At 39.2% G+C, this 1,153,433-nt stretch overlaps 4 protein-coding genes across 9 annotated transcripts; 2 read left to right on the top strand and 2 right to left on the bottom strand.

The window, feature by feature from the left end:
* Window positions 1–217,131: 217,131 nt before the first annotated feature.
* Window positions 217,132–717,907, top strand: CNTN4 (contactin 4; the record flags this gene model as incomplete). 4 transcript variants are annotated; one of them, XM_079712378.1, is made up of 22 exons in its annotated part: window positions 217,132–217,186; window positions 384,789–384,915; window positions 392,003–392,178; window positions 469,201–469,296; window positions 522,555–522,752; window positions 538,324–538,426; window positions 541,673–541,857; window positions 554,708–554,844; window positions 557,123–557,252; window positions 571,897–572,047; window positions 638,971–639,098; window positions 689,288–689,463; window positions 694,412–694,529; window positions 698,572–698,730; window positions 700,838–700,987; window positions 702,823–702,893; window positions 703,951–704,185; window positions 706,156–706,268; window positions 706,838–707,024; window positions 707,454–707,566; window positions 715,268–715,436; window positions 717,807–717,907. In XM_079712378.1, the coding sequence occupies 22 exons, from the start codon at window positions 217,132–217,134 to the stop codon at window positions 717,905–717,907; spliced, it is 3,078 nt and encodes a 1,025-aa protein (XP_079568504.1). The 4 variants fall into 4 exon arrangements, with proteins under 4 accessions (XP_079568504.1, XP_079568503.1, XP_079568506.1 ...); XM_079712377.1 differs by having other exon boundaries at window positions 694,409–694,529; XM_079712380.1 differs by lacking the exons at window positions 702,823–702,893; window positions 703,951–704,185.
* A 13,354-nt stretch (window positions 717,908–731,261) lies between these two features.
* Window positions 731,262–760,254, bottom strand: IL5RA (interleukin 5 receptor subunit alpha; the record flags this gene model as incomplete). The annotated part of the gene is made up of 10 exons (XM_079712989.1): window positions 731,262–731,348; window positions 735,922–736,006; window positions 737,271–737,367; window positions 750,170–750,308; window positions 753,631–753,776; window positions 756,077–756,264; window positions 756,339–756,492; window positions 757,170–757,308; window positions 758,517–758,662; window positions 760,182–760,254. The coding sequence occupies 10 exons, from the start codon at window positions 760,252–760,254 to the stop codon at window positions 731,262–731,264; spliced, it is 1,254 nt and encodes a 417-aa protein (XP_079569115.1).
* Window positions 760,255–787,265: 27,011 nt separating this feature from the next.
* Window positions 787,266–804,216, top strand: TRNT1 (tRNA nucleotidyl transferase 1; the record flags this gene model as incomplete). 2 transcript variants are annotated; one of them, XM_079713980.1, is made up of 7 exons in its annotated part: window positions 787,266–787,413; window positions 793,160–793,353; window positions 796,143–796,281; window positions 800,150–800,276; window positions 801,782–801,915; window positions 802,859–803,112; window positions 803,306–804,216. In XM_079713980.1, the coding sequence occupies 7 exons, from the start codon at window positions 787,266–787,268 to the stop codon at window positions 803,558–803,560; spliced, it is 1,251 nt and encodes a 416-aa protein (XP_079570106.1). In that variant the 3' UTR covers window positions 803,561–804,216. The 2 variants fall into 2 exon arrangements, with proteins under 2 accessions (XP_079570106.1, XP_079570105.1); XM_079713979.1 differs by having other exon boundaries at window positions 801,782–801,975.
* A 2,082-nt stretch (window positions 804,217–806,298) lies between these two features.
* On the bottom strand, window positions 806,299–832,286 carry CRBN (cereblon; the record flags this gene model as incomplete). Of its 2 annotated transcripts, none has more annotated exons than XM_079712383.1 (11): window positions 806,299–806,479; window positions 807,963–808,094; window positions 808,946–809,010; window positions 809,592–809,707; window positions 810,391–810,475; window positions 811,584–811,646; window positions 818,979–819,138; window positions 825,312–825,461; window positions 826,305–826,507; window positions 828,620–828,732; window positions 832,220–832,286. In XM_079712383.1, 11 exons carry the CDS (start codon window positions 832,284–832,286, stop codon window positions 806,299–806,301), a joined length of 1,335 nt encoding a protein of 444 aa, XP_079568509.1. The 2 variants fall into 2 exon arrangements, with proteins under 2 accessions (XP_079568509.1, XP_079568510.1); XM_079712384.1 differs by having other exon boundaries at window positions 828,620–828,729.
* Window positions 832,287–1,153,433: the final 321,147 nt, after the last annotated feature.

Genomic DNA, 1,153,433 nt, shown 5'->3' with positions numbered 1-1,153,433 from the left:
CTCCCTTAGTGAACCTGGTTTTTAATCAATTTGTAGTAAAACATCACTTTATGTGATACCAAAAGGAGGCCAGCATCTTTCAAATGCCTCCTGTGTAACAGGGAAGGGAACTAACATTGGTTATTTACCAAGTGTCAGTACTCAGCTAAGCATGTCACAGCTATCCTTCCTCTAAGGCAAGTGCCGTTTTTAGCATAAAAATCAGAAAATCAGGTCTCAGATCGTAAGGGACCCTACTAGTTTGGGATCCCACAGCCAGTAACTGGCAAAGATGTGATGAAAGTTAACCTCTCTGATTCCCAAAACTCTACTTTTCTCTGTATATACTACAGGAGATAGGTGATTTTTATGTCTTGTTTTTGAGCTTACAGTAACCATGTGAAGCAGATACGATTTTGCCTCTTTTTTTTTTTTTTTTTTTTTTCAGATGGGAAAATTCTGTCCAGGGGGTCTTTGTTAACAACTCCTGGGAGATGCAGTTTAGATCCACATGGGTCTGACTCCAAAACCGTATTTTCTTTTCACTGCACCTTTATGCTGTCACCAAAAATTACCAAAGTCTAACATCTTCCCTCTTTTTATAGACTTCTGTGCATATGCAAAAAACTGGTCCGCATTCTCTTCAGAGTAGCTTTCTATATAATTTAAAGTCCTCTTCAAGGTGGTATTGACAGCAAGCTTCATAAAGGGTGGAATATAGTAATTCTGCTGAAGACTGAAACAATAAATAGTAAGGGAACACATAATCTATAGCTTTAATGTAGGTGATTTCCTACAAATTGAAAATAAATAATGCATATTTATTTGAAAATAAATATGCATAATGAATATTTCCAATTTTATGATCATTTCTTAATGATCACTGAATAATGGAACATTTATAACAGACTAGGCAAATTTATGTTCCGGCCGTCTCAGGACCAAGAGCTTTGCTTGGATGTGGTGCTATCCTATTTCAGTGCTACTCCGTAACCTTGTGTTTTGTGGGCAGCATGGAAGAGTTCTACTAAATTAAGTTAGGAAATCAGATAGCCCTGGGTTTGAACTCTAGTGCTGAAACCAGCTGGCAGTATAACTTTAACTTTTTGATCCTCTGAGCCATATTCTATAAAATGGAAGTATTTCTCTCAGAGGAATTGTCAGAATATTTTTACAGTGCCTAGAACAGGATCAGATAGGAACCCAGTAAACTATCATAGTTTCTACACTTGCTGTTTTCAAGAACCACTAAGTGTTGGCATGTCAGAGGAGGAAGGGGTGTTACTGCAATCTTTGAAAGTGATGACAATAAAATTTCCATTTTCCAAACTGTCAAATGTTAGCCTGAGTTACATCATTTCTGGCATTCTTCAATAATACAGCCATTCTAGATCTCTTAATTTAGTTGAATCCCCGAAGAACAGTTAAATTGTTATATAATGCAGCTTTACTTAAGAAGCAAATGATGTCAATGGAGAGTGTATTGCATTTTGTTTTGGAAGTTGCAAGGAAAAGGAAAAATTATGCAGAATCTGATTTTATGAATCTTGGTTTCCTGTTAATTGAAAGCATCTATTAATGATTCCAACAAAGTTAAAAAAAATTGTTACTATTTTTAAGAGAGACAACTCTGTGGTGAATCTAGGCCATTGCCATGACAATACCAAGCCCTGCAATTTCTTTCTTCCTTTTTTGCCTCTGTGTGTGTGTGTAGTTTATTCTGCTTCAAATATACTATTTTTATAGTCCACAAAATACTCTTAATAATGCTGCAATTTAACTTTGTAGTGGAGACCTTTTTCAAACCATTTATTTATCCTTCGGGGATAAGGAAGTTACAATATTTTATTTTATTTTATTTCTTTAATTGAACACGGCGACTTTCTTTTGATTTCCTAGATTTTGCAGGTAAATGTTCTTTATTTTTAAATTTAATTTAATTTAATTTTTTTGGGGGGTGTTAGTTTCTGCTTTATAACAAAGTGAATCAGTTATACATATACATATGTTCCCATATCTCTTCCCTCTTGTGTCTCCCTCCCTCCCTCCCACCCTCCCTATCCCACCCCTCTAGGTGGTCACAAAGCACCGAGCTGATCTCCCTGTGCTATGCGGCTGCTTCTCACTAGCTAGCTATTTTACGTTTGGTAGTGTATATATGTCCATGCCACTCTCTCACTTTGTCCCAGCTTACCCTTCCCCCACTCCCCATGTCCTCAAGTCCATTCTCTAGTAGGTCTGCGTATTGTGTGTATTTCACTTGGTGACTTAAGCACTTTTCAAAATACCTAATTTTGAGAGATCCTGTGGTAGTTATTTAGTTTAGTAGTATTATTTTATCATGGAAGAAAAGACCACAAAGGGATTTGAAACAGTTGTAGTAAGTACAGGTAATAATTTATCCAGCATTTCTTCTCATCAGCGCAGAGTGACCATATTTGGTTTAGTCTCACATTTTCTTTGGTCTGTACTTCATTATCTGTTTCTGAAGATTCATCTGCCTCTGGATCCTTATGTGGATAAAAATTCCCACCATTATCTGTGCAATAGAGAGTCTCATCTTGCCGTTCACTGTTCTCCATCATCTGTGCTAAATGTACTGTTGTCATCTCTGTTCTGATCATGTTTTCCACTATTTCTCAGGCCTAGTCATATTAATCTTATTGATGTGTCATTACGTTAAACACAAATTACTCTTTTCAAATTATACTCTACTGGTTAATAATAAAGGAACAAGGAAAAGAGGGGATGGAAGGAGAGAAAAAGTAAAAAAGAGAGAGATGGTAGAGTGCAGACGTTTGCTCTTTACCTCCCATGAGTGAGTGATGCTTTTCACCGAAGGGAGATTGAGATGAGATGAGATTCTGCTCTTTTAGTTCCCATGTGACCACCTTGCCAGGTCCAGTGTGATTCTAGAGTGTAAATATTAATAATTGTTAGGCAATGTGACCCTTAAATGCCAGTCAGAAGTCAACTAGGTATAGTGTTCTGTGAAGAAACAGTGATCTGTTCCAATGCTAGGGTAAAATAAAACAAAAACATAAAAATCTTTCCATGTTGGGCCTATTGAGAGAAGGTAAATTACTTCCATCCCCAACAGGGCAACTCCATAATGAATGAAGTTAATTTTGATTATATGACATTTTCAACTTATTCTTTGAGTCTTAACCCTCAGTTCTACTCTTCTGCTTTCTGTACTGATTTCTCTCTGTCTTCGGGAAGCAAATTCCTTTCTTGACTATATCCTTTCATGAGAAGTGAATCTGTACATCTTCACATTTTGTAATTAAGTGAAAGCCCAGGAAACTAAATTCATCAAGTCAAGTTTGTCAGTTTGCATCCAAAAAAAAATTTTTTTTAATAAGTGATCCATAAGAGAATAAAATTCAGGACCTAAATTCTGGGCTTCTGATGTAAAATCCATACCTCTTTTCATTCTTAACATACTTGTTTTTTTTTTCTTTTTAAGATTTATTTTATTTATTTTTTTAGACAGCAGGTTCTTATTAGTCATCCATTTTATACACATCAGTGTATACATGTCAATCCCAATTGCCCGATTCGTCACACCACCACCACCACCACCCGCTGCTTTCCCCCCTTGATGTCCATACGTTTTTCTCTACTTCTGTGTCTCAATTTCTGCCCTGCAAACCGGTTCATCTGTACCATTTTTCTAGGTTCCATATATATGCATTAATATATAATATTTGTATTTCTCTTTCTGACTTCACTCTGTATGAGAGTCTCTAGGTGCATCCACGTCTCTAAAAATGACCCAGTTTTGTTCCTTTTTATGGCTGAGTAATATTCCATTGTATATATGTACCACATCTTCTTTATCCATTCATCTGTCGATGGGCATTTAGGTTGCTTCCATGGCCTGGCTATTGTAAATAGTGCTGCAGTGGACATTGGGGTGCATGTGTCTTTTTGAATTATGGTTTTCTCTGGGTATATGCCCAATAGTGGATTACTGGGTCATATGGTAATTCTATTTTTAGTTTTTTAAGGAACCTCCATACTGTTCTCCATAGTGGCTGTTCTCAGTTTACGTTCCCACCAACAGTGCAAGAGGGTTCCCTTTCTCCATACCCTCTCCAGCATTTGTTGTTTGTAGATTTTCTGATGATGCCCATTCTAACTGGTGTGAGGTGATACTTCATTGTAATTTTGATTTGCATTTCTCTGATAATAAGTGATGTTGAGCAGCTTTTCATGTGCTTCTTGGCCATCTGTGTGTCTTCTTTGGAGAAATGTCTATTTAAGGCTTCTGCCCATTTTTGAATTGGGTTTTTTGTTTTTTAATATTGAGCTGCATCAGCTGTTTATATATTTTGGAGATTAATCCTTTGTCCGATGATTCATTTGCAAATATTTTCTCCCATTCTGAGGGTTGTCTTTTCATCTTGTTTATGGTTTCCTTTGCTGTGCAAAAGCTTTGAAGTTTCATTAGGTCCCATTTGTTTATTTTTGTTTTTATTTCCATTACTCTAGGAGGTGGATCAAAAAAGAATTTGCTGTGATTTATGTCGAAGAGTGTTCTTCCCATGTTTTCCTCTAAGAGTTTTATAGTGTCCCGTCTTACATTTAGTTCTCTGATCAACTTTGAGTTTATTTTTGTGTATGGTGTTAGGGAGTGTTCTCATTTCTTTCTTTTACATGTAGCTGTCCAGTTTTCCCAGCACCACTTATTGAAGAGACTGTCTTTTCTCCATTGTATATTCTTGCCTCCTTTGTCATAGATTAGTTGACCATAGGTGCGTGGGTTTATCTCTGGGTTTTCTATCCTGTTCCATTGATCTATATTTCTCTTTGTGCCAGTACCATATTGTCTTGATTACTGTAACTTTGTAGTACAGTCTGAAGTCAGGGAGTCTGATTCCTCCAGCTCCATTTTTTTCCCTCAAGACCTCTTTGGCTTTTCGGGGTATTTTGTGCCTTCATACAAATTTTAAGATTTTTTGTTCTAGTTCTGTAAAATATGCCATTGGTAATTTGATAGGGATTGCATTGAATCTGTAGATTGCTTTGGGTAGTAGAGTCATTTTCACAATATTGATTCTTCCAATCCAAGAACATGGTATATCTCTCCATCTGTTGGTATCATCTTTAATTTCTTTCATCAGTGTCTTATAGTTTTCTGCATACAGGTCTTTTGTCTCCCTAGGTAGGTTTATTATTAGGTATTTTATTCTTTTTGTTGCAATGGTAAATAGGAGTGTTTCCTTAATTTCTCTTTCAGCTTTTTTATCATTAGCATATAGGAATGCAAGAGATTTCTGTGCATTAATTTTGTATCCTGCAACTTTACCAAATTCATTGATTAGCTCTAGTAGTTTTCTGGTGGCATCTTTAGGGTTCTCTGTGTGTAGTATCATGTCATCTGCAAACAGTGACAGTTTTATTTTTCTTTTCCAATTTGTATTCCTTTTATTTCTTTTTCTTCTCTGATTGCCATGGCTAGAACTTCCAAAACTATGTTGAATAATAGTGGCGAGAGTGGACATTCTTGTCTTGTTCCTGATCTTAGAGGAAATGCTTTCAGTTTTTCACCATTGAGAATGATGTTTGCTGTGGGTGTGTTGTATATGGCCTTTATTATGTTGAAATAGGTTCCCTCTATGCCCACTTTCTGGAGAGTTTTTATCATAAATGGGTGTTGAATTTTGTCAAAAGCTTTTTCTGCGTTTATTGAGATGATCATATGGTTTTTATTCTTCAATTTGTTAATATGGTGTATCACATTGATTTGATATGTGTATATTGAAGAATCCTTGCATCTCTGGGATAAATCCCAGTTGATCATGGTGTATGATCCTTTTAATGTGTTGTTGGATCCTGTTTGCTAGTATTTTGTTGAGGATTTTTGCATCTATACTCATTAGTGATATTGGTCTGTAATTTTTTTTTTTGGTAGTATCTTTGTCTGGTTTTGGTATCAGGGTGATGGTGGCCTCATAGAATGAGTTTGGGAGTTTTCCTTCCTCTGCAATTTTTTGGAAGAGTTTGAGAAGGATGGGTGTTAGCTCCTCTCTAAATGTTTGATAGAATTCACCTGTGAAGCCATGTGGTCCTGGGTTTTGTTTGTTGGAAGATTTTTAATTACAGTTTCAATTTCATTACTTGTGATTCGTCTGTTTATGTTTTCTATTTCTTCCTGGTTCAGTCTTAGAGGGTTATACCTTTCTAAGAATTTGTCCATTTCTTCCTACCTGGGCTCTTTGGTGGGGCTAATGGCGGACTTTGGGAGGGCTCACGCCAAGGAGTACTTCCCAGAACTTCTGCTGCCAGTGTCCTTGTCCTCACGATGATGCATAACCATCCCTCGCCTCTGCAGGACACCCTCCAACACGAGCAGGTAGGTAGGTCTGGTTCAGTCTCCTATGGGGTCACTGCTCCTTCCCCTGGGTCCTCATGGGCACACTGCTTTGGGTGTGCCCTCCAAGAGTGGAGTCTCTGTTTCCCCCAGTCCTGTCGAAGTCCTGCAGTCAAATCCCGCTAGCCTTCAAAGTCTGATTCTCTAGGAATTCCTCCTCCTGTTGCCGGACCCCCAGGTTCGGAAGCCTGACTTGGGGCTCAGAACCTTCACTTCAGTGGGTGGACTTCTGTGGTATAAATGTTCTCCAGTTTGTGAGTCACCCGCACAGCAGTTATGGGATTTGATTTAACTGTGATTGCGCCCCTCTTGACATGTCATTGTGGCTTCTCCTTTGTCTTTGGATGTGGACTATCTTTTTAGGTGAGTTCCAGTATATTCCTGTCGATGATTGTTCAGCAGTTATTTATGTTTCTGGGTTCTTGAAAGAGAGAGTGAGAGCATGTCCTTCTACTCCACCATCTTGTCTTTCCTGAGGTATCAGGTATTTCTTGGTAGACTTGACCATTAGGTTGAAAGTAATAGTATGAATTTTAATGTGGAAAATTCGAAGTCCTGCAAATATTGACCACACAGATACAAAGATGAGAGACCAGTTCTTATAAGGAATTTCTCTGAGCCTCATCTTCTGATGTATAAAACTGGATATTAACTTGGAATGCTCTATTAGTCCCCAAGCTGCTCCCTTTGGGGAAGAAGGAGACATTTTCAGTAGAAACACAAATTCTTAATCTTTAGGGCTCAACATGTAGTGCAATAAACAGCCTTCTGTTTCCTAGGCAGTTTCAGAGTGGCAGTGAAACCTTCATTCTTAACATACATTTTGGCATTATAATTTCCCTCTGTAAAAAAATCAAAGGAAAGGGGACAAAATCTACCTTGACAAGGTCTGTGTCTCTTCTTAAAACTTGACTTCAGAGCCATGTCTTCCTGAGGTTTATTGTCAGCAGTCTTTTTTTGATTATGTTTGCATAATTTCTTTAATGGCTAAAGAAGGTCATGTTTAATACTTTGTATCCCAACATGTTAAATTTAAAATACTCATGCTAAGCTGTAGTTTGTGGAAACCCCAAATAATAAGGATAAATGCACTTTGTGTGTTGTTCAGTCAAATTTAATATATGTGACCTCTTTGATCTGGCTTTATTTAACTTTTTTTTTCTAATAATGTTTATTAAGCATCTGTGTGTGTGTGTGTGTGTATAGGACTGTCCTGATAGAAGACCAAATGGTATATAAGAAAAGAGTAGTTTTTAGCATAAAAAACAAAAACAAACAAAAAAATCATAGAAAATACACAGATCTGTAAAAGAAAAATTACTGTATTTCTAGATGTCACATTTTATTATGTTTGGAGAAAACCTCTTGGATGGCACATGTAAAATGTATAAGTTGCTTTTCCAGATTTTTTGTTAAAATAAAGGCACATTACTAAAGCTGTATTGAAAGCTTAAATTATCCTCCTCTCCTTCATATTTTTAGGTTATTTTCAAGAAAATAAAGAAACAAACTATCCTTGAAAATGTAACAATCTTAATTATAGTTATGTGGATAAGTGGGAATAGAATATCCTTCCACTGGTAGAATAATCTCACTTGGCTTTAGCTGAGTCTTTCCCTTTTTTAACATAGGGATAGGACCCATTGAAACTGTTTTATCTGAAACTCCTAAAATGACTCAAAATTTGAACCTTTAACCCTCTTGGCTCTACTTGGTATTGTTAAATTCACCTTAGAATTCATAAGTACTATTATTTTTCTATAGAACTTACCTCCAGATTTATTTAAAGAAGAACCTACTCAATGATTCACTGTGACATTATACAATTCATTGTTTTAAAAATATGCTGATATAGCCATATCACCTCTCTTTTTCTTACCTCTTATTTTGAGATTTCCTTCATCTATGTTTTCATAGTCTGAATTTATATATGGTTGTGTGTGCACATGTACCTATGTCAGCTGTACTCAAAACCAGTTTTTCACTTGAACCACCCTTTCTGAACTTACTTTATTTCCAAGTTCTCTTATCATTTATTGTGATAACCCACAAATTTATACGAGCTAATGGACAATTCATTATTTTCAAGCCATTTTTAAACCTGTTATCAAGCCTGTTTCCTAATATCTATGAATTCTGTGTATTATGGATGGCTGTTTGAGATATAAAATATGAATGAACTGGATTCTTCACATTTCCTTAAATAATAAGAGAAATAAGTAATTTAACTGAAGTGCAAGGCTTTAAAATCTCTGACTGTCTTAGGAGATCACTGTTGTGATATTGAAGTGTAAGGTTATGTCTACAAAATAAGGAAACAGATTTTCTTCTCCGGTTAACTCACAGTCATACCTCAAACATTATAAAGAAGCAAATAGGAAAATGCTAATGTAAAATTGGATGGTAAATTAAACTTTCCTCTGTGTGTTGAGCTAAGCATCAGGTCAAAGTATGGAAATATGTCAGTAAAAGTAGTGATTTGCTGATTTTAAAACATAAATGTTGTCCCCATTTCTTTTGAGTTTTGGAAAGCTAGCATCTTAAGCTCCTATTCACAAGGCAGGTAAGAAGAATTTCACTCGCTCCTCTTGGTCTTTTAATTATACACTTACTCTTGTTCTTGCATTAATTAAAATGAAAAATCAGAGCCATTATTATTTAGCAACCTACATTTTTCCCTCTAAGTATCAAATGGCAGGTTCTGACATGAAGAGCAAGAAGTTTCCAAAGTCTCCTTTGAACAGAGACTATCACAAAGTTGAAGCAATTAGAAAAGTTACCAGAAATCACAAATGTTCTTAATTTTAGATAGAATATAATGGCCCGTGTTACACATAACGGCTTTATCCTGAGGATGTGAACCCATGCATCAGAATGTCCAGGCTATATTAGAAACTGGATGCTTCCTTCCTCTTGCTTGGAAATTAGAAAGATATTTACATTTTCAGAAAAGCACAGGTTCCCTCTCTGAGGTAGAGCCTTGTCTAGCATCTAATGGTGGAAACTACAATGCTTGTCACAGATGTTAAGGAAAGAAAGAGAAAAAAATTTCATTGATTTGGAACTAGCTTCCTTTCTTTTATCCACCATAATACAGTGGTGGTTTAATCATTTCTCCTAAGTAAAATGTTGTTTCCCTCTTGAGAACGTCTGGGTCTATTTATACTGTGACCACTGTTTTGATACAGAGTGTAATTGTACATATTGGTAGTCTCTTTTCATACTAAATTTCCTATAGAGACTGTGAACTCATTGAGATTGTAGGCACCTAGCCCCAATATACAGCCTTACTGGCAAAGTGCCCAGCCCTGGGTAACTGAGTAGAGACATCACCTTTAATTCTAGAACATAGGAATCAGTTGTTGTTTGTTTGTTTTTAGTCTTTGCATTCTCTCTGCTCTCTTTAATACACACAACTGGATTTACAGCCTAAAGCCAGAAAAGAGGTTAGTTACCCACATCTAAAGACCTGATATTAGAAAATACATTTGTGATATTTAATATCTTTAAAAACACTTATACAGGACCAATGTTATCCTGTGGTATGCTTAAATCCATTAACTTTTTTTTTTTAAAGCTCACTAATAATATTATATTGAAGAGAACTGTTTCGTAACTCTGGTGCTTTGTTTTGGTCTGCCTGAAATCATAAAATGGTCATGAAAATGACTTACAGAAAAACTGGGTTAGAGTGTACCAGAGTCAAGTTCAATGACATCCAAAAGAATGAAATGAGCACAGATAGAGGAGGGCAAGGTGACTGAGTGATGAAGTGCCCCCTACTGCTTCTGTTCATGTTTGATCTGACAATATTGAAAGGATAACTGCTTAATGAGACTATTTGATTAAAGACTATTTGCATTTTTCTTTCTTTTTTTTTTTGCGTTACGGGGGCCTACTCACTGTTGTGGCCTCTCCGTTGCGGAGCACAGGCTCCGGACGCGCAGGCTCAGCGGCCATGGCTCACGGGCCCAGCCGCTCCGCGGCATGTCGGATCCTCCCAGACCGGGGCACGAACCCGCGTCCCCTGCATTGGCAGACGGACCCCCAACCACTGCGCCACCAGGGAAGCCCCTATTTGCATATTTTTTATCAGAGATAGTGGTGCTGTAGTTTACAGAATAGTTCTTTTATTCTGAGTATGGTGGTGATCTCAAAGACAGCTATCCTCTGACTTTTTATAAGTTAATGGGTTATCTGATTTATTGCTTACCAGTGTCGATGTGTTTTTGTCACAGATTCCTAGAGTTTTAGCATTCTAGATGTTTATCCCAGTGTTTCTCAACTCAGAGGTGGATGTAGACCAGTTTTTCAAATTACGTGCTGGGTTCCACATCCACCTTTTTCTATGAAAGAAGCTCAGGCAGACGTTTGTGAAGACCCCACCTCCCCATAGGATTCACTCTCCTGAAAAGTATGATTTGAAAGCAACAAACCAAGGCATAGGGAAAGTTATGGCATTTCTTGGGGTTTTCCTGATTTCATATTTATATTGAGCGAGAATTCAAATCTGACTTCCTTATTTGTGTTTGGGTATAATTTAGAGATGGGAATGGGAGCCTGTGTATAGTGGTTTCTGATCCCTTCAGTATTCTGGATGCCCCAGTTGAAGGTAAAAGGACTGACAGCTAAGGGCTTTACTTCTTACACTTTCCCCTCTTTGCTAACTCAGTAAATAATCCCACCATCCATTTTATCAAAGGAGTCAGAAATTTGAGCCATCCATGACGACTCAAATTTTCCATAAAGTTCGCTTCCCACCACACTTGGCATAAACACCACACCCTTTTCATGGCTCACACATCCCTGCCTGACTTTCAAGCCTCTGTTTTGTAATAGTTTTTCAAGGCATTTAATACCTTTTAAAAGTCTCCTTAATGGTCACCTTTAAGTAAAACTCATCCTTAACGTGCTTTTTAATATTACAGCTCCCAACTCCAATGCTCTGAATCCTCTTTCTTTCTCCACTTTTTCTTCTTTTTCTCCAGCAGTTGTCATGGCATCTGCCTCTGCATCCTGGAAGATGCCTGCAAAGAGGGCACTGATTTTTACCTGATCACTGATGTAACCCAGATGTCTAGAAATAATGCCTTCCGCATTGTAGGCTCTCAATCAATATTTGTTGAGTGAATGAATATTTAGTCAGGAAAAGTTTTTGTGTTTTTTGTTCTTTTAATTAATTAATTTATTTATTTATTTTTGGCTGCATTGGGTCTTCGTTGCTGCGCGTGGGCTTTCTCTAGTGCAGCGAGCGGGGGCTACTCTTCGTTGCTGTACACAGGCTTCTCATAGCGGTGACTTCTCTTGTTGCAGAACACGGGCCCTAGGCTCATGGGCTTCAGTAGTTGTGGTTCACGGGCTCAGTAGTTGTGGCTCACGGGCTTAGTTGTTCTACGGCACGTGGGGTCTTCCTGGACCAGGGCTCGAACCCATGTCCCCTGCATGAGCAGGGATATTCTTAACCACTGCGCCACCAGGGAAGTCCCAGTTTTTGTGTCGTTTAATCATTATTTTTTGCTCCCCCAGTAGACTAAGATTCATGAAGATAGAGAAATGGTATGTTTGCTTTTTGTGCTAAGGATTGTATCCCCAGTGCATTGCACATAGTAGTCATGTAACGTATATTTTTGAATGAATGAATGAAGGAACTAAAAAAGGACTTGAACAAATTGTAATATTCATGTCTGTTAAAATCTTCCCTGCAGTCCTCACAGAAGCTCAAAGCTAATGTGATGCTGATTTCTATCAAATAATTTCCTTTGGCAGGTGATGATTGGGAAACATGCTAAGTAATCAAGTGCTTGTAGTTGTAATATTTATAATACAGCAGTTGGCCAAGTCCTGTAAGTATACAAATAATGTTTTCAGTGGAGGAATTAAAACCAGATTAAATCCAGCATCTGATTACTTTGTGCTGTTTGGTTTAGAGAAGAACAATTTCATTTCATTTAAATAAACAGTCATCATGTTTTTATGTATAAACGATGATACAGGCTCTGGTAATAAAGGTTTATATTCTGCTTAGAGTAGGAAAGTTGCATAAACGTGATCATTCGCATTATAATCTTTTGTTAAACCCTCAGTGGAGTTATGACAAGCCCTTGCAGTAGCCTTATTTATTTAGGTATGTATGTATGCATGTATGTTGAAGACATATGCTTCAGAGGCTTAAGACTTGCAAGACTGAAGCAGTGATATGAAGGAGGCATAAATGATTTTTTTTTTTTTTTTTTTTTTTGTGGTATGTGGGCCTCTCACTGTTGTGGCCTCTCCCGTTGAGGAGCACAGGCTCCGGACGCACAGGCCCAGTGGCCATGGCTCATGGGCCCAGCCGCTCCACGGCATGTGGGATCTTCCCGGACCGGGGCACGAACCTCTGTCCCCTGCATCAGCAGGCAGACTCTCAACCACTGCACCACCAGGGAAGCCCGGCATAAATGATATTTAATGCTTGCTGAATACCCAGAACTACGATAATTGTGTGATTAGTTTTGAAAATAATGGTTTTATGTGATGGATTAACTAAAAGACTGTGGAACATTCTGGCTGGAAATATATGATAGGATATAGAATATAAAAGGCAGCAAACGGTATGGCTAATTTGTACATTCTTCCCTGTTCATTAAAGTATGTGACATGTGCCATGCTGAAAGGTCCATAAAAGAAGTGTATTTGTACTTCAGAAACTTGCAATGAGAAACAGAGTTGAAATTTGACATCCGGTTCCAATCCTTAGTGTCTTGTAAAACACATGTTTAGACAGGAAAGAAATGTTGCCAAGACAATTCCATTACCTTTGAGAACTGGCTAGCTGGCATTCAGAGTCTGACTGGAATGTTTTTATCTATTCAGTTCTTGAAAAGGAGAAAACAGGCAGGAGATGATAGAACAATTGAATGGGAGTCAGGAGATCTGGAGTCTAGTGTCAGGTGGGCTCTAATAAATTGTTTGACTTTGGAAAAATCACTTTATTTCTAATCCTTCCCAACACCCAATTTAAGATAGGATGGAACACTGAGGTTAGAGGACTTAATCTCAAAGGTTCATCCAGTAATTACAGATATGGGAAGCAATGTTGATCTTTTGTGAACATCAGAAAAGCTGTGTTAGGCCCTGCATGGCCGAGGCAGAGTCTTACTCCTTGAGGGTACTGGCTGATGAAATAAATATTGCTACTTAGATATGAATGAAATTTCTCTCCCTGAACCTATTTCCTCATCTTTAAAATAGAAGACTCTTCTTCTGTACTTCCCAGGAATGGTGTAATTTTCAAAAGGATTCAAGTAAGTAGAAGTGTTTTATTAACACTGAAAACCAAAGTAAGAATTAGAGAAGTATGGATGTCATGATTATATGCTAAACACTTCCAAATGCATACACTGCTTAGAAGATGTTAGGGAAAAACCCGAACGAACTTTTGGGCCAACCCCATATTTGCTTGGTATCTTGAAGCAAGTTTTGTTTTTTGTTTAACCCACCCCCACCCCAAGAACACAATTTTTAGCGTTTAGGCCAATTCTAAACTAGTATAAGCAAGTATTAAAATTTTAAATCTCTTAATGGCTTCTAAACAGAACTCTAATATTTGAGAGAAGTGACAAAAATAATAATTGGTGTCTAGAGCAAATATTAAGTTGTGATTTTAAAGCTTTTGTAACTATATTTGGGTAGATAGATTGCATGTGAATAGTAGCATGCCAAAGCATTTTAAAGGATTTCAGTTGTAGAAAAGCTCTTTAAAGGTCACCCTGATTAAGGCAGTGTTTTTGAACCACTATAAAGCAGATACTATTATTGGAAATTCGTTGCAGTAGCACGGAATGGCATTTTACTTACAGTTTAAACTTTTTAGGTTTAATTTGGAAAGCAAAAATGATCTTTTTGGGGGTTCCTGATCTCTCACTGAAATGACATTTTAATCAATAATAATGATTTCTTTCCTATGATTGGGAGGACTTTTGTTCTCCAGGGTGTGTGGCATGCATAATTAAGCAGCTCTATTTTAGAACCCCTGAGGGAAAGGGTTCTTTTGTAAGGTTAAGTGTCTAATTCAGCAAAGGAAAATGGGCTCCTGAGGTAGAAGGTGATATTCAGGAACAGTCATTTACAACCTTCTATCTATAGGTCATGGAGTAAGTTGGCCTGGGAGGGACATCCAGGATTTCCCTTCCCTTCCCTGGCTCACAGATAGAGCTTCACGTAGTACAAATAGGCTGTGCAGGGAATGCTCTCTTCAAATCCTTCTATAGTGAAGTTGACTTCCATGCTTCTTGATGCAGTTTTAACTCTAATAATAACTAGAAAGAAGAGTTGTTCTTTTCCCTTTTGATGTCATATCAGCTGTTGATATTAAAGCGTTTAACGTAGGGACTTCCCTGGTGGTCCAGTGGTTAAGACTTCACCTTCCAGTGCAGGGCGTGCGGGTTCGATCCCTGGTGGGGGAGTTAAGATCCCACATGCCTTGTGGCCAAAAAACCAAAACATAAAAAACAGAAACAATATTGTAACAAATTCAATAAAGACTTTAAAAAAAAGAGTTTAATTTTTAAATGTTACTGGTGAATATCATTAACTACCCAGTATTCTTCATAGAGTAGGTATTTTGGAGTCTGTTGCACTATCACGTAACTAGAAATGCCCAGCGCTATTGCTCACTTGTCTCTTATCTCTGTGTACATAAGGACATCATACATTCCTGATGGACCATTCTAAAGTGCCAGGGCTTCTTTGGGGGAAAAAAAAAAAAAAGGCTATGTTTCTAATGAGAAATAATTATTAGAAGCAATAAAATATTTATGCTTTAGTCATTAAACATGATTGACCATGAGAAAATTAAAAAGTCTCAAAAGCCAAAACTCTCATAAATACAGAAAATATAAATGAATGTTTAAATTGTTATATAACGATGAAATAAAAGATCATATTCTTTGAGCTCTGATGCTAATCAAGTGTCACTGGTTGAAATATTGATAAAATAAATAAGAAGACAAATGACTTCTCTAAAATGCTAGACCTATATATATAGACATAGGATAGCATTTTATGCCAAAGTCTGTTACTTATTTGAGCAAATTCAAAATACAGTGATTATTGTTAAATTGAGTGATATATTTTAAAAAATGAAAATCTATCTGACAGTATACATATAATGTGTTATCTTAAAAAGTCATGGTGCAAATCTTTTCCAGTCACAAGAGTTTTACTGAGACTGCATATTGTTTGAAATTAATCAACAAGTTGATGACAGTAGACAGTTTCTAGTGTTTCTAAATATATGGCATATCTCTGCCACAAAATAGAAATCGCTACCTTAGGGGCATTATTTTTCATACAGAGAGTATCTGTAAGACAAATTATTTATAAACAAGCTTCATCTTTGCCAAAATGTTATGCTGTTTCTGTTTTCCTTGGTATGCCAAAAGTCTTTGTACCTTTTCCCCCCTCACTTTTTTGCTTTTGCCTTTTTTCTTACTTTTTTTTTTTTTTTGGCCAAAACCGAACGAGATGGGTCATTTTGAAGATAGAAAGTTTATTACAGTGGCCTTGTTTTCTTCAGGGCTTTTCAGTACTCAGTAATGTGACTGCTCAGCTTCTCTAAAGAAAAAGGCCACACAGATAAATCAGTTAAGTCACAGATGCTTTTCCTCTTTTTCCAGAGATAGAGGAAGCCCATGATTGCTTAAACACAAAGCTTCTGTCCAGTGCTGAAAGGTGCTGTGGCTGGAACAGAATTCAACTCATCTTCCCAGGGACCTGCTCTGTTTGGAACATCTCCAAACGAAAATGATTCTTTTTTTCTTTCTTCTTTGTCAGTCTTCAGTCACTGTTTTTATGTCATGAAGTGTCACCAGGTTTATGTGCCTGTCCACATTTCATAAAGTAGAGAGGATACATGATAAAAATCTCAGAATAGCATCATAAATCATCCATGCCTGTGAATTGCTTGGAAATGTTAAACGCCTTGGTTTCGGTCCAGATGTTCAACTCGCCCCTTTTATACCAGCCTGACATACATCAATTGGAAAAAAAAAAAACACAGGTGGTTCTACAGAATGTCTCTTGTTCCCTTGCAGCTTAACATTTGGTGTATTTTCCTTTTTCTTCTTACTTTGCTATTTATTGAAGCATAGAAGGATGCCCCACCTTCCAGGAAAGCTGTGTTCTACAATTCACAAAAGCTAAGGAAATGTGAGATAACTACCTACTGTTCTGTTCCTGGGTGACAGTAGAATGTTAGTAGTTGAATAAAGGCATGTAGTCCCAGAACTTCTTTAGGGCCTCCACTCTAAATTTGAAGTTATCAGTAATCCATGCATCAGATACAAATTGATATTCTGTTTCGCACTATTCTAACTTTTACTATTGGACTATTTAATTGAAACAATAATTCTTATTATATAATCTCTAATCCAAACCAGAACATTTGCCTGTTTGTATGTTCCTAGTAATTGCCCAATGTATATTAGTGGTGATGATGACTGATGATTTATCTTATGAGGAGAACCAAGAATATTGGGAGCACACGAAAGGCAGATTACCTTTCTTTTTTTGGACGGGGAAGATAGGAGCAAGTCAGGAAAGTCTTCAAAGAGATGGTGATGTGTGAAGTGGGCTTTGAAGTGTAGGTACTTGTGTATCACCAGGCAGTCTCTGAGATAAAGGTGTTTTTAAGCACAGTCCACAGAGTTGTCGCTGTTTTTTAGGTCTTTTTACCTCAAGAATTCTTATTTCTCAATTTTCACGTTTTCTTAATTTCTCTATAGTTTTATGGAAGGAGGCACTCATATGTAAAAATTATATGCCTAATATTTAATATGCTGTAATATTCCAACTTTTGGTGTCTGCTTTCTGCTCTCACCTTGGTTGTCTGCTGACCATGTGTTGACTCATTATCATCAGCGTACAGGTCTGAGATGGTTTTAAGGCACCAGCTGTATTAACACAAAAAGAAAATGACCTAGATCTCTTCTCATATCAGTTTCCAGGTACAATATCCACTCTTTTTTTTTTTTTTTTTAACATTAAGGTGTTATTAGTGTTTCTGATAGCTCCACTCTAGGATAGGATGCAAACAGCATGCGTAGCACACTGTCTTTAATATAGATGCCACCTTGAACTGTGCTTCATTATACAGAGTATTAATAGAATGATGGGTTGTACCTGCAAGGCACAATCTTTCTCTCTATCTCCTTCACCCACACACAGATCGTTAAGTCACCGTGAGATGTGTTGTCCCTGGGCACTAGTAAAGCTTTCCTCTCTGGAGACGTGACACCTTCACGGGAAAGGACAGGCAGCTTTCATTGTCTGTGTACACTACCACACTAATTTTATATTTGAGGTTTTTTTTTTTTTTTTTTGGAAAAAGAGCACCATTATAGCTAAGAAGACAGTAAAACTGAAGCTGCCCAGAATATTTATAATATATATGTCAGCATAAAATATTTTTAATAAACAAAATGTCAACGCAAAGGTTTCTTTTTCTAAAGGAAAGTGTTAGTAAAAGGTGAGCTCCCACCAGCTATTGTGGTCACGTCATAGTTTTGTGTGTTGTGTGTATGAAAGGGAGCTGTTGCAAGCTCTTTCATTATTTGGAATATATATATTGTGTAAAACCTAGATGCCAAAATGTGATTTGGGGCTTGAGTTCTGTGATTACCCATTGCATTAATTTAGGTAGGAGAAAGAGATGCAACAAATGGACCCAAATTTCATTGAGTTAGTAAAATGGAATATTAGTTCTCAAGTTCAAAAATCTAGGGTGGTTCCATGTCCAGGAGTTGGGGAGGTTGGTGTCATCTTACCTATGTAGTTGTTCAGGGATCCAGGCAGACGAGGGTTCTGCCTCTTCAGCATGTGCCTTCAGGATGGTTCTGAGCCTCACGTTTCCAGTCAGCAGGATGAAGAAAAGAACTTGGAGCAGCTAGCAAGAGGCTTTATAGGACAGGCCCTTAATTCCATTCATTCACCTTGGTTGAACTTCAGTCACATGGCCTTTGGCTATGTATGGGAAGCTGGGAAACAGCATCTAGAATAGTATCCTAGAAAAAGAGGTAAATGGATCTTGGTGGGCAGACAGCAGTCTTTACTACACTCCCTCATTCTTTCATTCAGTATGTTTTGGGAGCAACCTGTTTGCTAGGCATTGGGCTAGGGACTGTATTATTAGTTCATCTGCCCATTGGCCTTCTCACAGTGCATCAGAGAAAACGGCTAATTTAATTTATGTCTTGTATAAGAGAAATAAGGCTGAAAATTCAGATAAAGCATGTGGGAACTTGAGAGGTCAGGCTCAGCGTCTTTTTCTTTTTGAGAGGGGAAGGATTACAAATAATTTTGGTAATGGCATTAATTTTTCTTTTCCTGCCCTTTATATTCACCTTAGTAAGAGGAGAATCTGCATTATTTTTATTAGTGTTCTGTAAGAGTGCTGCCCTTTTATTATTGATACTAGAGGAATGGAAATGTTACACTACAGTTCCATAAAATTTTCACTCTAAGGTGCTTTATTCAATCTCCATTACTCTCCATACATTAACAGTTTTTCTTTCCATTGTCATGTAGGTTAAATGAGGGCAGATGAATCGCTTGTGCTTCTTGTACTTCCCATCCATTGCCAAGCATATTTTCTTATACAATAGGCATATGATATTTGATCATTCAAATGGGATTATGGAATAATAGCCAAAGCAGCATAAAGGAGTCGGGCTTTTTCTAACAATCAGACCATAAAGCCCATTTTTTTCTTTTACTTTCCTTTCTTTTTCCTCCCTTCCTTCCCTCCCTCCTTCCTTCCTTCCTTCCTTCCTTCCTTCCTTCCTTCCTTCCCCTCCCTCATTTCTTCCCTCCCTCCCTCCCTCCCTTCTCTCCAAATGGTTATCATTGTGGGTAAAATTCTTCAAGAAACCTGCAGCTCTGCCTATTGTAGAGGGGAAAATAGTAAGGTTATAAGTTCTGGGTTCTGTTGCCACTCTTGCTACTAACTTCTTATAGTACCTAATTTTATTAATGTGGTTGACCTCAGTATCCTTGTCTAAAAAAGGAGGACATTGTAGCAAGATTGTCACAGGCCTCTTTTAGTTTTGTTACCTAATTGCTATGTTGGTATAAATTGTTGGTTACGGACATGAAGTAGATGTTTATAAAAGAAAACACTGGGGAGGGAGCATTTATTTATTGTTAAAATCTAACCTTTGAAATCAGACTGCTGGGATTTGAATCTGTTGTTACCACTTGATTTAGCCACATGACCTTGGGAACAATGTGTAACTTCTCTGAGGTACGGTTTCCTTGTTAGCTTAAAAAATTGTGGATTATAAGAGTATCAGCTTCATAGGGTTTGGTGAGAATTTAATGATATTATCCCTCTTATAACATAAGCTCTCAAAGAAATGTTGATCAACTTAAAAAAACAAAGTCATTCCCTTTCCTCAGTCCATTGTGTTTTTATAGAAGTTAGGGAAAATAGGGTGAAAGTTTTCCAAAGCACCCTTGCATTTTTTTATGTGAAATTTGGATATTGCCTATATATCTCAGCCTTGGTGATGACATTGGGGGTTGCATTGGTGTTTCTCACTTTCAGGGATCTGTTTTTTCTCTTTTGATTCTTTAAGGCATTTCGATAAAATATTAAAGAGCCCTAAGATCAGGTGTTGAAGATTGGAGACAGGAAATAGATGAAGAAAATGAAACGAATCTATTTTACATTTATATAGCTTTGTGGAACGGGGGAGATTTGGTATTAATTTGAATAGTAACGATGCTTACCACTCTCGGAGCATCCTATATTTGCAGAACAGTTTGCAAACTTTAATTAGTTTATTTGAGCATCACTTCTGTGGGCTAAGTAAATATTCTCACTTTACCCCCGTGGACATCTAGCAGAATGGCCAATTTACCTGATTCATTTACTGTACTGACTATTACTAAATTAAGCATACCCTGATTTCACGTGCTGATCATGCATGCTTTATGTTGTTTGTTTTTGTTCTCTCTTTTTATCTTATTTGACATTAGACTAAATAAATAACTCTCTAGAGTTTAGTAGCCCCATCTGCAAAATGGGAAACCTAAAAGACAGAAGGGCAGATTAGATAGACATTTCTTTGTAGCTTCAAAGACTGCCAGCAATTCTGTGATTCTGGATCACTGATTTATAATTGACCTGCTCCCTTGTGTTTTGTATGTGTTGCCTGTCTTCTCAATTCAATGCTGTTGTGGTCTGGTGTCTCGAGTACCAATTATGTCAGAATTTTTAAACCTTGGCCTTCTTTTTCCTTTCCAGGGAGAGAGGGTGCCCGATATTTGCTTTAGTATAGTATGTTTCTTGGTTAGACTTAGACTCAGAAGATCTGGTTGACCCTTTTCATTTAGGTCTCTTCAGTAGATCCCACTCACTAGTCGGGAGAACCTGGAACAATGTAAACATTTTGAGCTATACTGTTCTCTTGTATAATGTGGGACTATATGGATCATGTGGGAATTACATGACAAAAATGTGTTAAAAGTGCTTAGGAGAGTATCTGGCACATAACACATAATAGTCGCTTCCTCCAAGGTCTGTAGGTTAGGTTGGAAATTTAAAGAATTTGAGATTTGTTATATCAAAGTTAAAATTAGTACTTGTAAATGATTTGTAGACTGTCTCCATTCTTTAACAAAGGCTTAACTATAGTAATATTTTGATTATATAACTGAATAAATGATCCACTTCTTGTAAAAGCATATTTGGAAAACGTATTTAGCTCATAGGAAATATTTAGAAAACATGATATAGTATGATTTTTTTTTTTTTTTGCCAGTAGTTTGAAATTTTCCTAGCAAGGTAGCTGTGTAACATTTACAAGGTATAATTTCAAACTGTCAAGAAAGCATATTGTTCTTTTTGAATCTTGTGGCAAAGACAGTGCACACAAGGGAGCAAAGCGAGTTTCACACACATAATAATTTTGGTTTGCTTATGAAGATGGTACATATATGACTCTGTGATTTCAGGTAGAGGTATGTTAAACCTGGATCACTGTACAACTTTACTTTAAAAGCCCAGTATATACTTTATTGACAGTGGCTTAACTTTCTTTTGTCACACTTTTTGTGTTATGTTTAGGTTTCTTACCCCAGATATTCTTCCATCTAAACCATAACCAGTAAAACAGGAACACTGTCTAAGAAATGCTCCCTATTCTCTAAAAGGCTTATTTTGCACCTCAGTTCTGCTCTTTTAAGTGATGGTTATTTGATTTTTGAATTACTGATGAGTTAGAACCAAAAATAAGGAACACTTCCCTTTGGCTCCAGATTAGGCACTTTATATAATATGTGTAAAATAACACCAACGTTGTGGGTTCTACTCAAGTGTAAAGTCAATGAAGGGTCATACAGTCTGACAGAGCTCAGAAATTCTGAGTTAAAAGCAAGAGAAACAGCTTCATTGACCTTTGAAACTCTTGATAGACCTGACATTACTTTTGAAATTGCAAGAAGGGATTATATCATGTAGCATTTCCCAGACTTATATGATTACAGATCCTAACTCACAGGATAATGATTATCTTACCCAATTACCTATTCAGCCTGTGAATCCTTTTTATAATACCCCTGCTGTGTATTTGTCCAATTCCTTTTTAAATATCTGCAGTATCGAGTAATTACTTACGATGATGATGATGATATTGATGAAAATGATAACACTAGCTACATAGTACTTTCTACCTGCTTTCTATGCATATGGTTTCATATAGTAACTCTTAATCCTCCCATCGCCCTTCAAAGTACCTACTATTTATTTTCCCCATTTTACATTCTGAGGTCTATAGGGATGAGGAAAATTGTCCCAGGTAACACAACGGAGATGGACTTGGATTTGAATTTTGATCCTGCAAAATCTTGTCAAGAGCCCGTAAACTTACTTTATTTTCTCTCTCCTCTCTCCTTCCTCCCTCTCCTCGTCTCTCTCTCTCTCTTCCTCCCACTCCCTCCCCCCTCCCTCTCTTTTATCTCTCTGTCCACACACACACACACACACACACACACACACAAATGTGTTATAGACATTTGGTACCTATGATTGACTGTAATAACATAATGATTAAAAGTACATTCAAATCCTTAATTCACCACTTGGAAAAGTTATTTATCTTTCCTGAGGTATGGTTTCCCTATCAATAGAATGAGAATAAGATTATGGCCTACTTTATTGGTTTGCTGGGTAGATCAAATAAGATAATGCAGTGAGTTTATAGTATGGAGCCTGGCACATGATAAGGGCTCAATAAACATTAGCCACTATTATTGTTAGCATCATTATTGAACAAGACAAGCCTAAACAGACGCCTCAGCCTCAGTGTACTGACTGACTGTTATGTAAGTTCATCATTCTGACCAAGTGGAGGGTAAGTACTGTGAACCCTGAATTCAGTTGCTCTAGTCCAGTGGAGGTATGTTTCCATCTAAGTTCTTTTCTTTCCTTTTCCAAAGTCATGTCCACATAAATCCATCCGCTAGATTACATTGGGAGAAAAAAGCAGGGGAATTTTCTTACAATTTAGATTTACTGTCAGAGAATGCCAAAGAGAGATATATTTATTATGCTTATTTTAATGGTTTTTAAAAACACAACAGATTGGGAAATAGTAACTTTGTCAGAAAACAAACCCTAAGTCAGAGTAAACTGCAAATGCCCAGATAAATCAGGATTTAGGGGCAGTCCCTTTGTGAAGTTTTTCTGCTTTGAGACTCAAATAGGATGCTCACATCTGCCTGGTTTTTAGCCCAGCATTTCAAGCAGCTCTCTCATCTAGATTTCTCTCTGGCTCCCACACCAGGAGCGACCCAGCATGTTTGTGTACATGTGTGTCAGTGTCATCTCTACATTATTCATTTCTAAATGGAAGGACTAAATTTTACTTATCATTTTATCTATTTTTGAGGGGTTTTGTTGTTGTTGTCTTTTACTAGCACCATTGCCTTAAATAATATCCTAAAAATTAATAAAGAAAATTGGTCCCCCATAGCCTCTTCTCTGTAGCTCTAAGTTTGAAATCAATTTGAGTTGAAAGTCCTTGCTGCGACCACCACCATCACTCAGATCCTCATTTTATCTCTTGCTTGTCCTATAACTGTAGCTTCCAAACTGGTCTCTCTCCTTCTGCTAGTGCCCAGATCAAATTGATTATCTTACTAGCAGAGTGACCTGCTGAAAATATAAGCATATCACTATTTCCCTAACTTCAACCATAAATCATACTGTTATTAACAGGATTAAACCCACACTCTTCACAAATACGAAGAAGAGTATTTAGGATCTGGGCCTGCCTTCCTCTCCAGCCTCATCATCCCACTTTTTTCTACAGTAATATCAAATCACGTCCAACTCTCCCAATAAACAACACCTGTTCATAACTTGGGTTTTGTTTATATTATTGCCCAGGACAACCTATTAGCATCTTGAGTCTTTGTTCTTTTCACTACCATTTCCTGAGTAATACTCTTCATGTGTTGTCCATAGTAGATGCTTGTATTAGTTTCCTAGGGCTTTTGTAACACAGCGCCACACACTGAGTGCTTAAACAACAGAAATCTATTCTCTCACAGTTTGGAGGCTAGAATTCCAAAATCAGGGTGTTGGAGATTGGATCAAGATGGCGGAATAGAAGGACGTATGCTCACTCCCTCTTGTGAGAGCACCATAATCACAACTAAGTGCTAAACCATCATCAACAGGAAGATACTGGAAATCACCAAAAAGATACCCCACATCCAAAGACAAAGGAGAAGCTGCAGTGAGACAGTTGGAGGGGTGAAATCACAATAAAATCAAATCCCATAACTGCTGTGTGGGTGACTCACAAACTGGAGAACAGTTATACCACAGAAGTCCACCCACTGAAGTGAAGGTTCTGAGCCACAGGTCAGGCTTCCCAACCTGGGGGTCTGGCAACGGGAGGAGGAATTCCTAGAGAATCAGACTTTGAGGGCTAGCAGGATTTGGTTGCAGGACTTCGACAGGACTGGGGGAAACAGAGACTGCACTCTTGGAGGGCACACACAAAGTAGTGTGCACATGAGGACCCAGGAGAAGGACCAGTGACCCCACAGGAAACTGAACCAGACCTTCCTGCTAGTGTTGGAGGGTCTCCTGCAGAGGCGGGGGGTGGCTGTGGCTCACCGTGGGTACAAGGACACTGGCAGCAGAAGTTCTGGGAAGTACTCTTGGCATGAGCCTTCCCAGAGTCCACCATTAGCCCCACCAAAGAGCCTGCTGGGTCACCTTAGGCCAAACGACCAACAGGGAGGGAACTCAGCCCCACCCATTAGCAGACAAGTGGATTAAAGTTTTACTGAGCTCTGCCCACCAGAGCAACACCCAGCTCTACCCACCACCAGTCCGTCCCATCAGCATCAGGAAGCTGCACAAGCCTCTTAGATAGCCTTATCCACCAGAGGGGAGACAGCAGAAGCAAGAAGAACTACAGTGCTGCAGCCTATGGAATGAAGACCACATTCACAGAAAGACAGACAAAGTGAAAAGGCAGAGGATTATGTACCAGATGAAGGAACAAGACAAAACCCCAGAAAAAAAAAACTAAAGGAAGTGGAGACAGGCCACCTTCCAGGAATAGAATTCAGAATAATGACAGTGAAGATGATCCAAGACCTCGGAAAAAGCATGGAGGCAAAGATTGAGAAGATGCAAGAAATGTTTAACAAAGATCTAGAAGAATTAAAGAACAAACACCTGGACGAATTAAAGAAAAAGCAAACAGAGATGGACAATATAATAACGGAAATGAAAAATACACTAGAAGGACTCAATAGCAGAATAACTGAGGCAGAAGAACAGATAAGTGACCTGGAAGACAAAATGGTGGAACTCACTGCCATGGAACAGAATAAAGACAAAAGAATAAAAAGAAATGAAGACAGCCTAAGAGACCTCTGGGACAACATTAAACACACCAATATTTGCATTATAAGGGTCCCAGAAAGAGAAGAGAGATAAAGGACCGGAGAAAATATTTGAAGAGGCTATAGTTGAAAACTTCCCAAACATGGGAAAGGAAATAGCCACCCAAGTCCAGGAAGCACAGAGAGTCCCAGGCAGGATAAACCCAAGGAGAAACACAACGAGACACATAGTAATCAAATTGACACAAATTAAAGACAAAAAATAATTATGAAAAGCAACAAGGGAAATCAACAAATAATATACAAGGGAACTCCCATAAGGTTAACAGCTGATTTCTCAGCAGAAACTCTACAAGCCGGAAGGGAGTGGCATGATATACTTAAAGTGATGAAAAGGAAGAACCTACAACCAAGATTACTCTACCCAGCAAGGACCTCATGCAGATGTGATGGAGAAATCAAAAGCTTTACAGGCAAACAAAAGCTAAGAGAATTTAGCACCACCAAACAAGCTCTACAAAAAATGCTAAAGGAACTACTCTAAGTGGGAAACACAAGAGAAGAAAAGAACCTATAGGAATAACCACAAAACAATTAAGAAAATGCTAATAGGACCATACATATCAATAAACCTTAATTATGAATGGATTAATTGCTCCAACCAAAAGACACAGGCTCTCTGAATGGATATAAAAACAAGACCCATATATATGCTGTCTACAGGAGACCCACTTCAGACATGGGGACACATACAGACTGAAAGTGAGGGGATAGAAAAAGATATTCCATGCAAATGGAAATCAAAAGAAAGCTGGAGTAGCAATACTCATATTAGATAAAATAGACTTTAAAATGAATGTGACAAGAGACAAGGAAGGACACTACATAATGATCAAGGGATCAGTCCAAGAAGAAGATATTACAATTATAAATATATATGCACCCAATATAGTAGCACCTCAATATATAAGGCAAATGCTAAGAGCAATAAAAGAGGAAATCTACAATAACAAATAATAGTGGGGGACTTTTAACACCTCACTTACACCAGTGGACAGATCATCCACACATAAAATTAATAAGGAAACACAAGCTTTAAATGAAAAAACAGACCAGATAGATTTAATTGATCTTTATAGAACATTCCATCTGAAAATGGGAGATTACACTTTCTCCACAAGTGCACACAGAACATTCTCCAGGATAGATCACATCTTGGGTCAGATCAAGCCTCAGTAAATTTAAGAAAATTGAAATCATATCAAGTATCTTTTCCAACCACAATGCTATGAAATTAGAAAACAATTACAGGGAAAAAATCATAAAAAAACACAAACACATGGAGGCTAAACAATATGTTACTAAATAACCAAGAGATCACTGAAGAAATCAAAGAGGAAATCAAAAAATACCTATTCACAAATGACAACAAAAACATGACAATCCAAAACCTAGGGGATGCAGCAAAAGCAGTTCTAAGAGGGAAGTTTATAGCAAAACAATCCTACCTCAAGAAACAAGAAAAATCTCAAATAAGTGATCTAACCTTACACCTAAAGGAACTAGAGAAAGAAGAACAAACAAAACCCAATGTAAGTAGAAGGAAAGAAATCATAAAGATCAGAGCAGAAATAAATGAAATAGAAACAAACAAAAGAATAGCAAAGATCAATAAAACTAAAAGCTGGTTCTTTGAGAAGATAAACAAAATTGATAAACCTTTAGCCAGACTCATCAAGAAAAGGACGGAGAGGACTCAAATCAATAAAATTGGAAATGAAAAAGGAGAAATTAAAATGGATACTGCAGAAATACAAAGCATCATAAGAGATTACTACAAGCAACTCTATGCCAATAAAATGGACAACCCAGAAGAAGTGGACAAATTCTTAGAAAGGTATAACCTTCCAAGACTGAACCAAGGAGAAATAGAAAATGTGAACAGACCAATCACAAGTAATGAAATTGAAATTGTGATTAAAAATCTTCCACCAAACAGAAGTCCAGGACCAGATGGCTTTACAGATGAATTCTATCAAACATTTAGAGAAGAGCTAACAGCCATCCTTCTCAAACTCTTCCAAAAAATTGCAGAGGAAGGACCACTCCCAAACTCATTGTACAATGCCACCATCACTGTGTTACCAAAACCAGACAAAGATACTACAAAAAAAGAAAATTACACACCAATATCACTGATGAATATAGATGCAAAAATCTGCAGGAAAATATTAGCAAACAGAATCCAATAACACATTAAAAGGATCATACACCATGATAAAGTGGAATTTATCCCAGGGATGCAAGGATTCTTCAATACATGCAAATCAATCAATGTGATGCACCATACTAACTAATTGAAGGATAAAAACCATATGATCATCTCAGTAGATGCAGAAAAAGCTTCGGACAAAATTCACCACCAACCATTTATGATAAAAACTCTCCAGAAAGTGGGCATAGAGAGAACCTACCTCAACATAATGAAGCCCATATATGACAAACCCTCAGCAAACGTCATTCTCAATGGTGAAAAACTGAAAGCATTTCCTCTAAGATCAGGAACAAGGCAAGGATGTCCACTCTCGCCACTGTTATTCAATATAGTTTTGGAAGTCCTAGCCATGGAAGTCAGAGAAGCAAAAGAAATAAAAGGAATCTAAATTGAAAAGAAGAAGTAAAACTGTCACTGCTTGCAGATGACATAATACTATACACAGATAATCCTAAAGATGCCACCAGAAAGCTACTAGAGCTAATCAATGAATTTGGTAAGGTTGCAGGGTACATAATCAATGCACAGAAATCTCTTGCATTCCTATACAGTAACAACGAAAGATCAGAAAGACAAATTAAGGAAACAATCCCATTCACCATTGCAACAAAAATAATAAAATACTTAGGAATAAACCTACCTAAGGAGGTAAAAAACCTGTACTCAGAAAACTATAAACACTGATGAAAGAAATCAAAGATGACACAAACTGATGGAGAGATCTACCATGTTCTTGGATGGGAAGAGTCAACATTGTGAAATGACTGTACTACCCAAAGCAATCTACAGATTCAATGAAATCCCTATCAAATTATCAATGGCATGTTTTACAGAACCAGAGCAAAGAATCTTAAAATATGTATGCAGACACAAAAGACCCCAAATAGCCAAAGCAATCTTGAGGGAAAAAAACGGAGCTGGAGGAATCAGACTCGCTGACTTCAGACTATACTGCAAAGTTACAGTAATCAAGACAATATAGTACTGGCACAAAAACAGAAATATAGATCAATGGAACAGGGTAGAAAGCCCAATGATAAACCTGTGCACCTATGGTCAACTAATCTATGACAAAGAAGGCAAGGATATACAATGGAGAAAAGACAGTCTCTTCAATAAGTGGTGCTGGGAAAACTGGACAGCTACATGTAAAAGAATGAAAGTAGAACACTCCCTAACAACATACACAAAAATAAACTCAAAATGATTAAAGACCTAAAAGTCAGACCAGAGACTATAAAACTCTTAGAGGAAAACATAGGAAGAACACTCTTTGATGTAAATCACAGCAAGACCTTTTTTGACCACTTTCCAGAGTAATGGAAATAAAAACAAAAAATAAACAAATGGACCTAATGAAACTTAAAAGCTTCTGCACAGCAAAGGAAACTATAAACAAGATGAAAAGACAACTCTCAGAATGGGAGAAAATATTTGCAAACGAATCAACTGACAAAGGAGTTATCTCCAAAATATATAAACAGCTCATGCAGCTCAATATTAAAGAAACAAACAACCCAATCCAAAAATGGGCAGAAGACCTAAATAGACATTTTTCCAAAGAAGACATATAGATGGCCATGAGGCACATGAAAAGCTGTTCAACATCTGTAATTATTAGAGAAATGCAAATCAAAACACAATGAGGTATCACCTCACACCAGTTAGAATAGGCATCATCAGAAAATCTACAAACAACAAATGCTGGAGAGGGTGTGGAGAAAAGGGAACCCTCTTGCACTATTGGTGGGAATGTAAATTGATACAGTCACTATGGAGAACAGCATGGAGATTCCTTAAAAACTAAAAATAGAATTAGTGTATGACCCACCAATCCCATTACTGGGCATATACTCAGAGCAAACCATAATTCAAAAAGACATATGCACCCCAATGTTCATTGCAGCACTATTTACAATAGCCAGGTCATGGAAGCAATCTAAATGCCCATCGACAGAGGAATGGATAAAGAAGATATGGTACATATATACAATGGAATATTACTCAGCCATAAAAAGGAACAAAATTGGGTCATTTGTAGAGATGTGGATGGATCTAGAGACTCTCATACAGAGTGAAGTAAGTCAGAAAGAGAAAAATATCGTATATTAACGCATATATGTGGAATCTAGAATAAATGGTACAGATGAACCAGTTTGCAAGGCAGAAATAGAGACACAGATGTAGAGGACAAATGTATGGACACCAAGGGGGAAAAGTGGGGGAGCGGGGGTGGTGGGATGAACTGGGCGATTGGGATTGACATATATACACTGATGTGTATAACATAGATTACTAGTAAGAACCTGCTGTATAAAAAAAAAAAAATCAAGGTATTTATAGGACCAGGTTGCTCTGAAACTTTTAGGAGGTGACCCTTCCATTCCTCTTCTAGTTTGTGGTTACCCCAGCCATTCTGTGGCTTGTGAGAGCAGAACTCCAGTCTCTGCCTCTGCCGTCAGTAGAACATACTGCCTCTGTGTCTGTATGTATGTCCTAATTTTCCTTCTCTTATGAGGGCACTGCTTATAGTAGATTATGGCTCACCCTAATGACCTCATCTTAACTTGATTATGCCTGTGAAGACCTTATTTCTAAATTGGTCACATTCACAGGTATCAGACATGAACATCTCTTTTGGGGAACCCAATTTAACCCATAATAATGCTTCATCAGTATTTGATAAGTGGATGAATAAATGCATGTGTGCTCAGCTACCACTTCTGAAAAACCTTTTACCTCAAAAGAGAGGTAATCACCTCCCCTCCATATTACAGTAATTATGTTACTATACTTTGCACATGTTGTTTATTAATTGGCCTGTCACAATGCATGTGTTCATATATATGTATCATTATATGACCATGCATTCCTCAGGGAAGGGCCTATGTACTATGCATCTTCATATCTCATTGCCTAGCACGGTCCCTGGAAGGGAAGAACAAATGTTTATGTAATTAAGTTTCTGCTTTCTTTATTACTGGATTATTTCCCTTATTTTCCCCCAAATTACATTGCTCCTGCTCAACCTTTGTGTGGTGGCAGCAGATTGGCCAGATGGTAAGTTTGTAACATTGAGATATACAATTCATAGTCCTTCTGTGGGGCTATTTTACTGTAACCACTTAAGACAGTAAAGAATGCTGTGACCATCTGTAGCCAGCTTACATCACCAGCAATATCCCAGAATACTATATAATAGGGTGGTTTGTGGCAATTAGTTTAAATCTGTGCTTGCAAAGTATGTTTATGTTGCATTTAAAATATTTGTTGGAAAAGATGTTTGCATTTTGGGCAATAATTTTTGGAAAACTTTATGTAAAGAGGAATAATTTTCTAGCTTCACATGCTTGAAGCTAGAAAGTTTCTGAGATATGTGAAAGTTGCAAAGATATTTATGTTTGTAGCTTTTAGCTAAAAAACTGATGGCTAAGGGTATATTTTCCTCTTTAGATACAAAAGGGGAGCTTATCTTATTCTTTGGGGTGGGTTCTAACTAAAATATGTGAATAGGATAAAGATAAATTGATAATTTAAAGATTACTTTGAGCATAGGAGATAATTATCACAACAAATTGAGGTAAGATATAGCTGCAACTGAGTGTTTAAAGATTACCTGTTTACAGGTGGTTGGTAAAGGAGACGGATAAAAGTTATAGAAGTCATATATGTAGCAAATCCATGAATATCTGGCTTTTGCTTTTTTCTCCATCTCCTGGCTTTGCATCTTTATTCCAGGAAGCTACATACAAGGGAGGAGGTATCTTTTAGAGTTTTGAACTTGCTAACCTTATGTTATGCAGTGACTTCCAATGTCAGTTATTACATTCTGCTATGGTAACAAATAAATGTTCATTCATTTTACATGTCATCTTGAGTTATTCAAAGTCATAAAACCTATCCTTATGTTAAATAAACATTAGGTTAAGTTAACTAAATATTTTAAAAATATGAATAATTATAATAAAAATTACTTAGTTGTGACTCAGTCCATTCTTTTGCTATTTGTCTCTTAAAAATGCTATTGATAATCCAGGAATTGTGGTTCTACCAGACAGTGGAAGTAATGTCTTTACAAACGGTTTGTTAGTCACTTTTTTTTGCGGTATGTGGGCCTCTCACTGTTGTGGCCTCTCCCGTTGCGGAGCACACGCTCTGGACGCGCAGGCTCAACGGCAATGGCTCACGGGCCTAGCCGCTCCGTGGCATGTGGGATCTTCCCGGACCGGGGCACGAACCCGTGTCCCCTGCATCAGCAGGCGGACTCTCAACCACTGTGCCACCAGGGAAGCCCCGTAGTCACTTTTAATATATGTTAATCTGGTGGGTTATGTCTACAATTCTCAAGGCAAATATTTATTAATAGTAAAAAGAAAAACATTTAAAAATAAAATTGGCTTAGAGTTTCGATGCTCCTGTGAATTTATTTTTTATCAAAGGAAATATAATTTCTGTGTTTTATTTTGACTACGATGTTGAAATAAATAAATGAATAAATAATAAAGATACCCTCTTCCATTTTAAGTAGTTTTATTATTGACAAAGAACCTTATTTGATTAATATGGTAGAATATTTAAAGGAAAAATTTGAAAATTATAAAAATTATAAGGAATTTAATTATCATAAACCTAAAGGTAGCTAGCTGGATGAATTTCACTTTTTATTTCCAAGCTCTTATCCAAAAAACCAATTTTCAGAGATTTTCTTGTTTTGCTTTGCTGTTCTTCCTGCAAGATTTGCGATGCTAGGTTTAAGGGATACACTTCCATTATTCCTCATTAATGGAATTAATTATTTGTTATGTTCCACCCATTAAACCTGAAGTATGTGTATCATCAGAAGACTGACAACTAAGACTTGATCTTCCCAAGAACAAAGTGTGAACCAAATTTATTTTAAAATTATACTGCTCCACGCAAGCTCCGAGGTTCTAGAAGAGTACCGTCAGCTTTTCTGAAAACATGGTTAAAACAATAGTTAGGGTCCATGATTTTTGGTTTCCATGTAATGACTTAATTAAGTGTGGTTATTAGCATTTTGGCAAAGGCTTTCATTCCAAATTTAGTCGAGAAAAGTTTAAAATATAAGAAGTTAAATAATATATGTTTTTGGAAAACATTAAAAAAAATTTTCTCTCTGCAAAAGGCACTTAAAATGGAGAGTTAAATGCTGGAAATATTTCTTATGAGTTGTAGATATGTTCAGTCGAAAGTTTCCAGGTATTATTAACACCATAATCACTACATACATATAGTTAATCTGTCTTTCATAATTGAATTTTCTGGATACAAAAATGCATAGAAAGTAGGTATATGAGAACTGTTTTCTCTTGCAACCAATGCAGTGACACTCTCAGTGGATAAAGAGCTTGGGACCCAATGTTGCAAACAGATGAGCCCATACTGGCCTCTCTTTCTCTGCTCTTACAACTCTCTACACTTCATTAACCAAGGAAAACATGAATTATTTCACTCCTTGGCTTGCTCTCAGAATAAAATCCAAACTCCACGCTACAGCCTGCATAGTCTCAACATGATTGGAAATCTGCCTAAGCAATCTGATTTTAACTCTTGCTCCTCATTTCTGTCTGTTGAATTTCCTGTTTTCAGTCGGGAATACTCTTCCCCCTTGATAGACCTTCACATGGCTGGAGCCCCTTCACTATTTTGTTCACTGAGGAAATGTTTACCTCCTCAGGGAGGCTTTGCATCAACTCTCTTCTAACTGTCCTTATTCTAAACCTCATAGCCTTATTCTAATTTTCACCTAGCATTTACTGCTCCTGGAATTTATCTCTTGCTTGTTTGTTCTTTCTTCCTCTCCTCCTTCACTATCTTTCTCTTTCCTTTCTCCCTCCCTTACTTTTTTTTCATTTTATTACAGTCTACATCCCTTGATAAAATGTACATTCCATGAGAGAACGGGCCCTATGCATTTTCTTTGTTGACATATGCTATTGCCTAGAAAGGGAAAAATAGAAACTTTATAGTGGAGAAATCTGTCATTCACCATCTTAATCCCATGATCAGAGTTAGCATGATCAGTGATGAGACAGATCAATATCATGTGCCTCTTAACACGTTACCCTGAGGAGAATACAAAAAAAATTCACGGAAGAATCTAATCATGAGGAAACATCAGACAAAACCACATTATATAATTGTCCATGACATTCAGAATTTCAAGAGCATGAAAAACAAAGTAAGATTGAGGAATTGTTCTATCTTAACTGAGACTAAAGAGACCCATCAAGGGACTACCCTGCAGCTCAGTGGTTAAGAATCCGCCTGCCAATGCAGGGGACACGAGTTCGAGCACTGGTCTGGGATGATCCCACATATGGCAGAGCAACTAAGCCCTTGAGTCACAAATATTGATCCTGCGCTGTAGAGCCCACGAGCCACAACTACTGAGCCCTTGTGCCACAACTGCTGAAGCACGCACACCTAGAGCCTGTGCTCTGCAACAAGAGAAGCCACTACAATAAGCCTGCGCACCGCAACGAAGAGTAGCCCCCGCTCGCCACAACCAGAGAAAGCCTGCATGCAGCAACGAAGACCCAACACAGCCATAAATAAATAAATAAATAGAGAAAGAGAGAGAGAGGGAGAGAGGGAGAGAGGGAGAGACAGAGAGACAGAGAGACCCGTCAGGCATGTGGAGTATAGGATCTGAGATTTGCTTTTGCTCTAAAAGGTATTATGGGTACAATTAGAAAAATTTGAGTAATATATATGTTAGGTAATACTACTATATAATTGTTAATTTCCAGATTTTGATACTTTTATTGTGGTTATGTAAGAGAATGTCCTTACTTGTAAGAAATACATACTAAATTATTTACAGTTAAATAATTGTTATGTCTGCAACTTACTGTCAGTGGTTTCAGGAAAAAATATGTGTGTGTATGTGTGTGTATTTATAGAGAGTGTGACAGAAAGTCAGAGAATAGAAATGATACAGAAAATATGGTAAAATATTAAAATTTGGCCAATCTTGGGGGATTTGAGCATACAGTAATTCTTTATACTATTATTGAAACTACCTTTAAGTTTGAAATTATCAAAATTAAAATAAGAAAACTGCATCCAAAGTTTAACAAAATAACTACAGACAATTTCAATTACTAACTCACTCTAATTAAAACCTTAAATATGCTTAAGAAAAACACATGTTCCAATTGTTTATAAATTAAACTGATGTGAAAACCAAAGATTTGTATTCCTATTGAGATCATTGTAGGTCTGTTAAAGAGTTTATGAGTTCTACTTTGAGAGTAACAAACAAGTTAACTCCACGCAGTTAGTGATTAAAGAATAACCTAAATAGGATTCAGAGATTTTATTTCTACCTTACTTTTTTGGTGTAAATTAATATTGTAGAATGAGAATAGTTTTACAAAAATATAATGCTGGACACATAACTGAGACTTCATCAAGCCTCATTAATTTCTAAATAATGATGTTTTATTTATTTCTTGCCCTGGGGAATTTTGCTCAGAGAGTTGCTAAACCCAAGCTTTTACTTGAATGCCTTGTAAATAGTGCAGACTCTGAAAAGGCATTTCCTTCTTCCAGAAGATAGTTTGTTCTTTAAGTACATTTTTTAGGTTATAAAATAAAAGATGCAAAGGAGAGTTCATAATGGTTAATATCTGGCTTAAAATTCTAATTACAGGTGTCCCTTACAGATTCTGAATGGCTGGACTGTAATATGGGAGCCAGGTTTAGTTTGTAATGGCCTCAGTATTGACCTTCCCTGCCATACAACCTGTGGGTGTCATGCTAACATGACAAAATGGCTACTATCCAAGGAATACCTTTGTTCATGGGGTTGGATACCTTCCATATCTTCGAACATAATAACAAGCATCCAATCCAAAATTACTGAAGCAGATAAGTGAAACAGTACATAATAAGAGTGTGTTAGAGTCATTTAGTGTGTGCTTATTTTAAGCTCATCTGACTCCTTGTTTCCTGACTAAATCCATGCTAGGCCCTTTTATGGCCATTTTTACAATTGCATTATCTCAGCCCTACATGGCTGAGAGTCATTATCAAGTTCAGTAGATGAAACCATGACAAATCCTAAGAAAAATGGAAAAGCTATAATGTTCGGTGAAGAATACAGTGAAGTAACTGGCCACTGTTAGAGAGCAAGAGGAAAGCAAAACCAAGGCAAGCTCTGCTTCTAACCTCTGTTCCTTTCTACACCTGAAAATTCTACCAACATGGCCCCTCCAAAAATAGGTATATCAGAGAAAATTGAGCCTTACTTTGTTGGATAGTATCATGCATGAATCAAGGCTGGAGCACAAAGGACGTTTACATGTGATGCCTTCATAGATTGAAAAAGCTAACTGGCTGCACATCATTGTACATACTGGTCATCTGCATGACCCCAGCAAGCATTTTGAGCTTGGAACTGCTTCTCCCATAAACCAGTAGTTGAGAATCAAAGATCATTTATGATCATAAAAACTTTAGTCGTTAGCTTTTTTTTATTGAGTTTGTGACCCATGAGAGCTTATTGTAAAACTGGAATGACCCACCAGTTTTGGAAAAGCGGAGTTAAGCCCCTTACGTAGGCGTTCTCAGTCTGCTGGTTCAGTGGGTCAAGTTAGGACAACAGCATTAAGTAGTTGGAGTGAGTTTTTATTCAACTTGTTTCAGTTAAGATGTTAGAGTTGTTGTGGCTTTTCTTAGGGAGCTCAGAACAGAACTGAACCTCTTCCACACTGCACCCTGCTAGTCAGGCCGAGCCAAGAAAAATGCTGCTCCATGACCCCAGATCAGAAGGTTAAATCAAATTCTACCAGTCTGTTTCTCAGCCTTCCCAGATACATTTGGCTACCTTGTCAAAGGACAAGTTAGTATCAAGGAAATAAAAACAAGTGTCATTTTGTCCCTGTATGAAGATTCCTCTTCAGGAAGTCCATAACCAGCTCTATCCTGGTGGAGATTTGGTGATTTTTTTTTTTTTTTTTTTTTTTTTTTTTTTGCGGTATGTGGGCTTCTCACTGTTGTGGCCTCTCCCGTTGCGGAGCACAGGCTCCGGACACACAGGCCCAGCGGCCACGGCTCACGGGCCCAGCCGCTCCGCGGCACGTGGGATCCTCCCAGACCGGGGCACGAACCCATCTCCCCTGCATCGGCAGGCGGACTCTCAACCACTGCGCCACCAGGGAAGCCCGAGATTTGGTGATTTGATATGACTTAGCTCCTTCTCCTTCCCCTTTATTACCTCCGACACCTCCTTTGGAAACTCTACTCTGTACCCTCATGTCAACAAATCCTAGTCATTAAGTATCTCCTTTTGCTATACTAGTAATTATGCCTGTTAAGCTCAGAGTAGAAATAAACACAAGGTCTTCATGACCTAGGAGACATGACATCGATACTCCCATAGCCTCTCATTCTGCAACTCTTGACTTACCCATTGCTAGGGCTGCTGTAATGAAGTACTGCAAACTGGGTGGCTTAAAACACAGAAATTTATTGTCTTATGTTTCTCAGGTCTAGAAAGCCTAGATCAAGGTGTTGGCAGGGCTGGTTCTTTCTGAGGGCTGTGAGTGAACCTCTTCCATATCATTCTGCTACCTTCTGGTGGTTGGCTTGTACCTTTGGAGTTCTTGGTTTGGCAATCTCTGCCTTTATTGTCACACTGACTTTCTTCATGTGTGTTTGTCTCCACATTTCCCCCTCTGTAAGGACACCAGTCATATTGGATTAAGGCCTACACTAATGACATTATCTTAATTTAACTAATTACATCGGCAGCAACTCTGTGCCCAAATAAGGTCACATTCTGAGATGCTGGGACTTAGGACTTAAGCAGATGAATTGGTATGTGGGGTTGGGTGGGGGGCACAGCTGAACCTGTAAGATACATCATTTTCCCACACACTCTTGAGGCTCTCTTTCATCCTGGTGATGGTGTATGAAAAATAGAAATCAGCCATTCCTTTTGGTACATTTTTTTTCATAGAGTTATATGGATTATACTCCTTTTTGTCTATTTTACTATACTTGTGTAGGTAGAGAAAAATAGTTACCTTTACTCTGTCAGCAAATATGCACTTAATAAAATAATCAAAACTTTGTGTATGGATCTGACTTACTCTATGAGACTATATCAAGTGCAATAATAGTGAAGATTTCGCATCACGTTACCTTCTTTTTTCCATTATCTTTATAAACTATAAATAATTGTTAAGTATTATCATCATCATCACTGAAGCTGGCAGATGATAAATTATATGCCTGAAGAGATCAAGTGAAATACAGGAAAGAATCACCATAAATCCACTAGTTCACTCAAAAGAATTATCAGTATGAATTGAGATCACCTGCAGATTGGGTAGCAGGTGTCATAACTGCTACCACCTCCTTACCTCTGCTGCTATCAAGGGGTCCAGCTACGTCAGGTACCAGTTGTCTATTTTAATTCTCATAACAACCCTAAGAGAAAGCTATTATTCTCATTTTACAAGTAAGAAAAGAAAGAATCAAGACATGAGTTTTGGTGAGGATTACCTATGGATGTTCAAATACCAGTCTGTCTTAGTCCAACATCCATCAGTGGATGCTAAACTTTTAGGTATGCTAATGGGCAGAAGTTTGCAAAGAGTGTCAATTTATAAACAACAGAACTTATTTTTAAATATTGAGAATGAAAAAATGACCAAAAGACATAGCATCATCAAATCAAAATAAAAGGAGAAGTAGGGAATGAGTAGGTGTAGGGCTTAGGGTTTCCGTGTTAACAGGAACAGTATCGGCTCACAGGGGCAGGGGCTACACCTAGCTGAATGGAAAGACAGTGTTTCATTAGACGCGCTGGTTCAAAGACAATTAAGTCTTAGGCCTATGTGGAAAATCTCTTCTGGATCTATCACTAACTCAAAACCCACTTTATTAGTGAAGACTGAACCTTATTGCCAATAAGCTCATGAAAAAAGTGCTCAACATCATAAGTCATTGGAGAAATGAGACCATATGACCACTAAATACTCACTAAATGGCTAAAATGAAGGCAGTTGGCAGCCACAAACATTGGTGAGGGTGAGAAGCAGCTAGCACTTTCCTACATGATAGGTGGCAATGTGACATGACGCAGTTACTTTGGACACTTCGGACAGTCTGACAGTTTCATAAAAAGTTAAAATGAATATACCCTATGACCTAGCAATTATGTTTATATGCAAAGAAATTTATCCAAGAGAAATGAAAACATGCCTACAAAGAGCCTTGTATCTGAATGTTCATAGCACCTTGATTTGTAATCACAAAAAAACTGGGAACAGTCTCTCAACAGAAGGAAGGGGTAAGCAAATGGTTGCATATTCAGACAGTGGAATACTATTCAGCAGAAACAAGCAGCAACATGAATGAATCTCAAAACTTGATGAGTGAAAGATACCAGACAGAAAGAAATACATACTGTATGTTTTCATTTATGTAGAACACTAGAGTAGGTGACATAGTCTTTAGTGAAAGAAGTAAGTTCCTTTGAGGGCAGGATATTGACTGGGAAAAAATATAAGGGAGCTTCGGGAGTGGTGAAAATATTCTGTGTCTTCATAGGACTATGGATTGAACTGTACACTTCAGATCTGTACAGTTTAGAATATGTAAGTTATTCCTTGATACAACTATTCTTTAAAATTATTAAGGCTTACAGATTATGGATCGCTCAGGCATTGAAGGAATTGCTTGTATGAATGACTGTATATAGCCAAATATTCATAGGGGAATGAGCACAAAAAAACACAGTTACACATAGCATATGAATGGTGACTGTGTCCCTGACTGATCTGTTTTCAGGAGTGATGGGTAATGAGAAAGAGGGTACCTTTGAACCTGAAATGTCTTCTCAGAAATCCTGTCAAAGGTTACTTTTTAGGAACACCGGGTGAAATCTTCCCCTTTTTCGGTACAAAGTGCCCTCAAAGTGAATTTACTGACTGCTCCCCCAACTTCCTGCATCCCTTACTTTTCCCTGGACATCCTCAGTAGCCAGATGGTCATTTAAAATGATATGATTATCCCTTTGAATTGACTGTGCTCAGAGAGGTGGAACTCCCATGATGCCACAACAAACCCAGCTTGTGCAAAGGCAGGACTAATTTTAAAAACTCAAGTGTTATGTCTGGGATTTTTTTTTTTTTATTAACCTCTCCTAGAACTCTTCTCTGCTGTCATACATAAATCAGAGGATTATGAAAGAACTAGTCAAAGAGGCTGTTTCCTTCTAAGGCTGTAATTTGGCTCCATGAATTATTAATTATTGAACCGGTATGGCATCAGCTCCTCCTTATAAATGTAAAAGGCTCACCTTATCAGTTATAATCTAAGGAGCTGCAGTAATGTGATTCTTACCATTTAGTGCTCTGTGGTATGTTAAAGGGAGTTGGACTATTCAACCCATCAAACTTTCTGAAATAAAATACGAAGCAAGGAGGAGGATTTTTTCTTTGCAAGTAGATTTGAAATTCAGTATAAGGAAGCAGATGTGGATTGCTTCAAGGGTTTTGATTATCGTGAAGGATGGAGTTGTTTCATAGATGCTGAAGCAAATAACAGGACATGTGAAAGAGTGTGGTTCAAGAAAACTGTCTGAAAGCAAAGCTTTGGAACATCTTGCATCTCTGCTGCTCTTAAGGAGGAAATAAATAATGCACCAAAGATTGAATTTGTGCTAAAGATAAGTTCAGTATTTGCTGAAAACAGACATCTGACCTAGTAAGTACAGTGTTTTTCATGTACGAATTATAGCTCTTCAAAGAAGCAAGAACTAAGATTATATGATCCTTTTTGTTTTTTTGCTGGATACTTAGCTTTAATACTTTTTTTTTTTTTTTTTTTTTTTTGGCGGTACGCGGACCTCTCACTGCTGTGGCCTCTCCCGTTGCGGAGCACAGGCTCCGGATGCGCAGGCTCAGCGGCCATGGCTCACGGGCCCAGCCGCTCCACGGCATATGGGATCCTCCCGGACCAGGGCACGAACCCGCATCCCCTGCATCGGCAGGCAGACTCCCAACCACTGTGCCACCAGAGAAGCCCCTAGCTTTAATACTTGATGAAGCCTCCCAGACTTCTTTGGTTCTCTCTTTAATATGTAATGTTTTATTTTAAAAACTTCTGCAGAAAAATAAATGAGCTTAAAATCTGTTCTTTTTTTTTTTTTTGCAAACATAAGATTAGTCTCATTTTACGTGCAGGTTTTTTGTTTTTTTTTGTTTTTTTTAGCAATTCCTGAATATTTCAGAAGTGTGCTCTCCAAGTGTACATACAACTGACTGTATCAAATTCAGACAACAGCAGTCCTAACTGATATTACATTTTCACAACTGTTCAACATTACAATTTAAAGAAGGAAATTATACCAAAGCTCTGATCTAGCCAATGATTGTAAATTGGTGGTTTTATCAATATAAATTTTAATAAGGTAGAAATATATGTTATGGTTAGCTATGCTAAAATAAATGTGTTATGTGTCTCTAGCTTAGCCAATATAAGATATTATTTTAGAAATATTTTGCTAAATCTGTGCAAACTTTCATATTATTAATAGCTAGTTAGTAACTTTATTACTTTGAGTACACTGCAGTGATGCTAGTCCTATTTGACTTAAATTAAAACAGATTACAGTTTTTAAAAATAATTTTATGAGGTTAAGTTTGGTGCAGGAAAATAGAGAGTTAATTCATTCTATAAAAATGGCTAAATGTGAAAATGACCTAGGAAATAAAAGCACCTTGATTATGCTGTTACTTTTGTATAGCCAGTTTTTAACATAATGATGTTAACATTTTGCATGAACCTATATGACATTAAAGTATTAAAAATAGAGATGATTTTCCTGGTTAGGCCAGAGAGACCAGGGTATGACATGTAGCATTTCAAAGATAAATAACAGTGCATCAAAAATTATGAAAATTCCTATAATTTTAAGTATTCTTGAACAATAGCATACATATCCAAAGAGTTTCCTGAATGAAAAGAGATGATGCCACATAATTGTAGGATGCATTAGAACAAGAATAAAAAATGTTTCTCCTTTAGGGTGAAATAATTCATTTTATGTTTTAAATAAATTGTTGATGCAAAATTAGGAGCAAATATGCTCCTAATGTCATGAAATTACATGAAATTGTTTAACTGATAATAAGGTACTACTAATATGGTATGTAATTTAGACCCATTTCCACTACTAGCCAACAGCTACCATTTAAAAAAAGTAATATTTTCCTGACTTTATTTTCTGTATGTGATGTTGACCCATTAAATTGCCATTACAGGGGAAAAAAATGTATAGAAGTAGATTTACTACGGGCAGGTTTAGTAAGACTGTATTGAGCAGACTATGATTTGGTTCAATATTAAAACAAGTCTCTTTATAACCAAAGCATTTCCAAGATCCAGTTTCTGGCCCATCACTTTTGGGCAGCATATTACCAAAACTTGAGAATTCCCTGAAACTCTTGGAAATGAAATTTGATCACAGATGATGGGCTCATTCTCCATTCCATTTTGCTAACCCGATTTGATCCCCTACTTTCCATTGCCAGAGATTTGGACTGTGTATTTGGATTTTCAATGAAACTATAGAGTGTAGGAGTCAGGCTTTTTCAGAAGTTGGTTTGTTAGATGAATGTTAAATTGTAAATTTGCCCAGTGACAGATGCTAAGTTAAAAATCAATAAGGACTTAGGAACAGGGCAGCATTTTGGAAAAAAAAGCAATATGCAGAGAGCATCCTGTGGATCTACCCAGGCATTATACTAAGAAAGCCGTTGAAGGTGGGGAAAAAAGGTAAAACTTTGCTTGGAGACCCTTCTGTTGTTGTTCCATATCTGCAATCACTTTCTCTCCTGAATTGTTCTTGCCCTGGGTTAGTCTCTAGGGTTTGTCCCTAGATTTCTCTTCGCTGACCATGTTAAGCCAGGATAAGCATTTTAAGCTTGCTCACTTGCTAACACCCTGTCTGGTGTTTTCTTTAAATCTTTTTTTTTTTTTTTTTTTTTACTCATGTAAGGTTTGAGCCATGGTCGCTTCTGTGACCATAGTTTCAAGACTGTGTTCATGTAGCGGATTTTTTTTCATGATGGATATCTTAGGATCCATCTGTGATTTCAGACTGGAGTGGACTAGTGTTGTTTTTGAAAACAAGTTATGCTGCTTTCTAGCCTTTGCATATTACATAAACTCTCTGAGCCTCTGTTTTCCCTATTTGTAAATGAAGATATTAAAACCACCTCACTCATTAGATTATTGAGAGGATCAAATGAGAGAATTCATATAAAATACTTAATTTTTGCCTTACATATAGTAAATGTTCAATAAATCTATTACTGCATTCACCTAGTATTTCAGGAAGGCTTCTGCTTTTCCAAAAAATCCCTGCAATTAATTCTAGTTTAGGGTGGTAATGGATTTGGTCTGGTATATGGATTCTAAGTAGAGTAACCATGAATCTTATTTAAATGTGTATTTATTTTTAATGAAGAGTAAAAATCAAATGGTTTCTGTCATTACCAGCTCACCACATAATCATGCTGTGGTGGAAATCTTGTAAAGAGTAACTTTCCCATTTTTCTTCAAATCAATAGATATGAGTGATTTTATTAGTTATGAAATACATCAAGGAGAAATGTAACTGTGTACATGATGTAATATAATTTAATGTGGGCAGACAAACTGAGACTAATTATGAGGTTGGGTTTTCCAAGGAAGTATTTATATAACTAACTTCTGTAGGTTGAAAGTCACTCCTGTTAGGATTTCCAGGTTTTCTGCCTGGAAAGTAAAGTAAAACCTTTTCTCCTTCAAGACCTGCCTTCTTCGTAGAACTTTCGTGATAAGCACCACCATGAAATAATACTGTTCTTTTTAAAAAGCTTTTCTTTTACATTGGAGAATAGTTGATTAACAATGTTGTGTTAGTTTCAGGCATATAGCAGAGTGATTCATTTATACATATACATATACATGTATCTATTCTTTTTCAAATTCTTTTCCCATTTAGGTTATTACAGCATATTGAGCAGAGTTCCCTGTGCTATACAGTAGGTTCCTGATGGTTATCTATTTTATATATAGTAGTGTGTATATGTTAATCCCAACCTCTTAATTTATCCCTCCCCCTCACCTTTCCCCTTGGGTAACCATAAGTTTATTTTCTAAGTATGTGAGTCTGTTTCTGTTTTAATACTTTTCTTATTTTAAACATTTCTACTGCAACAAAACCAGAAACGTCTTCCTGTATTATTTTGAAATTTTCTCCATTTTTTGCATACTATCTGTTCTTCTCTTAAAGTATATTACAAGGTTTCAGAATCATGTGCTTACCATCAAACCTTTCCCTGCCACTTGATGCATGATTGTGTTTCTGTAGATAAGTAGGGAAGTAAGTAATAGAGCTTAGCTTCTAAATGCTAGTTCAGTAAATCAGAGGTTGTAAATCATAGATTTAGCAACAATTTAATATTGCCAAAATATTAATAAAATATTATTTTCTACCTGACTGTATCTGAATGATGGTACAAAAATCATGCCTGTTATCATTTTTAAAATGAAAGATTTGGTGATATTTTGTGCCTGTAAGCAAAGAAACTAACTTTGTAATGGCTTTTATTCCAAGTTTTCAAATAACTACTTTGACATAATTTGGATTATGCTGTTCATAATAGGAGTAACACTAACCCGTGCTCCAATTTTCAGGTTCTAACAATACCACCCTCGTTTTTTCTCCCCTGGTTTAAAATGACCCCCTTTGGGGGCACATTCTTATAGTTTTCTCATAGGATTTTTAAAGGATAGGGGTTAGTATATGGAGAAACTAGCATAGAACATAGCACATGAAAAATAATCATTTCACTTTAATTTTTGCTTCTCTTTCCAGCTTTAAGATATATACCAAATGTTGTGATAAAAATGATCTCGTTATTCCCGCTTTGACCTGCCTTGTATTTAGAGTTAGTTTATTCTCCAAATTGGCCAAAATCACAATCGAGAATTATTTCTTAATAGGTTTTGGAGAGTCAGTTACATTATTTGGATCTCATAATTTTAGATTAGAAATCGACCTCAGAGATCATTAGCTCATTACTCAAATGGGGAGATAGTTCCCAAAAGACCTCTCAAAGTCATAGAGCCCGTTAATAGTGGAGCCAGATACAGAAATTGGGTCTCCTGACTTCTTGTATAACGTCCACTTTAGTGCACCTTATTTCCTGAGTCAGATAGATAAACTGTTCCCTGCTGCCGTTCAGACATCTCTCAGATATTGGTGGATAATGTAGCACAGTGGCTATTTTGGAGTACCACCCCAGAAGTTAAGATAACAAAAGATAGTTTTCATTTGAATGTGCTTTCATGTGTAAATTATTTCACAACTTAGAACATTTTTTTCTGTTAAATAATAGGTTTCTGATATTTTGGTTTTTTTCTAGTTTTCTCAAGTGGGATGAGGGATGGAGACAATTCGAGTAATTCAAGGGGAGGGAAGCAAATAAGAAATAGAGTTTCATTCTTATTCAGAATGAACAATACACCTAGTTTGATGTTTTCTTCAGGGATCCCAAATCCATTGGTTCTATAGTTGATAGTAGTTTGCGCTTCAAATAGGCTGCACACTTTGTAGAGGTTAAAACTTTCACCACACAAGTGTAGCTGTTTGTTCACCACAGTGCATTGTCAGGTGAATTTTAACCAAAAGCTCAAGAATTGAATAGTTTAATCCTACAGAAGCAATTTTGTTCACTGGCAAATGGGTACCTGGATTCTGAGTATTTCTCAGAGGACCTTGCTGGGAATTTAAAATACCTTAAAGCTCCTCTTGGGGCAAAGAACAGCTGCTGGACCTTAAAGCTCCTCTTGGGGCAAAGAACAGCTGCTGGACAGTTATCTAATAAAACAGAATCAGACAAAGATGAGATCTGTGACATAAGCTCTGCTGAACTGCACCTGACAAACTGATCAAGACGGGCTTGTGGAGACGGCCTCATCAGGACAGGTGTAACCTTCCTTCAGAGTCCTGACCCCTACGTCCCCTTGCAGCTGAATTTAATGGGATTTTATCCTGTACTAAACATACAGTCTAAGGGCTGAGCTTCCTGAGCAATTTTGTTTGACCGTTTCTTCCATCTGAGTTTAGGAGTAAGTATGAGGAATTAAGCCAAAGGAAAATTCACCAGACGACAGATTCTAGGTCCATCCACACCTCTGCAAATGAGAAAAACAAATATCGTATATTAACGCATATATGTGGAATCTAGAAAAATGGTACAGATGAACCTATTTGCAGGGCAGAAATAGAGACGCAGATGTAGAGAATGGACGTGTGGACATGGGGAGGGGGAATGAATTGGGAGATTGGAATTGACACATATACACTATAATGTGTAAAACAGATAGCTAGTGGGAACCTGCTGTATAGCACAGGGGGCTCAGCTCGGTGCTCTGTGATGACCTAGAGGGGTGGGATGGAGGGGTGGTGGGACAGAGGTCCAAGAGGGAGGGGATATATGTATACACATAGCTGATCCACTTCGTTGTACAGCAGAAACTAACACAACATTATAAAGCAACTATACCCAATAAAAATAAATAAATAAAATAAAATACAAGAACCATTTCTTCTTCAGAAAAAAAATTTTTGACCAAACGGCATAGAGAAAGATGTGGATTCAAACTGAAAAGTTTCAGATTCAAGCTTTTCCTCCATCATCTCTGATTTTAAGCAAGCTTCTCAAATTATCTTACATCCATTAGTTTCTTGTGAAATACAGTAACAATTCCCACCTTCTTCATGGTTCAAGGTTTTTTTTTGTTTTTGTTTTTTTTAAGAATTAAATGGACTTAAGGAATTTGAAAGTTTTTTTAAGTGGCTCATACCCTTTGCTGGATAATTATAATTGCAGTAGTTCCTTGGGTATCTTCTCTTGAGTGGAGGAGTGCATTCATTTACTCAGGCTGCCATAACAAAGTACCATGAACTGGGTGACTTAAACAGCAGTAATATTTGTTGCCCAGACCTGAAGGTTAGAAGTCCGAGATGAAGGTTTCTGCAGGGTTGGTTCCCTCTGAGAGCTGTGAGGGAGAATCGTCTCCAGGACTTTCTCCTAACTGCTGGTGGTTTGCTGCCAATCTTTGGTGTTCCTGCATGTGTAGAGACAGCACCCTGATCTTAGCTTTAATCTTCACATGGTGCTCTTTGTGTGTCTGTCTGTCTGTCTGTGTCCAAATTTCTCTTTTAAAAAGATATTAGTCCTCTTGTATTAGAGGCCACCCTTCCCTAGTATGAACTCAACTAATTACATTTGCAGTGCCCCTCTGTCCGAATAGGTCATACCTTGAGGCACTGGGAGTTAGGAGTTCAACATAAGAATTTTGTGGGGACACAATTCAGCCCGTTATAAGGAACATGGGCAATTTTTTAAATTACTTTCTTAATTTAGTGTCCTTTCTACTGACTGGAAACTTTGGGATTACCATAATGTCATTCTTCATCCTTCTGTTCCTCCATTCCTCTTACCTTTATTAACTACAAATAACAATCTACCTCCTAATATAGTAAATTTATAACCTCAAAGTAGGAGAATATACAGTGAGATAATCATTATAGTGAGTAATTATGAATCAGTCTTAGTAAATTAACAGTGTAAACTAATCTGACCATCAGCAATTATTTTTTTCAGTTTTTGAGAATCAGCAAATAAGGTAGCCAACCTGACGAGAGTTTATATATTTTCAATTTTCAAAGAACTTTAATTTACATTATGTCACTTAAACCGACACAGTATGACATATACCCATATTAAAGATGTGGAAATTCAAGGTTAGAGGTGATGAAATGTCAAAGGTTCCTTGGCTAATGATTGGATTAGATACAGCCTGGATTAGATTTTATGATCAATTTCAAGTCCAAATCTTGAATTCTTTCTGCTCTGTCATCATGTTGCTCTCTAGAAAATTGGTGTAGGTAGGTTTGTGACTCATATGGGTCTCAAACAGAGACTGATTGAATTATATAGTGAACCCTGTAAGCATAGATTGTCCATATAATACTTTCTCAATTTCCTTAAATCAAATTATTCCTGTTATCAATTTACAATAGTCATTATGTATGAGGCTCTGTGGTTGACATAGATTATGAAAATAATTGTTTCATTTCTCTTAATCATTTTTCTTCTGGAGAAACCTGATATGTTTGTTTTCATTGCTGTTCTAACAAATTATCACAAATTTAGTGACTTAAAATAATACCCACTTATTAGCTCACAGTTTTCCTGTGTCAGAAGTGTAAGCACAGCATGAATCTCTGTTCACGGTCTCTCAAAACTGAAAGCAAGGGATCAACAAATTTTTTGTCTTTGTTTTTTGTTTTTGTTTTCCTGGAGCTGTAGGGGAAAATCTTTTTCCAGGATCATTCAAGCTGTTGGCAGGGTTCAGCTCCATGTGACTGCAGAACTGGTCCCCGTTTCCTTGCTGGCTCTTGTCCTGGAGTCATTCTGAGTTCCTAGAATCCACCTACATACCTGGCTCATGGCAGTCTTCAAAGGCAGAGATGGTGGGTTAGGTTCTTCTCACACCTCTCTCAGCCCTCCCCTTCATCCTCGTTTCTCAGGCCTCATCTTCTTATTCAAGTACATCTGATGGGCTCTTCTGTCTCCTGCTTTTAAGAGTTGATGTGATTACACTGGTCCCACTGATTATCCAGAATAACCTCCCTATTTTAAAGTCAGCTGATAAATACCCTTGATTCCATCAGCAGAGTACCTTCTAAGCAGTACCTAGATTCATGTTTGATGGAATAACCAAGAAATGAGAATATTGGAGGGACATACGTAGAATTCTGCCTGTCATATCCTAGTGATTTTTTTTCTTAAGCATTTTCATATTGAACAGAATATGCCCATAAAATCATGTATTTTAGAGTATAAAAAGTACCTTCACATTTATTATAATAGCATGTATTTTCATGAAATCTGTAGGGGATAGAGATAATCATCCTCATTTCATAGATAAGGAAACAAGAGCACCGAGCTTAAGAGTTTTTCTCAGGTGCAGGAGATCTGTAGTTGAAAGTATATTAGAGTTCCTCTCAGTGTAAAGAACATCTGCTAGTCCTTAACGAAATACAGAGAACCAGGCCTTTATTTTACTCCTGCTGTTTTAATTATTTATATAATTGACATTATTATTTCCTTATTCATTTCTGATTTGTGAATCTTACCAAACTAGAAACCAGTTCAGGACAGGGGAGGAGATTGTTAGGGAGAGTGAAAATTCCTTGATTAAACGCCTGGGTTCTTCGTCAGTATAATACATATATTTCCAAGCTTTGTTTACTGAAGAGGGCTTGGAAGCAATAAAACTCCAGTGGCAAAGAGCACACCTAGAACCTAGATCTTGGTATTTAAATACCATTGTCTCGGGCTTCCCTGGTGGCGCAGTGGTTGGGAGTCCGCCTGCCGATGCAGGGGAGGCGGGTTCGTGCCCCGGTCTGGGAGGATCCCACATGCCGCGGAGCGGCTGGGCCCGTGAGCCATGGCCGCTGGGCCTGCGCGTCCGGAGCCTGTGCTCCGCAATGGGAGGGGCCACAGCGGTGAGAGGCCCGCGTACCACAAAAAAAAAAAAAAAAAAAAAAAAAAAAAAAAAAAAATAAATACCATTGTCTCCAGGCTCCTTGGAGAAGTGGCTGATTCCAGGGCTGGAGCAGAGAGACTGTAAGATGAGCTTGGAGCATCTTTGGCACCAAAAGTAAGGGAGTGCTCTAAAAGGATGTGGTCATGTCAAAGGACACAGGTGCCAACCTGAAAGCGCTCCCAAAGCTGGAAAATTAGAGCAACCCAATAAATAAGTATAAGACTGAGTTTTAACCCACAGGGTAAAATAAATAATTATGAGCCCATACTGAAATAGATAGATAGAGAGATAGCAGAGAAGACACAGTCCATCCTTATGGAAGAATTTCAGTTAGTAAATATACAAGAAATAAAGAAGATGGAACATCATCATTAGAAAACCATGATAATAATTGTAGGCAAGAACCAATGATGGATGCTAAAAGTAGTGGATGAAAGTTTTAGGAAAAGAAAACTTTTCTTACTCAAAAAGCATCTACCCATAACTCTTCATTAATTACAGAGGGGAAATTTATAACTTTACATTGGACATACCTAGCAGACACTACCTTAACCAAGTGTTCCTTCTTAAGAACCATGATCATGATTGACATCACTAATAATGAGACATATGGACATTATGTACCTCTGACATGATACCCTTAGAAGGACATATCACTTCTTTTGTTCTTGAGAAATATACATAACCACCATCTAATCATGAAAAAATATCAGGCAAACCTAAATTGAGGGACACTGTACGAAGCTATTTAACAGTTCTCTTCATTACATCCTTATATCGTGGAAAAGGAGAAAGGCATTAGTGAGAACACTGGTAAAATCTGAATAAAGTTTGTAGTTTGTTTCTAGTTTTAGTAATGGCACTATGGTTATTTAGGTTAACTTTCGGGAGGATGGATGAAGAGTATGTGAGAACTCTCTGTACTATATTGGCCATTTTGTAGTCTAAAATAATTTTTTTTTAAAGTTAGGTTCTCCCATATACTAGCTTTGTAATATTGAATTAACTCATGTAACCTCATTGAGCTTCACTTTACTTATCTGTAAAATAGGCCTAACAGTTCAGAGGCTGTAACAGACAAAGCATGTGAGATGTCATTTAGACAGCATAATAATTAAAAGCAATGGCTTTGAAGTCATACAAATGTGGTGTAAGTCTTGATTCTGGTGAGACCATGCACAACTACCTAAGTTCATTAAGCCTCAGTTTTCCTGTTGTTAGTACTGATAGGTTTATTGTGAGTTTTAAATAGGATACAATAGGTAAGCACTTACCAGAGTCTTTGATATAGTATACACTCAAAAACTTGCTATTATTATTACATATTTATGATTAAAGTTTCAGTGAATTGGATAGGTTTTAATTATTATGTGTCAAATTCAATGAAACTTTAAAAAGTGTGGTAAAATGTATATAGCATAAAATTTGCCATCTTAATCATTCTTAAGTGTACAATTCAGTAGCATCAATTATGTTCCCAGTGTTATGCAACAATCTCCAGTATTTATGCCCAAAATTTTCCCTTACCTCCCGAGGGAACCCGTAAAACCAATAAGCAACAACTTTCCATTCCTTCCCACCCCCAGCTCCTGGTAACCTTGCTGTGTTTTGTGTCTCTATGAATTATCCTATTCTAGATATTTTATATAAGTGGAATCATATAGTATTTGTCCTATTGCCTTTTGTTTCTGTTCAGGGCAGCTTTTTACTCGAATCTCAGCTCAGCAACTATTGCTCTAAACACTATTTTCTATACTTGTATGAGTCGATGGTCAGGTAAATATTTTGTTAATGTCTTAATAAAAAGGGAAATGAACAATAATCTGTCAGTCTTATTTAATAAATTTAATAACCGAAGAGTCTGCCAAGAAATTATGTGTGAAAATGTTCACCACAGTGTTATTAATTGTAGCAAATGGTTAACTAAATGTCCAATAACAGGTGAATGATTAAATTAAAACTGGTAGGAATTGTAAGAAAACGCTGCCTGATTATTTCTGGGTAGTGGGATAACAGGTAAATTTTATTTTCTGTTTTATTTTACATATTTGTTATTTTAAACATGTATTATTTTCCTAAGAGAAATATCTAAATATAAGAACAAGTTTACATTTAGTCAACTGATCAGTAAATTTATATATACTACTAATATAGACAGTATGCAAGATAAATGTTCATACTCCTACCCAGAGTATTACTTGTGATACTATTGTCCATAACTTACTTGTGAATGGGCAATTAAATTTGTAAATGCTTATGCCAGGAGGTAAACGAAGAATGAGGCAAAAAAAAAATTGAATCCAGTGCTCTGGATTCCAGTATCTCACATTAGATTTTCTTTTTTTTTGCATAAAATAGATACTAAAAATTAAGTGTCTAAAATATTAATTTATTTAGTTTTATGTGTTATTATTTGAAGCTGGCAGTAATAAATAGGTTTGATTTATAACATAATAGGCATAGTTGAATCTGGAGAGAAAGTCCATAAAAAAGGAAGTTATTTTTACTTGTAACTTGTTTAGTTCAAAACAAAGAGGAAAAACTACTGAGATGAATCAGTTGTCAAGAAACCCAAATATAGACATACTTTTAGGATTTTCTTTATTTTTTTCTTTGCAAATCCATTTTATACACCACTTGATCTATGGATCAACCAAGATGTAATAACTTTTGCGACATAACTGCTATGAATCTATCTTGCTATATGGAAGGATGCCTTAAAACATAGAAAAAGAACATGAAACAATTATAAAGAACACTGGAGTGGGATTTGATGGTGTATCTGTATTTTAGTAATCTTAGCTGCATGTGTTATTTGGCCACATTTGTTGGACTTGCTTCCTCATCCATCATGTGGGATGATACTCGCCCTCTGGGTCATGAGAAGGTGAAAATAGTGTGCTATGTTGAAATTCATAATCGAAATCAGTCAAAATGTCAAATTTGAGGTCTGATGGATATAACAAATGCAGTCATGAAAAGTCCCCATCTTTATAAGAGAATGTCTCATTTTAAGAAAACCCAGTACTTTAAAAATTGGTAAATTAAAAGATTAATAAATCTTCACTTCACAAAATAATCCATATGTGATATGTCTAAATTGTTTTAACATCTAAATTGTTGACTGATGTGTTGACCATACCACTTTAATATGTGTGTTTATGTTCTGTATATAATGTACATATGTATCCCTCCACTTTTACATGCATGATAAACATTTGCAACACATTTGTTTAAAATTACTTCATGGGCTTCCCTGGTGGCGCAGTGGTTGAGAGTCCGCCTGCCGATGCAGGGGACATGGGTTCATGCCCCAGTCCGGGAAGATCCCACATGCCGCGGAGCGGCTGGGCCGGTGAGCCATGGCCGCTGAGCCTGCGTGTCCGGAGCCTGTGCTCCGCAATGGGAGAGGCCACAGCAGTGAGAGGCCCGTGTACCGCAAAAAAATAAAAATAAAAATAAAATTACTTCATTTATGAGCAGCTTGGCAGTTCAAAAGGATTAGACTGGTCATTATATTAAAATATGCTTTAGGGAGAAAATATCTGAAATCACAGGGCACTTACTTTTTTGCTTTGTTTTCATTCTGATCATAAGCAATTGCCTTATAGAAACTTTATAACAGCAAAGAAATATTTTTTGTAAAATCTAAGAGGGAGTTTGGACTAGGGCATTTCTGTATTGATGTCCTCAGAGTTACATATCCCTTGCGACCAATTACAAAGGTTCACAAGGTTGTTTTTATTTTGCTTTCTCTTGATGCCTTTTTAATGAGGCCTCCCAGTAAACAGCAAGCATGGTACTTGTTGGAGACCTGTCTGCCGCCTACAACCATTTATTACTAACACATCTGGGAAATGATTTATAAATTAAATATTAGGAAAATGTACTTTAGGAAAAAAAGTAGTAAGAGGTATAATTTATAATTCTCATTTAGGGAGTCAGGCCAGCAGTTTGCTAATGGAAGGGCACTGAGAGCCACTCTTGGAACTATGGTCATGGTTTATGTAATAAATAGAGAGTGGATGAAGGGAGTCTTCAGTGTGTATATTTGATATGTAGTTCATTTTAATAAATTGTGAAAACAGAAGATCCCAATTCTTCCATCAGAAAGACCCCTTGGAAAAGTGAGAAATAATAAATAACAAAACTGACATATCAATATGTATTATAACTCCTCCATAGGACAAAAATATTATGTTTATCAATAGTAAGTGAATGTAGTTTCATCATAGAATAAAATGTGATAATAGAAGTCACTGTCTTCATGGATTTGAAGTAGAAAGGATATTAGAGGCTTTTATTTTTAATTTTTTGTAATTGAAGTACAGTTGATTTACAATGTTGTGTTAGTTTCTGGTGTACAGCAAAGTAATTCAGTTATATGTGTGTGTGTGTGTGTGTATTCTTTTTCAGATTCTTTTCCATTATAGTTTATTACAAGATATTGAATATAGTTCCCTGTGCTATACAGTAGGACCTTGTTGTTTATCTATTTTATATATACTAGTTTGTATCTACTAATACCATACTCCTAAATTATCCCCTCTCCCTGCCCTTTCCCCTTTGGTAACCATAAGTTTGTTTTCTATGTCTGTGAGTCTGTTTTGTAAATAAGTTCATTTGTATCATTTTTTAGATTCCACATATAAGGGATAGTGTATGATATTTGTCTTTCTCTGTATGACTTAATTCACTTAGTATGATGATCTCTAGGTCCATCCATGTTGCTGCCAATGGCATTATCTCATTTTTTATGGCTGAGTAATATTCCATTATATATATTACACACACACACACACACACACACACACACACACACACACACCATCTTCTTTATCCATTCCTCTGTCAGTGGACATTTAGGTTGCTTTCATGTCTTGGCTATTGTAAATAGTGCTGCTATGAACATTGGGGTGCATGTATCTTTTTGAATTAGAGTTTTCTCCAGATATATGTCCAGGGATGGGGTTGATGGATCCTATGGTAGTTTTATTTTTAATTTTTTAAGGAATCTCCATACTGTTTGCCGTAGTGGCTGCACCAATTTACATTCCCACCAACAGGGCAGAAGAGTTCCCTTTTCTCCACACCCTCTATAAGAGGCTATTTTAGAACAGTCTTCTCGTTGTAGAAATGGTGAAATAGAGGACATGCCTGTTGATGACTTACACAAGTTCTCATAACTTTTAAAAAATTAAGCTTTAGAGGTTATTTGCAGGGCTTACTTTGCAATTTATTTTTGTACATATACAGCAGATTTTGTATGGTAGAATTCTGCTCTTCAGCTAATCAGTCAGGTTAGGTCTGCATGTTATGAGACTGTCTTTCACATCTGTATCATTAAAGGAAGATGAACCATAGTTGTGTTTATACAGCCAGAATTTAAGGGGAACAAAATTATAGGTTTAGGATCATCTTCTAAAATGTTTTGAATCCTAGGGAATTAAAGCATACTGATCTTGGAGGTTTTATTTAATAAAAACATCTGTACCTTTTATAAAGTTCTGAGAATTTAAAGATATATTCTCAATATTGCTATAATGGCTGCATATAATAATTTCAAATATATAAGAAATGAATTCATAACTATGAAATCATAACTTTGTAGTCACATTTATTTCCAGATCCCATTTCAATCTCTTTTATTTCATTTCTGTAAGAATGTTTAGGCCGTATTTCAATATGAATTTCAAAGACATGATCAAACATGTATCATGATATCTATTCTCTCTTTGAAAGACACATGCACATACATTTTCTGTATGTACATAATATGTACATACAGTCGACCTTGAATAACATGGGGGTGGGGACACCAACACCCCCCCACACAAACTGCAGCTGAAAATCTGCATATAACTTTCGACTCCCCCGAAACGTAACACCTAATAGCCTACTGTTGACTGGAAGCCTTACCAATAACATAAGCAGTTGATAAACACATATTTTGTATGTTATATGTATATCTATATTTGTTTTATGTATTCATGACATTCATAACTTTTTCTTAATCTTTTCAATATTTCTGGGATACATGGTTTGTCTGCAGTGTTTTTCTGAATATCACAAATCTCCAAAATTATTTTCAGTACATTTTTTGAAAAGGATTGGCATGTAAGTGGATCCATGCAGTATATACCCATGTCGTTCAAGGTTCAACTGTACATTTATAGAATTATGTATATCTATGTTTATAATATGTAATTTAATATTACTATTTTATATTATTACATTTTTTCAAAATATTATAGTCTAATTTTTTTTAAACATCTTTATTGGAGTACAGTTGCTTTACAATGGTGTGTTAGTTTCTGCTTTATAACACAGTGAATCAGTTTTACATATACATATATCCCCATATCTCTTCCCTCTTGCATCTCCCTCCCTCCCTATCCTATCCCTCCAGGTGGTCACAAAGCACCGAGCTGATCTCCCTGTGCTATGCGGCTGCTTCCCACTAGCTATTGGTTTTACGTTTGGTAGTGTATATATGTATATACATACATTCCTACAGAGGCATTGTCTTTTTGCTGTTTTGACTTCTGAACTGATAGTTTCTACAGAAAACAATTCACTAGTGGGGCTTTGTTGATATCTTGCTGTCACCACATCATGAAGGGAAACCCATTGTATCATTGATAAATATTTCAATATTTGGGGAGGTTAGCTATATCATAGCTTAGTCATTTTTAGCTTTATTTATAGCCATTCATCAAACCTACGTTGGCTTATGAGAGAAACTTCAGAAGTCAGTGACGTACATTTAAACATTTCTCTTTATCTAATTTAAATCAAGTTATTTTTTAAAAATTGAGGTATAATTGACATATAACATTTTATTAGTTTCAGGAGTACAACATAATGATCCGATATTTGTATATAATGAGAAATGATCGCAATCATGTTCTTTTGATGAAATGGTATCTTGACAAATGTAAGAAGATAAAAGACCCTCAAATGAACTTTGTGGGGCAGACACTGAAACTCTGTGTTGACAGCTCTTCTCTAGTTCATCCTTCTGACAACGTTTACAGTTAGAAGAGAACAGACTATTCTCTAAGAGTCATAGTTTTTAGATAAAGATTGTTACAGAGGCATAATAATTCCAAAAGATTTCCGTCTTCTAACAATCTTCTGAAATTAATGAATAAAGGCAGTGGCCTTTTATTCATCCAAGTTTACCACATCAGGCAGTGGAAGTAGAAAATGGTTTAAAATTAATCCTTTCTCTTGACAGTTGTGTAGTGGTAATCCTCCATTTTTATCCTCTCAGAGGATATTTGAAGATAACATTTTTATTCTCCTATTTTCATATTCTCTCTCATAATCTCATATATTATATTGTCAGTTTCATTGCTGGTGGCCAAAATAAAACTGCTGTGGAAAGTCAGGGCCAGGTTACTAGGGTTCTAAAGAATATATCAACAATGAAAATCAATTTCAGGTATATTTTCAATATTATTGTGTTAGAATACATATCCTTTAGTGAGAAATCAAAAATGAAAGACTAGATTAGCCCATTTATGTGTATTCATGTAATCATCCCCCAGATTAAGGTAAAGAATATTTTCTTTACCTGGGAAAAGTTCTCTTTTACCTCTAATCAGTCAATGCCTCCCTACCCTGAGACAGCTGGTCTTCTGATTTCTGTCACTATGGACTAGGTTTGCCTGTTCTTGAACTTTATATACAGACAGTGAAATAAAGGATGCATCTGACATCCTTTTGTATCTAGCTGGTTTAGCACTACATAATAATTTTTGAGATTCATTCATGTTGTTATATGTGCTCCTTTCATTGCTGTATGTTATTCTCTCATTTTAAAATATCACAATTCTTTGTCCGCTCTCCTGGTGATGGACACCTCTGAAGCATATTTACGTGTATATTCGTCCTCAACTTTCTCGTCAGTTGGATGTATCCACATGGGGTAGTGGTTTACTCTTCTAATTGTCATTCTATGAAAGTTATTCTTTAAAAATACTGTGTTTGAATATTATTGAAATCTCAGAAATTATCTAGCAAGCACAGGTTTTAACGCATATGATTCAGTTACCTGTTTTATCTTCATGGCATTGTTGTACCACCAGCCAGAATTTCCTCTTCTGGTGACCATCCATCTGCCTTCTTTATATTTCTTTTTATATTCTATCCTGCCTACTTCTAAACTGGGAGCCCTTTGACTAAAATTTTCCCTGGTTTCTGAGATTCTTGAATATTTTGGCGCTTAATACGTACTCAGGCATGTTTGACGAATTAATAATATTTCACTTCAAGTTGTTGGGTTCTTCATAGAGATATGTTCTCATTAAACATTTAGCAAATACTTAGGTTATTGTTGGTTTAGCATTATAATGAAACTGCTAATGTAATTACACCTTTTCAACATAATATCAAGGGGAAGGGGCTAAAGATAAAGAATCCCTTTTTCAAGTGTCAGAATTGTTTTAAATTATTTTATATCAAAAAAATCTCTAAAGTCAACTATGCAGTTTTATATCTTCCCAGCTGAGTATGTGGTCATCTTTATGAATCATTTGGAAACTGATTATTGCATGGTATTGTTTTTTATAGTTCTTTTGCTGCTTTCTGTTCAGGCTTCTATCATATATCATTATATTAACTCAACCTTCTACTCCCTACTGTCACTTAAGCCTCCTGGTTTTCTTCTTCTGATCTTCTTTGTGGCATCAAGCAAGTAACCATGTTAGAAGCAGCATAAAAATTTCACTCTATAAGCTGTGAAAGAGTCGAGTCCACAGGCTTGAGTTCATACACTTTGTAAGATTTGAGACCATTCTTAGTGAACTAAGGTGAGGGGGGAGTAGTGTTTCTCTGGCATTTAACTTGAACTTTCAAAATAATCCATCTGTTCAAGTATAGATGACATCTTGCATTTTTTCCTGTATTCAAGTTTAGAGAGAGCATTAGAGTTTACTAAATACTCACTCAGTGCAGTTAATCAGAGACCCTCCATGGACAGTCAGTGCTTTCATAATGTGTGTTCTTCCTCATTTCCATACCCTGATGTTTTCATTACATGCACACAGTTTCAACTCTAGATCTTTCTGTTTTTAGTCTCTTTTCCATATGAATTTATGCATTTACCCTTATTTTGAATGTTCATATTACTTGCTTATTATTTTTTTAGTATTTTACATTTTATTCATTTTACTGTAGATTCATAGGTTACTCATTTTTCTCTCTCTCACATATATATGTATATGTATGTGTTTTAATGAGAACATTGAACTCTCTCATCACTGTGCAGCAATATTTGATACAGTTTAACTGAGTTATTAAATAATTGATGATACTTTGGTAATAGGTTCTTTGCTGCACTTAATGCATCATAAGTATACACTTTTGTAATTTAAAACAAGACAGGATTGCATAGTACTTAAGATAGAAAGCTTTAGAATTAAACTGCCTAAATTTGAGTCATAGATATTCTGCTTGCTATTGTGTGACTTGGAGGAATTTTCTTAAATTTACTGGATCTCACTTCATTCATTTGTAAAAACAATGGCACTAGAACCGACCTCATAAAGTTGTTATGATGACTGAGTTAGACTATACCTTCAGAATAGATAAGCACTTAACATATGATAGCTATTATTTCTATTGTTCCAAGCAGACAAGTCATTTTTATTCACAATATATACAAGATTCCATATGATCCTGTATAACTTCACATAGTAAAAATGTAGTATGTGAATTAACCTATAGACTATTTTCTGTAACTGAAATTGCCAAAAGGCTAAATATTTTCATTCAGTTTGGCTCTTGTATCTCTACTTTAGCTAAACCAAAGTGAATGATAACAACCATAGAGAAATTCCTTCTTGACTACAAATAATGAGACACTAGAGTTTAAATTACTTCAACAATGGTCTTGATTGAATCACTCTCAACTGCTTACTTTCAGAATCCAGACATTACTTCTAAGAATAACAAAAGAAAACTCAAACTTCCCTTTTTGAATCACTAAGCCTTTTGATATTGGGAGAATGCTTTAGGTATGAAAAAAAAAGATAAACATCAAATTTGTTGAACATATAGGTGTGTCTTCCTAAATTATTTACCTTTGAAAAATAAATTTTTCTTAATATGTTTCTCATTCTATAAAGATTTCTGTATAAAGCCCTAAATATATAAATATTAAATTAAATTCCTTTTTTTGAGTACCTATTATTGACAGCTACAGCTGTGGGTTTTTTCAGTCAAACATTTTTCATTTTTGGTGCTAACAACTCAGTGTTTAGCCTAATCTCTGCATTGGCATCCAGAATCTATCTTAGTGTTGCTAATTGAGTAGCAAAGATGACAGAGACCTAAGTCTCCCTCTCACCGTGAGCATTAGGGACAGTGCCTCCAGCATATGAATGATAGATGATGGGATGGAGGTGTGGCTGGAAGATGGTAGATGTAAGACTTCCCTGGTCTGTGGGATTTCAAGGTTTTCCAACAGTGTAAGATGGCTGGTAGGCGCCTTTGAGGTACCAGAGATGCTACTTGAATTATTTATGTAGGCGTTTCATCCCCCGCTCTGAGAATGTAACCTCTTTGGGGAGCACATTTTAGGTGTTAATTTGTTTCTTCTGTATCACTGAGCATAAGGCCCTGCACTTATGCCCCACATAAATATTTTTCAATAAATGAAACAAGCTTATAAGATTTTAAAAGGAGAGTGAAATTTAAAGAATACTTGAAAAGAATATGACAACAAAAATGGCACATATGAATAAAAATATGTAAAATGATTCTCACTAAAATATTAATGTGTGGTTGTCTTTTGCTGGGAATTCAAATGGTTAAAACATTTCTTTGTAATTGTATCATTTGTATAGTGATTATGCATTATTTATATAATGAGAAATAAAAGAATATACTCATAGTAGATTAAAAAGGAAAACCTGAGCAAAGCATTAACTGTAGAAGAAATCAGTGAAGTTTTCAACAACTACTTTCCAAGAAATTATCATGCCTGCACCTTCAAAGAACAGACTTTTAAAATTTAATTTTTACTTGCGTATGGAGAAAGACAGAAATCTTAAAAATTATTTTTATAAAGCCATCATTACATTAATGCAAAGACCTGACAAAAATAGCACAAGAAAAGAACACTTTAGATCAGGTAGACTTAGGAATGTAAGTTCAACAATTCTGTTTTAAAACCAGCAATAATTTATACATATATTAAAAGAAAAACACATAAAGAGGAAAATGATAAATGTTGAGTGAATTTTGTTGGAAAACTCTCCCAGTATCTCAAAATCAGGAAGCAGTTTCCTCTTCATCTGAATCTTTACTTCTAATATATTAAGTATAATGCATGTATAGGTTTAATCACTATGTTGGTTACTCATTCAAGAGCACCCCAATATTTTTCCTGTGGATGAGGTATTCTGATTTCTTTGTTGACTTAAAAGAGTGCCACCTACGCAGTGGTTGAGAGTCCGCCTGCCGATGCAGGGGACACGGGTTCGGGCCCCGGTCCGGGAAGCCCACATGCCGCGGAGTGGCTAGGCCCGTGAGCCATGGCCGCTGAGCCTGCGCGTCCAGAGCCTGTGCTCCGCAATGGGAGAGGCCACAACAGTGAGAGGCCCGCGTAACGCAAAAAAAAAAAAAAAGAAAAAGAGTGCCACCTAGTCAAACATCATAGTATTAAATGCCTTCATCCTAAGAGAGTCTACTGCCTGTCGTGTAGCCCCTATCCTTAGCCTTCTCAGCACGAATGACCATTCCAGCAGCAAGTGTATTTTGTAAAGGTATTGATTGTGTTGGCTTGTAAAGGCCCTATAATGTTTTGCTCACATCAAACCTTCGCTCTCTGAATGAGAGAACTGTAATAGCTTGAGCCTCCTGGTAACCTATATGAATTCTATAGAATTGCAGTTTATGGATCAGCTTTGAAATAGTACAGTGTTTCATTAGGCTCAACCAGGTGTGGGAAATTGTTAGGTGCTTTTATAAAGTCATAACATTTTCAAGGACAGGAATGTGATGGGTCATTTTATAAGAGAAGAAATGGATTAAATATACCACATTATTTTTAGTCCAGTAGTAAGTGTGAGAAGGGAGGTACGTTTTGCTTGCTGTACTTTTCTGTCTCACCAGCATTTTGCTTTGATGGTCTGCTGCACTAAATTCCTTTGCTTTTTCCTTTTTCCATCATGTTTTTTTTTTCTTTTATCCTTGTATTAATAACATAATAAATTCATAAACTTCCTAAAACTCTGATATTTCATTTATATGTCGTTGCTGTTGGCCTTGTTTATTTTCACCTCTTCTTTGAATATTGTTTTTAATTAATGTTGGCCTTGTCTCATTAGAACTCTGGATTTCACCACATTCTCCTCTTTCACTACCAAGTCTGGAAGCTTAACAACCCAAGTTATAACCTGTGTTCATATTACTGTAATATTCTTAACTACTGGGTGGATTTCAAATATAAGGTGCTTTGGAAGTGAGAATTATTTAGTCAGTCACCAGCTATTGTATAACTATTAGGTTACCTGCAGTGTCCTGTCCTTACAGAGTGAACAATCTAGTGGAGAGAGAAATTTAAAATATATTTAGCAGATAATGATTTTATGTAATGAAAGAGAACTTTTCTGTAAGTTAGAATCTGATTCCCTCATAAGGTCATTCCATATCACGGACCACCTGTATCCTCCAAAAAGAATAGGATCATTAAGTTTCAGACTTTATAGATGATGTCCCTTTACAGTCAGACTCTGCCATGTACTGCCTTTGTGACCTTGGGGAAATTTACTTCATTTAGCTATGCCTTCAGACTTTGCATCTTTAAAACGGAGATAATAGGAATATCTGCCTTATGTGGCATATGTGAAATAACCTTTGTGCAAAAATGTTCTTAAATGATAGTTGGTAGGTAGTTGAACCATCTTGTGTTACAGATGAGAATACTGAGGTACCAAAGTTAGGAGGCTGCCCATAGTAGGGCTGGTATGCTCCCTTCATGGACTGTATATTGGTGAACTCCATCATGCTTCCTCATTTGAGTTTCCAGTTACCACTGTTCATTCTGAAAAGGCTGTGTAACTTGCGTTATAAAAAAACCAAGGGGCTGTCTGGTATCCTGACTTACTCCTGCATCAGATTTGCTTCTCTTATCAGAAGCCTCATAGTTTGATAACTACCCTTCTCCACTGAGGGCTGGCAGACAGGTTATAATGGCTCCAGCTACCTACTAGGTTTGTGCTGTGTTGCCTACTCCCTTGGGGTATTTATCTGCCCTGCATCAGGCAGAGTTGCATTCCATTTCCATAAAACATACTCTCTGTTTCTCCTTTTATCCTCTCTTTTCCGTGTTAAAGCAAACGTAAGTTTGTGGATGGATGAGAAGAAGCCCACTGGAAGGAGTGGTGGGTGTGGGCGGTGTCAGAGCTGTTTCAGTCCACGAGTTATTGGTCCTTGTAGTCATGGCAAATTCAGGAGTAAAACCTAGTTCCTTCAATTGAGTCCACTATCTACTGTATCATGAGCCAACCAAGGACATGAGCAACCACATTTTGAGCTGGTTTCAAAAACGGTAACCTCAGTCCAGCTTTGAATTCAGAACTACTGAGTTTGCACTGAACTGTTTGATGCTCTACTCGGGGTTTTGAGCAAGGCCGTGAACTGCTGCTCCTTTCTCATCCCTCATATTATTAACTTACCAACAGGTCCCTTGGGGAGTGATTGTAAAAAAAACTAATAAAATGAGATTAGAGCAACCTCTTGAAAATAATATGTAGAGGGCATTTACAAATGCTAACTAAGACAAGCAATTCACAACACAGAACGGCTTATAGCCCAGGTACTAAAATGACTACTAAACCATTAGCTATAGTAGAATTTCCCCCAGTAGCTAATGTTTACTTACTGTTCTGTTACATGCCTTTTAACATGATCCACTGTCAGCATAAAGCTATAATTTGGCAATTGCATTTGTGTATTTAATAACTGTTGATAAAGCTGAACTAAAGAATCAGTAAAATGATTCCACTTCTGTAATGCACATCCAGGGTTTAAGCAAGAGGAAATCGTTCAGCATTTCTGATATATAGAGGGCAGGATGTACTATATTAAGAAGAAATAATGCATAAAATGATGTCTGGGACATTGAATTGAGGAAAGTAATCAATATCATTTTTAATCAGTGTTGGCTTGCATTGTGAAGGAAAGGAATGATTTAAAGTGCATGATGTTTGTATCACAGAGTTTAGGAGATCCCAGGAGATGAAAGAAGTCTTAGATCCGTAGGGTGAAAGAAGAATGAATCTTACTGTAGGACAAGGACACTGAAACACAAAGAGATAATGGGTTTTTTTAAGATTTTGTCATAAAAGTAGATTTAAATTTGCTCCAGGATTCAGGACTAGGATTAATAGGTAGAAGGTAAATGGCCACATGGTTCAAGTTCTAAAAAGGATTTCTACAAATTGGATCTTCCCAACAATGGGAAAAAAATAAGCTGCTTTGAATAATAGTGAATATTCTATTATTGCAAGTAATTAATCATATAACAAATAAGCTTCTGATGTGAATTATGTACCCCAAATTTCCATTGGCTGAAAAGCTTGAATGGTTATCATCTACATTTCACTCTAAATACAGCTTTCTGTACCTTATGATTTTCAACTTTATTAAGATTTTATAATTCTTAGGGTGGTAGTTGGTATATTTCTAGAGATCACCATGTGTTTAGGATATGTCCAACATTTATTTGCTCCTATATAGGGGACACAATAAACTGATCTCCTTAAGTGCCTTCCAGCTCAATGATTGAAAAAATGCTGGCATTTTAGTAAAATGTAATGTGGATGACATAATATAACATAGTAAATAGAAAAGTCTGCAACTGAAAGATAAAGTGTTTATATGACAAATAACATTGCGTGAATAAATCTAAAATGTGATTTTGAACCAATTTTTAAAACTTCTACTAACAAGCATAATAAGTTGTCATGCAGAAGATGATGAGGAGCAGAGGATACGTTAAGGAAATTTACAGATAACCAAATGCCTTCTTGTATTAAATGCATTTGCCACATCTTTAAAGGAGTAACTGTGTATACACATGGGAGTGGTTTCTGGGATCTACCTATTCCCCTCTCCCTCACACATATACACAAACATAAGCACACACATCAGCTCAAATATTTATTTCCTTTATGTTTTCAGAACATTAAATGTTTGTAATCACTGCCCTGCGTGACTATAATTTTTAGTTACAGGTTGAATAATTCTGAGGTGTTGATTCTGCTGGAAGTTGTGGTCACTGGGCCACATGATTTCTGGAAGATACTCTGGCATGTAGAGTCCTAGGAAATTTGCTGGAATCTGTTCCTGATTCCACCTGTTTTCAGGGCATAGCATAAGTAGATATTATGACCTCCTGTATCTAGTGCTGTCAGCACTCTACCTATATGCCTCAGACACTTAACTGTGTTCCTGAAGACCTCCAACCCCTATTACCTACAGCTTTTTCCTAAGGTCTGTCTTCTTGGAACTGTGGGAAATTGCACTGCCCATATGTATAACTGAGCTTTCAGTGCTGAGAATTAACATCCCCTGGAAGTAGCCCTCCGCTAGTGACTCTCAAATGGTGCTGTGTAAGTACCCTCGTTCCCCTGCCCCTCAGGCAGGATAACCTGCAAGATGTGTTTTACACCACTTTGCAGAGTTTCTGTGCAGGATTGCCCACTGTATTAGCTGCTTTGATAAAATATTATTTATTGGATGTTTTTACTCCTGTGTAACGTTTCCTCACTTTCTTCCTAGCATTACCTGCACTTTCTGAATAAATTAGTTTTATTCTAATACTTGTTTCAAAGTCAGCTTCTGGAAGAACCCAGACTAAGACACATCCCACCCCCAGCTGGCAAGAGCAAGCCATCTTGGAAGGGTTTATAGAACCAGCTCTTAGTTCAGGGTACATTTTTCATATTCCAGTCCCAGTTCAGCCATCTCCCATCCCCCTAATAATAAACATCCTATAATAATCAGTACCTTGTTATCAAGAGGTGGTAGGGAGTGAGCTTCAGGGTGTCCTTAAGAGGGTTTCATATATTGATCTTAATTTCCTTTTTTTAACTGCGCTATAATGGGCAGCACTAGGCAATCGGTACTTGAAGCCCCTTTTCACATCCTCACTCAGCGTTTTGTTGAAGGATGCGTGTCCTCACTGAAGTCTAACATTTCTACATCAAAGATAGGGCCAAGACCAAACTCATTTACAATATAACTACTGAGTATGGGACTCGTACCTTGTTAGGCAGAATGCTAAGCACTTCACAGTCATTATCTGACATTATATTCATGGCCATCTTTTGAGAAAGAATGGTTGTTCCCATTTTACCAATGAGAAACCTTAGTCATGGAGAGATTATATAATTTTCTTAACAACACACTAGCAAGTAAGAGGCTAAAAGAGCATTTGGACTTTTAGATGTTATTTATAATACTTGGCATCTGAACACTGGCGTACTTACTTGATTTTGTGTTCCTAGCCACTCTCTAGTCTGACCTCTTTAACTGATATGGGCAGCTTTGTTTCTATTCTCTGACAGTGGAATAAAAAAGCAGTCACCAGGTGGCTCTCACCGTGGATAAAGTTACACAGACTTGGGGAGGGGTATTGCACATGAGGAACGCTGTCCAAGGGAACAAAAAAGAGGGGAATGCAGATCAAATTTTTAGGCTAAGTTGTGTTACCCACTGAACTTTTCTACCCTTTATCCTGAGCTCCTACCCCAGTTCCATTCAAGCACTTCCCTTTCCAAACTTCTCCATTGTAGAAGCAGTGTTAATCTAGACCCTTTGGTTTTAGTTCTGCTCATTCTGCAGCTTTTTATAGAATGGAAGGTCTGAATTTGATAGTGGCCAAGGTTCCCTCTTTCACCCCCAAACAGATGTTGTGTTCTTCACTGTCCCTAAAAAACAAAGACATCTTCTCAATGGCAAATTCTAAATGTATTGTAATAGTGAGCTCTGTTTTGATTTCCCGAGAGCCAGGATCAGGAAGATAAAGATTTGCATCAAGTCCTTATAATCTAAAGCTATTGTTCTGCAAGCTGGTTTCCACTGCAGATAGCTTCTTCCCTATAGATTGTTGGTACTTCTAGTCTAAAATTGGATACAGGAATTTATTTTAGCATATCATAAGCATCTCTACATCCTCAAAATTATTCACAATTTTAGAGGAGTGGCTTTATCTCATCGTCACAGTGTGGAGATCTTTTGATGTAAAGGGAGATCTATTAATATCCTGTTTTATTCTAGTGTCTGAAAGTGACATGGTTTCAAAGGGATGCTTTATCATTTGTAGGCATGGAGGGACCATCAGGTCATGAGATAGGAGATTTCCTGCAAATTAATGAGTGCTGTGTTGTCCAGGAACTAAATTTCTTTTATCCCTATCTGCCACCTGTTCTGGATTTCTGGTTCTGAATCTGAATTTCCATGCCAAACTGGAAAAGCAGCATTGCTGTCTTTTCCACAGCAGCTTTGGATTTTAGCAAGTAAGGTGGTGCCATTATTTTTAGTGAAATGAACTTTGAATGAACTCCAGTAGTAATAAACCAATAAAATAAATAATGGATTCATCTCAGAACAATCTGACTCCTAGAAGTAGTGTTCCTGGGAAGCTTGTGTGTAACTGCCCTCTAGAAAGCCTCACAAGTTTTTGTCTTTCTTTATTTTTTTTTTTCTTTTCCAAATAGATGATTTTTGACAAACAGATTCCTAAAGGCAGTCAAGTATCAAATACAAAGTTATGGCTGGTACAGCTGCCTTTGGGATCACACGCTCCATTTATTCATTACAGAAAGCTCAGATGCACAACCGTGTGGTGCCATTTTGTGTACCTGTCAGTTTAGTTCATTTAATGAACATTGATCATGCTCATTCAGACACATATCTTCATGCTTCAAACAAGTTAGTCATTTCTGAAAGATTCGGTAGAAACTTTAGTTTTCTGCAAACTGCCTCTGTGGAATGTTTTTTGCCAAAAGTAAACAAACATGACTAAAATGTACCTTTATTTTTGCTACAAAAGAGAAAATATGTCAATTAAAAATTTATTCTGGTTTTGCTGATATAAACCCAGTATTTGTCTACTTAAAATTGAACTTTCACTTTCTTTGATAGTCATTAGATTCCTCTATGGATGTTTCAAGGTTTACAGCTTTATCTGTACCCAGTCATTTTTTTTCTTCTTTTTCAAACATTCTTTCTATTATAAAACTTCCTACTGGGTAGTTTCACCATTCATAAATTGTGTGGAGTACACTGATCAATTGGTACCAGATTTATTGTCCTACATTAGAATGAGAAAAATACTTACTGTTTTTCTTACCATTTGATTTTTGTATCCTGTCAAAAAGTCTCATAAAGGGAATAGTTTATGTCCTTTAGTTGGAATACACTATTTTTTATGAATGATATTTTGCTTTTCAATTATTATTGGGCTCAAATTAAAAAAAATATGTTCAGTTAGTTTGCCTCAGCTAGAGGTGCATTATATTTAGAAATGATTTACCGATAATTGTTGTGTCAGGAGATGATCCTAATCGGGTTTTGGAAAGGGTTAAGTACATTCACATTACTCTACGTGTGTTGTTATTTCAACGTGCGTGTTTCTTTTGGTTGAGCTTTTCTTCTATCCCCCTGGGGTCCAAGGTAGCTGAAAAAGACAGATGTGTTCAAATTATAATAGAGACTCATCTAAACAACTTGTGGGGTCTCCAAGTTGCTGATGAAAATTAGAATTAAATCATGATGCCAAAAGCCTCACATATTATCCACCTTTTAGACTTAAAAATCTTGTGAAATAAATAGAGCATTCCATCCAGAATGTTGTACACCTTTAGAGAAAAAACAATACTCTCCTGGCATTTTTTTTGGTCTAAGACTCTATCATCCAAGAACATTAAATATGTGTATAGTGAAATGTTTTAAGGGATATTCATTGCAGCTTTGTCATACATAAGAATTATAAATAGGCTAAGTATCTATAAATAGGGGAAGAGTCCTGAAAGGTATGGTCCACACCTACAGTGAAATAGTATAAACCTATTAAAATTATAAGGCAGATCAGTATGTGCTGGTATGAAGGGAAATGCAGGTCCACGAGAAAAGCAACGTGCAGAATAATACGCAGATGAGGATACTCTTTGTTTAATAAATAAAAAGCATGTCCATCTCTTTATATATGTATGTAGATGCAAAGAATAAGTTTTGAAAGAGAATTCTCTTCCTCTTTGGAGAAGAATGGGATGTGGAGCATTGAAAATAGGATTTTGATACATGCAGCTCTACTTTACATTATTCTACAAAAGGCATGCATGAAACTGAATTTTCTGTTATTGTTTATAATTGGCTTTTTAAAAGAAGAAAATCCATGAAACAGATATGTGGAGTCATAATTATCCAATTAATCTATTCAACAAATGTTAATGGTACTCATTCTATGTACAGGTTACTACCGTTGCCAATGGGAATACAGTGGAGAACAAAGAGACACACTGGCCCTGAGCTCAGGTATACAGAAATTGATCAAAGAAATATATAAATGTACACATTTATTACTATGTAGGAAAAGTACAGGGAGTTAGAAGAGTCTGTAATTATATGGTCAGGGATGGTTTCCTGAGGAAGGAGTTTTTGCACCAACATCTGAAGCCTGAATCAGGCCTAACCAAGCAAGGAGGCTGTTTATGAAGTCAAAACAATGGAAACACTAAAAAGTTAGGTGAATAAAAATGTACAGAATAGAGTATTTCTTAAGAAATAGGCCAGATGATCCAGTCTATCTGATTGAGTATAGTTAATCTGTAATGCTTTGCAAATGGCAAACCATCCAGAAAAATCAGTCAGTAAGTCTCATTGCACAAGCAATGAGCCAGGTTTTATTGAAGTTAGTACATCTTCATGTGTTCATTTCTGATGCACTCAGGAGGCCTAGTCCGACTGATCTTCAGCTCAATTTTTGGACATGATTTGTGTAACTGAACATCTGTCATTGCCCAGGTCATACCCAAATGCCACCTGAATTCCTTTTTTTCCCCTCTCTCCATCCAAGTGCTCTTGCATTCCTGCATCCAGTAAATATATATGGAGCATCTTGTATATGCTGGATATTGGGGAATGCAAATACGGTCCTTACCCTGTAAGCTCCAATTCTACTGGAAGAAACAAACAAATAGTTAATAATAAGTCACAAATAGAGATTGATGTTGTGAATGAAATTACTGGAATAGAGAAGGTCTACTTGGTATATTCAGGGAAAGTCTTTCTTAAGAGGTGGCACTAAGCTGAGACTTCATTGTTAAAGTCGCTTATGGGGAGTGAAGGGAGAAGCATGTGTAAGTCTTGAGCTAGGGAAGAATTTGGAGTATTCCAGGGATTGAAACAAGGTGAAATTGAACAAGGATCTCAGCCACAGGTGTGTGCATTATCTGGGAGGAAATACAACCCGGAAGTACTGAAAGCACAGCCCTTATGGCGACAGTGAAAGATCGTAGTCTGTTTTATAATTTCTAAGAATGGAATTCTTTATCTTGCAATCATTGAATCTTAGATGTGGCAGAAACTCTAAAGATGACCTAATCAAATCATTTTCTTGTTGAATGCACTTTGTAGTGGAGGTCTGTCATTACACAGGGCTTTTTCCTCTGAGTCAATTTTGTGATTGACTCAAAGACCTACTGTCATTTCCTCCACAAAGTTCATTCTGAATTCATTTGAAGCACCATCCTATGTACTTTTAGTTTGTGCCTTCCGTCTCCTGATAGAAAGCCCTCTTTACACCTGTGGAATCTCATTAGTTGTGAACATGAAAGCAGTCATTGTTTTATGTGGAGTCTCAAATCCTGAGCCAAAGGACAATGACCCTCTCTTAAACCATCTCAAGGAAGGAGTTTTTCTAAGTTAATTTCCCCTGGAATCTGTTCTAGTGATTGTTTAAGATGTGTGATATGGAGAATTGAGCAAATTATCTAAGAGAGTCAAATCAAAGAGCTTAATACTAAATCTCCTGAATTATCCCCATGGTTGTGTATACCGCTAAACACCATTAATTCTATCAGTTAATTACCGATTCATTGAAGTAAGTTATGAAAAATTATACATAGATACACATCTACATGCAATCTGTAATAGAGACACTGCCAGACTGCCTTTACTGGCGTTAGACACAACCACAAAACACAGGAAATAATTCGAGTGACTGTTTTCTCATTTCTTCCAAGGACTACTACTGCTGTTCTAGTACTCTTCTAAATGTGTAGGAGAAAAGATAATTCCTAACATGCAACAGATGTTTGTCCTTCAAGACCACTTAAGAAAAACTAGTAGGTTATTAAGAGGACCTATACATAAATATATGCTATGTACAATATCTACAGAATTTTAGAGAACACATTTTATATCCGTTTACTCTTTTCTTCCCACAAAACTTGGAGCACTACTATGATTTCCACCCCCTTGTAATTAATTTCTGGTTGTAAAGCTAAACTGTGCCTTTATTGGCAAAGTAAAGTGTTAAGGCAATTGAAGAGATAATGCAGGTCCAAAAACCATTCATATCTCTATTACAGGCAAAGGCTAGACCCTTCCTAAATGCCTGTTGAATGAAGTTGAATTAAATTAGTTTGAATTGAATTGAATTGCCTTGAGAGAGCTGTAGCTGGAGCCAATTATTACTTCATCCTTTGGCCAGTGTTTTCAGCTGAATATTTCAACAATTATTCATTCAACAAACATTTTATTGGGTGCATACTTATTATGAGGCAGGCTGAAACTCAGTTCACAGCTGTGGATTCACAGATTTAAAATAAATATGGTCCTTAGTTTGTAATTTCTCACAGTGAACAGAGGAAGATACTGTACAAAGTGCTCTCCGTGGTGTAAGTAGAGAGCTCCAGGGAGCTCTCACAGGGATAGGTAAATGAGATGGGAAGGGTGATGGATGGGGTTGCAGATGGCAACCTGGAGGGGAGGACACCTGCTTAAAGTCCTAAAGTATGATGACCTTTCTAATCAGACGAGGCCGTGAGCAGCATTTCTGTGCAGCGGGAAATGTGTCATTTTAGTATTTACTCTTAAGTGTTTTCCAAGATTTTTATTACCTTATTGAATTTTTCTAAAATCACTTTCTATTGGCCTCTGGTGTTGTGAATTTGGACCCAGAGTGTTGCAAAGGAATCCTTTGTGATCTCAGAGCTTGATGGTACTGATAACTGCAAACTATAGTGCTTTCAACTCTTGTGGCTGAGCTGGATATATGTCTCACACACACACTCTCACTGTAGTTTTTCATCTCTGCTGTGTAGTTTAGTGTCTTATATATATTTTATTTTAAGCAGCTTCATATATTTTTCCCACTTGGTTAATAGATATGGCCATAAATTGGCATTTTGTAAATGAAATGTATTCGTTAACGTGAGAGTGTTCTTTAGAACTATACTTTCTTCCCCTTTGGAATTGGCTAAGTGATTTTTAAGATTGATTTATTTGAAGTATAAAATGGTAGACCTAGAGTTTACAGGTCTTCATGTTAAATTACATTTTCATCAGATAGGAGAATAAAGTGTTGCTAAGATTAATTTTCGCCAACTTTAAACATTAAATGGAGGAAGGTGGTTCTATGTGAAGCTTGAAATTGGGTTACGTAGAATGTTTAGTTCATGTGGAGATCGTTTGAGACATATGATGTTAAATATTTCTGCATCTTTAACTTTTGCTCTGATTTCTACCTATTGTCATATGAATGGAACCTGTTAATTAGCAAAGTGCCCAGACATATTTAAGAGATGTGCATTCCCCAGTCACAATTCTAGCGAGGAAAAGGGAGACTCTGATAATTGAATCTGTTTAATTGACAATTTCATAGTTTTCTTCATCTTGGAACTCACTTGAGTGTAAGAAACACCAGATACAAATAAGTAACTTCTGCACATTTTAGAAGAAAAGAAACCTACTTCGTTAATGTTTCTTAAAATAAAATGCTGAAAGATAAAATAATGTCTATTAAAAGACTCAATTACTTGAATTATTTCTTCACAACATGGTGAATGATAGTTTTTCACTGCCATAAATGCATATTTTATGTAAAGCTCTTTATATTGTAAAATTTAAAACATATCATTGCCAACAGTCACACTCCAAATTTCTGAACCCATATACCCTTTTGTTGCAGAGGCCCATCCACTTAAAAGCAATGCAAGAGGGAAGAGATATGTGGACATATGTGTATGTATAACTGATTCACTTTGTTATAAAGCAGAAACTAACACACCATTGTAAAGCAATTATACTCTAATAAAGATGTTAAAAAAAATAAAATAAAATAAAAGCAATAAAAGAAAAGAAGAAAGAAAATCCTAACAGGAAGTTCTAAAAAATGTAATGTGCATATGTATCACCTCTGTATTGGTTAAGATGTAGACATCTAGGCACATTCCCAAACATTCTGATTCTAAAATCCTGCCTTGAAGTCTAAAACAATTTTTGAAAGATGGAAATCCTGAATGATTATGATGCAGGTGGCTTCTAGTACGCACTTAGAGAAACTTTGAAGCATGAAGTTTAATCACCTCTGTCTTTGAAGATTCATGAAGTATATACTGGCAACGGAGGAGGCGATAGGGTGGGTTAGGGTTGAGTTAGTGTAAATGTCTGGAGGTAATGGCATGCTTAATCTACTGGGGGGACCTAAACAAATCAGCATTCAATGAGATCTTTACAGTCTTTAGTCTGTAAGCATTAAGAGATCCATTCCCAGCATCAAAATTTGAACTTGCGATATATTTAAAGCCTATGAGATGATGTGCTTCCAACCAGAGTCGGTTTTGCCTACCTTATATTCCATTTATTAATGCTTCTTTTTTGTGGTTATGTTTATATTGACCTTCGCAGGGTCAAGCTTTGCCACAATTACTTAAGCTTCCTGCTTACCTTTACCCTATATATATATTTCACCAGTTCTTTAAAGGTGTTCTGAGCTGTAAATTTTTCAAGATATTCTTTTATTTTTCAGTTTTGCTTGTTTATTTTTTGTGGCTAGTTCAAACAATATACTTTATTCACACTTTCTGTTTGAAATTATTGGCCAAAATAAGAAGTAAAAGGCAGAAAGTGGGGTGTCCGTTCAGTAAATAACATACATTTCAGGAAACACTCAGCTCAGAGTACAGTAGTGGGTCACTGGCTGGATGAGCAGTTGCAGTACCGGCAGGTAACGGCAGGCATATGAGCATCGCAATGGTATTTGCAGGAATGGCAGACTAAGGAATGGGGGCTGCAGCTCCGGTTCTCACTGGGTGGACAGAGGGTCTTAAAATGGGTGTGAAGACTGGCGATTTACTGATTTGGTGTACCTCTGCATCAGTGTTTCTCAAGTTATGGTTCACAGATAAGATAAGCATATACTGAATCTTCAGTTCCACTTTTTAGAGAGAAAGTAGATGGGGCTGCCTAGATGGGACACTGAGATAGCAAGTGTAAACCGCAACAGTCCAGAGTAGACTGTGGCACTGATCTCTCTATTCCTAGACCACCATCCCTAGAGTTACCTGAGATGTTTTTTAAAATTGCAGAAACTTAAGACTTACTTAAAAAAATCTCTGGCAGTAGGGTGGGAATTTGCAGTGCCTCCTGTTCCTGGGAAGTTGAAACAAAGCAAGAGAATTACTGCATTAGAGCATTAGAACTTCAGCACAGTGGTTCTCCAAGTATGAGCCCCAGACCAGCAATATCCTCACCATCTGATAACTTGTGAGAAATGCAGCTCCCCAGACCCCACCCTAGACCTACTGAATGGGAAACTGGGGAAGGGACCAGTCCAGTTGTTTCAACAGACACTCCAGTTCATCCTGATGCACACTGAAGCTTGAGAATCACTGCTTTATTGAATATGGCAAACCAGCACGTTTCTGATTCACTGTGTTCATTACTTAGTATTTTAATGAAATGATTTAAAAAAAATTGGGGTGCTATTCTCACTTAAATTTTCTCATGTGAAAGATTATAAACATTAAGCATCATAGGAAGAACTTTGGAGGAGATAGGTGCTGCCTTAACTTGAATTGTAGTCATCTGACTTTTCTTGAAAGTCTTGGACAGTGTGTGTGTGTGTGTGTGTGTGTGTGTGTGTGTGTGTGACATTCTAAAATGGAGGAAGATGACAAGTTTGAATTGGAGAGCTAATGAGGAGTGAATGGGATTATGCAGAAGAGAAGAACAATAAAACAGGGCCACATACAGAAGCATCATACATCTCAGGGGGCCTGGTTGTGATGCTCCATTGCCAGTGCCTCATGCACTCAACTCTGAGTCAGGCACTGAGACTCTCAGGTTCACTCTTTAGCACAACAATCTGACTATTTTAAAAGTGGTTCCTCTTGAAAAAAAATAATTTAGAAGTAATTTTTTTTTAAGTTTTAGCCTTTTAGTAGTGGCAAAGCTAGCGTTAGCAAAAGCCTCTAGCAATAAATAAATGAGATTAATAAACCAAACCAAAGAGGAGTGCACAGAACTTTTCCAACCCAGAAAAGCAGTTTTCTTTTCTTACCATAATATTATATTTGCAGAGACATACTTGGCATTGTCATATTTGTTGATTGTCCAGCTCATTTTTCAGTTTCCTGTTGGCAAACATACTTGCTGAAGAATTAAGTCACACAGACCTCAGATCCAGTAACTAATGGTACTTGAAAATGCCTTGTATATCTTCAAATTCCAGTGCATGAGATTTTATGTTTTTGTGTGCCATTGTTTAATTAGATACAAGTTTGATAAATATTGTGAGCAGATCATTTGTGAATCACCCATAGTTCTCAAGAACTGCAGCTCCTGAGTTCACTTTTAACATGTCCAAGTAAGTCAGAGCCAGTTATGCTAAAGGGACCAATTGATGTGTGTATATGTGTATTTGAGAATAGAGTGTGTGTCTTTGAATAATTGGATGTCTGTGTGTTACAAAGCCAAACTTTGTGAAATCTTTTCTTTTAATTCATTTTTCCACTCAACAGGTATAGAAGACAGTTAAGTGATAACTAGTTCAAACCCCTGTGCTTGATTAAAGATTGATTCAGGAGTGGAACTGGTACCTAATGATACAGTGTGTCTACTGTGTATTCCAGGCACCATTCACTTGTATGGTCTTCAATTCATTTATAAAATATTACTCTTGAGGTCAAAATTAGTTGCTATATTTTACATTCAATAACTTAATAAGTAAATAAGTGGGGCCTTTGAATAAATTCAAAGGAGGCCCCCAAGAAGCCCTTTATTGAGATGAGTAGAATATGATATCCATTAATAAGCACGTATTAATATATGTGATTCAAAAGTAACATTTTCAAGGAAGGAAAGGTGTCTTATTTAAGCCTCCCAAATCTGTGTGATCTGATTGAATTAATGTTGCTTACAATAGGGCCCAAGAGAAACAACTATATTTCTGTATATTATCTGTCCGTAAAAGACACTCTTATTCCTGGGGAAGTATTCTAACAAACTGAAGATAAAATATTATCTTTGGAGGCCTCTTCTTCCTCATATCCTATTCCTGAGAGTAGCAGGTAATAAAGTATTAGGCTAGATTTTCAGTTTAAATTTAATTTTGAGCCCTGCAGTGGATTCAGCTGTGGCATTCAAACATCGTTTTTGCAGGTGCAGAGAGGGAGTTATTTAGCTCTGCAGCATGACTAATTGCTAGTAATTGCCTATAGGAAAGGAGTTGGGAAGGCTTATCTCCAGAGCTTCCACATTATATTTTGTTCAGGGGCCCTGGCAGCATGGGACAGCAGCAGGGCACAGTAGAGCCATTGCGAAATTGTCATCAGGCATGCAATATACAAAACAGGTGGGTCTCAGTTTAAAGAAAAGCTTTATGTAAAGTGAATTTTTATACAAATAGAAAACTATGAAAACATGCTCTTTTACCTAAGGCCTTATTTTCATTTCTGATTAACCTTTATGTAGAACTGGCTCTTACCAGTACAGTACTTTCCCTTCTCATCTCTAGCTTGCTTCCTCTTTCCAATGACTAATGTGCTATGTACTAGTACTTAATATGCCTTCTAAAGAAATATTAGGTAATTTTCCTATGCATGAAAAGAAAAATCTCTTTACAAGGAAATTACATGTTGGAGTAAGTTTTACAAGATAAAAATTGAGTATATATTTAAGTCAGATCTTTCTGCAATCTTGTGAAAGTGTAAAGTTCCTGTGTCATTTTTTGATTATTATTATTATCATTATTTTTGCCTTCTGTCTCTGTTATACTTTTGTTAAATCTAACTCAATTTCCAGAATGGAATTCATCACGTTGTTGCCTTTCTACAATCACCTGGAACTGCAAAACCCTATACAAAAAAAAAAAAAAAAATTAGTAGCTTACGGACCATAAAGATTTAAGCAGATATAACCCAAGAGATAAAATGAATTGTTTCTAAGTATAAGATGAAGGAAACCCAGGTCTTAGCTAATATTGAGGATTATCTTACTATCTACAAAGCATCTTGCTGAATTTCAAGACATTTTTTGAACAGAAGCAGAATTCCAACACTTTTTTTGTTTTCTCTAATTCTTTTATTTCATATCTCTTAAATATTGAATTACCATAAACTTGTGATTGACCTGCCCCCAACGTATCTGGATAGTTTATCTTAGAAGCTTTGTGAATTAAGCCAAAAAGGAAATGCAGTATAATTTAGGACCTTGGTAATATCCAGCTTGGTTAGTTTTATTCTATTACATGGACCTTAAACTAACTGGGTGGTTTAAATAGTGTCATTTAAATAGTGATTTATCCACTACTACTACTTCAGTGATAGATAAGATTCAGAAGCTTATTTCTAGGTGTGTGTATTAGGAGAAACAGAGCCTGTAGGAAATATAAATAAATATACACACACACACATACATACATACATACATACATACATACATAAACATACATACATACACACACATACAGAAAGAGAGAGAGATTGATTTTTGAAGTCCGAGAAGTCCCACATGCTGCTCTCTGGAAACTGGAGACCCAGCAAAGCCAGTGGTGTGATTCAATTCAAGTTAGAAGGCCTGAGGACCAGAGCAGCTGATGGTTTAAATCACAGTCCAAGGGCTGGAGGAGATGAGATGAAATGACCCCACTCAAGCAGGAAGGTAGGCAGGAACCAAAAGGGGTGAATTCCTCCTTGTTCTGCCTTCTTGTTTTATCCAGGCCCTCGATGGAATGGATGAAGCTCACCCACAATGGTGAGGGCGATTTTCTTTACTCAGTCTACCAATTCACATGTTAACCTCTTCCACAAACACCCTCACAGACACACCCAGAAATAATGTTTTACCAGCTCTCTGGGCATGCCTTATCCCAGTCAAATTGATACCTAAAGTTAACCATCATAGTGTGACTGATACAATTCTTAAATTACGATTTTTGAAATGGTTAAGGAGGGTGCCCCTGTTTTTTTTTTCCAAGTTTAATTCCCAACTAGATTTCTACACTTTGAAGAAATATATCTTAGCGGGGAGGAAACACTTTTGACTCTTTTCAATAAAATACTTAGGAAAAGTAATTTATACGATAGTAGGAGCTTACTTTTGGAAAAGTAATTTAGTTAAGAGAATTCTCTAAGAGAGGGATGGTTTTAAACGAAGACATTTCAGGGAAGAGATAGAAGTGTCTCTTCAGTATAGTGGATAAGTTGGTCCCTTTCAGAAAAAAAAAAAAAATAAAAAAAACAAAAAAAAGAAAAAAAAAAAAAAAAAAAAAAAAAAAGTTGGTCCCTTTCTGGTTCCTGGTGACCTATGCAGCACCGAGTAGGAAATGATGCAGAAATTAATGGTATGGACTCATTTGTCAGGCAGGGCTTCGAGTTTCTTGAAGGACAGCTGAGTTTCCTTCCCTTCTTTTCTCACACTTACACACTCATCCTTTTCTCTTTCAGTGGTTTTTGTCTCTCATTAAACCACTAGGGTGACTGCCCTTCTAGTAGCATCTCAGCATTAGTTTTTAAGGGTCTGCAGCCTCTTTTAAAACTCGTATTGCGCTTCTATAGCAATGAAGACAAATCATCAAATATCACAATAGTTCTGGGGCTTCCCTGGTGGCACACTGGTTAAGAATCTTCCTGCCAATGCAGGGGACACGGGTTTGAGCCCTGGTCCAGAAGATCCCCCATGCCACGGAGCAACTAAGCCCGTGTGCCACAACTACTGAGCCTGCTCTCTGGAGCCCACGAGCCACAACTACTGAGCCCACGAGCCACAACTACTGAAGCCTGCATGCCTAGAGCGCATGCTCCACAACAAGCGAAGCCAAGGCAATGAGAAGCCCGCGCACTGCAATGAAGAGTAGCCCCCAATCACTGCAACTAGAGAAAGCCTGCATGCAGCAGCAAAGACCCAACACAGCCGAAAATAAGTAAATAAAATAAATAAATTTATTTTTTAAAAATCACAATAGTTCAGTAAGAGAGAGTATTTCTATCATTTTGAGGTCATTCCAAAGGAATTTTGGACATATATCACTGAGCTCAATTTTAAATATGCATTTATGTGTTTACCTAATCAGCTCACCGAAGCTGGGTCTCTGACCTGTTTGGAAGACCTGTCCTCTGCTTAGAGACCAGCCTTCCAGACCAGCTCATCTGTAGAAGGGACAAAAAGCAGTGACCCTGGGGTGTGTTTCCATGTTGTTGTTTGTTGTTTTTCTCTTCATTTAGTTAAGCAGTCAGTTTTAGTTTCACTAACCAGTTTAATTTATGTATAAGTTGATTCATTTGTAGTTTATCTTATTTCCTTCTAGGTTTTAGGCAATGAAGGACCAAATTGATTTACATAATTTATCTGACAAACATGTGTGATTAAATTTGAACAGCATTTCCTCAGAAACCTCTTTTTAGTCTCTTCCAAGATAGCTCTAATAACCTTATTTTATACCTCAGTAGAACCATTTATCTTTCCTTCATGGTCTTGTAATTATATATATATTTTTGTGCTATTTTCTTCCATCAAGTATTTTTCTAATGACTATGTTGTATCGCGTACCATTAAGTGGATATACTCTGTGAGTAAAATGGATAAAAACCACTGCCTCGTGAAACTTACGTTCTAGCAAGAAAGGCACAAACTTAAGCAACGTGTATTATAATGTTCGGTAATGAAAAAGACTATGAAGATAAAATGAAGCAGGATAAAAATGGAGCATAACCTGGGAGGAGAGGTCATGGCAAGATTAGGCTCTCTGGTTAGGAAAGGCCTCTCTGAGCAGATGAGGCCAAGCCAAGAACTGAATGATAAGGAGCTGCCCATCCTGTGAAGGTCATTGGGAAGAGTTCTCCAGTCAAAAGGGGAACCCTGAAGGGGACTCGGTTATTATCCTGGAGGAAGAGAAAGAAGGTCAGTGACACTGGGTTTGATGAATGAGGGAAAGTGGTAGAAATGGAGACCGTAGAGGCTGACAGGGAACAAATCACTTAGGCCTTGTCATCTGATGTAAGTTCATCTTTTGTTTTTTATGTTCAGTGGGATTTTATATCATATCTCATCTGTTGTTAGACCATGCCAGCCATATAAGCATGGGATCTGCAGTTACCTTTTCAGCCCTGAAGACTAACACTTAGTAAATATTGGATGGGTGGATGGATGCATGGACAGACAAATGGCTTAATGGCCCTACAGCCCTGTTGCTCTTTTTCAGTGAGTCTGCTAAAAACAGCTTTTTGCTAGTTTATTTTGCTTTGCTTTTCTAATATCAGAGTTATACGTGTTGCTAGTTGGTGCTGCATCTGTTGCCTTTGACAGGAGCAAGTTTAAAACTTGTTACATCTAGGTAATTACAATTTTCTCTGCCTCGTGCCTTGAACGTTACACCCTTTTTCATCCTCTCCCTAGGTTAAAAAATCTGATTGGCTTGACATCTTGAGAATGATTGACTGTCCACTTAAGGTTACTTGTATTTCCATCCGATAATCCTAAAGGATAATGGTATGCCAGATTCCCCGGCTCAGAGGTCAGAGGATCAGATATCTCCTCTCTTAAAACAATGGGATGGGACAGACAGAATGATCATAACTTGGTTAATCCCCCTTCATCAGGGCCCTGGAGCCCAGTGTATGTTGTGGGCTTGGTGACAGCCTCCTTGCTGGGCAGAGGAGACCTGAGCATCCTTGTGAATCCTCTGTAACAAGGGGTCCCATCAAATCCAGGTGCCACTACTTGAAAGTATGAATAAAACAGCCATTTGTGGTTTTTGATTAGTCTGGAAAAAAGAAGTAAAATCAGGACATTATAAGAGTATCATTTTAAAAATCTTTGCTATGGTTGTCTACACATGGGAAACTGAGATTTTAAAAAAGCAGAAGGTAGAGCTTCTGACTTCTAAGACATGTTAAATTAGTAAAATCGAAGTATCTTGGAAATCTATGTGATTTAAAGGCACTAAATTTAGATTTAAAAAATATGAGTTGTGACCAAATTCTCTAATGGATCCATATATATGCTAATATGCTCAGGCGTAAAATAATATGGTTGCAGAACATAACACACATTTTATCGAAATAACCCTCCTTTAAAAATAATATTTAAATCTTTAGATTATTTTTTGTCAGAAGAAATCAGTGTCTTGATGCCTGAAGTTTTTTCTTTATATAGCTAAGTAGGAGGTTTATTCTTTTTTTTTTCTTTTTTTAACATCTTTATTGGAGTATAATTGCTTTACAGTGTTGTGTTAGTTTCTGCTGTATAACAAAGTAAATCAACTATATATATATATACATACATCCCCATATCTCCTCCCTCTTGCATCTCCCTCCCACCCTCCCTATCCCAGCCCTCTAGGTGGACACAGAGCACCAAGCTAATCTCCCTGTGCTGTGCAGCTGCTTCCCACTAGCTATCTATTTTACATTTCTTAGTGTATATATGTCCATGCCACTCTCTCACTTCGTCCCAGCTTACCCTTCTACCTCCCCATGTCCTCAGGTCCATTCTGTATGTCTGCGTTTTTATTCCTGTCCTGCCCCTAGGTTCTTCAGAACCTTTTTTTTTTTTTTTTTTAGATTCCATATATATGTGTTAGCATACAGTGTTTGTTTTTCTCTTTCTGACTTACTTCACTCTGTATGACAGACTCTAGGTCCACCCACTCACTACAAATAACTCAATTTCATTTCTTTTTATGGCTGAGTAATATTCCATTGTATATATGTGCCACATCTTCTTTATCCATTCATCTGTCGATGGACACTTAGGTTGCTTCCATGTCCTGGCTATTGTCAATAGAGCTGCAATGAACATTGTGGTACATGACTCTTTTTGAATTATGGTTTTCTCAGGGTATATGCCCAGTAGTGGGATTGCTGGGTCGTATGGTAGTTCTATTTTTAGTTTTTTAAGGAACCTCCATACTGTTCTCCACAGTGGCTATATCAATTTACATTCTCAACAACAGTGCAAGAGGGTTCCCTTTTCTCCACACCTTCTCCAGCATTTATTGTTTGTAGATTTTTTGATGATGGCCATTCCAACTGGTGTGAGGTGGTACCTCATAGTAGTTTTGATTTGCCTTTCTCTAATGATTAGCAATGTTGAACACCCTTTCATTTGTTTGTTGGCAAACTGTATGTCTTCTTTGGAGAAATGTCTATTTAGGTCTTCTGCCCATTTTTAAATTGGGTTGTTTGTGTTTTCGATATTGAGCTGCATGAGCTGCTTGTATATTTTGGAGAGTAATCCTTTGTCCGTTGCTTCATTTGCAATATTTTCTCCCATCCTGAGGGTTGTCTTTTCATCTTGTTTATGGTTTCCTTTGCTGTGCAAAAGCTTTTAAGTTTCATTAGGTCCCATTTGTTTATTTTTGTTTTTAATTTCCATTTCTCTAGGAGGGGGGTCAAAAAGGATCTTGCTGTGATTTATGTCATGGAGTGTTCTGCCTATGTTTTCCCCTAAGAGTTGTATAGTGTCTGGCCTTACATTTAGGTCTTTAATCCATTTTGAGTTTATTTCTGTGTATGGTGTTAAGGAGTGTTCTAATTTCATTCTTTTACATGCGGCTGTCCAGTTTTCCCAGCACCACATATTGAAGAGGCTGTCTTTTCTCCATTGTATATTCTTGCCTCCTTTATCAAAGATAAGGTGACCATATGTGCGTGGGTTTGTCTCTGGGCTTTCTATTCAGTTCCATTGATCTATATTTCTGTTTTCCTGCCAGTACCATACTGTCTTGATTACTGTAGCTGTGTAGTATAGTCTGAAGTCAGGGAGCCTGATTCAGTATTTTTATTCTTAAGTTTTATAGTTCTCCTTACTTTTCTTGGACTGTCTCTAAACAATAATCATAGGGTTTTCAGATATAAGCTCAAATAAGGACTTGGCGATTGTGACTAGATTCTTCATGAATAATTATAATAATAATAGAGTAATTTTTGTTTGCATTTATTTTTGTATGATTCTAACATTTAACTTCTGTCTCTTGATCCTGTTCATCTTAAAGCTAGCACTCTTTTCCTAGTATTTTCCAGGCAGTGTATTTGAGTGGAGCCTCCAAAACCCATCCCACTCCACCACATCCTCCTCTCTTCACACTCAGGGATGTCCCAAATATCAATTTAAGGCTTTGCACAGAAGTCAGGCTTACCCACATTGTTTGTATGTCTCTCCCTCATCTGCTTGTGCAGTTCTTGAAGGCAGTAACTATATCCTGCTCTTTTTTCTCTCTCCTTTAGCACACAGAAGAGACCCTGCTATGTAGAACACACTCAACTACCTGTTCAATGACCCACTTAGGTAGATAAATAAATGAAAATTATATTCCTATTTTTATTTTGGTTGAGTTCTTAAATCCATAATTCCCGAATTTCCCAGCTCTGCTTGGAGATCTGAATCTCAAAATGCCCTGTGACCTTGAAGAGACCACTGGGAAGGGTGACATTAGCCAGAGAAGGGGGAGACGTTTTTTCAGTAGGAAGTCTTCTTTCGTGTACATTTTCCTACTTCAGAGAGAGAATAGGCCCCTTTTCCTGCTGTGCGCACTCCTGTTTTGTTTTATTTTAACATCTTTATTGGAGTATAATTGCTTTACAATGGTCTGTTAGTTTCTGCTTTATAAAAAAGTGAATCAGTTATACATATACATATGTTCCCATATCTCTTCCCTCTTGCGTCTCCCTCCCTCCCACCCTCCCTATCCCACCCCTCTAGGTGGTCACAAAGCACTGAGCTGATCTCCCTGTGCTATGCGGCTGCTTCCCACTCCTGTTTTTATTAGCATACCGAGCTAGACTGCTGTATGCATGCCACAGTGAGCGTGCCACACTTGTGTGCTGTTAATGTGACTTGAATGCAGAATCTGTTTTTCTCTCCCATAGCCTCCAGGGCTTTAGAGAATTTTTTGTCACCGTCTCATTTAACTATCATCTTTCTTAAAAGGTTGGCTTTATTCATACCAATTATTTTCTCATTCTCCCCCTGATTCCTTTCACTCAAATTCAGTAAACTCTCATCTTCAAGTACATTATCCTGCAGCTCATTCATACCTTCACCCTTGCTCCTTGAATTGAATTCAGAACCTGATTTGGGGCTAGTCTCTCTGAGTGTAAAACACCTCCTGCTATAAATAAACACACTGAGTTTACTGAGGTTTGATACTTAGATGAGTCACATCAGCATATGTTTTGCTTCATGCTATCAGCATCTTGTGGGTTGAGCTCTCATCATTTTTTGCCCTGAAAATGACAGTGCTAAATATGTCTTGACGGGCTAAGGCAGGTAGAGGAAACTCTCCTCATTGCAGCTGTGGGAGAGAGCCAAGTGTAATGTAGCCTAGTGGAAGAAGCATCATCTTTCTTTACCTTCCTTCTAATTTCCTTTACTTTTAAGGGTCATAGATTAGTAAACTGTTGTATTGTAGATAAGCAAGGAATACTCAGGGGAAGAACAACAACACCAACAAAAGCAGTTACACCTGTTCTATAGATGTACGCCTGAGCCTTAGAGAAGTAAAGGACTTGTCCCTAATCACAAAGCAAATATGTGATAGAATTGGGATTTGAATTCAGGCTCTCAGACTCTGAGTCTAGAGCATCAGACCTTTGTGAGTCTCTGTCACTTGACTTAAGATGCGATAAGCTGTCCATTTACCCCTAGTTTCAGCATGTGTTGGACTGGGAATGCACCTTGAACTGACAGCTCTCCACGGGGAAATCTGCAAAAAAGCCATTCTTAGCAATTTTGCCAACATTTGCAGATCCTTTCTGGGGGGTGGGGGGAGCTTCATCATTTGTAAGTTTTTTCAGAAATGGTCCAGCAACTAGGTTTAAAATGTAAGGATTTCTTTCTTTTGTTTGAAATTTGGGGACCCCTGTCAAAAGTCCAGGTCATGATATGTCCGGTTTTTTTTTATTTATTTATTTATTTATTTATTTATTTATTAGTTTCTGCTTTATAACAAAGTGAATCAGTCATACGTATACATCTGTTCCCACATCCCTTCCCTCTTGCGTCTCCCTCCCTCCCACCCTCCCTATCCCACCCCTCCAGGCGGTCACAAAGCACCAAGCTGATCTCCCTGTGCTACGCGGCTGCTTCCCACTATCTATCTACCTTACGTTTGGTACTGTATATATGTCCATGCCTCTCTTTCGCTTTGTCACAGCTTACCCTTCCCCCTCCCCATATCCTCAAGTCCATTCTCAAGTAGGTCTGTGTCTTTATTCCTGTTTTACCCCTAGGTTCTTCATGACATTTTTTTCCCTTAAATTCCGTATATATGTGTTAGCATATGGTATTTGTCCTTCTTTTTCTGACTTACTTCATTCTGTATGACAGACTCTAGGTCTATCCACCTCATTACAAATAGCTCAGTTTCGTTTGTTTTTATGGCTGAGTAATATTCCATTGTATATATGTGCCACATCTTCTTTATCCATTCATCCGATGATGGACACTTAGGTTGTTTCCATCTCCAGGCTATTGTGAATAGAGCTGCAATCACACTAAGGTGTATTTGCGTTCTTACTATGTACTGATTACAACTTTGTCTTTATCTCTATTAGTGCATTTAAGTACCATCACAACCCATAAAATGTAGCTAATACTAGTTCCATTTTACAAATGAGGAGTCATTGAGAGGTTAAGACACTTGTCCAAAGTCACACAGATAATGAGTAAAAGTTTGACTGGCAGACTGGCTTAAGAGCCTCTGCTGTAAAGTTCTATAACTGCTACAATGTTGAGATTTAGAGGAGTTAAGCATTGACCCCAAGGCCATATACCTAGTAAGAGGTAGGCTTTAGATGTAGACCATTCCTTTAACACCACTAAATACATAGGGCTGAATAAATACCTTCTGTCAGTGTTTATGACTCTAGTGTACTTAAAAAAAAAATTTAGTCTTTTTTTTTTAACTGAAGTATAGTTGATTTACAGTGTGGTATTTCTGGTATACAGCAAAGTGATTCAGTAATACATACATACATATATATATATATACACATACATATATATATATTATTTTTCATATTCTTTTACATTATAGGTTATTACAAGATATTGAATATAGTTCCCTATGCTATACTGTATGACCTTGTTGTTTATCTGTATTATAGATAGTAGTTTGTATCTACTAATTCCAAACCCCTAATTTATTCCTCTCCCCCTTCCCCTTTGGTAACCATAATTTTGTTTTCTATGTCTGTAAATCTGTTTCTGTTTTGTAAATAAGTTCATTTGTATCATTTTTTACATTCAACATCTAAGTGGTATTGTATGATATTTGTCTTTCTTTGTCTGACATACTTCACTTAGTATGATCATCTCTAGGTCCGTCCATGTTGCTGCAAATGGAATATACCCCAATGTTCATAGCAGCACTATTTATAATAGCTAAGACTTGGAAGTAACTTAACGTCCATCGAGAGATGAATGGATAAAGATGTGGTGTGCGCACGCGTGCGCGCGCACACACACACACACACACACACAATGGGATACAACTCAGCTATAAAAAGGAATGAAATACTATATAGCTCTTTTTTATTATTATTACTATTAATATCTTTATTGAGTATAATTGCTTTACAATGGTACGTTAGTTCTGCTTTATAACGGAGTGAATCAGCTATACATATACATATATCCCCATATCTCCTCCCTCTTGCGTCTCCCTCCCACCCTCCCTGTCCCAACCCTGTAGGTGGTCACAAAGTACCAAGCTGATATCCCTGTGCTATATGGCTGCTTCCCACTAGCTATCTATTTTACATTTGGTAGTGTATATAAGTCCATGCCACTCTATCACTTCGTCCCAGCTTGCCCTTCCCCCTCGCCGTGTCCTCAAGTCCATTCTCTACCTCTGCGTCTTTATTCCTGTCCTACCCCTAGGTTCTTCAGAAACTTTTTTTTCTTTAGATTCCATATATATGTGTCAGCATACGGTGTTTATTTTTCTCTTTCTGACTTACTTCACTCTGTATGACAGACTCTAGGTCCATCCAACTCAGTACAAATAACTGGATTTTGTTTCTTTTTATGGCTGAGTAATATTCCATTGTATACATGTGCCACATCTTTATCCATTCATCTGTCAATGGACACTTAGGTTGCTTCCATGTCCTGGCTATTGTAAATAGAGCTGCAATGAACATTGTGGTACATGACTCTTCTTGAATTATGGTTTTCTCAGGGTATATACCAAGTAGTGGGATTGCTGGGTTGCATGGTAATTCTATTTTTAGTTTTTTAAGGAAACTCCATACTGTTCTCCGTCGTGGCTGTATCAATCTACATTCCCACCAACAGTGCAAGAGGGTTCCCTTTTCTCCACACCCTCTCCAGCATTTATTGTTTGCAGATTTTTTGATGATGGCTATTCTAAATGGTGTGAGGTGATGTCTCATTGTAGTTTTAATTTTCATTTCTCTAATGATTAGTGATGTTGAGCATTCTTTCATGTGTTTGTTGGCAATCTGTGTATCTTCTTTGGAGAAATGTCTATTTAGGTCTTCTGCCCATTTTTGGATTATGTTGTTTGTTTTTTTGATATTGAGCTGCATGAGCTGCTTCTAAATGTTGGAGATTAATCCTTTCTCTGTTGCTTCGTTTGCAAATATTTTCTCCCATTCTGTGGGTTGTCTTTTTCTCTTGTTTATGGTTTCCTTTGCTGTGCAAAAGCTTTTAAGTTTCATTAGGTCCCATTTGTTTCTTTTTGGTTTTATTTCCATTTCCTGAAGAGGTAGGTCAAAAAGGATATTGCTGTGATTTATGTCATATAGTGTTCTGCCTATGTTTTCCTCTAAGAGTTTTATAGTGTCTGGACTTACGTTTAGGTCTTTAATCCATTCTGAGTTTATTTTTGTGTATGGTGTTAGGGAGTGTTCTAATTTTATTCTTTTACCTGGAGCTGTCCAGTTTTCCCACCACCACTGATTGAACAGGCTGTCTTTTCTCTGTTCTATATTCTTGCCTCCTTTACCAAAGATAAGGTAACCATGTGTGCGTGGGTTTATCTCTGAGCTTTCTATCCTGTTCCACTGATCTATATTTCTGTTTTTGTGCCAGTACCATACTGTCTTGATTACTGTAGCTTTGTAGTATAGTCTGAATTCAGGGAGCCTGATACATCCAGCTCCGTTTTTCTTTCTCAAGGTTGCTTTGGCTATTCGAGGTCTTTTGTGTTTCTGTGCAAATTGTGAAATTTTTTGTTCTAGTCTGTGAAAAATACCATTGGTAGTTTGATAGGGATTGCATTGACTCTGTAGATTGCTTTGGATAGTAGACTCATTTTCACAATGTTGATTCTTCCAGTCCAAGAACATGGTATATCTCTCCCTCTGTTTGTATCATCTTTAATTTCTCTCATCAGTGTCTTATGGTTTTCTGCATACAGGTCTTTTGTCTCCTTAGGTAGGTTTATTCCTAGATATTTTATTCTTTTTGTTGCAATGGTAAATGAGAGTGTTTCCTTAATTTCTCTTCCAGATTCTTCATCTTAGTGTATAGGAATGCAAGAGATTTCTGTGCAATAATTTTGTTGCCTGCTACTTTACCAAATTCATTGATTAGCTCTAGTATCTTTCTGGTAACATCTTTGGGATTTTCTATGTATGGTATCATGTCATCTGCAAACAGTGAGAGCTATACTTCTTTTATGATTTGGATTCCTTTTATTTCTTTTTCTTCTTTTTCTTCTCTGTGGCTAAAACTTCCAAAACTATGTTGAATAGTAGTGGTGATAGTGGAAAACCTTTTCTTGTTTTCGATCTTAGAGGAAATTGTTTCAGTTTTTCACCATTGAGAATGATGTTTGATGTGGACTTGTCATATATTTCCTTTATTATGTTGAGGTGGATTCCCTCTATGCACACCTTCTGGAGAGTTTTTATCATAAATTGGTGCTGAATTTTGTCAAAAGCTTTTTCTGCATCTATTGAGATGATCATATGGTTTTTTCCCTTCAATATGTTGATGTGATTTATCACATTGATTGATTTGTGTATATTGAAGAATACTTGCATTCCTGGGATAAACCCCACTTGATCATGGTATATGATCCTTTTAATGTGCTGTTGGATTCTGTTTGCTAGTATTTTGTTGAGGATTTTTGCATCTATGTTCATCAGTGATATTGGCCTTTAGTTTTCTTTCTTTGTGACACCTTTGTCTGGTTTTGGTATCAGGGTGATGGTGGCCTCGTAGAATGAGTTTGGGAGTGTCCCTCCCTCTGCTATATTTTGGAAGAGTTTGAGAAGGATAGGTGTTAGCTCTTTTCTAAATGTTTGATAGAATTCACCTGTGAAGCCATCTGGTCCTGGGCTTTTGTTTATTGGAAGATTTTTAATCACATTCTCAATTTCAGTGCTTGTGATTGGTCTCTTTATATTTTCTGTTTCTTCCTGGTTCAGTCTCAGAAGGTTGTGCTTTTCTAAGAATTTGTCCATTTCTTCCAGGTTGTCCATTTTATTGGTATATAGTTGCTTGTAGTAATCTCTCATGATCGCTTGTATTTCTGCAGTGTCAGTTGTTACTTCTACTTTTTCATTTCTAATTCATTGATTTGAGTCTTCTCCCTTTTTGTCTTGATGAGTCTGGTTAATGATTTATCAATTTGTTTATCTTCTCAAAGAACCAGCTTTTAGTTTTACTGATCTTTGCTATCATTTCCTTTAATTCTTTTTCATTTATTTCTGATTTGAATTTTATGATTTCTTTCCTTCTGCTAACTTTGGGGGTTTTTTTTGTTCTCTCTCTAATTGCTTTAGGTGTAAGGTTGGGTTGTTTATTTGAGATGTTTCTCGAGGTAGGATTGTATTTCTATAAATTTCCCACTTAGAACTGCTTTTGCTACATCCCATGGGTTTTGGGTCATCGTGTTTTCATTGTCATTTTTTTCCACGTAAGTTTTGATTTCCTCTTTGATTTCTTTGGTGATCTCTTGGTTATTAAGTAGTGTATTGTTTAGACTCCATGTGTTTGTATTTTTTACATATTTTTTTTCTAGTCTGATAGCATTGTGGTCAGAAAGGATACTTGATACAATTTCAATTTTCTTAAATTTACCAAGGCTTGTTTTGTGACCCAAGATATGATGTATCCTGGAGAATGTTCCATGAGCACCTGAGAAGAAAGTGTATTCTGTTGTTTTTGGATGGAATGTCCTATAAATATCAATTAAGTTCATATTGTTTAATGTATCATTTAAAGCTTGTGTTTCCTTATTCATTTTCATTTAGGATGATCTGTCCATTGGTGAAATTGGGGTGTTAATGCCCCCTAGTATGATTGTATTACTCTTGATTTCCCCTTTTATGGCTGTTAGCATTTGCCTTATATATTGAGGTGCTCCTATGTTGAAGCATAAATATTTACAATTGTTATATCTTCTTCTTGGATTGATCCTTCGATCATTATGTAGTGTCTTTCTTTGTCTCTTATAATAGCCTTTATTTTCAAGTCTATTTTGTCTGATATGAGAATTGCTATTCCAGCTTTCTTTTGATTTCCATTTTCATGGAATATCTTTTTCCATCCACTCACTTTCAGTCTGTATGTGTCCCTAAGTGTGAAGTGGGTCTCTTTTAGACAATATATATACGTGTCTTGTTTTTGTATCCATTCAGCCAGTCTGTGTCTTTTGGTGGGAGCTTTTAATCCATTTACATTTAAGCTATTTAGCAGTATGTGTGTTCCTATTACCATTTTCTGAAATGTTTTTGGTTTGTTATTGTAGGTCTTTTCCTTCATTTGTGTTTCCTGCCTAGAGAAGTTCCTTTAGCATTTGTTATAAAGCTGGCTTGATGGTACTGAATTCTCTTAGCTTTTGCTTGTCTGTAAAGGTTTTAATTTCTTCCTCAAATCTGAATGAGATCCTTGCTGGTTAGAGTAATCTTGGTTGTAGGTTTTTCCCTTTCATGATTTTAAATATGTCTTGCCACTCCCTTCTGGCTTGCAGAGCTTCTGCTGAAAGATCAGCTGTTAACCTTATGGGGATTCCCCTGTATGTTACTTGTTTTTCCCTTGCTGCTTTTAATATTTTTTCTTTGTATTTAAATTTTGATATTTCGATTAATATGTGTCTTAGTGTGTTTCTTCTTGGATTTATCCTGTATGGGACTCTCTGCACTTCCTGGGCTTGATTGACTATTTTCTTTCCCATATTAAGGAAGTTTTCAACCTGAATCTCTTCAAATATTTTCTCAGTCCCTTTTTCTCTGCTTCTTCTGGGAACCCTATAATTTGAATGTTGCTGCACTGAATGTTGTCCCAGAAGTCTCTGAGACTGTCCTCAATTCTTTTGATTGTTTTTTCTTTATTTTGCTCTGCAGTAGTTATTTCCACTATTTTATCTTCCAGGTCACTTATCCATTCTTCTGCCTCAGTTATTCTGCTATTGATTCCTTCTAGAGAATTTTAAATTTCATTTATTGTGTTGTTCATCATTGTTTGTTTGCTCTTGAGTTCTTCTGTGTCCTAGTTAAATGTTTCTTGTATTTTCTCCATTCTATTTCCAAGATTTTGGTTGATCTTTACTGTCATTACTCTGAATTCTTTTTCAGGTAGACTGCCTATTTCCTCTTCATTTGTTTGGTCTCGTGGGTTTTTATCTTGCTCCTTCATCTGCTGTGTGTTTCTCTGTCTTCTCATTTTGCTTAACTTACTGTGCTTGGGGCCTCCTTTTCGCAGGCTGCAGGTTTGTAGTTCCCATTGTTTTTGGTCTCTGCCTCCAGTAGGTAAGGTTGGTTCAGTGGGTTGTGTAGGCTTCCTGTTGGAGGGGACTGGTGCCTGTGTTCTGGTGGATGAGGCTGGATCTTCTCTATCTGGTAGGAAGGACCGCATCTGGTGGTGTGTTTTGTCGTGTCAGTGACCCTATTATGATTTTAGGCAGCCTCTCTGCTAATGGGTGGGGTTGTGTTCCTGTCTTGCTAGTTGTTTGGCCTAGGGTGTCCAGCACTTCAGCTTGCTGGTCGTTGAGTGGTGCTGGGACTTAGCGTTAAGAGAGATCTCTGGGAGAGCTTTTACCGTTTGATATTACTTGGAGCTGGGAGGTCTCTGGTGGACCAATGTCCTGAACTCGGCTCTGCCACCTCAGAGGCACAGGCCTGACACCCAGACGGAGCACCAAGACCCTGTCAGCCACACGGCTCAGAAGAAAAGGGAGAAAAAAAGAAAGAAAGAAAGAAAAAAGGAAAATAAAAAGAAATAGGGTTATTAAAATAAAATGTTTCAAAAATTATTAAAAATTAAAAAGCAATAAAAAGAAAGAGAAAAAAAAGAAAGCAGAGAGCAACCAAAGCAAGAAACAAATCCACCAGTGATAACAAGTGCTAAAAACTATAAAAAAACAAAACAGAACAAAAAAACAACAGACAGAACATGTGGACAAATGGTAAAAGCACAACTATACAGAGAAAATCACAGAAAGAAGCATAAACATTATCACAAAAAGAGAAAAAGGAAAAAAATATATATATCTATATATAAAAGAAAAAGGAAGAGAGCAACCAAATCAATAAACAAATCTAGCAATGATAATACACTTTAAATACTAAACTAATATAAACATACACTAGAAGCCAGTCACTCACAAACCCCATGTCTACAGTTGCTGCCAAAGTCCACCTCCTCATTTTGGGATGATTTGTTGTCTATTCAGGTATTCCACAGATGCAGGGTACATCAAGTTGATTGTGGAGATTTAATCCGCTGCTCCCGAGGCTGCTGGGAGAAATTTCCCTTTCTCTTCTTTGTTCACACAGCTCCCGGGGTTCAGCTTTGGATTTGGACCCGCCTCTGCGTGTAGGTTGCCTGAGGGCATCTGTTCTTTGCTCAGACAGGACGGGGTTAAAGGAGCAGCTGATTAGGGGGCTCTGGCTCACTCAGGCCGGGGGGAGGGAGGGATACGGATGTGGGGCGAGCCTGCAGTGGCAGAGGCTGGCGTGAAGTTACACCAGCCTGAGGCACGCCATGTGTTCTCCCGGGGAAGTTGTCCCTGGATCACAGGACCCTGGCAGTGGTGGGCTGCATAGGCTCCCCGGAGGGGAGGTGTGGATAGTGACCTGTGCTTGCACACAGGCTTCTTGGTGGCTGCAGCAGCAGCCTTAGCATTTCATGCTCATCTGTGTTCGTGCTGATAGCCGCACCTCGCACCTGTTGCTGGAGCTTGTTTAGGCAGTGCTCTGAACCCCTTCTCCTCGTGCACCCTGAAACAATGGTCTCTTGCATCTTAGGCAGGTCCAGACTTTTTCCTGGATTCCCTCCCGGGTAGCTGTGGCGCACTAACCTACCTCAGGCTCTGCTGACGCAGCCAACCCCAGTCCTCTCCCTGGGATTTGACCTATATAGTTCCTTATTAGGGAAATCTGTCTTTTCCCTTCTAAGTTCTATGTCCTGTATGTCTCTGGAAGGCAGAAACTTTGTCATATCAGAGATTGTATTTATAGCCCTTACTTCACCAATTATTGTCAATGTTGTGTCACCAAGCCTTTTTCAAGTAACCTGGAGGAAAATCCTCAATGAAAGAGACTGCCTCCAAACCTAGAATCTTGAAACCTTTCTTGCTCATGGAAAATAACAGATTATCGTATTTTCTTTGACTTACCTAGGATCACACAGAAAACTGTAGTGGTAGTAGTAACAACAAAGAAAATAATAACATATTGAGTGCTTAAAATGTAATAAGGATTACTCTAAGATTTTTATATATTCTCCCTCTCAATATATATATTTATATATTTTAATATATATTATACTTATATATACACACACTCAACATAAAATGATCATGTATATTACATACACTTGTATACACTTGTTATTTACTTTGATAAAAGAGAAAATTTAGACAAGGACTTTTAGTAACTTTCCCAAGATGACTTACTTCACTAGGACATGGAACCAGGATTCAAATTCAGGTTGTCTGGCTCAAGTTACCTAGAATCCTAGTGTATTTTTTACTGCAGGAGCACTTCCACCTAATTATAATACGAGCAAGTCACTGCTAGTGTCTTATTTGTAAGGACATGCACAAGGTACTAAAAATAATGGTCGGTGTACTTAAATGATTGCATGTGTTAATCACGGCCAACTTTTACTGTATCCAAAATGTTATTTTACTTGGAAGGGCCAGTAACACTAAAAGAACACATGACAGCTGTATTAAAATACATGTGGGGGGACTTCCCTTGCTGTCCAGTGGTAAAGACTCAGTGCTTCCAGTGCAGGGGGCATGGGTTCGATCCCTGGTCGGGGAACTAATATCCCATGTGCCACGGGGCGTGGCCAAAAATAAATAAATACATAATAAAATAAAATAAACATTAAAATACATGTGGGAATCTGGCACTTTATAGAGAGTCAAGCCACTGAAGGGATACCAGTGTCTCTCTGTGTATATATTATGTCTGTTAGTCAATAAACAGGAGAAAATAACTACTGCTATAAAAGCCATGTATCTAAGTCAGAGAAATAATGTTTGATAAACAGTGGTAATTAGAATCTTGCTGTCTGTTCAGTATGTAGAAATATTTGTGTGTGTGTATATATATATTTTATCTATGTATGTTTAAATAAGTGTGTGTGGTTATCCAAATGTATGTAAGGAACTTAGGTACTTATGCCTCTCAAAATAATTGTTTTATGCTGTTTTACATTTCAATTTATTACAGTGATGGTATATTTTTTAAAAGTAAAAGCACTGTGTGCTTTTCTCTTACCAACAACATGAAAACCTTTTAAGCTTAAATTTGCAAAAACACTGTCCCTTCGGTTTATTTTTCTCTACCACTACTGCCACTGTCTGAGTTCTGGACTCTGTAATTTATCTCCAGGATTACTGTTATCACCTCCTAATTATTCTCCCTGCCTTTAATCTCTTGCTGCTAAAATTTATTTCCCATATCAAGACCTTTTTGTAACACAGAATGACTTTGTTGGTGGTTCTTCATTGGTTGAGGTCATAATTCATCTTTCAGTTCAAGAAAATATTGGTGAGGTTTCATATGCTTTCCTTACCTAATAGACTTCCGTAATGATGACTCTTACTTTTTTTTCCTGAGTCATCACATTACATGTGCCTCTACTTCACATTTATTTCCTTATCAGTTGTTTTTAGGGGTAATTTACCTTAACATCCCTTCCTTCCCCATCCAGAGAGCCTCAGCATATTGTCCTGAATATAGTAGCTTCTCAGCACATGGCTGGTGGGTTGAAATGTTGCTCACCAGTCATAAAATTTGTCATATTCTAATTATCTAGTCTCTTTAAGAGTTAGTGTTATAATAAGTATATAATAATTATTTTTCTGTCAATCGTTTAGTCCATATCAGTGTGGCAGAAGTACTAACTCCTTAAATAGCCTAAAAATCAGTGTTTACGATTAACTTCTCTCATATTTAAATATATTGTATTTATATATTTATATTAAACCTTTTGTGTGCTTATTTGTTGTCTGTGTCTACTATTATAATGTAATGTCCACAAGAACATTTTTGTGTTGTTTAATCTGGCTCTCAAGACCTTGTAGAATATAGGAGGCATACTTCACTGTCATATGTATATAGTAATTATATATATATATATATATATATCTTGAGATATATATATTATGTATATATATATGATTATAATATATATATAATTTTTACACTCAACAAATACGTTCAAATTAATTTATTGAGTCCTTATTATGTGTTGGGATTTGTCATATATACTTCAAATGCATTATGGTTTCAGTCCCTCAACATCCAAATTAAAGGTGGATACTATTATTATCTTAACTTCAGGAATGAAGAGAAGTAGGTTTGGTCTAGGTAAGTGGCTTACAGAAGGATACTTAGCTCATAAAAGATGGAGTCAAGACTTAGATCCAGGCCTGTTTGAAATAAAAGCAAATGCCCTTAATCCCTGCAATATACTTCCTCTAAAATAAGTGCCTGAAAGAAAGTTTTGCATGAAAATGCAGGAAGAATTATGGCTCATGGGGTCATGGGTACTAACAGTAAGGTCATCAAGTGGACTTACTGTCCTCTAGGAAGGAGAGAGTATAGCCACGCTCAGAGCAGGCAGCAAAAACTGCTGGTGAGTTAAAATTCAGGGACATGTAAGAGGAGTTGGTCACGAGTATGGGGCAGGTAATGTAGGGATCAGTAGAAAGCATCGTTAAGCAGAATCTGAATAACCAGGGAACCATGAACCAGAGCACTGGATAGGTATATTCATCTCTCAGGAAGGGGAACAAATGAATATACAGGTGGAAGGGAAAATAACCCAGGTCATTGGAACACTGTCCTCTACCATTAGGAGTGATAGGGAGATGTGTGTAATAATAGGACTTCTCAGTTGCAGGTTATAGAAACACAACTCAAATGCATTAGAGGATTACCCTCTTTCTCTCCACCATCTAAATTAAAGACCAAAAGATCTCTGACGTTTTGACCAGGGCATGGAGTACTGACGACTCTAGGTCATGTACCAGACCTTCTACATTGACACCCTCTCCTCTTTCAGAGTCACATAGAGATGGAAGAGATACTTCTCTGAATGGATATTAGGCAAACAACATACACAAATCTCTATTTACCATAGTCGTGGCAGCTGTATCACAATTATCCATTTAACGAATATTACTGAGCACCAGCTCTGACAGGTTATAGAATGTATTACTTCCTCTGTTAAGTCTGTTCTGGCTGTCCAGTAGCCCAGATGTCCTCATCTATTAAGTGACATGAGTCAAATCTAATCTGTGTTGGTATGCAGATTAGATAAGAATGTATATGGGAGCATTATGTGAAGATGAAGTACCATATAAATATGAGGTGCTATTTTATCATCAGTACCCAGCCTTATAAGTCTGCCTTCCTATTGCCAGCTGATTTTACTTTAAATTTCCAGTGTAACCCAAGTTACTGTGTTTTCTTTTTCCAACTGTCACTCTAATTTTCACTTCCAAACAAAAGATCACAGTTTGAGAGAGCACATATTACCTATATAACTCCCTGGTCAAAGGGTGATGTTAGGAGCTAAGGAAAACCTGAAACCTTTACACATTTTCCCAAGCTAGGGTGATGTTTGGGACATGTCAGATTTCAAAGACAGAAGAAAAAAATAAGGGAAAGGCATTGTTATTTTCAGGATCATTATTTGAAAAATAGTTTTATTGACCAAGAAGAGGTACATCAGTCTATAGGGAGCAGCGATCAGGGAATGAGCCTGCAGGAATGGGTTCAGAGATCCCATCCCCAAGTCCAGAGACCAAGCAGATAGAGAAAAACTGTACCCTAAGACCTGAGATAAATGATTGAATATAAGACCATGATATGTAGTCAAACATAGGAGAAAAACAAAGAAACCACCTGACTTCTCAGAGAATGAGTTAGAAAAAACTGATGTTTCCAGGCAGTCCCTCTATAATTCACTTTAAATGTTGTATATTTTCTTCGTATGTTAAGGTATCAGTCAGGTGTGTGTATGAGGGGTGGAGGGAGAAGAGGAGATGTGTTTGGGTTTCTAAAAGCTGTGGGGGCAGTGTTGATTCTTGATATGCACCCTGCAATGGTAGTTTGCTAGCAGATGTAATATGGTAATTTGTCAGTGCGATTCTTTGGAGGGGTGAAGGGCTTGTTACTCACACCCTGACTCCTGTCCCAGCTCTTCCCATTTGAAAAGGGACCTAAGTGGCCAAATACCCCTCAAGGTTTGATTAATGGAGACAGAGTAATTCCCAGTGTACAAGCTCTCTGCTAAAATGGAACAAGTGAATTTGGCCTGGACCAAAGTCCTCCCATTCCCAGCTTTGAATTAAAGATAAACTGTCCCGCTACATGTAAAAGAATGGAATTAGAACACTCCCTAACACCATACACAAAAATAAACTCAAAATGGATTAAAGACCTAAATGTAAGACCAGACATTATAAAACTCTTAGAGGAAAACATAGGCAGAACACTCTTTGATGTAAATTACAGCAATATCTTTTTTGACCCACCTCCTAGAGTAATGAAAATTAAAACAAAAACAAACAAATGGGACCTAGTGAAACGGTTTTGCACAGGAAAGGAAACCATAAACAAGACGAAAAGACAACCCTCAGAATGGGAGAAAATACTTGCAAATGAAGCAACTGACAAAGGATTAATCTCCAGAATATACAAGCAGCTCATACAGCTCAAAAAAAGAACCCAATTCAGGGCTTCCTTGGTGGCGCAGTGGTTGAGAGTCTGCCGCCGATGCAGGGGACGCGGGTTCGTGCCCCGGTCTGGGAAGATCCCACATGCCGTGGAGCGGCTGGTCCCGTGAGCCATGGCCACTGGGCCTGCGTGTCCGGAGCCTGTGCTCCACAATGGGAGAGGCCACAGCGGTGAGAGGCCCGCGTACGGCAAAACAAACAAACAAACAAAAAAACCCAATTTAAAAATGGGCAGAAGACCTAAATAGATATTTCTCTAAAGAAAACATACAGAAGGCCAGCAAACACATGAAAAGATGCTCAACATTACTAATTATTAGAGAAATGCAAACCAAAAGCGGTATCACTTCACACTGGGTAGAATGGCCATCATCAAAAAAATCTACAAACAACTACAAACAATAAGTGCTGGAGAGGGTGTGGAGAAAAGGGAACCCTCCTGTATTGTTGGTGGGAATGTAAATTGATACAGTCACTATGGAGAACAGGAGGTTCCTTAAAAAACTAAAAATAGAACTACTGTACGACCCAGCAGTCCCACTACTGGGCATATACCCTGCGAAAACCGTAATTCAAAAAGAGTCATGTACCACAATGTTCACTGCAGCTCTATTTACAATAGCCAGGACATGGAAGCAACCTAAGTGTCCATCGACAGATGAATGGATAAAGAAGATGTGGCACATATATACAATGAAATATTACTCAGCCATGAAAAATGAAATTGAGTTATTTGTAGTGAAGTGGATGGACTTAGAGTCTGTCCTACAGAGTGAAGTAAGTCAGAAAGAGAAAAACAAATACCGTATGCTAACACATATATATGGAATCTAAAACAAAACAAAACAAAAAACATGGTCATGAAGAACCTAGGGTCAAGATGGGAATAAAGATGCAGACCTAGTAGAGAATGGAGTTGAGGACACGGGGAGGGGGAAGGGGAAGCTGGGACAAAGTGAGAGAGTGGCATGGACATATATACACTACCAAATGTAAAATAGATAGCTAGTGGGAAGCAGCCGCATAGCACAGGGAGATCAGCTCGGTGCTTTCTGACCACCTAGAGGGGTGGGATAGGGAGGGTCTAGGGAGTGAGACGCAAGTGGGAAGGGTTATGGGGATATACGTATATGTATAACTGATTCACTTTGTTATAAAGCAGGAACTAATACACCATTGTAAAGCTATTATACTCCAATAAGGATGTTAAAAATAAAATAAAAATAAATTTTAAAAAACCCACTATGGAAAACAGTATGGAGTTTCCTTAAAAAGCTAAAAATAGAACTACCATATGGCCCAACATCTTACTACTGGGCATATACCCAGAGAAAACTATAATTCAAAAAAACACATGCACCCCAATGTTCATAGCAGCACTATTTACAATAGCTAGGACGTGGAAGCAACCTGTATGTCCATTGACAGAGGAATGGATAAAGAAGATGTGTTACATATGTACAATGGAATATTACTCAGCCATAAAAAGGAATGAATTTGGGTCATTTGCAGAGATGTGGATGGATCTAGAGAGTGTCATACAGAGTGAAGTAAGTCAGAAAGAGAAAAGCAAATGTCGTTTAATAATGCATATATGTGAAATCTAGAAAAATGGTATAGATGATCTTATTTGCAAAGCAGAAATAGAGATATAGACATAGAGAACAAATGTATGGATACCAAAGGGGAAAGAGGTGGGGAGGGAGGAATTGGGAAACTGGGATTGACACAGATATATTATTGATACTATGTGTGAAATAGACACCTGAGGAGAATGTACTGTATAGCACAGGGAACTCTACCTAATGCACTGTGGTACCCTAAATGGGAGGGAAGTCCAAAAGGGAGGGGATATCTATATGTGATGGCTGCATTTTGTTGTGCAGTGGAGGCTAATACAACATTATAAAGCAACCAGATTCCAATAAAAATATAAATAAATAAAATAAAGAAACCTGTCCCAGGAAGAGTCTACCTTGACTCAACCAAAACAGTTGCAGGCCCTGATGTTGCAGCAAAGAGAGAAAAGACCCAGCTGGGTCTGTATATGGTAGACTGTCATCTCAGCATAACATAAGGAGGCTAGAACCAAGCTGAGCCTAGCACACATGTTGTAAGAGAAAAAGCACAAGACAGATTACAGAGCCCTTCCTTTCTTGGGAGGAGCAAGTGGGGAAGGCTGGAGAGATGCCAATGTGTGAGCTCTGCCCCCCAAAGTGGTAAGGATGTTCATTCCCTTCTATGTGGCCTAAGAGAAAAATGTGGAGATAGAAGAGAAGGTATTTGGTTTTCCCCTTCATGATTAATCAGTTTTATTTATGAGAACAGAGAAGAAATATCCTTAAGTAAGGAAGTAAGAATAACCTTGAAACCAGGTATATTGTTATTCAGTTAGGAGTATAGTCTGAATTTAATTTTTATTAATGTAGATAACAGCTTACATGGGCCTTATGGCGACATTACTAGCACTCTAAAATTTAATTAGATTTTTAGAGCTTCTGTTAATGTCTTTTGTAGGATTATACAATCTGGGGCATCACTAGCAAGCTTCATATGTTTTATTTTCATTATGATTTGAAATGAGCAGAAATGAGGTATTTTGCATATTAAAACAGTTTGATTTTAGGGTCTTTATTTAAAATTAACCCCAGAGGGTTAAAATCAGTATTCTTTTTTTTATCAAGCTATTTATATATATGTTTGTACCTATCTTATATATATGTATTTTATGTACTAATTTCTGGGTTTTTTAAAATTTTTATCAATGTTAATTTTGTCATAATTATTAGTTGGCTATAACCATATAAATACATATACTCTATAATGATTTTAAAATAACCATTTTGATGCATCATATTTTCTCTAGTGTACATATTTTCCTGAGTTTTCTGTTATGATGAAATGTTCCATTTCTTTGTCCTTTAATTACTGTACCCTGATTTTATACATAACATTCCTTCCCAGCTCCAGTAAATCCTTTAAATTAGTAGAAAAATCTGTTCAGCATTTTTTAGACTCACCACAGCAATGTGCTAGATATTTGTGTGAATTTTAAGCAGTTTATCTCATTCCCTTACAGGCCTCAAACAGGAATTCTGGACAAGAATTAAATCTCTGTTTTACATAAGACATGCTTATAGAGGAAGAGAAATACGATTAATTCTTGGCTGAATTGTCATAGTTATCACTAGTCAAATTCTTAATTTTAGGGCCTGCAAATCAGGTACATGACATTCACAGAGACTGGGAAAGAAAAACCTAACCAGCATTGACATGGAGAAGTAGGATTGTGTAGAGAGCAAAGTGAGAACAGGAGCCAGAAGCTGATGTATGGGCTCTGCTATTTATTAGCTCTTTGAGCAGGAAAAGTCATTTTACTTGCCCTGGCCCGAGTGTTCTTCTCTGTAAAATGAGGCGGTTGCACAGATGTTCCCAGGATCCCGTTGATCTCTAGCACTGTACAAAGTTAATTATTGTGGGAGTACCAAGTGTTCCTTACTTTGTGCATGTATGCTGTGAATTCATGCAGGCTCTGTGCAGCCACCCACCTTCTGCTGGAGTAGTCCTGTCCTTATATGGTTTCTGGTCTCTTTAGAGTGAGATTCTGTCTGGGAAGGGACTTAGTCTGGCACGGTTTCAGCCTAGGAATTGCAAAGTACCAATTGGTCCTCATCTATAATTACAGTATGAGCTTGTGATTCATTTTCCTCTAGCCCACAAAATATTTTTAAGTGGAAAGGAGTATGGACAGAGGTTCCTAAAACTTAAAAGCATCTGTATTTCTATCTTATGTTTTTCACTGAATTGGTAGTTATCTTTCGTGAATGTCAGGCTTCTGTCCCTTCAGAATCAATCATGTCTATTTATGCACTTGATGGAGTGGGAGGGGAAATGGTCTAGCATGGAGGAGTATATAAGAAACAATCTCTAATCCAAGTTTATTTCTTCCTCCCATGAAGCCCCAGCATACAAAAGAGGCATGACCCCAAATAAGCCTATTTCCCTCTTCTCTAGGAGCTCTAAAACATTACCATTTTGTTGTTATTGTTGTTCTTTTACTGGCCTTGATCACTGCAGATATTCATGGTTGTACTATACAATGAATTTTTATTTTTTTCCTGATTAGGTCTTTGTAATTATTCATAATGTTCATTTGAGGGGAATAAAATCGATATGCACTGAAGCAAATGTTAACAGATCGTAAGATTTGATATGTTTTGAAAAGAAATGATAATGATAAATGACAGCTACCTAATTTGTGGAAGAATCTTCTTGCATAAAATAATCTACTAGTTTGTAATTACGTGATTAACTCTGCAAGAAAAAGAAAGTCATTCAAGTCAGAATCATCGAGTTTTAGAATCAAAAAAATGTCTAGAACTTTTCAAATTAATTTGTTACGTATAGTGAACTTTGATGTGAATTCTAAACATAAATACTATTTAAAACTCTTTTTTAGGAAAAAGGAGTTCATTTATTTGCCACTAAAATTCAAGAGAATAATCAAGAAAAAAATAGCAGAAATTTCAGTAAAAGTATTGATAGCTGCTTTTTGTTTGTTTTGGTGTTCATAAAGCACTTCCACATATAAAACCTCATTTTAAAAGAAATAAACGACATAGTGAGGCAAAGTGTCATCAAGAACACTTTAAAGGCAAGGAAACTGAGGTTCATTTTAAATACCATGTTCATGATCACGTAGCTTTTCAGAGGCAGAGATAGGAAAAATTAAATACTTTAATAAGGGTGAATATAGAAAATATGGAAAGTATTTAAGTGATTTATGTGTATGTGTTTCTGTATCCTGTATCATTGTGAGAAGGTGGATATAATCAGCCCCTTATTATAAGCAAGGAATCTGAGTCTGAAAGACATTAATTTCTCTGTTGTCACATGCCAAGTAAATGACAGAGCCGAGTTAAAGTCTAGGTATTTCTAATTCCAAAATCTTTATATTTGTTTTCTAGTCCTTGAATGGTCTTATCTCTGCCCCATGTTAACTTTGATATTAAGTTGATACTCAGTTAATATTTCATTGATGAATGTGTGAACATTTTAAAAAACTTTTTGGATCACCTTTATCCTAGAGTGATTTTAAAATACAGCCGTTACACTCAGGAGTGTGAGTGATGGGCTAGTCATTGAGAGATGTCCTACGGCTTTTGGAAATAAAGAAAGGAGAGTCTTGAGTGTATTTGGTGATGAATAACTAAAAGCAATGGCTACTTCACTAAATAACAAGCACACTTCATCCATCTTAGAAACAAAAATAAACCCAGCAAATATGGTGTAAGCAACTAATCATGGCTGGATTGCTCAGAAGAGGATATGCATGAGACTCACACAAAGTTCAGAGTGGATATGTGAGTTCTTCCAGGAAAGGGGTGCAGCTGAATGCAGCAAGGGCTGTGGCAGACGAATATGCAGGAAGCAACAGGCAAATGTAATATCATTAAGGAAGGTTCATCAACCATTACTCTTCATTTGGGGTTATCGATTGTTTTACAGGCTTGGACAACACATGCAATGGACTGTAACAGCCACTCTGGGCAAATGTCAGCCCTCCAATATGATCATTATCCAAAGAGGGCAGTGTAAATAGTTGAAGTGTTGAAAGGACCGTGCAAAGAAGAGAGGCAGAACAGGGAGAAACAGGCCCTTGATTCCTTCCTTGGTTTGTTTTTTAAGGGGAAACACCCTTGCTTCCATAACCAGAAATCTCTTCAGTAATCTTGAACTGCTCTGATAGTAGGAGAGGAGAGGAGGATATTTTTACTCTTAAGGTTTTACTGTTTTGTCAGTGATGGAAGGAGGGCACCTCCAAAACGTATGGAAAATTAAGTTCAGTGATTTAATAAATTGTGTGCTTAGCCAGGTGTGTCTGTGTTTCTTGGCTTTTCAAGTAGTCATTGTTGAAGGGTGTCCTTTTGGGTAAGAATTGCATTACTGTGTGGCCCCAGAGGGAGAACTAGAATCAAGTTTTGGGAGAGGGCCATTGATGCATAGGTCAGCAGAGCTAACTGTTAACAGTTAATCGTTAATTAGCGATTAAATTTAGCCACTAGAAACATCGCAACTTCTAAACATGCCCCTCTTCTTTCTCTCTTACAATACCGCCACCCCGAATCTGTGTCAACACTTAGATCTATTAAGTTGAGATTGCATTTGTTGCTGGTAAGCACCTACTATGTGCTGTCCATTGTACTAGACGCAATGTATTTACTTTAATGCAAACTATAGACTGATCCCACAGGCACTTGCATTCCTATTCTACAGAAGAGACATGGTAACTTGCCAACTCTGCACAGCTAATAGCAGATAGAGCTGAGAAATGAGCTTAAGTCCATGAAGCCCAACAGATCTTTGATGACAGCAAACCTCCCAGAACATGGAATTGGTTGCCTTGTGAGGGAGTGAGTTCCCCATCCATGGAGGAGGAAGGGGAAGAGGAAAAGTAATATATCAACAGTTTAACCTTTTTTATTATTATGAATGTTATCTAAGTATTTATCAAGGTGAAATTCACATAACTTAGAATTAACCACTCTTTTTTTTTTTTGCGGTACGCGGGCCTCTCACTGTTGTGGCCTCTCCCGTTGCGGAGCACAGGCTCCGGATGCGCAGGCTCTGCGGCCATGGCTCACGGGCGTAGCCGCTCCGTGGCATGTGGGATCTTCCCGGACCGGGGCACGAACCTGTGTCCCTTGCATCGGCAGGCGGACTCTCAACCACTGCGCCACCAGGGAAGCCCGAATTAACCACTCTTAAATGAACAATTTCCTGGCATTTAGTACACTTACAGTGTTGTATAAAGATTACCTCTATCTCATTCTAAAATATTTTCATTACTTTAAAATAAAACCTAGTACCCATTAAGCAGTTACTCCCTATTCTTTCTCCTTACATGCCCCAGCCCCTATCAATCACCAGTCTGCTTTCTGTCTCTTTGGATTTACCTGTTCTAGATATGTCATATAAATGGAATCATACAATATGCGACCTTTTGTGTCTGACTTCATCCACTTAACATCATGTTTTTGAGATTTCATCCATGATGTAGCATGTTTCAACACTTCATTCCTTTTTGTGACTAAATAATATTCTATGACAATTTTTTCATCCATTCATCAGTTGATAGATTTTTGTGTTACTTCTCCCTTTTGGCTGCTGTGATTAGTGCTGCTTTGACCGTTCATGTACAAGTATTTGTTTGAGTAACTATCTTGGATTCTTTGGGAGCTACATCTTTTGGAGCATTTACTTTGTGCTAGTCACTGAACCAAGTGTTTTATGTGTAAGACGTCTTTGAATTCTCAGAACGCTTTGAGGTGAATACTATTATTATACCTGGCTTATAGTTGAGGAAGCTAAGTTACAGTGAGGTTAACATACCTTGCATTGGGTCACACACTCCTAGTGCTGGGACTCAAATCTTAGCATCAAAGTTCCAGAGTCTATACACTGTGCTTTTTCTGTCTTGTATCTTATTACCTTCAGACTTAACACCTACAACTGTGTTAGCTGTCCCTTCCCTGATACTACCCTTTCCTGTCTCCCCTGGGCATACTCTGATTTGTCAAGTTTCCTCTCAAAATGTGGAATCCAATATTGGTTAACAATATTCCAGGAGTAATTTATTTTTACTGTTATCATCATCACTACCATTATTGACACTTTGGTTGCACTTGAAAGATTATTAGGTGTTAGTTTTTCAAAATAATATTTATGTTTTTTATTAATAATAAAAATTATATAATAAATAACAAATTAAGAAACAAGCCCCAGGTTTCACAGCCCAGAATCTCTCTGTTGCCATTAAACAATCAAGTAAAATCACAGTACATATGCATGTTGAAAATCCAAACAGTAAAGAAGTATATAAAATTTTTATTATGACTTCTTTTATGGAAAAATGCAGTGTATATATTTCCAAATACACCTTCCAGGTATGTTCTGACATTGGTAGTGTTCAGAGTCTTATTTATTTCCTCAAGGTTCAGTTTTAGCTCATTTAGAGATGCATACCAGAATCTACCACGGAGTTTGGGGTGGAGTAAAACTCCCAGGCGCTTTTCTTAGGATCTGTTGTTAAGTCAGAACTCCATTTTGCTGTGCTGGTTTATGCAGTTGATTTTCTTAACCTAAATGTAGAACTTCCCATGTCTTTGGGCCAGAACATGCTCACTGAATTACACAGTGCCATTCTGTCAAGATAACTGTACAACCCAAGTATGATAACCAGCTTGTTACTAATCATTCTCAGTTTGGAAAATGCAAAAAAACTCTGCCACTTGACCATCCTGGGAATTTTTCATTTATTTTAATGGGTGTATTTAATGCTATCAGCTGGGAGAGTTTGACCACCTAGGCTACAGAAGTATGTCTGCTTTGCACTTATTTCAGACAGAATCCTGCTCAAACATCCCCCACCAGCCTTGAGTTATGCAGAGTAACAAGGTTCCAGTTGTAGAACTAGAACTTCATTTGCAAAGGTGTGACATGTAGGGATGGAAAGACATTTATCAAGTTTAACAATAGCATTGGAAACCAGAGGTTCTATGCAATTCTCAGTTTGAGTATTGAATTGCACAGTCTCTTGCTCAGTATAATTTATTATCTGAGGGATGTGCCTACATTAATAGCATTTGACCACATTTTAATCTTACTAAGCTGCTATGAATTAAACCAAATGATAAAGTTGTAATGTAAGACTCCATTTTTATAACAATATAAGTTAATATTAAGTGATAAAATGAAATGTTTTTAAAAAATGAAATGTATTTTGCCCAACCCTGAGATACATGTCTTTCTTGTGTATAACAGACCTATAGTGTAAGTCAAGCTAAGCTTTTTCTTTTATCTTTTTCAATAAACTTTGTGTTAGAATAGAAATCCCTAATTGTCAGGTGTGTATACTTGAGTTTTGATGTCTTCACTAAGTCTAAATATATTAATTAGGCATCATCTATTTACTCCCTCTTAGAAGATGTTGATAGTGATCATCCTGGGGGTAGACACGCCTTTTAAAACTACACAATTTACTAATGAGCTTTTCAAGAATAGATTTTTTTCCCCACCAATTTACTGTCCATAAATGTCTGTGATTTCTTTATATATAGGGATAAAGGCAAGCGAAATGAATGGTCTTCTTGTTTTTATTATGATTATTTCATGGAGGCAGATATTCATTCTGGCTTCCTTTTTAAATGGATTTTGTGATGGGAAGAAAATGCAAATGAAGTGACAGTAGTTCTCATAAATTTCTGGCCTCGTGACTATAATGCAGGGTATCAGCCTTGCTATCAAACCTCCCTAAGCACATTTTCTTTGTGTTAGTGACTTAGGTAATAGTGAATCTTTCATCTGTACATTAGACTCTATAATTCTTCCTTTCTACCTGTGTGCCTCACATACCACTTCTAATGTGTGTGTATATGAGTGTATGTGTATATACGGCATTCATTCTTAGCTGAAGCTGAGAAGATTCAGATTTCCTCTATACATTTCAAGTCTGATAAATGGATACCCTGTGGTTATGAAAATTACCTATACATAATACTTGTATTAATCTTGTACTCTCAGCAAATGCCTGAATGATGATCTCCCCCTTTGTTGATACCAACAGCGATGTTAACACTTTCCTAGGAGCAATCATAGATGAGGACAATTCCCTTGTAGATTCAAACGTACTACTATACTTTTTCAACCTTTCTTTTTCCCCTAATTTTATGAGTCATATCCATCTTTAAAAAGAGATATTCATTTCGGATTTTCCGCTAGAGACCCATGCCATGAAGCCTCTGAAGACAGTCAAAAGAAGCAAGAAAACTGGAAAAATGCACAGGTGATACACAGTCGCTCAAAGTTGCCCCTACCCTTTACATTGCATCTGCCGTCCCGTCAGTATTCAATCTGCAGTGCGTCTCCAAAGCCAAATATATTTTGAACAATTTATCAGTGGTATTTCAAATTTTAAACAGTAAAATCGGCTAGATGCAGAGCTACTCTAGAGGTTTGGCCAATCAGGCTTTTCACCTTGGTCTTGCCCTTTAAGATTACTTTGCTATGCTGGTAGCAGGTTGGCATGCAGAGAGAAAAGGAGTTGCCTTCCAGAGATGGTACTAAAAACAGCTCAAAGCTCTAAAAATGTAAGTCTTTGATTAGACCACTTTGACTGCTACAAAAAGGCTAACTGGATTCATGTCCTTTCTGGCTGAATAACCCCGACTATTGGGTCCACAGGGCAACAGATGACCGTAAGGAGGTGATCTGATTTTTTTGAGTTCACTTCAGTGTCTGAGCCAAAAAAAAGGAAATAAATAGTTTAATTGTTATCACTCCTCTGCCCTGTACTTCTAGTAGCCATCACTAATTTGTTACAGTATTCTGTCCTGCAAAACCCAGATATGGCTTCATAATATTTCTCACTATAGCCCTCGAGAGGGTCACTGTTGCTGGTCAGGGTTGCCACGTGAGATGTAACCAGTCTGGCCATCCAGCTCTATGTTGAGTTATGGCCACATTTTTCTCTAACAAGCCTTTAATACATCGAGGGTAGAGTCAAAGGGCTCTCACTTTGTCTGGTAGGTCACCCTGATCATAGAAATAGCCTGTGTTTCTTATCCAGGGTAGAGTTTATTGCCACAGTCAAATCAGTATGACCTTTTCTGGTATTCGCAGCTCAACACTATCTCATTGTTCCTCAAGTTTATAATTACCTTCTAAGTGACACTATTCCAGAAATTGTTCCCTGAGCCATTCTGATAGTTTCCACCTTGAAAATCTCCCATCACATCATGAGAGATGAATATATGTATTCCAGAACTCGTAGACAGTAATATCCTGATCCTATGAATGTTCGGTGTTGCGATCAGTACAGTGAAATCTGGAACTTGGCTATGAATGGAACCCCTTTGTGACTCAGATATTAAGGAGGAAGATCTTTGTTGGACATGACTACTGAATCATCTTCACTTTCTTGATGTTCTTCGGAGTTGTCATTGGTGAAAATGATGGTTTTACCCATCTTAAGTGAAAAAATGATCCATGGTTAACTTTGGTCTCTAAAGATCAGACAGGGTTAACTAGCCTCTAAAGATTACAGATAAGAATAGTCCCCCTAAATAGGGCTTAAGGAGAACCTTTTCCTGTAGATTAGATTACTACAAATGCTTAGCATCTCTCCCAGAGATTCTGGCAGGGGTTGGAACACTGGTTCTGAAAATTATCAGTCAGTAAATATTATGGTGTACTACCCACTCTGTGTCTGACACTATGCTGGTTACTGGAAATACAGCAGTGTGAGAGAGGAAGAGAGCACTTCATGTAGCTTCCAGTTGTAGAGTAGGTAGGCATTAAGCTGATAACCGATATTGATGGCCCTGATCAGAGAATATCCTTGTCTAATTTAGTGAGCCCGTGCCCTTCTGGGTGATGAGTGGAATTCATGTGTATAGTCTTGCGACTGTCTATCCTAAAAGGATAGTAGCCCACCTTAGACATATTCTGAGGACTCTCAAAGCCCATATTCAAAGGTCATTATTCCTTGCCTTTGAAGTATCGAGGTAAAAAGGCTTCTGTATTTACTCTAGGGTACTCTAGACATAATAGGAACCAAAGTTATATAAACACAAGTGAATTGGTCTTATTTTTCCTTTCTACATACTGCACTGAGGCTACTTATTTATTTATTTATAAATTTATTTATTTATTTTTGGCTGCATTGGGTCTTCGTTGCTGCGCGCGGGCTTTCTCTAGTTGTCGCGAGTGGGGGCTACTCTGTGTTGTGGTGCGCAGGCTTCTCATTGCGGTGGCTTCTCTTGTTGTGGAGCATGGGCTCTAGGCACGCAGGCTTCAGTAGTTGTGGCACGCGGGCTCAGTAGCTGTGCCTTGCAGGCTCTAGAGCACAGGCTCAGTAGTTGTGGCTCATGGGCTTAGTTGCTCCGCCTCATGTGGGATCTTCCCGGACCAGGGCTTGAACCCGTGTCCCCTGCATTGGCAGGCGGATTCTTAACCACTGCGCCACAAGGGAAACCCGAGGCTACTCTTTCAAATGACTTACTTCCCCTCACTTTTATAATTATCCATACTTTAAAATCCAGAAAGACTAATAGTGTAACAGTAGCTACTGTTATATTGAGTATTTACAGTGTTACTGAATATTCTGCTGAGATTTTTATCTACATCATCTCAGTTAATTCTCACATGAACACTGTGGGGTTGGGGTTTTATTATCCAGGTTTCATGGAATGAGAGCATAAACTTTAGGCATGTTCAGTGATCTTTCCGAGGCCACGGAGGTGCTAAGTTGTGGATTCAGGACTCCTACACGAGCAGTCTGATTTCAGAACCTGAACTCTTAGCCTCTATGCTACACTGCATCACTAACTGGCATTTGGTCTACCCTCTATTTTATTCACAAGAAAATTGAAACTGGTTAAGTGACTCGCCAAGTGGACATACTACTTAGCTACAAACTTGAGACTAAATCTTGTGTCTTCATTTTAAAATACTAACAATAACAACAGCAACAGCAGCAACTAAATCTTTCATAGTGCTTATTACTATGTTCCAGGCACTTTCCTAATGCTTTATTTAGGCTCATTTATGTAATCACCTCAACTACCTTGAGGAAAGTACTATTGTTATCCTTATTTTACTCATCAGGAAACTTATGCATTCTGAGACTAACCTGATTGCTTAAGGTCACACCTCTGCAAAGGTAAGGAGCTACGATTCTAACCCAGCCAGTCTGGTGCCAGAGTTTGTGTTCTAACCCAGTGGTTCTCAATGAGGAGAGTGTTTTTCCTCCCTCTCCAGAGATATTTGCAGGGTCTGGAGACATCTTTGGTTGTCACAACTCGAAGAGGATGCTGCTGGAATCTTGTGGGGAGAGGCCAGGGATGCTGCTAAACATCCTACAGTGCACAAGACAGCCCCTCACAACAGAGAATTATTTCCTATAAAGTATCAGTAGTGTTATAAATCTGTTCTGGCTTCTAGAATATACTATGTATGCCACCCACATGATCTGTGAAGAAGCATACAATATAATACACTCTCCCAAATTAGGAAAACAGAACATAGCCTCCAGTGTGCATGATTAGTTTGGTGTGTCTTTTATCATGACTGAAATTTTGGGTTGGAATATTACAGTTTGTTGGGTGCATGATGAGGATACAAACTAGTCTTGTGCCCAGCAAGAGCCTATGGTGGGATATCAGTTATTACAGTGGAAACACAAATTGGTGTGTTTATTAAAGAAGGCAAAGCACTTGGGGAAGATGATAAAAGTAGCACTCTGATGACTAGTGGTGATTTTGGCTTCAGTAAAGAAAAGTAGCCACATTGTTCTTCAACATGTTATTTGGGAAAGGAAATAAGCTGGTATTTCAGACATTTTCTTTTCATTACAACAAACCTATTTTGCAGATTTACTGTGCCTTTTATCAGTACTGTAGCTCAATTACAGTTTAGGCAGCAAGTTTGGACAAAATTAAAAAGAGGAATAAAAATATTTTTATACCTACATTGCATATTTCTTACAAGAGTTTCCAAGTATAATTACCCATGAATTTCGTCCAAAATCTTCAACTGTGCAAATCTTATATTTGGTTACTAGCTAATCAGAATTGGGCGTGAGTCCAGTGTAAAAGTTATTTAGAGGGGCTGGGACATACATTCCAAGCAAGAGGGAATTTCCTTATTATTCCTACCAAGGTTTTATATTTTTTATCATCCAGGTAATCAAGCATAGAACTGCCTGCCTACCTGCCTCTCCCCCTCTTCTGCCCCAACTCCATCCCTGTGTTTTCCATTAATAGCTATTTTAGTCTATTTACTATGTACTAGCTTTTGTGGAGACCACAAAAGATATGAAATACAGTTTCTGCTTTCATGAAACTGATAAGTAAATAGAATTAACATACCTGATATAAATAAAAATCCGTGAACCCTTAGGCTGGTGCTACTGATTATAGAAATTTCAGAGAATGGCAGACTCCTGTGAACTAGAGCAGTATCTTGACAGATAAGGTGGATATAAGAAGGTAAATAATGGTAAGGATAGGATGGTAGGTGGAGAGAATAGTATGCTAGAACACAGAGGCATTATATGGCAATACCAGAAATAGGCTTTATTGACTGCGACGCGATTTTCTTTTATGTGTAGAAGCCCAGGTTCTAGAGTCAGACAGAATTGCATTTGATTCCTGGTCGTACCACACGTAGCTGTGTTGCTTTCGGGATATTACTTCGCTTCTCAGCTTTCTCATTTGTAAAATGAGCATAATAGAATTGTTCTGATTATCAAATAGAAATATTCTCGTAAACCACTTAGCACGCTTACATACCAGCTATTATTACTGCTGTTGTCGCCTCACACTTCCAAGTCTATGTGGTATACTTCTAAATTCATTCATGTGCATCTACATAGCTATCTGTACAAAGCCAGACCCAGTGTTCTCTTAGATGGCTTTCTCACTATCTATAGCACTATCTATAGCAGTGCTGGCCAACAGAACCATAATGCCAGACACATTAGAAAACAGAAAAATAAGCAAGTGAAATTAATTTTAATAATCTATTTTATTTAACCCATATATCCAAAATAGTATCAATTCAATATAGAATCTGTGTAAAAATTATTGAGATATTTCACATTCCCCCCCCCAACTAAGTCTTTGAAATCTGGTATACATCTTATGTTTAAAGCACATTTCAGTTTGTACTGTACAATTCGCTGTTTCTGAGACTCAGCTGTGTTTGGGAACCATTCCCTTACTGTGTACTCTTAAGGAATGAAATTGCTAGCCCCACATGTCTTTGTAACTTTAACTGTATACAGTCAGGGATGATGAAAAAGAAAGCATCCTGTCTGAATAGAAGTGTAAAAAGGCAGAAGACAAAGATACAACTGGAGAAATAGAAGACTATGTCTGTTAAATAGGCTGACATTTAAAAAAAAATACTTGACTTGAAAGCAACTGATAAAACTTTAAAGTGAGAGTATGCCTGTGGAATGAAAACACATCATAGAAAATGAAACCAAACTTCAGCTCCTTCAGCTGAAATAAAAACTTGAGTGAGGATCTACCAATTTATATTACTAAAGTTAGAGGGACGTAAACCATCCTTAGGGTGCAGTATAAATTTTTAGCTGATGGAACAACTTTCCTTCTTATGAAATTATGCTGTTTGATTTATGTGAAAGATATTTGTCAAATGGGAATGAACTGCTTTTTGTTTAACCCTGCTTCTGGGTGTCCGGTACTAAGGTATGAGATGCCGTGTCCCTGGGTAGAAGAGCACACTCCCTTCATGTGCGAAGCTGACTTTTATGACCTAGAACCAGGGGAAACACCTGTGTTAGGCTTCATTTTCCAGGCCTAATAACAGAATGCCTTGAACTGCTCGTTCTCCCATCCAATCTTCTCTAAAACTGTGTTTGCACCCCTAACTGTAGGCAGCTGTTTTGTACTTCTCAGACCATTACACCAAATTTGATTTCTACATGAAATTAACTGTCTCTAACTTATACTGAACCACTTATGATGACTTCATTAGCACTTTGCCCTAACCGTCCTAGGTAGTCTCCTAAAGATCATAGGCTCAACGTTGTAATTAACTGCTCCACTATATTGCTGTTTTTAAAAGAAATGCCCTATTATATTAGTAGAACTCAAATTAAATTCAGGAACCAACCCCCTGCTTGTACACTCAGTGTAAATTTCCACATGGCAAGCTGGACTGAGGGCTTGGATCTCCCATGTTCTGTAACTGGAAAAGACGCACATACTCTTTCTTGGCATTTAATAAATAGTGGGTGCTGTTGGGTAGTCATAAATGAAATGTATACCATCATTTTTTTTCTTGCCTACCCAAAAGGTTAACCATCCGAGAAATAATACATTCAAGTTATAACCTTCTAAAGATGACCACATAAACTACTTCGCTGCTTCTGAAAGGGGAGTTCTTAATTATTCCTGAAATAGCTTCTATAATTAAGTAACTTGTCTAATGTGAGAAAGAAAATGAAAGATCTCCAGTGAAGGTCAAAACTAAGGGATGCATTGTGCTGTATATTTTGTTTAGTTTTATTAACTTCAAACATCTTTACTACATAAAGGCATTTTGTAACTGGAACTTTTATCTAAGATACACACATACATATATATATAAAAGAATTCATTTGCACCATATTTTTATCCATTCTTCTTCTTCTTCCAAAAGGCAGTGTATACCACTAGCATCCTTTTAAGAATATCCTTCAACTTTAAATGAAGTCAACTTAGAAATAAAGCTTTAAAAAGTCAAAGTAAAATATACATCTTTTATTAAAAATAAGAAATAAGCCAATTGAGTAAGTACTGTAACTCTGGATTTGGGGAAATGAGCAAGTTTAGAATCAAGTGTGGCTGCTATCAGTAATGACTTGGTACTTGCATTTTTACTGTGGTTTCTGCCACATTTTGTCTTGTGGCCGAGTTGGTTAAAATGAGGTTCAGGTTATGGGCTTGAATACCATTTGACAAGAAGTCCTTTTGTCACAGATCTTAGTGTTCACCTTCTTTCATCATCAAGTGTGTTTTTGCCCAAAGACTATGAAAGATACATAGCACACAACCTTCCAATAGCGCGTAGTCTAATAAGGAAAATACAGCATGAATGTTAGTGAGGTCTTACAAAACATGCTGTGGATCACAGAACAGGGAGGTGGTGAGTATGCATAAAAAATACTTATGGGATATTTTAATATTCTGGAGGTATATTTCCTAATGAACACCCTAAGGTTTTCAACCCACAGATTATTGAGAAAATATAGCGTAGTCACGAAGCTCTGTACATTGGTAACTTCTAAGTTTGCTTTGTGAGATATTTGGGAAGTCAAAAAATTTACTTCTCTGTGCACTTCAAGCAGTTTATTATGTGTGCATTATACTAAACAGAACTCGCCACTGGAGAAAACTATTTAATATACATGCCCTGTTCTTTTTTGTTCAGGATTGTCAATGTGGCAAGCAAGAGAATGCATAGTTACTTCTTCCTTTGATAAATTATTTCTAAATGTTATTATGGAATTAGTCTTTTGGGTTTGCTTTAAGACTGAAACTTTCTTAATTCCCTTTACCTGAATCATTGCCTCTCTCATCAGACAGGGACCTAAAGGGATGTTTAGGAATAAAGGGAAGACACAAAGAGGTATTGTTCATGGGTGGAGGTGGTTGGGCAATGTGTGGGAGGGGCATGGGGAAGGGACAAAGAGTGAGAGGCAGGCAAGCAGCATGTATCAAACTTTGATGTGGATTGCAGTCACCTGGGGACCACATGATACTCTCTCGGGCTTCTACACACCTCCCAAGGAGGCTTTGAGTTACTGGGTCTCAAGTTGGAACTGGGAAACTGCATTTTATCAAGGATCCCAGGACTGTGGACTATACTTGAGAAACTCTGCCCTAGAGGAAAAGGAAGTATCCTGTATTCCATTTGCTGGTTCCTTCTCAAGGCAGCAGAGAATCCCAAGACAGATGGCTGCTTTGTGGCAATTGCACTTATTCATTCTCCTGCTCTGCGTGTAAACCACCTAGAAATAACTTCCCTGTTGAGGCTCTAATAACCTTGTAAATCCTGTAATTTAGATTCTGGAGCAGATTAGGATGAGAAGAAATTTTTTTTCTTACATGCGTTCCTTAAAAAAAAAAAAAAAAAAAATGACATGATGGGCACAGAGTTTCTGTTTGGGATGATGAAAAAGTTCCAGAAATAGACGGTGGTGATGTTTGCACAACAGTGTGACTTAATGCCACTGAATTCTCTACTTAAAAATGGTTAAAAGGTACACTTTATGATATCTGTATTTTACCATTATACTATATATTACAACAAAAAAGCTTCTTTTACTTAGTAACTGCTACTTTTGAGATTATGTTAGTAATCTGTTGGCATGATTCTTAATGAGAACTTTTGTGCACAGACATCCACAAAGATTAACTGTTCATTAATTTAGGGGAAAAAAAACTTCTTTGCAGTTTATTTCCTTTCATTTTAGTTTTAGCAAAGATCTGAAAAATGTAAATGATGTTTGCTTTGGTTTCTTAAAAAGTAAAAATTAATAGGATAGCAATGCAGGTGTTAAACTTGAAATGTCCATTATTTCTTGAAACCTGAAAACTGTTTGTGGGATGGATCAGATAGTACCTGGGCTCTTTTCTGATGTTCCACAGGTCTATAGTTTACTTATGTAGTTTAGTTAACATTTTGATATGAAATATTTCACCTAAAATTGAATATGCGATTCATAACTGGTGAGTTTGGGGAGGAAGGTTTCATTGTTACTATTTAAAAGCGACTTGGTGCATGTGTTCAGATTGTGTTATGAGCAAGGTCAAAAGCATCAAGTGTGCAAGTACTCTGTAGTAGGCTGTCTGTCGGATATACCAGGGAATTCAAGCTATTACGTGCACTTTGGTGCACTAAACCAACACTGCATGAAGTCATCAGAGCATAGGACAGCTTCACTAGTCTCCCTGCGGTAATTACTGCAGGTGTATCTCGATCATTTTAAATGGGCGTTCAACCCAATCCTGCTAATGTGTGCCAACCAGTAAATTACTATTTAATTTCTGGAATTTCAGTGGTTCCATGAGTGGGATAAAACTGAGCTACTGTTTCTCTAGAAACTCCTGGGCTATTAGGAGAACTTTTGGCAAGTCTCAATAATTGTTCCATTGGGTCTAACTCTGATTCTCTGGGTCAGGGTCCCTCACTCTTAGGGTCATTGGATGCACTTCAGAGGGTCTGTGAACTTGGGTGAGTGGGTGAAGGAAAAAAAAGTACATTTTTATTTTCACTACCCTCTAACCAAAATGTGTTTTTTCTTCCAATCATGAAAAGGGCCCATAAACCATGTACTATCAGTAGCACCTGTGGCTTTGCCACATAGAAATTACACATTTTTGTATCATGTGTAGGAGGTAGTTTAAGCTATCAATTATGCCTGTCACTGCTCAGAAAACTACAGTAGCTCTTAGACCTGCTCTTGTGTCATGTTTTTTATGCATTAAGAAGCACACATTACTATTATCACAGATTGCTTTCTAAATATTTTTATGTCTTTTTCAATATAAATGATTTTCTTTGTAATCACATTTTCTATGTCAAAATCACTCAGAAACACTCTGATTGGAGGGTCTAGATTGCTGAAGCAGCCCATGGCACTTAAAAGGTCACATGCTCCTGCCTTGTATGGCATCCTTGTATCTTTCCTATCTTCCTTTGAGATGGGATTTGTTAACAGTAAAAAAAAATAAATAAATAAAATGGGCATTCATATTAGGATGCATCGTTCTGTTGAAATATTAAGTCCATTAGAGAGTATTATAAGAGAATTTCACTTTGAGTACATGAAACAAAAGACAAAACGCTTGTGAAGCAAATAGACTCTAAAAATCCTGAACACCTAAGGCTGTTTTCTTGGAACTAAAGTATGCACGTGTGAAGCCAAACCTCAAATTCTGTGCTGCTCTCAACTTGTATTTGTATATTTTACCGAGATATATGCATCTTACATAGAGTGAAGAACCCTTCAAGGCGTTAAGTAACAAAATTAGGAATTCAAAATGAATGAAGAAATTTTCACGGGAGGCAGTACTTTTTAAGTAAATTTTTAAAGTATCTAGAATGATTCCTTCTTTCACCTAGTGACTGTGATTTTGCTGCTATAGCAGAAAGACTCTTGTTGCTATGGTATCTCTGAATATCGCTTTTGACATTGCTGGTCATAGCTGTAACTGGTCATTTTACAGGGGCATTTCACACACATTTTGACTGTTGTTTCCATGTGAAAGCTGGATTGCTTTGACATGTGTTCTATCTCAAAATTAAATTATTTACTTAATGCAAGACTCTACCAAAAATGAACATACTGTGTGAACAAAATGGCACTTATATATTAATTATTTTAATAGCAGTCAACGTTAACTGTTTTCGTTCCAGCTGTTATGTTTATCATGGGAGGAAGTGGAGATCTCTTTTTTCACAAAGTCCCAAATCTTTATTTCTTGCTTTAAAAAAAAAAAAAAAAGATTCTTGTTCCATTTCCAGCTGCCAAAGCTCTCAGTCACTGATCTAATTTTAGTATTTACATATGGAGTAAATGCCAGTCTTGCCTCATTTAAAAAGTCTTACAATATTACTAATACATATTTTCCCATTGGATAGTAGGCTAAAGTTATGCTATTTTTTGAGGAAAAAAAATTCTGGTCAGACCCTGGCTTCAAAAATACCAAGGGTATGAATATTGATAAGATGCCTAAATTGGCACAGTATTACTAATACATTTACTTTCTGAATCCAAAATTTAGTTTCCAGCTAGCATATGCATCGGCCCTTGCTGTAGCTTGGCCTCTAGATGCAAGGCCTGGGAAACTGTGAATGCTAATTGTATTTGCCATCGGACAGTTACAACTTCACTTCCCAACCATCTCCAACATACTTTTTAGCTAGGTCCTAGTAAAATTGAGTTCTATGTGTGAGATGCATTTTAACATTATACCAAGAGAATGGTTTCCATTGTAGGATGGACTTATGTCCGTATCCCAGTCCTTCTACTTGTGTTTGTGTGACTCTTTATAAGTGACTCTATGTCTCTGAGCCACTGTTCCCTCAAATGTGGGTTGTGATATCTGACTTGTGATGGTAATATAAAATAATATATGTAAAGTTCTGGGTAGAATGCCTGGTAGATGGAGGTATTGCAGTAAATAATAACTAATATTATTCTTAACAATAATTATGTAATAAATGAATAAACTTTTAAATAGAACAAAACCAGCTTTTTAAGAGCAGAACAGAATCCTCTTTTTTGATCGAGATCAGATATGACAGAGACAGACTTGAACTTGGCCTTGCAGTGTCCTGGTCCCTCCTACTAATGAAAACTCTACCTTTAATCTGCCATTCAGACAGCACCCAGTGATACCACTATACTTTTCAAAAGAGTTAGATGAACTGGGTATCATTTTCTGTATTTTATAGATGAGGGACCTGAAATTCAAAGTGACCTTGGTCACTCTGAAGATGGGGACAGAATCATGCCCAGACTCAGTCTCTCCTAAGTCACCATCCAGACATAGTTCCCTCACTTTGCTGCTCCTTGTCAACTGAGTCCAGTCCTTTTTAAGACACTGGAGCACAAAGAGTTCTATAAATAAGACCAAAGTTGGCATTTATTTTATCTATCTTATGAAATGAAATTAATCAAAAAGCAATATTAAGAGTAAAGACAGGGCTTCCCTGGTGGCGCAGTGGTTGAGAGTCCGCCTGCCGATGCAGGGGACACGGTTTCGTGCCCCAGTTCGGGAAGATCCCACATGCGGCGGAGCAGCTGGGCCTGTGAGCCATGGCCGCTGAGCCTGCATGTCCAGAGCCTGTGCTCCGCAGCGGGAGAGGCCACAACAGTGAGAGGCCCACGTACCGCAAAAAAAAAAAAAAAAAAAAGTAAAGACATAAGAAATCATATAAATGCAGGATTCTTATATGTGGATCCTCTCTGAAGACCATGGATGGTTCAGGGAGCTCCCCAAGCCCCGTGAAATTGTGTGTTTCATATCACATGTTATGAATACATTTCTAGGGCAGAGGGCATATCTTAATTTGGGTCTGTGACCCCTTTCCTATACAGAGCAAAAAGAGTATCACCAAGCATATGAGATAAGCAGATGGTTGGAGCAGGCCACTAGGGTGTCGCCTAAGAGATGGGATGTATTACATTTGAGAAATGGAGACTTCTTTGATGGGCTCTTGTGGGTGGATTCTGCAGAGAGGACTGTACCATTTAGAAACGTGTCAGGCTGCAGAATATGTGCCTTAAACGTTACGTTATCGTCACTTAATTGAAAGACTCTGGGTTAGGTGGGTCCAAGGTTAACTCAGAGGCTCACTGTTGTCATCAGTGACCTGGACTGGTTCTTTCTTTCCTCTCTGCTCTTGTGGCTTCGCCTTTAGTTCTCATGCATCTCAGTGTATGGTCTTAAGACGGCTGTCATTACTCCAGGGATCATATCAGTGTTGAAAGTAGGAAAAAGTGGGGAAGGGATGCACCATTAAGCTCTCTCTTATTCCTATCATTTTATTTTTTTAAAGTGAATGTTTCCCTAAAAACACCCCTCCCATGTAAAACTTTGCTCAAAGCTCATTAGTTAAAACCAGCTCACAGCTGTTTCTAGCTTGAAGGGTCCAGGTATGTAAGTATCTGAGAAAGAGAAATAAGATTGCCATAACTGACCCAGCCCAGTCATAGATCATCACTGTGGCTGAATTCATTGCTGCTCTGAAGAGAATTGGTATTCAATTATCACAGAAAAGGATAGGCTGACAGTTAGCTAACCAACCACCCATGTCTCTCTTTACTGTGACAATTTTCCACAAATCCTGATAAATTAACTAAGTTTTACTTTTTTTATTAAGTTGAGAAATACCATGTCATTCCTAAAAATATTCCAATGTGTAAACTAATAACCATTTACTTAGCTCTTTGCCTCTTATATATGGCAATTATTTCTAATATTCTACTTTTAAAGTTGGAAGTAGTCTAACCAAGAAAACAGTGAGTGATTTTATTAAGCAACTGACAAAGTCAGGGAAAACCTGCAAGTGATCATTTGATTTTCTAGCAGGTACTCTCATTCTAACAGTGGTCACAACCAACATGATAGCTTATTCTTAATCTAATCTACTCCCAGTTGCATGAACTATGCATTTTTTTTCGGTTTTTAATATTTTTATTGAAGTATAGTTGATTTACAATGTTGTGTTAATTTCTGCTGTACAGCAAAGTGATTCAGATATATATACACATACGCACACACACACACACACACACACACATCCTTTTTTCATATTATTTTGCATTATAGTTTATCCTAGTACACTGAATATAGTTCCCTGTGCTCTACAGTAGGACCTTGTTGTTTATCCATCTCATATATAAAAGCTTACATCTGCTAACCCCAACCTCCCACTCCATCCCTCCCCCACCCCCTCCCCCTTGGCAGCCAGGAGTCTGTTCTCTATTGGACTATGCATCTTTTACAATCTAAAATTTTTAGAATAATGTTGAATAGGAAAAATGCACCACATAATTTGCAATAGTCTTTTGCTTTTCTCATGTAGATTTGTCATACAATTAGAGGAATCTTCTAACACTGTGTCAGGTTGGAGCCTCATTTGGGTAGGACCATATATTGTAATCAGAATATACAATTTGCTGTTTGGAGGTAATGCCCATGTTTCAACCAGTGTTTCAGTTGCTTTATAGAAACTAAGTGTACTTTTTGAGCAAATGCAAAAATAGACCTTCCATTCTTTTGATCCCCTGTTTCATATCTGTTGGCTTATGGGCCCAGTAGAAAAGTCAAGTGTTTAAATTCCTGCCCTATGTGAGAATCTACTTCCTTATGTCTTAGTGGGAAAATTAAATTCAGTTTCACTGAGTTACTCATCTAAAGTCTCCTTACTCACCTAGTGGAAGTACGTACAAGGTGTATTTGTGTTAATATGTGAGCTGACATTTTTGACTAAAGATTGAGAGAAATGTTTCTATATAACTATTCACTAGTATAAATGTATTGCATGGGAGTGGCATTACTTTTCAAAGTACTATAGAATTTCTTTTATGTTTAGGTGTATGTCACTTATTTTTAGCAAACATGGATATTGGGTAGTTTTTCACTTTCCAACAATGTATTTTGTCTACAGATAAGATTATACAGCTTATTCCTTTGTGTTTCTTATTTCTTCTCTAAACTCTTGTTCATTCTGGAATGAGTGGTAAATGCTCCTCTTAACTTCACATCTACTCTCATTTCTGATCCTGTTTTAATACTGGGACTTTTTCCCAGCACTCTTGTTCTGCTACCATGAGAGGCCAACAGACTTTCCAGCCCCATCACTTATTTCCCCCTGTTATGTTCTTTTGAAGAACTCTGCTCTAACAGCTTTACCCATGAGAAAAAAATGTTTCTTCTTGCCCACTTGAGCTTGGATTAAAAACTGACCTGTTCTGGCTCTCATTTTAGGAGCGTAGCACATTTAGAGTCCTGCCTATATGTACAGCCTCCCAAGTAGAACTGAAGAAAGTTTAGTGATAAGTCCATCAGCAAATCATTGCACAGGTATTGAGGAAGCACCTGATGATATATGTAAGGTTTAGGGTTAGATGCTTCACAAAAATGCAAGGAGGACAAAATAGAGTCTTTGCCTTCAGGGCACTGCCACTTTTGAAGGGGAAGGGCTAGCATGTGTACTTCAAAGTTAACTTGCCCTGTAAGACTCTCTGTACAGTATTGGCTGAATTCATTTTTCTGAATGAATGTAGTACCAGTATCTAGAGCTATAGGAATTCATAAAAGGTACAGACCATTTTGAGCCAAAGACTAAAAAGACACGGAACATCGAAGAGGTTATCCTGCCCCCTCATCGTACAGATAAGTAAAAGGAAGTCTCCAGCTCAGTCCCAGAAAGTGATTGCGGTTTTCAAGGAGCTACACTTTTGTTATTGACAGAACCAGGATTTGTTCCTAGAGACTGCCAGACTAGATTTATTCAGGAAGGAATGAAGGAAAATCCTAAATTGGGACAGGGGGGATGCAGAACATAAATGTGTTAATTAACCATATATATTTGGAGAAAAATACACATAAATCTATCTATCATGAAGAGAGAGGGAAGGTGGCAGAGGGTTAGATTTCTGCTTCGCACCTCCCGCTTTGTGTTCCTTAAAAGGATAGAATGCTCTAGAGCTACAGTCATTTTTTTCTCTTGGAAGTGAGTGACATCTGTGTTCTCTCTTTTTAATGAGGAAAAATTAGCATTTCCCTTCTGAAATTGTTAATTCTAGGAATAATGCTCACTTCATCTTGCGATTGTCCTCCATAAATGTTAAACTTGTAAATCATCAGACTTGTTGAATTGGAAACCATCTGTCCCTCCAGAGGTGTGTTGGTTCACAGTATTCCAGAATGAGGTGATCATGGCAGTGCCAGCATGGCAAATTAAGAAATCTTTCATCTGAATGTTCTAAGCATTAGTAGGACATGGTGTCAGAATTGTCTGCCAATGAAGTTTTCATTAACCTTAACTGCATCTTGTATTAGAATCTTGGATTTTACCTTCTGAGAACACTTATAACTGCCTCATTCTAGGCAAAGCTGGAGGCAATCAATACATGTTTGAAAGTCTGCTTTAAAAGCTCAGATGTGGCACAAAATGGGGGTTTTTTTGAGTAATTTTGATACATTACAGATGTGAAGTATTTCTTTAGCTGTTTAAAATTTGAATAAGGGAAAGAATCCTGAGCTTCTCCTCAGCTTTCCAGCAGATAGATTAAGGGCGAGTTTTACTTAAATGGTAAACAAAATTATTTTGGAAATGGTCGAGTACAGGAAAGGTGGTTATGTGATTAAAACTAAATTACTATTGAGAAAAAGTTGAAAAACAAAGGAAGTCAAAGACAGTACAGGGCTTTGGCAGTGAAAGCAAAAATAAAATTGGAAATGAAGATTTAAACATATTTCTTCCATTGCAGAAGAAATGTAAGATTTATCCCAGAAACACATTTGACATTAGAAACCCCTAATTCTAATACAAGGAAGATGGTATAGAAAGAACTAAAGAATTTTTGAGGTCCAGTAAAAGTTTGATTGCCTCTTTTAATCCTTTTACGTTCCTTTCATGTACCTTGTAATATAGTTATATGTTGTGCTTGTTAACAGTACTTATACTCTTCATACCAGCTAAAACATTTGTGCATGGGGCGGGGGGTGGGTACCCACAGCAAGGCCTCAGTAAGTGACTAAATTAAATTGAACTGAAAGAGTTACATCCTTATGTTCTTGAGGCATAAATTCTTGTAATACCATGACAAATAAAAATAAATAACTTTTATTGAAAATGTGTTACATGCTAATTAATTAATTCATTCAAAAAATGGTTATTGAGAATATTTTAAGGTACCTTGGATATATCAGTGAACAAAGCAAACGAATATTCCTGACTTCTAGGAAACATACAAAATAACCGAGGTCTTTTGCCAAACTAGAAAACAAGGAAGCTATCAAAGACAAAGGGGATAATAACAAAGGATAAAGAGTCAACGTGCAGGGCTCCCCATTGACCTAAAATGGGACAATTTGAGCATTAATAAATAATGGCTGCAATTGATGGAAAAAATATGAAGTATGTAATGAGATCTATTAGTACATAAATAATATGGTAGATAGATCTGTAGACAGATAGTGTTCACAGCAATGTGATAAGGTGGATTCTGCTCATAATTCCCTTTTACAGATGAGGAGGATGAGGCTTTAAAAGGCTGGGCAGTTGGCCCAAGACAGACTATTAATAAATGGTAGAGGTGAAAATTCAAATCCAGAGAGCTTACATTGACAGAACTACGACAGCTCTATTTTATATCATTATGCTTAACTAGTCATCTGTCTCGATGTCCTTATGGTAGGGGGAACAAAAGCATAGATTCCTTCGTTGTTACATTGTCTATTTCTGGAGGGCTCATTCTGAGCAACTCCAGTGAAGAGTTTGGGGCTATGGGAGGTCAAGCTAGAAAGTTTCTAAATACAAAAAGTAGTAACCACCCCACAATCATTCTTATCTATCTAACTTTCAGAGCAGATCCACACATCCTTGCGTGTGTGTGTGTGTGTGTGTGTGTGTGTGTTTCCCACTTCTGCAATTTCATTCCTAAAACTCATTCTATCAAGATAAATGATGGATATGGCTCAGATTGAATATGAAAGTTACCATCTTCTGAATACCTTGGACTTCAAGTAGCTGTGAAAATTGATTTGGGACAATTCTGTTTGATATGAAATATGTTTTAATCATAGTAGACACTATTATCACTACTTAAGGAAAAGCAAGGTAGAATAAATACAGAATTTGTGCAAAAACAATATCGCCAAGGGGAGACTTTGATAGTGTGCTTTGTCATTTCTCATTTATGACTCTTTTATGATTTATTGTAGAACATAATGTTATTTATTGCTACACATAAGGATGTATTCCAGGACATGTATGTATGTCTATAGCTTAGGTATATAATTCAGCATATCGAATTACCGACAAATGGAATCATAGACTCCCATCCACAGTCAAAATTGAGATCAAGCGAAGATACATGGCACATAATACTATTTTTTGTTGACTAACATTTTTTGAAAAACAAGTTGTATGCTAACTTGCTAACTTGTTCAAGTGTTTGATAATAAAAAACAAACGTGTCTTTGGAAATATACCCCTAAAATCAGGTAACAGGTCTCATCAGTCATCTGGTCTGACCTAATTGAGCGATGGGCCCTAAGAAGTTAAGTGACTTGATAAAAGTCACCCACTTAGGAAGTAGCAAAATCAGTATCCAATGATGGTAGTTCCTAAATTCTATATCTCCACCAGTGGTACCACTATCTACTCTGGTCCAGCTGGAACAGGGTATCACTGCTTATCATTCCCTATACCTCTCTGCCCACATGCAGTCAATCCCAAGTCTGTCTGTTACATCTCCTGTCAAATTCTTGACTGTAGCTGTTTGGTCCATACCTGATACAGTGTGGTCCCTCAGTATCTGCAATTGATTGGTTTCAGGCCTCACCACAGATACCAAAATACACGAATGCTCAAATCCAGTTTTCAGCCCTTATCTGCAGAATGCACGTCCGCGAATTCAAACAACAGCAGGTCTTAAACATAGTACCTTATCTGTGGTTGGTTGAATGAGGATGCCTGACCTGCAAATACAGAGGGTCTACTGTATATTGCTACTTTGTTAAAACCTCTAGTATTTCTCTCTTAATTTATCAATACTATGATGGCATGGTGATCGGTCTCCTTGCCTTTAGCCTGGCTTCTTCAATTCCATGTTCAATAGAAACTTTTCTGAAGTTCAGGCTTGATTATGAAATCACTGCATTATTCTTGGTTATAAGTTGCCATTACATAACAGGAATGATCTAGGAGACTGGAGGGAGGTTCAAAGCAGAGCATCCTTTTGTGGTTTGGGACATCAGTGTAAGAGAAATGAAAAAATTCCAACTGTGTAGAATTCTAGAAAATGTATAGACAAAAACACACAAACAAAATACTCTTCCTTTCCTCCCCTCCACATCCCACCATAACTGCCCACACTTCAGTGTATTAAGTAGGTCAGCTTTGCTTATTTCAGTCTGCAGAATTCAGAGTATCATTAGCAGGGAAGCGGTAAGGTGAGGTGGGTATCTCAGTCTGTAAGTGCCTTGTTGACTGGCCTCCATGGATGACTGCTTACCCTCATGTACATCGTTTCCCCTTACACCATGGTTGTGGTGGCACCCTCCACATCACATGACACACACATCCCTAGGGAGTTAAGCCTCCACCTGCCTTGCCTCTTGCCACCTCGCTCCTTCTTCACCATCCCACACCTTTTGCCGTAGTCACAGTGAACTTATTTTAGTTACCCCAAAGCTGTGCTCTCCAATAATGTAGCTACTAGCCACCTCTTACTATTTAATTTTAAGTTAATTAGAATCAAATGAAATTAAAATGTCAGTTCCTGGATCACCCTACCCTTATGTCAGATGCTCATTGGTCACTTGTGGCTGGTGGCTACCCTACTGGACAGCGCAGATTTTAAACATTCGCATCATCAGAGAAAGTTGAGTTGGGCAGCAGTGCTACAGAGATAAGTGCCCTTCCTTTCCTTTGGTCTTTCTCCTCAGCCAGAAAGTTACTGGGTAACTGAGCTCTCATTTTCCAAGTCCCCCTTATTTACTTAACTCCTCCTTCCTGTTCTGGTTTCATATGCTGAGGTTCCTTCCTCTGGGGCTTTATCCTGGGGTATCTTCTCTACCTTCCCAACTCACCAGCCTTGATTATGTTCCCTTTCTGTGCTGCTCTTCATAACTATGGCTTCCCTTAGCATAGCGTCTATCACATAGATTGTAATTGTGTGTATATTTTTCTCCATCACCCACCAGACAATAGACCCATGTTTCTGGCTCAGTCTCATGTTCGGGCATGAGTTGAGTGCCTGGCGCTTTGCAAGAACTCAGTAAACTTATGATTAATAATGGATTAATTTAAATGTTTATTTGGAATAGGCAAACTTACTTGAATAAATGTATTTAGAATTTTCCATGAATTGAAGCCTTTTTTTAATTTGACTTCTATTATAAAAGTAGATATTAATTTCCTCAGAGACTGACCTTAAGAAAATTACCCTTAAGGATCTGGTAGTTAATGTTAAGCCTGTTTAACCCTAAACCATACAGTAATGATACTGATGACAGTGATGGTCATCATCATCTTCATCATCATCATCATCATCATCATCATCATCATAGCAGGAAATCTAAGGGAAAATAACCATCAGCCTCACACCCACTTCAGGAGAAGGAAACTACATTTAACCTAAGTCTGCTTTATACCAGTGCATGTGAGAAGCCCACTATCTAATATAATTAGAACAAATCAACTGTTTTCATTTTACCATGTTGCCTTCTAACCCTTGACTACATGGATGCATAATTTGACAGTTGCTTCCATAGCTCAGATAGTTTCTGTTTTTAGCTTTAACATTAATATTTCATCATACACATCCAGCATGGACAGTGTAATTATTTTTAATGGCTGCACTATAGTCTATCCACTAATGACAAAGTAATTTACTTAGAAATTCACCTATTACTTTTTGGATAGTTAGATTGTTTTCAGTGTTTTCTATTTTAAATAGCATTGAATATTTTATGCAAGCAGATTTTCTTATTTAGAGAGAGATATTTTACCTTAGGCTAAATTGCTTAAGTATAAAAATCTGTAAAGTTAATGGGATTTGAAAGATTTTGCCAAATATTTTCCCATGAGTTTGGGGATATTGTCATCATGTTAAATTCTTTTTTTAATGCAATAGGTACAAGATGGACAAATAGGATTTAAAAAATGAGTATATGGTGGGAAATACTATTTCTTTATTGAAACACTATAGTGCTCTTTTCAATCACCACTATTATGTTGACAAAGAATTGAGTTCAAAGAAAAAAAAAAGATGCCATTTATTTTATTCCATTGTTTAAACTAAGTCACTAACCTCTTATACACTGAAGTTAATATCCCCTTTATAATTTGAATTCTTAGGTATTCCTACTCAAGGGGGTAAAGATGTGACATTAGTGTTGCATCACTCCGTGTGCAATAGGATCTAGTGAGCTCAAGAACACAAGTAAAGTATGTATTCACAGTTTAGCTTTAATGGAAGCAGTTTACTTATTTTTTTTTCTCTAGGGACATTTTACATTCTGTTTTATTTCAAAACCTGACCCATGATAGTCCATAGATGTGCATGGTCTTCCATATATACTCCCTTCCCCCAGTTTCCCATATCAGTTCTTTTTTTATTGATACCTATTTTGGTCTGCTTATTTAACTGCCATGATTAAAGCTATTTGTGCTTCAGGATGTACTTCTCTGCCTCCTAATAACAATAATAATATAAAATTAGCATTAGCAATAATAAGACCTAAACTTATTGAGTACGTACTGTGTGCTGAGTCCCATTCTAAGTGCTTTGCAGGTATTAACTCATTTACTCCTCAAAGCAGCACTCATGATGCATGCATCCTTTTTTTTTTTTTTTTTTTTTTTTTTTTTTTTGTGGTACGCGGGCCTCTCACTGTTGTGGCCTCTCCCGTTGCGGAGCACAGGCTCCGGATGCGCAGGCTCAGCAGCCATGGCTCACGGGCCCAGCCGCTCCGCGGCATATGGGATCCTCCCAGACCGGGGCACGAACCCGTATCCCCTGCATCGGCAGGCGGACTCTCAACCACTGCGCCACCAGGGAGGCCCGCATGCATCCTTTTTAACCTCCATGTCAAATACTGCAAAACTGAGTCCCAGAGAGGTTCTGTAACTTGTCCAAAATTGCGCTACTATTTAAATCTAGACAGTCTGGTTATCTGGGTTTCCTGCCCTTAACCTGTGTGCTATGCAAAATGCATCAAGTCTTTTTTTCAAAGATATTTCAAGTAGTTACCTGTGAAATTCTGAAATATTGACTATAAAATGTATTAAAGGTGTTCTTGGAAACTAATTCGAAATTTTGCCATTTGCATCAACGTGGATAGACTCGGAGGGCATTATGTGAAGTGAAGTGAAGTCCAACAGAGAAAGACAAATACTGTGTGATATCACTTACATGTGGAATCTGAAAAATAAAACAAGCTAGTGAATATAATAAAAAAGAAACAGACTCACATTTGTAAAGAACAAACTAGTAGTTACCAGTGGAGAGAGGGAAGAGGAGAGGGGCAAGATAGGGTTAGGGGATTAAGAGGTACAGACTATTACGTGTAAAAGAAATAAGCTAGAAGGATATAGTGTATAACACAGGGAATATAGCCAATATTTTATAATAATTATAAATGGAGGATGACCTTTAAAAACTGTAAATAACATGTTGTACAGCTGAAACTTATGTAACATTGCACACCAACTATACCTCAATTTAAAAATAGATAAATAATTTGTAATTGGATTTTTAGAGTACTTTCCAAATCCTTCCAAAATTTCTGTTTGGAAAGCACAGGTATTAAATGGACTGAGAATCCGCTTGGATTTACACCAAATAAGTCACACAAAATTAATCTCCCTTATCTTCGTGACTGGTACACTAAAGGACAGCTTTTGGACAGGACAATTGTCATTCAGCAAGATAGGGGGCAGCAGTTTGAATGGCATCCTTGTGGAAAATGTGGCTAATGGTGAGTAGTCTAGCTGATATTGTGGGCATGTACTTTCTCAAATGCCTGAGAATTCTCATGAAACTGGAGGCAGGGTAGGTTAAGTATATTGGAGTGGAGTCAGCCTGTCTGGGTTCAGATTTTGGCTTTTCCACAGCACACTTAGTCTGTGAGTAAATTTCTTAGTTTCTCCAAGCCTCAAGTTCTTCATCTTCACTATAAGAATGCCGGTGTGTGGCATCTACCTCCTACAATTGCTGTAAGTGTTAAAGCGGGGTAATGTGTGTACAGTGTTTGCATAGTATATTCCTAAAATGGTATACTATTTAGCAATAAAAGTTACAGATTATTAATACCTCCTACAACATGGGTGAACCTCAAAAATACTATGCTAAGTGAAAGGACTCAAATGTGTCGTATGATTCAATTTAAATGGTATGTGCAAAAAAGGCCAATGTAGGGAGACAGAAAATATACTCTTGGTTGCCTGGGTCTGGAGCTGGACATGGGGATTGACTGTGTATGAGCACAAAGGATCTCTTTGGGGTGATGGAAATGTTCTAAAATTAACTCGGTGGTAATCATGCAATTCCGTAAATGTACTAAAAATCATTGAATTGTACACTTAAAACAGGTAATTTTATGTTGTATAAATTAAACCTCATTAATCTGTTTTAAAAAAAAAACCCTAAAAATACTGTTTAGCATAGTCAGTGATTGTTAATGTCTTTTCACTATTAAATTATTTTTAATAATGTTTATTTTCAATCTTACCTAAAGTGAAAGATTTTGGGGATATGCCATAGAACCCTGTACTTGGCTGTGCTTCATCAATATTTTGTCAACTGTTTTGGATGAAGACATGCTTTCAAATTTGTGAATGACACAGCTAGGAGGGATAACTAATAGAATAGAAGCCAGAACCAAGATTTGAAATTGTTTTGACAGCCTGAAAAGCTGGGCTAGTACCAGTAAGATGAAATTTAACAAAAATAAACGTAAAGTCTGACACAAGTTGGCTTCCTCAGGCAGGCAAAGAGGTATAAGCAGCTGGCTTCTAAAGTAGCTTTACCCTTATAAAAATGTGTTTGCCTGTTATAAAGGGAGTCCCAGAAAATATAGGAGGGGATTCAGGCCAAAAGGGAGGCTTCCGATATAAATGGTACATTAGGTTTTTGGTAGATGCTGGAAGGATGCCCATCTGGAGAGTCCATGCTTTATGTTCACATGATGATGATAATGATTATAGTAATGATTTTATTTATAATGATATTATATAAAGTGATAAAATCCAGTGCTTACAATGTCAGAAGCTCTGTATAAAATACTCTATATACATTATCCCATTTAATACCTATAACAACCCTACAAACAGAGAATATTTTTATCCCATTTTGCACATGCAGGCCTGAGTCTTAGTGAGCCTTAGTTAAATAGTGAGTGAGTGGCAGACGCAGTTTTGAAGCAGTCCTAATTCAGAGCTCATACTTTCAACATTAAAGTCTATGATCTGCCTTTAGAATTCCTTATAAACAGGATATAGTTCTTAAACTCTGTAAAGTAAAAATGCAAAAGCAAAGAGATACATAGCTTATGCCTTTTGGTGGGGGGATCACAGATGATTTGACCAATAGTAGGATTGGTTTATTTTAGCTCTAATCCTTTGGGAGGGACTAATTTCCATCACTGTATTCTAAACTGTGCTCCATCTAATGAGCTGTGTGAAAATGCTGAGGTGTCATGGGCTATGGCCATTCGAGCAAGAAGACAGTAAACTCAGTAGGAACAGCTGCTTAATAAAAGGCTATTAGTAGGCCAGAAAATAAACAGGAGATGTTGCTGAAACATATAATCTATTTTTAAATTACTTTGAAATCATCTCTTGGGCATTGATAGAGAAGAGGATGTTTTATAGAAAACACTCTATCTTAGAAGTATGCTTTCAGATATTGTTTGCTATTTTATATTCAATAATCTGAAGAGGGGGGAAAGGGAGTCAACATGTGTTAATGAAAAATATAAAAGATGATGTGTTGACTTGAAACCCCGTTATTATAAAGAAGGAAATTGCATTGGCACAAAGTCAGAAAGGTACACACTTGGTGTTTTCTTATTTCCAAGGGTGATACACACAGGAGATCTCAGGTAGTCTGAGGTACCATGTAAATCTGGGGATCAGGGAGTTGAAAGTCCACCTTTCAGCTGTTTCACAGAGTGTATGCGTGCCATAAACGTGACTCTCAAATTAGATTTTTTAAAATAATGAATGAAAAATTTAAGTTCACTGATACATAGATGTCTTTTCTTATTTAGCACTTACTTCTATTTGATCATTCATTTTTAATACGTAAAATCATGATCACAGGTCTATCAAGTGGCTTTGATTTTTTTTTTTTCTCTCTCTCTACCACTAATGGAAGCTTATATTAACTGTGTGTTCTCTCCTTCAGATCTCCCCTACTTCCCAGCAAGAATTAAGTCCTTGGTCATTTTTTGCATCTTCCTACTACTTTGGCAACAGTCTATAACTAGAAAGTTCCAACCATTTCAACATATTTGTTTTGTTTCTCCCTTGAAATATCCAAAAAGAACATACATTTCCTTTTCCTTCTTGAGAAGATTAAAATTAATATTCAAATAATTTTGCCTGCTGTTGCCATTTCCTTTGCTGTTTATCTTTTTGACCTGGGAAACAAGTTAATTTTAAGCCTTTCCCGTTTAATGCAACAAATTAACACGTGCATCACGTGCTGTTAGAAATCCATTCGTGCAAGGACAGTTTTTCCCGTTTTTTTGAGTAACAAGCGACTAGTAACTTATCCTGAACCATCTGTCTCATAATGGTTTTGGAAAATTGGGATTTGGATCAAAGTTTTCTCCTTGTCTAATGGATGTTAATAGAATGGGGAAATGGAATTTTCTAAAAAGCTCCCGTTGGTAGCATAACATTTGATGATGGTAACTGTCCACGTTCAGGTTATTGCCTTCAAATTCTTAACCTGTAGAAGAAGAAGCTATTTGAAGTGACTGCTGTCAAGACACTCATCTGAGTACACAACAAAATCCTTTTCAACATTTGAATTTCATTTTCCATTACTCTAGCGCTGTTAACCTGCTAACCTGATATGACAATAAATACAATTCCATCACTAAATAGTGTTGTTTTGGGTACAAATAAATTGTAGTTTATAAATTGTATCTGCATTAAGAAGAACTGTAAATGGCCTCTGATACTAGATCGGGGTGTAATGCTTGGGCTCCCCTGGAATGCAGTGACCCTTGTAACTGGGTTTACCTTGTGGGGGATTGTTGATGTTTACATAAGTTTTTTATTTTCCAAATCACATTTTCACTTGGATGCAGCTGTAAAGGAATGGATTAGCTTTGATTTCTGATCATTGGTGAACCTTTGACAGTTTAACCACCTTATCAGAATGGGTAAAAATTGACCATTTGGAGGGTGGCTGAAATTAAAGTTACAGCCCTTGTGTTCTCCAAACTACTTTTCATGACATTCCAAGATTATATAAAATAACATTATTAGATTGTCCTGTTTGGTTTTTTTTAGTCAAGTTATGAGATCATTTCTTTATATAAATCAGATAAAAATTTGCAACCTTGTTGAAATGATGACTACCAAATGTCTGCCTACCTTCTTCTCACTTGCTTCTTTTTTGAATGCCACCTGGTGTTTTTTTGTTGGTGAAATTTCTATTTCTAAAAATAGTTTTAGTTTATATAAGCATATCATTTCTGAACCTGACTCCTTTCCCAGCTTATTTGGAAGTATGCTCGTCTTTACCCCAATGCACTGACTTTTTTTTTTTTTTTTTTTTACAGCTTTATTGGAGTATAATTGCTTTACAATGGTGTGTTAGTTTCTGCTTTATAACAAAGTGAATCAGTTATACATATACATATATTCCCATATCTCTTCCCTCTTGTGTCTCCCTCCCTCCCACCCTCCCTATCCCACCCCTCTAGGTGGTCACAAAGCACCGAGCTGATCTCCCTGTGCTATGTGGCTGCTTCCCACTAGCTATCTATTTTACGTTTGGTAGTGTATATATGTCCATGCCACTCTCTCACTTTGTCCCAGCTTACCCTTCCCCCTCCCCATATCCTCAAGTCCATTCTCTAGTAGGTCTGTGTCTTTATTCCTGTCTTACCCCTAGGTTCTTCATGACATTTTTTTTTCTTAAATTCCATATATATGTGTTAGCATACGGTATTTGTCTTTCTCTTTCTGACTTACTTCACTCTGTATGACAGACTCTAGGTCCATCCACCTCATTACAAATAGCTCAATTTTGTTTCTTTTTATGGCTGAGTAATATTCCATTGTATATATGTGTCACATCTTCTTTATCCATTCATCCGATGATGGACACTTAGGTGGTTTCCACCTCCAGGCTATTGTAAATAGAGCCCCAATGCACTGACTTTTACACGTATTGCCACTACTTGGTGAGGTTCGGGTGAGGTATTGTTTAAACTTAACTTTAAAAAGTAACAACAAGGAAAGTTACATCTTTGTAAAGCAGCTTACCTTCTTCTCTCCCTTTCCACCATGCAACCAACCTACCAACAGACCATCCCTGCATCCATCCATCTATCCATCCATGTACAGTACAAGTATTTGTTGCCAGGGGATTTAGAGATGCAAATACATAGTCCTTGTCTTTAAGGAGCTCACAGTCAAAATTATTGCCTAGGATAATATCAGCATTTTCAGGTACTCTTTACCATGGATGACTTCCTTCAAACTAAAATAAAATCTGTATCTGTGTATAATTATAATGCAAATGCATATAAGCACTTAAAAACTTTGTTAGTATTTGGTGAAAGTTTTCCCTCTTTTTCCTACAATAGATTCTGTGACTTCAAGAAGGTATAAAAGCCTTTGGCTAGACGTTGCATTGGTATTGATCTCTTTCCTCCTTTGTCATTGTAATTTTAGGAATACATGAGAATTTGTCTTTTATACTTTCTTTTCAGTTTCTAATATACTATGGGATTTGCCACATTCAGAGAGTTGGAAAGAAACAGTATCAGCCTTTGGCAGTAAATTAATTTTTGCAAAAGCAAATGTACCAGTAGGTTATATCTGTTCGTGAAAATAAATTTGTAAAGTTAAATTATGGCTCAGTACATTTTAAGACTGCACATTGATTGTAGGTTTAGCAAACCTGTGGGTCAGCACAGATTAAAAAGACACTTCTAGACTCTCTCTTTTTCCTTCCTTGTACGTACCTTGCCAATTAACACCCTAAAGTAATTAAAGTATCTATACTTATCCCTAATACAGATCTACTTTCTTGGGCATTAGCCAACACATTTTATAATCACTTACCCTTCAAGCACAACTATTGGTAATTATCTAAGATGTTTAGATGCAAAGTTTTAGCAATTAAAAATCTAAGTTCATGTTTGCTGGGAAAATGTGCAAAACAAGTCTGAACTTTCAGAGCTTGTATAGTAGATGCAATGGCAATGCATAGACATCTCCTTGCATTAGTGCATTACCATTCCCTTCAGTTGAAATGGATGCTTACAAGTGAAAAAAAGCAACCAACATAATGTTACTTAAATTGAATGTAGGCTCCATTTTTAATAATAGATAGTCTGGAATCATAGATAAAAAGGAATGATAAATAATACAATAGAATCCAAACCATTCATCTTTGCATAGCTCTACAGAGACATGCTGATTTCCATCACATATTTTCCTGGCATCCAGCCTTGCTTTGTTTTTGCAGTTCTTTTTTTCCAGTGAGTTTTTATGTTGAAATATTTTCCACATTAGCATGTATTGACTCATTTTCTTTTTGGTGAAATATTGAAATAGCTCAGTTTAACAGATCATCTGGGAGGTTTTGCCAATCTTGAGAGGATAAGAAACTTGTTGAAAACTATTTTTGCCCTCTCAACAAAAGACATTAGATGTTTAAGCATTCTAGAATTTTCATATTGAATCTAATAGAAGTCACCATAGTGATTAAGGCTGTTCTCAAGCCCTCCCCCCCCCCCCAAGATTTGAGTAACAAAACTGTGAAGTTGCATCATTCATCAGATTTTCCTCACTTGAATGAAATTGAGGGTGAGGGTACCTCTGAAGGAAGGAAACCGGCACTCCCACACCCACTGTTTATTTTCCCATCCCCTTAAGCTAAACCTTATCTTCCCTGCTGGATGAAATTTCCCATTTCCTACAACTGAAATAAAGACAAACACAGAAGTTATTTCTTAGTTTCCAAAGTACCATGTTCTGTGGAGTTGAAGGAGTTTGAAGAGCATCTTCATAGGTCCAGTGTAGGAAGCATTATGTACTCATTTTAGAACCTCCACACTCTAAAATAATGCTGGTTATATCAGTTACTCTTAAGAATGCCTTTTCTACGTGTTGCTAAGTTTTAAAGCTACTTATATAGGGTATAGTGTTTTTGCCTAGACTAAGCCACATATTCAGCTGTTTAGAAAATGATGGAATTTTATCTTTTTTTCCTCCCTCTCCCTTCTTTTCCTTTCTTCCAGCCTTCCACATTTGTTTTTCTCATTTTTTCTAAAGAATATACCCTCTAAGGACCAAGGAATACTCTAAACAATAGTGGTTCCACCCACCTTGCTGATTTGACCTTTGTTGTAAATAGAACATACGTGTGTGTATGTGTGTTAAATACACAGTCTGTCCTGCCATGTTATATGTGTTTCTAAACAGCAATAGGAAAAGAGTAAATAAGGGAACATGGAAGTCATAATTGATCATATGATATTTTCCTAGGCAAAGGTTGCTGAAGTGGCAGGATTAGGATTATTGTCTTCACCAGGAAAGAAGAAACCTTCAGCTAACAGGTGCTTAGACAAGAGCATTCACCACTCTAAAGAAAAGAAAAAGAAAAAGGGGAAAAAAGCCTTTATCTGCAACAGGGGCTTTTTACATCTAAGGAGGTCTTTGGGCTTGTGGCAGGCTACACTTCCTCCTGGGCCCACCTTAGCATCAGTGCTACGCACCCAAAGCCCATTGCTAATCTGCTTTGTCTCAGTGCAAGAAACCCTGATGCCCCGTCTCATGGTTTTCTGTATTTTTGCTTACCACCTAGTCAGTCTCCAATCATGCTCAGCTGCCTGCGTAGTTTACCTACGATAGTTTTTGAAGGAGGTGCCCTTAATTCTTTGCTTATATGCCGCTTATAAAGTTGCATAGGTTTTCAATGGTCTACCTCAAATTTGTTTTTCCCATAAGCCATATTTTTAGTGCATCATTTTGCAAAGAGTGAGGTCTTTCAAAAGCACATATATTCTGGTGTGGTGGAAATGCCTGCTTTATACTCTTTTACCCGAATACAGAACTCATTTACAGTTTTGTATTTGTGTGCCAGCAACATTATTTATAGAAATATATAGAAAATAGCTTGAACCCTGGAATATATGTTGTAGTTACAAATCACTGTATCTCCTTTGTATGTTTTAGTAAATGAAAATTGTATTTAGGAGGAAAAATCTCACACTAAAACATGGACATGAATTAAGGATAGAATCAGCTTTCACATCACTGATCTAGATACTGAGACATTATCTTCTGTTTTATACAAACTTCCTATTAAAAAAATTAAGGACAAAAATTCAGTGCTTCTGGGAGGGTAGAATCTTTCACATGAAGCAAGAAATAAACTTCTTCAGAGCCTCAATCAACCGATTGATTGATTGATTCTGGAGAATCAATAAAAGAAGCCATATAAGGGTAGAGATTGTGTCTAATATATCTTTTACCCTCCATTGCACCCAGTAAATGGTAGGTATTCAGAAACAACTTATTGTGATATCAGTAAATCCACTCTACATGCATCCATTTACCATTGCCAATAAAAATAAGGTTGGCTTTAAATATTGAAGAACTAAATTATAAAAGAATAACAGATTCAAAAATCTTTCTACTAGCAGGTCCTCCTTATTAGGAGCCTTACTTACCAGTGGGTCAACAAATGAAAAATATATATATATGTGTACACACATGTGTTAAAATGTTAACAGTTGTTGCATCCACATGGTGGGCAAATTGGTAATTATTGCCCTTTTTAAAAAAATTCTGTGAATGTGTAAGCACTTTCACAATAAAATACTGGGAGAAAGCAGATGCAGTTGCCTATATGTAAGAAAAGACATACTATTATCTCATATCGCTATAGACTCTCCTAGGCTATAAGCAGTTTTTAAACTTTGCATCATTTAGTTTGAACTATCTCATTCAACCTGTCTTTTCCTGTGTGTTTAAAATCCCTCTAATTACAGTTTTGGTATTTATGGCCTCTGATATTTAGTATGACGGAAATGCCTCAAAACACGTATGTATTCCCCAACTCCAAATCCTTTTGTAAGACTAGAAATTCACTTAAAGAATGAGAAGGTGACTCTTCCTTCATCAAGCAGACTGCCTGTCATGGTTTTATTGCACTCTGGTGCTTTACACTGGGATTCTCTCTGTGATTATCTGCAAATCATTCACAAGTTTTTATTTTATTTTTATTTATTTAATTTAATTTATTTTATTTTGTTTGTCTCACAAATGTATACTGTAAGCTTCTCAGACAAGGAGTGTTTTAAGTTTTTGATACCTTATTACCTCCCTGTAAATCAGAAAATATGGCAGTTTAGGCTCTATCATGTTGTTTTGGTTTTTATTGATAGTTTTTTTTCCCAAAAAAATCTTTAGGCACTGTTGTAATGTTACTCAGCAAAAACTTGATTGAACCCCTGAAGGCAGGGAATGTTGCCTTCTGGGTTTCTAGCATAGTGCCTTGTATATAATAGGTGCTTAATAAATACTGTTTGACTTTGATGCAAGAGATGGCTCATATGCTTTGCAGATATTTTACACACTTTTAAAATTATAGCGCCTCTTTTATAGCATTTGTGAGTCCTTCCTTCTAAATGCATCCCAAATTTCAGAGATTATAGGTCCGGATAGTAGGTCTGGTGGCTGGGCTTGGTCATGGAGGCTTATCTCATGTGTTCAGAAACAATCTGAAGGCACTGGAAGTGAGATGCTGTACGCAGTAGAGAACGGGGGATCTTGTCCAGTGCTCCAAGGTGGCAGAATGAGAGAGCAGTTTCTGCTTCCAGGTATATTTGTTTTAAAGATCTCAGAGGTGAGATTAGCCATTCTTTTCCTTTCTGCTTTCCCATATTTTACAGCTACATAGGTGACCATATTGTCCTTAGTAAATATTTTTCCTCTTTGGTAAAATAATTGAAAGGAAGAATCTTAGTCATTTAGCTTATTATTGCATTTTCTACTTAGTTTTCTATTTAATTCCCTTTTATGACACTCTGGGTCCTTCTATTTAAGAAACTACAATAAATGAAGGAGAGGAACAAAGCAGATAAACTTGGATTAGCTGTCTTCCTTGATAATGCTTAGAAACAACCTCAGGCCGGTACCCTAATTAACAAATCTGAAGTGTGGCGGCGGTTTATAATCCAAACCATATTGTCTATACTCCTTTCAGTCTATCAAGTTTTATAGGAAGATTGTACAAAGACTTGATGGTTATATTGTTACACAGATTTAATTCTATGAACATAAAAAATTGATTACCCTAGGGGCATTAAGAGGACTGTTTTTACTGATTGAATATTTTACTTGCATAAATGGTAGTTCTTATAAACAGCTGCATGTTTTACTGTTAGTATCTTACAGTTCTTAAATTGTAAGCATGAATGTTTCATTTTAATTGTGAATTTCCATCCCCTGCCCCAAATATCAAGATCATTTACGGAGTGTTTTACTTCCTATTGGTACCAAGATGATAAAGTTGCCATCCACATTCAACTTCCAAAAGAACAAGAACTTCTTTCTTGTTCTCTTTTCTTTCTTTTTCCCCTTATTTAAAAAAAAAAAAAAGAAAAGAATATCTGCTCTAAAATGATTCAATGGCGCTACTCTAATAGTCTTATTCTGTTACTCTAATAGAATCTATCCTAGACTATTCCCAGATGTGGCGATAGTTTACATGTCAAAAAATACCATTCCTTGGGAGGTAAGGTGATAAGGTAACAGTTTTGCTGTCCTAAAACCTCAAAGCTGGATGATGCCTGAGAGACATTCTAGTCTCTAGCCTCCCTCATTTTACACAGACCACACAGGGATCTAGTTGATATCTTCTCATCAACAGAATCCCATCTTCAGAATCCTCATTCAGTGATTTCTGCCACTAGAGTTTCATTGTTGGCTTGAGTAATTAGTGTTGGGTAGTGATTATGGAAGAGACTGCTGGTTGCCAACCAATGTCCATTCTTCCTTTGTTACTTAATAACAGAACACCAGTATTATTTAGAGCAGCAATGTGCCCAGATAAAATGTTGTAATTTTTATTACATGTAACTAAGTTTTGTCCAATTATATACAAGCAGAAATATTTGGGAGGACTTCCAAGAGGTCTCTTCACGGGGAGATGTTTTAGCTGGGAATTGAGATTTCTTGTCCTCCACTCCACTTCCTTCTTTCTGCTGCCTGGAAATCAGGCTTGGTGGCTGGAGCTCTTGTAGCTACCTTGAACCATGTGGTGATCTTGATTAATGTAACAAGCTAGAATAGTGGAGGAAAATTATAGAAGCAGCCTAGGTTCTTAATTGAAGACTATGGGACTGCAATACCAGCCCTGTATGGCTTATTAAGATTCTTTCCCTTCAAGTGAGAAATGAGTTTCTTTCACCTGAACTATTATTACTGGGTTGACCGAAAAGTTCGTTCATTTTTTTTCCCCTAAGATGTCTCTAATAGTGCTTAGTTGTCTTTAACTTCATTCAAAACAATTTTGTTTGATTGTATTGTGACAGCTGTCATATCAGCATGCATTTTAAAAAACTTATCAAAATTGGTGAACTTTTGTGTAGCCATTTTAATATTGAAGATGGAAGAAAAAAAGCAACATTTTCAGCATATTATGCTTTATTATTTCAAGAAAGGTAAAAACACAACTGAAACACAAAAAAAGATATACACAGTGTATGAAGAAGGTGCTGTGACTGATCGAGTGTGTCAAAAGTGGTTGCGAAGTTTCGTGCTGGAGATTTCTCGCTGGACAATGCTCCACGGTTGGGTAGACCAGTTGAAATTGATAGCAATCAAATTGAGACATTAAGTGAGAACAGTCAACTTTATACCATGCAGGAGAAAGCCGACATACTGAAAATATCCAAATCAAGCACTGAAAATCATTTGCATCAGGTCGGTTATGTTCATAGCTTTGATGTTTGGGTTCCACATAAGTTAAGTGAAAATACCCTCATCGCCATATTTCTGCATGCAATTCTCTACTGAAACGTAACAAAAATATTCCGTTTTTAAAACAAATTGTGATGAGTGATGAAAAGTGGATACTGTACAATAATATGGAATGGAAGAAATCATGGGGCAAGTGAAATGAACCACACCAAAGGCTGGTCTTCATCCAAAGAAGGTGATGTTGTGTATATGGTGGGATTAGAAGGGAGTCCTCTATTATGAGCTCCTCCTGGAAAACCAAATGATTAATTCCAACAAGTACTGCTCCCAGTTAGACCAACTGAAAGCAGCACTAGATGAAAAGCATCCCGAATTAGTCAACAGAAAATGAATAATCTTCCATCAGGATAACACAAGACCGCATGTTTCTTTGGTGACCAGGCAAAAACTGTGGCTGGGAAGCTCTGATTCGTCCACCATATTCACCAGACATTGCACCTTAGGATTTCCATTTATTTCGGTCTTTACAAAATTCTCTTAATGGAAAAGATTTTGGTTCCCTGGAAGACTGTAAAAGGCACCTGGAACAGTCCTTTCCTCAAAAAGATAAAAAGTTTTGGGAAGATGGAATTATGAAGTTGCCTGAAAAAGGGCAGAAGGTAGTGGAACAAAAGGGTGAATATGTTGTTCAATAAAGTTCTTGGTGAAAATGAAAAATGTGTCTTTTATTTTTACCTAAAAACTGAAGGAACTTTTTGGCCAACCCAGTATTTTGATTTTCCTCCCATATATAGTTGAATCAATTTCTCTAAAGTTTCAAATGAATGATGCTAAGAGAAGTGGAATTCCCATAGGTTAGGGAGGCATTTTTTTTTTTTTTTTTTTTTTGTGGTACGTGGGCCTCTCACTGTTGTGGCCTCTCCCCTTGCGGAACACAGGCTCCGGACGCGCAGGCCCAGCGGCCATGGCTCACGGGCCCAGCCGCTCCGCGGCATGTGGGATCTTCCTGGACCGGGGCATGAACCCATGTGCCCCGCATCAGCGGGCGGACCCTCAACCACTGTGCCACCAGGGAAGCCCTAGGGAGGCATTCTAATAAACACTGGCCTAATCCCAGGAACTCCCAAAGAAACTGATAATACTGGAAGAGTTGCTTGATTTCTCTATATTTTGCTTTTCTTACTTGAAAAATAGAGGCAATGATAATAGCCCTCTTACTTCTTCATACTGTGATAATGTGGTAGTTCTTGAAAAAGTATAAAATACTATTTATATGCAATATGTTTCCCATTAATAATATTCTCTTGATCTAAAGCAACGTTTCTTAACTGAAAGTCTGTGAATTCCTTGATATTTTATGAAAAACTGTAATTGTGGATACATTTTTTTTTCCTAGGGAGAAAGTCCTTTAAATCCTCAGCAGAATCTAGAACTCAGAGACAGTGTCCAAAATAGGAAGATGATGTTTATCTAGAGAAAAGCCCTTTCTGTTGTAGAGCAGTTACAAAATATTATTTGAAAGCCTACCTTCAACATCATAATCATCATTTAGTAACCATCTCTGAATGGCTAAAACTGACAGTCCTTCAATTTCTCATTTCTAACACCACTTCCTCCCCAAAGCATTTTTTAAAGTGTCAAGTAGGAAATAATCTTTCCCTTTTCTAGATTCCCATTGGACTTTCATAAATAAGTCTCTTAAAAAGCATATCTATGGGTTTTATACTTCTCTATCCTGAAAAGCAAGTATTAAGTCTAGACCTGTATTAAATCCCTAGCCACTTAATCCTATGACTTATCATATGCTTGTTAGATGAATAAATTTTTCAGAACATTTGCTCATTTTAGTGGTATATACAGTACATTTTTATAAAGGCCTGGTCTAAAATATAGGAAACTTCAGCCTCAAAAGTAATTTAATAGGAAGGGCTTCAAATTGGATCCAGAGTTCAGCCACTGGAACATGGCCCAGAAAGGGAGCAGATGGTGATCTGCAGTGCATGGCTGCAGTGCACATCTTGTCACTTGGTCTGCGGTCCCTTACTATGTACATGACAATAGGAGTTAGATCTGTGCTTGGGTTTGCTCAGAGAAGTTAGGTTTAAAAAGATACAAAAGACTTTCTACCTAGGAGATACCATTTGTTACCATACTATACTTTCTGTGTAGTAGGTATAAAACAAAGGAAAGTTAATCAATTTTTTCCTTTTGACACAAACTCAACTTTTTCGTGCCATCTGAAAATATATTGGCACTACAAAATTGTACCAGTAAGAAAGCCATTTATTCTTGATGACATCTGAAATTTTGGTTAAATTATACTTGGTTGCTTTTAATCAGCTCATTTAATTTTTCTTGGGTTATTAGACATTCTAGGAAAAACCCTGTTTGGGGACTTTAGGAGGCTTAAGAATAATTCTCTTCTTTACTTATAAAGTTCAGAATTAATTGAGAAACATACTTAGCAGTCAGACTGATAGAAATAAAAATAAACCTTTATTACTGATAAAGTTAAAAACATGGCATAGATTTGTTGACAAGTAGAGTACTAATAATTTACCCCTGAATTAAACAGATTTATTCACCCAGTTACATGCACACCTGGACTGCTTTAGTGTCCTGGCCCCCTTCTCAAAGGGGCAGGCTCTGTGCTGTGTGGTCAGACAGAACAGAAAACACCATTTCTGAAGGTAGGGCCAAAGTAAGAATAGAGGAGGAAACTGATAAACTTATGTTCTGATCCTTCTAATCTCATGGGCAAAGTCCAGGAGCGTTACTCTACCATTGCCCATCCAAATGGGAACTTGTTCCTGGGTACTAAGTGTTCCCTCTTCTTACATATTGTATTTCATAGTGTTCCTCTGATACTGTTTTGTGCCATCATTTTCTTCTCACCAGTTATAGAAAAACTTCTCTGAACACTCATCCCTGATTAAATCACATGTAAAATCCTTAGCTTGACACACGTGATCCCTGTGAACTGGCCTCAGAGCATCTGAAATCTGTACCCTGCAGTTTGCATTCCCCTAACATTTCACTTTCCAAATGACTTAGCTCATTAGCTTGTCTTTGGAAAATCGAGAATTTGGTACATTTCATATCTGCTGTCGGTGATTCTGCCATTGACACATGCAGTGAACACTTTAATGCCCTTTGTCCGTGAGTGTACACAGGTAGAAACCTAAGCCGTTTTAGTAAGAAGGGATTTGGGAGATGGAGTGGGGTTATTTTCACAAGACCCAGGTAAAGTTAGGCCAGCACTGTGGAATATAAAAATTTCACATATTTTCTATTAATGTTGCTTTTTAGTGATTACTTCTTTAATATTTTTCTGATATTTCCTACTCTGATGAATAACAAAGAGCCAAAATTTGTTATTCTCTATCTTAGGACTCTTTTTTTTTTTAATTTTTGCAGAGTTCTTAAAAGAATCTCTAATTATTTAATTTAATTACTGATTGCTTATCTGCTGTGTGTCTCCCTCCCCAGAGATAATAACTCTGTAATTGTTGCTGTCCATTTGTGTTGCTAAATGTGGCTAAAACCAGCTCACTGATTTGCACCCAATAGATAATAAGGATGAGTTGAATGAATCATTTCACTTACTCGTTTATTTACTTGTTCTCTCTTCCTCTCTCTATCCCACAAATAACCACTTGTCCTTTGAATTAGAAACAGACAAAATAATTTTAAATGCCCCACTGGAATATAGTAAGGCAATGTTAGGAAAAATTATTTAGATCGTGAGGTACTAATAAGTAACCAGTTAACTGAATATTTCCATCTTATTTCTATTTTTATTTTTATATATGTTATCACAAATACATGTGAATACTTATACATGGAATTTGATAGGTGCTTAGTAAAATAAATACTGATTGCATTTTTGGCAATAAAGTTTCAGTTTTATGCCTCTTCTGTTCCTGTCAGGTATTACAGCTCATTCTCTAGCCCCCAGAGATGCTTTCTTGCACAGTTTCAGGAAGTAATTCACATCATATCCTATGTGAATGACACCTAGAGATGTGTGGCCTGACATCCCAGCCAGCTCTCAGGGCTCATAGGCCCTCAGTTGTCAGCTTAACCTTGCTACTCTGTCTTGGCATTGTTTTGTTTCTTTTCCTCTCAGGCTCTGCTATACACATGTGCATACATGTAATTTTGGTGTATTTCTTTTATCCTTTTAACCAACATTTTTATGACTCTTAAAGGAGGTGTTTTAGCCCACCATGTTTCTAGAACTTGTCCTTCATTTTGCAGATGAAAAAAGAACTTCCCAGAAAAGTCAACTTACTTACCTGAGTATACTTGACTACTAAACAACCAAGATAGAACACTGGTGTCCGAATCTGATGTGAAAGCTCTTTCATAAAATTTAATGATTATGCTTTTATTATTATTACTCCTGTCATTTTAATACCCATGACTGAATTGTCAAATGATATAAGAACCTGATGAAAACCATATTGTTGCATGGCTTTGTAACTGCCACGCATGTTAAAAAAGCATTAATTCTTTAAACATTTACAGAGCTACACCACTGAGCTAGATGCTGGGTTAACAAAATTGAACAGGACGTCATAGCTCTTTTGAGGAGGTCATATTCTAGTAGACAAAATAGTTGTATCACCAGATAATTACAGAGCAGTGTGCCTGAAGATCATGTGAGCGCAAAGACGACAGTGATACTGTCCTGGGGGGTGGGGGAGGAGGAAGAATGGGTTCAGAAATGCTTCATCCTGAAATAGTTCTTTTTAGATTCATGAATGTATTGGATAGAGGGATAAATAGATGGATAGTTACGTGATGAAGATAGTTACTATCATTATCACCATTATATAGAAAGTCAGGCACAGAGAAGTTAAGTAACTTGTTCAAGCTCACACAGTTAGTAAGTGGAGTATCTAGGCTACCAGGCTGTCTGACTCCAGAGTGTTCACCCTTGCACTTTGATAGTTAGAACTACCTCTAAAAGACTAGAAGTACTTCCTGATGAAGGGGTTTCGGGTAGAGTAGCATTACAGACAAAGAGAGAATATATTTGCATGGAGGGGAAAAGTAGCGTGAAGTTTTTAAGGAAGGAAGAGGAAAAAAATCCTAGTTGATGAATGGAATAGAGAGCACAAATCATTGAGGGAGGCGGTCATTAGAGTGGGGACCAGGTATGAATTGGTTGTGTTTAGGTTTGACCAGGGAGTTGATAGGGTCCTTTGAAGCATTTTAAAGAGGAGGATAATGTTTAGATTTCTGTTTTGGAAAGGGCACGCTGACATCACTGTGGAGAACGGATTTCAACCAGGGCTTTTCATTTTTTATTCATTTTCAGGTGAAAAATGCTACAGCAAAACAGAGTGGTTTAGAGATCAATAAATGGCACAATTTAAAATGTCTGAAAGGAACTCTTTGGCTCCTAAATATAGAGTGCACTCTGCAGAAGCTGAAAGTGACCCTAATCTGATAAGTGTAGTATTTTTAGCGTTTATAGATATGAAGGGGGATGTCTCATTATTCAACTTAAGACATCACTAAGAAGAGCGATATCCAGATTTATCTGGACGATTTCCCTCTTGCCCTCAAAAAAATGGTTAATTTTATATTTTTCTTCCCACCTTTATATGTTCTGGAGCTGGTAATACATTTTCATGAAGAGCTTGATGTGTTATCATTGGCCTCCGTTTCTGAGAAAACTTGCAGAAATTTCCTGATGGCGTCCATTAGCACCACTTCGATGTTGTGTGAGAGGGTAGAGTGAGTAGGTTGGGATCCTTTAAGAAAATAAATTGACACATTATTGAGGTCAAAGAATCCAGGTATTTTCTAACCATGGTTGTGAAAATTAAGTCAAGGTTCATCAATGTGTGCCACAATGAGCAGGTGAAAGCTGTTTGAGAAAATGACATATATGAAGTATTTTCCAAATATTACTAGTTACAAAAGTAAAATGATACTTTTACATTTATAACAGAGAAATCTGGAGATCAAACTTAATACCACCAGTAACAGTATAAATTGACAATACGTACCTCCCAACACAGTGCACCGAGAACTCAGTGTCACCTAACCAGAGAGTATGTAGTAAGTGATAGTTTTTTATCAGTGTTACGCTCCTTGGATTCCTTACTCTCATTGTGGTTATATAGGTGAAAGTCATTGTTCTTTGGAAAAACATTGTTTGGTGAACTATTGTATTATACACGTTAAATATTTTACAGTTTTATGTGTCAATGATACCTCAGTAATACTGAAAAAAAAATTTTGGCGCATTCTTTTTTTTTTTTTTTTTTTTTTTTTTGCGGTACGCGGGCCTCTCACTGTTGTGGCCTCTCCCGTTGCGGAGCACAGGCTCCGGATGCGCAGGCTCAGCAGCCATGACTCACGGGCCTAGCCGCTCCGCGGCATGTGGGATCTTCCCGGACCGGGACACGAACCCATGTCCCCTGCATCGGCAGGCGGACTCTCAACCACTAAGCCACCAGGGAAGCCCCTTGGCGAATTCTTAAAGTGACTTAAGGGTAAAGTGTTAGGACGTCTGCTACTTTCAAATGGTTCAGGAAAAAATGAATATAACAGAGAGAAGGAAGAAGGAAAGGAGAGAGAAGAGCGATTAAAAACAGAAAGCAGTCATCAAAATGTTTACATTAGTTCTAGTCAAAAATATAAGGGTATTGAATGTACCATTCTTTCAACTTTCCTCTAAGTTTGAAATAACTCAAAAAAAAAAAAAAAATTGGGGCAGATGGAAGTCCAGATGATCAAGTTGAAAATAGTGCTCTATAATCTTATCTAAAATTATTACATTTTGTATGTTATTTTAGATCAACGCTACCCACCAATTTTGAGGTTTAATACATTTGCTTTATTTTGTATCAGCCTGTTTTAAAATTTCAAACTTTAGAACCATTGGTTTACTGTAGGCAAACACAGTTAAGAACATTTTCTGTTATGAACATGATTGGAAAAGGAAAAAAAAGTGTCAACAGTGAAAAATAAAAGTTCTACATAATAAAGTTTAAAAAAAATATGCCATTTATGAGCTATGAGCCCTTGGACAACTTACTCATATCTCTGGTTCTCAGTGTCTTCATCTATGAAACAGGAATAGTAAAAACACCTAACTCATAGGGTTGCGGTGAAGATTCAATTAATCCATGTAAAGTGCATGGTGGTTTCTGACACATAATAAGCTCTCAAAATAATGATGGGCCGTGGCAGAATAAAACTGTGTCTCTGGACAAAAGTCTTCCTCCTGTTGTACTGTTCACTGCTCAGAATAAATCTGTAATATCCCGCACCCCATAAAATTACATACTGTTTTAAAATTACAGAGTCTCAAATAATCACCTAGCATAAGAACAGAGGTATACTTTAAAGATACATATGATTATGTGGCTATATCATATAGATTACATAAACTTTAGATTCCTAGAATAAAAGGTTGCTTTCCCTACATTTGTCGTTTGCTAGTAGTGTTTCTACATCATATAGATACAGAGGATAGAAGGGTATGAATTTAAAAAGAAGTTTCCCTGAAAACAGCTTTTAAAATTTCTAGAGAGAATCTCGAACTCTCTCTTAATCTTTGATTTACGTGTGTTCTAAAATTGTCTACTCCTCTGTATCTGGGAATCAGTCCATTTTGGAAAAAAAACTTTAACCCATTTTCTCAAAGCAGGTAGGAAGGAAAGCAGGCATCTTATTCTCCTTTTCTTTGATCCATAAAATATAAGAATAGTTTTAGCCCATTCTAATCAGGCACTCACTTTTTTTCCTAAAGTAACATTGGTAATCTTACCAAGTACAGAACTTTTTGGATTTTGCTCTGTTTCTGCCAGTCTCCATACTATGGGTACCTTTTTCTCATCTTGTTCCAGCTGCAGCAGATCTAAGGGGAAACAGTTTCCCTTCAAGAAACAAAGGTGAGCTGTGACTCTTCTCATGTAAAAGCCACGACAAGGCTTTTTGCAGTTGATGGAAGGGATGCCAAAGAATAAAATGAAAAGCTCCTGCCGTCTACCTAGCGCCTACCCTCCCTGGAGCCGACAGAAGAGCTCAGCACTAGAGCTGGAGTCATTAGTGATAAAGCTGTTTATAAATAATAATAATCTTAGTGGATGATGAGAAATGCAGTAAACTTTTTCTGAGCCAGACGGGATGATGTAGGGGATACCATATAAATGCATGAAGTTTGTAAGGAAAGCAGATGCTGAGAGATTTGATTTCTCTCCCCCATAATTTAAGTGGACAATGAATTTAGTAGGTGCTTAATAAGTTGTTGTTGAATGAGTAAGCAAAAGAGGTCTTACAACTGAGTTCCTAAGGAAGGTCCATGAATTGAAGCATATTTGAGGCATATTTAATCCCAACTCTGTATTAAAAGTCTATCTATTTCAGGAGTGAAATCACATTCCTGAAATGGGAACATACAAAAGGATACCCATCTGTTTAGGGGGAATCGCAGAGATAGAAAGAAAAAAATATGTGTGGAATTACACGGCCGTCCACTTGCCATAGACTTGTGTTCATTGGTTTCCATGGTGGGGGTGCAAGAGAGAGTAACAGAGCTGGATTGAGATTCATTTTTCTCAGTTCTCTTTGGTTTTGTGAGAAGCAGGAGGAGGGAGCCGAGGGCCATATTGGGTGCTTGTGCTGACTTGACTTTTTCACTGCGTCATGCCACTAGCCATTTGTTCTAAGGCCCACGTTTGTTTGCACTAATAGACTTGGAATTACAGTATTTTCTCAGCTTTTGGACTAGCTTCTTGTACTGAATATTGTAATTTTTGTGAAAGCATACTGGAAAGTCTAAAGTAACGTTCAAGGCAAAACAGTCCATTTGCTACTGCAGCTATATTTAGAGCAACACCATTTAAACTTGGTCAGTTTTTCATCTTAGCTCTGAATTCTTAAGAATTCTAACTATGAGGACTCCATCAAGATTCCTTTGGGTCAGGGTTTCTCAGATGTGGGACAGATCATTTTGAGGGAGGGGATGTCCGGTGCATTGCAGGCTGTTTAGCAGTATCTCTGTCCACCAGATGCCACTTACCCCCCTCCCCTGAGTTGTGACAATAAAAAACTAGTCTTTTAAAACTTCCCGTTTTTGTTGGAAGAAAAATCAGAATCTTCTGAGGAAAAGAATTTTTGTTCTCAGGTGGTAAGAAAATCAGTATGTGTTCTTTGGCCAGTGTAATGAGGATAAATCAGTTCTACCCCTAAAAGTAAATGAGCAGTACCACTTGCAAAACCATTTGTCTACACTTTGTCTCTCTTCCTCTCTCTCTTTCCTTGTCTTTCTCCACACACACGTATGCACACACACATACACACACACATAAACACATAGGCCCATGCATGCACACCTTAAATTAACTGACATTATTTGCTAACGATGGCTCCAAACTTCTGAGTAGTTGGTGGTAGATAAATATTGAGGCATACTGCATTTCAATCTAGCTTATAGGTCAATTTGATGTCATTGTGATGTAATTTTCAAAATTTTCAAAATGGGCTATTTTCTCTACAGGTTGTTTTAATTTTGTGACCCTGGTCTCAGTGGATTACTGTTACAACAGTCTGATTACTTCCTGGAAAATGAATATGGCTACACACTTTCTTGTGTGGATCCATACTTGGGGCTTGTTTCTTGATTAATTTCTTACTGGCTCCATCACTTTCAGTTAGAAAAGGAAGTCCAGTCAAGCTGCTTAGATTGCCATTCCAGTGGGTGCCCTGGGGCAGTGATTTCTGAACTGTCCATTCCTTTGAAAATTTGTTCTCAGCTGGAGAAATGTCAGTTGTCTCAGCTTTTGGCCCTGACTTTTAGTGAGAGAGGCAAGGAATAGGAAGTATGAATACTTTCTAGAAGAAGCAATGAGCACTTATATGCACATCAAGTGAGTTACTGCTGAAGATTCCAAAGCATTAAAAAATATTAAGCCTCAACCTGTTGGGAAATTACTGCCATAACTTTCATTTTTCCCCTAGATTTGCTGAAGCTCAGAACTGTATTTAACTTGCTGAATCTTGTGTTGTGGCCAGAAAAAGACCTCAGGGGCCCCATTCCCCAGGTCCTCATTAGCCTTGACAAGAGTGTTGTTAAAAATGTAGGTTGTTGACAATTCCAAAGAGATACACTTTCTTGGAGTTTCCACATAAAGTCTAAAACAATCACTGTGTATTTTTGGCTTCCAAAATACATTCTGGGGTAATATATCAGGCCCTACTGTATTTATGAAGACAGTCTCTTTTGTTTGCAGTTACTAATCATTTTGGTCATTTACTCCCTCTCTTTGCTATATTTATTTTGCCATTAATGTTGGCTTTGACCTTAAAATAAAATTAAAAAAACCAGACATTTTCCAGATTTAGGCTTTTGTTATAAACCATATTTTAAATGGTATGTCTTGGGGAGTAATGTATGAAGAATTGATGGAAGTTAGAGATTTTTAGTTAGTAATTATCACCTACCATTAGAAACAAGTGTAAATCACATGATGTCAAAGTGAATCTATCACATTCCATAATCAAAGATGAATCAAAGTAATTACCAGGCAAAGAGAGATTGAATACAACTTAAAACCAATTAAACTATTTATTTTGACTGTACCACTGAATAAACAGTTTGTATTTTAATTTGCTCCTGTTTTCATTTGCTGCAGCAATACGTTTGCTAATATAACTGAGACGCACAATTGCTATTTAATTAACCTGTTTTTGTCAGCACCTCACATGAGTCGCGTGAAGTAGATGTGCTAAAGTCTCAATAATGAGCCAGATAAAAATAACAAACATGAAATTTGTGCCAGTCATTTTACGTTACACCAATTTGCAAGAATACCCCAAGAAATTTTTTTAAAATGGGTTACTTTAAAGAAATTGGATTGAAAATAGTTGCAAAAACAAATGTATTGAACCAACACAAAATTACTCAAAAGTCTGGTGAATTTTTTTAAGTTTAATTATACTGTTTCATCATCCCTCACTTTGTATATTGTCACTATTAACTATTGATAGTAAGTCTACTTGAGGCCTTGTATCTAGTTTGGAATGAGTTGGTAATGGACACAGAAAGATCTGGTAGCATGCATCTTTTGCAAAATCTTGTGTCCTTTGGGTGAGTTATTTTTCTAGTTATTCAGTAAAGCATCAGGAAAGTGTGGGTCCATTCTTCTGTGATTCCCTGAGACCAGTATCAAAACCCTAGGACAGTTTGGATTGTTTTGACCTTGATGATACAAATTTTCCCACAAAAGATGGCGTGACTGACAATGTGAAGAGAAACCCTATCTTTCTTTACTTTGGATAGTAGGAGTGTAAGAAAGTAAGCCGGAATAATCCCATTTAAATATAAAAAGACTCTTTCCTCACAAATCAAAGTATCTGGTGATTGACACCATGAAGACAAAACATTTTGACCAGACTTTTGGCTCTTCATCCAGATGTTTTACTCTCAGGCAGAAATAGTGTGTGTAGAAATAGCCAAAACCATCTTCTGGCTGGCCTTTTTTTTTCCTTTTACACATTTATAATTTACTCACATAGATCATGCTGCCTCTAGTTCTCTAAAACAGCTGCGTATTAGCCAATTTCTCATGGGACCCTCAAAGGTAACAGAGACCTCCCAATTGAGGACAGTTTAAAAAAAAAAAAAGCATACATTTATTTCATTCCCGTTCCTCAGGTCGCTGCTATGAAGTATAAACACTATTCTATCGGAGATCCACTTTCTAGTTCTTAGAACAATAGTAGACTGTCTTATCTGCAAGAGTCCTCAGAGATCTGGACCAAGGCCCCATTGTATAGATAAGAAAAGGCTCAGAGAGGTGCAGTCATATTGTAGGTCATATGATTTTTGTAGCAAGATGAGCATAAGAACTGTTTTTCTCTCCTCCTAATATCTGCCCTGTCTTTATCACACAGGCCTATTAATTATAAGCAGCTTTTTGTGTGTGTTGGAACTTTAAATTATCACATGGGTGCCTTAATCACAGCCTTTGATGAGTGACACGAGATGTCTCCTTTCTCTGAAATGGAAAGTTTTACATCTCTAACCCACACTTGCTTAACTAAGGTCAAATTTACATAAGCAAATATCTTCAAGGGCTGGCAGGTAGCGTATATGAGCAAAAGCAGGAGTTGGCACAGGTTTGGTAAAGTGCAGAACACATGTTCTGTTTAAAAATGTTCACATTCAAATTCTAAAATCTCTCTCTTGCCAAACCAAGCATGTCCACAGGCTACTAGTTTGCAACTCCTGACTGTATCACCATGCAGGCAGAGTAAAGAAGAGTGTTATTCCACTTACACAAGCGGAATCAACATTGCCAGTTCCTTTTTGAATACTTGGTGTCCTGAGTTCCATGCCAAACCCTCTGCTTTGAATGCCCTGGACTTCTAGGACTCAAGAAGAAACATACATTTGGAGACATAAAATGCCCCCAGAGAGACTATCTTGAGTCTAACCAGTCTCCCCAAAGTCTAGATCTGCAAAGAATGTACTCACACGTGTCCCATATAATCCAGAGGGGCAATGCTGCAGCCTGTAAGCTTCCTGGGAGCCGCAAGTAACACTAACAGACAAACCAAATCACAGGGCAAACCCACCATATATACCGAACAACCCGTGTAATTATATTCTATAGTTGAGGAATTACATAAATTGCCCATTGGGAAGGAAGCCTTAAACTGTACCCCCCACCCTTGAAATCTGTAAACAGCTGTGCGAGTCTCTGCATATCTTTGAAAGGTTGAACACATTTGATCGGGGAACCAAGTTGATTTCCTAATCAGGTTGATGTGAGCAGAGCCAGTTAGAGATGTGTGTGATTCTCCCAGTGTGCGTCTTTGATTCATGCGCTAATTATGTCGATCCTTTGGGGAACACAGCCACAAAGCTGGGTCCTCCTTGATTAATGCTGGCGGAGAGCCATGCAGTGCACAGCGGAGAGCAGTTCAGCATCTCTAGTCCCAGATGAGAATATGGTCCCATTATCTCCCAGCTGCCTAAGCAATCCATAAGGGCCTGTTCTGCGTGGATGATCAGTGTAGTGGAAGCAGGGACTTGCTGAGAGCTGAAATCTCTGTTTAATTCGCTGTAACATGTAAAGCGAAACTGGGACATTTTACTTTGCAGTCTGTAAGTACCAGGTTTTTCTCTCCCCCTCTTCCTCCCTGCAGCTCCATGTGAATGTGACTTTGCAAGCTGCATTTGATTTTCTGTTCCATCGCTCTTTGTTGAATCAAGCTGGTGAGACAGTGTAATCTGTTTGGAGCTTGCTGTTTCTGTCAGATCTCTTTTATAATTGATTCATACAAGGAAATAAGAGACCTTTTAGAACGCTTTTATAGAAGTTAAAAATTATTGGCTTTGTTTGAAATTTGGAAGCATACATGCATTGTCTGTGGTGCTCAGGATGGCTAGAGCATATATTTATCTTCTGTATCTCTGGCCATTGCGAGAAAAATGTAAGTAGAAGTAATGCATATATGTAAAGAGATCATCTTACTTGCATTTCTGTATAAAAGATGCTTGTGTCAGTGTTTCCAGAATTTATTTAAGATAGTTTATTTTGTGGCTCTCTCCTGCTACTAAGAAATGCAGGAACAGGAAAGTTTCTCTTGTTTTTCAGTTGCATGCTATTTAGAAACTTTGCCGGGGGTGGGGGTAACTATTAGGAATATTTGCAAATATAAAGTATATGTGTCTTTTTTCATTCTAAGGGATGGTATTGAAAAATAAGAGTCTATGTTTAGCCCATTTTTGCTTTTGAATGCACTACTTTTTATGGAGATGTGAAATTTAAAAAAGCAAAAATTATCAGTTCAGCTCTGGGTTCATTTATCTTTCATATGTCTCCAAATGCAACCTATCAAATTAGTATGCAAGATGAATTCATCATAAAAATGATATTAGAAATTAATATTGTTAACAATGTTTGCATGGTGTCTTTCAAATGATCAATGGCTTAGTGAAATTAAAGATCATTATCACTGTGGAAAAGGATATACAGATTTTTGGTCTGGGTTTCCCCTAACCTAAATATAAACCACACTTTTCTTCCTGGATTGAAAGTAGAATAATTGAGCTGCTGTAAGAATAGAATTTGAATATAAGAGGCTTTAACCACTTGAACCAATGGCCAGAGCTGAGATGGACCAAAGTGAACTTCAAATCATTCCTATCTGCAAAGGACAATCAAAGTGCCCTCATTGAGCTTGAGTCCGTGGAGCCGGAGGATCCCGCAGTTTCCGGAGTGGAAATACAATTTTTCTGAATAGGCAGTAAGTTTCAAAGCAGAGAGAAACCACAGGCTGTGAAGTATCAAAGTGTCTCACTGGTGAGGACAGAGGATGTTCTCATTAGATTTTGTTGAGGGGAATGATGCAAGGGGGAGAAGACTCAAAATAGATGGCTGTGTACATGAGCACAGGCATTTTCAGAGCTTGAGGTTTGGAGGGGAAAAGTTAACAAACCAATAAAGAGCACTTAACATCTGGCAAGATGAAGCAAAAGGAGAATGGCCGTGGTACCTCTGGGTAGCCAACAGTCCCAGGGCTGTCCTTGAGGAGAATTCTGTTCTCTGGATAAAAGTAAGTGTGTTTAAGGGTCTGAAATATGGAAATCTGAAATAATGGCAAGTGGATTTGATGGTTAGTTACATTTCCCCTAAGCAAAAGATTGGCCTTATGCCTTCTTCCCAAACTGAGCTGACTTGTGTGAGTGATGGTTACTGAGGAAGTCTCAGCTATATTTTAAATAATAGTTTGTGTTTTTCTAACTAGTGTAAGTATGTGATCTCACAGAGGTGTGATCTTATTTAAAATGATGTAAGGAACAGAAATAGAAGTAGTTAAGGTCCAGTGATTTTTGTACAATCGTTTGTTTTGTGTCTAAATAATTTAGTACGTGCTGTTTTCTTTTGAATTTCAATTTTGTGTGTGACTCCTGAATTCTTCTATATATATGTGTGTGCATATATACACATATATATGTATATGTGTGTGTGTGTGTGTGTATGTATATATTTAGCAGGAACTTTTGCCCTTTGTAGAGAGGTATTCTTCTGAAGTAGTTAAGTTTGACTTCTTTCTTTCCATTCAAACATTTAGAAATGTCAGTGCCTGTGATGTTAAATTTTTTTTTTTTTTTTTTTGCGGCTGGTCACCTCAAAGCTACAAGAGGTATTTGCAAGATTTATAGTGTGCTCCTATTATTTAGAAATATTTTAACTATTTAATAAAAATTGGGACACTGTATCCTCAGTTATGCTTAATCTGTAGAAAAGGGGATTGGATGCTTCAGGGGTTAGTTTAGGGTCTGGTCATTTGACAGATGGGGAGGCCAGATGGGTGTTACATATACCTTGTAATAGGGGCTTTTAAACTCATGGTGATTTGATTGGCCTTCAAAATAAATTTTAACTGCTATAAAAGATAATAAAAGTCTTGCATTTTGTATGTAAAAAGGGTTTATCTCTCTATGCATTTGCAAGCGTGAGTACAAATCCACCAAACGAGGCCTGTAGATAATTTCCAGGCTGTTCCCAGTTCAGGGCTCCCTCAGCATCCAGAAGCTGCTAGAGTTGAACAAAGTAAAGAATGCTGTGAGAAGGGGCACAGCAAGAGAGAAGAGCCCCCTGGCAGCTGTGCTTTGGGCCCTTGGCTCACTGTCATGTCTGTCCCAGAGCTGCTGGGCTAAGCACAGAGGGAACTTCACAGCATCCTCAGCAGCATTTGTCAGCAGGTTCTTTTTACATACAGACTGCACCCTATCCTTGCTTAATGGGTTGCACCTGCAAATATGAGGTGAAGCTGGAAGTTCTGTAAACTCTTTCCACGAGACATTCAACAGTGAATATGGTTGAATAGAAAAAGCATGACTTTAATAACCTAAAAAATTTGGGGATGATTTTAAATGTTAGTAAACCTCGACTCTGCAATATCAGTGTCTGCTCCTTAGGTTTTCACCTGGCCCAGCAGACACTTAAGTTAACCTCTTTTCAGCTGCTGTGCAAGCTCTAAAAAGGCACTCCGCCTCTCTGTGCATCAGTATCCCCTGTAAAATGGTATGATTTCTAAGATACTCTCTAGGTTAGGAAAATCCATGATCTCATGACACCTCATCCTAGCCTCTCACTCACTCCTGATAGCCCTTCAAATTGCCTCGGGACTGGGCAAAATGTGATATAATTGTCATCCAAAACAAATTGGATTCTTGTTTTTCTTTCTTCCTCCTTTTCTTCCCTTCCCCTCCCTCCCTTCCTCCCTCTATCCTTTCCTTCCTTCCTTCCTTCGTTTTTCTATCTCCACTCCCTGTCTTTCTACCCTGTCCCTGGTTCCCTTTTATCCTGCCTCCCTCCTCTGTTTTTTCATTAGTGACTTATTCTAAAGTCAAACAGAAACAAGGTTAGGATCGCCTGTTCTTTTGCGTAAGTTGTTTGTTTGTCACCTTATGAGAGGTCATTGAGGTATAATTGATACACTGATACATTGCTCTGTTGTGTATTATGTTTACTTAGTCCTAGGCAGGTGTGTGCAGAAGACACACTGAAAGTTATGGGTGTGTATATATGTGTGTGTAGATTTCCCATGTTAATTTTTAAAGTAAGAGAATAATTTATCTTATATTCTAAATTGAAGGTGACTAAGCAGGATTCATCCTAATGTATTCAGCTGACAACATTTAATTTAAAAATAAAACAAAAACAAAATTTCACAAATGAGAATCCACTTCAGTTTTGCAGGATATTAAAGAGCTTGATTTTTAAAAAGGGAAAAAATGTTCACCAAAGGATTTTATTTTTCCATGAAAAATGACAGTCTTGTTAAATGGTATGGAAAATAAAAAGCCATAAATGATTTTAGTATGAAATATATACCTGACAGCATAATCATGCAGGCAACTTTGTAGCATCCAAGAGCGTTAAAAGAAAAAAACTAAATGGAAAATTTTCTTCATTCTATGTTTATTGTACTCTCAGAACTGTTCATTACGAGATAAGACTGTCAGTTAAAATCGACAAATGATGAAGTTACTGAACCATCACTAATGATTCTGGGGCTTTTTGATGTACTCAGACCCAATTGTGAGTAAATTTTGTTTGATCATCTTCACTACAAGTACTGGAAGAAGCTAAATTAATTTCAGAATTGATATTTGTAATACAAGGATGACAGTGTTTTTTGTTTCTTTCACTTGTAAATGAAATGAGCACACACATTGAATAGCTGGAATGGCACAAAATAATTGCAGGCTAATATTCTACTTAACACTTGACAACATTTATATGTATATATCTTAACATCCAGTGAGTACATGAGATGGATTTTAAGTGACCATTCTATGACATCAATAGCTTGGGTGGGCTTTGCTGCTTATTCCAGAAAAGGGTAGTGTTAGGACAGCTTTTAAATATAAGTTGGAATATTAATTTTTCTCTCAAGTTTTACTATTAGGAAATCTCTGTCTATGTGGCTTATTTTGAATATTAATGTTATTCCTTATTGAACTCATAGACTGTATTTGATGTGATCATGCAGAGTATAAAATTAATTTTCCAAATCTCAAAAAATTGGGTAGATATCCTGACTTTTTAGGTGGTGGGCCCTGTAGTAAGTAGAATCAGTAACATGGAATAATTCCTCGGCTTTATAGTTGTGCATCCTTCCATGACCAAAATGATTTTGTACTATTTCTATGCAAAAACTATTATGGTGACAGATATGTCTGATAATTTGTGGCTCTCAAATCCCTGATTATAAAGTTACCAGGCAGCTTCAAGGGCACTACTTTTGGTTTTAAACCAGTGGATCTGATGACTTGAGACGTTCAATTCAGTATCACTTAGTTAATAGCTCCAGTGGTTTATCAGACTGTTTTATTGTATAGTTAAAAAAGTAAAGTTGTAAATCAGTCTCAGATGTGGCAGTAGGTTTTGTTCATGGTTTCCTGTCTTTGCTTATATTCCAGCGTAGGAATGAGAGTCTTTCTGCATATCAGCATGAAATTTCTCTGTTGTTTCTAGGAAGGACCAGTATGATTTAATATTGAAGGGAGCATATCAGAAGGAGCTGCAAGGGAATAAAGTATTTCTTTGGTTAGATATAAAATGTAGAGCAACAGATTCTGAGGCTATGACGGAATTTAGAGAAGCTGACTGTGCCACGCATTCGGCAAAGGGGACTCGAGGAGGGAGCTTGAAGGCTTGCCAGAAGGAAACCCTGTATCAAGGGGTAGAAATTTGAGTGCTCTGCAAAAACAAACAAACAAACATTGTAAATAAGGAAGCAGAGGAAAGAGGGTATTGTGATGAGTGAGTGAAAAAGCACCAAGTGTCAGGGCACTGGGACTAATTCCAAATTAGTTGGCATAGGTATTGCTAAGTTACTGTGCAAATGATTAAGAAATTTAAATCAGTGAGGAGACACAGACAAAAAGGAATGCCTTTGGCTCTTAACTGCCCAAACAAGTTTTAAAAATAGAATTATCGTAAATGGAGTGTGTACTGTGGCATCAGTGTGAATTGTCTTACTTAGTGAGGACTTCTGGAAGAGCGTATATGGGTATCATGTTTCATGTGGTAAGTATTCATAAACATTGTGTAGCTGTCCATACAGGTTGCTAGTGAATTGTCTTGATTCTCCTATCAATGTTTGTGTTTCTTATCTCCCCCGCACACACACCCGCTCACCATTTATGTGTATGATCTTAAAGAATACCAGGAGAGGTGACCAGGAAGTTTTAGGAGTTTGATTTTATTAAATCACTTCAACTGCTCACAAGTAAATTTAACGTTCTTATTGTGGGGCGTGATGCGCCATGATATGGAAGGACTTCTTGAAATCATTTCACCTCACTTTTACTCTACTAAGCATCGTATCCAGAGTAAAATGTTTAGATCTCTGGAGCAGTCAGATAAATGCCCTTTTCTACCGGACGGGAGCCTCTAAATGAGTCACGTCACTAATTATACACAGTCATTTGCAAGAACTTTGCCTCATGCTGCTTAGAATTCCATGCGTTTGTGCACCTTTCAGGTTGGTAGGCATGATGCTCGACCCCGGGTGGGGAAACAAGCACCATCTCCCAGAAGAGAACAAATCATGTGTTCAAACATGGTCTCTGACATCTTTATGATGTGTGTGTTAACTGTGAATCTGGTAATTTAAGGTGTGTGACTCTTCCTCCCATCCAGCTGTCTGGCTGTGTGCTGAGAGCAAAGAAAAGCAGCACATTTAGACTGACACAGTCCTTCCCTGGAGTCCCCCTTCTACCTCTCCCTGCAGGAATCCAACAGGGTATTCAGTTGATTGCTGTCGTTAACCTCTCCTGTAGTGTTATATTTCTTGTTGAAAGTACCTTTTGTGGCATGCGAGTACCTCTAAGAGATGTGAAAGCTTTAAAAATGACTTTACTTTTAAACATTCTTACCTAAATTATTAGGAGAAAAACAGTTTCTCAGCTAAGTGGTGTGTGTGCATGTGTGTGTGTATGTCTGTGTGTGTCTCTCCGTGTGTGTGTGTATATACAACAAAGCTAAAATCTGCAAATTTCTGATGTTCATCAAGGGGTACGGCTGAATGATACATTGGTTACAGTGGTATTTTTTTCCAAAATACCAAATTTCATAACACGTGAGTAATATTCAAAGATATTCATGTAAAATGATAGACTAAAATATTTCCCTTGGGAAACATTCTTGAGTTTGTATTTGAAGGTATTCAATATCAAAATTATCTGAAAGATAGTTAGGAACCTGTTTGAAAGTCTGGCTAAGACTCTGATAATTTCTCTAAAATATCCATTTTAGTAAACTTTGGGCTCCCCATGGCAGTTTTTCCAGAGTGTGAAGCAAATACCGCTGATGGAATGTCTGATGACTTTAGGATATAGATAGATACTTTTAATGGATATGTTAAAAGAAAAAAATATGTAACTAGGAAATAAAATATATTATTTTACAGATATAATTGCTTAGGGCAAGGCTACATTGATAAAACTGTTTTTCTAAAAGTATTTTTGATTAACAATTTTAGAAGGCATTCTCGTATGTAGCAGAACTTGTAATGGGGACATGCAGGTGACCCTGTCATAGGTCAAGAATGGTCACCCTAGCAAATGGGGAAACAGTGACAAGAAACCATGGAATGTTAAGTCTGGAAATGTTCTATAGATTGTCTTGTTTGATTCTCTTCTATTAGGGCTAGGGGCTTATCTAAACTAGTAAGCAGTGTGACTAGGAATAGAGCGTAGAATTTCCAGAACACCATGGTGCTCTTTCTCTGGCAAGAGAGTAACCCTTGAATTGCTCTCTAGATTCTATGATCATGCCGTAATACTAGAAAGCTACTGAGAGCCAGAAAGCCCAAAGAAAGGGCCTGTTGATACCAGGCTGAAAACATAAATGAGACCAGATGTCAGAAAATAGAGCATCCACAGGGTTGGCTGAGGATAGTGCATAAGCATCCTTCTTCAGTGCCATGTAAGATTGTGTGCTCAGTGTTGCTACACGTCACCCATGTTAAATACCTCTATTTATTTTTTCAGTGTTTCAAAGCTAGAGACAGCTTTCAAATCTATACTTGTAATTTACATCCTCTAGTATAAGTTATTCTATGCACTTTTCGAAAGAAATTTAAGAGGAGACTAGAACAAAATGTATTAGGATTCCTACAAAGCTTCTTTAGATCCTAATATGTCTCCAGATTGTCAATTTGTAGGGGTCAGATTTAAGAACTCATTATTTTACAGGTATAAGTATGGTGTTAATTATACAGAATTCAATAAATAAGTAGATCTAATATACCTGTTATTCAGTTTGATAGACTACAATTACAGTGACTGGTTTTACTAACGTGTAATTTTTGTATTTAAATTTGGCACTAACGTTGCCAAACATGATTTACACTACTGTTGAAAGGGATACGTTGATGATTATTTCCTTTTTTTTAAAAAAAAAATAAGGGCTTCCCTGGTGGTGCAGTGGTTGAGAGTCTGCCTGCCGATGCAGGGGACACGGGTTCGTGCCCCGGTCTGGGAAGATCCCATATGCCGCGGAGCGGCTGGGCCCGTGAGCCATGGGCAGGAGCCTGTGCTCCGTAACGGGAGAGACCACAACAGTGAGAGGCCCGCATACCCCAAAAAAAAAAAAAACTTTGCACAGACACAGAGCACTTATCTAATCAGGCAGGTAGAGGAAACCTGCAGATGCTTCTGTCACATCTGCATTATGTGAGATTAGACACGTCACATCACATTAGAAAAGATGGTCTAATTTTCACTTTTTTTTCCCCTCAAGGACACAGCCTATATGCTATGTAGTTTAACAACAGACGTTTTGCAGGTTGTATCTGCTAAAGGAACACAATGCTTTGATGTTTAGGCATTCGCATTTTTCTTGCTTACCGTGCAGCTGACAGAATCAGCAGGTGGGCCCATCTTCATATTGCCAGCCTAGTTCATTCATTCATTCATTTTAAAATTATCTACTATTGACCTCATTGTGCTCTAGGGTGTAGGGATACGGCGATGAATAAAACACACAGAAAGTCGCTGTCCTTATCAAAGTGTGCCCATTCTCACTGGGCAAAATCTGTGAAGAAGAGGGAAGGAGAGGTTCTGTACGCTATGCTGGAGACCTTGGTGGCTTTTCTTTGCATCTCCACTGCCTCCTTTTGCTCTTTTGGCTCATTTCTCCAGCTAAGAGTACTTCTGTGGTATTTAAATTGATCCTATACAGGCCATATGAAGTAAAGGAACAAAACAATTTTCTGGATGTTTTTGTGAACTCAGAATTATGTTGGCCTAAAATAGCTGAATCACTGAAGCAGACTTCTTGTTTGTACGTTTGTTTGAGAGTAGCTTTTTGTAATTAGGCACCCAAGTTACCAAGGCAGACCTTCCCCTCTTTTCACTTCTGTGAATAAAGCTGGACTTCTATCTACCCAACAAGTCACTTATTTCTTAGGTGTTTCCTTTCCACCCGCCTTAAATGATGGAGTTGATCTAATTGACTAATTTGAAACCTATTTATAACTATATTTATACCATTGGTATGGGTACAGCCATCCCTCCCTGAGACATGGTCTTAAGCAGAGTTGAATTGATATGTAAGGAAACATTTTGAGCTTTTTGGAACAAGATGTTTTTATAACTGCAAAGTGCTGTTAGTATTAAAGATGATAATTAGGAAGTAAATATTATGCCAACTAAGTGAAAAGGGGCTCTTAGTGCACTATTTCATTTCAGTGTATAAAATGAAAATAGGTACTAGAATATATAGTGTCTGTCTGCCTTATCGATTCTTTCCCCAAGGCTACTGACTTTTCTCTCCCTTTTAACTTCCCTTTGGTAACCTGGGAGCTTACCAAAGTTTTGAAGTAGCCAGTTAGAGGGATTTACTGAGGAGATGACAGCTTTGTCTTTTTTCTGAGGGCTGAACACTCTTCAGTGATTAATTGTGTGGACATCTGATGTCTTTTTTTTCTTTTTTTTTTAGAGGCACAGAAGTAGTAGTGCTTCAGTCACCACAGAACGTTGTCTCTGAGCTTTGGTACAGTGGTCCTGACCTCGTGTGATCCTAGGAAGTGATGAACGGGATGATTCTTAATGGTAAGAGCCTAAAGGCTCAATGGCTTTCCAAATCTGCTTCCTTAATTAAACACAGAGCACTCAAGGGTTTATTTTTACCATCACCAGGCAGGCAAATCCTCTGCAGACATCATTGAATTGCGTATGCATGTGGCCTGCCTAAGCAGTTGTTATATACATGAAATACGTCACTGGCCAGTTCAAAGCATATTACATTACCTACCAGCACAATACAAGCCCCTTCCTTTTCAACATCTAGAAACACCACCTTCTTAGGCAAAGTCACATTTGCGTAAGCATCAACCTCAAACTGCCTCAGCATCAAACTGATGTAGTATTTTAAAGATCTGTAGTCAGTATTAACAAGCTTGTTTCATTTTCCATAGAGACTCTAACAAATGATGTAGTCTTAGATATCAATTGATTTAGAATATCTCTTAACCTGCCCTCAATATTAAGGCTTTAGCATAGCTGTCACATGAGAAATCTGATGTTTTGAACTTTTAGTTAATTTAACAATAGGGTATGTATTTTGTTGCATTACATTTCTTTTCTCATGTCAATATTACTTAATAGCTGTAACTAGTAAGAAATTAATTGTTTCCATGGCCCGAGAATCCAAACATTGAATAGTGACACGAGTGGGAAAATAGCATGGACAGTGCTTTTCAGACATTAAAGTATGAAAATGCAGATTCTGATTCAGCAGGATTGGAGTGAGGCTTGAAATCTGAATTTATAAGCAGCTCCCAAATGATGCCAGTGTTGGGAGGGTCTGCACTGCATTTGAATAATAAGAGTAAAGACCAGTTTGAACTCCTCCTTCCACCCACACTGGATTTTATAACTAAGGAATTCTTTCTTGGGCATCTTTTTATCACTGTATTGTTATTTGAAATCAGAAAAGAAAATGTATTAGATCAACAACTTTATCAACCTGTCAAGTTAAAAGTTTTTGCCTCATTTTATGTTACACTGCTTTATGCCCTAAATCTTTGCCTTCCGTCCTAAATTGATCTGATACATCTTTCCCTGACACCCAAGTCTTGTGGTTAGTTATTTAAAGACATGTGAAGTGAAATATTTTGAATGCTTTATCTGGGATAGATGCTCTCTCCAGAACCATAGGAATTGAGATGTATACTGGAGACAGGACAGATATACTCCATAGGGGATATTCTGAAATATTATAAATGATACTACTGTTTCCCTTTGATCCTACGATTTATGAAAGTAAAATGTGGGCTTTTCCAATATAGGCAGTGTCTAGTTTCTTATACAGTGTTTTATTTCCCCTTGGTAACATTGCATATTATGTTATCGCTAGTGGTGACAACTGTCGGGAAAGCGAGAGGCCTTTCTTTTTTAAACTTTTCTCTATATATGACATGGTGACGGCTGTCATGGGAATGGGGAAAGATAGAACAATTTTTCAGAGTCCGTCAAATGAAGGGACATTCATTGCTGCAACTTAATGGAAGTTGCTTCATTGTGACATGTGTCAGAGTCTTTGTGATGCAAGTGTGGAAGGATCTTTTCTTGAAAGAGTTATGCCTCAGGACTGGATTTGAGCTGAAGGGACATGACCTTGGCTTTGAACTTACAAAAGGTTACCCCTGTAATAAAATCCAGAGTCATAGGAGGAGGTTTTCAGATCAGGAAGTCAACAGAGAGTAAACAACAGCATGGAGATTGTCTCCAAGAGGTGCAAATATCATGATCAGTGTAGGTCTCCTAACCCTTATTTTACCCAGAGTCCTCAGATAATAGGTGGATATTTAGGTAGTCATCTGAGTACTTAGAAATCAAGGTGAATAACTACCTTTTTCAACTTTCATCAAAGCAATTCTCCTTTTATAAATTAAAAAAAATCAGTTCTCTATTTTAAAAGATTTCTTTTGTTAAAAACCACTGTGAATGTATGACCTTGTTGAAAAGACTGTGAAAATTAGAAAGAAAAAATTCTCAACCAGATATTTTTTAAAGAGCTTTATTGAGTTATTCATTCATAATCCGTATAATTAACACATTTAGGAAGTACAATTCAGTGTTCTCAGTATATTCAAAGGATTGTTCAGCCATCACCAGAATCAATTTTAGAATACAGCTGGCCCATGACCAATGTGAGGGTTAGGGGTGCTAACCCTCCATGCAGTTGAAAAGTTGCATATAACTTGTAGTTGGTTCTTTGTATCCAAGGATCCACATCCATGGATTCAACCAACAGTGGATTGTATAGTGTTGTAGTATTACTATTGAAAAACTCTGAGTACAAGTGGACCCACACAGTTCAAACCCATTTTGCTCAAGGGTCAACTCTATATTCATCATTCCATAAAGAAACCCCATACCTATTAGCAGTCACTCCTCATTTCTCCTAAACCCTCTCCTAGCCCTAATCTACTTTCTGTCTCTATGGTTTTGCCTATCCTGGATATTTCATATGTAAGGAATTATGCAATATGTGATTTTTTGTGACTGACTTCTTTCACTTTGCATCATGATTTAAAGGTTTATCCATGTTGTAGCATGTGTCAGCACTTCATTCTTCTTATGGCCCAATAATATTCCATTGCATGGATATACCACATTTTATTTATCCATTCTTCAGTTAATGAGCATTTGGGTTGTTTTAACTTTTTTGCCTATTGTAAATAATGCCTATATGAACATTTGACTACAGTTTTTGTGTGGACGTATACCTGGGAGTGTCATTTTGGGGTCCAAACTGAAGATTTTTAACTAATATGTTTAAACTTCATCAACCCTGAAATTTGGTGAAGTTTTAAAAGTAATATGTTAAATGCTCTAAAGTAAAATTCTTTCTCAATGAATCGTTTTACTCATCTAAACTACCTCTTCAGTGTTTTACTCTCTAGAAAATAAGTATCTCCTAAAGCTTTAGTCCTTCTCCTCCAAACTCAATAGTGGCACACCATCCAATGATTAAGGATTTGAATACAAGACAAGAAGTTAAATTGTCTATAAAAAACGAAACAAAGAATATGTCCTTTCCTCTTATTAAAAGCAAAACCCATGCAACTTGGATATAGTATATTGACAAACAAGTTTAGTTAGTATATCAGGGGGAAAAATCTAATTGAATCCCAGTTCAGGCTTTTGGGTGCTTAGAATATTTGCATGGCAATAAAGAAAACTCTGGGTGGGCTTTGTCAACCGTCTGTAAAACCCAAAAGTTATAGATGCAAAAAGGTATCAAGCTTGTATTTTCTCATCCCTGGAAGTGCCAGTCAAGACTGTAAATCATGCCCATATTGGAAATAGATCTTTACTATCATTGAATGTGATGACCGGTATCAGAACACCTATTAGAAAGGAGGCTGAATGAATGCACTGGGGAGAGTGGTGTGCACCTTGGAAGGCTGTTTGGATTGCATTTGATTACCACTCCTGTGTATTTGATGTTTTGCAGGTATTCTACTGGGACTACCTTTTCTTTTTCCAATTGAAAATAGGTTAGAGGAAGGATATAAACATGTTAGTGTTCTGAAAGGAAAAAATAAAGATAAGATACTGCCACTGCCACAAAATTATCTTCCTTGACCTGAATGATGAAAGAGTGCAAAAAAGCAACTGACTAAATATTGTTTAGTAAATTGAACATTGTCAGTAAATGTTTAGTCAAAAACACTTTAAAATTTATATATGTCTGTAAAAGTCATGTATGTAATCTTCATTCAGTGTGCTCCAAAATCAAACATGCAAATATTTTACTTAAAATGCAAGTTACTGACATGTCTTTATTGTACATGATTTAACGTTGTTGAACACCAAGCACAAATATACATTGGTTTGTATTTTGCAAACCTTGTCACTAATGTTTTATTTGCTTTTCATCTTGACAAGGCCAAGGTTTTCCATTTAATAAGTATCATTACTAACAAGTGATCTGGAACAGAATCAGTATCGAGTGTCTACTTTCTAAAAGGATTGAAAATATGTATTTAGAGGTGAATATGACAGATACACTGTGTAATGAAGGAAATGGTTAAGCAATATCATTCAATTCTGTTTTTAGCAGTGATGGAATATATGTACAATGTTACATGGAAATAGAAATTAACATTATACCGCCACCCCTATTGCTACTCCAAATAATGGTCTTAAGACAGGTTTCTTACAATGTGACTTACAAGTCAATTAAGTACGTCAGTTAAGAATGAGAGCCAGCACAAGACAAAACTGTGCAGTATATACTGTTTATTTTAGTGAAGTTTTTCTTTATACTCTCACCCACACCTTTGACAAATTTTACCCATGCCTGGAACTATGGTTCTCTCCATTACTCAGCCCTCATGTGCTTTTCCCCTCCCAACAGTCCTTTCTCTCCAATTTCTCAGTTCTCTACCAAAACATATTCTTAGAGAGACTGAGAGTACTCCATTCCAGTAGTTCTTATAATTCTTAGAGTTTGGAGGAGTAAAAAGACCTGGTGTTTCACAGTATGTCAGATAGTTTCTCCTGGGTCTTTTGACAAATCCTTTATATGGCTAAAATTTTCATACTTGGAAAAGACATATCAAAGTCAGAGCCATTCCTAGTATCTGTACTTTTTAAAAATCGAAGTTGTCCAAGTAGAAATTGACTACTGGAGGAAATACAGTTTTATAAAAGCATCTTATTTTATTTATTTATTATTTATTTTTATTTTTATTTATCCATTTTATACATATTAGTGTACTTACGTCAATCCCAATCTCCCAATTCATCACACCGACACCCACCACGGACACTTTCCCCCTTGGTGTCCATAGGTTTGTTCTCTATGTCTGTGTCTCTATTTCTGCCCTGCACACTGGTTCATCGGTACCATTTTTCTAGGTTCCACATATATGCATTAATATACGATATTTGTTTTTCTCTTTCTGACTTACTTCATTCTGTATGACAGTCTCTAGATGCATCCACTTCTATACAAATGACCCAATTTCCTTCCTTTTATGGCTGTGTAATATTCCATTGTATATATGTACCACATCTTCTTTATCCATTCGTCTGTTGATGGCATTTAGGTTGCTTCCATGTCCCGGCTATTGTAAATAGTGCTGCAGTGAACTTTGGGGTGCATGTGTCTTTCTGAATTATGGTTTTCTGTGGATATATGCCCAGTAGTGGGATTGCTGGATCATATGGTAATTCTATTTTTAGTTTTTAAGGAACCTCCATACTGTTCTCCATAGTGTCTGTATCAATTTACATTCCCACCAACAGTGCAAGAGGGTTCCCTTTTCTCCACACCCTCTCCAGCACTTATTGTTTGTAGATTTCTTGATGATGGCCGTTCTGACTGGTGTGAGGTGATACCTCATTGTAGTTTTGATTTGCATTTCTCTAATGATTAGCGATGTTGAGCAGCTTTTCATGTGCTTCTTAGCCATCTGTATGTCTTCTTTGGAGAAATGTCTATTTAGGTCTTCTGCCCATTTTTGGATTGGGTTGTTTGTTTTTTTAATACTGAGCTGCATGAGCTGTTTATATATTTTAGAAATTAATCCTTTATCCATTGATTGGTTTGCAAATATTTTCTCCCATTCTGAGGGTTGTCTTTTCATCTTGTTTATGGCCTCCTTTGCTGTGCAAAAGCTTTTAAGTTTCATTAGGTCCCATTTGTTTATTTTTGTTTTTGTTTCCATTACTCTAGGAGGTGGATCAAAAAAGATCTTGCTGTGATTTATGTCAGAGAGTGTTCTTCCTATGTTTTCCTCTAAGAATTTTATACTGTCCAGTCTTACATTTAGGTCTTTATCCATTTTGAGTTTATTTTTGTATATGGTGTTAGTGAGTGTTCTAATTTCATTCTTTTACATGTGGCTGTCCAGTTTTCCAAGCACCACTTATTGAAGAGACTGTCTTTTCTCCACTGTATATCCTTGCCTGCTTTGTCATAGATTAGTTGACCATAGGTGCGTGGGTTTATCTCTGGGCTTTCTATACTGTTCCATTGATCCATATTTCTCTTTTGGTGCCAGTACCATATTGTATTGATTACTGTAGCTTTGTAGCATAGTCTGAAGTCAGGGAGTCTGAGTCCTCCAGCTCTGTTTTTCTTTTTCAAGATTGCTTTGGCTATTCCGAGTCTTTTGCGTCTCCATACAAATTTAAAGATTTTTTGTTCTAGTTCTGTAAAATATGCCATTGGTAATTTTTATAGGGATTGCATTGAATCTGTAGATTGCTATTGGTAATATAGTCATTTTCACAATAATGATTCTTCCCATCCAAGAACATGGTATATCTCTCCATTGGTTTGTGTCATCTTTGATTTCTTTCATCAGTGTCTTACAGTTTTCTGAGTACAGGCCTTTTACCTCCTTAGGTAGGTTTATTTCTAGTTATTTTATTCTTTTTGTTGCAGTGGTGAGTGGGATTGTTCCCTTATTTTCTCTTTAGGATCTTTTGTAGTTAGTGTATAGGAATGCAAGAGATTTCTGTGCATTAATTTTGTATCCTGAAACTTTATCAAATTCATTGATTAGCTCTAGTAGTTTTCTGGTGGCATCTTTAGGATTCTCTGTGTGTAGTCTTAGGTCATCTGCAAACAGTGGCAGTTTTACTTCTTCTTTTCCAATTTGTATTCCTTTTATTTCTTTTTCTTCTCTGATTGCCGTGGCTAGGACTTCCAAGACTACGTTGAATAACAGTGGCAAGAGTGGGCATCCTTGTCTTGTTCCTGATCTTAGAGGAAAGGCTTTCAGTTTTTCACCATTGATTATGATGTTTGCTGTGGGTTTGTCATATATGGCCTTTATTATGTTGAGGTAGGATCCCTCTGTGCCAACTTTCTGGAGAGTTTTTATCATAAATGGATGTTGAATTTTGTCAAAAGCTTTTTCTGCATCTATTGAGGTGATCATATGTTTTTTCTCCTTCAATTTGTTAATATGGTTTATCACATTGATTGTTTGCATATACTAAAGGATTCTTGCATCCCTGGGATAAATCCCACTTGATCATGGTGTATGATCCTTTCAATATGTTGTCGGCTTCTGTTTGCTAGTATTTTGTTGAGGATTTTTGCATCTATATTCATGAGTGATATTGGTCTGTAATTTTCTTTTTTTGTAGTATCTTTGTCTGGTTTTGGTATCAGGGTGATGGTGGCCTCATAGAATGAGTTTGGGGGTCTTCCTTCCTCTGCAATTATTTGGAAGAGCTTGAGAAGGATGGGTGTTAGCTCTTCTCTAAATGTTTGATAGAATTCACCTGTGAAGCCATCTGGTCCTGGAGTTTTGTTTGTTGGAAGATTTTTAATCACAGTTTCAATTTCATTACTTGTGCTTGGTCTGTCCATATTTTCCATTTCTTCCTGGTTCAGTCTTGGAAGGTTATACCTTTCTAAGAATTTGTCCATTTCTTCCAGGTTTCCATTTTATTGGCATAGAGCTGCTTCTAGTAGTCTCTTAGGATGCTTTGTATTTCTGCGGTGTCTTTTGTAACTTCTCCTTTTTCATTTCTAATTTTATTGATTTGAGTCCTCTCCCTCTTTTCCTTGGTGAGTCCAGCTAAAGGTTTATCAATTTTGTTTATCTTCTCAAAGAACCAGCTTTTAGTTTTATTGATATTTGCTATTGTTTTCTTTGTTTCTATTTCATTTTGTTTTGCTCTGATCTTTATGATTTCTTTCCTTCTACTAACTTTGGGTTTTATTTGTTCTTATTTTTCTAATTCCTTTAGGTATAAGGTTAGATTGTTTATTTGAAATTTTTCTTGTATCTTGAGGTAGGCTTGTATTGCTATAAACTTCCCTCTAAGAACTGCTTTTGCTGCCTCCCATAGGTTTTGGATCGTTGTGTTTTCGTTGTCATTTGTCTCTAGGTATTTTTTGTTTGTTTGGTTGGTTGGTTGGTTGGTTTTTTGGCGGTACGCGGGCCTCTCACTGTTGCAGCCTCTCCCGTTGCGGAACACAGGCTCTGGACGCACAGGCTCCGGACGCTCAGGCTCAGCGGCCATGGCTCACGGGCCCAGCGGCTCCGCGGCATGTGGGATCTTCCCGGACCGGGGCACGAACCCGTGTCCCCTGCATCGGCAGGCAGACTCTCAACCACTGCGCCACAAGGGAAGCCCTCTAGGTATTTTTTTAATTTCCACTTTGATTTGTTCAGTGATATCTTGGTTATTTAGTAATGTAAATTTTAGCCTCCATGTGTCTGTATTTTTTTTACAGATTTTTTCCTGTAATTGATATCTAGTCTCATAGCGTTGTGGTCAGAAAAGATACTTGATACAATTTCAGTTTTCTTAAATTTACCAAGGCTTGATTGGCGACCCAAGATATGATCTGTCCTGGAAAATGTTCCATGAGCACTTGAGAAAAAAGTGTAATCTTCCGTTTTTGGATTGAATGTCATATAAATATCAATTAAATATATCTGGTCTATTGTGTCATTTAAAGCTTGTGTTTCCTTATTAATTTTCTGTTTGGATGATCTGTCTATTGGTGTAAGTGAGGTGTTAAAATCCCCCACTATTATTGTGTTACTGTCTATTTCCTCTTTTATAGCTGTTAGCAGTTGCCTTATGTATTGAGGTGCTCCTATGTTGGGTGCATATATATTTATAATTGTTATATCTTCTTCTTGGATTGATCCCTTGATCATTATGTAGTGTCATTCCTTGTCTCTTATAACATTCTTTATTTTAAAGTCTATTTTATCTGATATGAGTATTGCTACTCCAGCTTTCTTTTGGTTTCCATTTGCATGGAGTATCTTTTTCCTTCTCCTCACTTTCAGTCTGTATGTGTCCCTAGATCTGAAGTGGGTCTCTTGTAGATAGCATATATATGGGTCTTATTTTTCCTATACATTCAGCGAGCCTCTGTCTTTTGGTTGGAGCATTTAATCCATTCATGTTTAAGGTAGTTATCGATATGTATGTTCCTATGACCATTTTCTTAATTGTTTTGTGTTTGTTTTTGTAGGTCCTTTTCTCCTCTTTTTTTTTTTTTTTTTTTTTTGAGGCAAGGAATAGCAACTTTATTTGGAAACCTAGCAGACTGAAAAGATGGTGGACTAGTGTCCCAAAGAATCATCTTGCCCAGGTTTGGACGATTGTTTCTTTTCTTTTTTTTTTTTTTTTCACATCCCAGGTGACTTTTTTTTTCTTCTATTTTTTTTTTATTAGTTTCTGCTTTATAACAAAGTGAATCAGTCATACATATACATCTGTTCCCACATCCCTTCCCTCATGCATCTGCCTCCCTCCCACCCTCCCCATCCCACCCCTCCAGGCGGTCACAAAGCACCGAGCTGATCTCCCTGTGCTCTGCGGCTGCTTCCCACTATCTATCTACTCTCCTCTTGTGTTTCCCACTTAGAGAAGTTCCTTTAGCATTTCTTGTAGAGCTGGTTTGGTGGTTCTGAATTCTCTTAGCTTTTGCTTGTCTGTAAAGCTTTATATTTCCCTGTCGAATCTGAATGAGATCCTTGCTGGGTCGAGTAATCTTGGTTGTAGGTTCTTCCCTTTTATTACTTTTAAATATATTATACCACTCCCTTCTGGCTTGTAGAGTTTTTGCTGAGAAATCAGCTGTTAATCTTATGGTAGTTCCCTTGTATGTTATTTGTCGTTTTTCCCTTGTTGCTTTTCATAATTTTTCTTTGTCTTTAATTTTTGTCAATTTGATTGCTATGTGTCTCGATGTGTTTTTTGTTGGGTTTATCCTGCCTGGGACTCTCTGTGCTTCCTCGACTTGGGTGGCTATTTCCTTTCCCATGTTAGGGAATTTTTCCACCATAATCTCTTCAAATATTTTCTCGGGCCCTTTCTCTCTCTCTTCTCCTTCTGGGACGCCTATAATGTAAATGTTGTTGCCTTGAATGTTGTCCCAGAGGTCTCTTAGGCTGTCTTTGTTTCTTTTCATTCTTTTTTCTTTATTCTGTTCTGTGGCAGTCAATCCCACTGTTCTGTCTTCCTGGTCACTTATCCGTTCTTCTGCTTCAGTTATTCGACTATTGATTCTTTCTAGTGTATTTTTCATTTCAGTTATTGTATTGTTCATCTCTGTTTGTTCTTTCATTCTTCTAGGTGTTTGTTCTTTAATACTTCTAGGTCTTTGTTAAACATTTCTTGCATCTTCTTGATCTTTGCCTCCATTCTTTTTCTGAGGTCCTGTATCATCTTCACTATCATTATTCTGAATTGTTTTTCAGGAAGGTTGCCTATCTACACTTCATCTAGTTGGTTTTCTGGAGTTTTATCTTGTTCCTTCATCTGGTACATGAACGATGAAAAGCCCTCTGCCTTTTCATCTTGTCTATCTTTCTGTGAGCTTGGTTTTTGTTCCACAGGCTACAGGATTTTAGCTCTTCTTGCTTCTGCTGTCTGCTCTCTGGTCTTAGCTGTGCATTGTTGATGTGAGGTCTGGATTCCTTATGGTCATCACAAGTCCCTTGGCACTGTTCTGCAGCTGAGGGTTGTGACCTAAAAGCGTCGATCTTATTACCAGTTTTATCTAAATGTCCTTTGAGGTTTTAATTGGTTAGTTACACTGGCCTCCTTTTTGCTCCCAATCCTGTCACCTCAGAAATGCTTGTCAAAAGCTGCCATTTTACTCTTTGGGACTGATAGTAAATGAGAAAAAATTTTCTTTTTGTTTTCATTTGTTGTTGTTGTTGTTGTCTCCTTTTATAAACATATTTAAAATTGGTGGTCGGCAGATTAGGTCATTATGTGGAAATGTGTATAAATAAAGATTTAAGTGTCTGACATGAAAATCGGTGTTGGGGACCTAGGGATTCCTACTTGACCTTATTCTATCTTTGCAAGTAATGTGAACTCTCCAGACTTACCTCATCTGTAAAATACCTTGTCTATATAATAAAAAGAGTTAGATTTTTCTTATGTCCTTTATGGCTCTTTTTGATAATTTTTTAAAAACAGGAATAGCTGTCAAATTTACAAACATAAATTTTATTAGTGTATCTGCCTAAGAACCAGTTGCCGAAAAGGTGCTTTTACTTATTGAAATTCAGCACAAAAGAACAACTTTGTTAGTATTTCTGATGGCATTTCTTCCCTCAGAGTTGGGTACTTTGTTCTCCCATTTTAATTCTGCCCCCAGTTCTTTCTACAGCTCTTTCTGATGTAGGAAACCTTGCTTCTCCTCTTCTTTGGAATATGTGTCTCTTCCTGGTATTTCCCCCACTCCAAGGTTTCAGTTTTCACTTCTATTTGAATATAAACTTTTTCAGTGCTCTTTGTAATCAGTATATGTACTTTCAAGTTTTCATTTTCTCTTCTCAGTTATTACCTGTCATGCCCACCCACAAAAACCAGGATATCATTTATATTATGCTACACTGGTGGCCACTTGCTCCATTGACCTATAAAATGAACCTAATGTATATTAGATACCAAATCACTCCCATTAAAACAAATGAACAAACACCCAGACAGCAATGATATGGATATAACCAGGCTATGACATGAGTATAATTTAACCTAAGGAACCAAAACTGATTTTTGTGAGATTGTCATACCTTACTGACTTATTTCAAACATAATTTTCCCAGAACACTTTTATGAGGACAATAGTGTGGTGATTATTGAAAAATCTAGGTGGTGGTGAAGTAACTGTGTTACTTGGATAAATATATTGTCACCTCTCTGGTAGAGTTAAATAGTGAATACTTAATATTTCAGTATTAACCTTTAAAAAATCCCTGAGTCTACAGTTCACCTATAATACAATAATTTATTCCTACCTTGAGTATTATAAGCTATTTATTGATTTTGATATTTACATAGAGCAGAAAATACATAATATAAATAGATTTTGTACTATAATACATACAGTGCCTACTACATACAATCAACAAACACAATAAAATGATATAACGTTTCTTGCAAGAGGTATTTTAAAACATTGGGTGGCTTGGATAGGGCATGATTAAGACAGAGCTCCTTAACTCTATTTTCTGGTTTTCAAAACTTTGAATTGCAATAAAAAAATTTTGATGTGCTATTTTAAGTTTCAGTAGCAAATAAATGTGTGTCTAGAGGATCTTATTAAAATTAAGATGCATTAAAACAAGACAAAAGACTTCCCAGGGTATGAGGTAAAACATCACAGGTGTATAAAGTACATAGAAAAACAAGAAAAAAAAGTCCCAGAAGCTGCACTTATGGACCCTCTGTGCTGCAGGCTGCCAGCCCCTCCCTTTTAGCAATTGTTTTCTCAGACATTCACCTCTCCCTGGCTATAAAAGGTCTTAAAGGACCTGCCTTCTTGTGCAGGATACGTTGATTGTTGCATGAGCTAAATTGGTTGTCTCCTGTTAAGCTGGATCAGTTGTCTTGACTCATTAAGAGTGACTTGGTGATGGTGACCACTCCATAAAGGTCATGCTGTGGATCACCATGATGGCATCACTGACAAAATGCAATACCAGAATATCTTGATATCCTAGTCCTTTAACAGCTGCTGATTTGATTCCAGTTAAGTTGCTTCTTTCTTGGCCACACTGCAGTGGAAGACCAATTTACAGTTGATATATTTTCATCAGTGAACATTGTAAAGTGGAGACGCTGTGCTTTAGATTTCCCTCACGTCCTTGTCTGGGCTGTATCATCATGCTTCTTCCCTGACAGTAGAATCATTACCTTCTGCTGTCACCAGTGTGGATTTTCAGAAAGTTTGCATTAAATCCACTGATAGGAGAGCAGCAGGGGCTTTTTTTTTTCCATGTTTGTTGCTGCTTCACCAACATTTTCATCACAATATGCATTGGCTTAGAATTCATTCAAAATAAGTAAATAAAATCCTGTTTCATCGTGGCCTGCCTGCCAAGTGTAATCCATTGTCAATTTACTTCTTTATTTTACTGGCACATTTTGTTTCCTTCTTAAAACCACACTGATTGGGACTTGGCTTCAAATTTTCTCATGATTTACTTCTTATATAGTGGCATTATTATATAGGTGCTATTTGCATTTTCCTTTTGTTATTTTGAGATGATTATTTACACCAATTTTTTTTCCCTTGAGAAAGTATTCTTAAAGGACTATATCATATAATCTGAGAAATGTGGTTTAGTCAATGGGTTACTCCAAGTTTTACCTTCTGAAATAATTTGGGAATAATCCCCTATGACATTTGGCAATGAAAGGACATGAACCATCCCGAAGTTTTCAGTTGTTCTAACCATGTGTTAGAGATTTCCTTGTTTTTTAGTTGTGTTTTAAGTTATTTTACTATGGCAATTTAACTAAACAACTATGTCGTTTTCATGGATGACCCGTATGGAAAAGGATTATCTTTACTATCAGAAGTGATTGGAGATGTGTAAAAAATGGCTGCTGAGTCTAGGAAAATGAATTTCCCAAGGAGTGAAGGTATGGTTGATGACATTAAACTGAAGGCTTTCATCTTTTAGTATTGTCACTTGTCAGTTGGAAACACCAGCAGGTCTTGAGATTGTACCCCTTTCTTTCTTGAAGTAAAGGGGACAAGTTGTTACCTTCAGGGTGTTCTCCTGTCACCTTGGGCCTTTCTGCACCACCAGAGAAAGAAAGCAAGAGGAAGAGCTCAGGTGGGGAAGGGGGAGTAGCAAGAGGCATGATTTGTTAAGTTTTGCTTAGGAATAGTCAGGAATTCATTACCAGCAGCCTGGTCTAGGGGAAGAGTGGGGGCACAAATGGGGTACATTCTCCATCTCCGTTGTCCCTCCATCCCTCCAATGTGGGAAGCAGTAAGTCCTTAGGGATCCAAGCTGTTACCCATAGTTGGTTTTCAATCAATTACTACACTAACCAAAAAATGTGGTACCTTTTCACTGTTCCCAGTCCCAAATGTGAGGGTAGTATAATGACTCACTGTTGAATGTCCATTTATTGTTTCAGCCTTTAACCTGCCTATTCAATTAAAAAGAAAATATTGACTCTTCCCTGACTCTTCTCCTGAGGTTTCTGACCTTTCTTGATCCCTTTTGTATTGTCTCTAGAAGTGAAGATTCAATCTGATGAGTGGAATTATCTCCCCCGTTATTAGTGGTCAGGAATGCCCTTGCACGGATAATACAGGCAATTTTACAAATTCAGACTCAAGTAAAAATCTGTCCTGATATTCCTAATGAGAGTCATGTGATGTCCCTGACATCCACCAGAAATAACCCATGGCAGTGTTTGCTCTCACGCTTTATCTTGTAAGAGACAATCTCAGCTTTATTTATGCGAGTTGAAGAATTAAAACAGAGGCAGCATTACAATGCTGGGGAAAGAGAAGATTTTTAAGTGCTCTGTTTCCATATGTGCCAGTAGTCATGTTTTGAGAATAACTGACTTGTAAACTCCCACTGGACTTCTTTACATCTTCAGTTTCAGCAGCCTGTATTCTTGTTGCCAGTTTGGTTATGCATACTTGTGAATCTTCCTACTTATTGGCAGATTGTACATTTACCATTAAGAGAAGTAAAAGAGGCTGGTATTTCTCCATTTTGTCAGAGAGTTTCATCTAGGTCTTCTGACAAGTGTAAGGGACAAGGTCTTTCATTTGGCCCATATGTTCATACTAAAGAAAAATACAAAGTAGGAGCCATTTTAACATCTGTATTTTTAAATGAGTCATCAATTAGAAGTTGACTGACGAAGGAAATACAGTTTTATAAAAGTAACTACAGTTGCCCCTTGAACAATGCATGTGGGGCTTGGGATGCTGACCCTTCACAGTTGAAAATCCATGTCTAACTTATAGTTAGTCCTCCATATAGTTGGTTTCTCCATATACGCAGTTCTCTGTATCGTATCCCCAGATTCAACCATGGATCGTGTAGTACTGTAGTATTTACTGTTGAAAAAAATCCACATGCAAGTGGACCCACACAGTTCAAACCAGTGTTGTTCAAGGGTTAATTGTGATTTTAAAACTTCTTGCTTTGTACATAGGTAACTGGGAGGAAAGGAGTCCAAGCATAAATATGGTCTGCTTACATTACTTGGTTTACCATAACATAAGTGGAAATCAGAGCAACTATTCACTGTAAAATGGTTGTTTACTTCCTTAAAAGAATGACTATAATAGTCTTCATACTCTTTCTGTTACATTCATAAGCCACTTCTTTCTATTTTGATAGAGAAAATTTATATTGTCCTAAAGTTTATTTTGTTTAATATTTGCACACATATACATATACCCACCATGGGGTGGGAAGACTATGGGAAAGGAGATCATATTGTTCTGAAAAAAAAAGGTGGAACTCAAGTGTACTGAAGGTACTACCTGGGCAGGATTTGTGAAATCGGTAGTTGTACCAGTGATCAGTTGGTTTGTGTAATCACTGTAACAGACCTGTATGTTTTGAGACCTGTTTCCACGATTGACTTCCTTTGTGACCTGGGCCATGTGACATTAACTGTTCTGAACTTGGGTTTCTTTCTCAGAAAATAGAGAAGTTTGGATGACTTAAGATGATCTGAGTTGTGGCATTCCTTTAGAATAAGGCTGCTTCTAGCTTCAGAGTGGGTTACTAGGGATTGGTGCTTTTTCTAAGAAACTGTTGAACAGAGATCTTAGCTGTGCATTGTTGATGTGAACTCTGGATTCCTTATGGTCATCCCAAGTCCCTTGGCACTGTTCTGCAGTTGAGGGCCATGACCTAAGAGCCTCGGCCTCATTTCCAGTTTTTATCCAAATGTCCTCTGAAGTTTTAATTGGTTACACTGGCCTCCTTTTTGTTCCCTATCCTGTCACCTCAGAAATGTTTGTTAAAAGCTACAGTTTCACTCTTTGGGACTGATACCAAATGAGGAAAAACCTTCTTTTTGTTTGCATTTGTTATTGTTGTTGTTGTCTCCTTTTAGAAACATATTTAGAATTGATGGGTGTAGAACTGGGTCATTGTGTAGACATGTGCAAGAATAAGGATTTAGGTATCTGAAATGAAAATCAGTGTTGGGGACATGGGGATTCATGCTTGAACCTATTCTACCTTTGCAGTAAAGCAAGCTCTCCAGCCTTGCCTCATCTTTAAATACCTTGTCTATATAATAATAATAATTGGATCTGGGTATTTCTTATGTCCCTTTCTACTCTCTTCTTGAGGATTGCTTTAAATAAAAATACCTGTCGGGCTTCCCTGGTGGCGCAGTGGTTGAGAGTCCGCCTGCCGATGCAGGGGACACAGGTTCGTGCCCCGGTCCGGGAGGATCCCACATGCTGCGGAGAGGCTGGGCCCGTGAGCCATGGCCGCTGAGCCTGTGCGTCCAGACCCTGTGCTCCGCAACGGGAGAGGCCACAGCAGTGAGAGGCCCGCGTACCGCAAAAAAAAAAAAAATAAATAAAAAAATAAAAAAAAATAAAAATAAAAATAAAAATACCTGTCCAGTTTTTTAAAGATAATTTTGTCAGTGTGTCTTTCTAAGAGCCAGTTGATGCCTTTTTATTTGAACTTCAACAAAAAAGAGCGGGCTTCCCTGGTGGCGCAGTGGTTGAGAGTCCGCCTGCCGATGTAGGGGACACGGGCTCGTGTCCCAGTCTGGGAAGATCCCACATGCCGCGGAGCGGCTAGGCCCGTGAGGCATGGCCGCTGAGCCTGCGCGTCCGGAGCCTGTGCTCCGCAACGGAAGAGGCCACAACAGTGAGAGGCCCGCGTACCGCAAAAAAAAAAAAAAAAAAAAAAAAGAGCAACTTTATTGGTTTTCCTGATAGCGTATCTTCCCTTACAGTTGGATGCCTTGTCTTTCCCTTTTAAATCTGTCCCCAGTCCTTTCCGAAGCTATCTCTTTTTGATGGAAGAATTCCTGCTTTTCCTCTCTTTCCGAATAGGCGTCTCTTTCTGTTATCTCCTCTTATTTCTAGGTTTCACGTTTGAATCATAGGCTTTTTCTCTGCTCTTTCTAAAACGATCAGTATTCTTTCAAGTTTTCATTCTTCTCACCCATTGCTAAGAAGCTCTTCAGACTTTCATGTGGACCCAGGGATATCCCCTTGACTCTCCAGACAGTTGCTTGCTACTTGTTCACAGTTCTTAGTAATTAATCACATTCCAGTTCATATGTTGATAGGACGGCTCCCTTTCACTCCAGGAACTCCTATATTCTCATCTGCTACTCGATGTTATTACTAAAAGGAGTCCTCCTTCTCTTTTTTAGAATTCAGAAAGAAACCTCTAAGATTGATTATTTTATATGTTGATGTCATTTCTTCTTTTAAGTTTTCGAACATTTGAATGAGAAGTGAAAACATTTGTATGTCCATGTGTGGTCAAGAGGCTCTCTCAAGATAGGTGGAGTTAAAAATATGCCTTTTATTAACATATTTCAGCATTTATGATACGGATCTAGAAAGAGCTAATCTAGCACTGCTGGGCAACCTGGTGACATAGAAAAAATCGTCCACTTTCCCGAAGCTGTGTTTTTGAAGTCTCTTCTTCAGAGATCAAGTTCACTGTTCTGCTATTAGTGACAAACAAGAAAAACAAATAGAACTTTCTGTGTCACAAGGAAAAGCAGTCAACGAAAGATCTGAGTGCCAGCAACTTGCACTTGAACCTTCACTTCCTTTAGAGAACTGTCTGGAGGACTGTCACATAGGCAGGGGTTTAAGGGTGAAGCAGTTCAGGCCTACATCTACCACTGTACCTCTCAAAGGTGACATATATATATCAGGGAATCTTTTAAAAACCATCTAGATCTATGGGTAAATTTCAGATCTACAAAGTTCAACTGGTTCAAAGTTTACTCAAATGCATTCCTTCATGCCTGTTTTTTTTTTTTTTTTTTTGCGGTACGCGGGCCTCTCACTGTTGTGGCCTCTCCCGTTGAGGAGCACAGGCTCCGGACGCGCAGGCTCAGTGGCCATGGCTCACGGGCCCAGCCGCTCCGCGGCCTGTGGGATCCTCCCAGACCGGGACACGAACCCGTGTCCCCTGTATCGGCAGGCGGACTCTCAACCACTGCGCCACCAGGGAAGCCCGCATGCCTGTTTTTAAGCTTAATCCTACTGCTTTTAGGCTGACTCAGATTCATAGAGCTAAAATCATTACGATACTTCCCCCAACGACTGGTAGTGATATTTGATTTCATAAGCTGAGACCGATTTTTATTTAATTCACTGTTTTTAAAGAGCTTGACCTGAAAAATCAATATCCTATGATGAAAATATTAAATTAGCATTCTCAAATACATATCATAAAAGCAGTTGACCCCACTGAGGCAAGGTCATATCAAAGTAGTACACTGAGTTTGATCCCAGAAAAATTTTAAATGAGTATATTTTTAAGATATCAAAGCCCAGCAAAATTTTCTAGGTCAGTGGAAATAGCTCTTTTCTTTCTCTGTCTCAGTAGTGAAACATTTGACATCATGTAAGTAGATGTTACAGAATATCGTGTTGAAGAGCCCAGATTCTAGAATCCTACACAAACTTCAGACCTTGGCTCCAGTGTGTGGCCCCTGGACTTTGAGAAATTTACTTAATCTCTCTGCACCTTAGTTGTCTCCTGTGTAAAAATAAGTAAAAAACAATATTTATGGGCTTCCCTGGTGGTGCAGTGGTTGAGAGTCCGCCTACTGATGCAGGGGACACGGGTTCGTGCCCCGGTCCGGGAAGATCCCACATGCTGCGGAGCGGCTGGGCCCATGAGCCATGGCCACTGAGCCTGCGCGTCCGGAGCCTGTGCTCCGCAGCGGGAGAGGCCACAACAGTGAGAGGCCCGCGTACCGCAAGAAAAAAAACAAAAAACCAATATTTACCATGTGGGATTTTTGTGCATATTAAGTAGAACAAAACTGAATCCTGTCAACCAACTGGAGTCTGTACTGCATGCTAATGTAGTGTATGTAAAGATGCCGTGGATTTTTAAATTTCGGGGGAGAGTTGTATTTTACACACATGCATTCTGTAGTGGAAATTTAGGAAACTGTGCACTGTGTATTGCCATGCAGTATGTTGGTGGTGATATCAAGGCTGCATAGACAACAGGAATACTGTCTCAAAGACTTGTAATTGCTTGAGTCACAGAGGTTCTTGTGAATCCATTAGGATAGAAGATACTGACTAGAGTTGGTAGATCTGTGATAGTGTGTAGGAAATCTAAACAGTAATATCAGAATATATAACTCAGAGTCCTTACACTTGTGAGAGATCTATGTCTATAATTTCCCCATTGATGACCAGCATGTATTTTTTTTAACTTCTTTTTAAGTGGTAACTATTCAAATCTGCTTGTTCACCTCCATCTTGCCTTATATTCTCTCGATATAAATATCTAGCTTATATCTGATGAAAAGTGTTTTCTGTCCAAACTATTCAGCAAGGGTGTTGGCTTGAAGCAGACTATGACACTTCTAGGGGACTTTGATACCTCATGACCCAGGATATCAGATTCACCTTTACCATTAGCTATCCCCTAAAAGTACCTTGGTGTCAGGAACCAAGATCATGAGAATGTTTAGAAAGATGAAGTGTAATTACCATCTGTCCATCCATCCATCCATCCATTTATCTATCAATCCATATACCCACCCATCATAAATACTATTGCATATAAATCACTTACAACACTGAATGACACAAAGTAAGTACTAAATAGCTATTAGTTATAATTATTGCCTATGATACACATATATGTTTGGAGGGAAAGAGTATCTTGCTTTCTAATTTAAAGTTGTACAAGAAATGTATTGCAAATAATACAAATAAAAATATATAATCACAAGTATTGCCACCACCCATATTAAATATAGTTAATATTTAGACATATATTTTACCACTTGGAATTTGTTTGCCTGTTTATTTCCATTCCTTCCTTCATCAATGTCATATTTTTACCTCTCAAGGAAAAATCCAAGGGACTTGAAAACAGGCCAACTGACAGAAGGAGTTAAAAAGGGTGAGCTTAATGTTCTCTTCCTGAGTTCACTCTTCAGCTAAGGTACCTCATCTCCTGTAGAAGTGAGAAAGCAGAGCAAAAAGGAATTGAGTGTGCATCTCCGAAAGCTCTCCCCTTGGCAGCAGAATGAAAGTCCCTTCCTTTCCTTCATTCTCACTCCAGTAGTTACAGGCTGAATTACGTCCCCTCAAAATTTATATGTGGAAATTCTAACCCCAAATACATCAGAACGTGACTTTGTTTGGAAACAGGACTGTTGAGGCTGTAATTACTTAAGATGATGTCATACTGGAGTAGACTGGGCCTGTATAAAAAAGGGAAATTTGGATGCAGATAGACACACAGAGAGAATTCCATGTGAAGATGGGAGGTATCATGCCACAAGCCAAGGAAGGAAGTACTAGAAGCTCCAGGAGAGGCCTGGAGCAGATCCTGCCCTACTGCCTATAGAAGGCACATGGCCCTGCCAACACTTTGATCTCAGACTTCTTACATCCAGAACTGTGAGACCATAAATTTATTTTTTTCAGGCAACTTGGTTTGTAGTACTTTGTTAAGGCAGCCCTAATAAACTATCACAGTAAACTATGGGATTAATCTCTCTCCTGAACATTGCATAAACTATTCTGGATCTACTTGGCAATACATTTTGGATATTTTTCCGTGTCAATAGGTATGTGTATATGTTATTTCTAGCAGTTTTAGTATATAGTTATTCCCCAAATTAAAAAATATTAATCTATTCACAAAAATATAGCTTAGTGTAATAAGTTGTCTCTAACTTACATTAAAGATCAAATTCTGCAGACTACTGACTTTATAATCTGGTTTAGATCTGAAGCTAACTGTTGCTCATGTTAATTTTCATAGCACCTGCTTTTACATATGTTATAGTTAAATTCTTAACTAAGCTAACTTATAAAAACGTGACTGAATAATTTAACAAAGAAATTAAATATAATCCCTAATGGCAGTTCTTTTTTGTGTATTTACACCTAGTTTTTACCCATATGCATATGTATTTTACATATTTCTAATTCTGATACACATATATACAATGTTCTGTAATTTATTTATTTATTTATTTTTATATATTTATTTTTTTGCGGTACTTGGGCCTCTCACTGTTGTGGCCTCTTCTGCTGCGGAGCACAGGCTCCAGACGCGCAGGCCCAGCGGCCATGGCTCACGGGCCCGGCCGCTCCGTGGCATGTGGGATCCTCCCGGACTGGGGCACAAACCCGTGTCCCCTGCATCGGCAGGCGGACTCTCAACCACTGCGCCACCAGGGAAGCCCTGTAATTTATTATTTAATATATTAAAGCATGTCCTGTTTTCATATTACCTTTATGAAATATTTTGAACTACCATAAAATACTCTATAAATTAAAACGTATATGGTCTAAGTATTATTGATGAACAATTCCCCATTATTAAACATTTCCTTATAGCTTTAAGCTTTTGGAATTTATGCTACAGTACCCATGACTATTCTAAATGAAGAATATCTATTTAAAGAATAGATTAAAGGTTATGACATTTTGTTGATTTCCAGTAATTATTTCCTTAAGGACTATTTATAAGCAAAATAACAGTGAAATTGACAAATTTAGTATGGCAATTAAGTCTTAAAATTAGCATAAACCAGTAGGATAGAAAATAGTAATATAGGGGTAAGATTCAATTCTAATGCTAAATTTTAATCATAAGAATTCAATTTTCTGAATGTATTGTATACTTTATCATTTGAATGCTTTAGCTGTTCATACGAACCTCAGCTTGCCTCATCTCTGCAACATCATATTTTGTCTTTGAATCCCTGCCAGTTGGTACTAACTTCTTTTCAGAGATGTGTCTTGAAAAAAAAGGAGATTTTTCCTAGTTCAACAGCTTCATTATTTTTCCCTTAATCTCCACCTGAGATAATAATCTTGAGAACAAAAGTATTTGGAAATGCCCTAGGTATAAATCCCCAAAGAAATTCAATATAAAAAGTCCATGTTGGGCTTCCCTGGTGGCGCAGTGGTTGAGAGTCCGCCTGCCGATGCAGGGGACACGGGTTCGTGCCCCGATCCCGGAAGATCCCACATGCCGCGGAGCGGCTGGGCCCGCGAGCCATGGCCGCGGAGCCTGTGTGTCCGGAGCCTGTGCTCCGCAACGGGAGAGGCCACAGCAGTGAGAGGCCCGCGTACAGCAAAAAAAAAAAAAAAAAAAAAAGTCCATGTTATTTACACTAAAAAACAAAGTTTGACTTTTTGTCCTTCACCACATAGGCCTGATACAAAAATCAATAAGATGTTCTAGTTTCACAAACATGATTTCTTTTTATCTTTCTTCTTCGTAAAGAAAAAGATGTGAAATTAATTTTATAAGTAAAGAGATTCCCAGCTTTCCTCTCTGATGCTGAACATCTACATACTTCAAAGATGATGTAGAATCTAAGAGATAAAATAGTGTGGATTTTTTCCTTCTGATAGCTGATATGAGTGAATGAAAGCAGTTTGTGTCAAGAAGTGCTATTTTTGCATACTGTAAATTGCCACTGATCACTCAACACTTGTGGCTTAGAGCTAGGAGGGAACTTAGAGTTATTCTAATTTTTTTCCTTGTAGATCCAATAACTGTATTGAGAAAATGTCTTCAAACAAATACGGATCATCTATTAAATAAAATTAAAGTGGCAGAGGAAGAGATAATCTGCTATAATCTGCATCATCAGTGTGTGTATCAGTGAATATGTTTTGAACTAACTGAGAGATGATTAGAAAAATTGAGCACTATAAGACGCATCCAAAGAAGCCAGCCTAAGTTACCAGCCATTCAATTTTTTGCCTCCTTTTGGAAATTTATTTCTTTTATGACTAGTAATAAACTGGAGGGTAAATGCAGTTACATTTTAAAATGTATCACATCAAAGTCTGGTTACCTGGAGCTGCATCATGTTGTTTGGCACCATTCATTTGGGTTACCAACAGCTAGTTTAGAACCACGTGTCTCATGGGCACTGAGTCTTAATTCCTTTTGTAACAAAACAGAAAGCTGTCAACTGAGAGAGTAGAGGTGTGTGGTTGTAGAGCAGAGAGGAGGAAAGAGTGTGAGGGGTAAAACTGTATTTGTTCTGCTTCTACTCCAGATAGTGGGTGTCACAGGATCCTACTTACTGCGGTAAATGGTTTCACTGGTCTTATAAAAAATGGCAGATGTTTCAATGTGATATGTCCACTCTCTATAGAAATTCTAAATGTGAATATTTTTCAGACATAATATAGTAATGTAGTTAATAAAGTAGCCAATTCCATGAACATTATAGTTTAATAAGTAATAGCAGGTCAAAAAATAGTCAAGGCCAATTACAAGGAAAAGTAGAATTTTTTTGTAACAATGTTTCATGTATTTCATTATTCTTGATCCAAGCTTTATATAAGTAATTTAGAATCTGTGCTTACTTAACTTTATTTTCCTGTTAACAGAGTGGATATAGATAAAAGAATAAAGTCAGAAGAAGGGATATAGTTGATAATGTCAATTAATGATTGTACCCATAATAATTTATTTGGGAGTATAGAAATATTGAAACTGTAAATTAAGATTATGAAGCATCTATTTTGCAAATGAGGAAACTGAGAGTTACAAGATTTTTTCTTTAACTTGACCCCATGTCTTTATATTATCATCTAGTAGCCTTCTAGCTTTCTACAGCTATCTTCTGGGACTCTGGACCAGATTCAAGGTGTTTGGCAAATTATTTGTTTGTATACTTAATTTCCTGGAGTGAAATGAGGGTATATAGTATTAAACCACCTAGTCATTTATGTATTTATCACTTTTCTATGCCAACAAAACTTCTCAATGTATACTATTAACCTTACTTTGCAAACAAGTCAAGAGAAAAATACTTTCTTTCCATATGAAGGAATTGGACAGGATAAGCAGGGTTAACAGAGAATCCCCAAAGCACTTAGCATCACTTTCCTCTTCCTGAAACAAGTACAATAGAAGGTAAACTTCGGAATTTTAAGACCAGTCACTGTTCATGACACTAGTCATCCTACATTTGTCACATATAATTTTCTTAGGCTACCTGATATCACCTCTCCCAGACATTTGGTATAAAATTAATTGGCAGTGAATGGCAGAGGGTAGAGTCACTTAAATTTGCTGAAGCAAGCACAGTAGCATCTACCAGAGTACGTGTCAGCTTGTTCTCAGAATGCCAAGGGCAGAAATCTGTGCTGAGGGGGGCTGTGCGGGTGCCACTGTGTTACAGGCCTCCTTCAATTCTTAATTAGCCTGCAGTGAGCAGAGACGTCCTTTTGACTGGCTGTCCACGATGCCATTAGGCAGGGTCACTGACCTTGGCAACTCTAATACTTATCTCTGTAGAATTGAGTTGTGACACTAAAGGTCACTGCACAGGTGTTTCCAAGTATTTAAAAACAATAATGTGGAGACAACACGTATGTCATTAAAACTAACTATCAGTGTATACAGTGACCGGGGCAGGATACACTCCCTGTAGGTAGCAAACTACTTTGGGGTCAGTTGCACTGTGCTCTTTGCTATCTAATCCCACTTGGGTGACATCATTTCTTATTTTTAGCCTAAACATACCAGCAGGTAAAATGATATGGGGAGTAATTCTTCTAGATAAGATCAGCAAGGATGCTAGAAGTAGACTGGGGTGAAATAGCCACAGCTGACTGACCTCTCCACCATGAGCCTTATCTCCTGGATGAGTAAGAAGCCTGCAGCTACGTTAGAGAATCTCTAATAGTCAGATAAGCAAAACAGGCCTTCACAGACCCAGATTAAAAGGTTTGATTGTGACATATGGTTTAAGGCCAAAGGAAGACAAGTAGCAAAGACACAGTAGCAGAGGAGGGGAGCCCAAATCTCTGTAATGAACTAGCACTAGAAAATTTGCAAAGAAAGAACATAAACAAGAAATAATCTCCCAAGCACAGCACTTAAGCTTCTACATTTTCTTTTTATTCCTAACAGCGTGCCTAGCAACAGCCGATACAGCACAAATTTCACTGTATATCAGATTGAGAGCTCCAGAAAATTTATTTCTGCAGGAGATTGATACAAATATTTCTAGATTAGTTTCATGGTGGCAAGATCAACTCCCCGTATGAGGTCTCTGCCATCTTAGAGATGCTTTGTGGCACTTTTTCTTCTCTCATACATGAAGCGGGAAAATTGCCTCTTGAGTCGAATGGGAGAAGTCAAAATGTAGTCTTATTAGGTGTCCCGGGGAGTGAGTGGCATGTTTCCTGGGCTGAATAGCAGGTCAGGAATTAGGAAGGATTCAGTGTTCTCTGTGGAACCGGGCAATCAGAAGACAGCTGACCACACCTGTGTTGTACCAATGATAGCCTTGAAAAGAAACATTTCCACTCATTCTTTCATCACTTCAGTGGATGTGCATTAGGAGAGCTGGAATGGAAATCATCAGTATTAACACAGGCTAATTTTATGAAAGGTCACAGCCAGATTATACATGTGGACATGTTGTAGGACATGCCACAATAAATCCATATAATTTATATTAGTCTCAGTTGCTCTGGGAAACCTGTTTTTTGTCAGTTATGCAAAATATATGGTTCACTGGCTACCATTAATTTGAAAAATAAGGCAGGATGTATTTTGACCTGCAAGGGGTAGAACCCCGATCCTATTGCAGCTGTAGTAAAGAGCTAAGCACCTAACCTGCTGTTGGAAAAAGTGATCTGGCAAAGACAGAGCTGTTCACTTAAAGCACTCAGATTCAGAAGCAACCTTTTAAAATAGAACCTAGCCGAGAACCATTTGATAAACAAATAATAAGGGAGGCAGTCCATGTGTAGTTAAATCTTTCCTTCCTAGTATTGGGTTCCATTTAGTGGGAGCCCTGGGGGATTTGGGGCCCGAGAGGGGATAACAGTGAATATGGGCTTGACTCTGGACTTCACTATGTGGAGATGTTAGGGGCCACTTGGCACTGGTTGACTTCAGAGCTTCATCAGTTTGGCTACAGAAGGGTTAATAGGGATCCCACGTAAGACAGTTCTTTTTTTTTTTTTAACATCTTTATTGGAGTATAATTGCTTTACAACAAAGTGAATCAGTTATACATATATATATGTTCCCATATCTCTTCCCTCTTGTGTCTCCCTCCCACCCTCTCATCCCACGCCTCTAGGGGGTCACAAACCACCGAGCTGATCTCCCTGTGCTATGCGGCTGCTTCCCACTAGCTATCTGTTTTACGTTTGGTAGTGTATATATGTCCATGCCACTCTCTCACTTTGTCCCAGCTTACCCTTCCACCTCCCCATATCCTCAAGTCCATTCTCTAGTAGGTCTGTGTCTTTATTCCCGTCTGGCCCCTAGGTTCTTCATGACCATTTTTTTTTTTAGATTTCATATATATGTGTTAGCATACCATATTTGTTTTTCTCTTTCTGACTTACTTCACTCTGTATGACAGACTCTAGGACCATCCACCTCACTACAAATATCTCAATTTCGTTTCTTTTTATGGCTGAGTAATATCCCATTTTATATATGTGCCATATCTTCTTTATCCATTCATCTGATGATGGACACTTAGGTTGCTTCCATGTCCTGGCTATTGTAAATAGAGTTACAATGAACCTTTTGGTACATGACTCTTTTTGAATTATGGTTTTCTCAGGGTATATGCCCAGTAGTGGGATTGCTGGGTCGTATGGAAGTTCTATTTTTAGTTTTTTAAGGAACCTCCATACTGTTCTCCATAGTGGCTGTAGCAATTTACATTCCCACCAACAGTGCAAGAGGGTTCCCTTTTCTCCACACCTTCTCCAGCATTTATTGTTTGTAGATTTTCTGATGATGGCCATTCTGACCGGTGTGAGGTGATACCTCAATGTAGCTTTGATTTGTATTTCTCTAATGATTAGTGATGTTGAGCATTCTTTCATGTGTTTGTTGGCAATCTGTATATCTTCTTTAGAGAAAAGTCTATTTAGGTCTTCTGCCCATTTTTGGATTGGGTTGTTTGATTTTTTGTTATTGACCTGCATGAGCTGCTTGTAAATCTTGGAGATTAATCCTTTGTCAGTTGCTTCATTTGCAAATATTTTCTCCCATTCTGAGGGCTGTCTTTTCATCTTGCTTATGGTTTCCTTTGCTGTGCAAAAGCTTTTAAGTTTCGTTAGGTCCCATTTGTTAATTTTTGTTTTTATTTCCATTTCTCTAAGAGGTGGGTCAAAAAGGATCTTGCTCTGATTTATGTCACAGAGTGTTCTGCCTATGTTTTCCTCCAAGAGTTTGATAGTGTCTGGCCTTACATTTAGGTCATTAATCCATTTTGAGTTTATTTTTGTGTATGGTGTTAGGGACTGTTCTAATTTCATACTTTTACATGTACCTGTCCAGTTTTCACAGCACCACTTATTGAAGAGGCTGTCTTTTCTCCACTATATATTCTTGCCTCCTTTATCAAAGATAAGGTGACCATATGTGCGTGGGTTTATCTCTGGGCTTTCTATACTGTTCCATTGATCTATATTTCTGTTTTTGTGCCAGTACCATACTGTCTTGATTACAGTAGCTTTGTAGTATAGTCTGAAGTTAGGGAGCCTGATTCCTCCAGCTCCATTTTTCGTTCTCATGTTTGCTTTGGCTATTCAGGATCTTTGGTGTTTCCATACAAATTATGAAATTTTTTGTTCTAGTTCTGTGAAAAATGCCAGTGGTAGTTTGATAGGGATTGCATTGAATCTGTAGTTGCTTTGGGTAGTAGAGTCATTTTCATAATATTGATTCTTCCAATCCAAGAACATGGTATATCTCTCCATCTATTTGTATCATCTTTAATTTCTTTCATCAGTGTCTTATAATTTTCTGCATACAGGTCTTTTGTCTCCTTAGGTTGGTTTATTCCTATTTTATTCTTTTTGTTGCAGTGGTAAATGGGAGTGTTTTCTTAATTTCACTTTCAGATTTTTCATCATTAGTGTATAGGAATGCAAGAGATTTCTGTGCATTAATTTTGTATCCTGCTACTTTACCAAATTCATTGATTAGCTCTAGTAGTTTTCTGGTAGCATCTTTAGGATTCTCTATGTAGAGTATCATGTCATCTGCAAACAGTGACAGCTTTACTTCTTTTCCGATTTGGATTCCTTTTATTTCTTTTTCTTCTCTGATTGCTGTGGCTAAAACTTCCAAAACTATGTTGAATAAGAGTGGTGAGAGTGGGCAACCTTGTCTTGTTCCTGATTTTAGTGGAAATGGTTTCAGTTTTTCACCATTGAGGATGATGTTGGCTGTGGGTTTGTCATATATGGCCTTTATTATGTTGAGGAAAGTTCCCTCTCTGCCTACTTTCTGGAGGGTTTTTTTCATAAATGGGTGCTGAATTTTGTCAAAAGCTTTCTCTGCATCTATTGAGATGATCATATGGTTTTTCTCCTTCAATTTGTTAATACGGTTCATCACGTTCATTGATTTGCGTATATTGAAGAATCCTTGCATTCCTGGAATAAACCCCACTTGATCATGGTGTATGATCCTTTTAATGTTCTGTTGGATTCTGTTTGCTAATATTTTGCTAAGGATTTTTGCATCTATGTTCATCAGTGATATTGGCCTGTAGTTTTCTTTCTTTGTGACATCTTTGTCTGGTTTTGGTATCAGGGTGATGGTCACCTCGTAGAATGAGTTTGGGAGTGTTCCTCCCTCTGCTATATTTTGGAAGAGTTTAAGAAGGATAGGTGTTAGCTCTTCTCTAAATGTTTGATAGAATTTGCCTGTGAAGCTATCTGGTCCTGGGCTTTTGTTTGTTGGAAGATTTTTAATCACAGTTTCAATTTCAGTGCTTCTGATTGGTCTGTTCATATTTTCTACTTCTTCTTGGTTCAGTCTCGGCAGGTTGTGCATTTCTAGAATTTGTCCATTTCTTCCAGGTTGTCCATTTGATTGGCATAGAGTTGCTTGTAGTAATCTCTCATGATCCTTTGTATTTCTGAAGTGTCAGTTGTTACTTCTCCTTTTTCATTTCTAATTCTATTGATTTGAGTCTTCTCCCTTTTTTTCTTGATGAGTCTGGCTAATGGTTTATCAATTTTGTTTATCTTCTCAAAGAACCAGCTTTTAGTTGTATTGATCTTTGCTATCGTTTCCTTCATTTCTTTTTCATTTATTTCTGATCTGATCTTTATGATTTCTTTCCTTCTGCTAACTTTGGGGTTTTTTTGTTCTTCTTTCTCTAATTGCTTTAGGTGCAAGGTTAGGTTGTTTATTAGAGATGTTTCCTGTTTCTTAAGGTAGGATTGTATTGCTATAAACTTCCCTCTTAGAACTGCTTTTGCTGCATCCCATAGGTTTTGGGTCGTCATGTCTCCATTGTCATTTGTTTCTAGGTATTTTTTGATTTCCTCTTTGATTTCTTCAGTGATCACTTGGTTATTAAGTAGTGTATTGTTTAGACTCCATATGTTTGTATATTTTACAGATCTTTTCCTGTAATTGATATCTAGTCTCATAGTGTTATGGTCGGAAAATATACTTGATACGATTTCAATTTTCTTAAATTTACCAAGGCTTGATATTTGACCCAAGATATGATCTATCCTGGAGAATGTTCCATGAGCACTTGAGAAAAATGTGTATTCTGTTGTTTTTGGATGGAATGTCCTATAAATATCAATTAAGTCCATCTTGTTTAATGTATCATTTAAAGCTTGTATTTCCTTATTTATTTTCATTTTGGATGATCTGTCCATTGGTGAAAGTGGAGTGTTAAAGTCCCCTACTATGATTGTGTTACTGTCGATTTCCCCTTTTATGGGTGTTAGCATTTGCCTTAAGTATTGAGGTGCTCCTATGTTGGGTGCAGAAATATTTACAATTGTTATATCTTCTTCTTGGATCGATCCCTTGATCATTATGTAGTGTCCTTCTTTGTCTCTTTTAATAGTCTTTATTTTAAAGTCTATTTTGTCTGATATGAGAATTGCTACTCCATCTTTCTTTTGATTTCCATTTGCATGGAATATCTTTTTCTATACCCTCACTTTCAGTCTGTATGTGTCCCTAGGTCTGAAGTGGGTCTCTTGTAGATAGCATATATATGGGTCTTGTTTTTGTATCCATTCAGCCAGTCTTTGTCTTTGGTGGGAGCATTTAATCCATTTACATTTAAGGTAATTATCGATATGTATGCTTGTATTCCCATTTTCTTAATTGTCTTGGGTTTTTTATTGTAGGTCTTTTCCTTCTCTTGTGTTTCTTGCTTGGAGAAGATCCTTTAGCATTTGTTGTAAAGCTGGTTTGGTGGTGCTGAAGTCTCTCAGCTTTTGCTTGTCTGTGAAGGTTTTAATTTCTCCATCAAATCTGAATGAGATCCTTGCTGGGTAGAGTAATCTTGGTTGTAGGTTTTTCTCCTTCATCACTTTAAATATGTCCTGCCACTCCCTTCTGGCTTGCAGAGTTTCTGCTGAAAGATCAGCTGTTAACCTTATGGGGATTCCCTTGTGTTATTTGTTGTTTTTCCCTTGCTGCTTTTAAAATGTTTTCTTTGTATTTAATTTTTGATAGTTTGATTAATATGTGTCTTGGTGTGTTTCTCCTTGGATTTATCCTGTATGGGACTCTCTGTGCTTCCCGGATTTGATTAACTATTTCCTTTCCCATATTAGGGAAGTTTTCAACTATAATCTTCTCAAATATTTTCTCAGTCCCTTTCTTTTTCTCTTCTTCTTCTGGGACCCCTATAGTTTGAATGTTGGTGCGTTTAATGTTGTCCCAGAGATCTCTGAGACTGTCCTCAGTTCCTTTCATTCTTTTTTCTTTATTCTGCTCTGCAGTAGTTATTTCCACTATTTTATCTTCCAGGTCACTTATCCATTCTTCTGCCTCAGTTATTCTGCTATTGATTCCTTCTAGAGTATTTTTAATTTCATTTATTGTGTTGTTCATCATTGCTTGTTTCCTCTTTAGTTCTTCTAGGCCCTTGTTAAATGTTTCTTGCATTTTCTCTATTCTATTTCCAAGATTTTAGATCATCTTTACTATCATTATTCTCAAATCTTTTTCAGGTAGACTGCCTATTTCCTCTTCATTTGTTATGTCTGGTGGGTTTTTACCTTGCTCCTTCATCTGCTGTGTGTTTTTCTGTCTTCTCATTTTGCTTATCTTACTGTGTTTGGGGTCTCCTTTTTGCAGGCTGCAGGTTCATAGTTCCCGTTGTTTTTGGTGTCTATCCCCAGTGGCTAAGGTTGGTTCAGTGGGTTTTGTAGGTTTCCTGGTGGAGAGTACTAGAGCCTGTGTTCTGGTGGATGAGGCTAGATCTTGTCTTTCTGGTGGGCAGGTGCACGTCTGGTGGTGTGTTTTGGGGTATCTGTGGCCTTATTATGATTTTAGGCAGCCTCTCTGCTAATGGGTGGGGTTGTGTTCCTGTCTTGCTAGTTGTTTGGCATAGGGTGTCCAGCACTGTAGCTTGCTGGTCGTTGAGTGAAGCTGGGTCTTGGTGTTGAGATGGAGATCTCTGGGAGATTTTTGCCATTTGATATTACGTGGAGCTTGGAGGTCTCTTGTGGACCAGTGTCCTGAAGTTGTCTCTCCCACCTCAGAGGCACAGCACTTACTCCTGGCTGGAGCACCAGGAGCCTTTCATCCATACATCTCAGAATAAAAGGAAGAAAAGAAAGAATGAAAGAGGATAAAATAATAGAAAGCAAGATAAAATAAAATAAAGTTATTAAACTAAAAAATAATTATTAAGAAAAAAATTTTTTAAAGAAAACAAACAAAACAAAACAAAAAACACGGACGGACAGAACCGTAGGACAAATGGTGAAAGCAAAGCTATACAGACAAAATCTCACATAGAAGCATACACATACATACTCACAAAAAGAGGAAAAGGGGAAAAAATAATATATCTTGCTCGCAAAGTCCACCTCCTCAATTTGGGATGATTCGTTGTCTATTCAGGTATTCCACAGATGCAGGGTACATCAAGTTGATTGTGGAGATTTAATCCGCTGGTCCTGAGGCTGCTGGGAGGGACTTCCCTTTCTCTTCTTTGTTCGCACAGCTCCCGGGGTTCAGCTTTGGATTTGGACCCGCCTCTGCGTGTAGGTCGCCTGAGGGCGTCTCTTCTTCGCTCAGCCAGGACAGGGTTAAAGGAGCAGCTGCTTCGGGGGCTCTGGCTCACTCAGGCCGGGGGGAGGGAGGGGTACGGATGCGGGGTGAGTCTACGGCGGCAGAGGCCGGAGTAACGTTGCACCAGCCCGAGGCGTGCCGTGCGTTCTCCCGGGAAAGTTGTCCCTGGATCCCAGGACCCTGGCAGTGGCGGGCTGCACAGGCTCGCAGGAGGTGAGGTGTGGAGAGTAACCTGTGCTTGCTCACAGGCTTCTTGGTAGTGGCAGCAGCAGCCTTAGCATCTCATGCCTGTCTCTGGGGTCCGCGCTGTTAGCCACGGCTCGCGCCTGTTTCTAGAGCTCCTTTAAGCAGCGCTCTTAATCCCCTCTCCTCGCGCACCAGGAAACAAAGAGGGAAGAAAAAGTCTCTTGCCTCTTCGGCAGGTCCAGACTTTTTCCCGGACTCCCTCCCGGCCATCTGTGGCGCACTAGCCCCCTTCAGGCTGTGTTCACGCAACCAACCCCAGCCCTGTCCCTTGGATCTGACCTCCGAAGCTGGAGCCTCAGCTCCCAGCCCCCGCCCACTCCGGCGCGGGAGCAGACAAGCCTCTCGGGCTGGTGAGTGCCGGTCGGCACCGATCCTCTGTGCAGGAATCTCTCCGCTTTTCCCTCCGCACCCCTGTTGCTGCGCTCTCCTCCTCAGCTCCGAATCTTCCCTCTTCCGCAGCTCCGAAGCTTCCCTCCTCCACCCCCCGCAGTCTCCGCCTGCGAAGGGGCTTCCTAGTGTGTGGAAACCTTTCCTTCTTCACAGCTCCCTCCCACTGGTGCAGGTTCCGTCCCTATTCTTTTGTCTCTGTTTTTTCTTTTTTCTTTTGCCCTACCTAGGTACATGGGGAGTTTCTTGCCTTTTGGGAGGTCTGAGGTCTTCTGCCAGCGTTCAGTGGGTGTTCTGTAGGAGTTGTTCCACATGTTGATGTATTTCTGTATTTGTGGGGAGGAAGGTGATCTCCACGTCTTACTCTTCCGCCATCTTTCTCTCTAGCCCTGTAAGACAGTTCTATTGGTTAAATTGCAACTACCTCTGTATAAAGTTAGGTATGTAGAGAGTTCACAGGGCAGACTATGGGAGATTCTCTGCTGTGTTCACTCATGGTCTGAGATTGCTTTAAGAAACAGAATGGTGCTAAGAAACAGAATGGTGCTCTCTCCATTAGTTAATACATCCTTTTCCTATATTGTGGAGCATTTACACAGTGGTTTTATCTTAAGTGTTTGACCTACAAACATTAAGAAAGAAATATCTCATTGTTGTCTGCACTGTGGACTTGTGTTTTTCTGTTTCAATGAAGAGCTGAGGAAGGGACAAGCCTCTCTCTGCTGAGCATCCAGCCTTACATATTTCTTATGTATCTGCCCTGTTTTTCCTCTGAGGATGCATAAGAGAACCCTTATAGCTAATGCATTGAATTATAAATTCAAAATATGTTCTTGATATAGAAGTTATACTTTTTTTACAAGTCAGATTCATGAATCATAAATTTGATGTTATAATCCTAATAAATCAGATTAACTCCGACTCTGAGATGCTACATGCCTGGATTCATGATTGCCCCAGGGTCCCGTTTTTTAGAAGTATTTATGGAGTGGAGTTCAGTGTATTGGGTAAATGATGGGAACATACTTCTCAAAGCCTTAGTCCTCATTGGAAAAGTTGGGACGAAAGATTATTCTCGTGCAATCGTAAGTGGACTGTGACCATCCAAGCATATTTTTATACAAGGTGAATCCCACCAAAAACAACTGAAGAGAATATTATTAGTCATCAAGAAATCAACAAAAGATTTTAAGCAGCTTTAAAAATATAGTTTGCTAGACATTTTGGTGGGATACACAAAATATGACAATATAGACCATCCCTTGTCCTCACGAAAAACTCACAATATAATTGGGGAAAGAAAATGAGTACAGTGTAAACAAATTACCAATGTAAGAGATGAAGAATGTTCAGTTAAATACAGATGATGTCACAAAGCAATACTTGATTGAATGAATAGTAGAAATAACAAATGCTCCAGGAGACTAGAAGAAGGAGATATGGCCATGTACTATCCTGGCCTCCAACATAAATGGAAGAAACATAATTTGAACAGATTCCCCAAGGATTGTTAAGATTTAGACATGTAGTCCAAAGCAGGAAAGGTGTTAAACTGCACAAATGTGAAAGCAGAGAAATTTAAGTGTTAGGTCTAATGATAATAGAAGTTAACTTTATATTGAATACTTAATAGCTTCCATGTAATATTGATTAATCTTCACCACAGCATATAAGATAAATTTAAGCCATGCAAATGGAAGGGCTTAGTCACTGATTGGATGTAGGAAATAGAGGTGTAGGGAATGGGGAAGAAAACATTGGGAGAAATCACCAATAACCCCATGTCTTCAAACTTCAAAGAATGTATAGATTTAACTGAAATAGGTGTTTCTTGAAAGTGCTGGTTCATGGGGAAGAAAGCACAAGTTGTTTATGAGATGATTTTTAGTGAATTGGAATGAGATGATTCAAAGGGAATTACTCAGTAAGCATTTAGAAATTTGGGACCTAGAATTCCAGAGAGACTGAATTAGAGAAACCAAGAGTCATATGCCCAAGGGAGTAACTGAAGTCACCAGAGTGGGTGTGGGAGCCAAGGGCTGTGGACTTTCCTTGGAGATGTCTTACATCTAGAGGGCAGTGAAACAAAGTGGGATTTCATTCTTCTCATGTAAAGATAACTTATTAATAATCAGGTTTCTCATGATACTGCCCAAACGTCCACAAATCCACAAGATAAAAACTAATTTTTAATAGGGACCTGCAGATTAAGGACATCTAGAGAAGACAAAGAAAAAAGCAACTGTAAAATGAGAGTGCTAGGTGTAGAACAAGCAAAATCTGTGAGTTTCATCTTTACTCCAGTGGTTGATGGAGCATGTTTTCAGGTTTTGTATTGATTCCTTAAGAAGCAGAGAAAGGTATCTCTTAACTGAGATCTGTGTTAATCAAGAAATGGTGTGTTTTTTGACATCTGATGCAACATTTTTAGTAGAGAAGGACTTCAGCTGGAAAATCCAAAATGTGTGTAGATGGTAGGAGAAGCTAAGTGTTCGACTGTATGCATGTGTAAGTGTGTATGTGCTTGAGTGTGTGTAGGCTTACATACACACACTCACGCACACACACACACACACACACACACACACCACACCACACAGTCTTCTCCCTTATTACACCAGGATGGTAATGGATAAGGATGATTTACGATGGCCAAAAATATACAAACTGATACCTAACTTATGTTAGGACAAAAGTGGGAAAAAAAGTACTTAAATCACTAATATTACTTTGAAATGATCACAGAAACGTTTAAAAAGAGAAAGAAGTAGCCATTCTCTTCATTAGTAATATCAGGAGGCGTGCCATGGAACATGAACATGAGTTTATGAGGAATGTGAGGGTTTTGAATAATGCAGGAAATAATGCAGGAAAGGAAAAAAATATCTTCCCTACTGGAGATGTACAGATACATGTTGATCATGTGCTCTTTTATAAGTCTTCATTTATATCTCAGTTTCTCTTAGAGGATTTTCTACAAGTATCATGAATAACCAAGTTTAGCTGGAATCACTGGCTTACAACAGCTTTTTAAATTATTTTCTTTAGTTATTAATAGAACCCCACATTTGCAACCTAAATATCGTCTTTGTTTTATTTAGAGAAACAGTAAAGCATCAGAGAGGAAATGAAAACGGACTAAAATAGATCTTCAGAATTTCTTGTTACTTGATTCAGGACAAAACAAGATACCCTTCCCTTCTGACTACGAAGACAAAACTGTCTGTCTTCACTGTCCATTCAGTGAAGGAGAATGATTTTCTCAATATGTAAAGTGAGGAAGGAAAAGATACATAAGGTGAATCGAATCTTAAGTAAGGCCAGAATAAAGAGCACCAAGCCCCACTTAAGTGGATTCATGTATCTAAGCCCCAATGGATTAAAACTTATGGAACTTTTACAGACATAAAACAGAAAGCAAGCATATTCAAGTGCTTTTGTAGAAACCACTTAGAATAGTATTTTAGCAATGCTGATGTTCAGGGAGAATTTCAGAGCGCTTTATAGAACAATTCCAGTTGTTTTGACTTTTAAAGATAGTTTAAGAATAAATTCTGGAAAATGAAGATGTCAGGTTTTTTTTTTGCTAGTGATGAGATACATTTGTCTGCCCTTGTAAATTAGTAGGCATAGGTTCAGTACTTATGGCGTGTAAGACAGGGTTCTGAGCCTGTTGTGAGGGATGCAGAATCTTATCAAATTCTGGACTCCACCTAACCTCAGGGAGCTTCCATCCTAATAAAGGAGTTAACATGCAATTATAATGCAAGTTGGGATTTAATAAGGAGTACAGTAATGATACAGAAAAGGTGCTTTATTATTCAAAGCCTAAGTGATAACTTTGACCTGTGGAAATTTGGATAACAACTGTTTGGAGGGTGACAGTTGAGGAGATTTTATTTTAAAAGGTGGAGGAATGGAGGAAACAGTCAAAGCAAAGTATAGAAACAGTATAATATGCCGCAAGCTCATGCATGGAAAACCCAATCTGATTGCAGCACTGTTGTATGCCAGGGAGGCTGGGAAATGTGATTGGCAAAGTCAGTGGGAATTTGACTGGAGACAGTCTTATATGGAATGCAAATTACTGTAAGGCACTAGAGGAGCAGGGAGTGGGAGTCTGGAGACCAGAGTTCCAATCTTGTCTCTGCCATTCACTTACCCAGTGTTCTTGAGAATCATTTTACCTCCCAAGGATGTATGCTTCAACCTGGAAAATTATGGCACCCTGTTGGAAACCAGTGTGTCAGCACACAGTGATTCTATACAGAGTGTTTTTCTTCTAGTTTTGGGGTAGATGACCAAGTTAATGGTTGAACACCAGCTGAAGCAGTTGGCTTGTGTTTAGGAACCATACTTTATAAAGCTTTTGCATCTATAGGTGGAAGAATCATACTCACCCCGATGGAATGCTCACAATATGAGAGATAATTGAGAACTAAAATCTCCCATGGGAATAGTGAATTCCGTTGTATGTCCCAACTAACCCTCATTCTGGGGCATGTGCTGTTTACAATATTCTATCTCTATATGTATGTTGTGTGGGTTTGCTTTTCTTCTTTTTCACAGCACATTTAGCTGAATTTATGTGTTATGTACAATCAGTTTGGCCATCTATCCCAAGAACAGAAACATGGAAACCAAAGTTCTTTATTTTGAAACTCTAGTCAAAGGGCTGCCTCATAATAACTATCAAAACCCCCATATATGTTAAGTGTTCTTGCCACAAGGAAAAAAAAATACCAACTTTGGCTTCTAAAATGAGCCAAAAGGCATTTAACAGTTTCTCCAAGGGAATCAGTTTTCAAATGTGATGGTTTTAAACACGCAGGGAGAGAAAGAGAGCAGAGCCAAAACCCAGTGGCAATACCTGTCATATAGTTTTGGGAGATAGAGGCTGAAAGATGAGGAGAAAAGCAAATGAGAAACTGAATTTCAGACTGATTCTGCTGAATTATAGAAATAGAGAAAACTTGTATTTCTGCGAATGTCTATCACCAGAAGTTACTGTTAACTGAATTCTTTCTTTCCATTTTACTCTTTTCTTTTAAACTAATGATGAAACAGGTTGATTCTAGCAACTCACAAAATAATGTTGAATGTGTACTGAACCAACCCAATATTTGACTTACTTTAAATGTATGGATTAACAATTGAAGAAACAGAATTCTCATTACTACGAGGAATTAAAGCTGTGTATTTTCTTTAACTACCAAACTGGAATAAAAAAATCAAATCATCTAACTATTCCATGTACTGTACATGAATTGATATTTCATTTAGATAAAGTCTAGATCACAAATGTTGTTCAACTCTAGTCTTGTGTGACCAAAACAAATTTTTATAATTAAGTATTTTAGGTACTTTAGGATACCAGCGTGATTTCTTCAAATTATCAAATAAAAGTTTAGTTGTCGTTAGTAAAATTTCCAGTATGTCAGTGTTTTAATAACTTATCTACCCATAAGATATTTTAGGGTATCTGTTTCAGACTTCTTTATGGTAAATGTGTCTATATTTGTAAGCTTTAATATGCTAGTTTAAGAATATGTATTAAACAGTTTCTAATTAGAATTTGAAGCAGAAAATCCAAAGATATTTTGCTTAGTTCACCTTTCAATTTAGAAAATACTGCTGGTCAGCTCAGCATTTAGGGAAAATGTGATGCTCTCCAGTTTCATGGATCATTTCAGCCTGCATTTGTACAACAGTTTTGTATAAAACAGCAGCAGTGGGTCCAGCTGATTGTGGTAAACCTAATTATACCCAGAGGAGACTTTTATAGTGAAGGTTAAGAAAGAACAAAATATTACTATAAATTGGAGATCAGCAAGCATTTTCTGTAAATGACTAGGTAGCAAGTATTTTTTTTTTAATTCCAGGCAAAATGATTGTTGTCACAACTATCCATCCCTGCCATTATATTACAAAAGCAGCTATAGATATGGCTGCCAATACATTTATGAGCAGGCCTGGCTGTGTTCCAATAAAAATTTGTTTACAAAAACAGGTGTTGAGCTGGGAGCAGCCCTTAGATTGCCAGACCTTGCTGTAGATAACAGACATATACCAAAGTGAGTTCTGAGGAACTTTTGTCCCATGATATGTTCATGGATGAAAAGGAACTTCTGGTCAACTAACTCCAGGCAACGCCACCTGGAATGCCTCTTTCTTCTTTTATATAAATTCCATGTCATCTTATTGAAGTCTATGGGAAGTCTTGGAATAAAGTGATCCATCTACTTTGGTTAGCTCACTCCTCTCAAACAGATGGAAACTTGGAATTATTTTTATCATATTAACTCTTAAACATATTTGAGAATCTGTGATTTAGAAGCAAGTTTCCAAACTTATAACTTAACTATCTATATAGATTATCATACGCATATCTTTATTGAAATCTTGTTAAATTCCCAAGACAACCCACAAACTCTTGTCCACAAAAGTAGCCAGGGTAAAGTCCTAACCTTCTTAACTAATTCTGAGTAATTTTCTGATTATTCTTTTTTTAGGTTCAAATTGTATTACTTCCTGCTGGCAATTTGAGCTATGGGACTTACTCTGCCTTCTTCTAAGTAATTAAATGCGTTACAGTTTAAGTTGATTCAAGATATATTTACTTTGGGCTTACTTTCTCAGTACATGGATGAATGAGACAGACCTTGTTTCTCCTTTCTGGGCATTTATAATAACAAAGGAGGATAAAGACAAAAGTTATAATACTATATGATAACTGCTCTAATAAGAGAAATTCTGAATGTTGTCAAAGCACGTATGAGAAGTAAAATGATAATTAAGAGGTCAGAGAAGACTTTCAGAGGAAGTTCATCTACGTATAAATTTCAAGCTAGCTACAGAGAAGTGGGGAAGAAGCAGGAACAGAGATAAATAGGCAAGATTGCCAGACCTATCCAGCTGTCACGCAGTATAGCTCTAAGACAGATGTCTGCTGCAGAGATGGGTGGGAGTTTGAATTAAGCAGGTCTTTCCTGGTTCTGTAAAGGTATTGAAGGTAAGTGGAAAGTTGGAGAATGTGGCTCTATCGTATTTACATTCTGGTAACATAGCTGTGGCTGAAATGTGGAGAATGGGCCAAAGGGATCTGGGCTGCTCAGATATGGGACTTTTCTTAAGCTGACCTATAGCTTTACCAGGGAACCTGCCATTGGTGACCCATTTTTCACATTCTTCCTTCAGACAGGTAACATGCTGCCCAGCCTCCTATGTTATGTTAAGAAACCAAGAGCCAGAGAATATTTTTTCCTGAAATTATCTAGTTGCTATTAGAAATATTAAACTCTCTTTATTTGGGGATATTGAAAAATTTTAAAGAGTGAATAATAAGTATTTTTAGAAAAATGAAAGGAGACTTTACTACACATTTGTCTTTAGACAAAAGTTGATCCCAAGAGGCCAGCCTGATTGTTGCACCTGAAGGAAATGATTAACTGTGAAGGCAAACCTGGGCCTTTTCCTTAGCAACAGCAATTAACCTAGAAGAGCTTTCCCTTAAGTCTGTTTTAAGACAACAGAACTGGTGGGCATATAAATATACACAGGAATAATTGCACACCCTGCCTGTCCTTGTTCACCTGCACTATTCATTTACAAATGCATGAGGTATTTCTGGAAGTTATTCTCAATTAGAATGTAGCATAATGTTGTGTTTACTGAATAACAATGTGTGAAATATGTCCACTTAGCACAGTGAAGTACGTACAAAGATGTGAAGGTTTTTTCTTTTAAAACTCTTTTCTTGTATAGAACAAATTATTCTGTGTTGACAACTGGACCCTGAGATATCCCGTGTGTTTATATATATACACACACATATATGTGTGTGTTTGTATACATATGTGTGTATATATATAGTATGTATGTCACAATCATAATATATATTCACAGATATATATATACACACATATGTATGTATATATAATGTATATGACTTATATACTGTTTCTATATTTTATTCTGGCTAGTTAACATTGCTCAGAAATGCAACTTCTAACGTCCAAACTGAAGGGTGTGTGGAGTTCTGTGGTTGTAATGGAGGATCAGGTGTTAAAAAGTAGTGGGACAAAGCCATGGGTTAAGGTTTTGGGGATTTGGATCAAAGAGGGGCTTCCTTGGAGTCCCTATTAATATCAACAAAACAGAAGCAATACATTTCTCCTCTGATTATTTTCCTGGTTTCTCTGAGCATGCTCATCGTGGCTCCAGACTCATTCCTCAATTGTGTGAACTCAGGAGAAAGTAGCATCTCTTGGGCGGAATTGGTGCCAGAGCTTTGAAGTAACACAAGTCTGTCATTACAACCTGATGCATTTCCACTACCATTGCTACCGCCCCACTTGAGGGCTTACTGTGAGCTAGGAACATAGTTAAAGTACATACAAAAATATTCATTTTTGGTTAGGAAAATCTGCCTTCTTGCACTCAGCTAGACACTTGGAAGGCTATTTCATTGTATTTATGCAGGTTATTCTTTCTCATCCTTCAAGATTCCTGGTTCCCAAGTAGTTTTTGGTTTTCCTCTAGCAGAGCTTCTCTAAGGTAACTTGAGGTACAGTCTGAGCCTGAAATGTGATGCTAGCGAGGGTCAGATGAGAACTTACATATACTTACAGTAATATACACGTAGGCAGCAGGAGGACATAGTTCATCAAGTTTCTTCCTACACTTGAAAATACTTTCCTGAAACTTGCAGCTGAGGTGTAGTAAGTGAAGGGCTGGGAGGCAATAATATAAAAACTTGAACTGTGTGTAGGAATACACTTTAACATAGGTCATGGACTTGAATTTTCCTAAGTAACTACAACTATTTAGATCATTCTTTTGTTGTTTGCCTCATCTCTGAAATAGCCTCACAGTTGAAGTTATCACTTACTAGAATTATATTCTCAAAAATGTTTTCATAGATAATTCAACTATGTCTTAGTTTCCATAGGTAAATAGAATTGCTACATTTTGTTTTACCAACAGCAGACCTAGACTGCTAATTTAGGGAGGAGGTTTGATGTCATGAAAAAATATGATATAGTATTACAAGTATTCCCATCTTCATACTTTTCTCTCTTTACATAGATCTCACATGTCATTGCAAAGAGCTCACAGTGATACTAAATTAAAAGTTTAGGGAAAACCTGGGTGTTGTGTTTTTAGCATACAAGAAGTAAAGAATTCTGGCTTTATTTTTTCTTCATTAAGAAAAGCAGAGTAAACTTTTTTCTTCATACCTTAACTTGTCTGTTCAGCAGTCTAATTTCAATTAAATTGGAAGAAAGTCAGTATTGTCAAGATGGATTGCAGCCTGGGCATCCAGACATTTTTTTTTTTCCTACATCATTTTTCCCCTGACCAATGTGTCTCCTGTGAGCACAGTTTAATGATCATTGAACTTTCTCTAGAAATGATGTGGTGTACCTAAATATAACGTCTAAACTGGCATTATGTGTGCACATATCTTTCAAGGAGGATAAATCCACTGTTATAAAAACCAAAAATGGATTTTTTTTCAAAATTTTACTTTCAGGCTAGGAAATAGTTGATGCAGTATTAGCTTTATTTTGAAATAATTATAGGAAAGTTACAAAAAGGGCTACAGAGTTCCTTTTCACTCTGGTTTTCCTAGTGTTAACATCTTACATGGCCATAATACAGTGATCAAAAGCAGAAAAGTGACATTGGTACCATTCAGTTAATGAAATGGCAAGCCTTATTTAAAGTTCACCAGTTTTTCTACTAATGTCCTCTTTCTCTTCCAAGATCTAATCCAAAATCCCACCTTGTTTGCAATATTCATTTCTTTGTACTGTCCTTTAATTCATGACAATTCCTTAGTCTTTCCTTTGGTGATCTTGACACTTTTGAAGACTGCTGGTCAGTTATGTTGTAGCACCTTACTCAACTGTCTGATGTTTTCTCATGATCACACTGAGCTTAGGCATTCTTTGCAAGGAGACCACACACGAATACTGTGTCCCCCTCAGTGCTCCATGGCAGAGGGGGCTTGAGGCCAATATGAATTGGCACTGGTGATGTCAGCCTTGATCACTTGGTTAAGAGGGAGTTGGCTAAGTTTCCTCATGTCAAATTATTCTTTTCCCCCGAGTCTTAGCTTTAGACAAAGACGCATGTATTTATTCTTAATTTACTAAGTATCGTATACTCCCTATACTCTTTTATACCTCAGTTTCCCTGCCTAAAAATTATAATACTGGAACCTAACCCTCATCCCAAACAGTGTAGACTTAATACACTGTCCTTTGGAGATTCTCAGATAAAAGCCACTTTATAACTGGAAATGATCACTCTATCACATTTTAAATAAGAACATAAGTAGAATGGTTAAAGTAGATTAGCCACATGTGCTCATCTCACACCAAGAACTACAGGGACATCTGCTCTATATGTGACAGGCCAGGCCTGAAATCTCATTCCCTGAGAACCAACTAATGTTTGCTCAATTTGGCCTAAGTCAGCCTGATTAAACAAAGAGCACACTGATCACTTTCTACCTATTTTGACTATTAAACTAACTGATGAATAACCATGAATTGATAAGGGCTATAAAAACCTTTTTTTAAACTGTCACATTTGCAATTTCTGCTGTTCTTATAAGGGGGGAAGTGTCCCTTGGCATGCTAATGATTCTGGATCCATATGCAATAATTCAGTCTCATTAGTTTGTATCTGATGATGACATATCCCCACCAATGCAGAGAAAGGCATCCTTCACATACAGGTTTACCAGCTGTCTCCTCTATTTTTCTTTTGGAATATCACCACTATCCGCCCTGATGCAATATGCTAAGAAGAAGTTAGCCACTTACAGGTCTAAGAGAAAGCAGTGGAAGGAATACCAAAGAAGTAACTGACTCACTTGCCTCTCCAAGCCTCACTTTCTTCTTTGACAAATGGGAATAATGATATACCTACCTCTTCAAGTTACTGTGAGGATTACATAGTTCATGTAAAATCTTTGGATAGTAACAGATGTAGTATGTACTCAAGAAAAAAACTTGTCGTTTTCTCTATCATCTTTCATGCCTGAGATACAGATCAGGGTGCAAAAAAAAAAAATAAAACAAGAAAACGGAGGCAAGCACTTGCTTAAATAGTTTTGTATAATTTGCAGTGGATTTCTGGAAAACTATTCAATACCAAAGAAGAATTCAGAAGAGTTTGTCAGATGATCTGGAAACGTCCTATCATCTGCATGCAGTCCTAGACCAAATGACAATGATGCTGAGGTGTGCCTATAGGAATTTAGCTTATTCTTCAAGAAAATGAGTTCCATGGGCAGATAAACTGGAAAGTGCACTAGAATGCAAACTCCATGACAACAGGACTTTGTCTACTGTGACATCAAGGGTCTAACATACTGTGTTTATTCATCAAATTTTATTTAGATAATGTTCCAATATATTTATTTCTATAAATAATAGCACAGGATCTAGAATGTACAATTTGTTTACCATTTCGTGAGATGGCAGGCTATGAATATAAATCCTGTTTTACCACTTCACTAAAGAGTAGGGTAGTTTCATGTCCCACACTCCACTTAGACTTCTAAGCTTCCCCTAGGTAAGACAAAGTCCATGTTAAGACTGTCTTAGAGTGCTAACCATTTTACATGTATTAGCTCACATACTTCCCTATGCACTTCTGATGTAGATGGCAGTCTCCATCTTATAGACAAAAAATTGGAGCATCCAAATAACTTTTCCAAAACATTTCAGGCATTGGATATAGAAAACCAAGATTTGAACGTAGCTCTGTTTCCAAAGGTCATATACACTCTTGATTCTTACTGACACACTTACCTGGTTGTCCACTGTTACAAGCCCCCCTAGAGCACTGTGTTATTTATACCGCCAGTAGAATAAAATAAGCTCCATGAGGGCAGACTTTGTGTGTCTTATTCACTTCTGTATCATGTGACATGTCAATTAGTAGAAATTTAGTTAATAATTTGTGAGTGAAGTACAGAGGATAAATGATTTTAGCCTGTTTATTTTTATAGCCTGTCATAATTTGTGCATTTATGTTTGCAGTCTTATTTCTACTTCTGATTAAGTAGGTACAGACTCTTTTTTAGGCTACCACCTATCTGATTTGGCTGTCCAAGCAATCAGCAAGCTGTGCATAGTGATGAATATACTGGTAGCTTTACTTCCCCACTAAGTGCATCCAAGTAAAAGCTCTGAAAGTCACATGGTTCTTTCCACTTTAAATCTGACACCTAATATATTAGGTATTAGAGTGTTTTGTGCTCACCTTTAGCTCTTCTTTGGTTTAGGTGATTAAAAAATGCCTGTTGCTGTCTGTATGTGCAACATGCTTCATTACCAGTGATTTATTTGGGAGTTTAGCAGAATTGGCACTCTGCAGCACACCAGTGGGCAGAAGGAAAACAAACGTGAGATGATTGCTAAGAATGCTTCTTTCCTGCTCTGTTGGTAGCAGCCTTAAGAAAGTTTGCAGAGTTTACTTCCCATTACCCAGAAAGCAAGACTAAGACTGGCGTCTCTGGGAAATGTCATTTCCCCCACCCCCAAATTCCCCAGGTTCCTCCACGCACTCTGCTCTGATGCTCAGGAGGGAATGCAATGAGTCATGGGTTTTTCCCCTTTGTCACAGTGAGCTTCCTGCATCCATGTGTCTCCTGAAGCCAGGTGCTTCCACTGCTTGTCCACCTTCTTTTCCCAACAAGTTTACCTTCTCAAAGCCATGCTCAACTTTTTTAGCAGAATCCAACTAAAGAGATTTTCTCTTATATTCCTTTCAACAACCCTGAATCATCACCGTCACTTTGCTGAAGAGAAAAGTAAGACTAACCTAGATTAAATGACTTGCCCAAGGTCAACATCTAAATGGTAGAGCTGGGATTTAAAGCTGGCTTGTGTGATTCTAAAGCTGATGTTTTCAACCACCATAGGGAAGGCAAAGAAGTTTTTATGTTACTTATAAACCGTATTGATTTTGTTGTGCCTGCTTGAAATGCTACCTGGAAAAGATTCTGGGACTGCCCTTGGGCTAAGTGGGAGAAGGTGCCATGCTCAGTTAGCAGTGCTTTCCCTGGGAAGGGGCCATGGAGGTGCCGTGTCTTTTCCTGTCTTCTGCTATGGTCTACTTTTGTTCTCATTTCTGTTGTACTGAGAGTATACTAATATTGGAATGATATTCTAAAGGGAAGATGAAGTATCAGAGAAGCAGTCTAAATAAGAGGAAGAAAAAAACATGTATCTTATACATACTACAGTTAATAAGCCTGTGTTATAACTATTTGGGAGAATTTCAGAAGAATGGATCTATACTCTGAAGTTAAACTTTTAGGGTTGCTTTCTAGGGTGATGGAAATATTCTACATCTTGGTGGTATAGTAGTGATATGACTACATACATTTTTGAAATCTCATTAAACTTTACACTAAAAAGAATGCCTATCAGTGTATGTAAAATATACTTCAGTAAACTTCTGGGGAAAATATTCAGAGTTTATGTCCTATCTCCATTACTTCTCAGCTCTAACTAAAGACAACATACTTAGCCTTTAAAATGATATTGTTGTCTACTTAAAATGTTGTTTTAAAGATTATATGTGTTAATACTTAATAAGGGACTACTACATAGTAAGTGCTTCATAAGGGATATCTATTATTTATCATCTCCTCAGTTATTTCATATTACATTCTACCATTACTTTGCCTCCAACGTTGTTTAATAGTTTAATCACATATCCTTTTATGTTGCTTTTTAATTACATCTGTTATATTGGAAACTCACAAATATGTAAGTTTCATATATGAATAATTGCATAATGTATTTAATTATATCTTTGAATGCAAGGCTTTTCTGTTTTCATCTAAAGGATGCTAGAACACGAACCATATCTGTTTGTTTTTCAACTGAAATGTAAAAGTGTTCAGTATCTACATGTCCTAAATAAGTACTTATTAAAGCTGATGGGCTACAAGGTGTGTTTGAACATGATGAAAGCATTAGATATGGTAGAATGTTTAGAATGAATCTGTAATATATACTTAGCAAATAAAGAGGAGATTATTAAGTCTTAAAAAACCCAACTATTACAGAAAGGAAACATAAGCAGTTTACTCTGGGACTCAGTTGAAAAATTATTAACCAAATTAAATGATGTAACTAAATTTGGACAACAGTGGAACCAGGCGTTTGTGTGTGTGTTGTGTATGTGTGTCTGTCATTGGGAGTGATTATATGAGAAAGCTGAATTACTGTCATCCATAAAAGAAGCTAATAATACATAAGACCCCCAAATCAAGATATAGTATTATAAGCATTTTTTTTGTGAAGATTGCAATACATATCAGAAAGGCAACCTATTTTCCTTGGGAAGCAGTTATCTGAGGGGAGTAGGAGTAGGTATTTAAGCTATGTTTATGTATTACTTTAATAAAAGTAAAAATTAAATACAGCTTTGGAAAGTAGTACGGTAAGTGATTACCTGGTGGAGACTATGAATGGTGAATATGTATTTGTGGCCTGGGATTACATTGCAGTAACGGCACCATACATAGAACTTAAAAGCAGTGTATCTCAGACAACTTTGACACATGAGAAGAGGATATCATCTGAGAAATTGTGAGATGTCTAATTGGTGATGACAAAGGCAGAGTGACCACCATTCATTTATTGAATTAAGTCTTTTGAATACACACCGTTTTTCCGATGTAATGATGCAACAGGACTTAAACGATTTTTTAGAAACAGGCTGATCCAGACCACTTTTATTGGTAAAGAAACTTGCCCAGCAAGTAAATAACAGCACTGAGCTACGAACCCAGTTGTTCTGAATCTCAATCCAGTGATCTTTTGAAATAACACACTTTGATTATTGCAATGACTTCATTTCTTGTTTTTAAGATGGTCTCCTGAGTAGCAAAGTGTAAAGGTCTAACATCAAAGGAGAATAAGGTTTTATAAGGAGAAAATTTGTTGAGAAAGTGGTAGTGCATATATATTCTAAGAAACTTTAATATGGGATTTTTATAAATAGTGTGTAGAATTCTTTTGGCTCTCAGAATGTCTAAAAGATATCCTTCAGTTACTGAGTTGATAAGATGTTGGCTAGCTGGCTTTTATGCCAGAGTGTGTCTTAATGTAATCATCATATTTCTGGTTAGAATTGCTACAAGTGGCAGACACCATTTTGCCTAGAAAGCCTTTAAAAATGGGGTTAATTGTCCCCATTTAGCTGACCCTCTGTCCTCAAAGTCCTCTGTAATATCTTATGATGGAAATAGAGTCCCAGTCAGCCACTGAGTAGCTGGGTACCATCTACATAAGGAATTCCATCTCATGCGTGCCTACCTGTTGGTTAATAAGTGCAGTTTTCCAAATGTATTATCCAGTCCCTTTTATATCTTCTTTACACTGTCCTCTTAATACTTTCAGATGCTTGGGACAAGCAATCCAAAGAGAAACCAAGCAACACACATTTTTTCACATTCCTGTCAGACTACTTATTTCAGTCTCCACTGAAGTAGGGAAGACCTCAAGGAAATAGACATGGAAATATGTTTCTTGTAGAAGATAGAGTAAAAAGCTGGTACAAGGAGAAAGTCTATTAAGCTAACTTGATTGCTATGAATTTTCATTATCCAAGAAGAACCTGTAGACCAGATACCATAAGGATAGAAAGTATAGATTATTCGTACCCCTAAGTTGGCATATAAACTAAGTTATATAGTCAGTAATCTTTTCTACCCAGCTGAGTTGTCATCCTTTTGTGGGCAGAGGGCTTGACCTTGACTCTTTGCATTCTGCATATTACCATTTGAATAATGAGCACTCAATAAATATCTGTTGACTGACTGAATATTAAGATTTGACTATATGCCGTTTTCCCTTGAAATGATTGTCAGGTTGCTTTCTGAGGAAGCTGAAGGTGTCTCCTGCTTTCAATTCTGCTCACTGCTTCCTTGCCATTATGATTGACTGCACCGCTTATTAGTTAATTGTAGAGTTAGAAAATGCTCAACTATACACTGGGAACTGTGGATGATCCTTTTTAAAATTCTTGCCTTAAGAATGGCTGCATCCTAAATAATAATTAGGAAGAAAACAAATGTTCCTGTTGTTCTTACATTTAGAGGGAAAGAAGCATTCCCAGCTGTGCTCTCACAAGGAGTTCTGAATTCACACTAGTGAAATGCAATCATCTGACAAGGGCTCAGCTCTGAAATCCATGCTCTACTTTGCATTATGAATATTATGCAGATTCTGTACCTCTCCTCCCTGGTATCTGGCTTCTATTCTGCAGAAGCGCAACATGAAAAGCAGAGTTAGAAGAGTTACCACCAGAACTTTATGTCACCCCTTTAAAGACACATTGCTTTATTTACATTTCTGTTGCTGTGGTAGAAAAGAGCACAGTACTTGAAGTATGAAGACCTAGATCTGAATACTGGCTCTGATGATTTCTAGATGTTTGACCTTGAACAAGTTCCATTCATAGTCTAATTTCCAAGATTATAATTTTAAAGAGGATTAGTGATACCTGACCTCCAGGGTTGTGATGAAGGTTAAATAAGAAGGGAATGTAGGGCTTCCCTGGTGGCGCAGTGGTTGAGAGTCCGCCTGCCGATGCAGGGGACACGGGTTCGTGCCCCGGTCCGGGAAGATCCCACATGCCGCGGAGCGGCTAGGCCCGTGAGCCATGGCTGCTGAGCCTGCACGTCCGGAGCCTGTGCTCCGCAACGGGAGAGGCCACAGCAGTGAGACGCCTGCGTACCGCAAAAAAAAAAAAAAAAAGAAGGGAATGTAAAAGTACGTAGTAGATCCATGAAAGATGTTAAATTTATTCTTTCATTTACATACTATTTATTGACTGCCTGCTCTGTGCCATGTAATTCTCCATGAGCCTCTTAAATACCTATGAAAAAACAAATATTACTACCTTTGTAAAGTTTAAAATCTCGGAGGGGATTTGAATTAGAATCTACACAATAAGAATAATTGATATTCACTTTCAAAACATAGATCACTTAAATCTTACAACCACGTGTGAGAAAGATAGGGCTCATGGTATGAGTCCCAAGCTATAGATAAGCAAATATGTTTACAAAGGTTGTGGCTTCCCCAAAATTGATAACCAGTGGCAAAACCAAGAAGAAATAACTCAATTCACTTAATTCCAAATCCAGTGTTTTCCCACTCTGTCTTACTGCCATGAGGTTTTGAAAAATGTGGTGAATATTGGAAGTATACTTCATAATTAGAGTTCACCTGTTGAGCAGAGGAGACAAGCAATGGGGAAAATAGATATTCTCTGTTTCTGGGGATTGCATGTAAAGCAGATCCCCATACAGGGAAACCAAGTTTATTCAGAATTTCCCCCTGTTTAAAGTTATTTCCACCCTCTCCTAGTCTTCAGATTCAGGTCCAAACTCTTTAATATACATTCGAGGCTGTTTGGGGATCAGGTACCTGGCTTAGGCAGTGCTGTACTATGTTTAGCAAGGGTGGCTACTAAGTGTCAAGGCCCTGACCTTGGTGCCTTCCATACCCTCTCACTAATCCTTACAGTAAGCCTGGATGATGGGTATTCTTGTGATCTTACAGATGAGCCACACAGCTGGAGAATGTAGGGCCAAGATTAGAGCACAGGTGTGAGTCCGCCCATTGTGCTCCTTCCATTTTCTTGTGTTGCAGTAACTTGAAGATTCTCTAAATTCTCATGCCTGTCAGTTGCCCTTGTCACTTGGCTTAGAATTTCCTTCCTCCCTCTTATTTATCCTTCAAGACACAGTTCGACCTGTTAGCCCCTTTGGAGAGCATTCTTGAAGCCCCTGCCCTACCCCACACCCTGGCTCAGTTAGGTGATGTTCCTTTAGCATCCTTAGCACCTTGCCCTTAATAGACTTATTACGTGAATCCCACAGAAATATAATGCCTGGTTTAATCGCCTTTCTCGCCAAGTAAACAGTGAGCTCCTTGAGGACAGGGCTCTTACCTCCATCACCTCTGCACCTCCACCCCTAGCATTGTCCCTGCCCCCAGTAAGCACACATGCTTATTTGTTGAGCTGAATTAGAGCATTTGGATACCAGCAGAATTTTAATTTAGCAAAGTGCTAAAAGCAGTCATTATGTGATGAGACCCTGCATGTAGGTTCTTGGAAAGCAAGATTTTTTAAGGAAGAACTGAATCATGATTTGTCTTACACACTTTAGACTGAGTTCTTTAGCATGACTCTTGCTATATAAGAATTGTTTGAAGTGTTGGAGGCTGGAGGAGTTTTGCTGTGTGGAGCAATGTGTACAGATAAACTGTGGGATTCTCAATTATTCATATCCTTCTGGCTCAGCCAGAGAAAGCAACCCAGTCCTGTTTCATTGTGTGGCCTCAGGATTTATGAGTCTAATTCTTGGTCAAGATCCCACAGTTAGTGCTGAGTACACTACCTTTTCCTACAGCCACCTTAGGGTAAACCAGAGAGAGCTCCAGGCTGCAGGGGAGATCTATTACTGCCATAACTCTCGCCTCATCCCACAGCTTGCTTTCTGGTTCTGGCAGAAAAATGGAAATTATGAAACTTTGTATCCTGCACCACAGTCCCACATGAGATTCATCAATCTTCAGCTCCCTTCAGAAAACCCTGTGCTCTGGTTACGACTGCCCACTAGACGAATTACCATCAACGACCCCATTATTTCTGATTAGTGAATGTGAGCCTTACCTACCTGGATGTAAATAAATGCCAGTCGGGTTCTTGAAATCCTTCATCCTTAAAAATCTACAGCTCTTAACAGAACACACACTGTAAATAGCATTCTATCTTGAATTAAATCTTTATGGTGTAATTGGATACATTTTCTAAGCTAATTTTAATTGCTTCAAGAAACTGCTTAACAACATAGATCAATCCGCTGGTCTGAGATGACATTTCCATCGCAAAATTAATTATTAATACCCTGATCATTTGCTAAAGACATTAATAGTTTTCATTGATCAGCACATCCTGTTTATCTAAAATGGCCTAATCACCATGCATGTCAGAAGAGTATCTGAACATATCCAGTTAGAGGCACGGCCCACTTTTCAGCCACATCAGCACATCAGAAGTTAAGAGTCCCTTTTGTCTTTACAGCATATCTAGTCTGGCTTAATCAGAAACTGAGCTATTTAAGGATGCAAAAGAAAGACGAGTTCTCTAATGATGGTTCTTCACTTTCTGTTCGCTTCATGGTAAACATAAAGGCTTCTGAGTGACCACGTGACATCAATTAATGCTAAGAGCCCTTGATTGAGGAGCTCATGTTAGTCCATGTTGATCCATGTTCTCATGTAAACCTGTGTTCGCTCAGTGTTTTCCTGGTAAGTGGCAGTGAGAGCAGAAGACCCAGGTTATCATCAGCTTAAAAACTATCAGGGCTACAATAATAATCATATCTAGCATTCGTATGGTGCTGTGTGGTTTTCAAAGAGGTTTCATGTACTTAACCAGGACGTTTCTTTTGAAACAACCTTGGGAGAGAGACGGGGTGGGGTACATAACCAGGACCTGGCAACTGGTTACCGCCCAAGCTATAAACAGAGTGTGTCTTCTGCTTTCCTAGATTTCTCCCTTATTTGGTTAAACGATGAATAGGAAGAAGCATCATTCTCATCTTTCAAACACCAGTAGGAGCTCATCTCCTTTATGAAGTCCAGAAACTGTCCTCCTTCCTTCAAAATGGCATGTTGTGTTGCAGTTTTATGGAACTGCAGGTAACTGACCCCACTGGAATAGGAGATTCTTACGGCTACATACAGCTGGGATCTCCATTTTGGCAGGTCCGCTGCCTCACTAGTGTCTGGCAAGCAAAAGGCACTCCTTAGATGCTAAATCCATGGCTGGCTCACAGGATGGATGGGAGAAGGGATGAGTGGATGAGAGCAAGCCAAGCACAGTGTTAGTTCTGTTTTACTGAGGTCATGTTGCAAAACTGTGGCACCTGAAGGCAATTTGGTGGTGTTTGGCTCCCTCAATGTTTTAAAAGAATCTTTTGAAGTGGTTTCCAACATTTAAAACTTGGGAGATTTTCAAAATACAATAATATTTTCAACTTTTCTTTGAGAAGTTGTAAGTGCTCCTGCAACCCTAGGTCTGTGCCCCACATGTTAGCCATCAGCATGAGCTGGGGGGTACCTGCCCCTTCAGACAGGATGTACCCTTGCCCTCCCAAGGGCCCGTGAATGCTGCCTGCTTCACCCATCTGCTTACCTGCTTTGTACATCGTACACAGAACAAGCAGCCTCTCTTCACCACGGAGTTCTCCTGTTTTAAGATCCCTGGCTAACGGAAGAATGACTGTTCTTACTCATGCTCTAGATTTGTCCAAAAGAACCTAGTAGACAGCTACTCATACTTAGTAGGATTTTTCTCTGTAGGCACTGGAGCTGCACATTTCTGTTGCATTTTGGGGATGAAACATGGAGCATTGGGGGAAAAAATGTTTGAATTGATGGGGTAGTTATAATTTTTCACACATGTAACTCCATTCTAAGACTTCAGAATTTCTCCTTAAAGTCCACCAATGCTAGCCCTGTTTTGTTCAGTGGAATTTCTTCTGTATTCACTATTTTGGATGTATTATTAATTGGAAAATAAATAAGAACAGGGCCTGGAAACTAAGGGACTGGAAAGGGTTGGTTCACATCTGATCAGAAGCTGTTCTTACCTGCACTCAGTAGCCACAGGGACCTACCAGCTTCAGTCTCTGCCCAGGTATTATTGGGAAGAAGGAAAGGAGTCATATTTGCTTCATATTCAAAATTTAACATGCTTTCTCTTCTTCAAGAGTAGTTTTCCAGAAGTCATTTTTATTTGTACTCAACTAAAGATAAATTTTCAGAGAGCACAAGGAGAAGTATTCCCAAATATCATTGTAATGTCTCTTCTCTCCCACAGATTAAAGGTTGAATGCAACTTAAAAGAAACAGCTATTTTATTCACTTTTTATTGGACTTGAAACTCCTTTGACCTCAGAAACTGAAGATGAGGTTGCCATGGGAACTGCTGGTGCTGCAGTCATTCATGTTGTGCCTTGCAGGTAGAGTGTCATTTTAGAACTTTTTGATTTAAAAATGCCACTGTATTTCACACTAATTCAAAAGCGGGCCTTCACTTTAGATGGCGATGATAAAATCGTAAGAGTGCACGCTACTATGACTAGCATTTGCTGACACTTCTGAATACTGTCTCCTGATAGTCTTTTAGTGCCTCTTTCCATGGTGTTGTATCCAAAGCTAGACATTGGTGTTTCACCTGTCTGTCTGGTCCTTTTAGAGTTGTTTGAGCCATTATTTAGTTTGAAAGTTGTTATTTTTGCTCATTCCAGTGCTCAACTGCACAGAGATATTGGGCAATAAAACTGATAATACAGAGTATTGCCTACTTTGATGTCATTGTATGGAAGTGTATCTGGGTGACTCTTTCAATATCTTTGTTGGTATCACTCCGTCTTTTGATACTTTCTTTTTCATGTCAGTATACCTATAGCTTAGCAGGAGCCGGAAAGCATAGACACAAGGCTTTTACCATACTTTCATGGTCACCCGCTAGACAAGGGCTTTAAAAAGTTCAAACATGCTATTAATTACTTTCTTGGTTTTCTAGAAGATAGGAGCCTACCAGCTGACATACATAACTCATTGTTGATGCTGCCTAATTCCAGCGTGCACTGAGAGTTGGTTTCCAGGTTGGGATGGTGGGTGTCTTTCCAGGTCTTTTTGAAATGAGTCTAGTTCGCCTGCTTTGTTATTCAGAGTGTCAAGTCCAAGAAGGACACCTGGAATATATCTGTGTTTTTACAACATAAAACAAAACATGACTTTTTGGATCATCATGACCTTGATTCATACATTCATTCAAATAATGTTATTGAGTATTTTACAAGGAGACAGCTCTGTGTTAATATCTGTGAATATACTCCTAAGCAAGACAGACACAGAACTCTATTAGCTGAGTTCTATAGCTATATTGACCAACAGCTTGATACGGCAGATTATGTGCAATTGTTGAGTAATTAAAGGTAGTAACGGTAGTGCTTACATGTATGGATCACTTATTCATGCCAGGTACTGTGCTAAGCACTCCGTGTACTTTTATTTCATTGTCTCATGATCACTAGGAAGTATTTACTCTTTATTTTTACTTTTGTCACTATTATTATTAATATTTTTACTGAAGCATTAAGAAGTTAAGAAACTCACCCAAGATCACCAAGCCAGGAGGTGGTAGAGAAAATAAGGTTCCAACCCAAAGCTGACTAACTCCAGATTCCATAGTTTTGACCAGCTCACTATACAGCCTTGTGACTGTCTTGTCGATTTGTCCAGTAAACGGTTGCAAATGTACTCTTTAAGTTTTGGTTTTCACTCTTCGTGCGTTTTTCTAAATGTAAACCCCCATCCACTTACAAACTTTAGAATGCCCTACCTTCAAATCCTGAACTTCTTGCCTTAGTTAGGTTCATAGCATCCTCGCCATTCCCTGATCATGGACATGTTGGCATCTAGCTGTCTCTTTTAGAACTATTACTTTTCTCCCTCATCTGGTCAGGAGCTTTATCTCTGCCCCCTCCCAAAGCCAGTGCCTCAGGCTCTGTGCCTCATTTCTTTTTCTCCAGTCTTTTCATGACCCTTGACCCTCCCCAAAGTCCTCAACTGAGATAAGCTGGCTCTAACTTCTCTTGACTCTGGGAGAAACATATTCTCTAAAGCATAACATAATGAATCGATTTCTCAGTGTTTGACCAAAGCAATGTGTTTATTTAACTCACTGTGCTGAGTAGATATCAGAAATTAAAGGATTGAACATCAAGGAAGCCATTAATCTCCTCAGTGGTGTTTTGAAAAACTCGGAATTTTCACCCAAGATGTGTATCTGTGTCTTTTTTTATTCACTTAGTTTTTTGTAGGAAATCAGTATATTGATTTTTTGGTGAGTCTTTTTTGTGAACTGGTTTACATGGCATTAATATTCCCTTACCATAGGCCTCCTTCAGTGGAAGTAAAGTCAAGCTTTAATTAATGTTTTTGTTTTCTTGCTATTTGTCTTGATTTTATTAATTTACATAGCACTCGACACTCTGAATTTTGAACAGATTTCTTTAACTGTTCATTCTTTTCCTTTTCTATACTTCCTTAGTCATATATTTCTTGGTGAGTTTTTGACAAGGAAAATAATTTATGTCTATTATGTTTATCATAATTAGTGAATCTCAAATATGCTTTTTCCTGATCTTTTTCCCTAAATAAGATAGAAGATCCAAATATATAAACAGGTTCCTCGTGCAAGGGATGCACCTTGAAAGGTTTGCTAATCATTTAAGGAATTGATTAGTAATTTATGGAACAATGGAAATGTTCTCTCTTACCAAAGCTAGACTTAGTCTCTGACGGTAATTAGAAGACAGAAAAAACTACTGATGAACACAGTAACAGGGAACACATAACCCAACTACCTAGAAGAGCAAGGAAGCTAACAAATGAATGAAACATTCTTAAAGGAAAAGTGACTCCTGCTGACAAGAGGGAAGGCTGGTGACTGCAGAAAACTGGACCAAACATGTCCCATTAAAGTACCAACCAGTGCACTGCTCTGGTCCTATATGCCAGGTCTCCCAGTTTTTTGAGTTTTTATGAATAAATATCCTAATTATTTAACACTGCCAACCAACTCAAATTAATTTTAAAATAAAAATAAAAAGGCTGTGTGAAACAAATCAAAGTGGTTTTCTGGGGAGAGGCTGTTCCTAGCCCACAAGGTTGCGAAGTCTGTTTCAAGCACTTAGTGTTTATTTGTTATTAGACACAGTGCCAAGTAAGTAGACCTTAGGATCTTTCTACTGACTTTTTCCAATAATGCTGTTGCCCTGTATGTTCCCATCAGTTGCCCTCTAGCCTTCTTTGGATCTGTGCTCAAATGCCACCTAATTGGTAAGGCTTTTATTGACCACAGTAAATAAATAAAATAAAATAAAATAGCAATAATTCTTTTTTTTTTTTTTTTTTTTGTGGTACGCGGGCCTCTCACGGTTGTGGCCTCTCCCATTGCGGAGCACAGGCTCCGGACGTGCAGGCTCAGCGGCCATGGCTCACGGGCCCAGCCGCTCCACGGCATGTGGGATTTTCCCGGACCGGGGCACGAACCCCTGTCCCCTGCATCGGCAGGCGGACTCTCAACCACTGCGCCACCAGGGAAGCCCAGCAATAATTCTTTTCACCAACATTTTATACCCCTCTTCTTATTTTATTTTTCTTCAGAGTTCTTATCAATATATGAATAACTATAAGTTTTGTCTTTATGTGAAATGTCTTTCCTGACCAGACTGAAGCTTTGTTAAGGCAGGCATTTCTATCTTTTTAGTTCACTGCTGTATGCCCAGCATCTTCAAAATGCCTAGTACATAGCGCCATTCACTAAATAAATAAACATATGTCAAATGAACAAATGCTGCCTACTGACCAGAAAGGAGAGAGAGACCCAGTCTCCAATTTGAAACTGTACTCTGGACACAAGGCATGCTGTAGTCCCTTTCATGTTAAGGCAGTGAACCAGCCACCTCTGAGGCTAATACATACAACTGTGTTGTTTAAATTAGATAGAAATATATGAAGTGATAAAAGTGGTTATTGTGCCTTGAACTGTGTATCAGTTCTTGGTGCAGCACACCCTTGCCCATTTCTTTTTTTTGTTTTTATTTTTTTATACATCAGGTTCTTACTAGTTATCCATTTCATACATATTAATGTATATATGTCAATCCTAATCTCCCAATTCCCTCGCCCATTTCTGCTTTCAACCACAGCTGGGTTGACTGTCCCTGTTCTGTATTTTTGTTTTTCAAGCCTTTCTCTAAAGTCACAAGGAAGGGGGACTATGAGAAACTAACTCTCTTCTTCAGTGCAGTCCTCACACAATGGGGCATGAGAATCAGTAGATAAAGGTCTCAGGGCCTGCCATTTAGAAGGAGAATACCTAGGCACATTCTACACGGTTCCTTTGAGGTCCCCAGCAAGACTGAAACCCCGTTGCCCACAGTACCCTCTTCTACCTTCTCCTTCTCACTCCTACTTCCTGGAATTATCTTCCAAATAAACTGTTTCCAGGTCCTTCTCTCAGGCTCTACTTTTGGGGGAATCCAAACCAAAAACATGCACACACCAATTAGTAGCAGAAAAGCAGCCCAGTATTGGTCATATCAGTAATTAGGATGAAACCAGACAGAAAACATGGTTTTGACAGAGATGATTGAGGTGTTGACTGTGATGTGGATCCATATGTGTACATGCGTGTAAGTACTTATGTGAGTACATGCACGCCTGCCTCTACATAGATATGCCTGGAAGTATTATCCAGGTCCTGCAACCAGGTAGTTTTAGTCTTTTACTTGCTTTACTATTTACTAGTTTTATTATTAACCAGCTGCTGGGTGGCTAATAAGTCATTTTTGCCTCTCTGGGATTCAGTTTACACCTCTGTACAATGAGGGTGTTGAACAGATGGTCCCTAAAGTTCTTTCTAACTCTAAGAATGTATAGTTCTAGCTAAACACGTGATTTGAAAGGCAGATATATATGCTGAAGGGTTACAGCTAAGCCTGAAACTGTATTCATCTAATACGAAATTTCCCACAGATCCTATGCCTTACCGTGTGTTACTGATTCTGTTCACATTGGCAGATTTGAGAAAAAGAATAAAATGGCTGGTCCATATGTTCATATGGAACAAGAGGTGTGAAAACATTTAAAAACCCTCTGTGAATGGGTGAAAAAAAATGTATGTTTGATGTAGTCTCAGTAGATGTTGGTTTCAGAGAGGCTAAATTTATTCCCATCTCTGTGGTGCAGTTTACCAACTTCAGCAGTTATTTCTTTTTGAGAAAGTACATCCTCTCCAAATGGAAGCATTTTGTTGATCTGTTCACAAAATTTCTGCTGCTGTTACAGCTGCATCTGGGGTGGGCAGGGCAGAAAGCGTCCTGTGTCATTCACGTGAGGCGTATTCTGGGATTAGTGAGTGTTCTCAAAATTGGATCAAGGAGGAGGCCTGGGTTGAATAATCACAGGGGTGTAGCTTGAATCTATGACAGTAAGAAATGCAAACCAGGGGCCACCACCAACAGTCAGAGCATGTGGAGACACTGCCCAGTGGTCCTCAGAAGGCATTTTAGACTTAGGAAGTGTCTTATCACTAAGACTAACATAGGCCATAGATGGTTTTGGCTTATTCTAGGGTCAGAGAGCACACATGTACAGTAGGAACCTCCAGTATTTGTTGATATTGATAGTAGAACTCGATAAGCACCATCTTATCGAGTTACTCCTTAATCAAACATTCCTGCAAAGCTCAGGACCTGCCCTAAAACATCCCCCCGCTCCCCACATCATGCCCATATAGCCCCACCAGAATGCAGAGAACACAGAAGTGAGTTTCAAAGCTTGGCCTCACAGCACAGCAGCCAGGAACAGTATTTCACTTCTCAAGACTCTCATATGTTTCCCCAGAATAAATAGAAGAACAGAAAACTCTCAAATAATTCACAATTCCAGACAGATATTAAACCTAGTACTGCCTGTTTTTGCAAAAGTAACAAGTGTTCAATTAAGATCAAAAGAGAGTTGAGTAAATGTCAGTTTTCATGCAGTTACTTCAAAGCCTAGTTCTGTACTGAATTTTTATTTTATTGTTTCTCTTTCTAAGAAACTGGCTGGCCAGTGCATTTACAGTCATGCTGACTGCAGCCAAAGAATGGATTTCCTATTTCTCTGTGCTGTCTCAAAACCATGGCCATGAAATGAAGCCAAGGTAGTAGAAAGATTTAGCAAGAAGAAAGCTAATAACTAGATTAAAAAGCAGTGACTCCAGTGAAGAAAATTCAGGAAAAGAATAGGGAGAAGTATACCCAAAAAATAATAAACAACAAATGGAAAACTCCCTTTGAATATCAATTTAAGTACTTAAATACATTTCATGGTGGGAAAATATTAATCAGTAATAAGGATGTTGAGGTAAATAGAGAAACTGGCAGCAATTTTATATCCCCACTGGCATGGACATATAGTAGCAGTGTTACAAACCAAAAGTTATTAGAAATATTCAATTTAAGACCTCTCCTGAAGCAAAGTCATTAATGGCTTTGTTAGACATGCTCAGCCAGCCTGGTTGTCTTAACTATAAATAAAACTCCCTTGCTGATAGAGTCTGGGACATGTTGTATTAAAAAAAAAAAGATTGAACTCTGTTGAATGAAATAAATTAGGAAGAGGGACGAAAAACAGACAAGTGAAAAATCCAAACATTATATGCATTTAATATCAGTTAATGTGATAATGCTTGGTTGAAATGTGGGATCAATGATACTGCCTCAGAGGTTGAGGGCAGGTGAAGGAATAGCCGTGGCATCTCCTACCACACCAGAAACACCACCTGGAGATGAAGTGGATCTGGAAGTTAAGAGCATGGGTTTTGAAATGAAATAGACAGATCTGCCACTTATCAGCTGTGTGATGAAGCTATTTTCTCCCCCTAAGTCTTGGGTTGCTTTTTTTCCCCCACATATAAAATGGACAAAATAAGTGTTTATTGGGGTGTTTATGAGGATTGAGATCATGTATATGTTCTTTGTACTTAGTGCAGTGTCTGATCCTTGCAATCAACACTGAGTGTGAGCTGTCATTCATTGAGTCATTTAGCCCATACTGGAAGACCTGCCAGTGCTAGGATTGTGCGTCTCTCTAAGAATGTAGTTTAGCTCTAAGTGAAAGATCATCTCTGTCCTCTTTGCACTGCTGCTGCTGCTGATGCCACCACTATCAGCTTCTTAGCACACGGGTGTCTCGCTCTTCTTCAGTGGTTGAAGCAGAGTTCATAGCACCTTTGTCGCCCTTCCCCCACCTTTACAGATGTGACCTCATCTATAAAATAGGGATATAATAATAATGATAAGCTTCTCTGAAAAATAAATACCTAAATTGATTAAACTTATTTATATGTATAGAGCACTTAGGAAGATGTCTGGCTTAGTAACATGAACTAAGTGTTACTTGCTGTTAATATCACCATCATCATCATCATCACCATCATCACCATCATCACCACCAGCAGCAACAAGCCAGGGGGCATCCATATGCATGTTTAGCAGCCACAACTTTTAGGGTCTGCCTCCTGGCAGCAAGGCCTCTGGGACAGGTGCCAGTGGAGCCAACTATCTGGGGGCCTGGCACTGGGAAAAAGCTGGGGAGGTGTCTATGATGGGCCTCCTAGAAATTTACCAAGTTGCAGAGTTAGAGGTTCTAAAACGAGAAGGATCTGGTGGTTCAAAATGACGGAAGGGGCTTCCCCGGTGGCACAGTGGTTGAGAGTCCACCTGCTGATGAAGGGGACACGGGTTCGTGCCCTGGTCCGGGAAGATCCCACATGCCGCGGAGCGGCTGGGCCCGTGAGCCATGGCCGCTGAGTCTGCGCATCCAGAGCCTGTGCTCCGCAATGGGAGAGGCCACAACAGTGAGAGGCCCGCGTACCGGGGAAAAAAAAAAAAAATGACGGAAGATTTTTAAAATGCATTTTGCTTAAAAAAACAACAAAACAACTACGATAAAGAAAGGAGCCCATAGAAGACCCTCATGCATGTGATGGAGTGGGCTCGAGCAGACTCCTTTCCATTCTTCTCTCCTCCCAAACTCCCATTGGTGATGTTAACCATGTATTTCATCTGTAGCAAGAACAGAGTTTGATGAGGATGTAGCCCCACACCACCCTACTAATGCCCTTAATTTGTTTAGCACTTGTTAGTCTATAAAATATTTGCTGAACAGTCTGTTTAACAAATCTGTTAGGGCTAGAGACAGGTACAATAATAACATTAAGAGTAAACATCTATTGAACATTTCTGTGCCAGATGTAGTATCACATTCTTGAATGCAATATCCCATTTAACTTCAGAACAACCCTTTTCCTAGATAAGGAGTTACATGACCTGCCCAAGGAATTAGAGCTCATACAGGTCCTGCTCATACAGGTCTATCCAGCTCAAAAGCCAGGGTCTCTAACAGTTATGCTATGATATCTGTTGACACATAGTACCTGTCGTCATGGGGCTTACCATCTTGTAAAATACTACAAACCAGTGGTTCTCAAAATGTAGTCCATGGATGAGCAGCATCAGCCGGTAACTTATCAGAAATGCAGGTTCCTGGGCCCCAGGCCAGACCTACAGAATCGTAATCTCTGGAGGTGAGTTCACGTTCCCCCTCCAGGAGACTGATACTTCCAAAAGCTTGGGAGTCATAGTAGACGGTCTTGAGAGACAAGTCAGGCAGAAATTGTCATTATTCCAATTTTACATATGAGAATCTGAGTGGTCAGGGATCTGCTCAAGGTTATATTCCTGACATCAATGGCATCAGCTGGAACTTAGGCTTTCTGATTCATAACCCAGTGGTTTACTCTTCCCCCGGTACATATGCTGCTTTTTTACTCAAGTCAGTCTGGCTTTCAGGGCAACTTATTGAATACCTGACGATACAAAGGAAGGGCTTTTTATGTTGAAGAGGTGTCCTGAGTATTGAAATGATTTAATTTTTCTGCTGAGCCTTGTTTCCTTGCCTGTGAACCACTAACAGGTATGATATTGGCCTGTGCTCTTTCTCTGTTTTGTGATGTAATGAATGCAAAAAAGATGTTATTCCTTAATTTTAAAGGGAAATAGAATTACGTTGCAGCATCTTTGGAGAGCAGAAAATAAAGGAGGAATGTCTCCTAAGCCTACAGCTAGAGTACAATTACTGATCATTTTGGTGAACAATAAGGTGTGAGTTCTGTGCTTAGAGAGATAAAAGAAAAATAGTTTTCTTATTTTGCAAAACCCCTAGTGGATTGCTGGGATGTTTTGTCTTTTTAGAGTAATCAAGAATCCTTTGCCTTAAGAAAGGTAACAGATTATTTTGTTTCAGAAAGAAATGATTCTAAGGCAGAGGGCTCACCCCTTCAGATCTCAATTAAGATTTATCTCAAAGGTTCTCATTTCTAAAGCAAGGTTTTGGAAAGTGACCACAGAGGACTTCTCTACAGACTTAAAAATTGTGCTCAAATTAGCCGTATGTGGCTATTGCATCCTTGAAATGTGGCCAGTCCAAACTGAGTTACCAGAATCGGTAGTAGTTTCCTAGGGCTGTTGTAACAGATTACCGCTAACGTGAGTGGGTTAAAACAATAGAAATGTATTCTCTCACTATTCTTAGGCTAGAAGTCTGAAATCCGATGTTGGTGGGGTCATGCTCCCTCTGAAGACTCTAGGGAAGAATTCTTCCTTGCTCCTTTCTACCTTCTGGCTGTGGCAGCAGTCTTTGGCCTTCTTTGGCTCGTATTAGATACATCACTCCTCATGTCTGTGTCCATCCTTACATTGCTTTCTTTTCTGTGTCTGCACTTCTGCCCTTGGATGTGGGAAGCCTACTACAAAGAAGGAATATAAAATACCTCATTAGTAATTTTTATATCAATTATGTTGAAATGAATATGTTGGGTTAAATAAAACATATTTATTTTGCCAGTTTGTTTTTACTTTCTTTTAATGTAGGTACTAGAAAATTTAAAACTACATATGTTCCTCACACTATATTTCTGTTGGATAGCAGTGCCATTGAAGATAGAGGAACTAACCTAGTAATTCTTAACCTATAACTGTACCTGAGAATAATTCCCTCCTTTTCTTGTCTCTGTAGAAGTAGAAACCCTGGCTAGTAGCCCCAAAGGGAAGTTGACTGGGGATAAGTGTAGATGGGAAAGGTACAAAATGTAAATTCACTAAGTTGCTGATTCAAAGAATAAGGTAAATGCTTCCCCTTGCAGATTTTAAACTTTATAGAGGTAGGAATATTTGTTTTATTCATTGGTTTTAAGAGGTATATGGGATAGTACATGGCACAGAGCAGGCAGTCAATAAATAGGATGTAAATGAAAGAATAAATTTAACTGACATCTTTTGTGGATCTACTACGTGCTTTTCCATTCCCTTCTTTTTTTTTTTTTTTTTTTTTTTGCGGTACGCAGGCCTCTCACTGTTGTGGCCTCTCCCGTTGCGGAGCACAGGCTCCAGATGCGCAGGGTAAGCGGCCATGGCTCATGGGCCCAGCCGCTCCACGGCATGTGGGATCTTCCCGGACCGGGGCATGAACCCGTGTCCCCTGCATCGGCAGGCAGACTCTCAACCACTGCACCACCAGGGAAGCCCTTGTTTAACCTTCTTAACAGCGCTGGAGGTCAGGCATCACTAATCCTCTCTAAAATTATAGTCTTGGAAATTAGACTGTGAGAGGCTATGGAACTTGTTCAAGGTCAAACATCTAGAAATCAACAGAGCCAGTATTCAAATCTATGTCTTCATATTCCAAGGACTGAGCCCTTTTCTACCACAGGGCCTCAAAGATGCCTTCATAGAGGAAAGAATCACTGTCTTATATCCAGCAAAAACAATGAAACAGGGAAGACCAGAGGATTTTTTAAAAAGTATTTCCAGAGAACTTGCAAATTGTATCAACAAAAACAGAAGTAATTTATACACAAATATCCATAGCATGATTATTCACAATAGCCAGAAAGTGGGAACAACCCAAATTTTCATCAATTGATGAATGGATAAACAAAATGCCATATGCCCATGCAGTGGAATATTATTCAGCCATGAAAAGGAATGGAGTACTGATATTACAACATGGGTAAACCTTGAAAATATTATACCAAGTGAATAAAGCCACATATTCTATGAACCTATTTATATGAAATGTCCAGAATAGGTAAATCCATAAAGACAGAGTGAACCAGAGCAGCACTTAGGAGGGTTTAGAGTGTGATTTTTAGTGGATATGTGTTTTCTTTTAGGGTGGTGCAATATTCTGGAATTATCTAATGATGACGGTTGAACAACCTTATGGATATACTAAAAACTACTTGTCTTAGTCTGTTCAGGCTGCTTTAACAAAATACCACAGACTGGGTGGCTTGTAAACAGCAGTTCATAGTTCTGGAGGCTGGAAGTCCAAGATCAAGATGTCAGCTTGATCAGTTTCTGATCAAAGACTTCTTGCAAGTCACAGATTGCCCACTTCTCTTTGTGTTCTCACATGGTGGAAGAGGCAAGGGATCTCTGGAGTCTATTTTATAAAGGCACTGATCCCATTCGCATGGGCTCTGTCTTCAGGACCAAATCATCTGTCAAAGACCCCACCTCCTAATACCATCACGTCATGTCACATAAGGCATGAGTTTTCAACACAGAATTTGGAGGGACACAAACATTCCGACCAGGGCATCACTTAATTGTACATATTAAGAGGGTGAGTTTTATACTGTGTGAATTATATCTCAACAAGAAATAAGTCTTCTGAGAAACAAAACTAACACAAGTGTTACTACCTCCTGAGAGAGCCTGTCTTGCTGTCAGGAAGTCAGGGTTACTGGAGCCAACTTCCCTCAGACATGATTCACTGGATTATAAACCTATACTTTATCTTAAAGACAAATTGACTGCACTGACCAAGGACACACAGATAATTAGTGGCATAATCCGAGTCCAAGTTTCTCAAACTCCAGACCTCGTCTCTCTTCCACTTTCAAAGGGCAACTACTGCAATAAGTGAAAAAGAATGAGGGACATACCTCCCTGGGAGCATGAACCCTCTGACTTTAACTCACCTGAGGTGTCATATTGGATCCCTCTGGAAGTGAGAAGGAAGAAGGAGAGCTTCTGTGCTGTGAGAGGGATCTTGAGGAGTCAGGATGTGCACTGACTTCACCACTTCACCGATTTTCAATTTTGTCCCATATCGGCCTCTGTAGGGAGCAGAACATCTTTTCATTTCCTGCCTGTCTGTACCAGACACCCTGGGGGCCAAAATTAAAAACCCATAGTATTGACTATGTGATTACCACACACCCCATCAGAGGGTTATGTCCCAGACCAAAGTCTTGAAAATACTTTTGATACAAAAAGGGAAGGCAGTTGCCTGGATTAAGAGTGCCTGAGGGAAGCATGATGTCATATATATTATTTGAAAGGTATGAAGGCTGTAATGCATATGTTGCTTGAACTAGTTAAGTAAAAGGAAACAAAAATCAATATAAACTCCCTCGTTTCAGCTATAGTGCTTCCGCTTAGATGACATCTACACCAGAAAGGTATTAACACAGCTAGAAACGTATTCTGCTTGTTGATGTGGAAACAAATGTCAAAACAAACCACTTACGATCAACCTGAGATACTACAGAAGAAAGCATTACTCTTTTCTAAGGAACTTTGAAGGCGAGGCCAGTGGTGAACATAGCAATCCCTTGCAGCAAATACGTTACTTCCACAGTCAGAGATTCACAGGCTGTCAAAGTTGTGCTCTCATCCAGTCTGTCTCTACTTGGGCAGATTTGAAAACCAGTGAACAAAAAGATTAATTCCTTTGCCCACGTTCACATGGCTAATGACTTTCAGAGCAAGGGTTAAATTGAGAAGGTTTGATTTACTTTTCCCACAATAATAATAACTTTTTCTGATTTCGACTTGATAATTCTTTTCTTGTTATTACGTCATAACAAGTCTAAACTCTATTTATGTAAATGGACATGGAATTTTATTATTAGAGGTGTTTAGGACAAAAGTTTTTGATTGCCTTTGTCAACTGTTTTCCCACTGGAGATGGTGATTTTTAGTAGGTTGTCTAATAATCCCCTATAGACTTTTGATATAGCAGCAAATAAATTTTGAGAAGAGATTATTTTCTTAAAGATAGTTAGAACTTTTTATTTCTTTGAAAATACTTACACATTCTTTACTCATTTATTCACTTATTTGGTTATTTACTAAGCATCTATTACATGCTATGTGATGATAGATGTTGGGCATACAAAGTTATTTGTGGTTTAGTCCATTGTTTAAGGCACTTATAATCTTGATTTTAAATCTTGAACTTAAATCCAGATTTAAGTGAGAAATCTAGGCAAAATACACTATTCTTCTCAATGAACCATAATGTTAAAATATCAGAAGCTATTTCCTTGGTACAACCTATAGTAGAAAGCACCATGATCCTGGGGCTGAGATAAATCTGGGTTCAAAACCTTTCTCTAAGTGTAGTTACTAAATGTATGAAATAGAAGAAATTGCTTAATTCTCTGAGAAATTAGATGTAAAATACTTAGCACAGAGACTGGCCTGTAGTCAGATGTAATAATAATAAAATGGGCATAACCTTCTTCCCCCTTTACCACTGAGTCCCAATACAAGTGATGTACTTCTGTCTACTTCATAGACTCCAGTGGATCCTGAATTACATAGTATGAATAAAGAGGGAAGAGAACAGTGGGAGTGAGAGAGAAGGAGAGAATGCCAAAATCTGGCCTATCATGAATAAAACTGTGGAGGAAAGGTCAAAAATGATATTGTTTAATTTTGTTGTGAAGTTGACTAAGAAGGGGGCAGGTCACAACCTCCTTTGTAGGTAGGGAAGGAAAAGAAGGCAGGATTGATGACCATTTCTCTTATGTAATTATATTATTCTAAGAATAAATCTGTATCTTGTTCTCTCTATAGCCATATAGATACAAATGTTTATAAGCATTTTATTACTGTATATCTACCCACTCTCTCGGGCTGTATGCTAATATATGAATTAGAGAATTTTTGAAATAGAGACTACTATATCACCCATCTAATACTTTATTAACTATTAATAATTATTATTTTACCTAATGGTTCACATTTCTTACCATTGAAACATTACTTAGAGTCCTGGGCAACTTATTCATTACTGATGATGATGATGATAATAATAATAACAGCAATAATTACTGTCCACCTGTCTCCTCTAAATCCTCTAAATACATTATATAAATTATATTGGACCTAAGATGCCTAATATCATTTCTGCATTATAGAGGGGCAACTAAATCATAGTGGCTGAAGATCATGCAGGAGTGGCTTCACCAATACCAGGTATCTTACTCCTACTCTCACCTGGTCAACACCAGCCTCAGACCTTAGCAGGGACCTTCTGGAGCAACACTCTTCTTTTTGTAGGTCGTCTCCTGAGCAGGAACTCAACCTTTCTGTCCCTCCCCCAGTGCCTGTGCAGTTTAGCCCTTCATCATCTTCCTCCCTAGTTATTGGTTAACCCGTTACTCTGGAGAAAACTAGATTAAAATGTGTAGATGTTACCTCCCAAAATTGCTTTATATTTTGTATGCAGTCACAGTGTAGTGATCCTGCTTTCTCTCCCAGGAGGTATCTTTCCCCTAGTTCCCCACATTTTATATCCCTTCGAATTGTCTCTTTGTTTTTTCTCTACCCCCTGGGGTAATAGTCACTATCTCTCCCTCTGACCTACTCCTGCTCTGTTCTTTCTCCCTCCCTCCTGCCCTTTACTTTCTCAGTCTAATTATATCTTAGCTTATCTTAGCTTAGAATACAGATGTAAAGCTAATGAAATTGTCTTTAAACACTCCTTCAAACTCCCAGCTGTTCACCTCCCTCTGTGTTGAAACGAGTAAAGTTTTAATTTATTTGTTTAAAACTCACTAGGCTAATGTATTCATATATGCAGATGCAGTTTGCACTTTGTGTATGCTATCTTCTGTGCTTCCTTTAAAGGAAAGGGTGAAATTCTCTAACAAAGTCTTATCCACAGAATAAAATACTGCCCCCTCCATGGGAATAACGATAATTCAAAGAACAAAGCAAAACCAAAATAAATTCCCATCTCTGAGCAAAAGAGTAAATAAAAATGTGGCAGTATTTGTCTGGGTCAACAGTTTTTGCCAGAACTTGATGTGATATTCTCTGTAGAATTTCACTGAAAAGTTATGAACTTCTGCTAAGACTGGCAAATAGGAGTTGCACACAAGTGATCTTTGTAAAATAAAAATTGTCAAGTAAAAGTGAATTCTCCCCTCTCCTCTTGTTTCTCTTAGGCAGAGTTCTTGGACACCCTCTTTGGGACTGCTTGTCTCCCCAGTGGTGTGATATTTGCACAAAAACTTGGTTTTAACATAATATTTATCTAACTGGAAATAGAGTCAAGTTTGAAGTTGGTGCTCTGTATTCCTTGTGTTTCCCTTATGATTTCATAGACTTGCTCTATTCAGTAGCATTCAAGATGAGGAAAAGGGGCCCCGAACCAAGATGGTGGAGTAGAAGGACATGCTCTCACTCCCTCTTGTGAAAACACCAGAATCACAGCTAGCTGCTGGACAATCGACAGGAAGACACTGGAACTCACCAAAAAAGATACCCCACATCTGAAGACAAAGGAGAAGCCACGATGAGACGGTAGAAGGGGCACAACCACAGTAAAATCAAATCCCATAACTGCAGGGTGGGTGACTCACAGATTGGAGAACACTTATACCACAGAAGTCCACCCACTGGAGTGAAGGTTCTGAGCCCCACGTCAGGCTTCCCAACCTGAGGGTCCAGCAGTGGGAGGAGGAATATCTACAGAATCAGACTTTGAAGGCTAGTGGGATTTGATTGCAGGGCTTCGACAGGACTGGGGGAAACAGAGACTCCACTCTTGGAGGGCACACACAAAGTAGTGTGCACATCAGGACCCAGGGGAAGGAGCAGTGACCCCAGGGGAGACTGAACCAGACCTACCTGCTAGTGTTGGAGGGTCTCCTGGAGAGGCTGGGGGGGTGGCTGTGGCTCACCGTGGGGACAAGGACACTGGCGGCAGAAGTTCTGAGAAGTACTCCTTGGAGTGAGCCCTCCCAGAGTCCATCATTAGCACCACCAAAGAGCCCAGGTAGGCTCCTGTGTTAGGTCGCCTCAGGCCAACCAACAGGGAGGGAACCCACCCCACCCATCAGTAGTCAAGTGGATTAAAGTTTTACTGAGCTCTGCCCACCAAAGCAACAGCCACCTCTACCCACCATCAGTCCCTCCCATCAGGAAACTTGCACAAGCCTCTTAGATAGCCTCATACACCAGAGGGCAGACAGCAGAAGCAAGAAGAACTATAATCCTGCAGCCTGTGGAACAAAAACTACATTCACAGAAAGATAAACAAGATGAAAAGGCAGAGGGCTATGTACCAGATAAAGGAACAAAATAAAACCCCAGAAAAACAACTAAATGAAGTGGACATAGGCAACCTTCCAGGAAAAGAATTCAGAATAATGATAGTGAAGATGATCCAGGACCTCAGAAAAAGAATGGAGGCAAAGTTCGAGAAGATGCAAGAAATGTTTAACAAAGACTTAGAAGAATTAAAGAACAAACAAACAGAGATGAACAATACAATAACTGAAATGGAAACTACACAAGACGGAATCAATAGCAGAATAACTGAGGCAGAAGAACGGATAAGTGACCTGGAATACAAAATGGTGGAATTCACTGCTGTGGAACAGAATAAAGAAAAAAGAATGAAAAGAAATGAAGACAGACTAAGAGGCCTCTGGGACAACATTAAACACAACAACATGCACATTATAGGGATCCCAGAAGGAGAAGAAAGAGAGAAGGGACGACGGAAAATATTTGAATAGATTATAGTCGAAAACCTCCCTAACATGGGAAAAGAAATAGCCACCTAGTCCAGGAAGCACAGAGAGTCCATTACAGGATGAATCCAAGGAGAAACATGCTGAGACACATAGTAATCAAATTGGCAAAAATTGAAGACAATAAAAATTATTGTAAGCAGCAAGGGAAAAATGACAAATAACATACAAGGGAATTCCCATAAGGTTAACAGCTGATTTCTCAGCAGAAACTCTACAATCCAAAAAGGAGTGGCATGATATACTAAGAATGATGAAAGGGAAGAAACTATAACCAGATTATTCTACCCGGCAAGGATGTCATCCAGATTCGATGGAGAAATCAAACGTTTACAGACAAGCAAAAGCTAAGAGAATTCAGCACCACCAAACCAGCTCTACAACAAATCCTAAAGGAACTTCTCTAAGTGGGAAACACAAGAGAAGAAAAGGACCTACAAAAACAAACCCAAAACAATTAAGAAAATGGTCATAGGAACATACATATCGATAATTACCTTAAATGTGAATGGATTAAATGCTCCAACCAAAAGACAAATGCCGAATGGATACAAAAACAAGACCCATATATATGCTGTCTAAAAGAGACCCACTTCAGACCTAGGGCCACATTCAGGCTGAAAGTGAGGAGATGGAAAAAGATACTGCATGCAAATGGAAATCAAAAGAAAGCTGGAGTAGCACTACTCATATCAGATAAAATAGACTTTAAAATAAAGAATGTTACAAGAGAAAAGGAAGGACACTACATAATGATCAATGGATCAATCCAAGAGGAAGATATAACAATTATAAATATATATGCACCCAACATAGGAGCACCACAATACATAAGGCAATGGCTAACAGCTATAAAAGAGGAAATAGACAGTAACACAATAATAGTGGGGGACTTTACCACCTCACTTACGCCAATGGACAGATCATCCCAAATGAAAATAAATAAGGAAACACAAGCTTTAAATGACACAATGGACCAGATAGATTTTATTGATATGTATAGGACATTCCATCCAAAAACAGCAGATTATACTTTCTTATCAAGTGCACAAAGAACATTCTCCAGGATTGATCATATCTTGGGTCAACAATCGAGCCTCAGTAAATTTAAGACAATTGAAATCATATCAAGTATCTTTTCTGACCACAGTGCTTTGAGAATAGAAATGAATTACAGGGAAACAAATGTAAAAAACACAAACACATGGAGGCTAAACAATACATTACTAAATAACCAAGAGATCACTGAAGAAATCAAGGAGGAAATCAAAAAATACCTGGAGATAAATAACAATGCAAACACGGCAATCCAAAACCTATGGGATGCAGCAAAAGCAGTTCTAAGAGGGAAGTTTATAGCTGTACAAGCCTAACTCAAGAAACAAGAAAAATCTCAAATAAACAATCTAACCTTACACCTAAAGGAACTAGAGAAAGAAGAACAAAAATACCCCAAAGTTAGCAGAAGGAAAGAAATCATAAAGATCAGAGCAGAAATAAATGAATTAGAAACAAAACAATAGCAAAGATCAATAAAACTAAAAGCCAGTTGTTTGAGAAGATAAACAAAATTGATAAACCATCAGCCAGACTCATCAAGAAAAAGAGGGAGAGAACTCATCAGTAAAATTAGAAATGAAAAAAGGAGAAGTTACAACAGATACCACAGAAATACAAAGCATCCTAAGAGACTACTACAGGCAACTCTATGCCAATAAAATGGGCAATCTAGAAGAAATGGACAAATTCTTAGAAAGCTATAACCTTCAAAGACTGAACCAGAAAGAAAGAGAAAATATGAACAGACCAATCACAAGTAATGAAATTGAAACTGTGATTAAAAATCTTCCAACAAACAAAACTCCAGGACGAGATGGCTTCACAGGTGAATTCTGTCAAACATTTAGAGGAGAGCTAACACTCATCCTTCTCAAACTCTTCCAAAAAATTGGAAAGGAAGGAACACTCCCAAACTCATTCTATGAGGCCACCATCACCCTGATACCAAAACCAGACAAAGATATTACAAAAAAAGAAAATTACAGACCAATATCACTCATGAATATAGTTGCAAAAATCCTCAACAAAATACCAGCACACAGAATCCAACAACACATTAAAAGGAACATACACCACGATCAAGTGGGATTTATCCCAGGGATGCAAGGATTCTTCAGTATACGCAAAGCAATCAATGTGATACACCATATTAACAAATTGAAGAATAAAAACCATATGGTCATCTCAATAGATGCAGAAAAAGCTTTTGAAAAAAATCAACACCCATTTATGATCAAAACTCTCCAGAAATTGGGCATAGAGGGAACCTACCTCAACATAATAAAGGCCATATATGACAAACCCACAGCAAACATCATTCTTAATGGTGAAAAACTGAAAGCATTTCCTCTAAGATCAGGAACAAGAAAAGGATGTCCATTCTCACCACTATTATTCAACATAGTTCTGGAAGTCCTAGCCACAGCAACCAGAGAAGAAAAAGAAATAAAAGGAATACATATGGAAAAGAAGAAGTAAAACTGTCACGGTTTACAGATGACCTGATACTATACATAGAGAATCCTAAAGATGCCACCAGGAAAATGCTAGAGCTAATCAATGAATTTGGTAAAGTTGCAGGATACAAAATTAATGCACAGAAATCTCCTGCATTCCTATAGACTAATGTTGAAAAATCTGAAAGAGAAATTAAGGAAACACTCCCATTTACCATTGCAACAAAAAGAATAAAATACCTAGGAACAAACCTACCTAGGGAGACAAAAGACCTGTATGCAGAAAACTATAAGACACTGATGAAAGAAATTAAAGATGATACCAACAGATGGAGAGATATACCGTCTCCTTGGATTGGAAGATTCAATATTGTGAAAATGACTATACTACCCAAAGCAATCTACAGATTCAATGCAATCCCTATCAAATTACCAAGGCATCTTTTTACAGAACTAGAACAAAAAATCTTAAAAATTTGTATGGAGACACAAAAGACCCCGAATAGCCAAAGCAGTCTTGAGAGAAAAAAACGGAGCTGGAGGAATCAGACTCCCTGACTTCAGACTATACTACAAAGCTACAGTAATCAAGACAATATGGTACTGGCACAAAAACAGAAACATAGATCAATGGAACAAGATAAAAAGCCCAGAGACAAACCCACACATCTATGGTCAACTAATCTATGGCAACGGAGGCAAGGGTATACAATGGAGAAAAGACAGTCTCTTCAATAAGTGGTGCTGGGAGAACTGGACAGCAACATGTAAAAGAATGAAATTAGAACACTGCCTAACACCATACACAAAAATAAACTCAAAATGGATTAGAGACCTAAATGTAAGACCAGACACTATAAAACTCTTAGAGGAAAACATAGGAAGAACACTCTTTGACATAAATCACAGCAAGATCTTTTTTGATCCACCTCCTAGAGTAATGGAAATAAAAACAAAAATAAACAAATGGGACCTAATGAAACTTAAAAGCTTTTGCACAGCAAAGGAAACCATAAAAAAGACGAAAAGACAACCCTCAGAATGGGAGAAAATATTTGCAAACAAATCAACAGACTAAGGTTTAATCTCCAAAATGTGTAAACAGCTCATGCAGCTCAATATTAAAAAAAACAAACAACCCAATCAAAAAATGGGCGGAAGACCTAAATAGGCATTTCTCCAAAGAAGACATACAGATGGGCAGAAGCACGTGAAAAGCTGCTCAACATCACTATTAGAGAAATGCAAATCAAAACTACAATGAGGTATCACCTCACACCAATTAAAATAGGCATCATCAGAAAATCTGCAAACAATAAATGCTGGAGAGGGTGTGAAGAAAAGGGAACCCTCTTGCACTGTTGGTGGGAATGTAAATTGATAAAGCCACTATGAAGAACAGTAGGGAGTTTCCTTAAAAAACTAAAAATAGAATTACCAGATGACCCAGCAATCCCACTAATGGGTATATACCCAGAGAAAACCATAATTCAGAGAGACACATGCACCCCAGTGTTCATTGCAGCACTATTTACAATAGCCAGGTCATGGAAGCAACCCAAATGCCCATTGACAGACGGATGGATAAAAAAGATGTGGTACATATGTACAATGGAATATTACTCAGCCATAAAAAGGAATGAAATTGGGTCATTTGTTGAGACGTGCATGGATCTAGAGACTGTCATACAGAGTGAAGTAAGTCAGAAAGAGAAAAACAAATATCGTATATTAACGCATATATTTAGAACCTAGAAAAATGGTACCGATGAACCAGTTTGCAGGGCAGAAATAGAGACACAGAGGTAGAATACAAACGTATGGACACCAAGGGGTGAAAGCGGCAGGGGGTGGGGAACGGTGTGATGAATTGGGCGATTGGGATTGACGTGTCTACATTGAAGTGTATAAAATTGATGACTAAGAAGAACCTGCTGTATAAAAAAATAAATTAAAAATAAAAAAATAAAAAGTTGAGGAAGGGGAAAAGGAGCTTATCAATCAATTGTACTTTATAATTGCTTATGATTTCATAATATCTAAATTAATCCCCAATTCAATAAATAAGTAAATGAATAAATGGTTTGTTCAGTGATTTGGAATCACTTTTGAAGAAAATGTAACTATGTGTACTAATGAATGAAAGTAATTACCACTTATATTGATAATTATTTCTTGATATATACGTGTATTAAATCATTATGTTGGATACCTTAAATTAATACAGTGTTATAGGTCAGTTATATTGCAGTAGGCTGAGGGAAAAACAAACACTCTTACTAACATCAAAAAATTTTAGGGCTTCCCTGGTGGTGCAGTGGTTGAGAGTCCGCCTGCCGATGCAGGGGACACGGGTTCGTGCCCTTGTCCGGGAAGATCCCACATGTAGCGGAGCAGCTGGGCCCGTGAGCCATGGTCGCTGAGGCTGCGCGTCCGGAGCCTGTGCTCCGCAACGGGAGCAGCCACAGCAGTGAGAGGCCCGCGTACCACAAAAAAAAAAAAAAATTTTTTTTTAAATACACAGAGAAGAAATCACTCTTGAAGTTTGTTCTTACCTTTTTATTATGTTAATGTAATAGAAATCCAAGGAATCTAGAACAATATTTGCCACTTTGTAGTTTTATAACTTTAAGTAAATAACTCTGCCACTTAAAACCTGAGATTCTGCATAAGTAAATAATGGAATGGAACCAAAATGAGTTTTCTGGGCTAGTGTTACCCACACTTCAGTGATCATCTATTTCTGTTCAATCTATATACTCCTTGTATACAGAGTATTATTATTTACTCCAATTTTTTTTAGCCAGCATTTTATTTATTTATTTATTTAAATCGAAGTATGGGTTCATTTGCAATGTTGTGTTAGTTTCAGATGTACAGCAAAATGATTTATATATGTATATGTATATATATATATGCTTTTCAGGTTCTTTTCTATTATTTTATACTTTATTACAAGATATTTACTTCCATTTTTATTAAATCTTTTTTTTTACCAAGAGAGCTTCGTCATAGCAGTATCATTTGTTACAAGTAAAAAATAACCATAAAAGTAAATATTATAGAAACAAATGCATGAAAGCCTGGCTTGTTCTCAGATGACTCTGATTTCGAGTCCTGATTTTTCTCCACAAAAATAAGACTGTCAAATGTTAGACAGGTTTTTAAGACACGCTGGCATCAACTCAGACTTTCTTCTTTATTTTAATCAGAAGAAATCAAAGAGAATTGAAGAAGGAATGAATTTATTCTGGAGTGAGTCAATATTATTTAGTGCCTTGTCTCTGTACAGTGTAAAAATTATGTCTCATACCAGTGCTGTGCATCCCACATTTTGGGAAATGCTAATATAGAAGTTTGACATTCTCTCACCCTCAAAATAGATGTAATACCCCAGTATGATGTATCAGATGCACTCTGGCAGTATTGATTCAGGTAAATCATATTTTTATGTGAGATTATGTTCTCTTCATGACTTATTTTTCATATGTGGAAATAATTGTATTTTTGACCCCATGTATTATGCAAAAATTAGTATAAGTCAATTGTGGGCTAAGACATGTAATGATACTGTTATATTGCCTTTATTATTTCTATTTAATGATGTTCAAAGGCTTTGTAAATAGAAAGAATGGGGCCCATCTTCTTACTTACCTCTGCCTATCCAGAATATCACACAATGAGTGACATAAAGGGGCCGGACTAACCTCTGAATGGGGTCCTGGAACAGGGACTGCCTGGCTTATAATATTATTGTGATTAGAGGCCCTTTAAGCACATGCTATTTTGACAGAGTGCTGCAGTATTAGTTTTGTGAGATTTAACACAGAAACCATTCTTAAAGTCTGAGGGAGTCCAGTTGCCTCTTACAAGTGGGGCTTAAGAGTTTCTTTGGTTTCAGTGCCTTATTTTTAACATTCCTTGAAGTGCCTTTCAGTTCAGTGATCTGTGAAAGTGCAATCTTGTTTCTGTTTTTAGCCATCCACTGCTGTTATCATAATAAGCCCAATGTTTTAAACGTGTCTTCTAGTGTAATTTCTCCTTAGGCAGGACTATCTAAGCCATTCATTCCCCACCCACAAAGATATCTGGATAATGGAAGCATTAGAAGAATGCTAGCGTCATTCTCAACTTTTTTTTCTCTTTATAAAGTAGTAATGAACATTTATTGTCTCATGCAATTTTTTTTTTTTGTCAGGAATTTGGGAACAGCTTAGCTGGGGGGTTCTAACCTCAGGAAGTGGCAGTCAGATGTCACGTGGGGCTGTAATTTCTGAAGGCTTTACTGGGGCTGGAGGATCCACTTTCAAGTTGGCTCAATCACATCCATGGCTGGCAAGCTCATCCTGGCATTTGGAGGGAGGCCTCTGTTTCTCCACACAGAGCTCCTCTGTGGCTGCTGTGTATCCTCATGGCAGAGCCCTCGGCTTCCTCCAAGAGCAAATGGCCTAGAGAGAAAGCAAAAGGAAGCCGCAGTGCCTAGGTGCAAGCCATTGTGGTAGAAGGCCATTTCTTCCATATTCTGTTTGTCAGAGTGAGTCCCTGTGTTCTGTTTACACTATAGGGAAGGGCATTAGGCTCCATCCTTCAGAAGGAGGAGCGTCAAAGAATTTAAAACCACCCCAATCCACTTCTCTTCATCTCCTGTGTTCCCACAGTGGGGCAGACTCTCACCACTTCTTACGGAGATGACTTAGAACAGTTCTAACTGGTCTTCTCATGCTCACTCTTCCACTCTTCTCCATTTCTGTTCCATTCTCCACATAGCAGCCAAAGTGATCATTTAAAAACATAAATCTACCTTATCACGTTTCTTAACTTTGAGTGGCTTATTACTGCACATGGAATAAAATTTAGAGGCCTGTGTCCTATGTATGATTCCCTGCCTTCTTCTCTCACCTCTTCCCATGCAAGTCTCTCCCAGACTCATTAGGAATTCTAACCTCTCCATAACTGAAACAAGTCAATCTCTTCCTGACGCAGGACATTTACACCTGCTGTTCACTCTGTCTTGGTCTTTCCCCTTATTTTTCTGTGACTGGCTTTATTCTTTGACTTTGCACTTGAATCCCTCTCCATTAGAGAAACTTACCTGATGAAACTAAAGCAGCACCTTTCCACTGGTCTCTCTTTTCTTTAAAACAAAACAAAACTTTATTGAAGTATAATTGACATGTAACAAACTCACCATTTAAAAAATGTACAAATTTATACATTTTGACATATGTGTACAACTACAAAACCATCACTGCAAGTAAAATAATCCATCACCCCAAAAGTTTCCTCATGGCCCTTCATAAAGAGCATCCTTCATTGTTTCCTGAATTAACCTGCTGCTTAATCATTACAGTGCTTATGACAGTTTACATGCACTAATTGCTCTTATTTCAGTCTGTACTAACTTACTTGTGTGTCTCTACAATTAAATTGTATGTTTCACGTAAAGAGAAAATGTGTCTGTAGAATTCAGTGCTGTACCTCCATGATCACATTGCCTGGAACTTTGTAGATGTTTGATTTTTTTTGAATAAATGATCAATTAAGCATAGTATCAACTGACAAGGGCCCTTAACGAGACACAGGTCAAGTTCTCTGGTGCTAAGTCAGGAAGTTGGCAGTGTCAAGGAGATTAGGATTCACTTAGGAATGTAGGGTTTGGTGCTATTGTAGCTGCCCTTTCAATATGAGTAGGTTTGTGAATTTTAACAAAGCAGGTGAAAGCCTTCTGAATCTGGAAAAGAGAATGAGGTGCATATGTTTAAAGAATAAACAAAGAAAAACAAGATCCCCATTGGGCTGTCATGTAGGGTGAGAAGAAGAAGAAGAAAGGTGAGCATTGAATGCCATTTATAGTAACCTGGTCTTTATTTCAGTAGAGAAAGAGAAGCAATCATTGAAGTTTTTTAGCCTGACCCCAACTTTTAGTCATCTTGTCCTCACCTCAGTGCAATTAATATCGCACCAGTAGATGAGAAAACACATGTGATTGTCTTTAAAACCTTTACTTTACTTGTCTTTACATGATTTCCATCATTCTTAAAGAAGAAAAGTTAGGAAAATACAAATATCATTCAAAATATGTGTTTGAACTTCTCTTAAAGAGAAGATCAGTTTAACCATTTTCTGTAGTGGTCCATTCTGTGTTGGTAGCAAATAAAGTGTTTATTTTTAAGGTTTTCATAGCCTTAGAAATGTTTACACAGATGTTAGGAAATACATTTTGTACATAACAAAATAGATGCTTTGTCCGCATTTATTTTGGTATTTATTATATTATACTGAGTGGTTGTAATTAGGTCACTATATTGGGGAGAGAAGCAGTGTCAGAATGGGGAGTCTGAATTTGAATTTGGATATCTTTAAGGAGATTTCTTTCCTCTATGATTCCTAATTTGAGCATACATGGCACTCATTCAACATTTTCTGAACTCACATATTGTATATGCCTGCACAATTATAATATACACAATAAGAAGAATAACAAATATATGGGCTATACACTTTCTAAATATATTAAAACATCCACTTGATATACCAAGTACAATAGAATCTATAACTCTCTTTGATTTAATTTTATGTTTTGGCGGTTATTGACTGACTATCAGTGTGGAGAATTATGGCCAATAAGTAAATAACATGACAGTGGAATGCCATGTGCATTCAAATAGTTCTTGACTATGAAACTTTCTCTCTACCACATGGTAGTCTCTACCATGTGTTCATTCAGCACCTACAATATGACAAAAACTCAGCTGAATGTATCTGCCTCCATTGATCTTCTCAATTATCCTGGTAGGTAGGTACACTGAGATCAACCCTGCTTAATAAATAAGAAAACTGTGGCTTAGATAGAACTTTACCATAGTAACACTTTCCCATAGTAACACTTTCCCATAGTAACATCACTTGTAAATTGTAGAACTGAATTGAAAGTTGAGTTTGTGGCCCCTGAAATGATCAGGCAGTAGTTACTGATTTTCAAGTCTGTGTGATGACACATTTTTATTTCATCCTAGAATCTGGATTGGGTATTTTTGATAGAAAGAATAGGTCATATTTTAGGTGGACAGATTAAGGTTCCATAAGAATGTTCTGTGTTGGCTAAGATCTAGATGTGTTGAAGATATCTTAGCAAGTGGAACATGTGGGTCAATGGATTTCTTTCATGTTCTTCTAAACTGAATGATTAAAGCCAGTTTTGCCTTATAGCTAATGGTATTAGCTATATTCAAGATAAATTTTTCAAACTATGCTTGGTGCTGACCAGGTCACATATTCAAGATAAATTTTCAAAAGTGGGAGATGATTTTGGGAACATAATGCATCACTTTGCTTACCTAGTTAATGACTCTCAGTCTGTATTTCATTGGAGAGCTACATTCTTGGAGTAATGTTGAATAGAGTTCCTGAGAAGCTGTTTTCTTTTGACAATTTGAAACATTACTGATCAAGATCCCTTAGGCCAATTCTGTGGATGAGGTAATATTTACATATCCATTGATTCCATGAAAATATGCAAATTCTTTGCTCTTCCTAAATAAATAATCTGGTAAAGGATGATTTCCCTGGAGTATCTGGTTGATCAGGATATAATAGTGTGGAGCTTGGAGAGTTATTTAGTATTAGATCAGAAGAAAAGTGTGTGTGTATGTGTCTGTGTGTCTTTCTGTGTAACTGTGTGTGTGTATTACTTGTGTATTTAGAGTTTTTTCCTTACTCTTTCAAAGATAAGTGTGATGAATTTTGCAAATTTCTTGTCTCTGATCTCAGCCTATGAGTGGAAACACTCAAGAACTGACTATATTTGGAAAAATTATAAACTTTTTAAAGAAGTAATATTTATCATATAGACACAGTTTCATATCACATTGAGTATGTGACCAGTCTTTAACCAGGTAAAATACAGAATTTGAGATATGATTTGAGTTATACTTTAGAGGGAATAGTACATCCTTTAATGGTGATACTATACTTTCTTTGCTTGTCTTACGATTTCATGGCATATTTTTATTAACTCCTTCGAAACATTGGCCAGTATTACACAATTTACTAAGTATTTCTGTGATGCATTCTTTCTATTAATATCAAATGCCTATAAATTTTATAGTAAAGTGATTTGTTTTGGGCATTTTAAAGATGATATTGTTCATAGTTGCTATGGCAGGTCCCATCTGAATCTACATCTATCACATAGATTTCAGGACATATTCCACAATGTCACACATCATGGACTAGAGAACAGGATTTATTAGGAAAGTCACATAGGTGAAGAGTTAGCACAGAGAAAAGCCAAAGATCCCCTAATCCTCCATACCCAAACAAAAGATAAGTTAGAACCTCACTGCCTTGAGCCTGCAATGCGGGTTTGTGTTCCCGTCAAGGCCCCCTTCTCTCCAATGATCTACCTTTGTCAGTAAAGGATAAGCAGGCTGCTTGGCCCCAGGCAGGCCATTTGTAGGAGTTCTAGAATCCTGGGTCTGAGCTCCCAGAGACCTTAAGGCCCTGTGCGATGGTGTAGTTTCCCCTGCATGGAGCATGAGCTCGGGTGCAGCCTCTCCTACTGGGAGAGAGTAGGGCAGCCCCCATCCTAGTTGGCATGTTGTCCATGGACACCAAGCGAGCTTCTTTGTTTATTTTCAGACAGTACTGCTCTTTCAAACTACAACAGTAGATTTACATGATCCTTAAGGAGGCAGGTATAACATTTTGTCAAAGCTGGTCACCTCTTAGACGGAGTCTCATTACTTAGCGGAAGGTTCACTATAATAACCATGAGAATTATTTATCATTCTCTGTCCTAGGTGAGTGGCATTGCACCAATACTGGATAAAACAAATGAAGCGCTGTCATGTTTTTTCCCATTTAGGAGTTTATGAGATGACATCATTCTCAGAGTCTAAACTTTTTGAATAAAAAATAGGACTAAAGTCTGTGCCTTCACGTGAAGCTTTAATTAAAAGCAATAAATGAACACCTATGTAGATATGTTAAACTTATTGATAATATTTTAAGGGTCCTGTGTTTTGGATGTAGATAGGATTAAATGTTTAAAATAGACCTTGTAACCACCCTGATATAAATATTTCTTTCGAGAGAAGCAGGTGAGAAGCATATTGAATTATGAATAATCCCCACATTAATTTACATGCAAATTAATTTACTAAACAAATTATAGCTTATCCATTGGGCATATTTATTTTATTTTAAAAGACTAATAAAATGGATGTTTCTTGTCTTCCAAATTCTTTCTGTGTTTTCATTTAGGTAAAAAAGATGATGTTCACAATGATAATCCTAATATGAACAATAGTAACAGCAATAATTACGGGGTGTTTACTCTGGTGGTAGTAAAGAACCAAACCAGGTATGTTTTGGGTTGGCCAAAAAGTTCATTTGGGTTTTCCCATAACATTTTACGGGAAAACCTGAACGAACTTTTTGGCCAACCCAATATTTACATGCTTGTATATGTGTGTGTATCTATTCATTTAATCTGTACACCATCCCTGGGAGGTAGATTCTTTTATTACATCTATTTTTCAGCTAAGGAAACTTACAATTAGAGAAGTTCAATCGTCTGCCTTTCATCACTCTGCATGCGGGAGCAGGGTTTGAATCTAGGCGGTATGACTCTTAAGTCCCTGTGCTTGTTACCACTGTTCGATACTGCCTCCTGTCCACAAGTTGTAAGACCATCTTGCAGATATAATTTTAATTCATAAATGTTATGTGCTGACTTTTTTTTATGATCGGATGTTGAATTTACAGTGAATTGGCTACACATCTGATTACCAATCATGTCTTTTTTGGTATTGCGTACAGGACATAGTTAAATGTTAAGGGAAACATCCCTGATAATATCTTCTTCTTTGAGGTTATCTGACTTCCACACATAGTAAATATGAACTCAGAAATTGATTATTTAGGGAGATCATTGAACAAAATGTCTTGAGCTTTGTAGTGGGAGAGGGATAAAAGACCAGGTCACCACCAGGCATAGTTTGCATATTCTTTGGCAGCTATGCTTGGCAGTCCCTGTGATTTCCAAGGCATTTGCAAGGCAACCTCCATTCTTTTGCACCTACTACTACTCTCCTAATCCTTTTTCTTACCAAGATTTCAGAGACTGTCATGAAAATTATAGCAAGGTCAGTCCTTTGTTATAAATTTAATAAAAACCAAAACATTGGGATGCAAAGGAAAGGACAGTGCCTCTTCTGAATTTGTCATGTCTCTTCTAAGTTCAGCATTAACACTTTAAATGAAGTTTTAGGAGCTTTCAAAGGTCTTTGACAAGGAGCACCTTACACTTGAATGAGAGAGCCTGAACAAAAGTTCATAAAAATGCTAAAGCATTTTTGTCCTGACTTAGGGCCCCTGAGTCATAATTTTGATCAACTTCAGCATAGAGCTTTAGCAACATGGTACATCTGGTGACTGATGGCACCCCAGCTGTTCCCACGGACGGGTGCAAAAGAAAGAACCAGCATCCTGAAGCCATGAAGACCAGCATCTGAGAAGCACTGCTGTGTGTCTATGAAAGTACCAACGCAGAGGAGCTCAGACTCAATCCGAACGGTCCCCCAGTGTAAAGATGCTTGTGCATCAAGAGGCTACAGATGGGAAAATCGGACTTTATCAAGTCTCACTTGTCAGAGAATGACATGATAGTGTTCAGCAGTCCCATTGTTTACCCCCATCTCATCCTGTGACTTGAAAGTACAAGAAAAATACTGTGTTGAAAGTGTTACACTTTGTCAGTTCTTCTTCTCCCCTCCTCCGTAATGAACTTTTTTTACATCCATCCGTTCTAACCAGGCAGCTGCTGAAATTTTTATTCATGCTTTGGTCGCCTCAAGAATTGATTTTTGTAATCCTCTTTTACGACCTTCCCTTAACAGGCTATATTGAGGCTGCGACATACTCTGAATTCAGAAGGTGCTTGAAGCCTGGCAGCGTCTTAGTGCCTCTCTTCCGCCTCCATTTAGTGACTCCCAGTAGCAAACGCAATTGCTCCTCTGATTTTAATTTTTACTTGCTGTGTCACCAGACAACCTTGTTAGTCCTATCACTGAGCCCAGTCGGCAATGTTAGGAGGTCTGAGTGGTTCCACACTCCGTAAACTGCAGTGGTATTAGCAAATACAATTGCACATTCGGAATCACCTAAACCTTATTATACAGGAAGTCTTCTGGCTTATTTTGAGGGAGAAAATGCTTTAGAGAGAAAAGAGAAAAAAATCAAAGCAAACTCTGCCTCTCAACATTCTAATCACCAATGATTGGAATTTTTAGGAACCAATTTCAGTTTTATGGTTCTAGCTAAAATTGAATTTATTGTAAGTATGTATATGTATATGTACGTATGTACACACACATATATTTTTTTAATATGGTATTTGAAATGCAATGAAGCCAGCACTCTTTCCTTGATTTTGTGTGTGTATCACTTTTATTCTATAATTCAAAAATATCAAGAAATCTATGTATCTTTAATAGAAATTCAGTGAAGTTAGACACTAAAGGCAAATAAATATAAATAGCTCCTGGCAGCTAAGACCCTACAAATCAGTTCAATTAGTTGATGTATTTATTTGTGCATGTACAGCCATGACATTTGTACAAATGTTGTCCCAACATATATACATAAATGGGGAGATAAAGATCCACTTCCTTGGTTTTGTAGCTGAACAACTTTCCTCAAGCTGTTACTAATGGTAACAACTTTTCCCATTTAAAAGGCATTTTCACATGGGACAACAAGGTTGTTTTTTCTTTCCTTGGCATTCAAAGTAATTTTTAATCTAAGAAAAATACACTTAAATGTGTATAACAAAATACATTATTAATAATAACATCTGGTATTTGTTGAATATTTGCTATGTATCCAGCATTGTGTTAAATGTTTTACGTGCAGTATCCCATTTTAATTTTCAAAATGGGTTAGTCACTGGCAGTTATAGATATTCTATATACTAAGGAATCAGTGATGGCAATCTGGGTTTAGAATAGACTACAGTAGACTTGTTTTGAAGCTGAATATCTATTTTAAGCACATTATTTTTACGTGGTGTATATGTTTTGGATCAATATAAATTTCCTGAAAAAATACATTCAGCCATAGCTGAAATAACGTGCTTAAAGTAATAAATAGCTTTTGCACAAAGAAAAAAAAATGCATTCAGTCATGCTGTACCTAAGACTAGGAAAATACCAATTGTCCATTTCAGAGATTAGGAGGTATCCACATATAGGGGTTATTGTTGGAGTTTTGGCTAAAGCCCTTCTATACCACCCCTGGGCACCAATACTCATTGTGGGTTCCATTTTATCCATTTTACAGAAGATGAAACTATGGCTTATAGAGTTTAAATGCTTTCTCAAGATCATACAGCTGGTAAATGGTGGAGGACTAACTCAAAACTAGTCTTTCTGAACCCAGAATCTGTGAGCTGTTAACCACCATGCAGTATCACCATTGTTAGTCCTCTGGTAATCTATTTTCCATAAGTCCCAAGTTTATGACCTCTTTATTCTGATGTCATTTTCTCCATCCTTTTGGGTATTTTAAAATAAACCCTGTTTGCAACTTCAAAGATGATGGTGAGCAGCTAGACCAATGTGTGGTATTATTGCATAGGGTCAGAAGACACCCAGAAAGACCATCGAACTACTTAACAGCTCTGCTTGCAGCACTTTCTGTATTATGGCCATCTTTTGTAGCATGGTTTGTAGCATTCATCAAACTTCCTTTGGTTAAAAGTTTGTAACGCCAGAGAACCCTCGACTCGTCAGTCAAAGAAAAATAATTCCTTGGAGAAAGTTACATCAGCATTATTCATAACTGCATTAGAGAGTGTACTTGGGTCAATCCTCTAGCACACATCAAATTCCTGAGGGAATTAAATGGAGAAACAAGCATCGGGTATAAGTTGGATGAGGTTCTCCATTGCCTGAAGTCTGAGTTAGCTGTCAGCAGAAGTCTAAAATCTCTTCTTTATTGAGATTTGGAGCACTTGTTTCTCAAGTGATAAAATATTCAGAACCTCAATTTTGGGATTCTACCCCATTCCTATTTTAGTTATGGGATTCGTATTAATAGAGAGCATGTCATCCACAGATTACAGGTGCTGTGTGGTAGTAATATAACAAAAACAAGAGAGAAGACTAATGCACTAGTTACTTTCTTTTTTTTTTTTTTTTTTTTTTTTTTGCAGTACGCGGGCCTCTCACTGCTGCGGCCTCTCCCGTTGCGGAGCACAGGCTCCGGACGCGCAGGCTCAGCGGCCATGGCTCACGGGCCCAGCTGCTCCACGGCATGTGGGATCTTCCCAGACCGGGGCACGAACCCGTGTCCCCTGCGTCGGCAGGCGGACTCTCAACCACTGCGCCACCAGGGAAGCCCCAGTTACTTTCTTTATGAAGCACAAATTTGCCTGCTGAGTATGGTGTCCTACATTTTGGCTTAGGGGGAAAAGAAGGCTTAAGTAAATGAGGTTTCAGTGAGCACATACAGGAGTATGTCCTATCATATGAAGGCAACCTCGTAAACTGAAAGTTTAAATCCCAAGGTGGTTCAGGTGGCTGAATGAACATGAGTGAATATGAGTATGGGGCGAAATTGTTTCTTCATGTACTTGATTATAATTTGTTGTTTAAAATGCCTTCTGGAATTCTTGAGTCCCTTCCCATGTTTCTGTGCTTCTCACTTCTCTGCCAAATTATAATTGTCAAGAATTTTTTATTTTTCATTTTGGATGGAACAATCTTGTTACTCTATATGACTAGGGAATAATATTTAGGATTAATTAAAGAGTAACTGACCTTTCCCTATATGCCAAACATCGAAGACTAATAAAATTAGAAATACAGTGTATTCATTATGTTGAAAGCATACAACATGAAATTCTGTCTTTGATTGAGAAGGTACTTTAGGATCTCCTAGTGTGGAAAAATCGTTAGAAATACTCTGCCTCTTGTAATGTTATGCAAGTGCAGGTTTATAGAGATTTTTCTGTGGTGCGAGAAGCAGATAATCAAATCTCTACAGAAACAAAACCCTATGGAAAATAATTCTGGTGCTCTGCTGATTTCAGTGTCTGAATAAAATGGATTAGGTAAATAGAAAAAATGAACATGTAAGTATTAGAGATAGTAGTTTCTAAATATTGAATTCAGAAACTTTTGAATAATGACTTATATTTCACGTCTTACGGCTTAAAGATTTTTTTCTTTATTTCCTGTGCTTGAAAATGAAATGAGGTGTATATGAGAGCTCCAGTTGAATACAAACAGCCCATTATGGGCTCATCTATTCCTTCTTTAACAGAGCTCTGTATCTTATCACAGGGCAGCTTAGAATGATAGGAAGGAGATGTGGATTTGTGTCCTATCTCTTCCAGTTGGTAGCTGTGTGTATTATTTGGGATAAGCAACATAGTCTAGCTTGTGCTACAATAAAAAGGTTTCAATGACACAACGCTGGGAATGTGTGTATTTTACTCACAGTACATCTTCCAAGGGAATTTGTCGCCAAGGGGCCTCTACTATTGATTCATTCAGGGACCTGGGCTGGTGGAGGCTTCCTCTTAACACCTGCTTTAAACACCATGGACAGTAGGAAGGGAAATGTAAATCACTGAGGCTATTTACATTTCTACCTGGAGTGACACGTAACTTCTGTCACATTTCATCTGCCAGCACAAATCACGTGGTCAGAGGCAAAGAAAGTAGAATCCTACCATGTGCCTAGCATGATGTTACTCATGACTACCACGCTGTGTGACTTTGTATAAACCTCTTAGTACATCTGAGCTTCATTAGTCTGTTAAAAAAGAATGTAGAGGATTTCCCTGATTTGACCTCTCTTTCCAAAACCCTCCTCTGATCTTTGCATATCCTGGAAACCAGAATAAAGCCTATTCCCCCCATTCATTTAGCAAATATTTTTTGAGTTCCTATGAGTCAGACAACTGGCTAAACTTTAGAGAAACTGCAGAAAGCAAAAACAGGCAAAATTCCTGATCTCATGGATCTTATATTCCAACAGTGTTGACAATACACAAATAATTTGTGACATTTCACGTGGTAAAAAGTTGTAAGAAGAAGAATAAAGCAGGGTAGGTTTTTCAAGGAAAACTTCTCTGATAAGCATAAATGTGGAGACTTCAGAAAGAAAGGGGGATCAATATCCGTGATTATCAGTAGGAGAAGGCTTCTGAAAAGTGGAAGAGTGAATTCAGAGCCCTAAGGCAGGATGCTGCTGGGGACATTTGAGGACCAGACAGAGCCTAGAGTCTGCAGAGTGCAGTGAGTCAGACAGACAGTGGAAGGAAGTGGGAGACTTGATCAGAGAACACAGCAGGGTGTCGGGTCTCGAAGGGCCCTGGAGGCACAGTAAAGAATCTGAGTGTTATTCTGAGAGAGAAAGGAGGGTTACAGGGCTTTGAGCAAAGGGGTGTCATGACATGATTTGAATTTCTCTGGCTTCTCTGTGGAGAATAACCTGTAGCACAGCAATCGTGGAAGCAAGGAGCACAGCTGGGCAGCTGCTATGGTCATCCATGTCAGGTGATATTGGCTTGGACTGGAATGGGGGTGGTAGCATTGAGGGGAAGGGATGGATTCTGGATGCATTTTGAACGTGGAGCCTTCAGGTTTCTTAATGGATTGTCTGGGAGATGTGAGATTGCCCTGGTAATTATTACTCTATAGATGCCACAGATCTGTGCTATGGAACTAACTGATAACCTGTCACAGGCTAGTGCAGTTCCAAGAATTGGGGTTGCAGGGACTGAATTTTCATGGGGTTTAATTCTAACATGGGGATACGAGTGACTTAAGTGGCTACGTCGGACAGGTAATCAGGTAAGCCTGGGAGAGCTGAGGCCTAAGCGAAGAGAAGCAGACATCAGAGATTGGAGGAATGGAAGGGGAGCCCTCAAGCAGACACACTGTACTGCAAGGATCCTTAGGCTTAGCCAAGGGTGGAAAGGTTATAGTCTCTGTAGTTTAAACATAACGTGAAGGTAGAAGATGGTTCAGTATTGATAGGGAAGCCCACAAAGGCCAGGTCACACAGGGCTTTTAAGCCAGGGTAAGAAATTTAGATGGTTGTGATTCTGTGGCCATAAGGAGTCATTGTAAGGTTTCAAACTGAGTTTATTACCTGATTTACCCTTTTAATAAGAATTCGCCCTGACTACTGCAGAATGGACTTCAAAGGGATTTTAGCCTTGAGACCATTTTGGAGGCTATTGTTTTATGGCTAATTCCACATCCTTTTCTTATCTTTGCACAACCAGTTGCTATTCCTTTTGTTTTTTAAAGTGAAATAAATATTTGCCCCTCTAAGCGAGCACCATTCAGCATTCTTAGTGAATGAAATGATCCTTAGAAAAAGACTTCCCAAATAGCTATGGGTTGCCCTTATAAGCTCTGCATCTTTAACAAGTTTGTGTTCCATTTAAATGAAAGTTTTCCTGAATATTTAACACTCACGCATCATTTAAATGGAGGGGAGCCGTACTCCAAATCTTTTCCTTTGCCTCACCCTTGTTATTAGATTGATGAAAAGTGATGACCTCAGACTCTTCAGATCTCCAGACCAGTGAGTTTTATAGATACTGCCTCTACTTTGTACTTTGGCTCCTGGCTGTGACTTCTTGTGCTCACTTCTGTCAGCCCTCCTCAAGCTCCCACGGCAAGCTTTTCTAAATAATTTTAAGCTCCTCTCCTATTGCACTGCCACCTCTCTTGTTGAGTAAATTGTATGGGCATTGTTAAATAAATTATATATTCTTCTAAGGACTTTTTCTTTTGGTATCTGGTTCAACCTATTGCTTTTGCTAAAAAACTGTCATGTGGGTGAGGAATAGAGTACAAATGGTTACATTCATATTGTAGAGGAATGTAAACAGTCCACTGAAGTTGATTATGTACATACTTAGATTTCTTAGGTTTCTTAGATACTTAGGTTTCTGCCCAAGAGCAACATGAGCAAGTACACAAGAACACAGGTACCCGATGTTCACCATAGCACTGTTTTAATAGCAAAGAGACAGAAGCAACCTAACGGTCCATCAGAAGGGAAATGAATACATAATTTCTTTATTCATATAGTCGAATACTGCATCATGAATAACTAAATTAGAGCTACATGTATCAATGGGAATACCTGCAAAAATATAATATTGAGGGGAAATAGTAGATTTCAAAATAACATAGAAATGCAGTGCTATTTATATACATTTAGAAATACAAAATTATATATATGATACATATAATTTTATTTCTCTGTATATACATAAATACACATACCTATCAATATATGGCTAATAAAAGTATAAAAATATGCATGGTAATGATACATACAAGTTTCAGAAAACTTCTGGGAATAAAAGCAGGTAGGAGAGATAAAGAAGGCCTTAGCCGAACCTGTCATTTTAAAATGCTATGTTAAAAAAGAGATAGATATATTTTAAACTAATCTGTAAATGTTATCATCTCTTAAATCTGGCTTTTGAGTGCATGGGTGTCATAGTAATTTATGAACATTTCTGTGGGATAGAAGTATTTAATAATTGAAAATATTAAATAATAAAAAAGTGTCTTTTTATAGTTACTTTTCCCACAAGCCATATCTTGATCAATTTGATGCTTTTTTTCCCCTGTGCTTTTATACCATTCAAGCACATAATAAAATCTTTTTTTTTTTTTTCTGGTGAGTGACTGAATCATTTTTAGATGTGATGCTCTACTTTTAATGTTTAGGTTGACTCTTCAGTACAATCACAGGGTTTGTTGTAAGATCTAACCAAGAGTCTGAAATAACTTGACAGTAGTGAAATGTGAGGTGTTATTTCAACTGTGTACTTAATAATCACATGAGATGATGATGTAGTTTGGAAGTCAACATCAGGTGAACATCTGTGCTCCGAGTGAGCTGGAGAAATGCAGGCAGAGAAAAATACTTAAAGCTTTTTCCCTAGCCCACCGCATAAACCATTTGATTTGAGCATGATTAATACTCTCAGAAAGACCCACTTGTTTGAGTAGAATGGATGGAAAAGGAAATAGTGGCTCGAACTGTCTGATTCCCTATTGCTCCACCTTTGGGAGATTTCACCACGCAAATAATCTCTCTAGACATGGGAGTGCCTGGGGATGCTGACAGCCGATAAAGTCTAGTCTTCCTCTCCTTTCATCATCTTCTGAGGTAAAATAATCAACAAGAGAGGTTTAAGAAACCCTCTAATACTTTAGCCAAGTCATATTGAGCCATTCTATGGAAACGCTCATCTTTCTACTAGGCTTTCTTGAAAATAAATATGTATGCTTCGTGTGCTGGCACGTTCAATACAGAATTCAAAACAATGAAACAGCTATATGTATTTATACAATAGAGATAGTTCTCAAGAACAGTAAGTTCAGTAGGGTAACTCTCTAACTTATATCTAAATAAGTTAATTAAAAAATAAGGATTATCAGACTTGTGGTTGCCAAGGGGGAGGGGAGGAGAAGGATGGACTGGGAATGTTGTGTTGCTAGATGGAAACTATTACATTTAGAATAGATAAACAACATGGTCCTACTATACGGCACAGGGAACTATATCCAATCTCCTGGGATAAACCATAATGGAAAAGAATATAAAAAACTAATGTATATATGTGTATAACTGAGTCACTTTGCTGTACAGCAGAGACTGGCATAACATTGTAAATCAACTGTACTTCAAGTAAAAATAAAAGATGTGAAAAAAATTAAGGACTATAAATGAGTTTCTTCTCATTGTACTTTCTAAAGAAAATAAATCTTTGGGGCTTGAAAAATTAAATGCTAAATATATTTCCTGTAGGCATGTTTCTATATGATATATGTGTGTATTTCTATAATATATAGTATATTTATATTAAAATCATATTTTCTCTTTTTAAAACTCTTCTATTTTTCAATTTTAAATAAATTATCTCCCTTACTATAAATAAAATTGTAATTTTAGATTTGCATAGCCTTACATACGGCATCATTTTGTTTCATTATAGAAATGTCATCACTGATTTCATACAAAAATTTATTGTCTTCACCTTAATTTGGAACATGTTCACCCAAACAAAAATATATGTTTATCTTTGTCCTTTTGATTTATTTATAATGTCTTATTGATTTCTCTCTCCCCAGACCTGCCCTGTTCATGGCACTTGTTAGGTACTTAAATGTCTGTTGACTGGGTAAAGCAGCGTCCGTATTATAAGTAAATATAAAATACCAAGTTTTACAAAAGCACTTGCCATGTGGTGTGCCACCCCCATCCCACTTTTTCTCCGTAGTCCGTATTAGTATGTTTGTGCCTTTACTTGTTTGATTTTTGTCTGTCTCCTTCCATAGAATGTACACTCCAAGAAGATAGGGATTTTATTGTCCCTACTGCTTTACCCACCTGGGAAAGTGTGTGTCACATAACAAGTGTATTACAAATTTTTCATCAAGGAACAAATACTGGTTTGCAATAGCTCTAAAGCAGATTGTTAAAGAAAAGACAAGGAACTGGAATCCTCCTTTAATTTTCTTCTCCCAGGATTTTAACACAGAATTAAGCTTTTTGAGCATTTCCTATAAGAATATTCAGGATTCACTTCATTTCTTCTTATCAAGGGTGCTGTTTCCAAATGTAGAAGTGATCATTTTGCTTCTACTGGACCTTTAGGAAATTGACTGCCCTTTGCATAGTGACCTAGGGTCTAGGAGAGTTTTCTTACTGTAGTGATTGTAATCTTCTGTTAATAAAGAAAAACACCCAAAATGTTAAAGAGCATCTCTGATACCTCAGTCCTTATTTGCATAATGAGATAATTTTATTTCTTGGGTAACCATCCTGAAGGTACTTTTTCTAAGTCTTTAGAAACCTGCGACTATTTTTAAATTACTGTTGCTATGCATGATAAAGTTTAAGTCTGTGGCCTTCAGAGATGATTCAGTTAATCAGTTCTAACATCTCTTTTTGGAGGCACTGCTTTTTACGTGTGTGTGTTTGCTCTCCTCAACTTTTTTGCAGTTGTTTCCACTGAATCATATTTCAGCACTTGAAGAAACTCATAACAACTTGTCATCTAGTAAAACCTCACACTTTGTGCATTTTGCAGTTGTGGGGGTGGATCGATGTGCTGTGAGTGTACAAAACCTTGATGTAACAGCAAGCCGTAGGTGGAGAAGAAAACACGAAAAAAAATTGTGTTAGTTTGCTTTTCTGAGAAATTTAAGTATATCTTATAAGACTGATACCAGATAAAAATTATAAACATTCAGCCAAGTGGGAGAACAGCTATTATGAACATTGTAGAGGGTTTATCTGAGAATGTGGTGGTGTTTTCCACTGCCAGAAAGAAATTGACATTGTATTCCACTAATAACTGGGGGAAAATACATTTTCAAGTATAAGATGCAGGAAGTTATTTGACCTGGAAGGGGTGCTTAAATTTCTGTTGATTTTTAACACATTGTTATGAGGCTGTCTTGAACATTTAGGAAATACGGGTTGGAGGAGACTGGCCATGGTGCCTTGGCTCTCTGTAGTATAACAGACTGCCCCTGTGGCATCTCTTAAACAGATGACTCTAAAATTTTTAATTACATTTTTTAACGTCAGGTGAGGTTCGCTTTTAAGTGCACCAAACCTATAGTGAGATGAACTACTAGGTGGCCTAGTTTTATTCAGACTGCATAGGGGCTGGAATATTGTAAAGCTGCATCCACAAAGATTCTATTCCATATGCCCAGATGATAACATTTTAATGGCTAGGAACACTGTAATGTGTTCCATTTGAAGTCTACTGTTCAACTTAATATAACCAAAATGTATATATGCTTTTGGAATTGGAGCACACGCAGGTGCTTTGGCAACAGTTTTGAAGTCGAGATATGACATATATTAATACTAGTTGCACAAAGTAGAGGACTTCTTTTTGAATTTTTAAATTAATTTTTATACAGCAGGTTCTTATTAGTCATCCATTTTATACACATCAGTGTATACATGTCAATCCCAGTGGCCCAATTCATCCCACCCCCACCCCCACCCCACCACCACTTTCCCCCCTTGGTGTCCATATGTTTGTTCTCTACATCTGTGTCTCTATTTCTGCCCTGCAAACCGGTTCATCTGTACCATTTTTCTAGGTTCCACATATATGTGTTAATATACGATATTTGTTTTTCTCTTTCTGGCTTACTTCACTCTGTAAGACAGTCTCTACATCCATCCACATCTCCTCAAATGACCCAATTTTGTTCCTTTTTATGGCTGAATAATATTCCATTGCATATATGTACCATATCTTCTTTATCCATTTGTCCACCGATAGGCATTTAGCTTGCTTCCATGACCTGGCTATTGTAAATAGTGCAGCAGTGAACATTGGGGTGCATGTGTCTTTTTGAATTATGGTTTTCTCAGAGTATATGTCTAGTAGTGGGATTGCTGGGTCATATGGTAATTCTATTTTTAGTTTTTTAAGGAACCTCCATACTGTTCTCCATAGTGGCTGTATCAATTTACATTCCCACCAACAGTACAAGAGGGTTCCCTTTTCTCCACACCCTCTCCAGCATTTGTTGTTTGTAGATTTTCTGATGATGCCCATTCTAACTGGTGTGAGGTGATACCTCATTGTAGGTTGGATTTGCATTTCTCTAATAATTAGTGACGTTGAGCAGCTTTTCATGTGCTTCTTGGCCATCTGCATGTCTTCTTTGGAGAAATGTCTATTTAGGTCTCCTGCCCATTTTTTGATTGGGTTGTGTGTTTTTTTTAATATTGAGCTGCATGAGCTGTTTATATGTTTTGGAGATTAATCCTTTATCCGTTGATTCATTTGCAAATATTTTCTCCCATTCTGAGCGTGGTGTTTTCTTCTTGTTTGTAGTTTCCTTTGCTTTGCAAAAGCTTTGAAGTTTCATTAGGTCCCATTTGTTTATTTTTGTTTTTATTTCCATTACTCTAGGAGGTGGATCAAAAAAGATCTTGCTCTGATTTATGTCAAAGAGTGTTCTTCCTAAGTTTTCATCTAAGAGTTGTATAGTGTCCGGTCTTACATTTAGGTCTCTAATGGATTTTGAATTTATATTTGTGTATGGTGTTAGGGAGTGTTCTAATTTCATTCTTTTACATGTTACTGTCCAGTTTTCCCAGCACCACTTATTAAAGAGACTGTCTTTTCTCCATTGTATATCCTTGTCTCCTTTGTCATAGATTAGTTGACCATAGGTGCGTGGGTTAATCTCTGGGCTTTCTGTCCTATTCCATTGATCTATGTTTCTGTTTTTGTGCCAGTACCATATTGTCTTGAATACTGTAGCTTTGTAATATACCCTGAATTCAGGGAGTCTGCTTCCTCCAGCTCCGTTTTTTTCCCTCAAGACTGCTTTGGTGATTTGGGGTCTTTTGTGTCTCCATACAAATTTTAAGTTTTTGGTTCTAGTTCTGTAAAAAATGCCATTGGCTATTTGATAGGGATTGCATTGAATCTGTAGATTGCTTTGGGTAGTGTAGTCATTTTCACAATATTGATTCTTCCAATCCAAGGACATGGTATATCTCTCCATCTGTTGGTATCATCTTTAATTTCTTTCATCAGTGTCTTTTAGTTTTCTCCATACAGGTCTTTTGTCTCCCTAGGTAGCTTTATTCCTAGGTATTTTATTCTTTTTGTTGCAGTTGTAAATGGGAGTGTTTCTTTAATTTCTCTTTCGGATTTTTCATCATTATTATATAGGAATGCAAGACATTTCTGTGCATTAATTTTGTATCCTGCAACTTTGCCACATTCATTGATTAGCTCTAGTAGTTTTCTGGTGGCATCTTAGGATTCTCCATGTATAGTATCATGTCATCTGCAAACAGTGACAGTTTTACTTCTTCTTTTCCAGTTTGTATCCCTTCTATTTCTTTTTCTTCTCTGCTTGTCGTGGCTATGACTTCCAAAACTATGTTGAACAATAGTGGCGAGAGTGGACATCCTTGTTCCTGATCTTAGAGGAAATGCTTTCAGTTTTTCACCATTGAGAATGATGTTTGCTGTGGGTTTTCGTATATGGCCTTTTTTATGTGGAGGTAGGTTCCCTCTGTGTCCACTTTCTGGAGAGTTTTTATCGTAAATGGGTGTTGAATTTTGTCAAAAGCTATTTCTGCATCAATTGAGATCATATGATTTTTCTTCAACTTGTTAATATGGTTTATCACTATGATTGATTTGCATATATTGAAGAATCCTTGCATCCCTAGGATAAATTCCACTTGGTCATGGTGTATGATCGTTTTAATGTGTTGTTGGATTCTGTTTGCTAATATTTTGTTGAGGATTTTTGCATCTATATTCATCAGTGATATTGGTCTATAATTTTCGTTTTCTGTACTGTCTTTGTCTGGTTTTGGTATCAGGGTGATGGTGGCCTCATAGAATGAGTTTGGGAGTGTTCCTTCCTCAGCAATTTTTTGGAAGAGTTTGAGAAGGGTGGGTGTTAGCTCTTCTCTAAATGTTTGAAAGAATTCACTTGTGAAGCCATCTGGTTCTGGCGTTTTGTCTGTTGGAAGATTTTTAATCACAGTTTCAATTTCATTACTTGTGATTGGTCTGTCCATATTTTCTATTTCTTCCTGGTTTAGTCTTGGAAGGTTTTACCTTTCTAAGAATTTGTCCATTTCTTCCAGGTTGTCCATTTTATTGGCATAGAGTTGCTTGTAGTAATCTCTTATAATCCTTTTTATTTCTGCAGTGTCAGTTGTGATTTCTCCTTTTTCATTTCTAATTTTATTGATTTGAGTCCTCTCCCTCTTTTTCTTGATGAGTCTGGCTAAAGGTTTATCAATTTTGTTTATCTTCTCAAAGAACCAGCTTTTAGTTTTATTGATATTTGCTATTGTTTTCTTTGTTTCTTAATTCATTTATTTCTGCTCTGATCTTAATGATTTTGTCCCTTTTGCTAACTTTGGGTTTCGTTTGTTCTTCTTTGTCTAGTTCCTTTAGGTGCAAGTTTAGATTGTTTATTTGAGATTTTTCTTGTTTCTTGAGTCAGGATTGTATTGCTATAAACGTCCATCTTAGAACTGCGCTTGTTGCATCCCATAGGTTTTGGATCATCGTGTTTTTGACGTTTCAAAGATTTCCTCTTTGATATCTTCAGTGATCTCTTGGTTATTTAGTAATGTATTCTTTAACCTCCATGTGTTTGTGTTTTTTACTTCTTCTTCCCTGTAATTGATTTCTAATCTCATAGTGTTGTGGTCAGAAAAGTTGCTTGATATGATTTCAATTTTCTTGAATTTACTGAGGCTAAATTTTGTGACCCAAGATGTGATCTATCCTAGAGAATATTCTGTGTGCACTTAAGAAGAAACTGTAATCTGCTGTTTTTGGATGTAATGTCCTATAAATATCAATTAAATCTATCTGTTCTATTATGTCATTTAAAGCTGTGTTTCCTTATTAATTTTCTGTCTGGATGATCTGTCCATTGGTGTAAGTGAGGTGTTAAGGTCCCCCACTATTATTGTGTTACTGTCGATTTCCTCTTTTATAGCTGTTAGCATTTGCCTTATGTATTGAGGTGCTCCTATGTTGGGTGCATATATATTTATAACTGTTATATCTTCCTCTTGGACTGATCCCTTGATCATTATGTAGTGTCCTTCCTTATCTCTTGTGACATTTTTTATTTTACAGTCTATTTTATCTGATATGAGAATTGCTACTCCAGCTTTCTTTTGATTACCATTTGTGTGGAGTGTCTTTTTGCATCCCCTCACTTTCAGTCTGAATGTGTCCCTAGGTCTGAAGTGGGTCTCTTGTAGACATCATATATATGGGTCTTGTTTTTGTACCCATTCAGCAAGCCTGTGTCTTTTGGTTGGAGCATTTAATCCATTCACATTTAAGGTGATTATTGATATGATGTTACCATTTCTTAATTGTTTTGTGTTTGTTTTTGTAGGTCCTTTTCTTCCTTGGTGTTTCCCACTTAAAGAAGTTCCTTTAGCATTTGTTGTAGAGCTGATTTGGTGGTGCTGAATTCTCTTAGCTTCTGCTTGTCCATAAAGCTTTTGATTTCTCCATCAAATCTGAATGAGATCCTTGCAGGGTAGAGTAATCTTGTTTGTAAGTTCTTCCCTTTCATCACTTTATCATGTCGCTCCCTCCTGGCTTGTAGAGTTTCTGCTGAGAAATCAGCTGTTAACCTTATGAGAGTTCCTTTGTATGTTATTTGTTCTTTTTCCCTTACTGCTTTCAGTACTTTTTTTGTCTTTAATTTTTGCCAGTTTGATTACTATGTGTCTTGGCATGTTTCTCCTTGTGTTTAACCTGTATGGGACTCTCTGCATTTCCTGGACTTGGGTAGCTATTTTCTTTCCCATGTTAGGGAAGTTTTCGACTATAATCTCTTCAGATATTTTCTCGGGTCCTTTATCTCTTCTCCTTCTGGGACCCCTATAATGCGAATGTTGTTGCGTTTAATGTTGTCCCAGAGGCCTCTTAGGCTGTCTTCATTTCTCTTCATTCTTTTTTCTTTATTCTGTTCTGTGGCAGTGAATTCCACCATTCTGTCTTCCAGGTCACTTATCCGTTCTTCTGCCTCAGTTATTCTGCTATTGATTCCTTCTAGTGTAGTTTTCATTTCAGTTATTGTATTGTTCATCTCTGTTTGTTTGTTCTTTAATTATTCTAGATCTTTGTTAAACATTTCTTGCATCTCCTCGACCTTTGCCTCCATTCTTTTTCTGAGGTCCTGGATCATTTTCACTATCGTTATTCTGAATTCTTTTTCTGGAAGGTTGCCTATCTCCACTTCATTTAGTTGTTTTTCTTGGGTTTTGTCTTGTTCCTTTATCTGGTACATAGCCCTCTGCCTTTTCATCTTATCTCTCTTTCTGTGAATGTGGTTTTTGTTCCACAGGCTGCAGAATTGTAGTTCTTCTTGCTTCTGCTGTCTGCCCTCTGGTGTATGAGGCTATCTAAGAGGCTTGTGCAAGTTTCCTGTTGGGAGGGACTGATGGTGGGTTGAGCTGGCTGTTGCTTTGGTGGGCAGAGCTCAGTAAAACTTTAATCCGCTTGTCTGCTGATTAGTGGGGCTGGGTTCCCTCCCTGTTGGTTATTTGGCCTGAGGCGACCCAACACTGGAGCCTACCTGGGCTCTTTGGTGGAGCTAATGGCGGACTCTGGGAAGGCTCATGCCAAGGAGTACTTCCCAGAACTTCTGCTGCCATTGTCCTTGTCCTCACGGTGACACACAGCCACCCCCGCCTCTCCGGGAGACCCTCCAACACTAGCAGGTAGGTGTGGTTCAGTCTCCTGTGGTGTCACTGCTCCTTCCCCTGCGTCCCAATGAGCACACTACTTTGTGTGTGCCCTCCAAGAGTGGAGTCTCTGTTTCCCCCAGTCCTGCAATCAAATCTCAGTAGCCTTCAAAGTCTGATTCTCTAGGAATTCCTCCTCCTGTTGCTGGACCCCCAGATTGGGAAGCCTGACATGGGGCTCAGAACCTTCCCTCCAGTGAGTGGACTTCTGTGGTATAAGTGTTCTTCAGTTGTGAGTACCCACCCAGCAGTTATGGGATTTGATTTTATTGTGATTGCGCCCCTCCTACCATCTCATTGTGGCTTCTCATTTGTCTTTGGATGTGAGATATCTTTTTTGGTGAGTTCCAGTGTCTTCCTTTCGATGATTGTTCAGCAGTCAGTTGTGATTCTGGTGTTCTTGTAAGAGGGAGTGAGAGCACGTCCTTGTACTCCGCCATCTTGAACCAATCTGGAGAATGTTATAATTGCTAAGGGAATTTAGTGAGGAAGATGTGGCTTTCAGTCCAGTAGAGTGATGCAGATAAAAGATATCTTCTGGGTTATTTGAATTAGGGATTTCATGTGATAAGCTACATTTCTTATTTCTTACTCTTTAAAGAAATTAACATGTACTTTATGATACCTTTATTACAGATGGAAGTAGAGTAGTATCCCAAGATGGAGACATTTAATTTAGTCAAATTCGTCTATACAAACTTAAAATGAAAGGGAAGGATGAGAGAAATAGCAATTTAAATAACGTGAGCAATTTCTTACACTTTTTGACACGAAGAGTGCTAACCTGAGTGACCTTGAGATGGGAGAAGCGAATCAGCTGGTGACTCAGTAGATCCCATTTCATTTCATGTGTGACTAAAGGAAGCATGTTAGGGTGCTGCCCATGAGCATATGTTTAAAAATATAATATGCTTAAAATATATTTTGCATATTATAACAGGAGCCGATAGCTGCAGATCAGTAGTGCAGTGGCATAAGGTTTTGGGTTTTTTCCCCCTGTTAATTTGCTGTGCCATTCTGAGAATGACCACTTAGTTTCCTTTCAGATTGCTGCCATACTTCTAAGCTCAGATGGAGACTCCAGGTCCAGTGGAAAACATTCTGTTTCTTCTCTTATATTTTATCAGTGGTGATACCTTCCCCCAGACACTCCCCCAGCCTGTTTCTCCTCACTTCTTCTTGGCCAAAATTGCATCACACACTCAAACCAGTCCCTGGCAAGGAAAATGATACCATGATGATTTGCTTAGATCAGCCATAATTCAATCACTGGCTTGGGAGCGGGACCTTATTCTCTAATGCATAAAGCCAACCATTAGATTCTGTCAGAAAAGAGGAACGGGAGTAAACAGTGGTCAGGTAGGCAAATGAGTTCTACCACATATTTATTCACTAATGTGTTTTAAAGCACTAATTTTATTTCACATTTTTACATTCATAGTACTTTATAAAGTGGTATACTCAAGACTTTATTGCCCATTGTACTTCATGGGCAATAAAAAGGCATTTTGTGGGGATAGTTGTGACTCAGACGTTTGCCTTAAGATTGATGTTAGCATATAATGCACACATAAGGTGAGAACTCAACTGTAGTATCAAGATCTGCCTAAGTTTACCCTTTATCCTTCCTGGGTGTATCATAAGCATTCTCCTTAAGGATGAATAGAGAACAAGTTCGCTGTTAAAAAAAAGTTTGATCAGCAACTTACATGTTTGTCTTTTTGGAAAGAAAACCAGTGTAGAGTAACTCTACATTGAATAAACCTCACAGAATCTATCCAGACACCTAGCTATTCAACCAAAAAAAAGAAAAAGTACTGTACCTTCTCTGTGCTTGCCACTGTTCTAACCATTGTGGATAGAGGACAGAATGAGACAGTTAAGGTGTCTGTTCTTACAGAGCTTACAGTCTGTTGTGGAAAGAAAAAATAAGCAAATTTGTCAACTAGGAAAAAAAACAGTAAAAAGTTACATGGTGAAAAGTGCTCTGATAACAGTCAAATGGGTGGCTGTTTTGGTGGGTCAAGTAAGTTCGCTCTGAGGAAGTGGCACTTAAGCTGAAATCTAAATGAAAAGGAAATGAAAAGAAGGAGCCTGCATGTGAAAGTCCAAGGAGGTGCTGGCTAAACACTGGGAATAGCTAGTGCCAAGACCTGTAGGTGGGAATGAACTTAAAATGCAGGGAGCAGAGGGAGGGAGGGAAATGAGGTCAGAGAGGACCACAGGGGCCAGATCATGGGGAATTGTGTAATCAAATGTAAAAAGATATTTATTCCAAGCACGTTGCAAAGCCATTGGAAAGTTCCATGTTGAGAAGTGACGAGCACATACTGGATGGGGTGGGGACAGTATCGTAGGGAAGCAGTCAGAGTACAGCTAGGGGATTAAGAGGTAAAGACTATTATGTATAAAATAAGCTACAGGATATATTGTACAATGCAGAGAATATAGCCAATATTTTATAATGACTATAAATGGAGTATAACTTTTAAAATTGTGAATCACTATATTATACACCTGTAACTTATATAATACTGTACATCAACTACACTTCAATGTTTTTTTAAATGTACAGTTGGGAGGTTGTTGCCCAGGTTACACATGTCAGTGGATAAGACCAAGGTGGTAGCAGTGAAATGTACAAAACATGTACAGATTTGGGATGTTGTGGGAAGTAGGGAAATGAGAGAAAGGATTACTCTCTAGATGTTTGGCTTAAGCTACAGAGTAGAGGGAGGAATTGTTTTCTACTGAGATGGGTAGGAAGCGAGATTGTTGGGGAAAGGTGATGGGAAGAATCAGGAGTTCTCTTTTGGCCCTATTAATTCAGATGTGCCTCTTGGACATCCTGGTGGAGATACCAAGTAAGCAGTTGGGTACAACAGCCTAGAGTTCCAGGAAGAAACTAGGTCTGGCGATAGAGATTTGGGAGTCATCTGCATATAAAAAAGCAGAGACGTGCCCACACAGTTATTTTAATTAATTCCACAGTGCATTGCAAAGTATAATTTGGATGACTGAAAACTGACGGGTACTTATTTATTGAAACATTTGTCTTGAAAATTTGTTGACAACATGATTTCTGAGAAATTAATTGATTGTTCATGACAAGCAGTGATGGCTCATTTCATCAAAGTTTCCCTAAAAGATAAAGAAAGTTTTATAGTATCAGCTTTGGCTTGCTTTGAAAATGTGTTTTGGTACGTCACTGTTTGGAGTTAGCAATAAAATACTCTGCTTTTGCTTCATAAATCAAACAAGGACACAATTGTTAAATAGTCTATATCATATTAATTAAGCTCTGAAACAAGGCAAGCATTACAGCCATTTATAACAGGGTATTGCATAAGTTGTTAATCAATGAGAAAAGAAACCAATTAACAAGCCAGTAGTCAGCATTTTGAGCAGAAGTCGGTGACTTTCAGCTTAATTAAACCTTGCAGGTATCAGTAATGATATGAAAGAATCTTTAATCTGTTTGTGTCTAAATTGCCCCAGATCATTTTCACATCTGTACATCTTTAAGTCCTCTATGTGTTTTGAGGGAGGTAAAGGGATATGTGTCTTAAAACACTTTACATTTTTAACAGCCCTTTTAAAAACTAAATTGTTGATATTTCTCTTGGATTAAGACAACAGAATGAAGTTCCTGAACTGTTTCACTCAAAAAATAATATACTTAGAGTGTTGACTAAATTCCACATGCAAAAAATAATTTCTAAAAACCTGCTGAAAGAATAAGTGAGTTTTTAAAGCATCCTTATTGAAGCATAATTTACATACCATTAAATTAACTTTTTTAAGTGTAAAATTTAATTTTTTTTAGTAAATGTATAGGGTTGTACAATCATCACCAAAGTATATTTAGAAAAGATGAAATTTTAAAGTTTGGACAAATTTATCCATGGTGGTGTTGAATTTAGCTTGTAGGGGAAGCTGGGATGTACCTAACCTTTAGAAATGACCTATAAAAGGATTGGTATGCTTTTCTTCTAAAATATTTCCATGAGTTGGCTAAAACTAACATCGAAAACAGGATTCTAGACAGGAGGAATCAAGGATTGGGGTTAATTATTCCTTAAATAGTATTTAAGTAACACAGATTCTTCTGTAATTATATTATTTGGCAAAAATTTAAAATCCTAGTTCTTCACGATGCCCTTATTTCTTTCTAGGGATCATTCTCTCATGGTTAATCTGAGGAATACAAATGTTCTTTCCCTAATGATAATGTTCTTATTTCTTCTCAGTTATAATCTCTTTGCTGAGATGGTGTCATTTTCAAAGAGTAGCTTAGGAAATGGACAAACATTTTTAGTTGAAATTTAGATAAGTGTGCATATCAAAAATATGTGTCACATTGAACACATTCACATGAAATTATTTGAAATTTTCAAGAGCTAGATTGTGGTATGCCAAATAGAAGTATCAAATAAAAATCATAATCATAATAAAAATCAACACTTTCTATGTTTCAGGTACATTTTAAGCTAGAGATATATTTTTCTTCATCTGATTTTTACAACAACTTGTGGAATAGGCATTTATATTGGCCCCATTCCACAAACTAGGAAAGTAAGGCACAGAGAAATTAGTTTGCTCAAGGTGCCCCAAATAGTAAGTGGCAATGCAAATTATCACCATTGCTCATATCATATGGCTTCAGTTGTTTAACATCAGTAAGACCTAATAAAGTTTCATGTGATAGTCCCAATCTAATAATAAATACGAGTTTGCTCTGAAATAGTTCTTTTAAAATTGTAAGATATTCTCAGACACATTGGCCACCTAGTATTGTATGAAGAATAGTAAGTTTGGAATCTGGAGATTTGGGTTAGAAATGATCATTCTTCTAACATAATTGCATGAACTTGGGAAATTATTTAGGTTCTTTGAACTTGTTATCAATAAAATAGAGAAGGAATTCCTTGGCTGTCCTGGTGCCTCTCTTGTATGTCTTCATAATAACAACATGGTAGCCACATCACATTGCCTGGGAGTTTCTGTTCACTGTCTTTCCATAACAATAGGGACCTTAACAGTAGGGACCACATCTTTTTATCTTTGTATCTCCAGTATCGTTGAGGATACTCTCTGTCACCTCAGAAGTACATGTTCAATATGTGCAGAAATAAAGTATAAAGGAAGAGATAATATTATATATCCCCCAAAGAGTTGTCATCAAGATCAAATATGATAATATAGGTGACATGCTATTCTTGGGCTCTTGCTACCAGCTGTAGTTGACTAAAAATACCAATATGGGGCTTCCCCTAGTAGCAATATATATTGATTCATAGGCACAGATGCAACATAGGAACCACATGGGGAGTAAATATTTTCAAACACATAGCTTGAGGAATAGATAAAGAACATTCCACTCTTCACCTACAGGGAAAACATGTGCAGCATCCGTGTCTACCTTGATTTCCTGCTTCTATTATCTCTTAAAGTCATTCACAATTTCTTATTAGAGACCAAGTGTGGTCATTGGGTCACAGTTGTAAAATGGTTGACATCAGAAGAACTATTTGGTTTAGTAATGAAAAAGGACAAATCATACTGAATCTAGTTCTAGGGATCACACACTTTATTTCATGACTCTTTTTATATCCTTACAGAGAAGGCTTTTTATGTGCTGATGAAGAATATGAGGGAACAAACACTTTTTCCTTGAAATATTTTTTGTATTGATCAGACATGTTAATAACATAACATAGACATTCTACCAGGGCTGTGACTGCTTATAGCTTTTCTGGCCACAAGACAGTGCAGAGCATTTGTTATGCCTTCATTTTCCCAGAAGTACTCAGAGCTGATAGCTTTAACCCTTTCAATTTTGGAATCTCTTGTTCTTTGATAGAAACAATGCTCTTGTTTCTGTACCTGGTGTTTTGTTTGTTTTTTTTTCCAATATAAAAAAGAGTATAATGTTTTCTTTTTTCTAGTTATAAGGGTATCGCTCTGGTCTAAATGTGTACTCAAGCAGTGACTTGTTATCTTTCCCAGTCCCTGGGGAGCTTTGAAAATTTTAAGCCGGTCATTCATTTGGTTGTACTAAGATTGAGTGATTGAAAGCAGGGCAACGCCGTACTATATAAAATCGTATTTGACTTTCTCTTAATACAACTCTAGCTGAGCTACTCTAGTGATGCAGAAAGTGGTTTTGAATTTAAGATATTTATTAATTTATCAAGAGTCATGGAAATCTAAGTTTTAGGACTTGTGGAGTGAAATAATAACCCTATACCTTTAATATGCTGATAAAAGATTCAGTAAATGTTCCTACAAGTTGGATTTAATCCTTTATAATTGCTTGGATTTAAGTGAAAAATCTGTTTACACAAGAAAGTCCTTGTATAGGATTAATAGGATTTTAGAAAATCTGAAACCCTCACTTACAGACAAAATAGACACATCACTAGCCTCTGTAATAACCCCATATCATTATCCCTCCTTTGAAACAAGACATTCAAACTCCAGAGCACCTCTGTTAAAAATTGTTTGGTCAGGTGTGATTTTATCTTTTAGACCCCTTTCCATGCTCTGCACGGGACTTGCTCCAGACCATTACATGCTGTCATGTCACAACTGGATACCGAGGCTCGTGTCCTGCTCTGTAAAATCTCAGGCTCGCTGCGTATTTAAGCGCATGAAGTTCTCATTAAGGGATCCTTTGTCAGAGAGAGTGCTGAGGCATTTTGTTGCACTTCTGTCCTAATTATTAGAAAATACCCCTTTTCTGTAAGTCCACTCTTGATCTGCACGTCGGCCTTTTGCTTTGCTGTTTCAAAGTTCTGCTTTTTATGGTGTGTTCTATACTCACTGTGGCTAGAGGAGGGGATTTTTTTTTTTTATTAGTTTCTGCTTTATAACAAAGTGAATCAGTCATACATATACATCTGTTCCCACATCCCTTCCCTCATGCATCTCCCTCCCTCCCACCCTCCCCATCCCACCCCTCCAGGCGGTCACAAAGCACCGAGCTGATCTCCCTGTGCTCTGTGGCTGCTTCCCACTATCTATCTACCTTACGTTTGGTAGTGTATATATGTCCATGCCTCTCTTTCGCTTTGTCACAGCTTACCCTTCCCCCTCCCCATATCCTCAAGTCCATTCTCAAGTAGGTCTGTGTCTTTATGAGGAGGGGATTTTTATATTTGTTACTTTTTGGTAGAAAAGAGTAACTTCTAGATGGGAATCTGAGCTGTAAATGTAGTCCTCATTAGACAGAAGATAAGGACTTCACTTTGCCGGGGTGGTACCAGGAGACCCTTAGCCACAGTAAACGTGATGTAACCCTTTTAAAAAAATCACACAAGTTACAGGACTAGCAGTGGCTAAAGCAATTGTTGCTCAATAAAGATTCGTTGAGATGAGTTCCGATAACTAAGAGTCTTTATGCAGATTTTGAATGACCTGTCGTGGGCATCACAGAGGGGTAATGATTTCAAAAATTTATCTTTCTTTTGAAGGGCATTCAGTTAGTATAATTTATTATATTGGGAAAGTCATCAATTCTGATTCTGAGGTATAGAGTAGTATAGATGTAGGACAAGTATGTTTTGCAGTAGAGGAAGACTGCTGAAAAACCTGGAACATGTGAGCAATTATGGAGGAATAGTAGTACTTAATATAATTATTATTGTTTATTGAATGTGTTAATATGTAACACACCTTCTGAGAAATCCCTTACATACATTATCTTAAGAGCGCCTATTCCACAATAACCGTAAAAGAGAGAGTTTTAGTATATCCATTTATAGATGAAGTAACAGAAACTCAGAAAGGTCAATATCTCACCCTAGATCACACAGCCAGAATGGAAAAGCTAGGATTTTAGCCCAGTGCACTCTGACTCCAGAACAAGTGCTCTTAAGGATTGGATCTCCTAGTGTGAAAAGGTCTGAAGAGGACAGTGGGGACACATATCTGTTTTCTTTTTCTTACCCAATATCAATTCTGTATTTATAACTAGTAATTTTTCTATAGCTATCAAAGAATTACCTGTAAAGGAGTGGATGAAATTAAAGATCCATGCTGTGTTTTAGAAGGCAAATTTTCTTTCACCTTAAGAAATGATGCAAAGGTTGTAGAAAGATATTTCTCTGCTAACCCAAGTACGATGAAATCCCTTCATACTCACCTCATTCAAGGATGATAATCTGGTGTGTCTGTAAATACTGAATATTAGCTGCTTTTTTTTTTTGAACATTAGCTTCTTGAAAAATCCTTTTTTGAGATTAATCCTCTTTTATTTCCATTTTTATTCTCATGTTTTCTTTCCTGATTTCCTACCTCCTTGTTTTGCCCATTCATGGTCCATATATTTTTGTCATTTTAACTCCTCATCTTGAAGCTCCACAATCATTTCTGAGTTTTATGGATCAGTGCACAGATATTCTGGTGGTGTGTGCTATTAATCCTCCTCCACCACGTGGCCATTTTACCAAGGCTTTGGGATGATATTTAGCTGTTACTGTGGAGCTTCCTACCGGAATCTAGACAGAAGGGGGGCAGGGGAGGTCAGGGGAGAGGTAAACATAAATCAGGTTTGAACAAACAAGCATGATGAATGCTGGTTCCCAAAGTGCTCTGCCTTTTGTCAAACTCCTATTTAGCAGAGAGGGCTATGTGGTGTGAATGATGAATCATAGAACTGCTCCCTGGTGAAAGAGCAAGCATGGGAACTACTGCAGTAGCACAGTCGCTTGGATACATCATAGGGCTTGGGGATACAGAGTGAAAAACAATGGTATCTGTTTCAGCCTGAATGAAACAGTACAAGGAGGAGCACACTGCCCCTGACTGGGAAAACCAAGTCAGTCAAAGGGAGGTGAGCCTAGAGAAGCAGAGTAAGATACAGTACACCCGGGTTTCTTAACCAGCGGCCACAGATGGGAAAAAACAAAACAAAGCCAAACAAACAAAAATCCCAATTCTGTATTCATTCACCTGTCACCGAAATTTAGCATTCCCTTCAGTTATGAATGTAGATAATAATCATGGAGTTACGATCAGTTACTGTGCCTTCACCACCAGTAGAAATCACTGATTTATTTATATCATGTTAATAGTTATTGCAAATATCTCAAAATACTTTTATGATATTCACTACTTTGAAAGTTTATAGTTATTATAGTCACCTTAGAAATGTATATTTTATCACACAAGCTTAAAATATTTTATAATCATTTCATTATAAATGGTTACCTCTATAATTCTATATATATGTTTTTTTGATGTCCAAAAAATACTATTCTAAGAACCCATAGTTTTCACTTAAGTATCAAAAGGGTCCATAGCACATAAAAAAGCTACGAACTCTTACAGTAGGTATTGTTTTTAATGTTAGATGAGGTCTGACTTCTAAAGGGCTTAATTTTTTTTAATGTCTTAGGAAGCAGAAGTTGTACTTGGATATATTCAATGTGATATGTGTTGCCACGTCAGCATCTACCGTGAATAAAAATTAATTTGGGGAGTAATACCTTACCTTTGACTTATCAAATCTTGCAACCTGGATGCTAAGCCAGGAACATGGCATGATTTTCAGACTAATCAATAGTAATCTACCTCCATATTAACCTTTACTTTCATTATGCAGGTGGAGTTTGAATTGTGATTAATAGTCCTGGTTCTAGAAGTGGAGTTCCTAGATGTCAATTTTAGCTACTACTTTATTAGATGTGTTGTGCTGGGTATATGTTATTTTACCTTTATAAGCCTCAGTTTTCTCATCTATAAAACTGGGAATAATAACATTACCTAATTTATAGGGTTGTGGTGAAGGATAAAAGAAACAATGTACTTAGAGCACTTAAAACAGTTATAAATACATAGTGCTTAATACAAAATCACCAGTATTGTTTTTAATACTATAATTATGTGTGTAATAAGAATTGCTGCCCACCACCATCTTCATCCTCCAAAAATTTAGTAGGTCCCTAAAAACCCATGCCCCCTCACCCCAGGATGCCACAAGAGTAGACTCGGTCATTTGGAGCATCCTGGTACCTAACTCATATGATAGCTTATCATATTATCAACCTATATTCTACTTTTAAAATTAGCTTCAATAAATATTGGGTCATTATACAGGAATACTTATAAAGTATATGTAAGTTATAAAGAATAACAATGTAACGGGTACTAATGACAGTTTAAGGAAAACATCATTACCATTATCTTTGAAATTCCCAGAACGCTTCTCTATGATCCCAGGTTCTTTCCTCCCCACAGTTGTAACCACCAGCCTGAATTACGTTTAATAGTCCATTGCTTGCTTTTATGGTTTTATCACGCATATCTACAAATAAATATAAACTTGATGTGAATGGAGTCATACCGAAATTTGTGATTTCCTTTTTTCACTCAGTTTAAGTTCCTAAGATTCATCCATACCATTACAGTTAGCTATAATTCATTTTACTTTATTTTCTCTTTTCTATCATTTTTCTCTGAATGGATGTATCACAATTTATTATCCATTTACTACTGATAACCTTTTTATTTGCTAGTAACAATAAGTGCCACTATGAATCCTGCCATATATGTCCCCTGTTGTCCCTGACTCTAAGAAGAATTACTGAATCTAGTGTATCTTTACCTTCACAGTAAAGATAATTTGAAATGCAGATAATTCAAAATTGTTTTTCAAAGGATTGTTCTAATTTAATTCTACCAGCAGTGTCTAACTGATAGTTCCTTCACATTCTTGCCAACACTTGATATTGTCAGACTTCTGCACATTTAACAATCTGTTAAGTTTGAAATAGTATCACAGCATGATTTTAATTTGGAATTTTTATTTTTATTTCTTTATAGACCACTTATGTTTTTTCTGTGAATTGCCAATTCAAGTCATTAGATACTTTTCTTCAAGATTATTTGTATTCTTCATAATTTGAAGAAGTTCTGGACACTATTCTTTGCCAGGTATATGTATATGTGTATATAAAATGTCTTCCAGTTTGTAGTTTGTTGCTGGCCTCTTCCAATTTTTTTTTTTTTTTTGCGGTACGTGGGCCTCTCACTGTTGTGGCCTCTCCCGTTGCGGAGCACAGGCTCCGGACGCGCAGGCTCAGCGGCCATGGCTCACGGGCCCAGCTGCTCCGCGGCATGTGGGATCTTCCCAGACTGGGGCATGAACCAGTGTCCCCTGCATTGGCAGGTGGACTCTCAACCACTGCGCCACCAGGGAAGCCCTGGCCTCTTCCAATTTATTTGGAGTCTTTTGAAGAGCAGAAGTACTTAGTTTTACTATAGTTGAGCCTGTTAAGCTTTTTCCGTATGATTGTGCCTCCTGCCCTGTATTAAAAATTCCACAATCTACTTTTCCTAATGGTAAAATGGATCAAATAAAAATTCCACAGTCTACTTTTCCTAATAGTGAAATGGATCAAATAAAACTCTTTCTATCATTAAAAGAGGAATAATAACGCAAGGGAAGAGGAAAGAGTTGTCTTGGAGTTGGTTCTTTTTACATTTTTTTCCTGTAATTTTTTTTTATTGTACTATCATTGATTTACAGCTTTTTAAAGTTTTCATCTGTGGCTGCACTGTGGGTAAAGGCAGAAACTTGCTTGTGACTACCCAGATTATTTAAAGAGAATCTTTAGGTAATAAAACTGTAATGTTTCTGTGGTGTCCACCTCTCATTTAACTTACAGAGTTTAGGTTACCCTTTTTTACTCAAATATACTAGATGCTAGGGATATAAAGACTGTCATAAGGAGGGGAGGCATGTGCCTGGGCTTCTACATCTGGATAGCACGTCTCACAGTTACCATGTGACTGGGGTGTGATTCAAGGGAGATGCACAGAATTACATCTGCATTTCCTTTATAATCTTAATATTTGCTATGTCTATATCCAGTTTATACTTGGTCCTTAATCCCCACTCTGCTCATCTACTTAGTATAATTTGGTTTATGCCTCCTCTTCCTGCTGGTCTAAACATACTGTCAAGGCAGGATCTAACCATCCTGCTTTGGCTGAGTTTGAGGAGTTTCCCAGGATGCAGAACTCTCAATACTAAACTCAAGCTCCAGGCAGCTGGGACAAGTTGGTCACCCTCCTTTGAGGACAAGAACTGTATATACTGCATCTTTTTTATGTTGTACAACTCTTTTCACAGTGTTTCCACATAGTCAGCTGTTTTTTAAAAAAATGTGTTTTACTTTAAATTGGGAGATACTTAGTTCTGATTTGGATTCTACTAAGTCTTTTTTTACAAGTTATGTTTTTTTCCTAGCATATAATTCCATTAAGGTGGCATTTTCTTAAGTACGTTTAACCTTTTTAATCTGGTGACTTTAGGGTGACAGTGGACTTCCTTTACTAGCAGGGTCTACCTCCGTATGAGTGATGTATCCATTAGCCAGCATGTTTTTCTTTTTCATTTTCACAAATACATCGCAGGTTACTAATTAAAATAAATTTACTATGAATTGCAATACTAATTAACAGTTTCATTAACATCTTGCAGGCTTTAATTGAAGATACTGATTTAGTTTTTGTTCTCTCATCAAATGTCTCTCTTTAGAATCATAAAAGTTTTAGTTGTCAAGTTTTTGACACTGTTGAGTTATCCTGGAGGTGACATTTTTGTGTACAGATTGATGAGGGATTTGCTTAATGGTGTAATTTTAGAGGTGACTGAAATGGCTTCTGTAGCTGGCAGTATGTCTAACACTGGCCTAGTGTGTGCCTTCAACTCACCAATTTTCACCCATACATTGGTTAAACCTGATTCCGTAAATACCAATGCCTTGAGGAAGCTCAGCATATTAAGACAGTTGGATTAGTACCCCTTTTAGCAGAAATTAGTTTATCAGCTGCTTTCCAAAGTAACAGCATAGAAGAGAGAAAATTTGGACAAGAAAGGAATTGTAAGGCTGCAGGTAGGAAGCAGTCATCAGGAACACAGAATAGCAGGCCCAGAAGGCTGTGGCTGCATGTTTGGGAGACGCAGTAGGGCACCTTAAGGGTATTAGCTCCAGAGACCAATTTTGCTATTCCACAATGCTCTGATCTTGGGACAAAAAGTAAAGACTTGAAAAGGATTGATTCATGAGATTATTTTCCACTCCAGATCGAATGCAATGGATATCCGATGTAGTTTTGTTCTAATCTAAGTGACTATTGAGAGAAGATTTCCAAATTTCTCTGATTGCCATCAGTGGGCAATGATGAAGTGGGATTTTTTTCCCTAGTTGCCTTTATCAGTGTCAGTGAAATGAGAGCACGGCTCTCTATTCTCTCAAACTGGAAAGAAATCAGATCTGAATCTTTAAAAAACAGTTGAATGTCCTTCAACCTGTAGTTCCATGTCTGATTTGTACAAAGTGGTAACTGCCTTATTAAAAGCCACCTAATCATGTTCCCTGTGATAATTCAGAGCTGGACATATCAAAAAGTGCTATAAAAAACTCACAAAATAATTTTTCTGTATTATGCTCATTTAAAACTGGACAAAATCAAAAAGTTTTTAACTCACGATATAATTTTTTTTCTGAGAAAATATTCCCCGATTATGTGGCAAATAGATTAGCGTAACTGTTAAGATAATAATCCAGCTACTGCTACTATGGACCTTAGAATAATTTAATTTTGTCAGTTATCATTGGCTATAGTGAAATTATATCTTAAGGTAATATATCCAAATGGGCGTCTCATAGATTGAATTGTCTCCTCTCCATAATGAAGCCCTAAACCCTAATGTAAATATATTTGGAGACAGGATCTTTATAGAGGTGATTAAAGTTAAATGAGGTCATAAAGGTAGAGCCCTAATGCAATAGGACTGGTGTCCTCATAAGGAGAGGAAGAGGTGGCAGGGATGCGTGCACAGAGAAATAACCATGAGTGGACACAGAGAGAAGATAGCCATCTACAAGCCTAGGAGAAAGTCCTCACCAGAAACCAACCCTGTCCACACCTTGATCTTGAACTTCTAGCCTCCTGAACTACAAGAAAATAAATTTCTATTGTTTAAGCCATGCAGTCTGTGGCATTTTGTTGTGGCAGCCGTAGCAGACTAATACAGCACCTAACTTTAAAATAAACATTTTGAAAACACCTTGTTTTCCCAGGGCAGATTATCACTGCTTGACTTATGAATTAGATTCTCTGTCTTCTATTAATGGCCTTTGACCTTAGTCCTTTCCATCCCAGGTTCATAGACTGACTTCTTGTCCTCCCTGTGGGTACTCCAACTCTTTGGTCTATTGACAAGACTTTGTAAGTTTAATATGAAGCAGAAGGCCCAGGTTATAACATTGCCCTCCTTGGTGATCTGACAGGGTGCATAGTCCCTCCTCTAGGCCTCTAAGATTCCTGACACATGCTTCCAGGTTTTTGTCAACCCTGAAATTGCTTGACTCTATAATAATTGAATTACTTCAATTCAAATGATGCCTGATGCTGTGGTTTGTTTTATGGTTTTCCTAAAGGGGGTACTTATGGATTGTTACAGAGGCCATGATACTCTGGGTTGAAATTATGCTACAAACTCCTATTTATCCGTGGTCATCCTCTACTCTCCCCAGAACTCAACTGGAAATTTTTCTGTATGTTTCTCTGTAAGATAACTTTTATCCTCTACTAAGTAATCTTTTTTATTTTTCGGGGCTGGGCAAACTAGAGCTTTGGGCCAAATCTGGCCCTACACCTGTTTTTTGTCAGTGACGTTTTATTGGAACAAAACCGTACTGATTGGCTTATATGTTATCTAGGGCTGCTATCATGCTACAATGGCAGAATTGAGATGTTGCAAAAAGAGCAAAAGAGACCATACGAACCTAAAATATTTGCTACCTCTGCATCCATATATTACTAACACATTCACTATCTATATTAAAAAAAAATTAAGGAAAAAACTTCAAATCCCTGGCTGTATACTGACATCTTTGCTTGATAGCCCCAGTATACTCCAACCCCTTGTTAATATGTAAAGCATAAATAATGCTGAGAAACTATAACTTAGTATTGTTAAGTCTTTTCTTTCAAATTATAGAAAAATTTGAGAGAAATTAATATGACATATCTCTAGGAGCATGTTTTTATATGTAAATATTTATATATGCCATGTGTTTAATAAAATCTTAGGAACACTAGGATTTATTGAGTAACTTCCCTTTTTAAAGCAAGTATAAAACTTAAAATCAAATAAATATTCTCAGTACAGGAGTCTTATTAGCACAAGATGTACCTGGGTAAAGACATAGTTATTCTCTGCACTTGATCAAGCAAGTTCTCAACTTCATTAAGAGATGGTATATGTTACTTTCATCTTATCAGCCCTCTACTCATTTATTACCAGTTGACCAAGTTACAAAAGATTTTCTTTGTATTCCCATCAGATCTCATCCATATTGGCTGATGTGGGAGTAGTAGTATTATCAGGCCAAGTTTCTCATCCCTTCTCCAGAAGCTAATTAAGTCTTGAAGGTGTTTCCTAAGGGTGATGGCTCTCAGGCAGTGTTTTATGGTTTATTTCCACATTTGTCATTACTGACTGCTAGGAAGCCTAGGTTACTAGGGTCAGGAATCTAGCCTAGGGGAATGAAAAAATGGTAAACAGTCACTCGAAGCTTAAAATCCATACAGTGTGACAGGTTATTGCAGTGAATACTTAGTTTTGAGAGACTTCATTTATTATGTAGTAGCAGAATGCAGTTAGCAGAATGCTTCTGTCAGTGAACCTTACAAAATGTTTTAGTAACGCCCAGAGATTAGCTGGATGTTCATATACACTGTACGGAGGAAACAAGTTTGACACTAAAAACTATGCATAATTCAGTGAAAATAAAATACCCCTAAGAGTTACCATGTACTCTAGAAAACCCATTGGTCGTCCAGAGCCTGATGTTGGTCACTCCTCCACCATCTGGCTCCATGCTGGTTCTTGTGTCTTAATCATAGTTTTGACAATGTACCAGGCCCTATACTAAGGGATTAACTTATAAATAATTGGATTTTTCTATTTTTTTATCTGAGAATATTGAAATCAGGTTAACTAAGATGCCTTAGGTAAAATATGATTCAAACCCAGTGTACAAGAATCTGAAATCTGTGCTGTGTTTAAAAATTATTTCTTTCTTGTTGAGCTGCATTGTGTTTACCTTCTCTCCTAATCTATAATCCCATGAAAGGCAGAGACTGTGTTTTATTAATTGTTTAATTCCCCTAGTGCTTATCAGGTGCATTTCCCACACGGTACAATCATATCTTATACAGAGCCTTATTTTTAAAAACAGTGCAGAGACAAAATTACTTTTCAGAACCTTTTGGGAAAGGAACGTGTTGGAGATTGATATATTACTTCTCAGTAAATCCAACACTTCTGAATTTCCCCTTAACACTGGAGCAAATTCCTGTTGAGCATTAGACGAAGTACTTTTCTTATCCTCAGTGGCCATGTTGTACGTAAAATATGCTCCTTCATACACCAGAATCACGCTTTAGCACTTTTCTATGGACCATCCACACTGTATGCACTTTGCAGCAGTAGTTCTCACGACACTGAACAAGACCTATGTTACCATCTTTGTTTTAGGAGTGATGAAACTGAGGGGTAGAAAAGTTGAGTCAATTGCCAGGGTTCAGTCTGCCAATGAGCGCCAAAATGAGCATTTAAACACCACAAATGCTCTTAACTGACCAAGCTGCACTGCCTGAAGTTCTCAATTAGTATATGTTGATGTTGACGGAAAAACTGCAAGTAATAAAAAGTATATTGAATTTAACACTGTACAGTAGCTACCTTTTGCTTCAGGTTCCTTTTTTAAATTATTCTTCTGTATATTTATTATTTCCATAGTCCAAAAAGTGATTTAAGGTAGTAAAATCCTCAGTCATCTGTACATAGGAATCTGGTCATGTAAACCCTAGCTGTATCCCACCTACCGTATTGTGCATGGTGCTTTATGTGAGCATCACCCCCACTTCACTGCAAAGTTGTGCAGAGCAATCAGGGTCCAAGCCCACTCATTAGTCATTAGATTCATCATCAAAAGGGTTCGCCTTTATCACACAAAACAGTTGTGTCTTTCTCCCACTTCATGAGTCACATTCATCGCTGTGTCTCCAATTCTGTTCCTGTATATATTTAATATACAGAGATTTCAACAAATGTGATGACATATTTATTGTGCTTAACTTTAAGAGTGAAGATTTCAGGCTAGTGGACTTGGTGCCATAAACACGTTGGTTTCTCATGTTTGTAGAGAAATCCAAAATTGATTTTAGGCTTCAATCCTTTGTGAAAATTCAGTCTGTTTTAATTAGGTGGGGATTTTTCTGAAGACATCTTTTATCTCTCTTTTTTTGGTGATGATAATGTAATCATAAAAACAGCTAAATAGGAGGTGTCATGCAAGCAATCACAGTAGTCTGCAGCCTGTAAAAGTCTTTTTGAAAGCAGAAGCACTGTGTTTATAACCTTGCTGGCATGAGGTTAATTCAGAAAGTTGCTTGGTCTTTAGCTCTTGACCTCAAAATCTATGTCCCTGTACGGAAGGAAAGAAAGGGGATGAAAGTATCTGCTCTGTCACTTGTCAGGAAATGAAAAGAAGAAATGCGACACTCAGAGTCAAGTAATATAGTGGAAACATGAATTTTCTACCGTTAAGTGCCATTACCTTCAGACGTTGTTGATATTGTAGATAAAGAAATGCTTACCTACTCTCTACAAATCATACCTACCCCTTACAATCGTTGCTTTTCATGACCAGGGGAACATAGTGGTTGAAAACGATTTAAATTGTTTCTGAGTTCTTTGGAGGATCTCATGTAAATTCATTAGTAACTCTGGAACCAGCTACTATGCATTTAAGTAATGAAAAATGTATTAGTTTCGCTACAAAAATGTATTCGCTTCCACTCTGTAGTCAAATGAAAAATGTATTAGCCTCTATGTATAAATACATTAACATTCACTCTGTGGCATTTTCTCTTAGACGTTACTCCACTTGAACTAGTCTGTAATGCAAACACTTCTTAAAGTCTCAATGCTGAAGAATTACACTTTAAAAAAAGATTCTCTTAAGTAGCAAGAAGTATGTGTGTCTCCAGTGGTGTGTGTTTATTATAGAAAATAAGCATTCCTTCCTAAGAAAATGTTGTTTCAGAAAATATTCACTGCTGGGTTTTTGTAGAGAAAATAGTATGATTTTTAAAACTCTGTAAATAACTACATACATTAATCATTTGGAATTTCAAAAAAAATCTAGAATTGGGAGATAATGATATTCTTTTAGGTGGAAAGACATGGCATAAGCCACTCCATTATTGAAAAGATTCACTTTATGTAGTAACTAAATTTGTATCAGGAAGACATATTCCTCTGCACCACCCAGGGGAATTTTTTAATTTTCATGGAACATTTTTTCTGTTGAACATTATTGTTGCACTAAGTTTAAACTGAAACCTATTCATTCCTTACTTCCCTATTTAACACCACCACTGTGGATAACTGTTAAAATCCCTTCCCCTCTGTATCTCCTTGAAAAAATGGCCTGTTATGTTTGATGGGTCAATCTGACAATCTCCAAAGACAGATAAATCAAGTTAGAAAAAAGGAACGTGTGAGGTATCAAAATGTAATTTGCAATCAAGTTATTTTCTCTTAATTTTTCTAGTTCCCATACACTTTTTTCTTTATTAACATTTTAGTCGTGCCTCATCTTCCATTAAACTGTAGTTTGAAAACAATTTGAGTCAAAAAAAGGTGTTCTGTCTCTGTATATCTACAGACACATTGATGTATCTGTATGTACATAACCTCTATCCCCCGACTCCTTCCCCATGGAATAACTGGATCTCAATTCTCTGTCCTTCTGTTCTCCAGTTGTTTTGGAAACTCCCACCAGGGGTCCCTTGAAAGTGCCCACAGAAGGACATGCAAGCTGGAGGCCACCCAGCACTGCCTTGTTCTTTTCCTACTCTAGCTTCCTCTGGCCATGTTCAGAGGTTGCGATAATCTGTAATCTTGATGGGAACTGCCTCCACCCCTCACAGAAACAGGAAAAGAGCTAATCCCAGATGCTCTCAGTACTTCCTGTCATCAGGACGTACTCCATCCCCTCTCCTCTCTGTCCCCTCTCTTACTGCTGAACCACATTAAATATGCCTATTTAACTTACAGAAGATAGAATGTTGATAGTCTTTAGGGATTGTGTAATCATTTTCCCAAAGTCTTACAGTTTGCAACCTGATAGGGATCTGTTCACCTCAAAGAGAAGAAAAACCAGGAATTGATTATCTCTGCTCCTTAAATTCTCTGAGTTAACCTGGAAATGAAGTGGTTTATAAAATAAGTTTCTCTTAATGTATTTTGTTATTGGGCAGTTTCCAAAATCCCCGGCCTAAACTCATACCTGTTCATTATTTTACAGCTGCCCCCCTACTCCTCATATCAACAGTGACATCCAAACCAGTTGATAAAATCCTAACAGAATCACAAGCATGAGGTTTTTAAAAGCATCAGGTGTTTGGAAGACTATTTTCTATTTCATTCAAATGCATTTTCTGTTGAAGGACAACACAGTATTAACTATCTCAAGGGCAGTTGCTTTAGAATTAACAATACTCCCACATACACTTCTCTCTATTTTTAATTATTTGTAAATGCAGTGCGTAATTTCCATTTTTTAACCTACACAGGGTATGTTAAAACTAAGCAAATGGTAGCTGTTGTTTTCCTCAAGCTCGACTTTAACTTCTAGCTCTTTAGATAAATTCCTCCATTGGCCTCTGCCTTACTGCTCACTCTCATTTGGCTTCAGATTTATCGTGACTCCATGCATGCTGCCGACTGAAATAAAAACACACAAAGGGAGAGTTGCGAGTTTCAGTTTTATATGGGGACTTACTGAGGACTATAGCCCAGGAGACAGCCTCTCAGATAGCTCTAAGGAACTTCTCCAACCGGGTAGGTCGGGAGGTCAGTATAAACTTCATTTTGTCAAAGGGAGTCCGTGCAACCAAGTGCGCATCTCAGTAGAAGGTTGCTGCTACTCACGGGGAACAGGTATCTTAGTTAATGGTTTTAGTGTTTCCAAAGTATGGGAAGATGCAAGAATCCAAGTTCATAAAAAATTTCTCCTAGAAATATCCAACTATTTGAAGGCCTATTCTGCCAGTTTTCCCAGAGTACAGGGTGCCTCATTCCTGATCTCCACCCTGAACTCCTTTCAGAGTGTGTTAAAGGTTAGCAGTAGCTAGTGACTCAATCCTTTTAGAGCCTGATGGCTAGTGACATGTTTCAGCTGGCCATGCTTAAAATCTCTCAGTGTAATATTGTGACTTATAATAAGAAATCTATGTATATGGCTTTCATCCTCATTTCTGGCACAGAGCTCCAAAAACCCTAAGTGGTGAGAGTGATAAAGTCGTCTTAACATGTATAACATACCCCTGGACACCTGTGGTCCTATCTACCTCCCTCCACAATCATGGGTCTGTTTATCCTGTTCCGTGTTTTCTTTTTTCTATGATATTTATAAGAATTTTCACCTACCATATATTTTATGGATTATATTTGCTTATTGTATTTCCCTCCTGCTGGAATATAAGCTCTTCAAAGGCAGACATCTTTGTTTTATCCACTCATGTATCCCAAGTACCAAGGACAGTGCCTACCACAAAGCAGGCACTCAGTAAATTGTTCTTGAATTAATACATGAATAAATGGGTGAGACTATCTGAAGTAAATGCCTCTGGAAAAGTTTAATACATTAGTGTTTTGTTGGGGGAGGAGGGAGGTTCGTTACTACTGCTGTTTCGATGCAAGGTTGGAATACAGAAGGGAAAAGAGAATCTTACCAGTTATCTCCCTTTGTGCAGATAAAGCCAAATGACTGAATGGTAGACCAAATTGACTGCTTGTTTGGACATTTTTTAAAATAATAGCTTAAGGAAAAAATAAGCTATTTGACTTCCACCTCCTCTCCCCTTGCTAGAGCTGGAATTGTCAAAAAGGCACATAATACACACTTGGTTTTTTAAAAGAACTTAGTTAATTGAATTCAATGAACCAAAAATACAATGAAAATCATCAACATTTACATGTAAAACAAAATCTGTTTTTGTCTGACTTAAAGGGGGTGTAGCTGGGGACTAAAGGATTACAAGCAAGTAAGAGAATGATCTGACAATGCTTTTCTTTCCATGCAAGCTTTCTGAACTCTGAAATGACTGTTTGGAAAATTCATTACATGATGGTAAAGTGTGACAAGTTGAAGAGTTTAAATTGAGTAACAGAAGCAAACCTTAACATATCTATCGTGCGTGAGAACTACTGTGGAGACAGCAGAGCAAAAGCTGAATTCTATAACAACGCTGTACTCCTTAGGAAACAACATTCTCTGTCTTCAGAGATTTGGAAGGCCATTTATAGATTGATTAGCATGGAAAGAATAGGTTTTTCACCAAAAGGTGATATGCAGTTTTTGTACAGAAATAAGTCTGGCCGGGATTATGTAATCAGGAAACGGTGGGTTTGTGGAAAGACTAGGATGTGAAAGAAGAAAAAAAATGTAGTTAAGAACCAGTGGTTACCTGGTAAAGTTCTTAGGGAAGATTGGGTGATGGTAAATATTACTTGGGAACAAATATAAAGCTGAACAATGACTGACGTATAAATAGAATCAAGGGCAGCTCTTTGATATCCAGAGGCAGCTTATATCTGAGTGCGTGTGCATGTAGGTATATAAAACACATATAACAAGCACACACAGTGTATGTGTATATGACCAACACTAGGAAGATTCTTGAACAAAAATACGAACATCACTATTCAGCTCTCGGCATCAAATTTTCCATTACTGATGGCTAATTCTTTTATTGTTGAATGACTTTGGAAGCAGAGAGTCCTTTGTAATAATTCTAATTATATGAATTATTAATGATTCTAATAACAAGTCCTAGGATTGTATGTCCTCGTAAGGATTGTAAGACCTCTTTTTAAATGTGCCGCATTTGTCAGGCCACTTTCCTCCCTGACCTCAGGCAGCATTAGAGTGCTGGGCAGGGGGTAAGAGGGAAGAGGATAGGGTAATTAAAGAGAAAAAAGAAAAATTGGAGGTGGTCATGCAGACTTTTCTTGATTTCTCAATTCTTCATTGTCACAGACCTAAGAAGAATTCTACCAGATTGTTCATTACAATTTAGCATATTCATTAAATAAATCTGATACACAACTCCAAGTACATGTTTAAAAACAAATGCAACAACTGCATCACTTTTTTTAATTTTTATAAATTGGGTATTACTGGGGTTTTTTTAACGTCTTTATTGGAGTATAATTGCTTTACAATGGTGTGATAGTTTCTGCTGTATCACAAAGTGAATCAGCTATACGTATACATATATCCCCATATCCCCTTCCCTCTTGCGTCTCCCTCCCTCCCACCCTCCCTATACCCCCCCTCTAGGTGGTCACAAAGCACTGAGTTGATCTCCCTGTGCTATGCGGCTGCTCCCCAGTAGCTATCTGTTTTACATCTGGTAGTGTATATATGTCAATGCCACTCTCTCACTTCGTCCCAGCTTACCCGTCCCCCTCCCCGTGTCCTCAAGTCCATTCTCTACATCTGCGTCTTTATTCCTGTCCTACCCCTAGGTTTTTCAGAACCATTTTTTTTTTTTTAGATTCCATATATATGTGTTAGCCTACGGTATTTGTCTTTCTGTATGACAGACTCTAGGTCCATCCACCTCACTACAAATAACTCAATTGTGTTTCTTTTTATGGCTGAGTAATATTCCATTGTATATATGTGCCACAACTTTTTTTTTTTTTTTTTTTAAGATAAAACATTACCTATTGGGGAAGAACATGATCGCTGAGCCATGTTTTCAAATTATGATACTATTATTTTACACCCAAATATATTGAAAAGTATTAAAAAACAAAAATTAAGTAAATATAGCCTTTTAAAAAACAAAATATAGCTTTAAGTAACAAGGCCTGCAAGGGGCAGGGCATATTTCAATTGACATTCCTAGTTAACAGAATGAGATAAAGAACAAATACTAAAAAAATTTTTTACTGTGTATTAGTACACTGTCTCCCCAAATTTTAAGTGTATAGTACTGAATATACCTAAATCTTTCTCAGAATTAAGGATACTGAAGCTTCGGAGGTAATCATTGGAATATCATTTTCACCAAATAGAGTAATGTAGATTTAGACGTAGTAAGAGGTGTATGTATCCATTCATCTTTCGATGGACAATTAGGTTGCTTCCATATCCGGGATATTGTAAATAGTGCTGCAGTGAAGATTGTGGTACATGACTCTCTTTGAATTATAGTTTCCTCAGGGTATATGCCCAGTAGTGGGAGTGCTGGATCATATGGTAGTTGTATATTTAGGTTTTTAAGAACCTCCATACTGTTCTCCATAGTGGTTGTATCAATTTACATTCCCAACAGCAGTGCAAGAGGGTTCCTTTTTCTCCACACCCTCTCCAGCATTTATTGTTTGTAGATTTCTTGATGATGACCATTCTAACTGGTGTGAGGTGATACCTCACTGTAGTTTTGATTTGCATTTCTTTACTAATAAGTGATGTTGAGCAGCTTTTCATGTGCTTCTTGTCCATCTGTTTGTCTTCTTTGGAGAAGTGTCCGTTTATGGACATTTGTCCGAAGATGGCCTGTGAAGCCATCTGGCCCTGGGCTTTTGTTTGTTGGAAGATTTTTAATCAGAGTTTCAATTTCAGTGCTGGTGATTGGTCTGTTTATATTTTCTATTTCTTCCTGGTTCAGTCTTGGAAGGTTTCACTTTTCTAAGAATTTGTCCATTTCTTCCAGGTTGTCCATTTTATTGGTATACAGTTACTTATAGTAATCTCTCATGATCCTTTGTATTTCTGCAGTGTCAGTTGTTACTTCTCCTTTTTCATTTCTAATTCTATTGATTTGAGTCTTTTCCTTTTTTTCTTGAAGACTCTGGCTAATGGTTTATCAATTTTGTTTATCTTGTCAAAGAACCAGCTTTTAGTTTTATTGATTTTTGCTATTGTTTCCTTCAGTTCCTTTTCATTTATTTCTGATCTGACCTTTATGATTTGTTTCCTTCTGCTAACATTGGTTTTTTTATTTTTTGTTTTTAATTAATTAATTTATTTATTTATCTTTGGCTGCATTGGGTTGCTGCATGCAGGCTTTCTCTAGTTGCCACGAGAGGGGCCTACTCTTCGTTGGGGTGCGCGGGCTTCTTATTGTGGTGGCTTCTCTTATTGCGGAAAACAGGCTCTAGAGCACAGCCTCAGTAGTTGTGGCACACGGGCTTAGGTGCTCCGAGGCATGTGGGATCTTCCCGGACCAGGGCTCAAACCCACATTGCCTGCATTGGCAGGCAGATTCTTAACCACTGCGCCACCAGGGAAGTTCCACTTTGGGGGTTTTTTTGTTCTTCTTTCTCTAATTGCTTTAGGTGAAGTTTCGGTTGCTTATTTGAGATGTTTCTTGTTTCTTGAGGTAAGATTGTATTGCTATAAACTTCCCTCTTAGAACTGCTCTTGCTGCATCCCATAGATTTAGGGTCATCGTGTTTTCATTGTCATTTGTTTCCAGGTATTTGTTGATTTCCTCTTTGATTTCTTCAGTGATCTCTTAGTTATTTAGTAGTGTATTGTTTAGCCTCCATGTGTTTGTATTTTTTACAGTTTTGTTCCTGTAATTGATATCTAGTCTTATAGCATTGTGGTTGGAAAAGATACTTGATACGATTTCAGTTTTCTTAAAATTACCAGGGTTTGATTGGTGACCCAATATATGATCTATCCTGAAGAATGTTCCATGAGCCCTTGAGAAGAAATTGTATTCTGTTGGTTTTAGATGGAATGTCCTATAAATATCAGTTATGTCCATTTTGTTTACTGTGTCATATAAAGCTTGTGTTTCTTTATTTATTTTCATTTTGGATGATCTGTCCATTGGTGGAAGTGGGATGTTAAAGTCCCCTACTATGATTGTGTTACTGTCGATTTCCCCTTTTATGGCTGTTAACATTTGCCTTATGTATTGAGGTGCTCCTCTGTTGGGTGCATAAATATTTACAATTGTTATATCTTCCTCTTGGATTGATCCCTTGATAATGATGTAGTGTCCTTCTTTGTCTCTTGTAATAGTCTTTATTTTAAAGTCTATTTTGTCTGTGATGAGAGTTTCTACTCCAGCTTTCTTTTGATTTCCATTTGCATGGAATATCTTTTATATCCCCTCACTTTCAGTCTGTATGTGTCCCTAAGTCCGAAGTGGTTCCCCTGTAGACAGCATATAGATGGGTCTTGTTTTTGCATCCATTCAGCTAGTCTATGTCTTTGGTTGGAGCATTTAACCCACTTAAATTTAAGGTAATTATTGATATGTATGTTCCTATTCCCATTTTCTCAGTTGTTTTGGGTTTGTTATTGTAGGTCTTTTCCTTCTCTTGTGTTTCCTGCCTAGAGAAGTTCTTTTAGCATTTGTTTTAGAGCTGGTTGGGTGGTGCTGAATTGTCTTAGCTTTTGCTTGTCAGTAAAGGTTTTAATTTCTCCGTCGAATCTGAATGAGATTCTTGCTGGGTAGAGTAATCTTGGTTGTAGGTTTTTCCCTTTCCTCACTTTAAATATGTCCTGCCACTCCCTTCTGGCTTCCAGAGTTTCTGCTGAAAGATCAGCTGTTAACCTTATGGGGATTCCATTGTATGTTATTTGTTGCTTTTCCCTTGGGGCTTTTAATATTTTTGTCTTTGTATTTAATTTTTGATTGTTTGATTGATATGGTCTTGGCTTGTTTCTCCTTAGATTTATCTCATATGGGGCTCTCTGCCCTTCCTGGACTTGATTGACTATTTCTTTCTCATATTAGGGAAGTTTTCAACTGTAATCTCTTCACATATTTTCTCAGTCCCTTTCTTTTCTCTTCTTCTGGGACCCCTATAATTTGAATGTTGGTGTGTTTAATGTTGTCCCAGAGGTCTCTGAGGCTGTCCTCAATTCTCTTCATTCTGTTTTCTTTACTCTGCTCTGCAGTAGTTATTTCCACTATTTTATCTTCCAGGTCACTTATCCGTTCTTCTGCCTCAGTTATTCTGCTATTGATTGCTTCTAGAGAAGTTTTAATTTCATCTACTGTGTTGTTATCATTGTTTGTTTGCTCTTGAGTTCTTCTGGGTCCTTGTTAAACATTTCTTGTATTTTCTCTATTCTATTTCCAAGATTTTGGATAATCTTTACTATCATTACTCTGAATTGTTTTTCACGTCGACTGCCTATTTCCTCTTCATTTGTTTGGTCTGGTGGGTTTTTACCTTGCTCCTTCATCTGCTGTATATTTCTCTGTCTTCTCATTTTGCTTAACTCACTGTGTTTGGGGTCTCCTTTTCGCAGGCTACAGTTTCATAGTTCCCATTGTTTTTGGTGTCTGCCCCCAGTAGGTAAGGTTGGTTCAGTGGGTTGTGTAGGCTTCCTGGTGGAGGGGACTGGTGCCTGTGTTCTGGTGGATGAGGCTGGATCTTGTCTTTCCTGTGGGCAGGACCTTGTCCGGTGGTGTGTTTTAGGGTGTCTGTGAACTTATTATGATTTTAAGCATCCTCTCTGCTAATGGGTGGGGTTGTGTTCCTGTCTTGCTAGTTGTTTGGCAGGGGCTGTCCAGTACTGGAGCTTGCTGGGCATTGAGTGGAGCTGGGTCTTAGCATTGAGACGGAGATCTCTGGGAGAGCTCTCGCCGATTGATATTACGAGGGGCTGGGAGGTTTCTGGTGGACTAATGTCCTGAACTCGGCTCTCCCACCTTAGAGGCACAGGCCTGACACCTGGATGCAGCACCAAGACCCTGTCAGCCACATGGCTCAGAAGAAAATGGAGAAAAGAAAAAATACAGAAAGAAAGAAAAATAAATAAATAAATAAATAGAATAAACTTATTAAAATAAAAAATAAAAAGAATTATTAAAATAAAATAATAAAAAGGTAATTTTAAAAAAAAGAAGAGAGCAACGAAACCAATAATGAAATCCACCAATGTTAATAGCATTAAAAAGTATACTAAAAAAAATAGACAGAACCCTAGGACAAATGGTAAAAGCAAACCTATACAGACACAGTCACACAAAGTACCATACACATACACACTCACAGAAAGAGAAGAAGGAAAATATATATATAAAAAAAAGGAAGAGAGCAACCAAATCAATAAACAAATCTACCAGTGATAATAAGCTCTACATACTAAACTAAGGTAAACATAAAACTAGAAACAAATTAGACACAGAAAGCAAACCCCAAGTCTACAGTTGTTCCCAAAGTGCACCACCTGAATTTTGGGATGATTCATTGTCTATTCAGGTATTCCACAGACTCAGGGTACATCAAGTTGATTGTGGAGATTTAATCCACTGCTCCTGAGGATGGACAGAGAGATTTCTCTTTCTCTTCTTTGTTCACACAGCTCCTGGGGTTCAGCTTTGGGTTTGGCTCCTCCTTTGCCTGTAGGTTGCCCTCTGGCATTTGTTCTTCACCCAGAGAGGAGGCGGTTAAAGGAGCGGCTGATTTGGGGGCTCTGGCTCACTCAGCCCGGGGGCAGAGAGAGGTATGGAATGTGGGGTGAGCCTGCTGCGGCAGAGGCCAGCATGACGTTGCACCAGCCTGAGGCACACCCTGTGTTGTCCCGGGGAAGTTGTCCCTGGATCACGGGACCCTGGCAGTGGCAGGCTGCACATGCTTCCGGGAGGGGAGGTGTGGATAGTGACCTGTGCTTGCACACAGGCTTCTTGGTGGCTACAGCAGCAGCCTTAGCGTTTCATGCCTGTCTCTGGTGTCCGCACTGATAGCCTTGGCTCACGCCCATCTCTGGAACTTGTTAAGGCAGTGTTCTGAATCCCTCTCCTCACGCACCGCGAAACAATGGTCTCTTGACTCTTAAGCAGTTCCAGACTTTTTCCCGGACTCCCTCCTGGCTAGCTGTGGTGCACTAGCTCCCTTCAGGCTCTGTTCATGCAGCCAACCCCAGTCCTCTCCCTGGGATCTAAACTCTGATGCTTGAGCCTCAGCTCCCAGCCCCCACCCGTCCCGGCGGGTGAGCAGACAAGCCTCTCTGGCTGGTAAGTGCTGGTCGGCACTGATCTTCTGTGTGGGAATCTCTCCGCTTTGCCCTCTGCACCCCTGTTGCTGCGCTCTCCTCCGTGTCTGCGAAGCTTCCCCCCAGCTACCCCTCATCTCCACCAGTGAAGGGGCTTCCTAGTGTGTGGATACTTTTCCTCCTTCACAGCTCCCTCGCCAACGGGCAGGTCTCATCCCTATTCTTTTGTCTCTCTTTTTCCTTTTTTCTTCTGCCTCTGTTTTTCCTTTTTTCTTTTGCCCTACCCAGGTCCGTGGGGGTTTTCTTGCTTTTTGGGAAATCTGAGGTTTTCTGCCAGAATTCAGTAGGTGTTCTGTAGGAGATGTTCCACATGTAGATGTATTTTTGATATATTTGTGGGGAGGAAGGTGATCTCCACGTCTTACTCCTCTGCCATCTTGAAGGTCCTCTCCATCACATTTTAATGGTGGATGAAATTAAATGTTGTCATATGCTTGATTGTTCCCAAATTATTATGTTAATTATGATAGGTAGTTCCACTGTGGCATGCAAGTGTTTAAAAACCTATTGAATTTGTCTGTAAATGCATTTGAAATGATTTGTGTATATTCTATTGGTGTTTCCCAGGGAGTACACATTATTCACATATTTCACAGAGACATGAAAAGAAGAAACACTTAGATTGTCCAGAAATCAGTCTTGGCATTAAAATATCTAGGTTTTTTTAATCCTCATGACTGCAGGAAATATCTGATTAAAACCATCTTGCCATAGGCCAAATCAATAAATGCAGATAAATTCTGTCATGGAGAATGTTAAATTCATCAACTTTAGTCCCCCTCCCCGCCACAGTTTGCAGACTTACTATTAAGACTGGTCCATATTTTCTTTTCTATTGATATTTTTCTACTTCGTCCTCAGGATGGCGCTTGTCTACAGTTCTCATTACTCTAAATAGCCCCCCAGATTGTGGCAAAGTTTGTAACACGATGAATTACAATTTGGTATCCTGGAGGTGAATTTTTTTTTTTGTTTGTTTTTATTTTTTATTTTTTTGCGGTACGCGGGCCTGTCACTGTTGTGGCCTCTCCCATTGCGGAGCACAGGCTCCGGACGCCCAGGCTCAGCGGCCATGGCGCACGGGCCCAGCCGCTCCGCGGCATGTGGGATCTTCCCAGACTGGGGCACGAACCCGTGTCCCCTGCATTGGCAGGCGGACTCTCAACCACTGCGCCACCAGGGAAGCCCTGGAGGTGAATTTTTTAAGTTTTGTTCTTTGCTGGTTTGCTGGAGCTTATTTGATGCCAGCAAGGAAAATTGCTTAGAAGCTAGGATTACGTTATAGCCCGTATTGACAGATGGAACTTCAAAAGCCAGTCAGATTGCAAGCCATATTTGTATTATGTTGAATAATATATTTAATTATATCATGCTTTTTCACACCTTAACATTGGTGGATCCCAAAATGTTTCGTGAAAATATGGGGAAAGAAGATCTCTCTTTCCTCATGTAAGCCACATAAATTATATAGAATATATTGGTTCTCTTCAGTACCAATACCTTCCAGTATACAGGTATACATACTCAGAAGCAGGTATGTATATACATCTCCTGTGTATATTTATATTATGGCCAAATCTAATACGTTTAGCCTTTCTGTCTCTCGCTAATCCTCCCCCCAACTTCTTTCCTCCTGTTCCGTGAGTGCACATATGTTTATTTCTGCAGTTAGAAGATTAAAAACTTTACCTACTTTTGTCCTTCTGTCTTTGTCCCTGATATTCCTTCCTCAGTTATCTCTATTTTTTTAAAACCCTGCCTGTACTTCAAGACCCAAGAGGCATAATACATTCTGATTGCTTGGATACCAATTCAAAATCCACCAACAGGTGGGTTGTATGATTTGGACCAAGTGACCTAACTGCTCTAAACCTGTGTCCGCTTCTGGAAAAGGTTGATGGTATTAGTACATACCTCCTAGGGCAGATAGGATTGTATTGAAATAATCCTTTTAAAGTACTGTGCACAATACCTGTCACATAGGAAGTGCTTAAACAAAGCAAGCTGAGCTGTATCATCACCATGGAGCCCTTTTTATCCCCATGTATTAATCTCTTACCCTCAAGTGACCTCATAGTGCTTGGCTACTGGAATCTTATCAAACTGTGTTCTCTCATCCAATGACTTGCATGCATGCCTGTCTTCTGCGCACTGAGCATTTGTAGAGCTCCTACAATGCAAACACTGGGTTAGATGCTGAGAATGTGGGAGTAAAAACACAGGCCAGGAATACCTGCTCACCTTCCATCTGGAGAAGACAGATAATAAAGAAGTTAATATAAATGGCCTGAGATAGTGATAAGAGCCAGGAAGGAAATAAAAGAGGTGATGTAATTGTCACCATTTTGGTTTATATGTTTGGAGCTATGTTAGTAAGAGTAGAGTGAGACCAGGCCACTGCTTTTTTTTTTTTTTTTTTTTTGTGGTTCGCGGGCCTCTCACTGTTGTGGCCTCTCCCGTTGCGGGACACAGGCTCCAGACGTGCAGGCTCAGCGGCCATGGCTCACGGGCCCAGCCGCTCTGCGGCATTTGGGATCTTCCCGGACCGGGGCACGAACCCACGTCCCCTGCATCGGCAGGTGGACTCTCAACCACTGCGCCACCAGGGAAGCCCTGGGCCACTGCTTTTGAGTCTCTTTCAAAGTATCCCTGACTGCCCTCATCTGAGGTCATGGACATCTTATAAAATCTGCTGCACTTCTACATGCTAGCTTAGGGAACTTCTCTGGGAGCTGCCTCCTTCTTTTTGTTCAAATTCATTTGTTCTTATCAGATTTGAACCCATCTTCCCCTGGTCACTCCGTTGTGTCTTCCATTCCTCTCAGCTTAAGGGCACAGTCAGCCTGCCCCTGATTTCAGGTTCATCCCTCGACACTATCATTAACTTAGATCCCTCTTTTTTTTTTTTTTTTTTAATAGATTATTTATTTATTTATTCATTCATTTTTGGCTGTGTTGGGTCTTTATTGCTGCATGCAGGCTTTCTCTAGTTGTGGAGAGTGGGGGCTACTCTTCATTGGGGTGCACAGGCTTCTCATTGCAGTGGCTTCTCTTGTGGAGCACGGGCTCTAGGCACGTGGGCTTCAGTAGTTGCAGCACACAGGCTCAGTAGTTGTGGCTTGTGGGCTCTAGAGCGCAGGCTCAGTAGTCGTGGCGCACGGCTTAGTTGCTCTGCGGCATGTGGGATCTTCCTGGACCAGGAATCAAACCCATGTCCCCTGCATTGGCAGGCGGATTCTTAACCACTGTACTACCAGGGGAGTCCCTAGATCCCTCTTTATGATTCCGTTTACTATAGCCAGGGAGCAGGAACACGGAGCCAGGACATCTGTTCCTGTGCCCTGCTCCCCACTTGGTGTTCCTCCTTGCCAGGGAGGGAAGAGTAGATAAGGAATCCCCTAGGGTAATTTCTAATTATCTCCCCAAAGAAAAGAACTTGGGCAGAGAGCCTCTTAACAACAGTACCAGCTGTCATTGCTGATTTTTATTTTAGAGATTGAAGAGGGGTTCAGCAACACTTGTACTCACACTGCAGTAGAAGAAAAGTCTCCTTTGGACAAATTGCTCCGCAGCCTTCTTTATACCAGCTACCGAGATTTTGGTTTCTAATATGTTTACTATCTTATGAACTCTTTTTAGAACCTCTCTCGATTCTTAGAGCCAAGGATGAATGCTGATGGCAAAGGGAAATTACACCGGTCTTGCTATGCTCATTCTGTCTGTCCATCTGTCTCTTATCTGTCCGTCCTTCCATTCTTCTATCTATCTAGTTATCTATCTGTCTACCACTCAATTCCAATACGTGCTTTATTTGTCCACTGTTCTGCAAAATACCTGTGTCTAAACCTGAGAAGACAAGACTAAGGTGAAATTGGATTCCCCAGGATGAATCCATGAATTTAACTCACCATGGCCTCTGTGATCTGTCTGTAGGAGAGTCACAGAGACTAGGACCTTTGAGCTCTTTGATCTGAGTGGTTGAAAATGGACCCAGTCTTAGTGTGGCTAACCCCTGAGAAGACTGGCCTGATATTTCTGTTTGGGCTGTATGTCAGTGCTGCATAAGGCGGTAGACACAGTGGCGCTTCCCAATGGGGAGAAAAGCAGCTAACCCCTCATCTGGTATTTTGCAAACATCTAGTATTACTCTACTTATTCCCAAGACACAGGCCTCATGAATTAATGCCTCCTTTCCCAGTTAAGTATTCAAAACTCATTTGCCTAAACTGAGTGACAAAGAAAATAATTTTAAAGATGGGTGGTAGAGGGGGGTTGCTCTATCGTATTGGAAGCATTTGATTAAATAGATTTGAGAGCCACCACTAAATTAACAAAAACTGGCACACTTCACCCATTTTTCTTTCTTATTTTTCCATGTGTAAATTGCTCAGATTTCAAGTCTAGTCTGTGTGAAAGCAATAAGTGTTTCAGAAATCAACGTGTCTTATCAATCTGTTGTGCTCTGGGGGGAAAAAGCCCACTTGTGACATTATTTCCTTACGTCTAGAAACCTGATAATACCTTATTGTACATCAGGAGTATAAGCAGGCTTCATTGTAAAGAGATTCTTGTGACAAGATCTGTGAAGAACATTATGTTACTTAGATGTCTGCACTTACAATATAGCTTTTCCAAGACAATTTTTGTTGGGCTACAGGTGGTTATTTAAGACAATCAATTTACATAGAACAATTTATTCTTTTTTCATGCTGTTAAAGCAAATTGGTATGTAATTAGATTTATATACTGAATAATCTCATTTGCATATCCAATTAATTCTTCCTGTTTTAATTTGCCAGGGTTGAATTCACATTAGTAGTAAAATACTTAAATTATCAAGGACTTAAATGATCAAGGACTCAAATTTTCCTTTGCTGTGACTTGTTCAAGATGTTCCATTTAAAAATTGGGCCCCAGCATTCTTTTCATTGTCTACTGGGAATATGTGAAAGAGTTTAGTTAAAAATGTCCTTAGCCAAAAAAATCACAAAGTTGAGGTTTGCCTGTTGTTCATGGTGAACAGGGAAGTGGATGGTATAAAGCTAGTTCCTGCCTTACTACACATTATTCAAAACAAGGAAAAGTCAGGTCCCAGATTTTCATCCTCTAACATCTTTTCACATTTCAGAGTATGTTTAAACACAGAGACATATACATGCAAAAATGACATCTCTTCCAAAAATGATTTATACTAATTCTTCAATTGTATCATTTCAACTACTGTGGTGTATCACTGCAGTAGAAAATGTATGACACTGGGATTCAAACCAACCAGGGCCTAATATTTGTTTTCTACTTTTGCTGACTTTGATATTGGGCAGCTGACTTTATCTGAGAGTCAGTGTCCTTATCTGTAAAAATAAGAAAGTATAAGATGTAATGTATCAATACCTTCTAGAATTACTGTGATTTCATATGGCATAGCATGTGAAGGTATCTGCTATGATGGAGCTGGCAGTAGAAGATGCTTTGTAAACAGTTGTATCTGGTCTGTACTAAAGCTACATGAATGGTATTAAAATGAAGTCTCAATTTCTAGGACTCAATAATATTTTTATGAAACTCAGTGAACATTTATTAATGATCATTTTTATAAATCCAGCTAGATGCTGGGTTCAAATATTGGCTAAGCATTTTGTGTAAGTTACTTAGTCTGTCGATGCTTCAGTTTCTTCATTTGTCAATTAGGAAGAATAAAGAGTACCTACCTCATTAAATCGTGGTCAGAATTATAGGGGTTAGTACATGTTAAACCCTTGGAATATTTTCTACCACATAGCAAGAACTCAGTAAGAGTTAACCATTGCTATCATTGTTACCCTCTTGAAAGAATATGCACACATATCAGAGTTTCCTTATCATTTTCTATTATCTAGTGTATTAGTTTACTGGGGCTGCCATACCAAAGTACTACATACTGGGTGATTTAAGCAACAGAAATTTATTGTCTCGCAGTTTTGGAGGCTGAAAGTTCAAGATCAAGATGTAAGCAGGTTTGGTTTCTCCTGAAGCTTCTCTCCTTGGCTTGCAAAGAGCTGCCTTCTCATTGTATATTTAAAGGTCTTTCCTCTGTGTGTTTCCAAATTTTCTCTCCTTTTAAGGACATCTGTCAGTTGGATTAGGGTTTACTCTAAGGGCTTCATTTTAATTTAATCACTTCTTCAAAGGCCCTGTCACCTAGTCTGTCACAGTCTGAGGTTATGGGGGTTATAGCTTCAATCTTATGAATTTGGGGGGAACATAATTCAGCACATAGCCCCAAGATAGAACTTGACCTACGTATGGCAGTTATCCTGATGCTCTGCCTTCAGGACTCCTACCAGGATGAATGTATTTAAAAGCATATGTAATCTATGCCTTATCTCAAAATCTCTGTCCAGTTTCTGTGGCTACAGTTACTCTTTCAACACCACATGTTTATTATTTTTTTCCCTCTGATAATTAGCATGTGTGTCAGACTCATGCCATAGAAAGATGATAACATTTACAGTCCAGAGACTTGGGTTTACACTTCAGATTTGCTGCATATTATACAAATAGAATTACTGATATTATACAAATATAGGAATTATGTAAACTCAGGCAAGTCATTTCACCTCTAAAGACTTGCTTTTACTTATCTGTAAAAGGGAACACATATCCTCACAAAAAGATATAAACTAAACCAGGATAGGGAAAAGAATTTTGTAACTTCTAAATTGCTAAACAGGTACCAGCTTTCTGCTTACTGAAAAAGCAATATTAATTCCATTTTCCGTTTTACAATCTTCGTTACTTGGCAGTTATTAATATTAAATGGCTTTAATGGTCACTTTAGGAAAGACACTTACCTCGTTGCTGAAGCAATAAGTTTACAATTAGATGTGTTTCTTTCTAGATTTTAAGAAAACTGTAATTTTCAGTTGACATTTAAGCAAATTACTGTGTTCTGCTGTATACCCATTTCAGAATACAAACCCTTCCCAGTCATTATTCAGAGTATGTATAACAAATTCAAAGCAAATGCTCTAAAGATTTTTTTTTCCCTGTAAAATACCACTTTGCCTTTGGAACCACCATCTCTATGTAATTTTAATGTCATTTATTTTATTTGAATGCCTGTATCCTATGTATACTTTGAAATAGCCCACAGATATTTGGGAAACTTTACCAGCTTCTTCTTCATCATTTCAGTTTGGAAGATGAACAGTCTTTTACAGGTTAGACTATAAAGGCTTAGCATTTTATAGACTGGAGGAATCTTAAAGAACAACTAACTTGTTTGTAATCCTATTATTAGACCCTTTCCAGTCTTTTCCTTTGTTATGTCTTCTAACCTAGCAGGTTAAGGATTTAAGTCCAAGTGGCCACTGCAGGCTATTTAACTGCTCCCTCCTTCTACCACCCTCCCCGCCTTTTTATCCCATCTCTTAGAGCCTCCTCTCTTACAATGAGGGTCTAGAGAGGGGGGTAGAATTCGTTCTTAGGACTCTCTCTCATTCCTTTGTATGAACACAGTTCTTCCTGTGATCCCTTTGTAGCTTTGATCCATGCATCTCTTTAATGCCTTCACTCCCTCCTTCTCTCTAAAATACAGTTTCTTCTCCAGGGTCACCTATGTAGGTTGTCAGCCATTCAGTTCTATCAGATTTGTGTGGAACCACCCTTTTCCAAGAACGACCTCCTCTTAGCATATACCCTGGATGTTAGGTTGAAATAAAATCCACCCCTTCCTCTGATTGGATAGTGTTATCAAAATGACCAAAGAGGGCTTCCCTGGTGGCGCAGTGGTTGAGAGTCCGCCTGCCGATGCAGGGGACATGGGTTCGTGCCCCGGTCTGGGAAGATCCCACATGCCGTGGAGCGGCTGGGCCCGTGAGCCATGGCCGCTGAGCCTGCGCGTCCGGAGCCTGTGCTCCGCAATGGGAGAGGCCACAACAGTGAGAGGCCCGCGTACAGCAAAAAAAAAAAAAAAAAAAAAAAAAACGACCAAAGAAAGTTAAGAGCAGAAGAGAGAGAAAAAAACTTCATCTCATCATACATTCATTCACAAAATACATATTTAATAAGCGCCTATGCTAGTGTCAACTGAAAAAAATGCACAACCTAACAGTGGAGAACTGTGTTTTATTCGGCAGATACACTGAGGACATAGGTCCAGGAGACAGGCTCTCAGATCACTGTGAGGGACGGCTCCGAAGAGATAAGGGAGAAGCCAGGGTAGATAGGCAAACTTATTGCAACAAAAACTGGGCTACTGGAACATCAAGAGATTACTGTAAATTGAAGAAAAACCAGATATCTCAAGTTAATGAATTTAGCGCTTTTCTATGTATGGGAAGACTCAAGAGTCTGGGCTCAGTGAGATCATTCCTTCGTTATGCACCTTAACTATCTAGGGCCAGTATCCTGTTTTACTCCACTCTGAATCCCCTCAGGGTACATAGAGCAGGAAGCTGCAGTGGCTGATGGCTTGGCGGCTGCAACATCCTTTGTTTACTGAAGTGGCCGGCAACATTCTTGGTCCACACTAGTTACTGGGAGTGTGTTCTAAAAAGCCACACATTTCCCTCGCTAGTTACTGGGAGTGTGTTCTAAAAAGCCACACATTTCCCTCGCAGATCTGCTAATCTAAACACACACACACTCCCCCTGAAATACAGTAAGTGTTGGACAGAAACTGAGCACTGACTACAGTGCAGCTACAATGAAGCATAGCATCCAACCCGAATCTAACCCAGCCTGGGGTTACTAGTGGGATGTGAGAGGGAGTGAAGAGATAGAAAACTTCCCAGATGGTGTTCTATTATGTCTAGACCCGAGGGATTTAGCAAAGAAACCTGAGCAGGGGCCCAAAGATTGGAAAGACTTGCCCAAGGATGTGGAGGAAGGAAGTAGTAATACAGGTCCCAGTGGAACCCATGCATTAGTAAGTTAAGTCATTGTTTATATGGTTGACTCGATTTCTCACATGTGAATGTATTCTCCATCCAAGAAGTATGCTTCCCAAACTACATACTTATTATCGCACTTCTGCTATCGTTTAAAACATTTATTATGGATCTTCTCTTTTTGAATTTTCTTTATGGCTTGTGTTTTATTCCTCTGATTATTTAAAACTGCTGGTAAATCCTGTCCTTTGAAGTCGGATTTCACTTTTGGCAACAGCTACCTTTCCATTTTTAGAAACGTGTTCAGAGCCAAGTCACGATAAAAGTCCGTGTTCATGCTGGGAAACACCATTTTTGGTCGAAAAATGAATTGTGACTAAAAATTAATGAAGCTAATTTTCTTCTGTGGCTCATAAATCAGTTCTGTATACAGTTTCAAAAAAGTTTTTAAATTCACATGAGAAAATATGTGTGAAAGCTTTTTTTTTTTTTAAGGTTTTTTTTTTTTTTTTTGCGGTACGCGGGCCTCTCACTGTTGTGGCCTCTCCCGTTGCGGAGCACAGGCTCCGGATGAGCAGGCTCAGCGGCCATGGCTCACGGGCCTAGCCGCTCCGCGGCACATGGGATCTTCCCGGACCGGGGCACGAACCTGTGTCCCCTGCATCGGCAGGCAGACTCTCAACCACTGAACCACCAGGGAAGCCCCGTGAAAGCTTCTTTAAAAAATTGTGATTCACTCTACAAAAGGGCTTATTTTTTTATTTTTATCAGTTATTAAATTATATTGATATCTCAACACATTCCTTTCATACTCAATACACATGTTTTAAACTACCTTTTTAACTGCTAAATTCACTTCTTTAAAAATTGCTCCTTTGGTGGTATCTACCAGCTAACCTGTCGATTGAGCACTTTTCCATATTTTATCTTCAGTTCATAGGAAATATCTTAAGAGAATTGTCAAATGAGGAAGCTGAGCCTCAGGAAAGAGAAACAAGTGACTTATCTATGATGAAAAAGTTAGTAACTGATGAGCCAGAGAATATAATTCAAATTTCCTGCCTTTAAGTCCACCAAACTTTGCTCCTTGCATTTGTGTAGGTCAAGTGATTTAGCCTGAAGTATTCTTCTTTCTCCTGTTTTCTCTCTGAAACCTCTGCCTTCAACCTCCATAGTCTATACCAAACTCCTTGTATAACTTCCAGCTGTTTTAGGGTTTGAGTAACAAGCAAAGTCTTCTTCTTTTTTTTTTTTTTTTAATTTGTATTGGAGTAGAGTTGATTTACAATGTTGTGTTAGTTTCAGGTGTACAGCAAAGTGAATCAGTTATACATGTACATAAATTCTCTCTTTTTTAGATTATTTTTTCATATAGGTCATTACAGAGTATTGAGCAGAGTTCCCTGTGCTATACAGTAGGTCCTTATTAATCATCTATTTTATATATAGTAGTCTGTATGTGTCTGTCCCAATCTCCCAGTTTATCCCTTCCTCCCTTTCCTCCCTGGTAACCGTAAGGTTGAATAACAGTCTTCTTGACTCTTCATTTCCTTTCTTTCCCATCAGTTACTAGTGTAAATTGATGCACATGCATGTAATGGGCACTAGATAAATGAACTTTTAATTCTTTGCAGTTTCCTCTTCCTTAAAGACCAAGGGACCAGTTCATCTGTGCCAAATCCAGGATGTGGTTTTGACTGAGTTATGAGTGGCTACATAGGGACAACTAGCAGCAGGTAAACAGAAAGGTTAAGAATATAGGTACTTATAGAAAAGCAGAGCATGTTTTGTTTTCTTTTGTTTTGCTATTGTTTTTTGGTTGCTTATTTTGTTTTTGCTTTGTTTTCTTTTGTTTTATTGTCCTTGGTAGCTAAAACTAACCTGATAAGTAGATGTATGTTTGCTAATTTCCCCAAGGCCTTGCTTTCCTTCCTGTAAGCAATTAATTGCTGAGTTTCTGTTCAGGGGATGAGCTTTATCTACTCCTTCTGCCCCAAAGCTGAGCTATGAGAATTCAAGAGGGATATGGAAAGACCATTGAAAAAAAGAATTCATCCTGACCATCAGTTATGTTGCCTTTGCCAACCACTTTGTTGTTTGTTGAGAATATTGTCTAAGAAAACCCCCTTAAAGTTGGAAGCCTCTTAAAAGTATACAGATTGTAAGACCTTAAAAGGATTCTTAATAATTTAAATTATTGTGCTACTTTCAAAGTTACATTTTTTGTGACCATAATGTTAAAATAGCCTAAAATCTGAGGTGTATGTGTTGACTTCACAGCACATGTATTACTTCTCAATTAAAAGTGTCGTGAAACACTTACAGTACTTACATTGTTTTAAGTGGACATGTGTTGGAAGGAGATGACCATTCTCACAATTATTGGCTGTTGTCATGTCATGAAAATGTCTTTTTCCATCAATATATTTTAAATCCCAAAGTTGAATTTGTTGATGAAAAGCATAAAGCAAAAGGTTCTGTTTGTGGAACTAGAAAGGGGTGTACACCAGCGGCACAGTTCTTATGCTACCATTTTGCTTTTGTTTTTAGTGCTGAAGGGCAGCTAATTGGCAGGTGTAAATAGGCTCTAGCTAGTCTCATACTGTATTTACAATAATTTATCATGGGTTAAAACGTCTAGCACATAGGGAACTGGGCACATTACTTCTGTTTAGGATTATGGAAGCTTAATGTCTCATTTCAAACATAGCTTGAATATACTTCTTTAGCCTAATCTTGCAATAATTTCCATCAATTTTTATAGAATGTATACAAATGGATTGTTGGGACTTTTCTATTTGTGACTTTTATTTTCTTCCTTCCTTCCTTCCTTCCTTCCTTGCATTGGGTCTTAGTTGCTGCACCCAGCCTCTCTCGTTGAGGCGCTAGCTCAGTAACTGTGGTGTGGACTTAGTTGCCCTGCAGCATGTGGGATCTTAGTTCCCCGACCAGGGATTGAACCTGCGTCCCCTGCATTAGAAGGTGGATTTTTTACCACTGGACCACCAGGAACGTCCCAATTTGTGACTTATTTTGTACTTGCATAAAGTTTGAAAATTTGAATTAAAAAAAAGTAGATGCTTTAGAATCACTAAATCATTATTCCTTTTCCACCCCCCCCCCCATGCTTTTTTTATGATTTGTATCTCCCTTTTCCAAAAGACTTCATGAGGCCAGCCCGAGGGTATTAATTCTGAAAATGAACAAAAAATGGTGTTATTTTTTCTCAGACCTTAGTCATTACAAGCATTCAGCCCTTCCTTGCAATATGTATTTGAAGAATCGGTCTTTGGGGTAGAAAAGGAATGTTTGGGAAGAGTGTGGTGGTTTTCTTACAGGCTGCTTCATTTGTCACCTCCTCCTCCCCCAGTCCTTTCTTTCTAACCCCAGTAAATCCAGGTGGGAGACCTGGATTTAGGTTTGTAAAAATAAATAGGAATCTAGCAGTGCTTTCTGGAAGGTCTGGGTCATAACTTCTTTGCTTCTCCTTATTATCTGCTCTAGTAGATATTAATGTGCTGTATATTATGCCCCAGTTAATGCCAGGGAGGAATTTGAGCCATTGACATCCTACATGCCGCCTGCATCCTAGAAAGCAGAGAATTTTGTGAAGCAAGTTAGCATCTCACCCTAAAAGACAGATAGCTTTGAATATTTTTCCCTAAATAATTGTTTTTGATGAAATTCATGGTCTACCCAAAGCGCAAAGTCACTCATGGTCACTTTCTCTCTAAAAGAGTCACAACCCATAAATGATATGAATCCTGATAATTTCAGGAAATTTAGAAAATCTTTTTTTTAGTCTTCCTCCTTCCAGTGTGGTACAGAATCTTAATGAGAAGCTTACATTGCCTTTTGAACCATTAACTCTGAAGAGAGTTAAGGGATGTTAGACTTGGGAGATTCATAGCTGTAACTGCAGAGAGAAATCTTGTCTGTTAAAGAATGTGTGTGCACTATTGCACCACCCCGTGTGTGCACCAGGCTTTCTATTTTTAACATTTTTAATGACAAGCTGTCTCTTTGGTTCTGTATGCCCTTCACCTTTCTCAGAATGAGATTGATAGTGAAAGTTTCTCTACTGTTCTCATAAAAGTTGAATTAAGGGTCTTGATTTCGGTTTAATGCACTGCAGCATTAGCTCATATTCATGTAGTGGTCTCCCCTCTGGTTCTGTTTCCTGCTCCCCAGTATTCCGACATGCAGGGCAGTTCACCTTGAAAAAATACAGCTCTGTATTGAGATACCTGACTTGTCTGTAACACAGAAAGGAAAAGGAGTCTAAAGAGCTGAAACAAAGGATTATACATGGCCAGAGCAATTTGAAATGATAGAACTTGAATACTTGGACATGTAGTAGCCTTGTACCTCTTTGCCAGAGGATGCTAATGAAATGAATAGGCAAATCGTAACAGTGTTACCGAGTTTCTTTCGACTCTTGGTTTGGGGTAATCCTACTGGGTTGTTAACTTTCAAAAATTTGAAGGACCATCATATAGAAGAGGAGGCTGACTTATTTGCAGTAGCCCTAGAACTTGGACAAATGGTGAAAACTGAAGATATATTCTACCTCAGATTTAGGATTTACTTTCTCATGATTTGACATATCTAAAAAATAGGATGGACTTTCTGGAATGGAGAAGAAGAGTGTTGTTTTGTTTATTGGTGCTGTTTTCTTTTTTCTCTCATGGAGCTGTCAGGATTGTGGCAAAAATTATCTGAATTATCTGGCAAGGGTGTTGAAGAGTAGGACCAAGGATCCTATGGAATTTTAAAAGCAATAACAATAGAATAATTATAATTTAAGTTATAAGGAAGGGCAGATATAGTCTTATTTCACTGGGTGATAGTAGATGAGAATACCTATCATATCTCAAGACAGGAAAATCTATTCAAAGTGCAAGAAATTGAAGAGAAATTCAAATGGATAAAAAGTAAGCTGAGAATAAAAGTACTTCTGCCATGCAAAAAGCAGTTTGATCTAATCCCAGGTTTAGTTGCACAGAAGCATCATCAGATCCCCTGTGTTGTCCTGTCTTCAAAGCATGTTTTTTTGTTGTAATCGAGGGTTTGTCGTTATGACTGATTAATGTCCAGTTTCTCCCATGTGCTATAAATTCCGTGAAGACAGCAGCTATATCTGTTTGTTCTCCATTTGAATCCCAAACTCTAGTACAGTCCCTGGAATATAATACAGGCTAAATTAGTATTTGTTGGATGAATTAGTGAATGGATACATTTTGACAATTTTAATGGGACAGTAAATTGAACAAGTCTCAAAGGGGTGGGTCTAGCTAATGAATGTTTTGGATTTGTATGCAAGAATAGCTTCGTGTAGCAAAATCTTTGCCGTGTGGATAGATAGTAGTAACTGGAACTCAGTGTGGATAGGAATTCAAGTATTCTACTCATACCTTCCCATCTAGCTTCCTTTTTCTGGGGTAGAAGGACTGCCAGTTTCATGGAAGTGGTTTGCCTCATCCTTCAGGAGAACAGCTCATGGAGAGTTCTGGTCAGATACTCGGAAATTCAAATAAACAAGCTCTCTGAAATATCTAGTATACACACGGCAAAATAATTGGAGATTACAGTGCTGCTCTGATGTGATGTGGAACAGTTCATCTACTCCTCCTTGGCAGTGAAAGTAAATTAGATAATGGGACAGCCAACTGTTACAGCTTGGAAAACTGTTCAAGGCTGAAAATAAATATATAGGTTAATGCCATGAAGTACTTGAGCAGACAAGCATATTTTTCCAATTCTGGGGGCAGAAAGTATCTGTAAACATTCCTGTATGTCAGAAAACAAAGTGAAAATGACCTCTAGCTTTGAGGCACTTATTGAAAACCTATTTTAAATTGAATACACAGCCAAGATAATATAGGTTGTTTGATAAGAAACACTAGAGAAATCTATAACGTGAGGCTTTTTATTATAGGTTTATTACATCAATCTCTGCAGTGGGTAATGGAACTTGTAAATATACTCTTATGTAGGAGTCCCCTTGCGGGCATTTTATTCATGCTGAAGTAAGCACAGCAAACTTATTTGCTGTCAGGGTACATTGAATTTAAGATTAGTATTTATTTTGGTTCTAAGGAGGTTTTGCTTTTGTGAATTGAAAGTTGGACCAGCTGCATGAAAACATGATGGGGCTACAGGGAGCACAGGAAGTAAATTAGTTTTTTCTAAATATGCCTTCTGTAAACCTGCATATTTAGTTAGCAGAGGGCGTATACGTGTGGTTTCTCAGATGCGTGAGTCATGAGTCGGATGTGTATGTTTATGGATCTGTGATCTGGATAGAGAGATTCAAAATGGCATGTCTTTCCAATGCAAAGAGTTTGAGGGCCAAAAAGAAAAAAAAAAGTATTTTTAGAAGGGAAATTTGTTAACCTCTTTAGAACTAAGGACTTTTTTAATTTCAGGGGAGAAAGTGAATAAATATAAATAAAACTCTAAAAGGTCATTGAGCTGCACTGTAGTTTCCATAAAATTAACAAATAACATTAGCAAATTGTTCCAAATTTTCTTGGCAATTGAATCAAGTTCATCAGATATAACTGAATCCATGAGAATGACTCGCCACAGAAATGATTGAAAGAGTAATAATAGTAAATAGGTATGACATATTAATCATATACTAGGGGCCAGATGCTGTGGTACATGATCTATATCATCTCATTTAATACTGTGGTTAAATCAGGTGATTATGAAGGGATACTCCCATTTTACAGATGAGGAAAAGTAAGCTCAGAGAAGTAAAACAACTTACTGAAGTTCACAAGAATAAAGTCCATTCCATCTAGCTGTCTTGTATTGTTATTTTGTTACCTCAGTTCTTTTTTTTTTTTTTTAAAGAAGATGTTGGGGGTAGGAGTTTATTAATTAATTTATTTATTTTTGCTGTGTTGGGTCTTCATTTCTGTGCGAGGGCTTTCTCTAGTTGTGGCAAGTGGGGGCCACTGTTCATTGCGGTGCACGGGCCTCTCACTATCGCGGCCTCTCTTGTTGCAGACACAGGCTCCAGACATGCAGTCTCAGTAGTTGTGGCTCATGGGCCTAGTTGCTCCACGGCATGTAGGATCCTCCCAGACCAGGGCTCGAACCCGTGTCCCCTGCATTAGCAGGCAGATTCTCAACCACTGCGCCACCAGGGAAGCCCCTCAGTTCATATTTGACAAGTACCATCCTTCCCATTTCCTTAAGTCCCCGGAATCATAAGCATTTGTACCATCCTTCTCTTCTTATAGACATTTTCATTATTTCATTTAATCTGAGAAGTTAATGTTGTTATACTTATTTATCTGAGGGAACTGACAATAAGAAAGGTGGAATGACTTGCCCAGGCTAGGTAACTTACTCTTAATGTCAAGCCTTTTATATAACAAAATCCATACTTTCTCCAGTAGAGCATGTTCAGGTTTCTAAGGTTTGAACCCAAAAGAGGAGCAACTGAAAATCCCATATCCATTATTTTAAATAGCTGCTTGGTAATTTTTTTTTAACTCCTGTGGACACACACACACACATATACATACACAGAGCAAATATTTCAGGTCTAATGAATTGTATTTGGTTTTAAGTACAGTGGTTCTAGAGAGAATGTCTCTATTAGAATGACACATAGTTCGTACTCTTTATCGCACAATAAAATTCCGTAAGAACCTTCTTAGAAAAAGGAACACAGAGTAAATCTATAGTATCTTTATAGTATCTTGCAGGCATCACCCTCATCTGCCATGAAGTTTCTCTTAACGCCCACAATCATTAGTGAATTGTAATATCTTTTAATTTAATGTTCAACCTGTTCCTTAGTTGTTATTATTTACCTTTGCACTCGTTTGTCTTGGCTTCCTAAGTATAAGATGGTCAGTCTGAGACCAAGGACACTTCTTATTCTTTCTTTTTCATCCTTTAAGACTTTTCATAATATCTGGTATATATTTGACATGCCCAAGTATTTATTTGATTGTTTTATTTTGATAGAATAATGCTTTGAAGTCATCCTCAATGTACATAATCTTTTTGAGAGACATATGAAACCTGGCAACATGTGAATTTCTCAAAATGTTGCTTTTGTTCAGATATATAGAGCTAGAAACCTCCTCAAGGATTGTTTGAACAGCTTCATTTTTGCACATACTTTGTAGTAAAATCCTGTTTGTGTTTGTCTTTTATTGGCTTTTAAAATGGCCTGACAATTTGATGCAAAGTCACTGGGCTTTGTCAAATATCTATTTCCTCCTGGCCAGAGAAATTTACATTTCTTCCCAAGCTACTCTGTCAGTGAACAGTCAATCTGAGGAGTGACCTCAGTTCAACTGAAAGCATCCAACATCCTGAAAACTGTAAAGCCACAGCACTTACTGGTTTTCTAAGTGCTAAGAGATTGTTTAAAAATGATAACAAAACTACAGGAGTATACTCGAAACATTTTTTAAAAGAAAGAAAACTCTCAGTCTACCAGGGCTTATTTAAGAATGATATACTAATGCTGGGGGTGTTGGATTCAGCTACATTATTACATCAAACAAGTATTTCATGTGTGTGGAGATAAAGCAGCAAACTACGTAAAATAAACAGCATGTGTTCAACTTAGATAGCCAGGGCATTTTACTTTGAATACCTGTGCTTCTGGCAAAACTAGCACACTGCTTTTAAGAATCCAAGGCTATATTGTCTATGAGAGAGGTTCTGTATTTGGTCTGCTTCAGGCCTGTTTTAACCCTGTCATCAATAGGTGTCCACCAGGCAATTAAAATTATAGTATCTAGCAAATTAGGAAGGTGAATTTAAGTCCCCAAAGTCACTGGAAATTGCAAGGTCAAATTAAAATGACATTGAATTTTCTTCTTTGGGGGATTATCCTTGACTCTGTCTACACCAGTGATAATAATCTAGACTTGATTGCTTCCTCTTAGCATCTTCAAAAGGGGAAGACACAAAAACATGATTTGCTCAAGGGCAGAGTGACAGATACGAGACTGAAGTTAAACAGGACTGAAGCCCAGTAAGTCAAAGGGAGACTAGGAGTCGGGGGCAAATTTAATCCCACTCTTTGCTTTTGAAAGACGCTCTGAAGCCCAGAGCGGTAAGTGGACTTGTCTAAGGTCACCACAAGGAGACTCCCACCAGTGTTCTTCCTGTTAATAACTACCGTAAAGAACATTTGTTGACCAAGCACTCTTCCAAACTCTTTACATGTTTTGATTGTTATAGTTGAGAGCACTGAGGTACAGTACCAGCAAAATAAGTTTCCACTTCGTCATACTGACTCCCAAACTGTTTCTCTGTGGCTGAGCCAATAGCTACAATCCTTCCAGCCCATTCTTAGCCAGACTCAGAAAACAAAGGAAGTAAAGAGGCGGGATTTAACTTAGCCTCGCATCCTAGTTCTTGTTCTTCACGTGTACTCATGGCAGAAACATCTCCGAAAGCTAGAGACCCCAAATGAAGAGAGGCTCTGGCGTGAATACTCCAGAAACTCTTCAGCCCATGAATATTCAAATTGACTATGTGATTTATGCATCTAGGACTGAAATAAAACATTTCAGAGTTTCTATGCAAGATTTTGCAGTATTTATATTATTAGTCAAGGTCAGCCGTTTTCCAAAATGTGCTCTGTGGATCGCTCGCCTCTCAAGATGTTCCGTGAGAAAAAAAGCCTGTGATCAAATAATTTTGGGAGCAAACTACATCATTTTGATGATGCTCATTAGTATACAGAAGTTTTAAGAAGGCCTATGAGAAACATTTCAGTTGTTTAACGTAGCATTTCCCAAATTTGGAGAAATTCTCCCTTTCCCCCCACTTTTTGTTAAAAATTCCTGCAGAACAGACATGGGGAAAGATGTGTGAGGGTAACTTTAACTCATTCAGCAAATACTTATCAAATATAAGAGGTATGTATACACCCCGGATACTGTGGATGATGTTGGGTCAAAGCCCCAGCCCATGACTTGGTGGAGTGCACAGGCCAGATGGGGAAGAAGGTAAACTTGTAGATTGCCATTACGTTACGGTTTGGCAGGTAGTGTGATGCACAAAAGGAGGCATGTGGAGATAGAAATGAAAAAGCCTTTATGAGCATCTGCTTGTTGAAGAGTTGGATTATCCCTGAAATCTGAGGCTTTGTAGATGAGAACTTACTCACGTAAAGATTCAGTGGAGGAGAGTGGCTGGAACAGCTGTGGCTCATGTAGTCATTCAGGGACCCAGGCTCGTCTTCAAATGGGACTTTCAAGGCATCATCGGACATCAACATCCAGTCACTTGACAAGAGGAGAGAAAAAGAGAGACAGGAACATTGTACAGGAGGCTTTTATAATCCAGGTCTGAAAGGACCCATGGGCCAATAGTGAAGTTCAGCCACATGGCCATGCCTGACTGCACGGCAGGTGTGGTCTAGCTCTGGGTCCAGGAAGAAAGAGAAGAAGGTTTGTTAAGCAGCTAACTAGTCTCTGCCTCACCGAACAATATGAAATTAGGCAACAGAAGAAGAGGAAAGGGCATTCCAGGCAGAGGGAATAAACTGTCCAGTGGCATAAAGGGAAAGCAGTCTGATGTGACCGGATGAGAGGCCACCTGTGAAGAGGCGTGTGAGTGGTAAGTTAGAGGAATAAACAGAGATGAGACCAGGGAGGATTTTGTACCTTGCTGAGGAGCTTGCAGTTTATTTTTTTCAATGATGGAAAGTTATTAAAGAATCTAAGAAGTGTTAGAGTCCGAAAAACTGGATTTTAAGAGGTTAGGGCTGTAGAATTAGGGATAAATGATGAACTAACAAGTAATTAATGACATGGAATAGGGATGGATTCAAGAAATAGCAGTAGGTAAAATATACATGACTTGTGGACCCACTGAATGTGAAAAGTGAGGAAAAAAGAAGGTAGAGTCTAGAATATCTCCTGGGTAATATCTGGCTAAATTAATTAGATATTGGAAAAGATAATAAGTAGGAGGGAAAGATAATAAGTGGGTAGAAATCTGTATGGGTCTGAAGTACAGGAGGGAAGTCTTTATACCTTGTGATTTGAGGCTTATCAACATGTAGGTTTCCTTGAAGCATGCAGAGTAAATGCCATCGCAAAGAGAAAGAAAACACCAAAGGCTTGCGCAAGCCTGCAAGGCAGAATTTAAAAGGCTGGAAGAAGAAGAGTTTGTCGATGAAGACACTAAAATGGTTACCAAGAGAAATAAGAGAAGAAAGAACTATAGAAAGAAAAGTAGGAAACACAGCAAATGTCCATCAGCTGATGAATGGACGAGCAAAATGTGGTAAATCTGTACAATATCATTCAGGAGTAAAAAAGAATAAAGTACTGAAACCTGGTATGACGTGGATGAACCTTGAAAACATCATGCTAAGTAAAAGAATCCTGTCACAAAGGCGACAGGTTGTATGATTTCATTTGTATGAAATGTCCAGAATAGGCAGCTCTACAGAGATAGAAAATAGATCAGTTGTTCCCTAGGGCAGGATGCAGGGTGGGGAGGTTGGGTTGTACAGGGGAAAGGGGAATGACTGCTAATGGGCTTTTTGGGGGAACGATGAAAATATTCTAAAATTGATTGTGGTGATAGTTGCACAATTCTGTGACTATACAAAAAACATTGAATGTTAGACTTTAAACAGGTGAACTGTATGGTACGTGGACTATATCTCAATAAAACTTTCATTTAACAGAAAAGGGAACAACAAAGTCTTGGGTACAATAAATATCCATATGTGTTCTAAGCAAACTTCTGGGGGTAAAATTCTGTGATTTCTAAACCAATCATGTTTTTGTTTGTGTGTTTGTTTTTATCCAGAAATATATTTAAATTTCTGTGTAGAAAAGACTTTTATTTGTAATTGGGCATATTCTTAAGGTACTGAGATCACCACCCATGTTTTTTCCTTCTTAAGTCTAGGTCATCTGTAAATTAGCATTGAGATTTATGATAAGTACGTTGGGGAAGCTCTGCTTATAATAAAAGACTTTTAATATCAAGATTAATGTCAAATTCATCTTAGAAAATATTGCAGTTACCTATAAACATGTAGCCTCCTATTATCCAGGGTTAGATAATCAGAACCACACCCTCAGTAGTGTCTGGGACCCAAAGTGAACCCAGCTAAACTTATCAGAGAAAAACATTTGTCATTTTACGTTTAAATTCTCCTCCAAGATATTCTCCAGGTTTTCCTGGAGTGGCACAAATAACACAGTTATACATTATTTAGTAACCAGCTTGCTTTGCAGAGGTCAAGTCCATGTTATCGAAAATGTGATGCTTATAGTATGCAATAACACAGATTTGTTGTTTTAAAGTAATAGGACGTGATGAGTGAAACCAAGTTTCTCTGGAAGAAAGATGTCTCTTTCCATCAGCATTTGATCTGCAAGCGGGTTTAGCTTCATTAATATTTAATTGTCTTTTTAATCTGTATGTCAGTTTTATTGTGGCCTGCTTTGGGGGAGGTTTTCCTTTGAAATACCAGTAACACCCATTCTTCATTCTAACATCAAAACAAGGGCTCTCTCAGGGGGACAACTAGCTGTATTTCATCTCTTGGGATATAATTATTTTGTGTTTATCCACAGTTCCTCAAGAGGCCGGTGATGTAGGACACCCTTCTTGCAGGCCTTTAGATTTCAAAAGAGAATCTCATTTGTTAGTGTTGCAAATATTAATTCAGATGGTCTTGCATCATTCTGGTTCTTAACCCAGCTTTGTGCAAGTTCTACTTTTTTTGTTAGCGTGGTACTCAGGTCTTTGAAGCTGTGTTAGTCGATTTTTTCAAGATGTTTTCATGAGCTTTAGTAGTTTAAGGAACAGAGTATCTTTTCTGTTGATGTGTTTTAAAAACTTAAATTCATTTTCAGACTCATAATAGACTAAATCAGAACAGGGAATAGAATTATACACAACCCTCTTTGAATTTTCAACATGATCATATGTAGCAATAAAGCTACAAACAGAAACTCAGAATCAGTATCTCTGGAGATTGACATTGAGAAATGGAGCTTGGCATGTCTGCAGCAAGGTTAAACCTCTTTTATGCAAGTTTGTAATTTTTGTTTCCTGGTCACCTGGGAGAACCTGCATGAAAAAATTTGAAAGTCTCAGTTTTTGTTTCTGGTGGGAGAAATCCTGGTGATCAAAGCCTCAGCCTGATTTGGTGACCACTCCTGGGCCTCTCACGAGGGAATGGGAGGGTAGGTATGGTGGTAGAGACTTAAGCTACCCTCTCAATCAATTCCAGTGGGGCAGAACTGAATAATTTACCACATCCTTCTCTAGCTGGATACTTGGCATGTGAGGAATAAAGATGGGGTATGGAGGACGTATTTCTGTCCACATCCTAACATTGTAATGCTGTCCTGTTCTTACACAGATGGCATGTGGCATCAGTAGGATGGATGCTGTCATTGGCCTTTTCAGGAAGGTCAATAGTGGTACTGCTTTAATTCTTCAATGATTTCATCTCCCTCATAAAGGATATTATTCATTTATATATGTATACTTTGAAGTTATAGTATAGCCTGTCATTATGAGCAGGTGAAGATAACTGGCCCTCCTAAAGGTCAGACCGCTCTACCCTGCAATGGTAACACATCATAGCTAACTACAGAATAAATTCACGGGGCTTTATCTCATGACTTTTCCTAGAAGAGGAATGATGATTCATCTTGTTATCCAGGCCAATTAATACTCTTCCTTTTTAGATTTCTCCTAGCTATTTTTGGTATTAGAATAACTGGTTTCATGTCCTTGGGGTTTTAATTTACGTTCAGAGTCTTGTTTTTGTAGAATTGCTTAAGTCATCAGAGCCATTGTTTATTATTCTACAAATAGGTCATTATAAGTAAGACCTGATTTTTGAACTGGTATTAAGAAAATGTATATTAAGGGCTTCCCTGGTGGCGCAGTGGTTGAGAGTCCGCCTGCCGATGCAGGGGACACGGGTTCGTGCCCCGGTCCGGGAAAATCCCACATGCTGCAGAGTGGCTGGGCCTGTGAACCATGGCTGCTGAGCCTGTGCATCGGGAGCCTGTGCTCCGCAATGGGAGAGGCCACAACAGTGAGAGGCCTGCGTACCGCAAAAAAAAAAAAGAAAAGAAAATGTATATTAAAAAAAAAACACTAAAAAAAAAAACTAAGTTCCAAGGAGCAACCATTTTTCTTTCTAGATCATAGTGCATAGTAAGAAGAAGTGGTAACACAGATAAAAATAAATCAGCAATGACTTTGGGAAAAATGAGTAATGATCATACTGCACTTACTGCACTATGATCTAGAAAGAAAAATGGTTGCTCCCTAAAACTTAGTTTTGTTTTTTTTTAAATATACATTTTCTTTTTTTTTTTTTTTGCGGTATGCGGTCCTCTCACTGTTGTGGCCTCTCCCGTTGCGGAGCACAGGCTCCGGACGTGCAGGCTCAGCGGCCATGGCTCATGGGCCCAGCCGCTCCGCGGCATGTGGGATCTTCCCTGCCTGGAGCACGAACCCATGTCCGCTGCATCGGCAGGCGGACTCTCAACCACTGCACCTCCAGGGAAGCCCCCATATTATCTTTCAGAGATTTTTTTAACCATTTTTTTTGAAGTATAGTTAATTTACAATGTTGTGTTTCAGGTGTACTGCAAAGTGACTGTGTGTATATATATACTGTATATTCAGTATATATATAGTATTTATATACTGAATATTCAGTATATATATATACTGTATATATGTATGTATGTGTGTGTGTATATATATTCTTTTTCAAATTCTTTTCCAGTATAGATTATTACAAGATATTTAATATAGTTCCCTGTGCTGTACAGTAGGTCCTTGTATATGTATATGTATATATGCATGTGTATATATACATATTCTTTTTCAGATTATTTTCCATTACAGATTATTACAAGATATTGAGTATAGTTCCCTGTGCTATGTAGTAGGTCCTTGTTGTTTATCCATTTTATATATAGTAGTGTGTATCTGTTAATCCCAAACTCCTAATTTATCTCTTGTCCCCCCGGCCCTTCCCCTTTGGTAACCATAAGTTAGTTTTCCATTCCTGTGAGTCTATTTCTGTTTTGTAAATAAGTTCATTTGCATCATTTTTTTTAGATTCCATATATAAGTGATATCATATGATATTTGTCTTTCTCTGTGTGAGTTACTTCACTTAATATGATAATCTCTTGGTTCATCTACGTTGCTGCAAATAACATTATTTCATTCGTTTTTATGGCTGAGTAATATTCCACTATATATATATATATACCACATCTTCTTTATCCATTTATCTGTCAGTGGACACTTAGGTTGCTTCCATGTCTTGGCTATTGTAAATAGTGCTGCTGTAAACATTGGGTTGCATGTATCTTTTCAAATTAGAGTTTTTTTCTGGTTATATGCCCAGAATTGAGATTGCAGGATTACATGGTAACTATTTTTAATTTCTTAAGGATCCATACTGTTCTCCACAGTGGCTGCACCAATTTACATTCCCACCAACAGTACAGAGGGTTCCTTTTTCTTCACGCCCTCTCCAGCATTTATTATGTGTAGACTTTTAATGATGGCCACTATGACTGTTGTGAGGTGTTACCTCATTGTAGTTTTGATTTGCATTTTTCTAATAATTAGTGATATTGAGCATCGTTTCAGGTACCTTTTGGCCATCTGTAGGTCTTCTTTTCAAAGATTTTGTTTGTTTTTTTCTCCTGTCAATATAGTGGGAAATGGTTGAATATTTTTTTTTTTTTTTTTTTTTTTTTTTTTTTTTTTTGCGGTATGTGGGCCTCTCACTGTTGTGGCCTCTCCCGTTGCGGAGCACAGGCTCCGGATGCGCAGGCTCCGGACGCGCAGGCTCAGCGGCCATGGCTCACGGGCCCAGCCACTCCACGGCATGTGGGATCTTCCCGGACCGGGACACGAACCCGTGTCCCCTGCATCGGCAGGCGGACTCTCAACCACTGCGCCACCAGGGAAGCCCTTGGTTGAATATTTTAATTGAGAATGCACACTCCGTGGTCAGAGTACCTGGGTTTAAATACCTGGCTTCAATAACTAGTAACATTGGGAAGTTGTTTAACCTGTACAAGCTTCATTCCAGAGACAGTAAAATAGGCATACAAAAGAGCCCTATCAGGTAGCTGTGTACACTAATTCTATGTTTGCTGCAACATCACACCCATGTCTAAGCCACCATTATTCCTTACCTGGACCCACTAGACCACTACAGTTGAGATAAATTGCAACCTATGATCATGAATTCTTGTCATCCAGGTGTACTCATTCCTTTGCAATGTGACTTTGCTGCTCACCTTATCAAGAGGTGGACATTAACCTGGGCTGGACTTTGGTTACTCTCTGACTTACTTTGGCCAGTAGAATACAGCTGAAGTAACTCTTCTGAGGTTGGGCTCTAAGAGGCCTTGCAGTTTCTACTTTCATCCTCTTGAAACATTCTTTTGTGACCACTGAAAAGAAGGCCACTTTAGCCTGCTGGAGGATGAGAGGCCATGTGGAAGAGAACTGAAGTGACCCAGCCAACAGCCAACACCAGCTGCCAGACATTGAGTGAAGCCATCTCAGACCTTCCAGCCCAGCTGATACTTCAGCTGAATATAGCCACATAAGTGAGCTTAGATGAAAGAATGGTGAGAGATAATAAATCATTACTGCTTTCAACACTCAGTTTCGGAGTAGTTTGTTACAAAGCAGTAGATAATTTAAGTACTTATCCCATTTGTTGCATATACGTCATCATATAAAAAAGTGGCCTTTTAAACAAAAACTAGTGTCAGGAGTCCAAATTCCTCATGCCATGTTTTAAAAAGGGTCCTACCTGCTCTGGCCCTGCCCACCTCTCTTTACCTTATCACCTTATCTTCTCTCTGACTCAGTCTCCTAGCCACATTCCCAAAATGTGCCAGGCCTTTTCAGACTTCAAGACCTTTGTCCTTGCTCTTTTCTCTTCCTCAGATTCTTTTTCCAGGCTTTCACATGCCTGACTCCTTCTCACAAATCAGGTTTCACCTAAATGTCACTTTCTCGGATAACCCCTTCCCAACAGCTGGCCAGAAAGTACCCAATTCCCCTATTTTCTTTCTATCATATTGCATAGCACTATCTTTCATTACCTCATTTATTTATGTTTACCTTATGGTCTGTTTTCCCACCTTTCCATGAGTTCAGGAAAGACTGTGGACTCTGAGTTGTCCAGATCCTAGAACAATGTGTGGTGCATAGTCCCTGCTGAGTAAATGCACATTGAACAAATAGGTAAAGTGGTCATTCTGAGGAATTATTCAGAGTTACAGGCATGAAGGCACCTAGCAGAGGACCTGGGTCATGAGAACAGTACTGATAACTACAGTACTAACTCCCACTGCTCTTCCTACTTGTTAACACATCTTGGATGCTTTCTTTGAACCAGGCACTTTTCTCCTAAGCATATCCATTATCTCAGTCTTCTATTTTCTTCTTTTTACCAATAAAAAACTTGAGTCTTGGAGAGGTTAAACAACTTGGTAACTAGCTGCATGTTACTCAGATAAAATACCCAAGATTTAAAGTCACAAGGTTTAACCCTAGAGACTCCTTCTTATATAATACACTGGACTATGATTTCCTGAATAAATTGTTGCTATGTTATTATCCCATCTTTATGCTTCCCTCCAAAGTGATGGTAGTATCTTACTTACGTTTGGAACCTGAGCAACAGACACCCAGGCAATAAAACCAAAGGTTAACTCATACAGTTTGGGGGCATAGGGATGGCTTCATGGAGCAATCTCATTTGAGATGGACTTTGAGGAATGGTTGAGCAAGATTTGGCCAGGCAGAAATTAGGAATTCCAGGGAAAGGAAACTGAATGTACAAAGGGGTTTTGATAGTGCTTTCAAAGGTTACAGTGTTTAGAAGAAAATGTTTTGGTACGGAAACCTTCCTGATGATCTTTACACAATTTTCAACCTCTCTGGAGTCTTGAGAAACATAATTAAACAGACACATTAAAAAAACAGTGGAGAGAGACTTCCCTGGTGACGCAGTGGTTAAGAATCCGCCTGCCAATTCAGGGGACACGGGTTTGATCCCTGGTCTGGGAAGATCCCACATGCTGCAGAGCAACTAAGCCCGTGAGCCACAACTACTGAGTCTGCACTCTAGAGCACACAAGCTACAACTACTGAGCCCACGTGCCACAACTACTGAGCCCGTGTGCTGCAACTACTGAAGCCCGTGCACCTAGAGTCCATGCTCCACAACAAGAGAAGCCACCACAATGGGAAGCCCGTGCACCGCAACAAAGAGCAACCCCTGCTCACCGCAACTGAAGAAAGCCAGCACACAACAATGAAGACCCAATGCAGACAAAAAAAAAAAAAAAAAAAAAAATAGTGGAGAGAAAATGATGAGACAGCTGATCTTTCAGAGAAGACCTTAATTGGACAACATTCTTAAATGGTATATGGTGTTTGTCCTTAATTGGAAGACGTTTGTGTGGATCAGGGGGATCAAAATGGACTTTTCAGTCATTTGCACATAAACTTTTCAGTCTGCAGAATTCTGGGTTTTTAGACTAAGTGTCTATCTGAGGCATACCCTTCACATCAAACAACTTAAATCCAGTAACAAGTGATAACTTTTCAGAAATTAACACACCAGGTTCAATTGAGAGGTTCAAATACCTTCTCAACTGAGAAGAAATTGTGCATGAAAAGTAAGTCAGGGCTTCTCTGGTGGTGCAGTGGTTGAGAGTCCGCCTGCCAATGCAGGGGACACGGGTTTGTGCCCCTGTCCGGGAAGATCCCACATGCCACGGAGCGGCTGGGCCCGTGAGCCATGGCTGCTGAGCCTGCGTGTCCGGAGCCTGTGCTCCGCAACAGGAGAGGCCACAACAGTGAGAGGCCTGCGTACCGCAAAAAAAAAAAAAAATTAAGTCATAATATACCACACGTTTAGCATCAATTTCATGAAAATAATTATATATATAATTATGTATAATTATATATGTGTAAACTTATATATATAAGCATATATACATACATATATATATATGTATATATATATACACACATAAACTTTTGACTGGTTTAATCTTAACAAGAGCTCTTTTGGATGACTGGGAAGTAATACAGTCTTTATGAAGATAGGTTGAACATCATCAAACAGCATGGTTCATTGTGAGTTTTTTGTCTTAAGCATTTTAAACAGTTGACTTCAAATTCCCAGCAGATGGTGGTGGCAGCAGGCAAACACTCTAGTCAATGAGAAATCAAAGAGAACTTTTAAAATAGCTGATTTGTAAACTTGGAACAACAAGGAGTGAATGTTAGAAAAAAAATAACAGATTTTCTACAATGCATCTTATTATGTGCAAATCAAAAAATTGAGAAACTGTAGAATTTGCAATAAGCACACCAATGTGTATTTTACATTATGGGAATGTAAAGCAGTTGATGAGTCTGTTAGCAGAGAACCTGAATACTAGCTGTCACCAAATCTCTTTAGTATGTAATAACCTAGGAAATGCAGAGCAATGTGTTTTTCTCCAAAAAAGCTTACCAGAGGTATTTTCTAAAAGATTATGGTTTTTCTATTAATGATTTAAAGTGGAAAAAAATAAGAGTACATGTTCTCTTAGTAGCCTGTTCTATAGCATGGTGATGATGATCTTATTATACTTACTATTATTCTTACTATAATAACTATATTTTAGTATAATTTGGGGAAAAGAAATGATTATTTTTAATTAATCTTTTAAGTTACTCTTTATAGATTTTTGAGCACTTCAAAGTCTAGAATTCCATGAACTTGTGAAGAAATTATTATTCAACCCTGGATATATATGTATATGTGTATATATATGTATATATATTTATATTTATACATATATATGTATGTATTCTTATCTATCCTTTGTCACATTTATGCTTACCTTGACCTTAAGAATATTGATTATAACTTCTCTCTACAATGGAAATTTTACAGATCGTGCAACTTTATCTCAATAGATGCTCAAAAAACCAAACCAAGTTGATTTATGTCACTTTTTTTCCCCCTTAGTTGTCTTTTTTTATTTGTCTGTTTGATCTCTGCTCTATGGTAGTGGAAATGGTGGCTGTAACGGGGGTGGGGATTGGGGGTTATATATATATATATATATATATATATATTTTTTTTTTTTTTTTTTTTTTTTTCCGGTACGCGGGCCTCTCACTGTTGCGGCCTCTCCCGTTGCGGAGCACAGGCTCCGGACGCGCAGGCCCAGCGGCCATGGCCCACGGGCCCAGCCGCTCCGCGGCATATGGGATCCTCCCGGACCGGGGCACGAACCCGTATCCCCTGCACCGGCAGGCGGACCCCCAACCACTGCGCCACCAGGGAGGCCCTGGGGGTTATATTTGAAGTAACCACAAGAAACAGTCCTAGCACAGAGAGGCCATATTTGCAGATAACCTTTATGGGTTTTTGCTACACTGTATCTTGCTATGCTGTATCTTCTGTTATCCAAGATTCCCCAGGCCATTTTTGCATGGTTGGTTTATCAGCATGTAATGGAATAGCTCAGTATACAACTCAGCTTCTCCAAATGTCAGATACATGAGGTGGCTAAGAAACTTCATCCAATGCCTATAATAGGAAAATAAGTACATATCTAATAAGGCAGGCCCACATTAAGTCTTTAGGGCTATATGGCTTTTCTCATGCCTTAGAAAGTCAACAGATATGGTACCTCCCCAACCAGCTGGTTCCCTTTCCTTAGTTGGGTGATCAAGGGAGTAAAAGTGCAGCTGTCATTTTAGCTGCAAAGGTACAATTTTACATTAAACAGAAAAAGGCCACATGTGTTTTATTGAAATGCCCTCCATATCTGTTTTAAATTTCAGTTCATTGAATGCCCTGAAAATTAAATAAACACACAACAGGGCTTGCTAATGTCTTCAATGAGGTGCTTAATTCCCCATCTTAATCAGCCGTTTTCCATCCCTTTCCTCCTTCCTGCCTATCTGTCAAATGTTCCTTAATTAAGAATTATTCTTAATTACAAAGTTTATGTGTCATTTTATTTTAGAGGTAATTAATTAAATTTAGCACTAATCGTTGAGGATATTGCCTTTTCTGCACACACGTTTTTGCTTAATTATTGGAATACCTTGAATCCCTGGCTGAGAGTAGAGCATATTGATTTGTTTTGTGTCCGTGTGGCAGCTCATACTGAATAGGACAGAGACTCAGCCTGTTGAACAGACAAAGAAGTAAGAAGCATTTTTTCCTCAGTTGAAGGACAGTGAACAAATGCACTTCGGTCATTCGGTGCATTATGTGTAGTCTCTGAGGGGCAAGGAAGTGTGATGATTATAGGTAAAATTCGATCCTAAAAGCAATAGGCATAGTGCAGCTATTCTGGAAGGGTCCTTGGATACTTGTTAGAATGGATTTGCCAATTTTTGTGTGTGTGTGGGATGATACTGAGGTCACTCTGAACAGGTCATCTGGTTAGAGGAAGGAAAGATCCAGGAGCAGATTAGGAGAGGGGTGTGTTAGATTTTGGTTCCCTCTTCCCATTCTTTCCCCTCCCACACTCTCCGATTTTATTTCTAGTATCATTTTCTGAGAGAAACCTTCCACAGCTAAATTATATACCTTTCCTTGGCGCCAGTCAACCTTATTATAATTGCAGTTTATTTGGTTGATTATTTGATTGTCTGCCTCACCCAAAAAAAATGAAGTCTCTTCAAGGGCAGAGGTCATTTCTAATTTTTTTTTTTTTTTTTTTTTTTGCGGTACGCGGGCCTCTCACTGTTGTGGCCTCTCCCGTTGCGGAGCACAGGCTCCGGACGCGCAGGCTCAGCGGCCATGGCTCACGGGCCTAGCCGCTCCGCGGCATGTGGGATCTTCCCAGACCGGGGCACGAACCCGTGTCCCCTGCATCGGCAGGCAGACTCTCAACCACTGCGCCACCAGGGAAGCCCTCTAATTTTGCTTATCATTTATTTGTCATTTGTTTAATAGTAATTGACACAGAGTAGACACTAAGTAATTTTTAATGAATAATCTATTAAATATTTTTTCAAGAAACTGCAAGATATTTGACATTTTTTGAAAGTATTAAGTGTCCATTATGCTCGGTGATACTGTATTTTTGTTGGGGGCTGAGCCACGTGGCTTGCTGGATCTTAGTTCCCTGATCAGGGATTGAAGCCAGGGCCCCGGCAGTGAAAGTGCTGAGTTGTAACCATTGGACGGCCAGAGAACTCCCAGTGATACTGTGGTATTAGGTTCTGGGAGCAAGGAATAGATAAGTAAAATCTAATCCTTGCCTTCAAAGATTTATAATACGGTGGAGGAGAAAGTCATACAATTAAATATCATATAAACCAGACGGTAATACATGCTGTAAAAGAGATAGAAACACACCTCTATGAGAACACAGAGAAAACAAATCTGCCAACATGGACAAGGCTTTAAAAATGCAGAGGTTATTTGAAATCTGCCTTGCAGGTAGTTTTGGATAAGTGGAGAACTAGGGAAAGGGCATATTGGGAAGAGATCAGAAGATGAGCAAAGATCAGGTGCATAAATATTGATAAACATGATGTTATCACATTGTCAAAGATTGGAAAACATGGTGGTCCTCAATCCTGACAAGGATCCAGTAAGACAGGCATCCTCTCTGCTCCTAGCAGGACTGCAAAGGTATGAACACTTTCTGGAAAGCCATTTGGCAGTACACATCAGAAGCCTCAATGTTTCCTCTTCTAGGAATCTATTTAATGGTCAGAGGTGTGAGCAATTCTTTATGTTCAGAATTCTTTATCACAGCATAATTAACAAATTAACAACCTAAACAAACAAATGAAAGTTCATATTAAATTACAGAATTTCTATAGTGAAGAGCTATGCATCTGCTAAAAAATGTTTTTAAAGAATATTTAATGACATGGAAAGGTGCTTGGAATGCAATATGTAAATAACATAATGAAAATCTGAATGGAAAGTTGGACACCAGTTTTATAAGAGTGAAAATATACCCTGGGGGAAAAAGGAAATAACAGCAATATGCTAATTTGCTATCATTAATTACCTTTGGGTGGTAGGTTTACAAAGACCTTCCATCTTCTTTTGCATATGTTTTTGTTTTCCACAAAAACCACGGTTTCTACAGTGGTAATATTGCTTTTGTAACAAGGAAAACAGAGATATTTGAAATTGTATGTTATGAAGGAAATAGGATATGATATCATATGACTAAACTATAAAATGTACAGAGAACAGTTTTAGAAAATAAAGCTACAGTTTTAAAGGTTTTTTAGACACTAATGTTTCTAGAGCCTTGTATTAAGTATTCAAGGTAATAGGGAAAAGTACGGGGCTTCCCTGGTGGCGCAGTGGTTGAGAGTCCGCCTGCCGATGCAGGGGACACGGGTTCGTGCCCCGGTCCGGGAAGATCCCACATGCCGCGGAGCGGCTGGGCCCGTGAGCCATGGCCGCTGAGCCTGCGCGTCCGGAGCCTGTGCTCCGCAGCGGGAGAGGCCACAACAGTGAGAGGCCCACGTACCGCAAAAAAAAAAAAAAAAAAAAAAAAAAAAAAAAATAGGGAAAAGTACATGATATGGCCCTTCACTCAGATTTTATAATCTGGCTTAGGGAAGCAAAACATAAATGTATAGCTTAATAACAATGTCAGATAACAGTTCTAGCCATACCATGGGTCAGGATGCTAGAAATTGCCAAAAGTGTGGTATATAAGTTGTGACCTAGAAGTTCAGACAGAGATTAGCCTACTGAGTAATTACGTAGAATTTCTAAGTGCTTTTTGTTATGCCCCAACCATGTCCCTTTGGGGTACATGTGGTCCCACCAGCTGTGCAAGGACATGTGGGCTCTGCAATTACCTGCCATGGCAGCAGAGTCTGGGAGTGATGGGTAAACGTGTGGGCTGACTGAGAAGGTGGGGAGGAGGAGGGTAGAGAGATCTCAGACTTCCTGTGACTAGGGGTCCAGAAACAAGTAGATGTTCCTCAGCAGCCTTCCTTTCTCAAGCTGTGTCTTTCCAAAAAACCCCATCCTTAATATCTTAATATGTGGTTGTACCTTCTCTGACGTGTGATGAACATTGATTACACACACACACCTATGTATGTGTACATATGTATGTATTCTCTCTATATGTGTGTGTGCGCATGTGTGTGTGTAAGTTTTTTCTTTGCGTGAATCACTCAGAGTCTATGGCAGGTGATCGTATAAACTCATTTAAATGGATTTACCATTTTCATTCCTGTTGCCACCAATTTGCTTCATCCTAAATTACTGTTGAATTACTAGAATGGTCAAAAATACGTACAATGTTGTTATTGAAAAATGCCTGGAAATTTTGGAAAAGGACAAGAAAAATATATTCTGGATACCAAGAGAACCAGTAAATTCACCTTTGAAAGTATCATAGCAAACTTAAAATATTAGGCAAATGGGATATTTCTTAGTTGTTTATTGAATGTGTTTGTGTTTGTTCTTTCGATATGAATTTTCATCCATTCACACATAGGTGTAAAGCTCTCCCTCCACTAGGTGTAAAGCTACTGTTAAATGATACAGAAATATAAAGGACAAGTTAAGGAACATGAGTCCCTACTGTCTACAGATAGTGAGATTCTAGAATAAAGAAAATGTACTCCTTGACCATGAAACATTTATGATCTCTTAGAGGACTCAGGCCAATAAAGGTACTGATTTTGCCCTCAAGGAAATTCTAACCATTGACCTTGACCTTCAGGCTGAAGAAATCAATGACATCTTTATGGAAAAAGTGACCCATGGTCTCGGTTCCAGGTTGCAGTGTTTCTTAACTTTTTTGGTGAGGAGGTCAGAGATCTCTTTCATCATCTGAGGAAAATGATTGTTTCTCAGATCCAAAATTCACAAGTACATTGTAATTCAATTTAGCAAACTGATAGATTCTCTCCAAGCCAGTCTGTGTGCATTTAGCTTACAAACGCCTACTTTAATGAGTAGGTAGAATCTAGACATGCACTAGGCTGGAAGCAGGCAAAGGGAATTAATTGTATGTGGGTGAGTAAAAACACCAAGGTGAAATGCATGAAGTGTGTATAGAAAATGGGGAGTAGCTCTGTTTGAATACCCGGAATTGGGTAATAGAAGATCTAGATTGAAAGGTGAGGGAGGGATGTCAAGTCTCTAAGTACTGAAAGTTGCACCCTGTGCCATATTATATCATGGGTCCATTTCCAAGGACCTGCCTTTCAGCCACTGTTAATCTTAATTAAGCAAAAGTACCCAGTCTTCCTAGTTTCATTCTAGGGCTTTAGCAACAACAAATTTTGCTCTTATCCTTCATAAGGTGGTTTTCCTTCTGCTGCCAGCATCCAGGTGTGTGTTTGGCATTCTGTGAAACCAAAGGAGAGATTGGACAGACTGTACCAGTCATTGACCCCACCTTTCAGAGTGACTGAGGTCTGTCTTGTCACTTTCCTGTGTGGAGACATTTTTTCCCCTTAGATTCCCTATAAGTCAGAACAATCCACCATTATTGTGATAGCATGTCCATCTCTCAGAATGTCACAAACTCTTTACAACAAGAAGTGGAAAAGAAAGATGATGCTTTGCAGACTTGGGTGTAGTTATTTTCAAACAGAAAGAGAAAATGACAAGAGATTGAGTGGAATAAAAGTAAAGATAAGGCTGCTGACTTGAAAAAACAGTCAAGACAAGATTGATAGACCCTGAACAAATGCACGTATCTCTCTTGTGTACACACACACACACACACACACACACGCACACACACACACAGTCCCAGCCAGCAACTTTTAAGAGTTTTGTTGATGATGTGATTTTCCTGATATTAATTTTTAATCATAGAAATATAGTTATATGCTGATGCTTGAACATAGTTCAGTTAGTCCCTCTGAATATATGTCCACATGTTGAAGATTAAATGAGTCAATACATGCAAACACTTAGACCAGAGCATAGCACATATGAACACACTTCAAGTGTTTTCCCATTATTATTGATGTTAATGATGACATTGATGGTGATGATGGCCAACAATGATATATTATTAACTTGTTTATTCCTTAGAGGAACCCAGTAAAATAATGATTCTTTTGAACCCTTTTGATATTTGAGGAAAGGTAACTGAACGATGCAACTAAGTGGCAGCTGTAGGTGTTGCCCTTCTCCTCCTTGACTATGAATGTTTCAGTAGCCTTTCAGGTGGCAGGTATTTTATAGTGTACTCTCAGGACCACTTGCTGTAGAACCTCGTGTGTTGTTCCCTTAAACACAGATTTCTGGGCTCTCCCATAAACCTACTAAAACAGAGTCTCTGGGCATGGATCCCTGAGGCTGCCTTAAACTCTGCAACCATTGCTCTATCCAAACTGAAAAAACTCACGTTTATGTATCATTTATAGGATCTACCTTAAAGGTAGACTTTCATTTGATGAGGACTAGTGGAGAATGCTGGCTCTAAATGTCTTTACTTTCCCTACAATTCACACTATTAAATATTTATTCTTTTGGTTTCTAGTGTACCTATAAGAGTTTCCATTTAAAATTTAAATACTTGGGGAAGCCATTAACATCCATTAACACTCTGTGTGATTTAGGGATTTGAAAGTCAGTCATTTAGCAAGGCTTCAAGGGGAGAGGAAGATGAATGAATTCCATTGAGGACAAAGGAGAGAGAAGGCAGGGAGCAGAATAGATCAGCCTAACCAAAGCATTGCAACTGAGAATACTGGACAGCTAGGGAATATGAAAACAATGGATTTTGTAGCCAAAGGCAAAAAAGGAGAAATTGTAGAAAGTTGTATAAGTGGGTTTAAAATAAGCTTTGAACCCCAAGTACCTGTTTTTCCTATTTCCTTCCCAGCATGACCTGAAGTAGAGTCTGATGTCTGTCCCATGTATTTAACATGTAATGCACAGTTCAGACATCTCAGTATAAATCATGGGATGAAGAATGGACCCTGAACAAGTCAGACAAAATTAAACCTAGATTTATCCAAACAATGGTAATCAGCTAATTTTGTTTTGGGAAAAAAGTTTTCAATTTTGAATACTGTTTCCCCTAAATTATTTTTTAAATTGCTTACAAGTTTTTTTCTTTATAATGGTCATAAATAAAATAATTTAACAAAAAGTCATATCCATGTGATTTTCTTGTTATCTGTATGAACGTATCATTGTACAGATTAAAATGATAAAAGAAGGATCAGAAATACTCAGGCAAGATGAATTGGGACAGGCAGAGGAGAAATACCTTTAGGAGTGTTATTAGCCAGGCCATTGCCTTGTTCAGCGATCAGTATGATAATTTGTACTTGTCAGAGCTTGTGGAAAAGAAAGATTAGCCATACATTCTTGTGAAATGGAAGATACATTCATTTAGCGATTAGCTCTTTACATAGCAATTAGCTTTGGTTATTTTAATATACATAAACATCCGTCATATTAATCTGGCATTTCTTCCTTATATATACATTATCTACCATCTGGTCTTTAACCTAAAAATGTCTACACCGTGAACCGTCTTTGTCAGGTCAAGTAATGGGGATAAAAATGCACAGTAACTTACTGCAGAACTGAAGAAAAGACATTGAAAGAGAGGTAACTTCAGCATCACATTTTGAGAAGTAGTGAGAGAGTGAATACTTTAGGTGACCTAACCCCTTTCCATTCCCTTTAACTTATGCCAAAAAATTTTTTTAATAATCTTAAAATACAAGAATGCATATAAACCTCTGAAGAAACCAATGGAAATAGTATAATTCTTCCCCCATTGCATGTTTTCATCTAGTTTTATTTCACATCAAGAGGTAGCACTATCCCATAAATTTAGTAGCATTTGGTCTTACTCTAAGACAAGACATAAAAATAGAAGTGTCATTCCAAAAATGTCACTGTTTTGATAATTTTAGAAACAGTTTTAAGGTTTAGAATCTAAGAAGTAAGCTTCATAGATCATCATAGTGGTTTTTTAAAAAAAATATTTGTTTTTTTGGCTGCGCTGGGACTTAGTTGCCGCGTGTGGGATCTTTTAGTTGTGGTGTGCGAGCTCTTAGTTGCAGCATGCGGGAATCTAGTTCCCTGACCAGGGATTGAACCCTGGGCCCCTGAATTGGGAGCTCAAAGAGTCTTAACCACTGGACCACCAGGGAAGTCCCCATTGTAGTGATTTAAAGGAGAAAACCTAACTGCTTTTTGTGGGCTTGTTTATTTTCTTAAAATATGAGACTTATCTGTGTTTTCTTTGCTAGATTAAAGCCTTGTTTTCCCTCTGTTTGAGCCCCTTGTTATTTAAATCGTATTGTAAAAGAATTAAAGAGTAGATGGTGGTGGTTTTGGTTTACATCAGTGAACGCTTCACAATTGTGTTTCTATTCCAATTTCCAACCTCAGCTAGCAGTATTACACCTGTGATTTTGTGCAGGAGAAAACCCAAACCACAGACTAACCTGATTTTTGTTTGGAGAAAATACACCAGCCAGTTCCTGAGTACCGAAGCTGTATTTTAATCCCAAAGTGCATGGAATTAAAATAATTTCAAATAGGAGTACCTATAAAGAGAATTACATCCTATACAGTAAACTAGTTCCCCAGCTATTGGTAGGAGGACAAAGATACTTGCTCTGGAAAGGTATGTGATTCCTGTTATTGAACATTTATTAAAACAGCAGGTGAGTGCTGTAGGGGAAGCTAGCAATATGCCTGATGCCTGCAGCCTGAGAATGAGACAACTTTCTGGCAGGGTTTAACCCTTACATCAATCCAAATTTACTGCCTTTGAACTTCCTCTTTTTGGCCCATGTTAACTGTGCCCACAACTGGGTTCTTAAATGCTGTGGGGAAAAAACTAACCGTATGCAAATTGGTGCAATTTAGATTTCATGGCATCTAAGTGGAGATGCCTGGGAGGTTATTAAATATATAGCCTGAGGTTTAAGAATGAGAGCCAAGCTAGAGATCTTAGAGATTTGGGAGTCCTTAGCCTAGAGGTGTTAATTGAAGCCAAGGTAGGTGTGACCTTATCTGGGAAGAGAATGAGCTTTTAATAAGGAACTGTGATTTCCCTTTAGCCTACTAGAGTTTGTCCACAGGGAGTTTCAGTCATTTAAATATCAGGAGATCTAACGGAAAAGTCTGGATTTCTGACTTCTCTTGATGGTATGGTGACTTGCATTCCTGTATGGCCACAGTAGACTGGAGCTGACAAGTTGCCTTTTACAGATGGGGAATGTGCTCCTTGGTTCCCCAAAGTTCCCGCTATTCGCTTACGTTTGGCTTCACACATTTATATGCAAGCCAGTCACTTTGTAAACATTTGAATTTGCAATTTCTGATGGACAATTGTAAACACATATCTCTGCTTTTGATTTCATTCTCTTAGTCCTTGAATGGGCAATTATTTTACAATTGAATGGGAGTTAAAAGTGTGGCTTTTCCGTAGGATTGTTTGCATCATTAGAGAGATGCAACTATCCAATGTTAGAGTAGGAGGAAACCTTAGCAGCTCTTTAGTCAGCCATTCATTCTGCAGATGGAGAGGTGGGGCAGAGGCTAGCTTAGAGTTGGCAGTAAGTTCGCATCATGGGAAGGAGAGAATTCAGGTCACGTGGTTCCCAGACCTTGGAATCTTTAGTTATTAACATATACTGACATGTTTGCTCTTAATTGAACAGAAAAGTTTGTATTTATATCTGGATGGGAATAGAGACACCAAAAATGAAGTTAAAACCTGTAACTAATTTGATATCTTATTGAATATGAATATATGGTATACAGATTTTTGAAGGGATTGTAAATTTACTTATTGCAGTTGTGCTTTGAACAGTGCCTTTTAAAAAATAATCTGCTTATTTCTATCTATTGAGAGAGAAATAGCTATTTCCTTAGTATTTTCCTTTGGATCACATTGGGTTTTTTCCCAACACAGTTTGCAATGCAGCCAAATTAAAAGGGCCACAGGCACCGCCCTCCACCCAAGAATCAAAGGAATCATTTGGTATGAAAGGTATGTCATGCCAGGCTCAATACCAGCCAATTACTGATTACCCAAGCTGTGTTTTATCATTCTGAATACATAGAATTAAAATAATTGCAGATGTGTGTATATACACAAAAAGAAATATATCATATGCACACAGCTCCCTGCTGTTGGTGGGAGGACAGGGTTATTTGCTGGAGTGGTATACGATTTCTGTTTTTGAGCAAGATTAAAATAGCAGATGAGTGCAGGCAACCTGATAATGAGGAACCATCTAGCACAGTTAACTCTTCAACAAGGTTAGAGGCATGAATAGTCCCATCCAGTTACCAGCTGCGAGACTTTCAGAAAACACACATTTACCTAGTGAAATATTTATCCAACCTTATTCCCCCTGTGGGTCTTTGTAACCCTCACTGGGTATGCCTGGAGCCATTATTTGAGTCCAGGCCAGTGATCTAAGCATTTCTGTGGCCCAGGCACTAGTGAGAGTTAGGCGTTGAGAACTGTAAAAGTTGGCAGTCTGGCAACCATTAAACAAAGAGCAGAGCCAAGATGAGGAGATATAATCCTTATTGAGTTTCAGTATAGCACCTATAGGGAAGGAAACATTTTTGCTAGGTCTAATAATCAAATTAACGATAAACAGGGTAACAGGAGAAAAACAAATTTAATTATGTATGTACGGGTCCCGTAAGAATATAGGACAGGAGGGCAAGTTGGGCAGTTGAATCTTGTATGCCATTCTGAGCTAAGGGTGGGGATAGGGGCCTTAAAAGAGGAGGAGGGTAATTCACAGGACAATAAGCAGAGCAGATGTTTGTCCTGCCATACAGATAGGTCATTCAGATAAAAAGTTATCTCTGGTACTTTTTCTTTTTCTGGGCCAGGCCCCCTATCTAAATTCCTTTAAATAGTCAAGGGAGAGAGAAAATTTTTCCTTGAGTCTGCCAGGTCTTTATTGCCTTAAGCTGAGAGTAGTTCACATGCCAAATTGGAACCTTTTGGAGAGGCTTATCTGAACCTCTTCACATCTGAGGACTCTATACTAAATCATCCACAATTGAGACTGGAAGTTTAACACAACAGAGAGTTCTGCAACTTGCAGACATAAACATGTAACAGTAGTGTGTTAAGACTTCATTTCTTTATTTGCTTTAAAGCAACTTATTTCTGGCTATGAAGCTCCACCCAATCTTTGCCAGTTTGGTGAGAAAATTACATTTCCATTCTTACTGGAGCCAATCCAGCCTCTGAAGTTGAACACAGGAATTGGGGAAGGATATCTAAATGCTGGTCTGCTAAAATTGCCACTGACAGTCTCTGTCAAAGCCCAGATGGTTCCTTGCAATGTGGCAGCTCTCCTTTGGCCTCTAGAAAAAGAATCTCAGCTAAAGTGATAACATCAGTACCTTGGATAGCACCTCCCTAGGCACATCACGGAGTAACCTGGTAGGGGGAGCGCTGACTTGCCACAGATGCTCTACTCGCACAGAACTGCATCCCCTCCCCAGTCCAAAGGGATCTCATCTTTCATCTTGTTTATGACTGTTGCCCCAGCGCATCTGTCTGCATCTTGCTAGAGACCACCTCTTTTCACAAGCTCTTTACTACTTCTTTTAGGAGAGAGAGAGAGAGAGAGAGAAGGGTGGGGAATGGGGGAAGAGGTGTCTCCTCCCCCTTCTTCAGGAGATATTTGACCATATCTGCTGTTGCTCAGCATTCCCCAATGCAGAGAGCAATACCCATACAACAAAGAATTATCCAACCCTAAATGTCAGGAGGACTGAAGTTGAGAAACCCTGCTCTATCCCTTATTTAATGGGATCAGGTTAGAGATATTTGGAACCATTTCTGAGAGGGAAAAATGAGGCAGGGCAATACTAGAGAGAATTAAATCTGTGGGAGGATGGTGATTCAGCAGGTCAGGATGAAGTGAACTCTCTGAAATTCAGTCTGGGATTAGTGGTGGAGAGGCTGATATAAGAAGTCTGCGTTTTTAATGCAATGTCCTGGCCCCAGTTCCCTTCTCCTCCTCTCTTGTATACACTGCTATGAAAATTCATCGGTTTCTGTAGAGACACTGAGCAACCCACACCTCCTTCCCTTCTTCCAGAACATACAGGAAAGTTCTTATCAGTTCACTATTTCATATGTATTCTTTATGAAAAGTCAGGCATGCCCTGTGAGGTGTGTGTGTGTGTGTGTGTGTGTGTGTGTGCGCGCGTGTGTGTGTTGCCACTGAACTAAGATTATATGTCTCCTCACTACTTTCTATTTCTGTTGCTCGTGGAAAACCTGAACACTTAGAAAAGTAGTCATAACAGCCTATGATGTTCATACTAGCTAATAATTTCCCTTTTTTTTTCTTTACGATCTCCAATTTCTTTGGTGAGCTATCAGAGCAATAGGTTTTCCAAATAAAGTTTCTATTCTGTCAGCAGGTAGTGTGTGTCCTACAGCTTGTGAATATTTTGCTACAACTACCATTTTAGTTAAATTACATTCTCTGGGACAGGTAATAAGAAACAAAATTGCTCTACTTTTGGTTACATGTGTTCTCCTCAAGTGAATATACTCACCAAGAGACAAAGTAGTCTCGGGAAATGTCCCAAATATGTTCAATTCATTATTTCTCAGAGAAGCCAATTAGCATAGTGGGATACATAATCTTTGGGATAGTCCAGACACGAACCCCTATGCTAACTATGTGGTCTTGGGTAGGTTTTCAACTCTCCAAGCTTTATTTTCTAATCCACAAGTCGGGTAATACTGCCAACATCACAATTTAGGTGAATAGTCAGTGTTCAGTCCATGAGAGGTCCTTTTGTTTTTAAGCATCCTTATCAAATCCTCTTCATTCACCAAGGAGAAGGTATTACCCATCATCAAGTAATAAATCCCTGTGCTCCTCAGCCAAGGGCAGGGATCAGCAGATTATGGCCAAAGGGGCAAATCTTAACAGTTGCCTATTTTTGTACAAACCACGGGCTGAGGATAGCTTTACAATTTTGTAAATGCCTGAAAAAAATGAAAAATAATATTAATATCTCATTATATATGAAAATTTTACAAAATTCAAATCTCAGTGCCCCTCAATAAAATTTTATTAGAATACAGTTACATTCATTCCTTTATGTTTTGCCTCTGAGTGCTTTCACACTCTAGCTGCAAAGTTCTAACAAAGACCCTTGCTCTCAAAACTTAAAATATTTACAATTGGATCCTTTACAGATGTTTGTCAACCTCTGCCCTAGAGAATACCATATAGGGGAGACCACGTGAGAATCACCTCCATCACAAATAATCACCTTTACCCTTGTTATCTTTGATGTGGGTCTTGCATTCAAAATCATTGTTTATTTTTTTTATGTGTGCCAGGTATTCATATGCATAACTTGTCTCTATTGGCAGTTATCCTGACTTATAGTATTATCAAAGTTACAGCTCTTTGGGAGAATGTGTGACCGTGTCTTTAAGGCATTCCTCAAGAACATCTCAAAGCTGATTCCTTCGGTGCCTCCTTGACTTTATTTTAAATCATGTCACCCATAGCGTGTCCTCAAAGTTTGTTGAAAAACTACCCAACACTTTTTACAGTGGTCTAGTAACAAAGAGGCAGAAACGTAATTTTATTTATAACCTATGATGATTGTGGTGGTGCTTATGATGGAAGAAGTGGTGGTGGTGGTAGTGGTAGAGGAGAAGGAGGAGGACACAAAGGAGGAGGCAGAGGAGAAGAAGAAAAAGAAAATGATTCCGTTTTCCTCCCACTGTGCAGTGGTAGCCCAAGGACTGTTAGGTCAACAACTGGCTTGAGGATCACATGATCTCATTTCCAAGCTGGGTGAAATCAAGGTAGGAGTTCTCTCCTCTAGGGTACTGAGAATGAGGAACTCACTGGAAAGTAATAGAAGCTATTAACTGCAGGGTTTTCCAAGATATCTCTTCCAAGATAGTGTTTCATCAGGCTGTTTACCTAAAGCCATTGCCTCCAGGGAATACACTAATTAGCATAGCTATCAATGACAGTAGCACATATGGATAAGTTTAAACATAGGTATTTTGATTAACAAATTGTCTCACTAACAAAAGAGTGTTAGATGTATTTTCTTGGTACTGCAAGTTAAAATAAACAATTATTAGAGCTTTTGTTTTTCTTGTTGTTTCTAAGCAAGCTATCACCCGAGCTGTTTGCCATCACAAACATATTTATGACCTTCCTTAGCACACCATGTGTGTCAGCATATTAGACAAGTGGATACCTTCCAGCTAGAGAGGATGATGTTTGTTCTTACTGCTTTGCAGAGTATCCAGGGGTGATGAGTACCAACATTCTGCACCCGTGTTATTGTTGAACAGCAGAATGCGATCCAGTTGATTTTCATGTAGTATGTGGCACAAATTACATCTCAGATGCTTAGATTAAAGTTAAGTGGCACAGTTGGACCCAAGAGAAGTATTAAGTTTCTCGCTAGGCAACTGGCAATTCTGTCTGCTTATTCACAAATATTTGAAGATGCAATCCCTTGATTAAATATTTCTGCAAATAGCAGGAAGAAAGGTTGGCAAGAAGCAGCTTTGCTTCTAAGAGAGTTTGATGTTCCCCTTTTGGAAAAGCGATGAAAACCCACAGTGCCCAGTGCTTTCCCTCCACTACCTCTGCCCTCCCTGCACACAGTTCCAATAATTTCCCTTTTCTTGCCAGCCTGCTTTCTCCTTAAAGTAGCTCATTTTTGTTTTTAATGTAAATATCAGAGCCTTGAGGATTGGGGCAGGAGGAAGGGAATGTGAGCTCCATCCATCTTTTGAGCACTTAGATATCTTCTATTTTTCCCTTTGCCTCTTTCTTAATATGACAGAAAATTTGATATTAAATTTATCACTCTGAGATCTGTTGCTGTTTATGTCTTTGATTAAAACATCCTGCAACCACATATCCTGAGAAGGTATCTTTCTTAATACTCTCTAGTAAATATTTTTTTGTCATACACACACTGATACATACAAACACCATTTTATTTAATCCTGTGATGACTCTGTCAAGAAAGGGAAATATCCTTATAGAAAATTTCTGAATTAAAATGTGTAAAAATAAAGCAGAAACTAATAAAAATAAAATAAAATAAAAAATGTGTAAAAAAAATCAGTAAAAAACATTTCATTTTTATCTTTTTGCATTTCTTCACCATAGGTTAGAATACTTCTTTAAAAAATATGGTAGTCTCGAAAGACAAATGTGGTACTTCTGTAAATGTCTGTTCCTGATTTTAATTTTTTTTTGAAAATCTTTGCATCATTTTCTTATGAAAATTCTCAAACATACATTATTTCAAATAATATCACAGCGAACACCAGTATACCCATCAACTGGATTCTGTCTGTAACATTTTACTCTCTCCATCCTTCTATCTATCCATCCCCCTTTTCATTCATTGGTTCTTTTTTCCAATGCATTTCAAAGTAAACTACACACATGCATACACTTCTTCCTAAATACTTAGCCAAAATTTATATACAGTGAAACATACAGATCTTAAGTGGCCACTTCCTGGGATTTGACAAGGGCATACACCTGTGTAAAACAAACCCCAATCAAGGTACAGAACATTATCCCAGAAAACTCCCTCCAAGTATGAGTTGAGTTTTAAATAAAATATCAAAAGGTTGATTTTGTAAGGTTTTCTTTAAAAGTCTTTAGAACCAGAAGAAAACATCAGTGAAATTCACAAATTAATCCAAGGTAAATTTGCCTACAGCCTGAGTTTAGGAATGCCCTTGCCTTGGTTTTCTCTTTGAATATTTTAGTGACATTAGGCAGACCCTGCTTAACTGTGATGAAAATTATTATCTTTGTTCTTAGGGTCATGCCAGTAGATTATTATCTTTGTTCTCATGGTCATCAAATGGATATATCCTAATCATGTCACATTTTTGCAGTTTCCTGACACTTGTCTAGGAGCCTTTTAATGCTAATTGATCCTTAAATCTAAGTAGTGGTCATCTGCAGTTAATAACATGTGTCTGCAACTACAGTTACTCTGTGGAAGAGATCACTGATCTTATCCTTTGAATTTCTGTATGAAAAACCAAAAATCCCAGACATGCACATGACTTTCCCAAGATGGCATATCTCAGCAGTATAACAGCTAAACTTTGAGAATATACCTGTCTGGTTCTTTTTATTTATTTATTTATTTATTTATTTATTTTTAAATTAAATTAAATTAAATTTTTTTATACAGCAGGTTCTTATTAATTATCTGTTTTATACATATTAATGTATACATGTCAATCCCAATCTCCCAATTCATCCCACCACTACTCCCCCACTTTTCTGCCTTGGTGTCCATACGTTTGTTCTCTACATCTGTGTCTGTATTTCTGCCTTGCAAAACGGTTTATTTTTACAGTTTATCTAGATTACACATATATGTGTTAATATACGATATGGGATTTTCTCTTTCTGACTTACTTCACTCTGTATGACAGTCTCTAGGTCTATCCACATCTCTACAAACAACCCAATTTCTTTCCTTTTTATGGGTGAGTAATATTCCATTGTATATATGTACCACATCTTCTTTATCCATTCGTCTGTCAGTGGACACTTAGGTTGCTTCCATGACCTGGCTATTGAAAATAGTGCTGCAATGAACATTGGGGCACATGTGTCTTTTTGAATTATGGTTTTCTCTGGGAATATGTCCAGTAGTGGGATTGCTGGATCATATGGTAGTTCTATTTTTAGTTTTTTAAGGAACCTGCATACTGTTCTCCATTGTGGCTGTATCAATTTACATTCCTACCAACACTGCAAGAGGGTTCCCTTTTCTCCATATCTCTCCAGTATTTGTTGTTTGTGAATTTTCTGTTGATGGTCATTCTGACCGGTGTAAGGTGATACCTCAGTGTAGTTTTGATTTGCATTTCTAGAATAATCAGTGATGTTGAGCATCTTTTTATGTGCCTCTTGTCCATCTGTATGTCTTCTTTGGAGCGATGTCTATTTAGGTCTTCTGCCCATGTTTTGATTGGGTTGTTTGTATTTTTTTAATATTGAGTTGCATGAGCTGTTTATATATTTTTGAAGATAAATCCCTTGTCCATTGATTTGTTTACAAATAATTTCTCCCTCTCTGAGGGTTGTCTTTTCATCTTGTTTATAGTTTCCTTTGCTGTGCAGAAGCTTTTAAGTTTTATTAGGTCCCATTTGTTTATTTTTGTTTTTATTTCCATCACTCTAGGAGGTGGATCAAAAAAGATCTTGCTGTGATTTTTTTTTTTTTTTTTTTTTTTTTTTTGCGGTATGTGGGCCTCTCACTGTTGTGGCCTCTCCCGCTGCGGAGCACAGGCTCCAGATGCGCAGGCCCAGCGGCCGTGGCTCATGGGCCCAGTCGCTCCGCGGCATGTGGGATCCTCCTGGACTGGGGCACGAACCCGTGTCCCCTGCATCGGCAGGCGGACTCTCAACCACTGCGCCACCAGGGAAGCCCTCTTGCTGTGATTTATGTCAAAGAGTGTTCTTCCTGTATTTTCCTCTAAGAGTTTTATAGTGTCCAGTCTGAAATTTAGGTCTCTAATCCATTTTGAGTTTATTTTTGTGTATGGTGTTAGGGAGTATTCTAATTTCATTCTTTTACATGTGGCTGTCCAGTTTTCCCGGCACCACTTATTGAAGAGACTGTCCTTTCTCCATTGTATATCCTTGCCTCCTTTGTCATAGACTAGTTGACCATAGGTGTGTGGGTTTATCTCTGGGCTTTCTGTCCTGTTCCATTGATCTATATTTCTCTTTTTGTTCCAGTACCATATTGTCTTGATTACTGCAGCTTTGTAGTATAGTCTGAAGTCAGGGAGTCTGATTACTCCAGCTCCATTTTTCTTTCTCAAGATTGCTTTGGCTATTTGGGGTCTTTCGTGTCTCATACAAATTTTAAGATTTTTTGTTCCAGTTCTGTAAAAAATGCCATTGGTAACTTCTATAGGGATTTCATTGAATCTGTAGATTGCTTTTGGTAGTATAGTCATTTTCACAATGCTGATTCTTCCAATCCAAGAACATGGTATATCTCTCCATCGGTTTGTGTCATCTTTCATTTCTTCCAACATTGTCTTATAGTTTTCTGAGTACAGGCCTTTTACGTCCTTAGGTAGGTTTATTCCTAGCTATTTTATTCTTTTTGTTGCAGTGGTGAATGGGATTGTTTCCTTAATTTCTCTTTTGGATCTTTCGTAGTTAGTGTATAGGAATGCAAGAGATTTCTGTGCATTAATTTTGTATCCTGCAAATTTAACAAATTCATTGATTAGCTCTAGTAATTTTCTGGTGGCATCTTTAGGATTATCTATGTATAGTATCATGTCATCTGCAAACAGTGACAGTTTTACTTCTTCTTTTCCCATTTGGATTTCTTTTATTTTTCTTCTCTGATTGCCATGGCTAGGACTTCCAAAACTATGTTGAATAATAGTGGCGAGAGTGGATATCTTTGTCTTGCTCCTTATCTTAGAGGAAATGCTTTCACTTTTTCACCATTGAGAATGATGTTTGCTGTGGGTTTGTCATCTATGGCCTTTATTCTGTGGATGTAGCTTCCCTCTATGCCCACATTCTGGAGAGTTTTTGTCATAAATGGCTGTTGAATTTTGTCGAAAGCTTTTCTGCATCTATTGAGATGATCATATGGTTTTTATTCTTCAGTTTGTTATGGTGTATCATTGATTGATTTGCATATATTGAAGAATCCTTGCATCCCCGGGATAAATCCCACTTGATCATGGTTTATGGTCCTTTTAATGTGTGGTTGGATTCTGTTTGCTAGTATTTTCATGATGATTTTTGCATCTGTATTCATCAGTTGTATTGGTCTGTAATTTTTTTTTTTTTTTAGGTAGTGTCATTGTCTGGTTGGTATCAGGGTGATGGTGGCCTCGTAGAATGAATTTGAGAGTGTTCCTTCCTCTGCAATTTTTTGGAAGAGTTTGAGAAGGATGAGTGTTAGCTCTTCTCTAAATGTTTGATAGAATTCACCTGTGAAGCCCTGTGGTCCTGGACTTCTGTTTGTTGGAAGATTTTTAATCACAGTTTCAATTTCATTACTTGTGATTGGTCTGTTCGTATTTTCTGTTTCTTCCTGGTTCAGTCTTGGAAGGTTATACCTTCTAAGAATATGTCCATTTCTTCCAGGTTTTCCATTTTATTGGCATAGAGTTGCTTGTAGTAGTCTCTTATGATGCTTTGTATTTCTGCGGTGTCTGTTGTAACGTCTCCTTTTTCATTTCTAATTTTGTTGATTTGAGTCCTCTCCCTCTTTTTCTTGATGAGTCTGGCTAAAGGTTTATCGATTTTGCTTATCTTCTCAAAGAACCAGCTTTTAGTTTTATTGATCTTTGCTATTATTTTCTTTGTTTCTTAATTCATTTATTTCTGCTCTGAACTTTATGATTTCGTCCCTTTTGCTAACTTTGGGTTTTGTTTGTTCTTCTTTTTCTAGTTCCTTTAGGTGTAAGTTTAGATTGCTTATTTGAGGTTTTTCTTGTTTCTTGAGTTAGGATTGTATTGTTATAAACTTTCCACTTAGAACTGCTTTTGCTGCATCCCATAGGTTTTTTTTTTTTCTTTTTTCTTTTCCCATAGGTTTTTGATCATCATGTTTTTGTTGTCAGTTGTCTCTAGGTATTTTTTAATTTCCTCTTTGATTTCTTCAGTGATCCCTTGGTTATTTAGTAACGTATTGTTTAGCCTCCATGTCTTTGTGTTTTTTATGTTTCTTCCCCTGTAATTCATTTCTAATCTCATAGTGTTCTGGTTGGAAAAGTTGCTTGATATGATTTCAATTTTCTTAAATTTACCGAGGCTTAATTTGTGACCCAAGATGTGATCTATCCTGGAGAATGTTCTGTGTGCACTTGAGAGGAACATGTAATCTGCTGTTTTTGGATGGAGTGTCCTGTAAATATCAATTAAATCTACCTGGTCTATTGTGTCATTTAAAGATTGTGTTTCCTTATTAATTTTCTGTCTGGATGATCTGTCCATTGGTGTAAGTGAGGTGTTAAGGTCCCCCACTATTATTGTGTTACTGTCAATTTCCTCTTTTATAGCTGTTAGCATTTGCCTTATGTATTGAGGTGCTCCTATGTTGGCTGCATATATATTTATAATTGTTATATCTTCCTCTTGAATTGATCCCTTGATCATGATGTGGTATCCTTCCTTGTCTCTTATAACATTCTTTATTTTAAAGTGTATTTTATCTGATCTGAGTACTGCTACTCCAGCTTTCTTTTGATTTCCATTTGCATGGAATATCTTTTTCCATCCCCTCACTTTCAGTCCGTATGTGTCCCTAGGTCTGACATGGGTCTCTTGTAGATAGCATATAAACAGGTCTTGTTTTTGTATCCATTCAGCCAGTCTATGTCTTTTGGTTGGAGCATTTGATCCATTCACATTTAAGGTAATTATCGATATGTATGTTCCTATTACCATTTTCTTAATTGTTTTGGGTTTGTTTTTGTAGGTCCTTTTCTTCTCTTGTGTTTCCCACTTAGAGAAGTTCCTTTAGCATTTATTGTAGAGCTGGTTTGGTGGTGCTGAATTCTCTTAACTTTTGCTTGTCTGTAAACCTTTTGATTTCCCTGTCGAATCTGAATGAGATCCTTGCTGGGTAGAGCAATCTTGGCTGCAGCTTCTTCCCTTTCGTCACTTTAAATATATTGTGTCATTCCCTTCTGGCTTGTAGACTTTCTGCTGAGAAATCAGCTGTTAACCTTATGGGAGTTCCCTTGTATGTTATTTGTCATTTTTCCCTTGTTGCTTTTAATAATTTTTCTTTGTCTTTAATTTTTGTCATTTTGATTACTACGTGTCTCGGTGTGTTTCTCTTTGGGTTTATCCTGCCAGGGACTCTCCGTGCTTCCTGGACTTGCGTGGCTATTTCCTTTCCCATGTTAGGGAAGTTTTTGACTATAATCTCTTCAAATATTTTCTCATGTCCTTTCTCTCTCTCTTCTCCTTCTGGGACACTGATAATGCAAATTTTTGTGCATTTAATGTTGTCCCAGAGGTCTCTTAGGCTGTCTTCATTTCTTTTCATTCTTTTTTCTTTTTTCTGTTTTGTGAAAGTGAATTCCAGCATTCTGTCTTCCAGGTCACTTATCCATTCTTCTGCCTCTGTTATTCTGCTATTGACTCCTTCTAGTGTATTTTTCATTTCAGTTATTGTATTGTTCATCTCTCTTTGTTTGTTCTTTAATTCTTTTAGGTGTTTGTGCTTTAATTCTTCTAGGTCTTTGTTAAACATTTCTTGCATCTTCTCGATCTTTGCCTCCATTCTTTTTCAGGGGTCCTGGATCATCTTCACTATCATTATTCTGAATTCTTTTTCTGGAATGTTGCCTATCTCCACTTCATTTAGTTGTTTTTCCACGGTTTTATCTTGTTCATTCATCTGGTATATAGTCCTCTGCCTTTTCATTTTGTCTGTCTTTCTGTGAATGTGTTTTTCATTTCACAGGCTGCAGGATTGTAGGTCTTCTTGCTTCTGCTGTCTGCCCTCTGGTGGATGAGGCTATCTAAGAGGCTTGTGCAAGCTTCCTTATGGGACAGACTGGTGGTGGGTAGAGCCGGGTGTTGCTCTGGTGGGCAGAGCTCAATAAAACTTTAATCCACTTGTCTGCTGATGGGTGGGACTGAGTTCCCTCCCTGTTGGTTGTTTGGCCTGAGGCAACCCAGCACTGGAGAGTACAGGCTCTTTGGTTGGGCTCATGGTGGACTTCGGGAGGGCTTGTGCCAAGGAGTACTTCCCAGAACTTTTGCTGCCAGTGTCCTTGTCCCCACAGTGAGCCACAGGCATGCCCCGCCTCTGCAGTAGACCCTCCCACACTAGCAGTTAGGTCTGGTTCAGTCTTCTGTGCGGTCACTGCTCCTTCACCCCGGGTCCTGATGCACGCACTACTTTGTGTGTACCCTCCAAGAGTGGAGTCTCTGTTTCCCCCTGTCCTGTCGAAGTCCTGCAATCAAGTCCCACTAGCCTTCACAGTCTGATTCTCTGAGAATTCCTCCTCCTGTTGCCAGACCCCCAGGTTGGGAAGTCTGACGTTGTGCTCAGAACCTTCACTCCATTGGGTGGAGTTCTGTGGTTTAAGTGTTCTCCAGTTTTTGAGTCCCCAGCCAGCGGTTATGGAATTTGATTTTATCGTGATTGCCCGCCTCCTACCATCTCATTGTGGGTTCTCCTTTGTCTTTGGATGTGGGGTATGTTCTTTGGTTAGTTCCAGTGTCTTTCTGTTGATGACTGTTCAGCAGTTAGTTGTGATTCTGGTGTTCTCGCAAGAGGGAGTGAGTGCACGTCTCTCTACTCTGACATCTTGAACCCATCTCCCTCTGGTTCTTTTTAAATGAATAACTTTTCCGTGTACATTTGTTGTCGGTTCCACAAACCCTCCTCCTCAGTTTATTTTGAACAGGGCTTGTGAAAGACATCTGATGGGGGATATTGGTTGGTTGAGGAGGTATTGTAGAGAAGATTAATGGGGCATAACCCCTGCTGCCCAAAAGTATATGCACAGCAGCAGGGGGACAATGATTTTGCCAGATTATTTCAGTGTGATATTGCAAATCATGTTAGCAATAAGCAAGGGGTACTGTGGGAGTACTCAGGAAGGTAGTTTAGTCCAATCTTGGTTTTAAGAAAGTAGTTTTAGAGGAATGTCCCCAGAATTGAATCTGAAATGATGACCAAATATTAGCCGGGAGGTGAAATGTAGGAAGTGAACCAACAGGAGTTAAGGCATTGAGGTAAGAAATGAGTACTGTGGGTGGAGATTTTGGAGACACTATAGTTATTTTTAAGAATGAATTATGACAGAAAAGAGGGCTCATGAGGTGTGTGTGTGTGTGTGTGTGTGTGTGTGTGTGTGTGTGTGTGTGTATGAAGACATTTTTTTGATTTTTTATTTATTGAGTTTTGCCACAGTTGTCTTGTTGGAAATTAGAATTTTTTCTCGATAGCCAAGGACTATAACTAATGTATTAGCTTTTCAAGGGGTCATAAAGAATCAGCGTTGGTGATCATAATGACATGATCATAATGACCAGAAATGTAATAAATAGTTTCTGCAAAGCAGAGTTTTATATAGTGTGTGTTGTAAAAAGGTATAGTTATAAATCAATAGTAAGTTGCTTCAAGTGTCTTAGTAAGGAGGTTTGCCATTTGGGGATGCTTCTTTACTTCTTTTACCTAAATAAACTAGCAGATTTGATTCTTATACTATTGATATTTGAGAGGAAGGTTTTCATCTATTTCAGAAGACTTGTGTCCCATGGATTATTTGCATCCCAGAAATCAAACTCTATTTGATGCTTTCCAACTTAAGATAGCCATTTAGGCAAGTAATTGCTATGAGTGGACTAAGCCATATTGTATAATCTTTGTCAGTATTTAGAAAAGGAGGTTTATGAATTTTAAAAAATTTCTCTTCACTCAATTTTATATATCACTCGTCACAAAGCTCACTGTGTGCAATCTATGAATGGTGTTTGAGTTCCTGCATCTAGATTTGTGTCAAGAACAAGGGTAGAAAATTTAGAACTCACAGTACTAGTGACCAGAGGAAATATAACAAGCTGTTAAGAAGTGGTCTTTTTAATAACTTTATAGTTTATTTAAGGAGATAATGTAGGTGCTCATGTAAAGATAGCCTGCAGTATTAAGTACTAGTTAAGTGCCCTGGACTGTGTAGGGGGTGTCTGTGGTGTGCCTGCCCACTATCCACTTCCTCTGCTTTTGTGATAGCATTTTAATTTTCCTTTGGACAATTAGCCATCTCCTATTTTTAGTTCATTGGGGTTTCCCTGACCATCCCCCCAAAACACTTAAAAGAAACCCAGGTTTGACAGGATCAGTCTTCCTGATTCCTCAAACTCTTGCTGAGTCTTTGTGGAAGGAGAAGTGCCCACTGATTATGACGTTTGACATGGTAAAATGTAAGCCCGATGGCCAGTGACCGTCTCTTTTGCCACAAAGGGGAGCCCACCTACAAATATAGAAAATAGACAGTAGAGCTTAGACTTTGCAGTTATGTCAGACAACAGATTTTTTTAAAGCCAGTTTTGGTTGAGTTCTCTGCCACTTGTTGTGTTAGGATTCTCCAGAGGAACAGAACCAATGGGATACATGTATATACAGAGAGAAAGATATTTACAAGTATCTCCTGATTTTGGAAACTTCACTTTACACCACTTTGCTTGTACAAAAGACCCACTTAATACCTGTTTTCACTAACTGAAAGAAATCCAAAGAGGATTTTTTCTTTTTCAAAAAAAAAGTGAAAATAGTGTTCAGCATTTCTTTTGCAGTGAGCCTATAGATGGAATTGGTACCCAGAGTAGCCAGAGTGGCACCACCAATCTCCTTCCCCAGCAACTACACTGGGCATCATAGCACTAAGCCACCATAGCTTTAAACTGTGTCTGTGAGCATCTGTGCTTTATCTCATTTTAATCTGTGCATCCATTAGCACGATGTGCCCTAAGGTAACTGCTTCTTCTCTTTACACCATTTCAGCTTACACAAGTCTTTACAGGAATGCTCTACTTTTCGATAGCCGGGAAACCCATATTTTAAGAAATAGGCTTATGTAATTATGGGGACAAGCAAGTCTGAATTCTGCAGGCCAGGGAACTCAGGGAAGAGTTGATATTGCCGTCTTGAGTCTGAAGGCAGTCTGGAGAGAGAATTCTTAGTCTTTTTTTCTCTTAAAGCCTTTTCATGATTGGATGAGACCCATCCACCTTATGAAGAATAATCTGCTACTCAGAGTTTACTGTTTTAAATGCCAATCCCTATTAAAATACCAATGACATTTTTTACAGAACTAGAACAAATACTTTAAAAATTTGTATGGAAATACAAAAGATTCCAAACAGACAAAACAGTCTTGAGAAAGAACAGAGCTGGAGGAATCATGCTCCCTGACCTCAGCCTATACTACAAAGCTACAGTCATCAAAACAATATTGTACAGGCACAAAAACAGACACATAGAACAATGGAATAGAATAGAGAGCTCAGAAATAAACCCATGCACTTAATGGTCAATTAAGCTATGACAAAGGGGGCAAGAACATACAATGGAGAAAAGACAGTCTCTTCAATAAGTGGTGCTGGGAAAACTGGACAGCTGCATGTAAAAGAATGAAATTAGAACATTCTGTAACACCATATACAAAAAGAAAATGCAGATGGTCAACAGGCACATGAAAAGATGCTCAACATAGCTAATCATCAGCGAAATGCAAATCAAAAGCACAATGAGATATCACCTCACACCTGTCAGAATGGCTGTCATCAAAAAGAACACAAATACATACATATCGTTAATTACCTTAAAAAGAACACAAATAACAAATGTTGATGAGGACATGGAGAAAAGGGAACTCTCATACACTGTTGGTGAGAATGTAAATTGGTGCAGCCACTGTGGTAAACATTGTGGAAGTTTCTCAAAAAACTGAAAATACATGTACCATGTGACTCAGCAATTGCGCTACTGGGTATATATCTGAAAAAAACAAAAACACTGATTCAGAAAGATACATTCACCCCAGTGTTCATGCAGCATTATTTACAGTTGCCGGGATATGGACACAACCTAAGTGTCCATCAAAAGATCAGTGGATGAGGAAGATGTGGTACATATATACAATGGAATACTACCCAGCCATAAAAAAGGACAAAAATTTGCCATTTGCAGCAGCATGGATCGACGTGGGGGGCATTGTGCTAAGTGCAATAAGTCAGACAGAGGAAGACAAATACTGTATGATATCACTTATATGTGGAACCTAAAAAATACAGCAAACTAGCGACTATAACAAAAGAGAAGGAGACTCACAGGTATGGAGAACAAGCTAGTGGTTACCAGTGGGGAGAGGGAAGAGGGAGGGACAAGACAGGGGTAGGGGAGTAAGAGGTACAAACTATTAGGAATAAAATAAGCTACAAGGATATATTGTACAACAGAGGGAATATAGCCAATATTTTATTACAACTATAAATGAAGTATAACCTTTAAAAATTATAAATCACTATTTTGTACACCTGTAACTTATATAATATTGTACAGCAGCTATACTTCAATAAAAGTAAATTAAAAAAAAAAAGTTGGGGGCTTCCCTGGTGGCGCAGTGGTTGAGAGTCCGCCTGCCGATGCAGGGGATACGGGTTCGTGCCCTGGTCTGGGAAGATCCCACATGCCGCGGAGCGGCTGGGCCCGTGAGCCATGGCCGCTGGGCCTGCGCGTCCGGAGCCTGTGCTCTGCAGCGGGAGTGGGCACAGCAGTGAGAGGCCCGTGTACCAAAAAAAAAAAAAAAAAAAAAAAGTTGGGCTTCCCTGGTGGCGCAGTGGTTGAGAGTCCACCTGCCAATGCAGGGGACACGGGTTCGTGCCCCGGTCCGGGAAGATCCCACATGCCGCAGAGCGGCTAGGCCCATGAGCCATGGCCGCTGAGCCTGTGCATCCGGAGCCGGTGCTCCACAGCGGGAGATGCCCCAACAGTGAGAGGCCCGCGTACTGCAAAAAAAAAAAAAAAAATTTTAATGACACCTTAAAAACTACCTCACAGCAATATCCATCTAGACTGATGGTTGAGCAAACAACTGGGCACCTCATTTTAGCCAAGTTGACTTATAAAATTAACCATCACACTTGTAAGTGAAAAAGGCATGACCTATTCAGACAGCCACTAGTAGAGATGCTCAGATGTGGCAGAAGTCATCATGGGATAGAGACAGTCAGGAGAGAGGCTATAAGGGGGTATACTACTTCATGGTAAGTTAGAAAATCCATACTTTTCTCTTCTGTATTTGTAAAGTAGGAATATATTTCATGGCTTAGGGAGACTTGAATAAGCTAAAATATAAGGGCAGTGCGTAGCCTAAATGTTCAATTTTCTCCCCCCTTTTCCCTTCCCCTTTCTATATTTGGGCCTCTGAGTAAGCCTCTTGCTCTGCCTAAAAATTGGAAATTTGCAAAGTACTTTGAGAGTTTCTGTTTTAGAGATTAACTGGTTTCTTACTGACCAGGCAGCATTCCAAGAGGCTAGAGCTAGAAGTGTCCACAGAGATAGTATTTCTCCCTCTGCCCATTTTACAGATATGAAGTTGCTCTCTGTGGTGATGACTTTTTAAAAAACATGAAGTTTGACTGCCATGTGCTTTGCCAGTCAGATGTCTGCATACATTTCCAAGTCAGTACAACTGGAACATATGTTTCAAATCTTACTGACAGAGTTGAAGTTACTTACTCATGGTCTTATGTCTATGAACCATGGAATTTGAGCATTCCATTAAGATAGAAAAAAGTAAAATATGTAATGATAATCATTTATACATAATTTTAGTATCCTGGAATTGTTAGCATACTCATCCAAGGTGATTAATTTAAAACTGGGGGAATGCCTAATTCTTGGGAGAATCTGATGATAATCTTTTAAAAACTGAGTCTAATCAGTCAGCCCTAAAATACACCCTCTGGCTTATAACTGGAGGTTACCAATGTCTACAACTTTTGGGGAAGGCTTTGGAGTGGCGATTTCTATCATTGTAAATTTGCAGGAAGACATGTCCGGCGTGTTTCTGCAAGGGTTTCACACCTGCTGCTCTGTCTCCTCTGCACTTGACTGTTCCTTGCTCAGCTCCTCTCTGAATGCTGCACCTGGATTGTCAAATACCACTTCAGACTAGATCTGTCCTCCCAAAAGTCGTCTGCAACTTCATAAAAGAATTCTACCTGACATTTTCAAATACAGCTCACTTGAACTTGTAAAAGTCAGGTGTAAATTGAGAATGGATTTACACCTAAGCCTTTTTGGTTGATTTCGGTATTTATTTGGAAATGACATTTGGAGAATAACTCAGTTGCCCTTAGAATCAGTCCGCTATTCACTCCAAAGTTGGGAGTGGTGATACAAGTGTCCAAACAGCTAGTCCAGTGTGTTTCAGGTGAATTTCAGACACCTTATTTACTGGGTTTGCACCCGTTTGGAATGGAAGTCAGCAATGTGCGAATACAGTCATTTCACCAATGTGGCCTCTTGGGTCATTGCTGGGCTCTGAATGAATAACATTTATTGCCTAAAGATGTTAATGGTTGTACAGCTTGACCTCGTGGGCCTGATTCTTCAAAAGAAATATGTTGATTATTGGCATTGTAGACATTGTTGGGGTTATACAGCTCATCTCCACACAAATCTGGAGCATCCACACAGGCTGCCGCCACTGGGTGAGCTGATGAAACAGATGATTCCTCCTCTCATAATGCTGCACCAGGTAGATGGAGTGGCAAGCTGTCTACTCCTCTGAGTGTGTGTGATTGGGAACCTGTCCTCTGCCTAGCACAGCCACCCCTCCTTCATCCAGTGTGCTGCTGAGCCACAAAGAGGTGACACAGTAAGACATGGATGGTACCATAGACCAGTGCAACTCTTGAACTGGACATTTAGTGCCCATGTGAAATCCATCACATTGCAAACCCCTGATGAGATTATTATTTTCAAAGATAAAATTAGGGATTAAAAAACTATAAAGACAAAATTAGAGATTGAAGAACTATAAAATCATCATACCCAGTTCTTTTCTCCTAGAGTTAATAAAACTGAGATCCGGAAGGGTTAAGTCCCTTCCCTAAGGTTACATAGGCAGTTGGTGGTGGAGACGGGGCAAGAATTCCAGGTGCTTTTGAGTCACAGCGTTACTGTTGTAATAAAGAGGGGCCAATGGATGCATGATTTGGATTGCGAGCAAATGTGAAATCCAACAGTGTAAACAAGTTGACTCTTAGCCGCTCTTCGACCTCTTCCTGGATTTATTCTACTTCTCTTTTCACATTCCCAGAATGGGGGACTCTTGACAGATTTCTGCCTTGTAGAAATACTCGTTTGTAAGTTGGTTTGAAAGTGGCCTATCATCTGATTCACTGAGATAGAGTTAAAATAAATTCCCTTGGGGGAAAAAAATTGAGAAAGGATTTTATCATCTATGTGGCTCAATTCCAAAAGTTCACTTCAGTTTAGTTATTAGTTTTCCCTACAGTATGAGATATTCAATTAAATTCTCCCTCAAATTGGCCATAAATTTCGATGAAAATGAAAGAAATTCCATTTAGCAAACAATTTCTGTCAAAGAATCTAATAATAGGATGCAATAAGAATGATTTTCACTTATGTACCTGAATGAAAATGTTTGGTCTGGTTATTGTTATGATTTATTTAATTGTTGTTTTGGTTTTGGTTTTGGTTTTTGTCCCTGTATGGTACAGCATGTCCAGAGTGGCTGGAATGTGGGATCAGATGCAATTGTTTACAAACACAAATGAGTATTCTATAGTATTGTTTTCACCACTGGTTTGGTGGTTCTTTGATATAATTGTGTAATATACTGTACCCATATCCTCCTCTGTTAAATAGAACCATATCTGTTAAGTAATGTTTGATACTCATTCTTCCATTCTCACTGGAGCATAACAAAACTCATCATGACCTTCCTTGGGGCCTTCCTTTTAGGTACAGACACTCACTTAGCAACCATGGAGTAGCCATCGGTAGGAATAACCCATTCTAAAGAAATTCCTGTGATATTTATTGAGTAAGGACTGATGATTGGCACTAATCTAGATCTTGGAAATGAGAGATAAATCAGATAGGGATGGTACCTCAGTGTAATTTATGGTCCAATGCAGGCAGAAATGAGGGAAAACATAAGTTAGGAAACATGGCACAAAGTCGTGACAATTGCTATTGAAAATACAGTGAGGTTCACCTTCAGCCTGGAATATCATGTATAAAATGGCATTTGAGCTGTAATTCAAATGCTTTGGAAATCTGCTTTATCCAACTTTTGTTGGAAGTGACTTTTGTGAATGGTTTGCCCCTGGAGCCATGTAGGGAGTTGGGGGATGAAGAGGGAACATCCAGAGCAACCTGACAAATGGTTCATAGGGCAACACATGAATGATAGCATCCAAGGACTACCCCACTTTTTATGGATGAGAAAACTAGGGCTTAGCAAGGTTAACAACTTACCCAGTAAATTAAACACTCTAGGATTTCAGTCCTAATCTTGTGACTCCCCTTTCACAGTTGTTTTACTTGTGGAAATAAAACATCATTTTTCAAAATTTCTTGCTTAGTTAGGATTCTGAGGATACAAGTAACAGAAGCTGATTCCAGATCATTTAAGCAGAAAAGGAATTCATTGAAAAGTTAGGAGGAGTTCCCAGAAATTATGGAGATCTTGGCCAGATTCAGAGAAGATTGGAGACAGAGTAGAGTGAAAGGTGTCGGTAACATCACAATCGAGTTTTCTAAGGACCGTGTGGTCAATGGAATGATTGGGCTCTAAAATTTGCTACAGTTTTCCTATCTCTGTCTTATTGCTCAGGATCCAAGATCTTAGAATAATATCTGATTGACTTAGTTTGAAAGATATGCCAGTGCTCACCCCTTTGTTGACGGAGGCTTTTGTGTCTTGGTTTATACACCACTGTGACAGCTGCTGTAAGTTGTTATCCTAATTCTAGAGATGAAGAGACTGAGGCAGAGATAACGTTTAATAACTTGCTTAAGATCTTCCATATATATATGATCTTTTATAACACTTTCTATACTCTTCACATGGCTTTTTTATTTCACTAAAGACTCCTTGAGGACAGGAGTAATCTCTTATTCATATTTATATTATCTGTGCCTGATATAGTACCTGGTACCTAGCTAAGATTGAACAAATGATTGAATAAATTAATTTAAATTATATCATACAATAAAAGGGTATATATTGCAGTGGTTAGGCAAATCAAAATATAACAGCTTTCATGAAATGGATAAAAATCTAGCATTTCATAATTTGTTTATAGTTTTCATATCCATTAGCTCATTTGATAAGAAATGCATTTAGTTAAAGGGTATTATTATTGTTTTATTATTGTTTGACTAGAAAGAAAAATCTCAAGGATGTAAATTGCCCATATTGATTCAATTGTAACAACTAGTTCTTAACTGTAAAAGATATACTATGCAACAAAGAAATCTTTAATAAATTCTATTATCTAGAAATCTAAAAATTGTACAACCTACATTATCTTGGCACAGAATCACAAAATTAGAAATTGAAAATAAAAACCAAACCACAAAGTTATTATTAAACTTCAACATTGAATCAAAGGAGAAAACAAAATTGCAACACAGTTAGTTATAAACCAGTGATAATGACAACACAGTATATCTAAATTAACAGAAAATGCAAAGGCCATTCTAAGAGGAAAAAATATGGTTTACATGTGTTTATTAGCCCCAAAAATGAAAGAGTTAGGTATTTTACTACAATTTTTTTAATATGGTAACAAATGTAAAGAAAGCAGGAAAAAGGAAACTTGAATTTGGAAAATCTCCATACAGTTATTGGGGAAAAGGAGAAGAGATGGGAAGGAATGAACTAGCTTTTTCTCCAAGTTGAAGTTAACTGTAACACACTCTCTCTTATATATACTACTACTTCAAAACCCCCTTTAAAGTTAATGACAATAAGGAAGATAAAATAATGGGATAGAAAATAGGATAACACTGTGAAAGTAAGAGCGATTTTAAAAATACAACCAAAGGGCTTCCCTGGTGGTGCAGTAGTTAAGAATCCACCTGCCGATGCAGGGGATATGGGTTTGATCCCTGGTCTGGGAAGATCCCACATGCCGCGGAGCAAGTAAACCCTCGTGCCACAACTACCAAGCCTGTGCATCTAGACCCCGTGCTCTGCAACAAGAGAAGCCACTGCAATGAGAAGCCCGCACACTGCAACGAAGAGTAGCCCCTGCTCACCGCAACTAGAGAAAGCCCGTGCACAGCAACAAAGACACAACGCAGTCAAAAATAAATAAATAAAGTAAATACATGTATATGAAAAAATACAACCAAAGTGATCTCTAACGGCTTAAAAAAGAAGAGAAAATAGTATGGCTGCAGTGGATAGAATTGGTTCATCAGCACAGTGGCAAGACTGGTGTCCTTTGCTGGAAGAACTTCATATTGTACAGGCTGGAATAATGGTTTTCTTTAGTAAGCATCAGGTCCACCTGGAAGATTTGTTAAAACACAGCTTACTATCCTCATTCCCACAGCTTCTGTTCAGTACTTCCAGGGTGGGGGGAAGTATTAATTATTTGCATTTCTCAGTTCCCAGGTTATGCTGCTACTGGTCTGAAAACCATATTCAGAACCGCTGTGCTAGAATACTGGAGGCCCTCTCCTATCAGCCACCCTTGGGAAGAGGCCTAGATCTCTCACTATTCAAGTGATGTCTGGGATTTATTCTTTATTCTAGAGATGAGCATTATATACACCTAGAGAAAGCATGAATAGCTAGCCTCCTGTTTGGACCTTGCATTGTGTGTCTTTGTGTCTGTGTATCTGTGTGTGTGTCTCTAAATTCCTAAAATGTGGATTTATATACAATCAGATTCACTTTAAAAAATGCATTGATGGTTTCCCATTGTTATAAGGCGGGAACTTTGTATAGAACACTCCCTAATACCATACACAAAAATAAACTCAAAATGGATTAAAGACCTAAATGTAAGGCCAGACACTATAAAACTCTTAGAGGAGAACATAGGCAGAACACTCTATGACATAAATCACAGCAAGATCCTTTTGGACCCACCTCCTAGAGAAATGGAAATAAAAACAAAAATAGACAAATGGGACCTAATGAAACTTAAAAGCTTTTGCACAGCAAAGGAAACCATAAACAAGATGAAAAGACAACCCTCAGAATGGGAGAAAATATTTGCAAGTGAAGAAACTGACAAAGGATTAATCTCCAAAATTTACAAGCAGCTCATGCAGCTCAATTTCAAAAAAACAAACAACCCAATCCAAAAATGGGCCGAAGACCTAAATAGACATTTCTCCAAAGAAGATATACAGATTGCCAACAAACACATGAAAGAATGCTTAACATCATTAATCATTAGAGAAATGCAAATCAAAACTACAATGAGATATCATCTCACACCGGTCAGAATGGCCATCATCAAAAAATCTAGAAACAATAAATGCTGGAGAGGGTGTGGAGAAAAGGGAACCCTCTTGCACTGTCGGTGGGAATGTAAATTGATACAGCCACTATGGAGAACAGTATGGAGGTTCCTTAAAAAACTAAAAATACAACTATCGTATGACCCAGCAATCCCACTATTGGGCATATACCCTGAGAAAACCATAATTCAAAAAGAATCATGTATCACAATGTTCATTGCAGCTCTATTTACAATAGCCAGGATATGGAAGCAACCTAAGTGTCCATCAACAGATGAATGGATAAAGAAGATGTGGCACATATATACAATGGAATATTACTCAGCCATAAAAAGAAACGAAATTGAGTTATTTGTAGTGAGGTGGATGGACCTAGAGTCTGTCATACAGAGTGAAGTAAGTCAGAAAGAGGAAAACAAATACGGTATGCTAACACATATATATGGAATCTAAAAAAAAAAAATGGTCATGAAGAACCTAGGGGCCAGATGGGAATAAAGACACAGACCTACCAGAGAATGGACTTGAGGATATGGGGAGGTGGAAGGGTAAGCTGGGACAAAGTGAGAGAGTGGCATGGACATATATACACTACCAAACGTAAAACAGATAGCTAGTGGGAAGCAGCCACATAGCACAGGGAGATCAGCTCGGTGTTGTGTGACCACCTAGAGGGATGGGATAGGGAGGGTGGGAGGGAGGGAGACACAAGAGGCTTGGCTATAGACAATGGTAGCTGAAGTTTAAGTGTTAAGAAGACTATGTTCCTTTTCATTTTCCTTAAACCATCTCAAGTTGTATCCCAAAGACTGTATGAGGGACGATGGGATCAGAGATCACTGGAGCACTGGATTAGGTGTATGTTAAATCTGAGTTGTAAAGAAACTGCTCCAACTTCAGCAGTATATAGGCTGTATAAAGCCTTAAGTGTAAAGTTTTTATCTACTTTGGTGGAGGTGAGACATCTGTTAATCTAGTAAAAGAGCCAAATGACTATAGAAGTCTATTTTGAAAGTATGCTTTATATAATAGGGAAAGCTGGTGACATAATACATAATGTATGGATGTCATTTTTGTGCTAATCCATTGTCTGCTTTATGCCCACCATTATGATCAGTGAAATCTGCTTGATATCTGTCACTCAGACAATACTCCACTGTCATTGCTGAAAAAATAACAGTGCACTTTCTTAAGATAAATGACAACTGTAGATGTTTCATTAATTATATAGTACGGTGAAATATAAATCAGTGAGGTAGAAGTGGTTCTGTTGGTCTTTAGTGTTATTGTTGTTTGATTCTGAAGTCAACATTTGCAATTCACTTTTCACAGAAGATGATCAGGCCTCGTGTCATCACATCAGACCCAGTGCCTCACCCAGTTCCCATAGTATCGGGGCAGTGGGCTGGATGATTTCATTGCATGTAAAAATGCAGCAGTTTGTACTCAGGTGATCTACCTGTGGTTATTCAGTTTTACCTGCCATAGGAAAAGAATACTTGTATAGTGTGAGTATAGCCTACCCATGGGTAGGTGGGTGTCCATGTACAATTCTTTCAACTTTTCTGCATGTTTAAAATTGTACATACAATGTTGGGGGAGGAAATAAAAGATCATATAGTCTCCAGAAATAAACTGCGTAGATTCAACTCCCACCTCTCCTGATATTATCTTGGGCAAATGCCTTAACGTCTCTGTGCCTTAGTTTCCTCAACTGTAAAACATAACTTACCAGGTTAGAATAAAATTAAAGTGAGTTAGTATTTCCAAAGTGCCTGGAAGAGTCTTTGAAATAGGGAAGGACTAGATTGTATATATGTGTGTGTGTTTAGTTATAAAATAAAACTTCAGCTACCATTTGATAAATACTGTTTTCTTTTTCCTTAAAATCATGGAAAATTACATGCAAAAAATCTTCAGGGATAATTTAGTTCAACCCTCTTAATTCCAAAGAGACAACACAGATAGACGTGTAAAAATTCTCAGCTAGTTAATAGCAGAACCAGATCTGTAAATCAGGTTTTCCAGTTGAAAGTCCCCTGTTATTGCCAGCACACCAGAATTTCTTCTTTGGCAGTGGCAGGGAAGAAAGTTTATAGATTTTTGTTACTGTATCCTTTTTTAACTTAATATTGTTTGACACTTTTATGTAAGTTAATGTCTGAATTTTCATAAATCTGACTGGATTTCACGTGCTCAAATGAAAACGAATTACCATAGCCATAATTTTTTTAAATTAATTAATTAATTATTTTATTTTTGGCTGCATTGGGTCTTCGTTGCTGCGTGTGCGCTTTCTCTAGTTGCGGCGAGCAGGGGCTATACTCTTTGTTGCGGTGTGCAGGCTTCTCATTGCGGTGGCTTCTCTTGTTGCGGAGCATGGGCTCTAGGTGCATGAGCTTCAGTAGTTGTGGCACATAGGCTCAGTAGTTGTGGCTTGCAGGCTCTAGAGCACAGGCTCAGTAGTTGTGGCACACGGGCTTAGTTGCTCCGCGGCATGTGGGATCTTCCCGGACCAGGGCTCGAATCTGTGTCTCCTGCATTGGCAGGCGGATTCTTAACCACTGTGCCACCAGGGAAGTCCCACTATAGCCATAATTAAAGCTAATAAGTATGGAAATAATTCAATAAATTTAATATTTTTATTTTACTTACTACATAGTCATATTGAAATATGGTGGACAAAGAAGGTAGTTTGTTTTATATAATGCCAGCCCATTCTCCTCTTGGTTCTTCTGGAAACTGAGAAAACAAAATGAGAACAAATTGGCTTCGGGCTAGAGTGCTGATCAAATATTGAATACATTAGTCTTAAGATTGTCTTGTCTTATTTTATATTTCACAATTGCAATGGGTTAATCACATAGTTACCATTTACTTAAAAATGAAAGCTAGCAACATGAAGTTCAAATATACCATCATTCTGGTCTTCATTACATACTTTAAAAAGCACAATAATGATGACAAAATATCTTCTTTTGCTAATAATATGATGGGCCTTTCAAGAAGGAAAGGAGTGTCCAACAAAAGGTAATCATTTATAACCAAATACTACTTGTAAGGTAACCCATATTATTTATAAGGAGTGGTTGTAAGTGCTGGGAGGGGAGACAATGAAGGATTCCTTAGGAGACTCTGCCCATTCTTGGAGGGGGCAGACTCTCCAGATTTTTGAGTATTACTCTACCTTCCACTGCTGTGCTGAAGCTCTGTGACATGAGCGAGTGCCATCAGTGATGGAAGTGGGAAGTTTTAATAAAGGAACATACAGGCATGGGCCCCAGGTGCTAGCACTGTGGCCTGCGTCCCACCCTGTGAATACTCATTCACAGCCTGAGGTCTGGAAATCTTCCTGGAAAGGCAGTCCACACACACACAGAACTACGCGCTCCAGGAAAATATCATAGAACTTTTTCCTGTTGTAAAAATCTTACCATTGGGCTTCCCTGGTGGCGCAGTGTTTGGGAGTCCGCCTGCCGATGCAGGGGACACGGGTTTGTGCCCCGGTCTGGGAGGATCCCACATGCCGCAGAGTGGCTGGGCCCATGAGCCATGGCTGCTGAGCCTGTGCGTCCGGAGCCTGCGCTCCGCAACGGGAGAGGCCACAACAGTGAGAGGCCCGCAAACCGCTAAAAAAAAAAAAAAAAAAAAAAAAAAAAAATCTTACCATTTTATAATAGGCAAACAAACAAGTTTGGAAAAATATAATATTTGTTGGTGGTATATATCTAATATATATATTATATATATAACCTCTCCATTTTCTCATGTAAAATGTTCTGATAAGACGTTAAGTGTAAATCCAACTGTGTATGGATGGCTTCATGCTTGATATTGCATTGCAGAAGTGTGTGTACATATTCTTTCAATGGCTATTACTACTGGCATCTTCAGAATAAAAGGTGGCATATCTCTTTCAGATGTCCCAAAGACCCCATCCTCCCACCCAGTGAATTTTGTTTTGCTTAGACCACAGGAGCTGTGTTTTACACCAGATCATCACAAATATAGCCTTAACATTTGATGACAATCCAGCAAAAAATGCATATTGCATTTATAACAGACAAGCCTAATTTTATTGATAGAGATAACCATCCTCTTAGAATATAAAATTTATTCATAGGGTTTTTGTTTATTTGTTTAATCTTAAAAGGGGCCTGAATTTTAAGCATTATGGTGTGATTTTCAACCTTGGCTGCACATTGGCTTTAAAAAAATACTGATGCTTGGGTCCTATTCCCAGATTATGATTTGACTGGTTATGTGCATCCTGTCCACCAGGGATTTGTGAAGCTCTCCTGTTACTGTAATATGCTGCCAAGGATGGGAACTGCTGAGCCTCAACCCAGGGAATTATAGCAAGTGTATGTATCAATAGTTAGGCCAAGGCCAAGGTCTTACACTAGATTTCCAGACCAAACTACTTTCCAGTTCTGTAAGATGAACAATTTCAAATATTAAAAACATTTAAAATAATTAATTATTTGAATTCTGCAATGCATGTTTCCTCAATTATTACTTATTGCTAATCCCCCACCCAGTTTGTTAACATACTTAATCATCACTGTAGATATTGTTACCTTTTTTCTGGAAGAGTCATTGATACAAACTAAACTGCTAGCCCCAGCTATAATATTTGGCCCATGTTATAGTTAGAACCACAGTTAGTAAATACACTGTTGTAAAAATGCCTTGTGAGTATTTCATTGCATCACGATCATGTATTTTACATATGAGTGGTTTGGGTTTCTAGTTCATGTGTAGTCCGTGAGAGTAATTTTGGTTTGGGTACTTTCATTGCTCATTGTACAGACCTCAGAAAACTCCAAATAATACAGTATTTTTATGGCATCCGTCTTGTATGGGGTATGTATAAAGCAGTTTCCAGATTGCTTCTCTTGGCTAGACACAAGTAGTAACTGGAAAGGGAAAAGAAAAACCAGTCAGGAATAATTTTAATTGTGCATTATTGTGGTAATTTTATTCTGGCTTTTATATTTTAATAGTGACAGGATTAAAATTTCTTGTTTCCTTAACTAGTGCAATTTCCTTTTCCTGAAAGCTCTATGTAGTTGTAACCTGGTCTTTTGTTTTCCAGCTTTGACTAAGGAAATTAATTGTTTTGTTACAAGATGGATAAAGGACAAATGTTAAAAGGTGTCAATTGCATTCATTTTTTAATATGGAGAAAAGCATCCAATCCTGTGGTCTGTCTTCAATTAATTTTGGATAAGATTTTATTTTTCTGGCCACCCGTGGTTTTGTCACAAATTAATTAAATGCTCCATTTCTTTTATCTAATTGAGGCCATTTCTACCTCTGATGAATAATTTCATAAAGTTTGTCAGAAAGGAAAATGCTTCATGAGTGACTATTTATGCAAAGTAAACACCCAGAACAGCTCTGTTTTTACCCTTTGCTTGTGGCAAAGGCCTTCTAGACATTCTATTCGGAGGTGCTCCCTCTCAAAGAAGACCAGTCTCTTCCCTTTTTACTTACAGTATGAAAATGTACTTGACCCTAATCTTCAAAGCAGAGAAGTCAGCTTTACCAAGCAGGTACAATGTGCATTTAATCAGTGAAATGGCAGAGTGTGAAACCAGTGGAATTGGGATTGGATTTAAGTGAAGGTCAATCAGCCTGAAGTGTTCTGACATTTTCTAAATGAACTGTTTGTAGCACTGGCCTTCAAAGTCATTGTCACTTTTTGATGATCTCCTCAGCCACAGTAGTATTACACATAATACAGGTCACAAATCCCGATGCCTGTGTAAGGAAATAAATGAGTGAGACTTACCAAGTAGATGATAATAGGTGGTCATAGAGGCTGTGGTCCAGACTTTGGAGAATGCATGGCTCATCCAAAGTGGTCAGCATCTACTGAGTTCCAGCCAGTTTCTGCCTAGTAGAAATGCTGGCCCAATGTGATAAGAGATGCCAGTTTTTTAGGAGGAGCTCTAAGTCTGGACTTTTTTTTTTTTTTTAATATTTATTTATCAAACAACCCATACATTGTTAGTATAGACATCGTGCAAGGTTAAAACATATTCAAACATCAAGATCCACATTCAGGGCTTCCCTGGTGGCGCAGTGGTTGATAGTCCGCCTGCCGATGCAGGGGATGCGGGTTCGTGCCCCAGTCCGGGAGGGTCCCACGTGCTGCGGAGCGGCTGGACCTCCAAGCCATGGCCGCTGGGCCTGCGCGTCCGGAGACTGTGCTCCACAGCGGGAGAGGCCATGGCAGTGAGAGGCCCGCGTAAGTTCTAGAGGCTGGAAGTCTGGGGTCAAGGTGCCAGCGTGGTTGGGCTCTGGTAAGAGCTCTCTTCTTGGCTTGCAGATGGTTGCTTTCTTGTTGTGTCCTCACATAGCAGAGAAAGAGGAAGAGGAGTAAGAGAGAGAGAGAGAGAGAGAGAGAGAGCGCTAAGTCTGGACTTTTATTTTAAATGTTGGGAATGAATTTAAAAGGGAGTAAAATACCGTACCAGCACCACAATAGGTATCTTTGGCCCAGCTTTAGTAAGGGACTTGAGACTTCGTATATTGAAGAGTCATCAACTTTTCTGTAAGAGGAAAGAGGAAGAATATCTAGAACTGGAGGGAGTTTAGGATGATGGCAAGGTCCCTGAAGATGTAGGAAGGGGACACCATCAGCACCACTGTCCAGATTAGAATTGCTAACCACAGAGAGGATTAGCATGACAGAAAGAAAACTACTCATTTAGTATAACCTCTTCATCTGCTAGAGAACTGGTCCAGTCACCCAACTGCTGAGTGTTAGAACTGGGACCATAATAAATGTATCATAATAAAATTATAAAACTTCAAAGGTAAGAACCTTTGAAAGAATATAAATTCCGGCCCATTCTATAATAAGGGTCCAAAGACTGCTAAGGATAATAAAAAACTTGCCCAGTCCTCTCACTAGTTAGTGACAGTTAGAGTCTATGTGCATTGGGTACAAATATTTTCAAGCATACAGGTATCAACCAGTTTTTTTCACCTCTCCCTTCATTGTATTAAGAACTTTAAAATATGTTATTCATAGCATAGTTCATCAGAGGGCTTCATGGTTGATCTGCTTTGGCTATTAATGACAGATGAGTAATCACTCAGCATTTACTGAATTACACAACCATTTAGAATGCAGTTTATGGAGGCTCTGAAGAAGGATGGAAAGTACTTATCATCAGAACAAAAGCTTGATAGAAAATTCTACATACATTGTGATTACAACTATTATTATAGTTGAATTACAAAACAATTGAAGGAAGTATACCAAAAGTAGCTGTTTGAGGTGGAACTACATGTCATTTAAAAAAATTTGTTTTCTTTGAATTGTTGTTATATGTCTATATACTTCTTTAAAATTTTATTTTATTGAAGTATAGTTGATTTACAATGTTGCATTGATTTCTGCTATACTGAAAAGTGATTGTTATATATATATTTTTTTTTCATATTCTTTTTCACATGGTTTATCACAGGATATTGAATATAGTTCCCTGTGCTATACAATAGGGTCCTGTTGTTTATCCATTCTGTATATACTAGTTTTGCATCTGCTAGTCCCATACTCCCAGTCCATCCCTCCCCAACCTTTCTCTCCCTTGGCAACCTCAAGTCTGTTCTCTATGTCTGCATTCTGTTTCTGTTTCATAGATAAGTTCACTTGTGTCATATTTTAGATTCCACATATAAGTGATATCATATGGTATTTTTTCTTTCTCTTTCTGACTTACTTAGTATGATGATCTCTAGTTCCATCCATGTTGCTGCAAATGGCATTATTTCATTCTTTCATGGCTGAGTAGTACTCCATTGTATATATGTATCACATCTTCTTTATTCATTCATCTTTTGGTGGACATTTAGGTTGTTTCCATGTATGTCTTTATACTTTTAATACAAAACAAATGTATAGCAACCAGAATAAATTATTATTTGACATCTGCTGAGAGTCCAGCAATGTGCTAGTTTGCCATAGTGAGATAAAGTTCTATTAGATAGTCATACCACTGCACACCACACAGGGTGCTCAGACTCTTACTTGATTGTTTTCTAAATTTCAAAACAATCCTTTAAAAAAGTATGTATAATTGATAATATAGTTGGCCCCCTGTGTCATGTGTGGGTTTCGCTTCTGACAATATGGAACGTTGACTTTAAGAACATCCCCAGATGTTGGTACTTGCCGGACAGGCTGTGAGGGGGAGTGGGGTGGTCCTGGAAGCAATCCCCTGTGGATACCAAGGGAGGGCTGTACTATTATAAAGAAATGTAATTATAAAGCAATAATATTATTGTATATTAGTATATATAATTGTATATTATTATATTGAATATAATGTAGTATTATAATAATACTATTCTATAGAAAATGAGGCAAATAGAGGAGCTGGGATTTAAATCATTTATGATTCTAAAACTGAGTTCTTCCCACTGTTCTACAGACAAATACGCATGTAGCCCTAGGAGATGGCCGGGCTCTATATAGTGAACAGCCAAGTGAAGAAGGGTTCAGACTAGAGACATTTCATCACTAGTTGGACTGCCAGGGAATTAGATGCTATGCCAAAAAGGAACCTAAGAGCTTGAGAAGAAGATAACATCTTTTAACTTGCAGTTGTGGAGTAAGGCCACGTTGCCAAAGGCATGGGACCTGTAGTCCAAAGACAAAGCCAAGTCAAACAAGTATTCAGCCCCAAAGAAAACGCTGTTATAGGGATCAATCTTCACCAAGAGAGCAGGCCAGAGTAATTACCAGGAGGGCAGCCTGATGTTCAGTCCCAGTGTTGAGGTAGGAGGTTTGATAGAGGATGAGGTTAAATAGTATAAATGCATGGCAAACAATTGACAGTACTCAGATTATTGGGGAAAACCATGGCCTTTTATAAAAACACACTTCTTAATAGAATGTATTATTAAGCTTGAGGAGACCTTTGACACATGGAAATCTCTAAATTCACAAATACCTAGTAGCATGACTTCGGGGTGGCATTTTTTTCTACAAAGAAATGAAGTTTAGTCTAAACCTTGTATTTATTCTGTGCATGCTGGGGTGCTAGAAAAGCCACATGGCAATGCTGAGTGAGTGTTGAATCTGCTTACTGATCTCTCAAGGGTTCCAGTTTAAAATGGTGCCTCAGCAAAATCACAAGGTGTGAGGTGGAACTTTGGGATCACTTACAAAAATCCAAATCTCAAATGTTCATCCCATAGCACAAAGATTCTGTTGTAATTAAAAGTGCTCATAAACTTTACAGAGAAATCTTCATAGATTTCATAAAGGCTTCTCCTACATATAGACAAAGATTATATGCTCACATCAACAAAATTATCACTAGAAAATGACCCTAGATCAAAATATCCACCTAAACTTTATCATACTGTATATACATATTATTTCCTTCATTCCTCTCTTGAGTTCCACCACCTCCTTGCATCCATATCCCTGTGGCAGATTTAGCTTTGTGTTTGTATGTAGAAGAAAGCAGAGATAAAAATGCAGAAATAACATTGTGAATCTACCTGTTAATCTTCTTTGACAATGGTATATTGTTTAGTCATGAAGAAAATTGCTGTAGTTCTGAGCAATTTTGATCTGTTCAATTTGTGACTGGTTAATTAGATGAAGTTAGTACCACATAATAAGACAATGTAAATGAAATAATTATAAGGCCTCTTACGGAGGAGATGTGGCTCTTAAATTACATAATTGTGACCTCAGAGTAAAAAGGAACATTTACAGTAAGAATCAAATTCAGCTAAATATTTCTTAGCCCTCTTCCAAGCATCAGATTTCATGGAGGTTTGGCTTCGTGAGCCTTGATTTTACTTATACAGAATTCAATTTGAAATAATCAGTGCTTTAGACCCCTGTTTGTTACTAAATGCTGCCATTCATCTGCTCTATATTCTGGATTTTATGGAGTCCTCTATACATGTCATGTATAAAACTTAAACATTCTGAATACAGTTTCAAATGAGGAAGGTCAAAGTCCCCATTTTTACCCAAGGGAATATAGTATGAATTTAGTTTTAAACTAGTTCAAAGGTAACCTTGAAATTAAGGGAAGTAGAATACACATTTTTCTCATCTGCACATTTATCTAACTGGAATTTAGTAGAATGTCAAAAGTGAGATTGGTGTGTGTGTATGTTGCGGGGGGGAGGAAAGGAGGGGAGGGAAGAGGGCAGGAAGGAGGAAGAGAGACAGAGATCGAGCTATTTTTGTTGAATTATGGTATATATGTTTCTCAGGATTTAGAAGAATAATTTAGAAACTTTTCTTCATTTTATTAGCTTCTGAACTGCTAAATAGATTTGGACACCTTAAATGTTTGTGGAATTTGTGAATCCATCTGTGTCTGATTCTTTGATAGTTCTTGGACAGCTTTCTGTCTACTCAGCTAACTGACCTAATGAGATTTTCTACTTCCTCTACAGTTAGTTTTTTGGGTTTGTTTTTATTTTGGCTGCGTCAGGTCTTGGTTTTGGCACGAGGGATCTTTGTTGAGGCATGCAGGAACTTTTTTTTTCATTGTGGTGCCTGGGCTTCTCTCTAGTGGAGTGCAGGTTTTCTCTCTCTAGTTGTGGCGCACGGGCTCCAGAGTGCTTAGGCTCTGTAGTTTGCAGCACGCAGGCTCTCTAGTTGAGGCATGCGAGCTCAGTAGTTGTGGCGTGCAGGTTTAGTGGCCCCGCGGCATGTGGGATCTTAATTCCCCAACCAGGGATCAAACCCACGTCCCCTGCATTGGAAGGCAGATTCTTTACCACTGGACCACAGGGTAAGTCCCTAGAGTTAGTTTTGAACATTAATACTTTCCTACTGATCATCTGTTTGCATAGAATTGAGACAAATAATCTCTTTGGATTCTTTTAATTTTCTCTGCTTTGTGTTCGTGGCTTTTCATTTTTTTATTTGGTGTTTTTGGACTTTTATTCCTTTCTTATATAAGATTGTTTAACCATTTAAGTCTTTTATAGTTTCTTTAAATTAGATGTATTGAGCCATTATTCTATTCTCTGATTGATTTTTACTCTTCTCTTCCCTTCATTTTTAGTTGTTGTTCTTTTACTTTGCTTTTTACTTACGTACTTATTTCATTATATTAAAGAACATGGGTTCCTCTAAGCATTGCTTTTGTTGAATCATAGGTTTTGTGTGATATTTTACTATGTCATTCTGAAAATATTCCCCAGTTTTCAGTTTAATTTTCTCCTTAATCACTGCTTGTTTTAAATTTCCAAGTGTTTTTCTTTTCTAGTTTGTAATTAGTCTGTTATTTTATTTGGAAATTTATTTAGCTTTGTGTGACTACTATGGTCAATTACACCTGTTACATGGCACATAAAAAGAAGTTCATTGCTCTGTTGGCCATATTTTTTTATATAGATATAGATCTATCTATCTCAAGTAGATATGACTTAGAATTATTTCATTTAGAATCCTATCTAATTAATTTTTTCCCCATTTAAACTGTCACAGAGTGAAAGAGACAAATCAATGGTTCCTAGTATGATTTTGTTTTAGTCTGTTTCTCCCCTATATCTCCTACATTATTTCCATGTAAATGCTGCTGCTGTTCTTTTTATATGTATTAATAACAACAATGTCTTCTTTGTGGATTGGAACTCTTGTCCTTGTAAGGATTTCTCCTTTGATTCATTTGTTTTGCCTTGTCTACGACTAATATGGTCTCCTCTGATTTCTTTATACTTGCATTTGTTGAGTATACATTTGTCCATCCTGTAATTTTTAACAAGTTGTGACACTTTTATTTAGGAAGTCATTAGACTTTGCTTTGTGATTCATACTGGGAGTATCTTTCAGTATTTCTTTCACATAAAATAATTGCTTGCTTTTATTGTCATATTTTGATATGGTACCCATTTTTATCATTTTAAAAAATATTTCCACATGTAGTTGATGATTATTTTTGGTAGGTATATTTATTTTGATATTTGGGTGTGGTCATTATCTTCATGATGATAATGCTATATAATGTAATTAATCATTCATTTCTTAAGGTAGGTGTTTTTGGACTCCCTACTGTGAACAGTAGTAGAATTATTAAATTTTTGCCTCTTGATTCCTTCCCACTGTCCCCTCCAATGTCTCATTTTAATGTTATATAATTTCATATAGTTTCCTTATATCTTTTAATGTTCACATCTTACTACCTTTAAATAATATCTTTTGAACGTAAAAGATGAGGAAATCTGTGTACTTCCACTACCTCCCACTTTTTCCCCCCTTTGCCAAATTTTGGTAGTTATAGAATTTGCATTGTCAGGTTTGTGACATTTCATTCTGTTGTGTATAATTTCTCATTTGTTTTAGTATTAACCCTACAATTATAAGGATTCAATATTCACCTCTAGTCCTTTTGTGGTATTTTCTCAATTTTTCTGTCATTTAGCTACTGGTATGGTTTCTTCAAGAAAGGCTTATGAAAAGTAGATTTCCTACATTGTGCACATTTTAAAATACCTTTGTGTTGTTATTCAAATGACAGTTTGGGTATAAAATTCTGTGATCACACTTTTTTTTTTTCTCTAAGGTGTTTATAAATGTCTTCAGTGCCTCACGTTAAATTTTGCTTTAGAGAAGTCTGAAGCAGACTTTCTAAATGATTTGCTTCAGTGCTTAAAGGATCTTTTTTTTTTTAATGGTTATCTAGTGACTATACTGTACTTTGTTACATACCTGTGTTCGTTATTCTGGGCCAATTGTTTCTGAGACACGTAATGCTTTTTACTTTTATATTTATTTACTTTAATTTTACTTATGAAGTTTTTTTTTATTTACATCTTTGAATCATTTGGTTTGTTTCAGTGGTACAGTTCTCTTCCATAAGGGTATGAACTAAGCACATGTTGAAAGTGCTGTACTTCAGTAACCATAAATCTTACTATTTTCATGCTTTTCCTTTTCAGTTGTTAACTCACTTCTATTTCATTTTCTCATTGTTTTCCTTTCCATCTTCTTAGTCTATTATTATATTAACAATGCCTTTTCTCCTTTGTAGAATTTCTAATTTCATTTTTGTGTCCATAATGATTTTAACATATTCCACATCTTTGTGCTTGAGCTTATATTCCTCTTCTTCTGATGTCACACCTTATTTCCCTGAGCTTTAGAATCTCTGCAACCAGTTTATCTTTTATAAGGTTATTGCTTTATTAAGATATTTAATATACGATAATATAGTTGATCACATTTCATCTGTTCTGTGGCAGTGTATTTTGGGTTCATGTTCTTTTTTCTGCCATTTACTTTTGCTGTTCCATTTCTCCTGTTTTTAATTCATTCAATATGTTCTGTGCTGTTTTCTTTTTTTACATTACCCATCTCTGAATAGTGTGAGTTCTTTATTAACCACTTAGTACTGTAAAAAGCCAGTACCGTATTCCATACAGCAAGGGTTCTCCTTTTGACTCAAGGTTTTATCTTTGTCATGTTTTTTTAGGTTTTAATTCTCTCTAGCCAACAGAAATCAATACCTATAGTGCTGCTCAAAATACAGTCATTTCTGCTGCCAAAACATAACTTTTGGCATGTATATGTTTTCTGTGTGATTTCATGTTCATTCTCACCTTCCTCATTTCTTGAGATTTTCTACAAAGCCAGTTCCAGAATACCCTTGGTCTCAGTCCATAAAAACATCTTTTTATTCCAAACAAGTTACTGTTGGTTGGGCAACTTGCTTTGGAGAGCTGTACTCTATTGCTTTGTCTGAGATTATCAGGTTCTTTCAGGACCTTTCTGAGTTCCTAGGTGACTCCAACAGATTTGGCAGCCCTCTGCTACCTTCAGCAACTCGGGTTTGAACTACACAGGTCCACTTATACTCCGATATTTTTCAATAGTGAATATTATAGTACTACAAGGTCTTTTATCAGTTGAACCCATGGTTATGGAGGAATCAGTTACGGAGGGCCACCTATAAGTTATACATGGATTAACCTACATGTTGTTCAAGAATCAACTATATCATGTTCCATAGATTTCCATAGATATTTCCTGGTTTTGTCTGGGATAGAGTTTTCACTTCCTTTTTACATGCTACTTGTTGCTTTGTGGTGATTTCCAACAAGAGAAGAATGAAACACTGCCTTTGTGTGCTCAATGTGGAATTGGGTGTTTCTGAAGGAAGTGGTTACCAAAAAGAAATATAATAAAGGAAAAGGTATTGTGAAAATACATGCATAAATGAGTAAGTTATATATACAAAGGAAATTTTAAACATGAGCCTATTTTATATTATATATTCTCATAATTTGGAAATTTCTTCACAGTATCATTATAATTTGAGACAGTATAGAGTATGATGGAACATGGATTTTTAATATCAGGTAACCTTTCTTTAAATTCTACCTCGCTACTTTAGCAGATGTAAAAAGGAAACATGAATAGAATTTCTCTTACAGCATTGTTTTAAGAATTAAGTGACATGCTTTATGTAAAGTATATTGCATAGTCCCTGTCTTAGCTAGGATTACTTTAACAAAGTGAGTGGCTTAAATAACACAAATTTATTTTCTCACAATTCTGGATTCTGGGAATTTCAAGATGAAGGTACTGGCTCATTCAGTTTCGGTTAGGGCTCTCTTCCTAGCTTGCAGACAGCTACCTTCTTGCTGTGTCCTCTCATGGCAGAGAGAAAACACAAACTCTGTGGTGTCTCCCCTTATAAGGGCACTAATTCAGTCAGATCAGGGCTCTACTCTTGTTTAAGCTTGATTACTTCCTTATTCCAAGTATAGCCACACTGGGGTTTATGGCTTCATATGAATTATGGGGGTGGGGGGGACAGGGAACATAGTTTAGTCCATAGCAGTCCTCATTACATTTTTAATACATCAATTACATATAGTACACCAAATAGACATATCTTCTTTTAACATTGCTAAGTTTTTATTTTTCATTTGAGGTAGAACTCACAATTTTAATGATCTTAAAGTACAAAATTTATGTTTTTTCGTATATTCACAGTGTATGCAACTGTCACCATAATTCTCTTGGGTATTGCACAGAAAAGAGGTAACTCAGCAGGCCTGCCTGCTCTGTTGGAAAGGATGGCATAAAAGTTTAGCCCTTGACTAGCATCTGGGAACCCACATTTTTGTAGGTTTTGCCCTACCCTAACTGATAAGAATGCCTTACTGCTCCTAAACTGCTTATATAAGCAATATGTTTTATGCTGGATACCCATTTTCCTTCTGGGAATCTGGAAATTTGGTATGTGCCAAGCAGAGGCTGCCTACATGACCAGTGCCCCATAAAAACTCTCTGCGGACTGAATCTCAAATGAATATCCCTGTTAGACAACATTTCACAGGTGTATTCAAAATGAATTGCTTTTGTGTGAGTCAACTTGAGAGAGGAATTTGGAAGCTTGCCCTGGGTTTCCTCTGGTCTTCACTCTGTGTGCCTTTTCCCTTTGCTGATTTTGCTCCATAACCTTTTACACTGTGATGTAATGAATCCTGTCTGTGAGTCCTACTATGTGCTGAGTTCTGTGAGTCCTCCTAGCAAATCATTGAACCTGGGGTGTCTTTGGAGACCTCTGACATAGGTATACATCTAGGAGTGGAATTTCTGGGTCACTTAATTTTTTGAGCTACTGCAAACTATTTTACATAGCAGCTACACCATTTTACATCCCCACCAGCAATATTTGAAGTTTCAAGTTTCTCTACATTTTTGTCAACGTTTGATTTTTTCTGTTTTTTTTTTTTTGTTTAAATATGTATAACACCTACTGGGTGTGAAATGATACCTCATTTGATTTGTATTTCCCTAGTGTCATTGAACATCTTTTTGTGTGCTTATCTGCCATTTGTATATCTTTTTTTTGAGAGGTGTCCATTCAAATCCTCTGCCTATTTTTTTAAATTGGGTTCTCTTATCATTGTTAAGTTATAAGAGTTTTTATACATATTCTGAATACCAGCCTCTTATCAAATATATGATTTGCAAATATTTTTTGATGTTCTATGGCCCATGATATTTTAAGTGCTTCATAAAGGTTGGCTATAATTATTGTTTTAATAGTCATACCTTCAAATCATCACTAGCCTTTCTTCAGTTTACCAAAATAGCCTCATTTATATTTTCGCCAAAAGCGTGTATTTTCATGGTTATTTTTTCTGACCCTGTAGCTTTTGCTGTATTGATAGCACATGGAATCCCCTATGTGTATTGGCCAAGTATTTCACACATTTCAGTAATTATCTGTGGAAGGCTTATAAATACCTCGGTTACATGCTGGATATTTTGCCAAGAGTAAAAGCCTTTCAACTGTCAACTGCCAACTCCTGAATTATATTTGAGGAAATGTTAACAATTGCTCAAATCCTACTTCAGGATGCAATTTGGGTCAAGATCCCAAAAGTTTGGTAATGAATGGTTCCTCCTCATTTGAGGGCAGTTATTACCCAGACAAAATAGTTGTATTTCACTCAATCTTTTTCATGAGATTAGCTTACACTTTAACCAGTAGTTCACTGTTGATTTCCCGAGGGTACAGAAGACTTAAACGAGAGTTGTACTTTTTGAAATAATTTTTCTTGTTACTTTGTTACTAAAAGAGAACAAATTCTCTCTAACTATTGTTTCCCTACCACTTAAAACATTTTATTTTCACTTTTGCAATTTCTCAATCCTCTGAAATACCCTAGAGACTTAGCTATAGTTAATATTTTGCTATGAAGTTTGTAATATGAGCTAAACATTTTTACTTTGTGTCTTTAAAGTAAGCTTAGACACACACACACACGCACACACAAGCACAGGCACGCACACGTGCATGCACACACACACGCACGCACACACACAATGTATGAAATGATAGACCCAGATTGGATCAGGGATTTTAAACCTGAAATCCATAGATGGTCTTCAGGGAAGTCTGTCTGGTAACCCCCAAAATTTTATGTAAAAGTTTGTGTAGATATCAATTCCTCTCTACCTTCTTATCGATGTGTTCTGTGACTCAGAAAATGGTTAGAACCAGTTACTGGACTAGATGATGCCTTAGGCCTGTCCACATCAGGTTTTTTGTTTTGTGTTTTGTTTGTTTGTTTAAGTGACTAAGCATCAACTTGTCAGTGGTGAATAGATGTTTAATGAACAAAGGGAGAAACCTTATCTACCTTTGTTCATTATTGTATCTTCAGCATGTGGAACAGAGTAGATGCTCAGAAGAAACTCATCGTATGAATGAGTGGATGAATGAATGAATGGAAAGGAATTCTTCTATAGAGTGACCTCTATAGAAGGTCATTAGAAACAGACTTTATAAAGATAAGACTCTATTTTAAAAGTGAATGAAAAGTCAATTTTCATAGAAAATTCAAAAATTGACATTCTTTATTGAATAAGCCTTATCTAGGTCTCTCAAAAGGTCTTCCAGAAGCACCAAGTTCTGTTGTAAATAGTAGTTGACAAGCAATCAGGATATTTAGTTTTCCACCCTGGTTCTGCTACATACCACCTTATTATCATTGGCAAGTTGTTTCCTTCATTCACTAACTCATTCATTAGAGATAGTTTAGATATCAACAACATGTCAGAAAGAAAGATAAAGTCTGGGGAACTAAGACCACATTGACTGAAGTTCCTATCTTGAAAGAACTTACAGTCAATAGGCAAGTAAATAAAATATAATCATATTCTGGGTAGCTAAGTATCGGAGTGTACAGAATGTTTGGGGAGCAGAAAGAAAGGTTGTTTCATTGGTGGGGATGCTTTATTGCCTGCCAAAAATAGAGATGTCTCCTAATTTTGTTCCATATCATACTTTGCTTTTTTTGATGTCATTGGGATAGAAATGCCCTGACATCAAAAGATAGAAACCAATCAAAGGGATTTATATTTCTTTTATTCCCTTTTAAGCAGGGACATTGCCCCTATTCTTTTCAGCCCTTTCTGAAGACGACCTTCTTTGATTTAGACAAGTATTCTAAGCCTGAATGTTGGATCATTCATTCAGAAACCTGGGGGAAGATTAAAGATGAGTTGTGTGCAGCTCATACTTGGGTGTTTATTGAACCATCCAGACTACTAATTTGGTCGGGCAGGGGGATAAGAGGAGCAATATGTGCTGACCCACTTTATTACTTTTCTTGAGGTAAAAAAAAAATTTATGTCCTTGGCGATTTACATTCAGAAAATTGTTATTGCATCTGGACTGCAGAGGACAGGGTTCATTCTCTCCCTTGTATTTCCAATACTCCCCTCCCCAAATCAGAGACTTGAAACAGGGAATTTGTAGACATTTTGTGTTTCCTTCCTTGTGTAGGACTCATTAGGTGCCAGGCACTGTTCTTAGCACTTTAAAAATATTAAGGCACTCAACACTCACAGGTAACCCTATAAAATATGTGCTACTGTTTCACAAATGAGGAAGCAGAGGCACAGAATCTAAGCAACTGTTCAAGGTTACCCACAGGTAGAGCTGAGATTTAATCTGGGCAGTATTGTCTGAAGCCCATGCTTTTAATTCCTATACTGTAAGTAACGTACAGATCTTGGCATGTTCTACATAAGAAAATTGGTCAAGAATTACAGTTTCCTAATTCCATTTGCATCCCTTGAGAGAGAAAAAGAAACATCGTGGTAGTACCAGGGTCCCTCAAGTGGATTTTTTGTGTGTCTTACCTTGTCTGTCTGTAGACTGAGGATATAGCAATAATACCTGCTTTCACTTACACAGTGTAGGTTGGAGAACTGCCAGAAATATGGCAGAGGGTAGCTCTGGTATAGCTTCCAGAGGTAGTATAGGTGGAAGGTGGTATAGCTGGAAGGTGGTATAGCTGCTACCTCTCCTCCTTGTCTCCTGTTACTGTTCCCTCTGCTCCTGGGCTCCATGTACACTGGGTGTGTGTGTATATATATGTGTGTGGAGGGGTGGAGAGCAGGGAACCAGGAGGTGGGGAGAGAGAAAGTGGGAAAGTGTTTATTACGCTAAGTACCTTCCCACTGCCCCAGGAGTTATGCAGTCACTGCAGTCTTTGCCTGCAGTGTTTATCTCCCAGGTACTCTCCTGGTTTGTTTCCTCACTTCCTCCAAGCCTTTCAAGCCTTACATCAGATATCGTTTTCTCATAAAGGACTTCGCTGGCAACCCTATTTAAAATTGCAGTACCGTACCTGGACTCTGTGCCCCTTCTTTTTACTTCCTGGCAGTAATCAGCTTTCAACACACTGTATAAATTACTTAGGGTCTGCCTCCCCAATCTAGAGCGTGAGCTCTCTTAGGGCAGTGTGTTGATTTACTTCCCTGTCTATCCTCCGTGTGTTGAACATGGTCTAGCGCATAGTGGGGAATCATTAAATACTTGTTGAATGAATGAAAGATGATAATCCAGTATCCCCTGTCAGTTACTTCCTGGTTAGTTGCTGTATTGCTTAAGCAAACAGGTATTTTCGTTATAGAGAAGGTCATGGTCACCCACCTCCTCTCTGGTTCCAGGTCTGTGGGAAGGAATTTGAGCATCAGTTGTCAGTGAAATGAAGCAGACAGGTGGATGACTTACTCAAAGCGCCCAACAATTTAATGGACATGCTTTTTACGTTGTCTTTGGAAAGTGAAGGAAACGTTTTTTCCTCCCTTTGATAAGCCTGTGAATTCACATCAATGGCATTTTTTTTTACTGCCATTTATCCCTTTACAGAAGGAGTTTTTGCTTTGTGTTTGCCCAGATCAGCATGCATGCCACTTTACCTTAAGACAGAATGACATAGAAAAGGCAGAATGGCCAATAATTAGATGCACATTTTATGCTTGTCGTTTTGAAAGGTTATGAATCCCCTCTTTTACAAAGTTTTCTATAGAGGATACTTTAGGACAAAATATCCTTTCCATACCTCAATATGCTGGTAATTCCCCAAAAGAACAACTTTGTAATTTGAAAGAATTAGGAACAAGTATAGCATATGATGAATACATTTATCCTTTCTGCTCCCTATTGAAAAGAAACAGGCTTTCACTTATTTTCTCCTGAACTGAAGTTTCAAGACATAAATATTGACAAAATAGAGTATCCCCTTCCCTAAGGGATGACTTTGTCATTTTTCTCCACTATATTTCTAGGTAAAAGTGGACTAATTCTACTGTTATCCAAATAGTAAACTAGAGGGAACCTATGGTACTACAAAAAAATTCCACTAGTAATCAGAGAATCAGGATTCTGGTTCAAGCTCCATCACTGAGTATCTGTGTGCCCACTTAACCTCTGAAAACCTTTGTTTCCTTGCCTCGAAAAAGGAGTTGGATTAAAAATCTGAAACCACTCACATTTAATGATACCATTCTTACTCAACATATCAGAATCTCCTTTGTTATTTGTTGGAGGTAACATACAGAGGGCAGTTGCCAGTGTATATCATAGCGCCTCTGAGTACTGGGCTCTAAGAAGAAGAAACCAGGTTCAGATCCCTGTTTTGACACCCATTATAAGGGTGGGTTATCTCCAGGCCTCTCTCTCTCTCTATCAGCAAGTGAGGAGGAGCATAGGACCTGTCAGTAGGGTTGTTGTAGCGTGAGACAAGGCCTACTTAGTATTTTTATTCAGCACAGAGCCTGGCCTTATTATGATGGAGAGTTGTTATTTTCATTATTCCACGTGTCTCTAAATAGGAGGCACACGTGTTACCTTTTGAAGAAGGGAAGGTAGAAGTTGACTTGTGATTTCCTAAGCATCTTTTTGCCAAAGCGGAGCACATCTCTGCCTAAATTGAGTGGTTGTAGTTGTGTTTATCCTTCTCTAGCAGGACTTCTGGATTCAGTCAGTGAGGGAGGTAAAACCTAAGTCTGATTTGGGTTTCCTTACCAACTTTCAATTAAAATACCCATGTCCCACCAGGAAGGCTCATGCCTGGAGCCCACTGCCCGCCATGAACTAAATCTGAATTTTTTTCTCCTCCCCAACTTCATCAGGGACACAATGACAGCCTTGTTTCCTAAGCAACGATATGCAAAATCACTAAAGTACCTACACACCAGAAAGAGAAGCATATGAAATTCAGCTTTAGTGGATCTTTCCTTTTGAAATATATTGTTAGACTTTTGCTTGAACAGCTCTCAGATTGCTCCCTTTCACGCTTCCCAGTGTATGTACGTGTGTGTATATATATATATATATATATATATATATATATATATATATATATATATATATATATATATATACTGACGCATTCACTATGTGCCAAATTGAAAACCTGAAACATTTAAGGAAAGACCGACATGGGGTACCTCAGCTGCTGAAGAGACAGGTGCAAAGGTTCATTCATATTCCTTGAAAAGCCACGGTGCATGTAACATGAAAGTACTGCCTGCAGGCGTTCCGTGTTCAGGCATCTTAATGTCAGGAAAGGCAGTGGGTAACTTAGGGTGTCATTGAGGAGATAATAACACCAGCAGTTCACCCCAGAAGGGCTTAAAGCAGATGGTCTCCAAGAAAGTGTGAAATTATGACTGAGGGCAGAAAAGACAACCTCAACCCTTTGGCTATAGTTTTTTTCATTGAGAAGGAGGGTACTTTGGCTGTGGGAGGCTTGGAGAGAGAGCTGGGGAAAGTGCAGAAGCTTGGACAAATCTGGATGATAATATTCTTAATACATGATAAGGAAAGCATCGGAAGCCAAAGCAGGTCTGGTACAATCATTGACACCTCCTATTGCACTGAAGAATTTATTCCTGTTAGCATGTAGGTTGGGAGATCCTCCACTCACCCAGGGCATAAAAGAGAGGCATTTCCAGCGTTTGATTTGAGAGCTACACAAATGCAAGAGCTCTCTTTCGTTGGTTACCAGTTGTAGCAGCCACCTGGTGCTTGAAACAGTCTGCTGGGGTTGCTGGTGTGCCCCCCATTTTTCTTTCTTAAATGGTGACTCATGATTGTAGAACACATGCATCTGAATAACCTGACGTGCAGGATTCAGATGCATATACCTGTGCCCCACCTCCAAATCTATCTAATCAGAATTTGGGGAGCAGAATGTAGTTCTATATTAATTTTTAAGTGTCCCAGGAGCCTCTTTTTGCACACAAAGAATATAAAGCATATTAGGAGTATTACCACTGTTTTAGGTTAATGATCTTCTGAAAAGGCCCCCATTAAAGTGTATGAATTTCAACTGGAAGCTAAGACTTTGGGGAATGATTAACATATAGTTATATATATATTTTTTTCCAATAAGAAATAGTGTCCTGTGATGGGGAAGGGCATGGGAAAGACATGTTTTGTTGGGGCTCACTATACATATCCAGAAATCAGAAGAGGTGCAGTTCAAAGGAGGAGACTTCTAGGGTGCTGTTGATCATGGGACTGACCAGGTGAAGGTGGAGGCATAAAAATGAACTTTAGGTCCACAGAGAGAAAATCTTTGCCTGCCAGATTGCCGACAGCCTATTTGTGTGCATTTTTACATACAAGTGCATGTAGACAGTTGTCAAAAGGAAATAGAAAGAAGAGAACGAAGACCAATAACATGAATTAAACCCATGAATAAACTGATATGTACTTTCTATGAATACAGTTTCAATTAGGGGTCATTTATCTGCAGGTGATAAAACAACTCAAATTGGCTTAAATAAAGGCAGTCGTTTTGCTCACATATCTGGGCATCTTAGGAATAAATCTTGCTTTGGACAGAACTGGCTCCAAATCTCGATATCATCAAAGCTCAGTCAGCCTCCATCCTTCGGTTTTGTTTTAGCTTCATTATTGTTTTTTTGGCATCATTCATTTTTTTTAGGCTGTCTATGTGGGGACCTTTGGAAGCTCCATGCTTCCTGCCACCAAGCAGTTCTAGGCTCTAAAAGGGATTTTTGCCCTAGTAGTTTCATGAAAAGCTCTGAAATAGCATTATTAGCCAAACTTACATCTTATGCATGGGGACCATAATTTAGTCAGGGAAATGTAATATTAACTGGCCAGGCCTGGGTTACCTCCTCCTGACTTGGACTGAGGATTTTAGTCTATCCAGACCACCTAGTTTGAGAAAGTGGTTCACCAAAGAAAGGGTGGAGTGCTCTTACCTTAGAGAGGAGAGATGGATTCTGAGCAGGCAAAAGCCATAGATTTTCACTATATACTCATGTCACTAGGGAGGCAATAGTAAGTGAATTAGCGACCCAGATATACCAGATATTTAGACTTCTTTAGCCAAAACCAATCAGTTATATACATATGTGTTTTATACTCTTATTTGTTCTCATGAGTCTGTAGTAATATATTTGAATATAAATTAAAGAATTAGCTATAGTGGAGCACAGAGGTTTTTAGGACAATAAACTGTGTGATAGAGTAATAGTGCATACATCTTAGGTCGATACCTTTGCCAAAATCCATAGAATTATACAACACAAAGAGTGGACCCTATTGTACACTGTCAACTTTAGTTAATAATAATGTATCAGTTGGCTCATTTGTTACAACACATGTGCCACACTAAAGCAAGATTTTTTTTAACATCTTTATTGGAGTTTAATTGCTTTACAATGGTGTGTTAGTTTCTGCTGTATAACAAAGTGAATCAGCTATATGTATACATATATCCCCTCCCTCTTGCACCTCCCTCTCAGATGTTAATAATAGGAGAAGCTGTGAGCAAGGGAGAAAGGATATATGAGAACATGTACTTTCTGCTCAATTTGTTCTAAAAATAAAGTCTATTAATTAAAAATATAAAGTTAGCTCTACTTTTCTGATTGTCTGTCAGTCCTTCTAGAATAAACACTCCATGAGGGCAGGGTGGTTGCCATGAGTGCAGGATGGTATCTTCTTTACACGCTGTATGTCCTCTATATGTCACATTGGAAATGACTATAGTATATAGGCCTGAGAATGCTGATCAGAAACTGGGTCAAAATGTTTGATAATTAAGAATCCTTCTGATTTTAGAAAAGAAATATGGTGCACAAAACATGCCCAGTATTATGTAACATCCCCAGCTGAGTCTGGGTCAGCACTCCATAATCAAACACATTTATAATTCTGTAGCAAAAAAATATGAATATTCATTCTAAGCTATATATAGCCTCACATCAGCTCAGGTCAGTTTTTGCCTCCAGTTGAGCTGCACAATATTTGCATTTGTTGAAAAGTCATCTTTCTTTTCATACCTGAGGCTTGACATCAAAATCACCCAATTACTTTTTTTTTAATTGAAGTGTAGTTGATTTACAATGCTGTGCCCATCTCTGCTGTACAGCAGTGACTCACTTTTACACATATATATGTTCCTTTTTTTAATATTCTTTTCCATTACGGTTTATCCCAGGAGATTGGATATAGTGCCCTGTGCTATACCGTAGGACCTTGTTGCTTATCCATTCTAAACGTAATAGTTTGTATCTACCAACCCCAAATTCCCAGTTTTTTTTTTTTTTTAAGGAGTAATGAATCCATTGCCCCTGAAATGGGTCAGAGTTTGAGGTCAGGGTCAGAGTAGGATGTGTTGACACAGCTCCCCTTGCTGTTCTTTTCCACTCCTACAGACCATTCCTCCAGCAACATAGAATTTCTCTAAGCAGAGACCACTTTTATCTCCTCATGCTTTCCCACATCCCATCATTTCTAAGCTCTGGCATTACGTACGACTAGGTCCTCATTATGTGTGACATGATGTGTGATAGCAGTGGCATCATTTTGTTAACCAGAGGACAAAGAAAGAGTAGAAGAGTTCACCTCTCGTTTGGATTTTCTTTCACTTTCTGCCTTCAAAACATATACCATCTGTCAGTAGACTTCTCTGTTGCTTGCTGTTTAAAATGCTCATTTGAGGGAGTTAAAATAAGGAAGGTGGGGGATTCCCTGGTGGCGCAGTGGTTAAGAATCCGCCTGCCAATGCAGGGGACATGGGTTCGAGCCCTGGTCCAGGAAGATCCCACATGCTGCGGAGCAACTAAGCCCGTGTGCCACAACTACTGAGCCTGCACTCTAGAGCCCGTGAGCCACAACTACGGAGCCCGCATGCCACAACTACTGAAGCCCATGTGCCTAGAGCCCGTGCTCTGCAACAAGACAAGCCACCACAATGGGAAGCCCGCGCACCACAACGAAGGGTAGCCCCCGCTGGCCACAACTAGAGAAAGCCCGTGCGCAGCAGTGAAGACCCAACGCAGCCAAAAAAAATAAAATAAAGATGTCTTTAAAAAAAATAAATAAGGAAGGTGGAAGCAAGAACGGACGAAAAAAATGTGTTATCCTTTAAATAGGAATGTCTGTCTCCTCTAGTATCTGTTTTGCCTCTGCTCCATTCAACTGAACAACCAAATAGAACCAAATGGAATAATTATTCAATAAAAATGCTGTGTGTAGGCTAATTTCACACATAAGCCCTTGTGTGGGGCCTTCGAACATCCCCTGCTATTTATTTTATAAGGACGAACAACAGTAAATCGTATTTGTAATGATCGTTTGACAGCTGTCCAGTCATTTCTATGATCAGTGGATTCAATTTTATTCAATTTTAAAGGAATTCTTACACTCGGGAAAATCACTGTTACAGTATTTCATTTGTTTCTGAATTTCCTTAGGTTATTGCCCATACGTTTTGTGAGTAATATGGATCCACGGAGATGCTGCTGACCTTACAGTTTTTTATCCAAAATGAATTTCCATGATCATTAGAAAAGCTGGAGGAGAAGGCTCACAGCCAGCTAGATACAGTGGGCCCTGTGTGTGCCCTTCTTGGAACATTTGGTTCTCCCCATTGGGCTTCCCCCTTGAAAAAGCGAAATATGACCATGACACTGGAGCACACCCAACAAACCAGCTTAGCGGGACTACCCGTTCCTTGTCCCCCGTGGCATGGCTTTGCTCTGCAAATCCAATAAGGCAGCGTTGTTCTCCCTGATTACACACACAGACACACACACCTGTGAACACACACACACGCACAAACACACACAGCATTTACTCTCTGGATTGATCAAGAGCTCTGCAGGATGCAGAGTAAAAGACACAACACGGCAAAGCCTTTGTGGTTCATGTCAGGATGCTTCTGTGTGTGCCGAATGCAACAGTCCACCTGCCCTCCAGATAAAACTCTCATCTAAACCCATGGGCTCATGTTCTGAGCTTATATTTCAAGCCCTTGTTGTTCTGCATTAGGTCTCCTAGAGTTGGCTTCCCGAAATGAGATCGTTGCCATTTCTGCCAAAGACCAGGTGTTTAATCAAACAACCTATTTGATGTTGTAGGAAAATTGACTGTATATCATAGTCCTAGATTCTTGGCTGCTATGGCAGTACTTTCAACCTGCCATGAGGATGAAGGGCCTAAACAACCCTCAGGTGTGACGCCTGGGAACTCCACAGCAATTACAAGTAGAATTGAATCCGGTATTTTTAGTTTTCTAGGATGAAATCATAGTACTGCATTTTTGTCCTTTCCCAGCAGAGTTGTGTCACTGAGTTTGCAACAGACGAAAAATATTTCCAGCGGAAGAGAAGCACATTGACCAAAGGGCTGTGCTTGCAAAACACGACCTTTTACCCCATCCCACATGGTAGCTACGGAGTAGTCTAGCACACAGAACAAAACTCTGCAGGGTTGTTTTTCTTCATTGGTGTCCTTAATTGGTCTAGGGCTGAAAGTTATCTATGCTCAATTCGTAATTGAAAGTACCAGTTTTCCAGCTGCAGAATGCTCAGTAATGAACAGAGGTGCTGGGTCGGTCTGGCAGGAGCTCAGAAATCTGCCTTTTATCAAGCACCCCCAAGTAGGGGGGTATTGGTGCATGAGGTTACTAGACCACACTTTGAAGAATAATTATTTTGGAGATAGCTTGACTATTTTTTTTTATTAAGTTATCTTCTATGAAATATTTACCCTGAATTCATCCCTGCTGTCTAATATGGCTCAGCCGCTTAATGACTTTCCTTCCCATCTCAGTTACCTTTTAGGACTGTTCACAGATCCCTGTTTAAAAAAAAAATCTATATTTAGCATCAGTGGATTTTTCTAAGCTCTACCTCCCCTCTCACTTGCTCCTTTATGCATGTTATCTTTTGCTGACCTTTCACTTGGAATCCAGAGCTTGCTCTACTCTTATTCCCTGGGACTTGATACTCAGGCCTCTGTCTTGCTTCCCTGAGTCTACCATCACCTGAGATTCAGTCTTATTTCTCTGGTCAGTCACAGAAAAGTTCATGCTGGCCCTATCCATTCTAATTCCTTAGCCCAGTCTGGCTTCTGGTAGCCTAACTGAGCAGCATCCTGCTTGCCTGGGACAGAACTTTGGGGACATGCAGAAATGGGCCAAATTAATTCAAAGAATAAAATAGAGGGTGAAATCAATGATGTCCCAAAGCTGCAGATAGAATGTGATATCTAGCTATCACTTATTTTATCTACAGCTTTGGGACATCAGTGATTTCACTCACATCTAGTGGTAGAATGTGTTTTTATTACTGTTTTTCTTAGAGTATTATTTTATTCTTAGGTGAAAATCATTTTTCTTTCTATTACAGATGCAGTACAGTTTTAGTCTGTGATCTGGGAAAATACATTTAGGAATAAATAATCTTTTCTAATCTAAAATTCTGTGATTCTCTGCATCTCTTTCAATAATCTAAAATTTTGAAGAGTAGCCCTGGCACTACATTTTATTTCTGGGCTGCTTGCAGGAGGATACAGGAAGAAGTTGGCTGACAGACATTGGTTTTATCTCTCCCCAGAATAGATTCTAAAAAGAGAAGAATCAGATGGGAAAAGGAGTTTGAGAATTGCTGGTTGAGAGCAATGTTTTTCAGTAACTTTAAAAATTTAAATTAAAAGTTATTTAATTTAACTTTTAAATTTAATATTTAAATTAAATTTATTTGAATCAATATTTGAGCAAAAGGGGAGAAAGGTTTAGAGTAGCCTGATCTTTAACCTAAATAAGTTTCTGGTCATGAAATCTCTACTCTTTTCTGAAGATCCAAACATTCCCCACTCTTCATTGAAGCATGAAAGCAGGGTTTCTTTAACATAGATCTTCTCTCTTCTCTTTTAAGCTTATCCCTGAATAAAAATTGGAGAGTTTCTGTGGGATAGAGTTTAGGGATCATGGGTGGTGGGGCTAGAGGTAACCTAGCGACCGATTGGCAGTTAGATGTCAAGGAGGGGAGAACCCAGAAAATCAGGATGTACCAGTATCGGCATTTGCACTAAATCCCCCAAGCTGGGGCTGAGATCAGTGGTCTGGAATCTATGAGATTATATCTGCGTTTCTGACTACCTGGCTGCTTCCCCCATCCTTCTTCTTAACCATGATTTTTGAGACTTCCCGGAAGCATGAAAGATCCTTGCCTTCTCCTTTCCTGAGAGATCCCTAAAAACAATGTGAGCCCATTCCGCTAACTTCTCCAAGGCAGGGGAGCACCACCGTGACTTTTCACCCTATTGGTAATCCCAAAGTAAAAACATCAATCTGAACAGCCTGTCATTTAAAGAAGATGAGATTCATTACATATAAATAAAGGGTGGTTATAGCAGGAATGTTGTGTGTATCAAGTGAAGATAAGATTTTACTACAGGGAAGTGGACTAGTGGGTTTCCCTGAGGATACCTCTTCAATGGGGTGCAGCCCTGGGGGTTCTCACAATTAGCTTCTTGAGTTGAACTATGATTGTTCTAAGGGTTATTTTATACAGCTTTAGTCCCAGAGTTTGACAAGTCCATCCATTTTCTTTGTGTGGGTCAGTTTTATAGTTTTCTGTTCCTGGCTTCTTACCTCTCAACTATTAGTCCAAACATGTGCTAAAATTCCTTCTCTAAATGTTTTCAAACAAGAATTTGTTGGTTAAACTTTGCTTAAGAGAGAAAGGCTAAGGGTGGGTCTAAAGCCAGTGTTGGTTGGTGTTCTGCTCTTAGGAAATGGAGAGCTCGGATCAGAAGGGTCTGTGTTAGTACTTCTCAAATTTCAGTGTACAAAAGAATCCCTCAGAGAACCAGGTTAAAAGGCAGATTCATGGACCCCAGATTTTTCTGGTTTAGTCAGTCTGGACTAGGGTTTAAAAAAATAAGCATGCCGTAATTACAATGCAGGTGGTCCACAGACCAACACTGAGGTGTATTGGCTTATTAATCCTTTCCTCTGTTGCTTTCTGAGATGCTCCTTTACCTCACAGGCTGAAAAATCACGGCCACTCCACTAGTTGCATAGGACAACTTACTGTGATAAAGGAAAGGGTGAAGTTAATCTTCTCAGCTTTGAAAATAGCAAATGCAAAGTGTTTTGTGTATACCTTCAAGCCACTTGAAAGTCACTTTGTGGCTCCTACACACGGATAGAACAAACTTAGTGGTGCCTTGCTCCATGTTGCATTTGAGAATGTCAGTCTCAGGGCTGTTTAACCCAGGCACCTCAAGGTTTGGAGGAAATAAAGCAACTCTTTAACTCATTTTTCTTAAAATATTGGTAACCCTGGTCTTAAAGGTATTAAAGTTAGGATATCTGTTTTCTACACCTGGATAGCAACTTTCTAAAATCTCTCCCTCCATCTTTGTGAAACCAAATAGTTCATGCTTGAAAGGTTGTGGATTTCCTTAGATGAGAACTGAAATGCTGGTCCCTTTATGCTAATGTTAATTTCTAGGCAGTGAGCTTGGTTAACCAAGAGAAAATAAAAACTTCAGATGAAATGTGTCATTTATAGCAAATGCAAAGCATCATTATTATCAATTCTTGTTACAAAATACACAGAAAAAATATCCTTTTTGTTATTTAAATATGGCATGGATACATTGAGAAATAGTACAGATGTTAATCCAAAGTCTCTCAGCTGCATCCTGGATAATCATTATTATATTTTATTCTTATTTGGAATTACTAGTAACAGACTGTGTATTTCTGTATGAAATTCAAATCAGGGAACACCAATGAACTGCAATGATTGATATTATATATATATACACACATAATTTTGGAATTGAGACAACAATAGAAATATATTTCTCTCTTAAAGAAAAATCTACCAAACTTGCTGCTGTGTTAGTGATCTTGATGAGTATTGTTTGTCACTTAACTAAATATGCTAAAAATTCACCTAATTCTTCAAGATTGAATTGAGCTAACTGTTGACCAGTATCTAAATTTGTTTTGAAAATAACTGTCATTGAAAATCTGAAATGTAAATACGGAGGTTTTGAAATATCTAGCTTTAAAATACTTTTGTGTACTTTTACTCCGTGCTTTTATTCTGTGTTCTTTGGTAAATACTGTTTTCTTTGTTTAACTCTCTCATTAGCCTGAGATTGTATACATGGACTGAGGAGAGAGGGTGGTGGTGGTAATATAATTCATGACGTCTTTGAATGCAAATATCATGTGTATGTGCATGTGCGTTTATGAGAAAGTTTTCATGGCTTCTTCTTCACCCGTAACCAATGTAGAACCACTGAGTGAGTCCAACGCTGTTATTTTATAGATGAGAAAATTGGGGCATAGAGAGACTAGGTGGTTCTCCATAGGTCATGGAGTTAGTAGCTGACACAAGGCATTGAACCTCAGTTCCTAGTCTTTCTGAACCCATATCCTTCTTATTCTCTCAACAAGGTCATTGGCTGTCCCCATTCCTCTAAAATTCTGTTTGATTTTCTTGTGTCCTTAATTTTTCTTCTATCCCAACCTCAACATGCGGAGTTTTTAAAGCCCGGATTAAAAACCTTAAAAGAAATGACTTTACCATGTTTCACCTAGATCCCCAAATCGGCTTTCTTCTTTTTCCTCAGTCCTGATTCACCTGAATGAGTTCAGTCTCATCCTATCACCTATCAACAGAAAGCTGGTTATGAAGGTTTTCCAGGATAGCAGTTAAAATTCACAGCCATCAAAATAATCACATATAAGGGGAAAATGGATTGTCAGCTCCAGGGCGCTACTCAGTATCACTTTACATCATAGACCCTGGCCCTCTGTCTCAAAATTTGTTAGGCAGTGCCTAAATCAGCTGACTGAATACATTGAAAAGTGAAAAAATACCTCAGATAGAAAAAATCCTTATTGACCATCTTTGATGTATAAGCTACTGTAGTTAGTACTACAAGACATGCAAAAATGAGTAAGATACAGTCATGCTCTCAAGCTTACAGTCCAAAGATGGGGAAAGAAAGGTACAAATGCATTTAGTAGAAAAAGATGTGTCCACAGAGAAATATGGATATAATTTGTGAATCCTGTGGTTAAAGGAAGACCTGAGGGTCTAGAAAAGCCTTCTAGGAAAAAAGGGACTAGACTGTAAAGAATGAAAACCACCTTCATGGTATGGGTGGTCAGGTGCCTTTTGACCAATATTTATTATGTGTTTACTATAGAAGCATATGTACTCTACACTGCTACTTCAAATCTAGTTTGTGGATTATTCCATTCTTTGAGCTTTGTTGCTGCTCCATGACAAAATAAGTTTTATGCATTTAGTTTCTGTTACTGAGAGAAAGAATTTAGAAACTCATACCTCTTTGAACTTGGTATAGACCAGTCTGGGTTTTACTGAACTCATGTGCTTAGTCAGTCCCAGCTGTGTGATACTTGCACAAGTATCCATCTATGGGTCCATAACAGGTTGAAAAAAAACAAACTGTTAATTTACCACACATAATTTGAGAATCATGAACTCTAGGTTATTCTTTATTTACCTACATATCCAATTTAAGAAAGTTTTGTACATATTTTAGCAGTACACTGCTGCTTCTCCTTATTAATGTATTTACGAAATCATCATTGCTTGCTTCCAACTATAGTATCCCATTACAGAGCAGAGACATTCTAACTTTGTGACATTAGACAGTCTTCCAGGATGACAGCAGCATAAAAGGCCAGGCTAAAGACCGGTGGAACAATAAGAAGTGGAGGAGAGAAAAGGGAATGCCAAGCCGTTCAGTGTCTGGAAGTTATTGGTAAAAATAAGTCATCAGTATGAAATAGGAGAGTCCATATCTCCACTTCATAATTCCAAAGATTATTCTTCAGTGGGAAATTTCATCCAGAGGCTGGAACGAATCTGTTGTGTATTTTTTTTTTTTGTTAGTTTACCTCTTTTATTTTCATTTTGTTGTTATTTCCTGTCATTGTCCCTATTTGGAAGATGTTCATTTTTGGACATTTTCTCTTCTTATTTCAGATGACTACACACTGCATGGACCAATTTTCATTCAAGAACCAAGTCATGTAATGTTCCCTTTGGACTCTGAGGAGAAAAAAGTGAAGCTCAGTTGTGAAGTTAAAGGGAATCCAAAACCTCATATCAGGTTTGTTGACTTAAAAGCATGTGTTCTCATGCATATACTTTCTATTATTAAACAACAAATATTTATGGAGTGCTGATTACATAAAGAGCTTTTAGATCGGCATCACTGGATATCCTGAGATGCTAAAGAGATGCTCGTGTTCATGAAAAGTTTAGTACCCAGCTTCTGTTTCTGGCAGTACCAGGAATTAAATATCCTGATTGACTATCTCACTGAAAGCCTTAACATTACTTAACAACATATTTTTTTTAAATACCTTTTTTAAAATGCATCAATAAACTGGTAGGAAAGAAAGAAATATTTAGTAAGTGGGTTTTGAACCCAGGGAAGAAAAGTGAACACTGAAAGCAGTTTTCACCTTGAAGAACTATGTGAACTGCAGCTTTGGATTTTGCAGTTTTACAGGGGACTAGGGTCACAAGACAAAGCCTAGACTCAACCAGAAGGAGAGTCTAATATGAGAACACCTTCCAGAATAGACCTGGGACCCAAGGGCTACATTCTTACCATGAATGTAATAAGAAGTAACCTTGCCTCCCAAAGGACTGAAAAGCAAAAGTAATTGCCTGTTTCAAACCTTGGTGTTAAGTGGTTTTAATAACAGATGAGACGCAGCTGAAAGGAGAATTAGTAAAGTGCAAGATATATATGAAGAAATCGTCTAAAAGCAGCACAAATGGATAAAGAGGTGTTCCTCTTTATCCAAATATGAGAGAGAGAGAGAAAAAAGAGATTAAGAGAAAACGTTTACACATATCTAATCAGCTCCATAAGGAAAGGAAAAAAAAAAAAATGAGGCAGAGGCAATATTTAAAGAGAAGGCTAAGAATTTCCCAAAGGTAATTAAACATTCAAAGCTACAGACTAAGTAAGCCCAGTGAATTTCAAGCAGTGCAAATAAAAATAAAGCCCTGTCTAGAATTATCATGGAGAAACAGCAAAACACCAATCTTAAGACATGATCTTAAAAATAGGCCAAAGTTGTAATACAGCTAACCTTCAAAGAGATGACAATTAAACCAACAGCTGACTTCTCAATAGCAACAAAAAAATCAAGACAGAAGACAGAATCTTCAATATGCTGAGAGAAATTAGCTGTCAAATTTTTGTATAGCAGAAGTACTTTTTAAAAAGGAGAAGAAAGTAAATGTGTTTTCAGACAGACAGAAACTGAAGTTTGACTCCAGCAGATCCTTACTAAAGAAAATGCTGAAAGATATACTTTAAGCAGAATAAAAATGATCCCAGGTATACTGTCTTAGATATAAGAAGGAATGATAAGTAACACAAATGGTAAAGGTTAATATTTCCATATAAAAATCAATTGCACTAAACAATAAAAATAATAAAAACAATACTGTATTGTGAAGATTAAAAAAGAAAAGTTAAAAGTCATTATAATATTAGAAATAAATTGAGAAGATATATACTGCACAGTGGATCATCCATGTGGTTAAAAAAAAATGAAATAAAGTTGGATCCCTACCTCACAGGGTACACAAAGATCAAATCCAAGTGAATAGAAGACCAACATGGGAAATTTACAAAACTTTTAAAAGGAAATAGGCATACATATTTATGACTTTGGAGGGAAGAAAAAACTTTTCAATAATGACAAATAAGCACAAATCATAGAAGAAAATATTTAACGTCACTAAAATTAAGAATTTCTGTTTAGCAGAATATACTGGGATGGGTAAAATTATAAGTTTCCAACTGGGAGAAGATATGTTTAATACGTATTATTTGCAAAGGATTAATATGTAAACTATTTAAAGAATTTCCACAAATCAAAAAGTAAAAAACAGGGGCTTCCCTGGTGGCGCAGTGGTTGAGGGTCCGCCTGCCGATGCAGGGGACGCGGGTTCGTGCCCCGGTCCGGGAGGATCCCGCGTGCTGCGGAGTGGCTGGGCCCGTGGGCCATGGCTGCTGGGCCTGCGCGTCCGGAGCCTGTGCTCCGCAACGGGAGAGGCCACAACGGTGAGAGGCCCGCGTACCGCAAAAAAAAAAAAAAAAAAAAAAAAAGTAAAAAACAAGTAACCTAATAAAAACATTTCCAAAAGACTTGATCAGACACTTCTTAGAAAAGAATATCAGATATCCATTAATCATATAAAGAGATTATCAGTGTATATTAAAATATACCAATTAAAACTAAAACGACACACTCTTTCAAACCCACCAAATTGACAGAAATTTAGAAGAGCAAATGTAATGTAATTTAAATAATATACATAAATATAACCTGGCATATTCATACACGGTAACCCCATGCAACAGTGAAAATGAATGAATTATAGCTACAAAAACATGATGGATCACAGGAACGTAACTTTGAGTAAACAAAGCAAGTCATAGAAGAATGCAAATTTTATAATCCCATATTTACTAAGTTCAAAGGCAGGTAAGATGGAGTAGTTGTTTAAGGATACTAACATACATGATAAAATCATAAATTCAAAGGAATGAAAAAGCCAAAATTCAAGATTATAATTAACCATTGAGATAAAAGTGATTGGAAACAAAATGGAAATAGGAGACTTCAAGAGTAATAATATTCCTTTTCTTAAACACAGATATTTATTGTCTTGAGATTCTTTATATAATTTACATACATCTTATAAATATTATTTTACCTCTATTCAGATTTAATGATGAAAACCTTAAGCTAATAACCAATATGTAGTAGTATGTAAAAACCAAAAGAGTATATGGCACATGTGTCATAGTTTAGGGGAGGAGGAAATTGGAGTCACCTGGGGGGCACAGAAGTGGAATTTGAACTGAGGTAGGTATTGATAGTTTTCAAATTGGCAGAGGGCAAGGGACATCCCATACAGGATGGTGGTATTAACGTAGTGGAAATTGTTTTAGAGTTTAGTTTGTGTGCCCATTCATTCATCAAACATACCTTTATTCATCAGACCACCCCAGTGTTTTTCAAACTGTGAATTCCAGGGTCCAAGGAGTTGACTCAGGAATTACCTGGGGTGAGTTATTATGGAGTTTCTAACCAAGATTCCATCATGGTATCTCTGCTTTGAACTAGGGTATATATTAGGATTCTGAAAAATACATCCTCTAGGAAAGATGTTTAAACCACTACATTAAAGCAGCTGCACTGTTCATGTCCAAGTTCTAGGGCATTCTGGAGGAAAGAAAGTCTGCTTCAGGATAGAGAGGGAAGGTATCAGAGAAAGTTTCACAGAAAAGGAGATATTTAAGTGAATTTGGAGGGCTAAAGACCTTTTGTCATAGGGATAAAAAAAAGGAAGTACATTCCAGAAAGAAAAAAAAAAACTCTCTAATGGACCATATAATTAGGGTGAACATGTAATTTATCATCCAAACCAGCACACTTCTGAGAGCAAAAGGCCACTGTTAATAATTATTCCAGGAGGACAGGTGTAAACCCAGCAACGTCCTGGATAAATCAGAATATGTAGTTATTCTCCCTATAATATGTTGAATTCAAGGCTAAATCAAACATTTTTAAATGCTTTACGTAGTAAAATAAATAAATAAATGCAAGAGGCAAAGGTGCCTACATACATAAATGATGAGTTAAATGGCCCCAGTTTTTAGTACATCGCCAAGTATAAGTTCAGATGTTAGCCATAAATGAGAACAAATTTTGCAGCAGAATTTGGCAGGTTGCTGCTTTGTTTTTCCCCGAACTCTGACCTTTAATTAACATTGCTTTTGTAACATTGTGTTTCTAGATATAGGGGCTTGCTTTGTTATTTAAAACAAGCAGAGGAACAGAAACCTATTATGTCTTTAAAGATTGCCAGGAAAAGCTGAGAAGAAAACTTTTAATCAAATGCACTAGCAGTTGGTTGCAGTGTACTTCACTTTCCTTTATACTTTTGGTAGTTTCTCTGTGATGAAATAGCTGATTGGTACCTGGGAGCTAAAAACTCCCTTTTGTAGAAGGAAAGAAAAACAGAAAGAATGGAGAGATCAGGTATTTTCAAACATCTTTCTGGCTGAACTTTTTCAGTCTTCAAGCTGACTTTGAGGGGAGGAACCCCTAGGAGAAATTCAAGGTGAGTTCTTCATGGGGATCTTCGCCATTAGGTTTTCCCTCAGATGCCCTGACTGACCTCTCTTCTTTGTGTTTATTCCCTGAACGGAGCCTTCTCTTTTCATTGTTTCCTGCCCCTCAGTTCTGAAAGGATTGACCCAGACCCAGAAAAACTTAAGAAGTTTTGACTTGTGCCCACTTTACTTGTATTAAAGTTCCTGAAGGACATGTGACATTACTTATGGCTGTCAGCCTCCATTTCCCGACGGAAAGAATGGTCAAGTACTTGGTGGAAATACTTTTGCTGTGAAGTTTGTATTCAGCTTGGTTTGCAGACAACAAATTTCAAGTCAGAAAGGTCCTGCCCCTTCTTCAGTGCCAAGCTGAAACAGTGAACAAAGAGAGAGGGTTTTGTTACAACACATCCCATAGACAGCTTCCCAGCAAGGTCTGAAAAATGGTACCTTACAGAGCTTCACAGTATCAGTGTTTGGTCATGCACAACCTCACTCTCTGCAGAGAATGAGGTTGTGATTCCCTGAATAACTCAGAAATCAGCTTACAAGACTCACCCATGTCCTGGCCCTTGGGAAAATCTCTTTGTGTCAAATGAGCATCGCCTCTATATTACCAGTTCTTAAAAGACTCTTCAAACATTGAAAATGAACTGTGAATGTTTTCAAGACTGTCCAGGAATTGTGAATGTTTTCAAGACTGTTTCAGTATGGAATAAGGAATTTAACGCAGTCCACATTCAGTTGGAATGAACAGTGACTGCATCGCAATAAAACTTGGTATAGTGCTGTGTAATGGAGACTCAACTGCGTTTCACAAGCACCTTATTTTCTAAATATTCCGTTTTCCTTTGCTATTTGTATGTAAAAACGGGTAATAAAGTAGATTAATGGAATTTCTGCAGAGCATTCTGGTTGAGATGACGAGTGTAGACAAAGCTGCAGAAGTGTACTCATTATCTCTACGAAGACTTTTCTAAAAAGGCTCACATGATCCCATTCCTAAATTCCGCTCTCTGCAGCTCACATTAGATTGCAATTTCCTCTTTGAGTTCTTATACTTGTCATATTAAATTGCTCGACTCTCATTTGAAGTGAGAGTTATGACAGAGATGTGACCAGCTGACTCAAAAAAATGTCTAGGGCAGGCAGTCAGCCCTGGAGATTCATGAGCATATAGACCTGCTGGGATGTAACCCAGTCGTTCTCTTTTTATTGCTTATTACTTTCTTGTCTGTGTCAGAACACAGAGAGAATTACTGTCAAGCTTAAGAACAATGTCAGTTTCTAATACCCATCTTCTTATAAAAAAACACATAAAGAGCTATGTCCCATTTCCTGATCTGGCCCACCTTTCCCACGCCTCATGTTTCCATATTTTCACCTTTCAAAGACATAGATGTGAACAAATGTACACTGCTGTGCTGTGGTGGGCTAGGATGCTTCTTAAATTGTGTATGCTCAAAGCTAAAATATCCAGCCAAGAAGTAAAATATTTAGTGAAATACCACAAGTCTTTATTGAGCACACTGAGTGTCAAGTTCTAGGTTACTAAAGGGAGACTACGAGAGTGATATAGGCAAATTATCTAAGGTGAAGGCAGAATTCCTACCTAAACAAGTAAGGAGAATTCTGTAGGAGTTTGGGGGAAGCTTTGATTTATCCTGACTAGGAATATTGAGGAAGACTTCATTAGAAGAGGTGTAGTTGAAGATTGACTTTGAAGCGTAAGAGCCGTCTTGGTGGAAAGAAAGCACTCATTCTTTAAATATGTTTCTGATGATACCCAGTGTCCAAAATCTTGAAACTAACTGGCCTTCATTTTTTTCATTTAAATCCTTTTGCGTTATGCATACCAGCCCTAGTACCCCAGAATGTTATAAGAGGATGCACAATGAGTACGTATATTCACGCACACATTTAAATAGTGTTTTTTTTACCGTTTGAAGGAAGTAAGATCACTATTTCTCATTCTTTATGCCTGTTATTGCTTCCAATCAATTTCCTTTATGGTCTAGTGTTGCCTTATTTTTGGCCTCCCAGTGTGAACGCTACTAGGAGACGGTTGATAATTCAGATACTCCGACTATGCTATATTCATTACCTGATATTTTATGTAGGATTGTGGGGAAGGAAGAGAAAAAAAGATAATCATTGTTTTGTATTAGTTCAAAAGTTTGTACGTATTAAAACAACTTACTGAAATGCAGTTTGGTTAAAATAAAGTCTCTCTGGAATGTTATTGGCTGTTTAAAGAAAAAAAAAAAAAAGGAGATCTTGTTACTAAAGCTTTTCTGTTTAAATGTGTGAGTCCCACTAAAACTAATTTATTGGGCCAGGCCCTATACTCAGATACACAGATGATCCAAGTAAACAAACAGAAAAGCAAGAAAACCCTCTTTGTGTCTGTTACCTAATGGCCTGATCTACAGTTTATTGGGCTGGTTGATTGATGTTTGAGTGCTGGTAGCTAAGGAGATCTTCAAAGTGATCCCTGGTGAAGGCTAGTTTGGTTCCTAAGTTAACTCTAGATCAATGGAATTCCTCTGCTTTGTAGTCAGCCATTTCAGTCATATTAAGGACCAAATCAAAGCAACTCTGCAATTTCATCAAATACTCAGCAATCTACTGGAAAATGGTGTATTCTGTCATCTGTATAGACCCATTTAAAGAATGACGGCAAACCAGAAAAAGGACTTTTACTGAGGAGTGCTATTTGAAGAAAGTTGTACAAGATGCTATGGGAAATTTCCAAAAAAAAAAAAGGGAAGTGTCTGTAGCATTGTAAGTAGTCACAAAAACAAGTGTTAAAAGTTTAATATCTTGTTTACTTTAAAAAGGACGTGCTCTTTTAAAGCACATCTATGGATCTATGTTGACACCATTGCTGGGTAGAGCTTTTCTAATTTTTCTTTTTTTTTTTACCATGGTTAAAAACACTCATAGATGATATTTCATGTGATTCATAGTTTTTATATATTTTAGACAACTCAGAATTATTGATTAATATTACAAGGCTTTATCTACTGGCATTTTTATACTATAGGTGGAAGTTAAATGGAACAGATGTTGACATTGGTATGGATTTCCGCTACAGTGTTGTTGAAGGCAGCTTGTTGATCAATAACCCCAATAAAACCCAAGACGCTGGAACGTACCAGTGCAGAGCAACAAACTCATTTGGAACAATTGTTAGCAGAGAAGCAAAGCTTCAGTTTGCTTGTAAGTAGCAATTATATCCTGCTGCAAATGTGACTTTGAGTTTTTGTGCCTTGTACCAATCAGCCTTTAAAACAGTTTATCTTAAAAAACCAAACAGATTTTACTTTGTCATGTTGATCTTCTTTACCCTTTTTTCATATTTGCAAAATATCTTTCATTGTAGGGTAAACTGTAAATCTGAATGGGAAGATGTATTCTTCTGCTTTTATAAGGGTTGAGATAGTTTGACTGTATGATAATTTGGTTATATGATGCTCTATACACATAAATTCACATACACTCAAATTTATACACATATAAGTTTACATGTACAACAAAGTACACGCACATACACACACACACATTTTAAAGAGAGTATGTATAAGCAAGCAGTTGAATTGCCAGTAAGTTAATAGTCAATGTGACAAGCGATTTAGCCATAAAGCTCACAGTTGGAAAAGAAAAAAGCTTGGTAGTCTCTTAATCCTACAACTCTCTAATACTTTTTCTTATTTGAAGGAAAAGGAAAATTTTAAAAGCAACTACAAAAAACAAAAAGTAGAGGCAATCAAAGCTTTACCTTCTATATTTCTGGTTTAGAACATTTAAAAAACAAATTGCCATCTTTTAAGACTACCAGCTCATGAAAGTTCATGAGCATGTGAAAGATAGTGGAATTTAGAAATAGCAAGTTGAAAATAAAATCCACAGGCAAGAGCAGTGAGTACACATTTGAGTATAGACACCTTGAAGGATTGATGTTCAGCTGTATTTTTAAGGGTTTATGTATTTGCCTATGATTATATATTTCCTCGTGTAAAATCCCAACTCATATAGCAGTGCATGAATGTCGAAGCTTTCCTAATTACAAAGTCTGTTGGCAGTAACACTGTAGGATATTCTCATTAACAAAATCCTCTCCAGAAACGCAATATCAAATATACCTAATATTCAGTACTTAATTTCTTATTGCTGTTTGGTGGCATTTTTATTAGTTGAGAAATGAATTTTCTAGGTATTAGGTATATATGGGATACCAGGCTTATTTTCTTTGTGAATGTCTTCTGCAGTAGTCTTCTAAATAATCTAAGGTGAGCAGAAAAATAGGAGGACATGTCTGATTGAGTGCTACAGAACCAAAGTGTTTATTTATTTTGGTTTAACACAAATGTGGTATCTATATTTTTAACAAATAGATTTTGTTGGATTCATTTTAGAAAATAATCATAGACTCTCAGAGTAGGGAAATCTCTGTATTCAATTACTCTTGTACTTCATCGATTTTTGGATTTCATAGCGTAGGAAATTTTTTAAAAAACAGTAACAATAACAAGAACAGAAAAGAGATTAACATAGCATTAACAACCTTTTGCTTTTCTAATTTATGACATTTAAAAAACAAATTACTAACTCTTAAGGCTCTCCTTTTGTAGAAGTCCAGGCATTTCTACTACTAAAAATATTGGAAAGATAGAATCTCATATGCAGGGATAGTCATTTAAATAGAAGAGTTTAGCCAAAGTAAAAGCTATACCACTCGTTTTGTGGTTGAGGTGCCTGAGTTCGGAATCCACCCTGCTTATCCCACTTCTTGCGCCTAACATCCTGCCACCCTCAGAATCGTCAGCTGATAAGCATTCAGCTTGAAAAATTCTGAAGATAGAGAGCTCACCTTTTCATCACAAAGCATCCTGACCTGTGATTGCTGTAGTTATTCAAAAGCACAAAAACAAGCGCAATATCTCTTCCTTAAAATTGGGCTAAATTGGGCTATCACCTTCACTCCCAGTGCTTACTCTATGATTCTGGTTAGGTTCAGACATGTGAAAATATGTTCATGTCCCTTGTCGCATAATTCTTTTCTTCTCCAGGTACTCAATCCACAACCATCTTCTTCACAACACAATTTTATTCAATTATCTATTAAACTGTGACCCTATAGAAATGTATGTACCCAACTCTATGCGTGTGCCTTGACCTTGCAGAGGACAGTGGGAACAGTAGTATCCCACGATGTGAGCTTCTCTTTTGATGAATAGGGCTGACACTGATATTCACTTTTTTTTAAAACCCCAGTCTCATATTTCAACTTTTTTCATATAAAATTAGAGGATTGATTTTTCATGAATAGCTATTAATCCAGAGCTACCCAATTGTATTATTTTATTACCTAAATCCAGAATTTTATATTTACTCCTATTAAATTCACCTTCTGAGTTGTGACCCTTTGTTCCATCGCAGTTGAAATTGTTTTAAATCTTTTTTTTAAATCTGACATTGATTATCCTTTTACTTCAGTGTCAGAGAAAATGTGATAAGCGTGTGTCCATTCAAATAATTGATACAAAATGTTGACCGGGACAGGGCAGCCTGCCAGTAGAGAATGTCCAATAAAATGAGATTAAATTTATAAATCAATATCCTTCACCTACTCGTGTTCAATTAGCTACAAATTTACCCATACATACTCTACTTGAACCTCCTACTTGTTCTTAGAGTAATGAGAATCTTTGCCAAATGCCTTGCTGAAATCAAGATGTACAGTTTCTGCAACATCCGCTTGTACCTGGTCTCTGTGAATCTTGTCTAGATCTTCCTTAAACATTTATCATAAAATAGCCAGAGTAATCTTTTAAACATGTAAATGAGATCATTCTACTTTGCCACTTCATGCCTTCTACTGCACTTAGACTAAATCTCAAATTCATTACCATGGTCTTGTTTTCATTTCTCAAAAATGACAAACTATCTTTTGCACCAGTCCTTGATACTTTCACTCCCTCTGCCTTATTTGCTTTTCTCCTGATCTTTCACATGCTCACTTCCTATGATCCTTAGTTCTCAATTTAGGTGTGACCTCCTAAGAGAAAATTTCCATATCACCATGTCTAACCTAAGAAGCAGTTCCTTCCATTTCTTCTCCTGTCTTCTGCCTGCCTTTTTGTTGCGCTCTACTTTTCTACATAACAACCTCGTTTTCAATCATTAGGACTCACTATGATCTGGAATGATTTTGTGTATTCCTTTTTTCTCATTATTTGACTTCTATGATAGAATCTAAGTTCTAAGAGAGGTGAGACTATCTTGTCCATCCTGATATCTCCAGAGTCTAGAATAATTTATATGTAGGAATAAACAAATTGCTTTATTTATTGCCTATTCAGTGACACAACAAAGAAAATATATGTATAAAGTTATTTTGGGGGAGGGTGTTTTTTTTTGGTAAACCCGCACCCTTTCTATTCTAGTCATTTTCCGGAGTCTAGCATTTTGATCGTTAACATATAGTTTCTAGACCTTTCTTTTCTATCCTTTCTAAATTAAAAAAAAATGAAAAGACATTGCCTCTATTCAAAAATCATCTTTAATAGGTTAGAATAAAATATTTTTCTTCAGTGATGTAAGGTGGAGCATAACAATGACATCTTTTAAATGTTACTGAGTAATTGCTTTCTCCCAAGCATTTTCATAATCATTGAGGGAAAAAAAATGTTGCCTTTTGACCATACTTACTGCACTATAATACTCAAGTAAGAATATTTCTTCATTTTTAATCATATGATTTTATGGCTGAAACGGACCTTAAAGGTTTCCTGGCCTGTATCTTTAAAAAAAAAAAAATTAAACTGAAGATTGAAGTAACTAAATTACTTGTTATTTACACAATTAATAAGTGAGAACCAAGGAATGGCAGCTTCAGTTCCTAATCCAGCGTACCTTGATTTGTGTCTACGTTAGACTCACTTTGATTTATAACAAAAAAAATCCCTTCATCTTTATCTAACATATTACACCTTCAAATCTCATTTATATACCTTCTGTAATTTTATCCACAGGATAATTTTATAAGGTAGACATCATTTATGATTTATTTAAAAAATATTTTCATACTGCTTTTGTAGACAGAATTTGATAATCTCTTGTATTTAGCATTTAAAAAATGAATTAATTCACATAAGCAAAAAATCTAATTAATGGAGATGATACCTCTAAGAATTACCCCCACTTTTCTTAGGACAGAAAACTTTCCTTGATTAAACAGGCATAGCATAATTGAAGTCACTCTTGATAAGGTGTGGACATTTTCATGAGCATAGAGTATTGTAATGTAATTTGGAGCACATTTTGTTTTCAGTCCCCTTGCAATATTAAGCCAGGGTCAATCACTTCTCTTTCTGTCACTTAGCCTGTTTCTAATAGTAGACTACCAATGCCCCTTCTACCATCTAGTCCCACTGTTTCACCTTGGGCTAGCAAACTTGATTGATTAATTTACCAGGGTCTACCCAGTGCCTGGCATTTAGTAAACCTGCAATAATAGTTGTTGAATAAATGAATAAGTTATAAGGATTGGATGTTAAAGTCATCAGGCCATGTTTGGGGTATGAGTTGAACCACTGCATTTAAGGACTTTCTGGCAGTCCTTGGGGAGTGCTTTGGAGGTAGATGCAAGTATTTCCACCTTGAGTTTGTGTAGAAGACAATTGACATCCTACTTCCAGATAAGGGTATGTGTTGGGGCATCATATGTTAAAATATGCCATCAAAGTTTACTTGTATCCTGAAGACCTGGCATGAGAGTATATATAGCTTCAATGAAGTGTTCAGGAATAGCTTTCCTTTAACCTCCCCTTCTCACAAGGGGTAAAGCAAGTTGAATGTTCTTTAACTCTTACATAGTTACCTGAATCAGAAGATAAGGCCAGGAGTAGAAGGAATTTCAGTTCATTACTTTCACTGCTTCATGGTGGGGATTTTTTCAGAGGCTGTGTCTATACAGAATGCAGTGCTACAGTTCTGTCACCCTACCTACCCACTTCCCAGCCAAGCATCCCAATCCAAATCTGCTTGAGAATCACCTTACACAATTAGGCAACAAGGCAATTTTGTTCACTGACATATAGATGTGGATTTTTTTAAGTAAGTTGTAATCTACACTTACACGCTTATAAAATACCCAAGTCACTATTTTAAAAATTTGTGAATGTGGGCTTGAGAAACTGAGATACTATATTGCCTAAGTTTAGATAGAATGGAATGTTGTCCATTGCTCCATTCCACTTTATGTGTCTTATAATGTTTCTAGAACTGAGACATCTCATCAGAGCCCTGGGGATAACCATACTTCCCCCTTAGGGTGTTATGAAGTTTAAATTATAAAGCATATGCAAAAGCCCAGAATAATTCCTAGCATGAGAAAATGATGAAAAAACTGCTTCTGTATTTTCCTTCTGTCTTTTCTTCTCTTCCCCTCTTTTCCCCTCCTTTTTCTGTCTTTTTAAAACAAGAATAATAACTAACCTTTATTAAACACTTAGGTATAGGGAGTAAGAGCACAAGCCCTGGAGTTAGATTCCCTGGGTTGAAATTCAATTTATCCTGTAACCCTGTGACCTGGGACAAGGTCCTTCTCTCTGCCTCAGTTTCTTTATCCATAAAATAGGGTTAATAACTCTACCTCCTTTATTGTGAAGATCGCATAAATTAATATTGCCTAAAATTCCTAGATCATTGTCTGGCACACATTAGGGGTTAATAACTGTTAGCTATTGTTATAATTTTTATTATGATTTGATTACTCTAGGTCGGAGATTAGGCTAAGCACTTTGGAAGCATTATCCCATTTAGTTCTCAACATAACCCAAGGAAGTATAGGCATTATTTTTCTTTCATAGGTAAAGAATCTGCAGATTTTGTGAAATGAGATAATTTTCACCAAGGCTGCAGTGGAAGGGAGAGGACCCAGCATAGGAATCTGGCTACCTGACTTTTGAGCAGATGCTCATTACATGGCATTTGACATGCATAGTTCCTCATGACAGCTAAAACTACACTTTCCTCGTGGAATTCATGTTCAAACTATAGATTTGGGTGACTAATAAAAAATTTCTTTTGTAGACACAAACTTGGATTTTTCAATGTGTTTACAACCTTTCATATAGTACATCCATCATTAGTTTGTTTTTAATTTTTTAGTTACAGCGTCCTGATGCTGTCAGAATGTTGATTTGCTGTTAATATCTAAAACCATAATGTTGTGTACCACAATTATGCATACATTTGTGGCTCTAATTTTAATATAATTGGTTTCAGGTTCCATATGAGAATAATTAAGAACAATATTTCTTCTCTAAAAGTTAATATGCAAATTTCCAGTTTATTGCTAGTAGGTTGTAAAACATTCTGAATATTGATATTTTATGATAAATAACTGTGAGTTGGCAAACTTTATATCCCCAAGCAGTAAATGACATGTTATTATAAGTTTTTTTACTCCTGTATTATTCCTCCCCCACATGTGAAAAAAGATGTACTTTAAATGTAGATTGTTAAGAAGAGCTTCCAAGAGACTAATCCAATAACTCTCAGATTTTAGCCTGTCAAACTGATAGCTTCATAAACATTGTTTGGGGCCTTCTTCCTGGAAGAAGTTCAGCTGTTTTATAACAGTTCAGACCTTCAAAACAGAAGACTTAATACTACTCATCTCCTGCTGGGGATGACTATAATTCATACATAAGTACCTCCAAATTGCTTACGGTAAAATTAAATCACTTAACAAAATCAAGTCGCCTGCCTGCTATAGGGAAAATGGCATGGTCTTGGCTGTGGGCAAGCTGGTGTTCTTTTTTTTTTTGTTTTTTTTTTTTGTTTTTTTTTTTGTGGTACGCGGGCCTCTCACTGCTGTGGCCTCTCCCGTCGCGGAGCACAGGCTCCGGACGCGCAGGCCCAGCGGCCATGGCTCACGGGCCCAGCCGCTCCGCGGCACGTGGGATCCTCCCAGACCGGGGCACGAACCCGCGTCCCCTGCATCGGCAGGCGGACTCTCAACCACTGCGCCACCAGGGAAGCCCAAGGTGGTGTTCTTTTGAAGGAAGTGATGGATATGCTGATCTCTGTTGGTACCTCGCATGAGGTGGGAAAAGAAACTAGATTGGTACACTCTGTTCAAACCCTGCATATGTACCTCCCGAGCTTGTATTATGAGGAAGGGAATAGAAGAGGAAAAGGAAGAAAAAAGAAGAAAGATGAAGATGATAAATGAAAGGGAGCCTTAGGTGCAAAAACCACCCCATATTGGTCTTCTATGACTCTCTCTCTCTCTCTTTCTCCCTCTTTCTCTCTCTCTCTCTCTCTCTCTATATATATATATATATATATATATAAAGAACTCAATAAACCAATCCATTCTGAGATTAATTTTGGTTTATCAGTTATGTGCAGTCAACAATTTTTATGGTGAAAATATCACATTGATGAACAGTAACTGATCAGATAACATCATTGAAAAATATCTTTCTAATGGGTACTGAAGTAAGCCTTGTCTGAGTTCTCCTTAACTTAGGTACCCTCTGACAATTGTGGTGATGGTGGTAATAAAGATTAATATATTAAATTTAGAATGTTTGACTGTACTCCAACTGGGGCTTTTGGCAACCTGGCTTTTTTTTTTTTTTTTTTTGTGGTACGCGGGCCTCTCCCATTGCGGAGCACAGGCTCTGGACGCACAGGCTCAGCAGCCATGGCTCACAGGCCCAGCTGCTCCGCAGCGTGTGGGATCTTCCCGGACCAGGGCACGAACCCATGTCCCCTGCATCGGCAGGCGGACTCTCAACCACTGCGCCACCAGGGAAGCCCAGCAACCTGATTTTTGAGTCTTGATCATTACAGTTATTCACAGTAAATTTCAAATGTTCATTGCTTTTAATGTTTAGTTTATCTTTCATAACCAAAGAATAAAATGTGCAATCAGAACAATAACTGGGAGTTTGATAGATGGCCAAACTCAGGACTGACTTGACTGATTTTTAATTAGGAAGGCTGCTTAAATAGGCAGACTTTTGTTTCTGAGCAATAAAATGTTGATGGATGACTGTTTGGATAAATAATTTGTGAATATTTAGATCAATTAAAACTTGATCAACTAAGAAGTATTTGAATTGAAAAGCTGCTAACATTTATCAATAGAGGGCTTTGATCCTCCATAAAAGAATTAAAAATTTCTCATTTGGTTAGAAGAATTCAAACCAAAACTTGCTGAGTTTCTAAAATAATGTTTTTAGTAGGTATTGTCTGCCACTTACCATAGTACTAAAAAGAATGCTGGTGACAATTGGTGTCTGTTGAAAATTTCATAATGCAGAACTAGTTAGTACATAGGTGTGCTGTTGGTTCTTAGTGGTGCGGACAGTTGCGATATGTGGTACAAAGAGTTGAAATTCACAAGTACACAGCATTATTCTCACTTGTATTTTTTTTTCTGTCTCTTCCACAAAACCTGTTAATGTACAGATGCTAGTTAATTGTAGCTATTCGTTTATTAGGTATATTTCCTTCAGTCATCCCCACAGTCCAGTTTGCGGTGTGACAAAGAGTAGTTCATGACTAAATCAATGAAGTATAGAGAATTTTTTTAAATTCAGGAGCATTCTAAGAATACAGAACACATTAAAATTGGCAACCAGGACCAGAGAGGTGTTTATACAGGCTTGATGAGTCAGGGCTTTAAAAGAAATCACCAAGTTAAAAACAATTAACACTTCGTATCTTTTTTTTTTAAGTAATGTTACTAAAATGTCATCCCTTTTTGTTTTATTGTTGTGAATAATTCAGTCACTAAATGTTAAAATAATTTTGTTTGACTGTTTTTCAAGTTCAGTTTTTAGACAATGAGGATCAAGTCTGACCCTCACTGCGCTGTAAATGTGAAGTTTTGGTCTACCATCAGTTAGGTGTCACCAGTTAGTTGAAAGAGGCAGCAGTTTTTGAATGGGAGAAGGTGTTGACCTAGAGAACACTCTCATCATATTGCATTCTTTTTCAAGAGTTTTTATGTGAGAGATTATGGTTCAAATTCAGAATCTAATTGACCACCGGTAGTGGTTAGAATCATAATTTACCACAAGATACATCCACCTAGAACCTGTCAGTGGGAAGACTTTGTTGGCAAAAATGGAAAACGCTTTGGAAAATTGCATTATACCAAGAGGCAAGGAATGATGAGTGAAAACGCAGTTGTGGAACAAATTGGAAAAGCGGGTCTTTAGAGATGTAATTAAATTAAAGATCTTGAGATCATCCAGAGTTAAGCATTTAGACCCTGTATCCCATGGCAAGGTCCTTGCCCAGGCGTTGGTGGTATCGTGGTTAGCATAGCTGCCTTCCATGGCAAGGACTTTTCAAGAGACAAAAGAGGAGACACACAGAGGAGAAGGCACTGTGACCATGTAGGCAGAGGTTGGAGAGAAGAAGCCAAGGGGCACCAACGGTTGCCAATGGCCATCATAAGCTGGAAGAGCCCAGGGAGGATTAGAGCCTTCGCAGTGAACACAGCCCTGCCGACACCTTGATTTCAGGCTAATAGCTTTCAGAATTTGAGAGAATAGGTTACTTTTGTTTAAAGCCACCAAATTTGTGGTAACTTGTTTATGGCCACGGTAAGAAACTAGTAGACCAACGTATGCACAGTTCTTTTCTTTCCTGACCACCTCCATCAAGGAAAAAATAAAACCACCTAGGAGTGAGACCGAGGTCAGGTACTTTTGTAACTGAACTGTATTAGGAAGCAAAGTATTGAGAGGGACGACCTTGATTAAATGTGGAATAATCTGGGCAAGTTTTGTGTCACGCTTTGTATTTTCCTCTGGGGAGCATAAAAGGGGTTTTAATCTTTGTGTAGTATGATTTGATGAAATACTGGAAAAAAATAGTACTCTGTGGAAGTTCAGAGTAAGCTTTCCTTTTTGCCAGCAAATTTCTGCCCATCTCTTGGAATAGCCTGGTATAAAATAGGTGGAATTGACCCTTTCTCCATAGTGTAACGATTTGAAGTGATTCTGAGTTGTTTTTTTGGCCCCTAGACCCTCTCTCTCGACTTCTTTTTTCTAGGTCATTTTCCCTGAATTTGACCTTTTTGTCTGGCACTCTAAAGTCCTAGAAACTAGCTATTATCACATTTAGAGTATCTGACCAACCTGTGTCTGTAACAGTTCTACTGTGGCCTCTCATGCATTGTTACGATTCGTGTTATGACATTTCTGGCTGCAGAAAGAAGCCCCTGTGCTATCAAGGGCCCGATTCTGCTGTCTTCCCAATCAGCACCTTTCACTGAGTCGCCTCTAATCAGAACAAGCCAGTTGGCTCCTAGTGGACATGTATTTTATGCACCACGCTGGCTGGTTTTTTACTTCACAGCTGTAATATGTGGTCCCTGGAGAGAACAAATGCTTTAGGGTTCAGAGGTTAAATCTCAAACTCAGGAGTATGATGATAAGGTGTGTGTGCATGTGTGTGTGAGTTCATGTGTGTGTGTGTCTGTGTTTTTCCAAGAGCTAAGTTATTCTGTTAGATATTTTACCAGAGATGCAATTCTGTACTAGCCGCTAAACCCTTGACGGATGGTGCTGCCAGCCAGTAATCTATTCCTGATATGTGTATTTAGGGTACACAGTAGTGATATTTACAGTGTTGATCTGCTGCAAAATATTTGCATTGTTGTATATCTTTAGCGTTTCAAATTTGTTTTTTTCTTTTTTTCATAACATTTACTTCTCTCCCACCCCAAATTCAATGCAGTCTTGTGCTGTGAGCAGTCTGTTAGCTTGACCTCATAAAGTTTAGTTTAATTATGCCTTATAGACTATCTTTTAAGCAGCCCAGATTTATTTAAGAGGGGTTAGGGGATGTGAGGGAGTCAACAAATGGATTTTCTTAATTTTAAGTTCAGCGATTACTTTCTCCTATTGTATTCAAACGCTACCACCCAGAGGGCAGGTATTTATGAATAGGTGCTGAATAAATCCTTATGGAATAAATTAAGCTGAATGAATATATGAATCAGCCCATGTAAAAATATAAGAGAAACAGAAATGCCTTGGCCTTTACTACCCTATGAGGTACTGTTTCCTCTAAAATAGTCTATTTCCCTGAACTGAGTACTTTTTTTTTTTAGTGTTTCTCTTTTAAAAACAAAATTCGTTAAAAGTGTTGCCTCTGACTTCCAGTACCATCTTTTTTCAGTAACAGTTTTATTAAGATATGTCACATACTATATAATTCAACAGTTTAAGATGTACAATTTAGTTAGTTTTTAACCTATTCACAAAGTTGTATAACCATCACCACTGTCTAGTTTCAGTGCAGTTTCATCATCTTAAAAAGAATCCCTGTACTCATTAACAGTCATTCTTCATTCCGCCCAGCACCGGACAACCACTAACCTAATTTCTGTCTCTCTGAATTTTCCCATTCTGGCCATTTCATATAAGTGGTATCATGCAGTATGTGGCCTTTTGTGCCTTATTTCACTTAGCGTGATGTTAGCAGGGCTCATCTATGTTGTAGTGTGTAACAGTACTTCGTTTCTTTATATGGCCAAATAATAGGCCATTGTATGGAAAAATACCATTTTGTTTGTCCATTCATCAGTTGTTGGACATTTGCGTTGTTTCCACTCTTTGGCTGTTCTGAGTAATGCAGCTGTAAACATTGATTTACAGGTTTTTCAATGTGGACACATGTTTTTATTTCTTTCAGGTATCTTCCTAGGAGTGGAATTGCTAGGTCAAATGGTAACTTTATGCTAACATTTTGAGCAACTGCCAAACTATTTTCTAAATTGGCTGTGTCATTTTATAATCTACTAACAGTGTATGAGGGTTCCAATCTCTGCATATCCTTACCAACACTTGTTATTGCCTGTCTTTTTTATTTTAGCTGTCATAGTGGGTGTGAAGTGATATCTTACTCTGGTTTTAATTTGCATTTCTCTAAGGGCTAATGATATTGAACAACTTTTTATGTGTTTACTGACTATTGGTAATATTGTCTTTGGAGATATATATATTCAAATCTTACGCCCGTTTCTTAATTGGGTTATTTGGATTTCCATTATTGTGCTGTAACATTACTTTATATATACTGGATACAAGTTCCTTATCAGATACATGATTTGCAAATAATTTCTCCAGTTCTATATGTTGTCTTTTCAGTTCCTTAATGACGTCATTTCAACTACAAAAGTTTTCATTTTGATGAAGTCAATTTATCTATTTTTTCTTTTGTTACATGTGCTTTTTTGTTGTTTTAACGTCTTTATTGGAGTATAATTGCTTTACAGTGGTGTGTTCCGTTTCTGCTGTATAACGGAGTGAATCAGCTATGCATATACGTACATCCCCATATCTCCTCCCTCTGCGTCTCCCTCCTACCCTCCCTATCCCACCCCTCTAGGTGTTCACAAAGCACCAAGCTGATCTCCCTGTGCTATGCAGTTGCTTCCCACTAGCTATCGATTTTACATTTGGTAGTGTATATATGTCCATGCCACTCTCTCACTTCATCCCAGCTTACCCTTCCCCCTCCCCGTGTCCTCAAGTCCACTCTCTACATCCGCATCTTTATTCCTGTCCTGCCCCTAGGTTCTTCAGAACCTTTTTTTTTTTTTTTAGATTCCATATATATGTGTTAGCATACGGTATTCACATCACACCAGTCAGAATGGCCATCATCAAAAAATCTACAAGCAATAAATGCTGGAGAGGGTGTGGAGAAAAGGGAACCCTCTTGCACTGCTGGTGGAAATGTGAATTGGTACAGCCACTATGGAGAACAGTATGGAGGGTCCTCAAAAAACTAAAAGTAGAACTACCATATGACCCAGCAATCCCACTACTGGGCATATACCCTGAGAAAACCATAATTCAAAAAGAGTCATGTACCACAATGTTCATTGCAGCTCTGTTTACAATAGCCAGGACATGGAAGCAACCTAAGTGTCCATTGACAGATGAATGGATAAAGAAGATGAGGCACATATATACAATGTTACATGTGCTTTTGATGTCATATCTAAGAAACCATTGCTTAATCCAGAGTCACAAAAATTTACTCCTATGTTTTCTAATAAAATATTTTGTAGTTTTAGCTCTTGAGTTTAGGCCTGTGATCCATTTTCAGTTAATTTTTGGATATGTTGAAGTTGGGGTCCAACTTCATTCTTTTTAAATTTTCTCAAATGTATTCTTTTGCATGTGGATATCCGTTTGTCCCAGAACCGTTAATGAAAAAATGATTCTTTTTCCATTGAATGGTCGTGCACTCTTGTCAAAAATCAATTTACTCTAAGTATAAGAGTTAATTTCTACTCCCTTGATCTATATGTCTGTTCTTATCCAGTACCACACTGTGTTATTTACTGTAGCTTTATAGCAAGTTTTGAAATCAAGAAGTATCCATTAATAGCATCATAAGATCAAAGAAATACGATGCGTATATCACATTAACTGTAGACTCCATCTTACTTTCCTGTAAGCAAAGCATATTGCCTTTGGCTGTGTTATATAAAATTTAAAATCGATGAATTCTGAGCTATGTAATCTTAAATAACATCACATTTGGAGCCTTGAAAACCTAATTTACTGGTTCCTCAAATTTGAGGAAGAACTCATTTTTTTCCTTACTCCTCAGAGTCTTAGTTCTGTTTTCCTCAACCTCTCAAGCAAGAATGCTTACAATTTCTTATGAGCAATCACCATCTTACAGGCCAGGGAAACTCTAAATCCACAGAGAAATAATTTTCTGTAAGGCATCGAAGTCCTAAGATAACTACTGAATAAGCAACCAGACCATTTAACATTGGCCAGCGCATCTCCACTTCTAACTCTTCCAAAAACTGTGTGGAGGTAATTGGCGTATATTTGCACACCTTAAATGGTCCTTAGTGGGTTTTCTTAGAACAGAGAATACTACTGACCCAGCGTTTATTTTGAAATGTCAGTTTTCTTATCTCCACTAGAGTAATTTATAATAAGTGATTTCTCCTAAATTTGCTTAGACCTTTCAACCCCCACGTTGCCTTTGGACCTGACATTCTCTGTATCTACCACCGAAAGGCTGTGTGACCTTGAGAAAGTTTCCACCCTCCTCTCAACACCAGTGTCCTCAGAAGAAGCATAAAGATAGTATTTTAAAATTGTGAGAATGAAATATGCCAGGGAAATATAATTTGTATGTTTATCAACATGCCTTCACCTGTTCATGTACAGAATGTACATTAACACATGAATGCTGTGCTTTCTTTTTTTTTTTTTAATTTATTTATTTATTTTTGCTGTGTTGGGTCTTCGTTTCTGTGCGAGGGCTTTCTCTAGTTGTGGCAAGTGGGGGCCACTCTTCATCGCGGTGCGCAGGCCTTTCACTATCGTGGCCTCTCCCGTTGCAGAGCACAGGCTCCAGACGCGCAGGCTCAGTAGCCGTCCGTGGCTCACGGGCCCAGTCGCTCCGCGGCATCTGGGACCCTCCCAGACCAGGGCTCGAACCCGTGTCCCCTGCATCAGCAGGCAGACTCTCAACCACTGCGCCACCAGGGAAGTGCTTTCTTATCTCCTTTGTCTACAAGTGCTCTGGTACTTCATCTGCAAATGCTCCGGTACTAGGGTGGTTTTGTCTGGTCCTGTCACTGGTCCGTGTACACCCTCCAAATCCAACTGTATTCATGTTTTTACATTTTACTGAGCATTAAACATGGTAGATGTTCCAAGGTTTCAAAAACAGTTAGCAATTGCTCTCTCTAAGATACTAAGCTTCATTATACTCTAAACAACCATTGATCCTGCATATAATTCAACCTCAGTAATCACAACCTGAGATTTCTGCTAAGCAATTATCTATACTATCAGGAAATTGTTAATCCTCCTGCATATTTGAAAAATTAAGTACCTTTGGGAAGTACCACCACATCATCCAAGTACATGTGTTGCAAAAAATTGAGTTATCAATATTCAGTGTGGAGATTTCCTTTGTGTGTTTGTTTTTCTTTCTTTCCATAAATATTTAATGAATACCAACTAAGTAGTAAGTGCTGTGTTAGATGAGCAGGAGCACATCAATGAACTAGACAAATATGAAACTTACATCCAACAGGGAAGACAGATATTGGACAAGTAACCTCAAGTGTGGTGAGTATTAGGAAGGTTGAAGTCTTGATTTCTAAGGAACAAAGGACAGAATAAGCAGCAGCAGAGAGGGAATGGAGCAATGGCCTGAAAGTGGTGCTTATTTATAAGGTAGTTGGTTAGACAGTTGTTCAAGGAGAGGCAAAATGGAGGGGTATGGAGAAAAGAGCAAGGCATTTCAGCAGAGGAGAAAACATAGGCTGTATATGACATTCATTAGTTCAGAATTTTTTTGTAGTTACCCGCTCTTTGCTGAGAAAGGCAAGAAAACAGGACCCAGTCCCTCTTCTTAGAGTTCACATTCTAACAGGGGGCAGGGGGTGTTCATCAAGTAATTACACAAGAAATATGTAATCATCCACTGAGGTAAACAGGAAAAAAATGCTTTTGGTACTTTGCAATTTGTAACAAAGGAAGTGAACATAGACAGATGGTAATTTCCCCTGAGGAAGGGACTCTAATTGAGATCTGAAGGATATGTAAGGACTCAAGAGGAAGCATTTTCCAGACAGAAAATACAGGATGTGCAAAGGCACTGTGGTAGAATAGAATGTGGCACATTTAGGGGAATCGAATAAGACCCACCTGTGTGGCTGGAGTACACAGAGCAGAAAGAGGTGAATACAGCAGAGTAGAAGATGGTGGTAGGGAGTGAGTAGAGTGAAGATTATTTATTTATTCTGCATTTTACCTCAAGACCTTGAAGTATATCTGTTTACTGGCTAAAGATTAGAAAAATTCTCATATATGTGCTTCTGTAAAACATGCTCAGTGCCTTGAAATCTACATCATGTTCAGTACAGTGGGAGCTTTCTGTAAGTCCAATCATCAGTTCACACATCCCCAACCAACCACCTGTAATAACAACAGGAGCTAACAATTCTTACCTGATTTGCATGTGCCAGGCAGTCAAATATGAATTGTCTTTTAATCCTATCTCAACTCTAGACACTGGTACTCTTGATATTCCCATTTTACAAAGGAGAGAGCAGAGGTATGAAAAAGTTAAATGACTTGCCAAAGTCCACTCAACTAGGAAGTTGAAAGGCCAGGAGCAGATTCCAGGTCATTTGACTTCAATACTTGCCTGATTCATCACTACACCATAGTCTCTCTTTTATTTCTACTGCAGTGAAAATGCATCTCCATCAGAGGAAACAATTTGCCAAGAAACTCAAAACTGAGTTTGGAGTGTGGTACTAGTAAAAGAGCTGGACTCTTTTTTTTCTGGATGTCATATTGTTAACCAACCTCCACCTGCATCCGTGGGTGAAAAGGTGAAGCTGTGCTTTGTTCTTTGGCCAGTAAGAGACCGCACTGAGTGCAGTTCAGGATTTCAATATCACTAGTCTTATTTTTCAACACCAAATTTCTGCAAAAGATGAGAGAATAAGATTGAAGATGCTAAGGAAGTCATGATAGTGCTCGAGAACAGAGCTCACATGATGCTGCTGATGGATGTTCTTTCTGGTTTCCCTGCCTCACTTGGTTGTTTTAAGAATTAGGAAATATCTGCCAAGTTTCTGGTGTAGAGGAGAAAAGTGAAGCTATTTGTTTTCATGACGTTGATGGCTGATCAGGTTCTGCTCCTAATAGTCTCATTTGTGTTTTTAATTTCACTTAATAATTTTAAATTATTAATTGTCAATTAAATATGATTAGATGTCATTAAATGTCATTATGTTACACAGAGTTTTTATATCTGTGAAAAGCTGTGTAGAAGGTCCTCTGTCTTTCTGTCTTTGTCTCTAGTAAACAGGTACCCTCAGAGGTTATCCCATAGATTTATAAGGCAAGTGCCACCTGGAGAAACCCCATTCCTTCTTCAGTAATTCCTTCTTCATTAGCCAAGAAGTAAACAAGCATGTGTTAAATTTAAACCTGATCAAAACAAATATTTAGTGCCTATTTTTTCAACAACAGCACTGTACCCTACATGGAGAAACTAACAATACTGGGTGCTGGAAAGGACAAACCACCAGCAAAAGAGAAAACATTTCATGAGGTTAGGGATTTGGGCAATGGAAAGTAAGAACCTCCCAGAATTTTATCTCCTGTCTGTAGCAATAAATTTTACTCCCCACTCCCCTTCCTAACCCCCCATGAGATGGTACAAGGCATCTCTTGTCACCACTTCTTCCAAATCAGAGTTAAAGTCCAAAGTCACAATAAGGGTCATTTTTGGTTTTTTGGTACAAGATCCTGATATCAACTACCTTTGCCATGCTGGACAAAGTGGCTTCCCTCAGTCCTATCTTTTCAATATCCTGTTGATTTTCTTTACATTTTCCCTAATAGTCTATAATTGTATCTACCAGTTTGTCTGTTGCTCATCAACCCCACTAGAAAGTTTACCAGTGCCTTGCTTTGTTCAGTACGTTTTTGTTGGATAAGCAGACTAGTAAGTTACTCTACATGGAAGCAGGGGTCCCAAAGAGATGCTAGTAGGGATGGCAACCTTGACATTTTAACCCTTTACATGCAAAAAAACCTCAGAGACAAAGATAAACGTGCTTTGCTTCGGGAAGAGATGTTGTTCTGCAGGAGGAGAGAGGAGATCTCCCAAAGACTTTATTTCCTTTGTTGTCAGGTGATTGGTGTGCATGTAACTTTTTGATCAGAGGGCTGTTACGACCACTCCTGATGAACAGCTGTCATGCGCTTGGTTTATAAAATAGACCCACTGTTTGCCACAGCTAATCAGGGCCTAGTTAGTGTATTCTAAAAAAAAAAAAAAAAATGAAGTTTATAGGAGTGCTGTTTATTGCCTTTTGTAAGTAAGCTGTTTTTTAAAATATTCGTTTAGTGGTCCCTTTGGCAGATAATAGAGATAATAATTAGTCCATGGAATACTTCATGGTGGAAAATGCAAGACCCATTGGAGAAATGCTCCTACCTGAGAGTACCAAACTAGGAGTCCCAGACACTGGGTTCTGATCCCGTTTCTTTCTCTGATTTGCCCTATGACCAACGTCTTAATAATGATAAGGAGCAAAGTCTTGAATATTAGTTTACTGGTGGCAGCTCTGTGGCTTCCCTGTCCTGATAGCCCAGCATGTAATACAGTGCTCCACAGGCAGCAGACACTCAGTAAAAGCTCTTAAACTAAATAGCTTTCACTCTTAGTATTTTTTGCATTTTTTTCTTTAATTGGTTAGAGGGAAGAACTTAAAATATCATTACATAGCAGTAGATGTGTGATGTCATTTACTGTTTGCCAACCAAATGTTGAAGCTAGAAAACATTTGTGTATAAATGTTACATGAGTTGAGGTTTTTAACTTGCTGAAATGTAGGTAATTTGGGCAAAGAGTGGCACTTAGAGATGAACGAATGTATTACATCTGTGGAGCCTTCATATTTATCACCTTGAGTGTCATTGCCATTTCCTACTGGAAATTAAGCATCACACATGTATCCTTCATTTGACCAGGTGGCCTTGATGCCTCTAAAATGAATGGTAAATCCAGGAATATAAATTATAATCACATCATAAACATCTTCCTCTTAACCTTGGCAGTGATGTAAAATAGTGCATTTTAAGCTTGTTTTGAAGGTTAAGCAGGAAGTCTTGTTTTAGATAATTAATATTTCAACAAAACCAATGTTGCTACAGCTAGCAAGTAGGTGATCTGGCTAATTGGCTCAGTATTCAATTTGTTAACTATGAAATGTCTTTTAGCTGAAATTGTGTTTATAAAAAAAAGAAAATTGGTGCGGTGTTTACTGGTTTGCTGGCACAGTCTCATTTAGCCAGCTGTAGAGAGCTCAGGAAATAAATGTGGAGGAGCTTGCCCTCTGGTTGCCTCCAAAATAATTCTGATGATTTTCCCTGTTTTGTCTTGACACTGAAGACTGTAAAGCCAAGGAAACTGTCACTCCACAGAATATGTTTTGGTCCTTTCGTCAATGGCTTGCTTCACTTTCTTCTTGATAATCTAAGCCACCACTGTTATGCCTTGGAAAAATAATTAATAGCTAAATTGTCTATACTATTTTACTGTTTAGAAAGCACTTTCAAATCTATTATTAACTTTTGTCATTACAAAAGCCCCATGAGGTATGATTTATCATCATCATCATCCCCATTGTACAACTGTGGAATGAGTAACTCAAGATGAGAAGCAGCTTCCTCAAGTCCCTGCCACTAGTAAGTGTCAGATCTCGGAATCACAACTCAGACTTCTGACTTCAAGTCCTAATGTCTTTTCACTACACCACATTGTTATTTTCAGTTAAAGTGGACTCCTTTTTTTTTTTAAACATCTTTATTGGAGTATAATTGCTTTACAATGGTGTGTTAGTTTCTGCTTTATAACAAAGTGAATCAGCTCTACATATACATACATCCCCATATCTCCTCCCTCTTGCGGCTCCCTCCCACTCTCCCTAGCCTACCCCTCTAGGTGGACACAAAGCAGTGAGCTGATCTAAAATGGGCTCCTTTCTTAAGCCAAATCAATGGATCTTTACTTGTGAGGTGTCTGATGACTGTCATTATTTTGTGAAAAAGATATTTGGGGCTATACCTTCAAATACAGGTTCCCCAAACTATATTGTTTTTAAAAGGCAGAGCTTAGACAATTTAAAAAACCTTGTTTTTGTCCTGATTTTATACCCTTCCTCTAATTTTTAATGTTGAAAAATTCTTTCTTGTATGAATTGAGGATGGTGGAAGATGGTAGTAAGAGTGGTGGTAGTTTTTAGCACCAATACTTAGAAATATGTATGTTGGTTTCACACACCTCCCTTCTTAAAAAAAAATTATCTTGCCCCATTAAATACAAAAGACTATGAACCGCAAGAGGGAGGAGATATGGGGATGTATGTATATGTATAGCTGACTCACTCTGTTATACAGCAGAATCTAACACACCATTGTAAAGCAATTATACTCCAATAAAGATGTTTAAAAAAAAAAAGACTATGAACCAGTGCTTTTAAAAGCAACATGAGCTGATAGAATGGGTGGCAGGTAAAATGCTTCTTGCTGGCAGTATCAACCCTTAGAAAACATGAGCAGAGTCAGCATCCCAACCGGCAGACTGAAAGTACCAGCAAGAGAAGCAGACTGTCTCCAGGAGTCAATGCTAGCCTCTGTAGTGCTCCCTGGAGCTCATTTCTTGTACTTCAGCACCTGTGTTATGTCTTGTTTTCAAGGTTAGATTAATTATATCCTGTCTGGTGGCCTCTCTTCCCTCTCTTTCCATTTAGTTTTGGAAGCAGCTGTTGGAACTTTGCAACCCTTTAGGATAAGGCACTGTTGCATTTTGTTGCCAGGTACATCCCCATCCTTTAACCTGGGCAACCATCTTCCTTCTTCCCAAGAGAGGAAGTGTGTTGTAGAATCCCTCACCAGTCTGGCTCCATAAAAGACAAAGAATCTTGAAACCTGCCAATTTTTGCAGAGCATTATCTCCTTTTTTCCACTTCTTCCTGCACAGCTATTACATGTGTCACTACACTGGCCCTACAGAGGGTGGAAAATGAACAAAATAGAAGCGATCAGGAGATAATCAGTAGACTGGACTCAGCAAAAGAATGTAAAATTCAAGTGTCATGTGGTTAAGAACTGCTGTTTGAAAAGCTGATGCAGTGGGAATAGCAAGAGTTTAAAAGCAGCACTCACTAGTTGGTAAAACATTCAGTGGGATTCTGTTACCACCTGAGGCACGGCTAAGGGACTCTGCTTCCAGACACGACAAATTACTCCCGGAAACACGGGCCGTGCATACACAGCCAGTGTAGACCATGTGTTTTCCTTTTTTTTTGGGGGGGGGGGGTGGGGGGTTTGCTTTTCTATTAAAAATTCAGAGTGAGAAGCCATTGTGCTTGAAAAATACTGCTTCTCCTGCACCAGTAGTGTCTAGAAGCAGGAGTGTTTTGGAATAGAGCATGGTAGAGTCTCACACATCTTCCAGGAATTTGTTTTTAAAGTCAGCACTGAAAGCAAAATGTATATACAGTACTTAAAATTACCCTCAAAATTCCCTGAAGTTGTGGGTCTAGGTGCCCACGTTGGAAAAAGGCATGCCGTTCTTTTTTCCACCAGGATCAGAACGTACAAATAACTGTTTCTTTGGCTTAGCATCAGATGAAGAAGTTAGCTTGAGTTCACAACCATGTTGTGTGAAAAATAGATATCTTTAAATACAGAAAAAAGATTCCCTTTTGTGAAACTAGGGAAAATTGAAGCTAAGTAATAAAATAGATTTGGGTGCCCCATCTTTAATGCAAATGGGAAGTTATACAAGCGAGTGGCATGGTGGGCAGTTGCCCACACAGTTTATATGGCTGTCTCTTCTGTCTCACATATGCCACCCGACTCTGTCAAGTCATTTTATTCTTCTGTGCCTCAGTTTCATTCTCTTTAATAAGGATAATATTAGTAGCAATGGCTCTTTTAAAAGATTCACCAAAACAAAGTATAAGGGAATATTTTCTTCCAATTTTAAAAGTAGGACATGCCTTGTTGGAAAAAGACAATAGAAAAAGATCTAAAGAAGAAATGTCTGAAAGGAATAAACACGACAAAGAGGGATCTTGCACACTAATGGGGGAGAAAGGCATAAGGTATTAATAAAGTATTCCAGGAAATTATACGGTGAATGAAAAGACAGTGGTGTGCACAGTATGTTGTGGAAGCCTGAAGGAGCAACATACAACCTATTCTGGGAGTGCCCAGGAGACTCCCCAAGAGGGACAGTGACTGAGCCTCATCTTGACAGATGGTTGACAGTTAAAGAGGCCCAGTGTTGGCAGGATGTTTCATGCAAAATGAGCTGCAAAGACAAGAAAGCCTGACTCTTCACTGATAGGCAGGGAGCATGGCAACACTCCATATATCAAGGCTGTCAAACATGAATTGGGGAATGGGAGGCCAGGAGAGAGGTCAGAGAGAGAGGTGAGGGCCAGGTTATGGGGGGGCCTCATTTGAGATGACGAGTTAGTCTTTTGGTGGGTGATGATTTCCAAGGTAATTTTAAGCAGCAGAATGATATAATCAGGTTTGCGTTTCAGAAATGTATTACTCTAGCTTCATTTTGGAGTGTACATTTAGGGAGCTGGAATGCCAGAGCCTAAACAAACACTTATGATGACTTTTTAATATTCCAGGCAGGAAATGTTGAGAGTCTGTCCTAAGACAAAAGCAGAAGTATTAGACGAGGCATATTATACAAAATATTTACGGGGTAAAAGCATCAGGGTTTGGTGGATGGTTTGAGTAAGTGTGGGGAGAGGGAGTGAAGAGTACAGAATGACTTGAGAGTTTTGTTTTGCATGGTGGGGTGTCACTGACTGAGTCTAGAAGCAGGTTAGGATTGGAGATTAAGATAAGGCAAATTCATTTTAAGACATACCAAGTCATATGATTTATCATCTGAACTTGGGTACTTATGAATGTGAAAAAGGCCATTATTAATAATTTTGCCAGGACAATACATGTAAACCACAACTATCTAGGGAAAACTAGGATGTACAGTCACTTTTTCCATAGGACATTCAAGTATATATGTCTGTGCTAATCAGACTGTTGGATATATGAGGATAATACGTCAAACAGGACTGAAGATTTACAGTAAGTAGACATGAGCTTAAAGGTTAGAATTAAAATCATGAGAGTGAATCAGATTGCCTAAAAAAGAAAGAGAAGAACAGCAGGCCAAGATCACTATGGGGAGCGCTAGTGTTTAAAGGGAAGGGGAAGTTTAAAGAATCCACGAAGGATTAGGAGGTAGAAGAGGGCAGAGAGCAGAAAGTTTCAGAGGGAGGCTGAAAATGTCCAGTGCAGCAAGAGAAGTGAGAAATCAGATAGGAAAAGAACTAAAAAATGCCTGCTGAGTTTGGTGATAGAGAGTTGATTTTGCCACTGATTTCAGGTGGAGCTGAGGTTAGTATCCAGATGCAGTGGGGTGACGAGTGAATGGGAAATAAAGTAGAGGAAGCAAGGGTGCACCAAGGGAAGGGAAGAGAAAAAGAGAGAAATAGCTAAAAGGAGTATAGAGTCAAAGGAAGTTTTGCTTTATATATAGATTTTTTTCAAGTTGACAGAAGTTTGCATATTTTAGTAGGCAAAAGAACAAACCTAAAGACACAGTTTTTTTTTTCCCCAATAGTAGTACTGACTTATTTAAGTTTAGTTCAAGTTGAAAGTCTGTACCGTTTTCATTCAGTGACAGTATTAACTCATTTAAGTTTTATTTTTCACTTTGCTCTTATAAGTAGGTAGAGCAGTGAATGAAACATATGTATTGGGTATTTTCCATGCTACACTGCTGCAGAATTATTTGAGGATACCTGGAAACTGGAGGAAGACCTCAGAAAGGTGATGCATGTATGATTCTGAGTGAAGATGAGACTGCTGCAGGATTTTCTTAAAACTAGAAACTAGGTACTATCAGGAAAAAAATACTATTGCATTAAAATACAAAGTCATAGGGCTTCCCTGGTGGCGCAGTGGTTGGGAGTCCGCCTGCCGATGCGGGGGACATGGGTTCGTGCCCCAGTCCGGGAGGATCCCACGTGCTGCGGAGCGGCTGGGCCCGTGGGCCGTGGCCGCTGGGCCTGCGCGTCCGGAGCCTGTGCTCCGCAACGGGAGAGGCCACAACAGTGAGAGGCCCGCATACCTCAAAAAAAAAAAAAAAAATACAAAGTCATAGTAATAGGTTAAGTCACTGAATGAGAAATACATGTTTTAAGAACGTGCTGCAGTAAGTCTACACCACTGATTTCCTTACCTGTGGATAGAAAGTGTGTCCTCCTTTCTGAACGACCTGTAGACATTGAGGTTTAGGTGCTACCAAAGCTCTGGTGTTACGTCATGATGAAGACTTCATCTCAGCTCAGTAGGCTTTTGACCAAGACTTATGCTAATTCAGAAAATATGAGTCAGCATCACCTCCCAGGCTCCATTTTCACTGCCAAGCTTGTTGTTTTCTGAGCAACATACCATCCCCACAGCAATTCCTTCATTTCTCTTCCACATGAGTCTTAAGTTACTGTATCTCCTTTCTCTCCTCTACCTTCAAAGTAACCAATCACTCATTTTCTGCTTGTGCCCATCAAGTGAAGGAGGGACTCCTTTTCTCTACACATTGACTAAAAAATAATGCTTACTGTCCACTCTATTAGCTCTTGAGAACATTTAGACGAAACTGATACATTATGTATTTTGAGTTTTAGAAAGCCTTCAGGAAGCTCTGGACTTTGTTCTTGTGTACTAGACATAGAAGGGGAAGAGGTGAGGCAGCACCTTCAGTCCTTCAGACTAGCAAGTATCTCTTTGCTTTCATTTGTAAAGACTCCAAGAGGGATGACTGTTAGAGGAGTTTAGGAACCAAGATGTGACCATAGAGTACAAGGCACCGTCATTTGGCTTCAAGATGTTTATTGAATACTATTTTCTCATTTTCATTAACCATCTAGAACATGAAAAAGATGCTTTGGGGGGGTGCAGTTTACAAAACAGCCTGTTGTTCTTGCAAGATTCCCAAGATTCTTTTGTCAATTTCCATTCCACCATGGACTGACCAGTCCTTATCCTTTGGAAGCAGAGATGGCTGTTTCAGCTTTGCAAAAGACTGGTTATGCTTGTGAAGTTCAGCAACCTGCCGGTGCTCTTTATTCATCATGTGCTCCACGGGACAGTAATGGCTTTCCAGCAGGCATAAGTGATGGTTTGCTTTTGCATCTTAAGAGCATTAATCTCGTATGATATGATCCATATGCTTTGTACAGTGACTATAACAATTAAAAGTTCACGTGGACTCCTTTAGGGCACTGCTTTAGCTTGTTTTGGAAGTCAAATACTGCTTCGTGTTTTTATTTCCAGCCAGTTCATTCTTACAGATCTGTTTTCAAACTTCGTTTCTCCCATTCCTCTTTTACTCCTGTCATCACCCTCTTCCCCATACAAAACTCTTTTGGATGAAGAGTTCCCACAGAAGCACACCATCTCTGACGACCCTCTAGAAAGCCATTTCCTACCATTTAATCTCTTTAACATTTAAAAAATATCCACCATGGCAATTATTATCACACTCTGTGGTCATCTCCTTTTTTTCTTATTTACTAAGTTATTGATTGTTTCCTTTACTATAAGATAAGCTACATGACAGCAAGTACCTTTTCTTTTATATTCACTGCTATGATACCAACGCCTAGCATTGGACCTGACCCACACAAGACAGTTAACAGATACTTGTTTTTAAATTTACTTATTTATTTATTTATTTACTTTATTTTTTTTGGCTGCGTTCGGTCTTCATTGCTGTGCGTGGGCTTTCTTTCTTTAGCTGCAGCAAGTGGGGGCTACTCTTCATTGCCATACACGGGCTTCTTATTGTGGTGGCATTTCTTGTTTTGGAGCACAGGCTCTAGACGCGTGGGCTTCAGTAGTTGTGGCACGCGGGCTCTAGAGCACAAGCTCAGTAGTTGTGGTGCATGGGCTTAGTTGCTTCACGACATGTGGGATCTTCCTGGACCAGGGCTCGAACTCGTGTCACCTGCATTGGCAGGTGGATTCTTAACCACTGTGCCACCAGGGAAGTCCCAATATTTGTTGACTGAAGTGTTGCTCTTTAGGTAGAACTAACCGCTTTACTTTGTGGCTTGCACTTTGTACACACTTATCTCATAGCATAGTTGTGGCACACATTTATAGGACATGCCCTCTCCCCTCAGTAGACTTGATAGACTGAACTCTTTGAGAGAAGGGACTGCCTTCCTCATCTTTGATTCCCTAGCGCTCAGGCTTTGTGCTGGAGAGTCAGTGCTCAATAAATATATGATGAATTACCTGTAGGCATCCACTGCACTAAGTTTTATTTAATAAGATTTTGCTGACCCCATAGGGTTCAAAGACCTAGGTTATACATGTTTGCCAACTGGAAATAGATGTAGCCCTTTCATTTGATCTTTTAGGCAGATAGAGACCAAATTCAGTCAAGAGGGGCTGAGGGTAGTGACTCACGGTTACCACTGGAAACATCTTCAACTGATATTTCTAATACTGTGTTTGGAGCCTTTACCAGGGATTATTGCTGCTTATCAGTCTTTGCCTGAGTAAAGGTGTGCTTTAACTAATGAACTTGGCATCAGTTATCTATCTGACACCTGGCTGGGTGCAGCTGACCCTTTCTGGCAGCAGCAAAGGGGAGGAAGACCAACTGATAGTTCAGGTTACCGAGGTTACTGTCAGCTTCCCTAGTTCCTATAAACTGAGTCACCTCACAAGTAACCAGGAGAGTGGGCTTTGCTATTCCCCAGTTACAGGCTTTCTGACACACAGCATATCAATGGGACAGACAGGAGTCATGAACTCTTGGTTTATTTGGGAGGAATCTTGCCCCAGACATCCGCAAGTAGTCAGATCTAATGTATGTCCTTTTACACAACATAAACTCTTCACAATATGACTGGCATATTTCCAAACATGCCTAGCTGTATAATTGTATCTTTTTTTCTATGAAAGCTCTTAAAATATTTCTCATTCAATGACTTAACCTATTACTCTGACTTTATATCTTAATGCGATAGTATTTGGTTTTCCTGATAGATAGTACCTAGCTTCTAGTTTTAAGAAAAATCTATCCTAGAAATACTTCGTATCATCTGTATTCCATGGATGTATAAAAGATAACCGTGATACAATTGTTTTAAAGATTTTAAATTTGATGAATTGGATTCCTCTAAGCGAAATGAATTAAATTATATTCCCAAAATGTGAGCCACCAGTATGATCTTTGAGAAGCCAGTTTGTCACTGATAGGTAAATGGATAAGGAAGACATAGTATGTATATATACAGTGGAATATTACTCAGGCATTAAAAAAATGAAATCTTGCCATTTGCAACAATATGGATGATCTGAAAGGTGTTATGCTAAGTGAAATAAGAAAAAGACAAAAGTGAAATAAGAGAAAGACAAATACCGTATGATCTCGCTTACATGTGGAATGTAAAAAACAAACAAAACAAAAACAGACTCATAGGTACAGAGAACAAGTGGGGTGGAGGGGAGGGAGGGGAGTGGGGTGGCGGATGGAGGAAATAGGCAAAGGGAATTAAGTGGTACCCACCTCCAGTTATAAAATAAATAAGCACAGGGACGTAATATTCAGCTTAAGGAATATGGTCAATAATATTGTAATTACTTTGTATGGGGACAGAAGATAGTTACTCAACATATTGTGGTCATTTCTTAATGTATACAAATGTCAAATCACTATGTAGTACACCTGAAAATAACATAATATTGTAGGTCAATATATTTTAACTTAAAAAAATAAGCAAAGTGTGCCTGAAAATCTCCTAAGCTCTCAGACTTAAGACCACTCAGCTTTCACTACTGTTTTTCCCTGTTTACAGCATATAACACCCTTTAAAATCCCTACTGCTCTCACTCATATCCATTATAAAAATTTTAATTTACTCTAACCATGACTACATTTAATAAATGCTGTTTCAGACAGGAAATGTAACTATTATAGTGATGAACTCCTTTCCCCTAGTTATTAAAGCAAGCTGTTTTTATCATGCTGATTCTTTTCAGCTTACTATAATGCATGGAATAACCAGTAGAGTTGGGTTCAGTATAATGTGAAAGAAAGGGGACGAAAACAACACATACAATAATAGCTGACTTTTAATGAGAATTCTTGAGGGCTTTGACCAAGCAGGTCCAAAGTAATTTATCTATGATAGTAGCAAAAGCAAATTACTCACAACATTATACTGTTAAGGCCTGTCGCAGTATTCCCAAGGCTGTAATGCTGCCTCGTATAGATGTGCTAGAATCAACTTTATAACTTTCGCTATTAGTTGCTAAGAAACAAATTATAATTGCAACTCAGGTTCTTTACTATGTTAGTCTCTTAATGCCCCATAGTGGCATTTATTTACTTCAGATGATTACATGATCAACAAAATAATTGTTTTAAATATAACTGACAGTGAAAGAATTTTCAGAAAGCAAGCCAGCCATGTTTGATTTTTATTGTGGGGGAGGGCAGGGAGGTAGAGTAATAATTTTATTGACATCAACATGTTGAAATGATTTGAGACTTTGAAAGATATTTAATGGCTTTCTTTTCTGGCAATTGGCTATTATTTAGAAATCAATTTTACTATTTTAAAAATAATTATGTTGGAATAAAAGAGACATTTATAAGAGTAGAAACTTTGGGATGAGACTGATCAGAGTTCATGTGGTAGCTCTTTCACTTAGCAGATGTGGCTAACTTAGGATAAGTCATTTAATTTCCTCAAAACCCCAGTGTTCCCTTCAGAAGAGTGTGTTTAATAGTACATACCTTGCATTGAGGACTAAAGAGGATTATGTATTTTTCCAGTATTATTAAGAAATAATTAACATATATCACTGTATATATGTAAGGTATGCAGCATAGTGGTTTGATTTACATAATATTATGAAATGGTTACCACAATAGGTTTAGTTAACATCCATCATCTAGTAGAGATACAATAAAAAAGAAAAGAAAAAAAATTCTCTTGTGATGTGAGGGTCACCCTGCTTAACAACTTTCCTGTGTAGCATACGGCAATGTTAACTATACTCATTATGTTATACATGACATTCCTAGTACTTACTTATCTTATAACTGAAAGTTTGCACCGGTTGACCACCTTCCTCCAGTTCTCCCCCTCCCTCCATCCCTGCCCCCACCTCTAGTAACCACAAATCTGATGTTTTTGTCTATGATTTTTTTTTTAGATTCCATATATAAGTAAGATTATACAGTAATTTGCTTTTTCAGTCTGACTTATTTCACTTAGCATAATGCCTTCAAGGTTCACCCATGTTGTAGCAATGGTAGGATTTCCTCATTTTTTATGGCTGAGTAATATTCCATTGTATATATATGTACTATGACTTCTTTATCCATTCATCCATTGATGGACACTTGGGTTGTTTCTTATCAGATATATGGTTTTCAAATGTTTTCTTCCATCCCATAGGTTGTCTTTTCACTTTGTTGATGGTTTCTTTTGTCATTCAGAAGCTTCTTAGTGTGATATAGTTCCACTTGTTTATTTTTTATTTTGTCGCTTGTGCTTTAGCTGTAATTTCCTGAAAAATCATTACTAACACATATGTCAAGGAGCTTTTTCCTTATGTTTTCTTCTGGGAGTTTCTTTTTTTTAAACAAAAACATACATTTATTAGCAAAGCAAACCCATTATGTTTCTTTTCTTATGTATATCAAGAGCTTTAATGCACTATGTTTCCTATTGGTAATTTTTTTTAATCTCCTATTTTTTTTTAATTGGGTATAGTTGCTTTACAATGTGTTAGTTTCTGCTGTACTAACAGAATCAGCTATATGTATACATATATGCCCTCTATTTTGGATTTCCTTCCCATTTAGGTCACCACAGAGCATTAAGTAGAGTTCCCTGTGCTATACAGCAGGTTCTCATTAGTTATCTATTTTATATATATTAGTGTATGTATGTCAGTCCCAATCTCACAATTCATCCCATCCCCCGACTCCTTCTCCCCTTGGTGTCCATACGTTTGTTCTCTATGTCTGCATCTCTGCTTCTGCCTTGCAAACAGGTTCATCTGTACCATTTTTCTAGATTCCACATATATGCGTTAATATACGATATTTGCTTTTCTCTTTCTGACTTACTTCACTCTGTATGACAGTCTCTAAGTCCATCCATGTCTCTACAAATGACCCAGTATCATTCCTTTTTATGGCTAATATTCCATTGTATATATGTACCACATCTTCTTTATCCACTCATCTGTTGATGGACATTTACGTTGCTTCCATGACCTGGCTATTGTAAATAATGCTGCAATGAACATTAGGGTGCACTTCTGGGAGTTTCATGGTTTCAGGTCTTATATCTGAGATTTTAATCCATTTTGAGTTAATCTTTGTGAGTGCTGTAATATAGGGTCAAGTTTCATTCTCTTAGATGTGAATATCCAGTTTTCCCAGCACCATTCATTAAAGAGGCTGTCTTTTCCTTATTCAGAAAAATGTTTATGTATGTATGTATGTATGTATGTATGGCTGTGTTCGGTCTTTGTTCTGGCACACGGGATCTTCTGTTGCGGCATGTGGGCTCTTCCTTGCGGCTCATAGACTTAGTTGCTCCGCAGCATGTGGGATCTTGCTTCCCCGACCAGGGAGTGAACCAACGTCCCCTGCACTGCAAGACAGATTCTTAACCACTAGACCACCAGGGAACTCCCAGCGGCTGTCCTTTCTCTATTGACTATTCTTCTTTGCCAAATATCAGTTGACTCTATGCTTGAGATTATTTCTTGGCTTTCAATTCTACTCCATAGGTGTATTTGTCTATTTTTATGCTACTATCATAGTGTTTTTTTTCTGTTTTATTTTGGGTTTTGGTATTTATTTTTTTATTTATTTTATTTTTTTAGCATCTTTATTGGAGTATAATTGCTTTACAATGGTGTGTTAGTTTCTGCTTTATAACACAGTGAATCAGCTATACATATATCCCCATATCTCCTCCCTCTTGTGTCTCCCTCCCAACCTCCCCATCCCACCCCTCTAGGTGGTCAAAAAGCACTGAGCTGATCTCCCTGTGCTATGAGGCTGCTTCCCATTAGCTATCTATTTTACATTTGTTAATGTATATCAGTCCATGCCACTCTCTCACTTCATCCCAGTTTACCCTTCCCCCTCCCCGTGTCCTCAAGTACATTGTCTACGTCTGTGTCTTTATTCCTGTCCTGCCGCTAGGTTCTTCAGAAGCTTTTTTTGTTTTTTTTTAGATTCCATATATATGTGTTAGCATACGGTATTTGTTTTTCTCTTTCTGACTTACTTTACTCTGTATGACAGACTCTAGGTCCATCCACCTCACTACAAATAACTCATTTTCGTGTCTTTTTATGGCTCATATTCCATTGTATATATGTGCCACGTCTTCTTTATCCATTCGTCTGTTGATGGACACTCAGGTTGCTTCCATGTCCTGGCTACTGTAAATAGTGCTGCAGTGAACATTGTGGCACATGACTCTTTTTGAATTATGGTTTTCTCAGGGTATATGCCCAGTAGTGGGATTGCTGGGTCATATGGTAGTTCTATTTTTAGTTTTTTAAGGAACCTCCATAGTGTTCTCCATAGTGGCTGTAGCAATTTATATTCCCACCAACACTGCAAGATGATTCCCTTTTCTCCACACCCTCTCCAGCATTTATTGTTTGTAGATTTTTTTTTTTTTTTTTTTTTTTTGCAGTACGCGGGCCTCTCCTGTTGTGGAGTACAGGCTCTGGACGCGCAGGCCCAGCGGCCATGGCTCACGGGCCCAGCCGCTCTGCGGCATGTGGGATCCTCCCGGACCGGGGCACGAACCCGTGTCCCCTGCATCGGCAGGTGGACTCTCAACCACTGCGCCACCAGGGAAGCCCCTGTAGATTTCTTGATGATGGCCATTCTGACTGGTGTGAGGTCATACCTCATTGTAGTTTTGATTTGCATTTCTCTAATGATTAATGATGTTGAGCATTCTTTCATGTGTTTGTTGGCAATCTGTATATCTTCTTTGGAGAAATGTCTGTTTAGGTCTTCTGCCCATTTGGGGCTTGGGTTGTTTGTTTTTTTGATATTGAGCTGCGTGAGCTGCTTGTAATTTTGGAGATTAATCCTCTGTCAGTTGCTTCATTTGCAAATATTTTATGCTGTTCTGAGGGTTGTCTTTTCATCTTCTTTATGGTTTCCTTTGTGGTGCAAAAGCTTTTAAGTTTCATTAGGTCCCATTTGTTTATTTTTGTTTTTATTTCCATTTCTCTTGGAGGTAGGTCAAAAAGGATCTTGCTGTGATTTATGTCACAGAGTGTTCTGCCTATGTTTTTCTCTAAGAGTTTTATAGTGTCTGGCCTTACACTTAGGTCTTTGATCCATTTTGTGTTTATTATTATGTATGGTGTTAGGGAGTGTTCTAATTTCATTCTTTTACATGTAGCTGTCCAATTTTCCCAGCACCGCTTACTGAGGAGGCTGTCTTTTCTCCATTGTGTATTCTTGCCTCCTTTATCAAAAATAAGGTGACCATGTGTGCGTGGGTTTAATGAGGAGGCTGTCTTTTCTCCATTGTGTTTCTTGCCTCCTTTATCAAAAATAAGGTGACCATATGTGCGTGGGTTTAACTCTGGGTTTTGTATCCTGTTCCATTGATCTATATTTATTTTTTTGTGCCAGTACCATACTGTCTTGATTACTGTAGCTTTGTAGTATAGGCTGAAGTCAGGCAGCCTTATTCCTCCAGCTTGGTTTTTCTTTCTCAAGATTGCTTTGGCTATTCGGGGTCTTTCATGTTTCCATACAAATTTTGAAATTTTTTGTTCTAGTTCTGTGAAAAATGCCAGTGGTAGTTTGATAGGGATTGCATTGAATCTGTAGATTGCTTTGGGTAGTAGAGTCACTATCACAATGTTGATTCTTCCAATCCAAGAACGTGGTATATCTCTCCATCTGTTTGTATCATCTTTAATTTCTTTCATCAGTATCTTACAGTTTTCAGCATACAGGTCTTTTGTCTCCCTAAGTAGGTTTATTCCTAGGTATTTTATTCTTTTTGTTGCAATGGTAAATGGGAGTGTTTCCTTAATTTCTCTTTCAGATTGTTCATCATTAGTATATAGAATGCAAGAGATTTCTGTGCATTAATTCTGTATCCTGCTACTTTACCGAATTCATTTACTAGCTCTAGTAGTTTTCTGGTAGCATCTTTAGGATTCTCTATGTATAGTATCATGTCGTCTGCAAACAGTGACAGCTTTACTTCTTCTTTTCCGATTTGGATTCCTTTTATTTCTTTTTCTTCTCTGATTGCTGGAGCTAAAACTTCCAAAACTATGTTGAATAATAATGGTGAGAGTGGGCAACCGTATCTTGTTCCTGATCTTAGTGGAAATGGTTTCAGTTTTTCACCATTGGGAATGATGTTGGCTGTGGGTTTGTCATATGTGGCCTTGCTTATGTTCAGGTAAGTTCCCTCTATGCCTACTCTCTGGAGGGTTTTTATCATAAATGGGTGTTGAATTTTGTCAAAAGCTTTCTGCATCAATTGAGATGATCATATGGTTTTCTTCCTTCAGTTTGTTAATATGGTGTATCACATTGATTGATTTGCATATATTGAAGAATCCTTGCATTCCTGGGATAAACCCCAGTTCATCATAGTGTATGATCCTTTTAATGTGCTGTTGGATTCTGTTTGCTAGTATTTTATTGAGGATTTTTACATCTGTGTTCATCAGTGATATTGGCCTATAGTTTTGTTTTTTGTGATATCTTTGTCTGGTTTTGGTATCACGGTGATGGTGGCCTCATAGAATGAGTTTGGGAATGTTCCTCCCTCTGCTATATTTTGAAAGAGTTTGAGAAGGATAGGTGTTAGCTCTTTTCTGATGTTTGATAGAATTCGCCTGTGAAGCCATCTGGTCCTGGGCTTTTGTTTTCTAGAAGATTTTTAATCACAGTCTCAATTTCATTGCTTGTGATTAAACTGTTTCTATTTTCTATTTCTTCCTGGGTCAGTCTCAGAAGGTTGTGCTTTCCTAAGAATTTGTCCATTTCTTCAAGGTTGTCCATTTTATTGGCGTATAGTTTCTTGTCATAATCTCTCATGATCCTTTGTATTTCTGCAGTGTCAGTTGTTACTTCTCCTTTTTCATTTCTAATTTGATTGATTTGAGTCTTCTCCGTTTTTGTCTTGATGAGTCTGGCTAATGGTTTATCAATTTTGTTAATCTTCTCAAAGAACCACCTTTTAGTTTTATTGATCTTTGCTATTGTTTTCTTCATTTCTTTTTCATTTATTTCTGATCTGATCTTTATGATTTCTTTCCTTCTGCTAACTTTGGGGTTTTTTTGTTCTTATTTCTCTAATTGCTTTAGGTGTAAGGTTAGGTTGCTTATTTGAGATGTTAGTTGTTTCTTGAGGTAGGATTTTATTGCTATAATCTTCCCCTTAGAACTGCTTTTGCTGCATCCCATAGGTTTTGAGTCATCATGTTTTCATCATCATTTGTTTCTAGATATTTGTTGATTTCCTCTTTGATTTCTTCAGTGATCTGTTGGTTATTAAGTAGTGTATTGTTTAGCCTCCATGTGTTTGTATTTTTTACAGATTTTTTTCTGTAATTGATATCTAGTCTCATAGCGTTGTGGTCGGAAAAAATACTTGATACAATTTCAGTTTTCTTAAATTTACCAAGGCTTGATTTGTGACCCAAGATATGATCTATCCTGGAGAACGTACCATGAGCACTTGAGAAGGAAGTGTATTCTGTTGTTTTTGGATGGAATGTCCTATAAATATCAGTTAACTCCATGCTATTTATTGTATCATTTAAAGCTTGTGTTTCCTTATTTATTTTCATTTTGGATGATCTGTCCATTGGTGAAAGTGGGGTGTTAAAGTCCCCTACTCTGAATGTGTTACTGTCGATTTCCCCTTTTATGGCTGTTAGCATTTGCCTTATGTGTTGAGGTGTGCCTATGTTGGGTGCATAAATATTTACAATTGTGATATCTTCTTCTTGGATTGATCCCTTGATCATTGTGTAGTGTCCTTCTTTGTCTCTTGTAATAGTCTTTATTTTAACATCTATTTTGTCTGATATGAGAATTGCTTCTCCAGCTTTCTTTTGCTTTCTGTTTGCATGGAATATCTTTTTTCATCCCCTCACTTTCAGTGTGTATGTTTCCCTAGGTCTGAAGTGGATCTCTTATAGACAGCATATATGTGGGTCTTGTTTTTGTGTCCATTCAGCCAGTCTCTGTCTTTTGGTTGGAGCATTTAATCCATTTACATTTAAGGTAGTTATCGATATGTATGTTCCTATTACCATTTTCTTAATTGATTTGGGTTTGTTATTGTAGGTCTTTTCCTTCTCTTGTGTTTCCTGCCTAGAGAAGTTCCTTTAGCGGTAGTGGTAAAGCTGGTTTGGTTGTGCTGAATTCTCTTAGCTTTTGCTTATCTGTAAAGCTTTTAATTTGTCCGCCGAATCTGACTGAGATCCTTGCTGGGTAGAGTAATCTTGGTATAGGTTTTTCCCTTTCATCATTCTGATTATGTCCTGCCATTCCCTTCTGTCTGGCAGAGTTTCTGCTGAAAGATCATCTTTTAACCTTATGGGGATTCCATTGTATGTTATTTGTTGTTTTTATCTTGCTGCTTTTAATATTTTTTCTTTGTATCTAATGTTTGATAGTTTGATTAATATGTGTCTTGGCATATTTCTCCTTGGATTTATCCTCTATGGGACTCTCTGTGCCTCCTGGACTTGATTAACTATTTCCTTTCCCATATTAGGGAGGTTTTCAAACATAATCTCCTCAAATATTTTCTCAGTCCCTTTCTTTTTCTCTTCTTCTTCTGGGACCCCTATAAGTTGAATGCTGGTGTGTTTAATGTTGTCCCAGAGGTCTCTGAGATTGTCCTCAGTTCTTTTCATTCTTTTTTCTTTATTCTGCTCTGTGGTAGTTATTTCCACTATTTTATCTTCCACGTCACTTATCCATTCTTCTGCCTCAGTTATTCTGCTACTGATTCCTTCTAGAGAATTTTTAATTTCATTTATTGTGTTGTTCATCATTGTTTGTTTGCTCTTTATTTCTTCTGGGTCCTTGTTAAACGTTTCTTGTATTTTCTCCATTCTATTTCCAAGATTTTGGATAATCTTTACTATCATTACTCAGAATTCTTTTTCAACTAGACTGCCTATTTCCTCTTCATTTGTTTGGTCTGGTGGGTTTTTGCCTTGCTCCTTCATCTGCTGTGTGTTTCTCTGTCTTCTCATATTGCTTAACTTACTGTGTTTGGGCTCTCCTTTTTGCAGGCTGCAGGTTCATAGTTCCTGTTGTTTTTGGTGTCTGCCCCCAGTGGATAAGGTTGGTTCTGTGGTTTATGTAGGCTTCCTGGTGGAGGAGACTAGTACCTGTGTTCTGGCAGATGAGGCTGGATTTTGTCTTTCTGGTGGCCAGTACCATGTCCGGTGGTGTGTTTTGGTGTGTGTGTGACCCTATTATGATTTTAGGCAGCCTCTCTGCTTATGGGTGGGGTTGTGTTCCTGTCTTGCTAGTTGTTTGGCATAGGGTGTCCAGCACTGTAGCTTGCTGGTCATTGAGTGGAGGTAGGTCTTCGCATTGAGATGGACATCTCTGGGAGAGCTTTCGCCGTTTGATATTACGTGGAGCCGGGAGTTCTCTGGTGCATCAATGCCCTTAACTCGGCTCTCCCACCTCAGAGGCACAGATCTGCCACCTGGCCGGAGCACCAAGACCCTGTCAGCCACACGGCTTAGAAGAAAAGGGAGAAAAAATAATAATAAAATAAAATAAAGTTATTAAAATAAAAAAATAATATTATAAATTTAAAAATTAAAAAATAATTAAAGAGAGAAAAAAAAAAGAAAGAAGAGAGCAACCAAACCAAAAAATAAATCCACCAATGGTAACAAGCGCTAAAACCTATATTTAAAAAAACAAACAAAAAAATAAAACAAAAAAATGGACCGACAGACCCTAGGTCAAATGGTAAAAGCAAAGCTATACAGACAAAATTACACAAAGAAGCATACACATACATGCTCACAAAAAGAGAAAAAGGGAAAAAAATAGACATATATCTATATATATAAGAAAAAAAAGAAGAGAGCAACCATATCAATAAACAAATGTACCAGTGATAATAAACTGTAAATACTAAACTAAGATAAACATAAAACCAGAAATAACAAATTAGATGCAGAAAGCAAACCCCAAGTCTACAGTTGCTCCCAAAGTCCACTGCCTCAATTTTGGGATGATTCATATTATATTAAGGTATTCCACAGATGCAGGGTACGTCAAGTTGATTGTGGAGATTTAATCCACTGCTCCTGAGGCTGCTGGGAGAGATTTCCCTTTCTCTTCTTTGTTCACACAGCTCCTGGGGTTCAGCTTTGGATTTGGCCCCGCCTCTGCATGTAGGTTGCCTGAGGGCATCTGTTCTTAGGTGAGACAGGACAGGGTTAAAGTAGCAGCTAATTAGGGGGCTCTGGCTCACTCAGGCCGCAGGGATAGAGGGGTATGGAATGTGGGGCGAGCCTGCAGCGGCAGAGGCAAGCATGACATTGCAACAGCCTGAGGCGCGCCATGCACTCTCCCAGGGAAGTTGTCCCTGGATCACGGGACCCTGGCAGTGGCGGGCTGCACAGGCTCCCGGGAGGGGAGGTGTGGATAGTGATCTGTGCTTGCACACAGGCTCCTTGGTGGCTGCAGCAGCAGCCTTAGAGTTTCCTGCCCGTCTCTGGTGTCCACACTGATAGCTGCGGGTCACGCCCGTCTCTGGAGCTTGTTGAGGCGGTGCTCTGAATCCCTTCTCCTTGCGCACCCTGAAACAGTGGTCTCTTGCCTCTTCGGCAGCTCCAGAGTTTTTCTCGGACTCCCTCCCGGCTAGCTGTGGTGCACTAGCCTCCTTCAGGCTGTGTTCACGCAGCCAACCCCAGTCCTCTCCCTGGGATCTGACCTCCGAAGCCTGAGCCTCAGCTCCCAGCCCCCACCCATGCCGGCGGGTGAGCAGACAAGCCTCTCCGGCTGGTGAGTGCTGTTCGGCACCTATCCTCTGGAAATCTCTCTGCTTGGCTCTCTGCACCCCTGTTGCTGTGCTCTCCTCTGTGGCTCTGAAGCTCCCCCACCAACCCCCACCCCATCTCCACCAGTGAAGGGGCTTCTAGTGTATGGAAACTTTTCCTTCTTCACAGCTTCCTCCCAGAGGTGCAGGTCCAATCTCTATTCTTTTGTCTCTGTTTTTTCTTTTTTCTTTTGCCCTACTGAGGTACGTGGGGAGTTTCTTGCCTTTTAGGAGGTCTGAGGTCTTCTGTCAGCGTTCAGTAGGTGTTCTGTAGGAGTTGTTCCACATGTACATGTATTTCTGATGTATTTGTGGGGAGGAAGCTGATCTCCACATCTCACTCTTCCACCACCTTGAAGGTCTCCCCTCCATAGTGTTATAATTTGTATAGCTTTATAGTATAGCTTGAAATGAGGAAGTGTGATGCTTCCAGCTTTATTTTTCTTTTCAGGATTTATTTGACTATTCATTTTCTTCTGTGGTTTCATATAAATTTTAGGAGTGTTTTTTCTTTTTTGTAAAAAAAAAAAACATTGGAATCTTTGTAGCAATTACACTGAATCTATAGATGGTTTCTGGTAGTATTGACATTTAAAAAAATAAATAAATTTATAAATTTATTTATATATTTATTTATGGCTGCATTGGGTCTTCATTGATGCACATGGGCTTTCTCTAGTTGTGGCAAACAGGGGCTACTCTTTGTTGTGGTGCGTGGGATTCTCATTGCAGTGGCTTCTCTTGTTGTGGAGCCTGGGCTGTAGGTGCATGGGCTTCACTAGTTGTGGCACGCGGGCTCTAGAGCGCTGGCTCGGTAGTTGTGGCACATGGTCTTAGTTGCTCTGAGGCATGTGGGATCTTTCTGAACCATGGATCGAGCCCGTGTCCCCTGCATTGGCAGGCGGATTCTTAACAACTGCGCCACTAGGGAAGTCCCAGTAGTATTGACTTTTTTTTTTTTTTTTGCGGTACATGGGACTCTCAACGTTGTGACCTCTCCCATCGCAGAGCACAGGCTCCAGACATGCAGGCTCAGCGGCCATGGCTCACGGGCCCAGCCGCTCCGCGGCATATGGGATCTTCCTGGACCGGGGCACGAGCCCGTGTCCCCTGCATCGGCAAGCAGACTCTCAACCACTGCGCCACCAGGGAAGCCCAGTATTAACATTTGACAATATTAATTCTTCCAATCTGTGAACATGGGATACTTTTCCATTTTTTTTGTGTCTTCTTTGATTTCTTTCATCAGTATCTTGCAGTTTTCAGAGTACAGATCTTTTACCTCCTTGATTACATTTATTCCTAAGTATTTTATTGTTTCTGATGCTATTATAAATGAGATCGGTTTCTTTATTTCTTTATTAGAAAATTCATCTTTGCTGATTTTTGTGTGTTAATTTTGTATCCTGTAACTTTACTGAATTCATTGATTAGTTCTAACAGTTTTTTAATTGAGCCTGTAGGAATTTCTATATATAAAATCATGTTATCTGCAAATAGAGAAGTTTTACTCCTTCTTTTCCAACTTGGATGTCTTTAATTATTTTTCTTACCCAATTGCTCTAGCTAGGACTTCCAGTACTATGGTGAATACGAGTGGTGTGAGTGGGCGCCCTTGTCTTGTTCCTGCTCTTAGAGGAAAAGCTTTCAGCCTTTCATCATTGAGTATGATATGAACTGTGGGCTTATCATATATGGCCTTTATCATGTTGTGATATGTTCCTTCTATGCCTAAGTTGTTAAGAGTTTTCTTTTATCATGAATGAATGTTGAATTTTATCACATGCTTTTTCTGCCTCTATGAAGATCATCATATGATTCTTTTCTCCCATTCTTTTAATGTGATGTATTACATTGATTGATTTACATATGTTTAACCATCCTTGCATCCTGAGGATAAATCCCATTTGATCATTACAAATGACCCTTTAATGTGCTGCTGAATTCAGTTTGCTAGTATTTTGTTGAGAATTTTTGCATCTATATTTTCAGGGATATTGCCTGTCATTTTCTTTTCTACTAGTGCCCTTATGTGACTTTGGTATCTGGATAATTCTGACCTCCTAAAATCAATTTGGGAGCCTTTCCTCTTCTTCAGTTTTTTGGAAGAGGTTGAGAAAGACTAGTGTTAATTCTTCTTTAAATGGTTGGTAAAATTCACTGGTGAAGCCATCTGGTCATGAGCTTGTCTTCATTGGGAGATGTTTGATTACTGATCGAATCTCCTTACTAGTATTTGGTTTATTCAGATTTTCTATTTCTTACCAATTCAGTATTGGTAAGTTATAGGTTTCTAAGAATTTTTCCATTTCTCTTAGGTTGTCCATGTTTTGGGCATATAGTTGTTCACAGTAACTTCTTATGATTCTTTGTATTTCTATGCTGTCAGCTGTAATTTTTTTTTAATTTATAATTTCGTTGATTTGGGTCCTCTCTCTTTTTTTCTTGGTTAATCTAGCTAAGGGTTTATCAGTTTTGTTTATTTTTCATAGAACCAACTCTTAGTCTGGTTAATCTTTTCATTTCTTTTTCTCTATTTTATTTATCTCTGCTCTAATCTTTATTATTCTCTCCCTTCTACTAACTTTGGACTAAGTTTGTCTTTTTTTCCTAATTTATTGAGGTATGGAGTTAGTTTGTTTTGGAGGATCTTTTTGCTCCTTAATGCAGGCATTTATTGCTGTGAAGATCTCTTTTAGAACTACTTTTGCTGTACCCTGTAAGTTCTAGTATATTGTGTTTCCATTTTCTGCTTATCTCAAGAAACATTTTTATTTCCCCTTTAATTTCTTCTTTAATCCTTTGGTTATTCAGGGGAGTGTTGTTTAATTTCCATATATTCATAAAGTTTCTAGTTTTCCTCTTGTTTTTCATTTCTAGTTTCATGTCATTATGGTTAGAGAAGGTACTTGGTATGACTTGTCTTCTTGAATTTGCTAAGACTTGTTTTGTGGCCTAACATATGTTCTATTCTAAAAACTGTTCCATGTACACTTGAGAAGGATGTGTAATCAGCTATTGTTGGATAGAATGTTCTGTATATGACTTTTTAGGTCCAGGATTATGTATTTGAAGTATCTAGAAACCACACAGTAAGTTATGGTAGTTATTTGTTTTATTGTTAACTCCTCAAATCAGGAGAGGAAATTCTTAAAATATTTATAAAAGCCTTCATAAGGATTAATGACTAATAAGGTAGATTAGCAATATATTACTTCAAATTACTGCGATTTTTACTCTCAATAGGCCATACCAAAATTAAATAGTGATATGAGAAACTCATTAATTTATTCATTGATTTGAAGAGTCAGCTGACCATTATTATTTTAAGATTAAACACTTACTGATACCACTGTTAAAGAAATGGGGACAGTCTTTCTTTGTTGTTGAATTTTTGAATTTTATTTATTTTTTATACAGCAGGTTCTTATTAGTTATCCATGTTACACATATTAGTGTATATATGTCAATCCCAATCTCCCAGTTCATCCCACCACCACCACCACCACCCCTGCTTCCCCCCTTTGGTGTCTATACGTTTGTTCTCTACATCTCTGTCTCTGTTTCTGCTTTGCAAACCAGTTCATCTGTACCATTTTTCTAGATTCCACCTACATGTGTTAATATACAATATTTGTTTTTCTCTTTCTGACTTACTTCACTCTGTATGACAATCTCTAGATACATCACCATCTCTACAAATGACCCAATTTCGTTTCTTTTTTTAGCTAAGTAATATTCCATTGTATATATGTATCACATCTTCTTTATCCATTCATCTGTCGATGGACACTTAGATTGCTTCCATGACCTGGCTATTGTAAATAGTGCTGCAGTGAACATTGGGGTGCATGTGTCTTTTTGAATTATGGTTTTCTCTGGGTATATGCCCAGTAGTGGGATTGCTGGGTCATATGGTAGTTCTATTTTTAGTTTTTTAAGGAACCTCCATACTGTTCTCCATAGTGGCTGTATCAATTTACATTCCCAGCAACAGTGTAAGAGGGTTCCCTTTTCTCCACACCCTCTCTAGCATTTGTTGTTTGTAGATTTTCTGATGATGCCCATTCTAACCAGTGTGAGGTGATACCTCATTGTAGTTTTGATTTGCATTTCTCTAATAATTAGTGATGTTGAGCAGCTTTTCATGTGCTTCATGGCCGTCTGTAAAAGAAATGGGGGCAATCTTAATCCCACCAACTGTAGTGGGCAACACATGACAGAAGCAAAAATGTTGGTGTGTATGTCTGACTCATAGTATGAGTATTATATATGAGAGTATTATATGAGAATAAGAGAAAACTGGTTGCCAAAAAAATCTGCATTGTGAGGGCCAAGTGCAGGTGCAGAATGATTCTAAATATTTTAATTCAAGCTATAGTAAGCACCGTGTTCTTACTATTAATGTCTTTTCTAATGTTAGACATTTAGTGCCTGACTACATGGACGTTTTCAGTGTAAGAGATCATTTATGCCTGTTAGCTTCTGTGAAATTGATTTCTCACACCCGCTCTATTCATCCAGTAAACACATTTATAATCTCCAAAGGGCTCTGGACCCTCCAACCCTCTGTGTGTTCTATGTGAGTATGTTCTCTTTTATATGTTTTGATTTGGTGTTCGGCCTAAGAGTAAAGACTCTGGCTTTTTTTAAAGTTTTTTTTCCTCCAGAAAGTAATCAGGATTTCAAGCTTCTCTTAAAGACATAGAATTTCTAGCAACCATGGCTGCCATTGAGCTCCTGTTGATGAGACATGTTATTCCACCACTTTGATCTTATACGTAATATGCAGTTAAACCCAGCCCATTTCACTCATTTAATGTTTATTTTTACCCCTATAGGCAAGTGTGTTTGTAGTCCTTGTTCTACCTTATGTATACCCTTGCGCTTAAAATTCTATTCTCACATTAGTAAAAGAGTACCACTTTCATATCTGTAATAATATATTTCATTTCCTGAGAAAGTAAATGGTGATGCTATTTATCATACAAAATTAAATAATCTTCTTTAGAGTTCCTGCATTATGAATTTTAGTCAGTGTGAACTCTTTGCTGATTTTAATTCTCTCTCAAAATTTCAAGCCCAGGTAAAGTAAAAAAATATTTTGATCTATACTTAAATACCAGCTAAGCACATGACACTGTCTAGGAGCTCTGGAAAACAGGAGGCACATTAAATATGATCCTGCCAAAATCACAAATGAGTAGAAAAGTGAGAAATAGAAAGAATTATACATGGAGTGCGTGGCTTCAAATGAAAAGAAACCAATATGCCATAAGATCAGTTGAAATAAAATATCTGCCAGAAACCCAAACAAGGAATAAAGGTGCTTTTAATCTTAATTCCGGTGAGTTCAAACTTGCTGAATTCAGGAAATACTGTTTGTATTCTTTAGTCTTCTATAACCTTCATTTGAAACCTCCTTTTGAAAGTAGGGGGAAAAATACTCTTCTAAGTTTATCATCGTTAACAAATCAAATATAAAACACTTTAAAAAGACTTTTAAAAAATAGAAAAAAGAGTAAGCAATAATACTATTCTGCAAATCAGATCAAGGCTGTATCCTAAAGATACATGTATGAAGTGGGCAAGATGCCTGGGAACACTGTATTAACCCTTTTACTCTGCCTTCCATGGAGCAGCTTTTTAGTAAATGGTTTCGTAGTGGCAATAAAGAGCTGAAAATGCATACCCATAACTGGTTCCTACCTTCTTATTGAATGTGTTTTTTTTTTAATGGGTAGGAGTAGACAGTTCATAAAGGGTTCTGCCTCACTTACAAAGAATTAGCTTAAGTCTCAGAAAGTTCTGGTCGTTTCTCTAGGAAGTCATGGTACACCACTGTGCAGACAGGAGACCTGGTGTCATGGTTCAGTTTGGGGACCGAAAGCCAATAACACTACTTTGAAAATCTTTTTAGTGCTCATTCCCTGTGGCTTCCAGGATAAGCTGCTACTTTTCTTTATCTCTCTGCTCTTTAATGCATAATAAAGAAAAGAAAAGGAAGGCATGTATCCTAAAGCCCTGGGGTGAGGAAAGGCAACTTGATATGTATGAAATGCTTTCAAGGGAGATCATAATCTTAGGGCTAAAGGGTGACCTGAAATCAGTTTTGTGTTTCTGTTGAGTGTCCTGCCCTGATCCATGTATTTACTGAGCTATGTAAGGGATCCCTAAGACCATTGATCCAGTTTCCTAATTGTAAAGGCGAGAACGGTTGAAGGCTTAGAGGCACTGCATCTTGAAGAAGGTCACAGCTGTCAGCTGAAGTCCAGATGCTATTATTAGGGCTTGTGGGTCACCCTTCCCCCGTCATACCTATGGTTTGCACATTGGTGTCCCCTCTTTACCGCCAGAGGTACAACATGGAGGTTTACATGGGAATCTAAGGATCAGAAGGAATGAAAGGGAAAAGTAGGAACCAAAGGAAGTAGTTAGAAGATAATTGTGATTTTTCTCTGTAGGATTTAGGCTTTTAAACTTTTAAAGATTTTTCTCTAGATTACTTGAAAATATCAATATTTAGTGCTGAAATGTATCCAGTGGTTAGAAAAACTGAAACCAATCTCATGCATCCCATGTTATAAGACAGCATTTGAACTCAAGACTAGAAAAGAGTTAGCACTTTAAAAAAAAAATTCATTCCTGGCATTTTGAATATCATTCGATCACTGCAGGCTAACTACTACTGTTCCTAATCCACCAGGTTGACATCTAATGAATGTTCATAATGAATCCATTCTCTAGTTGGTTGAACCCTGCAATTTTCTTGGCTGTTTTTCATTTTACAGTGTTTGTTATAAAGGTGCCATGCATAATTCCTCTGGAAAGGTCAATATACTCTTTTATTAATCATAATCCTTCCTGGTTTTCTGGGTGTATATTTGTCAGAGAACAGACAATATTGTGCTGTGATTTCAAAATTTAGATTATGTAGATTATCTGTATTCATCTCATCACCTGCTGAAATATTTACTTGTAGGCATTTAGAAAATTGGGATAATAACAGCCAACACTCTTTATTGTTCCCTCAGGAGTTAGAAACTCAGACTCATGTACGGTCCAGGTGGGTAACATGAGTGGATGGAAGAGGGGGATAGATATCGAAAGAGAGAGGTGAAAATTGTGCCAGACCAGAAGAACACACGTGTGTGCTCTTTTTTTTTTTTTATCACAATCAGTGTTTTGAAAACATTTTAATCATTTTGTTCAGCAGGCCCAACACACCTTGGGCCGATTCTCTAACCTTTCTCCAGCTTGTACATATGATCTTCGAAACACTATAGGGAAAATATAATTAGCCCCATTTTTCAGATGAGGAAACTGAATTTCAGAGAGGTTAAGGTCTTTTTTTTTTTTTTTTTTGCGGTACGTGGGCCTCTCACTGTTGTGGCCTCTCTCGTTGCGGAGCACAGGCTCCGGACGCGCAGGCTCAGCAGCCATGGCTCACGGGCCTAGCCGCTCCGCGGCATGTGGGATCTTCCCAGACCGGGGCACGAGCCTGCGTCCGCTGCATCGGCAGGCGGACTCTCAACCACTGCGCCACCAGAGAAGCCCGAGGTTAAGGTCTTTGCCTGAAGCCATACAGCTAATAAGTGGTAGAAATGATACTCAAAGTCAATACAAAGCATACTCTGATGCTTGAAAAACAGAAACTGTGTCCAAAAGGGAAAGAAGAGAATATGATGAACGCAGTCTGTTAGTGCTGAAAGGACATCAAACTATTAGCTGTGCGATTTACATTTCAGGCCAAACTTTGCCCTGAACAGAGTGACTTTACACTGATGTCGAAATATTTTGGTTTTCATTCTGGTGCGTTTATGGTTTTGTGCCCACTGTGGAATCTCCCATGCTAAATTCTAGGAGCCATTTCTCAGATATCTTTTATCAGATGTACACTGGTATATCCACCCAGGCAGGAAAGATGGTTTACAACTTGAGCAATCTGTTTAACCTCTCAACAAGGAAAGAAACTCAGACCCTGCTGTCTTCTCTGATCTTTTTGCGTAGGTGAGAGTATCACCTTGGGCAGGGCATTTACCTGCCTGTACTTCATTCTCTCTGATCTGCAGAATCAGAGGGTTCAACAGCTACATCATTTCTAAGCTTCCTTCTAGGTGTGATTTACCATTAGTATGTGTGGCCTGATTAAAATATCTCACTGAAGGCTGAATCATACTGATACATGAGTCAGAATTGAGATGATACCATGGGAAACAGGACCTGAACCCAGAGGAAACCCAGCAGTATTTTCACTGAAAGAATAGTTGTTAGTCAGTCAGAAGGAAGTAGCCTAGAAGCACTGTCATGACCTAGAAAGAGTAGAGTTTTGGTGGCAGACATCGCTGGATTAAAATTGCGGCTCTGCTTATGACTTCACAGCTGTCTCACTTTGAGCCACTTACTTAACCTTTCTGAGCATCACCTCCACTTATATGAAAGGATTATGACTCACCTCACCCAGTGCTTTAATGAACTAAATGCCATGGCTCGCAGAGGGCATTCAGTAAGGACTAGTTGCCTTTTCCTATAGAGTTGAAAGGAGTGCTGGCATGAAGCTAGAGATTTTTACAAAGAGTCCCTTTTTTGTGTACCTGGATGGTTAAACTTGAGTAGCTCCTGCTTGAATCAGCCCTCACATTTTAGCTTACTTGTCCCGGGACCCCAAAGCCCCTAGGTTCTTACTTTTTCCTCCATCTAATCATAGAGGTGGACACATTCATCTGTTCTGTAACTATTTATTGAATTGGCTATGTCCCATAATTGTACAGCGATGGATAAGGCAAGTAAGTTCTCTTCTTTCATGGAGCTTATATCCTAGAATGAAGCCAAATAGAAGATGAGAGAACAAATAAACAAACAATCATTTAATACAGAAGTTATGCTATAATGAAAATACAACTGGTTTGTGAAGATGGGAACTAGAAGGAAACTTGGGAGTGAGTGATCAGGAAGACCTCAGATGACAGAACTATCCTTCATAATCTCTGCTACCCCAAGTGGTGGCTCTGCTGAGGTGGATGTTTGAGTTTAGACCTAAAAGACAAGAAGTGATCTCCACCCCTCATCACCACCTCCTGTTCGCCTGAAATAACGAATAATCTTGGTAACTGTCAAAACTTTTCTCATCTCTTTCAAGAGTTTTAATCATGTTCAGGAAAGAAAATAGGTCCTAGGGAACTAAGAGTGGCTTGGCCTCAAGAAAAAGCACACTTTTGCATATGGTTTCCTGTATTTAAAAATTATGAGCTCCATTTCTGTGAAGTGCAATTGAATTGTATGGTGAATACCATCACAGATCAGCAAGGGCATATTTCCAGGAAAACAAAATCTGGTGTCAGTCTTGTGGCCAAAAATAAGATATTAACCTCAAATGCAGTGAGTGGCCTTAGTAATTCACTCAAATAATTCTATTTTTTATTTGAACTTTTTTCCAACACTCATGCAGGCAGAAACTGTATCAGAAATTGATGTAACAGTAGGCACATGGTATAAAATGAATGTGCAGTTTGACTTTGACGGTTAAAAGGAATAAGGAAACTTGACAGCTTTTCAAGAAAATTAAAAAAATGATTTTTTATGTTAATAAGAATTATGAGAAGGGTAATTTAAAAAGGCATATGACCAGGATTATTATACCTTTTGAGAAGTAAATTGAGGAGACATACAGCAGTCATTATATACAGGAATTATTGATATGAAAGCCATGGTGTTTATTGGATAAATGTCTGCACCCTTCACTAGATAATGTAGAAAAGGCAGCATCTTGTAATGATTGAGTTGCAGGTTCCAAAATTCCCAGAGTTCAAATCCAGTCTCTGTCATGTATCAGCTGTTTAACCATAGGCAAGTTATTTACTTTTTCCATTTGTTTTCCTCATCTGTAAAATGGAGCTGATGTAGCACATATTTCATAGGGTTATTCAGTTAGCTAATACATGGAATGTACTTATCACAGTCCTGCCACATTGTAAAAATAATAATAACAACAATAATAGTAATAATAATACTATCACATCATCATCATAACAGAAATAGCTAGTATGTTGTGAGCACTTACTTTGTGCCAGGCATTATTGTAACCAGTTTACATGTATTAACTCTCTTAATCCTCACACAAATTTGTAAGAAATCTTATTATCCCCACATAATAGATGAGGAGAATGAAGCTCAGAGAAGTTAAGTGAAGTTTAATGAATGAAGAGAATGAAGCTCAGAGAAGTTTAACCGTCAAAGTCAAACTGCACATTCATTTTATACCATGTGCCCAGCATCACACAGTTAGTAAGTGGTAGAACCAGGGTTTGAACTCTGCTAGCAAGACTCTAGTACCCATACATTAAACATAACAGTGTGCCCTTTTCTATTAACATTAGCTGCTAATAATAATAATAATAATAATTCTAGCTATTGACTGAAATTAATAAGAACCACCATCTTTGTAATGCATACTCATTGTTATAATAATTTTTTTATTGTTTTAAAAGGAGCTTCAATTTTTGCATTTAAAATTTAAATTAGAGCCAATAAAGTATCCCCTATGTAGTTTGTTAAATACCGGTTAGTATATGTAGGGGTATGTGCAAAAATTTCATCTTATTATTTTATTTAAAAGATTTTCTGCAGTGATGGTGTAAGGAAGATCCTGCCAGAACACAGAGTCATTCATTTATTCAATAACTTATATCAGGTTCTTCTTCTGCTTGGCATTGTCCTCAGTGCTTCTCAGGTTGTTCTAGGCCTGAAGTATGAGCTCTGACATCTCCTCAGAGTCCCTTTCTTTCCACTTTGTTTATGAACCAGCATGCCTCTGTGCCCAGGCATCAGAATGGGGGGCGGGGAATGTAGGCTGTCAATAAAGTACATGTGACTGTTCCCTCAGCTGGTAAAGCAGCACTCACTACAGAAATCAGGCATGATTCCCCCCGTTCTTCCTTTGTGCTCCCTACTCCGGAGGCTTGCTTCCTAGCATCTAGATGACGGGTGATGGTAGGCTCTTCTTTACCCCTTCTATTTCTAATTCTAAACAGTTTTGGCATATGTACTGTCTCCCACTTTGGGGACAATTGAGGTGAGATTCCTCCTTCCTCAGGACACTAGCCAGCATCCCGAATGAATTTCACATCACTGGCAAGGAAACTCTTTGGTGAGAGAGTAGCTCATAATGTCTCTTTCTTCGGGCATGAGGTGCAATAGGGCAAATGCAAAAGTGCCAGTGGGCACTTGGGAGTGGAGAAGTCATGGAGGTACTCAAGGGAAACGGATTTCTGAAATGCGAATTTTCTTCTGTGTCCTGTGTCCTGTGTCCTCCCTAATTGCATGCACCCATTCATTTCACTGTATGATACAATTGGGTATTATTTAACCCAATGGAATATAAATTGATTCAATATTCACTACCTGATAATGTAAGGATAAAACGGAGTGTGGAGATATAAATAATTGATTTCTCAAACGATACCGATACCTCTTTACAACATTCTTATCGAGTTCAGATGTTCCAAAAACACATATACAAAAGAAGCATCTGTGACAGGATGATTTTTAAACACCATTATTTGGCTAATGATTCTCCTCCATCTTTTGGAGAATATGTTATATCTTTTTAAATTATTTTGCAATTAAATTGTAATAGTATCTAAAACTTCTATTCCAAAGGTCAAATTAGAAAGCATTCATCCTCAAGGCTCTAAGAAAGAAGTCATTAGAATGCCAACCCTTAAGTTGAAAAACCATTAAGCTCAGTATCCAAAGGTCTTTTGTTAGAACCATCCATCCCTCCAAGCTGGCAGGTAAGCCTTGCCCGAATTCCCAGGGCCAGCAGGAGAACAGAACCACTGTAGTTGCTTAAGAAATGACAAAAAACTTTCTCCTTTTTAAAAAAAATAAAACTCTTAGAGACATAGGTCTTTACAAAGTTCAGCGTATCAGTTTTCTGAGAGACATGACAAGAAAGGGGAGAAAAGTGTTCTGATTCTGTCTGTCTGCCACGTATATTTATCTCTTTATGCCTTTAAGATTGTCCTCAATGTGTAATCGGTAGATCTTCACTGTGTGTGATGTTGTATCCATCTAGTCTTAATTATACTGACACAGGATGCCTAGGAATTTGCCTGACCATTTGAAGGAAGTCTCTCGAACCAGACTGTGTAGGATCCAAGTTTGGCTCCTTTTAATAACTGTGTGCTTCTAGGCAGGTCCCTTACTCTGAATATTTCGTCATCTGTGAAATAATAATAAGGATAATAATAGCAACAACTAATCCATGGGGCAGTTGCAAGGATTAAAGATATGACCCGTGTGAAATGTGGAATGGTGTGTAGTTACTATTATTGTACCATCATCACTCTTAAATTGCCATACCTGAAAGGTCTTAGCGCTGACCCAGTTACCCAGGTGGATGCAACTCCGAAGTTTCCTTCTGATACAAAACAGAGGGATCCCAAAGAACAGTGCAGAGTGGTAAAGGGGAAAAGAAACTAACTCAAAGAGACTTGGAAAGGTATATATCTGGTTGCAAGATGAAGAGTGAATTTTTCACTTTGAACCCGACCTGTGATTCTGGCTCCATCAGACTAGGGAAGTGTGTATGGTTTCAGCCATTTGGTAGAGTTTACAGGTGAGGTAACTCTTTATTTCCAAAGGTGGATTTGATAACAATGGTGAATATAATCATAGCTGCAGCTGCCATTTAGCGCTTAGCATTCGCCAGACGCCAGGTTACACAATTTACTGACATAATATCACTTTATATGTAGGGGGAAAAAATCATTATCTTCTTTTAAAAACGAGAAAGCCAAGGTTAAGACTAAAGAAGGGCAAAGTTAGAATTTGAACCTGAGTTTAGGAGATTCTTATCTTCTAAATGCTGCCATTTTGCTGCGTCCCTCTTTGGTATTCCGGGCCATCTAAAGGGATTCGTTGTGGCTGAGTGAGCTAAAAAGGGTGGCATCGAGCCACGATAGATCTGGAGAGATCAGCTGTGCCAGCTCAGTGCCTCCATCAGGTTTATGACCCAGACGTCTAGGAGAGATGCTTGCTACTTTTTCTCTGAAAGATCTTCAGGGATAGTCACTTCACAGCATCCCCAGAAGGCAGAGGAGCAGAGCCGGGCAGGCGTGGTAGAGTAAGGGACTAAGTGGGCAGGTGGACGGTGTGCTCCGTGTGACCCGGGCCCCCAGCTGACAAGCTTACTGGGAGGTGTTCTGCTTGAGAACTTTCTGTTTAACATGGCAGGCAAACCAGCCTCCAAGTCTTAAGTGCAGGAAGATCACTTTGCTTTCTGTGAGTACTGTATGGATTTATCAAATGCCTTCCACTGTAGCAGAGTGAGTTTGGTATTTGTCAGAGACCTGGCTACCTTCCAGAAAAGCAGTTCAGAGGATGGCCAATGAGTTGTCTTTTCCTGCTACCTGTAACTCCTACATTTTCTTGACTTCCTTCCTTTCCAGAGAAAGTGATCTTATCTTTGATGTAAATTCTATACATGAAATAGATAAATACTTAATGGTAATCAGCGTCTGCCAGCATCAATTTGCAGAAGTTACAGGTATTATTACTCTTGTTTAATTATAAAATTCAAGTGAGATTGGATTTAGTTGCTTAATATTCATCTTCCCTGCTAGACTGTAAACTCCACGTCAGCAGAGTGGTGATGATCACAGTGTCCTAATCATATTATATATTGAATAACGAAGGGAAAAAAGGAAGATCAAGGGTAGGGTCCCTATAGGCTCCCTGTTTCAACAAGGATGAGTCATTTAACTGCTCTGAGATTAGTGTTAAAATGAGTTTTATAGGGCTTCCCTGGTGGCGCAGTGGTTGAGAGTCCGCCTGCCAATGCAGGGGACACGGGTTCGTGCCCCGGTCCGGGAAGATCCCACATGCCGCGGAGTGGCTGGGCCCGTGAGCCATGGCCGCTGAGCCTGCGCGTCCGGAGCCTGTGCTCCGCAACAGCAGAGGCCACAACAGTGAGAGGCCCGCGTACCACAAAAAAACCAAACAAACAAACAAAAAAAAAAAACAGTAGAAATGTGTTCTCTCCCAGTTCTGGAGCCTGGAAGTCAAAAGTGTGGTACAAATGTACTCCCTCTGGCAGCTCTAGGGGAGAATCTGTTCCTTGTTTCTTCCAGCCCCCGGTGGCTGCCCTGTCCTCCCCCTGCTTGTGGCCATATCACGCCTTCCTCTTCACATAGCCTTCTCTTCTGCGTGTCTGTCTTACCTCCCTCTGCCTCTTTCTTATTACAGATACTCACCAGTTAAGTCCTACCCAGGTAATCCAGGATAATCCTCTCATCTGGAGATCCTTAACGACATTTCTCAAATAGTCACATTCACAGATTCTGGGGCTTAGGATGTGGACATATCCTTTTTTTGGAGCATCATTCAGCCCACTCTACCTGGTCTCCATAAATGTAGATGATCCCGATGCTCTTCCAGTATGGATGCTAATTGGACATTTTTTTTTTTTTTTTTTTTTTTTTTTTTTTTTTTTTTTTTGCGGTACGCGGGCCTCTCACTGTTGTGGCCTCTCCCATTGCGGAGCACAGGCTCCGGATGCGCAGGCTCAGCGGTCATGGCTCACGGACCCAGCCGCTCCGCGGCATGTGAGATCTTCCCGGACTGGGGCACGAACCCGTGTCCCCTGCATCGGCAGGCGGACTCTCAACCACTGCGCCACCAGGGAAGCCCCTAATTGGACATTTTTTGCAGTGAGAAATGTTAGACCACTGGAATCAAACAATAAAAATTTCTACTACCTGACTACTTTGGTGATCATGGCTGTTTACAATCTTTATTTCAGAGCTAGGTCATCTGAGGATCCGCAATCCTAGCTAAAAAGAAATAACATTAATTTGCATGAATATAAATATTGCTCTTAGTTTTGAGTGAGATGGTTTTAAAATATCTAAAACCAATTGATACATGCATCTTTTAGCTTGCAACTGAATATGTACTAATTCTGGCTGTGAGCTTCCTAAGCAAAAATGCTAGAGAGCCAGCTGAAGTAACAAATGCACTCGGATTTGGATAGCATTATTCAGCTAAATGTGGAAGTCCTTCACGAGCAATCAGCTACAGAAAACCGTCTTGCTAAGAGACACCTGTCACATCCAATTCCATTCACTTACCACTCACTTCTAATATTAAAGGGTATTTTGTTTTAACTGCGTATCTTCCATCCCCAGAGAGAGGGAGAGAGAGAGAGACCCTTAGTTTAGGTTCTTAGTTTTAAAATGAGTGTAATAACAATAAATCCCACAAAATTAATATAGAGGTGTATATAGGGGTGTGTGTATACTGTGCATTTTTATAACATAGATTCTGAAACGCCAGTGTTCACAGGATCATTCCCCTGGTGAATAAAGATTTGCAAAGCAGAACGTAGCCTTCATAAAGGATAGGGACATCTCTGTCACACCACCAATGACCTGAGACATGGAACCTCCTTGGGGAAGTATTCTTGTTTTCATTATGGTTACCAAGGAGCACTAAGTGCAGTTGCTGAATTATTTCCACATTATGGGCAATGAAACGAAGAAAGCTAACCTTATATAAAATGCTGTAAACAGGATGCCAGAGTTCAAATGAAAAAAACTTCACAATTAGTTTCATCCTAAATGGAAATAGGTGTATTTGCTGGAAACAGAGGTCATGCATTTCACTCTCAGTTCCTAACATACTTCTGCTTGTTTCTTCATAGCTTTAAGAAGGCTGGTTATTCATCTTATCTATCCAGCAAGCCCACTAATTTCTCTTATTAACCTGTGAAATCTTGTCAGAAAAGGTCCAAGAGCAAGTTTTGTCCTTGCTCCTAAGTTTTTCTACCTCTCGCTTGTTCCCATAACCATTTGGCTTATTTCCATCCATAATGTAAAAAAGGGATTTGGGGCTTTACTTTGGGATTTGGGGCCCTTAATTATTGGTAATTACCTTCATGAAATATGGGGTGGTATAGTTTAACCAAATACAGTTGCAGTTATTGAGAACCTAAATGATTTTTCTTTTCAGTTCTTGATCACTGCTATTTAAGGGACTTTTTAAAAGTAGTATTTCTTATCTAGTTCCCAAGATTGATATACTTGTTTCAACTCTCAAATTTCCAGACCTTTGTGATAACCTCGTTTGTGGCTACCAGTATGGCATTGTCTCGTTCCATGCAGCATAGGAAAAATAACAAGGAAAAAGGTAACCACTTCTTGCCTTGATCACAGTTACTGAATATACAAGAAGGAGAGAATAGCAAAGTCATGAGCTCCAGGTTCTGGGAAGTTGAATGGACTCAAGTAACATTCAGGTAACCCACTCATATGTATGAGTCACGAAGAAGACTCATACATTTCTGAGACTTATTCATATCTAAGAAGAATGACCAACTGCTGCCTCCCACTTTTCTGGTAGGCTCTGACTAGTTGGGAATACGAAATAAAAATGCGCACTGCCACATATCTTGTTCTTGTCAATTTATGACACAAAGTTTACAGCATAGAAAAATTTAGCATGTTTCATATCTGCCATACTTTCAGATATATTTTCCTGTCCATTCACCTCTTTTAATATTTTGGGACAAATAATGAAAAAGATGTCTCATGTTTTATAGATTCTGATCCTAAAAGTTGATTATATCATCACAGAAGTATTTCACCCTCTGCAAATAATGTCTGGTACTGTATCCATTAGTGAAAAATTAGCGTGATGCTCCACTGTAGCTGTTCTCAATGTATGCTTCGGAGGACACTGATTCAGGAGAGATCAGCAATGAACAGTTCATAGGTTTGTTTTCTGCAGGACTTCTGAGAGACTTTGATGCTGTAATGTGCGTTGTATATCCCCAGGAAGGAGATACAGGAAGTAGTAAATCCCAAACTCATTTGATGATAAATCCCCTTTTTGTTCATAGAAAAATCATTGTTCTCAGAAATGAACTTTAATAATAATGTAAGAAACATTAGCATTGTACAACATCATGGAATGGAAAAGCAGGAAAAATGTCAACTTGGGTTCTAATCCCAGCTCTGTGACAAACAGGGCACTCAAAGCAAATCGCGTGACAACTCTCAGCCTCAGCTTTCTTTGGGAGTGGAGATAAATGATCTCTTGAGTCCTTTGAAAATTTGGAATGCTGTAATTCTTTGTTCAAGGTTAAGTAGATTCCCATGTGATACCCACATTTCCATTTTGCAAGTATGATGATCTGCTGGTGTCAGAAAGAATCATCAAATCCACTGGTATAGTCAAATGATTTACATGAAAAGGGTTAATATTTTGAAAGTATCATAGTCATGGACAAATAATCCCAATTAGGCAGGTTAAATATCAGAATTCGAACTAGCAGGCAGACACTTTAATCTTACACTCAAATAAAAAGCTAAAAAAGATTTGGGTGCAACACAAGATTTTGGGGATAGTGAGTGGGTGAGGGGTGAAGGGCTCAGATATTCTCCTGATGGCATTAGTTCAGTCATCCACACCCCTCCCCTCTCTCCAGGGTCTGGTGCAAAGGTCATCACATGTGTCCTTTTTTTCCCATTCTCGAGAATGGAGAGCAACTTCTATCATTGGAATTTGGTGGGACCTCAGTACCTTTTCTCCCCACAACTCAGGGGACCATCCCTTCGGGGAGGGGACCCCTATTATAAATTCTATTAAATAGGTATGAAACATCTCCTAGTACTCGTAACAGTCTTATTTTTGAGTAATAGAAAGGTATCTTTTGATTCAAATTTGTGTTTTTATCCAAAAGAATATGTATGATCAATGCAAAAACTAATCAGATTTATGTAAAATTTGATTGTGGGCAAAGTAATCTTTTCATTACACCTAATTCTTAAGTGTTCATTACTGTAGAGAAGTTAGACCACTCTATCAGAATTCTGATAATTACTTTTCTTATCCTTTCATTAATCGCAGAAACAGCTGGAGGAAACAACAGGATGTTTTGTTCTCACTATAGAACTGTTGTTTAGTGGTTTCTTGAAGCTTCGACGTAGGGAGTTAAGTTTGTGTTTGTTCTCTTCTTTTAAAGTAAATCCAAGTGCATTTCAATTTCATTATGTACTTGGTTTTGGACAAAAAAATAGGGACTTAAGCTACACCATAACTTGAACAAATTGAACTACCTTCCTTCTTCCTTGTAGTTCTTACTGAAATAGTTATTAAGAGATGTCACTTTTAGAATTATATCTGAAGGTTTTCAAGAAACCAAAATGTGGAAAGTTGAAGAACTCATCAGCATGGTTGGCATGAACTTGAGTTTTCTTAAAGCCAATCAAGCAGAATCTTTTGGCCTCCCCTGATCTAAAAATACCACTTGATTAAGTTCACTTTTCAATATCCGTTTTAATTCCATAGTATGGTTTTTAATGCGCCTTTACTTCTCTGAGGAAAAAAAAAATGGAAATTAAAAGCTGGAATCTAAAAATAAAATCCGTACTTAATACACAAGCTAAATATACCCCCAAGTTTTCTCACTGCTACATTAATTCAATGAAATCTAATTTAGGCTAGTACCAGTGTTCTGAATAAAGATGAATAAGTATTAACAGTTCGCATTGTGTTTCAGCTTCTTTCTTTAAGACTTATCAGAAGAAATGTTAATTGCTTAAGTCCTTATATAAGACAGCGTGTTCTTTAAAGTTCTCTGGAAGAGATTAAATGGAGGAGGGCAAATACCTTTGTATATATTTTTAGCTTCATCCTATTCTGTTGCTATACCCCCAAAGTGTTCGTCCTTAAGTTAAGAGTTCAGACCATTCCATAAGTTGAGTTAACTTTCCAAAATCCTGGTAACTATCATGTTGCTCACGACATCACCCCTACTGCACACTCAAATTCCTGCTCTGTCCATTGTTGTTTGTAAGAATGTTTCTCAAATTGGTGAACTCCGGTTCTACAGGATGTTAATAGAGGCACTTCCAAAGTGTACAGACTCAAATAAATTTAGGAAATAATCGATTTAATAAAGTTAAGCAAATCCCTTTACTGTGGATTTTTTCTGCACCGTGAACGGTAAATCTCTAAGAGATCAATATAATTTTTTACCTTTTGCAACTAACCACAAAACATTTTTAAACCATCTCTATTTTATTAGATTACTCTGTGGGAAACAAAATACAATTCCAGGGTGGTAACAATGTCTACACTATGACCCTTACCTACCTTTCTAGCATCATTCCTCTTATTTTTGTGCAGACACCTGACTGTCCTTCCATGACCATACTACATATATTTAATGCCTCTTGATCTTTGTGCAAGCTGTCCTTTACCCCGTCATTCTCTGTCTTTTTTTTTCTCCTCTTAAAATCTTAATTTTTTTCCAGGTCAAGACTGAATGTTATATACCGTGGTGTTATATTTTTTTCCTGAAAGAAAAATAATTTGCTTTCTCCTTTGTGATCCCATAGCAGTTTGTTTACACGTCTGCTAAAGCTCTTGCCATTGTCTGTTTGAACCAGGTAATTGTCCACATTTCCTTACAAGATGAGGGACTCTTTAGGGGTAGTGGCTTTATCTTCATTTATCTTTACATCTTTCATTTCTTAGCACTCGGCCCAGGAGGTAATAGACAGTCATTCTGGTTGAACGGAATTGAGTTGAATAACCACAAAACCGTAAGTCAAACCATGTCACTCTTCTCAGACACCTGCTGTGGCTTCCACTTTGGCTCAGAATAGGAGCCAAGGACCTTCCAGGGGTCCCTACACTGTTGCCCCCGTATATCCGTGACTCCATCTCCCAACTGCTCCCTCTCTCACTCATTACACTCCAGCCAGGCTGGCTTCCTGGTGTCCCTAAAACATGCTTAGTATCCTTACTTTCAGAGCCTTTTCTTCTACCTGGAATGATTTCCCCTAAATAACTACCTGATTAAATCCCTCAACTCGTTTAAATATCAGAATTGGAGCTCTTTGTTCTAATGTCCTCATCTTGCTCAGACTCACCCTGAGCGCATTATAAATTACAGCTTTCTCCCTCCTCCCAGTTCTCCCAATCCCTCTTACCCTGTTCTGGTTTTCTGTTTTCTTTTTCCCACTGCTTCACTACTTTCTAACCCACTACATAATTTAAAATTTATCATGTTTATTATCATCCAGCCTCACCTGGCTAGATGTACGTTCCACAAGCGCAGGGATATTTGTCTGATTTCTTCATTGCTGTGTCCCAAGCCCCTTGAGCAGGGATTGGCCTATATTAGGCACTGCATTAACATATGTTAAAAGAATAGAGCAAATGAACGTGATTTTCATCCTGTTTTCTAGTACAGCGAGTGTGTGCTGTTTGTCACAATATGTTCATATGGAACTTAGTAAGATCAGGGTAGTTTCTGTTAGCTTTCGTTATTGAAAAATTGTTCTCTCCACCTTACCTCGCTCAAGCTGTGAAGGTAATAAAACATTACACCAATTAAAATATTCCAGTTAACACTAATTGGGAAGAGCAATATTAATAACACAGCTGAACCAGATTGTTGAATCGTCATAGCCTAACATATCACTCTAGACACAATGTGTCAGTTTCATCAGATCGTTTTTGTTCCTCTAAAGAATTTTGGTAAAATAATGAAGACTTCTTGGGGGGAGGAAAATAGAGCATTCAAAAAAAGTGGGTCCCTATTTGAAAATACCAGGTTTCTACTCTTTAATCCAATGCAACACTGCCTTCATCATCATCATAGTTAAGTGCAATATTTCATGACATGTCCACTCCATCAGAACACCGAGATAAGTTTTTGGAGCCTAACAAATGCGAGATGTCATTCTTGCCCTCAAGGAGCTTGCAGTCTCCACTGAAAGTGTTTTGAATTCTAGTCTCAGATCATTTACTAATTTTTTCCAGCTTTATTGAGGTGTAACTGACACACAACATCATGTAAGTTTAAAGTGTACAACATGTTGATATGATCCACTTATATATTGCAAAATGTTTGCCACCATATGGTTCGCTAATACCTCTGTCACATCAATCATATCACATAATTACATTTCTTTTTGTGGTGAGAACATTTAAGATCTGTCTTAAAAACTTTTAAAAGTATGATATAGTAATGTTAACTATAGTCACCATGCTGTACATTAGATCCTCAGAACTTAGTCATCTTATAACTGGAAATTTGTATCCTTTGACCAACATCTATCTCCCCATTTCTCCCACCTCCCAGTCCCTGGTAAACCCCATTCTACTGTCTGTTTCTATGAATTTGGGTTTTTTAGATTCCACATGTCAGTGATATTATACACAATTTGTCTTTCTCTGCCTGACCTATTTCACTTAGCATAATGCTCCAAGGTCCATCCACTTTGTCACAAATGTCAGGATTTCCTTTTGTCTCATAAATTGGATAATATTCTATTTTATATAAATATAATATACATATACATGTATATATGTATATGTCTTACATCTTCTTTATCCATGCAGCTGTTGAATGATACTTAAGAAATGAACATAGGACCTGAAAGAAATACCTGCACTTCCATGTTCACTGCAGCATTTGTTACAGTAGCCAATATCTGGAAACGACTGTATCATTTACTTATTAGAGGTTTAACTTTGAGCAACTCTCTTAACTTTTCTGAATTTCAAATGTCTTCTATGCAGTACAGTTAATACTTAATGCTGTCGCCTCCTACTTTAGAGAGATGTTTTAATGATCCAATGAGTTATTATAAGTAAAAATGTTGATTTTTGTTTACTTGTTAAAAATAAGTACTATACAGATTTATAGAGACGGAAGGTAGAATGGCAGTTGCCAGAGGCTGGTGGGAGGAGGAACAGGAGGTTATTGTTTAATGGGTAGAGTTTCAGCTTAACAAGATGAAAAGAGCTCTGGAGATAGACGGAGGTGGTGGTTGCACAATACTATGAATGTATTTAGTACCACTGGACTGTATACTTAAAAATATTTAAGAAGGGAAGTTCTATGTTACATATATTTTACTATGATAAAAAAATTAGAGGAAAAAAATATGCACATCCCAAGCACTCCATGTTAAAGGACTATATTCATTTGCATATATGAGTTCAGGTGCCTTTCAGAATTAACGTGGTCCCAAATTCAGGAAAGCTCAACAAAAATAAAGCATTTTTTTAGAGTGCTATAAAAATATAAGGAAACATCATCATTGGTCCTGTTGCTGCTACTTTTATTATAACTACAACATCTAATACTTTTAATGTTATGATTGTCATCATTGCTAAATTATTTCTATCATCATCATCATCATCGTCGTCGTCGTCGTCTTCTTCATAATTATTATATTACCTGAAACATGGCCCAAGAGCATAAAATGTCTGGTATCACCCATGTCTAAACTCTGTGTAAGATACTAAGTATTTTACTATTACATTTATCGAGTGCTTACAAAGTATCCAGCCTGCGGCCATTCATGGCCATTCATGGACAGGTGCAGAGCAGCAAAATACTGAGTCACCCTACACACCCTTTTCCTGCTGAGATTGAACAAGATGACTCTTTGCCTTCTTGGTTCAGCTCTCATACTATAAACAGTGTTCTTTTTTTTTTTTAAACATCTTTATAGGAGTATAATTTTTTTTACAATGGTGTGTTAGTTTCTGCTTTATAACAAAGTGAATCAGCTATACATACACATATATCCCCATATCTCTTCCGTCTTGCATCTCCCTCCCTCCCACCCTCCCTATCCCACCCCTCTAGGTGGTCACAAAGCACCCAGCTGATCTCCCTGTGCTATGCGGCTGCTTCCCACTAGCTATCAGTTTTACATTTGGTAGTATATATAAGTGCATGCCACTCTCTCAATTTGTCCCAGCTTACCCTTCCCCCTCCCCAAGTCCTCAAGTCCATTCTCTAGTAGGTCTGCGTCTTTATTCCTGTCCTGCCCCTAGGTTCTTCATGACAATTCTTTTTTTTTTTTTTTAGATTCCATATATATGTGTTAGCATTTGTTTTTCTCTTTCTGACTTACTTCACTCTGTATGACAGACTCTAGGTCCATCCACTTCACTACAAGTAACTCAATTTTGTTTCTTTTTATGGCTGAGTAATATTCCATTGTATACATGTGCCACATCTTCTTTATCCATTCATCTGTCGATGGACACTTAGGTTGCTTCCATGTCCTGGCTATTGTAGATAGTGCTGCAATGAACATTGTGGTACATGACTCTTTTTGAATTATGGTTTTCTCAGGGTATATGCCCAGTAGTGGGATTGCTGGGTCGTATGGTAGTTCGATTTTTAGTTTTTTAAGGAACCTCCATACTGTTCTCCTTCGTGCCTGTATCAATTTACATTCCTACCAACAGTGCAAGAGGGTTCCCTTTTCTCCACACCCTCTCCAGCATTTATTGTTTGTAGATTTTTTGATGATGGCCATTCTGACAGGTGTGAGGTGATATCTCATTGCAGTTTTGATTTGCATTTCTCTAATGATTAATGATGTTAAGCATCCTTTCATGTGTTTGTTGGCAATCTGTATATCTTCTTTGGAGAAATGTCTATTTAGGTCTTCGGCCCATTTTTGGATTGGGTTGTTTGTTTTTTTGATATTGAGCTGCATGAGCTGCTTGGAAATTTTGGAGATTAATCCTTTGTCAGTTGCTTCATTTGCAAATATTTTCTCCCATTCTGAGGGTTGTCTTTTCATCTTATTTATGGTTTCCTTTGCTTTGCAAAAGATTTTGAGTTTCATTAGGTCCTATTTGTTTACTTTTGTTTTTATTTCCATGTCTCTAGGAGGTGGGTCAAAAAGGATCTTGCTGTGATTTATGTCAAAGAGTGTACTTCCTATGTTTTCCTCTAAGAGTTTTATAGTGTCTGGTCTCACATTTAGGTCTCTAATCCATTTTGAGTTTATTATTGTGTATGGTGTTAGGGAGCATTCTAATTTCATTGTTTTACATGTAGCTGTCCAGTTTTCCCAGCACCACTTATTGAAGAGGCTGTTTTTTCTCCATTGTATATTCTTGCCTCCTTTATGTAAAATAAGGTGACCTTATGTGCGTGGGTTTATCTCTGGGCTTTCTATCCTGTTCCATTGATCTATATTTCTTTTTTTGTGCCAGTACCATACTATCTTGATTACTGTAGCTTTGTAGTATAGTCTGAATCAGGGAGCCTGATTCCTGCACCTCCGTTTTTCTTTCTCAATATTGCTTTGGCTATTCGGGGTCTTTTGTGTTTCTATGCAAATTGTGAAATTCTTTTGTTCTAGTTCTGTGAAAAATGCCATTGGTAGTTTGATAGGGATTGCATTGAATCTGTAGATTGCTTTGGGTAGTAGAGTCATTTTCAGTGTTGATTCTTCCAATCCAAGAACATGGTGTATCTCTCCATCTGTTTGTATCATCTTTAATTTCTTTCATCAGTGTCTTACAGTTTTATGCATACAGGCCTTTTGTCCCCTTAGGTAGGTTTATTCCTAGATATTTTATTCTTTTTGTTGCAGTGGTAAATGGGAGTGTTTCCTTAACTTCTCTTTCAGATTTTTCATCATTAATGTATAGGAAAGCAAGAGATTTCTGTGCATTAATTAAATAGTGTTCTTTTTGCAGTCTTTTTAGTGCCTTTTTTTTGCATTTTTATTCTCTTTGTTGGTAATTTTGCTGTTTAAAATAGCCCAAAGTGTAGTACTTTAGTACTGTCTAGTGTTCCTAAGCTAGAGAAGGCCGTGCTGTGCCTTACAGAGAAAATACGTGTGTTAGGTAAGCTTTATTCAGGCATAAGTTACAGTGCTGTTGGCATTGAGTTAATGTTAGTGAATCAACATTATATATTTAAAAGGTGTATTTAAATATAAACACACATAATACAAGGTTATGTGTTGATCGGTGGATGAAAATGTTATGAGCAGAGACTCATAGAAACCTGACCCTGTAATTCCCTTCAGAACAACAGTACGGTATTCACTAAATAAGTGTTTGCAGCAATTTTATAGGACATAATTCCATCAGTGCTGAGAACTGCCTGTTGATACCTGATAGTGTTGTGCTGTGATTGAGTACAAGAACTTAAATGATAATGACAAAACTTTAATCTTTTTAGAAAACAAAATAGCAGAGAATATCCTTATGACTTTGGGATAAGGAAGAGATTCTTAGGTAAGAAACTAAGAATGTTAGGCTTAAAGCAAAGACTGATACATTCAGAAGACTTCCATTCATCAGAAATAATAGAAAGAGAGTGGGGAAGAAAGTCATGTACCAGGAGAAGATAATTATAAAAATATAACTGACAGGGCTTCCCTGGTGGCGCAGTGGTTGAGAGTCTGTCTGCCGATGTAGGGGACACGGGTTCGTGCCCCGGTCCAGGAGGATCCCACATGCCGCGGAGTGGCTGGGCCCGTGAGCCATGGCCGCCGAGCCTGCACGTCCGGAGCCTGTGCTCCGCAATGGGAGAGGCCACAACAGTGAGAGGCTCGCGTACCGCAAAATAAAATAAAATAAAATAAAAATAAAAATAAAAATATATATATATATATATAAAACTGACAAACAGAAGGTCCCAAATATGTAAAGAACAGCAATGAATCAGTAAGAGTAAATACAAGTCCACTAGATGACTAGGTAAAAGACATGAACTGGCAGTTTAAGAATGGTATAATGTGAGTGGCCCATAAACATGAAAAAAAACCAAACAGCTTTATTAGTAACTGCAGAAATGCAAATGAGAAATCATGGATTGCCATTTATATACCAGATTGACAAAAATTCAAAATAAAGAAGAACATCAGGTTATCTGGTTATCAGGTTATCAGGTTATCCCAAGCCTGGGTTTAGAATGCTGGCATTATTATTTATTATCAGTGTGAAACTGAACAAATGATTTCACTTTCTTTGCCTCCATTTCCTCATAGATAAAAGGGAATAAATAGTACCTATTTCATGGTATTGTTGAGAAGATTAAATGAGTTAATACCTGAAAGGTGCTTAAAATAGTACCTGGTACATAGTAAGCACTCAATAAATCTTAGCTGTCATTACTATTATTATTACTGCAACGCAGAGCCACCTCTGAATTAGTACCAAACTTCCAACTGAGCAAGAAGGATGTGAGCATTGCATCATCACTTAAGTCCCAGGATGCCTCAGCAGTGATCTGTAATACCTTCACTAGATCACCCAACTACACAAACACACACACACACACACACACACACTTTAGGGACATTTAAAAATGAGTCTGTCACTTGCTGTGCTGTGTAACATCCTTATACACAGATGTAGGCTTCATCTACAATGTTTAAAGAAGTCTGTGGAAATCCAGGTGCCACAGTGAGGTTGTAAAGTTGCTGTAGAGTGTCTTGTGACAGTGGGGATTGTGCTGAAATATTCTCAAAACCCTAGCCTTAAAGTTGTGAGGCAGAGATATACCCAGAGATGTTGAGCTGGAAAATGACCTCAGGAGTGATGTTGTGAAGATGGAAAGATGGCACGTCAGTGCTCTGAAGATAAGGCTAGAGCTGCATATGAGCTTGTCTCCTGTGAAAACCAGTAGTCTCAATGGTTGACAGAGTCTAGGTTTGATGGGTTTGAGCAACTGACCTGGACATACTTGATGCTACAGTTCTCATAAGAATCCAGTCACACCTTGAGTAGGAGTGAGGCAGTGCCCTGTGCTGTCTGTGAGCTTTGATCTGTAGGAGAGAAAGTGGCGAGAATGAGCAGGGCTGAGATACAGATGGAGAGGAAACAGGTCCTGGGCACTGACTTAAATTAAAACCCAGATCCAGGATCCATATACTTGGGTCCATCATTTGTGCAGCTGAAATGCTGACTGGATCAATCACCCCAGCAAAAAGTACTTCTTATCAACTCCCATAGCTCTTTCTCTCTACAGCTCTACAGAATTGACTACTTCCTTTGTACCTTGCAGTAGAGTTCTTTATGTGGCTATCTAATCGAAATTGGAAACCTCTTGAGGTCAGGCATCATATTCAACTTACCATAATATTCTCCACAGCATCCACCACACATGGTACCATAAATTATGTTGATGGAGATAAGGAAAGAAGGGAGGGGGGCAAGGGAGGGAGTTCAGATTGAAGAAAGGATGCTGTTATGGACTGAATGTTTGCGTCTCCCCCAAAATTCATATGTTGAAATTCTAACCGTCACCCCCTGGCAAAGTGCTGTTATAAAGAGGTGGAGCCTTTGGGAGGTAATTAGGTCATGAGGGTGGAGCCCTCTTGAATGGGTCAATTCTCTTATGAGAAGAGACACGAAGAGTTTCCTCTCTCTTTGCTTTCTATCATGTGAGGACACAGTGAGAAGACGGCCATCTGCAAACCTATAAGAAATTCCTCACTAGACACCAGGTCTGCCAGCACCTTCGTCTTGGATTTCTCAGTCTTAAGAACTGTGAGAAATAACTGTCTGTTGTATAAGACACCCCATCTATGGCATATTTGTTATAGCAGCCCGAACAGACTAAGACGGACAGTAAGATCTTCCCACCTCTGAAATTCCCTAGCTTTGTAAGATTTCTGAGGCAGAAAACAGTAACTGTATCTAAAGCAGAGCATAAGTTATCACAATACTGGTTTGGTAATTGTCTTCCCTTAGGAAATCAGTGTATATTTTAGTATGCCTGCTCAGTTGTTTCTCTCACTTCCTCAGTTACCAAGAAGTTAGCACTCTTTGAAACTTTTAGATGGAAGATGAAAATACTTATTTATTAGTTTCCTCAGGTGTTACCTGAACTAAGGAAACTTCAACTTCACTTATAAATAAGAAAGTACAAAACTAAATCAGGACAGCTGTGTCGCTTGACACTACTTTTTGCCCTTCTCTGCAGCCTCCGTGGGCGCCAGGAGCTGAGTCGGCAGGGAGAGAGTGATTTATTTCTCCACATTTGGAAGTGGGATGGAAAGTAGCAAGATCCTACTTTTATATTATCTTCCTCTTTTATAGTTTTTATGCCAGTTCCCAATCCTGTTTCCCTAACTTATTTTTTATAGCACTTATCACCCTCAAAGATGCTATGCATGATTTATTTATTTTGTTTATGGTCCTTTCACCCACTTTACCTTCTTTAAGGGGAGAGATCTGTTTTGTTTTATTTTTCAATGATGTAACCCCAGTGCCTAAAATGTGGCTGGCATATAATAGATGCTCATTGGAGGCCTATTGTAGGTATCGAATGAATCTCTATTTGTTCTCAGGGTGTATTTAAAAGCAAGGTGCTTGAGTGATGACATTTCCAAAAACTGGCAGTTTTACCACAGTGCAGCCTTATCTCTGATTTCTCTCTGTGAAGGGAACAGTGAAACAGCCCCCATAGCAAAGTCTAAATAGATGATGAATAAACACATGGCTTGCATGTATATTTGATGATGGTTTTATTTTCAAAACTGTAATTAAATGAGATAAAAATATATGGTTGGAGTTGCCGAAGCAACTTAAATTCAACATAAATAACAGCTGCTCTTCATCCGGGAATTTCATCCATATACAGCATTTTTTATGCCCTTAAAAAATTTTAACCAGTATACAGCTAATTCAGCATCCAGTGTCCCAAGAAATGTTTTATACTCTGAGAAGGGGAAGGAAAAGAGAAAAGAAATAGCCCTCTATGAGCCAGTGGTTAAACAAACCTGTTACTTCCAAAAGCTTTGATTTCCCCCAAATAGCTGTATGGCAGAACATGTCCAATTTCTTAGGAGCAATGAATTTAAGCATGACTGGCATTTTTCGTTATGAGTCACCAATCCCTATTTTATTAGTTCAGAAATCCACAACTGAGTACATAGTGAGGAGTCTTCTACTTGCTTTTAAAGCAAAAGTTCTGCAGAGCATTGGTGTCAGGAAATACTAGTAAAGTTTGCGTCTCCCTTTAAAGTTAACCATCAGAGTAATTTCCTCCCAAGCTGCTTGGGGAAAATGCCTACTTTTTTGGATAGAATTAAGAGCCAGTTTAACTGTACGAACATCTACCTAATTTTGTTTATGATCAAGGAGTGAGAAATTGCCCCTCTTCCCTCAGAGATTGTATCCACTGCCATTAAGTGTTAGGCAAATTCGGTAGCCATCTCATTACTCAGGCTTGTACCCATGAAAGCTTAACAAAAGAAAAGAAATGGACTGAAAAAGTCAGAGATGAAGCAATTTCCCTTCACTTTAAAGCAAGGTTTTTCATGACAAATCGTTTGGCTGGTAGAGTTGTGGTCTCTGGGTTTTTATCATGATCTGTGGCCCATATATCTCCATCCAGTAATACATCCCCAAAGTTTTTCCTGTAGATTAGCAGCTTTACGATGTCCTCTTGATGCAGTGCCTTTTCAGCATTTCTTCAGAGAATATTTATTCTAATGTTACTTGAATATATCTGACTTGCCCACTAGGGTCGCCCGTTTCTTAGGAAGACTTGGGCAATGAATGACAACTTTCTGATTTTAATTTTCAGAGGGGAGAAAAAAAGCCTATGAAGTAAAAGTTCGAAATGAAGATTCACATTTCTTTCCATCAAAACTGTAATGATCATAAGTCTATCAAGTTGTAGAACTCTCACACTAGGTGAAGAACAGATAATTATAGGATATTTCCCTGACTAGCTGATAACAGCCCTGATTAGAAAGAGCAACAAGCCTGTGCAATTTGCATGATGTCCTTTCATGTTTTCCTCATCTCAAGTGTTCCCTGGGGCAGGTGTCAGTGGGTGAGAGAGTGTTTCTTTTGCCAAGCAATGCATTTGTCTCATATGCTGCTTGCATTCCAATCTTAGTGTGCCTCTAAGCTTTCATTTTAAATTTCATTTTAAGGCATCGTAGGTGGCTCGGTGCAGTTGATTAAAGACCTTTTCTTAAAGTTATCTTTTAGAGCATCCCTGGTCATTGAGCACACAAAGGTCCATCATAGCCAAGATGCTGGAAGACAGTGTGTCATATGGACAAATATTACAAGGAGGTTCACCCTACTCCAGCAAGTCCCCTGACCACCACCTCAGTGTGTGAAGCAGGAAAGGGAATAGTGCTCAGCAAATAGTAACTAAGCACATCATATGTATTAGACATGTTTTGGGCACTGTGCTATATATAGCCTGATAAAGACTGAAAAGATTCCTGCCTCTATTAAGCCTTCATTTTGGGGTGGGGCGAGGGGGAAGGAACAGTAAACCAAATATTATATAAATGAACAAAGTAATCGCAGATGTTGGTGATGATCACTAGGAAAGACATAATAAAGAGGTGATGTGATAGATAGTAACCGGAGCTGCGTGGTGGGCTACTTCAGATTAAAAACTCAGCGAAGGCTACTCTGAGGAGGTGACATTCGAATTGAATCCCAAAGAATGAGCATGATAAGCTAAAAGATGGGTAAAGAGCATCCAAGCAAAGAGAACAGTAAGTTCAAAGGTCCTGAAACAGGATTAGCCTTAAGGTGTTTGAAGAACAGAAAGCAAAACATGGTTGTTACAGTAGAAATAAGTAAGGGGGAACCTAACAGGCGATGAGACTGGGGACCTGGGCAAGGATCAGATCCCTAAGGGCTATTGTAGAGCTCAGCAAAGAGTCCATATTTTGTTCTAAAATTTTCTAGGCCAAATGGTTTTCTGAAACTTTTGTTTCTCTTTGTGTTGTGTAAGTATGAAACCAAAGATAGAGAACGCAGATGCCTAACCATTAACACTCCTGAGTCAGGATGATATGCAAAAGGAGATGTGCTCCTGTAGAGAAAAATGCTGGTAATAATAGCTTGTGTTTTAGGGCACCTGTCTCCAAAGGAGAACAACAGTATTTATGATGGCAGATTGTACTAATCACAGTAACCTCATGAGTCTGGTAGGTGCACACTTTTATGGAACATGCAGGGAAACTCAAACATCTGAAACTGGGTTGTTCTTTGGCTTCTTAAATAGCATGAAGGTCTAGGTAAAATAGAGTGTGTCAAAGCAATGAGGAAAGAAAAAAATCTGAAATCAGAAATAAAAATAGCTATCAGGAAAGTGGTACACTTACAGGGAAAAGGGCAGCAAAGCAACCTTTATTTTCTTGTAAAGTCAAGAAAATAATAGCAGAGGGGTAAAAAAATATGAGTCTCAAATAGTCAACCAGAATATCAACATGTGTTGTTTCATTCCTGGTATTTAACTCAGTATAGAATAGAGGCTAAATACATGGACTTGTGGGTCAAAGAAGAGCTGGGGTCTAATCCACACTCTTCCTTATACTAGGACTGTGATCTTGGATATGGATTTTTTTTCTTTCTATAAGGCGGAATCAGTAATAATACTTACATCATAGAGTTGTTGTGAGGATTTAATGAATGAATGCATGGAAAGTGAGAAATTGTGTTCTTTACATAAGTTAGTTGAAACTGGCCTTACATTTCTCCCAAAGAGTTAATATTTACAAAAGTGATTAAATTTCCAAATCAGCCCACAGAAGCCTCCTTAACAGGTAACCTTCATTATGCTATTTTCAGGTCTTGCCTAGGTTTTGTTACTGGAAAGAAAAAGTGATGTAGTAATGTGGTGCAGGAAGAGAAAGAGGAGAGTAACCTCTTGCTAAATGCGGAATTGCTGACCCCAGACAAATTTGTCTTTGGCAATCTGCACACACCTTTCTCATCCTATATATATATTTTCTTTTTCCTTTTCAGCTCTTCTACAAAAAAATAAGGTAAAGAATTTTGAGTGAGAAACTAGTATTGTTTATAGATAGTTTTGTTGGTACATAACTCTTTCAGTAAGAAACACCTGTGAAGAAAATCAAATTTAATAGTATTTTTAAGTCATTATTCCTTTCTTGAGCTTTCTCAGCCCTACGTTGCCTTCCTTATTACTCCATAGATTACATTTTCTTTGTTTCTTTTTTGGTTAATCAAAACTCACATTCAAAGAATCCATACTGCTCTTATTTATTTAAGAGGAAACAATCTCTGAATTAATTAATTCTTCACTGTAAGTGACTCATAGCAAGGTAATGCATTTGCAGCCATATATGGGTTTAAAATGGCATTTCTATAATTCCAAAGTAATCCCTAAATTATAGACTTTCATCTGATATGACTAAAGAGGTTGAGGAAAAATTCAGACACAGGGAAAACATTCCGAGGGTCAGAATCAGCACCTGGGAGAGCTCCCATGAGTTCTTCCTTTTTCACTTTGAAACAAGTGCTCTAAGGATTTTCATAGGGATGTCGATAGCAGTAGCATTAGGCTATGAAAGAAGAAGGTCATAAACAATTTCTATAACTGAGTCATTTGTAAAGTGTGTGTACATTAATTTAGGAATATTGATAAGGTCCTTTGTTATCTATACAAAGATCTCCAGGAAAGAGATTGGCTTTTCTTTTCAAAGTCAAACAGCTACCTAGAATCAGATTTTGGTCCCTTCCTTTAAACTGCCAACAAATTGGGATATTTAATGTCAGATCTTGAGCATATCCATAGGTTTTTGATTGTTTTGTTTTACTTAGTTGTTGGAGAGATAAAATGGCTGACACCAATACTTGGAGGAAAAGAGGAACTCAAAAATTATTTGCTAAAGTTTCGCTAAACAGATGGAAAAATTAATGACAGGAAAAGCAAGATACTGACAAACATATAATGTATATATTTTTTTTTTCCAGTTCCATTTATATCCATTCTATTTACATCTGGTATACAGTGTAAACTCCTCAAATTTTAAGCGCAATGAGTAAATTTATATAATCAGTAAATAGTATGTTTCGTCTTTTATTTCTCTGTTAAAATAACAATATTTTGTATCCTTTATAAAGATATACAAACATCAGTTTTTACTGTTTTATGAAAATGATATTTCCCATCTTAACATTAAAAAGTAATACCTGGGCTTCCCTGGTGGCGCAGTGGTTCAGAGTCCGCCTGCCGATGCAGGGGACGCGGGTTCGTGCTCCGGTCCGGGAAGATCCCACATGCCGCGGAGCGGCTGGGCCCGTGAGCCATGGCCACTGAGCTTGCACGTCCGGAGCCTGTGCTCCGCAACGGGAGAGGCCACAACAGTGAGAGGCCCGCGTACCGCAAAAAAAAAAAAAAAAAAAAAAAAAAAAAGTAATACCTGCTCAGAATATACCATCATAGGAATTTCTTAAGGAAAATTATCTGAACTCAGTATATGTGAGTATATCTTAATTTTAAGTCACATGAAGAGTACACTCCATGCACTGCAAAGGATAAGGTATCTGGCTTACTTTAGCACCAGTCTAGACTTGAAAACACAGTTAAGACCAGCAAAAGAAGAGATGTTTTAAGTCTTATCAGCTTATTTTGCCACAGTGGGATTGACCTGACTACTCTACTGTTACTTTATCTGGTGGAAGTTTGGAATCACTAGCTTTGCCCCAGTGAGTCACTTTCTGTAGACTTTCCTGTGGTGCTCAGAAATGATCATGATAGTGCTAGCATCTACAGACTACTGACTTTGGGCCAGTCATTGTGTTAAGTGCTTTATATTCATGATCTTAATCTCTAAAGAGCCATATGAGATAGGAATTATTTTTCTGATACTAGAAATGAAGAAACTGAAGTTCAAGGAGAGTACTCACCCACATCGTACAGCTAAAGAGTGAGAGTACCGAGTTTGTGCTCAGGTCCTTCTGACTCCAGAGCCAGTGTGCTAAACCATTAAATAATTCTTCCTCTTGCTGTATACACTCTCACAGGAAAAACCCGTCAGCCATACCAGTCTCCCTCATGATTTCTTCCTTCTTGTGTGGAAAGAATGTCAAAAATGTGACTTTGCAACTCATAAGGTTTTTGTAAAGTTAGACTTATTGTCATTCTGAGTCCCTAGAATCCAAGAAGCCATGCAGATCCACATATGTACACACTCAAGGAGCAAATGGCAGAGTCAAGACATAATTTTAGATATGCTGCATGATAACTGGTTTTTAAAGTTATGCCCCCCAAATACCTCTTTTTAAAATAAATAGTGCAATCATCATTATGGAAAGCATATTCATAACAAATATATCACTTGACCATTTTTCCAAGCTGATACTGATTTTTTTATTGATTGCTTCTTTCAAAATTGAAGGAAGCAGTAACAAAGGCAACTGTCACTGACAATTTCTTGTTCTAAAGTCACCCTGTGAGAATTAATAGAATCTAGGTCTACCCAAGTCAGGAAAAAAGTGAATAGGTATTTTTTTAACTTGTAGTAAATAATACATGCATTAAAAATATGTGCATTACTTGCATGGTTTACTGTATCATTTTTCCTCTTTCCTCTTCTCCTGCCCCTCTGTGGATTCTTGACAAAGCATGATGTATATTACTATCTCATTAACCTTTCCTGGCCATTTTAAAGCTGAATTTCTTATGCTCTTCTTCTCGGGCTCCACCCTGTGGATGGCTTTAACTCTTCCTGTTCATAAGTGTGATGGGCAGTCCCTTAATGATGGACAAGAAAGTTACCCTTTCTTATTTACTGTTATTACTTCTCAAAAAATATCTTGGACCCTCGATTTTGTTTTCTTTCAACCCATCCAGGTATTTTTTGTAGACTACCTCATCCCCAGCTCTAAACATTTAATAACTTTCCAGACAGTAAATATCTGGAGATTTTTCCCCCTCACTCTCTGATTTACTCTGTGGCCTGAATTCCAAATGTTTTCCTATATTAAGGCTTTTATTATTTATCTCATGTTGCAGCTTTAAGACCTTTGTACACTTTTACTCCTCAAGGAATTTATCTGCTAAAGCACTTCCTCTAAGCTCTCAATGAGCTACACATTCCAAGTACTGTAATAGTGTATTTTTTAAAACCTCATGTAAAAATAAAGTGCTAATATTATATTCTACAGAAGAATAAAGGACAGTTGTTTTCACAGAAAAACATGATAGGAAAACACATCTGCCACAAAACTGTGCATTTTTTAGCCCATGATTTCTGGAAAAATTTATATAAAATGCTGATGAATGAAGTCAACACCATAATGTATGGTCACTCATTTTATTAAAAAGTCTACAAGTCACTTTTCAATGAACCATATACAAAGCTGCAAAAAATGTTTTGAGAAACCACAGTACATGGATATTAATTCCTTGTCATACGAGTACATCATTTATTCAGATACCTTTAGTAACTATCATTTATCCAACTACCTTTAGCAACTAGCTGCACGGAGCTAAAGGGAATAGTACCCAAGTGTCATGGTTCAGCTACCTCCCTAACAATGCAGCAATCCTGCTTTTCTTTTTTGTTGTTGTTGGGTTTTTTTGTTTTTTTTTTTGTTTTTTGCGCTACACGGGCCTCTCACTGTTGTGGCCTCTCCCGTTGTGGAGCACAGGCTCCGGACGCGCAGGCTCAGCGGCCGTGGCTCACGGGCCCAGCCGCTCCGCGGCATGTGGGATCTTCCCGGACCGAGGCACGAACCCGTGTCCCCTGCATCGGCAGGCAGACTCCCAACCACTGCGCCACCAGGGAAGCCCAATCCTGCTTTTCAATATGGTGGTTTCTGATTGTTTTCTCCTTGTTCCAGTCCATCCTTTGCACCTGATGTTTAAAATCCCCCCATCAAGTGATCACCCGCAAGGAAAAGCAAAGGAATAGAAAATTTGGAATCAAATGTACCGACTCATCGCATTGTGCATTGAAATGTGGACTTTCTTACATATTCACTGAAGAGCATAAAATTCATTCAAACAAACTTTTTTTTTTTTTTTTTTTTTTTTTTTTTTGTGGTACGCGGGCCTCTCACTGTTGTGGCCTCTCCCGTTGCGGAGCACAGGCTCCGGACGCGCAGGCTCAGCAGCCATGGCTCACGGGCCCAGCCGCTCCGCGGCATATGGGATCCTCCCAGACCGGGGCACGAACCCGTATCCCCTGCATCGGCAGGCGGACTCTCAACCACTGCGCCACCAGGGAGGCCCCAAACAAACTTTTTTTTTTTGGTCCCTAGGATGTGAAGTAACTAGTTTGAATGCCCTTTTTCACTGGCTTCACTAAGTCAGTGGGGAAATGATAGATTCTGGTACTTGATAGTGGTGGGTTTGGAGAGAGGCAGATGAGTTTGTATTCTTCTGGCCACTTTCTCAGTGTGTGAAGAAGGTTCTGAAATTCAGTTACATCACCTGAAGATTGGGAATTACAACTATAATGGAATTAAATGAGATCTGTGTGAAAATTTGTTAGCACATGGTATGAACTCAATACATTTTGCAAGTAGATCCAATTATTGCTATGAGTGCTACGGTCATGATGACATAACATTATCTATAACGTATTCTAACTTGGAATGCCTGTTGCTACTGATCATTACCTAGTACCAAGTCCTTGGAGATAAAATGACCCTAAATAAGATAATATATATGAGAATATTTCTGGGAAAGGCCTGGCCATGTCCAAGTTTCAAAAAAATACCCATTCACACACACATAGTTCTTTAATTTGGAAAATTATCATGCTGCTAGCAATTAGGATCTGAATGGATAATTACATCTGAAAAGACCAATAATGGACATGCAATCTTTTCTTAAACATGTGCATAAATATGGTGGCCTTTGACCAGCCTCTTCACCTCTCTCTAGAGTACATTTGCTATTCAAAACCCTTTCTTAAATGGAATAATAGGGGTATGATTTGCCACTGGATTACATTATTCCTCAGTGAACAGAACAAACATATAGTAAGCACCGAACTTGTAGCAGGAAAGTCTTTGTGCTTTTTAAATATTACCTGATTTAATCTTTTCCCATCATTCTTATTTCAAAATAAATTACATTTAATTACATCTCGTGTTATTTATGAGAAAATTAAACCTTGCATAATACATGGCAGAGATGATTTTCAAACTCAGATCTGCCCAAATGCAATATTTCCATTCACTATGTAGGTAGGGTTTACCATCTGGAATCTATTTCACTTAACTGCTAAGAATCTTATCGAAATATTATCTCAAATACCAGATAAATGCAATTTTTCTAACTGTCCAAATCCTGTGGAACTGCATGGACTCATAAACTATAGGGAAATAAACAGGAATGCAGTTTTTAAAACTCAATAAGGACAAGTTAAAAAATCATTGCATATATTTCTCATTTTCTTTCCCATTTCCTCATGCTCTTTCTCTAGTCAGAATCAAGGTGGATTTTGCCTGGATAAGACTTGATCTCTATTATCCATCAGTTCTTAATTTTTCACGCAACTCTGGAGATTGGATGAGATGTCTGTGCCAAAACTTAGATAACTTATTTTAAGAACCTCTATGCAGAAGCGACAATTTAGAATGATTCAGTATCATTTTTAGGGATAATGGTTTACAGTATTAATGCTATAATGAAGTTTTTTAAATCTCTAGTTTAATCATTTTCGAAGGCTTCTCAAACCATTTCCTTAAAGAGAAGAAAAAATCACGTCCTAGCCTCACCTGGTACTCATGGAATAAAAGGAATTTTATTACATCAGAAATCTAATAAAAGGAATTTTATTACATCAAAACTTAATTGTAGTCATGTCTTGTTTTGCACTAAGTACGTGTGGGTCCTCAAGGTGTCGCTCTGCACACCTCAACTTCAGCAGTCTTTGGATTCCCCTGATTAGGTGTTACCTGTCAGTCCTGCCCACCAAACTCTTGAGTCCCTACAGGGCAGAAGCTTTCTTTTCATGTCTGTATCCTGAGCTGGCAGCCAAATTTGTATATGTTTTAATTGATAAAAGCAATAATATATTAGCTTAAATTTGCCTAATTCTAGAAGAAGCTGGTAATGAAGACATGTATGTGTATAGATTATTTCTTTTTTTTTTTTTTTTTTTTTTTGCAGTACACGGGCCTCCCACTGTTGTGGCCTCTCCCGTTGCGGAGCACAGGCTCCGGACGCGCAGGCTCAGTAGCCATGGCTCACGGGCCCAGCCGCTCCGCGGCATGTGGGATCCTCCCGGACCGGGGCACGAACCCGTGTCCCCTGCATCAGCAGGCGGACTCTGAACCACTGCGCCACCAGGGAAGCCCTAGATTATTTCTTTAACATCTCTATTGGAGTATAATTGCTTTACAATGGTGTGTTAGTTTCTGCTGTAAAACAAAGTGAATCAGCTATACATATACATATATCCCCATATCTCCTCCCTCTTGCATCTCCCTCCCACCCTCCCTATCCCACCCCTCTAGGTGGTCACATAGCACCGAGCTTATACACACTACCAAATGTAAAATAGACAGCTAGTGGGAAGCAGCCACATAGCACAAGGAGATTAGCTCGCTGTATAAATTATTTTTAACCCTGTGAACACTCCCTGAAACCAAGCCTGAGTGTGGAAACATTCCATTTTGTAACTGCAGCAATGCTGTCCAGGTTTATTTCCTAGCTCCATTACTCCCTGATGTTGTACCCTTTAACAAATGTTATAGTGCCTCTCTTTTCTAGTCTGTAAAATGAGGATATTAATGGTACTTAACTCATATAATTGTTGTTAGGATCGCTTGAAATAATCACCATAAAATACTTACCAAAATGGCCAAAATGGAGGAAATAGTCAATAAACGTTACTGAACTCTGATGTGCACAGTTACAGGGCTTGCAACCCTACAGAACATACTTGGCTTAGAATAAGCCTCAAATCTGGTAACAGGTTATTACATCAAATGTTTCAGACAACAAAAAATGAAATGGCACTTAAAACAATCATTGCTGAGAGGATTTGCATTTGGAAGGATGAAAGAAAAATCTTTTTGAACAATAATATGTCTGTCACTTTATTAGACATATTTCTTATATTAACTCATTTTTATTGGCAACTGTGTATTTACTGACTCCAACTGTGATCTTTGGGCTTGTAATGTCTTATCTTTCTAACCAGATTTGACCTCCTTGAGAAGGGGGAACTTTATTCCAAACAGAACCTTGGACAGTACCTTATAAGTATTTAAAAATACACAGGAACTTTATAAAACAATTGTGTATGTATGTCTGTTTACACATTGTATGTAGCGTGTGTGTGTGTGTGTGTGTGTGTAGACAGAGATAGTCATATTCTAGGTATATATAGAGTAACAAACATAATTGCGTATAATGGAACGGTTTGTGAAGTAAACAGTTGACTATCAAAAAACAAGAATTTACATCCTGATAATGATATTTAATTACAGATAGAGTTGGAGAGGTCACTTACTCCATCCAGACATGTGCTACTCAATAAAACTTTCTGCACTGATGTAAATGTTCTCTCTCTCTCTGCTGTCCAGTATGGAAACCAGTAGCTACGTGTGGCTCTTGAGCACTTAAGATGCAGCTAGTGTGACTAAGGAACTGAATTCATACATTTTATTTGATTGTAACTGTTTTTAACTTAAATAAGCACATGTGGCAAGTAGCTACCTTACAGTATAGATATAGAGTCATGGAGGATGGGACAATATCATGCAAGAAGAGGGTCAAGTTGAATTTCCCTGATCTGGGTGCTGTAAAGGCTATTTTTCAGCAGAAGACTATCCTCTTTTGAAGTAGTATTAGTCTTCCATAATGTCTCAGGACTTTAAATTTTAAACTCCTTTTCCTTTATTTCTCCCAACAGATCTTGAAAACTTTAAAACAAGAACGAGAAGCACCGTGTCTGTCCGCCAAGGTCAGGGGATGGTACTGCTGTGCGGCCCACCAGCCCATTCTGGAGGTAACTCTTCACCGAAATGTGCACGTCACTGGCTGCTATTTTTCTTGCTGATTGTTCACCCTCTTGGCATTAGCAGGGGGGACAGTGTCATTTGTAGAGATTCCCAAAGTCCCTCTGTGTCGAGGAAGCATCGTCAGTGCCTCCCATAGTTAGGATAGGAAAATATCAGATTGTACAAATGTTCCATCCCCCTGCTGTCTACCTGGCTCAAGGGGAAAGATACCTGAGTCAATCAAAATCAGAATCCTGTTGCTTGGTAAAGCCACGTAGGTAAAACCGCCAGCACTTCTTCCAACTTGATCGTATTAAAAGATGGCCTTGCTTCACTTCATCTCATTGTTGGTCTGGGAAGGGATCAGACCCAGAACCAAAGTCCCTTGACCACAGAATCCAAGATGACTTTGTAAGGACGCATAATGACTAGATCAGTTAGGAATGCATTTGATTGCAAGTCCCTGAAAACCCAGATAACACTGGCTTCAGTGGACTTGGGTTTGTGTTGTTCTCACACACAAGACTTCCAAAGGTATGTGGTCTAAAGCTGACACCACTTTTGGGGGGACATCTCCCAGGACCCAAGCCCTTTCTTTGATCCTTCTCTGAAGTCCTAAACATGGGGCATGGCTAAGGCACCAAATGTGCAGTGCAGAAAGGTAGAAATGGGAAGAGGGCAGGGCAAATGTCAGAAGTCTATTCATTTCGAGTTGCTTTTGTATTATGGAAGGTTTGCTTTGCCCAAAGACTTTTATGTACATTTCATTGATCACTCCAGTGGCAAAAGAGACACAAAAATCAAGTATTTTCTACAGATACGTGATGGCCCTAAAACATCATAATTTTGATAATAAGGGAGAATGCGGAGAGATGATGTGTAGGCAGTTTGCAGTGTCTGCAGAAAGGACTAATGATGACTGTAAGGTGACTCTGACTGCACATACAGAGTTCGGTAGGTTGGAGGTTTAATAGTTAGTGATATTTATTAGGATTTCACTACAGTTTGTGCTGACAAGATTGATAAACTCCATTTGTGGTCACTCTGGCTAAAATTTAGTTTGATACCTGCTCTCCTTGTTATTACCTTAATTTTCCATTTGACTTTACATCTGATGGAAAAAGAAAATATTTTAAACTGAGAATTTGAAAACACCATTTTATTTTTGTCCTGTCTTCAGAAGTTTTAACTTTTCCTTCTCACCTAATGCCCCAGCTAACGTTTTTAGCAGGAAATAACAATTAGTAAAACAGCTACATGGCTTGCATTTCAAGCACGGTGAATAGATAAGCAGGTGGAAGAGGCAGGCACCCCTCCAAGTCTGGATGGAGGGATGGAATTGTTAGGGTTTCTGGTGTTTGAGACTGGCAGAGAATCCAGATTAGATTTCAGGAGTTTGTCTTCTGAGAAATGGGTTTATTCTTTAGGACTTAATTTTCTTGCCAAGTTAGTATCAGAAGCATTCAATTTGGAGTCCAGGACGTGAATTCTGGTCCTGGCTCTATTTCAAATCATTGTTTGATATTGGGCTACTATGTTCACATTCTCTATCTCTACTTATCTCAAATGAAGAGATTAAAAGAAATCTCTCAGATCCCTTTTAGTTCTATCATTACATAATAATTGCTGAATAAAAACTAAACATATTTATAAACTATATGTGCATTATTGAAGTCCTGTCCTTTATATGAGGAGAGCAATTAACTGGACATCTATTTAGGTTAAAGTGATGTTCACTCACATTAACAGTTCTCTTCTTATTATGAAATTTGATCAAATAAGAAAGGAAGATTTTGCTAATTTCTCCTGCAGGCTACCTTCACAGCATTAATCTTTCATAACATGGCAGCAACTCTGAAAATTAATCTTACAGCATATTGAGAAAAAAATACCCCACTACTCCCTGGTATAATGATATCTTTGGGAAAGGCAAAACACAAGAAGCACTGTTGTGCTGCTCCACAATGAATGAACCTGAATACTTTCCCTTTCCCACTCAGAAATATATTAAAAATTTCTGTAGACATCTACTGAAATTTGCTTGTCTCCACTGGCAGCAGTCAGCAGCTCTGAAATCCAGTTCCCTGAGTTGTGCTGACATTCCTGACAGTCTTGATGGTGAAAGACAAGGAAATAAATATTCTCATTATGGGCTCTATTAGAAACTGTGAGCTCAGTAATACTGTAGGCAAGGCAGGCAAGGCAGGCAAGGCAAGGAAATTTGCAAGAAAACAAGGTGGGTATTGAAGGTTATAAGAGAGCATCACAGACATCCATCAGTTTGGGGCAGTGGAGTCAATGATTATCTGATGAAATCTCCCCAGTTACTCAAAACCCTCCAATGCAAACTGTCCAGCAGTGATTTGCTCATTGCTTCTCCAGGCTGTAATCACCTTAAAGCTGGCAGCATCGCCAAGAGCCGCTGGACATACGGAGCATTTTAAACCCAGCATATGGTATCCCAGTTTCTATTGTAACAGATCATGAAGAGGAAAGGAAATGAGTCAGCCTTTTATTGTATCAGTGGGATACTGGGTAATGGCATGAAATCCATTGTAAGGGATGCTGCATGTCCTATTTCAAAAGCTGTGCAGTGTCAGACCTTCTTAGGATAACATAGAAATGAGCAGCAATTAATCTACTTTGAAAAGCATTTCCGTCAGCACGTATTTCCAGTGCTCTACCAATCACCATGCATAGCGTCTTTGTCATTTCTTGGTTAATAGGTACAAATTCAGATGTGATGTCGTCTCATAGATTGTACTACTAAATCTTTAACACAGACACCAAAAAATAGAAATCACTATGGATGATGGGGCTCTGGTTGTCTATGATGCTTCTTTAGATTAGAAACAGAGTATTTTGAGATCTAGAATTTTCACCATGCTTTCCATCAACTCCAGGGTCATTTGGCAGCAGGAATTCGTGCTCTTCAACCACTCATTAAATAGGAACAGAAGTGAGGTACTTTGAGATTCTTCCTCCTAGCTTACTAAAACTGACAGCTTATTCACCAGTGAAATCCTCATGAACTGTTCACCAAGGGATGTTTTTGTTTCCACCTTCCTTTTATATGTCACCCAGATCCTTGCTACTCAAAATGTGGTCCTTGGACCTGAAGTATCTACCTCACCTGGAAGACTGTTAAAAAGGCAGAGTGTTGGGTGCCACACAGGGCCTACTGTATCAGAATTCAAACTTTAACAGGATCTCCAAGTGATTCATGTGCACATTAAAGTTTGAAAAGCTCTGAGCTTCACCTATGCTCCCCCCACACTCCGCACCTCTGGCTAGAGGTGTGCAAGAAGCGGGAGCATCACCAGGGCAGCATGTTAGAGCCACAGGTGCCTGGCCTTTGCCCACGGATATTCTGATTCCATAAACCCAGGGCAGGGTCCCCAAAACTGTTGTTCCAGTTGACTGGAACAGATTGAGGCAGAACCAGATTGAAGATGCGCCCACTTTGATCACCTTCTACAAAACCAGCCCAGGTTCACCCTGCTGAGGTGGAGTACTTTGATTTCCACATCAAAGCCAAGCAGAAGTGTTAAACGTTTTTTATGTCCAATTCATATTTAAAAGAATTTAAAATAAAATATAATCACTTCAGGCTTTCCTATATTTTTGTCATTGTTGTTAAGAGAGGTGAACAACTAAGAAAAGACTGGCATTTTCTCAGGTATTCACATGAAGAAGTAGCATTTTACATTCGGACAGCTCTTACTATGTCGTTGTTAGAGAAAGTATGCCTTCCTAGAGTATAAAAAAAGAAACCCACATGATTCTGATTCTGAGATTATTTTTGTTGTTATGAGTTATAGAGAAACTAGCTATAATTGTCGTTGTTGGATGCTTTTACGCTGAACACATCCCCGTTAAACTTAGATCCCATTCGCACGGCCGCAGACTCGGGGACCTTATAACAGCATCTGTAGAGTCCCTTATGGTGTTTATAATCTTTAGTTTACTTTATATTATCTTTGGATGCTTACAATAATCCTATAAGAAATAAGGACATGTGTTTCATAGATAAGAAAGTAAAAGCAAAGAGATTAAGTGAGGTCACACGTTAATCAATGGCAGGTCTGGTAGTTACCTTTGCGTAGAATGTGCCCCATTTTTTTTTATAGTCAGGAGACAACCATACAACTACTTTTTTGTACTCTGTATGCATTAGTTCTTTGGGTGCCATCCCATATCAATTCAATCTGATTTTTTTTTGAGATTGGTTCCTTTGACATCATTCATAGTTTTGAAAGCACTCCAGGTGATTCGAATATGTAGCCAGGGTGGAAAACTTGTGTGTCTGCCCTACAAAATCAAGTAGGTCTTGTCCCAGCAAAACCTTTCAATTTGCAAACATCTCCAGGGGCCCAGAAATTTGATTTGATCTAGACATATCATGAATATTATAGTCTTAAAAAAATCAATCACTCCCTCCCACAGTATGGTTATTTCAGCTGGATATTTTGTCTTTGCTGTAGGACAGAGGTAAAAGCATGGAACTAGGACACCCACATTCTAATCCTAGTGCTGCTCTTAACTTACTTGAGCCAATTATGTAACTTCTCTGAGCCCTATTCTTTTTCTATCTCCCCACACATACTCAGCTTCCGGCATCAAGATGTCATCTTCAGAATCCGGCTCACCAGTTTCTTAATTAGTCCAAACTATGCTGACAGGTCACTGGGCCACAACTAATCTTGCTCTGCTAAAATGAGCATCCTTTATGCCCAGAATAATCTTCAAGACATCTACGTGCTAGTCAGGAATGTATAATGAATAAGGCAGGAGTGCCTAATTCCCCTCTCCATGCCTTATTCCCATGCCTGCCCCAAACTGCTTACCAATTTCATATAACTTTAGATTTTCAGGGGCATCCATATTAGCTCCAAATACCAACCCATTCCACTGCAGTCCAGACAGTTTAGCTCTTTGCCTTCATGTTTCACCCAAAGGTACATGCAGGTTCCATTTTAATCCAGCTCCAAACCTCAAACCATAACACACTATCCTTTGGATTCTGAGTACTGCAACCTCCAGGTAGTCTAGTTACCAGGCCCTGCCTACCATATCAGACGCCTTTGGATACTGACATCTTCCTGGCTAGGTTCTAATTTTCTCACTCTGTTGATTAGACAATGGACCACCTTCCTCAGGAAGCAGTCCCTCCACTTCCAACTTATTCCTCTACTTTCTCTCACCGAGATTTCGTGCTCTTCTCCTCCATATCTCGGTTCCCAGTATAACTCTCAAATCCTCACACAGCATTACGCCAGCCAAATGGAATTTATCTTTGTCCTTTAAATCTCCCCAGTGTGTTGTAAGGATTAAAGACATAATAAATGTGGCACCAGTTTGCAAAATTCAAACATCCAAACATTCCTGATTTTATTAATTAGGCCTGGTTTGATTTTTTCATTTGCCTAAGCCTGGAATTAAAATTAAATCAGAAAATCGAATGTCTTTGAAGACATATTATGATTCTTGATTTACATTCATTTAACAAATTTTAAGTAGGCAAATATTTTTCAGATATATCTTCCAAGAGATTCATCTGGAATATGCATCTATTATTAACATAAACTCATCATGCTCTGGCATTGTGGCTTTATTAAAATGCTGATTTAGCCATTCTCCTAACATTTGAAAATTGCTCTTAAAGACTCAGCATGACAATTGAGATGAACTCTGCCAATCATCTTCTCAGAGGCCAAGCCCCATGTAATTCTTTATGTTTGCATGTTACATTAGTGTGCACAGTATGCGCCTGGGCTCCATTCATTTCCTTAGAAGAAGCAAAGCATTAAGTGGGCCTCAGAGGAGCTAAGGGTTTTAAAATGTTGTGGAGTTTTTTTTAAGAGACTAGGGAACATAATCTTCAGCTTATTTTGTATGGCAATTTTAAAAAAGCAAAATTTGACATTTTTAGATGGTTATAAGATTTAACAGTCACTTAATTGTCATGAAAAGCTATAAGAAGAGTCCCTAAGTGTGGTACCAATCTCCTTTTCTGGTTATAGTGGGGACATGGTTGAACGTGCACATCAGGATGAAGGGTCGGCATTGCACTTGAATCATCTCGTTCTGTGTATGTGTTTTTGGAGTGAGGGAAGATGCCCAAAAATAGACTCAGTTTTTAAGACACTTAAATAACAAGTGATCTTAGGATCTTGAGCCCTTAATGTTTGGTCACCACTGAAATAGCTGCCCTTTGATGCCCATTTCATGTCACCTGAGAAGTGACTTACCTGAGAGATGCCCTATCTCCTACAAATAAATTTTAGAACCACAGGTGTTCACTAAGTTAAGAGTGACCTTGTTGGAGATCAGTGATTGAGAAGAGGTTTTCTGGATGTGGGATCCCGGGAAATAATGTTTAAAATGCTGGTTGGAGCAGCATTGAAATAATACTACTGTTCTAGTCTTCAAGAATATTATGGATCAAACTCCGGTAAACCAACTTGTATGATATTATTTCTATGGAAAATGCATTCCGAGTTCCACTTCTAAGCCCAAGACATTATATATTCATTTGAATGCACATCTATTGAAATTCGGTGAGGAGAGGTTAATATTTAGTTAGTGATAGGTTCATCAACACCATAGTACTAGGTGTTTTTTTTTAATCTTGTTTTAAATATTCTTAAAGTAATCCTGTTTGATGCTCCTTGACTCTACCATGTTCCTTTGAAAAATACAAACCTGGATTCTTTTATCTGAAAGTTATTGAGCCAGTTCCTCCCTTTTTTCTTTTCCCACTTTGCCAACCAGCAGAGGTTATAGCACACAAGTGATTTAATCAGCGTAGAGTAATGGGCAACAATTTGGAAGATGATGCTTTTCTCCGTTCATTAAACCTCCCTTTTTTCACCAACTGAGAAAAAAAAAAAGCCACATTGATCAGGGACTACTTGTTATAAAATTGTCTACCTAAATGGCCTGGTGGAGTGTTTCATGTTTGGGAGGAGAGGCCACTAAGATTTTTTGTCCTTACCACACCAGATACAGGCTCCATTTCTCTCAGCCGTGAGAGAGCCACGTAGCTCAAAGAAGGAATCAACAAGGGAAGCGAAAGGGAGAAATCAGGCTCCACATTTCTAGAAGAATGGTGAGCTTCTCCATCACTAGATGTGACAAGAAGAACTGAGATGAATATTTGTGATGTCAGTTATCTCCAGAATTAGTTAAGCATGTTCTGTGAGGCTACCAGCATACTTTTTGCCTTTGAATTTTCCTGTCAGCTCTTTAAAACAATCTGAAGGTTCCATGACATTACTTTTGAAAGCCTAGATGTCAACAACTATATACTTATGAGTAGAAGAAATGAGTTTGTATAGACAGCAAACATTCCCTGGTCATAGAATAATTCTGAGCCCTCAGTTTCTTAACCTGTATAGAGAATTGCTGGTCTGTTTTCAAAGAAAAGTTCCCCAGGAGTGGCAGTTGTATACTTTCTACCTTCATTCTGCTTTCAGTTCTAGTAAGAGAGATGTTTAAGCTGTTTTTGCATCTATAGCAAGTCCCAGGCTGTAGCACTTAGAAATAGACTTAGCTACTTAATAGCAGTTAATTAAATTTCTTAGTGTTCAGTAGCCTAAAGAGGATCATTTAGTTTAGAAAAAAACCAGAAATACATTGCAAGAATTTTCTTCTATCTCTTCTTTTTTCCTTCTTTGCTTTTATGCAGATGTTTCCATGTTCTTTATTTGGCTGAAACCACGGATTTTAGTAAATTAATGATGGCCCTAATTACCCAGCTTCTCTGCTGATGGTTACTCTGTACTTAATTTAATGATAGGTACTGTATTTGTAGATGTAAATTCAAGTTGGGAAGGTCTCTATTTTCTTTTCAAACATTAAAAAAAAAATCAAAGTGATTATCTCCAGGTTTGATCCTTAGAACTGGAGGACCACTGATCCATCAGAGTGAGGGTCAGACACATTAGCACCAAAAGGAAATGGCATTTGGAAAATGAGATTTGATCCATAAAAGCAAAATGATCTACAAACTGTGATCATTCAACAAAGCTCAGCTGCATGCAGAGTTCCCTTTTGGAGTTGTCCTATCCCAGAAAGCAGTGAGGGATGATGCTATGTGGAAACCCAGGTGCTAATTGGGAGGTGAAGAGTCTGGAGATGTGAAAAACACATTACATACCCAGTTAAGAGTACTACCAGGGATGTACCAGCCAGAGCAGAACAAATGATCAACAGTGATCTTTCAACAACATGAACCTGGCTGAGCATTTCATAAATAATCCAGTGGACAATCACTGCAGGATATATAGCAAGCATTCTTGTTTTAATGTCCACTGGAAATATGAATCTCATCTTTTCAGGTGAAAAAGAAATGAGCAGCCCTTTGGATACATTTTCAGCAACAAATCGGTGTTTTGTCAGGTCAGTACATCATGATGTTACATTGAATTAGCAGGATAATGGTGCAGTACATAGAATGAGGAAATGCTGGTTGAGTCCTGGAAATTTGGAAAGAGACTCAGGTTGGGAGATCAGAAATTGAAGTCTCAAAAGTGGAATATTCACCACTGTCAGGAATCTTGATCCTCTGAGTGTGATGGCACAAATAAGTTGGCGGGCTTCCCTGGTGGCACAGTGGTTAAGAATCCACCTGCCAATGCAGTGGACACAGGTTCAAGCCCTGGTCTGGGAAGATCCCACGTGCTGCAGAGCAGCTAAGCCCGTGCACCACAACTACTGAGCCTGCGCTCTAGAGCCCTTGAGCCACAACTGCTGAGCCCGCGTGCCACAACTACTGAAGCCCGCACGCCTAGAGCCCATACTCCGCAACAAGAGAAGCCACCACAATGAGAAGCCCATGCACCACAACGAAGAGTAGTGCCCACTTGCTGCAACTAAAGAAAGCCCACGTGCCGCAACGAAAAGCAAAGCAGCCGAAAATAAATACATAAAATAAATAATTTTTTGAAAAAACTTTAAAAAAAAAAGTTGGCTATTTTTCTGATATATTTTTTAACTCATTCAGTTTAGTTTTCAGACATTTAAGAAGAAAATACCTGGAGTCGGTCAAATCAAAGACCAGACAACACTGTGCATTTGGACAAGTAAAGTTCACTTTTATAGGCAAAGGAATAGATGGTGGCATTTTGTCTAAAGGTAGGATTATAGCTGCTGATTTAAAAGGAAATGACTTAATGAAGTCGCTTTTCATCGAGGACAAACAGTATGGGTGAAAAACTCTTTTACGCATCATGCTTATCTGAGTTAACTATACTCGCTAACGATTTTGGCATTTGAGACATATAGAATAAACACAAATTTTCACATGAAGTAGTAATCCTTTCACAGAGAGACCAACTCTGCCTACATTATGAACTAAAAGAAATGTCGTATCTTTAGTGCAGAGGCTTGCTGGGAGAATGTTCATGATATTTTAGGTGGGTCCTGGCTGCTGATGAGACAGTGGGCAGCCGTATCGTATCGAGCCAAGAAAGCTCCTCCCATTTCTAACTGCAACACACCCTGTTTTTCTCTCATCGCCTAGTCACAGGTTAACACATTATCACCATCCTCACCGTCAAAATGAATCCCTGGGAAGCAGTTGTGTTATAACGACACTCCGCAGTAATTCATAGATCCGTATGGTGGGCACAGCTGGAAAGATAGTTTCAGTTGCTAATGTAGCATCTCAGAAATATCCAAAGAATCTCTACTTTGTGAAGTAATTTTGAATTTGTACACTTTCTTTTTCCCTCAAACCAGCACATACAATAGGAAACACCTGGGAAATGCCAAAATACTTCAGTTTTATAGGTGCTTGAAGCCCCAGTTCTTATCATTTCATGCAAACTCAGGTTTGCCTTTTGAGAAGGTAAATGGGATTTTCAGAATAAATTGTAGCTGATTTAAGTATCATGTATTTCTTCCCTTTGTGGTTCCCACTTATTGCAAAATGAAGCCGGTATGACACACCTCTGAAATCAACACTTAACTATAACAAAGACATCCCTACACCTTCTCTATAAGTGTTGCTGCCTTTTGAATTTGTTCAGTATATTGCAAGCCAGCATTCCTTCTCAATGTGCAGTTCCAGGTTACTTCAGTGAAACTGTTGTGATGAATGAGATTTATGATTGGGTCCCAGTGGAGTATGTAAATCAGGATATTGAGGTTGAGGAGAACAGATTATTTTTTAAAAGTGAAAGCATCGAACTTTGGTAGAAACTCTCAGATGTCAGACATTTAGTAGACATGGCAGATAATAGGAGCGAACAGAAACAGTGGTTCCTCTTACCATGGGACCTACAGGTCTGCTGGGTAGTAAGAGGGTAATCAGAAAATCACACTGGGACGTGTGCCTTTGGTTGTGAGGTGGGAGAAGAATTGGGTTCAATGATCTGATCATGTAGAATAGAAGGACATGATGTAGTCTGGGAGAAGGCTTCTCTGAAGAGGTAGCTCTGGAGCTTAGATTTTGAAAGATGAAAGAAGGAGTAGTATTACAGATGGAACAGTGCATAAGTCTGGGAGATTGCCTGCCAGGAGAGAAGGGCAGTGTGGTGGGACCTCCAGAGCAGCAGAGAGAGTAGGATAAGTCTCAGGTTGGGATACAGGCAGAAACTAGGGTCAGATGTGGTGGTAATGATTTGGGTGTTTTTCCAGAAAGAAATTAGGAATTGCTAAAGATTGTTTTAAGTAGCATTGTGAGATAGGTTATAAGTTAGAGTGGAAGGCAGTTTTAAAATGGGTTCTTGGAAGCCAAGGCTAATTTATTATTACCCAGCTTTCTATGAAAAACAAAGAAAGAAGCAATGTTTTAATCAGACTAGAAACAGAGGGTAACCACTAAAAATTTACTTGAACAATTACCTGTAGTTGTAGCACAGGTCAAGTTGAGAAGTGACCATCTGACAGTCTTAGTCCGTTCAGGCTACTACAAAGTACCACAGACTAGGTGGTTTATATACAACAGACATTTATTTCCACAGTTCTGGAGGCTGGAAGTGTGAGATCAGGGTGCCAGCATGATCAGGTCAGGGCTCTCTTCTTGGTTTATTACAAGCACGTTTTCACTATGTCCTCACGTGGTGGAAGGAACATGGCAGCTCTGTGGGATCTCTTTTACGGGAGCACTAATCTCATTCAGGAGGATGCTCCCCCGTGGCCTAATCACCTCCCAAAGGCCCCACCTACTAATATCATCACCTTTATGGTTTAGGATTTCAAAATATGAATTCTGGGGGGGACACAAACATTCAGGCTAAAGACTAATAACTAAAGAACTAAATTGACAACACGGGGAGATAGAGAGGTTATCTTTAAAAGCTTTCAGCAGTAGCCGCAATAGCCACTTTGTATCTCTCTATGAAATACGTATTAAATCTGGACACCTATTTAAAAAATTAGGTGTTCGCTTGTTATAAAGGAAACATTTTTCTAAGGAATCCAGAGGAAATGTTCTACCATACTTACCAACACACACATACATGCCATACACCATCTTTCCCCGCCAAAAAATTACTTGGAAATTAATAATTCTAGCTAATACTTTATAGGGAAAGAGGCTAACATGGCATATTGGGTGTGGACATAGCAAAAGGGTGATACCAGCTTACTCTGAAGGTGGAAACTGAAGCAACAGAAAGTTCCATCTGAGTTCCTCAGATAGGAATTCTGGAAGCTGCCCCCCACACACTTTTGGAGGAATAAAGGGATACACCCACTTTTGGTTAGTGAAGCTAAGACCTGGATAGAATTACAACCAATGTTAATAGACAGAGTTAAATAAAAAAAACTACTCCATCATGGTGACCTAACAAAATATTCAGTGTTAAAAGAGGGGAGGGGTTGGGCTTCCCTGGTGGCGCAGTGGTTGAGAGTCCGCCTGCCGATGCAGGGGATACGGGTTCGTGCCCCAGTCCGGGAAGATCCCACATGCCGCGGAGCGGCTGGGCCCGTGAGCCATGGCCGCTGAGCCTGCGCGTCCGGAGCCTGTGCTCCGCAACGGAGAGGCCACAGCAGTGAGAGGCCCGCATACCGCAAAAAAAAAAAAAAAAAAAAAAAGGGGAGGGGTGGAAGGGGGGAATTGTCAGCTATTGCCTGAGGATGCAAAACATAACAGACACCAGAAATGCATGTGAAAGAGATGTCTTAAGAAAATACAATAAAATTAAAAGATGCATCTCTGTTGTGCCTTCTGTCAAGCACAAGAAACCATGGAATCTGTGAAACAAAGATGCTCATGTGAAGAGAGACCTAACTCTGATACTAACTGGGGTTTAAAGGGCGCTAACAAAAATTAGTAATGAAAGAATTAAAATATGGAATGCAGACTCAGTAAAAAGCCAAATGAACATTGTAGAAAATTGAATTAGTGATAAGCATGACTAACTAAAGTTGTTTTGTTTTGTTTTTTAAGATGTAAAAGGAAAGTATAATGACCAGGAAGCTTTGTAAATATGGCAATTAGGGAGTAAAGATCTAATCTATATATAATCAATGTAATTGATAAAGATATTTGACCAGTATATATGTGTATACCATTTTGTTTTATATCATGACACACTTACTGTACTTTCTCCTCTTTGAGAGGGAGCCAAAATGTATTCTTTATTTTAATAATTAATGGAAATAGAAATCTAGGTAGATAGATATAAAAACAAAATGTGTACCTTCCAAGTTGCTGGAGACAGTTCAATCAAAGAAATAGTAATCTATTAAAGCGAAGGCCAAAAGGAAAAATGAGAAAAACAGCAAAAATAAAAAATACACATACAAAAAAGATGACAGATATAAGAATATATGACTTGTGGCAGAAAATATAGAGGTATAATTTCTATGTTTAATGAGAGCATACAATTGAATTAAAAATCTGTGTGATCTAACTGAAGTATGATGGCATTTATTTCAAATAAACTCTATAAAGTAGACTGTAAAAGAAAAGAGGGTAGAATTATTAGTTTAGGACCAATTATTATTCATATGCAAAAACAGTAACTTGGCAAAAGATACTTTTTATTATTAAATACACAAACCTCAAGGAAGGCATTCCAATTTTATTCTTTTAAACATCGCAAAACATAGGGTCAAAATTTATAATACTCGGGCTTCCCTGGTGGCGCAGTGGTTGAGAGTCCACCTGCCGATGCTAAGGGACATGGGTTCGTGCCCCGGTCCGGGAAGATCCCACGTGCCGTGGAGCGGCTGGGCCCGTGAGCCATGGCTGCTGAGCCTGCGTGTCCAGAGCCTGTGCTCCACAACGAGAGAGGCCACAACAGTGAGAGGCCCGCGTACAGCAAAAAAAAAAAAAATTTATAATACTCAACATTTGGAAATACAAGGAGAAATTACTAAAGTACGTTTGTGATGTAACTTGATAGTTAAGTAAATAGAAATAATGATACAAAACTTTGAATAATGTAATAATACAATATGTATTTATGTACTTCCTTTTGTGGTGCCCATATAATGCTTATTTTAATTGGTTATATATTAAGCCAAAAAAAGAAAAGGTTCAACAAGTTGAAATTGTACAGATCAGGCCTTATTTTCTGCCATAATGTAGTTACACTAGAGATTAGCTATAGATGAGTTTTACACAATGAGAACAACCACAATTTTTTTTTTAAATCAACTCGTGTAAATTTCAAGTCTGCTTTCTAGTATCTCCTGGGTTGAAACAGAAATAAAAACCATAATTTATAGACGTTTCAAAATTGAAGAAATGAAAACAGATCTACGCTTAACGAAATTTATGAAAAGTTTACTCTGAAGCAAGTCAGTAACCTTAAATTCATTATTAAGCAAGGAATTCTGGAAATCACAATGAGTAAACTAAGTATTCACCTCATGAAGTTAAAAAAGAACATGAAACAAACCTCAGGGAAACAGGAAGACAAAGGTTGAAATTAGTGGATGAGAAAATAGAAACAGCACAGAGGAGTTTTGATAGACAAAAGAAAAGATAAATACAAGTGTATTCCTCTTCAAATATAATCAAGAACAAAGAAGAGGAGTACAAATACAGTCAGCCCCCTGTATCCACTGGTTCCACATCCTCGGATTCAACCAACCAACCAAGGATCGAAAATATTCATGGAAAAAAATTCCAGAAAGTTCCAAAAAGCAAAACTTGAATTGGTTGCTTGCTGGCAATTGTTTATATAGCATTTACCTGTGTATACAACTAATTATGTAGCATTTACCTTGTATTAGGTATTATAAGTAATCTGGAGATGATTTTAAATTTACGGGATGATGTACCTAGATTATATGCGAATACTACAGCATTTTATATAAGGGACTCGAGCAGCCACAGATTTCCTTGATATCCAAGGGGGGATACTGGAACCAGTTCCTCACAGATGGTAAGCTAAGGGATGACTATATACAAAATTAGAAATTAAAAACATATAATTTTGTATATAAGATTTAAAATCATAAGAGAAAACTAGGTACAACCCTATGATCGTTTGAATATCTGGATGAAATGAACAATCTGCTGAGAGTATATAAGCAACAAAATGGAACCAAGAAAATATAGAAAATCTGAATAGATTAATTATCATGGAAAGAATTCAAAGTTGTCAGGAATTACTTTCTCCAAGTACTCTGGCCTATAAATCTTACAAAGAACTCTTTCAAAATTTTAAGGTAATTCCCTTGCCAAATAATGTGTTTCAGAGCAAAAGACAAGCTGTCAGTTCATTTTATGAAATGGGTATAACACTGGGACTAAAACCTGACAAAGACAGCAAAAGGGGGAGGTAGCCTCACTTATGAATGTTAGTAACACATATAGTGGATAATATATTTCAGGCACTATTTTAAAAGCTTTACATAAATTCACTAATGTAATTCTTACAACAACCTGGTGATATAATTGCCTTATACAGCCATTTTATAAATGGCAAAATCCCTGAGACATTGTTTAAGTAAATAGGAAGTTCCTCAACACCTTATGAACAACCATTTTTGGATATGTATATAAAAGGAGCAAAAAGTTTTAAAAGTACAGATAACCCAAAAAGAGTTTTGCTTAAATTCTTCCCATATTCCAAATTTAAAATACAAAAAGTTATAAAAGAAAAATATAATGACTTGTAGAAAGATACTTCTATGTCCTATTAAATTATAGCCAACACCCAGAGAGAGTAAAGAGACAAGAATGAAACAATGTTGATAATTATTGAAGCTGGGTGGTAGAAGAGGGTTCCTTATACCATTATCTCTACTTTTGTAATTGGTGTGTGTCTGAAATTTTCCATAACAAAAACTTTAAAAATACAAGTATGTGGTTGGATTTAGTGATCTCCAAGGTTGCTTCCAGCTCAGATTTTAGATGATCCTCCATTGTTAATTACTTGCTTCTCCATAAAAGTATTTTTGTATCAGCCTTTGAGGCAAGAAGATGTTTGCATTGCTTGGAGGAGTTTCTACGATGTGCAGACATATAGCTATTTTATTACTTATTTTCCTTTTGAAAATCACTCTGGTTATTAATAGCTGTCCTTGCTACCCTGCCTTGAGAGATGGTTATCACTAAAAATGCCTGGGTTGGCAGTAATATGCTTTGCTTCTGCCTGGAGCTGTTTTGAATCTCCAGTGGCAGACCTTCACTGTGTTACTGGGGCAAATGTGCAGTGTTGTGCATTAAATCTGCACTGATCAATGCTCAGATGATTTGACTTTCTGCAGGGAATGAAAAAAATAAACACCCCCATTCCCAAATGGCACTGTAGCCTAGTTAAGAGAATTGCTTGCAGGGGAGTACATTATGCTAAGAGGACTAGTTCATTTTCAGGTCAGAAAACTTTAAATTCAAGTTGACATAGCTTCTCTTTTCATTTCCGTACTCATCTCAGCTGGGGAAACGCGGCGTTTGCCGCTAAAAATCAACCAGTGAAATATGGCAGAGGCGGGGGGGTGGGGGGACAGGGGGAGTCAGTGGTCCAAAGCCTGAAAGTGGCTGTGATCTGAAATATGTCATGGTTTATTTTGTAGCAGACACCATATCAAATTTGCTTTCCACTGGTAGACCTTCTCCTTTTATTTTCCACAAAATCCCACGTACCCAGCAGCAATCTTTTTTTTTTTTTTTTTTTTTTTTTGCGATACGCAGGCCTCTCACTGTTGTGGCCTCTCCCATTGCGGAGCACAGGCTCTGGACACGCAGGCTCAGCGACCATGGCTCACGGGCCCAGCCGCTCCGCGGCATGTGGGATCCTCCCAGACCGGGGCATGAACCCGTGTCCCCTGCATCGGCAGGCGGACTCTCAACCACTGCGCCACCAGGGAAGCCCCCCAGCAGCAATCTTTAACAGCAAAAATGCAATCCACACAAGTTATCTCGTGATGTACCAGCGTTCCAGACAGTTCATAAGCAATTAAGGATCCAGTCTGAATTAAATCCAGAGGTTCAGGGCTGAGGATGTTAGGGTAAAGCCGAGAATGAATGATGTTCAGCCAGTTTTCTGACCATGCGCGGCTTCATTCAATAAACCTCATGTTAGGTGCTCCCCCCTTAAGCACCACGTGTGACTTCTGCTTTTATGTCAGGGTAGATCCATAAAGTTTAAGGTGCAGAAATTTTCATGTAGCTCTTGTAGGGGAGGAAAACTTTTCCTCTGTTCCCTCTAGGTTCTTTGGCTGGTAGTAATTAAGTTGGCCTAAGACAGATTGACAAGAGAAAAAATATTAATTTTGTGTGTACAGGAGCCCATACAAATATGAGACTCCAAGAAGTGACCAAAACAAGGAGCTTTTATACTTTTTAGACAAAAGAACAATAAACTTGTGAAGAATTGACAAGACAAAGAAGTTTGGGCCTAGGGTAGTAAATTAGTGAAGAAGTAACAAAGTTGGTTAAATACATCCTTCTTGGCCCTAAATTCCCTATCTCTGGTGATAAGGGATGATCTCTACCTTTGGTAGAGGGACGGTGCCTTTCACGTGGGAGATTTATTTCCTGCTTTCAGGAGGACAAAGGAGGGTCAGAGTGTCTTGCTTGCACAGACCGTTTCTTAAGTAACTTTAATTCCAAGTAATCAATATGCCAGCATGGCACACTTTGAGGTGACGTATTCTGTTCTCCTTCACTATACTGAAATTTTCAGGTTGAGAATGAATGGGCTCATTAAAAGACAGAGCTGGCTAAGACTAAAAGTAATCCTCCCTAATCCTAGCTTTAATGGCTTTCATCTTTGCGGTGAACAAGTGTCGTTAAAATGAGTTACAAGCACATGAAAGTGTTCTCCTGGACACCCTTTCACATACAGTCCTCTTCTAACAGAAGCTAGGAGACAGTCCAGGATTAATTAATTAAAGAGTCAGTTGGCTTTTATAGATAGTATGAGAAATATTAAAGTTGTAAAGGTTTTTGTTGACAGACTAGTAGGATCTATTTGCCATTCAGACCCTATGCCTTGTAAGAAAAAAATTAAGAAGAATTTGGGGCGTTGACCCTGGGATGTGTAATTTATGCATGGCTCTTGTAAGCTGTTACCTCTTAATCACTCAGGAGCCCCAGCTCTTGAAGCAGACTAATGATCCCCTGCTGACTACCCAGCTCTGCTTGCAGTTCTGCCTTCAACACATCTGTCAGCACCACTTCCCAAGGGGACTCTCTGAAAGTTGGAAAGTCTGACATCCATACATTAACTCCCCTGTGACTTTCTCCATGAATAATGGACTGGCCCGCTGTAAGCTGTGAGTTTCCTCCCCAACACCGACTGCTTTTCCTTTTATGTGCCACTATGCTTGTCATCAGAGAGACGGCCAGAGAAAAGACATCTGGCGTCTGTAACTCATAGGGGGTTCATAAAAACTAAAGCAGGTAGATTGTTCTCTCAAATGAAGTTCCTGAAAATACTGAATGATGAATGTCGTGCTAATGGTCTCATTCCTCTAGCTTGGTGACAGCCTGTAACCAGTTTAAAAAAAAAAAAAGAAAAGAAAAACACCCTACACCCACAGTGACACACACATTCTAAATTTTATTTAAAAGATATATTTCTAATTGTTAGGTTGAATCCTTGGAGATAGAGCGCAATTATTTTGAAAACATTATTTCTTTCCACGTCTGCTACGGAATTGTTCTAGGATATGATAGATAAATATGTTGTCAAGACCTATTCTCCAATTAATTGTTAAAAAAAGAATTCTCTGAAGTAAGTCAAAATTGCCTGTAAGATTTTGGCTGGAGTGCTTATTAATTCCTTAGGTGCAGGTAAAAACTAGGGGCTGGAAAGAGAAAATTGGGAACCCTCTGGGCCAGGATGGCAGGTCTTTGCTTTTCTGCAGAAAACACAAGAAAGAACAAAGAGGTGATCAAAACAGAAATATATTAGACTCCTGTAGGTGAGTGATTTTTATTTCTCTAAAGCTCATAAATATTGAGAGGTTCAGTGCTTCCCTTGACAGGTTACTTGTCAAGTTACTGTAGGAAGAAATTATCCCACCCAGAATCTAGAACTGGGCTCGAAAACTTTCAGAGGTCACACTGAAACTGAATTAGAGCAAGCCAGATGTAAGATGATAGGGAATGGTGACGACTCTGGTGAACTAGAGAGCATACATTTCATCAAAAAGGTGCACCTGGTTATATCTACAGTTCACCCAAGAGTGTTCATAGGCTGGACTAGACAATTGAAATGACATGATCACTGTGGATCACACTTAGCAACAGGTACTTAAGGGCAGGACCCAGGATGTGCCAGCAGAGCTGTGCCAGACCCTTCTCTTCACTGGGCATCCTGGAATAGTCCAAACACATATCTCCAGGGAGTTTTTTTTTTTTTAATTATTTCTTTTCCAAGTGATATTTTAAGAGCAAACAATTAAGAATCAGTTAAGTGTGGAGCCTCCTGACTTAGAAGGCCCATGTCTTAAAAAGATATCTTGTAACATTTCTATTGGCAGATCTTCCAAAGTTCTGCAGAGGAACAAGCCCAGTGGTGAAAATCATCACAGGCAGGGAAGCCCAACACTAGATATTTATGAATAGTTCATTTGCATTCCTCCCAGCCAGATGCGGGGTGCCAATCCTGGGTCATTTTTACCATAACAACGTTGCCTGGTCACACGACTGACATTTCACCTTCATCAGGTTTCTGGGGTCACAAGCCAGAAAGTTAACCCGAGATAAATTTGTCCATAGAGAAGAAGAAAGGTTTTTAACACTGAACCCACTGCTGGCATATGGGAGTGTGGACTCAGGTCTTTCTTTTTCTTTTCCTTTTTTCCTCCTTCTCTTCTACCCCCTCCTCCTCAGTCTCTTTCCTTTCCTTCTTCCTTTAAAAAGGATAGAAGTCCAGAGTTTTTAAAAGTTAAATCTCCCAAATTTCAAGTGAGAGTACTATAATAAGAGCCCTGGGCCAGAAAATAAAAGAGCTGTGTTCTAGTATTCTAGCAATGAGCTGTGTGAGCTACGTCTGTAAAGTAAAAATCTTGCCTAAGTTCAAGTGAGAAGATATTTCTAATGATTTTGTTGCTATTTTCTAATTGATACTTCCTGCTCATATGCTCAATGCCAAGGACCCTGTTTCTCTTCCCTCAGTTTTTCTATCGTGCTTTATCATGTGAAACCAAAGAGTGAGTGTAAAATAGTCAAAGGTCTTTCAAAACTATAAATGATTGATGCCAATCTCATTATTGGACAAGATTTCCCAACAAAGACCAATATATCTGCTTTTGTTTGCATCACCCAAAGAGACTGGGCCCGAAATGTTACATCTGAGTGGATTTTGACTTTCAGTCCAGTTTTTCAGAGCATTGATATGTTAATACACAGCGCAGAGATTATTACCAGGGTAGTTACAGAGGCTACAATCCTTGAAACAGCTTCATATTGTGATACCGTTATAGCCTACAATCACACAAATCACACACACAAAAATATTTTGCCAACTCTACCATCATCACCAAGACAAGGTAGTGTGATATAGAATTTATTTACAAATGAAGGAAATTAGGATTACTTTCATTTTTATATTCCTGGTACAATTTCATCAGCAGTCTTACGGAGACCAAGTAAAGGATTCCATTCCTCAGCCAGAAATGAAGAAAGGAATTTATCAACTCCCAGCCTGGCTCCAGTATCAGATCTACAGTTGGCCAGTAGCCTAGGGATTTGATTATTTGCTCAATCCTTTTCGAAGAAATCTTTTTAATTTCTGTGAGTCAGAGGCTCTTTTTCTTTTTTTTTTTAATTAATTAATTATGTGTTTGTTTGTTTATTTATCTTTGGCTGCGTTGGGTCTTCCTTGCTGCCTGCGGGCTTTCTCTAGTTGCAGCGAGCAGGGACTACTCTTTGTTGCGGTGCATGGGCTTCCCATTGCGGTGGCTTCTCTTGTTGTGGAGCACAGGCTCTAGGCGCATGGGCTTCAGTAGTTGTGGTGTGCGGGCTCGGTAGTTGTGGCTCATGGGCTTAGTTGCTCCACGGCATGTGTGATCTTCCCGGACCACAGCTCGAACCCATGTCCCCTGCATTGACAGGCAGATTCTTAACCACTGCGCCACCAGGGAAGTCCCCAGAGGCTCTTTGTGATGTGGGAAAAGTGTATCCATGAGGAACAGAAGGGTCTAGGTTGAAAGTGATGATGCCTCACAGTTATTAGAAATGCTCTCATTCATGATAACACAGGCATTTGTAGGAATTTCATTTTCCTCCACTGGCCACAATATTAAACATTTCACCAAGGAAATGTTCAATGGGAGGATTGTGTCTTAGGAACAGGATCTAATCTTTCATATCACAGTAAGAAGCTGATGAAAGATGTTGAAAGCTAGCTCTTAAAGGATTAACTAGGTCACATTGTAATATATGATATGAAAACAGAGGGACCTTTTTTTCTTCTGTTGAAACATACAAAAAAATTACAGAAACTGCCTCCCCCCATTTTTTTCAAGACCACTTTCATTGAGAGAAGATATTGAGGGACTTCCTTGGTGGTACAGTGGTTAAGAATCCGCCTGCCAATGCAGGGGACACGGGTTCAAGCCCTGGTCTGGAAGATCCCTCATGCCGTGGAGCAACTAAGCCCGTGCGCCACAGCTACTCAGCCTGCACTCTAGAGCCTGTGAGCCACAAGTACAGAACCCATGTGCCACAACTACTGAAGCCCAGGCGCCTAGAGCCCGTGCTGCACAACAAGAGAAGCCACCACAATGAGAAGCCTGTGCACTGCAATGAAGAGTAGCCCTCGCTCGCCGCAACTGGAGAAAGCCCACGCACAGCAACAAAGACCCAACGCAGCCAAAAAAAAAAAAAAAATTTAATTAATTAATTAATTAAAAAAAATTTTAAGAGAAGATACTGAGCCTTCATTCAACATTTAAAATATTCTTACTAAGATTTGTTGAAGCCATGTAAGGAATTTTGTTCTGTAACGTAAGTGCAATGAAAAGTCATTTGGTTTTAGGTAATTATATTTATAGTTTGAAAATTAACTCTTTTGAAGAGTGCAGAAAATGGCTGCAGCAGGGCAGGGGTGTGTGCAGAGACAAAGAAAGTGGTATTTGCAGTAGCCAACTAAGAGGTGTTGATTCTTTGTCCTGTATAATGGCTGTAGTGATGGGTACTTTCTGCTCCCTCCCTGAAACCCAAACACAGAATCTCTCTGGGTTCCTATTTAGGGTCACCCTTGTGGCTGGATTCTCTCCCCTCTCACTCACTCAAGAACTTTGCTCTAGGCACTGTTTTCCTCCTCATTCCTGCATTAGGTATATTCTCCTTTCCTGATACATCTTCCCCATCTGCATGTAAAAATGTAGCAGTGTCTCACATCTTAAATAAATTAGAAACTCCTCTGACCTCACTACCCAGTTTCTGTGCTCTCCTTCGCAGCAAAACTTCGCCAAAGTGTTGTCTCTACATCTTCTGTTTCACTGCCTTTTGCACCCAGCCCCACAGGACTTTTCTCCACATTTGCGCAAAAATAGTCTCGTCAGTGATCTCCAGGGTACTAATGCCAATGGTAAATTCTCAGTTGTCGTCTTATCCAACCAGTCAGCAGCCCTCAATACAGTTGATCACTCTAAATTTCTTGAAATACTTTCTTCCCTAGGCCTTTGGGCTACAGCTCTCTTGGTACCCCCTTTATATCACTGGCTTAACATTTTGGTCTCCCTTCCTGGTTTTGTCTCATTTTCCTGTCATCTTCTTAAAGTAAATTATAAGCATCTTCAGGCTCAGGACCCCCTATATGTGCATACTCCCTAGTCATGTCATCCAGTTCATGGCTTCAACTGCCATCTTTATACTCGTATTTCCCAAATGTCTATCTGCAACACCCCTCCGTCCTAAATCCTAGACTCATGTATCCATTGTCTTGTCATTAGCATGCTTGGTTTCCTAATAGTTATCTCAAAGATGATATGACCAAACCTGAGCATTGATCTTCTTCCTAAATCTATTCCTCCTAGAGTTTTGCCAGTCGTGAGAAACAGCAACTCACTCCATTCAGCCAGTGGCTCAAGACTGAAACTTAAGACATAGTCCTTAATTTCTTTCTTTTCCTATACCTCCATCCAGTCTGTTAACAAATCCTGTCTACTGTACCTTTGAAATATACTCTACATCTAGCCACTTTTCCCCACCTCCACCACTGCCACCCTCATCCAGATTCCCATCATATCCATCTTGGACTTTCATAACTGCCTCCTAGCTGGTCCCCCTGCTTCTGCTCCTGCCCCTCTCCGGCTGTTTCTTATTATAAGACATAGAATGATACTTTTGAGATATAAGTCATCTCATGTTTCTTCCTTGCTTAAAACTCTCCAAAGGCTTTTATATCTCACTCAGGAAAAAAATATATAGAACCATTATCTTGGCTAGTAGCCTCCATAAACTGGTCCCTGGCTACCTCTCAATCACCATCCCCTGTCTCAATGGGCTCTAGCCATAGACTGTTTCTCAAAGACACTAAATGTGCCCCTGCCTGTATTGGGCCCTCTGTGATTGCTGTTTCCATGCCTTAAATTCTCATTCCCCAGACACCAGCATGGCTGGCCGCCTTCTCTCATTTCATAGCCATGCTCATTTTTACTCCTTCCCTGATATTTCTAAAATAGTACCATGTCTTTCATTGTTTTTTGGTTTTTTTCCTAATAGTGTTTGACACCATGTGACATAATGCTCATTCCTGAGAATTATATTTATTAACAGATTTGAGGAATTTCATGGCAATATTTTAAAACATTTTATGTTAAATCCAGCATCGATATATTGTGCCATGGCATTCTGAAGTAGAATAAGTAAGTAATGTAAACACTCCAGACTTGCAGGGGAAGTGCTTCAGGATTTGTTTCTGGGCCTTCAGAAGTGTGTGTTGATCTACTCCTCAATGAGGGATACATCAGTAGGAAAGTTTGAAATGCTCTGTTTTGTATGGACTGGACAATCATCAATATTATGCAGTTGAGGGATACCTAAAAATGCTCTTCTCCACATTCATCTGTCATTGAGCTGCGATCATACCTGTAAAGTCCCACATTAGTCTCCCCTAGTGGTACCAACCACAATTAGAAGTCAACCTGCAGTGCCTCTCTAGGCAGCCTTTGCAGAGACCTTGAGATAAAGTTACGTGGTCTAATGAGCAAGAGTCTGTTTATGGGGCAATAAAGCAGAATATGACATTTTAAAGCACCGTCCCTTAACTAACTTTCTGGATAAGCAGATTCTCTTCATTCCTTCTGTGATACACAGTGATCGTTCCATGTAGCAAGCTGTAGGTTCGTGGCTGGAAGGCTACTTTCAGGTAAACGTGTATCTCTCTGTTCCTACCTGTTGAGTTGCATACTTGCCAAGAATCAGTTGTTTTTAGTCCTAAACTTGTTTATGCCAGTTGTACTTATAATTATGTACTTTAAATATTATATAAAGTGCTGAAATATCATGAAAAGGAAAAAATTTCCATAAAAACTACAGGAAATCCTTTGGGGAAGACTCAATAAAGGCAAGTCAGTAAAAAATAAAGATGCTGTGGGCAAGACAATTATAAGAGTTTGGGGGGAATCATTAAACTCTTGTAGGATTCTTTACTAATATATTTTTACAAGTCCGTTTTTAAGGAAATCAAGACAGGATACGAGGGCAGGCTGTACATGATGAGTGTAGTTTATATGAAAATGATAACAACAACCCAAGTCAGTATTAAACTTTTTTTAAAAGGATAAAAAATAAAAAGACAAAGGGGCATTTGGTTCTATGTCAAAAGAATGACAAATAATAAATTTAATTTCCTGAAAAATAAACATTTTAATAATGAATAATAAATATATGTAAACTATATAAATAGATAAACTATGTAAATTTAATTGCATGATATGTTTAAGATGTAAATATGGAATTTTTATGGTCTCACACTTCTACCAACTTTTTCAATTAACCAACCAACTCTAGGATCCAACAGTGTATGAAGATAAGAGAGTTTTTACATTATTTGAAAACAGTTTTCGAAAGTAGAGATTATAATCCCATTACAGACATGTCGAGAATAGCAAAGGAGGTGAAATACTCAGAACAATCCTGTGAGAAAAGTAAATTATTATTCCCATTTTACTCATGAGACTTAAGGAGAGTAAATGACTTAGAACTAACCTGCTGAGAACTAAGATGTGTCTTACTTAAGGATCGATCATGCTCTTCATTCTTAGACTTATTGCCTCTTTGAACCTCTTCTCCCACACTTTTTATTTAGATCTTTTATAATGCAGCTTTTTCAAAATAAATGTCAGCTAAAGACTGCTGACCTGGGACTTCCCTGGTGGCGCACTGGTTAAGAACCCGCCTGCCAATGCAGGGGACACGGGTTCAATCCCTGGTCCGGGAAGATCCCACATGCCGCAGAGCAGCTAAGCCCATGCACCACACTACTGAGCCTGCTCTCTAGAGCCCACAAGCCACGACTACTGAGCCCATGTGCTGCAACTACTAAAGCCCGTGCACCTAGAGCCCGTGCTCCGCAACAAGAGAAGCCACCGCAATGAGAAGCCCGCACACCACAATGAAGAGTAGCCCCCGTTCACCACAGCTAGGGAAAGCCCGTGTACAGCAACGAAGACCCAACACAGCCAAAAATAATAAATAAATTAAATAAAGACTGCTGACCTAATCATATATTTTACTTAATAGCTCCTGAATGACTATGACATTGTGATAATAGAAATGCCATTTTTCATCTCCAGTGACCAACTCTTGTAGCTTAAGAGGGTGTCAGGCTGTTCCCTGATTTGGTAAATACTGCATATCAAATCTTTTGGAGATTTTACAGTGCCGAGATTAGGAAAAATGTAGTGAATAAATGTACCCAACTTTTTTCAACCCAGTATCTCCCAAACATATTTGTCCACGTTTTTATCATGTAATGCCACTTTAAATTCAATTGAAGCAGTATTCCATGCACACATTTTGTAAATGTTGTTTTATAGAATGTGTGCTTATGTTTTCTCTTATATGGAGTCCTGTTCTTACATACTCTCAGCTTGTTGACCATAGTTCTCCGGTCTGAATCTTTTTATTGTACTCTTATTTTTCTCAGCTCTTTATCATATTCAGGAGAGAAAAGACAAGTGTTTCCAGAAATAGACTTGGCCGTTTCTTCTGATAGCTGAACTGTGACCTTGGCACCCCTACCCTTAGAGGTCAGTAAGGGCTCCATGCAACTATCCACAAGCAGAGAGTCAGCTAAAGACTGAGATCACCCCTTGCTCAACAAGTCTTGGTTGAGAAGCTTATGGGGAGCACAAGAAGTTCTACCACAAGCTGAACAAGTGCATCTAGGGTCAGCATCATCAAAAAGAGTCAGCTAATCAGTGTTCACCCAGCAATTAGTGATGTGAAGGGTGGCAAGAATGCTAAAATTATATGTATCTTGTTGTCCCTTAGAGCTAAAGTTGACACGTCAGGAGGTGATAGCTCTGTGTTGTGAAGCCAGTTGAAAATAGCTCTGCAGACCTTAGCCCTGACCCTGCTGCAGCCTCATGCTCTTCTTTGCAGGATAACCAGGCCTTTTGTGGTTTACTGTCATTTGTGTCTCTCCTGTGCCAACTCATAGTGTGCTAGTTCCTGACCACCTAGCAAATATCAGATGAACAGTGAACGCTTGTGCTCAGAGCTTTTAGTGAGAAGGACCTTCCCTCATTCCACCCCTCACATCTCTCCTGAATCTTCACCACCATCCATCAGAAGAGAGCAACTACAGAGATACCTTAGGGAATACTTACCTGCCTCCTTCCTCATCCTCATGCTCTCACAGATGGACTTAATGGCCAGACAGCTCAGTGAGTTGAAGTGACTTGCCCAAGATCACATGGCTAACAGTTGGTAGATGTGACATTGTATCTAAAATCTTAGCATAGGCTTTTAGATAACATGTTTTTCAATTAGAGTGAGGCTGCATACACATCTGAGGAAGAAGAATTAAAGCAGAGATGCCAAGGATGTATTAGAACAGGAGCAGGACTAGGGCGGGGCAATGGGAATAAGTTTGTTTTAAAGAGAATTTAGAAGGTAAACTTTGAGAACAGATGTCCAGAAGTCACCATACAACTGGCCATTGGACACTTGTTAAGATTATATAACACTCTTTAATACTACGTCTATTATCTAATTGTTCTGTTAATCAGGATCCTTTTGGTTGCAAGGGCCAAAATCCAAATGATATGGGCTTAAACAAAAATGAGAATCTATTGGTGTAAAATTCCCATTAGAGGCAGCTGGATTTTAGTTCTCTAATGATAGTGTTAGGAATCTGTCTCTCCATCTCTTGGCCTGACTTTCCTCAAAGTGACTCTCACTTCACGGTAACGCTAGCAGAAAGAGAATGCCGCGTTCCCAATAATTTCTGCAAAATTTAGCGAAAGTTTCAGAAGTGCCTGTGATGTGTCACCTTGAGTCATATGCCCATCTCTAAACTAATTAGGATAACTGAAGGGTTATTTGATTGAGCAGACCTAGAACACGTGCCCATTCCTGGAGCCAGAATGAGGATCGGCCTCACTCATATAATAACATCTACTGAGAGTGGGAGGAGAAATAGTTCCTGATGAAAAATGGAGATGAGGGTACATGGTGGGGGGAAGCGAAGCAACAAGAACAAATGATGTCCGGTTGTTACCATGTTCAAAGATAAGGTTACAGTTCAGGATCCCGTCCTCAAACAGTTATTGCAGGATAGAGAAAGTGAATTCCATGAACCACAAGATCTACCATCCTGGAAACATGATCAGGATTTGGGAAATCTGTTTCCCGTAGAACTGTACCCCTGCTGTGTATGTCCTGCCCTATCTGTAGTGCCTAGAAGAATGCCTGCACGTAGTAAGAGCACATTAAATATTTGTTGAATGACAGACATAATAGATATAGAGTTTCAGTTTGGGATAATGATAAAGTTCTGGAGATGGATAATGGTGATGGTTGTACAGCAGTTTGAACATACTTAATGCCCTGAACTGTATACATAAAAGTGGTTAAAATGGTAATTTTTATGTATATTTTGCCACAATAATTTTTAAAGGGAAAAACTTAGGCATTAAGAGAGGCAAGATTTTTTTCTTGAAGTATAGTTGATTTACAATGTTGTGTTACTTTCTGCTATACAGCAAATGATTCAATTATATATATATACATACATTCTTTTTTATATTCTTTTCCATTATGGTTTATCACAGGATATTGAATATAGTGTCCTGTGCTATACAGTAGGACCTTGTTGTTTATCCATCCTATATATACCAGTTTGCATCTGCCAACCCCAAACTCCCAATCCATCCTTCTGCCACCTCTCCTCCCCCTTGGCAACCACAAGTGTGTTCTCTATGTCTGTGAGTCTGTTTCTGTTTTGTAGATAAGTTCATTTGTGTCATATTTTAGATTCCATATATAAGTGATATCATATGGTATTTGTGTTTCTCTTTCTGACTTCCTTCACTTAGTATGATAATCTCCAGGTCCATCCATATTGCTGGAAATGACAGTTCATTTTTTGTGGCTTAGTAGTATTCCAGTATATATATATGTACCACATCTTCTTTATCCATCTGTCTGTCGATGGAAATTTAGGTTGTTTCCATGGCTTGGCTATTATAAATAGTGCTGCCATGAACATAGAGGTGCCTGTATCTTTTTGAATTATAGTTTTGTCTGGATATTTGCCCAGGACTGTGATTGCTGGATCATATGGCACCTCTGTTTTCAGTTTTTTGAGGAACCTCCATACTGTTTTCCATAGTGGCTACACCAGATTACATTCCCACCAACAGTGTAGGAGGGTTCCCTTTTCTCCACACCCTCTCCAGCATTTGTTATTTATAGACTTTTTAATGATGGCCATTCTGACTGGTGTGAGGTGGTATCTCATTGCGGTTTTGATTTGCATTTCTCTAATAATTAGCGATGTTGAGCATCTTTTCATGTGCCTGTTAGCCATCTGTATGTCTTCTTTGGAAAAATGTCTACTGAGGCTTTCTGCCCATTAAGAAAGGCAATATTTTGATGGCTTCTTCCCTTTAAGCTTGCCTTAGTGAGTCGCTGGACCTCAGGAGTTGTTTAGTCACCAGTGGGAGCATAAGCAGTTATCCGGTGCTGGTCCACCAAAGTCGGGCACAGGTATTAGCTGCCCCCTGCTTCACACAAGAAAACCAGGAAATACAAAGTGGTTAGGACTGATAGAAGTCAGGAAGGTTTATTTTATGAATGCATGTGATGTATATAAGAGGTTCAGCCAGATTTTGAAACCTCTTCTGTCTTTAAGCCCCAGGGAAGTAAGAATGTCTGGCCAAGATTCATGTGCCCCACTCGAACATGCCAGTGACTGCTCATCTCAAGCCAATTATTGCCTTGGAGAAATATAGGCTTAGTATTGCCTGATCTTAGGGTTTTTCATGAGAAACCATAATGTGGAATTCTATATGAAATATTTCAATTTTTGTCTGTTAGCAATCAATTTTTTAAAATTTATAACATAAGCATGGAAAATAGAGCACAACTATTATACAGATCTGGCCCATGGTCCAACAGCTTGAAATAAATGTTGTCAATGCTACTCTCTTTTTATTTATTTTCAGTTTCCTCCAAAGGGTAGACTATTATTTACTTTCTCACAGATGATAGTAATGATACCATGTATTTTGTATATTTTACAGTTGAGGGTGACATGTGTGGGTAGGATAGATACCATCATCCCAATTTTACTTTTGAAACCACTGAGGCTTTAAGTGGAAGGACCTAAACTTGTACCCAAATACCTGTGAAACAATGCTCTGTATCATGTGACCTCAGGTGGTTGCTTTCAAAGCTCCCCCTCCTGCTCTTTTATTTATCATTTATCCAGACTAATTCTTTCTCCTTCACATCAGAGAAAAACTGAGTTTCTCAGTTCCCCACAATTCCTTTTGTTAGTCAAATGGGAGAAAATAAAAATCATTACCTGTGCGACCTATAGAAATAGGCTTGTGTGTTTAATAAATGCTATAACTAAGGAATTTAAATCATATAATATTTTCCATCTTGCCAGAGATGGATAGATTTTTTTTTCCTTTCTTTCCTTAAGAAAGAATGTGTTTAAATCCCCTTGGCATGTTAGAATTAATCATTAATGTTTACAGTTGCTATAGCGACTAGAAATGCTGGCAATTGAGTAGGAAAGGAGCCTGAGAGAGGAAGATAAGCTATGTCAGTTATTGAACATCTGTCAAACATTTAGCCAATTTAAAGTGACAGGCAAAAAGCTAGAAATTGAAAAAGTGGGCAAAATATTTTTACTAACATTCACTTAAGAATGTCAGTTTCATGTTGTTTTGCCTGTATTATGGAGGGGTAATTAACTTTTATTTTCATACACATAAAGGAGGTATTTTCTATGGGTAAGATATGGCTGCATGTGTAATTTTTTTATGCTATAATAGTATTAATCCATCTCCACTGGAGGTTGCTTTGCAGTTTCTTGAGCTCTTTTGCATATACTATTTAATTGCATCTTCAAGACAACACTGAATTTGGTAATTTCCATTTTACAGAATTTTACATTTTGTGGGAACAGAGAGGTAAAGAAAACTATGCCGTAGAACATAGTCTCTTTTTTTTTTTTTTTTTTTTTTTTTTTTTTGCGGTAGGTGGGCCTCTCACTGTTGTGGCCTCTCCCCCTGCAGAGCACAGGCTCCGGAGCACAGACTCAGTGGCCATGGCCCACGGGCCCAGCCGCTCCGCGGCACGTGGGATCCTCCCAGACCGGGGCACGAACCCGTGTCCCCTGCATCGGCAGGCGGACTCCCAACCACTGCGCCACCAGGGAAGCCCAGAACATAGTCTCTTAATTAAAGACTTCCCCCTCCCCATCCTAGCCACTACTCATTTACGCAGGGGCAGCAGCCTAAATATTGTTACATGTGTCCCCAGTTTCCACTCTTGTACCCATGGGAGCATCCCAGATCTATTATGACTCCTTTTTCCTGTGGGTCCCAGTGCATCCTCAAAACCCTAACAGCATTCCAGATCGCCAATACCAATCAGGCAGGGCTCTGTAGTCAAGTTGAAATCTATTCGCTACAAATCCTTTTCACATAGATGTCTTATTTGGTCATCAAGCCTCTAAGGTAAGGGTTATCCCTTCTTTACATTCGAGAAAATTGAGGCTTAGAGAGATTGTGATTTGGCCAAGATCACAAAGTTAGGTGGAGGACACCTCCTCCCCTCCCGCCTTTCAACTACACTGTATGAAAAGAGAAGAATAGGTATAAAGACTAATGTCATGGATACCAAGTCCTACCCTAATCACTTACTAACTACAAGCAAAGCAAAACAAACAAGCAAAAAACATGAAAGTTAGATAACCCCTCTAGGTGCCTCTCCCTGCTTCTGAAAAGGAAAGTGTTGGTCAGATTTTCTCTAGAGTAATTCTAGCTAAAATCTGTAATACATGAGCTCTGATTTTAACTTTAATGCTAAGTTTCCCCAGTGCAGTATTTATTACCCACAGAGCTCTGTTTGTCATTGCTTCCCCAGCTTCTCTCTGATCTCAGTTTCTAGAAACTGAGAGAACATATTAATTTTGAGTTATGATTTTGCTATTTCCTCTTATTGGCATAGTATACTAGCACTGTACAAATGGTCAGAAGATTTGATTTTCTGGGCTAGCTTTGTTTAATGCTAAGTTTTAATAAGTCATTTTTCTCTCTGTCCTTCACTTTCCTTTCCCGAAAGCAGATATTACCTCCTAGAGATGAATCAAATGAATAACATAAGTGAAAATAATTTCAGAAAAAGAAAGAATATACTGAGATGTCAGTGTAGCTTTATTAATCATAAATCCTGATCTGATTTGTTAATATAAGTGGATGATTCAGAATGTATCTTTATAGTGAATTTGAATGAATGAATATATAATTTATCAGACAGTTCTAGTCACCATCTTTGCCTTATCCATAATAACAACAAATATTAACTGACATTTATTGAGTGCTTGTATGTGCTGGACATTGTGCTAATTGTAATTAAGCACTTTGCTTACCAAGTTACCCTTGATCCTCTCAAATACCTATGAAGTGTAAGTATTATTATCCCCACTTTTCAGATGAGAAAACTGAGTCATAGATCAGTAACTTTCCATGGTCTCATAGAAGTGGCAAAGCAGGGTTTCAGGACCAGGTATGTCTAACTCCAAATACTAGGGTAGATACTTGACCAGTTATAGAAAATACTCTGAAACACCTGAGGGAAGAATATTTATTTAAAAAAACAAACACACACAGGTTTGCTTAAACATCAGATAGAGGGCAGTGATCATCACTTGTTTTTTTCCTACTGAAAAGTTTTCTTGAAGCTGCCTTTTTTCTGCAGGTCTTTGTTTTATTGCCTTAAAAGAGATAGAAGAGTCATTGGTAAGAATCCACAGTTCCTAAGAGTCACTAATTTAAAGAACAGTTTTAAGTGGTAGTGGGTGGATGGTAGATTAGTAAACAAGTATTTTTCAAAGGACATTCTGAGGGGACTTAATGAAGGATGGTAAGAAGAAGCCATTACTAAATTTGGGAGAGGAGGTATGGTAAATCTCTAAGAAGGAAAAGAAATGCCAAGAGTTAATATTAGCCAAGACACTTTTGATTGCAGGGGACAGGAATTCAGTATCCCTGGGGAATTCTTCTTTTTTAATGAACAATTTATTGATTTTTAAGAGAAAGAAGATTACATGAAGGGCAAGAATGTTTCCTCCGAGTTGATTTTTCTCAAGGAACTCAACACCACGTGCACTCACTTGCTCTGCCTGTCACCTCTTGAGTCTTCCTTTCACCCATTCACACCAGCTTGTCAGGAGCACCTTAGACACGGGCATGGAGGACTCTGCTCACAGACTGAGTCTTGAAACTTGAGGAAAAAAAAGCCCTTCGTGCTCAGATTGAATTTTATAAAATTCTGCTTGCTGGCTTATGTCATATGACCCTTACTGGACCAGTCACTGTGCCTTGGGAGGTGAGGTAATATGATTGTTTTACCTCATGATTCACCCTCATTCCTATAACTAGCCTTTGAGGAATGGTGATTCCATACTATGAGAACCAAGTGAAGAAATACTGCTAAGAAGAAGAAGAGTGCCTTTCATGGCAAACCAGATAATGAACTCTAACTCATGGGTGATAAATCTTTCATCTGGTCCTGTCCGCCACACCTCAAAGCAAAACTTGACCATTTCAGTCAGTACAAAACTTTTTTTGTTTTTAAAGGTCCAAATAAAAACAGAAAATACTTCTCTTTGGGGAAGGACAGATTCATTTTTAATAGACCACCAAGCCGAATGCTTTGGTATGGGTTTCACTTCAACATTGGCAAGATAAAGGGAAGAGACAAGAAAAAGTATCTTGGATTCCAGTGAAAAATAGTATTTTCTTGATAAATTTGATTGAGTTAAAGTTAATTTATGTTCAGAATTTAAATGTCAGTTATTTGAATTTTAGATCACATCTTTAACTGAGAAGGGTGTAGAACTGTTTAATAATCTGGTGAAAAGGCTGTGTATTGCTGAGTTGTGTGGGAGTTGATATTGCTTGAAAGCTTGTTCAGCTAACCATATTACTGCTTGAATCCTTTTAAAATGTAAATAGTTATAGTTTAATTGACTTTTTTTTTACCATTTACTCAAAATTTTTCATCATTCTTGTGAATGTATTTCAGTTCCCACATTGAATATTTCTTTTTTTTCCTCTGTCGCCAGAAATGGCTTAGCTTAAAGTAATAACACAGATTTTGATTATGCTGTGACAGAAAGCACAAATTCTATTAATGATGATTGGTGCAGCCTTTTCTTAGAGCATGTCTTTAAATTCTGATGATACACTTGATGTGTACATCCTGATATTTCAGGATTTAGCTGGTCAGCTAGTTCTCTGAAATTCTGAGCATCTCCTGAGTGCCAGCTCTGGGATTAGGTACTGTGGAATACAAAAGCAGTCAAGATTGTCACGATCCTTGCCACAATCCTTACTGCAGCTCTGTCAGCAAAGGGGGTGGAGCATCAGTCATGATAACCCCTGGACCACCACATTACTGGCTCAGTTAATCTGAAGGTTGTGGTTGTGATGGTTTGTAGCACAGAAAAAGAAATCTCTGCCACAGTCTTAAGAGATGTCTGTTTTAATCCCAAGACTAATTCCACTGGTTCTCTCTGTGGTCTTGGTATAGATCCCTTGACTTTCCTGTGTCTTACATTTCCTCTGTCTCCAACGGAACTGATCTTTTTTTTTAACAGCAATTTTTTAAAATTTATTTTTGGCTGCATTGGGTCTTCGTTGCTGTGCGCGGGCTTTCTCCAGTTGCAGCGAGAGGGGGCTACTCTTCGTTGTGGTGCATGGCCTTCTCATTGCAGTGGCTTCTCTTGTTGCAGAGCACGAGCTCTAGGCGTGCAGTCTTCAGTAGTTGCGGTGCGTGGGCTCAGTAGTTGCGGTGCACAGGCTGTAGGGCGTGTGGGCTTCAGTAGTTGTAGCTCGTGGGCTCTAGAACATAGGCTCAGTAGTTGTGGCACATCCGCTTAGTTGCTCCACGACATGTGGGATCTTCCCGGGCCAGGGCTCGAACCCATGTCCCCTGCATTGGCAGGTGGATTCTTAACCACTGTGCCACCAGGGAAGTCCCCAGAACCAATCTTTATCCTACTTATTTCCAAAAATTGTCAGAGCCAACAAATGAGATAATAGATACCAAAGTGTTTTGGAAATGTAAAGAATTAAGCAAGTTATGGTTCTGCTAATGTATCGGCTTACCTCATTTTATTGCACTTCATTTTACTGCACTTCACAGATATTTCATTTTTTACAAATTTAAGGTTTGGGGCAATCCTTCGTCAAGCAAGTTTTATTGGCACGATTTTTCCAACAGCATTTGCTCTTTTCTATCTCTGTATCGTATTTTGGTAATCCTCACAATATTTCAAACTTTTTCATTTTTATTATATATATTATGGTGATCTGTGGTCAGTGATGTTTGATGTTACAATTGCAAAAAGATTACAATTCACTGAAGGCTCAGATGGTGGTAAGAATTTTTTAGGGATAAAGTATTAATATTTTTTAGTTTTAAAGTATGTACATTTTTTAAGATATAATGCTATTGCAAATTTAATGGACTACAGTGTGATCTAAACATAGCTTTTATATATACTGGAAAACCAGAGCACCTCATATGAGATGCTTTATTGCAGTGGTCAGGAACCAATAATCTCTGAGTTAAGCCTACACTTATAAGATGTAGCCTTACTTAAAGGTAGATGGGAAAATCTGGCTCACTGGAGCCAGGTTTACCTTTCTTGTGCATGTAAATATCTTAGTCCAGGGATTACTGCTAACTTTGAGTATCTGTAATCTGGCCAGGGCACACAGGCATCATCTGGTAACTCAAGTCATTTTTTCAATATATGTCATTTAACCTGTTAAGTCGTGTGGGCCAGCTTCACCCCTGCATGCTTACCTCTCTGCTTTTCCTGAGTCTTTCTCACTCTCGGATATTCGAAAGACTATGAATCAGTCATCTTTTCTTTCTGCCATTTTGTAAACTTAGTAAACTGCATCCGAGAGTCAGAAAAAAAACAGAAAAAGAAAGCTTTTTTAGGGAAAGGCCTTATGCGTTCTGACTGAAAACATATGGACTCTGATATTACAGAGTTTTTGCCCTTCTCTGATTTCAGTGATTTTGATTTGCCATCAGTGGTCTGATGAAAGTCTTGTAGCCTCTTATTTGCAGTTAACTTACTTCTCACTAGCACTCTGGGCCTCGAGTTCAGTAATGAAATTGTGGCTCTAGGAAACTTCTGACATTTGGAATTTCAGTTCAATTCAACTAATGTTTACCTGAGTTGCTTCCAGAATGTGAGGGACCAAAGTGAAACCTGTGTTCTCCTGCCATACGTATTCTGGTGCACAAATAGTACTCAAGTTTGGTAGTCGGAGAGGAGACAAGCAATTGAGCCATTCTCATATGGGAAAAACATTTTAATATGTGAGAGAATGTGCAGTTGCTATGAGGCAGAAAAGACACACATGCTTATTTGGTTGTTGAGGAGAGATCACTTATATTTCCCAGGCCAGAAAATGGCTTCTTTGCAGAAGGCAGTGGTTGAGTTAAGCAGAAGTGGGAACGGAATCCTGGGAAGACAGCACACTGGCCTCGGCAGGGAGACTCTCCGGGGAGCAGTGACTGTTTTTCCATGTTACCTTAAACGAACCTACTTAGCAGTATGAACCTTCCTTAAGATACAATTTTGTTGAGAAGTGCAAATCACACAAAAGATATACAACAGAGCTCTCTACTTAAAGCCAAACAGGGTGGGCAGAGCCTTCCCTTGGTGCCTCATCTTTGTATCAAAAAGTGATCCCTGAGGGAATAAGGATGTATTGTATGAATAAATTAATCATGGCTGCCCCTCCTCAGCCTCCCTGGAGTTTTGTAGAGTTTAGCTTGAGGAATCCTCTCCCAAATATAGATCTACATGTAAAGAAGTGTGGAAAGCTAAGACTGGATAATATGGAGTCCTGCTTTGGAAGGACTTGAATACTAGCCTGATGCATTTTACTTAATCCAAGAGGCATCGGGGCTCACAAAAGACTTGTGTGCAAAGGAGGGGCCTGATTTAGAGTTGTTCCATAGAAGGATTAATCTGGCAGTTGTGTGTGGGTTGGTGTGGAGTGGCAGTCAGCCTGAAGTTGGCAAAATGAATGTCCTTAAGCCAATGAGAGGTAATGGTGAGACAGCCATGGGTGCGAAAAACAGGACTTGTATGCTGATTGCATTTGCCCTTCCCCCTGCAGTAGGAAATTTACACCTTCTAGAGATATCTCGGATCTGGGGGAGGGCATTGTATGAAGAGGGCATAAATATTAAGCTGAAAGAATTTTGTCATCTGATGTTCTGTTCTCCCACTACCCCAGGAAAAGTGGTATTCTTTCTAGAATTGGGCAATGAGCTCATCAACTTTTACGTGGTTTTCACATTTTATACTTGGCTTTTGAAGGGTATCTATGCTTCACGAGATTAATACTTCTCAAATGAACTTCGGCTGTTGTTTGAGCTCTTCATAAAATATGGTGCTATTTTGAGTGCTTTAAATGCTAAATATTTAACAAATAACTGAAAGAAAAATCCTGTAATCCCCAATGAACAGTATTTTCATCTGCCCATCATAGTCCACTCAAGCTGTGCTGTGGCCTTCCTAGTTTGACCACAGTGAGCAGGCTGGACCATTCCCTGTTACAGTCACACAAAGCTCTGATATTGATTCTGTGTCGTTTCAGCACCACCTCCACCTTCATCTCGTCAAAATACTCAGGTTAGCTTGTGTTTATGGTCTCCAGTACCATTCTCATGCTAACAAAAGCACACAACTAAGGGTCACTCCCATATCTTGATTTGTCTTTCCTTCTAGATACCAAAGCAGAGCTCACAAGCTAAATTGCCTACTGAGTAATATGGGCCTGGTGTACACTAGGGATTGGTAGAGACTGTGGCAAACAGAAGACCGCTTGCCTGCTTCCAAGTGGGAAGCTGGTGCTCAGCTCTGTCAGTTGTTTCCCTGATAGAATGAGAGCCTAATTTAGTCAGCCTTTTAAAGGAGTGTTTCTCCAAGTGTGGTCTCCAGACCAGCAGCACCAGCACCACCTGGGAGCCCGTTAGACATGCAGATTTTCGGTCCCCATCCTAACGTCCTGAATCAGGAACTCTGGAGGTGGGACCCAGCATTCTGTGTAGTAACAAGCCCTTCTGATAATCCTGGAGCTCACTCTAGCTGGGGACCCACTAGAGCAGTGGGTGCTGTGTGCACCCCCCTGATTCCTCTCAAAGCCTGATATTTAAGAACTGTGTCTGAGTTTCAAGAAAACCCTAATTATCTAGATGTCTGTTTGATTTTCAGTGTTTTCAAAACAGTTTTAGCCATAAAAGACACACACACTTTTGTAAGCTAAATCCATTTCATGTGCCATCACTTTCCTGCTTCCACTCAAGAGTCTGAGTATGCTAACAGAAAGGATGCTATTCTGTCTAAAAATTATAGGGCTTCTCCCCTTGGAGTATAAAAGTTTGCTGACTCCAGGCCTAGGCAGTATTTCTCAAACTTTTTTACTGATCCATTTCTGAGAGCAAAGGAGAGTCAGCATCTGCCCCTGGGAATCTGGGAGCATATTCTAAAGCAATCCACTGCAAAGTACAGATTTTGTTGAAGTTTTTCCTTTTACCTTTAAATTTGTGTGAGTTTTATACTGTTCCATCATATACTCATTTCTGGCTTTTTGTCAGAACAATGTGTTAAATTGCCTTCAAGTTAAATTCCTAAACTTCCATCAAAAAATGTTTAAAGAAAATTTATACTCCAGAAAAAATGTCCAATTTCCCAATAAAATAGAGACAAAAAACCAAGAAGTCACCCATAAAATGGGGGAAATCGTGAGCTATACACAAGAGCAATATTCAAGAGCTGTATACATGACTAGAAAACTCTTTTTCCATCTTACTTCCCATACCTCCACTGCCACATCTGAGTGAGTAAAGAGCGTGTACTAAAAATCATTGAATGCAGTGAGTGGTCAGGAGGCTTAGTCAGGAGGCTTATTTTTAGAAAGGCTTGCCACGAGTTTGGATGAGTTTTAGCACTGGGTCTTATCTAATCCTTGCCTCACATGGTCACCATTTCATTTCCCCTAAATCACTTTTGCAAAGATGGTAAAAAGGTTTGACTTCATGTGCCAACATGAATTGATTGGAGGTAACAGCCTGAAGCGCTGCGTTGAGGATTGTGAATCTGTGTCTGGCATAGTCAATTTTCAGTGTCTGCCATGAGAGAAGGCATGGCACCTGCTGGTCCAAGTGATACATATATGCCATCCCTACTCCACTCAGCACTAATGAATAATGCAAAACAGTGTCTGAACCCTGGGAGGTCCTGCTTGATGATGGGCTCCTTGTTTAAACCCAGTTCTCTGGGACACAGAGCATCTATAACGGGGGTCCTTTCAGCCACAGCCATGATTTCAGCAACCTAAGTTGTCAAGGGCTGTGGCCATTACCATAGGTATTAAACACCCATAAGTCCATCTTCTAATTAACAGAGGTACAATATCTGTCCTATTCCAGCCCTTCAATTTCAACTCCTCTCAGACACCTCCCCTCCACTCCTATTTCCCAAGATGCTATTCAAATATACTTATATTGATCATTTAGCATCTTAGTATTAGAGGTGTCATCCAGAGGCTTCAGCTTTCAGAAGTCAGAAGTCTATCAGTTACCCCCTCTTGGGATAACACTTCAATATAGAAAAACACACTGTTTTCTTTGACTCTCCCACTACCTGTTTATGGTGCATAATCACTAGGGCCGCTTTGTGTTTAAGGTTCCTCGCTGAGTTCTTTTATTTTTCTGGAATTAATGAGATTACTCACAATTTATAATGTCTCCCTTCTCCTCAGGTCAGAGGAAGACAAATGACTTATCGATCAGTTTATAAGCAAAAACAAACAAAGCAAAACAAAAACAGCAGAATCTTTAAAAAATTGACTTAAATTAACATAGTTGATGTCCACCTAGCAGGACAGGTGTTCTTTTTATTATCCCTGTTTTTCAGATGAGAAAACTGAGAAGTAGAAATTACTTTCTAGCTGAGAAACACTGAAGCCAAGACTCAGTCTGTGTTTCTTGACACCAAATTCAGGGATCTTTCCAATGAGTTATGCTCTCTGCCTCTTTGCCCACACAGACTACTCACTAATGGTGATCCCTGTCTTTCTAGCTGCTCTCCATTCTAGCCCTGAGCTCCATGGTTTTGTAAATGGTTAATGCCAGGTAAATATTTGGCCAACAAGTAAACCAATGACTGCATTCTCAAAACCTATTTCGTTGTCACATCTACTTGCTTAGAATCATATCTCAGTTGAAATTTAACCTCACAAGACTGTGCAAAAAGTAGGAGAGGTGCGTATAAATCTATCTAAAGATCAGGAGGCTCTCGTGCTGTTGAAACAACTGTCAAAGCCCAAATTGGTTGCAATGCAAGGACTAGAATCCAGGTCTCCTGACTATCAAGTCAGTTATCCTTCTACACAGCACAGCTTAACTCAAATATAAGTGTGTATGCCTGTTTGTTTGTGTGTGTGTGTGTGTGTGTGTGTGTATGTGTATATAAAAGTTCTAGTTCTTGACCTGCCAATAAATTACCTTTGTGAATCTTAGCAAGTTACTGAGTCTCTTTGGATCCCACTTTCTTCATTTGTCAAAACAGGGTGTTGGATTTGATGGTGTGCTTATAGAATCATGGGATTTTAATGCTGGAAGATACTTAGAGGTTATCTAATTCTACTCTTTAAATTTACAGATAAAGAAAAGTGATCTCTTCTAGCTCCAGATTAAATCCTGAGAGGAACATATGGCTTGCTAACAGAACCAGCTCATCTGAATATTGCAACTACCCCATCATCCCATTTCTGCCCACTTATCAAATGTGTGCCTGTCATCCAGGCATGTAATTTCTCTAGGCCTCAGCTTCCTGATCTGTAAAATCACAGGGGTTGGACTTAGGTCCCTTTCAAATTTAAAACTTTGAGGATTAAGAAAGGTATCTTTGAAAACTGACATCTTTGCTACCCCTTGGGATATGACTCAGAATGTCATGCAACATAATATAACTCTAGAAAGAAATTAGGCAGCATCAAGGTGAAGTTAAGAGCATTCATCTTGAGGACTCTGATCAGAGGGTAAACTTGCTCAATGAGTACCTGAATTTGAAAATTCCTTGATTGATGTCTTCTTTTAAAAATAATAAACAAACATCCTTCGCTGTTGGCCCAAAGATATGGAAAAAGGAACCAATTAAGAGGGTGATGTTTCATAGTTAATTTCCTATAGACTTAGATGCTACGACTTAGAAAACCATCCCTAGGTCCTTCTGCCTTAATAGCTATCACATTCTAACCAGTCTCAGTATTTTTCAGTTGAGCATCAGAAACCTCACAATCTATTAAATATTGCATTCCAAGTATCTGTTTACTCAGTTGATAAAAATTGCCAATGAGACAGGAACTGTCTGTCACTTCCAGAGCAATTAGTGTGTGAGAACTTATCAAAAGAAATCTGTCAAGTTTGAACAAGTATAAATATTGCATGAAAGTCCCTAAGGAAATCAGACGGAGTGGGATACATTTTTGCAGCACATGAGCATTTATTTTGTTTTATTTACTTGGCTTTATTTTTTCAGAACGTGGATAGCATTTCATGTTACCCAGTGAATTAATGTTCTGCTCTGATGAAAATAGACTGGTTCTTAGGGGAAAACTGCATTGTCTCGTGAATAATATAACAATACTAACGCCTTGCTTTCAAACTTCAAGAGCTTTTACTGCTTTGGGAGGGAGCATTCGAATGGGAGTGTAGAAGGACTAAGATGTAGTCTGTTTTGCCACTTTCTGACTCTCCAGTCTTACCTTTTCTAGGCCTCAGAATTGTCGTATTTTTTGTTTGGTTGTTGTTGGCTTTTTGCTTTGTTAAAAAAACACTTTTTTTTTTTGGCCGTCCCGTGTGGTTTGCAGGATCTTAGTTCCCTAACCAGGGATCGAACCTGGGCCCTCAGCAGTGAAAGTGTTGAGTCTTAACCACTGGACCGCTAGGGAATTCCCTTTTTTTTTTTTCTTTAATAATATTTAAGCTATGGTTAAAATCATGGAAAGCCTACAGGCATATAGGCAAGAATTGAAAAGATATTCCAAACGATAGCTATCATTCTGTTGAGGTAATGGAATTGCTAGGGAGTTCTGTTTTAAGATTTTATAAATTCAGTTTGTTTTTTACCTTTTTAATGACCTTCACCCATTTCTCCTACTACCTCACCCCCTGCCTCTGGCAACTACCAATCTGTTCTTCATATCTATAAACTTTGTTTGTTGCTTTGTGTTTTAGATTCCACATATAAGTAAGATCATGTGATAATCATCTTTCTTTCTTTGACTTATTTCGCTTAGCATAATACTCTCAAGGTCTATCCCTGATGTCCCAAATGGCAAGATTTAATCCTTTTTTTAATGGCTGAATTATATTCCATTCTCTGTATATGTGTGTGTGTATTTATATTTATACATGATGTGTTTATCCATTTATCCACCAGTGGACACTTAGGTTGTTTCTATACCTGGCTATTGTAAATAATGCTGCAGTGAACATGGGGGAGCAGGTATCTTTTCAAGTTAGTGTTTTAGTTTTCTTGATGTAAATACCCAGAAGTGGGATTGCTGGATCATATGGAAGTTCTATTTTTAATTTTTTGAAGAACCTCCATACTGTGTTCCATAATGGTTGCACCAATTTATATTCCCACCAACAGCGCACAAGGGTTCCCTTTTCTCCAACCCTCTCCAATGCTTGTTATTTCTTATCCTTTTGATAATAGCCATTCTAACAGGTATGAGATAATAGCTCATTGTGATTTTCATTTGCATCTTCCTGATGATTAACGATGTTCAGCGTCTTTTTATGTGCCTGTTGGCCATCAGTATGTCTTCTTTGGAAAAATACTTGTTCAGATCTGCCCTTTTTTTAACATCTTTATTAGATTATAATTGCTTTACAATGGTGTGTTACTTTCAGCTTTATAACAAAATGAATGAGCTATACGTATACAGATATCCCCATATCTCTTCCCTCTTGCGTCTCCCTCCCTCTGACCTTCCCTATCCCACCCCTCTAGGTGGTCACAAAGCACCGAGCTGATCTCCCTGTGCTATGCGGCTGCTTCCCACTAGTTATCTATTTTACATTTGGTAGTGTATATATGTCCATGCCACTCTCTCATTTTGTCCCAGCATACCCTTCCCCCTCCCTGTGTCCTCAAGTTCATTCTCTAGTAGGTCTGCAACTTTGTTCCTGTCCTGCCCCCCCGCCTTTTTTTTTTTTTTAGATTCCATATATATGTGTTAGCATATGGAATTTGTTTTTCTCTTTCTGACTTACTTCACTCTGTATGACAGTCTCTAGGTCCATCCACTCATGACAAATAACTCAATTTTGTTTCTTTTTATGGCTGAGTAATATTCCATTGTATATATGTGCCACATCTTCTTTATCCATTCATCTGTTGATGGACAATTAGGTTGGTTCCATGTCCTGGCTAATGTAAATGGAGCTGCAGCAAACACTGTGGTACATGACTCTTTTTGAATTATGGTTTTCTCAGGGTATATGCCCAGTAGTGGGATTGCTGGGTCATATGGTAGTTCTATTTTTAGTTTTTTAAGGAACCTCCATACTGTTCTCCATAGTGGCTGTATCAGTTTACATTCCCACCAACAGAGCAAGAGGGTTCCCTTTTCTTCACACCCTCTACAGCATTTATTGTTTGTAGATTTTCTGATGATGGCCATTCTGACTGGTGTGAGATGATATCTCATTGTAGTTTTGACTTGCATTTCTCTGCTATTAGTGATGTTGAGCAGCTTTTCATGTGCTTCTTGGCCATCTGTATGTCTTCTTTGGAGAAATGTCTACTTAGGTGTTCTGCCCATTTTTGGATTGGGTTGTTTGTTTCTTTATATTGAGCTGCATGAGCTGTTTATATATTTTGGAGATTAATCCTTTGTCCGTTGATTCGTTTGCAAATATTTTCTCCCATTCTGAGGGTTGTCTTTTCATCTTGTTTATGGTTTCCTTTGCTGTGCAAAAGCTTTGAAGTTTCATTAGGTCCCATTTGTTTATTTTTGTTTTTATTTCCATTACTCTAGGAGGTGGATCAAAGAAGATCTTGCTGTGATTTATGTCAAAGAGTGTTCTTCCTATGTTTTCCTCTAAGAGTTTTATAGTGTGCGGTCTTACATTTAGGACTCTAATCCATTTTGAGTTTATTTTTGTGTATGGTATTAGGCAGTGTTCTAATTTCATTCTGTTACATGTAGCTGTCCAGTTTTCCCAGCACCACTTACTGAAGAGACTGTCTCTTCTCCATTGTATATCCTTGCCTCCTTTGTCATAGATTAGTTGACCATAGGTGTGTGGGTTTACCTCTGGGCTTTCTATCTTGTTCCATTGATCTATGTTTCTGTTTTTGTGCCAGTACCATATTGTCTTGATTACTGTAGCTTTGTAGTATAGTCTGAAGTCAGGGAGTCTGATTCCTCCAGCTCCATTTTTTTCCCTCAAGATTGCTTTGGCTATTCGGGGTCTTTTGTTTCTCCATATAAATTTTAAGATTTTTTGTTCTAGTTCCATAAAAATGCCATTGGCAATTTGTTAGGGATTGCACTGAATCGGTAGGTTGCTTTGAGTAGTATAGTCATTTTCACAATATTGGTTCTTCCAATCCAAGAACATGGTATATCTCTCCGTCTGTGTGTATCATGTTTAATTTCTTTCAACATTGTCTTATAGTTTTCTGCATACAGGTCTTTTGTCTCCTTAGGTAGATTTATTCCTAGGTATTTTATTCTTTTTGTTGCAATGGTAAATGGGAGTGTTTCCTTCATTTCTCTTTCAGATTTTTCATCATTACTGTATAGGAATTCAAGAGATTTCTGTGTATTAATTTTGTATCCTACTACTTTACCAAATTCATTGATTAGCTGTAGTACTTTTCTGGTATCATCTTTAGGATTCTCTATGTGTAGTAGCATGTCATCTGCAAACAGTGACAGTTTTACTTCTTTTCTGATTTGGATTCCTTTTATTTCTTCTTCTTCTCTGATTGCTGTGGCTAAAACTTCCAAAAGTGTGTTGGATAATAGTGGTGAGAGTGGGCACCCTTGTCTTGTTCCTGATCTTAGTGGAAATGGTTTCAGTCTAACCATTGAGAATGATGTTGACTCTGGGTTTGTCATATTTGGCCTTTATTATGTTGAGGTAAGTTCCCTCTATGCCTACTCTCTGGAGGGTTTTTATCATAAATCGGTGTTGAATTTTGTCAAAAGCTTTCTCTGCATCTATTGAGATGATCATATGGTTTTTAATCCTTCAATTTGTTAATATGCTGTATCACATTGATTGATTTGCATATATTGAAGAATCCTTGCATCCTGGGATAAATCCCACTTAGTCATGGTGTATGGTCCTTTTAATGTGCTGTTGGATTCTGTTTACTAGTGTTTTGTTGAGGATTTTTGCATCTATGTTCATCAGTGATATTGGCCTGTAGTCTTCTTTCTTTGTGACATCTTTGTCTCGTTTTGGTATCAGGGTGATGGTGGCCTCGTAGAATGAGTTTGGGAGTGTTCCTCCCTCTGCTATATTTTGGAAGAGTTTGAGAAGGATAGGTGTTAGCTCTTCTCTAAATGTTGGATAGAATTCGCCTGTGAAGCCATCTGGTCCTGAGCTTTTGTTTGTTGGAAGATTTTTAATCACAGTCTCAATTTCAGTGCTTGTGATTGGTCTATCTGTATTTTCTATTTCTTCCTGATTCAGTCTTGGAAGGTTGTGCTTTTCTAAGAATTTGTCCATTTCTTCCAGGTTGTCCATTTGGTTGACATAGAGTTGCTTGTAGTAATCTCTCATGATCCTTTGTGTTTCTGCAGTGTCAGTTCTTACTTCTCCTTTTTCATTTCTAATTCTATTGATTTGAGTCTTCTCCCCTTCTTTCTTGATGAGTCTGGCTAATAGTTTATCAATTTTGTTTATCCTCTCAAAGAACCAGCTTTTAGTTTTATTGATCTTTGCTATCATTTCCTTCATTTCCTTTTCATTTATATCTGATCTGATCTTTATGATTTCTTTCCTTCTGCTAACTTTGAGGGGTTTTTGTTCTTCTTTCTCTAATTGCTTTAGGTGTAAGGTTACGTTGTTTATTTGAGATGTTTCTTGTTTCTTGAGGTAGGATTGTATTGCTATAAACTTCCCCTTAGAACTGCTTTTGCTTCATCCCATAGGCTTTGGGTCATCATGTTTTCATTGTCATTTGTTTCTAGGTATTTTTTGATTTCCTCTTTGATTTCTTCAGTGATGTCTTGGTTATTTAGCAGTGTATTGTTTAGCTCCATGTGTTAGTATTTTTTACAGATTTTTTCCTGTAATTGATATCTAGTCTCATAGCATTGTGGTTGAAAAAGATACTTGATATGATTTCAATTTTCTTAAATTTACCAAGGCTTGATAGTGACCTAAGATATGATCTATCCTGGAAAATGTTCCATGAGCACTTGAGAAGAACGTGTATTCTGTTGTTTTTGCTGGAATTTCCTATAAATATCAATTAAGTCCATCTTGTTTAATGTATCATTTAAAGCTTATGTTTCCTTATTTATTTTCATTTTGGATGATCTGTCCATTGGTGAAAATGGGGTGTTGAAGTCCCCTACTATGATTGTAATACTGTTGATTTTCCCTTTTGTGGCTGTTAGCATTTGCCTTATGTATTGAGGTGCTCCTCTGTTGGGTGCATAAATATTTACAATTGTGGTATCTTCTCCTTGGATTGATCCCTTCATCATTATGTAGTGTCCTTCATTGTCTCTTGTAATAGTGTTTTTTTTGTTGTTGTTTTTTGTTTTTTTGTGGTACATGGGCCTCTCACTGTTGTGGCCTCTCCCGTTGTGGAGCACAGCCTCTGGATGCGCAGGCTCAGCGGCCATGGCTCATGGGCCCAGGCGCTCTGCGGCCGGGATGATGTGGGATCGTCCCGGACCGGGGCATGAGCCCATGTCCCCTGCACTGGCAGGCGGACTCTCAACCACTGCGCCACCAGGGAAGCCCTCTTGTAATAGTCTTTATTTTAAAGTCTATTTTGTCTGGTAAGAGAATTGCTATTCCAGCTTTCTTTTGATTTCCATTTGCATGGAATATCTTTTTCCATCCCTTCACTTTCAGTCTGTATGTGTCCCTAGGTCTGAATTGGTCTCTTGTAGACAGCATATATATAGGTCTTCTTTTGTATTCATTCGGACAGTCTATGTCTTTTAGTTGGAGCATTTAATCCATTTACATTTAAGGTCATCATTGATAAGTATGTTCCTATTACCATTTTCTTAATTGTTCTGGGTTTGTTATTGTAGGTCTTTTCCTTCTCTTGTGTTTCCTGCCTAGAGAAGTTTCTTTAGCATTCTTTGTAAAGCTGGTTTGGTGGTGCTGAATTCTCTTAGCGTTTGCTTGTTTGTAAGGTTTTAATTTCTCCGTCGAATCTTCATGATGTCCTTGCTGGGTAGAGTAATATTGGTTGTAGTTGCTTCCCTTTCATCACTTTAAATTTGTCCTGCCACACCCTTCTGGCTTGCAGCGTTTCTGCTGAGAAATCAGCTGTTAACCTTATGGGGATTCCCTTGTATGTTATTTGTTGCTTTTCTCTTGCTGCTTTTAATATTTTTTCTTTGTATTTAATTTTTGATAGTTTGGTTAATATGTGTCTTGACATGTTTCTCCTTGGATTTATCCTCTATGGGACTCTCTGTGCTTCCTGGACTTGATTGACTATTTCCTTTCCCATATTAGGGAAGTTTTCAACTATAATCTCTTGAAATATTTTCTCAGTCCCTTTCTTTTTCTCTTCTTCTTCTGGGACCCCTATAATTCGAGTATTGGTGCATTTAATGTAGTCCCAGTAGTCTCTGAGACTGTCCTCAATTCTTTTCTTTCTTTTTTCTTTATTCTGCTCTGTAGAAGTTATTTCCACTATTTTATCTTCCAGGTCAGTTATCCGTTCTTCTGCCTCAGTTATTCTGCTATTGATTCCTTCTAGAGAATTTTTAATTTCACTTATTGTGTTGTTCATAATTGTTTGTTTGTTCTTTGGTTCTTCTAGGTCCTTGTTAAATGTTCCTTGTATTTTCTCCATTTTATTTCCAAGATTTTGGATCATCTTTACTATCATTACTCTGAATTCTTTTTCAGGTAGACTGCCTATTTCCTCTTAATTTGTTTGGTCTGGTGGGTTTTTACCTTTCTCCTTCATCTGCTGTATATTTCTCTGTCTTCTTATTTTGCTTAACTTACTGTGTTTGGGTCTCCTTTTCACAGGCTGCAGGTTCTTAGTTCCCATTGTTTTTGACATCTGCCCCCAGTGGAAAAGGTTGGTTCCGTGGGTGGTGTAGGCTTCCTGGTGGAGATGACTGGTACCTGTGTTCTGGTGGATGAGGTTGGATCTTGTATTTCTGGTGGGCAGGACCGCATCCAGTGGTGTATTTTGGGGTGTCTGTGACCTTATTATGATTTTAGGCAGCCTCTCTGCTAATGGGTGGGGCTGTGTTCCTTTCTTGCTATTTGTTTGGCAGGGGGTGTTCAGCACTGTAGCTTGCTGGTTGTTGAGCGGAGCTTCATCTTAGCATTGAGATGGAGATCTCTGGGAGAGCTTTCACCATTTGATATTACATGGCTCCGGGAGGTCTCTAGTGGACCAATGTTCTGAACTCAGCTCTCCCACCTAAGAGGCACAGGCCTGACACCCGGCCGGAGCACCAAGACCCTGTCAGCCACATGGCTGCTAGTGTTGAAGGGTCTCCTGCAGAGTCAGGGCATGGCTGTTGCTCACTGCAGGGACAGGGACAGTGGCAGCAGAAGTTCTGGGAAGTACTCCGGGGCGTGAGCCCTCCCAGAGTCCACCATTAGCCCCACCAAAGAGCCGGGTGTCAGAATGGGAGAAATTATTTGCAAATGAAGCAACAGATAAAGGATTAATCTCCAAAATTTATAAGCAGCTCATGCAGCTCAATATCAAAAAAACAAACAACGCAATCCAAAAATGGGCAGAACACCTAAATAGACATTTCTTGAAAGAAAATGTACAGATTGCCAACAAACACATGAAAAGATGCTCAACATCATTAATCATTAGAGAAATGCAAATCAAAACTACAATGAGATATCACCTTACACCAGTCAGAATGGCCATCATCAAAAAATGTACAAACAATAAATGCTGAAGAGGGTGTGGAGAAAAGGGGACCCTCCTGCACAGTTGGTGGGAATGTAACTTGATACAGTCACTATGGAGAACAGTATGGAGGTTCCTTAAAAAACTAAAAATAGAACTACCATACGACCCAGCAGTCCCACTACTGGACATATACCCTGAGAAAACTATCATTCAAAAAGAGTCATGTACCACAATGTTCACTGCAGCTCTGTTTACAATAGCCAGGACATGGAACCAACCTAAGCGTCCATCGACAGATGAATGGATAAAGAAGATGTGACACATATATACAATGGAAATTACTCAGCCATAAAAAGAAATGAAATTGAGTTATTTGTAGTGAGGTGGATGGACCTAGAGACTGTCATACAGAGTGAAGTAAGTCAGAAAGAGAAAAACAAATACCGTATGCTAACAGATGTATATGGAGTCTAAAAAAAAAAAAAAGAAAAAAATGGTCATGAAGAACCTAAGGCCAGGATGGGAATAAAGACACAGACCTACTAGAGAATGGACTTGAGGACACAGGGAGGGGGAAGGATAATCTGGGGCAGAGTGAGAGAGTGGCATGGACATATATACATTACCAAATGTAAAACTGAAAGCAGTGGGAAGCAGCAGTATAGCACAGGGAGATCAGCTTGGTGCTTTTTGGCCACCTAGAGGGGTGGCATAGGGACGGTGGGAGTGAGGGAGACACAAGAGGGAAGAGATATGGGGTTGTATGTGTATGTATAGCTGATTCGCTTAGTTATAAAGCAGAAACTAACACACCATTTTAAAGCAATTATAGTCCAATAAAGATGTTAAAAAAAAAAAGTAAAAAGAGCCAGGTAGGCTCCAGTGCTGAGTTGCCTCAGGCCAAACAGCCAACAGGGAGCTTCTGCCCATTTTTAGTCAGATTTTTTTTTTTTTTTTTTTTTTTTGCTGCTTAGTTGTAGTTCTTTATATTTTGGGGGGATATTAACCACCTTATCAGATATATGATTTGTAAGTGTTTTCTTCCATTCAGTAGGTTGCCTTTTCAATTTATTGATGGTTTCATTCACTGTGCAAAAGTTTTTTAGTTTGATGCAGTCCCACTTGCTTATTTTACCTTTTGCTTTTGATGTCAGATTCAAAAAGTCATCTCTAAGCCCCATGTCAAGGAGCTTACTGCCTATTATTTCTTCTGGGAGTTTTATGGTTTCAGGTCTTACATTCAAATCTTTAATCCCCTTTGAGTTACCTTTTGTGTATGGTTCAAGATAGTGTTCCAGTTTCATTCTTTTGCATGTGACTGTCCTGTTTTCCCAATGTCATTTACCAAATTATTGTTCTTTCCCTATGGTATATTCTTGGCTCCTTAGTAGTAAGTTTACTAACCATGTATGTATAGGTTTATATCTGGACTCTCTATTCTCTTTCATTGATCTGTGTGTCTGTTTTTATGCTAATACCATACTGTTTTAATTACTTCAGCCTTGTAGTATAGTTTGAATTTAGTGAGTATGATGCCTTCAGCTTTGTTCCTCTTTCATACCTTTAAAAAGAACAGATAAGACAAGTTATATGTTGCATAATTTTTAGCCTTACTACATATTTCCCTGCTTTGATGTCTGCATTATCATTATATTATATTACTCATTGTTGTGGGCAAATAAAAATACAGTATTCCAGGTAGTGCTCTTTACTGTGAAGAAAAATAAATTAATATCATTTTTAGAGACTTTCCCCCTTCAAGGGGCTCAGCGTTTAGCTCAACGTGATCTCACCAGTGCACCAGCCAAGATTCTTTGGCTAACCTTTGCACTTTGGGGCTCAACAGTATTTTACAAAGGTTGCATGTTGAATTGATGTTAGTTACCATCCTTAGCACAATCCACTTGAGACTTGTCTTCAGAACTATGGTTTGTTCCTTTGTCTACAGCATTGGAAATGGTTACAGTGTTATATTACTATTACAATTTTGGAAACTTATTGCAACTTTATTTCAACATTTTGTTGTTTTCTGTTGTTTATTGTAACTTAATGGCTTTCCCCAGAACTGAAGTAATACAGTTAATAATTTTTATATTATACTTACCATTTCTTGAATTGAAATCATTGCATTAGTTCAGGGTTTCCCAACCTAGGTTTTGTGACATCTTAATAAATTTTTAGAAAAACAGTGTGTGGGTGGAGGGGTTGGGAGGCAGTTCTATATCAAATAAGTTTGCATGGCTTACATACTCTCTAAGAAATTTGAGGAACATTGGCATGTTAAAAACCTCTTGCAAGTCCTGAAAGGAAACATTTTTAAATCAGTTAAACTTCACTTAATCCAGTGCTTCTTAAAGTCATTTGGTCATGTAACCTTTTTAAATTTGAGGTAGACGGGGGTGTAGAGAACTTCTGTTAACAGGGAATTAATATTTCAAGGACCACAGTTTAGAAAATCCTGCAGAATATGTTTACAGTTGTTTGCATCTCCTACTAAAGCACTAAGTAACAAAAGCAGTGAAACCAAAATAATTTAAATAGATCAACAGCATGTTAATTGACTTTTGTTCTTATATTTACTTTAAAAATGATTAACTTTTAATGATACAGATATGCTTATGACTCAGGGCTTTCACGTAACTTGATCGTCACCACATACCTGTATCACATTTATTAATTATCCCCTTTTGATGGATTAAGAAATTGAAAGGGAGAGTGTTTAAATTTAAATGGCTTTCTTTATGGAATACAGGTTTGAGTTTTGGTTTTCTCATCATTTTTTTTTTTTTTTTTACTCCAATTAGGAAAATAACAAAGCAGATGTCTTTTTTCCTGATATGTGTGGTCCATACAACTTTCTAGTTACTAAACTGTCCTTCTCCTACAAAATTAAGAAAGCCTTGTGGCACTAGCCACTAGCAACAGTTTTGAAAAATATCTTCAGGAAAAAATATATATACACAGTTTATATATTTGATTATAACTCTCCTTGGAGAAGTGTGTGTTAATTAATATTTTGCTGGTAAATTACTTTCTGACTTCTACCTTGTGACTTTGGATATGTTTGTTAATTTATTCTTAAAACTCTCCTATAGTTAATTAGGGGATAAGCAGTGTTCTCTTCATTGTTCATATGAGAAAATTGAGAAGCTCAGAGATTACTTTGTTTTCCTGAAACTCACATACCAAATTGAGAGAGGAGTACATTGCTCTGTGCTGTTTGTTAAATCTCCTGTTTTTATGGGAAATTGCCATATCACATTGTACTTCTTCATGACCTATTAGAGGGGCCTTTCCTCCCCCAGATTTTAGTTTCATGAGGAAGTAACTAGCTTTTTAGGAAGCACTTGTTTATTTACACTGAGTATCCTCTTGACAGCAGCATGGGGTTATTTATAATTACATGCACATGTGTAAATAAAATGATTAGCTATTCTCATATAAACATAATTATATCTCTCTAAAATAATGCATACGGAAATGTTATAATCCAGTGATAAAGGGAAAGAAATCTGCATGACCCCTCCTTTATATGTAAACAGTGGGTTATTAAGATAGAATATGTTTCCTGTTGCACATTCAGTTATTGAGGCCACTTACAACTGGGGACTCATTGAAGTACTAAACAACAAGTGCCTTTTCCAATAGTTAGTATTCTCTATACAAAGCTGAGGTGACCTTTCTGCCATTTTCCAAGGACACTCCATACATTTAGAATTTAGGCCAGGATCATATTAAAGAGCGGCATACAAGAACACAGCCAACTAGTTCTGAAACCTGAGACTCCCTTTGCCTCTAGTTGCTTCCTCTTCCTGCCTAAAATAACTTTTGAAAATAAAACAGGTCATGTTGGCTAATCAGTGCCAGTGGGTACTATATCACTTCTCCAGCTTTGAACAAATCTGGGGATCACACTTTAAAGAGAGGAATCATGGAATGCCTGGAGCTAAAGAAGTTTGGTTTCCTCAGAGCACAGTAGTTCACTGCAGCAAATCATTTAAACTCGCTGTCATTTAGGTTTCTTTTCTGAAATTGAAAGCATGGGCTAACGTGCTCGTTCACAAAACATTCACCTAGTTCTTAAGAAAAATTAGATATTTCAAAGGAATATTTTCAAGTATGACTGCCTATTACACTCATCCCACTGGTGTTCTGGGATGAATAAGTGTTTGTGAGAAGGTTGCTCTTTGATGGCTACTTTATAGTCACTCCCTTACGTATGTAATAATTTTTTCAGCTTATTTTTTAAAAATACATATTTGCATTTATGGGACCAGGCAACCAGTCATTGTATGTTTAGTGAGTATTTGCTACAATATTAAATCCCCATCTCATTAAAATAGTGGGAGAGGAGTTCAACCTCACAAGTGAGAAAGGAGTAAGAATTTGCATCAAGAGTAAGAGGCATTGGGAAAAGACCGGATTGAGACTCAGAATTTTCTCTAACTAGGGCTGAGTTTAGGTTCTTTACTTTGTTCCTCTGTGCCAAAGTTTCTCAGTTAATGGAAAACTATAAAGTGTATTGGAAACCCGCAAAGTACTATGCAAGTATGTGGTACCGTGATGTACTATTATGATTATTATCTATCAGTTGAAAGAAGTGATCTAAATAGTTTCCAGAGTATATCAAGATTGTAGACTCTCTGGGTCTGTAATTTGAGCATTAGCTCTGTAAGTAATTACATGGTGTTTGGCACATGCTTAGCAAACTATAAATGCTTACTTACTCCCTTGATTTAAAGAGATTGGACTTCTCTTAATCGGCTATCAGTGTACCTTCTAGGCATATAGGAATAAAATCTTACTGACTGATGGTAGGAAGACTATAAATGCTTTAAGGGACTGTAATTACTTCCTATTGATATTTAGCCTGCTGAAAAAGGACCATTGGGCAGGAATATGAATTTTTAACTTGACCAGTTCTTTCATGAGCACAGTAGAGTTCTTACAAAAGACATATTTGTAATGATGATTCCTTTTGCTTTCAGAGCTGAGCTATGCCTGGATTTTCAATGAATACCCTTCCTATCAGGATAATCGCCGCTTCATTTCTCAAGAGACTGGGAATCTGTATATTGCCAAAGTAGAAAAATCAGATGTTGGAAATTATACCTGTGTGGTTACAAATACAGTAACAAACCAAAAGGTCCTGGGGCCACCCACACCGCTAATATTAAGAAATGATGGTGAGTTTTCAAAGGCATTTTCGTAATTCTGCTTTTTGTGATCATAGGTTGAGTTCAGGAGGTTGTTATGTTATTGGCATGCAAAGCTTGACTGTGTCAATTAAATTTAAGAAAAGTTTAATGCTTTCTACATTCAGTACCTATATTTCCTACACTTATGTAAGAAATAAACCCTTGAACCCATTTTGGAAGACTAATTAGAAATCTAATTGCTAATCTCAACAGGAACGGAATGTGGATTTAGGTGACTATAAATAACAAAGGAGGGCCTCCCTGGTGGCGCAGTGGTTGAGAGTCCGCCTGCCGATGCAGGGGATACGGGTTCGTGCCCCGGTCTGGGAGGATCCCATATGCCGCGGAGCGGCTGGGCCCGTGAGCCATGGCCGCTGAGCCTGCGCGTCCGGAGCCCGTGCTCCGCAACGGGAGAGGCCACAGCAGTGAGAGGCCCGCGTACCGCAAAAAAAATAAATAAATAAAATAACAAAGGAATCTATTTCTTGTTTCTTTCCACTTAAATTGTATACACGGGCAAAATTAAGTAGAAGGTTAAACAATTAGCTCATTAATCAATTCTATGTAATTTAGTATTCAGTGTCCAAAGAGAAGTTCTAAATTATCCAAATAACTTCTGGATTTGTGATACTGAAGACATAGTTCCAACCACAGTGAAATGCAAGAACGTCAAGTCTTATTTGAGATAGAAGTTTTAATTTCCCACACTTTGGTACGAATATTTCAAGAAAATATATGAATTTCACTTTACTTAGATGGATGACATAACAGTATATGGTAATTCATCATGTGCGTTTTGAAGACAATCTTGCTGATTTGTATGCCAAATTCTAATAGCACCACGCCTTTTCCCCACCATGAGTCGTTGTACGTTCACAATGAGTCTTTATATGTATTCTGTTCCCTTTTCTTGAAATGCTCTTCCTTCTCTTGGTCTCTTGACTAACTTATACTGGTCCTTCCAGTTTCTTCAAATATATTACTTTCTCCAGGAGGTTATGTCTGTGTGACCCCTCCCCCTCAACTATGCTGTATCGGGTGCCTTCTCAAACCACCTCTGCAGAGAAAGTCTGAGCATCCTTACAGCGTAGACCAAGCTTGAATTTTTGAGCAAATAATGTAGATTTCAATCATTCATTTACTTATTCATGAATTTAACATATGTTCATTTAGCACTTGCTATGTGGCAGTCACTACTCTGGGCGCCCGTGAACAAAAACCATAAGACCCCTTCTCATGGCATTTACATTGTTCAAAGGATACAGGTACAAACAAACAAACATAAACAAAACCCAAAATGCGGTATTTTAGATAGTAATAAATAAATGAATATGATGAAACAGAGGTTCTGTGGGGTGGAATGTCTACTTTAGACAGGGTTGTCATGCAAAACCTTTCTGAAGGGATGACATGAGCTGACACCTGAATGATAAGAAGTCTGTCCTGTGAAGATCAGAAGGAGGAGCTTTCCATGCTGAGTTAACATCACATGCAAAGGCCCTGAGGCCTAAAAATAAATCACTTGGCATGTTCAGAGAGCAAAGAGAATGTGAGCCTTATAAAGCATAATGACCAGGGTAGAGGGTGGTTTGAGTTGAAGTTGGAGACTGTGTTTTATTTCAAGTGAAATGAAAAGCCATTCGAGGGTTTTATGTAAGAGAGTTATGTATGTTTTTTTAAAAGATTGCTTAGCTACTGTGTGGAAAATGGACTTTTAAAAAAGTGAGGGTCAAAACTGGAAGTCCAGTTAAAGACAGTTGCCATAATTCACTCAGTAAACGATGGCAGCTTGAACTAGCGGGTGGCAGTGGAGAGGAGAGAAGGGGATGGATTCAGGATATAGTTTGCAGTTTGCTGCCAGGACTTGCTGATGCATTGCATGTGGGAGGTGGTGAAAGAGAAAATCGAGGATGACACATAGGTTTCTGGCACAGTACCTGGGTGGACGGGAATGCCATTTACTGAAATGGTTTTACTGAACAGGTCTACAAGGGAGAAATTCAGAATATTATTTTAGTCATTATTTATGAAGCCAAAAGCATGACTTCTCCCTTGGCAACAGAAAGAATTGTTTGTTTTGTGCTTCTTTGTCCATCTCTCTGTCATAATATTCATCTGGTATATTCATATTTACTTGTCAGCCTGCCCTCCTCCACCCCGCTGACACTGACATGTGATCAAGCACAGACCACAGTTTTCAACCAGTTTGGTGTGAGGGTGCAGCACAGCGCTTGCCACATGGCAAATGTTAAATGACTATGTTGCATTAGGCTGAGTTACATTAAATAAAACTGAACAATCTCATCGGTTTAACGAGAAAGGTAGGCAAAGGATCGATTCTGTTAAAAGCTATCAGTGCTGTCTCTCTAGATCTAAGGATAAAAAAATCTGTTTCGAGATATGTGTTCCAGGGGCATTCTGTACTGAATTATTTAAAAATACAGCCCCTCTGGCCTCTGCCCATAATAACGCTTATGCCAAAATGTCTGTTCGGTGGTGTTATCCATTTTGGTATATCAAGGAGAAAATATAGTCAAATATTGACTTTGATGCACTAAGACACAGCCCAGGAGAAACAACACCCAGAGTTGCTGCTTCAGAGAGAAGGAACAAAAATTCAGGAGCACAGGAAGTCCATAATCTTCCTAGGTGACACAAGTTGGCCACAACTCTGCCTTCTGCTTGGCTTTTAGATTTATCTCGACTTGCCTAGTATATCTTCATAGAGATGACAAATGTGTTTTATTAGAATATTTTATGACAAAATTAGCAGACTAAGGATCTCATTCTTCAGCAATTAATGCCCATTCATTTCTAATTTCCATGAGAGCTGCATGGTGAAAATTCATAATATGTCTTTCCCATTTAGGCTGGAATACATAAAATGGCTGCTCGAACTGTATTACTAAGTACAAAATAGATTATTTAATTAGCTCTTGTCTGGACATAAGAGAAAAGGAGAAATATAAATCAAGAAGAGATTGCAAAATAAAAATGACATTCTTGTTAAAGTGTACACTGTGAGAGTAAAATCAATGAAATTTTCGTTCTGCACAATCTGGTATTTAGTGACTGTATATTAGACTGCTAAGTACAAGGTGAGTATACAATTTGTATAAGCATCTCGATATTTGAAGCTCACTCAAAATTTCATGGCCTCCTTCTGCCTCCAAAATGTGGATAAGCAAGGCAATGGAGCTTTTTGCCTGCGCTGAACTAATTGGCATGGCTGATCATTTCCCTTGCTAAGTGCAGATGTAGCTTAAAGAGCTAGGTATCCTCAGTATTCAGGTTATTTCTTTAGAGTTTCAACTAAGCAGTCTGGACTGGGACTGTTTCCAGCCCCAAAGGTTACAGTGAGTCAGAAGTGAACAGTGGACAACTGCCATCAGTCCATGTTCCTATCAGGATCCAAGGGCGATGTGCTCCATGTTGATCCCACTGACCCTCTTTAGCTCTCTCCCCCAGCACACTGTGGCTCTGCGAGACCTTCATACTTGTTGTTCCCTTTTCCCCAGCTCTTCACTTGGCTCACCCCTGCCTACATCTCAGATCGTGACTGAAATGTAGGGCAGGGTGTTGAGGAGGTAAGCCAGGTTCCCTGGGTGGAATCCAGCCCCACCACTAATTAGAGATGTGACCTTGGACATCAGTTTAACCTCACCTCACGGTGTGCTCATCAGTCAAATGAGGATAGCAGTACCTACCTCAGAGGCTTACTCCGTGTGTGAAATTATAGGTAAACTGCTTTGAACAGTGACAACACAGCAGTACTGTTTTATACATCAGTAACTTCCCTACCTAAGATATGCTCCACAAATTATATTTTAAAAAAACAGATTACAGAGTGAATGGTTAGTGTTATCCTTGTTTTGTAAAATGTATGTGGAGAATGACAGAGAAAGCTGGAATCCTACTCTCCAAAAGGCTAACAGTGTTAAACTTTAAAGCAGTTAACTTTTAGTGGTAAAATGTTCCATTCTTAATTTATTTTCTTTCTGCTTCTCTGTGTTTTCTCATTTTTCTTCAATGATTAGAGATTTTCTTTTTGTTTTAGAAAAATGTTTGGTGAAAGGGATATTCACATTTTATTGGATCTAGAAGGCACTTAGAGATCACCCAATTTTACACCTTTATTCTTCGAGAAAGAAGGGAACTAAGGACCAGAGAAGTAAGTCAGGACAGCAGTGGGATCAAATTCTTAGTCTCCAGTTACCATGCTATTTAACTGAGGTTCAGAAAAGATTTTTTGGCCTCTGGATTTACATATTTACATTATGATTTTGCAAATTTTATTTTGGGAATTCTCCTGAAACCTGTATGTTATTTGTAGTGTTCATCACGAGGAAGTACTATAAAACTGAGAGCTGGACAAATGTGAGAGAATTTTACATTAGAGTTAATATTTATTTATCTAGGTTTTTTTCCACACTGCACGGCATGCGGGATCTTAGTTCCCCAACCAGGGATCGAACCCGCGCCCACTGCAGTGGAAGTGCGGAGTCCTAACCACTGGACCACCAGCGAATTCCCTTATCTGGGTATTTTCAAATCTGCTTTGAAATGATAATAAAACTCATTATGTGGGAAAGTGTACCAGTTGCATTGGTACCGTGAAAGAAAAAGATTTAATTGAGAAAAATATATCATAATTATTTTTACCACAGATACTAAAGTAGTCCAAGGATGAATATTAACCCAGTTGCTGGTTATTGATGATGAGGTTGCTCCATTGTGTGCTTTCTTCACAAATTGCGAAGAATTGTACCTATATTTCCATAAACAAAGGTAATGGACCACCCAAGGAGCATAACCATGAGAGAAATCATAGATTTAGATGATAATCATAATGGCTACGTTTTCTGTCTTTAGTTATTACCCCGGACTTGCTCTAAAATGGCTAAAGATTTTAAAAATTAGCAAAAATTAGGACAGTCTTGGGAAAATGAGATCAGGTCTGTGAGGTTGTTTATGTACTTTACATAAACAGGTACATAACTGAGCATGAAAAGTTACTGTATGGCCTTTGCCTTTTTTCTGTGTTTTCCTTGAGCCTGGCTGGGGATTGGTTGGGCAGTTCCTTATTTTGCTTATTAGAACCAAGACAAATGTTGAGCAATTTACAGCCAGTGTGTGTCTGATGGTTCTTTGCTTTGCACATTGGTTGTTAAATATTTTTGAATATTACCACTAATTAGAACTCTCAATAGAAGAGCTACTAGGGAACAGGAAACAAAGGATTTATCCTATCTTAGAATTCACATTCTCTCTCTCTCTGTCTCTCTTTCCTTCCTCCATCCCCATATTTTTATACATTGATAAGCATATATATGTAGGATGTGTGTGTATAAATATACATGTATTTATATACACTATATATATTGTCTTTGGAAGTTAAAATGTAAAACACTTTTCTGAATGTTTATTATACTTCATTGTAAATTTAAATTATTAAAAATTTGTATTTTCAATATAACAAAATAACTGACCATATTTTTCTAAATCCTGACCCATTTCCCCAAGCCTAATTTTATTTAGCCATGAAAACGTTGAACAAGGTCAGCATTGAAGCATTTAATCTTCTCAACATAAATCAAATTTTAACCTACTGGACAAGAGACCAACTGATAACTCTAGCAGCCTAGAGTTTCAGAGCAGTCTAAGATGGGACAGAAACAGATGTGCTGAACATAGGATTGAGAGTGTCCATCATCGGTGCCAACCAGCTTTGTCTTGTCTGCTGTGGCGCCACCTAGGATGCAGTAAAAGAAAGGTAGCACTAAAAGTCAAGAAGAAAAAAAAAGTTATAGGATTCTGAAGTGTAGTCCCAGATCTACCACTAACTCATATGAGACAAATCATGCCATTTCCTTGGTCCTCAGTTTTCTTAACTATAAAAATGAGTGAGTTATAATAAGTTATATCTAAGGGTCCTTCTAGTTGTTTTCTGAGATGCCAGTCACAACTCTCTACCTTACTTTACTCCAGTCTCAGCATTTGCACAGGCCACATAATATCAAATACAACTCACCACACAGATGCTGTTCATTGGATCAGATTTCTTCTTAGGGCTAACAACCAATCCTAGTTGAATGCAAAACTAGGTGCATTCACTCTTTCAGGCTATCACGGGTCATTTTGTGAACCTTCACCTCTGTGGCTATTGGATTTCCTAGTGGCTCAGAAGACTACATTCCCTTCAATGTTCCAAATTTAAGACCAAAGACTAAAAAAATCGAAAAGAGAAAACTAGAATATTTTAGAGTATTCTGGATTATCGATGGAGTGTAATGTAGTCTTCATTATGACACTACCATCTGTTCATAGTAAACTTTCCTAATATTGCCCCAAATTGGGTTAGATCCTCAAGTGAGCATTAACAACCGCAATGGGTCTTCTTGAATAGATCAGCTTCAATTGTAGGCCATTTAATTAACTTAGCCATCAGATTAAAAACCTAGGCATTAAGAGGATCTCTTTTTGATTATAAACTTGATCTACAACCTTTTTTTGATGATATAGCCTTTAGACTGGCAAGAATGAAACTTCTGCCTGGCAACAGGCAAAGAGATGTGCCCTTGACTTGCATGTAATTTTATATTACCTAAGACCTAGAGTTTGTCCCAAAACACGTTGCTTTATTTTACTCTCACTTCTGATTGCAACTTTCGTGTGGCTTCGTCACAGCGATCATGTCTTTCATTTAATTCTCTGACAACATCACATTTGAGGATCTGTGGGCATAAAACTTGTTTTATGAGAAGAACATCTGAATGACTAAAGGATGTGAGATATTTTGCTAAACTGGCATTGCTAATCTGATTTAATAGTGTCTCAATGATCTGGATATTTTGAAACCTTGACAAGCTTAGGAACTTGTCAGTCAGCTTTAGACCTCTAGCATAGTCAGATTCATTTCAGGTCCGTGGGAGCCAAAAGATCTTAGATGGTCATTTCACTATTCAGTTAGGAAGCATCTATGAGGTACCTGTTGTGTATAGTACACTGTAAAATAAAAAGATGTGATCAGAGCCCCTGGGAGCCTGCAGTTTTAGAGAACTCCAAATTAATAAAAGGTCTAAAGTTTCATCCTTATTGGAATTATTGAATTGGGTTCTAGGAAACACATTTACAGATGGAGGGATTTGAAATGAAAGAGGACAGGAGAGGTGTCCAGCCTAGAATACAGATGACTTGGTCATTCATTTGATCATGCCTTTAATCAAGAAATGTTCATTGAGTGCTTGTTGTATACTTGTCACTAGGGATACAAAATTCTTCTATGTCCTCATAGATAATAGTCTAGCTTAGGAGCCTAATTACAACCTAAGGCAGGAGTGGAGCCAGACTGGGGAGGATGGAGAATTAAAGCAGGATTATTTAAGCTTCAATTGTGGTAAGAGCTACCAAGGAGCAGTGAAGGTGCAGTGAGATTATGCAGACAATCAAAGTTTGTGTGTAAGGAAGTCTGGCCTGGTCTTGGGAATCAGCTCAAGCTTCCGTAAAGAGTTGGCCAATCTAACAGGAAGGATAAGAATTCCAGGCAGTGGATACAGTGTTTGTTTAAACCAGGAGCTGGCAAATTTCCTCCTGTAGGCCAGTCTGGCCCGTGGCCTGCTTTTGTAAATAAAGTTTAACACTTTTTTCCATAAAAATGTTGAGTATTCTTAGCTAACTCCTAGATTCTCTGTAATTTTTATTGCTATTGTAAATGGTATCTTATTTTTAATTACATTCTCTATTTTAATTGTAAGTGATTCAGCATTTGGCAAGCTTGCTGAAATCTTGTTAGTTCTATAGTTTGTTGATGCTGTTGACTCTCTCAAACTTTGCTGTCTTCCCCATTTCTTCTAAGCCAGGACTTAGCCAGCCCTTAGTTTATGAGCCACATATAACCCACCACTGTTTTTGTAAATAAAATTTTATTGGAAAGTAGCCATGCTTATTTGTTTACATATTGTCTCTGGATGCTTTCCAGCTACAATGGCAGAGTTGAATCAGAGACTGCATGACTCACAAAACCTAAATAAAATCCTTGCTATCTGTGTCTATGCAAAAAATAACTTTGCCAATCTCTGACAACAGGATAATATCTTTAAATATTTTAAGACTGTCCATCAAGACTTGTTCTTTGTGGCTCCAAAGACTTGAACTAGGACCACCATGTACAAATTAGGGGGAGAGGGACTTACCTGGTGGTCCAGTGGTAAAGAATCCACCTTCCAATGCAGGTGATGCGGGTTCAATCCCTGGTCAGGGAACTAAGATCCCACATGCCACGGGGCAACTAAGCCCATGCCACAACTACTGAGCTCATGCGCCTCAACTAGAGAGCCTGCACGCCACAAACTACAGAGCCCATGTGCTTTGGAACCCGCACGTGATAGCTACAGAGCCTGCGTGCCCTGGAGCCTATGCGCCACAACTAGAGAAGAGAAAACCCTCACGCCACAACGAGACAGGAGCCCGCATGCAGCAACGAAAGATCCCGCATGCCTCAACAAAGATCCCGTGTGCTGCAACTAAGACCCGATGCAGCCAAAAATAAATAAATACATACATACATACATAAGAAAGACATAAAAAATTAGAGGGAGAGAGAGTTGTTTAGCTCACAATATGAAGAACTTTTTAGTAGGATCAATATAAAAGTACTTCGTCAAAAAAAGACAAAAGTCGGCTTTCTTTCACCTAAAAGATGGTGGCTTTATAAATAATTGCCCAAACTGGAAACTATTAGCAAATTACTTCAGGACTTGTTGTAAACCAGGACTGTCCCAGGCAAGCAAGGATAAATAGTTACTCTACCTTCATAGGAGACACCTTTCTGGAATAGTTCAGGTTATCTCTGCACTTTAACTATTGAGAAGGAAGGAAAGAGATGTAGGCTTGATTGAGGTCAAATAATGGGGTTTGTTTTCACCTCCCACAGGCTTCTGAAGTCACATTAAAACCCCAAGTGTAAGTGAGATACACCCGCAGGTGTCTTATTCCTCTTTTCCAGCACTGGGGAAGTTCTTATTTGCACAATTATTGCCTCGAACGGGAATTCACTGATTAGGGGCTGGGTAGTGGTGGAGATTCCATGGACAGTCCCCTAGATCGTACAATGTCTCCTTCAACCCAGGGCAAAACAAGCTTTTCTTAAAAGAGTAAAATAGTGAACTCAGCCAAAGAAATGTGTATGACTAATCAGATATTTCCAAATATTTTTAGATAAATGGAATATATATCATATGATTCATTCCTCAAGAAAGGCCATGTGGGAACTTTTCATAGGACAGTTTTTGCAGTTTTTCTTCAGTAGAAAATCCCACTCTGTAGAAGTTGGTAAAAGTCCCTTCTGTGGTTTAATTTACAACTGCAGATTCCAGCTAAGGCAGGTGTTGGCAAAATCTTACGGCACAAAATTCTGCAAACTGGCCTCCTTCTGCCAAGACAGCTGTCTGCAAGTTGTAGTTAAACAAGAGTGGTGTGTGGCTGATTTCTCTTTTATATGCTATAATTTGGCAGTTATTCTGTCACATTCTAGTTCTTACAGACATCAGCATCAGCCTTAATAATTTTTCAGGCTTTGAAAGGGAGATAATCATTGCCACAAGGTCGTCTGCAGGATCCAGGCTCTTGATTGGCATTGTGACTGGTGTGACTCTGCATTACTAGTCATCTCCCAGTGACTAGCCCATGGTGTGTGTTACTCTTCAGTGCAACTTCTTGCTTTGGCTCAATACCTCGTGGTTGCTACAGAAGTTCTTAAAGTACATTCCCTGGACCAGAAACATCAGCGTCACCTGGGAACTTGTGAGAATGCACATTCTCAGGCTCCATCTCAACATACTAATTGAAACTCAAGCCCTCCAGGTGATTTAAAGTTTAGGAACACTGGTTTTGGAAAAAACACCTAGAAATTTGTAGCATATCTTCTTTAGGAAATAAACTCAGTTATTCCATAAACAATTAATTGTTCCCTGCATATGCCACATCACTACGCAAGGCACTGGAAAAGGTTAACTACAAATGTCGTGAAGATAATGATCAGGTCTGTGGTATGCACATCGTAACCCCATTGCTATAGGTGGTGTTAAATCAATATTTATTGAATTCATTGGAATGTAAATACACCTAAGCCCCTGACTCCTGAAGACTTTGATGTATGAAATTTTAAGTGATATAACTTTCACTACTGTTATAGCAGCCGGCGCTCTCATTCCAATGAATAGAAAATATTGACAATGCATTTTAATGAATTAAGACTTTTTTCACCTTATGTTTAAAATTATAGATATAGGTATCTCTATTTAGAATTGAAAGCAAGAGTTTTCTCTATAGGCAATGTATATATTTCAGTCAGGAGAAAGGAAATATTGCTGAGATTATAAATCCTGGTTGATCCTGACAATATTGTATGCACTTTTACTTCAGCTGTACCTTGGTTGTGTAGACATACCTAGGCCTTTATATCTTCCCAACTTCCTAAATAGTTTGAAGATGGAAAAAGGATTCTGGAGCAATTCCATCAATGGCCTCACCCTTTTTGCCTAATTATTATGTAAATCACCAGAGCAGCTATAGACCAATTAATTTCAAAAGTGTACAGGTGGTCAGAGGAATGACTTGAAAAATGTGCTCCTCTTTTAAGGGGCCTTTTGTTTCTTAAAAAATAAAAAAAGGCAACAGCTTTTTAAATTTAATGTAGAAAAAGGCCAAAATAGTTGAAATGAAAGAAATAGTCAAATAAAAATTAGCCTGTGCCAGATGTAATCAAATTAAATGGAACGCTTCACAGGTGTTCCAAAAAATGTTCATAATGTAATTGAAGAAAATGTCTTCCTTCATTTTTTTATGACTTAAATACTAGGACAGTCTTTACATACAATAAAAACTCTTTAAAGAGCAGTGAAATGCATGCCATTTCACCTCTGATCCCTATCTTTATGTCCTATAACTACTGCCATAAATACCATTTAATCTTCACCATTACTGATAACTCTATTACTTGGTTCCTATAGCCATAAATATAGACCACTGTGTGTCCACCCAGAAATCACTCCACGTGACCACATAAACAACCTACACAGCTCATTTTAGAGAAACGTGATCTGAAGTTAGTGAACTTGGACAAGAGCCATGATAATACTTAAAAACAACCTCCATGCCTGGGAAGACTTCCATGTTTGACTTAATGGCTATTATGTGTCCCAGTATAAAGAGCCACATTTCTACATCTTTTTCTCCCTTTCACAAATTCCTACATATCACAGTTTTTTCCATATGCCTTGTACTGAGCTAAGATTTGTGAGGAACAGAAAAAAATCAGAAGTACTTCCATTCCTCAAAGAAGTAAAAGTACAACAGAAGAGATGACAAATGTATAAATAGCTATAAAGATGATAGAAAACAGCAATGTTATTCGAGAGCATCCAGAAGTTTATTTGTAAAATGTTTCATGGCAGTTTTTTACTGAGCACCTATTAAGTGCAGAGACAAAGATAAAAGCAAGGATGAAAAAGATGGACATATTACTTGACATCATGGGGTTTACAATCTGGATGGAAGACAGAACTAAACACAAGAACTAAACATGAGAAGTATACATTGTGATGAAGACAGAAGTCACAAATAAACAAAATATTTCAGAAGGTTGAAATCTTTGAAAGAGATGTTCTTTAAAAAATTGTTCAGGGCTTCCCTGGTGGCGCAGCGGTTGAGAGTCCGCCTGCTGATGCAGGGGACATGGGTTCATGCCCTGGTCCGGGAGGATCCCACATGCCGCGGAGCGGCTGGGCCCGTGAGCCATGGCCACTGAGCCTGCGCGTCCGGAGCCTGTGCTCCGCAACAGGAGAGGCTACAACAGTGAGAGGCCCGCATACCGCCAAAAAAAAAAAAAAAAAAAAATTGTTCAGTGAGGAGCCAACTGGTAGGCAAGACAAGATGGCAGTTAAGAAGAATATGGCTATGACCCAGCAATCCCACTCCTGGGCATATACCCAGAGAAAACCATAATTCAAAAAGATACATGCACCCCAGTGTTCATTGCAGCACTGTTTACAATAGCCAGGTCATGGAAGCAACCTAAATGCCCACCGACAGAAGATGCAGTACATATATACAATGGAATATTACTCAGCCATAAAAAGAAACAAAATTGGGTCATTTGTAGAGGCGTGGATGGGCCTAGAGACTTATATAGAGTGAAGGAAGTCAGAGAAAAACAAATATCGTATATTAACGCATGTATGTGGAATCTAGAAAAATTGTACAGGTGAACCAGTTTGCAAGGCAGAAATAGAGACACAGATGTAGAGAACAAATGTATGGACACCAAGGGGGGGAAAGCAGCGGGAGTGGTGATGGTGGGATGAACTGGGAGATTGGGATTGACATATATATGCTAATATGTATAAAAATAGATAACTAATAAACTAGAACCTGCTGTATAAAAAATAAGTAAATTAAATTAAAAAACAAAAAAAAGAAGGATTTAGATAGAGGGGCTGGTCCAGAAAGAGAGCTATTACCAGAGATAACTACAAAGAGTATGGCCTAGGTGTGGTAGACTCGGGAGAGCTCAGTGGACCTGTGTATTCAAATTCCTAACTCTATCCTATTGTCTCTGCATGGCATAACAGACTTTGTTTACCAAACATTTGCTTTTCCCGTATTTCTGTGAGTTGTCTTCCTTCCCTTTGAAGACCCATATCCCTACCCCCTCCTCCTTAGCTCAGGATGGCCTATAAGCTTTAACTGCCTCCCTGTCTTTGACCCTCTCATGCCTGTGTGAGGCTCCCATATGTACAAAATTAAATTTGTTTTTTTCTCCTGTTAATGTCTTAATTAATAAATAAGCCAAAAGAATTTTAGAAAGGTAGGGAAAAAGTTTTTCCTCCCTTACATTCCCAGTTGTATTCCTGGCATCTAGGGCAGTAAAAATAAGAAAGAAAGAAAGAAAGAAAGAAAGAAAGAAAGAAAGAAAGAAAGAAAGAAAGAAGCCGAATGCAAAAGACCACACACTGTATGATTTCATTTATATGTAATGTCCAGAAGAGGCAAATCTATAGACATAGAAAGCAGGTTAGTGGTTGCCGGGGGCTGGGATTGGTTCTGGAATTAACTGTCAACAGGCATGAGGGGTCTTTCTGGGGTGATGAAAATGTTCTAAAACTGGGTTATGCTGATGGTTGCACGACTCAGTCAGTTTACAAAATCATTACATGTTTTTTACAGTAAGTCATGGGAAACAGTGAGAACTGAAGCAAAAGAGATTTGATACTTTCTGGTCATTTAAAGACTGCTGTGGGCTACAGAGTGTAGGGCGTACTAAGGAAAGGGGTACAGCAGGCTGGAGGAGGGGATTTTGAGTCGGGGCCATAAAAGGTGGGATTTTAGGTTGAGGAGATAATAGCTGAGGGGACCTGGGACACTGAGCAGTGCTATTTCGGTTGCTCAGGACAAGGATGTGTGAGACATTTTTGATCCTTGATGATCCTTTCATAGTTGGATTACAGGAACCAGGTTTATATGTAATGTTGATAGAACGAGGGGGTAGGGGGGAAACCTGATCATGGCTGAGACAGTCTTGACCCTCCGTATTTTAACCGTATCATTTCATCTCCCTTCCACTCACAATACACCGCAATGTAGTTTGTCTTGATTTCCCGGGAGGACCAAAGACCTCTTTCTCTCAAGGCAGTTGTTTTTCTAATTAACACTACTCTCGGGGTACACAGCCACACACACAGCACTCAGAGGTGTTAAGTTGTTCCTGAGCTCCGAGTCATACTACTGATATTTATGGGATGGTGAGTCAGCTGTATGGGTTGTTTGTTAGCAAGTTGAGCAGAAGTGTGCGAATGCGGGCGTTAGCAAGCCCTGTCTCTTTATGGTCCTGCTGTGAGGGCACATGCTTAAGGGAAGGCAAACCCAAACATAAGTGCAAGAGGACTCAGAGACTGACCAGAAAGGGGGGAATGGTTTTGTATCTGAACGTGTCAAGCATGGATTTCGTGTATTGGAATTTAGTTTTGGAGTGTTACTCCTGCAGTGGCCAGAGGCCATAGTAAAAAATTAAGATGAGGACTCAGGGACCAGAGTTGCAACCTTGAATACTAGTCTGTTGTGGGACTAAAGACAAACAGTTTAACCCCTTCGAGATTACAGACTTGCTTGTGAAAGGCAGGGACAGACTAGAACTGTGGTTTTCATTTTGCGAGGGTTAAGGTCCTTTCTAGTATGGGTTGCTAGGTATGGGTCCTTTCTGCAGAAAAGTATGCATCCATGAATGCCAAGATTAAGAATACTGAACCAAATTAACTCAAAGGTGTCTTCCAAATCCATTCCCCCCTGTCAGTCTACGAAAGGATAAAAACGAACAGCTATGTTCAACTTTGTGCTTTTGATGACATATGTCACAGCAAACCTAGCTAGACTAATGCATCATTTGTCACTTGGGGTTGATTTCTTTTTTACACATTGAGGAAATCCCATTGCTGCTTCCCAAACTGTGAAGCTGCAGATAAAGAGGGTCACCTCTGCAAAATGAATGGAACTGTTTCTCTTAGTCATTGTACCTGTCCCCATCTGTTCCTTACTTTTAACCTTTCCATCTGAATCCTTCAGTCTCTTTTCCCTCTAACTGTGGGAAGCCTAAAGAAGAGATGAAATGGAGGATCCTATCATGTTTTAGTAAGCTAGATAATTTCAAACTTTATATTGGCACAGTTGAATCAGAGACCACAGGAAATGACTAGAAATTGAATAGAAATAAATGTATTAAAACAATTAGAGTAGTGGTAGACAGTGTCAAGAATGTATTGATAAGAAATCATTCGTAAGCATTTAGTTATAAAGCGTGGACTTAATTTGTTAGGCTGTGCTGCCTTGGCTATAATTGTACAGTAATTTTCCAGGATATGGGAAAGTGGGAGAATATGACCTTCAAAGTAAGCCTGCCATTGCTGCCATTGGCAAGGTGGGTATAACTTAAAGGTTGTTTTCAATGGTTACTTCCTATTGTTCTTTTGTCATTGTTTCAGAATATATTAAAAATATAAGAATTTTGTGTTACCTTGCATATACCAATTTATGACTAATTCAGATTGACCTTCAAAAGTGAAAGAAAAGTAATTTGTGGTGATGATTACTCAGAAATTGTCTTTATATAGACACAATAAAGCATGAACATATTATTTTAATGTATTTTAAATTTTCTGCAGTACGTTTCCAAAAAAAAAATTAATATATTCCTGGTGACTAGGACTTTATACCCCTTCCTCTTTTTCTTCCATGACTACTTTTTTTTAAAAAGTATTTTCAAGAAGCAATGGGGTATGCATGGAGAATTTACTCCTAGGCAGATGGTGTGGTGCTGTGATACAAATTTTTCTGTAGCAGTAATTGGGAGAGAAGCCATGATTCACGGCTGTTAAGAGATAGGAGCCGTTTTAAAGGAAGGAACTAATTGCACACACAGTGATGTGTAGGAGCATCCTACGTTAACAGAAAAACACTTGTGTATGTTTTAAAAGAATCTCCAAGACTTAGCTCCTTTGTTTATTCACAGGGGTGATGGGTGAATATGAGCCAAAAATAGAAGTGCAGTTCCCAGAAACGGTCCCGACTGCAAAAGGAACAACAGTGAAGCTGGAATGCTTTGCGTTAGGAAAGTAAGTTCTGGTTTCTCTTCTCCCTTGTCCTCCCTCCAGCTTGGGCAAGTGTAGAATTTTCTTTGCACTGTTCGCCGTGATGGTTTCTGAAGTAACTGAAAAGCAAGCCAAGCCTCTCTCGCTGTGATTCTGTGTGCGCATCTTTGATTTCGCCCTCTCATCATGGAGAGGGGATGTGTCATGGAACGAGAGGGATTAGGCTGCCATGATGGACATGGCCACAAAGGAGAGGAGAATGGGCAGTTCTGAAAAAGTGCCTTGTTCTATTACAATGACCTGTGATGTACATGTTGGCTAACCCAGAATGACAGGAAAACAATGGCCTTCATTTGAGGTACTGTGAAGTTGACTGGAAAAATGTGGACTTTCATTCGGGTCCCAGTTTACGGAATATGCATCAAACTTGTCTTGTATTTCCTTTTAAATTGCCCGTCTCTTCTTTCTCCTGTTCTGAAAATTTTATTTTATTGCAGTATAGTTGATTTACAGTATTGTGTTAATTTCTGCTATACAGCAAAGTGAGTCAATTATACATATATATATATTCTTTTTCATATTCTTTTCCATTATGGTTTATTACAGGATATCGGATATAGCTCCCTATGCTATGCAGTAGGAGCTTATTGTTTATCCATTCTCTATATACTGCTTTGCATCTGCTAATCCCGAGCTCCCAATCCATCCCTCCCCACCTCCCTCCCCCTTGTCAACCACAAGACCGTTCTCTATGTCTGTGAGCCTGTTTCTGTTTCATAGATAAGTTCATTTGTGTCATATTTTAGATTCCACATGTAAGCAATAGCATCTTCTTTCTACTTTCGATTTCGATTTCCTTCTGCTTTGGCTAGAGATTGGTAAGACCTGATATTCTCTAAGAGAGTCTTTATTTTACAAAGTCATCTGAAAATTATTCACAATTTTATTATTCAATCTGTGGAGTCTTCTTAGATAAGCCTACTTGGGAACCAGTTAGATTTTCCGTTACAGTATCTGTCAGAGGGCATAAGGGAGATGAAAAGCAGATCAGTTAAGATTTTGCCAGTAACCCTGCAGGAAAGGTTTGGCATCAGTGATAAAAACTGTCATCTGAAATAAGAATTTTTTGGTCATCTATGTACTTTAATGATGCACGTGAATCTCTATGCCCAACCCCACCTATCTGGCTAACCCACTGCTAACTCCTCATCCTTTTCCTGTACCCAAATGTTGGCTAAGGCAGCAACACTAACTTTTGCTCAACCCCTGTGTCAGCATGATTTTGTGTTTTACAGCAACCATGGAAGAAAGCTGTTCCTTTTTTTTTCAATTTTATTTTTAGCTCTAAAGGAAGGATTCTTTTGGTTTTCCTGTTTTCAAGTCATGGTAGTATACGCTGCAGTAGTATCTTTACTTTGGTGCTGAAATATACAGTGATCATTTTCTATGTCCTGAAAACTTACCCCGTTAAATAAATTATGACCTTGCTGTAGGATTGAACACTGTACCAACATTAAAAGTCAAGTTGTAAAACAACATGTGAAACCTAGAAAATGCCCATGGTTTATTACTAAGAGACTAAAAGCAGATTGCCAAACAGTAGAAGATGGTCCTGTTTTTTATTGTATATAAATATATATTTATATATATATTAGGAAACTTAATTCAAAGAAAAGATGAGAGAAGGTAACTGGATAGGCTAGAAATGTGTTTGGTGAACTCTGCAAGGTGACACCTTGAAAAATCTTCTGTGGAGGAAGACAGCAAAATTTACGTTGTTCCCACTTCAAAGGGGGTATGAATTACACACTATTCACGCTGCTTGAATGGCACTAGAATGAAAACAAAGGCCCCAAATTGGGCTCCTCCAATCTACACAGAAATGTTTGGGTATGCACATCCAGCTGCGGAAACACATCATCATGGCCCGCTTAAGAGCAGAAAGACTATCTCTAAGTACAGTTATTTGTAAAGGCACGTATTAAGTGTCTATCTCATCACATGTAAAGACACCCATAATGTACTTTTGATAGAGCCCTTTCTGCCTTTCGAGTTAGTGTCTGCCTAATGAACTTAAATTCCTCTAAAACAAGTATAGTAGAGTTGATGGCTCTAATTTTTTAAATACCGTCTCAGGTTTTCCAGAGAAGATTAGCAAGTCTTTAGTGTAATTACTTGTCTGTGTGTGTTTTTGTAAAAAATAAATATGTAAACAATTGTATCCCCTGCTAGGAAGCCGCAATCTTAAAAGCTGTGGTTAGCTCACTAAACCATTGATTTGCAGATTCAGTGATGCCCTTGCAATATATATGCACTACCAAACGTAAACTAGATAGCTAGTGGGAAGCAGCTGCATAGCACAGGGAGATCAGCTCGGTGCTTTGTGACCACCTAGAGGGGTGGGATAGGGAGGGTGGGAGGGAGGGAGATGCAAGAGGGAAGAGATATGGGAACATATGTATATGTATAACTGATTCACTTTGTTGTAGAGCGGAAACTAACACACCATTGTAGAGCAATTATACTCCAATAAAGATGTAAAAAAAAAAAAAAAAAAAAAAAAAGATGCATCCTAACAGTTTCGGCTGGAGGATGATAGATGTCTTGAGAGTACTTAAAGACCCCACAGATTGTTTCTTTCCTTACCTCACTACTTAAGTAGAGTTTCCTGAAACCACCCTCCTAATGGACTGCTACAATGGACTCCTAAAGGTTCCACAGAGAGTGTCCCAAGAGGCAGCAAGTAGAAGCTGCCAGTTTCTTATCCCCTGAGCCTTGACACTGACACATCACTTCTGCCTTATTTCAGTAATCCAGGTAGCCAAAGAACCCACCAGTTTCAAGGAGAGGGGGGCGTGGACCTCACCTTAGTGGAAGGCGTGTTTGATTCTCCCCATTTGTGCATGGACATTTTCATTTTCATATTTATGATTTTAAAAGAAACAGATGCACTAGAAAAAATAGAAGAAGCATATAAAAATCTGTTTTTATTTCATTGGTAATATTGCATACAATATAGATTAACTTATTTTAAGGTTAAGAAGGGTTATTTGATTTTAAGGAAAACACTAAGTATATAATAATACTGGAGATGTGAATATCACTAAAATCATTAATAGTGATATGTGAATAAATGACATTTGGGGAACACTGTCTAGTGCAAGCTTATAATGTTTAGAAGTAAGAAGGAAGGGATTGTAAGCAGCCTAGGTTCAAATAAAAGAAACAGTCTCTCTAACTTGATTCACTCCCATTTTTTCTTGCTATCAGTCCAGTACCAACTATTATCTGGAGAAGAGCTGATGGAAAGCCGATAGCAAGGAAAGCCAGAAGACACAAGTCAAATGGAATTCTTGAAATCCCCAATTTTCAGCAGGAGGATGCTGGTTGGTACGAATGTGTGGCTGAAAATTCAAGAGGGAAAAACATAGCAAGGGGACAGCTGACTTTCTTTGGTAAGACTGTGATTCCAGTTTATCATTTGTTGACCTTCCTGGTATTAACATTGTAAGCTGGGAGGTTTGCATTCAGGTTTTTTCAGAAGGATTGTTCGAAATAGGATCGTGTAAAACCCTTGGTTTGCTGCTTTATTAGCATGCCCTGGGTGATTCTGGGTGGGGAGAGTGAGGATGGGGGGCAGGGATGGAAGATATAGGCTGATACGTTTGGGGCATAGAAATTAGTGTGAACACACTTGCAGAGGACCTATTTTCTCTCCTGCCATCAAGCTGCAAAACTGACACAGGAAACGTTTTGCTATTCCTGTTCCTGTTTTTTTTTTTTTTTTTTTTTTTAAAGCTCTCTGCTTTTCTTCATTCGAATTTTGATTTGGAGTTCGTGTTAATCCTTTGTAATTGCTCCTATTTGGTAGTGATTTAATATGGTGCTATGAACATTTCAAAATGCACATTGTCCAAATTTAGTTCTTACCAGAGCAGAGCATGACAAATCTCTCTCACCCCAAAGACTTTTTCTGCGCAGCTGCTCCTATTCCAATCGAATCATCGGCATTGATCCAAACATAATATAAATGTAAAACCTCTAGCAAGTGGTCATCAGTTGAGCCTATCTTGGAAACCCTGTTAGAGTATTGATTTGAAATCCAGAAAGGGATTTCACTGGATAGGCATTTTGAAAGCAAATTGAGTTCTCCCAAATTGGAACATGCCTGAATCCCATCTGTCTGGCATATTGAAAATAAATATTATAGATTGATAAGTATTCAAGAATGGCTTAAATAAACAACAGTGTATATTAAAAGGATGAGAGCAGTTCTTTAGGCAGGGCCAAGTCGTAGCAAAGGCTTTAAACCTTCCTTTTTCTTGCAGTAACTAATACCATGAAAGTGTATTTATTTCATCAATTCTTCTTCCAGAGCATTTTGGTTTTAAGATATGGGGAAAGAATTTTGTTCAGTAATCATGTAAGGTTTTTTAGAAGCATGATTAGAAAATGGGCGGAGATTTTGAATATCAGCTAGCCTTCAGCAACCTCCCCCATTGACCCTCAGCATTTTGGACTCATACTTCTGACATTGCCCAGTTGGTGGAAGAACACACATGATTTTACCAAGTGCTTCACGTGATGACTTCAGCACCAGTTGTTTGAATAAATATGCACTCTTTTTTAATCACCCATCTTCCTTCAACAATAAAGGACCAACTCTACTCATGCCAGATGACAGACGTGATGCTTGATCTTTGCTCTTTCATAAACTCTCATGGTTGATACCTTATTTGATTGGTTGAAAAGCAAAAGACATCACAGTTCATTGGCTGGAAAAACATAAGACTGAAGGTTACAGATTTGTTCAGTGAGATGCACTTGCTGTCTTTTTTAAGTGTTTAGGGTACATTTTTCTCTCCAGTGTAATAATTATTTCTCCTGTATCAGGTAGGAACAACCTGAAAATATTTAGGTAAATGACCAATTTTTTTTTTAATTAGTTGGATAGATATTTCCATCCAGTGGCGGTGGTTCCTAAGTGTTACTTGTGTTGCTCGAATAAGTGATTGAGTCATTTTTCACTTTCATGATTTTCTTTGAAGTGAAATATCTGTTTCACTATGTTAAAAAGGCGTGAAATAGTCTGTTACCAGGAGTTGACATAGTGCTTTCTAGTAGGTCAAAGATTTCCTGCACCAGAAATAGAAGAGTCCACTGTTACTGTTCTGGAGAATCAACCTTGTCACTGGCCTCCAGCCTTGTATAGTGAAAGGTTTTTTCAGGGATCCTGCCTGGAGATGAAAATCAGGTCCTAACAGTGTTTCCCTTTTAAATGAAGTTGTCTGCATCCATGCATGGAGAAGAAAGCAGAATGAAATTTGCCTACTTTCTGAAGATAACTCAGCTTTTTCCTCAGTTGTCAACCACCCTTGGTGTTAGAAGCTTGTCTAATAAGTTGACTTTCATGGTGCTGGGCTTTTGCATCTATGTTTATTCTTTTGTTTATCCTAGTTGACACAGAAATTACCAAATTGTTTTCATTGTCACAAGAGAGCTTAATTATACAAAAGTGCTTGGCTGTCATTTTTTTTTCTTTCTTTTTAAATATTTTTTCTGGTCTGTAGTGGGTTTGCCCAATGCTGTGTTTCTGATATCCAGCTGCCTAGATCTCCAAGTTAAATGAGTTATTATCATTAAAGTCACCATATATTTCACAGAAGGGGAGAAAGTAGCCCCAGTCACTTATCCATGAACGTTCTGTCTTTGTTAACAAGAAAATTTCTTACAACATTAAGATGTGCTGTGCTCAGGGATTATAAACCATGGGTTTCAGCTTAGAAACCTGCTTCTCCTTTTTGGTTCCAAGTTGCTGCATCCCATTCATCAACTCTTCACTTAACAGCCACGGACAGGTGTGCTCACTTCTGTTCTGGCCTGACAAAATGGCAATTTTTCTGATCCTGCCCTAAAACCCTTTTACCTTCCTCCAAAGACCTGCTGGGCATGGTTCCATTGCTCCTATGTTCCCTGTGTCAGGATGATAGAAGCCCCTGTTCCTGGTTGGTGTGTTTCCACTGTGGCTGTGTCTTTAGGTTAGCATGTGCTACTCGTGGTTGGGATATGGGAAGAACTGAAACTAGTTCAGACATAAAATATTTTTACCCATCTCCATTTTCCCAATTTATTTTGCCATGACCTATACTTGTCTGTGTGGTCTAATTTTAATCTGCTCTTTCAGATATTTTTCAGCATAAAAAACTTCCTAAAAATAGATCTGTTATATATTCAGGGTTAAAATACTACAGATCTTTGTTACTTAAAGGTTGACATTTTCTAAAATGGCTTTAATATATTATTAATTTGTTCAAAAGAAATTTTTATTGCCTACCATATGGCAGGCAATGTTTTGGGCACTTAGGGTTGTAAGACAAATCCCTGCCTTCAAAGAGCTTGTCTTTTACTAGAAACTGATGGGCAATTTACTATTAAGCAAATAAACGAACTAGAAAATTTCATAGTGTGGTAAGAGTTGTGAAGAAAATGAGTAGTATGATATGATAGCAAATAACTAGGAGCAGAAGAAAGGCTTCATAAGGTAAGGTAGTCAGGGAAGACTTGTCTGAGATTTGACTTTGGAGCTGAAACCTAAAGGACGCAAAAGAGCCAGGCTTTCAAGGAGTGGTACATTCCAGGCAGAAGGTAAGGAAGTACAAAGGCCCTGAGACAGGAAACTACTTAACATTGCAATTAACACTGCATTGTGAGATGTATCAAGGAAGCTAGTGTAACTTAGTCATAGTGAGAAAGGGCAAAAGGTTTGGAAACATAGGAGGGTGACAGATGATGCAGTATCTTGTAAGCCAGCCACAGAGTTTGGGATTTATTCTGATCATAACGGGAAACCAGTGGAGGATTTTAAGCAGGGGAATGACTCAATCACATTCATGCTTTTAAAAGACCACTCCGGTTGTTCTGTGGTGATTAGATTATAGGGAACCAAGAGTAAAAGCAGGACAACTGGTCAAGAAGCCAACCAGGTGAGAGAGGTTGGTGGCTAGGACTCAAAGAAGGAAAATAAATGGAGGCTTGACATATATTTTGGAGTTAGAATGAGTAAGACACTCCCAAGTCATTCCTACACTTAGCCATTTTATAGATAAGGAAATTGATTCCCAAAGAGAAAATGTTACTGATTGAAGTTACATGGTTATGTAGAGCTAGATTCCAAATTCTGTGCCTGTTCCTTCATGCTAGAGGTTCTCAAGCTTCAGTGTGCTTTAGAGTAATCTGAAAATTTTATTAAAATACAGAATACTGCATTCTATCCCCAGAAGTTCTGATTCTGTAGAACTAGGGTGGGACCTGAGAATCTGTATTTCTGTTAAGTTCCTTGGTCATGCTTATGCAGCTTGTCTGGAGTCCACAGTGTGAGAACCATGGCTCTCGTGCTAGGCTGTTTTCAAGTGGTAGAGTGAATCCTAAGATTAAATTACATGCAAGCAAAGGTGTTCCTGCTTCCCATGAAAGCTACCAGCTTGCTGTCACATCAAGCATTATGGCCAGTCTACATAGACAAAGTAGGAGGGTGCTAAAGTAATTATCTTTGAAAAAAGGAAAGGGAAGTATAAAATGGATTTAATTCACTTGATAATTATTCATCTTTCCACCTCATTATGTCTGTATAGTCACTTCCTTTTTGCACAAATAGACCAACAGAGTAACATCATTTAGAAGAATGAAGCATGAACTAAAGGAGCCTGATATTTAATGCCTTTTGTTCAGTTTCTCCCATATGTAACGGGTGTTAAGAGAGTAAAATCATCTTCACCACGAGGAACTAGGGAATATAATATTTGAGCGGTGAGCAGGCTGTTGTTCATAGAATCCTATAATGTTTGAGCTGGAAGGATCTACTGGGGCCAACTCATTGATTTTTTAAAATTTATTTTATTTATTTTTATTTTTGGCTGTGTTGGGTCTTCGTTGCTGCGCGCGGGCTTTCTGTAGTTGTGGTGGGCAGGAGCTACTCTTGGCTGTGGTGTGTGGGCTTCTCATTGCAGTGGCTTCTGTTGTTGCGGAGCACAGGCTCTAGGCGCGTGGGCTTCAGTAGTTGTGGGACAAGGACTCAGTAGTTGTGGCTTGCGGGCTCTAGAGCGTAGGCTCAGTAGTTGTGGCGCACTGGCTTAGCTGCTCCACAGCATGTGAGATCTTCCTGGACCAGGGCTTGAACCCGTGTCCCTTGCATTGGCAGGCGGATTCTTAACCATTGCGCCACCAGGGAAGCCCTTCTCTTTGATTTTTATAAGTTAAAAAAAAAAAAAAGAAAAAGAGAAAAAGTCCCAGAGACATAAAATAACTTACCCAAGGTGACAGAATGAGCGAGAATCAGAGCTATGACTAAAACTGCTCTTTCTGTGTTCCTTTTCCTGCCAATAAGACATTTTAATAAAATAGGTAAAGGGGAAAAAAATTCGTCAATCATCCAGATACTTCTTCTGCTTATTTTCCATAACCAAAGTCATAAATTAAAACATCCAGTTGAACAGTTGTCTTATTCACTTCCTATTTTCCAAGGTGATCACCTGATTATTGAGTCCAAAAGAGTTCTTTTTTATTTTCCTCTCCAACTTACATCTATGGCTATATGTCTAGACCTTGTGGGCAATGGTCCTTTGGCTCTAAAGGCAAAACTGTAGCCATGATGACACTGCACGTGGTGTTGGGTTATCTCTAAGGTCAGAACACAGAAGCATCGTGTAGCATCTCATACTAATTTCCCCACAGATGTGCTATGTATATGTGATCACTAGATAATATTCAGCCCCACAAAGTGGCTTAAAGGATTGAGTGACCAAAAAATGAACACAGCAGATAAGGTAATTTTGCAGTAAAGCTGTAATCTGCTTAACTGTCCTAGACAGAACTGATACCGAGACCCTCAGTTTCCTTGAGTGTCACTTCAGATAGTCAACAATTTTTGTTTCCTTCACTTCAGCTGGTAGTTCCAATTAAGTGGGTTGGTGCAATTTTTCAAGGGGTGCACATTGAAACATTTTGTAAATAATGGTCATTGGGAAGTAATACAGGAGTAGGGTTACAGGGTCCTTACCCCATGAGAAGCTTCAGACCAGGGAAGAAAAAGTCACATCAAAGACAATGTAGTGAAATGCAGTTCCATTCCCTTACTCTGTCATCACAGAAGGCAGAAGTAACTGTTAAAATTTTTATCTATCAAGGAATATTGTTTAAATTTACTTGTAGCAAGTTTTGCATACATATATTCATTTATCTGAAAATTTCCATGCTTCTCTAAAGCTGGAGTCCTCAAATTTTGGGTTTCAGATCACCTTTTCACTCTGAAAGATTATCGTATACTCCAAAAAACTTTTGCTTATGTGGGTTATTTCTACCAGTATATAGCATATTAGAAATTAATCCTGAGAATTTGAGTACTTTATTTTAAAATGACAACAGTATAATCAGTGCGTATTAACATAATTAATGTATTTTAAGAAAACTGTATTTTTCCAAACAAAAAAGAGGGATGTTGTTTAGGTTTTTGCAAATACCTTTAATGTCTATTTTAGCAGAAAAAACTAGATTCTGGTATGTGCTTCTGTATTTAATCTGTCACGATTGTTGTTTTGGTTGAAGTGTACGAAGAAAATCTGATCTCACACAGATGTGTAGGTAGAAAGAAAGGCTCTCATGGACTCTCTGAAAGAGACTTGGGGAACCCCAGTGGTCCTGAGACCACACTTTGAGAACCATGGGTCCAAAAGAATACTCCCTTCTCCATTGACAGTAGGGGCATAGTTTAAGAGCCTGTCAGGAGAGCACGGATGTTGAAGCCAAGCAAGGCCTGTGTACCAGTCCTAACTGAGCCACTTTCTGAATCTGGACTTTCATGTCTCTGGACCTCATCTGTAAAATGGGGACAATGACACTTAACTTGCAGGTTATTATGAGGTCGAGAAATAGCACATATAAAGTGATGCTGATTGAGATATTATGTAAGTACTTTAGTGTCTGTGATTGGTAGTACTCTGTTCAGAAAGTGAATAGGGGGATGGAGAAAGGAATGTATTTAACCCAATAAGAGCACATTCAGAGAAACAGTAGGCAGTGACCGAGTTGAGAATTAAAAATAAACATAAAGAAATTAGTCTGTGTTAAACTAGATAATAGCTTGGTTTGTTTGGGTGGCAGTGGGCTTAGTGAACCAGCCTTAAGACCTTCTTCATGAACATATGGCTAATTTCCAATCCTTCTTTATTCATTGATTCATTTCTCAAGTTCTGAAATGACTACAACACATCCAGGAAGAAAAGAGAAAACATATGCTCTTATAGAAATTAGGTAGCAGTAAAAGAGTTAAACCAGGGCTTCCCTGGTGGCGCAGTGGTTGAGAGTCCGCCTGCTGATGCAGGGGACACGGGTTCGTGCTCCGGTCCGGGAAGATCCCACATGCCACGGAGCGGCTGGGCCCGTGAGCCATGGCCACTGAGCCTGTGTGTCCGGAGCCTGTGCTCCGCAACGGGAGAGGCCACAACAATGAGAGGCCTGCATACCGCAAAAAAAAAAAAAAAAAAGAGTTAAACCACCCCATTCAAAAACAATACACATGATGGCACAGAACAGTTTTGCTGTTCGTGCCCTATGAGCTGTATGTGTTCAGGAGGATAGCAGTTGACAGATCAGGGAAGGCTTCATGGAGGAGGTGTTTCCACAGAGTGGACACTGGGTAGGGATGAAGGGGAGGAGAACATTCCAAAAACACAAGTTGTTTTGAACAAATATATGAGGCAGGAGCTGGCTTATTGGATTTGAGAACAAAGAAGACCCTCATTTGACAGGAACTGTGTGTTCCCTGGGCATACTTGGACAGAAAGTGAGAGAACTAGGTAGAACCAGATGACAGAGTACTTCAAATATTAGCCTAAAAATATGAAATGATGGCAATGTTCTCTTAATTTGTACAACATTTACAGTGTGCAAAGCACATTCGCACATCCTATCCATTATCTCATGCATGGATTACTTCCTACAATCATATCTGTTTTATATATTAATGAGTACCTATTAATAGAAACGTACCTGCTTTTGGTTACCCGTAAGTGTGCCTTCACATTGTTGGTTTTTATATTCTTTGTGGCTTATTATTGTTACCTGTGAGACAGTTGGCCTGGTGACACCTCCTCTGCCATTGCCAGGAGTAAAAGTACAGTGCAACTTACACAGAGATGAAGAGATCACAAATAGGAAAGTCTGAGTGAAACAGTAATTAACAGAGAACCCAGGAGATCCAAGAATTCAGATGGTTCAAGAGGTAATTAAAGGTTTAACACATTAAAGTCAGAAGGGACTTTAGACACCAAGTCCAGCCATCCCTTGATTCAAATGAGAAAATGTATGCGCTCAATCTCCAGGTTCCAAATTCAAAGCTCTTTCTACAAAAGGACAAGATTTAGATACCTCAAAATAGTACTTTTCAACATGTATGTATTGTTAAATTGTCACGTTACTTTTTTAAACATGAAATTTTCAATATTTAAAACAAAGCAAGGCTGTCCTAGTTGAAGGACGTCCCTCCCAAGAATTCTCTGAGCATCATAGAACTGAATTTGAAAACCCTCATTAGCAGGGATCCCCAACCCCCGGCCACGGACCGGTACCAGTCCGTGGCCTGTTAGGTACAGCAGGAGGTGAGCGGCAGGCTAGTGAGCAAAGCTTTACCTGTGTTTACAGCCGCTCCCCATCGCTCACATTACCACCTGAGCTCCACCTCCTGTCAGATCAGCATAGGCATTAGATTCTCAGAGAAGCATGAACCCTACTGTGAACTGAGTGTACAAGGGATCTAGGTTGCGTGCCCCTTATGGAACCTAATGCCTGATGATCTGAGGTGGAGTTGCGGCAGTGATGCTAGCACTGGGGAGCGGCTGCAAATACAGATTATCATTAACAGAGAGGTTTGACTGCACAGAGACCGTAAGAAATCAGTTGCTTGCAGAAACACTATCAGTGAGTGGCAAGTGACAATTAAGCTGCATCTTATCGAGTAGACTGGACATAAGCAACACACTTCGGGTGTCACCGTCTCCCTTCACCCCCAGATGGGACCATCTAGTTGCAGGAAAACAAGCTCAGGGCTCCCAGTGATTCTGCATTATGGTGAGTTGTATAATTATTTCATTATATATTACAATATAATAATAATAGAAATAAAGTGCACAATAAATGTAATTCGCTTGAATCATCCCAAAACCATCCCCCACCTCCAGTCCGTGGAAAAATTGTCTTCCACAAAACCGGTCCCTGATGCCAGAAAGGTTGGGGACCGCTGCTCATTAGGATATTGGTTGCTGGTGTTGTGTGGGGAGTGGATGAGAGCCTGAAGTCAGAGGACTGGAGATTATGAGGGGAGATCAAATTTGGACCCTAGCACAGAACACAGTATGAGTATTTCTTGTGAAGCTCGTCCTTCCTTTTAGTGACTTCTGCAAATGAGAAGTTGAGGGTTTAAGAGGAAACTATAACAATAAATTAGAAGACTCTCTACAGTAAGGTTGGAAAAGGAATAGTTCAAGTGCCAATACTGGGAATGTTGGATTCAGGGTACAGATATTGACAGTATCTCAATGATTCTGTCAACAGTATAAGAACTCCAGCTGGAGATAAAGATTTGGGAAGCAACTATATATATGGTAAACTGAAGCCAAGTAATTATCCTCAGGTTCATAGAGCTCACTAACAGTATAATTCTTAAGTAATGTTAGCCAGACCTCTGCATTCCTTGGACATGATACATCTTCTCCAAGACTGTATAAGCAACCAGAAATAATTTTGAATGCCCACAGGTCATCATCCTAATAGCAATTTAAATTGTTTTTCCCCATTATATCCTTTCTTTAAAAATTTTAACTTTCTAAGGTCTAAGGCTCATGATGGCATTTCTTTCTACCAGAAATTTCTGGGTTTGGACAGTCAGAGAGCCAGATATGTCTGAGAATTGTTTAACCACTAAGTTCAAATTATATCTGTCTGCAATATAAATTGTTATTGGATAAGATGCTTGCATGATTCCAGTGGCTGGAATACACATTGACTTAGGTCATTTCTGGCAGTTATTGAACTAAAGATTGAAATGAAGAGCTTGTTCATTTATCCAAGAGACTAACAGTGTCACAGGGTCAAATAAAACACAACCATTTAACCGTATATTTGAATTTGTATCTTGAGAACAAGACTTAAGATGTTTTAGAGGAGAGATTCTTCTATTCAAACCTTGAAAGAACATGAATGGCCAAAACAGATGGTCCTGTTTTAATATGTGAATATGATTAATTCTGTTTAGTATTTGGGATCTATATATGTAATGCCCCAAAAGACATTTAGACATAACCTTCTTTCTGAAATAATAGGGCTGAATCAACCTGTCCAAGCCTTCCTTGGAGCTATTTTTCAGACATGGAGTTATAAAATGTAGTTGAACCTAGATATTAAGTGATAAATACAATGGACCCAAATACATTATCAAAAACAAGTTACAGGAAACAATATTTTCTATTATGCACTAAAATGAACCATTTGTCATCCAAGGACTTTGAACTGGGTGACCCTAAGACCTATGTAGAGATATGAATAATTTCCATCAGGCACAGGACTATTCTATTACAAAAAACTCACCCACTTAGAGATGATTCATCCAATCTAAGTGAGTGGCAGGAGAAACCTTCACTGTGTGGGCTTTTGCCCTGTAGATCTGCAGTTATGTTAAAAAAAAAAAAACATTTTCTCATTCTTTGCCATTTATATAATATGATATTCCAATCCTGACCCCCTGGGCCCATGTCCAGATATTGACTTCAAGAGGAACATGTTTATATCATTTCAGATTTGGCATATATGAATTCATTTTACTTCAGAAGGAATAGGTTTTTAACCATTCAAATTTGGTTTCCACGAATTAATTTTACTTAAAAAAAAGGATAGTACCTGACGATGTCTCCCAAAGGCTGAATTTGCTGTCGATTTCACCTTGACCAGCACAAATCACTACCACGGAGCATTCCTGTCGAGCACCTTAACCTCCATAACCCTGTTGCAAGAGACAGAATGAGCCCTCAGAAGTGTTTAATTAGTTAGAACTTTGCAAGGTCTTTTCAAAATCCTCTCAAGGCCCTCCCTTCCCTTCCCCATCTCCTTTTTGAGATTGTAAGGTAGTGCTTCCAGCTTTCTGTATTTTTGAAAGAAAGCAATGAATAAGCCCAAGAGTTACAGGAAATCTATGACATTGAAATCTCTGTCTCTGCACATCGTTTTGATGTTTCCTTTTTGAACTTCAACTTGACATTGCTTCATAAGTTACATTTGCCCTTCCATTTTTTTTCTTCCTCACTCTCTTTGAAAAGTTTGGCTTAGTTGTTAATATTCCACACAGATTTCTGTAGCTTTTCTTTTTTGCTTTGTTTTCGTAAACTCTGTGGGGGGTAAATATTCAGCAGGTTGAATGTGAAATCAGGCAGACAACTGCCATTAGCCTTATCAGGAGTACACATCAGATTTTCCAGGCAGAGAACTAAAAAGGTATCTACCTTTTGAGCTCCTTTGCATTAGCAGCAGGAAGATAAAGAAAAATGGTCGGCTTGCAGCTCTTTCAAGGATAAAGGTTATAACCCTTCGTTCAAGTTAATACTTGTTGATGTTATAACTTTTTTGAAAGTTGACCCTTTCAGCCTCTCCGCATATGCAGCAATGCATCATCCCCATCAGTAGAGGATTTGTCAAATTGTGTTTTGCTCTTTGAAAAACATGAAATTGCTTATAGATGGATAAAAGGAGAAAACAGCATTTATTCAGGGACCTAGAGACCTCTGCTGGTTAAGTGACTTGTTAGTGTTTTTCCAGTTTCATTTATTGCTGGGAAGATAAGATAGCTTGGCCTCAATACTAGTCATTTCCTTTTGAATTAAATTATGGATGATCAGTAGCCTCACTGAATAAAGATACTGAGGTCAAGTCAGCAAAGAGATGAGTTAAGAATATTGAGTAGCATCTTCTAATTAAATACTGATACCAGTTTTGACTGTTAAGTTTACATTGGTAGGCATTATCCTGTGGAAGTGCCTTGTCAGAAGATAACATTCCAGAATGACAGCTGTGCTTCTCTCCTGCATGAACTTTGTGCTGAGGGTCTTCTGCCTAAATATGTTTGCCGTTATAGTTACCAATGGCACGAATTGTGCTTTAGGGAAGGCTTGATATTGATGAAGATTTTTTAGGGAACATAGGTTAACATTGTCTTTATCTCCCTTAAGAACAAGGAAAGAAAATATGACCTTAATTGAATCATGAAAAATTAGGCATAATTTTGGTGGGGAGGGTGGAAGAGGGCATTGGGCAGTGTGGGAATTAAGTCCTGTCTTGAATTCCTGTGTTAGATTGTGGGCAGGACTTGATTTCCTGAGAAGGTTTTGGCAAAAACCAGGACTCATCAGAGATTTGGAATTCCAGGGCCATACGCTTGTGGATAACATTCTATTGTTATGAAAGAAGTCAATAATAGAAAATGATGATAGCCTCGAAGGAGAAAGGAGTCACAAAAAGTATCCATATGATGTGTGTGAGAGACACTCAGAAATATAGTGCCTTAACTAAGAAGTTTATTTCTCTCACATGTATCTCTCCAAAATTAGGCAGGTGGGTCTGGTGCTGCTTTCCTCCACAGGGCCATTCAAGGTCTGAGGCTGGCAGGTCAGCATTTTCATCCTACATAGCTTCATCTCTGAGCCCAAAGCTGCTTCCGTTGTTACTTTTTCCAATCAGTGGGGAAGGGCAGTGAGAGTCCAGGACACGTATCTTTAAGTCAGTCACCTGGAAGTTGCTCTCATCACTTTCACACACACCACATATCATTAGTATGAACTTAGGCCCATGGTTACCACCAGCTGCAAAGGAATCTTGGAAATGCAGTGTGTAGCTAGAAAAAACATGAGCCCAGCTAAAAGTAGTAGGCTGGTGGTGGGAGATTTCTCTTATTAAAAGGAAAAAAGGAAGAATAGATATTTGGGGGGAAGGTCAGTTAATTTTACCATGTGACTCATGGTAGTGTTATTCATTCTGCCTTTAGTAATGAAAGAACCAGCCACATGGGCTGCAAAAATACGACATTCAGAGTTGGACATAGGGTGGGGTGTTTTCTAAAAGCACCCCCTGAACTTCTACCCAGCTTTATAATTTGCGTAACCTCTGGAAAAGGAATTTTATTATAAGCCTATTTTTGTCCCTTGATTGCATATGATAAACATGGATTGAACATACACTGAATGTATGTCTTTGCTTTGTGAACTGCTGTAGCTCAACCTAACTGGATTCAAAAAATAAATGACATTCATGTGGCCATTGAAGAAAATGTCTTCTGGGAATGTAAAGCCAATGGAAGGCCCAAACCTACCTACAGGTGGCTGAAAAATGGTGAACCACTGTTAACTTGGGTAAGCAAATGGATGATAATTGTGTCTTAATATTTACTGTAATGTTGAATTTGGTGTTGTTGCTATGGAAACAGAAAAATGACCAATTGTCTCCAAAATTATATGCAGCCCAATGCCATAAATAGTGGAAAAAGTGAAAGCGAGTGCAGTTGATAAATACAAACTGTACATAAATCTGATTCTCCAGCCTTGTTCAACCTTGTTAAGCATCTATTGTTGATCTTTGGTCTTCAGAGATTAACATCTCTGGCTTTACAATTGGAAAATTATGCTGAAGGTCTGGAACATGTAATTGTGCTAAGACACAAATTTGCGTGTATGCTAGACAAGAATGAGTGAGTAACACCTTTCAGCATCCAAATTCTCCCCTTCAATGTGGTTTTATTATCTTCTTCCGTCTGAGGAGACTAGTGGACAACATGGTCCAGTATGTTCACCAGGAAAATGCCCACTCTGCCTCAGACGTTTAACAATGCCATATGCAAGCTCGAGACTAACATCTCTAATGCAACAGAAATAGAAGAAAAACTAAAAGTGATGAGTGAGGCTGGAGGCACCAGCCTATAGGCCCTGAAGCAGGCAGTAGTAGCTGAGAGCTCAGGTATAAAAAAATCCTCTCTGGAGACGAGGGTACAATATCCTTGTAGCTAAGGCTTAAGTGCAAATGCAAACAAACTGCTGCCTGGCTTAATAGGACTCTGTGACATAAGAGAGGTAGAAGGTACCAGGTTATGCCCCCTACTGGCCGTGGATGGGAATTGCAGTAGTCCAAGCATCCTCCCAGATCAGGACCTGAGAGAAGCCATGAGTAGTTCTGCTTCTGGACCAGCGGCCCAGGGGGTGAGGTGGAGGCAACCACAAAACTGCTAAATAGAGGGGAAAAGACAGACAAAAGTAACTCCTTTTCAAAATAAGCCTGCACACCAATATTCCAAACCATATGCAAAAAAAATTTTTTTAGAAAGATAACCAACCTGTAGAACAGTCTAAAACAGAAATCGGAATAAGTCTGTTAAGGATGCTCAAAGAGATAACTGAAGGAATAAGGCCCACAAAAATAAGTGAAGGTGGGACCTTAGAATGAGGAACAATTGTGTCTAGTTTAATTTTCCTTATGTATTTTCCTACTGAAGTCCAATGTTCGCTGAAATTTGACATTTTCCTCAGGCCCCAAGTTGAGAGCCAGTTTTTTGTGCTCAGGTTTCCTCCCCCGTCAGCCCCCAGAGAAGAGCAGCTGCTCTGAGCACTGGCCAGGACGTCAGTGTGGTGTGTGCAGCCGCAAAAACGGGCTGGTGTGATGAGCCTAGTCCACACCCTGCCACCCACACCTCTGCCTGTCACTGCTGGACTCTTTTTGGTCCCATGATTCTCTCAATTCTAAAAGCCAAACTCTAATCGCTAGAGTGTAAGTACCCAGGTAACTGGCATTTTCTTCCCTTTATTTAATGTGAGAGAGAGAACATGGATGCTTAGATTTGATCGAAGCCTAATATGGTATCCACCCAACTAAATCACAGCCCCGGGGCAAACAGAAAACCAGTATGTCTTTATATATTTTACTTTCTTAAATGGCAGGTCTTCTGGAGAAGAGGAGATCCTTTTGGGTACTTATAAAAATTGACCCCTCAAGTTACGTAGCCTCAGGCTCATGAATGAGGATGGTCTATTGTACCGTACGCTAACTTTGCTTTCTTCAGATTGGCTACCAGCAGATGGTCCTAAGCTTAGATCATGCCCCCGATAGCAATTGAGTAAGGGAACATTAAATTATTAATACCTACTCTTTTTCTTAGTAAATTTTGGCTGACATTAAATATTTGTCTCTGCTTCATCCAAGAAGATTACAATCCTATTAACTTTCAAAGTGTTGCCTGATTATAATCAGAGTGTTTTAACTACTCTAAAAGGTAAACTTACTTGTATTTCCCACTCCTCACCCACAGTTAGCACAAAGCCTTGGAGTAAAAAAAGCATTTTAAATTTCAAGTTCATCTATTTAGAGGGGATATTAATCTGAATGGTTTCACTGTTAAATCAATGAGAGCTCAAGAGAGTCCTACAATTTAAATTCCATTTACCAAGTGATGTACGGGTTGTTCCATTTAGCATCTGACCTGCCACAAATTTAGTTGACAGATAAATAGATCATGGTATGTAAATTGCTTATGTGATAGCTATTTTCTTCCCATTAAGCCCCTTTGATATAACATGCAGCAAAATTGCCTTAAAGTCTCAGTTGTAGAAGGTCATTGTTTTGTGTTCCTCTTTTCTTTCACAGGATAGAATTCATATCGAGCAAGGAACACTCAACATAACAATAGTGAACCTCTCAGATGCTGGCATGTATCAATGTGTGGCAGAAAATAAACATGGAGTTATCTTTTCCAGCGCAGAGCTTAGTGTTATAGGTGAGTCTTTATACTGGAAAGAAAAAAAGTAAAAACTCTTAAAAATCACTAAACTACCATGTCCTCTGCCAAACATAAACGTTCAATCCAAGAAAAAGGGGTGAAGAAATCTTCAGACCGAAGATATCACTCGAGAAACAAGGAATGCATTCTGTAAGCAATAAGAAGAGACCACTTTCTAAATCAGCTTCTCCTGATGCTTACAATGGGTGACGCAGTTCCCTTGGCGCTCATTTTTATTCCTCTATCAACCCCTCTTCTAAATTGAGTGAAGTTTATGAAATGCTTTGGCGTCTGTTGCTATCACTCTGATTGGGCTTGGAGAGAGGAAGAGCGGACTTGGTGTGGAAAGGTGTATTTGAACAGCCAGCAAAGTGCATCTTGTTCTTTCACCTGTGAATTTTCCAGGCTATGCACTGGTGGTCTGCCCCTCCAGCTCCATTTTTCACCATGTGCCCTTTCCTTCTGCTCTTCAGCAATGCTGAGCTTTCTGTGCTGCATGTTCACCACCCTCCCTTCCTCCACAGGCCACTGGTCCACACTGTTTCCTCTGCCTAGAGTGCTTTTCTGTCCCCTCTTCATATATCATGCTACCGTTGCATTTTACATTTGCTTATGTGATTTTTCTGTCTTTTTCTCTAACTGCCCTTTAACTTCCCCATGATGTCATGGACCATATTTGGTTTAACTCATCATTTAATCCTCAGGACTTAATACAATGTTGAAGCACAAAGTATGTGCTCAATGAATAATGAATGAATGTAAGGATGAACGACTGTACTAAGTGATGAAGGAGTTGAGAGACTGTTAAAAAAACGAATTAATGAGTTAAGTAAATCATTGAAAACACAATTAAGTGATTTAACAAACCTATGGGCATTAAAAAAAAAAAACAAAAAACAAGGAAACAAGAACTCCAGGCCATCAACTTGCATTTGTCTTGTAGAAAAATCTTGACTCTGACTTCAGAATTTATCTTAAATATCTAAGCAGCAGTTCTTCTTAGAACATAATAGAAAGATTATAAATAAGAGAAAGGCAGCACACAAAGGGAGCTGATTCCATAAGCCCTGATAATTTTCCCATATTCAGAGACCTGACTTGCCCTTCTGTAAAGCACTTCTCGGTGCCTGGACTGTAGATCTGACATGCATAAGTAGTTGCTGCCAAATTGAATGTCCTTCCACCCTCTGCAAGGTAAAAACGGATGGAAAAGCTTCCATAGTTGTTGTTCTCACCAAATTCTTTACTTGAACCAACATCCCATCAAAGACAAGAATTTGTGAGAGTTCACGAGGCTGCAGTCTTTCTCAAAGAGGCCTAGGAGAATTCTCTTCTCCCGGAGTCATCATCAGCTTGGCTTGGCCTGCTGTAAGGATGACCTAAACACACATATCTCCCACCCTATAAATATTGAGAACAATAATTCCAGCTTCCTCCAGGACAAGTACAATTATCCCACCATGGCCAAATGGGCTCTGATTATTGGTAGTTAGAGCCGATTCTTGTGGAGCGCAGTTCACGAAGGTAGATTGCTTCGGATGTTCTACAGAAAGAAGTGTGTTCTCTATTAAACACTATGTCAGCTGGTTAGAAGAACAGCTAAAACTGAGGGTGTGTGGCCTAAGAAATGAATCACATAGTCCTGAAACCTTCTAAGTGAGTGCTGGCCAATTGCTAAGTCTGGGGATGCCGTGATAATTTTAAAAGATTTTGTAGGTCCCTTAGTTAAAATGAAAAAATTTGACAGTAACAGATGACTGGAAATCATGCGACATAGTCATGGGATAAAAATAGAGGATGACTAAAGTCCCAAAAGCAGAGCCAAAAGTGAGAGGCTGTTAAATGATTTTTATCAAGAGCACGTACCCACAGCTGAACATAACAATATGTAGAGATGTGTATGTGTGTATACATCCATCTCTATATATCCATATCTATATCTATCTCTATATATGTATGTTATGATTTACATTTATATATCCCAAGATCCTCACCAGATCCTTTCCCTTCCCCCTACCCAGGGTTCAAGGCCTGTGAGGTGGTAATCACTGCTTCAACTCTTACATTCAGGGGTTTATTTCAAATCATTTCCAGTTGGAACTAATTCCAAATGAATTCTTGATCTGAGTCTTCTTAAGTCCCTTGAGATCAGCAAGCAAGATCAGTAAAGATAAGATAAAAATGCCTGAGAGGTTATTTAACCCCCAATTTCAACCTTGTTGAGTATGAGAATGGTAAGGCATGTCAGTAAGTGATACAGGCCAAGCAAGTGGTGAAAATAGTAAGTCTTCCAGAAATTCAGAAAAGACTTTAGCTAATGGACTGGGCTAGTCAGATGAGCTTTGAAGAATAATTTTTGTACAGGCAAAAAAAAGAAAAAAGAAAAGGACCAGGAACATTGCAGAATAGAGTGAAATGGCCTGAACAAAGGTTCAAAGTTATAAAACATATGGATAGTTTCTTGCCCATAGAGAATCCTGAATGTTTTTCAGAATTTTTGATTCAAATACATAAAGCGTACAGGCAAACTTTAAACTTGAAAGAGAAAGATGGAAAAATTATTTAACGGCCAATTTTAGAGGATCTTAAACAGCAAGTTAGAAGCTCCCTCTTTAATGTCACATTTTTCCTGCCCCCGCAAAAAAAATCACACTAGTATATTCCAAGTGACTTGAAGGGCAGTTAAGTATTGAATGGGTGAATCGTAGAGTCCATCTGAAGTGAAGGAGGGAGAAGACATTTGACTATTTAAAAATAGACAAATTAATATTGGTTAACTTGGGTAAGCTCTAATACGATTGGGTTTCACAAGTCACTTTGTTTCTTGTCAAATGGTAATAGTTAGACTCTTATGGATCAAATAACTGAGTAGTTATTACCTGTACTAGAATCTTAGAGAGGTTGAAGTGAACAAAGAAACAAAATGAAAACAAGATACTTCAGTATGAGGAAGAAAAAATGGAGGTTGGTTCCAGCTATCGATCAAATTTCAGCATCCTCCAGTGCTAGAGAGGAGACTCCTTTTCGTGCTGGGTAATAGCCCTAAAGTCATGAATAAGAGATGGTTAGGAAGCATATATTTAATAGGCTTTTCCCTTGGTCTTGTTTTATGTGTCTGTCTGGGTATTTAATGTATAGGTAACGTATCTATAATTAATGGATTGAAACTGCTAAATAATTAACCTAGGTGCTGGGTGATTTACTCACCGGGTGGGTGAATGCCATAGAGAGACTTTCACCTTGAGGTCAGTATATTAGAGTAGGCCTGGTTATGAGTACATCAAATAGAAATGTCCTTGTTTATGACTGACCTATTGCAATTGATAGTTGATTATTCCTCAAGGCAACTGTTCCCAGACTTTTTCTCCTGTGTTAGCCTAAGTCATGGATGAGATTCACTCGTGTGACATATGCTCGTGGGCATCCCTGGGGTGCAATTGATAGTTGATTATTCCTCAAGGCAACTGTTCCCAGACTTTTTCTCCTGTGTTAGCCTAGGTCATGGATGAGATTCACTCGTGTGACATATGCTCATGGGCATCCCTGGGGTGCTACACAGAAAAAATTCCCTGGGTCATACCATCATCGCATCTCTCTCTCCACTCATGAAGGCATGTTGGAGTCAGAGTGAATAGACTCTTATAATCTTGAGGAAATTTGAGTCTTTTATAAAAAATATAATTTAAAAAACCAAACTAGGTATTTTATTGATTGAAAAGTAACTTTTCTAATGAAATATTTCTATTCATGTTTAATGTTTGCGTCCACTTAGGTAGATGATCATATTGGTTCTAGGGAATGCTGACTGAATTGCTAAACTTGACATTTTCTATGCTGCTCCGACAGAATACTAATGTCATTCTATATATATCGTGTGGTAAAGATAGAGGATGCCTAAGCCCTCAAAAGCAGAGGCAGGGATTCAGGTACCTATGAGTCACTGGAGGAGTGTCCTCTGGGAAAAACCTGGAAGAGAAAGCAAGCTAGGGAGGCGATGGAGGGCAGCTGAGCAGGGACATGGTCTCAGATGAAGTCTCGCCTATATTGCATCCTGGAGGGGGATGTCTAGAGTATAAAGTGCATCTCAGAGCTATTCCCACCTGAGGCAAGGAGGCTGGCCTTTAAAAAAAAATCTCTATATCAGTTATTCATTGGACTGCCCTTTAGGTGGTGGTAGCGATGGCAGGGCAGATGGAGCAAAACCTCCCAGTCAATTTCCCAGAGAAGGGGTCAGCTGGAGGTGTTAGACAACCAATGCTCGCAGCAGCTGGGGCCAGAAAAAAGAATCCGAGTGAGGGAACCAACAATTCTGTACAGAAGACAAGTGATTTGCTAGAGCAAGATGCTTGGATACTGGGTCCAGTTTACCTGGGTCATAACCAGCAGTGTCACTAGAGTGTCTTTGATTTTGAAATGGGATGAACTATCCCAAAGAGCAAGTGTGTGTCTTCACATTCAAGTGGTCTTGAATGTGACCTGACTTTGCCAAGACTGTGTAAGGGATAGAAGTAGCTTCACCCTGAGGAGTTTCCGTCTGATGGTTCAGGACCGTGGGGATTCTCCTGGCCCGTGTGGTGGAGAACATCAGACCCTGGCAGGACATTCCAATGCCATTAAGGAACTGATAGTCCAATTAAAGTGAGGTGCAGGCTTGAGCAATTATCTGGTTCATTTGGCATTTGTCCAAATGATTGGCTCACAAATTAGAAAAACATTAAGTCTCAACTGAAAGTTATTTCACAGGGACTTCCACAAGTGCTCATCTGCATCTGATTTCTCAACTGCCTCGTTGAGCCAGATTACAAAATAATCAAATGTGCTGAGTGTGATCAGCATCCAATGAGAGGACGGACGCCTTTCTTACCCAAATGTCATCTAGGCAGGAGCTTTGCATAACTTGTCATGAAAAGGGGAAGCTATGCACTCGGATCTCAAATGCAAATTTGGTATCTTTTAACAAATTGCTAAGCCTACATTTATCAGTAAAATGAGGGTGCTACTCCTCACTGCCAAAACTAAAAGTGATCACATGTGAAAACTTCTTGCAAATCTAAAAGTGTAGCAATATAGTAAGATGTGTTTTGTTTGTTTGTTTGTTGCTGTTTTTAACTAGTATCCATACCAAAAGCTTATAATGTAGACAGCTGCACAATCACCAGAAAACCCCATTTCAGAAAGTGGTTCTCAAATTGTGCTGCATATGACAGTCATCTGGGGAGTTCTTTAAGAGCCCAATACTCTACCATCCTCCCTACCAACTAATTCAATCCCTGGGCCTGGGACCCCGGGACCCTTTATTCCTTAAAGCCGCCCAGGTGTGATTCCAATGGACAGCACAGTTTGGGAACTACTGCTGTAATTGATTAGATCAGAAGGTAATTAAGTTTTCCCATGGTATTGATTCTCAAACTTTACCATGCATCAGAATCACTTGGAGAGGGCTTCCCTGGTGGCGCAGTGGTTGGGGGTCCGCCTGCCGATGCAGGGGACGCGGGTTCGTGCCCCGGTCTGGGAGGATCCCACATGCCGCGGAGCGGTTGGGCCCGTGAGCCATGGCCGTTGAGCCTGGCGTCCGGAGCCTGTGCTCCGCAATGGGAGAGGCCACGACAGTGAGAGGCCCACGTACAGCAAAAAAAAAAAAAAAAAAAAAAAAAAAAAAAAAAAAAAGAATCACTTGGAGGACTTGTTAAAACACAGATTGTTGAGCGCTACCTCCAGAGTTTCTGACACAGTAGTTCTGGGGTGGTGCCTGAGGATGTTTATTTCTAACAAGTTCCCAGGTGATGCCGATGCTGCCAGTCCAACACTGCACTTGGAAAACCACGATCCTAAAATAGGAAATCTAGCCTGAACAGAGGGTTTTTTGTTGTTGTTGTTGTTTGTTTAAGTTGAATATGGTCTACCTGGCAAACCTTCTGATTTGGATCAGGACTCTGAAACTGAAGTCCTTCTGCAGAAGAGAAATATCAAGCATCAGAGATTCCAACCATGTCTTAAAGGCCCCATTTTACCAAGATGGTGAGTTAGAATTAGGCCCACAGAGTGACTTTGGCTGCCATGTGAGGATTATACTTAGATGTTCTTGGCGTCTCCCTTCAGTGGCTTAAAGCCAACTGAAGGGAGACTTTGAAATCTGAAGGATAAATATTATGACAATTCCTTATGTCATTTCCCCCAAAGAAATGCCTTCAGTGAGTTAGAGTTTAAAATATAACTCAGGAATGCAGCCCAAGGCATCACTGAGTCTTAATCCCATGTACTGTTGGCCCACTGTATCTGCAAATTCATTTTTGTTGGATTCAACCAACTGTAGATTTTGGAAGCTATGTATACTGAGGGCCGGATGTACTATGCTTCCACCGAAGTCTGAGTTTTCTGTAAAAGTGCTATGAAGGCATTATCCATTCCAAAGTCCTTAGTCCTTTACATAAAGGGATTTCCAATAAATTGTTAAGGTGTAGAATCAGGAGGAAAGTTTGTCTTCTAAAAAATTATATAGTTTAGTTTGGTTTGGTTTTTTGTTTTTGTTTTTTATTAGTTAGAAAGAAATACATTCTTTTTCCCTCTGCCCATCACATTGACTTGTCTGTTTTGTCTTCATAGTAGCTCACTTTATAGTACTAAATCTAGTAAGATAGTTTCCTACCTTTCCTATGTTTGACATCAGCCATATTTTAGATGTATTTATTACTTTATGTCTTTTACCATTATCTGCTGCAAGTCTCTGTGAATTACTGAATAAATAAATAAATGAAATATTTTTTCTCTCCACTACTTTCTGGCAACAAATTGATTCTCTTTTAGTAGCCTGACCCAGGGAGTGTTAGAATTGGTGTTCACAAAGATTTAGCAGTGAGTTTCAAACCTTGATGCATTTTTAAACTACTTGGGGGTCTTGTTAAATTCAGATTCTGATTTCAGATCTGGGGTGGGGCCTGAGAGTCTGCATTTTTAACAAGCTCCCAGGTGATCACCAGTGCTTCTGTTCTGAGGATCACTGTTTTAGTGGCAAAAATAGTAAAATTTAAATTCTCAGGCCCCCTTTCATGGTGGGTAGAGTTGAGGAGGACCTCCAAGTGATTCTTATGATCAGTTAAATTTAGGTGCCCCATCTAAGATCTGCTCTATAGAACCCTTTGTTATCCAGTCTTAAGCCATCCCAGCAGAGTAGCTAACTTGTAAAAGCACGTAGGAGTTGGAGCGAGGAATAATGATTTGTTGGTATAACCACTCTACTTCCAGTTAATCCGTGCTTCCATGATTAAACCTAGTATTGACAAAAGCTCTATTAATCATGTGAGACAATTTCTTCTAGAAACAGAGCATTTGTACCAACAACATTCCAGCTTTTTTTTTCCCAACATGAACAGATATTGGCTCTTCTAGGCTCCTGAAGAAATTCATTTGTACTTAGTATGAGGCATGTTGCTTTTAATAAAGCCTTTTGAATGTGGTTGAAAATAAGCATAGTGCAAAGGCAAAAAAAAAAGCAACAAACAAAAAAACAAAGCAAAAAACTCCTTCAGTTAAGTGCCTTATTGAAGGAACATGATAAGCAAGAGATCAGTCACTGCTGGGCTATTTAAACATCGTTTGTCCACATTGCAGTATGTTTCTCTTGAGCCTGCATGTCTAGGTCAGGGCACGTGTAGCTGAAGCCCTTAAAACTGCTGTGTTATTGTTACTCATGAAGTGTCAGAATACAGATTCTTTTTTTTTTTTTTTGCGGTACGCGGACCTCTCACTGTTGTGGCCTCTCCCGTTGCGGAGCACAGGCTCCAGACGCACAGGCTCAGCGGCCATGGCTCACGGGCCCAGCCTCTCCGCCGCATGTGGGATCTTCCCAGACCAGGGCATGAACCCATTTCCCCTGCATTGGTAAGCAGACTCTCAACCACTGCGCCACCAGGGAAGCCCCAGGATACAGATTCTTTAAACGGAGTGAACCAATCAAAGGAATTGGAAGGGAACTGAAGTTCCCGTCTTCTCACCACTGGATTGTCAGGGAGTACCCGGGAGGAAAGGGGAGACAGTCGTGTGTTGCCTCAGAGAAAGACCCAAATCTGGGGAAAGCTGAACTCCCAGGGCCCACTTGCCCTGTACGCTTCTCCTAAGTATGTGCTTTAGGGAAGCAGGGAAAGGATATTATATGCTGGAGCTAGTTCATATCGGCAGGAGCTGAGTTGATGTATCCTTCTCAGTTCAGCGTTCAGTGACTTCTTGTTGGTAGCCTGAACTCAGCCCTAATGGGAGTATTTAGACCACAGAAATTGGCAAGCACCGGAAACCAAGTTCTTTGGTGTTTTGTTTTGCTTGGAGAGCCAGTTGTTAAACATCTACCATCACACCAGTTCACGTGGTGTGAGAATACGGCCAGCACTCTGCATCCGCCAGTTATGGGGAGCTGGCTGTATTCCTTGCACTATGCTATTCAAATGAGGGACTATAGTATCTGCGGATTTGGGTACCTTCAGGGTCCTGGAGCCAATCTCCCTGTGGATAGCAGATGCCAAGGGACAACCGTATCAACAGCCCAGATTGTTTCTTGGGTAATTCTGCTTCATTTGACTGAGGTCCAGAGAGGACAGAGTGTCCTATACACAAGCCAGGAAGTTCAAGAAGCCATTTACAGCCCCACTTGGATAAAAGACAGGGCTGTGATATCCAGCCAAAGCATCATGAGAAGAGAATTTCCTGTTTGGAACTTAATTCCTGAGTTTTCTCCTACAACACACATTAATTCAGCACATACTGATCGAACATCTACTTCGTACCAAGGACTGTGCTAAGTCCAAGATCCATAATTCATAGTTTCTGCCTTCAAGGAACTGATGAGCTAGTAATTGCTAATAACAAGTACTACCATTTCTTAACCACTGGAATTCCAGAACTCTCACAGTCTAATTACCCTCTTCTGTTAAGTCAACAAATAGAGGCTTCCCTGCTGGCGCAGTGGTTAAGAATCCGCCTACCAATGCAGGGGACACAGGTTCGTGGCCTTGTCTGGGAGGATCCCACATGCTGCGGAGCAACTAAGCCCGTGCGCCACAACTCCTGAGCCCGCACGCCTAGAACCCGTGCTCCGCAACAAGAGAAGCCACTGCAATGAGAAGCCTGCATACCGCAATGAAGAGTAGCCCCTGCTCACCACAACTGGAGAAAAAAGCCCGCGCGCAGCAACAGACCCAACACAGCCAAAAAAAATTTTTTTTAATAAATAAAATTCAACAAAGATTTTGATCTCATGACAAAGTTATGATATAGCAAGGTCAAGTGCTTCCAGATATTTAAAAAGGCATACTGTCTTATGATCGTCATACAGATAGGGTAGCTCAAGGGAGGTTAATAGGGGTTTAGCAGCTAAAGCTTTTAAAACATGTAAGAATGATTTTCAATCAACATGTTAATTATTGTATAAGAAATGACGTTCTAAAATGGCTTTAAAATCTTTTTCTTTGAATAAGAAAGATTCCACCTATGTCTACACAATTAATTTTTGGCTTTCAAACCTTTATAAAAAGAAAAAAGGGCTAATCTGCATGCTACTTGTGGACAGAGAAAGTGTTGAAAGATCCTGAAATGGTTCCTGTGCTTAAAAGCATTTGTCAGTTATCATAGTGCCTGAAATGCCAACAGTAAAGATGAATTTCTCATCCATACCAGGATGGGTAAGATATAAGATATGACTACTCAGCAATAGAAAGGAACTCACCTAGCAACCTGGGTGGATCTCAAGAGCATTATGCTGACAGAAAAAAAGAAATCCCATAAGATCACATAATGTATGATTATATATATATATATATATATATATATATATATATATTCTCAAAACTATAGAGTTTCAGAACAGAATGGTGGGTTCTAGGCATAGGGAGAGGACAGACAGGAGGGGGTTGGATGTGCCTCTAAAAGGGTAGCATGAGAGAGAGCTTTGTGGTGATGGAAGCATTCTGTATCTTTATTTCAGTGGAAGGTACAAACATCGAAATATTTCATAAAATAACATAGAACTCTACACCCTGTACCCATGATCAATTTCCTTGTTTTGATGTTGTACTATGCTCACATAAGCTGTAACCACTGAGAGAAACTGAGTAAAGGATACACAGGACCTCTCTGTACTATCTTTGCAACTTCCTATGAATCTATAATTATTTCAAAATAAAAAGTTTTTTTTCTGTTTTCAGACAAAACTTAAAATGCTCTAAAAATGGTGGTGGTGATAGTAGAAATAGTAGTGGGGAAGAGTTGGTATAAAGGACTTACTCTGGGACAATATTGAGCTAAGTACTATATGTACAATACATGTTTTTTTTTTTAATCTGCAAAGCAACCTTGTGACTGTAAATATTATTTGTTTGGTTTTATAATAACTTTCCCGAAAGAGCAGGAGCCCATCAACAAGAGCTACCATGGTAGGAGGAGCCCTGGGGAAACGGGACGTTCAGTGAATTAGACCAAAACCAGCAGGGCAGAGTATTAGAGACTTAGAAGGGACACATTATGTTGATGTTAGAACAGAAAACTCTTACTTCAGCATTTCTTGACAGTCTCCTTGTGAATATCATCCCAAATCAGAGAGGCTGATTTTGCATCAGCCATTCTGAAATGATGGACCTAGAAAGAAGAATATTTCCAGTATAGCCAGCTTTCTAGTTACCTACCCAGCAACCAGGAGAAGTTTGGGGTTTTAGTATCTGATACCAGCACTCTCTCTTCAGTGGTGGAAATACTTGAATGAGTATATGTACTCTGGGTTTATTTTTATGGACTGATGAGGTAATAAAGATAATAAATAAAAGTTAAAATAGTATGAAATTTTGAACTTCTAAAAGAGCCATCCTTGGGCTTCCCTGGTGGCGCAGTGGTTGAGAGTCCGCCTGTCGATGCAGGAGACACGGGTTCGTGCCCTGGTCCGGGAAGATCCCACATGCCGCGGAGCGGCTGGGCCCGTGAGCCATGGCCGCTGAGCCTGTGCGTCCGGAGCCTGTGCTCCGCAATGGGAGAGGCCACAACAGTGAGAGGCCCGCATACCGCAAAAAAAAAAAAAAAAAAAAAAAAGAGCCATCCTTAATGGTCTCCATCAACTGGCAGTGTTCCCAGTGTTGTGTCTACAGACTATGATAGAACAGGCACACAGAATTATCCTTTCCCTTTCAATAATAGAGTAACACATCACACCCATCTATCTCCCAGATGGGACTGCCACTGCACATCCCATTAAGGAGTTATCATTCTTACTATCTCTCTTGAGAAATGATCCTAAGGCACAACTTCAGTTTTCAAGGGTTCTGTTGGCCACTTAAAATACCCTTGACATGTGACCAAGAACCATTTAATTAAGTAAAAACAAACAGTTGAGAATTGCATAGAAGACTTCTCTCAGCCGGATGATGCTTCCCCTAGGTAATGTAATGTTAATGAATTAAAGATCATTGATAAATAATAAAAAGTTGATTTCCCGCAGGGAAGAGGTCCTGTAGTATGGATTATTCCAACACTGGGTGAGCAGTGCCCCCTAGTCGCCCATGTAAGAAATATTGTCCTTGAAGTGTATTAGATTTAGCAAAAGAGGATCTCCCAGGATTGGTGCTACTCTCAGGCTCAAGTGGGTAATTTGACAATTGGTTTTATCTTTTCTGAACTACTAGGAACCCACTGAAATCTCACCTTCAAAGTGCACTCACTTTTTCCAGTGCCAGCAAAGGTTGGATTCTAACAGTGCCCTGTTGGGACCTTACCAATAACTTTTAAAACCTGATTCTCTGTGAATGTCAAATTAACAGGGTCCTTTTACTTTGCCTTCAAGCCTCTCCTCTCGTGATTACTAACTTTCCTGGTTAGTAATCAGAATAAATATAAGGTACAGACATGAAAGAGCGTCATCCCACAAGCTTTAGGGTATCTCAAGTGTGAAAGATGATCACAAAATGGCAGAGTATTAAGACATCCATTAATGGATCAAGTATTCAAAAACAGATGAAGGTCTAACAATTTTGCCCTAGGAAGCATTGCAGCTTATGGTGGCAACTGATAGATTTGCAGAGTTTGATAACACTAGAAATAAATTAAGCAAACGAAGTAGACAAAGAGAAAAGATTTAAATTTATAATTCCATTTTTATTAGTGAAAGACATTCAAAGGCAGTCTTATCTCTAGGATATCCAAAAGATAATATGCACATACATAGTACAGTACAAGTTCTTTTGACATTGGAATGTGTGTTTTCTGCCTTCTGTGTGGCTGATATCGTGCTGTTTCAAAGCGTAAATGCAATACATAGTTTTTTGACAGATACACCCATGTGTTGTGCATGGTTTGATTTATGTAACTCATTTAAATGCAACTGCAGAATTCCTGCTGAACAGATGAAAAATGTCTGCCTAAAGTGATAAAAATGTGTGTAGAAAGATATAGTTTTAAGAAGGGATTTTTATATGTTACAGATTTGTAACTCTATTTCACACAATACCCTTTTTTAAAATGTTCTAGAAACTTGATTTTTTTTTTTTTTTACATTAATGTGTCAGTTCAGGTGTTTCCATAAGATGGGAGTGAGTCTATTCTGCTACAAGAACCTTTCTGTGGGACTTCCCTGGCGGTCCAGTAGTTAAGACTCCGTGCTTCCACTGCAGGGGGCACAGATTCCATCCCTGGTCGGGGAACTAAGATCCCGCATGCCATGCGGTGAGGCCAAAAAGAAAAAAAAACAGTAACTTTTCTGTGTTGAAAATTAGCATGTGTGGGAGTGGCAAATGAGGAAATGAGGTCAGTTTAGCAGATGCTAGCTTTGTCCATGTATGTCACTAGTTCCAGCAACCGAGCACAAGGCCCACTAACTCAGGTCAACACAGCTAGCCAAGGCAGAAAGCACATTGACCGTGACTCCCATTCAGCCCACATTTTCCTCTTGACTGAGTTTGGTCACGTACTCTAACATAGCGATGTTCAGAGTGTGGTTCTCTTCTGCACTTTGTACTTGTTTTATACTTTACCAATCTCAACTCTTCTCTCTTCCAGCTTCCTTGTTTCATCAAGCTGTCTTCATTCACACACACACTAAAGTCCTGTATTTTTTGTAGTATTTATCTATTAGGAATTTAATCTGTCTTTTTAGTCATGCTAATATATTTACTAGAATGATTATTGTTTTTGTTAGTATTCCTGTTACATAAATATCGAGTACGTCTGTCCTGACCTTATCTTTTTGAGAACCCTATAATTTTTATTATGTGATTTTGCAGATCATACAAGGAATGCATTTATCTAATTATAGCAAAAACATCTGTACTTGCACTCTACTTATTAATTTCATTTATCATTATGGAATTACTCTTTGAATTATAGATTCCCCTCATGAATCCAAGGAGCACAGATTGAAGTATCAATTGCCTGCTAGATTCATTTATTTACTTTAACCTTCACATAGTAAAACCAGCCCCATGTGTACATTGCATCACCCCATTAAAAAGTAACCTTTCCATCTTTCTTTCTTTCTAGACACTGAAAGTATTTCCATGACAAAAGCACCTAATAAAGGTTTACCTTGCTTCTGCTGAAGCCTGCTTTTATTTTTTTTAATCACCAGCTTACGGCTTGAGTACGTTTAAAAAAACTGACCCCCGTCCTCCCCACCTACATAATACACACTCACTACCTGTCCTCTTTTAAGTAATTTGTGGTTAGCATTTAAATTTCACATTCAGCATGGTATGAAATCTTAAATTCCATCGGGTCAAATGGCAGTGAGTTAGGGATTTTAAATATGATAAAATTAAGATTCCAGGAGATGAATCTGTGCTCACAACATATCCTAAAACATGTTAATTCAATAAATGCAGAAGAAAATAGAGATTTTTCAGAAAGGCCCCTTCTATATTTCTGTAAGAATACAGATGTATATCTTTTGTTTTAGGAAAGAAAGAATTATTTAATATTATATCCCCATAACTACATATTTGATGTCAACATGAATGAATTTTTAGAATACTGGAAGTGAGGATGGAGTAGAGTTTTGTAAGAGCAAGTCACAGTTTATCCAGCAAGAACCAAGCATTGCACTGGGCAGTAGTAGTGGAAAGCTGAACAAAGTCGTTGATTTTAAGGAGAAGCTTTACACATGGTGATGCTCTAGACATTTCAGCACATCTTCTGATGGAGACATGCACAGAGTGCTATGGAAAAGAGCAGAGGTGGTAACTATCAATGAAGGAAAGCTTTAGTCTACACAATCAGAAAAATACCTTTTGGGTTTTTGTTTTGTCTCTCCCTTTTGCTTCCCTGAAATTTTTAAATTTATCTTCATTTGAACATGGAATCATTTTTTTTAAAGAATCACTCAATAAGGTGATAGAAGGTTCTGTATTTTGATCTTCATGTTGGAGTATACCAAATGCATCAAGCTGTATGCACTTGCAGCTGGTATATTTTACCATATACAAATTACAGCTCAACTTTTCATAATCTATCAAAACTTCCAGTGCTACTCCCTTTACTTCAGAAAAAAAAATAGCATCCTCCCTTTGATGCCCAAGACAGCAATAAGTCCATTACAGAAAGAAAAAAGCTATAAAGAATGATCTAGTGGGTTTTTTCTTCCATAATAATTAATTATTCTATTTTCTATATTCTCTTCCAGCTGTGGGCCCAGATTTTTCAAGAGCCCTCTTAAAAAGAGTAACTCTTGTCAAAGTGGGAGGTGAAGTTGTCATTGAGTGTAAGCCAAAAGCCTCTCCGAAACCTGCCTACACCTGGAAGAAAGGAAGAGACATATTAAGAGAAAATGAAAGGTATTATCTTGAAATATTTTTAATATTTGATTAACCTGCAATAATTTATAAGTCTGTTATTAATAGTCCTAGAGGGAAGAATTTAATCTCTGCTGTTCGTGAACTAACTGTTAATCAAAGAACTGAAGCTTTGGAAAAGGGTGGTAAATTAGTTGGTCTTTATAATCCTTCTTGATATTAAGATTCTAGAAAGCCCTTCCTGCACAGAGAGGTCACATGATCCCTCCTGAAGGCTGTTGGAGCTGCCCAAAGATGAGCAACTAGAAATAATCTTTCTTTATTTTAGCCTAAGGTTTATTTTTGTAGGTTTGCCCACTTTTCTCCATCCTACTCCTTTTTGTATAAACAAGTAAATCCAGTTCTTCTTTGTGATGACAACCCCTCAGATATTTGGCAGTGGCTAGTATGTCTCTTGTTAGTCTCTCCTTTTTTGGAGCTAAATGTCTCTAATTCCAAAACTCATTCTCAAATAGGATGGTTTTGATCATTTTAATCATGGCTTTGTGAAACAGAGTTCCAAAAAGAAACTTTTTTTGAAAAGTTTTTTTTTTTCTTTCTGATATCTAAACTCGTCACCTGTGTTTCCTATTGTAAGGGAATTACGTTTAGAAGGCATGTTGTTTATACAGTGTAATTACAGGGGTTGTTGGGGTTTTAGGTCACATTGTGACAGATGGCAGCTATCTCTTAAGACCTTTTCCTGGCCGTCACCTCCATAAAATATATTCCCCACCCCTTTCCGTAATCTACTCAATCTGTTGGAAAATGATAATTGCACATGAGTCCATGTCCCACATCAGATCACATTTACCAGCTCTATACATAACGATTTTCATGGATGCTAAAGGTCAAGTACTCAAAGATGCAATTGGGGAAGGCTGTAAAAATGTGTATGTATCAACTTTATACCTGTACACCTTTGGATTTGCATATGCAAAGTAGATCATTGCACTGATGATGTTGTCCTTATTAATGATTTTTGCAAACAAACCTGATATGGTTTATAGATGGTGTATTCACATATATTAAATTTGTAATATACATCTCTCTCTGATTTCTATCATATCAAGAAAGCAGTATAGTTTACAAATTATTGGCATGGCATTTAAATCTGGAGCCAAAGTTGGAACTTGAGAGCACAGTTTCTTATTTTATGTACCACATGTATTGCTTAGATTAAGGCTGCATTTTTAAAGTTTTAATATAACCATGATATAAAGAAAAAAAATTTTTTTTTCATAATATGGATAAGAGACAGACATGTCAAAAACCGTGAATGGGGCTTCCCTTGTGGTGCAGTGGTTGAGAGTCCGCCAGCCGATGCAGGGGACACGGGTTCGTGCCCCGGTCCAGGAAGATCCCACATGCCGCAGAGCGGCTGGGCCAGTGAGCCATGGCTGCTGAGCCTGCGCGTCCAGAGCCTGTGCTCCACAACGGGAGAGGCCACAACAGTGAGAGGCCCACATTCTGGGAAAAAAAAAAAAAAAAAAGTGAATGAATGAAGCTCTAGCAACATGGTAGATCAAAATCCAGGAGAGGCAAATAAGCTTTGCCACTGTCACAAGCAGCCTGCAGTGTCTTAAAACAACAAAAGGAAATTTCTCATCCACACTGCACGCACACCAGGGGTCTGCTGGGGGCTTTGCTGCCCTCTAAAGTATAGGCTGGTAGAATAGCACTCTCTGGAACATTCGAATTGCAGAAGAAAGAGGGTGGCTAAACATGCATGGGCTCTTAAAGCTTCTGCCCAGAAGTGAAACACTTCTTTTTCACTCATGTTTCAGTGACCAAAACAAGTCGCATGGCTCTGCCCAAATTCAACCCAGCAGGGAAATCCAGTCTTACTGTGTGCCTAGAAGAAAAGGGACAGCCTAACATTTTGAACAGTATTAATGATTGTTTACCACTACTATAACTTAATCATCGCTATAAGTTGATTAAATTAACTTTGGGAAAATGATATATCACTATCAAGAATTATTTTTAATAAGTGAATTTAATTGACTGTTTCTACCATTTAGCTTACCACAAAGCTTTTTTTCTGACTTGATTAATGGTGTTCAAATATTGCTTCAACATTTATGTGGCACTAAAGGTATCTTTAAAGCGAGGGAACTCCGCATCATTGCTCAAGTCTTGGTATTTATCACCTCCACCTCCAGTGTCACCAGGCATGACCCAAACTATCAGTATTAGCACTTTTTCTCTCCATGGGTGCTGTGTTCTCACAGTTTTATTTCTCCCTGCTACCTCGCTCACAATGTATTAAACAGATAGGTTGATTTCCCTAATGTAAATGAATCCAAAAGCTGGCCAGGTTTAATTTAAAGGGGAATGGTGGGGACTTCAGTATGTGCCCCATCCAAGGGAGACACCTGCCACTCAATTCTAGCATATTTTTGCCACCAAATGGAGATGCAGGTCGTTGCCTCCCCACCATCTCATTTTTCAAGGGAAACTAGAAATAAGGAATTTAATTTGAACTATCTTAATTTTTAATCATCAACACCTTTTTAAAATTTTAATGTTAGTACAATATGGTCCACACATCCATGGACCAACTTTACTCCATGGGCTGCTGGTTTTTAAGTTACGAGAAAGACATAATCTCAGCTGAACATCCTGTAATTTCTGAAAAGTGTGAAAAATAAGAAAGATATTACCATTATTTTCTCATTGGCAGAGAAGAAATTCCACCATTTTCCTCTTTTTTTGTGATAAAGGAGAAGCATAATTAAGTGGATAAGTGAACAAAAGCAATCATATGTAGAATTCAGAAATGAAAAATTTTAGAGTTCCTATTTTAGGAAAGGATTGACATTGTTAGAACAACACAAAAGGAAAAATTCTTTGACTGTGTCCAGTGTTGAGTAATACTTTCTAATATACTGACTTGTTAGCCCTAATTCTTTTTTGAGATGTGGGATCCTAAGAATCAAAAGGCAGTAACATTTGAATAAAAGATGTTTTAAAATTTTATTGAAGTATTGTTGATTACAATGTTGTGTTAATTTCTGCTGTACAGCAGAGCGACTCAGTTATACGTATATATATTCTTTTTCATATTGTTTTCCATTATGGTTTATCACAGGATATTGAATATAGTTCCCTGTGCTGTACAGTAGGACCTTGTTGTTTATCTATCCTGTATATAATAGATTGCATCTGCTAATCCCAAACTCCCAATCCATCCTTCCCCCACTCTCCCCTCCCCCTTGGCAACCACAAGTCTGTTCTCTATGTCTGTGAGTCTGTTTTTGTTTCATAGATACATTGATTTGTATCGTATTTTTAGATTTCACATATAAGTGATATCATATGGTATTTGTCTTTCTCTTTCTGACTTACTTCACTTAGTATAATAATCTCTAGGTCCATCCTTGTTGCTGCAAATGGCATTATTTCATTCTTTTTTTATGGCTGATTGGTATTCCATTGTATATATGTACCACGTCTTCTTTATCCGTTCATCTGTCAATGGACATTTAGGTTGTTTCCATGTCTTGGCTATTTATTGTGAATAGTGCTGCTATGAACATAGGGGGTTCATGTATCTTTTTGAATTATAGTTTTGTCTGGGTATATGCCCAGGAGTGGGGTTGCTGGATCATATGGCAACTCTATTTTTGGTTTTTTGAGGAACTTCCATAATGTTTTTCATAGTGGCTGCACCAATTTACATTCCCAACAATGCAAGAGGGTTCCCTTTTCTCCACACTCTCTCCAACATTTGTTACTTGTAGACTTCTTAATGATGGCCTTTAACATTTGAATAAAAGATTATTCATCTCAATTACAAAATATCGATATAAACCAAGTTTCAGTGGAGCAAAATTTGTGATCAAGCACCACTTTTTATTAATGTTCTCCCTAGAGCTTATGTTTTGACTTTGCCAAATGCTACTTAAATGATTTTTAATTTCAAATTTAACTAATCAACTGCCTACAAATGAGTTTACAATAAAAGTATAAGAAGCAACATTTTTAAATGTTTACATTTTGATCTTATATGGTGGTATTATAGTTATCTCAGTGGGTATGGATTCAAAAATACTGATTTAATGTTAACATGTGAGCAATTTTTAAAATATGTTTGTATATCCTTACTTTGGTTTTTCAAGGCTTTAGAAATTTAAATCATATTTACACTGGCCTTATCTATATTAAACCAATCATCTAAATGAAAGATTAAATCTTCAATTTTTATAGCTTTGCTATTGTGTAGGTAGAATAGCCATAAACATAAATCATTTCTTGTTTTCTTGTATATTTATCCAGCGATGGGAGTGTAGGCAATAGCAGACATTTAAAACAGGGATGACTTGTCACAAAGGTGCAAGTACTTTACTTCTCAGGAGAGGCCTCTAGTTGCCACCAAAGCAGTGGCATCATTTGGATTAATTGAACAATTAAGCCAACTAACTGAATAAAGTTGATAATTTTGTTTACTTTCAGTTTCTAGACAGAAGGCATTTGAGACAGATGAGGTTGAAGTTGATCTATTACAAACAAAAACATCAAAATATAGAAATAACAGAATCATTAATAAAAACCTAGGCTCCTAGAATTATAGGGAACCATTAAACCAACCTGGATGGACTCTTGATTGCAAGTGACAGAAACCCAACTCAGAGCTGGCTTCAGTACAAAAGGGAATTCATTGGCTCCACATTTAAGAAGACCAGGGATGGGCTGTGACTTGAGGTGTGACCAGGTTCAGGTGCTTACACGTTGACATCAGGACTGGATGGCTCTCTTCGTCTCTCACCAGTGCCTTCCTCTTTGTTGGCTCCATTTTCTGATGGGTTGTCCTCTCCTGGTGGTAGGATGGCTGCCAGCAGCACCATGCTTGCCCTCTCTTCTAACAGTTCCAGAATAGGTGTTCATGAAATTGAGTAAACCTGCCTTGGTCAGTGATCTTCCCTGAACCAGTAACATTCAAGGGGGTGTGATGCACTGATTAGAAGCACATGATCGTGTGCTTATCCTATGAGGCCCTTGGAGAAGCACCACCTCAGACCTCATGGACTGAGAATGGGACAGGGGTTTCTCCAAAGAAACGTAGGGTCCTACAACCAGAAAAAGAATAAATGGATGCTAGGCAGGCAGTAATGTCAAATTCCTACTCTAGTCATGGAGCCTAGCCTCCATTCCAGGACAGGGATCCCCACAATGGCTGGACCCTCACCTTCCCTGGTTACGTCTAAGATGGAGACCTAACTAATTGTTAGATTTTTTCTTTATAACCAATATCCTTGTAATTTCCACTCTAAAGTTATACTAAACAATCTAATTCTTTTCCACCACCCCTCTTCCCCTTATATTCTAACAAGCTATTCTCAAGTCCTCTTTCAGTTCTTTTCCAAGCCCAAATGTCCCTGATCATCTTCATATGACATTATTTGGCATCCTCTCACTGTCTTAAGCATTTCTTTCAATGTCTTTCTGAAAGCCAGAATTAAATCTGCTATTCGGAATTAAAGCAGTATTAATAAGGGAATAAATATCTTTCTTTATCTCTGTAGCAAACAATGACAATTATTGTTTTATTATGTCCCTAAAGAGGAAAAATTATCTTCAGTGAGCTTAGATTAGTAAGGCAGGTGAGTGTACATCATAGAAAGACCACTCCCTCCCAGTGATTATTTTTAAAAATTAACTTAGTGCTTAAAGGGATAAATCCAGTTGTCTGGAAAATTCACTTAGAGAAAATATTTTGCTTCTCACTGAAGCTGAAGAAATGAGTGAAATGTTATTCTAGTTAACAATGTGTGAATAATGATTTCTTATTCTTACTCATTCTTGAGAATTTCTCTGCTTCCTTTTAGACATTAGGCTAATACATTATATCAAGCTAATGGATAATAACTAAGTAGAGATATGCTGCTGAATGTTTCCGAAAAGAATCTGAAACTTACAGCCTGCATGTCACAGGCGTGGTTTCAGAACAGCAGCAGGACTATTTTGTCAAACTAGCCAACACAAATTTTGATCAATGAACGAAACATTCATTGGATGCTTGCCACATGCTAAGCCCTTTGCTTGGCACTGAGGACAGAGAGAAAGCGGAGACATAAACCCAGCCCTCAAGATGCTCTTAGAGGACTTCCCTGCTGGCGCAGTGATTAAGAATCAACCTGGCAATGCAGGGGACACAGGTTCGAGCCCTAGTCTGGGAAGATCCTACATGCCACGGAGCAACTAAGCCCGTGTGCCACAACTACTGAGCCTGCACTCTAGAGCCCCCAAGCCACAACTACTGAGCCCGCGTGCCACAACTACTGAAGCCTGCGTGCCTAGAGCCCATGCTCTGCAACAAGAGAAACCACCACAACGAGAAGCCTGTGCACCGCAACGAAGAATAGCCCCACTCGCCACAACTAGAGAAAGCCCAAGTGCAGCAACAGAGACCCAACACAACCAAAAATAAATAAATACATTTATTTTTAAAAAAGATGCTCTTAGAACAGTGCAGGGGGCTCAGTAGCAAAATAGCAATATGTTTTTCAATAATCTTAGGGTGTATGTTATAAAGGTGATATATTAAGATGGAACATTGGAAAAGGTAGGCCAACAATAGATTGTGGAAGCCTTGAATTTTATGTCTGTAGAGTTTAGACTTGAATTCTGGGAGAGAATTGAAGGATTTTATGCAAGGGAGTGCACAGTCATACAAGTGCTGCAGAAAGGTTGCTCTGCCCATGACATGGAGAAAGAATCAGAGTAGAACAAGATTTGGCAGGTACAGAGACCAGTTGCAGGCAGTAGACTGGGACAGAAATCAAAAGGACTTCAATGATGTCAGTCTTCTGAGAGTATAGGAGAGAAGACAGATAGATGAGCTATATTAAAGAGTAGAATTTAAATTTAAGTAGAAAGATTTTTGAAAGAAGGAAGCAAAAAAGAAAATGACTCCTAGGATTCTAACTTGAGCAGCTGGTAGATGGCAGTGCCGTTTACCACAATACTGAGTAGAGAAAAAACAAGTTTGAGAGGGGAAAATAAAGACATTAGTATTAACACGTTAAATCTGAGGTGCCTGTAAGTGGCGATGTCACATTCAGATTGGAATTCCCATTCATTGCCACCTTCTCAGCAAAGCCTTTTCCCAACTAACCTATTTCAAATTGTAAACACCGCCCCCATCCTCTTTCCATGCTTTATATTTTCCATAGTTCTTATCACCATATAACATGCTGCATATTTGCTTTTTTGTTTTATTATCTGTTTTCTCCATCCTCCATTTAATCATAATGTAAGTTCCATGAAAACAGAGACGTGTGTGTGTGTGTGTGTGTGTGTGTGGCTTAAACAATACAAATTTAATATCATACAGCCCTGGAGGTCATAAGTCTGAAATGGTTCCTCTTGAGCTAAAGTCACGTGTTCCTCCTGGAGGTTCTAGGGGAGACGCGGTGTCTGGCTTTCTAGAGGTCACCTGCATTCCTTGGCACGTGGTGTAGAGCTAACAAAGTCAAGTGCAGTCCAGTCGAGTTCTCACAACACAGCACTTCAACCTCCTCTTCTGCTTCTCCTACTTTGAAGGACCATCACGGTTACATGGAGCCCTTTGTGTTTTGTCCAATTCTGTAACACTAGCATCTAGGACAATGCCTGGTATAGAGTAAGTTTTCAGTGAATGAATGTCTAACAGGAACTATGGGTCTGAGTTGAGGAGAGTAAAGACAGAGACCTAGCTGTCACCAGTAGATAAGAAGCCATGGAGTGGAGAAGTGAATCCAGAGAGAGTTTTGTAGAATGAGAACACCTGTGAATCAAAGGAAGGAACCTTGAGGAACGGCCACATGCAAAGAATGGGTGGAAGCAGAGCCCACTGGGAGGACTGGAGTGGGAATTCAGAGACGTGGGGGAACAACCAGGAGAACGTAGTAAACAGAAACCAAGGGAGCAGAAAGTTTCAAGAAGGAGCAAGCGCTTGGTGCTTCCAAGCGGTCCGACAAAATAACGGCTCAAAAATGAGTGCTAGACCTAGGAACCTTAACATCACCTTGGGCGAGCACGCTGAGGCCACAGTGGACACATTCTGAAGACAATAAAATGGTGTAATTATCCATATTCTTAGGCATTCCTTCCCAGACTGAAATATATGTTTATGTTTGCCTGACCCCACAGTATAATCAGAGCAAGTCTAACATCCTATGAGACTGTTCAACCCAAATAGGAATAAAATGCATATGTCTTGTCTAGAGACATTGAAGTCTTCATCCAAGGTGAAATTAGATCATGGCTCTAATTTGCCTCTCTTCCCAAAGGCCTTTGGGAGAGTTGAAATGCATGTAAAACGTGGAGGAAAATCCCAGCACAGGGCAGCAAAACTCCATGTTGTCTATAAGGTATGAAACTCCGGTCTGAAGACACTGGCAATCTGGGAGGCAGAGCAAATGTGATGGCAGGTGTTTGCCCAGAAGGCTGATGCAGTCCTTGCGTGGAAAGGAAAGTTTATTGCTTCAGGCATTCTGTTTCCCTTCTGGAGGCAGCCTGTCTATATATGTGCTCTTAATGAGAAACCTGCCCTCAGGATATCTCTTACAGGGGCTGCAGAGGCATACAACTCTGTTATTAGGAATTCTGCCCTGGGGAACAATTATGTTATTGCAATAATTAGAGGCACTTCATCTCCATAATAATGGAAATCCTGTCTTGGAGGCAAAACAACATCAAAGCAACTTGAGCATCATTGCTCTAGATAGAATCTGTTGCCCTGCTTACTGGCAGTACTATATCATTTAAATTTTGCATGTGCAGTCATGGAAATAGGCAGAGCTTATCCTGCTCTCCAGTTCAGACCTGGAACTTTCCCCCATTCCTTCCGTCTGTCTCTCCTAGAGCCATGCATAGAATAGTTATGGCTTTGAGTTCCCCTGAAGAGCAGTTGCAGAAGAGTTTAGAGACATTTGTTTTTAAATGGCTGTAATGGTACACAGACCCTGTCCTGTGGAGACTCCATGAATTTAACCCTCAGCCACCAACCTTTCCTACCTCAGTATAGTTATGTCATATTGTTTTATGGTCAGAATTTAAAGTGGTATCCAAATTCAGGCAGGGACTACCTGCCACCTGTTCTATTCATATGCTCGCAGTATTGGTTATGCCTCAGGATATGCTGGCAAGAGAACTGAATTTTTATGTGGAAGTATTTAAAATAAGGTCCCCAGTCTAAAGGCAACACCTGGTAAAATCCTTCTAGCTGTCTCCCACGTTCATTGTTTCTTTGTCAGTCAGTCCTCTGCCCCTGTCCTAGTTTCTACCCTTATTATCTCTTGTATAGACTTTGCAACTGTTAAACTAACCTCTTAACTGGTTTATTTGCAACCAGCCCTCACTCAGGTCTTCCACGAGATCAAACTTCGCACATCACATCCCTGATATATTCAATTCAGTAGACATCTGTCACACCCTTCCTCCGTATAAGACACATTTGAGATTATGAACATAATTTAAAACAGGGTTCTACAGGTGTCATTTTTTTTTATTGGAGTATATTTGCTTTACAAGGTTGTGTTAGTTTCTGCTGTACAACAGAGTGAATCAGCTATATGTGTACCTGTATCCCCTCCCTCATGAGCTTCCCTTCCACCCTCCCCATCCCACCCCTCTAGGTCGTCACAGAGCACTGAGCTCTGTGCTATACAGCAGTTTCCTACTAGCTATCTATTTTACACATGGTAGTGTATATAAGTCAGTGCTACTCTCTCAAATCGTCCCACCCTCCTCTTCCCCCACTGTGTCCACGAGTTCATTCTCTACGTCTGCATCTCTTTTCCTGCCCTACAAATAGGTTCATCAGTATCATTTTTCTAGATTCCATATATATGCACTAATATATGATATTTGTTTTTCTCTTTTTGACTTCACTCTGTATGACAGACTCTAGGTTCATCCACATCACTACAAATGACTCAATTTTGTTCCTTTTTATGGCTGAGTAATATTCCATTGTATATATGTGCCACATCTTCTTTATCCATTCATCTGTCGATGAACATTTAGGTTGCTTCCATGTCCTGGCTATTGTAAATAGTGCTGCAGTGAACATTGGGGTACATGACTCTTTGAATTATGGTTTTCTCAGGGTATATGCCCCATAGTGGGATTGCTGGGTCATATGGTAGTTCTATTTTTAGTTTTTAAGGAACCTCCATACTGTTCTCCATAGTGGCTGTATCAATTTACATTCCCACCAGCAGTGCAAGAGGATTCCCTTTTCTTCACACCCTCTCCAGCATTTATTGTTTGTAGATTTTTTGATGATGGCCATTCTGACCAGTGTGAGGTGATACCTCATTGTGGTTTTGATTTGCATTTCTCTAATGATTAGTGATGTTGAGCATCTTTTCATGTGTTTGTTGGTCATCTGTATGTCTTTTTTGGAGAAATGTCTATTTAGGTCTTCCACACATTTTTTGATTGGGTTTTTTGTTTTTTTGATATTGAGCTGCATGAGCTGCTTGTATATTTTGGAGATCAATCCTTTGTCAGTTGCTTCATTTGCAAATGTTTCCTCCCATTCTGAGGGATGTCTTTTCATCTTGTTTATGGTTTCCTTTGCTGTGCAAAAGCTTTTATGTTTAATTAGGTCCCATTTATTTATTTTTGTTTTTATTTTCATTACTCTAGGAGGTGGGTCAAAAAAGATCTTGTTGTGGTTTCTGTCAAAGAGTGTTCTGCCTATGTTTTCTTCTAAGAGTTTGATAGTGTCTGGCCTTACATTTAGGTCTTTAATCCATTTTGAGTTTACACACAGAAATCTCTTGCATCCCTATACACTAACAACGAAAAATCAGAAAGAGAAATTAAGGAAACACTCCCATTTACCACTGCAACAAAAAGAATAAAATACCTAAGAATAAACCTACCTAAGGAAGCAAAAGACCTGTATGCAGAAAACTATAAGAGACTGATGAAAGAATCAAAGATGACACAAACAGATGGAGAGATTTACCATGTTCTTGGATTGGAAGAATCCACATTGTGAAAATGACTATACTACCCAAAGCAATCTACAGCTTCAGTGCAATCCCTATCAAATTACCAGTGGCATTTTTCAAAGATCTAGAACAAAAAATATTACAATTTGTATGGAGACACAAAAGACCCTGAATAGCCAAAGCCATCTTGAGAAAGAAAAACAGAGCTGGAAGAATCAGGCTCCCTGTCTCCAGACTATACTACAAAGCTACAATAATCAAGACAGTATGATACTGGCACAAAAACAGAAATATAGATCAATAGGAACAGGATAGAAAGCCCAGAGATAAACTCACACACCTATGGTCACCTTATGTTTGACAAAGGAGGCAAGAATATACAACGGAGAAAAGACAGCCTCTTCAGTAAGTGGTGCTGGGAAAACTGGACAGCTACATGTAAAAGAATGAAATTAGAACACTACCTAACACCATACAGGTGTCATTTTGAAAGGGAAAAAATTTCTACAGGGGTTTAAAGGAAAGAGACTTTTCATCTTTTACAGGTATAAATTTTATTTTTTAACAGTATATAAAATATCATTCTATAGTCTCAACACGCATATACATATTCATATTTTGATATACATGCAGAGAAAAAGCCTGGAAGGAACTCCACCAAAATAGTGGTTTGCCTGGGAGTTGGGAGTATGGATTTCTTTCTTTCTCCTTTCTTCCTTCTTTCTATCCTTTCCTCTCTCCTTCCTTCCTTCTCTTTACAGTTATAAATTTTGTGTTTATGGGTATGATTATTTTATTAATGTTTATTTCCCATAACAGGCTAGAATGACCATGAGCAAAGATGCCATGTGTGTTTGAGCATACGAGTGCCCCCACTCCTGGTGCTGTGCCTAGAATACCGTAGATACTTAGGATTTTTGTACGAAATGAATGAACCAACCATCCTGCGTCATCTGATTCTTAGAGGAGATCAGTGGAGAAGATGGTGATGGGATATTTAAGTGAAAGGAGCAGCAGGAATAAAACATATTCAAAAGGAAAGTACAGAGGAATTTTTGAACAGGGGGAGATCAGGCTGGAAAATTTCTCAAAAGCAGGCTGAGGAACTGGTACTTCACTGGGGAACAGACAGAGTTAGGAAATGATTTGGGCACGGCTCTCTGCACTCTTTTTAAATTGTTTCTCATCCTTGATCAGTTGTGTTTGATGTGTGTATTCAGAAAGCATCTGCTGGGCCTTCTTGTGCACCCATCTGGGAGCTCACTTGACCTTCCTAGGGTCTCTCCATCCCTCAAGCAGAGATCCACAGGTAGCTCCCAAATTCAGGTCTGCAGGCTGGTGCTGATCTAACTGCATTGGGACCAATAGAGGCACATTTAAAAATACAGAATCCCACTCTCTGTCCCCATAGATTCTTTCTAAGGAATTCTGAGATGAGACCAGGAGTCTGAATATGTTTTTAAGTTTCCCAGGTGATTCTAATGCACAGCCAGGTGGGGCACTATATTAATAGCTTCCCGTTAACCTCAGGACAGACAGCCCATCTCATGACCAACAAAACCCTAAACTGGTCACGCTCCAGCCACACTGTCCTAACTGCTCTCTCTTACTTTCCCTGAATCTTACTTCTTGAGCCACGTGGACCTCCTGTCATTTCTTCAAATGGCCTTATTCTTCCTACCACAATGCTTTTCAACAAGCTGTTCTTTTTGCCCAAAACTCTCTTATCCAGTGCTTGACAAACTATAGCCCCACAGCCAAATCCAGCCCTCCACCTGTGTTTGCACAGCCCGCATGCTTGAGAATGGCTTTACATTTTCAAAAGATAGGAAAAAAATAAGAAGGAAAATAGCATTTTGTGACACATGAAAATTAGATGAATTCGAATTTCAGCATCCACAAATAAAGTTTTATTGGACCCGGCTCCATACTCATTCATTAACAAATTGTCTAGGCTGCTTTTGTGCTACATGGGCGGCAGAGTTGAGTAGTTGCAACAGAAACCACCTAGCTTGCAAAGCCTCAAATATTTACTATCTGGCCCTTTACAGAAAAAGTTTGTGTCCCTTGATCCAACTCATGGCATGTTTCTAGAAATGAGGGGTATTAAAACATCTTCCAGTAACACAACTCTCCCTTTGCCTGGCTTTTTTATTTTGGTTTTATTTTGGTTTGCTGTCTTTTACCTGTTCTTTGTGACTTATGTTTTGATTAAATTGTCACTTTTACTGGGTCCATCAAATGCAAAGTGAAGAGGAAGTAAATTTGGCTGGAGACCTAAATGCTGTCCCTTCTGTCTCTAGAGCAGTGGCTCCCACATTTTGCTAGAGGGAACTTCTTTTTTTTTTTTTTTTTTTTTTTTTTTTTTTTTTTTTTTTTTTTTTTTTTGCTGTACGCGGGCCTCTCACTGTTGTGGCCTCTCCCGTTGCGGAGCACAGGCTCCGGACGCTCAGGCTCAGCGGCCATGGCTCACGGGCCCAGCCGCTCCGCGGCATGTGGGATCCTCCCAGACCGGGGCACGAACTCGCGTCCCCTGCATCGGCAGGCGGACTCCCAACCACTGCGCCACCAGGGAAGCCCTAGAGGGAACTTCTTTTAATGCCCCCAAAGCCTTGAACTCCCTGGAGAAATCAGCAGAGGGGAGCTTGCAAAGTGAAGACCCGAAAGGTGAGAGATGTTGGCGATGGAGAGGGAAGTGTATTACTGGATCCTCTTCCCCAAATTTCTAGAAAACCAGTAAAAGAATGAAGCGATAGGAACTCTTCATCCCAGGTTAAGCATCTGTGGTTTACACTGACTGTTTTGCAGAGGGGTTTCCATTTTCACTTTATGATTATAAAAATTATTTTTTAAATGATAAATGGCCTATTTCAGTTGAAGGAGGAGAGAGGAGATAGAAACCCCAAGACTCGCTTCCTAGGGTTTTATAAAATTCAGCTATTATGACAATATATACACACATGAAACAATTTGGAAACCACCAGTGAAGTACAAATTAACATAATATCTTCCAAACAGAAATAGGCGGCAGTGCTTAGGGAACACACAGAGAAGAAACTCTCAGAGTTAGGCAGGGTCTGCCAGAACTGGCTTCCAACTGGAGTTTAAGCAGTTGTGAAAGAAGTGGTTTACATAGGCAGAGGGGGAAGCGGGAGGTCTCCGTGTGGGAGCTCGTGTATGTGCAAGATGAAGGGACAGATGTGAGCAAGTCAAGAGGGATCCAGCCAAGTGGGAGACTGGGTGTCGGTCGAGTTTAGATGGAAGAAATGGAAGAATAATCAGTAGGGAGATGCTTCAGATTTCTTAACAAGAGATGATTAACGTTTTGAAATAATGTTGACAGATATAAAATAATAGTGACAGAAACACTGTGAGTTGTCTTGGCTCTGAAACAGCTCAGAAATCTCTAGTTATTAAGTTGAAATGAGACTTTGATCTCCCTTTATGTCACTAGTACATTCACGAATAAACCTTGTGCCTTGGGAATCCTTGGGGATTCAGGATACTGATTACTTTGGCTCTTTTCCTGTATTTCCTAGTTATCTTGTGGCCATCGCTTTTCTCCCATTTGTGAGTAATATTACCTAGCTTTTTTCAGTCTTTACTATGCCCTCTGCTAAACACTTTAAATGTGTTTTCTTTTAGTCCTCAGAAAAACTTAATGAGATCAGTCCTATTATTAATCCCATCTTTTAGATAAGGAAATCTAGGCCCAGAGAGGGTTTTCACCCTATCTAAGGTTGCAAAGCTTGGTAGTGTTAGAGCTGGGATTCAAATCCAGGTCTCACTTATTCCAGAAGCCATGTCTCTACCAGCTTTGCTTGAAGAAGGAACCAGCATTAGATGCTTCTCTCTACTTAAAGAGAGCATGGAATCTGGTGGTCAGCCAATAAATTATTAGTAAAAATAAAGCTCTGCTTGCATTACCTCCCTTTTGAAACTGGAATATTGCTGATGCCTTTAATATAGATAAATTGGCCAGAAGCAGCTTTTACTGTTACTCCTTTCATATTTTCAATAATAAATTGGCAGCCTTCAGATCCATGGCTTTCTAGTTTCCTGGGGAAAGAGGCATAATGGTCTGTTTTCAGGGCTTGGGTTAGAACCATGTAAGCCCCTTGGAGAAGAGGTAAATTAAATCCTCGAACTACCTCAGCAGTGCCTTTGCTCAGAGAAAATAGCTCTGTATCGTCAAATGGATTTACATGATCATGAAAATATTCCAACCAAAGTGGCATGTAATTAAGAGCAATTAGAACTGCAGTGATGTGACTGGATATTAAAACCAGAAAGACAATATTTGTGCCTCCTCAGTAGAGACAAGGCAGGTAATATGGGTTCCTCCTAACTTGGTCATCTCTAGAAATAGTATCTGCTAGACCGTGTAGATGCTGTAGAAATATTGAAGGTCTAGTGTCATGCACTATGTTTGACCCTATATTTCTATAGTGCAGTTTTATCCTCATATTTCAGTCACAGACATGCCAGAGTTAATTAGATCTCTACTAGTAAATATCCATCATGGTGTTTCTAAATCCCTTTTGCCAAATGATCTAATTAGAGCAACATTTGGCTCTCTATATAATTATAACATATGGCACCTAGAGGGTACCTATAGTGGAATTATAGGTTGCCTGATGAGAAACCCAGGTAGTGGATAAAAGACTCTATTAAACAAAGTTGCTCTGTGTGTGTGTGTGTGTGTGTGTGTGTGTGTGTGTGTGTGTTTTAATGCATACAATTCCTCCTCCTCTCCCCAGAATAAGAAATGGGTTGTAATTCAACTGTCCTTCCCACATGAAACATAATTATGTCATAAGAGTTTTACTTTTTTTTTTTTTTTTTTTTTTTTTTTTTTGCGGTACGCGGTCCTCTCACTGTTGTGGCCTCTCCCGTTGCGGAGCGCAGGCTCAGCGGCCATGGCTCACGGACCCAGCCGCTCCGCGGCATGTGGGATCTTCCCAGACCAGGGCACGAACCCGTGTCCCCTGCATCGGCAGGCGGACTCTCAACCACTGCACCACCAGGGAAGCCCTACATTTTTAAATAAAACAAATCATTGATACTATTAGCATAAATTATTTAACCCTCCATACCTCTAAAAGTTATCATGTGAAGTAAGTCAGCAATGCTGGAAGCGGCTCTGTATAAGATAAGTTACTTGATGGATGTATTCCTCCCTCCAAGCAAAATAACCTACCCAAATGGCTGCAAAATATATAGCAAAAATAGGCCTGAATCCTTTGACCAATAATAAAAAAGGGGTTTTTAATGCCTACTTATCATCTCTGGAAGTAGACTAACCAGTTTGGTACATGATGAGTTCAGCGTCAGTGTGTTGAATTTGAAAGGCTTATCATGAGAAAGTATCCTGGACTCCACTTGGATGGGCTCGTAAGAGCCAAACGTGCACATCTCTCCTCAGGACCATGTTCAGTGATGTCACCTTGGTAGCTTGACACTGACCATAGCGGGAGTATTTACACCATGGAAATTAGCACACATCAGGACATTCTTTTCCATAGAGGGCCAGTTGTTAAACATTTACCGTCACATCATTATTTGTGGGACATAACACAGCTCAGAGTTGGCAGTGCCAGTTTGGAGTTCATGGGAGAGATGAAGACTAGAAACACAGCTTTCCAGCTCATCTTCTTTGAAGTGATGATGGTAAATAAGTTTAATTGAGAAAAAATGGGAAAACAAAAGAGTTCTGGATAGATTCTTCAAAACTGTCAAGTGCATGAAAGAGAAAAAGAAATCCCAAAACATTCATCAGAAGACTAAGAGGAGAAACAGGAAATCGGGGTGTTGTAAATCCCAGGTAAGAAAGTATCATAAATGGCAGTCTTTGACACTGTCGGGTATCACTGAGAGGTCATAAAGAATCAGGACCTCAAACTATATTTGGAGTGGTGTTAATGAAGTGAAAAGTAACTTTGAAATAAACACTTTCAATAAGAGCAAAAGTTTTTCTGGCCGGATCAGCGACTAGATGCAGTAACTGATTTTTGCTGGTGTCAAGTAATGAAAAGAGGAAGATCAGATACACTGGAGGGAAGTGACATGTTTGTGGCAAGGATGTTATTAGGATGGAGGACATTAGAGCATATTTATAGCTGAGGGGAATCACACCAAGATAAAGAAGGAGTTAACAATGTAAGAGAGGGGAGGTATTCTCAAGGAGGGTGTCGGACCTGAAATCAATTATTGTGGGAAAGAAGGATGAACCTGTCTCCTCTGACTATGGGGAGGAAGGGAGGGTAGGTGAGGGCACAGAGAAATGTGTGAAAGAGGGAGTTGAGGAATTTCATGGAATATGGCCTTGACCATGATCTCAATAAAATGAGAGTCAAGGTCATCTTATGAAAGTGTGGCCATGGGAGGTGCTGGTGTGCTTCAGAGAGAAAGATGCCTAGACTGTCATCTGTGACATCTATGTGTCAATGTGATAGAAATTAGGTAAGATTTGGATTGTGCTTTTTATGTTTTCTGTTGCTTCCACACACATTGACTTTCCCATATATTGATTTGCTCGAAAGGGTTTTATTCCAAAAGAGGTGGTTTGTTCCAAAGGATGCATAAAATTGTTACAGAAAAAATGAAACTGCCTGCTCTTAACACCAAGAAAAATGTTTTTCAGCTGAATTCAATATGTTCTGACTCAGAACAAACAATGCACTCTAAAATTCTTCTTCCCCTTTCTCGTTTACTCAAGGACTCTCACACCTTCAGTCACCCCTGTTCTTTCCTTCCTCATCAAACTTTCCCTCCGCTTTCACTTTCTGTTGGATCTTTCTGGTCAGCGTATCTTCATCTTCCTCATCTACCTCCTCCCATGGCTTTAAACTCCATCTGTACTAACAACTCCCGAATGTACATCTTCAGTCTAGGCTTGAGCAATTTGGGCTTGACACACCCCAAAGAGAACTCATTCCAGCCTCCAGCCTCCACCCTAAAGCCCATTCTTCTCCTGCTTACCCCATCTCCCTCTGGTTGTTCCAGCCAGAAACCTAGAAATCATCTTTGATTTTCCTCTTCCAACATCCCACATATCCAATGCATTAGTAAATTTTGGTAATTCTCCTTCCAGAGAATATATAGAATCTATCTCCTTTCCATCTGCTTTGTCTGTGCCCTCATCCAACCACCATCATCTCTTGTTGGATTATTCCAGTAGCCTCTGTCTTAGTCCATTCGAGCTACTATAACAAAAACACCGTAGACTGGGTGGCTTAAGCAACAAACACTTATTTCTCACAGTTCTGGAGGCTCTGGGAAGTCCAAGATCAATGTGTCTGCAGATTCAGTGTCTGGTGAGGGCCTGCTTCCTGGTTCATAGACAGCGGTCTTCTCTAAACTCACGTGGCAGAAAGACGGAGGGAGCTCTCTGGGGTCTCTTAATAGGGTGTTAGTCCCATTCATGAGGGCTTCGCCTCATGACCTAATCATCTTCCAAAGCCCCACCTGCTAATGCCATCACGCTGGGGGTTAGGATTACAACATATGAATTTCAAGGGGACACAAACAGTCAGTCCATGACATCTCCTAACCAGTTGCCCTGTACCATACTCACCCCCTTCCAGCCTGCTCCCTGTACCATGGCCACAATGGTCTTTTTGAAACATAATTCAGATCTTATCACTAACCCTTAAGACAGAAGCTGCTGACCAGGACCTTAAAGGCACTGCATGATCTGGTTCCTTATTGTATTATTTTTGTTTTTTGTTTCAATATCCTCCCCTTCACTAATCAAAGTGACAAAATATCTAAGACCGTGTGTATCTTGTTTTTCCTTAGATCTCCAGTGCCTGCTTTCTTCTTCAATTCCTCCTTGCATTTTTCTGAATTTGAGGTTACATATTTATGTCTGTTTTACCTATTATCTATCTTCCAAGACTGGTGTGTAAGCTAGGTAGGACCGGACCTGGTTTCATTCACCACTGTTTATCCAGCACTAGTACAGGAATAGTGCTGAGGAGTTGAATCAGTAATTGTTGAATAAATGGAGAAAAGAATCAGTAAACTTACAGTGTACCTCATTTCACAAAGGATTTGAGGCTGCTTTAAAAAAATACAAGCAATAGAAAAGATAAAAGTTAGTAATTTAGAGATTGGGAATAATGGGAAATCAGTAGAAGTGAAATTAGTACATGGAAACACATTCTGTATAATTCACAGATTTGGATATACCTGTCTTACTACCTAAGCAAAGAGAGAAACATAATTAGTTAAAAGAACTGTAGTATTTGTAAGATTTAAAGTAGTTGTTTTACCTGATAGTGAAATCTTGGGAAAATATTCCCCATGAGACACAATTACTATAGTAGATACAAGATTTCATAGATGTGCCTTATATTTTTTATACATTTGTCAAGTTATGTAGTGATAATAGGCAAGTTAGTAAATTCAGTTATGTGAGATGGGGCCAAGAATGAATGAATGAATAGTTAATTTATTATTCTTTTTAAATGGAGAGGCTTGACCCAAGGGTAAAGTTTTAAGTATCTACAACAGTATTTTTCAAAGCTAGTTCTTGGGGTGGGGGGTGGTGTGTGACACATTTTATATAAAGCAGTATTCTGTGATCAAGCAAGTATAATGTCTATATTTCAAACCTTCTCAGAGCCTTTACTATGCTATTTGCAGTGAGAATCTCCAATGGAGACTGGGAGGAACAGGGGATGGAAAGCAAAGGAGGGAGGGAGCCCAGGAACATATGATAGATAAGAATCTCAGGCAGGACATGATTTGAAAAAAATCCCTCCAGAATATGCTGTCATGCATGGCTTCCCAGTCTGTGGGAATCACTGGTTCCCCAGCACCAGCACTTTTGATCTACATTTATGAGAACGCAGGGGTTAGGTGACTCATAGCAGGTCCCACAACTGTTGGCACATACATACTCATGTAATAGTGTGTCCAAACTAAAGAAACCTCTTCCCATTCTTGGTTTGGTGATAAAACTTCATAGCAAGAGTAGGATTTAGAATCCCAGAAAGATACCATCAGAACATCCCAAAAGTCATCTAGCCAAGATTCAATGAATTCAACTTGCAGGAAGGTTTTCTTTGGCAAACACATGACATTATCCAGAATTATGTTTACATTTTTTGATTAGATTCTAACCATTAAAATTTGGAATATGTCATATAAATCAGATTTCTGATTTATTTTTGAAAAAACTAGATCATCTATGTCAGCCAGCCTGCATTTCTATAGCTGAGCTGGCCAGAGGTGAGAAACAATTATCCTTTTAGCAAGGGCATGAAATCTGTTAGCCACACAACCCTCGTACCCCATATTAAGATGTAATGTCGGAGGAGCCGGAGGAAGATGGCGGAAGAGTAAGACGCGGAGATCACCTTCCGCCCCACAGATACATCAGAAATTCATCTACACGTGGAACAACTCCAACAGAACACCTACTGAACGCTGACAGAAGACCTCAGACCCCCCAAAAGGCAAGAAACTCCCCACATACCTGGGTAGGTCAAAAGAAAAAAAGAATAAACAGAGACAATAGGATATGGACGGGACCTGCACCAGTGGGAGGGAGCCGTGAAGGAGGGAAGGTTTCTACACACTACAAGCCCCTTCGAGGGCGGAGACTGCAGGTGGCGGAGGGGGAAAGCTTCGGAGTAGCGGAGGAGAGCACAGCAACAGGGGTGTGGAGGGCAAAGCAGAGAGATTTTGGCACAGAGGATCGGTGCCCTCAGGCACACACCAGCCCGAGAGACTTGTCTGCTCGGCCGCCAGGGCGGGCGGGGCTGGGAGCTGAGGCTCGGGTATCGGCTTTCAGTCGGAGCGCAGGGAGAGGTCTGGGGCTGGCCGCAGGAAGAGACCCTGAAGGGGTTAGTGCTAGCCCGGAGGGAGTCCGGGGAAAGGGTCTGGAGCTACCGGTGAGGCAAGAGACTTTTTTCCCTTTTGTTGCCTGGTGCGCGAGGAGAGGGCATTCCCCTCCCTCCCCTCTGCCTGAGTGAGCCAGAGCCCCCGAATCAGCGGCTCCTTTAAACCTGTCCTGTCTGAGCGAAGAACGGACGCCCTCCGGCGACCTACGCGCAGAGGCGGGGCCAGGTCCAAGGCTGAGACCCGGGAGCTGTGAGAGCAGAGACAGGGAAATCTCTCTGTGCAGCCTCCGAGGCAGCGGATTAAAGCTCCACGGTCCATTTGATGTGCCCTGCGTCTGTGGAGTGCATGAATGGACAGCGAATCATCCCAAATTGAGGAAGTGGACCTTGAGGACAAGATTTAAGGCTTTCCCCCCCTTTTTTTTTCCTCTTTTTACAACGAATTCTCTCAAATTAAGGAGGTGGACTTAGCAAGATTTCAGACTTTTCGCCCTTTTCCTCTTTTTACAACGAATTATCCCAAATCGAGGAGGTGGACTTGGAGAGCAAGATTTTTGATTTTTCCCCCTGCTCTCTTTTTGTGAATGTGTATGTGTAATCTTCTGTGTAAGATTCTCTCTGTATAGCTTTGCTTCCACCATATGTCCCAGGGTTCTTTTGGTCCGTGTTTTTTTTCAATAATTACTTTTTAATTTTAATAACGCTACTATATTTCATACTTTATTCTATTTTACTTTACCTGCTCTTTCTTTTTTTCCTCCCTTCCCTTCCTCCCTCCCTCCCTCCGCTCCTCCTTTCCTTCTTTCTTTTTCTTTCCTCCATCCCTCCCTCCCTCCCACCCTTCTTCTTTCCACTTTCTTTTTCTTTCCTTCCTCCCTCCCTCCCTCCTGTCTTTCTTTCTTTCTTTCCTTCCTCCCTCCCTCCCTCTCTTCTTCCATTCACTCTTCCTTTTGCTTTCATTCCTCCCTCCCTCCCTCCCTCCTTTCTTTCCTTTCTTTCCATCCTTCCTCCCTCCCTCCTTTCTTTCTTTCTTCCTTCCTTCCTTACTTCCCTTCTTCCTTTCTTTCAATCTCTCTTTCTTTCTTCTACTAATTATTTCTTTCTACTTTTTCTCACTGTTATTCTGAGCCGGGTGGATGAAAGGCTCTTGGTGCTGCAGCCAGGAGTTAGTGCTGTGCCTCTGAAGTGGGAGAGCCAACTTCAGGACACGGGTCCACAAGAGACCTCCCAGCTCCACATAATATCAAGCAGCAAAAATCTCCCAGGGATCTCCATCTCAACACCAGCACCCAGCTTCAGTCAACGACCAGCAAGCTACAGTGCTGGTCACCCTATGCCAAGCAACTAGCAAGGCAGGAACACAACCCCACCCATTAGCAGAGAGGATACCTAAAAACATAATAAGGCCACAGGCACCCCAAAACACACCACCAGACGTGGACCTGTCCACCAGAAAGACAAGATCGAGCTTCAACCACCAGAACACAGGCATTAGTCCCCCCACCAGGAAGCCTACACAACCTACTGAAACAACCTTAGCCACGGGGGACAGACACCAAAAACAACGGGAACTACGAATCTGCAGCCTGCAAAAAGGAGACCCCAAACACAGTAACATAAGCAAAATGAGAAAGCAGAAAAACACACAGCAGGTGAAGGAGCAAGATAAAAACCTACCAGACCTAACAAATGAAGAGGTAATAGGCAGTCTACCTGAAAAAGAATTCAGAATAATGATAGTAAAGCTGATCCAAGATTCTATTTCCCAGATCCAAAATCTTGGAAATAGAATAGACAATATGCAAGAAACAGTTAACAAGGACCTAGAAGAACTAAAGATGAATCAAGCATCGATTAAAAACACAATAAATGAAATGAAAAATACTCTAGATGGGATCAGTAGCAGAATAACTGAGGCAGAAGAACGGATAAGTGAGGTGGAAGATAAAATAGTGGAAATAACTGATGCAGAGAAAAATAAAGAAAAAAGAATGAAAAGAACAGAGGACAGTCTCAGAGACCTCTGGGACAACATTAAACGCACCAACATTCGAATTATAGGGGTTCCAGAAGAAGAAGAGAAAAAGAAAGGGACTGAGAAAATATTGGAAGAGATTATAGTTGAAAACTTCCCTAACATGGGAAAGGAAATAGTTAATCAAGTCCAGGAGGCACAGAGAGTCCCATACAGAATAAATCCAAGAAGAAATACGCCAAGACACATATTAATCAAACTGTCAAAAATTAAACACAAAGAAATCCTATTAAAAGCAGCAAGGGAAAAACAACAAATAACACACAAGGGAATCCCCATCAGGTTAACAGCTGATCTCTCAGCAGAAACTCTACAAGCCAGAAGGGAGTGGCAGGACATAATTAAAGTGATGAAGGAGAGAAACCTGCAACCAAGATTACTCTACCCAGCAAGGATCTCATTCAGATTTGATGGAGAAATTAAAACGTTTACAGACAAGCAAAAGCTGAGAGAGTTCAGCACCACCAAACCAGCTTTACAACAAATGCTAAAGGAACTTCTCTAGGCAAGAAACACAACAGAAGGACTATACCTACAATAACGAACCCAAAGCCATTAAGGAAATGGGAATAGGAACATACATATCAATAATTACCTTAAATGTAAATGGACTAAATGCTCCCACCAAAAGACACAGAGTGGCTGAATGGATACAAAAACAAGACCCATATATATGCTGTCTACAAGAGACCCACTTCAGACCTAGAGACACATACAGATTGAAAGTAAGGGGATGGAAAAAGATATTCCATGCAAATGGAAATCAAAAGAAAGCTGGAGTAGCAATTCTTATATCAGACAAAATAGACTTTAAAATAAAGACTATTAGAAGAGACAAAGAAGGACACTACATAACGATAAAGGGATCGATCCAAGAAGAAGATATAACAATTGTAAATATTTATGCACCCAACATAGGAGCACCTCAATACATAAGGCAAATACTAACAGCCATAAAAGGGGAAATCGACAGTAACACAATCATAGTAGGGGACTTTAACACCCCACTTTCACCAATGGACAGATCATCCAAAATGAAAATAGATAAGGAAACACAAGCTTTAAATGATACATTAAACAAGATGGACTTAATTGATATTTATAGGACATTCCACCCAAAAACAACAGAATACACATTTTTCTCAAGTGCTCATGGAACATTCTCCAGGATAGATCATATCTTGGGTCACAAATCAAGCCTTGGTAAATTTAAGAAAATTGAAATTGTATCAAGTATCTTTTCCGACCACAATGCTATGAGACTAGACATCAATTACAGGAAAAGATCTGTAAAAAATACAAACACATGGAGGCTAAACAATACACTACTCAATAACGAAGTGATCACTGAAGAAATCAAAGAGGAAATTAAGAAATACTTAGAAACAAATGACAATGGAGACACCACGACCCAAAACCTATGGGACGCAGCAAAAGCAGTTCTAAGGGGGAAGTTTATAGCAATACAATCCCACCTTAAGAAACAGGAAACATTTCGAGTAAACAACCTGACCCTGCACCTAAAGCAATTAGAGAAAGAAGAACAAAAAACCCCCAAAGTTAGCAAAAGGAAAGAAATCATAAAGATCAGATCAGAAATAAATGAAAAAGAAATGAAGGAAACGATAGCAAAGATCAACCAAACTAAAAGCTGGTTCTTTGAGAAGATAAACAAAATTGACAAACCATTAGCCAGACTCATCAAGAAAAGAAGGGAGAAGACTCAAATCAGTAGAATTAGAAATGAAAAAGGAGAAGTAACAACTGACACTGCAGAAATACAAAAGATCATGAGAGATTACTATAAGCAACTCTATTCCAATAAAATGGACAACCTGGAAGAAATGGACAAATTCTTAGAAATGCACAACCTACCAAGACTGACTCAGGAAGAAATAGAAAATATGAATAGACCAATCACAAGCACTGAAATTGAAACTGTGATTAAAAATCTTCCATCAAACAAAAACCCAGGACCAGATGGCTTCACAGGCGAATTCTATCAAACATTTAGAGAAGAGCTAACACCCATCCTTCTCAAACTCTTCCAAACAATTTCAGAGGAAGGAACACTCCCAAACTCATTCTATGAGGCCACCATCACCTTGATACCAAAACCAGGCAAGGATGTCACAAAGAAAGAAAACTACAGGCCAATATCACTGATGAACATAGATGCAAAAATCCTCAACAAAATACTAGCAAACAGAATCCAACAGCACATTAAAAGGATCATACACCATGATCAAGTGGGGTTTATTCCAGGAATGCAAGGATTCTTCAATATACGCAAATCAATCAATGTGATACACCATATTAACAAGTTGAAGGAGAAAAACCATATGATCATCTCAATAGATGCAGAGAAAGCTTTCGACAAAATTCAACACCCATTTATGATAAAAACCCTGCAGAAAGTAGGCATAGAGGGAACTTTCCTCAACATAATAAAGGCCATATATGACAAACCCACAGCCAACATTGTCCTCAATGGTGAAAAACTGAAACCATTTCCACTAAGATCAGGAACAAGACAAGGCTGCCCACTCTCACCACTCTTATTCAACATAGTTTTGGAAGTTTTAGCCACAGCAATCAGAGAAGAAAAGGAAATAAAAGGAATCCAAATTGGAAAAGAAGAAGTAAAGCTGTCACTGTTTGCAGATGACATGATACTATACATAGAGAATCCTAAAGATGCTACCGAAAAACTACTAGAGCTAATCAATGAATTTGGTAAAGTAGCAGGATACAAAATTAATGCACAGAAATCTCTGGCATTCCTGTACACTAATGATGAAAAATCTGAAAATGAAATCAAGAAAACACTCCCATTTACCATTGCAACAAAAAGAATAAAATATCTAGGAATAAACCTACCTAAGGAGACAAAAGACCTGTATGCAGAAAATTATAAGACACTGATGAAAGAAATTAAAGATGATATAAATAGATGGAGAGATATACCATGCTCCTGGATTGGAAGAATCAGTATTGTGAAAATGACTCTACTACCCAAAGCAATCTACAGATTCAATGCAATCCCTATCAAACTACCACTGGCATTTTTCTTTTTTTTTTTTTTTTTTTTTTTTTTTTTTTTTTTTTTTTGCGTTATGCGGGCCTTCTCACTGTTGTGGCCTCTCCCGTTGCGGAGCACAGGCTCCGGACGCGCAGGCTCAGCGGCCATGGCTCACTGGCCCAGCTGCTCCGCAGCATGTGGGATCTTCCCAGACCGGGGCACGAACCCGTGTCCCCTGCATCGGCAGGCGGACTCTCAACCACTGCGCCACCAGGGAAGCCCACCACTGGCATTTTTCACAGAAGTAGAACAAAAAATTTCAAAATTTGTTTGGAAAAACAAAAGACCCCGAATAGCCAAAGCAATCTTGAGAACAAAAAACGGAGCTGGAGGAATCAGGCTGCCTGACTTCAGACTATACTACAAAGCTACAGTAATTAAGACAGTGTGGTACTGGCATAAAAACAGAAAGATAGATCAGTGGATCAGGATAGAAAGCCCAGAGATAAACCCACGCACATATGGCCAACTTATCTTTGATAAAGGAGGCAGGAATGTACAGTGGAGAAAGGACAGCCTCTTCAATAAGTGGTGCTGGGAAAACTGGACAGGGACATGTAAAAGTATGAGATTAGATCATTCCCTAACACCATACACAAAAATAAGCTCAAAATGGATTAAAGACCTAAATGTAAGGCCAGAAACTATCAAACTCTTAGAGGAAAACATAGGTAGAACACTCTATGACATAAATCACAGCAAGATCCTTTTGGACCCACCTCCTAGAGAAATGGAACTAAAAACAAAGATAAACAAATGGGACCTAATGAAACTTCAAAGCTTTTGCACAGCAAAGGAAACCATAAACAAGACCAAAAGACAACCCTCAGAATGGGAGAAAATATTTGCAAATGAAGCAACTGACAAAGGATTAATCTCCAAAATTTATAAACAGCTCATGCAGCTCAATAGCAAAAAAACAAACAACCCAATCCAAAAATGGGCAGAAGACTTAAATAGGCATTTCTCCAAAGAAGATATACAGACTGCCAACAAACACATGAAAGAATGCTCAACATCATTAATCATTAGAGAAATGCAAATCAAAACTACAATGAGATATCATCTCACACCAGTCAGAATGGCCATCATCAAGAAATCTAGAAACAATAAATGCTGGAGAGGGTGTGGAGAAAAGGGAACACTCTTGCACTGCTGGTGGGAGTGTGAATTGGTACAGCCACTATGGAGAACAGTATGGAGGTTCCTTAAAAAACTAAAAATAGAACTACCATATGACCCAGCAATCCCACTACTAGGCATATACCCTGAGAAAACCATAATTCAAAAAGAGACATGTACCAAAATGTTCATTGCAGCTCTATTCACAATAGCCCGGAGCTGGAAACAACCTAAGTGTCCATCATCGGATGAATGGATAAAGAAGATGTGGCACATATATACAATGGAATATTACTCAGCCATAAAAAGAAACGAAACTGAGCTATTTGTAATGAGGTGGATAGACCTAGAGTCTGTCATACAGAGTGAAGTAAGTCAGAAAGAGAAAGACAAATACCGTATGCTAACACATAAATATGGAATTTAAAAAAAAAAAAAATGTCATGAAGAACCTAGGGGTAAAACGGGAATAATGACACAGACCTACTTGAGAATGGACTTGAGGATATGGAGAAGGGGAAGGGTAAGCTGTGACAAAGGGAAAGAGAGGCATGGACATATATACACTACCAAACGTAAGGTAGATAGATAGTGGGAAGGAGCCGCAGAGCACAGGGAGATCAGCTCGGTGCTTTGTGACCGCCTGGAGGGGTGGGATGGGGAGGGTGGGAGGGAGGGAGATGCATGAGGGAGGGGATGTGGGAACAGATGTATATGTATGACTGATTCACTTTGTTATAAAGCAGAAACTAATTAAAAAAAAAAAAAAAAAAAGATGTAATGTCAGTTGGCCATTTATCACTGCTCTTGAATTATTGTTTTTCTTACAGTAGACTTAAAATAAAAGTAATATACTGATGGTATCTATTTCTCTATCAAAAATGAGAAAAAGAAAGCTTGGCCAAAAAGGCCACACATTTCAAAAAAAAAAGAAAAAAGAAAAAGAGTGTGTTTTCTTATGCTCATAATTAAATTCTTGTTTTCAAATATAAGCAGAATGTATCATGAAAACATTCTCACAAACTTGGTCCGTGTATATTACCCACCTAAACCCTATAGGTAATGGCATCTGTAAATCTAGATCTAGTTCTGTTCCTTTATGTTAGCAGTGATAATTTGGAGGAAGAAGATGGTTTGGAATCCCTGAGACTAGCCGAAGAAAGCTGGACAAGAATCTGCTTCCTGCTATCTAGCACAGTGTTGTTTTTATTTTCCCATGAATGGTTAAATAATAGAATCTCTGTATTTTGTCTTCCCTGGTGATTCTGCTAATCTACTGGTGTTTTTTCCTCCTCTTTTTGACTTTGTTCCCTCTGTCATACTGACATGCATGACAGGTTGTCAATTATCCCTCTTTCCAGAGTATATTAAAATTTGAACGTGAAAGCTACAGTCAGACCTCTCTTCTGTTATAAATATCAGACATCTAACAACACCCCAGGTGAGGGGTTTTTTCGGCTGTTTTTCCTGAGCAGCTGATTGTCAGCCTTATTGCCTGATAAAAAAGAGAATTAAACTTGCCTTTTAAATAGGAAATTATTCTATTCTAACATTATTGCTCATGTTAAACTCCTGTGCCATTAAAGCTGTCTCTTTTAAACCGATGGGCCCTGGGTGCATTGTTTATTCAACTTAATTGTAGGAAGAAAAAAAAAAAAACCTCATGCAAGGGAAATGGTTGTTTGAACTGGTTTTTACCAGTCACAAGCCTTGTGAATGAGTGTCCAATTAAATAGTGGCTCACTAGGACTCGTATAATAGTAACATCTGTTATCTTAATTAAACAAGTTACTATATAAAGGAGCTTTCATTGGCTCACCTTAGAGTAGGTTCTGACCTAGAAACTCTAGAAAGTCTTGTTCTCTTTGGGGGATTTGGTTGTCGGTCGTGTTCCCAGTTGGTCCCATTATGTTGTAGACCTGACAGGCTCTGTGATCTGCAAACCTACACATTTGTTTGAGCCCACAGAGCCCAGGGACAGGAAGGAACTGAAGTTCATGATGCAGAGTGGAACAAATAAGGAAGAACCCTCAGCAGGAGTGCTTCGTTTTCACTCTGCTCTACTTGGATATTAGGACTTGGAGGGAGATGGGGAGGTGGGTAAGTGATGGAAAAGGGAAAATTACCAAGTATGTATTGACTCTCCCTTAGTGTCAGGACCAAGGAACACCGTTACCTTCAGGCATGGAGCCACAGTCCTGTATCTGTATCTTAGAGATCCAAAATGCTCTGAAAACAGAAGGGTTTTTTTTTTTCCTTTTTTCTTCTTACTTATTTGTCTATTTTTGGCAGTTTTGTAGCAAACTCATCTGGTGGCAAAATCAAACTGAGGCTATAGACTTTTTTTTTTATCTTCTGTTTAATTTTTTTTTTATCTTGTTGTTTAATTGCAGAAATTGTGTTTAAATCATGTATTGGATGGTTAGATGTCACATCAGACTTTTGGGGGAATGTTACTTACAGTAAACTATGTGCCATGGTATGATTCTTAATATTAGAAATCCTGAATTCTAAAACACAGCTTTCCCTGAGGATATTTGGGTTATGTACTAGACCATTGTAAAGAAGATCTAATAAACTGAGACTCAGTGATTTTAAGCATCGTGCTCAAGGTACAGGTGTACCTTGTTTTATTGCATTTTGCAGATACTGCGTTTTTTTTACCAATGGAAGGTTTGTGGCAAGCCTGCATCAAGCAAGTCTGCTGGTGCCATTTTTCCAACAGCATTTGCTTACTTCGTGTCTCTGTGTCACATTTTGGTAATTGTCACAATATTTCAAACTTTTTCATTATATTTGTGACGATGATCTGTGATCGGTGATCTTTGATGTTACTACTTGCTGAAGGCTGAGATGAGGTTAACATTTTTTAGCAACAAAGTATTTTTATATTTTGAGGTATGTACATTTGCCAGCTCTTTCACTTAGTTGTAATCACACTGGTTTTGTAAATAGTTTATCAAAGACATCAAGTTCTTCTCTGCCTCAGGGCCTTTGCACTTGCTCTTCCCTTGGACTGAAATACACCTCACTGATCTTCAGTGTCTGGCTTCCTCTTGTCCTGCATCGCATCTGACATGCTACTTCTGCAGAGAGACCTTGTTCCTGTCATGCAAACCAAAAAGAGTGATGGTAAATTAGGCAGATTTCTCTTGGGTTCATAGATGAGATAACATCAGAAAGAATTCAGATATTATGAAAAAAAAAAGCATAATATCTTTTCAGGAAGTACCTTTTCACATTCACGCCATCTCCCTAATTCATTGATCCCAGTGCTCTGCCCTCTCTATCCAGTGGGTGGAGGTATGAGCGGGCACAGCTGAGCCAACCAGATTCTCTCCCTCTTCAGGAATTAGAACTTTCCTATGGGCAGAACAAAGTTAGAGCAGAGTCCTTTGATGGCAGCTCCCTGGGGATACTCCTCCTTAGATTCTACTCCCTACATCCCCAGAGCTACTTACTATTAATCTCTATCCTCTCCAAGCCATTTTTGTTCAGTTTCTTCCCCAGTTTGTAAGCTACTCCATATCCTTCAAATGAGTTGCATAAGTTAACCAAGGTCTGTTTGGGTTACTTAAAACCCCATATCCCTAACTGATATAAGCAAACAGCTGGATTATCTGTAACAAGATTTTTTTTTTCCTTTAAATCTGCCTTAGAAAAATAAGAAGCAACCCTTTAATGTCATTTGGGTATTTATCTTAGTTCTTAAAAATGATTACACCTGGGCTTCCCTGGTGGCGCAGTGGTTGAGAGTCCGCCTGCCGATGCAGGGGACACAGGTTCGTGCCCCGGTCCAGGAAGATCCCACATGCCACGGAGCGGCTGGGCCCGTGAGCCATGGCCGCTGGGCCTGCACGTCCGGAGCCTGTGCTCCGCAATGGGAGAGGCCGCAGCAGTGAGAGGCCCGCTTACCGCAAAAAAAAAAAAAAAAAAAAAAAAAAATGATTACACCTTATCCCATTTGAACTAGACAACTTATTATCTTGAATATCTAAAACCTATGAGGGGCAGTTTGAAGCATTGTGCTTCACAAAGGCATTTGCATTCAACTTAACTAGTTACCAGCCTGATTAAGTATGTTGTCCAGGACTAATGGCGTTAGTTGAGTGTGCAGAGTGGCAGGATTCCCTGGAATTAAAACAAATGCGTGCCCTCCAGAGAGCTCTTTTCTCTAGAAAGAGAGCACGCACTGGAGTGTGACGCTGCCCACCGCCGTGGGCATGTGCTCAGCATTCTGGTTCTTACACTGGTGTCTGTGAAATACTTTGGATGAAACCTTTTGGCTGCCTTTGTGCAGACTCAGGTTGTCTGGCATCTGTATCCTCCCAGGATGAATCATTGAACTTCTCTGCTTCATTGATTCTCGCTGAAGGAGATTTGGACAATGGGGTTGAACATGCCAAATGAGTTTGGGAAACCCCTAACACATCAGTATCTTGTTATATAAGCATTTTGTGCTCAGCAGTTAGACCTGCCATTGTCTGTGATGATGAGCAGCTTCCCATCCCAGTGACATCCAGATAGGGTACTTTGCCCATGTCCGTGCAGTGCACTTGAGCCCAGAGATGCTGAAATGGACCCTCTTTCAGCAAAATGAGTGCCCGTCGCCCTGACAGCATTGTGATGGCATTGGGGCAGAATATCAAAGGCAACATGGGACCCCTCACCTAGGCTGTAATTTAAGCCCCCCCAGCACCTTGTGGGTGTGGAGGAAGAAGAGATACTCCAGTATTCTTGGATGAATTGATTTCAACTCTGCATGGAGACCTTCCTGAATCCCAGGATGGTCTAAATCCCTGTTCTCATAGCTCATGCACTTTACTTTTAGAGCATTTGAAGCTGCAGTTAGTGGTTTAGAGTCCACTTCCTACACTAGACTGTAAGCCCCATGAGGACAACATTGCCTGCCTTGTCATTGTGGTATCTTAAGTTCTTAACACAGTATTTGGCATGTAACAGATACTAAATGAATATATTTATTTATAACTTCCCACAAAGTTTCATTCCTTCATGTGTATGTCAGAACAGCAAATGTGACTCATCTCTCTGACAGTTCCATTTATTTCCTTTCACTGCAACTCGTTTTTTTGCAAGAGTCAAAATCATAATATGTGTGAATGTATGCCTCTAGTGACTTCGCCTTCTAAACACTATTTTAGAAAGTAGTTTTGTTTTGGCATGCGTGGATTTTAACTTCCAAACTAGCCACATATGTCACGGATCCCTGTGCTGGGGGCACTTAGATGACTGGGTGAACTAAAGGACACTTGACGATTTAACAACAGCTACAACAAGACCCAGGGGATTTCCAACCCTATACCCAGGTGCCTGGTGGGTTCTGGAAGTCACCCAACACAGAAAGGCCTGGCAGCCACCCCTGGCCTGAAGCCCCAAATCCTGGAGAGAAATCCTGCTGCCCCTGTTATAGGGAGCTTCTACTAAAGCAGAGACAAAAGTCCTCACAAAGAGAGAAGAAAGATAAAGAGCTTGAGAACTACTTTTTCCCAGAACAGCCTTGTCTAAAAGCCTTAGATGGTTTTGCAGATGTACATGGAGCCTGTTTGGGCTCACACTTTCCCATGTATTTTGAACTCTTAGTCCCAGAGACTCTCGAAACTTGAGGCTACTGCAGTGACATGATTTGATATGAAAAGGACTATATTTGGGGAATGGAATCAGTGGCCAAGTTTTACCATCTCTGTGGCCTTGAGCAAGTCAGTTAATTTCTTGTCTTTAGAATGGACTTAATAATAAATACCTACAGTGTTCTGGTGAGACTTCATTAAAGGGGGAAAGTGCTTTAGAAATGGTAAAGCACCATGGAGGTTTCATTCTATAGATTTTAAACCTATACACATTTTTGCAAAAATGGCATTCTCTTATACCTGTTTTATAACTTGACTTTTTGATTTAAAACGTACAGTCGATATCATTTCATAATGTAAGTATAGAACATATTTTCATTTCTTTCATTTTTAATGGCTAGATCCTGTGGCATTATGTGATTTTGTCAGTTCATTCTAAATATTTTTAAGTTTTAGGCAACTCAGTATCTTCCTGAGAAATGCTGTTTAACTCACTGCAGTTCACATCAGCCACTTCAAATCTCTAGGATTCTAATGAGAATTATAATAATAACCTTGGGAACCTCCAAGCAGTCATATTTTGGGCATCTCCACCAACATGACTACAGTAACAGCTAGCATTTTTCAAGTGACTAATATGTGCTAGGTGTATACTTTGTATAAATCTCTCCAGAACATTCCAGCTCATTATTATTGTGCTCTTTTACACTTGAAGGAACTGAATTGACGCTCATCAGCGTTAACTAACTTACCCATAGCCTTTCAGATGAGTAAGTGGCAAAACCATAGTTCATTTGTAGATTTATTTGACTTCAAAACAGCATAAACACCATCATATCAATATCCTGTGTGATCTCAAGCTCACCACATCTATAGCTGATCTCACCATCTCACCCTTCCCTTAAATGTGTCCCCCAGTGTACCCCATTTCTATGTGGGACACCATCACCTACCAGGCTGCCCTCACCTTCCCCAACACACCCTGAAACCACTCTTGTTAAGGTTAGTGACCCATGGATTGTCAAATCTAATGGCCAGGATTCAGTCTTCACCTTGGTCTCTCAGTAGCATTGGACACAGGTGTGGATCACTCCTCCCAGAGTGAAACTCTTGTTTTACTTGATATCCAGGACCCTGGTTTTCTTTCTACACTGCAGTCACTCCTTCTTAGTTGAGTCTGTTGTATTCTCATCTCTACAATCTCCAAAGTGACCCAGGACCCAGTGTTTAGGCCTCTTATCTATATGTTCCCTCTTCCTAGGTGTCTTGTCTTCATCTAATTCTCAGCCTTATAAGCTCTCTAAATTCTAAGGGAGCCCAAGTTTTATCTGTAGCCCAGACTTCTACAAACTTCAGAGGAGTATATTAAGTAGGCTATTGAACATCTACCTCAGTCTTTGCTTACTTGCCAGTGGTGCAAAGTTCTGACTCCAAAACGTGAACCATCTTTCCCCTCAGTGAAAGGTGGGGAAAGCCATCAAGCTTTGTTGGGCCTATTGATTTAGACGACAAATGTTCTCCAAACCACCTGCAGGATTTCATTGATTAGGAGCCATTAATTCATCAATCTATTCATTTAAATGTTATTTAGAAACAACATCATGTGCCAGGTACTATGCTAAGACTCTAGATAAAAATGTTAGAGCAGTTTATCTAAGCACTAAGTAATTCCAAATTAAATCGATAACTTTAGAGTCAGCTTTTAGTTTCCATAATACACAGTGAATGGAGGATTTCTGAATCACTCATCCCCGCGTTTCCTTTTCTAAAATAGATATTAATTCTTTCCAAAATGGAGATATATTTGGATGTCATACAAGATAATTGCACCCTAGTAAGGCTGACCTAAGGGAGATTGAGTTTTCATTCAGAAACCTTATCTTGATTGCCTACACATCACCCAGCCTCCTCTGGTCCCTCTGCTTGATGTCATCATGTCAGCTTGTCTCCTAGAGAGAAAGAGGAAGCTTCACCAAAATGAACAAGGTCCTTCACCTTCTCCCTTTGGGTTACATAAAGAAGCTATTTATGAGCATTGTCCCCCTGTGCCCAGTGGGAACTTGCAGAACATCAATTACTACAGATGGACAGTATGTCTGGTCTTTCTCCCCTTTCCACATATTAAATTGTCACAGTGTCAAATGTCTTGTCATCAAATATGGTGCTGCAAGGAAATTGCAATTATATTTATCAATTTTTTTTCTCTGACCTTTGGATTTCATTCAGTCTACGGAGAGTCCCTCTATGTGGTTCAGAGAACATGTGTCACCCAAATCAATAGGGCCAACAATGCCTGACTCCTTCCTCCTGTTTGCACTGAGGGGAAGGACCATTCATGTATTGGAGTTGGAACGTTTCACGCCTAGGATGGATAGCAAAGACCTATAGCTTCAGTGCGTTTAATCTTGCAATGTAATAACGTTATAGTCATGCAATCTAGGTCTAGTAAGTAATTACAACAATACCATATGGAATTTTCTAGTGCTTTCATCCTCTGTGTCTGGTACTAATTTTAAGCTTCTGTCTCTGGACAATTTTGTTTAGATTTTTAAATCTTGGCTTTTGTTCTCTGATCTTTTTCTCTCACCATAAGAAGTCATAGATTGTAAAACTAATGTTTAACCATAGTCCCTCTCCCCCTCCCCACCACCTGGAATATATATATATGTGCGCATGTGTGTGTATATATATATATATATATATATATATTTTTTTTTTTTTTACGGTACATGGGCCTCTCACTGTTGTGGCCTCTCCCGTTGCGGAGCACAGGCTCCGGATGTGCAGACTCAGTGGCCATGGCTCACAGACCCAGCCGCTCTGCGGCATGTAGGATCTTCCTGGACCGGGGCACGAACCCGTGTCCCCTATATTGGCAGGCGGACTCTCAACCACTGCGCCACCAGGGAAGCCCCACCTGGAATATTTTGAAGGGGCATGTGGTAGATAACAGCAGGCTGATTCTCTAGCAGTGCAATCTTTTTTTAATATTGGCTAAAGCAAAACTAATCAAGAAAGCAAATCTGCCATGAAAAGTCTTATAAAACATTCCAAAGTTAAAAGGACCATTAAAAAATAGTAGGCAGAGGGGTCTAGTTTTAGTTTCCCCACTTGACTCATGAAATGCAAGGAATACGTCTCCTTACCCTCTCCACAAACGTGAGGAATATAGATTTTACGAATTTCTAAATTCCTACATAACTGTAGAACAACGAGCATAAAGATGAAACAACCATTGTACTGACTAGTTAATTTGCCCAAATGATTTGTTAGACAAAAATTGTGCCCCTAGGAAACAGAAGGATCAGCAGTCCTTTGGGTATCCGCATACCTACAGACAAAGACATGCCCATAAAGAGAGCAACTGAGGCATTAATTGAAATCAAAGTTCTCAGCATCTGTGCTAGAGCCTTCCCCTGGATCATACTGAGTATAATATATAAGCCCTTAACATTAGCTATAAACTATTCCTTCCTGCACAGGAATAAATATCATTACAGGAAATTACAAAGATAATTTGACATCAAGAAAAGAATATAGGGACTTCCCTGGTGGTCCAGTGGTTAAGAATACACCTTCCAATGCAGGGGATGCAGGTTTGATCCCCGGTCGGGGAACTAAGATCCAACATGCCGTGGGACAACTAAGCGCATGCGCTCTCAGGTCCACGTGCCGCAACAAGAGAGCCTGCATGCCGCAACTGCTGAGCCTGCGCGCTCTAGAGCCCGCACACCACAGCTAGAGAGAAGCCCGCATACCACAACTAAGAGCCCATGCACCGCAACGAAAGATCCTGCACTCCACAACTAAGACCTGATGCAGCCAAATAAATAAATAAAATATTTTTTAAAAGAAGAAGAATAGAATAGAATCCTTTGAAGTCCTCTTAGGTCAATGAAATTCGCTTCTGAGGGAAATATATTAAAAAGGAGGAGGTGGGTGATATTTTCAGAGCAAGTTTTCAGAAGGCAATATATTTTAAGTTACGTCCGTAATATCTATAGAGTTTCTGTGGAAAGCTCTTTAAAATTATAAATACCTAACCATATTTCATTGTGATGAAACCAGAAAGTCCTCAAGTCTACACAAGGTGTTTGTGAATTCTTCAGATTGATTGTAACTTTTATAGCCCTTTTCACATTGATACCTCTCAACCTATTGTGTGAAAATCACTGAGGAGGTATCCCTTGTTTTAGAATTGGTATAGACAGTCTAATTATTATTTTAATTTCAATCATTTCCTTACCATTAAATTGAATACCTAGCCTATTCTTCATTTAGTTGGGAGAGCTCATCCTTTATTTTCAGATTCATGTTGATTTGTGACCGATTTATCACAAAGAAATCTTCAACTCCTGAAAAATAATTTGGAATCTGTAAAAATCCTCTGGTGTCTTCCAGAGGTAAATTCCCCCAAAGATTTTTAACACCTGTTAATTCTTTGTCTCAGTAGCTTTGAGAGTTTGCTGTCAGTTCAGAGGAAATATATAAGAAAATGTTAAAACCAGCTTTAATAACTTTCTAGTTCTATTTAATGTTGGTATAACTTCAATGAAAATATTTCAAGTCAGCATTTCAAATTCTACTGCCAAGGCTCAGGTAATATTTCCTGGACTCAATCATATGGATATGAAACACTGCCGCTATATCTTCAAAGTCCTTTGAAAATCTGTCCCATGATATCTTTAGAGGAAATATTCTAAAATGAAATGAAGAACTTCATTTTTGGATGAATTTTCTTTACATCTGTCACCTTCGGTGTGAGTTCGGAATTTTAAAATACCTCTCTTTTTGAACCTGTGGAGATTGTAAGAGGCTACATCCCTAGTGGAAATTGGTTTGAGGTAATTCCCAGAAAAACTTTTATTGAGATGTATAGCTGTCACTTTGGTTCACAGTAGAACCAGGAGAATGTAATATGTAATAATGACTAAAGCCCCTTTCAAAAAGAAAGCTTCTCTCTCTTCTTTTGTCCACAGATATTTTGATGTCTATAGGTACTTAATGGACAATGACCATATATTCACTTTTTGTTAATATACAATCTCTCTCTGAAACAAATAAAAAAATACTTGAGGTAGCTTACAAGTTATATACAATAAGACTGTTCAAATAGAACAATTAGACCTGTACAAGAAGGGAGAAGCATATATTAGTAGTGGTTTGGATAAATACATATTAATATTTTGAGCTTCCTAGTAACCTAAGCCAAAAGAGAAATCAGTGAGCTACTAAGGTTCATTGTCTGAAAAATGTTATTGAAAAGAGACAACTTTCTCCCGATAGCCAATTATATAGCCAATTCAATTATTATTTGAATCCAGTAGTAGATTGGTTGCAGCAGTGTCCCCAGGTTTTTACACTTGCCTACATTCATGCCCTTTGACATTGCCTTCCCACTTGGCTCTGGGCTTGGCTATGTGACTTGCTTTGGCCAGTGGAATGTTAGTAAAATTGATGCAAGCAAATGCTTTAAAAGTGGTTGCCCTATTAGAGCTTTTCCCTGGCTGCTTGTCACTACCCTGCAAATAAGATAAGGGCAGTCTTCTGGATGAGGAAAAGACACACAATCCCAGTCACCCCTGTCACTCCAGCCAACACTTAGCCAACGCACAGACTCATAAGCAATAAAAATGCTTGTTGTTTTAAGCAACTGAATTTGGTGGCTATTTGCTATGCAGTGATAGGTAACTGATACAGAGTCTCATATGAGAGATATTTAATAATACAGTGAATAGTGTCTTACACAGTAGTTTTTCAGCAGCTACAGGAATATCTTCATTATAAAAAATGACAACCCTTGAGGGCATACCTTATGTAAAAATAAAAATACTTTTTATTTGCCTCAGTGCCTACTACATTAAATATTATTGAATTCCTGCTGAAGGTACCATGCCCACCTCTGAACCAAACCACGTCATTAGAAACCAGCCATCCTTTCAGTCATGCAAAGCTACCCTGCTTAATAGCTGGGGAAGCAAAGGCTATTATCACTCTCTCAAACACTTAAAATGTGGATTGGAGAGAATGAAATTACCAGGCTGCAGTTTAGCTACGGTGTCATGCTTTGAGGGTGAAAACAAAGCCATGTGCACAGCATAACCTTTTTTTGTTTGTTTGTTTGTTTTTCAGAATAACCTTTGAGAAGCATTTTGTACAGGGAAATTGGTCTAGAAAGCATGCCCTAACTTTTTCAGTCCATTAGATACTTGAATTTTTTGTATTTTTGCTTTTAATTGCACTTCCTATAAGAATCCATTGCCTTTTTTTTTTCTCCATCAAAGTCTGTTTAAGCCTGGGGAGAGTATACTGGCAAGAAATATGCCAAAAAAATTACATTTGAAAATTTAAGTTATATGACAGATGTCATTTGAACCTTGAGAATTATTGAATCTCTGGACCTTATAAAAATCATTTCAACTATTCCCCCCACCCCACCCCTGCCATTCTTGAAATCCCTCTAAGAAAAGCCTAACTTGTTTAGCTCTCTTCTGCTAAAAATACCTCAACTAATAGAACCTGGTGGCCTTTCACGGAGAATTGTACCCCTTAGGGAAATTTTATTTATTAAGATGCTTATCCATAAGTAGAGTTTTTATCATTGAGTTCTAAGCCAGCTCCCTGGTATGGTGTAGGAGAAATCCAAGCTTTCTTTTCTGAAACAGAAATGTTTGGAAACAGCAGCTCTCCTGTCCCCAGGTTCACCCAAGTCTTTTGTTCACCAAAGCTAAATGTATCAGTGTTCTTTGGTTGCAGTTAACAAAAATAACTCTAGCTAACTCAAGCAAACAAGAATTTTACTGGGAGGATATGGAGGACTTAGAAAATCCATGGAAAAAGCAAGTTTGAAACTAAGTGGGCCCAAGTTGGTTCTCTGGGGTTAGGAAACAGGAAATGCAGAAGCTGTTTCTTTATGGGGGTAGTTTGATCAGGCTGCCACTGTTGAGTTTAATAAATTCCAACCATCTTCAGGTTCTTTGTCCTGCTACTCTAGGGGAAAGTGGTTGTGTGTGACCACTGTAGCATAGGTCCCAGGCCACAGGGGAAGAGAGAGCCCCACCAGGTCAAATCCAGTGGGAAAAGATGTCCTCAAAAGAAAATGTAGGTGCTATTATAAGGGGAGAAGGATGCTAAGTAGTCAAGAAACAACAAATGTTGAGCACCGTTCTTTCATTTTCACGTGAAGAGGCTTAGAGTCCCATCCCCCTTCTTCCCATGCATCATCGATATGTCCTAAATAAACACAGTAAAGTTTTTCAAAGGCTGTTGAATGATGGTGCCTTAGCTCCAGCTGCAGTCTGATCAGCACAGAGTAGAGTGGGGCTATTCCCTCCCCGTTCTGGATGCCATATATCTATTCATGCAGCCCACGACTATGCTCACAGTTTTGGCAACCTCATCATTCCATTGTATCAGACTGAGTTTAGGTCACCTGAAATATAGTAATTAATTTCCTCACTGTTCCTCTAATTTACACCATGTCTTCCCTGTTGTGATCATCTCCCTCCCCTCTATCTAGAATACACTCTCCTGCTTTCTGTTTTTGCCTAGTTAACTCTTACTTTTGCTTCAGATTTCAGTGGCATCATCACTTACTTAGACTCAGTTCCTCTTATTATTAACTCTTATAATACTGTGTACTTCTCCTTTATAGCAGCTATTATGATATAATTTTACATTTCTGCATATGACTAGCTTCAAATTGGTTTAGAAATAAAATCTAAATTTCTTACTACACGGCCTGGCTCAAGCCTTAGCAACCAAAGTCATATCTTACCCCCTCCGCTCCCCTCCCACTAGCCTTCTTTCTGTTCCTTGAACACACAAATCTATCTTATTAATGTCTGTATTTTATTCTTGGCACATATTACTGATCTAAATTACCACATTCATATATATGCTTTATTGTTTCTTATCTCTCTCCTTTCACTAAAATGTCAGCTCCTGGAGAGCAGTGACATTATTTGTCGCATTTACTGCTGTGTGCTCAATACCCAGAAGAGTATAGGGCTTCCAGTTGATGCTCAAGAAATATTTGTTGAATTAGTGAATGTGAGAATAGTCATCCATAGAATAAATGGTCTTCTCCGAAAGAATTTAAGTTACATGACGGCAGAGACCTCATCAGTTTGGCTCACCAAGGCTTTTCCAGTACATTGCCTGCCACACAGTAGTTTCTTATAACATGTCTGTTTAATGAATGAAAGAATATCATATTTTCATTATTAATATTTTTGAACCTTCATAGAAACATTTATAATTATCCCTATTAAATGTCATTTATTATTATCTTCAGCCCAGCATTCCAGATGGTAGAGATCATTTGGGAGTTTAATTCTGTCATGTATAATGTGGTTTCTGCCTTCTGATTGCACCCTGACCGATATACGATATGGGAGGTTTCCCTCTCACCTTTGTATCATCTGGAGAAGAAGTTGGTATGTTATCCCCGTCCTCATCCAAGTAGTCAGCAATCTCACTGGAGAAATTTAGCCACCACCAAGACAGCATCTACATAAGAAAATTAGACTGGAGTCTAGCAATTTTCTAGGGCCATCAATCAGTTATGAACATCCAATGTGAATAAATCACACTTCAAGTACATTTGTTTCCCACCAAATTGGCTTAGTAATTGTGTTGATGCTTCATTCATTGTCTTCTAAGAATTGGAAGGCTTGAGTTGAAATACCAAGTCTGCTAGTAAGTAGTTCAGTGTTTCTCTGACTTTAAGAAGCATACAAATATCTAGGAATCTTATTAAAATAAAGATTCTGATAGAGACTATCTAGGCTGGGTACTGAGATTCTGCATTACTTACAAGCACCCAGATATGACAGTGTTGCTGATCCACAGCGAGATTTTGAGCAAGGAACTAGATAAGCCTGGATAATAATAATAAACAATCTTATGCAAGTGAAGCTCTTCATAGTTTTAAAAGCAATATTTTGTAAGTTAGTTTTTTAATCCCTACAGTGACCCAATGCTTCATTTATAAATGAGGAAACCAAGGTTTAGAAAACGTATAATTTGCCTATGATTCAACATCTAATTCATAACACAACTGGAAATTTAACCATGTTTCTCGCTTCAGGAACCATGATTATTCCACCTTATATACTGCTTCACATCACGCCTGGGCCTCATTCATTCACAGTGAGTTTATTTATGCTTCTCTACACATCAGGCATTATAATAGGGGCTGGGGATATCACAGTGAATGAGACAAAGGTCTCACTTTATATTCTGATATGTAAAATGAATGACTGGCCCCTCCCAACTCCAATGCTCATTGATTCTATTAAACTATACCGTATTTACAAAATGTAATTCTAGAATTAAGGCATTACCTTAGACATCATCTTCTACCTGCATGGTCATAATTAATAAACCTAAATGCAGCAGGTCATCACCACCGTACAAAACATCTTCCCACATCCTTTGTCTCATTGCAATCAAGCACGTCTGAACCTTTGTTCACGCCCCTTCTCATATCCATTTCATATGTTTGTTCACATAATTCTCCTCTGAAATTGTTCCTCCTGTGCTGTTTTGGGCCATCCTGGCCACAGCTGCCTAGTTCAGAGCCACTTCATCTCTTGTCTAGTCCAGCAGCATCCAATAGAACTTTCTGTAATGATGGAAATTTTCCATATCTGCATTGTCCAGTATGGCAGCCACTCAGCACACATGTCTACTGACCACTCACAAGGTGACTAATGCAGTTGAGGAGCTGAAATTTAAGTTTAATTTAATTTTAATTAATTTAAATATAAGTAGCCACGTATGCTTAGTGGCTGTCTCTTGGACAGCATACACCTGGACTCTTGCAGGAGCTTTCTTCCTGGTTCCACTGGTTCCATCTTGTTCTCAGATTCATTTTCCTTACTCATTCACTAGCGTGATCTTTTTAAAATGCAAATGCAGTGGTATCCCTCCCATGCTTGAAGTCCTTGTCCCCAGGATAAAATCTTTGTTTCAAGCATGACATACAGGTTCTTTGTGACCTGGTCCCTTGCTGAGTCCTCCAGCTTCCTTTCTTCCTCAAGTTAATGCCTGACAATGAGGTTCTGTTATCACATACTGTCCTTTCCATGTATGTATCTAATTCCTACATATCCTTTAAAAATCAGTTTATCTCCATGAAAGAACTTTCACAATTCATTCCCTCTCAGCACCTCTGCCAAATGTTCTCAGTATATCCTACAAATATATATATCCCTTCAGGAAAGAAACCACATTGTCTAATCTCTTATTTTTTGATGGTGATGGTGGTGAGATTTTCATTTTTAGCCAGACTGTGAGTTTCTTGAAGGCAGGGACTATTTCCCATTCAAATTTATTGCCCAAGAACCTACCATGATTGGTAAGCACTCAAAGACATTGAATGAATGTAAGATAGAAAGGAAGGAGGAAAAAAATGAAAGAAGAATTAAACCAGTAATATACACAATTTTTAAAAATCTTGGCTCTTCATTATTTGGAAAGTACAAATTGCCAGTTAACTTTATTTTCTTATCATTAACAGCTGGTATAAATCCAAGTTGGACATGGTTTTTGGATGGCTTTCCTAAAAACAACTGATATTTTGAATTTAGTTTAAAATGTGCAAAATAAAAGACATTATGTCCTCTACATAGGCAGATTGTTTCAATCAGCCAAATCGCTTTTCCTTTCGCTAAAGTGTCTGAATCTTTTTATTGACTGGCAACACGATTATAAATGTTGCAAGCCAGAAAACACTACATCAAACCCCATCATTTTTCGGAAAAGGAAATTGTACACATGCCCGTGGTAAGTCAGTAAGTGAGTGGTGAATTCAGTCAAACTTTGTATGTACGTGGACACATTCTAAAAGGCTAAGTTTGGGAGGAAAGGCATATTGCTTTCTACATACCTGCTTCAGAGAAGTTTATGAAAAACCATGACAACGATTTTGATGAGATTTACCTTCAAATAAAAGTTACAAAGTTGTGCCCCCTTTTAAAAGCAGAGTCCGTCATCTGTCCTTGAACCATGCATGTTTTCAGTTGGAAGTTGGGGAGGTCTGCCTTATCTCAAAAGGCCATGCCTTTGGGCTTCTCTTCAGATGTTATCAGCCGGAACAAATAAGCTGAGATTGCGTTTGCTGTTTTTCTGCATGAATCTCAAGAACAGTTCCAAAAATGTTTGTCAGGAGCTGAACTGAGAAGAGAATCTGTGAGCATGTATGTATTTTTTCTCACAGGAAAATCACTTTCTGAGCTTCTTGGAAGTTGATTACAATATGCTTTTTTTCTCCTCCTTCCTCCAAAGTAAGATAAATATCTGAATGTGTCATTTCATACTTTGGAATGTATTCCTAAACAGCTAAAGAAATGCTTCAGTGCTGAGAAAAAATGTGGAGGGGCCAACCTAAATGTATTGGGTTATATAATCCCTACAAAGAACTCTGTCCCCAAGTAGACAAAGCAAGGTGAATCCAGGGAATTTGCCCAGTTGGGAGGATGAATTTACAGGTTCAGACTTCTTTGTGTCAAATAATTTTTGCCTCAATTTTCTGGGAAACAGACATAGAGCTAATGACAAACTTTGACTGATTTTGTTTTTAAGGCAGAAAAGCATTTTCTGATGAGGTACCAAAAGGAAAGCCAAACACTTCCTCTTGTGTGTCATACAATCAAGGTCATTTTGAATTCACTCTCTTTCCACAATACACTTCTCACAAGAACAGCTTCCCAGCAGCTCCACTGCCACTACCACAGAACAAACGTGTTTATAGTGTCTCTGAGTCATCCCTGAACTAGGTTTTGAACAGAGAGAGGAAAAGAACTATATTTCATGAGCTCAGAGTCTGGTGAGGAGCTAGATAAGGCAGTGGACAGTTATAATCAGCCTAAGCACCCATAATGACCCCTTCTGGTGTTTCACCATTTGATACATCATCTCTTGCCATACAAATATTTCCTTTCTGTCCACACTCTCACCAGTAAGACTGTGTATTTGTCACAACTCCTTGAATTGCAGATAACAGAAACCCAACTCAGACTGGCACACAATGGATTTTTAAACAACTTTATGGAGGTGTAATTTACATACCATAAAATTCACCCATCTTAAGTGTAAAATTCAACGAGGTTTAGTAAATTTGCTGTTTTGCAAGTATCACCGTAATCCTGTTTTGGAATATTTTCATCACCCTTCAAAGAGAGTTTACTGGTTCACGTACCTGAAAACTCCAGAGTTTGGTCTCTGCGCTGGAGGAATATCTTCAAGACTTGATTTCTCTTGGTTTCTTTCTCAGGCAAGCTATTCCCCGATATGAATTAGAGGTGACCCTTGACAGATCATCTTCCATTTTAGTAACTCCAGTAGGAAATGCTTACCTCTTTTCCATTTGTTTTAGTAAGTGTCTTAGGATAACACTCGTTTCCCCTGATTGGCCTAGAGTAAGTCACATGCCTACCCCTGAACCAATCACCTTAACCAAGAGCATGGGATACTCTCATTGGCCATGCCTGAGTCACATGAACAACCTGGTACTCAGAGGATGGTGTTATCACCACCAAACTCTGTGGTCTGAGAATAGGGAGACATGGATCCCCAAAGGAAAATAGGGGTTATTGATATTACTAGACAAACAGGAATGGATTCTAGGCAGGCAATGCAGTAGATGTCCACTCCACAGGAGAACTTGTTGATCAGAGAAATGCTGCTTCTTTCCTTTTGAACCCCCTGTAGTGGTTATCACAGTGCCTTTTATGTAGCAGTTGCTCAGGAAATATCTGTGGCCTGATTATATTTAGGCTAAAACATAGAGCAAACTAAGAATGAAGGACTCTGTGTTTACTTATTTTATTGCTTGAGAAGGCTACCAAAATTAGGAAGATGACTAGTATACTTAAAAGCTGATAATTTGGGGCTTATTCTGAGAGGCTACATGGGCAAATGATAGAGAATGGCTGGATGTGTGTAGAAAGTCAAAAACAGGTTGCAACCAGACTCTTCCCCTGTGTAGGGCCTCTCTTAATGCCCTTTTCTCAGAAAAGTGACCCTAGTGAATGACCAGGAATCATTTCAGTGGTATAACATAAGCCGGCAAGGAACCCCACGCGTGTTGTAATTTATACTCAGCAAACATTTTTCTTTCAAACTATGCAAATCTTTACCCGTAACGTAAAAACAATGCAAAATTCCGGAATGTTTGGAATAAATAATTTAGTACAATGAATACCTTGGAGTATATTGTCTGTAGAAAGAAATGAAGTTGAAAATTGCAAAGATACAACTTATATTTTAAAAGTAAATTTTATACTTAATTTCAAAAAAGGAAAATTGTTCGTAGTAAATTTCAGCATCCAGAGAAGCTTTATTTTCCAGTGCCTTTTAAAGTTTTATTTCTTGACAGGATCTTCAAAAATGGCAACCCTATTTCTTTCTTAACTGCAATATAACTATTAAGGTGCTGTAAAAACTTGCAAATTAGGTTGTAAATAGCAGCGATGGAAAGCATCAACTCTTTTAGCCACATTTTCTAAAGTGCACTTTACATTATGCTAGAGCTCGATTTTTAAAATTAAGTCTGAGTGCTTATATAAAAAGTCCAGTTTCTTAAATTTTCCAAGCACAGTAGTATAATTGTAGCTCTAATTTATGGCATACTTTGTAGGATTGCTGATTAATTATACAGACCTCCTGATGTTTTATACTCTTTTCAACTTTGTTTCCCTCTGCTATTTGACCGCTACAAAGCGAATATCCTAAATCACTTGTTATTCAGGTTACTTCATTTTTTAAAATGAATTTACTATTCACATCAGTTTTCTCATATCACTCTAACTCGTAAATATTAATCATAATTCTGCTCCTCATTTTTGGACCGAACTCATAGATGTACACACACATACACACACCCACTGATTTATTCACTCCCAGGCACACAATCAAGGAAAAGCTTCTAGTAAGTTCTTTATCTGAATCTTATCATCTCCCCAAGGCAAACATGTCTAACAATTCTGCATCACTGAGCTGTTGGACACATAAGCAAAGCAAAGCAAAAAAGCATAGATGCTAAACATAAAAATAACTATGATAAAAAACTTATCTAAGATATCACATTCTAGCTGGGTGTGCTTATCTGCCAGGATGCTGAGCTGACAGCCTGCTTTTTCTTTGGCAAAAGAGGTATTAAGCAGGATTTCAAAAGTGTTGGGGCTCATATCAGCCAGTCTGATTTTTTAATGATTAGAGATATCCAATTTGAATAATTCACTACTGTGAATTCTTTGAAAAAGAATGGTAGCACATTTGGTTTGTTGCTTGAGATTATCAGTATTTTCAGGGCTACTATATTCCTTTCATCATTCAAGTTTAACATTTATGCAAAAGCCTCATTTACCAGATTTTCCAAGAAATGTGGTGTGCTGATTATTAGAGGAGGATTTGCCAGAAAACTCTTTTGTATGTATATACAGTACAAATATGTTCAGATATTATCCTGTCCTTCACTTTAAGTAAGTCAGATTCACGATGATCTGTTCTCTTCAAAACCCGCCCCGGCAATATCCTTATCGAACTCCCCTTATCACTGGCATATCTAAATTAGTATCTTCTGTCCGTCCCCAAGACACCTTTAATTATAAGAGCTTCCTGCTTCTTTCTTAAGCTCTTCACCTCTTCTGTCATCAGCTTCCCCTTGGAATTAGGAAAAGGTCCTTGCAGACTTTGGCTATTAAGTAGAAGCGGACCCATATATCAATTCCTTAAATGTTCTGTCATCATGAGAATTATTTATTGGAACCCATTACCTATGTGACTTCACAGTTCTTTTTCGGTGGTTCGGCCGAAAAGAGTGAAGACTTCCTTGAAAAGAAATTGCTTTCTTTTCCAGCCAGGGAGGAAAAAATAGTATAACCACCAGGTTCCTGTGTACATTTTTCACATGACACTTGGTTGAGTATTTGTTGAGAGAAAAGAAGATTGGGGCAAGGGCTCGGGTTGATCGTGGAAGTTTCTCCAATGCAAAATAGACTTGCAGGTACAGGGCACATACAAATGACTCCCCTGGAAAAGAGAATACCCGATATTAACTTCAGCATGTAGAGTCTTTTTACTGAGCTTTATAGAAAACAGTAATACAGTTTACACACTTTCATGACTAAAATTTTTATGGCATCTCTATTTACTCCAGGGCAATGATTTCTCTTTAGCTTTGTGACATGGGTCAGGGGGAGCTTTAGGAGGCTTATGAACTTTCAAAAACAATGTACATAGTTGCATTTGCGGGGGGAGGGAGAATGTTATAATTTGCTTCCTATTCTTAAAGAGATCTCTGACTTCCACCCACCAAAAAAGGTTAGAAATCAAGGTTTTTATCCAAGGAGGTGTCACTAGTGTCTCTACAGTTCTCAAGACTGAATTTTCATCCAATTATCAATATATTTACTGTGTACCTCTTTGTACATAAAGGGGTATATGAAATAGGGGACAGAAAGAAGTGTAAGACCTGGGCCCTGATTTCTGGAAATTCTTTGGGTAGGTGGGGTGATGGGATATTGAGGCAGTATATGACAAATGCCATGTGAGTAGATTGGACAACCTTGCAGTGTCATGAATTTGCAGTAATGGGACCTGCCCAACACAGGTTGATGGCCCACTTGGTCATAATATTGTAAAAGTAACTTGATCCTGGGAACATGGTTGAAATAGGTGTGTGTTTCACAAAGTGTAAGACTTTGTGCCTCTCCAAGGACGGTACACAGTATACAGACATTGAATGCCAGTGAACCACGTAGTTCTCTGTCTTTCCTGAGTCCACCAGGGAGAAAGTCAGTCTGGTCCTACTGTGTCTGAACACTTTTGAAATCCTGGTTAATACCTCTTTTGCCAAAGAAAAAGCAGGCTGTCAGTTCAGTATCCTAGCAGATAAGCACACCCAGGTAGAATGTGATATCTTAGGTATGTTTTTATCATATTTATTTTTATCTTTAGCATCTATTTATGACAAGTGATACTGGTTTCCTTTAATTACTTTAATTTTAAACTTTGAGCCATTTAAAGAAAATATTTTGACTATTAATTATGATAATGATGCAGAAAATAATAATAGTAAAAATGATCATTGCAGCTAACATTTATTAGGTATTTACTATGCACCACCACAGTTATAAACGTTTCATGGGTATTTTTACATTTAACCTTCTCACAAACCCTGTGAAATGGAGGTGCTGTTATTTTTATTTTAGAGATGGCAAACTGGAGCCCGGAGAGGGTAAGAGACTTTCCCAAGTCACGTGTCTAATAAATATTGGAGCAAGGATCCAGGCTATCTGGTAGTACATGAATATGACAGAAACTGGGAACATGCTGGGGAGTTTGGGAAAGTTTAGATTGTACGACCATTACGGTGATACAGTTAGGAGTTTATGTTCTTTTGTAGAAGGCAAAAACTGATAGGTGCCGCTCGTGTGCAGGGCAGGGGGGACTTACGGAATTGTTGCTGGGCCGTGATAGTGGGGTTCTATTGTGATATTGCAGGAACTAGGAGACTCCACTTTGATTTTCTCTCTTAACAGTGTTATAAAGTCCTGGGTTGAGGGATTGAAGCACATAAACCATGATCCTGCAATTCCCAAAGGGTTGAAAGTTGGGTACATAATCAAATTAAAACATTTTTTTCTCCAGCATAGCCAGTATAGCTATTTGTGCTGTAGAAGCCTCTTCTCCTTACTAAATTATGTAATCTATATAGTGACCCTCCCTTTCTAATTAATAATTAACATTGTCTTCCAGGCATTTTAGTCACTTCCCAGTAAAGGAACCTTCTGCGATTACAACTTTGCTGTGTTTTTATACATTCTTTTCTTTTGCTTCTGCTTTGAGACAATAGTGTGAACACACATTTCTCAATATTAGAAAAAGCAGTTTCAACAAGTAAAATGAAAAAGCCAAAAAAATGTATTTAATTATAATCAAAGATCTAATGGCAAATTTAAGGAAAACCTCTCACACGTGGTTATAACGTTCTTCTGCTTCCTGTTTCGTTTCTTTCCTGGGCCCTCCAGCCCTGCAGGATGGCTTGGTAGAAAGAGTGCAGGCTTTGTAGTGAGATCTGAGTTAGAAACTATACTCCATCCCTTATTAACTAAAGTTGGACATTTTCATTCACTTCTCAGGATTTCATTTTTCTCAACAGAAAAATTGGAATAATAACGCTTCTCAGGATTGTTGTGCAGATTAAATGTGATAAGTGCAAGCACTCAACAGCACCCAGTAGTACACTGTAGGTGCTTAATAAGCTTTTTCACACCTTGCCCTGCCCAACACTCAACTGAGTATATTTACAGCTATTCCTCTGGGTCCTTTGGTCCATTTCTGTGTATGTCTTCTTTATTTCCAATGATTTCTAAAGACAGCTGCACTTGGTTATTAAACTATTCTAGTGTCCCAAGAGGTTGTTACGTAAAACTTCCTGAGTGCCTGTAGTTTAATAATAAGTTTTTTTCTCATTTTCTTGCTTTAATAAAAATACATAGAGGTACAGAAAATAGAATATTATATTACCTTCCTGTCCCCACCTCATTTATCTTCCCAATGCCTTGTAAATTTATTTGAAATTATCTCAGGTCATAAGAAACTGGAAAAAAGGAATTCTAAGTCTTATATTAATAGAGACACAGAGAAGTACTACCTGAATGAAAGGTAGCAATTTAAGAAACAAATTTTAGACAAAACCATGTCCTGTATTTTATTTCTTCTCCCCCAAACATGGTATTTTTAGTGTTATTTGTAATACAGAAAATTACAAAGTTTTGCCTGCCCAAGAAATGTATTTCCTACATTCATCCACACACCATGTCATAAAGAATAATTAAAATGAACTTCACAATATTAAGTACTCATCTTGCCCTGGGCAGATAGATCCTTCCAGGTTATTTTATGAATCTTTTAAAATTGTTGTTCAGAGAAAGTTAGAGCCGGATCAAACCAGGTTAAACAAACATGAGTTTATTTTCTTTTTCCAGCAGTGCTGCAGGCAAGGGCAGTAGCTCTGAACTGCCAGTTGTTCTGCAGGCAGAAGCACACAGGTTGCTCACTGGTTTATTAAATTCGAATCTGACGACAGAAAGCAAATTATCTCTAAGGGAACTTTATCACCAGGGTGTCTGTTCAATAGCGATGTCTATTGCTGCCTTGGACATTACACAGAAATATCAATGACAGGCTGGCCTGAAACCACCCTTAGAGTAAGTTTCTTCCCACTGACCTTCACTTAAATTGGTCATCCAAAGCATCCTTTATTCTTAAGATGGGGAGGAAAGCCATCTCCTAGAGCTCTCAGTTGACTCTTTATAAATTGCGCATTACTACGAAAGTCTTTCTTTCATAAACCAGGATAATTCATTCTCCCCAGTCAGGCTGAGCATTTCCATGTATCTTTTGAAATTAAGTATATAAACTCAAGCAAATTCCAGTTAAAAGTTGTCGTAGCCAGCATTCTCCAGAAAAGCTGAACCAATAGGATATATAGGAGAAGGTTTATTATAGAAGTGGGCTCACACATTTATGGAGGCAGGAGGTCACACGGTCTGCCGTTTGCAAGCTGGAGAAGCAGGAAAGCTGGTGGTGTCATTCAGAGTTCCAAAGCCTGAGAGTAGGCATACGTCCCAGTCCAAGCCTAAAGGTCCAAGAATCAGGAGCACGGACATCCAAGGTCAGGAGAAGATGGGTGTCCCAGTTCAAAGAGAGAACGAATTCTCCCTTCCTCAGCTTTTTTATTCTATCAGGCCTTCTAAAGATCGGACGATGACCATCCGTATTGGCAATGGCAATCTATACTCTCTCCACCAACTCAAATGCTAATCTCTTCCAGAGACACCCTCCCAGACACACTCAGAAATTATGTTTTACTAGCTATCTGAGCATCCCTTAGCCCAGTCAAGCTGACCCATAAAATTAACCATCACAAAAATTAAAATATCTTTTGAATTTTAGAAAATAGATAGCCAAATTCAAACCCAAACAAGCCCTATTTTTTTTTCTTCAGAGCAGTGTTTCAGTGTGTTTTGCTGATGTCTACAGCATACCAATGCCAGTTAACCTGCCAGGCTTTTCCTATTTCTCAACTGGCACAAAGCCAGGGATAGCTCTGAGTCCATATGTCTTCAAGTCTGTTGGTCACAGGCTGATTCTCTAGTTGATAGGTTGAAAAGACAAATCTTTGCCTCTTCCTTACCACCTCTCCACTCCTTCAAAGTTTTGACTACTTCATGGGTGTCGTATTCTAAAACTATTTTGTATTGCTATTGCCTCAAGGACAAGTAAAGATACGGCTGCTCTCCAGCAATTTGGCTTCTATGCAGAACTACTTAGAAAACCGTAGGTCACGGTTTGGTAGAGATCTCCTCTACCTAATTTTGACCATAATTTTAACATCAAAATAAATACTAATTAATCGTCTAGACAACAAAGAAGAGATAGAATGGAAGTACTACTTGATTCCAACAAATAAACTGGGTTAATTAAAGAAAAAATTGAAATTGGAAGTAGGCCTTAATCTTTGTTTTCCTCTTGGACTTTTACCCTTCTACATATTATCCATTACCACATCAAACTGTCCTTCAGACTCTGCATGTGATTATTTTTTTTAACATCTCTATTGGAGTATAATTGCTTTACAATGGTGTGTTAGTTTCTGCTGTATAACAAAGTGAGTCAGCTATATGTATACATATATCCCCATATCCCTTCCCTCTTGCATCTCCTTCCCACGCTCCCTATCCCACCCCTCTAGGTGGTCACAAAGCACCGAGCTGATCTCCCTGTTCTATGTGGCTTCCTCCCACTAGCTATCTATTTGACATTTGGTAGTGTATATATGTCCACCACATGTGATTATTAGTTTATTACCACCTAAAGAGCAATAATTTCAAGTCTCTGTTAGCTACTCTTGGGGAAAAGGGCCAGGCCCGTGGAGAAGGGAAGTGGATGCACTGGGGAGACCACGTATGATGGTTCTACCCCCCACATCACCCCTTCTCCTCATCCTCTGATGGCTGCAAAGTAGGCCCTGAAGCTGCTTGCTCAACCTAGACCAATAATTCTGGTGAGTTTCCGTTCTTAACACTTATAATCAGTTGAAGAATGTCCCTTAAGTTTCATATCTACCTGAAGTTCAAATGAAGTCATACAAGATTAGGATGGTCCCTAAACCAATGACTGGGGTCCTTGTAAGAAGAGGGAAATTTGGGTACAGACACATGCACAGAGGGAAGACGATGTGAGGAGACACACAGTAAGAACTACCTGTGAGGATGGAGTCAGAGATTGGAGTGATGCATCTGTAAGCCAAGGAGCACCAAGGATGGTTGACTGTCACCAGAAGCTAAGAGAGGCAAGAAGGACTCTCCTTCAGAGCCTCCAAAAGGAACCAGCTCTGCCAGTGCCTTCATTTCAAACTCCTGCTCTCCAGAACTGTGGGACAAGAAATTCCTCTTGGTTTAAGCCACCCGGTTCGTGATACTTTGCTATGGCAGTTCTAGGAAACAAATACAAAGCCCAATTTCTCCTCGAACGCCACTGCTCTGTTCTGTATGGGATGTCTGGGGTGGGGAGAGTCCAAGAGGGAAGCAAGTGTGCCCTTAAACCTAAAGGCTGCCCCCAAGCCCTATCCCATTAGCTCAGCATATCATGAAGGTTTAAAGTAATTTCAAAAGGCCACAGGAGTGAGGTAGAGACATTAATGAGCTGTTCAAGCCAGGGATGGTGGGAGCTAGAAAGCCCACCAGCTGCTTAAAGGAGTTTCCCCTCCTTTCCTCTAGCCCACTGGTGCCCGAGGGGAAGTGTTGCAGGACTACCCCATCTTTCCATTTGCCATAATTAGCCAGGAATGAGTTTTTACATGAACTCTCCCTATTATTTGGTTTAAAAGAAAATTTTGTTGCAGAATGAAGCAAACGCATCTATGGCTAGGCAGTTCCTCATTCTAGGGCATCACCTGTGGTTCCTGGGACCAGGGGTCCTGTGACAGCACCCCACCATCCTGTCAGTTTGCTTGAGCTGAGACGTAGCAGTGCTTCTGTTGACGATGTTTGAAGTTTTTTCGTTTGTTTAATTTTTTTCAACTTTTTATTTTATATTGGAGTTTAGCGGATGAACAATATTGTAATAGTTTCAGGTGCACAGCAAAGCGACTCAGCCGTACATATACAAGTATCCATTCTCCCCCAGACTCCCCTCCCATCCAGGCTGCCACATAACATCGAGCAGAGTTCCCTGTGCTATACAGTAGGTCCTTGTTGGTTATCCATTTTAAATACAGCAGTGTGTACATGTCAATCCCAAATTCCCTAACTATTTCTTCCCCACAACCTTCCCCCAGTGTTCACTCCCAGTGTAACGTGTAAACCGATTCTTTGACAGTCAGGCTTTCAACTTCCAAACATGTTTTCTGGAACTCATCATGTATAAAACAAAGGGGCAACCTGTTGTGACCCTTTGAGGTTTTTTGGTTTTTTTTTTTTTTTTTTTTTTTTTTGCGGAACGCGGGCTTCTCACTGCTGTGGCCTCTCCTGTTGCAGAGGACAGGCTCCGGACGCACAGGCTCAGCGGCCATGGCTCACAGGCCCAGCTGCTCCGCGGCATGTGGGATCTTCCCAGACCGGGGCACGAACCCGTGTCCCCTGCATCGGCAGGCGGACTCTCAACCACTGCGCCACCAGGGAAGCCCCTGTTTTTTTTTTTTACGTAAAATTTTAAGTGAGTCATGATCTAACAATATTAAAGATAATATTAAATTTAACTTAATAGTTTGATACTTCCATTGTTTGTTGAAAGGAAACTATTAATCCGTAATTCCTCCCTTGGCAGAAGGGGAGAAGTGATTTTCTAAGCTGCACTTTAAAGGGATTTACTTATAAGGGAAATGTTTCCTTATGACTCAGAGGCAGGCGAGGACATGCTGCCTCTGTCATCAGCAACTGAGCTTCCATGGAGAATTACCCAGAAAATCATAGGTCGCCATTTTAGAATAACCCTCCTCTGTAGGGTGATAGGGTATTGTGGAGTTGGCAGTTTTTGTCCTCTGTTACTAAAGCCCCCCAAAAGAAAAGATCAGCATGTTTAAAGGTCCAATGTCCCCAGGCAGTTTTAGATTTATAGGACTGACAAGGTCAGCTCTTCAATGGCTGTAACCCAGAGCCTCATACTGATAAAGAGAGATTCAATTTGTCTCATAATTCCAAATATGCTCCCAGCCACTATGGATCTGAAGTCTCCAAATGACAGTGGAGGAACAGCTGCTTCTCTGTGTGATTGGTAATTTATTATATTGTGAATTAGATGACCTCTTCTCATGTAGAGAAAGTTAAGTCCTATGTCATACCTTTATTTTTACTGCTTGCTGATTTATCATCTTTGACTTTTCTCTGATACTTATCAATGTTTTAAAAAGAGCCTGCAGGTAGGTCAAGGTTAACCTTTCTGTTCTAAGCCAGAAACAGATTTACATTTCCAATTCTTTTTATCTAACTCCATCACTATGCACGAGTATTAGGAGGAATCAGAGTTCATATTAAGCTAATAGCTACAGGTCAGTCAGTAGTCTGAAATAGGGAAACAAAAATGAAGTAGAAACTTTGAAACCTCATGAAGAAACAGACATGAAAATGAAACTGTCCTTGAACTAGATTTAGGCACTTTATTCATAGAACAAAAACGGATGCAGTAGTATTAGGTGAAAAATACTTTTTCTAAGTTGGTATAGGATCCAAATTGAAGGTAAGCAAGTATCTAAATATTAGTATTGAGGTGCAGTTCAGAAGTTCCTTGAGTTCATCCGAATTAGCCCCCAAGGCCAAATGTTAGCTCTGTAGCTAATTCATCCCTCATCAAATTCCCAAAAAGCAGATTCAAAGCAATAGGTCATTGTATAGTTAGCTTTTATTTGCAGAAATAAATGGTATATGTTACAGCTGGGTTTGAAGAAGCTGATGTCAATTTTTTCATACTCAGCACCCCATGGTTATTCCTCCATAGTGGAGTTAATCAGTCTTCTAGCAACAAGTTCTATGGAGGTGGCATCACAGAATCATCTGCAGAATCCATTCCCTCCTCTCCACGTTCACTGCCACTATCTCCTGAACAAGTTCGGTAATTACTTTAAGAGATTGGATTCGTCTGGTTATAAGGGCTTAGGACCCAATTTCTAATATCTTAAATTAGTGACTCGTATGACCGGAGCATCCAAAGGAAACTGCAGCCTTCAGGCATGGATGGAAACGGGTTCAAAGATGTCATAAGGTCTCTACCTCTCTTTTTCTCTGTGTCTCTTGGGCTCTATTTATCTTTGCTTGGCTTCTTGAAGACATGATTTCTTTGGCAGGCAAAATGACTGCCAACGGTTCTAGACGCCCATCTCCGGACTTAACAATTCAGCAGAAAGGTGGTTTCCTCAAATAGCTCCTGATTTTGGTGAATTGCCTATTTCTAAACCAATCACTGCAGAGAGGAGAATAGGGTCTCCTGATTGGCCAGGCCTCCTGCGTCCTTGCCCATCTTTATACCCTAGATAGTATGGGAAACAGTTTCTCCACTGGAAAAAGTAATGCCCCTTTTTCTGTACCTTTATAGAAATGTGTGCGTTATGGTATATAACACAGTGGAATCACTTCTAGTTATATAACCATCTAAGGTCCTCCTGATTTATAGAGGCCTGGTATACAGGAGGTAGATAGTAGATATCTACAAGTGCATGAGCCCAGTTTTTCACCCCTTTCCATGACAACTTCTGGTCACCCGTGTGTTCCTTAAGCATAATCATGTGTTGCCAGACTTCAGAGGGAGAGAACTACTGCAGAGTAGTCTTAGTCTTAACAGAGGCTTTTATTAATGCTTGAAACGATGGATCTAGGAGGGAACAGAGCTTTAGTTAATAGAGCATTTGGCTAGTGCACTTACATGGTGCATTTTATGTGCCATGCACTGTTCTGAGCACTGCACATCTCTACAACAACCCTATGGATATAGTTACTTTTATTATTACATTATCTCAAATTAAAAAATTTAGATAGAGAGACATTAACTTACACAAAGTCACATAGCTCATAACTGGTACATGCCTGATTTGAGTCTAGACAATTGAGTTCCAGATCATATGTTCTTATTCACTACACTGCATTGCTCAGATAAGGAAGTGGTTGAATTTCCCAAAAGAGCAATTCTCCCAACTTCATATTGCACCCACAATTGGATTATCCCTAGGAAGAGTAAGCAATCATAGAAGTATGATGTGATTTAATGACAGCTACTAAAAATTACAAATTCTTCTACAAATTTTCTCCTTCACTGATCTTCCCCCTTGTCTGGAACTCTAGCACTGGAGGCTTAGCTCTTTGTTCAACTCTTTGTGAAAAACAATGGGAAGATTAAAACACTAAACCCCTGTGAGGCACTGAAATCTTGAAGATTGGGTAGTACAGTGGTTTATAAATTTCCTTTCTCATTTCATGAGACCCATAGGAAATTGGACAGGGAAGTTTTGAGGAAACAGTGGATTTCCATAAAGGGAAAGAAGAGCCTTGTGAGAGGTTGTGAAGAGCTAGCTGGGTCCCATAGCTGAGTAGCCACAATATGTTGGGTGCCTTTTGTGCAATGGAAATACCAAAATTAGGGATGCACGGATGGAAATGACACTGGGAAAAACATTTGTACAGCACTTTACAGTTAATAGAAACTTTCACATATATTATCTATTGTATAAGATAACCCTCATAGTATCCTGTGTAATTAAAAAATAAAGACTGATGTAGATCAGTGGCTCTCAACTTGGGGTGATTTTGCCCCCAGGGAACATTTGGGAGATATTTTTGTTGGTCACGACTTGGGAGGAGGGGCAGAGCTACTGGAGTACAGTGGGTAGAGGATAAAGATGCTGTTAAACATCCTCCCCAGGACAGACTTCTCTGGTCCAAAATGTCAGTAGTGCCAAGGTTGAGAAACCTTGTCTTGGAGCATAAGTCATTTGGCCAGGTCATACACTTAGCAAGTATCGGGGTCAAGGCTAGGACCCAGGTCATCTGATGACAAATCCTGTGCTTGTTTCCTTATTCATATCCTTTGGCATTATACAGTATGCAGTGTGATACAGGCTTTTTAGGTTTGGGGAATTTTAAATGGTATAAATTTGGTGCTTTGAAAGGGTCAGCTCACCCCTCAGAGTGTTAAATACACTGTAGGCCTATGTTACTTCGTGGAAGAAGACTCCATGTCGAAAACACAAATGTTACCTTCCTTATTGAGTTCTCGTATGCCAACATTTCACAGTTTCCAGCAAATTATTTTGTAAATGGGAATATGATTAATTCCTTTAAAGCTATTTTTGTGATTATTGAGGTAATTAGGATTTAATCACCACTCTATTTTTGTAAGTACATTCTGCTCTTTGGCTCATGGGGTATCATATGTTCTTTATTGAGCAAGTGTTATGTGTATATCTATGGTGTAAATGAACAAAGGGCCTCCCTGTCTGTATCCTGTACATTGATTTGGGATGACCCAGTTAATTCGTATATGCCTTCAGGTTGTCACATGTGATAGGTGGAGTTCATGAAGCAGGCTGATTTAATAACTATATTAAGAGAATGATGTCCCATTTTCCCATATATGCCAATGATTAAATAAGAGGACAGTTTTGAAGATAAAAGAGAACTACTACCTAATAACTACCAGAACTCTCACTGACCCTCTTACGTAAGTTTTTACTGTCATCCTAGAAGATTGGTGCTATGGCTCTGTTCTATAGATGAGGAAGCTAAAGCTGAAAAAGTTAAGCAAGTTGCCTCCGTCCAGTCACACAGCTAGAGCTGATAGAACTGGAATTTGAACACCCATCCTTCTGATGCCAGCATCCTTTGTAGAGTTCTCACACCTTCATACTGTCTCATCAGCCTGAATCATAGAACCTGGAATGGGTCATCAGGAAGGCTGTCACTTCTCTATCCCTAAGAGCCTTTGAGAAAAGTATATGCAGCATTTGCGATCCAGTGCATCTAAATCTTCCCTTGATTTTAAAATGTTTAGACACCAGAAATACAGCTACACGTGGAACAACTCCTACAGAACACCTACTGAACGCTGGCAGAAGACCCCAGACCTCCCAAAAGGCAAGAAACTCCCCACATACCTGGGTAGGGCAAAGCGGAGAGATTCCCGCACAGAGGATCGGTGCCGAGCGGCACTCACCAGCCCGAGAGGCTTGTCTGCTCGCCCGCCGGGGCGGGCGGCGCTGGAAGCTGAGGCTCGGGCTTCGGTCAGAGCGCAGGGAGAGGACTGGGGCTGGCGGCGAGAACTCAGCCTGAAGGGGGCTAATGTGCCACAGCTAGCCGGGAGGGAGTCCGGGAAAACTCTGGAGCTGCCGAAGAGGCAAGAGACTTGTTCTTCCCTCTTGGTTTCCTGCTGCGCGAGGAGAGGGGATTAAGAGCGCTGCTTAAAGGGGCTCCACAGACGGGCGCGAGTCGCGACTGAAAGCGCGGAGCCCAGTGACGGGCGTGGGACGCTGGGGCTGCTGCTGCCGCCGCCAAGGGGCCCGTGTGCGAGCGCAGGTCACTGTCCACACCGCCCTTCCGGGAGCCTGAGCAGCCCGCCACTGCCGGGGTCCCGGGATCCAGGGGCGGCTTCCCTGGGAGAACGCACGGTGCGCCTCGGGCTGGTGCAACGTCACGCCGACCTCTGCCGCTGCAGGCTCGCCCCGCACTCCGTGCCCCTCCCTCCCGCCCGGCCTGAGTGAGCCAGAGTTCCCGAAGAGGCTGCTCCTTTAACCCTTTCCTGTCTGAGCGAAGAACAGACGCCCTCCGGCGACCTACACGCAGAGGCGGGGCCAAATCCAAAGCTGAGACCCGGGAGCTGTGAGAACAAAGAAGAGAAAGGGAAACCTCTCCCAGCAGCCTCAGAAGCAGCGGATTAAAGCTCCACAATCAACTTGATGTACCCTGCATCTGTGGAATACATGAATAGACAACAAATCATCCCAAATTGAGGAGCCAGGAGTCAGTACAGTGCCTCTGAGGTGGGAGAGCCAACTTCAGGACACTGGTCCACAAGAGACCTCCCAGCTCCACATAATATCAAACGGCGAAAATCTTCCAGAGATCTCCATCTCAACACCAGCACCCAGCTTCACTCAACGACCAGCAAGCTACAGTGCTGGACACCCTATGCCAAACAACTAGCAAGACAGGAACACAACGCCACCCATTAGCAGAGAGGTGGCCTAAAATCATAAAAAGTCTGCAGACACCCCAAAACACACCACCAGACGTGGACCTGCCCACCAGAAAGACAAGATCCAGCCTCATCCACCAGAACACAGGCACTAGTCCCCTCGACCAGGAAACCTACACAACCCACTAAACCAACCTTAGCCACTGGGGACAGACACCAAAAACAACAGGAACTACGAACCTGCAGCCGGCAAAAAGGAGACCCCAAACACAGTAACATAAGCAAAATGAGAAGACAGAAAAACACACAGCAGGAGAAGGAGCAAGATAAAAACCCACCAGACCTAACAAATGAAGAGGTAATAGGCAGTCTATCTGAAAAAGAATTCAGAATAATGATAGTAAAGATGATCCAAAATCTTGGAAATAGAATAGACAAAATGCAAGAAACAGTTAACAAGGACCTAGTAGAACTAAAGATGAATCAAGCATCGATTAAAAACACAATAAATGAAATGAAAAATACTCTAGATGGGATCAATAGCAGAATAACTGAGGCAGAAGAACGGATAAGTGAGGTGGAAGATAAAATAGTGGAAATAACTAATGCAGAGCAAAATAAAGAGAAAAGAATGAAAAGAACAGAGGACAATATCAGAGACCTCTGGGACAACATTAAACGCACCAACATTCGAATTATAGGGGTTCCAGAAGAAGAAGAGAAAAAGAAAGGGACTGAGAAAATATTTGAAGAGATTATAGTTGAAAACTTCCCTAATATGGGAAAGGAAATAGTTAATCAAGTCCAAGAAGCACAGAGAGTCCCATACAGAATAAATCCAAGGAGAAATACGCCAAGACACATATTAATCAAACTGTCAAAAATTAAACACAAAGAAATCATATTAAAAGCAGCAAGGCAAAAACAACAAATAACACACAAGGGAATCCCCATCAGGATAACAGCTGATCTCTCAGCAGAAACTCTACAAGCCAGAAGGGAGTGGCAGGACATAATTAAAGTGATGAAGGAGAGAAACCTGCAACCAAGATTACTCTACCCAGCAAGGATCTCATTCAGATTTGATGGAGAAATTAAAACGTTTACAGACAAGCAAAAGCTGAGAGAGTTCAGCACCACCAAACCAGCTTTACAACAAATGCTAAAGGAACTTCTCTAGGCAAGAAACACAACAGAAGGAAAAGACCTACAATAACGAACCCAAAACAATTAAGAAAATGGGAATAGGAACATACATATCGATAATTACCTTAAATGTAAATGGACTAAACGCTCCCACCAAAAGACACAGATTGGCTGAATGGATACAAAAACAAGACCCATATATATGCTGTCTACAAGAGACCCACTTCAGACCTAGAGACACATACAGACTGAAAGTAAGGGGATGGAAAAAGATATTCCATGCAAATGGAAACCAAAAGAAAGCTGGAGTAGCAATTCTCATATCAGACAAAATAGACTTTAAAATAAAGACTACTAGAAGAGACAAAGAAGGACACTACATAATGATCAAGGGATCGATCCAAGAAGAAGATATAACAATTGTAAATATTTATGCACCCAACATAGGAGCACCTCAATACATAAGGCAAACACTAACAGCCATAAAAGGAGAAATCGACAGTAACACAATCATAGTAGGGGACTTTAACACCCCACTTTCACCAATGGACAGATCATCCAAAATGAAAATAAATAAGGAAACACAAGCTTTAAATGATACATTAAACAAGATGGACTTAATTGATATTTATAGGACATTCCATCCAAAAACAACAGAATACACATTTTTCTCAAGTGCTCATGGAACATTCTCCAGGATAGATCATATCTTGGGTCACAAATCAAGCCTTGGTAAATTTAAGAAAATTGAAATTGTATCAAGTATCTTTTCCGACCACAATGCTATGAGACTAGATATCAATTACAGGAAAAGAGCTATAAAAAATACAAACACATGGAGGCTAAACAATACATTACTTAATAACGAAGTGATCACTGAAGAAATCAAAGAGGAAATAAAAAAATACCTAGAAACAAATGACAATGGAGACACGACGACCCAAAACCTATGGGATGCAGCAAAAGCAGTTCTAAGAGGGAAGTTTATAGCAATACAATCCCACCTTAAGAAACAGGAAATATCTCGACTAAACAACCTAACCTTGCACCTAAAGCAATTAGAGAAAGAAGAACAAAAACATCCCAAAGTTAGCAGAAGGAAAGAAATCATAAAAATCAGATCAGAAATAAATGAAAAAGAAATGAAGGAAACAATAGCAAAGATCAATAAAACTAAAAGCTGGTTCTTTGAGAAGATAAACAAAATTGATAAACCATTAGCCAGACTCATCAAGAAAAAAAGGGAGAAGACTCAAATCAATAGAATTAGAAATGAAAAAGGAGAAGTAACAACTGACACTGCAGAAATACAAAAGATCGTGAGAGATTACTATAAGCAACTCTATGCCAATAAAATGGACAACCTGGAAGAAATGGACAAATTCTTAGAAATGCACAACCTGCCAAGACTGAATCAGGAAGAAATAGAACATATGAACAGACCAATCACAAGCACTGAAATTGAAACTGTGATAAAAAATCTTCCAACAAACAAAAGCCCAGGACCAGATGGCTTCACAGGCGAATTCTATCAAGCATTTAGAGAAGAGCTAACGCCTATCCTTCTCAAACTCTTCCAAAATATAGCAGAGGGAGGAACACTCCCAAACTCATTCTACGAGGCCACCATCACCTTGATACCAAAACCAGACAAGGATGTCACAAAGAAAGAAAACTACAGGCCAATATCACTGATGAACATAGATGCAAAAATCCTCAACAAAATACTAGCAAACAGAATCCAACAGCACATTAAAAGGATCATACACCATGATCAAGTGGGGTTTATCCCAGGAATGCAAGGATTCTTCAATATACGCAAATCAATCAACGTGATACACCATATTAACAAATTGAAGGAGAAAAACCATATGATCATCTCAATAGATGCAGAGAAAGCTTTCGACAAAATTCAACACCCATTCATGATAAAAACCCTGCAGAAAGTAGGCATAGAGGGAACTTTCCTCAACATAATAAAGGCCATATATGACAAACCCACAGCCAGCATCGTCCTCAATGGTGAAAAACTGAAACCATTTCCACTAAGATCAGGAACAAGACAAGGTTGCCCACTCTCACCACTCTTATTCAACATAGTTTTGGAAGTTTTAGCCACAGCAATCAGAGAAGAAAAGCAAATAAAAGGAATCCAAATTGGAAAAGAAGAAGTAAAGCTGTCACTGTTTGCAGATGACATGATACTATACATAGAGAATCCTAAAGATGCTACCAGAAAACTACTAGAGCTAATCAATGAATTTGGTAAAGTTGCAGGATACAAAATTAATGCACAGAAATCTCTGGCATTCCTATATACTAATGATGAAAAATCTGAAAGTGAAATCAAGGAAACACTCCCATTTACCATTGCAACAAAAAGAATAAAATATCTAGGAATAAACCTACCTAAGGAGACAAAAGACCTGTATGCAGAAAATTATAAGACACTTATGAAAGAAATTAAAGATGATACAAATAGATGGAGAGATGTACCATGTTCTTGGATTGGAAGAATCAACATTGTGAAAATGACTCTACTACCCAAAGCAATCTACAGATTCAATGCAATCCCTATCAAAATACCACTGGCATTTTTCACAGAACTAGAACAAAAAATTTCACAATTTGTATGGAAACACAAAAGACCCCGAATAGCCAAAGCAATCTTGAGAACGAAAAATGGAGCTGGAGGAATCAGGCTCCCTGACTTCAGACTATACTACAAAGCTGCAGTAATCAAGACAGTATGGTACTGGCACAGAAACAGAAAGATAGATCAATGGAACAGGATAGAAAGCCCAGAGATAAACCCACGGACATATGGTCACCTTATCTTTGATAAAGGAGGCAGGAATGTACAGTGGAGAAAGGACAGTCTCTTCAATAAGTGGTGTTGGGAAAACTGGACAGGGACATGTAAAAGTATGAGATTCGATCACTCCCTAACACCATACACAAAAATAAGCTCAAAATGGATTAAAGACCTAAATGTAAGGCCAGACACTATCAAACTCTTAGAGGACAACATAGGCAGAACACTCTATGACATAAATCACAGCAAGATCCTTTTTGACCCACCTCCTAGAGAAATGGAAATAAAGACAAAAATAAACACATGGGACCTAATGAAACTTAAAAGCTTTTGCACAGCAAAGGAAACCATAAACAAGACCAAAAGACAACCCTCAGAATGGGAGAAAATATTTGCAAATGAAGCAACTGACAAAGGATTAATCTCCAAAATTTATAAGCAGCTCATGCAGCTCAATAACAAAAAAACAAACAACCCAATCCAAAAATGGGCAGAAGACCTAAATAGACATTTCTCCACAGAAGATATACAGACTGCCAACAAACACATGAAAGGATGCTCAACATCTTTACTAATTAGAGAAATGCAAATCAAAACTACAATGAGATATCATCTCACACCAGTCAGAATGGCCATCATCAAAAAATCTAGAAACAATAAATGCTGGAGAGGGTGTGGAAAAAAGGGAACACTCTTGCACTGCTGGTGGGAATGTGAATTGGTACAGCCACTATGGAGAACGGTATGGAGGTTCCTTAAAAAACTACAAATAGAACTACCATATGACCCTGCAATCCCACTACTGGGCATATACCCTGAGAAAACCATAATTCAAAAAGAGACATGTACCAAAATGTTCATAGCAGCCCTATTTACAATAGCCCGGAGATGGAAACAACCTAAGTGTCCATCATCGGATGAATGGGTAAAGAAGATGTGGCACATACATACAATGGAATATTACTCAGCCATAAAAAGAAATGAAATTGAACTATTTGTAATGAGGTGGATGGACCTAGAGTCTGTCATACAGAGTGAAGTAAGTCAGAAAGAGAAAGACAAATACTGTATGCTGACACATATATATGGAATTTAAGAAAAAAAAAGGTCATGAAGAACATAGGGGTAAGACAGGAATAAAGACACAGACCTACTAGAGAATGGACTTGAGGATATGGGGAGGGGGAAGGGTAAGCTGTGACAAAGTGAAAGAGCGGCATGGACATATATACACCACCAAACGTAAGGTAGATAGCTAGTGGGAAGCAGCCGCATAGCACAGGGAGATCAGCTCGGTGCTTTGTGACCGCCTGGAGGGGTGGGATAGGGAGGGTGGGAGGGAGACGCAAAAGGGAGGGGATATGGGAACATATGTATACATATAACTGATTAAATTTGTGATAAAGCAAAAAATAAAAATAAAAATAAAAATTAAAAAAAAAAAAAAAATAAAATAAAATAAAATAAAATAAAATGTTTAGCCAAAATTCTATTAAGTAAAGCTGTGCCCATCCTAGTCCTTTTGTAAAGGACTCTGTTAAGGTTGGAACTAGCGCCAAGTGGTTCAGTGACTCTGAATTCCTATAACATAATATTGATTTTTCTTTATGATATTTATTTACTTATTCACTCCATCACTTAACAGATGCTTACAGGGCATCTACTACATGTCGGTCCTGTGTACTAGATCCAGGAGATTGAGTCCTCAAACAAGCACAGTCCCTGCCCTCAGAGAAGCTGATATTCTATGTGATGGGACAGTTAACTAGTAAACAAAACTTCTGGATTGTGTTGAATGGGAGGAAATAAAGTGGCTGCAGGAAAAGAGAATAACAGGAAAAGGGAAATTCACTTTAGAAATGTGAGTCAGGAAAAGTCTATAAGGAACAGCTATCTCCAAGTTGAGGTCCTGAGAGGGTGTGAAGGTGACAGCTATGCCCTGATATCAAGGCAGACAGAACAGCAGACAGAAAGGTCCTGAGGTGGGAAAGGGGTTCAGATACTTTAGGAACTTGCAGAAGCCAGTGTGACTAGAGTTCACCAAAGGGTAGAAAGATTAGGATGAAATAAAGTAGGCGAGACAAGGGCAAAGGCCAGATCCCTCAGACTTTGTAGGTTCTAGGAAAGAATCTCTTCTGAGTGCAACTCAGAGCCAAAGAAGGATCTTTAAGCCTGGGGGGTGTGACGTAATCTGATCTATATTTTAAAAGATCCCCTGGCCACTGACTGAAGAATGCATTTGAGGGACAAGAGTAGAAATAGATCATTTAAGAGGCTGTCATGAAGGGTTGGGTGAAAAAGAGGGAGCAGAAGAGATAGACAGAAGTGGGTAGATTTGAAAGATACAGTGAAGATTCAACAAGCATTTACCTTGAATGGGCCACCTGTGTACATTTCTTGTTTCTCCAGCTAACCTCTAAGCCATGCTGTATGTCTTATTCATCTTTGCATCTCTCCCTTCAGCTGTAGTCAAGTTTAAAACAGGGTTCTCTCGAATCCTTCCTGTTCCAGTTTTGTGTCTGTCAGTGAAAGTGTTTCCTTCCCACCTGGTAGTAGATATTTGTCCCTAACTGTGGGCCCTGAGATGTGCCATCTACATTTGCTATTTTGCCAAAGTCATACCATGTTGTGGAATATTTTAATTTTTTAAGTTCAGTTTTTACATCTTTTTAAAAGTGTATTGCCTGACATATTTCAGAAAGAAATATGCTTAATAATAACTCAGTTAATTTAAGCCTTCTCATCTAGAAGAAAACACTTTCAATGAAAATGCATAAAGTGGCCAATCAAAGGATTTTTTTTTTCTTATTCTTCAGCAGTTTTAAGACTAACGGTGATCTACAGTAAGCCTTCTCTTTGCATAATGTGGTTAGAGCTGCCAAGGAGAGAGAATAGTTACAACCTGTCTCCTATTTCTAATAGTTATTCCAACAGACTGTTGAGACCATATTAGCAAGAAAAGTATTAAAAGTACTAAGTCATGCATCCTAATTATGTATATGTAGATGAATATCCTAAAGATGAAGCTGTCAAGTGATGTAGCCATGATTTAATAGTTTGAAAATGACAGAATGACAGAAATAATTTCCAGTTGGTCATATGGGATAAACTTACCATTTTGGGTTTATTTGCTTTGATTTCAGAATTACCATTTCTGAAGACGGAAGTCTCAGAATCGTCAATGTGACTAAATCAGATGCTGGAAGTTATACCTGCATAGCCACTAACCATTTTGGAACTGCTAGCAGTACTGGAAACCTGGTAGTAAAAGGTAATTACTAACCCAGAGAACATATAGATTAATATGTGTGTCCTCATTTCAAATAATGAAATCTATTGAAGTGACATCCTTCATATTAATAGGTACAGATATCACTGTGTTGTTAAATTAATTCATCATGGAAAACATGATATGATTAATAATTCTTAGAGAACTGTTGGTAATGCATATGATTGAAAAGCTATCTTATTTCAGAATTATCCAATACAATTTTGAGAATTACAGCCATTGTAGCTATTATAGTATTATAACTAATGTTATCTTCAATCCTTTAATTAAATTTCTTTCAAGTCTCTATAGATTTGGAATTCATGTCTAGGAACACTGTGCTAACAAATTAAAAACCCACGACTCAAATACTAATTTTAGCTAACATTGTTTAAGCAATGACATTGGCAGTTTTTTAAAAGAGCTGCCTTGGTTATCAGGGGTATGGATGTGGATTATTATATTAATAAAGGGCTTTGACCACCCCTGTGTTTTGCTTCAGTCACCCAGCCAACCCTGTCAGTTTTAAAGAAATAAAATTTTCCACATCCCTTAGCCTGGGTGCTTTTTAGTAGAGACAGAAAGTCCTTTATGCTCTTGGCATGGCACAGGATGTAAGTGTATTCCAACACCAGGTTGATGGGATGGGCTGAAAGTACCAAGTAAGAATTGTGAAAGATGAGATTTTAATTTACATTTAATTTGCATTTCTATCACTTTATATCTCGCCCCCGAGTCAGGGATCTTGGCAATGATCTGACTGAGGAAGATAAAGCTTAGGTTAGTGAGTTTCTCCGGGTCACCAGTAGCAGAAGAGGGATGTGAACCCAGGAATCCTGATTCTGCATTCTCCCTGGTTCTTTCTACTGTGCCAGGAAATCTTACTCATTTTTCCTGTTTCTCTATAATAGATACAGATGTGTTACAGCATATTGATTATTTCCCTCTTGCCCATTTGTAGCTCCCTCTGTGAAGTAAGATAGCCTAAGGCAAATAAAAATATCCCCAAAAGAATATTTGCCTCTATTTTAATTTAAAGGAGAAAACTAAAAATTACCTAATTACATATTTCGGAGTCATTAGAAGTTGGAAAAGTACTGCCACTTATGGAAGCCTTCTTATCATAGACATACTTGTCTATGCAGATAGAAAACTGTAAGTTCAAGAGTCAGACGTAAATCTGTATTTGGATGGACTCCAGCTATTTCAACCTATTATTCACTCAGAGCAATAGTGTGGGTATGTGACTATGTGTTCGTTCTGTTTCACAGGGCAGAGGAAAAAGAAGTTAGTAATACTTGTAAAACAAAATTTCAGCTAGACGTCTTTGCTAATGTATAGCTTTCTCAGCTACAAAAGGAAACTTAGTGATGAACTAGGACCAGGAGGAACCGCAAGGTTTCAGAGCTGATCAGTGACAGAGCTGACACCTAACTATAGATGATTTGCTAGTTATGGAGATAAAAGAGAAGAGTAGGCAGAAGTCTTCAGTAGTGATGAAGAGGCTGGGCTTAGAGTCAGAGAGATCTGGCTTTGAATCTCATTTCTCCCACTTACTGGCTCCGTGACCTTGGATGAGATAATTAACCTGTGTTGGGATAATAGCAGTGCTGACCTCATCGGGTTGTTTTGATGACTGAGATTATCCATGTGAAGCGCTTAACATGGTGCTTGGCACTTAGGAAATACTAGTAGTTGCTTTGCTGTTGTTGTTTGTATTTTAACAAAATGGCTATACATACCATCTAAATCTTATTGAAATGGAAATTCATGAAGTTTCCACCCATTAGGAGTATCAGTAAAGAGAAGGGAGCCTGCCACAAAGACATGACTGAGACTGTGAAAGACTATGAACACCTGAGCAGAGACGCCATATATATGCTGCTATGTATTGTTGAAACTGGGGTATTTTCACATGTAGGAATAAGTTATGTCCTGTGTTTGGTTAGTATCCTTCTTATAAACCTGACTTCCTCAGCTCTCAAAATAGTTGGCAGAAAGGAAAGTCCTCTCTTTCCCATCAGAGTCCATCTCCCAGGAGTACCACCAGCCCCAGGATAAAAACATTCTTAACCATGCATAGAGTTCCCTGCTGCTCCTCTTGTAGTGAATTATGGTACAAAGCTTAGAGAGACACCAATGATGAAATGCACAATGATCGCCTCCTTACTTGGGTGGATATAAATGTTGCTGACATAGTAACTTCTTTCTATGTTAAGAAACTTAACACTTCATTTTTTGCCTTCTAGTAAAATGTAAACAGTGATTCCGCATGTATGATATAACAGATTATTTTAGGCAATCCAGAGTTAAACTGGTTTTTTTGAATTTAAGTAATTATTTCTTTCAGTGTATAGTAGGAAAATGCTAGTTCTTTTTTCTCTTTGTTCCTGTGATCTGGTTCACATCTGCACAAATTTCTTTTTTTTTAATTTTATTTATTTTTTTATAAAGCAGGTTCTTATTAGTTATCCATTTTATACATATTAGCATATATATGTCAATCCCAGTCTCCCAATTCATCCCACCACCACCCCCACCGCCACTTCCCCCGCTTGGTGTCCATACGTTTGTTCTCTACATCTGTGTCTCAATTTCTGCCCTGAAAACTTGTTTATCTGTACAATTTTTCTGGGTTCCACATATAGGCGTTAATATACGATACTTGTTTGTCTCTTTCTGACTTACTTCACTCTATATGACAGTCTCCAGATCCATCCACGTCTCTACAAATGACCCAATTTCATTCCTTTTTATGGCTGAGTAATATTCCATTGTATATATGTATCACATCTTCTTTATCCATTCCTCTGTCGATGGGCATTTAGGTTGCTTCCATGAGCTGACTATTGTAAACAGTGCTGCAACGAACATTGGGGTGCAAGTGTCTTTTTGAATTACGGTTTTCTCTGGGTATGTGCCTAGTAGTGGGATTGCTGGGTCATATGGTAATTCTATTTTTAGTTTTTTAAGGAACCTCCATACTGTTCTCCATAGTGGCTGTATCAATTTATATTCCCAGCAACAGTGCAAGAGGGTTCCCTTTTCTCCACACCCTCTCCAGCATTTGTTGTTTGTAGATTTTCTGATGATGCCCATTCTAACTGGTGTGAGGTGATACCTCATTGTAGTTTTGATTTGCATTTCTCTGCTAATTAGTGATGTTGAGCATCTTTTCATGTGCTTCTTGGCCATCTGTATGTCTGCTTTGGAGAAATGTCTGTTTAGGTCTTCTGCCCATTTTTTGATTGGGTTGTTTGTTTTTTTTAATATTGAGCTGCATGAGCTGTTTATATATTTTGGAGATTAATCCTTTGTCCATTGATTCGTTTGCAAATATTTTCTCCCATCCGGAGGGTTGTCTTTTCGTCTTGTTTATGGTTTCCTTTGCTGTGCAAAAACTTTTAAGTTTCATTAGGTCCCGTTTGTTTATTTTTGTTTTTATTTCCATTACTCTAGGAGGTGGATCAAAAAAGATCTTGCTGTGATTTATGTCAAAGAGTGTTCTTCCTATGTTTTCCTCTAAGATTTTTATACTGTCTGGTCTTACATCTAGGTCTCTAATCCATTTTGAGTTTATTTTTGTGTATGGTGTTAGGCAGTGTTCTAATTTCATTCTTACATGTAGCTGTCCAATTTTCCCAGCACCACTTATTGAAGAGACTGTCTTTTCTCCATTTTATATCCTTGCCTCCTTTGTCATAGATTAGATGACCATAGGTGCATGGGTTTATCTCTGGGCTTTCTATCCTCTTCCATTGATCTATATTTCTGTTTTTGTGTCAGCACCATATTGTCTTGATTACTGTAGCTTTGTAGTATAGTCTGAAGTCAGGGAGCCTGATTCCTCCAGCTCCGTTTTTTTCCCTCAAGACTGCTTTGGCTATTCGGGGTCTTTCGTGTCTCCATACAAATTTTAAGATTTTTTGTTCTGGTTCCGTAAAAAATGCCACTGGTAATTTGATAGGGATTTCATTGAATCTGTAGATTGCTTTGGGTAGTATAGTCATTTTCACAATATTGATTCTTCCAATCCAAGAACATGGTATATCTCTCTATCTGTTTGTATCACTAATTTCTTTCATCAGTGTCTTATAGTTTTCTGCATACAGGTCTTTTGTCTCCCTAGGTAGGTTTATTCCTAGATATTTTATTCTTTTTGTTGCAATGGTAAATGGGAGTGTTTCCCTAATTTCTCTTTCATATTTTTCATCTTCAGTGAAAAATGCAAGAGATTTGCATTTTGTTAGATTGTTTGTTTGAAGCCATCTGGTCCTGGGCTTTTGTTTGTTGGAAGGAATGCAAGAGATTTCTGTGCGTTAATTTTGTATCCTGCAACTTTACCACATTCATTGATTAGGTCTAGTAGTTTTCTGGTGGCATCTTTAGGATTCTCTATGTATAGTGTCATGTCATCTGCAAACAGTGACAGTTTCACTTCTTCCTTTCCAATATGTATTCCTTTTATTTCTTTTTCTTCTCTGATTGCCATAGCTAGGACTTCCAAAACTATGTTGGATAATAGTGGTGAGAATGGACATCCTTGTCTTGTTCCTGATCTTAGAGGAAATGCTTTCAGTTTTTCGCCATTAAAAATGATGTTTGGGGCTTCCCTGGTGGCGCAGTGGTTGAGAGTCCACCTGCCGATGCAGGGGACACGGGTTCGTGGCCCGGTCTGGGAAGATCCCACATGCTGCGGAGCAGCTGGGCCCGTGAGCCATGGCTGCTGAGCCTGCGCGTCTGGAGCCTGTGGTCTGCAACTGGAGAGGCCACAACAGTGAGAGACCCGCGTTACAGCAAAAAAAAAAAAAAAAGAATGATGTTTGCTGTGGGTTTGTCGTATATGGCCTTTATTATGTTGAGGTAGGTTCCCTCTATGCCCACTTTCTGGAGAGTTTTTTATTATAAATGGGTGTTGAATTTTGTCAAAAGCTTTCTCTGCATGTCTTGAGATGATCAGATGGTTTTTCTTCTTCAATTTGTTAATATGGAGTATCACATTGATTGATTTACATGTATTGAAGAATCCTTGCATCCCTGGGATAAATCCCACTTGATCATGGTGTATGATCCTTTTAATGTGTTGTTGGATTCTGTTTGCTAGTATTTTTTTTTTTTTTTTTTGCGGTATGTGGGCCTCTCACTATTGTGGCCTCTCCCGTTGCGGAACACAGGCTCTGGACACGCAGGCTCAGCGGCTATGGCTCACGGGCCCAGCCGCTCCGCGGCATGTGGGATCTTCCCAGACCGAGGCACGAACCCGTGTCCCCTGCATCGGCAGGCGGACTCTCAACCACTGCGCCACCTGGGAAGCCCCTGTTTGCTAGTATTTTGTTGACGATTTTTGCATCTATATTCATGAGTGATATTGGTCTGTAATTTTCTTTTTTTGTAGTATCTTTGTCTGGTTTTGGTATCAGGGTGATGGTGCCCTCATAAAATGAGTTTGGGAGTGTTCCTTCTTCTGCAATTTTTTTTCAAGAGTTTGAGAAGGATGGGTGTTAGCTCTTCTCTAAATGTTTGGTAGAGTTCACCTGTGAAGCCATGTGGTCCTGGGCTTTTGTTTGTTGGAAGATTTTTAATCACAGTTGCAATTTCATTACTTGTGATTGGTCTGTTCATATTTTCTATTTCTTCCTGGTTCAGTCTTGGAAGGTTATACCTTTCTAAGAATTTGTCCATTTCTTCCAGGTCGTCCATTTTATTGGCATAGAGTTGCTTTTAGTGTTCTCTTAGGATGCTTTGTATTTCTGCAGTGTCTGTTGTAACTTCTCCTTTTTCATTTCTAATTTTAATGAGTCCTCTCCCTCTTTTTCTTGATGAGTCTGGCTAATGGTTTATCAATTTTGTTTATCTTCCAAAGAATCATCTTTTAGTTTTATTGATGTTTGCTATTGTTTTCTTTGTTTCTATTTCATTTATTTCTGCTCTGATCTTTATGATTTCTTTCCTTCTACTAACTTTGGGTTTTGTTTGTTCTTCTTTCTCTAGTTCTTTTAAGTGTAAGGTTAGATTGTTTATTTGAGATGTTTGTTGTTTCTTGACATAGGATTGTGTTGCTATAAACTTCCCTCTTAGAACTGCTTTTTCTGCCTCCCATAGGTTTTGGCTTGTCGTATTTTCATTGTCATTTGTCTCTAGGTATTTTTTGGTTTCCTCTTCGATTTCTTCAGTGATCTCTTGGTTATTTAGTAATGTATTGTTTAGCCTCCATGTTTTTGTGTTTTTTATGTTTTTTTCGCTGTAATTGATTTCTAATCTCTTAGCATTGTGGTCAGAAAAGAGGCTTGATATGATTTCAGTTTTCTTAAATTTACTGAGGCTTGATTTGTGACCGAAGATGTGATCTATCCTGGAGAATGTTCTGTGCGCACTTGAGAAGAAAGTGTAGTCTGTTTTTGGATGGAATGTCATATAAATATCAACTAGATCTATCTGGTCTATTGTGTCCTTTAAAGCTGTGTTTCCTTATTAATTTTCTGTTTGGATGATCTGTGCATTGGTGTAAGTGAGCTGTTAAAGTCCCCCACTATTATTGTGTTACTGTGGATTTCCTCTTTTATAGCTGTTAGCAGTTGCTTTATGTATTGAGGTGCTCCTATGTTGGGTGCATATATATTTATAATTGTTATATCTTCTTCTTGGATTGATCCCTTGATCATTATGTAGCGCCCTTCCTTGTCTCTTGTAACATTCTTTATTTTAAAGTCTATTTTATCTGATATGAGAATTGCTACTCCAGCTTTCTTTTGGTTTCCATTTGCATGGAGTATCTTTTTCCATCCCCTCACTTTCAGTGTGTATGTGTCCCTAGGTCTGAAGTGGGTCTCTTGTAGGCAGCATATATATGGGTCCTGTTTTTTTATGCATTCAGGGAGCCTGTGTCTTTTGATTGGAGCATTTAATCCATTCATGTTTAAGGTAATTATCTATTTCCTATGACCATTTTCTTAATTGTTTTGGGTTTGATGTTGTAGGTCCTTTTCTTCTCTTGTGTTTCCCACTTAGAGAAGTTCCTTTAGCATTTGTTGTAGAGCTGGTTTGGTGGTGCTGAATTCTCTCAGCTTTTGCTTGTCTGTAAAGCTTTTGATTTCACCATCGAATCTGAATGAGATCCTTGCTGGGTAGAGTAATCTTGGTTGTAGGTTCTTCCCTTTCATCACTTTAAATATGTCATGCCACTCCCTTCTGGCTTGTAGTGTTCCTGCTGAGAAATCCACTGTTTACCTTATGGGAGTTCCCTTTTATGTTATTTGTCGTTTTTCCCTTGCTGCTTTCAATAATTTTTCTTTGTCTTTAAGTTTTGCCAGTTTGATTACTATGTGTCTTGGCATGTTTCTCCTTGGGTTTATCCTGTATGGGATTCTCTGCACTTCCTGGACTTGGGTGGCTATTTCCTTTCCCATGTTAGGGAAATTTTCGACTGTCTCTTCATATGTTTTCTCAGGTCCTTTCTCTCTCTCTTCTCATTCTGGGACCCCTATAATGCAGATGTTGTTGTGTTTAATGTTGTCCCAGAGGTCTCTTAGGCTGTCTTCATTTCTTTTCATTCTGTTTTCTTTATTCTCTTCCACAGCAGTGAATTCCACCATTCTGTCTTCCAGATCACTTATCCGTTCTTCTGCCTCAGTTATTCTGCTATTGATTCCTTCTAGTGTAGTTTTCATTTCAGTTATTGTATTGTTCATCTCTGTTTGTTTGTTCTTTAATTCTTCTAGGTCTTTGTTGAACATTTCTTGCATCTCCTCGATCTTTGCCTCCATTCTTTTTCCAAGGTCCTGGATCATCTTCACTATCATTATTCTAAATTCTTTTTCTGGAAGGTTGCCTATCTCCACTTCATTTAGTTGTTTTTCTGGGGTTTTATCTTGTTCCTTCATCTGGTACGTAGCCCTCTGCCTTTTCATCTTGTCTATCCTTCTGTGAATGTGGTTTTTATTCCACAGGCTGCAGGATTGTAGTTCTTCTTGCTTCTGCTGTCTGCCCTCTAGTGGATTGGGCTCGGAAAATACTAGTTTTTGATGAGGCAAATGAGTACTTTATTTTTTTTTTAATTTGAGTATAATTTCTTTACAATGTAGTGTTAATTTCTGCTGTACAGTGAAGTGAATCAGATATATGTATACGTATATCCCCTTGCTCTTTATCCTCCCTTCCACCCCACCCCCATCCCACCCATGTAGGTGGTCACAGAGCACCAAGCTGAGCTCCCTGTGCTATATAGCAGGTTCCCACTAGCTATCTATTTTACAGATGGTAGTGTACTTATATGAAACCTAATCTCCCAATTCGTCCCACCCTCCCCATCCCCCCGTGTCCACATGTCTGTTCTCTATGTCTACGCCTTTATTCCTGCCCTGCAAATAGATTCATCTGTACAAATGAGTACTTTAAAAACTGAGATTTTGTAATAGATGGGAGAGTGGGAAGGATGGGACCAGAAGAGCCTGGTGGCCTATGAAAAGAGGAAGGCAGAGGTAGGCAGGAACTGTGAAGTCAAAGTATGATGTTTCCCCACCTGATTGTTGGGGGAATTCATTTGTTTCAAAGCAGAGTTCTTTCTGGTATTCAACTGTAGTCACTTTCTCCACAGAGGCCCTCTGATTCTTATATTATTCTTCCAGGTGAGGTGGGACAAAGAAATATGAGCTTTATCTGGTTAATATGTTCACAGGGTTAATCCTGTTACCTGGGTAAGGTCAGAAGATGTTTGAGAGAACATTTATTTCCCATTGCTTGGTTCTGACTGGGAAGGACACACGTGTGCAGAGGGGCACCCAGACCACCAGGTCTCCGAGAAGGACATTAACATAAATGGAGAAATACAGTTTAGAAATCTGCCCTGTAAAGCACGATAAAGGCAGAGAAAACCATTCTGAACTCCATATGAACTGTGCCAGGTCCTGAATCTCACATCAGAATACTTGAGTGCTGTACCTTTAATGTAAATGTAGCAGTTTAGTCCAAAATAGATGGAGCACTGTGTTTTAATTCAATTTAGAGATATACAAAGGGACTAATTTATCAGAGAAGTTGCAGTCTAACCTTAAAATGTGCTTGTATTTGTTTTGATCTCCTCCAATGTCTCAGATTAAAACACTGTGAAGGTCAGACATGAGAACACATCTCCTCTAACCGTTTTATAATAATTCTGTCATTAACAACGCTTTTAAAATCCAATTCTCTTTCCCCCGACCCCCACCCCAGTGTTTTGGAGAGAAGCTGAAGATACTGTCAAACACAGGGACAGTAAGTAGAGGCAGAGAAAGAGAGGACAAATCCACTACAGCAGGTACAGTAGGTTTAAAATACATCTCTAGCAGGCAACCACAAAATGGAGAAATATTCAGATTATGCATGAGCAGGCTTCCAAACTGCAGAATTCTGACAGGTGCCCAGGGGGCTCTTGATTATCATCCCATCATCTGAATTTCTAAACTTGACTGATTTTATTTTTTTAGCTAGTTAGCGTCTATTTCGAATTTTGGTTTGCTATTTCATTTTAAGCAAGAAGAGTTCTCGAGTCAGACCCTTGGATCCTAACAGAAAGCATCATATTTGACCTTTCATGGAAGAAGTGCTTTAGCGATTGTGAGCATTGTTAAGAACTATATGGAAGGCAGGCCACATTTCCATGCAGTATTGTACTTACTAATTCATTTTTATCTCTAGAGCAGAGTTAAAGGCATGCCATTTTGCATGACACAGTGTCTTTACTGTACAGGTTTCCTATAACGGATATTTCTAAGTAGCAGTCCTCAAGATGAGTGACTTCTCTTTGTCTTGGATATAGTTCATCAAGATAATTATGGTAATAGCAACCCTAGGTCTTATTAATCACCTCCAGGGCTCAAAATGAAATGCACGGCTCTAAGCTGTGCTGTTATCTAGCTGAACTACATCCAAAGTGACCTTGAGTAACTCTGTGGCTGGTGGTTCCAGACCATACTTTGAGAAACCATATCCTACATCAAAGAACTTTGTACATGCCACCTACTAAGTGGAAGTTCAGTGGATTCCCAATGCCTCACCCCTAACCTAACAAATCTGTATCTTTAGGGATGAGACCTGAAAACACTACATTTTTAATAAACTCATCATACACACCAAAGTCTCAGAAGACTGCATTTTCAGGGGTTGGCAAACTATGGCCCATGGGCCAAATCCAGCTAGCCATCTATTTTTGTACATCCCAGCAGCTAAGAATGGTTTCCACATGTTTAACTGGTTGAAAAGAAATCAAAAGAATAATAATACTTTCAGATATGTAAAAATTTTATGAAGTTCTTATTTCAGTGTGCATAAATAAGATTTTAATGAAATGCAGCTGTGTCATTTGTTTACATATTAATGATGGTGGTTTTGCACAGCAGCAGAGTTGAGCAGTCATGACAGAGATCATATAAGTACCTACATAATATCCTCAGTTTTGCCTCTTGACCAGCAAAGCCTAAAACGTTTACTATTCAGCCCTTTACAGAAAAATACTTACTAATCCTTTCTTTTGATAACCTTTTCCTTCCCCAGACAGATCATCAAAATTTGTTCCAAGGTGTAGCCTAGTCAGGTGACAACACAACTGGAAATTTTCACATCTCCTTGAGTCTGATTACAAGCTGGAACTGGTAGGGAGATTTCTTTCCCAGGCCCTTAGCCCCACCCCAGTATCAAAAGGGTTGATCTCAGTACTTGGATGTAAGGTGAAAATCCAGAGGAGAGGCAATTGGATCACTGATTGAGAAAGTGGAGGATAAAACCTTGGCAGACACTGGAACAGTGTGCTCACTCTGACTCTCCAGGAATTGAGAAACCCTCACACTGCTAGAACCAGACTGTTTTGCCAGGGAGAATCCTAAAGTGTATCAGCTGAGCATATAAACATGGCAACTGAGGTTTCCCAAGATATTAATCTCTTCCTGAACTTCCTACTGTCACCAGCCTAAATCAGTTGAACTGTCCAACATGTAGAATACACATCTCTCAGGCTGCAGGTTGGTCTTTTACTAATAATTTGTTCTTTTTTTTTCTTTTGAAGTTTTGCTGTATACAAATTTTATCCTGATTCCGTCTGGATTTTAAAAGATTTCTTAATAAATAAATTTAATATAAATTTTTAAAAATTTTGAATAAATGTATAAGTATATTTCTTTTGTTTATTTTAATTTTTATTCAGTGCACAGAATTACTTTTATTTTAAGAAAAAAACAAGCTTGTAGTTTAACTGTCTTTGATAGAAAAAGGGTTCTCAGTAGTATTTAACTAAGACCATATATATTCCTAATAAGAGATTATTTTGTGTTTCATTCTGTAACCCTGCAAAGTGAAGATGTTCCTTTGGCTTCCTGAACATTTAATTCATTTTTTCCTTGTCAGAATTAGTCCTCATTGTCCATTCCATCAAGAGTTTACTTATGTTTAGAAGACAAGATACTATCCTATACATGTAGCAGACAAAAAGGAATTTTCTTACCAACACCAAAGAGTTTCTGCAACATTACTACAGTGCACTATAAAAAATTGTTCTTCTGTTTAAACTGTAGGAAATTCAGAAATATCAGCCTTTCCAGGCATGGCATGACCGACACGATAATGTAGAGGCTTTTCAATTGGAACCTTTTTTGAAAATGAGTTTGAAGCAGCCTACATCTTCTATGTAAAGTTATTCAAGGCTTTATCCATATTTGACTGAGGATCAATCAGAAATCAGTAACCAACAATGACATTTGGCTACTAACCCACAACAAAAGCTTTTAACGTCGGGCCCTTATAACAGAATACGTTTCAACCTAATTGGATGTCTTCTACTGGAACCAGTTATTTCGAGATGATAATTAAGGGCCTTTTTAATAGGATTGACACAAATTCTGACCCAAGGCATCTAGAATAGGAAGGAAAAGTTTGTTGTTAGAAGTGCTAAATGCTAATTATGTTAGATTTACTGGTAGAATAACAGTGGCCAGAACATTTCAGTACTAGATCTTGTTAGATGTGAGAAGACCTACCACACTGGAGTCTGTAGCAGCTAACTCAAATAGCAGAAGCCTAAAGAAAGTGTAGATGATTGTGCCTCTTGTTCTTCCTGTGCTCACGGAGCATGACATAACCTAGAACTCTCTTTATACAAAGACACGAAGCCAAGATTTCAATGAAACAGAGCATAATTATTTCCCCTGAGATTCTTGTGAGCCCTAATGAGGGCCACATAGATTTAGTAAATAGTGTGCCTTTAGCAGTATCAATCATGGGTATGATCGTCCTCTTGTCTGATCATCTCTGTAAAAGAGCTTCTCTCCTTTTATACTGTTGAGATTTAAATTTATTAAGACTGTGTGTCAGGACAGTCTACCCTGACTCCATCCTACCCGTCATTTCTCCATCCTTGGTCCAGAGGGAAGACATAATTCCTTAACTATTGTGCTTCTCTACGCTAACTCTGCCCTTTTCCTAGGAAGGCCTCTATGCTGAAAGCAGCTTTCATGTACTTGCCTTTAGTATAAAAGACATCGTGTGTATCAACAAGATTTTGAAGAATTGTCTGCCTCATTAGTAATCAGGGAAATGCAAATTAAAGTACCAGTGTGATATGACATTATATATATAAGACTGGCAAAAGATAGACATCTAACCAAACCTTTTGTTGGTAAGAATGTGAAGAAAATGGTACTCACACAGTATGAGTAGGAATGTGACCTGCAATAGACACTGGGGAGAACTAGTAAAATTGGCCCAGCAATTCTATTTCAGGGTATTTACTCTAGAGGAAATTACACATGTTCTGAGGTAGACTTGCAAAGATGTTCATTATGTTGTTTGCAATGACAAAAAAAAATGCAAGCAAATTAAAGAATAATACATTTGGTAGTATTTCATATAATGCATGCAGTACGATTTAATAGAGAATTAGTAATAAAAATAATACCATATAATGTTTAAACATACAAATACATGCTCAACGTAAGTGCTAACTCGTGATTATATTTGCGAGGGAGGGAATCTGGAGTAAGGTTACATGAAAGGACTTTAGCTGTATTGATAATATTTTGGGGGGTAAATTTTTAATGTATATTCAGAGGCGGAAAAGGCTAGAGATCTATGGGAAAAATGTTAAACACTGTTAATTCTAGAAATGGGAATATGAGTATCGGTAAACATTTCTTGTAGTTTTACATGTGTGATATCTCTAGTTAAAAAGAAAACCTCGGGTCAGAATTCCTCTACGTGGTCAGATATTATAGTAAAAATCATCCAGAGAATGGTTCTGATTTTCTCCTTCTCTCCTAAACATTGTAGAATAGAGAAGACCTTATTCCTAGTGATATTTAACCTGTTTAATCCAAGTATTTTCTTTTAAGGAAAAAACCCTACTGTAGAATGAAATAAATGGTTATTTCCTAATGAGTACTTACCAATCAAAATAAACAAAACAAACAAAAAGGCAAACAGAATATGACTTTTTGGCTTCATTAAGTGTGAAGCACATAATTAATTGCTTTCCCTGCAATTCAAAGAGACTTGTGTTGTACTGATTCAGTTTAATTGAACTTATTACCACAAGCAGATAATAAGAAGTATATTGAAGATATCCATCTGGCTTGCCCTGAAAACCTCACATTTCATTCTTCACGGCTGTCATAGGCCATACTAATTGCCTCATTTCAGCTGTTTTACAATCAGTATGATTTAGCTATTAATGTGATAAAATCCTTACTTGAGAGGAGGTTGATATTAAAAAGCATAGATCTCTGACCTACCTCTGCTACCACGTCTGAACACATGCCCAGCATTATTAAAGTTATATATTTTTCAAATACGTAAATAAAAATCCCTCTCTTTCTCACGTACATCCTTTAAGTTACGTCTGTCCTCTTATATCTTGCCATACAGCTAGTCCCCTACTGAAGGAAAAAAATGGTTTACATTGAGCTTTTCAGTGATAAAGTATTTCAAGATCCATGTGGTTTGTTTTCAACTATAGTGAGTTTTCTTTTTTATAATGTCCAATGTTGAAATGGATTTTGAATGGCTAATTGTGTTATAAATAAGGAGGAAAGTAAAATTAAGCACTTTTATCTTCTGTTCCCAAATATTGAAGCTCCCTGTGGTTTGAGGATAATGTTTTGTCATGCAGACCGGTTTCATAGGGACGTGCTCTCTCATAAGCAGAGGGGTGTGTGTGTGTGTTTCACATCATCCCTCTCCTTGTATTTTAGAGGCGGCCCCATGGGGGAAGCCAACACTTGGTTCCCAACCTTGAAAAGGAAAATTTGGTCTATTACCAGCCCTGAACCAGAAAAGAGATGTGTCGGAATAATTCATGAGTGACTCACCTACCTTCCTTTCTTGGCATTTGTTCTCTATGCCAGAGGCAGGAGGGGTATTGCCCTCCCAAACAAGTAACCTCACCACACCATGATTGACTTTCTCTGGCTGTCATAGGCAATCAAATCTGAGAAAACCATCCAAAAGACTGTGTAGGCCTTTAGGTTAAATAGAGAACCTGACCAAGATGAAAACAAGTTAATTAACATTTCCATCAACTCTCTCTGATTTACTCTAGCAAGATCCATTTCTAAAAGGTTAAAATGGTTGTCTCTTTTATGCAGCCGTTTGAAGAGCTGAAAGTAGGCTACTGGTTATGGGAGAAGAAATGTAAGCAGAACATTTAGAACAACAGTGGATTTTTACATGGCCTTCTAGCAGTTCTATAATCAGTGTGCAAAAGTGCAAGACATGTTCCTTAGTGAAGATTAGCAGCATCTGCTTTGAAAATTTCCCGAACTGGAAAACATGCCCCGTATTATCATATTAACTCCCCCCCCCAAACTTTCTCTCTCTTCAGCAGTAGAACTGCTTATAAATAAAAGTCAAGCTTGGGCTCGGCCTAAAAGAGTGGGATCCAAAGAGTCCAGTCAGAAGTGCCTTCTCTTCCATACCTACTCTTATAAGCCTAGCCCACATCTCTTCTGATATAACATCTATCTCCACTGTCTCTGCCCACAGCATAAGTAAAACATCTGGTGCTATTTGTGCTAATACTTTTTGATGGATAAGACAAAAGAAACTAAATTATAAAGACCAGTATAGATGATGAGGGGACACTGATGCAGTCTGAATATAAGGGAATAGTCAAAGACACAAAATATGTAGCCATCTCTCTCCCTCTAGGACACTGTGAGCCTTGGACCACAAGCCACAGAATTGTCTGGGGGTTTTTTTGTTTTGTTTTTTGTTTTTAATAAATGCATATTCCTGGACCCCTGACCTGATGAACAAAAACCTCCAGGGGTGCAACCCAGGAATTTTTATTTTTAGTAAGTTCCCCAGGGAATACCTGCATACATCAAAGGTCAAAAACCTAGGAGCTCACAGTCTAAGGATGCATACCAATAGCCAAGAAATAGAGTTGTGTTCAAACTATGAAAGGAATAGGAAGGAAGGGAGGGAGGAAGGAAGGAAGGAAGGAAGGAAGAAAACAGAGTGAGTCACTAACTAGGGGAGTGAAGGTAATCATTGAACTGGAAATTAAAAGATGAATAAGAGGAGCTTCCCTGGTGGCGCAGTGGTTGAGAGTCTGCCTGCCAATGCAGGGGACACGGGTTCAAGCTCTGGTCTGGGAGGATACCACATGCCATAGAGCAACTAGGCCCGTGAGCCACAACTACTGAGCCTGCGCGTCTGGAGCCTGTGCTCTGCAACAAGAGAGGCCGCGGTAGTGAGAGGCCCGCGCACCGCGATGAAGAGTGGCCTCCACTTTCCGCAACTAGAGAAAGCCCTCACACAGAAACAAAGACCCAACACAGCCAAAAAAAAAAGATGAATAAGTTCACCAGGTTAAAAAATATAAAGGTAATTGCAGGCAGAAGAAATTTATCTAATGTATGAGAGGAATGAAAATCCCCAGCAAGTTCAGAAAAAATACATTTGAAAGATGAGATGAGAACACTTCCAGAGAGGCAGCCCATGAAACACTATCAATCACATTTCAGCAACTGTGGACAATAGAGAGGCAAACATTTTGATTTTCTTTTCAATGCAAAGAAAACAGGTTCCATCAACTGTACCTAAATGATCTTGACACCAACTTCAGGGGAAATTTTACATCTTCTAAGAGAATTTAAAAAGAAAAGCAGTTATCACCAACATAGGATTTTTAAAATTATTTTTAAAGTATGTGATAATGCATATTATTTATAGAAATATTAGGGGGAAAGATAATCTCATCATTCAGAGAGAGCCACATAATCTTTATGTTTTCTTCCAGAATTACATCTAGGCATGCATATATATGAAATATGTGTATGTGTATATACGTGTGTGTGTATGTTTAAATCTATGTCTGTCTTTTTTTTTTTTTGATGTGGACCATTTTTTAAGTCTTTATTGAATTTGTACAACATTGCTTCTGTTTTATGTTTTGGTTTTTTGGCTTTGAGGCATGTGGGATCTTAGCTCCCCAACCAGGGATCAAACCTTCAACCCCTGCACTGGAAGGCAAAGTCTTTACCACTGGACCACCAGGGAAGTCCCTATGTCTGTCTTCTAACCTGTAAATAAATATCCTTGTTACTAAAAGATTATACTAAAGATTATACTATACACACTGTTTTATAACTTCTTTTGTCATTAATAGCTTTCTGCCAGCATAGATTTTTGAACAAGAAATAAGTACTAGCCTTATTTTCTTATAAATATGTTTCTTTCTCCTGCTAGTCAAAATAGCATCAGGAAGAAGCCTTTAAAAAGACTCTCTTGTGATACCTGTGTGGGTAAGATGGAGAGAGGATACTGGAGGATAATTTGGAGGACTGGTGAAAATGTTGATTAGGGCATTCATGTCAACCTGGAGGGGAGATCCTGAACTATCCCTCTGCACTCTTTCCTCAGCCTTTTCCTATTGGAATTTCTTATCAGTGACACATGATGTTACTAATAATATGCTGAGTACATTTTCTGATCACATGAACCATTAGGGAATAGATGAAATGACAAAGTCAGTATCCAAAATGACCTTGAAAAGATAATCATGTGAACCAAATGTAACAAGATTAATTTTAATAGTGGCGAATGTAAAGATTTTCACTTGTCTCCAAAAACGTTGAAAGAGTCAAATTTTAGGGTGAGGCTGTGTGTTAAAGGTGAGTTAACAATATTCTATGCTTTAAAAAAAAAAGCAAATTACATCTATACCTTAATAGAGGACCTGAAACAAGAGAGGGACAATCTAAAAATCTACAGTAGACCTGATGAAAGTATAACTGGAGGAGGATTGTGTTTTTATTTTGAGATTGGCATTAAAATTTAAAATCAGCCTAGAGGAAGACAACTGAGCTGGTGATAGGAGACACAGATGAAGGAGGTTAAGCCAAAGAAGAGGATTTAGGTAGGGTGAAGGGGAGGGATAATCAATGTTTTCAAACATTTAAAGAGCTGTCAAACTCTATGTGGTATCAAAAGACAGTCCCTGAATAGATGGGTGATAAATGTTGGAGCAGAGGATATTATTTGTGTTCAATAAGATGAAAAAGTTTCAAATAATTAGACCATGCAGAAGATGAAACTAACGATTTTTCTATTATCAATAATATTCATTTCCAGACTGGACAAGTACTCCGGGGAAACACTGCATAAAGAATTCATGCATCAGGTGGGAGTGTGTGGTCTGAGTGGCCTGTAAGGGGCATTTCCTAGTCATTTTAGCATTTTCATGGTCTACTTAGGTGACCTTGTAAACCTGGATCCATGTGAACCTCCCAATTCTGAAATGTTATTGTTCTTTGATTTTATGGTTTTAAAAACTTATTTCTGCCCTGTGTGTTTTTCTAGCCCTGAGCAAAAATTTTGTCACTAAGTTGAATTCTGTCACGTTGACTTTATTTTCTTATGGCAGACTCTTTCTGTTTTTTTCTCCCAGCATGAATTTATCCATAATCAGCAGTGCAGCATGGGTTGAAAAGGTTATTCTGCTAATTATGAATAGTATATTCTTAAAATAGAGTCCTATAAAAATCAATTTTCTCTTTAATTATATGTTGCAATTTGAGAGTGTTCAGTAAATGATACCTTTGTTCATTGCCTGAGTTTTGAACCCTTTGAGAGGTAAGCCAAGGCTGTCAGGCCGATGGCAATCAAATGTCAGCTTTGTAACTCATACAGCGTATAGAAAAGAATGTGACTGGGTAAACAGCAATGGTGGGCTTCCTAAAACTGAACTCCAAATTGGGTAGACTTGTGCCGCTGTACAACATCAGATCTCTCCCTTGAAACTTGCAACAAGGAGAATCAAACAACTGTATGTTCTTCCTTCACGCTTGCAGGAGAAAGAGTGGCATGGAACCAGAAATTCTTTATTGCTTTTTCCCAGACTCACCACTGAATGAGAAGGACTGAGGCAGGGGAGGAGAGAGAAGAGGAGTATTAGGAAACATCAAGAGTCTCTAAAAGTCAGCTGTAGACCAGAGATTGCAAACTGGTAGCTGTCATGGCTGACTTTACTTGAACCCACAGACTGGTTTTCTTTGGCTGTGAGAGTGTTTAAAACTTTTGAATTGGAATGCTTTTAAACAGGGGGGCATGTGCTCTCTAAATTGACCCCAGACCTCATTATTCATTATTGTCTCATATCTCTAAATCACACTTTGGTGATACTGCCAGGACCTCTGTAAGCATTTGACATGCAGTATTAAGTGGGTCTCATGACTCTGGGGGGAGGACCAGCCTTTTGATTATTTCCAATTATTAAATTATTAAGTCGATATAAATTGACCATGATGGGAATATAAGAGAAAGAAGACTGGAAAAGGGAATGTTTCAAATCTTTCTATTTATAATTCTGTATAAGATTTTACTCCAAATCTGCATTTCACTCCCATATCTCTACCAGGAGGTTATCAGTGGGAATAGAAACTCAGTTATCTGAATGTACACGCTCTTCTCAGGAGCAGCCAGTGGTTAATTGGGACAAGAGAACATAAGTCATTATCTTTGAGAAATCTGAAGCAAATTGAGGCAGGTTGTCACCTCTCACCGGGAAAAAAATTAGCCCTGTCTTTAAAAAGACTCTGCTTTCTCTATCTGCTGACTGAGGATTCCTGTCAACTGCCAAAGAAATAGGGAAGATGTGGCTTAATGGTACTAAAATAGTGGTCGTGAAATACCTACAAACTCATTTTCTCATATTCATGAATATTTCTAATTGATTTGACTACTGTGTTTGAATGACAAAATTGGTGCTAAGATTCAGCTCCAGAAAATCGGGGTGCCATCTTCCAGCTGCAGTCATTAATGTGCCAGTATGTTTGGGAAAGCTCTGTATGTATAAAGGAAAAGCCATAAATTATAAGCAAAATAGCTCTTTCCCTTGGTTAACTTGTCTTCTTGGAACCCCTGCCAGCCTGGAGGTGGATTAGAGTTCAGCTTTAGCACGAGAAAAAGAGTGAGAAAGAAGGAAACAGTAGACAATATGCTGGGTTATAAAGGTTGTGAACAGTAAAAAAAAAAAAAAAAAAAAAAAAAAAAACTTGAGAAGGTATGGCTTACTTTTTCTAAATTTTGTGAATGTGGGAATGATTGCCATCCCCTGGGTTCTGGTCCTAGATCTCTTAGTGGCCAATTGGGTGACACTACTTGGATCTTATTGTCTCAGACTCTGGTTTTCTCACCTGTAAAATGAAGGGCCTTGAATAGAGAGAGTTAAGGCCTCCTCCAGTTCTGAAGTTCTGTGGTTTGATAAAGAAGTGCTTAAGATGAAATACAGCATGAAAGCCCTCTAATGTCCAACTTCTTTTTCACTCAATGGCAACAACAAAAAAAATCTATCCAGAGGTGCTCTCACTCAGGCTCTCAAAGAAAATGAGATGAAATCTTCGTGCGCAGGAGATTTGCATTGTATAAACATCTATTTTCTCTTAGTTCAGGCTATAATCCCTGAAGGAAAGAGAAAAAATGAAAATTATGTGGTGTGGGCAGTTTTATCAACCAGTCCATCCACGCATGGTCACGAGGTTGGGATCTGAAAGGACCCTGGGCTAAGTGTGCCTCAATCTTCATATACTTCTGAAAATATGATCACTTCACAGCACTGAATGGGATTGCAGTGTTTGACTACATGTTGATTTTTTACATTATGGCCACCAAGCACAAGCCAGCCATGTCAACAGACTCATAGCAGCCAAAGAGAGAGCTGGTGAGAAAACTGGCTCATTTGAATAATGTTTTGATTTTTAAGGGCAATTTTCAGTATATAAAACTTTTGTTTTACATACTGACTTTAAAACAGAGCCCTGTGTAGATGTATGAGAAAGCAATGAAAACTTGTACATGAATGTTCATAGTAGCATTATTCATAATAACCAAAAGTGGAAACAACCCACATGTCCATCATCTGATGGACAGATAAACCAAATGTGGTCTGTCCATACAATGGACTATTATTAATCCATAAAAAGAGATGAAATACTGATACGTGGTACTGATACATGGATCAATCTTGAAAACATGATGCTTAGTGAAAGAAGCCAAACACAAAAGGCCATGTATTGTATGATGTCATTTCTATGAAATGTTGAGAACAGGCACATTCCTGAAAACAGAAGTAGATTAGCTTTTGCCGGAAGATAGGGGAAGGGAGAATTGGGATTGACTCTTAATAGGCACAGGGTTTTGTTTTGTTTTGTTTGAGGTCATGTAACATTATGGAATTAGGTAGTAGTGATGGTTGCACAAAAGTAAATATACAAAAACCACTGAATTGTATACTTTAAAAGAAGAATTTTATGTTATGTGAATTATATCTCAATTTTAAAAGGAAAAAAATAAGTTATGATCCATTTTGGACACTGAAAAAAAAAGAAAGAAAAAGGACTAATAAATATACCAACTCTGATATCCAGGTGTCATATAATTCCTAGAGCTTGACACATTCTCAGGGATCACCAGCTCTATGATTCTCAGTTACTTAGGTGATTCTCCTGATCCTGCTTCTACTCTGATCACAGCCCTCCACTCTGCTCCTGAAGACATGGTTGGAGAAGTACTCTCACCATGTCTTCCATCTGCTGTAGCTCTTCAGAATCTTGGGCTGTTCCTCTCTAGTGCTGTAACACCATGCCAGATATTAACAGCAGAGTAACTGGGTAGAAAAGGTCTCTGGTATGTCCAATATGGTCCACCTCTTTCCTTCTCTACTAATATATTAAAGGGGGATGAATACAAGCATTGCAGAGAGACAAATGAGGTTCAAATCCCAGCATGATCATTTCCAAGCTGTTCAGAGTGAACTTGTGAAATGGGTATAACAGACCCTATTACACAGGATTGTTGGGAAGACTATTCAATATGTATTTCCATTCATTAGCACATATCAGCATTCAAATATTTTTTTCCTCTTCTCTCTGACTACTGTTCACAGCCCACCAATTGAGAGCTTCAGCACCTGGCCAATCAGCCATGTTCTACAAACATCTTGTCTATGCCTCTACATACTTGGCTTCACAAATAAAGCATTTCTGCCATGTTAGCTCTCTTTTCCTCTCCCTTAGCTCTAGCACTTCCTCCTGAGTGCTCTCTTTCATTTGGTCGCAGCACCATCCATGGCGAGTTATCCTTATTACTCCCTGATACTACTCCCATATTTCTTTGTGAATATCTCTCTCGTTTCACCTATTACATTTTTGTAACAATCTAGTTATGACTCCCCCTTGATTACTCTTCATTTTTGAATCTCTAATGCCAAGCATACAATTCAGTAAATTTTGGTAAATCAATGAGTAATAAGGCATAGTTTGTTTTTCTGGTGAAGAAGTAACTCCCAACTATTTGACAGCCAATAATGATGGGCGTTTATTTCCCTTGGATGTTTATAACTCTTCTTTGAATTTTTTATTATTGTATTAAAATAACAAATATCTATAGACCCATGACCAACTTAAGAACTAGATTATTATCATAAACTTAAATCTACTTATGTGCTCCTATCCTAGTCCATCCCTCTGCCTTCCTTCCCAACCGTTATCCTTTTGGTTTTTTGTTTTTTTAAGTTGAGAGTTACGTTTTATTCAGCGGACATTCTTAGGACTTTAAGCCCAGGGAGACAGCGTCTCAAATAACTCTGAGAGACTGCTCCAAGGAGGCAAGGGAGCCAACCGCTATCCTTCTTTAGCACTTTGACTGACTTAACATTTCTTAGATCCATGCCCGCTGGGTCCTGTAGACAAAATGCACTTACAGGCTTTGCTCACACAGTTTAGCTTGGGTGGTTTCCTGTGTCATCTGCCACTAATATTTTATTCAAATAAATGAAGAGGTGACTCAGTATCTACAAGAAAATAATACTGGCCACTTCACACACTTCACATAACACAGAACACACACCATCTTGACTGAGTGAGGCAAATAGAAACTAGTTTTATTTCCCCATTTTTTAGGGAAATTGAGGAAACTGAGGCTCAGAAATGTAATGTGACATATTTCAGATACCCAGCTAGCAAATAGTAATCCTGGGTCAGAATCCAATCTTAAAACACAATGTCCACTGTTGTTTCCATTATACTCTACTATCTCTGAGTCTTTGAGTCAGATAAGCATACAATGAAAATAAAAATGGTGCCTACCTCATAAAGATATTGAGAAAATTAACTGAGAATTCTTTCAAATGCTCAGTACACTACCTGTCCATGTGGTAAACATATAGTAAACATTAGGTGTCATTAGTATTGTCATTATGGTGTAGATTGGCAATTTAAAGTTTGAAACCTCTAGAAAAATCTCCTATGAAATCCTCTAAGCTAGCCTGGAGCAGTAGCTAACATTGCTGGCTGTGTCACTGGGTTGAATTGATTACCTGAGGCCATCTTGGTGAGACACAAGGAGAACTTGTGTGTTGGACTCTGGATATTATAAATCCCACCAGTTACGTTGACTGAGGCAAACCTTAAATGCTATGGTACATGGTAGAGTCTGCTCCCAGTGGGCTTAATTAAACAACCTTAACTTTTGTCTATTTAGTTTCTCAGCCTGGGTGACCAGGACCAAAATTCACCATCTCTCTGAGCTTCAGTTTCCTCATCTAAAAGACAAGGTGAATCCATTTCATTTATTTATGTATTTATGTGTTTTCTATTGCTTTTGTTTTTGTTTTGCCAGTGGGCTTTGATGATGTAAATACCTACCAGAAGTAGGGTGTATTTGTGTGTGTGTGTGTGTGTGTGTGTGTGTTCGTGCAAGTATGCTTGCATGTTTGTCTTTGTCTTTCTTATAATAATATGAGATATTTGGATCATTTTTCTCTATATCATAAAGTTCTCCTACCACCTCACTTCCTAACTCCACTTTGTGGCTGACTCCTTGTCATCCTTCAGAGCTCAGATCTCCTTCAGGAATCTCCTCTAACCATCTTATCAAAAGAAGTTTCTTCCTATTCTCTATCATGGTCCCTATTCATTTATTTCATAAACACTTTTTCAACATCTAAACATATTTTTTGGTTTTGTTTACTTATAAACCCATCATCCATCACCCTACCCAGAATGTAAGCTTCATGAGGATCGGAGCTACTGACCCGTAACCACTGTCTTTAGCACCTGCCTTGCCCATATGAGAAGTTCTGTAATATCTCTTGAATGAATGAATGAACAAACGAGCGAAGGAATAGACCACATTAACTAAGACTCCTTTTATAGCATGTTAAAATCAGCCTATTCTCACAGTCTGTTCATGAATTGACCCAATTGAAAGAACCCATTGAGATCCTTGGAAGAGATTAGATCATCTATTCCAGCCCCTTCTTTTTGTAGAGGAAACTAGAAAGAGGAAATTACATATCCAAGCTAAGGCACAATAGCCTCTTCTTCCTTCTACTCTTTCATGTTGCCTCCCAAAGGAGCTCAGCAAATTCTCGTTATTAAAGCAATGGCTAAGGAAATTAATAAGCAACAGACTAGGGGAAAATAGAGGTCAATGGGGCACAGTGAAAGGGATATGGGCTTTGGTGTCTGAAAGCCTAGTTTCATGTACCAAGTCCAACACTTCTGGGCAGTTCTCTGACCTAAAAAAATAAATCTTTAGGAGTGTTAGTGTCTTCTTTATAAAATGGAAAGTCCCTCTGTTGTAAGGATTCAAATTCTCTGTGTAAAGCAGGGAACAGCCCCTGGCATTTAGTAGGTACCTTTAATTGACAGTCAGTAGCATTGTGCTTGTATTCCTTTCACTGCCTGCCCCCCATCAACTCCACTACAGTGATTCAAGAGCAGTGTCTCAAAGTGCTTAAATTTGTGTCTCACTAAGTTTCCCTAAGGCTGTGCCAAAAATCCAGCAGTGTTTTTGTAGCAGCACTGAGGTCTGAGAGATTAGTCACTCTCTTCTCAGAAAGAGGAAATCATTTTTTATCTACTTCTTATATTTATGTTGTTTACCATGGCACATGTATTATAAAACCCACAAATCAATGCTCTCAGCAGGCAAAACTGTTCAGACCTGCAGAATGTCTTGTTTTGTACTAGGTGTTTGACAAACCAGGATCCGCCTGCCTTGAATTCTGTTTTCTGAGGGACGGTGGGGATGCCTGGTGTCTGACTGAACTCTGCGTGACTTGTACTTTCTCGAGGAGCAGATGTGATTTCCCATGTATCTGATTAACCTTCTCTGTAAGATTGCCATCATTTCTTTAATGCCAGAGGATTATTCTGTGCTTGGAAAGATGGATATCAGCTCCTTTTAATCAATACCTTACACAGATGTCACCTGGATCTGCCCATGGTTATCTGTAATATCTGACCAAAACGGTGCTGTCGTTTGTCATATTTGGTTTAATTTAAAGCATCTTGGAAGTTAAGTCAGCTTTATTTTAAAACAGTATGTAGAACAATGCATTAAGTTAGGAAAATGCGTACTTGTTTTCTGGTTGATACCCTGTTAGAAAGCGAGAATACCAAGAAGGTAAGATGCCACCTTGTCCATCTCCATTACAAAGGACTGGCTTGGTAACACATACGTTGGCATGGGAGCAAGAAAAGAGTAGGGGATGCAGTCAATTCAGTTCCCGCATACAAAAATGGAGGCAACAATGAATTATCTGTAGACTATTATATAGTTTTTCATCCAAAGTAGAATGCTGTTGAGAGACTGGACAACACAGATAAGCCAGAACTGACCCTTGTAATGTTAAGTAACTGGGATATTTGGGGTTGATGATGTTTCTGTGGTGTACTCCTCCTCTGGATTCTCGGAGGAGAGTCCTTGGTGATATAGATGAACCATCACTTACTATTCAGCCATGTAGAGAATGTGTGTTTTTCCGTATTTGAGGCAATGGCTCCTGCTAGGAGAGGAGAGCTGTTAATTCCTGGGAAGGATGATCTTACATCAAGTTTGGACAGTTTTCTGCCTGCACTAAGATCCTTTTCTGTTGTCAGTTTAGAGAAAATGCAAATGTGCCACACTGAAATCTTTGTTTGGAGGTATAGTGAGTCAAGCAGAAAACGGCCTTTCTCCTAAATGAACGTTAGGTAACAGAATGAGAAATGTGTCAGGTAACATTTTAGCTGGTACAGATCCTCCAAAGAAAACAAACACATCAGAGTTGAATTTTTGATTCAAAAATAGCAGGTCAAAGAAGCAGGGCTTACATTGAGAAAACTTTTTAGGAATATTACATAAAGACTGACAATATCCCCACCTTATTCAATGTGATGGGAAGGATTAAAATATTCAGTGCTATGGGCTCCTTAGCATGGGCTTTGAAACCTCCCTTCGAATCCAGATCTCACCACTTCCTCTCGAAGCTTCTGATTCTGCCTTTGTAAAACGGGAAAAATACCCACCACTCCAAGTTATCATGAGCCTAAGTGAGGTTATGCAGAACACTTAGCCTACAACCTGACGCATAAAAGACAATCTGCAAAATGATGGGACTTTTCCCTTCTAGAGGCAATTAGGTTCACCATCCTAGTTAAGAACAACCACAGATCTGGGTTACAATTTCCCCTTTGCTACTTACGAATTGTGTGACTTTCTGAGCTTCAGTTTCCTCATCTTTGAAATAGGCATAGCAGTGTCTACCTGACAAAATTTTGTTTTCTCAGTTTTAATTTTTTCTCCAGGGTTATATATGAGTGTTCATATGAGAAAGATAAACTCTCCTGTTCCCTTTTTTCCCTTTCCTAGAGGTAACCACTTTCATTTGGGGGGACTTTTTTTTTGGTTTTCTATGGCTTTTTATATCTTTAAATAATATGCTTGCTTTGCTATGGCTTGATTTTCCCATTTTAGGGATTATTTTTTGACTTACTATAGAAAATGAGTTTTTAGCTCTCTTTCACATACCCCATACCTACATAATACCCTTCTTATTGTCCATGTCCTCCTAATATAAACAAATCATAATCCTGGTTAGATAATGAATCCGTGATTACATAATTATGACTATGCAAAGCTATTCCCAAGTGAGCAATGGAACAAACCATGATTAATTTCCTTTTATTGAATATTTTCTTTTCACATATTTTTTATTTCTCTACTATCTTTTTGTTTATTTACTTAGTTTCTATACATTAATTTCTATAACATAAATTTGAACCCAAAACTTTTGGCCAGCTTTCAAAAAACTTTTTAGATGTGATTAAACATTTAATGTAAACTATCCTTCTAGGATGTTACTTCACCATCCTCTATCCTCCTGGAAACTTCTCTCATCTCTTTCCTATTTTGGATCACCTATTTCCTGGATCTCATGTATTCCTTCATTTTTTGAAGCATATCCTACACTGGTTTCCTGAAAAACAGCTTGCTTTTCTCCAAGTTTCTTTCTTTTACTCTCACACATGATGATACTTTGGCTGGGAATAGAATTCTAAGCTAGAAGTAGTTTTTCTTCTGGATTTTGAAGGTATTGATTCATTGCTTTCCAAATTCCAACATTACTGTTTAAAAGTCCAAAGCAGTTCTAATTTCTATTCCTTTGCATGTGACCTGTTTTTGGTTTTGTTTTTCTCTGTCTCTCTCTAGACACTTACAGATTGTTCTCTTCATTTCCATTATTCTGAAATGTTACAGTAGAGTGATTTGGTGTGAAATCTAATTTTCTCTTTTCTGTTTGATACTCAATGGGCCTATTTAATTTGGAAACAGATGTCCTTTTCTTCTGGGAAATCCGGGGTTTTCTTTTATTAAGAATTCCTTTCTCTCCTGTCTTTTTCCTGTAATTTTCTCTTTCCTTCTTCCCATGTTTTATCTCTTTGTGTTTTTGCTCTATCCTCCAGAAACTTTCCTCAGATTTCTCTTCCAACTAATTTTCATCTCAGCCACTGCCAGGCTAACAGAGGCAAATATCCAGGCTGCACACACATCACACCTGCTGAAGCAGCATTCCCAGGGAGAAATTCACGGAGACATGAGCACTAGTAGGAATACAAGTCCCCCGTTGTCCACAGCGTTCTAGGGCAACCCACAGATATGAAGTAAGCTAACTGTCACATGACAAAATGGGGTGCTGAACCTTGGGCTATGGGGCTTCAAACTGCACGATTATGGAAGCATGGCTTCTTTCTTAGCACACTTTCTTTGCAGAACAGAGGCCAAGCCTTGTGGTTCCTAGTGTGTGAGCTAGTGCAGGAACAGCACCTCAGTGTTCACGATTGGGGAAGAACACTGACATTATTGGGGACTAGAGGCCCATTGTTAGAGTTGACTAGGATTAATTGCCTTAAATGCTAGGCCATGGCTAGTTTCCATGGAGCCTGGCAAAAATTCTCCTCCCTTCCTGGAGGCCAGCCCACAGGAGACTAGTCTTAGACAAGTTACCCTTTACCTCTCAATTACCATGGCTTAAATTTCTAGCAACTCTCTTTTAGTCTCTGAATGTTCCTTAATTTGTGATATTGGGAGTTTTTTTGTCTATGCATGAATTCAATCTCTCTTGTTTCTCTGAAAATATTAATGATAGATTTTCTGTACTCGCCTTGGACTTGATCGTTGATGTTAGAAGCTGTCCTCAGATATCTAGTGATTCTCAGTTGTCGGCTCATATGGAAGAGGGAGGCACTAACATGCTAACTTGAAGCCAGGAACCTGTGGGTCAAGTTTATTGACTCTGAGTTCAATATGACTGAGCCATTTTAGGGAGAAAACCCCTCCCCATGTCAGTATTTTTAGGTGTTTGCATTTGAATTCATCACAGTCCCTAGAGACAGATATCTCATTGCCAGTGTTTGGAGAGCCATATTGAGGAAGGGAGCTGGGAGCCCCAACATTCACAGGACACATGTTCACAAAATCCTTGCTACCCTCATTTGAACCTGGTATCCTCTGGCTCAGAAACCTTCCTCTGTTACCTGCTTAGAAAGTAAAATCTCGGCATCCTTCTGGGGCAAGGAAGCTAGTCATCTGGCTGCATGCAATAAGGAAAAGTAACTGGGGACTTAACTAATTCTAAACAACATTCATCCAGTGCTCCATCACCTGCACTTCCGGTGGCAACTGAGGCCACCACTTCCTGGATCTTGGGGGGATAGTCTAAAGAGTAAGGCAGGCTGCTCCTTCTGTTTCCCCGCTGCCAGCTTAGGATCAGGGCTTCTTGTCTGCTGACCATCCAGTGGCTTCCCAACATCCACAACCATTCTTCTATCCTTACAGTTTATGCCCTTTTGTAAACAATCCCTGTGCTACTGTTTAAAGAGATTTTAGAGAGGTCCCAGAATCCTAACAGAGTTATTTTGAAGAGGAAATGAGGTCACTTACGGAGGGAAGCTAGCACAGTAACTGACACATAATCATAGTGATTACTTTTTGTTGCTGTTTTATTATTCTATTCTCATAAAATCATCCCGGTATGTAAATTATTTTTGGCCTTCTCTTTATAGTCAAATAGGATAGAAAGGGAAAGCCCTGTGAAATCAAGACTTATGTAATTTATCTGATTTATTCAAGAGTCACTTGCCACTGTTCTTAGGTTATCTGTATAGCCATGATGATTTAGACTGAGCTTGTGAAAGAAATAGGGATTGAGTGTGTGACACTCAGCCACTAACATGATGAGGATTCTAACTCTGTGTTTAGCATCATGTAAGTCCATCTCTGGATTGGAATCAGATCTCTTGATGACTAGTTGATTGTACTGACTTCTGTCGAAGAGCGGAATTCCCTCGAAAGTTTGGTACGGCACCTCCCCACATATATCACTTGTACAGAGTCAAGCAGTATGCCTCAGGGTGACCCTGTGGGGTGAGCAATCTTACGGTGTCTTTGGGAATTTGTGCTGATGCTTAGTGCTTGCGTGATTTCTGGCCTCTGGGAAATTATGAAATAGAGGACAAGAGGAGAAAACAAAGATTTTAAAAGATTCTGTATTTAAAAGCTAAAGATGGCACTCACCTAGGCTTTGCTCAGACCTTTTGTGTCCCCCAGTAAAGTATATTTTTGGCCATGGCCCATAAATTACTCAAATAATCCATTTAAGATAGCTGTAGAAATCAGCATATCAAACTATCAGTGAGCTAGTTTAGATATTCACCGGTTATTAATCTTCTCAGCTCAGGGTCATATTGTCCTGTCTTCAGCATTTTTCACAGTGTCTGATGATGTCCAGAGAGTTAATGCAGGTCCTGGAATGTGAATACAACAAGCATGATAATCTCTTGACTTGATGTCATTCCGGGGAACGTCTTCAGCCTTGGTGTGTGGCCCTGGCAAGTGAACAAGACAGCACCTGTGCTATTTATCTGGGTGTTTGTACACTGTTCTGGCAAAGAAATGTCTACGTACAATGATAATTTCCTTATGATACTTCCACTAGCAGCAAATTGTTTTGAGCATCCGTTATCATTTTTAGTAGCTGTCAATTTGCTTTCTCTTTTGCTTCCGTGTAAAGTTGAGGCAGATTTTTGTCATAACTTAGAGACCCACTGTATTGCTTTGGAGATTTATGGGGACATTTTTCTCTCACTAAATTTTGCTCTCCCCCTCCCCAATCTCTACATGTTAGAGGAAGCTGATATTCTCTGAAAGTTCTTGCAGTTACAATGCATGGAACCCAGGCACAAATAAGCTCAGTGATGAAGATGGTGATGATGATGAGAAATAGTTTGTATCACACACTTAACATGTTTTAGTCCTATTACACGTAGCCACAGGACTACTAAAGGTAGGAAACAAATTAACTGACTTACAGTCAAGTGACCTACCCACAATCAGTCACCTAGTAAGTGGTAGAGATAAAATTTGCATCCAGATATTTCTGACTCCGCAGCTCAGTTTCTTAACCACTTCATGTCTGTACATGCAGCTGTCTACCTAGAATCTACACCCTCTTTTCTTGTCTGGAGTCTACACAGCAGTTTTCATTTTGGATATGCATGGTACAGGTATTTATCTTTACACCTGAAAGAGGTTCTTCAGATTTCTATCTTCAATAAAAGTGTCAGTTGAGGTCAGGTAGGGTGTTGCTGGCCATGATAAGGATTTCAGCATTTACTCAGAATGAAATATGGAGGCATCTTTGTTTTTGCTAGAGTCTTACTAATAGCTAACATTATGTGGCAAGCTCAGTTTCCAAATCTTTATATTAATTTACTCACTTAATCCTCAAAGTAGCAGGTATATGTTCTTATTCCCATTAAATCCGAGGAAACTGAAGCTCTGAGAAATGAAATAATTTTCCTAGGATCAACACAGTCAGTAAGTGATTGAATTAGAATTAAAACTCAGGTAGTCTGGCTCCACTCTTCACATTTTTTTATTTTTATTTTTATTTTTTTTTTTGCTTTATAACAAATTTAATCAGTTATACATATACATATATTCCCATATCCCCTCCCTTTTGCGTCTCCCTCCCGCCCTCCCTATCCCACCCCTCCAGGCGGTCACAAAGCACCGAGCTGATCTCCCTGTGCTATGCGGCTGCTTCCCACTAGCTATCTACCTTACGTTTGATAGTGTATATATGTCCATGCCGCTCTTTCACTTTGTCACAGCTTACCCTTCCCCCTCCCCATATCCTCAAGTCCATTCTCTAGTAGGTCCGTGTCTTTATTCCTGTCTTACCCCTATGTTCTTCATGACATTTTTTTTTCTTAAATTCCATATATATGTGTCAGCATACAGTATTTGTCTTTCTCTTTCTGACTTACTTCACTCTGTATGACAGACTCTAGGTCCATCCACCTCATTACAAATAGCTCAATTTCATTTCTTTTTATGGCTGAGTAATATTCCATTGTATATATGTGCCACATCTTCTTTACCCATTCATCTGATGATGGGCACTTAGGTTGTTTCCATCTCCAGGCTATTGTAAATAGGGCTGCTATGAACATTTTGGTGCATGTCTCTTTTTGAATTATGGTTTTCTCAGGGTATATGCCCAGTAGTGGGATTGCTGGGTCATATGGTAGTTCTATTTGTAGTTTTTTAAGGAACCTCCATACCGTTCTCCATAGTGGCTGTACCAATTCACATTCCCACCAGCAGTGCAAGAGTGTTCCCTTTTTTTCCACACCCTCTCCAGCATTTATTGCACTCTTCACATTTTTAATCTGTAAACAAAATTGCCCATCATTCAAGGAGTCCAATTTTCCAATATATAATATGTGGCAATGATTTTTTTTAACTTGGAAATGTTTTATATCCATATATTTTTCCTCCTCTTGAGCTGAGCCTTCGTTTATGGAGCTGGTTTCCATAAATAACTAGGACATTACTACCTTTCAGAGCATTTGAAATAAAGCATAATGATTCCTTTCTGGCTTTTCCAGAGCTGATTCTTGGCATTCTTCTCTTGAATCCTTTTCTCACCTCATCACACTGGGCTCCATTGGATTTCCTTTGTTTCCTCCTCCTTCTTATAACTTCACTCCTGCAACCACCTCTAGTTCCAACACATCATGTCACACTCTATCAGAATAAAAAGAGAATGAGGCAAAGCTCATTTATACCTAAACATTGGCAGCCACCCAAACGCCTCTTTCAAAATGAATTAAAGTGAGCAGTAAGCTGCAGTCATATTGGAATGGAAATCAGTAACATATAAGGCTTTCCAGTCAACCAGCCCTGGGGTTGAATACCTATTTTCTCCCTCTAATTAGGTCTGTGTCCTTGGGAAATATATTTAGCCTCTTTAGGGAAGCCTCAAGTTCATTGTATATTAAATGGTGATAATAATGAGACCTATCGCAGAGTAGTGAGGTTTAACTGCTGTTGATTCATTTAACTGCTACAGATATTTATCGGGCGCCTATTTTGACATTAACTATGCTACATACAAGGTATCTATGCTGAACAAGAAAGGTATGTTCCCTGCCCTCACAATGCTTAAATTTTAGTGAGGTCATAAATGCAGGTGTTTAGCACCGATCCTGACACATGGTAAATATAATGTTTGTCATTATGTAAATATATTCCATAATGTATGTAAGCTGCAATGATGATGATGATAATGGTATTCAAGGATGGTGCTGTGGCCAGCATGGATCATCACCGTTTCACCGAGAACCTGAAATGATAATTCCAGCCAACAAGAACTAGGCACCATAATAAATCTACTTGTTTTCTTTTTTTTCCCCCTCAGATAAATTATTTACCAGATAACCACAAAGCAAAAGGGAGAAGGTTACATTAACACATTACTTATCATCTTGATAAATACACTAGAGTCTTAACTTACGGTTAGAGTAATATAGGTAAACATTTTAACAATTTCTGTTAAATCACCCACATTAAATCTTCCGTTGACAGATTTCCAAAAATCTTTCCAAAAATCATAAATGAATGTAGCCTCTTCCAGCATCGAGAAGGATGGTCATCTTCATCATTAGAAAACAGCAGTGTTATCTTTTTTATCACCCAACACTATAGATGCTGCATTTTCTCTATTCATGATTTTTTTTAATATTTATTTTTTTAAATTTTTTTATTTTATTTTGGCTGTGTCGGGTCTTAGTTGCGACACGTGGGATCTTTCATCGCCGTGTGCAGGCTTTTTGTTGCGGCGTGCGGGTTTTCTCTTCTCTAGTTGTGGAGCGGGCTCCAGAGCACGTGGCACACGGGCTCTCTAGTTGAGGCACACGAGCTCAGTAGTTGTGGCGCACGGGCTGAGTTGCCCCACGGCATGTGGGAACCTAGTTCCCTGACCAGGGATCAAACCCTCATCCCCTGCATTGGAAGGCAGATTCTTTACCACTGGACCACCAGGAGAGTCCCTCCCTATTCATGTTTTACTTCCTTTTCTAACCAGTAGTTTAATGATTCTTGTGGAATTTGCCATCTTTCTCATCAGTTTCACAATTACTCTTCCTCCCGGGTAATTTTCCAGTGACATTCTTTCCTTTTGGGATGTGCATTTATGCAGTGCTCTGACTTGAGAAGCCAGGATATTGTTGTTGCATGAAGTGTCTTTGGTGTCTTTGGATTTAGCTGCTAGCTTGAAGCATCTGGCAATCGAACATAAACACCTGTACTTGAGCATTCATGCTTGAACCAGAAATTACTTTGTCATCTTCACTGGCTTTTATTAAGCAGCCAGCAGCTGTCTTGGAACTATGACTTACAACAGTGAGCTCTTTCCCTTAGAATGTCACCCTCTTTTTATCCTCAAAATAGGTCTCTCCTTTTCCTTTATTTCCCAAGTAAATCTTCAGCATCAATAGTAATGGTAATAATAGTGTCTCAGGTAGAACTTTATGGTTTATGAAGCATGTGAAAATCCATTAACCCAGTTTGAATTTCATAGTCATCCTGGGATGCCAAATACCATCACTTCGAAATTACAGATGAGAAAACTACGGCTCACATGTCGAATGACTTCTTGATGGTTATATACCTAATCACTGATGTATGGCCAAACCTGGAAATGAGATTTTTAAGGCACTAAATAAAGTGTTTTATACATTTTATCATGCTGACATTTTTAGCCAAACCTATGTCAACATCAAAGAATCACTCAAAGAAGGTATTTTACTCCATGAGAAATAACTCCCAGGTGCCATTTCCGAGGCAAGCTCTGGGATTGGGCGTATTTGCAGTGAAATGAGCATCCAGCTTGATTCTGCTCCTCCAACATTGTTTGGGAGCTTCCAGACTGGGAAGAAATGGCAGGGCATTCTGTTGGCTGCTGTGTTGCACAAGGTAACATTGCAGAAATGGTCCTCTCTGGAGTTAAGCAAAGTAGTGTATCCTGGTATAGTGGCCAAATGCAAGATGATCTCTGTGAGCTTGTTTGCTTTTCTATGTAATACAGAAATAACTCCCAGTGGAGTCTAAGTTAAGGTTCAAGAGAGCTGTGGAAATGGGTGAGAAACTGTTTTGTAAACTGTAGAATGATCTCCAAATGTAAAGGGCCATGTGCTTTATATATCTTGCTTGCTTGGATGAATGAATGAATTGATTTTTCTTATTTACCTCACTGTGAGTTTTGGTCTATTTGATGCTGCAGCAATTTGCAAAACTCTGTTCACTCTTTTGCACCACAGCCCAGAGAGACACCCTCGGGACTTGGCATGAGTCATACAAATAATGTGTTTGTATTTGTTATAACCTGTGCTGGGGGTCTTGCCATACTATCTTCCCTACCAGAAAGGAGCTGTTAGATTCTAATGGATAGTATAGGAAATGAGTACATTTCCTGTAAAGTCTAAAAGGATTTGAAGAATGGACATTTGAACGCATGCACACACACATATACTTTTAGGGGGTTTGTTTGTTGGTTTTAATTCAAGTAATTAACATGTTTCTGGAATGAGGAAGTAGTTAATTTTTTTTTTTCAGTTAACCAAGACCTAGCCAGAAAACAATTTCTCTTTTTGCCCTTAATAAATCCCTTTCTAAAATATCTCACCAATTTTTTTTTTTGTTTTCGGTATGTGGGCCTCTCACTGTTGTGGCCTCTCCCGTTGCGGAGCACAGGCTCCGGACGCGCAGGCCCAACGGCCATGGCCCACGGGCCCAGCCGCTCCGCGGCATGTGGGATCCTCCCAGACCGGGGCACGAACCCGTGTCCCCTGCATCGGCAGGCGGACTCCCAACCACTGCGCCACCAGGGAAGCCCATCTCACCAATTTTTAATGCTGATCATGACTCAGTATATTTAGATGGTATTAACACTTCAGTGCTTCATGTAATCATCATGGCAAAGCCCAGTTGTCATTGTAGAGGACAGTCAATGAATATGTAGAAAATGTGGGACTTTGGGTCAAACTAGAACTCTGACTTAAATTCCAAGCACACTTTAGGTGCAAGTAGCAAGATGCAACTTTCAGGAAGGAAGACATTTTCTTCTACACTTTTAGGTTCTTCCAGCTGGTCTAGGAATTAAATTGACATGAGACAGATTAACAGGAGAAAAATCAAACAGAAGTTTAACCATAGGTATACATGGGAGAGACCCAGGAAAACTGAATAACCCCCCCAAATGGCCAAAACCCTCACTTTAAATACCATCTTCAGGTAAGAACAAAAGAGGATGTTGGGGGGCTTCCCTGGTGGCGCAGTGGTTGAGAGTCCGCCCGCCGATGCAGGGGACACGGGTTCGTGCCCCGGTCTGGGAAGATCCCACATGCTGCAGAGTGGCTAGGCCCGTGAGCCATGGCCACTGGGCCTGCGCGTCCGGAGCCTGTGCTCTGCAACGGGAGAGGCCACAACAGTGAGAGGCCCGCGTACCGCAAAAAAAAAAAAAAAAAAAAAAAAAGAGGATGTTGGGGTTACTGGTTTGGGACTCAAAGAGGAGGAAGGCAATGGACTTGGAAACGGAAAAGCAAATGTTTGGTACACAAATGTTTGCTGGGCCAGGCAGAGACACCGGGACACAGAGCGGCTCTGATCTCTAGGCCCTTCCGAGTTTCCCCTACCACACCTAGCTCGTATTCTTGGCAGATATTTCTGGTGATGGCCCTATTCTGGAAACAGGCGCTCTATCTAAATTCCTTAGGCAGCTAAGGTGGAGGTAAAAAGAAAGATTTTCTGGGACTTCCCTGGTGGTCCATTGGTTAAGACTCCACACTTCCTGTGCAGGGGGCGTAGGTTCGATCCCTGGTCAGGGAACTAAGATCCCACATGCCGTACAGTGCAGCCAAAAAAAAAAAAAAAAGACTTTGTGAGTCTTCTGTTTCTTAAAAAGAATTAGCCTAAATTAATCTTCATGCCAAAGAGACACATTTCAGGGTAGCAGATTTCGCTCCCCTCCAGAACTGATCTGTAAATGACTAAATTTACAAAGCTGCATCTTTCCCAACAAAGGTTTTCTCTGTTGATAGCCTAAAAACCAAAGGATGGAATGTTTGTTGCTCCACAAAAGACTGCTATTTCACTTTCCAAAAATTCTTTTGCCTCTGCATGCCTTCCTCTTGGCGTTTGTGTCCTTGATTCAGCACAGGGTCTCTCTGGTGTTTGTGGAGAAGGCGACTCTGCCACTCTCTACCTCTGTCTCTCTTGCTGTTTCTCTGTGTTTTCATCTTTTCTCCATCTCCCTGCCTTCCCACTCGCCCTCATCTCCACTATCCTTTTTAGATATTAGATGTAAGTTTTAAATTATTTGATGTACCTTTAGAGTTTCGTGTTCCCTGTACCTAGTTGAAAAGACATGAAAAGTTGTAAACATCTCTCTGAAAATAAACTAAGTTGCTTTCTACTTCGCTGATTTTTTTTCCCTCTTTGGGTCAGCAACTCTCAATAGAAAGAAAAGTTTCCCTGTCTCTGGTGTGGAAGATTGAACTAAACGTGCAATGACCCTCAAAATCTACCCCAGAAACGAGTTCTTCTCGACAGGAGTGTGTTTCCCAGGTAGTTGCCTGTTTCTCCTCCAGTGAAGAGCAGTAACGAAATCTTCATTGAGCACTCGCCCCATTTTCCCTCTTCTTCCTTTAAATTTCATTGAATGTGTATACAGATCACACTCTGAAGCAGGCAATGCAACAGGGAGAGGAATCTGTTAGTTAGCTCAACTCAGGGTGTCTTACCTGCCGTGCACACAGGAGATCTCAGCAGTTGAAGGGACCTGGGAGCTATTAATAGTTGTCCATCCTGAAGGGTTTCAGGAAAAAGTTCACTTAGAATTATGGACAAGCCTCCAAACAAGCTAGTCAGTAGTGGCCCAGGTGCTAGGGTGGGTGGCTTGTTTGATTCTGTTGTGCAGAAAGCTTTATACATCAATCCTTCCTGCACCACATAGAGGGAGGGGCCTAGTCATGTCCACAAAGATAGTCATACCTTCTTTTTTAAGCATCATATACTCCTCGGTGACCTTCTCTTACATTGGTAGGCAAACGAAGAAATACCACTTTAGAGGATGAGAATTATTGCCTCTTTTGCAAGTTGCAGAGTTCTTAAATGGAGGAATTTGAAAACACGTAGAAAATTGCTGACAGGAGCCAGATAAACAGAAAGACGCAATGCTTTTTCCTTCTGCTGTGGTTTTGGCACCACCTACTGACCAGATCCTAATGCTTCCCCGTGTAGCAAACTGCAAGAATGGGGCACTAGTTGTTATTTTGCATATAATGACAGTGGAATGCATTGTCTGTGGAAGTCATTGCCCTTGCCTCATGATGTACGTTTCACTTCTTTTGTAGTTTAGGTAAATATTCTCTTACCTTGTATCGGTAGATACAGCCAGATGCCCATCAAGTACAATTATATATTCCTTTAATCAGCAAAGACCTCATTTCGCCATTCTTATGCATGGCATGCGATGGGATTTACTTTTTTTCACTGACACTAATGGGATTTCTTTGTAACTTTTTGCCCAGTGACTCACAAGGGAGAGTTACTCATGTGTAGTAGCTGCAAAACAACAGGCCTATAATCCCTCCATCTCAAAAAGAAAAATTCAAATTATTATATAATGAAAATGTTTCTCCATGGTTAAAAGATACCTGTAACTCCCATTTATCATTCTTTTTCATCTTCAATCACCGTCCCAAAAATGTCATAGAGTAATTAATGTTAATTATATCTTGACTTGAAGATGCAATTTATTTAATTTGTCAATGAGAATAGTCTTTTCTAATAGTCTGTTTAGATCGTTCCTTTTAAATCTTAAAGAAAGCTTCACAAAGAAAATATGAGAGGGCAAATTTAGCATATCCTACTCTACCTCTGTTATGGCTTCTAGTTTGCTTGCAGAATATTCTTATTCATAGTGGACACTTACACACCTGCAGACAATTCTTTCCATTTCGAAAGACATCCCAACTGAGAATCTTGCTTCTAAAACCTGGCACAAATCCAAACCCAGGAGGTTGGCTTGCCCTGGTGGCAGGTAAAAAAAGAGCAAACAAGATGACCATGAATGATTTTAAGATAAATGATAATTTGGTTATTTAAAACAAAACAAGACAAAACAAAAAGTCATTATTAATTGTTGTAACTGACTTGGAAGCCTGAAAGGCAACCGGGTGGCATGAGAGCAGTCTGCATAATTAAGTAGGTGCTTTATGCTACACATTTTGACCAGGCAAATCTAATAAGTTTGATTATCATTTGACTGCTTGTTTCCCAAGCACCTATACCTGGCCACCCTCAATTGACTCGTGCGTAGCAGTTTCCATTTGTGGCAGTCAGGCTTATTAAACAGCTCTGCTTTGTGTTTTTTCCCTAGTCCTTGAAAATAGATCCATAAGCATTCTGCTCAGGGGTGATTTGTAAATTGCTTTACAGAAGGCTCCAGTTTCTGCTCAGTCCGACTGGGGTCAGAATTTGCCTTATGTTTTCTTCCAATGTTGTTTGTCAAGGTGCACAAGTTGTTCAAAGAACCAGGTCACAGTACTACGTGGCAGTGCTTCTTGGCATGGATTGCTTAAAAACCTTGACTCATTGAAGTGCCCTATGCCGTTGCTGTGGTTTTTCCACCACCAAAATTGGGAAGGTTTCCTTGTCTTCAGCCAAGATAAAATCATTGGTTTGGCCAAATCATTGGTTTGGCCAAAATCATTGGGCCCTTCACTTTTTCACTCAACAAAATCAGATTTAAATTGTGTTAACAAAAAGAGAGATAAGATAAACAAAGAGAATTGGCCTCCATTTGTCTTAAAATTTTCTAAATTCTCATTTCACAGGCCTAGCTGCTCAGTACAAAACAAATCTAAGCGAAAAGTAAATGTCTAAAAGAAATCAAGTGTCTCAAAGATTTCCAAAAGAGTAGTAATTATAACCAAAATGGAGACTTGGAAACAAATACCAAATACTTAGATGCCTGATCTTATCTAGATGATTATACACTGAATATATTTTATTTCATCAGGGTATTTTGGCAGGTAAAGCTGCCTAAGCCTTAAGTCAGGGCCTGGATCTTGGCTCCCTGCCAGGAAACAGGGGTCAGGTAGGGGAGAGGGAATTCTCAGATTTAAGAACTTTTAAAGGGAATTTATTTATGGCCAGAGTGAGCAGCAAGGCCACTTAAGGAAACAAGAGCCAGGCCTGTACAATATAAGGTGGGATGCCCTATATTTTGCTCCCCCATGGGGTGTAAACCGCAAACCTTTCCCATAACCTGTTCGGGGCTTTGCAACCACACATAGGAAGGAATGTTCATGAGGAGGGAAAAACTCTCTTACAAGATGAACTTCCAAACCAAAATTAGAAGGGTAGTGAGGGGGGACTTCCCTGGTGGCGCAGTGGTTAAGAATGTGCCTGCCAATGCAGGGGACACGGGTTCGAGCCCTGGTACGGGAAGATCCCACATGCCACGGAACAACTAAGCCCATGCACCACAACTACTGAGCCCACGCACCTAGAGCCCGTGCTCTGCAACAAGGGAAGCCACCGCAATGTGCAGCCCGCAACCCCGCAACCAAGAGCATTCCCTGCTCGCCACAACCAGAGGGGAAAAAAAAAAAAGACAGTGAGGAAGTCTGCCACCATAAGAGATAGTTGGCAAATACAACAAAGAGAAGAATTCACACTCTCAAAAGTAGCAATAATGGAGCAATCTGAAAAGGACTTTTAACTAAGTAGTGTAGATTTCTCAAGGATAACCTTACCTACCCCATCCTTCCCTGCTTCCTACCTGACTCCCTGACAGAATGGATTTCTAAGAAGTAAGTCAGAGAAAAAGAACAAACCAGAAGCTATGCTGTTGTTTTGTTTTGATAGCTGCTCTCAAATGTAGAGCCAAATGACCTAGCAGAAAAGAAGAGTTAGAATATTAATCAATTTTATTCTATTTAATAATGAATTATTCTCTACAAGCTTAATTAATTTTAAGTAATGCCTTTTTTTGGCCTTAATCTCTGTTGTTTGTTTATTTATTATTTAATTTTTTATTGGAGTAAAATTGCTTTACAGTGTTGTGTTTCTGCTGTACAATGAAGTGAATCAGCTGTATGTATACCTATATCCCCTCCCTCTTGGACCTCCCTCCCACTCCCCCCATCCCACCCATCTAGGTGGTCACAGAGCACTGAGCTGAGCTCCCTGTGCTATACAGCAGGTTCCCACTAGCTCTCTATTTTACACATAGTAGTGTATTTATGTCAAACCTAATCTCCCAGTTTGTCCCACCCTCCCCTCCCCGCACTGTGTCCACAGGTCTGTTCTCTTCATCTACGTCTCTATTCCTGCCCTAAAAATAGGTTCATCTGTACCATTTTTGTAGATTCCACATATATGCATTAATATAGGGTATTTGTTTTTCTCTTTCTGGCTTACTTCACTCTGTATGACATACTCCAGGTTCATCCACATCTCTACACATGACCCAATTTCATTCCTTTTTATGGCTGAGTAATATTCCATTATAAATACATACCACATCTTCTTTATCCATTCATCTATTATTGGACAATTTAGGTTTAAATTTTATTCTGTTTAATAATGAATTATTGTCCGAAAGCTTAATTAATTTTAAATAATGCCTTAGGTATTTTATAAATGTATGGACTTAAATTTTCACCCAGGTGTGAAATGCGGAACTCAGAGTGTTTCAATTTTAGTAAAGTGATACATTTTCTATATTCATTCTGCAGTGGAATTGCAGAGCCCTAATCCCTGGACTGCCAGGGAAGTCCCAGGAAAGCTCTTTTTTAAAGTAGAATGTCATCTAGTATATGTAGAAGAAATGATGGAGATTTGCCATTTTGCAACATCGGAGAGGTGGTTGCTTCAGGCAGGAGTCTTCAGTGGATCCTAAGGCTGGGAGGTGGAGGTTTGATGAGCATCAAAATATTGGTGTAATTTTGGAATACCTCCCCACAAAATGCTAATCAGTTGCAAGGGGGAAAATGCTAAATACAAAGTAGAGAAGCCAGGCAGACACCAGCATGACCCGTGATTAGAGTTGTCATGGTCATTGGTCAGTGTTGAGATGAGTTCACATCACATCACACAGCTCCTGATTTGACACACTTTGAAGGTACCACACAGCATTTCAGTGTTGTTCCTGCTGAGAATACAGACCTAAATCAGGTCATGAGGAAACATCCGATGAATCCAGGTTGAGAGTCATCCTACAAGGTGTAAGGTCTGTTCTCTTTAAAGCTGTCAAGGATTTGAAAGGTAGGGAAAGACTGAAGAAATGTTCTAACTTGAAGGAGTCTAAAGAAGCATGACAATTAATTGCAACATTTATTCCTGGGTAAGGTCCTGGATCAAAAGATAAAGAGACATTACTGAGAAAGTTAGCAAATTTTGAATGGGACCTGAATTGCATAGTGATGATGTGCCAGGGTTGATTTCCTTATTCGGAGGATTTTGTGCTGGTTCTTAAGAAAGTGTTCTTGTTTGGGGAAATACACACTGGAATGTTTAAGGGTAGCATGTCTACCCATTAGATAGCATGTCTGTAGTTGTTCTCAAAAGGTTCAGAAAAAGACTAATGATAATAAGTAAATATAAATTATAGATAATACCATATATATATTACATATCTTTATTATACATAACAGGAAATAAGCAAATGCAATAAAATATTAACAGTGGAGGGGTCTGTGCGAAGGTGAAAGAGTTCTTTGTACTTTTCTGGCTACTTTTCTATAAGTTTGAAATTATTTCAAAATAAATTATTTTTTAAATAAATTACTTTTCAAATGAATTATTTTCTAAAAGCAAGAAAAAATTCTAAATATGGCCTTGGAGGCAAAAATCAGCAATGAGCACAGACAAAAGGTCAGAGTTTGCACAGTGATTGAGCCCTTAGGTAGCTACTTTTTTCTGTTCAGTAGTCAATTTAAGTCAGGATAAATAATAAGAAATGCAGCACAACAGCTTCCCAATCTACAGCATGTCAAGGTTCAAGTCCCTAATTTGGTTAGTCACCAACACTACCATTCATGGGTCATCACCCAATCAATCTTTAACCGACTCTCAAGAGTAGGGACAGACCTAGGCACAGGGGATTTATAAAAGTGTAAGATGTGGTCCCCAACCCCCAGGAACGTGATTACAAGGGAGAAACGGGATATATGTCAGTGATATTCCACAGCAGTGCTCAAGCTTAATGTTGAAGAAATAGAACAGACAGTTAATGCTGACAAGCTTTACACAAGGAAAGGATCACCCATGAGGAGAGTGGTCAGGAAAACATAGGGAAGGTGGTTTGGATTCATACACTCTTCGAAGAAATAATAGGCTTCATCTACCCTGGCTGGCTTTCAGTGTCTCCTGACACACCCTCTCTGATGGAGCCCACCTCCACTTGAATACTTCTAGAAATGGTGATGCATGTTCTCCTGAGGCAGCCCATTTTCCTGTTGATAAGATCAGATTATTTGGAAAGTTCTCTTTTATGTAGAGCCAAACTGTGCCTCTTTGTAGGTACTGTTGCTTTCTACTTTGGGACAACACAAAATAAGCTCAATTCATCTTCTGCCTATAAGCCCTTCACATATTTGCAGACCAGTCTCATGTCTCCTCTCATTTCTCTTACTCCTGTCAAACATTTTCATTTATTTTAACTGTTATAGATTTATTAGCTCCTTCACTAACCTAGGTGGACTAATCTGTCAGTGAATCCAAAGGATGTTCCTAGTAAGCTGTGGTCTCATTAATGAAGAATATAATGGGATTTTTACCTCTCTAAGATGGAATACCACATGCTATTAAATGCAGCCTAAGATTGCATTAGCTTTCTTTGGCAGCAGCATGGACCGTGTTGAGACTGAAATGCTCAAGTCTTTTCCATGTGAACTGCCAACCCAGTTTTTCCCCCAGCCTGAACCTATGTAGTTGATTTTATAAGTGTAGCTTTTTGCTTTACCCCTACTAGATCTCATCCTAAAATAAAGAATTGGTCCAGCTTGAAATCACTGGGAATTTTGAGTCTCATCTCATGTGTAGGGTATCCCTTTCTTATGTGTGTTTTATGCAAAATCGATAAAAATAGTACATCCAGAACTGGTTTTGTTTTTATTAAAAAAAAATATGACCAACCAGAGAGAGCTTAAATTCATCCCTAGAGATTCTCCCTCCAGGTTGATTGTGATCATTAATCAACTGTCTTTGTTGTGGCCTTTAACGACTATTAAAAATAGTTCTCGGGCTTCCCTGGTGGCACAGTGGTTGAGAGTCCGCCTGCCGATGCAGGGGAAACGGGTTCGTGCCCCGGTCCGCGAAGATCCCACATGTCGTGGAGCGGCTGGGCCCGTGAGCCATGGCTGCTGGGCCTGCGCGTCCGGAGCCTGTGCTCCGCAATGGGAGAGGCCACAACAGTGAGAGGCCCGCGTACCAAAAAAAAAAAAAAAAAAGTTCTCTATCCAATCCCCTTTAGTGTCATTTGAGGTGAGTTGACTGTCAGCTCTTTCACTAACTCTTGTTTTTGAAGGATCCCATTTTTTAAAGTTTCCCTACAAAATTTAATATAAAAAAGAAGACACAACCTGACTGCAAGGCATCATCAAAACCATTACAGTTAAGAAATTCACTAACAAAAGGAGATGTATACCTCCCATGAATGAAGATGACTAAAACACACGTTTTAAACACTTTCCTTGATAGGCACCAAGTGAATATCTTGGCACTGTGAGGGAAAGGTAAAGAAATTATAAATTGAAATGGAAGGGTTGATGTAATAAAAGGCAAGCAACATCAAAATGGAATTCTTATCCCATAAACTACAGGCACTTGTTGTTACAGATAATAAAAGCCTGAAATCAGAAAGCTTTTCTTCCAACAGTGAGAGTCAGAATATAATATGACTTGAGTAATATGTTATAATTTATGCATTTGATTTTTTTTTCATGCTCCTCAGAATTGATCAATGTTAACATCTTGGAATATGTGCAGCCAGATTTCTTTTAAGAAAAATAATTGTTTTTATAAAAGTATACATGTTCTCCTTAAGCAATTTGAGCAAAGCAGAAAACACAAAAATGAAAATTAAACATTAAATTTTAGCTAAAATTAATAGGAAAAGAAAGTACAGTGAACACAAAGTGTTTCTTCAATATGAGAGATAATTTTCTTTAAAAAATAAACTCTAAACTTAAGAGATTACAAAAAACATTAAGATGTTAGAGTCCACATTTTTATTACATGCTTTAAATGTATGTGAGGTTTTTTTTTACTTTTTTTTTATTGAAGTATAGTTGATTTACAATATTGTGCCAGTCTCTGCTGTACAGCAAAATGACTCAGTTATACACATATATACATTTTTTAATATTCTTTTCCATTATGGTTTATCCCAGGAGATTAGTTATAGTGTCCTGTGCTATACAGTAGGACCTTGTTGTTTATCCATTCTAAATGTAATAGTTTGCATCTACCACCCCCAAACTCCCACTCCATCCCTCTCCCTCCCCACTGCCCCTTGGCAACCACAAGTCTGTTCTCTATGTCTGTGATTCTGTTTCTATTTTGTAGATAGGTTCATTTGTGCCATATTTTAGATTCCACATATAAGTGATATCATGTGGTATTTATCTTTCTCTTTCTGACTTACTTCACGTAGTATGATATATGCACTGCACCTTCTTTATCCACTCATGTCGATGGAGTGGAAATCGTGCTGCTATGAATATAGGGGTGCATGTATCTTTCTGAATTATAGTTTTGTCCATGTATATGCCCAGGAGTAAGATTGTTGGATCATATGGTATTTCTATTTTTAGTTTCCCGAGGAACCTGCATACTGCTCTCCATAGTGACTGCATCAACTTACATTCCCACCAACAGTGTAGGAGGGTTCCCTTTTCTCCACACCCTCTCCAGCATTTGTTATTTGTAGATTTTTTAATGATGGCCATTCTGACTGGTGTGAGGTGATACCTTATTGTAGTTTTGATTTGCATTTCTCTAATAATTAGTGACAGTGAGCATCTTTTCATGTGCCTCTGGCCATCTGTGTGTCTTCTTTGGAGAAATGTCTGTTAAGGTCTTATGCCCATTTTTCAATCAGGTTGTTTGTTTTCCTGTTGTTGAGTTGTATGAGCTATTTGTATATTTTGGAGATTAAGCCCTTGTCGGTCACATCATTTGCAAATATTTTCTCCCATTCTGTAGGTTTTTTCATTTTTTGTGGGGTTTTTTTTGCTTTATTTTATTTTTGTTTTGTTTTTTATGGTTTCCTTTGCTGTGCAAAAGCTTATAAGTTTGACTAGGTCCCATTTGTTTATTTTTGGTTTTGGTTCTATTGCCTTGGGAGACTGACCTAAGAAAACATTGGTACAATTTATGTCAGAGAATGTTTTGCCTATGCTCTCTTCTAGGAGTTTTATGGTGTCATGTCTTATGTTTAAGTCTTTAAGCCATTTTGAGTTTATTTTTGTGCATGGTGTGAGGGTGTGTTCTAACTTCATTGATTTACATGCAGTTGTTCAACTCTTCCAGCCCCAGTTGCAGAAGAGACTGTCTTTATCCCATTTTATAGTCTTGCCTCCTTTGTCGAAGATCAGTTGACCGTAGGTGTGTGGGTTTATTTCTGGGCTCTCTATTCTGTTCCATTCATCTATATGTCTGTTTTTATACCAATACCACACTTTTTTTATTACTGTAGCTTTGTAGTATTGTCTGAAGCCTGAGAGAGTTATGCCTCCTCCTTTATTTTTTTCCTCAGGATTGCTTTGGCCATTCTGGGTCTTTTATGGTTCCATATAAATTTTTGGATTACTTGTTCTAGTTCTGTGCAGAATGTCATGGGTAATTTGATAGGGATCACATTAAATCTGTAGATTGCTTTGGGTAGTATTGCCATTTTAACAAAATTAATTCTTCCAATCCAAAAGCATGGGATATCTTTCCATTTCTTTGAATCCTCTTTAATTTACTTCATTAATGTTTTATAGTTCTCAGAATATAAGTCTTTCACCTCCTTGGTCAGGTTTATTCTTAGTCATTTTTTGGATACAATTTTAAAAGCTATTGTTTTCTACATTCCCTTTCTGATATTTCATTGTTAGCGTAAGAAATTATGCATCTAATTGTTGACCTAATCATTAACAGAATGGTTAATAATTAAATCTCCCTTCCATCATTGTTTTGACCTTGAGAACAAAGCATAGTTTACTTTCTGACCTCTTGATATTATAGAAAACACTATAAAGCATAAAAGAATTTTTTTTACTCTAGGAGGGTTAAGTGCTTGGTAAATATATATATATATATATTTTGAGCATCAGTCCTCTGGAGTTCTAAATTTATCATTCTCCGTGGGATGAACCAACCACAAGCTAGAAAGTTTAAGTGTTGTTGGTCCTATTTATTGTTGCTATTTAATTACATCCAAACCCAGACATCAATTCACATCTTGATTTCTAATTGCCTTTGAGAGTTCTGTGCGCAGAACAATAGCTGGAGTGACTCTTCAGAACAGAAGTTGTAAATATAGGTTCTTCCTGATCTTAATGAATTAAAACCAAAGGAGGGGAGACAGTTTTGTTGTGAAGAAGCCATCTGTTTATTTGTGTACAGTGTTTGTATTCAAATTTCAAGAAATTCATCAAGTATAAAGCATCAGAATTCATAACACAGAAAACAGGAGTACTGAACAAGCATACAATTTGAGAAAACCAAGTAGCTAATGAGGTTTTGAACCTCTTTAGTTTAATCTTCTCTAGTCCCAAGGAGACCTCTCTGGTGTATGTACAGTGCTTGACTTCCTTTGCATTGATTCTTGGTACTTCAGGGCTCAAAATGTGAATTGGTGACAAGTGCTAAGGTAATGAATTAGCAGCTGTCAGCACAGCAACTGTACCAGCATAATCCTTGATTTAGAGCATTTCTCTGGTCCTTGGTTAACAGGCAACTGAGTTCACCAGTAATAAAATCTGTCCCAGATAGCTACATGTGCATAAAGGGATGAACATTTCTTTAGGAAACAAATGTCAATTAAAAATGTCGGCCAGAGTTGTATATAACTCTAGGCTTTAGGGTAGGTGCCAACTGCAAGACATTTTTAAGGACTTGAACCTGGACATTTGACTCTGCACTCATCAGTGTGATGTGTAAGCATATAGCTAGAGCCAGCATTTTAGGCGTAAAATCATCACTGCTTTTTACCTGTCTAAGGCAGTAACTTGATTACTCTTGCAGTGAAGCCCTCTGAAACCATCTTCACCCCATGGCCTTCTTTGAATTTCTTCTGCATTTACATATCCTCAGCTGACTACACATAATCAAGAGTGCAAATTGCTATATTATGCCCTTAGCCTTGTTGCATGGATGATTTGTGAATGGATATCATGTTTTCAGCTAAATGAAGGGAGTCAGCTTAGCACAATAGGTAATTCCTCAACCACCCTTAGGTATCAGTTTCCCTCATCTGTTAAATAGGGCCGATAATACTACGTATTTGTTGAGAATAAATGAAACAATCCTTGTCAAGTGTGTAACATGGTATCTAGAATGTGAGGGGCTCAATTAGTTTTTACAAATAAATGTTTTAAATCTTTCTTGGTACTAGGGTACTGTTATCCTTATAACACCTAATGAGTGCTTGGTAGATAGATCAACAAATGAATGAAGGTACATTAAAATGAAAATCTAAATTGTGAAATCAGTGGACAGCTATTTAAAATAGAATAAGGTGACATCTTGCCAAATACAAACCATAGACATATATCATTTTGTCCAGGAATTATATATTCCAATCTTCATTTTATAGGTGAAAATTTAAATTAAAAAATGATAAATGACATGTTAAGTCAAATGGAGCTATTCCTAGGTTTTCTGCTTAGCATTATTCTAAGGTGATTTGCTCTCAACTCCTTCACTCATTAAAAAAATCTCAGTCTGAATCTTTTCCTGTGGGTCAGTTAACCAATGGAGTATATTTTGATTATGTGACTTGCAAAAAGCCTCAGGTTTTGAAACAAACAGTTTTGTCTCCCATTACCTCTTAGCTAGAAGTACCTGTTTTTCGCTTCTCATTTCATGGACATCATTCGTTCAGCAGTGACTAAAAGCACACCAGTCCACTCATCATGAGCTTTACCTACTTTCAGAAAACAGCAAAAATATGTCCCTCCACTAGATTATAATCTATTTATGGACACAGACTCCTTTTTTAACAACCTGAGATGTTTGCTTTCCACAGTTGGATAAAAGGGTAGAAAAACGGTTTTAAATACTCTCTTTAAAGAGGAAATTTTAGTGGGTGGGTTGTTGGAAGAAAAAAAAAGACCAATCAAAAGTCTTCTATGAGACTCCATTACAAAATTCTCAGCTGAGATTTTAATCTAAGAGCTACATTCAGTAAATGTTTATGTGCCACACAGCGTGTGAAACACAATCCTGTGAATGTTGAAGGGGATTAACCATTGTTCTTATATTGTTTTTGTTTGCTTTTGATTTGTCTTCTTTATTATGGTTTGGTTAGTTTTGTTTGACTTTGTTTAGTACAGAGAAATTTCTGGAATATGGCTGAATTCATAATTTTATTCTTTAGGCACTTATATGACCTTTTTATTTAACTCATTGCTTTTCACCATTTTATTCTCTGATACCATTTATGAAACCTTATTTCAGTGAGAAATAAGAGACTACCTATGTGTGAATGTAGTTTTGAGTTTATAAACTGTGTTGGCTAAGCAAGTCCTTTCTGCTCCCAATTAAAACTGTAATGTAAAGGGTGAATTTAAAAATGAATTAGTAGTCCTTATTTTAAAGAAGTAATATATGAGTAAAGTCAGACAGAGAAAGACAAATATTATTATATCATTGATATGTGGAATCTAAAAAAATGATACAAATGAACTTATTTACAAAGCAGAAAGACTCACAGACATAGAAAACAATCTTATGGTTACCGAAGGAGAAGGTGGGAGCTATGTTAGGAGTTTGGGAGGAACTGATACACACTACTGTATATAAAATAAACAAGGACCTACTGTATAGCACAGGGAACTATATTCTATATCTTGTAATAACCTATAGTGGAAAAGAATCTGAAAAAGAATGTATATATATGTATAACTGAATCACTTTGCTGTACAGCAGAAACTAACACAACATTGTAAATCAACTAGTGTTCAATAAAAAAAAGTTATATATACATATAATTTTGTCAGTGGTGTTCATTACAGCATTATTTATAATTATAATAAAATTTGCTAAAATGTGTACTAGTTTCAAAGTGATTGAAACTATTAACAGCATATTATGCAGATTATAAAAATATGTGGATAAAGGTATAAGCCTATATTAAGTAGAGAAAAAAGGAAAATCACATGTGTAGCATGTTTACAATAATGCAAAACAAGACAACTGAAAAACTATGAATCCAAAAGACAGGAGGAAATTATACTAAAATGAAAATAGGGGTTTTATCTGGACAGTCAGAAATGAAGTAGGATTTTGTTTTGTTTTGGTCCCTTCTTTCAAATTCCCTGAATTTTCTAAATTCCCTATACTAAACATGTATCGCTTTTATAATAGAAAAAGCCCCTAACAAACTTCAAATTAACATGGATTTTCCTGTTTGCACTCAGCTGTAGTATTGCTTTCTAGTGAAACTGGGGAGATCTAAAAACCTTTTCGAAGAGATAATTTCAGAGCAGTCTGCCAGCAGTAGGCCCTTCCATAAGTGTCTCAAGAGAGCTAACCCCAGTGCTCCCCAGCTGAGTTCTGCTGCTCTGTGAAGGTTGACATAATAAGTGTTTTCATCTTTTCATATTAAAAATGACCTCCTGGCCCGACTCTGAGCTTCCCAGATGACTAAGGTTTGCCAGGCACAGACTAAGACAAAATAAAGCAAAACTCCTTAGTATTTCATCCAGCACTTGGATTCTACATTTTATTTCCACACCAGCTCACAGGCTTTGTTGTTTTGCTTTGTTTTCACTCTCCAGATCCAACAAGGGTAATGGTACCCCCTTCCAGTATGGATGTCACTGTTGGAGAAAGTATCGTTCTGCCATGCCAGGTAACCCACGATCACTCGCTAAACATCGTGTTTACTTGGTCATTTAATGGACACCTGATAGACTTTGACAAAGACGGGGACCACTTTGAAAGAGTCGGAGGGGTAAGTATTAATATCAAACTATCCCCAGGAAATGCAGTCAGCAACTAAAGGTCTCAAAACTGACTCAGACGAGTTGTTTAGACTAACTTTTGTTCAAACACCTTATTTCCAAAAACTCTTGGTTAGTATCTGCTCCTTTTTGTGTTGAATGCAGCCCTGCTCATTGAGCCACCTATAGGCCATGCCTTTTCTTAATCCTCATAATCCTTAACCCTATAGGTTAGTTATTCATTACTGTGTATGAGTGAGAAAACTGAGGCTAATGGGAGCTCTATGGCTTGCCTGGCCCTCACTGCTACTAAATTGCAGAAATCAGCTTCAAACTTCAAATCCCAAAGTCTCTGCCCCATACTGTACCATATGCCATTGAACCTGATGGAGAAAATAGCTTAAGGACAGTTTACTCAGATGCTTTTAGGCTGCTGATTAAACACCCTTTGGCTCTTGTAGAAGACTTATCATTGTGAGGTTAGGGCTCTCTTTCATGAATCTGAAAGTCTGATCAGATGATTTAATATCTCCAGATAATTTGAATTCTAATCGTTGAATTTTCAAAATGCCTTACTTTCCATAAAATACACATAGTATCATTGAACTCTCACACCAGGAAGAGGTTAACTCTGGAAACAGTTTGAATCTATCACAATCATTCTCAAAAATATTTTTTCTGCCCTTGGGACTTCCCTGAAGGTCCAGTGGTTAAGACTTTACCATCCAATGCAGGGGGTGTGAGTTCAATCCCTGGTCAGGAAGCTAAGATCCCACATGCTTCACGGCCAAAAAAACCAAAACATAAAAAAAAAACCAGAAGCAATATTGTAACAAATTCAATAAAGACTTTAAAAATGGTCCACATCAAAAAAATCTTAAAAAAAATTGTTCTGCCCTAACATAGCCCTACTCTCCTATTAGTAATGAAGATTCAGGGGGGATAAATTGGGAGATTGGGATTGACATATACACACTACTATACATAAAGTAGATAACTGATAAGGACCTATTGAATAGCACAGGGAACTCTACTCAATACTCTGTAATGACCTGTATGGGAAGAGAATCTGAAAAAGAGTGGATATATGTATGTATAACTGATTCACTTTGCTGTACACCTGAAACTAACACAACATTGTAAATCAACTGTAGTCCAATTAAAAAAAAAAGGTTCATTCTGGCTGCTATTATCATGGAGGAGTCCAATCAAAGACAGCAGAATATAAGCATGAGTCTGTGTTGAAAAGCCCTCCCATCCCTCATGGTCCCACAGGAATCTGATTTACTCACCTCATCTTACCCCCATCCCTTATGTTGGGAATAAATGGACTAAGGCTTACAAATTATCCGTATGATATGTGGAGGGCCTATGTTCCTCTCAAAGATAGTGCTATTCCTCTTATTTACATTCTTGCTGCCTTTCTCAGACAGTACCTCTCCACTGAATTACAGAACACCAAAAATGATTTGAGTAACTATTTTCTCAACTCTCCCAAGGATCATATACAACTGGTACCATTTTAGATGCATGAGACACAGAAGTTAATTCATTACATCAGTGGATGACTCGAGTCATTAGTAATTCTCTCTTGGAGTCCTGGTTGAGGAGGGCTGGATGAAATTGCCATTATTAAGCATTCTGAACCACTTTGATACGGTTCAGCCTAATAACTGTGCCCAAGTGAGAGTGATATTAACTGCTTCACAAAGGCATTGAGGATATTAAATACCTTCAGGTCTAGAAAACTACATAGCCCAATGCCTACCACAAGAAGTATGTGAGAAACATTAATGGTTGTATTCCTTGAAGGAAGGGTAACATTAATTCTAATAACATGAGCATATATACTGAGAAAACCTTCATAGATTAAGCAGAATATTTGTTTTCAGACTAGAATAAATGTCTTGGGCATAAGAGATAATAAAAAATAAAAATATTATCTCTCAGAATGGCACAGGCACCAGCCAATCAGAACAGATGCTTGGGCAATCAAAATAGATGTCCTGCCAGTCAGACAGATATGCACTTCATGCTGGACGGGCTGCACATCAGCCAGGGCTGAGGCACAGATGGAGATACCCGTGATGGAGTCAAGCACTAGTGACCACCTTTTGTCGAGACCTCTGTCCATGGAATCACTCTCATTAGCCTTTTGTATGGGAAGTGTTTGTCTCTTTTGTGATACCAGTACTAGCACCAATCAACCATTGCTAAGAAGTAACTGCAAAATGCGGGACAACGCTACAAATTGTGAGAGCTAAGTGTATTAGCCACCAGGATCATTAGTGTCTATAGGATTAGCACTGGATAACAGTAGAGGTAAGGAAGCAATTCTGAAGTCAAGCCCATTTCTCAGTTTCTACTTCCTGTGTCAGTATGGTACAGAAGATGCTTGGGAGAGCCGACCTATTGCAGTGTTTGGAAGAGTTATTATTTCATTGTCGTCTGAGCGGCTCTGAGTGTTCGGTCAGGAACAGAGCAGACAACAGTGCTGTTTTGTTCTCTTTGGTAGGAACATAAATGTAGATCTCAGTAAAACAGTTTGGTCTGTATGACTTTGAAGGGAAAGAGAAAGTTATTGGGGTCTCCTTCTGTGAGACTCATACCTCAATCCCGACTTTATTTTTTTCTTTGTTTCACTTTTACATTAAAAACACAAATCTGGTCAAAATCTGCAAATAAGGAGAGCACGCTCCAAACCACACAGTCATAAAATTCTGTTAATGGATTGCTGTGCTCTGAAATCTGCTGGCTACAACTGGTTTCTTTGACGTTCAAGTCCCTGTTGAATAAAACAAATTATTGAGATAGTGTAGCCATTTCCTTTAAACCACTATGACTTCCCACTTTCCCTGCATATACCCCCTTGTGAGGCATATTTTTTGTTTTAAGCCTCTGTTCAAAGTCCTAGCACATGAAATGTCTTAGGTAAAGTAGTATTAATAATCATGATGATGATGATACCTTATATTTGCAAAGTGCCTAATCATTTATCAAGCATTTTCATATATATCAGCTCTTTAATCCTCACAGAATCTCTGTGAAATATGGTAGCAATTATCCTATTTTACTAGCAATTATAAGACTTGATTAGTAAATAGTAGAATCTGGATGAGAACCCGTGTTATAAATGAAAAATAGATTTCAGGTTTTAAAAAAAAAAACCACAGCTCTCCTTGAATTAGATTTAATGTCTTTGACATAATTGTTTCACAAAGAAAACTGATCGTAGCCGTCCGTAATACTAGTTTAAATTTACCCTGTGCTTCACAGTTTTCAGGATTTCACATACACATACAATCTCATTAGATTCTAGCACAGTAGGCAATGCATCCTTCTTTCACAGGTCAATAAACTAAGGCCCAGAGACATTAAGAGATTCACAGGAAGTCACACAGCAGGGATCAGCCCTAGACAACTAAGTCCCAAAACTTCAGCTCTCTCTTGACCATACGTTTTTGCCTTTCTTCTAATCCTGTTTACAACTATTAGCAGTTCTGTGTCTTTCATTGCCGTGGGTAAATATGTAATATGCTGTACTGAAACCAAGGAGGGAAACTAAGTACACATTTAGAATGAGAAGAAGATCTTTCCAGCTGATAGTACAGCGGTCTGGTAACGAACGAGTAGGGACTGGTGCCTGAAACTGTGTGGGCTCACATTCTGGTTCTGCCACTGATCAGCTAAGTGACTCTAGGCAAGAGGAATAACGTCTTTGTGCTTGAGTTTCCTCATCTGTAAGGTAGGGATAATAAAAGTACCTATCTCACAGGACATGTCAGTATTTGGTGTAATATAGGCCTGCCAGATATTAAGTACCATTAAGTATTATCCAATATTATTGTCATTTAGAAGAATAACAATAGGGCCAAAATAACCTATGTTATCTTGTCATCCATCAAGGTTTAGAAATAAGCATAGCTTCCTGACTCTGAACCCTTGGGTGTTCGCTTGCTCAAGCAGCTGTTCTCCAAGTTTTTGATTAACAGAGCTCTGAAACCGAACTCCAAGGTGTAGCAGTGTTCTTCAGTTAAAATGCCAGCTTTGTGATGGCCTGTGGAGGCATCTCCTCACATTTATTAAAAGTACCGTGCTGGTGAATGATGTAGAAATATTTCTAGGGCACATAGACATCCATACCGGGATGTAATTAGTCCTATTCATCTGCTGATCAAACATACATTTGGCATTGGAAAACAAATTAGCACTGTTCCACACTAGGTGATGCAAGATTTCCTTGGAGAGTCTGGTCCTCATAAGTCATTAATTCAAACCTGGGAGCAGTCAGAATGATGCCTGTAAGACAGGGTTGTGCAGTAAAATACAGATGCTTCCAAATGTGGGCTTGCCTCCCCTTTCCAAATAAAGAGTTCCCAAGGGACTTCCCTGGTGGCACAGTGGTTGAGAGTCTGCCTGCCGATGCAGGGGACATGGGTTCATGCCCTGGTCCAGGAAGATCCCACATGCCGTGGAGCAGCTGGGCCCGTGAGCCATGGCCGCTGAGCCTGTGCATCCGGAGCCTGTGCTCCGCAACGGGAGAGGCCACAGCAGTGAGAGGCCCGCGTACTGCAAAAAAAAAAAAAAAAAAAGAGTTCCCAAGTACTGCAGTGCCAGCGAAGGCTGTAGTCTGAGGGCATATCTGAAGAAACCCACAGGACTAGGTCAGCAGCCGCTTTATTACGTAAGTTTAAGTGCTTCCAACGTGGATGGCAAACTGCTCCAGAGACACAGAGAAGCCAGACACCTGAGGTTTTGTCCTAGGTGTGTTCTGAAGATGTTGCTGTTCTTATCTCTCAGGCAGGCTCACATATTTTTAATAGGCCACGGCTTGCATCACTAATGTTTTCATCAGCCAGTGTAGAATAAATCCGTTAGTCACAGTGTCCTTCATGTGATAATGATATTTAGAGCTCATTAAAAAGTAATTGTAGCCACTTTCCCCTACTTTATCAGCAGGATTCAGCTGGTGATTTGATGATCCGAAACATCCAGCTGAAGCATGCTGGGAAATACGTCTGCATGGTCCAGACAAGTGTAGACAAGCTGTCTGCTGCTGCTGACCTGATTGTGAGAGGTATGGGAATTTTGGGTTTTGTTCTTAAAATATATTCGTGATATCTGCTCCTGCACAGAGTTCTAAAAACCTCAGTGGTTTAGAATTACAGGGGAAAAGATGATAGAAGGTAAACATTGTAAAGAGTGGTTAAGAGTCTACAGAAGTCTTGTGTGCAGCTATTTCTCATAGGGGATCAGAAAGTGCAGAGCAAATTCAGTTACTCTGTACTGAAAATAACTCTTATAAATGCTCCCAGTACTCTGATTTATAGTGTTGGAGTTCAACACCAGAATAACTAGAACAGAATAACTTTAGATTAAGAAAAGCAAATAGCTTAAAGAAGGATCAAACTGTGCCTTTTGCTGTTTCATCTGGGCTCAGCCAAATTACAGTAAGTCCCCTACATACGAACCTTCAAGTTGCAAACTTTCAAAGATGCGAACTTGCGTTCCATCAACGTCAGGCGTGAGTGAAATTACAGCTTGCCCTCTATCTCCTGTTGTTGACAATCTTTCAACTCTACCATCTCCCACTTCCTCTCCTTCCTGCAGTCAGTAACTCTTCTTGCATGTTGACTTGATGCCAGCCCCTGTATGCCAGCTGTTATACTGTACTACTGTACTTTTCAAGGTACTGTACTGTAAGATTTAAAATGTTTTCTTTATTTTTTAATGTTTGTTTTTTATGTATTATTTGTGTGAAAAGTATTGTAAACCTATTACAGTATAGCACTATATAGCTGACTGTGTTAGTTGGGTACCTAGGCTAACTTTGTTGGACTTAGGAACAAATTGGACTTACGAACTCGCTCTCAGAATGGAACTCATTCGCATGTAGGGGACTTACTGTAGTGAGTTAGGTCACTGATGTAACAGTGGCTTAAGTAAAATCATCACCAGTTTTTCCCATTTTTTTTCCCCCTAAAGTTAATAGTTCTGTCCAGTTTCTAAAATATGGCTTTAGAAGGAAATATTTCCTGCCTGGGATATAGTAAATAAGCAGGAAGTTGATGTCAAAACTGACATTGGTGAGATTCTCTTGCATATGACAGACATGGCCTAACTTCATCCAAATGGCTGTGAATGACTTGGCTGAGCCTCAACAAACCAATGTTTAAAGGAACAGTAAGTGGACTTTTAAGGACTATTTTTTAATTAAAGTTCAAGTCTTTGTGAACCAGTGTACATGCCAGAATCAAACTGATGCATGCTCAGGGGTTTGCTAAAGTTAAATGTAAAGCCAAATCAGAACATCCAAATAATCTCTTAGCCAGTGTCTCCTTCATTTGAACCCTAACTATTGGTGTTTAGGAATCTTTGGCCAGCAGAATTTTGAGTGCAAGCAAACAAATCCAGGGGGTATCAGATCTGGAGGCAGGATGAATCTGAGTACACAGAGAATAAGATATTATTGGAAGCCACAAAAACTGTTGCTGTATCCTGTGGGCATAACATGAGGGGAGAGGTGTGTGGAAGTTAGCAACTCAAACTGATTGTCAAGAGAGGTTAAAGAAAAATAGCTTTTCCATCAGGTCTGCTTTGGTTCCCCTTTAAATCGCCTTAAAAACCTTTCTATAATGGAATGAATAAGGGCCAGAGAAGAGAAAGAACTTCCAACCTGGGTAGAGCTACCTATAGTATAACCTACGGGACCGGGTTTATTTCCATTTTAAAATACACCACAGCTGGTCTGCTCTCCCACTGGGGACCAAAAGAATTCTGTTGTTGAAAATGTATCCTCTGTTTCAATAGGATAATGTTCAGATCAGCAGTTTAAACACCAATAAATTAGACTAATAAATATTTAAATTAGTAATAGTTGAATTTCTTAAATGATACTGTATACTTCATTTCACAGAAAAGAACATTAAATACCAAGAGGAATTTGCACATGCGGTCTAAAAGAACCTCTAGCCTGATCAGTTAATAAAGCCAATAAATTAATATGCCATGTTAAACCATAATCTTTTGTTTTACCTCCTCCTAGCTCTGCCCTTTCAGCTTTTCTGCGTGTTGCAGAGGCAAGGCTGGTATGTGTTTCACTGACCTGTAAGAGACTTTTGTATCTGAAACTAGTAAAGCTTGGAGTCTTGGCTCTGGCTTCCTTGATTCTCTGATATTTACTTTATTTAATCTAGAGCACTCAAACAGCAGCTAGAAAGGCCACCCTTCCCTGAGAAAGAAACAGGGATGCAGGTGTAACACCTGCATTCCCTCTGCTGTTGCCTGTGACACAAACTGTTTGAGCCCCAGACCATTTTAACACTTTGCTCAGAGGATAAACATTTGCTCATTTTGTCATTTTGAAAGAGAGACCCAACTTCCCCAAAACAAAGGTGGTAAACATTCTGTAGGGTGTAGCATATCTACACTTGGGTGGGGCTGGTAGCAGGAACATAACAAACAGCAAACCGCGCTGTGAAAGTACCATCTTACCCCCAGTGGCCAACTTCATGCCACCCCTTCATGTCCTTCTTCCTAGTTGCCAACAGTGGGCTCAGATCTTCCTCTATCAGTTTAATTCATTGAGGAATGTGGAGAGGAACACTTCTCTCCTTGTGGTACTTTGATTCTAAAGGCCGTGGAAGGAGCATCTATTTTAAAAAAGGATGGGAATGCTAAGATGAGAAAGCTGGTGAGAAAAAAAAAAAAGATTATATTGTCTTCTGGACTTTTCTCTGATTAATAAGAGTCCTGAAGACCAGAGGTTACCTCACTTCTATCTAGGTGGCATTAGACTGACATGCTGAAATGTCACTGTGGAAAATTAATCAGTGCCAGCATACCGACTTGCAGACCTTTCATTCAGGGGTAGGAGGGAGAAGATAAATTTAGTCTCATCTGTGGGTCTATAAGAAACGATTTTTAAAAAAGGAAAGAGAAATTTAGGGCATCACTTAAAGGGTACGGAAGTAAGTCCCAGAACAAAGTGTTACTTCCAGAAATTGCCATTAACTTCTCAGCACTCTGCGAAAGGTCTCTTCCTTCCCTGCCCCTGTGCCGAGGCCCCGTAGTATTTTGGAAGAAGATGTGATTGCTGTCCCGGGCCTCAGCACATCCCCCCCAGGAAGATCTCCTTACTGCTATCTAATGGACACAAGCTGTGTCGTTATGTGTCCCTCACACTCACCTTCTCTGCCCAGGTGGTCACTTGTTAGAAATGCCTTTAACCGCCTGCTAAGAGCGTTTCATGTTGGAATCAAGGACAGCTTTGAGTCTCTGCTCTGGCTCTGCTGTTATTTTGTGTTTGCTTACCAACCACTTTCCAGCCCTCTGTTTCTTTACGATTTGCAAGCCTTCTTTTAAAACTGATTTCCTCCCGTTTCGATGGTCTAAGTACAATGGCAGAAACAATGCACATCCAGAGCAGAAGGAGGAAAATACAGGTATGAAACTTACAGAAACTGCCAATGTGGTCCTTCGACTCTCAACCCGATTTTGAAACCGCTTTGAGGAAGGCACAGTCTTGGGGCTCTTGCACACAAGCCACTTTCACAGCAGTTCCCTGGCACACAAGTGTGTGCTGGCATTTTATGTGGACATTCCAATGCAGCTGGAATGTACAGAGCAGCACTGAGACCCCCAAAGTTCTAAAGTCATCTTCGCTCACATCATCAGGGGTAGAAATGACCATTTCCAGAAGGCTCCAATCTTCACTTACCACTACTATATCCCCAGATAACAGTGTCCAACTGTAGTAGGAACTTATAATATATGATGGATGGATTAATGAATTTGGGCCCTGGTGGTACCCCAATATTCTCTCTTCACATCTAGAACAAATATTCTATTATAATTCTATATATACATACTGGTTTTTCCTATTATACTGTGAAGCCGTGGAAGGAAGGGGCCGGGCCATGTCTCGCTCATCTCTGTAGTTTCAGAGCCTAGAAGAAAGCTAGGCTCCTAATAGCTATTCAAAAAGGAATTGACAAGTGATGAATCTGTGGGTGGATGCATCAATGGTTGAATAGGTCAGCGCCCCATTCAACAAAGTGGTCACATCCTTGGACATTTGAACACTCTGCTCAACTTCTGAGGGTCTTGCTCTTTCTCAGGTCCTCCAGGCCCCCCGGAGGCTGTGACCATAGATGAAATTACAGACACCACTGCTCAGCTCTCCTGGAGACCCGGGCCTGACAACCACAGCCCCATCACCATGTATGTCATTCAAGCCAGGACTCCCTTCTCCGTGGGCTGGCAAGCAGTTAATACAGGTACCATGTTGGATGCCTGGTGCTGGTGTCTCACAGGGGCTTCTGAAACTCAGCAGAATGGACACAGCTCTGTGGCAGAAGCCGAGAGGCGTCTAGGTTCTCATTCAGACACAGCTACAGATGAGACTTTACGGCAGTGTTTCCTGTACTTCAACCAGTATACTATTGTTTTATGTTTTTCTTTCTACTGATTCATATTTGTTTGTTTGTTAATTTGTTCTAAGCAATAAGTCTGAAATGATAGTAGGTCTGTTGTGTTATATTTTTGACACACATTTTAAAATACATTAGTTATAAAAATAAAATGCATCATCTATCTGTGCATTGCCTAAAATCCTATGTGTACCACTAGTGGGGCACTTTGAAAAACAGTGGATTATGTCACTGTTTAATCACAGTCTTTGTAAAGTTTGTACACTGCTTTCAAGAAACCTGGATTTAAGGGCTGCGTGGAGCCTCTTGACTTGCTGCCCATTTTTTTAGATGGATATATTTGGGCATGAAGAGGCATGAGAGTTTGTAAAATTAAAGAATACATGTGTTGGCCATACCATCCCTGCTGCTGTCTATACCTCCAAATTGACTCATTTTGTTATTTTATTTAGGTTTCGTTTGAGGAAAATATGGACAAAAAAGTAGTTATTGAAAGCAAGTTACACACTCTTCTAGTCTTTCCATTTTAGCTTGTCTAACCTCTGAAATGGATTTCTGTGTTTCCAGCTGAATCATTGGCTTTCTTCTGAGTCACAGGAGTGTTTTAGGAAGGAAGGAAAGGAAAAATCTGGAAGTTAAGGAGATAAGAATTCTAGTCCTGACTTTGCTAATCAGCAGATATCTATACATCTTCATTTTCCTCTTCTGTTAAATAGGAATAATAAGAATTGTTATGACCCCATACAGAAATGATTGTGATACTTTAAAAAAATAAATTGCTGAATAAATATAATGAAGGAAAAGAGTGGGATGAAGATGCTGATTCTGTTGAAGATAATAATGATGGTTTACAAAAGAAAACAGCTGGAATTGATTAAGCCCTTACTATGTGCCATATGTTCTGCTAAGTGCTTTTCTTGAGTGTTTCAACTGCACTGTGAATAGATATTGTTATTAGCCTTATTTCATGGTGAGGAAACCGAGGCATGGAAAGGTGAAGCAACTTGCCCAAGGTCGTTTGGCTACTGAGTGTGGAGTTAGGGTAAGAATCCAGGTTGTCTGACTCCAGAACCCACTTTCTTCACCTTTGGAGGGAAGGACTATATAAGTGTGGCCCCAAGGAGGCTAGAAGCCACTGAAGCCTAGTCACAGGGCCCTCAGCTTTGTCACAGGGGACGTCCCTCTGAGTCTCCTGGGCCCATTGGGAAATCTTCATAGTAATTAATTCAAAACCCAAAAGGTTGTGCAGTGAGCATAGAAGCCAAGTCCAGAGCTCCATGGCTTGTGGCATCAAGCAGGGGGCCCTGTCCTCTGTGAAGGGAGGCCTTCCCCAAATCCTGCTGGATGAACACTATGAAATTCTGCCTCTCTGACTCTTTTTCTTTTCTTCATGGGCCGTTCCTTTTATGTTTACAGATTCTTTCTTTTGATATGCTAATACAGTTCATTAACAGTAGCTGTGTGGATTTATAACATTATTACTCCATTGTTATAATAAGTTACAGAGCTTGAGCCATGCAGTCAGACAAAGGTGCAATCCATTATGACCTTGAGCGAGTCACTTGACCTTTATGTGGTACATTTTCCTCAACTATAAAAATGAAGAGAATAATTTCACCTTACTCATAGGATAGTTGTAAGAATTAAACGATATGCCCAGCCCCATACAGTAAATGCTGAAAAACATGTGAGGTGAGAACAACAGTGATTATGGTCAAGTAGCTTTGGGCTTTGAAGATTGTCTTTTGTGATGTCATCTGCTGGTGTGTGATTTGAGTTTATTAGTCTGGCACAGAGAGGTCTGAGATTACCTCCCTGCAAGGGCTGTTTGTGCAGCTACCCTCAGACCTGCAGCAATGCCCCGAACACGGTAATGGTGATGATGATGGATAGAAGTTCCTATCTTCCTAACATGGAATCCTATGAAACATGCTCACCTTTTGATGTCTTTCAGTCCCAGAACTCATTGATGGGAAGACATTCACAGCAACTGTGGTGAGTTTGAACCCTTGGGTCGAATATGAATTCCGCACAGTTGCAGCCAACGTGATTGGGATTGGGGAGCCCAGTCAGCCCTCTGAGAAGCGGAGGACAGAAGAGGCCCGTGAGTAGCACCAAGGATACAGGAGCTCCTGTTCCTTAGGGAAAGGCTTTGAATCTCCCTGCTCTTCAGCCCTAACGAGGCTCTATGCTAGCCCACCCTTCCCTGAGTGACTGTGATCATCAGAAATCAGACCAATAGATGCTCAGCTTTACCACCAGGGAGTTTCATTATTTTGTTGGTGTTTTTGTTTTTAGTTTTATATATTAACTTTTATTGAAGTATAGTTGATGCACAATATTATATAAGTTATACGTGTATAATATGGTGATTCACAATTTTTGAAGGTTATACTCCATTTATAGTTATTATAAAATATTGGCTATATTCCCCTGTGTGATATGTCCTTGCAGCTTATTTTGTACATAATAGTTTGTACCTCTTACACCCCTACCCCTACATGGCCCCTCCTCCCTTCCCTCTCCCCACTGGTAACCACTAGTTTGTTCTCTCTCTCTGTGAGTCCCAGCAGTGAGTTTCAATCCAGAGTTACGTTCTCACTCTTCACTGGATTCCCTGGTACAGGGTGAGACACTCTGCTTTGTTCTCTCAAACACCACGTCTTTCTTCACTGGTTCCTTTGTCACCAAGACTCTCCTACCAGGATTATTATTTTTTCAAATGCACACCCACACTTCAAATGAAATCAACTCACAGAAATGTCAAGTGGCAAAGAATAAGTTCTTCAGAAATGTTCAGTAAGATTTTCTTAGGGTATAAACCCTTCCCAGAAGCTAAGATTGGGAACATCTTAGTAATTCACGCAAGCCTGGTCGGCAGTTTGTAGGAGCTTCTGTGTACGCAGCTTGGGTGAGCACGGTGAGAGAATGACATAAATTCATCTGCATCCCTTGTATTTGTCTCACATAGAGTGCGAGGCCTAGTGTGGGTGTGTGTAAAGGTCCCAGCTGCGATGAGGCCAAATGTTTATTGAAGGAAGAGCAAGGCCCCAGAGCAAATGGAAACTGACCCTACTCTTGGACAAAAATCCGTCTGGCTGTATTTCGTTGGCTTTATCCAAGGGGACATTCCCAGTCACCAAATCTATACCCCAGCCGGACATTTTTAGATTCTGTCTGGAGTCTTTCATTTATAGGATGATACTATAGGAAGGAACCCCATGCTTCTTTTTCCCTCCAAAATCGTAATTTAATGAATTCCTCTCAGCAATCCTGAGGGGGAAGCTACCATAATTTGCCCTCTTTTACAGAGAAAACTAGGAGTCAAAGAGGTTAAGCAGAGTGAGCCAGGGGTCAACCTCTGTCCACCGCTTCCTTCAACACCCAGCTCAAAACTCACCTTCCTCCGAGAAGCCATTAGCCCAGCCTGCGCTTCAGGAGGCCTCCGCACGCCTCCATTCTGTCTGTGCTGCACTGTTTTTGGTTGTCGACATCGCTCTGTAATCGTCCTGCATGTGCTCCCACCCTCCAACTAGATTGTGAGCTCTGCACGGGCAGAGTGTGTGTCATCACTTCTTTGTGTACCGCCACGTGGTTCATAAACGCCTACCCAAGCCTTGGAACCAGAACCTCAGTCCTTTCCTCATCTCCCTGAACTTTGGCCTCTAGGGGTGGAGCTGAATCATTGTTCAGTCATGTCAGATAACATGTGTGCCTCTTGTTGAATGGGAAAGAGGTGACTAATAGCAATTTCCTGGGTATGTTTCACTTCCGCGAGCTGATGCTTCGGGACCCTTGACCATACGATTTCTGATCTCAGAAGACAAAGCTGTGTGCATCTGAGTATCTGTTTAAACTGAGTCACCTCAGCCAGGCAACCTTGCTGGCCCTCTTGGCCTTTGCCACCTGACATGACTTGTTGTTTTGTCTCCTGTACAGTCCCCGAAGTCACCCCAGCTAACGTCAGTGGAGGCGGAGGCAGCAAATCTGAACTGGTTATAACCTGGGAGGTAAATGAATCGCAGAACGAAAGGAACATACATTAGCCTAGGCTATTTTATTATTTTACTCCGTGTTAAACATATATGGGAAGCTGCCTTCTCTGTTTTTAACAGCAAAACTCCGTTTGAGTGCTAACACTCCCTCTCTCGTGAATGGCTAGCAGGAAAAGATGGTGCTTGCCCATCAGTTGTGGAGTCAAGTTTTAACTCAGTTGATCACAGGAAAAACAATCATGAAAGGGAAGACAATATAAGAAAAAATGTATATATGTATAATATGCACATTAAAGAAGGCTGGTTTAGAGAAAACCAGTTTTTCTTTTTTTCCTGAATTACTGCAAGGCCAATTGATTTAAAACATCTGCCCACAATAGACTCCGTGTACCAGCACAATTTCCTAAGATTGGCTTTGCTGCAGGAGCCCTCTTGTGTAAAGTATTTTTTCACCAACGTAGAGGTGTGTTAGTCACCACTTTATTAAAAATTGATTTTGAGAGAGGAGGTCAGAGTTTCAGAAAGAGTCCACAATGATTTTGAAGGATTCTAGGCAACAGCCGCGGAAGTTTAAATCTGTCATTTAACCAGAGCCCCAGCAGTGAGAGAAACCACTCACCCCTTCCAGCCCAGCTCTTCCGGGCTGAGAGGGAAGATCTTGCCTGAGCCAGGATGGTCCCCACTTCTTTGGTGAGAGCTCTTTCAATGAGTGTCCGTGTGACACTAGAGGAAGGATCCTACTAGATGGTACATGTTGGGAATGTTGGTTTTTAGATCAACTGTCCAGTGTCTTCCACAGTCATTTCCTACAGTTTCAGAGCTGGGTCTCCTCCATCAGGAAGCCAGGCTCTCCACTGCAGGTTTTCACTGATTTTTTTTTAGCCCTGCTTCAATCCCCCCTGAATATCTCTGGTAGACTGATGGCAAGTCCCAAATTGAAGACTCTCGGCAAAGCCCCCAATAAGATAGCGTGAACACAGGGGCGTGTGTGGGGGTGGGGAGTGGAATAAAACAATGTAGCATCTGCATCAAAGTACTGCGGCCTCTGAAGACCACCTCCCTTTCTTCCCAGACGGTCCCTGAGGAATTACAGAACGGCAGAGGCTTTGGTTACGTGGTGGCCTTCCGGCCTTATGGCAAAATGATCTGGATGCTGACCGTGCTGGCCTCCGCGGATGCCTCCAGATACGTGTTCAGGAATGAGAGCGTGCATCCCTTCTCTCCCTTCGAGGTTAAAGTGGGTGTCTTCAACAATAAAGGAGAAGGCCCTTTCAGTCCCACCACGGTGGTGTATTCTGCAGAAGAAGGTATGATGTTTCTTCAATTCTGAGATGTTGACTTTAGGACGTACCATCAATTTAGCACTCTATCCATAAACTGAAGGCATATCCTGAATCAAGAAAAGCGTAATATGAAAAATATGATTCACTATCTACCACCAATCTCTTAGAAAGACAGCAACTCCATGGTATATAAAAACAAATGGTTATCCTTTATTAATTCCACTGCTAAGGACCAAAATCTCAAGTACCATATAAGATCTTCATGTCTATGTATATATCACATTACTTTCAACAGAATTCTATTTTATTTTATGCCTTTAAGTCAATGCCAAAATATAATTTGTATTTCCTCTCAATATGATTTTTTTCATAAGTCATATTGCACTCAAAAATTATTCTGTTATTAAAGAATAGAGTAAGTCACAAAGCAGTGTGATTGCTCTCATTGTCATCTCCGGTGTTATCATGTTTAGGGGTTCTCACTCATTTTTACTGCCTCTGTGCTATCCCTGCTCTCAGAATACCTCTCCTACTGGTATTCATTTCCACTGGAGTTTGCCTTCATTGTTTCAAAGGTGATGTTCGGAATGAGACCATATTAAAAGTTGAGTCATTGACTTGGAGTAAGTGAAGATGCAATAAATTTTTCTGTCCAGATAAAGAAGTCAGCCCCTTAGACTCAGTGGTCCTCCATGATCTAGCCCCCACCTCTCTTTTCTGCCTCAACTCCTGCCCCTCTTCCCTGCATGCTCCATGTTCCAACCATAGCCAAAGGACTTGCAATTATCCAAACAAGCTTGAGCCCCTAGTATATGCTTTAACTTCTCTTAATGTTCCCTGCTTTGCCCACCTTGTGACCTAATGGTCATCCTTCAAAACTCAACTCAAACAACCGAGGTCTTCTCTAATTTCCCCAGGCCCGCGGAGTGAGGTGCTTCTCTTTTTCCTTGTGTCTTAACATTGCTCTGTTATAATTCTCATCTCAATGTATTATGAATTTTGAATTTTAGTTTTATATTCTCACTAAGGTGTGTTTCTTGAGGGCCGGCTATTTATTTTTTACCTCTGTGTCACCAGTGTCAAAACGTGTATGACACACAGACCCCTAATAAATACTGAATGAATTAACACATAAATAGAATCATACATTGTTATAAATAGACAAAACCTTAGGGGTCTCCATGTACACCATTTTCTGGAACATAATGTGCATTCCAGAGGGAGCACACAAGTTGACTGTAAATGGTACTAGATGAACCTTTAAAATTATTTAATACTTATATATCGATTTGAATTGCATCAGAAAAAAATACAGCTATCAAATCAAAACCAGGATTTCATTTATGTTACAACTCACAACATGCCTAGGTTGTTCATTAAGAAAGACCACTGAAAGGAAAATCTTTACATAAAAATGGTACACAGCTCTGGCAAAAATCTGGCAAAAAGAACTGAAATTTAGGGGACAAACTGGGTCCAGACTCTCCTTTGCAGCTGAGGAGGTTGAGGCCCAGAAAGCATAAATGACTTGTACAGCCAAGCTTGTAAGACGTGCAGCTGGCTGTGCAGAACTGAACCGTTACCTGGCCCTCCTGAAACTTAGTCACGTCAGTTGACTCTCCTTTTTTCTGTCTAATTTTCGTAACCAGTGACTACGACTCTCACCTAGGACAAATGCTAATTAAGAAGGATGTGTGTTAAATAAATTGCTGGCTATGAGACATGGTGCTTAAACTTAAGTGTCCTGGGTTACTTCCCTTCCACCTACCCCTAAATTTAGAAGCCAAAGACTGAAAAAGTCTCTTCACCACCATCTCCATCACCATCCTCTCCCAGCTGTTAATGATGGTTTCTCTGTAAAATGAGGGTTTGGATCATAATCACTAAGGACTCTTCTATAATCATTGATTCTTTGCCCATATGATGCCTTTGCATCTAGAAGCCTATTCTGATGCAGCTGATAGAGTCATAACTTTTTCCATACTTATCTGCAGAACCCACCAAAGCACCAGCCAACATCTTTGCCAGAAGTCTTTCTGCAACAGACGTTGAAGTCTTCTGGGCCTCCCCCATGGAAAAGAATAGAGGTCGGATACAAGGGTATGAGGTAAGCAAGAGATAGGTGCCTTGGTTCTGGGAAAGGGTCCCTACCCCTCAATGAGAACTTTCTAGACACCCTCTTGATGAAAAAAGACCTGAAGTTCCATTTAGAGGCATTTGTTTTAGAGAATAGTTGTTTCTAAAGGAGCATGAATGGAAGCCCTGAGCATTCCACTGTGAGATTACCCATTTCCATGGTACTCTCCAGAGAACTCTGCCTAAATACATGCAGGTCTAAGCATGTATAAGGTGGTTGGCAAAATGAGCTTTGATTTCTGATACACCAAGGATCACTTGGGGTCAAAACAAGGTGGGGAAAAAGGGAGAAATACCCAACCATGACTGTGCCAGTTTACCATCTCACTCTGAAGCTAAGAACAAAAAGGGGGCCTTTTTAATTATCGATAATTTCTCAGCACGCACAAAGCTCTTGGTTCTGAAAGCTCTGCTTACGACTTGCTGTATAGAAAATTAACTCTGTCATAAGAATCTTGTATTAAAAAAAAAATCACCTGATGACGTTGGAGATATCCCCGATAGGTATGACATCCAAGGTCTTCCTTTTTATTTTCTCAGGTAAAATATTGGAGACATGATGACAAAGAAGAAAATGCTCGAAAAATACGAACAATAGGAAATCAGACATCAACAAAAATCACCAACTTAAAAGGCAGCGCTCTGTATCATTTAGCCGTCAAGGCATATAATTCTGCAGGGACAGGCCCCTCCAGTGCGACGGTCAACGTGACAACCAGAAAGCCACGTAAGAACATTCTTGCTCAGATATATTTTAGAGATTCATCAAACATATTCCAAGTTCATTCCCATCCTCACCTCCCAGTGATCATTTGCATACTAATTGGTGTCATTATGGAAATTCAGATTTACCTTAGCATTTTAACTGAACCTTTCCGAATACCATGCAAAATTCATTGCTCCGGAGGACAGAAAGATAAATGTTTTCTCCTCACTGGGAAGGGCCACTTCTTTTAGCTATAAATGTTAGGCGACCAACTGAATCTTTTTTCCATTTGCAATGCTGTATCTCATCAGATTTTAGTGACCTTGAAGACACATATTAGTGCAATAGCCCGTTAAATTGCCTCCACTCTCGAATTCTAGGAAGGAGATATTCCTCAGAATCCATTGAGACTTAATAATCTGTGACTTCGTATATCTTAAATTTTTACAGCGCCAAGTCAACCCCCCGGAAACATCATATGGAATTCATCGGACTCCAAAATTATCCTGAATTGGGATCAAGTGAAGGCCCTGGATAATGAGTCGGAAGTAAAAGGATACAAAGTGGGTAATTTCTTTTTGCAGAGGCACCTACTCCTGCTGTTAGTGGGGACACACTGTTCTCATGAACCCTGTCCTCGGGGCTTCCCTGGTGGCGCAGTGGTTGAGAGTCCGCCTGCCGATGCAGGGGACACGGGTTCGTGCCCCGGTCTGCGAAGATCCCACATGCCGCAGAGCAGCTGGGCCCGGGAGCCATGGCCGCTGAGCCTGTGCGTCCGGAGCCTGTGCTCCGCAACGGGAGAGGCCACAACAGTGAGAGGCCCTCGTAACACACACAAAAAAAAAAAAAAAAAAAAAAAGAAATAGTTAAAGACCCTGTGGTTGGGTCTCCAAAAAATCATGAAGAACCACATTTTAAACATTTCTACTGTCAGTTTTGTTCTGTGCTTGTCTTGATTGTATTTTTAATCAACAGTAGTAACTTCTTCCTATTACTAATGGTTAATCTTTTTTGTTCATGTTCCTATTGTTAGGGGTATGTATACACACCCCCACACACACACATACACACACATACATATACATACATATACACAAGGATTTTTTAGGACATTCGTTTGCCTGATCCCATAAATGTTAGCCTGACTTTAAAGAACTAGAAAAGAAAATGGATGTAGCCCTGGTGCCACAATTAAAGGGCATTTTAAGTATCTTGTTTTGTTTTACTTTTAAACAACATTTGAGGCAATGCAGGCCAAACAGAACTAGTCTGCAGGATGCATCAAGCCTGCAGGCTGCTATTTGGTGACATCTTTGGATGCAGCTGTTGAGAGTAGCATAGTGACAGTGCTGTCAGGCACTAGTTACAGTTAGTAAAGCCAGGGCTGGAATTGGGAGCTGACATAGTCGGCCATAGAGCCTTAGGTGATATGATTAGAGAGGGATTCGGAAACCGTCACTGCTATGGACTGTTTTTCCTTCATCCATGTGGCACAGTGATTTATATTCTGCCAGCAGAGAAACATTCCCTAAGAACTAATCTTCAGACCTTTCCCTGGATCCCTTTGTAAAAGCAAACTTTCTGGAAGGGTCTTACAGAATAGAGCAAAAACGACCCCATTTTGGTGCTCTAGTCATTATGTGACTTTAGGTAAATCATGTAACCTCTCTGGGACTGCATTTCTCTTTTATTAAAGGAGAAATCTTCCAGTATCTTCCTTTTCCCCTGAGCCTTTGCACCTCTATTCCATCTCCCTGGGACTGCCGCCTCTTACATCTCCATCCTTAATCAGCCACGCATATTTCGGGTCTAAGATGAGAAGGCTTCCCTGATGGCCAGAGCTCTCACTATTTGTCAGATTTTTTTTAAAGTACTTTCCATCCTCTTGGGTAATTGTAATTGGCTGATAACTTATTGTGAATCCCCAGACTGTGGGCCTCACGAGCACAGTGCCTGAATGGTCCCCATGATTTCTCAAGCCACGGATGCATTCACTATGGTGGTATTAAAGGGAGCCCTCGTTTCTTGAACTCCTAAATCATTAGTCTCTTAGTGCGACATAATGGGAAAGAGTTCATCTGATCAGTTTTACGTAAGACGAGAGAGATGTGGGGTTTGGTAGGCTGGAAGACGAGAGAGGAGAGAGTAGACTCGAAAGCAAAGAAAGAAGGCAAAAGTGAAGACAGACCTTGCAACTTTGGGGTCTGACCCAGGCTGACACTGCCGGGACTGAACACAGCACGAGAGAGATGCAGATGTGATCTGGGATGAATTAATTTAACCAAACCAAGGAGGAGAGTGAAAAAACAAACAAGCAAAAAAAAACAGGAGCGAGAAAGTCTTCCTCCCTGCTTCCAGTGTCGCCCAGTAGAACAGAGAGAGAAAACACAATAAAAATTCAGAAAGCTTTAGGAGTCCCTGTGGAGGGGCACAAGCTCCACGAGTGAACCTTTTACTAGATTTTAAGCTCATGTTGAAGCTGGTGCTGAAATAAATTTGAAAGGCAGGGAGCTGCCTAAAGTACTTCAGGGAACCAAGCAAAATGTTAGTCGGGCAAGAAATCCTGAAGATCATCCAGCCAAAGCCCTTCATTTCACAGATGCGAAGACCGAAGGCCATTGAGTAAAGTGACTTGAAGCGCCCTCAGCTTTCACAGGGCAGGGATCTGTATGCAAGCTGAATTTGATTTCAGTGAACTGGGTCTAAAAGATTATAGCCAGTTTTAGAAGAAAACTTGGAAAATGAGTATTATTTAGTTGCTACTTCTTTGTCTTCCTGCCCCCACTCAGAAACTCTCATATGAGCTTGTCTTGGTAGCACTTTTCCAAGGAGGCCCTTCTTATGTATTTTCTAAAAACTCAACAGACACTTTTGCAGACATCTAGAAGATTCCCTTGAGCAGCACAGAATCGGGCAGGTGTGGTGGAATCAAGCAGTATAAGACCAACACGGCAGTATTCAGCTCCCAGAAAAGAACTGGGGCTTCACGGAGGATTGGGGAAACTTTTTATTTCTATAGAACTGGAATAAAACATTGGAACAAATTACAGCTGGAGAGCATGGAACCTTTTCAGATGTGAGCAGCAGATCGGATGATATAGGCTAATTTGGTGTGGGGGGGATCCAAAATGTATTTGTTTAATATATTCGTCACAAGGGCTCAACCACAGACTTAATTTAAAAAAATAAAAGAAACAAAAAAGAAAAAGGACACCACAGCTTAAGATAGAGTCCTATCCAGAAATCAAGGAAAGAACAGACTATCTCAGGAAAAAAATAAAAAGACAACACAACAAGAGCCATGGATTTAGGCTTTTTTTTTTTCCCCAAATATGGTTTTTCACGTTGGATCTAAACTATATCTATGAAAAATAGAGTGGCACCTCCGAGTTGGGAATTTCATGCCTTAGGAAGCATCACTCATGGCTGGGTATGAAGTGTGTGAAATGCTGCAGAAACCACATGTGCTGACAGTAGAGGAAAGAGGATTAACAAGGTTAGACCAGGTGGTAGTAAAGGGCCCTTTGTGACTTCTTGATTTCCAGTTCGACTCAATTCCTTCCCTGCCCTTTAGGCCTGGGACTGGAGGAGCCAGACTCCCTACACATCCTCATTTAGATCCCAAGGAATCTCACTGTAACTGGTTATAGATATTGAAACGCTACATATACAATGTTAATGTTCAGGGATATATATAGTTCTGTAAAAATTAGACATCTGTGTGTATGTGTGTGTATTTTTGGTTTTCTACCTAAATTGTCGAGATTCGTGGGATTTCTGCTTGCATAAATAGTCTCAAAAAGAAGTTGACTTTAGAGAGTTTAAGGTGCAAAATATTCTTTCAGCACAGTGTCAAGCTACTTTATGATACTTGAGCTAAAAAGAGGGTGTCTGGTTTCAGTATCACAAACTAAACTGTCTACAGAGCCAGGCAGGTTATGTAAAGGGATTAAGTTAGCTTAATCCTTTCAATAAATACTGTCAGTATACGTGCCAAGCACTGTTTTAATTCTTAATTTTGTAATAACCCATGAAGTAGGTGCAGTTATTAGCCCCAGTTTTATAGATGAAGAACTCACGGCATAGAGTTTAGTAACTTGCCTACTTCACATAGCTAGTATTTTTTTCGCTGATTTATTGAGATACAGTTGACATATAACATTGTGTAAGTTTAAGGTATACAGTGTGTTGTTGATTTGATACATTTATATATTGCAAACAGATCACCACCATAGCATTTACTAATGCCTCCATCCCATCACATAATTACAATTCCTTGTTTGTGATGAGAACATTTTATTTTTTTTTTTTTTTTTTTTTTTTTTTTTTGCGGTATGTGGGCCTCTCACTGTCGCGGTCTCTCCCGCTGCGGAGCACAGGCTCCGGACGCGCAGGCCCAACGGCCATGGCTCACGGGCCCAGCCGCTCCGCGGCACGCGGGATCCTCCCAGACCGGGGCACGACCCCACGTCCCCTGCATTGGCAGGCGGACTCTCAACCACTGCGCCACCAGGGAAGCCCGATGAGAACATTTTAGATCTACTTTCTTAGCAACATTCAAGTATATGGTACAGTGTTGTTAACACATCTAGTATATTGAAGACCTGTGCTCTGAACACAGGCAGTATGGATCCAGAGTCCCACCTTTTAACCACTCAGCTATTCTGCCTGCCATCAGTAAACAAATAGATCAAGTGGTAATAAAGTACTACCAAGAGAAATAACTCAGAGTGAAGGGAATAGGCAGTGCCATGGGATAGATAGGAGAGACATTATTTTAAATAAAGCACAGGGAAAGGCTCTATCAAGAGGTGACATTTCGATTGGGCCATGAAAAAAGGAGAGAGTAAGATAGGCAGCTCTCTGAGAGTGTTCCAAGCATAGTGAACAGGATATGCAAAGGTCCTGAGGTAGACACATGCCAGTGTGACACAATAGGAAGTGTTGGAGACTGTGATAAGCTACAGAGCTTGTGATGGTCCAGGATAGGCAGCAGCTTCTCAGCTCCAGCCATTTATTGCCAGACAGGAATGTAGACCAGTGTGGCCATATCTTCCAATTTTTAGTAGAACCCAAAACTTTATCATGTATAGTTTCTTGGTTTTTACATGTTGACATCTAACTCAAAAAAAAAAAAGTAAACCCACTAAGGGCCCAATAGTTAAAATATGCAGGCCAAATGTTACCCATGGGCCACGAGCTTTCTACCATCTAACCCCCCTTGTTTTGCATTCATGAAGACAGAGACCACAGAAGAGAAGCAAGTTGCCCACAGTGGTGGCCAAGCTGGTCTTAGTTACGAATATAGGCTGTGAACCCAGACTGCCTGGGTTTGAATGCTGGGTCTCCCACTTACTGGCCATGAGACCCTGGGAACATGGCTAAACATCTCCAGGTCTCAGATTTCTCATCTTTAAAATCAGAATAATAACAGTGCCTACCTCAAGGGGTAACCTGTATTAGCACATAGAATATAAAGTGTTCAAACACATAGTAAGCATTCAATAATGTTTGATTCTATTATCATTATTCCCACAAATTCACTCTTTCTCCGTGTCCTCCACCCTGGATTATAGGAAATGCAAACACAGCGTTTAAGTCAAGCAGCTGAACCAAGTGTTTAGTGTAAATAAAGGTTTTACAGGCCTTTATTTAGGTGCCACTGCAGTCCCCATCATTAGAAGACTGATAAGCAATGCTGATAAAAGGGCAGTTTTTTTCCTGGAAGTCTTTCTTTTGGATTTACAGTTGAAACTAGTTGAATCCTCTGTGCTCTGGCAGAGGTGAGTCAAAGAAGCAATTTATTCCTCAAAGCCAGGTGTGCCCTTGCATCCCATCAGCCAGCTCATGTTCCTGAAGGGCCTTGATGAGATGCTGTGACAGTCCTGAAGGTGCCTCAGGATTTATTTGAGCCTGATCATTAGTGAGGGGATGCTGAGTGTGATACAACTGATGCTCTGAGAAGGAAGGGGGACACTTATGAATCTTTCCACCTCAAGGAAATTGTGTTTTCCACCTTGTATTAGAGAGACATAAATAAAGGTGATGAAATGCCAGGAAACAAATGGGATCTAAACTGTTTTAAGGGAATTTTATGAATTTCACTTGTGTTTGATTTTTTTTTTTTTTTTTTTTTTTTGCAATGGTAGGGTAACCCTATGTCTCTGACCTCAGCCAATCAGAATTTACAGTGGGTCTTAGGGAAAGAGAAGCCAGTCCTGTGGTTCTCAAAGTGTGGTCCCTGGAGCAGAGGCAATGGTGTTACCTGGGAACTTCTTAGAGATGCAGATTTTTCAAGTTCCACCTGAAACCCACTAAATCAGAAACTCTGGGGTGGAGCCCGGTGTTCTGTGTTTTAATAAGCCCTCCAGGCGACTCTGATGCACGCTCAGGTTGGAGAACCCTGTTCTCATTCATGATTCCCTGAATGAACATTCCCTGAAGATCTTTCTTAACAATGTGTCACGGGCTGGACCCTTCTGCTATGGAGCCTGACTCAGGAGGGCTGGGGCAAGGCTGGAGAAGGATTTCTCAGCCTCCCCACTGGTGCCACTTTGAGCTGGATAATTCTCTGTTGTGGGGACTGTCCTCTGCGTTATAGCAGGACCTACCCACCCGTTGTGACAACAGAAAATGTCTGCAGACATTGCCAGATGCCGCCAGGGACAAAACTGGTCCTCCCCGCTCCCGCCCCTGTTGAGAACCAGTGGCCTGCAGCACTTGTATTTTTTACAAGCTCCCCAGGTGCTTCTAACACACAGCCAGGACCAGAACCATTCATGTTACCCAACCCTTTTTTTTTTTTTTTTATTGTCAAGAGAAACGATGGGTTATGGTGATTCAAGAGTACAGGCTTAGGAGCCCTCATCTTACCATTCACCAGCTCTCTGACATCTCTGGGCCTCAGTTTCCTCATCTGCAGAAAAGAATAATCGTGCCTTTCCTGTCAGGTCGTTGTGGCAGTTAAATATGGTCATGTCAATAGAGTGCCTGGTTCATTGTAAACATCAGAAAGTATTTGTGGGACAGTTCTCGTCACAATTATCATATCCAGAAAGGCAGGTGCACCTCTCTGGGCCTTTATCTTTTGTTCCTGGTGGGAATTGTTGGTGACCACAGTAGGCAATGCCAGGTGGTGAATGTATTTTCAAGAGACCTAGTTGCCCATCTCATCACATGGACTACCAGCCTAGTCTCTGACCCAGAGGAAACCAAGAAGGGGAACAAAGAGTGGCACTGTTGAAGCTACATGAGTGGCACTGTTGAAGGTACAGACACTTCTAGAGTGACAGTAATTGCCCCATAACATCCCCTCTTTTCTATGTAGCTCAAAAAGAGGTCCAGTGGGAGGAAAAGGGGGTTATAGCACTTGTCTTTCAGAGATGCTCTCCCTGTTCTGAAATGTCCTCTTTCCAAAGGATTAATAACAATGATAACTTTTGGCCTGATTTTTTTTTTTTTTTTTTTTTGTTGCGGTACGCGGGCCTCTCACTGTTGTGGCCTCTCCAGTTGCAGAACACAGGCTCCGGACGCGCAGGCTCAGCAGCCATGGCTCACGGGCCCAGCCGCTCCGCGGCATGTGGGATCTTCCCAGACCGGGGCACGAACCTGCGTCCCCTGCATCGGCAGGTGGACTCTCAACCTCTGCGCCACCAGGGAAGCCCTGGCGTGATTTTTACGCCTTACTTTTTGCTTCTAACCTTTGGCGTGTATATTTGTACCTTTTGTTCCCTTTAAGGCTTCATAGATACTGTTTCTTACATGCTTCCTTTGAGCCCTTCATTTTATTCAATCCTGTGCAATTGTGAAGAGTTGCCAGAAAAGTGGGTGTTATTGTCCCTGTTTTACAGATGTGGGCAGTGAGGCTCAGAGCGGGAAAGTAAGTGGACCGCGGTCACACAGCAGCCAAGTCTGTGCTCATGCCAAAGACCCTCATGTGTAACTGAGCTCTGTACCTCCACCTTCTCCATGTGTGTTAACTGACCTTCCAGAGGTTACATGAGGCCACACAGCACGTCGTCAGACTCATGCTAGCCCCGCTGCCATGCTGTACAACGCTTTAAACTCTTTCCTCATAGTGAAATCAGTGGTGGCTGCAGACATGCCCCTCGCTATCAAATGAGCCTTCCAAATGCAAGTGGGCAGCCTGACAGCCTCGGCGTCCCTGCATTTCACCGGTGCCCAGAGGTGAAAGTGAAGGAATGCTCCATCCTTGGGGCCTTTGTGAGGACAGCAGGTGATACCTGTGCTTTCCATATTGGCAGGTCTTGTACAGATGGAGCAGACAAAGCAGCACATCTGTCATTGAAACAAATGAAACATCAGTGGAGCTTTCTTTGCCTTTTGATGAAGATTATATAATAGAAATTAAGCCATTCAGTGATGGAGGAGATGGCAGCAGCAGTGAACAGATTCGAATTCCAAAGATATCAAGTAAGAATGTCTTTTTTGCCTCCCTTCTCCCTGTCTGCCCTATCTCCTAAGCTTCCCAGTGAGTCAGGGCTAGGGTGAAATTAAGCCCGAAAAAAAAAAAAAAAAGGCTAAAATAAAAATGGACGATGCCGTCCCCCTTCCTCAGACCACTGGTATTTGCTGATCTCAGGTAGTTTTGTGCAGAAGACAGTTTGACTAGTTTTGAGTGATTTAATCAGCTGGCAATCAAAAATCAGGTTAAAGCAGCCCCAAATCAGTCACCCAGGCTTTTCCATGTGGACCCATGTAGTTTGCATCTACAATAACCCCAAAATTACAGCTTAGAAAGTTAAAAGCATGACTCAGGAAGAACAAGCAAAGCGTTCTTTAAAAAGCTCTGGAAACCTGTCCGTGGTGACACAATATAATGTCTTTGGCTGAGAATATTTTGAACTTGACACTGTTTATTTTGAACATGCGTATGTAACATATATACATAAATGCACATGTCTACATATAGCCAAGGTTATCTTTGTTTACAAAGACTGTTGAAGAGTGTGTTCTTTTCTGAGCCAAACACATTCAACTTAGTTTTCAAATACTATGTTTGCAAATATCTCAGCAGCATATTATTTTTTGGGGGTTTTTTTGTATGATTTTATTTATTTGAAATTAAAAGAAAAAAATAGAACAGGCAAATCCATAGAGGCAGATTAGTGGCTGGTAGTGACTGGCCAGCGGTGTGAATTGTGGCTTAATGGGTACTGGGCTTCCATTCGGATGATGAAAAAGTTCTGGAACTAGATAGCAGTCCCGGTTGTACAGCATTGGAGTGAACTTAATGTCACTGAATTGTACACTTTAAAATGGTAACTTTTACATTATGTGTATTTTACCACAATAATAAAAAAAAATAAGATTGCCATTAGGTATCTAAGTATAGATTTTCATTTGCCTTTGGATTTAACAGTCTAGAGATGAGGGGTTCGGTGAAGGCTGGAGATATGAACTTTCAAGCCACCAGTGGAGATACGATATTTAAAATCATGGGCAACCCTCACTACAGAGTTCTGAGCTTCAGCCCCTTTGCCAAGTGTCCATCATAGTATTTTTCAGATGAGGAAAGGGTCTACTATTCTTGCTGATATCAAGTTTTAGTAAAGCATCCACTAAGCCATTTTAATTACATCTATAAAATTTGGATGCCTCAAACCAGAAAACAAAATGTTTAATGGTCATTTCACCATTCTTCTGAATAAGCACTTGTTAATGTTAATGAACATAGAACAGGACTTCAGGTGGGAAACCAAGGCTGCCCCAAGACATTCTCCGAATTCAGGAGTAATTTGCCAGTTTCCAGGTACTGCACCTTTTTTGCATACAAACACTAAAGGCATTTTTGTCTTTTAAAACACTGGGGAGAATTGGTTTCTACGTATCAGAAGAGGACTCTAACTTCTGTTGAAAGGAACCAGATTTATGGTGAGATGTGGAAATTATCTCCAGGCCAAAAACACACAAGATGAGAATTTGTTTTGGGGTTGATTTATCTTACTTTCTTTAAATCTGACTTGATACTTGCTTATCATTGCAAGGATTTTTTTTTTTAAAGACTGACTGATGATTCTTGGTTTTATTCATTACAAAAACACTTTAAGCAATTTTATTGGTAAAATTATTAGATGATAAGGATGTAACTGTGAGCAAAACATGATCTCTTTCTCAAGAGGTTTTCCATTTTGTTGGTCAGAGATCTTACGATCTTGATAAAACCTCAAATCACAGTTGGTAACTTCTTACTGTGAAAAAATGTAAGATGTATAAGAAAAAGTTTTAAAAGAATTGAGATTATCTTGTTGGGCAAAAAATAAAAAATAACAAAAGAGGTATGTTTAGACAGACATGAGTTGGAATCCCAATTCAACTATTTACCAACTGGGTAATCGTAGACTTATCTTACTTCTCTGGGCCCCCATCTCCTTACCAGTTAAATGGTGTGATAACCATACCAGAGGTCCTCAAGGTTTTTACAGGAATTAAGTGTCATGTGGCTCTGTGCCCAGCATTAAGCTTGAATTCGAAAGGGAACATCAATATTTATTTTGCTGCATCATTGATATCATAGTATTTATCAGTAATGTTACCAGTCATATTGAAGTTTCTTCTCATGTTAGAGGGGGACACCCTCCTTTTACAGATGCTTAAACAGAGATCCAGAGATGTCCACCACCTGCTCCCAGGTTCATAGCTAGGGAGTCATAGAACTGAGACTAAAAAAGTCAACAAGAGATGGTCATTTCCAGTAGACTTCAGATAGTTCTTCTGTCTCCAAAAGCCCTGGGGCCCCGCCTCCCTTTGTCGCCAGGGTGAGTAAATTTCTTCTCTCTCCAGATGCCTATGCCAGAGGAGCGGGGCCGTCCACTTCCAACGCATGCACGCTGTCGGCCATCAGTACGATCATGATCTCCCTCACAGCCAGGTCCAGTTTATGACAACAGTTCTCTAAAGGACTTGGTGTTTATAATATAAGCAACATTTAGCTAGTTGTTTTGAAGACACCCAGTACTAAGTAATATTGTTGTTCAAGTACATCTTATTACTGGAAAAAAAAAAATGTTTTTTGCTTCTTTAGGAATGGCATTCTACAGTACTTCCTCAAAGCAAATCTAGCTTTGTCTGAAGTTTCTTTGGAAACTCTGCAATGCACTGAAGACATCTGTAATATGATGTTACCAAAGCAGTTTACATATGTCCGTATATGCATATTTTTTATTATATATTTAGTGTTTTATAGAATTTTTTAAAGTTAACATGAAATGTAGATATTAATTTTTTTCCTCTGCTGTAAAATGCTATGGGCAACACAATCATGGTTATTATTTGAAAATAGTTCCTTTAAAGACAGAGTTGGAAACTCACCTTGGTAAATACATTGCAGATTCCTTGTACAGTTTTATAAGGGTTTAGTGGCAGAACAGCTGAAGACTTGGTCTGCAACTCAAGGATGCTGTATGGAAATGACTCTTGGGATGACTAATGTACTGAATCAAGTCGTTTTGCCATGTACAATATGCTTTCCAGCCCTGTTGTGAATTCTGTTGTTCAACACAACCTGAGATGGTTTCAGGAATGGCTGCAATCTCAAAACCTAAACTAACTGCCCAAGAGGCACCTTGTGCAATATTCCCATCCCTGAATTTAGCATCCTACGGTAAGACTTTCTTTTCCGTCAACTCAGTTAACATTGTCTTTGTAGTAGTAGCATTATCTTAGACATGACATTGGAAATTAAATATCCTGTAGTAACATAGACCAAAAGTTAATAGGGTCAACCATGTCTTTCAAAGGATAAAAAATAATTTTACTATCTTTAAATGTATCTGTCTTGAATGTACATTTAACAACAAAAAGGGTAATTCTCTGTTGATGGATTCGTAACTTCTTTACAAAATTTCTTATAGATAATACGTGTATCTCTTTAATAATAGAGCCCTTCTTTTGAATCAAAATTATGTATGGAGTCTGGAAGATCTCTCCTATTTCAGCAACTAGCTGCCACAAAGAATTTTTTTCATGACTCTATCAAAGATCTTTAGTGCAATGGTGTGGTATCTCGATGAGTCTCCTGTTTTGCAATAGGTAGCCTCGTTGCTTTACAAGCTTCATCTTCTACGTCTTAAAATCACACATTGGAAAATGACAATATCAACAAATCTATTCTTATGAAAAGAACTATTTGTAATAATGGGGGAGGTTTTGTAAGCTGACACTAGTGGAACAGTGCATATAAAAGGCAATGAAATTTTCTATAAAAACTTTCACATGTAAACACACTGCCACCTTTTCTTCTTTCTCAGAGAGCTCACATTTGCCTGTAATTTGTCAGTTTTCCTTAACTTTTCAACCTTCTAGCTATATTTATCCAATAAAGTCATAATCAGGATTCCACTTGTGTAAAAACTAGGGTGGTAACTGGAAAAAAATATTGTCAGTATTTCAAGCTGTGTTCCTTTCTTAGTTTGATATGGTTACTTCTATGTTAAAATAAAACAACATTTAAATCACATGCAAAAAAAAATCAACAAAATAATAAAATGAATGAAAAAAAAATGATACCCCAGGTAGTTCCCAACCCCAGTGTAAATGATATTTACCAGTGATCTAGCATATGTAATCTCTTTTTAAAGGTATTGTTAATAAATATTCTGTCATTTGTAAAGATACTTGTCTTTTGGGAGCATTTTTCCTGCCTGCCTGTCAGGGAATTTGTTAGCTCACCCTTGTGCTAGTTATAATTTGAGATCATAGAGGGACTCAGAAGTCTCTGGTCACGATCCAAAGCTAGATGACCCAGAGCTCTTCCTTTGGAATTGACAACCCTGAAAACATCATTGCAAATCCTCTTTGGAGGTAGAGAGGGACAAAAATCCACAAATAAATGTCCTGAAGATCAAACTTGAGTAGATCCTCTACATTAGCTAAGTCTTTTCTGTATTTAATCGAAGGCTATCTGTTGTTTTAAGGTCTCCCCAACCCCGCTGCTAAAAGGATAGAATCTAAACTTGAGGCCCTTCTTAATCTAATAACAACTTAACTCTGTACCCAGCCACACAGAGTCCTCACTGGCCCCTGAACACTGCTTGCTTTTGGTCTCACCTCTGTGCCTTTCGGGCATCTGGCTGCCCCTTCCTGAAATACACCCCACTGTCCTTTATCACCTGAATCCCCACTGTCCTAGGGTAGGCTCGTCTGTGAAGCCTTCCCTCACTCCAGTCCTTGCTGACATTCTTCCTCTGAATGAGCTGTAAGCCCTGTGGATACCCCTCATTTAGTAATTAATCAGGTACTACTTTTGGAAATCTCTTGTACTGTTATCTTGCGTTTTAACTTAACTCCTGTATTGTTACTTAATTTTCCTTGTATGTATGCCTTGTCTTCCCAACTAGATTGTAAGCTCCTTGAGGGCAGGGACTTTGGTCTTATCTTCCGTGTACTCTCCATAGTGCCTAGCACAGTGCCTTGCAATAAATAATCATTGTTTAATTGATCGAAGGGGTCTTTGAAGTAGCATTTTGCATCAGTTGCCTACCTGTGTGCCCTAGTGAACCAATCAGAGGAGACTGTGTCACTATTTTGCAAGGTGGCAGAAAGTGTCAGAAGGCCTGGCTTCTAACTTGATGCCTTGAAAAAGTCCTTTAATCTCTCAGCTTCATCATCTGATAAATGATGAGGCCCTGGATTAGCTGAGTCTGACTGAGCTCAAGTTTTTTTTTTTTTTTTTTTTTTGTGGTATGCGGGCCTCTCACTGTTGTGGCCTCTCCCGTTGCGGAGCACAGGCTCCGGACGCGCAGGCTCAGCGGCCATGGCTCACGGGCCCAGCCGCTCCGCGGCATGTGGGATCCTCCCAGACCGGGGCACGAACCCGTGTCCCCTGCATCGGCAGGCGGACTCTCAACCTCTGCGCCACCAGGGAAGCCCAAGATGTTTTTTAAAAGTGCCCCGTAAACACCTTCACCCAAACGTGTCTGATTTGTTGGTTTCCATGGTTGTTGCAGGTTAGGCTCACTGGTTGCAAGCAACAGAAGCAACTCTGGATAACCTGAGCAAACAAAAAGGAATGACCCTGGTCAGATAACATGAGCCAAGGAGACACTGAATGCTCAAGCCTTGGTGAGAATAAGAAGCAGGCCACTCTGAGGATCAAACCTGCAGGAACTTTGCAAAGTCTTTTGCGGGAGCTATTGTGGGGATGAATTGGCTCTGTTTCTGATTTTGATGCCACTCTGTTCAGTATCCAAATTCCTAGAAGAGTCTGATCGATCCAATTTGTGTCATACTGCCCAAGCATCTCGATCATGCGCTCATAGGGGAGAGAGAGTTTGTTAAAGGAAAATTGAGATGATGTTTCCAGAAGATGGGATAATAAATGCTAAGAAGGTCTAAGCAGCACACTTTCTATGCTTAGCCCTCCAGGCAGGATTCCCCAACCCCTAGTACCAGTTAATATGTGCAGGGGGAATGTATTACTGCTTGGGATTTTTGCACAGTGACTCTGAAGGAGAAGCACTAGAAAAGTGTCTATTTGCTTTGCTAATTTAATCTTTCCCAGCACTTACTCTGATGCTCATTTTGTGTGTGGATAGTCCACCTGTGATTTAACTATATAAAAGGAGATTTTATTTTGCCAGATAAGTGGATTCTCTCAGCATTCCTGAGCTTTTATGAAGCCCACAAACCCTGTGTACGAAACAGCATCTTTCCACGGGGGCAGAAGACATGGGTGATAAATTTCATCTTCAGGTGAGCTTGGAATTCTTCCAGCCTGAGGTGGGAGCTGCCGTAAGCTTTTATCTTAAAATAATGATTGAGTTATTCCTACCGTCAAATTTTTGGTTATTCACATCTGGGAAGCGGCCTTCAATCCTGATGAACCTTTTCCCGGTCTCTCCTGCCACCCGTACCTTACTGCAAATATGCTGCAGGGATGCTGAATTCTAAATAGTACATAATTAGCTACTAAAATGTCATGTAATTTTTAAAGTATTTTAATGTAATCAACCACCAGGTGATTTTTGCACACCATATCGGATTATCAATGCTACTGTTCACCTCCATTAACACAGATAATCAAAAATTGGCTGTATTTTCTTTTTTTTTTTCATTTTTATTTTATATTGGAGTATAGTTGATTAACAATGATGTGCTAGTTACAGATGTACAGCGGGGTGATTCAGTTATATCCATACATGTATCCATTCTTTTTTAAATTCTTTTCCCATTTAGGTTGTTACAGAATATTGAGCTGAGTTCCCTGTGCTAAACAGTAGGTCCTTGTCAGTTATCTATTTTATTTTATTTTATTATTATTTTTTATTCAAACAGAAAGTCACAAAAAATTATAATCATCCTCATCAGGTCACTCAGTCCCATGTAATTAATTTTTTTTCATCTTGGTCTTTTGTTAGCACTTTTATGAGTTCATCAGTTTTCCATTAGAGTTCTGAAAATGCTTATTCATTCAGTTCAGCAGTATAGTCAGTTACCAGAAACCTGTACTTGTCAGAGTCTTTTCCATGAATAGTTATCTATTTTAAATATAGCAGTGTGTACATGTCAATCCCAAACTCCCAATCTACCCCTTCCCCCAACCCCACAATTTCCCGCTGGTAACCATAAGTTCGTTCTCTTAAGTCTGTGAGTGTTTCTGTTTTGTAAATAAGTTCATTTGTATCATTTTTTTAGATTCTGCATATAAGTGATATCATATGATGTTTGTCTTTCTGTCTGATTATTTACTCACCTTAGTATGATAATCTCCAGGCCCATCCATGTTGCTGCAAATGGCCTTATTTCATTCTTTTTTATTGGCTGAGTAGTATTCCATTGTATATATGTATCACATCTTCTTTATCCATTCATCTGTCGATGGACATTTAGCCTGCTTCCATGTGTTGGCTATTGTAAGCAGCGCTGTAATGAACATTGGGGTGCACGTATTTTTTCAAACCATTGTTTTCTCTGGATATATACCCAGGACCGGGATTGCTGGATCATATGTAGCGCTATTCTTAGTTTTTTAAGGAACCTCCATTCTGTTCTCCATAGTGGTTGTACCAATTTACATTCCCACCAACAGTGTAGGAGGTTTCCCTTTTCTCCACACCCCCTCCAGCATTTATTGGTTTTAGACTTTTTATCATGGCCATTCTGACTGGTGTGAGGTGATATCTCATTGTAGTCTTGATTTAAGAATTGGCTGTATTTTCCTTTGTGACAACTGAAGAATCCTCTGGCCACCCATAGTGATTTCAGGAGCAAGCCTTTTAAAAATCAAAGACTTAGAGTCAATCTCTGGACCTACCCCAAATTATTCTATACAAAAATGACACACACGGGGGCCTTACATATTCAGACAATTGCCACTTATTCGACAGGATAACATTTGTAAAGTTCTAGAATCACAGCTCTCCAAATACTAGCAAATTATTCTATAAATCAGCCATTGTTCTTTTTCCCAAGTGACTTGAGACAGTCACAAAAAACCCGACATAGAATGTGGGTGCGTTCCATAACCAAAATGAGTTGAACTCACCTGACACATCCATTATCACCTTTTTCTTAAGTATGTTCACTTCTTAGTATAAATATTAATATTTAATCATTTTAATAATAAAATTAATAAAATAAAAATATGTAATAATGTTAATAAAAGAAGTTAGGCAGTAGGGTCCTCAGTCAGATGCCAGGTTTTCCACAAAGCCTCTCTCAGTTTCCCTATCTGGCACTGACCTCTCGTTTCTGTGATTCCAGAGCGTGTCATGAATACTCATGAGTGTCTGTCTGTCCACTACCTGGTATTTAAATCACTGGCATTCGTGTCTTCTCCCTCCCTGTAGACAGAGAGTATCTCAGGGTTACAGTTCGGCTATGATTCTTGACTTCTGTTACCAGGCTCGTATGCCCCCATCTCTGACCCTAACAAAACTAGAAGGTGGAGAATCCCTGGCACCATTTGGACTGATTTCCCCAGGCTCCGCCCTCCTGCCAGGATATGATTACCATGTGCCAGTCAGACTGCCCATTCTGAAAGGAGGCCCCTTTCCCCTCATGCTAAATGGGCCATGCAGAATAAATGTTCCAATTCCACAACTCAAGGATAAAGTACAACACTCAACAGAGCTCACAATGTCAACAACATCAGCCTCTGTTCTTTATCACCAACAATTTGCTCCATTGTAGATGAGAAGCCCTCCCATAATATAGACCACATGGAGAGAAAGCAGTTTTTTAAAAATGTCAACCAAATGATAGAGCTGAATGTCAGGAAACTGCAAAGCCGAAGTAATTTAAATGTGATATTCCCAACCTCTGTAAATTGGACTTTCACTACATATTCTTACCTGTTGTTAGGAATACAAAACTATCCCAGGAAATGTGTATATCTTAGGATTTTAACTAACAAAGAGTAATAACTCAAATTTTTTTTCTAGTGTTAAGGGCTCTTTACACTAAGAAGCAGCAGATGCAGGTTTTATCCCTTTTTCACTCATGAAATGGAGGGAAAGCGGTGATACGACAAGTCCATGGTAACACAGACAATTAGAAAGTCAGGACAAGAATTTAGAACTCTCAATTCAGTGCATTTGAACGCCTAGAAAGAAGGATTTACTGAGAGGAAAGACAAGAGAGGGTAAGAAGCTAGTCTCTTAAATTCAACCAGAGGACAGTCAGGACACTGAGTCAGCAAGAAGATGGTGGTGAGGGGGAAGGGGAGGTGTGTGAGGTTGAGGTTGGGAGGGGGAGGGGTTCTGAACTAGGACCAGGTGCAGGACAGCCATTCCGAGGAACCCTGTGCCCTCTGTGTACCAGGCCCCGTTCTAGGCACAGGGGAGTGGCCGGCAGTCAGGAAGGGGGACCCCACAAGGGCCGCAGAATGGAGGAGATGGGGACACTCTAAGGCTGGTGTGAAATCAGCTGGTTTGGAATGAGACTGGGTGGGGAAGCCAAGGGACCAGCCACGGCGTTTGTCACAATACAGAGAAATGCAATGATAATAATAATCGCAGATAACAATGATGCTCTTAGTATGTGCCAGTCTCTGCAAGTCAACCTGCTGGTTTAGTTCCCACATAGTATTCGTATTTGGTACATGGGGGACCAAGGCTGGGAGGTTTATAGGTTTGTTCCAGGTCACACAGCTGACCAGGGAGGCCAGGAATTCAGATGCTGGTGGCTTGTGACTCCAGGCCTCTCTCCAAAAAGTTAGATATTTATACCAATAGGGAGGGAGGGAGGGAGGGAGATGATAGATAGATAGGTTGATAGATAAGGATGCCGGTTCCCAACAAGAAGGGTAGTGAGCTTCCTAGGAAGTTGTACACCGGGTTGTTGAAAAGTGACCTGGGGCACGGTGGCGGGGGGTGGGGGCAGGGCTCCCAGGTGTAGGGTTCCTGCAGGGAGACCCCATACAGCTCAGGTGTGGTGAGTTCTTTGCTCCACAGTGGTCTAGCTCAGCTGCTTGGACTTCTTCAACTACAAAGGCTGGTCTTTGCTTGTTTGTTTTACTTGGCTTCAGGTGTCTCAGAGTTGTTTTTCACACTCGGACTATCCTACAAGATCAGGGTAGCCAGATAAAGTAGAGGAGGCCCAGTTAAACTTGGATTTCAAAACTAGTACTTTTTTATTATAAGCATGTCTCATGCAACATTTACCGAAAATTCAGATTTAACTGGGCCTCCTCTATTTTTATTTGCTAAATCTGGCAAGTTTATGCAGGGAAGAAGTTGCCTGCTCATTGAGGTAATTCATTTCTAGTGCTAAATTCCAGGGTCTTGCTGATGTGTGATCAGTTCTTTGAAGGTTGATGCCTCTGAGGGTGCCAGCACGAGGTTTGCTGTTTTAAACTCTCTTTTGTTTGCTGAACTCTCCCACCCCCTTTCCGAGGATGGGGTGTGTGTGTGTGTCCAGGGAGCTAGGCCCGGATGGCGCTCACAGCTGAAATGGTTTACTGTCTAGCCCTTTAAGAGGAAGCTGGCCGACCTTTGAACTATGACACCAGTTGCTTAAGTGTCGATTTCTTTCCCACAGTTTTCCCCCAGGCTTATGCATTCTTTCATTTTATCACCTGGCAGGGACAAATCTTGGGTTTTCATTTTAATAAATGAAAGAAAACGAATAATACACCTTAACGGGGAAAAGAGCCCACTGGAACTTTAACAAAGGGCACGTGAGTCACGTAGGGCACGTGAGTCACGTGAGGCACGTGAGTCACGTGAGCAGAAAGGGCGGTTCCGGCTCCCGGAAGGTCGGTGGGAGGTAGAGGCTCCGGGAGCTATAGGGTGCGGGCCGGACGCTGAGGTCGAGGCAGGCCTTTCTGAAGGGAGAGCCACGCCAACCGTGAGTTCTTGTAACTTCTTTGTTAAACTCTGGTGATATTTCTACTGTTCCCACACAGCGTTAATGAGAGAGTGTGCTGCGTAGAGTTCGGTTCTTTCGATATGAGCTGAATAGACTTGTCTAGTTTGGCTTACACTTAAGAAACTGACTTTGTTTTTCATGGTCTAAGTTCAACCAGTTCCTACGCAGTTGTTCAGGGCACTAAGATAAACAGGGCCGCCTTCTCAATTTCGGAGTGTTTCCCCTTAAAGGAGACAGAAAATTTTTAAATAATAAGTGATAAAATAGAATGCAACAGAGGGTACTTGGGGAACATAGACTTCCTGGTGGCAAAGAGCCGAGATTTAGAAGCTAAACTGTCTACAAGATGGGGGGGAAAAAAAAAAGATTGAAAGGGCTTGTCCATCAGAGAAAGCTTCAGCCGCGGCTTGGAGGGATGAGGGACATGGTAGTTGTGATTACAGGGGTGCTCCCCGGGGACGTGGCTGGAGAACTACGGAGAAGCCAAGTCAGAGGGGACTTTGTTTTAAAAGGAGCTTGAACTTGAAGGTGCTGGAGTTATTTAAGGGTTTTGCGCAGGGGTAACCTAGGTAGATGTGCTTCTGCTGAGATGTTTCAAAGTAAAGGAAATACCGGAGGCCAGTATACTGAGAGGCTGCTGTGTTGGTCCTAGCTGAGAGATAATGCAGACAGTAGTGTGGACAAAGAATGAGAGTGTTTGGGGGGAAAATGAGAAATGTGCTCCTGTTCAACGTGCAGATAATTCACTGTCAATTCTGTTCGGCGTTTCTCGTTCTGAACTGCATTTACGTTCATATCTATTACCTAAAAGGGGGATACTGGGGAAAAAACCGCGGTTAATTCTTTAACAAGAAATAGTTTTTGAAAACTTGGTACCTTGGAACTTGGTCTGTAGGCTGTGGAAGCAGGAATAGCTGCACAGGGGTCGTCACGGAGACCCTTGGGCTGACACGAAATCCTATTCTAATTAGGTTTTTCACCTTTAGTCGTGCCCTCAAAGACTGTTTTCGGTTCTCCGTTCTAGCTGCCAGATATCTACTTTTTCTTTAACAAATTAGCACCTAAGGGTTGTTAATTCCACCAGCAGGTGGTCCTGACACATACAAACCTCCCCCATGAAAACGTTTGGATTTTTAATCAGGATGTTCTCGGCCCACACGGAGTTCCTCCCCAGGCTGCGTCAATAGCTTCAGGCCTTAAGGCATTTCAGTGAGGCTCAGGTGGCTGAGCTCTTGGCAAACTGCCCTTCCCCCTCTGGTCTCCCCGGCGCGTCCCCTGCCGAGCTCAGCGCATCGCAGACACTAAATTTCAGATGGGGCTGAAATCCTTATTGGAAAGGCTGTCCTTCAGAACCACTGTTCTGAGCCTGTGACCGTGAAGGCTCCTGGGAGGGAGGTGGCCGTCCACCGTGTCCTGGTGGGAGATGGGAAGAGGCGGGTGCTTACATCTCATCAACCTGCTGACGAGAGTATTTGCTGTGAAGCGTTCACACTCTGATTTGCCATGACAGGGCAGTGAAAACAGGACACACCACTCAAAACCCAAGTCCTTTCGTATAGTAATTTACACATTGCAGCGTAGCCACATCATCAGCAGAAAGAGACCCAGGCTACACCAGCCAGATGGCCAGGCACACGCGAGCCTCCTGGTTATTTCCAATCATGTTCTCACTAGACACCCGTCTTCCTCTCCGTGCTTTCAATTTAGACCTTGATGATCTCTGCCAAATAGCATTCAGTTCCAACTGTTTGCAAGGAGCTGTGCCGGGGTGGGAAGAGGGTTTAAGAGGGTCCAAGAAGCATTGATCCCTTCTAAGAGTCAGGGACAGTCCCGGAGGCTGCAGATAAAAATGCATTTCACATGAGCCCCATCGTCCTGGATGGCCCATCCTACAGGACAGCTGCTGGAAGAGGGCGGCTGAGGCCCAGAAAGAGGCCCCAGAGGCAGGATCAAGCAAACTCTGCTTTGGAAGTTTTCACGAAGGAGGAGACGTGGGGTACACGTTCCCAAAGACTGAGTGTGAGTTCCACAAGCCAGAAAAGGAAGGGCCTAACCCTCTAGGGAGACACCTGGGCTGCTCTCTGCTGCCCTGACACTGATATCCCCAAATCAGGCGGTGGGTCGGGCTCAGTACCAGGGTGACAGCTGCTACTGAGGTGGAGGCAGGTGGGTGTGAAGCCAGCACCTCACCGAACAGAAAGAACTGGCCACACTGGGCACGGCTCTCTCCTTGTCGTCCAGCCAACTAGGCAGAGGCAGTTTTCACAGTCCTAGGTTTCCGGGCCCCAGTTTGAAAGAGATCAGATGTGGAGTAATAAGTCGAAAAGGGGTAGGGTTTTTTTGGGGGGGGTTTTTTGCAGGGCTTTGCAACAAAACAGTTGGTTTTCAAATTTTGTTATTCAGCGAAATCACCTGGAGCAGCTGTTCTCAAAGTGGGGTCAGGACACCAGCATCAGCGTCACCTGAGAGCTTAGGGGAAGGCAGGTTCTCAGGCCCCCCGGGCCTACTCGGTCACAAGCTCTGATCTGCTTTAACGACCCCGCCAGGTGATTCTGATGTGCTCAGGCTGGAGAATGCCTAACCTAAGACTCTTACAGATTCCTAAACACCATTCACAGAGCTTCTAGATCAGGTGATCAGATATTTTGCCAGTCATTGCAGCCATGCCCTCCTGGTCCCAATCCCTAAGCAGGCTTCAGCTTGTTTCCTAACCGTCCCCTCCACATTTCCGGGGTCACTAGTGCCTGTATTCAACCCCTCACTATCCATTTCTTATCTAACATGCTCTCTGAGCCACAGTGATTGCATCTGTCAAACAGGGGCACTGGCACCATGTGGGCTTCTCAGGATTGGAGGTGATGTCTGGGAAGCATCTGGTGCAGCTCCCGACATTTGGTGTCTTAGCTTAGGCTGCTGTAGCGAAGCACCACAGTCTGGGGGGCTTATAAACAACAGAAATTTATTTCTCACAGTTTTGGAGGCTGGAAGTCCCAGATCAAGGTGTCAGCATGCTGGGGTTCTGGTGAGAGTCCTCTTCCTGGTTGCAGGAGGCCAACTTCTCATATCATCACATGGGGGGAGAACTCTTTGGGATCCGTTTGTAAGAGCACTAATCCCATTCGTGAGCATTCCAACCTAGTCACCTGCCCAAGGCCCCACCTCCAAATACCATCACATTGGGGTGTAGAGTTTCACCACGTGAATGGGGGGTGGGGTGCATTCAGTCCATAACTCTTGGAAATAGGCAATAACTGACAGCTGCCAGACTGCTGTGCCTACTGTCCTGGGCCCAGGTCCCTGCTCTTTGCAGTGGATGGTTATCAGAAAAACAACCCCTGGGGACTTCCCCAGTGGTTAAGAATCCACCTGCCAGTGCAGGGGACATGGGTTCGAGCCCTGGTCTGGGAAGATTCCACATGCCGCGGAGCAACTAAGCCCACGCTCCTAGAGCCCGTGCTCCACAATGAGAGAAGCCACTGCAATGAGAAGCCTGCGCACTGCAGTGAAGAGTAGCCCACACTCGTTGCAACTAGAGAAAAGCCCGCGTGCAGCAACGAGGACCCAACGCAACCAAAAAATAATAATAATAAAGAAACGAAAAGAAACGCAACCCCTGGAAGTATTTGGTAGTCAACATGCCTCATTCCTCGATCAGACTGACTAAATCAACTATTCAAAGCATGTCAAGAGTCTGCCATGGTGGAGGTTCGTTCTGAGCCCCGTGACCTTTCCCTGTTCTAAGCTTCCTGCTCCAGGGCCGTGTACAGTCAGCACTGTTTGGATCCCTTCAAGTACCAACTGTCCCTCCTAACCCCTCTCTGCCCAGGACACACCTGTACTTGGTTCTACCTGTAGCCCATGGCCCATCACAAGGGCCACCCATCTAGTTGCAGACTCATACAGGAGGATGTTAGAGGAGGAATTCCTGTCTAGATTGGCATGTTTGTTGGGATACCTGTAGGACCCCTTCCAAACCTCCAAGGCTAGTGTTGCCCCAGCACTACTTGACCAGATGCCCAACAGGTTGCTCTGAAGTCTTTGCAAGCCTTTGCAAGCAGACGTCTTTTCAGAAAATTCATTCTTAATTAAGTGATCCCCTTCCAACACAATCCCACCCAATGCTTTTCTCAGTATATTCCCAGAATATCAAGGCTGGCTTTGAGAATATAATCTTCAAAGAAAATCCTGTCCCCTCCTTTGGTATGGACTGATATGTTAGCTTCTTATGTTTTGAAATTGGTTTGCATCAGATGACACTAACTTGATTGTGCCCATAGAACTTTAGATTCTCTCTCTCTCTCTCTCTCTCTCTCTCTCTCTCTCTCTCTCTCTCACACACACACACACACACACACACACACACACACACACACACATATACATACATACACACACACACACACACACATACACACATAAACACACACACACACTACTTGAAAGAAAAAGTATTCCGGAACTCAGAATAAAAACACCATGGCTCCCACTTGCTATAGGGAAGATAGTCTTCAATCCAAGTTCACTATTCACTCCAGGATGGTGCAAAATGCTTTCTTCCTGAGATTTTAGCTGATCGTTACCATTGGCAGCTGAACCAGTCAACCTGGCACTACCAGAGTAAACACAGTTGACGTTAGCCTTAATAACTGTCTCTTGTGCAGAAGTGTTTGAGGTGGGTGATGCAGATCAGGAGGCTGGCAGGTGAGGAGGTGCTGCCCTGTGCAGAAATCAGACCTGGCAGGACAGTCAGATGAATCAATGAATCAATCAGCCTGTGTGAGTTAGGGATTTGTCTGGGTGTTTTTCTCCTTGCAGCTAAATTGAGTGTCTGGTAAACTCCAAACTCCCCTTAGCCAAGAAGCAGTTGTTCCCATTCTTATCCCCGGGGCTCGTGAGCGTGAGTTGGTTTTGACAGTGCTCCAGGGACAATCAAAACACGGAGTCCTCCAGGGTCTCAGATCCAGCCTCCTCCGCATAGCTTATGACTTCAATTTCTGTTTCATTGGAACCAGTTTTCTGCAAAACAAACCATCCTTCCTTAGATGTCTTCTCTTAGAGAACTTTTTGAGTCTTTGAATTTCTTTACAATTGGTTTCAAGTCAATTTTGCTTATGAAAATAGTAAATGGTCACTGAAGAAAATATGGAAAATAAGTAGGAAGAAAACCAAAAAATACCGATGAACTTAACTCCCAAGCACAGCCCACTGTTTGTCTTCAGCCCTTTTTTCTAGATAGAAAGTTATCTTTACAGTTATATGAAGAGCTTTATAAGTGGATTTCTTTCTGCGTAGCATCACATCCTATTTTAAATTCCATACAGCCAGCCCTCGGTATCCACAGGCTTCACGCTTTTACATAATGGACCCGAGCGTCTGCAGATGTTGGTGCCCGCCGGGTCTCCTGGAACCATGCTCCCTGCAGATGCTGAGGGATGACTGTATGTTCTTTGGCTGCCTCATTCTGAATAGTTCCATTGTATGCTATCCACAGTTGACTCTCGTCTTCCCTTAAAATAGGGGTATTATGTCCAATTTTGGCTATTATAGATAATGCTGATATTAATTACAAAATTCATGACCAAAAAAATACCTCCTGTAAGAGATTGTATTCTTTGACCCCCTTTACTCATTCAGCACATCTTTTTCATATTTTTTAAGTGAAGTATAGTTGATTTACAGTGTTGTACCGGTCTCTGCTGGACAGCAAAGTGACTCAGTTCTACACATATATATTATTTTTTTGTATTCTTTTCCATTATGGTTTATCACAGGATATTGAATACAGTTCCCTGCGCTGTACAGTAGGAGCTTGTTGTTTATCCATCCTATATATAATAGTTTGCATCTGCTAATCCCAAACTCCCAGCCCATCCCTCCCCCCCGACCCCACCCTTGACAGCCACAAGTCTGTTCCCTATGTCTATGAGTCTGTTTCTGTTTTGTAGATAGGTTCATTTGTGCCATATTTTAGATTCCACATATAAGTGATATTATATGGTATTTGTCTTTCTCTTTCTGACTGACTTCACTTAATATGATAATCTCTAGTTGCATCCATGTTGCTGCCAATGGCATTATTTCATTCTTTATGACTGAGTAGTATTCCATTGTACTGTATATATGCACCACATCTTCTTTATCCATTCATCTGTCGATGGACATTTAGGTTGTTTCCATGTCTTGGCTATTGTTAACAGTGCTGCTGCTGTGAACACAGGGGTGCATGTATCTTTTTGAATTATAGTTTTGTCCAGGACTGGGATTGCTGGATCATATGGTAGTTCTATTTTTAGTTTTCTGAGGAACCTCCATACTGTTTTCCATAGTGGCTGCACCAACTTACATTCCCACCAACAATGTAGGAATCATTCCACACGTTTGTTTTTTTGGCTGCACTGGGTCTTAGTTGCAGCACGTGGGATCTTTTTTAGTTGCGGCACATGGGCTCTCAGTTGCAGCATGCATGTGGGATCTAGTTCCCTGACCAGGGATTGGACCCAGGTCCCCTGCATTGGGAGCGTGGAGTCTTAACCACTGCACTGCCAGGGAAGTCCCAGCACATCATTTTTTGCACTGGACACCACGTGATGGCATTGAATACGCAGTGATGAACAGGGCAGCTGTGCTCTTTGCCTTATGTACTTTTAATAGGTTGTTGTCTACTTAATCTCGGAAGGAAACCTCTCCGGTTACCAGCGTAGAAACAATGAATGGCTGGAAACCAGTCCATAACAAATGGAAAGCTCAGAAGAAGAGTTTTTGCAGTGCGTCTTTTTTATCGCTGAAAAGCTCATCCCCCTGCTTCCTCCCTCCCTCTCCTCCCACCAGAACCTGTGTCTTGAACATTACAGAACAATTTCTAACTCAGGCCTGGACAAGCAAAAACATGCTTAACAACCTCTCTGGGTTGGCAGTTACCCTCTGAACCCCAGGATTCTGGGTACCAACATCAAGCTTAGAGGTGTGAGCTGTGATGAAAAGCACAGGGTTTCCTCTCCCACCAGCGGGAGGCTTCCTGGCGTTTTGCCCATAACTCTAATGGGCCCCCTCGTTGTCCTTGTAGCAAAGGCCCCAAAAGTGGGTTGCACAGGCTCTGCCTTTGAAGGTAGAGGCTGGGGCCCTGCCGCACGTGGCCCAGCTGTGGTCAGCTCTGTACTGAGGCACCTACTCCTCCAGGTGGAGGTGGTAGAACTGAGAGCAGGAGGTGACCCTTCATTTCCCCAGTTCTCCCCACTCTCCCCCTCCACCCTGCGGCCCTCCCGCCCCACCCCGTCCCTCTCACTGATCTGTTTTTCCTGATCCGCTGCAATGTGAGAGGAGAGTGCGTTGTCCAGAAGAGCTTGGCAGTGATGGGTTTTGACATGAATCCTTTGCTTATTCTGAAACCAGCCTGTCTACCCCAAGAGTTGTTGTTTTGCACTCATGAGTTGATGTTTGGTTTTTCTTTTTTTTGCTGCATTGGGTCTTAGTTGTGCGGGCTTCTCTCTAGTTTTGGCGTGTAGGTTTTCTCTTCTCTAGCTGTGGCCCGCAGTCTCCAGGGCGTGTGGGCTCTGTAGTTTGCGGCACACGGGCTCTCTAGTTGAGGCGCTGACCTCAGTAGTTGTGGCGCTGGCTTAGTTGCCCCGCGGCATGTGGGATCTTAGTTCCCCAACCAGGGATCAAAGCCACGTTCCCTGTACTGGAAGGCGGATTCTTTACCACTGAACCACCAGGGAAATCCCCATAACTTGATTTTAATTAACAACAAACCGCAAACTTACACAGTAAGCTGTTAAGCCAGTTTCTTTTACCAACCTCAGAATGTGCAAGGAAATCTTTGGGGGCTGTGAAGGGAAATGAGATGCCAGCACTAAGATGTTCTATTAAGAGGCTGGGACAGATGACTTGAGTCTGCTGCTTAAAGCACAGGTGCTTTCCAGGCGTGAGTGTGCCAGATCCAGGAGGGATCCACAGCACGAATTCACAGGAAGCGAAACAAGCTTCACAGTGCAGCACACTTTCCTTCCAGAAAAGCTACGGGTTAACCAGAGCAAGCCCGTGGTCCCCCTGATAAAGGAGACCACAAGGGTGGAACTGAGGGTAGGCGTGACTCTTGGACCAGCCTCTATTCTCTGCTTCAGTAGGTCAGTAACTGTCATCCGCTAAATCATCCCAAACACCGGAACTGCAAACTCTAAAGAAAGGTCACCGCTTACTGCAGTGATTCACTTTGGTGAGTGAGTGATCGACCCAAACGCCCCTACTACCAGTCACCAGTTGACTCATCCTACCATGAGTAACTTTATCAGAGAGAAAATGAAATTTATTAAGAAAATTGCTTGATGAGGGTCTGCAGTCTGCAGCCTGTGGGCTGAGTCTGGCTCATTGCCTGGTTTTGTAAATAAAGTTTTATTGGCCAGAGCCATTTGCATATCATCTGTGGATGTTTTCCCACTACAGTGGCAGTGTGATAAAGCATTTGGCCCTTGAATGTTTACTATCTGGCTCTTCACAGAAAGTCGGCTGGCCCCTGATCTAAATAACCATTCAATTTAAGGACAGATTTAACAAGCAACCTGCAATACACTGAACATCACAAGACCTTGCTGACAAAAATTAAAGAAAACCTACAAAAATAAGGTGAGATGTCACATTTACAGATTGGAAGACTCTTTATGTTTAAGATGTCACTTCTCCCCAAATGCACCTATAATACATGACAGTCCTGATCAGGATCCCAGCAGCTTTTTTTGTTGAAATTGATAAACTGGCTGTAAAATTTATATGGAAATAAAAAGGACCTAGAATAACCAAAACAACTTTGAACAGTCATGTTTGGAAGCCTTACACTACCTGGTCTCCAAGTTTACAATAAAGCTCTAGTCATCAAGATAGTATTATATTAGCATAAAGATAGACAAATAGATCAATGCAACCTAATAGTCCAGAAATAGACACAGATATACATGAACAACTTATTTTCAACAAAGATGCCAAGGCATTTCACTAGGGAAAGGATGACTTCTACCATGTGATGCTAGAACCATTGGATGCCATTGGTAAGTGAGCATTCAGTTAAGCCTGAGTGCTCTGAATGGTTAACAGCGCCTAAGAAAACATATTTGGGGAAATCATTTGCCTTTTCTATGGTTCTTTATACTAAGGAACTAGGAAAAATCCCTCTGAAAAACTTTACTGATTGGGGTACCCATGTGTAGAAACATTGATTGTTAGAACGTCAGAGCTAAACAGGTCATTGGACCATCTCATCTGTGCCCCTTACTGTGCAGAAATGGAAGTCAGGGCCCATGGGGTTGAAGGAATTGCCCAGGGTCTGGGTGATAAGAGCTGGGTGATAGAAAATAAAAGTTCAAGTCTGACTGGTGAGGACACTCATAATTGAGTAGAACCTTTGCAATATTCAAAGACTGTAATGAACATATATTAAAACAGTCAGCCGAAGAGCAGAATGACTAAAGCAACATGAAGTCACCTGTCCTCCTGGGTAAAGACCCTGCCTTGTAACATGGAAAACGAATGACCCAGTGACAGATCCCTGGGGACCCAACCCTGGGCAGATATGACATATCATAAGAACCTTCAATATTACCTCATAGTTGACAGTTACAAAGAATTCTTTAATATTACTCTTTGGTGCCGGAACAGGTGGAAACAACTTGGTCCATAAGTGGCACCTGAAAACAGAGTAAAGGAGGGAAATAGATAAGCAAGAACAGCCTTTCTTGTCCTTAAATATCTACTCTAATACTTGACCTAGTTAATCCCTGGACCTGCTGTTTTGTGAATTCAAAATCGTCATTGACTAAGACTTCCAAATATCTACAGTGTAATAATAGTTGAAGACCTTGGGGGTACTACAAGGCTCTGATGTGACTTCTGAATCATCCAAGAAAGACAAAATGGCAATTGCTTCATGTTGGTGCATGTTACCAGGCCTGATTTCTGAAAATGATGTACATCAAGTGCGTGGGGCCCCAGGGTTACCCACGATGCTGGTAGGCGGCCCCTCCCCCTAGGCGCCAGCTCTCAGGGTTTACTGTCTTTTTCTTCTCCTTTGAGCTGCCAACCGCCCCCCCAGCCTATAGATGCCATCTGATAAGACATTTATAATAGTGAAGCTGTTTAAAATAAAAGTCACTTTCTAAATTATGAAAAAGCTAAGATAGAACATGTTCTGCAGCCTCCTAAGTGGCACTTGGCCTTCCTGGACGCCAGAAGGGATGAGAAGTTCTTATGGGGCCATTTGTAAGCTCTCGGTTTGGCCACCAAATCTGCATGACACTTCTAGAATCTGTGTCTGACCTGGGAACGATCAGCCAGTAAGGGACTGGATGACCAAAGGACCAGGGTAGGAGTTGGTGCCTCATAATTGGGGATCATAACAGGAGGCACCAGAGTGAGTTCAGCGTCCAATGGGATGCCTTCCTTTACCCAAGACAGAACAAGCACGCCCTGGGGGCTCAACAGAGGCAACCAAGTACGGAGTGGAAGGCAGTCAGGGAATCAAAAAAACACAAATGTAAAAACTTTCATAGAGGGACTTCCCTGGCATTCCTGTGGTTAAGAATCCACACTTCCACTGCAGGGAGCACGGGTTTGATGCCTGGTTGGGGAACTCAGATCCCGCATGCCACGCTGTGCAGCCAAAAAAAAAATCCTTCACGGAGATGAATAATAGACTGTCGGCAAATTCAGGAAGGGGGTATCTAACGACTGAGGGCTGTGTTGTGCTCTGTGTCCAGTTTCTGTAAATCACCTACTATTTCCCAGTTTTTTATTTGGTCCACACTCATCTTGGAAAGGCTGTCCAGGAAGACACAAAAACATCGTAAATTCCACCTGATAACGAGAACCCTCCATCCAGTGGATGCATGGCAAGAAGGTAAAAATCCAATATTTAGATCCCAGTGAAAGCACCCAAATAAAAAGAATACCTACATTCTGCAGATGAGTGAGAAAATTAACAAGATCAAGCAGATGGTCACCGTAACTGCAATAAGGAACCATTTTGTCCAGGGTTTTGGCTCATTGTTTCCTAATGAAAAAAAAAAAAAGAAATCAGAACTAGAATCATCAGCAGAAAAGAGAGATGACTACACTAGGGCATAAGGGGGCTTGGGTCTGGGTTGAAGGTGCTGGGTGATGCTGGGAAAGTAGCTTAACCTCCCCGAGCTTTAAATTTCTCATCTGTAAAATGGGGCAGGGTGGGCAGGGAGCATCCATCTCACAAAGTTGATACAAGAGTGAAATGAAATAATGGCGATGGCAATGAGGCCACTTTTAATCTTGAGGCATTATTTAATCAGTGAGCAGATATTTATGGAGTATATTTTAGGTAATATGCCAGCTGGATCTTGGAGCTTAGCAGCTTTTGGTGAGTACTAAGGTTTTTAGATGAAAAAGGTACAAAAATGTAAACCTACTCAGTAACCTAATTGCAGTACAATCAAAACATTTTACAAAGTTGGACTTTTAGAGGAAGTACTTTTAGAGGAAGAACTATAATACTCATAGTTCACAGCAAAGGTATCAGACTCGGTTGTAAGTTTACAATCTGAATTATCCTCACAACACCTCTTACGATTATACCTGTTTTCACAGATGGAAACGTAGACGCTAAGTTGATTCAGTACAGAAAGTATAAACATGCCGCATGCTGCCTGACTTATCTAGTTAAATTTGCTTCTAATCTATGCTCAAGGATAGGTTCTTCTGTGGGCTTTGATGATAGCTTTGGGGTGTGTGTGATTTTTTTTTTTTAAGGTACTGGAAATACCTTCAAGAAAAACCCAAGGCCATTTACCAAATGGTGTTTAAAGGGTAACCTGCTTGCTAAACTGTCTGATTCATTATTAGAGAAGAATGCAAATCTTGAGTTATCTTCCTGAATGCATGGGTCCTTTCTGTGTTCATTCGTTCCTTTATCCACCCATTTAGCCAGTATTTATTGGGCTCCTATTATGTGTGGGACATTATACATGTTGCTGGGAGACAGCGTTAAAAGAAAACATGTGAACCCTCCCTTCCTGCAATTGAGGGAAGAAGTCGATAAGCAAATAAAGACACAGGTAATTTAGTGACAGCAGCTCTAAGTACAGAGGTGAGATATACACCGCCCCCCCAGGAGAAGCAGGTCCTAATCCTTGGTTTGCCATTAACGGTTTCTATTAGAAAATGATAAGTGAATGTAAGTGGAATTTTCAAGTCCCTTGTAAATATCTTAAGACTTCCAAAAGCCCCAAAGTACTTAAAACTCAAATCTTTCCAGGTATCAGGATGGAGAGATGTCTTGAGGATTTAATGCTAGTGATTCCATTGTTGCCTTGATCTCGTGCACTTTTTTTTTTTGTTTTTCTGGCCTCCTGAGAACTCTTAGTTGAGGTTTATCTTCTACCTCCCAAAAGCTTTAATCTCTCCTCCTTCATCTCTTCCCTTCTGCTTTCAAATATTCATAGAGTCCTTTATCTTGAATCAGCCGTTACTTTGCTCTACCATCTCTCCCAACTATTATCCAATACCTCCTTACTTTGTTTCCCAGCCTCATTTCTTGAATAAGGGATTCAGGCAGCTTCATTTTCCCATCTCAGAAAGCACTTTAAAAATTTGCTGGTGGCTTCCTCCTGGTTGAAGCCAAAGGACGGTCAGTTTCTTTTTCCAACTTTATTTTTCCTGACCTCCCTCCTGAATTTCAGATTTGATGGTTGCACCCACCTGGAAACCAAGCCACTGGCTCCTTTACCCAAATATTCCTCTTCTTCAATATCATTTCCTTCCCCGCTTTCTAATTTCAACTGCCCCTCACCGCTCAGCCTTAATAACCCTTTGGTATTTGCCACTATGGTCTATTCTTTGAACTTTGAAATGTTTGTTGAGCACAGCTTCGTCTTTTAATTCCATGGCATCCTCTCCCGAGTCTTTATCCCTGCCCAGCTCCCAGTCTGGATCTGAGACTGCCTGTAGGTGGAACCCACTGGGATGTGTCTCAAAGCTGACAACGTTCAAAACCAAACTCACACCCTTCTTCACATCAAAACAACTTCCCTCATAACTTCCCCATTCTGATCTCCCGTCTTCTAACATCCCAAACTGGAATCCTTGGAAGGCACTTGGGTTCTTCTCATTCTCTGTAGCCCCTCCCTCCTTTCCTCATCCACTTGGTTTACACCAGTACATCACACCCAACCATAAATAAAAGAGAACCAGCCATATGTATACACATATCCCCTCCCTGTTGGATTTCCCTCCCATCCAGGTCACCACAGAGCACTGAGTAGAGTTCCCCTTGCTGTACAGCAGGCCCTCACTAGTTATCTATTTCATACCCAATGGCATATATATGTCCATCCCAACCTCCCAATTCATCCCACCCCACTTTCTCCCCACCACCGGTGTCCACACGTCTGTTCTCTACATCTGTGTCTCTATTTCTGCTTTGCAAATAGGTTCATCTGTACCACCATAAACGCAATATATGCATGCTTTTGTGTCATGACTTTGCCTAGTCTGGAAACCTGGGTTCTATTCTTAGCTTGTTGTGAAGGTGGCCGTTCTGGGCCTCAGTTTCCTCATCTGCAAAAATGAGGAAGTTGAACTCTGACCCTTAAGAATGCTCTCAATCCAGCACATTTTTTAGTACCCCTGACCCAATCCGCGGCATTGTCGTTTGGTGTATACTGACCTCTCACAAAATTGACTTTAGTATATTTTCATTGGTGAAAGTTGGAAAGTTGTAGAAAAGAACAAAAAATAAAAGTTATCAGAAACCAGCAGTCACCAATAGCTTATCTTCTACACATGTTTTGACATTCCCTTTTTAGTTACCAGACACTCTGCAAAGTGTTCACCTTGCAATCTCACTTGAATTCTCACAGCAGTGCTTCAGGGTGGGCGCTGCTGTCCTAGTTTGATGGATGGAGGAGCTGTCGCAGAGAAGGGCGGAGGGGGTCAGCTGAGGACCACAGCTAGTAGCTGGGGGTGAAGCCCAGGACGTGCTGAGCAGCCGTGCTCTTAACCACGGTGCAGGGACCCCGTCCCACTGCCCACCACCCCCAAACCCAGGACCCACTGCATGGGCAGGCGCTTCACGGAACACATCCTAAACATTTCTCTGTCACGGAATACCCTCCCGAGCATCCTCTTCCCGGCTGGATACCGCTTCCTTCCAAGGCAGCCCTGTTTTGTTGTGGTGTCTCAGCTGTTGGGTGTGGCTGGGTTTGCGGGCTGTGTCTGCAGTAGAAGGGGGCTGCCTTGTAAGCTACCAGTCCTCCCGATGCTCCCTGGGCTCTAGCCAGGACCGAATCACTTTATTTAAAATCTCTGACCATGGCGTTGAAAAAGAAGTTTCATGTATTTATAGCTGTTTTACAAACAGGTGGTAGCCACACCTTGGCTCTCTGGGGCTCTGCTTTTCATCATTTTACAAACCTTTTATTTTCCCAAATCCCATAGACACTCACTGGTTCTAGGATTAGTATTCAGTTCTCTGGATTGTCACCGAGTGTCCCGTTAAACCTAGTTTTTACTGCACTTGCACGTAGCTAATATAAAGAGCAACTGGGACAAACTACTACCATGAAATCAAATACCAGCTCGCTTTATTTCCCACTCTGATTTCCTGAATAAGGGATTCTGCCTGCCTCATTGCCCCATCTCTGAAACTTACTGTAGCGCACTCTGAACCATTATGCAAGTCCCCTAACAAGTACATTCAGAAACTCTAGACTCATATACATGGAATATAAATTTAGCAAGGGTTATGCCAGTAGCAAAATTATTCCTGTTTGCAAGTAGGTTAAACAGGTGAAGCTTGAGTCCTGCAGAAAGAATGAGTGGTGTTTTCAGTATTATCAGGGTGGCACCCTGGGTCCCGTTGGCGTCTCAAATTGTGCAATTCTCTGCAGGCTGGTATGTCAGGTCCTGATAAAAGTGCCGTTCACTTCTGAGCGTGCTTACACAAACTTTTTCAGTTAAACCACTCTCTAGCTGTTCACTTGAGCGCTCACAGTGATAAGTGAAGATTCTCTCTGAATTAACAAAACCTCTTTGGAGAGGCAACTGATTTTATTTCTTTCGATCAAAAGAAAGTTAGTGGTGCATGCAGGGTACTGTGTGGAAAGCAAAGTCACCGTCACTGCCTGGAGGGAGGGGGCACATGAGTCATTTCTCCCCTCCTGGTTTCTGCAGTGTCCCACCTTGCTTCAAAACTACTCCCCTACTGCCACCTGAGAACAGAGCTAACCTCCCAGACAGCAGAGCCGAGGTCAGCTTTACTGCAAAGAAAACCTAAACTGGCACGTAAATTCAGTGCAAGAAAAAGGTTTCACATGTTCACTACCAAATGGAAATTGCTTGGGGATTATCTACCGTTACGTTATTTATTAATGCAAAAATGAAGTTGAGAGTCAGTTATGTAAGTAAAATGAATTAAAGACAGCACCTCCTCTGACTTCACTGAAGGTAGAACAGGGGTACAGTTCCCACTGACAGTGTATATCGTTCCGGTCAAAATGATTAAGAATTTCAATTCTGTAAAAGTTGGGAGGCCCCTCGGTACATCATTAATTTGAATTCTGGGGTCTCTGACGTTGGACATTTTCATAAGAACAAGCGTTTCAAGGTAACTTGAATCTTTTTTCTGACTCAAGAATGAGTTTTCTGCCATTAACACGGAAGCCACAGATGTCTCTTTTCAAGAAATTGATGGGCGCCACTGTTTGGTTATGCAGAGATGAGCTTTAGAAAGACCAAGTCGCAAAGCCTGTCCTGCCAAGGAGAAGAAGCCCTTCAGACTCTGCACCTCATTCTAGGATGTTCTCCCAATATTGCCAACTTGGAGCATTTGGGAGCTCAGCTGTCTGGTTTCTGGGTGACCTTGGCTCCCTCAGTTTCTGACGTCTCGACCATTTAACCTTGAGAATTAGCCAACTAATGAAAATTCTGCTCGTGCTGTATGTCCTGGGAGTGTATGGTGGGAAAGGGACAGAGGGGGACGAATAGCATGGTGGTTAGAGAGAATCAGGCCCTGGACCTCGTCCCAGCTCTGCCTCTGGCTGCCCTCAGAGCTTTGTCAAGTCATTTTCCTCCCGGTGCTGCAGCCCCACTTGTTCTAGAATTGTGTGATCTTTGTAGTTCAGACTAATAACTCTCAGAAGGTCGATTTGGTTTGGAGGCTTGTTCCACCGTTAAGCTGTTCATACAAGTATGACTTCTAGGGATTCCATATTGCATTTGAATCTAATTTCAGACTCAGCAATAGGTTCTGCAGGAAAAGAGCTCATTAGTAAATTGATGGGGCTCTTCCAGTGAAGCAGCCCTACCCTGTTAAACCAGCAGGCGCTGGGAGGAGTTCTGAGGGCACTGACAGGGCTGGATAACTGAGAGGATGCAGGTGCATTAGTCTATGAAGCCTCCTGCACTTGTCTCTCATTAGAGCGGGAGGCTGCGGCGTCGTCTGTGAAGGGACCCGCCAAGCCGGTCACAGGCTCACAATGCAAGCAAAAATCATAAGCAAGTCCTTTGGGTGGGTGAGCTTTCTAAGGCAGCTGTCAAGTGGATTGTGGGAGGTTTTTTTTTTTTTAGGGAAAAAAAATCCCTTTACCTGATTTCGGGAGAGTGAAAGAGAGGGGTCGGCAAATGCAGCCTCAGTGGACGGAACATAGGTAGTCCAGGGTCCAGAGCAAAATGCACAGAACGTGTTCTGTGTTCATCTGGGGAAATTGGGCTCAGTGACCCAAAATATGGAAAGGACATGGAGATGCTTGGGATGAGGGGTGTGTGGGGGGGTGTACCTTTGTGCACTCAGGATTCCCTAGAGGGATCACTGCTGTACTGTTGGTCTGCATTTGTCCCCAGTAGGACACGACCTGATGAAACTAAATAGAGAACTCCTCTTTGCCATCTTCTTCTTCTTTGCAGACAGCACCAAGAGGTGTGTGCTTTCTGGGGCCCTAGGCAACCCAGAACTTTCTTCCCTGTAAGGGGTTTGCTGGCCCTGTTCTACCAACCTGCTAAAGCAACTGAAAGCTGGCTGCAGAGGCTGCAGTCTTCACGTAGAAGTAAGAAACAGGGGTGAAGCGCTTTCATCCTGGTTCGGCCGCTTGCAACAGAGGTGACCCTGAGCAGGGAGCCCTCAGGAGCTTCCATCACCTGCTTTGTTCAACAGGGATAAGAACTGGCTGAGTTATTCCTGTAAAGTGATTGGCCCGGTGCTAGTTCATAGTAGGTGTTCAATGAATGTTATTATAACTGTGATTATGATTAAACACATCGTGTCAGCAGTAAGGCATCAAGATAATTTCCCTAAATCATCACAGCCAGGCTAAGATTGGAGCCCTTTCAGAATCCTCAGAAGGCAGAGTCATAAGCTCAGGCCTGGAGGGAAAGAAAACACCAAATATTGAAGATACGAGGGAGGAGGAAAGGGCATAAAGCACGGCGGTCCTCACCCCAAGGAGGTTTGTATTAACATGAACGCTGTGGACACCTCCTAAGGGGGTATTTAGACCAGAGTAGCCTGAAGAGGTCAATGAAAATGTCCCCATTGCTTGGGCTCCATGGAGGCTGACCAGCTCATGAGCTGGCAGGGCAACCCTTTCACTGCCGCCAGTCTCCACAGCCAATCCTCCTGCCTCTGTCTCCCTGGCTGGCACTGTCACCCACGGGGTGACAAGCACCACAGAAAGAGCACGACGTGGACCCAGTCCTGTGGCTGTGTTCTACGTCCGGGTCCATCACTTCCTAGCTCTGTCACTTGGGGTAGTTCCTTAACCCCTGTGCGTGTCTTTGCTCATCTGTAAATTAGGAAAATCCTGTGTTTGTGAAGATACATAAGATAACATAGGTGAACACGCCAAGCACAGTGCCTGCCCCAAGAGGGGAGTCCCACCTTCCTCCCATCATCTGGCGGGCCCATCTCGAGGCCGAGGTCACGCGTGGCAGTCTGGTGTGGACACCACACCTCCAGGCGGCCGGGCCTGAAAGCACAGGGGAGCTCCCTGCTCCCGACATCTGGGGACAGAAGTTGAAGGCTCCCTGCTGGCCCTCCCCCAGGCCACGGGGCTGAAGTGGTTCTGCTCCCCCGTTGGGAACGAGTAAGCGGTAGGGCTGCCAGGCGTGGGGCTACCAGCCTGGAAACCGCAGGAGCCTGGGGAAAAGGAAACAGTGGATCAAAGCGGCCACCACATTTACCAACCCGACACCCCCCATTTACAAAGAAAACCCAGCATCGTCACAAGTTATATCACCCTCAGGGAAGCCAAGTGGGTTTTTCAGGTTACTGACTGGGTCAACTTTTTATTCCTCAATCAGTTTTTGTCACTAATGAGCCAGAAGCCGGCCATTTCTTCACAGAAGCTTTTGAATTTGCAGAATTCATTTGGAAGACCCAGGGAAAGTGGATCTGAGCCCTCTGCAGTGTTTCCCCTTCACCTGTCTCCTTCCTGGTTTTCTCGCTTTTTCACGATAGTGTGAGGAAGTAGAAAGAAAGTTGGTGGCGAAAGGAAAAGAAAAAAAGAGCACAGGCGCGGAGTCAGAGGGTGGAGCCGGCAAAGGGTAAAATGTAGGAGGTGGGCTGGAGGACCTCGAAGGTGACACCAAGCCCTCCAGGTTTTGATTCCAGGTGCCCTGGGGCCGGTGTGCCGGGTTTCCTCACTCATTCACAGCCCATGAATGTCAAGTCCGAGGAAAAAGGCACGAGAGTTTCCCTGTGGGAGCCTTGCTTCCATCCCAGCCCCGGTTCTTACTTCCCTCCCTGATTTTCTGCTTCCAACTCTTTTCATGAAGTCCTTACCGATTCTAGAATGTGTGATGTGACTGTAAGGCTCTCCCCACCCTAAACACACACACAGCAAACAAACTGTGACAGAAAGCCACGGCCAGGATTTCCTGTGAGTAACAGGTCTCGAGGAAGATGCCCCGAAAGGAAAAGCCGACGCCCGTGTTGACCTTGACCGCACAGCTGAACCATCTGAGAAAAGCGGTGAACTTTCCCCTACTCCCCGGGGTGTAAGTGCTATACATCTCAAGCCTAAAGCAGTATTTTTTTTTGTAAATACATTTTAATTGGTACCTGGTACCATCATCAAATAGATCCTGGCTTTCAGATACGGCCTTCAGTGATGTCAGGGCAAAACCCAATTGTTTGTTTGAGGGGCAGGGCCTGTGCTGGGGGGGGAAGACCCGTCACTGATACGCAGGACTCAGCCACTGAGCCTGACCAGCAACACGGCTGGGTGGACACATGTGTAACGCTCTTGTCCACGGGGAAGGGCATTATTGTAGGAAACTTTGTTTTCATTATTGCTTGTTTCCTGCATGATATTTGAGCTTCCGGGAGGGGAGAGAGAAGAGAAGATGATGGGCTTGAGAAAAGGAATGTCTTCACTCAGACCAGAAACCACTCAGGAGACACCAGGTTTTGGTAAACAGGAGATGGCCCAGATAACAAGGGAACAGAGGAGTCCGGAAGTTAAGAAAGTTGCAAAAGGAGGAAGAAGTGTGAAAAGTGGAAAGTTAGCCCTTCAGATAAGGCAGAGAGGCCAGCTGAGGACGGGCAGCTGAGAATGAGGGCTGATAAGATGAAACTGCTCCTTCCATCTGAGAAAAAAAAAAGAAGTATTCCATGTTGTGGAAATCCCAACACAGGAGGGCAGAGTTCCAGGGCAGGTGAAGAGCACACTGTGGCTGGCTGGACCCCTGACGGCTGCCCCTGTGCCTCTTGACTGTCCAGGGACCTTGCCAGCCGGAGCAGGACAGCAGTCCTGTCTCCTCCGCCCTCCCTTTTCATCAGTCAAAAAACTTACTCATCCGGTGTCTCTCTCTTGATTCAATAACCCTGGGTGATGATGGGTTAATTAGTAAATTGAATCTATTCCAATTCGCTAATTGACTCCTATGTCACCTATTTGAGAATATTATCCATTAATAGCCACTTCTTGGCTGTTTGATAACTACTGAATTACTTAATATCTCTGGGCCTCCGTTTCCCTCAAAGGAGGTGGACTTAATAATGTCTAACAAAGAGGTGATGTGTGTCGGGCCTTGGTGTGAAAGTGGAAGGAGAGGGCTCCAGGGTGCCATTTTTAAGACAAGGTAGGAGTGGAGGAAGGATGTCTAGAGGAAATGAATGGAGCGGGAACACTGCTTGGTAGGCTGCAAGCGGAGCATTATTATTGCTGCATCCTCCCCGGGCAAGGAAGAGCCATGTGGAATGTCCCAGAGGAGCCCGAGCTTCCTGTGATGTTTATTAATCATCCTGATGACAGTGGAGAACCTGCATTGATTAAATTCACTGATGATCCTAAAGTGAGCAGGGAAGTCAATTCCAGAAAGGATGGATTTATAAGGCACGTGGTAATATTAATCAGCTCATCTTCATGACCAGGCCAGCAGCAAATGAAATGGGATTTGCCGTGGGTGATGGCAGTGAGGCACACCTGAGGGCAAACGATAATGAGCCCGGGAACAAGCTAGGAAGCTGTTATTTAGAAAATAATCATGGGGCGGCAGCTCTAAAGTGGAGAGTGAAAAATAAATTAAAAACAAGCTTAAAATAAACTCAGCACAGGTCACGATCTCTCAGCACTTTTGTCGGCGGTTGATGGGGGTAAGAGAACATGAAAGGCAGAGCAGGGAAGACCTTACAAGTGAGGAGACTCTCATGTTACAGGTGAGGAAACTGAGACCCAGAGGGGTTAGAGGTGACTGACTAGGTCGGGGGCAGCCAAACCCTGCCACGCTGGTCACCACTCTGTCCCCTGCAGGGGTGACAACAGGGGACCATGCTTTTGGATGACCTAGATGTAACTTGCGACTCCCTCTCAACACAGCTGTGGAAGCAGTCTCTGATTACTGGGCTCATGAAATACTATCTCCGCATCTCTAACTTCAGTCGGAGCGAGGCACTGGCCGAGCCACGACCAAAACCTAGATCTCCTGATTTGCCTCTCGCTTTCTTCTGCTCTCTAGGTTCTAAACTCTCAGCAGACAACACTGATGAGAACTCAGAACCCAAACACTAAAAAATCAGAACTGGCTCTGTAACCAAGGTTCCCACCTTGGTCTCCAAGTTAGTTTGAGGTCCTCAAACAGAATTTTTAAAGAAATTTAAAAAAAACTCTGAAACTGTATGCGCAGTGATGTTGGGAAGACACTCCGAAATGTCAATAATTGGGGGCCAATGAGTTTTCGGCCTTTGGGGAATAACAGCATTAAAAAAAAAAATCCACCAAATGCGGGTCATGAAAATTAAGCTTCTGTCACAGGCATTTGAAGAAATTCATAGCCTTGTTGAAAATTCCCTGAGACGGATTTACGTTTCTTCTGCTGGTCCCCCTCTCGGGGCGTAGAGTGGATTCCGTCTGTGCAGATAAAGTGGTGTGGAAGGGGTGCCTGCGTGCGGTGGGTCTGTTTCGTCAGGTTGGGGCCTGGACCTGGGGAGGATGCAGTGGGGAGGGGGAAAGACTGGCTTTGGCAGAAACATGAAGTAGGTGCAGTTGGCCGGTTCTCAGTTCCTTTTGTCCTTTCGGTTTCCTCTCCCAGCAAGGCTCATGCTGGTCCTCTGAGTCCCAGTGCGGAGATGTGGCGGCCGTGCCATAAGGCTGTGCTGGTCGTGTCACACAGCTCTAGGGGCTCCTTTCCCCTTTGGAAACTCAGCGACTCAGTGAGACCAGTCCCCTTGCAGACTCAGAACCCAGCTCCATTTCTCGGGTCTTTCCTTGTCTTTCTCAGGCTCCCTTGGAAATCTCCCTGCTATGCGTCTGGTCTGACTTACATCCACATGGGCCCATGGGTCTCTGCCCAGGAATGTCCTGCAGAGACACCCATTAGCCTAAGTGAATGAATGAAATGATAGAAAATCCTAGCATGTGCCGAAAGGAATCTCTCCTTAGGTACACCCTTCAGTGGAGCGTTAACTACCTTGTAGGATGAGAGAGAGTGATATTCACATGCTTGACCAGCCATAACCACAAAGTTAGCTACCAGGATCCCTTAAATACATCTTTAATTTGTTCAGCTCTGTGCAGCTTGCAGCGTCCCGGCCCCCATGCCATAGAGCTAAGGTCTCTGGTGCTGGCGTCAGTCAACTTGGGTTTGAATTCCTTCTCTGCCACTCACTGGCCATGCGGAGTTAAGCAAACTGTCTAAACTTTCGAAACCTGTTTTCTCATCTGCAGAACAGTTTGGTGGATAGGATTAGTGAAGCTAGTGCATGTGAAGCACTTAGCACAGGGCTTGGAGGATAGTCAGCAATAAATGTTATCTGCTGTCATTGTTGTTTGTATTTCACAATAACCTGTGAGACAGGAGAGGTGGATATTAATTATCTCCTTAGTCCTGGGAATCCACGGATGGGCAGAGAGAAGTGGTTTGTTCAAGGGTATGTAGTCAGTACGTGCTAAGGCTGGCATCAAACCTGAGCTTTCTATGGAAGACTCCAGAATTTTTCCTCCCTCTTTGTGTTCTTGTAGCTCTTATGCAGCACTTAGCCACATACGTCTGCTTCCCCAGGCTGCATGTCTGTGGCACATACATGAGATACACTAGTTGTTTTTTAACTGGTCAAGATACGCAGATAATAGCAAACACAGGGTGTACATGTTTCTAGCATCATGGTGCAAGGCCACCTCTCCAGGTTATGGAAGTGCCATCTGACATAAAAGGAGAATGGAAATTTGCCCTTTCATTCAGAGCCACCATCATCACCCTTCTCCAATCCCACAGACAGATACAATGATCATATTATTTGCCAAGTAAGCTAGTCAGTTTAATCATAAACAAAAACAGCTGCAGAACCAATGCAGGAGCCCAGGTGATGCCCAGTCCTTTGGATCCTCTAGGTCTGTTATGCTGAGGGCCCAGGGCTGGATCCAGATTTTGTGGGCCCTGAGCTTATTCAGTTTTGGAATCTTCTTTATGAAATGAAACAAAAGTATAAATTCAGAATTAGGTATAGGAAAATTATAGAAATGGAGACCAGATTAGTAGTCGACAGGGGTTAGGAATGGAGGAGAGGAGAGAGAAATGAAAGTGCTTAAAAAGGGGCAAAAGGAAGGACCCTTGTGGTGACATATACATGAACCTGCACATGCGATAAAATTGCATAGAACTAGTACACACACAAATGAGTAGATACGAAATCGATGAAATCTGAATAAGATCAGTGGGTTGTAGCAATGCCACTTGTTTGCTTGCCATATTATATTACAGTTTTGCAAGAAGTTACTCTTGAGAGAAACTGAGTAAAGGCTACATGAGCTCTCGACATTATTCCTTATGACTGAATATGAATCTACAGTTATTTCAAAACAAAAAATTTAATTTGGAAAAACTGAATAGAAGTAGAACCAGATAATCTGGGAAAAAAAAAAGTACTAGACTTTGGAAGGGCTCTTGCTAATGAGAAGCTGGAACACTGGAGCTTCATTGGCCTCATGGTAAATCCACCTCTGGTTAAAAAGGCAGCAGGGGCTTCCCTGGTGGCGCAGTGGTTGAGAGTCCGCCTGCCGATGCAGCGGACGCGGGTTCATGCAGGGGACGCGGGTTCGTGCCCCGGTCCGGGAAGATCCCACATGCCGTGGAGCAGCTGGGCCCGTGAGCCGTGGCCGCTGGGCCTGCGCGTCCGGAGCCTGTGCTCCGCAACGGGAGAGGCCACGACAGTGAGAGGCCCATGTACCGTAAAAAAAAAAACAAAAAAAGGCAGCAGACTGACAGAGGATGAGGCCTAGTAGGGACATGAAAGCATTTCAAGACTCACAAGTGAAGGGGTGTACACTTTACAGGAGGATCTGTTATAACCACAAGTAAGGTCACTTGCTTTAAAATAAACACGAGATACTCACCCACATAAATAGGCTGACTCCACTCGCTGGAGGGTCCCACCGCTCTGCACACAGAGCTCACTGCTGCTCTCACTTGAATGGAATACTGAGAAATACCATCAATTACGGAGATGAATGTATTGGTCGTTATTTTTTCTGTCTAAATGGGAAAAAATAGCATTGTAAAAATCCCTGAACACGCAATTTAAATTATGGCAATCATCAGGATGGGAGGTCGTATGTAAGTAACGTGACTCAGTATTCAGTGACCCGTTTAAAATCAGTAAGACTCACATCGATCAGTTTATTCTAGACCGCTTCACTATGGAGGTGTTGGCAGTCACCCTTGGGGGGAAAGCTATGTAGTAACCAAAATAAATAAAACAGGCAACTGTAAGATCTAGATGATCCATCCGGGTCCAACTGATATTTCCAGACTGAAAGACTGGAGTGGCACATAGCAGAATGCATAACCTCCCTCATCTTGTCCCTGGATATTCTCTAATCACCTAACTCACAATATCACATGTCTTCCGTCATATTCAACAGGATCCAGCAAACTACAGTCTATGGCCAATGTGGCCTGCTACCTGTTTTTGTAGGGACTGCAAGCTAAGAATGACTTATATATTTTTCAGTGTTTGAAAAATATAAAAAGAATAATATTTTGTGACTCATGAAAAGTACATGAAATTGAAATTTCAGTGTCCACAAACACAGTTACTGGAATGCAGTTACGCCTATTTGCTTGTATTGATGGCAGAGCTGAGTAATTGTGACAAAAACGGTATGATCTGCAAAGCCTAAAATACCTACTACCTGGCCTTTTACAGTGAAAGTTCGCTGATCCCTGATACAGTGTCTCACCCCAAGCCAAGGGGCAAGGAGCAAGGGGTGGAGGGGGCATAAGGAAGCAGAAAGAGCAAGGACCTTGAATCTAGGAAGAAGGGGGTTTGAATCCCAGGTCTACCTCCATCTAACTGCAGGGTAATTTCCTTGACCTCTCTGAGCCTCAGTTTTCTCATCTGTAAAATAGGAACCATACCACCTAATGGATTATTGAATTAAATGGAATTAACTTTGTAAAGCCTAAGTTTAAAGATATATTGGGTTGTATCATATGAAAACTGATAATATTCACCAGCCCATTTTTGACCTGCAAAAACAGCCATTTTGGGCAGTTCAACCTAATAATAAGCACTCAGTAAATGCCAGTTTGCTGTAGGCAACACAGGCTAACATTGTCTAGTGTTGAAATGAAGCTGTTTTCTCACAATCAAACCCTTCTTTTATATTCTCTCTACTGGTCAGTGTCCCCACCATGCAGCTAATACCCCAAACCCGAGATGTGTCCCTGGCCGCCTGTATCTTACATACTCCTGGATGTGTTTCTCCCTTCTTCATCCCTGCTCCAAAACCACTGCCATTTTAGGTCTCATCATTTTTTGCTTGGAGCATTGCAGTAGCCATGAAACTGGTATTCTATGTCCACATGTCCCCTCTCCGTCCATACCCAGCTTTCATGCTGCTACCAAATTAATTCTGCGATTCTGCAGATGTGTTCACATTTTTCTATCAAGCTAAACACTTTAGTGGTTTCCATTGCCTATGACCATGGTTTTAAAAAGAGAAACCATTTCTTTTTTTAAACAAAATCTTAGAGTCATTCTGGGAGAAGTCCCAGTGTAAGAGCTAGAGTTATGATTCCAGCGTTGGCCTTATGTCCAGGCTGACTACATTACTGCCGCTGGGCTGAAGGAACCGTGCTCACTCATGCTGTGGGGTTGCTCCTTTGGCCTAGAACCCCTGCCACTCCAGGTGTGGTTGGAGGACTGGTGTGAGTCAGGAGCTGTTTATTGCTGATCCTTGAGGAGATAAATATAGAAATGGAGACAACAATTTGGGAGCTTTCATAGCAACCTGGCATTGCCATGGCGTCCACGCCCAGAATCACTGGGCTTGTCTTTGGCTATATGTGATTTTTCTAGCAAATCATTTTTATTGTATTTTACAGAAGTACCAATGTAGGGTGGATTAGAAATTTTAAAAAGAAAGCCAGTCTTTCGCCATGTGTGCTTAAATACATGGGGAAGTGCTGGCTAAAAAAAATCCATCTCTGCTTCTCCCACTAAGCAAGTTTCTATTCCTCCTTCAAGATTCCGTTCAATTCCCCTCCCCTGGGTGGAGGCCCTGGCACCTTGCTTTGTCCACTCCCTCCTTTGTATCCACGTTGACATTAACGATGGTCAGGCAGCTCTGAGGCTGAGTGAGTGCATCCAGTAGACCAGGCCCCTTGATAGCAGAAACAGTACCTATTTATCTCTGTATATCCCACAGAGAAGCCAGCTCGTAAATATTTATTAACCCGAATTGAATTGAATTGAATTGAATTTGTAAGGCAGAAGTTTGAATCCTGACTTCTATTCTATTCTTGCTTTGTGACTTTAGGCAACTTACTTAATCTCTCTGTGCCTCACTTTCCTGTAAAATGAGAATGATCATTACATAATAGAGTAACTGTGAGGATAATAAAGCATAATGCATAGTTCATGCTCAGTAAATATTGACTTTCATTCAGTTCCTTTCCCCTTGAACTTTTTGTCCATTAAGGCTAAGGAGGCAGTTTTTTTTTAAGTTGTGGTAAAATGCACATAACACAAAAGTTACTAACTTAACCATTTTTAAGTGCACAGTTCCGTAGTAAAGTACATTCACATTGTGCAGCCCATCTCCAGCACTCTTTTCATCTTGCAAAACTGAAACTACTCGTTAAACAAAAACTCCCCATTCCCCCCCACCCCCGCCCCCCAAAGCACCATTGTCTCACCATTGTTGTGATGACTTGGACTGCTCTAGGTACCTCATATAAGTGGATTCGTACAATATTTGTCTTTTAGTGACTGGCTTATTTCACTTAGCATAATGTTCTCAAGGTCCATCTATGATACAGTACATGTCAGGATTGTCTTCCTTTTTAAGGCGAACAATATTGCATTGTATGGATAGACCACATTTTGTTTATCCAGTCCTCTGTCGATGGACACTTGGGTTGCTTCCTTCTTCTGGCTATTGTGAATAATGCTGCTGTGAACACGGATGGACAAAGATCTTTGAGACCCTGCTTTCAATTCCCTTGGATATGTACCCAGAAGTAGAAAGGTTGGGTCATATGATAATTCTATTTTTAAGTTTTAAGAAATCCCCTTACTGCTTTCCATAGCAGCTGCACCATTTCACCAACAGTGGTGCTAATGAACTTTTATCTGACCCGTTGCATTATTTTCAACCAAAAGTAATAGATCCTTTCAAGACAAAAAGCCAGTAAGGTTTGATTTATTTTCATAAAACCCAGGTAGATGGAGATTAGATTACCTTTGACCTTGCTAGTTCCAAGGTGTAACCAGCGCAGTCACTGACAATAATTTTTTAAATGTCTCTAAAAGAAATCTATCATCGAATATCAGAGTGAGCTGAAGCATTACCTGAAAATACCCCTTCCTTGTGTTGTAAATTTTCACTTCGTAATCAAAGCAATGGACCGGAAAAGCAGAAACTGGTTTCTCCCATTGGATAGAGAGACAGGTTCCTTCAATCTCTGCTGTGACGTTTGCTGGAGGATTTACTCGATCTAAGTTAAAGAACCGAGAGGTCGGTGATCACCGTTGATAAATCTAATCCACCCACATTTCTCAAGGCATCTCTAAGCTGCGTCTTGTCGAGTACTGTAACCAGGATTTAATCTACGAACCTGCAAGCCACAGGACTCCAGCGACTCACATCTGACTCCCGTCTTGTGGTGCTAAAGGAGCGATCTCTCCCATAAACCTCAAGGATTCCTACTTCAAAGGGCATCGAATGGTTAAATGCCTTTTCCTTCAGCTTACTGCAAGACCCAGCCCACCATCCATTTTTACTTCTCCAGTGGGACCGATCTGAGGGCAAACCTGATCCTGGAGAGAAAATGCCCTGGAGCCTCCACTAAGCCCTGCTCTATGAAGCAGGCGTGTGGCTGGACTGATTATTTCCTCTTCCTGGGCCTCAGTTTATATTTCATTTTGTTTTGTGTATCTTGTTTTGGTTTGTTGTGAGGATTTAGTTTTCTCTTACAGAAGAAGAACGGATTAGGCTAAACTTGCCTTTGAATATAACTCCACAGTTCTTTCCCCCGAGATCTCACATGATTGTTTTATGGCCACCTGATGTGGATAGAAATTATCTCTAAGTGAGTGGCCTTGTCTTAAGTTATGTGACTTAGATCTCACAGTTACTGAGTCATAGGGACGAGCTAAGAATGGGGCCCACTGGCTCCAGAGGCTACCATCCCCTAAGCCAAAAAATTTTTCATCAAAAGAGCATTTATTGGGCTTCCCTGGTGGCGCAGTGGTTGAGAGTCCGCCTGCCGATGCAGGGGACACGGGTTCGTGCCCCAGTCCGGGAAGATCCCACATGCCGCGGACGGCTGGTCCCGTGAGCCATGGCCACTGAGCCTGCGTGTCCGGAGCCTGTGCTCCGCAACGGGAGAGGCCACAACAGTGGGAGGCCCGCGTAACGAAAAAAAAAAAAAAAACACACACATTTATTTCTTTTAGTAATCTGAGAGATTGGTCTCAATAAAATGACTATCACACAAGAAAATGCCCATGGTCTGTCCCAGGCTGTGTCCATTGGCATCTTAATATCATTGTTTCTCAGGTCCCCCTCAGCAGTTTTTATTACCTATTTTTATGAAAGTGATATTTTTAGGTCATCTAAGTAATACTCTATCGAAGAGAATTATATAACCTCTTTAGCAAGTGCTGTGATTCTTTAAACAAAGTTATACTCTGTTTGATACACAGACAGATGATAGAAACAGATATAGGTGTCACATGCCAAACCATGTACTTTAAATAATAACATTTTCCATATTTATTGGATACTTAGGCCAGGCACTCTTCTAAGCACTTTATAATTATTAACATACTTAATTGTCACAAAGACCTTGTAGGAAGTATTGATTTCTCCCCATATTTCAGATAAAAAGACTGAGGCCCAGAGAAATGACCAGCTTGTCTAAGGTCACTCAGCAAGTCAGTGGAGGAGCCAGGACCCAAGTCCAGGCAGCCTGGCTCCACAGCCCACTCTACTAAGCAGAGGCCACCACTGAAACCTTGAACGTTCAGAACCAGAAATGTTATGTGAGAGGCTCCTGATGAGCTGCATTAATACAAGTATCTAGGATGAAAGAGAAGGTCTTCAGTTTTGAGAACTGAGCAAGTGAAGGCTTAAATAATAGGCTTAGATCTGAGAACCACATCGTAAGGGGGACACTCTTAACTCAAGAACACCCAGAGGAGAAAGTCCAGAAGGGTAGAGGATCATAAGAGGAATGCATGAGAACTGGGGGCCGGTAGCCCGGGGAAGAGAGATCTCAGGATGGGAAACCTGGCTGCCTTTGGATAGCTGAGGGACCATCTTGTGGGGAAAAGAATCAGACCTATTTGGGGGTGGCACCAGCCCATCACAGGACCCATGGGCAGAAATGTTACTAAACCAGCCAGAGCTGCTGAGAGATGATATGGGGTTCTTCCAGCAGTGAGTTTACTTTCCCTGGAGCGGTGATTCTCAACGAGGGGAGATTTTATCCCCTAGGGGACATTTTTATTGTCACAACTTGCGGGGGAGGAGGTGCTACTGGCATCTAGTAGGTGGAGACCAGGGCTGCTACTGAACACCTGGTAAGGCACAGGACAGGCCACACACGGAGTTCTTTCGCCAAATACATCAGGAGCGCGGAGGCTGAGAAACCTTGACACTGAGGTTCTTAAGCAGTGGGCAGATGGTCACTTAGCATCAGACAAGTAGCTAAACAAGGTGATCCTTATAACCCCTCCGAGTGCTGAGATTCTGCGACTCGGTTACTTTGGCTTTGAGTCAAGCCCATCTTACCAATGGCGTGAAGGGCAAAGAGCTCATCGAAAGGCTTGATCGCAGCTTTCTCGCTCGAGCCGTTAACATACACTGCAAGCGAGTCGCGCCCTTTGCTATTGATAAAAGTCCTGGGAAACCAGCAGGCGATATTTCTCTGCAAGGTGTCTTTGCTGTATTCTTGGCATTCTTCAGTCCAAGAGCCATACCTGAATTGGAACACTCATAAGTTTTTAAGGCTGGAGGAAACAACCCACTCGCGAAAGTGAAAACAGATACTAACCTATAGTAGAGAAAATACTGCGTATCCTCAGGGGCATCCTTGCCAACAAGCCAGGTGCAGTGAAGAGAAACTTGGTACGGCCGTAAGTGTGTGTGATTATTTGCCTTGGTGTTCGTGGTGCAAGTTAAATTCACAATTGAGGTTCCAGGAGACCCTAGATGGTCAAAAATGTTTTTAAAAAGAGTGGATGTATGTTTATGTATAACTGATTCACTTTGCTGTACACCGGAAAGTAACACAACCATATAAATTAACTATCCTCCAATAAAAATTAAAAAAAAAGAACAAGACATTGCCATGACAGCTTCTGATTGTTTGTTTAGAAAGGGTAGTGATTGGGGACATCAAAAAGGGCTTCACAGAGCAGGTACGATTTGATTTGGGCTCTGAAGTATAGGAAGGATTCAGAAAAGCAGTCAGGTGAGCCCAGGAAAGCGAGGGCTCCAAGGCAGGACTGTGCTAGTGTGTAGGAGTCATGGCTGTAAATCCATCTGAGAAGACCGCAGGAATCACGTAGGGGGTGGTTGGAAAGATGTCCTGGAACCCAATTATTAGAGACCTGATTGGCCCAGATTTAGTTTATGACCCTCTGTCTTTTGAGCTGGGGAGGAGAAATATCCACAATGCTGACAGGGACCGGCCAGACAGAGTTGGCTGGGTTATGACACTGAGAAGTGATCATGGTCTTGGTGAGGATGTTGATGAGGTAAAAGGATACCGGGCAGGAACTGGTGACTGACAAAAGAAGAGAAAACTGAGGTGGTGTTTTCTGACTTTCCTGTGTTTACAAAGCCTGAAATATAAAACTGGGCTCTTAGAGGCCTGCCTTACCTGGTGGGGCTCTAAGCTCCGCGGAAACCCAGCTGCTTGGCTGGAGGGAGTGGTCGTTCCACGGGACCGTCTGCACACTTGCTGAAAAGCCTTTATGAAGGATGGTTGTGCGTCTGCTCTCAGTGTTCCTGGTTTCGTACTAAAAATAAGACCCACAAGTCACAATATGCAAAGGGGAAGTGGCCTTGAGAGAACTATTTTAATCAACTAGGCGTTTTCTTCCATTTTTAAAATGGCACGTAAACACAATGCAATGAAATTGTTTTGCTAGAAAAAATTAAACCCACTGTTTCAAGGTTATGTCCTTATCCCTAAACTCATCAAGTTGTAGACATTAAATAGGTGCAGCTTTTAAAATACAGGTCAGTTATATCAAAATAAAGTGGTTTTAAAAATGAATAAATAAATTAACCAATTTGAGATGTGTACATGTTTCAAAAATACATAATAAAAATATAAAAATTAATTCTTCAAGGATACCTGAATAAATGCTTCTTATAAAAACAAACAAAATGTTACAATGAAGGCTCCAGTTTCCTTTGACTACTACCTCTAGTTCCAGTCTCCTTACCAGAGGTAACTTTTGACGGAAAATTCTCTAGAATTCCATATTGACTGGAATTTAATTTGTTTAATTTTATTGAGCATCTACTAGGTACCTGATGCTTTAATATATGCCTGCAGTGAAGTTGGGGCTCTGAGAAGTTAAGTGACTGGTCCACGATTCTAAAGGCAGGAAATGGCCGAACTGGGATTCGAACTTGGCCTCTTCGATTAGGTACCCTGCCCTCCTCTTCTTTTCAGCTTTTCTCTTCTGTTCTTGTGACTATTTTAGAGGAAATTATATAAAACCAATATCTGAACCATTGTACCTCAGAAGTTACTAAAATTGATTTTGTGTGTGTGTGTGTGTGTGTGTGTGTGTTATGCGGGCCTCTCACGGTTGTGGCCTCTCCCGCCGCGGAGCACAGGCTCCAGACGTGCAGGCCCAGCGGCCATGGCTCACGGGCCCAGCTGCTCCGCGGCACGTGGGATCCTCCTGGACCGGGGCACGAACCCGTGTCCCCTGCATCAGCAGGCGGACTCCCAACCACTGCGCCACCAGGGAAGCCCCTAAACTTGATTTTTAAGTGGAAGAATTGTCCCAAAGTTAAAATGTTCTGAGCTGCTGTTTAATGCAGGTGTGGCACTAGTTCTCAGTCATTTCTATGGAGACATTGCTCTACTGGGAATATAACAAAAAGCCCTTTAGTGGTTTTCTTTTTTTTTAGTTAAAATTTCTTTGATAAGGAAAATGCAGTCAGAGTTAAAACTTAAATAAGGATTGCCATCAGAATAAACACTTACATCTTCTTCTTGTGGAGCATTTATTTTCACGTGATACCCTAGCTGGACATTTCTTTGTTCTTGATCAGTATTTGGTTCCCAACGTAAAAGAACTTGAGCTAAATTGATAGCTTTAATGGTGAAATTGACAGGTGGGAGAAGTAAAACTGTAGATCAAAAGAAAAAAGCCACGCAATGTTTAATTATACATAGCATTTTAAAGTTGTTAAGTATTTTTTTGTGTAGTATAGTATTTTATTATGGCTATCAGAATGTATAACACTGAAATAATCTTGGGAAAAGTTTCCTTAGAAATGTTTTTAGCTCATTTTCTTCTTACTTTGCCCAGGTATTTACCTGTAACATCTACAGGTATTTTATTGAAATCTGAATATTTTACTATATCATTACCGAATACAAGCATAATTTTCAAAGAGTCATTATCCATTAATGGACTGCAATAATGTATTAGTTTGTGGGTAGCAATGTGTTTAATGACATGGAAGAAAATAGAATAGAAAATACCAGGTGCATCAAATATATAAGAAGTACTGTTTCATGAACCTCTTGTTTCTATTATAAGTGTACTCACATATTTGCATATGTACTGGTTCATGATGTTAAAAGGATTTATTTCTTATTATGATTCAAGGTCAAAAAAACTCGTGAGCAAAATCACTCAAATAGGCATTTAGTGTTCTATTCCCCCCATTAATGAACCACTCTCTAGTGTTGCCTTGAAAATAAAAGCTTTCACAAAATAAAAGGTTTCATTTAAATTACAAAATCGGTGCCTGTTCTTTTTAGAAACCTTGGAAAGCACAAATGATCAAAAAAGAAAAGAAAAATTTACCCACACTTCTATCACCGAGAGTGACATTAACGTGATACAGTCATTATCTTTTTTCTTGGGCATATGTTTATACAACTTAATAATTTTTGCTAAAATTACAATATTGTACAATTATGAAACCTCCTTTGATTAATTTACGACATGTGAGGATGTTTCCACTGACCTTTAATATTCAGTAGCCTTCCCTGACTCTGCTTCCACACCTGCCACATACAGTATTCTGAGGCTCTGTCTGTACTGCACTGCCCGTTATGGTAGCCACTGGCCACATGTGGCTATTTTATTTAAATAAGATCAAATGTTCATTGTCTTCATTGCATGAGCCATATTTCAAGTGCTCAATAGTCACTTATCACTGGACAGTGCAGATACAGAGCATTGTCATGGTCATAGCAAGGTCTCTTGGACAGTGCTGATGGGGGAACCATGTGGCAGTTCTTTTTTTCTTAAACCCATTGATCAACAAGTTTCTGAAGCAAACCTACTGGAAGCTTCTTATTCTTTGGTTGTGAGGACTTGGAACCGTTCCCTTGCCTGGAAAGACGTTCCAAATACGGCCATCAGCTGCAGCTTTGTTCTGAGTGCCCGTTTACCCACACTTGGAATATGAAGTGTGGGTAAACTGCAGCATAAAATGTGCATTTCAGCTGACTCTGCTTTCTTATAATAGAGCATGTTTAAAGAGTTTGTATTCTGATAAGAATAAATGTTCCATCCCCTTTAAAAAATCATAATTTCCTAATTAATTATTATTTAGGAGAAAATAATGCTATCCTTTTTGTAATGTACTTTTTCTCAAAAAAATATTATTGAATTTAATAGACGGTGCTTACATTTTTTATCAGGAAGTAAGTCTACTTGCAGTATCACTGTGGCCCCCAAAAGAATCAGTGATGCAGGTGCCATGATGATCAAATCCTACAGAAAACAGAGACAAAAATCCAAATTACCACCTGTTACCATTTTAAAGAAAAACTGGCAGCTCCTTTCTAAAGAAAAATGTAGTCATTTTGCCATTTAACGAACATTTATGAACTTTCTGTTACGTGTTAGAAATACCAATATGAAAAAATCTTGGACTTTGTCTTGCCAGTGTGGATCCGTAATCTGAGCGGCAGAAGGAAGTGTAACTCGATAATTGTAATTCCAGTCGAAAAGCTGCTCCCATAAAGATGTTTATGGGGCACAGTAGGAGCAAAGGGACTTCTGAATTGAGTCCTAAAGGATGAACTAGAGTTCTTGACACACACACACAAGTGAGCAAAGGCATCTCTGGTGGCCTTGCACACAGCCATGCAAAGCCGGAAGAGAAGAAGGAAAATAGGAGAGGATTGCTATTCAGCGGGAGACCAGAGCAGGTCTTTGAACAGTAAAAGTTCTAGGCAGCGTTAATCAAATTGAAAGTAAATACCATTGCCAGTTTCATTAATAAGGATTTAAATATGAGCCAACATGACAAGAAACTTAAATCTAAAACAATTTTAATGTGGGAAAGAGAAACTTTGTATCACAAACCTAGAATGTGTGTGGTACTTTGAACTGTGAAGAGGCTGAATTTTTTGTTGAAGCCAGAAAGGAACAGGCCATAAAAGAAAATGAAGACGTAGTTAATAGTTAATAGGCCTGGAGAAGATGAAAACAGTATTTCTATTTATTTTAAATAAGTGGACAATGAAAAGGAATCTCGAGTAGAAAAGTTAGCATAACTCAAGTGTGGCCGTCTGAAAAAGTGGTTAGGTCATCTCAGCCACTTTTTTTTACATGTGAAAGAAAAGAGTGGAGGATCTATTGTTGGGAATTGTAGATTAGAAATCTTGAGTGTTTCCTCCAAAAATTTCGAAAGGCATTTTTCTTATGAACTTAAAGAACAAAAGTAACATTCCACCTGCTGTGTGCTGCCCTCGCTTTTACAAAGCAGTTCTTCCTGTTTTCTCTCATGAGCTGCCTCCCGCGCCTCCCCACCAGGGAAGTGGTGTGTGGTTATTATCCAATTTTCAAGGGTGAAAAGGTGTCTAAAAAATAATTTGCCAAAAATCACGTGTCTGGTAAATCATGGAACGTAGACCCAATCTCAGATCTTCCAACCATAAAACCTTTGTTCTATACTAATTTAAATGACATGATTTTCAATTTAAAGATTTATTTAAATGGTTTGGTGTTTTCCAAACATAATTCTAGTAGAACCACAGAAGATAGAACTTGCCTAAATGGATACGTTCAGGAAGTACAAAAACCACGCTTTCTTCACTTTTACAACTTAACTTACTGTTATCACTGCTTAACTTGCTAATGAAATTAGTAAAATGTCACAACATAGAAAACAGAAACAGCATACAAAGCATTTAATTCCTTTTTCAAACAAACTTAAGTATTACTAATCAGAGTTATGCCGCTTTTGATAAAAATAATCCTGTTTCTTTCTCTCTGATGATTTCACACCATGTAGAAAAAGAATTTTTAAAACAACAGTGACAATAAAAGCAAGTATTCTTGTATTTTTAAAGGTTTCAATAAGTGAGAATGTTAAGGAATTAAAGGGAAGCATTAGTAATTTACTAAGCCTGAGAAGCAAGAATAAAAAATCCTTAACAAACAACAAAGATAGCTTCCTCTTCAAGTTTAGAAGGTGATGTCTTTGACATGTCAGCATTTCCGGAAATAATATCACATATGTTCTAACTTTGTAGTAATCCATTAACAGGAAGAATTCTAGGTCAGAAAAAAATGTAACATTGATATTCCTGAGTGACTTTTACTGCCTGGCAGAGTAAGTAGTAAGTTATAACCATACTTGTAAAAATAATAAATGTCTCTCCTTTGCAATTAAATTGTTGAAGTAATAAACTATTGAATGTCTCAGTGGGGAGATAATTGAATATTTTACACAACCAAGCAGTCTCCCCTAGAATTTGCTATGTGTTCTGCTTTTATAGCTGTTGAATATAGAATTATTTTTTCAAATTTGATCATTCAAAAATTTTTCAAGGATTTTTTTTGGCCATAAAACAGCCATACACTATTTTTCCCCATCTTATTGTGATATTTTCTCTTAAACAGGATGATAACTTTGACCAAAAAATGGTTGTCTTATAGGCAACATAAGATACTCAAGTGGGAGTATAAATTTTACCAAGAATGACAATTTTTTGTGGGCCAGATAAATCCATACAAGGCTGGGTATTACTGGAGTTTTGACAATTGATCCCGTATTTTCTATAATTCTGTTTGCTCTGCTTGTTCCCTGAAAACACCTTCAGCCTTTGCTCATGTCGCCTTAATATTTCTGGTTCCAGGCATAGCAATCACCCTTACTGGAAAAACAACTTGAATCTCCTGGGGTCGTCTCTTTAATCCAAAGATATACTGCTATATAGATGTCAACTGGGTAATATTTCATTGTGCGATAGGCTATTTCACTACCTTAAAAATATATCAGAATGACATGTTCAATTCATTCTTTTCACGGCTACCAATTAAAATCCAGCAGAAAACCGTTACATTGTTAAAATAAGATTCAAATTCAGCAGAATGCAGCAAATGTGGGTTTCCTACTTAACGATTGTCAGAAATGCATGCTCAGGCTTCCCTGGTGGTGCAGGGGTTAAGAATCCACCTGCCAATGCAGGGGACACGGGTTCGAGCCCTGGCCCGGGAAGATTCCACGTGCCATGGAGCAACTAAGCCCGTGCGCCACAACTACTGAGCCTGCGCTCTAGAACCCACGAGCCACAACTCCTGAGCCCGAGAGCCACAACTACTGAGCCCGCGGGCCACAACTACTGAAGCCCGCACGCCTAGAGCCTGTGCTCCGCAACAAGAGAAGCCACTGCAATGAGAAGCCCGCTCACCGCAAAGAAGAGTAGCCCTGCTCCCCACAACTAGAGAAAGCCCGTGTGCAGCAACGAAGACCCAATGCAGCCAAAAAAAGAAAAGAAAAAAAATGCACACTCAGTGTCTTAGAGAGCCCGTGGGCTACCTGTTCGTGTGACATTTTGCTGAGTCAATCTAAAATTTCTCGAGCACTCTCTGAGAATCTGGCTTCTAGTAGGTGTTATATTCTTTCAAATTTAGAGGAAACCGGAGCACCATCTCTTGCACTACAGATGTTTCTAGAAAGTTGGGTGAAGTCCTGACAATTGGCGACAAATTTCCCCAGTGTTCTTGAGAATTCGTCAGATTCTACTGAAGTTCAGACAATATTTTCCCCACTCTTTCCCACATATTTTGCTGCCCAGTACATTTGTTTTTATAACCAAAGTTGAATTTACCCTTTTTAAAGAAACTTTTTGAGTCAACTGTGGTGAGAATGAATTCAAACTCAATATCAGTGCACAGAAATTGAAAAGCAACTGAGAGGATTCATGGTCTGTTAAGCCCTTAAAAGTAGAGTTTACTTTTTACTTCGTCTTTTCTTTTTTTTTTCCCTCTGTACAGTGTAATCAGCAATAAAACCTATCTCTTGGGGGATGAAGAATAAATAAATAACCCAAGGTGTGAAATGCAAATGACAAGTTTAGCTAGGTAGCTAGGTATGTTGCCTTACCCCCAAATGAGAAATCTACACACTCCTAAAAATACAAGTGGGTAACAAGGACCATATATAAGGCAGGCAACTTTTTTTTTTTTTTGCTACTGAACTTCTGATTAATTCTCTGAAATAGTCCTAAAATGTAACTCAGGGATTCAAATTGTTGCCACAGTCATAAACACTCGTTAGCCAAGGCAGAAAAGGTGCTGCCACCCTGAGTATTTGGAAACTGCTGGCAGAAGGAGTTTGCTGCAGATCTCCCAGAGGTTGGATGTCTTCTAGCGAATTGCACGTGGTGCACTCTCATCCCACATGCATGCGTTCCCTTCCCCAGACTCACCCCCTTTCCCGGGCTTACCTGTCTCCTGCGGTCCTCCTGTTTCCCACGACTGTACTCAGTAGCAGAAAGCCAGGACCACGTCCATCAGCACCTAGCACAGTGTCAGGTGCAGGGCAGGTGCTGCACATGCCTGGCCCTATAAAGAGTAAAGGCAAATTAACACACAACCCTTAACATGTCAAGCCCTTTAGGGTAAAACCTAGCATAGGGACAAGTTAGATGAGAGGACGGCAGGCTGGGAACATGTAACAAGCCTGGTCTGTTTTGAGGGAGGTGTAATACTTTTGGTAACTTGCCTAAAAATTTCCCCAAGCAGCATTTCAAGTAATGAAAACAAATGAGGTGATTTGAATTCCAAAACTTTATTATGTTTGAAATGCAAACTTTGAACAAATAGCTACAGACATTAACATATTTTTCAATAACTATGAAAGAGGGCATACCCTTTCACAAGAAGTAGAAGTTGTACCAGGTAATGGAATTTTCGGCCTGATAATTCATTAAATTGGGTATCAAATACAGTAATCAATATGGCTATAAAAGCAGTCATTTTATGTGTTGATGAATTTTAGGCTAATTAATAAGAGATTCTGATTTTTCTTTGTCTTCCTTTCTCCTTTTTTTTTCATTTCATCCATTTCTTCTGTATACATGAAAATATGTTTACATTGCTTTCGGTGAAAATTGAATTAGTGAACATAAAACCAAGTGAGATATTTCAGCAAGTTTTTGTACATTTTATATAAAATCAAACAATTTTGAAAAAATTGTTTGAAAATCCTAGAACCCTCAGAAGAAACAAAAAACAGAATGCCTTCAGTTAGAGGCAATGCAGTCATTTCCTTCTTTGTTGTTGTTGTTTCTTAATTTGTAGCTTTCTCAATTAACTGAAACTTCCTCAAAATATTGAGATATTTTATTATATCCTGTACCCTATTTTCTAAATTCACATATTTCCTCAGAAATCTTGGCAGAACGCATGTTCTCATTTTCATCACTAAAGTATCTACACCGGTGGGAAACAAGCCTCTTACACAAGCATCAACAAAAACTGTAGGTGTTATTTTAATGTGACTCACCTTCGCACGGATTTGCACACCGCAGTTACTTAGCCAACACACAGGAATAGAACGCTACACCCAGAGTCTATATGACCTGCCTGATACCATGTCCATAGCACCGGTATTAGTTCCGTCCCTGCTAGTAATAGTTTCAAGGGGTTTTGTTTTCCTCTTTTCTTTATTTAAAAGTTTGCCATATATTTATAAATCATTCTCAGTCACTTTTCCTATCCCCCCTCTGCCCCCACCGTGTAATGAAATTATTAGGAGGTGGAGCCCAGGGTATTATTAGAGAGAAAGAGACATTTGCTCACTCGCAGATGAATCAGCCTGGATCCCCACTTACTGAGAAGTGCAGTGCCATGTCATCAGAAGCAGCCACAGGGCACTGAAAATGAACCTTATCTCTGGGTGCACTATTTGACTTAGAGACGGATCTCCTTCACTGTTTCATCATCGCAGCTGTAATGGTTAAAAACTCACAGCCAGTTTCCTTGACGATAGGATGGCAGCAGGGCTACGCTAAGCAAATATCCAGGAGCATTTGTGAGCGGGCCACTCTGGACGAGCCTTAACTGAAACTCCCGAGGACTAAACTGCTGTCAAGTGAAGGATCTCTCTTGTCCTGATAGCCACTATCTGATAACCGTCTCATCTGCATTTTCATTCTCTTTCAAGATGCTTTGTTCTATTCAGGAGTTGAAATGAACGTTTGCTCCTGGGTGACAAGGTAATCAAATTTTCTCTGGGCACTTTCCAGCGCTGCGTTTCTGTTTTCTTTACGTGCTTCAGTCAACTAGAGTATGTATAGAGCCTCTGTTACTTACACAATACCAGGCACATGATTTGACAGAAAAATGGGGCATCCACTATTCCCTACAAGCTGAGCAGCAATTCTCAGTTTTCTGGGGATGCATTAACCCTTCTCTGCTGTGTTAGCAGGTCCTGCGCCCTCAGATAAATGGGTGTGTGCCATGGGAGGGGGCAGAGGAGGGAGAAAGAGTCTCCGGGTGCCATCAGTTGCTGGCATCAGTAGCCTGGACACGCCCTGAACAAATTGTGACCGTGGCCGTGTCAGTCTGCGCACACCCTGGGACCTTCCCTTTTCTGTCATCTCCCAGTTCCCAGTGTCGCACCTCAGCTGTCCTCTCCTCAGTACCTTCAATTTAAGTAAACCTAGCTGAGTTTTCCTGTCCTTTGTTCCATTTCTGTCTGGGGAGTTTCCAGCCCACTGACTTGCAAAGCTGACTTTTTAAAAAAATGTTGCCCGGGTGTGAATAGACAACAGTGGCACTTAATGTATCAAGTGTCTGAGCCAGGTGTGAGTCTTTGCCTTTGAAAGGGGACCTCCAGGCTTAGCCCAAGACGGTGAGTGACGGCAGCCCTGAGAAGCCACTGCCCAACTGGGAACCGAGGGGCCTAGGTCCCCACAGAGGAGATGTAGAGAGAGGTGATGGCCAGGTGAGATAAGGGCTTCAGTTTGCAAGATGACAAATGATTGGGACCCTTAATGAGACATCCTGCAAGTCAGTGAATGTCATGTGCAAGGACAGCCATTGGGATCCCCAAGGTAATTGTTTTCACAGTTGCCAAAAAGGAACCAGGTCAATTGTTATTAGATGAGAGAGACCTTCAAGATGGCAGAGGAGTAAGACGTGGAGATCACCTTCCTCCCCACAAATACATCAGAAATACATCCACATGTGGAAGAACTCCTACAGAACACCTACTGAACACTGGCAGAAGACCTCAGACTTCCCAAAAGGCAAGAAACTCCCCACGTACCTGGCCGTGTAGCTGACAGGGTCTTGGTGCTCCGGCTGGGTGTCAAGCCAAAGCCTCTGAGGTGGGAGAACTGAGTTCAGGACATTGGTCCACCAGAGACCTCCTGACTCCACATAATATCAATCAGCAAAAGTGCTCCCAGAGATCTCCATCTCAACGCTAAGACACACCTCTACTCAACGACGAGCAAGCTACAGTGCTGGACACCCTATGCCAAACAACTAGCAAGACAGGAACACAACCCCACCCATTAGCAGAGAGGCTGCCTAAAATCATAATAAGGTCAGAGACACCCCAAAACACACCACCAGACACGGTCCTGCCCACCACAAAGACAAGCCTCATCCACCAGAACACAGGCACCAGTCCCCTCCACCAGGAAGCCTACACAACCCACTAAACCAACCTTACCCACTGGAGGCAGACACTAAAAAGAACAGGAACTACAAACCTGCAGCCTGCAAAAAGGAGACCCCCAAGTGCAGTAAGTTAAGCAAAATGAGAAGACAGAGAAATATGCAGCAGATAAAGGAGCAAGGTAAAAACCCACCAGATCTAACAAATGAAGAGGAAATAGGCAGTCTACCTGAAAAAGAATTCAGAGTAATGACAGTAAAGATGATCCAAAATCTCAGAAATAGAATGGAGAAGATACAAGAAACATTTAAAAAGGACCAAGAAGAACTAAAGAGCAAACAAACAATGATGAACAACACAATAAATGAAATTAAAAATTCTTCAGAAGGAATCAATAGTAGAATAACTGAGGCAGAAGAAGGAATAAGTGACCTGGAAGATAAAATAGTGGAAATAACTACCATAGAGCAGAATAAAGAAAAAATAATGAAAAGAGTTGAGGACAGTCTCAGAGACCTCTGGGACAACATTAAATGCACCAACATTCAAATTTTAGGGGTCCCAGAAGAAGAAGAGAAAAAGAAAGGGACTGAGAAAATATTTGAAGAGTTTATAGTTGAAAACTTCCCTAATATGGGAAAGGAAACATTCAGTCAATCCAGGAAGCAGAGAGTCCCATACAGGAAAAAACCAAGGAGAAACACGCCAAGACACATATTAATTAAAATATCAAACATTAAATACAAAGAAAAAGTATTAAAAGCTACAAGGGAAAAACAAATAACATACAAGGGAATCCCCATAAGGTTAACAGCTGATCTTTCAGCAGAAACTCTGCAAGCCAGAAGAGAGTGGCAGAACGTATTTAAAGTGATGAAAGGGAAAAACCTACAAGTAAGATTACTCTACCCAGCAAGGATATCATTCAGATTCGACAGAGAAATGAAAAGCTTTACAGACAAGCAAAAGCTAAGGGAATTCAGCACCACCAAACCAGCTTTACAACAAATGCTAAAGGTACTTCTCTAGGCAGGAGACACAAGAGAAGGAAAAGACCTACAATAACAAACCCAAATCAATTAAGAAAATGGTAATAGGAACATACATTTCGATAACTACCTTAAATGTAAATGGATTAAATGCTCCAACCAAAAGACATAGACTGGCTGAATGGATACAAAAACAGGACCCGTATATATGCTGTCTACAAGAGACCCACTTCAGACCTAGGGAAACATACAGACTGAAAGTGAGGGGATGGAAAAAGATATTCCATGCAAATGAAATGCAAAAGAAAGCTGTAGTAGCAATTCTCATATCAGACAAAATAGACTTTAAAACAAAGGCTATTACAAGAGACAAAGAAGGACACTGCATAATGATCAAGGGATCAATCCAAGAAGAAGATATAACAATTGTAAATATGCACCCAACATATGAGCACCTCAATACATAAGGCAAATGCTAAGAGACATAAAAGGGGAAATTGACAGTAACACGATCATAGTAGGGGACTTTAACACCGCAATGGACAGATTATCCAAATTGACAGATCATCCAAAATGAAAATAAATAAACACAAGCTTTAAATGATACATTAAATGAGATGGACTTAATTGATATTTATGTCCAATGAACAGATCATCCAAAATGAAAATAAATAGGGAAACACAAGCTTTAAATGATGCATTAAACAAGATTGACTTAATTGATATTTATAGGACATTCCATCCAAAAACAACAGAATACACTTTCTTCTCAAGTGCTCATGGAACATTCTCCAGGATAGATCATATCTTGGGTCACAGATCAAGCCTTGGCAAATTTAAGAAAATTGAAATTGTATCAAGAATATTTCCCAACCACAATGCAATGAGACTAGATATCAGTTACAGGAAAAAAAACTGTAAAATATACAAATACGTGGAGGCCAAACAAGATGCTACTAAATAACCAAGAGATCACTGAAGAAATCAAAGAGGAAATCACAAAATACCTAGAAACAAATGACAGTGAAAACACAATGACCCAAAACCTATGGGATGCAGCAAAAGCAGTTCTAAGAGGGAAGTGAATAGCAATACAGTCCTACCTCAAGAAACAAGAAACATCTCAAATAAACAACCTAACCTTACACCTAAAGCAATTAGAGAAAGAAGAACAAAAAAACCCCAAAGTTAGTAGAAGGAAAGAAATCATAAAGTTCAGATCAGAAATAAATGAAAAAGAAATGAAACAATAGCAAAGGTCAGTAAAACTAAAAGCTGGTTCTTTGAGAAGATAAATAAAATTGATAAAGCATTAGCCAGACTCATCAAGAAAATAAGGGAGAAGACTCAAACCAATAGAATTAGAAATGAAAAAGGAGAAGTAAGAACTGACACTGCAGAAATACAAAGGATCATGGGAGAATACTGCAAGCATTTATATGCCAATAACATGGACAACCTGGAAAAAATGGACAAATTCTTAGAAAAGCACAACCTTCCGAGACTGAACCAGGAAGAAATAGAAAATATAAACCGACCAATCACAAGCACTGAAATTGAACCTGTGATTAAAAATCTTCCAACAAACAAAAGCCCAGGACCAGATGGCTTCACAGGCGAATTCTATCCAACATTTAGAGAAGAGCTAACACCTATCCTGCTCAAACTCTTCCAAAATATAGCAGAGGGAGGAACACTCCCAAACTCATTCTACGAGGCCACTATCACCCTGATACCAAAACCACAGAAAGATGTCAGCAAAAAAGAAAACTACAGGTCACTATCACCGATGAACACAGATTCACAAATCCTCAACAAAATACCAGCAAACAGAATCCCACAACACATTAAAAGGATCATACACCATGATCAAGTGGGATTTATCCCAGGAATGCAAGGATTCTTTAATATATGCAAATCAATCAATGTGATATACCATATTAACAAACTGAAGGAGAAAAACCATATGATCATCTCAATGGATGCAGAAAAAGCTTTTGACAAAATTCAACACCCATTTATGATAAAAACCCTCAAGAAAGTAGGCAGAGAGGGAACTTACCTCAACATAATAAAGGCCATATACAACAAGCCCACAGCAAACATCATTCTCAATTGTGAAAAACTGAAAGCATTTCCTCTAAGATCAGGAACAAGACAAGGTTATCCATTCTCACCACTATTTTTTTATTTTTTTTTTTATTTTTTTATTTTTTGCTTTATAACAAATTTAATCAGTTATACATATACATCTGTTCCCATATCCCCTCCCTTTTGCGTCTCCCCCCCACCCTCCCTATCCCACCCCTCCAGGCGGTCACAAAGCACCGAGCTGATCTCCCTGTGCTGTGCGGCTGCTTCCCACTAGCTATCTGCCTTACGTTTGGTAGTGTATATATGCCCATGCCGCTCTTTCACTTTGTCACAGCTTACCCTTCCCCCTCGCCATATCCTCAAGTCCATTCTCTAGTAGGTCTGTGTCTTTATTCCTGTCTTACCCCTATGTTCTTCATGACATTTTTTTTTCTTAAATTCCATATATATGTGTCAGCATACAGTATTTGTCTTTCTCTTTCTGACTTACTTCACTCTGTATGACAGACTCTAGGTCCATCCACCTCATTACAAATAGCTCAATTTCATTTCTTTTTATGGCTGAGTAATATTCCATTGTATATATGTGCCACATCTTCTTTACCCATTCATCTGATGATGGACACTTAGGTTGTTTCCATCTCCGGGCTATTGTAAATAGGGCTGCTATGAACATTTTGGTGCATGTCTCTTTTTGAATTATGGTTTTCTCAGGGCATATGCCCAGTAGTGGGATTGCTGGGTCATATGGTAGTTCTATTTGTAGTTTTTTAAGGAACCTCCATACCGTTCTCCATAGTGGCTGTATCAATTCACATTCCCACCAGCAGTGCAAGAGTGTTCCCTTTTTTCCACACCCTCTCCAGCATTTATTGTTTCTAGATTTTTTGATGATGGCCATTCTGACTGGTGTGAGATGATATCTCATTGTAGTTTTGATTTGCATTTCTCTAATGAGTAAAGATGTTGAGCATCCTTTCATGTGTTTGTTGGCAGTCTGTATATCTTCTGTCTCACCACTATTATTCAATACAGTTTTGGAAGTTTTAGCCACAAAAATCAGAGAAGAAAAATAAAAGGAATCCAAATTGGAAAAGAAGAAATAAAGTTGTCACTTTTTACAGATGACATGATACTATACATAGAGAATCCTAAAGATGCTACCAGAAAACTACTAGAGCTAATCAGTGAGTTTGGTAAAGTAGCAGGATACAAAATTAATGCACAGACATCTCTTGCATTCCTATACACTAATGATGAAAAATCTGAAAGAGAAATTAAGGAAACACTCCCATTTACCATTGCAACAAAAAGAATAAAATACCTCGGAATAAACCTACCTAACGAGACAGAAGACCTGTATGCAGAAAACTACAAGACACTGATGAAAGAAAGATGATACAAACAGATGGAGAGATATACCATGTTCTTGGATTGGAAGAATCAACATTGTGAAAATGACTCTACTACCCAAAGCAATCTACAGATTCTATGCAATCCCTATCAAACTAACAATGGTATTTTCCCCAGAACTAGAACAAAAAATTTCACAATTTGTATGGAAACACAAAAGACCCCAAATAGCCAAAACATTCTTGAGAAAGAAAAACGGAGCTGGAGGACTCAGGCTCCCTGACTTCAGACTATACTACAAAGCTACAGTAATCAAGACAGGATGGTACTGGCACAAAAAGAGAAATATAGATCAATGGAACAGGATAGCAAGCCCAGAGATAAACCCACGCACATATGGTCACCTTAGTTTTGATAAAGGAGGCAAGAATATGCAATAGAGAAAAGACAGCCTCTTCAATAAGTGGTGCTGGGAAGGGCTTCCCTGGTGGCGCAGTGGTTGAGAGTCCGCCTGCCGATGCAGGGAACACGGGTTCGTGCCCCGGTCCGGGAAGATCCCTCATGCCGCGGAGCGGCTGGGCCCATGAGCCATGGCCGCTGAGCCTGTGCGTCCGGAGCCTGTGCTCCACAACGGGAGAGACCACAACAGTGAGAGGCCCCGCGTACTGCAAAAAAAAAAAAAAAAAAAAAAAAAAAAGTGGTGCTGGGAAAACAGGACAGCTACATGTAAAAGAATGAAATTAGAACACTCCCTAACACCAAAAACTCAAAATGGATTAAAGACCTAAATGTAAGGCCAGTTACTATAAAACTCTTAGAGGAAAGCATAGGCAGAACACTCTACAACATGAATCACAGCAAGATCCTTTTTGACCCACCTCCTAAAGAAATGGAAATAAAAACAAAAATAAACAAATGGGACCTAATGAAACTTTAAAGCTTTTGCACAGCAAAGGAAACCATAAAGAAGATGAAAAGACAACCCACAGAATGGGAGAAAATATTTGCAAATGAAGCAAGGGACAAAGGATTAATCTCCAAAATTTATAAGCAGGTCATGCAGCTCAATATCAAATAAACAAATAACCATATCCAAAAATGGGCAGAATACCTAAACAGACATTTCTCCAAATAAGATATACAGACTGCCAACAAACACATCAAAGGATGCTCAGCCTCACTCATCAGTAGAGAAATGCAAATCAAAACTACAATGAGGCATCACCTCACACCGGTCAGAATGGCCATCATCAAAAATCTACAAACAATAAATGCCGGAGAGGGTGTGGAGAAAAGGGAACCCTCTTGCACTGTTGGTGGGAATGTAAATTGGTACAGCCACTATGGAGAACAGTATAGAGGTTCCTTAGAAAACTACAAATAGAACTACCTATATGTGTATGTGTATATATATATATATATATATATGTATATATATGTGTGTGTATATATATATATATATATATATATATATATATAGCTGATTCCCTTTGCTTTAAAGCAGAAACTAACAAACCATTGTAAAGCATTTATACTCCAATAAAGATGTTAAAAAAATAGAATTAAGGTATTCTGAAATTTTATACTGCTTAATATTAACTACAAAGGGGTTTGAGTGAATTAGTTGAGCACATGAATCTCAGTAAACCTGTTAACAAACAAACAAAAATTGTTATTAGATGATCTGAAAAAAAATGTGATTTTTTTTCCTTGGGGAAAGGAAAGTTGAAGAGGGAACAGAGAGAGAAACATTTGTTTGCTAAGAAGGACCCAGAAAATGTCAGATATAGTATCAGCCATCTGGTCTGCTCTTTAGAGTCCTATATCTAATTTTAGTTGTAGCATATTTGTCACTCTAGAAGCCTTAAAACTAGTTATTAATCATTGTGAGGGCAGTAATTTCTGGCCTGAAAGGCTGTTTTAACATTTTCTATATTTCTTACGTATATTTATTCAACTAATATTTATTGAATGCACCTATGCATTATGCCAGGTACTGTTACAGATATAAAGAGAATTAGACCTGGTTTGTACCCTGGATACCATCAGTGTAGGTATATGACACTTTATCAACTATGCCAATATTAACAGCAAAAATAAATGTGCTCACATTTTGTCCCCATGCCCTATTTCCAAATAAGCCCAAAGGAAAATAAGAAAGGGAGGGCTTTGTATAGTTGTTTTCTTGTTTGGTTTTTTTTGTGTGTGTGTGGGAACAACTCTTTAGAATAAATTGTAAATGTCCAAGGACAGTATAATGGAACATGCTAGAAGAATTCACAAAAATGGTTTTTCAAAAAGTGAAATCAAATTTACCTGTATTTCTTAAGAAGCTAAATAGTCTGGGTTTAGCTGAGGAGTGTAAGTGAAAATATGAATACTAATAACATGGAAGTCTGGATGCAGTGGTTTTACCTTGAACCCTGGTTAAAGGTGCTTATTGAAGGTTTTACTTCTAGGAATCCATTCCTTGGAAAACATGTGAAATGTAGAAAAAGGTTTATCTGAGAGAGGGAAAGTAAACACAATTCATTGTACTTTTACTTATCATAAAAAGTAATGTAGAAATGGTTAAGAGAAATGTATGGCTTTTAAAGGTTGAAATAGGTGGATAGTAAAAGGAGTGTTTATCAAGAACTTTTAAGCACAGGGTATTATGGGAAAATGTTAAGTAAAAACAACAGGAGTGCAAATATGCATATATAAATATATAATTGTTTTCCATAATCTCATTTTCTGTCAAAAGACCAAACTGATAGGAGTGGTTATCTCTAGGTGGTAGGCGTTTTAGTTAGGTATTGCTACAGAGCAGCCAACCACAAATGCTGTAGTGGGAAACAGTGATAAGCATTTATTTCTTGCCCAAGCCTCTGAGTTTTGACTAGGGTCTGGCTAAACTTGGCTGGGCTCCCAATCACAGAGCAGGTTCAGGATTGTTCCAAGCATCTGTCGTTCATTTGGAACCTGGGGCTATGCAGGGCATATTCTTTTCATGTGATCCCCAAAGTGCAAGAAAGTAAGAACAACTGTACAAGAGCATTTGAAGTGTCTGCTTATGTCACATTCACTGACATCCTAAGAGTCAGAGCTAATTGCATGGACAAGCCCAGGGTCAGATGGTCCACAGTACACTTCCCCCACCTTGATAAGGCAAGGGCATGTGTGTATATAACCAGTAGAGAGGAGTGAGAATTGGAACCAGTAGCTTGTTCTCCCACAGGGGGATTGATATTTCCTTTTTTTTTTTTTTGAATTTCTTTTTTTTTTTTTTTTTTTTTTTGCGGTATGCGGGCCTCTCACTCCTGTGGCCTCTCCCGTTGCGGAGCACAGGCTCCGGACGCGCAGGCCCAGCGGCCATGGCTCACGGGCCCAGCCGCTCCGCGGCATGTGGGATCCTCCCGGACCGGGGCACGAACCCGTGTCCCCTGCATCAGCAGGCGGACTCTCAACCACTGCGCCACCAGGGAAGCCCTGAATTTCTTTTTTTTTGAATTTTTGAATTTTATTTTTTTATATAGCAGGTTCTTATGATATTTCCTTTAAATTTCTTCTTATGCTTCTATATATACCAATGTTTTATTCAAAGCAAATGCTGGAATAAAAAATATTTTAAAAATATTAGAGACATAGAGATCAATGGAATAGAATTGAGTCCAGAAATAAGCCCTCACATTAGTTGTCAACTGATTTTTTTGACAAAGTTGCCAAGATGATTCAGTGGGGGAGAAAATCAGTTTTTTCAGTAAGTGATGCATATACACATGCAAAAGAATGATATTCAACCCTTACCTCACACCATATACAAAAATTAACTCTACAGGGGCCAAAGACCTAACAGTGAGCTAAACCTATAAAATTCTTAGAAGAAAACATACACATAAATCTTTGTGACCTTGGATGAGGCCATGGTTCCTTAAATATGACCCAGAAGCATAGGCAGTGAAAGGAAAGAAAAGATAAACTTCACCCAAATTAGAAGCTTTTGTGCTACAGAGGACACCAGCAATAGTAATACCATTTGCAGCAACATGGATGGACCTAGAGATTATCATACTAAATGAAGTAAGTCAGAGAAAGACAAATATCATCTGATATCACTTATGTGTGGAATCTAAAAACATAATACAGATGAACTTATTTACAAAACAGAAACAGACTCACAGACATAGAAAACAAATTCGTGGTTACCAAAGGCGGTGGAGGGGGAGGGATAAATTAAGAGCTTGGAATGAATAGATACACACTACTTTATAGAAAATAGATAAACAACAAGGTCTTACTGTATAGCACAGGAAACTATTTAATATCTTGTAATAACCTATAATGGAAAAGAATCTGAAAAAGAATATATGTATCTATGAATTACTTTGCTGTATACCAGAAACTAACACAACATAGTAAATCAAGTATACTTCAATTAAAAAATAAAAACAAAGCACACGAGCAAGAAAGTGAAAAGACAACCCACAGAATAGGAAAAAATAGTTGCAAATCAAATACCTGATAAGGGGCTTGTATCTACAAAAAAAATAAATCTTACAAGTCAACAGTGAAAAGAGAAATAACCCAATTTAAAAATAGGTGAAAGATTTGAATGGAAATGTCTTCAAAATAGGTACCAATAGCCAATATGCACATGAAAAGCTGCTTGACATCATCAAGGAAAAAAATGCAAATCAAAAGCACAGTGAAATACCTCTTCACACCCACTAGGATGGCTAAAATAAAAAAGATAAACAGTAATAGCATTGGTGAGGGTGTGGAGAAATTGGAACCCTCACACACTGTTGGTGGGAATGGAAAATGGTGCAGTCACTTCGAAAAACAGTCTGGTAATTTCTCAAAAAAGTTAAACATAGAGTTGCTATATGACCCAGCAATTCCACTCTTCGGTAAATACTCCAAAGAATTGAAAACATACATCCACACGGAAATTTATATGTGACTGTTCTTAGCAGAATTAATCGTAACAGCCAAAAAGTGAAACAACACAAATGTCCATCAGCTGATGAGTGGGTTAAGAATATGTGGAATTTATGTTAACGCATGTATGTGGAACCTAGAAAAATGGTGCAGATGAACCGGTTTGCAGGGCAGAAATTGAGACACAGATGTAGAGAACAAACGTATGGACACCAAGCAAGGAAAGCGGCGGGGGTGGTGGTGGTGGTGGTGGTGGTGGTGTGATGAATTGTGCGATTGGGATTGACGTGTATACACTGATGTGTATAAAATGGATGACTAATAAGAACCTGCTGTATAAAGAAATAAATAAAATTCAAAAATTCAAAAAAAAATCCAGTTCACAAAACACCATATATTGCATACTTCCACTTAACATTTAATGTTTGGAGTAGGCACATCTATGGAGATAAAAAGTGGACTAGTGTTTTCCTAGGGCTGGATGGCGAGAACTTGGGCAGAATGGGAAGTGACTGCTAAAGGGTTCGAGGTTTCTTTTGAGGTAATGAAAGTGCTCTAAGATTGATCACAGTGGCAACTGCCTACTCCGTGACTATACTAAAAACCATAGATGTATTTTATGACATGTGAATTATGTCTCAATAAAACTGTTATTAAAAAAATAGAAAGATGCACTAACAGGGTTTAAATAGAATTCCAGGTGTTATTAGAACAATTCCAGTGTAAAATCAGTCTGGATTTACTGTGTACAGCTAAATTTAAAAGCATGTGTTTTTTCAGTAAGGAATCTCAGTAACCTAAGCTTTTTCAGTTCTTTACTCAGTGATCAGTTTTATTTTACTATTTTATTTTTTCCAGTTTTACTGAGATCTAATCGACATGTAACATTGTATAAGTTTAAGGTGAACAACATAAGGATTTGATATAAGTATATAGTGTGAAATGATTTTGCAGGAGCCAGCTCTTTGCTCTCAAAGCCAGATACAGGAAATGAACTAGAATGTAAAAAAGACTAACTAAAAATTAAACTTACTTTACTAATGTAAGTTAGTGTTCCCTTTTAGTCTGGAAGGAACCTCCTGTGTGCTTGGGACTGTCGATTGCTTTACACACATTTCTATAAACCTATTTTACATATAAATAAACTGAGGCTCAGGGAAGTTACTTAGCACAGCTTCTTTATGGTGCTTTCCAAAGCCACATTGCCCAGGACGGCAAAACCTTATATAATTGCCATAATTATTTTAAAAGGAACAGTATAACAAGTACTTAACTGGGACTAAATATCTTACTTGGTGTTGGTGGTGAAGGGGGAGGAGATTCGTCTTGAGAAAGTTTTAATTATTTTAGGTTAAGTCTGATTTCCTGTGGGAAGACATCTCTGACTTTACTCTCTTTACTTTGAGTGTATGTTCAATTGCTGCATTTACCTGTCAATTTTATTTTTATGCTGCACTGAATATTATGTTTATATCTGTTTCTACCACTAGATGTTTCTACACTAGACAGGTGTTAATCTTATCTAGCTTGGTCTTGTCAGAATCCATCAGAGTATGCAGTCTTAAGGAAAGAAGAAGGGGTTTGTGTAATTACAATAGGGAATTCCATAGGAATTCCTATATTTAAAAGTAATAAATGTGATGGAGAACATCACAAGAAAGCTGGTTTAGACTCCTCTTTTTTTTTTTTTTAATGTTTATGTGTTTGTTTATTTTTGCCTCCGTTGGGTCTTCATTGCTGCGCGTGGGCTTTCTCTAGTTGGGGCAAGCGGGGGCTACTCTTCGTTGAGGCATGAGGGCTTCTCATTGTGGTGGCTTCTCTTGTTGCGGAGCACAGGCTCTACGGTCATGGGCTTCAGTAGTTGTGGCTTGTGGGCTCAGTAATTGTGGCGCATGGGCTTAGTCGCTCCGCAGCATGTGGGATCCTCCCGGACTGGGGATCGAACCTGTGTCCCTTGCATTTGCAGGCAGAGTCTTAACCACTGTGCCACCACTCTTGGTTCTGATCTGAGGCTGCTGCTGTCAGAATTTTGAAGGTGATTATTCTCAGTCTTTACCCTTGGGCCTCTGTTCTTTTAACTATTACTGAAGTCCCATCTTTTAAAACTAATGACCCAGTATGAAATTTCAGAACTGCTAGAATTGATTTGTCTATTTACTTACCTGTTTTAAATGTAAAATAAAGTTGCATTTGTGTGGAAAGTCCCCTAGCACCAATGAAAATTGCAATTCTACATTTGCTGAGAAATATCTTTATTTGTCCTCTGGGACATCTTAAACTTTAGTTGGCTTCTATTAAACTTTTATGAGAAGAAAACGAGTGAATGACTTTTTCTTCAAACAGGTACTTTTTGTTGTTTCAGTGAAAGAACGCACTCTTGAAACAGAACTTGTTCTTTTAAATTACTCAGTGTGCCTTACAAAGAAAAAAAAAGAAAAGGGGACAGGTTTGAGTAGATCACTACCACCACGACAAAACTGCAGAATATTAAAATGTGCTTATAATTACGTTTTTATTCCGCCTTTGTTACATATTGCCTCAGATGTCTCCAAGGGGCCTAACATGCTTTCATTATAAATTCATATCTTTATGCAAAGCATGAGCCTCCCTTCTCTGTCCTAGTTTAGAATGCAAATGCTCCTGGGAGCAGTGATTAAGGAGGGCTTTTGCTCAAGGGTCCTGGAGTGAGGTGCCGCCAGGGGGAATGCAGAACTACTATCCAAAGGCTGTCACTCTGCCACTTAATAGCTCTACCTCTGTTCAGCCTTGTGTTTTTACTTGAAATAAAACCACCTGCCTAAAGCCCAGAAAAGAAAAGAAAAGAAAAAAAAAAAAAAAGGAGAAAGTATTCCTCATTAAGATCCATGAAGTGAACGTCCCAAGTTGAACAGTCAGTTGGCTTGTAACTTAGTAATCCATGGTGTTCCTATGTCTTCCCATCCCCCAGTCACTAAAGCACACACTTGGGGTTGCAGTAGGTTGATATATGGTCCCCCATAGATATCCACATCCTAATTCCCAGAGCCCATGAACACATCACCTTACATTGCAGATGTGAATAAGGTCAAGATCTTTGGATGGGACGATGATCCTGGATTATGCGGGGTGGGGGTGGGTGATGTCATCACAAAGGTCTTGTAAGAAAGTGGCAGGAGGCTGAGAGAGGAAATAAAATATTACGCTGGTGGCTTTAAAGATGGAAGGAGGGAACGTCTAGAAGTTCGAAAAGACTACTACTACTAATAATAATAATTCTTCGCAAGTGTCTCCAGAAGGAATTCAGCCCTGTGGACCCATTTTAGACTTCTGACTTCCAGAACTGTGAGATAATAAAATTATGCATTTCCCGTGCTACAGCCAGACCCGTCTGGTGAAAACACAAATGGGTTTATAGAAAGCCCTATGTAGAAAACCTTTCATTTCTTTGTATTAACATTAAAAAGAAACCAAATGTCATCCTGTGAAGTGCCCTGTCTTGAAGGATCTGGTGGTCCCTGTCTCGTTTTCCACCTTTATCAGAGGACAGTGGCGATTTTTGAGTCAGAATGTCTGAGTTTGGCTTCAGCTTGTACCACTTACTACCTGTGTGACCTTGGACAAATTAACCTCTCTATGCTTCAGTTTCCTCTTTGGTAAAATACCTCATGGGCTGTTTGTGAGGATTAATGTGTTAATACAACGCCTGGCCCTGTTCTAAGCACAATATAGTTAGATAAACTTATCTTTATTGTGAGTATTCACGCATGTCATTGGTCATAGTAGACACTAAACAAACATTTGATGGATGGATGGATGAAAGGAAGAAAGAAAACAGTGTTACATTCATAACTGCTATACATACACCATTACTTCTCTCTAGTTTGCAGAAGTGAATCAGTTTCAGAGGAACACAACCAAAGCATAGATGAGTGAAGAGACAACTAGACATTTGGGAGCCAAATTGTGGCCACTTAGTTACATAGACTGGAATCAAAGATCTGGTTTCCTGTGAAGAAAGATGGAAGCTGTCCACTCTTGAGAGAATCTTTAACCAGCACTGAACTTATATTGCAACAAGCATTAGTGAGTTTTCAAACGAGCACTGATAACTGTTAAGACCTGAAGTTGGTATATATAATAAATATTGATACATGTTTCTAAACTGTTCTTATCTCAATTTATTGACATTTCTTTTTAATAATACATTGCCTTCTAACTGCAGCATCACACTCATGGCTGTGATGTTTCCAGAGGATAGATACGTGCCGAACCCTAACAGTCCCCTCTGTTCATAATGTTTACTTTCGGGTATATACTATACAAAGAGAAAACTTCCTTTAGGATTTCAGTGTGGTAAATGTCAGCTCCTTGGCAGGTAATGTTTATGGTCCTTAGGATGGGTCTGTGTTAAGAGGTAATAGTACACATCCTGTGTGGAGGACAGAGGGCTTCTCTAGAGCCATGGTGAGCTTCGCTGCACCGGGGAGGAGCGTTGAGGGGCATTTTATCTACAGAGTTCTTCCCTCTTTAGCTTAATAACCCTCAGTTCTTCATTCTCCTTTTATATGTCAGTGCTTTAAAAATGGAATCCATTTGAATAAGCATTCCTTGAGAGCCTTTAAAAATATATATTTTAAAAACTTCATGTTCTAGGTGTTTTTTTGCTAATATTATAGAAAGACAATATTTTGGTCAGGTTTATTAAGGTATAACTTATATACAGGAAAGTTGACCCTTTTTCGTGTACCTTTCTGTGTGTTTTGACAAAGACACACAGTCATGTGATTGCCACGATTATCAACATGTAGAGCCATCCCATCACCCCCCAAAATCCTCTCCTGCCCCTTTGTAGTACACCCCTCCCTCTGCCTCCAGCCCCCGGCAACAACTGATCTGTTTTCTGCCTCTATAGTTTTGCCTTTTCCAGGATGTCGTATAAGTAGAATCATTCTGAGCCTCCCGAGTCTGGCTTTCTTGATTGGAGTTTTACACGTGTTGTGTGGATCAGCAGTTAACTTTTTTTATATTGCTGAGTAATATTTCTTTGTGTGGATCGACCACAGTTTACTTATCCATTTATACGTTGGAGGAGAGTTGGCTTATTTCCAGGCTTGAATGATTATTGATAAAGCTACTGTAGCCATTCACATACATTTTTTTTAGTATGAACATAAGTTTTTGTTTCTCTCAGGTAAATATCTAGGAACAGGATTGCTGGGTTGTATGGTGGGTAGTATATACATCACTTTATCAGAAATCATCAAACTGTTTTCCAAAGTGGCTGCAGCACTTTGTATTCTCACTAACAATGTATGAGAGTTCCAGTTGGTCCGCATCATCAGCACTTGATATTATCAGGGGTTTTTTTTGTTTCTTTTTGATTAAAATGTTCTATAGGTATGTAATGACATCTCACTGTGGTTTTAATTTGCATTTCCCTAATGCGTGCTGATGTTGAATTACTTTACCTATGCTTGGTTACCAACCATATAGCTTCTTTTATTCCATTTATTTCTACATTATACTATGTATCTATATATCTATATCTATATCCATATACTTTAGCTACTCTTTTTTTTTTTTTTTTTTTTTTTTTTTGCGGTATGTGGGCCTCTCACTGTTGTGGCCTCTCCCGTTGCGGAGCACAGGCTCCGGACGCGCAGGCTCAGCGGCCATGGCTCACGGGCCCAGACGCTCCACGGCATGTGGGATCTTCCCAGACCGGGGCACGAACCCGCGTCCCCTGCATCGGCAGGCGGACTCCCATCCACTGCGCCACCAGGGAAGCCCCACTTTAGCTACTCTTAAAATTTGAATTTAGAACTATTTGCTGCTACTGTATAAAAATACAAATAATTTTTATTTATTAACCTTGAATCCTAAGACCTTGCTAAGTTCACTTACTAGTTCTAGTAGTTTTGCCAATTCCTATGATTTCCGTGTAAATTATTATGTCATCTGAAAACAAAGACAATTTTGCTTCCTTCTCAATTATTATATCTTTTATTTCTTTGCCTTGCCTTATGTTAATGGCTTGAACTATGGTAAAATGTTGAAAAGAAGTACAGAGAATGGGCATTCTTGTTGCTGATATTAGGGAGAAAGAAGCCAATATTTTACCATTAAGTATGATATTAGCTGTTTATTTTTCAGAGATACCCTTTGCCAGATTGTGGAAGTCTTCTTAATTTTTGGAGTTTTTATCATGAATGTGTGTTGAATTTTAAGTGCTTTTGATGCTGAAAACTCGGCCTCTGTGCACTGGTGCCGAATCAACTCTCAGAGACAGAGTTTTGGGTGAAGCAGAAAAGAATAGCTTTGCCACGCAAAGCGGGACACAGCGGGCTTGTGCCCTACAAAAACAGAAAGTCCCAACCCGGGAGGATTTGGTGAGGAGTTTAACAGCAGTGGTTCAAGAGTGGAGTTGCTGATAAGGATCAGGGTGTGTGCAGGGCCTGCACTCCTTTAATCTAGCCTCAGGTGATCTACTAATGAGCTTCTCCCCGTTCCTTTAATCTGGCCTCATATGGTCTTACGATGAGCTTCTCTGCAATGAAAAATGCTAACATCTTCCATTTGTTGGGGGGGTTTTTAGTTCTGTAAAAGAGCTCAAAGATACTGTTACGGACCCTGCCCCAAGGCTACACTAATGTTTCTTGACTGCTCCTCCCTTGCCTCTGCATCCCCTCCCTTCCCTGATTAGCAAGTGTTTGAAAGGCTTCTGTGCCCAGGAGCCCCACAAGGTCCTGCTAGGTTTCACCTTGTCTGCATCTATTGGGATGATCATATAGTTTTTATTTTTTAGCCTGTAATACGGTGAGTAACATTGATTGGTTGTTTTTTTGTTTTGTTTTGTTTTTGCGGTACGCGGGCCTCTCACTGTTGTGGCCTCTCCCGTTGCGGAGCACAGGCTCCGGATGCACAGGCTCAGCGGCCATGGCTCACGGGCCCAGCCGCTCCGCGGCATGTGGGATCTTCCCGGACCGGGGTACAAACCCACGTCCCCTGCATCGGCGGGCGGACTCTCAACCACTGCGCCACCAGGGAAGCCCACATTGATTGGTTTTTAAATGTTAAATCCACCTTGCATTCCTGGAATAAACCCAACTTGATCCAACTGGCTGGATTCAATTTGCTAAGATTTTTTTAGAGGTATTTCTTTCTGTGTTCATGTGGATGTTGAACTGTAAATTCTTTTTTGGGTAATATCTATTTCAGTTTTGTTATCAGTGCTTTGCTGGCCTCAAATGAGAGAAAGAGTGTTTCCTCCTCTATTTTCTGAACAAAAATTGTTCGCAATTGGCGTTATTTCTTCCTTAAGTGGTTGATAAATTTGACCACTGAAACTATCTGGGCCTGGAATTATCTTTGTGGGAAGTTTGTTGAACAAAATTTGATTTCTTTAATAGTAAAGGGCTATTTAGATTTAAAAGTTTGATCCTGTTTCAGTTTTGATAAGTTGTATTTTTCAAAGAATTTGTCCATTTCATCTATAATATCAAATTGGTTGGCATACAGTTGTCCATAGTGTCTCCTATTATCTCCTGTTAATGTCCATATGTCTTCAGTGATGGGCTCTTTTTTTTTTTTTTTTAACTTGTGAGCATGGTTCTTCTTTTTTTAAAATTTAATTAATTAATTAATTATTGTCTGTGTTGGGTCTTCGTTGTTGTGCACGGGCTTTCTCTAGTTGCGGCGAGCAGGGGCTACTCTTTGTTGCCGTGTGCGGGCTACTCATTGCGGTGGCTTGTTTTGTTGCAGAGCATGGGCTCTAGGCACGCGGGCTCACTAGTTGTGGCTCGCGGGCTCTAGAGCGCAGGCTCAGCAGTTGTGGCGCATGGGCTTAGTTGCTCTACGGCATGTGGACATATGGGATCTTCCCAGACCAGGGCTCAAACCCACGTCTCCTGCATTGGCAGGCGGATTCTTAACCACTGTGCCACCAGGGAAGTCCCCATTGATGGTCTCTTTTACATTAAATGCTCTCTGTATTTTTTTCGTGGCCAGCTTAGTTAGGAGACATATATATGTATTTTCATTACTGTGTTAAGGAGTGGGATTGAATCAGTGCTTTGTCTCTGAGTGGCAACTTGGAAGGCTAGTCATATGTGCCTCAAAATGGGACACTTAACCCCTCTGAAGATAAGAGGTCTCATCAAGGGAAGCCACAGAAATACCACAGCATATGAATTTTTCTAGGACAGTTTTAGGGACATTAAAGTTAAAGCAAAAAGACTACACTCACAATATTAAAACGACATTACACGATGCAGATTTTATTTTTTAGGTTATTGGAAAACTTCTTGGAAGTTTCCCATGTTAAGAATTTAGGGCTGTCCTCCCACTCTTTGGCCACTTTCTTCATTCTTCTCTGCTCTCCGAGAAACGAAAGCACTGAATCAAATCCAAGTTCTTCACTCTACAGCTGCAAAAGTCTCCAGACCGTGGACCGGAGGCTTTTTATTTATTTATTTATTTATTTATGTTACACTAAGACCTTGAGTTCTTTTAAATTTATTTATTTATTTATTTATGGCTGTGTTGGGTCTTCGTTTCTGTGCGAGGGCTCTCTCCAGTTGTGGCAAGTGGGGGCCACTCCTCATCGCAGTGCGCGGGCCTCTCACTATCGCAGCCTCTCCTGTTGTGGAGCACAGGCTCCAGACGCGCAGACTCAGCAATTGTGGCTCACGGGGCCAGCCGCTCCGCGGCATGTGGGATCTTCCCAGACCAGGGCTCGAACCCTTGTGTCCTGCATTGGCAGGCGGACTCTCAACCACTGCGCCACCAGGGAAGCCCCGAGGCTTTTAATTGAAAACGAATGTCTCTCGAACCCTCTGCCTAGGTCTTGTCGAGGTAAGTGTATTTTTAAAAATGTGTTCTTACTCCTGGGCAGAGATTAAGGTATAGAATAGTAACATGAGTCAAGTGCGAACCGGGGAGCAGGCAAGAATAACAAGTTCACATTTATTGAGCACTTCCTCTTTACTAGGGAATAACATGACATTTAAGCCTGGCAAGCCCCTGAAAGAGGTTCTAGTGATCGTCTCATTTTACAAAGGAAGCCGGGGTCACTCGACCAAGGTCACACAGGTATGCAGTGCAGATGGGCGCCTAACTACCTCAGGGCCAGAGAGAGGCGCGGTGAGATGTAATTAAAACAAATGTACAGAGCCTGGCCCTTCGGGTCCCCCCAGGAGCAACGACTGGCTGCGCAGCCCTGGGAGTAGCTGGGGAACCGCGCTCCAGTGAGCGGATTCCGCGGGGTGGTGGGAGGGCCGGGGAGAGCCTGCGCGGGCCCCGCCCACACCCTGCTGCGACTTCCCATTTGCCGTCGACCGGCGCGCGTCAGTGACGTCCCCTCGCCTGCCGCCGGGAAGTGCGCGCGGCGATGACGGCGCAGCGGGGCCGGTGAGCGGGCGCGCGCCGCTGGGAGGGGGAGCAGCGGCGACGACGCGAGCTCCCTGTGGGCTCTTGCGCGGGCCGGGTCTTGGGGAAGGCGGGTGCCGGGGGCGGTGAGAGGCCTCTTCCGCACTAGGGGACGGAGCCCGACCTGGAGGTCGTGGGGCCGCGTGTGCGCCACGTCTCGCTAACCGCGGGCTGCTTCATTGGGCTTCCCCCGGGCGCTTTCCCTTCCTCGCGGCCGGGCCCCTGAGGGTCTCCGTCTTCTGTCCAGCACCTGTCGTGGGAGGGGCGGGACACGCCGTTTCAGGGCCTGGGTCCCCCCCCCCCCCGGGTTTTTCTGAGTTGAATCGGAGGTGGAAGGAAGTGCGGTGTTTTTCCTCCCCAGTGGTCTGGATGAGGGGAGCTCGCCCCCTGGTGGGAAGCGCCGCTCTTTGAAACCTGCTTTCCAAGTGTAGGAATGGTTCTTCTCTAGTGGTTTCCGTCGGGGGTCACTTGAGCTCTGTTGTTGCCTCACGGAAGCCCACCTTATGTGGAAAGCGGGGTGGGAGGACGGAGGACGGAAGGCGGGGTTTGGGTGGGTGGGATTCAGGAGACGTGATGGGAGGGGCAGATGGTGAATGAGGAAGAAGCGGGCAGCAAGGACCGGTCATGGGGAAATACCTTCTTTTACAGTGGCTAGGAAATATCCCTGGGTCGTAAGTCTCAGGTGCTTGTGGGCAAGTGTGTGACCGTGACTTGTTCTGGAGGAGACCAGGTATTCCTGCAAGTCTTTGAGTTACATTTTCTAGAACCACTGTTCTCGGCAGCCCTCACGCTTTAAACCACCTCCCGGGAGAGCACCCTAACAGTAAAATACATATGCGGGGGTAGTATCAGTAGTATGTGCTTCATGAGTGCAAAACCGGATAACGACAAGCGTAGTTCCAGCTGTAATTCTCCCTCCCATTGTCGCTTTTTTCGGTTTTTCATCTGAACAGGAGATGAATGTCTGTCTCTGTTGATAAGTAAAATCGCAGAATATCCCTTTGTTGTCCTTCACTGGGAAGTTTCATTGTTGGGCATGCTTGCTTGTCTTGTAGATGTGTGGTTGGTGACTTTCTCTCCAGATGCTGAGGTGCCTGGGTCCCTGGCGCAGGCAGTTGCTGAGCTGCAGCTGGAGTAGCCTGTGCCTTCTGAAGCACTCTCTGTTTACAATGAAGTTGCAGTCTCCAGAGTTCCAGTCACTTTTCACAGAAGGCTTGAAGAGTCTGACAGGTGAGAGATTAGGATGCCTCTTCTTGCTTTGGAAGCCTGTAAAAATGGAGAGACAGAGGGTTAACGTTTTTTAGCCAACCTTCAGGGGTTTTTGTTGTTGTTAAGCTAATGAAAGCAGGGTTTACCATGCATGGGTAATCCAAAACTATAGCCAAATCATGAGAAGAGGCAAATAATGATTGCAGTTAAAAAGCATGGCTTTTGGGCTTCCCTGGTGGCGCGTGGCGCAGTGGTTGAGAGTCCGCCTGCCGATGCAGGGGACACGGGTTCGTGCCCCGGTCCGGGAAGATCCCACATGCCGCGGAGCGGCTGGGCCCGTGAGCCATGGCCGCTGAGCCTGCGCGTCCGGAGCCTGTGCTCCGCAGCGGGAGAGGCCACAGCAGTGAGAGGCCCGCGTACCGGGGTGGGGGGCGGGGAACATGGCTTTTTTGTGTGTCACCCCAGGTACTTTATATGCATCACAGAATTGGGCCTACTAACTTAAGGAGTAGGTACTTTTCGTCTTGTTTTATGGTTGAAGAAACAGAGGCTTAGGAATGTGAAATGCTTTTCCAACGTTTTTATAGCTAATAAGTGGAGAGCTGGGTTTTGAACTTGTGCAGTCTTGATTTGAGAACCCAGCTTGTAACCACTAAGCTATATTTCCGCCCCAGGTATAAGCGCTTTTTGAAACAACTGAAGGTAGAAGGAAGTGGGGGTTAACTTACCTGGAAGGAACACGGGAAACCACTGGAGCTAAGTGCCAGATTACAGCAGCTTCATCTTGCTTGCCGCAGTTCCATCATTTCTTATGTTGGTTCTCAGTATCAGCTACTGCTGTTGCAGTGCACACGGCTGCATTTCAAAGCCTATGGTATCTTAGTCACGCCTTCGGAAATATATTAAGGTGTATGCATGTAGAAACATGACCTTAACTGTTGGTTTGCCACTCTGGCTGTCCATTAGATTCACCTGGGGAGCTTTTTTTTTTTTTAAGCGGTAGGCAGGCCTCTCACTGCTGTGGCCTCTCCCATTGCGGAGCACAGGCTCCGGACGCGCACAGGCTCCGGACGCGCAGGCCCAGCGGCCATGGCTCACGGGCCCAGCCGCTCTGCGGCATGTGTGAACTTCCTGGACCGGGGCACGAACCCACATCCCCTGCATCGGCAGGCGGACTCTCAATCACTGCGCCACCAGGGAAGCCCCGTGGGGAGCTTTTTATAACATACAGGTGCTGGTGTCCCACTCCTGCCCCACTGAACTGGAATCGGAATCTCTAGGAAGCATGGGCATTCATAAATTTTGATAAAAACTCTCCTCTCTTTAATTCTCATGACCAGAAGGTGGAGGAACCATTGCTTTAAAATGACTTCCCTTGCATTAGCTTATTGACAGAGCTACTTTCTTATTCTTGAAATGAGGTGATTTTTTTAGGTGAATGTCAGAGATAAATGGTCCAGAACTTGTTGATTTTTATAGGTTCTTCTCATAGTCTTGAAGTGGAGGGCCTAAAGCAGAGGCTTCGCTGTGATTTTTAATAAGAGTGAAAAATGCTAGAAACTCACTGTCCCATAGAAGTGAGTCACATATGGTACATAAACTTTTCTGGTAACTGCATTAAAAAAATAGAGAAGTGGGTGAAATGAATTTTAATAACTATTTTTAGTACATCAGCTTATTTAATTCAGTATATTTAAGATACCATCATTTTAATGTCAAATTTGTGTAAAAATTATGAGTGAGATAATTCCTTCTCTTGCTTGTAAATCTTTGAAATCTGGTCCTTAGCACGTACAGACCGTCTTAATTCAGACTCGCCGCATTTCATAGTGCTCAAGAACCACGTGTGGCTACTGTTTGTATGGCTCATGTCTGGAAGCTTCAACTTTGAGTTGAATTCTAGCTTATTCTTTCCTTACATGCCTTTCCCAGCTCCCACTCTTCCCGTCTTCCATTGTAAGGGCCAAATGATTGGATGTAGGGAATTAACTCTTGGGGGCCTATCTCAGATCCTTCTGCATTTTTCTTTTGGAAACAAGGCTGTGGATATTGATTACTGTAGGTCCTTGAACATTTTTTATTTTAACAGTTGCATTTGGCTTACTAACCCTGACTTCAAGAGCTGAGTTTTCTCCACCTTGAGAGGTGAAGTCCTAAGGAAGTTAGAGACGGAATAGTATGGTAAGAGAGTGGTAGTATTTGCCCAGTGGTCTGGTCCTCGAAAGACTGGCAAATGGGAGCATGGGCATCTTCTAAGATTGCGTTTTTCTAGGTTATAGTGGGACCGGCAAGAATGGAGTCCTTTAGTGCAGTGCCCAGTGGTTAGAAAATCAACTGATTAGTTTTATTTGATCTTTGCTACTTTCTAAAGACTTGAGTATCCTGGTAAAATATAATGTTCTGTATGAAAACAATGCACAAAAACACACAAAGGAAAAAAATGATGGCTGTTGTACCGTGATGCTGTGCAGTTTCATACTGTACCAGTTCTTAAATCATGATAGCTGTTTTGCCAAATGTAAAATTAGTTCCCAGCGTGCAAGAATTTGGGAGGTTAGGACAGTGTATTATGCTCATACAGCGTTTTATAATGTCAGTTTATGTCATGTAATTTATGTTTCCTTTTGCTTAAGGACAGCCATATAATACCAGTGGCATATAAAATTATTTCTTCATTGTATACATGAGACTGAAGTTCCAAACCTAGTGCTTTTTGTGTAAGTTACATGGTTAGTGGACAAGCCAGGGTTGCTGGGAGATAGTGCTCCATGGTTAGCTATCCGCTGCTGCTTAGGTATGTGATGTCACCAAGTCATATTAACATTTGGGACAATTGGAATAGCTGATCACTCTTGAAGTTTGGGATTTCCTAGAAACGCTAAGGAACAGATAGTTTGTTTTCCGGTAGTAACGGTCGTGCTGTGTAGTGGTCTTTTTACTAACACTTCCTGCCCGCTCTCCATCCCTACGACCTCCAACACTCAAAACTCAAAATTGTAAAGTGAAGCAGTTTATGAAAATTTGACTGAAAATTAAAATTTAGAAGATAGAAGACAATTGTAAGTTTTCTGACAAATTAATGTCATGGTCTTTTGGTTGCTCTTCAGACTGATTAATAATAGCTTGCTATCAGATGTGGCAGCTGACACAAATTAAGACCATTTGGAGTGATGAGATCCTGCATTTCATGAGTCTTAAGCTTGAATTTACAATTAAGTTTAGTTGTATGAGGTGTTTTGTTCACTTGAGTATGTATGTAGTTTACAAAGTTTGTTGGAATGTGGAATGTGTCCTTGTTTCTGTAAGATTGAAGATGTCAGTAACTGAGGGGGAAAAGGAGCCTCTTTAAGCTGGATGATTCTTACTGTTTCGGGTCAGTATAAAATCATGCCTTTCTTGCAGTTTTTATGACTGCTGTTTCACACAGGCACGTACATATGCCTTTATGTGCCATTCTCATTTATAAAAAGGTTAGGATTGTGAGGATTTTTGGACATAGTTATCCATTTCCATAGGGCTAATCAAAATGAATAGATTACTTCGAGTTCTGGAACATTTTTTTCTGTAATGTAGTTAATACACTGGGTGACTTTGAACTTACAATTTTATTTTAGTAGACGCAGCTTGAGAATCTCAAAACAGTGGTTATCTTTGTGTTCAGCCTTGACTTTCATCCTCTTAAAGTAGGTTCAAATGAAAGTAAAACTTGCCCATTTTTTGCATTCCAACAGTTTCTTATGTACTCTCAAGTTGAAGGAAGAAAAGCTTTTTAAAAAGTACACTTCAGTGAAGCGATCCCTCTTTGTTTTCTTTTCTTTTTCTTAAGCTTGTGTACCACAGTTCAGTTCCATCGTGAGCCAGTTTGGTATAAAGTTGAGTGAGATAGGTTTTCTACTCTGAGAAGTGGGGAGACAAAGACATAAACAGGTAATTTTAATGTAATTAAAGATAGGCTGCTATCCTAGCTTAGGTGGAATTCACTTTACTCCACCACGAGGAGAGGCTTCCTAAACTGAATCACAGGAGTTGAGTAAGGGTGAGCTGGGTCAGTGTGTGTTCCCCACTGTGTGACTGGTGAGTGGGTCATAAAGTCAACTTAGTGGTCATGACCAGCATTAAAAAATAGAGGAAAAGAGATAAAGAATAGATTAGATTGCATGGTATGTATAGTAAGGGTAAGTACTACTTCATGAAACTCTTGTTTACCTTACCTCTCTAAGTCTCAGGAAAACTTTGGACTAACAGATGATTTTTATATTTTAATTTAAGGGGCCATGGACCTCATTTTAAGGACTCATTGGGACTTGAATGGAAATGTGGAGTTAAAGGAGTTTGCATACTTCCTCTGGGAGGGGGCTCTCGGAAGTGGTAACCCTGTGGGAGAGCCTTTAGTTAAGGCAAGAAGGTAGAGGGAGGGAACCATTGTTATTTTTAGCAGATCATTTGAGGGAGTCTGCAGAGGTCTGCAGCTGGAAGGCCTGGGAAGAACAGGTAGAGGAGGAGGATGACAAAGAGCACAGAGACTGGCGTGGGGACGGAGGATGACGTTTTGAGCTGTGATTAGTGTTGCTAGAGCTCTGACGCCTTTAGCTGAATGCTCAGGTCAGCGCCCTCCTGCTAGAGACCAGCAGGAACATCCCGCCGAGACGGGGAGCCCTGACCATGGGGAACCTTGGGGCACCTTGGGCCTCTGAGTAACAGGGGTGTAGAAAGGACGTCTTGTAGGATTTGAGCTTGAATCACGTGTTTTGGGGGCAAGTTGAAGAAGCGGGGTTTGCTGTGCATCAGGTGGTGTCAGGAAGCAGGGGTTAACCTGTGATTGTCTTAATGATTCTTACCTGGAAGGTGGGAAGCCTACACAGTGTGAGGCTAACGCTGACTGGGAACTAAGGGTATCACACGTATGAACTGTTACAGGGTGCTGTCTGGGCAGTGTTTGTGTCTCATCTGTTCAGAAATGATGACAAGTTGTCTTGATCCTGGTCACAGGGTGGCCTTGTCTGCTGTGGATGTTCTCTGCCACCGTTATGTTCAGAGGAGGATACCTGGGCCTCACTGTGCGCGTCCAGCTCATAGCAACACCAAGGCTTGGGTGGTGGTGTCAGGCCGGGTCCTGGATGTCATGCTCACTGGGTCCCTGTGGTGTCCCTTAGTCACATGGGTGGTTGTGGTGGACTCAGCCTTGTCCTCTGCCTGCTTTGGGTGTCCTGGGCTCAGGTCCTCACGGTGACCCCAGTGTCATATGGCTTCTCCATAGAAGAGCTCTGAGCTGGTTTCAGACATCAGATGTCGATTATTTCTTGAAGCGTTCTTAGCTATAACGTTTATCATGTGTGGTGTGTTAGACTAATGTTTGATAGCTTCCTGCATGAATATGTCACCTCAGCACAATACACAGAGAGAAATATGTGCAAGAACACTTCACCTTTCTAAAGTATGCACATAAACCCGGAGAGAGAGCGCGGAATTATTCACTTTACTTTTTAGTAGTACTTCAAATTTACATTGATGACCTTGAAGCACTGTGGAATTCTAAATGATCTTCCGAATTAACCTAAAAGAAATTCTGCACGTTCCCTGCTTCTCATGTTTGTTAGAGGCTTTCCGCTGTAGGCAGGTCACTTCATTGCTGTGGGCCTTGTTCTCCCAATTTTTACGTAAAAAGGCTGATTTCAATAATCTCTGCTGTCCCAAGTAGATGGGAAAATTTGTACTTCTGCGCTTAAAAGAAACACACTGAAACAGAAAATGTTCTTTTTCACCTCAGAATTATTTGTCAAAGAAAATCATGAATTAAGAATAGCAGGAGGAGCAGTGAGGGATTTATTAAGCGGAGTAAAGCCGCAGGACGTGGATTTTGCTACCACTGCTACCCCTGCTCAAATGAAGGAGCTGTTTCAGTCGGTCGGCATTCGTATGATCAACAACAAAGGAGAAAAGCACGGGACGATCACTGCCAGGGTGAGTGAAAAGTTTGACAGGAACTGCATTGCCTTTTTTGGTAAGGTCAAGAATTGTTATAGATCATTTCTAGTTTTTAAAAAGCAAATAACAAAAAGCCTAGTTAAAAAAAAAAGTCAGTCTCCTCTACCCTCTATTAAATACTGCATCCTCCTTTGCTGAAGGCCCTTTTATTTTTATAGTAGTTACTTTTTCCCTCCACATTTCTAAAAAAGACCTTTCTACGCTCCGGTGTTTCATTTTCGTTTTTAATTTCCAGTCTTAAGATGTTGCTTGTTGACTTGCTGCAGGGAAGACGATTGAGCCTTCTTATCACACCCTCCTCAACAGCAAGCACATACGATGCTCCTTCCCTCATTTTCTCAGTACACATATGCCATAATTTTTGGTTAAATCAGTTCATAAGTGTTGTTTATGGCTAGATCGTGCAGTGTGTTTCGACTACATTCCTCGTGTTCCGTGCTTTGGGTTTTCCCTGCAGTTAACGGCGTAGTTCTGTGACACAGCTCTCGTGTGCTGCTCATTCATTCATCCTGTGCTCTGCAGTTCCTCGTGGTGGCTTTCACGTCAAGTTTCAGTTCCTTTTTCTGGAGCCAGCTCACCGGCTGCAGTCTGTCTTCTCCCATCTGTGCGTCCTAGGCCGGCTCCCCGCTCCCGTCCTGGGATTTCCCCGCACCAGATCTTGGGAGCTTCCTTGGTCTCTTACTTACCAGACCTCCTGGTTCCTGATCCCGTGGTAGTCTTTCCTGGATTATGCCCTCATTTTGGTAACCTGAGAGAGCTTTACATGTGTGAAATGTTTTTTTATTTTACCTTCACACTAATCTGATAGTTTGCTTGGCCGTGGAATTCAAGGCTGGGAATTATTTTCAGGCAGAAATGTAAAGGCTTTGTTTTTCTGCCTTCCAGTGCTGCCACTGAGAAGTCTGAGCTCATTCGGATCTCTCCTTTGTTTGAGACCTGATTATTATTATTTTTTTCCCCTCTTGGAAGCCTTTCTGATCTCTTTATCTCTGGTGTTTTTAATTTCAAGATGACGTGCCTTGGCTCGGATTTATTTTTTCATTCATTGTGTAGGGCACTTAGGGCCCCCTTGTGTTCCCCTCATGATGTCATCCCCTTTGTTAAATGCCTTTCCCTTTGGAAAATCCCGTGATGCTGGACTTTGGACCACGGGGACTCATCTCCTAGTTTTATCTTTTGTCTCTTATTTTATATTCTCATTTGTTTTATTTTACTTTGAGATTGCCTTAACTTGATCATCCAGTTTTCCTATTGTATTGGCAACTTTTGCTGTCTTCTAAATTTTCAAGAGGTCTTTCTTACAGTATTTTTGAAAGCTTCCTGTTCTTGTTTCAGATGCAGTATCTTCTCTTATTGCCCTTAGGGCATCAATTTTAGGTACTTCGACAATGTCTTTATTTCCTCTGAGCTTGTTCTGTCTTTGCTGTTGGCTTTCCTTCGGTGTGGGTATTTTTCGGTCTCTCTTTATGTTTGGGGGATCTACTGTGTGCAGAATGACCTGAGCACTCTGCTGTAGTTCTGTGTGGGAAGCGTCAGCCAGTTAGTTGTGGGACCACCACTGTCAATATCAGGAGGACTTTTCATTAGGAGACGTCAGAGGAATCCTCCAGTGTTACCCAGGTTAGAATAAGCCTGCTTGTTAGCATTTTGAAAACCAAGTGGGGAAAGCGATAGGGGTCATGTTGGTTTTTTCTTCATGTTATTTTCATTTTGGTGCATCACTCCCATGGTCATGTGTCTGGTGCCCCAAGTTCTGATTATTTTGGGGTCAGCCTTTCTGGTTAATCTCTGTTTCTCTGCTTGGGTGAGGGAGTCACTCTGGAGGTCTAATTTTTTCTTACACGGATTTTCAACAGGCTTCATATTTCATACCCTTTTCTTTGGGATAACTTGTGCCTCAAATTCCTGATTCTGGAATTCTGTAGTGAGCACTAGTTTGTCTGTAGAGAAGAATATGCATGAGGTTGAGAGGAATTCTAGAACAGACTTTTACTGATCATTAATGACTTTCAGTTCCTAATGAAGAGATTCCAGACCCCTGCTTGGCATGTAGTGCCCTCTGCTGTCTTCCCCTCCGTGCTGACGTGCTCTTGGTCCAGTGTGCTTTCCTTACAGGTATCCCTCTTCCTCGCCATTGTGCCTTTGGTTATCTTTTCTCTTCATCTGAATGTTCTTCTTCCCACATCTGCATGTACACATCCTACTTATTTTTCAAGGCTAAGACCGCATGTCCCTCTAACATGAGGCTACCCAACTTTTCCCAGCTGGAGGTAATCTCTCTTCCCGAGATATATGTGGCACTGTATTTTAACCTCATTGATGATTACCAGTAAAGGAGCTGCAGGATGTGGTACCTGTATTCCTTCCTCTGTCAGTCCTTTGCTCAGTGGTATATATTCTGTAAATTGATATTCAGCTCTTTGCAAACTGGAGCTGTTAAAAAAATATTTCAAAGAGTAGCCTGGTTTGAAATTGAAGAACCAGAATATACTATTTTTAAGGGCTCGTCCCTTCTGCCACATGATTTGTCAGACATGCCATTCTTATATGTCAGACTCATCTTTTTTAATTAAGATGGGTTTATTATTTCTTAAAAATATTCTTTGGATCTATCTTTGAATACTATGGGTGTCTTCCTGTCTCAAGGTATATGTGCACTAGTTGACTGTAAAAAGAAAGAAGATACCTGTCAGGACTGACATGTTAATTTCAATTTATCCAGTGATACTAAAAATGAATTTTAAAAAACATATATTTACTTCCAGCTTCATGAAGAAAATTTTGAAATTACTACACTACGGATTGACGTTGCCACTGATGGAAGACACGCTGAGGTCGAATTCACAACTGACTGGCAGAAAGATGCTGAACGCAGAGATCTCACTATAAATTCTATGTTTTTAGGTAATATATGTAGATAATGTTTTAATTCAGTCAGAATGCCTTCTTTTTGAGTGAAACCTGCATCCTGGAAATGTTCCCCAGCTTGAGGGGTTGCAGTAGTTTCTTCCAAGAGCCAGCCTGCTGGTTAAAGACGACCCTGGAGCCGAGATCCCTGGCTTCCTCGGACTCCCTCATTCTCTCGCTGTAAAACGAGGAAGGTGGTATTAGCTTCCTTTGCAGGGTTGTTGTGAGGACTAAAGGAGTTGGTCATGGCGATTCCCTGGCGCAGTGCCTGGCACCTTATTAATCGCATCTAAAAATGTTAGGTTTCGGGTCAGAAACGTGCACACAGACACACACACGCTGTGCCCCTTTTCCTCTGTCTCTCCTGTGCGCACATTCCACCCCTTCTTCTCTGCTGGTGCCGGTGGTGCACTCGGTCAGTGGCTTCACCTCTTCCGCCGCCTGTTGCTCCGTGTGCCGAGCCCCACTTCACAGTCTTCTGTTGCACTGCGTCTCAGCAATTGTCTGTACTCTGTCAGAGGTGGCGTGTGAGAGGGAACCTGTGTATCATCTCAGCTTAACTTGTTCATGAAAGGAGTGAGAATCATAATGGGAGTAGATGTGAATTAGGTTAGTGTTTTGGTGCACAATTGAAGCATTATTTTTTGTCCTTTAAATTTTAGACAAGCTCTTTAGGTTTAAATCTCTGGATTAGAAAAGAGAGATGGAGCATCCACTCTTCGTAACCTACTTTGGGGCACAGTAACTGTGAAAGGATGAAGCAGTGGGTTCCACTTCGTGGGATGGGGAAGGGGGCTGTAGGCCCAGATGGGATCTCTTGCTAATTACATTAATGCCAAATAACATTTCTAGAGCACCTACTCGGTTCGAGGCACATCAGTGCTCACTTGATAGACTTTAGCTCATTTAATTCTCAGAAAAGTTCCATAAAGTGGGTATGAAACTCATTCGACAGATGAGGAAACAGACTCAGAGGTGTTAAGTACTTGAGCTCAAGTCATGGAGAGCCTTGATTGGTTTCCAAAGCCTGGGTGATTTATGGCCAAAGGCAGCCCAGCTGGAGGCATGTTTTCTCTCCATTAGGGGGCGGGACTCCAGATGTTAATTTCTTCTTACATCATTTTTATTTAAACTGCTCCAACTAGTGCAATGTATGAAAAATCTTACAACTAGCTTCTCATATGCAGACATAACTAAAAGAGAGAAACTAATAGCCTTTTTCAAGATGCTATTTTATAAAAATAAAAGCTGTTCTTATTGGTACTACTGTTTTCTAACATTTGCTGAACCCTCATAATGTGCCAGCCACTGTTCTAAGCCCATCACATAAATTTAATCTTCCCACCAGCCCTATGAGTAGTTCCTGGTATTTAACTTACGATAATTTGCTCAAAGTCCTGCAGCTGGTAAATTGGAGAATTAAGATTCCAACTTAAGCAGCCTGGCTCCAGAGGTCACATCCTTAACCACCACATTATGCTCAGCAACACAGCTTTATTTCTCATTTTTATTCATCATTTTTTTAAAGGGTATTCAGAGCCAAACAAAGTACACACTGATATATACTCAGTAATCCTTACCTTTAGCCCATTTTCCCATCCAGACTTTTCTCAAGCCTTATCAGATAAAGCATTCCTGGTTCTGGGGGTGAGGGTTACTTTGCTTTTCAAAACCCTTATTTTCTGTTTTGTCACACTATGTTTTTTTCCTCCAAATTTGATCTTCCCTTTACTGAAAAAGATCTTATTATTTCCACATTCCCCAGGGAGTTAAGAGTCTCTTCATTAAGTAACATGAAGAGACAGATATAGACCACATTTATGTTCTACTGTAATCATTACCTTTGTCTCTTTACATAGTTTTTTATTCTCATTTCCTGCTATATTTTTCTGAATCTGGAGCCTTATAAATTGGCTCTAAGTGTCAAAATGCCACATCAAAAGAGTTTGGCAAGTATTAAGCCTGAGTTTACCAGTGTCGTTGCATTTGGGATAATCGAAGAGCATTCAGGTTCAAGAGAATTAAAATGACAAGTGGTTATTTTTTGTAGTAGTGGCAGTGCTTCCTTTCTGTGATGCCACGAGGTGAAGTCTCTCTTAGGCTCACAGAGCTCCCCGTTTGGGTGGTTGAATGGTACCTGTGTCTTTGCTCGAAGTGTTTCTCTTTTTCCTTCTTAGTTCTCAGGGTGACCATCTGTCTCCGTTTGCCTGGGACTGAACTAATTCCTGAGACCTGCGATTTTCAGTTTTAAAATCAGCAAAGTCCTGGGATGACTGGGATGAATTGATCACTTTATTCATACCTGAGGTTTTATGCACTTTATATTAAAATTGTTGGGTTTTTTTCATTTTGTTCAACATGTGAGAGCTTATTGTGGTAGAAATTGGTTTACAACATTTTGAATGGATATTAGGTTCACATGGTTCAAAATTCGCAAAGTTTAAAAGGCTGCATGGTGACGTGTCACCATCAGATGTACTGTCCCCTTGCTGACAGTGTAGTAAGACTTGGATCCTTGCCCAGCTGATACAAAGCTGAAAAATGGTATCATAAACTTGCATTTCTTACGACTAAGGTTGAAAATTTTCATTTTTAAAGAGGCTTTTTGTATTTCCTGTATATATTTTTAGCTCATTTTTCCATTTATGTGGTCTTTTTCTATTTAAGAGCTTTTTGTAGATGATCAAAATTAGCCATTTGTCTCTATGATACAGACTGAAATGTGTTTTTCCCAGTATGTCATCTGTCTGATGCTTTGCATTGTGATGTTTTTTGCTATGCAGGCATATCTGATGTTTTATGTAGTTGGATTTATTAATTTCTTTGAAGGCTGTGGTGTTGTGTTTTGTTGTTTCTTCTTGGTAATTATATTTTACCAATAGGGATGACGAAAGGCCGTCCCTATTTCAGGATTATAAAATTTTTTCCTATGGTTTATTATTTATTTTAGTACTTAATTTCTCCAGGGAGTTTTTACTACTATGTATTTTTTTCCGGATTATTTTGGCAGTTCTTGTGTATTTTCCATTATTCACTTGAAAATCAGCTTGTTTGATGTCGTCTCAGCCCACTTCATACTGGAATAGGTCTTGTTTAGTTTACTGAGAGTATTTTAATTGCTGGTGTAAATGCAGCCTTTTATTCCATTATATCTTCCATTTGATACTGGATATAGATGAATGCTATTCATGTCTGTATTTCAACCTTGTAAGTCTTCACTTTGCTTAGTTTTTACTGTTTGTGATAGTTTTTAGCTAATTTTCTTAAGTTTTCCAGTTTTTTTCTCAGTTCCTTTCAATTTTTTGAATTGAGGTAGTAATTGAGATACAACCTTAGTTTAAGTATACAATATGATTTGCTACTTCTATATATTAAGAAATGATCACCACAAAAAGTCTAGTTAACACCTGACACTATACATAGTTACAGAATTTTATTCCCCTTGTGATGAGAACTTTTAAGGTCTGCTATCTTATATAGAATACAGTATTGTTAACTGGAGTCACCATGCTGTGCATTACCTCCTCAGGACTTATTTACTTTATAGCTAGGAGTTTGTACCTCTTGACTCTCTTCACCCACTGCACCGGCCCCTGGCCTCAGCCTCTGGCAACCGCCAGTCTGTTCTCTCTCTGTGAGCTTGTTTTTTTAAGATTCTATATAAAAATGAGGTCATACGGCGTTTGTCTTTCTCTGTCTGGTTTATTTCACTTAGCATAATGCCCTCGAGATCCATCCATGTTGTCACAAATGGCAAGAATCCATTCTTTTTTATGGCTGAGTAATATTCCATTGTGTATGTGCCATTGTTTTCCAGGTCTTATTTGTCAATAGTGATTTTTCTTCCCTCTTTTCTAATGAATAGGTTTCGATGGTACTTTATTTGACTATTTTAATGGTTATGAAGATTTAAAAAATAAGAAAGTTAGATTTGTTGGACAAGCTAAACAGAGGATACAAGAAGATTATCTTCGAATTTTAAGGTATTTCAGGTAAGGATTTTTATAAGTTAATGATACAGTTTTGAATATTATCACCAGAGCACAATTCTGATCATGTGAAATGCACAGCAGGTTACTGTACACAATGGTGACATCCCAAATGTCTGTCTCCAAGAGACAGGATACTGTGACTCATGAGATGATACCTAGATACTTCATCTTTTCATTGTCCAAAACAGTTATGTGCTCCTTTCTGTGATGATCTTTTAAATAATTCAGCTTTAAAAAGGTCTTTTTTCTCTTTGATTGAATATTTTCTGCACCAATCATTCATTACACAGATATGAGGGCTTATCACAAGCCAACCCTTGTGCTAGGTGCTTTGAACAGAGTAGTGAGTCAAAGCATGCCTTCACATGGCTTACCGTTTTAGGTGGTCATGGGAAATCTGTCCGAAGAATTGGGAAGGTATGAAATGCATTTGGATGGTTTTGTGGGTAGCAATGCTTTTTCAACTCTGAACTGTAACGTTTAAGAAAACTATTGTAACTGGCTAATTTATGTCTACTAATACTAATTTTTCACTGGTTGGGATCACTCTCAGAATATTCTTTGACAGTCTACATATTTTGTCAATAAATGCTATCCCTTTAGACTTCAGTGTTTGCAAACCGTCTCTCTACAAATAATAGGACACAGACTGAGGCACAGCCATAGCCATTTAGTCATTTAATTTAGATCACTAATGAACTGAATTTTGAAGATATGAGTGGTAAAAACAGGTATACTTTAATACTTCCAGTTCTGAGAGTCCATGAAATACACTCCCTTGTCTGCAGCGAGATTTTATTTGAAGCTCTTAATTAAAAGTATTGATGTGTACAGACAGGCAACCTTTGAGGGGTTAAGGCTCCTCCAGCATGGCACTTCAAGTCTTGTTTTAGTGCCTGGAGAAGACTGCTCTGGTTTATTTATGCATCCACTGTCAGTACCAATTCAGAGACCTCTTTTGATGGCCATTCTAACGTTTCAGTCAGTGATGTGAAAGTGCAGTGAGGAGGGGGTCTGGTTCTTGCTGACTTTAAGAAGGTTACTTAGGGCTTCCCTGGTGGCGCAGTGGTTGAGAGTCCGCCTGCCGATGCAGGGGAGATGGGTTCGTGCCCCGGTCTGGGAAGATCCCACATGCCGCGGAGCAGCTGGGCCCGTGAGCCATGGCCGCTGGGCCTGTGTGTCCGGAGCCTGTGCTCCGCAACGGGAGAGGCCACAACAGTGAGAAGCCCACATACCGCAAAAAAAAAAAAAAAAAAAAAAAAAAAAAAAAAAAAAAAAAAAAAAAAAGAAGGTTACTTATACTTTATTGGACCTCACGTTTCCTCATGTGAGAAGAGAGAAGGTGAACTGACCAGATGATTGTTAAGGTCCCTCGTAGACCTAACTACTTCTCTGTTGTTTCTGATTAAATAGATGTCTGCAATAGTACTGGTAAAATGAAAAGCAGATTTTTCTGCTGAAACACCAGCATAGAGGTAGTACATTCTGAGACTTTTGCTTTGTAGGTTTTATGGGAAAATTGTAGATATACCTGGTGACCACGATCCTGAGACTTTGGAAGCAATTACAGAAAATGCAAAAGGCTTGGCTGGAATATCAGGAGAGAGGATTTGGGTGGAACTGAAAAAAATTCTTACTAGTAACCACGTAAATCATTTGATTCACCTCATCTATGATCTTGATGTGGCTCCTTACATAGGTGAGTCCAACTTTAAAAATGTTTGCCTTTTTGGCCATGAAACACATCTGGTTTAAAAATTTCGTAAGAAAAAAAAATGTTTAACAATTCTAAAAGGAAAAATGGAGTATTTTAAAAGATAGTAAACTTTGAGGTCAGGAGTAGGACAGTCTTTTCACAGGTGGGGACAGCTCAGAGACAGCACATTGTGGTGGAACAAAGTGGCCTCTGGAGTCAGTCCGTCGTGGGTTTCAGTGAGGCTTTGCCACTTATCAGCTTTGTGACTTGCGTTATTTCCTTGCGTGTTAGTTTCTGAATCTAACAGAGGGGTATGAATCTAACAGAGGGGTATGAAAGTGATGGCATTTGTCTAATGGAAGGGCTGAGAGCTTCCGGGAGTTTAATACATGTAGAGCATGGAGAAGACCTGCCTTATACATGGAAATAGTTCAGTAGGTGTTAAAATTAATATTCAGAAGCAACAGCGGGATTTTGTGATGTGGGAGAGGCCAGTAACAGTGTACCAGTGGTTCATCTGTAAGGTGGAGCAGCACATTGGACCCCATAGTGAGCCCTGGGGCCAGGGCATATCTGCAAACGGAAACAGTGTTTGCCTAAAATATGAATTTAGGGCTTCCCTGGTGGCACAGTGGTTGGGAGTCCGCCTGCCGATGCAGGGGACACGGGTTCGTGCCCCGGTCCGGGAAGATCCCACATGCCGTGGAGCGGCTGGGCCCGTGAGCCACGGCTGCTGAGCCTGCACGTCTGGAGCCTGTGCTCCGCAGCGGGAGAGGCCACAACAGTGAGAGGCCCACGTACCGCAAAAAAAAAAAAAAGATATGAATTTATTTTATTAAATTTATCCTCTCTAAAAAATGGGTGAAAAATGCTTTTGTCCCTACAGGCTTACCTGCTAATGCAAGTTTAGAAGAATTTAACAAAGTCAGTAAAAATGTTGAAGGTTTTTCCCCAAAGCCAATGACTCTCTTGACCTCACTGTTCAAAGTACAGGATGATGTCACAAAATTGGATCTGAGGTTGAAGATTTCAAAAGAAGAGAAGAATCTTGGTTTATTTATAGTTAAAAACAGGAAAGATTTAATTAAAGCAACAGATAGTTCAGAACCTTTGAAACCCTATCAAGACTTCATTATAGATGTAAGTATGTTCTAGGCTTGGTCAGACTATAAATCATCTTTGCTAGTTGTGGAACAAATTTATTAATACTAAGACCCACAAAGTATTATGTGAATTTCTTTTATTTTAAATGAAAAATTTCACATTGAGCATTTATTTAAATTTTAGGATAAGATCATTAGCAAGTGGGGTAATGTTTGATTTTGGCCCTTAGTCTAGAGACTCCGATGCAACTGCTCGTGTGTGTGAACTCCTCAAGTACCAAGGAGAGCACGGTCTTCTGAAGGAGATGCAGCAGTGGTCCATTCCTCCATTTCCTGTAAGTGGCCATGACATCAGAAAAGTGGGCATTTCTTCCGGAAAAGAAATTGGGGCTCTCTTACAGCAGTTGAGAGAACAGTGGAAGAAAAGTGGTTACCAAATGGAAAAAGATGAACTGCTAAGTTACATAAAGAAGACCGAAAATTGATGAGAGCTGGCTACTAAAAAGCAGAAACGTTTTGGTAAGACCATCCCCCCCTTAGTGAGAGTGAAGAGACTGGAATAAAAGCCAGCTTAGAGGATCTCTTCGGAAGGGTAAAGGTCTTATTTTGTGAAATATAATTTATATTTCAGGCGCTAAAGGAAAGTCTCCCTCCTCTTGATCTGATTTATATCACTGAACCTTGTAATTCTTTTGGAATAGTCCTACTGAGGAAGAAAAAAGAGTTGGCTTCGCTTAATCTGTCTAGGTTTTTTTTAAATAGCAGGTTTTTGGGTTTGTTTTTGCATAGGGCAGTACTAAGATTAATCCTAACGTGGTAACTGTCTTGAAAAAGATGTTTCTTAGTATTTGCAATTGAAATACCTGGTTTAATTTTCTACAATTGTGTATGATAAGTGTCGGTTTTTATCTGAATTCCAGAATAAACTTGTGCTTGAAAATAGCTGACAAATTTGCATAAAGTATCATATATAAAATGTGAAGATCAGAGGTGTCCCAGGTGGCCGTCATTCCTACACCCAGGACTTGTCCTAGGGAGCTGTAGTTTAGTATGTAGTTTGATACTTTTCTCTGCCATAATGAAAACGATTTCCGTGACTTCCTGCTAAGCCAGGAAAGATTAGCTTGAGGTTTGGTTAGTCTTGAGGAATTGGACGATAAATGTGGGTATCTATATATATATGTGTGTGTGTGTGTATATATATATATGTGTGTGTGTGTATGTATATATATGAACAGGTGCCATATATATACATAGTGACAGTACTCCTGTTGCTTTAAAGTAAAATAAAGGTTATGGCCTTTTGCTCTTTAAAGATTTGAGGCCAGATGCTTGCAGGTGTATGGCACAAAGTATTATTTATTCTGACATTTTATAATTTTCCTTTCTGTGTAGCCAGTCAGAGTATCTTTGTGTGCTACTGGTAAATAGCAATTTTGGACCTTGATAAAACAATTTTGAAATGCATATTTCTGTTAAAGCCCTGCTAAGAGGAAGTGTGACAGACAAACACTCAGTGTACAAACAGGGGCTATGTTGCAAGAAAGGGAGCCTCAGAAACGACTGCACACAGGTCAGTAATTAAACGTCTTATAAAATAACCCACTGAAATATTTAAGTATATTAAGATACATATTTGGAACCAACACTGTAGAATTCATACTGTGCTATATATATAGGAAGTATGCAGCTATTTGAGGTCTGGTTTTGTCATGTATAAAGAGACTTTTTAAAGTAGGATATGCGTGTTTTTATATACCAGGAAATTTTATTTGCAAGTGTCAGTAAATAATATAGAACATTCTGAGATTACACTCTTCAGGGGGCCAAATGTTCCCTCACTACACCTGGTTTAGATATAAAGAGATGTGCCGTGCTACTGAAAAGAACTCCCTGGAATCCCCTTTAGAGGACGTTTTAGTTCAGTGTAAGACTGACTGACTATATGAACAAATAGTAGAGTCATTAAAAACCCAAGGTTGTTATTAGTCATAACAAAGTAAAGGTTAGGCATATGGAATACGGAAGGAGCACATGCTAAAAACCGACAGCGTTCTTGAGTTGCTTTTCATTTACTCTCTTTACATAAATATGCAACATGATACTCAGTTGCGGATTCCAGGCTAGGCAGTCAAAACCACTGCATGTTTGGAAGAAGAAAATATTGACAAATTCAAACATATGAAATTTAACAGTCCGTTTTTGGCCACATCCCAATGAATTATGTAAAGCAGTGAAGGAACATCAAAATTACGCAAATGTAAAAGTATCCAATAAACCCCTTGAATGTATAAGCAAAGAGGTAGGTGGCAAATCAGTCTGTCTAGAACTTTATCTTAAGAATTATTTCTTACACCTAGATTATCTGCTTATGAGTAGATATTTTACATTATTTAAACAAAGAACATGTTTAATTTAGTTTTGCTCTTAGTTTACTTACAGAGTCTCTTTAGTTTATATTGAACAAAATAGCCTATAAAATACATTATTAGCACATCTCACTTGGAGGAAGGGGACATGTTTTAGCATCTGTGTTCCACAGTAGTCTTAGGTTCAAATGAAACTTTGGAACAGAATAACCAAACACTGAGCAAATACACAAATACTCTTTTCACTAAGAAACAAACATGTTGGGGCTCAAACTGTGTATTATGTAACTCTTTAGTTTCTCTGAGATACTGATTTGTAAATTTTGAAAGTATTAAAGAAAATCAGAAAGAACAAAGCCCTTTTAAAATAATACACTGCTTTGCCTCTTTCAAAAAGGAACAGTACTAGTGCTTGGCACCCTAGCTTTTGGAAACTTCTGCCGTTTGGAGCACTGATACAAACGTGCCATTCTGTTCCATGGATCAGGATCAAATGAGGAACCCTCACATTATAAGAATTTATAGGACTTTCAGGTATGTTTTGCAGGAAATACTCTCACCAGTTTGTTTCACAGATGTCTTCATGTCCTATCAGATCCCACAGAATACGAGCACCAAGCTCCTAAAGTAGGTAACTCCCGAAACCAAGTACTCTAGACTGCTTTTCATCCTCTTCAATAGTATATTTTAGTCTAATCTTCAAATACTGTTGTTTGACTAAGGAAACTGCAACCTTCCATGTAATGTCGCTTTTTACTTCGGTATGCATCAAAAGTAGTAATCTCCAAAGCAGACCTGATGTTAGAATACCGATTTTGCTAATAAGGAAGGAACCTTATCCCTACCGTATTCGTTTATAAGCAGAGTATTATTTTGTCTGGGCTTATGTCCTCTTCAGTGTCTGGGATCGTGGGCAGCAGAGCAGATCGAGTCAAACCCCAGAATTTTTGAGGTGACATGTCTTTTTTGATTGCTGTAAATTTCCATCCAATATGACTTGCACAGATCCTGCACTGGGCAATGGTCCAGGCGAACCTATAAAATTAAGGAAAGGTATCAGCTAAGGCTGTGTATCCCAGCCTATCACCGTATAAACCTGTTGGGAAGACAGATCTTAGAGCCAAATTCTAAGGATGGGAAGAAGGAATACTCTGAGTTTGGATTTATACAGTTTCCTGAAACAAACCTCACAAAAAGATTTTCTAGTTTGTATGGTTCATCATGGTAATGCGTCAGTCTTTATATATTATTGATTGTGCTCTTAAGCTGTGCTTAAAATTTTTTTCTCCAATGCCAAGAAAGAAAAAATAATAATCTTATTAATACAGGTGTATTTATACAAATTGCTGGTTGCCAGGACCACACTCTAAATTGCATCTGCATTTTCTTTGTTTTGTATTGCACTCAAGTTAGAAAACAGCAACTACCTGTAGAAATATGCACTTTTGTGTGAGTTAAAACTGGGGATGGGGGAGGTGTTTTTCTCACGTATGAAAGATTTCAGGACTACTCTTCTAAAATGAGAATGATTTGTCAGGTAATTCATCCAAAAATACAAGCCATGGCATTACAGAAAGAAAACCCAAACAAACCAAAAGCCCAAACCATGTAATGGTACTTTTTCCCCTGGATATATCCCCCATTTAGTATTTATGTTAACACATTAATTCTAGTTTTAGTCCTTTTAAGAAGGATATCAAATAAGACTGGACAATCCAAGTGATACGGTTCTAGGTCCAGAAGAGTAAGTATAAGCACTAATCTCTACTCAGCTTGCCTCTTTCAAAGTAAAAAGGCTGAGCCAGTATTTGGACAAATAATAGGGGGTCTTGAAGATAATATGGCTCAAGGAATCGAACAGGTGGTGCTTTTGGTCCCACAGTCATACTCTGAAGGGCACTGGGCTAAAGCAAAAAAAAAAAAGCAAGCGTGGTTTCTGCATGTTTCAATCACTGCTTGGGTAACATTCTCTAGTACAGAATATGATACAGATACACAGTGGACCCTCAATCAACACAGGGGTTAAATCGGTTAAATCCACCTGTAATTTACAGTTGGCCCTCATATCTGCGGTTCCTCTACATCCAACGATTCAACCAACTGCAGACCACGGAGTACTGTAGTATTTACTGTAGTATTTTACTAGTGAAACATATCTGCGTCTATGTGGATGCAAACAGTTCAAACCCACTGTTGTTTAAGGGTCAAATGTAGTTTTACTGGGTCATACAACAGTTGATTTTCAGATTGAGCTGACAGGAAAATGAGTGTGGATTGATTAAGTAAGTGTATAGTTAATCTGAGAAGTGCAGTTGGCCACCTTCTTTCTCCCTAACATTACATTCAGTGAGACTGTGCGAGAAGACCTTTTTCTAGCCATTCATGAAATGAACATTTAAATAGAATTATTCACTTCATTGTCTACTTCTGATTATAATTCTAGCAGCTCTGCTTAGGACTCTGGGTTTTTCTTCCCAATTAAGGCAAAACCAAAAAAAAGTGACCACCACCACATTACCCAGGAAACCAGCTGTGCTCTGTAGAAGGCCGGCCGATCAGATTCAAGTTGCAAGCCTTATACACGGTAAGCGTCTCATGCACGTATCCGTGAGGATTCACATAAGCTGCCATCGGCCCACATAAGGATAAACTAAAACAGAGAATCAGCACAGAGGATAAGTCAAGTCAAAATGGGGTGGGGTGGGGTGGGGGTAGTAAATAACATACTTTAAAAGTTCACCAAGAAACAAGGTTCTAAGAGCTGTAGTTTTGAACCTTTTAGTTAAAACTAACAATAAGAGTGGCAGTCAGCCCAGTTTCATTTGGTATAAATGTTTTCCATGATGACAAAAAGGAAAATACTGCTAGTTTTTAAAATCTTCCTCAAGATATACACTGTCAAATGTATGGACTCAACTTTCCCCTAAAGGAGCCCGAGAGGGCAAAAATCCAATGAAAAGTTTCCACTTGGGCATCTGAGTACTCTGCAAACAGCAGTTCTTCCCTTTTTGATTCATAATGACTTTGTCAGAAAATAATTTTCAAACAAACACTATCACACAACATCAGTACATGTTCAAGCATGTCCTCCTTTATCTTTGACGCTATGTGGTGAAACTGATATTTGAGTGAAATATCATGGTACGTATAGGTCCTTAAGCACTAAGAAGATATCCTCTAATTGACAGATTTTCAACAAGGAAGGTGGAGGGTGGGGGGACAAGAGAACTGCTCAGCTGTTTTACTTCATTCACCATGCTCATTACCTATGAAAAATCGTTTACCTCATACCCCCACTGTTGTTCTGGGTACCCAATCAGGAAGACTGTCTTACCCAACGTGGAGTTAATTCCCCCCTATTCCATTTGCTGAGTATTTGTAGTAATTTAATGGAGGGAAATATATGGAGAACGGAAATACGGTCTTGCCTGTAATTCTATTATAGCAGTTGGGAAAACGTATTCAGACCTATACTAAAAAAAAATGTAATAAAGATCTCACCTGAATATTTCATTTTTGGTTGTTATTTCTGTTTCTTGACATTGTTTACAGCAAAGAGACGTGCACTAAAAAAATTTAAGAGAAAATTAGTGGGGAAAATGCTCCCAAGGTGTTGATCCCTCTGATTATCATATTTTCCTTCCAAACCATTCAACAACATAGTTTTAAAGATGGGACAAGAAAAACACAATCTGAGATCTAACACATATTCACTCACAAAACTTATGACCTTCTAGGATAGAGAAATAGTGACATGTATATATATATATATATATATATATATATATATATATATATAAAATATATATATATAAAACCATACATGGTTCATGTTATATATATATATATAAAACCATACATGGTTCATGTAGAAATCAAGTGTTCAAAGTCTGAATGAAGATCACATAAAGGTTATCTATGAGGAATGCAAAACAATTCAAGTTTCTGTCTTATGATCCCAAATGAAATATATATATAAAATAATCCTTTAAAATATTTTTAATGCAAACCATGACGGACAACAACTAGTTCTCTAATTCCATGACCACATGAATGGACCCTACACGTAGTTCTGTTCTCCTAACAGTGCCCCCTCGCTCTCTAGACTGACTGAACGTGGGCATCCAAACATATTCACTTTACTCACTTTATTCATAATGTCTAGTTCACAGCGAAGTCGTTGGATCGCACTACCAATTTTAAGGAGCTGAATTCTTAATACATCATCAATAGGAAGACAAGCAGCTACTCTGTAAGAAAAATCTTAAAGACATGGTGGGTTTTTCAAGCTTTAAACTTAGGAAGGCGTTAAGTATCAGGATAGCTTATGAACACGGTAACATCCTTTTGAAATAAACTCTTCTCTACAGGGTTCCCAAAGAACACATTGCACACAATTATAAACAGTACTGCAGTATACCAGCTCTCAAGTATATATACTCTTAGGAGGTTCTACAATGTAACTTCTTTTCCCATACTTGTTTTTGTAAATGTAATCTTTTAAATTAAACATGAAATCAAACCCATGTTAGGATAAGTCACTTATTTGCTACGAGACTAGAAGAATAGCTAAACGACCTAATTGACAGATGTGTAAGTAAGGTAATAATAAGTACTGGTAATGCAGTCACTTTCAGTGGCACCTTGAAGACCAGGGAAAGGAGAGTATTTACACTTGGTGTTTTTGGATGCAAACCATTTATTGCAACTTGAACTTTTTATGAAAACCTTGCCTAAAACAGGAGTGCTCAGAGAATTGAAGACCTTTGCTACTATTAACTAAAAAATAATTTGTTTGTAATTGCTCAAAGCAAAAGAAGTGGGTATGCTTTTCAGAATACTAATTTAAAAAAATTTTGTTTCATTTTCATTAAACAGAAAACATACAAAAAAATTTCTTTCAGTAAGGCATCACAGGTCACAGGAAGGAAACTGCTTTTTCATACCTATTGGATTTGAAGGAAGAGAATCCTCTTTCAGATTTTCATCCCATTCGTGTAGCTGTCTCTTGATTCTCTCCATTAAGGTTTCCTTGTTTTGTTTGAAACAAAAGTAGCCATAATAAGGTTCACAGACTTTTTGCACTTTACCAGCAGCTTGTCAACTCAATAAACCTAATATATTAGCAGCAATTTAAGTCATCACTACCTAGTGAAATTCCGAGTTTAAATGTGTCTGTTTTCCTAGGCAGATATGATGGAAGACCCAGCTTTGCACAGCACTAGGCTGGCTTTCCAGGCCTCTCCTCCCACGCTCTGGCTATCTCCGAGGCCTCCTCTTCCCTTTTCTAGGAAGCCTTTTCTGTCGGTCCCTGTAAGCTGCACCCACACTTGCTATCTACACACCTTCCTTGGCACTTACTACATAAGATGCTCACTGTGTTTTCACCAGTGGACGCAAAAACCACTCTTGTCTATTGTGTGTTTGTAATGGCTCAAAAGCTGCTGAAGGGCAGACGGAACTGTAGTTTCCTTTAGTGTTGCCCATGTGGGAAGTGCTAACAACCTATGGGTTTAGTTTGCCCAGGGCTCCATATCTGTGGGCGGGCCGATTCCCTAAGCGAAAGGCTAACATTTGTTGAATGTCTACGACATCCCAAAGACAATAACTACCATTATCCCCATTTTATAGATAATCAAGTTTTGCCCCACACCACAGGAAAAGTAACAGAAATCAGGCTTTGAACACAGTCTTTGTGTCTAAAAGCCAGATTCTCTGAACTATTCCAGTTAGTCTCTTGATGAATTTTTCAAGTTGCCTAATAAAAAAATCTGAAAAAAAACATTGGTGGATACATCAGTTAGTACACTAGGGATCAGGAAATTGATTAAAGTTAATACACTTGTTTAGGAAAAAACCAAAACATTGTTGAAGGATTCTTTATTTTTCCTAAATGTAACCAGCCCTTGACTCAGCAAAATTTCAAATACTTAATAAACCCTAAAATGCCTCAATATCTTGTCCTGAAGCTGCAAGTCTATCCAGCAGTATGATTCCTGCCTGTTCCACTTAAATGTAATGAATGGCATTAGTTCCAAAAATTAAACCCCACTGGGTATGAAAGCCTATTTTGTTCTAATGACCCTTGATTATGCCATGGCTTCCCCCAGGAGCACAAAGTTCAAGGTAAGTTACTTACAGCATCATATAAGGAATACAGCCAGCGAGGCCATGAAGTCAAATTTGCACAATGAAACTTTCTCTGAAAACAGAAAAAAAAAAAGTCACTTAAAAAATACCACAGAATCAAGATCTTATAGTAGAAAGAAACACATTTAAAAAATGATCTTGGCCCAGGAAGACTTTCTAATTTCAAAAAGATGGAAAAGCTTGCAGATAATCCCATAATAGACGATTATCTATTTATATTTGACAATGATGTTTTTGAATTCCTGCAGCTGTTCAATGTTGCAAAGACCCAATAATTAAGATGTCTGTCCTCAGAGTATATATTCAATGCAATACCACTGAGATTGGAACTTACAAGTATAAAGTTCATCTGAAAGAACAGATGTGTAAAAACCACCAAGAAAATCTGGAAAGGGAAGTGTTCTACAGGACACGAAAACAGGATTGAAAGGATGCACTGCAGTTGTAAGCAACCTAACCATCTCTCAACAATAGTTAAATACAATAGAATACTTTGACACCAAAGAATGTATACAATATAAAGAACGATCCCATTCTCTTAATAAACAAAACAAAACCTACATATGTACACACACATGCTTGTAATTCTGTACACAAGCTGTCAATTGACAGAGGGCACGACACGTGGAACTGGGTGGGAAAGGGGTATGAGAGACCAGGAAGAACTATCAGAGGAACAAGAAAGGCAAGATAACCTTTAACAAAATAAAAGGGAAACCCTACGCTTGCACCTGCAGGACCAAGTGAGTGGGTGCGAGATGGGGAACGTGGGTACACGGCACATGCAGAGAGGACTTGGGGTCTTAGCTGGTGGTCGTACACTAACCAACGCACTGCAGAGCTCACCCCTACTCCCCCCCCACAGTCTTACTCTAGCGCTATTAGAAGAAGACTAGGCACTAAGATGAGGCAGTAATGTTGCTCTTCTGTGACGGTCACAAATGGGAACTTTCACCGTCAGGGGCCCGGATGCTGAAGATAAGGTCTAGAGTTCACACTAGGGGTGTGTGGTTTGGAGCTGCCTCTCAAGAGGATGTGATACTTGCTTACGAATAAATCAAACTGCTACGTGGATGAGGACAGACTTGCCCTCAAAGGCTCGTGGGCTACAGCTCAAACCAATGGATTCTTATTAAAGAAGAATTTGGGGCTCAATATAATTCTTATGTGTGAAGCTACCCAAAGATGGTCTGGGGCCTGGCCTCTGAGCACATGCTCAGGTAGTGATTTAAGCCTGAGGAGTCAGACCAAAACCTAACGCTAAAAAGAATTTTTGTCAGAGTCCAGTTACAGAATAAAAATGCTAACAGCCCATCAGGTAACTGAATATTCAGTAATAGTAATGGCAACCACTTTACATGTCTTAAAAGATTTTGATAAGATTGGCAGTATTATCACCCCAATTTAAAGGTAAGGAAACAGGCACGGAAGGATGCTTGCTCAAGGTCACAGCTGGTAAATAGGGATTGGCTAGGATGTGCATTCAGGGGGTCTGACTCCAACCGTTACTTATTCAACAAATATTTTGAGCACCTAGGATGTACCTGACATTTTTATGCATTTGGTGTCAGCAAAAGAATAAACTCATTGCCCTGTGGAGCTTACATTTTAGTGGGGAGAAGCTTACTTTCTAGAGGGGTACTTAGCATTACAAAATGACAAAGATCCAATGAACTTTCAGTTTGATGACTGACACACTCTGAATTCAGTCACTAATATGTACTTTAAACATCAAAATGATCACTTTTGTGATACAAAAGCAAGTAATTTGACACCCACAGAAAGATAAAAAAATTATTTATATATAAACATTACTTCTCACTATAATATACAGTGAATAGGATATGAAGGGCAAGGCACCATCAGGGTCAGCATCATGACCATGCGGTCTGCCTCTACCAGGCTTTGTGAATGTGAACCAGCTGCAGCCTCAGGTCTCTGTTCCCTGCTTTTCAACGTGAAGCGGCCTCTAAAATTCTTTATCAGGATTACCCTGACAGATTCTACAGTTGTATTTACAAATCAATTAAATATACGTACTACAACCTTAATATTACACCCTTTAGAAAGTCAAGCGTACAAACTGAAGAGAAGTAAACCAGAAGAGATCAGCTAGCTTTTACTGAACTGCCAAAATTTAAGCCACTTCAATATCCTCAAATTTAAGAGTTCCATTTAGATTCCTGGCACAATAGGAAAGGCCCGACTTATATCTGGGTAATACTGATGATAAGTCCCAGCAATTTATGGGCATTCTTCAAGTCTATCAACACCATGATTCACTTCCTAAAAGGGCTATACTTCAAGAAAATTTTAATACTAGCCAAAAAGTTAGGTGCTTGAAAGTGACCAATGACTGATTCTCCAACGAAGTAGTATTCGCTCCAGGAATAGGACTTACTCCTGAAACCAGGCAGAAAGGCCCTTCAAATGACTGTTACGTGGAGGTAATCCATCACATTTTTTCCATTTTTAAGCCTCATAACTATAGCTTCGGCTTTGCCTCCCAACAATGTAGAATGTTCAAAAAATGTCAAACTCCACTTAAATGGTTCTTTGAAGTGCAATGAAATTGGAAGAGTAATGTGAAAGGCTAAGTGTGAATAGTAAAATGTTACCACTGGTTTACATAGTGACCAAAGGTTGTCGTTTGTTGTATTAAGACCTATCACAATCAGCAATGTAAATGATAAAAACAATTTGTCCAAATAATTCAAGCTTTTGAATTTTTGAAACAAGTTTCTGTTTCCTTCCTTCCTTCATCAAATCCTACTTGCTTATAAGAACTGGAATGGAATGGCGAGCTTTTTCTTGATCCCGAGGCTTATAAGCTCATAATGGCAGATGGACAACTATAAGCTTAAGGTGCATGCCAGGGAAATCACTACTCTGGTTTGAGGAAGTCCCTGAATACACATAGCCACGATTCCAAGACTTTTCTTCTCTTTACGATAAAAATAGACAACAAATATCATTGCTCCTTCTGCTACTATTATTATCCTGGAACAAGGCAACAACAGATTCTAATGTTCACATGCAAAAATTAAGAAGTAATAGGAGCCAAACAAACCTTAAAAGGAGAAGAGTAGTGAGAGGTTACTGGTCATAGTTTTACTTACAAAATTATAAACTGTCGACAGTTATAGCAGTGTCCTGGTGAGGCATACAGAGCAGAAGAAAAATAAAATAAAAAACATGAATCTGGTCTATAATAAGGCAGCATCTCAGTGAGGGAAAATATGACCCTCTCAGAAAATGGTCACAGGACAACCAGGAGCCACCTGGAAAAAGGAGCGCTGAAATCATACCAGGATCAACTACACTTGGACCAAAGCTTACATTCTGGTCATTAAAGACAATGAAATCAGAAGTAAAAGATTACATGTTTTACTGTGCTTAAAGAATGAAGACTCCTTTGCACAGGGAAGTATTTCTAGTTATGATTCAGAATATGGAAGTATTAAAAAAAAGATAAATTCAACTATGTATGATAGCACACCAAAAACAAAGTTAAAAGACAAAGTAAAATGACAAACTAAAGGAAATGTTTGGAACTCATTAATCACAGACAAAAGGATAAGCTTCCTAATGTGTAAAGAACTCCTAGCAATCAATGAAGGGCAAAGACTATGAAGACAATACCAACCAAAGGAAATATGAATTGCTCTAAAACACATAATGCCACACACCTCACTCATATTCAGAGAAATTCAAATTAAACCTCCAACAAGATACTGTATTTCACTTATCAGATCAGCAAAAATTAAGCTGGATACTCGAAAGCCTTGGTGAAACACTGACAATCAGGACACAGATAGGAACAACCTTCTTAATAAGGTACTTTGAAAACACCTGTCAACATTACAAGTGCAGTCGCCCTGACATCCAATAATCCCACTTCTCAAAATCTGCCCTGTATATTCACCTGTATGAAAGGTCATTTGTACACAGCACTCAGTGCAGGTGTGTCATCCAGAGGGGACTGGTTACATAAATTATAGTGCATCCATACAGAGAATACTGTGCAGCTTTCAAAAGAAGGAAGCAGTGCTCCAAAAACGAATACAGAAAAATCTCCTACACTCTTAGGAGAGAAAAAGGTGCAGGACAGTATGGATCCTTTTACATAAGAAAAAGGAAAGAAGTTAGAATATTTATCTGTATTTTCATAAGGAAACTTGGGCTTAGCTGCTCCGTGGCATGTGGGATCTTCCCAGACCAGGGCTCAAACCCGTGTCCCCTGCGTTGGCAGGCGGATTCTTAACCACTGCGCCACCAGGGAAGCCCACCCACATTTGATTTTTTATACTTCATACTCAACTCTTTTTCTGATTAACATAGAAGGGCTTTACAAATGAACAAGTAGATAGATAGTCTGGGCAAGCACGGGGTGTACTTAGAAACACTCACTTTGTGCTCCAAGTAGGTGAAACAACACTTTCCTCTCTTTCAGGGAATCCCACTACAGTAAACCCAGTGAAGAGAGAAAGGCACTGTGATAAGAAAGGAAATAAGTAAACATGAGTTTCCAAGATCGAATCACTGAATGAGGAAGGTTTCCAGATAGAAGTGGGTTTGGAAGAGCGCTTCCTGATAATACTGGCCTAACTCCTTAATCATTAGGGGCATCTTCTCCAATGTTCCCTTGTCAGGATTGGAAGATAACAGAAGTGTAAATAATTTTGTCATTTGGATTTTTTAGTTTTCAATGGCAAATGTTAAGAGAGGTGTGCGCACAGTTTCAAGGTTAACTGAATACATGTCAGGAAGACTACACTCCACTCCTAGACCCTTTAAGTATCTTTTCTGGTGGAAAAGTGTGTGGCAACCCGATTACTGCGAGTTGGCTTAAGAATCAACTAAGCATCTCCCAGTTCTGGCCCTGTGAACCATTTCTCAGACACAAAGACAAAGACGCACAAGTCAGATGTAAATAAACTCTGCAGAGAGGGCTGACCCGAGCCCCAGATCTGCCTGAAGACAAGCGCTGTGACACAAGTTAGTGTCTGGCTATGGGTGCAATAGGACGACCCACTGAGACGGGACCAGGGCCAGTGGAGTTCCCACCGGTGTCACCTGCCGTCCCTTCCCGCTGCTCCACTCCACATTTTGATGCTGGCAGAATGGCTGTAAGTGGTCTCTCTAAAGTAGAACAGAGACTGTAGGGCACCTGGAGTCCAAAATAGATCAGCTAGCAATTTTTCTCGGCCTAGTGATCTAGATCCAAATTTCAGAACCTAAGAAACTCTACCCAAAGTTTAAGCAAGGGAACCCCTTGAATGATCTGAAAAATACACAGGATGAGACATTTCTATCTCTGAAAACCTTTTATAGTCTCTCTCATGCCTTAGCACCTTCTGTTTAGTTCTTGGCAACTCTGAATATGAAGATAACTGAGGGCTAATGTTTGAGAGTCCAGAATTACTGGAGAAATAAGACAACAGGGAAAGGTCAAAAGATCTGGTTCCAAACAAAAATGTGCTTCCTTGGCCTTTGCACGTGTCCTTCCTTGCTGTCGTTGAGCCAGTGACAACCCAGCTGCAAAGGCCTAATTCTGAATTCAACGTGAACATGTGGAGGTGCTTTAACCACAGAATAGGAAGAGTTTAATCAGTAATTCACACAAAAATTACATGTAAAAAGTTTTATCTGCCTAACCCACATTCAGGTTTAAGATGGCAAGGACCTGCAAAGAGAACACGGAACTAGTCGCCCAGAGCACTGAAGTCAGGAATTAACTCCAATCACTCTCACTCTATGCTTAGAGCTGTGCTAAGAGTTAACTTAAGATTATAAGCGGTTAAGAGTTTTTAACAAAAATCTTGGTGTGGAAGAGCTATTATATAAATCAAAATACTTCCTACCTCCTGAAAACTTATCCAGTGACTGAACTACACAGCTGTGTAAATACTGAGAGGCTGTGGAGGTGCACACCCTGATGTGGTTACCCCACCAAAGAACCACATCTCAGCACCACCCAGTGCCAGACACACTGTTAGGCACTAAATGACTCCACGCGTTCCAAAGCCGCTCCACGGAGCCACGTACCAACGGAGCTGTCCTCCACACACTTATTTCAGCAGTTACACTGAAAATGACTATGACAGCAAAACCTTCCACTGTTCTACTGCTAAAATAAACAAGAGTAAAAGGATATTTAAAGTGCCTGTATCAAGTCTGAAAATACAAGTATTGCACAGCTACACAAAAGCTACTGTAAACTTATGGCAGTATCAATATTCTGAAACCTTCAAAAATTTTAGTGTCAAAGCTTGGGAAACTTTAAGCTGTCTAATTAAACTTTCCCATCAGAATCTCCTTAGAAACACGAATTAAACCACAGTATATCATGACACAGACTGGTCAGCTGAAACACAAAATAACGAGACCAAGGCGCCTACAGAAAGCCAGTCACAAGCCTGCTGCCCGTCAGCCACCCATCCTGCACAAAGCTCTCTCTGGAAACCGGATGACTTCTACTGCAAGACCACTAAAGGTGGAGGTACAGTGACTAGTGTATGAGACCCTCTTATGAATAATATACGCTAATCACATCCAATTAGGATCCTATGCTAATCTACATCAAAATTAAAAACCACTATTGTACATGACAAAGAGTAAAGGATGATGAGCACAGGATTTTTCAGGTTACTATGAAAACTGTCTTTCCATATTTTTAAAAGATAAATCTCAAAAAGCCAACTGATTCTAAATTTAGGAACTAGTAGATTTTTTCCTTTAGGTAGAAATCGTAAATATTAGGTATTTTATACTCATAACTGATACATCTCACAAATGAGTACAAACAAGCTTCATCAGTATTTTTTCTAAGAGAAAGAATGATCTAGCCTAAAGGATATACACAGGAATTAATGCCCCAACAGGCAATACTTTTAAAGAGCACCTAGTCTCAAGCCAATTTTTGTGATGTCACTAGTGTTGTACAAAAAGAGCAAAAAAAATCTTCCTTTCAGAAGTCCAGAAGGAGGCAAACGCGCTTCACTCCTGTGCACTCTCCCAAACGCTTTTTCTGAGGTAAAGCGTTTTATGACTCAAGAGCCCAGCATCTCATCTGACCACAGTCTAATAAGAGACTCCTGCAGAACTTAACACCACGAGTTATGAATTAATACATAACTTACAGGCACAATAGCTGGAATACCTCACAGTATGGTAACATTTTACTACTGTTGCAAACTGCTTTTACATAAACAGCTGCCTATGAAATTTTTAGAAGCTCCAGCATGATCAAACGCGGCTACAGTATTGTCCAGAAGGAGTCTGGGGAAGGAAATCATGAGAGTGGTTTGTGTTTGTTTCTTAAACAGGAAAAAAGCGACCTGTCTTTGTTTTATTGAAGAGGCATAAAAAATAAGTTTCTCACCTTCTGGTATTTCTGCCACCATTTAAATGAACACTGGTCTTCCGATGAGACAGGTTTTGAAGGAACTATCTGGCACTTATTGAGGGATTCTAACTGAACTGCAGACATGGTTGAAGGCAACACACACTCAGGAAGAATTTGCACTTTAGCTTGCTGGATTCTGAAATAAAGAGAACCAGGCATGTTGTTCATTTTTTAGATAATCTTAACTCCAACTATTAAGTTTCTAAACATTATGGGTAATTTTAAATACTAAGAGTTTCACAGTCTTCTTTCTTAAACGTATTCATCAAATGCTCTTATGATACAAGAAATTTTCAAAAAATACTATATTTCATAAATCATACCAAAGTTAAAACCAAAGGTAACCTAAGATTTTTTATCTCACTGTGGAATGGAAATGGAGATTTTTACATTTCAGAGAGCCTATAAATGAAACAAAGTTTAAAAAATCAATATACAACCAACCCCTATGCCCACCTTGATAACTTCTATTATTATTTTTTTTTTGCGGTACGCAGGCCTCTCACTGCTGCGGCCTCCCATTGCGGAGCACAGGCTCCGGACGCGCAGGCCCAGCGGCCATGGCCCACGGGCCCAGCCGCTCCGCGGCATGCGGGATCCCCCCGGACCGGGGCACGAACCCGCGTCCCCTGCATCGGCAGGCGGACTCCCAACCACTGCGCCACCAGGGAAGCCCGATAACTTCTAAATTAATTCCTCAGACATGATTAGACACCCCGCCCCTCACCTCGCCCCGTCTCTTACATTGCCTGACTCTTACAACTATGCCTTCTCATCAATCACCGAACCTGAGGAGTCGGTAGAGAAAGGAAGAGAAATGAAGAACCCATTTACATGGATAAGATTAGATAAGACTGAAGAATTACATGTAGCCTTATTTCTATGTGCATTCCTTTTCTCATTCCTCAGCATTTACCCTGAATATGCAAAGAATCAAAATATCCATCATATTATTTTTTCACTTTAAAAATTATTTCAACTCTCATGACAGTAAAGTCATCATTCTAGAATGCTACTTGAGAATATCATAATTGCAAACATCTCATCATGAATTAATGCCAAGAGGAAGGTTGTACCTCCGAACCATTGTCTTATGAGCCATTTTATCTCCTAGCATACCTTTTCAAATGCAGAAGGTATCAACATATCCAAACGCTGGAACAAAACACTGTCAGACTGATGAAGTCAAATATATTACAAAATAATTACAAAAATATTACAAGTCTCTGCTTCACTATTAATCATGCTTAGGAATTCTAAAGTGGTCTTTCATTGTAACCACTGTCTCAACCCACAAAAACTTATGATACTTTGATACTTCTTCTGATTTATTAAATGAAAATAGCTAAATGTGTCTGAAAATATGTAGCTTTAATTTAACGATAATATTAGACTCACTCCACTAACTTCAATTCCTTCCTGCAAGCTCAAATTTATGTCTACATGACTCTGGAAAACGGTAAAATAAATTTGACTATGTTCAAACTACGTTCTAATGTTATCAGAGCTCATTAAAAACAAAAGTAACTGAATAAGAATTATGTTTTATCCACCTAGTATGTAAGATTTTATTATGATAAAAACATTAATGCTACTGAAAAATCAGCTTAGTGATCATATTAATCATTAGTCTGTACACAGGCTGTCTGAACTGCCTCACAGGCTTAAGCACTGCTCTCTCTTCCTTTTGTGAAGCCCGCCCAGGGTCTGCTGCACACAGCTGCTTCTTCTCCCAGCAGCTGAGTTTTGGTTGTAACATAAACTAGTTTTATTTCTTCCTGACCTGTTTATGGCAGTTGTTTTGTGATTACAGTTGCATAATTTACATAAATATTTTTTTGAAGTGGAAGTTTTCTTTTAAATTTTATTTTATTCAAGTATAGTTGATTTACAATGTTGTTAATTTCTGATGTAAAGTGATTCAGTTATATACACACACACACAGACGCGCACACACACACACATATGTGTGTGTGTGTGTGTGTGCACGTCTGTGTGTGTGTGTGTATATTCTTTTTCATATTCTTTTCCATTATGGTTATCACAGGATACTGAATATAGTTCCCTGGGCTATACAGTAGAATCCTGTTGTTTGACAAGCTATATAAATATTATAGCAACTGATAAAATATAAGTACAGAATTAAAACTGCTTCAATGAATATTAGGTTGAGCCAAAAAAATGCTTTCAAATTAGGTTCAGACAATTCTAATGGTAAGAAAAAAAGCGCACAAATCTGCAAGGCTTCTGGTGCTCAGACAGCCTTGTGAGTATCTTCAGAACCTCTCTTTGAAGAAAAACTACAGGTATAAACTGCAGGTACATGATGCACAATGAAAGCTGTTAATGCAAGAAAGACTAGTGCCATCTCTAATCTGCAGACCCAATTCGAAGAAAGTATCCTGTCTTTCCATCAAACATAAAATGAATGAAGGGACATTTATATATTTTAAGTTCAAATAAAACGTTTAAGATATATATATGTAAATTTTTATGACTTCTATTTTTAATTAACCCTTTTCACTAAAAATTATTCATCTCGGGGCTTCCCTGGTGGCGCAGTGGTTGAGAGTCCGCCTGCCGATGCAGGGGACACGGGTTCATGCCCCGGTCCGGGAAGATCCCACATGCCGCGGAGCAGCTGGGCCCGTGAGCCATGGCCGCTGAGCCTGCGTGTCCGGAGCCTGTGCTCCACAACGGGAGAGGCCACAACAGTGAGAGGCCCACATACCGCAAAAAAAAAAAAAAAAAAAAAATTATTCATCTCAATTATGACAGGTAAGAGAGCTTCTTTTGTAATTTCAAATAGAGTATTAATCTCCTCTTCCTCTCTACATGTAAGAAATACTCAGGAACTCCTGAAGAGTCCTACGGTGATTCAATGATACTCTTCCATTTTTTAAAATTAATTTTTCAAATAAATTTCCATGTGCTCAGAAGATGCCACAGAAATAAAGACTCACTCTGGAAAAGTAGCAGTATGCTTTTTACATATGAAGAGTCATTTACGTGGAAGACAAATGACTATTACCTGGTACTGCATTACTAAAGAAAAGGAAACTGGCCTGAGGTGCAAACGTGTGATGGAGGAATTCAAGTTTAGTGGGAAGCGCACTGGTTTGGAAGTCAGGGATGTAGAACCAGCCAGCTGGTGCCTGTTAGTTGTATGGCCTTAGGCAAATTACTTACCTCTCTAGCACTTCGTTTCCTTATTTGAAAAAAGAGGAGCTCCCACTAGATTATCTCCATAGTTTCTTCTGTTTCACCATTTCCAGTGAAGGTAGTGACAGGACCAGAAGGACAGTGGAGACAGAGGATTCTCACCCCGTGGAGGTCTTTTAAATTAACACAGACTCACTTTTGTGAGAGGCTGTGTTAGTGGGTCTCAGGGATACTACAGAGAATGGGCCCCTTCCCAGTCCCGTCTGGCCCTATCAGTTTCACGCTCATCTCTACTAGAGTCAAAGGTATATCACTTGACTTGCTTTCACAGTTAAGGGTCTATTGCCATCTTGTGTTCAAACTAGTTGTCCACAATCACAAGTCACTGATGTCGACAGGCTCAGAAGTATACTTTTCCCCAAGTCAATTTGCCATTATGGTTTCTGGAATACAGTATTCACAAATACTCAAACTTTTATAAGCATGAGGATAGGAAGTACTTTAAGCAAGTACTTTAAAAATGGAACTGTTAGTAAAATCCACAGCAACAAAACAGCTTGCCAGCTGTCTCAATGCAGAGCCCTCGGGGGACACTCTTTCATTCATTCACGTAACACTGATGGTCCTAAATGCAGAACACACAGAAGTCTCAGCCACTGTCCTGAGCAGCTCGCTTTTTTTTTTTTTTTTTTTTTTTTTTTTTTTTTTTTTTTTTAATTAGTTTCTGCTTTATAACAAAGTGAATCAGTCATACATATACATCTGTTCCCACATCCCCTCCCTCATGCATCTCCCTCCCTCCCACCCTCCCCATCCCACCCCTCCAGGCGGTCACAAAGCACCGAGCTGATCTCCCTGTGCTCTGCGGCTGCTTCCCACTATCTATCTACCTTACGTTTGGTAGTGTATATATGTCCATGCCTCTCTTTCCCTTTGTCACAGCTTACACTTCCCCTTCCCCATATCCTCAAGTCCATTCTCAAGTAGGTCTGTGTCTTTATTCCCGTTTTACCCCTAGGTTCTTCATGACATTTTTTTTTTTTTTAAATTCCATATATATGTGTTAGCATACGGTATTTGTCTTTCTCTTTCTGACTTACTTCACTCTGTATGACAGACTCTAGGTCTATCCACCTCATTACAAATAGCTCAGTTTCGTTTCTTTTTATGGCTGAGTAATATTCCATTGTATATATGTGCCACATCTTCTTTATCCATTCATCCGATGATGGACACTTAGGTTGTTTCCAGCTCCGGGCTATTGTGAATAGAGCTGCAATGAACATTTTGGTACATGTCTCTTTTTGAATTATGGTTTTCTCAGGGTATATGCCTAGTAGTGGGATTGCTGGGTCATATGGTAGTTCTATTTTTAGTTTTTTAAGGAACCTCCATACTGTTCTCCATAGTGGCTGTACCAATTCACATTCCCACCAGCAGTGCAAGAGTGTTCCCTTTTCTCCACACCCTCTCCAGCATTTATTGTTTCTAGATTTCTTGATGATGGCCATTCTGACTGGTGTGAGATGATATCTCATTGTAGTTTTGATTTGCATTTCTCTAATGATTAATGATGTTGAGCATTCTTTCATGTGTTTGTTGGCAGTCTGTATATCTTCTTTGGAGAAATGCCTATTTAAGTCTTCTGCCCATTTTTGGATTGGGTTGTTTGTTTTTTTGCTATTGAGCTGCATGAGCTGTTTATAAATTTTGGAGATTAATCCTTTGTCAGTTGCTTCATTTGCAAATATTTTCTCCCATTCTGAGGGTTGTCTTTTGGTCTTGTTTATGGTTTCCTTTGCTGTGCAAAAGCTTTGAAGTTTCATTAGGTCCCATTTGTTTATCTTTGTTTTTATTTCCATTTCTGAGCAGCTCGCCTCTTGAGGGAGACACACACAACCCTACAATGACAGTACACTGTGTTCAGTGCTCGGAGGGTTTGTGCAGCGAATGCTCTGGGTGGGGGTCACCAGGGGGGTAGCACTAACCCCCCCGAGGGCTCTGGCACCCTACCCCTCCTTCTTCTATGCTCTCTCAAGCTCCAAAGGGTGGCTGACCCCTCAATATTTTCACAGTTCGATAGTATTTATGAATGCCCACTACGTGAACAGAACAGACACAAAGTTACTGCCCACAGGCAGCTCATATTCTTTTTTAAATCTTTAGAGATCCCTCTGAGTGTCCATGTGTTCGGAAGACGTTACCTGTGCAACACAGAGACCTGACAAGATTTTCAACCGTGGCTACAGATAAGAGACCAATTCACTAGGGCTGGGGGGACCCAAGAATCTGTTTCTAAGACTTCACTGGTGATTCACTGGTGATTCTTAGGTACCATAGTTAAGAACCACTCCTATGAAAGGAAACGTGCAGTGTTGAGGACAATATGCTGTGTGGTTTTTGGGGGAGGTTTGCTCGTTTGTTTGTTTTAAGAGCAAAGGTAAACTGCCTTTTTAAAAATGAGGTATTCCTTAAATTTGTGAAAAACCCTAACTATGAGAGCCATGCCAGAATAGTTAACTGCTAAAACAGAACACACTGAGAATTTCTAAACTGTGTACGGCACAGAGATGACAAGTGCTTCCTAGTCACTTCTTCAGTATATGACCCGTTACAGGTGAGAGGACATTCACGGTGGAGATGGGCACTCCGTGTAAACCCCCCTCCACAGCCCAGAAGGAGCAGGCGGCAGGCTGACCGCCATGGCTCCCCAAGCACAGGAATGCCACACACAGCTTGCCAGGCTCTGACCTCCCACCCTTTTCAATCTGAAGAGAGGTCTTCAACCCCAAAGAAGCCCTGCCCCCACATGACACTGCCTGCAGGGTTTACACTGCCGTTCCCAACCTAAAGGGACATCAGAATCACCTAGACATCAACAGAAACGATGCTGTGGCCACCCTCCCAGACTGATGGCTCTCTAGGGATGGGAGGGGAGGTTGGAACTCAAGCATCTATAGTTTTAAAAACTTCCCAGGGCACCTGATGCACAGCAAAGTTGGAAACCCTGAGGCTATACTTTCAAAGGGAAAAGAACAACTAGTTAAAAGTCACAAAATGTGAAGGGTCAGCAAAACAGAAAAAATATAAGAAAACCATTTCATTTTATGATGTTCAAGGAGCTTTAAGACAGATGGTGTTTCTTACCCGTCTGACTGTGTCCTGAGCTCAAGGACTTTGAATCTTTGTCTTCCGATTGCTTTCACTTTCACAATCTCAATTCCAAAATCCTGTTCTTCTCGATATGCGTATATCTCTGCTGTTGTTCCAAACTGTGCTTCCCTTTCCTGTACATTACTTCCAAGGTAAATTTTAAAAAGGAAACAGTTTTGAACAATTAGTTTTCAGATATGCAAAGTTGACAAAAGCAATACACATGGGAAAACAATTTATAGCAATCTGCTCTCATTGCAAAGCTATTTAATTTTATGTATTTTAGAATCACACAGGGAATTGAGATACATAAAGAGGCTTCAGGAAGTACCATTAGAGCCCATTAGGAACAGAATAGATTGCTAGTCATTGAAAATGACCTATAGGACTGACAGGAGTTTAAACTCTCACTTCCCAAACCAAGCATTATTTTTATTCAGCAGACCATCCTTTCTGCTGCTTATGGGCAGCACAGTACTGGGGGCCGGGCTGGAGGGGGACCTTCCTGTATGGATTTCCTGCCTCTACCACCGATTTCCTCTAGTTGTCATGGGATACTTGAAATTCAGCTTCAGTTTAGCACGGGTCTGTAAAAGGACAGCTTAGGAATTTTGAGACGGTGAAATAACTAGCTGCTCTTTTGTAAAAGTAATACTTTACATTACAATGTAAAGCCCTCTTTTTCTTTAAATAAAGATAGTTCTTGAAAATAAGATTCTAGAAATGTTTTTCATTAAATATTAATGATATAAAACCTTTCAAGTACCAGGAAGTTCAAATGTGTGTGAAAGGTGAAGCCTGATTTAGATGGTAATGATCATACCAAAATACTCCAACTTGCATTTTCACACTTTTTATCCGAATGTTTTACTTTCCAACCTCATCCCATGTCCTGTGCATGCAGAACAGTAATCAGTTTTGGCTTTAAAACCACCTCTCCTGGGACTGCATGAGAGAGTGTTAAGTCAGTTAGCTCTAGGATTTTACCTGTATGCAAGCACCGCAAAGGTTCTGTCCTTCTGAATTAAATTCCGCACCATACTGACTTCTTGGGGACTGAAAAGCTGAAGAGGTAAGGTCTGCCCGGGGATCAGGATCATCATCACCTGCGGCAGAACTGGAATCACCGGACAGCTGTCGTCATCGTGCAAAGTCCTGCCATGAAATTCCTCCATATCAGAGCCCAGATACTACAGAGGAACACACACAGGATCAGTGTCATTACAGATATGGGACAAAAACACAAGCTCAACAGACTGAACAGCAAATCAGCATAAGGAAACACACACAGAGGTTACAAATATTTAAATAATAAACTTGCTGTATCAGCTCCCACATGAAAATCTATTTTTGACTCTTAAAAGTAGAATTTCTAATTTCTTGTGAAGAATCTCTCACATACATAAAAATTCAAGAGCATTTTTTAAGTTCAAAATATTGGGTTGGCCAAAAGGTTCATTCGTTTTTTTCTGTAAGATGGCTCTAGTAGCGCTTAGTTGTCTTCAACTTCACTCGAAACAATTTTGTCAGACTGTATCGTGACAGCTGTCATATCAGCGTGCATTTAAAAAAAAAACTGATCAAAATTGGTGAATTTTTGTGTATTCATTTAAATATTGAAGATGGAAGGAAAAAAAGCAACATTTTCATCACAGTATGCTTTATTATTTTTAAGAAAGGTAGGGCTTCCCTGGTGGCGCAGTGGTTGAGAGTCCACCTGCCGATGCAGGGGACACGGGTTCGTGCCCCGGTCCGGGAAGATCCCACATGCCGCAGAGCGGTGGGCCCGTGAGCCATGGCTGCTGAGCCTGCGCGTCTGGAGCCTGTGCTCCGCAACGGGAGAGGCCACAACAGTGAGAGGCCCGCGTACCGCAAAAAAAAAAAAAAAAAAGAAAGGTAAAAATGCAACTGAAACGCAAAAAAAAAAGATTTGTGCCACATAGGGAGAAGATGCTGTGACTGAGCGAACGTTTCAAAAGTGGTCTGCGAAGTCTCGTGCTGGAGATTTCTCGCTGGACGATGCTCCAAGGTCGGGTGGACCAGTTGAAGTTGACAGCGATCAAATCGAGACAGTAATTGAACACAATCAACATTATACCATGTGGGAGATAGCCGACATTCTCAAAATATCCAAATTAAGCACTGAAAACCATGTGCACCAGCTTGGTTAGTTATGTGAATCACTCTGATGTCTGGGTTCCACATAAGTTAAGAGAACAAAACCTTCTTGACCGTATATCCTCATGTGATTATCTACTGAAATGTAACAAAAATGTTCCGTTTTTAAAACAAATTGTGACAGGTGATGAAAAGTGGACACTGTACAATAATGCAGATGGAAGAGATCATGGGGCAAGTGATATGAACCACCACCAACCACACCAAAGGCCGCTTTCATCCAAAGAAGGTAATGCTGTGTATATGGTGGGATTGGAAGGGAGTCCTCTATTATGAGCTCTTTCTGGAAAAGCAAACGATTCATACGCTCCCAATTAGACCAACTGAAAGCAGAAGGCATCTGGAATTAGTCAACAGAAAATGCATAATCTTCCATCAGGATAACGCAAGACTGCATGTTTCTTTGATGACCAGGCAAAAACTGTTACAGCCTGGCTGGGAAGTTCTGACTCATCTGCTGTATTCACCAGACATTGCACCTTCGGATTTCCATTTATTTTGGTCTTTACAAAATTCTCTTAATGGAAAAATATTTTCAATTCCCTGGAAGACTGTAAAAGGCACTTGGAACAGTTCTTTGCTCAAAAAGATAAAAAGTTTTGGGAAGATGGAATCATGAAGTTGCCTAAAAAATGGCAGAAGGTAGTGGAACAACAGGGTGGATACGCTGTTCAATAAAGTTCTTGGTGAAAATGAAAAATGTCTTTTACTTTCACTTAAAAACAGAAGGCACTTTTTGGCCAACCTGATATTTGACTAAGCTAGACATGTCTATGTCCAAAGAGCATAAATGACAAGTATAAAATGCTAGAATGTTAAATCACACCCTGGGACCCAGTGGTACAGAGAATAAGAAGTACTTTAGTAGCCCCATTACTAGCAAAGACGTAAGAAGGGCACCAATTCTTTAAAGAATTACAACTAGTAATAGACATGGTATCAAACTGCTTAAAAATTACAGTTTAAGACTGTTTATCTACTGTCAAGAGCCCACGTCCTCATCCACAACTTCTGGTGTGAGGTAATTTCCAGTAATGCTAAAAGCAGTCATTCGTTTTCAAGAACTTCCATCTACAGTTAAATGTACGTATTTATCATACTAGATCTGTTACAAAATTACATACTGTATGTGATGTCGGAAGACTAGTGTCAAAATTTATGATGTTTGGTTTCCTGGGTTCTTTGCTATCCTGGTCTTCAACTTCCATTTCAATTTCATCTTCTTCCTCATCCTCTGCTGTAAAAGCACAATATTATAAGGAAAAAGAAAAACAAACAAAAAACAGAGGCATGAACATGTAAAAGCTATGTTCCCTTTCAAATACATAATTCCTTCATGAGGATTCTGGGCCCATGAAAAGAGAGGTTCTTGTAAACACCACACACACTTGGGAATCTGGACAGTACTGTGAAGAGGCAGCTCGAGGGCTGGGGTCTAGGCTGGACTCTGCCACCAACAACTTTTTTTAGATCAATGTTTAATTTTAGAATAGTTTAAGACTTACAGAAAAGTCGCAAAGATAATAGAGAGTTCCTGCATACCTCACATCCATTTCCTGATAGCTAACGTCTTGTATTAGTGCGGTGCATCTGTCATAACTAAGGATTCAGCACTGGCACATTACCGTTAACTAAACACATTTTATTTGGATTTCCTTAGTTTTTATCTAATATCCTTTTTCTCTTCCAGGACCCCATCCAGAACACCACATTACATTTAGTTGTCATGTCTCCTTAGCTTCCTCTGGGCTGGGCTGGTCTCTCAGACGTTCCTTGTTTCTGATGGCTTTGACAGTTTTGAGGACTACTGGTCAGGCATTTTTGTGGAATGTCCCTCAGTTAGGATTTGTGTTTTGGGGAGGAAGCCTAGGGAGGTGAAGAGCCATGTTCACCATGTCCTGTCAAGGGTGCACACTGTCGATGTCACTTATAACTACTGAAGCTGACCCTGATCACCTGGATGAGGCAGTGCTAGTCAGATTTCTCCACCCGAAAGCTACTTTCCCCCTCCTTTCCACACTGTACTCTTTGTAAGCAAATCACTAGGGACAACTCACATCTAAGGAGCAGGGATTATGTTCCACCTCCTTGAAGGGGGACTACCTGCATAAATGATTTGAAATTCTTCTGCAGACGAGGTTTACCTCTTCTCCCTTGCTAGGAACTAATTCTGACACCTCAGACAATTCATCCCACCTGATTAAACCTTAGTTCCCTCATTTGAAAAATGACAGGCATGAACAAGAACAATCTCTAAAGTTCTTTCAAACGTTTAACTTTAAAGAGTTTCTGGAGAAGACAGGAGGGAAGGAAGGAAAGAAGGAAGGAGAGAGGGAGGGAGAAAAGGAAGGAAGGAGGGGAGAAAGAAAGGAAGGAAGGAAAGAAGGAAGGAAGCAAGCAAGCTCCCAAATAAACTTCTAAATGGATAAAATGTCTTTCCAAAATAGTTATTTTCCTTTGTGCATATCATTATTTAAATCAAACCACCTCCAGCTAGGTCCCTGACAAGAAAATATAAATGTTTTTCAACATGGCAATTGCCTTGGACTATCTATCAATTCTTATAAATTCCTTAGATATAAAGCTTTGTCAAAGAGAACAACATAATTATTTCAATTTAAATTCAAAAGTTCAGTGGTTGAACACTTCATACAAAATTTTCCTAAGCACAAAGAAATTTCATTAAGAGACCGAGAGATAACAAAGAAAAATCTAAACTGATGACAAAAATATTCTGAATCTACTTCCTTGCATTCACAATTCTGACAGCATGGCTTTCACTAAGCATTTTGACACTTTATTGCTCTATTACACAGAGTTTAAAAGGTCAAATTTTAGCTTAAAGACTAGAATTCATAATTTTAAAATTTACATTTTAACTGTTCCAACTTCCGTCTCTAAATGATCTCCTTACACAAAGTAGTCTCTCTCATATATAGGGCAGAAACCCACTTCCCCCACTTGGCTGTTTATCTATTAATGTTTTGTTTGGTTGGGACAGATTCTTCGAATCTTAAATATTAAGCTAGTTCCTTAGCATTTAAAGTGGATTACTCTTCAAAACAATTCATGCTACATGGATGTATGGACAAGCCAATGTTTCTACAAATAAAACTCATGTATGATTTGCAAAAGCATGATTATCGTATTGACAATCTCTGAGCCCTTTCGCACCCAATTTTTTTTGACAAAACACACTGACTGTTCAGAGCTTCCAGGGTGAAGTGTGATGACTCATCTCATGCAGGAGCACCATGCGGATGCCAACAGAACATCAGATCAGCATCTTCCCTGACACACTGGCTTTGGCACAGAGAGCGGGGCTGATGTCTCTGAAAAAACAGCTCAGCTCTTCAGTCAAGTTCAATTCAGCTAGGTTGCTTCCAGATCGACCACTGAGTCTGATCCTGATTTATTTCTCTGGAAAAGGTCCCTCCTATATGGAGGGCATGCCTTCAGTCTCTTCCTGTTCCAACCCACGCCACTCCCAGTGGGCAAATTAGTCCTCCAAGCACAGCTTCTCTTAGGTCTGAAACCCACAACTGTTTCTTTGCAACCCACGGAAGAAACCCCCAGTCTCACTGGCAAGAGATGCAAGATTCCAGGCCTTATCTTCTGCAAGCCTATCCTAAGTTATAGGCTTTTGGATGTCTCCAGTACACCCCACAGGGCTTTCCCCCAATCCGTTTCGGCCCTGAACAATCCCTCTGATGGAGGGTAAGAGCATTTGCTTAACTGGCCTAAATCAACGGCCTTCTGCTAGTTATATATTCAGGAGCCTCATATAGATGATAAACCTCCTCAGGTATCAGACTGTGTATCATACCTCTTTTCATCTCCAGGACACCTAACATACTTCCTGACACACAGTGAAGGGACTCAGCTAATAGTCTCAGTTTGGCTGATACACCTCTTGGAAAGCATCTCCTGTCTAGAGCATTCCACGACAAAACTATACAATTATTCCAGGTTTTTTTTGTACCCAGTATTCCAACGTAAGTCCAAAGTATAAATTTTCATAAAACATAAAAGAGAGAGAAAATATCACAGTCCTAAGTATCTCTAGTTAAGCTTGTTCTACCATGTGTTTGAACTATGTGCCTAAGAACAGACCAAATACTGTCTTGGCCGTGAAGTGGTTAAGAGACATCAGCTATGCAGACGGACTCGGATAGGAGTCTTGGCCCTACAACTGTGTGACCTTACACACTAATATGCCAATCCATTTCTCACCCACCAAATCAGGATTAGAAAAGAAATGTGGAGAGGATTAAACGGAGAAACGCATGCAAAGCGCTTATGGCAGGGCCCGTGACGTGGTAAACAGTTAATACATGGTAGCTGTCACCCTTATCAAAGGGAAGAAGTCGAGGAAAAGTCTGGGCTACTGAGCTCTGTCCCAGTCCCCCTCTCTTCCCCCGACCCAGTTTCAGACCATTTCCTGGGAGCCAAGTTCTGGGCACACGGAGGATGGAGAGAATGGGATCCCTGCCTTTTGGGGGAGACCCCCTCCCCGCCCCCCAAACCCTCGTCCCCAACCCGGGGGACCGAGCCGCTGGGAGAAGCGCCGCTACTGGGTCCCTGGCCGGCGGCCCGATGCGCGGCCGCTTCCGGCGCGGCCCCGCCGGCTCCACAGCGCCCGCCCGCCTCCCCGGCCCCGCCGTACCGCTCACGGCTCGGGCCTCGCCCCCTCCCGCCGCCAGGGACCGGGCCCGGGCAGTTACCGGGCAGGAGCGGCAAGTGATTGCCCATGTTGTTCGCAGCGTCCTGCGGATCTCCCTCGCCGGCCATGTCTGTTTACCCGCAAAGGAGCTTGGGACAGGGCGGCGGCTGAGCCGCCGGGGGAGGGTCCGCGCTGCGCCGCCGCCGTCGCGTTCCGGGCCACAGCGCCCTCTGGCGGCGCCCGCGGGGCGGACCGCGCGCCGGCCCGCCAGGAAAGGCTCAGCGAGCGGGAGGACCGTCGCCACGGGGGCCGAGCGCTGTGTCCGCTGCTCTCGGTGACTTGGTGCCCGCCTCGCTAGGTGCCGAGCCCTCGCCTGTTCCCGCCCCTGGCACGACATTTTACACGTGGAGAAACAGGCTCAGATTCCTTAGTCTCCACCTCGCTCTTAACGAGGGGGCCGGGGAGCAAATAGAAACCCAATTATACAGCATTAGCTCCAATTTTTAAAATAAAAACCGTATAGATGGAGACTGGGCCAATGCATCAATTATTCCAAAGGCGGTTGGGTTACAGCTGATTTTCTTTTCAACAGTCTTAAGTAGTTTACATATATAATTAACATGTGTTGGTCAGAAACAAATACTAGAAATGATGATAACACAGAATACAAAAAGGCCTATGATTGGCAAGTGAGATTGTCAGAATATAAAACAGCTTACTCATTATTACTTTACAAAAATGAGTCATTATATGGCCAAAAAAAAAAAATACTGCAGAATGCAAAAAGATACATAATTCTGTTGACTGGTAAGGTTCCTGTTTTGGAGGATGGAGAAAAGTTTCCTTAGTATCTTTTCAAGTCATCTTTTCAGCGAAGGAGGAAACTGAAAAATCCTTATATGCAATGAAACACCTAAACACGGTGGAGAGGAGAGGGGTGAGAGGACTGCTCTGAAGAAAACAATAGTGAATGCGGTACTTTAAAGTATGTTTGTTCCAAAAGTTTGCTCACTGAAAAGTTAAAAGCCGAAAGAAAACCTCGGGGGAGAGGCTGATGAATCCATTCAGAGTCACTCTGCCTTCTGTCCCCGAACACACTCTCGGGCCTTGGTCGAGTCATTATGGCCTCAGTTTACCCATTTGCAAAATGAAAATGGGTCAAACAGCATCTCAGATTTGTTCTAATTAACAATGGCTGCAGTATTAATGATAGCATCACCTTTTATGGTTATATATAACAATTACAGATTATAGGTTAATAACAATTACATAGGATACATTATTGTGATGGGTTAGTAGAATTAAGATGGTCAGTCTAGACAGGTGAAGGATGAGAGAAAGGAGAATGCAGGAGAGAGAGAACAATGAGAGAAAGGTTGTGTGTGTGTGTGTGTGTGTGTGTGTGTGTGTGTGTGTGTGTGTGTGTGTGTGTGTGAGACAGAGAGAGAGAGAGAAGGGTGACAGCAAGTACATATATATATATACATTAGCAGTCTTACTATGGTTTACAGAATTGCAAAGAACTGTGCTTACCTGCAGCAGAAGTTTCTTTACATAGCAAACATCTGGCCCCTAAACAAGGAAGCTCTGACCTTCCCGGGTCCTCCCCAGAGGTGGTACCAGCACTGTGCCCTGCACCCCGGGTCAACCAAGAACCCTGTGGGCAAGAAAGGACAGCTGTGAGCCTGGCGGGGTCAGCAGATGTGGTTGGAAAAGCACTCGCTCCTCTTTCTTCCTTTGTGCTCAGCCCCAGGGTCACTGATGCTACCATCTGTGTACCTTTCACTCCCCATTCACCTCCTTTTCCTCGCCTCCATTCACATTCACCATCTGCTCCCGCCTTCATTTCATTACCCTCCCCCCTTCGCTGGAGTCTACCCAGTCATCCATAGCTTTGTCTTTCAATAGGGGTAACAACAAATGATCACTGAACAAAAACATCTCAGCAAGCAGGTTTCTTGAATTAAGCCCTGGTTATTAAAACCAGAAAGGAAAACATGATCGTTCACCATTTATTTTTAATTGGGTAACTTTATCCTGAAATAAGGCATCACACTGAGTGGCTTACATTGCTTCTTGTTTGTACGAAATGTATTCATTGATAAGGAGCTCTGCAAACCAGTGGGAAAAGAAACTTATAATTTCATAGATCTTTGTCTTATAGCTCGAGAATTAACTTTAATAGGATATAATTAAGGCTGATATTAGATGAGAGAATATGCGAATCAAAAAAGCCCCACTGCACTTTTAATTTCTGGCTTCTACACTATGTTAGCAGCAAGGGATACACATACTGGGAAGAGACATTTTGGGCTCCCTTCTGGCCTTTGTATTATCTGCAAATATATTTTTAATGTGTTAAAGAAAACTACCGCCTTGGTCTAAGCAGCCAATGATCTCTTGCCTGGATTACTGCAATAGCTTCAGTGATGGTTTTCTGGCTTCCACCTTTGGTGCCCACAGCTCATTCTCAACAAAGGAGCCAGAGTCAGACCACGTGACCACCCTGCTCAGAGCCCCTCCTTCCCTCCCCACCTCACTGTAAGCCACTTCCTCCCAGTGGCCTCCACATCCTGCTCTGACCCCCCTTCACTACTGTCCAGGCTCTCCCACTGCTCTGGCCCCTGTGTTACACAACCAGGCAGGGGCCGCTCCCACCTCAGGGCCTTTGCACTGGCTATTCCCTTTGTCTGGAATGTTCTGCCCCCATGTGGGCATGTGATTTGCTGCCTTACATCTCCCAGGTCTTTGATGAAATGTCCCTCCTTAGGGAGTCTTTCCCAGATTACCCAATATCTAACTGCAACCCCACCCCAGTCTCATCACCCTCTATCCTCCTTCTCCATTTTATTTCTTTCAGAGCACTGATCACCTTCTAAAATACTGTGAAGCTTACTTTTTAAAAATATCCTCCCCACTCCAAGAATGTAAACTCAGTTGGGGAAGTCAGAGATCTATGCCCCTTGTGTCTACTCCTGTGTCCCAAGGGCCTGTCACTTAATAAGTGCTCGAAAAAATGTTTATAGAATGAAGGAATGAATGAATTGCACAGTTATGGGAGACATTGCTGATTGACCCGACACCAATTCCTCTCTTCTTCCTGGCTAAGAACCCTCATTTTGTTTGGGGCAATGGTGTGCCCAGCCCCACAGAGTCACATTTGCTCTAAGCCCGTCATAGCCCACTTCCCTTCCCTGTGATTTTTTGCAGCTCGTGGCAGCCAGGAGACACAATTCTGGCTGATGTAACACAGAGAAAGTCGGCTTGGCAGCCATGAAGAAGAGTGAAACGGGAAAGTTTTTCCTTCATGATTAAAGGAAGAGATTTCATTCCTACTCACTCCTGCAGGGATGAAGATTAAGCTCCATATTGGTTTGCCCAATAAAACCAGCCAAGCTAGTCCAAACAGCCAAAAAGAGTTTTTAAAGGAAATCATGAACTTCAGAAAAATCAAAGCTAGGTTTACTTGTAGTTATATTTATCATTTTTAAATGAAGGGATTAATTCATTAATTTTGGAACTCTGTAAATCTTCTGACTCTTTACCTTTGTGTGCAAAAGCACATTTAAGTGACAGCTTTACCTCGTCCCCAGAGCCCTTTCCCAGTCTTCCAGTGTGACAGTTCTGTCTACCACTCTTAAGACAGAGGTCAAAAACTGGTGACCCCCAAGAGAGAATGCGAAGGAAGTGTTTGGTCTTTGTGGTATTTTGAGTTTTTGAATGAATTGACAACATTTAGAAATTGAAGGATACACATACAAATACTGACTTCCTTTTAAAAATGGGAACATTTGGCAACTGTAGTTTATTTGTATTTATTTATTTATTTTTGCGTTACGCGGGCCTCTCACTGTTGTGGCCTCTCCCGTTGCGGAGCACAGGCTCCGGACGTGCAGGCTCAGCGGCCATGGCTCACGGGCCCAGCCGCTCCGCGGCATATGGGATCTTCCCGGACCGGGGCACGAACCCGTGTCCCCTGCATCGGCAGGCGGACTCTCAACCACTGCGCCACCAGGGAAGCCCCCGGCAACTGTACTTTAGATTCTTGTGTGGGAACAATTGCCTTGAACCAACTGGCAGCTGCCCTTTTAGATGGGGTGTCCCTGCCTGGATCCGTTCGGCATTGTGTTTGCCACCTGTTGTATGGGCACGTATAGGGAGAGTGACCCCAACCCTAACTGGTCCACGGCAGCCGTGGTGTGTGTCTAGAGGACCAGAGCACCCACTGCCCCACTCTCCTCTCCAAAGTGTGCCAGTTTGGACAATGAATTATATGCTCCTGAGGAGCTTGGAGCACTGTGCTGGGTCTAGGCAGTCTTCAACAACCACTGTGGAGGACTCACAGTCATGTTTAGCATTCCTTGACAAGAAAGGGCTGGAGTTAGGGATCTTCAATTCTTTGTAGCTCTGCAACATTTTCATGAAGTAGTGCTGTTACTAACTTAAGAAAAAATCTTTGGAATTAAAATCCTGTTAAGTCTCATGTTCCTAATTTCCAGAAACCATAGCTAGTTTTCAAAACTTTTTAATTTGGGGGGGGTGGGCAACCTGAATATCAGGAAAAGTAATACTCTATCGGGGCAATGCATCTCTTCTTTACTTCTCACCTTCAAGCGCTGGGTCTGCAAGCCTTTGTCACGGGATGTGCATTTTGGCATCTATTATCCTGTAAATCCCAGAGTTAAAAGGGAATGAAAGATGGATCTTGGCTGTTTACGCAGACCTAGAGGGGAGAGAGCAGGCATAAAACCAGATGTATAAGGATATTTCATGCACCCTTCAAAATGCTGACAATTTTATTAACTACTCACTTTCATATTTCAGTAATATGGTGAATAATTTGAGATTCGAAAAAATACCTTTATATACATCTTTGACTGCTACAGCAATATTTTCAGATACACCAGAGCCTATTCAAGTCCAAGCAGGTTGGATTGTTTGCAAAAATGATTATTTGTGATGATACTTAATGCTGCAATTTACTGAGACTTCCTGCCATCCCATCCATCTCTGACCTGACAGGTAAAAGAGTGAAGATTATGCAAGATAGTAAAGTGTTGGGCAATTTATGGTTTTAAACTTGTATACTGTTTCCATGACTCATCCAGGAGCTTTTCCTGATGCCACGTGCTGTTTCTACTGCCGTTAAAGGCATCCAGAGTATCACAGGGAGATGAACGCAAAGCAAGGAGTGCAGAGTTCTGGGTTCTAGTCACTACCTTGTTTCCAGCTGTGGTCTTGGCTGGGTCATTTCAATGTCTCCCCCGCTGGCCTTTTATTCTTGGTCTTGCATGTAAGGGTTTACAATGGCCAGGATGTGTGAAGTTTTGCAATTAGAACAAAATCTCAGTGGCTTAACACGTTTTTCTTTTTTTTTTTCCTCCCAATTCCTTCATAAAAATTACATACATAATTAATGTTAGCCATCTGAGAGCTTAATAAAAACTAAGGACCCAAGAAGAGGGATCTCATTATGTAAAAGGATTCACCTTCAGTCCTTACATCTAGAAATTTATCCCATGGAAATAATTCACAGAGCAGACAAAAACATACACACAGAGATGTTCGAAACAGCATTATTTAAAACATGCAAGGTGGAAACCAAGTCAATGTCCAATATTTTCTGAGTCATTTGAGCTCTTCCTTACAAATTGTTTCTCTGCTTGAAATCAGTTTCTTTTTGTTACTGAAAATCCTGACTGATAAATATGGAACGAAATGGACAAACAAAATAATACACAACTAAAATAATGAAATATTCCGACATAGCGGTTGCCTCTGGATACTTGGATTCCTCCCTCTCCCCACTGGCTCCTAAAACCTTTCTATTTTTTCAAGATGTCATGATTACAATAATTTATGAGTAAACATAACTAAGTACTGTCATAATTTTAAAAGAATTAAAAGGTGTATTTTTTTTCCCAAAGGGATCACAATAGTAGTTGAAATAAGACACACATAAGTGAGAGCACAAGCCACAATGTGACAAGCGCTATCTAGAAGAACTTCCTGCCATGGGAGAGTAGTGTATAAAGAATTACTTTACTAGATGGAGTCATACACTGGCCTCGAGATTCATTGCTATTCCAAACAGAAACATATAAAATCCACCTGAGTGGACCAAGTCTTGGGCCCAGCATCATGCTCTTGAGATTGTCCTTGTTTTATTATGAGTTTCCTGTGTGCTTGGGCCTCCTGGCAGCCTGACAGAGCACCTCCTCTAAGTTAGAAGACTTAGTTCTGGTTCTGTTACTTGCAGACGAGCAAAAACACATGTTAAATGGTTACTCTGATCCAAAATTGATACGCATGCTATCCTTTCATTGAACCTACAGCAATCTTGAGAGGCAGGTGCTGTCATCCCTATTTTTTATGATCATAAGTCACTTTCTCCCTATGAAGTGGGAGGTTCAGGCTGAATAATTTTCTAGGTCCCAATCAGCTTTCATTTTCTATGACTTGGTGAACTCAGATCTTAGCTCACAGTGTGTTCCTTAACCTTTATCCTATCCACTTGGTCCTCACCTCTCCACTGTCTAGATCTACCTCCAGATTTGTCCTTTAACTATAGATTTGGAGCACTATTCTTGCTTCTTTGGACACCCCTCAGCTTCCCCCAAGACAGATGACATGGAGAAGCAAGTCCATGGGGCGGGAAGATGAAGAATGCATGTAGGTTTCTCTAGAGTAGTATTTTTAGGTGTGGTCTTGACTCCACTGCAGGCTGCAGGGGGTTTCCTGGATGGATGGTAAATGCATCCCAGGATGAAAGTGTTTCCTTTGGAGACAGTAGACACAAGCACATAGAGATTTTCATTTTGATGCACAAGTAGGACTATTTATTAATAAAGTTTAAAAATAAGGGTAACTAAAACTTGGTTTTCATAAACTAAAATTGGGGTATTATCAGAGTTTGCTAAAGACTTTAATTTTCTATTCTATCAAGAAGTCTGGAAACCACCCAATGCTTTGGCAGTACGGCAAGTAGGGCAGTATGAGAACGTGGAAGCGTGAGGTGAAGGGGTTCCCAGCACTTTCTGGAAGGGTTCTGCATTACATGGACTGCATCTGTGCTGTCTCAGTCGGTCTTGGTCCTGGACTGTTGCTCTCATTGTTTCATGAATTAATGTAATTGAGAAATTATTTTCAGAGTTGCCCTTGCTGATCATTATGTTGGTTGACTGAAGCATTTTCAGAGATGTGATTGTTACTGCGTTCACTCCATCATCTAGCCATCTTGGAGTTCTTTTGTTCTAGAAAGCCAGAGCACATAGGATGGACAGAGGTAGGGCTTTTGCACTGCTGTAATGAGTCAAGATCTAAGAAGTCAGAGAGCCACTGATTTACAGTCCAGCTTGATGTATTTTGTGCTTTATCACATGGCTATTGTACTCTCAGCAGGAGTCTCTCTGTGTTGGCTAAGATGCTTGGGCAGCCACCACATTCCAATCAAGCAAAGTGACTGTTCTGCTTTAAATATATGTCAGGCCTGTCCCTGGAAAAGCAGAGCATCCTGGGATTAGCCAGGCCCTCAACACAAGCTCTCACTGTGCCAGGCTTGGGCTTAAAAGAACAGAGTGGTGAAGCTCTTATTATTCTGAAATAGTCAAGTGTAAATCTTGCTGATGATGGTTTGGCCCAATGCCTTGGGCAGAGATGTAATCAATGAATATGAAAAGCCATAACCCTTTTCCTGAAAAAGTATTTCCTACCTCACTCAGCTCAAGTGTCCCTTCATCCAAAAATCTTTCCTGATCTCTCCAAGCAACTATGGCCTTTGCCACTTTATTATGAAATTTTATTTTTATCTGTCCCATTGTCTGTGGAGTGTGTGCTGAGGACAGAGACCATGCCTCACTCATCTCTGTATGCTCCGTGAATAGCCCAGTGCTGGGATGGGGTTGATAAACCACTGGTGGACCAAATTCAACTTGAAAAAGAACGTGACAGACAGAAAAGTCCAGCCTCTGTCTATCCTGTCATAGTATGTGCTGTTAGAGGGATGGCTTACAGAGAGAAGCCAAGGCCACTTGCAGCAACATGGATGGACCTAGAGATTATTATACTAAGTGAAGTTAAGTCACACAGAGAAAGACAAATACCATATGATAGCACTTATATGTAGAATCTAAAAAAAATGAATCAAATGAACTAACTGACAAAACAGAAATGGACCCACAGACATAGAAAACAAACTTCTGATTATACACACCACTGTATACAAAATGGATAGCCAACAAGGACCTACTGTACAGCACAGGGAACTCTACTCAATATGCTGTAATGACCTATATGGGAAAAGAATCTGAAAAAGGGTATATATATATATATACACACACACATATATATGTATAACTGAATCACTTTGCTGCACACCTGAAGCTAACACAACACTGTAAATCAAATATACGTCAATAAAAAAAAGGTAGTATAGGCCTCCAGGCCCCAAGTTAGGACCAAAGAAAGAGGGAACACATGGAAAATAATGATTGTAATAATCCACCTTAGCTGAATGCTTTCTACCTGCCAAGCCCTGGGAGAGAGTTTCCATCCATTATTTCAGTTAATCCTCCCAATAGCCCCAAATGTAGGCATTTTTAAGCCCACTAGAAGGGAACCAGAGAGTTGAAGTTTGGTTATTAAGCCTACACAGCACGGAATCAGCAGAGCTGGCAATTCAAATTCACACCAGTTTGTCTCCAAAAAGAACTCAGTCACTCTAGCTGAAGACCATGAGAGGCATGGTCTGACCACAGGTGGGACACACCCTGTGGGACAAGGGGCAGGGCAGAAGGGAGGCAGGCGTGGTGAACGCCTTGGCAAATACGAGGGACGTTTAGTCCTTAGAAACAGGAGGAAAAGAAGGACGTTGCGGGGAGGGTTGCAGCATATGCTGGGTGCAGTAATGATCCTCCAAAGAGCTCCGCAACCCAAGCCCTGGAACCTGTGACTATGTTACCTTATGTGGCAAAAGGGACTTTGCAGATGTGTGAAACTAAGAATCTTGAGATGGAAAATCACCGTAGACTGTTCGGGTGGCTCAGTATCAACACTAGGGTCCTTATAGGAAGGATGCAGGAGGGTCAGAGTCAGAGAAGGAGACGTGATGCAGAAGCAGAGGTGTGGTGAGGAGGGACCCCGAGCCAATGAACTCAGCGGCCTCTAGAAGCTGGAAAAGGCAAGGAAACAGAGCCTCCCCAGGGCCTCCAGGAGAAGCGCAGCCAACACCTTGATTTTAGCTCACTGAGACTGATTTTGGACCTCTGACCTCCAGAACAATAAGACAATAAATTTGCGTCCTTTAAGGCACCGAGTTTGTGGCAGTTTACTACAGTGGTGAAAGGAAACTAATGCAGGGCAGAATGTTGAAGATACAGAGGTCCTGAAATGGAGTCAAGATTTCTGAGGTCAGGTTGGTTTGGGGAGGGGATGGAGCAGTGTGTGGCTGGGCCAGTGTTTTCAAGGTAAGCCCATGCTGCCTGGGGTCCTTGTTAAATGCAGATCCCTGAGCCCCGCCTGAGAACCTCCCAATCAGACCGCCCATGCAGTGCCCCCCACAACCTGTGTGTGTTGCTGCGACAGAGGGTGCATCAAGCTATAGCCTACCCACACAGATGAAAACAAATGAAAGCAGCTGACGGGAGAATACTGCTTTGCAATGGCCTTTGTGGAGAGGAAAATTCTGAGCAGATCTAGGATAAAGAGGTTGCTCACTGCCCCCCACCAGCTGTGCTCATGGAGGTCAATTACCCCTTCGTGACATCTTTTTTGAACGATGCCCATGTTCCAGTGAACTCTTAGGTGCTGAGGACACAGGTTGGTGAACAAAACCAGCATCTTCACCCTCCCCGAGAAGCTACATTCTGGTGGGAAAAACAGAACAGACTTGGATTTTTTAGACATGCAAGCACATATCACAAATGATGAATGCTGGAACAGAAAACTCCAGGGAGCTGTGAGCCTCTCACGGGAGGAGCTGGCCTGTCTGGGGAGGGAAGCCCCAAACCCCTTCCTCAGGAAGTGATCCCTGAAGCATGAGCAAGGGCCAACTACGGGGAACATGGTGTCTGTGGGGTAGGGGATGGCATAGCGGAAAGAGCATATGTAAGGGCCCTGAGGCAGGAGGGACCCAGGGGGCTGGAGGACAGGGCGTGAAGGTGAAGGTGGCTGAGGTGAGGCTGCAGGGGGAGCACACCCTGAGGACCACACTAAGAATTTTCACCTTCCCCAGAGCAGGGAGTCACGTCATCAGGTTTGGCAATTAGCATTTGGCTGCCAGGTGGAGGATGAGGTGACGTGGGGAGGGGAGGGCGAGGAGACGCCTGAGAGCCAGAGGCTGTCCAGTGAGACTTAGCTCCCCCAACTAATTCCACAAGAGCGCCGCACAGGTTCAGCTTTTAAAGGAAGTCAGATTTTTAGCTCACCCTACACTTCAGCCCGACGATAAATGAACAAACGAGCTCTCATAGTTTCTCCAAATCTCAGCATGTGGATGCAGCATCCACGATGAGGAAAGTGCAGTGGCTGTGTCTATAGGTGCTTCAACTGCATTCAAACAATTGTGTATAGGAAAGGAATAAACCGGACAATTTTCCTATTGGTTACGGCTTTGGGAGCAGCGTGGGTCTAGGTTTCGATTGTAGAAAAGGCAAAGGACTGTTCTCACCCAAAGACAATTACCATCTGCGAGAACAAAGTACAGAAATCAAAGCGACAGTCAGTAAAAGTAGCTTCAAGCACATCAGAAGAATCTGTGGTTTTTTCTCCACAGTGGCAAGGACGCCTGAAAGACCAGCTAAAAGAAGATAAGGACTTCAAAAAAAGGTAAAGAAGAAAAGATACTGATGTCATCTGCCATATTTTTATGAGCTAATATGACCAGAAAATACTGATGACTGTGAAAGTTCCCTGGAGTCAGGAGACCTGCTATGAATTTTCCTGTCTCATTTACCATGATCCTGTACAGTTTTACAGTAAATCCTCTTTATTTTTGGATTGGAGTATGAAGATAAAAATGAGTTAGATTGATCTGCATTGTTATCTGTTCTACTTGGCACCTCCTGGCTGGATGACCTTGGGCAGGTTACTTAAACTCTCTTGCCTTTATTTTCTCATCTTTTCAGTAGGAATAGTGAGAGTTCTCATCCTAATGAGCTGATGTGAGATGAAGTGTGATGATGTGGTGAAGCTTTACAGCAAGCGGGTACACGGCAAACATGTGCTTAGCTTAGCTATTTTAACTATTAAAGGTTAGCTATTTTGAACTGCTACACATCTCAAGCCTAGATTCAAGCCCGTTGTTGGCTCTATCTTCCCCACTCTTCGCCTTCGTGTTCTCTTGATAAGTATTAAGCTCTCGTCTCTCAGCTCGGACCCCGTTCTTCTCTATTTGTGGTAATGGGGCCCGACATGGCCCACCAGGCTCGGCTTGGACAGCCGCCGGTAGGGGGCGCTAGCGGGATACTGCGAGGCTGGAGCAGGAGGGCACGGAGCCTTCCTGCCTGCTTCTTGTTCCCAAGGCACCAAGCACTTCATTGCAACAGTGAGTTTGCTCCCAGAGCAGCCATCAAATCCAGTGTGGAGCTTTTCCAGCACTCGAGCGTTCCGTCTCAGAGACCCAGCACCAGCTGGCTGTGCCTCTTCCTCAGAGACCCAAATTCCTGCTCAGCGGGCTGGGCGGGAGCCCCTTCTCAGGGTTTCTGAGTTTAATAGTGTCAACATTTCCCTGTGGTACCCCGGTCCTGGGAGGCAGGTCCGGGCAACTCTTTCTGGCAGCTGCTACCTCCGGGAGACCTTAGTGTTTTCTTTTGATCTGATATTCAGTTACAGAGATGGCAGTTTTGTATCTAGCTAATAATTCTTTGTATTAAACTCTCTCCTTCCAAGTAACCTGGGGTGGTTTATGTCTCCTGACTGGACCCTGACGGAAGCACTCTTGTGGTGTCTTTTGATGAAAAGAAGTTCTTACTTTGAATATAATCCAACTTATCAAAGAACTTGTACAATTCTTTTTTAAAAAGTCCAGAAGAAAAATGAGCAAAATATTTGAACATGTACTTTCCCAAAGACGATATCCGAACACCCAACAAACATGAGAACTCGTTTGACTTTCTTAGTAATTTAGGAAAATGCAAATTAAAACCCTAGGGTACCTATGCGACTGATTACTATTAAATATACTAAGAATACCAAATCTTGATGAGGGTGTGGAACAATGGGAACTCTCCAACACTACAGGCAGAAGTATAAATTGGTTCCAGCCACTTTGGCAAACGTTTTGCAAGTGCTTACAAAATGCTCACACGTGTGACCCAGTTATTACATTGTAGGGATGTCCCCAGTAGAGATGCATGTACAAGAACGTCCACAGAAATATTTTCGGGGACAATTCCCAACTGGAAGTAACACAAATAACCTCCAAACACAGAATGGATAAAGAAATTGAAGTCTATTTATATAGGGTGATACTATACAGTAACAGAAATTGGACGAACTATAGCTATATAGAACAAGAATAATTCTAGCAAAACTACTGTTGAGCAAAAGACAGATAGAAAACAAAAAATGTAATGTGATTCCATCGATATAAGTTCAAAAACTGAAAAAAATATTTGGTGTTGGAAGTCAGGATAGTTGCCACCCTTGGGGCTGACGTGAGGCGTATGGATGGGGAGGAAAACAGAGGGGTTTCTGGGTTGGTAATGTTCTATTTCTTGACCTGGGTGATGGTTTCAAGGATATAATTACTCTGTTCATTGTGTGTTAATGCAGTGAGCCATGCATTTTGATTTAGAAAGTGGGCTCTACTTCAGTAAAAGATTAAAATATTTATAACCTGAAGTTTCCCATCTTTATTGGGTATTTATTTTGAAAAATTACCAGCTTCTCCTTTACTATGCTTTAGCTTGCTTTAGAGAGTCATCGCTATCTTGGGTTTCTTGGAGTCCCCTGAAGATCTAGAAGACAAAACAAAGTTGCTCTAACCATTGGTTGTGGTGCCAGATATTGCATACTAAGAGGACCCTCCTTCAAAGCAGAGTTTTACTTGGTTTCAAATCTCCAAGACTGAGTGCATTGTCTGCCTCAAGTAAGTGCTCAGTAAATGTCTCTTGAATGGATGCTGGGGGACTTCTGCCTAGAATGTCTCATGACTATTCTCACCACTCCAATACAGTACCTTGCATAAAAAAGGCATCCAAACATATATATTGAGTGTATAAAAATGAATTTTGAAAGCATGATTATAAACTACATGGTGCCTCACTGAAAGACCAAATTCTTTTGAACTTTTCCATAAATTGTCACCAATTTCCTAGGTAATGTACATCACCATCCAAATATATTTTCTGCTTTGTTGTGGGTTTTTATTTTCCTGCCAAAGTTTTTAGATACCCAAGAAACTGTTACTTGATTTCCTATTTTCTAGAAGTCGTGAGTTGATATTACAGAGGCAGCCAGTCCTGCTCAACCACAGACCAGCTGGTTGACTGTCACCAGTCCTTTGAACTATGCTTGGCCTCAGGCTATTCATCTTTTTTTTTTTTTAGTTTCTAATTTCTGAAAGTATCTTTTTTTTTACATCTTTACTGGAGTATAATTGCTTTACAATGGTGTGTTAGTTTCTGCTTTATAACAAAGTGACTCAGTTATACATATACATATGTTCCCATATCTCTTCTCTCTGCGTCTCCCTCCCTCCCACCCTCCCTATCCCACCCCTCTAGGTGGTCACAGACCACCTAGCTGATCTCCCTGTGCTCTGCGGCTGCTTCCCACTAGCTATCTATTTTACGTTTGGTAAGCGTATATATGTCCATGCCACTCTCTCACTTTGTCACAGCTTACCCTTCCCCCTCCCCACATCCTCAAGTCCATTCTCTAGTAGGTCTGTGTCTTTATTCCCGTCTGACCCCTAGGTACTTCATGACTTTTTTTTTCCTCAGATTCCATATATATGTGTTAGCATAAGTATTTGTTTTTCTGTTTCTGACTTACTTCACTCTGTAGGACAGACTCTAGGTCCATCCACCTCACTACAAATAACTCAATTTCGTTTCATTTTATGGCTGAGTAATATTCCATTGTATATATGTGCCACATCTTCTTTATCCATTCATCTGTCGATGGACACTTAGGTTGCTTCCATGTCCTGGCTATTGTAAATACAACTGCAATCAACATTTTGGTACATGGCTCTTTTGAATTATGGTTTTCTCAGGGTATATGCCCAGTAGTGGGATTGCTGGGTCGTACGGTAGTTCTATTTTTAATTTTTTAAGGAAGCTCCATACTGTTCTCCATAGTGGCTGTATCAATTTACATTCCCACCAACAGTGCAAGAGGGTTCCCTTTTCTCCATACCCTCTCCAGCATTTATTGTTTCTAGATTTTTTTTTTTTTTTTTTTTTTTTTGCGGTATGTGGACCTCTCACTGTTGTGGCCTCTCCCGTTGTGGAGCACAGGCTCCAGATGCGCAGGCTCAGCGGCCATGGCTCATGGGCCCAGCCGCTCCGCGGCACGTGGGATCCTCCCAGACCGGGGCACGAACCCGCATCCCCTGCATCGGCAGGCAGACTCTCAACCACTGCGCCACCAGGGAAGCCCTGTTTCTAGATTTTTTAATGATGGCCATTCTGACCGGTGTGAGATGATATCTCATTGGAGTTTTGATTTACACTTCTCTAATGATTAATGATGTTGAGCAATCTTTCATGTGTTTGTTGGCAATCTGTATATCTTCTTTGAAGAAATGTCTGTTTAGGTCTTCTGCCCATTTTTGGATTGGGTTGTTTGTTTTTTTGTTATTGAGCTGCATGAGCTGCTTGTAAAGTTTGGACTTGTTAAGGACAGAAAATATGTGCTCTGCCAGTGACTATTCTTTCCTCCTGCCCAGGGCAGACATTGCTAATCGATCACATAACACTCGTCCATTGAGCCCCAGTAGCCAAAGAGTTCTTCTCAGCGTGGCATACCGGAGCCATACCAATCAATTGTAGTTGCCAACTATACAAAACCTAGTTATCAACCCTCACCTGAATGACATAAGTCCTGTTCAGTTCCAAAGTTCTATGGTTCCATGATCTATAAAAAGCAATATTCTCTGCAATGACTCCAAGGCACTGCATGATTTTAAAGTGCATTCAGAACGATCAAAGTAAGATTACATTTTATTACTCACAGTTTCAAAGTTAAGAGTATATTGTGGCATTATCAATCTTTGCAAATGGATAATCCACATACAGTACTCATTGAACACAACTCGTCTTACATATGCATTTCACGTCTAGGATGAGATCTGAAACTAGCACAGGGACACCCATCAAGTATCAGAGTAGAATGCAGATACCCCAAATCTGAAATCCTCCCCAGTCCCTTAAGCATTAACAGTAAAATGAATTTTCCTAAAATGGTAGCACTTGACAGGTAAGCATTTTGGGTGCCTCTTCATTCAGAGAGTGAATTTAGAGAAATCAGGAATAAAGATCTGAGCAATCTGAGCAGAGGCCTGAGGTTTGAAGTATTTGAATAATATCTTCAAATTAGGTTTCACATCAAATTCAAGTTTATCTAATGACTCTGGATGGACATCTACTGTTAAGTATATTAAGCTGAGTGTCTGGATAATCACTGTGTAATAACACTGCTCACACAGTGCTACTTGGATGAGAGGAGAGTGAGTGAGGAGTTTGTGGTTTTCCCAAACACTGTGGTGATTAGAGTATCAAATCACTGGCGAGTAACGAGTGCTTTCCATTCCAGTCTCCTTGAAAAAGCTGTGTCCTCAGCCTAGAAGTGGAATGCCTTTTATTAATTCACCCAAGAGTTGGGATTACAAGTCCATTTTTTTCCCCTCTATCGGAGAACATGACTTCTGACCTCAAGAGACACAGTTCTCAGACTGACAAGGTAGTACATGCGCTGAAACTAAAACCACTTTTCATGATACTTCAAGGGTCTTCACTCACAGAAAAGCATCATGTAGGTTCCAGTGAGCAGAGGGCATGAGCAAGTGCCTGGGGGTTGATGAATGGGGCTGAAATGCTGGCTCTGTCACTAGGATGCAGCCCTTAACCTCTGGAGTCCATTTCCATGTGCATGATTCGAGGAATGAACTAGACACTCCTAAGGTTTCTTCCAGCTCTATCATTCTAAATGGTGATCATTAATGTTAGTTAAGGGATCAAACAAACTAGTGATGATATCCAAATTTTCCAGATAATTTAGGCCAAAGTAGATTGTAGACCACGTTAAAGCAGAGATTCTGTTTAGTATTTGGAGATGTGTCTGCCAGTCTCCAGTCAGCCTGAGCTGACAGCTTGTGTGTCAGCTCGTACATCCAGCTGCCTCGCCTTCCACGGCTGTCCCCTCAAATCAAGGTCAGTTTCCTGGTTTGGGGAGCAAGACCTCAAAACGTGATGCACCCGATGATTTGCAAGGTAGGCTCAGGCAATGCGGATTCTAAGATACTGTGATAAACGTTTACTCTCCAATCCTGCTTTCTTCTCATTGATGAGAACTTCTGCTGTAGCAGAAAGAGTACTTCAGGTTTTGTTTTGGAGCAGTTCCTGATCCTTTGAGCCTCAGTTTAGTTACCTGCAGGTGAAGGAGGCGGCCTGGGAGATCTTGACGGTCCCCTTCTGCTCTATCATTTCACATGTATCTGGATGCTACTTTTGGCTTCCAAGTTCCTCAGACCCAGACTAATTACCTTTATGATCCAGAGCTACATGATAGAGGCTAGTTGCCTCAGAAGGTTCTTTTTACTATTTATACTGGGTGTACCCACTGCAACTGGCTTAGCCTGAGTGACATTTGTTATGAGTTATCAAGTGTGTTTTTAGACCATTCAGTGGTTTTCCTAGGGGTGCTGAAAAATCACTCTGGCTGAATATATTAGTGTATGTACATGTACATACACATATATGTACACACACACACACATTTCAAAGGAATTCTTTAGAAACCAATGTCAAAACGTCTAAATGTGAGGATCCTGATGAGTCTGAGGCCCAGGCCAGATGACCCCCATGAGTCCTCTCCCAGGAGGTCCTGGTTTTCCCACCCAATGAGCTATGGAAAGTGCCAAACTCCTGAATAGTACTTCGATTCTTAGGGCATATTTGTTACTTTTCTACTGCTGCCACAGTAAATTACTACAAATGTGGCAGCTTAAACAATACAGATTTATTATTTTACAGCTCTGTAAGTCAGAAGTCCAGTTCGGGTCTGGCTGGGCTGAAATCGAGGCGCTGGCAGGGCTGCATTCCTTTCTGGAAACTCTAGGGAAGGCTTGAACCTTGCCCTTCACAGCTTCTGAAGGCGGCATGTGCTCCCTGGCCCCTGGCTCTCTTCCTCTGTCTTTAGAGGCAGCAGTGACCTCTCTGACCCCCCTTCCGTCATCACATCTCTCTTTCTGATCGCAGTCAGGAAAGGTTCTCTGATTTTGAGGACCTGTGATTAGACGGAGCCTACCTGGATGATTCCTGCTAACCTCCCCATCTCAAGGCCCTTAACCTAATCACATTTGCAAAATACCTTTTTCCATGTAAGATAGCACAGTTTTGGGGATCAAACACAGACATCTTTAGGGGGGCATAATTCCGCCTCCCCCAATATACTCAGTGGAGGCCTTCAGGAAAGTCTGTTTTTTGCTCCCAAGGATGAGGCATGGGGGGAAATCCAAAGCCTCAAAGTGATTCTAAAAAACATGTACAGCCAACAGGGCCTTGGAGACCATCTGGTGAAACCTCTCACTTTACTGGTGAGGAACTTGGGGCCCAGAGAGGGGCGTGACTTTCTCAAGGTCACACGATGATTACAGAAGAGGGGCTGTCGGTGGAATCCAGCTGTTCTGGCTCACAGCCTACCCTCTTTCCACTGCCCCCCTGTAGCCCTTCTGACGGGACTCTCATGGCAAACAAGCATTTTGTTTTTATAAAACCACTGATGGGAGGCTTTGTTCTACTTGGAAGAAGAGTTTTGAGTGAGAACAGGAATTTGTTAAAAGGTCTGTTATGAAATGTCAGGATGGTTTGCCATTTTACAAAAATATCATTTTTAATCCCAAGTGACAAAATTACTCTGTTTCTAAAGAGAGATGGTATTTAAATAAAGGTCACAGAAAATCAGGGGGCAAATGCAGCATATGATGTATCAGAAATTTAAAGATAAATTCAAAGAATCCGTGGGAACCTTAGAAATTTCACCATTCTCTCTTCTACTCTGGTTCACCCTGTCTTTAAGTTCCTGAATATACATAATCTTGCATCATTCCATCCAACATTCCACCCATCCACCCATCCCTCATCCCCACCCTACAAGGTATCCATTGCATACCGACCATGTGCCTGGGGTGCTTGGGATTACAGTGGTGAAGAAGACAGAGGCCATACACTCCTAGGGCTGAGAGTAGTGAACAGCGGTGGCCCAAGGTGTGTTCTACGCCTCACCTGGTTACCAGACTCCTGGCTCCTACACATCTATAGATGTAGAAGGAGCTGGACCCAGGACTCTGCATTTTAGCAAGCTTCCCAGGTGATTTTAATAAACATTAAGTTTTAGATCCTACTGTTGTAAATAACAATAATTCAGCTGGTAGAGCCCCACTTCCATACTCTCTCCAGGGTTCACTGGGATCCCCAGCAAGTGTTGAGGGGCCAGGAGGAGGAAGAAAGGCCAACCAGAGCACATCCCCTCCCCTAAATATGAGCAAGACTTTACTTCGGTGGTTAATTCCTCTGCACCCCATTTTCCTTTGGGAGGTTCTTGAACTTTCAGTAAAGTGGATAATGCCCCTAGAAGGATCTTCGTGAACCTACAAGATTGCTCTCTAAATTGAATGTACTCAACTGAACATAAAATCTGCACCATGTCCACCTCAAATCCACGTGCATTTCAGTTATCTTTCCACCATTTCTTCTGCTGCTCAAGTAGGTTTGCATAATAAGAATATGTATGTCAGAAAACACTTGGCATTTGTCAGAAGTCAAAGTACAAGTGTGGTACTATGATTGAAAATGCTTCACATGACATGACTAAGTTCATGTCCAAGAAAGCAGAGCCCAAGCACTATGCATCCAATGCATTGACATCTACAAGCTTAGCGAGTTATGAAGTTCCCAATGGTGGGGCTTAAGTCAGTTATCTAAATGTCACTTAATAACCCAGGGGAACCTGGCAAACATCGAAATGTGTATTTCCAGCTGTTCTTTGACTTGACTGTTGATTCTGAAAGGCACCAGTTTACTGCTAAAGACCCCAGCCTAAATAAGGGGGCTTTTAAAACGAATGCCACCCCACTGAAAAATGGATGCATGCTAGCTGTTTTACTGTCAGAAGTATGGCCTCAAAAATTGCAGTTTCTGAAACTACGGGGGATATATCCATACCACTTAGACTGAATTTCTTGAAAAATGTTAGTCTACTTCACTCAGAGAGAGTTTTCTAGTTTGGTTGTTCATATAACTGCTTTTCTTAAATATAAGGTTTTATTATGAAGTATTTTTAGTTCAACTAAATTCATTGACAAATATTTATTGACTGTCTACTATAAGCACTGCGGGTACAAGGGTGAAAACCACAAAAGCAATCCCTAATCTTGTGAAATTTACTTCATTTTAAAAGCAATGCTGGAGGTAAAGGCAAATAAAAATAATAGGAAATTATAAAAAATAAATCTGAAAGAAATAATAAGGGGCTGAAGTAGAGAAGGATGAGGGTTGAGGGGGGCCCCTTTGAGTTTGGGTGGAAAATAAAAACCTTCCCAGCTGTCATCACAGACCTGGACAATTTCTCAAGCTTTGTTTATGGGTAAGAACCTGATAAAAGTTTTGTATCTATTAAATTTTTAATTGCCCTTCATTTCATAACAAATATTTTATAACAAGCATCTAGTTAATTTTCACTTTGAATTCTAGTTAATATTCATGGCATCAGAATTGGTATCTAATGATTGAAGGTAATGAGAAATCATGATATTGATATTTTTCAAATTTGATGTTCATCTTTCAAAGCGAAATTTAGGCCAGGTGCACCAATACCCATTTGCCACCAGATGGCGCAGTTGACATTTACAGAGAATGCATGGGGGGAAATTGGATCTCTCGCTCGGGCTCTCCCGCACACACACTCGCGCGAGCGCACACACACTCTCTTTCTACTTAATGAATAAAGAAACGAAAGCAGATGGGAAAAGAAAGGCATTAAAAATTGCTCAACTAAGTTTTTAAAAGTGGAAAAATTTCCCCTAACCTTGCCTGTGAAAATTAATAAGTGGGTCAGTAGCCCCTCTTAGGAGGTCTGACTCTACATACTGATGCTAATGATTTGAATTCATCAGTTCCCAAATCATATTTACCACTAGAATAACCTTATTCCCTCTCACCAAGACAAAACAAAAAAGAAAGAAACAAAGAAAAAGAAAAGAGAAACCAAGAAAATATTCTCTTGGTTATTTTTCAAGCCCCACACTTTAATGCGTTAGACCACGGTGAGAAATTTCTACATTTTTCTCCTACTTCTTCACTGGATCACCCTCCCCCTCCTTGTCTTGCCCCACCTGCGCCTCTATACACTTTCCTGTTTAAATCATCAACATTTTCATCTTCTGGGTTAAAGGAAAGGAAATCCTGCTCTTCATTCTTCAGCTAACTCTCACGGTGAACACTTTTCTTGTATATTTTCATTCCTATAAAGAAATTTCAAGAACTCCTTGGGTTGGCTCTATAATTTAGCATCTGGATTTTCACATTATTCTCATAAGCCCTCTCCTTTGTACGGGCAACTTCTCACTCCCCCATCCACGTGCCCCAGCAACTGGCTTCAGAAACCTCAAGTACCCCATTGATTTTCTAAAATTCTTACCTTTGCTTTCAAAGGGTTTTTATTTCTATAGAACTAGAATGATTTCTTATGCCTACTCTTGCTCTGGACACACCTCAGATAAATTTCAATTTCATTCTACTCCGCATTACAGCCAATATCTTCATCTTCACATTTTGCTACCTGATTTTCCTCACAGTATGGAGCCTTAATGAAAATGAGAGCAGCTCAGAGTCACCTTGTTTTAGTCACGTTTCTTTGTTTTAGGTGAAAACACTTCATACTTTTTATTTGTCTTGTAGGCAGTACGAGACTGGCATAAAATCAGGGATCTGGGCCGCTAGTATGACTTCCACACATTAACCGTGTGACCTTGTGTGTGACCTCTTTGGGCCTCAGAGTCCTCTGTAAAATGAGAGCCTTGGAAACATGCTTTTGGAGACCTCTTCTGGTTCTAACATTTTCTAATTCTGTAAATCAGTGGCTTCATACTTTACCCAACCTCCTCCAACAAGGTGTTTTTTGACTCATAACTAATACATGCAAGGCTGCTCCGGTGGAGTAGAGAATGCGGTGGTAAAAAGGAGAAAAGGGGTGGAGGGCCCTCCACTGCCCTCTCCTCCAAACCCTGTCTCCCCTGCACAGATATCCCAGAGACAACAAAACTGGACTAAAACTTCACCTACTTAAGATGACTTCACTGGATTTTGTAAGCCATCTTAAATCCCACTTGGAGCAATGCAGGGAATAACTATGACACATACATAATGATATTAAATCTTAAAGAAATTTAGCCTCTAAAAAACTTAAAGACATCTCTCCTTGACAGAGAATACAGGAAAGACAGCTGCTCCCAAGAGCATGAAAAGAATATCAATCTTTGATTCCCCACATCATTCCCCAGGCTAGTGGTTCTCGGACTTCAGCGGTGTGTCAGTATCTTCCAAAGTGTTCGTTAAAATACTGATTGCCGAGCTCCACTTCCCTAGAGTTTCTGATTCTGCAGGTCTGAGGTGAGGCTGAAGAAGGTACATTTCTGTCAAGTTCCCAGGTGCTGCTGGTCCAGGAAGCGCACTCAGAGAACCACTGATCCAAGCAAAGCAGAGAGCCCGCAGCACACTGCTCACTGTTCAAATTGCTTGTTACCTGCTTAGGACTCTGGGATGGAATAATGGTCCCCACACGTCTCTACAGGCTAATCCTCACAACCTACGAATATGTTACCTTACATGGCAAAAAGGGACTTTGCCGATGTAATTGAGTTAAGGATCGTGAGATGTGAGATTATCCAAGATTATTTGGGTGGACCTAATCTAATCACAAGCATCTTTCTAAGAGGGAGGCAGGAGGGTCAAGGGGAGAAAAAGGGAGATAGGACAACAGAAGCAGAGGTTAAACCAATGTGCTGTGAAGATGGAAGAAAGAGGCCACAGGCCAAGGAAAGCAGGAGGAATCTAGAAGGTGGAAAAGGTAAGGAAACAGCTTCTCTCATCTGGCTATTCATCTCTGTCCTTTATTACATTCTTTATAAAAAAGCAGTAAATTATGTTGTCCTGAGTTATGTGAGCCATTCTAGCAAATTATCAAACCCAAGGGTTGCAGGAACCCCGATTTATAGCTGGTTGGTTAGAGCGCAGGTGACAACCTGGGACTTGTGGTTGGCATCTGAAGTGGGGCAGTCTTATGGGTCTGGACCCTTAACCTGGGGGTTCTGGCCTAGCTCTAGGCAGTTAGGGTCAGAACCAAACTGAATTGTAGGACACCCAGCCAATATTACAGAATTGGATGGTGTGGGAAAAAGCTGACACATCAGGTGACAGAAGAGTTCTGCATGAATAGTAGAGGTGAAACACAGAGTTCTTCCTATGTATACATTGTCTCCCCTGTCTGGCTATCTCATTTTAATAGATATGGGAAATTTCACCACTTTCATAAAAGTGGGGAAAAGCCCGGGCCTGGCATGAGAGTGAACCTGGAGTCTATCATCCCTTTGGTTACACCAGGCATTTCAGAATATCTGTTTTCAAAAACACATGCCAACCTGCTGCTCAGGGTGTGAATTTGTAAGCCTACCTGCCTCTAATACCATCCAGCAATGTCTGATTTACAGAATTTACACAATTAGAGACACTTAATATATGTTTTCTAAATCATTCATTATTACATCCCCAACAGTGGTACACTTAGGAGGAAACGCATTTGTTTGTATCTAATGCCTCTTAAATCATGCCTGTTTTAAGGACCAATGAGTGGAAAATTTCTAAAAAGTCCCTGATTCTTCCTAGTTCATAAAACACACATAATTATACTCTGTAAGAACAGAAAGCTTAAGGATTTTCCCATCCCTTTTTCAGGGCAAGGAACTGGGCAAATCTTTACAACTTAAGCTGGAGTCTTTTCCAGATACATACAAATTATCCAAGTTCTAGTGTCCAAAACTGAAAAACAAAAAACCCAAATATCTGCAGTCAAACATATACTCCCACCAAGTTGCAAATACATCTCTCAAATTAGACTCCATGGCCTGCATTTCTTTTTTCTTCCTGCACCACCATTTGCTTAGGTGCTAGAAATTTGCAATTTCCTATATGGTAGCCACTAGCCAAGTGTGGCTATTTAAATATGTTATTTAATTTATTTATTTATCTATTTACATCTTTAGAGGAATATAATTGCTTTACAACGGTGTGTTAGTTTCTGCTGTATAACAAAGTGAGTCATCTATACGTATACATATATCCCCACATCCCCTCCCTCTGGCATCTCCCTCCTACCCTCCCTATCCGACCCCTCTAGGTGGTCACAGAGCACTGAGCTGATCTCCCTGGGCTATGAGGCAGCTTCCCACTAGCTATCTATTTTACATTTGGTAGTGTATATATGACCCTGCCACTCTCTCAATTCGTTCCAGCTTATCCTTCCCCCTCCCCATGTCCTCAAGTCCATTCTCTACGTCTGCGTCTTTATTCCTGTCGTGCCCCTAAGTTTGTCAGAACCATTTTTTTTTTAGATTCCATATATATGTGTTAGCATATGATATTTGCTTTTCTCTTTCTGACTTACTTCACTCTGTATGACAGACTCTAGGCCCATCCACCTCACTACAAAGAACTCAATTTCATTTCTTTTTATGGCTGAGTAATATTCCATTGTATATATATGCCACATCTTCTTTATCCATTCATCTGTCGATGGACACGTAGGTTGCTTCCAAGTCCTGGCTATTGTAAATAGTGCTGCAATGACCACTGTGGTACATGACTCTTTTTGAGTTATGGTTTTCTCAGGGTATATGTGCAGTAGTGGGATTGTTGGGTCGTATGGTAGTTCTATTTGTAGTTTTATAAGGAACCTCCATACTGTTCTCCACAGTGGCTGTATCAATTCACATTCCCACCAACAGTGCAAGAGGGTTCCCTTTTCTCCATACCCTCTACAGCATTTATTGTTTATAGATTTTTTGATGATGGCCATTCTGACCAGTGTGAGGTGATAGCTCATTGTAGTTTTGATTTGCATTTCTCTAATAAATAGTGACGTTGAGCATCCTTTCATGTGTTTGTTGGCAATCTGTATATCTTCTTTGGAGAAATGTCTATTTAGGTCTTCTGCCATTTTTGGACTGTGTTGTTTGTTTTTTTGATAATGAGCTAGATGAGCTGCTTCTAAATTTTGGAGATTAATCCTTTGTCAGTTGCTTCATTTGCAAATATCTTCTCCCATTCTGATGGTTATCTTTTCATCTTGTTTAGTTTCCTTTGCTGTGCAAAATCCTTTAAGTTTCATTAGGTCCCATTTGTTTATTTTTGTTTTTATTTCCATGTCTCTAGGAGGTGGGTCAAAAAGGATCTTGCTGTGATTTATGTCACAGAGTGTTCTGCCTATGTTTTCCTCTAAGAGTTTTATGATGTCTGGCCTTACATTTAGGTCTTTAATCCATTTTGAGTTTGTTTTTCTGTACAGTGTAAGGGAATGTTCCAATTTCATTCTTTTACATGTAGCTGTCCAGTTTTCCCAGCATCACTTATTGAAGAGGATGTCTTTTCACCATGGTATATCCTTGCCTCCTTTATCAAAGAGAAGGTGACCACATGTGCATGGGTTTATCTCTGGGCTTTCTATCCTGTTCCATTGATTTCTATTTCTGTTTTTGTGCCAGTACCATACTGTCTTGATTACTGTAGCTTTGCTGTATAGTCTGAAGTCCAGGACCCTGATTCCTCCAGCTCCATTTTTCTTTTTCAAGACTGCTTTGGCTATTCGGGGTCTTTTGTGTTTCCGTACAAATTGCAAAACTTTTTGTTCTAGTTCTGTGAAAAATGCCATTGGTAGTTTGATAGGGATTGCATTGAATCTGTAGGTTGCTTTGAGTAGTATAGTCATTTTCACAATGTTGATTCTTCCAATCCAAGAACATGGTTTATCTCTCTATCTGTTTGTATCATCTTTAATTTCTTTTATCAGTGTCTTTTAGTTTTCTGCATACAGGTCTTTTGTCTCTGAGGTCTCTGAGACTGTCCTCAATTCTTTTCATCCTTTTTTCTTTTCTTTTTTTTTTTTTTGCAGTACACGGGCCTCTCACTGTTGTGGCCTCTCCCGTTGCAGAGCACAGGCTCCGGACATGCAGGCTCAGCGACCATGGCTCATGGGCCCAGCTGCTCCGCAGCATGTGGGATCTTCCCAGACCGGGGCATGAACCCGTGTCCCCTGCATCGGCAGACGGACTCTCAACCACTGCGCCACCAGGGAAGCCCTTCCTTTTTTCTTTATTCTGCTCTGTGGTAGTTATTTCCACTATTTTATCTTCCAGGTCACTTATCCTTTATTCTGCTTCAGTTATGCTGCTATTGATTCCTTCTAGAGAAGTTTTAATTTCATTTATTGTGTTGTTCATACTTGTTTGTTTGCTCTTTAGTTCTTCTAGGTCTTTGTTAAACATTTCTTGTATTTTATCCATTCTATTTCCAAGATTTTGGATCATCTTTACTGTCATTACTCTGAATTCTTTTTCAGGTCGACTGCCTATTTCCTCTTCATTTGTTTGGTCTTGTGGGTTTTTACCTTGCTCTTTCATCTGCTGTGTATTTCTCTGTCTTCTCATTTTGCTTAACTTACTGTGTTTGGGGTCACCTTTTTCTCAGGCTGCAGGTTCGTAGTTCCCGTTGTTTTTGGTGTCTGCTCCCCATGGGTAAGTTTGGTTCAGTGGATTGTGTAGGCTTCCTGGTGGAGGGGACTGGTGCCTGTGTTCTGGTGGATGAGGCTGGATCTTGTCTTTCTGGTGGCAGGACCACATGTGGTGGTATGTTTTGGGGTGTCTGTGAACTTATTATGATTTTAGGCAGCCTCTCTGCTAATGGGCGGGGCTATGTTCCTGTCTTGCTAGTTCTTTGGCATGGGGTGTCCTTCAGCATTGGAGCTTTCTGGTCATTGACTGGAGCTGGGTCTTAGCACTGAAATGGAGAGCTCTGGGAGAGCTCACTCCAATTGATACTACGTGTGGCCAGGAGGTCTCTTGTTGTCCAGTGTCCTGAACTCGGCTCTCCCACCTCAGAGGCTCAGGCCTGACACCCAGCCAGAGCACCAAGACCCTGTCAGCCACACGGTTTTCCCTCTTGGTGCTGGACTCTGTGTGGACCATTGCACCGTCCTCATCACAGACGGATGCCTTCAGGTAGGTAGATGTGGAAGGAATGTGTCACAACTGGTGGAGAGGCAGGGGGCTGGATAGCCCGATGAGCTCCAACAACGGGTGAAACAGTGCCAGTGAAACACATTGCAAGTTCTCCTAAATATGTTATTTTAAATTAAATAAAATTAAATATTCAACTCCTCAGCACTATCTGCATTTAAAGTGCTCAGTAGCCACATGTGGCTAGTGGCTGTCATAGTGGTCAGTACAGACATAGAATGTCTCCATCACCACGGGATGTTCAGTTGGATAGAGTTACTTCCGATGTTTCTCTGCGCTACTAGGTACAAACCATTCATGGACAATGGGAAGGATTCCTTTTTTTATGATTTGATTCCAAGAATTTTAGAGCTAGAAGAAACACTGGAGTCGACCTAGTTCCTTCATGGTGATGTCAGCGATAGTTTACAGTTTCATAGCATCTGGGCCTGGAGTTGGTCAATAAATGTATGCTGAGTGACTGAATGAAGGCTTTAGAGTTTATGGAGTGCTCATTTACAGAGCATTTCACTTGATCTTTACCAAAACTTTGGGGTGGGCTGGGCTGCTGATTCCATTTTGAAGATGAAGACACTGAGGACTGTACAATTCGGCCAGTACCAAACCAGAAAAATTAAAAGATGAACTGAAAACCATGTTTCTTAATCTAAATTTAGGGAGGAAGATGAGCTGCAGAACAGACAGTTTCTGCTACATTTTCAGGAACACACAGCAGTTGATAGCAGAGCTAGGACTAAAATCCAGGTCTCCTGAAAGTGTGTCCAATGTTTTTCTAATTTACCATGACATCATGTGTAACTTTAGAACATATTTCTTATTTCTCTTTGCCAGAATTCTTTGTAGCTAGTTCTTAGCCTCTTCAACACGGAATTTGTGTCTTTGGTAATAATCTTCTAGACACTGCCTTCAAACTACTTGTACATTATATTAACAATAACAACATTTATTACTAGATCTTACTATATGCTAAGCTCTAGTCTAAACACTTGACACTAATAATATCATTAAATCCTTTTCAGAGCCCTATGAGGTAGATTCTATTATCATCTTGTTTCAAAGGTGGGGAAACTGAGACATCAGGGGTTTGGGTAATTTATTCACAATTATCGGTGTAAACTCCTGTGGTATTATTCCAGAGCCTAAGGGAGGGAATCTTATGAGACTTGATGAAGAGAAATAACCCTGCGGGGCAACTGGAGGTTCCTAGAAGGGAATCACTGAGAAACCTACAAAAGTAGTCAACTAGAGAAAAAAATGCACCAAAGAAAAAGAGATAGGGGCCTCCCTGGTGGCGCAGTGGTTGAGAGTCCGCCTGCCGATGCAGGGGATACGGGTTCGTGCCCCGGTCCGGGAGGATCCCATATGCCGCGGAGCGGCTGGGCCCGTGAGACATGGCCGCTGAGCCTGCGCGTCCGGAGCCTGTGCTCCGCAACGGGAGAGGCCACGGCAGTGAGAGGCCCGCGTACCGCAAAAAAAAAAAAAAAGAGGGCTTCCCTGGTGGCGCAGTGGTTGAGGGTCCGCCTGCCGATGCAGGGGGCGCGGGTTCGTGCCCCGGTCCGGGAGGATCCCATGTGCCGCGGAGCGGCTGGGCCCGTGAGCCATGGCCGCGGGGCCTGCGCGTCCGGAGCCTGTGCTCCGCAACGGGAGAGGCCACAACAGTGAGAGGCCCGCGTACCACAAAAAAAAAAAAAAAAAGAGAGATAGATTCAAACATCCTCCAAGTGCAGAGGGTCCTGATGCCAAATCATGGCAGCATCAGCCACATGAGACTGAGCTCTCTTCACCTGCTTGCCACCTCCTGGTCCCAGGCCTGGGGGGTAAATCAGCTGATGAGGACCAGGAGACCAAGAAGTAAACCACGGGGCTCCCTCTATCTCCTCTGGCTCCAGCAAAACTAAGAGACTCAAAGCACTACTGAGCCTGGGGCTGAGAATCTTTACTATCAGATAAGAGTTTAGAGTTTTGATTCTTGCACTGGAATGAAGATTTTTTTTTTTTTTTTGCGGTACGCGGGCCTCTCACTGTTGTGGCCTCTCCCGTTGCGGAGCACAGGCTCCGGACGCGCAGGCTCAGCGGCCATGGCGCACAGGCTTAGTTGCTCCGCGGCATGTGGGATCTTCCCGGACTGGGGCACAAACCCGTGTCCCCTGCATCGGCAGGCGGACTCTCAACCACTGCGCCACCAGGGAAGCCCTGGAATGAAGATTTTAATTCCTTGATTTGAGATTATTTTGAGGATGAAAAGTGATGGGGAGATTTTATAATTATCTGCAAGGTCTGAGATCCGACCAAGATTTCATCCAAGTGGTGAATTCAAACATATAATGGGAGACAATAAAGTTGTCTTCTGCCTGCATGTCATTGAGCACAGCTACGTAAGAAAAGTGTTACAGAAGTTAAAAAGCGAAGTTTGCTGCCATCCAGGCTTTAGGACTTTCTAATTTTATCCATATCTCTACTCAGCTCAATTTGCCAACTCTCAGACTAAAGGCCGGGCTATTTTAAAAGCCTGAGGGGAAAATCTTCCACAATCTATGCTGCCCGACTTCTTTCTGGAATAGTAGCGAGGAAATGGATTTCTCCCAATGAAAATGTCGGGAGAGAGTTCGTGAGGGCCTGAGGCCTATGGCCAGACCCTGGTGAGAAGCTGCTTTGCCAGGCAACGTCCAACTTCCAAAATGAACCAAACCCACAAGGAACAGAAGGACTCTCATCCCTCAGGTATTCTGAGACCCAGCCCCTGAAGCAGAAACTTCCTCTACCACGCACTCGGTGAGTACATATCCATCAGTAAGCTGAGAACAATAAGCTATATCAGGTATTAAAAGAGATAAGAGCTGTGGAGTAACAGGAACTTTATTCACTGCTGGTAGAAGTGCAAAATGGTACAGTTTGGCAGTTTCTTACAAGACCAAACATAACTGTACAATCCAGCAATCTCACTCCTTGCTATTTAGCCAAAGCAGCTGAAAATTCATATCCACACAAAAACCTGCACTAGATGTGTATAGCATATTTATTCATAATTGGCAAACATGAAAGGAACCAAGATGTCCTTTAGTAGGGGAATGGATCAATTCTGGTATAACCGGACCATGGAATGTTACCCAGCACTAAAAATAAACAAACTGTCAAGCCATGAAGACACAGAGGGAACTTCAATACATATTACTAAGTGAAAGAAGCCAATCTGAAAGGTTACATACTGTGTGACTGCAACTATGCGACATTCTGGAAAAGGCAAAACTATGGAGAAGGTAAGAAGATCAGTGGTTGCCTGTGGTTGGGGGGAAGGAGGGATAAAAAGGCAAAGCACAGAGGGTTTTAGGGCAGTGAAAATACTGTGATATTATAATGATGGATTTGTGCCATACATGTGTCTAAACCCATAGAATGTACAACACCAAGAGTGACCCCAGTGTGAACCACGGACTAATGATGAGTCAGTGTAGGTGCCTTGATTGAAACAAATGTGCCGTTTTGGTTCTGGATGTTGGTAGTGGGGGACACTGTGTGGGAATGGGGGGTACGTGAGAACTCTCGGTACTTTCCACTCAATTTCACAGTGAACCTAAAACTGCTCTAAAAAACAAACTCTACTAAAAATACATTAAGAAATCAAAAAGAGGGCTTCCCTGGTGGCGCAATGGTTGAGAGTCTGCCTGCCGATGCAGGGGACGTGGGTTCGTGCCCCGGTCCGGGAAGATCCCACATGCTGCGGAGCGGCTGGGCCCGTGAGCCGTGGCCGCTGAGCCTGCGCGTCCGGAGCCTGTGCTCCGCAGCGGGAGAGGCCACAGCAGTGAGAGGCAGGCGTACCACAAAAAACAAAAACAAAACAAAAAAGAAGACCAAGATAAACGTGGAGTGGGAGGAACCCAGGATCCTGGCTGTTCTCTCTCCTTCCCTGTATCTCTGGCTGACTCTCTGTCTCTCTCGGGCTTTCCCTCTTCTTTTGCGTCACTTGGTCGTCATGGAAGATGGAAGTGGGCAACAGCTCTGACCTGCTGAGTGTCTGCCTGTGTCCCAGGACTCCCAGAGTCTCTCTCCCACCACTGCGCCTGCCCCGACCAGGGTCAAAGGAGAGAACTGGAATAATTTGAAAATGTAAAGCAGAGATGGAAAACCAGCAGCCTGAAAACAGGCCAAATTCTACCTGTAGATCTATTTTGTTGGCCAACATTTTGTTTTATCTTTTATTTTGAACCACTTGTTACAATTTCAAGTAGATGATTTTCACACAAAAACATTCACTTTTGGCTTTCTCCTTAAAAAAATCAGAACTAGTAACAGAGGGCTCAGATTTCCACAAAGCAGTAGTTGGCTAAAGCTGAGCTGTTTCATGTGCAGTCCCTCCCTGGCCCTGGAGGCAGGGAGGCTTGGGACCGCTGCTATAAAGGGTTGCATCTATTTAAACAATTATCTAGGGGCAGATATGCATTTTTTAAACTGTAAAATTCGTCTAGGATATGAAAAGCATAAACTAGGATATTACCGATCTGTTGTTCCCTATAGAAAAATTCTGAAATCTTCTAAAAAGGAAGCATTTATAAATGTGTCAATATCAGATGAGCTTCTGCCAACAGGCAGGCAGTGACTGAGCAAGAGGGAGTGGAGAGCCGAGAATCAGGGAATCTGAGATTTTATTTCTAGTTTGACCTTGAGTCACTTGGGTGTCCTCAGAAGAGTCTCTTTAATTTCCTGGGCTATTATTATTTTAACAATGGGGACTGGTGTAGCCAATGTTCCCCAAAGAGCATTTCTTGGCACACCCATCTCTTGAGTCTCTGTGAAAAGAGGGTTCCATTTCCACATAGTTTGGGAATGCGTTTATCCGGCTTTGGACAACTCTTCAATATCACCATTTTAAAGAATGCTCCTATGGGAATAAAACTTGGTTAACTTTGGTTAATCTAGTGCATTTTTGCAAATTGACTTGACAAAAGATAGCATTTATTAACTGCCCAGAACTTGCATCCAGTGGCTCACACATTGATGAGTCACAGCTACACTTGGATCGATCCAGCCTGTGTGTCCAAGGGTCTTGGGAAGGTTTTTAAGTATAGGTTTAGAATTTGAGGGATTTGCATTTCAGGATGTTTCTAATTCACTTGCATTTTATCCAATATTTTTTTCCTGGAGAGAGCACTCTATTTTTCTCCCTTGCTAAGATAACTGTGAAACAAATTAGCAATGGAAAGTATATTCTTTGCATTATTTGAATTTGATTTTCCAAGGTCTTCCTTCTCTAGACACAATGGGTGTTCATCCCTTCCAAAGTGACCATTATGCTGCTAAAATATTGAAGTCTGGCAAAAGCAGAGCTGTTGTGGAAACATTAAGAAAACATAATTACTGTACAATGGCACCACCTAATTTGCATATTGTTGAAATGCATCTTGATGGGAAAAGGAAACAGTTTTCAGAAAATGTTTTCTGTGTCATGATTTCTATTCTCTTTGTTTCTCTTATCCACATGGGGTCGATCAGAATGCTTTACTACACCAATCTGAAATAAATCAGGATTTTAAAAAAAGCTACTTCCCATGAATGAGGCAAGCTTAACCTTTTATGGTATCTCAGGGGTGAGTTTGGGAGCCTCTGAAAAATATAGCTCCTTCTGGAGCACTAAATTCCTTGAAAGAGCTTGTGGAAATGCCATTTCCTTCCAGATGATGTGATACTCGCACGCAGGCACGGGGGAGGGAGTTAGCCTGTGAGCCGGGTGTGCCAGATATTAAGCAAACCATTCGGTGTTGTATGGATGAACTTAGATTTATATCTTTAAAACAGTCTGAATGGGAATGTTCAAATTCTTTTTTTTGTTTGTTTGTTTGTTTTGTGAGTGTGTGTGTGTGTGTTACGCGGGCCTCTCACTGTTGTGGCCTCTCCCGTTGTGGAGCACAGGCTCCGGACGCGCAGGCTCAGTTGCCATGGCTCACGGGCCCAGCCGCTCCGCGGCATATGGGATCTTCCCGGACCAGGGCACGAACCTGTGTCCCCTGCATCGGTAGGTGGACTCTCAACCACTGCGCCACCAGGGAAGCCCTCAAATTCTTCATAGACAGCTTCAGTTTTTTGTTTCCCTATAAAGGCAGAGTTTGCTTTATAGCAAACTTGCATATAGGTATTCTTTTCAGTGTTGTTGTTCCCTTTTCTTGTTCCCTTTTCTAGAGTACTCTGTGGTGAGGGATTTGGAAGTGACAGCGCCTGACTTCTTATAGTGGCTTACTTCACATTTGGCAGACCAGAGGGTCTGCTAGGGTCTGGCATCTAAAAAGGATTTTGATACTAATAAACCACAAATCAAGAGTCCAAACCATTAAGATAAATCTGATGGGAAAGCACATATACATATAGCCTTTTACTAAAGTCTAAAGAAAAAGATTGCACAAAGACACATAGGATATCTGGACCAGAGAGCTCCAGTTAAGCATATATGCTCATCGTGAGCTGGCAGGTTCTTAGGTTTCATTACCAAATGCATAATGTTTAACACACAGGGAAGGTTTCTGTCCCACTACCTTCCAAACTGGTCAGGTTAGATAAACACTACTGGTTTTGATCCCAAATGCTGCATTTCACAGAACAATGATACATCATAGAGTACGTAGAAAAGGCTCTTGGAAAGGCAGGGGTGGAGGGTGTGGAAACCGTGACAATTTGGAGACTGTGAACTTTTTAAGGCAGAGGTTGAGTCCTGATGATCTTTGAATCCCCAAGTAGCTGGTTGCTTGGAAGAACTGAGAACATATGGCCCCATGAAGAAAATGGAGACGTGAGAGCTGCAATGTGGAAGAAGCATCTGACTTTCTCTAGGGGAAAAAAATAGGGCTGGTAGGTGCAGATTACTGCTGTGTGATACTGGAGAATACCATGTCCCCTTCACCCTATTGTCTGCCAAAGACCTGCGATATTTCTCAAGGCAAAAAAGGACCTTAAGTGGATTTTCAGGAATTGATGTAGAATTACAAGATGGCTTTTGTGATGTGTTTCCCCTTCCTGTTGCTTCAACTAAATGCTTTAGAGTATCTCTGTTTTTTTCTACAGTATCTCTCTCCTTCTCTCCCCAGCAACTCCAATGATAAGCAAAATTTGGATTGTCAAATCACAAGGAGGTGAGTTAATCTGATATTATTAATCTAGGAAAACCCAAGAATGAGATGAGGCCCCTAATCAGACTCCTCATCCACGTCCTTTTTGCTACGTGGGACGCTGTGGTGATTGGGGAAAGCTATTGCAAATATCATAAAATTCAGCTTAAAAATATTTGTGAAAGTTTTCCTTCCCCAACCGTGCCTGACTTTGAACACAGCATGGTTCCTATTCCACGGGAATGTGATGTGTTAATAGAGTCTCCCACGATCCTTCTAAATAGTCTTCTATCTTATTTGTAGGTAACCTTAGGCCCTGAAGGGATCACAACCATACGAAAATGGCAGGGGTCAGGCTGGTGTTCACATGTACATAGCAGTCCATAGCTGTGACATAAAAACCATAGAGGAGAAAGGTAAAAGTTGTAGAACTTGGAAACAAATAGAATCATCCAATAATGTGAGGGCACTGATCTTTTGACCTTGGAAATCTTCAAGCAAGGAGCCTGAAAGTCTAGTCAAAGCAGTGAGTAGTTTTATGATGTAAGAAACATTGGACTAATGGTCTGTTTCTGAGTTTCTATTATTCCAAATCACTAAAAAGCAATAATCAAACAACGAAACCACAGGAAGGGTAGATATCCTTCTAGCTGTTACCCATACAGGAAATCAACTTTCGAGTCCATTACCAATGGCTGGCTCCATTCTCTGTCTAAACCTGAGAGGACTATCCATGATATTATGACCCAGAAAGACCTAGGTTTGCTTTATCATGGGGACCAATTGCCTTCTGTCCTCTAGGGAGCAGAGTTTCTGGGAATAGATAGCAAAAATGTTGTGGGAAGGAATGAAATTCAGCAAACAACTATTGAGCTTCGACTTTGTACTAAGGACTATGCTAGATACGTCAGGAGATACAGACACGAACACAGAGTCCCTTCCCTCTAAGACTTAACAGTCTAGTTGGGGAGACAGACACACACACACAGGAACACACATCTCTAATTCTTCATTCTCTTCTCATCCCTTTGTAAAGCTAACTGCTAAAATCATGGAGTCAGCCCCCAAAGAACCATTTTCCTCCTCTTATCCCCTCCTCCTACATCTTGACTAGTTTAGATTTATACCTCTGTATACTAAGTGGCCTTCAAACCTCCAAACCTTCCACTTCTAATGCGTTTACACTATGCCACCACTAGTCTAAGGATGTTACTCTCACCTGAAAAACGTCCTGACTCCCTACATCCTCCTCAAAACCCCAAGCTTGGCATTCAAGCCTTGCAGTTTTCTGTTGCAAACTATTTTCTATCACTACCTATCGCTGCCTCTGGGATATTAACTATGGCTGCCCTCTGTGATATACATGCACACATGGCCACCTCTAGGCCTTTTCTGATTATATTCTCCAGCTGAAATGTCTTTCTCCCAACCTCTAAATATTGAGATCTCATCATCCTTTGAGATCAGTTCAAACTCCACCTTCTCCATGAAGTCAGTCTCAATGATCTCACCTGGAAGTATCCATTCCTTTGTTGTAAGGGACCAGTGGCACTTGATTGTCCTTGTCTTATAGCAGTTTTCACACTCTAGCTTGAAATATATTTCAGTGTACAGAGTAAAACATTTGTAAAAGGTTATTTGAACTTAAAAAAGGTATGTAGCAAATGATAAAAGAAGCAAGATAAATGATGTGTTTTAAATTTATATACAATAGACTATTTCACATGTCATTCCATTCAATGGTTATTTGCCCTGGAATAGACCCAGATGGGAGATAAGAATAAATATTGGGTCCCACCCCCCATGGACTTGCTTTTAGGACATGCTGTAATACAAACATGTATCTTTAAACACTTGTCCCATACAGTTTACTGAGAGGTTCACATAGTGAACCTTGACTACAGAGGTGGGCATACAGCTTTTGTTGCACCAGATGTAGTTCCCAAGGCAGAGACAGCACTGAGGATCACCAAATTTGATTTGATTTTCCTCTTTCTGGGAAGTCAACTCCTTCATATCCTACTCAACCAAAGAACTGATTATCTGTTCCAACTACTGGAAAACCTGGCTCTGTTAGACTTACTGAGCAAGACATCTTGGTCCTCAACACTGCCCACACCTTTCCTTGGGACCTCGTGCAGAATGCTGACTACGGGCATTTTGGGCCTCTGATGCTGACTTTAGAATCTCCTTGTTAACTAGGTGACTCTGTGATAGGTATATCTTATCTCCCCAATTCGAATAGGACTCTTGAGCTTTGGAACAGGACCTCTGTCAACTCACAACAATACCCAATGCACTTTGGGCACTTAATAGATGTCTTCTGAATGAGAGAATGAACAAACTCTCAATTCTGAAGATGCCAGAGTTAAGGATTGCCCTTTAAACTTTTTTTTTTTTTTTTTAATTCTAGGAGTAACAATACCTTCAAATTGCCCCATCCTGTCTCTGCCACAAAAACCACCTTGGACATTTACACAGCGGTTAGTCTAAGGCAAGGATCTCAGCTATGGCTGCAGAATAGAGTGAGGCTAACCTCCCCACTTCTCCCCAACACTGCAATCCTGTCGGGTGCAACTAGGTGTCTTTCTTTCCTAAGAATAACATTTTAATGAAAGGGACTGAGACCCATTTTCCTGATAAACAGACAAGTAGCAGACGGTATAAGTGCCAAACTACCTAGAGAAGTTGGTGGAGTAATCAAGACGTTCTCCAGTCTCTGCCTTCTAGAGATGCTCTTTTCTCTGCTCTAAGACATACGATGCATCATGTAAAACTGATTCATGTTAATGATCGACCGCAAACAGGGCACAGCTGATAGCTGTTTCCTTATTTACCAACCTGTAGATCATCAATTTGTCATTCAGATGCACAAAGTGGGCTGTGTTGCAAATGACATGATATCGCCCAAACCATATTTCAGTTAAGAATAAGAGACTGTCAACTCACTGAAAATGTGTGAAAATAAATCTACCCGATATATATATTTTTGATCTGTTCCAGCGGGACATGATAAAAATGTCTCTGGGTAATTTTTTTTTTTTTTTTTGCGGTACACGGGCCTCTCACTGTTGTGGCCTCTCCCGCTGCAGAGCACAAGCTCCGGATGCGCAGGCTCAGCGGCCATGGCTCACGGGCCCAGCCGCTCCACGGCATGTGGGATCTTCCCGGACCGGGGCACGAACCTGTGTCCCCTGCATCGGCAGGCAGATTCTCAACCACTGCGCCACCAGGGGAGCCCTGTGGTTGTTTTATTGCAGATGAAACGGAGAGGATGAGAGTCCATGGGGCAGGTTTGCAGAGCACATCGCCTGTAGGTTAGGTCTCTACTCCACTGCCCAACAGCTCTCCTTTTTTCCCTCCATTTTTCCCCTCAGATCTATCCAGTTGAATCATGAAGTGTCAGACTTGGAAGGGGCCTGATGTATCAGTTTCTAGGATTGTGACCTGAAGCACATAAGCTTTGAAGGATGTTGAACCCACTAAATCTTTCTTGTGTCTATGCAATTTTTGGGTCCTTGGCTTCTGCAAGACTTTAAAAGAGGTCCATGACCCCCAAAATAGTAATATTTAATTTTGACATTTTACATATGATGAAAGAAGACTCCTGGATAAAGGGTATACTGCTATTCTTTCTAAGTTAAAGATACAGAACCAGAGCTGGTTCCCAGTTCCTAAGCCAGTACAGTTAGTGACCCAGAGCAATGTTACCTTGCAGAGTGGACAGTGGTTTCTACTGTTCAGGATTTCTCACTTTTCCTATTCTCCTTTTGTAATAAAGACCACAGAGGTGGGACATGGCTTAGGCTGGGCAAACATAGTTCTTATGGCAGAGACTGAGCCACCAGATAACCAAATTCACTTTCGTTTTCTTCTCCTTGGGCACATGGGAGAACTTTGTTATTTTCCAGCCTGCTTTGCTATTAGGTGGAATCATGTTACTTGGTGGGCTATGGATGAAAATGGTATTGCAATCTCCAATCACGGCCCTTAAAGACATCCTTTATAAACTTCTAGCTTTCTTCCCATGTCTCAGGACCTTGGAGGCCAGGTATTTAGATCAAGTGGTGTAAGAAGAAGGGAGCCTAGACTCCTGAGTTATTTGATGGAGGACAGCCCTGCTGATACACACTGGTATTTGTATGATTAGAAATAAAGTTTGATCGGCTGAACCATGAAGGTGTGGGGAATGTTACCACAGTACAGCCTAGGCTACCTTCAGTAACATGGTGCTCCATTCCCCTGGCTCAGTCATTGGTCCAAGGGAGGGCATGTGACATTAAGATAACCAAAGGGAGACTCCTGGGCCTATCCAGCAGCTTTGCTGTAATAACAAACATCCTCAGTAGCTCAGTGGCTCAAAACAGCAAACATCTTCTTTTCATTCATGTTATACATCAGCAGATTAACGTTGGGTTTGGGCCTCTATGTATCTTTTCATTCTTGGACCCAGGCCAATGGAGCAGCCCCTGTAAGGGGTATGCCTGGTCTCATGACACAAGAGAAAAGCAAGAGGGCTGGCAGAAACCTGTGATGTCTCTTAAAGCTATAAAGCTTATGTTTGTAACTGACATACACTGTTCACTTTCATTCCAGGGTCTAAAGCACATCACATGGCCAAGCTCAAAGCCAATGAAGTGGGATGCAGGCTTATCCCATGAGAAGCCTGGCAAGTCCCATGGCAATGGATAGGGAGGTACAATCCTCTTATTGGGGGAATAATTATTTTGAATAATAATATAAAATGTTATACTTTGGATTGGTATATAAATGTTGGGAGAGAGAAATTCTATTCCGTCTGGAATCTACAGTTGTAATTGCTAATGTCCATGTTTGACATCCTGTGGAAGAGGCCCGCCAAAGGTGGGAGACATTAAGTATGACGCTCAAGAGAAGAAGGCAATAAGAGGATGCCAGGTGCACAGAGAGAGAGAGTCCTACTGGCTCAGAGCCCTCAGTTCAGGTGCTGAGACCCCAGGTTCCAAAGCTCATGCTTCGGTTCTATGAGTTACCTACCCCAGTATACTTCCCAGCCACACAAGTCAACAGAGTTGACTACCCTCTCCTTTACTTTATTTTCTATATTTTTGCCTCAGTTAGCTTCTCTAGAATTTCTGCCACTTGTAACTAAGAGAATTGTAAGTAATATAATTTATAAGACATATTATCACACGATACATATTTTGTAATTTATATTTGCCATGTAGAATTAAGGTTGATAGAATCAAATAAGGTTAGGGTCAAATCCACTTCATCTTTTTCTACTTATGTGATCTTGGGCAATGCCTCATTTTCTCCATCTGTAAAATGGGACAACAATCCCTACCTCAGAGATGTAGGTTAACCTGCTCCTTTCTCGGCTTTTCCCATTTTGGAAAATGGCAACTCCAATGGTCCAGCTGAAAGCTCTGGAGATCCTGTTGGCTTGTTTCTTTCTATTATACATATTCTACATTCAATGCATTAGCAACTGTATTGAGAACTCAACCACTTCTCACCACTTTGACCACCATAGTCCAAGCCATCACCTCTTGCTGACCCTTACCGCCTTCTACTTTCTCTCCGGTGGTTTGTTACACAACAGAAGGAGTGAATCTTATGAAACACAACTTACCTCACGGCACTTCCCTGCTCAGCGCTCCTCATCTCACTCAAGGAAATCCAAAATTCTAACCCCGACCAGAGCATGCATGACCAGGATGTTCTCTTCCTTCCTGCCTTCACATCTACCGCTTGCTCTGCTGCACTCCAATCCCACCACACCTACCTCCATGCTATTCCTGGGACACAGTCAACATGTTCCTGCCTCAGGGCCTTTGCACCTCTGGCCCCTGTGCTTATACTGCTCTTCCCAGCGTGTTTACTCCCTCCTTCCTTCCAATCTTTGCTCAGGAATGACATTGTCAGGCAGCCCTTCCCTGATCCCTTTATATAAAACAACAATCCTCCCCTCTCCCTGTCTGGGCTTTGCTCATTTTCATCAGGGCGCTAGTACCGCCTGAAATACTATATATTTATTAGTTTATTTCTGTAAGTTTTAGGAGAGCAGAGACTTTATTTTGTTAACTGTTTTATCTCCATATTTTGAAACTGCATAGATGCTTTGTAAATGTCATGAATATACAAACGAATACAATTATCTAGGGATTAACTTAAAGCACATAATATCTGTAAAACGCATAGTGTGAGACTGAGCACATAGTACGACATGAAACTGTATCTATTATCTCAAGGTATTTGTATGCTGAGCTTTTACTTTTGTCCACAGTCCTTCAAAGAACAGAGGCTGACCTGGGAGAGTTTGGCAGCAAGGCCCCTTCGGAAGCCCCTGAAACCACACATCATGAACAGCTGTCTCTGAAGTCTGCAGGATCGGCCCTGAGCTCTGGACACCTGGGCTCCAGGGAGGAGAATTCAGGACTGACACCCTCCTGTCCCCAGTGACACCCAGCCTCAACCTTCCTTATCAGGGCCTCTCCAGCAGCTGCTCTGGACCTCAAGTAATGGAAACCTCAGGCAGAGACAACCCTGGAAGAGGATTATTAAATCTAACAGGATGGCTGAAAATAGACAGAAATCCCCCAAATCTACCTTGCAGAGAAAACAGGCAGCAGCAGCTGTAGAGTGTAGGGAAGGGAAGAACCAGAACTGTGAGCAAGCATCACAGTGAGAATTATTTCCATGGACGCTGAGGCTGGCTGCATCCAGGGGTGGTGGTGGAAGGGGTCATCATTTTAGAGCTCATGAGCCTCTGAAAGGCTAACTCCTTCCCCCTCCAGCCCTTCCAACACTATAATTCCAGTGGTCCTAGTTTTAACACATTCTGAGATGTCATTAGAGCTGTGCACAGAGATAGCAAGGGGTCTAAGCAGCAACTTCATCAGAGAGCCTATTATACGTTCCCTCGCACAGAGAGCCTATTGCACATTCTTTGATGACCACACAGGGATACTGTTTACACAGAGTGGCTTTATTCTAGCACAGATCCCACTGAAGAGCTCTAGGAGCCATTTACTGGCTGGCAGCAGCAACCGGAGAGGGAAAACCATAGTCGTATACCTCTGCTCTGCTTTTCCTTCTCCCCGACTCAGTCCTTCCCTACTCAGCCCTCTGGGGGTGGGGTGGGGGGCTTCTTTTATATGTATCTGTGTTCGCATCTTCCATTTGCCTCTTCTCCCTCTGGCTCTCATTCCTCTCCCCTCATTTCCTTTCCCTCTGCCTCTCTCATCCCCCAGTGTTAGCACCTACCATCCACTGGAGGCTGGCATTGGCACCGTGACTATAACTAAGATGACCAGGACATACTTCCTGTCCTCACGGAGTGTGTGGTCCACTGCGGACTGCCTGTCTTTCAGGGAAAAGAAGAGGAAGCAGGAGAGCTAGAGGTGATATTCAGAGGAGGTGGGGAGTCAGGAAGCTTTATGAAAAGGCACATGAAGGGCGGATTTGGACTTGGAGAGACGGGGTGGGAAGACTCTTTGAGCTGGAAGGACTAATACACCCAAAAGCCTGAAGCTAGGTCACCACTAGCGAACAGAGAGAAGTTAAATGTATCTTCGTAATAGCTAACATTTCTGGTACACCGACTTGATGTCAAACACGGAGCTAAGTCCGTGACATCGGCTACCTCATTGAATCCTCATGTACGCCTATGATGAATGAGCCCTTTTACAGCTGGAGACTATCTCATCCAAAGTCCCACACACAGTTAATGGTAGAATTAGAAATTAAACCCAGACGCATAACCCTGGGCTTTACTACTTTCTGAGGGGAGCAGTAGGAAATCTGTTTAAAACACAGAAGCAAAGGCGAGATAGTGAAGGCTCTTGATCGCCAGAAGCAATTTCCAATTGCCTTGGAAAGTAATGGCTGGGGGTGGGGAAGGGACTTAAAAGGGCTGAGCAAAGCATTAATAAGCTCTCGTTTAACCTCTGTCTTACCCCCCCGCCCCCGTAAACAGGCAAACAACACAAATGAATCTCCTTCACCACAGTTAACCATCTCCTATCCCTTTCATAATTCTATAGAACACTCAAGATAAAGGTACTTTTTTTTCATCACAGCTGTTTCATTTCTCTTTCACCCCTCCTTCCAAGTGTCTTTATTACTGTTTGATATTGTTACAGGGTATTTTAATACAGCTAGTTAAAACAGGATTTTAGAAATCCATATTTTACTGATGTTGGTCATGGCAGATCTTGTGGCAGTGGTTTGCTTTCTTTCTAGTGCATTACTTACTAATGAAGAAATTTTCTGGCTCAGAAATTGTGAGCTAATTATCATTTACATAGTTATATGGTAAACACATTCCCAAATTGTGATTTTAAATTTTTTCTGAAGAGTCCCCAGGAATTGTATTTTCTTTAAAAATTTGCTTATTACTTATTCATTAAACAGATTTATTCTGAAGTAGATAATATAATCTCTCTTGAGTGCAAGTTTCATTACCTTTCTTCAAGGTTAAGAGATGAGGTCAGATATAAACATGCCAAAGAGCTTTTACCTCTCCTGTATGGCCATTATCTGGATGGTTACTGGCTGCATTCAAAAATATTCCACTGGAGCTTTGATTAGGGACTTGACTTCTAAGTGTAGCCTCCAAAGCAGAATGTTAAGTAAATGAGTTCTCTGTCTGTTGGGAATTGGGACCTGCTATCAACAGTTTTTCACATTCTAGAGATTTCTTTACTTGGAGAGAAAAAAAAGGTATTAGCTCTTATCAAGATAGGCAGGCAAGCATATACAGTGGGGAAAGGATGGTTTCTTCAATAAGTGATGCTGGGAACTGGACAGCCACATGCAGAAGAATGAAACCGAACGACTCTCTTATAACATGCACAATTATTAACTCAAAATGGATTAAACACGTGAATATAAAACCAGAAACCATAAAACTTCTGGAAGAAAACACAGGCAGAAAGCTCTCTGAGCACATGGAGAAGATATTTGCTAATTGTATATCTAGTAAGGGGTCAATGTTAAAACATATAAAGAACTATGGTGAAAAACTGAAACCATTGCAACTAACATCAGGAAAAAGACAGGGTTGCCCACTCTCACCACTATTATTCAACATTGTTTGGAAGTTTTAGCTACAGCAATCAGAGAATAAAAAGAAATAAAAGGAATCCAAATTGGAAAAGAAGAAGTAAAGCTGTCACTGTGTGCAGATGACAAGATACTATACATAGAGAATCCTAAAGATGCTACCAGAAAACTACTAGAGCTAATCAATGAATTTGGCAAAGTAGCACGATACAAAATGAATGCACAGAAATCTCTTGCATTCCTATACACTAATAATGAAAAATCTGAAAGAGAAATTAAGGAAACACTCCCATTTACCATTGCAACAAAAAGAATAAAATACCTAGGAATAAACCTACCTAAGGAGACAAAAGACCTGTATGCAGAAACTATAAGACACTGATGAAAGAAATTAAAGATGACACAAACAGATGGAGAGATATACCACGTTCTTGGATTGGAAGAATCAACAATGTGAAAATGACTATACTATGCAAAGCAATCTACAGATTCAATGCAATCCCTATCAAACTACCAATGGCATTTTTCACAGAACTAGAACAAAAAATTTTGCAATTTGTATGGAAACACAAAAGACCCCGAATAGCCAAAGCAATCTTGAAAAAGAAAAACGGGGCTGGAGGAATCAGGGTCCTGGACTTCAGACTATACCGCAAAGCTACAGTAATCAAGACAGTTTGGTACTGGCACAAAAACAGAAATAGAAATCAATGGAACAGGATAGAAAGCCCAGAGATAAACCCACACAAATGTGGTCACCTTATCTTTGATAAAGGAGGCAAGAATATACAGTGGTGAAAAGACATCCTCTTCAATAAGTGGTGCTGGGAAAACTGGACAGCTACATGTAAAAGAATGAAATTAGAAGACTCCCTAACACCATACACAAAAATAAACTCAAAATGGATTAAAGACCTAAATGTAAGCCCAGATACTCTTAGAGGAAACCCTTAGAGGAAAACATAGGCAGAACACTCTATGACATAAGTCACAGCAAAATCCTTTTTGACCCATCTCCTAGCGAAATGGAAATAAAAACAAAAATAAATAAATGGGACCTAATGAAACTTAAAAGATTTTGCACAGGAAAGGAAACCATAAACAAGACGAAAAGACAACCCTCAGAATGGGAGAAAATATTTGCAAATGAAGCAACTGACAAAGGATTAATCTCCAAAATTTACAAGCAGCTCATGCAGCTCAATATCAAAAAGACAAACAACTTAATCCAAAAATGGGCAGAAGACCTAAATAGACATTTCTCCAAAGAAGATATACAGATTGCCAACAAACACATGAAAGAATGCTCAACATCATTAATCATTAGAGAAATGCAAACCAAAACTACAATGAGATATCACCTCACACCAGTCAGAATGGCCATCATCAAAAAATCTACAAACAATAAATGCCGGGTGTGGAGAAAAGGGAACCCTCTTGCACTGTTGGTGGGAATGTAAATTGATACAGCCACTATGGAGAACAGTATGGAGGTTCCTTAAAAAATTAAAAATAGAGCTACCATACGACCCAGCAATCCCACTACTGGGCATATACCCTGAGAAAACCATCATTCAAAAAGAGTCATGTACCACAGTGTTCACTGCAGCTCTATTTACAATAGCCAGGACATGGAAGCAAACTAAGGGTCCATCGACAGATGAATGGATAAAGAAGATGTGGCACATATATACAATGGACTATTACTCAGCCATAAAAAGAAATGAAATTGTGTTCTTTGTAGTGAGGTGGATGGACCTAGAGTCTGTCCTACAGAGTGAAGTAAGTCAGAAACAGAAAAACAAATACCGTATGCTAACACATATGTATGGAATCTTAAAAAGAAAAAAAAGATCACAAAGAACCTAGGGGCAGGACGGGAATAAACACGCAGACCTACTAGAGAATGGACTTGAGGACATGGGGAGGGGGAAGGGTAAGCTGGGACAAAGTGAGAGAGTGGCATGGACATATATACACTACCAAATGTAAAATAGATAGCTAGTGGGAAGCAGCTGCATAGCCCAGGGAGATCAGCTCGGTGCTTTGTGACCACCTAGAGGGGTGGGAGGGAGGGAGATGCAAGAGGGAAAGAGATATGGAGATATATGTATATGTATAGCTGATTCACTATGTTATAAAGCAGAAACTAACACACCATTGTAAAGCAATTATACTCCAATAAAGATGTTTAAAAAACATATGTATATATATAAAGAACTCATATAACTCAATAACGATAACAATAAAAAACCCAAACAATCTGATTTAAAAATGGGCAGAAGATCTGAATAGACATTTTTCCAAAGAAGACAAACAAATGGTCAACAGGTATATGAAGAAGATGCTCAATATCATTAATCATTATGGAAAGGCATATCAAAACCACATGAGATATCTATCACCTCACACCTGTTAGACTGGCTATCATCAAAAAGGCAAGAGATAACAAGTGTTGGCAAAGGCAACATTTGTGCACTGTTGGTAGGACTTCAAAGTGGTGCAGCCAAATATGGAAAGCAGTATGGAGCTTCCTCAAAAAATTTATAATAGAACCACCATAAAATCCAGCAATTCCACTCCTGGGTATTTATCCGAAAAAAATGAAAACACTAATTTAAAAAGATACATGCACCCCTATGTTCAATGGAGCACTATGTACAATAGCCAAAATATAGAAACAACCTAAGTGTCCATCAATGGATGAATGGATAAAAATGTTACATATATATATTTATATATAATATAATATAATGGGATAGAATATTATTAAGCCACAGAAAAGAATGAAATCCTGTCATCTGTGACAATATGAATGGACTTTGAGTATTGTGCTAAGTGAAATAAGTCAGAGAAAGACAAATGTTGTATGATTTCACTTATATGTAGAATCTAAAAAACAAAACAAATGAGCAAACAAAACGAAACTCGTAGATACAGAGAACAGATTGGTGGTTGCCAGAGGGGAGGGGGATTGGGGGTAGGCAAAATGGGTAAAGGGGATCAAAAGGTACAAAGTTCCAGTTATAAGATAAATAAGTCATGGGGACGTAAGGTACAGACAGCATGATGACTGCAGTCAATAATACTGTAGTCTAAAAATGAAAGTAAATCTTAAAATTATCATAAGAAAGAAAATCTGTAACTCTATATGGTGACTGATGATAACTAGACTTATTGTGGTGATGCTTTCACAATGTATACAAATGCCCAATGACTGTTGTACACCTGAAACGAATATAACATTGTATGTCAATCATACTTCAATTAAAAAAAAGATAAGCAAACACATCTTTCCATTTAAGCCGAAATCAGTTTTAGACAGCATGAGACCTCCTTATGGTGACCTTATAAAAGGAGGAGGGAAGGAAGTAAAAAATGAGTAACTAAATCCAAGATGATTTTAAAGCACTAAATACCAGAGAGAGACTTTTTGTTGTCTTGTCCTCTTTTCATGTAAATTTCTGGCAGAACTCGAACTTCTCTGGAAAAGGCATGGGATTGGGAATAAACAATCTGATAATCAAATATCCAGTAGACCAGTACAAAAAACTCTCGGGTATAAGATTTGTGGTATACACTTTCAAACACTGGTGGCATATCCCCATGGACGGGCTTCCTTGGTCCATAAAGCATATACACACTTCTCTTCTGTGTTAATTCATTTGTTTCATTCATACTTTTCGTGCCCTTAACAAGAACACTGTGATGGTTGATTTTATTTGTCAAGTTGACTGGGTCACAGGATGCCCAGATAGCTGGTTAAACATAATTTCTGTGTGTGTCTGTGAGGGTGTTTCCAGATGAGATTAGCATTTCAATTGATGTCCTGAGTAAACCACATGGCTCTCCCCAGTGTGTGTGTGGTGGTGGTGGGGGGCATCATGCAATCTGTTGAGGGCCTGAACAGAACAAAAAGGCAGAAGAAGTTTGAATTAGCTCTGCCTGACTGCTTGAGCTGTAACATTAATCTTCTCCTTCCCTTCATGCTCCCAGTTCTCAGGTCTTCAGACATGGAGTGGAATATACACCATTGGCTCCCCATCTCTCAGGCCTTTGAAATGCAACACCAGCTTTCTTGGGTCTCAGGTTTACAGATGGCAGATTGTGGAGTTTCTCAGCCTCCATAATCACATGAACTGCTACCTTAAGTAAGTCCTAATGATTCTGTTTCTCTTGAGAAGCCTAATACAAACTTTAAATGATGGAGAACAATAGGTTAAATCAGAGAGTGCCAACTCAAGTGCTGATGGGATTCCTGGGGGAAACAACTGAATGTAAGAAGGCTCCCTCCTACTCTGAGACATGCGGCCCTCTCTGTTTTTTTCATCTTCCCTCTTTCTCTATGGACATGGATACATGAAATATTTCACCTCAACATCACTGTAAGAAAAAGACTCACACAAATACAACATAGCAACTGTTATTTTGTCTTTACAGAGGCTATAGGACTTGATGCTACTGAGGCACACTACAAAACGGGTGTTCTGTAAAAAAGGGCCAGGTGTTACCAAGCCTTGGCAAACTGGTGCGGATTGCAAATTGATACTCCAGGATCTGCCCCCTTTCCAAAGAGAAGCTAGAAATTTGGACTTATGTAAACAATCCAATTTTTGAAGCTGGCCACTAATACAAATTTTTTTCAGTGACATGGATTTTAAAATTGACATAGGGAAAACACTTTTCTGGGCCATCTCTGGCTCATGGATCACCAGTTTGAGAAGCCTGGGATAAATGGGGTGGGTGGGATGGAAGTGGGGAGAAAAAACACTGTAAGAACATAGTAATTTCATCATCCTCAGAGTGTGACAAAAGCAGATGCATTCATATGGCTTCTTATACGAGACAGTGAGAACTTGTCAAATAAGGACCATATTCAATACAAGGTAGTTGACAAGATTATCATACTGATATGTTGGTAATTTGAATTAATTGCATAGTGATCCATCACAGATTACACTAAGTGAAGGAGAAAATAAAAATAAACACTGAGCTGGAATAGATTTTCAGGAGGAGCAGCAAACGACTAATCCAGAGGCAGTGGTAAATAAGGGATAATTCCTATTCACTCACCCATTTCCTGAAAACATAAAGGGGACTGAAAAGAATACGGGCAAAAATAGTTATGCTTTTTACTCTTATATAAATAAACCATTTCAAATTCAGAAGCACCAACAAAAGGTCTTCGAAAGAGTTATCCCAGGGCTTCCCTGGTGGCTCAGTGGTTGAGAATCTGCCTGCCAATGCAGGGGACACGGGTTCGAGCCCTGGTCTGGGAAGATCCCACACGCTGCGGAGCAACTAGGCCCATGAGCCACAACTACTGAGCCTGCGTGTCTGGAGCCCGTGCTCCCAACAAGGGAGGCCGCGATAGTGAGAGGCCTGCGCACTGCGATGAAGAGTGACCCCCGCTCGCCGCAACTAGAGAAAGCCCTCGCACAGAAACGAAGACCCAACACAGCCAAAAATAAATTTTAAAAAAAGATATATTTCTTGTCTAGAAATTATTGTTTTGGCCTATAGTGATCTTTATACTCTATTAAAATGTTCTGTACACGGCTTCCCTGCTGGTGTAGTGGTTAAGAATCCGCCTGCCAATGCAGGGGACACAGGTTCGAGCCCTGGTCCGGGAAGATCCCATATACCGCAGAGCAACTAAGACCGTGTGCCACAATTAATGAGCCTGCGCTCTAGAGCCCTCAAACCACAACTACTGAGCCTGCATGCCACAGCTACTTAAGCCCGCATGCCTAGAGCCCGTGCTCCGCAACAAGAGAAGCCACCGCAATAAGAAGCCCATGCACCACAACGAAGAGTAGCCCCCGCTCTCCACAACTAGAAAAAGCCTGAGCGCAGCAACGAAGACCCAATGCAGCCAAAAATAAATAAAATAAATAAATTTTAAAAAAATGTTCTGTATAATTTGTAACTTTGGGACAGGTGACATTCTCATTCAGTCTTAATTTCTTTATTTGAAAAAGAGTGGTGAACTTGAGGCCTTTTGAAAATTCTTTCAACTCTACTGTTTTAGGAGATGCTATTACAAAAGGTGATAGTTGTCCATGGATAATTGGTACTGTCAAAAGCCCATTTAAAATGAATGTAATTAATATGGGAACCAAAAATTCATAGCAAATAGTGAAATGTTTGATTGGAATGATATCATGAAAAATGAAATCAAAATTATAAAATTTTATTGCAACATTAACAACATTTAAGTTATAAATGTAATTATGTATAAAATGTCAGAATGAGCACAGCTTGAAACAAGCATAGATTATTTGGGGGCGAGAATAATTTTTTTCTGACCAATCTGAAGAGTAGAGTGAAACAATATCCTTTATTTCATGTTTGACTTTCACAGTGTGATAATCAAGAGAGTCACTTCTGTAAAAGTGTTTGAAGCCTTCATCAATTTTCCCAGGAGTCTCTCTTTATCTTTGGTATTTAAATATTTATCTTCTGAGGCATTTATCTTGCAACCATTCTTGTCGATTTTCTCTTAATTGCTAACTGTCTAACTCTTTAGACCCTTATATGTCCATGGCTTTGTGTTCAATTAGAACAGTTTTCCTACTTTAGACTTTCTGAAATCCTACATTTTGGGGGCAAGATTTACAGCATTTGAAATTTTATTTTGTAATTGCTTTGCATTGCTGAAGCACAGAATTGACAAATATTCAGTCAATAAGGTACCACCCAACATGGACAAATAGCCTGAGTTCGTGGGTAGGGGCTAACTATGTAAGGGTCAGTTATTAGTAAACGCTGTTGTGCTTCCAAGATTCCCAGCCCTCAGGTAATTCTAGGATAAAAATCAAGCAATTGAATATTCTTTCATTCTTTTATAAAAATGAATTTATAGACTTTTGCATGATTCGTTTCCATTTTAGGGGTGAAACTAGTATTTTTCATTGAACAAAGGATAATGTCATTACAGAAAAATTCTGAGTTTTTTACCTCCCCAGTGATAGAACCTTCAATGAACTAATTTTTATTTTCTGAAGTTTATATTGAGGAGAAAGAGACAAGAAAATGAGCTCAGGTAACGTGCCTGAAAATTCAATTTCTGGGTATGGACCAAGGTTGGTACAATTTCAGACCAGGCCCCTGTGCATTCTCCAATAATAGAAACTGAGGTTCAGAATGCTAACATCACACCTGTTTAATTGCATGCCGTGAGTTATATGCCATTATAGAAAGATTTAAAAAAATAAAATATAGATTACAAGTGAAAGGGTAAAAATAAGCTAAAAGATAAAAATTGTAGGAAAATCTTCAATGAAATGGTCAAAGCACCTGAAATAAAAACTATCACACGCCTTTGATCAGAACTACCCACATGAGGTTCCTTTTTATAGTTGAAACAATTTAAAAAAATGGTTAGCAAAAGGCCCACACATCTGGTTATAACAGGACCAAGGACAAGACTGTAGCTCACTGCTGGGGCTCTCTCTGAATTAAAAGTTAAAATAAAGATACTTTATAATCAAATAATGTGTTTGGAACAAGCAGAAAATTACAGCCAATGGTCAAATCACCCAACAAGAATTGTCAACCATAAGGTAATATCTGAACTTTATCAAATAGGGACTTGGCCTTTAGATAAGATAAGTGGCAGTAGCTGAATCACTTCCAACACTTACAGTCAGGATAGAGCAGGGTTTCTCCCCCTCAACACTACTGGGTAATTGTTTGTGGTGAGCTGTCCCGTGCACTGTACGATGTTTAGCAACACTCCTGGTCTCTACCCACTAGATGCCAGTAGTACAACACCCATCTCCATCCTCCAAATTTTAACAACCAAATGTGTCCAGACATTGCCAAATGTTCCCAGGGGGAGAAAACTGCCCCTGATGGAAAACCATTGGGACTGCAGCTCTTACTTGAGGGCAGGATTCACCCTTTTACAGTGGCTCCTACTAGGGCGCCTCTATTGTATTTCAGTGGAGAATGTCTCAAATTTTGGTCTAGAATATACCACATTTACGTTTCTGAGCATTGCTGTTGTACTACTTTTCATGATTTTTACGCCACCTGTACTATTATTTACTCAGTAACATTCCTTAAAGCTATTTTTTCTTTGCACACAGATAGAACCATTCTAGATGCTTAGGAGGACAGTGAATTAATTTACTATATACAGTAGACACCTCTGTACATCAGAGCTTTTGATGCTGCCAGGAATCTTGGTTGAGAAAAGTTGAATCTAATCTGAAACCTGGCAGCCACCCAAGACAGTTCCATCTCCCTCACTCCTCCATCAGCTGTCCTCTTAACTCTATTTTTCACCCTGACTTTGCATGGAGGGAGCCTCACATGGAGATTTGCTGAGGAGAGCTCTGTCTACTTCTCATTTTCCTGGTGGGAATCCCCTTCCTCCTATTTATTTATTTATTTATAATTGACATACAACATATTGGTCTTAGGTGTACACCTTAAAGCTATTTTTTTCTTTTTTTTTTTTTTTTTTTTTTTGCGGTACGCCGGCCTCTCACTGTCGTGGCCTCTCCCGTTGCGGAGCACAGGCTCCGGACGCGCAGGCCCAGCGGCCATGGCTCACGGGCCCAGCTGCTCCGCGGCATGTGGGATCCTCCCGGACCGGGGCACGAACCTGTGGTCCCCTGCGTCGGCAGGCGGACTCTCAACCACTGCGCCACCAGGGAAGCCCAAGCTATTTTTAATGGAAGTAGATTTATAATAAGTGGAAATATACTTAAAAAGGAAACGTATCCCATTCCCATAAATAGAAGTACAGCAGTAATTAGAAATTAATTAAAAATATGTACTGAAAGCAAGAACAGATATTAATTTCTAGCTGGACAGTAGTGGCAACAGAAATCTCATCAGCCTGAGGTCTGCTCTCTCGGGGATTAAAAAGCATTAGAGGAGTTAAGAGATGCCAACACCAGGCTGAGAGGTTCTCCTTGTGGTACAAAAAAAAGAAGGGAGTAATTTTCTTACTATGCTAGTCAATGTTACTTAATGTCATGAACAACTTAAAATTATCTTCAAACAGTCAGGGGTACAATCGCACACAACGCGAAATACTCTCTTTTATCTGTGGATTTATCTGAAAGAGGTTCCCCTGAGGACAGGACATAACACAAGGTCATTGCCAGCATGGACTTTAAAGCTGGATAACCTGCGTGGTGACCTAGAAACCGTGATAATAATTGTACCTCCTCATAAAGCTGTCATCTCAGGCTTACATGAGATAACTGATGTAAAGTAGTTAGCATGCTTGGAACATAATTGACACACAAGGGTTTTGAAAAGTGCCAATTCTCAAAAACAAAGCCCGTCTTTGACGTTGAGTCTCGGGGCAGTTAGCAATCTTATGCAAGTGAAACTTTGCAACCTCTCTCTCTCTCTCCCTTTACTCCCTGCCCCGCCCTTCTCAAATGGTGTAAGGTTCTGAATTATCACTGTGTAGAAGAGTCACAGGCGCTTTCTGCCCTTGACATTTCTAATTTCTTCTCAGACTCAAGAGGTTTGTGAAGTTCACCCAGGAGGGTTCGCCTGATAGGTAGGCAAACACTCCATCTGATAAGTTTCAACATCTCCAATTTGTGCCAGGTGACCTAACCTTTCGTTTACTTGGAGGCATGTAGTGATTTCCTGTTTGGGTTAGCCAAAGGACCACAGCTTATGGTGACTTCTATTCATTGTAGGTTCAGAGCTTCAGCAGTCATGTGCCAAATCCTGCACCAAGGACATCCACATTCATAGAGAGATGCTACCGACCCTCATGCTGTGAGGAAGTAAGTGAATGAAACTAATGTCAACTGAAGCACTGTGCCAGACCCTTCTTGCTTAAGCTTCCTAACTGTGAAGTTCCTATTATTCCCAATAAAAGATGAAGAAATTAAAGCTCAGTGAAGTTACAAAATTTGCCCAGGCTGTGATGTTTAATAAATGGTGGCTTTGAAACCAGATCTGATTCCAATAGGCATGTGATACCTGATCTGCAGCAAACATGCCTCTGTGGAATATGAAGAAATCTACTGAAAATGTTACCAGTCTGCATTTGTGTAGTACTTTAGACCTTTCAAAAGAATTTCATATCTAGTATGTCATTTGTATTTACAATCTCCCACTTTGCAGAAAAGCAAGGCTTTGATTCCAGAGGGCGGCTTACATGGAGATTCAGACATTAACCTCGTCTAGTCAACTTACTTTGTCAATAGGGGGTCATTCTAAGGCAAATGTGTGTTCTCTGGTCACTTGGAGCCACAGTGCCAGGGCTGGAAGAGGTTTTTATTTGTATGACTGCATTTCATTTGGTACTGATTTATTCTTGAGCTGAGTCCAGACTATTCTAGTCTCAAAATTTCACGAAAGCTGAATTAAAATAAGATTTAGAACAGAGTAGCAAAGGGTATTAGAGGTTTCCTAAGTACAGAGATTTCATCAAACATACTCTGTGATTTCCATCTGGTACCTTTGTTTCTCCTAACCCTGGGCTGTGGACGAGTATACATTTTCATGGTCATTTTAAAACTACAGAAAATAATGGGCTCTAACATTCTAATTCAAATTATTCAGACATGCTGAAAAGATTACACATGGCTTTAAAAATCCATACCGTATCCTGATGCCTTTATTTTCTATGGGACTGCCCGGTTTCTTTCTTTCCTCACCAGTTGTTTCACTTTACCAAAACACTTGGTAACTTGGAGGCAACTTTGCATTTAAGCTTAATTTTCCTGTTCCTCAAACCCAGAGAAAAGGCAACCTGATACTCCAAATCCTATCTAAAACTAACTTCAAAAGTATGGAAGGGAAAAGGCTTGCCTCTAAAAGTAACAGGGCAGGACAGGAATAAAGACGCAGACGTAGAGAATGGACTTGAGGTCACCGGGAGGGGGAAGGGTAAGCTGGGACGAAGTGAGAGAGTGGCATGGACTTATATACACTACCAAATGTAAAGCAGATAGCTAGTGGGAAGCAGCCGCATAGCACAGGGAGATCAGCTTGGTGCTGTGTGACCACCTAGAGGGGTGGGATAGGGAGGGTGGGAGGGAGACACAAGGCGGAAGAGATATGGGGACATATGTATATATATATATATAACTGATTCATTTTGTTATAAAGCAGAAACTAACACACCATTCTAAAGCAATTATACTCCAATAAAGATGTTAAAAAAAAAAAAAAGTAAAAGGGAAGTTTTGTGATGAGAGGAGAGAGGTGCTAGAAAACTCACTTCAACTGAGTCAATCTCCCTAAGAGCTCCTTGGACTCAGTCTGTGCTTTGAGGCCAATTCCCAGTTTTCTAATTTCTTTCTGCTTTTGGTATCTACTAATCAGCTTTAGAAAGCAAAATGGAAAGATATTTTCTTTCACTTAAAAAGTATTCCTTTTTACTTTTAGAAGGCATAAATTTGGTATCCTAGATGTTCTCAGTTCATCAGAGAGAACTGTCTCAGAGGAAACAGTTCTATGCATATTCAGTGTGGATCAGCTCACTGGTCTCTAATCTGGCCTGGGACATTCGCAGTCATTCTGAGTTATTGCAGCAGACAGTGTGGCTCAGCCTCCAAGGCTCTCTGTCTAAGCCAATCCAGACTAAGTTGTTGACTTCAGACGTTCAGGCCTTCTCCACTCTTCCCTATGGGTCTTTGGCAACTATGAAGTGGGAGCTTATCTTAGTTATGTCTCTATTCCCTTCCAGTGTTTTTTACCCTCTCAGACCCTCCTCTGCCCGCATTTCTAAATTGGATTATTACAACAGCTGGAGAATGTGACAGATGCTGGTATAAATTTACAAAACTCTTTCTTTTGTCTCTTAGGCATCAACCCATATTTCCCAGTTCCTTTGAGTTTGGGGAGGAAGGCAGGCATGTGATCCCGTTCTGCCCAATGGAATGTGGGCTAAAGTGAGGTCCCTAATTCCAGGCCTTTGCCAGGCACAAGATGATTGACTGTTTCTAATTGGCAATGGGCTACTAAGAATTAAAGCACCACGTTTATTGGAATAGCACCAAAATTAAAAGAAGGAAGGCTCTGAGCTGGAACTCTCCAATGAATGGAGTCCATGAACTTTTAACGTATGGTTATTATGGCATATATTTGGCATTCACTTTGGTAGGCTGAGTAATGCCCCCTCCCGCCAAAGATGTCCACATCCTAATGCCTAGAACCTGTGAACTTGTTGCCTTACATGGCAAAAGAGACTTTGCAAATGTGATTAAGAATCCTGAGATGGGGCTTCCCTGGTGGCACAGTGGTTGAGAGTCTGCCTGCCGATGCAGGGAACACGGGTTCGTGCCCCGGTCCGGGAGGATCCCACATGCTGCGGAGCGGCTGGGCTGGTGAGCCATGGCCGCTGAGCCTGTGCATCCGGAGCCTGTGCTCCGCAACAGGAGAGGCCACAACAGTGAGAGGCCCGCGTACCGCAAAAAAAAAAAAAAAAAAAAAAAAGAATCCTGAGATGATCCTGGATCATCGGGGTGGGCCCAATGTAATCACAAGAGTCCTTATAAAAAGGAGGCAGGAGGATATGTGACCATAGAAGAGGAATGTCAGTGTGAGACTTGACCAGCCATTGCTGGCATGGAAGATGGGAAGAAAGGATCAATCTAGAAGTTGGAAAGGACAAGGAATCAGATTCTCCCCTAGAGCTTCCAGAAGGAATGCAGGCCTGCTGGCACCTTGATTTTAGCCCAGTGAAACTGAACAGGCTTCTGATCTCCAGAAGTGTAAGATAATAAATTCATGTTGTTTTTTACTTGTAATTTGTTATAACAGCAGTAGGAAAGGAATACACGGGCCTTTCGATTTTTGCCCTCTGGTTCTCTTTTATACTCTCCTTTGTATTGCTGTCTAAGCCACTTTGGGTAGATGAGACTGTCCTGTGAATGATAACAACAATAGATAATACGTACTGAGCCTTAATCATGGGCAAGCAATTATGCCTACCATTGTCCAATCCTTATATCATTTAATTGTCAAAACAAGTCCATGAGACAGATCAAATGATTCATTTCCTATCTCTGGAAAATGAAGACAATTCTTAGAGAGATTAAGTAATTTATCTAAAGTCACAGAGCTTATTACTGATACATGTGAGTGGTCCGATACCTCAGTTTATGCTTTTAACTGTATATAGTGTATGTATGTAGGTATCTCCATGTGTGGGGTATACGTGCTCTAGAAGCTCTCGTAAAACTTGGTTTAGAAAACTGTTAGCATAAATAATATGAGAGTAAAACACCACTTTAAAACCCCCCATGTAGAATATGCGTTCCCATTTTCCTAGGCAAAAAGGGTTCTTTTTATATTCATCTGTAGCTAGGGTTTAAAGACTGACCAATTAATCAGGTCAGGTTGGAGCAGTTTTATCCAAGTGGCTCAGTTTCTGTCATCAGACTGTGCTACAAAAAATAAGTGCAATAAAAATTAATATGTTTCCCTCATTGTATCATAATAGGTTATAAAGGACTGAAATTATGTAGAGTACTTAAATTTTTGCATAGAATGTATTAGGTCATTTTCAATAACCTGACTTTAGTCAAGGAACTGTTAGGACTTAGCCAGCTCGAGAAAATCATTTCGATGGTGGAGAGATGATAAAGGACCACGGCAGTTCTTATCTTTCTAAAACAGAGGTGCCTGTTGTTACTGTTCAGACTTTACTGGGCACTTCACTCCCCCAAGTCTGGGTTTCTTCATCTATAAAATGAGGCACCTTCCTGTCCTATCTATCCAGTGGGGTTGTTGGGAGGCCGAACCAGATCACATGAGTGAAAGTACTTAGAAAACAGAAGTCCTACTGAAATAGAAAAGGATTCTCGTTAAACTTTAATTATAACAGAAAATACACAACATTAGATATTAAAATCTCAATCTTTCGAAAGCAGTTTTTAGGAAAAGGGAAACAGATACTGAAATCTCCTTAGTTTTATGAAGTTTCAGTTTAAGAAGATGGAGATTCTCTTTGTTCTGCTGGAAGCCCAAGAAGAAGCAGCAGCAGCATAAAGCTGCCTAAGCTCTACCTGGATCTTTATTTACATCTGTCCGGCTCATCCTTGTGATGTGCTGGATTTCTTGGCCATACCCAGGTTTTGAGATAAGGAAAGGCCTGGATGACTATAAATACTTTAACACCCTTGTTATTTTCCCGCAAGATCAGCAGATACTCAAAGTATCTCACCGACCCCTTTAGGTCTGAACTGAATCAGAGGACAGGCTTCCTCTCAGCTCCTCTGAGCCAATTTCCGGCATCTGCTCAGGGAAAGATAATGGAATAACACGTGGGTTCAGGAAGAAGCTGCTAGCACTGACATAAAACACAGAGTTCTCACTATGCCTCCAACACCTGGAATAGGGCCTGGCATGAGACAAGACCCGGTAAGTGTTTTATCAAGTGTCAAATGAAGGCAGAGGCCACTTTCGAGGTAGGTGTAAGAAGTCAAAACAGGGTGGGATGTAATCGCTGCAGTAGGAGGATGAGAAAGAAAAGGAAAAAGGAGAAATTACTACAGAAACTGCCCTACCCTTAGTATTTATTATTCTCATACAATGAATTAGCAAGTAAAAACTATACAGCAGAAATGTGAAATCCTGAATGTAATTCAAAGGTCCATGACACAATAAAGATGGAGATTTACCAGAAAGATGACCCCTTAGTCCAAATTTGATGGATTAAACCAGACTTTGAGTCCAAACCCTGGCTCCATCACTTACAAACTGTGTGATTTTAGTCAAATTCCTTATCTTCTCTGTTTCAGTTTCTGTTTTTGTAAGGTGAGATGATAATAATTCTACCTCTAAAGTTGTGAATATTAAATGAGTTAATCTATAAAAGCTTAGAGAAGTACATAAGTATGTATTTACTATAGTATCAGCCTACCATAGTAAATAATATATGTTTATTATGGTAGGCCAATAATGGCTCCCAAAGATATGCCCACATCTGAATCCCTGGGTGATAGTTAATTTTATGTGTCAGCTTGGCAGGACCATGGTGCCCAAATATTTGGTCAAACATTATTCCAGAGTTTTCTATGGAGTGTTTCTTGGATGAAGTTAACATTTAAATAAGTAGACTTTGAATAAAGCAGATTACCTTCCATAATGTGTGTGAGCCTTAACCAATCAGTTGAAGACCTTAATAGAACAAAGACTGACCTTCTCCAAGCAAGAAGGAATTCTTCTTGCCGACTACTTTTGGACTTGAACGGCAACTCCTTCCTAGGTCTGCAGCCTGTTGGCCTACCCTGCGGATTCTGGACGCACCAAGCCCCTCACAGTACCATCAGACAATTCCTTAAAATAAATCTCTCAATCAATCAATCAATCTATGTGTGTGTGTGTGTCTGTGTGTGTGTGTATACACACATATATACACATACATGTATATATATGCATACTATACCTCATTTTATTGCGCTTTGCTTTATTGAGCTTCACAGACACTGCATTTTTTTTACAAATTGAAGGTTGGTGGCAACCTTGCATCGAGCAAGTTTATTGGCGCTATTTTTCCAGCAGTACTTGCTCACTTCATGTCTCTGTGTCACATTCTGGTAACCCTCACAATATTTCAAACTTTTTCATTATTATTATATTTGTTATGGTGATCTGTGATCAGCAATCTTTGATGTTACTGCTACAACTTACTGAAGGCTTCGAAGATGGTTAGTATTTTTAAGCAATAAAGTATTTTTAAATTAAAGTATGTACTTTTTTTTCTTAGATGTAATGCTATTGCATACTGAATAGACTACATTATAGTGTAAACATAACTTTTATATGCAATGGGAAACCAAAAAAATCCATGTGACTTGCTTCATTGTGATATTTTATTTCCTTTATTGTGGCAGTCTGGAACCGAACCCACACTATCTCTGAGGTGTGTGTGTACATATATGTACACACACATATACACCCTATTGTGTGTGGACATATATATGCATCTCTCTGTGTGTACACACACACACACACACACACACACATCCTTTTGGTTCTGTTTCTCTGGAATACTGTGACTAATATACCCTGGAACCTATGAATGTTACCTTATTTGAAAGAAGGGTCTTTGAAGATGTGATTAAATTAAGGATTTTGAGGTGGAGAGATTATCCTGGATTATCTGGGTTGGGTTCTAAATTCAGTCATAAGTGTCCTTATAAGAAGTAGACAAAGGCGGAGAAACACACATAGAAGAGAAGGTTATGTGAAGATGAAAGCAGAGATTGGAGTAATGTGGTCACAAGCCAAGGAGTGCCAAGGAATATGAAAAGTCCCCCAGAAACCAGAGGAGTCAAGAAATGGGTTCTCCCCAGAGCCTCCAGAGGAAACATGGTCCTGCTGAAACATTGATTTTGAACTTCCAGAACTGTGAGAGACTATGTTCCTATTATTTTAAGCTACCAAGTGTGTGGTAATTTGTTATAGCAGCCCTAGGAAACTAATACACTTACCATACAGGTATTTTCTATTAATATTCAGTATCTCCTCGCTTACTAACCATAAAACCTCAAGTAGTTTTAACAAAGCCCAGAACCAGGAAGAAAACAAGTAAAATTTCTGAATATCCATATCGGTGTTTATCCATGAATATTTTCTCACATTACTCCACAGATCCTCACTCAGAGGACCACTCTAAATGCTGACCCTTATTATTACAGATACTGATGGAGAAAATTTCCCCTCCCCTGGCTCCATGGAGGATAGTACCCCCAAACGGCCTTGATCCCCTGAGGGTAGGTGAGGGAACTCACGTCTGAGTCCCTCAATGAATCATCCACCCGCCCCAACCGGGTTGTCTAGCAGCACTCAGCGGAGTCATCCCTAGAAGGAGGGGCCCAAACCACCATGATACTGGGAGAAGCATCATCAACACTTCCGTGTTTGAAGGTCCAGGGGAGAAGCTGGAACCTGGGTCCAAAGTTGGCAAACACAACTGGAGCTCATCTTTATCCTGCATTCTGGTGTTGGCTCATGGACTGGGACATGCCAAATGTTTTGGACAAGGGAAAGTCTGCTTCAACCTGGCATCATGACAATCTCTAGGGCACAGTGTAAAATCAAGGGCCCGGCTCTGCACAAGGCTCCTGGTAGAACCATCCAGGCCCGCTGCTGTGGGTGTCTTACCTGTGCTCCTTAAATCCTCTAGTGTGAGTGCCCTTGACCTCCAGTCATTTGTGCGGCCCTTCATTATTTTTCAATATCTCTGTACCGCCTGTATGTTTATTCTTTAAATAAACTCACCACTTCTACCATAGCTTCATCCTACACAATCCATAAATTCATGAGTTTGATGCGATGTGATAGTTATGTTACTCAAATAGTCATCGGGTACATATTTATACCATTGAAAACTATCCTGGGTATCTTCCGTCATCAACCTATCACGATGTATCACATGTGCACTATGGAAACAAATGCTGCCATTATGGATACGTGACTTGGAGTTGGGCCTCACTGGGGCCTTCGAGGGCCTCTTTAGTGGGCCTTGGGTGTGGGGTAGGGGACCAGAAACTCCTTTTCTACTTAGTGCTAACAATATTAGCAAATGGGCAAGATAAAACACCAATCTCCACCCATCTGCCCTAAATTCTTCTCATTCCAACCCCTCTAGGGGAGAAAGAGGCTCTCTTCTGATCCCCCAGAGCAGGGGAGGACTGAGCTATTTCCCTGACAGGCTATGAGTGGCAAAAGGACAAGGTGGCCTTGAGATGGCAATGACTAGAAGTCTGCTAACGGGAAGGAATCTGTAGAGACTCTGAGTCAGGGAGCCAAGGCATGACGCCTTGACAATCCAGTCAGGTGGGAATTGCACCGGGAAACTATATTCACACCTGGGGATCAAGGATTTAGGAATCAATCAGCAGCGACAGGTGGGTCTACTCCCATACAGTGGTGGGAATGGAATTTCTGGGACTTCTGACAACCCTGAGCAATGGCAGAGGTCCTGGTAGATGACCCTGGAAAATAAACTCACCATTCATGGAAATTCAGCAGCTGGCTTATTCCAGGGTAGGGCATATTCCTTCTTTCTCCTCAGTTTCTCCAGATACCTCCACATTCATGACCTAATCACATTTCAAGTTTTTAAGCTGTTTTTTGTCCCCTCCCATTACGTGGTAAAACCTGAGTAACATCCCTCTCCAGGGTTCCACCTTACACTGGTTTCATTTACATTCCGTGCTGGGTCTCGTAGGCAAAGCAGCATAAGGGTGGGGGAGTGTCTGAAAGGGGGACACTGCCTTGTCACACCAGGACTCAGCAGCATCTCCCAGAATAAAGTAGCTGAGTCTTATTCACCCCAGTGATGTGGGAGTGACAAGCCCTCTGGATAACTCCCACATCTGTCCTCTCTGCTCATCCTCGCACCTCAATACATCTGACTTTGCTTAGAAACCACCTCCGAAGAAATGGCTACCCGGCACTACTTTCTCTAGACAAATTCTATTGCTTCTGGCATCATCAGTCATAGAAAGATCTTTTAAAATGTGAATAACTTGATTCATTTATATAAAAGGTCAATATGAGAAAATGTCTTCCCCCTGTGTCTCATCTACACCTTAACATAATGTTCTATACTTGCAGTGCACTCTCTATGAGACCAATGCAGGGAATAAATGAGTATAGAATGAAATAATTATGGGAAAAGGCAAAATTTATTCTGAAACTGATGCTGACTTTTTTCTTTCGGTCTACTTTTTGTTTGTTTAATAAGGAATCTGAAGCTAGAAATTAAAAAAAGAATGATACGATAATGTCAGTTTCTTTCTAGTTGATCAACATTGGCCATAAATCTAAATTTAAATTTATATTTAATAAACTCCTCCACATTCCCTGCATCAGAGTCAGGAAACTGATTTGCTTCATCCCAATTGCTTTTCCTGCACATTAAGCTGAATATTGTATCTAATCATCTGCTTTGGTGCCTTCCAAACATACCCAACTTAAAACCTGCCTCAAAATTGGTCCAGTTGATAAACCTTGTTATCCTTTTTATATGATTTATGTTGAGTCTACCTTTTCGAACATTATTCTTAATTATCTTTGCTGCCTTGCAATTTATAACTTAGGCCACCTAAAAATTACAAGTCATTATTTGATTTAGCTTTGCTCTCACATCTTTGACAGACCATACTTTAGCTTCTGAGAACTTTCACAGTTTGATTTTATGCTTTGCCTCTGTGTTTAATAGTTCTCTGAAGCAAAGACAACAAGATATTCTAAAAGCTTCTTCTAGTAAGTGTGAAAAAACAGAGATGGGATAGAAATCCGTGTGGTACGTGGGTGGTGGCTGGAGGAGAGCTTTGAAATGAGTTTCTACCAACCTTTTTGAAATAACGTTAGCAACTGTACACAGTTCAGATCGTGCAACCATGCCTTTTTACATCATCCAAACTTGGGAGACCAAACACCCACTCAGACTGAATATATGCTACCTCTTGATCAGTAGTTATGGGCTGCTGAAGACACCATTTCGTACAGACTGTATAAAATATAAACTTCTGTGTTAGAGTGTGTTTTGATGAATCATAGGTTGACCTTTCTATAGGTCGAAGTGGTTCAGTGGTGGCAATTTCAAACGGTTCAACCTAAAAGTGGGGAAACCTTAACCTTCTCTGCCTTCTCAGTAAAGACTGCCAGTGTTCTACAAATCTCAGTGATGGAGTCATGTCACTGAATTCAGGAGATCAAAACTGCTGTTAGTGGAGTAGGGGCTGGGCATAGGGGTCTACTTCTAATGGTGGTGCACTTGGCACAGAAGGGGGAAAAGCTGTGGAGATTTAACCCAGCTCCAGATTAGCTCCTATGTTTTGGACCATATGAAAATTGTACATGTTCCTTCCAAATCTTGTCTGTCAATCTGTAGCTACTCTGCATTCACGGAAGGTTTAACTAAAGCCTAAGTAGCTCACTTCTTCCATGATATGATTATTCCCAAGGCTACTGGTCTAATCCTTTTCCTACATCCTTTCCTCCCATAAGAATATGGCAACATATTTTTAAATTTTTAAATAATATAAACTTTTTGTGAAATATTTAAACAATTCAGAAGTAAAATTTCCTTCATTATCCTGAGTCCCCATGAGATAACCAGATCATCCAGATTCTTTTATGCATACATATAAACACATACATCTTAAATGAAAATTAGGTCACCCTATATCTCCTATTCTGTATCATGTTTTGATCACATGAAAGTACACTGTAGACATTTTCAAATGTCACTACATAAGGATCTGCTGTAATCATTAAAATCGTTGAACAGTATTCTTCTTTATCACCATATCATCATTTAAATGTTAATTCCCCCAAAACTGGACAGCCAAATGCAAAAAGATAAAACTAGACCACTAACTCATACCATACACAAATATTAACTCAAAATGGTTAAAAACTTCAATATAAGACCTGAAACCATAAAACTTCCAGAAGAAAACATATATAGTATGTTCTCTGATATTGGTCTTACATATCTTTCTAGATGTGTCCCTTTAGGCAATAGAAACAAAAGCAAAAATAAACAATTGGGATTACATCAAACTAAAAAGCATCTGCACAGCAAGGAAACCATCAAAAAAAACGAAAAGACAACCTACTGAATGGCAGAAGATAGGTCACATAAGGGGCTAATACCCAAAATATATAAAGAACTCATACAACTCAACAACAAAAAAACCAAACATCCCAACGATAAAATGGGCAGATGAGCTAAACAGACATCTTTTTTCTCAACAAGTACACACAGATGGCCAACAGGCACATGAAAAAAGGCTCAGCATCACTAATGATTAGGGAAATGCAAATCAAAACCACAATGAGATATCACCTCACACCTATGAGAATGGTTATTATAAAAAAAAAAAAAAAGAAATAGCAAGTGTTGATAAGGATGTAGAGAAAAGGGAACCCTCATGCACTGTTAGTGGGAATGTAAATTGGTGCAGCCACCATGAAAGACAATATGGAGATTCCTCAAAAAATAAGAATAGAACTATCATGTAACCTCGGTATCCCACTTCTGGGTATTTATTCAAATAATATGAAAACACTAATCTCAAAAGATATCTATAATAGCCAACATTTGGAAACAACCTAAGTGCCCATCAATGTATGAATGGATAAAAAAGATGTGATACATACATACATACATACATACATGTAAACATAAACACAATGGAGTACTACTCAGCCATAAAAAAGATGAAATATTGTCATTTGTGACAATATGGATGGACCTTAAGGGTATTACATTAAGTGAAATAAGTCAGATGGAGAAAGATTATTTCACTCATGTGAGGAAGTAAAAAGCAAATAAACAAATAAAACCAAAATAAATGAACAAAACAAACCAAGCAAAAACAAACAAGTAGATACAGAGAACACAGTAGTGGTTACCAGAGGGGAAGAGGCCAGAGGTAAAGAGAAATGGGTAAAGGGGATCAATTGTATGGTGATGGACGGAGAATAAATTTTTGGTGGTGAGCACATTCTAGGGTATACAGAAGTAGAAATATGATGGCATACACATCAAACATATAATGTTATAAATCAAATGTTACCTCAAAAAAATCCCCCCCCAAAATAAAATCCCCCAAATAGGGACATTTGGGCTTCTTCCAATTTTGTGTTATTATGAATGATTCTGCAGTAAACATTCTTGTACATGCACCTTTGTAAGCTTATACAATTACTTCCTCAGAATCAATTACTAGAGGAGGAATTACTAGGTTAACAGGAACGCACATGCCACATGCTGATTCACATGTTCAGGTGGCTTTTGAAGTTACACCCCCACCAGGGGTTTATAAGAGTTCACTTCCTGTACCTTAACCAGCCCTGAGTATCATTATACATTTTGGTCTTCTTTAGTTTGACAGAGAGCTAATGATATTACTGTTTCACTTCAGTTTTTTAATTCTTAGGCTGGTAAAGAACTTCACATACATACAATGACATTTGGACTTCTTCTTTAGTGATTTCTTTTCTATTTGTCAGGACCCTTGCAATTACAAGTTATCCATCTCGAATTAGTCAAAAACAAATCAACCAACAAGTATGCAATGTATTGGCTCACCAGCTGGGAGAGACACAGGAGTGGCTCAGAAAACTGAAGGAAGGACTGGAATGTTCTAGGAATGTTATACAGGACTCACTGAGGTAATGGATGGAAAACATTAAGCCCAGTTCTGGCACATAGTAGGTGCTCAATAAATTACTGAATGAATGAAGCAAGTACATCCCTGCTATACATCACTGTTTAATGAAAGATGTGCTGACTGGATATTCTGCACTAGATCCCAGGAGGTCAGTGGAACTAACAGAATCAGACTCACATTAATGAACTGAGACCATATTGCACCTACCTTCTATTGAAAGCTACTTAAAGCCACCAATCCTTATTCTTATCCTGTGTAATGAGATACTGTAGAAATCCATTTGGTCTCGTGTAATGTGAGAATATGTAAAGTGAAATTCACATACTTCACTTTTTGGCACCTTACTATATTGAGCTCTTAATTGATCTGCATTACTTTGTCAACTGCCATAGTATTTTCCTGAGATTTACTTGGAGGAAGATCAGCTGGGCCTTTGTTCCCAGTTATGACTGCCATGCAGTTCTCAGAGGAAATGACATGCATGTGGGGTTCCAATGCAGTGCAGGCTTCAAGGGGACAGATTTTGGAAATGGCTGGGCCTTTATTTACCCTTCTACAACTCACTTCTTTGGGATCAATACTACTCCTTTGAATGTATTTTATTTTTAAAATGGAAGCATATGGCATAAAGAGGGGAAATCTAAATTAATAAATTTTCTAGTTGACTTTGTCTTGCATGGGTTAAAAGGATAGATATTTGTATTCAAAATGGGCTCTATGTTGTGAGTTGAGGAAGGAACACTTGACCAGTGTCAGGAGAGTGACTGAGGACAGTCACTAACCAGCTGTGTGACCTAGAGCAAGTCACTTGACCTTTCTGAGCTGCAAATTCCTTCTTACTTAATCAAATCATTGGACCAGATTAGAAGTGTTCAAATTCTACTGTTACTGTGAAACCACCAACAGGATCCAGACCCCCACTCCCACCACATACACACACAGACACACATTCAGCACCCAGAGCAGCTCCACACACAGTTGCTTTCTAAGAATTTCATAGAAAAAAGCTGTGCAATGTAATGCTTAAAAGAATGTTCTCCAGAATCAAACTGACAGAGTTTGAATGTCCACTGCACCACTGGCAGCTGTGTGAAGTTTTATAAGCCTCCATTTGCACACCTGTATAAATACTAACAACATATTCTTTGTTAGTTTTACTATTAAACATATTCACCTTACAGGGATGTCTTAAGGGCTAAAAGAAGTAAAGTGCTTGCTGTAGTGTCTGGCATACAGTATCTACTTAATAATATTATTGTATTTGGGGAAAGGATTCTGAACACAAAAAATGATTTGAAAACTGATCTTTAAAATTCCTTCTAGTTCTAAGAATCAACATTGTGAAAATGACTATACTACCCAAAGCAATCTACAGATTCAATGCAATCCCTATCAAACTACCAATGGCATTTTTCACAGAACTAGAACAAAAAATTTTGCAATTTGTATGGAAACACAAAAGACCCCGAATAACCAAAGCAATCTTGAAAAAGAAAAACGGAGCTGGAGGAATCAGGCTCCCTGACTTCAGACTATACTACAAAGCTACAGTAATCAAGACAGTATGGTACTGGCACAAAAACAGAAATATAGATCAATGGAACAGGATAGAAAGCCCAGAGATAAACCCACGCACATATGGTCACCTTATCTTTGATAAAGGAGGCAAGAATAGACAAGAAAAGACAGCCTCTTCAATAAGTGGGGCTGGAAAAACTGGACAGCTACATGTAAAAGAATGAAATTAGAACACTCCCTAACACCATACACAAAAATAAACTCAAAATGGATTATAGACCTAAATGTAAGGCCAGACACTATCAAACTCTTAGAGGAAAACATAGGCAGAACACTCTATGACATAAGTCACAGCAAGATCCTTTTTGACCCACCTCCTAGAGAAATGGAAATAACAACAAAAATAAACAAATGGGACCTAATGAAACTTAAAAGCTTTTGCACAGCAAAGGAAACCATAAACAAGACGAAAAGACAACCCTCAGAATGGGAGAAAATATTTGCAAATGAAGCAACTGACAAAGGATTAATCTCCAAAATTTAAGTAAATGCAAGTAGCTCATGCAGCTCAATATCAATAAACCAAACAACCCAATCCAAAAATGGGCAGAAGACCTAAATAGGCATTTTTCCAAAGAAGATATACAGATTGCCAACAAACACATGAAAGAATGCTCAATATCACTAATCATTAGAGAAATGCAAACCAAAACTACAATGAGGTATCACCTCACACCGGTCAGAATGGCCATCATCAAAATATCTACAAACAATAAATGCTGGAGAGGGTGTGGAGAAAAGGGAACCCTCTTGCACTGTTGGTGGGAATGTAAATTGATACAGCCACTATGGAGAACAGTATGGAGGTTCCTTAAAAAACTACAAATAGAACTACCATATGACCTACCAATCCCACTACTGGGCATATACCCTGAGAAAACCATAATTCAAAAAGAGTCATGTACCACAATGTTCCATGCAGTTCTATTTACAATAGCCAGGACATGGAAGCAACCTAAGTGTCCATCGACAGTTGAATGGATAAAGAAGATGTGGCACATATATACAATGGAATATTACTCAGCCATAAAAAGAAATGAAATTGTGTTCTTTGTAGTGAGGTGGATGGACCTAGAGTCTGTCATACAGAGTGAAGTAAGTCAGAAAGAGAAAAACAAATACCGTATGCTAACACATATATATGGAATCTAAAAAAAAAGGGTCATGAAGAACCTAGGGGTAGGACAGGAAAAAAGATGCAGATGTAGAGAATGAACTTGAGGACACGGGGAGGGGGAAGGGTAAGCTGGGACGAAGTGAGAGAGTGGCATGGACATTATACACTACCAAATGTAAAATAGATAGGTAGTGGGAAGCAGCCACATAGCACAGGGAGATCTGCTCGGTGTTTTGTGACCACCTAGAGGGGTGGGATAGGGAGGGTGGGAGGGAGATGCAAGAGGGAGTAGATATGGGGATATATGTATATGTATAGCTGATTCACTTTGTCATAAAGCAGAAGCTAACACACCATTGTAAAGCAATTATACTATAATAAAGATGTTAAAAAAAATTCCTTCCAGTTCTAAAATTTCTTTTTCTAAAAAGTAACTCTTATGAGACAATAGCAAGGGGCCATCAGTAGACAGGGTTTCTTAGATTCCTTGACTTCAAAGGCAGCTTGTCTTGCATGGAGAATTTATACATATATTCAAGCTTACTGGGTAAAATTTACAAACAGTGAAGTTTACCCATTTTTGGTAGTGAAGTTTACCCTTTTTTGGTACACAATTCTATGAGTTTTGACAAACACATACAACCATGTAACCACCACCACAATCTGATATAGTTCCATCACCTCCTTTACCATCAATCTCCTCACCCATCCAGTCCCTGGGAACTGGTAGTCTGTTTCCTCTCCCTACAGTTTTGTCTTTTCTAGAAAGTCACATGAACATAGTCACAGAGTATACTCTGTGACTTTTGAAAAAAGTAGACTTTTGAAAAGTAGACTTTTGAGTCTGGTTTCTTTCACTTTCTTACATTCGAGAGTCATCCTTGTTATTGTTTGCATCCCTTTTCTTTAGTGAGGTCACCCCCTTTTTATTACTGAGCATTCCATTGCGAATATACCACTACATATTTATCTACTAATCAGAGATAAAATTATGAAAAAAGTAGCAATAAACATTTGAGTGGATCAATGTTTAAATATCTAGGAATGAGATTGCTGGGTCATATGGTAGATGTATTTTTAACTTTATTAGATAATGCCAAGTTTTGCTTTTCCCATCAAAACAATTTTTGTACTCATTATGCATTCATCAGACATTTAGGAGCGTTCCAGTTAGTTTCTGTATTAGTTTTCTACTGCTGTTATAACGAATTGCCACAAACTTGGTGACTTTAAGCAGCACACACTTATTTCGTAGTTCTGGAGGTCAGATATCCAAAACACCTCATTTCTCCCTTAAAAAATCTAATATAGGTTATCAGGCTTGTAAAACATGTAGTAAACACTATTCAAAAGTAGAGTCAGAAGAATAGAGATGGCACGTGGTGGCAGACTGCACTTCTTTCTGGAGGCTCTAGGGTGAGAAGAGTTCCTTGCCTTTTCCAGCTCCTCTTGGCTGCCCACATTCTTTGGCCTATGGCTCCTTCCATCTTCCACACCAGCAATGGCTGGTGGAGTCTTTCTCACATGGTTTCACTCTGACACGGACGCTTCACCTTCATTTTCCACATTTAAAGGATCCTTGTGACTACACTGGATACTTGGCTAGGCCAGGATAATCTCTTTACTTTAAAGTCAACTGATTAACAAATTTATTTTGATTTGCAATCAAAATTGCCCCTTGCCATGTAACACTACATATTCACAGGTGTGTGGGGGGGTAGGACATGGACTTCTTTGGGGGCTGGGTAGGTAGGCAGCATTATTCTGCCAACCATGGTTTGCAACCTCACAGGCATATAATATTGTCAATTAAAAAAAATTAAGTCATTCTAATGGTTGTATAATCATTGCTCATTATGGTTTTAAATTGCATTTCCCTAATGACTAATAATGTTGAACATCTTTTCATGTATTTCTTTGCCAACATATGTCTTCTTCGGTAAAATGTTTGTTCAAATTTTTGCCTATTTAAAAAATTGGGTTGTTTATTTTCTTATTATAGAGTGTGAGAATTCTTTATATATTCTTGACTGTAGTCTTTTATCAGACAGGAATTTTGCAGATACTTTCCTTTGGCCTATGGCTTTTATTTTCATTTTCTTTAACAGTATTGTTGAAAATAAGATTTTAATTTTAATGACATCCAATTTATCACTCTTTTTCTTTTATGAACCATGCTTTTTGTGTCTTAAGAAATCTTTACTAAACCCAGGGTCACAAAGGTTTTCTTCTACAAATTTTGTAGTTTTAGGTATCACATTTGGATCTATGATCCATTTTGTGTTAAATTTTTATTAATTTTAGCTAATCTGGGTTCAGGATTATTTTTTTGAACATGGATAGCCAACTGTTTCAGGACCATTTCTTAAAAAGAAGAAATTTAATTTTTACCTTCATATACTTCTTTCATTTAAAAGACCTTGAAGGAAAACTTTTTAGCCATTTTGATTTTTCATCATTTCAGAACTTTCCAACTGTTTTTGATTTTTTTTATTACCTATGTGCTAATGACAACACACTTTTGAAACCAAAACATTTATTCATTACAGACCAGGTTAGACACATACCAAGATGGTCAATACACAGCCCCGGATTTATGATAAATAATTGATTTCTCACTGTCATGAGTTGAGCCTAAATAATTTGATTATGTGTTTAGCTAGTAATAGACACTCATTAGCAGAATTCTATTTCATGCTTGTTTGCACCTGCAAACAATTTCTTCTTGTTTAAGGGATTATTCTGTTTGGTCTGCCTGATATAATTTTGCTCAGTAACACTATATTGATGACCATCACTGAAGCTCACCTAGAAGTATAAAGAGATCTCACTCACCCCTTCCCACCTGGCTTGATTAATACTTCATACCACCCTGGTGCCTTCCTGGCACAAAAGTCTTGGAGTTCCATGTTTGGTTTTGAGAGCTGACTCTCAGTGACTTAAGGGAAGTTAGTTAAGCCAAGAATAAAGCCTGGGAGGCCCAAAGAGCAGATTCTTAAAATCACACCTATGTGTATATAATAAACTTCTGACATTTGTTTTTCGTGATCATTCAGTTTAAGTGTTCGTTCTGTCTGTGTGGAGTGGGTTGGAGGGAAGAAGTTTTAAAATACAGACTGATTTGGAAATCACTGGAAACTGCCTTTTACCATAAAGAACCAATGATGATGCCTCAGACCCAAATATCACTGGCTGATGCAGAACACAGATTCTCCTTTTGTTTCGAATATGAGCTCACAAAGCCCTTGAATCAGATTGAAGTTGGATTTTTAGGGATGGGTGTGAACACTGACTGATCCAATGTATTTGTGACTGCCTCTTCTTTTTTTCCTTCATTATTTACAGGATTCACTTATCCACAGTCCTTCAGAGCAAAGAGTAGCAAGGATGCAACAACCCACGGTTAGTGTTTTGAGTTACTTCACCAACTATATGGAAGTAGCTATGGAACCAAAGATCTTGGATTCCTGATGTAAAAATCAGCAAGGAAGAGGCCTGCAAAACCCTGAAAAGTGGTGGGTAAATTATGCCTACCCACCACCCTTAGGAAATATTTTATACACGTTAATAACCCTAGGAAGACCTGCAGCAAAGAATTTTGTTAGTTTCCCAAACATGTTCGAGCATGGAACACTTGTGTTCTCAGCATACCTGTGAACCTGAGGCACAGCGTCTGCAGGACAGCACTTTGGAAAATGTTGACCTGGAATGCTGAGAGCTGGAACGTGCTCAGAGGTTATCCCATTTATGCTACTTTTTCTTCCACTCCCCTAATCACAATGAGTTTCTGTTTTCTTCCATCTTGTTAGACATTTAATGTTTCCAAGTAATATTGGGCTGATGAGATTTATTTATTTATTTTTTGTATCCATAAAGCAATGAGTGAGAATGGTGTTAGGCCTCTCGTAAAAAAGAAGATAATAATATTGACTAGCCTTATTATTAGGAAGCTTAAATAAAATATTGTCCTTGGAAATCCTTAGTAAAATGTATAGTAAGAGGATGATATTTAGCTCTTCAGAGTAAATTTTTTTTTGCCTTCAAGTTGAAGTGGGGCCTAGGGCAAAAATACTGAAAAGATGAGGTTTCTCCTTCGGCAAGCACTGCCTCTGATTTCTGTGCCACTCATGGATCTCCCCCTTTTCTGTTGTCACGAAGTCCTTTGTCCTCTGACTCAGACAGAACCTATTTGCATTTCAAAAGGAATGTAGGAAGTTGCATTTTCAGCCCGAGGTGAAGCAGGGGGGAAGTGTGTTTAGATGGGCTCTCTCCTCTCTACTTGTCACCAGCCTTGGAGTCAGGGGATGCTCAAGGCTACCGTTATTCCATATTTGGTCCCATCAGGAGGATTTTATGGGGTGTGTCATCGTGGCAGCTTTTAGCCTCCTTGAGAATCTGCACATTCTTGTGTGATTTGGGGAGCCATTTTATACTCACCTATAGAACTTTCAACTGTTTTAGAAGAGGAAGAGAATGACAGAGGCATCTCTAAGAGTCATTAGAATCCTTCCTAGAAATGCTTTGTGTCTCTGAGAGGTGATGTGGGTCTTCCAGGAGTACAAAGCTCATATCTGGGACAACGGGTGGCCCAGTAGGTGATTCTACGAGGTGGGGGGCGGGGGGAGACTAGACTTCAAGCTCTAGTGTTCAGCTTCAGCGTTACGCTGATACCACCTTCTCCCACCCCCAAAGGTTCTGACAACCATCCAATTCTTTGTTCAGTCCACCCCTGAGTGAAGGGACACAATTCAGGGCTAGCTTTCAGGTACAAATGTCCAGTGAAGAAAAATCGTCAGTGTTTTGAGACTGACATAGGACCTCAGACTTCTCTGGCTGAGATGGAACGGCAGAGGAGTAAAGTCTTCGTTAAGGATGGATAAAGAAAGGAGAGGCCTGGAGACTTGTAACTTCCATTCTTTAATTTGAGTGTCAAATTTGCAAAAGAAAAATAATCTCTGAGGAGCTCCCCTTTGAATTGGATGATTTCAAGCATGACCTGAGAATCAGGCACACAATTAGCAATATGAGTCATGGTCCAGAGTGAAATCCCCTTGGGGAGGGGGTGACACTTCTCTTCCAGAGCACTTGGCAGCTCAAACAAAACTGTCTGCTGCGTCTGAGGCCTCCTCCTCCTGGGAGATGATATACCAATATGCCTGATAATATCTTTTGGTGTGATAGGCCACATGTTTAAAAACAAGACTTAAAAATATACAGCACCTCACTATGAGAAGAATGAAATCACATAAGTCCTAATCTACTTGTTCAAGAAAACATGGCTAAAATAGCCTATTTGCATTACTTTTGATAGCCTCTTCCTTTGGAGGGCAAACTTACTATAGTTTAGAGTTTCATCAGGGCATTCAAAAGGAGTCAGATAAAACCTGTAGGCCAGATTTTGTGGTTTTGTTTTTAATAATTTCTTCCCCCTTACATAAACAAAAAATTATCTTTATGGCTCTCCGGAGAGTAACTGACCTGTAGATAAGTTGTTTTGCTTAGTTTTGTTTTATAGCCTCAAGAAAAGTTCTGAGAAATACTTTGACAGAACACCACTCACGTCATAGAATTTTCAGCCAAAGGGAAGAGCAGCTTGGTTTTTACACTGACACGTTGGGGATGGTAATTTAAGGGGTGCTGCAGTAAGCTCTTACAATGAACCAGAGCTCATATTCTCCAAGAATTCTCCAAAGTATATGATTGGTTGGGTGTCTGAGTCTTTAAGGCTGTGTTCTTGGGGTTGTGGCATTGGTGAACTGCAGTGCACCTAATGCAAAGTTCTCCTGACTGGATCTCTACAGGAGTCGTTAGCTTGACGGTGATGTGGCAGCTGCCAAATTTCTTGTGCATGGCAACAGCTTCACGTGGAAAATCTTTATTTGCATGATGAAGGCAAACTGAGGTAGGCTGTTATTACTCCTCCAAAATGTCCTTTTCTGCCTCTGCTTCTCTTGTTTCCCCACGATGCACAATGAGATGAGACCAAGGGATATATAGGGATCCGAGTCCTATTGCTTTGTCTCACAATACCCAGAAAGTGCTAGAACAACCATGCAAAAAGACAAACATTGCTCCCATGATGTTCAATGTTATTTTGTTAAATTCTCTCAGAATTTCATGCTTAGAAAAACCCAACACTCCTTTGAACTGCTGTTAGAGTATGAGAGCACTGCAGCATTTTGTATTTCCCTTTTTGCATTAGTTGCCAGGAAGCTCAGAAGTTGCTATGTGCTCTGTCTTAGTTGCATTAACCTCCATTTTCTGTACAGTTTTCCTCTCCCAAGATATCTTTATTTCATTGATTTTTCTCTTTACTTTTTCTTTGTTTTTAATCATTCTATCTGTGTCTTTCACTATAAGCAGCTAGAAATAAGTACACAGAACACATTTATTCTACTGCAGGATATTTAACCTGGTATAGTTTTGTCGCTGGTGTTCTTCAGAGCAATGGTTTTCATATTGGGGGATACTCTTTTTCAGAGTCCATTCTTAGGTATAATACCAGGGGTAGTAATGAAGGGAATACTTGGTATGTGTGCTTCCAAAGAGGTTCCTTGAATTTTACATCAAGCTCCGCCACCCAGACTGAGAGCTACTGGGGAAGAGCAATATTTTAAAACTTCACTGTGATATGTTCTGATCGAATAGGTCTGGCATAGGATCCAGAAATGTGCAGTTAAAATTTGTCTTAAAGGAATGTTCACGTGACAGATTTGAAACACTGTTAGGAAGACTCTGAGAAGCAGTGACTAATCACAGTTAAACAAAACTGTGGGGCAGGGTGGAGACTAACTTCATTCTACAGGTCAAGGTCAAATGCCAATTTCATTCCCATAGAATATTCCCTGTCTCAATGGAATAGAAAAGGCAGGTGACCTGGCATCTAGTCTCTGCTCTGCCTGGCATCTTGGTGACCTGAGGAGTCCATTTAAAGCCCACACCTCTCAATCACGTCATCTGTATAAAATCGGTGAGCCTGTGATCAAAAGGACCCTTTCCACCCACAAAACGCAATGATTCTTCACCACCATCCAGGGAGACGGCGAATTTAGAAACAGGAGGCATTTTAGTGCCACCAGATAAGCCATGTGCTGTGAGAATGATGGGGAAAGACTTTTTTGTAAAAAGTCAGTATGGCTTGGTTTTCTGCCAGGGAAGCGCACAGCCACTTTTGTTCTCAGCATTATATATGGGAAAAGTGAATTCACAAGTTGTGCAAAATGGTGGTTTCATCAACAGGGGTTGGAAGCCAAATGCAATTGTTAAATATTCACAATCGGTAAAACAAATCTGTAAGCTTCATTTTTCTTGGAATAAGGAATCCTGGCTGAAAGAGATCCCTGGACAGCACTGAGCAGCTGGTAGGGTGAATAGAAGAACACGCCCTGTCTCTTTCCTTCTATACCCATTTCACCCGGGAGATAACTATTTCCCCACCTCTGAAGATGAACATTCTTTTGTAGCAATGACCACTTGAAATTAATGAGTTCAAAATCCAGTGTCTCTCTTGGAAGCAGTTATGTCCAAGACTAATTACCTTCAGTGTAAAAAATACCTTTATTATTTTTTTTAGTAACAAACTCCTTTTTCCATTGCTGTACCTTAGAGTACAGCACATTTTACAGAAGAAATGTAATTAAATTAGAACTCGTGGTGGAAAGCAGTGGAGGCTGATAATAATTGCTTTTCAGAACACACTATAATTATTTCAAAGCATCACAGTCAATTTAGAAGGCTCGCTTTGTCTGGACTAGAGCTGCTTTGATGAAGACACTATGCCTTCATGAGTCTAGGTTTTCTTATATTTAACTAAACTGTTTTTTTAAATGATTATGTCAATAATTACAGTACCATGATGCTATTTTATGGACACTGGAAGATAAAATTCAAATTCCCCTTCTGCCTATTTGTTAAAGTTGTAACCACAAAATGTACACAATTCTTGCTCATTAACTATTTGATAAGCCCTTGAAATTCTACAACCAATGAAAACACCTTTTTCATTTGGTACCTCCCATGATTTAATACATTAAATCAAGGCATAAGAGGGAGTTTGTTAACACCCTGATAAACCACTTGTTTTTGCTCACCCTGTTTCCTCTACCTGGAACGTCTCTCCTTTTTTTTCTGATTCCATGAATAAAATTCTATGTTATCCTTCAAGTCCCAGATTAAATGCCATCTGTTATGGAATGAATGAATTCTCCCTAAAATTCATATGTTGAAATTCTAACATCTAATATGATGGTATTAGTAGGTAGGCCTGTGGAGGTGATTAGGTTATGAGGGTGGAGCCCGCATGAATGGGATTAGTGCCCTTAATAAGAAAAGATAAGAGCTTGCTTCTTCCCTCTCTGTTCTCTACCACGTGAGGACAGAATGAAAAGATGGGCATCTGTAAACCAGGAAGAGGGACTTCACCAAGAACTCGACCATGTTGGCACCCTGATCGTGGGCTTTCAGCCTCCAGTGCTGTGAGAAGTAAATGTTTGTTGTTTACACCACCCAGTCTGTGGTATTCTGTTATAACAGCCCAAGCTCACTGCAACACCACCTCTTCCACAAAGTCTTCCTTGATTGCCACAAGAGGAGTGCATCGTTCCAAATCCAAGATCCAGGAGCTTAAGTTTTCTTATCTACAGTACAGTGACCACAGGGATGTACTGACCATAAAATGAGTTAACATTTGTGTAACCTGAAAGGATACTGTTATCACCATTATGAAGCTTTCTCTGCTTACCTCTGTAGATGCTGCCAGCTTAAAGACATGGTATACAACACAAGTCAGCTAAACACTGGAGTCATCAGGGCACAATTTTCACCTCTAAGCAGTGGGTACTAATTAATTATCTACAGAATGGTATTTTGTGTCTGAAAGAAAGCACTGGGGTCCTGAGGTAAACATATTATGCTGCTGTGTGACCTTGGGAAAGTCCCTTTACTTTTCTGGTTTTCAATTTTCTTTTGTGCACAACGAATTTATCAAACTAAAATTTCATTAAGATTACTTTTGCCTCCAGTACTCTATGAGTATAATTACAGGTGGTGCAAACCTTAAAACTGTGCCCAAGATATTTATAGCATGAAGACTAATTGACATTCTACCTAATCATGCAAACAGAGATCAAATTTCTTCTATGCAATTACCGTTTCTGGCTTCGTAAAGACAAAACAAAGCAAAATTTCGTTATCTTACCATGCCATGCAAAGTTGATCAGTTTTGTGAAGTATGCCAGGTAATTAATAACTGGAGGCGGAATGCTCCATCTCATTGTCGTAGCATCATCTTGACAAAATTGCAGAGTCCCTCCTCTTTGGCAGGGAACATACTGGAATGTTTGCTGGTTCTATGGAGGGTAGAAAAAAGTAAACTCAATGATAGATCAAATAATGACTAACATTATTATCTTTATTATTATTATTTATAATAATAGCACTAGCAGTAAAGTGTTAACATTTGCTGGGCCAGTACTCTGGGCTGGGCACTATGCCGTGTTCCATATGGATTATATCATGTATATAATGCTGTTGAGGTAGGTATTCTCATTATTTGCTTCTACTGAGGAAACTGAGGCTCAGAATAGACAAGTAACTTGACTAGCATTACACAGCTGGTGTGTGGTAGAAATGGAATTCAAATGCAGTTTGAGCTGACTCCAAAGTCCTGACCCTCAGCTAGAAGGTTAAACTGACTCATATGCAGTATCACTATTCAGGATTAGCATCTAGTTTGTAGAGGACCAGGCCTATAAGGTATCAACAGAGAGCCTGATATTCAGCTGCTGTGTACATGAAGGGCTAACAATTATGTCATCCCGTTCTGATTTGTGTCTGTGTGTGTGTGTTTGGAGGGGGCGGTTTCCCATACATCCAAACAATTCTCAGACACCAGATGGGTGGCCTATAATTCCACTCAATTCTGACACTATGTACTACCTGGAGACAGCATCAGATCCCACAGGTTAAGGGCTCAGTCCTACAAGACCGCCCTTCCCCACTTTGGATGCTAACCACAAGTTCAGGTTGTCACCTGTGCTTCTGACCAACTGGGTACAGATTTGAAGTTCGAATGCCCCCCTCCTTGAATTTTATTCAATTGCTAGAGTGACTCACAGAACTCAGAGAAACATTTTGCTTACTAGATTACTAGTTTATTGTAAAAAGGTATAACTCAGAAACAGCCAAATGGAAGAAATGCATAGGGCTAGGTAGGGGGAAATGGCGTGGAGCTTTCATGTCCTCTGAATGCACTGCTCTCCTAGAATCTCCAACCTGGAAGCTCTCTGAACCCCGTCCTTTTGGGTTTTTATGGAGGCTTCATTACATATGCATGATTGATTAAATAATTGGCTGTTGGCGATTGATTTAATTACCAGCCCTTTCCCCCTTCCCCAGGGTAGGAGGTTGGGACGGTGGGACTGAAAGCTCGAACCTTCTAATCACATGGTTGGGTCCCCTGCCAACCAGCCCCCCTCCTCAGGTGCTTTCCAAAACTCAACTCATAACCTAAGAAGAGACATCTTTATCACTCTCAAACTTATGAAATTCCAATGGTTTTAGGAGCTCTGTGCGAGAAATGGGGATGAAGACCAAATATATATTTCTCATTATAAATCATGGTATCATGATGGCTCTACCAATACTTAAAGTACAGAAACAATCCTACCAGTGGGAAACTGTTGCTGCTGAGTCCCCTGCATGCCTGTCCCTTGGCCCTAAGCTGCTGTGGCTCCTCCTATGGGTCCCCCTTACACTTTCCACTTTCCCAGTATCTCCTCAAGACCTAGAAATAAAGGATTGTAAATACCTGTCACAGGGGGCAAGTCCAGGACCCTGCCTCGGAGTTTAGGCTAGCATTCAATGTGACTGGTTGTTGCCCATGCCATGATTGTGAATTAAAAAAAATGTTACTCTTGGTCAACACGATTACGTGTCAATGTGTTAGATATATTTAGGGCTGAGGGTTTGTGTTTTATGTTTTGTGGGGGAATGGGGGTGGATGGGATGGGAGACTGTTTTAGTCTGTTTGGGCTGCTATAACAAAAACACCATGGATTAGGTGGCTTAAACAAAAAACATTTATTTCTCACAGTTCGGGTGCCTGGGAACTCCAAAATCATGGCGCTGGCAGATTTGGTGTCAGGTGAGGGCCCTATCCCTGGTTCACAGCCTTTTCATTGTGTCCTCACCTGGCAGAAGGGATGAGGGAGCTCTCTGGGGTCTCCTTTATAAGAGCACAATCCCCATTCATGAGGATCCACCCTCATCAGCTAAATACCTCTCAAAAACCCTACCTCCCAATACCATCATGATGGCATTAGGATTTCAACATACGAATCCTGGGGAAGACACAAACTTTCAGACTGCAGTACCATCCGGAGGCCCCACCTCCTATGACCATCACGCTAAGAGTTAGTATTTCAACATATGAATTTTGGGGGACACATTCAGTCCATAACAGAGACTTCCTGAAGTACTAACCTGGCAAATAAGTGTTAAAAATGATGAATTTGTGATACTTCAATATCACCATTTTAAACACCATTCTCCAATAAAAGCAACTAAGGGCTCTTTGGTGAATTGGTTGATTCCAGGACTGGGGCAGGGAAAATAGAAGATGAATCTGGAGCATCTTGGAGTGCCAGATAGTGAGGAAGGGCTCAAAAAACAAAACAAAACAAAACAAAACAAGAAGAATGGGGCATATTGAAACGGTACATATTGAAAGAGCTCTGAATGGCTAAAGTTGGACCAACGTGAGCATCAAATAAATGACAGTTTTAGATTATAACCCAAAGTACAAAATAAATATCCATGAGCCCACCCTGATATAGATGCATGAACAAATAAAAGAGGGAGAAGCGATGACTCTTCTGTACAGAAGAATTCCAATTAATAAATGTAAGTGGAATGAAATAGAAAATCATCCTTGGCACACCAGAGTAACAATTGCCTCTGGGAAGATACACTGACAGATGCTAACATTCATGGGTGAAAGTTTAAGCAGGAAGAGAGCATTTGCATAGTTTCAAAGGATCTCCTCTAAGTATTTAGCAATAACAAAGGGAAAAAAAGTAACTTTATATTTAAGAAATCTGGCAAATTGTCTTAGACAAGTGACCAAGTTAACACCACCCATAATACCTATCAACGATCATGTACCCCCTGATTTGATACAGAGAGAAGCACATCGCCTGTGTGGTATCCCTTCCAAGAATGCACACCTCCAATTTAATAGTGAAGAAACATCAGACAAACACAAATTGAGGGACTTTCTCTAAAACAACTGTCAGTACTGTTCAAAAGTGACAAGGTCATGAAGACAAGGAAAGAAAAAGAAGTTGTCACAGATAAAAGGAGACTAAGGAAACGTGCCAACTAAATGCAATTTGGGATCCTAACTGAATCCTGGAACAGAAAAAGGTCAATTGTAGAAAACTAGTGAGACCTGAATAAATTCCGCATTTTAATTAATAGCAGTGTAGAAGTTTCCTTTCTTACATTTGATCAGTGTTTTACAGTTATGTAAGGGGTTAACAGAAGGGGAAGCTGAGAATGTGGGAACTCTGCACTATTTTTGCAACTTTATTCTAAGTCTAAAATTATCTCAAAATAAAAAGTTTTGAAAAATGAATTTAAGAACCAAAACCCAGGAGAATTTTCTACATTATAGCATCTAAAAAAACCATTTCTCCCCTTTCATGAAACTTATGGAATTGTGCATGGAATTTATCAAAATAAGCACAAAGTTTGAAGAAAAATTAAACCATCAACATCTTTTAACTTAAAAATATTTGACCAATCGTTATGGATCTCCTACTATGAACTAAGTAATGTGCTCTCCTGAGTATACATTTTCCTTTATACTGTATAACCTTCACTTCAAAATCTTTCTTTCTGACATATGTAGCAGAATATTCTAGATATAAGCCTATCTGTTTTCTCTGGAGAAATTGTTTCTGATCCGCTTGTGCCACCAAAAATGCCCTGGGTGGCTGTTGGTGGCTTTTTGGGTCTCCCTGTATTACCCTGGATGCCACTGGTTATGTGAGGGTTCAGGAAATTTTTGCTGTATTCCACTCTGGAAAAATAAATTTTAGTGCCTGTGAGTTCCCTCGGTAAATAAATGAGACTATGCTATCACACCAGTCAGCTTGGGAAACGTGAGGCTTAGCTGGTCTCTCACCTCACAGGAGAGAAGAACCAGAAGCGAAATCTTGACAGGGTGCTATCAAAGTGTCTCTCCAACACCCCACCAGGAACTCAGTCACTTAAACGTGATGTGACTCGATGTATGGCTGCTGGACTATAGCTTCAATTATGTAAGTAACATAATTGGGATGGGAAAATCAATCTAACCTGATAATTTTGCTCATGGATAATATTTCAAATGCACAGTTTGATGAGAGGATTACGTAGCATCTTGTAGGGAATAACAGGGACATAATTATGGGACCTTACAGTGGCTGCAGCTCAGTCAGTTGACATGACATACTCTCAACTTTTCTCTATCAATTTCTTCTGAATGCTTCAGCTTAAGAGTTTACCCGCCTCAAACTTGGGACTGCTGATTAGAAAAATTAAGGCCCACTTGATAGATCTGATGGCAGTGAACTGAGGAATAACAAAACAACCAACCAAAAACCTTAAAGAGCCAAGAGAAAAGGAAGGGATGCTTGAATGTGAGGTCTTACAGGACTGGGAAATATTTGTGGATGTAATACTTGTGATAATAATGATGATTTATTTTAAAAAGCAGCTATATCTGTGAATCTGCTTCTTTTTTGTTATTATATTCACTAGTTTGTTGCATATTTAGAGGACAAGCTAGTGGTTACCATTGGGGGTAGGGGGCAGTGTAGGGGTGGGGGAGTGGAGGTAGAAACTATTGGGTATAAGACAGGCTCAAGGGCATATGCTACAACATGGAGAATACAGCCAATGTTTTGTAGTAACTGTAAATGGAAAGTAACCCCTAAAATTGTATGCAAATAAAAAATTTTAAAAATGACAACCAATGAAAGAGAAAAAGGCAGCTAGAATTTATACATCCATCCATACACACACACACACACACACACACATATATGCTGAAGGTGAGTAAGTTATGTAGGGGAGAAAAACAGCAGAGAAATAAATACAAGATATTTGCTTTTTGGGAATGAATATGGGTAAGATAATAACATGTAGCCTAAATATATCTGTGGGCCTCACATGGTCCAGTATTTACACAAAGTTGCATTCTAAGAAGCACAGTCTTGGCACTGTAGGGTATTTAAAAGAAATCCCAATCCTTACTTGTGCCTCCTGAAAAACATTAAAGGAACCCCACTCATACTGATCAGCAACGCTTCTCCAAACATCCTTCCTATACTTATACCAACTCACCAAACACTCTTAAGCCTAAGTTCAAGGGCTTTTCTTCCACTATTCTTATTCCTTTTTTCCCAGTTCTTTATTATGTAGGTCCATTCTACTAGTTGTCCACTTGCCCCTGATCTGCTTCTTGTAATTTTCACGTGTCCTTGGGAGGACGTGAGCTCAGGGTCTTCCTACTCTGCCGTCTTGGCCACACCGCCCTCTGATCTTCTTATTGCTTGTGACTGTGCTTCATAAAAGATTAGGAAACTGGAGTCATTAAGACTCTCTTAGTGGATAGATGACGACAGGGGAAGTTGTATGTGTGTGTGGGGGGGAGGGGGCACTGGGAACAATCCCATGGTACTGAAGCACCACAGAGAAAGTTGTGGCTTGTTCCAGTCTCACCCTGGAAGTGAGCAGAACCCTTTTTTCCATGAAGAGGTTTCTCCTTTCCCACCACACAGTGGCTTTGTTGTCATGCCCTCCATTACAGAAAGAGGTTTTCTCAGACTTAAAACTTGAGAAGTTCAAGCAAGGAGCCAACCTGTAATTGTTACCCACGGGCAATTCAGACACAAGGGGTCCCTAGGTAGCACCAATCCTGTTCTTGCTAAGCAGCTGTCTCCTCAGCCAGCCCTCTTCCCCACAAAAGTTTCATAAAAGCTTTTTATTACATAATTATACTTCTGTGCTTTGTAGTTGTGAGGTAACTCACAATTAGCATATTTAATTAGGAAATTAGGTGTTATAATCACAATATGCAACAAAAATTTGTCATGAAGTTTTAGTTCATAAACAAAGGGATTTTTTTCCTTAAGGAGGGAAAAAAAACCCCACAAAATCAATGTTAACTTTCTGTTTTGGCAGATAGTGAGATTTAATTTATGTGTGCTAAAAGGGAGCATTCCATCTGTTTTCCAGATGGATCCTGCCTTCCCCTTTAGCTGGGAATGAGTCATTCTGGAATGTAACTGTCCGTTCAGTCACTACCTGCGCTGTGCTGGGTTTTCTCTCTAGGGTAGACCTTGAGCTGATTTTCCTTGGAACATGTGGTGTAGAGGGTTGATGCTCAACGGATCCAGTTCACTGTTCAAGATATGTTTAGTGTGCCCTACTGTGTGTTAGGTGCTCTGAGGTGATGAAGATGAAGTGAACCAACTTAGATGGGAGACCAGCTTCTAAATACATTGGGCACTGATACAAGGACATAGAAAATGGTGTGGGAACATAGAAGAGAGAGTGCCTAATCATGAGGGCAAGATAGCCACTTTATATGGCATTTCCCAGGAATAAAAATCTGTGTTTGAACCAACCAAACAAAGATGCAAAGAACCTGTTCACATACACTATATGTCCTACACCATAGCTCTTAACGTGGAGTCCAAGGACCCCCCCTATAGATTTTAGGAGCAGGCTTGATTTTCTCCCGGGCCCGCCTTCATTCTATCTGAGAACAGGAGATGAGTTTACCTATCTTGTGACATTTAAGCTATGAAATTACAGGTAAAATTTTATGAATTTGCATTTTTTTCTGGAGAAAATGTACATGACTTTATCTCTATTTATATGCATATACTCAGTGGTGTCTGTGACCCACAAAATATTAAAGTTACTGATCTATATTATAAATATATACATAAATATACATACATATATATTAGAGGATAGATAGAGGATAGACAGAGGGACACAACTCCCACTTTCAAGCTATCAGGGAAGACAAAGAACTAAGGAATGGCATAGACAGTCAGGTTACCAAAGATTTATGTTCCTTTTCCACAAGTAGCATTGCTGCTAGGAAGCAGTTGCCCTATCAGGGATATTTCACAATCCTTCTTGCTTCCAGGTGTAGCCGCATGATGACTTCTTGACAATAGAAAAGGAATGATGTGATGTATGTCATTTTCAAGCTAAGTCAAGAACTAGGTCCAAAAATAAAAATAAAAAAAGAACTGGGTCTAATTTCTTCACTCTCTTTTTTCTCTTTTGCAATGACTGTGGAAGACGGCAAAGCCACAAGATGGAAGGAGCCCGTGTTCCTGAATCCCAAGTGGAAGGCTGCTTTGTTGAATACCTGCACTGTTCAGGTTCAACAGACTGTGGTTTAAGCAAAAAAAAAAAAAGCATATATTCTAACGTCTATTAACATTTTTGTGTTTATATATTATAGAAACTAAGATTTACTTATGATACAAAAGCCAAGTTCAACAGAATGTGATAAGTGACACATAAGTGTTAAATGCAATAGGATACTAGAAAAGGAGTGGTGAGGAAGATTAAAGAAGCATCCAAACTGGGACAAAGCATAAGCAACACCTTAATGATGAGTGAATACCAAAGTGAAGGGCCCATGGAAGATCAAAGGGGTTGGCAGAAAAGTGGGTGATGGAAGGTGAGCATTTCAAGCACAGAGAACAACACATGCAAAGCCCTGGAGATGACAGTGAGTAGGGATTGGCTGAAAGTAGCTCAGTGTGACTGGAGTGGAGGATGGGATATGGGTGGAGGTAAGAGAAATCTGCAAGGTCTAGATCCTGAAGGAGTTGAGACTTGATCCAAAGGGCAAGATAATGATTGTCATCAGATTTGGGTTTTTGACAGATAATTCTGGTTGCTGTGTGAAAGATGAAGGGAGCAAGATGACAACAGGGTGGTCACTACATAGGCAATATTCTAATCCTGATACGTAGGGACAGTGGTCCAAACCAATGAAGAGGCAATGGGAAGAGAGAGAAGTGGCAGGAAGAATGGTGACTAGATAAGGAAGAAAAAGAATCTGGAGCCAGAGAAAAATGTCATATGCGAGTGGAAGGGGCAGAGAACTTCGAACACATGATAATGCTGCCACCCTGGGTTTTGCTATTAGCTTGGCATGTGGTTTTTATCTCTGTAGGTTTCGTTTTACCTGTAAAATTAATGATAAAAACTAGTTTGCAGGGGTTTAGTCAGGATTAAATGAGACCCTGCCTGTGGTAGTGTTTTATAATTCCACAGTGCTTTATAAAGGCAAGGCTCTCACCTACAGATAGATTCCACATAACCACAGTCCAATTCTCTTTGCCTCAGGAATCTAAGGGTTGGAGTCTTGTTAAGACCATTTACAAGTGGAATTTTAGAGGGTCCACATGGAGAAGGATCACTTTCTACTCTGATGGATCAACCTCACAAGTATTGTGGTGTCTCCCCCAACGAGCCCACCATTTCCCTCGAAGTGAGTCATTTCTAGGTGCCTCATTTTTCCTTAACTAGATGACATTTGGGGATATGACGTGCCTGGATGTCTCTGAGGTCATCATATCTTCCAGAACAGCCCCTGACACCGTGCATTTGTAGCTTCCTTGAACTACACTTCCGTCTCAGTCTTCTGGTTACTAATGGTAGTAAGACGTTCTCCATGAGAGAGATCAGTGTTCCTAAGTCTCCTCATCTCTACCAAAGGCACTGAGAACTGTAGATGGTTGAACAATAGAGAATGGCCTTTCCTTCCCCAAATTAATTTGTATAAGGCCTCTTTGTGAGCATAGGGTGGAAACACACTTGAACCTCAATAAATATTTCCTCTGTGGCTCCTACTACCACACAACGTGGCGATAATGTGGTTCTTTTCCTTGATTCCTGATACCAGCTGGACTCACTTTAATGATCAAGACACTGAGTTCATTAAAAAAAAAACAAAACAGAACCACCTCTACATTTAACTAATAAGATCTAGATACTGAAGTCTGACTTGAAGAAACACTTGCCATTTTCCTACACATCTGGACCTCAGAGATAATTCAAAGAACTTCTCTCTTCAACCAGATTGACAAAGCATTTTGGGGACCAAAAGAAACCTGATTCAAGCAATTATTCTTACATGTACTTTCCAAGTCTCGGCCAGTCTTGGTAGGGGGCAAGTCATTGTTTATAGGGGAATGAATCTTTGATTGAAGTATCTTTGGGTCAAAGATAAAAAGGAGCAGTTCATACAACACGGCAGCTGGTATGACAAACTCTCTGCATAAAACAACAATTTGCAACAAGTATAGATGTATCACTAGTGCCTTTGGAATCATAAACCTCTCATTTGACTGCGCCATTTAAAATGTTTGATAGAGTGTATTGTGATACCTAATTTACTTGTACTCAGATGGCGGCATGGATGATGTTCCTCATTTATGTTTGCAGTTTATCAAACGTCTGCCATTCTCCTGTGATGATAAATGATTTCAAAAGGGAAAGGGAGGATACAGGGTGAAATATAGTGGAGACTGGGGCTGCCACCTTGAATGTGCCACCTGCACCTTCAAGGTGGCAGTCCCAGGTGGACGGTACTGGAGTCCAGGCCGGGCAGCCCTCTCAGAGGGTGGTTCTGCCTCCTTCTGCCCCACAACTTGGCAGTAAAGCCTTCTGCACGTGATGGGCACTGCAGTGGGCAGTGGTTTTACCTGGTTTTTACCTGCTCAGTGTATATTTCCATCTCCCTTCTGGTAACAGAACCCCCTTTCCTTTGAGAAATTCCTCCCTCAGTACAGGTGGTCTTTGTGAGACTGTCAGTCACAGTGACCCTCTCCCCACACTGGGACTGGAGTGCGTGTGTAGACCAGCCTGGGCCAGTCAGTGTACTTTCCTCTGGAAATGGTGATTGGCTCAAGAACACACCTGTGACCAAAGTCAGACCAATCAGATTCCATGTTCAAACCTGACTAAATCAGTCAGAGAGACAGCTTGCTCTCGGTTTTGGCTCACAAGTTGTGAATACATAGGCCAGGGCCTCTCAGAGACACAAGAGAGACACGACACAGAGAGAGCATCAGAGAGCATTCACACTCCGAATCCCTGCAGCCAAGAACTAAATCCACATTTGGGCTCCCCAGGTATAAATACGAATACATTTCATTCCCTCCAGTTCTTCAGGCAGCTGGTTTGAGTTGGGTTTCTGTCACTCAGAACACAGAGTTCTCATACAGTTGTTAAACAAATGCAATTTCAATGAAGGGATCGATTAAACATTTCCATGTCTCACTGTATTGTGACCCACGTCTAGGCACGGCTCATGATAGATTTCTGATTCTAGAGTATATAAAATGATTGCTCCTAGCAATTTTTTTTTTTTTTGGCAAGAGGAATAAAAATCATGTTAGGGTGAAGTCAACCAAGAGTCCATTTTTTTCCATGTGTGGAAGGAGATTGTTTTTCAGTGTTAGAGGTAGGATGTCACTATCTATCACTGCCATAAAAGCCCGGTTGTATACAGCAATTTCCTCTTGGACAAAGGCAGAAAGAGGTGAATTTAAAGGTGAAGGGTTGTCATGGAGAAAAATAATCCTTTTCTACACTTGTATCCCGCCCTCCATTTCAAAACTCCATTTCCTATCACTTTTTTAAAAAAAATAATAGCTTTATTAAGATAGATTTCATATACTGTATAATTCATACAGTTAAAGTGTATAATCCAATGGTTTTTAGCATATTTACAGAGTTGTGCACAATTCACCACTATCAATTTTAGACTGTTTTAATCACCCCCAAAAGATCCTTTAGCAGGTATCCTCCAGTTCTCCCCTCTCCTCAGCCCTAGGTACCCACTCATCTACTTTCTGTCTCTATGGATTTGCCTATTCTGAAATTTCATATAAATGGAACTGTACAATATGTGATCTTTTGCGACTGACTTCTTTTACTTAGCATCATATTTTCAAGGTTCATCCACTCAGGCACTCATTCCTTTTTGTGGCAGAATAATATTCTATTGTATAGATATACAATGTTTGTTTATTTACTCATTTGCTGATGGACATTTGGGTTGTGACCACCTTGGGACTATTAACGAATAAACTGCTACAAACATTCATGTACAATGTTTGTGTGGACATATGTTTTCATTTTGCTTATGTATGTTCCTAGGAATGGAAATGCTGGGTCATATGGTAATTCTATTTTTAACTTTTTGAGAAGCTGCCATACTGTTTCCAAACTGGCTGTACCATTTTGCATTCCTACCAGCGGTGGGGTGTGAGGCTTCCAATTTCTCCACATCCTTGCTAGTATTTACATCGCTCTGATTATAGCCATCCTAGCAGGTGTCAAGTGGTATCTCACTGTGATGTTGATTTGCATTTCCCTGATGGCTAATTAGGTTGAGCATCCTTTCATCTGTTTGGGGACCATTTTTTTCTCTTCTTTGGAGAAATGTCTATTCAGATCATCAGCCCGTTTTTAAACTGAGTGGTATCACTTCCATAGCAGTGGCAAGGTACTTTGGTGAACAGAGCTTGGCCTCAGGTTTTGGAATGACTCAGAGTGCTGGGAAATGCACTCTGTATGATCAGTGGAACCAGGAAGATGAATGTGGATGGGGACAGAGCAAAGAGAAGACAAGCATTTTACCCCCATCCTGGGGCTGGGGTGGGGTAGGGGAGGGGGCAAGGGCTAATATTTCAACTTTCAGGACTCAGTGTGCATGTCACCTCCTCAGAGAGGTCTACCTTGATTGCTTTTAGAGAGATCCTATGAATTATGTTTCATATTAGGCCTATTTTTTGTTTCCTTCCTAACATTCTTATGACATAATTATTTGACTAGTCTGCTTCCATTTATTTCTTTGTTTGTTTATTTATTTTTAACTCTGTCTCCCAGGTCTTTGAGGGCAAAGTTCACATCTGTCTAATTACTGCTGTGTTCTCAGCAGCTACCTTGGTGCCTGGCATAGTGCCTCTGCTCAAATATTTCTTGAAAGGAAAACAGCTCATGTTATAAGATATAGTCGTTATGTTAGCTTATCTTCCTCAAATATTGGGGAAAACTTTACAAAATAGTCTCTACTAAAAGACTAACTTTCAGACAAACTCACTCCTGTCCCATGTGTAACATTTACGTAGTAGAATCAACAACTGTAATGTATTCCCAATGTTCATGCTTGAAAACTGTGAAGTATACTACACAGTCTTCACATATTCCTCATGCAAAGAAAAGTTTAGCTGAGATAGGCTCCTCCTACCCATGGTCCATTATTCATGGACCAAAAGGATTTTATTAACAAGGACACGTTATCTATGTTATAATCCTACCATACGGGGCCCACCTGTGATGGAATTTAAAGACCACCCCATCCCTCCAAAGGCTCAACCCTTTGTTCTGATTCCACACTAAGGAAAAATCTTCTTTGGGATGAGACTAACACGTCTCATCTTACATAGGCACAAGTTCTGAATTTCACTCTGCTACTGAAGCATCATTTTCATGTCATTCCTTATATTAGTCATGCTTGTGTAGAATAAATATTTGAAAAATAGTCAGAAATGGGACATGACATTCCAGACTGGGCTATGAGGAATTTTCAAAATTATGAGTGCTTTTTGATGGCTGTTCGTCTATTTACCATGTTGCAGAACTCTAGGAAAATGGAAGGGCCTCTTTCTTCCTTCTCCACAACCCTCCCTCCTGAGCATTCAAGTTCCCTGCTGGTGGCTGATTGGATACTGAGGAAGAGGGAGTATCTAGGTTCATTCTCAGGTGACCGGATGGGTACCAGTGCCATGTTTAGGGTCAGGGAGAAGTAGTGTGCAGGGTGGCACTGAAAGCCAGTCCTTCTGGGTTTGAATCCTGACATTGACGCTACTACTATGTATCTTTGGGCAAGTTACTCACTATGTCTTTGCCTCCATTTCTGAATCTGTAAAATCAGGACAGTAATAGCACACACCTCATAGAATTAATGGAAGGATTAAATGACTGAACATACACAAAGCACTGAGAACGGCACTGGAAGAGAGCGTTTATAATTATTTGCTTTCTTCTTCTTTCCTCCTCTTCCTCCTTCATCTTTATTAATATCCCCATCATCATATTCGAGAATGTAGGAAGAGGAAGAATTCAGGGGAAGTTAGGTCAATTGTTGACAGGTTCCACTTGGGATATGCTCCTTTGGGGTGCCTAGTTAGGGATAAATGGAGAAATTGGCCAGGACCTGCTGATGTTGTTTTGGAACCATGTGTACATAGGTGACAGATGGATGCATGGGACTGGATAAGAGCACACAGGTAGAACAGGTGGAGGGAGAAGAGAAAGGGAGATATGGGCAGTGTCTTAAAAGGGAATACAAAGGAAGAGGATCCAGTAACCCCAGGCTAGGTAGACATAAAGTGGGAAGATACTAAGGATGGGGCTGTGTTGGAACTTAAGGGAGGAGGAAAAGCTTTAACAAAGGGAGCAGTCCATGATGCTAAATGACCTAGAAAGTTCAAATAATATAGGCGACTAAGGAGTCTACTGATTGAGTAATTAGCAGGTCACTGGTAACATTTACCAGGGCACAGAACATAGAAATGGCTGAAATAAAGTTGGAGGCCATGACTTGATACATAATTATATAATATCCTCTGGTAGGAAAGAAAGTAAACAGTTGAGGCTAAGAATCTGGGGAGCTGAGTCCTGCCTTGGTACCTCTTTTCCACCAGGGCTGTTCAGGCAACAAGCTTACATCCAAGGAAGAATAATTCACAGAATGGGGAATAAGGTAAGAGCTTAGTAGTTGCTTGGCAAATGCTGAATCCCAAGGGGTGGCTTTTTTTTTTTAATAAATTTATTTATTTATTATTTATTTTTGGCTGTTTGGGTCTTCGTTGCTGCACATGGGCTTTCTCTAGTTGGGGCGAGTGGGGGCTGCTCTTCCTTGCGGTGTGTGGGCTTCTCATTGTGGTGGCTTCTCTTGTTGCGGGGCACAGGACCTACGCACTTGGGCTTCGATAGTTGTGGCTCACAGGTTCTAGAGCACAGGCTCAGTAGTTATGGTGCATGTGCTTAGCTGCTCCGTGGCATGTGGGATCTTCCCAGACCAGGGCTTGAACCCGGTTCCCCTGCATTGGCAGGCGGATTCTTAACCACTGCGCCAACGGGGAAGTCCTGGGGATGGCCTTTTTGATGAATACAAATTGGAACATGAATCTGAACATCTGGCCTGGCCCTTGGACTTAAGCTTCTCATCTCTATCACATGGAAGCAGGAACTTAAAAAGGTGGTGGGAAGAATATCCTCCCAGAACTGGGACAGGAATTCAAAAGCAAAGTGGAGCATGGTTGCATTTCTGGCAAGGCACAGGTATCCTGCTGCTATGGACTGAATTGTGTTCTCTCAAATTCATTGGTTGAAGCCCTAACTCCCCAATGTAATAGTACTTGGAGATGGACCTGTGGGAAATAATTTGGTTAGATGAGGGTGGGGTCCTTATTATGGGATTAATATCCTTATAAGAAGACAGTAGAGAGCTTACTCTCTCTTTCTCTCTCTGCCATGTGAGGACAGATATCTACAAGCCAGGAAGAGAGCTCTCACCAGGAATTGAGTCAGCTAGCACCTTGACTGTAGACCTCCCTGTCTCCAGAACTGGGAGAAATAAATGTCTGTTGATTAAGCCACCAAGTCTATGGTATTTTGTTATAGCAGCCCAAGCAGACTAAGACATCTGCTCGCTAGTAAAATATGGCCCCATGAACAGCGCCCATGAACATTCTTCCTCTGTGGGCTTCCTCCTCTTAGCATTCCCTCATGGTTTTGCCATATGGAGAGTCCCGGAAATGTAAGATGAGGGGCCCAGCTATGCCCCCTCCTTCTTCTGGTTATTTGACTGAGCTGAGGTTGGGGGTTACCAGGCTATATATGCCAGAGAACGTGATTTCCATATCTAGCATATGATCTACAAAAACAATACTTTCTTGATCTTTTAAGAAGAGTTCATAATGACTGAACACTTGGAGCTTATTATGCTCTTCACAGAACACCATGAAATATTGATACATTTAATTCCAGGAACAACACCACACAGAAAATAAGACTGTATTGTATGTCACAATATAAAATCATAACCACAAACACACATCCATAAAAAAACATGCTGTTGAATTAAGAGTGATTGGTTGTTTGCCTTAACTTTTGCTTTCTACTTATTCATTTGATTTGTTATCAGCTAGCACTCACCAGCAGATAAGCAGTAGCAGATGCGGAAAGCCTAGAAAATTTTGCCAAGGAAAAGCTTAAAATTGAGAAAATTTTATCCATTAAGTTATACTTTCGGAAAATTGCAAAAACCCAGCAATTATTCCAATTTAGCGATGGAACACATCTGTTTTGCACAGACTGAATATCCCTAAGCTGGTTCCTAAAATTTCATACTACAAGTTGTCCTATCCTACAAAGGCCATGACTTGTCTGTTAATAGACTCTTTTCTGTTTGTGGGGTGTGGTAGGTGGTTAAAGGCTAAACACGCCATTCTTGCTTCCACACATAGAACCCTGGACTTGAACAGACCCAGTCGGCAAGGAGATTCTCCATTTGCTCACCACAAGGGTCATCACCAGCTTGGAGTTAGGGAGAAAGGGCAAATAGTAACCATGAAGGTGAGCCCGTCAATCTAATTTTGGATGAGACCTGGTCTCTGGAGGTGGCCCAACTGAAGGACACCTGCACATTAAGCTTCCCCAATCTAGACTCAGCAGTTTAAAAGTATCTAGCGTTAAAGATGATCTCATCACTTCCAGTGGTTCCTGTTGAAATATTTATTGAGCACATTCATCATACCAGGCACTGCTGAAACGGAAGTGCACACTAATCCTACAATTATTTTTATTACCTCATTAATGCCTTAGTGTGAACCCACTTATCAGAAAAAAATTCCTCTACAAAGGGTAGAGAGGAACAGGTGGGAAAGAGAAAAACTGCTGAACACTTAGAAGGTGGAGATAATTGTGATACAGATTAATCAGAACTTTTGGGTGTAAGTAACAGGAGATAATCTGATCAATTTTAAGATACTGTCTTTTCAAAGAACTAGCTTTTGGTTTGGTTGATTTTCTCTATTTTCTTTTTATTTTCAATTTTATTGATATCCCCTTTAATTTTTATTATTGCTTTTCTTCTGCTTGCTTTAGGAATAATTACTCTTCTTTCTCTAGTTCCCTAAGGTGGAACCATATATTATTGATTATACATCTTTCTTCTTTTCTAATGTATGTATTTTATGAGGTAAATTTCCCTTTAAGCACTGGTAAGCTGAATTTTATAAACTGGTAAATTGTATTTTTATCTTCATTTGATTCAAAATATTTTAACATTTCTTTTGACAGTTTTTCAGTGATGCACATGTTATTTTGAAGTGTGTTGTTTAATTTTTAAGATACTTTGGAATTTTCCAGTTAAGCTTCTATTATTGATTTCTAGTTTAATTCTGTGGTCTGAGAGCATACTTTATATGATTTTTCTAAGTGTGTTTAGGTATAGTTTATGATCCAGAATGTGGTCTATCTAGGTGAAAATTCCATGTGAGCTTGGGAAGAATGTGTATTTTGCTCTTCTATAATTGTCAATTAGATCAAGTTGATTGATACTCCTGTTCACGTCATCTATATCCTTACTGATTTTCTGCCTGCTAGATCTACCAATTACTGACAGAACAGTGTTGAAGTCTCCACTATAATAATAAATTTGTCTATTTCTCCTTTCAGTTTTATCAGTTTTCGCCTCATGTATTTTGACACTCTTGTTAGGTGCATACACAGTAAGGATTGTTATGTCTTCTTGGAGAATTGTCTCTTTTATCATTACGTAATGCACCATTTGTCCCTGATAATTTCCTTGTTCCAAAATCTGCCTCGTTTGGAAATAATATGGCTATTCCAGATTTTTAAAAATTAGTCAGTATAGAATATCATTTTACTTTTAACCTATCTAAGTCTTCACAGTTAAAGTGGGTTTCTTGTAGATAACATATAGTTGGGTCTTGCTTTGTTTGTTTTTAATCCACTGTAACAATCTCTGTTTTTAATTGGCATAATTAAACCATTCATATTTAAAATGGTTATTGATATAATTTCTATCATGTTTTCAACAGCTCTTTAGTCATTGTATTTATTCTTTGATACCTACCCCTACCTCCTATTGCTGTTTTTTTCTGCCTTCTCTCGTTTTAATTGAGCATTTAATATGACTCCATTTTATTTCTTGTTTAGAATATTAATTAAACTTTTTAAAAAGCACTTTTAGTGGTGGCCATAGAATTTACAATATACATTTTTATAGTCTTTAAAAAAAATCTTGGTGAAATGTACATAACACAAATTTACAATTTTAACCATTTTTAGATGTACATTTACACTGTTATCTAAGCATCACCACTATCTCCAGAACTTTTTAATCTTCCCAAACTGAAGCTTTGTACTCATTATACAATATACAGTTTAAACTAATATGACTTCACCTTAAGTAACATTATATTCGTTTTTGTAATTCAGGTACATTGTAACAGAGTATTCCAAATTCATCCCTCCTGTCTCATGTGATGTTGCTGGCATTCATTTCACTGATCCATAGGCTATAATTACCAATATGTTATTACTCTTACTTCTTTACAGTTATCTTTTAGATCAATTAAGAGTAAGAAAAATATTTTGTTTTATTTTACCTTCACTTATTTCTTTTCTAAAGCTCTTCCTTTCTTTATGTATACTCAAGTTTTCAAGACATTATTTTCCTTCTCTCTCTCTGAAGAACTTTTTTACTATTTTTTGCAGGGCAGGTCTGCTGCTTACAAATGCCCTGTTTTTGTTTGTCTGCAAAAGTCTCTCTATAACCTTTATTTTTGAATGATTAATTTTGCTGGATATAAAATTATAGGTTGGTAGGTCAGTTTTTTTTTTTACCACTTTTAATATTTTACTTCATGCTCTAGCTTGCATGATTTCTAACAAGTAGTATGCTTTAATTCCTATCCATTTTCCTCTACAGTTAAGGTATTGTGTTACTCTGACTTCTTCCAATATTTCTCTTTGCCTTTGGATTTCTGCAGTTTGAATTTTATACGTAAGCGTAGTTTTTAAGTATGTATCCTATTTGGTGTTTTCTCAGCTTCCTGGATCTCTGGTTTGGTGTCTGTCATTAATTTTGGAAAGTTTTCAGTCATTATTCAAATTTCTCTTTTGCTCCCTTCTCTTTTCTGATATTCCAATTACATGTATCTTATACATTTTGAAATTGTCCCAAAGTTCTTAGATTTTTTTTTTTTTTTGGCAGTACGCGGGCCTCTCACTGTCGTGGCCTCTCCCGTTGCGGAGCACAGGCTCCGGACGCGCAGGCTCAGTGGCCATGGCTCACGGGCCCAGCCGCTCCGCAGCATGTGGGATTTTCCTGGACTGGGGCACGAACCCGCATCCCCTGCATCGGCAGGTGGACTCTCAACCACTGCGCCACCAGGGAAGCCCTCTTGGATTTTTTTGTTCGTTTTCTGCTATTTTTTCTTTCTGCCTTTCAGTTTGGTTTCTGTTGATCTATCTGTAAGCTCATGGAGTCTTTCCTCAAATGTGTCAAATCCATGAAGGCATTCTTCATTCCTGTTACAGTGTTTTTGGTTTCTAGCATTTCCTGTTGATCTTCTCATAGAATTTCAATCTACTCTACCCATCTGTTCTTACACATCGTCTATTTTTTTCCATTAGTGTCCACATCATGTTAATCATACATCTTAAGTATCCTATCTGCTAACTCCTACATATACGTCATACCTGAGCCTGTTTCCAACAATTACTTTGTCTCCTCAGACTACCTTTTTTCCTTGCTTTTGGCTTGTCTTATAAATTGTGGTTGAAAGCAAGACATTATATCAAGTAATGAAATTTGAGATAAACAGGACTTTAGCATGAGGATTTATGGTACTATGGCTAGGAATGGAACTGTGTTTAATGTCTGTCATAGCTACAGGTGACAGAAGCTTCAAACTTCTCGAGTGTCATCGTTCTTAACTCCTCTCTAGATTTTGGGCTTCCCCAAGTATACTTCCTCAGAAAGAGTCTGCATCTTGTAGCTCGTTCAGCTATAATCTACTGTTATTATACTGAGGCCCTGTTGGTGTGGTGCTAATGTAGGGAAAGGGGAGCATTATAATCTGATGAAATCTCAGTGTTTTAGTGGCCTGAATCTTGGGCTTGTCACCTTCACAAGTATTTCTCGAGTGGTATAACTTTACCCACATGCTTCTTACTCCCTTCCTTGACTACAGCATTTGCTACTGATTTCCCTGAAGCCCTGACCCCTGCTGAGTGGCCCCCCTGCTCCAGCCTCCACACTTCTTCAGAGGATAGACAGGAAGGCTTGAGGTGCTGGAAGTGGAGGAATGTCCTTCCCCTACTGGCATAAGACTCTGGCAAAATCTTTTTCCTGGAGAGTAGATCTTTGTTACAGAGAAGGTTCTGGGTGAATTTTACTGTGATTACCTTCCCGCTGCCCCTTTTCCAGAGCCATGAGTGGCTCATTCTGGGAACTTTAGACTGAGAATCTAGTGGGGTTCCTGGGGGTGATGATCATGGAAGAATGGGTTCTCCAAAGCCTGTTGGTCCTTGGGACTTACAATAAAAGTCAAAATAAATTAGTTGATTTTCAGTTTGTCAAATTTTTTCTTGTTGTAAGGATGGGAAGCTGTCTCCCAGCTCTTTACATGTCAGAGCTGATACCAGAAGTCTCTATCAAGAAATGAGGACGGGCTTCCCTGGTGGCACAGTGGTTGAGAGTCTGCCCGCCGATGCAGGGGACACGGGTTTGTGCCCCGGTCCGGGAAGATCCCACATGCCGCAGAGTGGCTGGGCCTGTGAGCCATGGCCGCTGAGCCTGTGCGTCCGGAGCCTGTGCGTCCGGAGCCTGTGCTCCACAACAGGAGAGGCCACAACAGTGAGAGGCCCACGTATCGCAAAAAAAAAAAAAAAAAAAGAAATGAGGACATATTTATTTACCTATACAACAAATTCATGGGCAGGGCAGAGCTAAAGCTTCCCTCAGGAATGAATAGGACTAAGGCCTTGAATGCTGCCAAGACTGCTTCTTTACATTTTGACTCTCTCTATTACAGCCTAACTCTTCATTATTGCTGATTGCTGACCTGTTTTCTCCATGGCTTCAGGGAGCTCTATACTCACACCCTAACAGCTCTTTTACCACACAAGCAAAGAACCCTCCTTTTCAGCTTCAAATTAAAAAGAAAAATCTGCCAAAGGATTGTGAATGGTTAACCTTGCTTCACATATCCATACTCTGGACCAATCACTTTGACTGAGGAGGGGAAGGACTGTGATTACCCCAGCCTGGACTATGTATACACCCTTGGGGCCCCGTAAATGGGACCATTACTAGAAAAGACAATGGAGGTTCTTCCTAGGCATAAAGACAAGCGTTTTAGAAGCAAGAATGTAGACGAAAGAAGGACAAATAATCCATGCCTAGGAAGGGGAAATAGGGCATAGCTCACTGAAGGCAAAATTTGCCCACTTCACAAGTTCATGTACTTGGAAATCCTTTTTAATTCTTTCTGATGTTTATGAGAAGGGATGATGTGAAGCCTTGCTTCTTACAGGCCTTTGGTGAAGTGGATAACTAAGTCTGTTACTCTGACAATACATTTAAACTGAGTTATTGTGACAACGGACTTCCATTATCTATTTCATCTAGTTGCAAACTGTCAGAATAAATCTCATGAAGGGGGAAGATCAAAGCTACTTTGTTTTATTATCCAGTTTTATATTCCATGAATTCTTAGATTTGACATGGTTTAATACACAACTCAGGACAGAGGTGTAAGTGGTGATTTCCACTGTAACCTCCTACACCCCCAAATCTCACAAAAGTAAAAATACCCTAAAATGACAATTCCTGGCAGTTCAGTCTGAATGAGATTGTCATATTTTGATTAATTTGTTTGCTTGTTCAAGTTTGATCTGAAATGGCCTGAATCTACAGGAAAAACTTCAAAAAAGGGACACAAGTTTCAATAAAACTTTCTGAAAAAATATTTAGAAGGGGTGTAAGAGCTCTTTCTGTTAAACCCAACTTCAACTCATGTAAGCCAAAAGGATATTTATAGCCTCACATAAAAAAAAAATCCACGGATAGCAGGGAGGGCTAAATCTAGGGGTTTAAATGTCATTGGGACTTGCTCTTGTTCCATCTGTTGGCTTTGCTCTTCGTAATGGGCTCCATTCTAATTTACTTCCTTAGGAGTTGATGTCCAGTGTCACAACCCCACCAAATCTAAAGTTTACAGTTCACTGGTTAGACTGAGTCACATACTCAAACCACAATGCATCACTGTGCCAGGCGATGATGGCTCTAACTGGTGAGGCAGGACTAAGGATGGTGGAGCCAGCATTTGTAGACTATGAACTAAAGTAAAGCAAGGGGTGGGTTCCCAGAGACATGCACGGTTTTTCACCAAAATAGTTGTAACAGGTGTAACAACAAGGATGATAACAACTACAGACATTTATAGAGTGCTTAGTACATGCCCAGCACTCTTCTGAGCATTTTAAATGTTTTAATGAATCTAATCCTCCATACCACCTCATGAGAAGACAGAGAGGTTAAGTAACTGGCCCCAAGTTATACAGCTAACAAGTAAGAGAACCAGGATCTGAGCCTAGGTAATCTGGCTCCAGGGTTAGTGCTCAACACTAACCACTGCTCTACACTGCTGCTTCAGAGACAGGGGCAATACAACTCAAAGGGCCACCCTAGAAGGCAGGGTACAAGAGATGACGGTCAGTACCCCTTCTCAGAAGACAGTTCTTCATGTGATCTTTAGCTGACTGTAAATTGTATCCTGATCCCAGACTGCTTGGCCCATTTAGAAAATAAACACATCTGGGACCAAAGGCTAAACATCTTGACTTGCAATCATATACATTATTTTGGCCCTATATCTCTACTCTCAGCTTTAGTAGATGGATTTCTATAAGAAATGTTTTCTCTTTGAAGTGAACTTTGTTTATACGTGTGTGTCTTATTTGTCGGTTTTGTTCCTCCCCTGAAGGAAAATATCCCCAGTTCACAAATATTGCAGAACTCAGACTGCTCCTCCATTCCTTTTCTCCTCAACCCCCATGGGAAGCCTGCTGAGTTGGATGTTTGGAAATTGATTTCACCCTCCATGGCTATGCAAACCATCTGCAGTGCCCTTTGACAGCAGATGAGTTTTTAAAGAATTCCAAAGAGAATTTGCACTGGCAAGGCAAAACATCTTGTCTCCACCCGATGGAGAGACTTGTGGAGTTTACAGGGAAAATGACTTAAGAAGATTTAAAGCCAGAAGAGTCAATGGAAGGAGAGAAAACATTTGGAACTTTGGAGTTAGGAATTCTGAATAGCTTATTTGAAAAAAAAAAAAGTCTTCATGAAATCAGTGAAAAATATCTTATAAACATACTTGAGGAGCGTGTTTTTTTATTGAATAAGTTGATAAGTAACTGGATTTAATCAGTTATTTTTCTCCCTAAAATGATTTATGCTGTGTAACAAACCATCTAAAACCTGAAGGCGTAAGACACCAATCATATCTGATTTCTCATCAGTCCGCAGGTTGACTGGGGGTTGGCCCTTCTAGGCTGGCTGGGCGAGGGATGGCTCTGCTGCCCACGTTTTTTAGTCTCCTCCTGAAATCAGCAGGTCAACTTGGGCATGACCTTTTCATGACAATGGCAGAGATGGCAGAGAGAATGAGCCCAAATGTGTAAGCACTTTTCAAACCTCTGTTTGTACTGTCAGCCAACTTCCCACTGGCCAAAGCAAGTCACATATCAAGCATAGAGTCAAGACATGGAAAAGATGTCCCACCAACACAGGAGGATACTGCAACCTTATACAACACAGGGAATGGATACAGGGAGGGATAAAGAATTGAAGCCTTTAATGCAGTCTATAGACCCTATCACCCAACCTTTACTGATTAGACTGAGGGGTGATAGCTGACAAAAGATCAGCCCTCAAAAACTTCGACATTGACTGGGGCACACCCACAGCTTGAGTGAGCCAATCACATACTAATAATAGCAAACGCCTACATCATGCTTACTATCTGCCAGCCATAGTTCTACTTTACAAATATTATTTAATTTTCCACAACAACCTTATGAGATAGATAAAATTATTATCCCATTTTACTCACAAGGAAATTGGAGCAGAGAGAAGTGAAGTAACCTGTCCAGCTGGTAAGTAGAAGGACCAGGATTCAAACCAGGGCAATCTGGCTCCAAAGCTCATGACTTTAACTGCTAAGTTTTCTCTCTTGGAGAGAAACAAAGAATTTTCAGTATAATGCAGCAGAACTTACAGGATGCCATGGCAAGCAAAAGCCACATGTCACCTTCATTTAGGAAGGAATAAGAAAGTGTGAAGAGGTTGAGGAAATTAGTATGGAGAGAGAGGAGGAAAAGAGAACAGATGTAGACAGAGATGAAGGCCAGAAGAGTGAGGAAAAGAAGGTAGATCCCTAGCACTGCTTTGGGTCCTGATAAGTTTCCAGTTCTCTCCTTCTTCCATGGAAATCTCTGCTTTTATGGTGAAATAATGACAGCAGATCCTTGTTTCCTGGAAAGTATATCACTTGTTACTAGGCATTTAATTTGGAAAAGTGTTAAGAAGATTTAAAACACTTTATGATTTAAAAATTTACTGCTTGTTGCAGTGGCTTTAAACTTTTATAAATTCATTTGTAGATTTTAAAGTATGAGAAGTAAAAGCAGAACCATTCTGAGCAGATGGGACATCTTCATGGAGCCTCTCCCTGGGGCCTCCCCTTCCCATTCCCTACTCTAAGGTTAAGCTCTGTTGAACAACGAGGATCTTTAGGAAACTGTTTTAAAAACACTGACCCAGACTAAGCACTGACAACCTTTTTCTTAAAGGGACAGATAATAACTATTTCAGGTATTTTAGGCTCCATGGACTGTCATGACAACTCAACCCTCCCTTTGTAGAACACAGGCATCCATAAGCAATATGCAAATGAGTGTGCATGGCTGTGTTCCAATATAACTTTACTTATGGACCCTAAAATTTGAATTTCATTTCAAAATATCATTTTCATGTGTCACAAAATCTTCATTACTTTTTTCCACCCATTTTAAAGTGTAAAGTCATCTTCAGCTCACAGGCCGTATAAAAACAGGTGGGGGGCTGGATTTGTATGTGGACTGTAGACTGCTGTACCCTGAACTAGATCTTTGTTAAGAACTCTGCCCTTCAATAGAAATAAAAACAAAAATAAACAAACAGGACCTAATCAAACTTACAAGCTTTTGCACAGCAAAGGAAACCATAAACAAGACGAGACAAAACATAAAAACAAAAAGACAACCTATGGAATGGGAGAAAATATTTGCAAATGATGCAACAGACAAGGGCTTAATCTCCAAAATATACAAACAGCTCATACAACTCAACAACAAAAAACCAAACAACCCAACCGAAAAATGGAGAGAAGACCTTAATAGACATTTCTCTAAAGAGGACATACAGATGGCCAGTAGGCACATGAAACGATGCTCAACATCACCAATTATTAGAGAAATGCAAATCAAAACTACAATGAGGTACCAACTCACACCAGTCAGAATGGCCATCATTAAAAAGTCTACAAATAACAAATGCTGGAGAGGGTGTGGTGAAAAGGGAACCCTCATACACTGTTGGTGGGAATGTAAGTTGGTACAGTCACTATGGAAAATAGTATGGAGGTTCCTCAGAAAACTAAAAACAGAATTACCATATAATCCAGCAATCCCAGTCTTGGGAATATACCCAGACAAAACTATAATTCAAAAAGATACATGCACCCTTATGTTCATAACAGCACTGTTCACAATAGCCAAAACATGGAAACAACCTAAATGTCCATCAACCGATGAATGGATAAGGAAGATGTGGTACATGTATATATACAATGCAATACTACTCAGCCATAAAAAAGAACAAAATAATGCCATTTGCAGCAACATGGATGCAACTAGAGATCATCATACTAAGTGAAGTAAATCAGAAAGAAAAAGACAAATACCATCTGATATCACTTATATATGGAATCTAAAATATGGCACAAATGAACTTATCTACAAAACAGATACAGACTCATAGACATAGAGAACAGACTTGTGGTTGCCAAGGGGGAGGGTGGGAGGAAGAGGGATGGACTGGGAGTTTGGGATTAGTAGATGCAACCTATTACATTTAGAATGGTTAAACAATAAGGTCTTAATGTATAGCACGGGGAACTATATTCAATATCCTGAAATAAACCATAATGGAAAAGAATATAAAAAAAGAATGTCTATATGTGTATAACTAAGTCACTTTGCTGTATAGTAGAGACGGGCACAACACTGTAAATCAACTATACTTCAATAAAAAGAGACATAAGAAAATAAAATAAAATATCAAGTGGAAAAAAAAAAGAACTCTGCCCTCACTTATGTATAAGGGATAGGGACAATCTTGAACACAGGTTAAGTGGGTGTTTCCTGTATAAAATATGACTTAGCACCCAAGGTGGTTTCAAACTTTGAATGTCTCCCAACTCCTAAGATTCTTCCTCAACCAACTCACAGATATTTTCTGCCCTTTTCAACCCATAACCAATTTTATTCCACAGTAAATAAAAAGACTTAAAAAGCCATCTGAAACTCTTCAGGTGTGAGATCCTTTTCTGAGAGCAAGTTTTGACCTGAGGGGTTAGGGAGGACACGGCTGACCTTTTTCCATTCTTGAGGTTTTAAGATTCTATACTAATAAAGACAGAAGAAGGTATGGCCACTGAGGGCATTCCGAAGGCAGAACTCAGCTCTCTTCACTGCCTTCCTGGAGCCAATACCAATAGCAAATCCACAGAAGTTTCCTAACTTGGGTTTCTGGAATTGTATTGTCAACTTTCAATTTGCTGGACCAACGAGCCGGTGGGGCAAGCGTGGATGATCAAAATCTAACCAACTCCCAGCAACTCTTCTACATCAAAGTCTTTTTAAAGTGTTTTTGGAGCACCTGTGGTTTCTTCCTTCCCACTTGGAGCCAATAAAGAGAAAGACAGGAAATGAAGGAAAGAAGAAACTCTCTAAAAGGCCCCAAATGTCCGCTTCAGAGCAATTAAGAATTGACTGTATTTTTATTATCATCTAAATCCCCTTTGAGGTCGATGCTAAAAACTAATTCACTTTGGCTGTATCTTTAGTGCATGGGATTTATTTTTAAAAAGTCATTTGCAGAAGAAAAGCAAAAGAAGACAGAACTTCTATTTTTACTGACTATGATTTGTTAATCGCTTGACCGGTCAAATTAAATTGAGTTAAGTATCAAGTCAACCAAAAATGTCAAGGACTTTTCCATAGATGTAGATACAGAATACACAATAGAAAATGAATGGAAGTAATCAATCCTCCCCCCAAATTTCACGTCTCTCTTACTTTCTGGAGAAAACCTCAGAATTCAAACTTCCAATCTCCGAGAGGATTGATTTAACCTGAAGCTTTGCTTTTCTACTTTTCTTTGATTATATAAACCCCTGAATAAAATATTCTCTATTAATATCTGTTGAAAACACATCATTCACCTTGGAAAAATGTGATACGATGGTAATTTATGAGTCTCCCCCTCCCTCTGTCTCTGTCTCTCCCTCTCTCTCTTTTATATCAGCCACTGTGGAAGGCAGCTATGCTAACCACCATACCACCAACACTTGGGCACATCAGTCCCTCTGGTTTAGGTGCTATTTGTGATTAGCAGATCTGGTTTAATGGAAACATGATCCCACCGATACAGTAAAGTAGTAAGAGAAAACAAGAAGTGCATATCTTAGAATCCTTCTCTATTGGGGAATCAGCACTTATACCGACTAATTGTATGCTTGCAAACTCTAACTATTCTATAAAGTGCTAAAAAATCTTAATTCATGATTTTCCCAGAAGCTGTCATTTGTTCTCAGTGGGTGGTCAGGAAGTGAAGTACAAAACATCAGCGGGTTGTTTCTCAGTGAGTCTTTCCTTTCATCAAGCTTGGAGCCCAGACAGGAAACAATATGCTCATTGCTCTACTGCCATTGAGGATTGTTCATTAGTTTTAATTATTTTCTAAGATCTAGAGGGAGCCATCAAGAAAAATTAATCATGAATGCAAGGCAAGGCAGGCTTCTGTGATCATAAAAACATAAAGCATTTTGGATTATGGACTTTTTATGATTTACACTCAAACTTGAACTGAAGGGGGCATATGGCACAGCAGCATTTATTTAAAAAGCGTGGGGATTTATGATAAATCATGTTTTGTTGTAAAATAAGCTGCCTTTCTAATGTTGTGGTTTTTGTTTTGTTTTGTTTTGTTTTGTTTTTTTGCGGTACGCAGGCCTCTCACTGTTGTGGCCTCTCCCGTTGCGGAGCACAGGCTCCGGACGCGCAGGCCCAGCGGCCATGGCTCACGGGCCCAGCCGCTCCACGGCATGTGGGATCTTCCCGGACCGGGGCACAAACCCGCGTCCCCTGCATCGGCAGGTGGACTCTCAACCACTGTGCCACCAGGGAAGCCCTAATGTGTTTTTAAAGTCGATTTTGTGAGTATGTGTGGAGGAGTCCACTCCTGGTTCTGACCTTGCTAGAAAAATAAATTGAAAAAGTAGCATCTCATTGTTAGGAGGGAGTTTAAAGATGAGGCCAATTATGCAATATTTGAGTTTTCTCTAAACAGTCCTACCAAACTCAGGCCATTCTCCAGTCTGGAGCAGCTTATTCCACTCTGGAAAGTTGAGGCATTCAGAACTTTGTTGCTCCCATACTTTACATACTTCCTGACAATCACAGTTTCATAAAATAAGCCCAGTCTTCCTCCCATGGTATCCCTTCAAGTAAAGAAGCAGCTACTGAATCCTTTTACATTTTCTGAAAGGTTTAAGTTTACAGGCCCTGGAATTCAACTGCTCAGGTCCCATTCAGGGTTCTGCCACTTACCAGAAGCGTCTTGGGTGATTGTTTAGCCACTGTGAGCCTCAGTTTCCTCCTTATGAACATGATTGTGAAGATTAAAATGAGAACACTCACCTAAGTGCTTAACAGAGAGTTTGACAAATGGCAAGCGCTCCATAAGTGCTAGTTATTATTACTGATACTATGACTACGTTTCTTCCCACCTCAGAGTCTTTGACTAGGAATGTTCCTTCCCCAAATCTTTGAATGTATGGCTCCTCCATCATTTAAATGTCAGCTCAAGACGTCTCCCCAGAGGGTCCTTCCCCGACTTTCCACTTAAGAGTTGCCCTCCCAGGGATTCTCCTATCTCCTCATTTCTATTTTCCTCTTTGTTTTACTTGATAATCTTCTCCCTCTGCCACCAGAATGTAAGCTCCATGAGAATGGGCTGTTGTCTGCCTTGTTTACCCCCCTGAACTCTATGCCCAAAACCATGCCTGGTGCATAGTGTACTCAAGAAATGTTTGGTAAATAAATGAAGGAGCCTCCAAGACTCTCTGAAGACCAACAGTATCTTTCAGGTTTTAATAAACCAGCTGGGATTCTAGGTCTCATACCTTCTGACTCTCTTGAGGGTTAATTCCATGAGCCCTATAACCTTCTTTGTCTCTATGGAAACAACTACATGAGACCAACGGCACCTTGCAGCTGTCCCAGTCGGAAACAAATTGTAGGTCATGAATACCTCAACCAAGAGCCACAGAACAGATTTTCCTCACTATATGACTAGAGGAGGAAAAGAGATCCTTACGGAGCTAAGCAATCTTAAGAGAAATGGGAAATTAATCCATCCATAAATACCTTTAAACTCTGCTGCTGACTCCATGGATTGGATTAGGCTACAATCAGGAACAGGCTCAGCAGCGATACGAGTGTGTGTGTGTGTGTGTGTGTGTGTGTGTGTGTATGCACGTGAGTGTGTAAATAAATATACAGACACAACATCTGTGGTTTGTCTAATATCCCTTCTTTTAGGGAAAGCCCGAATCATTTCTTCTCTGTATATGTGGCTCTTGGTGGTGGTTTCCTTACCCACAGCTCAAGGGCTGGACATGGGACCCAAGCCTAGCCAATCAGATTACTCTATTTCTCTCCTTTGTGATTGGTCAAGAGATATGAAACTGCATCATGCTGGGCCAATGAGAAACCCCTCTATGAATTCTCCTGGTGCTACCAGGAAATAGACTCCCTCTGCAATAATGAAAAGGATGTGAGCTTGGGGGCTTTGGTGAGCTTGGGGGCTTTCATGGTCATTGCATGAAGAGAACCTATCTGGGAAGAAAGCAGAATCTAGATAGAGATGGAGTCATCAGTGTAGCCCCTAGATCCAGGTGTGCCTGAATCTAACACTTGGCTTTCTTACTTAGGTGAACACATTATTTTCCATTTGTACTTAAGTGAATTTGAAATATATACTGTCACTTACAACTGAAAGGGTGCTAAGGGAGCCAGCAAGTCCCACATGTCCTTATGAGACTCTTCCCTGAATTGCCCTGCTGTGCTGTGTTATTTTTCTGTCAACACCCAGTTCGGAGGCAGTTAGGACCACCCAAAACACAGCACTGAAGCTACTGTGGATCTTGAGCCCACACACCGTTGCCAAGACAGTACAGAAAACGTTATTAATAACAAGGCCTCCATTTCTATGGAGTTTTCTTCAAAAGATGCCAAAGAATCTAGTATATGTTTCTTTTCTCTTCACCATGTTCCTGTAATGGAGGAAGGAAAAGACACTCCCAAGCTGTGTGACCCTAGGAAGTTATATCACATCTCAGAGCATCCATTTTCTTAAGTGTTAAAACAGAGGGAGGGACATGAGACAGGAATTTCCGATCTGACATTCATGAGACTGTGAGGCATAATGTGAAATCATCAGTATCTTGACTTCAGGGTTTTCCAAAATAAAATGTTGGTATTGAATACTACTGTCTGCAAATAGGGTCTGAGAAAATTGGTTCTAGGTCGTATCAGAATCTTTCAATGTCAATTAGAAGCATGGAAAAATCACTCTCATGCTTCTCAAGCGATCTTTATCTAAAAGGAGCACAAGATGAACTGAAACAGTTTTAAGAGACCCACTTATTCTATTTTACTACCAACTTCTCTAGGGAAACGACATTGTAATTTTACCATAAACTTTGCGGCATCAGCCAGCATAATGTGCCCACAAGTTAAGCTATGAATTAAAGGTGTCCTCCTGGTTTCCTAAAGCAAATCTGACTCTGTGAAAGATGAGTTTATGTGACCCACACTTAGGGAAAAATACATCTAATTCCTTCTTCAAGGGCTGTAATTCAACTGATAATCTGCACTCTGCCACTTTATTCAAAGGTCTTCAGGCCAGTGTTTTTTTACTCAACTCAAACATGAACAAATAAGGAACCACTGGACTAATAGGGCATTTGTGTCATCATACACGTGTACAATATTCATCAGCCCTTTGAACACTCAGTGTGTGTACAATTGGGAAATATTTTATATTTATAAGATATAGTTATTGCTTCAAGTTATAAAGCAACCCACTGGAAGTCCATGGGAGATATCAGAAAACATTTCAAGGAACATTTAACTATCTGCTAATTGATAAAACAAATAGAATAAAAATTGCAGAGAGAGAGGGAGCTAGATGGGATTAATGAGAAAAAGCTTATTGGAAGAATTGGGCTTTACTATGAGATTTTCTAGAAAGTAGGGACTATGTATATATTTGGGAGTACTTGAAGAGTTGTATGTTTTTTATAAGGGTGGAAGGAGGCTGTTTATAAATGCAGGCCAGAAAACAGTATTATGAGGCATAACTGAAAAATATTTCATTTTACAACATCTAAAGTATCAGTGAAGAGACTAGGACACTCTTAAGGACTGGTGCCTCAGAATCAACAGCGGTAGCAGTTGTTAATTTTTTTAGTTAAAGTATGCTCAAATATTGCATGGAGCATACTTATACCAAAAAATTATAATTTGGGGTATTGAAATTAAAATTTAACAGGGCATTCTGTATTTACATTGACTAAATCTGGAAACTCTATTTAGAAGGATCTCGGTTGACGCTTACTGTTTTTATAAAAGAGGGATTACCAAGTGTTACAGATATTCCTGTCAACACCATATTGCACTTACTATGTGCCAGGCTCGATTCTGGCCACGTGACACATTTTGACTGATTTAATCCTCACAAAAACCTACGAGGAAGGTTTTAGTACTTCACCCTTTTTCCCAGAGGAAGAAACTGAGGCACAGAGGAACTAAGTAATTTGCCCAAGATGACCAGCTAGTAAGAGGCAGAGCCAGAATTTGAACCAAAGCAGTTTGGTTGCAGAGTCTGTGCTCTAAACTACCATGGAATTGTGCCAGATGAGGTTTGTGCCAGATGAGGTATGTGGCCACACAGTGATTGGGAAAAACACCTCATCATGGCTCTTTTTTTTTTTTTTTTTTTTGCGGTACGCGGGCCTCTCACTGTTGTGGCCTCTCCCGTTGCGGAGCACAGGCTCCGGACGCGCAGGCTCAGCGGCCACGGCTCACGGGCACAGCCGCTCTGCGACATGTGGGATCTTCCCGGACCGGGGCACGAACCCGCGTCCCCTGCATCGGCAGGCGGACTCTCAACCACTGCGCCACCAGGGAAGCCCCATCACGGCTCTTTTAACATAGTGAGTCCTAGTGCTTAACTGTTGGCTCAGCCCTTAAAACCAAAAGCACGGTCCTGGGGAAAGAGCAGTCCTGATCTTCAAGAGAACCCCAGGCCCCCCTCCCTTGAGTCTGAACGCCATCCAGTAGTGCATTCAACTGTCTCTTCATCTTCCCATGCCTCCCAGCCACCCCCTCCTGACTCCCCCTAGGGCCTCCTCTGTCTCTCCCCGACTAGCTCAAGACAGTCATTTTATGGTTGTATCACATGATGAAAAGGCAGCATTACAGTACACCATTGCTCTCATAGTAGGTGGGAGGGCCCTGCAGGAGCTGAGCAAGGGGATATGCCATCCACAGGCTTAATTAATTTATTTTTTTATTTTTTAATTTTTTTTGTGGTGCGAGGGCCTCTCACTGTTGTGGCCTCTCCCGTTGAGGAGCACAGGCTCCGGACGCGCAGGCCCAGCGGCCATGGCTCGTGGGCCCAGCCGCTCCGCGGCACGTGGGATCTTCCCGGACCGGGGCACGAACCCGCGTCCCCTGCATCGGCAGGCGGACTCTCAACCACTGCGCCACCAGGGAAGCCCCACAGGCTTAATTTACTGCCAGGGATTCAAACACTCGCTAGGCTAAAAGCCCATTCCTTACGTGGTATTTTATATCTGTCAAGGTTTGTCCCCAAGATCAGCGAGGAGCTCCTGATATATTTTCAAAAAGGAGCAAATACCATACAAATCCAACAGATATATTCCAAGAATTCCAGTGAGAAGAATTATATCTATCACTTAAGGGTGCTTTCCAGTGAATTGATGCTCTAATTTGTACAACATAAATGAAAGCAAATCATAAATATGCACTTTTAGCATATTTAAATATGATTAGGTCCAGGTATTGACTGATTTGGGCTTTTTGTATTATTCTATCAATCTGAGGAATGTTCAAGCATTTTATTTCTAGTGAGACATTTATTTCAATAAAGTGATATAAAACCCTTCGTCCATTCCTACTTGAAGCTGAGGAATAAGCCTACTTGTAATGACTCTTACATGAGAACCATGTTGAATACTTCTCTATGGTAATCAGACATTACATGAAACTAGAAACAACAGGGGGGCAAAATCAGTCAACCATGGCAGAGGGATTGAGATAAAAATGACTCATTTGACTGGCTTGATTTGGGAAATGAATAACAACAGAGGTAACTACTAACCTGGGAGAGCCAGACTCTTGATCATTCTTTAACACTTTTCAACACAAAGTGCACAGAAACTCATCACTGCAAGGCACAGGTCCGTGTGCTGCAGTCAACAATCAACCGGCTCAAGTGGCTCAAAACCCACATCCTCCAGATCAGTGGTTCTCAACTGGAGGTGACTTTGTCCCCAAAGGGACATCCAGCAATGGCAGGAGACATTTCTGGTTGTCTCAACTTGGGGCATGGATGCTACTGGCATCCAGTAGGTAGAAACCAGAGATGCTGCTACACAGTCTACGATGCACAGGCAAATCCCCGCAACACAGAATTGCCCAGTTCCCAGTGGCAATAGTGCCAAGGGTGAGAAACCCAGGCCCTGGGCCCTGCCTCACAGTCACTGACTGCCCTGACACAGAGCTCACAAGGCAGATCGTGAGCACACAGGAAAAGAGACAGTGACGACAGGTCCAACACAAATGGCCCATCTCCCACTTCCTTTGGCTGAGGTCTCTATTCTGCACAAAGTGCTTGGCAAATCCCTTCGTTTTTCTTCTCGCTCTATCTGTTCTCCAGCGCAGAGGCATAGATCACTGCCACCTGGCTGCCCGCTGCAAGACACCACTGTGGGAACAGACAGATCAACGCATCAGAGAAAGGGCCACTCTAGACACAGCTGGCCAACAGGATGCTCACTGGGGACATTTAACCTGGCTCTTTTCTCTGAGTCCTCAGCCCTTGGTTGTTTGGAGGTGCTTTGACCCTTTCTATTGAAGACACTTACTGAGGCAGCTTCTGGGGGTAAAACGTATAAGTGTATAGGAAAGAATGAGATCACTGAACAGACGTGCTAAAGCCAACTGCATCACATGCCCAAATATCGCCTGTTTATGCCTCAAGTAATCCTACATACACTTCGCTTTATGTTGTGCAAAGCTGACAATGACCACTTTGCTGGCAACCAAAACAATGGAGCAAATTACCTACCAAACCCACCATCAGGTCCCCAAGAACTTGAAGTAATATGGTGTTCCCTGCCACCTTAGTCCATTAGACATCTGGCAGGTTTGGTAGGGGAGGATTTAGCATGCCTCAGATCATGCCATTTAGATGGCTTGCTTAGCTACTGTGTGAAACCCTCTTTCAAAACTCAAGCAACTATCACCACTCCTTTATCTCACGTGACACAGACACTGTACTGTATTGTCCAGAGAAGTTACCCATTTTCCCAGAGGCAATATTTAATCTCAGCCTGGATTTCCCAGTATGCACCTTTCCCAGCTTCTCAAATGTTACATTCGTTTATTAGAAGCATGGGATTTTTCAGAAATGCCCAATCCTATCCTCCCATTTTACACATTAAGAAACTGAAGTCTAATACCTTCCCGAGGTTACTTTGTAGATTGTTACTCTTCAAGATATTTGCTGCTCCTCTCTGTGGAATGGTTTTATGTCTTCACTTCTCTGCCATAGGATTTTACCATGTTATTTACTTTGGCCAATGAAATATGAGTAGAAATGGCGTGTGCCACTTTCACGCAGGAATTTTAAGAACCATCGTGTGGTTCTATCGTATTCTGTACCGCTTTCTACAAAATGAGCAGCAGCATCCTGAATAGGGACTGTTTTTCAGTTTGGATTTCAGATCAAGGATGAAGCAAGGCAGAGCCACAGCCAACTTGAAACAATGCAAACAAGAAATAAAGCTTTGCTGTTGTCAGCTGACAGGTGAGGCCCTTTGTTAATGCACCATCATCAGCCTATACTGACTGATAGTCACCCAGCTAGTTAATAACAGAGCTGGTTTAAGACCTAGTCCTTATTTCAGAGACCAGCTTTTTGTACCACAATGAACAAAATATAATTCAGCTATAATGAGCTACACAAAGAATAACATCCAGCGTTTGAGCAGAAAGGCCTCGGTTTTGAATATTTTGAGTTAGCTTGTATCCCACAACTAATTGGAAAGGCTTTGCAGATTACCCACACCATGGATCGGCAGCATTTGTGGGAATAATTAAGGACAAAATTCCTCAGCAACGCCTGGCCCCAAAGTTTAGACTTTCCATAAACGTCTCTTTCAGACTATGCAGAAGGCAAACCTCATTTTACACAGTACCAAACAGAGCATGTTATTTAAAATCAAAGGAAAAAGCAAAACACAACAAAAACTCTTGAAATTCAGAGAGCATCAAACAAAAAATAAGACAGAGTGACACAAAAAAAGGAAGAAGAAAGAAAAAAAACCTCCAGACACGGCACAGAACTGTAAACATCATTTAGGTGTATAAATTTACTGCATTATTTTCTAGTTAACGAGTTTTCAAATAAGCTAAGAACATTCTGGCAATGTCTTTACTTAACATTGTAATTTCACAAACTGTCAAGAATGAAGAACTCCACTAGGGTAAATGAAGATATGCTTGAATTTTCTTAATTGCCACCTTGCTAAGGCTTGGAGCTCATTGTTCAGCTGTGTGACAGACGGTTCTAAGCACTGTCAGGCAGTCGCAGGGGGGACTGGGTTGCTATACAATGTGCCCATCTCATTACTGTGTTGCTGACAGCCCAGGGTGAGAAAGGAAACAACACTAGTTTCAGGAGTGGAGTTCCCGGGACCAGTGCGGCAGTGACTGACAAAGCAGAGGAGCTCTTGCTATTACTGCTGGAATGTTAGCTCTCCCCAGCCATCCACCCTGGGAGAAGTATGGGCTTGAAGGTAAAGACTCAGTGCCCTACACTGGGTCTCCAAATCAGCCCCCAACACACAGTACCTGGCACATGGCGTGTTCCCAATAAATGTTTGTTGAATGAATGAATGAACATCTCTCCTACTCAAGCTTATCAGCTCCTTCCTTTCCTCTCTCCACTTTCCAGAAGAAAGACTGAGTAAACTTAATGACATGATGATAACAGAGTGTTCCAGTTTTTCACTTTGAGGCTCCAGCCCACACTAATTACCTCCACTCCCACCTTCATTCACTCTTTTGTACCCACTTCTCTAGTCCCACCAGTTCTGAACTCCTCTGAGAGATAAGCCTGCAGCTGAGTCAGCTCTCAATCCTTCCTAGTGTTTAGCAAAGCATATTGTTCTTAGCAGGTGTCCTGTGTTTTAAATTTTAAAATGTTTTGTATTCCTAATATTTTGTGTCTCTGAAATGTTTTATACTTAAAAGAGAGACAAGATGAAAATGGAAAATGATGAACACAAAAGAATGAATTGCTGAAGGAGGGATTTCAGACACAAAGGTGGGATAGTATTTCTTGGAATCTTACTTCCTACCAGAGTGGTTTTGACTCCTGGTTCACAGACTGGCTTTAGTTTAAGATATGCATTATCAATGGGGGTGATATTGTTCCCAAGAGGGTGAAAATTGGTTCTTGGGGACTGAAAAAATTCTCATGTTGTACAATGGTTGGTGACTCTCCCAAGGGCCATAATACATAGATATATAGTATATCTGTTATATTAAAATTTCATGGGGTTGTATGATTAGGAAAAAATTGTCTAAAAAGATTCTGTGGGGGAATGGGAAAGATAATGAAAACAAGGCTGAGAAACACTGGTTTGTGAGGATGCTTTTCCCAGCCCAGAGGAAAGTGGGTTGTGTATATTATTATGCATGTATGTATATATGTCTGTATAGCACAGGTAAGACAGATAGATAATCTGTGCAATTTTGCTAATAGGACTTTTGGGGAAATACCTAGCCTTTTTTTTTTTTAAAGATATTGCCTTTCTTAGCAAATTGAACATTAGATAACTGTTGATATCTGCATTTAAAGGATGCCTCTGGTTATTTTATTCCAAAAATCCGTAAGTCATTATTTTGAACAATGGACAACATAATCCATGTGTAAAATGAGTCCTGTCAAATTTAACAAAGCAAGTAGTCTTAAAGTCTGTGAAGGGAATTACCTCAGTCCCAGAGAGAATTTGTGAAAGAGATCACATTTCTGTAAGTCCCTGTACAGGGGTTGAGTTAGTCATACTCTTCAGCTCAGAGTAAATGATTGCTGATTGTTTGGGCTGTTTGCTTGAATCATTAATTCATTAAGTCCACCCATACTCCACACCCATGTTTCCCTCCCTCAACATTTCAATGTGTTAATGTGCATTCTATTTGATATATTATTACAAAATGTGTACTGCTGTTCTATGTGCATGCGTTTTCAACTTCTGTACATGGCACTGTTAGATATCTTACTGTTTCTTCTTTCTATTTTTACTATGTTTTAAAGATCTGTCCAAGTTGTTCTACTGCTTCCTCTCCCGCAAAATCCTCCTGGATGTGTGTCCACAATGATCAATCCACCACTATCCTGAAAATGCACACCCAGGTTGCCTCCGAATCCCCAGTAACCCAAATATCCCGTCAATGCGGGTCAGAGTTTCCTGGGATGTGTCCCAGGTGGAGACTTTCCAGATTCATCCTGAAGATGAATAAACCATTTAAAAAACTTTTTTTTTAAACATCATTTGCCATAACCATATGAATTTTCTACTGCTTAGCAATACTTTTATATTTCTGATATATTCCAGTTGATTATGATATATATTTATACTTTTTTTAAACAACTTTATTGGAGTATAATTGCTTTACAATATTGTGTTAGTTTCTGCTGTATAAAAAAGTAAATCAGCTATATGTATACATATATCCCCCTATCCCTTCCCTCTTGCGTCTCCCTCCCACCCTCCCATCCCACCCCTCTAGGTGTTCACAAAGCACCAAGCTGATCTCCCTGTGCCATGCGGCTGCTTCCCACTAGCTATTTTATGTTTGGTAGTGTATGTATGTCCATGCCACTCTCTCACTTCGTCCAGCTTACCCTTCCCCCTCCCCGTGTCCTCAAGTCCATTCTCTACATCTGCGTCTTTATTCCTGTCCTGCCCCTAAGTTCTTCAGAACCTTTTTTTTTCTTTAGATTCCATATATATGTGTTAGCATATGGTATTTGTTTTTTTCTCTTTCTGACTTACTTCACTTTGTATGACAGACTCTAGGTCCATCCACCTCACTACAAATAACTCAGTTCTGTTTCTTTTTATGGCTGAGTAATATTCCATTGTAAATATGTGCCACATCTTCTTTATCCATTCATCTGTCGATGGACACTTAGGTTGCTTCCATGTGCTGACTATTGTAAATAGTGCTACATTGAACATTGTGGTACATGACTCTTTTTGAATTATGGTTTTCTCAGGATATATGCCCAGGAGTTGGATTGCTGGGTCGTATGGTAGTTCTATTTTTAGTTTTTTAAGGAACCTCCATACTGTTCTCCATAGCGGCTGTACCAATTTACATTCCCACCAACAGTGCAAGAGGGTTCCCTTTTCTCCACACCCTCTCCAGCATTTATTGTTTGTAGATGTTTTGATGATGGCCATTCTGACCAGTGTGAGGTGATACCTCATTGTAGTTTTGGTTTGCATTTCTCTAATAATTAGTGATGTTAAGCATCTTTTCATGTGCCTCTTGGCCATCTGTATATCTTTAATGGCCCCCAAAGGTATCCAGTCCTAATCCCTGCAACCGGTAAATATTACCTTATATGGAAAAGGGATCTTTGCAGATGTAATTATGTTAAGAATCTTGAGATGAGGGAGGAGATAATCCTAGATAATTTAGGTAGGTCCACAATGCAATCATAAATATCCTTATAAAAATGAGGCAGAGGAGATTTCAAATGTACAGAAGAGGAGAGCAATGTGACTACAGAGGCAGAGATTGGAGCGATGCATCAATGAGCCAAGGAATGCTGGCAGCCACCAGAAGCTGGAAGAGGCAAGAATGAATCCTCCTCCAGAGCCTCTGGAGGGAACATGGCCCTGCCAACATCTAGATTTTAGCCCAATGAGACTGGTTTCAGACTTCTGGCCTCCAGAGCTGTAAAACAATCAATTTCTGTTGTTTTCAAATGCCAAATTTGTCATAATCTGTGTTTTTTTCCTTGTCATAATTGTTAATAGCACAGGAAACTAGTACAAACACAGAACTTTGTTTTTATTTAGTTTGGAACCAAAATCCTAATACAATCTACACTTTCCTATTACTATTTATTACTACTGCATGACAGCTTGTTAGACGTGAAGAATCTCAGGCTCTGTATCTCCAGAATAAGAATTTGTAATTCATCAAGATTGAAGGTAATTCGTATACACTTTCAAGTTAGAGAATCACTGCTCTAAATGAGTCTGTAGCCTTTTGGTGAGAAGCTGCTTCTCACTTGTAGGCAGGTGTGAGGTCACCATTTGGTGGAGGGCAAGTGTTGCATTGACAGGCTGGTGAGAGCCCTATGAACGCCTGAGAGTGGGGTTACACTGTAGGGAAAATCCCTCTCAAACTGAATTGGAACACATGTTAGTGAGGAGGAATGTGTAAATGGCAACTATCTTGGAGCTGGATCAGGAGGACTTCAAGATTCTTTAAGATGGTGCTCAAATACCTAAAAATGATTCTGATATTGACAGGACCAAATCACACATTTTTCATTTATTCTAACAATTAACAGAAAGAAATTTCTTAAAGTCAGAGCTACCCCTAGAGAAATGAGGTACTCATAGCACCGCAGGTGACACACTGACAGGGATGTAGCAAGGACACAAGCTTTAAATGAGACAGGAGTGACCAGGTGACCTTTGCCATCCCTTTCAGTGGAAAGCGTGTATTTCTATGATTCCTGAACACCACTGAAAGTCATAGCTACACTTTTAACAACAGTTTTTAACAAAGCACAAGTGCTGAATTACAGTATCTACAGCCAAGGAAGGACTCATTAAACAGTTTGGATGGATTCCAAAAGCTGTGCAGGACTGTTTTCTGACCTATAGAAAAATCCAGCAGAAGAAATTTACATGTCAACTCCTGCTTTAATAGGCAACGGCAAACTTCTGGAGTCAACAACACAATCTATAAATGCGGATGGGAGCTAAGTTTTAATTGGCACTTTCTCTTGCACCTGCCATAGGAGTTTCGCACATTTATCAACAAATTGAAAACGCTTACTTGGTATTTGCAATCCTGTTCCTTTCACATGCAATCAATGCTACTCAAATTAGTGTCCCTCCGAATACTCAGAAATATTTGGAGTGAAGAAAAGATCATTTTACACTTGGCTAGTTGGGGAGGATCTCAGGGTTTACAGTTTTAAATCTTTCACTCTACAAATGAAAAAAAACCCTCTACAGTTAGAATACTGATGCCAGTGCTTCCTCCTTCAACTCTCAATAGTGTTGGAAGTTTCTAGAATGATATGGACATTCTAGCAGGGACATGAGATGTGAGTAGAAACTTCATGAGGGGAGGAGATGAAGAAGTTAGAGCAAGAATCTGAATTGCCTGTATTGAAGAGTGTCCCTCCAAATTTCATGTCTACCTACAACCTCAGAATGTGACTTATTTCCTTATTTGGAAATAGGACTTCCAGATGCAATTAGTTAGGACAAGATCATACTGGATTAGGATCAACCCTAAATCCAGTAAGTCCTGTCCTTATAAGAAAGCCATGTGGAGACACAGACCCACACAGAGAGGAGAACACCATGGATGGAGGCAAAAATTAGAAAAATGGAGCTACAAGCCAAAGAATCCAAGGATTTCCAGCAACCACCAGGAGCTAGGAAGAGCCAAGGCAGGCTTCTCCCCTTCAGTATTCAGAAGAAGCAATACCCTGCCAACACCTTGATTTCAGACTTCTGGCCTCCAGAATAAATTTGGTGAGATAATAAATTCCTATTGTTTTAAGCCATCCAGTCTGTGGTAGTCTGTTATGGCAGCCCTAGGAAACTAGTAACTTTCATCCCAATTTATCATGAAAAATGATGGTAATGATGCTCAGGTAGGTTTCATTATTATCTTCATTTGCACTCACTTGCCCAAGGAACCAGAGCAAGTGGCTGAGCCAGGATTTGAAGATCTGTAACTCTGAACAGGGCTCTTGCTCCTCACAACCACATTCAACTGCTTCCCAGTGATGATGACTGATTTTGTTTTCTTTTTTTTTTTTTTTTTTGATGATGACTGATGTTGATGATGTCTCCCAAATTCACTGCTCTTAGAGTCAACTGTGCCCTCTCTCTGCTTCACTATCACTTAACTACTGCTTGAGTGTGAATCTAGAACTATCAGGCAAATGACCAAGTACTCAACAACTTCATCAGCAGAAAGCAAATAAAAATTTTTGCAGCAGGAAATTCCTGCAATCAACCATTAGGCCTCATGGTAAAATGGGGCCTAAATGATTGGCTGTAATCAACTGGCCTAATTGATTACATTGATTAAAACTGCATTCAATGCCATCTTGTTGTCCAAGACTCAGTTGCTCTGATTAAACGGTCTTACTACTGAGAGAAGAGAGACAGATGGCACATGGGAAAAATTATTTTTTTCCAGGTGGGAGCATGTTTAAGAGCCACCTTGAGGGAGCTGGGTCATATATTCAGTCATATTTTGAATCTAATGGAATCATAGATATTTCACAAATGAGGAAACGGAGAACTAGAAATGAGAAGGGTCTTATCCAATATTAGAGGCGAACTAACTAAAATTTGGGGTTAGAACACAGGTTTCCTGACCACTAGTCCAATGTTCATTATATTCACCCTTCCATCCACCCATCTACTCTTTTGTTGATACATTTGTCCAACCATCCATCATCCATCCATCCATTTATCCATCACGCACCCATCAAGTAATTATAAAGCATCTGCTAAGGATAGTTACTGGAGATACAAGGCTAAAGGGACACTATCCCTGCTCTCAAGAGCTCCATAACACATGATATTCGAACATTTGTTTCACCATTTAAGACTCTCCCAAAACAGAGTGTTAGGAAAGCAGACACGAGGAGGTTAATCTGAGAGTGGGTTGGCTGTCCAAAACAGTTCCAATTCCAGCACCTTCTATATCTGACCTACAGTACCCACATTTCCCCTTTCCTAATTTTTTGAAATCAGGTGACCAGTTTCAGGAAGATACAGTTACTGCAAAATGACCAGAAAAAGAACAAACATCATGGGCTCTGTTTGCAAATGTCCTCATGGAATTAGCGTGTGGTATTTTTTGGGTTTTTTTAGCCCACTAAGTTGTCATGCATTTCTACATGTATGCACTTTTAAATGGGGTCTGTTTCATGTTATACAATGAAAAAAGTCTGAGAGAAGTGTTGTTACAGAGGAAAAGAACTTCATCATATGACCACATTCAGTGATGCAGTTGTCTTTTATTGTTCTCTTTCTACTTCCTCCTAACTGTGCAGGGATATTTTTGTATTGAATGTCAGCACGGGAGAGGGGCTAAGAGCTTGGCTTCTATGAGTCAGACTAATTTGGATTCCAGTCCTGCTTCACCTGCTGACCACAGGTAAAATATTTAATGATTCTGTGCCTCAGTTTCTTTAACTGTAAAGAAGAATTGATGAAAATACTAGGTCCACAGTTGTTGTAAATGTTAAGTAAGTTTATATACGTGAGCATTTAAATGATGGCAAAGTTATTAAAAATACCTCCTTCTCTAATATATGTTAATCTTATAATGGTTAGTCACAACAAAAGGAGCTCATTTAAGATACAAACCAGCAATGGCATCCATTGTCTGAATATATTTTGTACCATGACTTGGTTTTTATTTACATGTGGAGTGTGTTACTCGGCCATTCAGTGCCTCTACCTGTCTGACATATTCTTCGTGGCAGATACCATAAGGGTAGAAAAGTCACTGAGAGAGCTCAAAAGACAGGGCTTTGAGTGCTGGATCTTCTGTTTACTGCTTGTGGCAAGCTATTGGTTCATTAAGCCAGAAGGGACTTGTGCAGTGATCTGGTATCAGTGTCTTCTCTACAGACGAAAACACTAAAATCCAAAGGGGCTCATTCCTTACAATTAGATTTTAACAAATGATTGTGCCACTAAGAGAAATGGGGACTGTATGAATGACAAGTTTTGGAGGGTGAAAGAAAAAAAATTGACTAAAGGTAAGCACTGGACACAGAACAAAGGTTTGCTTATTTTTCACAACAAAATAAGCAAGTTAACTATCTTGTACAAATAAAGCTTGATTAGTTACAAATGTTTACGTATTTGTTCACATACTTAGTAATATTTATTTCTTTAAAAAATTTGGAGCAAACTGAATCACTTTGCTGTACACCTGAAACTAACACAACACTGTAAATCAACTATACTACCAAAAAAAAAATTTTTTTGAGCAAATTTGACCAAATCTTATATTTGTTAAATCTAGATGATGAGTTTTTGTTATGTTATTCTCTTTCTCATTCTGTTGTTTTAGTAATGTTATAATAATCAAATTTAATTTAAAATAAAGATTTCACACATTGGATGATAAAAAAACAAAAAAGAAAAAAACAAACAAAAAACAAAGGGGCTCAGACGTGTTCAAGTTCACACAGCTAATGAGTGGCAGAACTCACTCACTTTAAACTAAGTCTTTCTTCCCTCAACACAGACTAGAAATGTTTCACTCCTGGCATCTAAATTCCTCTACTCTGGGGTCAAATTGCCTGGATTCAAATCTCCACCCAACCTCTCACTAGGCATGTAAGCCAGGGCAAATGACTTAGCCTTTATGTGCTCTAGTCCTGACCTATAAAATGGGGGAAAAATTAATGATCTCAGAGTGATTTTGGAAAAGATTCAATAATATAACCTAGAGACAATATTCTGCACACTATCTGGCACTCTATTATTATTATTATTGTAGGTTTAAATTATATCATTTGTCTTCAATTGTAAGAGTTTTGATAAAGGCAAGAACTTTGAATCCTTCATATTTTCAAAACAGATTACTGAATAAAAGATCTTGGGACTTCCCTGGTGGCGCAGTGGTTAAAAATCTCCCTGCCAATGTGGGGGACACGGGTTCGAGCCCTGGTTTGGGAAGATCCCGCATGCTGTGGAGCAATTAAGCCCGTGCACCACAACTACTGAGCTTGAGCTCTACAGCCAGTGAGCCACAACTACTGAGCCCGCGCACCTAGGGCGCGTGCTCCACAACAAGAGAAGCCACCACAATGAGAAGCCCGTGCACCGCAATGAAGAGTAGCCCCTGCTCGCCGCAACTAGAGAAAGCCTGCGTGCAGCAACCAAGACCCAACGCAGCCAAAATAAATAAAGAAATTTAAAAAACAAAACAAATCTTAATTTCGCTCATTAATTTGTGTATTAATCAAATATTTACTGAATACCTATTATCTTCTAGGCACTGTTTTGGGTACTGGGATATAGCAAAAAATACACTTAGCTCCCTAAGAGTACGGTGACAGGGACAATAATAAAATAATAAATAAGTAAATTACATATGTATTAGAAGGTGCTATAGAGAAAAAACAGAAAGGGGATAGGAATACAGTAGGGATGAAGGGAACTGAGCAAGAGAGCTGACATTTTAAATATGGTGGCCAAGGAAGGTGACATTTAAGGAATATCTGAGGAAGGGGAGGGAGATAGATATCTGGGTGAAGGGTATCCAAACAAATAGAAGAGCAAATGAAAAGCCCTCGAGGCAGCAGTGTGCCTCACATGTCACTGCAACAGCAAGGAGTCGGATGTGGTTGGAACAGAATGAGCGTGCAGGACAGAAGCAGGCAGTGAGACCAGAGAGGAAACTAGAGCCAGGCCATGAAAGGCCTGTAAGTTATCACAGGGACCTTGGTTTTTCACCTTTCATGAGTTATAAGCCATTGGATGGTTTGAAGCAGAGGAGAGCATAATCTGACTAATAGTTTAATTGACTTTAACTGCTTCTGTGTTGAGAATAGACTAGAGGATTCAAGGGTGGGAGCAGAGACACTATTGAGGAGACATGACACAGACAGTGCTACATGTTGACCCAAACAGCTTCATTTTCCTCCTAGTGCACAGGAAGACTACATTTTCCAGCTCCTTTTTTTTTTTTTTTTTTTGGAAAAAGAATTGACTTTGATTTTCTGAAGAGAATAAACAAAAACGATGCCACTGATTCTACCAAAATTTGTTCCTCTTGATGACTTGAGATTTCAACATGTATCAGAAAAACTTGACTGTGGCCTAGCATTCTGGCTAGCGTTCAGACTCTCATGTTGTGAAACGTCATGAGAGAGTGCAAACTAATAGGGGTATTACATTTATTCCCACTTTGCAATTGTAAGACCATTAATTAATAGCTGATTTTATAATCATTCATTGCCTCCAGAAGGCTGGTACTTTTTTCTATCATGGACCATTCAAAAACAATCAGTCATAACGTACAAATAGAAAGTAACTTGTTTGTAACAGCAAGAACAGTTTCTATCCAACAAAATCCTGTTTCTATTTTTCCAGCAACCTGTAAAAATATTGCTGAATATATGCAGAATGAATGAACTGTTAATAGGAATTTCATATTTGTATTACCTTGTGAATTTCACAAAATTTTTAGAAATTGGTTATTCACCTTTACAGCCTTCGCTTTCAGCAAGAGGAATGTTAGGCCTATTTAGGATGAGGAAACTGAGGTTCAGAGCTGTTGCATGGTTTACATAAAGCTACAGAGTTAGCAAGTGATAGAGCCGATAATAAAACTAATGTATTTTGTACTAAAGGAAGGTATCTGACTGCCAAATATCTCCTTTGTATCTGGGTATCTGAGCCATATGCCCAGTTCAAGACAACAGAATGTGAGTAGAAGAGATATATGTATATTCCTTCCAGGCCTGGCTCCTGAAAGATCTGATGCCTTTAGATGCTCTCTCTTTCTACTTTCTGTGGGGCTGGAAGTTAACCATTGAATAGTAAAGATGTGATGGAAGCAGCATGGATCCCCAAGGTATCAGTTTAAGGGGAGCTACCCAAACAATGAGGTGAGTGAGAAATAAACTTTTATTACACTAGGCCACTGAGGGTTGGGGATGTTTGTTACAGCACCTAGAGAGCTTCACCCTGACAAATACAGGAGGGTAACACAGTAAGTCAGGCAAGAGATTATAACAACTTGGATCTGGGACTGAGCAGTGGCAGTTGTCAAGAGTGGTTGGAACCTGGATATATTTTGAATGTAGTGGCTACCAGATTTTCTGACAGATTTGAAAAGGCATGTGAGAAAGAGTCAGGGAAACCCAGGATTTGGGGATGAACAATTAGAAGGATAGAGTTGTTGTTTATTGAGACAAAGAGGACCACAGGAAGAAGAGGTCTATAGGTGAAGAGACTGCAAGGCAAAAGGAGATCAAGAGGTCACCTCTGGCCATGTGAGGTTTGAGATAATTATCAGACATGTGAGTAGAGATGCTGAGCAGTAAGTTACACAACTCTACACAAGGGTGTGCTGGAGCCAGCTTGCACAAGCTATGAAAACCAACTATAGAAATTCCATGAGATTTATAAACAAGTTATTAAACTATTGGTAGCTCGAAATCAGCTGTGGTAGGAGTATTTATATCACATAAATGCGCAAGTGTCCATGTCAGGCCTTTTGGTTTTTTCCCAGGCAGCTGGTTGTTAAATATTCACTAGCACCCCATTAGGTATAAGAGTTGAGGGAAGAGGTCAGGTTTACAAACAGGATTATTTCTTTAGGACTTTTCCCTCACAAGACATCTTACAAATCTACCTCAAGTGTCAGAAACATCTTTCATTTAATGCTATTTTCTTGGCCATATTCTATTAACCAAAGCTTTTTTTTAGACAATACATACACAACCCACTTATGCAGTTCACTCTGTGTTCACAGCTATTACACACTGAAAATAAGTATCTTAATTCTATTTTCTAGTGTATTTAAGGCAACAAATACAAAATTAAATAATTTCAGTTTTAAACCCCAGAATATACTTATACATCTTTGCTGAAATTTCCCATATTTATAATACCCCAAATATTCCCATCTAAATAAGGAGTCCACCCTCCACCCCGCCCCCCACTGCAATGAACACAACAATCTCCTCTAACCTCTGATTAACCAACTGTAAAATAAGGATTGTATTTCCCCTGCCTACACCACCAGAAAATTGCGAAGATCAAATGAGATAATGCACATAAAAGAGAACTGTCAAATGTAAGCAAACAGAATAGATGTTTACAGATCTAAAATAAAATGACAAAGAGTCTCTACATTGATTGTGGTCTTCAAAAGATTTATTAATGCATTTTGTGGATGGCTAGGTACCATTCAGAGCCAATCAGGTTGATATGGACCTACTCTTCTAGAACTTCAAAATAGGTTGACACATAATGGAAATTGATCTGGAAGGACTCCATGCCAACTTATATTGAACTTATGCAAGAGGAATGTAAGAAAATGCTTTCTTATTTCTTCACTTCATTACCTTCCTCACTCTGGACATATCCTCATTCCTGGAGAGGAATCTGATTTTCTTTCATGGAAAAGATGATAGTAACAATGAATCTCATTTTGTTGACATCAGTATTGTGTTTTTGCCTTTAGCTTTTAAACAATGTTTGTTGAAGAAGATGCTTCTCTCAATATTTTAATTCAAACTGAGTTAAGCTAAGAGGGGGAAAATAGTGATATAAAATAGATATATATGTTTATGAGATGAAGTGAATAAAATTATTTCTTTATCATTGATTCCATTGTAGAACTGACTGACAATATAGTCCCAACAAATGGGATCTCCAATATTTCAGGCCTTTTAGTTTTTTACTAAAAATGGCAAATTTGAGCATTAATAAATGAGAACATTTATTTGAATACCTCAATATAAATTAATTGGAAATGTCTATAAATATAAAATGTCATAGGGGATTTTTATGTGTTTAAATGTCTTTCAGTGCACTTAGCCTTGTATGCACCGTGGTATCTTTGTTTCTGCTGCTGAAGCTTTAAGAAAGGGATTAGGTGAAACATACAGGATGTGTAGCATATAAAGTAGGAATTACTGTCTACTCAGTTTGCTACTTTATTTACATGAAACTTCTCTAGGCAACTTAAACTTTAGTTGATCCATGGAACTGAAAGGCAAAGAGTGGATATGTTTGGGACAATAGATAAACCATTTTTTGAGAGAATCTCTAAATACTCTGGTAGCTTAATGGCTGTTTCCTTCTATTAAAGCTGGTGCTGTGTGTGCGGTCTCTAACACAGGAAAAGAGTGATTGTTGGCAAATCTGGTTAGGACCGATTTCAAGGAAGGGAGGTATTACCATTGACACACTGAAACCTGATGCAAAACAATGAGGTAGAATACCTGATGCAGCCTTTACTCATTCAATTTTTTTTTTCAATATCTTGAGGACCCAGATGGAACACTGATTGATTTAATTATGTCTGACAACGAGTATGTTAGCCATAGCGACTACACTGAATGATAGACCCAACAAGACATCATGAAGTTGTAAAGAGGGACCGATTAACAAGAGGGCATGTAATAGTTACACATACAAAGTCCTGCTGTAGGTTAAAAACATCAACTGCGTGACTGTAACACAACCCATGGTACACCTGGATGCATTCTTGGTTTTCTTGACCTCATTGGTCTCGAGGGTCTTGTTTACTTTTTCTAGCCTGCTGCTGCTCAGGTGACCATCTTCAGATGGACACAACTAATTGCACCTTGTCTCTTACTTGCCTCATTTATCTCTTGCCTCCTTCTGGGAGTCAGACACCTGAGGATCTGCTCAGTGTCCATGCAAGTGAAACTCGAACTTATCCCTTGAAAATGGAAACTGACATGAGTAGATCAATACACCTCCTTTCATCATGGTCCTGAGAAACAGGTATTTACATAGCTTCTCAGAAGATGGTGACATGCAAAATCTATGTAACTGTCATGCTTGATTCTCTTCAGAGGCCAGCAGGACATCACACCACCTTTTTGTCTCTTATACATCATGCCTTCCTGCCTTTTCCATGTTCCTGCTCCCTTCATGGGATTCCACACTAAGATTACCCCTCCTGTCTGCCACTCTCGTTTCACCTTCCCACCCCCCCTGAAATAAACACCAACTGCAAAATTACATCACATAGATGACAAAGACCTGGGGTTTTGATGGTAAATTAAACGTGAGAAACACTATAGTGTAACTGCCCCCCAAATCACAATTCAATATCAGACTGCCTTTAACAAAGAATTTTATAAAGACTACCTTTATCAAAGGAGAGGGTACCTGATTTGGTTAAAGTCCTGTAGTTAACAAGAAGTGGAGATTATATTTGAACCCATCTTTCCTGAGTCTACACCATATGCTCTGATCCTCTGACCCACTATGCTTTAGGGATGGGATTCAAATCCATTTTACAAAATAAATGGTTAAAATAGCAAGAATATTCTGGAAAAAATTACTTTGGTGGGATATGTAAGTTGTCTTCAAACAAATGAAGGACTATTATTTATAAGATCTGAACTTACCACATCAAATTCCAGTGGGGAATATTAAGATGAACAAGCAGAAGAGCAGCAGCACGACTACAACAAGAAAGCTTTAAGATACGTGTCAGTCACTGGGCTGCTATGTATTTTATAAAAGTCCTCATTTATCTTCCCAACAACCCTACACAATGCTTACTGCCACTATTTTTCTTTTAGAGACTAGAAAAGTGAGGTTTAGATATATTGAGCTATTTGGTAAAGGCTCAATCAAGTAAGTGGTGGAGCTAAGATCAGAACCCCGGTACTTAATCACACTCTTATCTTGCCACTGCAAAGGTACAGACGTCAGCTCAGTTTTACGGAAAATATTTAACAATCAGAGGTTTTGAAGGCTGCCCTCATGGTGAGGAATTCCCTGATAGTGGAGATTTACCAGCTGACTTGCTAGGTGTGCTGAGGCTGGTCCTCCTAAGATGAGACAGAGCCTACACTGTATCACAGCTCTAGTATTTCCTCCACCTAGGTGGGGCTGGAGGGTAGGACGCAGTTAGAGCAGGGTCCAGAGGAACCAAAGCATGAATGCAGAGCATCCAGGCCTTACTCCACAAAAGTGTTAAAGGCTCATGGTGGGGTTGGGGCAGGAGTGAACTCAGAGTTTGGCAAGATGGAGCACATCAGTGGAAACACTGAAGTCAGGATCAATAGACGTGATGGTTGAATGGGAAGAGCCACTATGCTTTAATCAACATGAATCTTCTCAGACCAGAGGCATTTATCCCTTAATAAGACCTCAAATGGAGTTGGCAAACGAGGTTTCCAGAATGGCCTGAATGTTTACTTCCAGAGCTCTTAGAGCGTGAATGCATGCTTAGCCAAGTGCTGGGCTTCATGACCTACGCAGCTGCTACAAACTCAGATAACCCAACTAATTTAGGAAGCCTAGTAAGGTCTGGACCACTGGGAGAGGCTGCTTTAAGACACAACAGTTTTTGATGGAAACCCAAGAAATTGCCAACACATACCTGGATTAGTTAGTAGTTGATTAGCAATGAAATGTTTCCTAATACAGCACTAGTATCCTTTGGGAATAAAAAAAAGTTGGTTCCTGTTTGAATCACACCAGACTTTTGATTTCTTTCAAATCTTCTCAATGGATGCATTTAGGATAATCCCTTTAAGTCCTCCCTCAGCGCTTCTCTAATTAGTGAACACATGGAACTGCCATTCATGCACAGAGACAGGGAAATCAGCCTGGCAGCCCTGACAATGGTTTGCACAAACTGGCACAAGACTACATGACTCATGAATAGCAGGCACATTTGGAAGGCGGAGAATCACAACGTAAGTAGTCCTAGAGTCACTGGGAACTCATCATTTCTTACGGCAAGCTTCTCTTGTCTTTTCTCAATTATGCTTTATGGGCACTTATCTCAAAATTTAATTGAATTGGTTGCTTCACAGATGGGCTTCAAGGATATTTTAGTTTCCAAGTACGGGAGACAAAAGAATGACTGGTACTGGTTCTCAAATTAGAAGGCATTAGAAAGGGGAAGTTTTTAGCGGGTTTGAAAAAATTTAACCACGTTTGAGCATGGTATGTTTCCTGAGCATCAGGAGGATTTAGTCCTCAGTGGGGGGAAGAGAAAGAGAGGCTGAAGCTAGACTGTGGATCAGGTCTGTCTGTTGCTGAAGAGAGGCTGTGAGCCTCAGTCCTGCTGGTGAGAGCTACATGGGTGATAAAAGGAAGGAGGGCTCTTAGAGAAGTGAGGTGAGAAGCCCTGGAGGGAAGAGAAGGAGGCTTCAGGGAGGACTGGAAACTGGGAAGAGGTAAAGCCAGCTGGTTTCCTTCTGCACCATAACCCCCTGGCCACATAATTAATTGTGTTTAAGCTAATACTTACACTAACTGCAACACTAACCCAAATCCAGTCCCAACTCAAATATTAACTTAATGGAAGACCAATTATCTGGGAGTCTAATGCTGAAACCTCTTAAATAAATTGTCCTGAAAAGATTTTAAAATCAGTTTCAGTCTATGAAATTACTCTACTGTAATAACCAAACAATGATTTGCCTTGGGCTAAATAATCTCTGGTGCTTATTTTATGCAGTTTTTACATGAGGCATTAAAATTATCCCCAATTTATGGATGAGGAGTCTGAGGCTTAGAGGGGTTAAATGACACACCTAAGGTCATACAATTAGCTTCTGGGGAGTGAGCTGGGATTGAACTCTGACATTCAATTCTGGAACAGTTGGTGAGGATGTGACAGATGGCCAGAAATGGGCCCTCAGTAATGAAGACTGTACGTTGAGGGCTTACCAGTATCCCAGGTGCTGTGTTAAGAGTTCCTTTGCACTGCCTCATTTAATCCTCCCAATAATGTACTGTGATTTGGCACTAGACTAGCCTCCTTTATCGATGAGAAAACCAAGACTCTTAGAGGCAAAGTTAATTTTGCTCAAGAGAGCTTCTTTCAAAATCAGGGTTGAGGCTGGCACTCACATTCAGAGCTGCTGGACCCCAGAGCCCCACCTCTACTGAACTACACACAAAAACATTTTGACATTTTTGAAGAAGGAGATGAGAACCACATGGGCCAGATGGGAGGTGAAGGCAACTTGTATTTCACAGTCCTACTTGCTGCACTGCAGGTAATCAACAAGTATTTTAAAACCAATTGAGTCAAATGGGTCAAACCACAGAAAGAGAGACTTTGATTAGACATGAAGATGAACAGAAAACTGAACAGTGAGACCAGTAGCCTGGGGGAAGCAACTCTTCAAAACAAGAATAATTGCATCTTCAGACATAGGAGTTCGGTGAACCAAATCACTGGTTTTCAACTCTGTTTTTTTGCTATTTTAGAGGCACTTAAAAAAAAAAAAAAAAACTGATGTATGGGACTTCACTCAAGATCAGTTACATCACAGTCTCTGGGGATAAGCCCTGAACAGTATTTTTAAAAATCTCTTCTGGGGGCCTCCCTGGTGGCGCAGTGGTTGAGAGTCCGCCTGCCGATGCAGGGGATACGGGTTCGTGCCCCGGTCTGGGAGGATCCCATATGCCGCGGAGCGGCTGGGCCCGTGAGCCATGGCTGCTGAGCCTGCGCATCCGGAGCCTGTGCTCCGCAACGGGAGAGGCCACAACAGTGAGAGGCCCGCATACCACAAAAAAAAAAAAAAAAAATCTCTTCTGGTGTGTCCAGTGTGCAGCCTGAATTTAGAACTGCTGATCTTCCCAGTAGAGGCCCCTTTCAACCCTGGGGTGCCTTGAGCACTCTTTGAAAGCCTTAATTGTTTTGTTTAATATATATTGCTCCCCTAAAACCCAAAGTGAAGACTATGTAAGCCATATGTCCTTCCCCTTCCAACAAAGACACTGAAGTATGAAGGTGACATATCACTTTCTCAAATTCTAGCATGTGCCAGACTCAGCTGGAGGGCTTCTTAAAAGACAATTTGCTGGGCCCCACCCCCAGAGCTTCAGGTGTGGCTGAGGCCTGAGAATTTGCATTTCTAACAAGTGTCCAGGTGATGATGATGCTGCTGGTCTGAGGACCACAATTTGAGAACCACTTTCAAGTAGGGTTTACAGGAAACGTGGTGAAAAAGAATACACTTATTTTTTGTCATCCTTATCAGTGTAACATATTCAAAGGAAGGTTTACACCTAGTGGTGGAATTTCTGCATCAAAAGGTATCATTGATGGCTCTCTTCTCATCTGATCCCCATTTACTGACATTTCTAACTCCTGCTTTTCAGAAGTTTAGTCAATCTGTTGCTGAACTAAAAGATCTTGTCTGATTTGTCACTTAGGCAAGTTTATTTTGGTATCCTAGAGAAGTCAAAAGGTAGCCAAAATCAATCAGATTCTTTACTTTCCCATAGTCACTTGGCAAAGTTCTCACACTTGGGGCTGGGCAGAATCTCAAACCCACTATATGGCCAAAGTGATTTGTGTTTATGACCAAGAAACTAAGTAACGGGGTGACAAGGAGGAAAAGCCAACTCTGATCTGAAGTGCTATGGAGGAAGTCTTCAAAAAACCATCATGATTGGATTCAAGGGCTACCATAGAAGAGCATTCTTCCACTGGGTCATACAAAACCAGGAAAACCTGAGGGGTGGTGAGAGCATCTGATGTTTGTGTTAACTGATTCTGTCTGGTCTACACATCCATCTCACCCCACTCCCCTAAATAATTAAGTTTCCTTTAATTTAAAGGGTCCACCCTGGTTTCTGACCAGCTTTCTCTGGGTATAATTTTCTGGTCAGTCTGGGAGTTAAAAGACTGGCTCTTTATTAGTGGACTGAGTTAATATAAGTGTTTAATTCCCAACTCACCAGCACCCAGATTAAAAAAAAACATATTATTACTCAAACCCTAGAAGCCTACATTCTACCTTCTTCTAGGGATTAAGCCTATCCACAGGTAAGCATAACCTAACTTCTTACAGTGCAGATTAGTTTTGTCTCTGTTTGAACTTTCTTTATATTACTGGAATCATGCAGTGTGTATTCATTTGTGCCTGGCTTCTTTCACTCAATATTATGTTTGTGAAATTAATTCATAAAAGCATCAGGAGTTTGTTTTCAATGTTCTATAGTATTCCAATGTATAACTCAATTTATTTATCTAATCAAGTGCTGATTCCTAGTTGGTAATTGGGTTGGGTAATTCCTAGTTCAGGGCTATTAGAAATAACAGTTATAATTATTCTTGTGCAAGTACTTTGGTGACTATCGCAGACAATTCTGTTCAGTATATACCTAGGAATTTCTGGGTTATGGGACATGCTTATGTTTAGCTTTAATGGATACTGCCAGATGGCTTTCCAACAATATATCAAGTTTTACTACCAGTAACAGTGCCTAAGTATTGTAGTTGTTTCATATTCAGGCTAATACCTGGTGTTGTCTTTCACTTAAACCATGCTGGTGTGTGTGTAATGGTATATCACTGTGGTTTTACATTGCATTTCTCTGCTGACTAATGATGTTGTAGTCTATTTATTGCCATTTGGCAATCTCTCTTTTATATACCTAGTTCAAGTCTTTTCCCCATTTTTCAAATGTGTTGCCTGACTTTTCTTATTTATTTTTAGGAATTGTTTATATTGAATATGAACTCTTTGTCAGATTATCTATCTATTTAGTATCTTCTTCTGGACTGTGGCTAGCTTCCTCTCTCTTTCAATGTTTTTTTTCCATGAATAGTCTATATATTTCTAAAGGGTGTTTTGACTTCTAACCCCCATATAGTTTTCCTTCTACAATTCTGGCCAACACGGAAACACACTGACTTAATAGAAATTAACAACTTGAATGGTATGACTTCTGACAGTCTGAGTCATGAAATTAATACCCCTAATTCACTGATCAGAAATCATGGCCACATTATTCTTCATTAATTTATATGCTTGGGCTTCTGGGTAGTCATTTCATACATGTAGCCTGCCCATTACAATCTCTTCAAAATGGTCAACTGTCAGTCGAATTTGGTAACATTCTGTTAGATACAAAAAGATTTCTAGTTAGGATTCAATCCCGTCCATCTCACAAGTCCACAAAGGGGACAAAGGGAAAAGGAATAAGGGAAGGAGAATATTCAAATACAAACAAAGTGACTTAAAAAGATAACTGGGGAAGCAGAGAAAAGAGGCAAGGTTTTATTCAGCTGCAAATGAGGCTCTGAATGAAGTCTTGTGAGGACTTTGGTTTAAGTGTTCTCGGAGGCCAGTTTCTTTCCTACTTTTCCACAGAAGACAATTTACATAAGTAGAAGCCCGGTATCTGAAGTAACCATAGTAACCTTACCCTTCCATCCTATTCAGGGTGTGAATTTTTCTCCATTTAGTGAAATCTCTCTGCGTAATAGATATGTGAAACTTTACATGTTGATGTAACACTGAGTAAGTGGATCAGAGTTGGAGTAAATGCTAGAGGAATTGTCAAGAGGATTGGGAGAAGAGGGGGGGATGGAGACTGCCAAAACGGAGAAAACGAATCCTTAGGGGATTTGGTGGAAATCACACCTACCTGGGAAAATAGAGACCTAGTCTGTGATTACCAAGATGTATGATTTTTTTATTGCCTGGAATTACATAAACTAAGACAGAGAGGAAACAAGTTAGAAAGGAAAGGGGCTCCCTATAGCTGTGTTATAACACAGCTGTGTTATAACACAGCTGTGTTATACTGTGTTCTCTTAAAAATCCAGTAACTTGTATCCCAGCTCCAGCTTCTCGGAGATGCTCTCTCTGGGCAGTGAGATGACATACTAATCAAGGAGTTCAGCAGGTGTGAGGCTGGCTTACCTAAAGCTTGTGGACTGAGAAGGTGATTCATGGAGCTGACTTGACCTGTAGGCCCAATGCAACTCCCTATTCTGCAACGCTCCTATCAGACCATCTCCAGATTTTTCTGGGTTCCATTAGTTATAAACTTAAAACTGAAGCACACATTGATGGCCTGTTCAGTGTTAAAAATTCAATGATCTCGTTCAAATGATTAACACTGGTATCAACAATATTATTCATTAGGGAAGGTGTTTCTTTCCCTACTCTGGTGCCCCCTCTGAAATGATTTTTGGTGTGACTGCTTGGAAAGGTGAGAATCTGTTCCACTGAATCTGTGAGAGGAAGGAAAACCAAAGACCAGTCCAATACAGCTGACCTAGCCGATGCTTTGATTGGAAGTGTCTTGAAATCCCAAGGAGGGGAGAGCACAACATTATCATATTTCGATTCGACAGCCCATCAGCAGTGCATTTATGTGTTTATGACCTTGTGGAGAAAACACTGAGGTGATGTCATCAATAAATGAAGCCATGGAACTTTTTTTCATTACAGAGATTCCATTTCTGGGATTAAAGGGTTCATGACTTGTGGCCAAGTGGAAGATGCTGAGGAACAACCTTTTGACATAGAAAACACTCATTTTTATACAAATACTGCCATAAAGTGCTCACTCATTCTAGTATGGAGTAAGTATGGATTTTCTAGTATAAAACAGTGTCTCAGCAAAAAACACTGTGAATATCAATTTTCAAGAAAGAAAGAGGAAAAGTTGCATAATAAATACAATTCTCCAGAGTCACCACAATCATTTAATATATTTTAAAGCCTTAGTATATCAAGGTTTATATACTCCATTTCACAAACACAATCTCTCCCTATGCACTGAATTGCTTAAAGCATTGTCCCTTCTGTTATGTAAACATTCCCTGAAGGCAAAAACATGTACTAAATTTGCATTCATGAACCAAAATTTGGCTTGTGGTAACTTTAAGACTTTGCTTACTAGAAATGCCAGTTGTTTTTGCTGTTATTTTATAAGGAAATTGGGTTTCTAGCTAACATTTCTCCCTAACAGATGCCTACAGTGAAGTTTCAATTGTGAACACTTTCTTTACAATTTCCCATGTATAATTCTGCAGTAAATCTTATTTGTGGGTAATGGACCTATTTCTTTCAGAGAAAATTTGCTGATTGTACACATTCTTTCCTCTTTGTCTTCCTATAAAAAGGGATAATAAATGTAAATGAGTCACCTTAAATGTGATAGGCACTATATATATATACATTTTTTAAAATTATGTTTGCATTACTCTAGCTATTTCATAAAAGCACACCAAAGGAACTAGAATTTGACTTTAACCCTGAAAAATTACTTTATAAGTAGTATTCCCTAATTCAGTTCCACAAATGTTATAGGGATTCTGATGAATTCATATAAAACACAAAGCAAAATCAGTTCAGACAATACCAAATACAGGAGTTTTAACTTGCTATAGAATAGCATATCAGAATATTAATCACTACCAATTTTAAGATCAGCAGTTTATGGTTTGCTTGTCACAGTGCTGTGAACATAATAGGTGTTTAATAAACATCTTTCAGCAGACTGATGGATATGTGGGGTTCAGGAGTTTAAAAATGAGGTGGGCTGTATTATTCACAACAGCTAAAACATGGAAGCCACCCAGGTATCCTTCAGCAGATAAATGGATTAGCATAATGTGGTACATGCATATAATGGAATACTGTCCAGCTTTAAAAAGAAAGGGCATTCTGACATATGCTACAACAGAGATGAACCTTGAAGAAATGATGCTAAATGAAAGAAGCCAGTTACAAAAACCAAATGTTAAATGATTCCATTTACATGAGGTATTTAGAGTGGTCAAAATCATGGAGACAAACAGTAGAATGGTGGCTGCCAGGGCCTGGGATGGGGGTGGGGGGTGGTTAGTCTTTAATGTACACGTAGTTTCAGTTTTGCAAGATGAAAAGAGTTCTGTAGATGAACGGAAGTGGTGGTTACCCAGCAATATAAATGTTTTAATGCCACAGTGGAATATTACTCAGCCATAAAAAGGAACAAAATTGAGTTATCTGTGGTGAGATGGATGGACCCAGAATCTGTCATACAGAGTAAAGTGAGTCAGAAAGAGAAAAACAAATACCGTATGCTGACGCATATATATGGAATTTTAAAAAGTTGTACTGATGAACCTAGTGGCAGGGCAGGAATAAAGACGCAAATGTAGAGAACAGACTTGAGGGCACAGGCGAGAAATGGAAGCTGGGACAAAGTGAGAGTGGCATCGACATATGTACACTACCAAACATAAAATAGATAGCTAGTGGGAAGCAGCCACATAGCACAGGGAGATCACCTCGGTGCTTTGTGACCACCTAGAGGGGTGGGATAGGGAGGGTGGGAGGGAGGGAGACGCAAGAGGGAGAGGATATGGGGATATATGTATACATATAGCTGATTCACTTTGTTATAAAGCAGAAACTAACACACCATTGAAAAGCACTTATACTCCAATAACGATGTGGGGAAAGGGCTTCCCTGGTGGCGCAGTGGTTGAGAGTCCGCCTGCTGATACAGGGGACACGGGTTCGTGCCCCGGACTGGGAAGATCCCACATGCCGCGGAGCGGCTGGGCCCGTGAGCCATGGCCTGAGCCTGCGCATCCGGAGCCTGTGCTCCACAACGGGAGAGGCCACAGCAGTGAGAGGCCTGCGTACCACAAAAAAAAAAAAAAAAAAAAAAAAAAAAAAAGATGTGGGGGAAAAAAAAGTCACTGAACTGTAAACTTAAAAATGGTTAAGAGAGTAAATTGTATCATATGTGCATTATACTACAATTTTTAAAAATGGGAAGAAATGTACTCATGGCTATAATGTGAAGTGATATAGTTTATTACAGAATTTTCTCAGATATTCCTATAAAAGTTGGTTAAGATGATACCACAATTTAAAAAATTGAAGAAAAAAAAAAAAAAAAGATGGGCTGAGAATCTTGATTTATCTAGTTTCCCAACAAAGAACAGAACCATTTGCCTCATGAGAGCTTTCTATATCCCTTCACCCCAGGACTTTAAATCCTCTTTACATGCAGATGACCTGCAAGCTCTATCTCTGGGCCTGACTTCTGTTAGGGACTCCTGGACACATGTGTCCCATCACCTGCTGCAGGTGTCCATATGGAGGTCTCACAGGTACCGCCGAGTTAACAGGACCCAAAGCACACCTTTCTACTCTCCCCCTCCTCCACCTATTTCTCCCTCAATCACTCCTGTCGGAGCAAATGACACTATAAGCAAGTCAGACGCTTAAGAGAGAAACTGGGGTGTCACCTCCTCTCCTGTGTCCCAACAGCAGGCCCTGTTGGTACACCCTCTAACCTGCCCCCCAAATATGCCCCTGCCCCACCCCTCTGCCCAGCCCGTGCCATCATCTTCCCTCACCTGGACAAGTGCTAAGGTCCTCTCTTGCTCTCTGTAAACCGCTCTCCACCCAGACACCAGAGAAGTCTGTTAAATAAATAAGACCGTAACATTCCCTATGGAAATGCTTTCCCCTTGCACTCTGAAGAAGACCTAAACTCCTTCCTGTGGCCTAGGAGACATGACCCCTGTAAACCCCTCTCACCCCACCTTCTGCCCCCCACCCCGTCCCTTGCTCATCCTGCTGCAGCCACACTGCCCTGTGCTCAGTGACATCAACATGCTCCCCCTCTTTCCTCCTTAAGGCCTTCGTCGTGCCATTCCTCCTACCTAGAGCATTCCTTCCCTGTTCTTTGAAAGGCTGACTCCTTTACAAGATTCTGGTCTCAGTTTACATGTGAGCCCCTCAGACCATCCTGGACAGCCCTATCTAAAATATTTCAACTTGGTGTTTTCACTCATTTAACTCTTCCTCTTATGTGATTTTCCCAACGTATAATTATATATGTATAAATAAAATGGTATAAATAATTATACATATAATTATATACAATTATATAAAATATATTTCTAGATATATATCAATATGTATATATTTTTATATGTATATTTAATATCTGTTTGTCCTATGAAGTGTAGACTGTACACTTCATAAAAACAAGGCGTAAATTATGTTCACTTTTGTTTCCCAAGCTCTTAGCACACTGGATAGGACAGACTAGAAACCAATGACCCATTTGTGCAATAAATAAGTGAATGAATGGGTTGCATCTAAATATCATTCAAGGGCTTCCCTGGTGGTGCAGTGGTTAAGAATCTGCCTCCCAATGCAGGGGACACGGGTCCGATCCCTGGTCCAGGAAGAGCTCACATGCTGCGGGGCAACTAAACCTGTGCACCACAACTACTGAGCCTGCGCTCTAGAGCCCGCGCGCTACAATTACGGAACTCACGTGCTGCAACCACTGAAGCCCGCATGCCTAGAGGCTGTGCTCCGCAACAAGAGAAGCCACCGCAATGAGAAGCCCGCGCACCGCAGTAAAGAGTAGCCCCCGCTCGCCACAACTAGAGAAAGCGTGCATGCAGCAACAAAGACCCAATGCAGCCAAAAATAAATGAGTTTATAAAATAAATAAATAATCATTCAAGGAAAAAACTGTAGGTCTTTTCAACGTAAGTGTTGATTGCATTTGGTAAAGAATGTGAAAACCCTTTGTAAGGCACTGCGCAAAGGTTAGGCATGATGATTTTCACTTCTTACTGAAGAGCATGGCTGATTTAGGATCATAACACTATATAATTTTATAGCTAAAAGAACCCTTTAAAGATAATTTTGTTCAACCTCATTTTAGAGCTGAAGAAACTGCCCAACGCATTAATTCAGATGCCCCACCCCCAACATTCATGGGACCTACACCACCTGCCTCCTTCCTACCTTTCCTGTCAATCTCTACTTTAGGCTCTGAGCATTGGTGGAGTATTCTAAAATTGTCTGAAACTCATTTATGAGGACAATTAGCTGATGGTCATATTTAGTTTTTAAATGCAAAGTTCTGTGCCATTGCGCATTGCTCTTGAGTAGAGGATAGAAACAGATTATTGAGAGATCACCTCTCATTTCTTCTTTTCCTAAATAATTGGGCAACAATAAGCATAAAAACCACAGAAATCCCTTTTTCTCTCTCTATGTCTCGATAGTACTTTGGATTACCAGACCGGATGGGGAGAACATAAAAACAAACGAATGTTTTCATCTCCTTTTCTTTTATCCCAGAACTACTGATCTGCTATTCAGGAATATGATTACTTTTTCAACTTAATGGAAAATGAGAGATTCCCAACGGTTACATGCCACGTTTTCTCAAACATCAAAACGTGTTGCAAATATCTAGCTCCTGTGAACTACTTTCATTTGTGTCTGAATAATTTTTTTTTACAGATGGGAACATTAAGGTAGGCAGGCTATTCTGATATCAACATAATTTCTGCAAGAGTTGTCAGTGTGTATGTGGTGTAGACATAACTACTCTGTTAAAAGTACAGACATTTATGGCAGTTTGACAGATCCTTGCATAAAGGATAACAAACAAACAAACTTAAAACCTATGTGGTGTCTTCCTGAAGTGGCTTCTGCTGTATTCTCCAGCCTGCGTGCTCTGTACCTTGTATCAAGTACAAACCACACATCAAATGCCGTGGTTACTGTTCTAAAGTAGGAGTATTTTGGTGGAGACAGCTAAGGTAATCAATGACTGCAGGCTGCTACGGGAGCCCAGACATGGAGCATAATTCAGACTCAGGGGTCAGGGAAGGCTTCCTGGAAGTTTCTAGATTATGGAATGAGAAATGCATTTCAAGCAAAGCCAAGCGCACAGAGGCAAGCGAGGGTGACAGAAAGAAGGAAGGGAAAACAATTCAGCTCACACAATGAAGTGGAGTTTAAAAAGAAATCAATAGTCCTTCTTGACAGTTTACGCTGGTAAATCTGGTTATTTGGAATCACTGTTAAACTTAACCTGTTAATATCAGTCATAAGGAATGGCCAATTTTGCCTGCATTCACTTGTCTGGAAAACTAATTATACGAGCACTCTTGGTGAGTAGGTCAGGAAGCAGATCTGCACAAAACCCAAGCATTCCCTGAGGACAGTGCTAATTTGCTAGGATTTTCTCTTTTAAGTGATATTTTCCATTTCCTAAATCTTTCACACTCTGAAAGCAAGTCCTGTGTACTTTTTCATTTTGAGCAGTTTATTAAACTGCTCAAACAGATTCCAAAGGGAGCAGCTTTGGACTCTGACCTTTTTTATGAGTCATTATTCTTAACGTTTGCAGCTCTCTATCCACTAGCAAGGGCAATGACTTCTGTGAACCAGACAGGGTCTCGGTAACAAATCTTGGTATCCTCCTGTTTTCATCTACCTCATGGGTTTAAAATGACTCTCGGCAACATGTGACAGATATGAATTATACTGTGCTCTGGTACACAAGCATAAATAAAATGCCGGTAGATGGAGGAATAATTGCAAGCCTCATATATGCATTTATCTTTGTATGAAGCCTAGTAACTCTGTACTATGTCAAAGATAACAAAAAAGCAGATAGCCTGAATTATGAGCATCTATGTTTATCTACTGAAAATTACTCAGTTGTTGAAAATAACACTGCTCATGATAATCACAGGTGTGTGTTTTCTGTGGGGCAAATAGCAGGATTTAAACCAGAAAGCAGAATTTGCGTTAGTAGCTTGACATTTCCTTACATTAAATCTTTCCAGAGTTTATTTGATCACTTGCTTTAAAGCTGTGTGTCATATGAGGGTGGGTCCACAGACCACAAACAATTTTTTTTTCCTATAAGAAGAGTCAAAACATTAAACTCTGGATTTCTGAATCAAATATGTCAGAAGCCTCTATGCCTTCCTCCACAATGTTCTTCCTTTTTATGTATGGCCCCCTCGTTATTATAGAGTGACAACAGGCCTAGGCATGCTTGGGATCACGGTAAAGAAAAGTAGGATTTGCATTTCTCTAATGATTAATGATGTTGAACATCCTTTCATGTGTTTGCTGGCAATCTGTATATCTTCTGTGGAGAAATGTCTATTTAGGTCTTCTGCCCATTTTTGGATTGGGTTGTTTGTTTTTTTTGCTATTGAGCTGCATGAGCTGCTTATAAATTTTGGAGATTAATCCTTTGTCAGTTGCTTCATTTGCTCAACATCATTAATCATTAGAGAAATGCAAATCAAAACTACAATGAGATATCATCTCACACCAGTCAGAATGGCCATCATCAAAAAATCTAGAAACAATAAATGCTGGAGAGGGTGTGGAGAAAAGGGAACACTCTTGCACTGCTGGTGGGAATGTGAATTGGTACAGCCACTATGGAGAACAGTATGGAGGTTCCTTAAAAAACTAAAAATAGAACTACCATATGACCCAGCAATCCCACTACTGGGCATATACCCTGAGAAAACCATAATTCAAAAAGAGTCATGTACCAAAATGTTCATTGCAGCTCTATTTACAATAGCCCAGAGATGGAAACAACCTAAGTGTCCATCATCCGATGAATGGATAAAGAAGATGTGGCACATATATACAATGGAATATTACTCAGCCATAAAAAGAAACGAAACTGAGCTATTTGTAATGAGGTGGATAGACCTAGAGTCTGTGATACAGAGTGAAGTAAGTCAGAAAGAGAAAGACAAATACCATATGCTAACACATATATATGGAATTTAAGAAGAAAAAAAATGTCATGAAGAACCTAGGGGTAAAACAGGAATAAAGACACAGACCTACTTGAGAATGGACTTGAGGATATGGGGAGGGGGAAGGGTAAGCTGTGACAAAGCGAGAGAGAGGCATGGACATATATACACTACCAAACGTAAGGTAGATAGCTAGTGGGAAGCAGCCACATAGCTATTTTTTTTCCATCTGTTAGAAACTTTTCCTATGATTAGTCACTATAAGGTAACAGATTCATCCTTTCTGTGTAACCTGTTATACTAATCTCATCTACACGTCTGTATTAAAACATCTGAACTCTAACCATATGTAACCAGTAAGAAGATAATTTTTACTGTGGAAGATATGAAGGAAAAAAGTTGGATAAAAACTTCCTTTCTTACACATCTTTGAACTGTTATTAGTTATTTACAGTTAACAGTTTTTAATTAAATGTTCCTTTCTAATTGCGACTCCTAGTTGTGACTTGGAATATCATTGAAAAATATTGACTTTGCAAGGTACACACTAAATTCTTCTAAAATATTCTTAGGCCCTAGGTCTGGGATTTCTTTAGGTACTTCTAGGAGGTGGAATTGCCAATGAGGGCTTTTTCCTTTTTTTTTTTTTTTTTTTTTTGCGGTACGCAGGCCTCTCACTGTTGTGGCCTCTCCCATTGCGGAGCACAGGCTCCGGACACGCAGGCTCAGCAGCCATGGCTCACGGGCCTAGCCGCTCCGCAGTATGTGGGATCCTCCCGGACCAGGGCACGAACCCATGTCCCCTGCATCGGCAGGTGGACTCTCAACCACTACGCCACCAGGGAAGCCCAGGGCTTTTTTCTATAGCTAGAATTGATGTAAGCACTGATATCCTGGAAAGGTTTTCCCCTTCCCCCATAATAATTCTTAAAATATCAGCAATGACACTGATTAAAGCCTGACATTAAAGTACCATTCAAAACATGTTTTAAATAAGAACAGCTATTTAAATACAACTGAGTACTTTATAACTGAGGTAGATTTTTAAAAATGAAAATCTACAATATATTCAAGATTCCTGGTGGTGTAAAGGCTTGGCATTTGGCCTGCACATGCCAAATCTACCACCTACACTTACTCAACAGGGTGGCCTTTAGAGACCGGCATTAGTTGCACTGTTAGGGATGTAAAGCCACATTTGCAAACAGAAATGCCTGTGGGAGCCAGACAGGCAAAGGAGAGAAGCTGTCCCCACCTCCTCCATCTCTCCGCTGGCTCAGCCAGGTTTCTCCGAATTGGAATGTCATTTCAATGTGACCAGGTCTTCAGATCATTTTTACAAAAAGAGTAAAAAAAGTAGGTTTTTATGTGAAATCTGTGTTTTAGGTGTTGCTAAGTCACTAAAAACATTCACTTATACACAGTGTGAGCCAATACAGTGCTCACCAAAAAGATGACAATGGGATGAATTACAATCCATGGATGGCTATTTGGAAAATTCCTTAAAAAAAAAAAAAAAGACTTCTTGTTTTTTATTTATCTTAGCTAGAATACAACCTACCCATTTTTGTCTCCCTGAGTTAAGTTTCTTTTACTTTACATTCAGTCTTCCCTCTGACTCGTTTAAGTTAGGTCTACTGAAGTACAATTTACACACATCAAAAATCACCCTTTTCAAGTGTACAGTTTGATGAGTTTTGGCAAAAATGTATAGTCATGTAACCACTACTACAATTAAAACATAGAACATTTCCTTTGCCCCCAAAAGTTTCCTGGTGCCCTTCTGCAGACCCTTAGCCTCTGGCATCCTTGACCTACTTTTGATCACCACAGTTTTGCCTTTTCCAGAATGCTGTTGAATGTATCATTAACTTTTTCTTTTTTATTGCTGAGTAATATTCTGTTGTACAGATGTACCACAATTTATTAAGCCATTTACTTGCTGATGGGTATTTGTTACTTTTTCTAATTTTTGGCTCTTATGAACAAAGCAGTTGTAAACACTAGTGTACAGGTTATCTTGTGGACATATGCTTTCATTTCTCTTGGGCAAATACCTAGGAGGAAAATTGTTGGGTCATATGTTGTATATGTTTCACTTTATAAGAAAACTGCTAACTGTTTTCGAAAGTGACTGTACCATCTTGCATTCCCACCAGCAACGTATGGAGTTCCAGTTACCCCATGTCGTACAGTGGTACCTCATGGTAGTTTTAATCTGCATCTCTCTAATAATTAATGATATTCAGGTTCTTTTCATCAGCTCATTTGCAACTCATATCTCTTTTCGACAGGTATTCATTTAAATCTTCTGACATTTTTATTGGGTTCTCTGTCTTTTTATTGAGATTAGGAATTCTTTATTTGTTCCACATACAACTTCTTTACCAAATAGGTATTTTGCCCATGTTTTCTATCAGTCTGTGACGTATCTGTTCAGTGTTTTAAGAGCAGAAGTTTTAAATATTTTTCTTTAGGATTTATATTTTCAGTCTTAATAAAAAAATTTTTGCCTAACCCAAAGTTACAAAGATTTTTCTCCTATTTTGTTTTTCTAGATATGCTATGGCTTTACCTTACATTTGGGTCTGTGATCCAATCTGAAGTATTTTTTTTTTTTTAACATAGTATGAGGTGAGGGTCAAGGTCTTCTGAGTTTTGGTATTAAAAGACCCAGAATAAAAATATGGTAGCCAGCCATATATCAAATATTGCCCTATATGATGATTTTCTCCAAATCTGAGAAAGTTGTTTTTCAGTTCCATACCAACCCATGGCTGCCATATTCTCCCAGTTAAATTATTGTTAATTATTTTTCTCTAATAGTATGTTTAATGTTATCTCGACTCCTAAGTTTTATGTTACTGAATTAGATCGCTGAACAATTACTATCTCCCTTTTCAATTTTAGTTTCAAGCTTCAGAGAAGCTTTGTGTACCTGTCCAAGAGAGTCACTTGATAGCTGTGAAATCTTGGGTAAAAACTTTGTCTCCTCATTTCTAAATGGGCATTAAAATACTGGTTACAGACAGAAGGGTGGAGGAGGGGCACAATAGCTGAGTGGGATTAAGAGATACAAACTAGTAGGTATAAAACAAATAAGTTACAAGGAAGTAATGTAAAGCACAGGGAATATAGCCAATATGGTATAATAACTTTATATGGAGTATAATCTACAAAAATATCAAATATGCTATACACTGGAAACTAATATAATAATGTAAGTCAACTATACATCAATAAAAACTTTTTTATTGACATATAGTGATTTTTCTACTCCTTGCAAAATTTCTTGGTACCCTGTAAAGCAGTTAATGTAAATATTATTTGAGGTAGCAATGTTACTGAAAGAGCTTTGCCCTGAGCTTCGCTTCTGAGCGTTTTAAATGTATTGTGAATATGATAGAACTCTGCCAAACAGATGACAACACACTGGAATTCAGATGCCGGAAGTCTGGCACGCGGTCCAGGACCTAGGCCCCTGGCATCAAAGCCCTTCCCAGCTTGCCTACATCTCAGCAGTCAATAATTTAAGCTACTCCAGCGACAGTGCCCTTCCTTACTCCTTCCAAGTTAATCACAGAGAAGCTGTTGTGACACAAGTCAAAGGGAATCAGAATATCTGCTTCCCTCCTTCAGCACAGCTTTAACAAGCAAGACAATGGGGAAAACAACTACAAAGCGGGAAGATGTAGAAGTGCCAAGGCCTCAGAACGACATTTCTGTTGTTTCCTTTTTCACAATCAGGATAAAACTTTCCACCTTGTGCCGTTACAAGAGGACGAATCACTCCTTTACAACTTGGTTTTTCCATCTTAGGTGCAGCCTGGTTTTTATTTGCCACAGGGCGCTTCTCAACAAACCCCTAGCAGCACTTAGCCAATCTTCCACTCTTAGAAACTTGGAGAGGTGGGGACAAAAGCTTTAGTGAAATGGGTGCCAGAGAGAGTAAGAAGCCAGGAAGCAAAGATAGTGTTATAAAAAATGTTGCTAAGAGAGGAAAAGAAAAATAGGATGGCGGAAGTAAGGCTCTTTAAAGATGGAAGATACTGGTTACAAGGAATAAACAACTTTACCCCGTTCAGGTGCTTGTGAAACTGATCATATGAATAGTGTTAGTGAGCAAGGCAGTAAACAGACCCACATGCAACTCACCACTCAAACACCTTTTGTCCAAGTCACCAATGCCTTACACTCACCAAACCCAATGGTCCATTCTCAGCCCTCATTTATTGATCTATGGTGCACTGTGATGGCAGGGCATTCCTTCTTCCTTGAAAGATTTTCTTCATTAGGCTTCTGAGACTCCACCCCCTTTTCCTTATTTTTACTCCTTCCATTCTCCCTTCTTCTACTCAGTCTTGTTTGCTGGTCCCACCTCACCTCCCCAGCCTCAGGCACCGGACTGCTCTTCTTCTACATCTGTACTCACATGCTAGGGCATCTCATTCAGTATCAACTTATATACCAACGCCATAGGCAGAATAATGCACCAATCCCCAAAGATGCCCTCATTCAAATTCCTGGAACCTGTGAATATGTGACCTTACCCGGCAAAAATGGAATTAAGGGTGCAAACGGAATTAAGGTGACCAGTCAGCTGTCCTAAAAACATATTAGTCTGGATTATCCAGCTGGGCCCAGTGTAATCACAAGGGTCGTTAAACTGGAAGAGGGAGGCAGAAGAGGAGGTCAGAGCAATGCTGTGTGATGAAGACTTCACTCACCATTGCTACCTTTGAAGATGGAAGAAGGCGGCCATGAGTAGAGGAATACAGCAGCCTCCAGAAGCTGAAAAAGCCCAGGATATGAATTCTCCCCTAGAGCCTCCAGAAAGGAACATAGCCCTGTTGACATCTCAGTTTTAGTCTAGTAAAACTTGTGTCAGACTTCTGACATACACGATTTTAAGATAATAAATCTGTGCTGTTTGAAGCCACCACATTTACAGTACTTGTTACAGCAGCAATAGCAAACTCACATAACCAAAATCTGATGTCTTCAACATTTTTTTAACCAGCCTAAATCGTGCCTCTGTCCTTCGTATTGTTCACTTGGCATCTCTACACAAACGTTTAACACAGAAAAATTAAGTTTATGACTTGCCCCCCAAACTTAATCCTTTGACTGTCTTTCCCTTCTCAGTAAATGGTGACTCCATTCTCCCAGGCCAGGCCAAATAACATGGAGTCACCTCTGATTCTTCTTTCACACCTGCCATCTAATCCATCAGCAAATCCTATTAACTCGACCTTCAAAATATAACTCAAATCTGACCACTTTTTCCTTCCCCAGCACTATCATGCTTTTTCACCACTTTTTCAGCCACCATCATTTCTCAGATTTACTGCAATGTCCTCCGCATTGGTTGCCCCCTTCCTCCCTTTTCCTTTAGAATTTAGAATATAAAACACGGACTGGCCCTTTCAAAATATCAGACATGCCACTTTTCTCCTCAAAGTCCCATGGTTCCCCCCTTCTCATGCAAAGTGATCTTGATGGTGGTAATGGTATAACTGGTGCATGTATATGGCGAAACATTAAATTTTATCCATGAAATATGTGCAGTTTTTGGTATATTAATTATATCTCAAGAAAGGTGTAAAAACAGCAAATACAAAAGTGATTTTCTGGTTCTCACATTTTAGCATGTATCAGGGCTTGTTCCAGAACAGATTGCTGGGCTCCACTCCCACAGTTTTTGACTTAGCAGGTCTAGAGTGGGAACCCAGAATTGGCATTTCTAACAAGTTCTCCGGTGATGCTTACTCTGCTCATCCTAAGAACCCCACTTTGAGAACCACTGCTCTACAGCAACAACCTGAAACATATGGGGTTAATTATTTTCAACTTCCTCATCTGAGAATCATGAGGACTTTAACTTTTAAATCTTTTATTTCAACAACAAATAAAGGGTCAACAAGAAAATCTCTATAATGACCCAGTGGCTATGCCAGTCTTTCGTGGCTTGAGCCCACTTTGCACTGCTGATTGCACGCTCCCAAGAAATAAAGCTAATGTGCTTGGTTTTCTATTGACACATGAATGTGTGTGAAAGGCTTACCTGGGGAATTCTATAGAACATGGAAGAATCAGACCATACCATATCAAAATCTGGCACATCTGTTAAGGGCAAGGGTGCTTAGCAGATTATCAAGATTCCTGGAATAATATTCTTTTGTGCAAGGCCACATGTAATAACCCAGAACCAGAAAAAATCAGTAACTTTGGTACTCCACACTGAATTAATAAGTTATGGATCAACAGCTTCCTCAAATTTCCTTTGGTTTTAGGCTGCTGTACCTTAGGACACCAATGAAACTTGATCCTCTTAAAATGAATGATTCTCTACCCTGGCTGGGTATCAGAATCACTTTTGGCCCTTTAGAAATTGGACCCTCTTTAGCCTTACTGAGTTAGCAAGCTCACAGGGATGAGGCTGGTGCATTTCTACTGAAAACAAACCCAGCAATCAATTTCTCTGCAGTCATTTTGATACACGGCAATGCTGGGACATCTGAGCAATATTAAAATGTGACTATGCCTGGAATAAACAAGATGAGTCCCACATAAAGACTGTGCTAGTAGTAATTGGCATCTCAGTGTGCAAGGGCCCAGAGAGCAGGTTTCAATCCGGGGATGGATGAAGATAATTTGAAGGCATTCTGAATGTCAGTGAAAAGAGGGGAGGTTGCTGGGAATCTGACTGGGAAAAGTATAGGCTTTGTTGTGAGAAAGGAGCGAGTTGAATCCTGTCTCTGTTACTGCTACATAAACTTGGCCATGTTACTTAACTTCTGGGAGTCTCACGTTTTTCCTTCTTTATCTGTGGAATTGAGAGACAGGAAATAGTGCCTACCTCTTAAGGATTCTATGGGGATTAAATTAAATGAAATTATGAATGGCAAGTATACAATTGTGCCTTAACAATGTTCTTGGAAATTTGGGAGAAATACGAGTGTCTTTTATGACAGCATAAAATACAACTCAAGCATACATACAACTAGTTATCTCACCAAGAAATGGCAGCTGGGTTTGCTAGTTTCATAATGACACAGCCATGAAATATTAAAATTGTGTATGATTGGAAATTGCTAGGGGGGACACAAAAAAGAAAGCATCCTGGTGAATAAAAATGGAATTTGAGGCAGCTACATTTGCTCTAGTAGCATTAAGTAGCAAGTAATTCCTGCATTTTAAATACCCAAAAATTATGCTATGGCCGTAAGTGTCCCTGGAGTAGATGAAGAAATAGTGACAAAGCAGGGGCTTTCGATCTGAAAACCACAATGACACACGGACGTTTTAAAAAAAAGATGCCTCACGTCTGATTTTTCGCATGATGTCAGAGTCTCTCGTTATTAATGTTCGCTACTCCAGAAGTTAGATTCTTGTCCATTAACCATCTATTAAATTTTTTCTGGCTAAGGGTTTTAAGCCGCAAAGCCAGTCTCTCTGTGGATATACTGGCATTGCCTTTGCTCCCAAATAGGGAGGCCAGACACACTTCAATGCAGTTTATGAAAAAGGACAGCGAGGTCCCTTCTCCCTTCATTTCTTTCTGGCTGGACTTGAATGCAGCAAAGCTGGCTTGTAAAGTCAGAAGAATGCACCGCCAGAGATGGCAGCCTGGAGACGATGAAGTGGAGAGACCTCATTTCCCTGGTTTTTATGCGATCATATCATCTGTAAATTATAGCACTCAGCTGTTTTTCCATTTAGTCATTATTCTACCGTTTGTATAGCTGCCAGTCCTCTCCCTCCTCAACCATGTGCTGTTATAAACTCCAGAAGCAGCTGTTTCAGGAGTGAGCCAGTTCAGGGAGAAAAAATATACAGAAAAACAAATGGTATAAAAGTAGATTAACTTTTGTTTAAAATCATTGTTTACATTATCTTTTCATCACCAGCTCCTAATCTGACCCTTTAACTAAGTCCTGTCCTTATTCTGGTTTAGATTTGAATGTGACTTGAATCTTTACCGTTAAACATTTCAGAACTGGCCAAATACCCATTGTAATTATAATCTTAGGTTTGTTCACTGGTGGGAACTATCAATACTTTAACCTCAGTTCTGGTCGTTTCATATTCATGATTCTGGAAGCTTTAGTGAGTTGTGGGAAACAGTCAGTTTACATAATTAAGATGCCTTCTAGTTGTACGTTTTGCCATTTGGAAGCTTTTCAGTGGGAAAGAGTCAGTTTACAAAATTAAGATGCCTTCTAGTTGTACATTTTGCCATTTGGAAGCTTTTCAACACTTTTCTAAAAGAGTAAGTTAGACAACCTACTGACATGATGATTCCAGGATGAATGTGACTGAACCATCAACCTCATGAATGAGGCTGATCTGTGATGTCTCAAGTCTGAGAGATGGCAGTTTCTGTGTCTAAGTGGCTGTAGTAGGCATCTGTGGTCTTCGTTTGGCAATATCCATTTACCCTTCTAATTAAAAAAGAAAAACATTGTTCTTCTTTGGAGAAATAATCCTCTCCCACTCTTAGCCCATTTAGCTTGGGTAGTGCTGGTCCCACGCCATGGGATGGGTTCATGACCGAAGCCTGGCCAATCACAGCACTCCACCTCCAGTACAGTTGGTGGTTGAGGGATGGGCATGTGAACTAAGGCAGGCCAATAAAATTCAGTTCTGGGACTCTTCCCTGGAACCACTGGGGTAAAATGCTGTTTCTACTGGTTGACTTAGCTACAAAAATGTAAGCTTTAGAGTTGTTGGTGGCTAGACTTCTGTTGGAGAAGAAAGACAATGAAGAAGCAGAGCCAAAAGGTGGAGAAACCGGGGGGAACAATAGAGAGGGAGAGAGAGAAGAGAGGGGAATGAGACACAATTTGAGCTCCTGGATACAGCCTTACCTGAAGATATAGTTATCTGTGATTTTCCAATTACATGAGTCAATAAATCTTCATTTTGGCATAAATCAGTTTGAGTTGTATTGCTTTCACTTAAAAGATTCCTGACTTCAAAGCCCAAGACCAGGACACAGAATATGCTGGGATTATTCTTTGCTTTCTCTCCCTTTTTCTTATATGTGCAACTTTAGATGAATCACTTAATCTCGTAGCCTTAGCTTTTGTTTTTGTAGAACAAGAAATAATGATGCAAAATACTTAGCACTATTTTTAGCACATATTGTGTTCAATAAATGCTAGCTACTATTGTTATTGTCGCAGCAACAGCAGTCATAATAGTAAGGTACCTTCTCTTCCCCAAACTACTGGCAACCCTGACAAGAGTATCCTAATTTGGACAACATGACTTTGATACTATCAGTTGCCTCCAAAAAAGCCCAAAGATAGGGTTATTTTCACCAATTGTACAAGAAAATAGATATCCTAATTTGCTGGAAACCACATAGAGTGGTTCACTTAACATGAATATACATACACACACACACAAGCACTGGCATCTTCTTTCCTAGTAGTAATAGGGGAATTCATCATGCTTGCTATGATCTAAAAGTATATTTCCTCAAGCATTGCAAAAACATAACTTATATAAACGTTCAAAATGCTACTTCTTAACAATCATTCCTTTGGGAATGAAATTAACATGCTTGAAAATTGCAGTGGCAAAGCACCACAAGAATGCCTTATTTCACCACCTGAGTGGATGTGAAAGGCTTAAACAGAGCCTTACCTATGGGCTAAAACCTAGGGTTCTGGTTATCAATAAGAACAGTAATTCAATAAGAAAAAATGTAAAATGCCAATAACAGTGTTTGAGACATAAAACATGCTCAAATATGCTCATTCCCTCCCCTCACATCCATCCATCCATACACCCACCCATCATGAATTCAGGCCCTTAATGTGCCAATACAAATAAAAATCACTCAAACACATTTCTTTTTACACTTCCAATGACAAAATAATAACTTAGCAAAATATTTCTACTCCTCCAGTTGTATGGAAGAGAAAGAGTTTACGTTGTACATAATAGCATAGCATATTAATATATTTAAGTACTACTTATGAAATCTGGTGTATATCACAATTAATGCTAAGTTACACTGGCATGTAACAAAATTTGATAGATGAGAGAACAAGAAAACAACAGTTACTGATGCATAGGCAAGCCTTGTTTTCCAGCAAGAGGCCCTCATCAACTAGTCTGGATAGATTAATTGAATGAGAACCCACATCTGCTCCCCTGTATTTTATGTGCAAGGGAGACCTATTCTACTTGGAATACCATGAGAATTTGAAACTCGGCTTGTGCATGGTTCAGGAAGTAGAAACTAAAGATCTGTGATCGGTACCTGTTTCTAGTAATGCGGAAAAAAAAAAGGTATCCTCTATTTGAAGCAGAGCAGAAGGGGCTCTTGATGTACAAAAGTAGCTTCAAATGTACTGAACAAAATAATTGATTTTCCCTTGAAAGAACAGGAAATAGTACTTCTGTTGCAACTGTTCTGTCACAACAAAGTTTCACAACTTTTCTTCTTCTTTATTCCTTACCTTTTAAAACAGACCTTCTGAAAGTAGCTCACGGTTTAAGGGGAAAAACTCTTACTTTGACTATGTCCTTTCAAGAAGGGGAAAAGTGTTCCTATACAGAGATAATTTATGGTGAAATTGAGAACCTCCTGGTCTGTGCAGCAGCCAGTCCTCTCATTCCCAGAGGGTGGGGGAGGGAGCACGGGTTCTAGACACAGAGACCTGGATTGAAATCCTGGTTTTGGTCTTAAATGTCTACGAACTTGGGCAAGGACAAACTGCTTAAACTCTCTGAACCTCCATTTCTATATTTACAAAAAGAGAATCATTTAATCTACTTCAAACAACTGTAAGAGAACTATAGAAAGAAGTGTAAGCAAAGAGCCCTGTATTCTCACGTGGTTACTTATTTATTTATTTTATTTTTGGCTGCATTGGGTGTTTGTTGCTGTGCGTGGGCTTTCTCCAGTTGCAGCGAGCAGGGGCTACACTTCGTTGCGGTGCGCGGGCTTCTCATGGTGGTGGCTTCTCTTGTTGCGGAGCACGGGCTCTAGAGCGCAGGCTCAGTAGCTGTGGCACACGGGCTTAGTTGCTCCGCGGCATGTGGGATCTTCCCGGACCAGGGTTCGAACCCGTGTCCCCTGCATTGGCAGGCGGATTCTTAACCACTGTGCCACCAGGGAAACCCGGGGAAGCCCTCAAGTGGTTACTTCTTAATATGCCCTTTCACAATGCTAAAGGAAATAGCTTGCACTATACATTAAATGTCCCTCTATCTTTTTCTCAGTCAAAATGTACTTATGATGTATTTCATTTTAAACGCAAGTGGGATCGAGTGTGTCCAGGATGAAGGGCTGGCCTGTCGTCTTCAGGATTCCCTCCTCCCCAACCCCAGTCCACAACCTCCCTCCACCGTGGAAGAGCTCAGCTCAACCCTCTGTGGTAAATGGCAAGTCTTTTCTTGCCTCTGATGATGGACTCCAATAAGCAGCACTGGACAAGGCAGAAAACAAACAAACACAAAACACTGAAAATGGGAAGTAAAAGACACTCAAAAAGATGCAGGGTGGTATGCGGCCAGGAACAGAAGAGCTAGTTACCTTGTCCGCCAGCACTCCACAACCCATCTATTTTGGACAAGCCACTTGATGCCTCACACTCAGCTGGAGTCTCATTTGCAAAATGATAATAATTTTACCTCTCTCATAGGGCTTCTGTTTAGATGATACATCATTCCATGTAGGCAAACACTGTATAACATATTGTGGGAAAGTACTGTCAACTAGCAGTTAATTACCGTTGAGGTGGACCAGTGTCTTGACCTGCTAAAAACGCTCAAGAAATCCCAGTGAAAATAAGGTAGGTTTGTGATGTGGTAGAAAAAACCCAGTTCTTGAAGTCACACTGATGTAGAACCTTCTAATTCCATCACTTTCCATCACTGTGACTGTGGACGTATTTCTTTATCTTTCTGATCTTCAATTTTCTCACTTAAAAAAAGGCTTTCCCACTCATCTTACAGATTTTGTGAAGATCAAATGTTATAGGTATGTAACACAACTAGCAGAGTATCTGGTACAAATTTAGTCAATAAAAACCGCCATTACAAAGAAATGGATTTCAGACAAGGTGTAGGTTGGGCAGTAGGGTCTTAGAGTAATTCTGCTAATATAGGTTCCTGCTGCTTTCCCCATCCACATGGAAGTTCAGCTTTTTCTTAAAATGTTGGGGTTCTCATGGAAGCTGGTATACAGTTGAGTGCCTTTGGACTACTGTTGAGATGAGTGGGTAGAAGACAAGATGGTCCTTCATGTAGTCGTTGAAAGCACCCCATTTTCAACTGATTACATGAAGGACCATCTTGTCTTCTACTCACTCATCTCAACAATAATCCAAAGGGGCTCCCATGTGTAAAATAGAGAGCTAGTAGGAACCTGCTGTATAGCGCAGGGAGCTCAGCTCTCGGTGTTCTGTGGTGACTTAAATGGGTGGGATGGGGTGGGGTGGGAGGGAGGTCCAAAAGGGAGGGGATATGTGTATACATATAGCTGATTCACTTCATTGTACAGCAGAAACGAACACAACATTGTAAAGCAACTATATCCTAATAAAAAAAGAAAATGGGGTGCCCTAAAGATCCCTTCTAAGTCCTGATTTGGGCAAACAGACCATGAAATGGGTTCCTTTTGCAATTGCAACTAATAAGAATCAACACAAAAGGAATGAGATTAGCTGACTGCAGAAGTATGCAGATCATTTGTAAATTCGGTCCTGAGGAGCCTTCAGTGTCTCTGAAATCTAATCAAGATAACAAAGGCAGATTATCACGTTGTGTTGACTGGTTTCCAAGTGTCTCACAGAAAGCTGTGCTATACTCAGTTGTTGTGACTTGACTAACAGAGTTAAAATGTGTAAGATATTAAGAAGATCTGTCCAAAGGTAAAAGATAAGAGGATTATAATAACTGCAGAGGTTTTATATGGCCCAGTGAAATATTCCTTCAGATCATTAACAAACAAACAAAATCTTTTGCTTTTTTCTTTGAAGGTTTCTGAAAACTAACTTGGTTTACTAGTTAAGTTCATAAAGATAAGGGTGTGCCATAGAGACTAGAATACAATATTTTATTTATTGGGTCTCTATTGTAAGTTAAAACACAAGCATTACAGTTCATAGACCAATCTCTGGTTTTCTGGTTAGCATCGATGACTTCACTAGAGCTTAAGACATTTTTGAGTAAATTGTTAAGATAAAATGATAAGAAATGGGCACAAAAAGGAGAGGGGAGAAGCAGCTGAGAGTGAGCAAGAATATGAATTACCTATTACTTCTGAACTTCTTCAAACTTGTTCAAGACTTATTTCTGAATTTATTAAAGGTTTACATTGGATATTTAGAACAGAGTGAGCCCTTAGGAGAAAGGATTACAGAGGAGACTGAAAGTGCAGTTGTCAATGAATTTGGAAAAATGATGCAGTCTCAAGATGAGAAATATGTGATAGAAGTATGTGTTGAGTGAGCCCTCTCCAAATTTTGAAAATAGTTCCAGTTTATAAATACTTTAAAAGCCTAAGTATATTTATTGTCAATAAAAATACTTAGAACAGTTATTTTTAAATGGCAATGACTTAGTATTATTCATGATTTTTTTTGTAAGTTCCTGGTACGTGTGTAAAGGATAAGCAAGAGGCTCTTATGATCATTTTCTCCCCTGTGAAAAGTGAACAAAGTACAGTGACTGAGACCGTGGGCCCTGGGGCCCAATGGTCCAAGTTTGTACTTGGCTTGCTATTTACTATGATTATGGTTTCAGACAACTTAATTTACCTCTCTGAGCTTCTGTTTCCATTTCTGTAAAATTCTGTGTATTAGTTATTTAGTGCTACATAAAAATGATCAAACCCTGGTGGCTTAAAACAACAGATATGTATTATCTTAGGCAAGTTCAGAGACTCAGGAATTCTGGAGCAGCTTAGCTAGGTGCTGTTGGCTCAAGGTCTCTAATGAGGCTGTAGTCAAGGTGTAGACTGGGGATGCAGTGATTTGAATGTTTGACAGGGGCTGGAGGATCCACTTCCACAATGGATGTCTCACATGGCTGTTGGTTAGAGGCTTCAGTTCCTCACCATGAGAACCTCTCCAGTGGGCTGCTTGAGTATCCTCATGACATGGCAGCTGGCTTTCCCCAGAGTAAGTGATCCCAGAAAGAACAAGATGAAAGCCAGAATGTCTTTTATGGTCTAGCCTTGGAAGTCACATACCATCATTTCTTTCACTTTCTATTCGTCACACAACCAATCCTGATACACTATGAGAGGGGACTATACAAGGACATTAAATACCTAGAGGTAAAAACCATTCTGGACTCTTGGAGGCTAGCTAGAGTAACAGTTTATCTTGCTGTTATAATAAGAAATAAGATACTGCACACAAACCACTTAACCTACACCCTGATACAGGAAAGGGCTCAATTAGTTAGTGGCTAAGCCTAAGTGATATCTTCATGCTTTATTCATGATGACAGCTTAAGTGCCTACTTATTATTATTATTACTGCCAATATTATTATTATTATTCTCATCAATTTACCAAAGACTTTAGTGCTGTAGTAATTGTGACTATTAGCAGACAATACATCCTTGTAGGAGATTAACCCCTACCTCCAAACATAAATACTACAAAAGACCCCTCTCTAAATCCTGCCTACACATTAAAGCCCTTCCTCAATTGAATCAAAAATGTAATATATTTCCCTTTCTCCCAGCCAATGTATTCTGAGTCCTAACATGAGAGAGAAAAAGACAGAAAGCAATAATTAATTCCATCCTACTCTTCTATTATTGCTCTGAGGCAGATAGAGAGTACTATTTGCATCTTGTTTCATAGAGAAGGAAACTCAGACTCAGGGAAACGAGGTGGCTTGTCCAAGTTACCCCAGCAAATCAGATGGAGAGCTGCAAATGAACCCAGGTCTTTCACACACAATGCTCCCTGTGTTTTCCCCTTTCTTAACTGTTACCTAGAACCTAACTAGAGCCTGGTTTAATGGGGGGTGCCCTGCTAGAGACGGGACTTTCTTTTTCATATTTCTTAAGTACTTCAGTAAAGAAGGAACCAGAAAACCACATGGAAGTCACTAGCATCAACCTCCTCCTGGTGTTACCGACTATGATAACCCTTAGAAAGGTAGAAAGCTACTTAGAAGTAGCCTCCCTCTGAAGGATAGAGTCAGAAGGGCTAGTCCTGTTTTACACGAAAAGAAAATAGTTGGCAACCCTTTGAACTTTGAAGGCTTAAAAGAAGAGCTACCTAATTCCTGGGAGAAGGAAAGGAAATCAGGGCCAGAATGAGGACAAGAGCCATGGGTTCTACAGAATCAGATGCCTGAAATCAGCTCAACCCAGAGCTCGGGGGCTGACTCGTAGTTTTACACAGTTGTCTGTGTCCACGTTGACTGGGTATATGGAGCTGATGGAGGTGACAGAGCTTCGTGAAAGGGCCTCGTGCCACCACCACGAGAGTAGCCCAAGTAGAGGACTTGGGTCTGTCGCCCCCTTCTAGGCCTGACTCTCAAAAGAAGGTTTTACTCAGTGACTGGTACCCCTACCCCATAGTCACTGTGGTTGATGACATGTCCTCATGCCGCTAGTTGTGAAATACACAGTTGCCCGCACCTTTGTCCTTGGGCTCGCTCTGTAAGGCCAGCTTCTCCTTAGTCCTCAGCACTTCCTCCCATGACAAACGGGGAACACAGGGGCTTGGAAGCTGATCCTGTAACCCAAGTAACAATGAATGCTTTGAAGATTCCCCTCCATAAGACGCAATTCTCGGTGGTTAGAGAGGGCAGTTCCTCTAAAACATTTTAACGGTATGACTTTTCTTCTACTGGGGTGTTTTCACAGGTACAGTTTTGCACTAATTCTCTCTCTTTTATAGACCCCCAACCACTGTTCTGGCTTCTTCTGCCTGCGTAGGAATTAGCATCAGTGGACGCAAGACACAGTCTGAGTTGAAATTTCCCCCACCTTTCTGACATGAGCAGGAGGGGTGCGTTATCCATGTGCATTAATCTTGTGGCAAGAGACAACACCGGGCTCTTACACTACTCTGACTCAAGAGTTTTTGTTTTTATTTTTACGTGAGCAGTCTAAGCATCGGACTGCCCATGACTTGAACTACTTTCTAAGTGGGACGAACAACCAAAGCCCCCTTAGTCTTGCTCCTAATGGACTGCCTTGCTTTGCACTTGGAAATCCCAGGGGTGCAGGTGGGCGGCTGCACTAAGTGCTGAGTTCTGGGGCAATGTATGGTCTTGTTTTATCCCTGCAGACACAGCCCCTGAAGCCACAATATAAACCCTGTGGAATTTCTCACCCTCGTCTGTAAAGGAGGCTGAGCCATTCCTAAGCCTGCAAACATTTTCTGCAAACTGAAGTACAGCTCTGTCCTCACCAAATAATGTCTTCCCTTTCAGGTGCTGAAGTATAAAGAGGGACACCTTATTTTATTGCAAAATGAACAGTAAGTAAACAGAGAAATGTGATTAAAATTCATCTGAGGGCAGGCAGGAATTAAGCCATCCCATGCCCATCAGTTTGTAGTGCACCCAAAGGAAGGCAAAAGGAAAAATGTCACTGCAGCTCAGCTGGAAAACTGTTGGGGCACCTTACTAAATGAGTCTCTTGTTGTCCTCGACTCTCTCTCTCTGCATGCCCTATGCTCTTGAGAGCACAGTGTGCAATACCATGTAGTGTGATGTTCTGGGGTGGGGCTGGGGGGGCGGCGGTTGGGATTTGCTTGTTAACATGATTCCCTATGGGCCTTCTTATATACATTACTGAACTCAAAAGCTTAAAGTGACTACCTCCTTTACCTTCTGAGCCTTTTGGAGCCATAAATGAAAGATGATCCAATCCCCTTTAAACAAAAGGCAACAAAAATCCTACAGTCTTCTAGCTATAGTTTCCATAGCAATTCCAAATCCTGAGCAGGACTATATTTTAAAAAATGTAGTTCAGTTGCAATGGGCCCTAATATTTCAACAGATATTAAGGTATTTCTCCTGAAATGGACCAGTAAATTTTATTTCATAGACTCAAGGGAGGCAGTTGATAACTAGTCTAGGTCAAGGGCTGCAGAGTCAGCAGATCTGGGTTTGAATTTAGTCTAGACCATTTACCAGCTAGAGAGCTAACCTAGGAGAATTTAGTTAACTTCTCTAAGCTTCAGTTTCCTCACCTGTAAAATGGGTTTAAAAATCAGAGTGCTGATAGTATGACTATGATGACTACATGAGACAATGTATTTATCTTAGTATAGTGCCTGGCACATAGTAAATGCTCAATAAATGCAAGTAAGAATTGTTGCAGTAAACAAAATAATAAATTTCTTGCAGAAATATATGCCTGCAAAGGTGCAGTAACCTATCCAAGGTTACAGAGCTAATTAGTTGGGAGAATTTGTACTAGAAATCAGATCTCTTAATTCCTAGAGTATGACCATTTTCTGTTATTCTGAAAGATGGAGGATGGACATGAATTGGGCCCTTCTAGAGCACTGGTTCCCAAAACACAACTATGAACCTTTAAAAAATTATGTGTGTGTGTGTGTGTGTGTGTGTGTGTGTGTGTGTGTGTGTGTGTACAGACAGATAGATACATAAAATTCGGGTTTGAGCGCTTCCCTGGTGGCACAGTGGTTGAGAATCTGCCTGCCAATGCAGGGGACACCGGTTCGAGCCCTGGTCTGGGAAGATCCCACATGCCATGGAGCAACTAGGCCCGTGAGCCACAATTACTGAGCCTGTGCGTCTGGAGCCTGTGCTCCACAACAAGAGAGCCCGCGACAGTGAGAAGCCCACGCATCGTGTTGAAGAGTGGCCCCCACTTGCCGCAACTAGAGAAAGCCCTCGCACAGAAACGAAGACCCAACACAGCCATAAATAAATAAATAAATAAATAAATAAATAAATAAATAAATAAATAAATAAAATTAAAAAAAAAAATTGGGTTTGAGTTTAGACCCATCAGATCACAATTAATGTTTTTAAAAAGTTTCCCAAGTGATTCTCATGAAACCCCTCCATTAACTGTCAATCAGAAAGAGTGACAGGAGCCTTCTAGGTGAGGAAGGACAGTGTGAGGAGGGTACAGATATAAGAAGGTGTAATGGCATTTGGAGGAAGTGCCAGAGATGTGTGGCTTGGAGCAGAGGGCACCTGTGTAGGGTCCTTGGATACTGTGACCAAATGGTCAGGTGGAGCCCCCCAAGACAGCCCAAGCCATCTAGGCATCATTACATGATGATATCCTAAAGAATTTTAAGGTTCTAAGAATACAAGAAAATGCACTATTCTATCTGGCACACAGACTATCGACTTGGATGGAAGTATCAGTCAAAAGAAGACTAGAGATATGCTCAAACCAATGAATAAAGTGATGAGCTTGGGTGGGCTGCGCACTTCTTTGTCAAAGAAGTATCAGGTAGGGTATTACTTGAATCCAGACCATGGACTATATGTCCATACTCCCTTGTGACTTACAGAGTCACTGATGCACAATTACCAATAGTGTTTGGTGTTTCCCATCAGGGTTGCCCACAGATCTCAGTCAGGAGGCTAAGGTGAAATTACCAATCATTTCTCTACCTCAAATAATTTCCCAAAGGCATGGGATAAAATTATAGTTTCCTTAGACGGAAGACTTATTTTAACCCTTAGGAGATTTCAAATTAAATATAGAAATGTTTATAAGACCCAAAGTATTAATATTTTTGACTTAAGAAGTCTGTGCATTTGGCATTTTATATAATTGGGGATTTTATGTAACTGTAATGTTTAAGAGAGTTTGTCCTATTAAGTTAGCCTTAAAATTCCACTGTAAAATGTGCAGTTCAGCAGTTGATATAGAATTGGGATTTCAGATTCAAATCTTATACATTTTTACATGGCACTGGGAACACTTAAGGTGACAAAGTTCACCACACTTGTACATTTAATTTGTTAGATGCATAAGGATAGTTTAGGTGCGTAAGAAACAGATGATTGAGGAACCTCAAGGGATCCTCCCACAGGGGTCTGGAAGAAGCCATCCACATCAGAGTAAACCCTACCGGGCTCCTTGTTAGGAGAAGGGTCATGACATTCAGCTCTCCTGGCTACACTAAGCTCATATCAAGGGAACCCAGAAATAAACAGGAATCTGGCTGGGACACTTGTTGGGAATTCACTGTAATGGGATCAGGGAGACCCTGCGATCAATAGTCATTGCAGAGTGGCTGCCCCAGCCTGTGCCAAACTAGAGTCATGGCCAGATGATGGCAGTGGGAATGGGGGAGATGTCTCATTGTCATGGGACTACTGGACCCTGACCAAGCTGACGGAGTGTACCAGTCTTCCAATGCCAACAGCTTGGGCAGCTGAGGGGACAGGACCGCAGAAACCTGTAAGGGCAGAGAACCCTTTTTCCATAAATCCTCAAGGTCAAGTAAGCTTTGCTATCTGACCCCCCAGACACCATTTTAGAGAGAAGCAAAGGGAGAAGAGAGGACTCAGAGATTATGAAGGACTTTCTAATATTACATTGGACTAGGTCATATTGGACTACAAGTTTAAGTGGAGCACATGAGGAAGACAAATCCGTTGCAGACAAAAATGAGGAAATATTTTCTCTGCACATTCCACCAGTAGTGTGAGCAAACTTGTGGCCCTCTTTCAAACTTGGTTAAATCTCATCTCATAGACTCAGAGAAGGGAGAGTTGGAAGCCTATTCAGAAATTATACCAACATCCTCATTTTGCATTTGACAAAGATAGGGCAAGAAAATATTAAGCGACTTGGAGAGGTAGAACAGCATAGTGACCAAGAGCTAGACTTGGAATCCGAGAGACCTCCACCTAAACTCTGCTGCTGCCATTTCCTGGCTGCGTGACCCATGGGAAAGTTACTTCACCTCTCTGAGCCTTAATGTCCTTTTTTCTAAACTGGGAACACCATAATAGCTACCTCTAGGGTATTTGTGAGAATCAAAGAGAACATATTTCAAACACAGCATAGCACCTGGCATAGAGTAATTGCTCAGTAAACAGTAGTGGTGAGTGAATGCTGTCTAAGTTCACACTGACGGGAAGAGACAGGACAGGAACTGAGGGCAGGATGCACAGATCCCCAACAGCAAGGGTGGCCTTAGTTCTGTGATTAGCACTTGATCTGCTCAGGTATCAGATAAGGCTGGCCATGATGAATACTGCCCATCTAGCTAGATTACAGTAAATGCCAGAGTTAGTTCCCCAGTATTCATATTAGCTGATCAAAGCTTTTCTAACATGCCATCTGCACAATTAGAATCTTCTATACTGTTCATATTGGGTTGCTATTAGGCTGTTTACCTTGAATAGTTTTGCTCTTTTTGAAGACAGAATGTGTCAACTCTTCCCAAGAAGTCTAAGTCAAATTTTGAATGAGCACTGCACTGTGGATGCATGACAAAGCAAAGTGGGAGGGATCATGGGGAAAGTGGAAAGAGCACCAGATTGAGTCAAGTCCTGCTTTGAGTGACTTCCTGAAACCCTGAGAGCTTCTCTGAGCTTTGAGCTCCCTATTAATTTTTTTTTTAAGGGTAGAATTTGGATGTGATGATTAAGTGCTCTTCCAGCTCTGAAGTTCTGTGATCTTTTGGGCACAATGTCAAGTTCATTGAAAGCAAGTGAATGATTGAACATGGCAAATGTGACTTTCTCATCCATTTTCAGGTTCTATTAACAACCCTTACAACAAAGGGCAGACTGTTCCCCTTTCATAGATGATAGAATCGGTATGGGGATAACAGATATCGACACCAAACAGACAAGTTAAGTAAAAGCGTATACAAAATAAATAGCTACCCTTTATGAGAACTTACTATGAATCAGGGAGAAGGCTTTCTTTATACAATATTATTTCATTTGATCATAGGACGACCCTGTTGGGTATGTATGAGTGCTATCTCCATTTTGAAAATATAAAAATGAAGTCACTAATGTTTGTACAGGGCTTTAAAATTCATCTCTACACATTTGTTTTATTTGAGTCTCATGAAAATAAGATGGGTATTCTTCTCAGTCTACAGATGAAGAAACCAAGGACCAGAGCAAGTTAAGAGATTCATCCCTGGCCACTATACCAAACTGGGGTAGAGCCAGGACTTAAATCCTTTGCTTTTTCATGATATCAGCTGCCTCTTCACCAAAACAACTACCCTAACTCTCCCCATTTTTTCTTCTTTCTCTGCAAAACTCCCATTTTTCCATTTGTTCTCCACTGGTACATCATGCCACACTCACTGATGGAAGCATTCATCACCTCCCCACACCACACTCCCACACCTGCCTATGTCTGGACGCTCCTGATAAAGGGAGTGTGGCTCTTCCCATCAAAATCCAATGCCCTTATACTGGCCCTGGATCCCACCCCTTTGCTTTCTTAGTATTTCGTTCCTTTGTTTATCCTTACTCTATGATCCCACCTATGGCTCCCTTTCTACTGCATCTTTCCTGTGAGTATATCAACAGGCGCTGCTATCTCCCATCTTTAAAACACCTTCCTTGAATCCATGTCTTCCTTCAGCTCGTGTCCCACTGCTTTAGATGCCTTCAGAATCAAACTTATCAAGAGTTCTCTATTCACATAGCTCCATTTCCACACCTCCATTCTTTCTTCAACCTACTCCAATCTGGGCTCTCCCTAAACTTCTCTAAAGAAAATACCCTTGCCAAGGGCATGGGAACCATGGTGCTAAGTGTAACTATCTTCCTCTTACTCAGTCCCTCAGCACAACTGAACCAGGTGGACCCTCTGTTTGTCTTCACACATCTCCTCTCATGGCTTCTGTGATCCTGCACTCTTTCGGTTTTCACCTTGCCCCACTGGATGCTCCTTTTTATTCTCCTTAGTGCTGCTTCTCCTCTCTAAGACCCCTAAATGTTGGACTTCCTCACGGTTCTGCTCAGATTCCTCTGTTTTGTCTCTACATTTTTAATGTGATTCAATTCTTCCCCATAGCTTTAAATGTGTCTACATTATGGCCATTCCCACATTTATATCCCTAATCCCAGACCTCCTTCCTGAGCTTCAGATACTCATCTCCAATTGCTTAGATAATATCTTCTCTTGGCAATTTCTGGCATCTCAAAGTAAGTCAGTCTCAAATGGAACCCGTGACTTGCAACCTAACCTGTTCTCCTTACTCTCTTGCCTCACTTGTTTCAAGCATTTTGATAAATGGCATCACCATCATTATCCACGCAACCGCTGATAACAGAAACCTATGCAAGTCTAATAAGCACTGCCTCCAAAATAGATCTCAAGCCCATCTCCACTGCTTCTCCTCCAGCCCAGTGGTATTTAAAGCATTGATGATGACGATTCATTAAATAATAAACTTTTTTTTTGAGGGAGGGACAGTCTTTTGAAATCAAGTTATACCTATGCTCCATACATGTGAACTTCAGTATGTGGTCTGTAGACTAGCAGCATGAGCATAGCCTGGGAGCTTGTTAGAAATGCAGATTCATAGGCTGCACCCAGATCTACTGAATTGGAACTTTTGGATTCTGGAGGAAGCGCTTAGGAATCTGTTTAGTTGTGATCTCTAGGTGCTGCTCATTCATGTCAGAACTGGAGAACTAGGGGGCTACACTGCAGCCTACTCTCAGGGCATCACTGTTGAGAAGTATAAGCTTCCTGCCCCAGTGGCCCTGGAACAATTTACAGCATGGAGAGAAGTATCTGGAAGTGACTGTCCCAAGGGATCTTAGCCTGTAACCAGGCAATGTTTGTATACACCTTCAGAAGGTAGATTAACAAACTGAAACACTGGACTTGAAACCAGAAAAAAATTTTTAGAAATGGTATTACGTTTTTATGAAAACACAGTACACACAATGGTAAAAATGAGATTCAAACTGCAAAAAATTATCTACAAGAATTTTCCACTTATTCCAAAGTTCCCATTGTCTTTCCCTAGCGGAAACCAACATTTTATATTTCTGTTATTTGCTCCAGAAATTTTCTTTGCATATGCAAACATATATACATGTTTTTTACTCTCTCCTGCTTTAACAGAAAATAAATTATATCATATTACTCTTCTGTGACACTTTTTTCCCCTGAAAACTGTTGCTATTGACACATACAGAGGTTCCTTGTTCTTTCTAATGGTTATTCCTTTGAGTTTATCTATCTTATTTTACTTAACCTACTGCTGGCCATATAGATTGCTCCTGAGTTCTTGCTATTACAAGCAGTGCTGTAAAAAAATATGCTTATCTTCGGATATGTGTGCAAATATATCTGTAGGACAGATCCCTGAAAACAACACCTACCACCTATGTTTGTCTTGGTTCCCTCATCTGATGATTTCCAGGGACCATTATAACTCTATGAATCTTAGCTCTCTTCATAGAGCATCCTGTTCCAGCAACATTAGAATATGTAAACCTTGGCTGATTAAGAAAAGATCTCAGTTAAGGCATGCCAACTTCTGCAGCGTGTTGTGATGTACCACACAACGCTGATCAGGAAAAAGAGAGGGGTTTAAGAGGTTAGGGGAGGTAAACTGAATAGTGTAAAATATCCCCAGCAATGGTCAATCAGTGTTTTAACATCCCTTCTTTCTACACTTTGCAACTGCTACCTACTTTTATAAGACTGCAAGGGGAAAAAAAAGTATTAATTTTCTTTTCCCCTGTTTTGTTGAGCTCAAGGTATTTCTGAGAGCTCTACCTTTCCTCAGGTTTGCTTATGACATACCTAAAGTATAGCTTGGTGGCTTCTGTTTGCAGGGGTCTATTTTTAATAAACCTTAGTGTTTTTTACCTAGAAGTGAACTCACAGCATTCAGCAGGATATGCATATACACGGACACATACACTGTCACACTCACACATCACCAGTAAGATTTTGTGAGAAAATTCCTCCGCAAGAGGGTTATGGACAAGATTTTCTTTGCTTCCTGGAAGATGGAAGACTCCCTGACAAGGATTTTATTTTCATTGTAGTGGGCTGTCAGCATAGCCATTTATCATAGCCGGAATTAATAAGGAAAGAACAGAAGAAAGACGGCGTGTTGCCAAACAGCTTGGGAACGCTCGGGGCTGCACAAATCAATCAGCTGGACACCCGGGCTATTGTCTGCTCATCAATTCATTTTCATTGAGTTTCAGAACAGATAACACCAGGCCTTTTTCTGAGGCATGATCCTAAACTGCCCGCCTATGCTTGTTTTCCATTCCACCCTTTTAATCCCACAGGACACTCATCAAGGTGGCATATTGTGTTTAGATTAAGCTCCTTCTCTGGAAATCAACTCATGGCAGACCACTGCTCCTTTCCGTTGCCCAAGTGCACAACAGCCTTAAGAAACCAACAGGCAAAAGAGATTAGCATCAAGCACATCTGAGATGCAAAGTCAGACCTTTGTGCACTGTGACAGCATAATAAATTAAACAATAAAATGCTTTCTAAGATAATGGGAGACCTGCAGGCCGCAGAGGAAAACTACAACATTGATTTCCAGTGGGCTGGTATAGTGGACATTTTGTTGTTCTCTTTTATCCATAATTCTTTTTTTCCCCACAACTTTATTGGAATATAATTGCTTTACAATGGTGTGTTAGTTTCTGCTGTACAACAAGTTGAATCAGCTATATGTATACATATACCCTCATATCCCCTCCCTCTTGAGTCTCCCTCCCACCCTCCCTATCCCACCCCTCTAGGTGGTCACAAAGCACCAACGAGCTGATCTCCCTGTGCCAAGCAGGAGCTTCCCACTAGCCATGCATTTTACATTTGGTAGCGTATATATGTCCATGACACTCTCTCACTTCACCCCAGCTTCCCCTCCCCCGCCGTGTCCTCAAGTCCATTCTCTATGTCTGCGTCTTTATTCCTGCCCTGTCACTAGGTTCATCAGTACTACATTTTTTAGACTCCAATCCCCTTCTACCAAAGACAGCTGTTTTTTGGGTTTTTTTTTCAGCAAATCATATCCTCCGCCACTTTCAGTTCTTGTGCTTCTGGTTGGGCTCCACACGTGTTTTCAGAGTCAGAGCATCTGACTGAGGTGAGGCCCATCATAACATCCCATTCCCCAGGTCACAGCCATTGGTTCATGAACGGACCCATGACACAACAGAGCCAGTGAGATATAATTAGATTTCCAGGATACTTAGACATATTTTGCTGGCCTCAAGAGGGTAAGAATATAAATGGAGAGTCACCATGGGCCACTACAGAGAAGTTGAGAACTTCTGCCAACATGGCAGAAAAGTGAAATGAGAGAGAGTCTGAAATCAGTCCTCATGGTATTATTTGAGCTGCTGGTAGAAACTTTCTTGAAGCTTATACCCCTTCGAATTAAAGAAACGAATAGAATCTTCCCATTTGAAAAAATGGCCAGTGTGAATTGGGTTTCTGTTACAGTAAAAAGGATCTTAATTAATACAGGCAAAAATCTATTAATTGGGTTTATTGACTTTAGTGCCCTGAATTCTAAAACTTTTAAAGGATTCCAAAAGTTTCAGACAGACCCAAATAGCTTTTTAACTTGGAAATCAGAAAACATGAAAATACCATGGTTTAGCTAAAGAGCTAAAATAGCTAAAATTCCTCTATAAAATTAGTTCTACCCAGTGCTATGAGAAGTGAAGAACAGGACTTTCCACTTCTGGTAATTTTTGACAGGGTAATATGGACCAAACCTTTGATAAGGATAATTCTTAAGGCTGAAAAAAATAGAAAAACAAAATAAAGGTATTGCAATGCTAATAAAATAAGGAAGAATTATTGGACTAAGATAGATAGGAGAAGACAGTACTCGAGAGATGTAGTGTTCAGAATTTGCTATTCTGGAGGAGGAAGCTAAGAGTCTGAGCCATGTATCTGAAAGCTTGTGGGGAGGGATAAAAGCCCAGGGCTTTCTATGGAGGGAGGTCATGATAAATGCAATTTATGATGGGGCCCTGAATGTGTGTCTTAGGAGGAAGAATAAATTGCAAGTAAAACGTTTCTCACATAAACTGATCTAAGCTAGGAGATATATGGATAATCTAGAAAATTAATCACCCCTAGAACTGATTAAAGTAATCTCAGATCATAGAGCCTCCATACATGTGGCAGAAACAAACAAAAATCTTTTACAGAGGAAGATAACATTACCATGGACCACACATTATTTCTATAATTCTTAGAAACAATGGCTGGCATACAATCAAATAAGACTCACAAGTTATTGAGATAACATGAAGGATGATCACCAGGGGAAAAAGCAAAAAGAAAATAGAAAGCAATCCACAGAGTCTTCAGACACTGGAGCTAGACTTTAAAACAAACATGCTTACTATTTCAAGGACCTAAAAGATGGACTATATAGACAGACGATATAATACTATATAAATTACAGAGATGATCTCAAAAGTATCAAATAGAAATTCTAGAATGAAAAAAATAAACCACTAAAATTAAGAATTTTGTGGAAACACTTAACAGCAGATTAGACCCAGTTAGAGAGAGAATTAGTGTCTTTTGAGGAATGGAATTTCTTAATTTTAATGTATTGAATAGTACAATTGTCAACATTTTTCTTGTTGGTTAGGGCTTTTTGTCTTATTAAAAATTAGTTCCCTTTCCTGAAGTCATGAAGATGTCATCTACATCCTCTTCTAAAATCTTTATTGTTTTAACTTTCATGTTTATATCAGCAATCCACTATAATTGTTTTTTGTGTATGATATGAGGTGGAGGTCAAGGTGTTTTTACCCCACACTGTATCCAGTTGTCCTGCTATTGAAAACAACACCTTTCCTCATTACTCTGTGGAATAATTAGAAGATAATTTAGGCAACTATCCTCATGACTTTGGAGAAGGAAACTACCACAGAGTGGTAGAAGATTTTTGTTGAATATACAACAGAAAAGAACTCATTTACAGAATATATAAAGACTCCCAATCATAAAATGATAGACAACCCAGTAAATTCATTCCCTTCTGCTTTCTGATCTTTTTTAAATCATTCTTTTTTTTCATATGCTCTTTTGTTCTCTTCCTTAAAACTCCACCTCAACATTTGCTATTATGCTACAGTTATGGCACTGGATGGCAGTGACAAATCTGGGACATGGAAGCACAATCTATGCTGATTTTCTGTCAAAGTCTCTAAGAGTTTGTTACTCAGTTCAGTTTTTTTTTCATTTCCCTTTTTAATTGTAGTTGATTTACAATCTTGTAATAGTTTCAGGTATACAGCAAAGTGATTCATATATATATATATATAATTTTTCAGGTTCTTTTCCATTATAGGTTATAACAAAATGTTGAATATAGTTCCCTGTGCTATACAATATCAGTTCAGTTTTCATAGGCAATTCAGACCTTGGAATGTTTACTCTCATGGATGACCATCATACAGATGTATTTGAGTTCATTATATAGAATGCCCTCCTTGAAATCCACGTGTTAAGAAACACTCAAAATCCTACATAGTCATTCTTTTTCATGCCCACATTGGCACATGTACCTTTAGTGCTAACTATTGTGTCATTGATATGGGAAACCACTAAAACAAAAAAGACTTGAGACAAACTCAGCTGAAAAAGCTTAGTTCTAGAAGAGGAAATCAATGTTATAGTTTTGTTTCCTTTTCTTATAAAAGATTTCAGGACAAGTCTTTAGAAAATTGGAAAACAGGACTGATTTTGGTTTGTTTGTTTCTCAATTGGCTTCTTTCTGCCATTTTTTACTCTGGTGAGAATTACTCACTACTCTGTACAGGGAAAGAAAGCTAGAACTAGAAGTCTAGATGTTAATTAATTTATGAAACTTTTATTGGGTGCCCACTGTTTTCCAGACATTGTGCTAGAGACTGAAGACAAAGTGGTAAGCAAAATAAGTGAAGTCCTGGCCCTCACAGAGCTTACAGGCTAGTGAGTTCTCAACTATAATCACAAGCAAGTCACTTAATCACTCTAAGCATTGTTTTGCTTACTTCTCAAATGGGGATGATGATTCCTGCTCTATTTAACAGTACTATGATGATAAATATGAGATATATTCATGAGGACTAGGATGTGGCTGTGTTGTGAAAATCTAAGTCCATTAAAAATGTCAGGTGAGTTCTGGTCCAAGGTGGCACCATAAAAGTTGCCTGAATCCACCTCCTCCCATGGACACAATGAATCTATAGTAATACATGGAGCAATTCCCTCTGAAAGAAATCCACAAACTAGCTGATCAACTCCTACACATCAGGCCAATGAGAAAATACCCGTATCACCCACATTGAAACAGGCAGGAAAGGCCATAAACCCCACCCTTGACACAACACCACACAGTCAGATGGAACTCCCAATTCCAAGCTTCTCTCTGAGAAGTGAAGGCTTCAGATCCCACATCTAGCATCCCTAATTTTAAGACACCCATCTGAGGGATGGGCTCCCTAAACACTTAGCTCTGAAAGGGAACAGGCAAAAAATGCACATCTTCCAATCTTTCCCTGAGAGGTGTCTATTTGCACACTTTAAAAGGTACTTTAGCAGGCATCTAGGGGCTCACTGCAATCCTCCCCAAAGACTTAGAAAGCCAGCAGACACTACCTCCACCTTCTCATTTGAGCCTGTTACCAATTGCCAATATCTCCCTGGTAAGAGACTGTATGCATGCCTGGCACCTCAGCTTTTCAGCTGCTGCCTAAGGGATGGGCCCCTAGATCACCTAGATCACCTCACTGATAGGCAATGAGGCCTGAATCCATGAGCCTCACAGGATTGTAGCAAACAAAGAAGTTATTAATGGGTACAGGAGCACCCCTTGCAGCTATGCACCCCTTGCAGCTATACACCCAGGCCCAGTGCAGAGGGGCAAGCATAAAAGCCCATCTCCCAGTTTCTCCTTGGAAGTGCCCTAACTACATACTTTCCCAGCTGCTGCCTCTGGATCCAGCTTCTAATCAGCCTACATATAGACATTAACTGGAAAATCTGCTGTTAGTCTGATGGGGGTTCCCTTGTATGTAACAAATTGTTTTTCCCTTGCTCCTTTAATATTCTCTCCTTGTCTTTAATGTTTGACATTTTAATTAAAATGTGTCTTGGTGGGGGTGGTCTCTTAAGGACCATCTTATTTGGAACTCTCTGAATTTCCCGGATCTGGATGTCCTTACCCAGGTTACAGAAGTTTTCAGCCATTATTTCTTCAAATGATATTTCTGCCCTTTTCTCTCTCTTTCCTGATGGGAATTAACAGAAGGAAGGAAATACAAATATCTTACTAGAAATAAATAAAACAGAAACTAAGAAGACAGCAGAAAAAAATCAATGAAACTAAGAGTTGATTTTTTTGAAAAATAAACATAAAAAACAAACCTTTACCTTGCCTTACCAAGAAAAAAAGAGAGAGGGCTCAAGTAAAATTAGAAAGAAAAGAGGAGAAATTACAACTAATATCAAAGATATTCAAAGGATCATAAGAAACTATGATTAACGACTGCTTCTAAAAAATAAAAGTAGAGGAAACACTTCCAAACTCCTTTTACAAGGCCAGCATTGCCCTAATATCAAAACCAGGCAAGGACACCACAATAAAAGAAAATACAAGCCAATATCCCTGATAAACATAGATACCAAATCCTCAACAAAATATTAGCAAGCCAAATTCAACTGTACATTAAAAGGATTACACACCATGATCAAATGGGGTTTATTCCAGGGATGCAAGGATGGGTCAATGCACACAAATCGCTCAATGTGATACACCACATTAACAAAAGGAAGGATAAAAGTTACATGATCATTTCAATAGATACAGAAAAATTTTTGACAAAATTCAACATCCAATCATAAAAATTGTCAACAAAGTGGGTTTAGATGGAACATACCTCAACACAATAAAATTCATATATGACAAGCCCAAAGCTAAATCACCTTCAAGACAAAAATCTGAAAGGTTTTTCTCTAAGATCAGGAACAAGGCAAGGTTGCCCACTATCACCACTTTTATTCAAGTCCTATTGGGAGTCCTAGCCAGAGCAATTAGGCAAGAAAAAGCAATAAAAGGCATCCTAATCGGAAAAGAAGTAAACTGTTACTATTTATAGGTGACATGATATTATATGTAGAAAAACCCCAAAGAATACCAAAAAATTGTTAAAACCTTAAGAATAAACAGATTCTCTAAAGTTGTAGGATACAAAACCAATATGCAAAAATTAGTTGCTTTCCTATACACTAACAATGAACTATCAGAGAAATTAAGAAAACAATCTCCTTACATCGGCCTCCAAAGTTTTATGCAGTGAAAACAGTAAGATATTGGTGGAAGAAAGTGAAGAAGGTGCAAATAAATGGAAAAATTTATCATGCTCATGGATTTGAACAACCCAAACTGTTAAAATGTCCATACAACTCAAAGCAATCTGCAGATTCAATGCAATACGTATCAAAATTCCATTGGAATTTTTCAAAGAAGTGGAAAAAGAATCTTAAAATTTGTTTGGAACCACAAAGACTCCAAATAGCCAGAGCAATTTTGAGAAAGAAGAACAAAGCTAGAGGCATCAAGCATCCTGATTTTAAACTACATCACAAAGCCTCAGTAGTCAAAACAATATGATATTGGTACAAAAACAGATACATGAATCATTAGAACAGAATAGAGAGCCCAGAAAAGGATAGTCTCTTCAATGCATAGTGCTGGCATTACTGGACAGTAGATGCATAAGATAAAACTGTAAACCTATCTTATACCATATTGAAAAATCAACTCAAAATGGATTAGAGACATAAATTTGACACCTAAAATCACAAAACTCCTATAAGAAAACATAGGGGGTAAGCTCCTTGACAATGGTCTTGATAATGACCTTTTGAATTTGACACCAAAAGCAAAGGTAACAAAAGAAAAAATAAATAGGTGGGACTACATCAAAATTTTCTGCACAGCAAAGGAAACCATCAACAAAATGAAAAGGCAATCTACAGAATGGGAGAAAGCACTTGCAAATTATATATCTGATAAGGAGTTAATATCCAAAATGCATAAAGAACTCAACAGCAAAAACAAAAAGACAAAAAACAAAAGCAACAACAACTCCGAGACAAAAATATGCAATTAAAAAATGTGCAGAAGATCTGAAGAGACATTCTTCCAAAGTGGAGATACAGATGGCCAACAGGTACATGAAAAGTTGCTCAACATCACTAATCATCAGAGAAATGTAAATCAAAACCACAATGAGCTATCACCTTACAGCTGTTACAATGACTATCATCAAAAAGACAAGAAATAACAAGTGTTGGCAAGCGTGCGGAGAAAAGGGAATCCTTGTACACATGTGGGAATGTAAATTTGTATATTACATATGGAAAACAGTACAGAGAGGTTCCTCAAAAAATTCAAACTAGAACTACCATGTGATCCAACAATTTCACTTCTGGGTGTAATATATCCAAAGAAAATGAAAACAGGATCTTGAAGAGAAAGCTGCATTCCCATGTTTGTTGCATTATTATTCTCATTAGCCAAGATATGGAAGCAACCTGAGTGCCTGTCAGTGGATGAATGAATAAGGAAGATGTGATATGTATGTATGTATACATATATATGTACATATGTGTGATATTTATAGATATGCATGTGATATCTACGTCTATATACACACACAATGGAATAATATTCAGGCATGAGAAAGTAGGAAATCCTGCCATTTGTGACAACATAGATGGACCTTGAAGGTACTATGCTAAGTGTAATAAACCAGACAGAAAAGGACAAATATGGCATGGTATCAGTTATATGTGGAATCCAAAACAAAAGTGAAACTCAGAGAGAGAGTAGAAGATGGTTGCTAGGGGTTGGTAGGTGGGGGAAATAGAGGTTGGTAAAAGGTTACGAACTTTTACCTATAAGGTGAATAAGGTCTGAGGATCTAATGTATGATATGGTGACTGTCGTTGATAACAGTATCACATAACTGAAATTTGTTAAAAGATGAGAACTTATATGCTCTCACCAAAATGATAAATAAATAAGATAAATACGTGAGGTCACATATGTACTAATTAACTAGATAAGAGGACTCCTTTCACAATGTATACCTATATCAAATCATCATGATGTACACTTCAAATACCTTACAATTCTACTAGTCACTCAAACCTCAATAAGGGTAAACAACATTTAAAAATGTCAGGTAATATTATACTATTTTTCATGAGATACTCATATTTACATTCCTTATAATTAAAATGTGCTTCCAGATTATAGGGATTGAGCCTTCTTTGCTCACTTTTAAAAGCAATAAAGTTTCATAACTATCATGAAGTGAATTATTTAGATGTAAAAGAAGCTGAGAAACTTATCCTTAACCCAAGAGAAGAGTAGTTATCTTCTTGAACTAGACTAAGCACAATCCTTAGGATACAGGCATACCTCAGAGATACTGTAGGTTCAGTTCCAGAACACCACAATAAAACAAATGTCTCAATAAGATGAGTCATCAATTTTTTGGTTTCTCAACGCATATAAATGTTTATTCTATACTGTAGTCTATTACGTGTGCAATAGCGTTATGTCTAAAAAAAACAACGTACATACCTTAATTAAAAAATACTTTATTGCTAAAAAATGCTAACCATTATCTGACAACGCAGGGTTGCCACAAACCTTCAACTTATAAAAAACACAATATCTGCAAAGCAGAATAAAGTGAAGTGCCATAAAACGAGGTGTTCTGTGTATGGGAATGTGCCTGAGGGTATACAGAGATACAGCCTTATTTCATGGAAATGTGTCATTGCTTTAAAATTAAAACAATCAAAAACACATTATAGGTTGAATATAAAGTTCAAATGACTTTTAAAAAATAAAATAAAAACTGTCAAAGATGTTTCAAACTGGTCATAGCCTGCTATAAGCTAGGTCCCCAGAACTGTGTGTGGGGGGTAATCAATCGATTGTACTATTTTGCGCTTACAGATTATTGGGTGAAAAAGTTTGAGGTAGATCAGATAAATGATCAAAAGGAACAATCCTATGTGGTAAAGATTAAAGCAGATTAAATTAAAAATTAAAGATTAAACCCAGGAAGGTTCTCCTCCATCAACTCAATATTGTGGTTCTCCTGTTGTGCTGATTGTTTGCTTCCTGGTGTTTCAATACAGGAAATAGTGTTGCCCTGATGGGGGATTGCTCCCAGTCAGCTGTTCTGGCTGTTTGAAACAACACCCAAGGGTACAAAGCAGCAGCTTCTCAGTAATGAGTTGGCAAGATGGCTAATGCTCCCGTGTTCAGCTTAACTTCTGGACAATGGTTTATCTGTTACCATTTCATGTTGCCTTTTACAGAGCACAATTATGGTGAGCTTAATGTTTGGAGAATGCAAATCTTGCCTTTCAAACTTGATGAGGAGCTCCTTCAGAGTCCAAATGTCTTATATTCTCCATATGGCCTAGAACAGTGTTGGGTATAAAGAAATTTTACCTCTCTTTCCAGCTAGCTAGACCCATCTTATTTTCCAAACATATTTGAGGTGGCTCCAGGCAGTGTAGACATTCCATGAATAAGACCAAATTAAACCTGTCTCTATTCTTAGATAACAAGATGTTACCTAGGTCTTTTCCTATTACAATTTGGGCCAAGGTCTGAAACCCAAGCTCAACTGGTAATAAGCACACATTCTAAAGAGAGGTGCTTGGTGCTCCCCTGTGAGATATTAACAAAAGAGAGCAAAACCAGTCTAGTGACCACCAGTCCATCCAAGCTGGTAAGAAGAAGGCAAGAGATTGATAGAAGAGGTTCTCTGAAATTCATGTGAGTGGGAAAACAGGGGATGGAGGTACTTGCTGTCTTTTCCCTTCTGTAGTATTTGGAGTACCTGTGAGAAAGGTACCTTATTCATTGGCTGGTGCTGCCCATTGTATCAGGCAGAGGAAATGGGCCAGCAGGCATATTTCCATGATTTGGAGGGACAAAAAGTATAAATTTTTGAGAACGAAGTGAACTCCACCATGCTAAAAAAATGTTAACCAAGATCTGCCCACCCAAGTGAGGGGACCTCACAGAATTGAAACTGAGTATACCACAGCAGGGGGTGTTTCAAAAGGTCAGCTGGAGAATACATCACTTGGATCAGAAGTCATTGGAATCTCCAAAGAACACATTTATGCACCCCACAAGAAAATCCAGAATTTGGGTGACTGCCAAGACAGAATTTGACAAGCGAGAGAGAACTATAAACAACAGGATGAGTAAGAAAGCTTTTACTTCTTTTCCTTCCATCATTCCCAAATACTCCATTAAACCAACCTTTGAAGATTCAGAGACCTCCCACCACCACCCCCGGCTGAGAGAGAGAGAGAGAGAGCGCGCGCGAGCGCGAGCGAGAGACAGCAACAGGGAGCAGTGGCAGACAGTGCCCTTCTTCCTCCAATTTCATCTCTGAGCAAGGGAGTTAAGACTGTGCTGGGGGAGAAGAGAAGCTTTAATTGACCAAGAGATTGAAGTTTTGATTTAGACTGGCACAGGCTTTTTAATATCTATATGTGAGAAAACTATGGGGTCTAAGAGTGGGAAAGAAAGATCCAATTATTGAAGGCAATAATGGAGAAGTTAAAGACGCTCCCTGATTTTATCCTAATAAATTGAACTGACTCAGCAAATGGGTGATAATTAATTGCTATAAAATGTTACAATTCTTTGATGATTCATCAATTAAATGTCCAGAGAAATACTTAATACCTCTCAGATCCCAGTATCAGAGGACTAGACCTTCTTTTAACTGGGGAGCAAAGGCTCAATACACTTTATAGAGGACAAAGAGCAGCTCCCACTATGATAGGAGAATTTTACGGGCAAGTAAAAGATATTTTCTCTTCTGTTATCAGAAAATGCACAGAAATAAAATTCATACTGACTTTAGAGAAAGGCTAAAAGTGGAGTTTTCACTGTTTGTAATCACCCAAATGTCCACCAACAGTAAATGCGTCTACAAATTGTGGCACAGACACACTATGGAATCAGAATATATCACCGATCATACAACTATGTGCAACACTATAGATGAATCTCACGAGTGCAATGTTAAGTGAAGAATGTCAGACACAAGTGTGCATACCACGTGGTTTAGTTTATGTAAAGTTCAAAAATAGGAAAAACTAAGTGATACTGGTGGACATCAGGAAAGGGGTGACCTTCAGGGGGAGCAGGGGTTACTGGGGGTATGAAACGGTTTCTGGGAGGTAACATTCTGTTTCTTGACTTGGACTTGTGGGTATGTTCACTTTCTGAAAATGTGAGTTATACATTTCTCATTTGCATACTTTATATAAATATATAATAATTCAATAAAATGTTCAAAAATGTTTTCCTACTCCTGCCCCTGCCAAAGTAGATTAACTATTAGAAGTTCAAATAGGGTTAATCTTATGGCTGGGGGTAGTAACTAGAAGGTGGCCTGAACGGGCTCCTGAGTTTTTGTGGATGTGTTTCCTTTGTGAACAGTCATTGACCTGTGCACTTATGATATGTGTGCATATATACATATGTGTGCACATATATAATTCAACATATTTTACACTAAAATAATGAAATACTTAATTCTGAAATTTCAAACTCTATTCCTGAATAATACCCTACAAAAAATGCAACCTATCAGACCTTAATTTATTTTTTTAACTTTATTATATAATAAAATATTCCCCAGTTAGCATTTTGCTATGCTAAAACATTATCAGAGATAATCAAATATTTATTGACCAGAGATCTAACTTTCTAGACCTGTGAAACTCTTCTTTGGTTCTCCTATTGTGCTTTTCCGTCAGCCTGCTGGGATATTAAAATGACTATTTTGCTTGGGTTGGCGACAACTCTATCCCCCCCGTGCACGCATTTAAAACACCCATAGTCAGGGCTTCCCTGGTGGCGCAGTGGTTGAGAATCTGCCTGCTAATGCAGGGGACATGGGTTCGAGCCCTGGTCTGGGAAGATCCCACAGGCTGCAGAGCGGCTAGGCCCATGAGCCACAATTACTGAGCCTGCGCGTCTGGAGCCTGTGCTCCCAACAAGGGAGGCCGCGATAGTGAGAGGCCCACGCACCGCGATGAAGAGTGGCCCCCGCTTGCCACAACTAGAGAAAGCCCTTGCACAGAAACGAAGACCCAACACAGTCAAAAATAAAAATAAATTAAAAGAAGGCTCAACATTTAAAAAAAAAAAAAAAAAAACACCCATAGTCTATACATGTGGCATATCTACATGGCTCACTCTCTCTCTGCAAGTCTTGCAAATACATCAAATTGGAGCCTGAAGCATGGCATCTCTGGGAAGACTCTCACCTATGCATGCGAGCTGTGAGATAGCTCACTTCACAGCTCTTAAAAACTAGGCAAACACCTGGAACAACAGATGCTCCATCAATGTGACAATCAGGGGCAGATTTAATTTTCTGAGATTAAAGATTCCAGGCCTTAATCTGCTAACTACATAGAAACAAGGAGAGCAGTTAGAGTCATTTTACCAGATAACTAATAAGATTTGGTGAGTAGAATCATTTTATCAACTAACTACATACAAGATTTCGGCTGGCAACAAATTTATCTGTTGTGACTGGGTAGTTACCATTTAATTTATGCTGTTTTTTTTATTAATGAGGAAGGTTGTGAAATTATGTCATTCAGAATATAGATGGGCTTTAGTGAACATGGAAAAAGAAGATAAATACTGCATGTACCTTATTAACTTTTCCATCAGTAAAGTTAAATCTATTTAATTTGTCCCATTTGAAATCAGAAACCACTACATGCACACGAAAAATGCTGAGTCATAGGCCCTGTTTCATTCACATTTACATTAAAACAATCACAGAAGGGCAAAACGGTACACTAAAACAGAAATGGTGCTCTTCATCACTGAGCAGTAAATAACAAGAAGGAATCATGGAAGGAATAAGAAAAGAGTAGGAAAATTATTTCGGTGTCTGTCTTAAGCCAAACATGCTTGGCAGCTGTAGAAGACGTTGGATGCCAACCATGACTACTGAAGTAATCTCAGGAAAACGGAGGCAAATAAGCAGATTTGAATGTTACTCCCACCATCGTGATTTTGAATCTTTTTTTAAAAATAAAACAGTTATACTAGGTTGTATCTCATGATAAAGGACACTTCTCAAAACTTCGCTTTTAAGTTTTGATGGGTAGAAAATTAACTGGCCCTCAAAGTGTATGATTAAAGGAAGCATTTTATTGTGCTGGGGGAAAAAAAATCCTGATAGGAGAAAACCCGTCTTTGAGTTTTTGGAGTTTTGCAGTTCAGAGGCAGCAACAGCTCAGCAGTCACTATGTCTGTTATCAGGGAAGTCACTGAGACATGAAACAAGGATGAACCCCATTTGTCTGGGTAAAGAGCCCAGGGAGGAAGTAATTGCTCATTGGGGCACAGCTGCAGAGAGCAGCTGATCAAATCCAAAGTTCAAATGCTTATTTCATTCTGATAAAAATCATTAAATCACAAATAACTTACCCCAGGCTCCTGTACACTCAAGGAACGACTATGCATACCATCTGCACATAACTGTCCCTTAATACATTGAAATGGTGACAGTAGCTTTCATTATGAAATCCCAAGATATAAACTACGTATCAAAGTGCAAGCAGTCATCATTCACATTTGATTCAGCTACCAGAATGAGACTCCACATTTGAACTCAGTACAGGAAATTTCAAAACAAAACCTAAATTTAGGAGAACAGAGGCTCTAAAATGAGAAGTTTGCTACTAACATTTTTAGTATAATATTTCTCATTTGGCTATTCTTTATTTATTTACGTTGTGCTGACTCCGTAGAGGAAATTTCTGAAAGGTTATTATAAATTATATGTTATAAATAGAATAGTAAAGCTTGTTACTGAGTCCAAGCTTATACTGCTCGTCGCACAAAAGGAAAATAAATTGAGAGATGAGGTGTTGGGACAAGGAATAGTGACTTTATTCAGAAAGCCAGCAGATGGAAGAGATGGTGGACTAGTGTCCCAAAGAACCATCTTATCCGAGTTAGAATTCAGGCTTCTTTTATACTGAAAGGGGAGCAGGTGTGGTTTGCTGTTCCTATAAACCTCCAATAAGGCAAATGTTATTCTCTGTTCTGCAACTTTTTTCTCTACATAAATAGAAGAATGTTACACCTTTAAAGGTCAGAGCCTTGAGAATGGGCTATCCTATACATTTCAAGCTATAGGCAATATTCTTTCAGTGCTTAAATTATAGCCAAAGCAAGAGAATACAAAGGTTAAAGTAAAACAAAAACAAACAAACAGATCCAATATGGAGTCAGATTTGTTCTTCCCTATTACAAACTGACAAAGAACTACTTTTTTTTAAGAATTAAGAATATTTTTTCACCATGAAACATCTTCATAAAATGTCTGCAAAGAAGTATCTGATGCCTTGAGCTCCAGAAAGTAGTAGCTTAAAAAATAATTCCATATTATTTTCATATCTAAGTTGAAAACAGTAGGAAAGTTTGGTGTTGCTAACACCCAAAGACAGGATAAGAGGTTTTACAACATACAGTTGAAAATATGTATATATGCAGTGAACTGTAACCACTTTGTTTTATGCCATCAGTTTTAGTTACTACCAATATTCAGGTGACTTGTGAATTTATATGTACAGTCTCTGTGCTCTTCTAACAACAAGATTCTACTCTGCATCTCCTCTTGAGTGTCTCAAAGATGCCTCCAACTCGACTTGTTTAAAGAGTGAACTCAAAGTCTCCCTCACCTTTCATATTTGTCTTTCTTTTTCCTACCACAGGACCTTTGCACATGTTGCCCTCGGCATGTTCCTTCTTCACTTATTAGTTACTGCCTACTTATGTTTCAGACCTCAGCTCAAATGTTATTTCCTCAGAGAAGCCTTTCCCAATCCATGACTAGGTTAGATTTATATTATTCATATAGTATAAATACATAGTATTTATACTATTATATATGGTGATATCTCTGTGAAACTTCTTCATAGCACTTATCACAGCTCTAATTTTACATTTACTTGTGCCATTATTTGATTTATGTTTGACTTTACTATTAAACTGGCATGGTCTCTTTCACATACATACACAATGAATATTTGTTGAATAAATGAGAATAAATGAATTGTGCTATCTTTAATTCTGTGGTAAATACCAAGCTGAAACTGATATCTGTGTTTGGTCTCTGCAGTTGCCATGAAAATGAGCCCCTTGACTATGGGTAGTAGGTGGCATAATTGATGGAAAGTCCCAGCTGCTGGGCTCTGAAACCCTTCACTGGGTTTGCATCCAGGTCATGCCTCTCCTGGGTGGTTCTCAGCCAATGGATGATCATGACAGGGGTACTAAGGCAGTCTCATTCCTGGGAGATGCAAGGATCTTCTGATAGGAGGCAGTGACTGGAGGACTCCCCAAGGTTCTTGCCAAATTCTACCATACCACCTTCCTTCCCTCTGTCCTTCACAAGGGCCAGACCTAGATCGTGATGTATGTTTCTCACAGGACCGAGATTAACACAGTTTAACAAAGACTGTGTGCTTGGTGGGTCCAAATGTGCTAACACCATACAGAAGACGCAATGCTGAAGGCATAGTGCCTTTGTTCGAGTTTATATTTCTGAGAATAATGATCTGTTGTATCTATTCAATATTTTACACATTTCTGCTGTGTGATATTGAAATACAGAGCATCACTTTTGCACCCCAGGGAGAACACACGTAGTACTGTGCAATTAAATGAGATATTTAACATGAAAATCTTAGCATAATACCCATCACATAATAAAAGCACAATAAAGGTGAGCTATCACAAGGATTACCATGATCACTGTCACTCTTCTCCTCTCCAACAGGTTCTGCCCTCTTTCGAAGAGTGGAGTTAGGTATACAAAGTGGGCTTTACCTATTTAAATCATCCAGCGTCCAGAAAATAGTCTATGATTGTTTCTGGTGATGGACACAACTTTACTAAATATCGACCAATGTTAAGTAATCTGTTCCTTTTCTGCAAAGAGCCTTGTTGTTTCATTCTACAGTTGATCAAATACAAGGTCAACCAAGCCAATTTTTCCCCCACTTTTTGCCAACCTAAGCTGATCAAAATTTATGGCTATATTAAGCAGATAACAGCAGTCTGGATACAGAAGATGAAGTCTTGTTAGGACTTACCTTAGTACAGAACAGTTTTCCTGTGATTTGACCCTGACTTCTGAGAAATCACACACTGCTTCTGGAACATTTGGTCACTGTGGAATATTTCCAAATGTACCCTTCTGGCTGTGCAGAAACATTGCTCAATAGCCTTAGTTACTAAAACTTGCTTCTCATTTTGTAATCTATTTTAGTAGTGTCAGAAGAGATTTCAGAGCTTGGATAAAAATATCAAAATGACCATTATTTCAAGTGAAAGAAACTCAGTGAAAATATTTCAGTCCTTTAATGTTTCCTGATCTGCTTCTGTGTCCTCTGACTTCTCACTTGCAAAGGCCCCATGAAGTCGGCACAGGGCATGGAGCTACTGATCAAAAAGGAAAGATCTGCTTTTTACCATTTGCCTACAGAATGTGAAGGCATTAACTTAATCTTATTTTAAAGTCCCAGGAAAGAGAAAATATTGATAGTAATTTATTTTTCTAATTGAAAAGATGGTCATTGTAAGCATCCAGAGGAAAAAGACAACCGGATGTGAAAATATAGAGAGACAATGACTTTTTAAGAGAATTTTCCTCTTCATTAGGAATATTATACATATTATATTAATTAAATCTTTAAAATGTTAAAATTATTATCTGTGGGTAGTAGAAAAATGGGAATTTAGGGACTTCCCTGGTGGTCCAATAGTTAAAAATCCGCCTTCCAAAGCAGGGGACCCAGGTTCGATCCCTGACTGGGGAAGTGAGATCTCACAGGCCGTGGGGCAACTAAGCCTGCACGCCACAACTACTGACCCCGCATGCTCTGGAGCATGCACGCCACAACTAGAGAGCCCGCACACCACAACTACTGAGTCCGTGTGCTCTAGAGCCTGCATGCCACAACTAGAGAGAAGCCCGTGCGCTGCAACAAAGAGTTCATGTGCCGCAATGAAAGATCCTGCATGCCGCAACGAACATCCCGTGTGCTGCAACTAAGAGCCAACAGAGCCAAATAAATAAATAAATTTTTTTTTTTAATGGGAAGTTATTTTCCTTTCTTCCAATTTTCTGTGTCTCAACATACTAGTGCAGGAGTTAACAGTCTGAGGATTAAGTGAGAAGAATTGATAGTGGGTCTAGAAATTAGAGATTAATAGGATTCAGGGTGTCAGATTAATTTTCTATTCTCTTGAGAGCTCTGGAAGGATAAAGCTGATGTCAAGTAGGCCTCTCTGAAACAACTGTCCAAAGCTCTGCTAAATACAATCTCCAGACCTGCCCTGTGGTCAATGATATGTGTTTTTTTTTCCTTCAAACAGCTTAGAACTATAAACTATTATCATTGAAAAGTAAAACTGAGATTCTGTAGAGGAAGAGCTGACATGCATGAGTTTTAACTCAGGATATGTTGCTCAGCTGTTGAAAATCTGTTCATGTCAAGCATTTGCTAGCAATTTATTGCTGCTGAAAATATACCAACAAATGAAACAATCATGGTGCTTGTCCTGGAAGACCTTCCACTGTATTTGAACAAATTGAATAAAATTATGGTTGAGGGCCTCCCTGGTGGCGCAGTGGTTGAGAGTCCGCCTGCCGATGCAGGGGATGCAGGTTCGTGCCCCGGTCTGGGAGGATCCCATATGCCGCGGAGCGGCTGGGCCCGTGGGCCATGGCTGCTGGGCCTGTGCATCCGGAGCCTGTGCTCCGCAACGGGAGAGGCCACGACAGTGAGAGGCCCGCGTACCACAAAAAAAAAAAAAAAAAAAAAAAAAAAAAAAAAAAAAATTATGGTTGAGAATGATTTACCATTATGGCTAAGCAAATAGATGGTTTTAAAGTATATAAAAAATGTGTTTCCTTTATGTAAATATTCCCTTCTATAAATGTATTTTCTTGTACTATTTATTCCTACGGTAGGATTTTTTTCATTAGATGTCAAGTATAAATCACATTCTATATATCTATTATCTAAAGTTCTAAACTTTGGGGAGCCTGTATATGCAGTTTTACTCTGTGGATACATGGAGTTTTCTAGAAGCAGAACTTAAGGTGAGAATTTGTGAGGGATCAGGACATTTAATGAGGTAAAACCCCACAGGGTGGTAGAGGAGCAGGATGGGCAAGGGGAGGTATAACACGGGGTGAAATCCAGTAGAGTCTCATGAATGGGAACCATGGGCATATGGCAGAGGACCTCTGGGGACAGTATTGGTCACACCTCAATTATTCCGATGAAGGGAAAGTACAAAAGTATTGATACCATCTCACTTATCCCTTTTGAGATAAAGTGTTCTAGAAAACTCAACTTAACACACACTCCAAAAACTACAGCATTCTCTACAACCTGCTTGCCAACTGTCCCTATCCACATCTTGGCAGTGAGCTTGGTGTCTACCTCCATCCAAGACTAATCAAGAGATGAATAGAAAATGACTGCCCATTACAATCCACTGTTTAGTCGCACCCTCAGGGTCTCATTTGAAGCTGGCCTCAATCTATATATTCAAATTGGACCTGTTACTTGGCTTTCTAGAATTATTTACAAAATGTCCTGCAAACTAATTATAGTTAATCTTTTGTGGGTTTTTTAGGATCAATATACACAAATCTACTGAAAAGATTAGATTATGTCATTCAACTTGGCAGTTTTATAATAAAGACTGCAGGAGGTTGACGTGCTATGTCCAAGGTCACTGACTCAGCTAGACCTGGAAGAGTTAGGTGTCCTGACACCTAGTCCAGTGGTGTTCCTCCTATAATACGCAACCCTGTGCCATTGGTGTAGAATCAGGTGGTGTTTCTATTTATCATGATTCAATTCCCTTTTCTCTATAAACTTCATAGGGGCATTTCTTACATATTACACCCTTTCTGTGGATGTGGAATTCTCTTCTAATTTTTAAAATTAATCTATGCAAAATATAATTACTCTCATTTTCTCTTTCTATATTTTTGCAGGGTCTGAATGGATATTTATAGGTGCAAACCAGAAAGCTCACTGAGAAGAGAGCAAGTCATCTTTTCCTATACCTTCGCACTTGTGGGCAGATTTGCTTGGAGTTCACTAAGCAAACTAAGTAGTTCTATGATCTGGAAAATCCTAGACAAATATCTTTATAAATAGGAAAATGCCAAGCTATGGAAAAGTGGGAAAAAATCCCCAAAGTTAAAATGTTCCTCTTCTTATTGCTGAATAAATAATTAACAAACCCATCTATTTCTTGACTTGAATTTTTAACTCTGTAGGACATATTTCATAATATTGATATCATTTTATTTTATATATTTAATAATATATATTTAAAATAATGAAAAACAATAATTTTTCAAAGACATTCTAAAGTTGGCATTCTTTTCCAAACTTTGCTTCTGATCTGTCACACTTTAAGTTTTGAATGTAAATATGAGAAGCAGTTTTAAAGAAATCATTTTACTCCTAGAATTATGTTCAAGTATTTTTCAGGGTGAATAAAGTAGATAGTGGAGGGTTATTCCTAAAAATTGGACTGATTAAAAGGTTTACTGTTCTACCAATGCAGAATTCTTCTTTTATGTCAAACTCCATATTATTTATTTCTGTATGATTATGACAAGCCTAAATATCTTGGGAGGAAAAGAAAAAAGAAGGAAACAAATGCAACTACAGATGAGTTGTTAAACTAAATGACCAATGCTATTAAAAGAACCTAAATTGTTTGCTGCACACGTAAGTAGTTTGGTAGATTTATACATACTCAAGTCTCTAGAGATGGAAAGTTAAATATAGCAAATTACTCACTAATAAGGGCATAACACTGAAGACAGTGGATATTGTTAACACACTCAATTCCCCATCTTTTTCCTCTCCTGTCATTCAGGAAAATTAGCACCAGGTTGGAGAACTAGAGATTTTGAAAAGGAGCACTACCTTTGAAATTTAAAATTTTATTTTCCCCTTAAAGTCAGAAGAGAGGGAGATGAACGAGCCCAGGTGTGTAATTCATATCTCATCACCACCTGCATTTGGTCTCTCTTTATCTGACATACATGTTCTTTCTCCTGAGTTTCCCTATCACCTCCAATGACTGGCAGAAAGCAAATAAAGCAATGAGGTTTGGGGCTGAAAGGTACCAGGTGTGCTACTTCATTAAAAAGAACTAATGAATGAATGTAACACACAATCCACATGATTGTAAATAAGCAACATATGATTATAAAACATTAGAAAAACACTGAGTATTCTGCACGCAAATGCTAACATATAACTCAACTTCTCATGTACCTGGAAGACTATTTTAATGTTATAACTCCATTCATGAATGCCTTTTCCTCAGAAAGAGACACAGCACCGCTTTGCATAATGAATGACTCAAAGCCTGTTTCCTGCTCTCTCAATGGCCCAGGAAGCAGCAAGGGTAAAAAGGAAAGGAGTAATATTTTTTCCGCCCTAGATATTTCAAGGTAACATCAGGGGATGCAGGCTGTGAGAGAAAACCATCTATTCCCAGAACACTATGGAGAGTTGCCTTCTCCATTAGTCATGAGATTATTCTGTAGCCAGGTACTGGATGGTTTGTGCTTCACCTCCAGAGGCTAAGGTTGGGATGATGTCTTTGCTTTCTGGCCTCTTCGGCTAGGTGTTAAGGAGAAGAGAAAGAAACGCAAGGCAGGGCACATAATAATCTGTGGTACAAATTATAGACTGCGGTATGCAAAAGCATCACTTACATATGCTTATTAAAATGTAGATTCCCAGGACGTACACCTAGTGTAATGGTTACTATGGCTACATAAACTCTCACAAAATTTAGTGGCCTGAAAACAACCGTTTTTATTTTGCTTACTGTTTTGTGCATCAGGAATTTAGGAAGGGCTCAGATAGGATGCTCTCAATTGGAGTATCTGGCATGGTTAGAATCGAGTGCTGGCTGAAACTACACTCAGCTGAAGGACCAACTGGACTAGACATTCAATATGGCTCACACATATAGCTAGAAGGTAACGCTGACTGTTGGCAGGAGCTTAGCTGGGGCCGTTAAAAAGAGCCCATTTATGGGCCTTACCAGCATAATGGTGTCAGAGTAGTCAGACTTCTTACATGGCAACTAGCTTCTCCCACAGCGGGTGTCCCAGTGGAACCAAGTGGGAGCAGCAAAGCCTTTTTTGGCTTAGCCATAGTGGTCACACAGTGCCACTTCTGCTATAATCTGTTAGCTGACATAGTCACAGCTCTGCTCAGACTTAAGAGGAGGATACATAGAGCCTACCACTCAAGAGAATTATCAAAGAATTTGTTACTATTTTTTAAAAATAATCTTCCCTCTGAGATTACAAATTGTACACATTCCTCTCACTTGCAAAATATACTTGTCTCTTCACTTAGACCCCCAAAGTTTCCTCTTATTATGACATCAACTTCAAGTCTAGGACCCTGTCATCTAAGTCAGGTCTACTGTGGATAAGGGTCCTTAGATATGATTCCTTGAGTATGGGTCCTCTCGATCAAAAAGCTACCAGCCAAAGAAATAAGTTATTTGCCTTCCACTAATATAACATACAATTGTATATAAGCATAGGATAACTACTGTATATATTCCTATTTTAAAAAGGGGGAAAATAGTAGACAGAAGCAGTCTCTGGTCCATAGCAATTCTGAAGTCCAATCAGGTATGTATTTCCAGTTCCTTGAATTAGACTCAACTATTTTCCAGGGATCTTTACTCTCCTTCTGGATTTTGATTCACCTTTCTAGTAATCCTTCTCTTTCTATTATAAATGGCCTGTGTTTACACAAGCCATTATAATGACTTTAAAAGTATGATGGCCTTCCTGCCTGTGCATTTATAAACCATTCCATTTAACAAAAGCCACACACACACATCTCTTTGAAGTAAATATTTCTCTCTACCTTTGGTTCCCTTTGGGACTGCCACGGAATAACACAATTAATATTTTTAGGAGACCTATTGTTTGCAGAAAGGGTTTGTGAGGTTTTTTCTTAAGACCCTTAGGAAGTTTCATTTAAAAGGGTCTATGAGGTAACACCTTAAACCTTTCCATATTCTTAAGAAATTGTTTTAATCACACACTTAATTTTTACTGAGACATTGTACTGAAAGTTCTCTGGCTTTGATATTTGTCCCTTGGCCCTTTCTTATCTCCTTTCTGGAAGATTTTAACAATCACCCAAAGCCTCAAATTATCTTTATCACTTTTCATATGCACTGTTCAACATTTATCCAGAAACAGAGGAAAAGACGTGTTTATGAACAGTGAGAGCAGTGAGAACTTTTATAGTTCTATAAAAGACAGTCAAACAAAAATTCTACAACTAAAACTACAGAAATTTAGAACTCAAAGTATGAGTTTAACAGCACATTAGAAGAATCAGGATTAGTGAACTAGAAGGCAAGTAAGGAGAAAATGTCTAGGATGAAACACAGTGAGAATAAAGGATAGAAAATGTAGAAAAAAGCATAAAACATAAATGGAACACAATGAGAAGCCCTAATATGTGTTTTCAGAATTCTAATAGAAAGGAGAGGACATGAGGATAGAAACAATATTCTAAAAGAATAATTACTGGTAATTTTTTGAAATAGAAAAAATACACGAAGAATCGCCAGGAACCCTATAGGTTGAAGAGGTGCTGGGGACCCAAAGTAGAAGAAATGCCTAGTCATAGCATAATAAAACTGCTAAAAACCAAAGAGCAGGACAAAATCTTGAGAGCAGTCAAAGAAAAACAAAACATAACCTGCAAAGGAGTAAGACATATTTGACTTCTCAACAGAAACAATAGAAGCTAGAAGACAATGGACTGACATTTTCAAAATGCTGAAATAAAAGAACTCTTAACATAAAAATCTACACCCAAAAGTCAAAGTGAAAGAAAGAGACATTTTTAGACAAACAACACTTGGAAGAATTTCTCACTATCAGGCTTTCACTGAAGGAAATACTAAAGGGACATCTTCAAAACAGAAGGAAAATTATCTCAGATGCAAGTACAAAGAAACAGGAGGGAATGAGGAGAAACAGGAAGGATAAATATGTAGGTATGTGGACTGTATAATAAAACATAAGCACAATGTTTTATGGGATTTAGAATATTTCTAGAAATAAGTCCATGAAAACAAATGTTTAAGAGGGGTAAAAAGGCCATTGTGTTGTCCAGTATATGGCAAAATTTCCAATCTATATTTGACTCTAGTAAGTCAATATAAGTATAGTAATATTTGTTGCTGTCTCTAAAAGGAGAATAATAAGATGTATGACTAAAAAGCCAATAGAGGGGAATATGGGATAGAAATTAACATAAGAGGCAAGAAAGAAGAGAAAAAGCAGCACAACTAATGTGACAAACAGAAAACAAATAGTAAGAAGGTACATTTAAACTCAAGTATATCTGTAGTTACATTAAAGGTAAATAAAATAACAACTATTTTAGAGACAAGATTGTCAAACTGAATTTTTACAAGTCCAGTTCTATGTTGCTTACAAGAGCATGCCTTAAATACAAACATTTTAAAAGGCTGAAAGTAAAAGAATGGCAAAAAAAATACCATGCAATTTAGAAAGAGCTATATCTAACAATAAGCATTATAGTGTTACTGATTACAAAATAGTCTTTAAGGGAAGAAGCATTAGTGGAAATAAAGAGAGGTATTTCATAATCATAAAAGAGTCCATCCACTAGGAAATTATAGGAATTCTAGATTTTTAGGTACCTAATGAAACAGTCTTAAACTATCCAAAATTGACAGAACAAAAGGAGGAAAAAAAAAAAACCCAGTCACGGTGAGAGACTAACACACCTCTATCAGTATATAACAGGACAATCCCCAAATGAGTAAGGTATTGATATAAAATATTTAAGTAACACAATTGACAAACTGATCTAATTGTCATATAGAGAATGTTTCTCCAAAAACTGCAGAATATGCACTATTTTAAAGCATGTGCAAAACACACCAAAACTGAGCATATGCTGGGCTATACAGCAAGAATCAACACATTTCAAAGGACAGAAACCTACAGCATATTTTCCCTGATTGCAGTAGAATTAAACTAGGAGTGAATAATAAAGATAATGAAGAACTCTCTAAATGTTTGGAAATTAAGTCTTAAACTATAACAATGAGTAAAACAAGGAATCATATAAATTAGGAACTATGTTGATTTGAATAAATAACAAAATATAAAAATTGTGAGATGCAATCAAAATCATGAGTAGAGGGAAATATATAGCCTGGACTATTTATAATAGAAGTGAAGAAGGAAAATCTATTATATAAATATACATCTTAAGAAACCATCCAAGGAACAGCAAATTAATACTCTGCAAAAATGAGGAAAGGAGGGAAATTATAAATATGAGTACAAAAAGTTATTAATATAATTAATTAATTAGTTAATTAATTTGTTAGAATCAACAAACCCAAAAGATGGTTCTTTGAAAAGCCTTAATAAAATTGACAGTCTTAGTAAACTGATGAAGATCAAATAGCCAACAAAGGACTTATATCCATAAAATATAAGGAAATCTAATAAATATTTAAGAAAAGGATAGATAACCCAATAAAAAAATACACAAAATATGTGAAAAATATTTCACAGAGGAATATATTCAAATGGCCAATAAACAAATAAGAGTATTCAATTTCAATAGTCAATGAAAAATGCAAATAAAATCACCATGATGTATCACTCTAGATCCACCAGCATAACCTTCAAAAACAAAACAAGTGACCAAGAGTGCCATCTGACTATATCAAATGTTGAAGAGGATTTGGAGCAATTGTATATTTTAAATGGGGGCGAAAATTGGTACAACCACTTTGGAAAACGAATTGACAAAATTTGCTAAACGTTGAACATGTGCAAAACCTCTGATCTATATATTTCACATCTAGGTATATACACACAAAAAATGTGTCTATATGTGCACCAAGTGTACTGAAATATCCATTGCACCATTATTTAAAACAGCCCCAAACTGGAAACATCACAAGTGGTCATCAACAGTAGAATGGATTTGGCATATCTGTGCAATGGTATTCTAACCACCAGGTAAAATCAATGAGTTACTGCCAAACAAAACAACATGGATGAGTCTCACAAATATAATGCTGAATGACAGAAAGACAGAACAGTAGTACCTTCTGAGTGATTCCATTTATATAAAGTTCAAAAACAGACTAATTCAGAAACTCAGGATCCCTCCTTCCTAGGTGGTAAATTAGCTTACTGCAGTTCACAGATACGGGCAGATATGAGAATTCTGGGTCAGAGACAAAGCAGCTTTTTTGTTGTTTGTTTGTTTTTTTGCGGTACACGGGCCTCTCACTGTTGTGGCCTCTCCCGTTGCGGAGCACAGACTCCGGACGCGCAGGCTCAGCAGCCATGGCTCACGGGCCCAGCCACTCCGCGGCATGTGGGATCTTCCCAGACCGGGGCACAAACACGTGTCCCCTGCATCGGCAGGCGGACTCTCAACCACTGCGCCACCAGGGAAGCCCCACAAAGCAGCTTTAATACAGCTGACACAGCCAGCAGCTTAGCTCGTTTTCACATCAGTTCCCCTGGCCCTGCCCCCTACCCCAAGATGCACAGGGGCAATGCAAGGCAGCCTAGGTGGATGCTGTGCACGGAGTGTATTTGCATCCCAGCTGAAGATCCTCAAATTTAGGAAACCCTAATCTTTTGTAATGGGCTGCAAGCAAACCTGTCTGATCTTTGCACGGGAAGGGCAAATATTTATTATACTATACAGTATAATAAACAGCAACTAAATCTGCCTTCTGCTCCAGAGGGAAACACTATCTCTACCATCCAGGGCTGTTCATATATTCTGGAAAAGATAATCCAGAACAAAAGCTGTCAGTGCCCTTGTTTGCAAGCCTTCCAGAAAGAGAGAGACTCACGGAGAACTGTTTCCCAATAAAAAAACAACAACAACAACAACAAAAAAAACAGACTAAACTCATCTGTGATGGTAGAAATCAGGACAGGGCTGACCGCTAGGGAGGGGCCACAAGGCAGACTAGTGCGACACAGGTAACGTGCTGCTTCTTTATTTGGGTGGGGTTAGGCTTACATTCATAATTTGTAGGTAAATATAAAAGTTTATTGTAAAACAAATAAAATACAGGTATTCCTTGCTTTGTGCTATGTGCGGAATGTAAAAAGACAGTGCAAACTGAAACTGTGTTCATTCTCACAAAGAGAATGAACTTGAAAAGTGACTTCTAGTTATCCTATTTTCATTTGATTTCATATATACTAAAATAGTAATAAAAATTCAAAATATCAATATTTGCTAACAGATTTTTATTAAATAGAAACTATGGGTCTAACATTTTGCTAGGTAATTAAGAATCAGAAATCAAGGACACAAACATTTGTGTCCTTCCTCAGGAAGCTTACATATTGGGGATGGGGGAGAATAGGTGTGTTACTGAGGGCAACAGAATGAAGGCTGCTGACCTTTGCCTCTATTCATTATTAACATTCATGTCACCCATGTTGTGCCCTCATAAGAAAATAAGCCATAATTTCAGTCCTTGCTGAGTTACTACCCAATGGAATGAAGCATGAGGTCGTTCTCAGCAGTCACAGAAACATGTGCAGAACGTAAAGCTGTTATTCATTCACAGCCTTGATCCTACAATGCTACTCACTTATAGCATTCTGTGTTCTCACCCACACCTAATCAAGTGAAACATAGAATCTTACTCTGTGGAGCTCAGACCCCTGACCCTCCAGTCCAGATCAAGAACTCCCCCTAGATGTTCTTATAGTACTGTATACCTTTCCTTCTAGCACTTCAAAATTTGCAATTATATATTATTTGTGAGAAGATTTGATTAATGCCTCTCTCTTCCAAGAAGAGCTCAGCTCCATAAATTCACAGCACCTGACACATAGAGGAGTCACCCAATAAATATAGCTGAATAAGAGAGCGTGGCTGTGGTTAAGCCAGGTTTTAGACATAAGAATGGGATAAAAGAGAAACTGTGCTTTGACTTTTAAATTTACTTTCTGATCATTGCCATTTAGCCAGAGTAGAACCGGTGTCTGAAGAGGTTTTGTCATTACATCACTTCTGGCCTTTATCCCATGACCTTATTTCTTCCCCTCTGCTCAGGAGAACATATTGTATAAGGTCAGTAAGATGGATCTGGAGCCCCAGCATAATGTCTTCCCTTGCCAAAAAGACTGCTTCTGCTCTGGGGCACACACCTGCTTCTTCTTTGTCTGCCAGCTCTGACAGGTGAGGTGAATTAGAAACGCTCTTCTTTCTGGCGCTGGTGGGATGAAAGGTTCCAGCTCCTTATTCATCACTCTCTATCTTCCATCAAACAGCAAATATTCCGTAAGCACTTACAATGTATGCAGCACAGGACCGAACACAACAGGCGATAGAGTTACGCCACAATGAACCTAGCAGCCGACTTTGCCCAATCAATCAATGAGTCCTGTTGGTTTAAGTTCCCAAATATCTTTCCCATCAACCCACTTCTTTCTGCCTTCATCACCATCACCCAATATCAAGGCACCATCTTCCTTTGCCTTTGTCTCCTAAATGGTGTCTCCACGTTCACTCTTGCCTTCTCTACCTGTTCTCCTCACTGAAGCAGAAGTGATACGTTTAAGTGGTAAATCAGATCTTTTTGCCTCTCTTTACTGACCCCTTCCCCTCCCACCCCCCGCACTTGTTCAAAGCCTGACCATGTAAAATCTTCTGCCATTGCTCTTAGGATAACAAATATCCACATGATACCACATAAGGCCCAGCATGTTCTGGTCCTTACCTACTCTTTTGGTTTTACCCTATGCCACTTTCATACTTAGTCTCTGTGCTCCAACCACTGTGATCTTCTCTAGGTTTCCTAAAGGAGCTTTGCTTCCACTCACCTCTGTGCCTTTGCACATCCTGACCCTTTCATTATTGATGCCTCTCCCCATCCCCATTCAGCCAATTCCTCCTTCACTTGCAGGTATCATCTCAACTATTACTAATAAATAGACCAGTTAGATTTTCAATCTAGGTCTGTTTGTCTCTAAAACCTGGTACTTTTCCCATCACATTTTTTTTTTTTTTTTTTTTTTTGCGGTATGTGGGCCTCTCACTGTTGTGGCCTCTCCCGTTGTGGAGCACAGGCTCCGGACGCGCAGGCTCAGCGGCCATGGCTCACGGGCCCAGCCGCTCTGCAGCATGTGGGATCTTCCCGGACCGGAGCACAAACCCGTGTCCCCTGCATCGGCAGGCGGACTCTCAACCACTGCGCCACCAGGGAAGCCCTTCCCATCACATTTTGTTTCTTCCCAGGAAAGAAAGAGAACATGGTGGGCAAAATATATGGGCCACACGCTAGTTCAAAAGCCACGAATAAACAGACATTTTTCCAAAGAAGACATACATAATGACAACAAGTATATGAGAAGTCGCTCAACATCACTAATCATTATGGAATTATAGGCAGAGGGGAAGGGGGCCTTCGGGGCGAGAGGAAAGATGTGTGAGATAAAGCTCTGACTAGCAGGAATGAGCAAGACATCTTCCTAGTGATGAAGGAAATATGACCGGATGGATCTAGTTGGGAAAAATTAAGGAGGAGAGTGTCACTGTAGCCCCTAGATGATCATCTTTGGAACTGACAGTCTGTGAAGCACCACACGTGGGCTAAGTTCTAAGGGATGGAGGGTGAGGTACCTCTGAAGCTGATGGAGGTGCCGAATGGAGAAAGGAGTTGTTCTGCCAGAGCAGGGGATCAGGAAGAAGGCTCTGCTGGAAGGGAAGGCGTCTTCCACTCCAGATGCTCGGCCAATATTTGTCACATAGAATTTAACCCCAGGGTAGTGGGGCATAGAAGACAAATTGTCCCTTGGAATCACTTACTAATCTACTTCAAGTGTGTTAGTCAAGTGTTGTAGTAGCTCAAACAATGGGAAAGGAGAGCCAGACCTCTGAGAGTGTAAAGATGGAAAGTAAGAATGATGTGGGTGGACCACATGGAAGAGGGAGGAGGGAGGGACTGTGGCAATGAAAACAGGAAAACAGTGGAGCAAGTTAAGGTGGAGCTTTCAGGGATGAGCACTAGGAACTCGAGGTAGGACAGAACAGGATGATTTGACTTTTTAATGCATGCACATGAAGACATCCTACGTTAGGGGCTTCCCTGGTGGCGCAGTGGTTAAGAATCCGTCTGCTAATGCAGGGGACACGGGTTCAAGCCCCGGTCCGGGAAGAGCCCACATGCGGCAGAGCAACTAGGCCCGTGCGCCACAACTACTGAGCCTGCGCTCTGGAGCCCACGAGCCGCAACTACTGAGCACGTGATTCACATCTACCGAAGCCTGCACACCTAGAGTCCGTGCTCTGCAACAACAGAAGCCACCGCAAGGAGAAGCCTGTGCAAAACAACGAAGAGTAGCCCCCGCTTGCCGCAACTAGAGCAAGCCTGCGCACAGCAACGAAGACCCAATGCAGCCAAAGATAAATAAATAAATTAATTAATTAATTAAAAGAAAAAGACATCCTATGTTAAATTCAATGATTCCTGTGTGTGTCAGAGAACAGAGGGAGGGAGGGAGGGAGGGGGAGGAGGAGGATAAAATGGAGAAGACAGAGAAAGAGAGAAGAGAAAGAAAAGATGGTGATATGGAGCCAGGAAGAATGAAAAGGAGGGAAGAATGAGAGAGAGGGGGAGAGAGAGGTCCGTCAGTGTACATAATCCAGGGGCCACTCGCTGGTGTGAGCATGAGTCCTAGGTGAGCATGAGGGTGAAGCGTCCACAGGCTGGCACCGCAGCTGAGTTTCATTCCCTCTTGCTTCTTAAACAGTGTGAGCTTCTTGGCACGCTAGGTATGAGTTTACATGATGGCTACTAAAATAAAAAAACAAATTAATTCCTCTCGTGTCCAAATGAGGAAATAGCAATGTGTTCCAAGCCTGGAGGAAAATCTGGTTGCACTGGACCTATTGAGAGTGGTATGTGGTCTCCAACTTGAGATTTTCATAGTTCAGTTTGAGTCTAAATGGTACCTGTTCTTTATAGAAGGACTGAGAACACAATCCCTTTCTAGAATGAAGCTCGACTGAGGAAGAGACTGTGCATCTTGGTAGAGCCAGCTACAGAAACGTGCTGTGCTGGCGAGCAGTAATGTAGAGGTAGCAGCTGCCCCAAAGCAGTACCCAGTGCTTTCTGAAGAAATTGATTCTGCAGGGACATCAGGGAGGCTAAGGAGAAATGATGGACAGGGAGGGAGCAGGGCTGAAGCCAGGCCAGTAGATGCGAGGGTTCTAACCCCAGCTCAGCTGAGAGGAGCCAGCGGCAGGTCTCCGAGAGCCCCACACACCAGAAGAGATTTGCCAGACTGTCCAGGGCTGCTGACAAGGGGCTGAGAAGACCTGCTGGGGAGTGAGTTCATCCATCATCTAGGGCAATAACTGTCCAGGCTGAGCCTCTAGGAGAGGAAGAGAAGCCACTTCCAGGGAGAGGAAAGTGCGCTCTTTGAAGGAGGGAAAACATCAAGAGGAGATTTGGCTTTTCAAAGGGAATAATGCATGTTGGTTAAAAATACCGCTTGATGGCTTGTGCTGTTTGTTATGCAGCCCCCTGTCATTTTAAGCAGAATTCATCACTCACTGCTTTGTCAAGCAGTGAAGGCAGCCAGAGACTTCCTCAAAGTTGATAGGATGGAACTTCTTCCATCTGCCAATTACGGTGACCTTCGACCTTCTGTCGGGCATATGCAAGCAACTTAACCACGAGGAAAGCAAGAATACATTTGCACGAACAGAAGACCTGCTGTGTCTAAGCATCTTAAGTCACTTCAAACAACCAGGAGAGAAAATGTAAGTGTAGACAGACCTCCGCAGAGGAGCAGTGACAAGCCCATGAATGGCAGAGATGGAAGATTTTAAATTTTGTTACTTTGTAGGCTACTGTACCTAACTTTTGGAAAAACATCATTAATGACACTAAAATGTGTCCCAGGCTGACTATACTGTCAGGCCGAAAAGTTCTCTGATGCACATCACTCTCCACCACAAGGCTGCATCTCTGAATAAACCACTCAGGGGAAGTTGGGGGACCTGGGCCTGAATCTCCCCTCACCAGAAGTCTCGACACTGCTTTACCGATAACACAGGAAAGGGGACCTAAGGGGTGATTTCTAACATGATGTGCTGACAATTGGCCTGGGCACAGATGGCCCAGCCCAGCTCACGCCGGCCCAGGTTTGGAGGGGCTGCGGGAGTGGGGGACACCTGTTTCCTGGGCTCAATCAACTACTTAAGGACCTGCAGGTTGGGCCGTGGACTTATGAGTCCGGACAGATGGAGGCATCACCCTGTGGCCTGCAAGTCACACACTGCCCTGCAGAATAATGACAAATCAGCACCCTTATTTACACAGAGATGAAAGGCTCCTTGACTCACTTCTGGCGCTAGTGCCTGGACTGCAGGGGCAGCTGCCATGCAGCGTTATCTCATGGTGAGAAGCTCAGACTCCGCAGATGCTGCAGATGTTGCCCATGAACTTTTTCAGCTACAAGAAGAGCCACCAAATTTGATGGGGGAGGCACTTCTAATCAATAAAATGAGTTGTAGAGATCCAGACAAAAATCTCCTCAATGATCATACCTAATAGTTTAAGGAAAACCAAGACTGACTGAGTAGAACACTGCAGAAGAGGAAACACTGACTCCTCTATTACAGACCAGCTTATCTGTCAAATTCCAGCTTAAATGTCGCCCACTTAGCCAAGCTTTAACCCATCATCCTCTTTCAAAATTATATTTGCTCGTGTGCTCCTACATCATGGTACATATACCTCTACTAAAGCACTTTATAAATTCTATTTTGCACTTGTGTTAATTATTTTCTTGTTGGTTTCCTCTGTGATCAGTTATTCCTTGAGATGAAGTCTGAGTAATCAAAGAAAATAATTATGTGTTCATCCTTTAACATGGAAAGGAAAGTAGTGTTTAATACCTGTTTTTAAAGATGATAGGATAAATGCTTTTTTTAAGATAAAGAAGGTGACCAATCCAAACCAAAGCATGGTTACTTGCCTACTACTAAAGGGACTGAATTCTTATGACCCGCCACCCAAGGTTTAGAAAAAGTATTTAGGTTTTGTTTGTTTATTTTTTAGTTTTTTTAAAAAATATCTGCTCATTGGGCTAATTAAAATAACAGGCCTTTTATTTAACCTCTAGCTGAGAACAGAGTTTGGAGAGTGAAGTTAATATTCAGAATGGGTATTATTTTTTTAATCTCTTTTTGTTCACTGGAGCTTCCTAATTGGTGCTCCCACTAATGGTGTTTCTTGTTTGGGCTCTCAAAGAAAAACAAACAACCTAAAAGCAACACAGTGGAAAACTCTTTAGATTCTCAAACACCAGCTTCCTCCAGGGAGCGATGCTCAGATGGAAAAGCAATTGTGAACTTTTCCCGTGAGAAATGGATGTTCCTATGTTCAAGGCCCAGAGAGATTAAAAATGAGTTCTTTTAGGGAGACTCACATTTTTTAAAATGTGTAGACAAAATGAATACAGAACTCTTTACCAAATCCTGTGCTCAGTTAATCAGAAATTTGCAGCACACATGCAGGTCTTTTCATCTTTAAAAATAAACCTTGCTGCCGGATTTTAGGAATATCTGTTTTTAAAGAAAAATCTTAAGGAATGGTTTCCTAGCATAGTCATACACTCTTAAAAACACAGTTTCTCCAGCCCAGAAAAGTTTTATTTGCCTACTTCACCAAATAATTGTTCTGTTATCCTAATTGTCATTGTTATTTTTGTTGTCATTACTAGTCTTTCCATAACCATCCACCCCTCTTCTGAGAACAATACACATCTTTTTTTTTTTTTTGTGGTACGCGGGCCTCTCACTGTTGCGGCCTTCCCCGTTGCGAAGCACAGGCTCCAGACATGCAGGCTCAGCGGCCATGGCTCACAGGCCCAGCTGCTCCGCGGCACATGGGATCCTCCCGGACCGGGGCACGAACCCGTGTCCCCTGCATCGGCAGGCGGACTCTCAACCACTGCACCACCAGGGAAGCCCCCAATACACATCTTTTGAATAGGAATCTATTCCATCTGGTTTGAGTGAGGCTAAACTCTTTCTGCCAAGTGACATGCAAGATATGCTCAGTCTCCAACCTGACCCAGGCTCAGCCCGCAACACTCCATCCCATGGGTTGCTAGGATGGGTACATGACTTACAGTGTTAATAATAAGCTTCCCAGAGATTTGCAACATGGGCACTTGGAGAAACAGACTATCTCTTCCTTTTAGTCATCAGCCCTAGTGATATAGACTTGGGATTATCAGGTGCCGTATCACTGTACAGACAGAAATAACCTTCCAGAGAATGAAGTCAATGCGTAGAGGTGGGCAGAGTTGAGAGACAGAGGAAGAGTCGAGGTTCTGAAGCTGTCATATAGGTCTCTGTGTCCAGTGGGGCTTGAGATTTAGTTAATCTGAACTTCATAGGCAAGTGAACCAATAAATGAGCTTTTTTTTTTTTTTTTTTTAGTGAATTTGACTTTGGATCCTGTGACATGCAACACAAAGAGGGCTAATCATGATCCATAGTTTACCTGTTTCATGAAAACTATGCAACAGTGAGGCTCTGAATGCTTCAGGTGGACTCTCGCATCTACACATTTGGTCATGCTGCTCTCCCTGTTTGAAATCCTTTTCTGTCCATTGAATTCTTATGGTTCAACCCAAGTTCTATTTCTTCCATGAGCTTGTTTCCTCCATTTTGGGGAACCTCTTACATAGGACACATTATACATAAAAGAATTTCTCAAACTGGAATTTAAGAATCCTTAGGATCCCCAAATTATCTGGGAAGGTTTATATTCTAATTTGTTATTCGGTATTAACCACTTAGTGAGCACTTACTTTGAGCCAGACTCAAGGATAAGTCCTGAGAATAGAGAAATGAACAAAATATTCAAGGTTTTTGATGTAGCTCAGATTCTAGTGAGGGATGAGTAATGGGTAATAGATAAAAATCTAGTGATGGAAATAAATAAGTAAGCAAATTTCAGAGAGTGACAAGTGCTGTGAGGAGGGAACCAGGATGTTGTGTTACAGTGATTTTGGTTAGAGGGAGCTGTTTCCGACAGGGTGGGCCCGTCTGAACATATACCTGAACATATTTAAGTAGAGAGCACAACAAAAATAACATGACAACACTAGAAACAAGTAGTACTTTTCCTTTATAAGTTGTCTCCAACATGCTAAACAGAGTTACCCTATGACCCAGCAATGCCACTCTTAGGTATATACCCAAGAGACATGAAGACGTGCGTCCACACAAAAACATGTACATGAACGTTCATAGTTGCACAATTCATAATAGCCGCAAAGTAGAAACAAGCCAAATGCCACAAACTGATGAATGGATAAGTATAGCCGAACAATGGAATATTACTTGACTGTAAAAAGGAATGAAGTATATATGTGATAACAGGAACCTTGAAAACATTACTCTAAGTGACAGAAGCCAGTCCCAAAATGTCGTATGTTGCATGATCCCATTTATGTGAAATGTTCAGAATAAGCAATTCCATAGAGATAGAAAGTTGGTTAATGGATGCCTGGGGCTGGAGAAGTGGGGCATAGGGAGTTACTGCTAATGGGTAAACAGGGGGTCTCTTCTGGGGTGTTAAAATATTCTAAAATTAGGTAATGGTGATGGTTTCACAACTCTGCACAACTAAAAACCACTGTACCCTTTAAATGGGTGAATTTTATGGTATATGAATTATATCTCAATAAGGCTATTTAAAAAATTCAGCAAAAAAGGTCTCTATATCACTTGGGTTTAAGGGACACAAGTGTACAGTTCAACTTCATTTAATTAATCAAATATTGTTTGCATATTGACTGCATTGTGTTGTTACTTTGTATTTCCTACCTCTTTTTTTTTTTTTTTTTTTTTTTTTTTTTTTTTTTTTGTGGTACGCGGGCCTCTCACTGTTGTGGCCTCTCCCGTTGCGGAGCACAGGCTCCGGATGCGCAGGCTCAGCAGCCATGGCTCACGGGCCCAGCCGCTCCGCGGCATATGGGATCCTCCCAGACCGGGGCACGAACCCGTATCCCCTGCATCGGCAGGCGGACTCTCAACCACTGCGCCACCAGGGAGGCCCTTCCTACCTCTTTTGACCCAAACTAGACCATCAAGCTTGGGGCAGTAGGGATTGTGCTTTTCATTTCTTTAGTATTTCTACTATCCCAGGGGTATGCACACAATAGGGTCTCATTAACTTATGCTGACTGATGCGTCACTTTATGGAAGGCAACAAGGAGCGTGGAGTCTGTGTTGGTTTTCCAGGGCTGCTGTAACAAATTGGGTGGCTTAAATAACAGAAATGTATTGTCTCATAATTTTGGAGGCTCTAAGTCTGAAATCAAGGTGTTGGTAGGGTTGCTTTCTTTTGAGGGCTGTGAGGGAAGCATCTGTTCTAGGCCTCTCTCCTGGGCTTGTAGACAGTCATCTTCACGCTCACATGGCATTTTCCCTATATATGTATGTGTGTCTCTACGTCTAAATTTCCCCTTTTTATAAGGACGCCAGTCCTATTGAGCTAGGACCCACCTAAATGACATCATTTAACGTGACTACCTGTCAATGATGTCACACTCTGAGGTACGGGGATTAGGTCTCCAATGTAACTTTTTGAGGGGAGGGGCACAATTCAACTCTAACAGAATCCATTTTCAATTTCTATTAAAAATCTTAACCATGAAGTGCATGATTTTGTTAACTCCCTGAAAGCTCCCAGGCCAGAGTATTTCGGCCATGCCTCAGGTAGTGACTATCATAAAGCTATTATTAAATCTCCCAAGTTGAACAGAAAGTGTCTCACTCCAGTGACCAGGCTGTAATTCAGCCTTTTTGCTAAGACTTTCTTATTTTGCAGTCCACTACCTTGCCCTATGACCAGATGAATTCATTTGGCTTACCTTATTCTTATATCCACTGATTTCTTAATGTCAAATAAAAGGGCAAGCCAAGTGAGGTGTCCAATTTTTCTGAAAGGTACAAAGCATTACTATTTCCCAAGTCACTGGGAGGTAGGCCAGTCGGTGTGGGAAAAAATTTTGGAAAAATAAATGTACACAAAGTTTGAACTGGATTCAATCCCTGTGGGTATACTCATACACTAAGCATATATCCACCTGGGAGTGGGTCAAAGAAAATATTTTCTGAAATGGGTGCTTCTTTAACAAATGGAGCAACATAGTTTTTAAATGGTCTTCTAGTTGTTTTACTTAAATAATGTTTCTAAGGAATTTGTTGTTGTTTCTCAGAATCAGGGGAATGTTCACCTTTAAATCTTCTTGGATGCTTCATTTGCTGTGTAAACAGTGTTTGCACAGATGAAGGCAGGCCTCAGCTGTTGTAGTGTAATAGGGAAGAACAAATCTGCCTTCATATCTGACTCCACTTTACTTTAACCTTTGTATTTTATTGCTTTTGCTACAAGTTAAGGATGTTGCCTACAGCCTGAAATATACAGGACAGCCCATTCTCAAGGCTCTGACCTTTAAGGGTGTAATGCTTTTCCATTCATATAGAGATAAAAAGTTGCAGAACAGAGAATAACATTAGTCTTGTTGGCAGTTTACAGGACCAGCATGAACTGACCTATGTGGACAGATGCAAGAACAAAGGATTCTGACACCAAGAAGTTTGCAGCTATCAACCACACCCCCTCCCCTTTTAGTACATACTAAATAAAGCCTGAATTCTAACTTGGGTAAGATGGTTCATTTGGGACACTAGTCCACCATCTCCTTGGTCTGCTAGCTTTCTGAATAAAGTCACTGTTCCTTGCCCCAGCACCTCATCTGTAGATTTACTGACCCGTTGCGCAGCAAGCAGTACAAGCTTAGACTCAATAACAGTAGGAACTCTGGCCTGGAAGTTAGAACATCTGGGTCCTGTTTCTGGATCTGTCCCAAATCAGGTATTCAACACAGACAACCTCCTTAACCTCCCAGAGCCTTATTCTGTTTATCTTTAAAAAGAACACAGTATTACCAGGGTATTTCACCAGACTGTTAAGGAGAACCAGTTAACTATACCCTGAAGAAACTGCAATTTCGTAGAGTTTGTGTTAGAGGGTAAATTGCTCACTGCTTATAACCCCACTGATTAGAAAAGTGCCTGGTACAGAGTAGGTGCTTTATAAATATTGGTCAAATGGATGCAAAGCCATGAATATATCCTTAGAAAAGTATAGTTTTAAATGATCTCAATGAAATGTTAAATTTCAAAACTGAATTTTGGGACTTAAAATTGTATTTCTATTTTTGAAACTTCCTGTGAATTTGCAATCATTTGAAAATAGATGTTCAAGATAACAATAATAAAACAGAGTCTCAGCAAAACTGAGGTTTTCCCATGTCTCTAAAGAGAGTGTTAGCTGTCATGTGTAGTAAGCCTGGAAAAATGTGAGGATCTGTGGTTTAGGACAAGGTTGGCTGGCTAAAGACGACAGATGGACAGATGCAAAGGGTCTGAAGGAGAAGAAAGAAAGACAAAAACAAAATAAAACTCAGTATACACACACACACACATGCACAATGAAATAATTTATAGGAAAATAAAACTTCCAAGAAGGTTTTGTGGCTTCAGATTCCTCAAGTTGCCAGACACAATTATAGTTGGTACACCAGATTACTTTTTTTTTTTTTTTTTTTTTGTGGTACGCGGGCCTCTCACTGCTGTGGCCTCTCCCGCTGCGGAGCACAGGCTCCAGACGTGCAGGCTCAGCGGCCATGGCTCACGGGCCCAGCTGCTCCGCGGCATGTGGGATCTTCCCGGACCGGGACATGAACCCACGTCCCCTGCATCGGCAGGCGGACTCTCAACCACCACGCCACCAGGGAAGCCCCCAGATTACTTTTTTTTTTTTTTTTTTTTTTGTGGTACGCGGGCCTCTCACTGTTGTGGCCTCTCCCGTTGCGGAGCACAGGCTGCGGACGCGCAGGCTCAGCGGCCACGGCTCACGGGCCCAGCCGCTCCGTGGCATGTGGGATCTTCCCGGACTGGGGCACGAACCCACGTCCCCTGCATCGGCAGGCGGACTCTCAACCACTGTGCCACCAGGGAAGCCCCAGATTACTTTTTAATATTAAAAAATTTTTAACTAGTTCTTTCACATGATCAGTAAGTTGGGCTATAATAGGATCCAAATTAGAAAGTAAGTTATATCTACAGCTAATTTAATGTTCTGAGCATTTAGGGAGAAGTTTTGAGTACTTAGTTATATGATACAGAACTTAAGACATAAAATGTATAGAAAAAATTATTGTTTTTTTTTCTTGGGTTGACTTTCTCTGATGGTTTTGTTTCAATCCTGAGAGAAATGCAAATGTTGAAAGTTACAATGTGTTGCTATTACAAATGCCTTTGTCAAGAACACATTTTAATAGCATTTAATTCTTTTTTTTCAGATAAATTAAAAAGTGTGGGAAGCATTATGTAGGTGGTTAACTTTTTCCCACTTACAAGCTTTTTTCTTCTTAGTTACATAAAAAAAATTTAACACCACGGTAAAGCGGGGAAAACTCTTTAAGCAGCTCTAGATTACAGATGGACTCAGGCAAGCATGTCCTGTACACTGGTGCTATTTTTATGGACTGCTGATGTCTTTGGGAGGTCATCAAACACATGAATTTATGTTACTGGAGGCTATAAAATGGGGCAAGCTAGTGTTTGCGTTTTCAGTCTTGGACCATTTAAATTAACTGAATAAATATTTATTGGTTTTGATCATCTACCCACTACATAATGTAAAGCACAACTATGATAAATACCAAAGGCAGATGGCACCTCAAGAGCACATAATCGGGAGGAGTGATTTAATACGTTGGATCAGAGAAGATTTCCCTGAGGAAAGCGAGGCTTGGGCCCAGGTCTTATGAATGAATAAGAGTTAACTAGACAAAACCCAAGAGAATTTAAAATACATGTTTGCACAAAAACGTGCACACACATGTTCATAGCAGCATTATTCCTAATAGCCCAAGGAGGAAAACCTAAATGTCCATCAACGGAGGAATAAATAAACCAAGTGTGGTTTATCCATACAATGGAGTATTATTCAGCCATAAAAGGAAATGAAGTACTGATTCATGTTACGATATAGATGAATCTTTAAAACATTATGTAAGTGAAAGGAGCCACACACACAAGCCCACTTATCGTATGACTGCATTCTATGAAAAATCCATAATAGGTAAATCCACAGAGATAGGAAGTAGATGAGTGGTTGCGAGGGGCTGGGGGAGAGGAGGGTGAAGAGTGACTGCTAAAGGGTACAGTGTTTCTTTTGGGGGTGATAAATGCTCTGAAATTAGTGGTTATGGTTGTGTAACTTTGTAAATATACTAAACATCACTCAACTGTGCACTTTAAGAGGATGAATTTTATGGTATGTGGATTATATCACAATAATGAAAGAACTAACTGGACAAAAAAAAAATGTAGTGGGAACAGCCTGACAAGTAAGAGGAAATGAAGGAAGCCTGGTGTTGTTTGAGCAGAGAGCCAAAGGGCTGTGGGCGATGAAGCCGGAAATAAGGGAGGATTCAGACCAGACAGTGCCCCATAAGGTATGTATGCTTTCCTGTTGTTCACTGCTGGTCTCCATTACTGGGTTGATCTTGGCATCTTTTGACATGTATTCTAACCCAAGTCGACTTGACCAACCTCTCTGGCCATTTTTGCCCCAGAAAGCACTCTCCCTTCATCAATTCTGCCTGCTGGTCTCTAAAACAAACCATGTTCTTTGTGTCGCTATGTCTTTTCCACATTCTTCCACACCTGAAATACCTTGTTCTGCATTGGAGGGGAGAAGTGGCACACATCCCAGAGGTGGGCAACTCTCCTGCTCGGCACAACACCTGGGTGACCATCTCGGACAAGTGAGATGAGGTTCTTAAACACAGTGTTGATTTGTTAGGAAAAAGAGGAGCTGACTTTTTCTGAAAAATAAAGTCACAGAGATGTGACTTTTGAAGGTTTTATTTTGAGGGTTCTGGGAAAGGAGGGAATGGAAAAGACTATCAAGACAAGATAGATCTTGAGACAGGAAATAAGACAAAGAAAGGGGTCTGCAAGGCAATACAAATAAAAACAAAAATAAATAAATGGGACCTAATCAAACTTACAAGCTTTTGCACAGCGAAGAATACCATAAACAAAACAAAAAGACAACCTACAGAATGGGAGAAAATATTTGCAAATGATGCAAATGACAAGAGATTAATCTCCAAAATATAAACATAGCTCATATAACTCAACAGCAACAAAAAACAAACAACGCAATTAAAAAATGGGCAGAAGACCTAAAGAGACATTTCTCCAAAGAAGACATACAGATGGCCAATAGGCACATGAAAAGATGCTCATCATCACTAATTATTAGAGAAATGCAAATCAAAACTACAATGAGATACCACCTCACACCAGTCAAAAGAGCCATCATCAAAGTATCTACAAACAATAAATGCTGGAGAGGGTGTGGAGAAAAGGGAACCCTATGACACCGTTGGTGGGAATGTAAGTTGGTGCAGCCACTATGGAGAACAGTATGGAGTTTCCTTAAAAAACTAAAAATAGAGCTACCATATGACCCAGCAATCCCACTCGTGGGCATACATCTGGAGAAAAACATGGTTCGAAAGGATACATGCACCCCAATATTCACTGTAGGACTGTTTACAATAGCCAAGACATGGAAGCAACCTAAATGTCTATAAACAGATGAATGGATAAAGAAGATGTGGTACATATATACAATGGAATATTACTCAGGCATTAAAAAGAATGAAATAATGCCATTTACAGCAACACGGATGGACCTGGAGATTATCACACTAAGTGAAGTAAGTCAGACAGAGAAAGACAAATATCATATGATATTGCTTACATGCGGAATCTAAACAACAACAACAAAAGATACAAATGAACTTATTTACAAGACAGAAACAGACTCACAGACTTAGAGAATGAACTTATGGTTACTGGAGGGAAGTGGGGGAATAGATTGGAAGTTTGGGATTGACATATACACACTGCTATATTTAAAGCTGATGACCAACAAGGACCTACTGTATAGCACAGGGATCTCTGCTCAATATTCTGTGATAACCTAAATGAGAAAAGAATTTGAAAAAGGATACATGCATATGTATAAATGAATCACTTTGCTGTACACCTGAAACTAACACAACATTGTTAATCAACTCTACTCCAATATAAAACAACAATTAAAAAAAAAACTACAATGAGGTACCACCTCACGCCAGTCAAAATGGCCATCATCAAAAAGTCTACAAATAACAAATAATGGAGAGGGTGTGGATAAAAGGGTACCCTATTACACTGTTGGTGGGAATGTAAGTTGGTGCAGCCACTGTAGAAAACAGTATGGAGTTTCCTTAAAAAGCTAAAAATAGAGCTACCATATGGTCCAGCAGTCCCACTCTTGAGCATACACTCAGTCAAAACTATATTCAAAAAATACATGCACCCCTATGTTCATAGCAGCACTATTCACAATAGCCAAGACATAGAAACAAACCTACATGTCCATCAACAGATGAATGGATAAAGAAGATATGGTACATATATACAATGGAATATTACTCAGCCACAAAAAAGAACAGAATAATGCCATTTGCAGCAACAGGGATTCAACAAGGCATTATCATACTAAGTGAAGTAAGTCAGAAAGAGAAAGAGAAATACCATATGATATCACTTATATGTGGAATCTAAAATATGACAGAAATGAACCTATCTATGAAACAGAATCACGGACACAGAGAATAGTCTGATGGCTGCCAAGTGGGAGGGGTGTGGAAGAGGGATGGATTGGGAGTTTGGGACTAGCAGGTGCAAACTGGTTTATATAGAATGGATAAACAACAAGGTCCTACTGTATAGCACAGGGAACTATGTTCAACATCCTGTGATAAACCATAATGGAAAAGAATATGAAGAAGAATGTGTATATATATATATATATATATATATATGTATTACTGAGTCACTTTGCTGTACAACAGTGATTGACACAACATTGTAAATCAACTATACTTCAAAAAAAATAAGATAAAAATGAATTGGGGTCTGACTATGGATGGACCCCCTGGGAAAGCTCAGACTTTTGTGCTGTCCCTCAGATTTCAGAAACAGTTAGATTGTACATTCAGCTTCAAGTCCCTTTTTTCCCCCTACACTGTAGTTACCATAGTTAATAGTTATACCCAAACTTGAGTAAAAGTCACAGGCATGACTTATTGACTGTTGGCTGGTTCTTTTCTTTCTGAGTGCCCTGCACTTATTACTAGTTACTCTCAGGACCATTCCAAAGGCAGAATGAAAGCTGTCTGGATGATAGAGTCTAAAGAACAGAATGCAACTCTTCACATGAAATGTGTTTACTAGTTCCTTCTGTCTAGGTGTCTACTAGACCCATGTCTAGGTGCTGGTGTATGTAAGACCAATTCCCTGACCTCAATGGGCTTCCATTCTGTACCCCTCTCAAATATTTATCGAACATCTTTTCCTTGCCTGGCACTATGCCACACACTGGAATAGAACAGAAGAAACTCAAAATGGGCTTTGGTAATCTTGCTTAACAGCACTGCCCATTGCTTTGTGAAAAACTAGAGCAAACTAAAATGAGCATAATTTATTGACCGGTGGCTAAATTACCTACAGTTCCTAAAATAACAGCTTAATGTGTCAATTCTAGGTCTCCTAGCAAAGGTACCTGAAAAAGTATTCTTATTCTTTATTAAAGGAGAGCAACTACCTCCTGTCTACTATCCCATCCCCAGTGCTTGGTGCGGGAGGAAATCTCATAATCAGAATCTGTTCCACTGACATTAAGGTCAGTCTTTCAAGATACGAAGCTAAGCATAATGATGGGGCCACAGACTTACACTCTGTTTAAGGGATTTTGAACAGCTTACATCTATAGCTGAGCTCAGTTTCCTCGTGAGAAATATGAGCTAACAGCTGAGCTTTATAGCTTATCATGGGAAAAGAATGGGCTTTTAGAAAATACTTTTTATTTGGAAATAGTATGAATCACAAGAAGTTCCTGCATACCCTTCACTCAGCTTCCCCAAAGAGACCATCTTGCAGTGTACCATATTAAGTGGTCAAAACCAGGAAACTGACACTGGTCCAATACTATTAACTTAAATATACACCTTATTCAGATTTCACCAGGTTTGCATACACTTTTTCACTTGTGATGTATAGCTCTAGGAAATTTTTATCACATACGTCAATTCTAGTCACCATAACCAAAATCAGGATACAGAATGGTTCCATCACCACAAAGAATTTCTTTCAGATTATCCCTTAATAGTAACAGGTCCCTCCCAACCTTAACCCCAGCAACTGCTTCATCACTATAATTCTGATGCTTTAATAATGGACTTTTTTTTGTTGTTGTTGTTGTTTTTTTGTTTGTTTTCTGTGGTACGCGGGCCTCTCACTGTTGTGGCCTCTCCCGTTGCGGAGCACAGGCTCCGGACGCGCAGGCTCAGCGGCCATGGCTCACGGGCCCAGTCGCTCCGCGGCACGTGGGATCCTCCCGCACCGGGGCACGAACCCGTGTCCCCTGCATCGGCAGGCGGACTCTCAACCACTGCGCCACCAGGGAAGCCCTAATAATGGACTTTTAAAAATTATAAATCAGTGACAACGACAAGCTTAATTATATTTTGGTGTTTTTTTGAGGGGGGCTTATGATTAATCCTATTTCCTGCCATACAAACCATCTCCTCCTTTTCTGCTGTTCCCCCTTTCACATTTTCCACGTAAAAAACTCTGAAGAGAATCTCACCCCTGATCTAAGCTATCTCATGGATTTCAGATTTCTTTGTTACTTTACTGTCCCCAACCTATCACTGGCCCCAGCACAGTAAGAGGGAAAAGATTAACATATGTTTCTATCAGGCCCCAGAGCTCAGCATGTTCATGCTAGTACGGGGAATAAAGAAAAAGAAGAAAAGCAATCTAGAGAGTTCTGCTTCATGTCCTCTCTGGTCACAGCAGAACAAATAGAGATTCATTTCAGGCTTTGTGGATTTTGGAAAGATCCTGAAATTTAAGACCACTGATGACATTTCAGAGCCACTGCACACATAGCCTGGGTGACATACTATCCCTGTGTCGATGTGGTATATGACTCATTAAAAAGTCATTTTTGAAAATGTGGATTGAAAAAAATGAAACAAAGCTATGACTGTGACACTTCTAGTATGTTCAATGGGAGTTATTGACTGTCATTCCATGGAAACCCTGTGGGAACAGTCATAATGTTCCATAGTTACCAGATGTCATCTAAAGCAAGATGATGAAGAAACAATTTCACAAAATTCTATGTCATATCACAACTCTTCTCAACATGGAGAAGCTGCCTGAAAAGAAATTAACACTCAGGAATGCTGCCCAAAGTATGTAGACCTAATTCATTTCCCTGTATTATTACAGTGTTCTGGAAGGCTGTCTATGAAGGGAACAGGCTAAACACACAATCTTTAGTCCTGTCCTTTTACATAAATACAGATATGCTTCTAGAAAGTGAAGAATATGTAAGGACCAAGAAGTAATTTTTTAAAATGTAACTGCTTTTTTTATTTATTTTTTTTTTTGCCGTACGCGGGCCTGGCACTGCTGTGGCCTCTCCCGCTGCAGAGCACAGGCTCCAGACGCGCAGGCTCAGTGGCCATGGCTCACGGGCCCAGCCACTCCGCGGCATGTGGGATCTTCCCGAACCGGGGCACGAACCCGCGTCCCCTGCATTGGCAGGCGGACTCTCAACCACTGCGCCACCAGGGAAGCCCTGTAACCTCATTTTAATGCAACTTTTTCAGTCAACAAATATGTTAAACTTTGTTTCGATTCAGCTTAACAAACCTGTGGGGAACGCCTCCTTCCACATGCCAGGTGTCATGCTACTTACAAAAAGGAAAGGAGACTCTCCTGAATATTAATAGATTCGCCCCTTGGCCCATAAAAGGAAGCACTTACGCATAGAGGGAGGGAACAGATTTCCCACCACTGGGCCATCTCGCATAGAGCCTCGGGCTCCAAACCTCTTGTCCAAGCACAGCTTTCACCTCATTCGCCACCACTCTCCAAAGAAACTAAAAATTCCCTCTGGAAGCTCTGTCCTCATAAATGTTCTCTGAATACTTGCTGCCTCTCCTATCTCTGCCTTTTTCTTTCCCACCTCCTTCCCCAGCCTTGATGACAGTATCTTCCATCCTCTTCTAGATCCATCTAATTACCCTGACCTTAAAGGGTCCGTTCAAATCCCAACAGCTCCATGGAATTTTCTTACCTTCCAGCTGGCTCCCAGGCCCCTCTGAAGTCCCACGGGAGGGAGTTGACATCTACTAAATATCCATTAAGGGTCAAGTATTTAGTATGTATTATCTAATTTAATCCTTGTCATGAGGTGAAGAAGGCACTCTTCTCTTTAAAATGAAGATAAAAGAGCACTCAGAAAGCCGTAGTGTCCTTGTTCTAATATAGCTGGGAGTGCTTTAGCCACTTCCTTCTGATTCTAAAGCCTGTGACCTTTCACCTCTATCCTTGTCTGTTTCTCTCGTTTACAACTTCTTACCCCTAGGTGGTAGGTATTTTTACTTAATGTTTGGTAAGTCTCTGACTTTTCTTTCTCTTCTGATTATCAACCTCTTTGGAGCAAGGACCCCATCTTTCCAAACATTTATCATTCCGAGCCCCTAGAGTGCCTTTTAAATAGAAACTACTCAATAATGTTTGCTTGGTTGAGAGTCTTTCTCTCCCTTTGTTCCCTTTTCATCTACTTCAGGTTTGCCTCACTGATTAATTTTTTAAACGGCTTAAGGGGCTCTTGTCTCAAACAGAAGGAAGCTATGGAGTAAAGTGCACACAGTGAGAAGGAAACACCCAGCCATTCTAGCAGGATCCCCAGGGGCAATGACACCAGAGGCAGAGGTGAGCTGGGGAGTGGGCCCCCCTGTGTGCTTACTGGCATCCACAAGACAAGAGATTGCAGAGGCAAAGGAACTTATGGAAACCAACATCCAGTCCCCACATTTTAGACAAAGAGTCCAGGGCCCAGTGAGGTCAGGTGGCACAGTGCTGTCTCCCAGCTCAGTGTTCTTTCCTCTGTGTCTCAGAGCCCTATTCTCCTAATTACTTATTTTCCCCCTAATAACAGAAGCATGCATACTCAATGTCATGAAGAACCTAGGGGCAAGACGGGAATAAAGACGCAGACCTACTAGAGAATGGACTAGAGAACACGGGGAGGGGGAAGGGTAAGCTGGGACACAGTGAGAGAGTAGCATGGACATATATACACTAAGAAATGTAAAATAGATAGCTAGTGGGAAGCAGCCGCATAGCACAGGGAGATCAGCTCCAGTGCTTTGTGTCCACCTAGAGGCGGGGGAAAGGGAGGGTGGGAGGGAGATGCAAGACAGAGGGGATATGGGGATAAATGCATATGTATAGCTGATTCACTGTGTTATAAAGCAGAAACTAACACACCATTGTAAAGCAATTATACTCCAATAAAGATGTTTAAAAAATTTGTGAAATATACTAAAAAGTGGGCAAAAAAGGAGAGAAATACACCAATAACACCACTAAGTAGTGATAATAACCCTGTCTACCTGGTGCTCTGCAGGCTTTGCCCCTGCCCTTGTTTCCTGCTTCATCTCACACTGCTCGCTGCTCAAGTCTCAGGCGTAAGGACCTGGTTTGAGTTCTTTCCAAGTGCCCTGCTCTTACCCACCTCAAGTTTCTACCTTAGGTACCTTCATCTTTGACCTACCACCTGCCATCCTATATTTTCTCACCTCCAGCTCCTTGACCTTTAATTCTCAGCTCAATCATCTCTTCCTCGGAGAAGGCATTCCTGATCTCCAGGCTAGGCTGGCTTCACCTTATGCAACTTCCTTGCACCATGTACTTCTCCTTGACTGTACAGGTCAGCTTTCTAATTACTTCTTTCCTTTCTGTGTCCCTTATGATGCTGCTGTTCTTTTGACCTCTAGTGTCAACCACTGTGCCCACGATGGCTGCCCAACAGATGCTGGATAAATGGTTGTGGAAAAGATGAATAAGTCCTATGGCACTCGTATTTTCTTTCCTGTCTGTCCCCCTCCCTCCCCACTCCTCCCTCTCTCTCCACACATACACACACTCACACACGTCCACTTAATTATGATAATTCATTTGATAAAACCTTACTAAGGCCTATGAAAATTTGCATACTGCTTTTTTTTTTTTACAGGTAACCATAGTATGAGCAATTTACCATTACAAAGGGTGTTTTTTTTTTCTTTTGGTGAAAGGCATTTTAAAATAATTGCATACTCTAATATATAAGTGTAATGTAACCTATATATTTCCCTTTTATTGGCTGCTTAAAGCATTCTAATTTTTCAAAATACAAACATTACAGTAAATGTGCAAACAGCTGTCTGCATTTTGGATTCTTTTTTGGATGGATTCCTAAAAGTGGAATAACTGGATTAAAGGGGGAAAAAAAACATTGAAAAACAAATAAAACTCTGTCTTGAAACATGTGGCTAATGATTTCCAGAAGGAAAGTTTATTTTTGCAGCAGCGTGCTTTTCTTTATGTTAAAGTGCTTATCTGTGAATTGTCCTCAACAGTAAAACTGACCTTGACATCAGCAGTCACGGGGCCATTGTCACCCAAGAGCAACTCAAGGGGCAAAATTGTTGAACAAACCTATTAAAAATATTTTTTGCAACCTCTCAACCTTTGCTCTTGACACTTCCTTACTCTTCTCTACTTGTTCAAGCATTATTCATGCTTTAAGCTCTGGTTCAAATCTTGTTTCCTCAACGAAACTCTCAACTCACTTTGCACTTAGCATCATTTTTAGGTATCTTTGTTAACTTTAATGTTCAGGAGAAAATGCTTGAACCTTGTCTAACACAGTTTTACATTTTCTTTTGGTGCTTAGCAGACTGCCCAGTATGCAGTAAAATTCTTTAAGACATAAAGGTTGATTGACAGATGTGTTGGACTCCTGTTACTTTTGGAATATCTAGCAAGTTCTCATTTGAGGAACTGTCCCTTCTCTGCCATCTGGGAGCAGTCATTCATATGGCCCCAGCTTTCCTAACTTAGGGTTGGACATGTAGCAACTCCAATTCTGATTCTACTATGTGTGGTTTTCCCCACATCAAGCAATTCTCCAACCTCAGCTCAGTGTCTTACAATTCAACCCAGTGCTGACACTATCTTCCTGGGGATGGTGTCAGATACCACAGGTTAATGGCTCAGTCACACAAAACTTCTCCCCACCCCACTGTGTCAGACACCAGTCAAAATCCCAGGTTGTTTCCGATGCTTCTGACTGACTGGCTACAGATTGGAGGTTCCAATGACCCCCTCCTTTGGTTTGATTAATTTCCTAGAGGAGCTCACAGAACTTAGAGAAACATTTTACTCACTGGATTAGCAGTTTATTATAAAAGGATATAACTCAGTAACAGCCAAGAAATGCATAGGGCAAGGTATGGGGGGAGGGCATGGAGCATAAATGCTCTCCACGTGTACCACTGACCTACCTCTCCATGGGTTCACCAACCTGGCAGTTCTCCAAACCCTGTCCTTTTGGGTTATGGAGGCTTCAGTAGACAGGCATGATTGATAAACCACTGGTCATTGGTGACTGAACTTAGTCTACAGCCCCTCCCCCCTCCCCAAAGGTGGAGAACTGGGAGACTGTAAGTTCCCACCTTCTAATCATAGGGTTGGTTCCCTTGGCAACCAACCCCCATCCTTAGGTGCTTTCCGAATGACACCTCATTAACGTAACAAAAGTCACCTTTTATCACTCTCATCACTTAAGAGATTCCAAAGGTTTGAGAAGCAGAAATAAAGATCAAATATACATTTCTTATTATAAATCATATCACAACATGATACCCAGAAAGGCCAGTAAGGGCTCTTCCTGGGATTTTTGGTTGATGCTATTGAGCAAAAGCTTTCTGTTAGAATACTAGCCGGGGGCACAATGTAGCTTAGAGCTGCTGACGGTCGGGTTTCTACCCCATGGACAAAGCCCAAGTGACAATAAAACCAACAGGGTGGAAAGCAGAGCCAAGGGAGGGAGAAAGGACACAGAAGACATCATTTGAGTCTCTGAATCTAACTATTACAAGGCACAAGCTCTGCTCTTATATGACACAGTCAGTTCTCCTCTCCTCCTTTTTATTTTCTTAAGTTAGTTTGACTTGAGTATCTGTCACTTGTAACTAAATGATTCCTCACTACCACAACTCTACTGTAACGGATAGTAATATACATTGAAATAAGCACATTATCCTATCTATTTAGTTGCCACTTTAAATTCAACACTTCTTTTTTGGAATGGGAGTTATGTCCTAATTCCCAAAAAAGGTTAATTTTTATGAGTTTGTAAGCCCTTAAAAATAATTTTATACTAGTGTTTGCCTCTTGGCCCTCATATTTCCCTCAAGCCATCTCGCTCCTATTTGACTTTAAGAAAATGAAACAGTAATTTCAAATTACATTTTAATTATTTCTTTCATAATAAACCAAATTAAATTTTAAAAGCTGAAGACATCTTCTGCTCTTGAACTTAGAGATGTAGCTTTTAATGAAATCTGCTGTACTTTAAAAATTTTAATAAATTTTCTGCATCTCACCATGCAGCCTACCTTTTTTTGAAAAAGATTATCAATGTTTAATTTTGCTTTATTATGATGTTCTTTTTATGAGAGTCATAGAGAAACTTCTCTTCTGCTTAGGTATTTCCTGGTAACCTATGTTCTAATTTCATCTCTGACAAACTTTGATTTAAGCTTTACAATTCTAGTTAACTGAATATTTTCCTCCTTTGAGAAACTCTAAATTCAGTAAAAAACTATGATTGAAGCCTATCTCCAGAAAACTCATATTAATTTGCGAGGTACCTACTTTGTAATATAGTTGGTCCACTCTACCCACTGATGAGAGCTTGAGTCATTCCTCATAAATTCCATTTGACTTTGTCCACATGAGACAAGTTTATCCAAACTTGTCAATTGCCCAAATGTTTCTTTTCAACTCTGAATGGAGTCTGGGGTTACTTTTTCTTGGAATGGAACTACTCGAAACAAATTAAATATCTTATTGCGTATTCACACATACACACAAACTTCTAAAAACCATATAATATTCATGTGTGTAAAACAGATATAAAAAATCCCATTAGTAATTTTTGTGTATAGCTTTCCAGACTTTTATGTATATTTAAACATATAAACATAATTTGAATCAAACCATACGTACTGTTTTGTATTGCCTTCCCCTCACCAACATACACATATATAACACATCATGATTATTTCTGCAATATTATTTCAGGCAGATTTACCTCATTCCTTATATGGTAGCTTAGTATCCTTTTGGATCAATGTAACTTAACATAAACAATCCTCTTCTAAAGGGCATCTGGGTTGTTTCTAGGTTTGTGCTATTATAAACAATGCACTGACAATCACCATATTATATATATCTTAACACAATTATTAGAAAATTTCCTTAAATATTAAACAAATACCATTGTGAAATTATAAGAAGCAACTTCTTAAAGGGTATGCACATTTAAAATTCTAACACATATTAACAGATAGGACCTCCAAGAAGGTCATAAAAAATTACACACTCACCAAGATCACAGAAGAGAACCTATTCTCTTACTATTAAAACCTCTAGGCCAGTGTTTCTCAAAATACAGTTTAGGAACCACCTGCCTTAGATGGTGATACAGGTACAGCCAGCCAACTAGATAGTAACTGAAACGAGTTGAGTCTAAGCACCTCTATTTTTATGTTTGAGAAACATTATCCTGGCCATGTAATTATAAAGGTATTTATTGAACAGAATGGTTAAAGATATTTTCTCATCTTCTAAAAGACATTTATCTATATATCTTTTCATATATTTATTGGTTATTTCTCCCTCTGTCTCAACTGTCAGTGTATCTATTTTGATCATTTTTCATCTGGGATGGAGTTTCATTTTTATTGATTGATATATAACCTTATTATGTATTAAGGATATTAACTTTCTCTTAGTACTATATCTTACAAGTACAGACTTCTACTTTAGGTGCTTATGTGGTGGGATTTTCACCATGTGCAAGTTTATAGTTTTTATGTAGTCAAATCATTCAGCCTTCTTGACTCTCTCAGCCGCCCTCCCCACCCACTATTAAAAATATTTTTTTAGATTATCTTTTGCTACTTAAATTTCTTAACCAACCTAAGCTCTTTTTTGGTACATGCAGCTGACCCCTGAACAACACAGGGGATACTTCAGGTATAATTTATAGTCAGCACCCTGTATCCTTGATTCCTGCCCATCGGCAGATTCAACAAACCACGTATGCTGTAGTAGTGTACTATGTTCTATTGAAAAATATTTGCATATTTAGTGGATCCATGCAGGTGAAACCCACTTTGGTCAAGGGTCAACTGTATTTTTAAAATAAAACATTTCTAAACATTATTTACTGAACAATCTCCTAATACTGCCTTACCCAAAACACTAAATGCTACAATTCTGATGCCACTCAATTGTTTTCCTTGCCTGAAAAAACATTAAAAAAAAAAAAATCTCAGAATTCAGGAATTCTACTAGAATTAGGATACATTCATTGATTTAGTGCTTGGAAAGCTTGATCAACATTAAAAAAATAAAGTTTCTTGTCCTTTTTGTAAACCAGATATATTATTTATTACTTTTTAAAAAAATAGTTCTTTCATATACTCTGTTCTCTTTATGATATCTATCATATAGAAGAAATTTAATGTTATGAGGCTTTCTTCCATGTCAATTCTATTTCTAAAAGTCTGCATAAATACTTTCAGGTGTTAATATTAACAGAAATTTTTGCACATAGATGACTATCTAGCTATGATATTATCTATACTCATACAAAAGGGGAAATATGATTCAATGTTTTTCTTCAGTGAGGAAATAAAATATGGGCATGAAGAGCTAAGGATAACATAAGAAAATACTTTTGCTTCAATGTTCAGAGGAAAAGGGGAATGCAGACTTGTATGTCGTAAGATTACCACTACATTAAATAGTAACAAAATCCATGCAAGGAAATAGACCAAACTCTTAACAGTTTTCCCTAGGATATGAGACTGTGGATGATTATTTTTTCCTGCTTCTTTTCGGAGTGCTTTTGTATGCTTTTGGCATTCTTTTATAATGGGAAAACTCAATACATATTCTTACTTTAAAGCTAAGAATGAGCACCAAGTCAGCATCAATAATTCCTCTGAGTTAAAGAAACAACTGCCTTGGTGGTCTGCGAAGCCTCTGTCTGATTGAGCCTGGCAGCTAGAATAGATGGCAGGAGTGAAGGGGCTTTGCAATGAAAGAGGGAGAAAAATAGGAAATGCAGCCTTGAAAATCACTAAGACATCTCAGGCATGACCTTCAACTGCCCAGAGGGTGTGTTTCTTCTCCTTTCAGCTTTGACATTGCATGGCTCGTCATTTTATTTTTATTCCTACCTCAGGCAAACAGAATTTCTCTTAGCAATTTTTGTTTTCTAAAATTTTATGCCATTTTAGGCCCTTTACCAAAAGAAGATAAAATAGCAGACACAACATTATACCATAAGAAGCTTTTTTATATTAATAAAAGGTAAAATAGAAATAAGCAAAAGATTATATTTGGCTTTTATTCATTTTTCATGTGTTTCATTTATTTTTTGCAATACAACTCTAAAACTGTTTAACCATCTCCCTTGTTTAAACTACCAAATCTCTTACATTTGAGTAATGAATGGTTTTTCTTCTGTGTAAAAATTATTTAAAAATTGTTAGTGATGAGTGTAATCAAGATGAAAACATAAATTCATATTTTTAATCTCATCTGCTGTATTAGCTGTATCAGTCAGAACTCTAATGTATAGTCAAGTGACAAAAACTCAAGACTAAATAGCATAAGATATGGTAATTTGTTGGTTTCTACTTCCAAAGCTCTAGAAGGATAAGGGATGAAAACAAGGACTGAACTGCATTTGGCACCCTTTCTTGTCATCTATTTATCTCTTTCAGCCTGCTGGTTTTATTCTCTCAGTCTATGGACAGCCTCCCTCACATGAAAGTGTATCTTAATCAGACAGAGAAGAAAAAGACTCTTCCTGACAGTTCCTTTCACAAGAGAAGTGACGAGGGAGTCTGATTAGCCTAGTGTGGGTCACGTGTCCATCTCTAAGCCAATCACTACTCTCTGTGACATGGGTACAACAGTTGGTCAACCCTGGTGTTGACTAGCAAGGGAAACTGTTTTCTTAGCAGAAGAGACTGTGAAAGAGGGCTGGGCAGACAAACACAGCCGGAGCCAGATTTTATACTTTCCACAGCAAAAGGGATTTTTAGACTTACCTGATTCTACCAGACATGTCTAGAAACATGCTCTTAGGTAGGTTTGGGCTCAGATGTGGAAAGTCTTGAATGAATACACTACTCTGTAGATCATGGGAATATTTCTGGAAAAGCTGTTTGCAAAAAATTATGTATCAAAGTATTTTACATCTGCACTAAAGAGCTGGTTCCTTGATAGATATTCAAATTCTTCCAGCATGAAACAGTGACCCAAATTCTTTATGGGGATAAGTGTCTGTAATTGGCATGCCTCCCAGGTTGCCAACCTGAGAATCAGCCTAACAAAGCAGTTTCCTAAATTAACTAAATGTGTTCCATAGCAATTTTGTTTTGGCAGAAATGAAACCACTTTGAATCTACAGATGACGTTCAAATGGCCACAGTTAAAATTTTATCAGTTAGAAAAACAAATGTCTTAAACACACTTTGCCAAGATGGTGTTTTCTAGGATTATTTCATAGTCATCGAGGACCGCGTTTCTGTCTCTCACAGGAAGCTGGGACTCTCTCTGTTCGTAATATCTCAGATTGTTACAAGCAGGCAGTAAATGCTGTGAGTAGGTCTTTGACCAAGATTGTCTGTCTGCCAGGCTGTGTATATGAAGAACACATTTCTCTGGGTGTAAGACCAAACACCCAGTGATGCAGGCATCTCATAAGAGAAGACATTCTGCAGTTGGTCTTACCTTTCCATGGCTCAGAAAAGCCTTTAGGGCTATTTCTGGCCTCTGCTCACCATCCAGACTGGAGACAGAATTAACTACATTAGAGGGTGCACTTGCACAAGGGGAGTCCTTTAGTGAGAAGACTTTGGGTATCATCTTTACTTTTTCTCAGTGCATTTGGGAGCCCAAATGATTATTTGGGTTATTCTCAAAAGTGTGTTCAAAAGATGTGTTACTATCTAAAGGACACGTTGAGAAATGATTGCTATTGCTTCTTAAAAAGTATACAAACAAAAGAGAATGTAAGTTCTTTGACATGTTGTAGTTTCAAATTGACAATTTCATACATGAAGAAAGCCATTCAGAATAATGAGCCTGCCAGGTAGAAGGTGACGTACACAGGCTTATAAAGTAATATCATATCTGATATATATTTTTAAAATCCCACTAAATTCTAAAAGGGTAGGTAACTTATTCACCATATTTAAATAGCAACTGGGGGGCTTCTGCTTCCACCCAAATGGAACAGGAGATACTGGATTTACCCTCCTGCCTGAAACAGTGAAAAAGTGGACAAAACACACAAAAGCAATTTTCAAGATCCTGGACATCAGGCAATGAAGGACAATGATCTCTGAAAGACAGGAAACAAATGAAGTGAGCCCTAAGATTATGCCTGCTTACTGCCCAAGAGAGTTTCCAGGTCACGATACAGGAAGGGGAAACAGGCAGAGTCCGGTGGACATCCTGGGTTAAGGAGATGGAGCTGAGATTCAGGGGAGACCACAGGACAGATACTGAAGAGCAGAGGGCTATACAGAGACATCTGGGAAATGGCCAAATGTCCCTATTGAGTATTCAGCAGAGCAGTAATCAGGGTATGTGTGTGAGAGAACTATGTACCCAAGACTCTTGGAAAGAACCACCCAAAGGAATGAGAGGGACAAACGTTCAGTGCTCACAGGAGTTGGAGAGACGAAGTTTCCATTCGTCACAATGGTTACTCCTGTATCAGTGAAATGTTTGTGCCACAGAATGGGGAAGTTTAAGCATAGGAATACTTTGTTATGCTGGATATATAGGCCACATTGTAACACAAAATGTCACAGGTCCATTTTACAAATGTCATCACAAAAGGCAAACAGGCCTGAATCTGCAGTCAGGAGAAAAGGGACTACTTTTACAGGCTGTGTAGTGGAGGCTGTGCAGTGGATAATCTTCTCATTACAATCTTAGAACTTTACAGGGAAGATAAGTGGTTTGGCCAAAAAAGTTAGTAGAATCTAGGGTTTTGACTCTAAATTCAACCACTTTTCCTTTGTCCAATGTTTTTCTTCCCACCACTATGACCTGTGTTAAGGCAACACAATTCTAAATATAGTGTTTCTTCTTATCTGAGCATTAGACCACTCGAAGTGCTGACAGAGACCGCGGAAGACTGCTTTGTGGACTTCCGTGTCAAGGCCACTGTCAAAGCTTTAGAAATACAGACACAAATCTACGCTGTTGCAGAAGCCACCAGTTAGTACGACGGCCCATTTCTCCGCCATCTGCCTCAGTCAACAGCTCAGCTTCGTTCCAGCCCTTTACAGCCGGTGTGGCGGGGGGGCCACGTGAGCAGATTCTGACCAGTACAATGCTTGTCCCTTTTAGGGGTGGACCACTCAATCTCTCTCTGCATGACCTTTCTCCTTCTTCATCTTCCTCTGGCACCTTAGAGCCACCTGTGTAAGAGGGCCGTGTCACATGTAGGAAGAGCTGGGGTCCCTGAGTAAATCTGTGGTGTGGAACCCTCCCCCTTCATCCAGCTAACCGCACTGGGCAGTCTTAAACCACTGTACAATTTTCGGATTTACTCTCACTCATAAAGCAGGAATCCTAAGGTAAGAGATATATCTACTCTGTATTAGATCAAATAGGTGAAGTACATCAGTCAGTGGGGACAAAGACTTTTATATATTATCTAGTAAAATTAGCAAAGATGAATGATTAAGTATCAAGAGAACTTTAATGATTTTCTAAGAAAATGTAACAGCCATTTTATTCTTAAGACTTGTCTACGATTTGGGGTAGTAATTCCTATTTTATACTTTAATTAGGGAGGGGAACCTACTACCAAGGAGAAATATGTTCTGCCCTTTTTCATTATCCATCTAAAGCTCTTGAAAAATTTATAAAACGCATAGGTCCCTTGGCTTTCATTTTTCAAAAGATTATTTTTCGCTTGGAACAAGTAAGATTTGGAGCTCACACTGTGAGAAGTTCACTGAGACCATTTTTTTATTGAATGCTGAGCACTTAGTGGTCTAAGATTAGTCAGTTTCTCAAAGTTAGGTAGGAATGACCTTGCTCACAACTTAGAGAGTCAAATAAGGGTTTAAAGGGTAAATTTTTGCTTGGATTAAGTGTTTTCAGTGAATTACCCACATAAAGGAAACAGAGTTTCCTTTATAACACTAACTCTGTAGTTAGTGTTAGAGTGGCAGGGTGTCTTTTTATTTCCCCCCTCAATTCCCCTTTCTCCTTTCAAGGTTAAGTATAAAACAGGAGCAAATATTATTTCACAGTAGCAGCTCCAGAATTTCTACAGAAGAGGGCATGATGGCTGCAGACTGGTTGAAGAGGGGGCTAGGAACTTATCAACAGTGTTTGCAACACAAAGATGTTATTTTTTTTTATACTGAAGTATAGTTGATTTACAATACTATGTTAGTTTCAGGTGTACAACATTGTGATTCAATATTTTTATAGACTATATTCCACTTAACGTTATTATAAACTATAGGCTATATTCCCTGGGATGTATAATATATCCTTGTACCTTATTTATTTACAAGGTTGCTATTTCTGTTTTCAAATTGAAGGGAATATAAAAAACAGCTAAGTTTACTAAAGATGCTTTTATTCGTGTGTTAAACATAGTATTGAGAAAATATCAACTGTTCATAAATATATATTTTTCTCTGGGATGGCTTGAGGAAGCTGCATATTTTAAGGGGGAGGTGATAAGACTGCACAGCTGCTATTTTTTGGAAATATTTATTGAGCACAAACCATGTGATAAGCATTGTTCTAGGCACTGGAGATAGAGTGGTGAACAAAACATACAAAAACCATGCCCTCATGGAACTTAAATACTGTGGGAGAGGCAGGTGATGAAAAATTACCTAAAATATATAAATATGTAATATGCAATACAGGAGAATTTATATATATATATAATTTATTTACATTTACATATATATGTATGTGTTTTCTTTACATATATATTGTGTGTATATACAGGTGTATAATGTCTAGCATACTATAAGAAAAGTGAAGGAAAGGACAGGAAATGTTGGGGGTGAGGGTATAGAGGCGGCATTTTAGAATTTTAGGTAGGTTGGCCAGGATGAGCCTCAGGAGAAACCTCCTGTGTGAAAAATGACAAATGAGGCCACACTCTATGATCTCTTTTTAAAATCTCTCCCCTTAGTCAGTCTCCCAAGACAATAGAAATAAAAGCAAAAATAAACATAAGGGACCTAATCAAACTTACAAGCTTTTGTTCAGCAAAGGAAACCATAAACAACATGAAAAGACAACCTATGGACTGGGATAAAATATTTGCAAATGATGTGACTGACAAGGGCTTAATTTCCAAAATATACAAACAGCTCCTACAATTAAATAACAAAAAACCAAACAATACAATAGAAAAATGGGCAGAAGACCTAAAGAGACATTTCTCCAAAGAAGACATACAGATGGTCAATAGGCACATGAAAAGATGCTCAATCACTAATTATCAGAGAAATGCAAATCAAAACTACAATGAGGTACCACCTCACATCGGTCAGAAGGGCCATCATTAAAAGTCTACAAATAATAAATGTTGGAGAGGGTGTGGAGAAAAGGGAACCATCTTGCACTGTTGGTGGGAATGTAAATTGGTGCAGCCACTATGGAGAACAGTATGGAGGTTCCTCAGAAAACTAAAAATAGAACTACCACATGATCCAGCAATCCCATTCCTGGGTATATACGCAGACAAAACTATAATTCAAAAAGATACATGAACCCCTATGTTCATAGCAGCACTATTTACAGTAGCCAAGACAAGGAAACAACCTAAATGTCCATCAACAGATGAATGGATAAAGAAGATGCACAATGGAATATTACTCAGCCATTAAAAAGAATAGAAATGCTATTTGCAGCAACATGGAGGTACCTAGAGACTATCATACCAAGCAAAATAAGTCAGGAAGAGAAAGACAAATACCATATGATATCACTTATATGTGGAATCTAAAATACGACATAAATAAACATATCTACAAAACGAAAACAGTCTCACAGGTATGGAGAACAAACTTGTGGTTGCCAAGGTGGAGGTGGGGTGGGGGAGGGAAGGATTGGGAGTTTGGGGTCAGCAGATGCAAACTATTATAAATAGGATGGATAAACAACAAGGTCTTACTGTATAGCATAGGGAACTATATTCAATATCCTGTGATAAAACATAATGGATAAGAATATGAACAAGAATATATATATGTATAACTGAGTTACTTTGCTGTAGAGCAGAAATTAAACACAACATTGTAAATCAACTATACTTCAATAAAACTTAAAAATACATAAATAAATACAATATCTCCTCTTAGAAATCCAAGTTTTAAAAATATGCCTTAAAGAGAAAACTAAAACCACCTCATGGAATCTTCACAGGGGATGGAACACACTTAAAGATAATCTAATTGAATTCATTTTATAAAAGAGAAAAATGATGAAACAGATTTTGAGAGGTCAGATGACATGTCCAAGATGACACAGCCAGTTGCGAGCAAAATCAGATTGTCCGACTGCATTTTTAATGCTGTGTCCTCTACAATTTGAATGATACTTCCCTTTTTAAGTGTGATTATCTTTTAGATTATGTTCTGGAAAGAACTGGTGCTTTACAACAACATAAACAGATACAGATAATATAATATAGTAGAAAGCCTTTGACTGGGCACTCAGTTTAAACCTTGGTTCTAAAGGAATGACCTTGCCTACTGGATAGACTTGGCATATTGTCACTTTCCTCCTGGGTTTGCTGAGATTAACTGTGAAGTGCTTAGCACATAGTAGGAGTTCATGAACTATAATTATGACGAGAGTCTCAGAAGTCACCTATATATGGAGGGATATCAGATTATGTCTGATTGCCACAAACCAAAACATTCCTCATCCCAGTACATTAACACCCACAGTGCCTCCAAAGGATCTTGTGCAAATTGATCCATAGAATACATGGGAAAATAAGGCCCATGAGCCTTGCTAAGAGCACTGGAGGGCCTTTCCCTGCAGGCGGTCAAGCAGTGTTGTAAAAAAAAAAATCCATTACGAATCAACTCTTAGTGAAAGTACATACCCTTCTCATCCTGTCCTGTCAGATGGAGGGCAAGACTGGGTCTCAGAGTAAATGCAGTGACTCCTCCACAAACACCAGCATGTTTCCAAGACAACGGTGTGTGAAATGACGGTGAAGCCCGCAATCACCAGACTGGTGAAGCAAATATTTTAATACTGGAACCTATCACGACTTACGAGTGAGTTGTGAGCTCTTTCCATCTAAATGCAGGGCAAACACTATCACATTTTGGGGAACCACAGTGTGTGAAATGATAGCCCTTGTTAAAATAGCTGGAGTGCAGGAGCAAACGCTTTAAGGTAAAAAGCTTATTATAGACTTATGAGCTGTAAGCTTTGCTTCCCTCAGGCAACAGCCTGCAGATGTCTGGAATCCGCAGTCTTATTTCTTCAGTCAGGAATCTGTGGCCATAACACACGTGCAGGGATTCAGTGAGGTGTGAGGGCCTTTGTTCCACAGATGCTAATTGTTCCTGCTTGCCTTGTGCTCACCCCGGTGGGACTCTGAATAGTTGCTCAAGTGATACTTCTCAACCAGGGGCTTTTCGAAAAGTATCACAAAGGCTCGTTTTTTTAAAAAATGTCTTCTCTGTACAAGTGCAATTGTGCCTTAAGTTTCAACATGCAATCCCTCTTGAGGCACTTTGCCACTTAGAATATAAATATACCCCTTGGAGGAGTCAGACATTAGGCTATTTTCTACACAATATGAATTAATCCACCAATGTGTGGTCATTCACACTTGAGGGACACAGTCATAGCAAGAAACCTGCTTTACAGAGGGTTTGTCGTGCCTGCAAATACATTGTGGAGAGTGGTTTGAGATGGGCCTTCAAAATCAGTAGAATAGGGGTGAACAGGACAAAGACAAGAGAGCAAGTGCTTTGGAAAGTGGTTGTTTTCCTAGAACTAAGTCTCCCCTTTTATTTGGAACATATTATATTTAAGGTCCCTTTTCATTTCAAAGATACTTAAAATTGGAAATATCATTTCTGAGGTTTTTCCTAGAAAAGAACAGACAGAAGTACTTGGAAGATGGGTTTTATTAGCTCAAAACTCATTTTCTTCTGTTTAAATAACGTTGTATAAAGACTTCTTGTAGACTATAGAGGACAAGTTCAAAGTTCTGTCTCACTTTGGCTCAACTTGAGGCTTTTCACAGCCTCAGAAGCCCAGGACGTTCCATTTCCCTGAGTTGGAGGAACTGCATCCAGGTTAGAAGTCAGTCGTGCTCACTGTAATACTCTATCTCAGGCTACCGAAAAGAAAGTTTGAATTTTGACCAAAATGCGATTCTACAATTATAGCAGAACATTACGACAAAACACTAAAAGATGGGAGGAGACGAATTTTCTCTAAATGATTCATGTGTAAAATTGAGATGGATTGACAGATGGGATTATTTGGCTTATTGTCATAAACCATGAAGTGTACTGGGGGCTCCCACGGTATCCTCAACACCATGGAAAAATACAGCAGATGATGACTCACAATCTCTAACTTTAAGATGTTTACAATCTCCTTGAATAGACATAAATTAAACGTAGGAAACAAATAATAAGAAGTATTACTAAGCACTAAATTTGTGAACGAACTTGAGCTGCCAGCTGGGAGCGGAGGGTGGGCTGGTGAGAAAAGACAAGGGGATGGAATCAGGGGAGGTGCCTGGTGGACCTGCTGTCTCGAGGAAACTGTGAATGTCAGGTGGGCCTTAGAAAGACAGAGGGGAGAGCACAAGGCATCCCTCAGCCCAAAAGGAACACAACAACCATAGAAGTTCACCTAAACCTACTGATGCACAAGAGCGACAGGTCCCTCCTGGCGAAGAAACACTGTACGATGTGATGTAAAGGACTTAGAGGAGTAATACCACAACATTTCTTCAAACTAGAAGGATGGACACTGAAGAGACAGACCACAGAGAAGGTGTCGTATGTGATTTCAGAGGCTAAGCAGACAACATAAATGAGGGAAGCAGGTTATGTCTGAGAAAAAAAGAGATGGTCGGGACTGTTGGCAACTGTGTACGCCTGGCCTAAAGACGTTCAAATGAAAACATAAAAGCACTTTATAAGCAACGGAGCTATGGGCTCATTGCTAAACTGCAACAACATTCCTACTTCCTCTGGGCTGTGCGTCTCCTTATCCTGAATTTTCACATACTCAGTATTAACAGCACAATTTTCCTGAGGACTCAACTTGGAACTCCCAGCGACCCGCCCCCCACCCCCACTTACGTCTCCAGATGGCACTCCCGTCCCTGCACTCCATCAACTCACACGAATGCTGAACTAAAGCGTTTTGTTCCCTGAAATGACCCTGAGCTTCCCTACCGCTTCCCTTCCCTTCCCTCTGTCTCCACTGTCCTCCCCTTCAAAGGCCTCCTCATTCTTCAAGGATGTGTTAATTATGACTCAGTTATGTGGGGTAGAAACCCAACCCAAATGAGCTTAAGTAAAATACAGGGATAGCTGGGCTCAGCGCACGTGAAGACTCGTCCGCTCTCTATCTCCCAGGCTCTCGCAGCTCTGTGTTTTGTTTCCTTTTTCCCTGTGTATTGGCCTCATTCTGTCCTTTAGTGGCCATTCTTCCTTGCAAATTCAGGGGTGGCAGGCACTCAAGGGGAGTATGGAAACGAAGCAGATCCAAGTTTTATCATCCTAGCCTAGTGACTGGGGAGAAGAGGGTGCTTCCAGCGTCTAGAAATAAGAAAATGTCAAAAAAGAACTCTGGTTGGCCTGACTTGCATAGTAACCTGTGCATCATTGGCACAGGTCACTATGATAGGCCAGGCATGGGCCACATGGGTCCCTTTCAATCAGAGGTACCACATGGAGTGGGAAGGGTCCTTTCCATAAAGAAAGGGGAGGGAACGCACTGAAATAAGGTGTAAATACTGAGCTACCGTAACCGACACAACCATCAACCACACCAGCCCTGTTCTAACGCCTCACTTCAGGAAGCAACGCAGCTTAGCAGAAAGAGCACAGAATTTATCAGGCCTCAGTTTCTTTATCTGCTAAATGGAAGTGGCAGTAGCTTCCTCCCCCACCCCATGCCATATTTGTTGTGCAAATTAAGTGAAGCTGTATACAGTGCCTTCAGGGCAGTACTTGGAATATAGGAAATGCTCAATATACAACTGCCATTACGATGCTGCTGCTGATTAGGATCATAATTACTACTGTTGTTACTACGATTACTACTCTTTTCCCCTTACTCCTCCTCTTTTCTTATGCTCTGAGCCAAAACGGATCTCTCTCTTTTACCTGCATCTGTGGACAAACTGAGTACCTTCACCAATCAAAAATATTTATTGGTGAAGGTACTTAGGCTTCCTTTTTTTCCTCTTCATGCTAAGTAACAATTTCTTCTTTCTTCACTCTCTTTCCCCCTTCACCCACTCTCTTGTACTAGCCTGGCTCCTTGATTTTGAAATTGGGAAACATAAGATGAGAGAGAGAGACAGAGAGACAGACAGAAAACAGGAAATGGAAAAGAAAGGACACAGGAGGAGAAAAGATGAGAGCCAGGTAGCCTGAATGAAAGGTATGACTGGGGGGTGTTGGTAAGAGAGAAGTTCCTGAGCAGCTGTTCTGTGTGGAGAAACAGGAGAGTAGATTAAAGACGATAAAATGGAGATGAAATAGAAAGACCTATTCAGAATTTTCAAGATTGACAGCCTATACACATCAAATGCAGTCGTAGTCTGTCGTCTTTCCTCCTCTCCTCCCTCCCGGCCTCCCTACATATACACCCCTCAGATCATTAACTCCCAACTGAAAATGGGAAATAGGGGTAAATTTTTTGCTGTTGCAAAATGTGTGCACTGATTATGAGTTCACAGAACAAATGCAGGAAAGCCCAGGTAGACCTGCAGTTTTTTGTTTTGTTTTTTTTTTTTTGTAGTAAGCGGGCCTCTCACTGTTGTGGCCTCTCCCGTTGCGGAGCACAGGCTCCGGACGCGCAGGCTCAGCGGCCATGGCTCACGGGCCCAGCCGCTCCGCGGCATGTGGGATCTTCCCGAACCGGAGCACGAACCCGCATCCCCTGCATCGGCAGGCGGACTCTCAAACACTGCGCCACCAGGGAAGCCCCAGACCTGCAGTTTTAAAAAATCACATCTTTTCCCTGTATTATTTGTGTTTATTAAATTATGCATTAAGGCCAATGTTCAGGAACAAATCAAGGAATTAAAAGTAGTGATCTTTATCACTATCTTCCCTTGAGCTAACGTTCTGACACAGGGCAGGGTATACCCAGGGGCTGGGCAGTAAAGCTGGGTTATCTGATAGGACAAAGGGCACTGCTGCCTCTGCTCACACAGCATACTGCAATGCAGTGCTTGCGTGTAAGCAGCCTGCCTCCAATGTGGGCTAGAATAAGACCAAAAAAAAAAAGAAAAAAAAAACTCTGTGACTATGGTTGATGATCAAAAACATTCTCCACGATGTATGACATGTGTTACTTATGACATGTAGTTGGTATTTCACACCAGAGAAAGGAAGGGAGTTGCACTAAACCAGTAAGTCTACTGAAACAAACGCCAGTACTTTCTCACTTAAAGGGTCCAACTGACTTATTTTAGAAGATTGGGGACACCTTTGTGCCTTAAACATAACAGAGAAGAAAGATTTACAGATGTTTCTAAGTATGTGTTTCTACTTCCGTTTCCTAAACACTTCCCTTCAAAAAACAAAAACATGCAAGAATACTTTAGAACTTCTCATGTAGCGCAGCACGTTAAGATGCAAACAGCCAAGGTGCAATCTGTTATATTCTTTATTCTATTGGCTTCAGACAACACATTTAATAGCACGATAGGGATGCTTATGTATCCAGCAAGGTTGGCTAGGAAGTTCAACTGGAAATCACAAAGCATTTGGCAGGTAATATGGATCGATGTTTAGAGAAAGGCTATTCCCACATTTTCCTGCCTTGGCTGCAAACTTAGCCCTGGAAACACAGGTGCCCTTGTGAGATTATCAGCCCAAGTCTAGACAGGCGATAAGGCTGAAGGTCTTCTGGATGCAATTTTCCATCAACACAGAATAAAAGACTAGAAATGTTTGGACTTAGAAGCACCAGTGCTACTCCTCTTCCTGTTGTCTGGTTATGTACATTTATTAATAGCTATTAACTGAAATGTTGATGCAGGTAAAATTAAGATATATGTTAAAAAAGATAATTAATAAAAGGAAATTCTTAGCTTTGCTGAATAATAATAGAGAAAACTTGACAGTGTGTGTTATTCAAATCTTGCATTTTTAAAGATGAAGAATTTCATGTTTAGACCAGAAAGGCTATGCCACTTGTCCAAAGTTGCACAGCTAATCAATGGCTCAGTCATGTGAATACATGAGGTCATGTGGGGATACAGAGATGATTCAAGGCTGAGAGGGCAAATGTTACAGCCAGAAACCCCAAATGAAAACCATAATTAATTCTTATCATCAGCCCTTAGGGTTTTAGATTTCAATACTCAAATCAGAAATTTATAACCTCCTAGTGCTATCAATATTTAATTTGATCTTGTTTATACTGATTATCCTTTTATCCCTCTTGCATATAATGCATTGCTCTCCATTTCTCTTATTTTTAAGGCTTCATTTAAATCTCCTACATTTGCAACAGACTCACTTAATATTGCTTGGGATGGATAGAAGCTACCAACTAGCATATTCTTAGAGTGACATCCAAGTAGCAAAAGGCCCATGCCTTAATTTCAGGCCCTCATGTTGATGGTGTCACCTATTTGGTCAAAGACTTTTTTTTAAAAAAACATCTTTATTGGAGTATAATTGCTTTACAATGGTGTGTTAGTGTCTGCTTTATAACAAAGTGAATCAGCTATACATAAACATAAAAGGTGTCTCCTTCCCACCCTCCCTATCTCACCCCTCTAGGTGGTCACAAAGCACCGAGCTGATCTCCCTGTGCTATGCGGCTGCTTCCCACTAGCTATCTATTTTACGTTTGGTAGTGTATATATGTCCATGCCACTCTCTCACTTTGTCCCAGCTTACCCTTCCCCCTCCCCGTATCCTTAAGTCCATTCTCTACATCTGTGTCTTTATTTCTGTCCTGCCCCTAGGTTCCTCAGAAGCATTTTTCTTTTTTGATTTCATATACATGTGTTAGCATACGGTATTTTTTTTCTCTTTCTGACTTACTTCACTCTGTTTGACAGTCTCTAGGTCCATCCACCTCACTACAAATAACTCAATTTCATTTCTTTTTATGGCTGAGTAATATTCCATTGTATATATGTGCCACATCTTCTTTATCCATTCTTTACCCATTTTTTTTTGCGGTACGCAGGCCTCTCACTGTTGTGGCCTCTCCCGTCGCAGAGCACAGGCTCCGGACGCGCAGGCTCAGCGGCCATGGCTCACAGGCCTAGCCGCTCCGCGGCATGTGGGATCTTCCCGGACCGGGGCACGAACCCGTGTCCCCTGCATCGGCAGGCGGACTCTCAACCACTGCGCCACCAGGGAAGCCCCATCAGTCTCAATATTCGAACAAAATTTTGAATGGATAGTCATCCTAGGGTGATCATAGCCACATTGAATATTTCACTTAGTCTTTTAGGTATTGTTGTTTAAAAACCACAGTTGATCCATAATACCAACTATTTTATACCGGATTCATTTATTCCAAGGACATTTATTAAGTATCTATTGTGTAGGCACACTATTCCAGATGCTGTAAAGACACCAAAGAATTTGTCACCAAGGAATTATGAGATAAGATTCTAGCTTTGGGAACTGAAATGTTAATTAGAAATATACAGCAAAATACAGGGGAAAAACCTATAGATTAATTCAACTCATTATCAATGTGCTATTCCCTTATGAAAGAAAATTAATCTATAGTTAGTTATTTAAAGCATTTGCTATTCTCATCATTAGACGAAATTAAAAATTTCTTTTGCCACATAAAGCTAAAGCTCACCATGCGTGTTTGCCTTACAAATCTTGAAACGTTTTCTTATATTGACAGCAGCTTTGTAACTGTAGTTTGAAGAACCAAAGAACGGCACTTATAGAAAGTTTGGAATATTAACTTTAACAACTAATAGGGGACTGTGACTTCATACAGCCCTTTTATGTTATGAAATATGTTTGACCTGATTTATGATTCTGAGCATTATTGGTTTTTTATTTTTTTATTCATTTAAACTAGATGCAGACCTAATGTTAGGTGACAATCTACTTCTCATGGTGGCACAGATGGCTCCATGATAAGATATATTTATCAAAACAGAGGAAATGGAAAAACAAGTTGTATTCAGCAACATTTAAATAAGGCTCTGCAAAGTGCTGAGACTTTCCAGGGGACTGCAAAATGAAAATACAGTTATTACATATCGGTCTTCTGATTATTTTCAAGCATACTTTGAAGTATGATTAATGGTTTTATAAATACTTTTCTCACTTCATCCATACCAACAAAGTATTTCAAATTAATTCACTATTTCTGATTCCTTCCTTTTTAAGTCCATGGCAACAAATCAATCTACTGCAGACTCAAATCCATGAAATGTGATACATTCTTTTATATCCAAAAAGGAATGGGAATGTGACAATATAAATGATCCTGTGAAATAGATTGGTACTGTTTGCCCTAAACAGGAAAAGTGACATGGCCATTTTAAGAAATTTAATTACTAATACCAAAAAAGTTATATTTTTGAATTTTTCTAGGCAACAAATAGGCCCTGTAAGATTTTAAAGGCTTATAACATACTATAAATTTTAACTAAATGTGTTCTTCATTAAAATTTCTTTCCCCAGATATTTGAGCCCTTAAAAAAGCAAGATAAGATTATAAACACCCAAGAGATATAAATGGTTCCCAGCTTCATGGAACTTACACTCATAAAGGAAGAGAACTCTGTCACTTGGAAAGCAAAAGAGTTTCAAAAACTGCCAAGAGAAAAGAGATTTTTGAAGGCTCATAAGGAAGAAAACTGCAAACATCAAAAGCTGAAAAGTTGTAAGAATAGACAAATAGATAATAGCATAAAACAGACTTAAAATAATCAGAAAGTAAATGGAAACATGGAATATGACAGAAGAGGGAGGAATAGCAAATCAGGGAGGAGGAAGATTGATTCAATAAATGATACCAGGGAAATTTGCTCTTCAGGTAGAAAATGATAAAATTAGATCCCTACTTCACAGCATTTCCAGATGGATTAAATTTAGAAATGCCAAATGAAAAGAATTGAAGAAAATACAAGAGAATATATTTTGTACACTGGACTAGAAGAATACTTTCTTAAACAAGGCACAAAAAATGCAAACCATAATGGTGAACATCGTTTGTCTTCGTTAAAATTTTTATATGAAAAAAATTATAAAACATCGTTAAGTGACAAGTTGCAGACTAGGAACATTACTTGTAACACTATGAGGCAACCAAGGTTTAGTAATAATAAGAGAAATAATATGGCAGTGAACAAATAAATAATGGATTATTTACCTAGAATAAAAACATGGCAGCAAAAACTTTTACTTAGTATGTGCCAGACACTTTTCCAAGCACCTTTTATCAAAACCATTTAATCCTCACAACAAATTTTAGGTATAATTATTTAGGTATTCCTCCCATTTCACAGAGGAGGAAACTGAATCATATGTAAATTATGTGAGTCACCAAAGGTCACAATGCTAGCAAGTGGCAGAATTAGGACATATAAAGATCTCCTACAAATCAAAACAAGTAAAGATGAATAAACCAATAAGAAAAAAGAAAGGCTGTGGAGTTGTAATTCATAAGGGGGAACAGTGAATGGCTAATATATACATGAAAACTTGCTCAATTTAATTAAAAATGCAAATTAAAACACGAAGATACAAATTCACATGAATCAAATTGGCAGAATTTTAAAGGTCTGGAAACCTCAAGTGTTGGTAAAGATTTAACAAATGGGAATTATTATACTCAGCTGACATCCAGGAGAGTTCAAAAAATTATAAACCCTCCAACTTACGAACTATACTTTTAACCCACACACCTAAGGTCAACTAAACTACAACAAAGGAGGCAAAGATATACAATGGAGAAAAGACAGTCTCTTCAACAACTGGTGCTGGGAAAACTGGACAGCTACATGTAAAAGAATGAAATTAGAACACTCCCTAACACCATATACAAAAATAAACAAAAACGGATTAAAGACCTAATGTAAAACCGACACTATTAAACTCTTAGAGGAAAACATAGGAAGAACACTCTTTGACATAAATCACAGCAAGATCTTTTTTGACCCACCTCCTAGAGTAATGAAAATAAAAACAAAAATAAACAAATGGGACCTAATGAAACTTAAAATCTTTTACACAGCAAAGGAAACCATAAACAAGACGAAAAGACAACCCTCAGAATGGGAGAAAATATTTGCAAACCAATCAACAGACAAGGGATTAATCTCCAAAATATACAAACACCTCATGCAGCTCATATAAAAAAAAAAAAAAAAAACCAAAACAAAACCCAATCAAAAAATGGATGGAAGACCTAAATAGACATTTTTCCAAAGAAGACATACAGATGGCCAAGAGGCACATGAAAAGATGCTTAACATCACTATTAGAGAAACGCAAACCAAAACTACAATGAGGTATCACCTCACACCAGTCCAAATGGCCATCACCAAAAAATCTACAAACAATAAATGCTGGAGAGGGTGAGGAGAAAAGGGAACTCTCTTGCACTGTTGGTGGGAATGTAAATTGATACAGCCACTATGAAGGACAGTATGGAGGTTCCTTAAAAAACTAAAAATAGAATTACCATATGACCCCACAATCCCACTAGTGGGCATATACCCAGAGAAAACCATAATTCAAAAAGACACATGCACCCCAATGCTCATTGCAGCACTATTTACAATAGGCAGGTCATGGAAGCAACCTAAATGGCCATCAACAGATGAATGGATGAAGAAGATATGGTACATACATACAATGGAATATTACTCAGCAATAAAAAGGAATGAAATGGGGTCATTTGTAGAGATGTGGATGGACCTAGAGACTGTCATACAGAGTGAAATAAGTCGGAAAGAGAAAAACAAATATAATATATTAACACATATATGTGGAATCTAGAAAAATGGTACCGATGAACCTGTTTGCAAGGTAGAAATAGAGACAGATGTAGAGAACAAACATATGGATACCAAGGGGGGAAAGCAGGGGTGGGATGAAGTGGGAGATTGGGAGTGACGTATATACAATAATATGTATAAAATAGATAACCAATGAGAACCTGCTGTATAGCACAGGGCACTCTACTTACTGCTTTGTGGTGACCTAAATGAGAAGGAAATCCAAAAAAGAGGGGATATATGTGTACATGTGACTGATTCAGTTTGCTGTACAGTAGAAACTAACACAACATTGTAAAACAACTATACCCCAATTAAAAAAAAAAAAAGAACTATACCTTGGAGATACTCTCACTTGTAAGAACAAAATTAATGTATAAATGCACAATGGTTATAATAATTATAAATGTGGAAAATTACAATTTTGCAAGTTTCAGAAGGATACATTTAACATGAAAAAAATGTATATATAGATGATAAAAGCACAAAACACCACCATGTTGTTTATGACTATATATAAACACACATATGTATACATATATACATATATACACACACATACACACATGGTAAAGATTTTTAAAAACACATAGAAATGATACACATAAACTTCAAGTTAGTAGTTACCTCTAAGAAGGTAAAGAGAAGAACAGGGGTGAGGTTTTAAGTTTATTTCCTAAGGAAAAACTTTATAGAAGTCAAACTTGGAAAAACATTGGCACCTATTAAGTGTGTACAATAGATATACAAGAGTCAGTTATATTGCTTTTAGTACTTATGTTATAAATATTTTTTCAATTACTTTTGTTTTTCTGATAACTGTGGAAATAAGAAAGAAAAAATATGCTTTGAAAGTAAAAATGATGAGGACAGCACAACTATACTCCAATAAAAACAAAAAAAATCCCAAAACAATAAACAACAACAAAGAATGATGAGGACAGACATAGCTATGAAAGGAAGATGTTTTCAGTTAGTAGCAACTGAAGGAAGACTACATTTTTCAGAGTCCTGTCAGCAGAAGAAGAAAGAAGGAGAAAGTAATTTTCAAATCTAAGAAAGGAGAAGTCACAAAATGCTGACCATCGTTGCCAAGAGTTGTGCATATTCAGCTAGCACAAAATTATTCAATATTTGAATATTTTTATCTGGTACATATACTTTCTATTTCACCACAGTCCCCTCAAATCCCTTACAAATCCTTTGTATCTTCCATCAGGCCATTTTGTTTATTTATCTGGTTAAGAAAATTTCTGAGCTCGTAATCCTCGCAAAAGAATGAAAGGAACAGGAAGATAGAGGGCTAGTTTTGAAACTCAAGAGGAATACCTCTTCATCAGAAACAGTAGAGAAGGAGAAAGGAGGAAAAGAGATGGAAAACATTTGAAAAGGGAAATTAGGGAAGGTGAGGTTTTGAATGAGAAGAAAGTATTAGAAAAAGATTAGTGAGGATGTAAAATGGTAAAACACCTGGGTATACATTAAAATACCTCATAGGTCTTTGGTATGCTCAGATTGTTAAAAGCATCTGTATCGGCAGTTTGTCCCAATCTCTTATATTACATTCTGCCTCCAGACATCAGGATTTTTTCCACTTCAAATCTTACTTCTTCCTATAGGCATGAAGTATTATTTCTGTGACTTCTGAATACCCTCCTTGACTACTCTGTATACTACCCCTTCTTGGACTTCTATGGGTAAAACCTTTCCTGGCCTCATCTGGAAAGGAAACTTGGGAATGTTTCTTTTCTTCACATAAACAAGATCTATTTACATGACTTTCTTGAATGTCATAAGAAACTTTCTTTTCATCAACTCTGGAAGGGTAAGCCATTTTCTCTTCAAGTCCATTCTCTTTATCCTCTCCTTCAGAAACTTAAAAAAACCTTCAATTTTACCATGTTTGAAAGCATGGCACTGGTGTTCAAATGTTGAATAAGGCTGCATCTCCAAAACATCAGAATAAGTGATTCAGTTGATTTTGTAAAACCCTCTCTTTTTATCATTGGGGGAAAAAATGTCCAGTCAATTTTACCTCCATGGGAATGGTGGATTTACTGTTTCAATTGAACTGGCTGATCAATCCAGTCAGATAAGAGGTATATTGTTTTCCTCTAGTGAATCAATTAGTTGTTTAATTGAATTGAAGAGATTTGTTTATTGGGTATTCCATGGACAAACCCACAATGAAAATCAACAGTTCTATGCATCACCTTATAGACAACACGATTTGTTTGATTTCTTTTCATATTTGCAATTAAGTTTTCGCTAAATTTCTTAACCTTGTGAACTTCATTTATACAAATTTAAAACTAACATTTCCCAAAATGTTCTGGGTATTGTGGAGGACTGGTGAGAGGATTACTGTAAAGTAGTAGAAATGGAGCAGTAAAGAGATGGGTCCCAGGCTTGGCGCAAGAGGTAAGTTTATTCATAAAGAAATTGATGTACCTGGATCAAGATTTATAGAGATTTTACATTTACATGCAAATACATTTTTAATGCAAAACATTGGTCTAGATACAAGTGCCTTCAAAATGAAAATAATAAAGTTCCTACTTTCAGTGAGTATACCAGTTAGGAAACTTTTGTCTGCTAGAAACAGAAAATACTGTTTGGGCTCAACTGGGTTTAAAAGAATGTATGATTTCACATAACTGGAGTTTTAAAGAGAGGGCACTTTTTTGGTATGATTCAATAAATGACTTAATTATGACACTAAAGACACAATTCTCCAGATTGTTCATCCTGATATCTTCAATGTCAGCTGTACCTTAAAGGAGGTTCCTCTTTTGCTTACAAGGTGGCTGTTAGGGCAGTTAGGACTATAACCTCTCTTGCTGATATCTACTATTTGTGAGCAAATATATGAATGAGGAAGGAGGATTCAGGGGAGCTAGAGAGCGAGAGAGACTGAGCAGGGAAAAGACAAGAGCACAAAAATAGAGAGAGAAAAACTCCCCCAGTTTTCGAATGTAAGCCTTTACCTTTCATTTGGCAGGGCCAATTTAACATAGTTGCTCTGCGCTAAGACTAGGTGCTAGGAGGCATGCCAGTCATTGGCTTAGAATAATCAGTTTCCCCACCACCACATGAAAGAATGTGGATGTTTAGTGGAGGACTAGATAAAGAAATAAAACTGTGATTCTGTTAGGCAGTGAGAAGAAAAGAAACGGATGTAGGGTAACCAACTGACAATATCTTCTACATTGATTTTGCAATTTATTTTTGCATGAGGATAGGGAAGAAGGTAAGGATACATACAAACAATTACAATATAAGACATAATGCAATCAGTGGACTTCCTCATAAGTCAGTCAGAGTTGGTATCATGCCTTCCATCCCTGAAATAAACCCTTAAAATTCTGGATGGAATTATCATTACCTTCAGAAATCCTCACTTTGTGAATGCTAGTTTGTACAGATTCCTGAGTTCCTCTGGAATCATGTTCATTTTGATTTTCTTTTTTCATGTACTCACAATGTACATTGACCTTTTAAACTTTATTGAAGATTTTTCTCTGATTTATGGCCATTTTTCACAAAGAAGCAAAGGTTTCAATTACTGCAGAGAAATTATCGTATATTCAGTGAAGAGAGAATAATATGTGTGTTGAGATGTGGGTGTCAGGCAGAGAGCTAGAATTACCCATTAGCTACAAGACTTGTTCCCACACATCAGCCTGTCTGTGTGCTCAATTTGAATATGTACCTCAGCAAAATTTCAAATCAAAGTATGTCATGGACTATCGGGTCATCTGCAAATAGTCAAAATCACATATTAAATCCATAAATGTCAAGGGTCTTCAATACAAATGTAAGGTATTAATAAATTTTGTGAAAGATATATGAACCAATTATTAGGAAAACTTGAAAATCCCTTCCCAGCAAAGAGTCACTGGAACTATTAATGCAAACTGTCAAATATTCATGGCAGATTTAGGAACTTCTTTTGCATCTTTTATGGTGATGATTTGATGTGGATGGCTAAAAAAAGTCCACGGCTCTGCAATATCTTCATTAAGTTAAGAAAAGGAAGCAATTCTTGATCTAAAGAACAACTTTTGAAAAGGGAAATGGGAACATATTCAACTGTCTCTGTCTTCAAAGACACATGTAACTGGGCTTCTAAGAGATTCTTTGAAAGTGCAAAGAACAAATGTACTATCAAGAAAATAGGGAAAATATTTTCAAAAGAAGAAAATAAGCAGATCGAATAGGTCAATTTTCAAAGCAATCACATAGCTTGCAATGTACAGAGTGAGTGCCCCAGTCACATGTAAAGCAACAATTCTGATGGAGAAGGAAAAGCCAATTACTTAAGGGGCTTTCGCCTCTCTCCATGGTGCTGAAGGCCAGTGGGTGAAACAACACCGCCCTCACAACTTAAACCCATGATTCTTTTCATGGACAGTGTAACTAACTTCATGCAATGATCAAGCTGGATGGTTAACATGTCCGATTTAGCAGTTATACTGTTAGTTCTAGAGGAGTGCCGGATTAAGTTAGATAGTAAGCTTGTCACCGAAGGAGGATTACTTACTTTCTAAAGCCTCCTTCAAGTGGGCTGTATAACTTTGCAGTAACAAATTAACATAATTAACCAGGAGATTCGGCTGGCTGTGTATAAAGACAAACACATGTCTCAGACTTCACAATAATTTGGAAAGTAGATTGTAATAAAAATATGTTCAGCTGTTTGCCCAGAACATTTAGAAATGAAAGTTACTAAGGCTCTGTTGGCTATAAATACATGGGATATGATTTCAACCTCTCTCATGAAAAAACCTCTCCATACTATCTGAAACTCACTATACTTCACTTTGCCTCACTAATGCACTCTCAAAGTACAAGGATATTCAGAAACATTCACATCTTTTAAAATAAAAAACCCAAAGCTAGAAGGAATAAATGATTATTAAACACTCATATAGTTAAGGTAATTAATTTAATGAGAACTTTACCCCTAACACTTATTTGAGAGCGTATCTGCATTGAGGGAATGAAAGTTTTGATGGGGATAAAGAACATGTGAGCCCTCTAAGCGGAAAAGGATTGAGTGGGTCAATAGAGTAGGGGACACTTTGGGAACACTGAGGGTTCTTACGATCTACAGACTAGAGAGGGAGATATCAGATGGATTTCCCAGGGTCAGTTCTGCATATCTGTCACTTAAGAAGCCAGGGGGCACAAAATGGGGACTCTCAAAGCTGATATGTCTCTTTAAAATTCATTGCTTCCTTCTCTATTAATTGTTCATTACCTATGGTTTTTTGCATCCAAGTGTCATCAAGAATTAATTGAGTACCTACTATGTGCCAGACATCATAAAATTATTTTACAGAGATTATCTTATTTAATCCTTAAAACAATGGTAAGTATATAATCCATGCTTTACAGACACAGAAACTGAGTAATTTATCTAATACCACTTAACTTGAAGTGACAGGAATAGGATGTGAATGCACATATTCTGCCTTTAGGGACAAAGTCCTTAATAAGTATTATGTTTTCTCTGGATTCCTAGTTCCTATTTAGTCTGACCTTCTTCTATGTGGCTATAATTTTGGTTCACCTTAATTATTTTTCTATCTGGATACCTCCCTTGTTCTAGAAATTCCTTTCTGTTTTCTGACCACAGTGTTTTCTGTCTAAGGACTCTATTTGTTCTGGGAGAGTGCTGGTAATTTGCTGTTTCAACCTGTCTCCAGTGACCTTGCCTGTCTTTGGCTCACAGCAACAACTAAGCCTCCAAGTCCTTGATCTGAAAGAGAAGGCACGTAAAGACAGAAGAAGTGAAAGATGGGGAGGTTGATGAGGCCAAAGGCAATCTTCTCTTACTTTAAAACCTTAAACTTAACCTTAACTGAAACAGAAGACTCTCCTAAAGTTGACGCTATACCATGACCCTCAGATAAATTAATTAACTTCTCTGACACTATCAGTTAACAAATGATACTTGATGCTACTTTGGACAAAATGAACACGTTCTCTGCTCTTATGGGGCCTACAGTCTATGAAACTCTGGGTAATAATCAAACTCTTGTAGAGTTGTTGTGATGATTAAGGACCCTGTGCTCATAATAAGCAGACATTTGTTACAATTTGGTTTGCTTCTTCTGGGTAGAAATCAAATATTATCTATCAAATTTAGTTATGTTAAATCTTGCTTCTAACATTGGTATTGCAAGTATTTGAGTTGTGAAACCAAGGCAACTAGTGATCACTTTCCTGTCCTTATAAGCTCCAGCCTAAGTACTGAAGAGTCTGTGGATATGTGAATCGACTAAAGTACAAGATTGAATTGCTGCTGAGTGCTTTTCCTGTACAGAGATTGTTGGTCTTTGCTCTTCTTATTGCCCATGGGGTAAGAGCAAGCCTTTTAAAAGAAAATGAAAAGTGGCAACAGCTATGGCATCAAACTATGTTCCCAACTACATGGAGGAAGACACTGCGATGGTAGCCTTAAGGTCTGTCTCTGGATGGAATGGCACGAAGAAAGGCCCATACCATCATTCTAAAGCTTAGAATTGTATGAGTAGTCCAGTGATCTTGGGTGAAAGAAATATCCTCTGAAAGTGAAGTATGTATTGGTGTAAAGGGTGTCACCTCAATTCTCTGAGAGACAGGATTTATCGAATACAAAGCTGCTACTAACACTGCTAGTCAGCATAGCTCTGCTTCAAAATATCAGGCTTCTTCCCCACACCCTTTCTTCCCCATTCTCACACAATCCAGCTTCTGAGTGAGGTGAGCAAGTTCATCTCTACCTGGGGCATGGGAGTAAATGGGTCTTATTCACATTCACGGAGACAAGGACAGTAACCCCTCTCCCCAAACCAAAAGGGTTTCAGGTAGAAGCATTAGGATTCTTTTGACTGTGAGTGACAAAGACACTATGCAAACTGATTTACACCTAAGGGAGTTTATAGATACGTGTACCCAAATTGTAGGACAGTGAATCTAGCTACAGGGATGGCTGGCTCCAAAGACATTTTCAGGACACTACCTCTCTTTGTGTGTGTGTGGGGGTGTGTGTGTGTCTGTGTAAAGATAGATACACATATATATATACATACACACTTAAAGTGAAACACTCCAATCTTAAATATACAATTCAGTGAGTTTTAATAAATGTGCACAACTGTCTACTCAACATAGCAATCAAAGTAAGTGAAATTTCTATCACCCCCAAAGTTCTCTCATGCCCCATTCTTACAGACAAATCCTTTCTAAACTGTGTTGACCTAACAGCACAAATTTCAAGAAAAGTTTAAGCTAAGTTTATGAATGCCCTAAAGAATGCCTTATTAGGGCTTCCCTGGTGGCGCAGTGGTTGAGAGTCCGCCTGCCGATGCAGGGGACGCGGGTTCGTGCCCCGGTCTGGGAAGATCCCACATGCCGCGGAGCGGCTAGGCCCGTGAGGCATGGCCGCTGAGCCTGCGCGTCCGGAGCCTGTGCTCCGCAGAGGGAGAGACCACAACAGTGAGAGGCCCGCATACCGCAAAAAAAAAAAAAAAAAAAAGAATGCCTTATTAGAGTCCAAACGTTTAAACACGTTTCCAGTGTTTAATTAACCAGTATGAATTGCTTTATTAATATATTTAATCCAAGTGCATGTTTGCCTTATAATCTCATTAAACTGTTACTGGTTTTGAGTGTTTACAAGTGAGATAATATAAGGCTAATAAAAATGGCATTTTGGTGTTTAAAGCATTTGATATTTTGGAACTATGTTTTTTACTTTAGCTATGGTTTCCATTTTCTAAGCCTTCTCTAGGTACTTTGCTGAAGATTAACTGTCTATCAGGTTTATGTAAACAGGAGAACTAAGATTCGTATGCATATTCATTCGTAAATTAGAAACAATGCTTTCCACCAGTTAGCTCTATAAAAGGGAAATAGACCTTGACTAGACATAATGAGGCATTTGTGTTCACTATAACTGTAATTTACTATTACTGTTTGAAGAGGCATCAGTTCTCATTTACTCTGTTAAGTGACAGTAAGTGAGGCTAAAGTAAATTCAAATCAACACTCCTGGGTCACCTTAGTGAATATATGGAGCATACCGTAACATTATTTGAAACAACGGTAATTTTGGTCCTGTTGTGTGACAGCACAAACTACTGGTTTGTCATTTTGTATATCCAGTGATACTTAAAGTGCACGTCCTCGGGAAGGATGAACTTGAGCCATGGCTATGTGTTAGGTGGTCTGTACTCTCATTTAACACATGATGCTCAAGGTGATCCATGGGGTGAGACTGGCTTCACAGTCAAACAGGAATTGCTAACTATTTTAAGATGCTTCAGTAAAAGGCAACTCTGTGGTGTATGCAAATCCTAGATTCTAATTATGTGTAAATATATATGTAAACATCTTTTTTCCCTAAAGCTAGTAATAAAGGGAAGAAATCAATAATAACGCAGCATTTTTTTTCAGTTAGCATAATTTGCAGATTATCCAGAGGGTGAATTTTAGAAAACTATAATCCTACAAAACTTAATAGAAAAATAAACTAGAAATTCCTTGATGCTAAAGGTTTTTAATGGTGTCGCCCCTGCCCTAACAGTTTTTAGAATGCATGGATTCAGGGGAGACTGGGCCCATGGGATTTTACCTCCTTGCCCTTCAAACTGAACACTTCTGCTTTTACCTAATGAATTATCTGAAGTTCTGGTGAGAGAGAGTCAGAGAGAGAACAGGTCACTGGCCTAGGCTGTACATCACAGAGCCAGTGTACCAAATCCAGTTTATTCTTTAAGAGAGGCTCCATAACTCTAGTCATATGCAGGTATTATAAACTTGGTTGACTGGTGTTCTTAAGTCACATAGATTAGAAATAGCAAATGTGAGATAGGGTAGCAAAAGTCCAAGAGTAAGTACAATCACTGATACAAAGCTACAGTAATCAAAAAGGTATAGTACTGGCATAAGCATAGACATACTGACCAACAGAATAAAACTCAGAGTCCAGAAACAAACCCATACATCTTTGGCCAACTGAGTTTTGACAAGGGTGCCAAGTCCATTCAACAAATGATGCTGGGACAAATGGATTTCAACACACAGAAGAATTAAGTTGGACCCCTCACCCATACCGTATACAAAAATTTAGTCAAAATATGACAATGATCTAAATATAAGAGTTAAAACCTTAAAGCTGTTAGAAAAAAATGTTAAATGTTTATAACCTTGGATTTGGCAGTGGATTTGGCAGTGGCACCAAAAGAATTAGAAGCAAAAAAACCCAAAAAAGATAAATGAGACCTCATCAAAATTAACAAAATTTTGTGTGTTAAAGAACATAATCAACAACATAAAAGGATAACCTACAGATTGGGAGAAAATATTTGTAAATCATACAGCTGATAAGGGTTGTAATATCCAGGGTATGTAAAGAACTCCTACAACTCAACAGCAAAAAGACAAACAACCCAATTCAAAAATGGGCAAAGGTCTTAAATAGACATTCCTCCAAAGAACATATATAAATCACCAAGAATCACTTGAAAAAAATGCTCAACATCATTAGTCACTAGGGAAATGCAAATCAAAACCACAATGAAATACCACTTCATACCTACTGCAATGGCTGTAATTTTTTAAATATGGAAATTAACAAGTGTTTGCAAAGCCTTGGAGAGATTAGAATATTCATACATTGTTGGTGAAAATATAAAATGGTGTGGCTGCTGTGGAAAACAGTTTAGCAGTTCCTCAAAAAATCAAAAATAAAATTACCTTATGACCCAGCAATTCCACTCTTAGGTATACACTACAAAGAACTGAAAACATGGACTCAAACAAATACATATCCGGACGTGTGCATAGCAGCACTGTTCACGACAGCCAAAAGGTAGAAGCAACCCAAGCATCCATCAACAGATGAAGAAGTAAAGAAAATATGATATATGCATACAATGGAATATTATTCAGCCTAAAAAAGGAATGAAATTCTAATATATGCTACACCGTGGATGAACCTTAAAAAATTACACTAAATGAAACAAGCCAGACACAAAAGGACAAATTTGTATGAAACCACTTATATGAAGTGTCCACAAAAGGCAAGTTTGTAGAGACAGGAAGTAGAGTAGAGATTACCAGAGTTGAGGGTTGTGGTGATGGAAACTTCATTGCTCAATGGGTACAGAGTTTCTGTTTAGAGTGATGAAAAAGATTTGGACGTAGTGACGACGGTTTCATAATACTGTGAATGTAATTAATGCCACTAATAAAATACACTTAGAAAATGTTAAAATGGCAAATTTTAACACAGCAATAACAACAAAACCGATGGCTGAAAGACTGGAAATAAGGGATAAATTTTTTTAAATAACAGTAAATATTTACAACTGGTAAAGCCCAGCCGCACAGTAACTAATCAGCATGGATGCCAACTATAGACATGGGTCCAGAGGTACTGTGAGTTCAGTTTAATTACTACAATGAATCCAGCCAAAAATTAATAAAGCTCATATATGAGGAAGCACAGAGGAAGAAAGACTCAGTGCCCTCATTACGGTGTGACAGTATCAAAGCACAGCTTGTTTGAACAAAATAGCTGTGTATATTTAAGGCCCTCATTTTGTGGATGAGAACAATGAGGTATGGAGAGCTGCAATAACTTGCCAAAGCTCCCCTGCGTGATGCACAGAGCCTGTAGCACAATCCTGCGTACAGGACCATCTATCTCCCCGATCCTTCCACAACACACATAGTAAAAGGGGGCGCAAGAAATACAGTCTGTACGAATACGAAACAAAGGCTACAAAAAGGAAACATCAATTTCTGTGATTGAAATGACAATATGTGGAACATTTCTGATTTTCTGTTTTCTCATCCAGGTTGCTCAGTGAGCTACTCAGTCTACAATTCCACTGACTGCCATTCTTTTAGAAGCAGTGGTATTCTTATACTTCCTTAAGTGGACTGAGGCTGTGAAGCAGAGTGGTTCAGAAAACAGGCAGACAGACCAGCGTTTGTTGTCAGCTCAGCCACGTACCGACGGTATGAACTGGAGCGTAGACTATGATTATGAACTAATCTTGCTATCATGAATTAAATCTTGCTAAACCTCAGTTTTTCACCTGTAATATGGGTATGATGAAGTATCTATATATGCCTCATGGCACTGCGGTGAGAATGCAATGAGATAGCACCTTTAAAATATCAATGTCTTACATGTAATCAGCAATCAGTCAGCGGTAGTTACATTAATTACTCCCCCCCACCCCTGCCCAATGCTGCCACTACTGCATCCAAAGGCTTGCCATCCTTATACCTATAGGGAAGACTTTTTCTGACTCCACTTTATTCCATTTCAAATCACTTTAAGTCACTACTCTAAAAGTATGGTCTTTCATCCTACTTTGCTTCCTTTACAGTTATAAAACCTTCTTTGCAAGTTGTCTGTTCTGATACCGGTCCCGGCATTACAAAGGTATATTAGTCCTCTCCTGCTCCCTACTCCCCATCCCAGCACCCTTTCCTTGACTTTCAGGAGAGAGTAGGACTGATGTGCATAGCTGACTGGGGGATGCTGAGGGACCTGCATGTAGCTAACAGTACACTTTTGTAATTTTCACACAGAAGAGAAAAAAAGAAGAGAATAAGCCTACTCAAGACCAAAGTTCAGTCAATGACTAAAATGGAAAACTCAATTCTCATACCTTTCATGCTATTCAGGGTCAAACATTAGCCTAATAAGTCTTATACTTGATTAGGATTAATGAGAAACATGAACTCTCCATCTCTCTTAGGTTTCTTGGGGAGACATTGATGGAAAGTCCAAAAACACCCGCATCCAGGGGGAAGTTACCTCATGGAAATAATCAGAGCTTATTCTTTGTCCCTGTCTCTGTTCAGCCTTGACCTTTAAAACACAAATATTTGGGAGTACTTCTGCCAAATACCTGCCTATAACTAAGCAACACATGAATTTACATCACCTCCTTATAAAATAATAGTCCATCTAAAAAACACTCATGGAAAAACAAAGTCTAGGCTAAAACACACTGACAGTGAAAGCTCCAGTTCTGACATCGCAGCAATTGATATGCTACATCACTGGGAGCAACATGATTAAAATCAATATGAATCTCTCAAAATGAATTCTTTAAAAAAATCTAACACAATATATACTTATATTAATATACTTATAAAAATATACTCGAGATATATTTTCTGTATCTTTCAGAAATCAATAAAAAATATTCTACTTTTTACTATATCCAAGCTGTCTTCTGTTAATTAACAGAATTTCTCCTTATGAATAACTTTTTTTTTAATGTGTCTATATAATGGCAAGCTCTTGCTGTCACTACCTTTATATTTTTATTTTTTTGGCCACACTTATGGGATTTTAGTTCCCCAACCAGGGATCGAACCCAGGCCCTTGGCAGTGAGAGCTCAGAGTCCTAACCACTGGACTGCCAGGGAATTGCCTACGGATAACTCTTGACCCTTTGCTGAAATGCACATCAGGGTACAAAAGTTTTAAGAATTATTTTATGTTCTAACCTAAAAGATCAATTTTTAAAGACTCTAATAACCTTGTACAACGATTCTTCACTGATAAAGAAAATTTACCTTTATTAGGTGAAATATAGACAAATTCATAAACTCAAGTACCTAAAAATTCCAGGGCTCTATCTTCAGGTACAGTTTGATCCAGGAGTCAACAGATAGCCTCAATACCTACCATATTTGATTCTGCTTACCACTTTTGCTTTCATTTAGAATGTTTTTCACTGCTTGCCCTCTGCAGCACCAGGCCTATAGCACCAGTGGCAAGAGGTCTAACTGCTCAAATCATGGTCATCCATTATTCCAGGATTGCTCTCGTTAGAGTAGTCAAGAAAATGGACTACACCAAGCAGCCACACTGGGGTCATATTCTCACCCTTAGAGTCAGGGGATCAAACTCACCCAAAATACGAGGACAGAAAGTGGTAGAAGTCTCCAGAAAACTCAGGCTACTGCTTCCAGAAGACCAAATTCTAAGCAGGCAGAAACAACTTAAACTTTTAGGCCAGGTTAATTGTTTCTTAACATGGAAAACAACTCAGAGCTATAATTTCAGTTCCTCACAGTGACTTAGAGCCCAGAGTAATACAGCTCTCCATACTGGTGCTTCCCCATTTGTGATATCAGAATATTCAGTTACCTAGCTTGCAGGCACACTATTTACACTTAATGCTTGTAAAATGCCCAGGGCCCAAAACATGCTACATAAATGCAAAGTATCAATATAAATTGTGCTAAGAGAGATATTCCCCAGTTAACAGAAGGAACAGCATGCCTGCAAAGATATATCAAATTCTATAAAAGAAATGTTAATTTCTTTTCCTCCTCACCACATAATTTAAAAATTGCTTTACCCACATCCTATACTTTAGAGGTTATATTTTCTCTCAGAATGTCTGCACTTCAATCACTTGACTTTCCAAAGGTTATCATAACATGACCTTTTTTTTTTTTTTTTTTTAAACCAAGCCACTTCTAGAGGATGACAGAAGAGTTTGTTAGAATTCCCATACAGTGACAAAATTCTCTGTGCTCTCGCTGTCAGTCCTGAGAAAAACTGATTTTTCAAGTGCCCCTGATAAAGAATTTCAGTCATTTGGATTCTTTTTTTTTTGTCTTTATTGAAAAATAAAAAGAAGTGTTTTGGGTTAAAGGTATAAATTGCCCTATTTAGGCACAGACACCAATTTAGATCTTATAGCACATAGTGAAGATGAATGAAAAGCTAGCACCACACGGATACTGCCAGGATGAGAGGTAGAAATCTCACCTGACAGGTGATCAGTGAGGCAGTAAAGATTAGAAAAAATGATTAATGTGGGGGCAGAAGAGCAAAGGACAGAAGAAAAGGCCCAAAAAGCAAAACCCTTTGGGGTGATTTCTTTTATTCACCACAAGGTAAAATGATCTAGATGTACCAAATTTTCTCTTGTAACTGTCACTACTGGTTGAAGGCCAAGTCAAAGCATTTTCAAGTACTGACGTAGTTACATGCTTTGTTGTCATAATGGTGGTTTTCTATTTTTGTTTGGTTTTCATTTTTGTTTTGACTTTTAGCAATGAAAATTAATTTTGGACTAAAGTGCTAAGAAATGGGGTAGAAAGATATTTTTCATTAACTAAGAGTTGGTGAACATTAATGAATGATAATATACAACAAAGGAGATTATAAAACAGCATGAAATACAACCCATTTATTTTTAAAAGATGGCTATGTTATATTCGATGGTGCTTTGATGGTGCCTCCTACAGGCCAGACACTCTTCTGAGGGCTTAACATTTAACTCATTGACTCTTCATTCTATAGGTGGATACCAATAACCATCTAATATGTGAGGAAACTGAGAGGTTAAGGAAACTTCCCGTGGTCTCAGTAAGATGGAAAGAGAGAGACGGATGGGTGGATCAATCTACAATGATGCTTCCCGAGATATTAATGATGATTCCTTCTGAATATGGGAATAAGATTCTGTTATGCTCACCTTGTTATTTAAAAATGCAGAAAAACATAAATATTTCCCATTGAAAAATGTGTATCTTTACATTAGGAAATAAACATCAATGCTATTGTCATTTGGGGGGTAATATTTCATATCCTGAACACAGCTTCATGCTTCTTTGATGATTCAGTTACCCCATCAAACACCTTAATCTGACTGTTGCACAGTCAACTCAAACTCAATCAGTTCCAAACGGATGGAGGTTCACCTTCTCTCCAGACCTTCTCCTCATTCTCATTCCTGTTCTTGGTGAGTGGTGCCATCACACCACCAGCCATACAAGAAAGAAACCTGGACATCACCTCAGGCAACCTACTCATTCTGTCTCCATCTGGACAGTAGGTGAGCAAGCTCAGTTAATTTCACCACCACCTGGGTCTCAAACCTATACCTTCCTCCTGTTTGCCCTTTCTCCATCACCATCTTTACCAACCTCGTTAAAACTCTCAGTATCTGGGCTTCCCTGGTGGCACAGTGGTTGGGAGTCTGCCTGCCGATGAGAGGGACGCGGGTTCTTGCCCTGGTCCGGGAGGATCCCGCATGCCGCGGAGCGGCTGGGCCCGTGAGCCATGGCCGCTGGGCCTGCGCATCCGGAGCCTGTGCTCCGCAACGGGAGAGGCCGCAGCGGTGAGAGGCCCGCGTACCGCAAAAAAAAAAACAACTCTCAGTATCTTCTGCGAGCATTTTTGCAATAGCTTCCTAACTGCTTTTGCTCCCTCCACCCATCACATTCACTCTCTTCTCTCCATCCTTCTAATCTACCTTCCATCTTGCCTACAAAGCTACCTTTGTGGAAATATAACTGTATCATGCTCCTGCTTAAAAATCTAGTGCTGCTCCCTCTTATGAAAAATAAAAACCAAACTCCTTCACGTTAAACAGAAGGCCCTCCATGATCTGGATCACACATACCTTTCTCATTTATAGCACACGCCTCCCTGTTGCTCTGTTTCCTCCTGCATGGGGTTTTCTGGGCTTACACAACCATATACTAAGGTTTCCCACCTCCAGAACTTGACTTATACTATTCTCTCTGTCTGCAATGCCTTCTGCTGGATTTAAATCTTTCTACTCTTAAGCCCTAGAACAAAGCCTAGCATCCATTCATTATTCAATTAATATTTATTAGCCACCTGTTATGCATCAAGCAATTTGGCCAAGCAGGTAATATAAAAGTAAACCTAATTAGACCTGATTCTTGCAAAAGGTGACCAACTCCCTCCCGTTTGCCCAGAACTTTCCCAGTTTTAGCACTACAAGTCTCACATTCCAGGAAACCCTTCAGCCCTGGACAGGGCTGTTGATACCTCATTCCTGCATTCCATAAACTTACATTCTAACCAGAGAAGTTGGTTAATAAATGGCCGTTGAATGAAATTAGTAACAGAGATTTCTTTTTATAGCATCTGAGGATGGTCATTATACACATCTTTTATGTTTATTTAATTTTACAATAAACCTAAAGTCAACTTTATGATGAAGAGAAAAACACTAAGTAGCATAATACACTAAACACAAATCCTAACATGAAGTGAACCAGATTATCTGACTTGCAGAGTACAGAGGAAGCCAGAGCAGCTTGTGAAGGGCTCCCTGAAGAGAGGCAGGTGAGAAGGGAACAAATCTTTGTCTCCCACCAAGGAAGTGGAAACTGAGCTTGTGTCTATTCCCATGACACGTGGCCATCAGGACAAAATGCTCCTGAAATGGTTTCAAGGGAGGATGCGGTGGAAATACAGGAAATAAGGGAGAGGGAGTTCTCAGCCTCTGTCACTGAAACTCTTCATTATTCTCAACTGTAAAATGGCGGTAATAAGGATATTTAACTCACAAATTTTTTTCAAAGATTAAGTTAATTCAATGTATCTAAAGTGCTTTGGACAGTGCCTGGCACATGCTAATACTCGGTCAGTAGTTAATACCACCACAACCTCACTACTCATCCTAAATGTGGACCAGAAACACACGCAGAGGATCTGGAGATAGTGGGGCTGACGGAGCTCAGCATCTCTATTCTCTGCCTTATCCAAGAAGAGGCCTATGGCAGGAGGGTAGAAAGAGGGCTTGGATTTCTACGCCTACCAGGTTTCCCAGCATGCACTGCGGAGCAAAACAGTTTAAGACTTAACCTTCAAACCTCCCCTGCTTCAACTCCTGAAAACACCTGCATCCCCATGAATATGTGCTGACAGGATCAGATTTTTAAAAGATGGGTCATGCACTGAGAAAGAAATCCCTCTTTCAAAATATTCCAAGACAAACTATTCTATATTAATAATAAAAATAAAACTTGGTAAATAAGGAAATTATTTTTCATTCTTTAGCTAAACATTATTGAACTTGAAAGTCATGGTAAACTGAGACTTTTTCACACAGATTAAAATTAGCTCTGATAAACCAAGAGCAAAACATGCATCTTTTGCCAAGAGGCTTTACACACAATCTGATATTTATACTCTAGAAAGAGGAATACAGTCATATCCTTTTAAAAGTTAGTTGAATTAAACAGGCAAAATAATTAAACTAAGTATATGCATTGACAAGTTTCTGGCTCCCTTTAAAAAAAAAAATTGGTTATTCTGAGTTAACTCAAATATGGAGGGATAATACACTCAGGGCTCAGGCACCAAAAGTACAACCAGATGGTAAGACAAGTCCATCTGAGTTCAACGGTTTGCATTCCAATGATGCCCAGATGGGGTTCTTGAGTGTGTCGGGCCAATGCAGCACATGCCTCTTCTTCAAGCATCTTGCCCAAACATACGGCCTCAAGGAAGTACAGCTGATTATTGGGGATTGTAGTTGAACTCAAATCTCAGTTACACCGATGGTTAAAAAATTTGAAAAACAGATGGTTTGAGTAAAGATTCACCAGGCAGAGGAAGGTAGAGTAGGGGTGGGGCTCGCTGTGTGGGAAAGACCAAAGACAAGCAATCATCCCCGAGGGAAGCGCAGACGCTTTTCTGTAAGGCTTCTGCCAAGGCTCCTTTCCAAGAGCCCCTACTCTCACAGCTCTGGGCAAATGAGAAAATGGCCATATTTTTCATGAACAAAATTGCATCCCACATTCCATCGGAGACTTTTCCAACCCTTTCCCCTACCTCTGCTTGCAGTACAACAAACAACCCCTTTTTAATGCTGTGTGTGTATGTTCATATTTAAAGCCTAGTCACCACTTTTAAAATGTCTAACTCTTTCCTGGACCACAGTGCCTGGGTTATTTTAACATTGCCTAATTAGACACAAAAGTAGCCAATGGTTTACTAATCTGGTTTCCAATAGAAATCACAGCAGGCTGAATAGAAATCATTCAGTATCTCTAAAGAGAAATTGATTGTGAGCTTCCTTGCAGCTCTACAATCAGTAGACTAATAAAGCATGTACCATAGAAGGCCAAATGATATTCCTTTAACCTAATTATCCAATACCAATGAATACCAATGTGGCTAAAAATTCTTAAGAGCCTTAACAAGACTGAAGAAGGATAGGAGAGGGCTAGATCTTGACCTCCCATACCATCTCCTCCATTATTCTCTGTGCTTGGTCCCTCTGCATTTTTCTGTTCTTCCAACTAGCCAAGTTCTACATCTCAGAGCCTCGGGCACATCCCCCCAACACACACACATGCTGCTCCTGCTGCTTCCATGATTTAACTACTCCTTTTTTGCTCAACTCAACTCTTTTGACCTTTGAGCAACAGTTAATAACTTTCTTGGGAAGCCTACCCTTTCTTTCCGGAACAACTGGGGACCCCATTATAGTTGCTGAGCCTGGAGTATTTTTCGCTTAACATGTCTCATTACAATTGCAGTTATTGTGTAATATGTGTCCCCCCCCTAGTTGGATGACAGTTTTAACTTACAGCTCCCTTCCAATTCCTGGTACAGTGCCTGGCATCTAGGACTTGTAAACATATTTATATTGAATGGACATTCTTAATGAATGACTAATGGGGTAAGCAGATGAGAGGCAGTGGAGCCATGAATAGGGCAAAGGCCCTGATGCTGAACACAAAGGTGTGGCCAACGCGAAGTAAAAATCTGTTAATGTCATGAGAAAACTGAATCATGGATTTTCACTAAATTTGTTTCCAGAATTACCTTCTTTAAAAAAATACAGACAATTGAACATTTAGCAGAGAATTCCATTGCTTTAATACCAATTCCAGTGTTTTTGAAATTACAGTCCTTACAATTTTGACATCTTCACATGCCAAATATTTATTAATGTGTCTTAAAGTAAAGCCTCTCAATAACTAAAGTTGACAATTTTTTTCTAATGTAATATTTAAAGATTTACAGAAACATAACATTTTCGGGATGATTCGTGTTCATCTGAATATGACCTGGTCTTAGGAATTTTGAAAAAGGAGAAGAATATTGACAAGCCAACGCATAGTCCCTTTCTTAGCCTTACTGAAATGATTAAAATGCAGTAGAACATGGCTGTTCCACATACTTGGGAGGAGAAATACCAAACCATGGTTCCCAAAAGACACTCACAAATACGGCATGCTGGGGACACGACTGCCTCCTGTATGTAGTCACCATACTTCTCTCTGGCCATGCTGCTTTTCTAAAGGGCATTTCTCGATGTTTAATTTAGAATTCTATCCTTACATGAACCTGGAATCCTGAAGAGTCTAAAACATCATATTGGTTATGCGTATGAGCCTCAAAATAAAGTTGAATTACGAAGGTGACATGGGAATGCCTAAAACTCCAGCTCAACAAATTCAGTGTTTCATTCAATGGATGATAACTGAATCTTTTGTAAAGTTGCTTTACCTGTGTTGTTAATAACAAGGTGACAGTTTTGAAACTAACAAACTGTAAAGTCCATTATGGTTTAATGACAATTCTTGAACATGAACCTTGTAATATATTCATTTATAAAAACCATTTCATTCATTTAAATATCATTAAACCATGGCAGAATAAAAATGAGTTTTCTCCCCATGGGCTCAGGTGTAGGAGAATAAAGTTATTACTCATGTTGGCTAGTAATTCGGTTTGGAGTCTGATGTCTAATGGTAGCGGGCTGCTCCTGTCATCACCCAGGGTATAGAGTCAAATCAAGGAGTGTGTCAGTTTCCCAGGGTAAAACTGGGGAAACTCATTTTACTCCCTATTGCACAGTCAGAAAAACAGTGAAGCATAATTAAAATCTTTCTCCTGTTGTCCTCGCTGTCTATGTCCTCTTCCATGAATCTCACTGTGTGGGGACTGACCATTAATTGAGAGAAGCTGTGGGAGTTTCCTCCAGAAATCAACTCTCTCCTCCCCATTGCCCTAGCTCACTTTCACATTCTTCCTCATCTGGAGTACTGCTCTAGGAGCTGGTCTCCTGGCCCTGGGGACCTTCTATTTCCAACCAATTTACTCCATTGTCATTTTCCTAAATACATCATGTTTCTGCTTAAAATTCTTCAGGGCAATATTTAAACTCCAAAGCATGGCAGAGAAAGGTGTTCATATTTGCCTCCTCTCAATTCCTGAAGCATGTGAAAGTCATAGAGGGAAGGAAGCAGTGTGTACCCAGCAGTCTCCAAAGAGGTAACTTACATGGGTAAGCTGAAAAAATTTCAGGAAATATGTAAACTCTAAGCTTCTGACCGAATCAGATTGAAAAATCATTTCCTACACTAACACTATGAATTCAGAAAAAGAGCCAGAAGTTGAGGACGTGATGAATCACATTTTTTTTCTCCAAAGAAACAAAGAATTTACTCAAACTAGCCTAGTCAAAACTCCTTTCTGGAGATTGTCTGCGTTTACTATGTGTCTGGAATGTCTGATTGCTATATTTGCTTAGTCTTTATTGGATTCTTGTCTATAGAGCTAAATTAAGGAGGGAGTCAGCTGGACAGCTGCCTGGGACATCAGTGCAGGCACATTAAAACATCCCTAGGATAAAGTGTAAATACGATCCTAGTTAACTCAGGCTTCCACATGAGACCACTAAAAAACTGGCAAGAGTCGGCAACATTCTCAACTGGAAATTGTGAAAACACTTCTCCCGGTGCTGAATGTGCTCTGTTGAGTTACTTGCAAAGCATGATTGCAAATTGCACGTGGCAATTACAGGCTGCTCCAGTAGCCTTGAGACAGGCCAGCTGAGCGTCAGTTGCCGTTTTAAAACTAAGGCGTGGTAAAGTGTTTTTTTTTTTTGGTTTTGGTTTTTAATCTAAAAAAAGTGATTTAGTTCATTATCTAAATTTCAACCCTTGGAATATGCCCCTAAGAAACACTCTGTTTCAAAAACTTAAATATCAATTGGAAGAGAGAACAAGAATTGTGAAAGATAGGAAATGATCTGTCAACCTGAAGGCCAGAAAATTAGAATTTGGGGTTATAATTTGAACAAAATGTAACACATTTACCTAAGTAAGTTACCTCTTTTCTTTGTGATTATGGGTGACTGCTAATATCCAGTTATTGGTGATTGAAAAAAACTCCTGAAAGACAAATCATTTCAACCAAGTTAAAAAGTTGGCCAGAAATGTATATAACCTGTCAATAGAAAAGCCAATTCTTTTGGTGTCTCTTAAATAAATGTTAAGTACATCTTTGGAGAACATCAACTTGAAGGAGTATCCCCATATGGTTAGGCTGTCTGAAGTGCCCACTTGTCTCCATCTATTCTGGTCCCGGCTACACCCACTTTCACCCTTGACAAAAGAGAGCTAGAGAGGTTAATACCATCAAGAGGCTACTTCCAAGGAATAATTTTGTCAGAAGCCTGAGAGCAAGAGATAGTATTTCCATCCTGGATCCTTAGAGGTTAGCAATAGCCCATAGCCCAAAATTGTTGAAAAGTGTCTTTTTTTTTTTTTTTTTGGTTTTTAGTTTTTTGATATAAACTGACAGATGACATGAAATAGAGATGGGCAATAAAAATACTAGATAGCAGAATCAGGATCCCAAGAGCTTGAAATGAGCTGATATGAAAAAGGTGAACTTAGAAGACTAAATATAGTAGAAATAGGGTTTAAGTTCTACACTTAGACATAAGAAGGAGAGAAAGAAAAAAAATACAGAATGAAGGAGGCAAAACTAATGTGTGAACAAAAGTATAGAGTTTTTATGTAAATGAGCAAAATAAAAGGGGGAATGCAAAATATGGGTACTAATACTGTTTGAGGTTACATGCCTAATTGAAAATCTGATGAGGGAGGTCCATCGCTTGTTTTACTGTAACATGCCGGTAACAAACCAAATTTGGGGTTCAATATCAAGGGGCCGATGGAGATGTGAAGCCCATTTACAGATCCCCAAACTATTCACAGATCTCAGATTAAGACTGAATTAGAAGAACTATCTTAGAGTTCATACAACCATAGGTTTGAATACCAACTCCACCACTACTAAAAGGATGACATTGGTTACATTACTTAAACTTGATCAGCCTTAGAATCCTCATCTGCAACACAGGAATAAAAATATTTACCTTGCAGGGTAGTGTTATGGTTAAAATGAGATAATTATTTAATACAGATTCACCTCCCACTCAGTAAGTACTCCCTCACTGGTTGATTTTCATGGAGAAGATGGTAACATGGAAGAGGGACCCATGTGTCGTGTATGACTCAAAGGGAGCTATGGAGGGCTAGAATTTTGTTCAAAATAAAGTGAAGTTTAAATTGGTTTAGCTGGTATGCAAAACAGTATAAAATTCCTCAAAAAATTAAAAATGGAACTACTATATGATCTAGCAATTCCACTCCTATATATCTATCTGAAGAAAACAAAAACCCTAATTAGAAAATATATATGCACCCCTGTATTCATTACAGCATTATTTACAAGAGCCAACACATGGAAGTAACCTAAGGATCCATAAACAGATGAATGGATAAAGAAGATATGGTGTAGATATACAATGGAATATTACTGAGCCATAGAAAAGAATAAAATAATGCCATTTGCAACAACATGGATGGATCTGGAGGGTATTATGCTAAGTAAAATAAGTCAGAGAAAGACAATACTGTATGATTTCATTCCTATGTGGAACCTAAAAACAAATGAACAAACAGAAAGAGTTATAGATAACAGAGGACAAAACAGGCAGTTGCCAGAGTGGAAATGGGTGGGGGGAGGAAAGAAATAGGTGAGAGAGATTAAGAGATATAAAATTCAGTAGCAAAATAAATGAGTCATGGATATGAAGCGTACAGTGTAGGGAATAGAGTCAAAAATTAATATCCTTGTAAGGTGATAGATTGTAACTAGTCTTATCGTGGTCTGAAATGTACAGAAGCATGAAATCACTCTTATACAATAAGAACTAACATAGTGTTGTAGGTCAACTGTACTCAAAGAAAAAGAGATAAGATTTGTGGTTACCAGAGGCGGAGGACGAGGGGAGGGGGAATTGGATGAAGGTGGTCAAAAGGTACAAAATTTCAGTTATAAGATACCTAAGTACTGGGGATGTAATGTACCACATAGTAAATATAATTATTACTGCTGAGTGTTATATAGGAAGATTGTTAAGAGAGTCAATCCTAAGAGTCATTATCACAAGAAAAAAATTTTTTTCTATTTCTTTAATTTTATATCTATGTGAGATGGTGGATGGTCATTAAGCTTCCTGTGGTCATCATTTCATGATGCACGTAAGTCCAATCATTATGCTCTATACCTGCAACGTGTATAGTGCTGTATGCCAATTATATCTCAATAAAACCAGAAGAAATACAATAAAATAAAGCATAGACAGTCCGAAAAATAAAAAAGAGAAATAAAGCATAGACAGTCCAAAAAATAAAAAAGAGAAATAAAGCATTCCACTTCTTGGAGCTACTCCCATCAAATCAACTTTCTCTTGAGGTACTGAGGCTTCCATTGGTGGATATGGTCAACCAGAATCTGAAGAACTGGTTATCAGAGACAACATAAACAAGGAAACAGAGGGCGGCATTAAATCAAAAGAGGCCAGCCTGGGTCTGTGCACACCTGGCAGGGGGTCGCAGCATGGTAGGTAAGAGGTGTTGGAAGAGCATAGCATGAACCAGATCTCTGTTTCCAAATTGAGACATGATGTTTGTGAATTCTCAACCTTGTTAGGTAGTTGACATCTTTTTTACTCCTATTCATAACTTTAATGCAAATAAACATCCTTTGAAAAGTGTGATATGTTTATGATTGAGAACATTGTACATTATTAGATGTCTTTAGTAACTGTTGGCTTATAAAGTTTGACTGATTTTAGCATCATGTTTCTTTTAAAACATCTTAACTACTCTGCTTACATGATAGATTTCCATGGGAAATAACGTTTTCTGTTAAAAGGAAAAGACTGGGAACTGAAGGATTCAAAGCTCCCCCCTAAGGTCACTTCCTAAACCGAAGTTTTCAGATTTGGTAATCCCTAAGGCTAATGAGAATTCTAAAATAAGGGGGTGAGGAAGAGGGAATCTGGGAAAGGAAAGGGTGTTCTGAATATATCACATCTCAGGCGCTGTACCGGAAGGATGCGGGCAAATCTGTCACGGCCTCATGAACACATTCTGCAAATGAGAAAACTATTCTCTCCGACAAGCTCTTGGGATGCAACACAGCACAGTGTATCCTTTTAAGGCAGTCTCAGGGATGGGGAGGGAAGAAGGAAGCTATGAAGACGAGATAAGACAAGGAATAAGAAAGATGCATCCGTCATACAGAGTGAAGTTAAATCAGAAAGAGAGAAACAAATACCGCATAGTAACGCACATATATGGAATCTAAAAAAAAGGGTGCTGATGAACTTAGTGGCAGGGCAGGAATAAAGATGCAGATGTAGAGAACGGACTTGAGGACACGATGCGGGGGGTGGGAGAGGAAGCTGGGACGCAGTGAGAGAGTGGCATGGACATTTTTACACTACCAAATGTAAAATGGATGGCTAGTGGGAAGTGGCTGCATAGCACAGGGAGATCAGCTGGATGCTATGTGACCATCTAGTGGGGTTGGATAGGGAGGGTGGGAGGGAGGGAGACGCAAAAGGGAGGGGATATGGGGATATATGTATACGTATGGCTGATTCACTTTGTTGTACAGCAGAAACTAACACAATATCGTAAAGCAATTATATTCCAATAAAGATATATTTTAAAAACCCCAATGAAACAAGGAAGTCAATCTACAGGACTGAAGACTTCTAAGCTTGTACTTTCAAAACATGTATGAATATTGCCACTTGTGATAAAGGAAACGACTGTGCTTGCTAATCAAATAATGTATGGGTTCTTTCTGAAAGAAGTAATTTTCTGATTCTTGGAGATACCCTATCACTGGAAGTCATGCTTACTATCTGAAGGGAATAGCAACTTCAAATGAGACTGCGTTCCCCATTCTCAGCTTAGCTTCCTGGAAGCTCATGAATTAGGCAGCGACCTGAGAGCCCTCCTGCACGCCCACTTCAACACTCTAAACGTTACATTTTTAATGATAGCTGAGAGTTCTCACTCTTATATCTGTTGACAGAAGCTGCTGATAATGCATTATCATAGCAATCTGGTAAGAAATACTGGGATTTGGTTTTTTGTACTACTTCCCATGTGCAAAGTCACGTTTACTATCTAACTGTATGCTTTAATGATTAAAAAATTAAGTAGAAAGTCTTGTTTCTCATTCCGCTTGCCTCCACTAACAACCAATTTCTTAACCTACTTTTCCTTATAGAACAAAAGGAATTTATTTTTCTACAGGAGGCTCAAAAAAGATATTTTATATTTCACAAACTAAACAGTTTTCCTGTTAATTCGTGAGCACCACCGAGTGTCTGCATGAGCCATGTTCCTTTTGAATGATCCAACCTAAGAGCAGTCTCTATCGAGTAAAAATGCTATTGGGCTGGAGACCGCAAAGAAACACGTAGTAAACAAAAAAACAGAGGTAAGTCAACAGTATTAGTAACATTTGTAGTGCTAAAAAGTGTTATTACAGTCTGATAGTAGCAGCTATCATTGACGAAGTGCCTGCTGGATGATAGGTGTATTGCTAAGTGTGCCATATGCATTATTTCATTTAATCCTAAACAGTAACCCATGTGGTGGCCATTACCTTACCCATTTTGTGGATGAGGAATCTGAAGCTAGGCAAGTTAAAGCAAAACCTATGTGTATGGATGGAGTCAGAATTCAAAGCAAGCTTCCCTGTTTTCATATCTAGCTGTTACACCACATTGCCTCTAGTGTTAAAGTAATGGTCATCTTAACGCCAGTTTCCATTTAATGGAAAAAAATTAACTGGACAATAAACTGATAAAACATGCTTTTTCTGTTCTAGAAATTGGAAAAAACATCTCTTCTCATATGAGGTGGTCAGTCGGGGCACGTGGTCTGAAGTGCAAGTGTTTTTTCAGGCATGGGTCATTATACGTGCTGGGCTTTGGCAGGGTTTTTGTGAACCAATGGGATCTTAGAAGTCCAAGTCCAAGCAACTGTTGATGCTTGAACCACCCTAAAATATTCCAGCCAAACTTTTCAGGAATCCTCCTAGAAATGAAGATTCATTGCCTTCCAAGGTCGTTCATTCCATCTTTGGATCATTCAGAAGCTGTCATGGCATTTCCCTGCTCATGAGGCATGCAGTGTCACCTTGGACAGACCCATCCTTTTTAAAGGAAGATTCACTAAAAAGTGAGAATAATTAAGAGTTGTCATATCATGACACAGGTAGGTCCCCACAAGACCCCCAGAGTAGGCTGCATTGGTCACTGATGGGTAAGGGATCAATTTGCATAAGGCCACTGGGATATTTTGTGAGTAAAATGTCCTACATCCTGTGATTTCAAACTGGTGAAATTGCCTAAACCAAGAAGTTTTTGTTTAAAAGACATGCAGAGGCACACACATACATGGTTTTTTGTTCCTGCTATTAAAAAAAACTTTCTGCCCCTCTCTAACTTCCACATATTCTTCAAACATCATGTGCCCCTAAGTCTTCCCTTTCTTAACTTGAGCATCTCTCTTTTCTTCAGTCACCCCTCCTAAGGTAAGATTTAATGGTCATATGCTTCTGAAGTGCTCTTGCTGCTTTATACCTCATTTTTAAGTTCTCTTGCATAAAACCTACTTCAGAAGCTCAGCTCTGGTATGAGGATTATTCCCTCACTCTAGAACAGCAAAGAATGATATTTTCTCTCTCTCATTCCTAAAACCATGCTTGTATCCAAGTCACCAAGAGTGTACTACTATCTTGCACAGCCACATCACACAGCTGTCTTTTGAGTTAACTGTCAAGACCACAAAACCCCTCTGATGCATTGCAGCACTTTAATGTACTATTTCTTCTTCATCCTTCATTTTATAGTTGGTATTATAGGCTCAAGATCCAAAGTCTAGGCTGGAGCTTATCCTGTCAGATTCTGTCTATACCTTTGGTTTGTTGCTACCTTGGTATTTCTATTCTGCCCTCCAGAATATTCCCAATCCCTTGTTTTTTTAATCCACACATAAACCAAGGACACCTTCTTAATTCAAGCATGATATAGCTGGTTAGAGTCAGAGATTCTTTCTGTGGCTGTGGATCTCAATGTACCTAACTAGCAAGATACATGCCCCCAATTTCTCTTAATAAAATGTTCAAAATTTTTAGGGGAGGCTGCTCAAAGTAAAATGGTAAATGCTGATGCGAGTGGGTCTGTAAGAGATTTTAAAAACATTCAAAATTTTCAACACTTATTTGTTGAGTGGTTAAATAAACTGTAGATCCTAATTTCAGCTTTTATATTCTTTAATGCCAACATTCCTCCATCACTCATTCATTCAATGAACTGTTACTAAGTACTTACTACATACCAGGTGTGTGTTAAGCTACAAAGACAAGTAAGGCAGGCAATCTCATCTTTAATGAGCACCCAGTCTGGTTACAGTGGTAGGAACAAAGGAGAGGACAGTCAATTAAAACGCAACTACGAAGCAGCACATAGAACTGTGAGAGCACAAAAGAAAGAGCTAACTCTGCCCAAAATTTGTGTGTAGAGCTGAGAGTCAGGAGAACTTCCTGGAGAGGTTAATATCTCAGCTGAATTCTGCAGGGGAAGTGAGAATTAGCCAGGTGAAAAGGAGGGGACCAACATTTTCCACTAGAAGAAGCTACAGAAAGTACAGCTTGCCTGGGTTAGGGCAAGTCATTTAGTACAGTGCAAATGCAGGTAACTGGGACACGGTATCGAAAGGTGAGTCAGGAGAGGCAGAGAGAGGACATGTAATAGTGACCCTCAGGTGCCATTTCATGACATTGAGACTCTACTTATAATTTAAAGAGCAAAGAAGGATTTGGAGACTGACAGGATTAGATGTACATTTTTTTTTTTTTTTTTTTTTTTTTTTGCGGTACGCGGGCCTCTCACTGTTGTGGCCTCTCCCATTGCGGAGCACAGGCTCTGGACGCGCAGGCTCAGCGGCCATAGCTCACGGGCCCAGCTGCTCCGTGGCACGTGGGATCCTCCCGGACCGGGGCACGAACCCGTGTCCCCTGCATCGGCAGGCGGACTCTCAACCACTGCGCCACCAGGGAAGCCCCAGATGTACATTTTAACAAGATCATCCAAGTTGCAGGGAAGGAAAGGCATCAGAGGTGGGTGATATTAGAGCAGAAAGGTCATTTAGGAGATGTTATATAATCTAGGTAGAAATAATTATGGTGTTAACTCAGACAATGGTTTTGAAAGAGTGGGATGAATTCCAAAGATATTAAAGAGGTAAGTCTACATATTTTAGTAACTTTCTGCATGAAGTAGAAGAGGGAGGAGCTAAGAAAGAAGCCTAGTCTTCTGCCTTAGGAAACTGGTGGAAGATAACCCTGTTGACTAAAACAGGAAGCTAGTGCGGGAGACAGGTTAGGGATGTGCGTTGATGGGACACACAGGAAGAGGTTTGTTGTGGCCACACTGAATCAGTGGTAGTGGGACATTAGGATGGAGATGTCAAGGAGACAATCAGTAGAGAAATGTGGATAGGACTTAGGAGGCATCAGTATCAGTTAGCTGAATCCATAGGAGTAGATGTTATCTCCCAGGGACCTAAACAGAACAAGAGTAAGAAAAAGAATACAGCAGAGAATAAAGTCTGCTGAGCGTTGCTAATGCTAACTTATGCTCTCTACATAGTAGTTTTCTATGTAATATCAAAATAATCTGTTTTAGTCAAATAACTAAAACCAATAAAGAAAAATTATTCCAGGGGTTGACTATACAGGGACAAGGAAGAAATAAACAAAACAGACTAACGAAATTTTTAACACATGTATACTTTGTTCTTTAAAACACCTGGGAAGGTTATTTTCTTTAACCAAAAAATATGTTCTCCTCCATTTTTCTTGACACAAGCAACTCTCTTGGTCTATATTTTGTTTTGAAACATTTTCAGACATTGGTGGAATTTTACTTTACAAAAAAAAAATAGCACAGCTTCACAGATAAAAGGCATGTGAACATGGCATCAGGTATACAATAGGATACAGTGAAGACTGGAAAACTGGAACACTGAAGCCCCAATTAAAGGGGGCAGATGCTACTTAGCTCGTGGCACTTGATGCCATAGAGCAACTCAGGCCCCATTTTGCAAGTTCTCCATTTTTTAAGCAGAAACAAAAACTCTGGATTTATATGGGATTTTGGTGGGGAAGAACTAATTAAAAATGTTAGGAAGCCCAATATAGGCCAATTTTTCAAATTAAACACATATGCTGGCCACTAGTCCCCAAATTTTAGTTTAGGCCCTTGATAAGCAACTTCCTAAAAACTGATAGTTAGGGCTTCCCTGGTGGTGCAGTGGTTGAGAGTCCGCCTGCCGATGCAGGGGACACGGGTTCGTGCCCCGGTCCGGGAAGAGCCCACATGCCGCGGAGCGGCTGGGCCCGTGAGCCATGGTCGCTGAGCCTGCGCATCCGGAGCCTGTGCTCCGCAACGGGAGAGGCCACAACAGTGAGAGGCCCGCGTACCGCAAAAAAACAAAAACAGAAACAAAAAAAACCCTGATAGTTAGTTGTTCCCCAAATCTCAGTGCCAAGTATAAAATTTCAACAAGTTAATGACATATTTAAGGCACAAATGCAAATGCAAATCTTTCATTTCCAGCTTCTGGATGACTTGTAAGACTTCATACACATCTCACCCTTCACTCTTCCCAGATCCCCAAGTGATTTCACCTCCTTGTGGCCACCAGGATGAGCACGCATTTTAAGTGGCTGATAAATACAGGCATCTTCCTGCTGAGAGTTTGTCACTGTGATTAATTAAAGAGCCAAGTGTAGGAGGGAAACTTCTGTATTCTTCCCTGTGCAGTGATTTTTTTTTGAGAGAGAGTATCTTATCACAATTAAAATCCAGTTCACAGTTTACCAAAATTTTTCCCGGCAAACACGACAACATTCATAATGCCAAAGCAGTGTAGAGGAGCTGACATCCTGTCCACTGCTTGACTGCACATTAAATTCCCACATGAAAAGCAGTCAGTACACAGATAAACATGGTTTGGGGGACCTTAAATTGGCTTGTGCAAGATTAAACATGTAATTTGAAAAGGATTTTCCTTCAGGAATGCCTTTTCCTCCAACTGTGGAAGTAATTCAGGGGGTTCCTACCGTTTCTTATTTGAGTTCTTTTATATCTGCGTTTGACGGTCACCTAGCTTTCTGTGGAAAGGCTGGGAAGTGTTAAGGAATTATTTTACTATAAACAGCCAGTTGGACGAGCAACAAGCATTTATTAAGTACCAACTACAAAAAGGAAGCGAGGGAGGGAAGGAGACACAAAGGAAGAAACAAACAAGAAACGTAATACTAGCCCTTAAGAAGCTTGCTGTCTGGTTGCACTGGCAGCCATATACCAACCTGAGAATACTTTCAAAGGAACAAATCACAATTTTTGACTACCAACATGTGCAAGCAGTGCTGTAAAATAGAATGTGCCAGCTCTGATACAAACTTGAGCCAATTTGAAAGTGACAAAACACTTTCAACAGAAACTTGAGTACTTCCTTTTGGTATGGACTTTTTTTTAAAGCTACCACTTGAATGTTCATTAAATCTCAGGAGTGAATCTAAGCATTCTGCATGCATGAGTCTCCAAAACTAGTTGGTAAATATATAATTACTCTCACCATTCACTTGAGGAGTTTGAAGTTAGAGAGGTCGAGTAACTTACTGAGAATCATACAGTTAGCAAATTGGGATTTGTATCCAGTTCTGCCTGACTCAAAACCAAGAGTTTTAATTACCAGGTGACACCATTCAGTACCTGTAACATTGCCTGGCACAAATTGAAGCGCCCAGTAAATATGTGATCAAAGAATATTTTCTTGGAGAGAGATTTATCACTAGCCACAAAGATTTTTCTCACCCCTCCCAAAAATGCATTTGTAGGGCCTCCCTGGTGGCGCAGTGGTTGAGAGTCCGCCTGCCGATGCAGGGGATACGGGTTCGTGCCCCGGTCTGGGAGGATCCCATATACCGCGGAGCGGCTGGGCCCGTGAGCCATGGCTGCTGAGCCTGTGCATCCGGAGCCTGTGCTCCGCAACGGGAGAGGCCACAACAGTGAGAGGCCCGCGTACCACAAAAAAAAAAAAAAAAAAAAAAAAAAAAAAAAAAATGCATTTGTAATTTAAATATTTTGAATCAGTACGCTTGAAAAAAGACATTATGTATGATGTCATGCATTATTAAATATAACACTTTAATAAACTCATTCTCTTTCTAGCCACATTTAAAAAATCCTACTTGAAATACCTTGACAATTTTTACCATGCCTTCTGAAAACAAGTATTTCTAAATTAAGTTACATTCAGAAAATAATTATCTGATATTTGGCAAAGGAACATATAGACAAGGTTTTGGAAGGCTGCTTGTCCTTGGCCAAATCACTGTCCTTCACTGATATCAATTTCAGGGACTGTCCCATGAGAGTGAAACTTCCAGGTTTGCAAGTCTATGGTTCAGTGATTTGGAAACATCAAGTATAGTTTCAGATCAGCAAGTGAATAAAGGAATTTTTGTTACTTATAGCTCTTGAGGCAACATGGAGCCAGTGTGGATGGATGGAAAACCAGGACTCCTTGACCCACTTGGGGAAGAAGGACAATAGTCAAGAAAACTAATCCGTCTGTAGGGGCTACCAGAGTCCAAGGCCACAACTAGTTAAAACATCATAATTTGGATATAAAAACATAAAAGATGTTTAAATAGCTGGCAGCCTTCTGGTTTAGACCCAGTGGGAGTTTTCCCTAATGGAGCCAATACAGTTCTACACGTAGTAGGTACTCAGTAAGTATTTGTTGGATGAATGAATAATTTCCCCCTTATCTTTTATGAGAAAACAAGTTCAGCACAACAAAGGGACGATGGAGGTCTGCTTCTGGGGAAGAAACCTAAGAGTTCAAGGGCAGATGTGCTTTCAAAGTTTCATAAAGTAGAGAGAGGATCCTTGTCGATGAATCAGTGCCCAGGGCTCTGTATCTCCCAGACATCTAGGTGATGTGATGGACATTTTAAAGGAAGGTGAGTAATTTACAAGATCATTATAAGAAAATCAAGTTTGGATTTACACTCCAAACCAATAGTCAAAACTTTTATTTTCAATGATGTCATCTCTGAATTATTTTGACTTCTCAAAGATTAATTACTTTGGGAAAAGAGTGCTTATAACAGTGCAGAAAGTTATTTTCTGTCAATGAGTATTGGACAAGAAGGCAGAGAATCTAGCGCTACTGCATTCAGCAAGCTAGGGCCAGGGGGTCTGATCTAGCAATGGGGATGGACATGAGCAAGCACTAGCTGTGTGTTCTGGAATCCCAATGAGGAGCTAGAAGTCGTGGCAGGACTCCATTCTTGGAATGTGTGTATGGGAGGAAAAAGGAGGAGAAGCAAGGCATGCTTTAGTTCTAACAGCAGAATCAACATGGTACACAGTGAAGGTTAAGTAAAGTGACTTTCATAGCCTCCCAGAACGTTCTGTGAGCCTAACAGATCCTTATGGAAGTAGGGCTCTAAGGAGGTAACTTAGAAGCTTAGTCATTGTTACCGTGACTCTGGTCCTGAAGCTGGCGTACGGCTGGCAAAAGCCATTTAACACCATCAATTTGTCCCTGCTTCTTTCCAATAAACATTTACTGAAAATGGGTGATGGTACCAGACACTCTGCATACGAAGTTGAAATTGATTAAGATACAAAGATTCACCACCTCAAAAATCCCATACCAATCCTCCAGGGGACGGATTAATTAATTAATCTATATTTTAATGAGGACCTTTCAGGGAAATATCAGAGGATCCAGGTGTGAAAAAATGATAGAAAGAGGCAGGAACTAAAAAATGACTCTTGGGCCTGAGTTCTGGTTCATATTTTGTGGAAGACTAATAAATAATTTGATTCTGGGAATAGGCGAAGTGAAAGTTATGGCAGTTATAAAGTTGTAGGAAAGGGTGGGTTCAGGAATTTTACTGGGCATGGCAAACTGACTGGCTTATTTAGAACTGATTTGTTTTATGAAGGAATAATTAGACATAAAGTAGGAAAGGAAGGAATAGGAGAAGCTGATGATGACACTGGAAATCTGAATTAAGATATAGAATAACAGGGGGGCACTGTAGATTCCAGAACAGGAATGAGATACAAAGAAAAGGATATTTATGGAAGACTGTTCTGGCAGGTGTGTGTGTGGGATGGATTGGCAGAGGGAGGAGAGATGACAGACACACTGAGAAGCTATTTTAGGAACAGCTGTGAAGTTTTCATCTAGGGCAGTGGCCCTTATTTTCAAATGATAAAATGCTCTAATGGATGGTCTAATTTGGAAGACTAGAAAAATAAAATAATTATCATGTTGGTTCTCACCTCTCCCTTGAATTCCTTCTTCCATAATAGGGGAATATTTATAGGAACTTAGGTATAACCTAAACATTTTTTATAGAAAACTATTATTTGGCAGCTGGACACAAGAAAGGAGACTGTCTTTGCTCATTCCTCGTCCACTCCCATGTAGCATCAGACAAGATGCTCAGAGATTGAGAAAATGTTTGAAAAGCGCATGTGCCAGGGAATCTGTAAATTATAATTCTCTAACCAGGTCCCCAGGGGCCAGGATGAACTTCTAGTGACTCAAAGAGAAATGACATTACTATTTGCAATAGTAAATGATGATAATGAGGATGACGATGACAACATCAAGAACGTTCACTGTTTAGAAAAAACCTAAATGTACTATAAACCATGCCCTGTAGGCATTTCACACACAGTGGCTCGAATCATCAGGCAGAGTCGAGCTACTCCGATCTTGTATAAGATGAACCTGACTGTTAAGTAGTTTAAAAGACTTGCTTAAGCTCTCAGCTTATAAAAATAGTCTGGATTTGAACATAGGCGTGTTTGGGTCTATAGTACAATGTTCCCACTGCATTGTTCCATTAATTGGGAGAATGACAGAAAAAGGAGTGTCTCATAAGCTTGTAAAATATAGTTTATGGTCAGATTCTAGTGCTACAGTGTATGATTAAGATATCAGAAATCTGCCCTCCATGTTTGAGAGTACTTCAGTTTTTTTGTTTTTTTTTTTAACATCTTTATTGGAGTATAATTGCCCTACAATGGTGTGTTAGTTTCTGCTTTATAACAAAGTGAATCAGCTATACATATACATATATCCCCATATCTCTTCCCTCTTGCGTCTCCCTCCCTCCCACCCTCCCTATCCCACCCCTCTAGGTGGTCACAAAGCACCGAGCTGATCTCCCTGTGCTATGCGGCTGCTTCCCACTAGCTACTTATTTTACGTTTGGTAGTGTACGTATGTCCATGCCACTCCCTCAGTTTGTCCCAGCTTACCCTTCCCCCTCCCCATGTCCTAAAGTCCATTCTCTAGTAGGTCTGCATCTTTATTCCCGTCTGCCCCTAGGTTCTTCATGATCATTTTTTTTTTTTTAGATTCCATATATCTTCATAGACCTTTTAAGGAAATAGAGATGCCAATATTTAGTGAATTTGATGTGTTGTCTAATATTGATAAACAAAAATCTGAGATGAAAATCTGTTTCATCAGTGTTTTGGTAGAATTACCAATATCTTTGGAGAAACATCAGAGATAAGTAAGAGGCTATCTCATCACACATTATTTCTCTAGCAAGCCGTCTATTACCTGTGGACACTTAGCCAATATTATAATAGACTTGTTGGAAGCCTAGTGGAAATAAAAATTTATGAGGCACTGCTTTATCTTTGAAGTAATTCAGACTTTGAACTTTTGAAGAGATCAGTTCTGCATAATTTAATAAAATGCAAAACCTTAACCACATTTTAGTTGTATATTATATAAACGTGCAAATATCTTTAATTGTTTAAACAATAAATCTGGTGCCCTCATCAAGAGCATGCTCTATTCTACCCCCTGGTCAGTCTTCCTGGTTATCTTCCACTCATCCTCCTTGAAGGGTGCCTGGGTATCTGCTGGAAACGCTGCCCTCACTTCCCAGGCAGCATAAGGCCTTCTGATCCACTTCACCACCTCCCTGTCCAACATCTTGCCCAAGCCTCGATGACAGCAGCTACTACATCATCACTGGCTTTATATTAGAGAATAGCAACATGAGCTAGAGAATTGCACCAGTCCTTGTTTGCACCACTTGAGGGTAACCCAGCTGAAATTCCGATCCCGGCTGGTCAAATTCTAGGGCCCATACTCTTAACCACTGCGTGAGGTCTTTACAGGACACACACTTTATATATTTTTGCATCTCAGAACTTAACAAGATACCAGACATGTTAGTGGAACTCAATGAAGAAATAAATACTTTGAATTAGAAGGGGGCTTTAGCTGCAGCCCACACCATGGTTACAACCTACCCAGATGGACTGTCAGACAGCGAGTGAAAAGGCAACAATAACTGAATACCTCCTCTACACCATCTTCTGGAGGAAAATAAAGGTAAAAAAGATACTTCGAAGAAAGCTCTCTCCTTGTCTGTTTCCACTGCTCACCTCCTCACACCCCAATAACAATAGCAGCTGGCTCGCTTTGCTGAGGTCTCTTTTGCCATGTGCCAGATCTCTTTCCCCCAGACACCAAAGGAGAGGCCTTCACTCAAAGCTTTCAACAGTTTTCTACTTTTCTACATGTTTAATCAAAAACTCATCTCAGCTATAGATCTCTCTAATCCAGTCTTATTTCTCATTATTTCCCCAAATGCATCTTTTAATTTCCACAGTCACAAAAATATACCACTCTTACAATTCTCCTGAATTTCATTTTGTAGTCTCTTTATAATTTTCTGAGTAATGCAAGGGTCGGCAAACTACATCCTGCCACTTGCTTTTATACTGCCTGAAGAAGAATGCTTTTAAAATTTTAAATGGTTAAAAAAAAAATCAAAAGAAGAGTACTACTCTATGACATGTGAAAATGATATGAAATGCAAGATTCAAAATCTATAAATAAAGTTTTATTGCGACACAACCAATTTGTTTATACTGTATCTAAGGCTGATTTTATGCTGTAACAGTAGAGATGAGTAAGTTACAACAAAGACCATTTGGCCCAGAAAGCCCAAAATATTTACAATCTGCACTTTATGGGAAAAGTTGGCCAGCCTCTAGAATAATGGGATAAAACAATGATGCCCAATTGTTAAGTATCTACTCTGCATGAGACACATGTCTATCCATTTGTTATTTCATTGAGACCTCCCATCTGGGGGAGATAGGAATTATTTTCTCAAATTGTAAATAAGAGACTAGGACTAAACAACTACACTAAAACGTTTTAGAACTAGAAGCAGAACTAAAAACTTTTGGATTCCACAGCTCATTCATGGTTTTTCCTCTGTGATGAGCTCTCTCTTCATATTCTTGAGAACAAATGAACACATCAATGAGTGTGAAATCACACAGTACACGTTGAATACATAAGCAATGTGGGATGCCAAGTAATGAAGTGGCCCTACAGAAATCCAGCCAATTCAGGAAGAGTCTTTGCATCAGTACAGCTTCTTGGTCTCCTTCTTCTCAATTCCTAACTGTACCTGGCATATACCTTCTTTTTTTGGGGGGCGGGGGTTTGGTTAAACATTAAACAATTGCAGATCCTTTCAGGTAGAACTTCAGAAGTACTTTTTATCAGTTTTGTCTTTTATCTGGTGATCAATTTGTTCTTTAAAAGAAAAGATTTTTAAAACTACAATATTGTTCCTTGAATCCCATATGACAATTTTAAAATCAGTGTTTCATACCACTGAGCTGTCTGAGTTACCTAGGGTCACTGTCCTTTATTTTCCAGGACATATGGAATGTATTAAAGAGAAAAAGACAAAGAAAAAAGCTCATTTTCCCCCCTAAGCACCCATATCTGAATCTCACAGTCAAAACTAAGGAGAATCTACAGTGATATGGAAAGTAAACAAAAGAAATCCAACCAAGATAACACAGGTAAACCTGTGTGGGTTTTTTTGTGACCCAGTGAAACTGATGCATTCTGACTACTAGTTAGTTCTGGCTCATATTTAGAAATAATTGACAGAGTGGCAGGTCCCAAGCTTAATCCTTGTAAAGGTAACGGACCCTTAAGAGAACAGTATTATTTTTCCATAGCTATCTTCTGGACTTGCCTCTAATAATGAGAGCCAACGTTTATTGATTATCACCATGTTTTACGCTCTCCACATATATTAATTTATTTAATCCTCATAATGGCATTGTGAGGTGGGTAATATTAATCTTAACCCCATTTCACAGACGAATAAGCAAAAGTACAGGGAGGCTGGGGGACTTGCCTACTACCCTTCAGTTAGTGACAGAGCCGGTACTGAACAAAAGTAACTCAGAGTGTGCAACCTTAACCACATGATACACTGCGTCTGGCTTGCTTCCTGATGTTTCACAACCATTTAACTAAACATCAAATGGTAAGTATATCATGTAATTAAATATTTTCACTGTGTAATTTGGTGACTGCTCCCCAAGAAAAATCTGTTCATTTGGTTGTCAGTATCTTTTCCTAAGGGGCAGTTGTCATGAAGATGGATTCCCCCAAGACTTTTGATAACATCATTTAGTTTGGCGGCTCTGCAAATAAACAAGAAAAACAACAGCAAACATGTCCTCGTGGGAAATTCTAAATCTTATTTAGTACAGTCTTTAAGATTTTAGCATTTACATGAGCATCCTGAAAACATCTCTCTCTGTCTATAACTTGTCTGGAAAGTAATTTCACATCTTTAATGAAAAAAGATGATCAATAAAACAACAGATTATCATGTTTTAAATACAGCAACACACATGCAAAAATCAATATGAAGTCATTAATCTAGTCAATATGGAGATCTGGAGACCAAAAATTATCCAGATTGCAATGAATCTTTTTGTAATGACATTCTTATTACAAATCTATTTGTGCAATTCTGAAATAATTAGTCCTAAGGACACACCAAATTATACTCAGAAGTTGAAAAACAAGGGGAAAAAAAAGCAAACCCTTTGTTTTCCCTCAAACAGCATTTGTTTAAGATAAAAGGAATAGCTCTAATTTCCTTACCTTCACAGTCTCGTTTATTTTGCTATTTCAGTGGGGCCACATATCACCATTTATTTAAGAGGAGAAATGTATGTGGTTTTTTTCATATTTTCTATTCTACCTCATTCCACAATAAGTTTATGGAGTCAAATAGACTACAAAAGAAAAGCGTTTGTCATGGACTTTGTTCTAGGTTTATGCATTAAGGTACTTAAAAAAAAAAACAAGGAAAGATATGGTGACCTCTAAACCAATCTCTAGTCCCTGAGTTAGCTGGGGACTTTCAGGAGAGAACATTTGTAACATAAGGTTTTCCATTCTTGCACTATTTCCAAATCTTAGCTATCATCATTGTAAGCAGGGCAGAGAAAAAGACTGACTGGATTTTCCACAAAATGGCCACCTCTAAATTAAATATAGCTTGGGAGCTGCCCTGCTATTTTCTAGTGATACAGAATTACTGATTTAATCAGGTAAATATAAAAATTATTTTCTGAGTCCCTTCACTTGTTTAGGTAAATTTCTATACTATGTTCCTGAGGAAACCAATGCATATCTTCAAGCTTGATTTATTTTCTTAGGATGCCATTGTAAGCTCAAAAAAATCCTAAAAGAAGATGCATTTTCTTAATAAAAGCAGAGTAACTGATGCTAAACTATTTCACATTGTTCTTGCCTGCTGAAGTTTATGCTAGTGCCACATTATATACCACTTTCATTATAATACTTTGCTTGTAATTATGAGAAAATATGGTCAATAACATGAAAGCAAATCACATATTTGGAAAGTAGTAGAGTTAGTGTCAAATGCAGTATCATTACATAGGCTTTGCTCTTTCATTTTGATCTTGATCAATCTGGATTATGGATACATACTTATTCTATTCTGAGTAAATTCAGTAACAATATAATGAAGGAAATCTTGTTACAATCACAGATTTGTGGATTAATTAAAACCAGTACTATAAAGCAATGTTATCCTCATCCTTTCAAGTATATTGAGAGAATACTGCTTCCAGTTACAGTGGTGTAGTTTCTATCAGACCCCAGAGAAAAACTATAAATTCTGAACAAAATTACCTGAAGGCACTGGAGAACAATAAAGAATAGGCAAGCTCTGTGTTGGAGAAGGCTGGGGGGGGCAGGAGGGAATATAAACTTGGAAGAAGGTAATGACACAGTGAGGATCCTGTTTTTACATCTTTCCTATCAGAGGACAGGCACCAGTCAATACCATGTGAGGTACTACAGCTCGCATATAAACCTGCAGTTTTACTGGCATGAAGAACCAGAGGATCGAGTCTGAAGTGCCCACAACAAGGTAGTGAGAATGCTACTAAAGAAATATAGTCAGAGAGGGAAAAATCCCATATTCTGGGCAAAAATTCTGCCCAAGTCTCTGGCTGACCCCACGAGTGGAAAAGACTCCAAGGAGCCCAACTAACAGAAAAGAGCTGCACAGATTCTAGCTACTAAGATCACAAAGGAGATAGGCATTTAGAATTTGAGTTGAGTCATGTCGACTGCTAAATTTTGTTTCAATATGCATCAGAAGAACATAATAGAATACAGAGTTTCTACAACATACTGACAAAATCAAGGATAAAATCCAAAATTTAGATATACACAGAAACAAGAAAACATGGCATATAATCAAGGAAAAGGAAATTAATCTAGATTGAGCTTGAGATATTCAGTTAGCAGAAAACCATTTAAAAATAGCTAATACCAAAAGCACAAGCAACAAAAACAAGTGAAACTATAACAGACTAAAAAACCTCTGCACCGTAAAATAAATGATCAACAAGATGAAAAGGCAACCTACAGAATGGGAGAAAATATCTGCAAACCACTTAACTAACAAGGGGTTAATATCCAAAATATACAGGGAATGCATACAACTCAATAGTGCACACACACACACACACACACACAATCCAATCAAAAAATGAGCAAAGGACCTGAATAGTTATTTTTCCAAGGAAGATATTCAAATGGCCAACAGATACATGAAAATGTGCTCAGTGTCACTAATCATCAGGGAAATGCAAATCGAAACAATAGATATCACCTCACCCTGTTAGAATGGTTATGATCAAGAAGACAAGAAATAACAAACGTTGGTAAGGATGTGGAGAAAAGGGAACATTTGTGCACTCTTGGTGGAAATGCAAATTGGTGTAGCCATCATGGAAAACAGAATGGAGGTTTCTCAAAAAATTAAAACTACTATATGATCAACAAATTCCACTTCTGCGTATTTATGCAAAGAAAATAAAAACTCATTCCATGACACCACCATCACTCTGATACCAAAACCAGACAAAGATATCACGAAAAAAGAAAATTACAGGCCAATATCACTGATAAACATAGATGCAAAAATCTTGAAAAAAATGTAAGCAAACTGACTCTAAAAATACATTAAAAGGATCATACTCTATGATGAGGCGGGATTTATTCCAGGATGCAAGGGTTTTCCAATATCTGCAAATCAATCAATATGATATACTGCATTAACATAATGAAGAATAAAAAATATCATCATCTCAATAGATGCAGAAAAAGCTTTTGATAATACTCCACATCCAATGAGGGGAAATGTTAAACTAATAAATATGGTGGGGAGGGGGAAGGGTAAGCTGGGACAAAGTGAGAGAGTAGCATTGATGTATATACAGTACCAAATGTAAAATAGATAGCTAGTGGGAAGCAGCTGCATAGCACAGGGAGATCAGCTCGGTGCTTTGTGACCACCTAGAGGGGTGGGATAGGGGAGTGGGATGGGGGGTGGGAGGGAGATGCAAGAGGGAGGGGATATGGGGATACATGTATACATATAGCTGATTCACTTTGTTATATAGCAGAAACTAACACAACACTGTAAAGCAACTATACTCCAATAAAGATGTTTAAAAGTATAAATAAATAAACAAACAAACAAACAAATAAATAAGGCATTTCTTTCTTTTTGGAAAAAAAGTTCCACATCCATTTATGATAAAAACTCTTCAGAAAGTGGGCATAGAGGAAACATACCTCAACATAATAAAGGCCATATATGGCAAACCCACACTTAACATCATACTCAACTAACATCATACTTAAAAATAAAAAGTACAAAAAACACTAATTTAAAATGATATATCCTCTCCCTGTTCACTGCAGCATTATTTACAATAGCCAAGACATGGAAGCAACCTAAGTGGCCATCGATGAATGAATAAACAAAGAAAATATGGTATATATACAATGGTATATTACTGAGCTATAAAAAGGAAATCTTGCCATTTGTGATAACATGGATGGACCTTGAAGGCTTTATGATAATTGAAGTAAATCAGACAAAGAAAGACAAATACCATATGATCTCACTTATACGTGGAATCTTTAAAAAAAACAAAAACAAAACATAAAAACCCCCACAAAAAACCTGAACTCACAGTAACAGAGAACAGATTGGTGGTTGCCAGAGGTAGGGGGTAGGGGTGGCGGTAATGGGTGAAGCTGGTCAAAAGGTACAAAATTCTAAAAATAAATAAATTCTGGAAATGCATTATACAGAATGGTGACTATAATTAACCATACTGTACTATATATATGAAAGTTTCTCAGAGAGTAAATGTCAAAAGTTCTCATTGCAAGAAAAAATATATAACTCTGAGAGCTGATGGATGTTAACTAAACTTATGGTAATCATTTTGGAATAGATACATATATCAAATCATTACTTTGTACACCTTAAATGATGTTATACGTCAATTATATCTCAATAGGCTGGAAAAAAAAACTAATGCTTGAAGAATTTGAATCATGTGCTTAAAATTTCACAGAGCTGAAAAGTGAGACTAGCACTTACTTCAAAGGACTTTCTTTGCAAATGCCATGCCCTTACCATAAGGCGGTGGTTTGAAAAAATCCACTTTCTCATTTAATGCCAATATCTTCAGCCCTAACTGTCCAAGTTCCTAATATATTTCCCAGGGACACATGTAAGTTCTTCCTTCAATGTATTTTCTTGTTCTTTTTAAATATTTTCTTGTTCTTTTTAAAATTTACATTTACATTGTCACCACTTAGAGCCTTTCTTATTTCACACATCGAGTCTTGCCTGTGCTCCTTCTCTAGTCCTATCTTCCTCAGATCTTTCCTTCGTACTTCCTACTAAATCATTCTTTATAAAATATGGTACCATACAGCTCCAAATTTATTGTAAGTCAACACAGTCTTAAAATAATATTCAAACCTAGAATGACCTAAAGTTTTATTCCTCTACCATCTGGCTAATGCCTTCAACCTTATTTTCTATAACCCCTTTATTCGAGACCTCAGAAAAGAGAAAAAAAAAGGTCACATAGCATGTATATAAATATTTAAAATATATAAATCAAGCAACATAGTAAATAAAATCTACTTTATGCTTGTTTTATATACTTTCATATCAATAAAATTGAAAAATATGTGCAAAGTGAGCAAAAATATGAGCAAGTTACTTAAAAGATAGCTAATATAACTATGCTAAAGGTTATAAAGGAAAATATGCACTTAGTAAACAAACAAATGAAGAATCTCAGCAGAGAAATAGCAAGTATACAAAAGAACTGAATGGAAATTTGAGCGCTAAAAATACAATATGTGAAAATAAAGAGTTAATTCAATGAGGTTAAATAGCATATTGAGGTGAAACAGGAATCAGTACCCTTGAAGATAAATATATAGAAAACATCTAATCACAAGAGAAGAGCAAGGAGAAAGGGTTGAAAAAAACAGAGCCTCAGAGACCTATGGGACAAAATAAAATGGTCTAATATAAAGGTAATTGGATTCCAGAAGATAAAGAAAGGGAAACAAAAAATACTTCAGGGGTTTTCCCTGGTGGTGCAGTGGTTAAGAATCCTCCTGCCAATCAATGCAGGGGGCACAAGTTCGAGCCTTGGTCCAGGAAGGTCCCACATACCGCGGAGCAACTAAGCCTGTGTGCCGCAACTACTGAGCCTGAGCTCTAGAGCCCACGTGCCACAACTACTGAGCCCACGTGCCACAACTACTGAAGCCTGCACACCTAGAGCCCATGCTCTGCAGCAAGAGAAGCCACTACAATGAAAAACCCGCGCACCACAATGAGGAGTAGTCCCTGCTCGCTGCAAGCAGAGAAAGCCCGAGCGCAGCAACGAGGACCCAACGCAGCCAGCCATAAATAAATAAACAAATAAATAAATAAATATTTTAAAAAATAAAGGCAAAATTTGTCCAAAATTTGGTCAAAGACATAAATTTACAGATTTCAAGAAGTACTGCAAATCCTAAGAGGGATACATGCAAAGAAAACCACACGTAGGTACATCTTTTTTTTTTTTTTTTTTTTTGTGGTACACGGGCCTCTCACTGTTGTGGCCTCTCCCGTTGCGGAGCACAGGCTCCGGACGCGCAGGCTCAGCGGCCATGGCGCACGGGCCTAGCCGCTCCGCGGCATGTGGGATCTTCCCAGACCGGGGCACGAACCCGTGTCCCCTGCATCGGCAGGCGGACTCTCAACCACTGCAGCCACCAGGGGAGCCCCGTAGGCACATCTTAATCAAATTACTGAAATCTAAAGATTTCAAAACCTCACACCAGCCAGAGAAACACAACACTTTTACAGGTAGAACAACAATATTACTTACTAATGACTTCTTATCAGAAAAATTAAGTCCAGAAGACAGTAGAATGACATCTTTAAAGTGCTAGAAGGAAAAGAAAAACACTATCTGCTCAGAATTCTGTATCTAGCAAAAATATTCTTCAAGAATAAAAGCAAAAGAGCTTCAGTTAAATGAAAATTAAGATCTGTCATTAGTCAATGTGCATCACAAAAAACGCTAAATGAACTTCTTTAGGCTGAAGACAAATGCTCCTTGGATCTTTAGAAAGGCACTAAGAGTACTAAAAATGTTAACTATGTGGGTAAATATAAAAGATCATCTTTTTTCCTTCTAATTAAAAAAAATATGATGCGACTTACAGCAAAAATTGTGAAACTGTATTTTGGGGTTTAAAATGTATCTAGAGGAAATAAATACATATGACAAATAGAGAAAAAGGAATGAGGAGAAATGGGTAAATACGGCTAAACGGTAGCAAAGTTCTTTTCATTTCATGTGCAGTGATACAATATTAGATTTGAGTTGATGGTGGAAGGATATATATATATTAGTAACCACTATATATATATATATATATATATATATATATATATATAGTAACCACTATAAAACCTACCAAAAATAATTCAAAGAGGTATAGTTACGAAGACAGCAGATAAATGAAGTACAAGAAGAACACAGACTCCAAGATTACCAAAGATGCAAGAGAGAGAATTCAATGTTTGATTCAATGCCAGAATCCCTTCTATAAAACATCTGACCCATTTTGCCCCTACACTGCTCAAATACTTCCAAATGAGAGGGTTCATAAAGTAGCCTGTTGCCCTATTTTTTCTGGTCCTAGGTTACACTTGTATGGAACAATGCCTCTTCCCTCCCACAAAAGTCTCTATTATCTTTCAATTAAATGTCTAAACATCCATTTCTTCTCTATAGTTTCCCCCCATCTATGCCTGGAGCGAGGAAGTTGTTCTTTTCTAGATGAGCTCCTAGATGACTTCATGCCACTCATCTCCTCTCCCAGCATCCAATTTATTTCCTTTATACCATCTGCCAAAAATTTAAAGGACATGATGGTTCAATTTATTTGTTTAGTGAATACGCCTAGTATATAACACGTGCCCAATCACAATAAAATGAAATTAAAGCAAAGAAATAAACGTCACCAGTACGAGAAGCTAACATTCAGCGGGTGTGTATCATGAGACAGACACTCTTCTAAAATATTTTACAGGTATTATCCTATTTAATCCTCACCTTAAAAAGGTATATTTTATACATAACAAAGCTAAGACACAGAGGCGTTAAGCGACTTGCCCAGGGTTATACAAACTGATAAGTAAAGCTGGGATATGAACCAAGAATGAAGCATGTACCTGCTCCTGGGTCTTTACATAAGTCAGGGCAATGTCCTGATGTCTTCTGCCACAGTGTGTGTCTAGTTTTCTTTGCGTGACTTTACATGACCTTCCTCCTTCTCTGGCCTCCCCATACCTCCCTATGAGGGATTATCTCTCATTCTCTTCCCTGATTTTCCCGTTCTCCAGAAACCTACTCCAGCTGGCTTTAGGGTACTTGCCAAGTTAACAATCCCATCTTGGTCATAGACCTCAATTTGCCTTCTGATGCCAAATGGAATCGATAAAATTGTATTTTGTCAGGGATTACTAATCTTGCTTTAAATAACATAATCAATATTATCATTATATATTATTGAAAGTACATCCTGGTTATAAGATAGCTCCCAATGTGTGAATTTCCAGACTTCCCTTGAATGTTCCTTCAATTTTCAAATTTGATTTAGCTCTATCTGAATTATATTCTTGATTGAGTTTCTTGGTGTATATTCCTGAAGTATATATCTTCTGAATAAGGAGCAAGCTGATGTATGGACATGTTCCAAGCAGCAAAATATCTGGTTTGCTGACAAGAATTTGCTATTCTGTTAAAGAATTACATAACTTACTTTTATAGGCTACTGTTTGACATAGTCTTGGTTTCTTATGCATGATACTGAATCAAATATACTGTGGATGGGCTTCCCTGGTGGCGCAGTGGTTGAGAGTCCGCCTGCCGATGCAGGGGATGCGGGTTCGTGCCCAGGTCTGAGAGGATCCCACATGCCGCGGAGCGGCTGGGCCCGTGCGCCATGGCCGCTGAGCCTGCGCGTCCGGAGCCTGTGCTCCGCAATGGGAGAGGCCACAACAGTGAGAGGCCCGTGTACCGCAAAAAAAAAAAAAAAAAAAAAAAATACAGTGGCAATAGGCCATAGAGTTCAATTTTATATTTCACTGTCTCATAACATCAGAGTTCACAGGTATTATCAAATAAGGTTTGTTTTCTTTGCTATTCCCTTTGATAATTAATGTCAAAACTATGACTCTGTTTTGGTCTGTCTCCATCAAAATCTTCTGTCATGTTGAAAATATCACTTTGCTTTAAGTCTAAGTCAGTTTCATCAGTGATGGTATGAAGATCTAAAACACAGCTGGTGTTCTTTCAACAAACGTTAAGCTCTACAAATATACTGAGTGGCTACTATTTTTAAGACTGCTAAATTCAAGAGAGACAGTTGAGTAGGTAATTGGTCTGCTTCAAGCAATTTACAGTTTATTAATGGAGACAAATATGTACTCAAATAAGCCATAAAATGCACCACAAAGATTATTTGGTAGCCTTAGCTTTGTAGTAACAAACTGGATACTGGCCAATTATACTGAATTACGTGCAATGACCCAAAGCAGAGGTTATTAATTCACCACTGGTTACTGTCTGGGACAAATGGTAGACTTCAGTTCTCTAGACCAGATAGAGATAGAGACAGAAATAGGTGTTCAGAAATGTGTATAAATATTTGAATGTAAATTTATGCCTACTGAATATAAAAATAAAATATTGAGGCTTGTATTTTTATTACTAATTTAGTTGACATTAATGATGAATTATGAATATTTTATTTACCTACATTCATCAGTTCTGAAAAGTTCTTAAAACTAAGCCAAGTATTGCATTAGCTCTCATCACAACACTGATCATTTTGTAAAAATTCCAATGTTCAGTTACCTAAACTGTGAAAACCAGGATGTTGGATGAGATATCTTCTTATGTTGATATTTTATTCTATTTTCATTTTGGAAGATAAATATAACAAAAACCAATTTGTGTTTCTGAAAAACTATTCAATTTCTTTATCATTTTCTAACTTCCTTGGAATATAATGTTTCATTTTTAAAGTTAAGTCCATTTTATTGTATGGAATGTAATAGCTTTATTGAGGGATAGTTTACATACAATAATATGTACACTCATTTTAGGTGTAGTTTGATGAATTTTGGAAGTCAGATATAGTCATGTAATTTTCACAAACAAGAATCATGAAAACACAACTACCCTTAGCACGAGGGGAAAAGCTACAAAAATGGGGAACTCACTTCAGATAGCTCCCTACTTTCCCTCCTGCAACCATATACTCCTCACCAGAATCTGTCTGCTTCTGTTCACTCTTCACTGCTTCTGCATTTTATAATTGATTTCTGTGGTAGAAACCATCTGGTAGATCTTAATCTATCATTCCCTGGGGCCTATATTTTGTATTTGTCTTTAAGTTTCATTTTTTAGTAGTTAATTTTATTGTATTTTACAAAAGTATCAGTTTATGATGTTTGAACATTTTTTAAAAATCTGGTTCTTCCTTATAGATAGTTTGAGAAGCACATCTCCCAACCAGAGGGTATCAAATCTTGCTACATACCCATCTAAGGAACTTGGTAAAAAGAAAGAGATCCAGGAACCATACTAATTCAATGACCTCTGTATTTTTTCTTATTGCTTCAGGTAGTTCTGATTCACACAAACTCTGAGAATCAACCACTAAATTAATCTCTAAATAATTTTCCAAATTTGAGTTTCACCTCCTCTTGAAGCCATTCTGATGTCCCATTCATTGAAGGCTGTACAGTAGACAGAGTTAACTAAGCAAGCTAAGGCCTATTACTGGGTAGAGAATTGTTGAATATATCATGGTTGTTAGTTTACTATGAACCTTGGTCTCTTCACTCACGGATTGAAATTGGGATAGTGAAATTAATAAGGACCATGTTTTGATAGTACATACTGGCAGGAATATAGAAATTATTTTGCTATTAGTCAGTTAAATGGGCACAAAACATGAGGAATATAATTCTCCTGCTTGTAAAGCATAAACATTTTCTGTAAGTTGCTAATATTCTCTCAAACACAACCTTCCCATTTTCTTTCAATTTAACCTTCATGAAACGAAAAAAATCTGAGGGCCTATGTGATACCAGCAAACAATCCTTACCTTTTTCAGCAGACTGTGCACCCTCCTGCTTTTCCCACAAATGCATGTCAGTTGCTTACTTAACAGTGGTTCTCCAGGTGTGGCCTCTGAACCAGGAGCAGCAGAATCACCTGGGAAATTCTCAGATTCTTGAGTCTCCCCCCAACCTGCTGAATCAGAAATTCTGGAAAGGGGCTTTATAACTAAGAGGCCCTCCTGGTGACTCTACAGAATGCTCCAGTTTGAGAACCATACTATTAGGGTATACTACATACTAACTCATACCACTAACCTTGCTGGTGGCCTTAACAAAGGGGGTCTAAGAATATAGCTGAATTATGTCATCAAACTACAAAAATGCAATTCCCTATCAATGTTCCCCAATCCTCCTCCTCTTCTTTTTCCCGGTCTCTCCACCTACATGGCCAGAGTTCCCAACTCACCCATTCTGACAATGAAAACCTAAAGTATTATCTCTCCTAGCAACATTAACACTTCAAAGAGCATGGCGGCTGGCAGGGAGTAACCTTAAGTAGAAGGTAACATTCTAATGCTGGGATTTGGGGCATCTGTCTTACATCTCTATACCCCATGATAGAAGACAAACTTCTGAGATTCATGTTTGAGGCTGGCCCTGGTCTAGTGTTCTAAGAATTTCTCTCCCACATTTATCTTAATTTCAATAGGAAAGCATTTACTTTCATCTACATCTACCTTTATTTCCCCATTTCATCTTTTAATCATTTATTATGAAATAACTGCACAGCAAGATTAAAAAATATATGAAGAGATTTTGTTGACTGACCTCATACCTAGGTTTAAAGTAATAAAACTTCTTTGCTATTTTAAACAGTTTAACTGTAGTTCTGAGCTATGATTATCCTGGTAGCTACAGAGCAGGTAGTGTCTTAAAGTCCCCTTCAGAGTGACCAAATTCCACTAAAAGTTCTAAAGTACTCTGAGATAACACAATATAACCAGGAAATCAAGATGTCTATAAATTTTAACCTGAATATTTACTTAGAAATTCCCTATGTTTCTTAGTATATACATAAGTTGAACCTTCCTCTCAGAAGCCAATTAACATTACACAGAGTTGTTTGTATAAGCAACTGAGACATTAAACAATTTAAATGATATAATTTGGAAAGGGTAAAAAAAGGAAAATTACATCTCTCAATATCCCTGTTTTCTTTCAATGGAAAAATGATTGAAAGGGTCCTTCTTAGCATTCACTCCAGTAACCTACGTAAAAGTTGAATTGTAATTTAATTATTTTCCTTCCTAGTAATTAACTGGGAATTTCTAATCATTCAATCTGAGCATGTTTTGATTCATTAAGTATCCTGTTGAAATTTTATTTTTTCCCCATCAGAGTATTAAATCCTCTTAAGAGCAAGCACATAGAGAAACTGATGTGTTAAGGCCAATAAATGGTTCTGACTGCCTTGCTTAGGTGAGAAAGGAGGGGAGGATTTCCGATTAAAATTATTTAACAATTATACAATCCACTGATGAATTAGCAGGGTGTTAATTGACTTACACCTGAAAGGCAGACACCACATGACTCAGGAGAGATTAGGAGTGGTTTCCATGAAAACCACAGAGTACAAATAAAATAACAAATGCTGATTAAAGCATGAAAAGTCCTATAAAAATGCCATGGTAGCAAGTGCTGGAGCTTATTTTTAATTTGGCAGAAATGGAAAAATCTTTGTTTTGCATCAGATATAAATGTATTCTGTGAGACTCAGCACCGTGAAAAATGTCATTCAAGTGTTTGAATCTTAAGAGTCAGTGCATGCGTTCATTAATGTGTCCAGAAGTCTCCCTCCAATCAACTGAAAATGTCCAGTGAGTTCCTCATTCTCTAGTAAGTATGTTACATATCTCTGAAAGGACAGCCTAGAAATCAACATTATGGTAAAGTGATATTTTATTCTTTGATTTTTGTTGTTCTAGAAAATGATCAAATGATAGAAAATTATTTTTCTGCCACTCTATTTTCTCCAGGAGTCTTTGGTCCTGAATATGTAAGCATTACCTCCAAATAAAAATTTCATTTGCATATGTGGAGATATCATGTTTATTATTATATTTAGGTCATGAAATTCTACATATTAGCTGTATGGCACTTGAAACACTGTTAAATTCTAACTGCGTCACTGCAATTTATAGTGAGTCAAGCAGCAGTGGGAAGCGATGAGAGAGGCACATATGGTCTCTGTCACAGTGTCAGCTCCTTACGGCAAGAACAGATAATATGTAAACTGACAAGTATGGCTGTGTTCCAATAAAACTTTACCAACACTGAAATTAGAATTCCATATAATTTTCATGTGTCACAGAATATTATCCCTCTGATTTTTTTTAAAGCACTTAACATGTAAAGAGCCACTGTTAGCTTGTGAGCCATACAAACACAGGTGTTAAGCTGGACCTGGCCTGTGGGTTATAGTTTGCTGACCTCTGGGATAGATGTACCATCATTTAATCCCATGGTGATGGACACTTGGATTGATTTTAACCTCTGTTGTAACAGTGCTTCAATAGCTAGCATTGTACATATGACATTTATCACCTGTAAAAACATGAGTTTAAGCTCCTCAAAAGAAACCTCTTTGTTAAAAGGGTGTTTGTGATATTCCAAATTGTCTTCCATTGAGGTTGTATTAATTTAGACTCCCACAGAGTAAGCCTGTTCTCCACAGACTTACCAGCAAATTGTGTTAAGCTTCTAGATATTTTCAGACTGATAAATGAAAAATGGTACATAAGTATAGTTTTAATTATATCTCTCTTATGAATGAAGTCAACTTTTTAAAAATTTGCTTTATTGGTTAAGAGCCATTTGAATTTTCTTTGCGTGACTACTGTTTGTAACTTTTTCTCATTTTTCTATTAGGTTGTCAGTCTTATTCTTAATTTCTAGACTTCTCCATACATAAGGAAGGCACAAGTGGTAAACTAACTAGAACATGAGGTACAAGAAAGCAGACATTTTGTCAATTTTAGTTACTGATATAACCCTTGCTCTTAGATACGTGGCAGATATTAGGCTTTATAAATGAATTATAACATTTTTTCCCATTTAGTCATTTGTATTTATACTTATGCTGATTTTTGCTATGTAAAAGTTTTTTTAATGCATGTATATAGTTGAATTCATCAATCTTTTATAGCTTCTAGTTTTTGAGAAATACTTAGTAAGACCTTCTCTGCTCCAAAGTTATAATGTAGTTCTTCCATGCTTTCTTCCTACAGTTTTATGATTTCTTCTTCTTTTCATTTAAATCTTTTTTCTTTTTCCTCAAGACATGGTGTAAGAGATAAATTCAACTTTTTTTTTTCTGGACTACTACCCAGTTTTACCAGTTGCATTGCATAGTCCATCTCTTGCACGGCAACCTTCCTGCCTCCACCATGAAATGCGTCTTTTGTTTGCTGCTTATATGTACAAAAGCTCTTGATATCTGCACATTAACTGCATACACTAGTACTTGATGGAATTTTTGATAGTTTCATTTTTTCAGTTACCCTTTTATTTTCCAGGTATGTGATCATATTATCTATATCATCTACAGAAGAGTATGAGTTTTACCACTTCCTGTATTAAAGACAGCTTTATTTAGATACAATTCACATATCATAACATTCACCCTTACCACCTCTTTTTAAAATTGGTTAAACTGTAACATCTTTCTCTCTCTTGTCTAAGTGTTCATCCAGTAAATGTGAAACAATAGTGATAAAGGGGGGATTTCTGATTTTTTTCCTACCTTTAGTCAGGAATGAGACTAGTGTTGTCCTATTGAGTTTGATGCCAGGATTTGAGTTGAGATAGATGTAGTTTCATAACGTTAAGAATACATTTACCTATTCCCATTGTAAACAGTGAAATTTGTCAAATGTATTAAACATCTATGAAAATAATCATGGCTTTCACTCCCAGCTATTACCATCAGTGTATATCTTCTTCTTTCCCTGTTCTATTTCATTTTTGATTCCCCACCTCCCCACCCTACCCTCCCGATGTAGCTTGTGGTGCATTCACTCCACATGGCTTCTGTGATAATCTTAGCTGCTTTTGGCAGCCCTTAGGCACTTCTGACTCAGTACACTTAGCTGTCACCTACTTTCACTGAAAACAGAGTCACCAGGTTTTTTTTCTTATTCATCTTTTTGCTTTAATATGATATCCAGAAGGAAAAGGAAGAAATTACTGTCTCATGCCACCAGGCTCGTATAGAAACTAAATGCCCTTATGAAATATCAGAATTGCGGGGAAAAGTTACGCAATCTAACCATTTGTCCTCAGATGGACAATAACCACTGTCCAGTTATCATTATCTTCCCATTTTTCTCTAGTAGGAAGGCTGTCCTGATACCCACAACAACTGTCATATCCCTTCCTCATTCTCCTTAAATAGTAAAATAGCTCGCCTTTATTGCTGTCTTGCTACATGCCAGGCACTGATCTTAGTACTTCATAAGCATCCCCTACCAGCTCACTTATGAGGGAGGCACTAGGCAAGCAGGAAAGAGGAGTGGTAAGAGGGTGGACTCTGAAGCAGAGAGCCTGGCTCGAATCCCATCCCTCCCACCTGCTTTACCTTCCTAGTGCTGCGACTGCAGCCATAAACTAAGGATGCTGAGGGGACCTACTTCCAGGGCTGTGAAGAGCAGGTGGGAGAACAGACTAGTACCTGGGACACAGTGTGAGATGAGATACTATGAGATACAGGTGAAGAGCACCCAGAGGAAGCTCTCCCCAAATGTTTGCTATTGTTATCCGAACTTCACAGACGAGAACAGAGTTAAATGACTTAATGTTCTATAGCTACTAAATGATAGAGCCTGGATTCAAATCAAGCCAGTTATTCTCCAAAGCCTCTGCTCTCACATGTTCTATCAGTTTGCTACATCTGCCATAACAAAGTACCACAGATTGGGTGGCTTAAACAAAAGAAACTTATTGTTTCACAGTTCTGGAGGCTAAAAGTCCAAGATCAAGATGTCAGTAGGGTTGGTTGCTGGCAATCTCTGGCATTCCCTGGCTGTTAGGTGATCCAACATCCTGATATCTACCCTTATGTTCACAGGGCATTGTTTCTGTATCAGTGATTGTGTCTAAATTTCCCCCTTTTATAAGGACACCAGTTATATTGGATTAGGGCCCAACACTACTCCAGTATGACCTCATCCTAACTTACTGTATTACGTCTGCAATGACCCTACTTCCAAATAAGGTCACATTCTGAGGTACTGGGGGTTAGGACTCCCAACATATAAATTTTAGGGGATTCTAATTCAACCCATAACATACACAGTACTATGCAATACTGTGCCCCTCATCCCCTTATATATATATATATATATATATATATATGTATAATGCTCTAAAAACTTATAGATATACACATAGATGATTAACAGATGGATAAAATCTATCTATTCTTTACTTAATTTTTATAAAATCCCGTGAGTGAGGTCCTATTATTACATCTATTTTATGGATGAAGAAACTGAGTCACATCTGATAAACATTTGATCATTCTCCCCCATCTTCATGTCCTCTCTTTAACGTTTGGTCTTGTACTTCATGGAGTCAAGAGAAGCTATCAGACAGGATTCCACCAGGCTCCCACCTGCACCTCTGCACAATCTCCTTCCACCTCTGCCCTAGCCATGGACACAGCATCTTGACCCATCTTGTTGGGTATGGTCTTTGAAGAATCACCTTCTTCTTGAGCATCAGTAAACAATCATTGAAATAAACAAATAGAAATTAATGTAAGTGCTATAAAAAGAAAAAGGGTTGTGATAGAAATTACAGGTCAGTGTGGATAGAACGCTGTATGAAAGGCAGGGGCACTAAATTAAGCTAGAGAGGTGGACAGAGAGCCGACGGCAGAGAGCCTTGCATGGCACGGTTAAGAGGACCTATTTTATCCTCACTACAGTGGGAAGCCACTGCAGCAAATGGTATGGGCCTCCTTACGTGAAAAGAGATAATTACAACAATGTGGCCAGTGCTATAATTGAGTAGAGTATTGTGAGGACACAGAGGAGAGGTGACATCTCTACAAGGGGGGTCAGGAAGGTCTTAGAGAAAACGTTTGATTTGACAAATGAAGGGTCAGGTGGGAGTTCTCAAAGATGACTAGCACTTAATTATATTCTTTGCCTTTTCACAGCAATAGGGTACTGTTATCTCATTGTATAAACCCATATTACGCAAGCTTCCTTGGGCTGAAATTCAGATTTTTATTTGCCCCATGTATTTAAAATAAAGAATGAACTCAGTAACAATAATATGGAAATCCTTTTTCAAACAGAATCTGGGGTGTTAAACAAATAATAAAATTTAAACTAAGCTGGGCTCAGAGCCCAGAAAACGTCACATTAAGGCAAACGAGTGAACATGAAAAAAAACCCCAAAGTGATGGCAACAAAGAGCTGGTGGCATAACAGATATAAAGCAAGGGAGAGCCAGACATGGGTGACAGAACCCAGGATTGGCAACGAAGTTTGAGTCCTAGCTTTGCCCCTTCTTGGTGACCTTGAGCAAGTTAGTGAACTTCCCCTGGCTCCACTCCGTCAACTGGGAAATAGGCAGATGGGCCTGATGATTTCAAAAGTCCCACCAGGCTTTAACCATTCAGGGTATCTGTGAGTCAGTGACAGCTGAAGCAGAAAGGCCTCTCCTAAGAGGTAAGAGTAAGAATGGATGGGTGGGTGGGTGGGTGGGTGGGTGGGTGGGTGTGTGTGTGTGTGTGTGTGTGTGTGTGTGTGTGTGTGTGTGTGTGTGTGTGTGTGTGTGTGTGTGTGTGTGTGTGTGTGTGTAACAGATTTTAGTTTATATGAAGACAAATACGATAAACTCCTCTCTTATGCCCTTGCTTTTAGGGTTGTACTATATCTGTGCTTCCAGGTCATCACAGAAAAAGTTCATGGTGGGAGAATTTCTGTATGTAGCTTATGAACCTTACACTTCATTAATATCAAATGAGCAGCCAACAGTTCTGTTTTGGCTTCCCTTAAGAGCCTCTTTCTGGATCCAAAGTCACTAAACACAGGTTCCTCCATCAGCAATTTATGATATCACAGTAGTGGATTTGATTCCAATAAGACACTTGTACTTTGGAGAGAAATGACTATAGATCACCTTGATGTTCTTTTCTTTTCAGTTTTACTCTGCAAGGTTTGAGCTATTAATTCTTCCCATCTATATGGACTAATATTTCAAGAATCCTTCTTTTATAAGTCCTCTTGTGATCCTAAATACAGAAGGCACCCCACCCCGGAAATCAAACTGCTTGTATCTTGTTGCACCTACATGAAGTGTCATAATCAAGCAAGGTGACCACACTCTGTAATTACACTCTGTAATCACTCTGTAATTAACTGTAATTACAGTTCTGGAAAGCAAGCTCCAGTAAGGGGAGAAATTCAGCCCAGTTGGCATTGTACTTGCTGCAAAAATCACAATCTCCCAGACAAAACAGTCCTCACATGGATCAACAGGAAAAGACAAGCACAGCTTCAGATCTCTTTAAATCACAGTAGAGAGATTATGCCATTAGTGTTGAAACTAGGAGGCACCATAGGTTTCCTCAGTAAAACGCCTCTTATTTCACAGATGACTTGGTTAAGCGATTTACTTAAAGATAGTCAAGGAGTTAATGAAAAGAACAAGATGAGAAACCGTTTCTATTTTCATAGTATGCCTTTCTCCCAAAACACTAAGTTCTCATGCCTTAGATTATGCAGGAATTTAAATGAGGACTTCTAGTAGTATGCATGCTTGGCTATTCCTACTGGTCTGCAGGAACTACAAGGACCATTCCTTCAAGAACTGTCAGGACAATTTATTTACCACCTCACTATCTACTTCAGAACCTAAGCCTGTTTCTTTGGCTACGGGGTTGAGGTTATTAGAAAAGGCTCCAAGCCTGCTTACACGACTTTTTGCAAAGCTCCATTCCTTTTCAAAGGACTTCACCCATTCATTATCTCATTTGACAACCTCTTTATTAGAAATTTAGGTATGATTATGAAGAACTACACCTACTTTTAGGTAAGAAATGTAAGGCACAATTGGTTTTTAATTTCCTTTTTAGGGTCAACAATGTCCAATTTACCCTATGTGCTAGACAAGTTTGAGGTACATTGTGCGTAAAAATAGAGATCCTGGCCTCATAGAAGTTACCACTGAGATCACAGGGTGAGTGGGTAAGATTTGTAGAGATTGATCCCATTTTCAGATTTACAGTTTTGTTTTCATTACCTTCTGATCTCTCTTAATTAGATATACAATTCTCAAAACTGAGGGGAAAGTATTAACTATGCCATGAGCAGGCAAGGCAGAAAAAGGACATTAGTTTTTCGTGTTAACTGTCTAACATGAGGGTTGTAAATAATTTCTTAGAGATAATAAAGACATTACAGATGTAATTAAACTATTTCTTACAGACTTATGACTGGTATATTGCCAGGGTAAAAAGCAAGGCAAAAAGTGTCATCTAATTTTTCACTTTAATTTTTTTTAACAACTACTATAATCCTGGCTGTGGAGGTACTGATAAACAACTATCATAGGCCTGATCCCTGCCATCCTCGATTTTTAACTAATGGGAGAGACAGACATTTAAAAGTAAGTCCCTCTGCTTTGAAAGTTGATAGTAACTATACTTATCAAAACACCTAACTTTGAGCACACATTATTTTTATAATAAAAAACTAAATAATTTGGGTATGCTGGCTAGTACAAGTCACCACATGGGAAAACAATCATAGTTTAAAAGAGCTTGGAAGATGTAATTACAGGATTATTTGAAGAACGCTGCATGACCTTGCATTCTGATTTCATGTCATAACTCCATGATTGAAGGCTTCAAAATCAGAACCAAATTTAGATCTCCCACTTGGAGACTGTGGTAATCAGAATCTTCTGTCACTGAGTCCCAGACGATTTCAAATACATTGCACTCCACCAGCAAGGTCAGAGTATGAGGAAAACAGTATGAGCTTTATTTTTCTCGTTCTTATCTTTTCTAAGGAAGTTTAAGAATTCTTCCCAGGTCATTTAAAAAAACTCAGTAGGATGTAGTGTATTTCATTCAAAACTGCTTTATGTTTTTCTTACATACTTAAGAGAAATGCAAGCCAGCACAGATGTAGGCAAGCACAAAGAGGAAGGAGCATGTGCACTGTAGATCCAGCTCTACCATACGTGTCCTTTCTTAGATTCACTCTTATGAAATGGAACGGTCTGCCCTGCACATTCTCTTCGTTGTGAAAATTAACCAGTACATAGAAAAGTCTGAGCATAGTGACTGGCACAACATAAGTACTCAGTAATTATTAGTCTAGGGCAATTTATCATTCTGTATGGTGTGAGGTAGTAATTAAACCTGCTTTTCTAAATGCAAGCCAGTTTATCCCAATTACCATTGATGAATCATACACTTTCCCCACTAGATTTTAAGATTCAAATTTTAAGTTACAAAAGTAGAATATACTCATTGTAAAAATTTCAAATAATGCCACAAAAGACAGGTAAAAGGTTTTTCTCACCCTCCCCAAATGTGTTCTACTTCTGTCTCCTGAAGTATTTTTATGTTTCAATCAATGTAATTAGAACACTACACATACACAAATGCATGCATATGTAATTTCCTCTTTCATACACCGGGTTGCCTATACTTACAACTCTGTGACTTGCTCCTGTCAGTCAGTGATATATCTTGAAAATATTCCCATGGCAGTGGAAATTCTTCTTAAAAAGTTAAGATTTTTAATAAAGTAATTCCAAAACCCAAGGCAATCCAAGTCATATCTTCCAGTAGGAGATAGATAATGACATAGAGTATTTGAAAAATGCTGAGAAAACTCTAGGAGTCGAAACCCTATTTTGACTTCCAAATCTAAACTACTTTCCATGAATCATTGTGCTTCTACAGTTTTAAAATCACTATGCATATCCTCAATCCTCTACCTCATTTTTGCAAATTCTAATCTATCTTAAAAGATTTCTTCTGTCCGAAATCTTAACAACAGAGGCAAAGGAAATAACTTCCATGTACAAAAATGATGAGAATTTTGGCTTAAGAGAGATCTCAAAAGATGGCTGGTGAGAGGGTTCAAGATAGGGGCGGGATATCCTGAGCTCACCTCCTCCCACAGACACACAAAAACTACAAACTACATACATAACAATTCTCTCTAAAATAAGACCTCAAGACTAGTAGAACAGCTCTTCAACAACAAAAAAAGCCTTGTTGAGACAGGTGGGAGTGACAGAGACACAGCTTTGCCAGGGCTCCCACCCGCCACGTGCTGACAAGCGGAAAGGCCATCACAAAAATGGAGCTCCTCCCTGAGGAGCAAGGGGTGCAAGTCCCACATTGGGCGCCCCACCTCAAGGGACCTGCACCAGAAAGGCAAGACCCCAAAACAAATGGCTTTGAAGACCACTTGGACTTAGATCTGGGAGAGCCAGTTGGCTCCAGGAAACAGAGACTCTGCTCTTGAAGCCCTCTCACACAAACTTACTCCATTTAATGACATCAGCATTACCCTGGCCTCATACCAAAACCATACAAGGACACCACACAAAAAGAAAATTACAGACAGTATGCTCAATGAACATACATGAGGGATAAAAATCATAAGATCATCTCAAAAGATGCAGAAAAAGCATTTGACAACATTCAACATCCAAATATGATAAAAACTCCCAACAAAGTGGGTACAGAGGGAACATACCTCAACATAATAGAGGCTATATATGACAACCCCACAGCTAACATCATACTCAACAGTGAAAAGCTGAAATGTTCTCCTCTAAGGTCAGGAACAAGATAGGAATGCCCACTCTTACCACTTTTGTTCAACATAGCTTTGGAAGTCCTGGCCAGAGCAATTAGGCAAGAAAAAGGAAACAAATGTATCCACACTGGAAATAAAGAAGCAAAATTGTCACTATTTGGAGATGTCATGATACTTTATATAGAAAAGTCTAAAGATATCACTGAAAATTAATAAACTGTTAGACCATTAGAACTGATAAATGAATTCACTATGGTCTCAGAATATACAGTCAATATACAGAAATTGCTCACATTTCTATACACTAATAATGAACTATCAGGAAGATAAATTAACAGTCTCATTTATAAATGCATCAAAAAGAATAAAATACCTAGGAATAAATTTAAACAAGCAGGTGACAGACCTGTACACTGAAAACTCTAAAAGACTGATGAAGTAAATTAATGAAGACACAAATAAATGGGAAGATATTCTGCACTTATGGATGGGAAGAATACTGTTAAAATGTCCACACTATCCAAAGCAATCTACAGATGCAATCCCTAAAGCAATTATACTCCAATAAAGATGTTAAAAAAAAAATTCCAATGGCATTTTTCACATAAGTAGAACAAATAATTTTAATCTGTATGGAACCACAAAAGACTCAAAATAGCCAAAACTATCTTGATAAAGAAGAACAAAGCTGAAGGTATCATGCTCCCTGATTTCAAACTATATTTCAAAGCGACAGTAATCAAAATTGTGTGGTACTGGCACAATACAGACACACAGGTCAATGGAACAGAATAGATAACTCAGAAATAAATCTATATTTGCATGGGCAATTAATTTACAACAAAGGAGGCAAAAATATACAATGGGGAAAAGGCAGCCTCTTCAATAAATGGTGTCAAGAAAACTAGATTGCTATATGTGAAAGAACCAAACTGGACTACTTTCTCTCACTGTACACAAAGATAAACTCAAAATGGATTAAATACTTGAATGTAAGACTTGAAACCATAAAATTCATAGAAGAAAATATAGGGAGTATGTTCTTTGATATGTCTTAGCAATATTTTTTGGATCTGTCTCCTAAGTAAGGGAACCAAAAGCAAAAGTAAACAAATGGGATTACACCAAACTAAAAAGCTTTTTGCACAGCAAAGGAAATTATCGACAAAATGAAAAGGCAGCCTACTGAGTGGGAGAAGATACGTGCAAACTAAGCATCTGATAAGGGGTTATTATCCAGAATATACAAAGAACTCATACAACTCAGTATCAAAAACACAAACAATCCAATTGAAAAACCCAACAGAGGACCAGTATAGACATCTTTACATAGAAGACTTAGAGAAGGTCAACAGATACATGAAAAGATGCTCAACATCACTAATCATCAGGGAAATGCAAATCAAAACCACATTGAGATATCACTTCACACCTTTCAAAGAAAACAAATAACTAGTGTTGGTGAGGATGTGGAGAAAAGGGAACATTGGTGTATTGTTGGTGGGAAGGTAAATTGGTACAGCCACTATGGAAAACAGTATGGAGGTTCCTCAAAAAATTAAAAATACAACTACCATATGGTCCAGCAATGTCACTCCTGGGTAAACATCTGAATAAAACAAAAACACTAATTTGAGAAGATATTTGCAACCCTGTGTTCATTCCATCATTATTTACAGTAGACAAGATATGTAAAGGACCTAGATGTTCACCAATAAATGGCTAAAGCTTTTTGTTACATATACACAATGGAGTGCTACTCATCTGTAAAAAGAATGAAGTCATGCTATTTGGGACTACATGGATGGACCTAAAGGGTATTATCTTAAATGAATAAGTCAGAAGCTTAAAGACAAAAATCACATGATTTTGTTTGTATGTGAAATCTAAGAAAAACAAATAAAACAAAAACAAACTCATAGACACAGAACAGAATGATAGTTACCAGACGGGAAGGGACTTAGGGGGTGAGCAAAATGGGTGAAGGGGTCAACTGTATGGTGAAGGACGGATAACTACGCTTTTGGTGATGATCAGTTTGTAATGAACATGGGTGTCAAATCATAATGATGTACACCTGAAGCTTTTTTTAACATCTTTACTGGAGTATAACTGCTTTACAATGGTGTGTTAGTTTCTGCTTTATAACAAAGTGAATCAGTCATACATATACATCTGTTCCCACATCCCTTCCCTCTTGCATCTCCCTCCCTCCCACCCTCCCTATCCCACCCCTCCAGGCGGTCACAAAGCACCGAGCTGATCTCCCTGTGCTATGTGGCTGCTTCCCACTTGCTATCTATTTTACGTTTAGTAGTGTATATATATCCATGCCACCTGAAACTTTTATAATGTTATATACCAATTTTATCTGGAGAGAGAGAGAGAGAGAGAGAGAGAGAGAGAGAGAGAGAGAGAGAGATAGGGAGGAAGGAAGGAAGGAAGGAAGGGAGATATGGTTGGTTTCTAGAAGCCAACTGAAAGCTTCAAGTTGATAAACATGTATGCCAAAGGGCTTCAGTGAAAGACCTTATTCCAGTTGCTTTGTTTTACCATTGGGTACTAATCTGCAGTGGGATTAAATGATTTGCCCAATTGTCTCCCAGCTAGTTTGTCAGAACTTCAGTCGTTTTCTCTCTGGACCAATGCTGTATGTGTCTCCACGTGGAGTTGCCATAACATAGGGATATGGGGCAGTGTGCCTGGAGGGCCTCAAGCCACCTAAGCAATGAAGCTCTTTCAGGATGGTGAATTTTCTTGTTGTTACCTGATACGTCATTCTTACAATAAGAAACACCTTGAAAACATGTATCATAGCGCAGAATGACAACCCTAATAAGATACTGCACGGTTTTGACACAACTTCCCTATGCGTGAGGATGATGGGGTACCACCATTTGAGAAATTCTTCACTATATCACACTCAATCAAGTATATACTATTTAAAAGATACTATTTACTTCTTTGCTAAAAGCTTAGCCAGGATGGTTTCGGGTCCCTAGGTCATCCCGACTAAATGGTAAATTGGCTGTGACTGTTTTCCAAAACAGCAGGTCAAGATCCATTAGAGGGCTGTGAAATCAGTTTAGTAGGTTATGACTTATATGGTTTTTTTTAAAGAAATTAGAATATACATACATATATATGTGTATATATATATATATGAATATATATTCTATATATATAGGCATTGTACGTATAACAATATTCGTTGTTTGTAAAATATTTCAGTTGTGTATGTATTTGTGCATGAATAAATCAAAATGTATTACTGTGGATCTCAATAAAAAATTTTTGCAAAATTGCTGTTCTGTCTTACTGTGCCCTTAAAGGACACAAAGCTAGAGACGGGTTCACCTTACTGACAAAAAATATATTCTCCTTACAATAAACTACATGCCCATACAGTGATTGGACAGGGCTAGGTAGAAAGTTCTAAACAAATGTTTACTCTCCCACTGAATATTACAGTGAATCAGATGCCTAGCCCAACCCAAACCAGAAACCATGGAATAATGAAAAAAGTTAACATTTCAGGGTGGAGGAACTACATGGTGGGTTTCCTTTTTTTGCTATTTGATACATAAATTGAAGTCAAGAGAGAAAAACATGCACTCTATAAAATTACCTAGGCTTGCATAAAGGGTTCAGGGGAAGCAACATTGTATACTGCTACTTGAGCAGGGTTTAGAATAACTCTTTTAAAGCTGAGGAGAAATTACCGATATTATCTAGGTCATTCTGCCATCCTGCTCATGAAATGGAGTGATTTATTTAAGATCACGCAACGCATGAAACATGAGGAAATAAAACCAGCTCCTGATTGACTCCAAATCTGTTTTTTCTACTGCACTCTCCTGCCCTAGTTGGTAGCTGGATGATACCAACAGCCTTTGCTGTAGAGTATATACTTAGGAGGAAGCAGGGAAAAGGAGGAGACACACAGCGCAGGGAAAGAAAATGCAAACAGACAACTTTAGTTAGGACTGCCTCAGGCAAGAAACATGGTCTTTAGTTACCATATCCTGAGAAAGAAATCATGAGATTATCACACGGTGGATAGAAGAGATCTTACAGAGTAGTCTGGTTCTTCTCTGACCTGGGAAACTGAGGTGAAGAGAGAAAAGACTTGGTGAGAGTCACACGGCAGCCTGGATGAAGAACAGGGATATAAGTCTCAGGGGCCCAATACCCAGTCCATGATTTATCCATGATATCATGTCCTCTCTTATACATAAAGATGGATTAAAGCAAAAAAGCAAACATGAACAAAACGCCCCAAACCTCCAGGGGGCTAAAGGAAAACTGCAAGCATTGATAGAAGTTCCTCTTGAAAACCAATCAACAACTGTTATGAAAGATAACTGGCTTTATAAATGCCTGTTCCACAGCAGGAGGACAAATCACTGCCCATTCCTCTAACTTAGTTTACTTAATAATCTTTACCTCATAACGTGTTTCTGGGCAAAGTAGATTGCATGGATATTTGGTGCAAAATCAGTTCATGAACTTTGGGGAACTTTTTTCCTTTAGTGACATCTCTCTTGAGTTCTCAAATGCTCATTTCCTACTGTTAGGAAAAATAAAGAGTCTTCAGGGGTTAGCTGGGCTTAGAAGAATTCTTTAGGAAATTTTATTCCCACAAGACGCAAGTGATCAATAGTTGTCATTACTAGTTGTTTTAATAGGCAAATGCCATTGCTAGTTGTTTTCATAGGCAAAGAGGATAAAAATTCAAGAGTTGGTAAACTAGACTTCTCAGCTTTGCTGAGTGGATGACTTCATATACTGTGCTAACTTTTATGCCTTGATGACTCCACACTGAGGTGGGAGATCATCACAATCTAGCCTGCTTAATGGGCTTTGTAGAGCCTGTCAAACAGAACTCCTGGCAAGCAGAAACTTAATGATGTTGTTAATGGAGACATTATTGATGAAAATGCATGTCTCCTAAACAGTAAGTCAAAACTATGCACATCTACCCATCTTCAAAAAAACTTTGAGAAATCACTTTACAGCAGGATAAAAACTTCAGCTTTTGTAGAGTTACAGAGACTTGTATTCAAATGTCAGCTCTGCAACTTTTCTAGGATTACAGGTTTGAAGCTCCCAATAGGAAAAGAACTTACTCAGTTTTCCTAATTGTAAAATGTGGATACTAGTGTCCTCCTTCATTTTATTAGAACATTTTGAAGAGGTAATATATGCTCATAATACAAAATATATGAGGTAAAAGAGAGGATTCATACAACAAATTCTTCTTTCCTGTATCTCATAGCCACTCAACCCTTCTTTCTGGTACAGCCATTAACCAATTCATGAGTTCCCTTCTGGAGATACCTTATGCATTTACAAAACAAACGTTTATACGATACATATTTTTAAAATTTATTTAAGGAACACTCCTAAGCTCATTCTATGGTGCCACCATCACCCTGATACCAAAACCAGACAAAGATGTCACAAAGAAAGAAAATTACAGGCTAATATCACTGTGAACATAGATGCAAAAATCCTCAACAAAATACCAGCAAACCGAATCCAACAGTACATTAAAAGGATCATACACCATGATCAAGTGGGATTTATCCCAGGGATGCAAGGATTCTTCAATATATGCAAATCAATCAATGTGATACACCACATTAACTAACTGAAGACCAAAAACCATATGATCATCTCAATAGATGCAGAAAATGCTTGTGACAAAATCTAACACCCATTTATGATAAAAACGATGCATATTTTAAAATCAGATCTGTGTACTTAGATTTAGCATCAGCATTAGGCAAAGAGGTGAAGTTTGTAAAGCATCTAGCCCATGGTCAGAATATTAGAGAATTCTTCAAAACATTTTATAGAACCATTTATGAAATAGAAGGGTGCTCAAATTCAAGGAACAATAACTGAGAGGAAGCCATCACCCACTGAGGAGGAAGAACATCTGACATATCACTCAGCTGACACACTGTATGGTACTGATGATGCTAACCATCTGTTCTTTTTCCTTCCACAGCCAGGGAATCATAAATTATCTTCTGCAGCAGTCAAGTTCTACCCCTTTCTGTAGCAAACCTCCATGGTGGAAGTAATAATCAGGCCAAATAAAGTTGGGGACAGAAACTTGGCTGGAAGGTCTTTGTATGAAAAGAAATGGTTGCAAAGGAAGTTTAGGTGGATCTTGGAAGCCAAATTGGATATTTTGCTTAAGTTTAACTTTAAATGAAGAGAAATTATTGAATTCAACTTAATAAATCAAAAATCTCAAGAGATGACAGATAAAAAAATAGCTTTAAGGGGCTTCCCTGGTGGCGCAGTGGTTGAGAGTCCACCTGCCGATGCAGGGGACACGGGTTTGTGCCCCGGTCCAGGAAGATCCCACATGCCGCGGAGCGGCTGGGCCCGTGAGCCATGGCCGCTGAGCCTGCGCGTCCGGGGCCTGTGCTCCGCAATGGGAGAGGCCACAGCAGTGAGAGGCCCACATACCGCAAAAAAAAAAAATAGCTTTAAAACTACTGCACATTTAAGTTAGAAGTTCTCTCTGTATAGATAGCATTATTGTTCCTAATTCTCACATTTTCTTATGTTCATGGCCTTTGACATGTGATTTTTCAGTTTTTTCCCACTAGAAGTAGAGCATATTTCATTACCTCTTTGATTCTGGTTTTAGCCATATGACACGCTTTGGCCAAAATAATGTAATTGAGAAGGATACTTACACAGTTTTGAGCTCAGGTCTTAATAGGTATTGGATGTTTCTATTTGCCCCTCTGTGCTTTCTGCCATCTCTATGAGAGGACCCTGCTCTAGAAGGATGAAAGTCACATGGAGCCTCAGAACAGGACCCTAGCGAGGAGACAAGCCAAACCTACATCTGACGAAGCTCAGCCAATCTGAAAATTCACAACTGAGAATGTATGATGTCGTTTTGAGTCAGTCAAATTTCATGTGGTTTATTACACAGCATTATGGTGACTACAGCTGACTCAGATCATCATACCTTTCTGAAGGGGAAGGAACTTTTCTATTTTTCAGGTTAGCATGGTGATAGGTACATAATAGGCACCTATATTTTGATGCACTGAATTGAACCTGATTCAACAACTTATTTTCAAATGAGAAACCCCCTGGGTTTAGAAAGGTCAAACTTTTTGCTTAATATTATACAGCAGAATAGCTGTATAATTTTCCTTTCTCACAAATTAGGGGAATATGACCTTAAAGCAGAATTTCTCAAGCTTGTCACTATTCACATTTTGGGCCACATTTAATCTCTTATCTACTAGATGCTAGTAGCATCCCCACACTAGTTGTAAAAACTATGTCTCCAAACACTGCCAAATGTCACATGAGGAGCAAAATTGTCCCCACTGAGCACCCACAATACTTTCGATAAACTGTAACTGCTGAAACCTTGTAGTCTTTTTTTTTTTTTTTTTTTTTTTTGCGGTACGCAGGCCTCTCACTGTTGTGGCCTCTCCCGTTGCGGAGCACAGGCTCCAGACGCACAGGCTCAGCAGCCACGGCTCATGGGCCCAGCCACTCCACGGCATGTGGGATCTTCCTGGACCGGGGCACGAACCCGTGTCCCCTGCTTCGGCAGGCGGACTCTCAACCACTGCGCCACCAGGGAAACCCCCTTGTGGTCTTTATGGTGAGCTAAAATAATGCTTACAAGAATGCAGACTGGCTAAAACACAAGGCTGATATCTCACTTATACAAATTGTCACAAGTATTCAGGACACTGGAAGTCACAGCTTTTAATCAACTAAAATCCAACATATAACTCAGATGAAACATCCTCATTTGATTTCTAACAAATACAGCTTTCTGAAGGGTGACAAGTCTCTGTCACTGTGAAGTTCAATCTTACCTTTCGGGAATACTCTGAAGAGTTTTCTTCCTTGTACTATGGGTTGGACTTGAAAACTTCCAAGTTCCCTGCTAATTCTATGATGCTCTATTTTTTATTAAGCACTATGTTTATTAAATAATTATTCTCCTTTGCCTTGTTCTCCTATCACAGCACAGAAAAAATGGCTTGTCTCTATCTCATCCTGAGACCTGGCTGCTGGGCCTCAGCAAGTGTGATAAGGAGCCCTGGAGCCCAGCCATTCCACGTCTGTCATTGCAGGGAAGCAGTCATCGCAGTGCTCCCATCCTTTGTCACTCATCCTGTGCATCACTCACAGGGGGAAGAGTAGAAAATCAGCAGTCAGACTTCCAAAGAGGAAACTGACAACTTGGATCCCAGCAGTTGGTTTTATTAATCCCCTACAGAATGTGAGCAGTTGAAGCTCCTCCTGGAAAGTCAGTCAACAGTAGGATCAGATTCCAAGTTGTTTATTTGTAAGTGAGAGCCTCATCTTCAAACAGCTTTTAGAGGAAGCTTGCCCCTAAGGACTGAACTGAACTTTCCATTTCAAGTCTTAATTCTCTAAAGGGCTTAGCTCTTTTTCCTACTGCTTCTACTTCCAGAAATAAACAAAATGCTTACAAAGTGACATCAATGACACCACTTATCAGATAGTAGGCTGTTTTATGAAGTAACAAATGAGGTCTTTCCACTAAGTCCAAAGCAAACTGTAGAAATCCTGTACACTTTTCTTTTGAATCAGCATGATGAACTGGACATTTTATTTCTTTGTAACTCATGCCCCCACTATAATTTTACTTCAAATTGATATTTTGGGGGCTAGGGCTAATAACCTCTTCAACTCTACTCAAAAGTGGTAAAACTCAGGGCTTCCCTGGTGGCGCAGTGGTTGAGAGTCCGCCTGCCGATGCAGGGGTCACGGGTTCGTGCCCCGGTCCGGGAAGATCCCACATGCCGCGGAGCAGCTCGGCCCGCGAGCCATGGCCTCTGAGCCTGCATGTCCGGAGCCTGTGCTCCGCAACGGGAGAGGCCACAACAGTGAGAGGCCCGCGTAACGCAAAGAAAAAAAAAAGTGGTAAAATGCAAATGTCCTCTATTATGCAGAAATGCTTTTAGAAGCAAACCATAACTTCAAAGAATTATTTCCCAAAGGCAAAATTGTTGCTGACACTGTTTAAAGAAATACTACTTAGGTTTGGCTCAGCAGGGTTAGAGACACGCAAGTAAGGAGATGTTTACCCAGCTCCAGAGGGAAAGAAGGAGAGAATATGTCTGGTGATGATGCCTCAATGCACCTTTGTCAATGGGATTCAGAGCAGACATTCAGGCTGAGTGCTGAAATCTCATTCATGCATCAACTCCTCAACCTGCCTTCCCTGCTACTCCCCATAATCCTGACAGAAAAGGAAATTAACTCAGACACCATGATGTCTTACCACATTTTTGTTGCTATTATTTCCCTTCTTAATAATTAAATAAGTGTTTTGATGTCCTCTTCTCTGAAGGTATTAGTTTTCCTTTGCTGCTGTAATATACTACCATACACTTAGTGGCTTAAAACAACACAAATTTATAATCTTAGAGTTCCACAGGTCAGAAGTTGGTATGGATCTCACCGGGCTAAAGATCAGGCTATTGGCAGAGCTATATTTCTTTCTGGATGTTTGAGGGAAGAATCTGTGTTCCTGCCCATTCAGGTTGCTGCAGAATTAAGTTCCTTGTGATGTAGAACTGAGGTCCCCATTTCCTTGCTCACTAAGGGCCATTCCCAGGCTCTAGAGGCCACCTGCATGTCTTAGCTTAAGTCAGAAATTGCCAATGGAAGATGCCTTAGACATCACATAGTTTGACCCACTTTTTGTCTCTGGTAGGACACAGCCCTTCTCTATTCCTACCCTCAATCATTTATGTTTTCCACCACCACAATGACAGGACAACGGGCATTGATTGATCAAGTTCAAAGGCATTTGTGAGGCTGTATTTTCTAGGGTATCAGAACTTTTGCAGAAATACATAAATAGGCCTACTTGGGGGAAATTCCCTTTAGGTATTTACTGGAGTAACAAGTCAGTTGAGAAGGTCCACTCCTGGTATTTTGTTTTCCTGTGGAAAGATAAGAAGGCTGTGCCTCTGCTTCTGAGCTATCAGAACCTGCCCCCCACCCAAAAAAACAAAAACAAAAACAAAGAAACAAAAAAAATCCCTCAGGGGCTGAGAGATTCTGGGCATTGAGATATATCCCCTCATGCTCCAGGTCTTTTCTTGGGCATGATTTGTCTCATAGGAAGATGTGCTCTTCCTAGCAGGGCTGTTCTTGGCATTAGAGTGGTAAGGTCAGAGGATTAAGCATCAACGTGAACTTAGGGGAAAGTCACCAGCTGATTTCTTAGACTTGCATTGCTTGTAGACCCAGCTAGGCATGAGCATGCGTGAAAGCAGCACCTGTCAGGTCAACAGGGCATGAGGCAGCCGAGGAGCTACAACTACAATTCCACACGGTTTGGGGGCCAAGGGCATAACTAGTAACAAAAGCATTACTTTGCCAAGTGTCATTCCCATTCTCTGGAATGCAAAGTATGTTTAAGCAGCCAGGTATTGAAATATTCAAGGAGTCAGTAAACTGGACCTTAACTACTTCAGTTTCTCCCATTCCATAACCCTTCATTTTATAGATGTAGAAACGGTTTCAGAGATGCAAGTTAACTTAGTGATGGTTACCTTGCTGGTTCAAGGCAGAACTAGGAATAGGGCTCAGCAGACATTATACAATATTCTCTCCATACACTGGTGACTGAAGAAATAATTGAATACTCTTCATTTACTTGGCACAGCTGGGAAATAGGTAATACTGGTTACCTCCGGGATAAACAATTTAGGAAGTGAAACGACCCAGTCCATGGATATCACTGCTCAACCTTGGAACCAAAATATCTTTTGGGGATGCCTAACCTCCCAGGTTGGGAAATGTCGCTCCTGTGCTTTCAGAAACATAGCACTTTGACAAACACCAATCCTCCGTCTAGGGAGAAGACCATCCATCACACTGTTACTATACTTGAAAGGCTTCTCACAAAGGTGAAGAGGTCAGGTGGCTGCTGACAACGATAGCTAACGAGGATAAATCTAGGAGACAAAATATAAATCTGTTCTCCAAACTTCAAAAAAACAGAAAGGAAAGTTCTTCAGCAACAGACTAGGAATAGTTATTTCTAAAATATCATTCTGATTCAAAACTAAGAGCTAGAAAGGATCAGAAAAATTGGCCCATGTTTATGAAAGCGATGACTGAGAGAAAATGTGAACTTCTGGATACCCCTGGTGTCCTCAGCTAGCCACCTAAACTGAGAATTGAATGAGGCTGTTGAGGAAATCTTAACACCTACTGAGTGCTCAGAAAGCAGGTTAAAAACCTCTGTTAGCCATTGCTGTCCTTTTGTAACAAAGGCTTCATTTTTGATTTGCTAGAGGCCCCACAGTTAGTGATTTCCTCTTTATAAGGCAGAGAGATCACTGAATTTAGGGCTCCAATGGACATGGACCTCTCAACTGGTCCCATCCTACCCCAGGGGCTTTGCACAGGAACACTCCTCTCAAATGTTTTCATTGCTATCTTCACCGTTCATTTCAGCTTTCAGCTCACATGTAACTCCAGAGAGGCCAGTCACAACCTTATGAAAGGACCCCCCTGCATCCCCCCGCCACCCCACTCCCACCCCATGACCTCTTTTACTTTCAGCATGATATAGTCATGGGATTGAATCCATTGTTTACTAAGTACAAGTCACTTAACCTCTCTGGGCCTCCCTTAGTTTCCTCATCTAAAACAGTAAAACGTTCCCTACTGCAAAGGATTTTTTTTTTTTAAGGATTAGATGATAATACATGTTAAGCATTTATACCTGGGACTCGCAAAAACTGACAACTCAATAATTCTTAACTATTCATATTACCATAATATGAAATTATTTATTCACTGCTTGCTTTTCCCCTGTTTTCTACCCTCCCAACTGTAATAGAAGCTCCCCACGAGAAGAGAGCTGGTCATTCTACTTCACAAATGTATCCCTAGTAGCTAGAACAGTGTCTGGCACATAATACTCAAAGAATTTGCTGAATGAATCAATCACTAACCTAGCATAGGTCCCAAATTATTTGAGCCTCAGTTTTCTCACCTGTGAAAGGGAGATAATGGCTACCAACACATATGCTTTTGAAGAATCAAATGAGAATTTATGTCCCTATTTCTCCAGCTATAATACATGTGCCCTGGGGAATAATTTGGAATCCTAAGGCTACATAAAGCTAACCAAAACACGCATCACAGCTATTCAGAGGTTTGATTTTGCAAGAATATTCAGGGGAAAAAGAATTTTGAATTTTTATACTCAGAATAATTTTTGAAAGTTATTAATTTGATTTTGCTCTTTCTGCATTAACTCCTGCCCATTTAAGAAGTCTGACATTTTTATTCCTTTACCTCAGGAGTATATGTGTTGGCGAGTGACAATAGCAGCTCACTTTTGTCCCCACCCCCCCCAAAAAAAAGGAAATGTTGAAGGTGATTATGTTAACTGAGCCAGCGGGAAAGAGAGGATAGAGATAAGGAGAGGAGGAAAGATTCCCCCACGAAATGCAAGAGATTCTTTGCAGTGGGGTGAAGAAGATAAAGGGACAGATATTCATACAGAAAAACTTTGGTACCCACAGGGTCTCAAAGTGGAAAATATAAGCTTCTGGGACCTTTAGATAGCTCTAAGGGACAAGGAACCCCAATAATGATTAAAACTAAATTTCCCACTAGCCAGGCAAACTAGGCACTCAGAGCTGAGTTGAATACTGGTTTAGTGAAATAAATGTGTCATTTCTTACAAAGTTATGAATAAAAATCACTCCAATACATTGCCTTACAAAGCCTCACAAACCTTACTCAAATCCTCACACAACAGGCAAAATACTGCTTTTCCGTGCCAGTCTGTTTTTTATTTTGTTTTTCTTTCGAGTGTACGTGTATGTATAAGGAAGAACAAGCTCAAAGGCTCAAAATATTAATTTGCAGTGACTGACTGGAAAATGTACTTTGGAATTCAAGAAAGTCAATGGTCATAGCGTCAACCCGTATTAGACAAACCACTTCCATGAAAACAGATTAAACTCAAATCAGCGGCAGTGACAGAACTAAAAGCATCCATCAGAGTGGCCACTTGGGACTTTTCTGATGCCCACAAACTAGTCTGATGTGTGTTCTTACCATAAAATCCAATTCCTTTATGTAAATTAGTTATATAAAATTATAGTATTCGTGGTAAAATAAGGCTTCTACCATTCACCATTTTTCTTCACCCAAAAATTCCGTTGATGAGTATTTCCCAAAGGTGATCAAAGAGGTTGACCACAACAGAGACCTTTCAATCTACCAATAATACAAGTACCCCTTGAAAATGTGTTTAGAATGGCCACTGGAGCCTGAAAATGTGCTTGATCACCTGTGGGTATTACTTGGGAACACTGCTCTTCGGTGATGAGTTTTTGAAACTCAAACTTACTGAAGTTTATAATACAATAAAAAATACAGTCATCATCTCTACTTATATAATTACACGATTCTGGACTCTTGAAAGACGTGGCATCAAGACACAGAAGAAAATTGTCTGAACCTGTTGTGTTGGGTGATGTTTAATTTGCTCTAATTGGACTCATTTGTCACAAATGGGTAGATTCAATAAAACAACATCTTGCCAATAACCTACAAGTATAAAAACTACATTCTTCCTAGTGTAACACTTAAAATATTATTTCAGTAAGGAGAGTAAATACATAGTAAAGAATAGAATACAAAATTTGGATGAATGTGAGACTTGAATTTCTTCTACACATTCAGTAGCCCACTGCTGGCTACTTGCACTCAGGTGATGTTTGTTCACTCACTCACTTTTAAAAACACACTTAATATGCGAATGAACTTTAAAAGTAAAAAATAAATGGTCTCCAAGTTCAAGGTACTTTTACTGCACAGTTATTCAAAAGGATTTCTGAGAGTGTTCTTGGGTTCTTTCTGCCCTACAGCATGGACTCTTATTTTGACTAGGTACCAGAGTTGGTATTTGGTGTTATACACAATAACAGCAACACTGGTTGGTAAAAGATTGAAATACTTGCATAGTGGCTGGTAAATTGCTGTCATTCCTAGCTTCTCCTATCCCTACCCCTGAGAGCCCCAGGATATCCCCTGATCCAGCAACTCTCTCTGCTGGGTCCCCCAGAACCCCACAGACCTTTGTTCCCATTGGACAGTTCCCATGCTATCGAGGTTGTTAAGTATCATGAATATTCGCCATGTGTTACACTCTTTCTTTTCCTCTCCCCCTATGCCAACCTTGAATGCCTTTTGCTCTCCCTTCATCTCTACTTTAGGGGCAACCTTAGTCCTCATCTCAGTCAGGATGCTCTCCATGTCAACAGCATACAGTGACTAGTTAAGGAACAGAGGGTGCCACCTGGCTCAGCCTTGAGAATTTTGCTGGAGTCACTGAGACGAAGGCACCTGCTTTCCCCTGGGATGTAACTGGTAGAATAAAGGCAGAGGCTGGTGGGCACCATCTTTGCCACCCCTGTGGAAGAGTCTAATGGGCGACTGAAGACAACACAAAAAAAGCCAAGTCTAGGGGTGGTGAGAGACTGTGTGAGCCCCTGGATCCAGGTACTTGATGCTGGCTACATGCATCCCCAGATTTCAGGTAAGGAGACTAGAAGTTGATTATTTTCCTTGAGCTGGGATATCACCTGGAACAGAGTTCTCAAATAGAACTTTTAAATCATTTTCCCATCTCCAAAAGGTTTCAAGCCTAATTTCTTCCCCCATAGGCTTTTCAGTCCTCATAGCTGGTTTCTTCCTCTTTATGTAAGTAAGTCTCTACCATTCATCACTATTTAAGTCATACGTTAACAAGTTCACAGAAAACACCACTTAGGGAGGATTACCTGGCTGAGATTTCCAAGGGTAGCATGAAGCCTAGATATTTTATAATATCACCTGAGATGGAAAAGTTGCAAAGGAAAGTGGTAGGGAACACCAGGAGAGGAATTTAATAAACTCTGCTACAAAATTACCTGATTTCTACCCGGCCAATTAAATTCTGACTAAACTAACTGCTGGGTACTAAGACACAAAAGGCAAAATGGTCTCACACTGGGGGAACAGTCTTTGTTCTCCACTTTCTTATGTCGCAAAGAATGGTGGAAGAACAGGAAGTAAAATTAATATTTTGAAAATAGAGGTGGGGATTGTACTGTGTTTCTCTCCAAGGCGAGAGGGGTGAGGAGGAAGCACACTGTGATGAGAGTCAGGATTTTAATTTTACTCAGCTAGATGCCACTCTTCCAGCAAGTAACCTGATCATATGCATTACAGGAAGAGCTCTCAAAACGTAGTACTTGGACGAGCAGCAGCATCACCTGGGAGCTTGCTAGAAAGTTAAATTCTTGAGCTCCACCCCAGACCCACTGAATCAGAAATCTGGGGGTGGGTCCAGCAATCTGTGGTTTAATAAGCCCTCCAGGTGATGCTGATGCACCTGAGTGCTTGAGAACCTCTGCCTGAAGAGTTCCACAATCATGCTTTACAGGAGCATCACCTGGGGAGCTTTTCGAACTCTCCAGGCAGCCTGCCATGCCAATTATAGCAGAGGCTTTGGGGGTGGGAATCAGTTATCAGTTATTTTTCAAACTCCCTATGTGATTGCGAAATTCAACCAAGTTTGAGACCCACTGTGTGAAGGTGTCACTGGCTCAATAACTGCCACCTTGGGGAGATCCTAAAACTCTGTTTTTTTATTCTGCTGGCAATCTCTTCTAAGTGGGTGCCCAGAGTAAGAGATGGAGGCAGGGCCGGAGAGGGGTCTCTGAGAACTCCAGCCCCGCAGTGCGTTCACCATCTCAGTGCCCTCCTAGCTCTTAGCAAGAAGAGCTTCTCTCCTCCATTATTCCTTATCACGCCCCTCTCTCTATTTCTTTCATGGCATTTATCCCTATCAATATTCACGTCCGTATATGTTTATCATCCACCTCCCCAAACAGAACTATAACCATAGAGGGCGTGGGCGATTTGTTCACCATTGCTTCAGTAGTGATTAGTTGAGTGCCTGAAATACAATAAGCACTGAAATATTTGGTAGTTGACTGAATACATCTTGACATAACTCGTATCAGGTAAAGACAGCTGAACTCTTTCCTCAGCCATTGTGTTTCAAAGACTTGGCTGCCCCAAATTACACAAGTGAAGTGTCCAAGGCAATGAACCCCTGGACATAAAAAAGAAATGTGCCAAACCTTCCTTTTAAGCAGTAGCATCATCAAGAGTCAAAATTCTTAATTTTCACTTTGACTAAGCACTAGTTAATCCGGAAATTTCTTGCAGTCTAACCCCTTCATATTAATAACTGTCTCTTTTTTTAAATATCCAAGTCCCTCCCACTTTTAAAATCTCACTTTATACAAAATCTTTGTGAGGAACTTCAAGGGACCTTGGGCTACTTTCTCTGATTGCCATTCACAAAGTTCAGGGAAGGTTATTTCTGGTATGGCTAAAGTGATCTATCTTTTGCTTAACTGAATAGAACTACCATTGGGTTGTATATCAGAAGCAGGTGGGAAGTAGCTCATATTTATTACCTGCCATCATTTTCCTTAAAAATTCATTTTTCATTAAATCACTTAAACCCAAAGAAGTTAATAAATTCACTGAGGCATTGCATCCCGGAGGATTAGATCATAAAGTTCAGTCAGTAACTGTATCAGTCAGACTTGAAACTCACAACAAAAACATCGACAGTAATGAATACATTAAAATGTTAATATATACCTTGCCTACTTGTACTTTTACTATCACTTTGCCCTGTTTTACAGGAACATGAGAATAGTTTACATAAAATATTTACTATAATAAGAGTTCAATACATTTTACATCCAGCAAAAAAAGAAAAAGAAAAAAAACTAAAATTAATCCAAGAAAAAAAAAGCTTAATCCCTCACAGCCAATCTTTTAAGCATAGGCACTAGCCAGGAACCTTCACAGGAAGTCAGTCCACTCTCCTGACTACTCAGACTGGAGGCCATAAGAGGCCTGCAGAACTTGATTACTCTGAGGCTGTAATGAGCACGGCGCGTCCTTATGTAAAAGACAACAGAAAGAGGAGAAAAGATTCACTACCTTGTGTTCTAAGACTGCAGGGACACCAACATTTCATTTCAGATGAGAATGCAAAACACCATACCTAGGTACTGCATGTGAACACCTTTAGAGTTTAAAAACAAAAAACCGTGAGAACAAGAGATGTGAAAGTACCTTGAAAAATGAAATGACTGAAAAGGAAGGGACGCATAAGTCATACGCAGCCAAGACCTTATTTTTTTAAAAGAATATTGTTGAAAAACGTCCTACCTGTCTCAGTTCTGCTCTCCACCTCAACTCTGGAGCACGGAGAAGGAAGACTGCGTTTAATCTTTCCGCAGGACCCGCTTCCTGAGTTTTCTCACTAGTGTGGGCTTTCTAAAAGAGACCGTGAGGAAACAGCGAAGCTTGAGGAGTTGTCTGCCTGCAGGTGCTGACAATACACAGACACACACAGCTGTGTCTAAGTGGGCCACGCCCAGCACCGGGAACGGCACGGACAAAGCGGGGGAGGCCTTCCCTGCACAGCTGAGCTGAGTCTGCTCATTCAGTCCGGCTTTCACCAGCCCAGCAAACCCTTCTCATTGCTTTTCATTCGCTTCATCTCTCATGACCATCCAGCAGGATTATGGGAGATGGTGAGCGTTCTTCTTTCATGGGCTCTAATTCCTTGCTACTCATAGTGTGGTCCATGGACCAGCAGCACCTGCATCACCTGAGAACTTGTTGGAAACGCAGAATCTTGGGCCCCACCCTACCTGCTGAATCGGAATCTGCTTTGTACCCAGATCTCCACGTGATCTTTTTGTTTCTACTTTTTTTATTGTGATACATATACCATAAAATTTACTACCTTAGCCATTTTAAGTGTACAATTCAAGTGTATTAAATACTTTTATAATGCTGTGCAACCATCACCACCATACTTTTATAATGCTGTGCAACCATCACCACCATACTTTTATAATGCTGTGCAACCATCACCACCATACATCTCCATAGCTCTTTTCATCTTCCAAAACTGACACACTATATCTATTAAACAATAATTCCTCTTTTCTCCCTCCCCTAGCCACTGGCACTCACCATTCTACTTTCTGTCTCTATGCTTTTCACAACTCTAACTATCTCACTCATATACGTGGAATTGTATAGTATTTCTTTTTGTGACTGGCCTATTTACTAGCATAATGTCCTCAATGTTCATCCATGTTGTATCGTATGTTAGAATTTCCTTCCTTTTTAATGCTGAATAATATTACAGTGTATGCATATACCATATTTTGCTTGTCCATTCGTTCCACACTTTACCTATTGTGAATCATGCTGCTATAAACATGAATGTACAAATACCTCTTTAAGATCTTGCTTTTAGTTCTTTTGGGTATATACCCAGAATTACACTTGCTGGATCATATAGTAATTCTATTTATAATTTTTTGAGGAACTGCCATACCATTTTCCATAGCAGCTGTACCCATTGCATGTCCCTACCTACAGCACATAAGGGTTCCAATTTCACTGCATTCTTACCAACACTTATTTTTATTTTTTTGATCGTAGTCATACTAATGGGTGTAAGGGTATCTCAATGTAGTTTTGATTTGCATTTCCCTAAAGATCAGTAATTTTGACCATTTTTTCATGTACTTATTGGCCATTTGTATATCTTCTTTGAAGAAATATCTTTTCAGGTCCTTTGCCCAGTATTTTTTTTCTAATTTATTTATTTTATTTATTTTTGGCCACGTTGGGTCTTTGTTGCTGCACGTGGGCTTTCTCTAGTTGTGGTGAGCGGGGGCTACTCTTCGTTGCGGTACATGGGGTTCTCACTGCGGTGGCTTCTCTTGTTGCGGAGCATGGGCTCTAGGCGCGCGGGCTTCAGTAGTTGTGCCGCAGGGGCTTAATTGTTCCTCGGCATGTGGGATCTTCCCAGACCAGGGCTCGAACCCATGTTCCCTGCATTGGCAGGCGGATTCTAAACCACTGCGCCACCAGGGAAGTCCTGCCCAGTTTTGAATAAAATATTTTTGTTGTTGAATTTTAGGAGTTCTCTATATATTCTGGATACTAATCCCTTATCAGATAATTGATTTGCAAATATTTTACCCCATTCTTTGAGTTCCCTTTTTACTCTATTGATATCAACTTTGTTACACAAATTTTTAAATTTTTCATGAAGTCCAATTTGTCTATTTTTTCTTTGCTTGCCTGTGCTGTTAGTGTCATATCCAAGAAAACTTTTCCATATCCAAAGTCATGAAGATTTTGCCCTATGTTTTCTTCTGTTATATAGTTTTAGGTCTTACATTGAAGTCTTTGATCCATTTCAAATTAATTTTTTATATGGTATTAGATAAGTGTCCAACTCCATTCTTTTGTATGTGGATATCCACTTTTCCCAGAATCATTTGTTGAAAAGACTGTCCTTTCCCATTGACTGATCTTGGCAGCTCTGTCAAAGATCATTTGGCCATATATGCAAGGGTTTATTTCTGGGCTCTCTATTCTGTTCTATTCCATTCCATTCCATTCCACTCCATTCCATTCCATTCCATTCCACTGATCTCTGTGGTTGCCATTATGGCAGTACCACACTCTTTTGATTACTGCAGCTTTGCAGTAGGTTGTGAGATAAGGAAGTATGAGCCCTACAATTTTGTACTTTTTCAAGATTTTTTTGGCTATTTAGGGTCCCTTGAGATTCCGTGTGAATTTTAGGATGAGTTTTATATTTCTGCAAAAAATGTCAATGGGATTTTGATATGGATTGCATTGAATCTGTAGATCTCTGAGTAGTTTTGACAATCTAACAATATAAAGTTTTCCAATCCATTAACATTGGATGTGTTTCCATTTTTTTGTATCTTTTAAAATTTCTTTCAACAATGCTTTATAGTTTTCATCATACAAGACTTTCACCTCAGTGGTTAAGTTAATTCCTAAGTATTTTATTATTTTTGATGCTATTATAAATGGAGTTATTTTTGTCATTTGTTTTTCAGATTGTTCATTGTTAGTGTATCGATATGCAACTGATTTTTATGTGCTAACTTTGTATCCTGCTACTTTGCTGAATTCATTTATTAGCTTTGATAGTTTTTTTGTGGAATCTTTAGAGTTTTCTATATATAAATCATATAATCTGTGAATAGAGGTAATTTTACTTCTTCCTTTGCAATTTGGTGCCTTTTATTTCTTTTCCTTGACTAATTAAACTCGCTAGCATTCCAGTACTAGTTGAATAGAAGTGGTGAAAGTGGACATTTTTTGCTTTCAGTCTTTCACCATTCAGTCAGATGTTTGCTGTGGATTTTTCACAGATGGTTTTTATTATCTTGAGGTAGCCTCCTTCTATTCCTGTTTTGTTGGGTGTTTTTATCATGAAAGAATGTTGAATTTTGTCAAATGCTTTTTCTGTATCAATTGAGATAATCATGTGGGTTTTTTTCCTTCATTTTGTTTATATGGTGCATTATATTGATTGATTTTCTTATCTTGATACATTATATGCCCAGAAACACAAACTAATAATTTTTAAAAATGTGTTAGTCTCCTAAATTATGTAGAAAACAAAATTTACAATTACAAGCCAAAATTACAATAATATTAGATTTTAGGCTAACAATTGCTTTTTTAAAAATGTATTAGTATTTTAAATCATGCAGAAAACAAAAAGTTGAGCTACAAACCACATTCCAATAATACTAGCTTTCATAATTACTCATGTATTTACCATAATTGGGATTTTTATTTCTTCATAAAGCTTTGTTTTACTTTCTAGTGGCCTTTCATTTCACCCTGCAGAACTACCTTCATCATTTCTTTCAGGATAGGTTTAGTGGTAACAAATTCCTTCAGCTTTTATTTAGCTAGGAATGTCTTAACACATTATTGACTGGGGGATTTTTGCAGAAACTAACTCCTGTGACCGTAATACATCTCCCGTCAAAGATGTGTTAATTTTGCCCTCACTTTTGAAGTACCGTTTTGCTAGATAGATTCTTGGTTGACCATTTTTTTCTTTTAACACGTTGAATACATCAGCTCACTACCTATGGCCTCCAAAGTTTCTGATGAGAAATCTCATGATAATCTTATTGATGACCATTTGTATGTGATGAGTTGTTTCTCTCTTGCTTTCAAGATTCTCTCTTTGACTTTTGAAAATTGCATACAGTATGTCTCAGTGTGGGTCTCTTTGAATTCATCTTACTTGGAGCACATTAAGCTTCTTGGATATTTATATCTTTCCTCAAATTTTGGATGTTTTCAGCCATTATTTCTTCAAATATCCTACCTACTTTTTCTCTCTCTTCTCCTTCTGGGACTCCTCAGTATGTTGGTCCACTTGGTGTCCCATAGGTCCCTTTGACTCTGTTCACTTTTTTTCAATCTTTTTTTTTCTGTTCCTGAGAAATAATAATTTCCATTGCCCTACCTTCAAGTTTGCTGATTCTTTCTCTGCCTATTCAAATCTGTCTTTGAATCCCTGTAGTGAAATTTTTATTTCAGTTATTGTACTTTTCAACCCCACAGTTTCTTGTTAGTTTCTTTTTTAGGTTTTCTATGTCTTTATTGAAATTTCCATTTTGCTCATACTTTGTTTTCTTGATTTTCTCCACATCTTCCTTTGTTCCTTAAGCATCTTTAAGGCAGTTGTCTTAAAGTCTTTGTGTAGTATATCTGCCATTAGGTCTTTTTCAGGGACAGCTTTTGTTGATTTATTGTTGCCTTTGAATGGACCATACTTTCCTGCTTCTTTATATGCTTTCTGATTTTTTGGATGAATACTGGGTGTTTGAATATAATAATATATAATATATTATAATGTGGTAACTCTGGAAATCAGATTCTTCCCCTCCCTCAGGGTTTGCTGGGCTTTTTGTTCTTGTTTTTATTTATTGTCTTTTTTGCATTGTTGTAGGGTGTCTCTGTGCTGAGGATCAGCCTGTGGTCTAAACTTAAGGTCTTCATAGGTCTTTTCTGAACCTTTCCCTGGACATGCACAGCAGATGTCACTTCTGAATATTTCGATTTGTGCAGTTGTTTTAAAATGTCCCAGTCTTTAATGTTTGTCTCCCAAGAGGGGAAAAAAAGAGTAAAATGAAGGAAACAGTGAAGGGGGCCATTCCTTTAAATCACCTGGAGGTCACTTCAGCCAGAGAGGGAAGGGCTTACAACAACAGGGGGGAGGTACAACAACTAAGACTGCCCATGGGGCTTCCCTGGTGGCGCAGTGGTTGAGAGTCCGCCTGCCGATGCAGGGGACACGAGTTCGTGCACTGGTTCGGGAAGATCCCACATGCCGCGGAGCGGCTGGGCCCGTGAGCCATGGCCGCTGGGCCTGCGCGTCCGGAGCCTGTGCTCCGCAACGGGAGAGGCCACAACAGTGAGAGGCCCGCGTACAGCAAAAAAACAAAAAACAAAACAAAACAAAACAAAAGACTGCCCATGGTTCCTGGAATGAGTGGGAGATGGGTAGCTGGTACCATGCTAAAAGCTGAAATTGACCAAAATTAAACACAATTTATCATCCAAGCCTTCCCCTGAAAGTTGAAGCCTTCGATAGACTCCAGAGTTCCAAAATAGTTATATCAGAAAGATTCTGCCAGTGCAACTGTTGTCTGGGTGGGGAGATAAATTCCCACTGCTTCCTACTCTGCCATCTGTCCAGAATCCTCTGTCCCTGGGTGATCTTTATGCATATTTTAATGTGAGATGGCTGCTCTGAGTCACTTTTGGCTCACCACTTGCTCCAGACCCTTTTCTGAGCACAATGTCTCCATCTCCAGGCCTTGGCTGGAACCTGGCTTTTCCCTTGATGATTCTACTTTGCAAATCCTCTCAAGTAAAGCCTGTCCATTGTCACCTGTCCTTGGATTTGAGGGACAAGAGACTGCTTTGTATGTTTTAGGAAAAGCCACTCTCCTCAGTGCCATTTCAATGCCAGGCACTGTTAAGTGCTCATACATCCATTATCTCATTTAAGCCTCACTATGAGCTAGTGCAGGAGATGCTGTTGTTATTTCCAGTTTGTAGAGGAGGAAATCAACTGTTATAAAGGTGTGGTCTCCTAAGTAACAAGACCACTCAGCTAGTAAGTGACAGCTGAATTTGAACACCATTTCATCCAAGTCCAGAGTCATTACCATTACTGCCTCTCTCCCCATGTCCATTCTAGATTTGAGTTTGTCATCTCTCCTGCAAAAACCCCATTGCCTTTTTCTTATGGATTTCTATTGCTGCCATATGAGAGTACCACAAATTTAGCAGCTTACAGTGACACGCATTTATTACCTCACAGTTCTGTGGGTCAGAAGTGCCAGGGTGCTTGGACTTACTTCTCTGCTTTGGTCTCACAAGAACAAAATCCAGGTCTCAGACAGACCAGAGGCTCTGGAGGAGAATCTGCTTACAGGCTCATTTAGGATACTGGCAGAATTCAATTTCAAGTGGTTGTAGGATGGAGGTCCCTGTTTTCTCACCAGCTGTTGGTCAGGGGTTGTTCGAGAGGCCTGCACATTCCCTGGTTTGTGGCCCTTCATGTTCAAGGTCAGCAGTAGTGGGTTGAGTCCTTCTCATACTTTGAACTGCTCTAACTTCCCTTCCTGCCTCATCTCTCCTACTTCCAGCTGCAGAAAGTTCTTTGCTTTTAAGAACTATTGTGATTAGATTGGACCCACGTAGGTAGTACACAAAGGTTTCCTTATTATAAGGCCCTTAACATTAATTCAGTCTGCAAAGTCCCCTTTGCTATGTTATGTAACTTACTACCAGTTTGGGGGTTTTAGACCATGGACATCTTTAGGGACCTTTCTGTCTACCACGCCTTGAACCTCACACTGCTCAATTATATCATTCTTTTCTTTCCTTGTCATATCATTAATATTTTCTGTTCTTCTTATAGTCACAATAAATGTATAGTCATTTAAGTAAATGTGTGGTGTCCTTCTCTTCAACATTCTCTTCCTGTTTCACCCCTGACCTCACCCTGAGATACATTTGTGACCACTCTGGTGACTTTCTTTCTTACCATCAAGTATTTTCACCTCCAATCCACTTTTCACGGTCGTGCTTTGTTTTGCACTTGTCAGCAGGGAACCTGTAGAAAGAAGTAAAAAGTTATCCCCCAGATGCATATGGGGCTGAATTTCAATCACAGCATTACTGGCTTTTATTTGATAGTTTATATATGCAAAATGGATTAAAATCAAATTTAAGAAGCATGAACGATACCTGGTAATAGAGGATATGATTATACAGCATCCATCAAAACATTTCAGTAAACTGATTTTTTAAAAAAATCAAGGGTAAACAATTTCATCAACTCAAATGTCAGGGTTTGGTAGACAGAAATATGATTTTAGAATGAAACCTTTTAACAGTTCTGTGGAATGACAGGAATTGATTTTGGCATTGAAATTTGAATTTCCTTGCTGCTTTTAAAAACATATTAAGCAGGAGATCAGTACTAAATTTGGTTACATCAATATCATTTTAGAGGAGGGAGTATGATTTACATGCTATATAAAACCCATTTTCTCCATTAGGGATAGAGAAATGGGGCATCTTCTTGATGAAATCACATATGATCTCAGTTAAGCAGGAGCCATGGAGTTGCTGTTGTACATAATGAAGACTTAAGAAGATGCTGAGGTTTTCTCTGTGGGGTTTTGTTTTACTGCATCAATTTATCCACTGTAGCTGTGAAAGGCAACCCAGGAAGCATGCATTCCATTGCTTCTGGACTGCCACAGAAGTGCCAGCCATGAACCTTCATATTTTATAATAGGCGAAATAGCATCTTTCAAAATGAGATTTTTATAAGTTACTTATAAAAATAAGGTATTCAGGCATTGAGAAAAGATTTTTTTTTAATTGGGCTTGATTTTACTTCCCTGAATTCAAGCACACAGCCCAAATTGTTTGTAAACTTTAAGAGCATAAAATAAGGTACTTGTTTAAAAAAAAAAATCTTGTTTAAAAAAAAAACCTTGTTAAAAAAAGAAATCCACATAACGTGGAGATTTTTCTGATTTGGTAGGTTTGGAGTAATGGTCAGGAATCTGAATGTTTAATAAACATCCCATCTAATTCTGTTGATGATCATCATAAATGGACCATGCTTTGAGTAATACTATTCAAGCACTACTTCTCCCAGCTGCTATTTCAAATTATGGGGGAGGGAGAAAGAAAAAGAAAGAAAGAAAAAAAAAGGCTGAGACAGAGGAAAACAGGAAGGGAGGGAAAGAACTGCAACTTTAATCTTCAAAAAAAAAAAAGGTGTGTTCTGCTTTCTGTCTCCCCAAGTCTTCTCATATTGTAGCACTAATAATAATACCTCCAACTAAAAGTCAAATTTCATCTTTCATTAAGAACTCATAGCTTCTGGAAAGCTGTGAGGCTCTAAGAGCCCTTCAATGACTCAAGAGGAAATGCTTCTAAAAGGCTAAAGTAAGAGCCAAAGTTTGAGCCATGTCCCCAAAATCTCCCTGAGATGGGCTTCTATCCAAATGGATACAATAGCAATTTACTCTCTCCTCACTGTTCGTCTTTCCAAAACACCAAAAGAAAAAAATTACATATCACATTCTCAGTGAATGGTCATCCTAATCATTTCAAAATGCAAATGCTTATAGGAGTTTGGAGCAGTGGCGATAATCACAAATCCCCACTAACTGTGCAGTCGTTGAAAAATCATTGGAGTGAGCTACCCCTTCAAGAGTTTTAACTTGCAATCAAGTCAAGAGCTATTCTAGTGAAGCAAGAAGCAAGAAACTTCTGTTTGAGGGACAGAAGTTCAACCCAAAGTGGAAAGCAACACAATAAGGGTGCCATGAAAACTATCCAAGAGCCTAACACGTAAAGCTAATCTACCAAGTTTTTCAAGTTACCAAATGAGTCCACGCTGACAAATCTCCTATAGGTAGTCTTTCTCAAACAAGCGATTTAGATCCTTTTAATGAAATATAATACTGAACACAGGAAGTAAACCTCCAGTTGTAACACCGTACTTACTCTCAACTACATTTTTAACATTTATTGAGCACCTATTGTGTGTAAGTGCTACCCCATAAGGTTGGGAATGAGAGGTAGTATAATTAATAAGACATCATTTGATGCCCTCAAATGGACTCACAGTCCAGCAGGGATGTAACTTTGAGTAAATAATTTCCAGACAGGAACAGAAGGAAAACGGAATATTCCATTCTCAAGGTTCAAAAGAGAAATGAGAGCAAGGAAATAAAAGGAACGTTTCTTTAGTGCTTCCTCCTTGACGGGCACTATGCTAAGTTCTGTGTATTTGTTATTTATTGTTGGTCAACTATGCGGCTACTTTTCCATTATATCCTAGAAGCAGATTGCTGGAATGTAAAGCAAAGTTTTCACCATATGGCCATGACTTCCCCCATCAAGCAAACAAACAACAAAAATAACCTTCAGTTTCTTGAAGGCTTCCTCATTTCTAAGTTCATGGCTCTTTTTACTATAAAATACCTCCTTATCAGGAAGTAGGAAATGCCTTAGGGGTAAATATCCAATAGCAAATTCAGAATTCAAGAGAAAGAACACAGTCTGTTTGCAGATCTGTTACTTCATACTCATAATGCCCAGAGGGCTCTCTGGGTGCCCCATTCCCACCTAAAAATGTGTTCTCGAGTGTAGGACCTAAAATGAAGTCAGGGTGAAACCTACACTTGCTTTGACATAAAACCACATCGAGGGCTTCACTGGTGGCGCAGTGGTTTTAGAGTCCGCCTGCCGATGCAGCGGACACGGGTTCGTGCCCCAGTCTGGGAGGATCCCACATGCCGCGGAGCGGTGAGGCCCGTGAGCCATGGCCGCTGAGCCTGCGCGTCCGGAGCCTGTGCTCCGCAACGGGAGAGGCCACAACAGTGAGAGGCCCGCATATCGCAAAAAAAAAAAAAAAAAAACCACATCGAGAGCTAGCCCCACGCTCAGATCTACTGTCTTGAGTTTTCCAACACTACTCCTCTCTCCAAGTCAAATGCCTGCACTGCAGGGGCACAGCAGAGTTTGCATCTGTACCACATTGCTGCGCTCCCTCTGAGTATGGGCTTTTGGGAAAGAGACCCTCTCCTTTTTCCGAAGTACAAAACTGGTAAACTGAGCACAGAGCTACACAGTCTTTTCGGGGGGTGCTCCTGATACCTCCTGGAGATAAGATGCTACTACTTTTGAACCACCTATTGAGGTCCTGAGCTGCAGGATCCCAGGTCTTGAATGCAAACACTGACCACCTGCTTGAGTCAAAGGCAGAGTGGAATATTTGAAAACAGAACCAAGCAATTTAACATTTTGCTTCAACTTCCAAATTACTGAGAGAGAAAGCTGAGTAATACCTATCTACCTCTCAGGATGAGACAATTAATGAAGATTTTTGCCTTTTTCAAAAATTCTAAAAACCAATGAAAGTTGACGTTTTATATTCTGCCCACATCGCAGAAATTAATGGGTTTCCCTGTTCAGAATAAGCAATGAGGACTTTGTCCTAACTGGGAGGAGTCCAAAATGTGGTAAAAAAATTTTGCTGATCCCTTTTCAGTTCATTTTAATTTTTGTCTCTTGCATGGTCCTGAAAGTTAATTTTCTGAAATGGTAGCTTTATATATCACTATGATTTTCTCAACTAATCTTTCTATGTGGGGTTATAAAGTCAAAAGTTGGTTGATTACAAGCAGGGAAATAATATTTTCTCTTTTGGCAATTGCTTCTTCTGATTAGATATATTGCTCTGTAAGTTATACTTGACCCTCTGATTACTCAAAATGAATAAAGACCTTAAATACTCTTTGGAACAATATATTCTCTTGATTTTTTCATAAAGTTAATAACAATAATAATAATAACAGCAATATTAATAAGAATTAACTAGTTTAATTAAATGACACACTTTATCAATTAATCCAAATGGTGGTACATAACCCTTTTCTTCTGTTATTTGTTTTTCTTTTTCATTTTTAAGATACCTTTTAAAGAAAGCCAGAATAATTGAGTAATTATATGTCCTACATGGCAAGACTTTGCTGGTGAGGGTATATTCTGGTACCTTTAGACAGCTGACAATTTTAATTGTAAAGTTATATCTGTTAGGATTACCTCTGAAAGCGTTATTTCCTGTTGTATTCAGTTTATGTGAGATGAGCCCTTTGGATTAATTATTTCCTCCATACACAAACATCTATTTTCATGGTGGCTTGAAATGCAAACCTAATTTTACACAGTCACTTTTCTTTGTAAGGAAGTGGATAACTCTAATGAACGTGTACCCAGAGAGCATATGGTGATATAAAAATAAAAAAGCTAAAAATAATAATTCAGGGTGAAGAGTTTCCCCAAGTGTGGTACAAGTAATAGGCATAATAAAACAAAATCATTTCAGGTGGCACATGGACAGACTTTCTTGTTTATATGGTTATCTATTTAGTTGATTACCCTTTAGAGAAAACATATAACTAGTACAATAAACTCCCAAATTTTCTGGCCCAAAATGCTTAGAATAAGTAACAGGTATAAAAAAGTGAGTTGATTTAGGATAAACATTAAGAAAGTACTATTTGGGTGGTATTGAGATAAGGCAAACATTGCAAAGTGTACTGAGAATGACTGGTAAACATTGGCACGGCAGTACAGAGTGCTACAGAACCTGGCCCGGGACCCTGGCTCAGCCATTTAATAACTGTCAGATTCTGCATTTGTAAACACCTTCCCACAAGAGCCTGTTGGAAGAATTTTTTAAATCCACCTAAATCTTGTAGTATGGTGCTGGTCACCTAGTAAACCCTCAATAAATGTCAGTTGTAATTACTCATCACAATAAAAGTCTCATCCCAAGGACTCACCTAGCAACAAAGCAAAG

The sequence above is a fragment of the Hyperoodon ampullatus genome (genome assembly GCF_949752795.1).
Source record: "Hyperoodon ampullatus genome assembly, chromosome: 10".
In the NCBI taxonomy this organism is placed as follows: domain Eukaryota; kingdom Metazoa; phylum Chordata; class Mammalia; order Artiodactyla; family Ziphiidae; genus Hyperoodon; species Hyperoodon ampullatus.
Note: the sequence above shows the minus strand (reverse complement) of the source record. Positions and strands in the feature narration are given on the sequence as shown.